Genomic DNA, 1,153,433 nt, shown 5'->3' on the forward strand with positions numbered 1-1,153,433 from the left:
GGTCACATTTCAAAAGATAAGGGATTTTAGGACTTGTCAAAGGACTCTTGACCAGGCTTCAGTATCCAACAAGCCTTTTCAGCCCAGGCTGTCCAGGATGTACATGGGAAACTAAACACAACAAGTGTAGCTTGGGTTTCTCCAGAGAGCATCGGGGTCAACAAAATGAGCGCCTATTTCTTGGTGACTGAGAGAAAGAAGAGGGTGAGTGCAGAGACCTCTGGGACCATGAATCTGTGAAAACCCTTAAATACCAATAATGCGAAAGGAAGGCTTAAGGAACAGGGCATTTGGGCTGGAACAAAAAGGCATCCTCCTCTTTCAGCACCCACTTCCTTCATTTAATATGTGAATTCCCATCAGGGCACGAAAAAGGAGTCATTCCTAGTCACTGTGCTGATTCCGTGCCTCTGCACACCCAGACATCCCAAGGCTGAATTTGCTTCATTTGTCTGAGTTTCCCAGCAGGAGATATTCCTATCTGGCCACTGACATTGCTGGAAGCAGACTCATCAGGAATGGAAGGAAATGACTGCTCTAGGCCTGCGGATGGACTCTCAGTGAGAGACAAATCTGGAGACACCTATGACATTTCTAACTCCCTGGCTAATATAAAACGGTAGCCGCTGGGGCTCCAGACTTGTTGGGTGGGAGCTTTTTCCAATGAACCACGTGTCCAACTCCTCCTGCGCCTCACCGTGTGTGTGTGTGTGTGTGTGTGTGTGTGTGTGTGTGTGTGTGTGTGTATGAATGAACTCAGACACTACCTTTCTTCCTTAAATGGGAAGACACACACATTGCAGGGCATAGAGGAGGCGCTCAATGAATGATGGTAACGATGATGATGATGATGATGATTTATTTTTTCTTGCTCCCTTCCTTCATCTTCCATTCTCTCCTTTCCTTAGAGGGTACAAGCAAGTAAAAAAAGTCTTATGAAATCCCTTCACCCATCCTAACGAAGATGAAGCTAAGGGAAGGGTGCGGGGGTATGGAAACCTCGACCCCCAACTCCAAAGCTTACACTGAAAGGTAGTTGCAGCCTCTCCACCAAGTGCCATCCCTGCCCCTGTCGCCGAGGCCACCTGACTAGTCCGGGAGTGGCTGGCAGCCTTTGCAAGGGGTGCCAGGGGCAGAAGACGGGGACCAGCTGCTTCCGGACAGCGGCCTCCAGGGAGAAGGCGCTTCCCCGACCCCCGCCGCGCGCACCACGCCCGGGCCGAGCTCCCCGCGGCCCCCCGCAGAGGTGCCGCGTCCCCGCCCGCCCCCCCGCCCCCCCCCCGCGCCCCGGGAATGCTGGGAATGTGAGTCAGGGCCGCGGCGGGAGAGAGCGCCGCGCGCCGGCGGTGGCCCCGCGGAGCGCAGTTCAGCGCCGCGCGAGCGCGCGTGTCGGGACTGCGGTGGGTGCCGCCCCCTCGGCCGCCAGCCCCGCCCGGCCCCGCGCGGGCCCCGGCCCTCGGAGCGCACCCTCCCTGCCGCCTCCCTCCCTCCAGCCGGCTCCTCCTCCTCCTCCACCTCCCGCTCCTGCTTGCTCGCACTCTAGCGCCGGCTCCGGCTCCTCCCGGCCGCCCGGGGCCGAGGCGACGTGAGGTTGTACAAATCCATGTGGGGCGGCCCCGGGCGAGCATCCGAAAGGTGAGACGTCGACGCCCGGCCGGGCCGCTGGGCGCCGGCTCCCTCGGGGCGCCCGTGCCCCGGCATCTCTCGTGCCGGGCGCCCCTCACTCGTGGGGAGCTGCAATGCGTTATCGGGGGGAGCCGAGGGGTGCACCGCGCGCCGCGGCCGGGGCTCTCCGGGGCGGGGGAGAGGATGGGGCGGCCTACAGGCGGGCTTGCCTCCCCGGAGGAGCCCCCGGGCTGAACAAGTGCACGGCTTCCCCGGCGCGCTCGTCCCGGCGGCCGGGCACCTCCCGCAGTCCCTCCCGGCGGCCGTCCTCCCTGCCATCGCCTTTCTTCTCTCCAGCTCCCACTCTTTCCCCCTCTGGCTTCCAGGGGTGGGGTGTTCGCGGGGCAAGGGTCTCGGGAAACCTCCAGCAGAACAAAGTAGGGAAAGGTGCAGCCCCAGCCCCGGGGGGTGGGGTCCCAGGCTGCCTCCCTGGACTCCGAGGGGAGCGTGTTTAAAAAAAAAAAAATCCGTGTCATGGAAAACGAGCTGGATTAATTGGGGAAGGGGAGGGAGTGGTGGTGTATGAAAACGAATACGATGTGACATTAACCCGAACGACATTCCCTCCCTCCCCCTCACCTTCTCGGGATTAGACCCGAAAAGGGGTACTCAGAGGGTTGTGCCTATTTTTTTTTTCTTTAAATGACTGTCCAAGCCTTGGAAAGATCATTTTAGGACAGTGAAGATTACGGGTGCGTTGGTGCGCTCGTCAACTCTCTGGTTGGCCCTGTCTTATTTATTTTGTACTTAAGGGTCTCTGTTCTCCTCCCCAGAGAGGGAGGGTCCGCGCTGGGTGAGCGGATCGATTTTAGGCGGCTACCTGCCTCTGCGAGATGAAAGACCTTTTACTCCCGGAGCGGTGAATTGTCAGCGCCCCGCGTGACTGACAGCCACACCTGCCATTTATGTGGGCAGAACAGGGACCGTGGAACCCCAAGAGCCAATCAATGCTCGGGAGAGGCGGGCCGTTCCCACTTGTCATGGCTAGTTTCCTGGTTGGCTTTTTAAAATCAGTGGTTTTACTTAACCATTGGTTTCCACCAGGTATGGGGCTCCAGCTGTCACAGGCAGAGAAGCGGGAAGAAAACTCTGCCAAATGGGCTTAGAAGCAAGTATATTTGACTTGTGTTTGTTTCTTACCCCCCTTTTATAAGTTGTAGTAGTTGGGGATGCTCAGGCCATTGATTTAAAAATGAAAAGGAAATGGGTCTGTGTAAAGGATGAAATGGGGGTGGGGGAGGGGTGTTGGGGGTTAGACTTGTCTTCCTTTATAAGAGACACCGTTTACCGTTGAGCTGCCTTGGAAAGGGTGTGGCACTTTGTCTCTGATGGTCTCTTGTCCTTGTAAAGTCGCATTGTCTCTCAGCCTACAGCATTGGGCTCTTGGCGCTGATGGGTGAATTTATGAGATATTTTTGAAGCAGACAGGCATGCTTTATTAGGGTTTCCACGAATAGAAGGGATTCTTTTAGTTTTTGACAGGGTGCCTCAACTTCTGGAAGTGAGGGCTGGCTTCTTCACTTCCAGTTTGGATGTCAGTGTGGAGGTGGCCGTGGGGTCAAGCCAGATCCTTTCTGGAGAGTAGAAGAGTTTGCCTTTGAGGTGAGTTTGCTTCTGAAGTGAGCCATCTTGTCCGTCTGCTTCTGTGCTTTAACAAAAGCCTTGCACAGTTTGGAGGGGTGGTGTGTGGATAAGAATGGAAACGCGGCTTTCACTAGCAAGACTTTCATGGGTGGATGGATTGTGGGTGGAAGGACCAAATCCTTCTTAATTTTCTCTTAGTGAAAAGCTTATTTTTCAACATTCTTCTGCCTGAATTCAGTAGAAAAATTACTGGTTGATCCAGAGAGCTGTCACCTCATCGAAGCTGTACCTGGATGTGAACACAGACCTGTGCATTCAGCATTTCATGAGATTATGAGCCAGAGTTCACTGATTAGGACAGTCTTCATGTAGGAGCCGGGTTGGTCAAGTTAGTGTTATTACTATTATCATTATTATTGTTATTTCATGTGCTAGCACTTTGCTGAGTACTTTATATGCATTATCTTTTTAAAATCTGGCAGAACCTCTATGAGGTAGCTACTATTATTATCCCCAAATTATAGACAGAAGGGACTAAAGGAATTAAGTATCTTGATACAGCTAAGTGTGAAAGTGAGAATTTGAGCCCAGGTTTCTCTGACCCAGAGTCGATGACCTTGGCGATGGCCTTGAATTCAAATTTTGGTAGTGTGATCTGCATGTATCCAGTCTGAAGTGTAACCTGTCTCAGCATACATATGGCCTATTCTGTTAAGAGCCCACTAAGATGTCGATGGCCTTGTATTATCCTCTTTGCCTTGCCACTTTGAAGGCTGTTGCTTCCACTAATAGGCACATTTAGTAACTTTGTGATTTATATACTTCTAGTATGTCAGCTTTGGCCCAACGGAAATTTGTTTCCCAAGTTAATAATGACTTAAAAGAAGGTGAAACAAAACAAAATCCACTCTTCCATTTTACTTGATACCTTAAATTTCCAATTGGGAATTAAAAAAATATATATTTCTTTTTCTTTTTAAAAAAATATATTTTATTGATATTTTACAGAGAGAAAGGGAGAGGGATAGAGAGTTAGAAACATTGATCAGCTGCCTCCTGCACACTTCCCACTGGGGATGTGCCCGCAACCAAGGTACGTGCCCTTGACCGGAATTGAACCTGGGACCCTTGAGTCCACAGGCCGACGCTCTTATCTGCTGAGCCAAACCGGTTAGGGCAAAAATATATATTTCTTATTGTTGATAGTATTACAAATATCTCCCACTTCCCCTTTCTCCTCCACCATTGGAATTTTTAATAGGTCTTGGTCAAATACATGCTCTTAACATCATTCAGCTGGCTCTTTTTTTCACTAAGGGATTGGAATTTTATTTTATCTTTCACTTACAAAGAGACTGGTTTTCATTAGTGATTGAATATAATTTTATTTAAAATTATTTTATTAAAATAATATGGCCATCTTGTTTTACTATGTTGGAAAAGTCACAAAACTTAAGCCTTATCAATGTCTTCCTACTGGTGAAAATCAGTGGTTATGGTTTGCCAAAACAGATATCTTGAGAAATGTGTTTCGATGAATGGTGTTGGAGTCCACAAATTCACCTCAACAGATAGTCTTTGACTTTGATGGGGCTGACTTTGTACAATCTACTAGGGCATCCTTTCACCCCTTTTATCAGCTAAGAAGTTAACGTTTTGGCTGTCTATAGGAGAGACCTACTTGGCTAACCAACAGTTTAGTTTTAGCAATGTTTATATTACTCCTTGATACTTTATTGTGATTTTCCTTATTTTTGAAAGCTAGTAGAACAAATGGAATGCACAAAAGCACTGATATTAATGATAATGTAATCTCATAAATTTAAATCAGTTGATCCAAAGATAGAAATCACTGCGTGTACCAAAGGCAGAGATTCTTCAGCCTGTTCTTTCTTATGTGAAGAAAAAAATGAATGAATATGTAAGAAGTGCTAAAATATATCAAGTGGTAAAGTATATGTTAGTCAACTTTTGGGGCATAACAAAACTCCCTGACTTACAGCAACAGGTCTATTTATTCTCACACTCGTGTGTCTTTAGGTTGAGTGTGATTTGGCTGACCGAAGCTGGACTCCTTGGGGTGGCTCTGCTGTAGGCTGCAGGCTGGGTTCTGGTTTGCTCCACTGGTGTTCTGGGGCCCAGGCTGAAGGGATAGCAGCTACTTGGGGCATGCTCTTCTTAGGGCAGATCACTGGATTCAAGTGGCAAGCCAAATTGCACAAGCAAATGTCATTTCCATTAGCAACCTTTTTGGATAGAGCAAGTCACATGGGGAAGCCCCAGTATCCATAGGTAAAAGTGGATTCTGCCCATAGTAGAGAGGGAATATTTGATGAAATATAATCTGAACTCCCACAAAAAGCATGATGTTATTAGAGAATTTTATAATTTTTTCTTCTCATTCTTGGGGAGTGCAGCTTTTATCCCTTCAGTCCCCTGGCTTTATGACATATGAACCTAATGTTTAACCTTTGCATTTCAGAAACATACCAGGTTTGATTCTAGAGGACTGACTGTAAAAACAGGTATAAGTATGTATAAGAATTTCTTAAATTATCCCAAGAAGTTTTTATCTGATGTGGGTCCTGCCACCATAGGACCTCTTATTGGGAGTGTCAGGAAAGACTTCGTGGATGAAATGGCATTTTCCTGGACCTTGAAGCAGGGATAGTGTTGGATATACAGTTAGAGGGGTGGATATAATAGACATGGAAGGAGGATATCTGGATATACTAAGTTATTCTGTTTGGCTAGGGGTAAGGTAGGTGAATAATAACAACAATAATGATAGCAGCAATTATAGTTTAACTTTTTAATAAATTTTTTTTATTGATTTCAGAGAGGAAGGGAGAGGGAGAGAGATATAGAAACATCAATGATGAGAGAGAATCATTGATTGGCTACCTCCTGTATGTCCCTACCAGGATTGAGCCTGCAACCTGGGCATGTGCCCTGACCGGGAATTGAACTGAGACCTCCTAGTTCATAGGTTGATGCCCAACCACTGAGTCATGCTGGTCAGGCTATAGTTTAACTTTTATTGAACAGTTAACTATGTGTGAGGCTACTGTGCTTAACACTTTACATAAAATATCTAATTTAACATTGCTGATTGGCTATTCCACATTTATTCTGTTTTAACTAAAAGAACCCCAGCTTTGTTTGAGATGGGAATATGTCTATCTCCCTTTCCTAGACTGCCTTAGGGCATGGAGTGGCTCAGATCTTATAGTAATGTAAGTGGGTGTTGTTGGATGGGGGCTTTCCCGAAAGCTTAGTGAGGACACACTTGGCTGGTATATGCCCCAACAGCTTTTGGCCCCTTTCTGCTTATTGCTGTTGGGAACATAGGTGGAATGCCTGGAGAGGCAGCAGCCAACTACAACAACAAGTTTAAACCATGTATTAAGAATGAGAAAACTGGAACCTTGAAGGATCTTGGTCTCGATGACATTGTTGAGCCATAGCACCAGCCTAAACTGCCTTCTCCTGTACTTACTGCATAAAACAAATTCCTTACTTATAAACTACCAGTTGTTACTTGTAGTCAAACATAATCCTTACTGATACATACCTTCTCAAGAGCCTCTCAAAGTAGATGTTCTCAAACTTATTTTACCAGGGAGAACATAAAAACTCAGATTAAGGAACTATCACAAGATCTAGGATTCATTGCTATGTCTTTTTCCTTTTTTAATCCTCACCCAAGGATGAGAGAGAGAGAGAGAGAGAGAGAGAGAGAGAGAGAGAGAGAGAGAGAGAGAGAGAGAAGGGAAGAGAAGAGAGAATCATCCTGTTTTTGGCTGGACAGGATAAATACCACAGTGGAGATGATGTTCCCAAAATAGGCTGGATTCCAGGTTGAAAAGTTGAAAAGTTTGAGTGTTATATCATGGACTAGCAAGTATAAGATAATTTGAAAATGATGGAGACTGGAGGTTGGGAGACCATTGATCTTAAGTATGTTGTGGTATCAAATGCTTTAGTGTGAATGAAGGTGGAGGAAAAGCTGGGTATAAAGCAAAGCTGGGACTGTAAGGAAATGGAATTGAGTGAACACATATCATAGTTGGCTGTTAACCTGTAATCTGAGAACAAAAATGAAAGTCTCCTGAAGGTTAGTATTAACTTCTACTAATGGCTTCACATTTGCCAGGAAGTAGGGAATGGGTAATACAGGGAATTGCTAATAAGATGTGAATCATTATTTAGTGCAGTGGGTGGGGACTTCTACTTATCATCCATACCATGTATTCAACCCTTGATAAACCCCTATGACATGATTTTGGTCTAGGTCTGGCTCCTTGGTGCCAGTTCAAGGTAGCTGAGATGAAGGGTAAAGCCAGAGGGTGGTGCAATGGAACAACACATTGTGTCAGTGGACTTATTTCTACATCTGCTAAACATTGTGGAGCTTTCTTGGGGCTGAGGTAGGGTCACTTTAACTTCCTGTTTTTTTCCCTCCTGTTCTCTCTACTTTTTTAATCTGTAAAATAAAGGATTTGGTTTACAGTTGTGGTTTTTCAAATGTTTTTCAGCTGTAGACACTTTTTTGTTCCCTAAATGAAAGCTTATCCGGACCCTCAGTATATTTATAGAAAAAAGCAGAGTTGCTCTGGAAATTCAGGGTCCAGGTTTATGTTGTCTGAGGTATCTTTATGTTGAGGCCACTGTTCTAAAATGATCCGACACAGCCTCCTAGGTCCAGGATTATGTGAACCTTAGAGCTGTCCAGATGTTTTATTAGAACATTCTCTGGGACAAATCCCTTTATTATTCCACAGCTTTTTGTGTTTTAGTATCATCGGTGGTAGAGACTGTTGATGTTCCCACAGCTGCTTTTCCTCTTTTTCCAGGCATATGTTGGAAGTGACTTGTGTCACTTCTATGCCAAACACTTAATTTTCAGAGTGAGACCACCCAGCGCTCTTTTCTACTGCATGATGGTCGAGGAAGCACCTGTTGAAATGGAGTCTCCATCTGCCTCGGTCCCTGAGTCACTAAATGAGCAAAGCTTTCAGTCAACTGACATTGGACTTACATTGTGACCGAGAAATAAACCTTCGTTGTTTGCATTCATCAAAATTTTATGATTGTTTATGTAGCACTTTTCTTTAGCTTATCTTTACTGATAATCTTTTAGCATATCTGCTAAACTGTATTTAACTTACTTTTGAAGTGTCTTTGGGATCAACCTGAAGCCAAGCCAACTTGTCCTTACTTTGTGTTTAGGAAAGAAGGCAGGCATCTACAATAGCTGTCCATGCAGGTTTTTGTATTGATAGAGTCTCCGAATTGGAATACTTATGCTCGATAACATTTGTTTTCATGTTGTAGAAGCCTGAAGACCTATGGTGGAGTGCATCTTGCTTTTCTTTTTATTTACTGATTGATTTTAGAAAGAGTGAGGAAGGGAGAAGGAGGGAGGGAGGAAGGAGGAGATAGATAGATAGATAGATAGATAGATAGATAGATAGAGATATTTGTTGTTCACTTGTTATGTATTCATTGATTGCTTCTTGAATGTGCCCTGATTGGGGATAAAACTCACAACTTGGCATATCAGGATGACATCCTAAACAGCTGAGCTACCTGACCAGGGCATATCTTGCTTTTCTTTTTAAGAAAAGCCTTTAATGCCCTGTTGCCTTTTTAGGTAATAGAACCTCAGTAGCTTGGGGAAGAGTAATGATGAACAGTTACCATAATAATGGCTACTATTGATTGAATACTTATTTGTTGATCTGTGAAATATTTATTAAGCATCTATGATGTGAGAGGCACTGGCATATAGAAGTGAATTATAGATAGTTCCTCATTTGTAGCTTACACTCTAGTTGGGGGTCCTGGATAGGTTTGCTCTGTATTCTTTGAAGGACACCATTTATTGAGTATACTATATGCTAGGTGCTTTATGCCCCTTATTTCATACTGTCCATAGAGGTAGGTGTATTATTCAAATTTTGAGGAAACTAAAGTTCAAAGAATTTGATAGGCTGTATGAAGGAAGACAAGAGCTTCTGCCTTTTGCTGAATCCCCAGTGTCTAGAAGAGTGTTTGACACATAATAGCTGCTTAATAAATATTTGTTGAATGAATGAACAGAACAATGTGCTCAAAGTTAATGCTATGGCAGAGCCAGGATTGGAGTCCTAACTGACTCTCAAGTCTGCTAAATTATTGTTGGACATAGTAGGAGCAGTGTGTGACCCTATGATTACAACAGAAGCAACAGCTGAGCCCTACCAGTGTCAATGACAAACCACCAAGAAGATCCAGGCTGTCTCTCTTTCACAACTAGGGCCTACTCCTCTGTGTGATTTACACTCAAAGCCACTACCTCACTGACTTAATTGCTGATATAATTGGTCAACCTTTTCTCGGGAAAGTTCAAGTTCTACCCTAGTGGATTTTCTGATCCCTGTTTTCCAGGGCTGTGCCTCAAATTCTGCTTTTAACCTTTGGATATTTCTTCTCCACTTGCATCTTCCAGATTTGTTGCTTTGAAGTTCCAGGAAATCTCTAGTTGCTGGCACCTACTGGGCACTTAACAAAATTAAAAGAACGGCGGGGGGGGGGGGGGGGGGGGGGAAGAGAAAGAGACAGCAATTTCAGGAAGGAGCCAAGTGATGACTTTTTCCTAGAAGTCAGCAGTGAGATTGCTGTTCCAGCAGGTGAGGAGTATGGATTGGGTCAGAGGGCATCTCTGGGATATACCTGTAGCAGGAAGGCCAGTGGCAGTGTTCATAGATGCCTTATACCAGAAACCTGACTTTGTCATGGTTGGTTCTGCAGATTTTACATTTTGCTCACTTAATTATCTTATATCGTGTGGTTTGTGTGGGGTTGTCTGATAGTGTTCCTTCTTTTTTTCCTGCCTTACAGCTTTCTACCCCTAAAGGCAGTTGTCATTCTGTGATTTGAGTATGAATGAATTGCAGGCAGCAAAGTGCACTCCCCATAAATGTATTAAAAGCAAACTATTAATTCAAGGCAACTTCCTAGTGGCTTAGAAGACAACTTGAATGGGAATTGAGTAATGTGACTGTTTTTTTCGGAATACTCTCAGATCCTTATGCACACTGTGAGAGACTTTCCACTAGAACAGTATGGCTAATTATAGCAAACAAGAGCAGGGTTTTATATAAGAAATTGAATCTAGTCATGCACTGTAGTTACTAGTTCTAAGGTAGTAGATTTCTCTAAAACAAGGTGGGTGTGGTAGGGGTAGTTCATCTTCTGTGGGCCCAAAGGTGATTGAAGGTGGGTTTGGGGTCTGGGAACTGCTCGGGGGTTGGGGAATTCTGCTCTAAAAGCAGAAGGTTGAGTGGCTTTGGAAGATGTGAAGTTGGGCTGGTATCATGATCCTTGGTTATTTTCTCGGTGACACAAGATGGCTTTCTTGTGCCTTGTTTGAGGCAGATTCGTCATACTGCCTTCCTGTTAGCCAGCTCCAAGCTCATATCCCCTGGAGGAGCAAGACGGTGGTTCAAAGGGCAGAATGCTAGGGGAGCAGTGTTGCTGACTCCTTTTCACATTAGGCTCTTGATGTGTTTTCTTTCTTTCTGGTGATGTGTGTTTTTTCTTGCATTTAAAGTAAAATTTCCTCCTACCCCTTTGTTTCTCACTTTGGTTCCTTAACGATCTTATTCCTGAAACGTCTTCACGGGAAGAAGCAGGAGAGAGGGTAGTGAATGAGATGACAGCTCGGCCATTCTTACGAGCTTGTTGAAAATAGGTTCTGTATGACGCTGGGTACAAAGACAACTGAGTGTCAGTGCTTCTGTTCATCAGGTGTGTGAGCATGAAGCAGTTAGCCAGGATACACAGGGAAAACTTCCCCTTTTTTGTTAAGTCTGAGGAAGAACTGTCTTTTCATACACAGACTTTGAATACATTGGCAGGGGCCGCCTTGAATTCAGCAACATGAATAGTTGCTTAGAATAACTTCAGAGCAGATTCTTTTGGATATAGAGACATGAGCACTGATCTGTGAGTCAAGAGACCGAAGTTCCATTTCTGGCTTTGCCACTAGCTTTCTCCTTATTTGGGGGATCTTTGTTTCTTGATATGTTTCAAAATCATCTGGCCCTTTCCCAGATATAAAATTATATACATATATATTTTTAAATTTATATACATGTTGATTTTTAGAGAGGAAGGGAGAGGGAGAGAGAGATAGAAACATCAATGACAAGAAAGAATCACTGGTTGGCTGCCTTCTGCATGCCCCCCATTGGGGACCAAGCCCAAAACCCGGGCGTGTGCCTTGACTGGAATCGAACTATGACCTCCTGGTTCATATGTTGATGCTCAACCACCGAGCCATGCTGTCTGGGCTAAAATGATATATTTTTACAACAGTTTTTCTCATGCAAAGGATCAACTAAGTATCATTTTATTAGCTATTTTATCCTGGAAAATAAGAATGTCTGGTGTGCTTTCATCATGGATTTTACTGACAAAGAGTTAAGCCATTATATCATATATTTTACTGTATGTGCGTGTGGTTGCTTCATGCCAGCCCTCTGCAACTATAAACAGATCAGGTGATTCTGGAAGGTTCAGGATTGTAGCCAGACAAATCAGAAGGCTGCTGTAATGGGAGCTCTTGTAGGGGAGCACCCAGGCTACCATGGAAGACTTAGGAGATTAATGCATAAAGGATGAAAGAAGGCTCCTTAAAGAAGGTGAGGTGGAACAGTAAGTGGAGTTAGCTGGGGTGAGCTTGGTTTTGATGGTGCAGACAACACAAAGAGTGGTCTAGGTCCAAAGGTGAGCAAGAGAATAGGAGATTCGGGGTTTGGGGAGGTGAAAGGAGACCAATGGAACTGGAGATTAGCTTGAGGGATGGTGAGAGAAGCTAGAGAGAGTGACAAGCATGAAGATCCTGTGATCCATTAAGGAGATGAGGTTCAAGCTTAACCATCGAAGGATTTCATGGCAATGACTACCTGCTTTTGGTATTTGTAGGAGCATGGGGTTTGAGATTGGGGCAAGAGAGTGGCAGGATGACCTGGAAAGCAATAGAAAGATTATGAATATGGCCTTGGGAATCCTAGCAGTGCCCATTCTAATTTCATTGACCAAACACAATTTATTTAGCTTTAATAACTTTAAAAGACCATTTTCCAGCCCTGGCCGGTTTGGCTCAGTGGATAGAGCATCGGCCTACGGACTCGAGGGTCCAGGGTTTGATTCCGGTCAAGGGCATATACCTTGGTTGCGGGCACATCCCTGGTGGGAGATGTGCAGGAGGCAGCTGATCAATGTTTCTCTCTCATCGATGTTTCTAACTCTCTATCCCTCTCCCTTCCTCTCTGTAAAAACTCAATAAAATATATTTAAAAAAAAAAAAAAGACCATTTTCCAAGTGAAGATGCTCCTGATAAAAGATCTGTAGTGGAACTCCACGCTTGTTGTTGGTTTTGAGAATCTCTGAATGTCATCTGGGGCCTAGTTCTTTTTCCTGAGTTTTGAGTAGAGCACAGAGAGTGTGGATGTTGTTTGCAGTTAATGGATGTAATTAAACTGACTTTGTTAGACTAATAGAATTGGAAATACTTGGAGTAATTCATAGCGTATACCTTCTGAAAGTGGTGTGAGAAAGTTCATGAATGGAAATGGTTTAATAATTCCCTGAAATGTGCAAGATTGGGAGTTATGTACTGGAACTGTATTCAATACCCCATGCATATTAGCTGCCTCTGACTCTACTTTTGTATGACTTATACCACTTTTCTGATGTTAGTTGGTACATGGTTACATTGCCTTTCATATGTTAATCTTGACTTCTGTGCTTTAGCTTGTGAGCCAATGTTTTGAGCTACTATGTCATAGTCTTACTTGCTAACATGTAGTTTTATTTCATTAGCGTCACCATTTTTGTATATCAGAGTTTGTGTAATCATTTGAATATTTCTTGAATCTTGTGATTATTTTATAAAAAGTAAGTGGAAAATGGGAAAATGCAGGCAGTGATATTGGGAGTAGTATGAGCCTCATATATGTAATGTAAATGTATTTGAGGCAAAGATGGAAACCATTAGACATGCCCAATATGGGCATGCTTTAAACTTCAGATGGCCAGCTGTAAATAGTTGTGAGGGGTAAGAACAGAGTTAAATGCTATGGAGGTAAGCAATGTTGGAAAAAAGCTTTGGGGATTATGATAAAGGGCAATATGTAATCTAGGATTTTGTCATTCATTTGTTTTGGGGAACAGAGCTTTCCTTTTTAATGTGTAAGAGTAGTCAACTTTTAAAAACCACAGATTTAGAAAGGTCTTTTCTATAAAAGTAAGGAATAGAATTTAGATTTCTCACTAGTCTTACTTAGGAGAGTCTACCAGAGTCAGTAACCTATTCCTTTGTTTTGCTAATTGGCATAGGTGATCATTGTGCTAACAAAATTCTCTCTGTATTTTGGCAAACAAGTAAAGAGAAACCAAAGCACATAAAATGGTCCTTTACAAAGGATACAACTGAATGGATTTTTATGATCCCATGGTTTCATTTGGTGTTTTGTGGAACAGGAAAAGACTAAATGCATCTTAGTCCTCATCATAAGCCTTGGTGATGCTACGATGGTAGATTCAGAGCCAAAAAGAAAGGACAAGAATTAAGTGTTGCGTACAATTAATTCCGCAGGTCAGGAGAATGTGGTGGTGGTCTGTCTGCCTTGGAGGATCTTGTTGATATGGGGGAGCTGTCTAATGTCCTTCATGGGCTCAACCCACTTCTAAGGCAAGGATTGAGTTGGTTGCAAAATTCCAGTTCTTTTTTTTTTTTAAATATATTTTATTGATTTTTTACAGAGAGTAAGGGAGAGAGATAGAGAGCTAGAAACATCGATGAGAGAGAAACATCGATCAGCTGCCTCCTGCACATCCCCCACTGGGGAAGTGCCCGCAACCCAGGCACATGCCCTTAACTGGAATCGAACCCGGGACTTTTCAGTCCGCAGGCCGACGCTCTATCTACTGAGCCAAACCGGTTTCAGCCAGTTCTTTTTTTAAAAAAAAATATTTTATTAATTTTTTTACAGAGAGGAAGGGAGAGGAATAGAGATTTAGAAACATCGATGAGTGAGAAACATCGATCAGCTACCTCCTGCACACCTGCCGGGGGTCCAGCCCCAGTGGGTCCAGGGGTCCCCAAAGGCGTAGACAGAGTCGGCGAAGAAGGAATGACACGGAGACAGCGTTCAGTTGATCAGCAGCCTAGCCAGGATCTCCAGCCAAGTTCTGGTCTGGATCTCCAGAGAGGTTCTGCTTAGGATCTCCAGTCAGGTTGTGTGTCCATGGTCTCTTGCTGGGTTCTCCAGCCAGGTTCTCCAGGTTCTCCAGCCAGGTTCTGTAGCCATGTTCCCTCGCTAGGTTCTCCAACCAGGTTCTGTCCAGGATCTTTTGCCATGTTCTCTCCAGCAAAGTTCTTCTGTCTCTAGAGAACGTTCTGTGTAGGTTCTGTGCCAATTTCTGTGTCTCTCTCTCTGTCTCTTGCTGTCTTGTTACATCTGTATTTATACCAGTTGATTCAATCCTATCAATCTCTATTACAAAGGTTAGGGCGTTTCTTATCTCCATTCCAGGGAGTAAAGATTATGTAGCTTAAGCATGATTGTTCGTAGTTAAAGTGATTAATTACCCGCCTGGCACTTAGTTAAGAGGTTTTATTCCCTCCCTAACTTCAGGGGAAAATCCCCACTTGGGGAAACAACCTTTCTCAGAGACCTTGGTTAAAACACATAGTGCCAAGAAGGTGAGCAAACATATTAAGAACAGTATGCCATATATGCCAGGTCCCTTGAAACAGCAAGCATGGACCGGCTCCCGGCACACACCCCCTACTGGGGATGTGCCCACAACCAAGGTACATGCCTTTGACCGGGATCGAACTTGGGACCCTTCAGCCCGCAGGCTGATGCTCTATCCACTGAGCCAAACTGGTTAGGGCTCCAGTTCCTTTTGATCCCCGTTGTGGTTAGATGGTGAATGTTAAATCATAGGAGATATTAATCATGTAGCAGATGGTAAACAATAGCCCTTGAAATGAGAGACATAGTTTAGCTTTTATCAAAAAGGCAGATAACTATTGGACCAGAAATTCAAGAAACTCAGTAAGTGACGACTGTGTTTCAGGTATTGTGCTAAGCACATCAAGAATTATCTCATTTAATCTTAACAATAACTCCATGATCCAGGTATTATTTCTCAAGATGAGGAAATTAACATTTAGAGAAGTTAAGAAACTTGCCTATGTGTCTTGGTTTAGTTTTCCCAGAAGCAGACCCTGAGACAGGAGTTCTAGTGCAAGTAATTACATGGGATTTACAGGGAACAATAGTAGGTGAACAAAGCAGGTGAGACAGCGAGGAGAAGGCAGCCAGTGGATGGGACATTATTCAGTAAATTATTGCAGTCATGACTAGAGGTTAATCTCACAAGGAAACTCTGGATGTAGCATAAAACACCTGCCTTAGGATGACCTCACATGAAGGATGAAGAAGCAGCTCCTGTCAGTTGTTTTCTAAAAAATTTATTTATTTTTTATTATGCTACGATTTACGTAACATAATATTTACCAGTTTAATTATTTAATTATTGTATTTATTTATTTATTTATTTACTTACTTGCTTTCAGCGAAAAGAAGGGGGAGGGAGAGAGAGACAGAAACATAAATGATGAGAGAGAATCATTGATCGGCTACTTCCTGCATGTTCCCTACTGGGGATTGAGCCTGCAACCTGGGCATCTGCCCTGACTGGGAATTGAACCCTAACTTCCTGGTTCATGGGTTGATGCTCAACCACTGAGCCATACAGACCAGGCCCAGTTTAACTGTTTTAAGTGTACAGTTCTGTGGTAAATAAGTACATTCACAATGTGGTGCAACCATTACCACTCTACATCTCCAAAATTTTTGCATCACCCCAAAGTGAAGCTCTGTACCCTTTAAACAATGACTCTCCAACCCCTCCTGCCCCCAGCCCTTGGCAGCCACTATTTTACTTTCTCTCTTTATGAATTTGCTATATTTTAGGTACCTCATATAAGTGGAATCATACAATATATGTTCTTTTATGTCTGGTTTAATTCACTTAGCATAGTATTTTCAAGGTTCATCCATGATGTAGCATGAATTAGAATTTCATTTTTTTTTTTTTTTGTTAACCCTCACCCAGGGATATTTTTTCCATATATATATACATATATATATATATATATATATATATATATAGAGAGAGAGAGAGAGAGAGAGAGAGAGAGAGAGAGAGGAAGGGAGGGAGGGAAGGGAGAGATAGAGATAGAGATAGAGATAGAGGGAGAGAGAGAGCTCATTGTGAGAGAGACACATCGATTGGTTCCCTCCTGTACTTGCCCCAACTGGGGCCAGGGATCGAACCTGCAACTCAGGTATGTGCCCTTGACTGGGAATCAAACCCCAAATCCTTTGGTGGGTTAGGCCGACACTCTACCACTGAGCAACATCAGCCAGGGCGAATTTCATTTCTTTTTAAGGATGAATAATATTCCATTGTATTTCTTTACCACATTTTGTTTATCCAATAATCTGCTGCTTAATATTTGGTTTGTTTCTACCTTTTGACTGTTGTCAACAATGCTTCTATGAACATTGGTGTATAATTATATCTGTCAGTTGTTCTTTATCCCATGGCACCATGGCACTTTCTTTTCTTTTTTTTTGTCAGCCAGTTTGTGCTTTATTGATGCTCAGGTCTTGACCGCGTACTTCTGCGGGGGGGGTATAGCCACTCCTTCCGCTGCTGCTTCTTGGCCTTCAGGTTTTCTTCATGCTTGTTGAGCCGGTGGCTCATGGCCCGTGTTTTCTTGGGCCGCAGATCCAGGGGCTTGTATTTCTTGCCCTTGTAGAATTTCCTGAGGTTCTCTTTCTGAGTCTGGTTAATGAAGGTAAGAACACGGGCAATAGACTTGCGAACAACTCGGATCTTAGAAAGCTTGGAAGCTGCGCCGCCTGTCACTTTGGCTACAGGCAGCTGGGACAGCTCCACCTTCAAGTCATCCTAGCTGTTTGAGCAGCTCCCCCTTCTTGCCACGAAAGTCCCGAGCCTTAATTTTGGCCATGGCTGAACAATCCGCTGCGGCCTGCTCGGAGAGAAAGAGGTATTCCCTGGCACTTTCATCTTGCCTCCTGCAAGAGCAGAGTAGTTTTTCAAGATTCAAAAGAAGTCCTCAGCAGCGATGCTGATATCTGCAGTGCGAAATCCTTTGGGGAACTTTACTAGTAAAATGTTTAAGTCAGAGGGACATTAGTAGGGCACTTAACAGCATCTGCTCACAAGGGCCTTCCCCAAGTAAATGGAGAAATTGGTATTTGAGTCTTGGACTCAAAGCCCATGCTTTCCACTGCTCTACACTGAGCTGCCTTTAATTACAGGTGTTATAGCAGCGAGATGCCAGCATGAATGGGACATGGTTATTGCCTTCAGGGACCTCTCAGGGTTGGATCTGCTCGAGGGGAGACAGTGGCATCACTTGGTGCAATCTGGAATTCATGGAGCCATTATAAGACGGCACCATAGGTGTATGGGTCCCCTTTTCTCCTAACAATCTGTGGTGAGGCATGCTTGGGCCAGGCACCACTGGACTCTTTATGGGGCTGTGCTCCAGGACAGGCACTCACGCATGTACTGATGGTTGAGGCATGAGTTCCAGCCTGCACCCATTGTTGCTTCCTGGCCTTCACTTGAGCTGTTGGCACGACTATGTTATCAGCAGGATTTATCCTCCTTTGAGCCTTTCCAACGATTGCCTTCATCTTGATGTCCAAGCATCAGGAACAGCAGTTTGTTAGGAAAGAAATCAGGGAGTAGGAATGATAAAGAAAATGTACATTTGGGCCAAAACCGGTTTGGCTCAGTGGATAGAGCGTCGGCCTGTGGACTGAAAGGTCCCAGGTTCGATTCCGGTCAAGGGCATGTACCTGGGTTGCGGGCATGTCCCCAGTGGGAGATATGCAGGAGGCAGCTGATCTATGTTTCTCTCTCATCGATGTTTCTAACTCTCTATCTCTCTCCCTTCCTCTCTGTAAAATATCAATAAAATATATATATATATAAAAAAGAAAATGTACATTTGGAGACAGTCAAAATGGTTGGTTATGTGTTTTATTTTGTTCGAAAAGATATCATTTACAAGTGATTTGCATTTATCTAGAGACCTAACGTGAGGTGTTTTGTCCCTGAAAGGATGACATTACCTAGATTGGTATTCTGGCAAAGGAGGAAAGAAATGTGATAAATCAGTGAGAAACTGCTGCCCTATATTATTACCTAAGTGTTACCTAACCCTAACCCTAACCCTAACCCTAACCCTAACCCTAACCCGGGACCCCTCAGTCCGCAGGCTGTCGCTCTATCCACTGAGCAAAACCGGCCAGGCAGATGAGGCCCCTTTTAAAGAAGATAATTTATTGTAGAACCTCAGGGTTGACTTAAGTTATTGCTATTTTAGTGAATACTTTTAATTATTTAACATAAAGTTAGTGAGGTTCTTTATTTTTTTAAACTCCTACAGTTTGTTTGTTTGTTTTTTCGTTAACCCTCTGAGGATATTCTTTCCATTGATTTTTTTTTTAGAGAGAGTGAAGGGAGTGAGGGGGAGAGAGAAACAAAGAAAGAAAGAAAGAAAGATAGGTAGATAGATAGATAGATAGATAGATAGATAGATAGATAGAGATGTGAGAGACACATCGATTGGTTGCCTCTTGTAGGTGGCCAGGGATTGAACTGATGTATGTGCCCTTGATTGGGGGAATTGAACCTGTGAGTCTTTGGTCTTTGGGCCCACATTCTAACCACTGGGCCATGTGGGCCAGGGCTCCTACCGCTTAAAAAATTTATTTATTGATTCTAAGAGGAAGAGAGAGAGAGAGAGAGAGAGAGAGAGAGAGAGAGAGAGAGAGAGAAAGAAAGAGAAAGAAAGAAACATCTGCTTGCTGCTCTATTCATTTATGCATTCATTGGTTGATTCTTGTATGTGCCCTGACCAGGGATCGAACCTGCAACCTTGGCACATCAGGATTATGCTCCAACCAACTGAACTACCTGGCCAGGCACTCCTACACCTACATAAAACCTAAATCAATTGAAAAATTAAGTACACTTAATGCTACTAATTCAGATTAATAACATTAATTTAGCCACATTAACTAAATTGCTACTTGTAACTGGAATATGATGCCAACTATTCTAGGCGGGTTCTTTGGCAGTCAACTGGTCTACCCTGCTGTGTGCTGGGTGATGCCTCAATTCTCTCATCATATTTACCATATTTAACTTCTGTGAAACTTTTACTAGTATTCATGCTGAGGAGCTTGATAGTTTTACCTTTCAATTGGTGAGACCACATTATTTAGACTCTCAAGTTCATTTTTCTCCATTTCTCATTGATCCATAGTGGTTCTTTAGGGTACGGTTTATTGTCCAGATTCAGTGGGCCCGGCTGTGGTGATGATCTTGAATATCCTACATTATTTTTTCTCAGGTTATTTAAATAAAAGCAACCTTAAGTTCTCATGATATTTGTAAATTCTCTAATATTCATGACTGTGTGTCTCTCCTGTTTTCTTCAGTTCTTATCCAGGTTGAAAAACAATTTTCTCTCTCTAGTACTCCTCTTTCTTTCATAGGCCTCTCTCCATCTAAGACCACACCCTGCACTCCCAGAAAAGCTCTAATCTATTTCCAGTGTTCACATACCCAGCAGCCTTGCACAGTGGCTAGAGTTGCTCATGTAAACCTGAATAAGGGGGCTATGGCTCTCTTTAGAAATGGAGGGATTTGGGTCTCTGGAAGGTTGGAAACCATATTACTGATTCATTCTCTAGAAATATTTGTTGAGTAGATTTGAATAATGTCCCATAATTTCTCTTCTAATACATTTTTGTCTTACTTAAACTTACTCTTATCAGTACACTGATTAAAATACTTAACTCAGTTACTTGATGACTTAATGCAGTTATTAACTCTCATTCCCTGTGATTTCAGTTTTTAGTGGGGTTTCTGAGTACTATTCCACACCCTGAACATGGTCCTTGGTAAAAGCTCATATGATTCTTCCATGGTGATCAGTCATTTTTAAGAGACCCCAGAAGTAGGATATAACATTTATTTATTTTTATCATCTTCCCAGAATATATAGCTAAATGCTTGTCTCTGAAATTTGCACATTTAAGCCATTTCCCCTTCCTTGATATTGATTGTGGTCTTTTTTCCCCCTTTGGAATTGCTTATAATCTTTGCTAAAAATTTCCCTTGAGTATATGATTATATATATGTATATATATATATGTATACACACACACATATACATACATACTTTTCTAGTAAAAGGTTATTTAAATGTAATCCTTACATGTCGATTTCAAATGTAGAAAAATTGTGTAATTGGGTTTTTAGGAACAAGAGGTTGTTATTGTCCTACCTTTCTATCATTTTCTCTGAAACATCTGTTAGTTGACAGATTGAGGATTATTTGTGCAAAACCCAATAATTCCTGAATTTTTTTTGTAAGTACACTATAACTAAAAGCTTTGCCAACTGACATTTTACATTTGCAGATTAAAGGAAATTCACAAATAAAAAAACCTTATTTATTTGTTCAGTGTATCAAGTTTAATTTGTTATACTTAGGAAACTTTATGAGATAATGAGTAATATTGTAATCAGCATTTTATATTAATCATAATATTTTATAATTTGATTTAGCATCTCAAATTATTTTTTATTCTTACTGTTTATTGTTTGAGGTTTTGCTATATGTATTTTTAACTTGTGTTTAGCTATGTATTAGATAGTGGTCTGTCCCTTTAACAGATATTTTTAGGTGTTTTAGAATTTAAATTTAATTCTTTAGAGTAAAGTGTTAGAGTTTGAAGTTAAAGTAATGAAAGTAGCTAATGGAAAGTGCAGTTAACTAATACTTGGATATACAGAGTCCTTACCTTGTTGTATGGAATATATAGTCAGCCTCTTTACTCAAGCACCTTACTATAAAATACGTAATCACGCTAGATCTGCACATGGAAAACAGTAATTATAAAACGAGTTTAGAGGAACTAAAGGAGAGAGTAGTGATGTGTGGATGAATGTGTTTCACTTGCAGACAGCTTCTTGGAGAATGATGGGAAAGCATTTAAAAAAAAATCCCTGTTGTATCAAGCTGGACATTTTTTATTTTGTTTTCCTGATTCATATCATTGTAGCATTTAAAGAAGAAATGGCTTATTATTGGGACTTTCAATATCTATCGATGCATAATGTTGTAATCTTGCAGATAATGGGAAGATGTCCATTTTTCCTTTCCATTTAAAAAATGGTTGATGTCTTGAGCATTTTGAATAGTAGGCTAAGTTTGACTCAGGAGTATCAGACAAGGCAAGTTAGTGGACTGAGAGAATTGGAAGACAATTTTGAGATTCAAAATCATTGTGCCCTATTCTGGTAGTGTTGGAATGATCAAAGTTAGCTTTTACTGACCATTAGCTGTGTACTGGGCATTGTGCTAACTACTTTTCTTCTATCATTTTATTTAATCTTCCCCAAATCACTGTGAAAAGTATTGCTAGTATCTCCATTTTACAGATGAAAAAAATGGGGATTGGAGAAGTGAAGTAATTTGCTCAAGGCAACAAGTCAAAAAAGTAGAGATATGACTTTAACCAGATCTGATTTTGAGCTCCCCTCTTTCATTTTATAAAAACATATGTCTCTGGCTACCATTACAAAATTGTTGCATTAATTGCCATGGGAGTGATTTCAGTGATATGATGAAAGTGTCATAATATTAAGTATGTTTTTTCAAATATTTAAAATCTCTTATGTACCTCCAGTGTACCCTTAGATCTGGGCGGGGGGAGCCCCTGCCAGGGCCTCAGACTTTAGAGGCTGAGTATAGAAGGCCTCATTTGACTGCATGGGGCAGTGGTCAGCAAACTGCGGCTCTTTGGCCCCTTGAATGTGGCTCTTCCACAAAATACCGACTTCTGCGCATGGGCCACGAAGTTTCAATCACACTGTACGTGCGCGCCCACACGTGGTATTTTGTGGAAGAGCCACACTTAAGGGGCCAAAGAGCCGCATGTGGCTCGCAAGCCGTAGTTTACCGACTTCTGCGCATGGGCCACGAAGTTTCAATCACACTGTACGTGCGCGCCCACACGTGGTATTTTGTGGAAGAGCCACACTTAAGGGGCCAAAGAGCCGCATGTGGCTCGCAAGCCGTAGTTTGCCAACCACTGGCATGGGGCCAAGTGGAGGTGCCCACCTGAAACCTGTGCCTGACATTCCAGGGTCCACTCTGGGTACCCACAGGCCTGGGACCTACCTGCCTAAATGACCCTGAGTTGTCTTCCAGGGTCTGCTTGGTCTTCTCTACCAGGTCTGTTCTCCACAGGACAATCCATGCTACAGTGGGCATACCCATAAGCCGAGAATGGCTGAGGGGTACCTATTTGTGAAAGTATGGATCAGATGCCAGCAAACGACTGCCTGGGGGCTGAATCCATGCCTGTTTTTTGAAATAAAGTTTTATTGTAACACAGCCACATTCGTTTGGTTACAAATTGTGTGGCTGCATTTGTGCTGAAATGGCAGAGTTGAGTAGTTGTGACAGAGACCGAATGGCCCACAAAGCCTAAAATATTTACTGTCTGGTCTTTTATAGAAAAAGTTTGCTGGCCCCTGCTGCAGATGGAGCTAGCCTGGTGTGCAGGCTGCAGAAATCACATGTTGAGCCAGGGGTGGGGAGAGAAAGATGTTGGCTGGGGCAGGCCTGCCTCTTACTACCATGTTTTGTCCAGAACTATAAAGAGCACAAGAATTCTAAGTTCAAAATTCAAACCTCAACATCCACATCTTTGTATTGTTCAAGGTAGAAGGATAGAATGTATTTTGTTTACCAGTTTGTTAGTTTGATTATAACTTTAAAATATATAGACATGTGGTATCTGTGCCTCCATTTGTATTCTTGCCTGGGCCTCATACATGTTAGAATTAATGTTAAGCCCTGACGATGCAGTGCATGAGTTAAAGTAGGAGGGAAGAGAGATCCCAACAAATGGGCACACAAATTAATATGGAGTTATAAAGTGTGCTAGAGCTTTTGGGTCATATATGGATTTCTATGAAAAAACAACAACCAGTTTTATTTGTCTAAATTAAACCAACTTTGCTGGAACCTGCCTTCCCTCTTAGCTGGAAGTCCAGGTCTTTTCACTAGGGCTCCCTCCCACCTCTCTCCCCCGCTCCCTATCTCCTCCCTTGACCCTCTACCCTGAGATTATGCTGCTCCTAAGTAAGGAGGATCAACCAGTCCGCCACATGATTGCATTTTTCTGCCACAAGGTGTCACTGTTGAGGCTGGTCTTCCTCAGTGAAAGATGCTAGTGCCCTTCATAGTCACTACTGTATGGTCTCTCAGTGGCCAGGCTCAGCCACAGGTGTGCCAAGCGTGGTGTAGCAGATACCACCAATGCCCCATTCACATCTCTGTATGGAAACATGAGAGCTTTATCTTGGCCTCCTGCAGTGCAGGCTGGAGGTGCCAGGGAGCGGCCCTCTGCCAGTGATGAATGGAGGTGTAACGATGAGGCAGGTTTTACGCTATCTCCCAGAGCTCCTCCAGCGGGACTGAGTCCAGTTGAACACAACAGAAACCTTCTTAAAAGATATCCTAGATGGACTTTTCTTACTTCCTTGTCTTAGTGCCAAATTCTCCTCTTAGTACTTCCTGGGATTACCTTCAAAATGGACCACCTTCACCTAAACCAGTGATGGCGAACCTTTTGAACTTGGCGTGTCAGCATTTTGAAAAACCCTAACTTAACTCTGGTGCCGTGTCACATATAGAAGTTTTTTGATATTTTCAACCATAGTAAAACAAAGACTTATATTTTTGATATTTATTGTATATATTTAAATGCCATTTAACAAAGAAAAATCAACCAAAAAAAATGAGTTCGCGTGTCACCTCTGACACGCGTGTCATAGGTTCGCCATCACTGACCTAAACCGTCATCTAGTGTCTGCTTTTGGGGAACCCTGCTAGGACACATGGGCTTCCTTATGAGTTACAGCCCATGCAACGTTGTGCCTATTGCACAGGTTCCACACAGCATGGTGGGCCTCTATTAGCTTTCTGCCTCACTCACATTCTCTGTACATACAAGCTTCTCCGTGGCACCTGGGATACTTGTCTTGAGTCCCAGTCACCAGCCTGGACTTCCTCTTATTTTGAAGTATTTACTTTGTTTCTGGAAACTTTAGTCTTATTAGCAACCATATCCATCTCCTCCCACAGATCTCACTGTGAATCCTGGGCATCGTGACTGGGGTGTCAGTGTTCCCTCCCTGAAGGCTCCAGAATCCTTTGTGCATATCAATTCCTCTCCTTCATGGCTTTCCATTTTTCAAACCAAGGATCTGAGGAAGTGCAGCCTTGAACAGGTTACAATAGATTTTCTTACACCTTCACCAGAGGACGCAGGCTACCTGGTCACCCCTTTGTCGTCTAAATCAGAGAACCACTCTGAAGACCCTTGTAGGGCAGATGAAGTCAGATTCTCTTATTAAAAAAAATACATTCATGCCATGAAAAAAGGCATTATGCTTTGAAAGAACATAGCTGAGATGTGATAGACCTTGGAGGGTGTACTGTCGATGCTGTGATCTAAACCAGCGGTCGGCAGCCGGTGGTCCGTTTAGATTCTAAAGGATGACTGGAATCAGCCGTGCAGAGAGAAGGCTCTGGGACAGGAAGTGACTGGATGCACCTGAGCAACAGAAAGAAAACCTGGGCTGAGTCAGTGAAGGAGAGAGTGGCAGGAGAGGGGCTGGAACTGTTGGCCAGATCTCGTAGGGCCTCTGGCCATGGGAAGGAGTTTGGTCTTTGACCAAAGAGCACTGGGAAGTACTAGACAGTTTAAAGTGGGTAAGGGAAGATATTTTGTGATCAGAATTGTTACCTTACAATAGTTTTGTTGATGTGTGAGGAATAGAGGAGGAGGATTAGAGGAGTGACCATGCTTTAGGAGGGTAAGGGATACCTTAAGGAAGTCATGCCAGTGCAATTGGGTAGTGATAAGCAGAAGCAGAAAACAAGGGAACAGGTTGAGAAGTTTGGAGGTAGAATTGGTGGGATTTGGTAATGGACTTGAAGTGGGTGGTGAGGAGAATGAATTCTTATCTAAGTTCTTTTATAAGGGTAGAAGTAGTAAAATTTAAATGCCTAAAGAAGCAAGTATGAGTAGAATGAATGCAAGTGAGACTGAATGTAAGATAACAGGAGAGGAGGGGACTGGAGGGTGCATATTCTCTCTTGAAGGGGCAACTGCCGATTGGCTATCACCAGTCATTGCCAGGTAGGGAAGTAGGCCTGACATTGTCAGGTTTTCAGGAGCTAGAATCTGGATTTTAATGTGAAATGTCCGTATCTATGTTGGCAACTATATCAAAATTCTAAAGAGCATTGGGCTAGTCCGATACAACACATCTGGTGGCAGCATCTGGCTCCTAGTCAGCCAGTTCTTGCTTGAGATCGGTTCAGCACCATGTCTTCCCTGGGAATGGTTTTAAAATTAACTGGAGTCTGTTACACAAAACTTAAAAAAAAAAGTTAAGGATGCCAGTAAGGAAAAAAAAAGAGAGAATATTTTAAGTTGATCTAAATCTTGGGAGATACTGATGATCTCAGCTCACATGGCCCGTCAGCAGGGCTCAGGTGATGGACTGAGAGTGAGATATGTGGAAATAAACTTAACCTAATTTAGAGCACATAGCAGGAAATGCTTTTGTCTTAAAATAGTCCATTCCAGACCATGATAGTCTGAAATGCCTGAGGTAGAGAGGAATCAAGTCCCTCTCTACTTCCTTTCCCTCTGAGCTTACAGTTCGAGTCCTTAAGCCATTTAAGAGAGTGAGTGGATGCATGTATGTTTTATTTATGAATCCATATTCAATTAGAGGAAGTATTCTTATAGGTTCATAAAACCGTCTTTGATTTTATTTTGCATTGTCGCTTTAAATGGAACTTATTCTTGGACTTCGAATTTTATTCATGAGGTGCTTTTAAAGGAAAAGGTTTTGCGCAATTTAATTTCTTTGAGGTCATTCTCAGCAGCACATTTCTGTTTCTGTGTACAGGTTGGTCTTACTAATAACTTATCCTTCTTAGGATTGTACATCACAAATACATAAGAAAGCAGGTGTTTTTAATAGTTTACAAGAATGCCCAATGATTGAGCTTATCTTGGCCTCATAATAATATTTAAAACAGTATGCTCTTAACTGCTACCTAATTTCCTGCAATGTATTTATAGGTGGGAAAAGCTCAGAAATGGTTTTCTTGAAGTCAGTAATAGGAAATAGAAGGCATTATTGCATTATTGATTGCTGAATAAAGTTGATCTTTTTGCTGTTTCTCAGGGATTCATTTTACAGAACTAAAAAAAAATATCAGGATAGATGAGAATTAGAAGACGACAACCAAAAAAGCCCGGGTGTCAAAACAAGTGCCTAAAACTATAGCAGGCGACTAAACACAGCTGGGGCAGGGGTAGGGGCTGTGGGTTACTCAGTAGAACGAGGAGGAATCATGAGACTTGGGACACGACAGCCATGGGAACTCACCTTTGGCTTACCATGACAACTGGCCTTTTAAAAATTTTTCATCTTTTTATTGATTTCAGAGAGGAATGGAGAGGGAGAGAGACATAGAAACATCAATGATGAGAGAGAATCATTGATTGGCTGCCTCCTGCATGACCCCCACTGGAGATCAAGCCTACAACCTGGACATGTGCCCTGACTGGGAATCGAATTGCGACCTCTTGGTTCATAGGTCGACGCTCAACCACTGAGCCACGCCAGTGGGACATCAACTGGCCTTTACCCCATCTGTGAAAACCACATCAACTCGTTGTGCTTTACAGGTGAAATTGTTCTGGTAAACTATCCCCGCTCTTTGTAAATTTGGTAGAAGAGACTACTTCTAATAAGTAAAGTGTTGGGCCTAGGTTGCTAATTATAATTTACTGTTAAGAAGCACATGTATAGTGGTGAAGAAGTTATTCTGTTACCATTTTAATGTTCTCCTGAGTTAATTCTTATTTGATTTGCTAAATTCTGTGGAATTGTCCATAATACCTCTTGTCTGGTGGGATGTTGGAGTAAGCAACATCAACCTGTTTCCTCATCTCATAGACACACAGATTGCCGATGACTCACTTGTGTTCCTTTTGACGTTCTGGCTTCCATATGGGGTGTTTGAAAAATAAATACAAAATTATATTTATTTCTTGTCCTAGTAAGGCTAAAACTCCAACCAGTCATCATTTTGGTCTTCTCTATTTCTCTGTTAGAGCTCAATTCTGATTCTTTTTTGTCAATTTTATGTCCCTGTCCTTAAAGCAATGCCCAGTTCCTGTAACCACCTTCCCCTCAAACCATGTTAGGTTTGTGATGAAGAAAACTCTGATAAAGTCTGTCCTCGTGGTTAAACTTCCCATAGGAAGTCTCAGCCACTTCTTTATCCGCAGTATTCAATCCTGGGAATTAAGCTAATGCTTAAAAAATGTTAATTAAATAAATAACAAATCCCCATTAGCCTTGTTTATCTGAACATTGGCCACACTATTGCAGAAGCACTGGCCCAAAGCAGAGCTGGTTAGCACAGTATTGGTATTCCTGATTAAGGTGTATTTACTGAACATACAGAGCTGTGATCATGATTTGGGTAATTTAGGGATTTTTTATAGCCTCAAAAGAAGCTGGTGGCTTCCAAGATATGTTGAGAGTAAAGAGTAAAGGCAGTGGAGGAAAAATAGCCAACAATAAGGGTGTGAGTGTAAATTATTTCAACATTTCTGGGGGCAATTTTGATAGTGGGTATTAAGAACCTTTAAATTTCTATCTTATAATTCTACCTCTAGAACTTTATCCTAGGGAAGTAATAAGAGATGTATATAGAGTTTTTATCAATCAGAATATTAATTATGATATTTCCATTAAAAATAACCTGTGTCCAATAATAGGTGATTGGTCAAAAAATGATTAGATAACCTTTCAATTTCAGAAACATTAAGTGACTATTTCAGTTCTTTGCTGTGTAACAACAACAACCAAAAAACCCTTACCATTGGCTATTTTTGAACAAGGGAAAGAAGAACAAACAAAGCCCAAAGTTACTAAAGGAAGAAAATAACAAAGTTCAGAGCAGAAATACGTGAAATAGAGAATAAAAAGACAATAGAAAAATCTTTATATAGTACTAGAGGCCCAGTGCACAAAATCGTGCATGGGTGGGGTCCCTTGGCCTGGCCGGCAATCCAGGTGATCAGGGCTGCGGGAGGTTGGCAGGCCTGGGGGAGGGATTGTGGGAGACTGGCCAGCCGCAGGAGGTTGGCTGTGGTAGTGCACTGATCACCAGGGAGCAGCACCTGTGTTGAGCATCTGCCCCCTGGTGGTCAGTGCGCATCATAGCAACTGGTTGACCATTTGGTTGATCAGTCATTTGGTCGCTTACCTTTTATATATATAGATAGAAAATTTAGAACATGCAAGTAAACAAAAGGAAAAAAAAATGAAAGCCACTTGGATTCCCACCACTGTTAACATTTTGATGTGTGTTGTTTCAATCTTCTGCTAGTAAGTGTGTGTGCATATGTCTTACAAAAGTTTGAGTAAACCATAGAAATGTATTGTAGTCTGTTCTTTGCCCCCCCCCCCCATATGGCATGAACATCTTTTCATCTCATTAAATATTCATGTAATGATCACATTATTTCACTCTGTCTCTCATCATTTATGTAAACTGAATTCCAATGGTTAGAACTATTGATTTACTCTTAAAAAACAAAACAAAACAGGTAATTTCTGCAAAAATCTTAGATATAAAATGATTTTTGTTTATTATCAAGTAAAACATAATTAAGCTCTGAGCAATATAAACATTTGAAACTAAGTTCTTTAGTTAGAGACAGGCATATAATTCTTTGTAGGGAATTTTTAGGGAAAGCAGAAGCAATTATGGAAAATATTTGTTCATATGATACGTAAGGACTTTTTCGGGTACAAGTGACAGATACCCCAACTAGAATTGAATGTAGAAATTTTATGGGTGAATATATCAGTTACCTGTTGAACCAGTAATGTTGCAAAACAGCCAACCACAAAACATCAGTGACATACTAAGAAGCATTTGTTTAGTCCATGAGTGTATGGAGTTCAGTGGCTATTAGCTGAACTTGCTCCTGCATCTGTAGTCAGTTGCTGGTTGGCTAGGCACCTCTGCTGATCTTAGCTGGGCTTGCTCAGATGTCTTGGGTCTGGCTATTGGATAGGACACACTGCCCTGCTTTATGTTTTTATTTTCCATCAGGCTAGACTAGGCATGTTCTAATTCCTATGGCAGAAGAAAACGAGCAAGAGAGTAAATACACAAGTGCTATTTCAGGCCTCCACTTCTTCACATCTGTTATCTACTTATTGGCCAAAGCAAGTCATGCAACAGAACCCAGGGTCAGATTGTGAGGGCACTGCCAAGGGGACAGATACAGGAATTGGGGCCATTAATGCAGTCAGTCTGCCTGGCATATGTAACTAAAATGGCTAGGGATGGATATAGTTTCAATGACTGCTGGATCCAGGATATCAAGTGATGTCACCTGGCCTGATTTCACACTATTAAAAGTTTGGCTCTAACTTTTTTTTTGCATTAGCTTCAGTCTCAGGGAAGCCCTTTTTACATGGTAGTACTCAGAAGTTCCATCTTCAAAGCAAGTAATTCCAGCTGAAAAAGAGCTTATTTTTCCTAGTTGTTTCATCTAAAATGATGGTATGGAGTCTTTTGGACCAATGTGGGCCACATGTCCATCCTAAACCAGCTGTCATGTTTGGGGGATGGACTATGATGACTGGCCAGGCCTGGTTCATATTCTCACTCCAATCCTATCCAGGGTGGAGTAGAGGGGATCAGCCTTATATAACCTAATGACTCTGTGAGTAGAGGGTTGGGGACAATTTCTCTAAGGAAAATAGAGATACTGTTACCAGAAAGTGGGGGTGGGGGAGAAATGAATGATAAGCAGGTAAAAATAAAAGGTGCCCTGGCCGAAACCGGTTTGGCTCAGTGGATAGAGCGTCGGCCTGCCGACTGAAAGGTCCCAGGTTCGATTCCGGTCAAGGGCATGTACTTGGGTTGCGGGCACATCCCCAGTAGGAGATGTGAAGGAGGCAGCTGATCAATGTTTCTCTCTCATCGATGTTTCTAACTCTCTATCTCTCTCCCTTCCTCTCTGTAAAAAATCAATAAAATATATTTAAAAAAAAAGGTGCCCTGTATAATACTATTAATGTATTTATTGATACTACCAACAAAAATTATTGCTAGGCACCAAACTAGGTGGTTTATAAACATCATCTTTTCTTAGGATACTATGAGTTAGATAAAATTACCCATATTTTATTGATTGGAGAAAGGAAGCTCATAATAGTGAAATAATTTGCCTAAGGTCACTCAGCTAGTCAGTTGTTAGAGTGGAGAGTTGAACTTCACTTTGGCCCTTTCCAGAACCTGTGCTCTTACTATCTTAAAGCTGAAGAAAAAGAGAGTAGACCAAACACACCCTAAGGGAAAGAGCAGGAGGCCGTGATGCATCCTGGTAAGGCCATCTGGATACCAGCACTGACTGGACAATCACAGTTTGTATCCCTGGCTGCATAAAATCTGTACTAAAGTACTTTAGTAATGGTGACACGGAGCTTCTACTACTTTTCTCTAGGGGTTTGGAACCAGGGACTCTAACATGGTGCACTGTTCTGTGCATTTCTGTACAGGTATGGAATGGTTAATATCAATATTTAGATCAGCAGAAATGTGAAAGAAGTCCCCAAAGTCCCCAAAGGCCAGTCTGAAAGATGTATGTGAAAGGGGAAAGAGACAGGACTGTCATCTCTGATGATAGCACTTAGGATCCGGTGATATGTAGGAAGCCACCTATATTAGTTGAGCAACCTCTTTTTCCAAGATGGCCGATAGGTTCTAAATCATATATCAATGCCAGTTGATTGATGGTAAACCATCTAGAGTGCTGTATTGAGAACAGTTCTGAATCTAATGGAAAAGAGGATTGTGATGGGTTAATGATGTCTGTAGTGGGTACAAGAGTGGAGGTAACAACATGATTGACTATTATTTGACATCTTAGGAAGCAACAGCTTCTCAGAGTCACTGTCAAGCCATTTGTGTAGAGGGGTCATGCTCCCAGGACAGGGTATTTGATAACTCAGGTCTTTGTGATGAAATATGCTATGGTCAACTTTCTGGAGGTTCTAACTGTCACTTAACACAACCCAAAATGCAGAGCTTCATTTTCCTAAGGAAAAATTAGTGTGTTTTTTAAAAAAATATATATTTTATTTATTTTTTACAGAGAGGAAGGGAGAGGGATAGTGAGTGAGAAACATCGATGAGAGAGAAACATCGATCAGCTGCCTCCTGCACACTCCCTACTGGGTATGTGCTCGCAACTAAGGTACATGCCCTTGACCAGAATCGAACTTGGGACCCTTGAGTCCGCAGGGCGACGCTCTATCCATTGAGCCAAACCAGTTCGGGCAAAATTAGTGTTTTTTGTGCTGAGAAATTTTGACCTTGCTTGGGAGCAGGATGGGGAGAATTTACAAAATGTTTAGATGTAGTAAGTAAAATTTTGGGGTCACTTTTCTTTTTAAATGAACATGGGTCTATCTATCTATCTATCTATCTATCTATCTATCATCTATCTATCTATCTACCTATCTACCTACCTACCTATCTACCTACCTATTGTTCATCTATCATTAGCACCATTGATATCTATCTATTATTTATTTTAATAGAGTTTATTTTTAGAGTGGTTTAAGGTTCACAGCAAAATAGAACAGAGTTCCCATTGAGCTCTTGCCTCCACATATACACAGTCTCCCCGGTTATCAATCCTGTACCAGAGTGGTACATTTATTACAAACAGTGAACGTACATTGATACATAATAATCATCCAAAGCCCATATTTTACAGTAGGGCTCACTTTTGGTGTTGTACATTCTATAGGTTTAGACCAGGGGTGGGCAAACTTTTTGACTCGAGGGCCACAATGGGTTCTTAAACTGGACCGGAGGGCCGGAACAAAAGCATGGATGGAGTGTTTGTGTGAACTAATATAAATTCAAAGTAAACGTCATTACATAAAAGGGTACGGTCTTTTTTTTTTTTTTTTTTTTTTTTTTAGTTTTATTCATTTCAAACGGGCCGGATCCGGCCCGCGGGCCGTAGTTTGCCCACGGCTGGGTTAGACAAATGTATAAAGAAATGTATCCACCATGATGGTATCAAACAGAGTAGTTTCACTGCCTTAGAAATCCTCTGTGTTCCACCTATTCATCCCTCTCCCAGCAGCCACTGAGCCTAACCCCTGGCAACTACTGATCCTTTCACTGTCTCCGTAGTTTTTCCGTTTTCAGTATGTCTTTTAGGTGGAATCATATATTATGTAGCCTTTTCATAGTGCCTTCTTTCACTTAGTTATATACATTTAAATTTTCTCCATGTCTTTTCATGATTTGATAGCTCATTTCTCTTTAGCATTGAATAATATTCCATTATCTGAATGTACCACAATTTACTTATGTATTTACTTACTGGAGGACATCTTGGTTGTCTATATATTTAAAAACATAATGAAATGATAGTGACAGTTCTAAAGAAGTTTGTTTTTGATGATCCTTTTTCTCATTTTTCAGATCTCTGATTGGAGTAATTTTCTGGTACAGACTATGAGCGGAATGCAGTGAAAAATCTGGCCAACAGTGAAAATTTTGGCTTTATCCTCAACTTAGTATAGCATTTCTTCTCTTCAGTCGCACCTCATAATAGAGGAAAAATGTATGGAAGTGCAAGAACAATCACCAATCTGGAAGGGAGCCCTTCCAGGTCCCCGCGTTTGCCAAGGTCTCCTCGTTTGGGCCACCGAAGAACAAGTAGTGGGGGAGGTGGAGGAGCGGGCAAGACTCTGTCCATGGAGAATATCCAGTCCCTTAATGCAGCCTATGCCACGTCGGGACCCATGTATCTGAGTGATCATGAGGGGGTGGCTTCGACGACGTACCCAAAGGGCACCATGACTCTGGGAAGGGCCACAAATAGAGCTGTATATGGAGGTCGCGTCACAGCCATGGGGAGTAGTCCCAATATTGCTTCTGCTGGACTTTCCCACACAGATGTCCTTTCTTACACAGATCAACATATAGGTCTGACCAGCTCATCCCATCATCACCACCACCAGGTCCCCTCCATGTTGAGGCAGGTAAGGGACAGCACAATGTTAGACCTGCAAGCCCAGCTCAAGGAACTGCAGAGAGAGAATGAACTCCTTCGGAAAGAGCTAGACATCAAGGACAGCAAGTTGGGGTCTTCCATGAACAGTATCAAGACCTTCTGGAGTCCGGAGCTCAAGAAGGAGAGAGTCTTGAGGAAAGAAGAAGCAGCCCGGATGTCTGTCCTCAAGGAGCAGATGAGGGTTTCCCATGAAGAAAATCAGGTAGGTTATGACTCATCTCAGTGTTTTGCTTTGCAGAAGAAAGTTCGGCAGTATCAAACAAGCTCCGACTTAGTATGTGTTTGACTTGGAGACTACAGGAGGGCATAGGAAATATGAGATTACAGCTTGTGACCTCCTTATTTTCCAATGACCTTTCACACTGTTGTGGAAGAGGGAGGATCAGTTTTCATTGTCTAACTTTGAGACTTGGTTAATTTTGTTTTCTTTTTCAGCAGTTACAACAGCAACTCAGATGTACTTCATTTGAATAGAAGAGGAAAATGTTAATTTTTGCAAGAGTAGACATTTAAAAAATATTTTTATTGATTTCAGAGAGGAAGGGAGAAGGAGAGAGAGTTAGAAACATCAATGATGAGAGAGAATCATTGATTGGCTGCCTTCTGCATGCTCCCCACTGGGTATTGAACCCGCTACCTGGGCATGTGCCCTGATGCTCAACCGCTGAACCACACTGGCAGGGCAAGAGTAGGCACTTTATGAGTCTGGCGCCTTAGACCACTCGGCCATCCTGACACATAAGAGTAGACACTTTAATAGCAACATTTAGAGGACCACATCTGACCAGTGAATTTATTTTTATTTTTTTTGAAGTATCAGCACTAGAATGAATGGAGTTTGTTTTCTAAATATCGAACTGAACAAAATTATATAAGTGGTATTGGGTAGAATGGGCTTGATATGTTAGAGAAACACAACACATTTTTGCCTCATCCATTCAATATTAACCACATACTATGTGCAAGCCACCTTCAGACTTTTCTTTGATCCCTCTTCCATGTCATAGCAAGATTAGTTTTCCCAGCATCTTATGCCATTCCCCTGCTTTAAAGCCCTCCATAATTACTCATTGTCTCCAGAATGAAGTCTGCTTCTGTGGCTGAGCCTTCTATTGGAAAGCCTGACTAGCCTTTCCAGCATTATCTCATACCACTTCCCTTCACATCTCCTAGGCTACCAGAACCACCACGTGGTAATACCTGTACATATTCAGGGTTTCCCACCTCCATAACTTTGCTCTTTCCATTATCTTATACTGGAGGACGTCACAACACCTCCCCTCCCTACCTCTTCCCTTTTATTTTATTTTTTAAATATATTTTATTGATTTGTTACAGAGAGGAAGGGACAGGGATAGAGAGTTAGAAACATCGATGAGAGAGAAACATCGATTAGCTGCCTCCTGCACACCCCCTACTGGGGATGTGCCTGCAACCAAGGTACATGCCCTTGACCGGAATCGAACCTGGGAGCCTTGAGTCTGCAGGCTGACGCTCTATCCACTGAGCCAAACTGGTTAAGGCCCTACCTCTTCCCTTTTAATCCAAGCCAGTCTTGATTTTCATATCCTACCTTTTCTGTGAGGCTCATTTATATGATGCTATTTTCATAAGGGCTTTGGAATCAGACATTCCTGGGTTTAAGTCCCAGCCTCACCGTTTCGTAGTAGTGAGGTAAGTGCTAAGAGATGTGGAATAGGTGGTGCTATGCCATTTGGCTAAAAAAGTTTCCAGATATTTGAGATAATTTAAATTTGGCTAAACTCATGTTCTCCAATAAGTGATCTTTATGTTGGCCTAAGGTAGTGCTCTGCCTTTCTTAGGGTCATTTGTGGACCCTCCTGTCTCTTTCCCTGGCTTCCAGCCTGTGGAGTCCAAGTACCCATAGAAGCATTTCTAATCTGTCGGAGAATCTGCTGTTTGTTCTGAGTGTGGAAAGCAATCATCTTATCCCTTTGGTTCTCTGACAGTCTGCTAGTTTTCAGATGTGCAAATGTGATTTTCAGTTGGAACAGAAAGCCTGTCCTTTACTCCTAATTCAAATTAATGCTCTTCACTATTATTTATATTTTTTTCTGACTTTGCTAGTTCATGCAAATCCTGTGAACCTGTTACAGCTGTGAGTGTTTCCCCAGTCCGATACTGGTTTTCTTCCTTTTTTAGTTGTTTTGGGAAATGGTTACAGAAGTTTAGGAATAATGCATGTAGTGACAAAATTGAAAGCTGATATCTAAACTTCTATTTTATGCTTTAATCATTAAATGTTTTTGAGCATAGATTTCCCACCTACACACGTATATTTATTTATCAATTGCATGATGTGCTACTATGTTAATATATTGTCTTCTATGACATTCACAAATATTAAGTATGGAAAAGGCAAAGTAAAATAAATAGTATATTGAGGTAAATTTTAATGACACAAAGAACCATTTGACTCCTAGTAAAAACATTTAAAATACATATTTTATTGATTTCAGAGAGGGAGGGAGAGATAAAGACATCACTGATGAGAGAGAACCATTGGTTGGCTGCCTCCTGCACACCCCAGACTAGGGATCGAGCCCACAACCCAGGCATGTGCCTGACCAAGAATTGAACCATGACCTCCTGGTTCATAGGTCAACACTAAACCACTGAACCACACCAGCCGGGCAGTAAAAAACATATAAAACCCCTTGTTCATTTCATGAGGGTTAGTTCAGTTTAAACTAGGTGACATTCATAATTCTATTTAACTATCCCATGTTACCCTAAGCTGGAAACAAGTGAAGAGTTGAGGCTGCTCCCATTACCCCTTCCTTGTTCTGGAACCGATATGATCAGAGGCTACCTTGGGTGCTGTGGGTGAGATAGGACTGTGTAACATAGACCCAGTGAAAGCCCCAGTATTAATCTGTATATTAAATATAAGTATATTATAATTATTATTTTTTAGGTTAAATATAAAAGGAGGAAGAAACATGGAGAGTTTGAAAAGTCAATTTACTTGCAATATGAGGTAGTATCACAAAGTAAAGAATATTAAGATTGCCAAAAAGCAAGTTACTTAAAAAAACATTGATATGCCCCTCCTTCCCCTCTTGGGAAGTCTGTCAGGATCCCTTTTAGGGGTATATGAGTACCTATTGGTCACGATAGGGTAGATCCTGAAGCAGTAATACACAAGCTTCAAATCTCAGTGGCTTAACACATCAGAGATTTATTTTGTATGCACCTGAGGTATGAAGCAGGTCAAGTAGCTCTCCTCCAGGCAGTGACTCCAGATCCAGGCTTTCTGCATCTTGGTACATGGTTACAGGAGAGCGAGAGCGCCTGGAAATGGCATACTGGCTTCTCAATTCCTTGGATTGGAAGAGACAATTGCAAGGGGCTGGGAGGTATTGTCCTCTCCTCTTTCCAGGAAGGAGAGATAGATATGAAGGAGCACTAGAAATTTCTACCAGTGGGATTTTTATGTTTGTCAAAAAGTAGAGCTAGATGAAATAAAGTTTGGGGAATAATGCAGAGTGCTGCTGCTGCTGCTGCTGCTGCTGTTTCTATTATTACTGCTGCTGCTACCAGCAGACATCTGTTGGGGGCCATTATGTGTTAGGCATTGTGCTTAGAGCTTTGTGTACCTTATCTTATTTAGTATTTGCATCAGTCATCTGAGGTAGGTGCTAGACTGTCTCATTTTACAGATGAAAAATAAATGTAGAGAGAATAAGCAGTTTGCCCAAGTTCATACAGCTGATAATTGACAGAGCTGCAATTTTAAGCTTTGGTTTATTTCGCATCAACATCTAAATCATAACTTTATGTTAACTACCTTCTTATAGAATCACTGACCTGTAAATAGAATCTTACTATAATAGGAAGATCATACTTCATATAGATTAGATGTAAAAAATGACTTTAGACTGTCCCTGACTTATGATGTTTCAACTCATGTTTCTTGACTGTATGATGGTGCAAAAGCAATATGTATTCAGTAGAAGGTGTACTTAGAATTTTGATCTTTTCTTGGGCTACCAATATGTGGGATTATGCTCTGCTGTGATGCTGGGCAGTGGCAGTGAGCTACAGCTCACAGTCAGCCATGCAATCGTAACTGATACTCTACTGTGCGTTCCTGTGTTAGGTGCTTTTGCTCAACTGTAGGCTATTGTAAGTGTTCTGAGCATGCTTAAGGTAGGCTGTGCTAAGCTATGATGTTCGGTAGGTTAGGTGTAAGAGAAGCATGTTCAGATTGTGATATTTTCAACTTATGATGGGTTTATCAGGATGTAACCCTAGTGTAAGTTGAGGAGCACCTTTAGTTTTGATAGAATGATTAAGAATGTGATTTAGTTTACTTAGTACTTTCATTCGTAATTAGGACTTCGTTTTTCCTAGAAATGGTTTTTGTTCTGTTTAGAATTTCTACCATTTGCTATCACTTACTATAATTTCCCTTTAGAGGAAAAGACATGGATACAGTTTCTGCGTGGGAGAAAAGAATGTAAAAGAGAAGGGGACACGTGATTATGTTTTTTTTTTATCTGTAACAATCAAACAGTTCTACCTGAGGGTATTTGGATAATTGGAACTTTAGTAACTGAAATTCAGAAGACCTAAGACAATATGAATTGCACTATGTGAATAGAAATGGGAGGCAGGTCCATTACTGAGTGAAGATGAGAAAGCTAGAATGCTCATGTTTATGGTATTTATAGTTCTGTGAATTTAATACTCATTAGCATAGACCTTTTATCCTTATGTGCAGTGTTGTTGAGGGGTCCCACTCATCAGTTCTTTCGCAGTAGATTTTGAAGTCGTGGTGGTTCTTTCCAAGGGAGCTGAACCCAACTCCAGATCTAAGGGAGGATGTTGCATGACCTTCCTGTGTTACAAGAAACACTGGACTGTTTGAAACCTTGGAGCCAGTGGTAGGTGGCTGTGACAAAATTTCTCCTGTGCCAAGGGATGATGCTACTCAGGTTTCTGGATGGATATTATACCCCAGAGCCCCTCCACCCCTAGGCTTTCTCCAAGGCCCTACTTCTCAGCCATACAGAGCTGCATGAGTAGAAATGCATTTGTGACTACTAAGAGTTGCAGTACTGACATTTGGAATCTGGCTTGTTTGTATGAACCAGATTGCATGGATGCAGAGTTATCCCTATGCTTTCTGCTTCATGATGTTCTTTCCTAAATGGAAGAAGAATGGGGTGATGTATTATGACAGCTAATTCTTTGGAATGGAATGAACACATAGTCCATGCTCTCAGTATCACACCAGTAGGTTGATTTGGAGAGCAGTGAGGAGAAAAAATTTAGAATGGATGTTTGGCTGCCACTTGAGACAGCCCCTTAATATTTTAATGGCCTGTGTGGGGATGGGGGTGGAAGAATGCAACTACATGGGTGTAAAGGGACCCAATTTTCTTTAAAAGGTTATATGGTTGTTTTTTTTCTTGACAGCTCCATTCTATTTACCTGTTTGATGGAGATCAGAGAGAGAAAACATGGTAGAGAATAAATTTACAGAAAGTTATAGGGACTTATCTTACAGCTTGGCGCATATAACTTATTGACTTTTCAGATTCTTGGATATTTTATGCAATTATTAGTTTTGTATTTTTAATGGATTATTTTTTCCAAATTAGGTGTACCTAAAACAATATTTAAACATTTCCCTAAGTTGTGCATGGCTAGCCAAGGATCTGCATGAATATAAATAGCATCACACACTGGGAGATTGTACTAGATTTAATATTTATCCGTCTCATGTGTGCAGAAGTGGGACAAGGTCATTGGGAAACGTAACCTAAGAAGTGTAAGTAAGCCCGTCTGGGGACTGCTACGGCTTTTAAGCAATGGTTATGTGATAATTTCTATTTCTGGCTTAACACAATAGGAAATAATCTACTCTAAATCGATATTAATATGGGTTTTTGAGCTACTTGCAATATATGACTTGATTCTCATTCTGAGCGTGTAACTTGAAAAGGTCAAGCTAGATCGCATTTCTGTGTTTCCTTTATTATTAGTTTCTCTCTTATTTGTATAATTGCAGGGTCATTTCAATAGGGGTCATTCAATTCTGTTTTAAAATACTCATTTCATTGTGAGTGTCCAGATATGAAGAGTTGTACCAGTTGGAAATGGGTGATAGAATCCATTCTCTCTCCTGTTGAGAAGGTGGTGAGGCAGCTGTCTTGTGAAGGGCCAGTTGACAGTTAAATGCCACTGCAGGTTACCTTGAACACTGAACATTTGTGAAACCAAGGGCTCTGCCCTTCAGTGTCAGGTCCCCTCAGGTTTGTAGGTAGGACTTAAACAAATTCACTGCTCAAACAGACCTATCTTATCCCAGTGCCTTCTTCCAGGCTCCATTCCTTCTACTACTTTGTCTGTGATCCATGCATCCCTCAAAGCCAGTATTTCCAAAGTGTGTCTGGGGAAATAGCATTTTCCAAAGAGGATTCTCTGGTCAAATAAACCTGAGATGTAATAGGCTAGATAGTCCTGTCCTAAGGACTATCCTAAGGACAAAATCATAATGCATATGTTGTGGGTTAAATTGTATCTCCTCAGAAAGATATGTTGGATTCTTAATCCCCATGAACTCAGAATGTGACTTTATTTAGAGATAGGGTCTTTACAGAGGTAAAAAAGTGAGGTCATTAGGGTGGGCCCTAATTCAGGGGAATTTAGACACAGACACAGACATGCACAGAGGGAAGAATATACAGAGACAGGTTGAAGACAGTCATCTACACACCAAGAGAGGGGCCTGGAACAGAGCCTTCCCTCATAGTCCTCAGAAGGAATCAACCCTGCTGACATCTTGATCTCTAACTTCTAGCCTCTAGAACTGAGACAATAAATTTCTGTTGTTTAAGCCACCCAGTTTGTGGCACTTTATTATGGCAAAACTAATACAACATATCAGCATGTGAAATGCTCTGACTCTTGCAGTTAAAAATGTTTATTAAATTTTTTTAAGCCAGTAATTTCCCAAACTTACTTGACTATGAAACGTTATCTTAAGCAGTAATGCTGTGTAACTTGCCATCCCAAAACTAATTGGCTAAAAAAGACAAGCATTTATCTCTCCCTCACATATTTGCCAGTTGGCTGCAACTTAGCTGGTTAGGTCTGGACTCAGGGCACTCAGGCTCTAGTCTGTAAGTTGGTTTCAGTTATGACAATGTCTTCTTACAGCAGCAGCTACTTACGGTTTCATATTCTCATGGTGGATCGCAGACATCAGGTGTCCAACCAAACCCCACAAACATATTTAAAGCCTTTGTTTGCATCATATCCACTAACATTCTATTGCCTAAAGCATGTTACATGACCAAGGCCAAAGTTAGTGAGGTCAGCGAAATCTACTACCTGCCAAAGCAGAGAGGGGGTGGAATAATCAAGTGTGTGGCAAATAGAACTCAAATAAAACCATTTTGGGAAATGGAGATTCAGGGAGATTCTGGGAAAGCTTTTGTTTTCTTGATAAAAGGAATATCACCGGCAATGCTTCCTTTTCCTTCTTCCTGTCTTGATAAAACATAGAAAACCATTAATTGATAAGTGTTACTAATAATAATTACTGGTCGTAAAACAGGTGCATTTCAGGAGGTGAAATGAGATCTTAAAGTACTTTACACATCAGAATGAAGAGATCTACTTACTAATTATATTAAGCAATATTCCAAAGTAGTGACACAAATGCTACTCAAAGCCCGAATAAGAAAAAAGGAATTTATTAGTTTCTGTAATTAAATTGCCGGAAGGCTTAGGTGTGGAGCTTGGGGTTGACTAAACCCAGGGCCTCAAACTGTAGCAGGACTGTGGGTCTCCCCATTGCTTCATCTCTGGTTCTCGGTGTCTGCCTCTATGTGCAAGCCTCATTTTCTCCTTCATGTGGTGGACTGTCTTGGCTGCCAGTACCACAATGGAATGGCTAAGAGATCCCTATGTCTTCACTTCCTGCTTGGATAATTTATGGAAGGATTTGGTCCTGCCTGAGTTATATCCTGCCTCCAGACTTGGTGAGTGCATGTGGCAGGGATGGGGACAGGTATGTGAAAAGGGGTTACTGTGACTGGTGACCCTATTAGAACAGCAGGCATTGGGAGAGGAGCAGTTTTCAAAGTTACTGAGATGAGGGGTAAAGGGATACTCTGGGACAAACACAGATGTCCGCTGCACTGGCTTGAGCTGTGCTTGGTCACTCTCTTTCTCCAAATGGTTTAAGGGCTTGTAAGTCCTATCAAGAGACCTGAGAAATTAAGAAGTCAATCGTATGTCATATCTGTGTATATGTACATTTAAACTCTGGTGTGAAATGTGTGTGTCTTATGTGTATGTTCCCAATGTTACATAGGCACATGGATTTGGAACGGGATAATATGAACTAATTTAGCATCATAACATAACTTGGAATGTTGAATCTTAGAAGGAGCAATAAAAGTGTCCATCTTCCTCATCTTGACATAGTCTTCTTCAGCTTTTCAGAGAATTGTAGCTTTTGTCTACCTTTCCAGAAAGGTGGAAAAATTTTGGTCCAGATTTAGGCAGTGATCTACTTAGACTAAAACCACAATTGTAATGCCTTTCATGGGGAGGTAAAAACTTCCTTTGGTTCTGAAGATAGATGAGATGGCACTGAGCCAACAGTTGATTTCTTTGTTTGCCAGAGTGTAGGAGAATGATTTGAAGTGAACTATACGTCTTTGTCACAGATGTCAGCTGGTTTTTGCTTCAGTAATCTCTTGCAGTCAGCCCTAGGATCAGCCATGTGCGTTGTATTAGTAGCCTTAGAGATTTTTATTCCCAGGTTTTCTTACGAAAGACTTGGCTAATGGGAGGAAAATAAACATTCTTGCACGTTGGACCTTGGGAGAGCTAAATGACTTCCATGTTCCATTTTCTCTCTGGATCACTTTATTTTGGCTATGGAAGAGCAACAGCTCACAACCAAAGAAAACATTGTGGAATAGTTCAGTGAGGTTTTAGACTCACTTGTGCCAAAGACACTTATTGAAACCAAGCTCTAGGAGCGGAAGGCAGAGGGAGTGGTCACCCCCAAAGTATTCACTGCCTGATACAATTCCCTACAGACAACATCCTCAGAGACTTTTAAGAAGCAAGTCTATGTTGACAGGAGAAAGAGTAACGGAGTGATTTTATCGCCAGAGCAGATGGGGTGGGTTCTGAACCTGGCCTCTTCTGGCCAGAGTGCAATTTCGGTTTCTATAATTAGTTGCAGGTGGAGCTCTTGTGTTGTTGTTTTGGAGTCCATTGACATCTGTGTGCAAATTCCCACCATCCCCAGTTGGCATTTGGACTCAATAAGTGGTTTGGCTTTGCAAGAATATAGAAAATTGTAAATCTATTTTACACACACACACACACACACACACACAGCTGCTGCAAAGGTCAGGTTCGGAAAGCTGTGGAAAGCATTTTAAGAAGTTTGGGAAGTAGGCTTTAGGCAGAATGTGGGCATGCAGCCAAGAGCTGGGGCAGCCTGACAAACAGAATTCTGGCACGTGCCACTCCCCCGCCCGCCTCCTACCCCCCCCCCCCCCCCCGCCCCGTTTCTCTGAGAAGCCAGCATTTGATTGTATCTTGGAAGCGATATGCAGCCATTTTGTTTTTTAGAAGGAATATTCTGTAGAGAAGTAAAGACTGAGCAGCTACTTTATATCTTACAAACCCATAGTTGCGCTTGTACAGTCTAGTTTGACTACAGGTATATTGGTCAAATTAACTTAGTGATTCTCAATTAGTGGGACAATTTTGCCTATCAACAAATATTTGGCAATGTCTGGACACATTTTTGTTTTTTGAAACTGGGTGGGATATGCTACTGGCATCTACTGGGTAGAAACCAGGGTTGCTGCAAACATCCTACAATGAATAATAGGACAGAGTGTCAGTAGGTACAAGGCTGAGAAGTTTTGAGTTAATTGGATGATTACTGTATCTTCATTTTTCTTGATAGTTTGCCTGTACTCAATTCTTGCACTTTGTAAAGTGATAATCAAAATGTATGTATGGTGGGTTGAGGGGCTGGGGTTTCAAAAGATGGGAGAGGGGTTGGGAGGGATGGGTGAAAAAGGTGAAGGAATTAAGAAGTACAAATTGGTAGTTACAGAATAGTCACAGGGATATAAAATACAGCACAGGGAATACAGTCAATATTATTGTAATAACTATGTATGGTCAGATGGGTACTAGATTTGTCGGGGTGATCACTACATAAGTTATATAAATGTCAAATCACTGGATTATACACCTGAAACTAATATAACATTGGATGCCAACTGTAATTGAAAAATAAAAAAATTATTAAAAATGTATACATTTATTTAAAAATAATGACATAAAAGATAAAACCTATTTCATGATTTTGAGGAAAGGAATTAATTGTGAATGACTTTTAAAAAAACACACAAAACCTTGACCTGGACTATCGCACATGAGTCTTCATACACCTTGAATTCTTTTAGAAGTAGACATTTGGTAAATAGAGATCAATCTTACAAGGAAATGAACAACCCTTTAAGGAAATGAAAACTGTTTTTAAACCCATTATTTCTTTATACTGTCATTTATTTTTTATGGTGTGTTTTTTTGGTCCATCCTTGACATTGATCTTGAAAGGGGGGGGAGAATAAAAATTTTATTTTTTATTTATTGAATTTGTTGGGGTGACATTGGTTAATAAAATTATTTAGGTTTCAGGTGTACAGTTTTATAAGACATCATCTGTATATTGTATTATGTGTTCAACACCTCAAGTCTCCTTCCATCACCATTTGTCTCCCTAACTCCCTTTCCTTCTGGTAATCACCATACTGTTGTCTGTGTCTATGAGGTTTTTTTCCTCTTTTCTTTTTCTTAAAGAGAATAAGCATTTTTGAGCCCCTACTATGTGCCTGGAATTTACTAGTTGCTTTCTGTGTGTGAGAGCACAACAGCCTTGCAAGACACATGCCATCACTGTTTATCAATGAGAAACAAGGCAGAGATTAAGTGGCCTGCCTGAGGTATAGTTGGATTTGGATCTAGGTATGCTTAGCCCCAAAATTGTGTTCTTTTCACTGTTTTGAAGGGAACACACAGATTTACTTGAAAACCAGAGAATTTGGTGCTGAAACGGAAGACCTAGTATAGAGTGGAAGCAGCAGTGCTGCCTGACAATATCTTCAGGATGCTGTCAAAGAGGCATGCAGAAAGGGTGGGAAGCAAGAATGAGGAAGGAAGCACATTGCTGGGAGCAGCAGAGGAGAGAGGGCAAGCAGGAAGGAGCAAATGCATTCTTGTCAAGCAAATGAACAGAGGAGAATGCCAAATGAACAGTCCTATCTTGGAAACTTGTCCAGAAGGACAGGAGAAGCAACTTCATGACTGACTGGAAAGTTAAAACCACATCAGAGAAATGAGAGAGATTATTGCTCAGGATGCTTCATTAAAGATCCAGCAGATTCTTTAGGTAGTCATGACTTTGATAAATTCACTGGATTCACAGAGCAGAGCTTTAAGGATGGGGAAGCTCTTTATTATGTACTAGAGGCCCGGTGCACAAAAATTTGTGCACTTGAGGGGGGTGGGAAGGGAGGGTCCCTCAGCCCTGCCTATGTCCTCTTGCAGTCTGGGACCCCTCAGGGGATGACCACCTGCTGGCTTAGGCCCGCTCCCTGGGGGAGCCAGGGAGGGGGCCTAAGATGGCAATCAGACATCCCTCTGGCAGCCCAGCAGCCCTCGGGGGATGTCCACTTGCCAGTGGGGAGCAGGCCTAAACTGCAGTCTGACATCCTTAGTGCTGCTGAGGAGGCAGGAGAGGCTCCCACCACCACTGCTGTACTGGCAGCCATTAGCCTGGCTTGTGGCTGAGCAGAGCTCCTCCCATGTGAGAGCGCCCTGACCACCAGAGGGCAGCTCCTGCATTGAGCGTCTGCCCCCTGGTGGTCAGTGTGTGTCATAGTGACCAGTCATTCCCAGTCCTTCTGCTGTTAGGGTCAGTTTGCATATTACCCTTTTACTATATAGGATAGAGGCCTGGTGCACGGGTGGGGGCTGGCTGGTTTGCCCTTCAGGGTGGGGGTCCCCACTAAGGTGACACTGGGGTTCCTGGTCAGCCTGGGTGAGGGGATGATGGCTGTTTGCAGCTGGTCACACCCCCTTCAGGGTGGGGGTCCCCACTGGGGTGCCTGGCCAGTCTGGGTGAGGGGGTGAGGGCTGTTTTCAGGCTTGCAGGTGACTGAAGCTCCCAACCTCTCCTTTTTTTCTTTATTTTTTTTTATTTTATTCTGGGATTTATTTACCTTCTATGGCTGTCACTGGAACTGAGAGCCAGCTTTAGCTCTGAGGCTCAGCTCCAGCTCTGAGGCCTCGGCTGCTGAAAGCAGGTATCTGGGTTTGTTTGGCTTCTATAATTGAAACACTGTTGCAACTTCAGCTCTGAGGCCCGGCTGGCTGAAAGCAGGTTTCTAGGGATTGTTTAGCTTCTATAATTGCAACATTGTTTCTTAGAGTGCAGCTCAGAGGCCAGCAGCAGCAGGCGGGGAACCTTGGCTTCCTCCATCACTGGAGCAAGCAAGCCTCCTGTTCGCTTCAGTTGCCTGGCTGCCGGCCGCCATCTTGGTTGGCAGTTAATTTGCATATCGCCCTGATTAGCCAATGGGAAGGGTAGCGAAGTTACGGTTAATTACCATGTTTCTCTATTATTAGATAGGATTATTGGACTTTATTGAAGATGATCTCATTAATTCAGTTAGAATTCTTTCTGACTTTGCCTCCAACCACAGGAACTTCAGGGCACATAATTGCCTCCTGGCCTAAGAGTCCCTCAACTGGCACCTCTCAGCTTCCTCTTCAGGTGGTTTCTGACCTCACTGGGTGGTCACACCCATTCAAGATTTGTCTTTTGGGTTGTTCCAAATCTTGTGTCTCAAAGTCAGATCTTCCCCTCTTGGGTGCCAGCATTCCTGATTTCCTTCTCTCCCATCAACTTCCCTATGAAACCTCTTTGTCCTCTTTGAGAATCCAACTCATTCATTTACTAATCCATTCAATTACTTTTTGTTTAAGAGAGAATATAGTAACTGCAAGTAGTAAAAACCCATTCAAGCATGTTGAAGGAATAGAAGGGATTTACTAGGAACATATAAGAGTTCCTCTCAGACCTTAAGGGTATGTAGGGTAGGTGTTTTGGGGGGCTAGAATAAAATCATTTGGAAAATAGTAATTATGACAAAATCAGTCTCTCATTCTCTGTTTTCTCTCTTGCTATGTGTTTATATGTGGCTTGTGAAAAAGTGGCCACTCAGGGAAAGCATGTGTCTTTTCTATTCAAGTGCTCATTGGAGTCTGCCTAGAGTTGCTCTCTTTCAGTTTCTAATTCAGAGAACCAAGAATCTGATTGACCAGCTTGAATCCCAGGTCTGTTCTAGATCCAGTTAGCTGTGGCCAAGAGAGTCATGGGATCCATCTCCCACCTCTCCACCCCCCACAACAGAGCTATGGAAAGAGACTCTGAAAAAGAGGCATGATGGGTAGAATCTCTAGCAATAGAGCTGGTGGGTAGGTGGGTAGGAGGAAAGGGCAGCCATTGCTAGGAAACCTGTTTGTGTAACACATAATTGGGAACTTGCCTTATTTCAGTTATTAGGAAGACCAAGATCAATCAAAGAAAGTTAGCTACTCTCACCTGTCTATACCTAGGTATTTCAACAGCAACTCCAGGAACCTTCTGGAATCTCTTGATTTTCACACCCACCTTGTCAACCCCTACCGCTGATTGTGCCCAATGGAGAAATTCTGGAAGTGGTATTCACTGACACCAGGATTAATTCATGCTGTTTTATCTTAGTGGACCCACATGGCTCTCTTGTATGTCAGATTGCATCCTCCATAAACGTCTTAAAATCTCCACTTTTTTTTTATAATATATTTTATTGATTTTTCACAGAGAGGAAGGGAGAGAGATAGAGAGTTAGAAACATCGATGAGAGAGAAACATCGATCAGCTGCCTCTTGCACATCCCCCACCGGGGATGTGCCCACAACCCAGGTACATGCCCTTGACCGGAATCGAACCCTGGACCTCTCAGTCCGCAGGCTGACGCTCCATCCACTGAGCCAAACCGGCTTCGGCAAAATCTCCACTTTTTATAAACTCCCTTAGACTTGGTTCTCCATGATGGATGATATTATGATGCTAGTTAGAATTTGCTACTTTTAGAACAAGGCATGTTTCTGAAATATTCATATAAAATTTATAGAAGATCCCAAGGAATACTGAAACCAGTAGAAATAAGTAAATATACGAGGTACAAAGTTGAACAATGCATATAATGACCAATTAGAAATTGCTCAAAGTCTTAAATGCAGCAAGTAATAAATGAAATGTGGTTTATCAGATTTTAAAAATTTCAGCCTGTGGTTTTTAATTTTGGGGGTCATGTGCTCTTTGAGCATATGAAAACTTTGTCATTTTCCCTAAAAATGTGTGCATAACTGAATTGTAACTTCACTTCCTTACCCATGCTCTGAATCCCAAGGGCATCTAAGAATATTTAGGTATTGCATTAATATTGCATGTGTATTAGGCATAAGTAGTTCCTTGTACTTAATGAAATGATTGAGCTTTTGGTAATGTGAGACATGTCTTCAGCTCACTACTATTCAATTTATGCTGAGAAGTAGGGGACATGTGCCAGGATTTTGGGGATAGTTAAAAGGTGTGTACATCAGTACGGTGAAAACTTATAGATAGACTGCACCACATTCACTAAATGTATTCAGGTAGAAATTACTAAAGGTGGTAGATTCTAGTTCACCCTCCAGAATAAGTTACCTTAAAAGAGTTTGCATAGTGTTGGGTGTCATAGTAAGGTACATGTTTAAATATTTTCATTAGGGATTTCTAGTTCATCATGTTTGTCTTGGGGCCCTTAAATTCCCAATTCACCTCTGTTAATTCTATTTTACTTCTTTGTAATTGCAAATAAAATCAAACACTGTAAATTAAATTATGCTGTAGGCATTTGTGATAGAGCAAGGAACAAAAGATTTTGGGTTACATGGGTACCTGCTGTGTTCCTATTTATACGCTAAGGGCTGAAGAAGACTTTGAAGAGTTGTCCCCTTACTGTCTAGTGAAAATCATTAGAGACCCATTTCTTTTATCTACTAGTATATAGAACGTGAATAAGGAACACAGCAGTGATAGACCTAGTTTTTGATGGACAATTGACTCTACCTTGCAACTTTATGTGAGCATGAAGTTTGAGCGTGCCAAATTTACTTACCTTTCTGAGAGTAGCCCTTGATGTGAGCTTTCTTTTCTGTAGAAACCTAGCCAGAGTCCAGGAGAGTGGATACAGCAACCTCCTAGGACCAGCCAGGGTGGGCTTCTGGAAGGGATTGAGGAAGGCTGGGCTCCTGACTTTCTCAGGGAAGCATGTGAGACTGTCCCATTGAGCACACCCATGTCACTAAAGTATGTTTCCTTGATAAGAATAAAAATGATCAGTATAGCCCAGTGGTCAGCAAACTCATTAGTCAATAGAGCCAAATATCAGCAGTACAACGATTGAAATTTCTTTTGAGAGCCAAATTTTTTAAACTTAAACTATATAGGTAGGTACATTGTTATTAACTTAATTAGGGTACTCCTAAGCTGGCCTTTGCTAAAAACATCCTCAATCTGATTGAGGTACATTCGCTGAGGTTGACCCCTTCCAACTCTCCCATCCACACTCGTCTTGTATACTTATTTCGTCTGTCTCCTTTCCGAAAACCGACTTCTGCGCATGGGCCACGAAGTTTCAATCACACTGAATGTGCGCCCCCGCATGTGGTATTTTGTGGAAGAGCCACACTCAAGGAGCCAAAGAGCCACATGTGGCTCGCTAGCCGTGGTTTGCTGACCACTGGTATAGCCCATAAAAAACTTCCTACATGTACTCTAAGTGAAATAATGATCTTTCAAATACTGTGCTGAAGGGCTTGCATATGGTATCTCATTTAATCCACATGATAACCCTGTGAAGTAGATACTGTTAATGATATCACTATTTTATATGTGAGCAAGGCAATGCTAGAGGGGAAGTCACTTGTCCAAGGTTACACAAGGTTACAGTTAGGAAGTGGCAGAGCTGGGGTTGAGATGCAGAGTTAGTCCTCAATGTCAGGGTTAACTCTAGTAGAGAGAGAGAGAGAGAGAGAGAGAGAGAGAGAGGAGAAAGAGAAATTGGGCCCATGAAGGTCATTTTTGTGAGAGAGAGAGAAAGAGAGAGAGAGAGAGAGAGAGGAGGTCATCTTCAAACTGTCATCACTGGATACACAAGTATTTTTGTGATATGCCAAGGAGGTACCATATCACAATCTTGAGAACAGTTTCTCCTTATTGTCTTGTTCTCTCTCCTTTACAGCGTCTTTGGAATTAGAATATCCTGCTCTTGAAACCAAATTAAGATGAATTTCTTGGGGGGTGGCTAGGAGAGTTTTCTCCACTGAAGTATAGACCCCCTTAGCTGAATCCAAGCCTGTTCAGGTTGATTTGCAGATGGCTGCTCTGGAAAACTTGGGGCCATAGCTAGAAAAAGTGGAGGACTCACATTACATTTTCTGGTAGGCTGCATTAAAATATTTTCTGTGGCACAAGGTGGAAACTGTAAATTTTTGTATCTCTATAGGGAGTAATAGAGGAAAAAAGTGACGGTGACTTTCCAGTAAATATTATTATCTGATCCCTCAGGAAAGACAAACTTTCCAGTTGCCCAAAGAAGATCACATGGCCTCCAGGTCTGGATAGACTGATCCAACCAGCCAAAATCCTGAGGACTCAGAGGAAGTGATTTATTGATTAATTGATTTGTGTAGACTTGGGCCTCTTTTGCTCATCTGTGCCTACTGAATTCATCTGCTGCATCAGCTCTGTCTAGATAAAACTCTCATAAATGACACTTTAGTAGTTTATATCAAAAGAATGGTCTCCCAAATCAAGTTCTCTAACTCAAATATCTCCACTGGCCTTTAGATGTAACTCCCACTTTCCAATGGAGACATCACTGGTGCTCCCCAAGGGGTTCAAACAAGATAATGACTGAATGGCTGAAATGGATTAAGTCAACAGACATTGAACCTGTTGTGTGCTGAGGGAATGGTAATAGACAACAATTCCTGCCTTTGTGGAGCTTCCATTTTAGTGTGGGGAAACGAAAGAAGTCAAAGGATTTGAGCTTGGACCACTGGGGAGACTCAGGCAGGGAGAGATCAGGAGTCTGGTTCTTTGATCATGTTTTGTTGCAAAGCCTCACTGATCCAGGTGGTGAGGCACAGTAGGGTTTGGTGGAATGGGCTTTCTCATGGCCTCTGCCAGGGCATTATTATGGACTGGAGAGGGTGGATATTAGGCTGCAGTGGGTTGGAAGTGGTAATGTTGATTTTTATACTCTACCTGCAAGGAGCTTAGCTTGAAAGAGTGGTAACTGGAGGGGGACGTGGAGTTTGAGGAAATATCCTTTCACTAATGTGTGACGTACTTGACCACATTTTTAACTTGTAGGGAATGAGCTGGTAGAGAGAGGGGTTTATTGGTGGAAAAGTCACAGAGAAAGAAGATAAGGTCAGCCTTGGGGATGGGGTAAGGTTTCTCTTCCTCAGATCCAGGGAGGAGGTAGTTAGGAAAGGTCCAGATAGAGACCTTACTAGCTGTGGAGTGAAAGAAGTACCTTTTAACCTAAGGAGGCTGGTTTATAAAAAAGAGAAAGCCACAGACTAGGAATTAACTTAGACTTGAATTCGATGCCAAACAGGATGTGATTTTGGCCAAATTGCCTCTTTTCCCTGGGCCTCAGTTTTTCCTGCCGCATCGCTGAATAAAATGGTCTCAAAGGTGTATGTTGGCTGAAACATGCCACACTTCTAAGCTACTTGAATTTTTTTTAGGAAATTCAGAGTGCCCTGATGGTGCAAACTGTCAGTGCTACGCGACTCACGAGTGCGATTTGATGGGGGCATGGGGCTACGATGGGGCAGGTGTGGTTGCAGCAGGCCAAGGTGGATATGTTGGCAGTCCAGTTTGATGTGTTGGTGGTTTCATTCAGGTGTTGCTGAGGGGGTGCGTTGCTTGCTGTGGGATGACACAGTTAGCCTGTTATTCTGTTTGGTTGAGACAGGAGCCACCAGCATATCCCAGGAGAAATTTTACAAGTAAAGGCTAATTTTACTTTTGCTGTTGATGGCATTTCTCAGCCGTACTAATTAGCATCCTGATAGAAATACTGTAGAAATATACTCCATGCTCCCAAGAGTGCAGAGGGGAAAAGAGATTCTTAAGTCATCCAAGAAGGTCTTTTACCTGCGGATCACAGAGCTACAGCGCTTCCTTAGTCATGGCTTTCTTATGACAAAGATGCTCTGGCTTAAATAGGAATTCTGTGTTTGCTTTACTTTTTGTTTTCAGACTATTCTATTCCCTCTTTGATGTCAATTGCAAATAAAAATTACTTTAGAAAGGAAGATGATAGTTATGCATTGAATGTTGTGTCAGTTTTTTAAGGTATTTTGTAAGTTTGGGAATTATGTCTTGCTTTCTCCCTTAGTTCCTTAATATCTGGCTATTCTTCCATCCATCCATCTATCCATCTATCCACTTATTAAAAATTATATCCCTGAATAATAGCACTTGTTGGTAAATAACTGAAATGAAACACACAAGTATGTATAAGGCCAAGGCCTCTTGGCCTTTATGAGGCCAGGAGGACTAGATCTAATTCTCATTCTGCCACAAGTTGGCTGTGTGACCTTGGGAATGAGTTAGCATGTGAAAACCTGGATTTCTGAATTTTCTTAAACACCAGCCAGATGGTAGCCCTGAACCCAGTGAGCTGGAGCTAAGCAGCTGTTGCTTGCCTTAAGACCTCCTGTTGGATACTTTGTGGGATGTTGTCTTTCTGGGGTGCTCTAGTCCACCCCTTGGTTGACAGATGTTCATTCTTAGTTTGAAGATTAAAGAAAAGGTGAACAATTTCAAATTCCAGATGTTAGAAAAATATGTGCATCTTGTGGCCCCAAAGTCTTGGGTGAGAATCCTGACTCTACCTGTGGGAGGGGGTTGTGGTGTCACCTTAATCATTCTCTTGACCTCAAGGAATTTATGAGCCACTTACACAGGATTGGAAATGGAAAAGGACCTCCTTTTGGATATTGGGGGAAAGGGAAATGCATAAGGCATATTGGTTAATTCTTGAAAGTCAAAAACAATTGACATGATTATGGATGATGCTAGAAGTATGGTACTGGCCTGGAGTAAAAGGGATCATGTTTCACAGATAAATGGAACAAAAGGGATGAGAGAACTTTTAAAAATTCACCTTAGATTAAGGTGCCGGGCATCTGATGCTAAGAAGGCAGATGCTGAGGTCCTTTTAGGGCATTTGGAGGAGAGGAGATCCTTTGTTTGATTTTTCTAATGACTTGGATTTCTACAGCCGCTCATGGTTCTTAAACTTCTTGGGAAAAGTACTGGCAAGCAGAGAAATTATGTTTGTGATGAAATCAGCATCCCAGACCCCCATTTCCTAAGGCCACTGTTAATTTCAATAGTATTTAGCTTCATCCCAGCAGCTGGCTTGGATTTTACATTGGGAGAGATATGACAAGGGGAGGGGTGTGTATGCATGTGTATATGTGTGTAGATCCAGTGCTATAATTAGAGCAGGATAACCATTGCAACAGATTGATGGTTATTTGGTTTGCGGAGAAATGGCTTTCATTTCCCCAAGTGTTTCATTTTCTTGGTATTCTTCAAGTCTGCATTATCACTCAGATGATTAATAGGGAGTTCAATATATCAGAGGACACTTTATGAGGAGTATTATTCTTTGAGATAACATAGCTTATTGCACGCATTTACCATCAGAAAATAATATGAATTTGTTAGGAATTTGGATGGGGTTCTGGTGTTTGAAAGCTAGTGCTCTTTCTTCCTCTCTTCAGTGTCCGACCAAGGCGGGTATACACCTGATGTCCAGCAGTCAAAGGGAGACAGAGTATGACTTTATTAATCTTTGAGGATGAGCTCAGTCTCCCTCCATGCAGGGAGTTTTGATTAGGGACAGACTTGCTATTCCCTCCCCACCAGATCCCAAGATGACCATCCTGCTGCATGCTGACCCCATGTAGCCACCATGCTCCAGGGGACATCAGAGTTAGCAAGAGGAGGCTCTGGTGTGCTTACCACGTGGATACCCAGAGTGAAAGGGTAAAGAGAGTGGGCAGGGCCCCCTCCTGTAAGGCAGGGAAAGGCCCTGCCTGCCTTACTGGCCCAGGGCTGGGAAGCTGCTGGGAGAATGGCAGAGCTGCTTGAGAGAGCAGTGCTTCCAAGAATGGTCATCATGGAAGAGCAAGTAAAAGATGGGAGGCTTAGGGCCAGCTTGCCCTGTTGGGGCTGGCTGAGAGAGGATGTGGGACATTGTGTTCCTTTCGTGTTATAGTGACCGTGTCCACTAGCATGACACCTTCCAGTCAATGTCCTGGGCACTGGCCAATCAGATTAGGCCCTCCTTTTTTGGGGTGGGGCCAAGAAAGACTGTCAGAGAGGTGCACATCTAGGGTACTGGGATTATATCTTGATATCCAACCCCCTCATAAGATATTGGGGGATAAGATTTGTCTCCAGTTTCCAAACATAAAGATAAATGCTGCTAATGTGTCTATCAGTTTTCCCCCCTAGGCACTGTGACATTCCTGATTTTATAATTAACCCTTTATCAATAGCTAAATAGATATTGGAATAAAATAATAGTAAAGCTAACATTTATTGAGCGGCTATATATCAAGCTTACATATTGATTCATTTACTCCTCAAGATAACACTGTAAGGTAGGTGTCATTTCTGTTCCCATTTTACAGATGAGAAAATGGAAGTTTATAGCTGGCAAATTGTGGAATCAGGACACCTACCTGGGTGGTCAGGTTCAAAAATGCATGTACAATTCTGTCTCTCAAAGAGGTGGGGAAGAGATACTGAACAAGGGGCTGGCCTAGGCTTGGGAGCCCAGCATGTAGTTTAGAGTCTGGCTTGGCTGTGCCACCCACCTGTTGTGTGACTGACAGCACATTGATAAAGTCTTCACTTTGAGCCTTAGTTTCCTGATCTGTAAAGTGGGGATGTGATTTCTGTTCAAGGTTTTTGGGCCCACTGTGTGACCCACTGCCTTAGTTTCCTGAGGCTGCATCAAAAGTAACACTAACTTGGTAGCTTAAAAGAACAGAAATTTATTCTCTCATGTAGTGGAAGCTGGAAGTCTGCAATCAAAGTGTCTGCAGGGTTGGGTCCTTCTAGAGCAGCAGTCCTCAACCTGTGGGTCGCGACCCCTTTGGGGGTCGAACGACCCTTTCACAGGGGTTGCTTAAGACCATTGGAAAACACATATATAATTACATATTGTTTTTGTGATTAATCACTATGCATTAATTATGTTCGATTTGTAACAATGAAAATACATCCTGCATATCAGATATTTACATGACGATTCATAACAGTAGCAAAATTACAGTGATGAAGTAGCAACAAAAATAATTTTATGGTTGGGGGTCACCACAACATGAGGAACTGTATTAAAGGGTCGCGGCATCAGGAAGGTTGAGAACCACTGTTCTAGAGGCTGTGAGGGAGAATACATTCCATGCCTTTCTGCTGGCTTCTGGTGGCTGGCTGCCAGCAACCCTTAGCATTCCTTGGCTTGCAGATGCATCACTCCAATATCTGCCTCTGTTTCATATCACAATCTCCCTCTGCCTCTCTCCTATGGGGACACTTGTCATCTCGAGATCTTTATTTACATTTGCAAAGACTCTTTTTCCAGATAAGGTCACATTTACAGCTTCAGGGACTTAGGATTTAGACACATCTCTTTTGAGGCCACTATTCAACCCACTACACTCCCCCTCCAGCTTTTTTAATGCTGCAATATGAAAATGACCACAGACATTGGAAAAGAAAAGATTGAAGCTAGGTAGTAGGCAGTTTGGCATAATGGCTAAAAACATAGAATCTGGAGCCAGAGCCCTGGTTTCAAGCATTGGCTCTGCTACTATCAGCCCTGTGACCTTGAAAAAGTCACTGAGTGTCTCTGGGCCGCAGTCTTCTCCTCTGTACAATGGAGCTGATAATAATAACATTACAGCCTGATTAAATGAATGACTGTGTAAAGCGCTTAGAATAACGTTAGTGTTAGCTGCTATTATTGTTGCTGTTGTGATTTCACTTAGAAGTTAAGTTCATGCATATGATCTTGATAGAGAAAATAATTTTGTGAAGGATGCATTTAAGATATGGCAAGAAACAGCCCACAAATATGCTATTTTTCCACCATATTTTAAATTAGCGTGTCCAAATGTGTCTGAAATGTGAGGATTATACTTTGCAGCATGTTAAAACAATTTTTGGCTTAATCTTTTCAGACATTAAATAAACTGAAAACCGAGTGAGGCTGTGCTCATGTTGGAAGAGGCGGGCGAGCAGATGGGAGGTGGCTGGGGGAGCATTTTGATGTGCTCATGGAGGAGGCGTTAATATTTCAACATCTTTCTCATTATTTACAGATAATTTTTATGAGAGATTTTTAGAGATGCTCAGTTTTCCCTTTTAAAGAACCAGCTCTTAGTTTCATTGATCTTTTCTATTGCTTTTCTATTTCAATCATTTCTTTTCTGATCTTTATCATTTCCTTTCTTCTACTTTGTGATTTTTTTTTCTTCTAGTTCCTTTGGGTGTAAATTTAGGTTGTTTATTTAGGATTTTTCCAGCTTTTTATTAGGTCTGTATAGCTACAACCTTTCCTCTTAAAACTGCTTTTGCTGCATCTCATAATTTTTATAAGATTGTGTTTTCATTTTCATTTGTGTTAAGGTAGTTTTTGATTTCCTTTTTGATTTTTTTCTTTGCTCAATTGGTTATTTAGAAGCATGTTGTTTAATCTTCACGTATTTGTGGTTTTGTCCAGGTTTTTTTTTATTTTTTCTGTAGTTGATTTCTAGTTTATGCCATTGTGGTCAGAAAATATGCTTGATATGATTTCAATGTTCCTGATTTATCTAGGCTTGTTTTTTGACCTAGTATGTGATCTACCCTGAAAAATGTTCCATGTGCATTTGAGAAAAATGTGTAACCTGCAGTTTTGGGGTGAAATGTCCTATAGATGTCAGACTGCTCTAATGTGGCATTTAAGGCCATTATTTCTTCCTTAGTTTTCTGTCTGGATGATCTATATCCATTGAGGTAAATGGAGTATTAAAGTGCACAACTATTCTAATATCACTGCTAATTTCTGCTTTTTTGCCCATTTATATTTGCTTTATATATTTGGGTGCTCCTATGTTGGGTGCAGAGTTAGTTACAGCTGAAATACCCTCTTTTTAGATTGGCTTCTTTAAAATTATGTAATGTCCTCTTTGTGTCTTTTTATATTTTCTGTTTTACAGTCTATTTTGTCTGATAGGAGTTTTGCTATGCCAGCTTTCTTTTTGTTTCTGCTTGCATAGACTATCTTTTTTTATCCCTTTGCTTTTAGTCTGTGTGTCTTTTGACCTAAAGTAAGTCTCTTGTAAGCCATAGATATATATGGGTCATGTTTTTATTTTTATTTTTTTTTGTCCATTCTACCACCCTTTGTCTTTTGATTGGAGCTTTTAGGCCACTTACATTTTTTTTTTAAAAAAATTAAGTTTATTGGGGTGACATTGGTCAACATGAGCATATAGGTTTCAGTTGTGGGTTTCTATGTTGCAAGATCTGTGTCTCAAATCTCCCTCTGCCTCTCTCCTATGGGGACACTTGTTATCTCGCGATCTTCATTTACATCTGCAAAGACTCATTTTCCAGATAAGGTCACATTTACAGTTTCAGGGTTGCATCATCTACCCACCACCCAAAGTAAAATCTTCTCCTGTCTAGCCCATTTACATTTGAAATAATTTTTGATAGCATGTGCTTATTACTATTACTATTTTGTTAATTGTTTTTTGGTGGTGGTTGTTCTCTATTCCTTACTTCTCTTGATCTTTTTCCTTTTGATTTGTTGGGTTTCATTGAATTTCTTTCTATTCATTTTTTGTGTGTATTTTTTTTTAATTGACTTTAGAGAGAGAGAATGGGAGAGGGAAAGAGAGAGAGAGAGAAACATCAATGTGAGAGAGAAACATCAGTCAGTATGCACCTTGACCGGGGATCAAACCTGCAACCTGAATATGTGCCCTGACTGGGAATCACACTTGTGACCCTTTGATGTGTTGGAAGATGCTCCTATCAGTTGAGCCACACAGGCCAGGGCAGCCGTGGGCAAACTACGGCCCGCGGGCCGGATCCGGCCCGTTTGAAATGAATAAAACTAAAAAAAAAAAAAAAAGACCGTACCCTTTTATGTAATGATATTTACTTTGAATTTATATTAGTTCACACAAACACTCCATCCATGCTTTTTTTCCGGCCCTCCGGTCCAGTTTAAGAACCCATTGTGGCCCTCGAGTCTAAAAGTTTGCCCACCCCTGGGTCAGGGCTTGTGTATTTTTTTTTAAAATATATATTTTATTGGTTTTTACAGAGAGGAAGGGAGAGGGATAGAGAGTTAGAAACATCAATGAGAGAGAAACATTCATCAGCTGCCTCTTGCACAACCCCTATAGGGGATTGAGCCCGTAACCAAGATACATGCCCTTGACTGGAATCAAACCCGGGGCCCTTTAGTCCACAGGCTGATGCTCTATCCACAGAGCCAAATCAGTTAGGACAGGGCTTGTGTATTTTTTATGTGTTTTTGTTTTATGGTTACCATGAGATTCATATCTATCTGTCTGTCTGTTATCTATCTATCTATCTATCTATCTATCTATCAATCATCAATCATCTATAATAGTCTACTTTAAGTTGATAGGCATTTCAGTTCAATCACATTCTAAAGCACTAAATCTTATTCCCTCCTCCAGTCTTTGTTTTTGATGTTATGTTTCATATCTTTTTGTTTTGTGTATCCTCTGATTATTTATAGTAGTTATAATTAATTTTGATACTATTGTTTTTTAAACTTCATATTAGCTTTTTAAGTGGTTGATTCACTGTGATTATTGCATATTTGTCTTTATCAGTGAGGTTATTTTTCTTTCTTGTGTTTTATTATTTCTGGTTATGACGTTTTTGGCATAAAGAAGACCTTTTAACACTTCTTGTAAGCTGGTTCAGTGGTTGTGGATTACTTTTGTTTTTGTTTATCTGGGAAGTTCTTTCTCCTCCTATTCTGAATGATAACTTTGTCAGATATAGTATTCTAGGTTGTAGATTCCTTTCTTTCAGTACTTTAGGTATTTTCTGCTACTCCTTTCTGGCCTCCAAAGTTTCTTCTAAGAAACCAGCCGATATCCTATGGGGTTTCCCTTGTATGTGACTTGTTTCATTCTTGCCGAATTTAAGGTTGCCTCTTTATCCTTAACTTTTGCCATTTTAATTACAATATGTCTTGATGCGAGTCTTTTGGGTTTATCTTGTTTGGGATTCTGTGTGCTTCCTGGACCAGGATGTCTGTTTCCTTCCCCAGATTAGGAAAGTTTTCAGCCAGTATTTCTAAAAATATTCTTTTCACCCCTTTCTCTCTCTCTTTGCCTTCTGAAATTTTTATAATCTGTTCTCCTGTATTAACTAAAACAGTCAAACCTCGTTTCTTGAATGTCTCCCCTCTCAAACAAGTTGGTTCTCAACTAGGTTGTTTACAGAAAAATTGTCTTGGTTGTCAAACTTCAGTTTTCGACCTGACTGCCCTTTCATCCTGATACCTCAGTATGACAAAAGGCATCTCTCAGGCAACAAAGGAGAGAATGCTTTTGTTGTTGGTGAAATGGACGATTAGTATAATTTTAAAACATAAAGAGGCCATCAAGAAAGAATTTAAAGATTAAAAAAAAAAAGAGTGCTAATGTTGCTAAGGGTGTCAAAGTACTCAGAAACAGTGATCACAGGCAATTGAAGAGGTAGAAAAACAGTTGTTGATTTGGATAAATGCAAGGAAGGTAGTGGTGACAGCATTTTGGAGGCAGTGATATGTGCAAAAGTGAAAATGCTACATGCTGACCTGAAAGACAACCTTAGAATGAGTGCTGAAAGTGATTTGTTTAAGGCTAAAAGGGTGTGGTTCAATAAGTTCAAGAAAGGAATTGTTTATTTATAGACTAAACAATTATATTAAACATGTACCTTATAGAAAAAAGGTTAAAACAGGGAATCATTTGTAGGTCTGGAATGGATTAATTCAATTTACATTACTTCTAATGGGAAAAATGATTTGGTTTTTTAACAAATCACTTTTTGAACAGCCTTTTGGAATGAATTAAGTTCAAGAACTGAGGTTCCACTGTGTGCTGTTGATTCCATGTAATGTATTATTCATTCAGTTATTGTATTGTTCATCTTTGATTGGTTGTTAATTACATTTCCATCTCTTTGTTGAAGTGCTCTCTCAGTTCCCATATCCTACTCTTAAGTTTGTTGAGTATCTTTAGGACTCCTTCTTTGAAGTCTTTGTCAGGTGAATTACTTAGGGTTTTTCTGTTGCGTTTTTTCTTGTTCTTTATTGGGGCATATTCTTCTGTCTGCCCATTTTGTTGATCTTCTGTCTTTGTTCCTATGAGTTGGACGGGACAGTTAACTCTCTCAGTCTTGAAAAAGTGGTCTCTGTGTAGACTGTGTGTTGAATAGTTTTGGCTGGCTGGTTGTAGTTGGGGCAGGTGTGTGCAGTGCCTGGGATGTTGCCTGGCTTGAAGGAGTGGGTTCCAGGTGAGGCATTCTGGTGTATGCATACTTCCTTGCCTTTCTAACTCAGGTGGGACTGCCTGGTGTAGACAGGGCTGCTTGATGTGTTCTTGACGTGCCCTGTTGCTTTAACTGTCTGTTGTCAGAGGAGGTTCTGGGCAGGGCTGCTTTGCATCTCAGTGTTCCACCAGCTCCACCCCCTCTCTGGGTGGCGCAGTCTTGCATGCATGTACACCTGCTCTCTACTGGTTGTGCACCCTCTTTGGCAGTGCAGCTTCTCACTTGCTCAACTGCACCCCAATCACTCAGTAGGGAAGCCCTGTGTGTGTGCGCCCTGTTGCTTTAATTGTCCTCCATCAGAGTGGGATCTTGGGGGCGGAGGGGTGGGGGTGGTGGTAGGGGCGGCTGCTCTATGAGCCTACATCTTTACATCCTGCCAACTTGACCCTTTCTCCAGGTGGGGCAGTGTTGTGTGCGGACTCAGTAGCACTTTGCTAGTTCTGTACCCTCTCCTGACGGACAGCACTATGTGCGCACAGCAGCACACCACTCACTCCACACGGCAGCCCTCTGTGTAGGTACCATGGCATTTTGCTAACTCCACACTCTCTTCAGGCGCGGCAGATCCACATGAATACACAGTAGCACTTTACTATCTCCACACTTTCTCTGCACTGAGTAGCTCTGTAGGCGGGGACCACAGTGTTTTGCTGGCTTCACACTGTCCAGCCAGGGAAGCCCCACATGTGTGGGCAGCCCAGTGGGTTCCAGAAGCAGCAATCTGCCTTACCCGCTGAATCATTCTCTGGGTGGCAGGGTCTCTTATATGCATGCTATGGAGCCTTTCTGTTTCTGCTGGATCTAGCTCCAGGCAGACTGGCTGGAGACATGCTATAGTGCCCTGCAGGTTGGCCAGAGAACCTGGATGGAGCTTCCACCTGCTATCCACATGCAAGGGAAATATGAACAGTGGTGCTTACCAGTTCCTTCTGTCCTGGGTTGTTCCCTCAGCTTCTGGAAAGCTCTTGTGGTTCTCCAACCTTCTCTATGAGGTCTCTCTCTCTCTCTCTCTCTCTCTCTCTCTCTCTCTCTCTCTCATTTGTTGTGCAGAGCTGTTTAATTAGTGTACAGTTGTTTCTCAGGAGGAATTGCTCTAAATATAGATATACATTAGATGTGTTCTTGGGAGGAAGTGAGCTTAGCATCCACCTATTCCTCCATCTTAGACCCGCCCCCAGAATTGGGATTTTAAAAACTCCCCATGGCCCTGGCCAGTGTGGCTTAGTTGGTTGGGCACCCGTGCACTAAAAAGATTATTGGTCAGGGCACATGCCCAGGTTGCAGACTTGACCCCCAGTGGTGGTGGTGGGGGAAGGGGGTGTGTGTGGGAGGCAGCCATCAATGTTTCGCTCTTGCTTTGATGTTTTACTCTTGCATCGATGTTTCTCTCTCTCTCTCTCTTTCTGTCTTCTTTCCTTTCTCTCTGGAAATCAATAACTTTTTTTAAAGCTCCCCATGTGACTCTAATTTGTAGTCAGGGTGGTAACTACTGCTCTCATCTTGTAAGAAATGTCCACTTTTGAACTCCCATCTAGAGCTAGTGAATCAGAACCTGCATTCTTACAAAATCCCCAGTTGATGAGTGTGCACAGATGCAGAATGAAGTGTGACAAACTCTGGTTTTTGCATTGATTCACCCAACGTTGGACAAAAATATAGATTTCTGAGTCTTGGAAATTTTATTTAGATATATAGATTCATAAGGTCCAGCATGCGGCCCAGAAATCACCATTCTTAAGAAATATCCTGTGTAATTCTGAAACAGTTTATTTAAGACCAGATTTAATAACACATTCTCAACAATGTCTGCATGGAATGTGAGAAAGATATGGACGTGGACTTGGACTGAAAATGATTTTGGCCTGATGAAGTCTAGGGCCTCCCCTGAGAATCCATCTGCAGAATTCGAATACTTTCTAAGCTTTAACTAAAACTTGGGAAAAGGGCAGTGTTCACACTAGGAATACTAATAGTCTATTAAATTTTAGGGTTGGTGAGTGATTGGGGGTAGCAAGATTAGTGGTCTGTGTTCCTCTGGAATAGTTTTTATTGGCTCCTGAGAACAATTGTTTTATGTGGCTCATAATATAATAAAAAGACACTTATCCCATCTGTCTCAATTTTCCAGATGGCCTTCAGGAAAATTTCCAAGCCGAAATCACATTTATTCAGTTCAAGAACCCACTGGGAAGATGATATAGTCTTGGAAAAAGCCAAATTCTCATTGACTTTGAACTTAGTGTTTGTCTAACTATTGTCTTTCTAGGTTTTAAAAATTTTTGTTTACTTTTTTCTTTGCATGATTCCTTGGATCTCTGTGACTTCTAATTTGTCCCCATGTCTGTGTAACTAACAATGTTAAGCAGTAATTTTATAATGACTTTTTTTTTTGAAAACAATGCATACTCTTTAAAAATGCATTTAATGTGGATTTAGTTTGATTTTTCTCCTCCCCCTTTCCTATATGTACAATAATATTGTTCTACTTGGGGAAAGTTTTGAGTGTGTTTTATGTGCATCATGCTCTCCAAGGCACTGCGGGGGTATGAGCAAGACTGGCTACAACATTTTGGTGGCTAAGTACAAAATGAAAATGCAGGACCGTTGTTCAGAAATTATTGATGATAGACATTAAGCCAGTCATGGGGCTGTGCTTAGCCTGGGGCTCTATGAAGCTACACAGCTCACAACTGTGAAGGCAGCCTGGGTGTGAGATACTGGGATGGCCAGTGAGGAGTCACAGTTTCATGGAGAGGGTGAAATTAACTCTCCCTTGGCCCCTTTTTGCGTCTCCTCTCTGGTCTGGCTCCACCCCTCGGGAGAGGAGATAGAGTGTTTAGAAGCCCACATTATTTTGGTGAGATGGGCATAGTCACCCACATATAACAAGCAAAACCACATACTGCTTTTGGAGGTTTAAATGGGTACCTGTTTCCTGGAATGAAATTGGTAATATGCATCAAGACTTAAAAATATTCTTTTCTCTGATGCAGTAATTCCTCTTCTAGGAATTATGTGCACACAAAGTAAAAAAGATATTCATCATAGTTATTCTATTTTGAGTATTGACAAAACATGGAAACCAACCTAAATGTCCAATAGTGGAGGATATCCATATTATCTTAATATGATGAAATACCATCCAGACATTTAAACACAGAATAAGTAATCATTGATATTTTGCTTTAGTCAACCTTGATAATAGTCAGGCTTAGATAATTTGTGGACCTTGACTTTGCTCAGGGCCACTGCCCCAGTCTGGGCCCATCCATTTCTTTCGCATTTTTTACTAAGGCAAAGATTGGAGAAAACCTAAAGAGCCAATTTAAAGGATTAGCTAAATGAATTATGGCACATTTCTGCCATGGAATATACTGCAGCCATTTGCATAATAAGGTGGGCTTTGATATGTGGAAGAATGTTAATGAGAGAAATATTGATTAGGTTACAGTACAGTAATTTAGGTTGAAAAATATTTGTGCATGTGAGTATGTATTTATATTGCAGGGATGGGTGAATATTGGAACTGATGTTGGGGGATTTGAGTAAAAGTCAACTATTCCTCGACTGTCTCATTTGATGTTAATTCAGAGCCTCAGTTTCTTCATTGGAACAATTTAATCACTTCACAAGATGCCTAGACTGAACTGATGCTTTGCTTGCAAAAAAACACTCTGTATTTTATACCTCCTGGTTGAATGGGCCTAATGAAAAATTATTTGGCCTTTTGTGATATAAACATTTTATCGGAGCTAGAAAAGTTCACAGGTTGTTTCCACAGGCTTGTTTATATTGGACAACCTTGGGACTTTCCTGCTTCCCTCTTTTCAGGTAAGTGAAGGGCTAGGAATGTAAACGAAAAGAGGATTCAAGGGAAGGGCAGCTGATAAAAATTGCTTCACAGTATGGTTTTTGTGGTATTATTAGCAAAATCATCCATTAGGGTTTTTTTTTTTTTTTTTTTTAAATAATTTGTTGGTGGAAAATAGTAATCGGCTTTTAGGAGAGAGGTCTTAATGTTGCTGGATTGTAGGAAAATTAAATGTTTTAAATAACTGTAGCATGTAGTGTTTTTCCTCATTTTAATTCATAACAGGGAAGTAAAATCCTTGCTTCTGAAAAAAAAATCGAGACAAAGTGTTTTACCTAAATTACTATAATGTTCATAATAGGATCCGAAGCAATGGGGTTTGTTTACATTAATTTTTTTCTGATAGACTATTACCATGCTTCAGATATTTATAACTATGCTATTGGCTTTAGTTTGTTTTTTTGGCATGTACTAGAAATTTAAAAAATTGTGGAGAATTTCAAACATGTGGAAGCGTAAACAGAAAATGGTGTAATTCCTCCCTGTGTTCCCATCATTTTTCCCAATCCATCAACCTGTGGCCACTTCTACGCCACCCACACCCCACCCACCTCCTCCTCTATTATTTTGATGCAGAGCCAAGATAGCCTATCAGTTCATCTGTAAATATTTCAGTCTCTATCTCTAAAAGGTAAGGACCTTTAAGAAGTTCTAACTGTAATAATATTATCTCATGCATTGAAAAATTAGCTATACTTTAAAAATATTATCAGCTATTCAGGCAGTGTTCACATTTCCCATTGTCTTATAAGTGCAATAGTTTTTGTTTTTTGCTTTATAACAATTTGTTTGAATCAGGATTTAAATAAGAACAACACATTGTGATTGGTTGGTGTTTTTAAAATTTCATTGATTTTTTTCCTCCCCATTTGCTATTTAGTTATTGAAGAGATCAGATAATTTGTCCTGTAGCACTTCCCGCAGCCTGGATTTCATTGAATATATTTCTGCGGAGTTTAAAATGTTGGTTTTCTTCTTTGTGTTTCCTGGAAATTAGTAGCTGAATCCAGGAGAAAGGATTATAATCAGGCTCTTTTATTTATTTTTTGGCCTCGTGTGCTAAATTTTGGAAAATTAAGGCTTAAGGTAGTTCTCTTTTAGGGGAATAATGTATATTACTTAGAATGAAAAACATGCTTAGAACTAAGGTTCTTGATTTCTTTGTTATAAAAAGTATGTGTATCTATAAAATCTTGTCATGTGAAAAATTGTGCAGAGCTCTTTATTTGTAATCACAAAGAAAGGATATGAGAAGGTCCTAATTCGTTAGGTTTTAGTTTTTTTAAGCCATACATACAGAATGTAATGAAATATACTTACTGGCGTAACTGTGGTTTCCAGCTTGGTTCCTCTCCTGAGATTATCACTATGGTGAAGTGACTGAATTTCAAAGGAATTCTGACTGCTTTATCATATCTAGATTGCATCCTTGTGTTCCGCTCTGCATGCCTAATAAACCAGAACTCTGGCAAGGTTTGCCTTCTTCCAGGCCCTGGGAGTCAGCTTTGATTTAAGCTCATTTTCTATTGAAGAGGAGCTCATGGGCTCTAATGGCTTTTGGATTGTAGCATTTATTATAACCACTGTGGAGTGGTTGGTTTGTCACCCACGTATCTAAGACATTGAAAAATGCAATTAATTTAAGCATATGGCCCAGTTAAGCATGATGTCTGAGCCCTTATAAAAGGTAATCGTTGTTGGCAAGTATTTTCTTTGTCTGTGGATTGCTGGTGTGCTTTGTTGGTGAGACCTCATTTATTAACTGCGTGGCCACTTGACGTGGCCGTGATGTACGTGGGAAACACTGTGGGATAGAAAGTCAAGACATTTAAATTCTAAACCTAGCTCTGCTGAAGAGAGCTGCAAAAATTAGCAAATAAAAACACAGGATGCTGAGTAAATTTGAATTTCAGATAAACAAGGGATAATTCTTTATTATAAATATGTCCCAAATATTACATGTGACATGCTTATAATAAAAAATTATGTGTTTACCTGAAATTCAAATTTTCTTGTATGTCCTGTAGTTTATCTGGGTTAGTTACTTCACCTCTTTAGATGTCAATCCTCATCTATAAAATGAGGGAATTGGAGTAGTATCTCTAAAACCTCTCATATTCCTTTTTTAATAATTTGTCCAAAAATACTCTCAGGTAAGTGCACAAATGCAGATACATAGGGATATTCTTTATTGCTTTTTTTTTTTTTGACTTGCAAAAGATTGGAAGAAACCTGTGGTAGAGATGGTATTATTTCCAACACTTGGTTTCTTCCCATATTCTGTAGTAAAAGAATTCTTAATTTATGGTGGGCACATGGCTGCCTGGAGTAAAGACTACATTTCCAGCCTTCTTTGTGACAAAGTATGACCATGTCACTAAATTGTAAGTGTAGGTAGCTTGTCCAGCTTCTGGGAAGTCCACTTAGAAGGAGGGGCATGCCTTTCTCCTCTTTCCCCCTCTTTGTTGGCTGGAATATAGACATTGTAGTTAGGGTGCGAGCAGCCGTCTTGGACCATGAAGGGACCTTGGAATGAGGATGTGCCTGGTGGAATAATAAGAGGTTAGGGACAAGGGTGTCTGCTATTATAGGGTACAGAACAGCCCTGTACTATCTACTTCCACACTTTTGTAAAGAAAGGCACTGTTATCTGAGCACAACGAGATCTTATCCTAAATAATACACTAACTAAATATGTTAGGGAGAGACCGGCCAACATAGTTAGGGGATAGCCATAAAATGCAATATTGGGAAGCCTTCAATATGATAAAGAAGGCATTATTAATTCCATCTATATGTATCAGTATGAAATATTTGCATAATTTTATAAGTGAAAAAAGCAAGCTACAGAACAGAGTGTATGTTACTATTTGTGTAAAGAAAGGGGCTGTAGGATTACATGCATGTATATAGACCAGGGGTGGGCAAACTTTTTGACTCGAGGGCCACAGTGGGTTCTTAAACTGGACCGGAGGGCCGGAACAAAAGCATGGATGGAGTGTTTGTGTGAACTAATATAAATTCAAAGTAAACATCATTACATAAAAGGGTACGGTCTTTTTTTTTTTTTTTTTTTTAGTTTTATATTCATCAAACGGGCCGGGCCGTAGTTTGCCCACGGCTGATATAGACTGTCTCTGAAAGAATAGACAAGACCCTGGTAACAGCCATTGTCAAGCACTGAGGAACTGAGAATCCAGACTGGGAGGAAGACATTTTAATCTTTTCTTTCTGTTGTATTTTAAAGCCAAAACCAATAAAAAACTTAAAAATAAATACTATGTTTATAAAGTTCTGATGTGCTTGCTGAAGCTCTCCAGAACACTGTGTACAAGCATTGTTTTTTGTGCTGTGGACGACCTAAAGATAAGGTGAATTGAGTCCTTTGTCTTCTAGGAACTTGTGCTCCAACAGGAGCCTAAAGAATTGATTGATTGCCAGTCAGTACTTTGAGGTAGAAAGTGGCTAAGTTTGAAAGTAGAGAAAGAAGAAAGGAAGGGCTTTGGGAGATAAGAAAAGTGGAGGGGAGTGACTTTTCACAATGGAAAGTAGAAAGTTGTCCCTGTTCCTAGAATCGGAGACAGTTGTAATTGCTGCGACCCCCTTCTCCATTCTCCAGTGGGCCAAGCAAAGGAAAGGGAGACATTAAAAAACCTTTCATTTTTTTTTTTTTTTTTGCTTGCAGAAGCAATACAATTCAAACTTGAAAGAAATATTTAACATAAAAAATGGAAATCCCATCACTCTACTAGTATGTTAACTATCATTAAATACAGAGTATATTCCTTTATATTTTTCCTATGCATATATTAACAATATATTTTTAAAGTTGATTTTACAGAGAGATAGAGAGAAAGAGAGTGAGAGAGAGAGAGAGAGAGAGAGAGAGAGAGAGAGAGGCATCGATCTGTTGTTCCACTTATTTGTGCATTCATTGGTTGATTGTTGATTTGTATGTGCCCTGATGGGGGCGTCGAACCCAAAACCTTGGTGTATTGGAATGATCCTCTAACCAAGTAAGCTAACTGGCCAGGGACCTCATTTTTAAAAACAATTATCAAATATTTTATTGAGTGGACAGACTATAACTGGTTTGTTTTTAGTTTGTCATTATTATAAATAATTGCCCAACACAGAGCAAGTGTTTCTGAAGAATGAACTACTAGGAGGGTATACCTAGGTAAAATGATATAAATATGTAAAATTTTAATAGCTATTGCCAAGTTGCCCACCGTAAATGCTTGTGCACATTTCCACTCCCACCAACAGTGAGTATGAATTCCTCTTTAACCACACATTTTCCAATTCTGAGCTTTTTATCAGTAGTATAAGCAAAAAATATGAAGTCTCATTTCAGTTTGCATTTCTTGAGTTCTTTGTCAGCATCTTAGTGTAGCACCACTCTGGAGTTCCTCTTTGGTGAGCTGTCTGTTCATGTGAAAGGAGATCCCAGCCCACTGGTGAAAAGTATTCTTTCCCAAACGTCTCATTCAAAATATAGCAGTTTCCATTTGAATACTTTCTTAAACCACAGAAAACCTCCAGTTTCCCTTTTAATAATTGAAGACCAATCCAGAGACAACTTAACGAACTTAAAGTTGGAAATAAAGTACGTTAAGACCTCAGTACAGGAGCTCCAGTGGCGCAGTCGGTTAGCGCGCGGTACTTATAATACCTCAGTACTTTGCTTTTTATATCTTAGAGTCAGAAAATTTTAAAATAACAGCTTTAATGAGATATAATTCACCTATTTAAAATATACAATTCCATAATTTCTAGTATATTCAGAGAGTTGAGCAACCATTACCACAATCACCTTTAGAACATTTTACTACCTGAAAAAAGAAACTCCAGTTGATGGCTCACTAAACTTTGTACTGTGATACTTTTGCAGCCTTCACAGAGGTTTATGGTAGTGTAGCTGATGGCTTGCTGATCCTGGCTTTCAGCCAACTGGCCCATGTTTGATTTGGGAAAACAATTAAAGGAGAAAGTTTTTTTGGTTAGAAAGTTTTTTTTCAATTCATTCATTCATTTATTCCATGAATATATTAAAATCCCACTATATGCCAGAAACTGTCTTAACTATTAGAGATATACAGGTGAAAAAGACAGACGTAGTCCTTGGTTTCAAGAGTTAATAGTCTAGCACAGTGATGGCGAACCTATGACACACGTGTCAGAGGTGACACGTAAACTCATTTTTTTGGTTGATTTTTCTTTGTTAAATGGCATTTAAATATATAAAATAAATATCAAAAATATACATCTTTGTTTTACTATGGTTGCAAATATCAAAAAAAATTTCTATATGTGACACGGCAACAGAGTTAAGTTCAGGTTTTTCAAAATGCTGACACGCCGAGCTCAAAAGGTTCGCCATCACTGGTCTGGCATGATTTATCCTAACTAGATAGTCATACAAACAATGGATTGTGATAAGTGTCATGGAAAGAGCACATCGTGGGGGGGTCGTAACCGAGGCTTCACCCATGAACAGAAAGGCTTCCTTGATGGATTGACATTTTAGCGGTATTATGAAGGATGACTAAGGGAGGGTGGAAGTACAGAACATTCCAGGCAAAGGGGATGGCAGGTGTGAAGACCTTCAAGGCGGAAGTGGCAAGTAGAAGCAACTGGGAAAGAATTGTGGACAAGAATGAGCTGAAGAGAGAGTAGTTTCAGATGAGATTATGGAGGTAGGTGGTTCCTATGTCAGGCAAGACTTCCTGGGCTTTGGCAACTTGTTTGGATTTTTTGCCTGCCACAGCGAGTGGCCAGAGGGGAGAATGCAGAAGGCTAGAAATTGCTGGAATTGTTCACTGAAATACTTTGATCATAACCACCACCATCTTTATGGGAAGACATTTCCTACTGTACCTTGTCTAAAAGTCCTTAATGCAAGTGATACTTTAAGATAAATACTCAAGGATTTTTTCCCCTCTTTACTGGTTTGGAAAGCTAGTTAAGCTTCCCCATTTTGAAGGTTTGTCCTGAAAGAGGACTTTATGCTGTGGTGAATCCTAGTACAATGGTCAAAGAAGAGGGGCAGAAAGAAGTTAATGAGTGTCAGTACCTTTGGGTGAAATGCATCTGAGTAAGGGAGTCGATGTGAATTCTTTCCATCTCCCCAGAGAAACAAGAATTTTTGAGTCACTGTGCACATGCCCACTACTTTATTTTCAAATTGTCCTATTATAAGCCTCATGAAGATAGACAGATACTTTTGTTGGTAGCAAATATCACGATGAAATAATTATTCCATGAAGTTACCTTGGTTCAGGATGGAGAGCCAAAGATGTGAGATATTTCCATAACCAGGGTCCAAAAATATTGTAAAAGAAATAAAACTGTTGTGGTGGCATTAAATGTTATACGGGCATACATACATACATACATACATACATAACTTTGCTTGGATAAATCCACTTACATCTTGATAATTTTATATTTGAAATATTTTTAAAAATTCAGAGACCAGTTTGTTTCTTTGAAGTGCCTCTTCACCTTTATCTAGCAGAGGATAGTATCTTTGTTATTTTTCCTCACTACAGGATTATAATATGTTTACTTGAATACATTGCACAGCATGTCATCTGCTATACTGTGCATTGTACACAGTAGGCAACTGGTAAGTATTTTATTTGACTTAAAATTGAATAGTATCCATGGAATGGAAAAATTAATCTTTCATCAGATAATGGTTTGGGATAGTATGATGCCCAGGGGACAGAGAAGGTTATTTTTAGAGATTTCCTAAAGCCCATAGGCCTATTTTAATTTGGCAAATAAAAAAATAGTATCTGATTGCAGGCACATTCCACATCCCCCCCCCCCCGCCCCCCGGAGAGATGTTCTACACAAATCTCATTAGTAACCCATTTCTCTACGTGGTTGTCTTGTCAGTACACTCGCCCTTGTATGAAACCTTAATTTCTGCCTCTATAATTGAAGTTTATTTCCTTTATTCCTTTCCTAAGTGATAACGGAAAATATAGGGTCATCGTTCAGCTGTCATAATTTACGTACTTACTTGAATTGATAATACTCACCTTAAACAGTAGACATGGCATGGTATTTAGAATCAGTGCTGCAGTCTTCTCCCTGTTCTCCACTTCCCATTCCTTTACTCTTTCTCTTTCTCAGTCTCCTGATTCCTAAAATGGGAATGATGATACCACTAGTTGACATGAGAGTTTTCTCATGGCCAATGATTGGCGAACTCTAAAGTTCTAGATAGAAGTTAATCACTGACATTATTTTGTTCTTATCTCTTCACTGGTGAGGGGGGTGTAGGCAGTGGTGCACATTGAAAACTGTGACCAGGAAACATAGGTGGAGTGATACTGTGACCTCCTCAGACCAGAGGCCAGTCAGCAACTCAGCCTCCTGTTCCTTCTGGCAATCTTCAGTGGAGAATAATTTGCAATGCTGGAATCTGGGAATCCAAATTAGCTTTTATTTTTGGAATGTCTTCTATGTATGAGATTGAAAGGTGTTCAGGTATGTTGTGGTCTGAATGCTTCACTTAGCTTCTCATTTTAACCCTTCACCATCCTTTCAGACGAGTGCAAGAGCCGTCATCCCCGTTTAACTGATGATGAAAGTAAAGCTCAGGCTGACATAGCATGACTCAATTTAGAAACTGAAGCAGGTGCTCTAAGTTCAGTGGTTTTCCTTCAGAGCATTTTGTTCGCAGCTCTATTAGCCTATCAGAGTCCAACCTTAAGTGGGCGGTCTCCTCTTACCTGGAAGGGGTCCTTATGAATAGTGCTTCCTGTTAATCCTGGATGTGACCTAGACCCAAAGCAGTAGATTACATCCAATGGCAGAAATCAATAATCAATCATGAGACTTCCCCACTAAACTAGTGTTGGCTTTAGAATCCTTCTGAACTCAAAGCACCAGGCAACCAGCCACAACCATTTGCTGTCCTGTGTTGCTTTTCACTGTTAATGTAGTTTATAACATTCTCATTACTCAATCACTGAGGGGTAGGGGGAAATGACCTGGAGTTAGTTTAGCTTGAAAAGCAAGCTACGAGAAGAAAGTCATGAAATTCTATTTTTGTTGTAGGGATAAGTACATCGTTAGAAACCCATTGTTGAGTTAGTTGTCATTATTTTCCTTGAAACTCAGCGGGAGGATTTCCAAGAATTTGAGTGATAGATCTTTTGTGGAAGGTAAAATACACTTGATGGAAAAGCTAATTAGTAAATAGTTACTAATCAGGACATTTTTATCCTGTTTGAGAGAGGTTTTTGAGAAAAGGATTATTTTTTTTCGTTGTAAGACTACTTTATTCCATTTCTGAGTTCAACATGGTCATTTATTTTCTTGACTGTCTGTCATTGGTTTGAATGCAAAAAGGCATTATTAACTGAGATGATTTTTCATTGTTAAAACTTCAGCCCTATTTTAGGCTCCCTTTCAGAGTCAGCTGTGCATTTAACCAGTAAAATTTAGCAACCTTTGTGAAGTTGGATTTTTAGAGCTGTTGTTATTTGTTCACTTCCTGTTCTTGGCCTCCTTATGGATGGGTCTCACCCTCTTAGGTCAGGGTGTGACAGATTCCTGTAGGTTTATTGAATGTTTTGAATAACCTCTATGGGTTCTCAGTGTGGGCTTCCTGATTTCTGGGATTTCCTTCCAAGCAACAGAATCATAGAGTAGACGGAGTGAGATAATGGGACCAGACAATGACATAATGATTTATTGCCTCTGCTGACGCTAGCCGATGTCAGCTGGAGAAGCAACACGTCAGCTTTCTTGAGAACACAGGCTCCACCTAATGTCTGGTCTTCCTTGCTTGGCACAATTCCTGAGGTGGCACTAACAAGACCATGTGTGGACCACACCTGCCATTGAAGGTGGGATGTTTTCATTTCACGTGGAGGTGGCTTTTCTCATTCTCATGCCATTGTCATGGACTGGGGTGACCCTGTCAGGGAACTGAATCCTATGTAGGTAGCTCTGGAGATAATAGCACTACTCAGTCAACTTCCTTCTGTGTGTCTTACTCTTGTGGTTAAACAATACAGCTCATTCCACGGTGAGAACTGCTTTTTCTCTTTCTCCTTGAATTATGACTCTCACCTCCAGGTCTGGCTGACTAGCAGGGTTTCTCCTGCCTTTATTAACTTAACTCCTTGGTGTATTTTCCTCCTCCCATGCAATACTTTCCCCTGTGATCAATAATTTCCACCTAACAGCTGTTACTTAACTGGCACATATTTTTTGCTTTTCCCATTTAGTTAGAGTGTTATCAGTCTAGAAAGTGGGCTAGTACTTGTTCCTCTTTTAAAAACCCCCACATTATATAATATGTGCACTATAATTTTTTATACCCTTTGTTTTCGAATACTACGAATGTTTTACTGTTCCATGACTTTCATAAATTTCTCTTCCTCCTTAGACTCTGGAAATGTAATTAGTGCTGATTTTAAAGGCTGATACATTTATTTCTTGTGTTTTTTATTCAGTCTCTAAATTTTTTTTGGGGGGGGGGATGCCACCTATTAGCAAGGTATTGGGTGAGGTGCTGTTGGGATTAAAAAATGAATGAATGGACAGGGGAGATGAAATATGTACAAAATGGCCATACAGAGTGGAAAATGATACAGACCAAAAGTACAATGAGGGTGGAACACTGTGAGCATGTAGACTAAGGAAAGGAATCATGTAAGGCCTTCTGGAGGAGGTAGCATTAAAATAGCCACAGGAAGGCTAGACTTTAAGCTCCACAAGGCCAGGATTTGTGGATTCTCTTGGATACTATTGTATGCTCAGGGCTGAGCATAGTCATAGCCCACAGTTTGTGCTCCATAAATACTTATTATGAAAATGATTAGTTGGGATTTGGATATGTAAATATGACACTGGAAAAGTGTAAAGGAAAGGAGTGATCACGTGGAGGAATAGAATGGAAAGTGAAAACAGGAATCATCTGTGAGAATCATATCTGTCTACAAATGGATAAGAAAATATTCATCTGTTAATTCCAGCTTTTCCTACACACCAAATTATTCATGCCACAGGCAGAGAGCCTTTGTTGAAAATGAGAGCTAGAGATAGGAGTGTGGGACTTGCTCTGTTTCCTTATCCAATCCCACCTCTTTAGCATTGATATCTGGATCATACATTTCTTAGGAGGACACTTTTGGAAAAGAAAGAGGTGATATAAAGGCAACAATATTCTTCCTTGAAATGGAATTTGATTAGCCTCTCCTCTGTTCAGGCAATGAAAATAGCCATACTAGAGAGGTTATAAAATCTCCTTGTCATTCTCCATGGCCTGGACGCAATGGTGTTGTCATGGTGAAAGAGCATTATCCCGAACCTGCCTGACCTAATCCCAGGTTTCACAGACGCAAAATGGCAGGCTCTGAAGAGTCAAATAAACAAGGGAGGAACAGCAGGGAGGCCCATTTCATTGGCGTGTTCATTTTAAAGGATTTTGAAAATCACTTTGCATTGCACAGGTTAAAGAGAAACCAAGAACACCTATGGTGTGATGAGAATCTTTGAGGCTTAGGAAAAATTCAATGAAGGTCAAACTGTTGAATTTTATAAAAGATTGTGTGTGTGTGTGTGTATGGGGCTCTATAGTAATAATAGCAAATTGTTAAATACATTCAAAGTAAATGTAAAGGATTTTAATTCATGGCATTTTTGCATTTTCAAGTTGATTTGCTATTCCTTAATGTCTGCATTCTATTTATAATTTAGCTAAAATTTGGACATAATTTCTTTTTAAGTATTAAATTCTTATAGATTAGCAACATTCCTACAAATGCTATTTCACTAAAACACATTTTTGGCACATTTTTAATCTACACTAATAAAAGACAAACACGCAAATTGACTGTACCTTCGCTATGCCTTAAGCCACGCCCACCAGCCAATCAGAGCAACTATATGCAAATTAATCCAACCAAGATGACAGCCAGCAGCCACGGAGCTGGAGCAAGCAGGAGGCTTGGTTGCCCCAATGATGGAGGAAGCCAACTTCCTGCCTGCATCGGCTGGCTCTAAGCTCCACTCAAAGCAACAAAGATTCAATTATAGAAGATAAATAAACCCCAGATACCTGCTTTCAGCCGGCCATAGCCATGGAGCTGGAACCTTGGGTTGCCCCGGGCAATGGAGGAAGCCAAGCCCTGGCCGGTTCTGAGCTCCACTCCAGGCTGCAAAGTTTCAGTTATAGGAGGTAAATAAATCCCAGAATAAAAAAAAAGAAAAAAAAGGAGAGGCTGGGAGCTTCTGTCACTGGGGAGGCTTGGCCAGCCTGAAAACGGCCCTCAGCCCCTCATCCAGACTGGCCAGGCACCCCAGTGGGGACCCCCCCCCCCCAAAGGGGGTGTGGCCACTCTGAAAACAGCCATCAGCCCCTCACCCAGGCTAGCCAAACCTCTCTGGGGTGGGGGTCCCACTGGGGGGCTTGACCAGCCTGCAAACAGCCATCATCTCCTCACCCAAGCTGGCCAGGCACCCCAGTGGCACCCCAGTGAGGACCCCCACCCTAAAGGGCAAACTAGCCGGCCGCACCCATGCACCAGGCCTCTATCCTATATAATAAAAGGGTAATATGCAAACTGACCCTAACAGCAGAAGGACTGGGAATGATTGGTCACTATGACACACACTGACCACCAGGGGGCAGACGCTTAATGCAGGAGCTGCCCCCTGGTGGTCAGTGCACTCCCACAGGGGGAGCTTTTCTCAGCCACAAGCCAGGCTGACGACTGCCAGTACAGCAGCGGTGGTGGGAGCCTCTCCCGCCTCCTCAGCAGCACTAAGGATGTCAGACAGCAGCTTAGGCCTGCTCCCCGCTGGCAAGTGGACATTCGCCCAGGGCTCCCGGGCTGCCAGAGGGATGTCTGATTGACAGCTTAGGCGCAATCCCCCCTGGGGAGCGGGCCTAAGCCAGCAGGTGGTCATCCCCTGAGGGATCCCAGACTGCGAGAGGGCACAGGCCGGGCTGAGGGACACCCCTCCCTGCCCCCCCCCCCCCCGCCCCGAGTGTACAAATTTTTGTGCACCGGGCCTCTAGTAGTATATATTTGTACATTTTTAACATGGCTCACTTCTGGTTGTTTGTAGTTAAGCCTTATCTCCTTGGCTTAACTATAAGTCCTAATTGTTAAGTTCTAGACTGAGCCACTGTCTGATCCAGTTCTAGCCCCTAAAATGTGCCTACAATAATGGCTGTCCCATCATAATTCTTCAAAAATTATGGGATTAAATGAAAGCAAAACATGCCATTTCTTTTGTTGCTACATTTATAAATCAAGGCAGGAAAGTCGTGGTAGATGCTATTTCTACCCAACGACTGTTATTCATTTTCTTTCTTGGTAACAGAAACTAATTTTGTTCGGATCAGCTGTAAATCCAGTTCCAGAAGATGAAACATGATTGATATAAACTGGTCAAGGTAATCCCATTTTCTTTTATAGATTTTTAATTTCCCAGCAACCCTTGTAGTTAGAGGTGATCATGTACCATGTAACCCATGGACAACTAAGTCATGAGAGGAAATGGCTAGAGGTAGGCTTCTGGGAAAGTCGATGCCTCTCCCTCCCCCATTTCCTTGTACTTTGACCATGGACATGATGCCTGGAGCTGAAGTGGCCATTCTGTTATGTGATACAAATACGAAGAATGAAGGAAGAGTCAAAGAATCTGGTCTTGGATGGCATCATTAAGTGGTACAACTGATGTCAGCAACCACCTAACTCCAGACTTCTTATTTTGTGAGGAAAACCTAAGACCTGTTGGTTGTGACCCTGCATTTGGATTGCCGTTGCTGTTGAATTGAAGTGGGGATGGTCAATAAGCACAATGAGATGATAGGAAGAGATTCCTTTTTTTTTTTCTCTCTTTCAAGAAATAAAATTCCCCTTGAACAACGTTGGAATAATGGCTTGTTTTAAGTGTGAGAGTCATGGAATTTTCCTTGGTAGAGTCAAATCAAATAATGTAAAACTTCCAGTGCTTGCGAAGTGTTTCCTTATTAATCAATTGTGTGAAGCTTTTCTGATTTTCTGTCTTTTTTAGCCTGAGGGAATGAGGCTGAGCAACAGAAGGAAACTGACACACATGGAAGTGTTTTTCTTCCGCTACTTTCCCAGTTTTCAGGTAGTCTCAGAGGGATTGTAGGTGTAAATTGCCCTAGTTTGATAGTCAATTATAATTTAAAATAATTTTGAATTGTTTAACAGACAGATTATAAGTAATTTTCACATACTGAAATAGAACAAAATAATTAGCTTCTGTTTCCCATGTGTGTAATATTTCAAGAATAAATTTACAACTTGTAGCAGTTTAAACTTTAGCTCCATTTGTGAAGTTTACATTTTTAGTCACATCTCACTGGGTATCAAAAGTGATGGGCTGGTAGATGAATTTCCTTATAAAAACATATTTATATTTTTGAACTGCAGTTGGTTAATTGTTTATATTAAGAACACGAGGACACACTCTCCATCTGCATGTATTTAGGCTTTAACCATTCATTTGTTCATTCATACTACACTGATTTTCTGAAAGGTAATTAACCGTGAAAACATGGGTACAAATAGGGCCAAAAGAGCAGAAGACTACAGGGAAAGCTGAAGAGGGGTTGGTAGGTGGAGAACTCCTCATCAATGAGCTGTGTAGCTGACGTTTTGTTTCTATTCCGCTCTGGGATCAGAAGAGACGGGGACAGCTTGCAAATCTGTGTGCGATTCTGAGATGAGAGGGAAACTCATACCGACCAGCAGTAAAAATATGCTTTCGAATCAGACAAACCTGGATTCCAGTCCTAGCTCTCTCATTTATTAGTGGTGGGACCTCAGGCCAGCTGCTCAAGCAGACCCCCAGTTTTCTCATCCGTACAGGGAGGGCTGTAATGTTGCTTCCGTGTGGGGCTGCTGTGAAGAATACATGAGATAAGGCACGTGATGCACTTAGTACAGGAGTTCCTCAATTATGAAAAAGTTTGTCTTCCCAGGGAGACATATGGCAATGTTTGATCGACACACCTGGTTTGTTTCTGTCAGTGGGTAGAGGCCAGGGATGCTGCCACATATCCTGTGATGCGCAGAACAACCCCTACAACCATTATTTGGCCCCAAATGTTAACAGTACTGGGGTTGAGAAACCCTGACTTAGTTCAATGCCTGACCGGGAGCAAAGGCTACACAAATGTAAGTTCTTGTCATCGTTGTCGTCGTCGTCATCATCATCAATTGTTCACACAAAAATGGTCATTTGGTTGCCAGTTTTTTTTTCCCCCTTGAGCATGTTTCTTGTTCTCTTCCCTTCCTTACCTTGTAGGTGAATTTATCTCTGTGCCACAAACCTGCGTTTTTGTCCCAGCCTTTTTAAATACTTCCCCGAATCTTTTCTGATATGCACATTCACATCAGACTAAGATTTCTTAACCATTTATCTCCTGTCCTTACTTTACTCTCATTGTTGAGTAAGTGCAGTGGGTAAGAATGTATGTTTTAGAATCAGCCTGCTTGGGTTGAAATCCAAGCACCACAATCTGCTGGACATGTGTAGTAGGCAGATTAATTTCTGTGTCTCAGTTTTCAGTAAAATGGGGATTATGTTGTATTTTCTTTTTTAAAAAATATATTTTATAGATTTTTTTACAGAGAGGAAGGGAGAAGGATAGAGAGTTAGACATATCGATGAGAGAGAAACATCAATCAGCTGCCTCTTGCACACCTCCTACTGGGGATGTGCCCGCACCCAAGGTACATGCCCTTGACCAGAGTCAAACCTGAAACCTATCAGTCCGCAGGCTGTCGCTCTAGTCACTGAGCCAAACTGGTTAGGGCTATGTTGTATTTTCTTATAGGGTTGTTATGAGCATTACATGAAATGAGCTATTGAAAGCTGTTGATTCGATGCCTAGCACACGGAAGGTGCTCAGTATACTAGTATATTATTGCATGAATAGATAGAAGCTGCACCAGTTTGTTTTGCTTTTTCATCTCTATGTGGTTGGAATTTAGTTTAAAGACTTGAGAGGTGAGCTATCTTGATCAGTTATAAGGAGCACAAAAAGGTCTCTACTGAGTAATCAGGTAGTTTGAGTAATACTGTACCTCTCCAATACAATACAGTAGCCAGGAGCCACATGTGGCTGTTGAGCATTTGAAATGTAGGCTGTCTGAATTGAGATGTGTTTTAAAGTATGATGTACACACGGAATTTAAAAGACTGAGTACAAAAAAAATTGTAAAGTATCTCAGAAGTTTTTAATATTTATTGGGCTACATGAAATGTATTATCAAAATTAATTTTACTTGTTTGATTTTACATTTTTTAAACGTGGCTACTAGAAAATGTAGAAATTACATAGATAGCTTGGATTTTCTTTCCATTGGGCTGTGCAGGGCTAACCTAAGAGGCAAGGCTTCTCAAATGGAAGTGTTCTTCCAGAATCAGAGCTCCCTGTTGCAGTGGACATGCCCATCGCTGTTACTGGCATACTCTTGGCATAGCCGTGACTAGGCAGGCATGGCAGCCTGTTTTTGAGCCCAATTCGTCTGGCTTACTTGGTGAAGTTCTAAACTGGGGACATGTGGATGATCTTGAGCTCTTTGGAAGTTGGAATCATATGGAAGAAATGTGTTCTGTCAGTATAAATCTAGAGTACATTTGGAGAATAGTTTCAGGTGTCTGCCTTTCCCCCCCGAAATAGAAGGTAGTGACCTTTTGGGAGAATTGCCGTTTTCTGCTGCTTTTGTGATCTATCATCCAGTGATTCATGATAAACATGTGAAGTTTACACACACACACACACACACACACACACACACACACAATCTCTTCTACTTAATTGACTGCATTTGGGGGTAATCTCATTTTGTAGGTTGGCTGCTCCAATGCACTTTAAAGACTGGTTGGAGCCAATGTGTACTGCACAATCCAAAGATGCTCATGTGGTTATTTTTAATACAATATGTTCTCCCATTTGATATCTTTTTTGGGGCCCAAGGTGTGAAGTTGTTTATTCTATTTAAAGATGAAAGTCTATGGTAGCTGTTTGCATAATATTGTTCTGCAGGTGTTGATCTCTTAATTTATGTTTGAAAGTTTCTACATGGCACTTAAGAATTTAGTTTTCAGGTTAAAAATCGACAAGTGAGGTGATAACCTATTATAAATACGTGTCTGAATATGGAAAGTTATGGCAACAATATCAAGATTATCAAATTATAAACATAAACTTCATAGAGTCCAAAAAGTTTGTCTTATGATAGTCTCTGGTATTTCTTTCTGCATTAAAGACATTCTGGAAAATACAGACACATTAATCAAACAACAAAAGGATTATACTTTTCCATTTAGTGGTCATCATTGTTTATGTTTTGATGCATTCCTTTCTGCTCTTTCTTTCTGTGCATATTTCTTGTCACAGAAGTGGGATCATGTTTTGCTCATTTGGTGACTGAGACCAATATTGTCATACCACTCTAATAGGAGAAACTAGATAGTAATTAGTTCATTTGCAGTTCAGCATCTTAAAAGATTTGATGATTGGGGGTGGGGGAACAGGGTGCTGTGGAGCACTGAAGAACCCTTATAACCATAGTGCATCTTACCCCTGAACAAGTAAACCTATAGGAAACCAGTTGATCTACTGCCTCCTGAATTATATTTTAACAACAGCCTCCTGTTTATGGTGACTTCTTTATTTACTACACCTTTGTGCCATTTTGGTTCTACTAGAATCCCCCTACCCTGCCCCACTCTTACATCTAGCCCAGGGTAAAAGAGGGACTTTCTTCTTTCACATCATTTCTTTTCTGGGAGCCAGTGAGATTCTCTATCAAATAGTAGGATCCCGCTCAGTCTCACCCATTGGGAGGGATGGTTTCCATTTGTAATATCCCTGTTACCCTATCAGAGCTTCAGGACTTTGGCAGTGAATACCATATAATCTGCTTCTTTTGTGGGAAATAAGAGAAGTTTGAAAAGTTGTGGGTATTTTCTGAGCATACTGGTTTGGTTTATCTATTAGTTTATCTATTGCTACATAACAAATTTTCCCCAAACTTAGTGGCTTTACAGAATATTTATTTTCTCATAGTTTCTGTGGGTCAGGAATCTGGGAGCAGCTTAGCTGATTCCTCTGGCTTAGGGTCTCTAACAAGTTGCAATCAATGTGCCAGCTGGGGCTGCAGTGTCATCTGAAGACTTGACTGGGGGAGAATCTGTTCCCAAGCTCACCCACGAGTTACTGGCAGGATCCTGTTCCTTGCAGGCTTGGGACTGAGGGCCTTAGTTCCTCACGGGCTGTTGTTGGAGGCTGTCCTCAATTCCTTGGCACTTGGGCTTCTCTGTAGGTCAGTTCATACATGGCAGCTGGCTTCCCTCAGAGTGAATGTGTGAGAGAGAGAGCAAAAAAGAGAGGTGCTAACAAGGCAGAAGTTACTGTCTTTAATAATCTAATTTCAGAAGTGACATCCCACCCCTTTTACTGTATTTTATTCAATAGAAGCAAGTTGCTAGGTCCAGCCCACACTCAAGGCTGGGAGGTGAGGGAGTGGGTTGGGGAGAGGATTACACAAGGGCATGCATATTAGGAGGTGGGGATCATTGGGAACCATTTTAAAGGCTGCCTATTACAGCTTCCTTCGTGGTTCTCTCCCAACTGGTATTCCCATAGGATTCAGTATTTCCTCACTGTAAGTTCTTCTGCCTTATTGTTATTAGTGGATTGCCTTCTTATAATAGCCTGTAAAACCAAGGAGGGCAGGAACCATGTCTGTCTTGTCCACAGCTGTGTCCCAAGGCTTAAATCTGTGACATAATGTTCAGTGCATATTTGTTGCCAAGTTCTTATTCCTACTGGGTTTCTTGGACCCCACTCTGTTTGCCTGACTCCAACCAAAGACCCTTGACCTTAGACCTAATTCTTGCCTCTTTTCACCCCATTAGACTCCATATTTTGGGAGCCTCTTTGGCACCAGAGTTCACTTCCCCTTGCCTCTTTTCTGCCTCTTGCCCACACTTAGCTCTGCCTCCAGGGTACTGGCCTCCCAATTCCAAGAAGAGTGTTTGAAGTCTCTTCCCCAGAGGGAAAAATTTGGGTGAGAGATGACTATGTAACTTCCTTGTTATGGGCAGATATGACCTGGTAACCTTGGGAGCATCCTGGGTGCTCCGCAAGTACAAGGAAGAACATACAGGGGTGCCTGGTTTCATCCATTCCAGAAAAGGTAAAACATGAAGGCATCCTTCCCGAACGCTGAATGGGTGCTCAGTTAGATTTGGGGAGACACCAGTTTTTCACACTCAGTGATAAATATTATCACATCAACACTGGTAGACTTCAGCATTAAATAAAGAAGATAACCAAGACTAGTCATTTTCAAAAGAAATATGGAAATAGGAACTTTCCTTACTGTGTTGGTGGTTGTGACTTTTGCTTTGTTGATATCTCCTATTTGTTATTCTTCATATTAAGCTTCCGGTTGACTTTAACTTTTCCCTCCTGCCTCCTGCCCCACAGAAGCCTTTTAGGATGGCATGTAATAGGGGTACTAATAACAGGGGCTGTGGACTTAGACTGCTTAGCTCTACCATATTGCAGTTTCATGACTTAACCTCTCTCGGTTTCCTCATCTATAAAATGGAGGTAATGATGGAACCCACTTTCAAGGTTATGGAGAGGAATAAATGAAGTGATATACCCAAAGCCCTTCACACATGGCCTGGCATACAGTAAGCACTTAATTAGAATTAGCTGCATGTATTGCTTGAAAACAGATACTGGATAACCTCTCTTCATGGAGGTGGGAATGCAAGGTGTGAACTTGACAGAGGAAGTGGTTATAAAAAAACAAACTGGGCAGCTCTGCTTTAGATCAGGTGTTAGCAAACTAGGACCTGAGGGCCAGGTCAGAATGCATTTTCATTTTTAAATGGTTGGAAAAATCCAAAGAATAATATTTCAGAGCACATAAAAAACAAATGTCCATGTTCATAAATAAAGTTTATAAAATAAATTAAAAAAATAAAATTTAGAAATACAGTTATTTATTTACAAATAAAATTAAGTTTATATAATAACTTTTGTCTCTTTCGTGCTACAGGATAGAATTGGGTAGTTGTGACAGAGACTATCTGGTCAGCAAAGACTACAATATGTACTATCTAGCCCTTTAAATGAGTTTGCTGACCCTTACTTTTTAGACCAGTGATTTTCAACCGGTGTGCCACAAGAATTTTTAAAACATGCATTACCTGACTACTTAGTCAGGGGCACTGACCTCTTTTCTCTTAGATTGTCAAATAAAAAAAAATGGCAATAGCCAGCACAACAATAGCAGTCTGGTATGCTTGAATTGAAGTTATACCTATTTTTTTTCTGTTAGATTGGCAAAATATAGAACATATTTTTTGGTGTGCCACAGAATTTTAGTAATTAGTTTATTTGTGCCATGAAATGAAAAAAGATGAAATTGCTACTTTATACCAAGATGTGACTATTTCCAGAATAAAGTGGGGGAGGGGCGGGGATGATGAGAGAGGGAAGCAAAAAGCTCTTTAGCCAATCCTCTGCTTTCCTGATATGGTGAGGTCCCAGATTATTTACATCCTATATTTAAATTTAGGAAGTAACATATCCGGAGGTTGAAAGACTAAATGACTTTCAAATTCCCTTCTCTTTTCTTTTTTTAGTTTATAGAAATTAACTCTGTATAAAAAGAGCAAGTTACTGAATTTACTCTTTTTGAAATAACACCAATATTATTGTGATCTATAGATTGGTTTAATAGCCTGGCTTCCATGTAACTTTATGGGATCATTATGATTAAACATATTAGTTAAGTTTCCATTAAAATTAAGCTGAAAATGCTGATGAAATGCTGGCCTGATGCATAAAATAGACTTAAAATCCATGAAATTACCTCAGTGGTTATCATCTCAAATAATTTGGAAGACAATTACTGGCACAAAGTCAATTTTAAAACCACAATAAAATGAACCACTAAAAAGAATTTATATTCCATATTTGTCAAAAGTGCTATGCAAGTTACTAATTAGAATTGTCATATTATTAATAGCTGACTTGATATAAATTAGAATTTCATTTTTAGTTGATGAGTAACACTGATTTCTCCCTTGTATACATTTTTCTTCATATTAAACTATCACACCAGAGTTGCTAACATGTGGTCAGTCAAATATGGGATGTAGATTTGAGGCTAATAGCTCAGGGTATGAAGTCTAACAGATTATAGCTAGGCTCTAGCTGCTGTTCTGCTCTGTGACCTTGCTCCAGTTTTCTTAGCCTAAGTGTTCTTATCTACACAAAGTGTTCATTAATAGAACCTGTATCACCAAGCTGTTGTGAGGATTGAGAAAAAAAAAAAAAACATGTGAAATGCTTGGTAATAGTGCCTGGAATATAGTGAGAGCTATATTGACTGTTAAAAATATTGTTATGATATAATTAGCAATCTTATTTAATGTTGATAATGTGAATCAATGTAATTTAGATGTCCTGCCATCAGTGGGGATGTGAGAATATTATGGGCCCCATCTGTTTGGAGCCAGGCTACAGCTTGTCGCTTACACAGTTCTCAGAATTTGAAAGCATGGAATACCCCCTAACCACAGAACTCTTCAGCTCATTTCCTTGGGGTTACTCCTCTTACCCATCAAAAGCATCAAATTCATATTCTTCTCATTTGGTGTATCTTGCCAAAGCCCCATAGGCTCATACAAATTCCTCCCCAGGGCAAAGGCTGGCACACGGCACGGGAGACCCAACGGTCAGATGGCATGGAACCTCCTTAGTGCCTTTCCAGTTTTCTCAAGCTATAGCATGTACGGGAAATGGTAATGTTTCCATGCCAGTCTAGAGTGAGTAGATGAAGTTGCCCATGGCTAGAGATGCCTGGCTCGGGAGGTGGTGTGGGGAACCAATGACTTCTCAGCACAGTGGTGACCCATTTTTGGCTGTGCCACGGCATATGGTTAAACAGCTCCATCTCTGAGCAGAGTCTGGGTGCAGTGGTAGAATATCAGGCTATCAAAAGAAGCAAAGTTTACCTGCCTGGGAAGGGCATCTTTGTAGGTGGTAGCAATTGCACCTGAGCCCTTGGTGGGTAGGGTGGAGGTGAGAATGTGCTCTGTTATTGAAGATTAACCCTCTGTATATGCCTGCTGAGATTTCTAGTGCCTTGCACATGGCCTTGCTATTTGTGTGTGTGTGTATGTAGTTATATGTAGTATGGAAATAAATAAAGATCATCTAAATGAGAACAAGCTGATGCTATTTATTCAGAGCTTGCTTTATATAACAAGGAAGGCAGCCACCATCACTTGCATTTGAGAGAGACTCTTAGAGGCAGTGGGAAAGCTCTACAGTGAAAAAGGGGAGCCTCCAGTTATATATGGTTTGTTTGGGGGATGTTGTCATGCGGAAGCTATAGGCAGGCTAACTAGAAGCAAGGCATCTGATGTGATTGGTTTTGGGGAGAATATTTGGCCTTTTCTGGTTGATTCTGAGTTAGAAGCAGGGACAAAGAATAGGGAAGCTTACAATAACTGACCAAATCCTGACTGTTGAAGGCTAGCTGCAACAAAGTTTGGTCATAGTTCTATTGGTCATGTACGTTTGCATAATCAGTCTTTCAGTCCTCTCTTTTCATCATTATTTTGCTTGTGAGTGGTTGACCAATTCAGGAAAGGCCAGAAATCCAGACGTTCACCTGTATCCCCTTGTCTCCATAGTCAAGTGTATTGCAAGATCTTCTTGACTTTTTTGTTGTATTATCATGACAGTCATTTGTCCACTATGACAAAAATGAGAACAATTAATAGTTTCTATAAGTTGTTTCAGAAGCAGGGACACCAACTGTTCAATCCAGGCCAAGAGAACAAATTCTACAGGCCATGAGGATTAACTATAGAAAGCCAAGTAACTGTTTCTTTAAGGCAATGTTTAGCTTCTTCTACCTTTCTGTTTCATTGATCGAAACACAGCAAGCAATGTCACAGACACCACCATGAAATAGAGCAATGCAATGGTCATCACTGTTTTTGCTAATGAATTGAGACTGAATTCATCTAGGGCAGAATTATTTTTAATAACTTTTGCCAGAGTTAGTTATTAATTTCTTGCAGATGTTTCTCTTTGTAACATTGGGAACATTGCTCTGATTATTTGCATAAACAATGAGTCAATCATTTCCCCAGGTAGAGTGCCTGAATAATCAAGGGTGGCCTCATTTTGGAGCTCATGCCCAAGCTTGGTGAATTATAGAATTAAGAGTGTCTGTGCATGGGCAGGTCTTGGGATATTATCCCTAAAGTGCATGAGATACTAGTCTGAGGCAAATACAATCAGTCATTTCAGCCACAAAATGAGTTGTATCCAGTATGAGCTCATGCAGGTATGGGATGAAAGGAGTTGTTTATAACATGAGATCAGAACCAAAGCCTCAAATTAGCTCAGTTGAATATTTGAATCTCTAAGAATCTCTTTCAGGTGGTAAATATTTTGACCATTATTCTAGGAAATTTGTTGAATTCAAATTTGAAATTACCTAGGATGTGAACAACAGATTGTAGCAATTAGATCTTTTTTTCTGGGAGAGAGGGTCACTAGCAAAGTCACAGATTAATTTATTTAAGGTCATTTGGCCACATAGATGCGAGTGGAAGTGCCATTGACTGTAATTCCCTATGGTCTCATTTGGTAAGACTGGAATAGCTCGCAGGACTATATCATGGGTATCCAGTGATGGATGGGATAGCCAACAATCAGTAAGATTAAAGTAGTGGCTACTGTTTGGGATAATCTAAGAATGAATATGTTCTGACCTAACAATGTTAAGAGAAAAAAGAAAAGAGAAAAAGGGCTACTTTGTATGGACAACAATCAGGGATCTACAGAAAATGAGAAGAATGATTATAAGGAGGAGATGAAAAACAAAACAGGAATTAGATAGGAGACCTGGTCCAGTGCCTTGAGTGGAAACTGTCCCTTATCCAAGGTCATCAGCTTGTTCCAAATACCTTGGGTCAGCTGTCTACTTCTGAAAGCTGACTGATTCTAGAGGCTCTCCGAGAATCCTTAACTCGAGGTCCCCATATTGGAGTACCTTTCAGTTCTGTGGTATTCTGCTTCTCTAATTGTGAAAGGTGAGCCCAGGAACGAACTCTTTGGAGTTTCACTGCTTTATTTATTGGTAAGAGTACTTGGTAATGTCTCTTACAATAAGGTTCAAGAAGATTTTCTCTGCTGTTTCTTCCAGTTGACAAATATCCAGAAGATCATGAAGAGGCTGTTTGGGAAGATGTAGGAAGGGGGCCTTAACTTGTTGGTGATAGGGCTGGGCATAGTACATGAGTCCTTTGCAATAGTATGCCGTGTCTATGTGAGCAGGACAGAATCTAGTATTTGAAATGAAATCCCTAAACATATGGACCTTTCAGTTACTCATTCATGGGAGAATAACTAATGTGTCCCCAAGGGAGTGGACTACATGGTCATTAGGGCTAGTAGTAGTACCTTTGGCCAAGATTATAGAACTGCTGTTAGACCTGCACCTTCTTTAACTGCTGAATGTTGTTGAAAGTTATTTTTCAGCTTATCGTGAGAATCCTTTATAGTTTCATCATTTCTCAGCATGATAGAATTATGGTCCAACCTATTTTTTAAATGTTTTTAAAATTGATTTTAGAAAGAGAGGGAGAGGGAGAAAGAGATAGAAACATCAATGATGAAAGAGAATCATCGATTGGCTGCCTCCTGCACACCCCCTACTGGGGATTGAGTCCACAACCTGGGCATGTGCTCTAACCAGGAATTGAACCATGACCTCCTGGTTCAGGGGTAGACGCTCAACCATTGAACCACACTGGCCGATCAGTCCAATATATTTTTAAATATATTTTATTGATTTTTCACAGAGAGGAAGGGAAAGGGATAGAGAGTCAGAAACATCTATGAGAGAGAAACATCGATCAGCTGCCTCTTGCACACCCCCTACTGGGGATGTGCCCGCAACCAAGGTACATGCCCTTAGCCGGAATCGAACCCAGGACCTTTCAGTCTGCAGGCTGACGCTCTATCCACTGAGCCAAACCAGTTAGGGCAGTCTAATCTATTTTTATTGGAAATGTTTTTGGTATGACTTTAAGAAAAATTTTACCCTACGTTTCAGGATTCCAAGAAACATGCACAAGTTGATAAAAGTCTAAAACCTGGTCATATGTACTCAAAATAACTGTAAATTGATCTATGAATAGTTTCTGGTCTTTTCTAGACTTAGGAAAACTGTTTTGTATAGTTCTTCATTTAGCTCAGGTCCAAGGTTTAAATTCTATAGTTGCCTGAATACCAGAGTCATGGCATGCAGGATGGATCTTTAGATACAACTGGCATCTTAGGGTCCTAAGAGAGTCATTGGGAAATGAATAAGGGAAGAGGAATTGACAAAATTGCAGAAGGAGAGAGAATAGAAGGATAAGGGGAAAGAGGGAGAGCTGGATGTAGAGAGACAACTGGAGGATAAAGGGGGCGAGGATTTACTAGGGCAATGAGTCTAGTTTGTTGTTGCTTAAGATTGTTAAATTGTTTATCAGCTTTGATCACAGAATCTTTTAGTGAAACAAGTTTTGAATCAGAATTTTGTTTGGAAATTTTGTCCCAAAAGTGCTGTCCATTGGGCCTGAGAAATCTCTACCACCTTTACCCCCCTTCCCCCATGATGCTTTATCTCTCAAACAATTTTAGATCAAACTATCTCTAGAGCAGTGGTTCTCAACCTTCCTAATGCCGTGACCCTTTAATACAGTTCCTCATGTTGTGGTGATCCCCAACCATAAAATTATTTTCGTTGCTACTTCATAACTGTAATTTTGCTATGTTATGAATCGTAATGTAAATATCTGATATGCAGGATGTATTTTCATTGTTACAAATTGAACATAATTAAAGCATAGTGATTAATCACAAAAACAATATGTAATTATATATGTTTTCCGATGGTCTTAGGCGATCCCTGTGAAAGGGTCGTTCGACCTCCAAAGGGGTCGCGACCCACAGGCTGAGAACCACTGCTCTAGAGGAATGTAGCCTTGGTGGAGTTAGTAGAGATAGGTACTATTAGGATTGTATGAGAGTACGTATATGCAGCAGTTTTTTTCCTGGAGGAGGAGAGGAATTAGACTTCCGATGACCCCACAAGAGCTGGTGAAAGTGATATTTGTACTTGGACCCTCAACCTGACAGTTGGATGCTTTCAAACATGAACCTGATAATCTTTGCCCTCCTTTCAGGAAGACCAGAGAAAATGCTCCTTCTGTATTAAAACCAAACTCTCAGGTCAAAAAATAGAAGTGGAAGGAGAACCTTATCCAGTTTTATTGGTGACCCACAGAAAATCCTGTCCAAATGGACATTGGTCCTGTGAGAACCACAAAATTACTAATCTGTGCAATTAGCTCAAGCAACAGGCTCATAGGGCCTATTGCCCGTGTTCTACCCTGGGATTCTTTTTATGGCAACACTTTTGGGTAGCACAACCCAAATAGAAGGATAAAGAGCAGAGAGGGATGAAAAGGAAGTCTGGATTCCTCTAAACAAATGGGAACCAAACGAAAAACATGGGTACTACCAACCAGAGGATAAACATCCATGGAACCCAATGCAGAGAATGGTGGTCCGACCCCATGCTGACACGGACTTGACGAGCCATGAGCAGCAGGCACAAAGGGCCTCCTTGGGCAAGACACGTGGGATCAGTAAACATTTTCTGCAAGGGGCCAGATAATAAATATTTTAGGCATTGCAGGCCAGACAGTCTTTGTTGCAACTGCTTGAAAGCAGACACAGATACCATGTAAATATATAGAAGTGGCTGTGTTTCAACAAAACCTTATTTATGGGCACTGGAATTTAAATTTCATATAATTTTCACATGTCATGAAATATCATTCTTCTCATTTTTTTCAAGCATTTAAAAAATGTAAAACCCCCCCTTTTTTTTTTTTAGCTTGTGGCCATACAAAAACGTGTGATGGGTTGGATTGGCTCTGGGGCCATAGTTTGCCAATCCCTGTTCTAGTAGGGACAGATAACACATACTTACATGAGTATAATAGAACAATAGCACCAATAAAAATAGTAGCAGCTGATGGTTGACTAAACATTTAGGTCAAAGTACTGGATTCAGACATTGTTATAAGCACTTCATGTAACTTGCCTCAATTAGTTTCTTGATACCATGAAGTAGGTACCATTATTATGCCCATTGCTCAGATGAGGAAGCAGAGGCTCTGAGAAGAGTTCCGTGAGTGGTGGAATCCTGGCTGTCTTCTCCAGAGTTCCTGGCTGCATTAAGTTCTTTTTTTTAAAAAAATATATTTTTTTGATTTTTTACAGAGAGGAAGGGAGAGAGATAGAGAGTCAGAAACATCGATGAGAGAGAAACATCGATCAGCTGCCTCCTGCGCATCCCCCACTGGGGATGTGCCCGCAACCCAGGTACATGCCCCTCACCGGAATCGAACCTGGGACCTTTCAGTCTGCAGGCCGACGCTCTATCCACTGAGCCAAACCGGTTTCGGCTGCATTAAGTTCTTTTAGCCACATTAAGTTCTTTTAGCCACCAAGACATAGCATCATAAGCACCTGAAGTAGCCAGGGGCTCGCTCTGTGAAGAAGAATGCAGACAGCACCAGCCGTCTGCCCTGGCATTTCCGCACCTTGTGCCCTGATCCTAACAGAAGGTCATGGCTTATATCTTATTTTTATCTTGCTTAAACTTTTAGCAGTTTAAAAATGACAATTATATTTACTCTTCTGGATACAAAGGCAATACAACACAAGCTTATTATGAAAAATTGGGGAAATGTAGAAAAGCTGAGAAAATAGAATCTTCTGCATCTTACCATCCAGAATTAACCCCTGTTAGTGTTTAGGAGTATATCCTCCTTGTCTCTCTCTCACACTAGTATTTTATGTACTTTTAAGTTGAGATATAATTTACATACAATATAATTCACTCATTTAAAGTGTATAATTCAGTGTTTTTTTGTATATTACATTATTTTAAAAAATAATGATAACTATATATAATAAAATTTGCCATTTTAACCACTTTTAAATGTACCATTCAATGGTAATAATTATATTCACAATGTCATGTAGCATCCATGTTGTAGCGTGTATCAGATGTACATATTGCTTTGTGGCCAACTTTTTAATTTAACAGCATATTGTGAAAATGTTCTCAGTTGGCCAGGGTCTAGATCTAGACAGTGGTGGTGGGCCAAGTTTTATAAACCACATCAAGGAGTTTGGATTCGTTCTGTAGGCCATGAAGGAATAGCAAAATTTTTTTCTTTCCTGTTTTATGTGGAAGAATGACATGAAATTTCTGTTTTAGATAGAACACCCTAACACAGTTATGGCAGAGGCTGAGGAAAGGATAATTTTGGGAGCTCTAGTCCTCAAACTTGAGTAAACATGAAAGTTTCCCTTGATGTTTATAAAAAATGCCTGTTCCGTGGCCTCACCTCAGCGGTCCTCCCTCACTGGGTCTTGGAGAAGGCCAAGGCATCTGCAGTCTAAAGTTGTGTCCTGGTTGATTCTTATGCAGATAGCTCCTGGACTTTATTTTGAGAAATACTGGACAAAAGGTTGGAAGATTAATTTGATTTTTAAAATTGCATTGATAGACAAAATGCTTTTTCTGTTTAATGTGAAGCGCACGTCACTCTCTAGTTGTACTTAAAAAACAACAACAACAAAGGAAATTGACACCCTGGGACATATTCTGGCAGGAAGAAGCACATGATGTTGTGTAACAGCCTAAAGACTGCTCCTTTCACTGCATAAGTTCCCTTTTCCCCTAATTCAGTCCTGTACACCTTGCTTGTACCAACGTGGGTCTCCAGCTACCTTGGAGAAGAAGCCTGCTATACCTTCCCTGCTATGTCCCATGGTGTCTGGGGCCAGAGCCAGCAGTCATGAGTACTTGATTAATTGATTTGAAAGCAGGGGCTTAAATCCTAAGGCTGAAATAGCGTCTGCTTATTTTTTTTTAATGCTGTGGATGGCTTCTTCAAATTGAAATTCAGCAAATCTATTTTTGTTTTTAAATTATGGCCATTTTTATTCATCAGGAGTTTATTCCTAAGGTTTGATTACACATTTAATCTTTCTTATGTTAGTCTTTTCTATTCCGCTCTATTGTTAGTCTGTTCTTTAATGTCTTGCCATCCATAGATTCAATTCTTTACTTGCCTCTGTCTCCTAAAAGGCTTATGAAGAAATGATGTTCATTAGACTGCCACATAGATTGACTACTGCTTTTTTCTGCATGTGACTGTCCTCAAAACGAATTGTAGCCATCCTGTTTACCTCGCTCAAAGGAGGCCTGGCGATGAGGAGACAACATCGTCTATTAGACATTTGCTGGGCAGATTTTCAAGAAACCTAGAAAGCTCGAAAACTTCCAGAGAGGCTACGCTGTGAGTAAGGGGAGCTCTCTCCCAGCTGTTGGACAGAGCTTCCAGAGCAGGGTTCCTCTGCTGCAATGAGACAAGCATTCTCATGGGCTGAGGATGGCCTCTGTCAGAAAGCGCCCACTCTAACCCCCTTGCAGATGTGAATAACTAATCGTCCCTTCTGAATAGACTCATATGTAATTGTTCCCGCATTTTCATAGAGAAACAAAAGGGGAGGGTGGGGGTAAGGGAGAGAGATCAACCAAAGGACTTATATGCATGCATATAGGCCTAACCAATGGACACAGAAAATTGGGGGGTGAGGGCATGAGTGAGGGGGATGGGGGGGAATAAGTGGGGATAAGGACACATATGTAATAACTTAATCAATAAAGAAATTAAAAAAAAAGTAATCTAAGGCACACGAGATGCTCACAATACAAGGGAGCAGGTTCAGAGTGAACTCAAAGAGACTTTCCACCCATCACTGAAATCACTGATTCCGAGTGCTCCAAGGTGTGACTGGCTTAACGATGGTCTCTCTTTCATTCCTCAAGAGGGTTTTGAGCCCATCTGTAGGGCTGGTGGCTGCTTTTCTTGAGATATTGGGTTCTGGACCCTGGGAAAAGCAGCATCTTGGAATGGAAGGTTTGAGAAGCCCTTGTTTCTCTCCTCGCTACTTCTCTCTCTGTTTCTCCCCACTTCTCCCTCAACGTGCTGTATGAGGCGGGAGTATCTTTCTTATTTTGGTCTTTATTTTTCAAATCTATGAAGCAGGCAGTTGGGCTAGATAGCCTCCCAGGAACTTAGCATCCCTAACACTTAAAATTCCTCCATGATTTCCTGGCAGCTTGGTCTATGGACCTTTCTCCCTGCTTTGGTCGATCAGCGCGTGTCCTTCCTTTCATCTGGCATGACATGAAGTGTCTAGCCTTTATCTCGTCTTATTGGGAATGCTCCTGAATCCTCCGCACAGAGGACTGGCTGGGCTTTAAAGTTCTGCCTGCATCCATAGACATACATCACCTTCCTCCTGTAGAAGTGGGGTGTGTAATGAAACAGCTTTTTTGGGAGAACCTTTAATTCCTGAGTGTGAGTCATGCGTTGCAGCCAGCATCACGGGAGCAGTATTGAGGATAACAAGGAAGTTGTGCTGTCATTTCAGGTCTCTGTGTTTCCTGGGTTGTACCCTGCACCCACGCTCCTCATCTAAATATGCTTTTCTCTTAAGGGAAAATGCAGAAAACCGACCCTGTGCGTGTGACCCCCCCGTCCCTATAGCAATATATACCATCTCTACTACTCGGGTTGGTTAAACTCCACTCTGATGGTACTGGTTCACTTTTTCTCCTTTTTTATTAATTGAATTTTATTTTGGTGACATTGGTTAATAAAATTGTATAAGTTTTAGGTGTGCAATTCTATAATATATCATCTCTAAATTGTACTGTGTGTTCACCACCCGAAGTCAAGTCTCCTCCCATCACCATTTATCCCCCCTTTACCCTCTTCTGCTTTCCGCATCCTCCCCCTTTCCCTCTGGTAATCACCATACTGTTGTCTGAGTCTATGATATGAGGGTTCCCCCCCCGCCTTTTTAATCCTTTCACCCTTTTCAGCCTAGTTCACTTTTTTAAAAAATTATCTTTATTGTTGAAATTATTACAGATGTCCTTTTCCCACTGGGCCCTTAGAGCCCCCACCTACCCCCACCCTCACCCCCACCCCCACCCAGGCCAACACCACACTATTGTCTGTATCCATGGGTTATGCATATAAGGTCTTTGGTTAATCTCTGCATACCCACCCACCGACCTCCAGCTTCCCTCTGAGATTGGACAGTCTGTTCCATCATTCTATGTCTCTGGATCTATTTTGTTCATCAGTTTACTTTGTTCTTTAGATTCCACATATGAGTGAGATCATGTGATATTTGCCAGGGAAACAAAGGAGAAAATAAACAAATAGGACTACATCAAAATAAAAAGCTTCTGCACAGCAAAAGAAGCCATCAACAAGATGAAAAGGGAGCCGACTTTATGGGAGAACATATTTATTTGCCTAGTTCACTTCTTGATGTTCTTGTGAGTATGCCATGGTCCAGTGGTCTCATCTCCAAGCCAGACTTAGTGTGTTTGTTTTTATAATTTGGTTGCTTTCAATTTCTTATTCCTTTCAATTAAGTTCCTCTTAAAACAATCTTACCTTCAACATTTTGAGTTCTGCTGGTTTCTGTTGGAAACCTTGTGCTAATCTACACCACTTTTTCACTTTAGAAACTTTCTTTCCTTATTTCTTACTGTTCTAAATAAAATATTCTATTGGCTTGTTCTGTTTTCAGTGATGTGTCTTAAATATCAAGGATCCAATACGCCCCTTATTTCTCTTGTGGGCTGTTTTTGCCTGGCAGGACCTCCTTGAGATGGCATCATCTTTTCTTCCAGGTGTTTAATGTCAGCCTTGGATATCCATGCCGCCCAGAACACCTCTGTGTCAAATTTGCCTTCAGTTCACCCGTTCACCCCGTTGTCCTTCTTCATCTTCTTTACTTTGTCCTGGTGCAGCAGCTGCCTTGCTGGTCTTTTCCTGCCTGCTTTTTGTCAGCAGAATCCGCTCCACACGTTATAGCATGGCTCATAAGACTTTTCACGGCCAGCCTCTCGTTGTCTTCTTTGGCCTGTTTCCATTTCTTTCACAGCTCAGTCATGTACCTCTCATCTGACTACCTCCATATGCAAGGATCTTTCCTATCTCTGCTTACATTTGCATGATTATCCCAAGCCTTCATGCCTGTTTCTCTCTTTTCTGGCTGTCATCCTCTTATTCATCCTTTAATACCCAACTCTCACATTATACTTCACTGTGGATTGAGTTCCTTCCTCCTGGGAGCTCCCATTACTCGTTATTTTTAGCCCTGGCGAGCATGTATTTTACCTTGTACCATCATTCCTTGTTTCTCTCTTTCCTTCCCATTAAACTACATGAACCTTGAGGGCAAGAGCTAACTACATTTTTTTTTTTTAATGCAGGGCCCCATGCCTGTCACAGAACTTGGAGAAGTGTCAGGGGCTATTAGGAAGAGTTTTTGTTACCAGAGAGGGTAGGGTTCAAATGCTGGCACACCACTTACCAGCTGTGTGGCCCTGAGCAAGTCACTTTATCTTTAAAAGCCTTGATTACCTGATCTATGAGATGGGAATAAGAATATGTACAGTGGAACCTGAACAACATGGTTTTGAACTGTGCAGGTCCACTTACACGTGGATTTTTTTCAATAAATATGCAGTTGGCACTCCATATCCCTGAGTTTCCCATCTGTGGATTCAACCAACAGATGTGTGTTTGGGAATTCATGATGTGGATGGCTGACTGTAGGCATTTTTCTATGCCATTTTAGGCATTTTATGAGGGATTTGAGCATCTGTAGATTTTGATATCTGCAGGGGGTCCTTAAATCAATCCCCCTTGAATACTGGGGGACAAATGTAGTTAAGTTTTTGGGGAGCCAGAAGTTATACACAGGCCATGACAGTTGGCTCAGTTGGTTAGAGTGTTGTCCCAATACAAGATTGTGGGTTCAATCCCAGTCAGGGCACTTACAAAAAACAACCAATGAATGCATAAATAAGTGGAACAACAAACTGACTTCTCTCTCTCTCTCTCTCTCTCTCTCTCTCTCTCTCTCTCTCTCTCTCATCAATTATAAAATGTTATACACAGATTTTTGACTGCACAGGGGTCCATGCTCCTGACCCCCACATTGTTCAGGGGCACTGTGCTTTGCACGTTGGTTATAGGATCAGAGACAACAGCACAGAGGTTTAGAGAGTGTCTGTGCGGGCAGCTCACAGTGCGTATTGTGTGAACGACCAAATGGTGCTGCTCTGTGATTATTTTCTCTGATATCCTTATTCTCCTAGGTTTTTCATTTTTCTTTTAAATTTTTTTTTCTGATCTCAATTCTGAGTGGTATATTCTTGGCATGGGTAAGCAGGTTCATTTGTGGGAGGGTGACAAGAACTGAAGAAAGAAAGAAAGGAAATTGAGAAAGTGTCTTCATTTGGACAGCTAGGATCCAATTTTAACTTGACTGTTGTTCTGTGGTAGACTCCCCAGTCTGGTTAGATTCACGAGGCACGATGATAATATGGTGGAGTTTTTAGCAAACATGCCTGAATTTGTACATATATACATCTTTGTAAAACCATGCACATGTGTACACATGTTGAAGTATGTTTCTTGTCAAGGTGTCACTTTAGATCATCCACCCACCCCAGTAATTTTATTGCTCAGCATTCTCTTTCAGGTCTTCTTGCAGACCTGCATTTTCTTTAGAATCTCCTCAATGATAGTAATGAGCCAACATTAATAAAACACTAATAATCATAACCTGCAGGTATTGAATCCTTACAAGGAGTCAGGCAGCATATTAATTGCTTTACATTTAATGTGGACTTATATGGATTTAATATGCATTTACATGGATTTTCTCATGTCACTGTCATAACAAGCTCATGGGGCAGGCACTATCATTCCATGTTATAGATGAGGATAACAGGTCTCAGAAAGGCTAAGGATTTGCCAACATCTGCAGTTACTAAGTGTCGGAGTTGAGATGTGAACCCAGGAGTCTGGCTTTAGTTCTCACGGCTTAAGCCACTAGCCCAAGTGGCTGTCTACTGCACATTTTTGGATGTAGTTGCCTTTTGTAAAGCGAGTTATGTTTGGCCAAGTGGGTGATAATTGTATTGTTACTTGCACTGAGTGTGTAAGCTAAATCAAAATGTGCTTTTGACCTACTAACTCGTTTTTACACTTCATTGTAGACCTAAAAAAAAAAAAATCTAGATAATGCCAATTTAAATGTATCACAGTGCCTCTTTTACCGTTTGCTAATAACTATTTGGAAGTTTAATATAACATGCATGGGAAGTAAAAACAACAGGCACGATGGCAGTTATTCTATTTCATGTGGCTTGAAAATAAAATCCTCACCTAAGAGGAAAGAGCAGAGAGTGGAACTAGAGCTGGGTCATTCGCTTTAGAAATATTGTTTCATTTAATGAAGAACCTGTGCCATAGTCTTTTTGTTCTTATGTTCTGGATGAGGAACTTGAGGATTAGTGAAGGTTCAAGGTCACTCCAGCAGTAAACTAGTTTTCTAGATCTGAAACTCAGATCTGTACTACCGGATGACATGTCAGCCCATGGGGAGAACAAGGATGTATTACTTTGTAATCAGGACTTGTTTTCCCCTTTTATCTACTCAGCCAGCATGGGGCTTGTCTTTAATCCATTATTTGCAGAATTAGGGCAGAAGAAGTCTTACGGAGGAGGAAGTGTTATATGCTGGCGTAGCTGATGGCAGGCGGTTGTCTCAGAATGGAAACAGGCACACCTGGAGTAGGGACTGTAAATGAAAGGGGCTTTGGGAAGTGATTTCCTTGGTGGTTGCAATATTTATTCATAATTGACAAAATCACATTCTGGGACATGATGTATTTGATCCTTTAGATCATTCATTACAGTTTAACAATGGAATATGAAATCAGGCTTTCTGAAATGACCCTTGATCTTTAGTTAGCAGAAATGTTTTCTGCCTGGTCAAAGTGGCGAGGCGGCTGGAGGCCAGAGGCTGCAGTGGGCCTGTGCGTATCTCCTGTGGACTCACACAGTAGCAGAGCAGCCAAGCGGCCAGGACTCCATCCTGGGTGCTCACACCGAACAGGCATCGGTTCCAGTTTCAGTGGGCCTGGTCATACACTGGCTGTGGAGATGGGAAATGCAGCTCTGGAGTCAGGCTGCTTGGGTTGGAATTTCAGCCCACTCCTAACCAGTGAGGTAACCTGGTGAAGTTCCTTCACTTCTCGAAGCACATCTGCTCAAATGGGAATAGTAATGGCCTCTGCTTTGTGGGAGGGGACTTGTGAGGTCTTTGGGAAACACAGACAGAGTCTGGCTTCAACAAGCCCTTAGTACAGGCTAAGTGGGTAAATCTGGAGCTGTGCTCACTGGGATGGGGCAGCATTGCCAAAGGCCTAGCAGGCTGTTGACTTTATTTACTTATTTATTTTTTATTTACTTAATTGGGATGACATTGGTGAACAAAACCATATAGGTTTCAAGTGTGCAACTCAACCAACATCATCCGCACACTGCATCATGCGCTCACTGTCCCAAGTAAAGCCTCTCTCTGTCCCTATTTATCCCCCCTTTGCCCTCTTCAACCTCCCCCAACCCTCTTTTCCCTCTGGCTATCACCACACTATTATCTGTATCTATGTATCTTCAGAGAGTACATACAGATGGCCAATAGACATATGAAAAGATGCTCAACATCACTAATCATCAGAGAAATCACCTCATCCTGTCAGAATGGCTATCACTCATTGACTTACATAGGGGAATGTTTCATACAGGCACATGGGCCATCCTGTTTTCATACTGTTGGTGAGTTAAGAATGTTTTTTTCTTATTTTTGTAAATATTTTTTTATTGATTTTTTTTAGCGGAAGAGGAAGGGAGAGGGAGAGGGAGAGGGAGAGGGAGAGGGAGAGGGAGAGGGAGAGGGAGAGGGAGAGGGAGAGGGAGAGAGAGAGAGAGAGAGAGAGAGAGAGATAAAAACATCCATGAGAAAGAAACATCAACATGGATTGGCTGCCTCCTACATGCCCCCCTGCTGGGGATCGAGCCTACAACCCGGGCATGTGCTCTGATGAGGAATTTAACTAAACAGGCGACCTCTTGGTATATGTCAGTGCTCAACCACTGTATCACACTTCCTAGAGTTTAAAAAAATTTTTTTTCTCATTGATTTCAGAGCGGAAGGGAGAGGAACAAAGAGATAGAAACATCAATGATGAGAGAGAATCATTGATTGGCTGCCTCCTGCACACCCCACACTGGGGATGGAGCCCGAAACATGGGCATGTGCCCTGATCAGGAATTGAACTAGTGACCTCGTGGTTCATAGGTCAACACTCAACCACTGAGCCATGCGGGCTGGGTGGCCGGGCAGTTTTTTTCCTTTTTAAATGTATAGTCTGAGGCTGTTTTCACACTGCAATTGAAGACAGAGTTGAAAGGTTGTGACAGAGAACATGTGGCCTGCAAAACCTAAAATGTTTACTATCTGGCCATTTACGGAAAAGTTTCCTGAGCCCTGATTTAGTGCCCAAGACAGACATGGGCTTGAGCTCCAGCTCTACCATTTACTAGCTGTGTGATCTGGGGCAAGTGACTTTTCCTCTCTCAGTCTATTTGAGGGTTAAATCTGTTATTTTTAAAAGACAACCTCCAGCCTGGCCCATGTGGCTGAGTAGTTGAGTATTGACCTATGAACCAGGAGGTCATGGTTCGATTTCTGGTCAGAGAACATGCCCGGCTTGCAGGCTCTATCTCCAGTGTGGGGTGTGCAGGAGACAGCTCATCAATGATTCTCTCTCATCATGGATGTTTCTATTTCTCTCTCCCTTTCCCTTCCTCTCTCTGAAATCAATAAATACACACACACACACACACACACACACACACACACACACACACACACACATATATACTAGAGGCTCGGTGCACAAAAATTTGTGCACTTGGGGGGGGGGTGTCCCTCAGCCCGGCCTGTGCCCTCTCGCAGTCTGGGACCCCTCGGGAGATAACGACCTGCTGGTTTAGGCCTGCTCCCGGGTGGCAGAGGGCAGGCCCAATCCCTAGGTGCAGCCCCTGGTCGGGCTCAGAGCAGGGCCGATTGGGGAGTTGGGGCGCTGCCCCCTGTCATGCACAGAACAGGGTGGATCGGGAGGTTGTGATGCCACCCTCAGTCACGCTCAGGGTAGGGCCGATTGGGGGGTTGGGGCACCGCCCCCTGTCACACTCAAGGCAGGGTCGATGGGGAGGTTGCGGCGCCACCCCCTGTCACGCACAGAGCAGGGCCAATCAGGGGGTCGGGGCACTGCCCCCTGTCACTCACAGAGCAGGGCCCATCAGGGGGGTTGGGGCTCTGTACCCTGTCATGCACAGAGTAGGGCCAATCAGGGGGTTGGGGCGCTGCCCCCGTCACGCACAGAGCAGGGCCCATCAGGGGGTTGGGGCGCCACCCTGTATCACCCACAGAGCAGGGCCAATCAGGGGGTTGGGGCGCTGCCACTCTCACACTCAGGGCAGGGCCGATGGGGAGGTTATGGCTCTACCCCGTCACACACAGAGCAGGGCCAGTGGGGGGGGGGGGGCTTGGGGCGCTGCCCTCTATCACCCACAGAGCAGGGCCGATCAGGGGGTTGGGGCGCCGCCCCCTGTCACACACAGAGCCGCAGGGCGATCAGGGGGTTTGGGCACTGCCCCCTGTCATGCTGATCCCGGTGCTGGGAGGCCTCGCGGCTCCACTGATCCCGGTGCTGGGAGGCATATTACCCTTTTAGTACATAGGGTAGCGGCCTGGTGCACAGGTGGGTGCCGGCTGGTTTGCCCTGAAGGGTGTCCTGGATCAGGGTCAGGGTCCCCACTGGGGTGCCTGGCGAGCCTGGGTGAGGGGATGATGGCTGTTTGTAGCTGGTCACACACCCTTCAGGGTGGGGGTCCCCTCTGGGGTGCCTGGCCAGTCTGGGTGAGGGGCTGAAGGCTGTTTTCAGGCTGGGGGTGACTGAAGCTCCCAACCGTTCCTTTTTTTCTTTTTCTTTTTTTTATTCTGGGCCAGCTTTAGCTTTGAGGCTTGGCTCCAGCTCTTAGGCCTCCACTGCTGAAAGTAGGTTTCTGGCCTTTGTTTACAATGTTGCGATCCTGCTGGCTGAAGCCCAGCGGACTAAAGCAGGTTTCTGGGGTTTTGTTTAGCTTCTATATTTGTTACATAGTTGCTTAGAGTTGCAGCTCAGAGGCCTGCAGCGGCAGGCGGGGAACGTTGGAGTCCTCCGTCACTGAAGCAAGCAAGCCTCATGTTAGTTTCAAGCTGCCTGGCTGCCGGCCGCCATCTTGGCTGGCAGTTAATTTGCATATTGCCCTGATTAGCCAATGGGAAGGCTAGCGGTCGTATGCTAATTACCATGTTTCTCTTTTATTAGATAGGATATATATATATATATTTTAAAGGACAATCTCCAGAGAATCCCAAATGTGACTATTAGTGATTTGGAGGTTCCCGACTGCTTTGAATCTCTGGTGCTCCCATTAAAAATAATCTGTTACTGATTGTACAGAGCAGCCATTGTCTTTTAACAACCAGTTTGGATTTGATTCTTTGAGAGGTGGGAAACAGCGGGAGCTAATGGCCTTGGTTTCCAGCCCAGCTGACCGTGCTGGGCTGCCTGGCTGTCTGATTCACTGGGCTTCTGAACAGCCTCACTAATTGGGTGTAATCAAGACGCTCCTGAGGAACTTCAGAAACTGCATGGTCCTGTCCAGTCTGATTCATCGGCTCCCCTTGGGTGGCAGTGCTGGAGCCGACAGAGCCACGGAGGTGCTCAGCAGGGTGCGCATGGTTCCAAAGGTTTTAGGTTATTTTGGATTCAATGGACTTGTTTTTTGTTTATCTGAGAGAGAATTAGGAACCAGGCTGTACCCTGAGACTGGGTCACAGGGGCATGGGAATCCACAGCAGACATTTCCCTAGTTGGTAGAAAATTTGTTGGGATGGTCATTTGACTCATTGTCTGGCAGGTTTAGATTTGTTTATGTTGAAAAATGGAATAATAGCTCCTTCTTCCTAGAATTATAAGGTGTCTACTTGTGCTAACAAATGATGGGCTCTTTTATCATTCAGCAGCTACATCTGACATGCTTTAGATCAATGTTCTCTTCCTTCTCTTCCGTCACAATGATTTGTGATTTAAAAAAAAAAAAGGATAATTCTTGGAACTTAGTCTATTTGCATGTCCTTGGCTTTCTTAAGGGGTGAGTGGTTGCATAAGAAAATAAACACCTTCTTGTCCTTGGCATTTGATGGTACTTCAGGGCCTATTTGTCTCAACCTTGCTTATTGTTTCATTTATCTGTTTTCTAAGCCAAGGATTTGTTTGCTAATTCTACTCTACAGGTGCCAGAGGCTGCTCAGGGCAGGGCTATATTAAGTCCTGAAGTAAATTAGCCTTCAGTAAATTCAATGTAGAAGCTCTTAATTTGGAGGGAACATATTTATCACTGAATAAATAACTCTTATAAAAATAAGGCCTACTGTATGCTTGAAATAAATTTTTAAGAACTCGTATAATTTAACAAAATGAAGACAAAATATTCAATTAAAAAATGGGCAATGGATCTAAATAGACACTTCTCCAAAGTGGACATACAGATGGCAAAGAGACATATGAAAACATGCTCAAAGTCACTAATCATCAGAGAGATGCAAATGAAAATGACAATGGAGTATCATCTTGCACCTATCAGAATGGCTACCATCAACAAATTAACAAATGACAAGTGCTGGGGAGAATGTGGAGAAAAGGGAACCCTAGTACATTCCAAAACACTAATCAGAAAGAATGCATGCACCCCTATGTTCATAGCAGCGTTATTTACAATTGCTAAAATATGGAAACAGCCCAAGTGTCCATCTGTAGATGAGTGAATAAAAAAGATGTGATACATTTACACAATGGAATACTATGCTGCTGTAAAAAAGGAAGAATCTCTTACCCTTTGAGACAGCAAGGAGGGACCTGGAGAGTATTATGCTAAGAGAAATAAGCCATTCAGAGAAAGAAGAGTATCACATGATCTCACGCATATGTGGAATCTAATGAACAAAATAAACTGTTGAATAAAATAGATCCAGAGGCATAGAAACATGGAACAGACTGATGAATCTCAGAGGGAAGGTGGGTATGGGTGGGATTGGTGGAGAGAGATTAACCAAAGAACTTGTATGCATATATGCATAACTCAAGGACACAGACAACAGTGTGAGGGCCTGGGGGGTGGGGTTTGGTGGAGAGGGTCAATGTGGAAAGAAAGGGGACATTAGTAATACTTTCAGTAATAAAGATAAACTTTAAAAAACACATATCTCTTGGACACTCACCATGTTTGGAATTCAGGCGTAGGTTGGGAAAGGTGGGGTGATCCGAGGAACTCAGAAAGTCCTTGCTCTGATATAAGGCAAGTTTATTACAGAGAGTTAAGACAACTATATAAAATAATTAGAGAATTTTATATTGATAAACATGTGTGTTTCTCAAAATCGACACTGTTGACATGTTGGTCAGGGCAATTCCTTGTTGTTGGGGCTGCCCTGTGCACGGGAAGAGGTTTAGCAGCATCCTCAGCCTTTACCTACCAGGTGCCAGTAGCACCCTTTTCTAGTCATGACAATCAATGTCTCCAGGCATTGCCCAATGTCCCCTGGAGGGCAAAATCAACTCTTGTTGAGAACCACCAATGTACATTATAATCTAAGTACCAAAAGAATGTGTCAGGAGCCACTGGTGCCCAGCTGAGGAGCCATGTGGGGAGGGCTGCAAGGCTCTGCAAATGGTTGCCAGTCCTCACTGTTTGTGGAGGGAATAAGTGTTTGCATATATACGTACTGTGTGTGTGTGTGTGGGGGGGGGGGGGGACGGGACTACAAATGTATGTAGAACTGTTACTGAACTCAAAGTAGCTTTTCGCTAATTTTTTTGCATTTTCTCATTCAGAAGGTCCTAAAAATGCAACTGATGATGTTTAAGTGCCTGAACTGGCTTTGAGTGTGGGCGCCGGAGTCAGACTGCCTAGTAACCACCACTTAATTAGTTATCTGACTTTGGGTCAGATAGCCTCTCTATGTCTCAATTATTTCCATCTGTAAAATAAGAATAATATTGCACTTAACTTAGTATCATTGTGAGGATTCAATGAAATACTGCATATATAGTTTCCAGTATGGTGAGTGAGATAGAGTAAGCATTTAATAGACAGTATTACTATTTCTTTAGGGGGTTATGCAGTTTTTTGATCCTCAGATTGTAGAAACTGTTAGTTTAGATTTTAAGTGCTATGAGACCAGAATGAGGGAGAGGGATGGGAGAGCCTCCTTGGGAAGGTTTCATGAAAGAGATTGAATTGAGGGAGCTAGATTGGTTGTGGCTCTATATTTGCATACCACTCAGTATCTATTTTCTCAGGCTACGGGGCCACAAGAGGTAAGAAAGCAGGTCCAAGAGTTTTCAACTTTTGGAGACCAAATGAACATGAGTGTGGTGGGTAGACTGTAAGGTATACTCCAGGATTCCCACTTCCTGGATTCATGCCTTTGTCTGCCCTTGAATCTGTGACTTGCTTCTAACTAAAAAGACAGTGAAAGTGATGGTGTGTATGTAATTGCTTGTCCATGATTAGGTTGCAAAGAGATACTTATTCTTGGTAGCTTCAAGGAAGAATGCTACAATTTTGTCAGATACCTATGGAAAGGGCTATGTGGCAAGGAGCCTAGGGTAGACTCCAGTCAACAGCCGGTAGGTAATTGAACTCCAATCCTTTCTGCAGTGAAGTGAATGATGCCAATAATCACATGAGCTAAGAAATGGGAGAAGTGGAGTCTTCTCCAGCTGAGCTTCAGATGAGAACCCAGCCCTGGCTAACCCGTTGAACACAGCCTTGCATAAGAACCAGCTTAGTCATACTTGGGCTCCTGATCCACAGAGACTATTAGATAAACATATGTTGTTTGAAGCTGCTGAATTTGTGCTAATATTGTTTTGTAGCAATTGACAACTAATACAGTGAGTGTGATATAGAGACACACGACTAGGAGGTTTCACAAGACAAAGGCACTTTCAACTCAGCATGTCCAAGTATGAACTTGCTACTGTCCCCCAATCTTATCCTGTGTCTTTATCTTAAGGAATGTTTCCGGTATCCCAACCCCATCACAACCAAACCACAAAATTTGAGGCCATCATTGACTCCTTTTTTCTTCTTCATAACCCCTATCCATATTGGTCCCAAATTCCTATTGATTTTTTCATTCTCCCATCTTTACCTTAGTTTAGGTTTCAATAGTTCTATCCTGAACAAATGCAATAGTCTCTTGACTTACCACCTTCTTACCTCCAGTCTAAAGTTCTTTCTAATCCATTGTCTAATCTCTTGATTTTTATTTTTAATGTCAGTCTAGGTATATAATCCTCCTGATAATGAAGCATTGAATGGCTTTCCATTCCCCTTCAGGATAACATATAGCATGCAAAACCCTATCTCTGATAACCTCTCCAAACTTCCTTCCACTTTTTTCCTTTGTCACTTCTGAAACTTTCTTCCCCGAGGCTGAGTTCCTAGAATCACTGGGATATACCCCATTATGGGTAGTATTAATTGCCTTGTTGTCCAAAATTTTCCAGCAGATTGTGAGTTTCTTAAGGGCAAGGACTATGTCTAGTTCCCTAAAGTATCTCCAGCTCCTGTTGATGAGCCAGGCTCATAGTAGGGTAATGTTTGTTGCATGCATACATACACACACACATGTATGCATGCATGAATGAATACATGTGCTGGAGCTACATCTGTGCACGCATTCTCCAGGCACTCTGCCACCTCATTTAACAAACCTCACCAAAATAGTTCTTCTGACTTTCTGGGTGTGAACCTCCTTCCTCTTCACATTTGTCACTTCAAGCGTGATTCTGCAGAATTTGGAAGAGAACTTGTAATGAGCTGCCTAGTTTCTGGGTTGTTAGCTCTCTCTCTCTCTCTCTCTCTCTCTCTCTCTCTCTCTCTTTCTCTCTCTCTCTCAATCGTTTTCTTTCTCTCTCTCTCATATCTTTCCCTCCCTCCCTCCCTCCCTCCCTCCCTCCCTCCCTCCCTCCCTTTCTTTCTTCCTTCCTTCCTCCCTCCCTCCTCCACCTCTCTCTCTCTCTCTCTCTCTCTCTCTCTCTCTCTCTCTCTCTCTCTCTCTCTCTCTCCCCTGCATCATTGTTTTCAAGGGTATGGTCTTATAAGTAATTTTTTTTTTTTTTTTACAAAGAGAGCTGTTTTCTTTGCTGATGTCATTGCAAGTTATGTTATCTTACATATCAAAGAGAAGGAATAATACAGGTGTCTTATTATGCATCCTTTTGTAGTTCTGCTTTATTTTCCTCCCCAGAATTCTGCCAGTTGTTTGACAAGGGCAGTCATTTGGCCTGTTACAATAATCCCTAGTTTTACCTTTTACTGGGAAAGCTTTTTTTTCTCTTTTAGAATGAATGATTTAAAGAATTGCTCTGTTTCTTCAACTGTTAAGTGGGGATATCAATACCTACATTATAGGATTGCCCTATGGAAAGAATCAGACAGCGAGAGCACAGACTGTATAGCAGACACTGTGCGAGAGAGGTATGGTCCTTGCCCTCATAAGACCCGGATACAGAGTAGAGAGTCAGGGGCATTGTGGTACTTTCCATCATTGAATAGTATCATGTTTTTTCTTTTCTCCCTTTGCCTCTCCCACTTCTCCTCCCAGGGCAGGCTCTGGAAGTAGGCAAACCTGAAATTCAATTCTGGCTATGCCCTTTCCTAGCCAGGTGACCTTGGGTTTGAACTCTCTAAGCCTCTGTAGCTTCTTTTGTAAAATGGACATAATAATACCGACCTTACAGGGTTGTGGAGAGCATTGAATAAGAGAAATCGGGTGAAGCACTTGGCATTGAACCTGGCTGCCTAAGTTCACCATACATATCAGATGCTACTTTAACAGCTATGAGAATCAGGATATTTTTGCCTCTTTGGGCTCTTTCAGATGGTTCCTTTCCTATTGAGGCCTGTTTCTGTCCTACCCATCTTTATATGGCTTCAGTCTCTTCCCACCTTTCAACAAGTAGCACTCTCTCTTTCAGGCCCACTTTGAGCAACGGGCCCATACATTGCTCTTCATTTCTTTTTCTTTTTTTTCTTTTTCTTTTTTTATATTTTATTGATTTTTTACAGAGAGGAAGGGAGAGAGATAGAGAGTTAGAAACATCGATGAGAGAGAAACATCAATCAGCTGCCTCCTGCACATCTCCTACTGGGGATGTGCCCGCAACCCAGGTACATGCCCTTGACCGGAATCGAACCTGGGACCCTTCAGTCCGCAGGCCGACGCTCTATCCACTGAGCCAAACCGGTTTTGGCTGCTCTTCATTTCTTTAACACATCTCCTTCTCTCCAACATATGGTGTCTCCACCATGGGCTCTGGCATTTCACAATATATAGTATGTCCTTTTCTTATCCAAGTGCCTTTGATTTGTCTCCACGCTGAAATTTCCCAGGTCTGATCTGTCAACTTTGAAATCAAAAGTAAGAGTCAATGGACTAAAGATACAGTAGGTCCCCAAGGAGTCTTTAGGGCATGGTCTTTGTGCCAACTGTGTAAACCAGGGGTCCTCAAACTACGGCCCGCGGGCCACATGAAAATACAAATATTGTATTTGTTCCCGTTTTGTTTTTTTACTTTACAATAAGGTATGTGCAGTGTGCATAGGAATTTGTTCATAGTTTTTTTTTTAAACTATGGTCCGGCCCTCCAACGGTCTGAGGGACAGTGAACTGGCCCCCTGTTTAAAAAGTTTGAGGACCCCTGGTGTAAACTCTGCAGAGGGCTTTATGACTCCTTGCTGGCTTCTGGAGAGTGAGGCTGTGGGTTTCAGATAGGCCAGTTCTTGCTGTAGTTGACAATAAGCACTCGTGGAGGTGAAGCAAAACAAGTTGGCTGTGGGAAATTGTAAATCTGTCCTTCTGTAGTAATAACACACAGGGGCATTTTGTAATAAGAAAGAAGAAATTAACCCCTTTTTTCCATACCTACCCCTGACCCTAGCAGTACTGACATTGCTTTGTCCCCCGGGCTGGTGTATTGCACTTTGTCTGTGCTAATAGACATTCTAGGCAGCAAGCATCATGCTATGGAGTTTGCTCTGAGGCTGATAAAGTGTGGCTGGGAAATGTAGCTTAGCTTTTAAAAGGGCATGAATTTTAAGCTCACATCTGGTAATTATAGAGCTAGTGTTTGTCTTTCTCTTACAGATTGGGTAATTAATTGTATATGGGGGGTTTGGAAGGTAAGTGGGTGTGTGCCCTCATGTGTCCCAAATGGTCTACTTATTCATATGATGCCTTCTCCATTTCAGAGCCTTAGGTGTTGGTGAGATGAGCAGAGGGTAATTTACCACCAGATCAAGCTCTAATTTCATTGTCACCATTTTGGTGTGTATATACCAGGCCTACTCTATTTGTGTCATTTAGAACTCTAGAACAAACTGTTCTGTAAATATTACTTTAAAAATAATGTAGCACCACCACCTTCTGCTAAATTAAACTAAAGGCTTTGCCTTAGAGAGCTATTTTCTTCTGTTAATATTTTAAAAGCTGAATCCCAGATTTTCTAAAGGCTTAAATCAAGTAGTATCTTGTGTTACTCAACTCTTTCTTACTTTTGCTTTTTTTTTTTGCTTTTGGTGGTATTTGGAAAAGTGGCAGGAAAAAATATCCTGCTTTTGGTTTGCTGATATAATTCAGAGCCCTGTAGGTAACTATTGAAACATAGTTGTTTCTTTTTAAACACACTTTTATTTTGAAATTTTTTATTTGTTGATTGATTTTAGAGAGAGAGGAAAGGAGAAAGAAACATTGATTTGTTGTTCCACTTATTTATACATTCACTGGTTGATTCTTGTATGTGTCCTGACTGGAGATTGAACCCGCAACCTTGATATATCAGGACGATGCTCTAAACAACTGAGTTACCCATCCAGGGTAAACAATAAATAGTGTTAATCATCAAATATTTGTCAAGAAAATGTAATAGATTGAATGGATTTAGGGCTATTACAGGGCAGTAGTGGCAAACAAGGTATACAGGCAGTATGGGGCATATTTCATTTAACTTGCACAGGATATTAAAGAATATTAAGCCAATGTTTAAAACCTGGAGACTTTGCATAAAAATATTGCTTTCTTTTTTTGGGGGGCCTCCCTTGAAAAGCTGAAGCTCTGACATCTGGACAGGGCACACACTTTGCAGTCCCCACAACTCCCTATTTCTCTCTAAAGGTGAGGGTAATTGCAATGCTGCCCATTGAGTCTGATGATATTGGAGTCCCAGAGTCTCATGCCTGGCCGGTTTCTCTCCTGTGCTTCCCCTTTCAGTTTGGGGTGAGTGTTTCATTTTATAATCTTTGGCAGGAGGAAGGGTGCCCAAGTGCCCTGGATTCTAGACTCGGCTCTGCTACCCTCTGAGGCTCATCCTCTTTGGTAGACTGAGCCTTGGGATTTTGTGACGGAGAATTAGGAGAAAAGGAGTTGAGGAGGAAGACTACAGAGACCGGAGGAGAATCGAAGGGTAGAAGGAATTTCTGGGGAAGAGAAGTTTCTTGAAGAGTCAGGCCTGGGAGCAGCTGGAGTATTTGAGAGCAGCAGTTGGATTTTAAATAAAACACAGAATTTTGTGTCCACTTCATAGTGCTCAAGAAACACAAATGAGGATGTGAGTTATTGTGAAATTGCTGGACTGTGTTTGAATCAGTCTGGGTTGAATCAGGAGACAGAAGCGACACCAATTATTTTAACAGAGAGAATTTAATATTAAAAATTATCAACTTGGCCCTGGCCAGAGCATGGGCCTGCACACGAAGGGTCATGGGTTTGGTTCCTGGTCAAGGGCACAATAATATCTGGGTTGCAGGTTGGATCCCTGGCCCTGACTAGGGCTCATGTGAGAGGCAACCACTTTATGTGTCTCTTTCACATTGAAGTTTCTCTCCCTCTTCCCCTCCCTCCCTCTCTTCCATTCTCTCTAAAAAGCAATGGAAAAAATATCCTTGGGTAAGGATTAACAACAACAACAAAAATCAACTTGATAATGAAGAACTGAAAAGGCATTAAAAAACACACTAATGTATCATGGACGTAGCAACTACAGGAAGCATTTCACACCTAGTATTGGGCTTATTAAAATTTAGATGCTTGGAAGAGTGGGGCTGAACTCACATTTCCAAGATGATGGCTGGTGCTGAGGCCTCTGAGCTCAACCCAGAACTCTGAGGGGGTGGTACCACCTGGCTGGTGTCCTGGTTAGTCTTGGAGTCTCTGAGCTCAGGTGAGGGGAAGGAAGCTGGGACCTGGACTTGAGGAGGAGACAGGCTGGGACTGTGGTCTCTGAGGGGTCATAAAGGGGCTGGTCCCAAAAAGACTGTATATTGGATTCAGCAGCTGCAACAGGAAAGAAATGCGCAATGGGAGGAAGCACGGCTGGGCTACGCCCACAGGAGCAGGAAGCCAATAGGAAGGAAAAGTCCCCACCTCCCTTCTTGTGATCTCTAGGTTTCCAGCGTGTACAACACTAGTTTCCAATGTGATCTTTTTATAATATACCCCAAAGTTACTGTATTGTATGAATGGATTTTGTCCTTTAGTGAAGAGGTTGCAAACTACAACCTGGGTGCCATATATGGTTGTCTGTCTGTTTTTATGAATTAAGTTTTATTGGAATATAGCCATGCCCATTTTTTACCAGAAAATATGTGCAGACTTCTTCTATAAGGTACATTTCAGTTTTTCTTCAGTTTTGATATTAAAACAGAAGACTAGGACACAGAAGTTTAGAAAAATTAACTCACACTATGAAAACCAAACATACAAGATAGATCTTTATTTGAAAAAAATAAAGGCATTGTCTGAATGTGAGTGCGTACCAGGAACCTTGGCTTTCAGGGAGAATGGGAAACTGTGGGAAATTGTTTTGACTTGCTGATAAAACCAGAATAATACCATGTTTCTTGAACAGATGATAGCTGTTTTTAACAGAATCTTTCCAAATATGACATTCCACTAGAGCAGCAATTTTCAACCGGTGTGCCATAAGGATTTTTAAAAGATGTAAGTAATACCTGACTATTTAGTGAGGGGGAACTGACCTCTTTTCCTTTAGATTGTCAAGTAAAAAAATGACAACAGCCAACACAACAATAGCATCCAGTGTGAATGAATCAAAGTTATACCTATTTTATTTGGTCAGATCACAGAATTTTAGGAATTAGTTTATGTGTGCCATGAGATAAAAAAGGTTGAAAACCACTATACTAGAGGCATCTGCAGTAGAGCAGGAGAACGTTGAGTTTGGAGTCAGACTCCTGCCGGCCTGGTCTCGCCACATCCATTCCTTAGTTGTGTTTTGCTTTGGTAAGCCACTGCTTCTTTTATGGGTGATGTTTGGCTGAATGCTTGCTCTTCCGGATACACTGTAAGCTCCATGAGGCGTGGGCTGTGCTCGCTTTTTTTTTTTTTTTTTTTTTTACTGTTAACGTCATTAAGGGCTGGCATAAAGTAGATGTTCAATAGAAGTTGTTGACTAGATGATTGAACATTAAGGCAAACCTGTATTCAACTTCATTGTTTTGGGAGAATGTAAACTGGATCCTTGTAGTGTGACTTGATACTGTAAGTGGCCTTGTTGAGAATGAGTGTGCACATTGGAAAGTGGTACCTTAGTTTTTCATTGACATATCCCATAATGATTCCATTGACACATTAAGCAAAGATTGGTTGTACATCTCTTGTTTTTTATTTCGTGTAACAGGCACTGTGCTTAGAATTGGGAATACATGGACCTGTCATGACAATACCTAACAGATAAGTAGAAGATTACATGTAATGACCTTTGGCACCTAGCAGGCCCTCAGTCATTGTTGAGGGAACGACCCATCTCACCAGGGCATCATGGAATGAACTGATGTGCCATTACTGGAAATGCTCTAGTTCTGATTTATTTTAAAAAAATTAAATTTACTGGGGTAACATTGGCCAGTAACATCATGTAAGTTTCAGGTGCATCACTTCATAGAACAACAGTGAGTGTCCACCACCCAAAGTCTAGTCTCCTTCCGTTCATGTATTTGACCACCGTCACCCTCTTCCTTTTCCTCCCACCCTCCTTCCCCCTGGTAACCACCATAGTGTTGTGTCTATGAGTTTGTTTGTTGCTTTTTTGTTTTATTTTTGCTTCGGGTCAGTGGTGTGATGGGGTGGCTTAATAAAAGGAAAAAAAACCTACTGAGGGGATAACTTTAATCCATTTTCATAGTAAATGCATTGTATTTGGTGTCAGGGTCTATCTTTTATTAAAGGATAGTATTTTCTTCTTGTCACTTCCTGAGGTTTTGGTGTGGAGGGGTGGGGTAGGGAGTGGAGTGGGGAACAGCTCCTGGCTCTCCATTCTGAGCTATGGTGCAGGCATTTATTGGAGGCAGACACTTGGTTACAGTGATTGTGAGCTTTGTACTCAACACATCATAGAAAGGACTGTTGCTGTCAGGCTCTCTCAGTGTGCTAATGGGGAGGGTGGAAAAGAGGAGGAAGAGGAGGAGGGAGAGAGAAAGGAGAGGGGGAGGGACAGGGGGCAGGGGAAGGGGAGGATGAGGCAAGGGAAGGGCTCTAGTCTGTACAGTAGAACCTTGATTGTGCTCTAGTGCTTAAGTGGACAGCTTAATCCAGGTCAGCAATTTTGAACCTTTTTTACCTCATGGCACACATAAACTAATTACTAAACATTCTGCGGCACACCAACAAAATTGCTATAATTTTGATTCATTCACACTGGAAGGCTGTTGTGTTGGCTGTTGTCATTTTTTATTTGACAGTCTAAGGGAAAAGAGGTCAGTGCCCTTGACTAAATAGTCAGGTATCGCATGTTAAAATTCTTGCAGCATGCTGGTTGAAAATCGCTGACCTAGGTTATTAGACATTCTGAGAGGCCTTGGGTCCTTTTCTTATGTTTGTTTTTTTCCCTTTTTCTTTTTTCTGCTTTATCCTGCAGATATGAGCAATGAAATCATATTTATTTTACAAATGTAAAAGGATATTTTGTTTTACGTGATATTTGAAATATCCATCTGCGTGTCTCTGCCTGTTTATTCTGATAAGTCCTTGTAACACAAGTGTAGCTGGGTTAGGAGCCAGGGATCAGACAGTGTATTCTCTGGGGGGGAAAGAATGTTAAATTTCTACAGATAAGGGTATTGAAATAAGTAATCCTTTCTTTGTTGTTATTGAATTCTTCAGTGTGGCATTATGTTGTGGCTTTGGAATGCAAACAACAGAATTTGCAAAGCTAAGGAGGACAAGACTTGTGGAGGAAGGAAATTTATAATTAAAAAACCCAACTTTACAATAAGGAGCAATAATTTAATTTAGACAACTTGTCTTGTGGCCTAATGTTTGCTGTTTATTTACTCAGTGAACATTTCTGCGGCACTTCCTGGACACCAGCCACTTTTGGTCTTTGATGAGCTTAACGTCTTTTGGGGGAGAAAGTCAACTTACCTAAAAAGTAAAATTCTATCATTTGACAATTATTTATCAGGTGCTTATTATGTTTCAGGCATTGCGGACACAGTGATGAGCAGGGTGAAGTCCCTGCCCCTGCCCTCATGGAATTTATAGCCTAGTGGGGAAACGTTGGCTGTGTGTGTGTGTGTGTGTGTATGTGAAAGAGAGAGAGAGAGAAAGAGAGAGAGAGAGAGAGAGAGAGAGAGAGAGAGAGAGAGAGAGAGAGAAAGAAGGAGAAGGGGAGAGAGAGAGGTTTCTAAGGGCTGTGCCAAGGGAAGATCAGGCAAAGACAGGCTGAAGGGCTTGAACTTCGTCAGTGTAAACACCCCCTTTCTTAGAGAATTCATTTGTCCTTGCTGAGCTAAAAGAGAATACTCTTGAGAGAACATTTCTCAGATTCTACATGAGTTCTCTCTATTCCACGCTGTTCAATTTTGCATTGCATTTTATTCCTCTCTCTTCAGTTGAGGACCGTTCTAATGAAGGTGGGGTTTGGAATCCATGGGTGTGTCACTGCCTCCTTCTTGGCAGTACCTGGTGCATTCCTTGCAGGTGCCGAGCATGGCTCCCCTTCCTCCCAGGGGGAGGTCCCCTGCTTCATCTTCATCTCGTGTCCGTGATGGTGCTTGTCCCAGCCTGGTGGCGTGTGTGTGTGTGTGTGTGTGTGTGTGTGTGTGTGTGTGTTGAACGGTACAGAAGGGCACACTCATGGATTTGCCATGGGTCCTTTGGAAGTTTGCAGTTATGAAATACATTTTAAAATGGAAACGGACACATGCTTAGCACAATAGCTGGCATAGGGAAAGTGTCTAGTGCAGCGATTTCCAACCGGCATCCCCCAAGGATTTTTAAAACATGCAATACCTGACCATTTAGTCAGGGGCACTGACCTCTTTTCCCTTAGATTGTCAGACAATAGCCATCTGGTGTGAATGAATCAAAATTGTACCTATTTTTTTTTTCAGATCATCAAAAAGTATATTTATTGGTGTGCTGCAGAATTTTAGTAATTAGTTTCTGTGTGCCATGAGAGGGAAAAGTTTGAAACTCAATTGTCTAGTGAATGGTAGTGAAAAGCAGCATCACTAGGGATATTTTTTATTATGGATTCCAATGCTGAAACTCTATGCCAATCCCTGGTTAAAGTCTTAACACTTCATACATTGCTTAGTGAATTAAGAGAAATGATACTGGCTTTTGTGATTACAGCATTTCAATGCATGAATTTGTTCTCACTTCTGTGATGTCAGTAAGCAGTATTTTCGGTTTAAAGGTCAGGGTAAGTAAGAAAGGGCTTCTGAAGCATTTTTAAAAAGGTCTGGGACATTTGAGGTCCAGTATCTGCCAGGCTGCCCAAGCTTAGACTGCTTGGAGGAGAGATGCGTTTTGAGAAGCTGGAGTTCTGTTACTCCTCACGTGGAGGAGAAGCTGGGCGGCAGGGTGGGCACGGCAGATTTGCAGAATGCAGAGTGACAAGGGAGCAGCTCCAAGAGCATCGGTAATGCAACCACATCCTGGCTTCCCTTTGTCTCCCTGCCTCCCAGCCAGCCTGGGGGAGTGTCTGCCCTGCTGGGCAGCAGGGGCTACAGGAGGCACCTTTACTAGCCTCCCTGAATGTCTTGTCCCTGAGGTTACAAACCTCTTGCACATGGTCTAGGGATGTGTGATGCCTTAATTAGGAAACAGAAATAAGTGAACAGGAAGTTCGCCTTATATTTTCAGAAATCACAACTATATAGAAGCCAAGGGGTTGCAATTAAGGGTGTTTCCTTAGTGGAGCAATGACCTGGAGGCTGAACAAATGATTCAGGATTGCTAATAGGATTAGGGGACCTTCTCAGGCATGCCCAGTGGGATGATGCTTGGTTATAGGTAACTTGGTGGTCTGAGAATGAGATTCATCTACTTTGTTCTTTCCTTATATATATATTTAAATCCCCACTCAAGGATATATTTTTTGGGGGGTCGGGGGAGTGAGGGAGAGAGAGAGAGAGAAAAAAAAAAAAAGAGAAAGAGAGACATCGATGTGAGAGAGACACATCTATTAGTTGCCTCCCTCCTGTGTCCCAACCATGGCCAGGGATCAGACCTGCAACCGAGGTACGTGCCCTTGACCAGGAATGAAATGCACAACCCTCCGGTCTGCAGGCTGACACTCTAACCACCGAGAAACACCAGCCAGGACTACCTTGTTCTTTTCGTTTAGCTTTTTTCCCTAAGAGGCTGATGAGCTCATGCCACAAGCCTTCGCAGATGGTCACTCTTATCTGTGGTGGGTGTTGAAAATGGGAACAGATAAACTTTTCTTCCTAACAGGTAGCTCTCTCTTCTCATGCTAACAGGAAGCTGGCCCTTTGAGATTCATTCATCTATCACAACCTCTGCTTTTTCAAAATGGAAGCATTGGCTCCCAGGGGCTCGGGCCTGCACATTCTGTTTTTAATTGGCAGAAATATCCCCTCACCCAACCGTGATACATTGTGCCTGTTCTCAGAATGACTTTCATTATCGGTTCCCAGAGAGCCATGCCAGTTCACCTTAGAACAGCCTTTGTAAGATGGGAGAGACTGGGGTGAGGGGTGGAGGGGGGGCGGGGAGGTAGGAAGGAGAAGGTCTCCAATAATAGATCTTTTCCTTTTAAAATAACCATGACCTGTTATATTAAGTATTAATTGCAGATTTGTTTCAGTTTTTAAATAACATTCAGTTCTTTAAAGATTTATATGGCCTCATCTAAGCTCAATTAAATAAAATTTAAAACAAGGAAAGAGCGACTAACTTCTGGGTGTGATTCAGTGTGTTAAATTAGTTTCGGGATTTTTACCCCCCAGAAATGGGACATTTATTTTTAGGTCTTATATACTACTTTTTTTTCCCCTGTTGAAGACTTTGCACAGAAGTAGAACAGTTCTATCTTGAGAGGAGGTATGTCTACATTAAAAGTTTTCTTGTTGGCGGCAGTAAGTTTTACCTTTTGCATCATCTAGAGATAGGAGAAGCTAATATAAATAAATCTGGCTCATGGTTGAGGCTAAGCTATAAAGGAAGCTGTCTGTTGAGTATTTGGAATGCCTGCTTTAGGATTTAAAAAATAGCCCTTGGTTGTCTTCTGGGCATGAGTTTGGTGCCACCTTGTGGGCAGTTGTCAGACTATTATGCATGCCATTAAGAGGAAACTTTCCCCAAGGCAATTAAAATGCTTAAAACATATCCTCGGTAAATTAGTTAGATTAAATAAACCCCAAAACCTCAATAATTCTCCCACTAGGCTTGTGTAGCCTTATCTTAGAGGCAATATGGCTATCTAATTTCAGGAAATACTTCATTCTTCCTAAGGGATTTTGATACCCTGCTGAGGTACCAGTGCTTTATTACCTGCAGAAAAATTTTTCTGGGTATCAGTGCTATTTTATTAAGTTTTGTGTTTTCAACATATTTTAGCATGTTTTAATTTCTTTCATTTTGAGCTAAACATTAGGTGTCTATCAATATATATCTTCTTAGTGATAATATTTAATGTCCTTAGTAGAGAAAACATAGTAAAGTCAAAACAGATTGCCCCAAATAGAATATTGGACATGTACAGGCATGAGAAAGCCTTGTTAATGTATTTGAAATAAAACGTAGATATTTACCAAATGGTAGGATTAATATACTTTTGATTAACAAGAGAATGCATAACATGGGTTCTGTAATGCTATTTTACAATAGGATGCTACTTTTTACCAAAATCCTTCAGCAGATTCAAAGGTGTTGGGGATGTGATTCTGGACCCACTTCATCATTCTCACGACAGCCCTCTGAGGCATGCAGGACTGACATTGTTGATCCTCGTTTTGCCCACAGAGAAGATAGCCACAAAGACCTGGGTGGCTTGCCCTAGCTCAGTGGTTGGCAAACTGCGGCTCGCGAGCCACATGCGGCTCTGTGGCCCCTTGAGTGTGGCTCTTCCACAAAATATCACATGTGGGCACGCACATGCAGTGCGATTGAAACTTTGTGGCCCATGCGCAGAAGTGGGTATTTTGTGGAAGAGCCACACTCAAGAGGCCAAAGAGCCGCATGTGGCTCGCGAGCCACAGTTTGCCGACCACTGCCCTAGCTCACAAGGCCTGGCAGTGGCAGGGCAGGATTAGAACCGGTCTCCAGGTCAGCTGGTCTGCTGCTCGTGGCATAAGCTGTCCCCATTGTTTACATTCTGAAGAGTGCCAAATGCAAGAAATAAACTTGTAGGCTGATTCAAGTTTTGGAGATTCAGGCTGTTGGAGTTAGAGGAGAGAGAGAATGTATTTCTTCTGTTAGACAATGGCCTTAGGACACATCTCCTTGACCTTTCTAAAAGGGAAATTGGACCCTGTTTTCCCCTGGTTAAAGCTTTTAAAAGGCCGACCCCTTTGCCTACCTGACAAAGTCCAGACTCTGTTCATTGAATCTCGGCTCCTTTATGACCCACCTTCCTGGCTTCTCCTGACAACCACACCTCCCTCCAGCAATGCCAAGGTGTTCTCAGCGTCCCACACATTCCTCCTCTTGCTCCCCTCTGTTCTAGCTGCCCCACCATCCCCACTCATTTCGTAGACCACTCTTTCGCCTCACTTTCCCCCCCGATGAATCCAAAGCATTCCATAGGGCTCAGCCCAAGCTTACTTCCTCCAAAATCTTTCCCTCAACCTCCCCTCTCCTCCTCTAGTCTGGTTAAGATGTGCCACCTCCATAGACTTTCATAATGCTGTTTGACAATCTGTTGAAATGTTTGTTTTCCTAATTAAACTGTGATATCCTTAAGAGAAAGTTCTGCATATTATTTACCTTTGTGTTATTAGAATTGAGCACAAAATCTGACCTATATTATCTCACCACAGAAGGTAAGGACAGAATTGAGGTCAGGCTGCCGAAATCAGGGCATCAGTGGTGGGACCGGGCACTCAAGGTTTCCAAACCCTCTCTCTGCCTCAGCTGGCTGCTGTTCCTCTTGGCACGAGGCACCATTCTCAGCTCCTTGCCTCACCTCTCTGCAACTTTCAATCCTATTTCCCTCTCTGGCTGCCTTATTTTGTCCACTTGCAGATGTGGCTCACTCCATGTGGCTGCGGAGAGTGGTCTCCGGAAGTTCCTGACTAATTCTGCAGGTTGGCAGCCTCAGGGGAAAGGGCTCCTCAGGAGAATGGATTTTAGGAAGGACATTGGCCCTGCTTGTGTCATATACCCATCCCTGGAACAGTCACTATGGCCTGGCACTTTGTACATGTTGAGTGAATAGTCCCTGTGGCATTTCTCCTTGTGTTCTTTATTTCTTGCTGGTGCCAATTACAAGCCTCTTCATTCACTGCCCTTCATTTTCATGTGTCAGAAGTGGCACAAGACAAGGGCTGACCCTGGGAATATCCCATAGACAGTTCTATCAGGACAGTCCTAGGTGGTGGGTCTACCTCCTCATCTCTCCTGCACCCTCCCTGCCTGTCAGCCCCCTTAGGATTTTAGTTTGAGCAGAGAGGGGGTTCAGAAAGCTCCTAGTTGCAGAGATCACATTCCCCAAACCCCTGACACTCTTTGAAAAGAGGCACGCATTAGCTGGAACAGGTAGAATGATTAGTTCTTCAACTATTGAAGATTATTGCATACATACAGGAAGTATACAAAACCAGCGTGTACAGCTGAACAAATCTATATAGCATACATGTGACCATCATCCAGGTCAAGAATCAGAAGCCTAGAAGCCCCTGCATTCTTCATCCCACTCACAACCCCACTCTTCCCTCCACAGCCAATCACTCCCCTGGCTTCAGGGTAATAATCTCTTTGCTTTACTCTTGTACCACCTGAGTATGCATCCTTAAACACCAGAGTTAATTTTCCCATTTTCTGGACTTTATGCAAATGGAATAATCTAGTATATTCTTTTGTGTCTGGTTTCTTTCATTCAGCATTGGGTTTGAGAGTTATCCCTTTTGTTGATTGTAGCCATGGTTTCTTCATTTTTGGCACCATGTGTTACTCTTTTATATAAATACTAGAGGCCTGGTGCATGAAATTCGTGCGGGGGGCGGGGGGGGGGGGTTCCCTCAGCCCAGCCTGCACCCTCTCCAATCCAGGACCCCTTGGAGGATGTCAGACTGACAGTTTACGCCTGATCCCACACCACAGTCGGTGGCTCCTAACTGCTCACCTGCCTGCCTGCCTGATTGCCCCCAACTGCCAGCCTGATCGCCCTCAACTGCCTCCCCCCCACCCTGTTGGCCTGATCACCCCCAAATATCCCCCCTGCCAGCCTGATTGGGGTTGGGGGACTGGTTGGGGGCAGGGCTGGCTATGGGGAGGGGCTGTGGTTGGTGGGCCAGCTAGCTACACCCCCAAATGGGGTGGGGGGTGCCAGTCAGGGGCCAGCAGCTTGCGGGAGGAGCCATGGGTGGTTGGCCAGCCAGCCCTGCCCCTGATGGGGCAGGGGGTGCCGATCTGGGCTGGGGCTGGGCAGGGGGAGGGGCTACAGGAGATTGGCTGGCTGGTCCTTCCCCCTATTGGGGTGAGGGGACCAGGAGTAGGGCCAGCCTGGGGAGGGGCTGCAGGAGGTGGGCTGCCCAGCCCTGCCCCCTGTTGGGGTGGGGGGTGTGATCAGGGGCAGGCAGTGGTAGGGAGGGGCTGTGGGCCTATTGTGATGGGGCAGGCTGATTGAGGTGGGGCTGGTGGAGGGTAGGGGGGAAGGGAGGGGGTGTTTGGCCGGCCAGCCCGCTCTTTTTTTTGTATGTGTGGCAACTTCACGAACTTTTATTTGTGGTGCCTGTGCTATGTCTCAAAAATACCTTCTCCCCCTGCCCAGGACAGTGGTGGGGAGGGGGCAGCAAAAAATAAAAGATGTCCCTCCCTATTGCACATGGGCCCTATATACAGGCCCACTTGGCCCAGGATGGTGGGATGCTTGGCACATTCTCGGGTCCCATTCAGGGGCTGGAGGGGTGACTGGTGGCAGCACACATGAAAGGGGACCTCTGGGTGGCCACTCTGGTCCTGTCTACTGGTCCTGGCACTTCCTCATCCTTGGTTCCTTCCTGGTCCTACCTACAGCCCCAGTCCCCCTACCTGGCTCAGCCTCCCGTCTCCATCCTGGCCTCAGATGGCCTCCTTGGCTCCTGGGGGCTCTATCCTCCCCTCCCAGCCTGTAGGTCCCAAGGGGATGTTATGGCTTCTCAGAGACTCCCCAGCAGCCCTGTCACTCATGTTCACATAGGGGAAGGGGTGCATGTGGCAGAAGCAGCTGTATAAATGCGGGTGTAGGGGCAAGTCCTCTAGGGTCACTTGGACAGTTTGCTGATGAAGACGCGGATCAGGGCTGTGTTCTCCTCTTTGAGGCGCTTGTTGTCAGCCCGGATGTTGGACAGGCCCTTCAGCTCCTCTTCCAGCCTTGCACTCCAGGGCCCTGCGCTCAAATCTCGCCAGCTCCAGGAGGGCCAGCCTCTCTGTAAAACGCTCCTGCCTTCGCATGGTGTGCTCTAGCTCCACCTTGAGCAGTGCCAGCCGCAGCGTGGTCTGGGTCAGGGACTCACAAAATCTCTAGTTCTCAACACGCAGCTTTGCATAGAGCTTCCTGAAGCCTCCCTAGGGCTCTTCCGATTCAGGCTGGGGTTCTGGGTTTAGGTCTTGCTGCCTCTGGAGGGGAAGGGCTGGATTCTGGGCTGATGTGGGCTGGCTTAGCCTCCTCCCCCTTCGCAGGCCCTGTCCTCTCCTTGCCAACTCTGCGGTGCTCCCTGGAGGCCTGTGGTCCCTGTCCCTGACCGTCAGGTGCCTTTACTCTCTGGGCAAGGCCATCAGAATTCTCAACCCCACGGACTGGGGGCTGCCAGGAAGGGTCCAGGCTCTGTGTGCCCTGCTCTTGATCAGGATGGGAGAGTCCGATCAAGGGCAGGCCGGCAGCAGGGAGGGGCTGCGAGCCCCAACCCCTGATCAGCCAGTTTGCTGGCTACAGTGGGCATCATAGGGACCGGCCCAATCAGGGCCGTCTTCTGAGGGCTTGTGTCTCCGCTGGCTGCGGCCCCAGCAGCCCAGCAACACAGCCGCAGGGCTGGAGCCCGGATCCCCCTGCGGGGTTGTTCTCTCCAGCTCTGGGCTGTGCCTGTGTGTTACTCTCAGGCTTGGGGCAGAGCCTGGCCCCTCCTCCTGAGCTGGTAGTGACCGTTATCCTGACCTAATTTGCATATTACTTCTCTCTCTCTCTCTCTCTCTCTCTCTCTCTATATATATATATATATATATATATATATATATACCATCATTTCATCATTTAGTTTTCCATTCTACTGTTGATAGACATTTGGGTTTCCAGTTTTGGGCTATTATGAGTGATACTCCTGTGAGCTCTCCCATTCTTGTCTCTTGGTGTACCTGGGTGCACTTCAGTTGGGTGGACACGTAGGAGTGGAAGTACCCGGGCATGGGGTAGGTGTATCTTCACTATTAGTCCATATGCCAGTTTCCCAAAACAGGTGACCAATATACCAGCAGTGTTTTCTTTCTCTGCCTCTTCTAATCCCCAGTTTTGGTGGCATTGCAGGAACAAAAGATGTATAATACTCACAATGGTTACTTACTGAGTGCTTACTCTGTATGAGAATCTGTGTGACGTGCTTTATAAATAGTATATCAAATCTTGCTCGAAACAACTGTGGAGACAGGTTCAATTGCTTTCCAGATGAGGACTCTGAGGATAGAGAGAGGTTAGGTAACTTACTCAGGGTCACATAACCAGCGTGTGCTAGAGCCAGGACCTAAACCTGGGTCTGAGCTCCTTGACTCCCAAACCTGTGCTCTTACCTCTTTGCGGAGAGGCTGGGTTTACCTGGTCGGCAGAGCGTGGGAACTGTGGTTTGGCACAGTGAACAGGTGCCTTCCTGCTGCCGATGTGGGTCAGACCTGTTGGCAGCCATTCATTTAAAGAAAGATTCTTTTTTCCTGAAGGAAAGAAACCTGGAAAAAACGGGTTATCTGGGAGCTTGAAACATCTCTTTAGTCCTTTTGGTTTATGCCCCGTTAGGTCAGGCTTAGCTGGTCCTTGTGCTGAGCCTTTGCCTCAAGTATTCATCCATTCAAAGTGTCACTGACTATGTCTGGACTATAGTATCTCCCGAGCCCCCATTAAAATTCTGAGGTTATAGAATATCCTTCTGTTTTTCTAATAGGAAATCAAAGTAATGAATGATCACTGGGTCAGTGTTTGGCTTTCCTGTTTAAGCTTTTTTATTGGTGACACAGCTTAAATCTTACACATATAGAGTAATGATGTCAGATCAACCTCTTCCATGGCCTCAGCACTGTTTACATTGATCTTTTCTTCCTCTTCAGCCACCCACCACAGAAGCTTTCTTAATGGCCAGCTGGCACTTCTACATTCACTACCACACCCCCATCAGTCGCCCTTATTATAGCCAATGGGATCTTTAAAAAAGGCCTTTTTAAAATGTCTGCATATACCAGTGGTTCTCAACCTTGGCTGCACATTAGAATTACCCGGGAATCTTTTTAAAATCCTGATTTCTGGGCCTCATCCTCCGGAAATTCTGTTTCTTTTTATGGGGTGGGGCCACAATATTAGCACATGTGGCTCTTTGGCCCCTTGAGTGTGGCTCTTCCTAAGCCTTAGGAGTACCCTAATTAAGTTAATAACAATGTACCTACCTATATAGTTTAAGTTTTAAAAATTTGGCTCTCAAAAGAAATTTCAATCGTTATACTGTTGATATTTGGCTCTGTTGACTAATGAGTTTGCTGACCACTGGCCTAAGATAAATGGGAATTTATTGTCCCACTATAGCTGGGATGAATAGAATGAAAGCTAAATGGCAGGGATGGGGTCACCAGGGCTAAAATTGTGGTCTCATGGCTTCAGGACCTTCTCTGTGCCTTCATTGGTCTGTGCTTCTCCTGGCCTGTGGTATCATTCTCCAGCCCTTGCCTTGTCTCTCTTCATTCATGCCCTTCTTCCCTCTGCCTGTTGGCTTTCTTTAGTCACCCTGCAGACACGGCCTCCTCCGTGTGGCTGGAGAAGATAGTCCCCAGATGCTTGATGCCCCTTCTCACATTTGGCTTCTGTGGTGCACTGGGAGGATGTTTGTACTTCTCTTCCCGATATCATCGGATTGATTTTTAGGGAAGGACTTTGACCCTGCTTGGCCCATATCCCTGCTCCCTGAATAGTCTCTGTCTAGCCAGGAATCAGGGAGGGGGAAGGGGCTGTAAATGACCAATAGCCCCATCTGAGCCAGGAGGAGGGAACATGAGTTAGCCAAAGGGGAACAGTTGCTAGAAGAAGGGGGACAAGAACATTTGAGGGAATAATGAAACATGGCTCCCATACCCCACTGGATGGTTGCACTTGAGATTAAATAAACATGTATTGAGTGATTCCTATGTCAGACACTATACCATACTACACCCTAGGTATTCAAAGCAAATACCAAGATCACAAAGCAAGTTAAATGGGCATAAATTACACTGGGAGGGAATGGGTTAAATGTAAGGAAAAGCCTCCTGAACGTGACTGGAGTTATTTTGGAGTGTGTGTAATCTTTAGAATTTTCTGTTTTGTTGTGTTTTAATGAATTGGCACTTCCCTGGGATGATTTGAATATTATAGATATTGCAAATCAATTTCCTAAAAGGTGAATATAGATTTAAAAAATCTATTCATTGAAAAAATTTCTTTTCTTCTGATGAAAAAAAATATATATTCATTTGGAAGAGATAAAGTTTAAAGAAGAAAACAAAAAAAAATTCTAATAGCCAGAGGTAGCATCTTAGTTAGTTAGCATTTTGGAGTATATCTTTATAGTCTTTATATGCATATATGTAAGGTAAAATAATTTATATAATTATTATATTTAGACACATTGGTTTAATACTGTTTATACAGTTTTGAATCTGGCTTTTTATTTAGCGTTTTATCATGGACATTTTCCCTTGCAAAGAAATATACGTTAGAATTTTTATATTCTCTGCTTCATAGTCGACCATTCCTCCAGCATCACACATTAAGTTGTTTGCTAAACTTTATTAACATGGGAAATGCAAAGAATGAACTGTCTACCTTTTGGATGGTTTCCTTGGGCTCCATTCCTAGGAGATCAAAGGGAAGACACGCATTTAATTCTCTAGATCCAGATGGCCGCTCTGCCCTTTGAGAGGTCATTTTGGTTTACATTCTTACCAGCAACAGAGGAGAGAGCATAAGAGTTTAACGAACCATCCCTGACAATTTGCTCACGTGTCCAGTGAACTGATCTTTTCTTATCTGCGAGGGGCTACTATGTGTGCACCAAGTGGGACCACATGTTGGATACTGGAAAAGGATCTGGAAGCATGGACTAAACATTTTAACTTTTCAGTGAGAAATGAATATACAGCTTTCTCCAAAGGATTCATTTCTTGGGTCAAAAGTACCATATTCTTACGATTAAGGCCAAGTAAATGGAAAATGCAATGTCCATATTGTTGGGTGTTTTTTTTTTCCATTTCTTTTCCTTCTCTCTCTCTCTCTCTCTCTCTCTCTCTCTCTCTCTCTCTCTCTCTCTCTTCCTCTCTCTCAAAATAAAAGAGGCTCTCTAATTATCCTCTTGGTTATGATTCCTAGGAGGGCAATTATACTTTTAAAGGTGTCTTAGTCAGTTCAGGCTGCTATAACAGAATATCATAGACTGATTATTTATAAACAATAGAAATTTATTTCTCACAGTTATGGAGGCTGGAAGTCCAAGATCTGGGTGTCAACATGGTCACATTCCAGCGCCTGCTGCCTTTTAGGTTGCTGATGGCCATTCTCCTATTGTAGCCTCACATGGCAAAGAGAGCTCTCTGGAGTCTCTTTTATCAGGGCACTAATCCCATTAATGAGTGGCCCACCCTCATGGCCTAATCACCTCCCAATGCCCTAATTACCTCCTCTGCAGTGAGAAAATATACTTGAAAGTACTTGGAAAACTGGAAAGGATTGTATTTAGCATCTAATCAAAATTTGTCTAAAGTTATTACTTAGTAATCAGTCCATTAGTGAGACTGTGCCCTGGGCTGTGCTTATCAACCTTGTTTTATCTTCCCCCTTAGGAGAGGTAGGAAGGCTAGAGGGAGCAGGAATTGGGTATTTCCCTTTCCTCAGTTAGTTAGGTTTCCTTTGAGGGAAGACCTGTTAAGAACAGAAAGCTCTGGGAGTGTTGTTAAATGACTACTTTCCCCAGCCCCCTGAGGGAAGAACCAAGGAATTTTCCCTCATCTTCACTGTAGGAACCTGGTAGGGCTCCTGGAGGTAAAATTCATGATTGTCTTGGAGCTTGCCAACCCTGGGTTCCCCTGGGTTTTTATGATGTTGTTTCATAAAAAAATTAAGGAATAAAATAGCATATTTTTCTTGCTCTGTTCCTATCAGCTTATAGATTGGACATAGGAAGAGGGTTAGCAAGCATTTAAGGAATTTGTTTAGAATAATGATAATAGATGGCAGCATAAGAATAACTGTCTTGTGGTTACAACCAGATGTGTGTAACACGTGTGTGTGGTTTGAAGGAAAAGGGGAGTAGATGAAAAGAATAAGTCACCCGACTCTGGTTCCTTTGTGGTAAGCCAGCTAGTAAAATGGATGATATTTTATAAAACAAACAGTTGTGAACTGTGTCCACTTCAGAATATGGTGGATCTTCAAAATCTATCAGAAACTAGGAAGTCATAGAAGTCATTGGCTTTATTTTACTATCAGACAATTATTTAAGCAGACATTGCCTTGAAAGGCCCTTTGAACTGTTTTTAAAAAGTACCACTGCCGAATGATTTTAATTGTTGAACCTTTTCTATAACTGGATTTCCCCCCCTGATTTATGTAAGGTTAAAGAGTAAAAGATGAAGTTAGGTTGAAGAGTAAAAGAAAAGTTAAGAAACTCTTAACCTTCCCCCCCCCCCCAAACAGAATTTGTACTTTAGTTTGTTTACAGCAAAATATTTTAAATGTCAGAAGTCTACTTCCCATGTTGTAATTTGCAAAAAGATTTTGCTCTTAATTATTTTCAGGATCCACAAGTGCCCTTTATTGGAAAATAAAAGAAGGTGACCACAGGTTGTGAGGCACAGCGGGAAGAAGTAGGAAACTACCTAAGTTTCTGTGTCCATGAGCTTGTCCATTGCTCTGCTCTTCCACCACTTTTACTTGAATTACCTTTAAGATGTGGCTGCATCCTTCCAGAAGGTAGCTCTTAAGAGGAGATGCTTCTATACTTTTCCAAACACCAAAGCTAGGCTTCCTTCTCTCTCTTTTCACAAAGTCTATAGTTCTTTTCTGAATTCAGTGTCAGGTGGTGATGAAGAGTTCAGCTTCTGAGATCAGAGTCACTGGATTCCAGTCTAACTGTTGCTTTTTTTTTAAAAATATATTTTATTGATTTTTTACAGAGAGGAAGGGAGAGAGATAGAGAGTTAGAAACATCGATGAGAGAGAAACATCGATCAGCTGCCTTCTGCACACCCCGTACTGGGGATGTGCCCGCAACCAAGGTACATGCCCTTGACCGGAATCGAACCCACGACCTTTCACTCCGCAGGCCGACACTCTATCCACTGAGCCAAACCGGTTAGGGCCTAACTGTTGCTCTTTATGTGACCTTAGGGATGTGTGACCTTGGGTGAGTACTTGACCTGTCTCTACCCCAGTTACATTGTCTATGAAACAGAAATAATAATATTGCCTCCCTCTTTGAGTTGTTGGCAGGACGAAATGAGGGAAACCATGCCCGGAACTCACTGTAAGGAGTTGGTAAATGTTAGTTGATACTATTATTATGTTACTATCTGTCTTTGACACTTCTCTCTTCTGCTCTTTTCTCATTTCCCTGCCTTTGCATAAATTATTCTGAAAATTCCCATTTGCACGTTCTTTTCTAATATGGGTGTGATTTCATTTAGCACACACACACACACACACACACACATTCATACACATACATTTATTTACTGAGTACCTATACTGTGGAAGGTACTCTGGTAGATACAGAGGATGAGAGTTCATGGAATTTATTCTAGTGAGAAAAACATGGGAGATAATGAGTCAGTTGTGAAAGTAAAGAAAGATCAAGGTGCTGTGGAGTTGTACAGCCTGGGCACAAACCCAGCCTGTGAGGTCATGGAAGTTTCTGCGACAAGGGAACATTCAGCTGAGACTGGAAGCATGAATAGAGCTTTCAAGGATGAACCAAATTCCATCTTTTCCTTGGAGCTCTTCCTGGTCACATTTATTCTTTTACACCCTTGATTTAAATTGCTGGAGCACTTTATTTCTGCCTCAAATATAGCATGTGCAAATGCCTTTTTATTTTATAAATATGTGGGTATGCCACTGAGTTGCAAACACCTTGAAGAGGAAAGACTAGATCTTACTGATCTTTTAATGGTCATAGCTTCCTGCATACTATAACCCTGTTCAAGTCAGCCTTCAGTCACTTTCTGAAATAAACCACATTGTGCTTTGAGGAGGGTAGATCCTGCAAAGGAATTCTTTCTCAAGCCTGGCTCATGTGGGCCTGAGGTTCCTTTTTGCCTTGCTATAACTCAGTTATCATATGCAAACTGGAAGGATTGAATTAGGGTCCTTCCGGTTAGGGTTTCTGTGATTCCCTGGAGAGAATCTGGTGGGAGGTAAGTGGTGCATGGACGGCAGCATGAATGGGTGCTTATAGGAGTGATATGTAAATATGGGTCCATTATTTTTCAGTGGTCTTCTAAGGGGATGTTTTTGACTCGATCGAGTTGAAACTGTTCAGCAGGTGGAGTTAGGCAGCAGCACCCACTTTGTAAGCTCATATGCCTCCTAGGCATCATGGAACATTTCTGAGAGAGAATTTGATCTCTTACGATAGGTAGAATCTAGACATGTGTAGCCCAAGTTTGATGGACCGAGGATTCTCAAAGAAAGCCAGATTTCAGAGATAATGATTCATTCATTCATCTCATTTCATTTCCTCTCTGGCAGCATCGCATTTAGGTTCAGATCCAGAGATGGGACCCTTGAGGGAAAAAAATCATTGCGACTGAGGAGAGCTCACAGAGACCAAAGGAGCAGAGGACTGGTGCAGCAGGTGCCTAACTATGGCTTCATGGAGTCTCTAGCCTGCTGTTTTCTGAGAATGAGAGGGCCATGGTGTAAAGAAAGAGGAATGAGTCACTAGAGGCCCATCACTTGTGCTGTGGGAACCTCCTTTTGAACAACTTGGCCATGTGGGGCCTCAGGAGCTCTCCTTTTGGTCAGAAAGGGCCAAGAGCTGCAGAAGTTGGTGACCTTGAGGTCATAGTGATAGAGAGAAAATATGAAACATGGATCTATTCCCACTCTCACTCCTGGGTGTTCAGGATGAGCATATAATTCAAGGTAGTTCTGGAGAACAGTTCCAGAGAAGGAGCTATTGGACAAGAATGCTATTTCTTGCCCTGTATTTTGTTTTAGTGTGACCAATTTATCGCAATATGGTTGATTGGGTTGACACTGTTAGCTACCTCAAGAAAAAAATAGTTAGGGGTTCACTAGAACAGAAATTAAAGCATTATCTGGATCTAAGTCTGCTGCTCTCTTGGGCATTTCTATGGCTTTCCTGCTCTGTTCTGCCCACTTCACCTCTATCTTCCAAAGCCTTCTCTTCGCTTCCTTAGAACTGAGGATTCCCTGGGGCTTTGGTTTGCCAAGTCCCCATACCTTCCTGAGGAATTCTTGGTAACTTTGCTTCCTCTAGTGCAGTGATTCTCAACCTTCTGGCCCTTTAAATACAGTTCCTCATGTTGTGACCCAACCATAAAATTATTTTCGTTGCTACTTCATAACTGTAATGTTGCTACTGTTATGAATCGTAATGTGAATATCTGATATGCAAGATGGTCTTAGGCGACCCCGTGAAAGGGTCGTTCGACCTCCAAAGGGGTCGCGACCCACAGGTTGAGAACCACTGCTCTAGTGAATGGCTTATGCTCTCAGTTTCCAATTATAATTTTCTCAGAAAGGTATCTGATGGCCCCATCAAACTATGAGTGAGAACATCCTTGGTCCATTTCACTACTGGAATGGGGAGAGCCAGGAGCAGGGCCGTGTGACGTGGAGCTTGGGTGTGGATAGACAGAACTGCTTGGAGTAGGCTATGACCAGAGCAACTCACAATGGACACCTCTAGTTCATAATCATTCATTTCATTATTATTTCATTTCATTTCATTATTTCATTTCATTTCATTTCCTCTCTGGCAGCATAGCATTTGTGTTTAAGAGCTTGGGTTCCAGAGTTAGACTCAAATCTTGGCTGTGACCTTGAGCAAGTGACTTCCTCTCCCTGAGCCTTACTTTTCTCATCTGTAAAAAGGTGATGCTAATCGTACTTACTTCATAACGTTGTTTAGAAGAAGATGTGAGAAAATGCATATAAAGAGTTTAGCATAGGGCTCAGTGCAGAGTAAGCACTTTGTAAATGTTAGTTATTTTTATATGCAGTCTGTAAGTCATTAATACATAGGGCATGTAGTCTAAGAAGGAAATAACTTTCATAGGCCACTCACTTAGAGCACTAGTGGTGATACATTTACAACGTATAGAAGATATCTTATAATTAGTAAATTAATTCATTGAACAACTATTTATTGCCCATCTGCTAGGTGTGGCATTATGGTCAGCTCTGAGTGTATTAGTTTTAAGCAATTAGTTAAGTCCCTGCCTTCATGGAACTCACGCTACAGTCAGAAGGTAGACACACTCTATAGATAGATAGATAGATAGATAGATAGATAGATAGATAGATAGACAGACAGACAAGGTCTGGTGATGCTGTGTGCTAGGAGGGAAAAAAGCAGGTCAAGGGACTAGAGAATGCTAGGGTGTATGTGGGGGGCCTAGTTTAGATGGAGTAGACCAGGATGGCCTCCCTAAGGAATTCAATTTGAGAAGAGCACTAAACCAAATAGCCTCTGGTGGAAGAGCATTTCAGGCAGAGGTAAGAGCAAAGGCAACAGCCCTGAGGCAGGTATACGCTTGGTATGCCAAGAAACAGTAAGGAGGCTGGGGTCACTGGAGCCTCAGTGAGTGAAGGTGAGAAGAGTGGAAAATGAAGTCTTAGAGGTAGCCAGGGGCTGGGGGTGATTTAACATTTTTTAAAATGTATATTTTTATTGGTTTCAGAGAGAGGAAGGGAGAGGGAGAGAGAGATAGAAACATCAATGATGAGAGAGAATTACTAATCAACTGCCTCCTGCACACCCCACACCCTGCATGTGCCCTGACCAGGACTGGAACTGTGACCTCCTGGTTCATAGCTCAATGCTCAACCACTGAGCCATGCCATCTGGGCTGATTTTAAATTTTAACCTTCCTACGGGTTCAATTATATTTTGTGCCTGTGGCTCATCTGGGCTTTTCACATCAGCATGAACTCCTAACTTTTTAGTGACCAAGGACAGCGAGCAGATGCCCCTTTTGAAGCAGATGGACTTGGTGAGATACATGGGAGCTCATTAGAGTTTTAAACTATTTGTGGACTCTTGGCTTTTGAAGCTGCTTAGGATTTCTCTGCACCGGGATAGGGAGAGTCATTGGCGGGGGGAGGGGGGCGTCCTGATAAATGTAAAGCAAGTTCCCTCTGTCATCACTATCACAGAGCTTCTTCCTTAGTCATCCTTTAATCCTGTCTCTGTGCCTGACCTCTTTCTCCAGGATTGAAATAGCCCAGCATGCTGTATCCAGTGTGGTTATTGTTTGGGGACAGGAACTGTGCTGAGTGACTCACCACAAGTAAGAGGTGAACTACTTAGCTGTACCTCACATCCACTGCTGCTGAGGATAGCAGGCCCACAGAATATGCTGACAGAGGTGCCTGGAAACAAGAGGGAAAAGTAGGTATTTCTATCAGCAGAATCTTGGGAGTGAGTGCTTCACAATGGGTGTGACACTTGAGCTCTGATATTTCAGGGTTCTTTGATTCAAAACATGTGTTTCCATAATGGTTTTAACTTCCTGCAAGTGAAGGAGACTGTGGCTCTTGCTGCAGTGGGACAGGCTGCCCTTAGGTATCGGTTTATGCTGATGGGTAGCAGGGATGGGCCATTTACTGGACATTTATGGCTCGCTTTTTTGTATATACAACATTGCTTTAGACATCTTGAGTATAAGTTCTCTACTGTTGGGTAGTAAACCAGCTCAAAACTTGGAGACTAAAAACAACTATTTTATTTGTTCATAGTTCTGAGGGTGATTAGTTTTGCCTGGGCTTGGCTGGGCTCAGCTGGGTGGTTCTGTTGCTGATCTCTTCAAGGGTCAGTCATTCGTCAGGCTGCTGTCATCTGGTGAATGCAGTGATTCTGTTTGGGTTAAGATGGCCTCTTTTTTTTTTTTTTTTTTTTGGTCTTGGTGGTTGGTGTTGACTTTTGGCTAGGTCTCTCTTCTCATGATCTCTTATCCTCAAGTAGGGTAGCCTGAACTTTTAGCATCAAGAGAGCTAACGTGGGAGCTCCAAGTTGGAGTTCCTCTCTTCTTTTGTGATTCTTTCCCTGGCCTCAGGCAGTTTCTTCACACACATATGATGATTAATAGCTCAAGGGGGACCCTGTGCACCTCTCTTCCCTGTGAACTCTAGTTGACTTGATATTTCCAGATTTCTCTAAAATCAGAGAGACCAAAAGTCTTTGCCTGAGATTGTCCTCATTGTGCTGCAGCCTGGACACTGTCTCCAGGCAATAGGCTGAGCCAGTTATAGTGCTCACCTGATTGGATTCCCATCTCAGGGATTAGTGCTCTTGAAACCATTGTTTTATATATGCTGCCCAGTTTTTGAGTTGTTTCAGGCAAGAAAGTTATTCCATTTCTGTAACTCCATCTTGGCTGGAGGTAGTAGTCTCAAGAGAATATACATGGAAGTTATAAGGCATCTTGAGCCCTAGGCTTGGAATTCACACACATCACCTTTGAATTTTATTAGTTAAAACAAGGCCAAGGGCAGCCCAGACTCAAGGGGTGGAGAAGTAGAGTGGACTTCTTGATGGGAGGAGTGATAAAGTTATATTGCAAAGGGGCATGAGGATAGGGATGGGTCTGGCCCATGGGAGGAATAATTGAAGCACTGTTTGCAAACACTCTACCCAACTGTGTGTGGACAGATAGGGTTACTTATAAGGTGAGAGCTATCATTTCCTAGTCTGCTGCTATCAACTAAGCCCTTTACACATAGCTCATCTAATCCTAATAACATTGGGAAGTGTTGTGAACTTTCTAACAGTAGTCACATATGGAACAAGTGTAACATTGCAAAGGTCGTTTTCCAGATGAGGAAACTGCCACTCCTTAAAAGATAAGTGATTTGCCTGAGGTTTTACCTGGTATTGTACAACTTCCATGCCTGTGCTTTGAATCCACTTTTACACTTGCAACTTTTCTGTGTCCTTAAGTGTTAGGTGTAGTTCTTACAAACATTAAAAGCAATGCAAGCAGATGATTTCTGTCCTTTTAGGTGGTAAGTTTATTCAATTTACACTTATTATAATTACTGATGTGTTTGGATGCATTTCTAGTGTTTTATTTTGCGCTTCCAATTTACCCTGCCTTTTAGAGGTCTGTTTCCTCTTTTGTTTGCATTTTAAAAAATTCTCTTTTCCTACATATTTGAAAATTATATTTCTACTCTCATCCTATTACCTTTAAAATATAACATGTACACTAGAATTAAAGTCTATAGTTAACCTTTTTATATTCTGTTTTCTCAAAAATAAAAATTCATGAAGAATTTGGAACATTTTATTTTTTTTATTTTTTTCGTGTGTGTATTTTTTTTTTTTAAATATACTTTATTGAGTTTTTACAGAGAGGAAAGGAGAGAGATAGAGAGTTAGAAACATCGATGAGAGAGAAACATCGACCAGCTGCCTCCTGCACACTCCCCACTGGGGATGTGCCCGCAACCAAGGTACATGCCCTTGACCGGAATCGAACCTGGGACCTTTCAGTCCGCAGGCCGACGCTCTATCCACTGAGCCAAACCGGTTTTGGCAAGAATTTGGGACATTTTAACACCAACCATTTGCCCCCTGTCTTACATGTTTTTCTTTTTACATCTCCCTGGGGATATGGTAGTATTGTACTTTCCTATATTCTTTGAAATTATGCACGGCCATGTGACTGGCTTTAATCAGTGAAGTATGAGAAACAGAAAGCTTAAAGAGCCAGTGTGCAGTTCACCATGTGACCTGTAGCAATTGTTGAAGAAGGTTTTGAGATGAGGTTGTTGAGCAGCTATAGATTCCCAGCTAACCCCTGAAGGATATTTACCATGAGGGAGAAATAAACATTTATTGTTTGAAGCCTCAGAGATTTCAGGATTATTGCCATAGCATAAGGTGATTTCCTGACAGATAATCTCTTGACCCCCCCAAAATTATCTATCATCATTAATATTATTTTATACTCGTGTCAAGTCTTCCTTCTAGGCTTTTCTGTTTTCTTGAAGAACATATTCCAGAAGTTCCTTAATGTTAGTGATGTGCTGTTAAATATATAACAGCTGGTCCCCTGAGGGCAAAAAACTCCCCTGATTTTTAGTGTTTGCTCATTTCTACGGTATAAAAACTCCCACCATGGCCAACTTCAAGTTACTAACATGTTGTCAATTGACTCTAGAAATTTCTTGAAATTTGGCTCTTATCCAGCCAGTACTATTTCAGGTGGATTATGTTAGTGGTAAACTCTGTTTTTGTCTGAAGACATCTCTATTTCATCCTCATTACTGGCAGTTTAACTGGGAGTAAAATTCTAAGGTTGAGAGTTATTTTCTCAACTTTTTTTTAAATTTTAATTTTAATTTTTTTTTTTTACCACTTTTAAACTACTGTTGCTCTCTTGAGAAGTCTATGGTCATCTTACATTATTCTTTTGTAGTTATTTTGCTCTTTCTCCTTGGTTGCTTCTAAAATCTTTTCTTTGTGTTGAGCATTCTGTAGTTTTTTTTTTTTTTTTTTTTAATATATTTTATTGATTCTTTACAGAGAGGAAGGGAGAGAGACAGAGAGCCAGAAACATCGATGAGAGAGAAACATCGATCAGCTGCCTCCCGCACATCCCCCACTGGGGATATGCCCGCAACCCAGGTACATGCCCTTGACCGGAATCGAACCCGGGACCCCTCAGTCCGCAGGCCGACGCTCCATCCACTGAGCCAAACCGGCCTCGGCGAGCATTCTGTAGTTTTACTTTGCTATGTTTGGGTGTGAATTTAATTTTACTTACCCTCTTGGAAAGATTTTGCTCCTCTCAATATTTAATGATAATAGAAATTTTTTTTAAATTCAATTTTTCTTAGAAGAGTGTTTGACCTCTGGGATTCTATGTGGTGTGGGTTAAGAGACTCCTCCTCCAGAACATTTGTGTATTAGTTTTTGTCAGGTATCACCTTGGGATCATTTTTATATTTAATTTTATTCTCTATTTGGGTGGTCCAAGACTTTCAGGGACTGTAAAATGAACCCCAAATTCACATGGAGGTAAATCCTTGGAGAAATTAGTTTCATCTTGCCCAGATCTCAGAGTTCAGGATAACTTGCAGGAGGGCCGACGACACAATGAATACACTATACAAGAAATATGAATTTTGAAGGCATTGGGGGGGGGGGGTGCAGGTGGAAACCTCTTTCGCGAAGAGGCACCAAGAGACTGGGTCCCGTCTGCTTTTTATGTTTTTATTCACTTTGAGTTCACATTTGCTCTTTAGCAATGCATACAGGCAGATCAAACGTAACGTTTGGTAAACAATGTAAGGATTATCAGGTCAGGAAATCGCAATCACAGCAGGAGCAAACTTGGGCTGATACTCAGCCCTGCTGGAATCAAGGTCCATTGGCCTTCCAGGGTCTCTTTTGCACTTTCATGCAAATGCTTGTTATGCTTGGGCCTCAGGCAGGCCATCATCTTCCTGTGCTGGTGCTCACCATCTCACTGATCCAGTTTTATGGAGGACTCTCAGCCTTTCCCCCTGCCTTCCAGATTACCTTCCCCTGCCCCTGCCTGACTCCTTGATAGCCAAATCCTCAGCAACTCTCACCAATCTGATTTTTAGTTTTCCTCTTTGCTTTGGCCCTTGAAGACCTCTCCTACATTCTTGTATGCTCATCTATGCATACAAAGTGATATTTTTGTATTTTCTCTAGCTTTTCCAGGTGTTTATAGCTATCTGTTCTGCCATATTGCTAAAAACAGAAGTGCAGGGTACACTCTAGGCCCCCACTATCCTTTTTCCCTTGGATTTTTTCAGTAGCTTCCTCCCTGCCTCTAATCTCCCATCCTTTCAGGCTATCTTCCAGTTCTAAAATACTCCCCTCTCCCCCGAACTTCTATTTATTTATTTATTTATTTATTTATTTATTTATTTATTTTTGATTGATTAAGAGAAAGAGAGAGAGAAACATTGCTTTATTGTTCCACTTGTTTGATTCTGGTATGTGCCCTGACCAGGGACTGAACCTGCAACTCTAGCCTTGGCGTATCAGGATAACACTCTAACCAACTGAGCTACATGGCCAGGACTATACATGTACCCTTTTTAATAATAAAAAATATTCTTGTACACCCTTAAGAATGTGACAACTGTGGCGAAATATAATCTTATTCTCTAAAAATACCTTTCAAATATCTTACTTCCTTCAGATCTTTGCTTAAATATCATGACAATGAAGAAGCATGAGACTACCTGTCCACCCTATCTAAAATTAGCACCCTCTTACCATGTTCTGTTTTATTTATTTATGTACTAGTAATACCGTTTCATTATATGCTATACTTTTATTTGTTTATTGATTGTCTCTCCTTATGAGACTTTAAGTCCCACAAAATCAAGTTCTCTGTCTCTTTTGCTCATTATTATAGCCTCAATCCTGGTATTGTGCCTGGCTCATAATAGATGTTCAATAGATACTTTTTATATAAATGAATAAAAGAAAAGTTATGTCTTACTTTTCAGGTAATTTTATTTTTTACCATTAAAATGAAAACAAAGAAATTTTAACTTTTTATAAAACTCACAGACCTTTGAGAATGCATTGGTAAGCCCAGCCACATGCAGTACGCAACACTTCATTTCTACTACTTTCTGCTTTATGGAGTATGAAGGGCATTTGGGCCCTTCACTGGTGAGCACTTCCTATCACCTTTGTAGCTGCCTCCTGCCATTCTTGATGCTCATATATGCCTACCAAGCTCTCTAATCTTTTCCTATCCAACATGCCTTGATTTCTTTACACTTTTATGTCTTTGCTTATACCTGTCACCTTACCTGGAACACCTTCCCTTTTTGCTTCTGGGAAATTCTTCTTTGTTCCACCCTCCACTCAGAGATCACATCCTTTGTGGATTCCTTATGCTCACACCAGGCTGATGCTGCCTCCTCTGCACTCCCTCAGCACTTTGTGTCCGCTCCCTTTGCTCACATTCCTTTCCATGGTGATTACTGGTCTCCACGTTTATCACTTTCTCTTGACTAAAGAGCTTCTCAAGGCCAAGGAAAATGTGTCCTGCTTTCTCTGTCCTTGGATCCTCAATGCCTTAGCATAGTGCTTAGCACACTGAATGAATGCTCAGTAAAGTGATTTGAATGAATGTCGCCTGGGGGTGATTGTGGCAGAAATGAACGATGAGCTTATACTCTAACTCTCTGAGTGGACTCAAATGAAGGAAGAATTCTTTGTAGCATAACAGTTGTGAGATAGAGGGCTTGGTGGAAAAGTTTGTCATATCCTTACAAAAAACTTCTTTCCAGAAAAAAAAGCTTTCTATCTGATGAAAAGTAAGTGTTATCTTGCTTAGAGTTCATTGAATAAGTTAAATAATATTTAAAGATATTTTCCAGCATAATGGTGGTTTTCACTATTAATGCTAATTATAACATTAAGAGAAGTTGCTTATTCAATTCATAGACTGTACTAAGCTATATATAAAAATATATACATATATAAATTTACATATGTACATATATCTAAATTTGCTCATCACTACAACTGTATCATCCTCATTTTACAATAGAAGAAATTGCAGGCAAATAACTTTGCAGAATTGAAACAGTATAGACATAAATAATAGTAGAAACAGTTCTTGCTTGAGTCCGTAACTCAGGCTCTTAACCTTTCTTCCACACTGGATTTCAACTGAATTTCAGTTACTCCTATAATAATAGAGTTTTCTTTGCCCCTTTAAAAGGTGATTTCAAAGCTTATTTAGAGAAATAAGTGAGGAGTCTTTTTGCAGACTATAAACTCCTGCAAACTATAAACTCATTCTGTGCTTTTTTCCACCTTAAAAAACCATAAAGCCTACAATTCTTTCCACTCTTATTTCCTTTGCATTTTTAAACTAAAGAAATGAAACATTCAGAGATACAGCAAAATGTTAACTTGCAAACCCTTATCTCCATTGGTTTCATAAACTTCTCCTAGTCCACAGGCAAGGATGCAAATAATGATGAGAGGGATAGTCATGCATTTTAAATAGTGTACAGATGAATGGATTCAAGCTGCCATTGGCCTCCTTGTAACTTGCTGAGGGCTCTGGTATGTTGAAATTTATGTAACCCAGGACTAATAGTTCATCTTATTTAGAAAAATGGCAGTAGGACCTGGAGTTCGTAAGGTATTACATTAGAGCTTGCTTCAATTTAAATTCTTCTTCCATTCAATAATGCTTTTGTTCCGGGCCCCGCAGTGTCTGCACCGTTAGATACTTTCTTTATATTCCTGTTGGATTTGATAGTTTAGCTCTGTTCCAGACTCAAATTGGAAAGCCATTTTTTCCTCCTTTCCCAACTTTAAAAGTCTCCAATGAATTATTAAACAAAATAAATATTCAGGGATGAGAAAAGCACTTTGCAAGGCCTTGTTTAAACATATTTTTTGCTGTCCTTCTGGAGAAAATTCTATTTTCTTTCACTGGTTTAAGATTTGAAAAAGAATCTTAAAGCATCTGAAATATATGTTTATGCTCATAAATGCATACTTGGGTTTCTGAGTCTTTCCTAAGGAAAACTTTTGTTATTGATAATACACACAAAAATATCCAGATAAAATAAAAATAATCTCAAATTGATATTATTCAAGAGTAGTATCGAGAGATCTTATTTCTCAGTGATATAACATATTCTTTCCGTGATACTATCTTTATTTTTTTGCTTTGGCTTACCCAATGATAGCATGGGTATTCTGTGACTTACCATTATCTTTTTCATGTTCGTAAGTGACCCCTTCATTCTTGACATTTATCCAACGTATTATTTTGGGGGGAAAGATCCCGTAAACCCCTTTCAATGTCTTTAAGCTCTCAGGTGGAAAATTGCTAAATCTTTCAAAAGTCCCTTAAGGTGTTCTTTTAAAAAAATATTTTTATTGATTTCAGACCCGGCATGTGCCCTTGACTAGAATCAAGCCCGGACCCTTAAATCCGCAGGCTGACGCTCTATCCACTGAGCCAAACCAGCTAGGGCAGAGCCCTCAAGAAGAATCTACTACCATTGCTGTTATAAAGATTGTTTTGAATCAAAGATTGTTTTGTAAAAGAAGTTTTATCTCAGACTATCCTTATGGTTTTCTTATAAACAAACAAAACAAAATTATTTCTCACAGTTTTGGAGTCTGGGAAATCCCAAATCAAGGTGCTGGCAGATTCGGTGTCTGCTAAAGGCCGACTTCCTGGTGAGAGGGGTATTTTCTCACTGTGTCTTCACATGGAGGAAGGGGCAAGGGAGTTCTCTGGGGCCCCTTTTATTAGGGCACCAATCCCTTTCATGACCTAATCACCCCTTAAAAGCCCAGCCTACAACTACCATCACATTGGGGGTTAAGTTTCAACATATGAATTTGGGGGAGATATAAATATTCAGTCTATAGCAGTATGCATTCAAAAATTATTCTTGGAAAAATATTTGAATGAAAAGGGGAAATAGAAAGGAAGGCATTCATAATGCTCCTACCTCCCATCATTTTTAATACCTTTATTGAGATATAACTCACATACAATAAAATTTACCATTAACAAAGTACTATTCAGCAATTTTTAGTATATTCAGAGAGTTGTACAATCATTTAAAACATTTCTATCACTTCTTCCCAAAGCCCCATATGCTTTAACAGTCATTTACCATTCCCTAGACCCCCAACAATTATCATTTTAGTGTATTGTTTTTCTAGTTTATTTGTATTCCTTTCCTTTCCTATGGTATGTTGGACATATTTTTGTTTGTGGGGTATGCTATATTTCTCTCTTCTTCCTTCTTTCTTCTTCCTTCTTCCTTCTTCCTTCCTCCTCCTCCTCCTCCTCCTCCTCCTCCTCCTCCTCCTCCTTCCTCCTCCTCCTCCTCCTCTTCTTCCTCCTCCACCTCTACCTCCTCCTCCTCCTCCTCCTCCTCCTTCCTCCTCCTCCTCCTCCTCTTCTTCCTCCTCCACCTCTACCTCCTCCTCCTCCTCCTCCTTCCTCCTCCTCCTCCTCCTCTTCTTCCTCCTCCACCTCTACCTCCTCCTCCTCCTCCTCCTCCCCCTCCTCCTCCTCCTCCTCCTCCTCCTTCCTCCTCCTCCTCCTCCTCTTCTTCCTCCTCCACCTCTACCTCCTCCTCCTCCTCCTCCTCCTTCCTCCTCCTCCTCCTCCTCCTCTTCTTCCTCCTCCACCTCTACCTCCTCCTCCTCCTCCTCCTCCTTCCTCCTCCTCCTCCTCCTCTTCTTCCTCCTCCACCTCTACCTCTACCTCCTCCTCCTCCTCCTCCTCCTCCTCCTCCTCCTCCTCCTCCTCCTCCTCCTCCTTCTTCTTCTTCTTCTTCTTCTTCTTCTTCTTTCTCTCTCTCTCTCTCTCTCTCTCTCTCTCTCTCTCTCTCTCTCTCTCTCCACATACACACACACACAAATACACACATACACACACACATTAAAGACCATAACCATTGTTTGGATACAGTAATAGGTATCTATTCTTCACACCAGAGAAAGAAATAATGGTATAGGCCTTTGATTCTAGTTTATTAATAAAATGGAAAACCGGAGAGTTTGAGTGATTAGGTATCTTAGGAACCAGTATGGTCATGTTTTCACTATACATTATTCAAATTATAATTTATAAGAGAAGTTTCATATCAGACTATTTCATGGTTTTCTCAGTCACTTAAAATTCCATTGGGAACACAGACATACTTACAGAAATGGTATCTAAAAGTAGGAATGAATAAAACAGTTGAACATAAACCCTAGTACTGACATTTCAGATGACTTTTTAGAGTTTTCCTCACACTGCCTTTTCTTTTTCTATTGATTGATTTTTTAGAAAGAGTGTGGAGGGGAGAAGAGAGTAAGAGAGAGAGAGAGAGAGAGAGAGAGCGAGCCACATTGAGTTGTTGTTCCACTTATTTATGCATTCATTGGTTGATTCTTGTATGTGCCCTGGCCAGGGATCAAACCCGTAACCTTGGTAAATCGGAATGATGCTTTAATCAACTGAGCTACCTGGCTAGGGTTCCCTCAAACTATTCTTTAAATAATGATAACATTCAATAACAGAATGCAAATTTAGGTATTATGTATCCCTTAAAAATAAACAGCATATATGTTAACATATAATTTACAATATTATTTATAATATATTTTATATGTAATAAAATTTATTTATAGTTAACCTGTTAAGATTTCATTTTTGACTTGGAGAGGAAATAGTATACATGTCAGTCAGATAGCACACAGCTCAGTAATAGTTGAACGAGTGAACAAATGACCCTCTGACTAGTTTATCTAATAGTGTCTTGTATTGAGGGGTACTACTCATAGTTTACCCAGATTTTCTTAACCACATAAACCAACTTTCAGTGTGCTCGTTAGGACTATACTTTACTACAGTACTATTTTCATTCCCCACCTTTCACTTACCAAATAATCATTTCTTAAAGTGGTAGTAAGTCTGAAGATTTAAAAAAACTTTTTTAAAATTATATTGATATACAATATTACCTTAGTTTCAGGTGTACAATATAGTGATTCAACATATATGTACCTTATGAAGTGACTACCACAATAAGTCTGTTAACCATTTGTCATTGTAAACAGTTATTATGGTCTTATTAACTATATTCCCTATGCCCGAGTAATTCCAGAGTAATTATTGCAGTGTAATTCCCTATATTATACCCCCTGACTTATTTCATAACTGGAAATTTGTACTTCTGAATCTACTTTCCTTTTTTTGCCCATCCCCCCACTCTCCTCCCATCTGGCAACCATCAGTTTGTTCTTTGTATACAACCAGTTTGTTTCTGTTTCGTTTTGTTTGTTCCTTTGTTATTGTTTTTTTAGTATATTTTTTAGATTCCATATAAGTTTAATCATATGGTATTTGTCTTTCTCTGTCGAACTTATTTCACTTAACGTAATACTGCCTCTAGGTCAACTCATGTCACAAATGGCAAGATTTCATTCATTCCTTTTTTATGGCCAAGTAATAGTCCAGTATCTTATTTACTACAGTATTATACTTTATAATATCTTCTTTATCCATTCATTTATTGATGGACGCCTAGGTTGCTTCCATATGTTGGCTATTGTAAACAATGCTGCAGTGAACATAGGGGTACACTAATCTTTTTGAATTAATGTTGTTTGTATTCAAGTAATTATCAGAAGTGGAATTGCTTGGTTGTATTGTAGTTCTATTTTTAATTTTTTAAGGCATCTTTATACTGTTTTCCATAGTGGCTACAGTAGTTTACAATCCCACCAACAGTGCCTGAGGGTTCCCTTTCATCCTTGCCAACACTTGTTATTGGTTGGCTTTTTGATAACAGCCATTCTGACTGGTGTGAGCTGGTATCTGTGTAATTTTGATTTCCATTTCCCTGATGATTAGTGATGCTGGGCATCTTTTCATGTGTATGTTGGCCATCTGTTTGTCTTCTTTGGAGAAATGTCTATTTAGCTCCTCTGCCCATTTTTTAAATTGGATTGTTTGGTGTATTTTTTTTTAAGTTGAGTTGTATGAATATATTTGTAGATTAACTCCATATCAGTTATATAATTTACGAATATTTTCTGCCATTTAGTAGGTTGTCTTTTTGTTTTGTTGATGGTTTTCTTTACTGTGCAAAAGCATTTTTGTTTGATGTAGTCCCAGTTGTTTATTTTTGCTTTTGTTGCCTTTACCTGAGGAGACATATCCCCCCATAATATTGCTAAGACTAATGTCAAAGAGTTTACTGCCTATGTTTGCTTCTAGGAATTTTATGGTTTCAGATCTTACATTTAAGCATTTCATTCATTTTGTTTACTTTTGTATATGGTGTAAGAAAGTGGTCTAGTTTGATTTTTTTTTTGCTTGTATCTGTCCAGTTTTCCCAACACTATTTATTGAAGAGACCATCTTTTCTCCATTGTATATTCTTTCCTCCTTTCTTGTAGATTAATTGACCATATAACTGTGTTTTTATTTCTGGGATCTCTATTCTGTTCCATTGACTTATGGGTCTGTTTTGATTTCTATAGCTTTGTAGTATAGTTTCAAATCAGGGAGCATGATACCTCCAACTTTGTTCTTTTTTCTCAAGATTGCTTTAGCTATTCAGATGGTTCAATATAAATTTTAGGATTATTTGTTGTAGTTATGTGAAACATTCCATTGGTATCTTGATAAGGATTGCACTGAATCTATAGTGAAACTTTTTTTGACATCTAGAGAAGTGCTTCTTAAACCTTCGTGTGCCTACCTGGTGGGCCATCTTGTTAAAATGCAGGTTGTGATTCTGCAGGTCTGAGGTGGGACCTGAATTCTACCTTTCTTATAAGATCCCAGGTGGTACTGATGCTGCTGGCCCAATGACCACGCTCTGAGTAGAATGGAGGTTATTCCCCCTTCCCAGGGGAAGAGTGATCCATCAAGCAGAGAGAGGCAGGAGAGTACTTAGGAAAAAACTTGTTATGAAAACTTTGAATGGCAAGGCTTAGAGTTTGGTTAAGGAAACCATGTAGATAGAGCAAGGAAAAATTTGCAGTTCAATGCCTGCCATCTAGTTATTCGAAGTGATACTAGTTTAGGTAAAACCTCTTACCTGTATTAAAAATACTTAGATTAGCCCTAACCGGTTTGGCTCAGTGGGTAGAGTGTCGGTCTGCGGACTGAAGGGTCCCAGGTTCAATTCCGGTCAAGGGCATGTATGTACCTTGGTTGTGGGCACATCCCCAGTAAGGGGTATGCAGGAGGCAGCTGATTGATGTTTCTCTCTCATCGATGTTTCTAACTCTCTATCCCTCTCCCTTCCTCTCTGTAAAAAATCAATAAAATATGTTAATAAAAAAATACTTAGGTTAGCCCTAACTGGTTTGGCTCAGTGGATAGAGTGTCGTCGGACTGTGGACTAAAGGGTCCCAGGTTCGATTCCAGTCAAGGGCACATGCCCGGGTTGCAGGCTAGATCCCCAGTTGAGGGCATGCAGGAGGCAGCCAACCAATTATTCTCTCTCATCATTGATATTTCTCTCTCTCTCCCCCTCTCTGAAATCAATAAAAATATATTAAAAAAAATACTTAGATTAGCTCAGTGGTTGAAGGTCGACTTGTGAACCAGGAGCTCAATGTTCAATTCTCAGTCAGGGCACATGCCCAGGTTGCCGGCTCTATCCCAGGTAGGGGGTGTGCAAGAGGCAGCTGATCAATGATTCTCATCATTGATGTTTCTATTTCTCTTTCCTGCTCTCTTCCTCTCTGAAATCAATAAAATATATTTAAAAAATACTTAGATTATTAGCAGCTTTGTGTAATGAACATGTTGGAGAGGGAAGAGGAAGTGATAGGGAAGGAAACTGCAGTAAAGATTTTAAAATCCCATTTAAAGATTTGTTAAGCAATTCAAATAAAGGAGCTTGTTTTCTAGCAACTGCTTGTGATTATTAATAATGTAAAAGTTCCAACTTTAACCATAATTTCTATGATTACATGTTTTGGGTTGCTTCTCTGAACATATTTAAAAATATCAATACTTCTGAATTTTTATTTTAACCTGAACCTGGTTGAGCAGAGTCAATGGCAGGTGATGCTACTATCCTTTAGTTGTTTATGTATTACTGACTAATAGTAGGGAAAGAACCCTGATCTTCAAAACAGAAATGTTTGGTATTCTAGCAGCCCCTTGTAGAGTTATTTATAGACCAGTTAATGGGAAATCAATTTTATTCGTCTTTGAGTTTGTCTTAAAACAACTGTTTCTTATTTTCCCTTATTTAAAAAATGCCAAAGCGCTTAGCATTTAGTTTCCCACCATTACACTTATTTGATGATCACAAATTTATGTTAATTTAGTTTTTATGCTCAAACGGGAGAAAAAAATCTAATTGCAGGCCTCTAGCCACCACCTCTGTCTCAACAGTGGTGATTATGGTGGACATTTATTGAGCACTTGAATGTACCAGGACGCTGGGTTTTGTGCTGTATGGGAACTTGTTCACTTACTTAAGCATCTCATGTGGTCTTTGTGTGAACCTTGTAAGTTAGTTATGATTATTATCTCCTGTTTAAGGATGAATATTTTGATGCTTGGAGTACTTAAGTAGTTTGTCCAAGGTCACGCAGACTGTCACAGGTAGATGTAGGACTCAAAACCCAGCTCTTCACCACTGTTCTTGGAATCCCTAGGAAGTTTAGTGATTTCCCCCAGATCACATAATTGGTTAGTAGCAAAGTTGGACTTAGAAGGTAAATCTTTAACTCTAAGCTCAGCATCATATTCTGATACTGTGCCACCTAATGGTATTGAACTGTAATGAAAACCAGAACTCCTTGCTTATGAAAGCAGCTGCCAAGAGGGCTTTCCCATGGATGCTGTTCCCAGTGTTATGAATCTTGGCACAATGTCACATGCTATCAACCTAAGTGGGTTCCACAGTTATCTCTGACAGCACGTCTGCCCGAGGAACCCAGGGTCCCCGCATTTTGGTGCTTTTAAGAATCACCCAGTGTCCTTATTCTATCCTGAAGGAGAACGCCCAGGACCATATGTCCAAATATTAATATTTTATACTTTTCTCAGTAGAGCAACTCTTCCACAGCACACGGAGCCATATGTTTTCCGCCAACGTCTGCTGTTCGTCTTTTCACACACATGAAGGTTTGGAGCCATGAGGAGTTCTGTGCGTCCTGCCTACAGGATTATGGAAAAAGGGATCAGAGAACCTGCCCTTAAAATTTGATTAGAGACAAACTGGGAAATGACAAATAGGAAAATAAAGTCACAGAAAAAGTAGAGCAGGCCAAGTTGTCTGCAGAGAGATTCCGTTTTCTTTGAAAGAGTTATGTTAAGCCCTTGCTTGAGAAGCCGTATGGATTTATTAAAAAAAAGTTCAAGACTTTTGGGTATAAGCCAATTCATATTTTTATATAGCTCAGAGATGGTTTTCATAGCAATGAAACCATAAACTGCTTTATAGTACAAAACTTTATCATTTCTTTGTTTTTTCCTCATAGTGTGGAAAAGAGCTTAAGGTCACAGATTCCCCCCACCCCCAAATCTGCCAGGAACTCATTTTTTCCATATTTGGGGATAAGACACAGTAGATTCTAAACATCTGGCTAGTCCCTATTTAAATAATTGTGTGTTCCATGTATATCATATGAATATATATATATATATATATATATATATATATATATATATATATTCATTCTATTTACCTTTCTGTGCTATAGATATTCTGAAATCTGGATTAGATCCTGACTCCAGTAGCAATTGGAGGTCACCCTCCTAAACATTGGCTAAGGCAAAGGATATTCCCCCTCCTCTTTCAGATAAACTCAAGTGTGGCTTAGTTTCTTTTATTTTCATGGTTCTCCTTTTCTTGAGCTTTTAAGAGTTGTGCAAAATGAAGTTCTTAGAATTGGCTGGAGGAAACCTCAGTTTTAGACACTGGCCCGTATCAGCTAATGATGTGATTGCAGTCCAATCCCTTAAGCCTGCCCTATTTATTCCCTTGTGGAGTGGACGTAGTGCTGGCAGCTTCGGAGCAGTGTTGTCAGCCGAGTGACCTGGTGGATGTGAGGCATTTTTAGTTTTGGAGGACAGAACGGGGCAGAGTCATCTGAGGTCAACGACACACTCCCCCTCCCCACCATTTCCTCACCCCCAACCTAACAGCAAAGCAAAGAGGAACGGAAACCCATCCTCCCTCACATTGTTCCCCTGTGCCAACTGCCTGGCAAGACAATTTCCCCTTTGGTCCTTTCATCTTCCTGCCCATATTGTACTCTCTATTTATTGAATACCCACTATGTGCTAGATTTGGGGGTATAATCCAATTTTGGCCCAGAACCTGCCCTTGAGAAGCTCACTTTCTCTTTCTTTCTCCTGGAGATTACTTTTTTTTTGTAAGCACAACAATGCTTTGAAAGATATATTTGCTTCTATCTGCCTGTTGCATACTGGGAGGGCCTACCAGGAAATGGAGCCTACCATAATACCAGAAAGGGAAGTCATTGTAACCTCCTTTACTGTCTGAGACTTGGAATCAGTTGGACAGACTAATCTTTCCAGCTCCCATTTTGTTTACCTGTGTTTAAAGGGCAGACCAATGATTTTAAACCATTTTTTTTTTCCTGTGGACTGGAGATGAGGCTAGTCTGTACTCTCCAGGGCAGAGTTCAAAGCATGTGATTAAGTGTGGAGGGCAAAGGTTAAAAAGAGCTGGTTAAAGACTGGGTATCCTGATAAATGTGACACATTCTATTTGTTCTCCTAGTGGACTGACTGGAAGGAGCAGCCTGTATGCCCATTGTCACACCTGCTTTGCTTTCCTCCGTGATGTCCTCAGTGGCAGGCCATGGAGAAAGGGGTTTGCTTTCTGAGCTTTGATTCTTCGAGAGTCACTGGAGATGATCTCAGAATCAGGGTGGGGAGTAAAAGCTTTCTGAATACTCATCCAACCACTGCCTCACTATTGTACTTGAAGAGAATTTTTTTGCCACCTGCCTCACCTGTGCCACAAGTGCTGCGTGGACAGCAGTTTGACTGGAACACAGGTACGAGGTCGGATCATGTGGTGATGTCCTTCCTGATGTAGGTGGACATTGGAAGGGCTTCTGTTTCTAGTGGTGCAGTGGAGTAGAAGCCATAGAAGGAGTGGTCGAGGCTTTGGGAAGTTGAGACTGTGGTGATGACTGGGAGATTCCAAGAGATGGCCCTAGAATCCAGTCTTGCAGGTTGCTGGTTTGTAGGTAGGTACCTGATGTAGGTAACAAGCTGAAATGAATGTTCTTGATTATTGATCCAGTGGGGTTTGGGTGCCTGCCATAAGAGAAATGTGCTTTCACAGTTGAGAAGGGGAGTGATTCAGCCTGAAGGAACTGAATAATCTGGGAAGGGGGAATTGAAAACTGTGCATCATTTTTCTTAATTTTTGACCCTCAGAAAAGGTATTCAGCTTTGCAAGAGATTTCCCTTTATTGTTTATGATCTTTAGAGGTAGTTTTTATTGAGTTTGTGTTCCAATAGCTAATTCTAATTAGCTAACAGTCTAATTCCAAGGACTTAGAAAGGAGGTCTCATTAAATTGTCCCTGTCCTTGTTGTGTCCCATGCTACTTAACTATTGGACAGGACCCAATAGTTAATAGTGATGTATAGGCGAAACAATTTAGGTTATTGCTCGTTCTGTCTCTAACACGACTGCCATTTCCTAAGTCGTTAAAGTAGAGAGCCACCCCCTTTTTGTCTACCCTCAGGGTTATTGGAATACACACCAGGATGGAGCCCAGGACCCCAGAAACGGAGATGTTGGCTTTGGCAGTGTTTGTGTGTTTTTGCACCTGACATTTAACCAGTGTGATTTGATTTTCTCATTTGTGAAATGATGTCAACATGTAAATCTTTAAGGTCTTTTTGAGCTTTAAGAGTTCTGATTCTGTGTCCTTCAGCCTGGCAGGTGGGTTATGTCTTTCAGAATGTGGGTTTCTGTTGCTGTTGTCACAGCAGCATATTCTACCCATATCCTGACTGATACAGTATAAGTGATTACTCTGTACTTCCTAGAGTTTTATATGTACTGTATTAGCTAATTCAATTCTCACAACAACTCTTTGTGGTAGGAATTATCACGGATATTCACTGCATCTATACATTTCCACTGAAATTCCTAGAGCATAAGGGTCAAGTACTCACTTTCTCACCCATGTGCCACAGTGCCTCACAGGGTACTGATGGGGAATAAGCAACGGGTACATATTTCATGATGGCCTTTATGAATTATATAAAAGAAATATAATACACCACTTTCCTGCCCAGGTGGCTCGGTTGATTGGAGCGTCACCCCGTACACCAAAAGGTTGTGGGTTTGATTCCTGATCAGGGCACAAGACTGGGTAGGAGGTTCAATCTCCGATTGGGGTGCATACAGGAGGCAACTGATTGATGTTTCTCTTTCTCTCTTTTCCCCCTCCCCTCTCCCTAAAAATCAATAAACATATCCTTGGGTGAGGCATATATAAAGTATAACATTGAGTAGTTTTTTAGTATATTCATAAAGTTATATAACCATCAGTACAATAAAGTTTAGAACATCATCACCCCAAAAAAGAAACCCTATACGCTTTAGTAGTAACTCCTTATCTCCTCCCTATCCAGGCCCTGGCAATCACTAATTTATTTTCTGTCTCTATATACTGGCCTATTCTGAACATTTACTATCAATGGAATCATGCAATAACTGGTTTCTTTCACTTAGCACATTTTCATCCATGTTATAACATGTATCATTATTTCATTCTTCCAAGGGGTTCTCTTCTCACATTGGTAATGATTTTGTTTCTCTGGTGTTCTCCCTGTAATTTTGGTTAAAAGGGTGACCTGGAATTAGGTGTGGGTGCTTCTGGAGTATTGTGCTTTTCTCCATGGTAATACATTCAAGACTCACTGTGTCAGGGAGATTTAGGAAAAGAAAAGGTGGAACAAACCTCACTTTAAAAAAATCACATTTATCAAGCATCAGTACTATAGATTGTGTGTAGCTTATGGGTCTTTGCTGTAAGAAGAAGTTGTTTTTCTTTTTCTTTTTTTGCTCTGTGAAGGTACTTTATGTTGATTAAGTTCTTTCTGTTAAATATCCTTTGCTTGCACTGGACTTTTCTTTGTGTTGATTTCCTGCTTCATTTATTTTTTTTCATTTCCCATGCTGTTCAGTTGCTGGATGCCAGAAGAACCAAGGTTTGTCCACTCTTTGCAGCTCGCTTGTCTTACTCTGCACAGCCTCACCTCCCCATGTGTTTGACTGTCTGTCTCCGTCTGCCTTTGTTCCCTTTGCTTGCAGATGCAGTAATCCTGTTCACTAAACCTGTTCACAGCTTTATTTGTAAAAATAAAGTCCTTGTTTGTGTCTACTTGTAGTGGATGCTATTATTTTCATTTTTAAGTGGACATGCATTTATCATGGAAAATAATGGATAGTAGAATAAAGAACCCCTTAGGAAACAAGGAATACTGAGTCTGGAGCACTGTGGGCATAAAGAAGGTGTGTTGTGAGTTTCCCTCTAACCCTTCCCACTTCCTAAATTAAAACGGTAGACTGCAATTTCCCTCGTGACTGACACTGATCTACTGTTTCTGTGTATGTGTGCATTTCTTTTCTCCTACGACATTGAGAAAGCCTCATTGAATTAACTCCCCCTCTCCATGTGCTGTCCCATGCTTCTGAAGTCACCCGGAGGACTTCACGCTGGCCCTGTGGACCTCATGATTAACATCCCATCTTCATGGTGCGGGACCAGCACAGAGCCCTTGGCGTGGCCATTGACTTTTCTCCTTCTGTCTCCTCTCCTGCCCCGTCTTTCCATCACAGCACCTGCAGTTGACAATCCAGGCCCTTCAGGATGAGCTGCGAACCCAGAGAGACCTCAACCACCTCCTGCAGCAAGAGAGCGGCAACCGCGGCGCCGAGCACTTCACCATCGAGCTGACGGAGGAGAATTTCCGGCGGCTGCAAGCGGAGCATGACCGGCAGGCTAAGGAGCTGTTCCTACTGAGGAAGACCTTGGAGGAAATGGAGCTGAGGATCGAAACGCAGAAACAGACCCTCAATGCCCGAGACGAGTCCATTAAAAAGCTGCTGGAGATGTTACAAAGTAAAGGTTTGCCGTCCAAAAGTCTGGAGGAAGACAATGAGAGGACGCGGCGGGTGGCCGAGGCCGAGTCTCAGGTCAGCCACTTGGAGGTGATTTTAGACCAGAAAGAGAAGGAAAACATACATCTGAGAGAGGTAAGAACATCCCCTTTATTGTCCCAAAGTCAGATTTTACGAGTTAAGGTTTGTTATCAAGTTGTTTTCACAGGTCGGAAGACATCTACGGCCTTAAAATCCCCTTGGTCACCTGTTTTATAACCTTCCTGTCTGCTTATCACCTTCAAGCTGGAATTTTGCATTAGTTTGTTTTCTCTGCTCACCACACATATGTTCCATTATTATTTAATACGAATTCAGGGTCCAGGCGTGTGTAGCACGTGTCAGCTCTAAGGTGGTTTACGGCTGCTTTCCCACAGATGGTCGTTGTTTCGGGGCCTTTGTACAGTACTGTTTGATTTTAGATGTTTACCAAAAATCATCGCTCTAGAGGAGCAAAATGAATAGGTGATTAGCAAAACAATAAACCTAACTATTTTTTTATAGCTGAACTGAGGGCAGACTTTTCAGAAAGCATATGGATAGTTCTGGAAAGCATGGTAAAACGTGCGGAGCACTTTTGAACGTTTAGATTGAAGATAATCTTTGTTGTTTGCCCTTGCATTCATCCAGGACTGAGTGCTCCATGTTTTCTATGTGTGTTGCACTTAGTGGGTTAAATCCTTAAAAGTTTTTCAGAAGCAGCCTCTCCGGCCGGCCACCACCATTGAACGCTGGGATGCTCATGTATCTGAGAATATGTGGCTGGGTGGAGCTTAGATAGAAGGCGGGTGACAGCTAAGGCTTGACATTTTTACAGCACTTCTTTGCCACTATGATGGGTTTCTATTGCGAAAGGACCATGTAAGCAACTTGCTGTGGGAGACGCAGACCTCACAGAAAATAGTAGCCAGTAAAATGGGATGAAGTAAATTTTCAAATTATGCTACAGCAACAAATAAAAATTCCAAAAGATAACTTGCTTCTAGGCCAAACTAGATTTCCTGGCATTCTATACCTGCTCAGATGGGCAGCCCTTCCCCTGAGTCACTCGTTTCATTGTTCAGAAAAAATGGCTTTCATGTTGGGACTTACTAATACAGAAGCTCCCAGGGGTTTATAGAGTTATAGAGTGTATTTGCTTAGACCATTTGAACAGAATTTTGTGTTCTCAGACTTAATGTCCTAAGTGTTCATTCTCTCTTGTTTTGTTTTTATGAGACCTTAGCAATATGGTTAGGAAACCACATGGCGTGGGTTCACATGGAGATGCTTAAAAAGGTGTTTTGTTGGACCTGGTCTTCCTGTTCATATTCCAAGAAAGTTGGTTGTGGTGAGCAGACTTCTAAGATGGCCCCAATGATCCCGAATACCCTTGTGTAATCCCCTCTCCTTGAGTATAAGTTGAACCCAGTGACTTGTTTCTAAACAGCAGAGAATGCCAAAGGTAATGGGATGACAGTGACACTTCCATGATTAAGTTACATAAGACTGTTACTTCCATCTTGTTAACAGACTCTATTGCCTTCTATCATGTGGGGATGTCCTTGTGGTAAGGAACCAGGGGCAGCCTTCAGCCAATACCCAGTGAGGAACTGAGACTCTCACTACAAAGTCACAAAGAACTGAAAACTGCCAACAACCACTTAGTGAGCTTGGAAGTGGATCCTTCCCCAGTTGAGCCTTCGGATGAGATGGGAGGCTGTGGGCTGACACCTGGACTAGAGCTTTGGGAGAAACTGTGAAGCAGAGTACCCAGCTAAGCTGTGCCTGGTTTCCTGATCCACAGAAACTGTGAGATAATAAATGTGCGTTGTTTTAAGCTGCTGAATTTTGGGGGTAATAGTTATATAGCAATAGGTAGCTGATACAGTGGATTAGAAGCTAGTCTCTTCCTGCCTTACTCCATAGACTTTCCATATAGTTTACAAAAGAGAAGCAATAATCATTGGCATGTTATCACTTGCATGTAGAGTGACTGTGGATTTTGAATTTTGGCTGTGTCATCTCAAAATTCTGGTTGGTAGATTGCTGTACTTGAAAAACACAGATGCTTTGCTTTCTGTGCCAAGGGGTCATGTTGCATGTACAGCAAGCCTGTGGTGCCAGAGAAACTCCCATCTGCAGCATTGACCTTCACTCTATGTTGGAATCTTGGGGTCAGGATAAGAGTCACTCTTATTCTGTTATCAGATTCTGCTCATTGGTGGCACTTAATAGATGGTTCCTTGATTCTCTTGTGTGGATGCCTCCATTTAAATAAATCTAAACTGAACTTAGTTTGTGTTTTATGAGGTTAGTTGGTCCTCACAATGGTCATATATGGATATAGATCATGTTTAGAGCCTTAAACACCAGTCTGAGAGTTCACAGAAAATGTAGCCCAACACATCCAACTAGTTTCCTTGAGTATCAGACCAGGCAGTGGGTAGTCCTTATTTTGACTCATAAAAAGGGAGAATGTGGAAAAAATATCTCTCTATAAAAATTTTATTTTAGAGGCAGCTGATCAAATGATTCTCATCATTGATGTTTCTTTCACTCTCCCTTTCTTTCTAAAATCAATAAAAAAATTAAATTTTTAAAAATGTTAAACTTCAACTCAACAAACAAAACTTGGAGGCCTGAAAAGACCCTTCCCCAGAGAAGACTTGTACTGTCTTGTGAGAGCCATATGTTTTATTTTCTGGAATTTTGTGAGCCTGCTTTTAAACCATTGATAACTGAAATTGGTCATGGTGGGAGTATTTATACCATGGAAATCTGTAAAATGCTACCTGCACTCCCCCCACCTGCCCCATTCGTGCAAGCCCATTTACCAACACATCTCTAAATAAATGCCATTAAATGTTTGTCCATGATACAGCAAGAAGAGGCAAGTTAAATAGTGTCAGAATTTCGAATGCATTAACCACATCATTCATCAAAAGTTTTCAAAACTGTCTAGATTGATGCTCATGTGTCAGACATTATAAAGAATGATTTATGTGATTCACATCTAATTCTCACAGCCACCTCATTCATTCATTCATTCATTCATTCATCCATCCATCCATCCATCCATGCATCCATCCAATGAATACATATTTGAGGATGTGTTTTGGGTTAGAGCAATGATAAATGATAACGTTTGACTACATGGTGCTTGTATTCTATTGGGGTCAACTAGTATACAAATACCAATGTAACAGTTAAACAGAGAAGTATCAGGAGGAAAAGAAGAGGATGAAGAACTAGTGACTTGGGTGGGGCCAACTTCATATTGGTGGTCAGGGAAGGCCTCTTGGAGGGGGTGTCATTGTGAACTGAGATCTGAGTGACAAAAAGGAACTTGCTGTGGGAGACACAGACCTCACAAAAAATAGTAGGCAGTAAAATGGCATGAAGTAAATAAGGCTCTCAGCAGACAGTTGCTTTCATATTGGAAGACCCACACCTAAGAGCTAGCTGCTATTGTTTTGTCCATTTTTACCTGGGGAAACTGAGGGACAAGTGATGTTAAGAAGCTTGCCCATAACTAACAAGTGGTTATGCTGGTATTCGGATCAGGCTGACTTCAGAGTCTTAGCTACTGGACCATTTCATTATATCTATTTTCTAGAAAAAAATCTTTCTCTAAGAGAAAATAGACTGCAGGGCCATATAAACGTGGGAAAATGCTGGATTTATAGAGTTTACTGCAAATATGCATCAGTCATTTCCAAGGAGGGGACTAGGGAAGGCAGAACTTCTCACACTTATCTTGTTTGACTTGCTTTTCTCTGTTGCACTGGTGTTCTTTGTGAAACACCTTGGAAAAGTGCTATGCTAGAAAATAAAAATTGTGCTCTTAATTTGTGACCTGCAAAATATGTAATAATATACAAAGAGTTGTTTCCCATGGCCAAATAACAGTAATTTTCTCCATTAGTTGTTCCAGAAGGTAGTTTATTGTAAGCTGTTTCTATATCTCTACTGAGTTTTAGAGTGTTCTTCTGTTAGGGAGTTTCTTTATTTTTGGTTGAAAAATGTGGCTGACTGCTTTTGATATTAAACCAGTAAGAGTATCCCAGCTGAATAAAGAAGTTGCCTGACCTCGGTTAATTTAAATGAACCTAAAATAGGATTTAAAATATACTTGCAGTTTTACGTTCAGTGTGCTCCTGATTTCTTTTTCACTTTGCACGGTCCGACTCTGTTGGGGCTAGATGGCGTAATGCTTGGGAATAGAGATCTAGTGGTTTTATGATTCATTTTTAGGCAAAGGTGTTGGACCTCGTATAAACCCCATCTCCTGGAGTACTGGCCTTGTGCAGCCTATTGTTTCAGGAGATTTCGAGTTGGCAGGAGTTGCATATGGGAGAGTCAGATTGCTTTAGTGTCTCATGTTTCGGTGGTCTGGAAAAGGCTGAGGGTGAAACCACTTCTGTGCCTGGCAGGAAACAACAACAGAAAGATTATGATCTCAACTTATTTGGAAGACCAAGATGATTGCCCAAGAACTACAACGGATGTGCTAATGTGAGCTGAAGTGTTGGCTGAAATGCAGCATTACTCACTGGTGTTGTCTGATGCTTGTGCATCCAGGTTGATTTGATCAGACATTGTTTGATGTAGTAATAGTTTACCTTGTTCTCTAGCTTTTTCTGCAGAGAACATATTGTTCCATGTAAAGGTTTTAGTAATCAAGGACCCAAAATACTACTGATCTCATTAAAGAAAAAGTGGGTTTATGTACCAGGATCCTCCTATCTCCACTCTCCTTAATGTATTCTTGGCTGGTCCTCAGAGGAGAGTCAGGAGTCTTTGGATGCATTGTCCTGTAAGAGGTTTGAAAGGGAGGGATATATGCTCTGTTGCCATGCCTGTGGATCTCCTATGTTCATCCCCTCCAGCAAGGGCAGAAGAGCTGTCAAGTCATCAGTGGTCACAATTGCTATTAACCCAGCCCAAGTAAACCCCCCATGAGACCGGTGTGGGCTTCCCTCCATGCTGTGTGCGAGGGGAGGAGAGGGGAAGCAGGGAGGAGGAGGACAAGGGAATATGAATTCGTGATCTTCTACTTTATTTACCCAGATTGTCCCCAGGCCAGTGGGAGTTCCACCAAGGAAAGTTTGTGACCTAGAAGTTCTTGAGCTCATAAACCTTTTATGGATAGCTCAAACCTCCCCCATATAATTTTTGCCCAAATTTCTAAACTCCACCCTAGTCTCTCCTCTCTCAAAACCATATGGCTTCTTTCTCTTTAATACACTTGTCTCCAGTTTTGCTGTATGAGCCATGATTTTGCCAATGCAGGCATTTCTAATTCTGACTACAGACTCCATATATTCTATTTCTACTAGAATATATCAGAAAAATCATCCCCAAACACAAGTGACTGCATAAACATATCATTTCACATACTTTCTTTTCCAAGAGTTGTCTCCTATAAATATATCACAGAACTTAACAATTTCTCCCTATTTTAATTAAGTTTCTTACCTGATCGGCATATTCCATCAATATTCCTGGACCTCAAATATTGAGCCTGCAGGTACTCAATAAATATTTGAAAGTGAAAAAATAGTTAAAAAATACCTTGAGAATTGCTCTGTGGTGTATTTTGCCAGTATTGGAAAAGCTTATAATGGTTATTTAAGAGTCATGATCTTTTATGTTTTCTCTCTCATTGCTCTGTGTTTGGAGTGGAGCAGTAACTTGGCAGGTAACATTAATTGGAAGTTTTCTTTCATTTTTTTTCAAGGTGTGTTGGACAGCACTGGGCACATGTTGAACGTCCGTGTGTAGGATGCTGTGGGAGCACCCTTGGCAGGTTTACGGTCTTGTTCAGGGACTCAGGTGGGCAATAGAGAAACAGCTCACACTTAGTGCAGCTTATTCTGTGCCAGGGTACTGTACTAAGTACATATTGCCATTGTCATTCTCACATGCAAATAAGGAAACTGAGGCACAAAGAGGTAAGTAATTGTTCCCAGTTATACACAGCAAGTGCTGGAACCAAGACCAGAACCTGGAAAGTCTGTCTCCAGAGAATACACTGGACACACTGCAGGCTACCGCTTCTCAGGGTGGTGCGCCCAGTGGACCTCGAGTGGCACTTTAGTGCTCTGAAGCTTAGAGTAGGAGAGCTGAAGACAGCTGGACCTCAAAGGCAGGAAGGATTTCAACGCCCATGGGTGATGGGGAAGTGTGATTGGAAAAGCGATGGCTGAGCCAAGCATGTGTCGGGGCAGGGGGGTGTGATGGGTTTGGGGCACAGTGAGTTTGGAGCAGCTGAAATTCCACCTGTCAGGAGGAAAAGGAGATAAAGGTGAGCAGGTAGTTTGAGGTCAGGTCACTGAGGGCTCTGACCCTGGGGCACGGGGGGTTGGCTTTTATTAGGTAGGCGCTGGCAGCCTGTGAAGGAATTTTCCCTGGACAATGGCATGATCAGAAAAGAGTGTTAGTGCTAATTGCTAGTGGATTGGCTGGGAAGGGACTAAACTGCAGTGATGGCGAACCTATGACACGCATGTCAGAGGTGACACGCGAACTCATTTGTTTGGGTTGATTTTCCTTTGTTAAATGGCATTTAAATATATTAAATAAATATCAAAAATATAAGTCTTTGTTTTACTATGGTTGCAAATATCAAAAAATTTCTATATGTGACAAGGCACCAGAATTAAGTTAGGGTTTTTCAAAATGCTGACACGCCGGCCTCAAAAGGTTCGCCATCACTGGACTAAAGACATGGAGAGAGTTTAGAAGGATACTGTGGTTGTTCAGGTGACCAAGAGTCTGAATCTGGGGGGTGGCCACAGAAGTTGAGGGGAAAGGTCAAGTCCAGGACCTTGACAGCTCAGGACCTGAGTGTGGGGAGCTGCCAGGAGCAGACTGTTGTGGGCCCAGATGTTGGCTGATGGCAGGGCAGTGGGCAGGTGAGTCACCAGCAGGAGGTGCTGGGATTGAGGAGCGTCTTTGGATGTGCTGAGCTGGATGAAATACTGGTGGAGCTGTCCAGCCAGGCCGAGAATATGGCCGAGGAAATGATTCTAAAGTTCTGCTCAAGTGCATACGGTGTTTCTGGTGTTTCTGACTCTAGATCACTTGTTTGTTGTTTACACACACACCACCAATTTGTGACCACCACGCCCCCAGCTGGTGTGGCCCTTCTAAAGGCTGCCTTGTCACTTACGGGTATTCCTTCTGTTATTTAGGAGGAGGCTGAGGAATGGCATATGAGAGTCTCCTTCATGCCTCTTTCTGAGTAACATTTAATTTTGAATATGATATGTCTTTTGAGATTACATGGAATTTTCATTGGCTGATGCCAACGTGGTACAGATTCCCTTTGTTCTCACCGAGTTCCACTTTCTCCAAGCGCTCTGTGCAGGGTGGATGCCAATGAAGCATCTCAACAGAAAAGAGCTCTGTGGACCTCGATGAACCACAGGTCCAAAAGCAGGATTTCACAGCCTTTCCTCTCTCATTCCTGAAGGCATAAGGAATGCTTTCATTTGTGTTTAGCATCATTTGCCTTATCTTTAAATTTTAATACGTCCTTTAAAGTTTGAACACTATGCTAATTTGAAATGGTTCGGGTTTTACCCTTTATTGACTTTAATGAGTGCAGTTGGTTGCTTTTTACAGCTCACAGAGGCTGGTGGAGTCCCAGGGAGCCATCAGGCACAAGGCCTTTTGGAACCTGCTGAGAAAGAGAAAGCGGAGGGCAGAGGCAGGTGGGGAGACTGGCCGGGGTTATGCTGGGAGAGACTGATTACTGTCCTCATTGCCCTGTCCCGCTGCTCTGCCTGGAGGGTGCGACTTCCCTTTGAAAATATTCGTTTGTTAACCTGACCTAATTTATTACCATCATCTTTGGTAAAAAGTGCACCACAAGTGAAACCTCAGCGGAGAAAAGTCCCGTAGCAGCAGTGCTGTGGGTTCTTCGGTGTTTCACAAGCTGCAGCCACGGCCACTGAGATGGGCTCAGTTATTTCAGGACCTGGTGGGAACATTAATTAATACTTGATGTATGGAGGGGGCTTTATATGTTACAGGACACATTCCATTTTCGTGATTTCCTCTGACGCTGCCTCTAACCTGTGAGGGGAATTAAGCAGTGATGACATGTAACACTGATTGGCACTCAGGAACATCACTGATGATCAGTTTCCTGGGAGTGCCATTAAATCTTCCAGTTCTCCGTGGTGGGAGGTGGTTCCCTGCCTTTCAGATGAGGAGGCTGAGGCCCAGAAGGGTGATGTGTCTGATCCAGGTTCTCAGAGTGGGTAGTCTGAGCTCAAATTTGGGTCTGCTGGTTCCAGGCACCTGTTCCTAACCGCTCCTTGATATTGCCAGGGGTTTCTATATTTTATTTTTAGCAGGAGAAAAAAACACACATTTAATAGACATACTAGTATATGTATGGGAATTTCCCACACCTGAGAAAGTCAGAGATCCTACATGCAGGTGAGGTTCAGAGGTATGCAAGGCACTCGGCTAGGAATGAGGTAAGGTGCCTGCGTCCCTCAGAGGGTCATTGCAGGAGGATAAGAGCAGATGTTTAATAAACAGAAGTTTGCCCTGTCATTTTGGCGAGTCAAAAAGAGGTACCTGATAATCTCCCATTATAGGCAAGGCCCCTAATTCAGGTTCTTCTGGATAGTCAAGGAGTGAGCAAGTTTCTCTTGAGCCTAAAACTAAAATTGCCTTTAGCTCAAGATAATCTGCAGATACTTGATATGGAGTAGACCAGAGACCAGAATTAGGGTCTTCTGACTTCTTGCTCAGGGTTATTTTCTCTCTAAGTACCAAAAGGCTCCATTTTTTCCTTTTTCTTTTTTTCTTGTCACATCTCAGGGCCTGTAACTGGCAGTGAAAAGGTCAGACAGTGCCATGTCTAAGGCAGCACTGGGGCTAAGTCTTCTCAGCCCACCTGTGGCTGGTGAAAATGCACGTAGCAGTACTGCATGTTTGCCGCCCCCCCCCCCACCCCCCCATAAATTCCTAGGGAGTAAATGAATTTTTGTGAGCAGAGAATAAGGAAAAGTGAGTGGTGCTTAGAGTTGTGCCTTTTGCATTTCATCTGTTCAAAGTCAGCTTTTTCCATTTTTTCCCTTCATCTTTAACTCATTGCCTAAGAGAAGTGCTTTGCCTCCCCAAACTGAGTTTCCTTCTTATCTAGTTTTTTAAAAATATGTTTTTATTGATTTCTGATAGGAAGGGAGAGGGAGAGATAGAAACATCAATGATGGGAGAGACTCACTGATCGGCTGCATGCCCTCCCACTACGGATTGAGCCCGCAACCCAGGCATGTGCCCTGACCAGGAATCGAACCGTGACTTCCTGGTTCATAGGTCGACGCTCAACCACTGAGCCACGCCAGTTGGGCCTTTTAGTCTAGTTTTTGATGTGTATTTTCAGTTTCTTTCTGTGTTGTGAGACATTAAAATTGTATTTAAAACCTACTGACAGGAGCCTCATTTCATTTCTCTTCCAATTGGCTAAAATTTGCTAAAGCAAACTCTACTTTTCCATCCACCATGGCTTGGATGTGAAAGGAGAATTTTATTTGTGTTTTCAGTTTGGGATATAGGTTAAAGGATATCTTCATTGTTTTGAGTAGTATTAAATAGGGCAATGTGAATCGCTGCTGGGTGATTCCTTGGTGTGGTTTATGGTTAGAGCAGTTGGATATAAAGTTGTTGGATATAAGCAGTTGGATATATGAACTCCTTTAAAAATATATATTTCTTTATTGATTTCAGAGAGGAAGGAAGAGGAAGAGAGAAAAAGAAACATCAATGATGAGAGAGAATCATTGATCGGCTGCCTTCTGCACACCCGCTACTGGGGGATCGAGCCCGCAACCCAGGCATGTGCCCTTGGCCGGAATTGAACCTGGTACCCTTCAGTCCCCAAGCCAATGCTCTATCCACTTAGCCATACTGGCTAGGGCTGAACCCTTCTTATTTAAGGAAAAACATAATTATACTATATGAGTAGTTTGTAGAAAAAGTAAAAAGAAAAATGAGTGATACTTTAGAGTGAAAATTATAGAGATTTACTATTCATTCAGATCAGTGATTTTCAACCTTTTACCCCTCATGGCACACATAAACTAATAATTACTAAAATTCTGCACCACACCAAAAAATATATAGATTCATTCACACCAGATGGCTATTGTTGTGTTGTGGTTGTCATTTTTTACTTGATAATCTAAGGGAAAAGAGGTCAGTGCTCCTGACTAAATAGCCAGGTATTGCATGTTTTAAAAATTCTTGTGGCACACTGGTTGAAAATCACTGCTTTAGATGAAGACTTGGCAAAATGAGACCCTCTGGGCCAAATATGGCCCACCATGGTTTTTTAAATTTTATTTATGTATTTATATATTTTTTTATGGCCTGGGTTTTAAATGGTTACACCTGAAATGGTTTCATAAGACCCAATATAATGTCCTCTATTTTGCCTCGTGTCCCTCAAAGACTGAATTCCTTGGCCCTTTAAGATTGAGTGGCAACTCCTGATTTAGATGATAAGTGTTGTTGTTTTTTTTTTTTTTTAAATATGTTTTTTATTGATTTCAGAGAGAGGGAAAGGAAAGGGATATAGAGATAGAAACACTGATGAGAGAGAAATATTGATCAGCTGACTCCTGCATCCCCTCAGGGGGGATTGAGCCCACAACCCGGGCATGTGTCCCAGCTGGAAATCGAACCAGTGACCTCTTAGTTTATGGTTTGGTGCTCAACCTAGTGAGCCACCCTGGCCGGGCGAGTAAGTGGTTTTTTGAATCAAGATGTTTGGTTAGAAGCCTGTGTGCAACTATTTATACTTAGAGTTTCAAGTCTTGCTACTTCTGTGTGTAGCTTTTGAGTTTGTTTTTTTTTTAAAATGAAGAGGCAATATTTTTTCTGTCATTTCTACCCATTTTTCTTTAATAATATAGACCCGTGATTTCATCTCCAGAGCCACAGCACATTGAGTAGTGCCCCTTATCACAGAAGTCTGCAGCACTTTCAGGAGTGGTAGGTTATTGGGGAAAAACCCGCATGGATTAAAAAGGGACTGTATGTGTGAAGCCTTCACTAACCTATAATGTAGCAGAGGAACGGAGATTGCATTAACACTCCAAAAGATTTAGGAATCCTGACAATTAAAACAGACTTCCAACTCCTCCAACTCCTTTTTCTTTAAATTTTTAATGCCCATGTTTGTTGGTATTTTCCAGACCTGCACAATTAGTGTTAAAAAAATTGGTGGCTGCTTTGGAGGAAATGGCCTGAAGAAGGAACTTGTGTACCGTATCTACAAGTCCTGTGACGAAGTCTTTACGGATAGTGATTGTGGGTGTGCCAGAGAATCGCTAGGCTTCCCTGTGGAAAGCGTTCTAATCAAGTAAAGCCAGGGCCTGACCACTGAGAAAGCCCTCTCACCACCCACCACCTCCTTTTCAGCCCCCTAAGTGGTCAGATCTGGTCTGGTGCCATGCACCTGGGTTGCCAGCTGTGTGAGTGTTGTTAGTATTGGGGGAAGACCCCGCATGTCACTGGGATTTTGCTTCCTTGGTTGTGCCCCAGAGTTTCTCAATCTGACACTGCCTACATTTGGGTCAGGATACTTTCGTGCTGTGGGGGCTGTCCTGTGCCTTGTAGGACGTTGAGCAGCATTAGGGGCCTCTACTCACTAGAAGCAAGTCGCACCTTTTTCCTTCTCCAGCTTGTGACGACGAAACATGCCTCTAGACATTCCGTAATATCCCCTGGGGGACAAAATCGCCAGGCTGTGAGCTGCTGGTGTCGAGTGACTGGCACATCTTTCTGTGACTGTGGCAAAGGCAGTGATTCCAGCCCCACTTGCTGGAAGCCCTGTTGTACTGAGGAAGGGCACCCGGAGCCTGATACTCCTTGACCCAAAGACTGACTACAGGGGATTGAACCAGGAGACAGATGTGCTGAGGAGAGGTGGGGCTTTGAGCCTAAAGAGAAAACAGAAGTAGGAGCAGGCTGATGAGGCTCAGTGCTTGAGGGTAGACCTATGCACCAGGAGGTCAGGGTTGTATATCGGGTCGAGGCACATGTCTGGTTGCGGGCTTGATCCCAGTAGGGGGTGTGCAGGAGGCAGCTGATCAATGATTCTCATCATTGATGTTTCACTCTCCCTCTCCCTCTCCCTTATTCTCTGAAATCAAATATATATAGAAGTGGGGAGAATGTGTGTGAGTGTCTGTATGTGTGTGTACAGGTGAAAGTGAGGGAGAGACAGAGAGATGGAATGGGATTGATAGAGATTGAGAGAGAAGCTTCCTTTAACTACCCCTCCCTTACTCATTCCCTCTTAGAAAATTTAAGGCTAGGAATGAGGAAAGCCCTGGAAAAGTAATCTAAGGGTGGGGTAAGGGGGTAGTATTTTGATCTGAGATACCACTTGGGAAGGTTGAGATTTTGCGAAAATAAAAGACTTGATTCTCAGGAGTATTTATGGAGGTCAAAATTATGGATCCAAGTAGACACATAAACTTCACTTTTTGACTACTGGACTCTTGCTATTAATCGGCAGTTTTTTAAAAAAATATATTTTATTGATTTTTACAGAGAGGAAGGGAGAGGGATAGACAGTTAGAAACATCGATGAGAGAGAAACATCAATTAGCTGCCTCCTGCACACTCCCCACGGGGGATGTGCCCACAACCAAGGTACATGCCCTTGACCGGAATCGAACCTGGGACCCTTCAGTCCGCAGGCCAATGCTCTATCCGCTGAGCTAAACCGGTTAGGGCTTAATTGGCAGTTTTATTTTACAATAAATGTTGTGCCTGCTTTTCCAAAATGGCCTTTGAGTCTCCCTTTCTGTTTTTTAAATAAACATTTCTCTACATGGACTGCTACACTATGCTCCACCTCCAGCCTTCAGAATAATTTTGGAGTGTGGTGGTTTTATCATGTGGAAATGTAGTACAGATGTTCAGAATTACCTTTGCTTTCTCCCCTTTAAAACATCATGACCACACATGCTTTGCTTTAAGTACTATTAACTATTTTTATTATTACTATTAAAAAATCTTGCCTCAGGCAGAGTCCCACTAAATCTCAAGTAAAGGCAAATATTTGTGTGTATAAATAGCAGCAAGTATTTATGCATATCACACTGAAAAATCTGAACTCACATTTGGCTTTTTATGCAACCGAAACCTTTGTTTTTTGACCCACTTAACCAAGTCCTCTAGTTTTAGCCTCTTTTCCTGACTCTTAAACTTTAAGTTTAGGCTCTAGGATTCTGTTCACTCTTCTTTCCCTTCCTTACCCCAAATGTTCTCTAGACTCGAGTTTTTCTCTTTATCCTGCATATATATTCCAACTTAGCCTGATCACCTACTGAAATTTGATGGCAGGATTTAAACTGCCAGCATGAATTGGTGCATGTTTTTAAAAGGTATTAATAGAGGAAAGTGCTCTTCTCTCAGAGAGTCCACAGATGTGTGGCCGAGTTTGCATTCTTCTAGTGCCACACACTGGGGCCTGTGGTCCTATATCCAGGAAATGTCTTATCAACACTCAGCATACCCCCCACTCAGAACCCTATTGATGGAGATTAGCTACCACTGTAATCTTCATTTCTGAGGGGTTTATTAGTGCTACTCTCTTCTTATATTTCTTGGCCAGACTTACACATTTTTCTAAATAGTTGCTAACTCCCTCCGCCCCCCGCCCCAACCTCTTTCAACTTAATCAGTTGATCCTGGAATCAAGAGCTCCCTAGCCAACGATGCGCATGTTTCCGTGTGCTGGAAACAATCCTGGCTCAGACCAACAAGCTTCTTTAAAGCATTGCCTTTTCCATCCACATCCAAACAGGAATGCATTGCAAGGTGGTTTTCTTTTAAAAGGCAGGGGAGGTCTTTGTCATCCTGGCAGAGTTCGGATAAGAAAGAAGAGGCAAAACCTGATTGCACCTTAGCCAGTAGAAATAACACTTCATGTAGATATTCCACTGGACCTTCATGATAGCCAGTGGTGTTCCTGCCAAAGGTCTCTGTTGTACTGCCTTTATGATGCATGTCAGGTTTTAGACTATTTTAAGGGCTCAATTTTTGCTTTAAAAGGCAGACTAACACACTGATATTGGATTCTTGTTTCACACTGGAAACTTGATACGCCTTATAACCTGCCATGTGCTAACCTCAGTAGGTATCCTTAGGTTGCCGTGTGAGCAAATGTTACAGGTAGAGGGGTTGTGGGAGTTTAGTGGGGACTTGAGGATGCTTTTGCTGCCTGGAGACTTCTGACACGTGATGACACAGGATTCTCCGGAGGACATGCAATCTTTTGGAAGAACTCATTATCTTTCTTCCCCTTCTCTGGGCTGAGGTTATCTTTGCATGCTTTGCTCTGTTGCTTTCCAGACACAAATGTGCTGCTTGCATAGAGGACTCAAGGAGAATGGTCCAAAATGACCACATTTCCTGAAATCACAGCAGCCTTCCAAGCAATCTGTGTGGCAAGGATTGTCTGAGGGTTATCACAGCAATAGAGGAAGGTTCATGGATTCTCGTCTTGGGAGGTCCTGGCAGGATGCTGTCTTTAGCATAAATCATCATCGTCCTCACCACTGCTGTTGAAATGGCAGGCGCTGGTGTAGGTACAGAACTTAGTGCTGTCCTCAGATACTCCTACGAGCAACCCTGTGAGGTGTAGGTGCTGCCATTGACCCATTACTAAATCAGAGTGGCTCAGTCACTTGCCTAAGACCACACAGGGCACTTGCCCTCAGAAATGAGAACCATTGTATCATCTACTGATCTGTAGAAAGTCAAAATAACTTCTAGCCACTTTTCCCCCACCCAGTCCCTCTCCTCTCTGATTTGTTTTCTTTGAATCTTTTCTTTTCTATTTAGGTTTCTCATCTGGTTTATATTATACTTCATTTAAAACCTCTTTCTTTCTCCTAATATGTTCTTTTTTTCTTTTTTCTTTCGAACCTCAATTATTTTCTTCCCCTGATGTTTTCATCTGCATTGTTTAAGGGGTTAATTGTTTTTGTTGTTATATTCCAAGAGCAGTTCTGAGGTTTTGCAAGAGACCTAAGAATGCTAGTGAAATTTATAGGAGACTTCTGGCCTAATATAATTTTGATCAGCAGTTTTCTTTGCTTCCTACAAAACCTTTTCATTCACCTGCATGAGCTTATTCTTTGTTCTCAAATGAAATGACCTATGGAAAGCACTTTGCACAGGGCCTGGCTCAACAAATATCATTGATGTTTCTTTGAAGGAAGTTGAGGAAGGGATAAACAATAGTTACCTTCACATCAGTTGGTCTCCTTGTAAAGCAAGTCCACGTTCCTTTTACAAACCACTGATTTCTCTCTTCAGAATCAAACCTCACCTGGCGGCATTGTACAGGTCACTTGTTGGGGCACAGATATTTGTATTGAGTTATGCAGACTCAAGAGTGACCTTCTCTTCACCATCCCACTTTCACTCTAATTTCTTCAGAATGTTATTGAATGTTTTCATCTCCCTTTGTTATAGATGAAAAAAGTGGGTCACAGGGAAGTAGATTACCCTGCCCAAAGCCTTATAGGGAGTCACAGTGACCTCAGGGCCTGTGCTCCTAACCATCAGGCTATATTACCTCCTTTGTGTATGGGAGAGGGCTGAGGTGGGGTCTAGTGCAGCATCTGGGGTCATGAGGGCTTTTCATGGGGCAGTTACAACCTATACTCTGTCTACAACCATCTCCTATGCTGGTCTCCTTAGTCCTGTACCTATCAATTAGTTTTGGAGTCTAGGAGACCATTTGTGAGGTGGAATTGAGCAATGACAGTGGGGACAGACTGGGAAAGGAATAGAAGAGGATGCCTTGGAATAGGAACCACATCGCATGGCAGCTAAGCATGTAAAGGGTGAGGAGGAGGATGCTATCAGAAAGAAGCTGGAGTGTTCAGCTTGGGGGAGGGGGATAGGGCCATTGATAATGCCTATGATAGTTATGGGGGAGGCAGGACTTGTGGAGGGGAAGATGAATTTAACATTTGAAAATACAGTGGGGCCTTGACTTACGAGTTTAATTCGTTCCATGACGGAGCTCGTAACTCAAATTACTCGTAAGTCAAATCAATTTCACCATTACAATGAATTGAATGCTGGGCTGATGTTGTGGCGTTCACTGTGACGTTCGCTGCACCAACTAGCTGTGGGGTATCTGAAGCTGGCTCGTAACCCAAAATTTAGCTCGGCCAAGAGACGGCTTGTATCTCGAAAAACTCGTTAGTCGGGACACTCGTAAGTCAAGGCCCCACTGTACAGTTTTGTATTTCAGGGCAGAAAACTGGGCTAGAGGTGGAGGTTTGGGAACTGTTTGTAAAGGTAAGGTGTAGAGCTCCCCATAGGGAGGAGGCCCAAAGCTAGAGCTGGGGTTTATCTGTGTTTACGACAAATAATGAGCAAGGGAAGCAGTGAAAAAAACTGACAAGGAAATATCCAGAGAGGAAGGAGACCCCAGAGAGCTGAGTGTTCAAGGGCATAAAAGTTCATTCATTCATTCATTCATTCACTCAGTCATTTTATGGAGAGCCTTCAAACCTAACCTGCGTTTTGAGGGGGACATTGAGATGACAGAGACCTTGTTTTGGGGGCTCCATTAAGGTGGGGCCTTTGGGCTGGGAGGAGGAGAAGTCCATTGATAGATAAGATAGGAAAGACAGAAAGATGTGTATAGCCTGGGAGTCTGGTACATTAGCACATATGATGTTTTTTCTTAGACCCTCCTAAAAGCCATCCAATTCTAACCAAACCTTAATTTGCTACCCAAATTATATTCAAATGTGTTCTTCCTAAAGCCTGTGCTATAATCAAACAATATGACATTTGAAGATTCTCTTAATGCTGTAATGCTTGGTTACTTCAGTGAAAAACATTAAAATTGAACTAGTGTTTTTGGTATTATGAACATTAAAGACTCAAATGAATGGCTGGTTTCTTTACTGAGTTGTAGGAACTGAGTGGATGCTGGGGACGAGCCCTGCAATTTCCCAGCATGATGTTGATGGTGGGCAGCAGTGGCCAATGCTGAATAATAAAAGATGGTTTCATGTGATCCTTATCAACCGGGTAAATGTCTGAACTGCCAGAACAGGAAATTATAAAATTTGTATCTAAAAATAATCTTATCCTTTGCCTTTTCCATTGTGACCTTCTGGGTGAAGAAACAAAGACCTTCTAGGAACTCAGGCAGTGTGTGAAACCCTTCTTTGTGATCAGCTGATTTGATTTTCTCAGAATTCAGGCAAAATATTGGTGAGGAAATGAAACTTTATCATGCTCTAGCCATCGGTCGCATGACATCAAATTTTCTATTGGGCTTTTAGGAGAAGAGAGCTACCTTTGACCCCAGTGCAAGTTTGCAAAATTGCAGCAGCTTTGGAAGAAGTTTAAAGGAACTTGGGACCTCCAACATGGGGTTTCTTTACTGCATCACTGTTGACATTCTGGGCTGGATAAATGTTTGTTCGGGTTGGGGGCCTGCCCTGGGAGTTGTAGGATGTTTAGCAACATCACTGACCTCCACCTACAATATCCAGTAGCTTCACCACCAGTAGTGTGGCAATCAAAAATGTCTCCACACATTGCCAGATGTCCCCAGGGGGCAGAACTGTCCCTATTTGAGAACCACTGGTCAAAAGCCTTACTGCTCAGAGTGTGGGCCAACAACCAGCAGGTCTTCTGTATCTTCCGGGGCTTGTTAGAAATGCAGCACCTCAGGCTCCACCCTGGCCTCCGGAACCAGAATCTGCACTGTATCAAGACCTGCAGGAAACCTGTGGGCACATGAAGGTTGGAGAAGTGCTCACCTAAAGCTCTGCCCAGGGCAGTGTACTGCAGCAGAAGGGCAAGAGCTTGGAAGCCAAACAGGGCTTCCCACTGATAGCTGTGTGACCTTGGCAAGTTGCTCAACCTCTGTGAGACTCAGCCTCCTCCTCTATAAAATGGGACCAAGAAAACCTTCTGTGATGTGAGATTAAAAAGGGGGAATCCAGCTGAAGCAGCAAAAAGGACACCTGGCCCCGATTAGACTCTCCAGTGGGCTGGGTTGCTTTCCTCTCGTTGGAAAGCTGTTTTACTTGGCCCCGCTGCACTCACAGTTACTTGTAGTGATGATATAAGAGGTCGAGGAAAAACAATGTGTCTGAGTCAGGGCTCTGCAGTACAGAGGGCCATAAAAAATCTGCTTGTTTACGAATTTTTATTTTTGAATTATCTGCTTTCTTCGAGCTGTGGCTCCTGTGGTCTGGCCTTCCCATTGCTTGGGAAACTGGGATCCTGTTTCTGGAAAACCCATTATCCTGGGCCTTGTGAACTGTTAATGGCCTCATTTAGAGGCCAGATTCTAAAGGTGGGGAGGGTGAAGTTGATGGCAGCTAAATGTAAAAGTATTTAAGGAAGACATCTACGCTGGTAAACTTTATTCCTGTGCGATGGCAAGTGGATATTGAAATAGGGCAATTATTTGATGACTATTGGTAACATTTTAGAGTATGCAAGATAAGGATACATATTTTTGCCTTGGAATAAACCGATTTTTCCAGGATTCCAAAATTCCCCCCTTTTCTCTTTCTCCCACTATGACATTGCCTTCATATAAAATATATATTTTTAAATTTCTCATTCTGACATATCAAGAATAGCTGTTCTCATGGCTTTGGGCTAGTAATCTAACCTGACATAGACAATTCTCTCTCTCTCTCTCTCTCTCTCTCTCTCTCTCTCTCTCTCTCTCTCTCTCTCTTTTGCAAAATTCATTTAAAAAATAGTGTCTAAAATAGGTCCATGCAATCACACACTCATACAAGCAATATATGAACCTGACTTTTGGAGACAATTTTTAGGCAAATCACAGGTAGTTTACCCGAGGTGTTGTGATGTGATGGCTTGAAGATGAAGGGACGTTGTCCAGACCAATGTTCAGCTGTAGGCTGGGCACTGCAAACCTCTGGGGCACCTTGTGTATCGTGGACATCATGGGTTTGTATATATGTTATGACAGTTCGTTAGAATGTGGCAACACAGTCCCTTGTTCTAACAAAAATCACTATATAGCAAGTTTTCTGGCAGATGGAGGTAAAGTGTCTTGAGGAAGGGACTTCCTTTTCTAATTTGCACAAGGACACCATGTCGGCTAGTTGTAGCCCCACCATCTTTCTTTTCTTTGGGAGCTTCTATGCTAGTATGCAAAACAGTACTGATCATTATCCTTGAAGTCAGAATGTGGCCGAGAGCCACAGAAAAGCACAATTTGTTTAATTTCCATTTGATGAATATGAAAAAAATCCTGCATAAAAGGGGTGTCTGTGAATATCACTTTCATCTTGAAACTATTGCTGATAGTTGTGTGTATGTTGCCATCTTTCCCAAGCGAAGGAGAAATAATTTATGAAGTTGAAGAGGTTTACCAACAGTAAGTCCAGCAGACGCTAGTTAGGGTATACTGGAGAAACCCACTGGCTTACATTGGTTGAAGATCAGCTGATGTGAAGGAAGGCGGGAAACACAGTGGTTGTGCTGGGGAGATGGGGACAACCATACCCATTTCATACATGAGACTACATCTCGTGTGCATTCTTCTTTAGGACTTTGCTTCCTGGATTGGAGGGCTCTTCACGTAGCAGCATTGTTGGTCATGTGACACACAACTTTGTCATATGTCATATCCTGGGTTGACACGTTTCACACATGTTCTTGTAGTTATTCCACTTTGCCTCCATTCCTTTCTAGAGATAGTCTGCAGTTTTCATGGACTTTCACCTAAACAGTCACGGAGCGGGGGAATGGCTGTTTCAACTCAGCCTGTTGGCACGCGACAGCATTGGCGTCACAGATGACAGGTGCTCTTCTAGGTGGCAGAGCAGGAGGATAGAAGGCAGTTACTGACAGGACCAGGCCGGGAAATCTGCTTTATTTTCCCAGTGGTAAACTTTTGGGACTGTTTTTCTTGGATTTGGATGTGCCCAAATTGGTCATTTTCACTGGTTTGCAAAGAAGGATCTCACCTATATATATTTTTCTGTGTGGTGATGTCATTTTTTTTATGACTGTTCAGTGCTAGGGTTCTCAACTACAAGCCTAAAGTTATAAGATGCGGGGAAACAATTCATTTTTAATAGGAGTTAAAGTTATGAAATTTTCAAATAATGTGTTAAAATGGAATTATGTGATTATAATATAATGATGATCGAAATAATATGTTCAAAATTAGATAGCTTATATAATAGAAAGCTCAGTTTGGATCCATGATCTCACTTATTTCTCATAATTTCCCGAGGAAGGTTCTGTTATCTTTATCTTATAGATGTAGAAACTGAGGCTCTACAAAGAGAGGTGAATTTTATACTTCTGGGAAGTGGAGGGAATGGGATTTGAACACAAGTCTGACTAACAGATTTCCACTCAAGACAAGGGTTTGTGCATAACCATATCTCTGGGCACTGTCCACAGAGATATGTGAAATGTCACTGTTTTGTGGAGGATGATAGACTGTCCCAGTTGCCTGGCAGTAAGGGAGTTCCAGGACATAGGACTTTCAGTTTAAAACCTGGAAAAGTGCTGGGCAAATCGGAAGGAGTTGGCCACCCAACTGCTGCATGCTGTGATAGGGATAAGTAAGGAAGGATACGGTAGGAACCACTGATTGCTTCATTCTCCTTACTATTGTTGCGTGTGTTCTGGAGAGTTTGGATGAGTTTGTGGTTTTTCCAGTAAACTTTTTCAGGATATAAAGAAAAGGTGTGAGGAAAGTACAGGGCGGGTCTTTTAGGCAGCTCATCAGGCAGGATCCTCTGGGTCTTTCTAGAAGCAGGTGAAGAAGTTACCAATAGGTGCGTGAATAGCCCGCCATGATGGTCGGAACATACGTATTTGGCCACGTTGGTTGCATTTCAGCCAGATGTCTCAGGCCTGTTTTTCTCTAGGTTGATGGATTTTAGTAATTCGGTGCTGGTGGAGTAGTGGGCAGGAGGTTCATACTCTCATATGACCCCACCCTGAATGTGGAGTGTTTCCCTCCATTATAGGAGTTGAGGAACTAGAATTTAATATTGAAGGGCCATCCACACTATTGCGCTAGAGAAAACAGCAATACATATGCTTGTTTTTAAAATGGAAATCTGCTACTTGGACGTGTCTAACCCTGGAGAAATTCTTTAGTTTTGATTATCTCATGTTGGAAGAACTGCCTGTGGGGCTGGCAGTTGTACAAGGGGAACTTTATTTGATTACTTTTTTGTAATAATGAGAATGATTTGTCTTTAAAAATAAAAAGCGTTCTTTTTAAGGTGCTCTTGTGTACTCTTTGGAAACGTAGAGATTTATTTTTTCAAATCAATTGCCTATCTGGTCACACGCTTTTGTTTTTTTTCTGGGGCGGGGGGGGGGGGGCGGGTGGTCTATGTTTTCCTTCTCAAACAGTTTGGGTGTGGGGAGGAGATCTCTGTGCCTCTTCAGGACATCTGCTGTTTGTTGTTGTAGCTGACTTTGGAATGCTATCCTTGGAACGGCTTCCAACGTGGACTGTCCATTCAGTGCCTCGTCAGCTGAGGGTGTGGGAGAAAGGAGCTTTCCTCAGAAGACAACTCCCCAAGTACCAGAGCCTTGCTCTTTACATGTCAACACGTGCAAAAATGATTAACCGCTTTGAGGAAAATCTTTATAAATTACAGCCCTTTGAATACTTCCTGGCGTTCTTACTCAGAGTGTGTCCCGAGCAGATTGGAATTGTTTCTTCATAGCTCAGGTCCAAGATTAGAAGTGTCTGTTATTCTTTCCAGTGACCGGGTGGGTGCCTTTGGATGGTCTTGGGAAAATAAGCTTAGTTGCCTCTCTCCTAAGTAGTTTCAGATTTCTCCTCTAATGCCCACCTTTGGTGTTTTTTTTGGTGTGTGTTTGGCTCCCCACTCCCCCCATAATGCTAGAGCTCACCTATCACTGTTGACATATTGGTGTCTCTAGTATTTCTCTCACATTTCAGCGTTTTACTGCTAATTCACTATAGATTGGGCATCAGATTGCCAAACTTGTCAGGATTGTGTAAAGTAATGAGGGGCTGAGCAGACTCATCTTTGAATAAATTTAATGTGTCTTAATGTGTAGAACTTGGATCATCTGCGTGTATGTTGAGACGATTCCTTTGGTGAAGTTGGTCTTGTGAAGGACCAGAGATCAGGACCAGGAGGGATCTCCTGCCTCAGAATGTTGCCTTCGCTTCTTTTTAAGTCGAGATGGTACTGGGAACTCTCCATTCTTTCCAGATACCCTTTCTTACATCTGAACATGTAACATAATCTATTTAATCTGCTCGGATCTTGTATGTTTATACTGTTAGCCAAAGGACTGGTATTTATGATATTTTCTTTCTTTTTTCCCCCCTAATGATGGATTCTAAAATGTTAAAAATATTTTATTATTTACCCTCCTGACCATGTCTTTAACCTCAACCAAGCCGTGTGCAACTAGAAAATAGGAATGTCATCACATTAAGTAACCATATTTGGAGAAGCCACATAGCAGGTTAAAATTCCTATTCCTTGATACAGGAGGATGTCGGCTGAGCATAGTGTGGAAAGGTCTGGGAGAAGGCAGGGGAAGAATAAGAACTTTGAAAGCAATATGTTTCCCTCAACCTGTTTTATTAGACCATGACTGTAAAGTTGTATCAAACCCGCAGCCTGTCTGTTCTGGTCTTTGAAGGTTTGATTGAAATTTGGAAGTAATTAGACTTGCTTTGGATTAAGTGGGAAAGGCAAGTCATGTACACCAGTTAGGGTTAATATAATATGACCAGTTTCTTCATTGGGTGTTACAAACTGAAAATTCTATATTATTCTGGCCTACTGAAAATTTCTCATTCTTGTACTTTCTATGAGTGTGTAGGCGGCTGGAACAAATATGTATATTAGAAATCTTGTATATTGCATTTGTGAGTCAATTAAAGCTGATTGAATAGACTAAAATAAAAATCACTTTGAACCTTGTAAATCATATAATCTGAGAGTTTAAAGCTCTTTATGTCCTTTCAGGCTCTTCCACCTAAACGGGCATACAATGAATGGAAATGGGCTAGAATTGTTTTATTTCTTTTCTTGCTACTGTGAGCTCCTTCTGAAAATGCCTTCCTTGGTCAGTCTCCATGTGGGTGGTTCTGTTTTAGAGGACTCAGCTTGTCCCATGTGACAGCTAAGGCGATAACTTCTGTAGCAAAATGGGAGACTAAAGAAGGGTCAATCTTTGGAATGTTAATTTGTTACAGGGAATTAGATTTTATTCCCAAGAGGAAGTCTTCCTTAAGTGGGGGTATTCATTTAGGAATCAAATTGCAACCAAAATTTGTGTAAATAATGAGAGACGAGTTAGTAAGTTTAGATTGAATGTTCATCTTGCAAATGAAATTAAATGGTATGAAATGTTTTCAAATCTTACATTTGACAAAACTTAGGTGAGAAGTGGAACTATGTGCTACTCTTTAAAAAGAATAAAGAATGAAACTCAGATGTCAGTTTTCACTTGGCCGAAATGTTTCCGGTAAGTGGACAGCTAGCATGCCACTCAGTGTTTGGCCTTTGCACTACCATTTTTTAAAAAGCGTCATTTGCCAGAAATATCCTGGAGAGCGTCTTCAGGTTTCCCAGTAGCTTCTTTAAACTGTTGTTATTCAGACAGTTTTCTTTTGAGTTTTCTATCCTGCCATCATCCTTGTTAATCCTCCCAATTCACTTGTTGATGGCTCTGTCTGAGATTCTCTGAGATTCAGTGATTTCCCCAGCATTGGAGAGGTATTTTATGAGATACAGTAGACCTTGGTGAGCAGTGAAGACTTTATCCTAGAGCTTTAGGAAGCCACTAAAGGGTTTTGTGAAAAAGTGAGACATACTCAAAAAGGCGTTCTGCAGTTGGCCTGAAGCTGAACAAGAAAGTGACTAAGAAAGCTGTCCCTAAGGAAGATTGATCTGGAGTGGGGTGTGGGATGGACTGGATGGGGTGAAAGGAGGTGAAGAGGTCAGAAGGGAAGAGGCAGAGCACATTGGTTAATGTGCAGGCTCTGGGGTCTGATGGCCAGAGCCAAAAGCTGGGGCTGCCATCTTCGCTTGGCAGAGCTTGGCCCCCAGGCTGGCCAGGCTCACCCAGCTCCAGGGCGACCACAGGGGGCTGCCTGGGGTTGCAGCCAGGCCTCTGGGAGCCACTGTAGGTTGTCATTCTGGGGTGGGACACGTAGGCGATGTTCTCCTGTTTTTTGTTTCACATGGTGCAGAAATTAAGGGCCCTTGGTGACATCTCATTCAATCTTCTTTTACCTTATTTGGTAAGCTTCTCACTAAACTTTTATGGAAGGTCTGTTATTCTCATCTGCTTCCCATAAGAAAGTGTTTGGCAGTGGCAGAGAGTCCCAGGACTTACGGGAGAGGAGTGGTTTCCTGAGGGTCCCCCACAGCATTCACTTAGAGCTCGTTTTCCCCAGTCACAGACCAAACCGATGGATGAACCAGATTTGCTTTCTCTCTGGAGAAGACTGGGAGGCATGGCTGGACGGGGAGATGAGGACTGGAGCAGAGCAGTGCCTGTGGAAGTAAGACTCTGCTTGCGAGAAACCCCAGCTAGCACAATGGGAAGAGGAGTCTGTCCTGGAAGGGCGGCTGTGAATCGGGATGCCGCTGGCCTCCAGGAAGACTAGGGATGGGGACCCCAGGGCTGCCAGAATGTTCCAGCCCCTCTGAGTACAGGCTTGACCTGTGGGGCATCTTGGTTCATGTGATGCAATTAGCCAACCCGAAGCTCTTGAATTTACCTTTCATAGGTCCATCTGGACTCTGGGAGAGGGCCTAGCTTGGGTCAGTTTTCATCCTTGCTCCAGCCAGGCCTGGCTTGCTGGGAATGACCACATGGAACAAATATTCCTTCTGGGCCCTCTGTTCCAGGACCCCATAGGGAAGGGACTCTGCCTGGTTGTTGTTCGAATGGTATATCATGCCATGTCATGTAACATCATGTCATATAGCATAAATGCATAATGTAAATCTATAAATAGAATATACAAAGCAGTATCTAGGATAGTACATAAAAAATTACTCTAAAAAACCCAAGTCCCTCCCCCTATAGGTGTTGTATCCTAGCTACTCTGATATAATGCTTATTCTAATGAAACTCGTTGGACTCTGCTCTGTGTTTCTTTTTTTATTTTTATTGCTTAAAGTATTACAAAGGGTATTACATATGTGTCCTTCCCCTCCGGCCCCCCCCGCCCTTGACAATCCCCTGGCCTCCCCTACCCCCCAGTGTCTTATGTCCATTGGTTATGCTTATATGCATGCATACAAGTCCTTCGGTTGATCTCTTACCCCCTCCCTCATGCCCCCCAACCCTCCGCGGCCTTCCCGCTGCAGTTTGACAATCTGTTTGAGGCAGCTCTGCCTCTGTATCTATTATTGTTCGTAAGTTTATAATGGTCTTTATTATCCATGAATGAGTGAGATCATGTGGTATTTTTCCTTCATTGACTGGCTTATTTCACTTAGCATAATGCTCTCCAGATCCATCCATGCCGTTGCAAGTGGTAAGAGTTCCTTCTTTTTTACAGCAGCATAGTATTCCATCGTGTAGATGTACCACAACTGCTCTGTGTTTCATAGTATCAGCTATTTACATATGAGAGAGGAAGAGAAAAACCAAATTTTATGTGATACGTATGGAATGCAGGTTTTGTTTTTTTTTAGAAGAAGGGGGAATCAATCTATAGAATTGCAGTGAACATGCATCTACCAAGAATTAAAATTCACATTTTTGTGGAAGATTATATTTGACATAATCATGACTTATAGAGTAAAATATAGTTTAAGGTCCTAAACAGCCACCTGGAAAATGAATGAGGTGCAATTTTCACAACCTTGATAAATATTGTGGATAAAATGAAAATAAATCAAAGTTCAGGATTTACTACATAGAATTTCTGGTGCTTTCTGTGATATTCAGCTTCTCTATCTTGAGGATCATGTGGATCAAGAGACAATAAAAAGATATGTCACTAGTTAATTCAGGGCCAGTAAACTATAGTCCCCAGGCCAAGTCTAGCTGGTTTCTTGTTTAGTTAGATAAAGTTTTATTGGGGGACTGGCACAAACATTCGTTTGCATGTTGTATCTGGCTGTTTTCATGTTATAACAGCAGAGTTGAGCAGTTGCAACAGAGACCACATGGCCTGCAAAGCTGAAAGTGCAAGTTATCTGTCTCTTTATGGAAAAAAATGTGCCGACCCCTGGTCTGGTAGATCATCTGAGGCAGTGCTGAGGGATTCTGTGAGGCAGGCCATGGGATGAGACCCAGCAGGGCGAGCTGAGTCACCTGAGCCCCTCGTCCTGTATCATGCAGAGCATTTTGGCTGCCCTATTTGCTCTGCTGGGCCTCTGGATATGACTTGAGAAGAGGGAAGAAAGGATTGTGCTCTTTGAAAAGTACTGTCAAAGCTGCTGATCTGATGCAGAGGGTCTCTCTGCGATGTCTTATTATGCATCTTCATTGTGAGCTGCAGTGGTTGTTACCTTTACAGGATGCCTCCAACTTAAAAAAAAAAATCCTCAGTGTGAATTTGAAAGCTGAGGTGGACCTCTGCGATTACTGACTTGCTGGAAATTGCTTTTAGGTCTCTGGCAGCCCCATTTTCTCTCTTTGTAGGCAAAGCTGCTAAATTTATTTCTGTGGTGCAATCAGAATTAAAAAGGAAGGTATGACTAGAGTTGCTGAAGGGGAGAAGTTCATATTCACAAGATAATGGCTGAAAATCTGCCAAGTGCTCTAATTTTTAAAAGTCAATACATTCATTTGGCCTTGAACTGATGCCATGGAAAATGGCATCGTACTTACCTAAATTCCTTAGGTGTTTTGATTTTTGTAACTTAAGTGAAAATCTAAATGTGAGTTGCAAGAGTAACTCAGGGTGGGAAGTAAAGCCTTGGGATTGGGGAGATAAGGGTGAGGCTGTTCCGGTTAAGTCACCTAAACTGTAGGTGGTTGCCAAGCTTGCTATGCTTGATGAAGACTTTGAACCATGATGCATTAAGGTATTTTATTTGCCAAAAGCATTGCAAGGTCTTATTAATTTTTGTGGGCAGAAACTTGGGACACATGTTTGCAAATGAATTTTCGGGGTGTAAGGTCAGGGAGGATGGGTTTTATTATTGGAACAAGCACACTTTATGCATAGGAATGCAGTGACTAGCAGGTCACCTGGAAGGGAAAACCTAGAAGGGGTGGGTAGCACTTGCTTCATTCTAGAGATTTTCCTTCTAGTATTTTCTCATTTAGTCCTCATAGTGTCCCTATGAGATGGGTAATTATTATCCCTATTATACAGAGAAGGAAACTGGTTAATGAAGCACTTCAAAAGGTCATAACCATTAAGTACTTCAGCATATTGACCCATTTTTTTTCAAAGGGGATGTGGTTGGAGTTGCAAAGCAAGTGGATACCCGGAAGAGACCCTGTGCACCCTGCCCCGTGTCACACAGGGAAGGGAGAATTAGATATGGTCTTCTCAGATTCAGAAATCTCCCAAGATAATTCAGGAGGAATCTAGAGCAGTGGGGGAACTGAGCTTGCGCCGGGGGAGACCAGAAGATGCACATTCACCTGACCTCGTGAGTGAGGTGGTGGTAGCTGAGGACAGCCAGAGAGGACCCAGGCTCCCGTGCGGTGTGGGAACAGCAGCAGAGAGGCCCTGCGTCCTCACGGGGAGCTGTGGCAGCTGCTGAGCGGGTTGTCAGATTGGGGAGACCTGGATGGGCAGCAGAAAGACTTGGTGGATCTTGTTGGAGTCCATGGTGGGGCTATTGTCATCAGTAGTTGATGCCAGAAGTCAACATGCAAACCAGGTGGCACCAGCTACTCTGACATGACACCACCTGTAGATGGCAGGCATGCCCCAGAGTTGCTTTCCCAGTGTCAGGAAGTCAGGGGTAGGTGAGAAATGGGGAAATAAAAGAATCTGAAAAGACTGATGGCCTTTTAAGTAACTAGTGATGACTGAGTTACTTTTAATTGCAAGCTTAAGTCACCTGTACCTTTAATCTCCAGTAGGGGTTGGAATTAGGAATTCGTAGGCTACATTGATATCATTTATAGAGATATAGCATTATACAGGGTGGGCAAAAGTAGGTTTACAGTTGTGAGTACACGAAACGCAGTTTATTCTTGTAGTATTATTTATTAATTATTGTATTATTTTTCATATGAACAATTGTAAACCTACTTTTCCCCTACCTGGTATATTTGGGCATCAAATATAAGATTATATTGTTCACATTGTCTATTCTTTTTCAAATGGCAAATTTTATGTTTGGTATATTTTACCACAATAAGACAAACCAACTGTAGATATAGTGTGATTTCAACAATGAAAATAATAGATATAGAAGGAGATAAGAGTGATTATTATATGATAAGATGGATGATAGACTCTTTTCTATTGCTTTTCTATATTTTACCAGTTTTCCATAATAAGCACATGTTAGTTTAATTTATACAGGATTTTTTTTTTGGGGGGGATTTCATGGAAATGTTTTTATTTTCTTTATTGATTAAGGTATTACATATGTTGTCTATTAACAATTGCTTTGACTATTTTTAACCAGAGGCAGCTAAATTAATTGTGCTTCCAATTTTTTCATATTAGTGACTAAGGTACACTTTTTGAATATTTAACAGGTGTTGGGAATCATGTATATTATTTCACTTAATTTGAGAGATGTGTATAATTATTTAATATTTTCATATGTATTTTTATTGATTTCAGAGAGGAAGAGAGAGGGAGAAAGATAGAAACAACGATGATGAGAGAGAATCATTGATCGGCTGCCTCCTGCACGCCCGCTACTGGGGATGGAACCCACAACCTGGGCATGTGCCCTGATGGGGAATCGAACTGTGAACTCCTGGTTCATAGGTCAATGCTCAACAACTGAGCCACACCAGCGGGGCAATTATTTAATAGTTTAAGGCAAGTACCATTATTAATCCACATGTCACAGTCGAGGAAACTGAGGCTCAGGGAAATTGGCTTACCTGGTAAATGAATGAGGCTGGAGTTATGGACTTAACGTCCATTTTGGGTTCTCAGAACCTGGCATGGAGCCTGACACATAGCAAGGGCACAGTAAATACTGGAATGAATGCATGACTGCTCCGTTGTGTGGCAGCATGAGCTGACTACTTGGTATGTTGGGAATCCTGTTCTGAGCAAGGTAAGGAACGAAAAATAACCCAGGGCCGAGCCTCCTCTCAGTGGGTTAGCTGTCTCTGATGCGCTGTGCCTCGAACTCAGAGCCAAGCCTTTGAAAACAGTTGTGGTTCCTGTCAGAAAATCCTCAGAAAGCAATGCCAATTTCAAACTTGGACACCAGCCTCCTCCTAACCCATCCAGTCTCACTGACAATACTTTTGTCTCACTGATAATACTTTCCACTCTGTACTTGGGTCTCTGTTAATCTGATTAAAACACCAATCCTATATGTACGTGTTAAATCTCTTGTTAGCGCTTTGAGACTTGGGGTCCTAATTAAGAACCTCCCCCCTTTCTTTTTTTTAAAAAATATATTTTCACTGATTTCAGAGAGAAAGGGAGAGGAAAGAGGAAGAGAGATAGATGAAACATTAATGATGAGAGAGAATCATCAATTGGCTGCCTCCTGCATGCCCTACACTGGGGATCAAGCCCACAACCCAGTCATGTGCCCTGACCGGGAATCGAATTGTGACTTCCTGGTTCATAGGTTGATGCTCAACTTCTGAGCCACGCTGGTCAGGCTTTCCCCCTTGCTTTTCCTATCAGAAGTACAAGTCCTTTGGAAACATATGGCTTTGGAGTTTTGGGAATCTTTACAATTTGCATCTCGAATATGGGAGCCAGTTCTTCATATTGAAGTCTAAATGTGTGTGCAGACACCTGAGCCTTTCAGTGGCTGTGCATTCTGACCTGGACCACACGAGAGGGGTCTGCACACCTATGGTTACTCTCAAGGCTCCCTTTTAGAACTGAGGGATAAGAAATCAGAGATTTGATATAAATTGGGACAACTGCGGTAGGAAAAAAATTTGTCACTATAAATGAGTCTTAACCTTTGATTCTTATAATGCTTCTTCTGGAATCTCTCCTTTGGAGATTATTCTTACAATAGAAAGAGTTTTGTGCCCAAAGAAACTGAGAACAATTTCCCCCCATTTTAAAATAAGGGAAAACTTAAGTTGTTTTTTTAAAAAATAAGAGAACATTCTTTTAAATAAGAGAAAACTTAAAAAATTTCCAAATATAGAAAGTAGCAGTGACAGAATATTATATAACCATCAAAATGATTTTAAAAGTAACAAGGTAACTTTATTACTTGCATTTATTTCTTTATTCTTCATTGAAGTTATCATTATCCTATTTTTCAGTCTTAAAGAGAAGGGAGTGGGCTATGGAGCCAGCTCAGGAGGTACAGAGGACAGGTAACAGGACACTTTGTGGCTCTGGCCGTCCATCCCTAGAGGATGGGGAGCCTGAGGCCACTTAGCCGTCACCACCTGAACTCAGTTCCCCGAAAGGAACTGTGTCGCTGGTGCATCATAGGTTCCTCGGGATGTGCATAAACACAGCAAAATGAAAGCGTATTTTAGTTTTTCAGGATAATTTGTAGCAATACCTTTGGAAGCTGCTTTTGTAATTCCATTGTTATTATCCTGTGTATTGTCCTATGTAGTTGAGGTAGGTAGGGGAGGTACATAAGACCTGCCTTCAAGCTTATCATTTTAGCCCATACTTCTTTGATTTTTGATTTGCATAATCACTATTAGGTATTGTGGTTATCCCTTTGGCTTACACTCAAATGGGACATGTATGGGAGTCACCAGAAATAACTTTCACACACGTAAGTTGTGTTTCTGTGAAAATATAACTTTAAAGTTAGCACAGTTTATAGAGGTGAACTATCACCAATGTTGATATGTACATTAAGATCAATTTGTACCCAGATTTAAAAATAATAACCATCAAAACTTGAAAGAGGAATATTATTTTTAGTTTTAAGTCTATTTACTCTAAGTGCAATAGGATGTCCTTCTAGTTTACAGGCACAATAGAATTTTAATGCCAGAGAAGAGGGACAAAGGAGAGTGTCCTCAGGTCACCTCCACTCGCCCTCAGTTACAAAGACAGACCTGCAATGGGCTTGAGGGGCTTCGGGCAGTCCTGGGAACCAGGGCAAGTTACTTACACTGCTGGAGGCCTCCTGGGTAAGTGTGGAGGGAGGAGTTGCAGTAGATCCGCATGGCCTAAACATTGTTTTGAGAAGCTCCGGTGGTCTGTGAGGTGTTCAGAGACATCCACACGTAAAGAGTTGGCGCTGATCAAATACATGTGAGAAATGCTGCATCCCCCTTTGGAGATTCCCAACGTGTGTGAGCATATTCTAGGTTGTGAGACATTCTGTAGCAAAGACCTATTTTCCACAGTGTTTCACCCAGCATGTCTTCAGTGTATTTGATGACAGAATACTGTTAGCAAGGAACATATTTTTGGGAAACACTGAACTAAGTTTTTTCCAAATCCAAGATCCTGGGGTTTTAAACATACCATCCAAATGTTGCTTAGCACCATGACAGCCACCCGATTTTCCCCACTAGATGGCACCCTTGAATGAGATTTACTTTTTATTTTTGATTGGTTTCTCTTTGGACATCTTTGGATCTTGAGTTTCCCATGCACTGGGAGAGTGCAGATCAGTTATCAAATGGATTCTAAGGCCATCCTAGTAATGTCTTACAAGCCATTTAAAAATAAAACAGTTGTGTCGACTATAGGCATTAATATCAGCCAAGAGTGAAATAGCATATTAATTTTTTTTCTCACAAGAGCTAACTTTTAAAAAAACACACTACCAGTATTTGAACAATACCAGTATATCTTCTTTTTAAAAAAATGTTTTCACATGAGACTTTGGCCAGACAAAATTTAAGTAGACATTTGGGTTGTTCTATTGACCAACCTGAAACGTGGAATTGTGAGACTTTGAGACTCTGGTGGTCCTTGGGGCCCTCTTTACTTTCTGTGATGGGTGAGCAGTGTCCTCCGCCATCCGCGTGTGGATGATGTTGTCAGGGGACTGAACTACTGTTACATTCAGGTGGCGTGCACCTTCAGAAGGTCTCGCTTTCCAGCAGGCTGTGTAAAGTGGTCTCTTAAAGTCTCCTTCATGTTCTAGTAAACTTTTGATTGGCCCTTTATTAAAAATAATTTGCTATTACGCACTCAGATTTTGCTCTTCTGTGGGCTAGTCCGTCTGTCCTTCACTGGGTCTCACTGTTGTGAGCGTAAGCACTTTAGCACCCCCTCACCTCCTGCCTGGAGTTCATGGAATTTCACACGTTGGTTTAAGTGTGCCCAGGAGTTTTGGAAAATAAAGGCAACTGTACTTAGGAATAGTCATACTTCGAGCTTGTTCAACTGAAGGATGTTTACCTATTAGAAATGTGTGCCTTTTTAATGATGGAAAGGGAGCTTTTAAAAATATAACGAGAAGGCTTCCTGAACAGCTTCCTGAATTACCTGAAATATGTGTGTATGTGTGTCAGTCTGTCTGTGTGTGTGTGAGGGGGGGTGGGGGGTGGAGGGTTGGGGAGGGGGAGGATAAGAAACCAAACTCTGCGACTAGTGTCTCATCTTGCTCTTTCAATGCTAGTTTTTGAAGGTAAAGATCTTTGTAAGTCCTCTTAAATCTTATTCCAGTAAAGATGCTTTATGAACCTCAAATAGCGCCCCACGGGCATTAAAATTCTCAGACTTCCTACAGGTAGGTTGTCTGAGCTATGATTTTCTTAGCATGACTTTCAGATCTGCTGCGCTCTGTTGCTTTAATTGTTGTGCGCGTGTGTTTTCTTTTAGCTTTTTCTTCCATAATGTTCAGCATGGCATGGGGCCTAGTTTTTAGTTCACCGTGGGGTGCTGGGTTCTTAGCATAGTAGAGTGTAAAACAATTGGTGTTAGAATATCTGTTTGAGAATTTTGATGTAAATTTCGTGATTGTGGCTTAATAATGGAAATGTCAGGTAAGACAGATAATCATTATCTTGGTTAATATGTATTGAGCACTTATTTTTCCAAGCATTTTACATGTATTAGCTCATTTAATCTCCACAGCTGCCTGTTGGGATAGATGCTATTTTTTTCTTTTTCTTTCAAACCATCAGCAAAAGTTTATTTAGAAAGTCACGGAGGTAGAAGTGAGCTGCAGAAGAAATGGCTTCAGGAAACAAGTTTCAGAGGGAAAGGGAGGGCTCTTGGAGCTTAGGAGAAAGAGCAAGGTAAAGGGGACACACCTGCGGGGAAGAAGAGGGGGGTGGGAAAGGCGTGGGCGTGCTCCTAAGAGGAAGAGCTCCATAGATGCTATTTCTATGGCATTTTCAGATGAACACACTGAGTGTTAGAAGGATTAATGTTAAGCATTGTCACACAGAGGCCCAGCAAAGACCGCAGGCCCAGTCTTTCATGACTTATGTTTTATCACCACATGAATGATAGGAAATATTCCATCCTGAATGTTTTGTGGAGCATGCATATGAATCTGTGTAACGTTGAGTCAGGCTACGCCAAGAGGCCATAAGGTAGCAAGAAATCTCCTGATAGTGCGAACTCAACTGCCAATTTTGCTCTCAGCTCTAGACACCAAGATTTCTTGGCCCAATGGCTTCATATTCAAATCTGTTTGGCCGTATTTCTCAAAACACTGAGTTACTATACTTTGCATTAACAGTGGTTGGCTTTGTCTTTTATGCAGAAAGCCCCTCCAGGCCTCTGTAATGTGCTAAAAAAGATCTTGTCTAAAACTCATGAAAATAAATAACATAAAACTGTTCTGAATAAATTTGAGTTAAGTGAAAGGAACCCTTTTCTGTGTGTGCATATTGCACACATACAGTTGTGTGCGCCTGTGAACACATGTTCTGTCGTTGGGCCCAGGACCAACATCCTCCATAGTGGGGGACATCTCAGAATTTCCATTATAAATTATTATTGGGGTTTATAACTAATACTGTAAAAAACTCAGCTCCGCCTGGAATTGACTTTATTGTGTTTGCAAGATTAGTTATTGCAAGGAACCATGTAGATGAAAACATATTTTTGCCTTAGCATTTGGGGCTGGTGCACATGTTTGCGTAATTGTTGAAAAGGGTAGGAGGGCTGTCGGAAATAGTTCAGGGACCTCAAAGATTTAAGTGGCAAAGAATAACACATCAGTTGGATTTTGGATGCCTGATGGGCAAATGCAGTTTGTTCTTTAGATTGCATGTCAATTATAAACAGGAAGTGCGCATAGTATATCATTGAATTTTGTGACCCCTTTTTAAAAAGAAGTTAATTGGTAAAATGAAAAATTATTAGACAGAGGCACATAGGTTTATTTTTACCATCAAGACCAATATGCAACTGAAAATTCATCTCTTCTGAAAAGCCTGTAGTAACCATTTGACCCAGTGATCCCACTTCTGGGACTATGTCCTAAGTATCCTGAAACACCATCAGAAAGAAAATATGTACCCCTGTGTTCATAGCAGTGTTATTTACAATAGCTAAGATCTGGAAACATCCCAAGTGCCCATCAGTAGATGAGTGGGTAAAAAAGCTGTGGTACATTTGCACCATGGAATACTATGCAACAGTAAAAAAGAAAGACCTCTTACCCTTTGGGAAGGACCTAGAGATTATTATGCTAAGCGAAATAAGCCAGTTAGAGAAAGACAAATATCATATGATCTTGCTTATATGTGAAATCTAATGAACAAAATAAACTGACAAACAGAATAGATCCAGAAACATGGAAGCATGCAACAGATTGATGATTCTCAGAGGGAAGGCGGGGGCAGGGTGGGGAGTGGGGAGAAGGGTGGGGAGGGAGGAGAGTAATCAAAAAACTTACATGCATATATGCATAACCCATGGACACTGACAGTAATGCAGTGAAGACCTGAGGAGGGGGAGGGAGTAGGGAGAGGGGGTCAAAGGGTTAAAAAAGGGGACACCTGTAATACTTTCAACAATAAACATAAATTAAAAAAATAAAATATAGTGAGTACTTTTAGTCAGTATGCTAACCTTTACATGGCTTTCCTCATTTACTCCACTGAACACCTTCATTTTATAGATGAAGAAGCTAAAGATCAGTGAGAAGTAAACCTACCTCAGGTTACAGAGTAGGAGCTGGTAGAAGAGCTGATCGATTCTGGGCTGCAAGAGCCTCCTGTCTGCAGTGGGGTGTGCAGCGTTCCTGATACCTAGTTTGCACGGACATTCCTTTGGTCCAGTTGTGCTCAGCCCTGGGTCTCATTAGAACAATTTGAGGAGCTTTGAATCTAATGAACAAGATAAACTGATGAACAAAATAGATCCAGAGACATAGAAGTATGGAACAGACTGTCCAATCTCAGAGGGAAGGTGGGGTTGGGTGGGAAGAATCAGCTGAAGAACTTGTATGCATATATGCATAATCCATGGACACAGACAATAGGGTGATGGAGGCCTGGGGTGGGGGTGGGGGGCAGGGGCAGGCTATAAGGGGTCAATGGGAGAAAAAAGGGAACATATGTAATACTTTCAACAATAAAGATTTAAAAAAAAATTTTTTAAAGGACCAAAAAAAAAAAAATGCAAGCAGCAAGTCCCTCCCCAGGATCAATAACCTAGAAATGAGGCCCAAGTTATTCTACTAGGCAGAGAAACTGGCTGAGAGCCTCCTTCCCCCCACCCCTTCCCCACACTACTTCTGATTTGCTTTAATAGTTGTAAGGTCAATTATTTCTGAGGTAAAAGCTTAATTAATTAATAATCCACTCATTTAAAATTTGTGCCAGTTTGTATGGGCTGGGCCAAAGTTTACCTTTGCAAAGGATTTGCTAAGCAAATTAATATATTACACAGGAGCATAAGGGAAATGTTTATCCTACTAAAGAGCACAAGTAGCTTTCAGCCGTCATAGAAAGCTGTATTCATCTAAACAAACTGATAGGTGAATTTGTTTGGAGGTCATTCTCACATCCATTAAATAAGCTCATTAAGTACTGTTAATCCACAACATTTTATTAGCCTGCTTGATTACTCGCTTCTAAAAATTGTTTCTAAGAAAAATATTCTATAACATGGGGCCCAGTGCACAAATTCCTGCAGCTTGAAAGGAACTGTGGGCCATGAGGCTGCGGTAGGCACAGGGGCAGGTCTCGGCCCATCCTCCACGCCTCCGCCCAGCCCCTCCCACTGCGACCCACCCTCCCCCTGTCCCTGTCTGCGGGCAGCCCCGCTCCCGCTGCCACCGCTCACACACACTGAAGGCACGGAGCTATTGGGACCTGTGCCAGCAGTGGCTGCTGCCCTGATCGCCCCTCAGGAGCGGGGGAGGTGGAGAAGCTCTCAGGGGTGATCAGGGCCGGCAGCCGCTGCTTGTACCTGCTGATGGTGCTGAGCGATCGGGACTGGCGCTGGGCACTGGCCACGGGTGCGAGCGGGGCTGGCACTGGGTGCAAGTGGCAGCTCCAGTGCCAGCAGTGGGTGCGAGCAGGGCTGACGCTGGCAGCAGGTATGAGCGCCCCTTGGTACTGCGGCGCACGGGAGCAAAGAATTTTCAGTAACCACCAGAGGCTCGCCCTGATGACAGCAACCGGCACCCCACCTTGGTCTGGCTCCCCCACTCACCTGCTCTTTCATCCCACCACAGCTGACACCTGCCATGTTCTGCACATGACCTGTGGTGGCCAGTGCACGTCACAGCGACTGGTTGTTCAGGTGTTCTAGTTTTTCCGCCATTCAGTCTATTTGCATGTTTGCCTTGTATTATATAGGATTCTAAGTTTTGATGCAGTTAACTTGGGTTCTCCTTACCTTTAGTTGAGGTTATTGCCATTGTGATGTGCTCTAAGTCTTCCTAAGTCATTTTATGGGTGCTTTGGCCCCATGAGATTTCAAATATCTTAAAAGCAAGGATCTGGTCTCTAACTTTTTTAGTATCCATGTCCAGTTTTGGTTCTCTGTGCCTTGTAGGTGCTCTATAAATGGCTGCTTTTGACCAGGCAGTGCCCGCTTGGGTAAAACAAAACTTCAGTTGAGGAAAATGCAGATGGCATTCAGCCTGCGGCATTAGGAGGCTGGGCATACTCATATGTGTTGTTTAGGACCATGGGTTGGCTCATGCCTGAGCGACACCAGTTGTTAAACAGTTGAATTTTACTCCTTGGAAGATGTAAGAGCTCTTGCTATGCAAATGATATGTCCTTAATGTGTGCTGGGTCACAAAATAGGGAAGAAAGAGAGAGACTGTACCTGGTCTACTGCTGTCAGTTTTGTGTCTTTAAGAAAGGCAAACTGGTGAAGTAGTTAAGAGCCAAGATTCTGACATCAGTGGGCTTGGATTCAATAAATGGTTCTGTCTGGCCTTAGATAAGACACTTATCTTCTCTGAGTAATTCTTCATCTTTAAAAGGAGGTATTGTGAGGATTAAATGAGTTAACTTATAAACATGATTGGGATCGTGGATGGCCAATTGTAAACCTCAATATAGTTACCTTTTACTATTGCTATAAAATGGAACTAATGAGTTTAGATCAGTGATTATTAACAGGGGATGATTCTACCTCCAGAGGACATTTGACAGTGACGGGAGACAGTTTTGGTTGTCACAGTGTGGTGTGACAGCCAAGCTTACCCACTGGCGATTAGTGGGTAAGAGGCCAGGGATGCTGCTAAACGTTACACAAAGCACAGAACAGCCCGCAGAACAAATAACTATTTGGTCTCCAATGTCAGTGTGTCAAGGCTGAGAAGCCCTGGGTTAGCCTAATAAGCATATGTAAGTGAAGATAAATTAGCCAAGAAGTATTTTGTTTATTTTATTGAATGTTTAAATATTAAATTGCTCTTCTATATCAGGGGAAGGCAAGTCATGAGGATAAGTATTTTACCTGGGAATTGACTTACTGTGATGACTGGGGAAGAAGTGTCACTCTGGGAGAGGCAAAGGAAGCTGGCTTTTAGGAAACAGTCCAGCTAGGACATAAGAGTTGGTGGGACATGGCCATGAAAGCCATGGGGCTGCTGTTTGGGGATTAAGTTGCTAAAAGCATGTTCTTCTCACCACTTCTGAAGCTACTTTATAAAGAAGCATTTAGGTAGTGGAGGGACTTTTGTTGCTTTTTAAAATAAAACTAAAGGTGTGTGTTCATCAACACACAAAAATACAGGTCTGGCAAACTGTAGAGTGTGTATTAAGTTAAACTTATTTGGAAATAACCTCCAATCCACAGCTAGTGAGCGGTACATCGGCTGCTGTGCTGACGTACACTGGGTCCCTTCTGTATTGCTCAGTGTGAGCGAGCTTGAGCACTGGAGAAGGCGTAGTGGTACTTTTCATAGTGAGTTGAATTCAGGTTTTGCCCTGTACTTTGCTATAAAAACAACTGGTTTTGAAGACTAGTGTTAAAGTGATCTCCAGTGCCCTCAAATGTGAGCAGAACTCACAAGATATTAAATATACATGCACTTAACTTATTATATAGATAATTAAAGCGTGACAATATTGCATTTAATTTATTATATAGATATTTAAAGCGTGACAATATTGCATTTAATTTATTATAGAGATATTTAAAGTGTGACAATATTGCATTTAATTTATTAAATAGATATTTAAAGTGTGACAATATTCCTTAGCATAGAATCCAACCTCTTTGTCCTGGCATCCCAGGCACTTCACAATTAGATCCCAACCTGTGTGTTGAGCCTTGTGTCTCACCATATTCCTCACCCACACGGTGTTCTCCTTAGACCAGAGTGATGGCAATATGCAGTCAGCTTTAGAGGAAGTTTTCCTGTCTTTAGTGAGAACTTGTCTTGCTCCCAGATATATCGCCTGGCACAGAATAGGTGCATTTCGTGATCGTGTGATAGTAGCTCTCCTCGTTGAGCACGTACAGATGCACCAGGCACGATGCCTTCCCATCTTCGTGCCGTTATTCCTTCCTCACACAGGAAGGTTTTTCTTCTTCTCCTTTAAATATGTTTTTGTTGATTTTAGAGAGAGAGGAAAGGAGAGTGATAGAGAGATAGAAATACCAACGAGAGAGAAACATCAGCTGGCTGCCTCCTTCACGCCCCCCATTGGGAACCAAGCCCACAACTTGGGCATGTGCCCTGACTGGACTAGATCTGGTGACCACTTAGTTCATGGGTCACGGCTCAACCTCGGAGCCATACCAGCTGGGTTCTTCTTCTCTTTTTAAAAATCTACCCTAAAACCTCCTTCATGAGATCTTTTTCCTTCTTCAACCCCCAATCCTCTCAAAATGAATCCTTTCCTCCTCAGGAACCCAAAGGTCTGTGTTCTTTGGTTTGCCTTTTATTAGAGCTGGTCACAGCAGTACCCTTGTTGCTGTCTTGTACAAAGCTCAAGATAAGGAGCCATGACTGTACATCCTTCCAGCTGCCCCAGGGCCTTTGCACATAGCAAGTACCTAAAAGTCCTGATTGAATGACTTAGCGGATCTTCCCCTTGTCATCAACTTGAAGTTCTGTTAACTATCATGCTATTTACTTTGAAATGAGTCTAAGATTAAGTCTAAGTGAGGGTGGGTTCTGTGCCTAATTCTATTTAGTAGCTCTTTATCTCGAGTAGCACAAAGGGCGTGCCTTACTGGCAAAAAATGGTGCCTTGACTGCTGTTAGGAGGCTAATGCTTCTTTGTAGGTATTGTTTATTTTGTGAAAGACAATCGATGACCCTCAAAGCGAAGAACCTCAAAGCATCTATTCAGTGAGTGATGTAAAAATAAATGTCTGAACATATGAATTCAATATTGATGTCAGCATTTAACTCATTAAAATCTGTTGTTTTTTTAAAGCATCTATTCAATGAACCTAATCGGGAAGATAGATGGAGTTAGTCTCTGCATTAGTCAGACAGCAAGTGTGGCACTGAGTTATATACTAACTCTTAATAGTACAAAAAGGTAAAATGGAGGGCAAAGCGATTCCTCTAGAAATGGAAGTAGCCTGGATAAAGATAAGTGGGAAAAGGTATGTGTGTCACAAGGCCTTTCAGGTTAACTTAGAGGTGTGGTGCCCTTAGATTACTAAAATCTACCACTGAGCATACATTATCTGCTCTTTGCTTGATGCCATATACTGCTGGGAGAGTAAGACCAGTTTCTATATGGCCCCTTCTCTTTAGGGCTTTATGCTCTAGTGCAGGGATGGGGAACCTTTTTTCTGCCGAGGGCTATTGGATATTTATAACATCATTTGCTTAATATAAATTTATGTCGCTATGAAAAAAAGCATGTTAGAAGCTTTCAGGCCTTTTCATCTCTTGCAATTATTCAATTCTGCCAGTGTAGCATGATAGAAGCAGCCATAGACAATACATAAAGCATGACTGTTCAAATAAAACTATCTTTACAAAACTGGCAGCAGGGTATAATGTGTGTCATAGTTTGTTGACCTCTGCTCTAGAGTGTGGCTGAGTGTGTATGAATGTGGTATGTGTATAAAACCAGTGTTGGAGTGTGTGCTTTTTACTGCAACATTATAGAAACGCTAATGGGGAGAGAAAGCCGGGCCAGAGTCACAGGGGAGGGGGCTGATGAAGGAGAACCATCTGTCTCTGTGATCACAGAGTTTATTCATAAAACTTTGTAGAAGTTTTATTCATCCCACTTTTCTACCAAGAAAGTTGTTTGTAAAGCCATTCACTCTTTCATTTATTCTACAAGTATTTGCTAAGTGGTCATTATACCCAAATGTTCATTCTGGCTTTTTAAAGTATCATAATTGGACGTGTTTTTCATATTTTAATGACTTGACTTTACACATTTCTGAAATTGGGATGCATCTCACACTTGATGGTGTAATTATGACACGATTTTTCTTTCTCTTCAGATATAAATTAAGATGTGCCTTACAATCAATGGTGGCTTAGAGTCTGTTTTAGTACTGCCTTACATATTTTCTAGAACAGTGCCATTTACTTTAGATATTTTAGTTTTAAATGTATATTTGCTAGACAGAAAGATTCTGAGAACATTTTAAATAAAGATTCAAGTGCTTTAAAAAATACAACCCAAAAAACCCAACTAGTACTGTAAGTCCTGACAGAGATTAGTTACTTTACATGTCTCAGTTAATGTTCTGTTAAATAAACTTCTCATGTCAAGCATGGCTTTTTCTGTGCTCTTTGATACTTTTGGCTTGTTTCACAGATTTTCTTCCTGAAGATAAATTATGGACAAAAATGCCGTTTTGTGGCCCAGTGAGGAACCTGGCCATAGCCCTCTGTGTCTATTACCTGTAACTTTCCCTTTGTTAGAAGCACAGAATTTGAGAACAGGTGTTGGAATATTTGTGTTTTCCCCCAGTTTATCTCATTTTCATTTCATTGCTCTCAGATTTTCTAAAACTATGAAGTTCTTTATGCAGGACTGGCCTAATTAGGAGAGCTTGGGAAGGTTTGCAAAAGGTTTAATGTTCCCTCTCTTTCCTGTCTATATAAATCAATTAAAATGGGCTATGAAGAAACTCACACTCAAGTCGTGTGTAACCCCAGCTTTCATTGCTATGTGCTTGTTTTCTGCATTCAGGGAGGAGGTTCCGCTGAACTGTAGTTATGATTTACAGTAGCCAGAGATACATTTTAACCAGTCCCGTGATATATAGAAATCCGACATAATATCGAAACATTATTTATGCTTCTGATCAGAAGGGGAACGCTGCTTCTTACACTGTGCTTATGGTTTAGGCATTGTGAATAGTAAGCACATCTGTCTTTGTGATTAATATAAAGAATCAGAAAAATGAAAAATTCAGATTAGTATTTCACAACTGACATCTCTAGATATTTTTAAGTTAATGCTTCTAAGTAAGAGGAGTAAATACTCCTCAGTGTGTGTAATACTGGGCTCCTTTTGGCATGACTTTGTTCATTTGTTCTCTTTAAAGTTATGGTTTGACTGCTGAGTCTTGAAATAATCTCAACATAGTCTTTTCCTCTTGTGTATTTTAGAGAAGGTCTTCCGTGTAAGAACGTGGTTAAATATTAATTGCCGATTGATCATTAGAGAGCGATAAACTGTGATTCATATACCACATGGAGAATTTTACATTGTGGTATTTGTGGTATTTTGTGTGTACGTATCCCCCAAGCATTTCAAACCATAGTTTTACTTAATGGCATTCTTTTTATAGGGCATGCAACCCGAGAGGTAGGAAAGGGCAAGCCAGAAGTTGCAATTCATTCAAAGATTTCTTCTTGGAATAACACTGGAAAAATAAATCTTATTTTATTTTTTCCCCCTGACATCTTAAATTGTAATTTTTTCCTCGTAAGGTATTTAAGTGAAAAGTGTGACATTTTAGACAAGGAACCCGAGGCAGGATGCCCCTGCCATTTCGAGGCCAGTGCAAGCGCCGATGGAGACCCACAGACCAAGTATCTAAATGAGCTAGAGGGCTGTGTGAGCCAGTTCTGCCTGCCTTCTCTCCTGGGGCTGTAGCCAGCATCTGGAGGCTGCAGGAGCCTCACTCTCTCTAGTGCCAGTCCTGCGGTCTCCTGGTTCTGCTGGAGCAGGGCAGGGTGGGAGCTAGCCCAGGCCCTAGACCTCTGAGCCCCCAATCCAAAATGGGAATGACCTGCCCAGCTCCCCAGAGAGGTGGGTTTGGCAGACTCTCCACTTATAGGCCATCCTTGTTTGACCCGGGCCTTCCAGAGGGTTCTAAGTGCCTCTAGGTCCACATCCTCTGAGCTGGGGGGAGGGAGGGAGGGAGCAGAGTTATGGGGGAGTCTGATATACCTAGACACCCCTTTAGTCCTTGGTAAGGGAAGAGGCTGTGTTCATCTTCTCCACGAGCTCAGAATCCTCTGCCCTGGGGGCCAAGTTCAGCTAAGGAGTCGTCCCAACCCCCCCACCCCACCATTGGCTCAGGTGATTACCAAATAAAAACAAAACTTCCTTAAAGACTGAAAGTAAAAAAAATTCATTTTGAGGTTTGTCATGTGCGTGGCCCAGGGCAAGGGCCCCTCGGGTCTAGGTCTGAGAGGTTGAGGGGCTTGGACAACATTATGCGACTATTTGTGCAGGCATGGTGATATCTTCTTCAGAAACTGCAAACTTGTACCATCTGCATTGTAATTTACAAACATGCTTGCTTCTGATAATATGCAAGAAGAGGAAGGAAATGAAAAGGCAGAACTCATTTAAGTAAGGTATTATTCACATTATCGTTTTCCCATCTTAAGTTTTCTTTCTTTCTTTCCCGTCTTAAGTTCCTTAAGTTTAAGGAACCCTTAAAACTCACATGCACGTCGTGACTTTGAAAGAAAGAAAAGCTATCAAAACATTCTCCTGTGAGAAATTTTCCATTTCTTAGGGAATTCAGGTGTGTGAATCACTTCCTTCTGTCCCGTCATAGGAAAAAAGAAAGCAACATGACTTTCTAGTTCAGCCGAGGAGGCCGGATTGGCATTTTCCAGGAAAGGCTGCTTATCATGGAGCAAAGCTCTCTTCTTAAATGGATTTCTGCATAGGTCTTACAGCAACAGTTTGCAGATGTGGACAGCATTCCCAGGAAAAGATTTTTACAGTGACTGACATCCCCAAAACCTTCCCAGAAAAAGGAAAATGTGTCCTTTCTTAATTTCACTATGCGTCTTCCCTGATCAAAAGGCTGATTTATCTGGGGTGGCACCTGAAAAATAAATTTTTTAACAAGGTTGCTTCACAGTAAAGATGAAAGTACAAGCAACTAGTAGACAGGCCAACTGGAAGGGCTCGAGCATGGAGGATTTTATATTTTTTCTTGCAATAAGCACATGTGGAGTCCAGGAAGGGTGATGCTGTTATCCGGCGACGTGACGGAGATCCTCACTGAGGCTGGAAACGTACCAGGCAATGAAGTGGAAGATGCTGCTTTAGGTGCCGGCAGGTATTTTGTGGGTGCGGGAGTCTGATGATGGGAATAAAACCTTCGATCTTGTTGGTCTGAAGGATCTGTGAGAGGAAAGTGGGCAGAAGGGCTTAGGCCGGGAAGTTGGGTTTGTGTTTGCCTCCGATGCTGCCCCGGAATTTCCTTTGAGAGGTCAGTGGAAGGTCTGCCCGAGAGCTGAGTCCCCTCCCTGGATGGAGGCTGCATATGTCCACTCGCCTTGATGTTTTTCCTAACACGTGTATTGGTTGTTCTTCTAACACCTATAACATGTCTGTTTTTGCACTGATTGTAGGAATTACACTCATGTACATGTCTTGCGTTACCCCTGAGCTGTGAGCTTTTTAGGCCATTTGTTTTTCTTTCTATTTCCAACAGAACCAGTCAAGGTTCAGAAGGAGTTGTCATTTGGTTGCATGGACCAGGAAAAGCAAAGTCTCCTCAGTGGAAAGATCAGAACAGCTTCCATATTTTTACAGCTGAGGGTCCAAAATGCATCAAATAATAAATAGGCCCAGCACCTGAGAAGCTGTGAGCAAAAACTTGGCTTTTAGCAGCATGGGATCCAAAACAACTCCCCAGTCACATCATTTTCACAGAGGAAGCAAATTCTTAAAAAAAAAAAAATTCGAGAAAGCCTTCTTCTACAGAGAAGTCGCTGTCCTTTAGAAAGGAAGACTATTGAGTGGAATCCACTCCAGAAGAGCATGTGCTGTTCCCAGGGAAACGGTCTGCTCAGCAGATGGCCTTCACATTTGGGGCCTTGATAGTCTCGGGCTTGGAAACTATCATCCTGAATTGGAGAGGAAGAAAAGTATGTGCCCTTCAAATGGAGATGCTTTTTCAAGTGAAATTTGAAAAATAAAAGTGAGCAGTGTTCTCTGAAGATCTGAGTTTATATGCAGCCCTCTGCTGCGTGGATATGTGCTAAACAGGGATGTTTTTTAGGAAGGAGATAGGAAGTGAGCTTAGATGATCAGGAAAGATCTCTATAAGCATAAATCCCACTTCAGATTCCCTTATACATTGTTCTCTCTGCCTGGACCACTTTTCCTTCAGCTGCCTTCAACCAACGGACATTGGCATGTCCTTCCTATCCCAGATCCACGGAGGGCCTTCCTTGAATTTCCAGATCCAGTTTGGTTCTCCTCTTTAAACAACCACATATCATCCTGTCGCGGGGCTTGTAAACTGGTAGGCTTATAGGAGCCACGTGTGTGATGTGGAGAATGAAATGGGCTGTTGATAGTAAAACCTTCTGTGATGATGGGAGTGGTCTGTATTGCCTGTTCCATTATGGTAGCCATGGAGCATTTACTGTGGCTAGTGCAACTAAGGACCTGCACTTTTCATTAATTAAAATTAAATAGTCACGCATGCCTCATGGGTACTCTATTCGATAGCTCAGGTCTGTGGGACAAACAGCAGCATAAACGTGATGACAGGTGGTTGAACTGTGGCTCAGTGTCAGGGAGACAGAGGCAGTGAAGAGGACTGTGGAACCAGAAACCATGTGCTAACCGAAAGGGAAAGCTGCTAGTCATTTTTTAAAAAAGAGTAGCAGAAATTCCTTTATTTATAGTGACATTTTCTTATTTAAAAAAATAACAGCAACTGTTTAAACTTCTTGGTCAGACTTGACCCATGTGCAGTCCATTGTGTGACTTATACTTTGACTTAGCATGGTTAAGTATCACTGTTACAATTCTTGGTGTAACTGTTTGTTTAATTTTGTCTCCCCAATATCATGTAAGCTCCATATGGACAGGGGCCATACCTGTCTGGTTCACTATTGCATCTCAGTACTCAGGTTGGTATTGAGCAGGCATTCAGTATTATTTGTTGTGATTGTGGATGGATAAGGTGGAAATAAATTAAAAGAGGAAGAAGAAAAGCCAAACCGAAGGAATAAGACAGAAAATTTGGTCCTTGGATGAAACCCAACCTGCTTTTCTGCATGAGTAAGCAGTTGCCTGGTTGGGACAAACCCTTCTGGATAGAACTCAGTACATGGTAGTGAGTTTAAGGGAAGATTCCAGATTTTAGAGGAATGTAAGATGTGGCCTTGAGTTACACCTGGTTCCCTGAGAAGATAAGAGGTGACAGAGACCAGGGGATGCTGGACAGGGGAGGCTCTGAAAGCTGTCAACTAAAGGAAGCCAGGAAGAATGGTTTCAAGACTGTAAGGAAAAATGTTTCTGCTACTGCTGCTATTTGTCCTGGTGTCTACATTCCAATTGAAACCATTCTGTTAAAATACCCCAAACCATCTGTATATCCTAGAAATTCCAGGGTTCATGGCCAAAAATTGTTAAGAACTGTGGGTCAAAACCTTTGACATTGGTAATAGTCCAGCTCAGTGATGGCGAACCTATGACACGCGTGTCAGAGGTGACACGCGAACTCATTGTTTTGGTTGATTTTTCTTTGTTAAATGGCATTTATAAATATATAAAATAAATACCAAAAATATACATCTTTGTTTTACTATGGTTGCAAATATCAAAACATTTCTATATGTGACACGGCACCAGAGTTAAGTTAGGGTTTTTCGAAATGCTGACATGCCGAGCTCAAAAGGTTCGCCATCACTGGTCTAGCTCATGGAATTGCATTTTTGGGGTGTTGGTATAAAATATGAATTTTAATGGAATTAAATTCCGTGTTCTCCAAATATACAATTGAGCTTATAAAATCAAAGGAAAAGCATTCTCTTCAGTTGTATATGCCATGTTATTACAATTCCACATGGGCTATGAAAGCAGTTGCTTTGAGTTGAGCAAGTCATCTGAGGTGTCTGGTGTATGAGAAATCGTTCCAAGAAAAGAGTAAATGATGTTTATTTGCATGTTGCTATCCCTTCATAATGATTCTCTAAGATATAAAACTGTAATAGATTCTAATTTTTGTTATTTTTTTTTTAAAATATATTTTTCTTGATTTCAGAGAGGATGGAAGAGGGAGAGAAAGAGAAACAATCAATGGTGAGAGAGAATCATTGATCGGCTGCTACCTGCATGCCCCACACGGGGGATTGAGCCCCAACCCGGGCATGTGCACTGACCCAGAATGGAACCATGACCTCCTGGTTCATAGGTGGTCACTCAACCACTGAGCCAAGCCAGCCGGTGATATTATTGTTTTTATTAGTATTCATGTAGGGGGAGAGGTGCATTAAAAACAAATTGTAGGCATAATAATGCTGTCACCGTCCCCTTCTCCCCCCTAAGGATGTGGCTATCCAATCCCTGAAACCTGTGATTATGTTAAATTACATGGCAAAAAAAGCTTGCAGGTGTAATTAAATTAAGGATCTTGAGATGGGGCGATTACCCTAGATCAGGGGTCCTCAAACTACAGCCCGCGGGCCACATGCAAATACAAATATTGTATTTGTTCCCATTTTGTTTTTTTACTTCAAAATAAGATATGTGCAGTGTGCATAGGAATTTGTTCATAGTTTTTTTTTAAACTATAGTCCGGCCCTCCAACGGTCTGAGGGACAGTGAACTGGCCCCCTGTTTAAAAAGTTTGAGGACCCCTGCCCTAGATCAGTGGTTCTCAACCTTGGCTGCACATTAGAATCACCTGGGAATCTTTTTAAAATCCTGATTTCCGGGCCTCATCCTCCGGAAATAATGTTTCTTTGTTACTAATGTTGTGGCCCCACCCCATAACAAAGAAACAGAATTTCCAGAGGATGAGGCCCGGAAACCAGGATTTTAAAAAGATTCCCAGGTGATTCTAATGTGCAGCCAAGGTTGATAACCACTGCCCTAGATGATCTGGGTGATCCCAGTGTAATCACAGGGGTCCTCCTGAGTGAAATGGGGAGACAGGAGAGTCATAGCCTGAGCAGATGTGGCGATGGAAGAAGATGTCAGAGTAATGGGATTGCTGGATTTGGCAGTGAATGTGCTCACAAGCCAAGGAATTCGGGCAGCCTGTAGAAGCAGGAAAAAGCAAAGAAAAGGGTTTTCATTTTCCCAGGAGCCTCCAGAACATGGTCTTGCTGACACCTTGCTTATAACTGAGACATCCATTTTGGACTTTTTTGCCTCTAGAAGTATAAGGTAGAAGAGTTGTGTAATTTTAAGCCATTAAGTTAGTGGTCATTTGTAACAGCAGCAGTGGGAAATTACTACCCTGATGAATGAAATGAAGTCTTTTTACAAATGGTGACTTTATTTTCTACATCAGAAAATTGTAACATGTGATCCAAGGGAATTAAATTATTCAGTAATGTTAATTGAGCACCTGCTATGTGGAGGACACTGTTCTAGACACCGAGTATTCAATGGCGAATAAACCCCATCAAAATCCCTGTCCTCGGAGAACTGTGTTCCATCGCAGACATTAAACAAGCATTTAGTCACACATGTGATGTTATAAATCGAAGTGCATATGCATAGTCCAAAGAGGTGCTCAAGGAGGGCATTCCTGTGGAAGTGATTTTTAGACTTAGTTACAAATGCTGAGTGGGAATTAGCGGAAAAAAAGAGGTGATGGGAGAGCATTCCTGGTAGCAGGAACAGCCTGTGTGAGGGCCCAGGGCAGAAGTCTCTGGTGTCCTTACGGAACTAAAGAGTTCTGGTATGGGTAGAAGGAAAGGTGCACGAAAGAGCCAGCGTAGGACTTTGGTGCCAACACAGTGGAAACCAAGGAGAGGCTTTAAGCTGCGAAGTAATCAGGGACTGTAGTAATGTAATAAGTATAATTTTTCTATGATGTGGAGAAAGGACTGAGGTGAGGTGAGAATAAATCAGAAGTAGAGTGACTATACATCATCCATACTGGGGAATTTCTGAGAATGAAAGAGGGTGGTAATACTTACTGGGACAACATTGATGGACTCTCCTAAGCAAATGGGAGATTATTGTATTGCTAAGGTGAGCATGAATAGTAGTAGCTGAGCCACATGGTGGCCATGAAGATGGCTCTTTGAGAATTTCATTTGAGGCATGGATGACTCTCCCCCCTTCACCCACCACCACTTTGGCTTTATATCCTATATAATAAAAGGGTAATATGCAAATTGACCCTAACAGCAGAAAGACTGGGAATGACTGGTCACTATGACACACACTGACCACCAGGGGGCAGACGCTCAATGCAGGAGCTGCCCCCTGGTGGTCAGTGCGCTCCCACAGGGGGAGCTCTGCTCAGCCACAAGCCAGGCTGAAGGCTCCCAGCACAGCGGTGGTGGCGGGAGCCTCTCGTGCCTCCTCAGCAGCCCTAAGGATGTCTGACTGCAGCTTAGGCCTGTTCCCTGCTGGCAAGTGGACATCCCCCGAGGGCTCCCGGGCTGCCAGAGGGATGTCTGACTGCCAGTTTAGGTCCGATCCCCCGGGGAGCGGGCCTAAGCCAGCAGATGGACATCCCTGAGGGGTCCCAGACTGCGAGAGGGCACAGGCCGGGCTGAGGGAACCCCCGAGTGCACAAATTTTTGTGCACTGGGCCTCTAATACACACACACACACACACACACACACACACACACACACTAGTAGCCCTGTGCACGAATCCATGCACTAGTAGGTTGCTGCTGCCTTCATGTAGCACCCCCCCTCCTCTCCCCCCATAGCTTGCTGCCCTGCCCCCTCCTTTAGCTCTCTGCAGCCCGCTTGTACCTCGCGGGCCCACCCTCCTACTGATTCGTGATCTAGTCGTAATGCGCTTCGTTGTTATGCTTCAGGGTGCAACAGGAGCAGAAACCACAGGCATGGAAACATGGAACAGACTGATGAATCTTAGAGGGAAGAGGGGGAGGGAGGAGGGCGGGAAATGATTAACCAAAGATCTTATATGCATACTTGAGGCCTGGTGCATGAATTCGTGCACTGGTGGGGTCTCTCGGCTTGGCCTATGCCCTCTCGCAATCTGGGACTCCTTGGGGAATGTCAGAGAGCCATTTTCAGCCCATTTCCCTCAGGCCAGGCTGAGGGACCCTACTGGTGCATGAATCCATGCACCTGGCCTCTAGTATCAGAATAAAACCTGTAGATAAATGATTTCAAATAGGTCCAATTACTTTGTACATTGGCCTCTGCAAAAAGGCTTGACGGTTTCCACCGCACCTCTCTCCTTTGTTCTGCTGCCATAGGACCCACCATCTTACCTCTGAAGAGATATCAGGTACAAGCAGGTGTCATAAGTGGCAACAAAGGTCATGTCATGGAACTCAACATCCTGCTTTGTCTGGGTTTTTAGTAGTGATTTTTAGTAGTGATTTTTAGTGGTTTTTAGTAGTGATTTCTTCAGCCTCTGCTTATGTATTCATTGTCATTTCCACTGATATTAGAGAGCATTGAGGACAGTTTGCTGGTTTTTAGAAGTGATTTCCAATAGAGGGTGCTGGATTAGAATCTCTTGTAGGGCCTCAACTGGGATCATCCCCCCCACTTCTGCCTAGTGCCTAATTATGGGGAGAGAGTAAGAATATGTTCAGTGAAACATGTGATCTCTCTCACTTCCTTTCCTATCACTTTTTAAAATATATTTTATTGATTTTTTACAGAGAGGAAGGGAAAGAGATAGAGAGTTAGAAACATCGATGAGAAAGAAACATCTATCAGCTGCCTCCTGCACATCTCCTACTGGGGATGTGCCTGCAACCCAGGTACATGCCCTTGGCCGGAATCGAACCTGGGACCCTTCAGTCCGCAGGCTGACGCTGTATCCACTGAGCCAAACCGGTTTCGGCACTTTCCTACCATTTTGTGTGGACCTCAAGAAAATTTTCGGACTTGGCATCTGGTATTGCTGTTACTATGTCTATGCCTAAATTCTGCATTCTCACAGGGGTACTCTTGTTCCTTTACAGGGTGCACCTTTATTCATTTACTGCCTGTTAACTGTCATGTAAGACCAAACTCTGATGGGCTGTCTTTGGGGTTCTCACATGATCTTGCTTTAATAGCCTTACCCTTCACTATACTTCCAAGGGCATTTTCCACTTTCATCATATTTTACAGCCTTCCCCATGTGCCCCGAGCTGGGTCTATTTTTAGAACTTGGTATTTGCTGTGCTTCTACCTGGGATTCCCTTCCATTCTTACAGGTCTGTCTCAATACGGATTTCCCCAGTATAATGGTCTGTTTCCCTCTGTGTTCAGTATATTTGTTTTTCTGTTATGACACTCATCAGCTCATGCTTCATTGAATTAGGAATGCAAATTTTGTTGAGTAGGTATCATAACTCTGAGTTTTTATTTGCATTTTTAAATATAGAGCAATCTTAACTGAAATTTTCTCCCTTTCCTTATTTGTCCTCAATTATGGTATAGTTTTTTTTTTTTTTTAAAGAAGTACTAAGATTTATTTATTTTTAATTTTTTTCCACAGTTTACCTAGGCCCTCTTACTTTTTTTTAATTACTTAGGCTTTGCTGTGTAGTTTTTAGTATATTTCATATGGCCTTTGGTTATGTCAAAGTTTGACAGTGTTGCCATGAAGTAATTGTTGAATTTATTTTTGAGTGTCTTTACTTCATATCCTCAGGGCTTCTCATAAGCTTTCCTTTTAGGGAAGGCTTTCAAAAGTGTGTGGTTTGGTGTCCACGAATTCCTGGAAGTTCTGCATGGCTGGAAAATGATTCATACGGTAACTATCTAGGGCTGGATTTGCAAATCCTATGGTAAAATCTTGCAGGCATCACGGGCCATCAATCAGGACCCTGCTGGAAGTAAATAAAAGAGATTAGTGTCCCCTCCAATCTTCTCCGCTGTGGCTTGGACATAGTGGGCGCTTTTTGAGCAATGGTTATCAAAGCGTGGTCCTCGGCCAAGCAGCCTCAGCATCGCTTGAGAACTTGTTTGAAATCCAAAGTTTCAGGGCCCATCCCAGACCTACTGAATCAGAAACGCTGAGGTTGGCCCAGCAGCATACCTTTGAACAAGTCCTCCAGGTGATTTTGGTTCACAGTAAAGCTTGGTAGCCACTGTGTCAGAAGACAGGGGGAAAATACTATTTACAATTGCCCCGCCTCCTGCATACACGTGATGTGTAAGATCTGGAATAAAGGTTGGTTTTCTTTTAGCTCCTTTTCTGAGCTTTCTCTAAGAAGGTCATCTTCCTGGGATTGTGTTAATTTATTGGTTGTTAATCTGAAAATCACAAACCTCAATGCTGTTCTCTATTAGGAAGGCAGCTGGTAGAGCAGCGGTTCTCAACCTGTGGGTCGCGACCCCTTTGGCGGTCAAAGACCCTTTCACAGGGGTCGCCTAAAGACCATCCTGCGTATCAGATATTTACGTGGCAATTCATAACAGTAGCAACATTACAGTTATGAAGTAGCAACGGAAATAATTTTATGGTTGGGTCACAACATGAGGAACTGTATTTAAAGGGCCAGAAGGTTGAGAACCACTGTGGTAGAGGTTCAGGCATTTGAACACATGGTTATACATGGTTGCTTGTGATATTAATTCGTTTTCTCACGCCTCCATCCCTGACTGGAAGAGGACGGCTTGGAGGAAGATTCATTCTCCTTCTGTCGTGGACAACATTGCAGCAGCAGCACTGCAGCTGGCCAAAGGTTTTGGGCCTTGGCACTGCTGAGGGCTTCAGTGCACTAGAAGAAGAACCCTGCTGTGCTGAGAAGCAGGCAGAGGCTCCAGGAGAGAAGACACTGATTTATGGTCCTGTAGCTGATAAGTGGCTGAGCTGGGACACACCCTCACCCCTTTGCAAAGTCTCTGCCCTTAACCACCACTGCATACTGCTCACCAGTGTCACTGGGCCATGAGACAGCACCAAGGGATTGCTGTTCTCTGGGGCTCGCTGCAGTCAGGGGATCCATGCCCCCAAAGCCCTTAAACTTGTGCCTCCTCTTCCTCTTCAAAGTATAAACTTGCAGGGGAAAAAAAAGAATGCCTTCCAGAAAAACCTTTGAAAAACTACTAAAGATAGCAAAGGGAGCTGGCGATATTATTTATGGTTCTCAGGAAATTTGGAGTAAAAAGAAACAAAACAAGATACAGTAAAATGGTGAGTATATTTATATTTATTTATATGTATGCCACCAAACCTTCAAAGATTGCTATAGGGTTGCCAGCTTTTAATTTTTCCAAATTAGAAAATTAAAAAAACCCCACAGCAATCATCAACTAACTACCTTCATCATTTTCAATCTCAGACTTTTTCTTTTCTCAACATTCAGTCTCTGGGTGATCTCATCCATTTTATGGCCTCAGATACCATCTGTTTATTGATGGTTCTTAAATTTATATCTTTGGCCTCAACCTCACCTTTGAATTTTAGAATCATCTGTTCAATCGCTATTCCACCTCTCTGTTTGTATGTCTAATAGATATTGCAAATGAAATGAATCCAATAATCCAACTAGATTCTTAATCTCCCCTTCCCCCATTCCCTTGGCCTTTTTTTTTTTTTTTTTTTTTAGTGTTTCCTATCTGATGCTCATGGCAGGCAAAAACCTTACTGGTATCTTCTGGCCTCTTTTTCTCTCCCATCTCACATCCAATTCATGAGCAAATCCTGTTGGTTCTATTTTCAGCATATACCTGGAATTCAACCCCTTCTTACCACCTCAGCTGCCACTTTAGGCCTAGCCTAAAGCACCATGATCATCTCTCACCTGAATCATTCAATAACCTCCCTATTGCTCTTCATGGTTCTTGCCTCCTATAGCCTGTTTCCCAAATGGTCCTTTTAAAAAATGTTTTATTGGTTTCAGAGAGAGGAAGGGAGAGGGAGAGAGAGAGTTAGCAACATCAATGACGAGAGACAATCATTGATTGGCTGCCTTCTGCATGCCCCCTACTGGGGATGGAGCCCACAACCTGAGCATGTGCCCTGACCTTGAATCGAACTGTGACCTCCTGGTTCATGGGTTGATGCTCCACTACTGAGCCACACTGGCTGGACTCCAGAATGATCCTTTTAAAAGTTGAGGCCATGTCTCTCGTCTGGTCAAAATTCTCCTGTGGCTCCCATCTCTTTTGGAATAAAAGACAGCGTCCTTCACTGGTAATAAATCATGTGGATATCATATCATCATCTGATAGAGTGTGATGACGAGGCCATTTCACCTCTGTGGTATTCCTCCCAGAACCCGTAACCCTAGGCTAACCATGAGGAAAACCTCCGAGAATCCATACTGATGGGCAGTCTACAAAATACCTGGTCAGTACTCTTTAAAACTGCAGAGGCGTGACAGATAAGTAAGGACTGGGAAGCTGGCCCCCAGCGGAAGAGGCTGAGAAGACGCACATGTCTTAGTTCATTGTGGTGTCCTGGACTGGGTCCTGGAACAGAGAAAGACATTAGTGGGAAAGCTGGTGAGAGCTAAATAAAGGCTGGAGTTTAATTAGTACTATTGCACTGATGTTATTTTCTTAGTTTCGACAAGTGCAGCACCGTTGTGTAAGATGCTGAATAACTGGGGAAACGGGCTGAGAGATCTTCTCTCTGAGCCATCTCTGTAACTTTTAAAAATCTAAAACTATTCAAAAAACACAATCTTATCTTGAAAAAGCCTAAGTTTTTAGAGTGGCCTACCAGGCACTACGTGGTCTGGTTCTGATGAATGCTCTGACCGTTTCTTCTACAATTCACTGGCTTCAGCCACACTGAACTCTCTCTCGGACATGCCACCTTGGTTTTTGTTTCTGGGCCTTTGTACTTGCGGTGCCTTATGCCTGGAGTGCTCTTTCTTCATTGCAGGGCTAGCTCCTTCACCTCGCCTCCTTCAAGTATTTGCTCCGATGCACAGTATGGGAGAGGGCTTCCTTAGTCCTTTCCCTTCCCCTTCCCCTCTGTTACCCTACCCTGCTTTATTATTATTATTATTATTATTATTGTTATTATTATTTGTATATGTGTGTGTTTATTGTCTTTCTCCCTCCACTACAAAGTAAGCTCCATGAAGCAGGAAAATGTTTTTACTCCATAGCCACAGAATAATGCCTGGCATAGAGAGAGAACTTATAATAGACATTTGTTGAATGAATAAGTTTAATAAAAATTTAGAGTGAACATCCGATTTCTGAAGGAGCAGTAGTGCTTTAAATAGAATTGGTTTAGCTTTATGAAAAATTCATTAAATTGAACATTTTGGTTTGTTTGCTGTGGACTAATGAAAACTTGATGGCAGATTGGCACTGGTCTGCCGATGGGTTTTAGAGCCATTGTGCCGGGTCATTCTTCCTTCAAAGGGCAGTGGTATTTTAGTTCTTGTAAATTCATGCAACCCAGTCCATTAGCCACTAGTCACATGTGGCTGTTTATATTGAAATTAATTAAAGTGAAATAAAAATAAAAACAAAACAGTTCCTCTATTGGACAGGCCGTATTTCTTGGGCCTGACAGTCACATGTGACTGGTAACTACCATAGTGGACAATGCAGTTGAAACATTCCCATCGTCACAAAATGTGGTATTGGCAGCACAGCTTTAGACAACAAATCTTTGTTTAATGCCTTCAGGTAATAAAACTAAAATGATAATAGTAGCAACTATAATTTATTGGCTTTTGCTATGTGGCAGACATTGTGCTGTCTGCTTTCTAAGTGTTCTCTCAACCTTCAGATCCCTGAGGGAGGCACTATTTTTATTTTTTAGACTAGAGGCCCAGCGCATGAAATCATGCGCGAGTAGGGTCCCTAGGCCTAGCCTGTGATCAGGGCCATATCCAATGCCCTGCGACACCCCGCAATGCCCCACTCTGCGATGCTTGTTACCGCTCTGGGCCGCCCTGTGATGGTGGCCTCTGCCGCCCCGGGACGCTCCACGAAGCTCCCTGCCCCGGGATGCTCCACGATGCTCTGTGAAGTTTCCCACCCTGCCACTGCTCCGCAAAGCTCCATGATGCTCACTGCTGCCACGATGCTTGCTGCTGCCACCCCGCCACTGCTCTGTGAAGCTCCCCAACCCTGTGACTGCTCCGCGAAGCTCCCCCACCCTGTGACTGCTCCGCGAAGCTCCCCTGCCCTGCAATGCTCCGTGAAGCTCCCTGCTGCCCTATGATGCTCCCCGCTGCTCACTGCTGGACGCTCACTGCTGCTGGGGCCACTCAACAGTCCCCAGTCCTGTTCCGTCGTCACCCCCCTCATGGGGACCAGTCGTTTGGTTGTCCTGGTCGTCATGGACACTGGCTTTTTATATATATAGATATGGGATTTGAAGGTCAAGGAGAGTAAGTTTCCCAAGGCCACAGGTGGTAATTCAGGTTTCAAACTCAAGACGGCTGCCAACGTGAGGCCTGTGCACACTGCATTTCAGAGAAGCAGCATGCACAACCATGAGGGATTACTCCATCTCTTAGAGTCTTTGGACACATCTCTCATTGTCAGGTGGCAGCACTGCCAAGATATGTTTGTTTCTTTCCCTTCATTCCAATTTCGTCAATAAACTCCAGTTTTCCTCTGCAGGGTAAATTTCCTCCCTAAATGCTTCCTCCCCATTCGGGTTTTGCAAGTGTCTGTCCCATTTGCTTTCTGGTTCCCCAGTGTAGGTATTGGCCACAGCTCCACTCACTCCTGAGGGGCAGGGGCTCTCCTCGTGATGTGTGATAGAGATGGCAGTCACTTCTTGGCCTGGCCATTCCACTTTCAGTTTTCTGTGTGGGTTGCTGGGTGAGCACGTTATCCCAGCTTGTGCCCCACTGGAATTGTGACTGTTCACAGGGTGAAGTCACAAACATCGATACAGCCATGATTGCACGTTGCTCTTCTGGAGACCAGTGGTGTATGGGAGGATGTTTTCTGAAATGTTTAAAAGGAAAGCAATTCTAGATTGTTAGGAGAAAGCCCTCTGAGTGAGACTCGTGTTTGGTTTGGGAGACTATCCCAAAACTAGTCTTATTAATTGCATTTATCTAATCCAAGTCAGAGAAGATTTTTGTTTATTATTTTGTTGTTGTTAATCCTCACCAGAGGATATTTTCCTATTGATTTTTAGAGAGAGTGGAAGGGGGAGAGAGACATGTGAGAGAGACACATCGATTGGTTGCAGGTGCTCCAACCAGGGCTGAGGATCAAACCCTTGACCGGAATCAAACCGGGGACCCTTTAGTTTTGGGGCCTACATTCTATCCATTGAGCCAAACCAGCTAGGGCCTTATTTTGGGTTGTTTTACTTTACAGTTAAGAAATATATCTTGATCTTATATTTTATAAAGAATTTTTTTTAGTGTAAATTGTGTAATGTTTATTTTGTGTGACTAAAGGGCATTTTTAGAGGCAACTGAAGAGATGATTTATTTAGATTGATTTTCTTTTCTTAAACATTCTATGAGGGAAATGGTCTGATAGGCAGTAACTAGACCATGTGCCTGTTACTGAAGTCACTGTTGACAATTTGAATAATATTTTTCTTGAAGAGAACAGCTAATGTTAGTGATTGATTGCTAAAATTCAGCCTGTCAGGCCTGACCTGTTTCTATGTGGCTAAAAAAGATAGAGAAATATGTTTAGTGCAGATAAATGTGTCATAACTGTAACCCCTACATAATCAACCTCTTTAATTTACAATGCATCAATGCATTGACATTGACAGTTATGTCTCGGACTCTCATGGAATTCTGATTGGAATGTTCATGTACAAGGCAGCCAGTTGGAGATGCTGCACCATGTGCACAGCTGGTTGGGGGAATGCTACAAGGCTGGTGCTTTCAGCTAGGTCTTGGGTAACGGGTTGGTTTTTTACTGGATGGGATGAGTTGGTGGGTGAAGGACTCAGGAAATCTGTTCAATGATTGAAGTGTGAGGGACAGGTCTTGAAAGTTAGGGCAGGAACAGCTTTGAACACTGAGTGAAATAAACTGTTTGTAATACTGAAGGAGCCACTCAAGGTATTAGAGCACCATGCTTTAGAGAGCTTAATTTGAATTCAGATTAGGAGCTGAGGTATGTATATAGTATGATGCTTAAAGGCGCAAGCCCTGGAATCAGACTGTCCTGCTTTGAATTCCAAGTAACTTAAATATGCTTAAGCCTCAGTTTCTACATTTATAAAAGGGGGGGGGTAATAATAGTTCCTACCTCCTAGGGTTGTTGTATTAAAACAAAGCACATGTCATGCTGCTTTGCCCTTAGTAAGCACCTGACACATGTTGTTATCTTAATTTTGTTATGATCACTTGGCTGTAATAAAAGCTATTATAATAATCTATATGAGAAGTAGCACATGTCCTGGAGATGCAGGGAGAAATGGCAAATAACATTTGAATGCCATTGGTACTATTTTAATTTTATGACACAATCTTTAGTTTGCCCTTTTTTCCTACTTTACAATGAAATGTTTAAACAACACAAATATTAATACTATTTAGTTCTAAAATGAAGATATTTTTTGACATACATAACTATGACGTAAGTAATTTATAAAGTGGGAATAGACAGAAAATACCTCAACATAATAAATGGGTTTTTATGATAAATGGATGCTGGGTTTTGTCAAATTTTTTTTCATTTATTTATATGGCCATATGATTTTTATCCTTCATTTTCTTTATGTGGTGTATCACATTAATTAATTTGTTGATATTGAACTAACCTTATATCCCAGGAATGAATTGCACTTGATCATGGTATATAATCTCTTTAAAGTATTACTGAATTTGGTTTGTTAAGATTTTGCTGAGGATTTTTGCATCTATGTTCAATATGGTTTTTGGCCTATAATTTTCTTTTCTTTCTTTTTTTAAATTTTTTTTTAATATTGATGTCTGCTTTTAGAATCAAGGTAATACTGGTCTTGTAAAATGAGCTTGAGAGTTTTCCCTCCCTTTGAATTTTTTGGAATGCTTTGAGAAGGACAGGTGTTAATTATTCTTTGAATGTTTGGTAAAATTCACCTGTGATGACATTTGGTTCAGGACCTTTTTTGTTTGTTGTTAGGAGGTTGTTTTTAGGGTTTATTTTTTTATTACTGATTCTATTTCATTGGTAGTAATTGGTCTGTTCAGATATTCTATTTCTTTTTTATTCAACCTTGGTAGATTGCATGTTTCTAGGAATTTATCCATTTCTTCCAGTTGGTCCAGTTTGTTACATATAATTGTTTGTAATATTTAAAATTCTTTGTATTGCTTTGGTGTCAGTTGTTACTTCTATTTTATTTCTGATTTTATTTATTTGGGTCTTCTCTCTTTTTTTCTTGATGAGTTTGGTTAAAGGTCTATCAATCTTGTTTATCTTTTCAAAGAACCAGCTCTTGCTTTCATTGGTCTTTTGTATTATTTTAGACTCTTTCATTTATTTCTGCTCTGATTTTTTTTTTTATTTCCTTCCTTCTACTCACTTTGGGTTTTGTTTGTTGTTCTTCTAGTTGCTCTAGGTGTAAGGTTAGACTGTTTATTTGAGATTTTTCTTATTTCTTGAGGTAGACCAGTTGTTAGGAATTTCCCTCTTAGGACTGCTTTTGGCGTGTCCTGCAGATTTTGGGTCGTTGTGTTTTCATTTTCATTTGCCTCAAGGTATCTTTTTATTTCTTCCTTGATTTCATTGTTAACCCATTCATTGTTTAGTAGCATGTTATTTAGCTTCTATGTGCTTGTGTGTTTTTCAGTTTTTTCTTATAATTTATTTTTAGTTTCATATCATTGTGGTCAGAGAAGATGCTTGATATGATTTCTCTCTACTTAAATTTATTAAGACTTGTTTTGTGGCCTAATATGTGGTGCATCCTGGAAAATGTCCCATTTGCACTTGAATGTATATTCTGCTGCTTTGGGGTTAAATCTTTGAAGATATTAATTAAATCCATCTGATTTAGTGTGTCATTTAAGGCTGCTGTTTCCTTGTTGATTTCTACCTGCAAGATCTATCTATTGATGTCAATAGCATATTAAAGTCCCCTACTATGACTGTATTACCGTGACTATCTCCCTTTATGTCCATCAATATTTGCTTTATATGTTTAGGTGCTCCTATGTTGGGTGCATAAATGTTTACAAGAGTTATGTACTCTGTTGTATTGTTCCTTTTATCATTATGAAATGTTCTTCTTTGTCTCTTACTATATATAGCCTTTGTTTTAAAGTCTATTTTGTCTGACATAAATATTACTACCCCAGCATTTTTTTGTTTTCATTTGCATGAAATATTTTTTTCTAATCTTTTTCTCTGTGTGTCTTTCTATCTGAAGTGAGTCTCTTGTGGACAGCATATGTATGGATCTTGTTTTCTTATTCATTCAGCTACCTTATATCTTTTAATTGAAGCATTTAATCTATTTACATTTAAAGTTATTATTGATGGGTATGTAGTAATTTTCATTTTATTAAATTATTAAATTATATTTATGTCCCTCCCTCCCCCCGCCCTTCTTCTTCTTAAGGAGGAAGTCCCTTTAACATTTCTTTTAGCACTCGTTTGATGGTGATGAACTCCTTTAGCTTTTTCTTGTGTGGGAAGCTTTTTATCTCTCCTTTAATTTTAAAAGACAGCTTTTCTGGATAGGGTAGTTTTGGTTGTAGATCCTTGCATATCATCATTTGGAATATTTTATGCCAATTCCTTCTGGCCTGCAAAGTTTCTGTTGAGAAATCTCCTGGAAGTATTATGGGAGCTTCCTTGTAGGCAACTAAGTGTCTTTTTTGCTTCTTTTAAGATTCTCTCTTTGTCTTTTAACCTTGACCATTTTATTTATTTATTTATTAATATATTTTATTGATTTTTTTTTACAGAGAGGAAGGGAGCTAGATAGAGAGTTAGAAACATCGATGAGAGAGAAACATCGATCAGCTGCCTCCTGCACATCTCCTACTGGGGATATGCCCGCAACCCAGGTACATGCCCTTGACTGGAATCGAACCTGGGACCTTTTAGTCCGCAGGCCAACACTCTATCCACTGAGCCAAACCGGTTTCGGCATAACCTTGACCATTTTAATTAAGATGTGTCTTGGTGTTGGCTTCTTTGGATTCATCTTATTTGGGCCTCTCTGTGCTTCCTGGATTTATATGTACATTTTCTTTACCAGGTTAGGGATATTTTCCATCGTTATTTTCTTCAAATACGTTCTCAGTTCTTGCTGTCTCTCTTCTCCTTCTGGTAACCCTTCTGTTCCAAATGTTGGTATGCTTGCTGTTGTCCCATAGATAAGGCAGGGACTTTTATTTGTTTGTTTTGTTTATTGTATATCTTCACTAAACATAAATAATGCCAAATATATGTTAACTAAATATATATTAGTAAGTATTATAACAAAATATATGCAGTGTTAAAAATTTCATTCTTTAAAGTTATGCATTAAAAATATTGGGGCTCTGGCCAGATTGCTCAGTAGGTTGGATCACCATCCCTTGCACCAATGGTTGTGGGTCTGATTCCTGGTCAGGGCACATACCTAGATTGTGGGTTTGACCCCCAGTCAGGGTGCACCTAGGAAACTATCAATCTATTTTTCTCTCTCACATGGATGTTTTTTTCTCTCCCTTTCTCTAAGAAAAACTCAATAAAAACATATTCTCAGGTGAGGATTTAAAAAATAAAATATTGGGGTTTATAGGAAAAATAGAATTGGTATAGACTATTTAATACCTATGCACATTTGTAACCAGAACACTAATAAAACAATAATTGATATTACCTCTTACTAAGGAAAGCAGACAGCTCAAGCAGGCATCTAAGTCTATCTAGAGGCTATTTCAGGGATATGGTTTTTTTGTGTATGTTTAGTTTTTTTTTTACACTTTTATTACTTTGTAGTGCTCCAATAAGCAAAATGTACACATTGTAAACATACAATTTATGTTTAAATGAATTTTTAACTTTTTTTACCCTTTGTGTATACACCCAAAAGAATTTAAAGCAGGCAGGGTCTCAAACATATATTTAAATATCATGTTTTTTTTAAATATATTTTATTGATTTTTTACAGAGAGGAAGAGAGAGAGATAGAGAGTTAGAAACATTGATGAGAGAGAAACATCGATCGGCTGTCTCCTGCACATCCCCCACTGGGGAAGTGCCCACAACCCAGGTACATGCCCTTGACCGGAACTGAACCTGGGACCCTTCAGTCTGCAAGCCGATGCTCTAACCACTGAGCCAAACCGGTTTCGGCTAAATATCATGTTTATAGTAACGTTATTCACAATAGCCAAAAGGTGGTAACAATACAAGTGTGTACCAACAGATGAATGGTTAAACAAATGTGATAAATATATATATATATTTATACACACACACACACACACACACATATATATATATACATATATATATATACATATATACATATATATATACATATATATATATATGAATATTATTCAGCCTTATAAAGTAAGGAAGATATGAGAATCTTCTACATCAATAGACCTTGAGGACATTATGCTAAATGAAATTAGCCAATCACTAAAGGAGAAATATCATATGATTCTGCTTATATGAGGTACCTAGAATAGTCCAGTTTACACAGATGAACTAAGAATGGTAGCTGCCATGGGTTAGGGGTGTAGGAGTATGGGGTGTTATTGTTTAATGAGTATGGAATTTCAATTTGGGAAAATAAAAAAAATTCTGGAGATGGATGGTGGTGATGGTTGCACAACATTGTGAATGTACTTAATGCCTCTGAACCATACACTTAAAAATGCTTAAGATGGTAAACTTTATGCTATGTATGTTTTGCTGCAAGTAAAAATACAAAGGCAAAACCCCACAAACAATGGAAGAAATGTTTACACTACACTCATATAATTCCCACTCAAATATAGAAATAGGACATTTCCTGTCCCCAACAGACCCCTCATGCCCCACCCCATTAGTTATGCTCCCTTGAGGTGACCATGATTCTGTCAGTTCTTGAAATTCATATAAATGGATTTACATTGTATATACTCTTATGTTTGGCTTTTTCTCTCATGTATATGAAATTTTTCATGTTGCTATGCATATTAGCAGTTGTATTTTATTGTGTAACTAGAGGCCCAGTGCATGAAATTCGTGCACAGTGGGGGGGGGGGTGTGTGTCCCACAGGCCAGCCTTCACCATCTCCAATCTGGGACCCCCTTGGGGGATGTCCGACTGCCAGTTTAGGCCCGATCCCTGTGAGATTGGGCCTAAAACTGCAGTCGGACATCCCTCTCACAATTCAGGACTGCTGGCTCCCAACTGCTTGCCTGCCTGCCTGCCTGATAGCCCCTAACTACTTCTACCTGCCAGCCTGATCACCCCCCACCACTCCTTTGCCAGCCTAATCGCCCCAACTGCCCTCCCATTACCTGCCTGGTCGCTCCCAACTGTCCTGCCCTGTAGGCCTGGTACCCCCAACTGCCTTTCCCTACCAGCCAAGTTGCCCCCAGCTTCCCTCCCCTGCTGGCCCAATTGCCCCAACTGCCCTCTCCTGCTGGCCTGGTTGCCCCCAACTGCCTTCCCCTGCTGACCTGGTCACCCCCAACTGCCCTCCCCTGCCAGCCTGGTTGTCCCTAACTGCCCTCCCCGGCTAGCCTGATTGCCCACATCTGCCCTCCCCTGCTGGCCATCTTGTGGCAGCCATCTTGTGCCCACATGGGGGCGGACATTTTGTGTGAGGGTGTGATGGTCAATTTGCATATTACCCCTATTATATAGGATATTGCGCTGCTTGAGTATACTTGTCTATCTTCATCTGCTGTTCATGACATTTAGGTTGTTTTCAGTGTCTGTTGATTGTAAGCAAAGCTTCTGTGAACAGAAGCTTTTGGTGGACATCACTCATTTCACTTGGGTGGATTCCTGGATCACAGGGTAGTTTAGTAGATATCGCCAAATAGTGTTCCAAAGTGGTTGTACTAATTTACCCTTACATTCTATTGTAAGAGTGTTCCAATTGAGCTGCCTCCTCACCAACTCTTGGTGTGGTCGGGGTCTCAGGAAATAGTAAAAAAGCACAAAAAAGCAATTGCATGAGGCATCATTCTCATTTTTCATAAAGCTATTGCATGGGAAGGCAGGTTTGCTTGATCTGAGGAGGACCGGTTCTGGCCAGAGCCCTGTGAGTTGAGCCCTGCAAGTTGGAGATGACTAGCTGTCTGCCTGGTTATTGATGGGGTGGAAGTATCAATAGGATGACACCCCATTTTTCTTCAGATCATAGAGCTTCATTTCCCTTGATGTTTACTGTTTGGTGATGTAGTGTCCAGCCAGTGGCCACCAGGGACACACTTGTTGTACCTGTTGTACTTGCTGCAGTGAGAGTGAACATGCCCCATGGTGAAACTTGAGAGGAGTCACAGAGAGAGGGCGTTGGAGCACAATCTCTTATGGGATTTGGGCTTGGGATAGCTGATTCAGGGAAGGGGGTTTTGCTCTAGATTGGAGCCATGGGAAAGTGGCTGTAATTCTGTGACTGAATAGCTAAATATCTTACCTATAGGGAGGGCAGACTAGAGCAAAGATAAAGTCATCATTGGTAAGGAAGCAGCAGTCACTGGTATTAGCCAAGGGAAGGGGTTGCTTGGTATTTTGTTGGTGGCACAGGGATTTATGGTTGTCTCCGCTTAGGTGAAATTATGAGGCAGCCTTGTTTTGTCTCACTTTATCATGGTCTCAGTGTAACCTTGTCTGAAGTTGGTGTTCTGTGAGGTCATTTATGTCCAACTTGGTCTAGCTATGAATGCCAGGCCAGCTCCTGGATGTCAGGAAATACCGCTCCCTCCATTATTAGCATGCTGACAGTTTCAGCTTCCTCTTGGAGCAAAGAGAGGGGGCGTGAAGACAGGAGGACCAAATCTTATGATAGAAATTTTTAAAATAAATTTTTTGAAGAGAGAGATTTAGTAAAGAACCCAGGTAGAGGAGGAAGGATGGTGAGAGGTTGGGAGAATGTGAAAGATGATGGTGTTCATGAGAAAGGGGTTGCCTGAGGAGAGTAACAGGATAAACAATGGCCAGGCAGGGGGGGAAAAAAGGGCGGGGGTAGAGAGAGGAGGCAGGTCCTATCCCACCAGAGAGGAGGTGATGACAGGAAATACATGCTGAGTGAGAGTTAATTCCTTGGGTGACCTGTGAGCCATTGCCTGGTGGCCATGTATAGCCCTTAGCATGTGCCTGGCTCCTGGTGGGTGCACAGAGCCTCTTATTTTTGTTTGTATCTCTGGGTCTCCCAGCGGGTAGAAGAGAATGACAAGTGAGGGTGTTCCACACTGATCATTTGTAGAACAGGTGTGTGAATGTGGAGTAGAAAAGGGCCTGTTGCCTTGGGTATACTTGCATATTAAAACCTGTGTGTGGTTGTGTGTATGTGTGTATTTTAAGAGAGCCTGGACCCACCTGGTCCGTCTTTACATGGTGTCTCTGCCCAGCAGCCACACACTAGTTTCAAAGTAGCTCAAAGGTCTGTGTTAAGTTTCTCAAATACCATGAAGCAGGACAAATAGGCTATGACAGTGCTTCCTTATAATAACCAACAGGTACACTCCTCACCTGCTTTGTGTTTCTCTCACCTTGCCATCCCCGTTCCACTGCCATCAAAAACCCTTCACCCCCACCCGAGCCATACCTCTAAGAATTTCTGATACTTTTTATCTGTCTTGTTTCCTCTTTATTCTGGATTTGGATATTTGGGTGCTTTTTTCCCCCCTTTTGGTTATAAATAGTGCTGCCTTAGATATCCTTTTACGTAAATGCTAAGATCCTTGTATAAATAAATTCACTGGGTGAATTCCAAGCAGTAGGATTGGTGGGCTGGTCAATTAACATTTTGCCACATGACCTTATAAATGACGGTGCTGTTCAGACACTCATTGATGACATTTGAGAGGGCTTGCTTCTCCACACTCTGGCCAGCCTTGGCTATGCTAAGCCCGAGCCTGTTTGCTGATCTGAATCCAAAAATAAGCTTATGCTTATGTGCAACTATGTATGTACATATTACTTAGTAAATCTAATTGACATAGTGGACATACAACAACTTTAAATCTGCATATCACTTTCTTGTTCTTCATGTTCTAAGTGGCTACAGATATCTCTTTACATATTGATGTAACCTTATCTAAAAGTATAACAAGAAAGACGTGGGTGTAATAACATGCATTTTTGGCAGCTTTTCACCATCAGAGATGATGTATTGTAGAATATTTTAAGAATTATATTTGGTGGAGAGAAAATTGCAAATACATTTTCACATAGAAATGGTCACTCGGGGAGTAAGGACCCTTTGGCAAAGTGTCCGCCCTCTGGCTGACCACCAGTGCTGGGACATGATTAGTTACTACGGAAAGGTGCCAACGCAAAGCTTCAGCAGCTCAGGTGCAGGTGCCAAGAAGCAGTGAAGTGGAAAAAGGGGAGAGTTACAGAAATTGCAGGGCTAACATGTCCCCAGAAATATGGTTATCCTGCCAAGTCAGCTACTGGTTGTCATTTCTCAGCTATTTTTCTTTGGTAACCCTTGAGTTTGTTGTTCCCTCTATTAATTTGTCCCCTCTCTAGTTGACAAACGTGGTTGCCATTTCCTAGCATATGCTGCCTTCGATTTGTATGCCGTCTTGGTTTTGGGGAAAATGTTTTTCCAGCTAAGAGACATGATTCATTTGGTGTGTGGAATGGGGACAGTGGTTAACAGGTCCCACCGTAGTGCTGACAGCCTCGCACTCCCAGCAAAGGAATCTCCTCAAATGGGACCATTCATATTGACCTATTTGGGTGCTCTATTTCTGGTCTCCAGAATGCTCATTTTAGGCACACAGATTCCTTTGAAAAATTCATTGAAGAATGAAGAGGTGAGGACAGTCCAGATTCCACAGAGCCCCGTTTGTTGACAGCCATGGATGGCTGCCCTGTGTTTGGGAGGGAGCTGGTTAAATTCCCTTTCCTGAGCTCGGTCTGTGGTGGTGCAGTGTGTCTTCATTCCTGGCATGGCGGAAGGCACCCAGCTGGGAGATGGCTGCTCATTGGGAGGACTTGAGAGAGAGAGAGAGAGGAAAAATACGGTGGTCTCAATCAGAAGCCAACTTGTTCTGGGAACTGGTTGTTCCCAAGACGGAGGAAAGGTTTGGGCATTGCCCAAAGCTCGGTCAGACTTGAATGAGTCTGTATATGGGTCTTTTATGTTTTTTTTTCTTCCATCTTGACATGTCATGACCAGGAGGCTTTTCTATGGTTACTTGAACCATAGAAATAATGTGACTGTGATGTATTTTGCATCTAGCAATAGCAGCTTTTAATTAATTCATCCATTCAGCCATTCATTTATTTAATATTTGTTGAGTCTTTACTATGGGTGGGGTGTAGAGAACTCATTGCTGAAGATCAGTGTGGTGTCTGTCCTCTACCTTCTGTTCTAGGGGAGCAAAAAATGAGATAAGTAGTTAAAAGTGTTGTGATGGTTCAGAAAGCAGAGGATAGCATATGGGGACTGTCGTAACAAAAAAGAACCTGCCCTAGCCAGTTTTTCTCAGTGGTTAGAGCAGCCGTGGGCAAACTATGGCCCGCGGGCCAGATCCGGCCCGTTTGAAATGAATAAAACTAAAAAAAAAAGAGACCGTACCCTTTTATGTAATGATGTTTGCTTTGAATTTATATTAGTTCACACAAACACTCCATTCATGCTTTTGTTCTGGCCCTCCGGTCCAGTTTAAGAACCCATTGTGGCCCTCGAGTCAAAAAGTTTGCCCACCCGTGGGTTAGAGCATCAGCCTGCGGACTGAAGGGTCCCAGGTTCGATTCCAGTCAAAGGCACATACAATGGTTGCAGGCTCCTCCCCAGCCCAGGGCGCATGCAGGTGGCAACCAACGGATGTGTTTCTCTCACATCGGTGTTTCTGTCTTTCCCTATCTCTTCCACTCTCCCTAAATGTCAATGGAAAAATATCCTCAGGGGAGGAAACAAACAAACAAACAAAAAACACACACAAAAGAACACACCTAACATTTTCTTAAACAGTCAGGCAAGGCCTTCCCAAGCAAGTGATGTTGTAGCTGAGGACTGAGGGAGGAACTGCAGTTGACCAGTGGATGGTAGAGGGATCAGGTAGTGCTGCTGGTGGTGGTATACTCGTGCCCATCGTGTTCCATGCAGAGTGGCATCATCTGCAAAAAGTCAGGAAAAGAGAAAAAAGTGGTATTATTGATGCTAAAAGAACTCAGGTCCCTGGGTTCAAATGTACATTGTGGACATTTCTCACAAATATGAAAACAGAGAATATAATCTATGACCATAACCTGCTATGCCTTTTCAATAAACCGGGATACCTTTTCTATAATCTGCCATTCTCAGGACTTAATTTTTATTCAGCACCCTCAATATCTTTTACCGTCTGGAATCCCATGATGGATTGTTAGTAACATTGTCTTTGATTACTAAAAACATTTTAATGCTCTTGACAGTAAATGACAGTAAAATGGCACCCCTCCTTATACCAGTGAGTGAATTATCTAAGCTTCCTCCATGATTTGTTTTAACTTCTTATGTCAGAAGATGCCAGAGTTTCTCATTGTACTGTTTTATAGATTGTTTTAGGGATTTTGAAATGCTCCTTAGATTTTGTGTAAAAATGGCAGATACTTCCATGGAGGTAGGTAGCATGCCTTTGGGCAAGATCTATATGCTTCTTGGGGTTTGTTTATTTTGTTTGCTGTTGTTAATCCTCACCTGAGGATATTTTTCCCATTGATTTTTAGAGAGAATGGAAAGGAAGGAGGGAGGGGAGGAGGAAGGGGGAGAGAAAAAGAGAGAGAGAGAGAGAGAGAGAGAGAGAGAGAGAGAGAGAGAGAGAGAGAGAGAGACTTTGGTTGCCTCCCATGTATGCCTCTCTACTGGGACTGGGGAATGAACCTGCAATCCAGGCACGTGCCTTTGACTGCGAATTGAACCTGAGATTCTTTGGTCCGAGGGCTGATGCTGTACAGCTGAGCAATACCAGCCAGGGCTATTGCCCTTATTTTTTTTTTCTTTTGTAGGAGGTTGCAAAGCAGCTGAGCAGATCTCTATGTAAAACACTCACTGTCCTCCAGGGTTGTCTTTTCCATGAGCTGATAACTTTTTTGTTGGGCTCTGAAATGACATCCCTTGACTTCTATAACCAAAGCCAGTAGAATAACATTGCTTAAATTCACTTTCCAGTTTTGCAGAAGTGGGTGGCTTCTGTGTTATTGAAATGTACTTGCTAATGATTAGTCAGCACCTTAATGTCATTCTGACAAAAGTTAGAGAACAAAAGAGAATCTTAGTTACAGCTGCCAAATCATCCAATTAAATTATGAAATTTGAAATTCCTTTCTTCACTGTGTGTCTCTAACATATTTGTTTATGTGTACAACTTTAACAGGTTGCTTCATCTAACATAGTATTAGAATATTACATATACTTAATTCATAAATACATGTAGATATTGAGTGCATACTCAATTTTTATTGATAAGAGTCCTGATAGAAAACGTTTATAGCATGTTGTTATAGTAGACATTCATCTTTTTTTTTTTTCTTGCTCTTAGCATCATAGTATTCTTTCTATATCAAGTGGAGGGAATTCTTTACCTTAGGAGTCTTAGTAGGAAACAGCATTTGACTCCCTCAAAGAAATGGAAAATATCAGATGCTTACTTTCCAGGTTCCCATGCAACCACCCCTCCAGCAGGTGACCTTGACTTGGCCAATCAGATGCAGTTGTTCTGGAATTTGAGGAGGCACTAGTGACACGATCTATGGCAGTGGTGCCACTTAAAACATCCAGGCTCTAGGGCTAATTACAGTGGTCAGTGTGCCGTGGTCAGTGCAGTGGTGATGGTTGGGACATTCATGCCAGGTTCAGTGTTGTTGGTGCTTTGGGTTGTGATCTTAGTTGTGAGGCATCCCAGCTTGGTTTTCCATCCGTCACAGTGATCCTAACTTTTTGATACATGTCCACCTCAGTCAGCCAATATCTGGCTTGCAACCCAAATCTCACTTCTCTACATTGTAGACAGTGTCTCCAAACCCATTTGTCCATGCAACCTGTTTTTCATAGCACATTTCATGGAATTCCTATGTTGGAAAATGCAGAATGGCATGATGTAGTGAGACCTGGGGAGAGTGCTAATTATGGAAATGGCCATGATTAGGAAGTCCCCATGTGTGTCTGCAGCTAGTCTTCTCTGCAGAGAGTTTCATAATCGCAGCCAAGGTATTGCAGGAAGTGAGTGAGCAATCACTGCACATTGAGGCCAGGCTCAGTGTTGTTCCTTGTGCCATTTTCTGCTTCTATTTGTTATATTAATAATAAACAATCATCATAGACAACCAATTTTTAATGCTTTTACCAGGTCAGGCACTTTCTATTTTAATCCTCATAACAGCTCTGTGTGGGCAGTGTTATCCTTATTTTTCAGTTGCCAAAATAGAGGCACAAAATGGTAAAATAAATTGCCCAAGACTATCAGCATTAAAGCTGTGATTTGAACCTGGAGCCCACGCTCTTTGACCACTAAGCTATTTAAGCGTCTCAAATCAGGGAGCACAAACTCTTTTAACTCCTTGTTCTTAAGGCATCATGGTCTTTCTGGCTGGTTCTCTAAGTCCAAGACTATTTCTTGCTGCACTTGAGCTTTGCTACCCTTTGGTTCCACGCTAAGGTCACTTCTGTAAAGAGACCAATTTCTGACCTTTCATGTTCATAGCACCTATTTTTATATCAAATCACTCTCCATGGTTTGGAATGGTACATTTACTTATGTGGCTATCTGGTATACGTGTGAAGCTTTGGGAACCTCAGGGTCCATGTGTGTTTTGTTTACCACTATACACCTAGTCCCCACACAGTGCCTGACCCATAGGAATGCCCTAAATATCAGTAAATAAATAAATGGGTCCATGTACTAGAGGTTAGGCCAGTGTTCCTCAACCTTTTTTATTATTGCCCCACCTAAGAAGAAAAATTTAAGTTCACCCTAATGGGAGAAATTAAATGCTAGGCAAGATTTTATTGGGTAGGTTGGGCTTTGAAGGACCACCAACCATTGTAGTATCTAAGGTTTTCTCATCATATCAGAACCATTTCCCCCCCCCCCCCCCCCTTGGTGGTGATACCATGCCTGTTGAGAATGCAAAGGTTGAACTCTTGGCTTTTTAGTTCCAAATTCTGTAAAATAGAGCTAGGAATGTTTAATTCATAGGGTTGCTGTGAGATGAAAGCTTTGTTATGCAGTCCTTGTATTGTAGATGCTCATATGGGTCTGAGGTATCCTCTGTTAAATGTTAATTTAATATCAGGGATGACTTCATTTGGTCAGATAATTTTCATGTTGATGTTACAGTCTTTATAACATGCAAATCTGAACAATGAGCTATAAATGAAATACCCTTTTCTGAGAAGGCATGGAGGATTATCCAAGATTCCTTTTTTAATGGAGACCTCTTGCTCTGACAGTTTACTTAGCTTAATTCAGTTTTGAATCTTCAGTTGTGGAATTTCCCAAGGGATGCCTGATAGTGTAACTTAAGCTCAAGGTAAAAGCCCACACCCACAGAGTGGATGCATCTCTATAGATTCCTGGACAGTAATTAAATTATGTAAAAATCATTAAGCCTTATTATATATGCATTCTCCAGGCTTAAAAATCCTCATAACAGCTCTGTGATTTTGAGTCACAAATATTAAAATGTACTATTTTTGGCATATTTCCTTCTTTCCAATTAGATAAGTTCAACAAATTATTTTTCCTGTGGATAATAACTTTTATTAAAGGAAACACCACAATTGCACATTCCATGGCTACTGACTAGAATCCCTTACCAAGTTCTCTTCTTATGTGTCTGATTTATCAGCCTGCAGGCAGTTCCCTTGCACAAAAGAAAGCTATTGTCAGTTAGTTAGGAGGAAGACATAAGATCAGGAACTTACTCTTTAATTTACTACAGTATGTATTTACATTTGTCCCGCTGATAATATTGGGAAAATGTCTGCTGATTGTAAAAGTACTCATAAAGTGAGTGCTTGGGATTTATTTGTGTTTAAAATATATGTTTTTAATGCTGTAGTATGTTGTCCAGAGTGAAGTAAAAAGGGAACCATATTCCCTTCAACTCAGTGCTGCTCTGTCTGAAGGGGCTTAATGCTATTCTTTTATTAAAATGTCAATTGTATTTTTCATCGTCAGCTTTCTTGAGAATTCTCTGACATCTGGAACTGGTGGTTGTGTGTAGGATAAAAAGGAGGAGGACAATACATGGGGTTATTGACACCCTTCAGTTACAGTGGACCTGGGCCCTTAGATAAACCCTCCTTTTATCTCTACCTGTGAGAGGATTTTGGGCCTCCGGCACCAGAAGACCCAACGGTCTTCCTTCTGAGATCCTTTGAAAGTTTATTTATTCACCTTTTTAATGAATATTTACTGAGTGCTGCTTATTTACTGCACACTCTGCAAAGAATTGGAAATAGAGCAGTGGATTGGCAGGTGTTCTACGCCTTCAGGGGGTTGACCATCTAAAAGACACCTCAAAGGAAATTTCCAGAATGAGGAGCAAAACCAAGGAGAAGTGCACTATTTATGAGGGGACCACACCTAGTCTGGGAAGTGAAGCCAGGCATCTTAGAGACATGAATAGAGCCCAGAAGCAGGCCAGGCAGAAGGAAGTGTACTAGGAGGGATGCCCAGCAGGGGTAAAGATTGGAGGCTGGGAAAAGTATGAGTGATGGTCTCCAGCAGGAGCCAAACTCAGTTGACCTCTGAGGCTAGGGAGAGCTGTGGTGTGAAAGGCGGCTGGGCAGAAAGGCAGCGGGCGGCCAATGCTACCTTAAGGTGCTTGAATTTGACCCACTGGGCAGTGGGGAGCCTTTGAAGGGTTTCAGCAGAGGAACGGAGTAGTCAGTTTTGACCCCATGGCTACTCCAAGGAAAGTGGATGGAGAGTGAGAGTGGACTTGGGGGCTCAACTCCATCACCATGTTCCCATTTCTGAGCCTGAACTCCTAAGTGGCCACCCTACAATTTTCTAGCCTGCCTATTCTGACCTCGGGCTACCGTGGCAACTTCAGTTTTGCAGAGGGGCCCATTGTTGTTTTTCACATCCAAGTTCTTTTTTTTTTATCTAATAGATGTGCCCATTAACTGTAGAGCAGCCCCTCACTCCATATCAGTAGCCTGGCTATACTTTCTTATACCTCATACTTTCTCTCCTGCTGTAGAGCTTAGAATCTCCTACTGTTTGGTATGGGCATCTCTTGTTTCTAATGAGGCAGTAGCTGTCCTTTGTCACTGAGTCAACTTCTGCAAAGTTATCAGCTCTGGCCACAGTCTAGGAACAAGAAAGATTTTAAGTATGAAGAACAGTACAAATATCCCCCTTCCTCAGGTGTTGGTTGCTCTTCCTTGTTAACTGCTCTGAGCATTGGGGATTTATAGCATCTTAGCACAGTTTGTTGTTAGATCTAAAAAAAAATAAAATATAGAAAAGCATTGCTTTAAAACTACAATTTAAGACAAGTATGGGTAAAATGAGGAGGTGTCCTGAATTCCTGACCTGTTGACTGAAACAGAACTTAATAGAATTAACTTTATTTAAATTGTGGGCAAAAAGTCTCATTTTAAAATATTGGTTCAGAATCTCTCTATGAATTTTAGACTTGCTGTCTTTTCAGTCAGAAAGAATGAACTTAGTATTCCTGCCAACGTTTGTGGCAGTCCCTCTGACATCTTTATGATTTGATAGAATGAATCATGGAAATTCTACGCTGCTCAGTCATGTCCCAGAAGAGAGTGATTGGAAAGTCTGTCTGAAGATGTGTCAGTTTATTCCCACATGGTCTGGATCTGATAAACCCTTATGCATTTGGGGGATGAAATTACCACAATTGACTTTGCTGTGTTGTCTACTAGTTTGCATGCCTGAAAATGGAAGCAGTTTACACTTAGTAAAAACGCCATCTATGAGGCAGTGAAATGCAATTATGTGTGCAAGCCCTTTAGTTCTTCATCTCCATGCCATCTGGCAGAGGCTCACAGTGATTGAGGAACTGAGTGTTCTGGAAACACCAAACTAGAAGCCTAGCCACCCAGGGTTTTCCCTGCCTTGAAATAAATGCTTATTGTGTCAAGGAGTCCTTTAGGCTTTGAAGATATCATGGTGTGGACAAGACAGATATGTTTCCAATCTCAGAGTGCCTGGTTTGGGGTGGATGCTTTTATTTGCTGTTTACCAAGTAACTGAACCCCATAAAAATAATTTCCAAAAGCATTTTTTTCCTTTGAGAAAATTTACCTTCTCCCCACCCTATGTTCCAATTTCTAAATGTAAATGAAAGGTAGATGTAATCTTTAACATCCTTTTAAGCCCATGAGACGGAATACTCTAATGCCATCTATAATAATAAAAGCATAATATACTAATTAGACCGGATGTCCTTCCAGACATACTTCCAGACAACCTTCTGGATGAAGCCAGGGCTGCGAGAGAAGCCTGGGTCCCGGGTGCCAGAGGGAAGCTGGTGCTGGCAGCCAGGGGAAGGGAGGCCTACTCTTGCATGAATTTCGTGCATCGGGCCTCTAGTTATATGTAATGTTTTTGAAGGTAGTTAGTGGGAGATACCTCAGGACATAATGCTAAGTGAAAAAGACAGAATATAATATTAGTATATAATTCAGTTTTATTTTATGAATAACTATAGAAATATGAACAGGTAGAAGTATAGGAAAATGTTCATAGTTACATGTGGTAGAGACATAGTAATTTCTTTTTTTTCTAACCTACTCTATATTTTTTCTATTTCCAAAAATAACATGTTAATTTTATAATTAGGTAAAGAATTCCTAGACTTGAGTTGCCATGAAATAGACATTTTATTGTCATAGAGATGCTGGCACCAAACATCTCGAGGCTTTCTTGCAACCATAGAACAGCAGTTGATGATAATTCTATCTGCTATTTCTCATCTTCTACATGCTTTCTTTCCCTCCTTCATTTTGCTTATCTCCATCAAGTTTTTTGATTATTTGATTGAATTATTACTGGTATATGAGAGAAATTATTATATTTAAGGTATAGGCTGGCTTATCTAGCAGCCTAGGAGGACACTTAGATATGTTAAAAGTGGTGAAATTAAATAAAGACATGCATGATATGAAAATCCATTTGGGGAGTCTTTGGAGGAAAAGAATACTATCCATGAATGAGAGGAAGAGGACTGCTAGAGGGTTCAGGCATACCACTCAGTGATAAGCTGGGACCTCAAGAAGAGTTCTGAGTCTGGTGTGTGTGTGTGCGTGTGCATGCGCGTGCATGCATGTGGGCATATGTGAAAGTACACATATACATGCGTGTTACAAGGTCTACACACACACACAGGGGGGCAAAAGTAGGTTTACAGTAGGGAGTAGGTGAAACAGTTTGTTCTTGTACTATTATTTATTATTGTATTATTTTCCATACACAGAACTGTAAACCTACTTTGAGCCACCCTGTACATGCTATGTTATTTTTGTAATTTTTAAAAAATAAGTGTGGATGCTGTTATAATGGATATGAAATTCATTCATTCATTAGCATCATCATCGGTGTATCCTAAAAGTATAGTGACCATCCTGAGGTTCTTCTTAACAATGCTAATGATGATAACACATCTAATATTTCTTGGGTGTTTAGTATGTATCAGACTCTATGCTAAGCTCTTCATCAGATGTCAATTTATGAAATGTTTTGTCTTACGAAAGGTCTCTTCATCCTTGGTAAGTTGGGGACTTCTAGTTGAGAACATCTGGTGTAAATTCTAAGAACCAGAAGCTTTGGAGGTAGTAGAGTGTATCATGGTTAAAATCCTGAATCCCCGTGTCAGAGACTTGGGTTCCAACACTGATCTCTCTCCTTCTTTACGACTCTGAGAAAATTATTTAGCGTTTCTTGTTCTTGTTCCCCATTTGTAAAACAGAAATTATGGTTACCAGAAAAAATATGGTTACAAGACAAAACCCGTAACAGTGTGTGACAGGTAGAGAGCTCAGCAATGATCCCTGTTCCCGAATGAGCTTATAGTCACAGGTTAAGTCAAAAGAACAGCAGTGAGTGGCAGTTGCTGTAAGAAACCCCACATGTGATTTTGTAGAATTGATTCACCTTGCTGGGAAAAAAAGGAGATAAAATTTGTTTTAAGATTTAAAAATTTTCAAGACAAAATTTGACAAGAAAGGAGATACAATTTAAGAAATCAACTAAATAGTTGAGTTGCCACCATATATATTACCAGCTAGAGATTCTCAATACCCGTGGGATTTGCTGCCCCGTGCTCTCCTTTGGGAACACAAGTGGATTTGTTTTCTTAATTGGGTGTGCCCTCTGTCTTAGTCTTGCTCCTGGCATCTGATGCATCTGGCCTGTGACCTAATGGCAGTTTTGGTGGCCATGCCCTCAGCTAGCAAGGCTGTTGTTCTTTTAATGCCTTTAAATAGTTTGTTTGAACCACAGCCCTTGGCTACAAAGAATCAACATTATAAAAGATAATGGGTCTTGATGATGTGGGCTGTTAGACAGTTAGCTGGGCTACAGAGGGTCTTGGCACCGGACAAGAGTTTGGACAGACGTTCATCAGATGCTAGAGTATTTGGGGTCCTGTCAGAATGCAATGTGCTCCAGTGACTCAAATTATAAGAAGATACTCGCCTTTTCTAAGAGAGCACCCTGGACTTGGGAACAATTTGGAGATGGGCTTAATGAGGAAACTTTCTGTAGCAATCCTATGTATTATCACACACAATTATGAATAAAATAAAATATTTGGTGTCTGAGGCTGGGAAAATCATCTCAGGGCAGACAAAACCTGGTTACTATATTCCCTGCTAATTCCTTTGATGAAGGAGATGTTGATGCGTGGGTGGCAGATACTAAGGATTTGGGTATGAGTGTTTTTGTTTTGTTTTGTTTTTGTTCAAAGAAATGGTGATTCTACATGGGACAAGCAGTTATTTTAAGAAAGGGCAGAGTTTTATGGGGTGTTAAAAGGGTTTATGTGAAAATACTTTTGAAGAAACAGAATTCAATCTGAATCCAACTTTGTGGCTTCATAATGAGATGCACACACACTCCATTCTTCAAAAAAACCTTTCATGCTGAGTATGAGTGACTGTTGGGGGCACTGCTATGTCTTTATTAATGTGACAGGAAGATTTTTCAATGCTTTTTAAATATGCATCTAATTAAATATATAGATCACATTAAAAATTTCAGGGAAACTAATTTGAAATATTTGTGCATGTGTCTCTTTTTTATTTTATTTATTGATTTGAGAGAGAGAGAGAGAGAGAGAGAGAGAGAGAGAGAGAGAGAAAGAGAGAAAGAGAGAGAGAGAAGGACTGACTCATGGATTCGTTGTTCCACTTGTTTATACATTCATTCGTTGCTTCTTGTATGTGCTGTGACCTGGGATTGAACCCCAACCTTCGGAATATTGGGACGATGCTCTGACCAGCTGAGTTACCCAGCTAGGGCTTGTGTATGTCTCTTAATAAAAATGAGAACTTAAATAGAGATAGCAGAGCAAAAGTAAAATAAAATCATGCATCCAGTCCACAAATACGTTTCTGAGTGCCTACTCTATGCCTGGCTTATGTTGGGAGATGGGGTACAGTGTTGTGAGCAAGGCAACATCCCGCCCCCCCCCCAACCCTCACCCCATCCTCATGGAACTTAGAGCTATTTGATTAATACATTCAAGGTTGTATTGTGTTTCCCCAAGGCAATAAAAATACCTCCCACTGTATCATCTACATACAATTATTGTGTGGATTAGTCTATGAGCTTATTATGGTATAACATTTACTTAGCACTCCCAGATCTCATTGTAAATAAGTATTATAATTCCTGTTTCCAAGGTTTCAGTTTATCTTTTGTGTTTGTGGTTTTAATATACTTCTTTTTGAGAGAATAGTGAACAAGTAATGGGATGACTCATGGGGTGCTCAATCCCTGATCTGTCATAAGCACAATATAGGTAGGGGAATGCGCCTTTTCATCGGATCTGGAACATGTGCAGTTGACATTTTGTTGAGTTATTAAAAAAGGCTTGATGCAGATTTTAAAGAAAGTACTGTAAAATTATATATAATTAGACAGAATACCATAGCTTGGTCATTAGGTTTTGCTCAAGTAAGGAATAATTTTCCCTTTTGTCCTAATTAGGATGGGTAGGACTTAATTGTACTCCTTTTCAGCCAAAGGTCAGGAACTACAAAAGTGACCAGGAAAATCTGTCTTCCTCCAGCTTCCACAGCTCTTAGAGTTACTTTAGCGTAAGAGGCTGTCAGGCCGCTGTCCTTCTCTCAGGAACTCTGATAAGTGGGTAAAGGGCAGAAAGGTTTTCCTTAAAAGGTTGACGTTTCAGCTAAACAAAGAAACTTCTACAGTGTCTTCCAGTAAATATGAGCCCAGGTGCAATACCATTTTGTCTTTTGCTCAAGATCTGGCTTAACTTGAAGATCCAAGACTCTTTGGACCTAGGACATGATTTCAATGTCAGGGTTGTGGAATGCAATTTATTTTTCTAAAGCAGTTAATATCACAGGCTTTGTTGTTTCTTCATTATTTTTTTAATATATTTTTATTGATTTCAGAGAGGAAGGGAGAGGGAGAGAGATAGAAACATCAATGATGAGAATCATTGATTGGCTGCCTCCTACATGCCCCTTACTGGAATTGAGCCTGCAACCCGGCATGTGCCCTTGACCAGAATCGAACCTGGGACCTTTCAGTCTGCAGGCTGATACTCCACTGAGCCAAACCGGGTAGGGCTTGGCTGTCTCTTAAGAGCTTGAGTTTGGGGACTCAGAAGTCTGCATTATGGTTACCAACTGTCCTTTGCTCTAGATCACAATGAAATTTCAAATGAATTCCTCAATTAGGACATTTCAGGAGGGTTTATACAGACACAAAATCATAATCAGATTTTGCAATTTTAATTTTCCTTTACCTCTTTTTTAAAAAAATATATTTTATTGATTTTTTACAGAGAGGAAGGGAGAGAGATAGAGAGTTAGAAACATCGATGAGAGAGGAACATCGATCAGCTGCCTCCTGCACATCTCCTACTGGGGATGTGCCCGCAACCCAGGTACATGCCCTTGACCGGAATTGAACCTGGTACCTTTCAGTCCGCAAGCCGACGCTCTTTCCACTGAGCCAAACCGGTTTCGGCTCCTTTACCTCTTTATAAGGGTTTTTAATGTGTTTTGGATAATTAAGAGAAATAAAGATGAATAAAATTTAGGTTTACAATTTTCCCAAGAAGAGCAAACTGACCCAAAATGATTGCATCTTATGTTTTGAAAGTAAAAAAAAGAATATAGTGTTTTCAGATAAATCAAATGATAAGCTTCCAGGTAACAAACGTCCACGAGAGAAACCTGTACATGTTAGAGACGGGCCACCGAAGGAGTAATCATTCTCTGCTTGGTACATGGTAGGTAGTTTGCTGGACCCAGCAAAGATTTCATAAGGAGAATTGAGCTGGATGTAAGGGAGAAGGCAGTGAAAGTGACTGAGGCAAGAAGGGAAAACTAGAGCATTAGGCAAGGAGGAATGAGGCGGCCAGATGAATGGTGGGTGCTCCGACAGGCCTAGCGTCCTGTCTGTGGGCTGCTGAACACAGTGAGGTGACATGAGTAATGCACTTAGCACAGTGCCTGGTACACAGTAAGTGCCCATTACACGGTACCTTGAAACTAAAAGCTGCTTCCAGGGGTGTGCTGGTAAACGTAGAACAACCGGCTCTTTGAACTGGGTTGGGAAGACATGAGCAGTTCTCCCGCATCGGTATAAGCTGGTTCTGGCACCCCCCCCGCCCCCGACTGCTTCCTGTTGGTACTGCTCGAGGTCTTCGCAGTCCCTCTAAGATACCTGCAGGATGTTCTCCTCGTCACCCTCGCCAAAGCAGCAGGAAGTTAGCTTAGTCACTAAAACATAAATGGTGTTAGTGTGCGGTACGCTATTGGAAGTGATTGCTTCACTCTGGGACATGAATTTTGCTTGGGGGAATTTCTAGACTCACATCTTTGGCCAGGAGCCACTCGGAGTCATAGGGTAAGCATGCTTTCGGCTGGGTGAGGGTGGCACTGGTGGGAGCAGCTGACTAATGTGAGTTACTTGTTTGAGCTGGGAGGAAAGATATTTTTGTTAGCAAAATGATAGTATTTTTTAGACGCCTCCTCCCCCTCGCCCCCCCCCCCCCCATGAGAGGTTGAGTAGGCAAAATGTGTGGGAAAGAATTTCAGAGAGCAGTCCACGGTTCTGTGTAACGGAGAACCTGCTTTTAAGATGAGGAAGCCCTGTTTCTAGCTGCTCACCTGAAGTGCTGGCCTTGGTGCTGAGTGACGCACACTGGTTATGTTCTTCATCTCTCACAGTCACCTTGAGAGATAGATACTCAAATCTACTCAGTTGCTCAAGCTGGAAACATAGGAATCATCCGTAATTGTTCCTCTCACCCACCACATCCTATTTATAATCAGGTTCATATTTCAGAAACATTTGACTCCTCTCCATGTCCCTAATTAATTCTCTGGTCTAGACCACCATCATCCTTGACTTCTTGTCTGGTGGCCCTGAGTTTCTCCTTCATCCATTCTCTACATGGCAGCCAGAGTGATGCTGTTCACAGTACATGTCATGTCATGCAATCTCCTGCTAGAACACCTTCAATGGTTCTCATGTTTAGAGTGGAATCCAAACTTCTTCCCATGATCTAACCTTACTTACCATGCCTCTTGCATTCTAAGCTCCAGAACACTGCTCTGTCAGTTTTCCAAACATCCAATATTTTCCTTTGCCTTTGACTAAAATCTAGTTTCCTCTGCTTCCCCTCCCCATTGGGTTCCCTTCCCCTCTTCCTTGAGGTCTCCATTTAAATGCCACTTACTAAGAGATGACTTTACTGAGTAGATTCTAAGTTGGACCTCCCCCTTCCCTGATATTCTCTGTTTCAGCACCCTAATTTCTCCATAGTATTCCCTATTTCATTTTATATTTGCTTCCTTGTTTTCAGGTGCCTCATCCACTAGATCATGGATGCGTAACCATGTCTCTCTTGTTTACCACGGTTTCTTCAGTCTCGGACACAGTGCTTGTCACACAGTAGATGCTCAATAAATACCTATTGATGAATAAAGAAACTGAATCGTAGTCCAAAGTCACTTGGGTTTTATGCTATTGCCTCTTCTATCTAGTGAGCATGTAAGTTCATTCTCTCTCCCACCTTCCACCTTCTGTTGTACAGTGAGCTGGTAGCACTGAGATTATGAAGTTGGCCTTCATAGTTCTAGATCTAGTCCCAGGTGACCCCTTGATTTTAACCAACATTCACTTGCTGATGATCCTAAAATCTAGGTCTCCACAGCATTCTTACTTTACCTCTAGTCCATATAACGAATGCAGACTGCACATCTTTTGCCTGAGTGCCAGGTGCCTCAACCATAGTGCGTACAAAATTTAATTAATCAAATTTCCTCTTTTCCTTTCTGTGTTTCTCATCTCAACAAACAGCATTTTCATCTACTCAGTTGCTCAAGTCAGAAACCTGTGCATCCTCCTTGGAGGATTTTTCTTATTTCCAGGTCAGTCACCAAAACCTATGAGTTTGATCCTTTGTGTACCCTCTGCCTCAGGGCTCTTCTTTCTCTACCTGCCATCTCTGCCTTAGCTCAGGCCACTGTCTTCTTTGACCTGTGACCGCAGCAGCCTCCTCGCCCGGCTCCCTGCTTCCAGTCAGGTCAGATCCCGTATGTCCCAAGCTATCTATATATAATGTACATCTGATCACGTCATAAGCTTTTTGAATCCTTACATAGCCTCCCCATGACTATCGAGAGGAAGTTCAACTCCCTTAGCACATTACGAATACCGGGGAAGAACATCGTATGAAGTAACGGACAAGTTGTAAGGGATTTGTAGGCTGAGGACATGAAGAGCAAGACCTGATGCATCGCTTTGCTTGCTGAAGGTAACTGGGAAAGCAGAACCTGGGCTTCCTCTGGGCTCGGTGCTTGCTGCTGTGTATTCACAGAGGGCAACCCTCCTGTTTCTTGTCATGTTTCTTCTTATTTATCTCTTCTCTGGTCTCTTTTTAGTGGTATTTTAAAATTTTATGCACACACTTGTGTGTTGTGTGTGTGCATGTTTATTTCTATTAGTTTCTACAGTGTGTGATTGTGATTAGATGTGTTCCAAAGGCAGCCTGGGCTCTAGGTATTGATCAGTGTTTCCAGATACATGTTTCAGACCCCTGTACCTGAAGTCAGGACCCAAGCATGTCCTCACTGTAGGCTTGTGAACCCAAGTACCAAGAATTTTCTGAAAAATTTGGAAGTATCTAGTTTGTCCTTTTGCTCAATGTCACTGCCACCACCATTGTCAATAACAGCAATAAACACTTGCTGAGCCAATGGTGAATTGCAAAACATTAGTGGATTGTGAAAATCAGCTGATTGGGTCTTGACCAACATGTTTTAAATGAAAAAACTTAGGATATAATGGAGTGGGGTAGAAATAAGCAGTTTCTCGTGTTTATTTAGTAAATGGGGGAATTTATTTCCGTTACATCCATTTTTATGGGCTGCTTTTGCCACCAATACTCCACTCCCCTATTCTTAATGGGTTCACAACTCGATTGCATTTCCCAGCTGCTTTTTCATTTTGGCCATATGACTAAGTTCTGGCCAGTGGAATGTGAGCAAAAGTGAATATTCTACTTCCAGGCATGGCCTCTAAAAACGATGACTGGACTTGTCACTTACATTGTTTGCTGTAGTCAGAGATCTATTTTAAAGAGTATTTCAGAAAATGTCCATCAGAAAGTTTAGAAGCTTTTGTATTATTACACTTAATCCTCTTAAACCCTGCGAAGCAAGTACTATTTCCATTCCAATTCCATAGATACTAACTTGAGACACAGAGAAGTTAAGTTACTTGCTCAAGGTCACAGAGCTAGAAATTAGTGGAGCCAGGATCTGATTCCAGGGTGTTGGTCTGCAGAGCCCAGGCTCTCTCTCCATGGTGACAGTCTCTCATGATGATGCCTGTCTCAGGCACAGGCATAGCCAACACCTGGGGCTTTGCTCACACCTGAGGTGGTTGGGACTCAATTTTCAATGACATGGTCTCTGCAGGCACTGAAAATACTGTTGTGAAACATGACTCAGAGTCTTCCAAGTGTCATGTTGAGGATTGGCAATGTTATTCCAGGGATTCTAGTGGGCGTCTGGCCGCCCCAAATCCCGCCACTGTTTTGGAAAGGACAAAGCGGGTACAGTCCCATTTACAGGAGAGGAGGGTAATTTCTGACACATGGGTCATGATTTACTATCTTGAAGAAACTTTTATCTGTGGCTCAGCAGCTAGGCCTTGTCAAGCCAAAGATGATGAAAGTGTTTATGAGGAATGGACTTGCCAGTTCAATTACTATTTCAAGGGAATGGCCAACAGGGAAATTACGCCATTACAGTTTTTAGAAGCTAAGTTCTGATCGTGTTGTTATGGACAACTTGATTGCTTTTAGAGCAGTTTGTTCGATTTCCCTTATATCTTCTCAATAACTCATTTCAAGCAGTTTTGATCTTTGATATGTTAAAAAAAAAAAAAGAAAGGAAGGAAGGAAGAAAGAGGGTCCTCTGTTCTCTCACTCAGCAGTGAGTTTAGAGGGGAACTGCCTGACTATGGATGCAGTTGCCTGGACTCCATTGAAGATGGGCTGTATTTTTAATATACTTAAAATTTACCTTTTCTGATACCCAAAGGACATGGTGAGTATTGCCTCGTATGTTTTCTCAAGATCTCAATGAGGAGGAAGTGGGGGCAGTTTTCTCACTTATTTAACAAGATTATGGTGTGAAATTTCCATTGTGTGGCCCAGCCGATGAGACATACCCATCTCTGACACCCGCCCCCACTGTCTGCCCACACCCACCAAAGTCACCATTTCCCTAGTGCAGTGGCTTGTCAAAGGGGGCAGGACAGTAGATGTGGCCCTCTCCAGGCACAGGTGATAACTGTGGATTGTCTGTGGAGGATTTAGAAACAAGCTGTATAAAAATGGGCATGCTTTTATTCAAAATGCTCTGGCTTTTCTAAACAATACCAGTAATAAAATTCTCCCCATGGGATGGACCACTGGTCCCCCTGGCCCTTCACCCACTGTTGCCCTGCTCATCAAGCCCAAATCAAGGACCAGATTGTTATGATTTCATGTTAAGTGCATACAGCAGATTTCCCCACAGCATGTATAGTTTGGTCCTGCATCTATACACCTATATATGCACCCTCCAACCCCCTGCATATACATGTGTGCACACAGTCGTGGAGAAAAGGGCTGGAAAGCATGTTATGCCAGACTGTTGATAGCAGTTATGTCTGATAGAGGGATTACAGGTAAATTTCACATTTTTACAAGCGCTGCTTGAAAAACAAACAAACAAAAAAACATGGCCACCATTTTCAGTGGTGGCTCCTATGACCAGCATTTTTTATAAAACATATGTCTCCTCCTCCCAAAGCTGCATACCAACTTCTGTCTCTGTAGCCATACCTTGCAGTGGGACATGTGGTTGCCCGTGTCAGGTGTCAGTTCAAGGCCAGCCTCCTCTGCTCCAAGGCTGGGTGGCCTCAGTGAGCTCCTTAATCTCCAGATTCCCATTTTAAAATGGGAACCATGGTTACCTCGTGAGGATTAGACATGCAGCATAGCAATGCCCTTCAGCAGTTGGGTGGGGCCTGGCCTAGTGGAGGGGTTCAGTAAACAGCAGCTGTTGTCAGTGTGGCCCCCTCCTCCGCTTGCTCAAGGCCTCCTCTGCAGCCCCCATTTGCTCAGTGTTGGAACAGCCCCCCATGATCTGCCTGCGCTGAGCTCCCCAGCCTTCAGGTTGCTGCCTGACTCATCTTCACTGAGCGTATTTCTGGTTTTGTGGTTCCTGAAGCACATAAACTAAGCTCAAGCAACTCAGGCCAGCATTTAAAGCTCCTGAGAGTTGGCCACCCCTTTACCTGCACTGCACCCCGACATTTATCTCTGTCCTGGGGTAAATCCCGTTACTCGCTCACTGTGCTGATCTGAAAAAAATGGATCAAATAACCTTGCATTCCCCTGGGGCTTTTGTTGAGGTCAGGAAAAGTGGTGTCTATGAAAGTGCTATAAACTGTAAAGTGCAGCCCACACCTGTGTTGCTGTTAGTATGCCGTGTATTAGATTCCTAGGGCTATTGTAACACATTATCACAGACTTGGGAGCTTAAAAGAACAGACGTTTATTCTCTCACAGTTTTGGGGGTCAGAAGTCTGAAATAAAGGCATGATGAGCAGGACCGCACTCCTTCCGGAGGCCTCAAGGGCGACTTCGTTTTTTGCTTCTTTCACCTTCTGGTGGCTCCAGGCATTCTTGGCTTTGGTGGCACTGCCTCCTGTCTCTGCTAGCATCTCCATGTCACCTTCTCTGTGTGTCTGTCTTCCCCTCTCCTGTCTGTCTCTCCTTCTGTCTTTCCCTTACAAGAACACTTTACATTGTATTTAAGATCCAGCTGAATCATCTAGGATGATGTCACCTCAACATCCTTAATTCAATTACATCTGCAAGAACCCCTCCCTTTTCTTTTATATATTTTCTGTTATATATTTTATTGATTTCAGAGAGGAAAGAAGAGGGAGAGAGAGATGGAAACATCAATGATGAGAGAGAATCATTGATCGGCTGCCTCCTGCACACCCCTACTGGGGATTGAGCCCGAAACCTGGGCATATGCTCTTGATTGGAATCAAACCCGGAGGCCCTTCAGTCCGAAGGCTGACGCTCTATCCACTGAACCAAACCGGCTAGGGCCCCTTTTCCACATAAGGTAACCCTTTCAGTTTCTGATGAGATATACCTTTTTGGGGGGGATGGGCACCATTTAACCTACAACATGTTATGTTTTTTGAAAATTATTCTTTCATTCTTCCAACAAATATTTTTGAGTGCCTACGGTTTTGGGGGGTACTTGCTATGTGCTAGAATTACCAAGACATCAATCCCCAAGACAGATACTTCCTTTGTTGTAGGGACCTTATGGGCCTGGTAGACACTAGGCAATGAATATTTTGACCAGAACTGACAGCTACCTTGTTGGGTGATCTTCTCAAGCTAATTAAGTTCCCCACATCTCAGTTTGCATAATTGGCATCAAGGTCATAGCTCTAATTCACAAGAAATTTATGAAGATCAAATAAGACCATAGGTGAGGAATTGACTTTGCTCATGCTGTCCTTCTGAGGCCCAGAGTGTGGGTTTTGACTCCTAGATTCACATTTTGACTGCACCCTCACAAGGTTTCGAGAGCTTGGGCAAGTGACTTAACCTCTCTGGGTGTCAGTTTCCTAAGCTACGAGATGGGGATAATAATAGTACCTCATGGGCTCTTGTTGCATTTAACAGGAGCTCATGCATGAGCAGTTTAACGAAAAGACAAGTCTGTGTAAATTTTTATGATTAAGTCATGTTCCCTTTAGGCAATTTAGAAAGTGTAGATTCCTAAAAAAGAAACATGAAAATCACTCATGATCTTGCTTGTAACTAATCTCTGATAGCATTTTGACATATATTCTTTCAGTCATGTTTTTTCCATATAGTGTATAACTTTTTTATTAAAACTGTTTTGTAAACACCTCTTTTAATTGTGAAAACTTCCCTACATTAGTAAATTTTCTACCCCAAAATCATTAATATAAACTGTCAATTCATCATGTACCAGTTTTGTAAATGAAGTAAACAATTATACACAGAGAAGAATCAAAATGGGGAAGTTTTATAAGCAGAGACAGCTCAACGGATGCCCCTGTCCTTAGGGACCCTTCTGTTGGGAGGTGGCTGCTGGCCTTGGCTGTACTGCTTAGTGGGGAGACCTTATAGAAAGGTCTAGGGTCTGCCTGTATCTAGTCTCTAAAGCTTTCTTACTGCCCACTGGGCCATTGCTGAAGCCAATGAGTTACCTCTTCAGGCTCAGCTTCATCCCAAGTAAGACCTCATGGCCCCTTTCGTTGAAGGGAATGCACCTGATTCAGGTAACACAGTATCAAGTCCACCTTGAAATGATTTCCACTCCTGTCTGGCCCCAAGCCTGAACCCCATGTAACAGAAAGGCATCCAGAGAGGCCTTAGTTCAGATTGTCTCAGCTGCTCACTAGCTCCTTGACTTGTGCAAACGTTCATGAATTCTCAGATCCTCAGTTTTCTCAGCTGTTAGATGGGGATAACAATGTGCCCTCAAGCATTAGTATAAGGGACAACATTGCCTTAAGTCTCCTGGAACAACAGTGAGTAGACATAAATGGATAGAAGATAAGTGAGATTATGTGTAGCATCTCACATAATTTGTTTGTTTGTTTGTTTAGGCATATTATTTCATGTTTACCATGTGCCAGGCCCTGTTCCAAATATTAACTCATTTAAAAAATATATTTTTATTGATTTCAGAGAGGAAGGGAGAGGGAGAGAGAGATAGAAACATCAATGATGAGAGAGAATCATTGATCGGCTGCCTTTTGCAGGGGCCTTCCCCGCTCTCTCCCACCCCCAACCCCCTTATTGGGGATCGAGCCTTGACTGGGAATCCAACCATGACCTCCTGGTTCTTAGTTCAACACTGCTGGTTCATAGGTCAATGCTCAACCACTGAACCACGTTGGTTGGGCAATATTAACCTCATTTTAAACACAGAAGGAGTTTAAGGAAGTCAACCAGGCTTAGCGAGCGGGGGTGAGTGTCAACAGTGGGCAGGCACTGTGGAATATGTTAGGGATTGAATGCCACATCCTGCCTCACCCTCTCAGGGCCCCCATGGAAAATGTACACATAGTCATGCATTCATAATATTGGAAAGAGCTGGGTAATAATGACTTAGCACACAGGCTAGAGATTAAATCCGAACTGTATTATTTTAGGCCAGTTAGTTCCTCAGTTTCCTTGCCTATGAAATAGAGAGAATTGGGAAGACTGAAGAACACAGAAAGTCTATACTTTAGCATAGTATCTGGTACATGGAAACTACTTTAAAATGTTGGCTATTGCATCAGAATTCTAATGGAAATAAAGGCAAAGAGTAGGAGGACAAGGGAGGTCTGTGTGTGTGTGTGTGTGTGTGTGTGTGTGTGTGTGTGTGTGTGTAGCCCCCTGCAGCAGATGGGATTTGACCTGGGTCATTGAGAGACTGCAGTGAATGAAAGGAGGCAGTAGAACGGATGGCCTGGGGACTGTGTTGGGAAAGTGTGGATGGATGAGCATGACTGCAATGGAGGAGGGGCATTTGGGGAAGTTAGTGTTGGGGAAAGATTGGAGGGTGATATGAAGCTTCTTAGGAAATGGTTTCTGCCTTTGGTTTGAGACCATGATGCGAACTTATTTCATCTTCCATCTATTCATCCATCCATCCATTCATTTCACCTAATCATTTCACCTCACTGGGCCTTAATCCCCTCATCTGTAAAATGAGGATTGTGTGGGAGGGCCCATGAAGAGGACCTAAACTGGCTCAGGCATAGAGAGGCAGTTGGCAGTGGATGCTAGGTGCTCTTGTTTCAGCCTGTGCTGCAGGGCTAGATAGCAACTCAGAGCTGTCCCTAGATAGCTCCTCAGGTCTAGTACCTGGCTTCAGATTCCCCTGCTCTTGCTCCTGGACTGGGACCTGGGGTTTAGGTTCCTCGTGACAAGTGGAGATAAGATTTGTGCTTGCCTCCCAAGTTTAGGGTGAGAATTAGATGAAATATCTCATGTCAAGTACTTAGCACAATGTTTAAGCCATGGCCAGACTTCCATGAATGGTCAGGTGAGTGTTATTATTAAATTCTGTGTAATGAAAAAAAGCAGACCAAATGGAGGAGAGTTAGAGGGAGCATATTTTTGAGTCAAGGAGAGAACTTTTCCAACTCACAGCATTGCTTTGTGGAGGTGTGACCCTCCAGATCTGAAGTTGTTCAAGCTTCAGCTCAGTGCCCCACATCAGGGATAGGAAAGACTTTCTGCTGTGAGGCACTGCACCAGCTCATTCCCATGAGCTGCTTTCCACTGCTGTGAACCCTCACTATTTTACACTCTGAGGTTTCACTGCAGATGGTAAAGAGAGCAAAAGAAAGACCGTGCCCTTTTCTGTAAAAATGTCACCACATTGCCACAGAGTGTTTGTTCCCTCATGGTCAAAAGTGTGGTGTGTCTTCAGCCAGAGAGTCATCTGTGTGGGCGCCACCCTCTGCTCCTGCGATGTGCAGCCATCTGGGCTGTGGGGGTGTGCAGGGAACAGCACTGATTCATATGCCACCCCCTGCTGGCATCTCCAAAGTGGGCCCTCTGGCTGGAGCTGTGAAGCTGCCGGGCCCTTTCTTTCCCACACCTTCTCCAAGGCTTCGAGAGAGAAAGGGTCGTGAGGAAAAGTGTGAAAAGACCCAGAAACATGGAATGATGGTTGGGTGGCCCTGAGGGCAACTGAACAGAAAACCAGTGACTTACTTCAACCTGGTTTTAGAATCTGGCACTAGAAGTATGACCCCCCATGATGATGGTTCTCAAATGGTTTTCTGAGGACCCTGGGATTCCCATGAGGGACCTCAGGGGTGTCTGCAGTGGCCTGAGTGAGGGGGTCTCAAAGCCTTTCTTCCCCTTCCCTCCCTTATCAGATCCACTTTTTCCCACTTCTTTGTTCCCGCTCCCTGGAACACTCTCTCCACAGTGTCCGCATGGCCAGTGTCTGCTCATTGTTCAGGCCTTGGCTGAATGTCAGACTCTCTGGGAGGCCTTCCCCAAATGCTAGATTAAAGTTAAGGGGCTAAGTGAAATAAGTCAGAGAAAGACAAACACCGTATGATTTCACTTATATGTGGGATCTAGAGAAACAAACAAATGAACAAATAAAACAAAACAGAAACAGACTCATAGATATAGAGAAAAACTGAGGGTTGCCAGAGGAGAGGGGGATGATGAAAATTTCTTCCCTATGTAAAGGGGAATAAGAAGTACAAATCCCCCATGATAAAAAAAAGAAGTTGCAGGGTTGTAATGTACAGATAGGGAAAATAGTCAATATTTTTGTAATAACCTTGTATGGTGACAGATGGTTACTAGACTTATTGTGGTGGTCACATTTTAAGGAATATAAACGTCAAATCACTAAAAAAATAAAGTGAAGGGGATGATAACAGGTAAAAATAAAGTACCTTAATCGATATTGCAGTTCAGAACTAGACAATTAGAAATTTAAGCACATGTTCAGGAGGCTGACCGTATCCTTCCCCCATTATCTCCATCTCGGTATTCAGCATCCACAGCATTTATCATCTGTATACATTTGTAATTTTTAATTTCTTTCTTTACATATTTCTGATGCCCTTCCTACCAGACAGGGACCAATCTGTTTGATTTCCTGCCTATCTAAAGGAGCTATCACACTGTCTGCAGCATAGATGATCAATTAATTTTATAAAGTAAGAGAGAGAGAGAGAGAGAGAGAGAGAGAGAGAGAGAGAGAGAGAGTGTGTGTGTGTGTGTGTGTGTGATGTAGGCTTTTGTTTGGGAACAAAACAAATGTATACTGCTAAAATAAAAGTTTTTAACTCATTTATCTAGAATAAGAAAAATGGAATCCAACCTGCCCCACTCCATGACTGTTTAGACCAAACCAGGAGTTCTGTGCACAACCTCTGAACCATGAGCTCCAGCAGATGCTAATTTTGCCTGGCTCAGGCCCCCTGGCATCCCATCACTGGGCAGGTAAGCCCATCTTCCAGTGGCTGTGGGTGCTGTTGCCAATGACTCACACTTGTGATCTTTACTGGAGGTGTGCCTTTGGGTAGCTGGAGATGACAAACTTTCCCCTCCCCCTCAGAAGTGCCAGGGCCACCCTTAAGTGGTGCCTGACTGGAGCAGGGGTACAGAAGTCAGGCTCCCTTGACTCAGTGGGACAGACTCTGCAGCACAGCTTACTTCCTAGCTTCCTGCAGGCTCTGGCTCAGGTTCGGTTTCCTATACAACAACATCCTTGCTTAACTTCTCTGCATAAAAGCCCTGTCTCAGACTCTGCTTCTCAGGAATCTGACCTAAGTCATAGAGGTGGAATAAAGTAAGTGGCCTGGATACCACTGAGGTAGCTGGCACTGTGCCATATAAGACCATGGCCAGAGCTGGACTTGAGTAAGAAAGATTTTGGACCAGGAAGTTGTCACCAGAGGAGAGAAACCTGATTTGTTCCTTTGTCCTTGAATGAGTAGAACCAAGGTCAGTGTATAGAAACTTCAGGGCATGTATTTGCTTCAGTGTAGAAAGCTGTCTAACAGCATAGTCCAAAGGTTAGTGAAAGATTAACCAACCTATGAAAGTTTACTATGACTGCTGTAACCAATGACCACATGTTTAGCAGCTTAGAACAACACATTTATTAGCTCACAGGCCAGAAGTCCTGGTATAGCACTGCTAATTGTTTCCTTTGCTTTGAGTCTCATGAGGCCAGAATCAAGGTACTGTTAAGGCTGTGTTCCTTCCTAGAGACTTGAGATCAATCTGCTTCCAAGCTCACCTAGGTTGTTGGTTGAATCCAGTTCCTTGAATTTGTAGGACTGAGATCCCCAATACCTCTAACCCAGGGGTGGGCAAACTTTTTGACTCGAGGGCCACAATGGGTTCTTAAACTGGACTGGAGGGCTGGAACAAAAGCATGGATGGAGAGTTTGTGTGAACTAATATAAATTCAAAGTAAACATCATTACATAAAAGGGTATGGTCTTTTTTTTTTTTTTAGTTTTATTCATTTCAAACGGGCTGGTTTGCCCACGGCTGCTCTAACCCCTAGAGGCTACCTCTGGACCCTGCCCATGACCCCTACATCTCAGAACCAGTAGTGGCACAGCAGTTCTTTTCATGCTTAGGATCTTTCTGACTCCCCATCTGCCGCATCTCCCTGCTGCCTCCAGTCAGAGAAAGTTCTGAGCTTTTAGAGAGCTGATGGGAATAGAGAAATGGAAGATTGAATCAAAGGAGAAATAAGGAGATGACTATATAATGAAAGAGATCAATAGAGATGTTGGTGTCAATTTCAAATATCCAATCAAAGCCAAGTGCTGAAAATGGGCAGTGTAGTATGGTGGCTGGGAGCAGAGACCTTGGAACCAGACTTCTTGGGATAATTCCCAGCAGTGCAATGCATTGGACTGAGCAAGTCACTAACTTCTCTATGCCTCTGTTTCTGTGAGTGAAAAATGGTGTTGATATTAATACCTGCCTAAGCTGCTTAATGTGAGGATTAAATATTTTAATATTTATAAAGTGCTTAGAAGAGTGCTAAGTACAACATAGCAGTGTATAAGTAACTATTAGCTATTATCATCCTTCAGAACAGACTCCTTTCAATCAAAAGCGATAAACTTTAGGCCTATGAATACAATGTTATTTGTACCATGTCGTTCAATTAATCAGTATTTATTGAGTTCTTATGCTTGGCAGGTAATATATTGGTTACTGGGAATATACTAGACATACAGAGTCCCTATGCTCATGAAGTTTGCCACCCACTGGTAAACATGGACTTGAGTCATTAATTTTATAAATCATCGTAAAATTACAGTCATAGTCAATGACATGAAGGAGGGTACACAATGCTATGAGTGTATATGAGTGTGTGGCATGTAGATTAGTCTGGAGGGTCAGCTAATAGCCTTTCTGTGACATAATTTGTAATCTATTGCTTCATAACCTGTTACCACAAACACTTAGTGGCTTAAAATAACTTATTATCTTATAGATTCTGTGGGTCAGGAAAGAAGGAGTCGTTCACCTGGATGGCTTTGGCCCAGAGTCCCTCATGAGGTGCAGTCACGCTGCTGGGCAGGGCTGCAAGCACCTGGAGGCTTGGCTGGATCTGGAAGATCCACTTCCATGATGGCTCATTCACTTCGCTGTTCCTAGGAGGCCCCAATTTCATGCCATTGGGCCTCTTCATATGGCAGCTTGAGTGTCCTCATGATGGGCAGCTGGCTTCCCCCAGAGCATGTAATCCAAGAATGTGATCAAGAAGGAAACCATCATGTCTTTTATGACCAAGTCTCAGACGTCACACATTTCACTTCGATCATATTCTATTTATCAGAAGTAAGTTACTAAGTGCAGGCCACGGTTAAGGAGAAGCTATTTAGGCTTCACCTTATAATGGGAATGTCAGAGGATCTGTGGACATAGCTCAACTACTGCATTAGGAACTGGTGTTTTTCCCCCATGTCTAGGATGAGTATTGAAGGTAGTCTAAACCAAGGTTGATAACTGTTTGTCTAAAAGGCCATATGCGAGGCCATATGGTCTCTGTCAAAGTATTCAACTCTGCCATGGTAGCATGGAAGCAGCCATCGACAATAAGTAAGTGAATGGGCAAGCAGTATTTCAATAAAAGTTTATTTACCGAAATAGATGGTAGGCTGGATCTGGCCCATGAGCTATGGTTTGCTGACCTCTATAGACAAAAGAGAATAAAAGGGTAGAGGATTATTCCAAACAGAAGAAACAGATTGTTCTAGAAAAGATTAGAATTCTTGTGAATTTAAGAGTATAAAGATACCTAAAACAGGGTTTTCCCATGTCTAGGAGTTTTATTGTAACATGGTTTGTAATGGAAAAAAGAAGAGTAGGAAGCACTTATTTACATAGACAAATTCTGAAAACATAAATATTGTTGAGGTCAAAACCAAAATGCAAAAGCTTAGTGCAATATGGGTGGCTGACATTTATGTAAATGAAAAAAACAATGCACTCTATTGTTAGATTTATACCACTTACAAGGACATACATATATAAAAAGCACAAAACACGCACGAGAAAGACACCAACTTTAAGAGGATAGTCTCTGAAAAAATGGCAGTGAAAAAAGTTGTTGAACTTCAACACTTTCTGTTAAGTTTATGTTTTCTTTTAAATTAAATTGTGGTAAAACACACACAACATAAAATTTGCCATCTTAACCATTTTTAAGTGTGCAGTTCAATAATCTTAAGTATATTCACATTGCTTTGCAACCAATCTCTAGAATTTTTTCCATCTAGCAAACAACAACTTGCTGCTTCTCCCCTAAACCTCAGTCCCTGGCAATGACCATTCTACTTTGTTTCTATGAGTTTGATGACTCAATATACCTCAGATTATACAGGTACACTATGTGTGTTTTGTGACTGCTTTATATCACTAAGCATAATGCCCTCAAGGTGCATTCATATTATAGCAGATGTTAAAATTTCCTTCCTTTTTAAGGCTAATATTCTATTGTATTTATATACCACATTTTGTGTATCCGTCTATCTGTTCATAGACATTTCACTTGCTTCCAGCTTATGGCTATTGTGTTAACACTATGAACACGGGTGTACTAATCTTAAAGAATTCTGATAAAAGAAATGATCAGTTAAATCTGCAGAAATATAGTAGCCTGAGTTTCTTCTCTTCTTCCATTTTCTCACAGCACATTCCAGTCAAATGTTCACTCATACTATCTACCGAAATTACTAGTCAAGGTTACTAATGAGGTTACTAATAACCCGCATGTTGCCAAGTCCTGTGGTTAATCCTTCAGCCTCATTCTATTAACCTCTCTGTAGCAATTGCTTAGGTGGTCACTCATGTATCCTAGACTCATTATCTTCACTCTTGAGTTCCATGATGCTACAGTCCTGGTCCTCCTCATACCCCACTGGCTATTCCTTCTCAGCTTCCTTTGCTGCTTCCTCCTCACTTCTACCCCTAATGTTGGATTGCCCCTGAGCTCAGTCCTCTGACTTCTCTCTATGCTCAGTTCCTAGTTGATCTTATCTAGGCTCTCTGCTTTAAGTGCTGTCTATTCACTCAGATTTGCAATTGTAGCTCTTCTCCCTTCAAATGAAGATTCATCTATTCAACCTCCTACTCAACACCTCCACTTGGATGCTTAATAGCATCACAAACTTCACACATGCAAAACCAAACTCTTGGTTTCCATAACTCCCACTTCTCCTCCCCAGTCTTCCCTGTCTTTGTATTCCACCTCCATTCTTCCTGTTTGGAATAGACTCCTGGAAGTCTAGAAGTCTTTACTTTTCTCTTCCTCTAGCCTGCAGGCAATCTGTCAGGAAGTCAGGTCAGCCTCCCCTTCAACAGGTATCCAAACTCTAACTCCTCTCATAGCCTCCACTGTCACCCTGGTCCAACAGTCTATCATTGGGGTTATTCTAATAGCTTCTTCCTAGCCCCCATAGTTCTGCCCTTACCACCTTCCCAATTCTTCCTCCAGCCAACCCCAGACCACATTGCAATTCAGCAGCTGGAATAACCATTTAAGGAAGTGTATCATATCATGGTGTTTTTGTTTTTGTTTTGTTTTGTTTTGCTCACAGCCTTCCAGTGGCTTCCCAGTTTTCTCAGGGTGAAACCAGTGTTCTTACAATGGACTCCAAGTGTAGGACCCCTCTTTCTGTTATTCCCCATCCCCGAACTTCTCTGACTTACTTTCCCATCCCTTATGCAGCTCTAGCCAGACACTTAAGCATTTGCTGTTCCTTCTGCCTGGAATATCTGCACAACTGTTTCCCTCATTTCCTTTAGCTCTTGGCTCAAATGTCCCTTTCCTATGAAGCTTTCCCCAATCACCCTATTTAAAAATTGCAATTTATCCCAACCCCCCAACATGTTCTGTTCCACCTTTCTGACTTATTTTCCTTTATAACACTATGACAAACTGGTTTGGTCTCCTTTTTATTTTTATTTTTATTTATTTTTTTAAAATACATTTTATTGGTTTTTCACAGAGAGGAAGGGAGAGGGATAGAGAGTTAGAAACACTGATGAGAGAAACATCGTTCAACTGCCTCCTGCACACCCCCTACTGGGGATGTGCCCGCAACCAAGGTACATGCCCTTGACCGGAATCGAACCTGGGACCCTTCAGTCTGCAGGCCGACACTCTATCCACTGAGCCAAACCAGTCAGGGCTGGTCTCCTTTTTAAAATTATTGTGCCTTTCTTCCATTGGAATTTGAAATGAAACCCCATGAGGGCTGGGATATTTGTCTATTTCGTTCACAGCTGTATCTCCTGTACCCGCTGCATCAAATTATTATTTGAATATGTGAATCCGCCATATCTTAAAATTGATGCGAATGAATGTTTGGGATTATAGCATTACATTATCGTTGGTTTCTCCAGTTGGTTTTGTTCCTTAATGGTGGCAGTTTTAAAATATGTCTTCACATTGTTTGGTACTCTTCCCTGGAATTTGTGCAGGCTCATGACTGCTTCAACCAGCAGAGCATTGTGGAAGTGATGCTATGGGACTTCTGAGGTTAGGTCATAAAAGGCCATGCAGTCTCTGGCTTATTTGCTGGAACATTTGCTTTTGGAATTTGTACGCTCAAAAAGATTGGATTATCCTGAGACAGCCATGCCATGAGAAAGCCCAGGCCACAGGGAGAGCCATATTTGGATTGACAATTCCAGCTAATTCAAGCCTTCGAGACATTTTCCATCCAAGGCACCAGGCAAATGAGTGAAGAAACCATCTTGGAAATGGACCCACACGCCCTCACTCTTCCAGTCTCCTGACATCGTGCTGTAGAGACAAGCTTTTCCTACCTTGTCCTTTGTGAATTCCTGGTGCAGAATTCCTGAGCATAATAAAGTGGAGGTGGTTTGACACCGCTAAGTGGTTTGTTACACAGTGGCAGATTACCAGAAAAGTAATTTGGAAAGATCAGAGTTAAGTTTTGATTATTATTATTATTATTATTATTTTTGTCTATTGAAGAAATGTATGTGTGGGCAAAGTAGATTTGCAGTTATGATTACACAAGTGTATTCTTGTGTTGTTATTTATTATTTATTGTGTTATCTATTACAACTATAAATCTCCTATTTGTCCTTCTCTGTATGGTGCGTGAAACATTATTCTGCCAGGCTCATCTTGGAAGCTAGTGTCCATCCACATGAACTCACTAGACTCCAGATGCTCATTAATGCCAAGAAATGTCATCCTGATGAACCACTGGAGATTTCATGCTCAGAATTCTGGGTTCTTGGTATATTTCCATGCTGATCACCTGGAGGAGCTGGCATTTTTAGACCAGTTAAGGCCAAACTAGTCATGAAATTATAGGAAAACTAGAGACCCAGTGCATGAAATTTGTGCACGGGTAGGGTCCCTAGGCCTGGCCGGCGATCAGGGCTGATCTTTGAGGTGACTAGTGGGGCCCCCACGGGCACCTGCCTTGGCTGGCCTGGCACCACCCATTCACCGCCCCCTCCCCCCCTCCTCCCTACCTCCCCCTTGCTGCTGCTTCTGGTCTGGGCCTGTAGGCTGGGGGGCAGCTCCTGCATTGAGCATCTGCCCCCTGGTGGTCAGTGCGCATCATAGCGACCAGTCGGTCCGCCGATTGTTCCGCCATTCGGTAGATTTGCATATTAGGCTTTTATTATATAGGATATATAAGCTGGGGATCAGTGTTACAGTGAGATATTAAATTTTGTGATGCTGCCAATTTACTTCTTTTATTTTTACTCTGTTTTTAAAACAGAATGGATGTGACTAAAAATACCAGGCAAAAGTCAGCATTTCAGAGGCAGCTGCCTATTCAGTCTGGATGTTCTCAGATCTGGAAGGGTGATTAGCAACCCACTCATAAAGCTCCTTATTCTACAGATCAGAGAGGGCTGTGTGTGCCCAAGGTCTCAGTCTGGAACTGTGACTCCTGATTCCCAATCTTCTATTCAGTGTTTTTTCCTCTGAATAAGTAGTTTTTAGCCTGCAGTCTGGTTTAGTGACAAACTTCTCAAGTGCTGGACCGGGCCCTGTGGACCAGCTGAAAGCGTATACACCGTGTTGTCTGTGTGGCTTTTATGCCCATTACTGCAGCGAATCTACACCTTCCATCTGATTCTTACAGAGATCCGTGACTCAGAAAACCATAAGTACCACCACTCTTGATGATTTCACACTGTCACTTAAAAACTACCACAATCATTGAAATCTTGGACACCCCCCATACCTATACCAGATGCCCTGGTGAAACTCTTTAGTTGTTTAAGTTCAGTGCATAGTGGGCCCATCTTTCAGATGGTTAGGGATAGTTGGAGCACCAACTATCTTACTGTCTCTTTAGAAAAATTTGGCCAGTACTCACACATTACAATCAGTTGGTGATTCAAAAGCAACACACAATGGAGGGCTAATTTGGCATTATGTCTCCTTGTAGCTATTGCAGTAGTTAAGGGAGAGAGAGCTGGGATCTCCACAGATACATTCCATATACGCAGAGGCTAACTTAGTAGGAGTTTATTTTTCATGTACACCACCATCCATTGTGGGTGCTCGGCACCCTTTTCAGAGGGCATTTCAGGAACCCAGACTCCTTTATCTTGAGGTCCTGCCACGTTCTTGGGTCTTGAAGTCCTTTACTTCTAGCCAGCAGACAGGGAAATGGGTGAGTTGAAGATAGGCTAGGACAAGCATGTTAAACTCGTGGCTGCGGGCTACAGGCCTCGTTTAAACAAACCCGCGAGCCGCCAGTTAGACATGCTTGTGCTAGGAGGTATTTATGGAAGTTGAGTTTCTCATTTCTACCCACATTCCACTGGCCAGAAGTAAGTCACAGAACTCATCTCCAAACAAGGATGGTGGTGATGAGGCTTCGTACCAACCACTTTACACCAACGATTTTCAACCAGTGTGCCGTAAGAATATTTAAAACATACAATACCTGACCATTTAGTCAGGGGGCACTGAACTCTTTTCCCCTAGATTATCAAATAAAAAAATGACAACAGCCAACACAACAATAGCCTTCCAGTGTGAATGAATCAAAATTATACCTATATAATTTTGTACCGCAGCATTTTGGTAGGCAGTTTATGTGTGCCATGAGATGGAAAAGGTTGAACATTGCTCCTCTACATTAATGAAGAGGAGCATCTTCATTAGTGGACAACTGGTCCTCTTGGCTACAGTCAGAGTGAGCACTTTAAGGTTTCCAAATCTCAGAGATGAATGAAATGTCTGAGGTGGGACTTTGAGATAGTCCATGAAGTCTGCGTGTGGATTACAGTCATCACTTGCCTGACATCTTCGGAATTAAGGTGGTCCTCAGAAACCATGAAGTCAGGACTGATCGAAGTAGTGTAGTTAAGAAAGGGAAATAATAATTCATCAGCAGTTGGAGATGTTATTTTCTTTGTTATGGAGTGACACAGAGGGTAAGGGCCCAATCTGGATTCTGAGCTGGTTTATATTACAGCAGAACTTGTGTAATTATAGTGAAGAGAACTCTGTTTCCATTTTTGTAAAACTATTGCTACAAGTTTAGCTTTGTTAGTGCATATTTTCCCTTAAAAATGTTTTTATGCTTGGCAGAAATTATAACAGCACATGCTTTTACCTTATGGGTTTTATTTGTTGTGGTGCTTTGTTGCTTCTTGGTTATTTTTATTTGTTTTATGAAAGCTTAACCTCTCCCTTAAAATTATCTTACGATTTTTATTTTGAAACTGGGATTGGCTATGATATGAAATTGTCCTGAATTTCATTTTCATCTTTCTTTGTTAAGATGCTTTTGATGCACATGTATTGTTACCATTGTAATTAGGTAATTATTAATCATAGGAAAGGGGCAAAAGGGAGGCCAGGCATTGTAAGCATACCATCTGGGCAGCTTTACCAAGAAGCTGCAACTTCACACGTTTGAGGGAAACACTGGTCTATTCCCCGAAAATCACTGGGGGGAAGGTGTCTAACAAAGGGGAGATGAGTGCATTCACTCTAAGGTTGGGGAGATGTAGGGAAGGTGCCTGTTAATCTAACCTAGAACAGAGATAATTGGCCAAGGGGGTGGGGCCACTGCAAGCCCAAGGAAATTTGGGAATGCGTAATCCCCCAGATGAAGGAGTTTTCTTTCTTGGTGTTCTTGTTCCACTGGCTTTGCTCCTGCCTGTGTTCCCTTCATGGCCATGTGGTCCTGCAAACTCCACATGCAATGGGCTGATGACCTGCAGTGGGAACCACAAGCTAAGCTAGCTTGATGCTGGATTGGACCATGCAAACATGAAACAGCAACTCTGGACAACAGCTTTAATCCCAGTTCTGCTGAAAGCAAAACAGGACCTTTTCCTTGGTGGGATGGAGGGGAAATGGGACCTTGGAAACACAGGGATGTAATTTAATGCAAACAAATGCCACTCATTCTCCCACGTGATTTTCAGAAAATTCCTTTTCTCATGACACTGCAAGAAGTCCACCTCTGCTGTCAACTGGTACAGACATGGAGAGCTCCCCACCCATAACAGTATCAGAATCAGTGACCTGTGAAATATATTTCTTCTCCCACTGACTATGGAACAATTCTGACAAGTGACTTAACTTTCCATTTTCTCATCAATGAGATTTTATTGGCCCAGTGATCTCTCCAGTTATCTTGAAATGAATGTTTAGGGCTAAGTAGCTTTTTATGGACCATGTGGTTTACCCCGCGGTGTGCTGGAAACTGGATTGTGCTAGCCTATGATAACTGAATAGTGGAAACTTGTTCTAACATCCTATATTACATATTAAATATCCCAACTCACAATTTAAGAACTTGTATTCAGAACTCACATTTCCCTATTTTTTGTTATATTTTACCATTTTCTATGCTCTTGAGGTTCTTCTATCCATTGTGTCCATACAGTGAAAATACTATACAGTGGGGTGTTATTGCACCCCTCTTCCCAATTCCGCACTCAGTGACACCACTTAGGTAGCTTGAAGTGGGCCTGGTGGGTGCTGTTTGTTAAAGGTTTATCAGCAGCCCACAGGACTCACAACACAGATCGCACTCCTCAGCGGTAGTGTTGAGGCTTGAAGGAGACAAGTAGAACCAGGGACCCTGTAGATGCACAATGAAGGACAGCAGCTTTTAGGGTCATTCCTTCAGAAAATCTCTGCCATCACCATGGAGCCTACAAGTGGTCGGTGATGTCAGATCATGGCAGTCCAGGGACTTCAAAAAGACACAGAATCTTGACTCCATCATAAAGTGGATTCAGTAATACTTGATTCCCTCCCTTTTAGGGATATGTTAGAGGGGAAAAATGTCCTAACTGATGTCCGACCATTTTGAATCATTAAGAAGTACAAATTCTATTCCAATTCTTCTTAAATTAGAGGTTGAGAAACAGTTTTGCACAGGTTTGCTGGTTTGTGCGAGTGATGACTTTGAGAAGAAAATATGCTCCCTTCCTTGCCCTCATGGCTACAGTCCAGAGCTGCAGTGGTGGTTCCGCAGTGCTGGCCCCTGGACATGTGCACGATGGTGCATGACCAGGTTTTCTTGGGCTGCTGGCAAATAAGAACAAGGAAATAGGATATTATCTTATCATGGGAAGGACTGTCTTTTATTTTTGGATTCTGTTCTTCTGACAATTTTTATGTCAATATATTCTTTCTTTATGAAGTGACAATGATAATAGATGGTAGTGGTGCACGTAGATTTAATTTTAATGTCTGTACTTGGAAAAAGCTGGAAATTATGTTGATTTTCTTTCTTCAATATCCAAGTTTTTGTGTGTGTTGTTGTTGCTGTTTCTTTCTTTTTTTCTTTCTTTTTTTAATGTTTGTGGATCAATGGAATGTAAAAGCCTAAAACTATTCCATGTTGACTTTAAATGAGTTTTCTGGAAGCAAATAAGACTTTTGGAATTAGTCCACATGTGACTTACAAGTCAAATGATTCTTTTAAAAAAATATATTTTATTGATTTTTTTACAGAGAGGAAATGAAAGGGATTGAGAGTTAGAAACATCGATGAGAGAGAAACATCGATCAGCTGCCTCCTGCACACTCCCTACTGGGGATGTGCCCGCAACCAAGGTACATGCCCTTGACCGGAATTGAACCTGGGACCCTTCAGTCTGCAGGCCGACGCTCTAGCCACTGAGCCAAACCGGTTAGGGCAAGTCAAACGATTCTTAATGGAATTACTTCATAGGTAACTTGTATCAGCAGCATAGACATGTGCAAGCACTTTTGTTTACTCCTGTCATTGGCTACTCTCATAAAACTGTTAGTAATCATTACTAAGAAAATCAAAGCATGAACAAAACAACCTTGTTCATTTCTTCTCCTCTGCCAAGACAATTTTTTAGTCTTAATAGAACCATTCTTTTGAGAAGAGGCATGGAAAAAGCAAGCCTTCAAGCTTAAAATTGCAATTATATTGTTTGCTTTTATCTAAAGAAATAGCCATCATATTCCAGAAGTTCTTGAGCCTACATCTGGCTTTAACCATTTGCCTCCCCACTAACACTGTTGATATTAATGCCAATTTTAATTTATTGGCATCACACGCGCATAAATCTCTCCCTCTCTCTCTCTCTCTCTCTCTCTCTCTCTCTCTCTCTCTCTCTCACACACACACACACACACACACACACACACTCACACACACGTGATTTTGAACAAGGACTGAAAGTGTAAATTAGGAAGGAAGAGATTCACAGGATTTCATCAGATCGGTTCACTCCAAAAAGTGACATAGTTGTCCTGGAAAGGTTTTAAATTGCTCATTTCAAACTTACCTCAGTAGCTAAATGCCATGCGTGCAACAGATTTGCAACCACGTTAGTCATTTTCTTTCCTCCGTTTTTCTTGCTGTGTTTGTATTGGGAGCACAGAGCAATGTAATTTAGTAAATTATGATTTGATGGCTGGGCAACAACCCCAGTGTTGAACAGTATTTGGACTATAATTACTTGCTGGCTTTGTCACAGTTGACATTAATTATTGATGGAAGTTTCAGAAATAGCGCATGTGCCAGGAGCCTTTCACCGGAACTCCAGCTCCAAGCAGGAGGGATGCTAAGGAGGGTGGGGGGATTGGCACCTGTGGCTTGTTTATGTCTGTGCACAGCAAACCTGCGCCCGGGGGGCTGTGTGGCACCTGTGTAAAGGCCATGTGTAACAGGAGGATGAACCGTCAGGCTTATTTCTATCGTGTTCCTCCCCAGGAATTGCACCGGAGAAGCCAACTTCAGCCGGAGCCAGCCAAGACGAAGGCTCTCCAGACTGTCATTGAGATGAAGGTAGGAGCTGTTCACATTTGTCAAAAAAGCTGTGGCTCTGGAGTTTGTTCTAACTTGGTGGGTGCCTAGCAAACATGGAAATGAATGTTGTATTTTTCTCTAGGCTCCCTGATAAGTGCTTTTATTCTGGGTCTTTTGCCTTCCTGGGTACATTTAATTTCTCGGCCTTTTAAGATTCCTTTTCTGAGCAAAAGAATAAAGGGCTCAAGTATCCCTTGGCTCAGGGGAGCGGAAAGGAGCTGGGTTCCTTTCCAGAGCATTGCTGATGCTTTTCCCCTTAAGGGATGTTTTGTGTGTGCTTTAAAAGTAAATTTCTAACCCTGGAAAAAAAATATTTTCCCCTCCCACTCACATTGCAGTGAAAAGACACCTTGACAAACTAAGATTTGGCTTTATATACAATGGAGTCATTAAATAATTTAAATGATGCTGTTAGCAAAATTTGCTTATCAAAGAATAATAATTTTTTTTTTTTTTTTTTTTTTTTTTGCTTATCAAAGAAAATACTCCAGTATTTTCTCCTAACCATGCTTGGAGGTAATACTTTTAAAAATCCTCTCCAGGTATCCTCTTTAGCTGTGGAAGCATAGAAATATGCTATTTAAAAGGATCAAAGATACTCCTGGATGGATTCAGGGCTTTTAAAGAATAATGATGTAAATGATGGTGGCCAAATCACGATTTATGATTAAGAAACAGATCTAAATGAAAACCAATTGCTTTGTCAGTATCTAGAAATTTGAAGTCTTGTTACTTCCAGTTTTTGCCAGAAGAAAACAGAGTATTTATCTTAAGAATAAGTAATTCTTGATTTAAATTGCTCCATGAAAACACCACAAAAACGATGTCTGCAATTTAGTAATTTTACACTTGAGTTTAACACTCAAGAGTTTGTCACCATCAGCCTGCAAGAGAATCATGAAGTTTGCTGATAGGATAATGATTTCTCTGTCTTTCTTATAGCAGATGATTTTGAATTGTCTGCCAAAAATTCCCATATCCTAGGGAAAAATAAATTAATATGAACCATTGAGTTCTTGGCATGTACAATTCTCTTTTTTTTTCCCCTCCAGTCAATGACAGTGTCTTTATCCAAGTAGATTTTTGTGGAAATAATGTAGAACATTTGCTTTTAAACTATATGTCTCCCGAAGGTTACATGAGTCAAGGTACTCATAATGCATTTGCAGCAAATTGGTTTGAAAAATATAATCAAAGGGACCAGCTGCCAGTAAGATTAAAAATAATTGCTAATTTTGGCTTATCAGTTCATTATGAATTTATGTAATTTTAATTTATTTTGAAATGAAACTTATTCTACAACTGAGGGAGATTGGTTCATAACTGAGATTTCATCCTCACTTCACATTAGAACCAAACTTGAAACTTTGATAAGGAAAAAAAAATAAAGGAAGAGAGAGAGAAAAAGAAAGAAAAGACAAATAATTAATTTTAAAGATTTTTAAAAATATATATTTTATTGATTTTTTACAGAGAGGAAGGAAGAGAGATAGAGAGTTAGAAACATCGATGAGAAACATAGATCAGCTGCCTCCTGCACACCTTCTACTGGGGATGTGCCCGCAACCAAGGTACATGCCCTTGACCGGAATCGAACCCTGGACCTTTCAGTCTGCAGGCCGACGCTCTATCCACTAAGCCAAACTGGTTAGGGCTTAAAGATTTTATTTTATTGCAAAAAGTCATTCAGTCACTTTTCTACCCACCTCCACACCTATATCCGCACAATTAGTAATGGGAAAGAGGGTACATATAAAATCTATTTCCAAAGTATTGTGTGTGTTTTTTTTAAATAAATGAACAAATGTGTCCCAAAACTATTTGGAGAAGCCAGGAATGACATCTCTTCCAGTGCTGTGGGCATTTTCCTAGTAGAGGTCACTACAGAGACAATTAGTAGTTATTTGTGACTTTAATAAATAGTAAATCTGTTTGATTCTAGCTTACTGTTTTTAACATCATATGTTTTGTTGGAAAACAAAAAAATAATAAATAAAAACACTTGTTTAGGCTATCTAGGTGGGTAGGCATAAAAACATGATTTTTTTAGGGCAAATTTATATCCATATATTATCAGTAAATTGAGTCTGGAGTTTTTCTCTGATGATGCCAATGCTCCTGATTTGTAGAACACATTTTAAGGACAATGATGATCAATGTGTTTGTCAGGGAATCGGGCCTGGAGTGTTTCTGTTGTCTTTTGGATGCCTGCTTATTTACAAAGTATAGCCTTCTGTTTTGTCAGTGGGGAAGTCTGAGTCCCATTAGCATCTACTCAACATGCATAAATTGAATTATGGAGGCAGCTGGTAGAGGGTCATTTCCTCAGCCATGTGTGTAGCTTGTGATAGAGGCTGTGATCTCATCTGATTTTTTTTTATTACATCCCTTTTAAATTGGAGGGAATATTGGAAACCAATACTTTATAAGCTATAGGGTTGACTATCAAATAGATCTGACCCTTAATCCTGGTGGGTGGAATTTGAGACCCTATTGTGTTTTAACTTAAACACCTTCGGGTAAACATCAGTGTCATATATAGCGCCTTGGCAAAATCTGGAGTTAAAGGGAGCTTTCCAAGAGGATGTTGATCAGTAGTTTCAGGGAGGTGGCGTGAAGTAAGGGCTTAGAAGTTATTCCTACTTATCCCTTGCTACTTAGTGAATCTGAGGGAGACTTTCTGACTTCTCATCGTCACCACCCTTATACTTTGCATCAACTCTAGAAAGGTATTTACTGTGAAAATCTGTGAAGTCAAGCACTTTAGAACCACAATCTCATACGTGTAGTGACTCTCTGTGTGCCCCTCGCCCTTGTAGAGTTGTGAAGGTCTCTCTCTGTGGGGCACACCATGGGGAGGGCCATTGGTAGCCATCACATCTATTACCGGCCAGCTGAGTCTAGGGAGGGTCACCTGAATGAAAATGAAGGGAAGCAGAATGAATTGAAGTTATTTGTGATTTATCTTCTTGCAGGGAGCTCCAAGTTTTAATTTTGGTCCCGATTTGGTCTGGCAGGTATGTTCCTGGTTTGCACTGTTAGAACACTGTGTGTGTTTCTCCGAAAAATTAGTTTTCCTGTGGATGTTGCTGTGCTTTTCTCTTTCTTGCTTTTGTGTCTAAATTTTTTTTACTAAGACCCTCTTTTCTGCTCTTATGGAGAACTGTCAATAAAAAGGGCAGCTAAAAGGCTTTTTACCTTCTTTTTTCTTTTGTTAATGCTGTCTTTTGAAAGAATTGTTTTTAATCTATTTTTATTGTAATTTTGACATGGAATAAACATGATGTCCAAAAGTTTCACTTTCTTGGGTTCATCCCTAAAGCTGTATCCAGTGTTATTCTTCCTTCCTTTTTTTTTTTTTTTTTTAAAAAGGGAAATGAATTACAGTAATGACAGTACTTGTCAGATAATCTCAAAATTTTTTTCTTTGTTACTCAGAACTTTCAGATGAATGAAAATCTAATTCAAAATGGCTTAAGCCAAAAGGAAATTTATTGGCCCATATCAATGGAAAAAAAACCCACAACACAAAACAGCAGAAGTATTGCTTCCAGCACAGCTTGATCCAGGGGCTCAAGAGATATTGACAGATCTCATTTTCTCTCATTCCATCTCTTGTTTTGGCTTCCTTCATGTGAGCTCTATTTTCAGACAACCTCTTCGCCTGTCTGAACAAGGTGACTGCAGCAGCTCCAACAGTCACAGAGGGAAGGAACAGGAAGAAAGCCGTGTTTAAAAAAAATGCAGAAAACCCAATCAACCCCAGAATAATAATTACTGAGTTAGGACATAGAAGCATAGAACCTCACTCACACTTAGCAACGCCGGCTGAAAAGAAAATGCATGGAGTTCCCTAGGTTCTCCTTTGCTTGTGAATTGAATGGCACTCATTCACCAAGTAAAACAAGTTTTATCCTAGCACTGACAACAGCAGAATTTATCAAATGGGACATATACTAGTGATGCCATGGTTTTAGTGAAAGTTGCAGAAAATACACTTGATCTGGTGAACTTGTTCTTAAAGTGGATTAGAGGCTGGAGGCATAATGTCTCCATGTGACAATGTCTCTGTGGCAATTGAAGTGAGGATTGTGGGTGTTTAGCTTTCCAGTCACATGACCAACCAGGGCACATGTGTGTCATACGTGGTTCTTCTTTAGCAAAATTGTCCCCACCATGCTCTCCATGGGAACTGTGCTGTAAGCAATTCAAGACTGAGCTTGACTGAATTGTCCACTTCTAGTTGTGCTGTTGATAAAAAAAGTGTGACTTGTATTCAGATGCTAAACTCCAGTGGTAAGGTTGATTTTTGTTATCAAAACTAAAAATCAAGCCTTGTCTTGGTGCTCAGGCATGGAGACTACTCTTCTCCATGTGGTTGAGCTGACCTGCAGTTGGGTTAAGTTTCCCCTAAAAGACATCTTAGTGCTTCGTCAAATTCAGCCATTTCAGTTCTGCCAGGCACAGAAGGTGCTGGAGCATGGAGAAGACAAGAGCTACCACTTGCCAACCTCTCCCAAGGTCACACAAGCTAGGAAGGGAGAGATTTCAAATCCAAACCTAGGCCATTGAATGCATCCCAGTTTCCAGTGTGAACTTAATTCCAGTCTTAGGATCTAATCAGGAAAACTATGTAATGGCTGAAGTATTTTTATTTATTTTTTGTTTGTTTAGGTGTATATTTCATCTGTCTTTTGAACTGTTACTTGTTTGAGTGTAAACACAAACTCAGAATAATTTCTTCTCCTGGGATGATGTGTTCATATAACATTTGTGTCAAGCCTAGTTTTTCTAGTCAAGCCATTATGTTGGCCTTTAGGATTTAAATTTTGCCTGGCTCCTTTTGTGGCTATTAAGAAAAGTAACAACAATAACAACCACCAGTGACAGCCTGCAGCTCGAACACCACTGGCCACACAGGCACAGGGTACCTGACATATAAAAACTCGTGCATAGGCATAATTAGCCCCATTTCCCAGATGAGAAAGCTGTGGTTGAATGGAGATAAGCAACCTGCCCAAGGTTCTATAGCTAGTCGGTTGGCAGTTGAAATTTGAACACAGGTTTCTCCTCCAAAGTTCTCACACTCTCTAATCCTCCAGTCTACTTTTAATGAAAATAGTCCATACATTCAACTATGTTTTTCCTTTTTTTTATAATTCTATTGTTGAAAGTATTACATATGCTCTCCTTTTTCCCCCCATTGACCCCCTCCAGCCTGCCCTCTCCCCCCCTACCCCCAGGCCTTTAGCACCCTATTGTTCTGTCCATGGGTTATGCATAATGCATACAAGGTTTATGGTTGATTATCTTCCACCCACCTACCCTCCCTGCCTTCCCTCTGAGATTTCGCACTCTGTTCTATGCTTCCATGTCTCTGGATCCACTCCCATCATCAGTTTATTTTACTTAGATTCCACATATAAGTGTGATCATGTGGTACTTGTCTTTCTCTGACTGACTTATTTCACTTAGCATGATACTCTCCAGATCCCTCCATGCTGTCTCAAAGGCTAAGATATTCTTTTTTACTGCTGCATAGTATTCCATAGTATAAATATACCACAACTTTTTTTATCCACTCATCTACTGATAGACACTTGGGCTGTTTCCAGATCTCAGCTATTGTAAATTGTGCTGCTATGAACATAGGGGTGTATATATTCTTTCTGATTGGTGCTTTGGGTTCTTAGGATATATTCCTAGAAGTGGGATCACTGGGTCAAATGACAGTTCCATATTTAATTTTTTGAGGAAACTCCATACTGTGTTTCATAATGGTTGCACCAGTCTGCATTCCCACCAGCAGTGTAGAGGGTTCCCTTTGCTCCACATCCTCGCCAGCTCTTGTCATTTGTTGATTTGTTGATGGTAGCCATTCTGACAGGTGTGAGGTGATACCTTATTGTCATTTTAATTTGCATCTCTCTGATGATCATTGACTTCGAGCGTTTTTTTCATATGTCTCTTGGCCATCTGTATGTCCTCTTCGGAGAAGTGTCTATTTAGGTCCTTTGCCCATTCAACTATTTTTTCTTTTGACACTTACTTTGAAAATTATGAACTGAGGTTTGCATCAATGATCAGGTTGAGGCAGCTCATGAGAATTGGAGAGGTCTATTTGGTATTTTTGGAAAGGCCCAGTGTTGTATTTTGTGCCATAAGTCAAGATTCACCCTTTTTACACATGTGTTATCAGCTCTCCAAATAGGCTCTAAATATGTGCCCTACAGCCAATACATGCCCTGTTTTCCCCGCCTGACTTTCAAGTCTTGCCCTGAAATCTTTATAATAGTGTGGAGCATAATTCATTCAAACTTGGAAAGCCTTGTGTTTTTCGTGTGCACTATCCATTTACAATACCAAAAATTATCCTTTAGCTTATTTTTCTTTGTCGTTGAGAAATTTCTTCATCTTCTCATCTTTCAACTTAAAAAAAAAACACACTTTTTCTTATTTAACTATTTTTTTTAAAATAAGAGGGGAAATGTGGGTTTGAAGTGATAGCCAGAAAAAGCAAAATGTCAAGTTAAATGGTAGCTCTGTATGATATATAGTTGTCATTTAGAGGCAAGGAAGATTTTTTAAAAATGAGACTTACTTTCTTCTTTGCCCAAATGCTCCTTATGATGTGTTTGATTCTAAATGAGTTGCCAGTTGATTATTTCTGCAATAAACAGGTTTAGTTGGTATGAATTCAACTCCTGAGGCTGAGTCGCAAACAGGAGTGTTTATCGAGCATCTATTTTGTGCCCAGCACCATGGGGAGCCTTTCAGAAAAATTGAGTGATTGGTCTTTAAGGCGCTTCTGGAAGGAAATGCGTAAACCAGTGTCCAAATAGAGACCTAAAAATGGCAAAATGGGCTGCAGGGGCTAGAGGATGTCAAATGAGAGAGGGACAGGGCCTACTTCTTGGAGGAGGTAGTACCTGAAGGCCTTGAAAGATGGACATGATCTTGATTAAGTGGAGAGAGATGATTTATTAATAGTGGGAAGCAGATGAGCAAAGGCAAAGGGGCTGAAAAGTATGAAGAGTGTCTTGGGAAGAGCAGGTCATTCAGTTTGGTTGAGAGAAGACTTTTTAAGTTTTAAAACAGCAGAAGACTAAATTAAACCATAAGAGAGTTAGAGAAAAGAAATAATAAAGATATTCAATTGTCTATTGATGGGCCCTTAGGTTGCTTCCATATCTTGGCTATCCTAAAAGGCTAATATGCAAATCAACCGAACTGCGGAATGACTGGTTGGTCATTGACCACCAGGGGACAGACGCTCAATGCAGGAGCTGCCCCCTGGTGATCAGTGTGCTCACACAGGGGGAGCGCTGCTCAGCCAGAAGCTGGGCTCATGGCTGGCGAGCGCAGCAGCGGTGGCGGGAGCTTCTCCCATCTCCACAGCAGTCAGACATCCCCCGAGAGCTCACGGACTGCAAGAAGGCACAGGCTGGGCTGAGGGACCCCCCGAGTGCATGAGTTCCATGCACTGGGCCTCTAGTTGTAAATAATGCTGCAATGAACATAGAGTTACATATATCTTTTTGAATTAGTGTCTTTGATTTCTTCGGATAAATACCCAGAAGTGAAATTCCTGAGTGATAGGGTTGTTCTATTTTTAATTTTGTGAGGAAGCTCCATACTGTTTTCCATAGTGGCTGCACCAATTTGCATTCCCACCAGCAGTGCATGAGGGTGCCCTTTTCTCCACATCCTCACCAACACTTGCTGTTTGTTGATTTATTGATGGTAGCCATTCTGACAGGTGTGAGTTGATATCTCATTGTGGTTTTAATTTGCATTTCTCTGATGATTAGTGATGTTGAGCATCTTTTCATATGCCTGCTGGCTATCTGTAAGTCTTCTTTGGAGAAGTCTATTCAGGTCTGCCCATTTTTTAATTGGATTATTTTTTTAATAATATGTTATATGAGTTCTTTATAAATTTTGGATATTAGCCCCTTATTTGATGTATCTTTGGTAAATATTTTCTTTCTTCCAGTAGGTTGTCTTTTTGTTTTATTTATGTGGTACATATATACTATGGAATATTACCTGCACTCAAAAAAGAATGAAATCTTACCATTTGCAACCGTATGGGTAGACCTAGAGTTATTGTACGTGAAGTAATTCGGGCAGAAAAAGACAAATACCATATGAAGTCACTTATGTGTGTAATCTAAAGAACAAAATAAATGAACAGACAACAGAAATAGACTCATAGATACAGAAAACCAACTGAGGGTTGCCAGAGGGGAGAGGCTTTAGGGGCCTGAGTAAAAAAGGTGAAGGGATTAAAGAAGAACCAATTGACAGTTTCAAAATAGTCCTGAGGAGGTAAAGTATAGCATAGGGAATATAGTCAATACTAATGTAATATCTATGTGTGGTGCCAGGTGGGTAATAGACTTATTGGGGGATAACTTTGTGAATTGTATAGATGTCCAACCACTATGCTGCACACCTGAAACTATTATAAATAATATTGAATGTCAACTGTAATTACAACATTCAAAACAAGAAGTAAAGATACAAGGTGAAATTCATGAAATAAAAACCAAACATATACTAGAGGAGAGCCCCTAAACCAAATGCTGCTTCTTTTAAGAGATTAAAAATGTGAATTCTTGTTATAATTGAAAAAATAGAGATAGCACAAGTAACCATTGTCGGGATTGAAAGGGGGGCATTGCTATCAATCTTATTGACATTAAAAATAGGAAAGGATTTTATTGACAACATTATGATCATAGAGTTAAAATTTTAGAAAAATTATTTTTAAAACAACTTATTAAAATTGCATGTGAAGAAATAGAATATCTGAGTAGTTACATATATTAAAAATGATTCTAGAATTAAAAATCTTACCAACAACAAAACCCTTCATAATTCAGAAAGCAAACCAAACAAAATAATGCAGGCCCAGATGACTTTTTCAGTGAATTTTGCTAAACATCTGAAGAAAAAAAAATGACATCAATCATGCAGAAACTATTCTAGAGAATTTAAAAAGGGGAGCATTTCCCATCTTATTTATGAGGCCAATACAACCTTGATATTAATATCCAACAAAGCCATTTCAAGAAAGGAGATGTATAAGCAATCTCTTTTAAACCTGATATAAAATATCCTGGTGAACTGAATCCAATGACAATTAAATCACATGACTAAATTGTGCTTATTTCAGGAATACAAGGACTACCTTTTGTATATCAATTAATGTTATTTATCAAATATCAAATGTTATTTAATGGGATAAAGGAGCAAAATTAATATAATCTCATATTGAGCTCCTACCCGACATTTAAAAAAAAAAAATCTCAATAAAGGCAGAGAAAGCATTTGGTAAGTGAAACATCCACCCATGCCAAAAAAAATCCAAAACACAAAAACAACCCCAAAACTTTTAGCAAACAGATCAGAAAGGGGATTTTCCTAATCTAATAAGAGGTAGCTACAAGAAAGCTACAGAAAACATATTTAACTATTAAATGTTGAAAGCTTTCCTTATGACATAAGGATCAAGACAAGAATGCCTATTGCTCTCACTTCTATTGAACAATAGTCTGGATATCCATGGTATAAGAATTAGAAAGGAAGAAATAAAACCACCTTTATTCACAGGCACCATAATTTGTGTGTAAGACATCTCAATGAATCCATGTATAAACTATTAGATTAATAAATGAACTTAGCCAGATAGATTGTCAGTATTTTAAAATGAATCATATTTCTACATATCAGTAACAATTACAAAATGAAATCTAGAAAACACTATTATTTCTGATGGTATTAAAAAAGACCTAAAATATCTAGGAGCAAATCTAACAATGGTTGTTCAAAATCTCATTTAAACAGAAGATACACAACATAATTATATACAGACTAACCAAAATCTTGAAACAAATGAAATAGCTATTAACAGTTGAGTGGATAAATAATGGATATTCATGCAGTGAGATGCTATATGGCAATGAGAAGGACCAAGCATGTAATAACATAATTGAATGCCCTCAAAACAGTGTTGAAAGAAACCAGATAAGAACATATACAACATGATTCTGTTTACATGTGTTTCAAAAATAGGCAGAAGTAATCAGTGGTTAGATGTGTGGGTAGTGGTTATTCTGGAGGAAGAAGGCTGCGTGGAGGTTGAAGGGGCATGAAAGAAGCTTCTTGGTACAAGTGACATTCTGTTCCATGATCTGGTTTTCATGTGCCCAGGTGTTGTCACTTTGTCATAACTCATCATGCTGGGAATCTGTGACATGGCTGCCTTCTTATATGTAATACTAGAAGCCTGGTGCACGAAATTTGTGCATGAGTAGGGTCCCTAGGCTGGGCCGGTGGTCAGGGTCAATCGGGGCCTTCGGGCTACTGGCTGGGGCCTCCCTTCCTCAGCTGCTGGCTGCCAGCTGGTGCCTTCCTTCATTCCGCGCTGCCCCTGGTGGTCAGCACATGTCATAGCGAGCCATCAGTCTCCCGGTTGAACTCCTGCAGGGACAATTTGCATATTAGGCATATATATATATATATATATATATATATATATATATATATATACACACACACACACACACACACACACACACACTTTAATTTAAAACTTCACTTAAAAATAAAGGAAGAACAATGCAACAATAGAAGGCAAATAATCCTGTTAAAATTGGGCAAATAATCTGAATAGACATGTCTCCAAAAAAGACATACAAATGGCCCGTAAGAACAGGAAAAGATGTCCAACAAGATTTTTAATTAGGGAAATGCAAATCAAAACCACAGTTAGATACAATTTATCCTCTACTAGGATGGCTAAAGTAAGAAAGACAACAAATGTTGGGGAAGATGTGGAAAACCTTATATATTGATGGTGGGAATGTAAAATGGTTCAGTCCATTTTGGAAAACTATCTGGCCATTCCTCAAAATGTTAAACATAGAGGTGCCATGTGACGCAGCAATTCTACTCTTAGGTGTACACCTTAACTGAATTACAAACAAAAACCTGTACACAAATGCTTCATTATTAATAATAGCCACAAAGCCAAAACAACCCAAATGTCCATTATCTTGAATGAAAAATAAAAATGTTATATCCATACAGTCGATTACTCAACAATAAAAAGAAAGGAGGTACCTATCCTTGCTATAGCATAGCTAGACCTTAAAAACATTATGTTAAGTGAAAAAAGCCAGTTGCAAAAGGCCCCATGTTATCCATTTCCATTTGTATGAAATGTCTAATATTGTCACATCCGTGGAGATAGAAAGTAGATTAGTGGTTTCTAGAAACTAGGGAGAGGGGAGAAAAAAGAATGACCGGATACAGGGCTTTTGAGTGATGAAAATATTCTGGAACTAGACAGTGGTGATGGGTGCACAGGCCACTGAATGATATACTTTAAAAGGGTGAATTTTATGGCATGAGCATTATATATCAATAAAGTTGTAAAAATAAAGATATTACAAAGGAAAAGATCAATAACGTTGATTACTTACAAAGTAAAACATAAAAATAGAACTATGAAATAACCAACGAAGAGATGTATATCTAAAGTTTATAGCAGTTAGAGACTTATTATTCTTAATGTATAAAGAAGATATATTTATCAATGTGGAATAAAAGCTTGGGGGAAAAATGTACCAAAATGTTGCCACTAATTCTGGATGGGGAGATTATAAAGGATTTTTTTCTCTTTTTTACCCCACCAAATTTTTATGTTTTCAGTAATGTGCATTCATTGTATAGGAATGATTAGGAATTATTATTCAGGAACAATAACAATAAGTTGATTAGAAGAAAAACCATTTTTCAAAAAGCTTTAGGATGCACAATTTCTTCTTTTCTTGTTTTCTTTTGCTGAACTGAGAAGGCTCCAGAAGGGAGAAGGTTAGGTTATTTATGAAAATTAGAATTGGTTTACTGCTTCTCTGAGCTCCAGCCTTCCCATCTGTGAAATGGGACCATGATGCAGTGCCAGCTTGCACAGGACTGTGGTGGGGATTAAAGTGGAGTTAAACATGGGAAAACCCTGGCACATAGTAGATGCGCAAGGAATCCTTTTCTTCTCCATCCCTTCCCTTTCAGCCTGGAAACTGAGTTTTCCCTGTAAAAAAGAGGTGGTACATTTGAGCAAGGACCACCAGAGAGAAGGAATTTTACAAACTTACTTCAGGCAGCCAGAGCTCTGAATACACACACAGTTTGCTTGTGGAAAGACTTTAAAAGCATCTTTGAAAGGGGAAAGCAGTGGAAAAAAATATAGCAGCCCCCAGTGGGCCCAGGGACTAAGCTTTCTGGCTGTTGGGCTTTTGGCAAGTCACTTGTCCCCTCTGGCTCTCACTGTTCTCATTTGGCATATGAAGGATTGGACTTGGTGTCCTACTTTCAAATTTTTTCCAAGTCTGGAGGCTCGGTGACTGGCTATTTGGATTCTCAGAGGACCTGCCTGGGGTGTCTGAATTGACATCACATTCTTGCAAACTTGAAATCTTTGCTTTGTTTGCTCCATCTTGGCCAGCCTTGCTCCGGCCTGCAGCCCCTGCCCTCCCCTTGCTGGTGCTCAGGTTCCCAGCCTATTGTTTATTTAGGGATTGCAATTTCCTCATTGGCATGCACCCTCGCCAGCAGGGTTTAGAAGTTTACCACAGGCCTCATGTGAACTTCCCCTTTCAAGGCTCAGTAATGACAGTGTGCCGGCCGTCACATGCCTCATCCCTAAGGCATGGTCCAGTTTCCACATCCATCAGGCCGCACTGGTGACTTGGGGTGGCCTGAATTCCTCTGCCGCCTGTTGCTTTTTTCCATGAGACAAACTGGTGGAACATAGAAGGACTTGTGGTATGTTTTAGAAATCCGAAGAATGAAGCCCCAAACCAGGGCTGTTGGGGGCTTTGGGGCAGTGGGTTCAAAGGAGTGGGAAGAGCAAGTTCAGATTGCTGGACGGCCAGGAAGGAGCGCTTCCTCACCCAGCCTTTTCCTAAAGAGCACTGGACGAGAACAAGTGGTCAGGTGACCATCTTCTTAGGAGTCCCTAAAATAGCAAAGAGGTTCCCCAGAACCTCAGGGAAGTCAAACCCTCACTGTATCCCGATGAAGGTGGACGGTGATGTCCGTCCGGCCTGAGGGAGGGTGGGCTGTGAACATGAGGGCTGCTGTCACCTGGAAGCAGTTTCTGAAACTTCTTCCTCGCTTTCCTCTCGCCCCAGGCTCTGCTCTATTTTCTTTGCACCTTGCTCTGTGACCCAAAGGGTAAAGGTGCTGTGTGGAAGAAAGGACCCAAACACCCAGCTTCTAGGTGCACACCTTCTCGGGAGCCAGGCTCTCTGAGGTTGGCCTGGGGACAGATGGCAAGGTCCCAGTATGTGGCCTCCTCTCTCCTGTTCAAGGCAAGGCTTTGTGGAGGGAACCATTCCAGATTATTAAAGGTGTTAAAAAAGGGTTAAAGAAGACAGCTTAGGTGATACCAACACATTTTATTTAATGTTTCACGAAGCAGACGGTCTCCCCTTTAGACAACTGCAAAATGGGACTAAAGGCAGGAAGCTTTTATAGGATAAAGAACAAGGATGAAAAATTGAAAATACCTTATTGGCTGGGGCCACATAGTCACCTTGTTTTGGGTGAGAAGGAACAAGGAGATGAGTGGCACCTGGGCATGGTGACTGGCTACTCTGCCTGGTTCTGGGCCAGTGCAGCAATCACAGGGGCTTGATGGGGGTTTCGGTTTGCTGGTGTGTCACCCCGGGCAGGAGCAGCTCCATCTTGGTCCTAGAAAGTTATTTCAGCAAAGGGAAAACCTTGGGCAACTTATTTCCGTTCTGTAGATGTCCTGATCCTAAAATGGGTAAAATTAGTCCTTAATTCATAGGATTCGGGGGAAGCTTAATGAGATTTTTCTAGCCTAGTGCTTGCATAAGTAATCAATACCCATTAACTGTTGTTTTAACTGCATTTTTAAGACTGGAATGAAGAAACATTGTTTGCCCCTGTCCCATGCTATTCCTTTATACATATTCAAATAGTGCATTTATATTTATATATTTAACTTCAACAGAAGGGAACACATGTATAAAAAGTAAATGTGTGTGTGTGTGTGTGTGTGTGTGTGTGTGTGTGTCTCCCAACCTGAGGAACTTACAGACAAATACAGATTTTTGTGTCACCCTCTCCTCTCCTGCAATGGAATATTTTGGAGTGGGACCAAATCATCGCTCGCTTTTACTCACTCCCTAGATGACTCTGACCCACCTGGTCCACAGCTGGGCACTGGCATTAGTGTGGCTCACAGGCACATGGAGAGGGAAATGAGTGTGGGTTAGTCAGTGCTCCCTTCCATGCTCTGGGATGTAGAAAGCTTGCAGTGTTTGTTGAAGCAGCTTTCTGTGAAGGGCTGCTAGCCAGCTGAGAGGCACAGGTGCAGCTATCTGGCTTGTTAAACTATTGAAGTACTTCTCTGGTTACCCCAGAGTACCTCCTCACCAGAGTCCTTACCCCAGGATTCCCCCAACCCAGCAACTAAAGAGTTAAACCCTGGCCCTGCAGGCCCTTCCCAGACCTGGTTCCAGGGCTCCAGGTGGTATCTGTTCCCTGGGTTCCTGCCCTGTGCTGTTCTGATTGTTGAAAGACTCAACAATCTCCTCCCACTCTGTGGTATTTAACACACTGGGGTTCAGTTTCCAATAACAATAACAAAACTCCATTGAAACAGCCCTCATGTCACCAGTGATATCCTCATTTTTTTCTTAGCCTTTAATCTCTCCAAACATTTTCTTTGACTTCTCTGCCTTCTTGAAACGTCACTCTCTTATTTTCTGTGACTGTTACATGATTTCCATTATTTTTTACCCCTCTGCTGAAGACGGGTTATCATTCAGCCTCGCCTTCTTTTCATTTCTAACTCCTCTGCAACACAAAGTGATCTATATTTTTTAATCAGCCGTGTCTTCTTCCCCCTCCTTGATATATACTCTAATCTTGTTTTCTTATTCTTTCAATTGATATTTATTAAATAATATGTGCTGGACACCATGCTACATGCTCTTGAATGTGTGTGTATTATTACTTCTGGCTGGAAAGAATTCGTCTTCTCTGTTATAACCTTACTAGAGGCCCGATGCATGAAATTCGTGCAAGCATAGGCCTTCCTTCCCCCAGCTGCTGGCACCGGCTTCCCTCTGGCTGCTGGCAGGCATCCAGGACCCAGCTTCATCGGGAAGGTCATCCGGAAGGACATCCAGTCTAATTAGCACATTACGCTTTTATTATTATAGGTTCTTATCCATCTCCAAACCCCACAGTAAGCTTCTGTACTTTCTCTAGATTTCTTGACTCAGCTATGGCGGTCTTAACCCATTTTTCACATCTCTATCTGTAGCCATACAGAATATTATATCTAATTATATTTTGGTGTTATCTTTCACACTATCACTTGCATGTTATAATCTTTGGTTAAAAATGGCCAAAACACTGCTATTGTGTTTTGGTATTCTGGGAAGTGGATGATTCAGATGTAGCTGTATCTAGGTATTCAAATGATGTTATAAGGGCCCAACAATTCAGGCAGATTCTGATTCATGAATGAAAGAAGCTTACAACCAGCCACAGGCCTGTGTTTTCCATATCATTCGTAATTTCAGCAAAGGAGAAGCATAACCTCAGAAAAGGAGAGGCCCCCGGGATTTATGCCAGTCCCTTAAAATGCCTCTTTTTGGCCCGGTGGCATCATGCGTGCATTCCTGGATCAGTCATTGTGTCCAGAGGGTCCACGGAACTTGCCATAGGGCAGAGTCATACATCAGAACCCCATGAAAACCACAGGGAATTGGGGGAATGTGGTCCCCCAAAGGAAAAGCAGCTGAGCAGACTGACAAAGAAGTAATAGATATATTTTACCACGGGAAATAGGAAGGAAGGTAATCCTTATAGAGTACCTACTGTGTGTTCACTAAGATTCTGGAAGGTTTAAATGTCACTCACTAAGTTCTCATAGCAACCTCACAAGGTTAGCAAGGTTAGGGACATGCTCGCGGTGTTACACAGGGTGGACTAAAACGAGTCGCTGTGGTATTCTACATGTGTCCCCCACAGAGCTGGCCAATGGGCTTATGATAGCGGGGTGGCCCTTCACTCTCCAGGAGGAGGCTCCGCAGTAGGCACTCTTCATGCGTTCTATTTCACTTGTCACTTTATTAACATGCCCTTGAGCGTGGTCCTCGTTCTGAGAGGCACAGTCTTTTCCCTAAGATGTAAACGCCTGAATCAGGATTTGTATCCAGGTTTGTGACTCTCCAAGGGTCTGCTGGATTGTCCCCTGGAGCGCTTTTTGTTAGACTTGAGTCCATTGGCAACAACAAGAAATTTGCACATGGAGACCAAAACCTCAGGGGTCACAGAGTGTCCAGCAAGAACCACCAGAGACACGTCTTCTGCCCGCGGGTCATTAGTAATGTGCACAGAAACAGCCTGGCAGGAAGGACATTCCCGGGGCATGGGCTTCCTGAGAATGAGTCAGCAGCAGTAAAATGAGACCATGAAAAGAAACACCAAAGCACCCGAATGGCTTTTAATTTGAAGTAGTCTATCCTGAAGCTGCGCATGTGTGTATATTTTGCTGTGAAGAATTAGATGCCATCTGAACAATCAAACACAAAAGCACCACAACAAAAAACGGCATGTCCCCTGTCATCTTCTTAGGTCATCATCTCTTTACAGTTTGGTAAGGCCAAAGAAGACACATTTTTTATTTTTCTGTTTTTTTTTTCTCTTAACATGGCTTATGCCCAAGATGACTTTTTTTTTTTTTTTTCCCTGCAGTGCTTCACTTGGCCTCACATAACCGCGGTGAATCCCACACAGTAAATCCTTCCAAAGGAAGGGCATTACTCAGATAGCCTAAGACCAAGGGCTGTTCAGTTATGTTTGCAACTCCAAGTAGATGATTTCTAAAGCTTAAGCCTTCAAGAACCTCTGTGGTATCCAGTAATAATAGTCTAGAATTTTATTCTAAATAAAGTGTAATATAATTATGTAGGGACGTTTCCTGAACATTAGATCACGTCTTCTTCTTTAAACCAAATTGGCCCTAAGTCTGTTGATCGACGTCCATAGACCGATATGTGATCACAGTCAGTTCCGTGCTTTGTAAAAACTGCTTGTGTTTTCTTTCTTGGCCTGATATTAAAGTGAAACCAGTAATTCTTACTGTATTTGGAAGGAAAGTACAAAGTGACACTCAGCAATAACGTAATTGTTACTTTTTGTGACTAAATGATGTTGCTTTTTGGATGTTCCCCCTACTCACCATTTCAGTGTTCACAGTTCCTTGTGAGGAATTGAAATCCGTTTCTTGCTGTTTAAGGAGAACGTAATGGTTGACACACATGAAAAGGCCAATAAAGACATCCTGACCAGCAAAGATGCTGCAGAAAGTTTGCTCCCAGGACCTCTGTACCATCATGCCACGGTGGATAGCTCTTGAGATGAGGTTCAGACTTTTCTAAATATACTTGGGCAGTAAAGTGGCCCTGGTCTCTTCTGCTTTGGCCAGTCTTGTCCCTTGGGTGTGCTGGACCCCTGCAGTCATTTAGAATGCCATGCTCACCCGTGGACCTTGTGAAAATGCAGATTTATTTTCAGTAGTTTTTTGTGGAGGCCTGATACTCTGCATTTCTGAAAACCTCTCAGCTGGTGTCAATGGCGCTGGTTTGTGGACCACACTTTGAGTAACAGGGATCTAGACTGTATTCCGTGTTAGAGAGAGAAGGATGCCATGAATCTTGTCGAGATCTCACACACCTGGCAAAGTGATGGGTACCCAGTAGATTCTCAATCTATATTTGTTGAAAGAAAGAGAGAACTCCCTATGCTTAAGTTTACTATCGACTATAGCAGACATGTCCTAGAAAAATCCGGAGATGATTTTTGACAGAAAGATAAAGCAGAGAGAAACTTACTTCAGCCTTCCCGCCTGACTTCCATCCTCATTGCTCTAGTTCCTGCGCTCATGGGCTGGTGCTAATATTCATGGCTGGTTTAAGAATCGGCAAGTTGGGCCCACTGGGTAGTTAATTACTTGGTGTTCAATTCCAGTAGTTTACTTATTAGTTTCCCATCAAATACCTAGTTTTTAGTTTTGGAATGATAGATGTCAAATCGTCTTGGGTATGAATCTTTAAGTAGGAGTTAAGATCTGCAATTTATATATCAAAGTTTTACAAGTATATTTTATGACGATGTGGGCAGAAATTATTTGAAAGAGACACTCCATTCAGATATTTTTTTTCTAACTGGTGGGGAGTGAGGCAAACATATTTTTTCTCCTTAATCTTTGTTTCCCACAGTTTTACAGTCTTTAACCATGAAATAGTGTAAAAGCAAAACAACTTCATGGTTGCCCTATCGCAGGACTACGAAGAATGCCCCCTGAGACAGGAAGGGAAGCGCTGTGTTCCAGGAGCAGGGGAGTCTGTTCTCTCACTGCTGGGGTTCAGCGTAGGCACACAGCGAACCACCTTTGAGTGACAGATGTTGACAAGGTGATTTGCATATTTAAACCCCCAATTATTTTAAATTGGGTGTAATCATGGCACGGTTTCCCTTGAGGAATCCAAATTATTGTTTTGATTCTTCACTTTCGTATATAACCATGAGCTTAATGTGATCATTAAAGTCCTAATTTCTTCCCCAAAAATTGACTCCTGTAGGAGTAACAATTGGGAAAAAGGAATAATTGGCAGTAGTAGTTCCAGAACCAGCAGTACTTCCAGAGCTGTTGTGCATTGGGAATGCCCAGCAAGCATTTCCATGGCAGTTGACCCTGGGAGCCCCTTTTCACAGAGCATTTGGATTCCGTGGTCGGAAAGGCTGTTCTGTGTTGTGTTTCACTTTCCCCATTTCTAAGGAAGGCCCACAATTCTTTGCCTCAAGAGCTTGCTTATTTGTGAAACATAATCAAGATGAGTATTTGAAAATCACTACATAATATATAATTTAAAAATATCAGTTACAAATAATATTTGAAGATGTTCAGATGAAGAAATCTCTGGTAATTGGGAGTAAAATGTTGCTCTCTCTTTTAAAATGTTACTTTTCAGGATGTTATAGCCTATGTCTTTATTTAATTTTCTCTCTCTAGTCTAGATCAGTGAAAAGGTTATTGAACACTGAAAGCCTGGTGCACAAATTTGTGCACGGGTGGGGTCCAGCTGTAGGGAGGGGCCAAGGGCAGATGGCCGGCTGGCCCCACCCCTTGGTCGAACTCCCGTTTGAACTGACCCTCGAACTCCCTGTTTAGGGGACAATTGCATATTAGCCTTTTATTACATAGGATGTGCGTTTGGTATCTATTCTGAAAGACAGGATCCATCCATGTGCCACATTGAGCCATCAGGACTTGTGAAGTAGTTTCAACCTTTCATAGCCCTACTTAAATATAAATATGTTTCTAGTCATTTATCTAGTTTTAGAGATTTTTAAAAAAGAAAAACATTCTTCTCCGTGAGTTTCTCAAAGTGAGTCAGTTGAGATGCTGACATTTCACTTGCTTTTATTTTTTTGTCTTCCTCTGGTTCAGAATTTTGACCTTCTTCTTGGGCACAGTCAATACACTATCTAATGTATTGATGTATGTTGTACCTGTTCTCTCTAGATCTTGATAATATTTTACTACCTCCTTTTTTATATGCTCATGATTTCAGGTGTGAGTTCTGCTGCCCTTGAAATTGACTTCTTATGTAAGAACATAAATATTTATCAGGACAGAAAAAAATAGACCCTTATTCAAGTAACTTCCTCAATACCCCCTCCCCCCCCCCCTTTCTTCTGTTTTGGGACACCTAAGTTTAAAGGGAAAAAGAAGTTCTTAGGAAAAAAGAAAGTTGTTGGTTAATTTAAAAAACTTAGTAAAAGTTAATGTGATTCACCATTTGATGAAATTTTAGTTCAGATGTTTATAGGCCAAGAGGGTTTTCTGTGTTAAGATATTTTCTATCTTACCTCAGCTGATCTTTCTTTAGCAGTATGTAGTTTTTTAAAGTCCAGTGGAAGCTCCTTCTAACCCGTTTAGAAATAGGCAGTTCTGGTCATTACTAACTAAAGCATCAAGTATTGACTGGAAAGCTGAAGGGATCTTCTTCGCTTGTCGATGTGATCGAAACCTGAACTTCTACCAAGCGCTATTCAAAAAGTAAGGTATAAGATGTGAGGACTACAAAGTGTATCATAGTACACATACACACAAACACACAAACCACATTTATACATGTATACATGTACACACATACATACATGCATACATACATACATATATATGAATATGGTCGGTCACTTTAGACGTGGGTCTGAATTTCTAGATTTTATATAGGAAAAGCAGAAATGCTGGCCCTGCCTTTCACACTTAACTTACAGTAACTCATAAATATTCTACTTAGATATTTGTACATCTCATCAGTAGTCAACTTACATCTCAATAAAGGGAAGAAATCTATATCATATTGATATGTATCATTTCTGTGTTTTAAAGTAAAAATAAAATAAGGCTTTCAAGGGTATAAAGATGTTAATGGGTATATCTGGGTGATGTGATTATGGACAGTTGTAATTATCAATAGCTTTTAAGTTTTCTATAATGACATGTCTCAATTTTATAGTCAAAACATTGAGGTAAAATGAGTCGTTTATTTAAGAACATTCTTGTGAACTTTTAGAGATTCTTTTTTAATAGCCTTTTTCTTATTGCTGCTCTTTTTATATGTGGAGTTCTCATGTCTCAGAGCTCAAGTGAGTCACGAAGGATGACTCCCTACCTCTGTCAGCTTGGGCTGGCATAACAAAATGACCACAGACTGGTGGCTTAAAACATAATGTTTTAAAAATAATTTTTTATTTTTCAATTGCAGTTGATGTACAAATAGTATACTAGAGGCCCAATGCACGAAATTCGTGCAAGAGTAGGCCTTCCTTCCCCTGGCTGCTGGCACCAGCTTCCCTCTGACCCCGGCTTCATCCGGAAGAACGACCAGAATGACATCCAGTCTAATTAGCATATTACCTTTTTTTTTTATTATTATAGATTAGTTTCAGGTATACAACCCAGTGATTAGATATTTATATAACTTACAAAGTGACAACTCTGATAAATCTAGCTTCCATCTGACACCATACATAGTTATTACAATATTATTGATTATATGATTAATCTTGGTTGTAGGTCCTTGCTTTTCATCACTTGAACATTTTGTGCCAATTCCTTCTGGCCTAAGAAGTTTCTGTTGAGAAATCAACTGACAGTCTTGTGGGAGATCCCTTGCAGGCAACCAACTGCTCTTCTCTTGCTGCTTTTATGATTTTCTCTTTGTCTTTAACCTTTGCCATTTATTTATTTAATTAATTTTTTTTTTGTTAATCCTCACCTGCCAGATGAGAATACTTTCTTTTAAAAAACAACAACTTTTCTAGTGTGTCTTCTCCTGAGGGCATTAATCCCACCATAAGAGCCCCATTCTAATGACCCCATCTAACTTTGACTACCTTCCAAAGGCTTCATTTCCAAATACTATATTACTAGTTAGGGCTTTAACATATGAATTTTGGAGTCACACAAATGTTCAGTCCACAAGACTCCCTTCACTCAAACTGGAAGTACACTAGACTTCCAGAAATTGCATCTAAAATAAAAAAGCCTGGCAGGCTATATGTAAAAACATTAATGATGTTAGAGGGGATTTTCTCCATTTTCAATGAGATTGAAATTGAAAATTCAGTAAATACGGTTTAAAGGAAATGGAATACTGTGGACTGTACCATCCGTAATAGTCTTGCAAATTTCAGAATCTCTTTATTTTATCTTCTTGGATTTTTTAATTGTTTTTTAGAATTAATAAAAGTGTTTCTCCAGCATTTCGAGCACTTGGATCTTGACACATAGACAGTGGAGCCCAATAAGTCTCTCTTGCAGATTCTTGTTTTTCTTTTAACTATGATGACAATGTTAACAACAATAATTATTATATTTCCATAGGAGACATGTTTCGGGCATATAATATAGGGAAATAAAGTAGAAAATAGTCACAAAGTCAGGATGGACACATTTGTTGCTGAGTCCTTTTAATTAGTTAGTTATGAATTGAATAGTTTATTCATTGCCTTTATTTTGGAACTCTTAATTTTTTACATTCTAAAAGAATTGATACAAAATGATTTGGTGATTTGTTTTAATTGATATTCAGTTATAAATGTATATAAGTGCCTGGAATCTGTACAATTAAATGGCAGGTAGATGGTGATTGTGGGAAAACTTAAAGTGAAATTTTCCACGTTTCATTTACAAGATTGACTTGAGTCTAATAATGAAGTTTGAGGGATGATTTTTTTCCCCACATAAGAGCTTTCTCTTCTCTACTTTCTAATGCTTCATTTCTTATTATGCTCTACATTGTGTACAGAGTTTGTCATTTCCTCTAAAAAATACTCTATGTTTATTTTTCTCAATCCCATATTCTCGGTTTGTTTGTTTTTGTATTTTTGCTGTAAATCAATTGGTTAGAAATACCCTTCAAAGTAGTAATGTTTTTGCGATGCTAGGAGCTGACAGCTTGCCAAATAAATCATGATGTTGTGATATATTATTTCCAGTTACTATAAAATTTTTAATATTTAGTGTACCAGTCATACTAAGTCAAGTTTCAGTTATTTAATTTCACTTATGTCTGCATTTTAGATGAGAATCCTTTTTCCCATTAGTAGATTTTAATTTCCTTCTCTCTCACAGTCGGATTCCAAGCTTGCCGTATAAAACCAGCCACAGAATATACACACGAACACACCGTTTTTATGTTTACAAGTAGACTTAAGGATATACAGTGGTAAACTATATCTTGAATTAAAAATGTGTCCACTTTAAGTGATATTTTCACTTTTATCACTATTGCTTTGGTAATTTGATTCCCAGATATTAGGCAAATGTATCTAGGTAGCCCTGTATTCTATTGAGACATGATCTTTATTAGGAGCTTAACAAATCTCATGAACGTTCCTTAGAAGTGAAAAAAAATGTTCTGAATTCACGGCTATGTCTACATCATGGTTATTTGTATTACTACCAAAATTCCTATCTGAAATTCTGTTTTGATAACACTGAAAAACAATTCTTTCCTTCTCTTTTCTTTTTTCTTTTCTTTTTTTTTTAAATTTCACAAACAGGACACAAAAATTGCTTCATTGGAGCGAAACATAAGGGACCTTGAGGATGAGATCCAGATGTTAAAAGCCAATGGCGTGCTGAACTCCGAGGACCGTGAGGAAGAGATCAAACAAATAGAGGTTTACAAAAGTCACTCCAAGTTCATGAAAACCAAGGTATGGTCCAGAGTTACAAACTGTTATACTCTCAGTGTGACTGGAAAGCGACGGTTTACTTACATTCTTTCCCCAAATACATAACCTGCTTTATATGATATCATGAAATATATGGACAAGAAAGAGGAATGCAAAAATTTTAGTTCAGATGCATAGATTCCAAAAAGAAATCAGGGAAAACCTTCGGTAGAATTTCTGCCTACAAAGGGGTTCAGGATTTTCTAATGAGTTCCTTTGTTGTTGCTCTGCTTTGGGAATTTAAAATTACCTCGTAATAGTCCTCTTACTTCCAAATTTTCTGAGTTTTCATAAGTTTTGAAAACTATTTAAAAAAGTTTCTTTCATTGCCACATTTTGAGTCCATCCCTAGAAGATGATTCTCAAAAGGGAATCTTAGAAGTTAATTTAACTGATTTGAATGATATGAGGACATTTTAGTTTTAGTATAGTGTTTAAGACAAAAGTTGACTTTGAGTCCCAATGCTGCTATTTGTACAGATTATTCAACTTCTTTAAGCCCCAGTTTCCTCATCCGTGAACTAGGGATAAGAAAAAGAAAAATGCCTCTATCATTTGGTTTTTTGATGATCCCAAGAGATTATGCATTTAAAGCATTTAGTCCTCGGTCGGATCCATACAAATGTCAGGCATTGTTATTGACAGTGGTCATTATTATTACTATTATCTGTTGCTATGAAATATTTATGTGTTATTATAGTTACATGTTTCATTAATTTATTTCATATTACTAGTTTTGAAGAATTTGTCTTACATTTTTCAAAATTGAACTGGGCTACAAATGGACCATGCACCTGAATATCTATTATTTTTACATATACATAATTATTGAATATATGAATAGTCCAATAGGTCTAATAAGATTTTGAGGTGCTTTTATCTATTGCTGTCTTTAAATCATGTTGTCTCTGAAAATAATAACCGCACCAATAAAAAAATTTTTCAATCATGTTGCTTCTGAAAATAATAACCACACCAATAAAAAATTATTAGTAAATATTCCTGTTCTTGATCTAGATTTTACTCTTTTTTATTGCCTTATAAAATGTAGCAGATTTAAGAATAATGCATATTTCTGTGAGAAACCAGTGGGAGTAGGGAGAGAAAGTATTTAAATGATAATTAATTTTTTTATTAGTTGTGAAATAAATGTATGCTCATTGCAGAAAATTTGCAAATTATAGAGAGGAAATAATAATATCTAGCATTTGCTTCACCCCATACGTATATGTGTGTACATATGTGTGCTTTTTCGAAGAGAAAAAAACAAAAACTGTACTTAATTCTGCCAACTTTCCATCTGTAAGTTGACATTGAGATTATGAATAAAAATTTGGATCAAGGCCCTAGCCGGCTTGGCTCATTGGATAGAGCGTCGGCCTGCAGACTGAAGGGTCCCGGGTTCGATTCCGGCCAAGGGCACATGCCTGGGTTGCGGGCTCGATCCCCAGTAGGGGGCGAGCAGGAGGCAGCCGATCAATGATTCTCTCTCATCGTTGATGTTTCTATCTCTCTCTCCTTCTCTCTTCCTCTGTGAAATCAATAAAGAAATATATATTTAAAAAAAAAATTTGGATCAAGGAGTGGGGATATGAGGAGAATGTCCAGTGGGTTTGAATCTAACCCCTTCCTTTCTGGGACCACCACAAAATGCAGAATAGGTTTTCCTGCTCAGCCCTGCCTTCTGGTTTCATTTTTGCAGTCCTTCCCTCTCAGGCCGTTAAGCGTGGCCTGCAGGTGATGACCAAATTTCTCTGGGAATGAAGACCAGAGGCACAGATCTGAGGTTTGGGGGAAACGATTGTTTCAGCTTAAACCTTTCCTCCCTTCCCTGTCATTGCATGGTGGGAGATAGTGCAAGCCTCTTCTGTAACGAAAACTGCCATGAAATTTGTAAACTTCACTCACACCGTGGACTCCTGTCCAGGTAAAATAAAGCATTTATATGGTCTTCAGCAAATAAGTCATGACTGTTACTGGCCTGCAGTTGTCTGAGAGACTTACTTTGAAGGGTTGATTCCCAATGAGGTCAGGCCAGAAGAATGACTGCGGGGAGTTATGGAGTAGGGTGGGAAGGGTGCAGGCTGAGGGCAAAGGCAGACTGGGAAGTCTCTAGCCTGCCCTTACTAGCAGCAGGGCTTTGCGGAGTGACTTAAGTCACCCAACCACACTTTCCTCTTCTATAAGATGGGGGCAACACCACCCACTGTAGGGGTTGTCTGAAAGGATTAAATGAAATAAGATAGTTTAAGTTCTTGGCTCAAAAAAAAAATAAAAAAAGCTGTTGACTTTTAATCCACTGCCTGGTATTTCTCCAGCAAAACAGTTTATTGGGGAACAACAAAGAATTGCAATTCGGGACATGTAGTCTAATGGTAAATCACACACACATATAGAGAAACAAAGGAGAGGAGTTTTGTGGACTTGGGAGGGGCTGTTGTAAACGAAGAGTCCACTGGAGAAACTGCAAGTTCCAAGTGCAGTGACTTTTCAGTGCTGAGCTATGGCAGCCTCCCATTGGCTGAGCTGTTCCAGGGCCAGGAGGAGTCTTTCCTTCCTCCTGCTGTAATAGTAACATGGCATCACTTCCTGTCTCCTCTTCTTGGGTCAGTTGGTCCACATGTGCATGACAGTTTTCTAGTCTCCCGACTCCATTTTAAATGAGGTTTTGTTTATTAATTTTCACAGTTCATAATTATACCCATTATTATTGAAGTATAACCAAACATAATAATAATAAATGTTGTATTTAATTTGATTAATGGGGACAAGGGATTCTAAGAAATAAAATTAAAATGACTTCTTATAATGTCATATCCTTTACAGACTGATAAAAATTAGATAAAAAATACCCCTAAAAGTTATCTTTTTATATTTTCTCAATTGAAAGAATGTTTTTATTGGGTTGAAACGTAACAGTTATTGCTCAAACTTCATACCATTACTTCAATTACTTGTTTTTCTTACTTCTACTTTGATTCCTTAAGTAAGCCTAGGAATGGCCTAGCAGTTCTGTTAAGACATAGCTATTGTTAAACATTTAGTCCTGGGTGCTTGTGTCTTATGCTATTGGGATCCCTTAGGTTGTGTGTACTGATTCCAGTGGCTAAACCATTTATCATGGAATTTGTGAAATTGGATAGTCATGGGCTGATAGCCTCTAAAATCGGATCACTAGCATATTATATGGTTCACTGTTGCCTATTTGAATAATTCTTTACAAAGTTTACTTGCCTATATTGCTTGTGAAATCATCACAGATATTTAAGGAGTTAATTTTTGCAATAGTTGGTTACACACATTGATAGAACAATTTAGTATCACCATTGGGGATCTCTTGAACTCTTTAATTTTGCAGAGTTGTATGGATGGATAAAGCTGTCATTGGTGGAATCTGAGTATTGCAGTCCCCATCTTGTTAAGCATTGTTTTTAGCACATGGCACTGAGCTAGCCACTGAGGCCCACTAAAAATAGTGCATATTCAAAGTATTTTCCGTCCATTCATATTGACCACTTAGTAAAGAAGTATACTCAAAACACTACCCTGGATGGCCTAGCTGCTTTGGCTCAGTGGATAGAGCATCAGCCTGCGACTGAAGGGTCCCAGGTTCGATTCTGGTCAAGGGCACATGTCCAGGTTGTGGGCTCTATCCCCAGTAGGGGGTGTGCAAGAGGCAGTCAATCAATGATTTTCTCTCATCATTGATGTTTCTATCTCTTTCTCCCTCTTCCTTCCTCTTGGAAATAAATAAAAATATAAAACTAACGAGCAAACAAAACAACACTACCCTGAAGATTTGATGGCAGGGGAATTCACTTTTGGCTAGAGCAATGCAGGTTGTTTAGGTTTAGAGGTGGTAGTATTTTTTTGCCTAAATAAAACAGCAATGAAGAACGCAAACTTAAATCAATGTTAGAGAAAACCTAGAAGGATAAGTGAAAATATCATCCCACCCCCCAACTTCACACAGATAGGGAAGTAGGAAGAACTCAAATCTATGTGAAATGACAGATTTCCCAAAACAGGAAAGAAATATTAAATTATAAATCCTAGAGGCTCTGAAACTCACGTGGGAAATAGAGAAGTAATTGTTAAAGTTACTGGGTTTACTGAGGCAGTGATAGAAATGGAAATCACAAAAGGACGTTGGATCCCAACTAACAAAAAATGATAGATTTGAGGCTAAGAGTGTTGACTTTACAACTTCTGTTTTAATGTTTTATAAAGACTCAAAGAGTCATGGTAGAACATTTCAGACATCTTTATGGAATGCTGCATAAGGAGGGGGACTCACACTCTTTGGAAACCAAGCTTAAAATTGCAGTTAAATATTGTGCCTTCTTATTGCTGATTGTAATAAATATATGGAAAGCTTTAAAGGTGGTCCAGAAAGTTTCTCCCTAACCAGGGGCTTTTGGAGAGGCAACTAGAATAACCACTGTGTGCAAAACTAGATTAGAGGTGCTGATTGCCCTGAGTATTTCTTTTCTTTTTTATTAAATATATTTCTTTATTGATTTCAGAGAGGAAGGGAGAAGGAGAGAGAGATAGAAACATCAATGATGAGACAGAACCATTGATCGGCTGCCTCCTGCACGCCCCCTACTGGGGATCGAGCCTGCAACCCAAGCATGTGCCCTTGGCTGGAATTGAACCTGGAACACTTCAGTCCGCAGGCTGATACTCTATCCACTGAGCCAAGCCAGCTAGGACCTGAGTATTTCTTTACCAGATGTCAAAGCATGTTTTATCATGCTCACTTCTAAGTTTACTATTTTTTATTTTTTTGTTAATCCTCACCAGGGGATATTTTTTTTCCATTGATTTTTGTTTGTTGTTTAAGAGAGAGTGGAACGGAGGGAGAGAGGGCAGACAGAGAAAGCGGGAGAGGAAGAAAGAGAGGGAGAGAGAGAGAGAGAGAGAGAGAGAGAGAGAGAGAGAGAGAGAGATGTGAGAGAGACACATCAATTGGTTGCCTCCTGCACTTGCCCCAACCAGGGCTGGTGATCAAATCTGCAACCAGGCACACGCACTTGACCAGCATGGAATCTACAACTCTTCAGTGAGTGGGTTGAGGCTCTAACCATTGAGCAACAACAGCCAGGGCAGGAGTTTTCTATTTTTTTAAATAACAATGATATGATAAATTCAACCTAATTATGAAAAAAATATCCCCTAATATTGTTCACATATCCATGTTCTCATTTGCTGATATTTTTGAAATACTATTTAACTGGAAATTGTTTTTATGATTCCCTGTTGATAAAACTGACTCAGCATTTGATTCTTTTTCATTAACAGAGCAGGATCTCAAATCCGTCTCCATTTCAATCTGTAATGATTTGCTCCAAATAGATAATAAAGGCAGCTACCAATAATGGTTATATACAAACTCATTTTTAGATATAGAAGTACATTGAATATACTTTTTCAGTGAAATTTGACATAGAAACAATGTTCCAATGTTGTGTATGAAAAGGAATTTCTGCTTGCACTAAATATTAAGATGAGTCAAGCATGTAGGCTGGAGGGAAAGGAAGTATTTTAATAGCCACGTGAAAGCGCGCGTACCTCTTTTTTGATGTTGAACAGATCCTGGGACTGGTAGGGACCCTTGAAAGCTCGGTGATTAAATTAAGCAGCACTGAAGACCTAAATTGCTTTTGTTAATGTGATGTCATAGAAAAACTATGATCATAACGTTTCTGGAAAGCTGGAAGGTGAATTGCAGAAACGTAAAAGCAGATCTCAGAAACTCATCTGTGCAAAGGCAGAGGGCTGCTGGCCATAGTCCTGGGTGGAGATTGCCCTTGCACATTATCCCTGAGTACCGAGGCTCTGGGAGACCTGCTGGCTGCACCACTCTCCCTGTTGGAAACTTCAATTTCTACACCTTCTCCACCCCCACCCCCGACTCCCCCCCTGTCCCAACAGGCCTCCCTAGAGAGCTTAGAGCAGTGGTTCTCAACCTTGGCTGCACATTAGAATCACCCGGGAATCTTTTTAAAATCCTGATTTCTGGGCCTCGGAGGATGAGGCTCAGAAATCAGGATTTTAAAAAGAGGATTTAGAAAAGATTCCCAGGTGATTCTAATGTGTAGCCAAGGTTGAGAACCACTGGCTTAGAGGGATCAGACTGTGAGAGCAGAACTAAGAGGCTGTGAAAAGCATGAATTACTTTCAGGAGCACTGTTGAGCCTTTAACAATGGACTGTAACATACATTAATGTTTTCCTGGTAGGGGAAGAGTGATGGCATCCCTTGTTCTGTACAAGGCTTTGTTCCTCATCTAACACATTTCTCGCCCCCCGATCCCAGTGCTTCTATATTAGCCGCTCCCTCTGCTTTCAGAGTTCGCCCAAGACGCCAGTCTGTTGTGTTCGATCCCCCCTTTATTTGGAATTTGTAACCCATTTTCTTACTAATCTCTGACGGATTACAATCCTCATAACCCAAACTGCATGATAACACGCATATCACTTGCTACACACGAGGGCCATATCTGCAGTGACAAAGACGCTGTTTTCCTTGGCAGAGTCCTTTTTCCAGGGTGTTGGCTGTGTCACAGACATAAGCGGTGGAAGAACTTTCAGACGAGAGGAAGTGTGCCTGAGGTCCACATGGACTTCATGCAAAGCGTGGATGTAATTCCGATCGGCTTTTCTTGCCATCACCCAGACAGCCTTCCCCCGCCTCAGTTCTCATGTATGTTCGATTGCATCACTTTCCATTTTTATTGAGTTTATGGCTATAAAAGAAGCCAAAGGCATATTTTTATGGAAGAATATGTTGTTTTTTTTACCCCATAACTATATTCCCTCTAGAAAAGTCTTTTTCTGTTATTGTCTGCATATAATATTGATTTAAAATTCATCTCATGTCAGTGATAGTCTGAAAGCTATTTAAAGCAACTGCTTATTTAATATTTATAGGCTGAAAGAGTTTCATCATTATCAGTCTGTTTTTATTGAATAAAGTAGGTGTATGTAGAACCTCCCATCTTCTTTCTTTCTATTACCAAAATATCATTTTGTCGATCAACTTAATTTCATTCAAATTTCTCTCTCAATACCCCACTCTCACAGTGGATTTCTACTCCGGTATTTGTAGCAGTTAGCACAGATTGGATTTTTCACTAGAAGCATCATCTTTGCATAGGCATGTAGAGTTGAAAGTTTTGTTTTTAGCATTATTTCCAGATAAATAAGTTTCATATGTGGAATCAACTAGATTCTGTGCTGTCAGGTCAACTGCCTGTGATTTGTAGCCAAATCCCCTGAGAAGACTGCTGATCACAACAGATGTTTTTTCTTTTGTAATTTTAGGTAATCCTAATCTTGATTTCCCCTCTACTTACACTCCATTGTGTGTGTGTGTGTGTGTGTGTGTGTGTGTGTGTGTGAGAGAGAGAGAGAGAGAGAGAGAGAGAGAGAGAGATAATTTTTTACTCTATTCCAGATAAAAATGATCATCGACTCACATGATTAGATTATGACAATAATAATGTAGTTCATGGATTGCACATACCTGAGCCATGCCACCACCTGCTTACATATGCAGAGTATGTTGATAATCAATTACGATTCTCTCCCAGTGAACGTTCAGGCAAATCCAGAACCATTCTCAAGACTACCTTTCGGCCGGCCACTACCAAACCTTTTGATATGGCAACAAAGATGCAACCTATTTGCCCCCTGATCAGTCTGACTTCTCCTGAGGATGGAATCTCCTTCCATATAAATCCTTCTAGTAAATTGTGCAACCTGAACACTTCTGAAGATGTTTTCACTTCTTTTTTAAGCATCTCACTCTGGTTCATGCTCAGCAGTTATTGTCAGTAGCTTGGCCCTTGTTTATGCCAGTTTCAGTTGCTGAAAACAACAAAAATTGCTGGGTGAAATGTATGTTAGAACATATTTCCCTTGAGGAGGTCCACAGGGAAAAAGGGGGGCATCTGTAATACTTTCAACAATAAAGATAAATTTAAAACAAACAGAAAATAAAATAAAAATGTACTTGTGAACTGTCAAGTTAGAAAGAATCTCAAGGGCCCAAACTAAGCCAGAGCAGGGAGCTGGAGTGATCAATCGAGCACTGGTTAAATCTTCTTGTTAGTCTTTGCTAGGCAAGTGAACTTGAGCTTTGATTTTCACCGTCACAGAGACATTTAAGAAAAGAGACAGAAGCCTGAGCCTGCTCAAGATGAAGAGTCAAATAGGGATTCTGCTGTCACACCAGATAAGGCTGGGATGCCGGACAGCATCACCCTTGGGTGTGAGGGTTAACTACAAATAACCTCCCAATTCTACTCTCCTCTCACTCAGACTGGAGACTACAGGGAAAAGTATATATTTTAAAACTTTGAGCCAAGTGGAAGACAAAAAACGATCTCTGAGAATCTATACCCACAGCTGGATCTTGCACGATGTGCAGTGTGAGGTGATCCGGAATCTACAAGTAGAGGATGTGGTTTAAAGGGGGCCTTGGTTGGTAGGGCCCCAGGTATTGACAGAGGCAACTGCTCTGGAAGGCTGCGTGTGAACTTAGCCTGCAAAATATTTCTGTAGATAAAGTTACAAAAAAATGAAGGCACAATATTATTTTTTTAATTAGAAAACCTGCAAGAAAGCAAGCCACCGTGAATCAGTAGAAAAAACAGACAGCAGATCCAGGTGGCAAGAACTTTAGGACTTGGATTTTTAAGACAAATGCTATGACATAAATGTGATTAATATGTTTAAATAAATAAAAGAAGGTATTTGAATACAAATAAAAGTCGAGAGACTATAAAAATATCAAGAAAATTTAGCCCAATCAGTGTTGTTCAGTGGTTGAGCCTCGACCTTTGAACCAGGAGGTCATGGTGTGATTCCCAGTCAGGGCACATGCCCGAGTTGTGGGCTCAAACCCCAGTGGGGGGTAATCAGGAGGCAGCTAATCAATGATTCTCTCATTGATGTTTCTGTCTCTCTACCTCTCCCCTCCCCTCTGAAATCAATAAAATATATATTTAAAAAATAAATTAAAATACCAAGCAAATTTAAAGAGAACTTCTAGAAATGGGAAAATAAAAATGCAAATTTCAAAGCTCAATGAATAAATACAAAGTCATCACAGAGGAGGGTCACAGAAGAAGAGAGACTTAACAAACTAGAAAATAGAGAAGAATAAATTAAGTAAAAAGATGCAATAAATGAAAGATAAGTTAAGATATATAGAAAAAGGTCAATTATAAGTATAATCAGAGTTCCAGAAGGAAAGATGTGGTTGATCACTATTCACATTTGAAGAAATAAAAGCTGATACTTTTCCAAAACTGACGACAGGTACCAGTCCACAATCAGGAGGCTCAAAGTACCCCAAAAGGAGAAATAGGAAGAAACCTATCCATTTGTATCAAATAAAGCCATAAAAGGCAAAGAAAAAGTCGTAGAAAGCAGTTAGAATACTTGTCCAAAAGAGATATACCAGTATGAATGGCTAATAAGTATGTGAAAATATGCTTAGTGTCATTAGTTATTAGAGAAATGCAAGTCAAAACCATAATGAGATACCACTTTATACCCTTCATAATGGCTATAATTAAAAAGACAGACAATAACAAATTCTGTTAAGAGTATGAAAAAGTTAGAGCCCTCATATATTGCTGGTGGGAATGTGAAATGCTACAGTCAGGCAAATGATTTAGAATTTCTTCAAAATGCTAAACATACAGTTGCCACATGGCCTCACAATTCTACACCTAAATATATACCCCAGAGAAATGAAAATTTGTCCACACAGGGTTATGCATGAATATTCATAGTGGCATTATTCATAATAGCCAAAATATAGAAACAGCATGAGTGCCCATCAACTGGTGAATTGATAGAATGTGCTATATTCATGCTCGGGAATATTATTCAGCAATAAAAAGGATGAATCTTGAAATATTGTGCTACATGAAAGAAGCCAGTCACAAAGTACATATCTTGTGTGATTCCATTTAAACAAAATACCCAGAATAGGCCAATCTATAGAGACAGAAAGTAGATTACTAGTATTGTTTGCCTACAGCAGGGGGTAGAGGGTGGGGAATGGAGAGGGACAGCTAATGGTTTTAGGCTTTCATTTTGAGATGATGAAAGGTTTTATTTTGAGAGGATTCACGTGTACAACCATGATGTTGATGGGAAATACTAAAAACCATCAATAGTACACTTTAGTTAGGTGAACTTTATGGTATGTAAATTATATTTCAATAAAACTATAAAAACTGCAGCTAATGACAGATTTCATAACCTTTAAAGGAATGGATTTGTAGACATTAAGACAATGAAACCATTTCTAGATCTAAAAATTGGTAGAACTATAAGGAAGAATTTATTATTTCATCATTAAGTAGGTGTTTTAACCCACCTTTAAGTGATTAACAGATGAGGCAGATTCAAAGATCAAAATATGGAAGACTGAAACTACTCATCCATCTCCCTTCCTTCCTCTCTCTCAAATCAGTAAACACATCCTTGGGTGAAGATTAAAAAAACAAAGCAAACACTTTCCAAAGTTGTAATAAAATGGAACTTTCTGAAACCTAAGAGGGCCTATAAAAAGCTAAAACAAACATGAACATTCATGGTGAAACGTTGAAATTCTTCCCTTTACGATCACGAACAAGACAAAGGAATTATCATTTCCACCAGCTTCTCTGTCTTTCTTTGCCCACTGTGTGTTTGGTATGGCTTCCTCTGAGCACAGCAGTGGGTGGATAGCTGACTTCTAGCATGATGGCTGGCTGCCAGCAGGAGGAGGCTGAAGCTGCCATTCCTTCTGCAGGCAGAAATGTAGAACGCTGGTGACATAAGATTGGCAAAGCTGTGGAGTGATGAACACACCGTGCCTGTGACTATGAATATTAATGTAACTGCTTTGGAAAACATTTGTTTGTCTAGTGAAGTGGAAGATGTGTACGTATACTATGTGGTCCAGCAATTTAACTTTTAGATTATTTTTACTGTGTGTACCAGGTGATATATAGAAGAATGTTCAGAATAGCACTTTTTTTTTTAAAAAAACTTTTATTGATTTCAGAGATGAAGGGAAAAGGAGAGAGAGATAGAAACATCAATGATGAGAGAGAATCATTGATCGGCTGCCTCCTGCAGTTCCCCCACTGGGGTTCAAGCCTGGAACCCGGGCATGTGCCCAGACCTAGAATGAAACCGTGACCTCTTGGTTCATAGATCGACACTGAGCCACATTGGCCAGGCCAGAATAGCACTTTAATAGGGAAAAAAACAATACGACCTGGAAACAAACCCAAATGTCTATCAGCAACAGAATGGACAAATAAACTGCGGTGAAGTTTTACAATGGAATACTGTTCTTCAATGAAAACAAACAAATTGCTTGTACAATAACACGATTTAATCTCTAGGGCATAAGATTGAGTAGAAAAAAGCCCAATGCTTAAGAAATATCCCCCAAAACATACACTGCAAACAAAGTTAGAAACCTAAATAGTATTCAAAACTAAATGGTATATATCATTTGCAGATGGAAAAAATACATGGTGAACCTAAAAGACAAGCAAGAAAATGATCAGCATAAAATTTAGAGTGGGAGTTATTTCTGAAGGGAGACAGAAGGAGATAGAAATGTGCTGAGCACAGATAATTCTAACTATCTTTTTTGGTGAATTGAATGATGGATATTACTTGTGTTATTTTCCCTTATACTTTATATCTATTTTATTTCTTTTGTATTTTCTCAGTATTTAATATAAGCAAAAGAAACACCCCCAATACTTATTTTTTTTGGGCTGGGGGTGAGAATTCTCTTCTGTCAAATAATGCCCTTGAATGATTGTTCTGTGGAATAGTAGAGAAGGTCCAGGTTATGTCTTAGGTTAAGTACTTTTATTAGCTCTCTGTTTACCCTTCTGAGGATCTTGGTGAATTGCCTTTGGTTTCATAGATAAATAGGAGGTTTTTCCAGGAAGCCTTTTTTTCCCCACTGTGAACCTTGGTTCTCAGTGGGGTGGAAGGTGGACGGCTGTCTTCTGACCTTACCTTTCCGGCTTTCTACACTTTCTGCCACATTTGCAGAGCCTCCCCAGAACCCTAGTCTGTGTGACTCCCAGGAGCATCTTTTTCATCAAACATATCGCCTGCATTGTTGGAATAATAATCACTGACTATGAAAAAGAAAAAGAAACAAGTCATTTAAAGAACACACACACACACACACACACACACACACGAAAGGACTATAAGAGAAATCAGTAGCTTTCAAATAGAGAGTAGTATTTGTGGCTTCTAATTTCTTGCAATTTTGTTGTTTTACAGATTGATCAGCTAAAGCAGGAACTTTCAAAGAAGGAATCAGAACTTCTTGCCTTACAAACAAAGCTTGAAACCCTTAGCAATCAAAATTCAGATTGCAAGCAACACATTGAAGTGCTTAAAGAGTCGCTTACTGCCAAAGAACAGCGGGCTGCCATTCTTCAAACCGAGGTAAGGCACCGTCTCAGAATTCTGGGCAGCAGACGCTGAGTTGATAGAAATGTTCTACCTGAACAGCTTTCTTTAGAAGATTCCTTATCCAAACCCTTGGGGCAAGAGGTGTTTTGGATATCAGAATTTGGGTGGATTTTGGAAAGGGAAGACCTACTGCATGTATCATAGACTGTGTAACCTCCCAGTGCAGTTACTGGGAGTGTTATACAAACACATGGATATTTCTGCAGAAACAAGTTCTCACCCTAAAGTGGATAAATAAAGACTATATAAGTAATCCTCTGCCAGTTTGCGTCAGGTTGTGCCAGTAAAGGGAGTTTGCTTCACACTTGGATTTTTTTTCTTTCATTTTTTTCAGCTTTGGAGATTTGGGAACCACAGATAAATAAATGATTGGATCTGGAATGGTTTTATTTTTTATCAAAAATCATTTAAAAAAGTCAGAATGTCATTTACCTTCCTTTGTGTGTATTTATATAGGTCCCCCTCCTGGCACCTATGATTCCGAAGGTTTCTTACTTCCTAAAGAGTATCCTTAATTTTCAATATTCTTTTACCCATTGAAGAAAGTTGATATTATACAAATTGCTTAAACGAAAAGTTGGTTTGTTATTTCTTATTCACACTTGGAAAACAAACAAACATGTTGCTATCTTATTTCCTTGCTTCTCCCCATTGGATTATATTTTGGGGACAGCGAAGGAATGCAGGACACAAGCTACTTATTGTGCAAATAAAACAGTTGGCAGAAAATAAATTATCCGTGTGGGCAGCAGCGAAGGATGTGGAGAGTGCCCGATATCTGTGTAGAGGCAGCATATGATGTGATCACTTTGGGAGAAGGCAGCCTAACTGAGATGCGTGTTCCCTCTTGTGCTCTTGAACCATGTCTTTGAATTTTTACATTTTTGGGTCTGTGGGGAGATTTGGACTTTCCTTAGGAGTCCATGGGACCATTCAGTAGGTCTGTGCCCTCAGTGGAGGTGCAGGCCAGTGTGCAGAGGAGACAGGAAACAGGTTCCACATTGGATAAGTCTTGGCGTGGATCTGACTTAGCCCCCATGCACTTCACTTTGGCTAAATTGCTGTTATTTGATTGATTCAAACCAAACACTTATTTTCGCTTCAATGATGTAGATATTCCACACGTAAGAAACGTAATTTTCAGTTGGATGTGGCTTCATTTTGAATGTGGAAGCATGGATATCTTCTTTTTAAGGAAAAATTTTAAACTATGCCATAAATTGGAAGGTGGCCTGAATCTGCCTTGTAGAGGAGCAGTGAGAAGCATCTACCACTGTGCTATCGAATACTGGAGCCCCTAGCCCAGTGGTCGGCAAACTGCGGCTCGCGAGCCACACGCGGCTCTTTGGCCCCTTGAGTGTGGCCACGAAGTTTCAATCGCACTGGACGTGCGCACCCGCACGTGGTATTTTGTGGAAGAGCCACACTCAAGGGGCCGCAGTTTGCCGACCACTGCACTAGCCACCCATGTCTGTTAAAATTTAAATGAGTAAAAGTCAGTCACATTTAAAATGCAGTTCCTGGGTAAAAGGGGCCAAATACATGGTGACAGAAGATGATTTGACTTTGGGTGGTGGCTACAAAATGCTATATATACAGATCATGTATCATAGAAACCTATATATTCTTGAAACCTATATGATCCTATTAAATGAATATCACCCCAATAAATTTAATAAAAACTAAAGAAAATTAAATTCTGTATAATTTAAAATATAGTTCCTTAGTCAGACTAGCCACATTTCAAGTATTTAATGGTCATCTCTGGCTAATGGCAGCTGTATTGGCTAGCACAGTGCTAGAACATTTCTAGTATCTAGCACTTGACTAGAATAGGAGTTGAAAACTATGGCTTGTGGACAAATCCCACCCTCAGCCTATTTTTGGAAGTAATGTTTTTCTAGGACACAGCCATACTCATTTACTAGTGTCTATGTGTTGTGTTTGGCTATAACTACAGAATTGAGTAGCTGCAGAGATTGTATAGCCCGTGAAGCTAAAAATATTTACTCTTTGGCCCTTTACAGAAGAAATTTGCCAGTTCTTGGCATTGTGATTTTGTGGGAAAAGGGCCGAGTGGGGATTGGAATGCCTGACTTGACCTCTCTCTAGCAGTCTTACTCTGAAGAGGGCCAGATAGTTTGCTGACCCTTGTTCTGGAACACAAGGTTTTCTTCACACTTGTTATTCACAAATCAACTGATTGTACCCACAGTTGTCTGAGGTTGGCAATAATGCCAGCATCTATACTAGTATCTATAAAAGCCTAAGTGACAGTTACAACAGGTCGACCGGTCACTATGACGCACACTGACCACCAGGGGGCAGATGCTCAACGCATGAGCTGCCCCCTGGTGATCAGTGTGCTCCCACAGCCAAATTCCCATGGCCAGGCCAGCCAACCTCCCGTGGTCCCTCCCCTCCAGCCAGCTGGCCCTGATCGGCCCTGATCGTGGCTGGGTGAGATGTCCCCTATTGGCCCTGATCACAGGCCAGGCCGAGGAACCCCCACTCATGCATGACTTCGTGCACCCGGCCTCTAGTTACTAATAAAGGTAGTGTGATTGTGTTGCTGTGTGTTGGGTAGGAGGAGAATTGAGAAGCAAGGCAGTCCCTTGAGGAATTGCCCAAATAGGCAGTCCGCTTCTTGATGGTTTCTCTCCAAGAGGAAGGAATGAGAAAAGTCAGCCCCGAAAGGCTTACTTCCTTTCTCTTACTCCTTTGCACTGAGGAGAGCTGTATCCCCAGCCCATATCCCTTTTCTTATCCTCTCCTCAGTGTTTCCCTCTTGAATGAATGTAGTCAAATTAGACCTATGTATATTTCATGAAAAAGACAGTGGTGACATTATGTGGATAGCTTCCATCCCACGTTCAATAATTAAAATGACCCAATAAAAAAGACGGTTCTTTGAAGTAGAAAAATTATTCTCCATGTGCAGGGAAAGTGAGGTGATTTTCTCGTCTTCTGCTTTGAAGTTCGGAGTGTGTGATTAATGATTTTATCAGCTGGAGACATCAGAGGAATTTTCTTTTTGCCTTTTTTTTTCTTTTAAGATCTCTGTAAATAAAAATGGAGACAGTTACCCAGTGATGTCCATCTCTAAGACTTAGGGGAAGCAGTTTCAGTTAAAATTTGCTCTAATGGTTGGATCATAGGCAAAGGATTTTTTGGCAACAGGGTGAAATATATTAAAGTGATTTTCCCACCTCTAAAGAGTCTCCCTACCTTAGTGGATGAGTATTCAGTAGATACGTTATGATTCATTATGCCCATATGACAGATCAGGTCTCATCCTTGCAGAAGGTTACATGTGATAACTCCTTCAGTTTGATTCCTGAGTTACTCCTTAAAAGCTTTTGCCAAAACAGAAGAGGGTTCTTTCTAGAATTAGAAGAAATTTGATGGTTTCTCTGAAAAATCTATGCTATCAACTGGTTTTAGCTACTCTTTTAGAATATGGTGCACATGACAGATGTCACTGGCTTAACAGTTCATCTCTGCCAGGAAGATTCTTACTATGAGAATTTTTGTTTGGGAGGTGGCAGGATGAAGAGTGGGACAAGGGTGGGAGGCAAGTTGTCTGGGTTTGAGGCTGTGTGGCTTGGCTCTTGGGTTGGTTGTTCTAACTTGCATAAATGCCCAGATGCTCTTTGACATGTGAGCAATAAATCAATGGAATAATAATTATGCACACAGAGGGATACACCACATAGCTCTTAACATAACATTTTACTTTTTAAAATAGCTTCAAAGGGCCCTAAAGCCAAGTTTCTTATTTTGCTACTTTCCTGGATGCTTTTTATGTACCAGCTTATCCCCATCCTCCAACACATTAATTACATGGCAATAGAGATAATAAACTAGTTTTCTTTAGCACCTCGACTTTTCTGGATTTCAACACATAATTACTTGCCTGGTGGTGTGGCTCAGTGGTTGAGTGTTGACCCATGAACCAAGAGCTCACTGGTTTGATTCCTGGCCAGGGCACAACCTGGGTTGCTGGCTTGATCCCCAATAGGGGGATTGCAGGAGGCAGCTGAACTATGATGTTTCTCTCTCATCAGTGTTTCTGTCCCTCGATCTCTCTCCTTCCCCCTGTCTCTCAAATCATAAAAAAAAAATATTTAAAAATAATTACCAACATATCCAGAAATTTAGAAGAGAGGCCTAGGTATTATTCCATGGTCTGAAGTGAAATGTTGTGTGAAGAACACAGCATTTAGAAGTGGGAGGTGTGTGGACATGCTTCAGCCTTCCCATTGGATAACTGTGACGTGGATAAGACTTGAACTTCTCTGAGCTTACATGTCTTGATCTATAAAATGTTAGTCTTTGTGTCAGCCTGGTCCATCTGTGTGAAAAGTGCTTTAACTCTGGTAAGTGGTTTTAGCTATAAATTGTTTTGATTATCATCATTGCTGCTATTATTTTTATTGTATCTCACGGGTGTTTGGGGAATGCTCCCGCTCCCGTCTCTTTCATCATCCATTCTGTGTGTTCTGCCTTTGTGGGTCTCCTTTGAGATTTTGGTGTCCACAGATACAGAACTCAGATTTTTACAATGGAGTCACTTTTTAATGAAGTTACTATAAAAGTGACATCTATTTGTTCTAGACCCAAATTAAGAGGTTTCTTTGGGCTTTCCAGCAACTACACGTTTTCCCAGCCCAGCATGTTTTGTAACAACCAGATGTGACAACTCCTTTGCATCTTTTCTGGAAGATGTGTTATATGACAATGGTGCGATGCTTGCTTTTATACTCACTGCTGTTTCAAATAGGTCAGGGAAGAGAGCCCGTTATGGAGAATATAAGGGTTTTGTGTTCTTGAAGACAAGGTACAACACATGCAGGTTAGGTTAGTGGCAGCTCCATAACAATGGTCCAGAGCATTTTTGTTTTTGTTTTTGTTTTGTAAATGAAATCTATATAGAAATCTATCATGCAATTTATAGGCTTATTCCCTAGAAACAGTCACCTCAGCACATACACACTCATATTCACATGCAATAATGAATATAATTTCAGGCAGTTGATAGATGCCCTGAAGCACTTCTGAGAATTTCACATGAAAGATTCCTGCCCTATAGATTTCATGCAACACATAGTTTCTGAATGACTACTGTGTACGAACTATGGCTTCAGCCCTCATCCAGCCAACATTCTATTGGGTATGTGGATGTGTGATAGATAACTGATTTATAGTACCATAAATGCTCAGGAATTTCTGGTTATTAATAATTTTACACAATATCTTAATTATATGTTACCTTCCTTGTGTTGTTTAAAAATGGATAAGCAAAAGAAGGAGAGGAAATACAAAGAAATAAATGTTTAGCTCCTTTGAAAACTAAAGTATGCAAGCTGTATGAAATATCCATTCATATCGCTCATACTGGAAGGTTCACATTGCTAAGAGGGTTACTCTGATACTCTTTCTGTGTTTTGATTAAAGCCAATATATTTTGAGTCCACACTCAAGCAATTTGGCTCTCTTTGAGAGAGGGGATGCTATTTATGGGCTTACAGACACTCTGCTGGCTTGATTATTTCAGAAGTTACCTCATCTACTCAGAAATGCTTCAGTAGGCTGTACTTCAGAAAGACCCTTCTCTCATTGTCTAAATGAGGGAGGTATTACTTGATAATATTTTATTGAGCATTGGATAAGGTTGGACCCATAATCTCAGGAGCTATTGATCTTAGACTTTTAAATTTAATTGTATTGCCCAAATGTCTACCAAGTGTCTTGTGGCTGCCATTCTGAGTTTTGGTAACTATGGCTAAGTGTGTCCCATGCAATACTTTATTTTACCCTTGACTTTCAACTTGTGAAGTTGGTATTGTTGACCCATTTATTTTTAAGATGAGAAAATAGAGGTTCAGAGAGGATGTGTAACTTGCTCAAGGTTACACAATGATGAGTGACAGGGCCTCAGCTCTCAAATCCTGAACTCTTAACCCTATATCTAGGCCTTCCATGAGTCCCTTTGTGTCAAGGGACTGACATACATGATCATATTTAGTGTTCATGGCAAAGTTTATTGTAAGTTTTATAATTATGTCTTAATAGGTGACTTCATTGGGATTGCAAGAATGCTTAGTAAACTGGCTATGAAGAGAGAGAAGAATGAATAACTCGGGGGTTTAACTCCTCATAGTAGCATATGGCTGTAATAACAATAACACTGTGGCATATTGAAGGATATTGGCCAAACTCAAGAGATGGCAACATTTTTCATGAAGTCTAGAATCCTAGTACATTAAGAAGAATTCATTGTGTAACGTTTAATTTTTATTTCTTTAAAGATGTTATGATTATGTACATTTACATATATTCACACATACACATGCACACTTTGTAAAAAAAAAGTAAAAGGATGGAAAACAGTATCTTACTGTGTTTTTTCTTTATGTTGGAGACTCAGTTGATCTTTAAATTGTCTATGATAAAGATATTATACATTTGTAATGAAAAAAATTATTAAGTGCATTTTTAACAGAAGTGAAGTGGTGATGGTCATTTCTTCAGGGAGGCTGTGCAGGGTGCTGGCAGAGGAGGGGATGACAGCGATTTTTGGTCTCTGAGTCACGCATGATTCAGTGTCAAAACACAACCAGAGAGCAGACTTGAGCTGTCAGTTTTCAAGCTGGATCATAATTAAAGCCAAGCTTTTGACAATGAAAATGTTGTTGTTCCATGGAGAAGATACATTTCATGAGTCCTTGTTTCCTGGTTTGCTCATCTTGAGATGAGCCCTCCGCCTCACTTTATGGTGAGGCCAGACTCCTGGGCATAAAGGTTACCGTGCCAAGGAGTCTGAATGCTTTGCGGCCCCTTGGGACTGTAGGGCCGGCTACATTCATTCACACAGGGCTTTGCAAACTATTCCAGATACTAAGGAACACCTCTCCTCCGAATTCACATGTTTTGAGCAAGAGGGTTTTTTAATGAACGAAAACAATATTTGCCACAGACGTAGGGTGAATTTCCCCGGAGTGCTCCTTTCCTTTCTCTGTCATTTCAGTTTCCCTTTTTACCTCCTGCCGTGGTTGACTAGCAAGCAGAAGAGCCCTTTTTAATCCCTTCAGCCCAGCCTTCAAAGAATATTATGTCAAACGTGCTTTCTGAGATAGACTTTTGTTTAATGCTCTTCATAATCACGGAATTTAACAGTGAGGTGCTTTTTAAGAGTGTCGGTAGCATCCGACACAGCCGCCTTTGAAGACTGTCACATCACCAGTTACCGCATCATCGGGATGTGCTGTCTCCCTTTCAAGACTTGCAAGGAATGTTTTTAAAATTAATACATTACGGGACTTGCTGGAAAAAAAATAGACAAAACAACATCCTGGTGTTACTTGTATTTTTCCATTCTAATCCCGTCGCTGGCTTCACATTTTAAAATGTTTTTATTTGACCAGGAAAGGCATCATTTGCAATTTTTATTGATAACACTCTTAGCTGCAAGAAAAAGACATAAACCTGCAAGTTGTAACTATCACGGTGGCCACAATTGGGAGGTCTGCAAAATGGTTTATTACCAGCAGAAAAAAAAGCCTTGGGAACCACAGTCGTTACAGGGGTCACCACCTCTGCTACGTGCATTCCCCTTTTCCCTTTTTCATTTTGAGGGTATGCACGATGGCAGTGCCAAACTACACACTTTCCCCTCCCCTAACGTCTGCGGGCTTTGTTTTGATTCTCTCTTTATTAATGATGTGAAAACTTTGGGGTCACATAAAAATGAGCCAGGGTCAGGCGTTGTGGGCCCCAGAATGCTGAAAATGTCCTTCTATCCAGCTAGCGAAGACATTGTTTAAAGGGGCCACATTCTCCTTCCTGAAATTTTTAGCCGTTTTGCAGATTTTAGATATCCGGGTGAACTTTGTACGGCAGCCTCATGCTCTGGCTCTCTTAAGGTAAAAGCTGAACGACTTCTGGTGGAGGAATTCAGCTGTGTTGTGCTTGTTGGCTGCGGGTCCATGCGATGCTTTGTCTGTTAAAGGATGAGGCAGGTAGCTACGGACATGAGTCTCTTCCACAGGCCAAGCATCTAGTCCTTTTGTTGTTATTATTGTTGTTCAGGGTTCCAGAGAATGCCTTATTTAACACCTTGTTAGTATAAAATTGCTTTTGACTTCATAAACACAGGTGTTCAGTTTGAGTCTTAATGAACTGTGAAATAGGTAGACGTCTAAAAGGAAATCCTATAAATTGTGAACATGGCTGTCAGCACACTAAATGGATTAGGAAAATTCATTGTCTGCCCTGTAACTGAACACCAATGTGATGCGTGGACAAGAATTAGTCTGAAAAGTCAATAAAATGCGAGGGAAAAGTTGAGCCTAGGAGATGCTGTTTGTGTGGGTCCCCTGCACCCCCCTCACCACCACAAATGAAGGCTGGTGCAGAGGCCTCGGAGATCAGAATGGCTATTCAGAAGACAGCCAAGAAGAAATACATATGAGCAGACAACACAGAATTTATAGAGTAAAACCACAAACACCTTATTTTCCATTGTACTAAAATAATGATATTTTACAGTACTCATTTTGTATGTAATTTTGCTTTCAATTTTATATTGTTACTGTAGCTCAAATCTCATTATAAGTGTTCCAACAAAAATCCCTTTTTAATCAAAAACTTTCCAATCCTTAGCCTATTGTCAATTTATTTTGAGCAACTTATTTTTCCAGTGAAACAGAAGAATTTGGCCCTTCTTTTTGAGCTCCATGGGATGTTATTTGACCTGTGTGGCTAAACATGTAATGAAGACAACGGAATCTTTTTAAATCCTGTCATATCTGCACCCATGTTTTGGTGTGTAGAGATGGATCCAGAGTCCTTTATATTCTTTGGTGGAAAATAAATAGGCCATTGGTATTTTTATTTGGTTTTACTTCTGTTTGAAAAAGGCATTTTCTGTACTGTATTCAGCTATTACTGGAAGTGACAGTATCCAATTAGCAAATGGTCCGTGAGAAACTACATGTCCACTGGTTAGTGTTGCTCACTGGTGAATGGTTTGCAGGAAAAGCAAGGATGTATATCTGTCATATCTGTGGGAAGCTGAATTTCCACTTTAAAAAGGAGATGACAGAATTTAGAAGGAGGGAATTCCAACAAAACTCTCCCTGACCCCTGAGCTCACATTCTTTCTTTTTTTGGGGGAGAGGGTATGAATTTTATGGAAAACAGGATTTATTAAGTACTTCCATTCATTTTTTTTCCTTCTGGGGGGCACCATTTGGAAATAGCCAGTTTACACTGTGATTATGTTCTCCTGACACTGGACCCACATTTGTAACACTTGCCCCCTCTCGTCTGGAAAAAGGCTCACATTCGCTGTGGTTGGGTTTCTTTATGTGCTTGTTTACATACCAAACCAAAGTCTGAAGAGTGAAGTTAAATTGCAGGGCTCCTGCAAGAATCCTCTACCCATTTCCAGTGGACTTTATTCTTTTTAAAATTAAACACAGATATTTATTCCATACAGACATACAGTTTCCTTCTCTTATTTTATTAGGAAAAAGAGAGAGGGAGAATACAACTTGAGGTCATAAGTTGTGTGGATGAAGATCATTTTAACCCTACAAGTTTGTTTTCATTGCCAGTATGTCTATCTTGAAGTATGGGGCATTTTTCTTGCATTTCTAAAATTATTTTAATTTTATTATTTCATTTTCAAATGTAGGTGATTTCTTAAATTCTTATAATTATAACAGAATGATGTTTGGCCTCTGAAATACTACTTGGAAGTTGCTAATTTGAAACTGGACAGATTGCAAGTTGTGCCATTAGGATCTGGCGAACCCCCTTTGGCTGCTCTTTTGGATGCTGTACAGGCAGAGCACAATGCTTGCCTAGAAGTGCTGGGGACTGCCAGAGTGCTAGACCTCAGGGTTTGTCAACTCTTCAACCTCAATCACATCCAAGGTCAACAAGAACATTTGCAGAAAGATGTACATGAATTTTACAGATGTAATTTGTAAACATGTGATCATATTTGCACTGTGTGTGTGTGTGTGTGTGTGTGTGTGTGTGTGAAGAATGAAAGAAACAGAGCACTAAGATATGGAAATTAGGTATGCAGCATTATTTTGGTAACCCTGTTTGTTACTATATACCAGTGATGGCGAACCTTTTGTGCTCGGCGTGTCAGCATTTTGAAAAATCCTAACTTAACTCTGGTGCCGTGTCACATACAGAAGTTTTTTGATATTTGCAACCATAGTAAAACAAAGGCTTATATTTTTGATATTTATTTTATATATTTAAATGCCATTTAACAAAGAAAAATCAACCAAAAAAATGAGTTCATGTGTCACCTCTGACACGCGTGTCATAGGTTCGCCATCACTGGTATATACTGTGTGTTAGGCATGGTTCTAGGGGCCAGGAATATCGAGGTAAACAAGAGATAAACGTTGACAACATTCTCATCCATAATATTATTGAAAAATGTTTAAGGATTCTTTGTAGTTCTTTTTGTCCTTGAGTATCCACTGGGATTGATTCATGAAGGATTCAATCTAGTGAACTGTTGGTTGCCTGACAGAGCAACCCCACAGAGACCTTGAGTGTATAACCATGCCTCTGAGCGAGGGCATGAAAGCACCTAACCAAAGGACAACTTATTTTAATGCTTGGAGTTCTTTTCATTTATAAATCCTTAAAGTTTCAAGCAAAACTTTCTTTGATAAACTGTCTCTGATATTATGGGTAATTATGGCCTCACTGAGGTTTTCTTTATTGAACTGCACCTGAGTATATATTTTAACCCTTTATTAACCTAGTATTTATATCAAAGGAAAACATCATCACAATATAAGCTTCATAAAGAAAATGACCTTTTGGCATTTTCACTGGGGTATATGATCTCTGAGAGCAGTGCCTAGCATAATATAGGAACTCCAAAAATATCTATTGGTACTATTGTTGCTCTCTTGTATCACTAGAGGTGTAGTGAGAGAATTAGATGAGATATTGCATCATGGTAGCAATAGAAATATCCAGTCTTAGGCGATACTTTAATACTAGTATTTGGAGAAAACATGGATTAACTCCTTTGTAACTTAGGTCTGGGGAAAACTTTTCTACTATGAATTAACATCTGGTACCAATAGTGTATAAGATTGATAAATTTGATGTCATAAAATAAAGCATTTTTGCATGGCAAAAATTATAGGCAGAGTAAAAGACAGATAACTTGGGCGATATATTTATAAGTTATGCTGCAAATAAAGGGTTCTTGCCCCAATATATAGTTGTTAAACAAAGGGCCTACAACCCTATGGAATAATGTGCCTGATATATAGGTAGCATACAGAAAAATAAATGCAAAGGTGCTTAATTTATAATACTCAACCTAACACATGATAAGAGAAGTGCATATTAAAACTACATTGAAAAATAATTTTCACTTATTAGATTGTCAAAAATCCAAATATTTGAAATGTATTCTATTTATTGGTAAGACTGTGGAGAAAACTAGCCCTCTAATAACAATGCTGGTAGGAATGCAAAATGGTGTATCCCCTTTCAGAAGAGAATTTGGCAACATCTGGCAAGTTACACATGTTTACCTTTGACTCAGCAATCCCCATTCTGGAAATAGATCCCAAAGATACAGCAAAAACACAGAGTATCCAAGACTGTTCATTGCAACCCTATCTGTAATAGTAAAAGACTGGAAACATCCAAGATGGTTACCAGGAAGGGTCTGATTGGACAAATCACTGTCCACAAAATTGGATTAATATGTAGTGGTGTGAAAGATGAAGAATATCTCTATATACCGATATGGTGTGACTTCTAGAATATATTGTTAAGTGAAAAAAAGTAGGAGGTTGTGGAAGTGTATAGGATATGCTACCTAAGAGATTTGCATATATGTGTGTGTGTGTAATATATATATATATATATATATATATATATATATATATATATGAATATATATATGAATATATATTTGTTTATATATTTTTTAAAATTGATGGACAAAGATGTTACTTGTTTTACAGTAAAATGAGTAGACATGGAGAGAACCTAGGCGTTGAATATTTTGTTTTGTAGATTTGACTTTGGAACCACATAAATGTTTTGCATAATAATAAAGTAAAATTAAATCCAAAAAGGCAATTGCTAAAAAGTTAAAAGGAAAATTAACCTATCTGTATATCTGAGTGGTGGTATAATCACACAGAGAGGTTCTATTCCAAGTGACTTTAAAACACATTACTTCGAGTGTACAATTCTATTGTGATATAATCCAGAACAAAAAAAAAAATCTGCAAAGAATCTGAAAATTTTTTCAGTATTTATATAATTGGTTATAGTGTGAGCATTATTATTATAAGGCATAATAGAAGAGTGTGTGTGAAGAGTGGGATAAAACAAATGCGTGTTTCTGTGGGTGTCAGTAAGAGCTTGGATTTTCAGACCTTGGGAGAAAGGAAATACAGATGTATGATTGCTGAAGTTAAGTAAAATTACTGTAGTCTTAGGAGAAAATAAAAAAATTTGCCCACTGGACAAAGAATTTGAATATCAACAACACATAAAATATGCTTATAACTAATATACAACCTCTTTTGTAGATACTAGGGAATCAACACATTATTTGTAGACTGATAAATAAGGGAAAGAAATGAGTAATCATTTTCACTCTTTTACATAAATTGTATCCCAGGGTAGTCAAAGAGTTGACAAAGAGAAGATTCTCTTTATAGAAGTATTGCAGCTAACAAATGAAGAAAGAATACTAGACTCTCACCATTTTGTAACTCTGGGGATAGAGCTATATCAATGGCTATCACATCAAATATTACACGCCTCCTGATAGATGCACACTCTGTTGCCGGAAAACCAAACCAGAATCTTACCAGAAATACAGAAGATAAAGGGAAAATTGGCAAACAACTCTAGAGGTTGCAGCGAGCAAGCTCCCTACCATGGGATACTCTTACAGTACAGATGACCCCATTTTTTTTTCTTCTTTTTAAACAACAAAAGTTTTCAAGGAAAAAGAGAGAGAGATAGAGAGGGAAACTGAAGATTAAAAAGTTAAGAGACATATTAACCAATCACAATGCATGAATCTTATTTGGATCCTGATTCAAATAAGCAAATAGTAAAATTGTGAGCCGGCTGGGGAAATTTGAAGGTTGAACTGATGACAGTAAGGAATCATTGGTAAATTTTTCTAAGGTGTGATGATGGATTTATTTCTTTAGTATAGAATCCTTATTTTTTAAAGATGCATACTAAAATATTTACAGATGAAATTATGTAATATCTTGGATTTGATTTAAAATAATTAGGGAGCTAGCTGGAGGGAGAGTGATTGGGGCCCTAGAAAAGGCAAGAGTAGCCAGGGTGGATAATTGTTGAAGAAGGGGAATGAGTACATGAAGATGTATTATATTATTTTCTGTACTTTTATATGTGTTTGATATTTACACAAGAAAGCATTAAACACAAAATAAAAATAAAACGACTCAGTGGCTTGCATGGATTCTTTGAAATTCTTTATCAGTGACATGGATGTGCCACAAGATGTCTCCCACCTACCTTTGGAATTTATGTCTTCATTTTTACAGATGCTGTTGTTGCTAAATAATTCGAATCTTGATGGTGACCCTGAAGATGATTTCAGGCCTTTTATCGAGCCAGCTAACTTCACTTTTCAGAAGGCAAAAGTGCTGTTTTAACTTTCTGTAGTCTTTGTTTTTATGGAGGGGGTGGGCGCAATTTTGATATAAATGACCTAGGAGAAAGCATTGGGAAATCCGATAGGGAAACTGAATCAGTTGGGCTTTTTATGTTGAAGCTTTTGGAAATCTTTTTTCAATCTAGTCAGTCACTGTAAGGCTTTGCAGCTGGCTGATGTCAGGGACCTGCTGATGATTCATTCCATTTAGGCAGGGTCAGTTCACAGCAACTTCCCTGGAAATGGCTTGGGCTGCCAGGCGCAGACATTGGCCACATGATTTTGGCTTGACATCATTTCTTTTACCCAAATTGGTTGGTATCAGTCATCGGAGTATCTAATTTCCATTTTACTCTCCGTCTAGAGGTTCAGAAAAACCTTATTTTGCCTGCTTGGATTCTTCTATTAATCTTACTATCGGTGTTTTCTGATTAGTAAAACATAAGTTTGACTCAAGGAATCCTAAATATTTACCTGACATATTTTAGAAAGAGAAAAGTATATAAAAGATGAAATACAGGTAGTAAAATCTTGTTAATTTTATTACTTCTCCATGCTAATTTTTTTGAGGCCTCTTAAATGCTATAAAAGGTGAAGCATATTCGATGTGGACTTGTTAGAATGTGTCAGTGTGTGTTTTGTAAATTGAGTTCATTTAAATCCCAGGCTAGAAGAACTAAGCCAGGTTTCTCTAGAAAGTGAATTTCAAAGCAATGCCACATCTTGGATGAAATACAATAGAACTAAGATCATTATCAAAATGTCTTAATGTACTGTAGAGTGTATTTGCAAACATAAAAAAGAAAGGTATGCCTATTAAATTATGTGAGATTTGAGGGAGAATTAAGACATGGCCGATTTGAAAATAATTTTGTTCAGGTGTAGAACTTGAATAGATACATTTTTGGCAAGCTTATTTCCAATTCTTTCTTTGGATATATATTTTTGTTCATTTCTCCACATATCTTTAAGTCCTGGTAGACATTTATTTGTGTTCATAATCCCAGGATGACGTGGCCTCCATCACTTTTTCTGCTCTCTCTCAGCATAGTCGTTAACATTGAGTTTCCAGAATTGTTCTCTAACTTGGCTGTACGTTTCTTGAGGCGGAGCCATCTTGTCTTCTATTTTTCCTACTTCTGCATTGTCTAGTGTTGCTCAATTTACTCTCTTTAGCTATTGTAGGTGTGGGTTTATGTCAGGGGTGGAGAGCCTTTTTCCTGCCAAGGGCCGTTTGTTTGGACATTTATAACGTCATTCAGGTGCCATACAAAATTATCAGCTTAAAAATGAGCCTGCTATATTTGGTCCAACATTTAATTAACTCACCACTAATGCCTTGGCAGGGCCAGACCAAATGATTTTGTGGGCCTTATACAGTGTGCAGGCTGGATGTTCCCCACTCCTGGTTTATATCAAAGAATCTTTCTTCTTTGTTATTGGGGTGACATTGGTTAGTAAAATTATGTAAGATTCAGGTGCATAATTCTATAACACTTCATCTATCTACTGTGGTGTGTGTTCACCACCCTAAGTCAGGCCTCCTTCCATCACCATTTATCTTCTGGGAATGTTTCAGAGCCCAGGAAGGAGCCCCATTGACTGACCACTATGGGAAAGTGAATGTAGTTTTGCACTTATTTTCATTTCACAATACTTTGCTATGATGCCAGTCTTTTAGAGATAAATTATTACACAAAACCTTATTCTGGCCATTGCATTATCTACAGGATGAAATTTGTAATTCAACTTAGGAGCATTTCTAAAGCTCACAGCTCTTATGTATCTCTTTTGGCAAACTAATACTTTATTACTGACTAGAGGCCCGGGGCACCGGTGGGGTCCCTTGGCCTGGCCTGTACCCTCTTGCAATTCGGGACCCCTTGGGGGATGTCAGAGAGCCGGTTTCGGCCCGATCCCCACAGGCCAGGCCAAGGGTCCCCACCTGTGCACCGGACCTCTAGTATGCGTATAAGATCTTTGGTTAATCTCTTCCTTCCCTCCCCTCTCCCCACTTCTTTCTGAGATTCATCAGTCTGTTCCATGTTTCCATGCCTGTGGTTTCCACTCCTGCATTGAGCGTCTACCCCCTGGTGATCAGTGCGTGTCGTAGCTACCAGCTGGTCCACTTAGTCACTTAGGCTTTTATACATATAGATGGTTAACATAATTGAAGTGTTGTTTTCCCCTCCTTAGGTACTTGCACGTGAAAAAATTAGTGGAATGAAGTTATTAATGGCATTAATGCAATTCGACCCATTTTGCCAACAGGAAGTCTTATATATCACTAGCTGACACAGTGGTGTCGTATTATGTTTATTAAACATTTACCACATGCCAAGCCCATTTGTGATGTCAAATTATCCTCATTTGAGTCCTATGAGTTTGGCAATACCTGATTTTGATGGGCTTTCTTATTTTACAAAACTTGTATATGTGCAAAGTGGCATAGTGAAAATAGACTTTTATTTATTTTTAAATTTTAAAGTAATGCAAGAATATATTTGTATTGTCGATTTTTATAAAATTCTTAGAATAATTTTTTTTTAAATGTAGAACAAATTTCTCTTTTATCTTCCTGAACACACTGAAGTTATGTCTCCTCTCCAGGGGTAACCACCCTTGCCATTTGGGGGTATGTCCTTTCATATCATTTTTTGTGTGTTTATATACTTTACACATAGTATTAAGTGGGCATTTTCCAAACATAAATGAGATCTTATTGGGTATGAAAAACAATAACTTCCTTTTTTCAATTACAGTTTCTTAGAGATTCTTCTATGTTGGTCCACACAGAACTGCATCACTGTCCACAGCTGCTGCTCACTCCACTCACCTGCTTTTAGTCAATCATTCTCCTGTAGATGAACAGTTAAGTTGTTTCCAATGTTTCTAGTACAAACTTGGGTTTTTGTTTGTTTGTTAATCCTTACCCGAGGATATTTTCCCATTGGCTTTTTAGAGAGAGAGGAAGGGAGGGAGGAGGGGGAGAGACAGAGAGAAACATCGATGTGAGAGAAACACATGGTTTGGTTGCTTCCCTCATGCACCCCAACCAGGGCCTGGAATCGAGCCTGCAACCCAGATACACGCCCTTGACTGGAATCGAATCCGGGACCCTTCAGTCTGCAGGCCGATGCTCTATCCATTGAGTTAACCAGCTAGGGCTATTACAGACTGGTCTTAAAGAGCTGGGCTGTGTTACTGTGTGGCCTTCACCTGTTTGGGCAAACCCAAAGTAGTCTTGGTCAAGTCCTGTGTCATTTGGCGGCTGTGGAATGTGTCAGCCCTGGGGCTGGCTGAGCTGCAGGTGAGTCCATGCGGCTGTGTGGGTTGCAGGCCAGGCACACGTGGCAGTAATTCCCCCCCCCCCCCCGTTTCTGTTGCTGCAGGGAGGAATCAGAACTGCAGGGGAGGGTGAGCCTCGAGCGTTGTGGTCTCCCCTAGAAAAACTTGAAGTAAACTACCCTGTTTACATTAACACCTAGTAAAAGAAAATATGAACGTTCCTGAAATAATCTTCTAAAGAGACAGCTTTAATGAGAATTTCTGAGTGAAATTTAAGAGTTTTAATTAAACATGCAGAGGATAAACATTATCTTCAAAGTTCAGCCTTAAGAAGCAATAACTATTTTTTGAGAAGGAAAAGTATTTAAATACACTGACTGCCTGAGCTGGTGATCTTTGCAAGTTGGAGCATTTGTGTTTTTGAAAATGATTTGCCCAGCTGGTGTGAGTCAGTGGTTGAGCATCGACCTATGAACCAGGAGGTCATGGTTCGATTCCCAGTGGTGGCACATGCCTGAATTGTGGGCTTGATCCCCAGTGTGGGGTGTGCAAGAAGCAGCTGATCAATGATACTTTCTCATCATTGATGTTTCTCTCTCTCTCTCTCTCTCTCTCTCTCTCTCTCTCTCTCTCTCTCTCCCCCTTCCTCTCTGAAATCATTAAAAGTATATTTTAAAGAATGAATTAAAAACCCCCGAAGTTACTTAGGTCATAAGGGCATAATTTGTATGCTTTCTATAGGTGGGTTCACCGGAGGCATGGGTATCTCTGAAGTAATACCCTTGGCTTTAGGGAAAGCCATTTGTACTTGCTGAAAATCAAGAGTGTTATAATTGTCCTTAACATGTCATAACTGTATGGTTCACTAATACTCTCAAGAGTAGGACAGGAAGACGGGATGCAAATGGTTAACCTTTCTGTTCCAGGAAGATGGAGGGCTGGGAAAGCAGCATGTGTGGGCTACACTCTTTAAAAACCTTGTTTTAGTAAATTGTGACTAGCAATCCTGCAGAATAGATGGTGCTAACCTATTTTACAGATGAGAAAACTGAGACCTCAAGAAGTGAAGTAAATATCTGGAAGATGTAGCTAACCAGTGGTAGTGCAGGATTTCAACCCCAGTCTGGCCTGTCCTCGCTGCTCCTTCAGCTATGTTTGTTTGTTTGTTTTGTTGTCGTAAAAGTATGGTAGGAGCCTCCTCAATGAAAAACTTGAAATTACGTGACCTATGCATGGGGCTGTGGAAAGGAACAATTTAATGCATGGAAAATTCTAGCCTCATTTTTGTTTGTTTTCCTTTTTGAATTTATCAGAACTTTTACTACCAGGAACTAAAACAACCTTCCTTCCTTATCGTAGATAAAGTATCATGATTTATATTATTAAACTAGAGGCCTGGTGTACGAAATTTGTGCATGGGTAGGGTCTGTAGGCTTGGCTGGTGATCAGGGCCAATCGGGGCCTTCCAGCTGTTGGCTGTGGCCTTCCTTCATTCCGTGCTGCCCCCTGGTAATCAGCGCATGTCATAGCAAGCAATGGGTCTCCCAGTCGAACTCCTGTGGGGACAATTTGCATATTAGGCATATATATATATATATATATATATATATATATATATATGGATTCACTAGCCAACTGTGCTCTTAAACAGACTTTAACAATTCTGAAGGTTAATTCTTAAGGTTATCAGAGGTCTGGGCAAGCACAATGGTGGATTTTCACCTGAGCAGTCTGCTGACCCCTGCTCTTCAGTACAGCTCCCAGATGTGGAGGATTTGGATGAAATAGTTGCTAAGAGTTTTGCACATGGACAACTCCTCAAGTCTGCAGAACTCCTTCCAGCATATGATATTAAGGTCATTCTCCCAGGAGCCACTGTGAATGTTCCCTCCATCACTGCCACGTGCTCCAGGACTGCTTCCTCTTCCTGCCCTGATTCTTTACATACACAGTTACAAAATTACAACCAAGGTGAAAACATTTTCACCGCCCCCCCCCCCCCCCCCGCCAATATTTCTATTTCGGGTTCTAATTTCAACACTGCAATTTCTGTCCTTCCTTCCTCTCTCCCTCCCTCCTACCATCTCTATTCCTTCCTTCTTTTCTTTTGATGTCCTTTCCAGAAGAAACTAAATAATCAAGTTCTCCTCTCTTTCCACTCAGCTTGTAGCTTGCTTCCCCCAAATTGCCTCCACTGAACCTCATGTAACCTGTGGTTCCCATATGAATGTGACAAGGTCCAGGCAGGTTTCTTAACTCAGAGAAGTCGGCTGCGTGGAGACGGTTGTAATTGGAGAACCGACACTCAATCTAAGGCTGATTCTTGCCCTCAGGAACTAGGGGTCCAGTGTGGCCAGATATTATGACTTTAATAGAAGCAAGAAATCTAGACTTTTTTTTTGAGGGGGCCGGGTGAGAAACCTCTATTTTTCTAATGCTGGAAACTAATTAAACATTATTTTGCAATAGTGTGCAGCCAAACAAAAGATATTCAAAAGACATCTGTTAGATAACACTTGGAATCTCTTTGTAAACCAAAGAAAAAAATTGAGCATTCTTATTGTGAAGGTAATTGCTCAGCTCCCTCCATATTTTTCTACCTTTCAGCTAAAGCAGTCTTCTCTTGTACTTTTCTTTCCAATAGATATTATCCCTACATCCCTAGGAGGCAGTGGGGTATTCTGCTTAAAATCAAGGCTTGAGTACTAGCCAAATCTGTGTTAAATTATAGCTCCATTGCATAATAATTCTGTTACCTTGGATGGGTCATTGCAGCTGTGTGAGTCACCAATAAAAGGGACTACTAATGATCTGTCTTAAATGCTTTATGACGCAACAGATATTTATTGAGTACCAACTATGTACCAGGCACTGGGTTAAGTATTGGGAATGCCACAGTTAATAAAAGCAGACATGGCTTTAGCATTTCTGGAGTTCATTATCCAGTAGAAGAGAAAGTTATTAATCAAATAATCTCAGTAATATAATTACTGAGAATTATAATGAAAAAACTAGGTTAGGTCTAACCAGCTTGGCTCAGTGGATAGAGCGTTGGCCTGTGGACTGAAAGGTCCCAGGTTCGATTCCGGTCAGGGGCATGTACCTTGGTTGCGGGCACATCCCCAGTAGGGGGTGTGCAGGAGGCAGCTGATCGATATTTCTCTCTCATCGGTGTTTCTAACTCTCTGTCCCTCTCCCTTCCTCTCTGTAAAACATCAATAAAATATATTTAAAAAAAAAAGTAGGTTAGGTGCTCTGCCCAAACCAAAGGAGCTTCTAAGCTTGGTTTCCTGAAGGAAGAGCTACAAGATCTGAGATCTGAAAGATGAGTGTGAGTAAATCCCATGAGAAAAAGATGGAATAGCATTTCTGGCCAAAAGGTCCCGTGTATGCTTTCTTTCCAAGGCAGTGAAAGCACACTGATATTATGCACCCTGATTAAATCATGATCTGAATCCAGGGCAATTTTACATGGTACCATTTTGATGAATAATGCATTCTCATAGAGAAACATAAACGTGCTATTTCTGCTTTATAGCTCTCTATCAGGATTCCTTGTCAAGTGCAGTACTAATTATATCAGACTAGAGGCCTAATGCACAACATACGTGCCCTGGGGGTGGGAGGGGGTCCCTCAGCCTGGCCTGCACCCTTTTGCAATCCGGGAGCCCTCGGGGGATGTCCAACTGACATCCTTAGCCCTGCCGCAGAAGTGGGCCATTGCACTCGCCAGCTGTCAGCCAGGCTTGTGGCTGAGCGGTGCTCCCCCTGTGGAAACGCACTGACTACCAGGGGCAGCTCCTCCATTGAGCGTCTGCCTCAGGTGGTCAGTGCACCTCATAGTGACTGGTCGTTCCACCTTTAGTTTGGTTGATTTGCATATTACCCTTTTATTATATAGATCAGTGGTTCTCAAACTTCCTAATGCCATGACCCTTTGATACAGTTCCCCATGTTGTGGTGACCCCCAACCATAAAATTATTTTCGTTGCTACTTCATAACTGTAATTTTGCTACTGTTATGAATCGTAATGTGAATATCTGATATGCAGCATGTATTTTCATTGTTACAAATTGAACATAATTAAAGCATAGCGATTAATCACAAAAACAATATGTAATTATATATGTGTTTTCCGATGGTCTTAGGCGACCCCTGTGAAAGGGTCGTTCGACCCCCAAAGGGGTCGCGACCCACAGGTTGAGAACCGCTGCTATAGATGGTTTAGTCTAGGTCAGCAGTCGTCAACCAGTGGTTCATGGTGGTTCGCGGACCACTGGTGGTCTGTGAGGTCTGAAAGGCTGGTGACCGCTGGTCTAGGTTATGCTGAGGTAACAACCTCAATATTTTAATGGTTTAAAGTAGAGGTCAACAGCTATGACCCACAGGCCAGATCATGCTGCTGCCTGCTTTTGTAAGTAAATTCTTATTGGAGCACAGCCATGCCAATTCATTTACATAGCGTCTAGGGCTGCTTTCCTACTATGATGGCAGAATTGATTAGTTGTGACAGAGAATATATAGCCCGCAAAGCCAAAACTATTTACTTCCTGGCTCTTTACCAAAAACTTTGCAATCCCTTCTTAATAGCATGGTAGGAGCCTCCTCAATGAAAAACTCGAAGTTACATAACCTTTGCATGGGGCTATGGAAGGGAACACTTTAATGCATGGAAAAGACCTAGCTTGGTACCTGCATATAATATGCTGCTGCTGCTGCTATTTATTGTTATTCCTAATGTTATCTTCTTTCTTTTTGTTATCTTCTCAGACACCCCTGTTCCAATTGCTAAGCCTTCTATGTCTTATGTCAGTATTATTACTGCCATTACTAACAATAATACTTCACATGTATTACTTACCTGTGGTGTTTTAGACACTACGCTGGCTGGGAGCTTTGTGTTTCATCTCTTTGAACCCTTACAACAGTCCTCTGAAGAAGAGGTATCCCCATTTTATGGGCCCTGCTAATATTAGTAACAGACACTATCACTCCATTGGCTGAGCATTTACTCTGTGCCCAAGCATGGTGCTCACATCAGTAATAGGTCCTTATAAAACAACTAGAGGCCCGGTGCATGACATTCGTGCACTGGGGGGTATGGGGGCGTCCCTCAGCCCAACCTGCATCCTCTCTAATCTGGGAGCCCTCAGGGGATCCCTCTCCAATCCGGGAGTTTCTGTCTGTCTTTGCAATCATATGAGCGAATTGTCTGAGACCCCAACTCAGTTTGGTTTGTTGCTCACAGAATAATAGAGGCATTGTTTTTTCTTTGCTTCATTGGTGGAGATTTCCTGGAAGTTTTAGGATATCTTCCCTTTAATTTTTCCTAGACACTCTGATTTTACTTATATCTCTCACCTTTGCTTTCCCTCCATTCCCCACCGCAACAGTAACTTGCTCCAGGCTCACTTTGCTCTAGTGTCTAGGAGATCCATCTGCCACCAGAACTACGATTCCCAGCATCCTGGTGCTCCCTGCGCTCTGGGCTTCTGCTTCCGGTTCTGGTGCTGCCACCAAAACTACTTTTCCCAGAATTCCTGGTGCTCCCCATGATCTTGGTTTTCCCTTCCTGCTCTGTCTCCATTCCAAGGCCTCCCACTCTGCCAAGTCCTCCAAGCTGCCAGCTCTCCCTCTCTGTTCTCCGTCTGGCGGCTTGGGGAGCCAATTTCCCCAAGCTGATCCACTCTCCGCCAGCTCTCTGCTCTGCGCCTGTGTATGCAAATTAACCCACCATCTTTGCTGGGTTAATTTGCATACTCCTGATTGGCTGGTGAGCGTAGTGAAGGGATGGTCAATTTACATGTTTCTCTTTATTATATAGGATTTTACCTTCTAGACAAGAAAGCTGAGGCCTAGAGGTGAATAACTTGCTCTCGGCTACACACTCTGAAGTGGTAGAGCTGAGATTCTAACTCCTGCCTGCCTAACACCAAAGCCCTTGCACATACTGTCCATCACTATGCCACACCATGTCCCATGGGTAATCCAGGTAGAGTGGGTAAAGTGACTGCCTCAGTCACCACTGTGGCCAGGGTAGCCCATTCATTTTTCCTGGGACATCATCGCGGTTGCATTTTTTCTGCTCAGAGCAATCTTGACTTTTCCTTCCCACTGCCTAAAATCTGCTCACTTCTAAACTCCTGTATCTCAGAGAGGCGGGTTCTTGTTGCCATTGTGACCTCCCCCAGCCTGTATTGAACATTTGCATTGCTCATTGGGTGCTGAAATGACAATACCTTGTAGCTTGGTCACTAAATGAAACACATTTGGTCACTAAAAAACACACACTTAGTGTGTTTTTTTCCTGTGTATTTAGTGAGCTGTAACTCTGATTTCTTGTCTTCCTCCTTATTTTGAATATCTTACTGAGCACTTTATATGTGGCAGGCCTTATGCCACACACATGATACCACTTTCACAGCACCCTTTTGAAGGGATCTTCTTATCATCCTGATTTACAGATGCAGAAACTGAGTCTGGCCAAGGTCACTGGACTAGGGAGGGTGACGTGGATATGCAGTACAGGAGCATACATCAGGGCCAAGCTCTTCACTGGTTTACCTCGTGATTGCTGAGGACATCCATTGAGGACAAAGTTGTTCATTGGGCTAATTGCCCTTGTCTTAGCAGCTACTTATATGGAATGGAAACCAAATGGGTCCATTCTAAGGATTATGTCAAATTCACATTGACCTGGAGAATCCAGGCAATGGCCCATTACCAAATGAGTGGCAAAGCACAACGGATGGACAATTGCAACATATGATTTTCAAACATAACCAGAATTATTAATTCCGTTTACCAGACATTGAGCACCCACTACCCACTGTGAGAGCGCACTGAGCTGAGCATAGGGAGGGCAAATGCCGAGGCTGTCGTACCCTCCTCGGCAGTGTGTTGTCCAGGAAGAGGCTACCCCCTATTAAGAACAAAGGCTTTGTGTGTGAGGGACCCAGGTTCTAATCCAGGCTCTATCACTAGACAAATGTTGTGATCTTTGGAAATTTGTCTAATTTTTCACAACCTTAGTTTTCTCAATTGCAAAACAGGGATGATAGGAATACCTGCCTCCAACGTTAGCATCAGAATTCCATGATAGGATGCAGGTAAAACATTTAACACAGTGGCTGTCACAGGCAGAACACTATGAAGTCTCAACTATTAATAGAGCTTATATGCTGAGCCCTGTCAAGTATTACAGTTTAATTTTCAAAATGGATATTAACATCCCCATCTATGAGATGGAGAACTGAGTATTTGGAGTTGCTTCATAACTCAACCAGGGTTTTATACCAAGAGAGGCAGAAAAGCATTTACTGATTTTTCATGGATGCCTCTTGGGGATCACTTCCCTGAAAAGCCAAATGGCTTTGGTCTATTTTTCCTGCCCAGGTAGCTAATATCTCTGCTGATGGGTTTTTTAAGATACTGCTCAGGTTTTGTTGTTAGGTCATGTGTTTGGACATCTTAGAATTTTGCAGTCAGGAGGAATGGGTGTTGACCTGGTAGTGGAAATAGTAAATTTAGGCTCTCTCCTTCCCTCCCCGCCCCAAATATCAAACATGCATTATCTTCATCATGGTGAAGTACTTTGTAACCATTCCTACTGGTTTTCTCAGAATGTAAGAAGTTAGCTAAATGCATGAACTCTGCTGTCCAGTTTATCCCTGAGCTTACATATTTTAAATTGTGACTTTAAAACTCCAGGATCATCTTTTAATAATGACAGCCAGCCAGAACTAAATTGTTTAACATGATACTCCCTTTAGTGATTAAAGAGAAACGGATAGCCTCTCTGACAGCAGTTTTGTACCTGTGTGTGTGAGTGTGTGTGTGTTTCTCTTATTCAAGGCTTCTTACTCTCTACTAATATGCTATTGACCAGGATTACTTAATTAAACATGACTTAAAAGTTTGCCTTATGCTTTAACCTAGTGACAGAAATTGCTTACCACGATTTCTTGGCTGTATGTTGCTTTCCGAATGGCAAGAAAGCAGAGTCAGAGAAATACATTCACTCTGTTAAATCTTTATTTATTTTCTAAGGAGTGAGAGAGCATTTTTATCCAAGTGATGAGAACCTCCTGGAATTGATTGACTTAAATTAGCTTGATTGCTTTTTATCAATCGCAGCTGCACTGTTTAGCATAAAAATGCAAAACATCTAAAAAGCATTTGCCTCGCAGCATACTAGAAAGATGTTTTTAGTTAGTTTTAAGATGTTTCAAATTTTTATTCTGCACAGATTCTCTGAGAATGTATCCAGAACATATCTGGTTACAGAGAATTAGTACAGATATTGTAAACTTTGAGAAAATGAATTAAAGAAAATATGCTGTTTTATGAATTACATATTTAGAATTTGGGCTTTTTAGCTTTTAAACGTCTCTCGTTAAGTTAAACAGTTCAGCAATATTTGTTGCAGTGGCCGAGCCAAGCAAACCGCTGCTAAACATTAAAAAACAGTCGTTGGAACTTTTCACATAATGAGCCATTTGGCCTTTCTCGTGGAGCCGGGACATGGTTCAGTGGAATCTGGCTGTTGTAAAGTTAGGTAAAACCGGCTTTGTCTTGAAATCCTATGAATGAATTTCAGACCATCATCTTTGTTTTCTCCCGGGCTTAGATGGTTTAATGATGACCATGAACAACGAACGAAATGTCTTCTTGTGCGGGTGCTGCTGAGCGTGTCTGCTCCGTAAGGCGCTCTGCTTCTCTTTCTGCACAAGCCGCCGTTTTTCTGATTTCCCCTTATTTGGCAGATTTTGCCTTTTGGGTCTTTCGGATATCATTAACACCAAAATCAGAAGGCACATTCTAGGAGTTGATGAGAGAGACGGGGAGAGAAAGAGAGTTAGCTGGTTGCTTGTCTTCTTGTTTTTGTCAAAACCACCTACTGGTCTTGGTTGATAGAAAGCGAATCTCCAACTGACACCAGAACTGAAGTGCAGGGCTCCAGGTCCTAGAGCTAACCCTAACCCTAACCCTCACCGACCCCCAGGGGCAAGTTCCTTCAGCATAAGCTCTGGGTTGCAATTCATGCCTGAAAACATATTTTCTCTTTAAACATATTTTTTTCAAGGGGAGTACCAGCATTTCTTTGTTGGACATTTTGGAAGTCTGTAATGTTAGAATGGCACATTCCTTCCTTGACTCCGCGGATTTTTCTCCTACTGTAAAGGGTGTGAAGGGTTATACTCCCCGGTCTGTAATGAGGATGTAAAGGTCTCATGCCATCAACTGGAGAGCGAATTGGAGTCCTTGAGCCATAGTCAGGCTGTGGGCTTCCCTCCCAGGCCTGTGAAAGCATCTGGCGGGGAGTGATCTGTTCAATCATCGAAAGAGGCAGGGGTATGCCACAGGAACGGGTGGGCAGCCTAATAAGAGCAGATATGTGTCCTGGACTCCAGAGGTGACCTTGGCAGATATGAGATTAATGAGTTCAAAGGCTTTCCATGGCTTTTCATTCTGGATAAGTCTCTGATTATCCACTTAGATTTGTAGAATCTAATAAGCCTGCATGTGATGTCAATCATTCTACACACTAACCTGTTTCAGTGCTGCCTACAGGCCACGTTTCAAAAATCCTCATTTCTCCCACTTTTAATGTATCATTGATGTGCTCTGGTGACATTATTAATGCTTAAGTCAATCACAATCCTAACATTTTGACAGAATTCTCAAAATTGTTTCCACGCCCCCCTCTCATCTTTGTTATGCTGTGTTCACATTATTTTTGACATGATTGCTTTTATAATATACCTACAATTTAGGGCTTTGCGATTTTTAACTTAACATAATGTCATTAGAAGTGTGCTCATGTGATTCTAAGCTTCCTTTTTTATTCTTGATCACACTAGGTGGTGTGATTTCCCTGGCCACATTCTTACTTTTGGCTGTTGCAGTTGTTTCTACGAATTTTCACTATTGTAGATAAATTCCAGTGTAAATGGGTTTGAACAGTTGGATTGCTGGATCAAAGAATATAACCATATTTCTAAATTGCTTTTTTAAACTCACGTACCAACTATAATGCCTTAGCGAAGACTGATAGGAAATTCCCCACAATCGTGCTAGCACTGGCTCTGTTAAAATGTTTAGCATAACATTACTGTGCTTTGTTACTACTTTAATTATTTTACAGGATCATATATATTTTCATGCTGTGTTTACTGTGTGTATTTTCTCCATGGCAGATTCTTTCTTACTTAGTATAATTGTACATTAGAGAGTTGATGTAAATATTTACCCCATTTTATTGTTTGCCTTTTGAATTTTGGTTTTGTGGATTTTCATTAAGTTTTTGGCTATAAATGTAGTTGGATCTGTCAACCATTTCTGTCTTCACTTTTTTGGTTCTTGCAAAGATCAGAGAAGTACTCTGTTCTAGTTTCAGCTTGTTGTCTTATACCTTGGCATTTGAGCAGTTTTAAATACAGGGTGGGGCAAAAGTAGGTTTACAGTTGTTCGTATGGAAAATAATGCAATAATTAACAAGTAATAATATAAGAATAAATGCTATGTTTCACATACTCACAACTATAAACCACTTTTCCTCATCCTGTATGCTTGTAGTTTATTTTTTCTTTTTGAAAACATGGTACATGTCCAAGACCATAATAATTCAAACATTGAAGTTTAAGTGTCCCATGTCCGTAGTTCATGTTTGTCAATTAGCAAGATGCCTAAGGACTCATTCCACCCAAAAGAGATAGCTGACCTATGCCTTCACTACTACATCATATTCCATTAGGTGCATGGAGTATAATTATGTAGCCAGTTAGACTTTATTTGAAAAACCTTGCTCTTTAGCACCCAACCAGAGTCTACTTTTATCATATGTTGCAAAGTATAAATCTAAGTTAAAATTTTCCATTTGACTAATTTATCCTGATGCAATTGAATTGTTTTTTTTCCTATATTTTGAATTACTCTTCGTCTGTTTCCTATAAATAACTGGGCTCTATGTTGGGGCTCTCTCTTTTTTCAGTCAAAACAATAAAATATTCGTGCTGTATCTAGCACCAGGCTTCCTTACTCTGTTCTAGATAGGAAGGTAGACTGCTACCCTCAATACAAAATTTCTTTTTCCAGCAGCTATCCTCCCACCACTCTCCCCAACTCATTCCCCGCCGCGCCCCCCCCCCCCCCGGCTCTCCTCAAGTGACTCCAGTCCACACCACCCTCCCTCCGCCAAAATCTAGGGTGAGTTTCTAGGAATAAAGATCCTGTGTGCCAGTCCTTTAAAAAAGTGGCTTTGCCTCCGGGCAGTTCACCTCTCTGGCTATTAGGACACTGTTGGTTGCTGCCTGGGCAGCTGTTGCCAACTCTGGGTGTCCTGGCTGAGGTGCCCTGCCTGGGGTCCTGGTTTCAGTCTTTTCCCGGGGAACCCTCCTCATTCTTGGCCTGTGGCTCCTGAAAGCTCCTCAAGCGCCTCTTGTGCCCCCACCCTATCTTGAGGTGGTTCCTTTCCTTCCTTGTTTAAAAGCCTCCTCTTCAGCCACTCCTCAGCTGGCATTTTAGGGTGAATATTCCCCAGTTTAGTTCAGTTGCCCTTAGACTCTGGGAGGGAGTGGGAGAAAATCCACTGTCATCTGCCCCTCTACTTCCCTTTCAGAATATATTAGTTAGTTAATTAATTAATTTATTTTAGATTAATCAATTCTCCCTAAGTTAATTTGCAGATCAAGTGCACCCCATGGATAATTATTTTTAGAAATGAATAAAAGAAAAACGGTTCTAGAAATAAACTGAGGAAGCATATAATGTGTTTATGTCTTAAAAGAATTAACATAATTAAAATTTTCATACTATCCAAAGCAATCTACAGGTTCAATGCAATTCCTGTTAAAGTACCATTGGCATATTTTACACATCTAGAACAAATATTCCAAAAATTTATATGGAACCAAAAAAGACCTCGAAAAGCTGCAGCAATCTTGAGAAAGAAGAACAAAGTTGGAGGGAATCACAATATTGGATATCAAACTATACTACAAAGTTCTTATAACCAAACAACCTGATACTGGCACAAGAACAGGCATATAGATCAATGGTACAGAACAGAGAACACAGAAATTGTCTCACACCGATATGGTCCATTAATATTTTTTTTCATCAATTAATATTTGACAAACGAGGCAAGGGTATACAATGGAGTGAAGTCAGTCTCTTCAATAAATAGTGCTGGGAAAACTGGACAGGACTAGGAGAAAAATGAAACTAGACCACCAACTTACACCATATAAAAGAACAAACTTAAAATGGATTAAAGGCTTAAGTGTAAGTCATAAAACCATACAAATCTGAGAATACATAGGCAATAAAATCTTAGATATTGACTTTCAGTCATTTTACTACCCTTAAGTTTATTCCAATATGCTGTATCTTTGTGATGTTCTTATGAAATTTATGTTTATATGAAGTATATATACTTATACACATATGTGTGTGTATTCTTATTCACTTACTCTTTTATTGTAAGAATTATGAAAACTTCTTAGCCATTTCAGTTTTCATATTAGGTTAAGGCAAATAATGTTTTTACTCCTTTGTTGTCTATTACTTGGAAAACTTTTTTGTGGGTTCTTATGTAGTAGTCAAACTTTAAAGTAATATTAAATCATTTCTGTTTCCATTCTGTGTAGGAATGTCTAAGGAGTTTCTCCAATAATGGCACTATGGTTCTTTGCTATGGAGATAGTTTTCTTAATGTTGAGAGAGCTTCTATTTCACTTTTAAAATGTTATTGGAATGAAAGTTGCATTTTATTACATTATATTTTAAATCAAGTCAGGTGCTTATTGGCTTTCCTACTTTGCATTTTTTTTGGTGTTTCCGTTAACAAAAATTTATTTATTGACATTTCCCAGGTGAGTGCCTATTTACTGTAGTGTTATTTTTAAAGTATATTAAATTTCACATGCTAGTTTTATTTAGGACTTCTCTATACTTATAAGGAAGATTTTATACACATATAGCTAGATTGTTTTTTTTTTTTAAATATATTCTATTGACTTTTTACAGAGAGGAAGGGAGAGGGATAGAGAGTTAGAAACATCAATGAGAGAGAAACATCGATCAGCTGCCTCCTGCACACTCCCTAGTGGGGATGTGCCCGCAACCAAGGTACATGCCCTTGACCGGAATTGAAACTGGGACCCTTGAGTCCGCAGGCTGACGCTCTATCCACTGAGTCAAACCGATTAGGGCTGGTTTTAAGATCAGAATTATAGCCCTGATCGGTTTGGCTCAGTGGATAGAGCATCGGCCTGGGGACTGAAGGGTCCCAGGTTCGATTCTGGTCAAGGGCATGTACCTGGGTTGCGGGCACATCCCCAGTAGGGGGTGTGCAGGAGGCAGCTGATCGATGTGTCTCTCTCATCGATGTTTCTAACTCTCTATCCCTCTCCCTTCCTCTCTGTAAAACATCAATAAAATATATATTTTTTTTAAAAAAATCAGAATTATATTTCTTGGTAGCATAAATTAAATATTTTCCCCTATGTTCTTGAGTAGTTTATTTAATATGGAAATTGTTTGTTCTTTGAAAGTTTGACAAAATTCGCTAGTTGCCATTTTAGAAGGAATAAGTTTCTATCATTTTAGATTTTTTTCTTTTTGGATGAGATCATGTCTTATGTTTCTCACTTATTTTGTTATAATGAGAAGTTTGAACAGTTACTTTTTCAGTAAGTATTTAATTTTCCCCAATAACTTATATTTTTATTTAGGTAAAGTGACATCAGGTTGATATGATCTCTCTTCACCCCTCCCTCACCCCATTACCTCATGATTCTGCCTCCTGACCCCTTGTCCCCCTGGCTCACTCCACTCCAACCACTCCACTCCCTGCTTTTGTGCCAGCATGCCAGGTGTGTGCCCTCCCTTGTTTTTTTGTACCAGTTCTCTCTACCAGGAACACTTATCCCCTGGCTTGCTACGTTGCCAACTTTTTTCACCTCCTTCACCTTTCCATGAAGCCTGAGGACTTTGTTTGTTCCTCTTCCCTCCTGCTATTAGACAGGAAGCTGTTTTATTCACTGTTATTCCTAGGGTACAGGAAACATTAGAACACAGTAGGAACTTATGAATATCCTATCTAATAAAAGAGAAACATGGTAATTAGCCATACCTCCGCTACCCTTCCCATTGGCTAATCAAGGCGATATGCAAATTAACTGCCAGCCAAGATGGCGGCTGGAAGCCAGGCAGCTTGAAGCGAACATGAGGCTTGCTTGCTCCAGTGATGGAGGAAGCCAATGTTTCCCGCCTGCCGCTGCCGGCCTCTGAGCTTGCAGTTTGAAACATTGTTAAAAATATAGAATCTAAACAAACTCCAGAAACCTGCTTTCAGCCAGCTGGGATCTCAGAGCTGGAGTTGAAACAGTGTTTTGATTATAGAACCCAAACAAACCAGATACCTGCTTTTAGCAGCCGAGGCCTCAGAGCTAAAGCTGGCCCAGAAAAAAAAAGAAAATGAAAAAAAGGAGCGGTTGGGAACTTCAGTCACCTGCCAGCCTGAAAATAGCCCTCAGCCCCTCATCCAGGCTGGCCAGGCACCCCAGTGGGGTTCCCCACCCTGAAGGGGATGTGACCAGCTGCAAACAGCCATCAGCCCCTCACCCAGGCTGGCCAGGCACTCAAGCGGGACCCCAACTCTGATCCAGGACACCCTTCAGGGCAAACCAGCCGGCCCCCACCCGTGCACCAGGCCTCTATCCTATATAGTAAAAGGGTAATATGCCTCCCAGCACCGGGATCAGCGGAGCCGCGAGGCCTCCCGGCACCGGATTCAGCATGACAGGGGGCAGCGCCCCAACCCCCTGATTGGCCCTGCTCTGTTCATGACAGGGGGTGACGCCGCAATCTCCCCATTGACCCTGCCTTGAGTGTGACGGGACGGTGCCCCAACCCCCCAATCGGCCCTACCCTGAGCGTGACTGAGGGTGGCATTGCAACCTCCTGATCCGCCCTGCTCTGTGCATGACCGGGCGGTGCCCCAACTCCCCAATCAGCCCTGCTCTGAGCCCGACCAGGGGCTGCACCTAGAGATTGGGCCTGCCCTCTGCCACCTGGGAGCAGGCCTAAGCCAGCAGGTCGTTATCTCCTGAGGGGTCCCAAACTGCGAGAGGGGACAGGCCGGGCTGAGGACCACCCCCCCTCCCTCCCCGAGTGCATAAATTTTTGTGCACCGGGCCTCTATTCTATAATAATAAAAGCATAATATGCTAATTAGACCAGACAGCCGAACGACCTTCCAGATGTCATTCTGGATGAAGCTTCAGCGTCAGGGCCAAGGCAGAGGTGGTTAGGGGTTATCAGGCAGGCAGGTGAGCAGTTAGGGGCGATCAGACAGGCAGGAGAGCAGTTAGGTGAGATCAGGCAGGCAGGCAGGCCAGCGGTTAGGGGTGATGAGGTGGGCAGGTAGGCAGAGTGTTCAGGGGTTATCAGGCAGGCAGAGGTGGTTAGGAGTGATCAGGCAGGCAGACAGGTGGTTAGGGGCGATCAGGCAGGCAGGAGAGCAGTTAGGGGAGATCAGGCAGGCAGGCAGGCCAGTGGTTAGGAGCCAATGGTCCCCTATTGGGAGAGGGATGTCTGACTGCCGGTTTTAACCCTAAACTGGCAGCCAGACATTCCCTGAGGGGTCTTGAATTATGAGAATGTGCAGGCTGGGCTGAGGGGGATCCCCTCCGACCCTCCCCCCCCCCCCCGTGCACAAATTTCATGCACTGGGCCTCTCTAGTTTTTAAATGAACAAATGAAGTTCTGTGGGAATGTTTTAAGATATAGTGCATATGGTATTTTAGCTTAAGTTCAAAATCCTAGACAGATCCTAAAATATAACTGAAAAAAATCTGGGATCTCATGTGATTTAGCCCTGTCACATTCAAAGGCACATAGCCCAATCACTAAAGAAATTAAAAACTAGTTCCATTCTGTTGCGCTTCCTAAAATATCACCAGCTAAATTTATTACAATCTTAGTGAGGGAGCACACTACCTTGACATAGCTTTCACAGTTTCTCAGAAGGGGAAATTAGAAGTGGAATATTTATAGGCCTTTGAGGTTTGGCTGAAGTGGCTTAAAATGGGCCTTTCAGACAGAACTAGTTGGAATTGGCCAAAGTTTGTGATATAAAAATTTAGGTTTGGTGGAAATAGCAAATGAGGGCATTGAAGAGAGTCATGATAAATAACTGTTTTGATAAGTGAATGGTTTGACCAGATGAATAGATTATTGTCACCAATAAAATAATCAATAAGAATTTTCTGAAGCTAATAGTAAATTTATTTATTTGTTTACAGCCTTGTGTTTTCTGGGCAAAGATTTCCTGGGACAAAGAAGTAAGATGTTGACATGGGAGTCAACAGTCGTATTGAAGTCATTGTGACAAAGACGGTCTCAATTCTCAATTCTTTACTTGTGATTCAATAAAGGAGATCTGGTTCATTCATTCCTCGGTTTATTTATTCATTCATCTGAAAAATGTTTATTGGTTTCCTACAGGGAGTGGACACCAGGCTAGTCTTGCAGAAGAGCTTTCTGTCAACCATCCTTTCCTTTTAGCTCAGGTTCCTTGTTTAACACTCGGTTACTGTGTATCTTCTCACCCTTTAAATCCCTTCAAGCTCTTTTTGATCCCAAGGTCTGGCAGCTTTTTGGACTCTCTCCCCCTTTCCCCTCCTGCCCCCAACACAACCCTGTCAATTCAAGTCTGCAGATGCCTCAAACTCTTTGCAGGTTCCCTACAGAGCACTATCTCCTGCCTACAGATTCGAGGTCTTTTCTACCTCAAATTCTCTTTCACTGATCTCTATTTCTTCAGTCTCAGTTTTAATGCCTCCTCCTTCAGGCAGTTCTCCCTAATTCATCCTAGACTAACGTAGGTGCTCTCACAACATTCTCCACTTTCCCGATTATAACAGGTAGCCAGGCTTTATGGGGATTGCTTATATAATTGCCTGTCTTTCCTGCTGGGTTATCAGCTCAGTGAAAAGGACAGGCTATGTCATTCACCACTATTTCCTCTGAACTCAGAATAAAACCTGGCATTTGGTCAATTATGACAACAAAGAAAATAAGTAAAATAATATTCTGAAAATAGTGTTAAAGTATCAATTTGGTGAATAATGCATATGTTTTTAGACAAGTTTTCAAAGTCCTCACCCTGATTCCCCCTTTCCAAAATACCAGCTTATCAGTATGAATGGGCTCATTGGAAGAAATTCAACTTAATTTTTCTCTTCAAACCTTTAATTTTAGAATATCAAAATGTCAATTGAAGGGACACAAAATTGCATATTTTTCCTGTCTTATTGTAAATTGAAAGTAAATCTTTTCTTAGGAAAACATAAAACTGTTAATAAGTTTTCTCTGGGGGGTTCTTTTAAATGAAATGATCTTAACTTACTCTTTATTCTCTAACCGTCTTATGTTTAGGAGAAGTTTTTCAAGCTGGAAACACACAAAGTGAACCCTTCCACAGACTTAGTTTTCTGTGTTCACCCAATATTTTTATTTGGCTTTAATTTTTTTCTTAAATAAAAAAAATGTGAGAAATTAACAAATCACAACGTGTCACATAATAACGTAGATTTCTAGTTTCTCTTGAGTAGGTGAAGCTCTGTAGCCTTGCAATGGTGTCCTCTGGCAAGCCTGGGTGGGCGAGGCCTTGGCTGGCTGCTGCCTGGGGTGATGTGCATGCCCCCAGGTTGCCCAGTCCCCACCCTGCCAGAGTTACTCCTTATTATCACTGGCCTGACCTCCTTGGCACTTCATTTGTGACTCCAGTGTTTAGTCTGCTTTGTAAGTAAAGTTAAGGGAGGGAAAGGTTAGTCAGGGAACATCTGAATAAAATATGAGTGTAAGAACATCCAGGTGATAGAGATCCGGTAACAATGTTATTGAAAGTGCCCTGTTTTACTGGATTTAAAATTTAATTCTGAAAAAAAAAAAAGCCCAATCAAAATCCAATGTTATGCTCCCAACACCCACACAGGTTGCAGAGGATGAGGGGAAGCTGTGATGCTTCTTGGACCTTCCTTAGATCAGCTGGTCTGAGCATGCATCCTCTCCTCAGAGGCCGAGCAATCCAATTTCCTTTCGCTGGGAGGAGTGTTTCCAACCCTGGACATTTTCTTCTCTAAGGAATGACTTCCTCCCTTACATTACTGTGACACTAAAACTGTGCTGGCTTCTCTGGGTCTGATTTGGGAGGCACAGAGCTAGTTGTTGGATCTCGCTTGTCTGTTACTTTTGTCCTCCAGCCCCCCAAGTTTCCAGGCTCTTCTGATGGGCAGAGGAGGCTTGGTTCTGCCTTTTAGTGGATGTGGGCTCACTGGCTAAGTTCTTCATTTTCCTGATGCTCACTTTCCTTCTCTGAAAACTGGAGGAAATACTCTATCTCATCATCATAAGGCTGCCATGCAGCACTGAATGCTTTGGCTAAATAGCAGGAGGTTTTGTTAGTATTAATTACACCGTTGTTTTTAAAGAGAGACAACAATGAAGTCCCTCAAAAAACAGTGAAGGCATGTATGTGAATAATGTGAACTCCTTGAAGGAAAACAGCCTCTCTTTTTACAATTATAACTTTGTTGTGATTGTTCACCTTGGAAGTGCTCTTAAGGTCCTTGGTGTCAGCAGCTCTGTGGAGTCTGTTTTCCTGATGTGTGAAGGGGATTATGGAAGTGCGGGCTGGAGGCTCACACATCCATATCTCAGAGAGAAGGTCCTGCCCACTCATGCCCATTCACATCAGAAGGTGGCTGCTTTTCAGAGCAGGCCTCGTCCTATCCAATGAAATGGATCTTTATTTTCACAGTCTTACTGGAGAGGGCAGAATTTCTTTTCTCTTTGCTTGGAAAATAACTTTGCATTTAGAACTGTACCAAGAAGAGAAAAACAGAGGAAGAGTGTGTGTGTGTGTGTGTGTGTGTGTGTGTGTGCGCGCGCGCGTGCGCGCGCACGTGCGCGCGCGCGTTTTCTCCTTAATTTGATTTACCCTGAAATTTCTGTGTAGAGGACAATTGTCAGAGGTAAGAGAATGAGTTTTTAGGCTCCTTCCCTCGTGATTCCGTCTTCCTTGTAATTTTTATAGCATATGTAGTCATGAAATAACCAAGAGTTCATTTTTATAGCCTTTATAGTACTGTGGTACAACCATAAATATATTAAACTTAATGTTAATAAAATAACTAGTGATGAACTAGAAAGGAATGGCAGGGGAGTATGCCTCAGCCCTGATCTTCTGAGGGACGATATTTCATTAAATGCTTTTGTTTCTGCCAAGTTCATGGGGATTCTTATGAGTATGGCAAAATATAGCATTTGAAAAAGGTGAATTTTTTTAGGTACCATAATTTGCTCCTTTGCAAAAAACCAGTGATTTTTGGCCATTGTGCTGCAAGAATTTTTAAAACATTCAATACCTCACTAGTCAGGGGCACTGACCAGTTTTCCTTAAATTGTCAAATTAAAACACAACAGCCAACACAACAATAGCTGTCTGGGGTGAATGAATCAAAATTATACCTATTTTTTTTGTCAGGTTGGTAAAAATATAGTTTTTTGTCGTGCCGCAGAATTTTAGTAAATAGCTTAGGTGTGCCATGAGATGAAAATGGTTGAGAATTGCTGGCCTAAAAAATACTTCCAATTGTTAGCAATCAAAACAAAAATCTCCATCCATTTTGTGTATGCAAAGTGTAGTTTGTCAAGTGTACGCTTAAATCATACTGCACAGTGTGTGGCCAGGTAAGCTTCTGAGAGCAAGGACACTGTTGGCAAAAGAAATTTCCAAATATGTAAGACTTTATTTAAGCCAAACTGATGACAATTTCCAGGTAGCAAAATCTCAACGGATTTAATAAAATGCTCCAGAGAATGGCAGTTTTGCAGTTTATTTTATACATTACAATCAAAGGAAGAGGCATAAGGAGGGTTACATGAAATTCATTGGTGGTAGATTAGGGAGGCAGGAGAAAGCAAAGAGGGAACGTTTTGGAACTGGATAAAGAGTAAAATGGAGAGACACACACTTCTTTCACGTTGGTGGGCACAGGATAGTTAGCAATGAACATTTACAGCACCTAGAGAGGGTATTGGGGGAGACAGAACCATGAGGGGTTTCCTGGTCTTGTGCTGGTGGGAGATTGTGCCCTGGGGGGTGTGGGTAAAGGTGATTACTCTGGCATTCCAAAGGTATGCTATCTTAGATGCAAGAAATACACTAGACAGGCTCAGTTAAGGATAAAGATTGACCTTTGCCAAGGATGATAGTGGCCTAGGGCATGAGTACCTGCCATGACTCACTTTTAGTTAAGTTTTAATTTCAGACCATCCTTTGTCATTACTTTAGGTCTCTGCGTTTGTAAGGCTACTCTGCAGGCCTACCCTGAGCTTGTCAGGTTTAGTCTGTGGCTCCTTTCCATCACTCCCCCCTTTCCAGCATAAATCAATCCAGAAGGATGCATTGATGACCAACCTTTGGTTGGATAATGTGGTCTTATGGTGCTAGGAAGGATCATTTTCTAGGAGGCCTTAGTGTTAATGTTTGTCTTGCTGAGTTATGGACCATTGGGAATGGGGCAAGACCATAACCTTTGATGGAAGCCAAGGTTAAATTTTAAGAAAAACACTCTGGGTAATTTCTAACCAAAAGCTATCATGATCCAAGTTTTGCTGTCTGTCTCACGTTTTGTAGTTTGCATCTAGCATAATATTTACTTATAGTTTGAGAGCACACCATGTACCTCTTAATTTTTTTTTAAATTTATGTCTTTTATTAATGCTACTATTTTTTTACTTTTTATTTTTATATTGTTTTTATTATGATGATGAAAAACATACAACATACAATTTCCATCATTTTTTCCATTATAATTCACATTCAATATTATTCTGTATTAGTTTCAGGTGCACAAAATAATGGTTAGACAATCATATACTTTACAGAGTGGTCCCCCTAATATTTCAAGTATCCCTCCTAGCCTGTACATAGCTATTACAATATTATTTTTCCTCCATTGACCTCTCTCTGGCCACTCCCACACCCCAGCAAATGCCCTCACCCCCTAGTGACGGTGTCCATTGGTAAGGCTTATATGCATACAAGTCCTTTGGTTTATTCTTTTGTTTTCACAGTCTGACCATGAGATGTGTTCCCATTTACTATGGACCATCTACTTTCCATTGGAAGCACTCTAGTGCCATTCATTATTAATCTGATTCCTGCTAGTTGTGCAATTGAGAACTGTAACCTTAGGGTTTATTTGGGGACAAGGCTGTTAGAACATAATGCTGTAAATTACAATTACCAACTAAAACTTCCAAGGCCAGGAACACAGTAAGAGTCTCATAAGTCCATTTCCTGTGCTTCAGTAGTAATTCTAGAGGCTATATTTTCATAGCCACATCAGCTTCCATCTGAATTAATACAATCAGTAGTCCTTGTTAGGTTAGGAAGTAAGCACATTCCCATAATTGGGTTCTAGCATTTATACATAAAATTCACTCTTCAGTATTCTTTTTCTATTAACCTCCTATAACTTCCCTAGTTCTTCTTAGTTTGTTTCTTTTTAGTCATTCAGAATTAACCAACTTATTAGGACAAACTACTTACTTTTAATTTCTTTTAAAAACACACACACATCCCTAGAAAAAGAAATAAATAAACTAAATAAAAATAAATTTAAAATAAACCAACACACACACACCCCTTTTCTTTGCAATAATATTCCTTCTAAATTTCAATGGAAAACCCATAAAAGGAGTATTATTAATAATGCAAAACTTATATACAGTCAGCAATTATTAACAGTCGGGTTATATACACAAGGTTTGAGAAAAGTCAAAGATCAAGTATAGTCATTATTATGACTAATATTATCAGAAGACAGATAGAAACAATCAAACAAATGTGTGTGTGTGTGTGTGTGTGTGTGTGTGTTTAGTTCAATAACAATTTGTAGGTATACAGACCTTGTCCATTGGGATAGTTGTCTATTTCTGATGTCGGCAGCTTCTCATCCACAAGAAGTCTTTGCTTGCTGAAGGCAGAGGTGAATGTCAGAGATAAGGGCAGATGTCCATTCACAGTGGGAACCTGATAAGGTTCTTCCAACAGTGTTGGAGAGAGTCTTTAATTTATGTCTTTTCCAGTTGACAAAATCTCCTGGTTGTAAGTTGATGTCTTTGAAATCTTCCTCTCCCATGAACACACTGTGAAATGAATCAGCTAATTTATCAATCTATTTAAGCTGGTTAATAAGTCCTTGATAATAATACAGAATACCTCCTTTTAGTAAGGTTGTTTCATGTGCATATCCAGATGCGTGGGGTGACCAGTGATTATTTAATGTGGAAAAAGCAATGTGTTTATTAAAATAAGTAGATTTCAGGTTGAGGAGCACCATAGGGAGAACCTTGGACCAAAGAAGATTGAAAGCTTCTGAGAATTTACCTAGTTGGGTTTTAATTTGCCCATTTCACTTGGCAAATAATGCAATCCATTTGTACCTTTCATCAATCCACAGAGGACTGAGGTGATAGGCACAATTAAAATGCTATAAAATAGATCAAACATTATAAATGGATTGCATTATTCGCCCAGTGAAATGAGTCCCTAAGTCAACATAACTCAGAGAGAATCCCCTAATTGGAAATGTTTTCCAATAATAATTTACCTGCCATTAAGGCAGTTGCTCTCCTACAAGGGAATGCCGCAACCCATACAATTCATAACTAACACATATTTGTATTTTTGAGATGGTGATACCTCAAATGTAAAGGATGTAAAGGAAGTGTGAAGTGTCTTTGGGACCTGTGGATTGATTTTCCAGGGTAATATTTAGGACAGATAGAACATCTGCTATACACTTTACGAGCTACAGCAGGAGAAGGTTTCCAGTAATATTGTTTACTCCATGAAATCATCCTTTTAGGACCCCTAATGTGCATATTCACATATAGGTAATTAAGCCCCTGTAGGTAAGATTGGTTTCTGATTGGGTCCAAATCATATCTAATTGTCAAAGGTCCCTCTTTTTGTTGCCATATTCACTTTCCTTCTTCTGTAGCTGTCTGTTGGAACTGTAAAAGAGAGTATTTTATGAAATCAATAGCAAGCAAGGATCATTCTCGGGACTGGGTAATTTGGCTGTTTAATGCTGCCTGTATAGCTGCTGCATCAGCTATACGATTTCCTTTTGCTTTCATGGTGGCGGCTTTAGGATGTCTTGGAATTTTGATAATTGCCAATTGTTTCAATTTTTGTATGACATCTAATAATTCTGCAACCTATTTTTCATTCTTTATGGGCTTCCCTGAAAGTCAAGAAGCCTCACTGCTTCTACAACATTCTAAAGTTGTGAGTTATACCAAGTGCATAGCTATTATTAGTGCAAATACCGCCTATTTGATTTTTGGCCAGTTGACAAGCCTGAGTTAGAAAAATTAATTCAGCTTGTTGGGCAGATCTTATTCAGGTGAATACGAATCATCACTTATGTCCACCATGGAAGTTATTGCATATCCACCTCAGTAACATCTCTGTTCATCTTGCAAAGATCCATCTGTAAACTAAATGAAGCCAGCATTATCAATAGGAGTTTTCTATAAACCATTCCTAGAAACAAGAACATTGTCAGTAAAGCAAAATGCAATCATGGATGTATTTATTCTACAAAGAAGGTAGCAAAGCTTAAAGGGTTCCTGGTTCTGACTGGTTACTGTACCAGCCAGACCCAGGAACCCTCTAAGCTATTTTTTGTTTGTTTGTTTTTAGAAGAGGAAAGGATATTATTTCTCTTAGTCTTTCAGGGATAATTAGCAACCCCTCTTTAAATAGTAAATAACCAAGGTATTTTAGCTGGGGTAAACAGATTCGAGGCTCGTCTTTTGATACCCTATGTCTGTTGTAATAGGTTAATTGTGTCCTCTTAGGAGTCTAATATGTTCTAGAGCATAAAAGTAAAGTAAATATATTGGATTGGAGTGAAATCTCTGGAAAATTTAACACCATTCAAATCCGCTTTTAGTATCTATGAGAAATAGATGGGACTCTTAGTATATCTTTGGGGCATTACTGTCCAGGTAAACTTGTGATCTTCCTAGGGGAAAGCAAAGCATTATTTCTGTCATTTTTTTTACAGGAATACTTAAAAAAGGCACTACATAAATCTATCACTGAAAAACATTGACAGTTCACAGGACTAGCTGATAATAAGTTATGTGGATTTGGAACCACAGGATGTCTGGGGATAACTAACTATATAATTTATAGCTCCAAGATTCTGTAGAAATCTCCATTGTTTGACTTTGGGTTTCTTTACTGGAAGGATAGGAGAGTTACAGGGACTTGAACATGGAATGAAAACCCCCTTTATAGTGTAATCTTGTATAAAGGGCTTAATTCCAGTACACGTATAAAGGATATTGGTGACTGGAAAAAAAGAGAAGTTGCATAGGAACATCTTATAACAAATGTCCAGTCAGTCTTAAGATGAATTTCCTCTTGTGGAGGTTCCTTTAAAATCAATATTTTCCTGATTGGTTCAGTATCTGACTTATTTAGTTCTAAATAAATGTCACCCTTCTGGAAAAGGGATGTGTGGACATCATTGGTTTCAAGAAGATCTCACGCTGTCAGGTGAATTGGGGCAGATTTGATTAGCAAAATTATATATTGCACTGTACCATTCCCTAGTTGGAAGAGAACAGGTGTTGACCTAAAAACAGACATTGGCCTTGGCCAGTTTGGCTCAGTTGGTAAGAGCACCATTCCGTGCACCAAAGAGTCATGGTTTTGATTCCTGATCAGGGAATATACCTAGGTTGCAGGTTCGATCTCTGGTTGGGGAGTGTACAGGAAGCAACCAATTGATCTCCCCCACCCCCTTCCTCTCTCTAAAAATCAATAAAAACATATCCTTAGGTGAAGATTAAAACAACAACAAATTGACCAGACATTGGTTGATTAGATATCCCTACCATTTGTGCAGAAGCTTTACTCCAAGGGAGAAGTCAGCTTAGTTTGGTATGTTTAAGAGCAGATAAAGCATTCCTAGTATCTACAAGGACCTTAGATGGTAATTTCAATTTCTCCTAAAGTATTAGTAAGGAGAAGGGCAAATGCCCTCTCATAGTCCTCAGAGCATCCCTATGCTCGTTACTGATCCTTTCTCTTTCTAAATCCCATTTTAGTTTTCTGTAGCCCTTCTTAAGGTGACCTGGCTTTCCACAATAAAATTAAACGCTTCCACAGCAATTTCCCAGACAACCCTATTTAGTAATTCTGTTGTTTTGCTCCCAGCAACCTATATTTATATTACTATTTGGAATAGGTTAGAATAGCCAGGATCACATGTTCTAATGGTTAAATTAAATTCATTTGTGAACCCAGCAGGGTCCTGGAAAAAGTTGGAGAAATCTTAAGGTAGAGTCCTTAATTTTGTTCTAATCCAAGAAATGTTTATAATTGCTGGTTCCCTTCTGCTTGAGACCACCTTTTCTCCAGAGGAAGCTATCCGAATTTCAGAATATTTTTCTAGTCTATCTTGGACTGACTTTGCATTTTGCCTGTCCCCTAGGTCAGTAGGGGGCTGTGGTGTAGAAGAGAGGGAAGGGGGAGGAGGAAAGAGCAAGTCTGGGCAATTAAGTAAAGGGCACAGCAGGGCAGTTGGAGAAGAGGGAAGTGGGATGTTGGCATTGAGCAGCTTCAGAAGCCTTCCTCAGGAGGGAAGGAACACTGTCCTGGGGCTCCACTTCTAAATCTACAGAAGATATTGGGACAACATGGTTAATATGACAGTTTCTAAAGACTCCAATTCTGCGTGGATATAAAGGAGTCTGGCAATATTTGCCCTCCCAACATCCTTACTCATCTTGTCGTTTGTGAAAACTTGCTTGTCTTTGAAATGCAATAGAGTGCCATACTCCGAAGAATCCCCAGTAGAGTTTGCTTGGTGCATTTGGTTTCTCCATCATCAGAGAGTTGTAGCCTCTAGACATATTTCCCCGCTCTGGCTCAGACAGTACTTCCTTTTTGATGACTTCTCTCATTTCTGGGTTTTTCTTATGTTTCAGCTAGATAGGCTGCTGTCAGCACATTCCCCCCTTCTTTGTAAAGTGGGTAATTGTTAAAGGGGCTATGATTTTTAGTTATTTTCTATCCAAGACACTCAGTTTGCAAGACTTAATGCAATGCAACGTGCGGTCTGTGTCTCCTCTTAGATTGAACTGAAAATGCTTATTATTTAAATGTGTAAATGCCTAGTGACCAAGTTTGCTTAAAGGATATCATGCTACTCAGAAACAACAGTCCCTTCATTTGTGAGTGGCTTGATGGGTGCCAGTGTTGTAGAATAAGAACTAACCAAATCCTATATAATAAAAGTGTAATATGCAAATTGACTGAGTGGCAGAACAACCGGTCGCTATGACGCGCACTGACCACTAGGGGCAGATGCTCAATGCAGTAGCTGCCCCCTGGTAGTCACTATGCTCCTACAGGGGAGCACTGCTCAGCCAGAAGCATGGATCATGGCTGTTGTGCACAGCGGCGGTGGTGGGAGCCTCTCCCACCTCTGTTGCAGATGGGTGGTAAGCAGCGAGGGGTCCCGGAGTGCAAGAGACCCAGACTGCAAGAGGGATGTCTGACTGCTGGCTTAGGCCTGATCCCTGGGGGAATCTAGGGGTCCCAGGCTGTGAGAGGGCACAGGCTGGGCTGACGTCTCCTCCCCCCCCCCCCCCCCCCCAGTGAACGAATCTCCTGCACTGGGCCTCTAGTAGAATAATAAAGTTGGAACTGAATCAGTGAATTCAGCCCCCTTATTTTCACATGTGAAAATGGTGGGAACTCCCAGTCACTAATTGTTACTCTTCAAGCAGTTCACTTGTGATTTCTTTCATAAAGTTTTAGGACTCTAAACAAAAAAAAACCACTGCCACAAGAATAACACAATAGAATATTGTTGAATCATTATGCAGTAAATTGATTTACTTATGCACAGGGAACTTGCAAGATGAAACAGATTTTCCCTACCAAAATATTCTATGGCATAATAGTGCCGTGATCACAGTAAATATTTTTAGGAGCAATGACGGTGAACCAGAAAGGGATGGCTATGCATTTTTCTTTAAGGAAAAAAAAAAAAAGAGCCAAAGAATGTATGTAGCATGACTTTAATATTTTAAACTTCATAGCAGTTCTTGCTTCTGCCTTAATTGGTTTTCACTCCTAGAGCTTATTTTATTTTCAGCTCCATGTTTATTCCTTAGTAACAAAATGCTTCCAAGTTGGAAGAGTCTGTAACAAGTCCCAACAGAGAAACAATTGCTTTCTTTGGCCAAGGTAAATTTGCACAGGGTTTAGTGTTACCACCCATTTCAGAATCATTTATGCTCTTCCTCAAAGCCGGTGATGTGAAGCCTCAACTTGGCTTAAAACTAAAGAGTGTTCCTAAATTTAACACAAACCCTGGTGGGGTGTGTTGCAATGGAACTTTAGTGGTAAATTTTCTTTCCTTCAGCTATTTGTGTGTGTAAAAGATGTTTCTGAATATTCCTAGGATAGGAAGACTGTTTTCATTATTTTAAAAATCAAATCTGCAAAAATCATTTCAGTAGTTAATACTTGGCCAAACTTGAAACCTCACATTGTAAGACGATATGGAGGGAGTGGTATATACCCTGTAGGAAGAAATTTGCAGGGTTTTCTTGTTGATAACTTTTTGTTCAGGGAATTCTAGACATAGATGGAGGACAGAGCTGATATGTGTGGTCATATATTACATATGGTAGACTCCATGGGGACACCAACTCCCTGTGGAATTGAAAATAAACATGTAACTTTGGCTCCTCAAAATCTTAACTTAGGAGCCTACTGTTAACCAGAAGCCTTACCAATAACAAACAGTTGATTGACACATATTTTGTATGTTACCTGGATTATGTGATGTATTATTAACATAAAGGAGGCTAGAGAGAAGAAAATGTTATTAAGGAGCGTTTTCCGATGGTGGTGGAGTAGGTGGTTCTTTCTTGCACCTCCTCCCCAAACCAAATTGGCAACAAAAGGAAATTGGGGAGCATTCACCCTGAATTACCAACTGAAGACTAGCTGAAGAAGAAACTTATAAACAAGGAAGGGCCGAATCCACCTCAAGACTGGTAGGAAGGGTGGGGTGGCCAGAGGGTCCGGCCCGCTCCCCCAGGGGCAGGCAAGGCTGTGGAGGGAGGGATATCTCAGCTGCAGGGGGCAGGGTGGTCTCTCCTGAGAGGAGTGAGGCCTGGACCACAGGCTGGGCTTCCCAGTCCAGAGCATCAAAGCCTAGATCAACGGCCCACGGAGCACCCGGAGGTGAAAGGGGGCCGGGCTTTTATCCACCAGGGAGAGAGGAACCTGCTGGAGACAAAGCCACTTTTCTTTTTAAAGGGCCAGACACAGGATTTTTGTTCATAGCCACTCACCCTGTTCTTCAGCAGAGGGAGGGCAGTGCAGACTGGAATTGCCAAATCTGTGTTGTTCAAGGGTCAACTGTATATGTAATATATGGCAGCAACAATATGTGATTTAATTTGGTAGTGTATATTATATGTTATTATTTATATCCTATATAATAAAGAGGCAATATGCAAATTGACCATCACTCCAACACACAAGATGGCCGCCCCCATGTGGACACAAGATGGCCTGCAGGGGAGGGCAGTTGGGAGGGACCAGGCCTGCAAGGGAGGGCAGTTGGGGGGGGACCCAGGTCTATAGGGGAGGGCAGTTGTGGGGGGGAACCAGGCCTGCAGGGGAGGGCAGTTGTGGTGACCAGGCCTGCAGGGGAGGGCAGTTAGGGGCAATTGGGATGGCAGGGGAGCAGTTAGGGGGTGATCAGGCTGGCAGGCAGAAGCTGTTAGGGGCAATCAGGCAGGCAGTCAGGCGAGTAGTTGGGAGCCAGAAGTCCTGGATTGTGAGAGGGATGTTGGACTGCCCGGTGGGGTCAGGCCTAAACGGGCAGTCAGACATCTCTCAAGGGGTCCCAGATTGGAGAGGGTGCAGGCTGGGCTGAGGGACCACCTCCCCCCACCACCACCGTGCATGAATTTCGTGCAGCAAGGCTCTAGTATTATCTATAATAATTAAAGCATACTATGCTAATTAAACTGGACGTCCTTCCAGACGACCTTCCAGATGAAGCCGGGGCTGCAAGGGAAGCCCGAATCTTGGGTGCCTGCTGGTAGTCCAAGGAGAGCCCAGGTCTCGGGTGCCAGAAGGAAGCCGGTGCCGGCAGCCAGGGGAAGGAAGGCCTACTCTTGCACGAAATTCGTGCATCGGGCCTCTAGTATTATTATAATATGCTATAATAATATAACATAGAAATAATATAATATATAAATAATAATATAATATATATTATATACAATATATTATATATAAATACAATGTATTATATATAATTTAATATATAATTGTATAGCATATATCTACACTATTAAAAGAGAAACATGCAAATTGGTGTCACTCTGCTACGCCCACCAGCCAATCAGAGCGACTACACAAATTAACCCAACAAAGATGGCGGTTAATTTGCATATGCAGGCGTGGAACAAAGACTGAAGGCTCCGGCAGGAGTGAAGACTGAAGACTGAAGACTGAAGACTGAAGACTAAAGACTGAAGAGGCTTGGCTTCTCTGCTGTGGCTGGACCAAAGGCCTGGGTCCCTGGTGCCAGAGGAAAACCGGTGCCAACAGCCAGGGGAAGGAAGGCCTATTGTGCAAATCTTTGTGCAACGGGCTTCTAGTAATTTAATATTTAATATATATTCATAAACATAATATTGCATAGTTTATATATAACCTAAAAACACATAATAAACATCATATATATATATATATATATATATATATATATATATATATATATATATATATAACAGTTCTACCATGATAGCATGAAGACCCCTCAAAGCAAAGGCTTAATGTTTTCACTATAAATAATAACTAAAGATACCGCTCATAATTTTAGTAACTTTACCTTTTTTGTTGTGTCTTCACATGTTCCTCTTCACTCTTGTGTTTGTCATCCATGCTTTCCTCCTTCTGAGCTTGATATTCTGAGCGGGCCCTTTGGATTTTGACAGACATGTGCTCAAGTCTAGGCTGTGCTGCATATAAGCTGTGTAGCTCTGGGTTTTGTAGGATGGAAAGAAATAACTTGTCCAAAGCTATTGGGCTGATGGGCTCCATGAAACTGCTCCACAGGTGTTAGCTTATGTTATCATTGTTGTCAGTGTGACTAGGTTTTTATGGTAGCAGGTAGAATATTAACATATAGTATACCAATGACTAAATTTACTCATATATGTCTCATACAATATATAATTTATCATAGTAATCATAAGTTATATCACTATTTACTATTGAAGAGCAGCCACTGTTTATTGATTTATTCTACTTTTTTTTCTTAGTACATTTCTATAAATCACCTTGCAAGTCTTGATTCAGTTAATCCTGTGGCATTGGTACTATTAGTCTCCTCATTTCATTGAGGGGGAACTGAAGTTTTTGAGAGATTGTATCTTTCTCTATATCATGCTCAGTAAATGATGGAACACGTGAGGAGTCTAGCTAAGAGCCCCTACTGGTAGCTATTATTCTTTCCTGCCTTCCAACAATGTATTGATATATTAGATGAAAAGTCATAGCAGCTATAATATGTACCACCATAAGTAACTCTTCCAGGACAGATCGTCTCCTCCACCTGCAGCATGTTTGCCCTGTGGAGGGTCCTTTGGAGATGCAGCTAATCGGTTCATTTTCTGGGAGCTCTGGGTCTGACTGAATTTATCTTACTCTTAGCTCCCTGTAGTAGTTGGTGTGATGCCTTCGTTAGCTTATAAGGGAAATTAACTAGCCTGGTAATTTAATTCTTGTTTTTATCACTTATCAAGTGACAAAAAGTAGATATCTAGTAAACTCTTATTTACCTATTTGTTTTTTTTTTTTCAGAAATATTCTATGCACACTCAGGCAAACATTCTTTTCATAGTCCCACTTAGAAATATATTATAGATACTGTAACATTTGCAAACATTAGAAGCATATTATAGATACTGAAACATTTGCCATAATTTCCTGCAATTTGCCTTTGTCTTTTTTCATAAAGATTATTTTAATTTATATTTAATTTTGTCTATCTTTTCCTTTATGCTACCCAAGCATTTTCTCTTGCTTAGGTAGGACTTCTGTGTTTCAAAAGTAAGACGTACTTCATAATTTCTTTTACAGTTTTTATGGTTTAATTTTCTCATATCTAACTCTTTATTAGGAATTTATTTTTGTTATAAGAAATTAAGTAAGGTTACCTTTATTATTATTTTCTAAATAGTACCAGAAAAGGTAAGATACTGCTACTGTAGTCAGGTTTGAGCCATTATTAATTGAATAACCTGTATTTTCTCTACTGAATCTAAATGTCACTTTTATCCTATACTAAATTTCCTTAAGTATGTGAATCTATTTTGGACTTTGTCTGCTTTTTTTTTTTTTCTGCATCCATACAAAAATGTTTTAATTAACAAAGCTTTAAAATATGTTTTAGTATCTGGATCACTCACCTCCTGACATCATGTAAGTTTGGGGTAGGTGATTACTGAAGAGGTCATTGAACAAAATGTTGTTAATTTATAGAAGAGATAGCCGAGTCCTTAAGAAGCAAGTGACTTCCCCGACGGTCTCAACCCCAGGTGCCCACAGAGCCAAAAGTGAACCGGGATGTAAGCTGGTGGAATAGATCTTGAACTAGAACAGTGGTTCTCAACCTTCTGGCCCTTTAAATACAGTTCCTCATGTTGTGACCCAACCATAAAATTATTTTCGTTGCTACTTCATAACTGTAATGTTGCTTCTGTTATGAATCGTAATGTAAATATCTGATATGCAGGATGGTCTTAAGCGACCCTTGTGAAAGGGTCGTTCGACCTTCAAAGGGGTCGCGACCCACAGGTTGAGAACTGCTGAACTAGAAAATGGGGCTTTAGCACAATCTACCTGTAAGCTCTCAGAGCTTTAAGGTTTTTACTTGCAAACAATACCTACCTCACAGGTGGTTCTGAGGATTACATAAGACACACTGCACACCACGTAACACACAGATAGCCACGGAGGACAGCTTGACTGAATGTTGTTTGCTTTGAGTCAGGGTCTTCTGAATCTAATCCCGTGGCCTGTCCGCATTTCACCATCCTCAAACATTTCATATCTGTGCTGTGCCTTAAACTTCTGATGACTAACAGGTACTTGAGAACAGTCTTTCATAACAACCTTTGAAGGTTATTATTATGCATTCTTTAAAAATATGGGGTCTGTGGTTAAATCAAGTTAAGTAAGATCTTTGCTTTAGTTTTATTTAATACGTACCATAAATCAGGAGAGCAAGCTGCATTTCCCAAGTCAGCTTGATCGAGGAACACACTGTCACTCTGCATTTCATTTTTGCACAACACTCATGAGGATTTTTAAAGGACAAACACTGTTTATTTTAGGGCTGTATGTCTCACACTTGGAAAGAAATTCCTTTTAGAAGAAAAAATAATAAGAAGAACACTGTAGACAGCCAGGATTGCTTTATGTAATAATTATTACTTGTGTTACTTAATTAGGCACGAAGATAAGACGAGGCATGCTATAGACCTTACAGAACTATGAAACCAAATAAAAATTACACACTCAATGAAAACATAATGTCAAAGCCTATAAAATTTAAATTAATGGTATTAACTTTATATGGAAAAGGGCTGTGTTTGCTGGACGTGAATTTACACTTGATATGAATATGGTGCCAGCCGCCCGGCACAGGTGCCAGCGCAGGAGGTCTGCATGGTGGTGTGCTGTGTGATGACCTCGTTCCTCACTGATGCGGTTTCCATGGTGATGTCAAACCCTTGTTTCCTGGTCATCATGATGTCCCATGACCAGTATATTGGAGGGAATATAATATTTGGAGGGAAATAAGAAGTCCTTCTGTGCTTTTTCCATTTCACCCCAAAAGAATTTTACGTGCAAACACAAAGGCAGATATTGAAGTCTCTTAACAATCTTTGGTTCTAAGGAGTTATTTACATTATCCAGAATAAGTTCTTTTTTAATTCTGAGGTCATCATCCAAAAGAAAAGACAACATAAAGCAATCCATGTAGCAAACTCAAGGACCTTTGAACACTGCTCCCCATCCTCCAGGAGTACCGGCCCTGATGCGAGAGATATGACTAAAATATGGGTTTAATTCTCTTTGAAAATAAAATGACTACAGCCCCTAACATGTTAGTCATTTACACATATGTCAAGCATACCTGCATGGAGGTTACTTATTTGGACTTATTGGAAAGCACTGACCTTGAGATCACAAAATTATTACTTAATCTTGGTGCTAAATTATCAGTGATTTCAGTTCTTTGGCCTTCAGTGATAGTTTAGAAAGTTCATGAAATATCTAAGCAGGACCAATATTTTAAGATTTTATGTTAAAATGAGTGTTCATGTTTAAATTTAATGTGCTTACTTGGAGTGAAAGTGCAATATGAATGATACACAGTGTTTTCTTAAACTTGTTTTTTTTTGTAATAGTAAATGTCTTGAAGATGGGCTTTTCAAATGTTAGGAGGCACTAAGATTGATAGCTTTGCAAATTGGTTTTAAGTATTTTGAATTTATAACTATCATCATGTTGCAAAATAACATTGACTTTGGAATGGCTTACTTCCTTTTGTAGTAATTCAAAAATATTATGACAGCTATAGTTTTATAGTAAGCATAAAAACCAGTGAGGTAAGTTCAATGAGGTAAGGTTAGTGTTGGAAGTTTTATTAACAAAAACTTTAAGTATTAACACATGAGTTACAATTCCCATGTGTTTTCAGAAATTTGCTGGAACAGAACTGAACATTAAATTTTGAACTTTGGACTAGTCACTTAAAACCACCTAATTTTAGTGTAAGAAGTAGCCAAAAACTTAAGTATGAAAACAGGCTTTATAAAGTTGGCTGGATTATTAACCCACATATGATATGAATTCTTCCCTGTAGGTGATACAAAGCACTCATAACCCAGCATTGTTTGCCTCAAGTAGGTGGCATGTGGGACATGGGTATAATTTTTTGACAGGCAGGTCAGACAAAATGAATCTTTACAACCTGAAAATCTCAACTGTGTTATTAACAAGCTGATGATTGTAACTTAACTTTCATAAGCACAGTATGAGGCTATACAATACTAAGTATCCCTGAATTTTACTTTTTGAATTGAAATTGTGTAAGAGAACAGATTTATAATTTAACAGAAAGGTATATTGTAAATTATGGAGCACTCTATAATACAGGCATTATTGTTTCTATTTGTGCTATCTAAATGTTATATTTTAAAAATGTAAGTTAGGACTTTTCTCTGGTCAAATGCATAAGCTTGCGGTTGCTAGGTGAAAGCCAGCCCCAGAAGTGGGATCCTGCAATCCTTTTTTCCCCAGTCAGTATCCCTCTCCTGACTGCATCGATCCCCAGGAGGGTAAACACGTCATTGGCATTAACTAGCCACCAGGAAAGAGCTTAGCAGCGGTTCTCAACCTGTGGGTCGAGACCCCTTTGGGGGTTGAACGACCCTTTCACAAGGGTCCCCTAAGACCATCAGAAAACACATATATAATTACATACGTTTTTGTGATTAATCACTATGCTTTAATTATGCTCAATTTGTAACAATGAAATTGGGGGTCACCACAACATGAGGAACTGTATTAAAGGGTCAAGGCATTAGGAAGGTTGAGAACCACTGTCTTAAGGGCATGATTAAAATGACCAAATCTCTTGTTTCTCTGGACTATGAAGGAAGAGACCTTTTAAGCTAAAGGTTGAAAATCAGGGACCCTTTTATATTCAACTACCATAGATTTCAAACTTGATCTCAGGCAGCTGCATCTAATTGGGAATCAGTCTGTAAAATGCAGAGGAGTTGTCCTAATTCATCTGCTGGAGGAATATTGATATAATTACAGGACTGCTCATTCACATGTAGGTGAGACTCTAGTCTAAGTTCTGTTGTCTCTGGAGATTCCAAGTCATGTAGCCTTTTGCCCTTTGGACGTTTCTAGCATCTCAACCTATATGTACCTAATACTGAATTCTTGATTTCCTACCACCAAATCTGATTCTCCCAGTCTTTACTAGCACAGGCAATAATTCCACTATCTATGGAGTTGATTCAGCCAGTAACCCAGGGGTATCTTTGATTCCTACCTTTTATCCCTGTACATATAAACTTTCCCACCTGCCACCAGCATCTTGATTGTATCTCAAAATGTGTCTCAAACATAGCCACATTCTCCCTCTGCAGCACCTGCATCCTAGTTGTGGCTGCCAGGGCCTCTACTCTGGTTGGCTGCAGTAGCTCCCTACCTGTCCCAGCCTTCATTCCTGCCCACTAGTGTCTGTTTATAGAATAGCACCAAATTCTCTGGTCCTTGGTTGGCCAATAAGAAGACTTGGTCCTTATTATTTCCTTGCTATTTGGTTCACTGAGGTGTTCTATACTCATTTCTGTATTTCTTGCCATAGACCTAAAATTTTGTGTTTGGCATGGGTCCTCATTGCTATTGGTCACTTTTTTCTAAGGCTTTTTATTAGGCAAAGCTAGAAAACCTTTTTTAAAAGAAAAAAAATCATGTGTTCATACTTACTAGAATTAAAAAGCTTTTTTTAGACCCAAATTTATTAGAATCCAAAATTATGTTGAACATAGTGGAGCAGGTATAAAGCAAACTTATTTAAAGCTCAATAAAGTCATGCAGTGTTCCAAGATTACACAGTCAAGAGTAGCCCTCGGTTAAATAAACCATTTTGTTGAATATCAGGATAGATTTTAGCTGATAGATATTCATTAAACCATGAATTTTATTATTTCATATGCAGACAAACATGCACATATACATTTTTACTAATAAGCACAGACATCCACAAATTAGTCTTTTGTCAGTGCAGTTTTTTACAAAAGTTTTTATATTTTTATATTTGTATTACTTTCATCGTATCCTAAAAATCTTGTTTACTAATGATATTGACATAATAAAAACTTGCTGTACCCCACTCCCAATTTTACAAATGTGTGTTCAGTAAGTCATAGACTTGACGGTCCTGCTAAAAGGCTGTATCTCTAACTAGAACAATGCCTGACACAAAATCTATTCTTTATATTATTTAAATGATTAAGTTAATAATTCTAGTTGACAAGAGTACCTACAGAGAAGAGAACTCTGAAATAAAAATAGCTGCAAATGTCAAAGAAGAGAAGGCCATAACCCAAGCATAAGATAAGAGTCGGAGACACCCTCATCTAATAGCATTATTTTATGATACAGTGACTGAAGGACATTTTTTTTCTGCTATATTTGAGATTAGGTGAAAGAACTTTTAAAAAGCAATGATTATTCTGAACTCTTCTTTTCAACAAGACTCCAAAGAGATCATGCTAGCTGAGTCACCAAGCCCATTAGCTCATCGACACTTAACTTGATTTTCTTTGGTTGAGGTCAGTGGCCTCTGATGGTAGGAGAAGGGAAGGCTATGGGACTACTGTCCATGATCTTGCCTCCAGGTTTTCCATTAGAGTTGTTCAGCTGTGCTCCTTGAAGCTGTCTGTACTTCTGAGGCCACAGAAGGTTCACATTAGGCCAGTGTGATGATATTTCCTATGGCAGGTCTCAGACAATCTTATTTGCTTTTGGGTCAGAGGAGATAGAAATCGAAAGATTGAAACTTTTGGGCTTACTAGCCATGGACCTGCACTGTCCCATATGGTAGCCATGAGCTGCATGAGGCCACTGAGCATCTGAATTATGGCTGGTTCTAATTGAGATATGCTGAAAGTGTAACATAAGTGCTGCATTTTGAAGACAATACAAAATAAAATGCCAGTAATTTTTTTAAATTCATTAAATCTTAAGTAATAACATTTTGGAGATAGTAGTTTAGATTAAATACACATTAATTTTACCCCATTTTAACTTTTCTAATGTGGCTATTACAAAGTTTAAAATTATGGACGTGGCTTGCATCATATTCCATTGGATACACTGCCTGAAATCTCTTTCCTGGAAGAGTCAAGTGCCTGTGCAGCATTTCCAGGTAATCCACACATCTCAAACACCACTCACTACAGCAAGGAAAAATCACTCCTCACACCAATTATGCTAATTGACCAAATTTCAGGTGCTCATCAATATAAAGAATATTGAGGCACTTTTGGTAGCTGACTCTGGCATGTCAGCTTTTAATTAAAGTCTTTCAAAGGCCAATTAACTACTGTGGAGGATTTATTCTCTGTTGAGAAATACACCCACCCACCCAGACACCCCTCCACACAGACACCCATATCATACAGGGTATGCTGAAATAATTTAAAGTAAATGACAGACAATATAACACCCTGGTACATGTTAGAGCACAAAACCTTATTTGCTGGTTCTCCACTTTTCCTGAGGGCTGTTGATTAGCAGCCTTTATTGCATTCCTACAGTATATAAATCACTGGCTTGGAGACTGTGGAAAGTGGAATAATAAAATATAATAACAATAGCAAAAATTTATTGAGTGTTTCTGGGTGCCAGGCACTGTGCTAAGTGCATTACATGTTATTCAATTTAATCCCCAAAATAACTTGATGAAGGAGGTACTGTTATTATCCTCATTTTGCTCATAACACCTTAGTTTTGTTCTCAGCATTTGGAAGGCCTGTGGGTAAGTCCCTGGTCATTTCCATGAGTTGCTTGAACACATACATTTGTAATGCAGAGACTTTTGCAAAACAGAGTTGTCTCCTTGAGCCACTTATCTATACCAACTGAAGTTTAAGCCCGTGGGCCTAAGGGGACTCATCCTCTTCAATCTCTTTCTCTCTTCTCCCTAAGGTCTTGAACTTTAACCTCTGAGTCCATTCCCCAGGGTTCTGCTACCTCTTCCTTTTAGCCCTGCCCTTGGCTCTCTGTCCTTTCCCTTCTCTTTGGATTTGGGGGGAAAATAGAGGAGAAAGTAGATGTTGTGATTGTACACGTAGAAGGAGTAGAGGGAGGCACAGCAGCCCTATTTCTTTCAGATTTATGATAATCTGAAAGAGAAACAAATCTTTCTACTTGTAAGGTGCCCACCTCTTAACAAAAGCAGGGGAAATTATAATAATAATAATTTTTTAGTAGTTCAGTGCATCATATTGTAAGTACAACCCAGGTTGGGTGTTGGGGATTGGTGGGTGGAAGGTAGGGGATGCTCCTCCTTCTTGTGGTCTCTTGAGGATCCAGATTTATGGAGGTTCTGCTGTCTTGTAGCTCCACCATCCTGAACATGTAGCCTCCACGGTCTCTGAGGATGGGGCAGAGTGGGGAGGGGGAAGCATGGAGAAGCGAGGTGTGCCGCTTCTGTTTCTATTTCATGAATAAGACAAATGGCCCCATCTTCCTGCAAGGGAGACCGTCCCTGTGTTCAGGAAGGAAAGGAAAATTGGATGTGAGTGAGAAGTAGTGGTTACTCCCACAGCAAGTTTTACATTTTAGGGTATTTTTAAGTGTTTGTGTCTTTGGAGGCTGTGTCCACTATGCATCCTTCCAACTTCGAAGCTGACTCCCATTTGAATGATTGCAAGTTGAATCAAATTCAAATACACCCTTAACCCAAGTCTACTATTAGGAAAAACAAACACACTCAACTTTGAATGTGAAAGAAAACTGTACCGGGAGCTTTTGTGAGTGTTCCAGCTTCATTTTCTTTGAAAGTTGTTCTTTGCAATACCATGTTTATTCAATTCCCGAAGCGTTGTCAAGTAAGTGGTATTTAATCCGTGAAAAATTTCAAGTGGCCCCCTTTTCTCTCTCAAGTGTTTCTTTCTTTCTTTTTTTTTTTTTTTCAAGTGTTGCTGTAGTCATTGGAATGAACCGTTTGATTTAAAAAAAATTATTTATGGCATATCGAGTAGCACTTAGTGTTTTGTCACAACATTAAAGCCGTTTCTGAAGGCCCGTGTAAAATATGGCAGCAAGGTCGGGAGCCTGATGTACAGAACTTCTCCAAACATACCTCACCATTGGAGCTGGTTATAATTCCTGGGTGCTGACATGAAGATTAATAATGTTTAACTCCGATTTTGGCAATTTTTGCCAATTTCGTTGCCATGGTCCTTTTCTTTCAAGTTATTACCTGGAACTGAAGTGATAACAAATGTTTCGTGGTTTATACTGCCAGATAAAAGGTTAAATTTTCATATGTTATATGGTCTTAAGCGCGCACGCGTGAGCGCACACACTCACACACACACACACACACACAAATACACACATAATTGGATCAGAAGGAAATGAGTAATTCTCCTAAAATGAAAAGATTGTCCTACTTTTAACATTAGGTGACTAGTTCCCATGCAGTTGAGTCAGATGTAAAAATTGGAAACTGAACCTATGGGTCTTTATGCACTGACTATATCATACAGTTCTAAGTTTTTTTTTTTTCTTTCTGGGAAATAATACTGCTTTTTGCTTTGCCAAGTTTTATTATTGAGTCAACTGCCAAAGTTTAAGAGAGAGAGTCAAGGGCCCTTAAAATTATTTGGTGTTGAGTGAAGAGGCAAAGAAAAGTATTTCATATTCTCTAACATTTTAACTTTTATGTCTCTACCTGATGTTGGATTATAATCTAAACTTCAAGGCCTTTCTGATTCTTTTTGACCAATGTACACTGTTGAGTGAAGTCCAAATATTAGTGAGGGCGACTTTAATCCTACTCATTGATACCCTGTTTGAAACTGCATATTCCAATTTTTAATAGACCCTATTCTTTCTTGCCTGATCTTCCCTGTATTTAAACTTCTGTGTATCAGAAGGCCCGTGCGCCTGCTTGTGGTTTTGCACCATCTGGAAGTTAAAATTTGACTTTAGAAATGATGTCATACTTGCTTACTGCAAAGGGGGCTAATGTTGGTTGAGAATTGGATGCAGTTCAGGTCAAAGTTTTGTCTTAAGAGAGAAAAAAATGGCCCTTAAGCTTTGTTTCTTGATTGTAGGAGACTGTGCAAAGCTGTAAAGATAGAGTGAAGGAGATTGAAGGGCACGATTCAAATTCCTTTGAAGCTGAGTACATGCTTTCGGGCGCATGGAAAATAAACTCCTAAGCAGGAGCCTGAGCTGGCACAGAGTCCTCCTGCCATGTAGAATTTGGGTGTTCTGAGTAGTGTGTTGATCACGACCATCCCTGCTCTGTTTTATTCTTGGAGGAAAATTCTTACAGCCAGGGTTGTTTATTTTTATCTCTTCTGGGCTCAGGAAGAGGCAGCGGGCACTGATAGGCTGTGCATGGCGAGAAGGCGCTAATCATGCTAAGTGTCTTCTTCATCAGGACAGAGTCTCTTTTCTAAGCCCCCGTCTGCACCACTCACTACCTCCCATATTGTAATTGATTTATATCACAGTTTGGGATATTAGGTATTTCCTTTAGTCCTGATAGAGACCACCCATCCTTGATAGCTGGAATGCAGGGCTAATGGGACCACAGTTTCCTCTCAGATTCACACCGAGTCCTGGTCAGCCTGTGTTCAAGTCTCCACAACTGAGCGTAAGCCCTTATGTATAACCACTGCCCTAATCTGCTCAGCATGCCCTGCCAATGTACAAGGTACCCACAAATGCCATTCTTTATGTATAAAAAATATTTCTTTTCTACCTGATACGATGAAAATCCAAAGACAAGTATTGATTTTATTCCAGATTGGTAGGTGAAGATAACTTTAAATGAAGGTAGGTCACTTGAGAATCTCTATGTTTAAACTTCAGTGCAACTGGAATCAATTTTCGTGGAAGATCCCCAGACATAAGCATCCCCTCCACCTTCCTGGCCCCTAGATCTCTGTGGTAATTATGTGGGAAGAGCAGATGTTTGAAGAGTCTGCAGTTCTTACCTCTGCAGTCACCGATACCCGTCCTCTCCAGTCAGGGTCTCCACTGGACTTCAAGCTCTTGTCACCCTTTCCCTTGCTGCGACCTCCCAGCTTCATCCTCCTCTCAGGGACAGAAACTGGGAAAACTACTCACTCACCTCCTCATCACTTCTGACCTTTAGGAAGGTCACACTTGGGCACACCTTTCTTGGAAAGGTGTAAGAAATGGAGATTCTACCCCAATAATTGTTTTCTTTCTCATATCATCACCTTTTTCATGATGTATTGTACCTACGATTGATTCCTGTCTTTAAAATCCAAAAATATCAGGCACTCTGTTCCAACCTTTTGGTTTTACGAATGAAGAAACTGAGGCTAAAAGGCTGGATGGGGGAGTGAGTTGTTTGTCCCCATCCTCACAGCCAGATAGAGGCAGAACCAGCCTGACACCTCATGCTCTCTTTTCATTGTTCCAAGTTAGGCCTTTGACTCTGTCATAGTATTTATGTTGCTGCTTATTGTGGCTCATTATGGCATTCCTGCATCCCTTTTTTTTTTAACTTTTGTCTTTTTTCCCCTTTTCATCAACTTTTTCTTGCTCTTAGTGTAGTGAGCACACTTTGCTGAGAGATGCAGCAACCCCACTTATCCCTGTCCCATCTCTTCTTCCCCAAGATAAACTTTTAATTTGCTTTGCCTGGTTATTTTGGTAATATAACTAACAGGCTTCAGCACTATTTCCTGATTGTCGATGTAGTTACTACCTATCAAATTCCAGGTATGAGTGAGGATTAAAGTCTTCCTTCACTCCAGTGTTTTTTTTTACATGTGGTCTTTGGAAAAAAATAAAGCTTACATTTCTTCATTTTATTACTGACATTTGAAAAGCAGGGATTGTAATAATCCAGTTTTTGAGGTAAGGTAGAAATAGGTATTTTGGGGATGCTTTGTCTCTTTTTCTCCTTATCCTTTGGAAAGTAGTCTTTCATAAAGCTGGCGAGTGGGTGTCATTTCCACATTTCCTCCCTCTAGCAGCATTTACTTCATCTTGGCAAAATGTTTTTTTCAAAAAATATATTTTTATTTATTTCAGGGAGAGAGAGAGAGACAGAGAGAGAGAGAGAGAGAGAGAGAGAGAGAGAGAGAGAGACAGACATCAATGATGAGAGAGAATCACTGATTGATTGCCTCCTGCAAGCCCCATTCTGGGGATCCAGCCTGCAACCTGGGCATGTGCCCTGACCGGGAATCGAACCATGACCTCCTGGTTCATAGGTCAACACTCAACCACTGAGCCACACTGGCAGGGCTGTATTCTTCTAATTTTGGAGTGTTTTTCTCCATGTCAGTGTTCCTTCCAGGTGTCGGGCGTGGCTCACTGTGTTCTCCAGGTTCCTGGCAGCTGCTGCTGTGTTGAGCGCTATACCCTCCCTGGCCATCACGGAGACACACTACTCTTTCATAGCATCTTCTTTCATAAAAAAGCCTACATTAAAAAATGTATCCCTGTTCAGATACACAGGCAGCGGGACTTTAAGGTTGAGCCAGACTGATGGACGCGTGCCATCAAGATGCCCATGAGCAGTGGTGTGACCACGCTGTACTCAGAAGGCCTGCTGTGCCCCACCCCCTCCCGGGGCTTGACTGATGCCTCCTGATGACTCTGGCCTGAAACCACTACCTTCTTTCTTCTTCCTGGTTTCAGGTAGATGCACTGAGATTACGCCTGGAAGAGAAAGAATCTTTTCTCAATAAAAAAACAAAACAGCTGCAAGATCTCACGGAAGAGAAGGGGACGCTGGCCGGGGAGATCCGTGACATGAAGGATATGTTAGAAGTGAAGGAAAGGAAAATCAATGTTCTTCAGAAAAAGGTGAGTAGCTGGCAGCGCCCTTCAGGCTGGGGATGGGTAGCATCCATGCTCTGTAGTGGCAGAGACATTTCTGAGCATGCTGAAAAGCAGTGAGTATTCTTCGAGAAATCTAGATTAGGCACTACACACTTGTAACTGACTGGTATTGCACTCACCCGTAGTTGTATCATGTCATTTTTAGCAAGGCCGGTTGAGTTTTCTATTTGATTACCTGAAAACTAAATAGTGATGATATTTTTTTTTTCATTTGCCAGCTTAACCATAGAGAGAATTGTACAAATTTAGATGTAAGTCTAATAAAAAGTTCAAAAAATTAGTCTTTCCTTTTTCCTTATGGAGAGTTGAGCAAAGTATTTTGTTGGTTTTAAAGATATTTTAGATGCGTTTTGTATATACAAAAACTTTAGTAGATTTTATCCTGCACACCCATACAGATTTTAGGAGGGGGTCAATGTTCACATCCATTACTTAATTAGAGAACATAGGGAGTGTGTAGTGAGCCCCAACTACAGTGACCTAACAAGGAAGATGCATGACTTGAGTCAGGCCCATCTTTCCTTCCTTCTTTCAGCAGCTCATTTTCTCCTTTGTGGGAGATCCAGATTTTGTGACAACATCTGATTTTCTTTTGGAGAATCCCATTTGCTACTGTATACAGTTTTTTGGGGGAACCATAGGAAAAGGGTAGGCAAGAAGAGAAAAACACCTGCTCTTGTAAGAAAACTTAGTGTAAAGCAGGCAGCCAGCATGGGAACTGGGCAGGAACCAGTGGTGGGCACAAAGCTGGCTGGCAAGGACACTGCCATAGATAGGTCTGTGCCTGGTGACCTGTGCTGCAGCATCAGGTAAATAGAGTCTAACTGGCCTCTTCTTTGGTGTCATTTGCCACATCATCTTGCACCTTGTATATATCAACAGCATCCTAGCTGTTTTTCCTGCTTCTACCCTTTCCTTTCCTACAGCCTATTCTTTTTATGTTTGTTAATCATCACCCGAGGATATTTTTTCCCATTGATTTTTAGAGAGAATGGAAGGAAGGGGGAGAGGCACACAGAGAGAAACATCGATGTGAGAGAGACACATCGATTGGTTGCCTCCTGCATGCACCTTGGCCCTGGATGAGCCTGCCACTGAGGAACTTGTCCTTGCCCTTGACTGGAATTGAACCCAAGATGCTATAGTCCTAGAGCTGATGCTCTATCCACTGAGCCAAACCGTCTTAGTGCGGGGCCCTGTGCAACTGCACAAGTCGCAAGCCCATGAAGCTGTGCCCATCCACACTCTCAGGATATTGGTGATCAGATAGATCATATTATTAATTCATTTCTGGCAAGATCTTTAAAGACAAGGCCCCAGCCATTGGATCCCCCTTTTGAAGTTCCAGCTAATTGATACAGATAATTAGGAGACAGCCGGGAAGGGACCACCAAGACCTCTGAATCAAAGAAGCTGTCCAGGGCAGGCGGGACTAACAGAGAAACAGTTACGTGGAAGTTCTTGGAACATGTGCTGAGGATTGGAAAGAAGTCTTGTCATTTAAATACCAGGCAGAGAATGAGGACAAAACTGACCTTCATTGCACTGACTTTTGTTGAATGCTGTGTGCTGGATACACATGCACTGTTTACTTACTCTTTCATTTTTTTTAATTTTTTTTTCTTCTCTTACTCTTGACTGGGACTCTGTGAAGCAAGTATAAGTTAATCATCCAAGAAACTGAGGGAAATTGAGGTTTATGGTAGGGTAACCCAAGGTCATACAATCTAGATACAAGATTTTTTCTCTGGGAAAATATGATAAAATGGTTATTACAAATTAAGGGAATAAGCCTCATTTCCTCTAGTTTTCTGACGATGACACCATGTGTGGGAATGAATTTAGGAAGAATATCCCAAGTGTTCGTTTTACCAGGAGGTGAGACTAAGCACTCTCATTCTTGAGAAATAGAAAAAAATCTCAGTAAACGTTTGGGAAAGGCACTTTTCATGCCTAAGGGACACATGTCCACTTTTGCCGATGTGTGTATATTTTGTAAAATTTTAAACTTTTCTCCACAGTCAGACTCAAAGGTTTGGCAACGAGTTTGAAAGCCCTAAAACAAAAGCCCTTGGTTATACCATGGCTCCTTGGGCAACATGATCACAAGTCCACTTAAACCATGTAGATAATGAATTTGGAAATATTTCATGTATAATTGAAGAGGTTGTTCTGCTTCAAGTCTTTTTCACTGAGTGTTTCCCAGTACATTTGGGAAGGAACTAATACCACTGGCAACACAGTGAGTGGGTGGGAGTTCTATTATACCTGCGATGAGGAAGAGAGACAATTCCTACGGTGATGAACACAGTTCAGGTCCCAACTTAAAATATGGAAATAATACAGAAGCTAATGGGCCATTGAAACATTGTCTTTGGGACTGAATACTCCTTAGTGTTTTGCCTAAATTTAAGCATAATTAGCTGGGTTAGGGCAGGCCTGGATTGGAACAGCATACGCTTTGGGTTAGGGTGGGTTGGCATAGAAGAATAACAAATGCATGTCAATGTCAGAGTTGGCGTATTACTTAATATTTCTTCCTCATAGACTCTTTGGCAGCGAGCACTGTGTTTTGCTGCCAGTAGAACTGAGTATTCTCCTTTCATAGCCATGTTTAACCTGGCGAGGCTAGACTTGCACCTCGTATCTGTCAGCTTTGCCTTCAGAGCTCTGGGTCTCGGAAGTCTTGTGTGCTCCATAAGCCACTTTGATGGGTCACACGTTTAAGCAGCAGGCACGGACCTGATACTCTAATGGTTTTGCTACTTGAAGAAGGAAGTGAAGTTGAATAGGCACTGGCCCTATTCCCCACACATGGCAGAATTTCTCTGATCAAGCTTTTGCAGGAAAATAGAAGTCATCAAGAATGGGTTTTTGGTCCTTCCACCATAGTTTTGGTTGTACTCCATAATCCAAGATGTGGAATTCTTTTTATGAGGGAATAGAAACATGCATGGATGAACATTGTTCAGTGGAATATCCCCCTGTGGCTGAGATAGTGAAGTCAGGGAGCAGCACCGCTTTCCTGCTGCATTCTGCTCCGATACCTGAATTCGAACTGTAGCTGATGAAGTGCTACCTGACTGTGGAGTCATTTTTGTAGGAAATGTCATAAAACCTTGACGACATTGTACATTTGGAAAGTGTATAATACACAAGTTTTAGGACATGGTAGTATTATTTGAACCAGATAAAATTTACGCAGCCCATAGATTCTTGCAGCATAAACCTACTGCCCAAGATCTTGTTTTTAAAAAGCCATTTAACTGGACAAAAAAAAACAACCTATCTCCATTTTCATTCTAGGTCGCAGTTCCATAGCACTGTGAATTTATAGAGCAGAGGCACTTTGTTTATTAGGGGTAGAAAAACAGATGGTGATTTCTCTGGAAGCCAAGTTCACTTGCTGTCTACTGGGCTTCAGGGATTACCCTGAGGGTTAAAAAGGGCAAAGAGAGGTGAATGGGGTTGGCTCCTGGGAGTGATGCCCTGGACCTGACCACTCAGGAGCTTTACCCATTTGGAAGCGTGGTGGTAAAAGTGCTGGATGATGGTAAGTTCAGAGGCAAGGATGCTTCAGGAGTATGGTTATTAGAACACTGGGTTTCTTCATGAAGTTTATTTAAAAAAGCAATATCTGAGAAGATAACTACAGAGCGTAGAGATTTCCACATTAGTATGAAATTGATGTAAGGCATGGAGGACCTTTTTTTTCCCCCCAAATCAAGCTCTTTCTCGGTATTTAACATCCACTGGAACTTTTGTATTTATTATTGGCAAGCCTAATTTTTTGAACATGTGCAAAATCAAATTCATTGTGCATTTGCTGAGTGTCAGTCAGTCACTTCTCTGGGCCCTGGGGGTTCAAAGAGAAATAACTTAAGACATTGACAGTCTGGTTGTGGCGATAGACAGGCATAATCCTAACTATAAGTGTGGAGAAAGCAATGTGGCATGCAAACAGCTTGATGGGTGCAAACAGCAGACACTAATGCTGGCTACCTTAACCAAAAGGGAATTTTTTGCAAGAACATTCAGAACCCCAGTTTCTGGCTCATAGAACCAGATTAAAGCAATGATCAAAAACCAGGAAAGCTCTCTGAGACCAAGAAAAGGCAGACAATGCCATGATCTTATAACCAGGGGTGTCTGGTCGGTGTCTTCTCTGTTGACAGCTGCCCTCTTCCCCTCTTCACTCTGCCCTTATGTCCTGCTGTTGGTCAAGATTGGAAGTCCTGACACAGAGTTCAAAATTTCACACATATGAAACCAGTCCCTTTCTAGAAGGAATCTGGGCAACGCGGTTCCAGGCTTCCCATCTGAGCTTTCCATTCAGTTCTTGTGTCACTTACTCAGGGAAGTCTTTGCTGACACTGCAGGCTTCACACTCCTCGAGAACTACTTCCTGGCTCAGTTTGAAATTATGCATCCCTCTAGCTAATGTTGGCTTTCCTCCCAGGCTAAGTTCCTTGAGTGCCCCAACTGTGATCATCAAGATACCTCCAGCTCCTTGCGAAATTCTTGGCAGGTGATGATCTTCAATCAATTTGCATTGAGTGAATAAATTATTTCAGCAAATTCTGAATGAATGAGAACTTGGAAGAAGGGAAATCACTTGGAGATCCACTCTTGGCCCAAGAATATTATTAGCTATGAGAAGAGCCATTTGCCCCAGTGAAATGTCAAATCAAACTCATTGTTCCCAGGACAGTATGTTCTGTGTAGGCTGCAGGAGGGAACCATCCAATGAATAATAAAACACAGATGAGGGAATGGCTATTGCTCTACCCACATCTATACCTCCAGCCTCGGTTCCAGTACACTGGAAAGGTAAAAAGGGATGAAACCTTGAGTAAGGGAGCTTGGTCATTCTTCACTCAGTTTTCTTTTTAACAAAAGAAAATGTAGCATTTATTGAGAATACTGTTGTGTTCTGCAAAGAGAATGTTTTCTTATCCAGTTCTCACTTCTAAGAGTGACACAATGAAATTGCTGATTATCCATGGTCATTTCCAATTATGAACATGCAAATGATAATTTTTATAGCAAGAGGATTATCTATCGTTGATTGAGACTTTACTATTTATCAGACACTGTGCTCAGGGCTTAGCAGCCTTAGGTTATGAGTCCTTATAACAAACCTAATGGCATGTAGGTACTGTCATAATTCCTATTTTTATAATTGGAAGCTGTGATTTAGAGAGTAACTTGCCCATAGTCACATGATAGGGATGACTCTGGATGGAGCTCTTTGTAACCACCACACTATTGCTATTTTTCTACTTTATGGTCTTCCCTCCCTCAGACAAGTGAGATCATTAACTTTTAGGGATTAACTAAACTATAATTTGAGCAACATACCTAACTTTGATATACAGGCTGTTTATTTTTAATACCAAGCAAGCAGAGATGCCTTTACTATATAATGTGATAAAAAATAGGAAAGCAATTAAATTAGTAAAATACAACATCAGTTCTGAATTTTAAAAAGCATATGCTAAGCCATAGTTAGAAAAAGTAAACATCATTGCAACCTTCAGTTTCTGTTTATTTCCCCCCCCCCACGAGATTCTGCCTGTAATATTCTAAGCCATTAGATGGTTTTGCTGCCTTATTTTCAGAGGATTGCATCATTTTTGTTGGCATAGTTGTTTCGGTTTGTTTTGATTATTGGTGTAAAGGACTGAGATCTCAACAGATGATTTGGGAAATCTACATAGCTTTCCGGGACTGGTCACAGATGAACACATGATTCAGGGGACTCCACACCTTGTCTGGGAACCCGCTGCACTTTGCAGTGAGCTGTCACCTGATGTCTGACCTTGGTGTAGGCCAACTCCCTCTGCATCTGCAGACAGGAACTGGGGTGGCATCTATGGGTCAGAGCACAACCAGGGCGGCCAGGGTTTCCAAACCTGGGGACACTTTACAACCCACTACCTTCTCCCCAGGAACATTTGACAATGTCTGGAGATAGTCTGAGTTGTCACAACTGAGAATTGCTACAACATCTGGTGGCTAGACTCAGAGATGCTGCAATCAGCCTACAATGTACAAGAGACCCCTCCCTGCCAAGCAAATAATTATCCAGACCAAACCCTTGTCTGCAGGCGTTCTTTCCTTCCCGTGTATGGACTGCTCTACTCAGGTTGGCTCTTCCTGTTCCCAGCCTCTAGATCATATTTAAAAAAATAAGTTCTTAAAATAATTTTTACAGCTGATATGATTAACAATTTTAGCTACACATTTTCTCTAGCACCATTAGAGGCAGTTTACAGAGGTGAGCACATTGTGTGTGTGTGTGTGTGTGTGTGTGTGTGTGTGTGTGTGTGAGAGGGAGAGAGAGAGAGAGAGAGAGAGAGAGAGAGAGAGATATTTTTGAACTATTTCTATTTCATAATTTTCACATATAATAATCCATAAAGGGTATATACATAACACATTTGAATTATTAGAATTATTAAAACTGATCACACTAATCATATCAACTAATTTAGAGAGGGGTGTGCTGGTCAGTTTTTGGGCTGAAAATGTTATTCCTATATTTACATTTAATATTTATTTATTTATTTTTTAAATGAACATTTTTATTTTTTTTAATCCTCACCCGAGGAATTTTCCCATTGATTTAGAGAGAGTGAAAGAGAGAGGGAAAGACAGAGAAACATTGATGTGAGGGAAACACATCGATTGGTTGACTCCTGCATGTGGTCCAGGCTGGGGAGGAGCCTGCTATTGAGGTACGTGCCCTTGACTGGAATCAAACCTGGGACCCTTCAGTCCACAGGCCGATGCTCTATCCACTGAACCAAACAGGCTAGGACTAATATTTATTTTTATGTATTTTATCTAGTCACTTGTGATATGGTAACATTTGTTCAATGTAGACTGAATGCAATTACTTAAATATCTATAATAATAAAAGCATAATATGCAAATCAACCGAATGGCTGAACAGCGGAACGACTATCCGGACAACCATACAGGACCACGCTATGAAACCCACTGGTGCCAGGCCAGGCAAGGTGGGTGCGATGCGATTGGTTGGGGGCCCAGCCATTGCCCCATGATCTCCCTGCAGAGGGAGGCCCAGGCCACTGGCTAGCGGGGCAATCGATAAATCAGGGGGCTCCATGATTGCCCCAAAGAGCCCAAAGTGGGAGGCCCAGGCCACTGACCAGTGGGCAGTGATGGGTGGGCGGGACCTCCCTCTGTGGGGATGATCTATAGCAGAGCCCCGGCTGGGTGGGCATGGCCTACCTCTTTGGGGCAATTGATGTGGGCTCCTGGACTATGAGAGGGCACAGGCCAGGCTGAGGGACCCCTCCCCCCTCCCCTTCCCCCCTCCCTCTATCCCCCCAGTGCATGAATTTCATGCATCAGGCCTCTGGTTTGCAAATAAAAAAGTATTGTATAGGTTAGTGTTTGTGATTTTCCAGGTTTTTTTGAATATTGCCTCTTCAGTCTAGAAAATATAAGAAAAAGCTAACTTGCTATATTATTTAACAAATTGTCTATACATATTCTAGGTAGAAGTATGTCATTGGTCTAAGCCAGTGGTTGGCAAACTGCGGCTTGCAAGCCACATGCGGCTCTTTGGCCCCTTGAGTGTGGCTCTTCCTAAGCCTTAGGAGTACCCTAATTAAGTTAATAACAATGTACCTACCTATATAGTTTAAGTTTAAAAAATTTGGCTCTCAAAAGAAATTTTGATCGTTGTACTGTTGATATTTGACTCCGTTGACTAATGAGTTTGCCGACCACTGGTCAAATCAGATGGGTCTTTGTTGTGGCATCATTTAATACCTTCTTTCTTTATCATGGCAGGAAGTTGATGCAAGGGTTCTAGTGTCAATTAAATTCCACAGGACAAGCAATCACCAAGCCTGGAATAATCTTGGCTGGAATTACTAGCCTTGGGGGAAAAAGAAAACCCAACAGCTTGGTGGTCTTACCAGCTGATCCTATTGGTCAGAAGCCCATTTTGCCCTGGTGAAGTGATATTTTGAAGGTCACTTCGTGTCTCTTGAATAGAAGTTGTGGCTTCCTTGGTAAACGTAAACTTCTTTGTGAAGCATTGAATTTACCATCCTCCTTTGTGTATATGGCTTTTTTTTCCTAAAGTATTTGAAGTTGCCCTTCTTTTAGAGATGACATTGATGAAATGAAATTTTATTATCCAAAGAATCAAAGCTAAAAATGCCCCCTTCTGATAGAGCAATGAACGAGGTTTAGGCACTGCCCTTCATTCAGCATCTTCAGGCACTGTCCTCCGCTGCCTCTTCCAACCCCTTGGCTCTACTGAATGCAACCCAATACTATTCGACTTTAAAAGACATGTTAAAATGGGAATGCTGATGAAGCATGGACAATCCCGAAGACAGGAAGGTGTGAGAACAGTGTATCTGGAAGAGACTTGATGGACCCTCTGAGTCCAACCCTTTCATTTTCCACTCAGGACACAGGGGTCCTGATAGATGAAGTGACTTGGTTAAGAGTCACAAAGATCATTAGAGACAGACATGGGCTCTGATTACACTTTCCTTTTTCTTCTCTCCATGCCCCTCTGGCCACTGAGGCCTTGAGCACCACTGCCCTATTCTGGTCAGCATGCCTTCCTTCCTTCCCCCCATTCAGTGAACCAACAATACATATTAAGCATCTGTAATGATCTGGTTGCTCTTTGGGCACTAGGGGATACATAGGCTATTGAAGAGGGTATAGTTTCTGCCCTCTGGGAACTCATACTCATGGAAAATATCCGCTAAACAGGCAATTTCAGGGCAGTGTGTGGTATGTGCTATGCCAGCCAGGTCCAATGGTGCACATAGGAGGGGCATCTGACCCATTATGGAGAGTGGGATGGTGAAGGAGGGCTTCTGCAATAGTTGAAGACTAAACCAAGATCTCAGGAACTCGGAGTGTTGCCCAGTCAAAGCAGTGAGAGTAGCATTTGCAAAGAGGCAGTGCAGTGCATTGGTGGATATAGAAGTAATTTCTTATGGATGGACCACACTTTCCTGCCCCAATTAGGAAATAAATTTCGCTGTTAGAAGTTTTTGGGTTCTTTATGTCTTCTAGCAGTCAAATGTATCTTATAATTAAGGTTTGAGACTCATTTTGACTTCCATATTATAAATATCCTCTTCTACTCCCTTGTGACTTGCAAGTGGCAGTGGTGACTATCTGAGTTATTTCAGAATGCAGGTCAGGGCTGCGCCATTCCGACAACTGGTTCTTATGCAGCGACAGAGCTAGTTCTGAGCTGGGAGGAAAAAATCTCTTTTAAGCATTTGCTTCTGGGTGAAGACCTTGGATTCTGTACTCACTTTCAGCATGATGGATTTTTAAAAAGCTTTGTTTATAATTATCTGCAAGTCCCTTGGAGATTTAGAATAAAAATGGCCAGAGTGCACTGACTGTGGCTGCTACCCTAATGGTACAGGCATCTTGACACACCTGTCCATCCCAGCTGCCAGTAGATGCTGTTTTGTGTGATGGGATTAGAGGTGGTTGAGCCTTTACCTATTTCAGTCTGGAGATGATTCCATTTTTCTTCCCACATGCTTCCCAGGCCATTTGATTTAAATCACCCTTATTTATCTGGGAGGGAAAATGTCTGTCTTTTTCACTTATCCTGTACTTGGCAATGAACTCTCTTTTGCTGTGAAGAGTTTACACGTATCTATATTAGCATTTATCATGTTGTATTGCTGGAGAAGTCCATAATTCAGAACTTTAATCATATGTGTCTAAGTTTCCCATAAGAATAAGTGTCAATTAGGGGTAATGTGTTATTGGGGCTTATAACCCACAGTTATTGTGGCTAAGGGGCACCTTCATACTGTTCTGGTATTGCAGTCTCATTACCATTTTCCCCCTTTATACTTACCTGATTATACTGTCCGCCTTGCAAAGTCAAAGATGTGATTGCTCTAAACAGACTACTTCCACAGAAGCCAAACTCTAAATTAATGGTACAGAGTATACGGTGCCTCCATCATGGCATTTTAGCACATTTACCTCCTTTTCAGGTTGCTGATTTTTGAGAACCAGCAATAGCATCAACTTGTAATCAGCCCTTGGATAACATAATTGTAGTTTATAAAAGTAATTCACAATACTAACAAAAATGCTGTGGTAGGTAGATTTCTAAGACGGTCCCAAGATTTCCCACCTCCCTGGTATACATTCCCTGAATAATGCCCAGGACCTTGACTATGGTGCACTTAACACCCATGACTAGATGGTGCCCTGTGGCACCGCTGACTTTAAGAAAGGGAGATCATCTCTGTTGGTTTGACCTAGTCACAGGATCCCTTTAAATCTGGGCCCTAAGGTCAGAAACAGGGAAGACAGAGGATGAAATTTGAGGGGGTTTGCTGCATGAGGAAGTCTCCACCGTTGACTTGAAGATGGAGAGGGCCACATGGCCAGGAATTTGGGCAGCCCAGGGGGCTGGAAGTGGCTCCCACTGCAAGCCATCAAAGGCAGCAAGGACCTCAGCCCTAAAACCACCAGAGGCTGATTTTGCCAATAGCAAGAATAACTTAGAAGCAGATATTTCTTTAGAGCCTCCAGACAAGCACTCATTCTGACCCTGATTTCATCCCTGAGATACCTGAACAGAGACCCAGCCACCTGTGCTGGACTCTGACATACAAAACCGTGAGCTGATAGGTGGATGCTGTTTTAAGACATTAAATTGTTGGTGGTATTTTGTACAGAGCAAGAGCAAACTTATACAAATGCATATTAAAGCGACTGTTCAATAGTAACACACTTTTCAGATTTTAACATATAACAACCTTCATGGAAAGTGAGAAATTTTTTTTATGTATTCAAAATATTTGATAGAGTTGAACAAGGTATACTTCTTTTTTTGAGGAGAAAGGGGTGTATTTATTTACTGTTTGCCTCAGACATTCCTACTGGTATAATGGGAAGTAAGTCACTTTCTCCCACAGGTGAGTTCTTTCCAAGTTTCTGTTGTATTCTGTAGCTTTCTTGTGAATAAAGGGATAAAGTCAGAATGAAGCAAAGCTAGGCAAACAGGATACGCTCCAATGAATAGCACCAATTGACTTGGCGTGGAGATATTGCTTTCTTTAATTTTGATATATGAAGTTAAATTCTGTAGGTCATGTATGATACTTGGACTTATGAAACCACCAATGAAGAATAGCATACATACACCAAGGCTCTCTCTGAATTATGAATGCTTGTGAACTTGTGAACAGCTAGAGGCAGAGATGAAGGTGCTGAGAAGGGTGGGGAGAAGGGGGAGGTGGGAGTGGATATGCTGATCCTTTGCTGCTGTTCCCTGTAAACAACACTTCATTGGAGCCTTCTTTAAGAGGGACAGACGGGAGGTATAATGTGTCAGGTGGAAGACAGAAGCGGGCTGTCGACCAATGTCTACCCATTCTTCATAAAGGAACTCATCCTAAGGAAGAACTAGGGTTGTAGTCATAGATTGTTGTCTTGTTCATAGCATGGTTCTTTAATTTTTTTGGTCTGATCAGTGAAAGTATTATAAAGTAGAGAAGTGACCAAATAAATGATGGTATATTCCTCCAGGGAAATTCAGCCAATAGAAATGATGTTATAGAATAATATTTAGTGATAGAAAGACATTCATATTATTCCATGAACTGAAATAAACTCCTTATGATATGTACGTACAGAAAAGGGTCAGAGGATGCATTTGCTCACACTCTCACCACCATAGTCTGACCCTATTTTTGTTTCAAAAGCATATGCAAGCACACATACAGGGTGTTTCAAAAATGTATATACACTTTGAATGATTATGAAGTCAGTATTTATTAACATATAGTTCATTTTCAACATTTTAAAGAATCTACAGAAGTGAATAATTTTTTTTGTCAATGTCCGTTTTCTCAAATGGATGACCGTTCTGGTCCAGGCACTGCTGATAACATGAACCAAACATCAAGAATCATTTCATTCAGTATTTGTGTGCCCTCAATTCGTCGACTATTAATAGTTTTGTACTGTAAACTTTATCTTCTATGTAGCCCCATTAAAAAAAGTCTAGTCATACTTTAGGATAAATTTTCTTTGTTCTAAGCTTAATCTGGCTTCACTCATTATTTCAAATCAGTTAAAGCTGAAAAGGAGTGAAAATTAAGTGAGTTGTCAGCTGTTAAAGTGTGCATACATTCTTTGGAATACCCTATATGCATGCCTCAGTATAATTTGTTTGTTAGGGGCAGGGACTGACAGGCCTGGCTTTGAATCTCAAATTATGAATCTTAAATTGCTTTTACCCTTAGGCAAGTTCCTTACATTTTATTCTGCCTCATTTTCCCTATCTTTAGGATAAGGATAAACTCACATCTCACTTTCAGTCTCAATTCTCCTCAACATAGTAATTGTTTAAGAAGTATTTGTTGAGTGAACAAAGTGTCTATCACCATTGGTGCTTAACAAATTATATTAAAAATCAGTTTTGATGTGCTAGACCCATTGAACTTGGAAAGAAAATGGAATTACTTCTTAAAGATAATTTTAACTTGATTTTTAAATTTACATACAGTAAAATTCAGTCTTTGTGTTGCACAGTTGTGTGGATTTTGACAAAAGCGTAGACTTGTGTAAGTAGCTCCATAACCATGACACCGGACAGTCCCAGCACTTTGTGCAGCCTCCTGTGCAGTCAGTCCCTCATTCCAGCCCCGACGCCTGGCAATCACCTATTTGTTTCCCCTCCCTCCAGTTGTGCCTTTTCCAGAATGTCATAGAAATGGAATTATACAATATCGAGTCTTTGCATCTGGCTTCTTTCACTTAGCATAATGCATTTGAAATCCATCCATGTTGCAGTCTTTATCAATAGTTCATTCTAAAGATAATACTTTAAAGATAACTCCTAGCATCTGAAATGTTCCGGGTCATAACCATGTAGTTCTTTCATCCCTGAAGTTGTCCTGAAGCCAGTTGTTAGAGGGTAGAGTTAGTGCTGCAGAAGGCTGGAGAAACAGCCTCCTCTCACTCAGCCTGTTGAGAAGCGGCGGGGTCTCAGAGCCAGAAAGCAAGTGCTATCCCCCAGGTGAGCAGAAGTCTGAGTTGAAGCCAGGATCCACAGCCTTAATGCTACGCTAGCAAAGTTCTGTAGGAAGTCAGAGAGGGTAAAGCGTCTGGCAATGGACTAGTGGGAAAGTCCTGAAGAGCAGGGGAAGGTGTGTGTGTGTGTGTGTGTGTCTGTATCTGTGTAATGTGTTGAAATGTTGACATTAAATTATTTTAAATAGGTAATAAACCAGCACTTTTGTGTGTGTTTAGAATAGGCAGATAGTACTTTCTATCATTATTTTGCAATAGGGGTGAGTTTGTATAAATCCACCTCTATTTTCTAGCATTCATAGGAAGCACTGGTTTGGAGAGTGGCCAGCAGGTATCATAGATGTTGCTTTTGCCCCTGGAGCAGGTACATGGTAACTGGCCAAGCCTTTTAAACCTGTAAGATTGGTCCAGTGTACACCAGGTTCCCCACCGCAAAGCTCGTGGCAGGCCTGGAGTGCACAGAGGTGTGTAGTCTTGTTCTGAAGCTTGAATTAGACGGTGTCCCTTTTTTTAAAAGAAGCAATTTTTCTTTTTTTAATCTATTTCTATTTAAAAAATATATTTTTATTGATTTCAGAAAGGAAGGGAGAGGGAGGGAGAGAGATAGATGAAACATCAATGATGAGAGAGAATCATTGTTTGGCTGCCTCCTGCACGCCCCCCACTGGGGATGGACCCTGACTGGGAAATGAACCATGACCTCCTGGTTCATAGGTCGATGCTCAACCTCTGAGCCACACCGGTTGGGCTAGACAGTGTTCTTTTATTGTTTGTTATTCTATTTTTATTTTATTTCTAAATGCATAAGTACTTGATTTTAAAATAATTAGTTTACATGTGAGTACCATATTTTATCTTCTTTTTAAAAAAGAAATAATAAAATAGCGTTTTCTTTCTTAAAACTCAAATTAGGATTTTAAAAATGGAACCAAAGATCTTGTATGCATATTTGCATAACCCATGGACACAGACAGTAGGGTGTTGAAGGCCTGGTGGTGGGGGTGGGCTAGAAGAGTTCAATTGGGGGTGGGAATGAACTATGTAATACTTTCAACAATAACCTTTTCTAAATGAAATCTCTTATATTGGAATAGTTGCCCATTTTTATTACATAATGCAGTGACCAAAATAAATATTTAACCTTAAGGACAGACTTATGGTTTATAATATGAAAAATATTCCTATAAGTGACATGAGGCATTTATTCACTAATTGAAGTTGGTCACAGTAATGCATGTTTACCTCATGTCCATATCAGCTCAACTTCCTCTGCCTTATTTCAAACTTCCCTTTTAAAATAAATTTATGTCAGTTGACTGAATGTCTTGGATACAGACCTAGTTAAGCATCCAAGGTAACTTATATATTTACTCTGCTTACACAATAACTAGCTTAAATCTCTGGTAAAAATGGCAGTTTTTTGTAAGGAAATATGTTACTTGTCATGATCAAATTTAAACCCTCAGGAAGAGTTCATATGGACCTCATGAAGAACTCTAATTGTGTCTTTGGTTTGGTATTTCATTTCCCTTTGCAGTTCAAACATTTGTGGAACACTTCTGTGTGGTTTATATATTTTTTTCACATCAGTGTCACATGACCTTTACTTAAAATTTTTAAGCTAGTTTTTTTTTCTTTGAATAATTCATCCCTTAAAGTCCCCTTCCTGCTTTTGTGGAGTCTCTACAATCAAGGACCTGGAAACTAAGCAGAGACTGTGATACGTGTTATGGTAGTTGACAAACTAGTTCGGTTAGATAAGTCTCCCAATTGGAGTGTCAGCACGGATTAGTCTAGCCCAGGGAGAGAAGAAGAAGCTAGAAAGTAATGTCCAAAATGCTTACAAAAGCAATGAGCTGTGACAAGGGAAAGGGCCCGAGACACCAACCCTGTGTTGAATTGAAGGAAAAATCAAGAACGTCAATTTTAGCTATTGAATTGCGCTAATTTGCTCAGACGTCTTTTGGCAAACGTGCATGTAGACTCTGCTCGGTCCTGTTGTTATTTATGTGCACTGATGCCTGCAGCCAGAGAGCTATCTTTCTGGACTTGCCTCTTTCTAACTGAGATCTCAGGCTTGAGGAATATAGGAGATGTCAGTAGCAACAACCAACTTGAATTCCTCAAGATAAAGACCATGGCTGGGAAGAATTGAGCAGGCAAGAGAAGGTTACGGACTCCACATTAATAATAAATTTATGAGAGCACAGAACAAATCATGCCAGGCCATCTTTATTGTTTTCTAGGTAGACGTGCAAGATTAAAGAAAGGAATTCAATAGCTGTAATATCTGGAATTGAGTAAATCATCTAATTCAGTGTCTCCACAAATCTTTGGGGGCTGTGGGGGGTGGGGCGGGGGACGGGGAGAACCTCAATGAGAATTGGCTCTGAGCACTGTCATGTGGATTCAATTTGGCTCTTGTAATAAATTACAATGGAACAAGGTCCATTGGGACGATGTTGGGATCAATAGAAGGTCAGGCTGTAACATCCCCAGCAGTGGTCTGGAAGAATGGATAGCTCACTTTATTAAGCTTGGCAGGCCAGGAGGTTTTGGTCCTGCTGTGGTCCCCACCACTGTCATTAGCCTTTATGAAGCACCTGTTGGTATGGGCCACTCTGGGGGATGCTTGAAGAAAGAGATAGAACGTGTACAATTGCACAAATGGTCAACCTGTTTAAAAATGATGATAATAGGTACAATTTACTGAATAGTTTCAAGGCTGCCATGCGTAATGCTAAGCCTTTTTCACAGATTCTTTCTTTTAATCCTATTGACCCCACCTAAGTTTTTTCTCTCCATTTTTTAGATGAGAAAAGTGAGGTATAGGGAATCACTGTGAATAATGCAGCTGATAAGTAACAGCAATAGGTTGTGAACTGAGGTTGTCTGATTTTTTAAAAAAAATATATTTTATTGATTTTTTTACAGAGAGGAAGGGAGAGGGACAGAGAGTTAGAAACATCGTTGAGAGAGAAACATCGGTCAGCTGCCTCCTGCACACTCCCTACTGGGGATGTGCCCGCAACCAAGGTACATGCCCTTGACCAGAATCGAACCTGGGACCCTTGAGTCCACAGGCCGACGCTTTATCCACTGAGCCAAACCGGTTAGGGCCGTCGTCTGATTTTTAAAAAATATATATATTTATTGATCTCAGAGAGGAAGGGAGAGGGAGAGCGAGATAGAAACATCAGTGATGAGAGAGAATCATCGATCAACTGCCTCCTGCACGCCCCTACTGGGGATCGAGCCAGAAAACCAGGCATGTGCTCTGACCAGGAATCGAACCATGAACCCTGGTCCATAGGTCAGTGCTGAACGACTGAGCCATGCTGGCCAGGCGGTAGTCTGATTTTTACTCTTAATCTCTATGCACATAGTATCCCTATATGATCATGGAGAAAGAGTTTGTTCATTTGCTTGTTCATTCATTCACTTGTTCATTCATTCAGCAAACATCCTTGAATGTACAAACATACTAAGATGTTCCTGAGATAGCAAAGGAAACAGAGCCATTAAAGGTAATTTTTAAAAAATGGTAAAATCATGACTCTGATACACATATAAAATGAACATGTGTTAAAGATTTTCGTTAACTCATTAATTCATGAAGGAAACAGGCAGATGTTAGAACTGGATAGAGAAACCATAGAACAGAAACATTTATATATCAGGAATATTGAAATGGATGTGCAAATGGCAGCAGAACTGATTTTTCTCCAAGAGCAGAGGGAAGTCAGTATAACTTACTGGACAGATCAGAATTTGAATGTTCATAGACAAGAATTATTTTCATTGCTATGAATTATCTTTAACTTATCTAGTCGTAAAATAGCTCAAAGACAATGAAAGATTAAACTGAGATAAGCTGAAAGAGTCTGATATAAATAATAGTTTTCTATTGAAACACAGTTTTTTTTTTCTACAGGACTACAGAGAGAATTGTGATGTGACACTATAGGGTGTGATTTGGGGTAAAAGAGTTAAATGCAGAGAATAAGTCCAGCGCTCCCAGTTTGTTCAGCGAGGACTTCTAGGCAAAGGGGAGCCTGAGGGCATCTCATTTTTCAGATGGGGAATCTGAGGGAGGCCTTCAGAGCTGAAGGAAGTTGCCCAAAGTCACCGACCTCCTTAGCCAAAGAAGTCCTGTAATTTTCTGCCTTCCTATAGATATATGAAGTATAGGATAGTGTGTGTGTGTGTCTGTGTGTGCGCGTGCGCGTGCGTGGAGCCCAAGTGCACAGACCAGCCTTCGCCATGTAGTAGGAGCTGAATAAATATGTGTGGAATATTGACTTGATCCTCATGACACCCTCAATGACAGTTAGGTAGTCCTGTATTTATCCCATCTGAACAAAAGGAAACCAGGCTCTTGGCAGTTACTTCGGTGCTGCATTTTAGACACAGCTTAGGCTGAAGAACCACACAGCTAAGTCAGAACCAGAATCAGCTGGGGTCTTGCCATAGGCTTTGCAATTGAGAAGACTCCAGCAGATCCCACAGGTGCAAAGCCAAGCCGAGAAGCTGCTATGCGATGTGGGGCACGATACTAACAAATTAAAACAAAACAAGAAAAACAGTCAAAAAGTGTTATGATGGGGAATTATTGTTTAGTAGGTACAGAATTTTAGTTTTGCAAGATGAAAGGAGTACTAGGTATGGATGGTGGTGATAATCACACAACAATGTGAATGAACTTAATGCTACTGAACTGTTCACTTAAAATGGTTAAGTTGGTGCGTGTTATGTTTTATCACAATTAAAATGAAAATAGAAACGTTTATAATTAAGAAATAAGTGTTAAGATTTATTAGCCATTGTTCATTGTGTGTGTGTGTGTGTGTGTGTGTGTGTGTGTGTGTGTGTGTGAAGGAAACTAGGGGAAGATGAGAAATGAAAATATTTTTAATGGGAAGCATTAGAGCACCTGGGGTTAAATTTTGGCTTCTTGCTTTTCTGACTCTGTGGCTTAGATCAGTTCTTAAGCCTCTCTCAGCTCAGTTTCCCCAGTCTCAGCAATAAACATACAGTACCAGCCTCATGGAGAAGTTGTGACAGTGCATGAGAGAATGAGTGACAAGGGCCAGCACAGTGCTTGGCTCTCTGTTAAGAGGTTTTAACCACATGATCACCGTAGACACTTTTATTCTTGCCAAACTCTTCCTATATTTTTGATTCTTTGCGTAAGGCAGTTGAGTGCAGGAGTGAGAGCTCTAAAGACAAACGCCAGGAAGTGCTTTCCACGTGACCCTCTATTTTCTACTCAGATGACATGGAGTAAGTACCAGTTATGGCCAACACTGATTGCTCAGCTCCTGAAGGTTGAGGCCTTTTTCATGTGAGTTCTTCCTATGTCTGGGCAGTGCTTGTAGAGCCTCAATCTCTGACGAGTCCTAGACAAGAAGCACATCTATCCCAGGTTGGTTTCAAGGCCATGACCAGTCATTGTGGTTGATCTGCATCTTTACTATATGAGGTGGCTGACACTGGGGCCACTGAATGGTAACGCTCCCTCTCTTATTTGGGGCTTTGAGAGGTAGGTTTCTCCTCTTTCCAAAGAGAAACATCACAAAGTCATAGCAAGTGTGTGAACATTGTTTGACATTGAGGAAGCTGTAAAGACTCAATGACATTTCCTGTTTTCCTTCCCTTTCATTTTAAGGACTGCTGTGAATGATCGGAATTCAGGAATGGAAAAGACCAAACCTAGTGTTCTCTAAGGGCAGGTTTTTCAAAAGTATTTGTCTCCAGATGAAGAAAGACTTGTCACATGGCAAATGGTTAAGGTTTGGGCCTGGCAAGGCAGGGTATCTGAGGGTTTTCTGGGCATTGCTTAATGAGCACTCATTATTCCTTATCAGAGGTGACTTTTCTGGGAAGGTAATGGTGCTCAAGTTTATGGCCCTCCCTTGTGCAGGTCTCTTCCAAAGCCCTGGCAATGTGTTCTTGTGTTTATATATATTTGTAAATTTTGCAAAATTAAGATATTTCTCTATTTTTTTAAAGACCGTCTCCTACCCACTCATCCCCAATTCAGACCCCAGTTTAGAATCTGGATCCACCATTGTTGTTATTGTTGAAACGTGGTCGGACAGCACTAATCACAGCGTGCAACTCAGCATAGAAGGCCGTGCAGATGGGAGGAGGAGAGGCTCCGATTGGGCTGGGCCCGAGGTGGAGGTGGATGAATTCGCTGAAGACAAGAAGAGTCTCTGCAGCCCACTTGTGCTAGTGAGGGGCCTCTGGGCCTCCGGGCCTCCAGCGTGGCCGATTTGGAAGCCAGCCTCCATTGCCCCTGCAGTCTGTTTGTCTCGCCTCTTACACAGGACAGTCTAGTAGAAAAAGTACTTGAATTCTTTGGGGGCAGACTTGATGACTAATGTCTTTTAAGTCAAATTTCTTCTGAACAATAGATGCTAAGGTTGTATATCAGAACCAGACATCAATATATTTGGCCATGGATTACAATAAAATTTACTGGTGCTAAAGATAATCAAATCATTTCACTTTCCATGAATTTTGTTGTCTGAAAAAAATGATATCATCCCTTGGAAGGGAGGAAAATGACTTGCTTCATTTGCTATTCTTCTGGGAGAGAAAATCCCTGAAACTTGAAGGCATCCGATGCCTATCTTTCCTCCCCAAGTCTGCCCTCCCCTCAGGGAGCACTGCCATCGCATAGCCTGCACCCGTGCGCAGTGTTCCCGGGGCCTGCCCAGGCTTTATAGCAGGAAGGCTGTATCACATTCCCTCTGCTGGCTGGTGGAAAGAGGCAAACTGTTGAGCAGATGTTGATTAAAGGGGCCCAGGTCTCACTGTTCGGCATTTCAGTTCAAGTTTAGTGGGGCTTTGATAGCTTATACACAGAGGGCCTGTGTCTAGCCTGACGTCACCAGGGCTGCAACCCAACACTAGCATTGTCTTTCGGAGCCCCTGTGTTGGAATATTGGATTACATCGCACTGCCATGAAGGCTGTGACCTTCTGAAGACCAACATTTGGCCTATGTCAGATCTTAATTGCTTTTTGATATAAAAGTACATATACTGAGCATGAAGGCAATTTTGAATGACTTAATCAAAATGGAAGCATTTTGAAAACAAGTTTTTGATTATGTTACTGCACCAGTTTTTCCAACTTGTTGAGTCTTGACAAAACCACTTGATTTTAACCATTGTTTTAAAAGATGTGCCCTGGCCAGTGTGGCTCAGTTGTTTGGGCATCATCCCATGCACCGAAGGGTTGCTGGTTCGATTCCCGGTCAGGGCACATCTTGGGTTGCTAGCTCAATCCTGGTAGGGGGTGTGCAGAAGGCACCTGATCTGTGTTTCACTCTTACATTGATGTTTCTTTCTCTCTCTCCCTCTTCATTCTCCTCTCTCTAAAAAAAAGTTAATAAACTATTTTTAAAAATAAAAACTATAAATAAGTAAGTAAATAAATAAATAAAAGAGGTGACCTGTGTTTTTATCAAAAGATGGTATCTTGAGTGACCTACTAACTGTGTGGACTCAATTTATTTTACCCCTTGAGCCCTCAGTTTCCTTATCAATAAAATAAGAACACAGAATCTCTTTGCCATAGGATTGTTGTGAGACTGAATTGGGGTGGTGACTGTTCAAAGTACCCAGCAGAGCACATGGACATAATAAACACTGAGTACATAATAGCTGATCATATTTCTACCTACTATCATTTATGCAAATGGCCTGTGTCCAGTTATATTCAGTAATATTGTACACCCATCACGTTCAGAGTCTACACTTCACTCATATATTATCTCACAATAACATTGGCTTTAGTGGTATGCAGTGGAGTTTCTCCAGAGTTTTTATTTGGAAACCCTTGAACTTGCTGTCCTCTGCTCAGTGAAGTTTGCTCTTCCCTATTCTAGTTGAGAGCAGATGCACCCCTTGGGGCCATGTGTGGGCACAGTCCTGCTCTTTCTCTATAATCACCACCTGACATCCCCTAAAGAAACAGCCCTGTCTATCGCCCTCAGTCAGGACGCAGGTATTGTACACAGTTTTATTAAAAATATGCTTTATATTGTTCTCATTTGTTTCCCCAAGAGTATGGCCATAATCTGAAAACCAAGTGGATATAATGACTGCCATGCAATTGAACGTGTGAGCAAAGTTTAACTTTGCAGGAACTGGGAGAGATGGAAGAGTTCACAGATGGTTCAAAGGTGCACTTTTGAGTAAATGGTCTCAGCCTATGGGAGAGGAGACCCTGAGCTTAAATGGCCGGGCCCGTCTGCCTCTTCGTTATCTCCCAGTGCCACTTTAAAGAGGTTACCAGTTTTATTGCCTGGAATTAAGAGGGGGCAAATGTAAACTGCTTCACGATCTCTGAAGTGTTGGTTTTAAGGGGTTAGACTGGTTAATGTTTTACCAAAAAAGTCAACTACTTCTTAATGATGCGACATTAGACCAGGATAGGGCTTGGCCATCTTCATAGGACACAGGCTGTGCCATTTGATTCTCTCCCTAACCCTGTGGGGTCATGAGGGCAGCTGTAGTGATTCCCATGTTTGCAGAGGAGAAGCTGAGGTCCAGAAGTGGTTAAATGGTTTTACTGAGCTCATGAGATAGGAAAGCAATGGGAGTCATATTTTCTGACTCCCAGCAAATAATAACAACAGTAATTATCATGGCGAGTCCGTACGAAAGGTCAGGACAGTGTTTATGTGACAGTCTCTAAGCTGAGTTCCTGACGTGTGTCGCTAAGGTGCCAGCTGAGCTCACCTGTCCTTTGAGATGATTAAATACAGCTGGTTTGTCCTATTTCACATCCAATCCGATGCCCACCCCTCCCCAGGGGTCCTCGCCATCCCTCAGAGCCTGTTCGCAGGATGCCCTTCGGTTGTGACTTTCCACCTCTGTTGCGCTTTTCTACACCTCCTTCCTGCAGGGCGTCTGGTTGTTGTACTTACCCAGTCAGGAACACAGCCCCAGACCCTCATGTCCGCTCTTCCCACTCACAAGGCATGCGGGATGAGGAGCTGTTCCTGAAACGTTGAGGAGGAGAGCAGGTCACACTGGGGCAGACGTGAGGACGGGGAGGCTCGGGATACCCGGCTCCTCGCCAGGCTTGTGCTGCCTCGTCGTGGAGTTGCTCCTGGCTCACCCATGTCTGCTCATTCCAGCACCTTGCCCAGTTGCTCAGCCCTGTCTCTTGCCTGCTTCTCTCCCTGGTCTACCTGTCTACTTTCCTTCACACCTCCTGAAGTATAGTGGACTTTAGCTCTCTGTATGCTCTCCTGGGCCCCCGCAGGCCACCCCTGCAGCCTTCATCCTTCCCACATGAAAAGGACTGTGTAATATTTCACATTTCCCGAAGCAAGGGCTATTTTTATCCCCAAATGAAATTGAGGTGCCAGCTTTTAAAGACCCAGTCCCCCCAGCTTTCTACAGAGGCATTAACTCCTGTAGCCACCACAAGTGCCCCAGAGGGTAGGTATCATTATATTTAGATCCCATTTTACAGCTGACGAAGAGGAGGAGGCTCAGGAGATTAGCTAGCCTGCCTAAGGTCACACAGAGATCTAATGTCTTTGTCTCCTTCGCACCAGAGATCATCAGAGAGCTTCTTAAAGGGCTAGATGGTCTCCACTGCACTCCTCAGTTCTGCCATTTGTACACAAATGGATATGGCTGGGTTTCAGTGAATTTTGTTTACAAAAACAGGTGGTTGGCTAGTTTGCCAACCTTGCACTTCACTGCGCAGCCTTTCCCTATAATGTTGGCTCTCTATTTAATGTCTCTAACTTAAAGCCTGAGGTGGAGTGAGAACAGAATCCACGTGGCCACATCATCTCAAGCTCCTCTTTTTCTTGCTGAGAGCAATCTGTGGCTTTGCACAGACCAAACAAGTGTGTAATGATCGTTAAACTATCCATAGGGCAGGATGGTGCTGCCTCCGAACTTGGCTGGAGCCCTGCTGAGATTTTACAGTCTGGGCCCAGGGCACATTGCTGGGATTGTGTGACTGTTATTTACACTTTCTTTTAAGCAAAATGGACAGTGCATGCATTGCCGACATTTCTCAAAGTCTCCTTTCCTCTCTGGGGCTGTAAGGGACCTAAGAGAGCATAGTTTATGCTCCATTTATTGTGTCTAAAGAACAGCAGGAGTCCCTGCTTCCTACATCTTGGGACACTAACTCTAACAAATAAATGTGACCAGGTTAAATTTGTGTTTTGTTTTGTTTTGAAATGGCTACCCAGTGTGCTGTGTTGATGGAAGTTGTCCTATTTTGCCTGAGTCAACTTTCCCATGAAAACATTTCTCCTGCTTGTGCAATGGTCTCATCCTGATCACCAGTTCTCAAGATTAAGGTTGAAAACAAAGATATTTTCTCTGTACAAGGATTATTTAAAGAAACACTGAAAATGCCTTTCAGTTTCTTTTGACAATTTAGTAACTTACATATGGCCACAGGTTGGGTCTCTCTCTCTCTCTCTCTCTCTCTCTCAAAAAATAAATAAATAAAAATAAAAAAGAAAGACATGAAGAGAAAAGAAAAGAAAGGGAAAAATCCGTGGAGATGGTTCACCATTATTTGGCAAGTTTCAGTTTAGAATTAAGTTTTACAGCTGGCTTATCATGTAAGTCTCTGAAAATAGGGGTTTATAATGGAAATGTTGAAACCACCTTAATCTGTTGGTAAATGTTTTTATTCTAGTACTTACCTGAGTTCCAATAGGCCTTGGAAAAGATTCCCAAGTCTCTTATTGTATCTATGAATCATGAATTGCATTCATTCTAGAACACGGAGAGCAAAGTTCTCATGAAGCTTATAGCCTCTCATTCTGAACGCTAAGTAGGTCCTGGCTGGTGTGTCTTGTCTTCACTACTTCAGCTGCAGGCATCAGGGAAATGGGTGGGGAAGGGACTTACTTCTTGTTGCAAACGCTGTATAGGAGTTTTTCACTTGCTTCCCCCAATAACGACTAATTTAGAAGAACCATTAAGATTTTCCAGAGCATCTTCTAAAGATCTAATAATTTTAATGAGCAATTTGTTGAAATCCATTTAACAAATGTATTGAGGACCTACTGTGTGCTAGAGTCTCGAATAGCAGGGGGTGAGAGAGAAGGAGTCCCTGCTCTCAGTGGCAAATGACAGTCAAAACAAAAGGCGAGCCTCAATTGTGATTATGGAGTTAATGACCTGACTAATTGAAGGGAGTGTCATGAAGAGGTGTAGGTGCTGAGAGCATAGAGGGCAGAAGTTGGTTGGAGCAGAGGGGGGGATGCATTAAAAAATGCTTTCATTGAAAATATGGAGACAGTGAATAGATCAGAGGCTGCCAAGGGGTGGATGTGGGAAGAAGGATGAATAGGCAGAGCTCAGAGGATATTTAGGGCAGGGAACTGTATGATACTGTAATGATAGATATCACACATTTGTCCAAACTTATACAATGTACAACACCAAGAGTGAGCTGTAGTGTACAGTATGAACTTTGGGTGATTATGCTGATCAATGTAGGTTCAATTGTAACAAATGTCCCAGTCTGGTGAGTGGTGTTGATAATGGAGGAGGCTATGCCTGTGTGGGGGCAGATAGCATATGGGAAATCTCTGTACCTCCTCTCAATTTTGCTGTGAGCCTAAAAGTTCTCTAAAAGCATTTTAAATTAAAAATAAAAATCTGTAAAAAATGCACATAGTCATGTGACCACCACAGCAATCAGGATATAGCACAGTTTGAATATCTTGCAAAATGCCCTGGTGCCTCTTTGCAATGGGCCTTACCTCTGGCAGCCATTGGTTTGTTGCTCTGTCCTATCTTTGCCCTTTGCTGAATATTATATCAGTGGACTCATGTAGACTTTTGGTCTGGCTTCTCCCACTTGACATAACGCATTTGCACTTCATCCACGCGATTGTGGGTATCAGTGGTCTGGTCCTTTTCGTTGCCCAGTGGGATTCCTTGCATGGATGAACTGCTGCTGCTTGTCCATTCACCTGGTGAAGTTGTCCGGTCACTGCCAAATGCACCCTTTACAGTAATCCTGTCTGCATGGCTGTGGGGGCTCCCTGCCCTTCCTCCTTTCACTCTGCCCTCCCATGTTCACCTACAGCAGCCAGCTCCATCTTCACCAAACACAAGTCATGTCATGCCATCCCCTGCTTCAAACCTTAAAGGTACCTGAGCACCCCCACCATACCCTTTAACATCCGGGTCTCATCTGGAGGCCCTAGGCTACTTCTCTATGGCCCAACCACTGCCCCTATCACTCTCCCCAGCCATTCGGAACTTCTTCAGACCCCAGAACAAACATTTGCTCTTTTTTGCCTCTGATCCTTTGCACTGTTCTTCCCTCAGACTGAGACATTCTCCTCTCCTGCCACATCATTTCCCACCTTGCTGACTCCTACTTGTCCTTTGGGTCTCAGCTTAGTTGTCACTTTTTCCAGTAGCTCTCTCTTGACCCTACAGAATGGGGTAGGTACTTTCCTTAGGTGCCACCATAGCCTTATGCTTATTGACACTATCACACCAGATTGTAACTCCCTGTTTATTTCTGGGCTTTCTCCCCTTAGATGAAAAGGTCCTGGAGACAAGAGCTATGTTGTTCACTGCTATGTCGCAGTACCTAATACAGGGCTGGGGAACCTTTTTGCTGCGAATGGCCATTTGGATATTTATCAGATTATTCGAGGGCTATACAAAATTATCAACCTAAAGATTAGCCTGCTGCCCTAACCGGTTTGGCTCAGTGGATAGAGTGTCAGCCTGCGGACCAAAGGGTCCCAGGTGGGATTCCGGTCAAGGGCATGTACCTTGGTGGCGGGCACATCCCCAGTAGGGAGTGTGCAGGAGACAGCTGATTGATGTTTCTCTCTCATCAATGTTTCTAACTCTCTATCCTTCTCCCTTCCTCTCTGTGAAAAAATCAATAAAATATATTTTAAAAAAATTAGCCTGCTATGTTTGGTCAAGCATTTAATTAATTCACCCTAATGCCTTGGCAGGGCCAGACCAAATGATTTCATGGGACCTAATGGGTGCCCAGTGCTCCACTAGTATCTGTTGACTAAATGGCTGTGACTAGGGAAACTACTACCATGTCAGTCACAGAAATTAGAGCCTGGGACCCTTAAAAGAGTGGCTTCATGTTGCTCCTGGGAGATTCCTGCTTCTCTCGGGCCTGTATCTGCTGTCATCCAGGACACAGCTCTGGAGTGTTGGGAGTCTCGCCGGGTTTCTGCACCACAAAATATCTTGGTGCTGCAGGTTCTTTCTTCCCTCTTACAACCTTGACTGAAGTAGAGCCCCTCAAAATAGAATCCTGGCTTCTTTGAGGTTCACGAATGTATCCCTGCATCCCACCCAGAAGGTCTGAGACTGAGCACCACTCACTCTGCTTGATCCCGGAGGCTTGCCGGTCTAACCCCGAGCTCACCTCTGCATGCTCTGCATTTCAACGGGAGGTTCCCTTTGGGTTTCCAGGCATCAGAATTTGCTCCTCTTTTGTCTCTGGGGTGACTGTTTTGATAAGCTGTGGGTGAATTGACTTAGGTTAGGAGTCCTGTGGTAGGGAACAAATCTCTGTAAATCATTTAACTAGCCAGCCCTCATGTAGCAGAGACTCAACAATTATCTGTTAAATTAATGAGGGAATAAGTAAATAACAAAAGAATGGGTGGCTGCCTCTGCTTTTGCAGAGATATCAATCACATCTCTTTGGAGATTGAAAGCTTTGTTACCAGGCGGATGCCGTCTGCCAGCCGTGTTTGTGAAGCCTTCTTGATGTTCTGAACACCCCCATCTCCTTTGTACCCCAGGGCCTTTGCACTGTCATGCTCCCCGGGAGGTTCTTCATAGCATCCATGTCTCTGTTCAGATGTCACCTCCTCCCAGAAGTCTTCTTGAGCGCCCCATCTGACATGACTCTGTTCCAACTCCATCACTATATTCCCTGACTGGTTTATTCTTTTCATAGACTTTGTACTTATCACTGTCTGAAGTTGGTGCTTTCTGAACATTTGTTGACTTATTTACTAACTCTGCCCCTAATATACATAAGCTCTATAGGGGCAGGGAGCTTGTCTGGCTTCTCTCGGTCTGCAAAGATACCCGACATTCAAATATCAGCTCAATATTGGGAAAAAAGATGCCTTGATATTCTTACTAAGAACAGTTTACTGTGCACTATTTTGTAACTTTTTTTAAATAATATATTTTATTGATTTTTTTACAGAGAGGAAGGGAGAGGGATTGAGAGTTAGAAACATCGATGAGAGAGAAACATCGATCAGCTGCCTCCTGCACACCCCCTACTGGGGATGTGCCCGCAACCAAGGTACATGCCCTTGACCGGAACTGAACCTGGGACCCTTTAGTCCACAGGCCAATGCTCTATCCACCGAGCCAAACTGGTTAGGGCTGTCTTGTAACGTTTGATCTTTATGAACCTATCTGTGGGAGGGGCAAAGGGACATGTTAGCAGTATGTAGACATATCAGTCCAGAATAAATGCTTACAGAAGAGCTGTTCTTGGTCCTTCTGTGTTCCATCCATATTAAAAAATTAAAAATAAAAATTGAAGTTGTGGCTAGGTGACTCTTTTTTTGTTGTTTTTAAAGAAAGCATAGTGCTTGCGATCGGATATACCTGAGTTCAAGTCCTACTTTTTCATTTAGTTGCTATTAGGGGGCCAGAGTTCATTGTCAAAGGATAGAAGCTGTTGATGGCCACCTTGAAACATTGATCATGAGATTCAGAAATTACAGATGGGAAGCTGCCTCGGACAAGAAAAGAACAAAACACATTCTAGATCTTAATAGGAAACAAAAGCGCATAAACAAAAGCAGACTGCTTCTTTAAATATCCGATTTCAGAACGAGACGAGCCTCGCGGGAAAGCTTAAGGAATTTAATTGAGGGAAAAAGTGGGTTTCCGTTTTCTTCAGTGTTGAGCTAGCAGATGAGATTGAATTTTTGACACTTTGCAGAAGACAGACTCCTTTCCATTAACCGAATGAACCCAGAGACTGTGCCGTTATTTTACTTTGTAAATGCTGCATGTGCTGTAATCAGACCTCTCAAAGGCAGATGGGCACTGCTGGAAGGAATGAAGGATGCTAAGCTGTGAAAGGAAGAAAAGGAAAGGCCCCTTTAACCATTTCAGCTCCTCTGTCCAGCCTCAGGGTTTAAATCATAGGCCTGCAGGCTTGCTGTTCATCATCTCTTTGTGCTGCTTTTCTTCTAATCCATATGAAATTCCATGAAGTTCTTTTCCCAGGAACTGGAGAGGCAGAGAATATACAAAATCTGTTTCATTTATTTACAGCTCTATCCACCAGGTTTTGTTCTGTTTATGGGGGTTCGTTTTTACCCTCAGCCTCTTTGTTATATCTCAGACCTCCAGTGGTTTTGGCAGTGGATATAGAATTTGTCATAAGTAACTGGTGACTTCCCACTTACAGAGCTATTCAGGGAGACTGGATTTTCTTGGGCCAGTCCCTGTTTTCTCATAGAAGACTAGTGGCCCAGTGCACGGATTTGTGCACATTGAAAGGAAATTAATTAGAAGAAATATTTTAATATCACGATTCGCCCTTTCTCTATAATAGAAGTGCCAGCGATGAAAGAAAATTAGTAAAATGTATATGAAAATAATATATAAATTGATTAATAAATAAACAAGAACAACATGATATAACAATAACAAAGAAGATATTAAAAACAATAAAAACATGATATAAAAACAACACTGATACAATGACTGATAAATTGATTAAACTTATTCTAATATCTCCCTGTATATCACATTAAGAGTTAAAACACTTTCAGAGTGCTTGACTAATTTCCCTTGTGATGAAGGATTTACAACTTTAACGTCACATGCTCTTTGAACTCAAGAGAAATCAACATATAACTGAGCATGTACGAAAACGGGTCCTGGTAGGAATATTCCTATTCTGTCTAGAGTTTGTCCTTGTGCCGAAACTGGTTTGGCTCAGTGGATAGAGCGTCGGCCTGCGGACTGAAGGGTCCCAGGTTCGTTTCTGGTCAGGGGCGTGTACCTGGGTTGTGGGCACATCCCCAGATGGGGATGTGCAGGAGACAGCTGATCGATGTTTTTCTCTCATCGATGTTCCTAACTCTCTCTCTCTCTCCCTTCCTCTGTAAAAAATCAATTAAAAAAAAGTATATATATTTAGAGTTTGTCCTTGTGATTTATTAATAGTCATTGCAAATGCTGGCATCACGGGAAACTGTCTTCGAATTAATTTAAATGGGAGGCCAGTGTCAGAGGGGACAAATATCGAGCATGCTTGAGTCAACATTAATTTTAAGTTGCCAGTGTGTGTCATATGTACCGGCCGGCTGGCCGGACGTATGGGTGGTCACTTAGCCTTTTATATATATAGGTGTTCAGTTCCAGTGTTTTGTTTTTAACTGATTCATGGATTGTTCTATCACAATCACCTGTAGTGCTTGTTAAATATGCAGATTACTAAACCTCCCCCAGGGCCTAATGAGCCAACACCTCTGGTCCTGGGGCCCAGGGACCTGCATTATTAGGCACTAGATAATTCTCATATGTGGTCAAGTTGGAAAATATACTATTTTGGATAATTTTAGTATTTTGATAAGGGAGTATATTGCAGATGTGTCATTCCTCACAACACAGTGAGTGATAGAAACAGACCATCCCTGTGGGCTCCTGCCTGCATTAGTTGTGTAAGTCATTTGGATGCTGGAGTCTCTCAAGGGTTGCTGAAGGACATTCTTGTGGGCTTTCTGTCTACTCACCCCTTTGTTCCAATGAAGAACATAACTCATTGTGTCACAAAAAATCCTGAGAAGAGAGAGATTCGATCTTAGCCTCATACAATCTCTTCATATCCAGAGATCCTTTCATGCGTAGTTTCCAAAATATTTGAGAAAAACGTTACATATGCTCAGAATGACTGTATAACATTTGTGAAGCTCTGACAGCACACCATGGCTTTAGTTAGAATGGCACTGAAGATGAGATGTCCCTAAGGAAAGCCATCGGAAGTGAAAGGAGTTGGGGCACAGGTCCAGCCGTGGGCAAACTACGGCCCGCGGGCCGGATCCGGCCCATTTGAAATGAATAAAACTAATTAAAAAAAAGACCGTACCCTTTTTTTTTAAAAATATATATTATTGATTTTTCACAGAGAGGAAGGGAGAGAGATAGAGAGTTAGAAACATCGATGAGAGAGAAACATCGATCAGCTGCCTCCTGCACATCCCCCACTGGGGATATGCCTGCAACCCAGGTACATGTCCTTGACCGGAATCAAACCTGGGACCTTTCAGTCCGCAGGCCAACACTTTATCCATTGAGCCAAACCGGTTTCGGCAAGACCGTACCCTTTTATGTAATGATGTTTACTTTGAGTTTATATTAGTTCACATAAACACTCCATCCATGCTTTTGTTCCGGCCCTCTGGTCCAGTTTAAGAACCCATTGTGGCCCTAGAGTCAAAAAGTTTGCCCGCCCCTGGGTTAGACCTATCTTTGAGGTCCTGTCAGGGCCATTCTGGACTGGGCTAAGGCAGGTGTAGGCTGGGGCAAGACTTATAAGTATACATAAAGCACATTGTTTAAAGAATCAAATGTAAAAGTTAAGAGAAAAAAATATTAAGTTAAAGAATGATCCTCCAACAGGTTATGCTCACGTATCTCAATGAAGCCATCTTATTCTTCATTTACACTTCTTGTTGTTTCCAAGATGAAAATTAAAAGTGAATTTGCAAATATTGCCTTTAATACAGAGCCTTCTTTTAGATATAGCCTGATCGTGGTAGAATATACTTTCAATCTCCATTTCACAGTTTTTATTCCAACGAAAACCGAATTTAATTTTTATTGTTATTTACACATTATATTGACAGTGAAATTCATGCCTTCTGAGCTTTGGTAATAATGTGCCTTTTTCTAATCTACCACAAAGGCATTCTGTAGCCACCAGAACGGTTGCTTTGGTGGTTTCTGTTCCCAGCACATGTTACCATGTTTTTGCAATGGAACATTTGCTGTAGGGGACAGAACATTTAGCATGAAGGATACTAACCAATAACAAAATAAATTGTCTGCAAATTATGAGGTAGGGTGCTTTGACATAACGTTTCTATTTTTCAGTCTAGTAGTTCATCTCCCTGGCCTTCCTCTGGGTTTGTATTTGATATGAGGAGAAAGAGCCAGGATTTGTTTATTTAGGAAGTAGATGCAAGAGTCTAAAAATGAACCAGGTCCTAATTCTCCCCCCAGTGGCTCTTATAACAACACGGTGGGGGACCTATTTGAAATGCTATCTCTTCTTAGGAGGAAATTTTCTGCAATGTGAGTATTTTATCCTATTAAGTATTTCTTAAATTAAATTAAAGAGCACCGAATACTTTAAGTTGGAAAATAGTTTCTTTTCTTTTTTTAACATCATGGTGGAAAATAGTTTCTTGAATACTAGTTAGTGTGCTGTCATTTAAAAAAATGCATACATACTTTTACTCTCAAATTCAGTTTCTTTTACTATTTCACTTTTGAATGCAAGAGAAATAAATTTTTAATTTTTATTCCCTCTATGGGTTTTAAATGTTTAGTTCATAAGATTAATAATCTCTTGGAAAAGCAAGAAAGCATAAGCCAAAATTATAATTCAAAACAAGGACAATAAATAATTTTTTAAAAAATGAAAAGCCTCTGCAAACCTCACGAAGACAGTCAAAATTGTGAAAAGACATCAACTGGAAGTAATTTAAATGACACAGTTTTATGGCTGTCTTAGAATGACCCTGAGAAAATATTTCTCCAAATGAATTCCCTATTAAAGAATTCTTTTAGGCAGGGTCTTGAGGAATAAATGCTCTTAAAGTGAATTGTTTTCTTTGATGCTGCTATTTTCTTGCAAATTCCAAAGGACAGAATCTTTGGTTTTAAGTTAAGATAATGAAAGTAATTTTCCTTTGAGAACTAGGTTTTTGGCGGAATTGTAAAGCCTGTCTGCAGGTGAGATTTAATTTAATCCTTTGAGTACGTAAGAAGCATTCTTGAGACAGTGGCCAAAAAACTGACACGATTAACACTTTGTTTATTGACAGTGTGTGGACAAGAAAAGGCTTTTATCCTGAAGAGCTTAATGATTTTTTTTTTAGTGATCTTAATGGCAATTTTTTAAATTACTAAAATATACATTATTTAAATGATCAAAGATTAGTCGATATTCTTAAAATTTCAAGTTAGCTGCAGTTGAAATGCAGTTTAGGAATTAAATAGCAACAAAACAAGTATGAAAGGCAGGTAGTAACTTGCTAACTCAATTTCAAGTTTAGAATAGAATTAGGGAGTGGAAAATAAATGTGTAAATATTAAAAGAAAATACATAAACAAAAGCCTGCAGAAGATCTGTTGTATCTGAGCTTCAGAATCATCTAGATGCGGTTTTCATGAAATTTTAAAAATCTTATAAGATTTTTCTGTTTGTCTTATTATTTTTTTTAATTCTTCTTTTCTGTAGTGTTTTGTGTGTTCCAATAAGCAAACCAATTTTTCTGGTGTCAGATACTATTTGAATAAGTAAAGATGTCTATAATAATGAAAGGTGTATGCATGCTTGAATTTTTCATTGAATTTATTGGGGTGACATTGGTTACATATAAAATTAAGTAGGTGTCAGGTGTACAATCCTATAATACATCATCTGTATGTTGTATTGTGTGCTCACCATCCCAAGTCAAGTCTCCTTCCATCACCATTTATCTCCCCTCTATCCTCTTCTACCTCCCTCCCACCCCCCTTTTCTCTAATAATCACCATCCTGTTGTCTGTATGTTTTTGCTTAATCCCTTCACCTTTTTCACCCAGCCCTCCAATCCCTGTATTGTTGAAACTTGATACAGAAAATATATATCTGAAATATGAAAGCTATGACTATCAGATAAAATCAGTGTCATAACAATTATTTATTTACTGTTCAATGTGTGCACAAATGTATATTTGTTGCATATAGTGATTTCCTTGTGTATGCATTGCTATTTTTTGGTTATTTTGGGGAGTTCAAATATGGCGATTGGAATGTTTTTGCATTTATATATTTGATGAGTTTTTAGTTTTTTTTAATGCGAAAAATAAAAGTAAAATCATCTTTCTGACTGTCAAGATAGCCAGCAGAAATGAGTTTGTCTGACACTAAAAGTTTTCCCAATTAGGAGGATCCAGACCTCTTACCACCCCCCGCCCCCCTCCCCCCATCCTGTCTGTATGCTTATCCGTGGTTAGCAAGCCATGAAGATCTTGTCTACAACAACTGCTTGTTAATATTTTTACATCATGAGAATTCTAGAAAGCTCCCTTGGACCTTGCCTGTCATTTTATCATTGAACATTTTCAGGATGTTCTATTTTATAACAATTTGGGGATGTTTTAAATTTGCTGCCTATTCATTTTATGTCTAAAGGAAAAATTACACAAAATTCCATACTATTTGGGAACATGCTGTCTTGGTTAGGGCTTGGATTATATTTTAAAATTAGTTTTAAAAGAAAGGAAATCATATAAATGTTCTGGAATTCAGATAAGCACCAAGCTTGGGAAGCAGGCACTTTTAGTTTAGAGTGCTTATCCACTGGGGTCAGACTGCCGACGATAAAAGAGCATTCTAGACTTTTAAGTGTTGATTATGCACTTTGGGGAGCTGTTTCCTTTCCTGCTCTACAACCCCCCCCCCCTCCCGCCCCCCCCCCCCCCCCCATCCATTTGAATTTGGACTTTGGTAGAATTTGCAGAGTGCAGTGTCTCCAATATTCCACAGGGTGTCATGATGTGGTTGTTTGTTCTCTGAAGGACTGTCTGGTGAAATGTCATTTGAACCAAGGTTCTTGCAGTATTTCAAAGGGTCCTTTCATTTTGGTTATAGTCAAGGGATATTTAGTGAGGGCCTACTATGTGCCAGCTTCATGATAGGAGATCTTAGTGGTGTCATGCCAGTCCTGTCTTTATTTTGTGTTCCGTATTTTGGTGGAGAACGTATCTACCAACAGAGTTTGCTTGAGTCTGTTTGCCATGTAGCTTCATGCGACTTTGGAATGAATCTCAAATGGAGGAGCTAGGCTTGGAAACTGCTCAGCCACCCAGCTCCACTCTGGTTCTCTTCCTCCATCCTCTGGTGGGAACAGAGCCCCAGGTGTGCTGGTGCCGGAGGGGCTCCTGGGTAGCTGAGGGGAGGCCCAAGTGCAGGGCTCTGGAGTCAGACAGTCTGACTCTGAATCCTCCCTTCACCACTAGTTTTCTGGGTCACTTAAAAAAAAGCTATCTGCATCTTTTCATTTTAAATCAGGATGGGATTTCAAGAACAAATTAAACAATTTCTAAAATGCATTGAGCATCTTCCAATCACAGGAGAAGATAGAGTAGCCTCCACTTGTCCTTGCTCCTTCTCTCTAAATACAATTTAATTCAGATTCTCTAGAACTAATTCAATAGACAATCATAAAAGACCCTGAAGGGTGAGAAGGAAGAAGGAGGACTCACAAGGGGGCCTCAGGAAGAGATGAGAACCTTGGCAAGTTTCCTGGATTTTCTTCTCCTCTCCCACATACCCAAGATGGGGGCTGGAGAGCCCGGCAACCCTGAGCTGCCCGCAGAAATAGGGGGCAAAGGGAAAGAAGGAGGGCAGAGGAAGGGAAGGTAAAAGGGAGTGAGGGAAAGAAGGGAATGCTTGCTCCCCAGGCCAAAGGACTGGGAAAGGAAAAGCCTGCCAGCACTTCACAGTGGCCAACTCTGCTCATGACAGCTTTGCTAGCCAACCCATCCCCCTTCTCCCATCTCCCAGCAGCAGTGGGCCCGAGCTGCCCACAGCAGCTTCCTTAGCAGTACCAGGACAGGCCCCGCTCTCCACAGCCCCAAGTCCCTGGAGCAGCAGCCATTCTGCACCTAGCAGGAGTGTCAGCAAACCAGGGAGGTCAGCCAGAACTCACATACTGAACTGCAGCAGGGCGGCTGACTGCTGAAATAGATATAGATGTAAATAGGAAAACAAAACAAGCCTTCTGACATAGATCCCAAATGTCCACCATATAATTGAAAACACTTGTCATAGCAAGAACCAGAAAAATCACAATATAAATGAGAAAAGACAACTAATGCCAACACCAAGATAAATCAGATATTAGTTTTGTGACAAAAAATGTATAGCAATTATTATAAAATTGATTGAACAAGTAATTACAAATTCCCTTGAAAAAATTGGAAATCCGCACTGGAAGGATTCCATAGGGTGGAAATGACAGAAGATAGAATCAGCGGACTAAGGACAGATCAATGGAACTTACTTAAGCTGAGCAGCAGAGGGAATGTGGACTGGAAAATGAATGAACAGAGCTCAAGGACCTGTGGGACAATAGCAAAATACCTAACATATCGCCAGTGTTCCAGAAGGAGAGGAGAAAGAATAAAGGACTGAAAAGTATTTGAAGAAGTAATAGCTGTAAACTTCCAAAATTGGCAAGCAATATAAACCTACAGATTCAAAAAAGAGGAGTGAATCCCAGCTAGGAAAAACCCAAAGAAATCTATGCCAAGACACATCATAATCAAACCTCTAAAAACAAAAAAACTGAAATAAAAATATGAAAGCAGCTAGAGAGAAACTACTCAATATTTATAGGAGAATGAATACCAATTCAAAAAGCAGTGGATTTTTCATGAAACCATTGAGGCCAGAACGATTTGGCATATTTTTCAAATGCAGAAAGGAAAAAATTGTCATCCACAACTCTCTAGCTGGTGAAAGTATCCCTCAGGAGTTAAGAGAAAATAAAGACATTTTCAGGCAAAGGGAAACCAAGAGTATTTGTCACAAGGACATCTGTCCTTAAAGGAGGACTAAAAAAAGTTCTCTAAGCAGAAAGGAAATTCAAACAAGAAGAAGAATTAGAACTCCAGAAAGGAAAAACGAACAGTGAAATGGAAAAAAATACGGGTAAATATATTGTATCCTTATTCTTGTAAGTTTTTAAAATCATAGTTGATGGTTGAAGCAAAAATTGTAACAGCTTGTTTTGTGGTGCTCAATGTTTGTAGAGGAAATAATGGACAATTATATGGAAAAGGGGGGAAGGTATGAAGGTCTTAAAGGAACTTCAATTTCAATATTCCATTTGGATTGCTAAGCTATTTATATCAGTAGGTTGTGAAATGTTGCATATGTAAACTCCATTGCACACAGCAATTGCTAAAATAATGTAAAACTCAGTAAATAAATGAAGAGGAAATCCTAAAAATATTTCAAGTAACCCTCAGGAATATAAGAGAAATGGAGGAATGAACAACAGAAGAAATAAACAGAAAAAAATAATAAAATAGCAGACTTAAGCCCTGACACATCAATGGTCAAGCTATAACAATTAAAATACATACATTGTCAGAGTGGATTTTTAAAAGCACATGACACAGCTATATGAGATCTATAAGAAGTTCGCTTCAAATACACTGACATAGGTTGAAAGTAAAAAGAATAAAAAGATATATCATGTTTACATTAATTATAAAAGGAGCAATGGCTAAGTTAATATCAGATAAGGTAGACTTCATAGTAAAGAAAATTACTATTGACAAGGGGTGACATTATGACATAATAAAAGAAGCAATCCACCAGGATGACATAGCAATCCTAAATGTGTATGGATCAAACAAAATAGCTTCAAAATATATGAGATAAAAATTGATGTAACTGAATGGAAAGATAGACAAAAAATTATAGCTTGGGACTTCACCACCCTAAAATCAGTAATTGATAAACTAATTACAGAAAATAAGCAAAGATACAGAAGAACTAAACTCTTACCAACTAATAAGAGCTAATTGACATTTATAGAACACTCCACCCAACAATTGCAGACTACTTTTTTTCCAAGTGCACATGCAACATTTACCAGGATAGATCATACTCTGGGTTGTAAAACAAACCTCAGCATATTTAGAAGAATGAATTCCTAGAATATGTTCTATGACCATAATGGAATCAAATTAGAAAATAATAATAGAAAGACATAAGAATCTAGAAATAATTCATGGTTCAAAGAAACTAAATACATAATAATCCATGTTTTGAATATGAAGTTTCACAGGAAAAATATACATGTAACTGAATGGAAATGAAAATACAATATCAAAATATTGGGGATGCAGCTATGGCAGTGTTGGCAGGAAAGTTTATAGCATCAAATGCTTATATTAGAAAAGAGGAAAGATCACAAATGAATAATCAAAGTTCTTACCTCAATAAACAAAAAAAGGAAGAAGTAGAAAATGAATCCAAAGTAAGTAAATAATAAAAATAGAGCATAAATTAAAAAAATTAAAAATATAAACAATAGAGAAACTCAATAAGATTAAAAACTGCTGCTCTGGAGAAAAAAATCAGCAAAATTGATAAACCACTAGCAACATTGACAAAGATAAAAGAAAATATATATCCCCACTATCAGAAATTAAATGGGAGATATTATGATTCTGTAGTCATTGACAAGTAGAAGTATATTAGAGATAACTTTATACTCATACATTTGACAGCTTAGTAGAAATGGACTAATTTCTCAGAAATCCTGAAATCACACTATCAAAACTCAAATAAGATGAAGTAACGAACCTGAATAGTTTTATACCCATTAAATGAATTGAGTGTTTAATTTAAAGGTTCATGATTAAGAAACTTCTAGGCCTAGATAGCTTCACTGGAAATCATTGCCAAACAGAATTAACACTAATTTGACTCAGTCTTAAACTGAAAAGGGAAGAGGGAATATTTTCCAGCTAATTTTTGAGGCCAGGATTACATCTATACTAAAAATAGAAAAAGACAATACAAACAACAACCCACAAACCCCCACAAACTACCACTATCTCTCATGAACTGAGATGCAAAAATTCTCAACAAAATATTAGAAATCAAAAGCAAACATTTATTAAAATAATAATAATATATACTATGATCAAGTGAGATTTATCCCAGGTATGCAAGGCTGGTTCAACATTCAAAATTCCATCATTATAATCCAACATTTGAACAGGTTAAAGAAAAATGTATGGTCATATTAATTAACATAGAAAAAGCATTTTGCAAAATTCAACACCTATTCATGATAAAAACTCTTAGTAAGTTAGGAATAGAGAGCAACCACATCAACTTGATAAAGAATATCTGCATAAAAACTTATACCTAATATCTATCTCTCATCATTAAGACTAAATATGTTTTCCCTAAGTTGAGGACAAAGTCAAGGATATCTACTGTCATCACTTTTATGCAATATGTACTCCAAAGCTTTCTCCTTTTTTGTAGATGACATGGTTGTCTACACAGAAAATCTCAAGGTATAATTGAAAAGGAAAAACAGAAAAACCCTTCTACAACGAATAAATGAGTTCAGTAAATTCTCAGGATACAAGATCACTCACAAAAATTAATTCTATTTCTACAATGAATATGTAGAGGCTAAAATTAAAATATAATACGATTCATTATAATGCCAAAGTACCAAAGCATGTACAGCATCTTTATTCTGAGATTTACAAAATGTTAATGAAAGAAATCAGAACAGACTTAAGCAAATTGAAAGGTACTGTATTCATGGTTTGGAAGACTCAACATAGTAAAGGTGTCAATTTTCAAAAAATCGACTAGATTTAATGAAGTTTCAATCAAAATTTTGACAAAGGTTTTTATTGACATAGACAAGCTTATTACAAATTTCTTTTGGGGAAAAGCACAAGCCCAAGTTCAACTAAAACAATCTTTAAAAAAAGAGAGACTAAGGCGGTATGTATCACTATACTCATATTAACCTTTACTATATATCTAACATAAGCAAGACAGTATGGTAGTGTTAGAGAGACAGAGACATGGATCAAGAGAAAAAGTAGAGAATTCAGGAGCACACCCATGCAAATATGCCTAATTGATTATTTTACACACACAAAAAATTCAACGGAGGTAGGATAGCCTTTTTAATAAATGGTAGAACCATGTGGATATCCATAGGCAACAAAAATGAATATTGGCCTAAACTTCACACCTAATGAAAATGAACTCAAAATAGATCATGGACTTAAATGTAAAACAGAAAACTATACACTTATTAGAAAAAATATAGGATAAAATTTTCAGACTCTAGAGCTTGATAACGATTTCATAGAAATAACATTAAAAACATGATCCACAAAGCAAAGGATGATAAACTGGACTTTCTGTGCTGTGAAATATCCTGTTAAAAGGATAAAAGACAAGCTACAGTCTGGGAAATAATACAGAAAATAATTGTAAGTCTTATATCTGACAAGGAATTGGTATCTGGAATATATAAAGATCTGTCAAACGTCAGCAGTAAAAACATCCAATGAAAATGCACAAAAGATACGAGCAAATTTACTGAAGAAGATCTACAGATGGCAACTAAGCATATGAAAAGATGCTCACAGTCACCAGTCATTAGAGAAATGCAAAGAAAACTACAGTGATATGCAGAATTACTAACATAAAAACACCAGTGACAACACCAGAAGGTGGTGAGAATGTAGGGAGACCAGCACATTCACACTTCGCGGGTGGGAATGTAAAATGGTGTGGCCACTCTGGAGAAGTTTGGCAGTTTCTTATACAACTAAAATTGCTTAGTTCCCACATGACCTGGCAGTGGCTCTCTGGCATTATCCCAGAGAAATGAAGACTTACATGCATAGAAAACACTTCTACGTGAATGTTCATAGGAGCTGATTTGTAATAGCACCAATTTGAAACAACAGTATACTTTAACAGGTGAATTGTTCAATAACCTGGTATATCCATATCATGGAATATTACTTAGCAATGAAGAGGACCAAACTATTCATAAATATAACAACTTGGATGGATCTCCAGAGAATCATGCTGAGTGAAAAAAAAAAGCCGTCCCACAGGTCATATACTATATGACTACACAGCATTTATGTAACATTTGTGGGATAACAACATTATAGAAATGGAGAACAGAGTCATAGTTGCCAGGGGTTAGCGATGGGGCAGAGGCAGGAGATGAGTGGATGCAGTTAAAAAAGGGCAGCACAGGGCATCTGTGTGGTGATGGGATTGTTCTGTCCCTTGACTTTGCTGGTTCTACACCTGAGATACAACGGTGTAGAACCAAATGCAGACTCAGAGAGATGGATGTGGCGATGGCTACGCAACATGAAGGTATTTAATATTACTGAACTGTATGTTAAAAATGGTTAAAATGGTGAATTTTGTTATGTGTCTTTTACCACAATTTTTTAAAAAAGGGAATAGGAATGTATTTCAGAAGTATTGAGAGATTAGTAGGCCTATATATTTGTGCTTACCAAGCAACCTATTTTTTTAAAAAAATTTCCAATCTGTCATGTAACAATATGTGGTCCTACTGTGTTATGATCACTGTGTGGTTCTGGCCACATGTGACACATGAGTTCAAAAACATCTCAACTGGTCTATATACTATACTGCTCAGGGTGAGAAGTCCATCCCCCATGATCTTGAATATGGGAGTGATATTCAGACACTCTCTGTGTCTGTAGTAGTTTTCTTATCACAGTCTGGTAACAAAGGGTCGCATGAACCATTGGCCAAATGTCTGAATCAAAGCTTAGATCAGGGGTCCTCAAACTTTTTAAACATGGGGCCAGTTCACTGTCCCTCAGACCATTGGAGGGCCGGACTATAGTTTAAAAAAAAAACTATGAACAAATTCCTATGCACACTGCACATATCTTATTTTGAAGTAAAAAAACAAAACGGGAACAAATACAATATTTGTATTTGCATGTGGCCCGCGGGCCGGGCTGTAGTTTGAGGACCCCTGGCTTAAATGTATAGCCCTGTGAGAGCTTCATAGAGAGATAGTTCAGAATACTATATTTTTCTGTGTATAAAATGCTATTTTTTCTAAAATCATTAGACTGAAAATCGAGGGGCGTCTTATACATGGAAGTCAGCCAAGGAGGGAGCCTCATGGGTGTGTAGCTGCCCATACCTTGTCAAACAGGCTTCCTCCAGTCACGAGCCTTATTGTTACTGACATCAGCTAATGCCGTAATTGGAGGTGGAGGTGGAGAGTGCGCAGATGCAACAGGGACTGGAGCATTCTGAGCCCATAAAGATGTCAAAAATTAAAAGATAAATACCGGTAAGCGATTGTCTTACTCTGCAAATTCAAACTGAATGTAATCAGCTATGCAAAAGAACATGGAAATAGAGCAGCAGAGAGACAGTTTGGATCTCCTCCCACTGAGTGTGTGATCAGACAGTGGAGAAAACAGGAAGAACAACCCCCTAAGATGCCTAAGGAGAAGAAGGCCTTAAGAGGAAAACCAGCAAAATGTTTTAAATATTGATTTCTTAATTTTGGGTTGGAAAAGTGGGGGTTGTCTTATACATGGAAAAATATGGTAATTCCTCCAGGGTGGTATAGTTTGCAGGTTCAGGAGCTAACACCAGGGCGCTCCCCTGCTGTTGTGGATATGGGTCTTTTTTGGCTCTCCATGCTCTCATTTTCCCCTGAGCTTATGAAGAGGCTCTCATGCTGGACTTGAAAATGGCTACACGTGGCTTCTCAGATTCCTTTGCAGGTGGGCTCTGTGCCTTACCTTCATTCTGTTCCTTACGTGTATCTGCCCCAGAGTCGCTGGGAGGTTGGGTGTGTGAGGGACGCTCTGCTGCAGGGATTGCAAGGTCTGGGCCAGAGGCTGCATGACTGCAAGGCTCGTGGTGGTGTCCAGTGGTCAGTGACAGCTGGGTTTGTGCTCAGTGTCTGGTATTCAGCAGCTGAGGCAACAGTGTGTACATTAGCATTTGCATCAAAACGTTGGGCATCGTTCTGGGCTTTTTTCCCTCACCCTGGCTTCCCAGCCTCCTGTTCACTATGTTCAGGGCAGATGTAGGAAAGTATAAAGAAGAACAGTGGCCGAGACCGGTTTGGCTCAGTGGATAGAGCGTCGGCCTGCGGACTGAAAGGTCCCGGGTTCGATTCCGGTCGGGGGCATGTACCTGGGTTGCGGGCATATCCCCAGTGGGGGATGTGCAGGAGGCAGCTGGTCGATGTTTCTCTCATCGATGTTTCTGACTCTCTATCTCTCTCCCTTCCTCTCTGTGAAAAATCAATAAAATATATTTTTTTAAAAAAAAAAAAAAAAGAAGAACAGTGATTTCATTAGTCACACCATTACCAGAAAATAGCATTTTAGTGAGTTTCTTTTATATAGGTATTTTTTTTCTATGCAAAAACTTTTTTTTTTTTAACAAACATGTTATTTTACATTCTGCTTCCCCCCTCCCCCTATGCATTCTACTGTTTCCATTTAGTGGCATTTGTACACAAAGGTGATTTTAAATATTTGCATGTCTTAAATGTATCAACTATCTGTAATTGTTAGTAACTTGGACAATTTAATTTTAAGTAGGCATTTGTTATTTATATAATTATTTATTATTTACTTTTGTATATAATGTTATTTTTATATACAAATATTAACTAAAGATAACCCATAATCTCACCAGTCAGATAATCTCAGTTGGCATCAAAAATTAATAAAACCCACATGGTTAGAAAATTCAAGCCGAAAACCACAGAGGTGCACAACAATGAGAAACAGAAGCTTCCTTCTACCTCTGTACCCTAGATCCTTTTCCCCAAAGTTAAGCACTGTAATATTTCTTGTGTTCCCCACCCCCAGAAAATGTCTTAATTCCTGTAGCTACATAACTGTGTGTACTTAAAAATTTATTATTATTTTTTTACACAGAGACGGTATTTTCCACACTGTTCTGCACCGTGTGCTTCTCTATTAAGATCATTCTTAAAGCCTTTGTGCATCATTGCTTATAGTGGTGCATCCCTTGCTCTACAAATTCCGCATCTGTTACTCAGTATGGCCTGCGATAACATCAGCTCTTCTGTGGGTTCTTAAGTGTGAGATAAATAGATATGTCAGTTGTATGTCCCAGGTCTCACCAGCCCACATTTCTTCAACTCTTACCTCCCACCTGCATACTGGTAGGACCTCTAACCCTCAACCTCCTTTGTTTTTCTGGTAACATAGGGGAAGCCCCAGGGTTCCCACAGAGGCTCACAGCTAGACTCTATTAGCCTGTACTTCCAGTGCTCAAAGCCCCTTGCAATCTGTGCCTACCACTGTCCCAGGGCTGATGCCCTGAGAAAAGGTCCTCTCCCCCCTGTCCGGGGCACTGTCTTCCAGGTTGGACAAGGTGTGTCTAATCGGTTTGCTCAGAACCACCATGGGTTTGCACATGCATATTTACACAAATGTGTCTGTGTGTGTGTGGGGGGGGTGTACTCCAAACAATAACATGCACTGTGTGAAGAGTCAGGCCTCTCGGTTGCTGGCTTCTTCTACATAACAACCATCAGTTTGACATGTAACCGTCCATACTCCTGCTCATGCAGACATGTGCTTATGATGTATAACTTTGAGCCCTTGTCTGGAATGGAGGAAGCCTCTGTTCTGACTGCAGATGATTATGCCTTTTTCCTGTTTTCCATGGAGGGACAGTGAATTCTCACAGTGGTGGCTGGGTAGGAACACATCGCATTCTGATGAAGGAGAAGCTTAATTATTTGATCTATAACCTGAGTTTCCAGGATATGTGTCTCAAGGCAGAAAGCATGTCTGACTAAAGATACATTGGCAACTGGAAAAAAAAGAAGAAAAGTTGGCAAGAAGGGAGAAAGGAAGGTAGGAAGGAGGGAAGGGAGAATGGAAGGAGACAAAGTCCATCTCTGCTCGCCCACTACCCTTGTAACCATTGGAAAAGTTCGCCAGGTCTCACCCTGCAGGTTGAGGGTCAGCAGCATCACTGTCTTTGTTCTCAGCACTATTTTGACGCTGCTACTGCTGCCATCTCCACTGTCACCCTCTCCGCCCCCTTATTGCTGCTACGACGGTCATTATGTGTAGTGCCATTCCAGATTCGTGCTAAATGGATCAAGTAATCCAAAAATTTGTTTGAGTCACACATTGTGAAACATGCCTTTGGAATGATTTCCCGAGAAAGCCTGGGTGCAGAATACAAATATTTTGAATGGACTTATCTTACAGTTGTACTGCTATTTTTCCTTGTCATTTTAAAACCCTTAATACGAATAAATTGTTTGTACAGTGCAGCTTTTTTTTTTAATCCTTAGATAAGAAATACGTGGTTTGAAAGCAGAGAATAAAAACATGAATGATAATGTTCCCAATGCCCGCTGCAAGGTCCTGGCTGCCGCTCCTGGGCAGGCGTTATAGTCGGTATTCGGTGTGTTTATTTCAGGCTGCAGATAGTGGATGAAAGTGCCTGGTAGGTTGCCAGCACATGACTTAGTTGCCAAATGGAGTGTTTAGTACTTGTTACATTTGATTTATATCACAAGTTCTTCCCATTAACAGTCTACTGGTGATAACCTACTTGGCTTTTCATGTGGTTTCTTTGAAACAGCCACTTGACAACATTTGGCATATCACAAGGTTTAATACTGAATACAGGAGTGAGTGAATGACTACATGGGTTCTGCTATACACTGATACGCTGCTTGGTGCAGACTGGGTACCCGTTCTGTTCACTGAGTGAATAAATCCTGTATGTGTGTTTCTCTGATTCTCTGCGCCACAGTGAGGTCTCTGGATGGGAGACTTAACGGGCTGGTGGAGGGGGTAGAAACAGATAGAAATAATAGTGCTTACATGTCTGGAGGGCTTGCATTTGTATGGAGGCTGGTATTCTGCTCATCGTTATCACGCTTTAAATGCAAGCTTGAATTATGCAGGAGAAGATAGGCCTCATCCTAACAGCATTCATTCTAAGTCAGAGTGTAACCTCATAATGCGGTCAATTTCCGTGATCTCAAATCTATTTTTTTTTAAACAAGTTCACTTCAGGATTCTTGGCCCTGGATGTGTAATAACACATGCATTAAATATGGTGATCTTTATTTTCAGATTGAAAACTTGCAAGAACAACTTAGGGATAAAGACAAGCAACTGACCAATCTGAAGGACAGAGTGAAGTCCTTGCAGACAGATTCCAGTAACACCGACACTGCCCTGGCGACACTCGAGGAGGCCTTGTCAGAGAAGGTGAGCTTGGACTAAACCATGGGTATCAGGATTCAGGGAAATGTGGTTGGGAGGAGATGTTGCAAATGCATTTAAATGTACCCTCTTTTCTCCACGCACTCACACTGCCCCCAGGCCCTGCTGGGCTGCCCACTCCCATGCTAGCCCTCGTCAGTAGACTTGGCTCACTGAAGCCAAGGGTGTCTTTTGGAAATGCAAACCTGAGCACCTCACCTTTGGCCCTGCTTGTCCTTGTTCTTGGATGATAAAAAGTAAAACCCTTCACCTGGTCCATAGGGTCCATCCCTCCGTCTGATCTGGCTCTTAACTGTCTGTCTTACTCCTTTCTCTTCCTCTCCCTTTCCCTTTCTCCCTATTATTATCCCCCACTTCCTTCATTCTTTTCTCTCTTCCTCCTTTCCGCCCTTTCCAGCCTCACCCCCTATCTCTCCTCCCTTTTTTCCTGTGTGTTAGCTATACTGGCCTTCTCGATTTTCAAGTGTACCATGCTCCCTCCTGCCTCAGACCCTTTGCACAGGCTGTCACTGATCCTAGCATGTTCTTTAGTCTCTGCAGACTTGATTCCTTTTCTTCTGAAAGCTCAGTTTCCCGAGGAGCTATATCATATGGTAGTTAACAATGTGGACATTGGAGTCAGACTGCCTGGCTTCAAATCCTAGGTGTGCCATTTATACTTTGGACAAGTTACTTCACCTTTCACTTCCTCAGTTTCTTTCTCCGCTCTTGTTTAGAACGATAGGGCTAATACATTACAGCTGTTGTTGTTACTATTTTACTACTTACTTTCTCAGGGAAGCTTCCTTGGTAAAACCCTTCACTGTGTTCTCATGAATAGCGTGAACTTACCAGAGCTCATGCCACAATCTTAATTGTGCTTTTATCTATGTCTGTGTGATGAATCGGTCTTCTCTGCTAGACTCCAAGCCCAAGAAGTGCACCCATATTTGGGTGTTATTTATGTGTGGTGAGCTCGCCTTCCCCCTGCCTAGCATAATAATATGTGCACGGGGGAGTGCTCAGCGGCGTGGGATTGAGTGAGGTCCCGCCAGATGACAGGCATTGCTGTGGGCAATGGAGTTGCTGAAGAGAATATGGGTGAAAATCCTGGCTGTCCTGGAGGTTAGATTCTAATGAGGGTGAAGGAGAGACAGACAATAAATTAATAAGTAAATATATGGAATTGCAGAGGTCAAGTAACTCTCTCTCCCAGGTCCTCAAATTTCCCATTTGTGGGATGGGGAAATTTGATTAAATGGCCCCAGGTTCTGTAAACCAGTGTATCTTAAAGAAGTCTTCTTTGACTTCTACTTCAGAATTACCAGGAGGTGCATGTTGAAAATCTAAGTTATTAGGCACCACCTATGCCGACTGAATCGGAACCTCGAGTAGGGCCTGGGAGTCTGCACTTTAGTCAGCACTTAGGTCATCTTTATGTTCATTATTCTGAGAGCCACTGATCTATGTTAGAAATACAGGGGCTAAAAAACGTAGTTAGAGTCTATGGCTAGATAGGTTTCATGTTCCTTATTAAAATGATAAGATAATAACTTTAGGTTAAGTTATAAGATAGGAGATTTTATCTGAAGACTTTTAAGAAGAGTAAATATAATGGTTTTTCAGGGAAAGATATTCTTCTATTTCTAGCTTTGAGATTGTATTGCCAAAGCTCTCTGTAGTAGTTTTGCTTGTAAAATCTGAATGAGGGAATGCTGGTTCAAAGCTATTAGTGATTATGTCTCCCTTTTGCAGTTTTTGAGCGATAGGATGTCAGTCTACTTGTTTTCTTTCTCCAAATTTACAGAAGTAAACATATTCCATATAATTTTCCATGTCATGAATTCTTGGCAGGATTTTATCATTTTTTTTCCCCCGGCCCTATTAAGATTTGATTTATTCTAGTTTAAATCCCAAAGAATTCCCAAATCTGAAACTACTCCCTTCCTTAAGCACTTCCTTTGAGGCCGAGGGGATGACTGGGAAGGAAGCTGAGGTCTGTGGGAGTCTGGCCCCTCAAACTGCCTCCACTACCTGATAATAGCACCAAGAGGGGCTACCTTCTTCTGTGTCTGCTAGTACTGTATTTTCAAAATGCACGTCTAAATGAGCTGATCACTAAGTTCCGGTCCCTTTGGGGAACTGCCTGAACCGTAATTGTTCAGTTTGCTGGGCCTCAGTCTCAGGCACATGAAAGCTGAATTGCACCATAGATGAGGAGTTGAGAGCTCAGATGTCTCAGAGGGCCTGGCAGGGAACAAAAATGAGGGAAGTGGGTTTGGTGTGATACAGTAGGGACTGTTGGTAACTGTGGTGAGCTGGAGAGTCCTTGACCTGTCTCATAGCATTCACGTTCAGATTTTTAAAAATTACAATGCTCAAGCCAAACCAAATAGCTCTGTGGGCTAGCTTTGACCTGTGAGCTGTTAGCTTGCAAACCCTATTTGCATTGACTCTTTTGCCTTTCACAGTAATGAAGAATAAAAGCAAACAGAGAGATTTATTTGAAGGGAATTTTCAAATGGTGCCACAACCACAATGCTAGCATATTTGAAAAGCACAGACAAAAATACTGACTAGGAAATGGTAAGGTCCTCTATAATGGGGCAAAGAATAGTAGATTTAAGTATTTATCCCAATGGGTGTCAAACTTCGGTATGCATCCAAATAATCTTACCAGTTAGGAGCTTCTTAAAATAATAGTTTCCAGGGTTCCATTTCCTGGCGATTCTGATTTAATTGCTCAGCTGTGGGGCCGGGAACTGGCGATTTTTAACAAGCACACACAGTGATTCTGATGCACATGGTCAGTAACCACACTTTGAGAAACACTAAATCTATGTTCTTCCATTGTAAGATGGGCAGAGGGCTCAGTGAGGGAAAATGACTTGAACCAGAAATTAAGAATTTGGTGCATGTGCAGCATCATTGGCCATTTCTGAGCCCTGGGCAGATATCATTAATCAACCGTGGCACAAGCTAACTCCTGAGCCAGCACTCCAGGAAGTCCCTTAGATTCTCAGCTGGCCCATGGTTGGGACTTTATTGCCTACCCCATGTTAGGATCGTCAGGCCACTCAGCTCACAGGTGATGAAATAGGACTTTTGACATCAAAAGCAGAAATATCAGAATGGTTGAGATTAAGTCCTATTTCATCACTTGTGAGCTGAGTGGCCTTAGGATCCTAACATGTCCTTAATGGCCTTTCCCTCATGAGTTCTAATTTTATCCACACAGAATTGAATAGATCCTCTGGAACGCGACACAGTGCAAAAAATAAAAGGATTAATTAAAAATTATAGAGTCATAAGGACATTGAGTTATGCGCTGTCTTTTGGCCATTGAATAGAACCCGGTAGGCATTATTCACCATTCCGCCTGGATTATTACATCCCAGGGAGTGTGTGACTCCTTTTCATTTCTAGGAACTTACTCAAACATTCGGAGCGTGAAAAAAATAATGCCACTTAGCAAGTTAAGATTGAGTATGACTTAGTCCGAGGATTGACACACAGAAGCTCAGCAGACAGAACCCCTGGTGTTTGTAAAGTGGTCTCCCAAGCCTTGCTGTGGCCACATGGTAGATAAGCAGCGGAGAAAAGCAGATAGCAGGGCCGGAGGCCACTGCAGTTCAGTTCCACCCAGTGATAAAGCGCAAATAGATTAGACCGTGCAGAGCCAGAGGAGTGCACCAGGAACACTTGCCAATGCAAATAAGACTAAAACAAGAACACATTGTTGGAATTTCTACAAGTTAGCTGTTAATCAAGTAGATCATGGCATATTAGGGCTTTTTAACACATGTTTTTGACATCTGGCCCTGTGCGGCTGACAGTTAAATTAGTTTTGTGATTGACGGAGAAATATTTTGGAGTATTGAATCATCAATAACACTTAAAAACGTTATACTGCTTGCTGATTTTTTTTGTCATCAATGCCCAGTCAATAGTACAAGTGCTTAGAGCAAATCAACCTGCTCTCCAAATGACTCGGACACCTTCCGGATGTTAACATACATACTTCATTTTATTTCCCTTCCTTTGAAGACAAGATGATCCCTCATTTGAGTCCTTACTTCTTCCATCAGGCTTTTTAATTGCCTGGTGTAGGCCAGACAGTTTGCCCAGCCCTTTGGATGTGAGCACTGCCCTTTGAGAAGCTGGCCCGGGAGGACGGGCATGCTGGAAGCCACGTGAAGGGTGCTGAGTGGGAAAAAATGCCACATGACCAGGCCAGAGTGATTCTTGGGAAGGTTTCCAAATAGTGAGGTGACACCGTCAGTTTGGGGCTTTAAAAATGTCACTCCAACAGCCATGTGGTGGATGTGATGAGATGGAGAGGGCCTGGTGGCTAGGTGACCTGCTCGAAGGCATTTGCATTAATTGTAGGCAAAAGGCAGCAAGGGCTCGGCTGCTGAAATTGTTAAAAGCCCTTGAGAGACTCCCCATACACTGAGGACATTTCCTTCTTTGGAGATCACATAATCATCCACTTCCCAGTGTCACAGACAGAGTAAAATAGGACTGTCACTGGAATCAAGAAGAAACAAATATAGGCTATTAATGACTCATTTGTTCTATTTCCACCCCCACTATTGTAATAATATACTTTATTTTAAAGTATTTTTAAGTAATTGTAAAACAATAATGGTAGTTTCCCCCCCACACCCCCCCCCCTTGAAAGCATTAGATACATAAATTACTATCATTGAGGTAGAACAGTTGCTTCCCTGGGGGATCTTAAATCACAGATGCAGTGTTCCAACTAACTTCCTTCTGCATTAAACACTAGTCTACATTGTCTTATGCATCAGGAATTGTCTTGTATTATGTACTTACAAGAATATAAAAGATAATATCAGGATATTTAAGTGTCATTGCCACACCAATATTTTTAAAAATATTTTTATTGATTTTAGAGAGGAAGGGAGAGGGAAAGAGAGTTAGAAACATCAATGATGAAAGAGAATCATTGATCGGCTGCCTCCTGCATGCCCCCTACTGGGGGTTGAGCCCACAACCCTGGCATGTGCCCTTGACCAGAATGGAACCTGGGACCCTTCAGTCTGCAGGCCGATGCTCTATCCACTGAGCCAAACCAGCCAGGGCCACACCAATATTTTTTAATGATGCTTTCAAAAAGGAAGTTCAGATATGTGTTGGGTAATTTGAAACAAATTTTAGAAATCTAACTCAAACTTTTCTCAAGTGGGACTTTCCTTAAAAAAAAGTTTCTTATTTTGATATCAGTAAAGTTGCTCAGTTTGGGAGACATTGTCTACCAGAGTAGTATTTTTTAAAAATATGTTTTATTGATTTTAGAGAGAGAGAGGAAGGGAGAGGGAAACATTTATTGGCTACTTCCTGCATGCCCCCTACCGGCAATTAATCCTGCAACCTAGGCATGTAACCTGACTGGGAATCAAACCAGCGACCTCTTGTTGCATAGGATGATGCTCAACCAACTGATTCACACCTGTCGGCCAGCATGTCATTTTTATTTCAGTATGAAAGTCATGGGCAGACAGGTCCTCAGATCTCCTTGGATGGCTCCATGCTTATGTTGTTGTCAGTGTGTTTTCATGGGCTTAGCTAAGACTAAGAGATCCCTGGCTGTCAGCCTAGGCTTTCTGTTTGTGAGCTGAGCCACCTTGGATGAGTCAGTTGACCTTTCTGTGCCTGGGTTCCCTCATTTCTGCACTGTGCCTAGTAGCCGTGGTTGAGACCTCGCTGTTGTGCTGAGGACTAGGTAAGCAGGCAGGTTATAGTACCTAACACATACTAAGCTCTCAGTAAAGGAAAGCTGCAATGTGAACTTTACTCCAATTTAAGCAATGTTTTGGAGTCTCTACTGATTGCCAATAAACCACTGAAAAAATCTGAAAGTAAATGAACATCTCCAAACACATTGGGAAATCACTTACACATTCAGCTAATTCTTAATTTTGTTTCAAGTTTTCACTTGAGTCCGTCCTAAGTCCTGCCCCACTTCAATCCACTTTCTGGTCAGAGAAGCATCTTCTGAAACCAAGGAAAGTTCTCTGCCATCAGATGGGAAGACCAGCAGAGAGGTTTGGGCCGGCAAGGCTTTGGCTGGTTTGGCGTCTTGGTGCCTGAGCCTCTCTCTGCTGGAATTGCTCTTGACATTTTCCAAGCACCACCATGAACCAAAACAGCCTCAGAGCTTGAACATTAATATCCCTTGTGACTCTATGATGCTAACTTTCATCAACAAGCCAAAAGCTGTATTGATTGTCTGTTATGCCTCTCTTCACACACCCAGTTTTTAATCTTGTGTATTGATTCTTGTAGAGAATTGCTTACATTTATTGCCTCATTTCTTTTGGTAGCATGTCTTGCCATATATACTGATGGGTTTTCACTTTTTTTTTTTTTACAATTGCCTCCCAGGAAAGAATTATTGAGCGCTTGAAAGAACAGCGGGAAAGAGATGATCGGGAAAGACTAGAAGAGATAGAATCTTTCCGAAAAGAGAACAAAGACCTTAAAGACAAGGTCAATGCTTTGCAAGCTGAACTGACTGAGAAAGAGGTGAGTCTGGAGAAACAAACGAACCATGTTGATAGTTCTCATAAAATCCTATTCATGGCAGCCTCAAGACACTAAAGACTAAATTTGAGGGCCTCTGTGAAGGCTTGGGGAACATAGTTACCCTTCTTTGTAAAGCTGTCTGAATTCAAAGGAAAATATATACTGTAACTCTCTTCATCGGTGATGCTCAATGCAGACCTTCTCTACTAGCTGCATGTGGTGTAGTTCCTTGAAATTCTTCTTGATGTCTTGGCCTAGATGCCATTGTCCCATGATATTTTTGTTTGAGAGAACAACAAAAACATCTATACTAATAAAAGGTTAATATGCTAATTAGACCAGGAGACCTTCTGGGAGACCGGCCAGGGAGGGTAGTTGTGACTCTATGATGCATCAGGCCAGCTGGGAGGGCTATTGGGGGCCATGAGGCCGGCAGGGGAGGGCAGTTGGGGGCCATCAGGCGGGCCAGGGAGGGCAGTTGGGGGCCATGAGGCTGGCAGGGGAGGGCAGATGGGGGCAAGAAGTCTGGTGACAGGGGTAATTGGGGGTGAGCAGGCCAGTAGGAAGAGTGGTTAGGGGTGATCGGGCAGACAGGCAGGTGACCTGTTAGGAGCCAGGGGTCCTGATTGTGAGAGGGATGTCCGACTGCCGGACATCCCCCGAGGTGTCTCAGATCAGAGAGGATGCAGGCCGGGCTGAGAGACAACCCCCCACCCCCCACCCCATGTGCACGAATTGCGTCCACTGGGCCTCTTCAATAATAATAACAGTTCCACTTTATTGAAGGCCTTTTGTGTGCTTACCTTGGGTTGGGTGATTTACATTCATCTATGCTTCTCAAATGGATCACTCAATACTCAGGTTAAAAGATATGGTACTAGGCTGGACACAAAGGTATAGGTTAAATGTGGCTGCTCTTCTGGGACATCATTTTCACATTATGGTAAATAGTTTAAAATAATAATTTTATGTTGGCGCAAACATGGAAACAGAAAACAGATCTCACCTGCATTTTTACAGTAAAACAATATACTTTAAAGAAACTTCTTGTTGGGGGTTATGGAGAGGATGCTTTGGGCTACAACCCAATACTCTTCAGTTTACTTACGGGTGCTTGGGGGAGAGGTTTGAGAAGCAGTAATGCACATTATTCAGTCTCCAAAACTCTGAGACATGCGCTATTGTTCATGGTCCCTTCACCCTCTCCTGCAGGGCTGTTCCAGACCTTTCTCTCTGCTGGGCTTCCTCACTGCAGAGTTGCCCATTTCCCAGCTGCAAACTGTTACCTCAACCAATGGGTTCTGATAATTCTGTATGAATCAAAGTACAGTCTAAATTTGGAATCCAAGAAGGGAAGAATGGATGAGGAATAGGAGTTTGGAAGAAACGCAGAAGCAAAATTTATGCACCCTAAAATTTAAAGTGAAAATTTAAGTTTTTTAGAGAGGAGATTCCAGTTTTGATATGAAAATAAACAATGTAAATCCTCTTTCAACTCTATTTCCTGATCATTCAACCTGGGGATCTATAACTACTATAGTTGATATGCGACAGAAGCATAGAACTTTGCAGCATTCTTCGCCAAGGGCAAGTGTTCTTTATGGGTTTGCAAGTTGAAATACACACACGTACACAGACACACACACACTCACACACTCACACACCCACACACCCACACACCCCTATTTGAAACGAGATCTTGATAACATGGCGGAGCATAAGTTTTAACTGAAAATAATTTTGTAAACAGTGCCTACTCTGTATGAATTTCAGACAGGCATTTCAGCAAACATTTATTGTTCCTGTATAATAATGTGCCTGCCATCGGGCTGGGAGAGTCAGTCAAACTTGCACCAGGGAAACAGAACTGTATTAAGAAATTTAACCATATTAAGAAATTTATTGCAGGGAATTGGCTTACATACTTAGGGAGGCTGGCTCATTTTAAAATGTAGAGACAAGTCCAAAATGCATCAGGAAGGGCAGACTGGAGACCCTCAGAGGGTAGGTGACGCTGGGGTCCACAGGTGCAATTCCCTCTGTCTCAGGGAAGCCTCAGTTCTGCTCTTCAGACCTTTCAACGGAGAGGATCAGGCCCACCCAGATGATGGAGAATAATATCCTTTATTAGAGTCAGCTGACTGTAGATGTTAGTCACATCTACAGAATCTCTTCACAGCAACAACCCAGATCAGTGTCTGATTGAAGAACTGGGGATGACAGCCTAGCCAAGTTGACACGCAAAGCTGTTACACCCAGCAGTTTAAAAGTTATCTGGAAAAAAACATGTAATTGTTGTCAGCAGGGAGCTTATAATTGAGATGGGGTGGTAACAGTCCTCACCAGGGCAGGATGTGTGGAGTATAAGGTCCTTTATTATTTCTGGTGGAGTGATCTGATAAAGAGTATTGCTATTGGAGTTGGAGACCTGGGTTTGAGACCTGCATCTCCCTTTCATAGCCTGATGACATTGGAAAAGACACGTAGCTCATGTGAGCTTCAGTTTCCTGACCTGAAGAATAAGAATGGCTAACCTGCCCCTCAGATGGTTACGAGGAGCTGGGCTGCTGGCTGGGTAATGGTGGTAGTATTTTCATCAACAAGGTGATGCCAGTACCCGGGAAGCAGCCCAGAATTAAAGTATCAGCATCATTTACTGAGAGAGCATTGAATGCTTAGTGTCTCCCTATGTGTTGCAGAGGGGTGTAGAAATGTGAACGTTTTAGTCACCTAGATAGATGTTGCTAATGATTTCATATATAGTGATGGACATTGCCCTCCCAGCCAGCAATGTTATGTTCTGTGATATATGTAGGCAACTACTTCTTTTTTTAGTTTTTTTAGAATTTAGACTGTACAGGGAAGCCCTTAGTTTCTGGGTATGAATGATGGATGGAACAATTTAGGTGACCCCGTGTCCGAGTTGGAGAGATTCATTCTATCTGCTGAATCTGGATTTACAGAGGACTGGAACAGAAAGTCTACTCTACATTTTAATATAACTTTATCTTTGATGACACAGAAGATGTTTGAAAATCCATTGGCCATTTGTCTGTTAAAGAAATGGAATTTTATCACAACTTAATAGGGTATTTCTTTTATACGTGATTTTCCCTGAGAGGGAGGGTGGGAAAGCACTAAAGCTCGTATTTTCTTTCCTATTTGTCTTAGAGTCTGCAAGACCTGACAGCAATAAATGTAAATGGAGGTTCAGGGTGTCTGTTTTGCCATGACATGTAAAGACCACCTCGGGACTTAGATCATTAGCAGGACTTGGAGACATGAAACATGCCTTTACTGACCACACCATTTGGTCACATTTGATTCTGTTGCAATTAGATCCTGCTCGGTTCTGTAAGCTGGCCAACTTTAATTTCCTGGCCAGAGCAGACTATTGTTACGTTAGTAAGACTATATTTACTCTTTCGGCCTAATGCACACGTTATTGCTATGTATAGAATCAGTGTATTCAAATAGAAGGCACCGCTGGTAGAAATACCAGTGTTTTCCTTCCTTACTGGTGTTCTTTTTCTTTCAGTCTAGTTTAATTGACCTCAAGGAGCACGCATCTTCACTAGCCTCAGCAGGGCTGAAAAGGGACTCGAAATTAAAATCTCTAGAAATAGCCATCGAACAAAAGAAAGAAGAATGTACCAAACTGGAAGCACAGTTAAAAAAGGTAAGTGAGGCCGAAGGAAAAAAAACAAACATGTTCATTTTGTAATGAATTTATAAAATGGGAAAGGACAAGAAACAAACCCCTTATCTTTCACTGTCTGCTGATAACTTTATTCCTAAGAAGTCTGCATCAAATCTGTCTGTGAACCTGAAAAATTATCTTAGGTTTCCTGTCTGAAAAAAAAAATTTTTCTTTTGAAAAATACATGAAAATAGTAGTGGAAGTAAAAACAAAATATAAAAGCCAGCCATTACTCTCTGGGCAAATCTCAACTATGAAAAGAGATAAATGGAAATATTTGCAACCAACCAAAGAATCCGGGGCCCAATTATACGTTGACAAAGTTTTACTACTTTTAGAAATAGGTCAGTTTTTCTATTGGAACTTTGCAAAGTTTACCTGACAACATTAAATTTCTAGACAGTCACCAAAAGAGTCAAAGTCCCTGGAATATCTGTGGGACGACTCTTTCTATTTGACCTAAACTGGCCCTACTTTCTGAGGAAGCTTGTTTTATGTGAAGGCTTTGGGAAAAAATGCAGGGTCTTTATATCGCAGTGTTAACATGTTTTCCTGGGCTGGACATTTCTGTGCAGCATATTCCCAGTCATGCATCATGCCTTTGACTCTTTCCCTGTGTTGTTTGGTGCGTCTGCATTCATTGTTCACCTAAAACTCATAACATTATGAGTTTAAGCATTTTGTTTCCCTTTGACAACGTATAGACTTATTCAAAGGAGATGAGAAGAATCTAAAAAAATGAAACAAAGCATATAAGAATTTGACTATGTATAATTCACAGCACATTGGATGGGGATTTATTTGCTGAAGTTATGAAACTATGATATGGATGATAGGGATGTGAAACATTATATATATCTGTGGAGAAATTATTCTGGATACCTTAAAATTTAATAGACTATTTTATATGATGCAATATGTAACTGACATGTGATTGATTATACTATGTTTACTTTACCATGGAATTTGAGGAAATTGTCATGAGAAATTTCTCACTAATAAAGCCTCCTTACCAATACAGAAAAGCTAAATATACAGATCAAATCCCCTTGTAACAAAACTGCAAGAAAATCTCTATATTGCAAAATCTGTTTCCCAATCTACTCAACATCTCACTTTTTCCCCCCAAGCAATTTCCAGTTAAGCAGAAATCTTGAACAATAAATAGAAGAATTCAAACTGCCCATTTGAGGGTGTTTAAATGGAGATTGACTTGGCTATTCATGCAGTGGGCGTAAATATACATTCTTGACACATATATACATGTGTTCTGCAATATGTTATACATGCACATGCATACCAAGAACTGTACTTTTTGTTTACCGAACAGTTTTGTAAAGTCCATAAAGCAGGCTCTAAGATAACTCTGTGAAAGAGGGGATGTCATTGGCTCTCTTTGATGGTCCTTCGTGTTATCTCATCTTCATCAACTCTGAGGAGCCAATTTGGAGATGAGGGCATTCCATACATTATTTCTGCAGATTATTTCTCTAGACACCCTCCCTTTTCATGTAAGTCATCTATGAGATTTAAAACCCTTTAGTAATGAATTAAAAGGGAGAGGTCCACATATTGATGCTTAAGATTTCCATGTATATATGAATTGACTAGTTTAATAAATCAGCATCTATGCAATTCAATTTTGTTTCTTTCAACATAGCTATGGTTCGACCGAGAAATCATTTCGAGCATGTGGTTTCCTTTAACACACAGGAAGACGCCATATACTGAAATTCACAAATCAAGTTTTGTAAACATTTTAGCATTATTCTTGACAATATTTTAATATTCTGCCACATCACTAGAATTAAAGTAACAAATATGGTTGTCTTGCTCTAAAGGACTTACTTAATTTATGAAAATATAATTATACTATAATCTTTGCTTATAGTATCTCCTAAATGCATAGTATAGTGAGATTAAATAAGTTAATTATAATTTAAATATTTTCATACCTAACCTGCAGATGCTATTTTGTTATTTTTGGCTCTCTAGCATCAACTAAATTCAAAAGTTTAAAATACTTTTTCTAGTAGTCTTTAATTTCTGCTAATAAATAGTTCTGTAAAAACCTCAAGTACCCATCACCTTAAAAAGAATTGAGATCTACATGAAATATTTGAAAATATAAGCCAACAGTATGTGAATATACATATAAACACATCATTTACTCATGGAAAAATAAGCAGCTATAAAAGCTTAAGGAGTGTCTGGGCCTCCCTTTAAATAAAAGGGTATGTGACTTGTGAATAAAATATAAAGGGTTACTAAATGAAAGCTGAAAACATAATAGTTTTATTATGTCATAAATAAACCATGAATTCCCAATGGAATTTTGCTCACAATTTGTGAGTGTCCAGGTATTTTTGCCATAAAATCTACACAATGTAGATGTGTTTAGCTGAACAGAAACCTTGTCTGCCAGTGACAATGGAGTCCAAATGGTGATTTAAATTTGTCTTTTTTTTTGTCTTATAAACAATTCTTGAAATTAGTAAAGTGAGTGATTATATAAAAGTTTGTGGAAAACATTCCACATACATAGTTGCTTTTAACCCTTTATTATACTGTGTTAATTAAATACTTTGTGATGAAAAATGGTTACAGGCAGAAAAAGAACTATTTCTTACACATTCCATCCTAGGTCTTAAAAACAATGCAATCAAATGTTCTCATGTGAGGAAATCTCTACTGATAGGCTGATAAAATGGTACTAACCAAATAATGCAGAACTACTAGTTATGTGTGTGTTTTATAAACTAGTGCATTCATTAATCTTAAATAGACACCTAGGGGTGGAGAAGAACGAGTCAGGGATACATGGATTGATTTGTCTTTCAAAAGACTATTTGATGCTTGATATGTGGAAGCATATTTACCTTAGATGACTAGAAATCAATTGAGAAGCAATAGCAATGTGAAATGTTATGATTTGCGATCTTTGTTAATTTCTGAGGAGGGTGTTTTTTTAACCATGGTAAAGTTATTTACTTCATTAAAGTTGAAGAAATAAAAAAATTCAGGCTCTTCAAAGTCACATATTTTAGTGTAAAGCAAAGTGAAAATTTCCTACAGTATTTTACCTTCTGCACCTTGCTGTTGGGCCCCAAGTTAATGATGCAGGTATTTGAGAACTAGAACTTGAGAGTGCTATTTAAAATAATGTTTTGTACACTTAAGTCCGCAAACATTGAACTCTCTACACAACATAGACAGGAGAGCATTGCAGATTCTTAAACACTTGGATCATAGTAGGGTAGTCACTGAAAACGATATTTTTTATTAATTACAAACTAACAGTAAGAAATTGGTAATGAACAATGGATAATGCTGTTTTTGGTTCCCTCTATTCTTCCTGCTGACTGAAATTTTTACTTCTTCCCTTTACTCTTAATCCTGTAATGTCTTGCTTACTGATATTTTGCTATTGCTAACCTGCTGTTTGCTGATCTATGTTTTTCTAAAGTTAGACTGAATAGAAAATTCAGGCTTGTGTTAATATAAAAGAAGAGCTATAAATTCAATGATAAGATTTAATTAATCTTTTATTATTACCATCTTTGAAGTTCAGGTAATAAATTGCAAGCTTGGCCAAAAGTACTTCTCCTGATTCATTGCTAGAGGCCAGCACTTCATGTATCATCAAAAGTGGACAGCTTTCTTTATTTCATGGGTTATTTAACTTGAGAAAGGGAAAGTAACACAAACCTTAAATTTCTTATTCCAGCTATTCTTTTCTAGGAGCCAAAGTCAACATTTCTATTTCCCCAGAGCCTCTCACTTTCACTGTGGAATGTTTAGAAACTGAAATTTCTTCTTTTTTAACGACCAGTTTGTCTGTGCAAATGCACTGGATTTGTTGAGCTAATGCTGTTTTTCTGGATCTTTCCTTCTTTCCCTTGTCTGTGCTTCAATGCCTCCCCAACTTTGCAATGTAGCAAGCTGAGCAGTTGTTCAATCAGATGTACAACCCAGTAAGTCATTTCTGAAAGTTCCTGCTGTAACATATCAAAGCATGAGGATCCATTGATCACATGTCACAGTGTGCCATACTGGGGAGGTTTGGAAAATATTTATGAGTCTCTTCCCATTTCCGTTTTGTCAGAAGAAATGACCTGTGCGCAGTCCACTGCCATTTCTTTTGAGTGAGAAATTTAAAAACTGAGAATCCAGGGATATGTTGCCAGCTTTGATATTACCTTCTTCAAGCCAAGGCTATAGAAAAGCAGAGGTCAACTGCAGATCTAGGCTCAAGGAATTCTTAGATCCTTAAATTCATACTCGTGTAGCAAACAAGTCAATGTGTGCTACATTCCAACGATAGACGTTAAAATAGGTTTAGATCTAAAAATAGGGCTATGCTCTCTGAGATTGGTAAATGCCTAACATTATTGTGGGTTTTATAAGAGTCAAAAACGTGTCATTTGGCTGAGGACGAACTAAAACATAGCCTCCTAATCACAACAGATCGTAACAGTTCTGATTATAGCTTCATGGTTCAAAACAGGTGACTAGTAAAAATATGTGTAAGATGGTCAAGATTCCATCACTGATTTATTTTATCCTAATGACAGGGATGCATTTATGGGAAGCAGTTTGTTTCTTTAACATAGTTTAAAGAAGGGCTTTTCTTGCTTTGTCAACTCAAGTTGCTTACTGGGAGACATATTGCCTGAAGGTGACCAGACTTTGTCATTTGGCAGATGTGATCTGTGCCATCATGCATTCCAGTTACCTCCTATTTATAAATGCCCATCACAAGGAAAAGGAGTGGGATGGATGAAGGAAACACCTTAGCCCACCACTTTTTGTTAAGCCGCTGCTCCAGAAACCAAGGCATGACACACAGGATGCTGGGTGTCTTTCATTAGATTCAGGCTCCACCCTCCACTCTTTTATTTTTGCAAACTGAATTCCTCATGCCCTGTTGGGGGTTCTTTATTAACCTCTTTCCCCAAATATGATTTTTAGTGGAGCAGCAAAAAACATCCAAATTTCCTGTCCTTTAACATTTGAATGGAAGTTTTAATATGCAGGCTCAAGACAGGGTGGAGGTGAGGAAAGACAAATAAGACTGGAATATCTTCAAGCCTGAAAACTGACCCGGGGGAAAATGAGTGTTTTCTTTAGATCATTTAAAAAAAGACATAAAGGAATCCCACTGAAATTGTGTCATTCTGGCTGGTGAAGGACAGTAAGGAAACCTAAGTATGTCACATTTTGGGGTTGTGCTGGACGCATGGGGAGCCCACGTGTCTCTGTAGGATCCCCGATTTAACAGGAGCAGGGCAGGCGTTCACCATCCCTAGTGGGGTAGGTTGGCCCAAAGAAATAGTTCTGTGGACTTTTAGCCCATTTCCAGAAATGTTGATGATGTGGCACTTGCTGGACTTTGCCTTTCTTTCACCCCAGTGATGGGCCCCCAGGATGCAAAAGTGAACTTTTAAGTCCTTTAAGTGACTAATTCTAAAGTCATCGACTGGCTTTTCTCCCCCCGAGTTAATTAAGCTAGCCCATTGTTTTGGCATCCTGGGAATATAGCCAAACTCTCATTACTTTAACTCCCCGTCTGCACATATTCTCAGGGTCCAGTTCTTTTTTGGACTGATAGGGATGCTGCAGCATGATGAATTTCCTACCCTTAATAGTCTTTTAAAAAATGACTGTTTTTCTGGTTATAAAAATAATATATGGTCACAGTGGAGAATTTGCAAAAGTATGGAAGGACATAGGAGAAAAATAAAAATAACAAAACATCTCACTACACACAGATAATCACTAGGAACATTTGATTTGTTCCCAACCCAGACATCTTTTCGATGTTATTGTTCTCTTCTCTCCTCTTTCCCTTTCACCTTTTCTCCTTTTTTCTTTCCTCTTTCCTCCTTCCATCCCTTCCTTTTTCCTTCTTCCCCTCTTTCTTTTCTTTCTCCTTCCCTATATCCTTTCATTTAAAAAAATCTAATACTCTATTTCTTTTCACAAAATTGTCTCAAAGTGTTTATTGAGCTTTATATCCTAATTTTTATTAACATATCAGAATTTCCTCATATTATCCACTATTCTTCCAAAACACTACTTTAATGCTTATTCCACTCTATTTTCTCATTTGCCAAATGTTGGTCATTTCTTTCCTTTTCTCGGTGTGTGTGTGTGTGTGTGTGTGTGTGTGTGTGTGTGTGTGTTTGCCAGTATAAACAATGTTCTGCAGAACATCTTTCCATGTTATTTTTCCAACATTTCTGGGTTTTTTTTCATAGAATAAATTCCTGGCCAGTGATTTTAAAAAACTCCCAATAGTTCCTGCTATTTGCATTTTAGAAAAGTTCTACCAAGAAACATTTCTTCCCGCACCGAATCAGGCAGCCTTTTCTGCCACACCCGAGCAACACTAAGAACCATCATTTTACATAACTCTGACAAATGCATATGTGCATTTTTTCATTTTTACTTTCCTGTTTAAAATTACTAGTGTGGTTGAGATTTTTAACACATTATTTGTACTTTTTTCTGTAAAGTGTTCCTTTAAATCATTTAAGCATTTGTTTTTTAGTTTGCTGTTTTGTTTATTAGTTTGTATGAGTTACTTATGCTTTAAATAGAACCTTTGTTAAATTTGTGGCAAAATTTTATTTAACCTAATTTTTTTTTCATAAAGAACTATTTTTAGGTTTTTGACCTGTGTTTCCCTTTTAGATTTCCTCATTGCCTTTATACTTAGCAGTCATTGCTGATTTTAAGAATAGATTCTCAGTTATATTTAAAAAACTTTAATGTTACTTTTTACATCAATTTAACCCCTTTACTTACCTTTATTTTATTTTGATGCATAGTGAGTGATGAGGTTTCAATTTTTTATTTTTCTCAATGGATCAACTAATTATCTCAGTGCCCTTAAACAAACAAAAAAATCTTTCTTTATCTTCTGACCTTGACACTATTTTATTGTATAATTAGTTTTCATATGGACAAATATCTTATATTCTGAACTCCTGTTCATTCTATCACTGTCCATTGCTTGTTGGGTCAGAATTTTAGTTATTGTGTCATTATAATATTGTAAACATCTGGTGAAAAAAACGACACCCTATTGCTTTCTGCTTTTCATTTTGTCTTGTTTTGTTTTAATGCTCTTAGCTTTTAATTTTCTATTGTTCCAAGTAAACTTTAGGATCACCTTTCAGTTAAAAAGCACACGTGTTGGTGATTTTAATTTGAATACCAATCAACCTATAAAGTAATTTTAGAATGTTTGTTATCTTTCCGATATTATCTCTCTCCATTCATGAACTCAGTACAACTTTTATTTATTTCAGTGATCTTTTATAGTAAAGTTTTGATATTTTTCTATTATAGGCCTGTGGTATTGCTTTTAAGGTATAGTCTTAAGCATTTCCATATATATAATTTTTAGGTTACTGCTGTGAATGCTACAGTTCTCCTTTCATTTTCTAACCAGCTATTGGTACCTATGGAATTAATTTTATTCTTGTGTGTTTCTTTTTAATATGGCCGCCTACAAATTTGGTGAATTATAACTTAGTTGTTTTTGTTAAATAAGATAATTTTACAGTCAGTCCTATGTCCATCAGTCTAAACTAAATCAGAGTAAATAAGCTTTTTGAAGTCCTCCTGGGGGTAATGTTTTCTTAGAGTAGTAATAAACCTACTTTTAAAAACCTTTGTACTAAGTAATACTCTAATGCCATTTCTTAGGAATCTAAAACTTTGCCTTTGTATCTTTATTATTTCTTATAATAATAACCTTTCTGTAGCTTAACTACCAGTCTCTACTCCCAAAGTAGTTTTGTCTTGTTATTATGAACACTGTAGGTTATCTTCAGTTGAGTTATTTTCTTCCCTTAGTTCTTAATTCTAGACAGATAATGTGTGTGTGTGTGTGTGTGTGTGTGTGTGTGTGTGTGTTTACCAGTCTGGAATACCTTCTTTACAGTAGTCCTAGAGGCTGTTGTGCCAAGTGATGGTATCCTGAGTGCTCTTGTAAACATTTAACAAATCTTTAGACACTTCAGTCCTAAGTTTAATGCTTTGTATAATACCCTCACTGCTACCAGGAAAGTGACTGATCTGGAGGCACTGGGGCAACCTTGCTACTGGCCAGGGCTCACCTGAGACGCCTCTGATGTTCCCACACGCATGTGAGTCCCTTGCCCGATCACTAGCCATTGAAATGTTCTCTCTTCTTTAAATGCATCTTTTGCAGGGCTCACATTTTACAGAAGGCTTTAAAAGAAAAAGATCAAGCATTTTGCCTGTCCCGGGGGTGGGTGGGGGGGAATCTTGTTAATGTTCAGTGAAGTCTTTCTGATTTATTTGTCATTATAGGACTGTGTAATCCCAGGAACATGCTGGGCTGAATTATATATACTTTCACAGTCTTTGTCTAGGTACAGTACTTTCTTTTTATGATTTTTAGTCTATTCTTGAAATTTAGTTTGTTCACTCATAGACTGGCAAATCACAACTACTTAAGAGATAATTCAAGATGGATAATTCAGGATGTACTCATAGCTTGTACACACACACACACACACACACACACACACACACACACACCCCTCATACTTGATCCAGGGTTTCAGTATCTGAAGAACTCAAGTAATATTTGAATTGACACTTAAGATTTGAAGTTACATGTTTTGTTGTAGAATATCTAGGTAATTACCTCAGTTCTCTATATTGCTATTTTTAAGTGATTTCTTAGTTAGAAGGTATTACCTTAATAATTATTTTTGTTTGTTTGTGTGAAAGGTGTAAAAAGTATTAAGCATACAGTTGAGTCTTTTTATTTTGTGTATGTGACATCAGAAACATTATTTTGAGCATGTGTTTATGTTTATTTATAAATATCCTATTTGCCCCATCTACAGCAAAAAATGTCTTTTAGGAATAGTTATAACGTGCAAATTGTGAACATTCTGGATGTATTTAGCTGGATTTGTGAAATACTACTTTTCCATAGAAGTAAATAGTGTAAGACTCATTATTATTAGTTTCCAAATGTATTATTTAGTCTCAGCTATTTATTCATTAGACTTAAAATTTAAAATTGATAATATGTTAGAGTTGTATAATAACTCTTAAAACTTTATTTAAAAAAGTAATATTTTGTTCATAACTCAGAGTTAAGTGAACATTATAATATCTTTTAGAAGAGTGAAATCAAATATGTTTAAAGTAATTTGTGCGCCCTGCTCCACTCTTAGGATATGAACAGCATGTTAAAGTGCTGTTACCAGACACTAAACCCCTGTAGGTCCCACAGTTGAGAATCGTATTTTCACAGCGCATACATTTAGCAAATTATTGCTACAACCCATAAACCGCAGGGAAGACACACGAGTTACTGTTCTGCTTGCACTTTATGGTCAGGACTAATCATTTGTTTGAGAGAAAGGATTTTTTATGAAAATTGTTGGGGCTCATTTCAAAGAGAGAATGTTATATAATATTATAATTGAATATTCCCTGCCTGGTTTCACAGCAGGTTTCTGGACCAAAGTTAATGCTTCCCTTTCCAGGCACTTGGAATGTTGAACTACCACTTTATTGAAAATAATCAATGGCCAAACGATACATGAGGAGTGTCAGTAAACTTGTAATTTGTTGTATTGATACTATCAATCCCTGGTTTGGCTTCAGCCACTTTTTGCTCTTAACTTTGATTTAGATATAGCATTTATCTGAAATTTTGCCTTATTCCCTGAAATAGTTCTAAATTTTTTCATGAAAAGAACCCCTGGGTATTGTTATGTACCACCTGTTTTAAGTCATGGCTAGATGTCTCTTCTGTGCTTGATTCAAGCTTTCAGATTCAGCTCACGCCCACATGCCAAGGCTTGCCCTCATCAGTAAGACTGCAGCCTGTATCTTGGTTATTCCCGTTTATGGGGAAATTCCCTCCCTTGTGGAAATTCAAGAAACATAATCGAGGGACCCTCTGAGCTTACTGGTCTAATATGTCATATGGACATTTCCGAAGTGTTCTTTCCTGAATTTTCTCTGTTCCTATACAATCCTTGAGAAGTTGCTCTAGAAGTTACCAGAAATATTCTGAGGCAGAACTGCGTACCTGGATTTGCTCTTAAACTGAGCTGTGTCTTCAGCAAAATGAAATCTCTACTGTTAGAAAAGAATGCTCATTGACAATCCTTTGGTTTTAATGACTGCTGAGTAGCTTTGAAAGTGATAATGTGCTTGGCTATATTTATGATAAATAAGTCCTGAGATCATTAAAGGAAAAGCCACACCAATCTGCGTTTTTAAGAGCTAGATTCCTGACTAATGCTGTGCCTCCGGAGAATGGAATGGGCAATTGCTTCCTGGCCTTTTGGGGGAGGTAATTTCAAACCAACAGATTCAGTGGGGGAAATAAATACTGTACATTTTCATTCTAAACCTTGAATGGGTCAGAATGCCATGGTAGGGATTGTTCAGGTAATGCTTTATTCAAATATATCTATTATTCCCTCCCCCTCTCCCCCTTCAGTGTCTAAAGTGCTTTAGGCCCAAATCTGTTATCTACTTTAGATCCCCACCAGGGCCTGCCAGTCTAGATTAGACAACCCATGCCACAATGTGAAGAGGCAAGAGTATTACCTAAATGCAAATAACTGCTTTCTTCACTCCCTTTTTGATGAAGGCTCTGGCCTTACACCTTTGAAGAAAGCATTGGCTTTCTAAGCTCAAGTTCTCCTGTATTTATTTAGTATAGTATCACCCCCGTGTCTGTAGGCCACAGCCTAACACACTCATGCTATCCTAGTTAACAATTCCAGCCCATCCTCTAAGAAGCTGTGATTCGGGCTGAATAGAGCTGATTATCTGAAGTATTTCTGTAAATCCCATTGAGACTTTGGGCTCCAACACTCAGGTTGGGTTGGGGACTCACCAGGCTTCAGTCATTTGGACCCCTCCCTTCCCTTTTGTGTTTGCATGGACCCTGGTGGTGACCCAGGAGCAGCTGTTCCTCTCCCATCTCTATGGGACTCTTTCTTACAGCTTTCTACGGACTTGAAGTATTAAATGCTACCAGTTTGCACCTTTATTTAATAACCCTTTCAAAAATTCTGGCACCAATATTCAAGGTGGTTTGAATTGTTATATTTTTCCAAGATCTTTTGTATAGTCAAGTTTTTTCTTGAATAAGGAAATCTTAAGGAGTTTCAAAGCAAATTATTCATTTTCTATCCTCATGCTTAAATAATATGTTACATGCAAAATCTTATTCTAAAAGTGATTATTTTGTCATAAATAAGAAATTTATTTTATGTATACTAATTTTTGAATTTTTTTCTACTAAATCATTGCAAAGACTGTCAACCTTTTAACAGTAGTATTAGTATTAATTTTTCTAACCATGCATGATTCATTTGACCCCACAGTAGCTGTAGCTTGCTTGCCTTGTTTTTTCCCTGAAACTAAAAAAAAAAAGAAGGTGTATAAAAACACAATGAGCACTTGCTCTCCATAGCAAGACAGCAGAAGAACTTCGTCCTAATAAATTGTTAACATTTTATTTCACACATGGATGTTGGAGATACATACATAGATGACTTTCTACGTTGACTGTGCACTGTTGTTAAACAACTTGTTTTTTCCTTGCCTGCTCTTTGAAGAAGCCAATTAGGAATGATGGGAAACAAGGGGTAGGCAAAACATCGCAGTGCAGTGTTATTTCCATCTGTCCGGGAATATTTCAGCCAAACGTTTATTTTGGGGAAAAAAAAGCCATAACACAGTCTCACACACACAAAACCACAAATACTTTGGCTGCAAATTATTCTGCAGTGTTGTTGCTGTGTTGTTGCCGTGTCTGTTCTCGTGTGTAAAGCTGCCACCCACCCATGCATGTGTTTGCGATTCTCGTCTGTGTGCTTGTTCATGAACTAGCTCCTCCTCCTCCTGGTTCAGGTTAAGTTTAATCAATAGAGCAAGAATTTATGGGTATGGCTGTTAGCTGGAAAGCCCTTCCTCACGTCCAAGTCTTCCATCCAAACTGCATCTTCTGCTGTTACTTCTCATGGGATGAAGTGCTCAGTGATCAGGAAGCCAGTCTCTTCTATGCTATCTGGCTTTGCATATGCCCTTGATGGTTTAATATTGTTTTATCTCGGTTTCTCTGTATTGGCAAGGAAACTTTTAGTATGAATCACTTTCTAGAATATGAGATAATAGTTTTAGTTCTGCTTGACAGATGACCAGGTAGCATCACAGTCTCTACCCCCACCTCCCCTGAGATGTTTGGTGGGCAAAAAAGCAAAAAGTAGCTATGTTTAATGGAATAAAATATCAACAATAAAAAAAAAACTCTCCATTGAAACTGTAATATAATTTAAAATCAGCGTTGTTCTAAGATAGCTGACGTGTGCGATTTTCCCGTTTGGCCTTTCAACTGACAGTATACCCATAATTCTTCGTGATTATTATTTTGTTCTCCATAGTTAATTTCTGGGCCATTGGTGACTTCACTATCTCTTGTTCTAAATTGTTGTCTTAACTCCATTCTTTAAAAATATAATATTGAAGGCTCATAATATTGAAGATGACTCCAGGATGAACCCCGAGTTTGCAGACCGATTAAAGCAGCTTGATAAAGAGGCATCTTACTATCGCGATGAGTGTGGCAAGGCCCAAGCTGAAGTCGACAGGTTGCTGGAGATCCTCAAGGAGGTGGAGAATGAAAAGAATGACAAGGACAAGAAGATCGCGGAACTTGAGAGGTAAATGTTGCAGTCCTGTTATGAATTGCCCACAGCGAGAGAGAGCCTATTGATTAGTTAGCATCTCAGGGCACCGTGGTTTTAGAATACACATTCATATTTCAAGTCAGAAACAAGTTACGTCTGATGAATTTGGCCTGTGTGGAGCACCAACATTATTTAGGATGATGTTGGGTTTCTCTGGGCTACTCAGAAGGTATTTGGCTTATCTTTTGATGACTTATGTACTGCTGAAGTGTTTAAGAAAATAGTGGTCTGGCATTGATGCCAGCAAAGTGTGTAAGAAATTAAGACTTTGACTACCTGAAACCTCAGTTGTGTTTTTTTTTCTCCATCAAAGACAAACATTTGTGGTTTAGGTTTGTCTCAAGCAAAGAATATGGAAGATTATACGGTAGTTGGGAATTCATTCAAGATTGGAGAAAGGAAAGGAGTTCCAGTGTTTTTTGGCACACAACATTAAGTTCATCTTGGGGTTTATCTTTTAAGAGGACCTTATGACATTTGGTAAATAAATACGTTTGAAGAGGGTCTAAGGCAGGTCTACTTGATAGCAAATTCTGTCTAAAAACAAAGAATGTTATATCAGGGTTCCAGAGTATTTAGATTTTTAGATAAATCATGTCCATATTGTATGTATGTATAGCAAGGACTGTAAAAATAAGCTTTCCATCAGTGCTTTTTCCTGTATTTCATATAAGGAAAGAATTTCTGAATAATTTTACGTAACTCCATAACCTTTCAGGATTCCTTATTGGTTCAGTAATAAGGAAGAATTTGTCTTTCCTAGATTCAGTGCATATGGAAGAGATCAGCCAATTTTGAATAAATCCGTGAGTGTTTGCCAGCTCTGACCAAGACACCCGTGCGGGCCCAACAGACTTCAGGATATATGCAGAATAACTGTCTATGGGGTGTGGAAAGATCACGGGCTTTAGCAACAGAAAGACCTGGGTTCAGATTTTGCCTCAGCTTCATGCCAGCTGTGTGACCTTGGATCTTGTTAGAAGTGTATCTCTAATAACCTATTAAAATGTATCTCCCTAAACAGTTTGGCTCAGTGGATAGAGCGCCAGCCTGCGAACCAAAAGGTCCCGGGTTCAATTCTGGTTAAGGGCATGTACCTTAGTTGCAGGCTCTTCTCCGGCCTGGGCCCTGGTTAGGGCTCGTGCTGGAGGCAACCAATTGATGTGTTTCTCTCACATGGATGTTTCTCTCTGTCTTTCCCTCTCTCTTCTACTCTCCCCCCAAAAAAATCAATGGAAAAATGTTCTCGGCTGAGGATAAACAAAAATAAATAAATACATAAACAAACAAACAAACAAACAAACAAATAAATAGAAATGTCATCCTTTATAGGTACCAATTCCCAGTGTAAGATAGGATGGTTATATCATTATGAAAAGCTGAATGTTCAATAAATTCTCAATATTACCTGGGTTGGTATTAAATGGACAGATTAGTTCTCAATAAAATTTTGACATTTTCAAGTATAGTATTAAATATATCCAAACTCCAAATCAGCTAATAACCATTTAAAAATCTTAGCATTAGTCTGGTAATAATCTGATTTTGATTGAATGAGACCAATTGTAGCCATTAAACCAAAACTATTTTCCTGAGTTAAGTGTACAAATTAAAATTTTTTTAAAGGACTTTATTTTGATTTTATAATGTGGAAATGTTCTGCCAGTTTACTGGTTCTTAAGAACACTGTTAATGGCTATTTTGGAACTACATTTTAGGACCAACCCAAGGCCCTGACAGGTTGAACAGACTCTGGATTGGCCCGGTGGTCAGAGGGACATCATTGTAATGTAGGTCTCCGGACCCCTCGTCCACCGCTCTGGGAAGCAGAGCTCCATTGATAAGATGCCTTAGATAGTTATACTGATGATATTAATTAATAATAGTATTTGGAATCTCAATAATAGGTTACACTAATCGTGTATAAGACGCTCTTCTAAGCATTTGACCTGCAATACTGCATACCACTACATCTTACCCACAATGCATCCCCATTTTCTAGATGAGAAAACTATGACTTTATGCAAATTAATTAATTTCCTCAAGATGGAAGAGTTTATAAGAATCAAAGGCTAAATTTGAACCCAGGTCTGACACATGAGTGACTGACTGTGAGTAGCACCAAATAGTCACTCAGCCAGCAGAGAGGCACCGCAGCTGGGACACGGGAGGTCTGCCTCATCTTATTAGCTTTCATGAGGGAAACTGATGTGCCCCACATTTAGAAAGCATTTTTCTGCCCCAAACCAGCTCTCCAGAACTGTAATTGAAAATCAGGATCAGCTACTATAAATATTTGCATAAAAAAAAGCATCATTGTGTGGTGGACAAACAGGTCTTAGTTGGACGCTCTGGTCATTAAATCATCAAGAGTCTTCACATTTTTATTTCCTCAATATGGAATGCATTAAGACAACAGTGATTTTACAGGCATTTATCTTTATGTACTTTCTGCACATTTTCTTTATCTCTGCCTTTGCCTCTCCTTAAAGCTGATGCCTCCCAGGCACTGTAATTCATAAAACGTGTGCTGGGACTTGACTCCGTCCCAGCTCTCTGCCTGCCTGTGTCTTGGGTCCAGCAGCAGAGCACAGTCTGGGAAATGTCTGAGCCCCAGCCTCAGCCCAGGCCCCTGAGGAGTTTGGGGGTGGAGATCAAGAGGGGAAACATCTTGGGAAAAGGAGAGCACAGCCTTGGCCTGTCTCTCTCGAGCCTTATCTGCTGCTGTAAGGGCTACGTGTAAATTCCAGCCACGCATCTTCCTCGTCTCGTCAGGCAGCCCTGTTCACATTGGGCAGTATCTCCATTTGCTGGCTTAGGCTGCCAAATTCATACCTCATAATGTTGGGAACTAAAGATTTCTTAGCAATGTGACATATATCTCCATTTTGGAGTCACGGAGGAGTGTTTGCAATTAAGTTTGTGATTTTGAAAACCAAGAAATTGAACTTGAAATAAATTTGTGGTCTCTGGTCTGTAATGTGACCTACCAGAGTGAAAAGGCCTCCTTTTCAAGGCAGCTAGTTTCTAAAATATCCCAGAACTTCAGTCGTGTGCAGCAAGAGGCATGGGGTTAGAAATAACTCAACGACTGCGACACTGGCCTGCTTCTCGCTCCAAGGGCAATTCCTGCTTGCTTTCTGTTTCGGTAATCTTCCCACTTTTTATTTTCTCTATAATGTATATGTTCCAAATAACACATGCCCGGCACTTACATGGATGCCTCTACCTCTTAAATTCCACGTGAGTGATGTTTTCCACCAGCCACTAAAGATTTTGCCTTTCAAAGTGCGTATTGCTCCAGTGTGGTCCCCGTGTGCAGTTCTGCCATAAGCCGGGCTCGTGATCCCGATGGTTCTAGCAGGGAGCTGCTGCCTGGGACCGCAGGCTGCTCTGGGAAGTTTGGCACAGGGTGGTTGGGAGGCCTTGAGCAAGTCCCTGAGAATTGAGGTCCTTATTCAATCACCAGTGCTAGGTATTTTGTAGGCTACACAATGGAGTAGCTAATTGAACATTAGAGACAGTGAAATAGATAGCCTTTCTGTATTGGTGCCCATCAGGGACTTGCAGTTTTAGTTTCGTAATTAATCGTTTGGTGCCTTAGGGAAGGAGAGGGGTGAACAGTCTGCCAAACAAGCAGCTGACCCATGGGAAGGAATCAGGCAGGTGCCTTTTCATGTAATTATCTTAAATATGTTAGGGGCTTTGCTGGTATTTGTCTCAAGGACAGGGATTGCTCCAGTCAAGCCATCAGTCACATCCCTCCCTACTGTGGAGAGGAGGCTGGCTCCCTCGGTTCCACTGCTAAGACAGAGCATCAGAACAGAAGCCGAGGCGGCACTCCATTATCTGGGTCGGGACCAATGCCACCTGATGTTTGGACATTGAGGCATCATTTTAGGTGCCCACAAGTGCCTTATCTAGGGTTGAGAAGCTATGATTTTTTTTCCTCCTGAATTTCTTTAATAATGTGCTGACATACTTTCTTTGATTCCTTTCAGAACTCTTTTCACAAAATGTAAACTTAATCTTTATTTGTTTATTTTTAACTATGATAGTGTGTTTAGAAATCTCCTGGTACGTGGAAGAAACGATACCAGTTCTATTTGTTTTGGTATAAACTCCTCTTCCTAAGTAATTTCCAATTATGTTTGTTATTATATTTGCAGAACTTTCTTTAAAATAAGCGGCAGGTGGCTTTACACCATCCCTAACAGCCTTTGGGGGAAGGTCATGGATAGCATGGATCCTTTGAGAATTTGGTGAAAAGTAGGAACCCTTAGAAAAATCAACTAAATCTTAAATGTTGGCTTGCTATTTCAGTTTAGCATTTCCTACAGATTGACCATGAATCTCAGCCTGATACACCTCTGATCCAGAAGAATTTGAAACGGCAGCTGGGGCCAGCATCCCCAACGTCCCCACACTGACCATGGCCTGACCCATCTCTTATTTTTGATCAGTTGTGCGTTCATAATTACAGAACACTCTGCAGGGGGATTTCAGTTACAGGAATTACCAGATCAATGCTTTCACCATGTGCTTAATCTTGAATTTTTCTCCTTCATGTTTACCATGACAGTCAATGCTGTTTTCACGGGAGATGTTCTTGTTTAAGCTTTCTCCTGAGGATTTGTTTTGTTTTTCCTTCCTGTGCAAATGCTTAAAGCTACTTCTTAGCAGTAGAGAATGGTGGGGTCCCACTGAATAGAGAGCTGGTAAATCCACTTTGCTTTTTGCCGATGATATTTTACAGGTTAACAAAATGAACACCCACCATGTGCTCCTGAGGTAGTCTGAAGGCGGTCATGCTATTTTTTTCCTTTTAAAGTTTGCTTGACATTAGAGATTTTATTGTTCTGACTGATTAGAAGGGCACGTTAAATATTTTTGTACAAATAAGCGATCAAGCGTGTGGATATATATTGTCAGTGATGAAGTACGATTCTCGTTTTCACAACTGAACAAAAGTACTTTCACCTTTGGAAGGGACTCTGTCCTTTCATGGGAGGCTGATGGGCCCCTCACCAGAAGCCTTCCTCGTGGCGTCTTTGATCATCGTGAGGTGCAGTGCTCTGTGAGCATCTCAAATAGAAACCTTTGAACAGAAAGCCAAATTGCTTGGCTCCTTTTTTATTTTTAGGGAGGAAGGAAAAATATCTCATAGGATATAACCATCCGACTGACTGGTTCAAATAAAATCTTTCTGACATCAGTGCTTACTGCCCACTCTAATACCTCAGTAATTTCCATTTCATTTTATTAAATAATGAGAATTGTATATGCATACAGATAGGAACTTTTTAAAATATTCCTCCAGAAAAGAGCAAGCTCTGCCACTGGTTGCCAGAGCACACCTCTGGCTCACCTCAGTGCCTGTGGTGACTGTGGGTGTGTGAGCAGGTACCTGTGTCCTAGGTATAATATTTAGTATAACAGCTTATGGTGTGTGCCCACAGCTTTTTTTTGGGGGGGGGGGCGGTTAATATCTTGATAAAAGTTGCTTTATTGTCCTTCACTTGGTTATAAAACCTGCTAATATAACATCTGTTGGCTGTATGTTTAAAACTAATGCATTTCCTTCCTTTTATTCTCTTTTGCTATCCCTTTTTCTTTCTGCTTATCCTCCAAATTGCTGCTTTCACCCTTGCTCCAATCAGCTTGACTTTCAGGTTAGTACTTTCAGTTTTTCTTCTAACCGCCTTTCCCTCCTAAGCTCAATTTACTGCTTGCACTTGTTTAACAAACACATTTCTGAAATGGTTTTGCTCAGGCCACCACATTTATTTTTTCATCCCATGCCCAGGGAAGGTTTATTTTACGAGAAGGCTATATAAGTGGGAAAAGGCGAAGAAGAAGATGGAAATAAATCACTGTTGGATTATTTGATACATTCTGTTCCTGGATTATAAAATCAATAAGAGGAATCCTCAGGAAAACTCCCTAGTGCAAAATTGACTGCATGGTGATAAAACATGGAGCAGCGGAAAAAAACAAACGCAGGATGCTAAATTTAACCTCGGAGAATAGAACAAAAGATGTGCCCGTGACACAGCAACCTAAAAGCCAGATTTAATAGTGCAAACCATTGAGACTTTTCGCTTAATAAATCACTGTGTTTTGAAAGATTTATAATACTTTTTTTAAAGGCACTTTTGAAAATTATCAGTATGTTCGTAACATATTGTACACACATGTTATTTCCTGTCATTGTTTTGGTTTTTAAATTTTTAGCTTTCTTTTTATTAGCTATAAGACGCACTTTAATTACCTATGGAATAGCATATGGGCCCAAATGTAAAACGAGATTCAGTGTGGACTGTGTGTACCCTAATATTAAGATGCAAAATGGACATTTTGTTTGAACACACATCCCAGGTTTGGTTCCTCTAAGAAAGAGGGCCCCGGTCAATAATTGGTTCACCTTTAAATGAGGCAAGACTTCTCTTCTTGATACTATGTAGAATTATCTAGTGATTTCTTTATCATTGAATCGATGAGTTTACTAAAAGATGCTCATAGTATGATTTGTGCTACCTAGACTTTACTTTAAAAAAAGGAGTCACTTTAAGTTGATAACCGATACAGTTGCTCTTTTGAAAGGCAAGCTATATTATTTTCTTCTCCATTCTTCCCTAAATGCACCTCTTTATATCCTGTCCACTGCTCATCACCAAAGCCACCAGACCCGTGCATTTACACCAGCAGCAAACGATTTCAGAACGAGGCCTCCTGCCCACGTACCAGCCTTGTCCTGTTGCCTGCTTCCAACCCTGTGCCCTGTGCCCTGCGATCCTTGCAAATGAACCCCCTCCTCTGCTATTCCCACATGCCACATGGGGTGGGCCCCAGAAACTACCTCGGACAAAGTCACACTGAAGGAACCCGCGTCTCCATAGTCCCCCACACAGAGATCTAAACAGAGACTAGAAGCACAGCCCTGCAGAGCGGCTCTCACCAGAAACCCGATGACTGTGGGGTCCCTCTCTGTGCCCCTCTGTGCAGAAGCAGACATCACGCTGTGGTGGGGAAGGAGGGGCTTGGCCATGTGCTATCCAAACCTTGCCTCCAAGTTTGGATCCGCTCCTGTAACGAAGCTCTACGCTCTCCTCCTCGCCTGTCTTTTTTGTTTTCTTTCTCCTTTGCCTTCCCTTCGCTACCCTAGTCTGCACCTGTTGATATTGAGGCCCTGGAGACCGGGGACCCCTTTCGCTGTAACAGATGAGGCTCCCTGCCTGGGCCTGGAGATGTGTCCCTAGGTGTTCTGCTGTGGTTGCTTTCCTTTTTTCCTCCAGCAACTGTGCTTCGCGGTGTTTAGCTCTTTCCTAGTTCGTGGGGAATGGACTCTGACTCTCAGAAGACAGGATGCAGGGTTAGAGCCCGCGTGATTTGTAGGTTACGGGGATTCTCCGGACCAGGGGCCAGGTGTGCCGAGTGGGTTTGGTGAAGGGTTCAGCCAGTCCCCATTGGGTGACTATGTAGTGGGAGAATCAAGATTCAGATAATTTCGATATCATTTAACCTCCTGACCCAAATGCACATGCTGGAGAAAAGGTACAGCCCTTGTAAACAGCCTCTAGTTTTATTTTTAGTGGAGGGAGAACCCGGCCAGCCCCACTCTCCTGGAAACCAAAAAGTCTGTGGAGTCTTGGAAGCATTTTTGAGCTTTGACAAGTTTCCAGGGTTAGCTCTGCTTTCCTTCCAGCCACTTCCAGGTTTACCAGTTAAAATAAAACGAAGCGTAACAAAGGGTGAATACAGCATCACTACCCCACGTGCTTTCTCTACATGGCTCACAACTGAGATCCATCCATATATTTGTGTGTGCATACATACAGAGATGTGTGTGTGTGTGTGTGTGTGTGTGTATGTATGTATGTATGTGTGTATACATTCATCACATATTTAAAAACTAAAGTCTGATCTCTCTTACCGTGGAAGTTTGTAGTCTGCCTGGTACCTCCCTCTTGCCCAATCTGAAGTTTGAAAACTTCACTACCTCCCGGATCTTTTCTGTGTGCAGTGGGCTCCATGGGAAAGTCTCCCCTCCAACCACTTTTGTAAATGGCCTCATTTCCTTTTCAAATTCTATGTGGACGCTCACGCTTTGATTCGGGTGGACAGCTATTAAGTATCGGGCGTGGTAAAATGCAAATGTCATATTCTCACCCTGCGTAGGTTCTCACTGCGGAAACTGCACGGCTGTCCAGCCACCCCTTCCGCACAGCGAGGGGGAAACCCGAGAGGCTGAACGGCTCCTGCCTGTGCTCGGGGGAGGGTGTGTGTGACATGTGCTCATTTCTAGGAACTCCTTGTGAGACTAGGTTGCGGCTTATGACAATGAAGTTATCTAGATAAATGTATGCAGCACTTGACAAAAAAAAAAAAAAGAAAAGAAGAAGATGAAAAAGTATCCTTTGGGAATCCGTTCAAAATCCTGTCAGAGAATCAAGCAAGTAAAACCAGAAGGCTCAGGCCTCTCCAGGGCTCTCTCAGCCCGCAGTGTGCTCTGGGTGCTGGGCCAGCTGCTTCCTGTTTGTGCCTCAGTATCCCCTCTCGGAGAGGAAGGGGCTGTCCCTGGAGCCAGTCTTATGGGATCCGCAGTGCTCGTGTCTGATGGGCCTGGCGCATCCCCTGGCGAGCAGGCTCCGGCTGACGGCTGGCACCTGGCAGCCGGCATGAGCTCATTGTTACAGAGTCACTTCAAACACTTCTACCAAAATAAACTCTCTGTGATGCTTCCCCAAAGCTGAGCCCTGCGCTCTCAATCCCTCATTCTTCCAGCAAAAGATGAAGTCACTCCTCCCGGGCCTCAGAGGCCTGCTGCCCGAGGAAGTAATGAAGACCATCTTGCCCAGGGATTTGCTCTTCCTAGGGTCTTTTTTTGGCCCCATGCCCTCCACGAGTTTGGAGTGAGCACCTACTGTGTGCTAGGCTGAGCCCTACCTGCTGGCCTGGCATTTCCAAAAACTAGCTGCTGGAAGGTTGATGGAGCTGGTGAAGAAATGCTGCATGTTGCATCCTGTTTTGTGTTCACGATGCACACTGATGTGGCTGCTGATAGAAAGAGCAGCAGTGGCAGCAGCAGTCATTACAATGAGCATGAGCTAAGGGCCAGCACTGAACTCATCACTTCTTATGTAGCATTTGCTTCTCATGACAGCCACATGAAGCAGGGATGTCATTTCTTCCATATTAGAGAAGAGGAAATGAATTCATAAAAGCTAAATATTTTGCTCAAGTTAGTACAAGCATGTAAGTGAAGGTGTTGGGGATCCCCGCTAAAGCCATCCTTCCTGATTTAGGGATTGAATATTTTGTCGCTTCAGCCCTAGTTGCATAGTAAAGTCTCTGACAAGGCCTGTGCCGTGTGCTCAAGTCTGCATTTCCCAAGTATGTGTTCATAGACTACATCCCATGAGGCACTTTGTGGAGATACCGTGAGATTCATGCCTGTCCCCAACCCACCTCCCAGCCTGAGCTGGTCTCTTTTTGTTGCTGCTGTAATTCTCCCCTGAGGATATTTTTTCCCCTGTTTTTTTTTTTTTTTTTTTTAGAGAGAGAGAGTGGAAGGGAGGAAGAAGAGACAGAGAGAGAAATACCAATGTGAAAAGAGACACATCTATTAGGTTGCCTCCCACACATGCCCCCAAAATGCCCTGACTGGGGTGGGGATGAGCCTGCAACCGAGGTAGAGGTACGTGTCCTTGACTGGTATTGAACCCCCAACCTTTCAGTCTCTGAGCTGATGCTCGAACCACTGAGCAAAATTGGCAAGGGCCAGAGCTGGTCTCTTGTACCCAGATCCTGCCCCTCCAGGGCCAGTTCAGGTGTCACTCCAACACCAAGCCTTCTTTGAACCATCCCCCCCACCCCCCCACCCCCCCGCAGAAGCAATCTCTCCCTTCCTTGGTACTCTCAGCTTGCTCTCTGACCCCTTTTCCTGCTGTCATACCCTCTCTCAAATTGAGGTGTTTAATCAATGTACCTTCTCCCTAGTAGATGCTGCATCCTTGAATTTGGATGGGTCTCTAGCTTGATGCATGTGTGCCACCCACTGGAGTGGCCAGTCATAGCCCTGAATGTTGTTGGAAAAAACTGTCGAAGAAAGGTCCCTGCATGAGCTCCTCTCACTCCTGCCACCTTTATTGGGTCCCCACTGAGCTTGTTGGTGGGTTCTTTCTGGAGGCCAACCTCACTCCCCTGGATATCTTCTCTTGCTCCAGACGGGAAGCCTTAAGAAAAGATATGATTGGTTTTCTATCGAGCTGGATGCTTGAAAATTCAAGAAAAACAAATCCCAAGTAAAAGGAGAGGGAAAATCCTGCTGAAGTTACCCATTTCTCCCCCTCTCTCTTCCTTCTTTCCTTCCTTCCTCTCCCCCTTCCTGCTTCCTCCTTACTTCTCTCCCTCTCTCCTGTGCTCCCTCCTTCCTTCCTTTCCTCTCGCTCCCTCCCTCCCTTCCCCTCCTTTCCTGGTTCTGCACTGAAATCCTTCTCCATGTCGGGGCCTGTGCTGGGCTTTGGGAATATCGCAGTAAAAAGACATGGCCTCTCCCCTCACTGAATTCAAAGACCAACACTTCCTATAAGGAAGGATTTGGCCACTAAGAAAAATAGTTTTTCCCATTTATACTAATAACTGGAAAAACGGGGTTTCAGGTGTTTTTGAAAACTCCTTTTTCCTGTTGGGATTGAGGGGTTATCCACAGGTCAGACAATCATTTCCTTCTTTAAAGCTGCCTTATACTAACGCTGACATTTCTGGTGAAGTGTCAGAAAATTTTATGCCCAAGCAGAACTGGTAGAAAGCCAGAAATCAGTTGATTTTGCTTTGGGTGCAAATATTTTATTGGGGATGGAAAAAAGTTGTTTTCCCTGATTTACAGCTCCTGCAAACATAAAGTAGGTTCTATATTTAGACATGGTTTTGAACCTTTGAGGTGTAGCCAGGGCTTGGTTCTTGCACCTTTCTGACCTGGCCTTGGTGGGACTTGCCATGGCTGACATTTTGCTGAGGCAGCTCCAGTTTGTAGAACTGGGGCTCTGTGCCCTGTATTATTTCGGCTGTTTAGTCTTCGCTGGACTTGCTGCTCCGATGCTCTATCCACACCTCTAGGACAGCGGTCGCCAACCTTCCAGACCTCACGGACCACCAGTGGTCCAGGGACCACAAGTTGGCAACCGCTGCTCTAGGACAGCGCGGAAGATGAAGGAACACAATTGTAGCTGAAATGCTTTGTGATGCAGTATGTTTCTGAAGTTCATCAGGGTTGAGAAAGGCCATTCTCAATGTGCAAATCTGTTAAAACAATGACAACAGTAAGAACAACAGCATCTCGATGAAGAGATAGTGGCAGGCTGGCTTAATAAAGGCCTGGCTCTAGACTAAGAGATACCATGTTTGTGGAATTAACCATTTTGTGGTTTTCCAACCCCCCTCCCACCCCGCTTCCTCCCGTACTCCTGGCTATTTGTTGGTACTACCATGTGGATGAATATCAGCAAATAGTAAATCTCTCAAGATATGTTAGCCTTTTCTGTAAATGTTGAGAAGGGGAAGGAATTTAAAAAAAATAGTTTCTCAGTATTATTATAAATCACTTTCTAGAAAAATAATATCTTATTTCCTTTATATGGCTTTTCTTATGAAATGTGAATTCTATCACTTCATTAGCCACAATACCAGCTCACGTCGTAGGGAAACCTATCCGACTGGTGGCTGGGGCTTGCTTCAGCATTGGGTGAAGGTGTGTGGAATTTTCACACTGAGTAAGGTTGCATGTTTGTGAAGCCTACATTTTGGGTGCCTATTTAAAAACGAGTGGGTACTGTGTATGTTTCTCTAAAGAAAATACTGTGTTGTTAACATATCTAATAAAGGCTTTGGAGATTTTCTTTGTAAGGTATTCTGATGATTTTAATATTTGCCACTCTTTCTTAATTTATGCCAAACTCAGTGAATACTGTATGGGTGAAAAATAGAATAGAATACAAAGGGAGAAAATGACTGCTTTTGCTTGGGGTGCAACTAATTTATTGGGGATGAAACATGTTGTTTTTCCTAATGTAGCTTCTGCAAAAATAAAAGGGGGTGTGCAGAATTATTATTTTTGTAGAAAAGCATTAATTCTAGAACTATAGAGTAAATCAGGGAATGAAAACAAATTTCCCCTTGAAGAACCACGATTGCTGCTATTTGAGTCCAGCGGCAGTAGCCTCGTGTTTTACCTGCAGCTTGCCCACTGACCTTCTCTTGCAGTTTGCTTTCTAACTGGTAACATTGTTAACATAAGCATATTCTTATTGGTATTTCAGAATATATCTGAGTGTGCAATAACTTACGCTTTACTGTAACTCTCAACAATGGAAATTGAAAGGCTTGTGATTCTCAGTGTGCTGAATAAATACACTGGGTTTTTTTTTCTTTCCTTCTTTTGTGAGATCCCACACGTAATTGTGAAGACACAACAGTGAACATAAGCAACTCTTAAGATATTTTCATGTGAAGCGAGGGCAGGACTTCACACAGGGAATTGTTTTACGCAAAATTTTACTTCAGAAAGTTTTGAGAACGTGAGCATCACCTTTCTCAGAGGGGGAACGTGAAGTAACGGAGTAGCCCCTCCGTGGGTCAGCTAGAATATTCCCATGGCCGGACAGATCTTGATGTGATGTGTGAGTTGAAGTGTAAGAGAGTGGTTTTAAATTTAACTTCGCGGCCCTCTGTTATTTAATCATATGTCAGTTTGATGGTTCCAAGGACAGCAGGATATGTTGCTCACAGATAATTGCCGTGGAGAGAATGAGTTGGGTATAATAATGAATAGCTGGGAATCTTCTGATAACCTGCGATGAGTGGGCCCTGGTGAGAAACACTCTCCGGGCAATTGGCACATAGGTGTCCTATCACTTTGGTGAGTGTGGGTGCTCTTCTGCCACCTCGACATGCAAAGCAGGGGCTTTTTAGGGATTCCTGAGCAGATAAAGAAGCATTGCTCTTGGATGGTGCATGTGTCATTTATCCTAGACCTGTTATTGCTTTATATTAGTATTACACTTGTAGTCCAGGTTATGCAAATAGCTATCCATCATCAGAACATTACGTATAGAAAATAAAATAAACTCCATCCTAAGAAACAGTACATCATAGCTGCGTCCTGTTGGACACACGCCCACATGTGTCCATACAAGCCTGTCCCTGTATTTGTAAGTTGGAGACCATTGTGTTATACCTCATTCCTCATGAGCTTGTGACCAGGATGCACATTGAGTGTGGAGCATGGTCCGGCACATCACAGATGTTCATTAAGTGGTGATGGCTGTGGTTGTCATGGTGATGGTTGTGATGAAGATTTTCATGCCAAGAGTAGCAGGTGAGAGAGTAGGGAGTTCATGCACAAGAGAAGTGGGAGATGGTCCTGTCAAGGCTGCCTCCTTTGCTTTCCTAGTTGTGGAAAATGCAGTGGCCAGAATAAAGCAATTGAGTTTTTCCCCTTAAGCCATGGAGATATTTTGAGGGAAGGTTAGAAACAATATGATCCTTTGAATGTTTTTTTTTTTTCCTTGAGGAATATGAATAAGTGAACCTAGAAAATTCATTAGTCTTGAACAGCCAGGACTCAGCCCCAGTGTATCCACGTATAAGAGGAGCTGATATTGAGCTTAGAGGATAGGCCAAGTACCCAAGTGTGTTCCTTCACCTATTTATTTCCTTCATGCATAAACTTACTTACTTTCACCAAATAGTAATTGTCTACTCTGCAGTAGACGCCATGAGGTAACTAGGACTATCTTCCGAAGCAGCTTCTAGAGAAATGGAAGCAAACAATAGGACTTAGAGCACGATGGTGTAATCTTTCGATACCCATACGTGAAAGCTCTCCATTCTTTTTACCTCTGCATCCTGTTCTATTTGCCACTATCCCTTGAAGGACTTCTATGTTGTTTCAAGTCTTTTCCTCTCACATAGACTGCTCTTAATACATTTCTAATATTTTTAGTTGCCTCCTACAGAGACTAAACCGTTTGCAGTCCCATCAGCCATATGTGTCTTTTTTCTTATTAACCCTTTCAGTGCAGTATGGGTTTCACACTTTTTTTAATCTTTGTTGATATGGAAGGGGAACAATGGCCTCTAAGTGTGGTTTTCATTTGCTTTTAACTTATTACAAGTGAAGATGGGCATCTTTAAGTATGTGTATAAGTTATCAGAGTTTTTATTGGTATTTTTCTTATTTATTTGTAGAGGCTCTTTATATATTTACTTTCACCCATTTGTCTTTGGTTTTAGTTTGAAATACTCCCCCTGCCAGTTTGTCTTCTTTTTGTTACACTGAATTTTTTTTTTGGTATTTTATTTTAATATATTTTATTGATTTTTTTACAGAGAGGAAGGGAGAGAGATAGAGAGTTAGAAACATCTATGAGAGAGAAACATCGATCAGCTGCCTCCTGCACATCTCCTACTGGGGATGTGCCCGCAACCCAGGTACATGCCCTTGACCGGAATCGAACCTGGGACCTTTCAGTCCACAGAACGACGCTCTATCCACTGAGCCAAAACGGTTTCGGCTTTTTTTGGTATTTTTAAAAATTAATCTTTATTGTTGAGATTATTACAGATGTCCATCTCTCCCCTGCCCCCCATAGCTCCCCTCCACCCGGTTCCCACCCCACTCCAGGCCCTCGCCACCCTATTGTCTGTGTCCATAGGTAATGCATACATGCATGTAAGATCCTTATCTAATCCCTTCCCGCACCCCCCCACACCCCCTTCCCTCTAAGAATTGTCAGTCTGTTCCATTTCCATGCGCCTGATCCTATTCCATTCACCAGTTTATTCTGTTCATCAGATTTTTTATTCATTTGATTTTTAGATTCAATTGTTGATAGATATGTATTTATTGTCACTTCATTGTTCCTATTTTTTATCTTTATCTTTTTCTTTCTCTTCTTAAAGAATACCTTTCAGCATTTCATATAATGGTTTGGTGCTGATGAACTCCTTTAGCTTTTTCTTGTCTGTGAAGCTCTTTATCTGACCTTCAATTCTAAATGATAGCTTTGCTGGGTAGAGCAATCTTAGTTGTAGGTTCTTGCTATTCATCACTTTGAATATTTCTTGCCTTCTGGCCTGCATAGTTTCTGTTGAGAAATCATCTGACAGTCGTATGGGCACTCCCTTGTAGGTAACTAACTGTTTTTCTCTTGCTGCTTTTAAGATTCTCTCTTTGTCTTTTGCTCTTGGCATTTTAATTATGATGTGTCTTGGTGTGGCCCTCTTTGAATTCCTCTTGTTTGGGGTTCTCTGTGCTTCCTGAACTTGTAAGTCTATTTCTCTCACCAGGTAGGGGAAGTTTTCTGTCATTATTTCTTCAAATAGGTTTTCAGTATCTTGCTCTCTCTCATCTTCTGGCACCCCCATAATTCAGATGTTGGTACACTTGAAGTTGTCCCAGAGGCTCCTTACACTATCTTCATATTTTTGGATTCTTTTTTCTTTTTGCTCTTCTTGTTGGGTGTTTTTTGCTTCCTTGTATTTCAAATCATTGATTTGATTCTCAGGATCCTCTAGTCTACTATTGAACCCCTGTATCTTATTCTTTATTTCAGTCAGTGTATGTTTAATTTCTGACTGGTCCTTTTCCATTTTTTTGGCATTCTCACTAAGATCCTTGAAAGTCTCACTAAGTTCCTCAGAGGTTTCTAGAAGATTCTTGAGTAACCTTGTAACTGTGGTTTTGAACTCTATATTCAGTAGTTTTCTTTCTTTCATTTGTGACATGTTTCTTTGTCTCTGCATTTTGGCTTCTTCCCTGTGTTTGTTTCTATGTATTGGGTAGCTGCTAAGTCTCCTTGAGTTGATAGAGTGGCCTTGTATAGTAAGTTTCCTATAGGGCCCAGTGGCTCAGCCTCCCCAGTCACCTGAGGTGGACACTCTTGGTGCACCCCTTTGTGGGCTGTGTGCACAGTTTAATTGTAGTTGAGCCTTGGTTGCTGTTGGTGTCACTGGGAGTAATTGACCTCCAGGCCATTTGGCTATGGGGATCAGCTGTGACTATAGTGGAAGAACTGCTGTGCAGGAGACACCCTTATGGAGCAGGACTTGCTTCAGTGGGGCTTTGGTGCTCACTGAGTCTGCCCCTTGAGTGTGTCGCTTATGGATGTGAAGAGTTGTAATCCGTTATAGTCTTGGAAGTGCCCAGACAAGTCCCAGCTGTGAAGAAAGATGGATTGGTGCTGGTGCTAGGTCTTGGGCCTTTTATTGATAGGTTTGGGGCTTCATGACCCAGCTACAGCTTGTTTGACAGAGTTTTAGCCTGAGAAAGGACAGACCATTCATATGAAAAAGCCGCTGTACACAGCTTGGGTGGGGTTGTAAATTGGGTAGGGTGGGTTCTCTGGGAATCACCAAGGTGGAGCAAACAGAAATGGCTGCCAGTCAGCCCTGCACCAGGGAGGTCCCAGCCTGGAGCAATGACCGCTGCAAGCACCTTGGCCTGGAAGAAAGCTGCCCCCGAGTTCCTGTCAGGATGCCAGACAGTCCAGTTTCTCACCATATGTGTCTCGGTCCCCCAGAGCCTTGCCTGGCACTGGAACTCAGAGGAAGTGGGAGATAATAAATTCAGTTCGTGGTGCTGGCCTCCGTAGTTTTTACTGCCCGTAGGGATTTATTTCCCCAGCTCTGGAGCTCTGGGCTGGGGGTCTGGTGTGGGGCTGGGACTCTTTGATCCTCCAGGTGGCCTCTGCAGAGGCGATCTCCCTCCCGATGAAAAAAGTGGCACACCTGGGTGCTAGACCAGCCTGTTCCGTGCCTCCGCTCCTCCTACCAGTCTCAATGTGTTCCTGCTTTACCTCTCTAGTTACAGTACTTCCACTCAGCCAGCTTTCCGGTGGTTCTGGATGATGGTTGTTCTGTATTTTAGTTGTAATTTTGATGTGGTTGTGGGAGGCAGCGAGTACAGGCGTTTAACCTATGCTGCCATCTTGGTTCTTCCTACACAGAACTTTTTTTTAAAAATTATTTTTATCTAGTCAATCATATTCAGTCTTTTCTTTTAGGTCTTCTGAATTTTGTGTCATAGTTAGAAACTTCTTCTATACTACAAGAGTATAAGAATAATTGTCCAGGGATTTTTTTTTTTGGTATTTTTATGGTTTGATTTTCTGCATTTAGTCTTTGAACCATCTGGAATTTATCTGTAAGGTATGAAGTATGGATATAACTTTATTTTTTTCTAGGTCAAGTGAAGTTTAAATGTCACTTCATTCATGTGCCTTTCACTGGAACTGGCCCAGCCCAGATTAGGTTTGTCTGCTATAAATTCATGTAACTTCTCATTAGAACATGAAGCACCATCTTAATTCTTGTTTAACATCTGTCTTTCGGTCTCGAGTGGGACTTCTACCTAGAAAGGACCTGTCCTATCCACCCAGTGCCTATGAAGAGTAGACACTTAATATTTATAGAATGAATTAGTGACGTGAGTTCTAAAGAACTGAAGTTATGAGGCGGTAGACATCATGAGTGAGCTGAAGCTATGGAAAAGGCATGCAGAGGGGAATGTGAGCCACTGAGGCTCACAGGAGGGGCAAGTCAACAGCATGGACGTGGTGGAAGATCAGCCAGCTCTGCAATAGAACAACCGTGTGGTGGGCTTCCGTTGTTCTCCTGGGTAGCATTCCCATCCTGATGCCCAGCAGGAATATCATTTTTGTTTCTTCTTGGGAAGCCTAATTTCTCAGCTTCCCCAGGGTTCAGTGAAACCCACCTAAGCAATAGGGATTCCTGCCTCACTGGTGCAGGATGTAGGAAGAGGTATGGAACACAGGGCCGGAGTCCAGACCAGAGAGGCTTGGTCCAGGCTATGTGATGGCTGTTCTGGGATAGTTGGGTGTCCCTGTTTAGTAGGCAGATTGGAATGGAAGTCTGGACCCAGACAAAGAGGCATTGCCCATGGCAGAGTGTGACAAACGCTGTGTGAATGTCATGGGCATTCAGAGGAGGGAGTGGTTGGGGAAGTTTCCGCAAATGTGATGGTATTTCCACTGGAGCAGGGAAAAAAGGAAAATATTTTGATCAGATGTAGAACCAGGTGTGAGCATGGGCAAATGTAACAAAGGTGGGGAGGTATAGGGCATGCTCAGAAGAGAGGGTGGGATTCCGTAGCTCAGCTCTGGAGCAGGGGGAGTAAGGTGGGCCAGGACATGGGAGGTCTCAGGTGCTTAGCTAAAGGTTTGGAACTTGTCGGGCCTGGAAAGAGCACAGTGGGGAGTATCGTCTAGAAGGGTTAACTATATAGCGACACGGTGCCAGAGGGGTTGGCAGTAGCACAGGCTAGAAGGAGCAGTGGTGCCGAGATAAGGTGGTGGCACTAGAGGTGAAGAGGAGGGAACAAGTTTAAGAGACGCAAGGATAATTAACAAGCATACAGACAAAACACACAATTCCACAGCCTGTGTATTTATCCTTTAGTTTCCAGAACTAAACTTGTTTTAACAAGAGCCAGCAAGGCAGAAACACACACAGAAAGAAACCCAACCTAGCTACTTTAATGGCGGGAAGAAAACAGAAGCAGACCCTTGGCTCAAGTGCTCTGTAGTTGTTCCTGTGGCCGTCGCTGCACCCGACATAAGACAAGCCTGAGCTCAGTGCTGAGTTGGTGCTAGGCACAGGGCTACTCATTCTCAAGGTTTATCTCACATTTTCTCTATGTAACTCCAAGTAGTTGCTATGAGTAGTCCCATTTGTGAGTTGAGGACAACAAGGCCCAGAGAAGTTAAGCAACTCGCCCACTACCACACAGCTATTAATTAATGGAGCCAGGCAGGGTTCAGCACGCGCTGTTCTGACTCCACAACCCAGAGTCAACCGCTGCATCCTGTTCCGCAGTGAGGATTTCTGTACTAGGATAAATTGATTTGGCCCAAGAACTCCTGGTACCACAGGGACCCCTCTTTAATGTGCTTCTTTTGGGGTGGGAAGCTATTTCTGTAATACAAAGGGTTCCACGTGTTGATGAAAACCTCTTATAATGGAAGTTGAGAAGCTGTTTGTGTTGGCAGGGCCAGCAGCCGTGTTGGAGCTGCTGGTCTGAGTCTGCGCCCTCTCTTCTGGGGCTGCGGAGTTTCTCTTTGCGAAGAGAGTTCGAGTGGGCCTGGAGTGGGCCTCTGTGGAGGCCGCCGCGGCTTTGTAGACTGGAGACAGTCATCAGCTCTGGATGGGCTTCAAGAAACCTCGACGGCAGAGATGGGGGAAGACCCCAGGCCATCCATCCTCCTGCCTGCCTGACACAGCTCCCTGTGGGGAATTCTGGGGAAGAAGCCAAGAAAAAAGATGTATTTCCAGGAGGGGTTTCTACTTCTTCCAGGAATCATTCTTGAGACTGCTCTTCATGGCCCCACACAGTGGGATCAGAGAAGTCCAGCAGCATAAAAGTTGAAAAGAAAGAAGGTCTTTGTTGTGATATATGATGATTTTCCTTCTGGAAAAAAAAAATCAGCCCAAACAAAACAACTGTCTGATAGAGGGATGGTCTTCTCTGAGCATAATATCTGCATCTCCCTTGATCTTGTCTGAGACGAATGAGAGGGCTAGCAGCAATAACAAAGGCCAAGGATTCAAACCCGTGGACCAGTGCCCTGTCCAGGCAGCAATCAGATTGTGGAGTCATTTCTTCCTCATCATGATGTTAGATCAAAGGGCAGGTGTCATGCCATCCAAATGCAGAGTCTTCCATAGCTGCTTAAAAAAAACCAACACACCAAAACTTTAACACTTTAAACTTGTAAGCCTTAGTGAGTTTCATCTGTATGCCCGATAGAGCGGCTCAGTGTGCATCTCCCAGTTCTAGCTGCTGCACGGCCTGGGGTTTCTGTTCTGTTTGTCAGTTTGTTTGGTTTACCTTCTTATTTCCCGTTGATATTTTACTTTTCTCCGGTCCTCTGAAGTTCAGATGTTTTGGGTAGAGTGGGTAACATAGCTTTCTTTAACTTGTCCACATTTTAAGTGTTATTTGCAGGGTGTGTTGTTATTGTTTTTTATCATACCATCAACTAAGTTTTGTAAAGTTTAAAAGCACACAAGACCTTTCAAATGACACTTAATTTGGGGGAAAAGTAATTCTAAGTGCCTTTCTTTGGAAACTTTGCTGCTATTCATTAAGCACTTTCCATGGGCCAGGTTCTGTGCAGAACAATGATGGGCAATGTTTTTTCTAATCCTCACAACAGCCCTGTTTGGAGGACAGTGTGAGTGAAAACAAATGAGCAGATGAGTAAACTGTGGCTTAGGGAGGTTATTGGTAACCTTCTCAAGGTCACTCTGAACTTGAACCCAGATAATCACAAGGACCATGTGGATTCATGCACAAGTGATGCTTTCTTGTCCCCCATAATAAAAACAATTATTATTTTTTTATTCTGAAGGCAAGGGGGACAATTCTGGTTGTGTGCTAGAAGATGTCTACCTTGTATTTCCAGGACAGCCCGAACTGGGCTCACCACCTTTTCCTTTGCTCATCATTTGGTGTTGGTTTAGGAACTGGCCCACATCCACCTGAGTGTCTAAGACAGAAACCTCCAAGAGGCCCTTGACTCATCTCTCCCTGTGTCTAACTCACCAGATTTTATTTGTACCACTGTCTTGGTCTTTCCCATTCCAGTGCTATTGTCCTCATTGGTCATTTGGTCTATTGCAGTAGCCTCCAGAGAGTCACAGTTTGCCTCATCCTCTACTCCAAATAAACTCACTGAGGCAACACCCTGTGCCTCAGGCCCTGTTGCCTTCTCCTCAGACATTGAACAGAATAGCAAACTCTGTGCCTTTTCTATAAAGTTCTTCACACTCTGGCCCCAGGTGGTTTTCGAGTCTTTATAAAAAATATATTTATTGATTATTAAAGAGAGAGGAAGGGAGAGGGAGAGAGAGAGAAACATCAATGTGAGAGCAGTACATCAATCCGCTGCCTCTTGCACACTCCCTACTGGGAACTGAGCTTGCAACCCGAGTGTGTGCCCTGATTGGGAATCGAACTAGCAACCCTTTGGTTCACTGGATGACACCCAACCAACTGAGCAACACCAGCCAGGGCTCAAGTCATACCTTAAAACCCAATATACACACAAAGCTCCTATACCTCCTCATTTTCCACCCTGTGTTTGCATCACTGAATTTTTTTCCCTTCCCTATACTTGCTAGATATTTCCATCTCTCTGCCTTTAAGCAAACTCTTCCCATTGATCAAATGCCCCTTTCCTCCTCTTTTCGTGCGAGCTCCCACTCATCCTTGAAGTTTCAATTCACATGTCACTCTCTGATTCTTCTCAAAGGACAGTAGTTCCACCTTGTGTTCTGACAGTACGTAGAATGTTGTAATAAATATTTTGTGACTTTTTTTTCAGCTAAGTGTTTCTCCCTTCCTCTAAACTTTGAACTTTCTAATGTTAAAGATAATTTTCTCTTCATCTTTGAGTCTTCAGTTCCTGGTGCACGGTTAGTGCTTCGTATATGTGGGATGAGTAGATGATGAATGGATAGAAGGACAGATAGATGAGCAACATACAAACCAGATAAGATATTTCAGTGTCTAGACCAGGGGTGGGCAAACTTTTTGACTCGAGGGCCACAATGGGTTCTTAAACTGGACCGGAGGGCCGGAACAAAAGCATGGATGGAGTGTTTGTGTGAACTAATATAAATTCAAAGTAAACATCATTACATAAAACGGTACAGTATTTTTTTTCAATAGTTTTATTCATTTCAAACGGGCCGGATTCGGCCCGCGGGCCGTAGTTTGCCCACGGCTGGTCTAGACGAAGAAAATGAAGGCCTGAGCCAAGATGGCAGCAATAAGAATAGAAAGGAGGTAACTGGGTTGGTAGATATTTTAAATCACATTTAAATGGTGGATCTTGGTGATCCCTTGCATGTGCAGAAGTGTTAGGAAGGAGGCGGACCTACTCCTGACCCTGCATCCAGGATGACTTTGGTAGAGAAGAAGCTGCAAAGAGGTAGGGTGGTCTTTGGCTCTGGAGAGGGGACAGTTGAGAATTTAGTTTTGAAGATATAGAGCTCTCTGAGGGATATTTAGGCAGAGTTGTTCATAGACATTTGAAAATGTAGAAACTTAGAGCCTAGCTCCTCCAGAGTGTGGGAGTTCAGGTTGCTGCTGGCACTCCCTCCTTCAGCCCCACATCTCTCACCAGCCCCTTTATCCAAACCCCAGTCTATACGTCCCTGACATGGAAAGATGTCCAAGACATGTTATAAAATGTCTAGCAATTTCCATTGTGTTTTTAAAGGGGGGACATTGTGTCTAATTGTGCATGATGCATAAAAAATGTCTGAAAAGATTGACAAAAAACCCATAACAGGGAAAGTGGTTATTGGGGGAGGTGGGAGGGGAATAAATATATCTTTTCTTTTTATAAACTTTTTGTACTATTTAATTTTTTATTACTAGCATGTGTAATTTTTATTATGATGTAATTTAAATACCATAAAATTCACCCTTATAATTTAATGGTTGTTGGTATATTCACAAAGTCATGCAACCATCACCACTATCTAATTACAGAATTAAATTTTATCACCCCAGAAAGACACCCCACACCCATTAGCAGTCACACTCATTCCTCTAGACATTTTTCTCTCTCAAACCTTAATCTACTTTCTGTCCCTATGGATTTGCATAATTGGGACATTTCACATAAATTTGTTCATATAACATGTGGTCTTTGTGAGTGGCTTAGCATCATGTATTTGAGGATCATTCACACTGTAGCTTGTATCTGTACTTCATTCCTTTCTATGCTGAATAATATTCATTATAGGGTGTACCACATTTTGTTTACCAATTCACTAGTTGATCGGCTATTTATACTTTATAGCTATTATAAATAATGCTGATATGAAAATTCATATGCAAGTTGTTGGTTAAACATATGTGCTTTTTTCTTGAGTATACACACCTAGGAGTGGAATTGCTGTATCATATGGTAACTCTATGTTTAACGTTTTGAGGAATGGCCAAATTGTTGTCCACTGTGACTGTTATTTTACATTCTCACCAGCACCATATATTTGTGCCAATTTCTTTACATTCTCACCAAAATACTTGTTATTGTTTTCTTTTTTGATGGTAGCCATCCTAGTAGTATGAAGTGGTATGCCATCAGGGCTTATATTTGCATTTCCTTAATGACTGGTGATGTTGAACATCTTTTCAGGGTATTATTGTCCATCGATATATCTTATTTAAAGAAATTTCTATTTAGATCCTTTGCTATTTTTTAATTGTGTTTTGTTCCTTTATGGTTTAGCTGTAAGAGTTATTTATATATTTTGGATACTAGACACTTATTAGATACTAGAGGCTGGGTGCATTTATGCACCTATGGGGCCCTGACCCCCAGCCCCCCCAATATTCATGTATTTTTGTATATGTGTGCATGTATGTCTATTTTCTTCTTTTTAATCCTCACCTGAGGACATTTTTCATTGGTGTTTAGAGTAGAGGGAAGGCGAGAGACAGAGAGAGAAACATGGATGTGAGAAAGACACCTCAGTTGGTTGCCTCCTGCACATGCCCCGACCGAATCTGGTGAAACAGCGCTGCTGAGAGGGCCGACTGCTGGCGGCGGCTGGGGCTCAGGCTCAGTTGAGAGAATGGTGATTTTCTGTTTCTGCTTCCACTTGTGGTCGAGGTCCCGCTTGTAGGAGCTGCTGCTGTAGTGACCACTTTCTGTCTTGATCTTCTTGTCCTCCTGTCCTGACTGTCCCACAAACTGCTTCTTCTTCCGATCCCACTTGGGCTGCTGCTGGCCCCTGGTCAGGATCTGGGCCTCGTCCCCCATCAGGTCCAGGACAGCCCAGCCACCTGCTGCTCAAAGGCACCCCTGTCCCCACCAACGCTCAGGCCCCGTTCACTGTCCAAGTCCTTGGGCCGATCGGGGACGTAGAAATCCTGGTCCAGCGGCTAGGCGTCCTCCTTCCGCCTCTTGGGTCCCCATTCAGGTCCTGGCTGCTGCCGTTTCCGGCCCAGGGCCTCTGGGAAGACGACCTGTCCTCCACGCTCTCTCCTGCCGCCGCCTCCTCCTCCCCTTTCCCAGGATGCTCCACCTGCTGTGCTGGGCAGCTCCGGGCTGGGCTAGCCAGGCCCTCCTGCCGCTCCTGCCGCCCTGCTGGAAGCTGGCAATGGCCTTGCAGTCCTTCTGCCGCTCGGCCCGCATCACCTGGCTGCTCAGGTCCCTGCGGGAGGCGCTGATCTCAAAGATGGTCGCCGCGAGCGGTACTGCTTGATGCTGTCCACCAGGCTTAGCCGCTACAGCTCCTCCTCCTTGAAGCTCGAGCTGAAGAGGGGGTGCAGGCCCAGTCCCGGAAGGTCCAGCTCCTTGGCCCGTTCGGTGGACTCTGGTGAGGGCACACATACTGCTGCTGGGCGTTGGCGGCTACGCGGCCCAGGCCCTGCAGCTCCAGCGACGCCTCAGGGGTGTTCCACAGGCCGCAGTCCTTGTCCACCACATTCTGTGGCACCCGGCCCAACATGCCGTCCACGCTGACTCCACCTGATGCTCCTCGTGTGGGTGGGCGAAGGTGAGGGCACGGCCCAGAAACAGGTGCAGCTCCAGCAGGTAGGGAACCTCATCTGGGGCCACCAAGGAGTAGGCTGTGCTACATCGGCCAGCCTGGGCCACATGACCCACACGGTGCAAGAAGAGCTTGCCCTTGGTCAGGAAGCTGAGGATGTTGTCCAGTAGCAGGATGTCCAGGCCCCCCGCTCCCTGGTCAGTCACGATGAGGGTGGAGCACTTGCCTTGGTTGAACTTGGCCAGGTTGATGTTGCGGGCGTCTGGTCCAGGGTGATGTAGATGTGCTCGTAGCTCACTCGCTGGAGCTGCCTAGGCCCCTCGGGTGACCAAGCCACAGGTGGGCGGGGTGGGGGGTTGGGAGGAGGCAGATGCTCAACGCCTGAGCCCAGGGTGGGGGTAAGGCAATCAGGGACAGGGCCGGAGTGACTGATCTGGTTATTCTCTTTTGTGCTAATAATTTTAGTATTTGCTGTGTTCTGTTTAAAAAATGCAGTCCAATACATAATAGTTAATATTTTTTAACAAGTTGAAAGGATATCTTTAAAAAATTATGTTCTTAGGGAAAGTAAGTGTATGTATACTATTATATTTATAACTAAATATGTTGCTTACAATGAAGTGACCAGTTGGAAGTTTTACACTGGCACTGCTTTTCTGAGGGTGCCCTGAACTAGGGTTAAGAACAGTTTACCAAATATTAAGAACTTTTTCAAAATGTAATCTTGACCCCAAACATACTTCTACAAACATAAATGTGGTTGCTGATATTAAGTAGGTAGATGCTTTCTGTGTTTTAGCGATATCTTAGCTACCTTTGAAATGGACTTTACCTTGAACATTTGCTTAGCATTTGTCTATTGATACGACTGAACTTCCAAATTTGAGCTACTCCAACCAAATAAATTGCCCATGTACATGCTCAGGTATGGCCTTATTTTACAGTGCCATAAAATGAAATTTATGCCGCCGCTCCAGCGAGCTATAATTGCCATCGTTTCTTCAGTTGTTGGCCAAGCTAATCCATATTCTCTGCAGTTCTGTTATCCTGTGTCCTATAAAACTAGGTCTAACAATCAAATCTACGAGAGGGTTCAAAGCACCACAGCCTTCTGTGCAGCTTGAGAGAAAGAAGTGACCCACCGATCACTACAGCCTTGGGTTCCCAGAAGCAAGATTTAGCACACACCCCTGAGGAGGGTCGGCGAAGGGGCCACTGGAGAGGTTGGGCTTGCTGAGGATGGTCTGGCGGGTGCTCAGGGGGTTACCACTACTTGGCCCTGTGTGCTGTACGTGCCCAGTTCTCATTGAAGAGACACTTAGCTGTGATTGGAGATGTCACACGAGCCTCTCCCTTTAAAAATATAGAGAGTTCTAATTCCCGACCAGTGAGTGGCTTTCCCGTCTTCCAGCTTTCCTGGCTCCCCAGCATGCCTCCTTTGGGTTCTCCAGCACACGGTCTCTCTTTCCAAAGGTCTCCATTAAAGCCTGGGACCTTCTCAAATTCTTGACAGCCAGTAATTCATAAAGGAAAGATGAATTAACTCCATTTCAGTATAGCTGTAGGGCAAGAGAGTTGTTTGGAAGTGATGGCTGCAGGCTGTTAAGACAGCTACTTAGCTTTCAGGGCTGGCAGGGGAAGGATGAAAAGTAATGAGTTAACCTGCTAAGAATTTGGCCATTTTAATCATTCGAGTCTGGGTATACTTTGTCTCCATTTATACTGAGTGGGGAAACAGTTATCTTGATAAGCAGGGATTTATCTCACCCCACCTCTCAGTGGCTGCCTGGATTCAGAGTAGAATAGACTCCTTTATGTAGCAAGGGGAATGGGCATGCTTTGTATGAGTAAGGAAAAGAAAAGAAAAAAAAGCCATTGGTATTTTTTCAAAGTCCTTATCAGCAGAGAGCATTACCAAGAAATCCAATAGGGTAGTGATGACATTCAATTTTATTTGCACCAGGAATGCACAGATGGCTGGAGTTAGCAGCTATTCATTTTTAGCACATATCTCTCATTAATGTTAGTGGGAACTACCCAGACCTATCAAAGGGGAGAGGAGAGGAGCGCCCGTAGTATCACATAAACATGCATCATTTTTGTGCAAAGGTCACATACTTTGAATAATTCCTTCTGTAATTGTAACTTCCCGTAGTTAGTTTATTCTTCTTGCTGAATTTGTATGTTGTCATGGCATTTTTAATGGCCTGCAGAAAAGCATTTCAGCAAACTGCCCTGGTCTGAGGCTTATAATTAGTCATTGCAGCTTGTGGGATCGTTTGTGAATAGCTCAATCGAGATGTGTTTTTACATAAAAGTTCCCCTTGATTAATTGCCCAGGAAATGTTTCCAGTTCATAGAAAATTGTAAATCTGTATCATAAAATATTCCATTCCCAACAATTCAGTCAGTGAGAAAGGTCTGATTTTTTTAACCATCATGTGTTCAGGTGTTGCCAGGATTTTTCCTTTAAACAGTTTTCACCAAACAACACTACAGAAATGCCAACAACTAGGGAAGCTATGGCTCCTTAGTATTTCATGTCTACATTTAGGATGTAAGCAAATAGCCTAGTTTTCTAGAAGATCCAAATTAAACACAATTTTTTTAAAAAAAGGAAAAGATCAAATGGAAAGAAAATTAATTAAAATGCATCCCACATAGGACTTGAGTTCACTATGTCACAAAAATTTACTATTAATTTGACAGATTATTTTTAATAGAATGTTGCTTTTATCTGGTTTGGGCTTTGGCTATGTTAAATTTATAGGGTTTTAAGTTTCTGCAGTTGGGAAACGGGAAAATCTTTCTTGTTTTTGATCTCTTCCTTGGATGAAGAAGAATTCTGAGTTTACAAGGTGTAACAAGAAAGAATTTAAAATTTATGCCAGCAAATGGGTTTGTTATAGTAAGAATCACTAAATCGGGTGAAAAATATGAGATTGAGACACTGTTAGCAGAGCAAAACAGGCAGTTTTTGCAAATGAATTCATTTTCTTTTTTTTTGCTTTATCTTGAATCTTAAATATTTTCCATGTTCACCTAATTAATATTAATAGTGTTTTTCTCATAGAAGTAAAAAAAATAATATGACCTATTACCTACTGGTATCAAAAATCAGTCTATACAATGTGACTTTAAGTTTATTTTTCATTTCTGAATTATATATCATTATTCTGCGGGAATTTTGTGAAACTTCAGTGATTCCTCAAACATCAGCTATTCACTGAGTAAATGGGTTCCTTGGATGCTGTATGAGGAATTTAGAGCAGGCTTCCTCCTGTCTGTCCATCTGTCTTCACAGTGTCTCAGATGGTTTTAGTGTCCCAGGGTGTCTGTTTTATACAATGGATAGAGCTTTTGCCTAAAGGAGAGATGTCTTCAACGGCACCTCTCAGGTATATCTGTGTAGGAGGGAGGAAGGTACAGAGGGAGGGAAGGAGAGACAGAGACAGAGACAGAGAGAGAGAGAGAGAGAGAGAGAGAGAGAGAGAGAGAGAGAGATATGTGTGTATTTATGTTTGCATGTGTGTGTGTGAAATAAAGATAAGAAGGGTGTGTGTGTGTGAACTAAATATGTGTGTGTGTGTGTGTGTGTGTGTGTGTGTATCTCCTGATGTAGGAATATTCTGCAGAGCTTTCTGTGGTGGGAATAAGAGATGATAATTGGAACTGCTGATGGGGAGTGGTGGTGACATAGTTTTGGGAAAACAATCTTGCAGGTAATGGTGGGTTGTTTTAGTGGAAGGATTATTCTGGTTAGCTCTGATAGGAAATTAGCCAGTGTGGTAAATCAAAAAATAGCAATGGGAGGTTAGGAACATGACATGAGATTTGGAGTCTCACAGATTGGAATGAACCCAGCTCTTCCTCCTTCTAACTGGAACAGCCTGTTAATGCTCTTCCTCACTTTTCTGGTCTATAATGGGGATCATAAAATGGTCCCAAGGATTTAACATGCACGTTGCCTAATCCAGAGAGAGGTTGATAAAATGCTTCCTCCTGTAGCATGCATGCTTATGAACCCGAGTCCTGGTGGCCACTCTGTCGATTTTAGATGGGACAGCATTCCTCAAAGTTGGGCCACTCTGCACCTGGGAGCTCCAGAAGCATTGCCACCCAGGTAGAAGCTAGAAAGACCAGGAAAAACTGTGGATGGGCTGGGGTTTCCTGCATCCTTCCAGTGAACAGCCCATCAGGACTCCAGTGTAAAGGACTGTGTCCTGTGAGGAAATAGCCTGGGCCAGGAGGAGGGAAGTGTGAAAGGGATGGTTGGAGTTCCCGGGGTCAGAGATCTGCAGGCAGGCTCTGGAGGATGCGTTTTTTAGAATTTTCCTGATACAGACAGAGGTCTAGGCTGGCTCTTGGCATTCTCTGATCGCTTTGGTTTGAGTAACCATTGTCAAGTAGAAGACTGTTCTAGAGGAGCAGTTGGGAGAACAGGAATGCATGGGCCCCAGGAAGGACAGATGGAATAAGAGCTGCCCAAATATATCTTATGGCTGGGAAGTGTCTGGGACTTGTCATAACTTACCTAGCAGAGCTAAATTCTGCTCCACAAAATCAGGAGGACAAAGAAATGCCACACACTTATGTCTTTATTGCTTTATTTTTATCTTTATTGTTAAAAGTATTACGGATGTCCTCTTCCCCCCACTCCCCTATCACCTCCTCCCCACTCCACCCCTTTCCCAGGCCTTCAAGGCACTGTTGTCTGTGTCCATGGGTTGTGCATATATGCATATGCATTCTTTAAGACAACTTAGATCAGACCCCAGACTTGAGGCTGCACAACCAGTCAGGGCAGAGGCGGACCTGTGACCCAGACACAGAGCCCAGATGCACGGAATCAATTCAATCACCGGGTCTCACTGCCTCCTGAGACCTGAGCTTTAAACCATGGAGCTGAGATAAGCCAGGACTTCAGATTGGTGCCATCTTCACCATGTGTGGTGAGTCCCTGTCCGAGGGGTTGAGGGCATGGGAGAGTTCTTTCCAGCAGTTTGGTCCAGCACAGTGTCCTGGAACAGGTGTCCCTGAGTAAAGGGAAGTGTCTGTTCCCCACAGAAAGCCAGCCTGGATGCATGGAGGAAAGAAGCCACTGTTGATATTATTCTTTTCCTTACTATTTAAAAGTACTGTGTGGTGGTATCCATAGATCCCTTATTATATGCCAGGCACTCATTTATTTCTCCTTTGAGTAAGGATTATTTTACTGTTCAAGTCTGGTTTTAAATATAAGAAAACTGTTACAAGGAAATGAATTCACCTGTCCCCGGTTCTTCAGTGAAGAAACGGTTGAGCTGAGATTTGAACCCATGCAATCAGGCTCCAGGTCCCAGCTCTTAAGTTCACCCTGTCTCTAGTGTGAAGTTACTAGAGCTGATCCAGAGCCACCTGGTTCAGCCTGGATGGCCCATTGGTATTGCTTTTGAAAAGCAAAGGAAAGGCGTTCCGCTTCCTTCTTATTCTTAAATGCTGTCTCTGTCATTTCTAGCCCTGGCTTAAGTGGTGCCTGGGAATCTCTGTTGTCATTAGTTACACGTGTTTAGTACGTAGGCTCTGTTTAGGTGATACAGATGAACATTTATGAATTTTATCAGCTATGCCTTTTTGTACTAGAACATCCAGAACTTGCAGAGCAAACATTAGATTTCACTAATTGTTGCTTAGAAAGAATCTAAGACTGAAAGGTGTATAAAGTAAAAACATAAAGAAAAAATATTAGGTAGCACAGGTAGTTAGGGTATGGCAAAAATCATTGCGGTGATACACTAATGACCAACGTTTGGGAAACCCTGATTAAAACTATTATTCCTCAGATTTTACACCTTAGAGCAATAATTCAGTAGCATGATCCTGGGGGGAAAAGGGTTTGGATCAAATAAATCCAATAAACACATTCTACCATGTTCCACATTGGAGAGTCACAGTGCACTTTACAATAGTAAAGGCTCTGAAAACTCCTGCAGTGTTCACATTTATTTTCCCTGTGCTCTCAAAACTTACTTGAGCCTAACCCTTCTTTTTGTTTTATTTTGTTTTGGTAACAGTTATTAACATCCCCCAGAGTCAGCTCCGCCAGAGCACTGTTTGTAAACCACCGAGTTAAGAAAACCATCATCCAGTGAAACTGGAACAGGTGGCAGCAGTGCTGTGTTTCAGGGGTGATTCCTTGTGCTGAGGCAGTCATGAGGGAAGTGGTTTGCTCTGTCTCCTAGTGTAATTGGGGGAAGTGGTTTATGCACTTTTTGCCGATAATTCTGCAATTTTGTTTTCCTACATTGATTTTCATTTTACCCACCACCCACCTCCGATTCTGTTTTACTCATTGACATTAGACTAAGAGCTAGAAGAGGTCTGAGTTATGAGAAGAAGAGTGGAAGGGACAGGCATTTAGCTTTGCACTGTGTTGCCATGGGGATAAGTACTTGGGGAAGTGCAAGGATGCATAAATTTCCATAACCCCTCGCTGGCCATAAGTTAGCCCTTCCAGATGCCTTAGTTGCTTTGGTGAAAATGGTTTGGAAGAAGTTTAGAAAATGGAAAAGTGAAGTCTGGTAGATAGATACTGAAGTAAATAGTCCCCAAGAAATGTTTGAAATTGAAAGTAAAAAGATTGCGAAATATTTTAAAAGATTAACACAAACAGAATAAAATAAAGGTTTAAAAAGTTTTCAAAACCAATTAATTTATAATTTGGTTATTGGTTAAAGTCCATGTCTATGCTGTTTAATATGGTAACCACTAGCCACATGTAACTAAATTAATTAAGACGAAACAATATTGGAAACTGTGGTCCAGAGTGGCACTAGCTTCATGTCCCATGTTCAGTAGCCACATGTGGCCAGTGGCTGCTGCAGTGGACAGCAGAGAAGTGGACATTTCCATGGCAGCAAGTTCTATGGGGAGCGCATTGATAGAATTCCAGCATAGTCCTGGTTTCACACCCTTCCCAATCCCCTCCACATGAATTTGGGCCGGGCCTGTGACTTGTACAGAATAGGCAAAGGATAGGAAGCCACTCCCATGGTTCCTCTGCATTATACAAGATGTCTTCTTAGCAAACTGCAGAGAGAGGGCTCCTGCCGCCCTGGGAGAATCAGGCTGCCATGTTGTTAATGGCCTATGGAGAGGGCCACGTAGCCAGGCCTCCTGAGGGACCTGGGGCGGCCTCCACTCCCACCAACAGCCAGTAAACAAGGCAACCACATTCATAAGGCTTCAGGGAAAGGAATCCTTCTCCCTAACCACCCGAGTGAGCCCGGAAGTTCATTCTTCCCCAGTTAAGCCTGCAGATGAGAAATGGAGTCTGCAAACATCTTGATTTCTGCCCGATAATCCTGGGAGCAGAGGGACCAGCCAGCTGTGCCTGGGCTTGGGACTCACAGAAAGTGTGAGATAATAAATGAGTGTTGCTTTAGGCTGCGAAATCTGTGGTAATTTGTTATGCAGCAGTGGAAAACAGACTCAGTGTTGATCTCTCTTTGGGATGCTCCAATAAGCCATACCTCGGATGGGCCAGACCCTGAATGAGTGTGGCTTGTGTACTGAGGCTAGTGCTTTGCCTCCGTCTTAGAGAAGAGAGATTGTAACTCTCACAAAGGCATGCCCAGGCCTAGCTAGAATGCTCCATTTCTTTTTGAGGCAAAGATCTCATAATAATGTATAATAATGTTTTATTATTTTTATATAGCATAATAGATAACACCATAACGATGGTTCAAAGTCTGGATCCACTGTTTATTAACTGTATGATGTTGGGCAAATTACTTAACCTCTCTAAGCCTCTTAATCTGTAAAATACGGATAAAAATATTCTCCGTGTAATGATATTTTGTCTAACTGAGATTATATTTTTACAGTGCTCAGGACAGTGCTGACACATAATATGACATCCAGAAAAGAGGTTGTTTTTTATTACTTAGCAATATTTTAACATTGATTTCTGGTAGAAAATAATATAAACTCTGACACATTTCTTTTGGATTCTAATTTGGAAAATCAGCATGTAAGATTTTTATCTTGTTACTAGAGGCCTGATGCACGAAATTCGTGCAAGGGGCTCGGCCCTCATAGCCCCGGCTTTGTCTGGAAGGTCGTCCAGAAGGACACCTGGAAGGTCGTTCGGCTGTTTAGTTTAATTAGCATATTAGCTCTTTATTATATAGGATGCCTTTGCTTTACTTTGTGTCTGGGCTGCTGCAGCCGAATTCCAGATTGGATGCAATAAAAACAGGTCTTGCATATACCCAGTGCCCCTGTGCTCACAGGTAGCTGTGGCTGTATATTGTCTGGGCAAATCGCCCCAACCTCTGGCCAGACTGTGGAATGTTGGTTTCCTCCAACATTAGCCCCCCAGGGGTCAATTTCACAGTTTCCATCTGTTTTTATATTACCCCAAACTGTAAATACAACTGACACCCTACCAAATTGGCCCTAATGCGCCCTTGTCCAACAGCGGAGTCGTAGGCTTTTAGAATGATACAATGCTCTATGGAATTGTGGCAGTTCGACAAATGTTTTGTTTTTAAAGTGTTTGGATTCCCTTTTTATTATTTGAAAAGAAGTAAATGATGTGCAAGGAGAAGATATGAGGTGGGAGCAGGGCAGGAGTTTGAATCTTCTGTCTTGGCTCCGTCTTGGGTTTTCCCGTGGTCCCAGGAGTCCCATCCTAAGTTCCCTGTTATCTGTTACTGTCCTTTGTTGATCTCTTACTTCCCCTTTTTTGCTGAGCTTCTACTTTTATCTTCACTCATTGTGTCACCTTCAAACTTTCATCTCTGATTAACCCTGTCTGTAGGGAAAGAAGAGAACCAAATTCATTATGATGCATTCAAGTGTCAGGATCTGAAACACACTACACGTGTCTACTTGTGTGGCAGATTCATCCAGAAAACCTAATGATCTGTTCAAAAAGTGGTCACACTGCGGTTAACAGGTTCAGAGAACAAAATTAACAGGGAATTGCACAGCCTCCTTGGCTTTGTGTCCTGCTTCGTATCTAGGTCTTCATTTGGGGGAGTGTTGTTGCCCCGTGAGGTTGGAAGCTGCTAAGCTGCGTCTTCCATTCCAGACGCTGCAGGTGGAAAGATAATGTTCTCGGGTGATTTCTTCACGGGTGTCCAGTTCACTAGTAGTCAGGGCACCCTGTGAAGTTTGGGGTGATGGACCCAGATGTGGTTGGGCTACAGAACAGAGACTGTATCCGAGGATTTCTGTTTCTACTCTAGAACTTTCTGGGTTGCGTGGGAGAAGAGAAAGTGGGACAGTGGCGTGAAGGAACTCTGCAACCTTCTGCGCAGGTGGTTGGCACAGCACAGAGGTGAAGGGATGGGTGGCTTTTGGAGCCAGACTGAGTGAGAACCCTGCTTCTGCCACTCACTCGCTCTGTGAGTTTGGGGAGAGGGATGAGGGCTGTGGAGAGGGAAATGAAGGGGGCACAGCCAACGAGAACAGTGCAGAGCCGGTAAGCACCAGGTACTGAAAGAAGACTGGATTCTGGAGTCTGGGGGGAAGGGTGAGAATGGTGTGGGGTGAGGCTGGTGAGGCCCACAGGTGTGTGATTTTATTCTTTGGGAAATGGGAAACCATTGGAGGTTCCTATGCCAACAGTGCGTGATTTGAGTTGATTTGAAAGGCTCACTCTTGCTGCTGGCTGGAAAATGAATTTAAAGGGGACCAAGAGTGGATGCAGGGAGACCAATGAAGAGAGAAGAGCATCGTGGTTCAGCAGGAAGCGATGCTGACTTGAGCTGTGGCAGCAGGGGTGACGGAGAGAAGGGGTCCACCCATTCTCAGTTTCCCTAGGCAGGCGTCGAGGCCCCATGGGCTATGTGGAGCTGTGATGTAATGAAGGAGAGGACACCTGCTGGGCAGTGAAGATACAGGGGCACCCTGCTTTGGACTCTCCTGGGGAGCTAACTGAGCATACGGACGAGAAGCCTGGATTTGTAGTCCAGTCTGTGCTGGGAGGATGTAGAACATCACAACCTGTGTATTGTTCCACAATCAGAACACTGATCATTCCAGAGCTTCCATTATCAGACGCATGTGAGCAGCCATGCTGTCTGGGTCGCCACACCTACATGGACGCCACGTGATAAGAAATTCATGTGGTAAATAGTACATCAGGGCCAGGCTTGTCAGTTGGTTACAGCTGCTTACCAGGAGGAGGACATTGTTATTAGATGCCCATGGACTGACCACTGTGTCCCGAGGAGACTGCAAACAGGCTGGCCTTTCCCCCGCGAGTTTCCTGTGGGTGCATGCCCCTCCCGCCAGGTGTATCTGGAGGGCACGAAGGTCAGGAAGGGCCAGGCTCTCTCTGCTCCCTGGCCCTGGGTCTCCCCTAACAGGCCCCAGCATCTGCTCTCTTTGCTTGGGCTTCCGTCATTGGGTTCCGTTCACATGTGGGATGGCACTGCATTGGTATTTGGGGCGGACGAGGTTCTTCAGGGCCAGAATGAGGGAGGACATTTGAAGGAAGTCAGCCCTTCAGAAGCTTCCCCAGAGTGAAATACCTATAAGAAAAACAAGCCCGTCTCTTATTAATTGTGCTGACCTTCTGCTGTGTAACCTGCTCCCTGGGTTTTCCTGGCTTGGGTGAGAGGTCACCTGGCCGGTAGTGGGGAGAATAGAAGTGCACTGGAGTGTTTGGGGCAGTGGGAGTAGGCTGACATGTAGAAAGCACTCACTGTGTGTGGTTACAGTTTTCAGAGCCTTAGGTTTATTAAATCATTTAATCTCTCTCTCTCTCTTTCTCTCTCTCTCTCTCTCTCTCTCTCTCTCTCTCTCTCTCTCTCTCACACACACACACACACACACACACACACACACACACACACACACACCAGTGAGATAACTTGCCCAGAGTCCCACACTTTGTAATGGATGCTTCTGGGAGGACAGTGCAGCCAGTCTAGCAACAATGTCCCACTTTGGTCTCAAATGATTTAACCATTTTTCAGGCCCAATGAGGGACTGGCTGGTGGGATCATCTCCCCAGGGAGCCTTTTTGTCAGTGGAGCCTGAGACTACCATGTGGAAGGCTGAGTCTGTCTTTGCCTCGGGGAAGCTCATTTCTCAGGTTTCGTATTTGAACACTCCGTCCCCCCTAACACCTTCTTTCTTTGGCTTTGTTATCAGGTTCTGGGATGTCCTGCGGGCCTGGTAAACGATAAATGGTGTCTTTTTGAGGTGTGTCGTCATTGTGTGCTTTAACTGAAGGTAGCCCTGTCTCTGGGTTCTTGGGTAGCCTCAAACACCATAGGGGAGGTAGGAATACAGGAGATGGGAGATGGGAGGGCACACCTCCAGGGAGTGAGAGGGGCAAGGGCCACAGGTAAGCAGCAGAGAAGGAACCACTGAGGAGGAAGGCTGAGATGGGAAGCATGGGAGATGAGTGGGCACCTGCTCAAGGGTGTTGGCAAGGCCTTAGGCAGTTGTCAAAGTTGGCGGCCAAGCAGGTGGGCTTCTCTAGGGATGCTGTGACACATTCAGTCCAAGAGATCTGCTTCCTTCCGGAGCTAAGCCCTAAGACCTTGGCCCTGCCGGTGACTCTTTGCAGGGAGGAGAGCTGGATTCAAGTAGCCACAACAGGCCAGATACTTCCTCTTCCAGGAAGGAATATCATGCTCCTGACATTTAGCACATTTGTGTGTGCTGTAAAAATACCTCTGGGCTATTTATAATAGGTTTCTGAAATTTATAGCTATGCTGAAGTACTGAATGGAATTTACAAGCTTTACAAAAATGGGATCATCTCAGTGGTTAAAGTAAAAGCTTTCATTATTGGAAATTCTGCGCACAGTACTCATTGTCAGCTTCCATTGTGTGTGTGTGGCCCGTCTGCTTGTGTAGTCGCCTCGGGATCCCAGCTCATTTACCCAGGCTCGTCGTGACCTTCCGGCAACGCTTCCATTAAGATAACCTTCCAGGAATGTAACTCATCTTATTATTAAGAAAAGTACAAGTGGAAGTGAAATGTCTGACAAAAAGCGCTTAATAACCCATTCTGAAGTTCATTTTCGGAGGCCTTTAGAATACCTGCTGTTCCGGTGGGGGAAGCGAGACCCTAACTATGTGTTCCCAACATTGCACAAGACACGATTACATTCCTGCCTCCAGCTAACGTGAAACAGAGGGCACGGCTGGCGTCTGTTCTAGGCATTTGACCTGCTCTAACTTGTCAGCTCTTCATAGTAACCCCCATGGGCTACTCTTATTCCCATTTTATATGTGAAGCTGAGGAACAGAGGCTAAGAGACCTGCCCGTGGTCACACAGCTAGAAAGGGGTGGTTTCTGATGGGAGCCTTGCGGCTCGGCTCCACGGTTTATGCTCCCAGCTCCTGCCGCAGCTGCCCCTAGAAAACTCCTGCAGCCCAGAAATTGTCTTCCACGGGGTGGTTCCATGTAACACTGCCAGTTAAACCTCCATCCAGTTATGTGTCCATGAGAGAAGAAAACATACGTCCACACACAAAACTGGTACAAGAATGTTCATGGCCATCTTACTAATCTTAAAAAAATTGGAAATAGCTCAAATATCCATTTTAAAAGGGAACAGCTAATGAAACTATAGTGTATTCATGTACTGGGATACTGCTCAGCAATAAGATGGAACTTATACACAACAATACGGAGGCATCTCGAAAACCTTAAGCTGAGTGCGAGAAGTCAGACCGAAAAGAACACGTGCTTCTGGTTCCATGTGTACACAGTGCAAGAGCAGTCAAAGATTCATGTGAGTAAAGGTTAGAACTGTGATCACTTCTGGGCAGGGGGAGGGGCACCAGGCTGGGTGATGGCAGTGCTCTGCATTTTGATTGGTCAAAATCATTGACTTGTACACTTAATATTTGTGCATTTTCTTATATATGTATTTTACACCCCCCCCCCCACACACACACATGAAAGTTCCCCTTCTTCCCCAAACCCATTCCCATACTCAAAGGGAACCATCGTTTACAGACTGGTGAGGGGTGTCTAGGAGTTTCCATGTCCAGGCATGTTTGTATCTATCCATCCAACAGGCTTTCATGTTTTATGATAAACAAGATCAGCTATAGGTATTATTCTGCTGCCTGTTTTCTTTTTCAGTTGATACTATGTCTTGAAGGCTTTTCCATTTCCACATCTCAGTTTTGCCTTCATTCCTCAGCTGGCTCAGGGTTCCATGGTGCGCATGTACTCGGTCTCAGCCAGGTTCCTTGTGGGTGATGAGGCAGTTTTCAAATTTTCACTTTTGTAGCGCTATAATGAAAATTTTTGTACATATATATTTGGACAAGCATTTTTGTAGGCTACTGTCCTAGAAGTGGGTTTGCTTGGGCAAAGTGTCTGTGCACTTTGGTGGATCCTGCCAAATTGGTTTCCAAAAATGCCTTTGTCAATTACACTCCTGCTGACCACAGATGAGAGCTCTGGATTCTGGCGTCTTCTCTAACAATGGCTATTATCCATCATTTCAAGTTTTCGAGAGCAGATGGGCAAAAAATGGCATCTGATTTCTGCTGAGATTTTAAAGAAAGAGAAGGTTTGGTTTTCTCTTTTCTATACAAATAAACATACATTTTTGGAGAAACATATGTATCTCCCAGCCCATATCCCAGCCATGTGATTGTAGAGGCCTGACCAGCTCTCACCAGCAAGTTAGAGAATATGTTTTTACTTTGATGGATTATTCAAGTGAAACTAGCAGGAGTCTGTCCTCTCTGACATTCTTTTTTTAAAAAATATATTTTTATTGATTTTTTTACAGAGAGGAAGGGAGAAGGATAGAGAGCTAGAAATATCAATGAGAGAGAAACATCAATCAGCTGCCTCCTGCACACCCCCCACTGGGGATATGCCTGCAACCAAGGTACATGCTCTTGACTGGAATCGAATCTGGGACCTTTCAGTCCGCAGGCCGACGCTCTATCCACTGAGCCAAACTGGTCAGGGCTGACATTCTTTTTTTTTTTTTTTTTAAATTATCTGTTGATTTTATAGAGAGGGAGGAAGGTGGGGGGGGGGTGTGGAGAAAGAGAGAGAGAGAGGTAGATTCATTTTATCGTTCCACTTATTTATGCATTTATTGGTTAATTCTTATATGTTCCCTGATCAGGGGTCAAACCTGCAACCTTGGCACATCAGGTTGATGCTCCACCCAACTTAATTACCCAACCAGAACCGACATTCATTCTTAATATAGTAGCCATTGTTGATCTAGATACCTGCTGGAATTTTTTTTTTATTTAATCCAAATTCCTTAATGATGGCTGCATTTGAAAAGTGACATGACTTGCCTGGCTGGTGTGGCTCAGTGGTTGAGTGTCATGCCATGCACCAAGAGGTCACCAGTTCAATTCCTGGTCAGGACACATGCCCAAGTTTTGGGAAATCCCCACTAGGGGCATGCAAGAGTCAGCCAATGGATGTTTCTCTCTCATCATTATTTCTGTCTCTCCCTCTTCCTTCCTCTCTCTCTAAAATCAATAAAAATATTAAAAACAAGAAAAGTGACATGACTTGCTTAATGAGACTGGTCAATTTAAGGCAAACATTAAAAACTGCCCATACCACTGTACTCTCAAACCACGCCCCCATGATTGCTTTTTAAAAAAACTTGCATTTTTGATATATTTTAATGCTGTTTTCCTGGAGAGAAAAAAAAAATCACTCCAAAATGACTTTTCCCCCAGACAAGGAGCAGGTCAGTCTCTGGTGGTCTTGGAACCTGAGTTGCCTGGGGGGAGGGGGTGGGAGTTGGGGAAGCTGGTATCAGAGACACTTTCTTCTCAGGCAGTACTGTCAGAGGGCTGGTGGCTTGCACTCCCACAGAGTTTTAGAGACCATTGAGAGCCACGCGGAGTGCGGCATGACTTATGCGGTGTGTGTTTACTTCTGCAGGTGGGGAAAGAGTGGGGACTGATAGGCCACTTACACATCTTACTCTTGGAAATGCTGAAGTTACTATTAGCAAGAATCACTGTGGTGATTCCTTCAGCAAGTGTCTACTGAGCTTGTGTAGGAGTATTTTCTCTTCTCCATGGGATCTAATATTTTTAAACATTATGACGTTTTCTACCTGCCTCCTACTCTCCCTTCCTACCCCACCGCTTGCCTTAGCTTCCCTGAGGAGCATCTGAGAGGGGAACTGTCCAGTGGATGAGGTGCTCATCTCTTCCCATCCCACTCCACTCCTTCCCTCCTTCCTACCTCTGGCAGAGCAGTTGTTCTTTCTCTTTTTGGCTTTCAAGTAAGCTTTTCTTAGAAGAAAGGGTTCTATTGCTAGAAAAATATATGAAAACCCTAGTCATCCTAGCAAGAAGTTATGGACACTTTACATGTATCTCTTGATATTCACATGTGCAAAGACAAGATGATCATCCTCATCACCTTATTCTGCATAGATCTTATTGGCCCAAATCCTAAGTTGTGCCATTTAAAACCCTACTTTTCTTTTCCAATTGCTAGTGCCTTAAATAAGGTGGTATTTGAAGGAATAGTTGGAGACGACTGAAGATATGCCTCCATCACAGTGTCTGAACTTCAGTTTCCATTGTTCTTAGCTACCCATTCTATTCTCTTTTTAGTGTTCATAGCAGTTTTACTTTAATAGCTAGAAACCTGTAAAACCCCCAAATATTGATCAACATATGAATGGTTAAACAAACTGTAGAATAACCATGTGTGGAATACTACTCAGCAACAAAAATGGACTAACTACTGATACTGACAACTGCATTGTTAATCAGTAATAATCAAAACATCATTCTGAGTGAAATAAGGCAGACACAAATTGGGCCATACTCTGTGGTTCCATTCTTCTATAGGAACAGATTAGTGGTTGCCAAGCCTGGGTGGTGGCAGGGGGTTAATTGTGAAAGGGCACAGGGAAACTCAGGGGGTGATGCAAAGGCTCCATATCTTGATTATGGTGGTAATTACATGGGTATCATACATCTGTCAGAGCTCATTGAACTGTGCATCTAAAATTGTATATTTTCCTGTATTAAATTATATAGCACGAGTTGATTGCTGCTCATTCTTAATTCTGGAACGTTTTAAGGGGTGCATGGATTTGGAATGTTTTCTTCTTTTTGGATTGAAAAACCCCTGCAGTATCCCAGAAAGCAAGGTCTTCTTGGGAACTTTGTGGGAGTTCCTTAAGTGATGTTTGCAAAATGATGCTTGCAATTATAATCTGTTTTATTTATCACTGGTACTTGGGGGGAAACGTTTAGCAGTTAGTTCTATTTAAGGGTGTACTTCAAAGTAATAAAAAAGTATTTCTTTATAAAACATGTCCTCTAATTAAACAATCTCACTAGTAATACTGACCTCTCCCTCACATCCTATTACCGTGCACTGGCCTTGTCGTCCAAGGAACTAGGAATTGTACTTGCCCTGGGTTAGTATGTGCTTTGGAATGACTATACCTCTGTTCATTTAGGAAGCAAGTGATCATTCTTAACATCTCTGTAGTAACCAAATGATACTCTCCTAAAAGTAGATTAGCATGTAGACTTTGCTGGTAGCATCATATGTGCACATTACTGTATCTGGTTAAAACAGGGAAATATGAGACCAAAATAATCCAATCCAAATAATGATGAAGGGGATGGTTATTCTATCTTACCTTCTATACTTATATCCTCTTAATAAGTATCACGAGGAATATTTAAATCACTGAGTCTGTTGGTTTTATAAATATTCTGAACCAACTGAGCCAAATATTTAGTTGGTTCAGAATATTTTTATTAGCAGAGCCCCTAATAGATGATTTTTAAGCTCAATAAATAATTCTCTTGAATTTCTTTTTCTTGGAGTAGGAGGAAGTAGACACATCTATAATTTAATGAGCACTAGAAATAAGAGTTTCTTGTTGAGAATGCTTCCATTTGATGATTAGTTGTTTCATTTGGGCCTGTTTGTTGTTTATCATCTAGTTCTCATCTCACCCATACTTCCATAAGAGAAGTGGTTCTCAATACACTTGTTTGGGACTCGGGACTCAGTAACAGTGGCCCATTAGCAAGGCAGGGGAGAGTGGGCGAAGGGATTAAAAGTTCCTCTGATGGCTCTGCTCCACGGCCCTCCAACTTTGGAATCCCTGCTCCTGAGCCCTCTGGACAGCCCTCCTGCCTCCTCACATGTTGGATTAGATTTATAACAGCTGCCGTGGACATGGTTGCCTAAACCTGTGGAATGTTTCGCTAAACGCTGCTGGTGAAATAGGCCACATTACGCCTGTAACTGCCCCCTCCCCTGCTTTGTTTTAACCCGTCCTTTATCCTTAGTCTTTTACTCTCACTTGATCACTTTATGATTTTGCACTTTGACATCCTATAGATTCATTGAGAACTTTTTGGTCCAAGCACTGGGGCTTATTTAGCACGATGATTAGCCAAAGTGTTATTCTGTTTGAGCTAAGTGATGACAATGTATTTGATTGGAGCCTTGTAATTGTTATTTTAAAATCAAAGTAATGGATTATGATCTCAGAATAGAACCTGATCCAAAAGAATAATAATAATTAGAACAGCAAGCACTTAATTAGGAGAAAATAAATGTTCCATCACAGACCTTAGGGCCCAGCATACCATGAGTCCTGCCTACCTTTGCAGTTCCATCGCCTACCCCACCCCACCCCACCCCATTACTTACTCCCTGCAGTCTTCCAGTTCTTAAAAGTAGCCAGGTCCTTTCCTGCCTTGGGAATTATACTTGCTGTTCTCTCTACCTGGGGGCTCCTTCCCAGGTGTTTTCTTGGCTGGTTCTTCAGAGCCTCACTCACAGTCTTGTTTCCTTAGGGAGGTTTCCTGGACACAGTGACTAAAGCCATCTGCTCTGCCCCCCGCCTTTCCACACATGCAAGGCACATCATCTCTCACAACATGCTCTGTGTTTCCTTCAACATTAGGAAACCTAAGTTGTGTCTCCTTGGTATTTGTCTGTCTCCTCTACTGGACTCTAAGCTCCATGAGGAGGGTGGAGACTATCCCTGTTTTATTCACCACTGCAGCCCCAGTGCCCTCCTGGTCCCTGGCATGAAGTAGGTGCTCCATACCCATGTGTGGTTGAATGAATAGAATACTCTGAAGCCCCAGCTCTCCCTGAACCCATATCAATACGGGTCTGTACTTAGCGCTTCCATTATGATCGCGTACGACCTTGCAGGGGTTGAATTAACCCAGCTGTGCTGACTCTCCTCAGGCATATGAAGGATCAGAATAAGAAGGTGGCCAACCTCAAGCACAACCAGCAGCTGGAAAAGAAGAAGAACGCCCAGCTCCTGGAGGAAGTGCGCAGGCGGGAAGATAGCATGGCGGACCCCTCCCAGCACCTGCAGGTGAGCCCAGGCTTTTCCTCTTCTTGCCTCAGTAGTGGGAGGTCCACTTGCTCTGACACGTAGCCACTACTGTGGGAAAACGTGCGCGGAAGCGGTGGGCGTGCCTCTGCCCTGAATCCAGCACTGACCACATACCCCCAGGGGACCTGGAGGTGTTTGTAGTGAGGAGCATCATTTCAAAATGGTGTCCAAGAAAAGCGATTATGGGGGAGCCCACTGATGCTTCACAGGTTCTCTTGGTTCTTATACTTTACCTTAAATGTGAAGGGCTCCGTTTATATAGTTGGCAAGAAGCTTAAAACGTAGAAATGTCTTCCTTTTAGAATTATGGACGTTGCTTTGGTTTTAGGAGAAGGCAAATGTGTGCCTATTATCAGAGAAGGTATTTGGGAAAAGATGCAGGAATTTGGTCTCAGAGAGTTTATAAAACTGGTTTTGTTTTGCCTAAAACTCTGAGGCCCCAAAACAGGTCATTATTCTGTCTTCTCAGTGGAATATAGTTATCTCTGAATGGATGGCTCTCAGAAACCAATGGACCCACTGAAGACACCCATTTTTCCTCATTAACCATTCCTATTTTTGGCAAAGGGGCTCTTTCCATGTGCTCAATAAAACATTCAAGCTAGCCCAGGGCATTTGCTTTGAAGTTCCTTTATTTATTTGTGGGCCTTTAAACAGAGCAGTTCAAGTTCAAGTTGGCTGGAGTTCATTTTAAATTTTGCTTATTAATTAATGTCTCTCTCCAGTTATATATTAGGTTTCCTCCTTGGAGATAGAAGAAGTTAGATAATTTCAATATGTACATAAAATTGTTCTTTTTAATTGAACCAAAGAGAAATAAATTATTCTGGAGTAAGAAATGCAAGAACATGCCCTGCACTGAGACTGGCATGAGGGGATGACTTAGTAGTAATTTCTTTTCTCTCTGTGTCCGGGAGGTGCCTGAAGATTGCCAGTCAAGCCTCCTTGCACTGATGCCTGATTTGGATAGCACAGTATTAGAATCAGCTTCTTTGTTCAGCCCTGGGGCCACCTTAGTTAGCATGGACTGGTCACTTGTTTAAATCCACAGCTTCCTCAATGTTCTTGGCAAATTACATCCCAGGGTTTTGTAATTCTTTTCCCTATTGGTTATGAGACATCAGATTGGAGCCTACAGACTGAGAATATACTAGTAGTTAACTTAAATTTGTAGAACATTTTATTGCCTTGCCAGGCACACAGTCTCATTTATTCTTCACAAAAATGGTGATTTTACATATGGTAAAACTAGTCTCAGAAAAGTAATGAAATGACATCTAGCATGGATTGGAGATGAACCTGACTCCAGGTCTTCCACCTTCAAGAAACTAATGTAGAGAAGTATTAACAGGATTAGGTACCATTTATTAAACTTCTCCATATACTGGGTTCTGTGCTATTTACTTTATAGAAGCTGTTTAATTCTTATGTCAATTGGGTTAGTCAGGGCTCCTAGTTGCAGACTATGGCATCAGGAATCCGACTTTATCCTACTCACAGATAGCCATCGTTCTTCGTTGCCTTGATTCTCAGGAAGGCAGTCCACAGGGATGCCAATGATGGCCACCAGCAGCCAACACAGTCTGTGAGTGCTGTTACCCCAGGGAAAGGAGAAAAGTCTTTTCTTAGTAGTTCTAGACAAAGTTCAAAGGCTGATAAAACACATGAATTGGCCAAGCCAGGATCAGGTCATGTGATGACCTCATCTTGAGGACAGGGGGTAGCCTTACCCAAAGCCCATGGGCTGAGAGTGGGGACAGGTGATTTCCCATAAGAAAGAGAGTTCTGTTACCAAAAGGGGTGCTGGGCAGCCAAAGCCACCTTTGGTTTTTTTTCATATCAGTGTCATATGGGGAGATTGTGGATATGGTGAGGGTTCTGGAGAATTAAGAGAGGGGGGCAAGAAAACTTTGGAGAGAAGTAGGACTGAGATGGAATGAGTTTGACATGGGAGGGAGAGAGCAGTAGGGAAGGCCCTCCAGGCAGGTACATAGGTTGCACAGAGCAAGATACAGTCAGGGCACAAAACATAACAGACCAATTGGTCCTTGTGACAGTGAGATAAGTGTTGTTGCTATATTTCTTTATCTAATTGCGGAGCTAGAATGTCCAGAATTCATTCCAAGTTTCAAAATTTACTAGCTGAAAGTCCTTGGGCAGGTTACATAACTTCCCTAAGACCAGTGTATCTGTAAAATGGGAATAATAATTGCATCTACTCCAGAGTTGTGAGGATTAAAGTGTCAATGCAGCCCTGGCCCATGTGGCTCAGTTGGTTGGAGCATCATCTATATACACTGAAAGGTTGTGGGGTCCATTCCCCATCAGGGCACATCCATAGGTTGCGGGTTCGATTCCTGGTCAGGGCCCATATGGAAAGCAACCAATCAGTATACTCACTCAGATGATGTTTCTCTCTCACTCTCTCTGTGTTCTTCTCTCCCTAAAATCAATAAGCATATCCTCAGGTGAGGATTAAAAAATAATAATAAATAAAAATAAAGTGTCAGTGCATATAAAAACTTAGGATTGTACTTGATACAAGCTATACTCAAAATAAGTGTTAATGATAGAGTGTTTTTTGTTTTCTTTTCTTTTTTCTTTTTCTATTTTTATTGTTATAACAACAAAGAAAAGATAAAAGAAACATTTTAAAAGTATCTATGCTGCACATGGAAATTATGCAGTTCTGCTGTGATATGCATTGAGCATTAAAGTTTCTGTTTTTTCTATAAATAGTCATTTTTTTCTTTTCTAAGGACACATCCAGTTATGGAAATTAATGTCTTGTTTTGACCCATGAACTTTTGTATAGCAATATTTTCATAAGGGGCCTTAGTAACTACCTCATAGACTTATTCATAAAAGATAGCCTGGTCTGGAATTGCTTAGTTGCATTCCTGACCACCCCAAATAACGGACAGCATTTGAAATGCAATAAAAAGTAATCACGATTAATTTTGATGAAAATGTCTCTGGTTAAGGTTAATAGAGAGTAAAACTCCCACTTTCCTGGATTGTTAAGCAGATGTACTCAGATGCAGCAATTACTGCCTTCTGAAGGCAGAACTTTCCTTTCTGGGGGCACTTCGTTTTTTTATACTGCTGTTGTTTTAAGTGCTTCCTGTTTATAAGTCGGCCTGTTAAGCCCTTTAAGTTTCAGTCACCTGGCATCTGGTTTACTTGGTTGGTTGATTGGTTGGTTGATTAGCTGATGGTTGTGTGATTGGCACTTACAAAATTTGTTTTTTTCTACACCAGTATTTTGTAATGGTTGGATACTCTGACTTCATGATTCAGCCAAATAGATATTACATCCAGAAAAATCTAAGACTGAGCATTGCCGGAAATGATAATGGCTTTTGGATTGTGTCCCAAAGGAAGATTGAAGAGATTCAACCAGTTGGTATGAGAATTGGAGACGCAAGAGTAGGGAAGTGCACTCTTCCCACAAAGAGGACATAGTGAAGGGGCAAGGCAGCCATGTGGTCTGTCGAAAGAGACATGCTTTGGAGAAATGGTTCTCCTTTATAAGGAAAGCAAGAACGTAAAACTAATCAAAAATTGCTGCTGCCATGGCTTGTGTGTAGGGATGTAATAGACAGTGGTGGGCACTGTGAGTCCATGCCTCATCAAAGGCATGGGACCACCGAGTTTTGGCTGACTGCTGCCATGAAGTGGCCCTAGAGTCCAGAGCAGCCATGGGCAAACTATGGCCCGCAGGCCGGATCCGGCCCGTTTGAAATGAATAAAACTAAAAAAAAAAAAAAAAAAAAAAAAAGACCGTACCCTTTTATGTAATGATGTTTACTTTGAATTTATATTAGTTCACACAAACACTCCATCCATGCTTTTGTTCTGGCCCTCCGGTCCAGTTTAAGAACCCATTGTGGCCCTCGAGTCAAAAAGTTTGCCCACCCCTGGTCCAGAGGCTTTCTGGTTGCCATAACATGTGAATCTTTACATGAAATCTGTGGATTTTAGAAAGTTGGTTTCAATGGCTTTAAACACTCCGTGGGTCCGGTGAAGCACACGTGCAGTTGAACTGACCCCTGGTGTGTAGCATCTCTTGCACAGCCTGGCTCTCTGTTCCTACTGTAAATAAAGAGCTGGCCCAACGCGACCCACCAAAGAGAGATGGCAGTTTAGTGCGTTTGTCCTGAGTTCTTTCTTTTGTCTGAAATACCTTAGTTTGAGACTATGTAATTACTTGAATAAGGCAGGGAATCTCTCTGACCCTCACCTTTTTAATCTTTAAGTGGGGATTACAATTAGTACCCTCCTGGATGGTTCAAATAAGATGAAGTTTATGAAAGAGCCTAGCACAGATCTGATCCACGTGGGGTTCAGTTATTAGGGTTTTCTCCCAGAGAGACAGCTAATGAGCTTCTAACCATAGAAGACAGTGCCCATTGGAAGTATCGCCTGACAAATCCTTTGTTAACGATTTTATACTGATGAGTAATACAGATCTTGAGCACAGGCCAGTGAATGAAAGTTTCCAATAAAGCACTAAAAAACATTTTGGGCAATAAGGAGGGAAAATTAAAATATTTTTCAAGTTTATGCTGAATTATGTGTGAAAAGTCGAAGTGAAGGACTGATTTTCTTGTATAATATTGTAGACCTGTTCCCCAGGACACAGATGATGGAGCATGATATTTACGTCTGTCCTCGGGGCTTTGGGCTTCCGTGTGTCCCCGTAGAGGCCACATGGAGATTTTTCAACAAGGTGTCTTCCCGGAGATTCACACTAAATCGTCTCTACCAGGACGGGATGCATATTTCCCCCTCCAACCTCTTGCTATTTCTTGCTGAGTAAATATGCCAATGTGAAATCCCAGTGGACATCTTTGTAGATTTTGGCTGCATTTTTCCCTGTGCAGCTTATCAAGTTAATGAACTAACATTCTAAGAAGTGCACAAGCCAATATTTTATGCTCCTTTTCTGTTGTATGTCTGCAGAATTCTCTTCAATTTATTGCCTGAAAACTAAAGTCTGTTCTTGTGTGCTTCCGTTTCCAAATTATAGGTTCCCAGGGAACTGTAAAGTTTCTTCTCTGCTAGTGGTTAAGCCCAAGTGTGATCAGTTTAAAAAGCAAATGAATGTTCCCATTTATTCTTGTCCTTTTAGTAGAGTTCTAAAAAAAGCAAAAAAGCTCAGAAGACAATTTTATTTTCCAATTTGTGCAACTCTGGACATCCGTACCTTTTTTCCAAGGGGACTTTTTTGACTTTGCTCCTCCAATTAGATTTGGAATCAGCTAACAGAGGAAGTGTAACAAGCAACAGAAACCTTACACATACCTAGCTTTCAGCAAAACGTTATGGAGTTTCCAAGCTTTGCCAGGTTGTTTTTTGCAGAGGGACACTGATGTTTTAAGAAGCAATTTTTAAGCCTTCATATCGATATTTTCATTTCTCCATGTCAATGAGTTAATTTCTCTTTCAATTCCCCAAGCTTAAAATGGTTACTCTAGTGGTGATCTATGTTCGCCTGTTACGGTGCACTTCTGCCTACTGCCATTAGAAGAAACCTGACCAGCAGAGCTAGGAGATTCATCACTGTCAAAACACGTTGATTTAGTTCTACGTTTTCATGGCTGTTTGGTAGGCATGGTGTGGAGTGATTTAGGGAGGCCCCATTTCAGCCATCTTGTTCAACATATGGAAAGGTGAGAGACGTCGTCTTAACACCAGCTTAAAAGAGAAATCCACATTTGTTTACATTTTCATTTTCATTTAGTCTGATCTTCTTAGCACAGTGAGGTGTTTCCTTTGTCCTGTGATTTTCTACCTTGGTGGGTAGAGATTGGGATGTTCCATTAAGCTGTGGATAAAGTCTGTAGTGGTATTGAAATGTGGCCTGAGAGGCATCCCATGTTTCCAGGCTATTCATAGTTTAAGATGACAAAAAGTACTCAGGTATTCGCCAGTCTGCAGAGGACACCAAACATTGGCCAGTAGGACTGAAGATTAATACAGAAGGTTTTCTATTCTTGGAGATTTACTTTGACATTTATTTTACTTTTGCACTCTCATTCTCCATGAGCCCAGAATGACTTTTGTTGTAGCAGATCTCTGTAGGCAGCCTCAGAAAATCTTACTTAACAGTCAGCTTCCAGTAGCCTTGGGTTGAAGTCCCTACTCTTTGTAGGAAATCAAGGACTGTCAGGGAGACCAGGCATTCTGTGCACGGTATTTGGGAACTAACCATTCCTTAGAAATCTTCCAAGCAGACAAGTAAAATCGAGTAAATAAAACTGTTTTATGTGGAGTTTTTCTCCTTTCTTCCCAATTACTTGTTTTTCCCAATATGCAGTAACTTGCATATTTCTTCGAGAAACGTCTTCTGCTTTTTCCTCAGGATTTGTGACTAATCCTTCACTTCATACAGCCCCTCTGTACAAACACAATATATTTCTATGGAAAAGAGAGGTTTACCTTTAATCAAGTGTTGCCTAATCGACCTCCTAAATTATCCCCTAGAGATGGAGTGGAGTTCATTATTCTTTTCTGAAGGATTTTCGGGTTTCACTCCATTAGTGGCTCTTCAGCCGTCCTCAGCAAAGTGCATATTTGTTTGTCAAAGGCTGAAGATCCTGCAGAATGAAATGCAACATATTTATCAAGTGAAATCACTGTTATTATGGGAGCAGAGTTGTAAATGCTCTGGGATGACAAAGCCGGAGGGGCTGGAGGCTGGAAAAGAAGTCGTGGTAGAATGATATGTAATCTCTTATTCATTTTGAGAGAGGTGACTAGGAGTTGAGACGATTTTTTAATTTTTATCCCATTTTGTGCCCTTTGGCCCCTGAAATGTCAGTTGGTGGGGAAAGGCAGCATGCATGCGCCTGTGATCTCCAGGGAGAATCAGCAGACAGAGGGGTGCTACAGGACAGAGTGGGCACTAGCTCTATGGAGCGAGGATGGAGGGCTTGCCTTGTAGCATCTGCTTTTCTTCAGTTTACCTTTAACTCTGACCTCTGGGCTTATTTTGAAGGAGTTTTTGGCTATAAACTGGAGACATCATTTTTATATGTTTACTAGAGGCCCAGTGCACGGACTCATGCACCGGTGGGGGGGTCCCTCGGCCTGGCCTGCACCCTCTTATAATCTGGTACCCCTCAGGGGATGTCAGATTGCTGGTTTCAGCCCGATCCCCATAGGCCAAGCTGAAGGACCCCACCGGTGCACAAATCCATGCACTGGGCCTCTAGTATGCATATAAGATCTTTAGTTAATCTCTTCCTGCCCTCCCCGCTTCCCTCTGAGATTCATCAGTCTGTTCCATGTTTCCATGCCTGTGCATTGAGTGTCTGCCCCCTGGTGGTCAGTGCGCATCATAGCTACTGGTCTAATGGTTGCTTAGGCTTTTATATATATAGATTAAAAACCACTTCTAGTGATCAGTTTGGTCAGTAGTAATAATAGCATCTCAGCTGAGCCCTGTGAACTTCACAGAGGGCTTTCACGGGCTGAGCTTCATGCGTGATCCTCCCATTGACCTTGAGGATTGGATGGGTCAAGTTTGTATATCTTCATTTATAGATGAGGAAACTGAGCCTCAGGCAGTTGTTCAGTGACTCTTCTGTAATCATGGGTCTCATAAAAGGCAAAGCTTTGAGGAGGAACCAAGGCCTCAGAGTTTTTCTTATGAAGGTCAGACGAAGGCTCAGTCAGCTTTTGGACACTGAAGAAAATGCTTTCCCAGGCAAACGTTTCTGAACCAGAAGTCATGCTTTAAAAGCCACTGAGAAAAGAGGTGTCAGAGGTGTGTGCTTGGAGCATCGAAATGTTCTTGTATTCTACTTGAATCCATAGCATGCGCAGTATAATCTTCAAAGTAGAAATGGTGAAGGCATTACTGAAGAACCCACACATGGAAGGCAAGCAGGCTGAAAGGAGAAAAAAAATTTTGACAGCACACCTTATAATTTTTTCAAAGGTAGAATTTACATAATAACTCACACAGGAGACTCAGGAATCCCTAGGGGGCAATTGTGTTCAACATGCATCAAAAGATCGAGTCCACTTAAATCAGCTCTCTGTGGCCAGGGCAATTACTGCAGGTTTGCCCTGAGATACAGCTACTGGAGGTTAGTCAGGGGCCACCTGCAAATCACAGTGCATGTCACCCTGACATCATAGATGCTGGTGTTTCAGCACATTGCTGCCCAAGGCAGAGAACTGCACATGGTTAATTTTTTAAAATGTTAACTCAGACGTATGGCTTGTCCAGAGCATGGCTAAGCTGTATATTCAGGCACTCCAGACTAGGGAAATGACAATCAATGACATAGGCAATGATTTAGATAAAAATCTTGTGAAAGGTAAATTCAACTATGAAATCTGTTTCTAGTCACTTAATAGCCTCTTCTGAAATACACACTTGGGAAGTTGGTAATTTGAATTTATGATACTTTTAATTTCTTCTCTGCTATTACACTTTCCCTTTGCATTTTATTTCTTTATGGTGCCTGGAAAAACTCTGCAAGGCTAAGCAATCGTAAGTTTTTCTTACTAGAAAAGACCTTAGACTTTATTTAACACAAGCTCTTTGTTTTGCTGATGAGGAAAGTAGGGCCCTGCAAAGGCAGATAACTTACCCAACACCCCAGTGGGAGTTGTTGGCAGAGGAGAGACCAGATCCCAGGCCTTTCATATCCTTGCCCAGTGCTATTTGTGCAGCCCACTGGTTCCATAAAATGTGTCTGCCTTCAGGCGGATTTGAACCTTGAACCTTCAAGCCCAAAGGTTGGGCCTCTGCTCCTTAATGGTGGATATTAGATTGACCCTTTAAGATAATCTAAAATTATGCCTTCACAATAAGCTAAGCTTTATGCACATTTTATAAACATGGTATTCTGTTATCTAGTATGTCTCTTCTCTGTCTTTAAAATTAGAGTCATTAAAGAGGGACAAGTGAGTGGTGGAAAAAATTGCTGTGAGAACAAACTATGGAGCTTAGGACTCTTTAGATGATACATAAAAATTGGTTTAAGTTATTTATATCTTTGCCTCTTTTTCTCATCCATAATGGGATATCATCTATAAAGAGACTCAGGAAATCTCTTGTCATGGAAAACAAGTGGATTGCTTAGACAATTCAACAATAAGAATAATAGCTGCTACTTTTTATTGGGCAATGAACTAAGCCAGGGGGTTAGTTTTTGGTTGAGTTCCCTGGGAAATGGAGAGTCAGAGATGAACATGCAGGAGGTTCCTGGGAGTGCTCTCAGGAAGGGAGAGAAGCAGGGATGGGCCTGGAGAACTTGAGCTGTAATGTTCCAACAAAGGCCTTAGCAGGTCCCATCTATTGGTCTGCAGTTGGGGTGGCCATTTGAAAGGAGTTGACCCCAAATGAGATAATAGGACTGCACCTCTGTAACCCCGCATCAGCAAGTCAGTGGATTCAGTCAACTCCTGGGGAAGGCATAACCATGGGCAGGGCACCTCTCAAGGCAGGCACGTTCCTGGCATCTGGGAATGAGCGTCTCAGTTCTAAAGAGGATCTGGGCAGGGCACCACTGCGTCTGCAGCAAACCCCCAATGTGTCGCACGGTCCCCTCTGACACCCACGGCAAACACGCACAGGCTTCTTTCCCACCCACCTTCAACTTTCTTTTCAATACAAGCAGCTATTATAAACCCAGTCCTCGTTGGCCAAGTTCCTCTGTACACACATTGACTTGTTTAATCTTCCCAACAAGCTCATGAGGTTGCTACTGTCTATGAAACCAGTTTGCGAGTGAGAAGATTGAGACCTGGTGATGTTTAACAGGAAGAAGACCTGGCATTCTTTCCAGGTCTCAGTCACGAGTGTGGCACGCCCCCTCTCCGTGCACAACTGGTTCTTTATATGCTTTAGATCGTCCACAGTAACTATAGCAACAGTGAAGGTGATGGTCAGGCTACTTCAAAAACAAATAGAACGATTAGGTGGTGGAAACTTGGGTGAAGAGGCTTTGCATGGGTTTTATGGGGTAGTGGCTAAGCTCCTTTATGTCATGGGGTATAACGGAATGATTCGTAAAGGCGTGTAAGGTCTTCCAGCACATAGTCTCACGGGTGGTTTTTGAGGACTCTGTGCTATCTGCTAGGACTTACAGTCAGTAAGTCAAGATTCTTTACCCTCCAACATCTCAAGGTCTTCTCTTCCAACAAAAGTGTCCTTACCGGGCAGCTGATTTGCAGCAGCTTCTGTAAGTTTTCTGGAACATATTTTCCTGGGCTGCTGCTTCCTCTGGGATGAAGACCTTTCAAAAGAGGTCATGATGAGTTGTGTCTGCTGTTGGAGCCAGAGCGGAAGCTTCCAGAAGACCTTCCAAACTTCAGCTCTGCGGTAGAGCTGCACGCATCTGAGTGGGTGAGGGTTGAGGGTACGGAGGGAGTTGGGGATCTGGGTTAATTCTGGGCTTGATCTGGGCTCAGTCACTGATGAGCTGTGTGACTTTGAGTGATTTTCTTTTTCTTTTTAAGCCTGTTTTCTTCTGTACAAAATGGTGGGCTTATGTGGGGTAAGGCCTCTTGCAACTCTTAATCCCTGGGGTCCTGGGACTCACAGAAGGATGCACACATGTGATGATTTAAAAAAGCATCTGAGAGGGCAGCTCATGGGCCAGTGGGGATGTTGCATCCCATGCATAGAATTCATGTTAGCCGTGGGAGGCTCTCCAGCCGGAGGTTCGGAAACTGGGAGAAGCTGGTCTCCTTAAGACCAGTCTGTAATACACTATCTGGCTTAACTATAATATATTCTAGGAACTCTTTCTGTTCTCCACTTAAAGTGCAAAGCCTTCCATTTTGAGGAGACTCTTGTACTATGTACTAAATAAAGCATTGTACTTTCTCTCTTTAGAGTAGTCAGTTATAATAATACACCCACCAATTGTTATTTTTTTGGTAAAAGATTAAGGTTAGACCAGTGACAGTCTGGACATAAGATATACAATGCAGGAACTCCTCAGAATTGAACCACCTGGGTTCCAGACTTATTTCTCAAGGGCAGGAGCTATGTGGTTTTCAAATGTCATTGTTTGCGATGTAGACAGTTGTTTTAATAAGCCACTATGTCAATAGGGGATATTCACCCCCCCACCCCTCACCCCCCCAGACTCTGGGGGTAGGTCATAGTGAGCTGTGGGAAAATAGAACAGAGACTAATTTGACAAAAACCCAGTTGATATGATCTAGGTTCACATTTCCCAAAAGCATGTTTATCAAAGTAAAGTCCTGTAAAGTACTATTAGAAAAAAGGGTTCCATTTGTCAAATGCCTTTGGGAAACAGTACAGACTCTGTCCTTCTCTTAAAGAATCACCATGCACATTAGCATATTAAAGACAAGGAGAAGTCCTGCAGTCAAGAGAAGGGTTCAATATCTATCCAAAATTTCTCTAAATCATTTGATAAAACAAATCCTTTTTTTTTTCTTTCTGGAATATCTATTAACATTACAAAGAATTAGCATTTTATGGAACTTGGGTTAATGCTGATCTAAGCAAGTCACAATGCTGGTAACTGAGCTATGCAATCAGCTCTTCGATTACAACTTAAGGTCGGACACACTCTGCAGTGATACTTTTGATTCAGCATGTATCATGGTCGCTGAATCAGAATTCACCTGGGCATCTCGCAATGGCTTTGCGCTTGCCACTTGATTCAAAAAACAGTTCTGTCAGAACGATGGCCAAGAAAATTATACCTCTGCTAGCCTTTTTAAAAACTGCCCCCTCATTAAAAACGTTCATGCGAAGCAAACTTGAAAAATGTTTGTGACAGCCATAGTGGTATTCCCATCTGTCACCCTTGACTCTGGGGTCTGCATTGACTTCTGATTATAAGCTCACATTATGCTGTGCCCCCAATCCAAATCGGATGATGAATGTTTTGGAGGAAGATGTGGAAACGATTCCAGGCTTAAAACACACACTTGACTTTTTTAAGGTATCCATTGTGAATTCTCACTGGGGTGCAGTGTGGACCCCTTCCTGCTGAGAGCTCATTGGCAGTGTGGAATATAGTGCGTGAGGTTCCTGTGTTGCTGTCAAAATCAATTATACGGCTTGAAAATGAAGTACAGAGCGTCCCTGTGTCATTACCAGCAGGCTTGTTTTTATTTTGGTTGTGCTTTTTTGGCTGTGAAAGGATCTTTATGAGAAATTAGAAAACCGCACATTTGAAAATGTGCACAGTGAAACAATAAAACCTTGGATGTATGTCTCCTGGATGCCCGAGTCTGATCATAAAAGGGCCTATAATTTCTGAATGAACTGCACCTCTCTTAACCTGGCTCAATGGTGGCTTTACTCTTCTACTCATCTTACAGGGCTGCTTTCCCATTACTCTAAATGGGCGGTTAAGGCCGCACCAGACTGCAGCTTGTTCACCTGGATAAAGTTCCACTCCCAGGAATTACCACATGCACGTAGAGCCCACCGTTTGAGACCAGGTTAGACTTGTATCTATAGGGACTAGGAAATCTGGGAGATAATGTTATAGGTGCTGGGGGAGCCCCCTTCAGTTTTAACAGATTCTATAATGTTTTTAATGCTTACGGTTTGTCCCCCCCCCCCACCCCGCCATGTAAACATAAAGTCACATCTCTATACTTTAAATGCTTATGAAATAAAAGTGTTGTTCAGGTGGTCATTCATTCTGCAGCCATGTGTGCAGGGCTCTGTACTGACCTCTTGGGTTTCTGAGACGAGAGTCTTGTTCCCCCTTCACCCTGCCTGATGGACAGACAAAACCATGAGACGTAAGCGTCATATAAGACATACTGGGAGACAGGAACACGGCCCAAAGAAAACCGTTTTGGTAGCGGGGGACCAGGCAGCAGCACATGCAGAAGATGGCCATGTGGATCAGGGCAGCCTGAGTTTCCCCCGGGGCAGCTCCCTAGCTTTGTTGGGGTTTCCTGTAACGTTTCCAGTCCGAGTGTTGGGCCTGGCTCTGGTTCTGATGAGCCCTTTCTTCCATCGTGTATGAGTCAGGAAGCATCACTGTATATCCCCAAATATAAGCTAGCCTGATTATAAAGCCACCAACTACTTCTCAAAGAGTCATTTCAACAATTTTCTTTCAAGTGTCAATATATAAACTTACTAAGGATATAGATAAAATAGTCAAGATACCTACTTAAAATGTTGGTGTTTTGTCCATTTAGTTACATCTACCATCACATTACTCTTTGGCAACTCTTGTATTTAATGGTCCAATCTCACTCAGACTCTCCACAGCCATCCTCTATCTGGAGCCAGTGCCCCACCCCACCCAGAGGGGCTTTTCCACCATCGGACACAGTCTTCCCATCTAGCCATCTACACCTCTGAGGGGTTTCACCCAGTATTTTGGGAATCTATGTGTGAGCCACCCACCGGAGGCCACTGACATCCATTCACACAATATGAAAAGGGCTTGCTTTAGAATCTTTTTGGTAATGGTAAATATTTTTTCTCTCTTTTTCATCCATAGTTGTACCTGCTTTTTGTAAGGTGTGTTTTTACCACCCTGGTTAAGTTCATGGGCTCCTACTGACCCCTGATATTGGCATTTGCTAGCTGTGTGATGTGCACCAGGTTGTTAAGTTCCTGAATCCCAGGTGATGCTAGTACCCATCTCCCGGTGCTGTGGTCACTTAGAAAACAGGATGCAGCACGGAGTACATGTTGGCTGGAGCTGATGGGGGTGTTGATGATGTCATGTTGTCAACATTCATATCTGTGAGGGTTTCTCCGAGACCTTCCCATAGGCTGCGGTGCCCTGTGTGACTGGCCCTGGCTTTCTTTGAGATCCCCCTCTCCTCCTGCTGCCCCATCACCAACTGCTCCAGCACATCAGCCTCCCAGCCTGCCCTGCCCTTGGATCCTGCAACTTACTCTTCCCTTGACTAGAACATTCTTTCTTCAAATATGTGCGTGGATTACTCCCTCACTTTGTGCTCCAATGTTATCTCCTCAGAGAAGCTTTCTTTGAGTGTGCTAATGAATTATTCTTGTCATTCTTCATGTCCCGACCTTGTTTATCTTTCTTTATCCTGCATATCCAGCCTAAAAATAATATTGCACAGTTATCTGTGTACTTGTTTCCCAGCTGTCGTTCCCATGAGTGCATGGGACTTCGTCCATCTCTCTCACTATAATGTGTCCTGAGTAGCGTTGGCCTGTGGTAGGTGTTCAATAAATATTTTTTACTAACTGAGTAATGAATTATTATAAGTAAGCAGAATGGAAAATGAGCTTTCCTAGCATTTCTGTGGGTTGGGAGCAGCAGCCTGGCAGAGCGTGGATAAGGACCTGGAGGGAAGTGTTCTCACGCTGGTTAGCAGGGCAGCTGGCCTGGGAGAGAGCAGTGGGGTATGTTCTGACTGGCACTCCATGGCCACCTCCTTGGCAGCAAGGACCGGTGTCTTACTCAATTCTGTCATCTCAGCGCCCATAGGTAATAAGATAATTTATGAATTGTTGACACATATGGGAATAAATGAGTGGCTGACCATACATAGAGGAAGTGCCATTTAGATTTTTGTCATGAGGTTTGTTTGAACAGGGTTTTCCTATAAGAGACCTTCTCGTTCGCTCTTGAAGATGTCCATCTCTAGAGGCCTGCCCTAGTTGTTGTCCTTTCTCCTTTAAGCTGCAGGGGGCACTGTCCTCAATGGAAGGTGCTTGGAGTGGCTGTCAGGAGAGCAGGGAGGGGCCACAGAATGAGGGGCCAAGGGAGACTCCATCCTGCCCTCAGAGTGACCGCCTGTGTGGCAGGCATCCCGTGTGCACATATCTAGGAAACACAGTCTGCAGATGGAAACATCTGGCGAGAGGTGGCGAAATGAGCGCCAGACCCTGAGAGCAGGCTTTCTTCATAATTCAGTTCTCCAACAAAGCCATACTTTCGTGAGTGGTCGGGGCTTTGACCTGATAACTGTTGTATGAACAGAACAGAGAATTTTTTCATTAGCGAAGAGCCTGATTCTTTAATTGGCAGATGGGCCATTGGGTCATTTACAATGTGCAGTGGGCACCCGCTGCATGCTGGGCACCGGGTAGGGAGCACCAAGTCTGTGTGCACACATGGATGTGTTGCTGCCAACATCTCAAACAGTCTCACTTTTTTTCCCAAGGAATGTTTCCCTTCTTACCCGTCGCCCAGTGGAACGGATGCACATTTCCCAGCATGGCAGCTGTTACTCAAAGCTTTCTGGCCCTTCTGTGGCCCTTGCTCCTTTGTAATCATAGCACGTTCTTTCCTAAAGCCAGAGTTTCCTATTTCAATCAGCAGCCTTCTTCCCCAGACTTGGTTCTAGAATACATGTGACTATAACGTGATGCTGCTGGCGTGATCCTGTGTCACAGACATGTGCCAAGCTCTGGGGATGGTTCCAAAGGCCGGCTTCCCAAAATGCCTTGGAGAAAAGGCTGCCTCATGGTGACTGCTTAGAATAGGACGATGTGCATGGTAATGGGAAAGTTATGGCATATTTTGTAAATCTGCCTTTTCTCTTTCAGACCACACTATTTCATTTTGAATTGAAGCAAGCCAGTCTCTATGCATCATCTAAATAATACACTGATTGGCTTTCTAACTTTTCAAATGACTGTTTCTATACCAGGAAAGACTCAGAGTCACAACCACACAAAAACTCTATGTTGCCAAAATCGTGTTACATTGTGGATGGTATTGACTCCTTGTAGACCTAAATTATTCAAAGAATTCCCTGAGTTTTTCATAATTTTCTTTCTTTATCTAGATTTGATTTTGTTTCTTTTCTATTTCCCATTTCCTAGGGGAAGCTTCCTATCAATGGCTATCACTTTTAAATCTTTAAATATATAGCCTATATAATAAAGAGATAATATGCAAATTGACCATCACTCCAACACACAAGATGCCCGCCACAAGATGGCCAGCAGGGGAGGGCAGTTGTGGGTGATCAGGCCAGCAGGGGAGGGCAGTTAGTGATGACCAAGCCAGCAGGGGAGGGTAATTAGGGGCAATTGGGCCAGTAGGGGAGCAGTTAGGCATTGATCAGGCTGGCAGGGAAGTGGTTTGGGGGTGATCAGGTTGGCAGGCAGGCAAGCGGTTGGCAACCAGCAATCCTGGATTGTGAGAGGGATGTCGGACTGCCCGTTTAGGCCTGATACCACGGGGATCGGGCCTAAATGGGCAGTTTGGCATCCCTCGAGGAGTCCCAGATTGGAGAGAGTGCAGGCTGGGCTGAGGGACACACACACACACACACACACACACACACACACACACACCCATGCACGAATTTCGTGCACCGAGCTTCCAGTGTGTGTATGTGTGTGTGTATTTAGAGAGAAAGGAAAGGAGGGGGGAAGAGAGTGAGAAACATCAATTGGCTGCCTCCTGCACATGCTCTACTTGGAAGCAAACTCACATCCCAGTCACGTGCCCTAACCAGGAATCCAACCAGGGACCTTTTGGTTCATGGGACGATGCTCAACCGGTGAGCCACACCGGCCAGGGCTCACTTTCAATTCTTTAATCTAGAGTTGCATAGGCCTGGAACCCATTCCCTTCTTCCAGTTTACACTGTGTGACATTGAGGTTTCGTAATCTTGCTGTGCCTCAGCTTCTTCAGTTTTAAAATGGGGATAAGAAGGCTATCTACGTCGTAGGTTTGTATCAGTCAATGACACCTCAATGTAAAGTCATTACACAGTTTTTTGCACATGGGATGTGCTCAGGAAATGATGGGCACAATTACTTTGCCATCATCACTGATACTGTAGTTAGCATTGACCAAAAAATCAGTCATTTTCTGACATGATTGTTGAGGCCATTGTCAATTTTAGTTTTTTTCTCAATTTTAGGTTAAACTCTCAATTTAGGAGGTTATACTACTTTAAAGGTTTGCATGCCTGTTCTGGTACTTTAACATTGACTGGGAGGAAAACCTAAGATTTATGTCTTCATATACTTTTTCCCAGCATCATAAATTTTTAAAGCTTTTCTTAATGTTTGGCCGCAAGCCATACCCTCATTGTTTGAGCATACATGCACATATGGTATGTATGCATGCATGTACATGCACATGTGGTATCTGTGGATGTACATACATGCATATACTCACATATGTATATCCAATCCCAAGTTGTCTTTTTCTTACCTTGAAACATCATAGTTTCCTTAATTCTGCTTGCTGGCATTCGATGACTATATTTTCTGCCCCTAAATTAAATACCCAAAGAATTTGGTGCGTAGGCACCAAAGTGGTAGCCTTGAAAAAGCCACTGCCTTCACACAGACAGATACTCGACACAGAAAGCCCTTTCTTCTTTGTGCTCAGTTGGTGCCTGGCTTCACCTGGTCTGGCTAAGTGACGTATGAGTAGGTTGAGCTAAATATGGTCCTGCGGACCCACGCGCAGGAGGTCGGCAGGGGGTTCCCGTAAAGTGAGAGACTGGACACCGTCTCCAGGCTGGAGGCCACAGGAGCAAGGAGACTGGGGAGGAAACGGCAGGGCTCCTGTGGCCTCCAGTTGGTTTGGGCCACAGAGCACCTTCCAAAAGGCTACAAGGTTAATTTGATTGATGCTACAGGGTGTGGGAGGGAGGCAGGGCCCCTGAGGAGTATTTATATACGGGGCACCCAGAGGCAGCCACAAAACCAAGCTAAACATACACTTTAGCTCTGAGACAAGTTTTAGAAACATTCTATACTTCCCTATTGGACTGAAAGCATGAGGCTATTACGATTCCTTCTTCTAATGTCTGAAGAATTTCATTTGCCATCTTTATTGTTGCTGAGAGTTTGTAATTAAGACTTGACCTAACCAACCCATATACTGTATAGCTGTTTTGCTGAGAAATTAAGATTGTTTCCCTTGGCTTTATCTTTGCATAGAGGGCAGGTTCTCTCCCTTCCCAGCCTGAAGATTGGTGATTATGATTGGGCACCATTATTTTCTTTATTATTAATAGTAATTAAACAAGAATGTGTGTTTTTTGTTTGTTTGTTTGTTGCTGTTGTTTTGACTATGTTTTAACTGCTTGCTCTTTCATGGTTCTTTGTCAAAAGGTATGTGTGTGCATGGGAAAGAAGTCTAGGATGGCTCAGTCATCAGAATATTACTTTCAGAAGATTCCACCGCAGTTGTGAGCAGGAAATGAGGAACTGGGCAGTTGCTTTTCTGAGCGCTGAGAGTGTGGGGACTATTCTTTAATGGGCATCAGGATGGGGGAGAAGGCTAATTGTGCAGTGAGGAGTGTGTAACGTGTAAGATAAAGCCAGAAGGAGGAGTAGGAGCCAGCCACAAAGAGTTGTAGAGAGAGCAGAGTGTGCAAAGATCCAGGGTGAGGATAGGATTGGCTTGTCAGAGGAGTAGCAATACACACCATGTAGAATTATCAAGAAAAATAATATCTATATCCTTTGGTTGTTGCAAAGATTAAACTTGATTAAACTTAAAGTCCATTAAATACTTAGCTATAGGCACAGGGCAACAAGAGATGTCATAGTAATATCATCGTTGCTTTCATCTGCTTTAAAGTTCTTCTCTGAACTTAGTCATTCTTTTTTTTTTTAAAATATATTTTATTGATTTTTTACAGAGAGGAAGGGAGAGAGATAGAGAGCTAGAAACATCGATGAGAGAGAAACATCGATCAGCTGCCTCCTGCACATCTCCTACTGGGGATGTGCCCGCAACCCAGGTACATGCCCTTGACCGGAATCGAACCTGGGACCTTTCAGTCCGCAAGCCGACGCTCTATCCACAGAGCCAAACCGGTTTCGGCAACTTAGTCATTCTTACGAGTACTTTAACAGACATGAATGGACAGGGATATTATATTTTTAGTGACTACTCAGGCATTTTATCCCCCAGGCTGTCCATCATCCAAAGTTTTCTGGGGTCCAGCTTTCCTTACTCATACTCTCCATGTTCAAGCAGATCTGCTTTGATTCATGGAGACAAGCAAGTGGAAGTTGGATATGAAATATTTATTGCAGTGATGAGAACTTGCAGAAACATGGGAAGAGACTTGAATATTTTCTCTATTTACAGAAATCCAGTTGATTGTTATTCCTGAATTAAGTTATAGAGTCAAAGAGGATGAGAGCTTAAAAAACCAAAATTTTTTATTAAATATAATATAAATACAGAAAGCAGCTAAAACACATATGCCGTCAATGAATTTATAACATCTTTGAACCCACCACCCATGAAAGGACCTAGAGCTTTCTAGTGATCCCAGCAGCCCTCGGAGAGATCCTGTTCAAACCAACTCATCTCCCTCCAAAAATAACTGCTCACCTGACCTCTGTGGTGATCTACTGCACTTTGCTTTGTCCATTTTCTTACCCAATTGCGTATACCTACAATATGTATTAGCTTTGTCTACTTTTATATTTGTCTATTTGAAAGCAAGCTTTAAACCATTCACATTGAAATGAAATGAAAGTGGCCATGTAGAGAAGAGCGGAAGTCAACAGAAAAGTAATATGCAAAACTTGAACTCAGCCTGGGTTGGTGGCCAGAGGTAGATTCTGGAAGAAATTGAGGAGCGAGGGGTGTGGCTGGCTCAGGGGCCCTTCCCAGGAGAGCCCCTGTGCACCAGAAGGAAGTCCTGCCTTCGAGACTCAGACTGCACAGCAGGGGGCAGCTCTGAGCAGGCCCTTTTAGAGAGAGCTATTTGTTTATGGGAGTCTGGAGTTCCTTCTTTGAAGAAGCCATAACCATTTCCCCAGGGCCCAAGGCTCAGGAGGGAGATCAACATTCGGTGAACAGAAATACAGCCTTCCTTCAGTATCTAGTATCCTGGGGGATTGGTTCCAGGGCCCCCAGGAAACCAAAATTCCAGGATGCTCATGTCCCTTATATAAAACTAGAGGCGCAGTGCATAAAATTCGTGCACAAGGGATGGGGGGGTCCCTCAGCCTGGCCTATGCCCTCTCTCAATTCAGGACCACTGGCCGGCCTGCCTGCCTGCCTCATCGCCCCTAACCACTCTGCCTGCCTGCCTCATTGGCCCTAACCACTCGCCTGCCTGCCTGATTGCCCCTAACCCCTCTGCCTGCCTGCCTAATCACTCCTAACCACTCTGCCTGCCTGCCTGATCACCCCTAACCACTCGCATGCCTGCCTTATCACCCCTAACCACTCACCTGCCTGCCTGATCACCCCTAACTGCCTCAGCCTTGGCCCCTGCTGCTGCAGCTTCATCCAGAATGATGTTTGGAAGGTTGTTCAGCTGTCCAGTCTAATTAGCATATTACTTTTATTATAGATGGCAGAGCATCTGCATATAACCTACACACATCCTGATATGTACTTTAAGACATCTCTAGATTACTTGTAATATCCAATACAAGGTAAAGGCTATGTAAGTAGTTGTTATACTGTATTGCCTAGGGAAAAATGACAAGAACAAACCTGCATCCATTCAGTAAAGATGCAGCTAGTGTAGGCTTAACTACTTACTTAGTACATGTCAGCAAAACGTAACATTTTTTATTTTTTAATATTTTGATGTGTGGTTTGTTGAATCCATGGAGGTGGATCCACAGATATGGAGAGAAAGTTAAGAGTGAGAGCCTCCCTCTGCTGGCTCCCCAGGTTGCCTCTCCGGGAACAAAAGGGATGGTGGGACTCCCTGGGGTGGGTCATTCTCTCTGATCTTAAAGAGAAAGGAATTGGGTAAGACAAGGCTTAGTTCTAAGAAGTTACTTTGAGTTAATGCTTATCTTTTTAACTTCCCTATTATATGCCATTTAAAAAACCACACTCAATCTCTATAGATAGTATTAACATGAAACCTGAGACAAATCTAAATGGAGTTTTTGTTTCCTTTTAGAAGAGCCTGGAAGCTCTGGAGAACAGCTTAGGCACCTGGCTCTGCAGGGCCTGGTTGGAAAGGAACCAGTAATTGGGATGAGATGAGTCCTCAAACAATCTGACAGCTTAGAAGGAGGGACAGGAACCTAACTCAGAACTGAGTGATCCTCCCTGCCCTGGGTGTACTGGGAGATCTGGATTTCAATTATGACATCGTTAGGAACTACATAAAAAAAGTTTATACACCTGAAACTATTATGTTGTATATCAACTAGGGGCCCAGTGCATGAATTCGTGCACCTTGAAAGGAACTGTGAGCCACGAGCCTGCGGTGGGCACAGGGGTGGGTTTCAGCCCATCCTCCATTCCCCCTCCTGGCCTCTCCCACCACGGCCCCCTGACCCTATCTGCCAGCAGCCTCACTCCCACCTCCACCTGACGGCCCTGGCCTCGCTCACACCTGCTGATGGCGTGGAGTGATTTGGCTGGCACCAGTAGAGGGTGCAAGCGGCAGCTGCCAGCCCAGATCGCCCCTCAGGAGCAGGGGCAGGTGGAAAAGCCCTCAGGGGCGATCAGGGCTGGCAGCTGCTGCTCACACCCACTGATGGTGCCAAGCGATCAGGACTAGCACTGGACGCCAGTAGCAGGTGCGAGTGGCAGCACCGGCTGTGGGTGCGAGCAGGGCTGGGGCCAGCAGTGGGGGTGAGTGGCGGCTCCAGTGCCAGCAGCGGGTGAGAGCACCGGGTGGGACCATGGCGCACAGGAGTAAAGAATTTTCAGTAACTACCAGAGGCTCGCCCCAATGACAGAGACTGGCACCCCACTTGGTCTGACGTCCCCACTCACCTGCTCCACCATCCCACCCTGGTCGATGCCCACCATGTTTCACACTCTGCTGCCTGCTGCTGACACCTGCCATGGTCTTCTCATGCCCCCTGGTGGTCAGTACATATCATAGTGGCCAGTTGTTTGGTTGTTCCACCATTCGGTCTATTTGCATATTATAGTTTTATATATATACTAGAGGCCCGGTTCACAAAAATTTGTGCACTCGGGGGGGAGAGGTGTCCCTCAGCCCGGCCTGTGCCCTCTCACAGTCTGGGACCCCTCAGGAGATAACAACCTACTGGCTTAGGCCCGCTCCCGGGTGGCAGAGGGCAGGCCCATTCCCTAGGTGCAGCCCCTGGTCAGGCTCAGAGCAGGGCTGATTGGGGAGTTGGGGTGCTGCCCCCTGTCATGCACAGGGCAGGGCGGATCGGGAGGTTGTGATGCCATCCTCAGTCATGCTCAGGGTAGGGCCGATTGGGGGGTTGGGGCACTGCCCCCTGTCACACTAAAGGCAGGGTCGATGGGGATGTTGCGGCACCACCCCCTGTCATGCACAGAGCAGGGCCAATCAGGGGGTTGGGGTGCTGCCCCCTGTCACTCACAGAGCAGGGCCCATCAGGGGGGTTGGGGCTCCGTACCCTGTTATGCACAGAGCAGGGTCGATTAGGGGGTTGGGGAGCTCCCCCCTGTCATGCACAGAGCAGGGCCTGTGAGGGGTGGTTGGGGCGCCACCCTCTATCACCCACAGAGCAGGGCCAGTCAGGGGGTTGGGGCGCTGCCACTATCACACACAGAGCCGCAGGGCGATCAGGGGGTTGGGGAGCTCCCCCCTATCAGGCACAGAACAGGGCTGATCAGGGGGTTGGGGCACCTTCCCCTGTCACGAACAGAGCAGGGCAGATAGGGAGGTTGTGGCCCCGCCCCCTGTCACACACAGAGCCGCAGGGCGATCAGGGGGTTTGGGTGCTGCCCCCTGTCATGCTGATCCCAGTGCCGGGAGGCTTCTCAGCTCCGCTGATCCCGGTGCTAGGAGGCATATTACCCTTTTACTATATAGGATATAGGCCTGGTGAACAGGTGGGTGCCGGCTGGTTTGCCCTGAAGGGTGTCCTGGATCAGGGTGGAGGTCCCCACTGGGGTGCCTGGCCAGCCTGTATGAGGGGATGATGGCTGTTTGCAGCTGGTCACACACCCTTCAGGGTGGGGGTCCCTACTGGGGTGCCTGGCCAGCCTGGGTTAGGGGCTGAGGGCTGTTTTCAGGCTGGCGGGTGACTGAAGCTTCCAACCGCTCCTTTTTTTCTTTTTCTTTTTTTATTCTGGGCCAGCTTTAGCTCTGAGGCTTGGCTCCAGCTCTTAGGCCTCGGCTGCTGAAAGCAGGTATCTGGTTTGTTTGGGTTCTATAATCAAAACACTGTTTCAACTCCAGCTCTGAGATCCCAACTGGCTGAAAGCAAGTTTCTGAAGTTTGTTTAGATTCTATATTTGTAACAATGTTTCAAACTGCAAGCTCAGTGGCTGGCAGCAGCAGGCAGGGAACGTTAGCTTCCTCCGTCACTGAAGCAAGCAAGCCTCAAGTTCACTTCAAGCTTCCTGGCTGCCGGTCGCCATCTTGGCTGGCAGTTAATTTGCATATCGCCCTGATTAGCCAATGGGAAGGGTAGCGGAGGTATGGGTAATTACCTTGTTTCTCTTTTATTAGATAGAATATATAGATTATACATCAATTTAAACACACACGTATACACACACACACACACACACACACACAATGAGTGGCCAGATTATTATGACTGACCAGATTACTATGACCACCCCATCAGTACTTAATTGACACTTCCAAAAATATTGAATATTGAAAACTTTCTAAGCAAATACTCTCAAGGTTTTTTTATTATTATTATTTCATAACTAATTCACTTCATTGTACTGATGGGGTGATCATAATAATCTGGCCGGTCCTAACAATCTGGCCACTCAGTGTGTGTGTATGTATGTGTGTGTATATAATTTCCCTGGAGGCAGTTCGTGACTAGAAAGTACTTGCTGAGCTTCTCCGGAGGGCTAGGCACTGCCCTAAGCATTGGGTCTACAGAAATCAACAAGATGACAAGACCCCCCGCCCTCACAACTGCCTTACACCCGTGAAGACTGACCTTCAACAGGGAGTTAATGATAAGCTTGCTGAGTGCTATGGAGGAGAAGGTGTGGGAGGGCTTGTCACAGCCCAGCTGGAGGGTCTGCCTCGGAAGGACCATGGAGGTCTCCTCCAACCTGCTGTCAAGGGCACATAGGCATGTTTCATAACATAAAATTGGAAGATAGGAGTCTGTGAAACTGACTTGATAAATTACATGAGATCCAGTGTGCCCCTCAGTGTGTAGGGCTCTTTCTCTTGTACTTTTTACAAAATGTTCCATTAGGTTGGCAGTTAGGATGTAGAAGCCGGGATCCTGGATCTTGGTTGGAATTTAGACACAGCTTTTTGGACCTGAATTCTCCTCAGGGAACAGGTTTTGAAAGCCCCTAACACTGTCATTTAGGACAACTTGAAGCTATTTAAAAAGTTATAGGATTGCCGAAACCGGTTTGGCTCAGTGGATAGAGCGTCGGCCTGCGGACTGAAAGGTCCCAGGTTCGATTTCCGGTCAAGGGCATGTACCTGGGTTGTGGGCATATCCCCAGATGTGCAGGAGGCAGCTGATCGATGTTTCTCTCTCATCGATGTTTCTAACTCTCTATCTCTCTCCCTTCCTCTCTATAAAAAATCAATAAAATATATTTTTTAAAAAAATAAATAAATAAAAAGTTATAGGATTAATAATAATTTATAAACCTAAACAGCAAATGGATGCCCACCCACGCTAATCTTTTTTTCTGGGTGAGTAACTTGAAATATATACTTACTGAAATTTCCTCCATTGTTTAAAAATGTTCTAATGAAATACTACAGGACAGACAGTGTTCATCTGAGGTATGGGGTGGTTGTAAAACACCCAGACATACATGTGATACACACTTTGTAGCTTTGTGTATTTTGCAGGCAGGGCATCGAAACGTCGTAGAAATATTACAGTACCTTGCAGAGTGAAACCTGGTGTAATGGTCGCGTCGGATAGCTGTTCATCTCGGCTGGCCTTTACCTTATACATGTGTGATTATGATTTTCAGTACTTGTTACAGTGATATTTCCAAACTTGGTTTTGTCTTTGCATCTTTCCATCTATGGAACTTTTTCCAGATTGCCTGTTTTTTGGGAGAGTGACTCCCTCTGTAGTTGTAAAGATTATATTGGGGTATGGGGTGGTTTGGCCTCACAGGGATATAGCCTGGCCATATGCCCAGCTGTCCAGGCCAGAAATCTGAGTCACCCTCAGTTCCTTCTTGTCCCTTGCATCCCGCTACCCCACATCTAATGGCTCAACAGGTCTCGCTGACTTTAGCCTGTGAATATTTCTTGAATCAGCACCCTCCTCTCCATCCCTTCTGTCACCTGCCTTTGTTCTGATCTTTTCTTGCTCTCATTAGGCCCTGGCTTCTTGCTGGCCCCTCTGCTTCCAGCCTGATTCTGTTCTGATTGGCTCTACATTTCCTCATCACTGTCCTACCTAATACCTTCAACACCTCTGTCATCATGCAGGATAAACTCCCGTCTTCCTTGGGACATTTGAGACCTTCTGTTGTTCTGCTCTGGCCTAACCCTCAGCCTCATTTTGCACCAGAACCTGCCTCCAGCTTTAGAGGCTGGTAACACTGAACAGAACTATTCCCTACATACACTTCCTGTCCCTGGGCCTTGGTTCTGCACTTCATGTTTAGAATGCTCCCACTCTCACTTGTCTCCCCCAGATAACTCCCGCTTATTCTCATGTCCCTCAGCATATATGTCCGCTTCTCTAAGAAGCTCTAGGTTGTTCCTGTCGACCGGCTTAGGTGTTGACTTTGGTTCTTTTATAAATCCATTCTCAAGTCACAATTTGTCTCCCTATCAGTTCTCTGCATTCCTGTTTCTCCATACCAAGTGCCTTTGTCTCTTTCAGTCCCTTCAGTTCCATCTTGCACTGAAGACCGAGCATCAAATCCTTGTAGGGATGAGGGAGTTTTCTTCCCTTCATTAGCTGTTATCTTTCAGTCTGAAGGCAGATCACCTGGATTGGATTTCCTTGCTTATCCTTGAGTGGAATCAGCATTTGGATTCCCACTCTCAATACAAGAAACAGACAGGCTTGCCCAGAGTCAGTGAGTCAGAGTGGATCTAAGGAAATCACTTCCTGTACTACTCTTATCCAAATAGCGCAGCCCATAACCAGACTGGCTCCTAGCTACATTGAGCTCACACGCAGGATCCAAGAGCACATCCACCCAGATGGGCTTCATGTTGGGTAGATTGGAATACCAGATCCCAGTGCAAACAGCTCTTGTGGGCGGATGGAAACTCAGGAGTGACTCCCCTACCCCACTGATCCCCCCTCAGCTTTAGTCCTCAACTCTACATGCCTCACCCCCTCCCAAAGACATCAGTCCTCTGGGATCCTCTCTCTTTGACCTTCTCCACCTCCTGCTTGGTGCTCTGCCTGCTGTGCCAGTCGCCCTTCATTCAGCAATATTGGGGGCAAAGTATAGTTAGAAATAGCTTTTACATTCTGAAGGAAGTAAAAGAAAAGGCGAAAGAGGCCTTCAGAGAGATCTGGACTAAAGATAGAACATCTAGAACACTGGTTGGCAAACTGTGGCCTACAGGCCAAGTCCCACATGCCACCTGTTTTTGTAAATAGTTTTATTTGAACACAACCACACCCATTCGTCTATGTATCATCTATAGTTGCTTTCATAGAGCAGCATTGAGTGCAACAGAGGCTGACGGCATGGCCAACAAAAATCTAAAATATTTACTCTCCAGCATTTTACAGAAACAATTTGCCACCCTGCTCTGGAAGACAATGAGGACTTTCATAACAAGAGATTTCACTAGATGGGCATGTCTCCTTTTTATTAGTATGCTATGAAAATCTCTCTCTCTGGTCCCCCGAGTTGTATTACCCAAGGTGTTTTTCTAGTACCCTGGTCCTGTACCTGTCAGAATCCAAGACAGTGAAAAGGTTTGGACAGAGATTGACAAAACACACCTGTCTCCTTACATCTATAATCTGGTGTATTCAGCTTAATTGTAATTGTTTTTTAATGTGTAAGATTTGGGTTTATGTAGAAGTAACTAGATTGCTACCTAGACCACTATGGCAAATAGATTTCCTTTTGACAGACAGCTCTGATTAATTGATGTCTGCCTGGACCCTACGTTGGGAAGGATTGTGAAGTCCCAGGGACCGCAGCACAAAGCGGTGCTGTGGATGATTCTCCGTCTGTCAGGGCCTATGCATCAGAGAAAGGGGGTCCATGTCTCAAGCTAGTGCTTTCTTCCTAAAGTAGGAGGAAGTTTAAAGACATGAACAACTGTTCTGCCTACTGCAGCCTGGCCTCTGGTTGGATGCTCACTAAAAGGAGAGCGTGTGTAACCAGGGAGCATCATATTTATACACTAAATGGTGTGGAGCTACAGAGTGGCAGGCTACTGATTTATAATGAAAACCACTATATCCTGTGAGTCAACTTTCTTATTGTGGTGAAATACACATAACATAAAATGTGCTGTTTTAACCATTTCTAAGTGTCCACTTCAGTGGCATTAAGTACATTCACATTGAAGTGCAGCCATCACCATCGTCTACCTCCAGACCTTTTTCATCACCTGAACTGAAACTCAGCACCTCCTCCCCTTAATTCCTGCCAACTACCGTTCTGCGTTCTGTCCCCTGATTTTGAGTACTCTGAGTCCCTCATGTGAGGCGACTCATATAATATTTGTCTTTTTGTGTCTGACTTATTTCACTTAGGGTAATGTCTTCAGGGTTCATCCATGTTGTAGTACGTGTCAGAATTTCCTTCCTTTTTAAAGATGAATAATATTCCTTTACATGTCTATACCACATTTTATGTATCCCTTTAGTGGTTGATGAACATGTGGGTTGTTTCTACCTTTTGACTATTGTGAATAATACTGTTAGGTACACTCTTTGAGTCTGCTTTCAATTCTTTTGAACATACACCCAGAAGAGGAATGTCTGGATCCAAGGGTAATTCTACGATCATTGATTTAAGGAATTGATACACTTTTCCAGTCGCTTTGCCACTGCACATTCCCACCAGCAGTGCGTAAAGGGATCCAGATCTCCACATTGTCATAAACACGTTTGACAACAGCCATCCCAGTCAGTCTGTGGGAAGTAGCATTTGATGGTGGTTTTGATGTGCATTTTCCTAATGACTAGAGATGTTGACCATCTTTCTGTGCACCTACTGTATATCTTCTCTGGAGAAATGTCTATTCAGATTGAATCAACTCTTCTAGTAAATTCACACTGCTGGTTTCTTTAAAGAGAATAAAACAGAGTCACTTTCAGCCAGGAAGTCCTGTTTGAGGCCCGAAAGTTCTTTAAGTCAACCTATAGAAGCTGCCTTTGATGATAATTACAAGCCAGGGAATCTGATGGGAAGGGAATTCTGTGTAAAGTGGGGATGTTTGGAAGCCCCTGGAGAAGTGAAGACAGAGAAAGAATGGGGTGGGGTGAGACGTGCTGTTTGATTTCTCCACTTGTGTCTTCTCCTTCCCCAGAGTGAGAGAAAGGGGAGGAGAGACAGAGAGATCCACCGTGTGCTGCTTCCTCTTGACTTCTGTTTAAAATAGGTCCCTTTCAAGGATCCAAACCCTCAAAACCCACAAGTGACATTTTTAGGACATTTTTTTTTTCTGAGTGTAGAGGCCTTTGATTACTTCACCATAATTACTATGTTTATGGTGTTTTTCCCTCTGTTGGCTATATTTTAGTGAAGCAAAGTTTGAGTTGGTTTTGTTAGAAACATCACTCTGGGAGCATTGAATTTACTTTTACTGCAGTAATAGAAATAATTTAAATTAAGCTTTAATCTCCTTAAAGTCACTCATTTGAACTATATAGATCAGAAACATTCTGGGACAGTGGACAAAAGATTCTAGTCCTCTTATTTTAAAGAATAAATGATGGCAGGAGGTATGTTTGGGAAGGCTTCTGGTTGAAGTTCTCTGTGTGAGCTACTGTGTAGGATGAGACCGTACTTCTGGATTATACTACACAAAGCGTAGAATGTCTCAAGGACATAGAGAGAGATGCATGTTTGATCTTTTTTTAAAAAAAAACATTTGCTTAAATGAGGGACAATATTAAGCATATTAGCAATAGAGATTGTCTGAAAGAAATGATTAACAGTGAATTTGTTTTTTAGATGTACCACCATAGACTGTTTGATGTTTGCTATTGCACTTAATTTCTACCAAACATGATTTTTCAGTTATAAGGGTTAGTTTCCCCTTATATGGATTGCATACATATTTAATCTCCTATTATTAAACTAAAGCTAGGAGAAAAGTGACATACTAGTTCTTTTTCATTTTTGTGGCTAAAGATAAGATTATTTACATTTTTTAGCTTTGTTTTTGGTTATGTTAGATGCCTTTGCATTGTATTCATTTGGTCTTAAGATCTCTCTTTTTTAAAAAACCATGTTTCATTTTGATCATTTCATTTGTGATGGCAGTGAATTTTGGCCTGCCATGTTGAGAATTCCCAATTGAGAAGCAGTCCCCAAACTTTGCTTTGTATGACTCTGTAGGACTAATATGTGTGGGAATATAGCCTTTAGGGAAATAAATACAGTTTTCAGTGAGAATCAGGAGGCATTTCTCAGAGCTAAATTGGACCTTGCTCCTTCTCTCCAAATACCAATACCATTTTAAGGATGATAGTGTTTATAAGAGTTGACTTTGAGTGGTATATTATAGAATTGTACACTTGAAACCTATGTAATTTTGTTAACCAAGGTCACCCCAATAAATTCAATAATTTTTTAAAAGAGTAAAATAAAATTAGATGTGCAAATTTTTTTTAAAATTTTAAAGAGTTTAAAAAGTCATCACTATTTTGGATACAGTTTTATTTATATTTTTTTATTTATAAGAGACAGCAAAATTTCAAATTTATGTTGGTGGGCACTGAAGATTCACATTGATTCAACTGAAGCCTATAATCCCATGAGCTGAAGCGAATATGAACCATATAGTTAATTATTTATTGCCCAGTCACACAAACATACCCACAGTTGGTTTTGACTTCAGTATACAAGTGGTAAATTGTGGGAGCAGTTTGGTAAATTGTGGGAGCAGTTTAGGATGTGCTCAGAGGTTTCTGCATTCCCAGCAGAACCTGGTGGTTTAAGTTCAGCCTCTGCCACCAGATAGGCTGCTGGGTTGGCAGCCTGACTAATCACTTCCCAGCTGTGTGAACTCAGCAAGTCACTCAGCTCCCTGAACCTCCGTTCTTCATTGGTCTGAGGGGGTCATGGCTGTGCCTACCTCACAGAACTTTTAGGAAGACTAAATGACCTAGTATGCAAAACGGGAACTTGAAAAGGGGACTGGCAAATACAGAGCACTCAATAAGCCAGTGTGTTATCGTCATTATTACTAACCTCTCTTCCTGTCCAGTTTTACAGAAGCATGAGCTCTTTTATTTGGAATGTAATTTTACATATAAAACTTGGAAATTATATTAGAAGCAGATAGAGAGGCACTACAGGTTTAAAGTAGAACTGATGTTGGTGTCCACCTTTATCAAAATAGAATTATGCTAACTATATATGGACTAAATCCTACATAATATGATGTGTGAAATGTGGTGGCTGTTACCTCTAGGGGAGAGATGGTGTCCTTCTTAGTGTGGCCCAGCCAGATGCCAGTTGAGTTTTTGTTCAATTAGTAAACTCCCTTCTCACTGTGTGTGTGTTCCAACTATGTCTCCTCATGTAAACAATTGCTGACTGTTGATTAAATATTTATTAATTTATTTCCTTCCAAAACCAATTATGAAATGTTTCAAACATACTAGAAAATACAGAGAATATTATAATTAAAACCTACCTGTCCACCCTAAACAAATTTTACTTTAATAAGTAAATAAGTAAATAAAATTTGCCATGAATCGATTATACTCCATCTTGATCTAGTGACCTCCATTTCCCCCAAAGGAAATCCTATCCTGAAATTAATGTGTATCTTTTCCTGCTTATTTTTATACTTATTTGACATGTTGTATATATTCTCAACCAATATGGACGTTTAAAACTAGATATTTATGAATTCATAAGTAATATGTACTGCTCATTTGTACAGTCTTAAGTGCACAGTACATGGTTTCATAGTTTTCTCATGACTCTTTAGGCCAGTTGCTCTTTGGCCTCTTCCCTGTTTCTTGAAAATCCAGCCATCCTTCGGCTTCAGGGCACTTTGCACTTGTAGTTCCCTTCGCCTCCAGGCTTTATTTAAAAGACTCTGCACAAGGCAGGGGTGGGCAACCCCTGGCATGCGTACCAAACATGGCACGCCAGTAACTTTTGCTGGCACGCAAAACCCTCTCTTATAATCTTCCATTTACAATTTTTTTTCTTAATATCAACTTTTTTATTTTTCAGATAAATTCAGTGTAGGTGCATCTTAGATAAATAAATAATTTTACTTAACAAGTTATCTTAAAGACCATAGACATTGATTGACGAGAGAGGGGAAGAGCAATTTCTATGCCTCTGCCTTAGCTCTTCCTGCCTTTCTAGATCCTACCAGTGTTTTGGTTTCATCCACATATGCTTGTGAATCTTTGTTCTCAGTGATGAATTTTGTTAAGTCTCGTTATAGGAGTAGCCTGACGGATGAAAGTAGTAGCTCGTGCATATCTCTGAAGGTCATGAAATATAAACCTGATGTAAAATCTTTGTCATCAGTGATGCAGCAGCAAAAGTCCCACTGATAATATCAAACAGAGTCATAAAGTTTTCTCTTGGACTATCAGTGTACATGTATACATTAATGTATTTTTCATCATCATATACTGTGTTTTTGTCGCTCGAATGAATTTTATTATTTCTTCAAGGTTCTTCACATACGTACACCTTAAGAGATATCAAATAGGCGTAACATGTTCTCAAAAAATTAGGGTTGGCATGCAGAAGAATTTTGAGTCAGAGGTTTTGCTGGTTTTGGCACGCACTCACAAAAAGGTTGCCCACCCCTGGCCTAAGACCTTCTGGGCTACCCCATCTCAAATTGCAAATCCCCCCAATCCTTTATCCCTTTCCCTTCTTCATTGTTCTCCTTAGGACTTTTAACTATTTAGTAATTTTTACCTCCTACTACTTTTCACCATCGAGGTGACTGAACACTTGACTAATTTTCTTTCTCCCTGCGTTGGAATGCAAGTTCACTGAGGGCAGGGTTTTTTAGTTTGTTTTTCTTTTTGTGGTCTGTTTTCATGACTCCTTTATCCCAGATACCTACGAGTGTTCTATAAATATTTGATGACTGAATATGTATCATTGGGATATTCACTTTCTTTTCTTAAGAGTATGTACTTTAAGTTTAAAGTTGAAACCTGTAGCTATTTTTGTTTGTTTATTTGTTTTGTTAATCCTCATCCTAGGAGGATATTTTTTCCAGTGATTTTTAGAGGGAGGGAGGGAGGGAGAGAGAGAGAGAGAGAGAGAGAGAGAGAGAGAGAGAGAGAGAGAGAGATCTGTGAAAGAGACACTTTGATTGGTTGCCTCCTGCATATGCCTCAACTGGGGCTAGGAATTGAACCTGTGACCCGAACCCATGACCTTTCTGTGCATGGGTCGGGCGACACTTTAACCACTTAGCAACACTGGCGAGGGCTCTGTAGCTTTGTTTTATGTTCATGCTGTGTAGTGTTCCATTGGCTACCTAAATCATCTATTAAAGATCCATTTTTATTGTAATGGTTGACATATTAGTTTCGTTTGTGGTGTTTTCTTTGTATAAATAGTACTGTAGTGGACATTTTTGAGACGTTCTCTTTGGGTTAACGTCTGAGTTTTTCTGTAGTCTATACTCAGCGGTCAAATTCCTGTATCAGTTATCTATGGCTGTGTCAGCACCCCCCCCCCCCAAACTTCCTGGCCTAAGTGATGATTTACACAGTGCTGTGTGTGGGCAGTGTGCTGCTGCTAGTTTGCCTCATCTGGCTGCAACCAGTTGACGGTGGCAATGGTGGAATAGTCAGTGTGGCCTCACTCACATGTCTGACCACTGGGACTATCTGTAGTCTAGGCTACCTCAGATCTTTTCCATTTGGCTTCTCATTCTCCTATAGGGTACACATGCTACCTTACATCATGACGTTATTGAGGCATCATTTCAAACACAAGCTGCAAGGCCGTTTAAGGCCTAGGCTCTGGACTGCCATGGCATCACCTCCTCCATATTCTATTGGTCAAAGCAAGTCACAAGGCCGGCCCAGATTTAAGGGATAAGAGAAGGTGCAAAATATTGTGGCCAGGTTTTCTAATCTACCATATCTTCAACTTTATTAGCTGTTCCAAACTTCTCTCTAAAAACTAGTTTTACCAGTTCATTCTCCAGTTGGTACCGACTACTTGCTAAGACATAATATCTTTGGAGCAACTGTGTGTGTGACAATAAGGCGGCCCTGGGTCCCTCCTAAATCCCTGCTAAGTGTCGCTATACATTTAACAAAACCTGATTCCTCTTTCTCCTCCACACAAGTAGAGTACATTTCCCAGATTTTGTTGTAGTTAGGGGTGGCCATATTACTCAGTTTTGGTCAATGGAAGTGATTTTTGCCATTTTTTGATTTGGCATATAAATTACTTTGGTGATATAGTACTAAAGTGTAATTTACTGAACCCTCTTGTCCCTGTCTACTGGCCAAATACAGAAGATTCACTGGAACTCTGAGGCTCAGACTCCAGAATGATGGCACCATTAGACAGAAAGAATGGAAATGGCTGCTCAGAGTGAACATCACTGCCCCCCCATACACAATTATGCTGTTGATTGGAATTTATTTTAGCTAGGAATAAACTTCTCATAAGCCACTAAGATTTCAGAGTTAGAGCAGCTGGCATTTTCTTAAAGCAATGTAAACCCGGAGGAGCTTTATTTGTAGACTTTAGTCTAGATGAGACTTAATCATCCAGTTTAATCATCCAGTTTAATCACAAAAGATATTATTGGTGTCTTCATGCCATTAAAAATATATGTACATGATAATTTTATTGAGCTATAACTCATATACCATCCAATTCACTCATTTAAAGTATACCTTCCATGGTTTTTTTAGTATATTTATGTAGTTGTGAAACCGTCACTGCAATGAATTTTAGAACATTTTCATCACCCCCAAAGGAAACTCTGTACCCATTAGGCAGTTACTCCCCATTTCTGCCTGTCCTCTCCTTCTCTGTTGCTTCAGTTCTTAGCCCTTGCTAACCACTAATCTGCTTTCTATCTCTACGGATTTGCCTATTCTGTACATTTCATATAAATGGAATCATGTATGTGCTCTTTTGTGTCTCACTTTTATTTAGGATAATGTTTTCAAGCCTCCTTCGTATTATAGCACATCATAGTACTTCATTCGTTTTTATGAATGGATAATATTCCATTGTATGGATATTTGGATATGCCACATTTTATCTGTCTATTTATTAGGTGATGACCTTTGGCTTGTTTCCACTTGTTGGCTATCATGAGGAATATTATGAACATTAATTGTACACTTCTTTTTATCCATAAACTATTTGCTATCTTTCAAAAATTCTGATAGAAACTTCATAAGGATACACTACCGATATAAAAATCAAACTATTTTAAAACACTGGCATCATGGAAAACAACAATAACAGGGTATCTTCATGATGGAACTTTTGTAACTAGTCAATTAATATAATCCCTTCATTCTGTAGATCATGAACTTGATCTTCACATGTCTGATCTGAACTGTATCTTATTTTTACAATAATTGAGTAATTAGGATACAATGCAAGCCATACCTCATAGCTTTGCACTATAGTTGAATGCAGAACCCCAGTACTTTGGATTAATTGAGGTTTTTATGTAATTACTTAAAAAAATTATTGAGTTCCTTCTCTGTACTAGATATCGTTCAGGGCACTAGGGATGTGACTGTGAATAAGGGAGACAAGGTCGAGCCCTCAGTAACAAGAAGTATATTTCTAAAAATGAATAAGATAATTGGAGATTGTAATATGTGCTAAGAAGGGAATCAGTAGGCCATAGTATTTACTGTGTGGCTTCGAGAGGTAGGGGGGCTAATTTGAAGCTGAATGATGAGCAGGAGCCAACTTTGCAAGGCACTGGGATGAATGGACTCCAGGTGTTAGGAGCAAGTGCAGGGTCGTTGAGGTAGGAACAAGCTCAGTGTGTGTGTGTGTGTGTGTGTGTGTGTGTGTGTGTGTGTGTGTGTAACAGAGAAAATACCAGTAAGCATGAGCCTGATAGAGTGAGGGTGAGTGGGAGGGGTAGTAGGCACATATAACTTTTGCTGATGCTGTGCTATCTCACATATAATCATTAATGTAAGAAGTACTTTTACTTACTGGCTTGCATAGAGTCTAGAATTTGAGTAATTTCCTATCAACTGGACTCTCAGAGACAATTTTTGCTCCATGTTCTGGAATCACATTCTGGATTCCTTGTGGTGTGAAAAATGACCTGTTACAAGTATCAGTCTAAAAATCTGTCAGCAAGGCAATAAACATTTGGAAACCCTAGAGTAAATCTTTCTAAAAACCTGGATTTTTCTGTAAATTGAGCCCAAAGTCAACTGGCATGCTAAGCATTTTATGGGAATAAATTGGGTGCTTTGTGAATTACTCATTCTTCAGGTCACTGGGACCGAAATACTCACCACTCTGTTGCCACAGTGAGTTGAATGGGTTGGCAGTGGTTGAAGGATTTAGCCCTCTTTTCAGAATCACCTGGCTTGACCTCAAGGTGAAGTTCATGCTCTGGTTCAGCAGAAGCTGTGTGGGGGTTGGGTTGTTCTTATACAAATACTATGAATATGTACATCCTATTTGGAAGACATAAACTATAAACTACTAGGAAAAATTTTAGTGTTATTGTATTTTTGTCTTACAATCTAAAAATGTCATGATTTTTTTAAAAAAAAAAAGTCAAATAATTTTTGAAGTAATCTGTAGCTCCTAACTTTTTAGGAACTTACTTATCTAGCAACATAGCAGTGAATAAAGTGAGCCCCAAGCCTCTTGATAGGCCCAGTAGATAAAAATCAGTTCTCCCCAATAACTTCATTAGAGCCTGCTGTCTTTCTATATACACATATTTCTAATGAGGGTGGTTATCTTGCTTCTAACCCCTCAGTCAATCAGGAAACAGGAAAGACATTACGTGTAGATAGGTGGATTGGCTACTATATGTGATAACAGGAAAAAGCTAGAGTGTTTTATTGGTTTCAGGGTGAGGGAAGGGAATTGGGAAGTCCTAACTCAACCCAGTGAGGATACTTTTGAATCTCTTCCTTGAAGAGAGCTATTCCTAGAAAAGAGAGGAAGTCATTATTTTGTTTTTGAAAACCCAGAATGGCCTTTTATTAATAGAGTGATGACTATGACTATTGAAAGGACGGGACACTCAAGTTTGCTCAGCACTGCATTCTCCACCCATAGATGACCAGGAGTGGGATAGGAACATGAGAGGCATGAAGGGGAGTGAGAGGGTGAGGGTAATGGACAGTAGCATCAAGTAAGAGTCCTGTGTCCCCATCTTCTTTCCAGGCAAAACCTGTCTTGTAGATTAGAATTCTCTGTTGGAAAAAGTTATCTTCCGGTTGTCCCTTTACTTTTCCTTTTATTTTTCTATAACCACCTATAATTTTTTCATTGACGTATGCAATTTTAAGCAAAATGTAAGTTAGAGAAAATATCCCCAGAAAATAAAAAGAATCAAAATGAAGAATATAAGATATGCCCTTCACTCTGGATTTGTATAATCTTTCAGGAGGCCTGTTTGTTGGTGTGTATTCTGTTCTTTACAGATATGCGTGCCCGTTGACCTAGCAACTGCCTTTCCAGGCACTTACCTTAAGTAATAACTGGATCAAAAGCAAAGAAGATGTTCAGAGATTATTTTTGTACAGTTATTTATAAAATTTGAAAACTTGGAAGTAAGGACTGTTGGGAGAGGGCTATTATAGATTACACTATGGCCATTAAAGAATGAATGAGATCAATATTTATTGACAGGGAAAACATCCCTGGAGCTTAAGTTAAAAGGAAGGCCACAAAGCCATATGTGTAGTGGGCTTGACTTGTTAGAGCGATGGGCATAGATGGAAAGAAGTCTGGAAAGCTATAAAATGGCCACCAGTGGTTCTCTGGGTCATGGCCTGTGTTTTTGTTTGTTTTTGTTTCTTAAGATTGTTTTGGCTATTTAGGGTCTGTTGTGATTCCACATAAATTTTAGGATTATTTGTTCTAGTTCTGTGAAAAATGCCATTGGTATTTTGATAAGAATTGCATTGAATCTATAGATTGCTTTGCATATTATAGACATTTTAATGATATTAATTCTTCCTATTGATGAGCACAGTATAGCCTTTCATTTATTTGTATCTTCAATTTCTTTTATCAGTGTCATTTATGAAAACATGGATGGACCCTAGAGGATATTATGCTAAGTGAAATAACTGAGACAGAAAAAGAGAAATACCATCTTATTTTACTTATTTGTAGAATCTAAAAACAAAATAAATTAACAAATAAAACAGAAACAAATTCATATATACAGAGAACAATTTGAGGGTTGCCAGATGGGAGGGGGGTTAGAAGGATGGGTAAAAAAAGGTGAAGGTATTAAGAAGTATAAATTAGCAGTTATAATTATAGTCATGGGAATATAAAGTACAGCATAGGGAATATAGTCAATAATATTTTAATAACTATGTATTGTGTTACATGAGTACTAGACTTATTGGGGTGGTCACATATAAGTTATATAAATGTGTAATCACTACATTGTACAGCTGAAACTAATATAATATTATATGGCAACTGTCACTGAAAAATTTTACAAATAAAACTTAAAAGATACAAAAGTGAAAAACAGTAAGTAAATAAATATACACTCACACTTGCATGCATATTACTCTTTTAATTAACATAATATTAAAGTTATATTAGTGATTAATTAAAAGGTAATTATTAATACCTACTAATAGGTAATAATAAAGTTAAGGCATTTGATCATTCTTCAGCATAAATGATTTTTCTCTTTTTCTCCTTGCTTAATTCCTACTAAATTATTTTAAATCATCAAATGACTAAAATTAGTTACTGTTACCAAATGACTAATGCAATGTTTTCTATAAAAATACATTGAATTTCCTATCTATGTTGGTCTTCATGGCCATCATTATCCTTTTTACTAGCCTGGGCTATTATCAGACAGCTGCAGGATTGAAATATTGGGCTGTGGGCTCTTGCCTCTGTGATTGCTTATCTCTCTTCTCCTCAGTGGGTACTATCTCTTTCCTGACACCCCACACACTATGCTAGGCCTGGTCTAGTTTAAACTAGTTTATTCTAGTTCTTCAAAAAGGATATCTGATCAGTCCCTAGCAGCACCAATGAAGGAACTTATATAATCTTCCAGATTAACGGTTCCCTCCAGTAGATCACGCCAACATATGGGGGTCCATTTGGACTCTGTTGCTTTCTTTGGACATCTCTGTGTCTCTCCTTGTCCTTGCTGGTAGAAGGGCCATTCTCTCTCCTGTCTGTGGCCCATATGGAGCACCCACAATCAAATTGCTCCTTTGACTTTTCAAGTTTAAGGGGAACAAGGGAGCCCATTCAGCTAGAATTACCTGAAAATTGGTTCGTATCTACATGAATGTGGCATTATGACTTACGGCATTTTCGACTTGCAGTCCCTAGTGGTGATTTTATTTTGTGGAGGTGTTAGCAAAGAAATCCACCTCGTTGAAGAAAAGGAATTTTACTGTCTTAAACTTTTCCTCCACATATGGGAACCTGAAATATCATTCATGTTCTGTGAAATTGAAGAAATTGGATATTTGGGAATGAAATTGGTGGTCCTCCAAGCAATATGGGATCTAAAAGTGTTAAATCCTTTCATAAATAAACCTTGATTCAGACTGGAATGTCTTGGCTTGATCTGAAAGGTGATATTATAGGAGACATATAGCCGCTGACTGCCTTAAAGATAATTATCTGCACATTCCAGTCTTCGTCTGCCATCAGCAGGGCCTGCCTTGTGATGAAGTCAATGCTCTTTTCCTTACATACGAGAATATTACATTTAAATGGACCTCAGACCCCAGGATATTTATGAATCACATTCAACCAGTGAACTATAAATACAAAAGAAATTTCTTAATAGTGGCAAATGTTATTTTTCCAGCCTTCTAGATTTTCATGCTTACATGTCTTAGCAACTTGGGGTTATTTCTAATTGGACCATGAGTTGTGAGATCAATATTTGTGATTTGTGTTTAAAAATCTTTTTAAACCCGGCCGGTATCACTTAGTGGTTGAGGGTCGACCTAGGAGCCAAGAGGTCACCCGTTTGATTCCTGATCAAGGTACATGCCCCAGTTTCTGGCTCAGTCCTCAGTGGGGGGCGTGCAGGAGGCAGCCAATTGATGATGTTTACCTCTCATTGATGTTTCTATCTCTCTATCCCTCTCCTTCTCTTTCTAAAAATCAATAAAGGGAATTTTTTTTAAATTTAGCTTTAAAAAATTATAATTATTTTTATACCTGTTGTGTATTAGACTTACCTGCATCACCAAGATATGTGCATGTGAGCTTTTGGATAAAGTTGTGAAATGAATTCTGTTCATGTGGGTAATTTCCTTGGGATAGAAAGAGTGAGAGAACGAGTGAGAGGGAATTAAGAGCAAGTTCCTTGCTGGACTGTGAATACCATGAGTGTGGGCACTGAATCCCACATACCTGGCATAGTGCTACAGGAAATTTTGTTGAATTTATAGAGAGCTTTGGATGCTAACTGCCTCACCTTTGATCCTTACAATAGATGCTAGGAAGTATGCTAGTGGTCATCAAAGACTGGAGCCTCACAGCCTGGGTTCAGATCCTAGCTCTGCCACTTACTAGTTGTATGACTGTGGGCAAATTACTTAACCTCTATGTGCTTCAGTTTCCCCATCTTTAAAATGGGAATGATAACTCAAAAGAGTGTTGTAAGAAATAAATGGGATTATAAATAATTATTCACATGCAAATCAATGTCTGGCACAGAGTAAATGCCATATAATTGTTAATTAGCATTAATGCTCATTATTTAATTAGTATGTATTGATATTAGAGCTTAGTAAAACCCTACAATATTACCTTGTCTCTCTTTTCAAGTGGGAATAGAAACAAATATTTTATGTGTCCACATAAAGGTATATACATTGTTTTTTTAATTTTATATTTAACTTGTAGACCAGCTACTGATTCAACATAAAAATTGAGAATTTAAAGAGAAAACAATCAGAATACATAGTGCATACGTGCATAAGAGAGAGAAGGTTTTCCATAATCAGATGGATGAAATTCCTCAAACATATGAAGCCTTCTCAATATAAATATTTTTCATACAAATAATTATAATTGGCTAAATTAATTCCACAACATTTGGGTGCAAAAACAGAATATTTTATATTTTCTAAGTCAAATCAAATGTTAGATCACACCCCCCCTCCCTCCACATCAGCCATGCTTGGCAGAAAACCAAATCTCAGACATTGGGGGGGGAGGGTCATTCTCTCTCCCTCAGGGTTCTTACAAGAACCCCAAGGCATATTCACCCAGAGTGCTTGAGGTAAGACCTCTGGCCTTTGGTCCAGGTGGCTACCTCTGGGATGCTTGGTTGTTAACATAAAGTTGCCAATACACTTCTAAGCCCTGGCCCTCAGCACTGGGTCCCTGGCTCCTTGTCTCCTCACTCTCTGGGGGGCTGCTGACAGTGGGATGTAGGCCCCTGCCATCCGTGACATCCACCACTCCTTTAGCCACCAGGTAGACTCCAAATCTCATAAGTCCAGCCATTCCCCACTCATCCAAACTCAATCTGACAACTTGACTCCTCAGACCAAAATTCTAGGTTTTGGGGATCAAAGTCCATTTACTTCTCTTCCCTGTCAAAAAGAGAACAAAACTCCCCAGGACTCAAATCTTGGGCCACCCTCTGGAGCAGGAGAGGGAGCCCTAGTCCTTAGCCTTTCTCGCATCCATGGCCAAAGAATGTTTCCAGTTGGGTTGTCCTGCCATGTAATTTTGACAGCACTGTGAAAGCAACATAGACCAAAACACAGATATTAAAGCCAGGAGCGGGGAGCTGCTTGATGGAGTGGCTGGGGTCGAGGTGCTGGATCAGAGCGGTAACCTGGCCTGGCTGCGTCCTGCAGTTCCTCGCTATTTGACTTTGGGCCTGTTTAGCCGTTCTGTGCCTGGTGTGGACGGGTAGGACCTGCCTCATTCCATGAAAGAATCCTGCCCAGTAAATAGACCGGAGTCCGGCCCAAGGCAGACATTCAGAGAAGGTGGTTGTGATCATTTGAGCTGCTGCTTCCTTGAGGGATCTAGTCTTCTCTGAAGGCCTCCAGTTCCCTCTGTCTCACACAGTCAGCTTGTCCTCGGTGGCTGGTCAGGGTGGCCCTTGGGACAGACTTTGGCTCCTTTCCTTGCTGACCCTCCTGATGGTGAGCTAGAGTCACATCCCCCACAGACTAGAGTCCAGAAGCTGCATGTGGGGTCCCCAGTGAGGAAATGTCTGTGGCTCCCCGAGTAGTGCAAAAAGGGCTGGGAGGGAGTTTAGAGCTCATCTAATTCAGGAGTTCACAGGCGGGAAACTGAGGCCCAGGGAGGGAGAGTGTGGCTTAGTAGGCTTGTGTTCCTCCAGCATTTCAAACCTTCCTGGTCCTGTCAGCATTCCTAGATCTACCTGTCCCCCCAGCCTCAGCCTCGCCTGAAAGCCATCTCCAAGGGTTTGTTGTCTCTTGGCCTTCTGCTCCTCACCCTCTCCCTTTCAGTCCCTGAGCAATCGTCTTCTTTCCCACCATGTCCTGTCCTTTCCTGCCCTCACTGCCTTGGCCCATCCAGTTTCTTTGCTAGAATGTTCTCCCCACCATCCCTGCTTGACAAAATCCTACCTGTCCTTTAAAATAGGAGGTCACAACTGGTAGCCAGTGATTCAAACGTGGCCCACAAATGTATTTTGTGAATTCAGGTAGGTTTTTCTTTTTAATGGAGGCATTGTTTAAAAAAATAAATCAGACTTCACAGGAAAAATTCAGATGGTTTTTCTTATTTTGATAAGAGGTTCTGGCCACGTGGAACCTGCATGTTGCCTGGTAGAAATAGTGGGAGGTAAGGAGCACTTTCCCTGCCTGGCCAGTCTCACTCCTTGATGACCTCTTTATCCTGCCAGTGTTTACAACCCCTATTTGAAGACATTGTTTCAGTGCAGTCCCTCTGAGAAGCGTGGTCCCCCTGTCTGTGTGGATCATCTCCTCCTTGTTTATGCCTCTAACACTCGGCTTCTGCCTCTTGTGTAGCAGAGAAGGAATTCTGTTCTGCTTCTTGTTGGTTTTAGTGAATAATACTTATCACCTATCAAGTGCTTACTAAGGGCAGGGCACAGGGCTGAGTGTTTCATAGACAGTTTAATCTCCAGGCCTCACTACGACCCTGTGTGAAGTGTATTATTATCTCCAGTCAACAAATCAGAAGCCCAGAGAGTGTAAGTGGCTACCTCAAGGTCACACAGCTGGTAAGTGGCAGAGAAGGAATTCGAGCCGCCAGCTACCTAGCCTCAGAGCCTGTGTTTCTTCCCATTTTATTCTTTCCCGTCACATGGAAAGCTATGAGATGGGCAGGCATGCCTCTCACTTGCTTACATTTAATGCTTCCAGGACACACACTATATCAGAGGCACAGGACTCTGGTCCATGTTCTGCAGTTGAACAATTCCGTGATGTTGCAATTGTTGGTGACAGTGCCCTGAGCACCCACGACATGCCTGGTTTGTGCTGCACATTTGCCTGCAGGTTGCAACCTCACACAACCCCCACAGCTGCCCCGTGTGGCAGGGCATATAGTCCCCGGGTGCAGTGGAGGGATCGGAGGCTCAGTGAGTTAGGTACCTTGGCCAAAGACTTACAGCAGCAAGCAGCCAGGGTTTGAACCTGGATCCTTTCGACTGTGCCCTACCCACCACCAGCTCTCTCATGTTTTGAACCCCTGTTCTCATATTAAAGCCCATTAATACACCAGAGGCAAAGCCCCCCTGTTTGTTTCTCCACAGCTGTACAGGGAATAGGACAGGTACTTCAGCCAGTGGTTCTTATGCAAACACCTTCTGAGTGGCTGCTTTGTGCAGGTATTGGTCCAGGCCAGGATGCAAAGAAGGCAAGGCAAGGTCCATGTCCTCAGAAACCTTACCATCAAGGTGGGAATGGGGCGGCAAGGTCTCTATGAATGCAGGGTCCTTTCTGGGCCATCCCTGTGGAGAGGGCAGGAGTCTCCCGTGGATGGTCTGGCTACAGCAGGTTCAGACCCAGCCTGATCCTCCTGCTGCAGGAGCAGAAATGAGCCAGTGTATCCTGGGCATACATTGGTGTCCTTTCCCCAGACGCAGATGTATTTGTGAATTTATGGTCTTTTCTGGGCTGAATGATCATACTTCCTTTGCTTGCAAAGATAACTCCCCTATGAGACAATGCTCGCTCTTCCTTTTCAAAGAGAGGCAGGTCTATGACACTTGAGCTTGAATGGCATGTGAACCAGTAGTCCTCAGACTTGAACTTGCATTCAAGTGCATCTGAAGGGTTGTTAAACTAGAGCTCACTGGGCCGGACCCCCCCCCCCCCCCGGAGTTTCTGATCCAATAAGCAGAGGCCTGGGGGCAGGAGAGAGGATGCTGAGAACATGCATTCCAGCAAATTCTGAAGGTGCCGCTGGTGGTTGGGGGACCCTCTTTGAGAACCACTGGTGTGAGCATGGGGTGCTATTATTTTGGCTGATTCTAGTTATGAGTTAGGTGAGTATTTACTAAGTGTCAGCCATGTGCTAGGCCCCAGCTGGGCATTACAGATAACTGGGTGGTTGCGTTAGACATGGAGCAAAGAGCCTAGAGAGGGAAATGAGAAGAGAATACAAAGAAATTGTTCGGTAATTTAAAACTATGGTACATGCTACGAAGGAAACGCACTTGGAGCTGAGATGAGGCATACCAGCGACGGGTGGCAGGCAGGCAGCTGCTTTAAGAGGTTTCGAGGGACCTTTTGGAGGTGGCAGCATTTGTGCTGAGACCTGACAGGTGAGAAGATGCTTGTTGCTTAAAGGGCTGGGAAGGGGGCTGAGAACAAGGCAAGGTAAAGGAGGAAGATCCTACGAGGCCCAGGGAAGGACCAGAGTGGCATGGGATGTAGTCGAGGAGGCAGGCAGCGGTTGGTAATTCGGGGCTCCTGTTGGCCGGGAAAGGAGTTGGGCTTTTATGTGCAAGGCAATAGGAACCATACTGCCTCTTTTAAAACTGCATTTGGATTTTGTAAGTCAGTGCTTATAGATGTGGAAATACCTTAGTCGGCTCAATTGTAGGGTTTTGCCTCCTTCCACCCGTAGTACAAAAAACGAGAAATACAAATTCACCCCCACTTATCACTGAGAGTAGGAGCATGTGAGGAGGCCCTGGAGGGAGAGGGCAGAAAGGATGCTGTGTACACACACACCACATGCAGCTTCCAACGCTGAGTAATAAGGCTGGTGATCCGCCTCCTCATTTTCACAGTAGGTCACTGGGGCTGCTTTTGTTAGAGACGTGCACCTGGGTAGAGATGCTCCCTACATGCTCACCTTTGCCTTTGAAGAGGCCAGCACGTTGCCAGCGTTAGATATGGAGCATGTTCCCCGTGGCCCCCTCCCCCGCGACGTTCTCTCTCTTCCCTGCAGGGTGGGGCTGTGTGTGCGCTCAGTTTATCTGAAGGCACATTAAATCTTAGCAGAATGACTGCAAACCCAGACTGAGTCACACATCGAACAGAAACTTGTACTATTAGCTGGCAGGCTTTTCTTCCTCTCTGACTCTGAGCAGAGGCCTTCCCAGGCCCACTGTCCCTGTCCACACCTAGGTGATCACAGTGTCACGTTCACGTGGCCACCTCGTTCAGCACGGTGTCCCCTCGACGTTCTTTTTCTCCCCTGTAGGGTGGGGCAAGTTATACTCTTTAGAATCATTCCGATGAGAATATGTCCGTGATGGTTTCTACAGCGTTGGGAATTCCTGTCTGTTTTTGGTCACGTCTGCTAGAGTTGTACAAGGAAGATTTCTGGACATTAACTGTGTCACAAAAAAAGGGGTAGAATGAGGTTGGCAAGGGAAGAAACAATTTTACCGTAATAAAGACAGGATAGGGGAGGCTAGGGGACTGTCTAGGGCGGGGGGATAAAATGGACACATATGTAATACCCTTTGTAATACTTTAAGCAATAAAAAAAAAATAATGAAACTGAAAAAAAAAAAAAAAGACAGGCTTGTTCAGAGCGGCGGAGAGGAGAGCTTTCTTACTGTTCGGTATGCAGATGAAGTTCAGTTTGGAAGTCACACCAGCGAATATTGTGTTCCTTCAGCACCTCGGCTGTGCTTTTGTCTAGAGGGCATCTTTGTTTCGCTGAGCTTGTGCAGGAAAATCAGCGATGGGTTCGGCGTTGCTTCCTTTAACCTGCAGGTACTCCAGCCATTAACATATGTTTTGAGTATCTGCTTTGGATCCGTGAAGAAATGATTTTGGACAAGGGCAACCCTTCCGCGCCACCGCCTGCGCTCGGTTCCCTTCTCCTCGGCGCTTACTTGCATTGGCACCTAATTTGTTACCGTCTATTAGAACATTTCCCTGTCGCCTCAGAAACCGTCTCAAAGGCAAGGCTTTTAGAACCTGGATTTTTTAAACACAAAACAGGATTATGAATTAATCTCAGGCAGGGAAGTCCCGGGACAGGGGGTGGTTGCTGGTTGCGGGGGAAGGAGGGAGAAGGTAACCTGACAAGACTCCATGCTTGGCAAGCCGCTGTCGGGGTCGCCCTCTGTTCCTGCCGGTGACCCAGTGGACGAAAGAGTGGATGTGTGTGTGAGTCTAGGCATGACTTCTCCAAAGATCAACATTTGTACACACTGGAGTCACCTTTTATACATAGTGCTACTGACATTAACCAGAGGAGTGGGCCTGACAGCCCCGGCCTTGAAGCCAGAGCGAGAGTGGCCGGGTTGTGAGCGCTCGGTTTATCTGAAGGGATTCAGCACATTACACAGCCTAATTGTTTTCCGTCCAAAAGGAACTATTGCCCAGATAGAGGCGCCTCTAAGGTTACTGAGTGGGACCCATCAAAATGGGGTATTCATCTCCATATAAGTATGGTGGTTAGTTATTTTAAACATCAAGCCTGCCTCTCCTGTTGAAGTTTGGCTCCCATGATTTCCTGATAGCCGGTTATAACAGTATTAATTCTTGAAGAAAAGAGGGGAGAAATAATGAGAAATATTTTTAAACAAAGCGATTTAAAGATTTGAGAAGTCATAAAGGGAGAAAAAAATTTCAACTGAGGAAATCAGATCTTTAAGTGAATATTTGGCGTCAAAGCCAGGAATCTAATGTTTTCACTGATGTTTGTCTTGAGACTATTTGAATATGAGGGTTATGTTTGATTCAGGGTTCTGCTTAATCACCTTATTTGGGACTAGACTGCAATCTCATATTGGTAATGAAATATATAGCTGAAAAGAGCTTCTAGGAAAAAAAGTAATTTACTCACCTTAGCTGGTGTTGCTAAGTGGTTAGAGTGTTGGTCCCTGTATTGAAGGGTCTCTGGTTCAATTTCTGGTTAAGGGCACAGGCCTGGGTTGCTGGTTGATCCCTTGCTGTGATTGGGGCATGTGCCAGAGGCAACCAATCAATGTGTCTCTCACATATATATGTTTCTCTCTCTTCCCCCTCCCTCCCTTCAACTCTCTATAAAAATCAATGGAAAAAAACATCCTCAGATGGGGATTAAGCACAACAACAAAAAAGTCACTTACTTTCAAAGGGTTCGGAGGCATAAATTGGAGAAAACGTCCCTGGGGGAAAACATGGATATGCACTTCCAAATCATGATACAGGTATTTGGTGAAGCCTGGGGTTTAATGCCTAAGAGTATAATTTATGCCATCGACAGAGTACCTTTCATCACAATTGAGGGGTTTTGAAGAACAAAGTGTCGCACATTAAGATAAGAGCAGCTTTTGTCTCTGCTCAGATGAACAGTCAGTGCTCCCATGAGTCAGGGTAATCAGGGGAAAAAACAGAAGTTGCTGCTCTTAAGCATGAAATTATGCTCTGCTCCGCAGGATTTGTGCCTTCGCTGTTTTTATAGGAGTGGCTGGATTTGACCCTTGCCATCTACCCACTCTCCTCAGGGCTCCTTTAGGGACCAATATACAGCTCCTGGTGTGTATGTGTGTGTTTTTTTTTGGGGGGGAAGGGGGGCGGGGCAGGGAAGGGGCGATCTCGGGTGCAGAGGCAGGTGAGAAGCAGAGTAACTGGTCCTGGGAACCCAGTGCCATAACCCCGTTCTCATCAGCTCAGCGGGCTGTTCCCTGGAGCAGGAGGAGGATGCTGAGCGGCACACAGATGCCTTAGATGGGAAGAGAGGCAGAACTGGAATTGAGCAGACCACTGCTGTGACTGGGCCATACTTATTCCTTTGGAGGCTGGAAGGAAATCAGAGGGGGTCACCCTCTATTCAGCCGGAAGGTGCATCCAGGTTCTGTCCGTCCGCCTTGCCTCTGAGGTCTCATACTCATCGCCAGTTGCTTTGTGTTTAGGGAGGACAGACTGGGTGGAAGTCTTTGTTCTGAGTCTTCTCTGTGTGAAGCGATTTTCCCAAGGTTCACCAATTAAGCATTGTTTTTTCCGTGTTACAGTCCTTCTGCCAGGAGGGAGCCAGGTCACTGTGGGGGTGCTAGCCCTGGGGAGGCATTTTGGGGAGATTTCCTTCTGCAGAAGCCACAGGGTCAACATAAAGCCCCTATAAAGTGTTTTAAATGCAGGGGACATTGAAGAAGAAGAGCTCATTCTGGCACTTCATGCCTGGTTTTTGCTTTTTGCCCACCGAGGCGCTAACCACGCCAGCACTCTGAGGAGTGTATTTAGTTTGAGGATAATGAAGCTTTACTATGATTTTGTACTTATCTGGATTATCATTCTAAGGAAACCAGTACCTGCTGGTGGCCTTTAAGGGTTAGTGATGATACACTAGTGTCTATCATTGAACATGGTTCTTAAAAATGTCTTATTGTTTGTGTGTGCAATAGAGGACCACAATTATGGCATTTTTATCACTTTGCTTTTTTATCACTGATTAGGATATCACAGCCTGATTTAATAGCCATTGATTTGAATGCTGACGATATTACGTGGGTATGTAGGTGTCCTGGGGAATGGAAGGCATGCGCGGCATGAAAATTCTCTGCCGAAATCCTCCTCCTAGCTGTGACATTTTAGGGAGGATTCTTCCTGCAGAGGATGGGATGAACTCATTGACTGTATGTGAGCATCTCCCTTCTTCTCCCCCAGCATTTGCCCTGTCTTGTCTTTTCCCTGCAGAAGTGTATGCCTAATATATGTGTATGCACTTTTTGTGAATTAAAACGTTTATTGTTAGATAATTGTAGCTTTAGGTGCAGTTTTAAGAAAAGAGAAAGAGATCTTAACCCAGTTTCTCCCAGTGGTAACATCTTGGAAAACTATAGTAAGTATCACAACCAGGATGTTGACATCTATAACAAGATACAGAACATTTCATCACCCCAGGGATCCCTCATGTTGCCTTTTTTTTTTCCCAACTGCACTCAACCCCTCCCCCATACCCATCCCTTACCCCTGGCAACCATTAATCTGTCCTTCATTTCTACAATTTTGTCACTTCAAGAACATTATATAAATGGAATCCTATAGGATGCAACCTTTATGGGTTGGCTTTTTTCCAGTTAGTATAACTCACTGATGATCCCTCCAGGTTGTGTGTATCAATACTTCCTTCCTTTTGATTGCTAAGTGGTGTTCCATGGTATGGATGTACCACAGTCTAACTGTCCACCAGTTAAAGGACATCAGGTTGTCCCCATTGCTTTTCTTTTACTAATAAAGATGTTATGAACATTCATGTACAGGATTTTGCATGAACATAAGTTTTTATTTCTCAGAGATTAATGATAAAAAGTGTGCAGTGCTGTGTTATATGGCAGTTGCATGCTGAGTTTTACAAGAAACTCCCAAGTTGTTTTCCAGAGCAGTTGGACCATTTTACACTCCCACCAGCAATGTAAGAGGGACCCAGTTTTTCTGAATCTTCACCAGCATTCATTATCGTCACTACTTTAAAAAAAATGTTTTGATTGATTTTTTAGAGAGAGAGGAAGGGAGAGGGAAAGAGAGAGAGAAACATCAATGTGAGGGGAAAAAACATCAATTGATTGCCTTCCATATGGCACCCTGACTGGGGATTTAACCTGCAACCTGGGCATGTGCCCTGACCAGGAATTGAACTGGCAACCCTACGGTGCATGGGACATCGCTCAACCAACTGCGCCACATTGGCCAGGACGTTTGTTACTACTTTTATTTTAGCCACTCAGATAGGTATGTTTTTAATTTTGGTTTTCCCATGGTAATTGTTAATATGTAGAAATGCGATTGATATTTGTTAGGTTGCTCTTGTACCTTGCAACTTTCCTGAATACATTTACTAGTTCTGGGCTTTTCTGTGTAAATTCTTTAGTGTTCTCTACATAGATAGTTATGTCATCTGTAAAGAAGAGCAGCTTTATGATTTCCTTTCCAATTTTTATGCTTTTTGTTTATTCTTCTTGCCTTATCATAGTGACGAGGACTCTAAGCACTGCCGAGTAAGAGGGTGAGAGCAGGTCTCCTTTCCTTGCTCCTGATCTTAGAGGAAAAGCATTCAGTATTTCACCACTGGTATCTGTAGATTTTTTTTTTTTTGTAATTGCTCTTGATCAAGTTAAGAAAGTTCCCTGATATTTGGCATATACATTCTGAAACACAATGTTATATCTTTAAAGCAAAAGGGAACTGAACAGTGGAGAGTATTTTGTCATGTTCATTTTGTTTATGTGAGCTCCAGGTGAGAGTGCAGTCTGCCAATATCTTGATTTCAGTCTTGTGAGATCCTAGTCATATTGAGCTTCCTGCCTAGTCTTTCGACCTACAGAACCACGAGCTGCCAAATTTGTGGCCATGTGTTACACAGAAATAGAACATAATAGAAAATAGAAAAGCCAACTAAGATAGCTTGGAACATTGCTGGAATCAAAGCACATAGTGAATTTTCTACTCCAGTGACTCAAATGGGACTCAAGGTTCATTCACTAAATATGTTCATTCATGCATTTGTGCGTGCTGGCTGTATGTTCGATATTGTACTCAGGAGGGGGGACACTAGAAGAATGAGCCAATGTCTTCCCTTGCTGTTGAAGGAATCATGCTCCAGAGTTTCTCACCAGATTCTCTCAGTGAAGCCCCCTCTAACAATTGTTTCATTATATTTGAACCCAGCAATCAGACTCACAGTTCTTGGGTAAATACCTTACCTTTCCAAGCTTGACTTATCCATCAATTAAATGCCCTGGTTCTTTGGGAATATGTGAGGGTCAAATGGGATCTAGGAAACCATATTAATGAAATCAGAGGTAATGATTATCATTCCCCGGTATAGCTCCTTCTCTTCTTTTCTCCCTCTGGGCACCCCTCCCACTATTATCTATGGACCAGCTTCTGTGTGTTTGAGATGCTGGGCCCAGTGTAAAGACACAAAGATGTATTAGACTACATATATTCAAGCCCCAAGATGGCACCAGGGAGGCCACTAACTACTACTTAAGAAGAGAACTATGATGCAAGGATCCTGAAGGACTCAGGAAAGGGATTGGAGCCGGGCTTGATTTGGGCTGATTAAAATGTGTCACCATCAACAGGTATCTCCTGCAGAATCAAAGAGGCCTCCTTCTGTCATGCCTTCTTGGGACTGCCTCAGAACGGATCTTTCCACTGCAAAACCTTAGGTCTATTTGACAACACTGCCCTGACTTGTTGAATGGGAATGAATAGACCTTACTAATAGAGGTGGCCCAGTGCATAGACAAATGGTTTTGATTTTCTAGGGCCTGACAACTTATTTTGTGTGCTGCAGAAACAAAATGATAACAACAATAAAATCAGGAAATGCTGAACAGGCACAAAACAAAAAACAAAACAAAACAAACAAACAACAAACCACAAGTAAACAACCATGCTAAACTCCCCAAACCCATAGGAATGTTAGTAGGGAGCAAGGTGAAATCAGCCACATTCAAGCACATGGTGGGCAGGGTGGAGGTGGCAGGAGTGACTGTTGACAGCTCTGGAGTCACTAACACTCCAGCACTCCCTGGTGAACCCAGATTACAATCAGCATAAATCTAAGTGACTGTCAGGGCCAAAGCAGCCATGCCTGAAAGTGTAGCCTGAATTGAGGTCCTTTTGGCTGAGGGTAGCTGCCCCATGACTGCCACCAGGGGGCCCCGTCCTGCTCTCAGTTCTGCCTTATTACCACTGGCCTTGGAAGCTATGGTCCACTAGCAACTAATTTTTTCATGGGAGGTGAAGTACTTTCTATGCAGATGTTCCTTAGTTGCAATTTTTTAAAAATTTACTTTTTTTAAACATTGATAATTCATGTTTGCAGCAATAAGTACCAAGAAGAATATAATAGATTACCTGAAATCTGTAAGCCTAGAAACAAACCCGCCATAAATATTTTGGCGCATTTCCTTCTCATCTTTCTTTCTATGAATATGCATTTAAAAGCTCACACATAGTTACATTGTAATGTATTTACTATCTACTTACCTGCTTTTCTCATTTAGGATTTCCTGAACATCTTTCCTTTACATTAAATCTTTCTACTTAGTGTTTAATGTCTGACCAACATAACAACTGGATGTCTGTGATTTAGTATCCAATTTCCTTGCAACATTTACACACGTGCGTACACACACACACTCATATGTACATATATACATACCCAATTTTATCCTGATTTTTATAAGAAATAAATATAAATTATAATGAACATGTTTATCCTAAGAATAAATTCCTCTGGGCACATCCCTTATTATGTTAATATAATTAATTCCTAAAGTGGAATTACATAGTCAAATAGTAATTCATGAATTTATTCAGTATAATTAATAAATTATACTGAATTTCATGTTTATCTCATATGTTCAAAAAAACGTATAATTTCTACAAAGAGTGAAATGATTTCTAAACATCACCATTGGACAATGAAGTGGTAAAACTTTGATGTTCTGGCTCTTTCTAATACAGTAATTACTAGACACATGGCTATTTACATTTAAATTCTAGTTCATTAAAATTAAATTGAAAATTCCGTTTCTCATTTGCATAGTCACATCTCCAGTGTTCTGCAGCCATGGGTAGTTAGTGGCATGTGTATTGACAGCTCCGACAAGAATCCCCCCATCATTGCAGGAAGTTCTGTGGGACAACACAGCTCTCATATCTTCATGGGTTCCTGCACGACTGTGTCTGGAATTTAGCTAAAACTAAAATATGAACACACATTTTGCATGTGATTAATTTGGTTTGTTATAAATAGATTTTGTAGTAAACATTTCACCATTCCATTGAAGATGAAAAATATTGTGTCATTCTTAAAAGTGGAAGAAAATGTAACCCTCTGTCCTGCTTGCTTACCGTCTAACAGGCTGAAAACGCAATGCCAGTGTTTAAACTAACATCACTGCTGGTAATGATTGCAGGTTCCTGTGCGCTCACTAGGTGCCCAGCTCGTAACTCTTGTAACTGCTGTCACTTCACAAGGACGTTAGGAGGTACAGTTATTGACCACGTTTTACAGGAAGAAACTGATGTACATGGAGTGCAAGTATCTTTCCCAGGATCGCAGAGCCAGCACGCTGGTTCCTGCTTGGACATAAGCCCTCTGGCTTCAGAGTCCACATTCTTAACCAACCGCTCCCTCAACTGCTTTTCAAGAATGTTCGAGACTCTGTTAGAGAAAAGACCAGCTCTTTGCTGTGCTGCAGACTGGGCACCCATAAACAGAGTACCTCCCAGCCGCTCATGAAGTAGCTACACCAAAGGGACACAGAAGCACGCCCCGCACAGCCCTTTCCCCCGGGAGGTGCCACAGCGCTGCCCTGAATGAGCGCCCCAGGCTTCCTGCAGACACCTTTCCTCTGCGGCTCAACCCTGTCCATTCCACCACATCTGTGACATCAGGTGCACATATTTTGCACATCTCTCCTCTACCCGTTTTTTATTATGGTGTGAAGTTTCCTTCATGAGCCTGGGGAGAGAAGGGGGGAAGGGGGATTGAAAATGGAGTCAGAATCTAAGAGCTTGAGCTCGAACACTTGATGCGGTATTTGTTTGCAGCTGAAGGATCAGAGGTGACACAGCTAAGCCAAGCTCCTGGATGCGTAAGCTTCAGTGAGGAGAACACAAAGCTGAAACACAGCCTTGAGGGTGGCCGTCAGGTCCCGGCAGAAAGCAGCCTGGGGATTTTCAGTTTCAACCGTTTCCAAAAGGTGTCACTCTAAGGCAGCCATGGGGAGGTGGGGAGGAGGCGGAGATAGAAGTCAGATAAGAGTAATTGGAAAAACAAGATTAGTGGTCCCTGTTTTAACAGAGCCTCTGCCCGCAGCCGCTGTCTGAGAAGTTGTCGCTGTCGAGGAGGGAGGGTCTTGGCGTTTACCTTCACCTTCTGATCTTGGGGTGACCTTCTCGGTGTCCAGAGCCGAACTGAGCCAAATCCCAGCTGTTCCCACAGGACCAATTCCCATTCCGGTTTTGCTGTGACCGGGACGTGGGGATCTCATTGGCTCTGTGCAAACTCAGTTTGCATCCTCTTGAATGGAGCAAAGACAGAAAGCCAGGAGGGACGGTCATGGTGAGGCCCGGAGAGCCCATCTATTTTTAAAATAAAGCTTTAAAAGCTGTGTAAAGAGTCCAAATTATTAAGACAAAATAGATACTAACTCAATACTGACGTATAATTCAAGAAAAATAAATTTGTTTTATCAAAATATTTGAAGATCAGCTCTTGCCAAGTACGCCTCCGAAAAGCACTGGCCATTGCCACGTGTCGGGAAGAGACACACAGAACCCGGAGCGTGGCTCTTGGCAGATAACTGAGAGAGAAGCTGGTTTTCAAATATTTAGTTAAACAACACAAATGTATGTGTAAGTTTAAGTCGACACATGTTAATGATTTCAGGTCTTAAACAGGTTTTTTATTTTATTGTTTTAAGGCTCCGCTGCTCACTTTAAAAGTCCCGACAGTTTCTGCAGAGCTGGCTATAAGCATGAGGCTCCTTAAAAATTCACTTGCTGGCTTCATTATTCTGAGAGGGTACAGAGCTATGCATTATTCAAACACAACGGGGTAGTCCTGGTAACTTAGCCATTTTATAAGAGACGTTTTATGATTTGCCACATAGAATGACTAATCAAAGCAGAAATGACATATAGTTATTTAAAGGTTTGCTTTTTTTTTTTTTCTTTTTAGTTGGTGAAACTAGACACCTAGCTTGAAGAAACCTTTAATTATTATGTTCTATAACCAATATATTTTAAAATGTAACCCCGGCTTTATAGATATAGGATCAGAATACTAGTCTTGCCATATCTGGGGATCTTTTAGGAAATTATTATTATTATGAAATTATTTTAAATGGAATATCTTACATATATAGAAGACTTCTGAGGTTGCTGTGAATTCTGTTTTCATTGAGGTTGGTGTTTTAGGAATTAAACAGCCATTCTAAAAAAAAAAAATTTCCCCACTCAGGAAATACTGTCTGTTGAATTACCCAGAAATATGCTTCTAAAAGAAGCAAATCCTGTGTCAAATGGACACAAATGGGTTGCTTTCCTGCTGGGTTCCTCCAAAGCGTCTTTTGGCTCATAATCATTGGGATTCTCCAGCAGCAGGTCCCTGTGAACCGATCCCCCGTCTCCATGGGGGTCCCCAGCAGGTGTGTCTTTACCCACCCCCCCCCCTTCAGCAGGCCACTCCGCGTGCCTCCTTCAGGGAGGCTAGCCATGGGCCTAGGGCAGGGTTGGCTCCTGTTTTACTCGTGTTCATCACTCAGTACTTTAATGAATTTTTAAACCACAGCTGTGATTAAATTGTTGTTTGATTTAAGCTTGCCTGCCAAACCAGACAGCTTCTGAGGACAGGTCTGTCACTGTGCGGGCAGAATGCCTGGCACACAAGGGTACGCCCACTGAGGCAGGGGTGAGGGGAGGAAGGAGTGCTCATCTCCCTGGCCCTGTGGAGACGCCGTGGAAAGTAGAGCAGGACGAAGAGCTACTTGCTTCTACTCCAGCTCAACCTAGGACTTTGTTATTGTGCCAACCTGCAACTTGCAGGTTCCTGGGGATGCTTGGCAGCTGCTGGGGCGGCAATGGGCATAAGTCCTGAGGAGCAGAGTCACTGGGCCTCCTTATCGCCATGGAAAAGAGAAGGTACTTGAGGCAAACAGAGAGGATGGCAAGGGGACCACTGATTTATTGGGTAGGAAAGTCTCAAGTTCGAGCTTACACTTCATCCATCATTGCATTAAGTGGGTCAGAGGAGGGTGTTTCAGAATCACGATTTTGCATTCCGCTTCCTGCCCTTCCTCAGGTATTACTGAGTGTGGACACTGGTGCTGTGGAGGTACTTATGGGGCTTCCAGAAAAGATACAGACATGGTCCGTGCCCACCAGGGGATTGCAATCTAGTTGTAGCAACTAAGCACACACATGAAATAGTTGAGCAGAAGTGGGAAGTGGATTTGATTAGATGGTTGAAAGTCAGGTGCAGACAGGAAGAACTGAAGGCATTTGGGTTGGGCAGAGGTCGCCTGGTGAGCAACCATTCTAGGGACTATATTCACTGTCATGCACTGGGCACTTCTGGGGTGTCCTGCAGAGAGGGCTGGGTACTTTATGTATATTATCTCACTGTAGGCTTTTGCCAATCCCGTATATGGCTCTGTTTCCTTCCCACTTTGGAGAGGTCAGTAATATCCAGGGTTCCCAGACTTCGCTGCACTTGGCAGTGACATCAGAATCATCAGTATCTCTAATAAAATACGGATGCCTAACTCCCACTCGCGTGCATTTTTATTTCATTGGCAGAGGTGTGGCCATAGCATGAGGATTTTGCAAAGCTTTCCAATGGATTCTAATGTGCAACAACATTTGGGAAGCACTGGCTTAGGATTGGCTTAAGGCCACAGAGATTCTTTTGGTGGAGCCAGAACTTGACCCAGGTCTGTCTACTTTCAGAACTCTCACCTCTTCTAATCACTGCACCCAGCGAAACGGGCCGGGCTCCATGACAGAGCCTTCACCGATGCGGTTAGCACAGGGGTGTGTTTGCCTGTGTTTGTGGTTGGTTTAGGGTAGGTGACAGCAAGCACAAAATCCTGAATTCAGTCGTAAGCGAACGTAACCTGGGGTGAATACTTACCAGGCACTGTATTAATAAAAGCTGACACCAGGTACTAGCCACCAAGTATCAGGCATTGTTCTCAGGGTGTCACACATGTCAGCCCACTGAATCTTCCCAAAATCCCTTTGAACTAAGTTCTGCTCTTCCACTTTACAAGCCTCACTGAGGGTGACCCTGCTACTAAGTAGTGCCATAACCCCTGAGTTTTGTCTGTGACCACTGTGCTATGCTGCCTCTTCTTTTAAAAAGGTATTGTTTTCATATTTTCCAGGCTTGGCACTAAGGGCTTTGCATTCATGGCTTCTGCTTCATTTAACACTTGCATTTACTAGTACTTGTTATGCGAAGTGCTATTGTTTTAGAGGAGGAAAATGAGACAATTGATAAATGTGAAAGCAACATCTTTGGTTTCAGGATCAGGGTAGTGCTGGCTTGTGGAATGAGTTGGGAAACTTCCCCTCCTCTTCAAGTTTTTGGAATAGTTTCAGAAGAATAGGCATTAATTCTTCATGAGTGTTTGGTAGAATTCACCTGTGAACCCATCTGGTCCTAATTTTTTTTTTGTGGGGGAGGGGTTTGGGGGGAATTTTTTGATTACTGATTCAATTTTGTTACTAGTAATTGATCTGTTCAGATTTTCAGTTTCTTTCTGATTAAGTCTTGGAAGATTATATGTTTCTAGAAATCTGTCTATTTCTTCTTCTAGGTTTTTCAGTTTGTTGGCATATACCTAATCATAGTATTCTCTTATAATTTTTTGTATTTTTTTGTCTGTGTTTTCAGTTCTCATCTCTCCTCTTCATTTCTGGTTGGATTTATTTGAGCCCACTCTTTTACTTTTTCTTGATGAGTCTGGCTATAGTTTTATCCATTTTATCTTTATGAAGAACCAGAGTTTAGTTTAATTTCTATTTTATACTTATTTTTATTCTCTATTTTATTTATTTCTGTTCTAATCTTTATCATTTTCTTCCACTCATGTTGGGCTTTATTTGTTCTTCTTATTCCTTTAGATGTAAAGTTAGACTGTTTAGTTGAGATTTTCTTGATTGTTGAGGTAGGCCTGTATTACTATTAATTAGAACTACTTTTGCTGTGTCCCATAGATTTTTGTATCATTATATTTTCATTTTTTTCAAGAAATTTTATTTTTTCTTCCCTGCTTGATTCTTTCATTAACCACTGACTGTTTGGTAGAATGTTACTTAGCCTCCCCGTGTTTATATTTGTTAGGAGTTTTTGGTAATCGATTTCTAGTTTCATACCATTGTGACTGGAGAAGATGCTTGATATGATTTCAGCCCTCAAATGTATTAAGATTTGTTTTGTGGCCTACTGTGGTCTATCATGAAGAATGTGCACTTGAAAAAGAAGTGTGTTTTCTGCTGTTTGGTGGTGGAATGTTCTGTAAATATCTATTAAGGCCTTTGGATTGAATGTCATTCATTTAAGGCCATTGTTACCTTGTTAATTTTCTAGCTGGAAGATCTGTCCATTGATGTAAGTGGAGTATTGAAACTGTCTAGTTGAAACCGGTTTGGCTCAGTGGATAGAGCGTCAGTCTGTGGACTGAAAGGTCCCAGGTTCGATTCCGGTCAAGGGCATGTACCTGGGTTGCGGGCACATCCCCAGTGGGAGATGTGCAGGAGGCAGCTGATCGATGTTTCTCTCTCATCAATGTTTCTAACTCTCTATCTCTCCCTTCCTCTCTGTAAAAAAATCAATAAAATATATTTAAAAAAAAAGAAAAGAAACTGTCTAATATTATTGTAATACCTCTGATCTCTCACTTATGTCTGTTAATATTTATTTCTTTATTTAGGTGCTCCTATATGCAGTGCATATATGTTGACATCTATATCCTCTTGTTGGATTGATCCTTTTTTCATTATGTGATGCCCTTCTTTGTCTCTGTTGTTTCAGTCTTTTTTAATGTCTATTTTGTCTGATATATGTATAGCTACCCCGTATTTCTTTTCATTTCAATTTTTATGAAATGTGTTTTTCCAGTCTTTACTTTCAGTCTGAGTGTGTCTTTCCATCTGAAGTGAGTCTCTTGTTGGCAGCATATGCTTATGTCTTTTTTTTTTTTTTAATCCAGCCACCATATAGCTATTGGTTGGAATATTTAGTTCATTTGTATTTAAAGTGTTCATTGATAGGTATGTAGTTATTGCACTTTTCTTAATTATTTTGTAGTTCTTTTCTGTTCTTTTCATTTTCTCTCTTCTCTTGTAGACTGATGACTTTATTTAATAATTTGAGTTCCTTTCCCTTTATTTTTTGTGTATCTATTATAGGCTTTTGGTTTGTGGTTACCATGAGATTCATATATAACAAGACATATTTATGGCATTCTATTTTAAGTTGATGGTCACTTGAGATCAAAGACATTCTAAAAGTACTACATTTTTTTACCCCTCCCCCACTTTTACGTGTTTTGGCATTATATTTCACGTGTGTGTGTGTGTGTGTGTGTGTGTGTGTATCCTTTAATATATTATTGTAGTCACACATGATCTTATTACTTTTCTCTTTTAAGTTTAATGGTAGCTTCATACTTGGTTAATCTACTACTTTCACTAAATGTTTGCCTTTATCAGTGAGATTTTTTCTTATATTTTTATTTTTTAGCTTTTTTTTCCACTTAAAGACGTCCCCTTAACATTCCACATAGTGTCAGTTTAGTGGTGATGGACACCTTTAGCTTTTGCTTGTCTCAGAAACTATTTTCCTTCAATTCTGAAAGATAGACTTTCTGGGAAGAATATTCTTCGTTTTAGGTTTTTTCTTTCATTACTTTGAATATATTGTACCATTCCTTCTGTTCTGAAATGTTTCTGCTGAAAAATTAGCTGATAGTCTTTATGGGTATCCTCTTTGTTTAACAAACTGATTTTCTCTTGCTGCTTTTAAGATTCTCTCTTTATCTTTAACTATTGGCATTTTTAAAATTTTTATTTATTTATTTATTTTAGAGAGAGGGAGAGGGTGAGAGAGACATCAATTTCTTGTTCCTCTTATATATGCATTCAGTGGTTGCTGCTTCTGTGTGTGTCCTGACCATAGATTGAACCTGCAACCTTGGAGTATCAGAACAATGCTCTAACCAATGCAGCTACCCAGCCAGGGACACTTGGTATTTTAATAATGATGTGTATTGGTGTGGGCCTTTCTGGGTTTAACACCTAGGGGACTTGCAGCGCTTCCTGGACTTGGATGTCTGTTTCCTTCACCAGGTTAGAGAAGGTTTCAAACGTATTTCTTCAAATAGGTTCTCCGACCTTTTTTCTTCTCTCTTCTCTTTCTGGGACCACTGTGATGCAAATGTTGGTATGCTTGATGTTGTTTCACAGGTTCCTTAAACTTACTATCATTTCTTTCTTTCTTTTTCTTTTTCTTTTTTTCATTTTAAATCCTCATCTGAAGATATTTTTCCGTTGCTTTTTAGGGAGAGTGGAAGAGAGAGGGAAAGACAGAGAAACATTGATGTGAAGAAACACATCAATTGGTTGCCTCCTGTAGAGCCCCAGCCAGGACCCGGGCAAGGTAGGAGCCTGCAACCAAAGCACGTGCCCTTGACTGGAATCGAACCCAGGACCCTTTGGTCCCAGGTCGATGCTCTATCCACTGAGCTAAATCAGCCAGGGCCTCATTATTTCCTCTTCCTCTTCCTCCTCCTCCTCCTCTTCTCCGTCTTCATCTTCGTCTTCGTCTTCATCTTCTTTTCTTTTCTCTTCATCTTCTTTTCTCTTTGTCTCCTTTTCTTTCCTTTTCTTTTCTTTTCTTTTTTCGTTGTTCCCATTCTGTGATTTCCACTACCTGTTTGTCAGGTTGTTGATTTGGCCTTCTGTGTTATCTAATCTTTTGTTGATTTCCTCTAATATATTTTTCATTTTAGTTATTGTAGTCATCAGTTCTGGTTGGTTCTTTTATTATATTTTCTGTCCCTTTATTGACGTTCTTGCTAAATTCATCTGCCCTTCTTCTGAGTCTGTTGAGCATCTTTGTCACCATTGTTTTGAATTTGTTATCTGGTAGATTACATTTAGGTTTGTAATCTTGTCTCTTTCATTTAGGTTTTTTTTCTGGAATTTTGTTCTGTTCTTTCGTTAGGAACATATTCCTATGTCTCCCACTTCAGTTGTTTCTCTGAGTTTTAATCTATGAAATCGGTGAAAATAGCAGCCTCTCTTGGACTTGAAGGATGGCCTTGTGTAGGAGCATCCCCTTTCTAGAGTGAGTGTGCCAGGTGTCCGGCCAGATGGCTGGATCTGTAGCTGGTGTGGGCATGGGCCATGGTAATTCCTGGGACAAGCTGTTCCAGGGCCTGAAACTGTAGCTAGAACAGGTGAGCCCCACGGGTTTCCAGGGATGAGCCATAACAGAGCCTGTCTTGGCAGGTGAGGTGGGAGCTGTATTTGGGGCAGGCTGTGGAGAGTCCTGGAGGTCAGAGGCACTAGCCAGGAGCTGAAGATGAAGCTAGCATGAGCTGGGGGAGGGGACAGGAGCTATGGCTGGAGCCCGAAGGCAAGTGGTGTAGCCAGTGTGGGCCTGGGACCTGGAGGCTAAAGCCTGGGGTGCACTAGGGACTAGGGTGGCCTTGGCCAGCTGGCTAGAGCTCCTGATTGGCCTCCTGCCTGTGCACTCAAGGTGGTGGGGGAACACAGCAAATGTGCTGCCTGGAGCCTCCAACCCAGAGAGTTCCCGCCTCCCCACCCCAAACTGGCAGATGCTCTAGAGCAGGGGTTCTCACCTTGTGGGTCGCGACCCCTTTGGGGGTCGAACGACCCTTTCACAGGGGTCGCCTTAAGACCATCGGAAAACACATATATAATTACATATTGTTTTTGTGATTAATCGCTATGCTTTAATTATGTTCAATTTGTAACAATGAAAATACATCCTGCATATCAGATATTTACATTACGATTCATAACAGTAGCAAAATTACAGTTATGAAGTAGCAACGAAAATAATTTTATGGTTGGGGGTCACCACAACATGAGGAACTGTATTAAAGGGCCGCGGCATTAGGAAGGTTGAGAACCACTGCTCTAGAGTTAAGCAGCTGATTGATTTCTTTCCCATTGAGTCTAGATGCCCTTTAAATGACTGCTTTTGTGCTATACACTAGAGCAGCCGTGGGCAAACTATGGCCCGCAGGCCGGATCTGGCCCGTTTGAAATGAATAAAACTATTCAAAAAAAAGACCATACCCTTTTATGTAATGATGTTTACTTTGAATTTATATTAGTTCACACAAACACTCCATCCATGCTTTTGTTCCGGCCCTCCGTCCAGTTTAAGAACCCATTGTGGCCCTCAAGTCAAAAAGTTTGCCCACCCCTGCCCTAGAGCCAGTGTGTCTGCAGGAGGCTCCTCAGTGCTGCACCCCTATTGCAGGTTGACTTGTGGGTGTGGGTTCCCACAGCTCTCCTGCCTGTTTCTCTGTGGTCTCTCTGTCATTTCCCGTGCAGACACTGTTCAGCCAGCCCCCAGTTCTTCTTCAGGTGGAATTGCTCTGTCTGCAGGTCCGTTCAATGTATTTGTGGGAGGAGGTGAGTTCAGCGTCTCCCTGTGCCGCTGTTCAGACGCCTCCTGATCTCTTTACACAGCTATTGAATGCATCAACACAGGAGGGAAGGAAGAAAAATCAAATCTCTGCTTCAGCCTCACCAAGTATTGCTTTGTAGAAGGGCTTCTGGTCATATGTATGGCATTGTCTGAACTTGTGTGAGAAACTAAACAATTTTGTGGTTGTGTTTCAATTTTTGTATATTTGTAAAGTTAAAGAATAATGCTTGTTATTCTCCAATTAAGCAGGTGTGGTTCTGAGACTTTAATAGGGTAACCTTTATATTCGTTGCTTTTTAAACTGTTTTGGGTTTTGCTATGAGTTACATTACATGGTCATGAAGTTTCCTCTTTCTATCAGGGCAAAGTGGAGAGTTTGATGATCTTAAAAGCCTGTAATTTACCTTGGATGTGAGCTATAAGGCTTATTCTGAATAAATTCCATGTAAAGCTGCAGAAATTATGTAGAAAGTCTTTATGAATTGGAACTTAACATGTCACTGACACATTCTGAAGTGTGTTCCTTTGCCTTTAGTGATGGATGGTCCCATTCTGCCAAGTTTAGCTGAAAGGGGTAGCTTAGAAACCCAAGCATCAGATCTGGAATCTAGAAACTTCCTGGAACGTCCATAGTTTTAAATCAGGGTGGCTGCAGCCTGCATCTGTGCAAGGGATGGCATGCCACCAGCTTCTCCACGGAAGTCCCCGGGCCAGAGCTATACACACCAGCCCTGTTTCCTGTGCATCGGCGTTTAAAAGCCCCCAATGGTTTGGGAGGATGAGGCCTTGCTTTGGGGCTTCTTGGTCCAGTTTTGGTGGGACCTGGCTGGAAACCCTGGCTATTAGATAGTCTGGCTTATTTCTATGGTGTATTAGCACCCTATAAAAGTTGTATGTCATTTATTTCAAGTTTAGAGTCCTCTCAAACTTCAGGGGCCAACAAACTTGAACCTTTTGTGGCTGGAATTCTGTTTACTTTTGGCCAAATCTTGCTTCCTGACTGTGAGCCTGGGAGGTGAGGTGAGGCCCCGTGGACATCAGGTCAGTTTTGCCAAACGAGGCTTTGATAGGTTCAAACATGAATGCATCCGAAACAAGGAGATTAACTTGCTGTCAGAATCCTCTGGGGCTACACACAGAAGTATATTGTGCCAGACACAGTGCATTTTGAATGTTGCCTTCCACCCACTGGGGGCAATATCTGAGATTTTTGCCAGACACCGTTGAAATTGGGTCATGTCACTCACCTTCCACTTCCAATAAATGTATCAGCGGGTTTCTAGGAAGGTTGTTTGACACTCCAGTGGAATGAGGATCTTGGAGAAATTTGGACATTTCAGTGTTTGAAGCATTTGTGTTTAACTAGGGACAAAGTAAACAAGGTGCAGTGTCCCGTTCAAGGATGGCTCTGACTCCTTCGTGTCTGTTTCTGAACGCAGGCTGGCAAGCAAGGCCTTGTGCTTGAATGAAGGAGCAGTAACAGCCCGTTGCATGTGCCTTTCAGATAGAGGAGCTGATGAACGCCCTGGAGAAGACCAGACAGGAGCTGGACGCCACCAAGGCACGCCTGGCCTCCACACAGCAGTCCCTGGCTGAAAAGGAAGCGCACTTGGCCAACCTCCGAATAGAGAGGAGGAAACAGCTGGAGGAGATCCTGGAGATGAAGTGAGTACCCATTTTTGTTTCCTGGTCTCTCTTTTCTGATCTCTCTTTAGGGATGGGGAAGGGAAGGCTGGAGGAGGTGAAGAAAGAGCTTGAAGAAAGAATAATTTAGCTAACACCTGACTAGTCATTTCCAGGACTACGCTTCTTTTTTTTTTTTTTTTTTTTTTTTTTTTTTAAGTATAGCTTCCCATGATCCATTTTGCACATTTTTCACATCTGTGATTCGGAACAAAGCATTGAGCATTAGATTTTGTATTTCTGTTTCATGGATGGCATTCTTAGGTCTGTCACAAAGGTCTGAACTGGCTCAGAGACCGAGGCTCGTTAAGCACAATAGTAATTTGAGCAGGGCACCGAGTTAAGTGGAAACTTCTCTGAGGAGGTATTTCCTAATTGTGACTATAACTTTGCTAATTATATTCTTTTCACTTGTGTACAATGCCTGGCTTGTGTTGGCTTTCATAGAGTCTCAAGGTTGGCACCTCTTTGTTTAGAAAGCAGGCCTCTGATTTGCTGAGCTGATAAAAACAGGCTTGGAAATTCTACCGCACCCCCACCCCTTCTGGGGAAGGTTAGGTAAGGGGGGAGACTGGATCCAATCTCTTTTCTTTGATTTAATCAGTAAAGTACGGCTGCATGCTGGGTAGGGGTCAGTCCTGTGGGCCTATAGCACATCCATCTCCACCTAGGTCTTATTTTGCCCTCACAATGAAATAATATCATTATGGAAGAACATAGCCGAGAAAATTACTCAAAGATATTAGAAATAATCAATTGCTATGGATCTGTTTCTAAAGAAGCAGATAAGAAGCAACATGTCTCCATATAAGTTTTAAAATGAAATAATCACCAAGAAATAATTTCAATCCACCTTCCTTCCACAATCAGGGGAAATGTACATAACGATGACATCTTAAGCCTGTAACATAGACTTTGAAATTGGTGGCTAGGTATGGAAGAATGACCTTCTCCTGACCCCACAAGCCTTACACATGGTTAACATTAGACCTGAGAGCTTAGATCATGGAAAATGTGGAGTGAAACATTTTGAAAGATTTAATAATGAGGACAAAACTTTTATTTCTCATCAACTACCTCAGTTTCTCTAAGACCAAAGAATAAGTAGTTTTTTCTCACCTATAAACTCAAATGTTTCCTAATAAAAGATGATATAATGAAAACAGATATTTTTATCCTCAGTTTAGAGGTGGGGGAACTGAAAGTCAGAAAGCTTTCAAGTAATTTGCTTAAGTCCATCTGGCCAGGATTAAAAGCAAAACCTTCTACCTCAAGCTTTCTTTCTATGACCTCATTTTCTCAAGAAGTCATGTGAGCACCACCAAGCCCAGAACTTCTGTGTCTGAGTCAGTGTGGTGATCATCCTGCCTAGAACTGTGCCTGGCCTGTGGTAGGTGCTCAGTGCTTGTTTGTTGAATAAGTGAGTAGGTTGAATGCGGAGACTGGATTTTATGTAACTAAGAAGCATAGTATTTCAAGCGCCTTGATCAATAATCTATTCACTACCAGCACATTGATTTCATCAGCCTTTATTCTTTTCCATTCATCTGTTCACTTCTGCCTCCTGGTGTGCAGCCTAGTTTCTCTTATTGCTTCCAAGTTAACTCTCTATCTCCTGGAGTGATTTATTATGCCATTTTATGGAAATTTCCATTCCTTCCTTTTCATAAAAAAGAGCATATTCTTTCAACATTTTGAGAGAACAAATAATGGTGAAGCATGCTGGTTTGGGAGTCATCAGACCTAGAAATCCTATTGCTTCTACCTGGTGGCTGGTGACTTAAGGGAAGTGACCTGACCGTCACTGATCCTCCAGTTCTCTCCTGTAACCACTTCCCTGGGGTGGTTCTGAGCAGGGGTCCTCAGAGGAGGGCTTGGCACATGGAACAGAATATATGAGTGTAAATGGTGCTACCAGCCAATGAAAATATATCATGCGTTTAGTATACTTTGTGAAGAGTATCATTTATCTAAAATTTGGATTTATTTTTCTAAAACATATAAACCTTTTCCATGTGTATGTTTTCCCACTTAATTTCATGATTTCAGATAGCACCTAACTAAGACCTCTTTTGGTGAATTGCCACATTATTTCTGAAGTGCTTAATCTGCTACCACTACAAAATAAATACAAAATTCCTCTGTTAATTCCTTTGGTAAAAGTAACAAAGCCCTGCTTCACTAAGCCCAATATGAACCCCATTGACTACTTAACCGGCCCAGAACCCCACTTATGGCTCTGTTCTGGGACTGTGGGGACAAAGGTACAGGGCAATTGTATTGACTGAGAACAGCAACTAGATTCATCAACCTCCTGGGCTGTTCGAGTCCTCCAACTGGTTAGATTGTTCTTGATTATTAAGCTGAGTTGCCATATTGGTTACTCGACATTAACCCAGTCAACCTAAGTATGTGGGAACAGTCATATGTGTATAGCATTGGCAGAATTACTCTCACTCTGTGCCAGGCAATGTTGATTTTCTTTCAACTGGCAGGCAACATGCAGGCAACTTTCGGCCAAGTCCACCCAGTTTCCAATCCCTGGTGGGAAGGGAGTGGCTGTGTGGTGTTAGAGGAAAGAGCTGGAGCCTAAGCCAAGAGTCGGGAGATATAATATCATCCCTCACCCCTAACAGGAGATTACTGTCTGGTTGCTTCTGTTTTCCCTTTAGCAACATGAAGGTGATAATAGTGTCTACTCTATAGAATTGTTGTAGGGATTTTTTTTTTAAAAAAGTACTAAACTGAAATTAATATAAGCCAGCATATGTGAAAATGCTTTCAAATGTAAAAGGGGCTTTTGGAATGAAAGGTGGTGTCTGTTAAATCCATTGCAAAATCAAATGGCACCAAGGTTTAGAATTGGAAAGCAGCTGGTCCAGCATCCCAGTCTGCATAAGCCAGACTCCCATCCATTTAATTACAGATAGGAATTCCCAGGTCCTGGGAAACAGCATTCACAATGGAAGTCATGGGGTCATAATGTGATGGTCATGCCCGGGACTCTGGCAGGTAGCTCATTCATTCTCATGTGGAACTAGAATGGCTTTCCATGTAGTCTTTCTACTTGTCTTGGTTTTTGTTCTAGAGCTCCACGGACTTTATCTGCACCTCACCCAGAGGATAGAAAGCAGTTTAGATATTTGTTTGAGTAACAGTGTTTATTTTAGAAAAGAAAAAGAAATATGAAGAAGCAAAATTAAATGTCACACTGGTGACATTTTGGTATATACCTTTACAAATACTCTTTACTTTTTAGCAAAAGTAGATCGTATTTTTATAGTTTGTAAATACTGCTTCTTTTGTTTACTGAATGGGGAATACTCTCCCTGTCACAAGCATAGAATTCCATTTGTAATTACTCAATATATTGTCATATAGGTTCGCTCCTTTATTGGTATTGTGGTGCCAATGTTTTGGTAATATAAAGAATGTTTTGATAAGCATTCTGCTCTTTAATTTCATTTCTTTTAAAATAATTATAGCTTGATATGCAGTTACAAGAAACAGTAGAAAGAGGTCTCTTGTACATTTCCAACATTTCCCTCAATGGTAACCTCTTGCATAATTATAGCACAATGTCACAGCAGAAAATTGATATTGGTTCAGTCATCAACTTTAATTCATATTTATTCAGTTTTATATGCACTCATTTATGTGTGAGTGGGTATGAAATTGAGACATATCAATTTCAATTCATGTATAGATGTGTGTAACCACCATCATAGTCAAGACACAATATTGTTCCATCATTATAAAGACCCCTCATGCCACCTTTTGATAGCTACACCCACAACCAACTGTTTCCTCTTGTTTTTATTTTTGGTTAATTCTCACCCAAGGATATTTTCCCTCCATTGATTTTAAGAGAGAGTGAGAGGGTGAGTATGAGAGACAGGAGGGGGAGAGAGAGAGAGAGACATCAATGTGAGAGAGACACATCTATTGGTTGTCTCTCCACACACCCTGGTCAGGGCTCAGGGAATCAAATCTGCAACCCAGGTATGTGTCCTTGACTGGGAATCGTACCTGTGACTCTTCAGTGTGTAGGCCAACGCTCTAACCACCAAGCAACCTGGCCAGGGCCCAGTTGTTTCATTTTTACCCAGAGTTTTGTGTTATATCATTTTGGGACAAGTGCCAGATAGTGTACGTTTTCCCTGCCATTCTTCTTTGGCAGGGCAGGGAATTATCCTCTTCTTAGTTTAAATTTAGACTGAATTTAAAGTTAGGAAATATTACTTCATTCCTCTAATTTAAAGATTTCTCATGAGTTAGTTTTATTTTATTTGCAGTGGAATTCCCTTTTAATATTGGATATCTAGAACCTGTTATGTGGTAAGGATCGAATAAGTGTTTGAGGAATTAAAGGACAAATTAGTTCAAAAACTCAAATATTCATTGAGCTCTTACCATGTGGTAGGTATGGTTCTAAGTGAACAAAGAGACAAATCCATGACCTTATCCAGTTTACATTTTAGTAAAATGACTGAAGGAAATGAACAGACAAATACCTGAAAGAAATTAATAAATGAATAAAGTAGATTCTTGTATAACCAAAGAAGTTTGGAATCCCACTTAGCAAGCTGCTTCCAAAGGTAAGGAGCCTCATGGCTATTTGGGGTAGAGAGGGACATGGAAAATGCAATGTGCCCTCCTACAGCCTCAGAACCCTTTTGGGAACTGACGATGAGGGAGGGTCTTTGCCTGTGTTTCAATTAGGATTCTTCCCCCAACACCTCTTTCTTCAGTTTGGTCTTCAGTGGTTGGCATTCTAATTGCCGGTCATTATTCTCACACTGGAAGGTACTAACAGTTTCCAGCCATAGAAGAACATAATATTGGCTTTCTCTTGTGTATAAGATTATTCTTCTATTTCAAAAATATCTAAAACCTACATAATATTCACTTTCCCTTGGGTATAAGATTATTCTTTTACTTGAAAAATATCTAAAACCTACATAATATTCACTTTCCCTTGAGTATAAGATTATTCTTTTACTTCAAAAATATCTAAAACCTCTTGCTAAAACATTTCATAGTGGTTCAGCTTTGTTACATTTGCTTCTATTTAAAGGGGATTTTATTAAAATAATATTAAGAACATCATTCTCTATGTTTGGTTTTATTAATGCTGGTTAATAAGCTTACATTCCAGTAACCAAAGCTCGATTACTTAATTTCTGGCAGGTGAATTTGATATCTGTGGCTAAAAGGAGCTGAAGGCCATGAGATATAGTACTTACAATCTGTGTGCATTTGCTTGCACAGTTTAAACTTGCACAGTAATTTAATAGGCAGACAGGCCAGCTAACTGATATGTTCCATTTAGTAATAAATACTGAGTGAATAAGGGTTTTGAGAGATGGTTAATAGTTACATAATTCAAAGTGTGTATTTTAGATTTTTTGGTGGTTTCTTGTGTTTATGTTATAGAAAGGTTTTAAGGGGACCTCTACATTTTTAACTTATCTGATGATGTTGTGAGATTCATCTTAATATACTGGATATTGTTGCATTTTAGACATCTTCTCCAGATAGCCTCAAAAGCCTTTGTATACATTGAGCTATTTTAAGAAGTTTACAGTGAGGTAAGGCATGATCCTGTTGGCCGCTTTGATCTAGGATCCTTTTTGAGAGACCCACTCATTAGGTAAGTACCCTTCAAAGGAGACGCGGGGTGCAGAAAATAATATAATCAATTTGTTCTTTACTTCATGCCAACATGAGAAAAGACAAATCACATTTCTTCAGGGAGGAATCCTAAGTGCCTGGCAATTTACACAGGATAAATGGAGCCTGGGAGAGGAGTTTTGAAGGCAACCATTACTTAAAATTGATAAACTTAGTTGCTAGAAGGATATACCAACTTACAGAGATATTATGGGGACTGAATGAAATTACACATATATGAGAAAGTTATTTTTAAATAGTAAAACGCTCTCTCTCTCTCTCTCTCTCTCTCTCTCTCTCTCTCTCTATATATATATATATATATATATATATATATATATTACAAGTTAATATATGTTAGGTAAACCCAAAACAGTTAGCATACACTGATTCTGCAGTTAGCATACAGGATTCTGCCTTCAAATTCCAATTGGCCTATACTTTCAGCAATTTTTTTTTTTTTTGGCTACAATACAATTTTTTCTCTAACCAATGGTTTATTTAGGAGAATTTCAACGTGTCCAGTTTTTGAACATATTAAGTACTATGGCAGTGTGTCCTAGAATGGCACAGTCTGTCTGTCACTATGTACCACCTGCTCAGTTCTAAAAGTGAACCAAGTCAGCTAGGACCCTGATAAGCTCGTTGCAGCTTTCTCAGTTGCCTGCAATGATGGAGCACAGGTGGCACAGAGACAGGGCATAAAGGTCATGAAGAACTGCTCATTCCACATCGGCTGTGTGAGCTGCAGGCAGTCACATACGTGCACATGAGTTGCTTACCACTCGTGATTTTTGTTTCTCTCTTGGAACCCTGAAACTGGTGGTTTAGAGCCACAGTCAAGCCAGCAGAAAGGCGGAAGGAGAAAGGAACCTCTCTGTCCTTTAGGTGGCACTTACCATCCATGGACATCCGAATCACTGAACAGTTTACTCATTACATAGCTGTTGAGCATCCATGACCTGCAAGGACTGTTCTATGCCTTCGGCACTGACGTAAGCACTGTTCTGAGTGAACAGAAAGGACAAAAATCCCTTTATTCCTGGAGCTTACATTCTAAGTAGGTGCAAGAACCAGGGTGGGGGAAGGGGCTCACTGGCCATCATTTAAGTCACCAAGTCACACTTAGCTGCAAGACTAGCAGGGAAATGCAGCCTTTAGCTGGGCGACTCTATGTCCAGTTAACATTCAGGGGACCCAGTACCAATGGAAGAGAAAGGGAGAAAGGGTGTTGGGAACAAGTAGCACTCTTGGCTGAAATAAAGTATGACAAGATACATGCCGATTGTTATGATAGCTCACTGAGCATTTAAAAGCAACTTTGCAAACTACAACTTTAGAGACAGTATTTCTAACAGACATTTGCTCATATGCATGTGTGTGCAGTATACATTGAGTTCATTTATGGGTACCAGGGTTGGTACACTGTGTGCAAGTCATGTGGTGAGTGAACAGGTTGAGTGATAACTGAACACCTTGCCGCACTTGGGATAGCTGATGGGTGAAGGGTTCTAGGTCTAGAGAAGGCAAAGAGGCAGATGCTTCCATCAACTATTAAAGGGCTGACATGTAAGAAAAGAACTGGACTTGATTTATGCTGGTTTGGAAGACTGCACTAGAGGTGGGATCTAGAATTTGGAAGGGAAGACCTCCTTTGATGCTTTGTGGAACTCTGCAGCCTTTTGAGGCAGCTCCTGAAGTTTTGTCAGCAAATCCTGTGGGGAGAAAATCACCCATTCTGGGTACCATAGAGGTAATTCCCATATCTGGGAGGAGGCAGCGGTGTGGTCTTTGCATTTCCTTCCAGTGTGGAATTCTATTCCTAACTCCATTAAATAAATGACCTGAAACATGGAAATCATTAGGAGATGTTGGAATCTTCTTTTTCTTTCTCTTGAGGAACACTATATGAAATCAGGAACTTTTCCCAAAAGCCAAAAATGACTGCTTGGTTCAGTACACTGCCCTCTCTAATGAGACCATAATAAAATTTATCTCTTTTTTTGTACATTGCATTTATTTTTCACAAAACTCTTTAGATATAAAGAGTTTGTATGAGCCAAACAGAGATGTGTTTCACAAAATGATAGGGAGGCAGTGGTTACATATCATGTCAGGTAGAATCAGGGGCCCTTCACTCTCCCTGCCTTAAGGAATGGACTATCTCTGATGAAAATGCCTCCAGAGAATTAAGCTAGCCCAGGCATATATACCCTTCAGTGCATGGAGACTTTGGGGGATGGAGTTAATATTACCATTAATCAATGTTAATATTAATAACACTTGCTAAATGCTTATGATATGTCAGGAAGAGGCTAAGTACTTCACCGGCATATTCCCACCACTCCTGAGAGATGGGTAGTATTGTTACCCCCACTGTGTAGATGCAGAAACTGAGGCTCAGACAACTGAAACTCAGAAACACATCTGTTTGACATGATAGTCCATGATCTTAACCATTGAGTACACTGTCGCTTGAAATTCTAAGTTTGGGAATGGCAGAGCCAGTTTTGATTAAAGAGTTGAAGGCAGCCCTAACCGGTTTGGCTCAGTGGATAGAGCGTCGGTCTGTGGACTGAAAGGTCCCAGGTTCGATTCCGGTCAAGGGAATGTACCTTGGTTGCGGGCACATCCCCAGTAGGGAGTGTGCAGGAGGCAGCTGATTGATGTTTCTCTCTCATTGATGTTCCTAACTCTCTATCCTTCTCCCTTCCTCTCTGTAAAAAATTGATAAAATATACTTTTAAAAAAAGAGTTAAAGGCAGTGGGCCCATAGGTGGTTCTTTCAACTTGCCTGGGAGATCAGGACAGCAGGCTGGCGTGGGGGCAGAGGGAGGGGGCAGGAGAGACTTAGCTGGAGGCAGCCTTTGAAGTCAACTTTCTTATCTTAAAACAAAATAAGGGCCACACTGTCTTCTGGCCAAAAGCATGCACTGTATGTATAGTTTTAATAGTGAAAAATGTCAGTCAAAACGGCCCTTGGCCTGGTGCTTTTTAATGGAAATACAAACATTTTCTGAGCTAGAGCAGTATAATCTTTCAGCTTAAATAATCATAATCAGTAGTTAAATAATCTAAATGCCTGTGAATCATAAAGCTTAAATAATTCCAAGTGCCATACTTCATGTTATCTCCGCTCTCACAGCAGCTCCATGGGGTAGGGAAGGTCAACCACTAAAAAAGAGAAAGAGAAATGCATGGCCTTCCAACCTCCTCACACATAGCAAGGAAAGGGGGCAGTTATGGTCCTTTCTTCTAATCCAAGAGCAACATCCTCTTGAGGAATTTCGTGAAGTACTTGCTTTTGTGCTGTGGGGGTGCTGTCAGGTTTAGCCCCAGGAGGCAAGGAATGGGGCAGCTACATCACACAAAGAGAAACCAAGGAGCAGACAGCATCGCCAGGGTCATCCATCAAGTCCTGAAACAGGAATTCTCTGGTGCAGTGAGCAGGGCTCTCGGGACTGGAGTTCATAGCCTGAGTCTGGCAGCTGTAGCTGAGTGAGCCGCAGCCAGCCTGACCTGGAATTTCTAATTGTGAACAGGGCCCTGGACTCATATGACCGTGTTAATAGTCTATGATTCTCTAAAGCTGTGGTTCTTACTCCAGAAATTGGGGGGGGGGTTTGCCCCCCTAGGGACATTTGGCGAAGTCTAGAGACATTGTGGTTGTTATACTGGAGAGGAGATGCCACTGGTATCTAGGGATAAAGGCCAGAGATGCTGCTAAACATCCTATAATGCACAGGACAGCCTCCCCAACAACAAAGAATTATCCAGCCCCAAATGCCAATGGTGGCAGGGTGAAAAAACCCATCATAAGTAGCCTCCCTTTTTAAAGACGTGTTTATTTAACTAGGAAAGAGAGAAAAGCTTTGTTGGGTCTCATCTCTAATGTAACCTGACTTGTTTTCAGAGAGAACTCACACAGGATGTGTTCTTCACATTCAGGATTGTGATCCCAGAGGGCCTGGGGGCCTGGGACTTGCCTTTTGTGTAGATGATTTTGACCTCTTCACTCTGGCTTGCTTTCTGGGGACTATAGACCAGCTCCCCCCAGGTAGCTCCCCAGTGGAATTGGCACTGGTCTCAGATCCCAATTCCCAGGAGCCTATACTCTCTTTAAGATACCAGTCCTGGCTAAGATTCAGAAGACCTGATCCATTAATACCTACTGCTGAGCAGATCAGCAGCCCTCTCCAGCTGCAGTATTCCATTATCATTAACCCGCGGCTCTCTCTGGTCCTCACTTTGCCCAAATGTCAGTGAAGGGAATGAAATTGGGATAGTCCTCAATGGGCCAGTCCTCTAGTCAGCCCTATAAATTTTACTCTCTCCACCTTTGTCCCTCCCTTCCATTTGTTCCTCCCCTCACTACATCCCTCTGGGGAGATCAGTGTTTACTTAGGGAACCGCTTCTTGTCATGGTTGGTAAGAGCAGAAAGGATAGAAGAAAAGCAAAGACATTGCAGAGGTGGGAGAATATATGCCAGAGCAGGGGCCAGGGGCATCAGAAGGAAGCAGACTGTTGCCCAGATGCCAGCTGCCTGCCAGACCTGTGAAGGGAGGGACTTGGGGCAAATCCCTGCGTGAGGGGCAGTGGTCTCTGTCTCCCCGTAATATCTCCTAAGCTTGGCTAAAATCCAGTGCAGATACAATCAGGGGACACCTCCACCCTGAGAATGGAGAGGGTAAATGTCAAGATCTGCGTCCTAATTGGAAGGGGACATCATAAAACCTCCATGTCAGTTAGACTTACAGGATTTAGGATGAGGCATAGCGTAGAGGTGGGGAAGGCTCTGAGTGTTCTTGCTTCCTGGGAAGAATTAATAAAAGTTTGTGGAAGGAGTGAATGAATGCTGATGAAAATAATACTCTTTCTCTTTCTAGCTGCCTCGCCCCCCTCCCCCTCCCTCTCTTCCACCCAATCTCCTCTTTCTTCTTCCTCCTCGTTTCCTCTTGCCCTTTACTTTGCCCGACCTTCCTCTCCACTCTTCTTCCTTTCCTCCACTTTTCCGGTGGAGTTCAAAATATTTCCTCAACATAATGGTTGTTTTGCTAGATTCTAATTTTGAGAATTGGGCAGGAGGCAGACCAAGCACTTGAGGAGGAGTGTGTATGTGCACATGTGCGCATACTCACTCACGTGTTTGGGGGCAGAGAAGGGGCTGACTCTGGCAAGCTTGCCTGGAGAATGAGGTGTTGAAGGGGAGACCAGACCCTTCAGTTCCCAGGAGCAAAGCGATCGAGAACTATCATCCTAAGCCAAGCCGCCAGTCAAGTATGGCCAAGTCTTTTGTTTTCCAGTGATGGAATTTGGGAACCAAGGAATTGTGATCATTGAAATGCAGCATTTGACTTGATCTTTAGGTTAAGCCAATATCCCTGGGATCTTAATCTGAACCCGCAGGAGGCCGTGGCCAACTTTGAGACTCTGTTATTCCTCACCCCCGGTGCTCTGCTTACTTGAAGAGATTTGCAGAGCTCACTGCGGCTAGTGCCAGCGTGCAGTGAGGATGAAAGTGAAACTGCTGTCTCTCTCTTCGGTTTTGAACGTGGTGTTGGTGTGTGCACTTCATCAGCCTGAGCTCGGGGCTTCTTTGTCCTCCTGGCTCTATCTCTGGAAGTTTTCTTGGAAAAATCTCCCTTTAATGCATTGCTAAGACTCCTGTCAGCTAAGGTTTTATTCTAAGTCAGGATGGGGTTGGGTAGGCCCCGCAGTTATTCGGGGCTCCCTCCTGCCCCTGCCATTCTTTGGGAGGAAAGCTGCCCCCATGTGCTGCATTCCTGGGGCTTCCTTGCTGGCTAACACTGGTGGGTCCAGGACCCATAGGAGGCACTGTCGGAGGTGGGAGGCTGGGATGTGAAAAAGGTTAGAGAATTTCCTCCCCGTTCCCTTCTTGCTTTGGGGAAGTAGGAACTTCTCTCCATGACCATAGCTCCTCTAGGCAGGGCCCCACCTGTGGCGCCCGCTGGCACTGACATTAACTCATGTTTCCTTTTGCCCCTTGGGCCTGAAATACGCTAGCAAATGCCCTCTGTTGCCACTTTCTAGGTGCCTCCACCTGTCTGATTTGTTTCATGAGCCCTGGTCACCTCTGCTCGTGTAGTCCCTTCACTGACGTCTCCTCACTGGGCTCTTCTGTGCTGGACCCTGCTTCCTGCCAGCCCCAGACGGGAACAGCCAGAAGGCCATGGTGCCAAGGCCACGCGCCTGAAAGTTAATAGGATTATTTGAGCAAGTGTTGTTAGAAAGTGTTTACATTTCCCATATTAAGTAAATTTGGAAAAATAAGCAGATTGCTTGATGCTAAAATCAAAACACTAAAACAAAACTGCCATTCTGTGGTTTTCTGAAAACAGTTGGCTTCCAAATGACCCTTCAGCATGAATGACTGCTGTGGCCCAGACCCAGAATGTTGTGCAGCTGATGTTCCTAGAGTCAGCCTCAGCCCTAGGGCTAGGATGAGTGGAGACAGCCCCCTGCTCTCACCACATACAAGGGAAAATAACCCCTCCCTATCTGCAGGCGTGCAGGAGTTGGTTTGACTGAGTCAAGAAGAGGTTCATGGGATGGAAGGAAAGAGCATTTTCAGGGCCCCTGGCTATAGTGCATGTCAGCTCCTCCAGGCTGTGGGGCTCCCTTTCAGCCAAGCTCAGAGCACTTGGGGTTTCCATGAAGTAGAGGCGCTGCAGCTTTCAGCAGCAACTGCTCTAATGTAGCACCCTCGACCGAGGTACAAGCTAAGCACTCCACATTGAGTCAGTTATTTGGGCGGTCACTGACTCATTCACTCACAAAACAAATCATTCTGGGCAGTCAGTCAAAGCTCTTTATTGACAGAATGAGTGAACAATCTGATGTCTGATCAAAGGATTAGAAATCTGAATGCAGAATTACAGCTGGGATAGGTGTGCACAAATGGAAAGGCTTGAGCAGCAATGAGAACACCCAGAAGGTAGTAGAAGGGATCCCTGGGGATGTGGTTATGAGCCATGATTTGTTGGGTGAGTGGAAGTTCATTAGGTGAAGAGGGGTCAGGTGGGGGGCCATATTTCAAGAGGAGGGGACTGCCTGTGCAAAGGTCCTGTGGCAGGAGGGAGTGGCATGCCTTCCATTAGCTCACAGGAGGCCTGTGTAGCTGGAGCACAGAGACCAAAGGGATTGGTTGAGGCTGGAGGGGTGGCCAGACCATCCAGGACTTTGGGGCCATGCTCAGTTTGTTGATATTTATTCTAAGCAGAACAGGAACCCATTGAAATGGAGTGACGTGATGGACTTAATGATTTGAAAATAAATAATAAAAACCAATTACAGTATACATATCCTGTGTGAGAAACTTTTAAAGTGCTTTGTAAATATCGACTTACTGAATCTTCACAATCTAAGTATTGTTATTATTCCCATTTTACATTTGAGGAAACAGGGGTAAAAAAAGGTTAAGTAACTAGCCCAAGGTCACATAGCAAAGGTGAAATTTGAGCCTCTGGATTGTCATATAGTCTGGTCATAGGCCTGACCACTGTCCCACACTGTGGGATGTGGGCATACTGGTTAGGAAGCTGCTGCAGAGTTCCAGGCAAAGCTTGTCCTGGGATTTTCACAGTGGAGATGGAAAGAAGTGGAAGATTTCAGGAGACCTGTAGGAAGCTGAATTTACAGGGTTAGATTGGCCATTGGATCTTCTTGCCAGCTCTGTGTTTTGCTCTCCTGAGCACTTTCGTTCCTCCATGCGTGGAGCCTGCGAGGAAATTGAGGCAACTATTTGCTCTAGTCTGGGGGTTCTCAACAGCAGCCCTACTAACACTGAGATGGACAATTATTTGTTGTGGGGACTATCCTGTGCTTAGTAGCATCCCTAGTCTTTACCTACTAGATGCCAGTAGCAATTCCCTCTGCCAGCTATAACCATCAAAAATGTCTCCAGATATTGCCAGAAATACCCGAGAAGGCAAAATCAGCCCTGATTGTAAATAGCTGGTCCAGACCTAGCCTGTGTATGCTTATAATTTCTCATCTTGGCCCAGCAGCCCAGCTTCTTCCTGGGATCCTATGGGTCTTGAGTCAGTGTGTTAGTGGCACTAGTAGAACTTGCACACTGGCTCATGCCTAGCACATAGGCCCTCTCTAGTCTGGAGGCAGATGACCTCAGACCAGAAAGCTTAGAAAGAAGTCTCTTCTGTATTCAACAATGTCATCCATATAACAGTCTTTGGTGGGGTACCATAGACACTTGACCATCATGTAGACCCATTTTCTTTGGCTCATAGACATAGACACCTAATTTCTATACAACTGATTTCAACATGAACTTTCTGAAATCTATTCTTACATTTGAGCATTTCTTGCACCTCATGTTTCTGGAGCAACTATTTCTTATATAGTTCCAAAGTTTTTCCATGTGGACTTTTATTTGGTTAGAAGGCCTTTCAATGACAAATATATTAAGGTTAGATAAGCTTCACACTTGGGAAGGTGAATTTATCAAATGCCCATATTAAGGGGAGAAGAGAATTTTAAAGAATTTTGGTCAATTGAAAATTCCCTTCTAGGGCATTTTTTAAATAAAATACCTTGAAAAGCCTGCCCTGGGATCCATGCAGATATCTAGGGAGAAACGCACAAGCAAGTGCGATGTGACTATAAGTCTGGTATTGATGAGTGGTGCCTTCAAAAGCCTGGGTGCCTCCATGGGACAGAGCGGAGGATTCCTATGAGGATCATCTCTTTCCTAATTGCTGCCCCAATGGGCTTGGATAAATTACAGTTAAATGTTGTTGTTTTTTTATGTCAATTATATACAAAAGTGAAGTGAACCCCCATATACCCTTCACCCAACTTTAGTAATTAGTCAACTTATTGCCAACCCTGTTTCTTTCCTATCCCACACTTCCCTATTCCTATCCCTAGGTTATTTTGAAGTAAATCCCAGTCATTATATCATTTATCCATAAATATTTCAATAAAAACATTTTTTTCCAGATAAACATTTTGACAACAAATTGCAAATCCTTTAAAGTGGAGGAAAATTCTAATGAAGGTCTTTCCCCATAAAGTTGAAACTCCCTGGGAGAGGCTTAGATTTTTAATTTTTTTAAAAAAAAAATCTTGTTATAAAACAGCGAAATGGAGCATTCAGCAGTATTATACAAAGAAATCAGAAGGATTAACACCACTAGACACATTCCTTCATTGATATTCATCTCTATTCTCCGTTGCTTATACTTACGTGTCAATGTTCCTAGGACTGACATAATTACATCTTGGGTAGAGTTTTCATTATCTCTTAGGGATCCTTGACATTTCTACACAAAACTAGAAGGGAAAGCTTTTTCTTAATGGGTCTCTTTTCTACTTCTTGACTGAACGGTAATTCTTTAGGATTTTGAAGAAATAAAGCACACACCGCCTTCAACGTGTGACCATGAACGGTGACCCTGTCACATCTTCTACTCCTAAGAGTTTGGAAGCTTGACTAATGATAGCTTTTCTGCACAGAATGAAGCTGAGATTAAGCTCTCTTTGTAATGAGATTAGACGCCTGAATCTCTGTGAAGCTGGAACATAGCCACTCAGTTCTTTGCACTATTTTTGTTAATGATCATATCTGCTGTCCCCAGCAACTCCCATTTCATTTGGAAAATAAAATTAATATATGCAGGGTTACTATAGAGCCATGGTCTGCAAACTGCGGCTCGCGAGCCACATGCAGCTCTTTGGCCCCTTGAGTGTGGCTCTTCCTAAGCCTTAGGAGTACCGTAATTAGTTAATAACAATGTACCTACCTATATAGTTTAAGTTTAAAAATTTGGCTCTCAAAAGAAAGTTCTATCGTTGTACTGTTGATATTTGGCTCTGTTGACTAATGAGTTTGCCGACCACTGCTCTAGACCATTTGCCCATTAATTAATTCAACCATTGTTTAATTGAGCAATAATTGGGGTTCTCCCGTTGCACTAGATGCTGATATAGTCATGGCTCAGACATAGTCCCTGCTTTCCCAAAGCTCACTGTAGTCTTGATTGTTCATTGTGCATACAACCTTGGTGATTTGGGGGAGCAGTGGGATGGTTTCCATATCCAAATATCTTCTGTGCCCTTCTCTCCTTCAGCTAGGTAACCATGGGATTTAGTTGGGTTGAGCCAGATTACTGCCTTGAGCTTGGCTTTCAAATCTAGTTGTTCTAAAGGAGAATGACTCAAGAAGCTGTAGTGGCTGGGCCAGGAATGTGGGCAGCATTCTCGCCCTAACTGCAGTAGAAGATGGGGAGAGAAGGTACCTCAGAAGGGTAGGGAAATATGAAAGCTAGAGTTCCACACCAAAACAGACTTTATGTCTGTTATATTTCAGTTGACAGGTGCCTTTGAGCCAAGCAAGATTGAGTGTCACCTTGGAAACTTAGTTTTTCATACCATCTAGCCTGTCCTTTCATTGGTTGCTACTCCCTAACTCCTTGACAGCATCTCTGGGAAGGGGTCCTTTAACCTCTGTCTGGCACTGAGGGTGATGAGAAGTGTGTTAGCACAAGGGTCAAGCACCTGGGCTTTGAGGGGTCAGATAACTTGGGTTTGAATCTCAGCCCTACCACTTATTCTACTTGCATCGTGACCTTGGCCAAGTGTGTAAATGACATACCCTTCCCTATGGGGATCCTCTGAGAATTAAATGAGTTAATACATATAAAACACTTAGCCCAGATCTGCTACTTAGTAAGTCTTAGTAAATGTACTCATCAGCATTCTGGGGAAGCTCATTCTCTTTTCAGAGAACCCTCTCTTAAAATATTTGCCTTTTGTTATACTATAACTAGGGTCCCAGTGCATGAATGTGTGCACCTTGAGAGGAACTGTGGGCCACTAGGCTGTGGTGGGCACAGGGGCGGGTCTTGGCCCATCCTCCACACCCCTGCCTGGCCCCTCCCACCATGGCCCCTGGTCCCCTGTCTGCTGGCATCCATGCTCCTGCTGCCACCACTACTGTGTGCTGACAGCACTAGTCCTGCTCACCCCCACTGATGGTGTGGAGCTATTGGGGCTGGTGCCAACAGTGGGTGCAAGTGGCTTCAGTGCTGGCAGCAGGTCCAAGAGGCAACTTCCAGCTCCGATCACCTCTCAGAAGCAAGGGGAGGTGGAGAAGCCCTGAGGGGCAATCAGGGCCATCACCAGCAGTGGGTGTGAGAGGTGGCTACTGGTCCCGATCGCCTCTCAAGAGCAAGGGAAGGTGGAGAAGCGCTGAGGGACAATCAGGGCCGGCAGCTACCGCTCACACCCGCTGACAGAGTCGAGCTATCAGGGCCGCTGTCAGGCGCCTGCAGCAGGTGAGAGCGCTGGGCGGGACCTCGGCGCACGGGAGCAAAGAATTTAGTGACCGTCGTCCCACCTTGATCTGGCACCCCTGCTCATCTGCTCCACCATCCCTGCGCGGCCGATGCCTGCCATGTTCCACACATGCCCCCAGGTGGTCAGCGCACACCATAGCGATTGGTTGTTCAGTTGTTTGGTTGTTCTGCTTTTCAGTCTATTTGCATATTAGCCTTTTATTATATAGGACTAGAAGCCCAGTGCACAAAAATTTGTGCACTCGGGGGGGAGGGGGGCCCCTCAGCCCAACCTTTGCCCTCTCACAGTGTGGGACCCCTCGGGAGATAACCACCTGCTGGCTTAGGCCCGCTCCCCTGGTGGCAGATAGCATGTCGGATCCTGCGGTGCCTGCCCCGTCTCCCTCGGTTGCACACGGCAGGCCTGGATTCCGTACTGGGGCAGGCAGCGGCTGGGGATCCCGCTGCTTCCCTCCCAGCCCACCCCGACCCGCATGCAGCAGGCCCAGATCCCGCACTGGGGTTGGGGGCAGCTTGGGATCGCGCTGCCATCTGGGTGGGGCAGCGCAGCAAGATCTGCCTGCAGTATGCAAATTTAACAGCCATCTTTGTTGGGTTAATTTGCATACTCTTCTGATTGGCTGATGAGCGTAGCGAAGGTATGGTCAATTAGCATCTTTGTCTTTTATTAGTGTAGATACTTCTCTTTATCATTTTTTCAGTTCTCATTCTTCAGTTCTTTTACATTTTGCTATTTGAAGCCCCTTAAGCATTTAGTCCTTCTTATGACCTTTCAGTATTTAAGACTGTTCTCCTGTCCTGTCTTCTCCCCATACCGTCCACACGAAAGCTTTCTCATCTTAATTTGAAAGTACCCTCTTGTTTCTTTTCTTCTTGTGATATGGTTAGAGGACTCCCCCTATTTTAACCCATCTCCTTTGGATATGTGTGCATCTTTTCTGCACAAATAGTCACTGGGCATTTCGATGAGCAGGACACTGTGATGTGGTTCCTGCCTAGTGGAGCTCAGGCACTAATGAGGAAGATGGGGTAAGAACTCTGATAAGTAAGGTCTTGGGGTATTAGGGCATCTGATCCAGAGGGGAAGGAAGCATGGGGATTGAGGGATGCTTCCAGGAGGAAGGGACAGCTCATGTGAGACCTAAGGGATGAGAGAAGTGGGCCAAGTATAAAAGGGAGAAAGGAGGAGTGTTCATATGGGACTCAATCAAGTATAGTATTCAAATGGCCAATAAAATAATTTAATGATTCAACAAATTGAGTCCTGCTGAAAGGCCAAAACCAGCTTTGGAAGATTCTGCTGAAAGTGGCCATTTATTTGGGGCAAGGGTTCAAAAATGTCACCCCCATAATTATGCAGTAGTAGCTAATCAACCACAACATACTTGACTCCTAACCTTGTTTTTGCCCTGAAACAAATAATTTTCTTCCAAGTAGGGATAGGACCCCGATTTTACTCCATTGTCATACTCTTCTTGAAACGTGGCCATTGAAAGTTGGCTACTAACCCAAGTCCTTTTCCCCAAGCTGCCATTAGATGCTATCTCCACAATGTCTAGTAACACTGTCTACGTTCATATTGGTCAACTGTAACTGGATATGAAATTTTCAGCATTACCTGTCCTTCATGATGGTATTAGAAATAATTTATATGTTTATAATAAGAAAGGACTAAAAAAATAAGGTACACAATGAAAGAGGCTCCCAGAAGTGGGCTGGAATTATTCAGGGAGATACTGAGCTTGGAAAATATTTAAAACTCTAGCTTGGAGTTTAGCTTTTTAATGCAACTGAAAGTACACACACGAAAATCTGTGGCGGCAAACTTGAACCACTTTCCATTGCATAACCTAATGTTTTATTATTTTAATTTTTGAAATAATACAACAATTTTACCAAAAGAATATAAAACCTTAGGAAAAAAGTGTTGACTCCTGCCAAGGCTTACCTCAGCCAAAACGGGCCTCTGCCCCTTAGCATCCCTGAAAACATGCTTTCTTTGAGTTTTATTAACTGAGGAAATAATCATGATGAAAACGATGGAACGGGATGGTGTTTTTATTGAGCAGCAGCCAGTGGAAGAGCAGGAGAGCCTTGGCCTCTGATGTTGAAGTCCGCAGAACAGGGGCCCTCCAAAATCACTCGGGAAAGAGCTGATTTCTGTTGCCAGGGATTGCTTGCCTGCCCTTTTTAATAAGCTGACTGAATTATGCCCTTGTCTCCTGAAAGTCTCTTAGCATCATTCTCTTGGGCCACAGTGGTACCCAAAGCGAAAGTGATCAAATACTGGCTCCAGGGTTCTTAAATCCAGCCAACAAACTGATCACAGGAATCCAGCAGATGTCCTTAGAAACAGGTTATATTCTGAGCAGTTGCCCCACCTGAGGAGCAGAGCCTGCCTGGTGGAAAGGCAGGCCTTACCTGTGCACTGTGTTTGTGCACACGCTTCCTGATGACCCCAGAGGTATAGAGGTTACTTCATGTAGAGATTAAGGGACCAGTAAATTCATCTTTAATATATAGAAATGTATGCTTAATACATACTGACACATGAACAGTAAGGCAGGTGAGAAGAGGAAGAGCAATGTATCATCATGACAGGGCCAAATGAATATAGAAAATTATCTGCATTGGGTGCTCAGAATTTCTGAGTGCTAGATATTTTCATAGTATTTAGACTGGATGATAATTGATTCATTGTGTTATTGTTATTCAAAATAAGAGTAGTGAGTCATATTTGTATAGGAAAGAAGAGAGAATTTACCCAAGAAAAAGACTTGACATTTTGAGTTCTTTTCGTTTTAATTTCTTTTCCCATACATAGTACATTTTACATAGTCGTGATTGCACTGTTTCTGTTTTTTCTCTTGATATTTTTCATTTACATAGAGTAATGCTTCTTGTTCCCCAGTTACTATATAACAGATATTTTTAGTTGAATATGGATAGAATAGTGCCTGTACAGTCACTGTGGGAGAAGGGAATCCTTATTGTTTAGGTTTGGAACTTATAGTTTGCTCACATTAAACCCTAAAACATGTATTGAGTACCTACCATATGCCAGGCCCTATTCTAGGCACAGTATGTGGGCAGTGGTGGGAAGTGGTTTCCAAGATGACCAAGATCTGTAGAGGATGCCTTCAGTGAACTTACACTTTAATTAGGAGGAGAAATGGAAAAAGAAATTAAGAAGTGAATATGGGAGGAAGGAAAGGAAGGAACATAGGAAGAAAGGCAGGAGGAGAGTTGAACAGGGGGAAGGGAGGGAGGAAGGAAGAGAGGATGCAAGGAAAGGATGGGAGGATGGAAGAAAAGAAGGAAGAAAGGGGAAGAAAAGAAGTAAGGAGGAAAGAAGGATGGGAAGAAGGGAGGAACTGAGGGAGGGATAGAGGAAAGGAGGGAAGAAGAAATTACACAAAAACCTAAGAAACCATAAACACCTATTGAATTTTCAATATTTAGAATGTAGAAATCATTCAAGACAATGAAAGATATCACAGAAAAACATAAAGTCAAATTTTGAGAAATTTTGCCATTATTAACAATGTCTTGATGAGGAACAGTCTTTTTAGCTTTCCTAGATTCTCCCTGTATAAAATTCTCAGGACAAGAATACTAGGTCTCTCTCTAAAATGCTCATGAGATAGCATACTTTGAGTATTGTTGTCTTTGAAGAAGAAACTATTAGTAATGTGTATATGAGTCACACAAAAATGTGTGGACTACTTAGTTCTGAAAACTCTAAGCTATGTAAAGGGCTATCTCACACTATATACAAAAATTAAATAAAAATGTATCATAGGCCAAAATGTGAGAGTTAAAACTATGATACCCTGACAATATAACATAAGTATAAATATTTATGATGTTGGGTTGGACAAAACCTTTCTATAAAACCAAAAGCACAAGCAATTAAAGAAAAAATTTGGACTTAATCAAAATTAAAAACTTTCATGTTTCAGGGTTTACCATCAAGAAAAACAATCCACAAAATGGGAGAAAATATTTGCAGTCATATCTGGTAAGGGAATTGTATCCAGAATATATAAAGTAATCTTATAGCTCAATAATAAAATTTTAAAAACCCATTTATAAAAGGACAAATGATTTGAATAGACATCTCTCCAAAGAAGATGTACAAGTGGTCAGTAAGTGCATGAAAAGATGTTTGGCATTAGTAGGGAAATATAAATCAAAACCACAATGAGATACCACTTTACACCCACTATGATGACTATAATCAGAAAGACAGACATAACAAGGCAAGTATGTGGAGAAATTGGAACCCTCACACATTGCTGATGGGAATATAATATGATACAGCCACTTTGGCAAACAGTTTGGTAGTTCTTCAAAATGTGAAACACAGAGTTCCCATATGATATAGCAATTCTACTCCTAGGTACATACCCAAAAGAAATGAAAACATATATCTACCTAAAAATTTATACATGAATGTTCACAGATACATTATGATTAATAACCCAAAGTGGAACAACTCAAATGGATGAATTGATGATGTATGGATACCTATAACAAGACCTATTCATACATGGAATGTTATTTGACATTAAAAAGAAATGAAGTACTGATAGATAGTACAACATGGAAAACCCCAAAAACATCATGCTAAGTAAAAGAAGCCAGTCATAAAAGACCACATATTACAGGATCCAGTTCATATGCAAATAGACCAGTGTTTCTCAACCTTCTGGCCCTTTAAACACAGTTCCTCATGTTGTGACCCAACCATAAAATTATTTTCGTTGCTACTTCATAACTGTAATGTTGCTACTGTTATGAATCATAATGTAAATATCTGATATGCAGGATGGTCTTAGGTGACCCCTGTGAAAGGGTTGTTCTACTGCCAAAGGGGTCGCGACCCACAGGTTGAGAACCACTGAAATAGACAAATATAAAGAGACAGAAAATAGATTAATCTTTGCCTAGGACTAGGGGGAGAAGGTGGGGAAAGATGACTGATAATGGTTTAGGGTTTTGCTGGGGCAGTTAACATTTTCTAAAATTCAATTGGAGTGATGATTTTAAAACTGAACATACAAAACCCCATTTAATTGTACTCTTTAAATGGGCAAATTGTATGGTATGGTAACTTTATCTCTATAAATCTATTAAAGGGGGTCTGCATGGTGCTGGGTAATCTACAAAAATATACACGTTATAGTCTATGTTCATATTTATTTACCACCTATTTGAAAGCAGAATATATAAAACTGATTAGAAATATCAGATATCCTCAAAATCGTTTTTTATCTCAGCATACAAGGAATGTACTAGCCAGTGAATGCACTTGAAATGAAACCTATGCATTTGAATTAAACTGATTGATATTTATTTTGAGCCCTTCAATAGGTGCCTGACTGAGTGCTAGAAGCTGAAAGCAGGGAGAGAAGATTGCATAATTGGGTCATTATGTTATAACCTAGACATGTACAAAGGACTTTTACAGTGGTTTTTCAGAAGTGAGATAGCCCTTCATTTGGTCTGTGAGAACTTTGAAAGGTGATATTTAAACTAGGTCTTAATGATTGCATAGGAATTCAATGGATGAAGGAATGAAAATGTCTTAGTAAAACTTATTAAATAGAAGTATGGTAGGACATATGGTGATGATGGTGATACTGGTGTTGGTAGTGATCATGGTAACGATGATGACAACAGTGATGATGATACTGGTAGTGATGGTGATGACCCAATGATGAAGGTCATGGTAAAGACAGGGGTCATGGTAAATACAATGATGGCATCAGTGAGGGTGATAATGATGATGATGGTGGTAATGGAGGTTATGGAGGTGATGTATTTGCAAAGACTGAGTCTGAGGAGCTTTTGAGGCTTCTAAGTGCTGAGCTTCTAGGCATCTGCAGCCATCAGCCTTGAGCTGCAAGCATACAGAGGCCTGGAGCACCTGTCATTGCCAGTGTCCTGCTTTCTGATCAAATATATAATTTTTAGCCAGGCTTGTAGAAACAGTGTATTGGCCTATGAAAGAGAAGCTAACCACTTTAGCAGTTATTGAATTGCTGCTCTTGGACTGGAACTGTAGTGGTCCATACTCTTGCAGTCAGCAACCACTCATATCAGTGATTTTTTGGGAGGCCGACTGTGGGCCTAAGTTCTGGATCTTGCCATTCTGCCTCTCATAAAAACTTTAAATTAAATTATTAGATTGAACCACACAAAATTGCCATTTTTGTAGGTCAAAAATAGTTGGCTATCAGCAGTTTTTTTCTAGATTAAGCTATAAGATACCTGATGCTGATTTATAAACCCACCCCTTCAATAAGTGTGTGGGATGGGTAGAAGGGATCAAAAAACATATATGTTATTCTGCTGTTGACAGCCTTTGTGCCATTGACTCTCTGTGAGTGTGTGTGTATGTGCAGGATTGGTATGGACCAGTGCCATGCAGTACAGTAGCTATGAACTTTATGTGGTTACTGAGCATTTGAAATGGGGCTAGTCCAAACTAAGATGAACTGTGAGTATAAAACACATGCCTGATTTAAAAAACGTAGTATAAAAAAAATAATATAAATTACATTAGTATGAAAAAATATATAAAAATTTAGTATAAAATAATTTTATATTAACTATATATTAAAATATTTTTGGATATATTGGGCTAAATAAAAATAATAATTTCAGTTGTTACTTTCTACATTTTTAATGTGGCTATTAGAAAATTTAGATGTATTATAGTTTTTTGTTTGACAACGTTGCGACAGGGTTTTAAAGTCCTTTTCAGTGTACTTTTTGGCAAATTCAAAAGGAAGACGATTCAAAGTGGCTTTTAGAAATTGCCCTTGAATATTCTGAATCCAAATCTGCTTCACTTTCCTCAAAAAAAAAAAGAAAAAAAAAAGGAAGGAAAACCAATCTGGCTTCCAAAATCTACATTTTTAAAATTGCATTATGGACATACATTCACTCTCTAATACATAAAATAAATTCCAGCAGCTCCTAGTTTTTCCATGTACTTATAGTATTTTTGTTGCTCTTGCTCTTTGTTCTCTGTGTTCTTCTTGTCATCACTTTATCAAAATATTGAGGCCCTGGCATCAAGCAAGTAGAGATATTCAAGCTCCATAAATGCCTCGCTTACTCAGTACCGAGTTTATCTGGAGCACTTGGGGATTGGCTAAGTGCATAAGCATTTGGATTTCTTCGAAATTGAGACCATGCCACGCAGCGCGGGATTAGTGGGGAGGAAAGTGTCAGTCTCCCGGCGCTGACAATTTGAACTGTCAGGGTCAAGGCCCTGTGGTCTCCTTTTGCTCCCCTAATCCCAACTAAGAAGGTAATTTAAGTAGAATCCTGGGGTGCTAAATTAAGGAGGCTCTAATGGGAAAATGGGAAGTGGAGGGTTTAAAGGACACCCATTAATGTGCTCACTTCAAGATGTACTCTTGTCAGTGCTTCTTAGGAAGGCACATGCGCGCCAGTAATGTCTTTCCTTTTTGGAACACAACCAAGGGCAAGTATGGAGATTTTTAAACATAATATTTTGGAACCCAAGGGAAGCCAAAATATCACAGACAGTGATAAAACCACGATTTAGTAATTGTGCTGTGTGATCCTGCAGCGTGTGGTGAGGCTGTGGCGGGGAAGTGTGACGGGTTTGGGCAGCAGACATTGTGCGTCTCAAGTTGCCATCCAGTCCTTCCTTAAATAGGCACAGGCAGACCTGCAGGGCGTCCAGAAATGCTCTCGTCCCTGTAGCCATCTCTTCTGGGCGACAGAGAGGTCAGGGGAGGTATCAGCTAGGGATACACTTGCCTGTCCTAACTGGAAACCCCCACATTGAATAGTATGTTTCGTTACATAACAGTAAGTCTGGAGGTGGACAGTCCTAGTGTGTAGGGTATTTTACTCTTGCCACCTTATTTTATCCTTTGTCATGGCCAGCTTTTGTCTTTATTTTGCAAAATTGCTGCTGCAGTTTTCAGTAATCACCTCTGCTTTCTAGCAGAAGGAAGAGTATGCACCAAACAACTCTACTTGAGGGGAGGGGCATCTTTTTTTTTTAATTGATGAGAGAGGGAGAGAGAAACATTGATTTGTTGTTCCACTTATTTATGTATTCATTGATTGATTCTTGTATGTGCCCTAACCCTTGTATGTTCCCTAAGCTGGGGATTAAACCCACAACTTTGATGATACTCTAACCAACTGAGCTACCCAGCCAGGCCTGGGACATCCTATTTTAATGGGAAGGGGCAGCTTCTTCCAAGGACTTTTGCCTACTCATTTGCCTGATATGGGTTGCACGATTTCTCCCACACATGTGCCAGGGACTCTGAGTGGGTGAAGAAGCAGCTAGGTGGAGCCAACAGAGCTTGCTCCTCTGACGAAGGAAAATATCGTCGATGTAAATAGCTCCTAGTTCAGTTCTAGGCACACGGTGTATCTTACGAAAATGGATCTTAGAACAATGTTACCTTTGTAGTTAAAAGCCAGAGCAGGCAGCACTACAACCATGTCCTTTAGGAGTGGCTGTGGTTCCTTTGCTTAGAGGAGAGTGTCCAGCAGCTCCTTCAGGCACGGTCGGCCTGTAGGACACGGCACAGGCTCGGTGCCTTCCCTCTTACTCCCGATGAGGGAGCAGTTCTTCCCAGGTTGCAGAGATGGAAACTGAGGCTGAGAGCAGCTAAGCAAACTGGCCTAAAGCACACAGCTAATGTGGAGCAGGCCCGGGATGCTCACCCTTGCCTTCTGCCTGTACCTTTATGATCCCCGAGCCCTCCTGTGAGTAGAAAGCTCTCTCCGTGGATAGTGGACTTGCCCAGTCATTTGCGAACCCAGTTCTCAGCTTAGAACTAAAGACCTTAGAATAAATTTTAAAAGGCCAAAAAAGTTAGGATAACTTTGGAGTAGGTGAAGTAGATCTCCGTGCCACAGACTGTTATAAAGGCCTAAAGGATGCTAGGTTCTGGAATCTCTCAATCCTAGCATATACAGGCTGGGGTCAAAGGAGGTTGACAGTTGTGAGTATGTGAAACAGTTTGTTCTTATATTATTGTTTCTTAATTATTGTATTATTTTCCATATGAACAACTGCAGACCGCCTTCTGCCCCACCCTGTGTTTCCCGGGGTCTGTGTGTTGGGGGACTCGTCATGATTGCACATGGCAATGGTTTGTTTTCGGTTGTCTAGGGGCATCTCAGGAACAGTCAGGTCACTGGCGCTGGATGCTGTTCCGAGTGAGGAGCTCTGTGCTTGTCCGGGAGTGCAACCCCCCACAATCCCGCTCCCCGCCGCTGGCCCCCCCCCCCCCGGGCTCCCAGCCTCGCCAGAGTGGCCCCTGGCTGCCTCGAGGTCCGGTAGCGTGGAAGGAGAGGTGGATGGGAATTGCCTCCAAGGAGAGGAGGTTCCCCAAGAATGATGGATCTGCCTTTGATGTCTAGCAGCTTCCAAACAGCACAGAAATGATACAGATACATGCCAAAAGGGGGGAAAACAACTTTTGATCTAGTTAGAACTAATTAAATTTTCAATGTGCATGAAAGAAACTTGAATGCCGGCCAGTTGTTTGCTATGGATGGATTTTGTCAAAGAGCATAGTTGAAAATAATGTAACTAAAGCAAACCCCGGCCTGGCTTTCTACTTGGGGGCAATTAATTTTTTGATTTTTGCTTCTAAAATGTTAGGGATTTCCCCTTTTGCAGGCTGAAATTACCTGCAGCCTTTTTTTTTTTTTTTTTGCCTTTATACAGTGATATTAAGAGTGATGTTTTTCTTTAATGCTTTCTCAGAAGGCTCTCTCTCCAACCCTTCCTTGTTGTCATATCTTGTTTAGTCTAATGCATGTTTTTTGTTAGTGTGTGGATGGAAAAAGGTAATCTAATTAACAGTAGAAGGTAAGAAGCCCTGCAGGATTTTGGCAACAGAGAAAAACGTGGGCTCTGGTATTTAATCAGCAACAACTACCTAAGGCTCACACTCTTTCCTCGTTAGCAGGGAGTTTCTAAGCAGGCATCAACGGAATAGGAAGTGCGGGTTTGACAGGACAACAGTCAGGTCTAAGAGTGGCTTTCAGAATCTCAGCTGCCTTTATTCAGAGCGACTGGCTTGGTAAATGTTTAGAGGCCCTAATTGTGCTTGGGGGTGATTAAAACATTGTGGATTTATGCTGTTCCACTAAGGAGAATGGCCTATTCCACATACCAAGAAAGAGGGGGAAAAACTAAAAGGGAGGGAAGAAAAGAAAGGGGGGGGCGTTGCATTGGGGGGCGGGGAGAGCACACCACCCCAGTTTAGAGAGAGGCGGCCTCTTGGTAGAGCATATGAATCCACTTACATGTAAATTGCTTGTCGCTATGAATTAAGGGAAGGCTATGAAAGAACTGCTTTGCCGTGTTTACTATAGGATTTTTGACAGACTCTTTCCTCTTTCAAGTAAATTTGGCTTAAGTCCATAGTCAGTCCAGTTTTAAGTAAACTCCTCTTTTGTTACATTAACAAGGTTATAACATCACTGGGGCAGATTTCCAGCTGCAGGAACCGAGCCTAAGTATGGGGCTGAGGGTATAATTAAAACCTTCGGGTGGGAGAATTAAATTCTCAAGTAAAATTGGATAAAAGGCTAATTGTCCATAGCAACATAATACATGCTTTAAATATCTGTGAAATGAAGATGAATAGTAGGAGGCTTGGAAAGAAAACCTTTTCTACTCCGTGAATCAAGATCTGATTTTTTAAGTTCTCCTATAAAGGGCAATCCCCTCCCCCACCCCCTTTCCCCCTCTCCCCCAAATCAATGTTGAAGGCACAGTGCCATCCCCTGTGGCCCCCTGGTGACTTGTCTTCGCTATGTGCTGGAGACCTAGCATCTTTTGCAGAATTTCTTTTACACAACGGGGAGCATGTACAGCTGATCAGCAAGAGTGGATCCTAGATGTTCTGGTTCCCTAGGTTCAAACAAAGGTGTTGAGTACTTGATCCGTGTTTGCTACACCTTCCTTTAAGGGAGGGGTGGCCATGGGGTATGGGCGGGTGGGAGGGAAGCCTAGGGGAAGGGCGCACATACCTTTGGTGACCTTCTCAGAGATGACATCCAGCTAAGCAAGATGATACATTACCACAACCCTAAAAAAACAAAACAGCTTGTAATGGCAGCTTGTCCTGAGCAAATGCATCGGGAAGGCCCATTTGTTATTCATTAGGAGCAGCCTGGCTGGGCTGGCGTGGTAGGGAGCCTGGAGACTTAAGGTCATTCTATACCCCTGCCCCAGTGGCGGGGACAGCGGCGAAGACAGCTTCAGCAGCCCCCGCACTTCCAGACTCCACCGCACTGCTGTGTGCTGCCCTGCAGGAACGGAGGTGTTCTAAAGAGTCTAGAGTTACGCCTGAGGGTGGGATGAGAGGAAGAAAAAGAAGAGGGGAAAATGGAGAAAAAGAATGATTTCATGGGCAAAGTGATTCCAAGGAGCTAAGTACAGTGAACCCCAGCTGAGAAGTCCCACAAACTCCCTCCAGCAGCCCAACAAGTATACCCCCAAAGAAAGAGGGGCAGTCAGAAGAGGGTGTGTGTGAGGAGCCCAAGAGTGTTGGAGAGTGGTCAGTGATTGAGGGCTTGCTGAGACAAGTGCATGGCTGTGCCCCATTCAAAGAGCTGCTTGGTGCAACGTGACAGGCACTGAGGGTACTTGGAGCTGCAAGAGGAGCAGACCAGTGTCTTGAGGAGTGGAGCTGGGCTGGGCAGAGGGAAGCAAGGGCGCTGGGGAGGTCAGCTGCTTGGACCTCAGCAAGTGGGCAGATTGAGAATGTAGGGCCTGCATGCCAGGAAAACAGGATCCAGCTCCGTCTCTGAAGCCCAGAGAGGTGGCCTAAATTCTACCTGCCCGTTCAGCTCCACGGTGTTATTGGTTTCAAGGCGAACATGCAGGAATTGCATTTTCGCTATTTTTGCTAGTAGCCTAGTTTTATTGCAGAGTATTTTCGTCTTGCTGCTTAGCATGGAGACGTCTGTTTTGAATAAAAAAATTCCTTCTCACCTTGGCATCAGAATACTTTCAGATCGGACACACCTACCGCTGGAGCTGGGATGCCTTTCAGCAGGGCCCCAACTCCCACCTTCAGTTTCATGTGAGCATCAGGGTGCCTCTAGGGCATGCATCAGAACCTCCTTTCAGCATTTTTTTTTTAAAGCCTCACCCAAGGATATTTTTCCCTTGCTTTTCCAGAGAGAGGGAAAGAGAGGGAAAGACAGAGAGAAACATCGAGGTGAGAGAAACACGATTGGTTGCCTCCTGCATGCACCCTAACCAGGCTGGGCCAGGGAGGAGCCTGCAATGGAGGGACTGGAATCAAACCTGGGACCCTTTGGTCCACAGGACAATGCTCTAGCCACTGAGCCAAACTGGTGAGGGCTCTTTTCAATATTTTTGCTCAAATAGTTGCTTAGATCACACATTTGCCTGGTGGCAACTTCCTATCAGTAGTGGTTTAAGTATGTTTAAGTATGTTGAATAAAGGCTTACGTCTTAGAGTGTATAAATCTTTTTCTCTTGCCAGCATTATAAATTTAAAGTCCTTCTTACAAATACCAAAGACATGTAATATATAAACCAGGTTGTAGCCAGAATAAGAATGACAATTTGAGAAAATAAAGCTGAGAACGCTGAGAACCAAATCTGATTATTTCAATCCAATAAATTTTAGCCATCTTTGCATTTCTTTGTCTTTAAGTGGAGTACGTTTCCTTTTTAAAGCAGAGGTTTAATTATCCTGTGTGTGTATCCATACATACATATATTACAAGTTAAAGTGAAAAAAAGCCCTGCTCTTTCTGTGAATTATTAAGGTTTGATATCAAGATATGGAAAAAATACCTCTGTTTTGAAGTTTTGTACTATTCACGGCACAGAAGCTGGGATTTTTTTATCCGGATTTGGTTGGATAGCTGTTCATTCTGTAGAATACATGGATGGAGGAGGTCCTAGTCATTTCTCACTCTCCCCAAGAGTCAAAAACTATTTGAAAAACAAATGTTTCATGATGAGGGAAGGACTTTGCTCACAAAAGGCGAATCTTGCCAGACACCTCTTTCTCTCTACCTGGGCCTCCCCACTCCCCACTGTCTGTGGACACAGAGGCTGAGTAGCCTGTGTAACACAGTCATTGCCATTGTCATCTTCTGCCTTTTATTGAACAGGAGAGAAACAAACAGTGATATAAGTACACTCCCCAGCCACCTTTTCTTTTATAAATTGCCTTTTCTTTTTCTTGCTTTGTCTTCTGTATTAATGAACTAATTATAGCATTAAAAGAGGGATGGAAGTTTTCTATTAAAGACAATGAAAATGTTTTTTAATAGATGGTGGTGATAGTTACATAATCCTATCTAATAATAGACAAGCATGGTAATTGACCATACCTTCGCTACGCCTCCCATTGGCTAATCAGCACGATATGCAAATTAACTGCCAACAAAGATGGTGGCTAATTTCCATACTGCAGGCAGGGCGGGACAGCCCAGCTGCCAGCGCAAGCCGCCATCATGGGCCGCAGGCCGGCCCCAGAAACAGCCCAGAAGCTGGTGATCTGGGGGAGATGGGGGTCCCCTGCCCAGGCCTGATGCCTCGGCGAGAGGCGTCAGGCCTGGGCGGGGGCTGAGCCGGCAATCAGAGGGGTCTGGGGGTCCCCTGCCCAGGCCTAATGCCTCTGGCCAAGGCGTCAGGCCAGGGCAAGGGGCCGATCTAGCAATGGGAGGGAGATGGGGGTCCCCTGCCTAGGCCTGACACTTCTGGCTGAGGCCTCAGGCCTGGGCAAGGGGCCGATCTGGCGATCAGAGGGTGATGGGGGTTGACACCTCTGGCTGAGGCGTCAGGCCTGGGCGAGGGCGGAGCTGGTGATCGGAGGGAGATGGGGGGTCCCCTGCCCAGGCCTGAAGCCTGGGCCAGAGGCGTCAGGCCTGGGGCGGGGGGGTGGGGGGAGAGGAGGAAGGCCAAGCCTGTGATTGGTGTGAACTACAGAGAAAACACCTTTTCTGACCGCTCATTGGTTAAGCTCCCTGTATGCCACTGGTAATATTCTTAGTAACTTGGGTAATAAGAATCCAAAAAGGTGATCTAGGGTTTTTCACCACACTCCTGGCGAAAAAACGAAGGTCCGCTGCTGGAGGGCTAAGAAATGTCATATCCTGCCCTAGCCAGTTTGGCTCAGTGGATAATGCCTTGGCCTGCTGATGGCAGGGTCTGAGTTCAATTCTGACCAAGGGCATGTACCTAGGTTGCAGGCTCCTCCCTGGCCGGGGCCCAGGTCAGGGCTCATGCAGGAGGCAACCAATCAGTGTTCCTCTCACTTTGATGTTTCTCTCTGTCTTTTCCTTTCTCTTCCACATTCTCTAAAAATCAATGGAAACATATCCTCAGGTGAGGATAAAAAAAATAATAATAAAGAAATTATTATTATATGAAAGACACATCTTGAAAATGCCTAAAGAAAGTTGTCATTTTTTCATGGTGAAGGGACTGGAGTCTGTGTTGATGAAAAAACCTTGCTGGCTGCGGTGACTGGCAGTGGCTGCAGCAGTGGGGTGATGGGGCTGGTTCCTTCCCCTGATCAGCCTGGTCACCTCCCACAAAGGGAGGCCAGACTGAGGCTTAGGCTCTATCCCCAAGGGGAGCAGGGAGCGGGCCTAAGCTGTCACTAGGACATCCCCTGAGGGCTCCCAGTATGTGAGAGGGGGCAGGCTGGGCTGAGGGACACACCCCCCCCCCCCCCGCCGCCAAGTGCACGAATTTCGTGCACCGGGCCCCTAGTATTGTAAATAAAAATGGTTAAAATTTTTTGTTATACATATTTTGCTACAATGAAAAGATGATGATGATAATATGAGGGCTATGATGATATAGTGGGGAAGAGAGAGAAATGGGGAGAGAGAGAGAGATAGAGAGATAGAGAGAGAGAGAGAGAGAGAGAGAGAGAGAGAGAGAGAACAGCTGTTTGGTTGTTCAGGTTTGTACATCAGTGTTGCCCTATCTGAGAGGGCATTCTGATCACATTAACTAAAATAGAACCTCCCCTGCCACTCTCTGTCCTCTTACCCTAATATAATATTTTTTAAAAAGTATTTTAAAAACAAATAAAATTAACACAGAATATTTGCAACCTGGTACATACTCTGGCCAGTAATGGAACCTGCAACCTTTGGTGTACAGGGAGACACTCCAACCAACTGAGCCACCTGGCCAGGGCCCCATGCTTATTAAGCAGTCATTCTCTCTTTCCTCTTTTCCCAGCCCAAGGCAACCACTCATCTACTTTCTGTCTCGGACGATTTGCCGACTTTGGGTCTCTCATAAACAAAATCTGTTTGTGAACTTTTGTGTTTTGCTTCTATCATGCGGCATAGTGTTTTTAAGATTCCTGCATTTTACAGCATGTATCCCCACCTGCATTTCTTTTTATTGCCAAATAATATTCTATTGCGTTGATAGACCACATTTTGTTTATTCATTCATCAGTTGAAGCACATTCTGGCTGTTTCCATTCTTCGGCTGCTGTGAGTAATGCTGTTATGAATATATGTGTACACGTTTTTATGTGGATATAGATTTACATTTCTCTAGGGTATAGCTCCCCCGCCCCGCCCCCCCCCCCCCCCCCCAGTAATCAGCACCACTATATATCGTGGTTGCACTCACCACCACTGTGTGTGTGTGTGTGTGTGTGTGTGTGTGTGTAATGAATTAGTGGATGAAGAATGAATGATGGGCCACAGAGTTCTCTCTGAGCTCCAGAGTATCTCCTTTGGTCTTTCTTTTAAGCCATCCTTTGGGTGGAATATGACAGGGAGCTGTCCCTCACTGTCCCAGGAGCATTGGTAGACCCAAACAGCCTCCTGCATGCCCCGCAGAGTCCAAAGAAACCAAACTGGGATCTCATAACCAACCCTAGGCCCATGGTTAGTTTTGGTGCCGGTAGCTAATATCAGGAGACTCCATTCTGCCTGTGACAGACATCCTCTTGGATCTGTAATAAAAGCAAAGATAAAGATCTTTTTTAGTCATGCCAGGAAGAACATGATCTTCATCTTCCTCAGAGGCGAGATGCTCATCTCCTCTTTGACAGACATGCTGGCGAGGAAAGAACAGGACTTGGGGGGTAATGGCCAAGTTTAATACAATTCACCAGTTGCATTTAAGGAGCCAGAGATATCCCTTTACACAAAACCAAGGCAACATTTAAATGACTGCAGAACCTTTGGATACTTTAATAAGGAAAGTGTCAGTCCCAAGGGAAGGGAAATGAAGTGTTCTATCATTTGCCTTCACCTCCCCAGTGAATCCTGGTTGGTATTATTTTGCCTTTTAGGAATTCTGCTGGCTTCACTTTTGTTCTAATTAATTATATGGTTCCTTTAAAAATACTCTTCATGGATTCTACAGGACTCTGATTCTGTTTGATTCACATTTTCTTTATAGTTAATCTGCCTTTAGCATTTGGAGGAAATAGTTCCACTTTTAAAAACCTTCCACAGGATGTGATATGTACAGTTTAAATGATAAATCTTCTCCCCTAAAGAAATGTCACAGCACGAAAGCAGACATAGTTATCACACTGTTTATTATTTGACTTGGCCAAAGGCCTAGATTTGGGTTCTAGTTTTAATATTTGAGGATGTACTTTTCTTGAAGGTTTGCATATAAATACTGTCTGTTTGCTGAATAAGAGATCGGCAGAGTAAGTTGCAATTATACTTAACTGAATTAGTTTCTGTATGTTTGGTAGTTAATTCTTCCATCAGTGAATTACTTTCTCAGCTTATGTGTGATAGGTGAGTACATTTCCATCCACAATGGTCTTGTGAGAAGGACAACAGATTCTGGTTTTATTGGGGGTCGTTTACGTCTCCAAGATGCCTTTCAGTCATGGTAGACAGATCATCTGCTCTTGCAATTTGGTGGAAATGGGGCAGTCATCTTCCTCCAGGGTATTTCCTTGGCTCAATTCTTACTCTTTTTTTTTAAGTAGAAATAAAAATTATTAAGAGAGAATCTTAAAGAAATTCAAGGTTCTGGCCTCTCATGGATAATGTGGCTCATGCTTTGGGCACTTGAAGAAAACAGTAAGACCCACATCAAACAAGGAAGAGAAGGCCCCATTGTCAGCTGAGCTTCGGAGAGGGGCCCTCTGTTAGAACAAGGGTGGACGAGCCAGCCCACCACCCCACCAGCCTCCCCCTGCAGTTTACAGTACGCCAGCCCATAGGAATGCGAATCCCACTTTGGAGCCCATTGCGAATGTGTTTCTGAGTTGTTTAACGTGTTTCTCACAAACAGGACATGACATGTATGGTTTAAATGAAAATAATGGCCTTGCCGCTCAGTGCCAGACCGTCTTTTGTCAAGAGCATCCTGGCAATTGGAAGGGCTCTGGGCCGACATGGCCCACAGGCTGGGTCCTTGGGGAATCTGGACTTGCTATGTTTCACACAGAGAAGACTCTTAAATCAGGGGGCCTCCCCAAGGGCCTGCGCCCTGGTGTGTGTGTGCATGCTGCTCTGCAGAGCACCTCAGCCCTCTCAATGCTGCTGCTGCTGCTGCTGCTGCTGCTGCCGCCGCCCACAAACGCCTGGCCAGGAATTAAGAGGGAGATTTTCTTAGTCTTTGGATTCCTCAGCTATGGAGTTTATTTTCAAAACAAAGCAAACCAAAATAAATAAATAAAACAGCAACAGAAAACCCTGGGTTCTTTGTATGAGAGTTTAAAAGCATATGAAGGTACTTTAGCTTTATGGAATTAGGCATTGCTTGCAATGACAAAAAAAATAAACATTTTAAAAAATTGTGGTAAGATATATCCGTAGCATAAAAGGTATCACTGTAAGCATTTTAAGTGTGCAGTCTGTGGCATCAAGTACATTCCTATTGTCGTGTACTCGTCACCACCACCCATCTTCAGAAATCTTTCATCTTCCCCAGCTGAAACTCTGTAGTCATTAAACGGTATTCCCCATTTCCTCTTCCCCAGCCCCTGGCAAACAGCATTCTGCTCTCTGTCTCTGAATTTGCATACTTAGGTACCTCATATGAGTGGAACTCTGCAGTATTTGCCCTTTTGTGATGAGCTTATTTCACTTAGCATAGTGTCTTCAAGAGAGAGTTTGTTTAATGTCACCAGATTAAAGTATCATCAAGCCAATTTGTATTGCCCGAGCACTTTCTTTATGTATCTGTTAATGTGCAGCTGGTTGAGTCATCAAACTTTTGTGTCTCATGAACAGCACGGGGGGTATGCAGTATCCGTAGATCAGTTGTCCTCAATCAGGGACTACTGGGCACCCCAAGGAGCATTTGACAATAACTGGAGACATTATTTTTGGTTCTTCCAACTGAGGCAGGGGGTGAGAGGAGGAAGGAGGGATTGGCACTGGCATCTATAATTCACAAGCAGTCATGCTCTGAACACCTTACAATGCCCAGGGAAGCCCCCACAAAAAGGAATTATCAGGCCCAAATGTCAAAAGTGCCATGTTTGAGAAATCTTGTCAAGGTTAATGAATTTTCCAGTCACTTACGGAAAAAAAATTTTGGAGAAAAATGCAAGACATATTTTATTGAGTAGTTTTGAAATAAAATTCTATGCTATCATCCATTTATTCTCATTTAGTGAGACATTAAATACTGGGGCTTCAACACAAGCAAATGCAGAGTGAGATCCGGTTTTTGTGGAGCAACTTGGGTCATGAAAGTGGGAGGGTTCAAAAGCATCCATAGGCCTGTCTCTTCGCTGATTCTGCTATCGGTCCTTGTAGAACTTTTTACATTTCTGTGCAGGCCATCTGGTAACGACACTGGGTGGCTGCACGGAGGTCATGAGGGACAGAGCTGGAGCTGGGAGACCTTGTTCTCGTCCCTGTTCTGTCACTAAGTAGCTGTGTGACATTTAACAGTTCTGATGGTCTCCCTGGGCCATCTTTCCCTCATCGGTAAAATGAAGGGATTGAATTACCATGAAAAAATCCGCGTGTTGGGCATTAGTAAAATAGAAAATTCTTAGCAAGTGACTTTTTCTTATGCTGTAATTATTTTAAAGCACATCCTGCTCCATCACTTATTTGAAAATGAGGACTAAACATTGCTTTTGTAATAAAAGAGCAGGTTAAGCCTGAAGATGATTGCCAGTAAAGGCACTGTGTTCTCTGCAAGGGGCCTGAGACCTGGCTGTTTGTGCTGTTATGTCCTCTTTTAATAGGACAGACTTCCATGGCCAACACTGGTGTGATACCTGTGTGATCCGATGGAGTCATTTTTTAAAATGCAGTTTGGTTGTGGTCCATTTCAGTGAGAGCAGATGGCTTACCTAGAGTTTTAGAAAGTTAGGTTAGATTATATATATATATAATCATAAAAGCTATTTTAAAGCCTCTAAACAAGAGAGATAAGGAACAATTATCTAAAAGCTAAAGCTCTGGAGTCCAATTATTAATATGCCTTGAATAATAACAGTGTGAACCAAACTAAATAGAATTCAGATGAACCTCGAGTTTCTGGGTTGCACAGAACCCAGGAAAACTTTGTTATTTCCTTGGAATGTGTTATGTGTCTTTTTACAGTATATTTCCTCTAATCGTGTGTGTGTGTGTGTGTGTGTATGTATGCATTTGCCATTTAAACATTCATGTCTTCATATCTACCGATCATTTCTTCATGGTTTCTGGCTTTTAGCTCATGCCTAAAAAGAGCTTCTATTACCTCCAAAAGAGCAGATAGGTGTCCGAATCAGTGGGTCTGGAACTTGCTTAATTGCTTTGCCATTTACCCTACAGACTGCACAAGCCTTCTGCTAAGTGTCCTAGTGGCAGGACAGGTGATGATGTCTTTATGAGCTCTGACTGTCTTGGAAGTGGAAGCCTTCCATCTCTCTGAAATCTCTTCTCCTAACAAAACACATCATATAAACATAACCCCAAATCAAAATCAATGCTGAGATAGATAGGTAGGTAGGTAGGTAGGTAGGTAGGTAGATGGATAGATAGAACTTAAATCTGTACAAAAATCAATTCCCATTCAGAGGCTGCCATTTTCCCTGAGACATTCCCTCAGCCCTTTCTATTCACAATGGTGGTGGGTATTAGCTGACATTTCTGTGCCAAATTTATGTGTGTTTAAGAGGCAGCCTGAACTTCATAGGATGCTTGCTCTATTTGCACAACTTCTAGTGCAGGTGGCTGCTGTATTGAAAAATTAAGTTGGACACCTAGAGGCTGAGTTCCCTCCTTTACATACAACAAGCTTCTTGAACCCAGTGATCTGGACTTCGTAAGCCTAATACACTCGAGTTTTCTATGTATAATCTAGATTTTAAATATTCTGAAGTGATCTTCTTTTGATTTCCAGTGTAAAAGACAGATTCTAAATCATTTTAATGGTGAGGTGGAAGAGTGAAAATTGCTATGAGTAAGAGAAACTATTGATATTGAAGTTATGTTTTGTTAGCATCAAACAAAGTATTGTTAGCAGATATTTCTACAAGGTGATCCTTTATGCTTCTCAATTTTTGTCTACTCTCTATAGTGTGTTTTTTGTCCTTTGATGTAATATCCACTTTTATAGATATGTTCACAGTATTCTTTAGTGTTATTGTTTTAGATGGAGCGTAGCAACAACCTTTTCACTTTCCTTTGCTTTTGGTATTATAACAATCTGATATTTTGGATTCATGTATTCCTTTAAAAATTGTTTTAAAATTGATACACAGCATGCATGCGTGAAAGTGAACAAGTCAAATGATTTCAGCTTGGTAAATTTTCACCAAGTGAACACACATGTAACCAGCACCTAGCTGACAACACAGAACACCTGTGCCCTCTAGAAGGGTTCATACCCTCCCAGCCATTGTTTCTCCCCAGAATATCTCTTCTGATTTCTACCACTGTAGACTATGCTTGGTTATGAAATGTATGCTTTTAGAATCATAATGCATGCTTCTTCCAGGATTCTTTTGAATAGCATTTCATTTGTGAGATTCACTCATATGGTTGTGTGCACTTGTAGTCAATTCATTGTCATTCCAGTTGAGTAGACCCTTGCTCGAGTGTACTATGTTTGTTTGCTTTTTAAATGCATCCTTTTTTTTTCATGGATGTTTGGGCTGTTTTCATTTTGGAACTACCATGAAAAGGGCTGCTGTGACATTCTACTAGTGGTGTTTGAGTGGGCATTTGTGCACATTTCTGTTGCTTATGTACTCAGGAGTAGAAATTCTGGGAGGAGACATACACAAAATGCATATGGTCAGTCTTTCAAAAGTGGTGGTAGAGAGTGTGTGTACTGCATTTTGCATGAAAATGTACTGTGCTGCTGTATATTTTTATATTTCTGGAGGAATATATCAGTATTTAATATTTGAAAGGAATTGAAAAATGTTCATTTACTTTGGCCTGGTTTCCATTATTTGCTTTTATCTGAGCACTCACAAGTTATTCTATAGGTAATATGGTCTGAAGTAAATTGGGTGTAAATGCACAATCCTTGCCCCATTCCAATTTACCAAGCCCAGAGGAAAACATTTGTTACCCTATATTTTTACAATACTTCATTGTGATATTATGGAGGCTTCAAGTTTTCAGGAAGGGAAATTGTGAGGAGAGAACTAATATGATCCAGTGTGATTTTAAGGTAACAACTAGAGTCTTTGCAAAGGAAGGAGCCAACAGGTATGGCATAAAGCATTGGGGCCACACATTTTTGCAGTGGGATTAAGGGAACAGAAGAATTGTGCTTTTCAGCATCAAGAGTCCTCCCCCAAATAATCCACACTGAACGTGTACTATTCCAAGCCTTCAGAAAGAAGCTGCAAGGGAAAATTGAGCTGGCTTTATGTCTTGACTACACTTTTTAGATTTTTTGTTTATGATCACAAATCACACTTTTGATCTCTTTTTGAACTGCTGGTTGGAGATGTGGGTCCAGAAGAGTTTGTTGCAGTAAAATTAAATCCTCCTTTCCATCAAAATAATTTGATATCATTATCCTTAATATCAGTCTTGTATGATCTGGTGTATTAATTAGGAGTCAGGTTAGGCTGCTATACCAAAAGGATCCTCAAATCCAGTCAGTGATATAAGAGAAGTTTACTTATTCCTGACATCAATCTGTCTAGGTCAGTGGTCGGCAAACCGTGGCTCGTGAGCCACATGCGACTCTTCAGCCCCGGGAGTGTGGCTCTTCCACAAAATACCACATGCAGGTGTGCACGTACAGTGCGAAGTTGACTTAAAACTTTAAGTAAAGTTTATTAAGTTAATTTTAGGGAATGTTGTGGAGTGAAAGAAGATGTAGTGTCGAGGATTGAGAAAGGTATGTTGAGATGGTTTGGACATATAGAGAGGATGAACGAAAGGAGATAGACGAAACAAGTATACAAGACGAGTGTGGATGGGGGAGTTGGAAGGGGTCGACCTCAGCGAATGTACCTCAATCAGATTGAGGACGTTTTTAGCAATGTACCTACCTATATAGTTTAAGTTTAAAAAATTTGGCTCTCAAAAGAAATTTCAATCATTGTACTGTTGATATTTGGCTCTGTTGACTGAGTTTGCCAACCACTGGTCTAGGTCATCTAGGGTTGTCTTGATGGAATGACAGTGAAAGGTACCCAGGCCCCTTTGATTGTATTGCTCTGCCATCCTCAACACATGACAGTTTCCAGCTCCTGGTTTAAGGTGGCTTCTCTAGCTCCCTCTCTCCAGTCTGTGCTCTAACCATCAGAGGAGGAATATGTGACAGGGGAACACATATTCCTTTTCTTTTTAAGGGCACAGTCTGGATGCTGTGTAAATCACTACCACACTCATCCCTTGGCCAAAACTTAGTCCCATGGCCACAGCCCATGATAGGGAAGCTGGAAAATGTAGTCATTGGATGAGGGCTACAAACCAGCTAAAATTCCATAGCTGTAGAAGAGGGAAATTTACCTGGCTGGTTTGGCTCAGTGGATAGAGCATTGGCCTGTGGACTGAAGGGTCCCGGGTTCCATTCTCGTCAAAGGCACATGCCTGGGTTGCGGGTTCAATCCTCAGTGGGAGGCATGCAGGAGGCACCTGATCCATGATTCTTTATTATCATTGATGTTTCTATCTCTCTCTCCCCTCTCCCTTCCTCTCTGAAATCAATAAAAATATGTTTATTTTTCTAAAGAGGGTAATGGGTAGTAGAAAACTACTATCAGTCCTATGTGGTTTTGGAGCCTTATAACTATGTCATATATTTTTATTCATGGGCTCTGATCTCTCCTTCTGTCTCTCACTACTTGTCTTTCTTACATGTTTTTCTTTCTGAATGGAACTCATCTCTTTAAGCTCCTCAACTCACTTCTGTTCTCTGGAAGTTCCCCATTAACCAGGGAAAAGGCCAGCAAACCCTGTGATCCTACCTGTCCTTTCCCAGATCTTAACCTGAGAAAATAGAAAATTGTCTTTCTTTGTATTACTCAGTTCATATGTTAATTTCTCTGAGGTAATTGGGGTAGTTCTAGAATTCTGAGTCCAAATGCCCTTGGTAAAGTTGAGCTAAAAAAAATGTTGATCCCAATACCTAGCAACCTATATTTAACCAAAGCACTTGTAAGTATGTGTTAGACAGGGAAATAATAGTTATCAGTCTCCAGTGAATTATAAAGGCAAATAATTAGTTAACCTTGAGATAACAAGGGTGCTGGACAGCTGAACAGTAGAGGCCTTCCACTCTTCAAGAGGACTGGGCGCTTGGAATGCATTGTCTTCAGAGACCAGGAGACCTGAGCATTCATGGTGTGTCCTTGGAACAGGACAGCCACATTCCTTTGTAAATTTGTCTCGGCTCATCTGCAGCCCTTCAACACCTCTGAGTCACTTGTGGTTGTCTTAGAGGGTGTAATGTCTGGCAGGCAGATTTTCAGCATCTCTTTCAGAGAGTCCAAAGTCATTGAGCTCTGGAGTTAGCCCACCGGAGTTTGCCTGCCAGTTTTACCATGATTTGTTTGTTGTGTGGCTTTCAGCAAGTTTCTTAACCTTCATCTGAGCTTTAATTTCTTCCATTTTATGACACGAGAAAATGTTGCTAGTAAGCTTTCATTCATGCAAGAGTTGTGGGCTATATGGACACTGAGGGAGGGCGAGTATGGGTCCCATCTATGCTGACTGCGGAGGCCAGAAAGCACACTTTTCATAGCACAAGTTTCATAGTCATTCTGGGGCAGGGGTGGGCAAACTTTTTGACTCGAGGGCCACAATGGGTTCTTAAACTGGACCGGAGGGCCGGAACAAAAGCGTGGATGGAGTGTTTGTGTGAACTAATATAAATTCAAAGTAAATATCATTACATAAAAGGGTACGGTCTTTTTTTTTTTTTTAGTTTTATTCATTTCAAACGGGCCGGATCCGGCCCGCGGGCCGTAGTTTGCCCACGGCTGTTCTAGGGTGACTAGTATGTCTTTGTCAGGATGTTTCCAACAAGGGATGTGGCATCATGAACAATGAGTAGCTTGGGCTCTAAAGTCAGATAGATCTAGGAAGGATCCCCAGCTCTGTGTGGCCTTCTCTGGATCTGTTTCCTCATAGTATTATCACTAAGATGACTGACTCTGGAACAAATCCCAGCAGTACCCCTTTTTAATCACGTGACCTCAGGCAAATATATTCTTTCTGTGTCTCAGACTCCCTTTAATAGTATGTGCCTTAGGGTTTCTAAAAGAATTAGGTGGTATAACCTATAAAAAATATTTAATGTAGCACCTGGAACATAGTAAGTGCCCAGTAAAATATAGCTGCTATATTGTTTTGGTTGCTGCCAGATTTTTTATATTTAAGATTTTATTAGTTGAAATTTTAACAGCTTTATTCAGGTATGATTGACTTACAATAAACTGCATGTATTTTAGTGTGTAAAACTTGATTGATTTTGACATTTACTTCCCCAAACTTCCTAATGCTTCTTTGTAATCCATCCGTCCTTCCTCTCCACTATCCCTCCATCCCACTGCCCTGATCTGCTTTATGTTACTAAAAATTAGTTTGTAATTTCTAGCATTTTATATAAATAGAATTTTGTGATGCATATGTATTCTTTTGTGACTTGTTTATTTTCACTTGTCCAGAGTACACGAATCAACAGGCCATGCCTTCTTATTTTGCTGACTAGTATGCCAGTAATCTTGGCATATTATTCATTCATTTACCTATTTTTTGGACATTTGAGTTGTTTCCAATTTTGGGGGATTATACACAATGTTACTATGGTCATTCCTGTATATGTCTTTGTATGCAGCAGTGTTTCTTTTTCTCTTGGGTAAATACCTAAGGGTGAAAGGGCTGGGTCATATGGTGGGATATGTTTGAGTTTTTAAGAAATTGCTGACTCTTCTCAAAACTGGTGATACCACTTTACTGTGCAACCATCAGTATATGAGAACTTTAGTTCTTCTAAATTTCATGAACTCTTGGTATGGTCAGTCTCCTTAATTTAGCCATTTTAATTGGTATGTAGTGGTATCTAATTGTGGTTTTAATTTCTTTCCCTAGTGACCGATGGAGTTGAGTTTCTTTCCATGTGCTTATTTGCCACCTCTGTAGATTCTTTGGTGAAGTGTTTTTAAAGGTTTTTTTTTTTTTCCATTTTGTATTGTGTTGTTTATTTTTAAGTTTTGGGAATTATTTATATATTCTGTATTTGACTGCTTTACTACATGTATGATTTGCAAATATTGTCTTCTGGTGTGGCTTTGTCTTTTTATTCTCTTAACCATCTTTTGAAGAGCAGATATTCTTAATTTTTAGAAGTCTAATTATAAATTTTTTCTTTTATTTTCAAAATGGTTAAGAAATTGTTGCCTAATTTAAGGACACAAAGATTTTTCTCCTAGATATTTTATAGTTTTAGGTTCAACAGTTGGGTCTCATATCCATTTTGGGTTAATATTGTATATGGTGTGAAGTATGGATAAAAAATTAGTTTTTGTGGGGTTTATTTTTGCATATATATATATATATATGATTTTTCGAGAACTATTTTTTTAATTCTCACCCAATGATATTTTTTCATTGACTTTTTTAGAGAGGTTGGAAGGGAAGGGGAGAGACACGCAGAGAGAAACATCGATGTGAAAGAGACACATTGATTTGTTGCCTCCCACACACGCAACCGAGATATGAGATACTTGCCCTTAACTGGAATCGAACTGGAGACTCTTCAGTCTTTGGGCCGACGCTCTATCCACTGAGCCAAACTGGCTACGGCCAGAAATACTTTTTGAAAAATTTATCCTTTCTCCACCAAATTGCCTTTGCACCTGTTGAATATCAGTTGATCATAAATGTGTACATTTGCTTGGAACTCTGTACTCTCTTCTTTTCCATTGATCTGTTTATCTATGTCGATGCCAGTACCATACTGTCTCAATTACTATAACTTTTTATGAAGGGTTGAGATCAGATAGTATAAGTCTTCCACCTTTTTTCTCCTTTTTCAAAGTGGTTTGCCTATTCTTGGTCCTTTGCATTACCTTATGAGTTTTAAAACCAAATTGTCAATTTCTATAAATATATCTGAATTTTGGTTTGGATTGGGTTGAATCTATAGATCAATTTGGGGAGAATTGACATCTTCATAATATTGAGCCTTTTAATCCAAAACACAGTTTACCTCTCAATTTATTTAGATCTTTAATTTCTTTGAGCAACATTTTATAGTTTTCAGTGTAAGGTCTTATATGTTTCTTTGATAGATAGATCCCTCTTTTACCTTTATTATTCTGTTATAATTTTTAAAAAAAGTTTTTGACTACATTGTACATAGAAATGCACTTGATTTTTGTATGTTTTATGTATTGATCTTGTCTCTGCATACTTGCTAAACTCAAGTTCTAGTACCTTTCTTTTTAACATTTTCTAGGATTTTTATGGAAATGATCATGTAGTCTGTGAAAATGATAATTTCACTTTTTCCTTTAAATTTAGATGTTTTAAACTCCCCCCTCCCGCCCCCCTTCTTGTACTGACTGAAACCTACTTCTCAGTGTTAAAATGGTCCATGTAGACAGCTCTGGCCTATTCATGATTTGGACACTTCCTGTTTCTGCTGAAGTGATCACATTATTTTTCTCTCCGGACTTGTAAGAACTTATGCCACTGTCTTCTGTTCTCCATGATTTCTGATGAGAGATACACAGTCAGTCCACTCATTCTTCTCTTCCACACACCATGCCATTTTCTCTAGCTCTTTCCAAGAATTAAAAAAAAATATCTTTGGTTTTTAGTGGTTTGGTTTTGATGTAGCTGTTTGTGGTTTTTCTTCGAGTTAATCCTGTTTGAAGTTGGTTGTGCTTCTTGAAATTTATATATTTTACCAAATTTCAGAAGTTTCTGCCATTAAAAAAAACAAAGCTTCTTTTTTTTTTTTTTTTTTTTTTTTTTTTTTTTTTTTTTTTTTTTGCATTAGACTCTTCCTCTATTTCTTGGACTCTCTTAGCACAAATTTAACACATTTTTATATTGTTCCTGAGGCAGTGTTTATATTTCCTTACATTTTTTTCTCCCTTTTCTCTAAATTGAATGAGTTCTATTGATTTATCTTCAAGGTTATTTTTATTCTGCCATTGGAAATTCAATGCTTTTTAATTACTTTTATTTTTATAGTTTGTATAGCTGCTGAGAATTTATATTTTTCTACTCACATTCAAGTGTTTTAACCTTTATCTTAAGGAGAATAGTTATAATAGTTGCTTTCAAGTTTTATCTGATAATCTCTATCATGTTGGTGTTGGCATCTATCAGTTATTTTGTTCTTTGCAAATTGGTTGCTTTTTCCTGTTTTTCTGTATGTCAAGTACCCTGAACACTTTAAATTCTATGTAGTTCAGACTTTGGGTCCTGCTAAAATCCTCTGGAGAATGTTGTGTTTTTTTTTTGCTTAGCAGGCAGTCAGTTTAATTAGGTTCACACTGCAAGTTCTGTTTTAGCTTCTGTGACTGGGGCTTCCAATGCCAGTTCCATTGTCAAAGCCTTTAGATCTACATGACACATGCATAGCTGAGCGACAGGCCTGGTGGTGTTCCTGATTCATACACAGAATTGTGGGGTTTTCTTCTTCAGCTCTCTCCTCTCCAGGATTTCCTCCACATTCTGCAGTGTGCAGGGCCCTCTTCCTCAGTGTCCTGGTAAGAAAAATGGCATCTCTCTTGGTGTCTTAGGTGCCCACTGCCCCAGCCTTTGCAGCACAGCTCTATAATTAGGACCTCCCCCCGCCCCCCACCTTGTGTCAAAACTGGGAGAGAACCAAAGAGGGGAACGGGAATTTCCCCTGCCCTCCTTTGAGCTCAGCTGCCTCTCTTTCCCCAATTCTATAGAAAAAGACAAGATTTCTCTTGGAGTTAGACTGACATAGGCTGCTATTGACACATCACTTTCAGGACGTTGCTTTTATGTTTTGTCCAGAGTGTTTGGTTGTAATGAGTGAGAGAAGGTGGCTGTAGTGGGCTGCTCCATCCTGGCTAGCCATGGAAGTTTCTGGGCATGATTGAAAGGGTTAAATGTTGCCTGCCATTATGCAGCTTTCTGCCGTGTTCTTTAAAAGTTAAGTTCAGAATTTATTCTTTCATGCCTCTTAGTGTTTAAGTGATTTTTCTAAATAGTCACAGTTGGTAGCACAGCTGTAATCCAAACTGAGTGTTTAAAATGGCTGACAGCTTTCCAGCTGGTTTCAATCGCGTCCACCACTGTGATGGATGCACCGAACGCGGGCCACGCTGTGTGGCTCCCACCACTGCTTCTGCGTGGAACAGGTTTGCAAATGTCACACGTGACGATTTCTCATGAGGGGCTCTGCATTGATCACAGATTCGGGAACTTTTCTGCAGCTGAGTTTTTATTCTTGGTCCTATCATTGGTTGCCAGTGATGCCTGGCATTTCCCACAGTCTCAAGTCCAGGTTTGGTCAGTATTGGGGGTGAAGAAATATAGAATTCACAGAGACCCATGTACCAGGAGATGGGTAGGATTGGGTTTTCAGAGAGGGTGTCTGCTCATTTTATGGAAATGGACATATTAAAAGAACGACTAGAGTTATATTATGCCCAAGATTTTCCCATGATAGATTGACTGATTAAATTTGTGTAGAGATTATTCAGTGACTATCTTAACCCACGTGTGCATTGGCATTTATGAATAATCAGACATAGCCCTGTTAGAAGCACCGAGGGGTTAATTATGGCAATGTGACTTTATCATTTCTTTCTTTTTTTAACACACTGAGGGAATAAATAAATATATTGGCATAAGGCCAGGAATGCTCCCTACCCAAGAGGGAATTGTTGCAGAGGAATCCAGAACAATTAGACCGTGTTACTTCCTTTGGTTAAGGCAGCCATCTGGGGGTCACAGCTAATGTAAAGGAGGGCATTGTCAGTAACAAGGAAAGTGAGACTGTTGTTAAAATGAAACAGGCTGTGCTTTTCTTGGTGACCTCTCACTACAGCCGGGTCTTCCATGATAGCCATTGGCGCCAAGGAGAATGGGGCAGAGGAGTTGGAGTCCTTCCCAGTCCAGAACATTCCTTACCAGCCCTTCTATTTGAAAGCTATGTTAAATTTTTCCAAAATGATCTAAGTAGTTAGAGATAAAATAGGAAGATATACATTACTAATTGACAAATACAATTAATAAAAACTCTCTACACAATGAACACAGGAGAGAGACAGCCGAAATGGAAATCAGGAATCTTGTACAGTGGGGCTTTGACTTACGAGTTTAATTCGTTCCGAGAACGAGCTCGTTAAGGAGCTCATTAACTCAAATTATTGTCAACTCAATGCAAAAAATCGGCTGAGAGAATGCTGGTATCTCAAAAAACTCGTTAGTCGGGACACTCGTAAGTCAAAGCCCCACTGTACTTAGTAACTTGACATGGTTAAGACACTCTGTGGGCCTCAGGTCAGCCTTTTGTATAATGGGGGGAGGGTGTTTATTAATAGAGCAAGCAGCACATGAAAATTATTAAATAGCCCTGGCCACTGTGGCTCAGTTGGTTGGGTGTCATCCCATGCACCAGGAGGTTTCGGGCTCGATCCCCAGTAAGGGGCGTGCAGGAGAGAGCAGATCGATGTTGCGCTCTCACATTGATGTTTCTCACTCTCCTTTCTCCTTCCTCTCTCTCTCTCTAAAAAAAATCAATGAACTATTCTTTAAATAAAGAAAAGAAAATTATTAAACAATGGTAGTTGTCAGGCTTTTTGTTGTATGCATGCCACGGGTTAGCTCATTTGATCTCAGAGCAACTCTAATATAAATATTATTGATATTTTCTTTTTCCAGGTGAGGGAACTGAGGCTCAGAGAAGGTTTATCTAACTTGCCAAAGTTAAATAGTTAGTCTTCCAATTAGTGCACTCTAACTCTGGACTCTGGCAGACTCTTGAAAATTATAACTACTCAGTAGTAGAGGCCAACTGGAGCCATGTTCTGGTTGTTTGGCAGTGAGCAAACTTCCGGGAGCACTGTGTCCGTAGTCCTTTCGAGGCTCACACTGGCTAAGGGTGCTAGAATAGTGCCTGATGGATTACCCAGGCCTGCCCTGGCACAGGAGGGCAAAGTGAAGGCACATCTTGCCATCCACACCAGGTGCTTACTGAAGGCCATTTCAACAAAAACGCTACACACTGTAGTTAATGACACTAACTTTAGCAAATATAGCAGTTTTCCAGTTTGCATCATTTTGCATTAACTTTAGGACTCTGTAATATCACCACAGACAAAATACTAGTTTTGTAGAGGAGAGCTCTTCTCTTTAAATATCTTTTGAGAGATGGCCTATATTATCACAGGACTGAAAAAAACCATTATACATACCTATGGTCCTAATATAAAAACATTTAGAAGTAAGTATGTTAGTAAAAAAAAATCAGCATGATATAATCTTAAGTAATAATTATTAGAGATTTGTGAGATGGATGTTGTGTTCTGAAGAACAGTGATATTATAAGTAGTTACACAGATACACAAACACTTGGTGGCAAATCAAGTCTGGGAAATTTTACAGAGTATATCCGACTCTTGGATATTTAAAGGTTCAGAATATACTCATTAGATAAAGAAATGTGATAAATTTTTATGTTCTATTTCCCAATAACTTTGAACATGGAACCATTTTATTTGTTAACAACTGTTAAAATCCTAAAGAACTAATGTGGGAAATGCCCCATCCTAAGACTCATATGTATAAAATGGAGTAAGAATATTTCAGGGTGACTCACTTCTTCTCTGACTCAACATGAAATTGACATTGAAAGCTAAGCAAACCTGCTCATAGCCTGAAATGAGGATGTCAGGAAAAACTCTTTGGGTGAAGTTCCTTACCCATGTAAATGTAATTTCAATGGAAAGTTACTAAGGTAAGTCATAATAGTAAACAAATGGTAGTTCCAGCTGTAGCCTCCATCCAGCGGTAAATCATCGTATAGTAGTGTTGATTAAAGCGAAGAAAGAATTATTTATCTAGAACAGAGAAGAAATAGAATGAACATGTTCAATAATCCCATGGAGAAAATCTAAAGCCTTATCTCAATATCTAACCACATTTAGGCAAAACAGCTTTGCTATAACCCATTCAGTGTTCATTTAAAATTAGAAAGAGGCCTACCGGGTAGGGTGATGCTTCCTAAATGCTGGTGTCCATCTGAGTGACATATAGGCTTCCTAAAATGCAGGGCTCCAGATGCACTGAGATTTTTATTAGCAGGTGTGAATTGAGGCCCAGGATACCATACTATTATAACATGTTGAGAAACACTAAAGTAAAGCTTGTGATAATGCTGGAAATGATAAAAGTATTGTGGGCGCCCTCAGAACCCTCAACATAACTAATCATTCCACTCTGGCTGATTTTTGTCAAAATGTCAAAAAAAAAAAAATTCATTGGCCTTTGTAATAATTGGAACCAACTAATATTTTAACACATAGATTGAACATGTAAATCCTCATACATATAGAACTTTCTTGCTTGCTTATACAGGAGTATTTCTTTCCTTTCACATAAAGTCTAAGTAGGGTCCAAGTTAACAGGGTCTTGCTCCCACACAATCACGATGGGACCCAGGAAAATGGAGGCTTGGCCATCTTCAACTTATGGCTTCTAACATCACTAGGATGTTGACGACCAGCTGGTGGGAGGTGAGAGAGCCTGGAGAATCACGAATAGTGTTACGGGCTGAATTGTGTCACTCCCTCCACCCAATTCATATGTTGAAGCTCTAACCACAATACCTCAGAATATGGCCCCATTAGTGCCTTTAAAGAGGTTATTAAATAAAAATGAAGTCCTTACTTTGAGCCCTGATCTAGTACTGGTACTGGGGCATTTTTAAGAAGAAATTTGGATGGACAGAGAGACATTAGAGATGTGTGTGCACAGAGAAAACACCAGGTGAAGACACAGGAGACTGTCCAACCTATGAGGGAAGGCAGGGGGTAAGGGGGTAAGAGATCAACCAAAGGACTTGTATGCATGAACATGAGCATAACCAATGGACACAGACGGGGGGGAGGGGGGCATGTGCTAGGGATTGGGGGATGCCAGGGAGAGGTCAATGGGGGGGGGGGGCGGCGGAGGAGACTTATGTAATACATCCTATATAATAAACGGCTAATATGCAAATCGACAGAAAGGTGGAACAACTGGTCACTATGACACACACTGACCATGAGGGGGCAGATGCTCAATGCAGGAGCTGCCCCCGGTGGTCAGTGCACCAGACGCTGGGCTCATAGCTGGCGAGTGCAGCGTCGATGGTGGGAACCTCTAAGGATGTCCGACTGACAGCTTAGGCCTGCTCCCTGTCAGTCGGATATCCCCTGATGGCTCCTGGACTGCAAGAGGGTGCAGGCAGGGCTGAGCCGCCCCTGCCCCCCCTCCCCCCGCATGAATTGCGTGCACTGGGCCTCTAGTTAAACAATAAATTCTAGTTAAACAATAAAGAATTTAAATTTTAAAAATAAGAGAGAGAATGTGCTGAGGGGAGAGGTCTTTGAAGAAATCAAACCTGCCAACATCTTGATCTTGGACTTCTAGACTCCAAAACTGTAAGCAAATAAATATCTGTTGATTAAGCCCCCCAGGCTGTGGTATTTTGTTATGGTGTTTTGTTCTGGCAGCCCTAGGAAACTAATATTTTTACATGATTTTCACTCACACTTCATTAACTAGAAGTTAGTTACATGGCTCCCTAAGTGCAATGGGGTCTGGAAAATGCAACCTGGCTACATCCAGGGAGAAGATAAACTGAGTTTACCAGTAGTAAATAGTGTCTGCCATGTCTTTTGCCTCATCTTTTGCATTTGGACTACATACACATCTGTGGGTCTCGAGAAAGCTTATTAACTTTAGTAGGCCATATCATCAGCTCCCTTCTCTAGCCTTAATAAAGCCCCTCCTTTGGTGGAAGGTGAGTGGATGGGTGCCAGCAAAGATATGAGAATTACCTGAAGATTCTATCTTATGTGCCCTCAAGCTGTCATACCTGAAGCATTCAATACATGGTTGTTAGAAATGAGAAAAGGCAAAAAGAAGAGAGCAAGACAGATGGAACTGAGAAGGCCAAAGGTAGTAACCATTTACACAGTCCAAAGCCAAACATGGAAGGATTGTTTTAGTTGCAAGCCCATTAGTTGCAACATTGTGAAGTAAGGGAGTTTTTCCAAATTTTAATTTAAGGTGAACATACATAAAATAAGAACACAAACTCTAAGTGTACAGCTTGAGGAGTTTTATATGAACTCAACTTACCCATGAAATAGCATCAAGATCATGAACTACAAGATTATCGCTGTAGCAACCTCTTACACTCTTCCAGTCACTACCCTCCCGAGGGTAACCCCTATCCAGACTTTTAACCCCACAGTTTAGTTTCACCTGTTGAGCTTTACATAAATGGGATCATGCAGTATGTATGGATTTGTGTCTATTTCTTTGACTCAACATATGTTTATGACATTCATTCATGTTGTGTGTATACAGTTTAATAGTTTATTCTTATTGTACAGTATTTCATGGCATGCTATATTATAATTCACAAATTTATTCTCTTCTTGATGGACATTCAGGCTGTTTCCAGATTAAGGCAATAACAAATAGTGTTGCTATTTGTAATGTTTCCTTTGTATAGATGTATATTTCTCTTGGGAATAGGATGGCTTGATCATAGATATATTTATTTTCAGCTTTAGCAGATATTGCAAAAACAATTTTTCAAAGTGGTTGTACCAAAAGAGTTTATTTTTTAATTCTGTGCCCTGCTTATTAGTGGTGGGTTTTGTCCATGCAGTGGATAAACAGCAGTCTTCGGTCCCCTTCATCTGTATTGGATCCCGTTGGGCTTCAGACAAACAGCTGAACCAGTCATTTGCTGGGAGGGGCAGGGGTGAAGGGGAGAAAAGATATGCACTATGGCCCACACTGGGTAAAACACCCACTCTGAAGTGGGAAGGAGTAGAATCCATGCTTGAGATATTCACCAGGACAACAGGGCATAACAAGGAGGCCATTTGCCAAAATGTGAAGGGCACTGGGCCAACAAAGACAAGAGCTGTCCACTGTGCTTCCTCTGGGAGGATATTGGCATTTTCAAAGAGCATCACATGTAGTCCAGCTTGAATGCTGAGAAATGAAGGCTCTGGGGCAGGTGAGCTCTCCAGGGTCACTTCAAATCACTCAGATGGGTGATGGCCCATGACCAGCTTTCTTACGAGGCCAGCTCTATTACAGTGGGCATAAAATGTCTCATTAGAATGGACCCAGTTTGGGTCTGCTAACTCAGCACAAAGAGGCCAAGTGAGCCCTTTGTGTCTTTTAAAATGGAAATGAAAGAACTATACAGTACCTGACCTCATCGGTTTGGCCAGGAGGATACTGGCAAAGACATGTCTGACTGGTGAGTGAAGGGAGGGGTTTGCTCTGGAGATGCCGGGCAGCATGACTGTTAACAATTCCTGCAAGTCAAGAACAGTCTGGCTGGTGACAGAGTCTGTGATGAGGAGGAGAAAAACAATCAAACAGGTTCACTAAGAGGGTCTCTCAGCTCCTATTGCCATGCACGTCATAATAAGACAGGGTAGTTTATTTTATTTTTTTAAATATTTATTGTTGAAAGTATTACAGATGTCCCCTTTTTTATCCCATTGACCCCTTATAGCCTGCCCCAGGCCTTCACCATCCCATGGTCTGTGTCCATGGGTTATGCACATATGCATACAAGTTCTTTGGTTGCTCTCCCCAACCCACCCAAGGATGATTTAACTAAAGGGATGTAATAGGTCTTGGCCCTAGTGGAGTGATTTGAAGATTAACTTGTAACAGCATAGATTTCAGGAACAGGCCCTAGATGTTAGTTGTTTTTAAAGTCTTTGTGGAATAAGTGAGGATCTCAAAGGAAATTATTTTGGATGACTATCACCATGCCAAGTTCAAAATCTCCTGAGTGGCTGCACTGTACCAAGTTCAAACCTCAGGGCAATTCAGAAATGACAGCTAAAATGTGCTCTTGCCTGGCTTTATAGTAAGCCAGTGGAATAAATGTCCTGCTATGTAATGGAACCAGTAAAGCCAAATGGAAGTTTACAGTGGAAATGTCCTTAAAACCCTCGCAGAAAAAAGAAAATATGTTTGAAGCTTTAAGTTAGGCCCTAAAAACATCAAAGGAGAGATCATTTTTAAGCCTCGTGCACGCTGGCAGCAAAGTGAACGTATCTGCATGCATGTATTCTCTCTCCGTCCTGCTCCCAGCTGTGTGACTGGGCAAGGTGCTAGACTTCTGTAAGCCCCAGCCAATCATATTGATTAAAAGGATTCATATGAAATAGTCTCCATCCTATATAATAAAACCCTAATATGCAAATCAACCAAACGGCAGAACAACCGGTCGCTATGACATGCACTGACCACCAGGGGGCAGACAGCTCAATGCAGGAGCTGCCCCCTGGTGGCCAGTGTGCTCCCACAAAGGGAGTGCCACTCAGCCAGAAGCCGGGGTGGCGACCGCGGCAGCGCTAAGGACCCCTTGGGGGATGTCCAACTGCCGTCTTAGGCCCACTCCCCTAAGCCGGCAGTTGGACTGCCAGAGGGCACAGGCTGGGCTGAGGGACTGCCCCCCAGTGCACGAATCCCATGCACCGGGCCTCTAGTTGTCATATAGTTTCCTTAAGGAGCTTTGCACAGTGCAGGGCACATGGAGGCTCCCAATATATAGGGTGTCCCCAAAATGTATACTAATTTTGAATAACTATGAATTCCAGTGTTCCTTTTTATTCAGATTTAACCCATTGGAATTTATAATTATTCAAAGTGTGTGTACATTTTTGGGGACACCCTGTGTATCAGCTGTTAGGAGGTTTGTAGATTCATAGCTGTTCATACTTTTGTTGTGAGCATTGAATGACGGTTCCAGAGGAAGAATTTAGCATGCACCTGGGACCAGCTCTCGCTGTGACCACCAGCCTCCTCAGGCAGCAGTGGTAGGTCTCTTCCAGTTCTGGAGCTCTGTTGGGTTTTGGTCATCCTTTAGGAATGACCAAACTACCTGATTCTATCTTCTCATTTGAAAGTTTTCTTATCTTTAATTGCAAGATAGGGAACACCACTGCTGATCCTCAGTTTCAGTCTAAGGCACTCATGCTAACAATAGGTTAATGTGCAATTATGCTCTTAAAACAGGCTTCAGTAAAGATGACAGAATGTAGTTGATTGATCAACAAGGGAAAGAGTCCGTAGAATTTGGCTCAGCAGCACGTGGCCCCTTCCCATCCAGAGATGCTTTAAGCTCTTTGCTGTGCATTGGGTCGACAGCCCAGAACTCTAATGCTGAGTAGCACTGACCCCTTCCTCAGCCGCACAGGCCAGGGAGCCTGGGTCCATGTTGGTGCTCAGATCTCAATGTGGGGAGTAATTGTTGGCAGTCCCATGGACACCTGCTCTTGCAGTTAAACAAGAAATCCGCATCTGGAGGTACGGCAGGGTTTGTCTTCAACATTCCTCACTGTAACCACACTGGTTGGTTAATGTGACTTCTCTCCCTCCCTCATGAAGGGATTTGTTTTCAGAAGACAAATTAATTTAGAAGGATCCCTTTTCCCCTTTTCTTCATTCTCTCTAGCTCTTGCCCCCTTCTCTCTCTCACTTCGTTCCTCCCTCCCTCCTTTGCTCATTCTTTTTCCTTCCTTCTTTCTTACTCTGTCACAGTTGTTCTTCCCCACATTAAACAAGCAGTCAGGGAAACTTCTAGATTATAAAACACTTACCTGACATATGTGCCAAGAAGTCTGTTGCCCTCCCTCTTAGTAGTATGTTGGTGCCTCACAGAGTGGCCGGACCACAGCACTCACTAATGCTCCTTGAATTATTAAACGAATGAATAAGTGAATGATCTTGTGTCCTGCAGAGCAAATCCTTAACTACTTGATTTTATCTTCTCCTTTGAAAGTTTTCTCATCTTTAATGGCAAGTTAGCTAATGTCCTAGAGCCAACCTGTTGGGCTTTGAGATCTGGTTCTAGTCCTTACTAGCCTTGTGACCTTGGGCCTTTTCCTTCATTTCCTAGTGCCTCAATGTATCTTCTTTAAAATTGGGTATAATAATTAAAGTGGTCTGTGAAGAACATTCCTTAAAGACACTTACACTTACATGTATACACAAACACATCTCACACAGTAAGCACTCAATGTTATTATTTAAAATTTTGAATATTATAACTTTACTAGAGGCCCAATGCACGAAAATTGTGTAATTTTCGTGCTGCCTCCGCCCTCACAGCCTCCCCCCACCCCCCACCCACTGGTCATTCTGGAAGGTCGTTCTGGAAGGTCATTCCACCCTCTGATCTAATTAGCATATTGGCTCTTTATTATATAGGATATGAACTCACTTGAGGTGATTTATATGAAAGTGCTCTAAGCATAAAGTTTATTGCAAAGTTAATAGAGACTTATTTTTCTCTCTGAGTTACTTTTCTTGTTCTACAAGAGGTTAACTCTGTAGTCCTGGTCCACTCCTCTCTTAGAGCTAGTTTTTATTTTTATTTTTATTTTATTTTTTATTTATTTATTTTTTTATATTTTATTGATTTTTTACAGAGAGGAAGGGAGAGAGACAGAGAGTTAGAAACATCGATGAGAGAGAAACATCGATCAGCTGCCTCCTGCACATCTCCCACTGGGGATGTGCCCGCAGCCCAGGTACATGCCCTTGACCAGAACCGAACCTGGGACCTTTCAGTCCGCAGGCCGACGCTCTATCCACTGAGCCAAACCGGTTTTGGCGAGCTAGTTTTTAAAAACTACAGAATGTCACCAGCCCAGAGCTGTGACTTCCATATGCTACAGAGAGCCTACTGTGGTCTTGTTCCTCCATGCTGTCCCGTGGCTCCCTGCTCTCTTATGAACATGAAGAACTGAAGAACTAACCTGCCCTCCAGGCAGCACTCGACTTCTCTGCCCCAGGTGCACACCCAGCGCTTGTTCCTCGGTGCCCAGCACGCCGCCTCATGAAGCTAGATACCCAGCCAGCAACCAGCCGTGGAGCGTTCTGCTCACCTGGTCAGGAACCGTTGCCACCTCATGGGCACAATTATCCACTTGCCCCCTCAAAGTGAGGGGGAAATTGCTAATTACACCTGCAAGAGCCTAATTGGGAACTCAGTCCATTGCATGCAGCAGAAATGCATCTGCAAATAATTAACTGCAGACACCCAAATTGTGCCCACAAGAAAGGAAATGAAGCCAGGCTGAGGCTCCAGTCCTTCTGAAAAGTCTCGTGTTTCCCAGGTTTGCCGTTGGACCCTTTCGGCCTCCAGAGGGGTAGGGCAGGAGCTCTCTGTGCGAGTGAGGGGCCTGGTGCAGCGTCTCAGAGCGGCGCATGTCTGCGCAGTCCTAATGTCATCATTATCCAATAGATGCTGCCCCACAAGCAGGACAACAGAAACGGGCTCCAGAGCCTCTCCTTTCTCTTCTCTCTGTGTGCGGTGGGGAATTTCCACTCACCACATGTCCTTCTATTATATCTCTATGATACCTGCCAAAATAAATATTGTAGTCCCTTTATTTGGAGTTGGTATTGCACAGGTCCTTCTCAGATTAAACAGTCAGAGGTCAGGAAAGTTGAGATGAACCGTAGTTTTAAACCCATTGTACTGCGTGGAGTTATTTACATAGAGGTTTTTCCTATGGAGACTTGATTAAAAGCCGAGGATATTTGCTCAGCCGAGAGGGGGAAAACCATCATTATCTGATTTTACATGGAATTCAGTGGCTGCATCTGGTTAAGACATACTTGGCACTGGCATGTCACAAGTGGAGGTTTTGCCATGTCAAGGGGATCTTTCACTCAAAGCAGTGACCCATATTGGACTGAAAAAACACATGAGTTTTTAATCGAGAACAATCGCTTAGCAAACCACTTCCCGGGACTATCGAAGGAAAAGTATGTGCCCATGGCAGTTCTGGCACCAAAAGATGTTTATTTGAATGCATTTACTTCAAACCACAGCCCCAAGTGCCCAGCAGCGGAGGACCGTTGAAAGTTAATGCAGAAAAGTGAATTTCCAGGAGGCGACCCACATCAGCCCGCACCAATGGCAGCCTTGAAGTATATTCTGGTCTCTGCAAAGACGAACCCCTTCCTCAATGCCCGAGTGGACACAGGGACACTTAAGGATTTGCAGAGACAGGTTATGCACGTTAACTTTGAAAGCTTTACATTAGAAAATAGAAACCTATTATTCCTTTTCTAAATCCATTAGTAGCTTCTTTGCTGAATTTTTGCCAGTGAATCTGTTTAATGAGTTTGAGGCACTTTAATAAGAAGAAGCTATATACACAACAGAATACTACTCAGCCATAAGAAAGGACGAAATACTAGTCGTGCCATTTGCAACAATATGGATGGGCCTTGAGAACATCATGCTAAGTGACATAAGTCAGCCAGAAAGCTAAGAACCATATGTGGGATATAAACCTGAAACTCATGAACACAAACAGCAGTGTGGTGGTGGCCAGAGGGAAGGGGTGGGGGGAAGGGGGTCCGAATATACAGTAACAGGAGACGATCTGACTTTGGGTGGTGGGCACACAGTGCAATCTACAGATCTGGTGACATAGAAACACACACCTGTAATCTATATGTTCACGTTGACCAATGTCACCCCAATCAATTTAATAAATAAAAATAATACGAAGAAGCATTCGGTGCTAAGTGGTGTATGAGACCTTATCCCCGGTATTAATATTCTGAGCAATCTGCCATTTCTGAGAAGCAGGGTCTCATCCAGGACCTTCCCTGCACTGCCACACACACTAGACACCAGAACATGTTCTCAGGTCCCTGTCATGGTAACGTAACAGGCCTCTCCCCTAGACCTGCTCTGCTCGCTCCTGGAAAACTGTTTTCAGATGCGATATGTTCTGTAGAACAATTCAGGTTTTTCTTGCTGTAAAAGGCTCCTTGTTTTGCAATCTCGGCCTTATCTGAAGAAAGGTGAGATTCAAATTGTCTTGAAACAATGGAATTGTGTGGGAGTGAGATTTTATCTGAGAGACACAATCACGCCCCAGTTCCTCCGTGGGTCTCCCGCATCCTCAGAAGGCCCCACGCACTCAGTCCTGTCCTTTGGATTTATTGTCATCATCACTGGTGAACAAGAATAATGCTTTTTATTTATAACTAGAGGCCTGGTGCATGACATTCATGCACTTGGCAGGGGGTGGGGGGGTGGGGGGTGGGAGGGGGGTTGGGGGGAGTCCCTCAGCTCACAGTTCGGGGCTCTCGCAGTCTGGGACCCCTCACTCCTTACCACCGGACTGCAGCAGAGGCCAGAGAGGCTCCTGCCACCACCACTGTGCTCGCCAGCTGTGAGCTCGGCTTCTGGCTGAGCGGTGTTCCCCCTGTGGGAACATCAGGGGATGCGTTTTCTTTTCTTTTCTTTTTTTTTTTTATATATTTTATTGATTTTTCACAGAGAGGAAGAGAGAGAGATAGAGAGTTAGAAACATCGATGAGAGAGAAACATCGACCAGCTGCCTCTTGCACATCTCCCACTGGGGATGTGCCCGCAACCAAGGTACATGCCCTTGACCGGAATCGAACCCGGGACCTTTCAGTCCGCAGGCCGACGCTCTATCCACTGAGCCAAACAGGTTTCGGCAACGTTTTCTTTTCTTATTGGCTCACTTCCTCATTCTCTTACCAGTGTCTGGGGATTGCCTGCCCAGGTAAAAACTTTGAGTCAAGCTCTATCTCAGGGCCTGCTGGAGGAGGAAGTTCCTGTGTTAGTTTTCTGTTGTTACCATAACAATTTCCCCAAATGTGGCAGCTTCCCACATCTCTCCTTTACTCTCTCGGTTTCTATAGTTTAGAATTCTGGAATGCCACAGCTGGATTCTCTGTTCGGGGTCTGACCAGGCTAAGATCAAGGTACGGGTGGGGTTGCAGTTTGTGAGTTTGATGGGAAGGAGAAGGCCAGGAAAGATGCTCTCATGCAGGACATGGAGAAAGGTGAGTAGAGCTTAATATTCACCCAGCTTTCACTTAGGCTCCTAAGTAAGTGGCTGTCATTGCAGCCCACCTGTATCTTACACGTGGCATCAGCTACTTAACTACTTTGATAGAACGATGGACCACATCAGCAGGTTTTTCTATTTTCTTAGTTATTTCATGCCCAACCTACAGATTTGAAAGACTTTCTTTTCTGAAGCCTGGCCACTGTAGGTTTAAATTGAAAGGGAAGAGGTAAAGAATCTGATTCATGCTTCAGAAAGGAAAAATAAAGTAAAATGCAACAACATATAGCAAAAACTTCAGAATTAGTGGCAGAAAATCTTTGGTAGATACCGTATTTCTGGTGATTTGCAAGCTGGAATTGTCATGGTTTTCTCACCTGCAGGATGAGCATACTATTACCAGTTTTGTGTACTTTGTGGGGTTGTCAAGAGAATCAAAAGGAGAAAATGAAGTGATCTTGAGGATTTGATGATGCATGTCTAACAACCAATGAGCATTTTTCTAACCTGCATCACCTGAGTTTTAGGATACTTCATAATCAGGTTCTGGGAAAAGGCATTTGGTTGGGATGACAGGGATACAATTTTATTTTTGTTTATATTCTAATTCATCTACAAGTTGCTCATGCTCCTGCATTTGCAAAGATGTCCTAAGTACGCTTTTATCTTCCTCTCCAACATTCATATCTTATCCCTTCCCCGGAATCTTTTCTTCTTGGTCTCATAGATCCTGTCGCCGCCTCTCGCTTGCTTTGAAGTGGGTTTTGTAGCTTTCACAGTAGCCAAGAGGGTTACATGAGAAGAAGTGGGAAAGCGTGTGCTGCCCAAGGCTAGGAGAGCGGTTGACTAAACGAGCAAATGTGGCTTTGATGGAGGGTCTCACATTTAATAGGGGAAATAATTTTGAAGGAATGATAAGAATTTGGCATTTATAATAAGGCCAGCTCTTTGAAGGTGTTGTAGCAAGTTTTTATTTTCTCTTATGTAACTATTTACACATGCTGAATATTTCTGCCTCCCATAAGTTTTAGTTTCTCATTTGTTAAGAAAAAATGTTCGGTGCAGAGCAAAAGGTTAGTTAGAATCCAAAGCTGGCCAGCGAGTCAGACTGTCCCAGGCTCCCCAGTGCCCTTTCAGCTCAGTGCAAGGAAGTGTCAAAGAACCTTCCTGTCTGCTGAGATTCTGTAAGGGGCTGCGACAGGAGGGGCATGGATAGTGGGACAGAACCAGGGGATGAGGGAGGCAACCTGAGCTATGTTCCTGGTTCTGCAACCATCCAAGCCAGGCTGTCCAATAGAATGGTCTGGAGCCGCTAGCTCCGGGTGACTACTGAGCACTTACAATGTGGCTAGTGGAACTGTGAAGCTGTTGGCGTAATTGATAATAGGGCCAACATAGGATTCTAGCACCTTAATGGGCACATGTGATGGAATACATATAGTGGACTACTGTGATGAGAAGCCACAGATTAGATACATTATATAGCAACATGGAGAGATTTTAATTACATCCCACTGAATGAAAAAAATGTAAGATCCATATTGAGATCTATTGAATAACTTCATTTTTCTAAATTAATTAGTACATATCCATGTAATGACATTACTCATAGGAACAAGTATAAGCAAAAGAATATGGTTCGAACACATTAGGGGGGGTTGGCTATGGAGTAAAGTTGGGGGTCCTCAGAGCCAAGGTCAGGCAGTGGGAACTGGGTTATTGGGGTTTCTAAACACCTCTGGTGCCAGAAGAAACAGTGGAGTCTTAAGGTTTCGTCTGCAGACAAGTGTCTGGGTTTTCTAAGATAGGACCTTATGTCAATGGCCTGAGGATAGAAGTGCTGCCTATGATAGGAAATCATCGAAGTGGCCAGTGTTGGTTCTGGCCGTCAGGAATGGAAGTCTGTTCTGAGGACATAGTCAGAAAATACAGGGGCACACATGCAAGCTATTGAAGTAAGGGAGAGCTGGGGGTTAGCTATGAGGGCACAGGAGCCAAGGACTTCTTAGCGTGGTCCTCAGGCCCTGTGTGTTCTGCCCTAGCCCACCTCCCCAACCTCGTCTCCACTTACTGCCCTCCTTGCTCAGTAGACGACAGCCGCACTGGCCCCATTTCAGTCCTTTGACTGTCTCACCCTCTTTCCTAGGATTTGTATATGTTGTTTCCTATGCAAGGGATTCTCCCATAACTCCTTTCTAAGTAGGTATTCCCTAGAGTTGTTTGGACTGCCCTGCTGATCACCATCACATTTCCCACCACTGATAACTGGGTGCCTTGTTGATTATCTGTTTCATCAGATATTAGCAGTGGTTGTGTCTCGTTTATTACTGAAGGAGCCCTCAGGATCTGGAATCCACAGTGTCTGGCACGTCACAGACACTCAATAAGTATTTGTTTAATGGGTTTGTTTATATTAGTTATTGATTATGAATTATTTTGAGTATCAGATTAATGGATTAGTTGAGGTTATTTTTCAACCTGAGAATATTCTCTCCTAACAAACATGCTTTGGGGATTCCTCCTTCTATTATGCTTTTAACTCATTGATCTGGCAAGTGTTTATTGAAGCTTACTACCTGAGGGAAGCACTTTGCTAGTAGCTGAAGGTCTTGAGGTGAGCAACAGTGACATGACCCCTGCCTCTGCAGAACAGGCAACTATGAGCATGAGGGGAAGTGTTATGCATGGGGCGAGGGAAGAATCCTGTAGGAGCTGAGGAATGGGGCACGTGCATGACCCAGGCCTTGGGGATGCACACAGGGAAGGGTTCCTGGAGGAAGGGCGGTGGCATCTGAGCTGACTTCGGAAGATGAAGTGTAGGTAGGTAGACAACGTGGAAAGAACTAGACCAGTGTCCCACACAGTGGAAACAGCATAGGCAAAGGCTGAGGTTTTGGCAGAACTCCACGTGTGTGAGGTTCAGGGGACACAAGCCAATTCTAGAAGCAAAGAACAATAGAAGAAGAGCAGAAAACATGGATTTGGGCCCCATTTTCCTCCCTTAACTTACTGTGGGTGAAGCATTTTACCTCCCTCATTTCCAGTTTTGTATCATATCAAATTAGAGGGAGGGAGGTGGAAAATAATGTCTCTCATTTTTTTCTCAGAAGATATTGTGAATATCACTGTAGGGGTTGAACATATAAGCTCTATGAAAGGAGAGATTGTGTTCCTTAATGTCAAGATTGTGTATGGGCCCTGGCCATGTGGTTCAGTTGGTTGGAATATCGCCCTGTACACCAAAAGGTTGAGGGTTTAATGCCCAGTCAGGGCACATACCTAGGTTCATGATGTCTCTTTCTCCCTTCCTCTCTTTCTAACAATATATATATATATATATATATATATATATATATATATATATCTCGTATATGGGATTCCTTAAGAAGAGACATGGTTGATATGGCAAATTCCCTCTGAAGAGTTCAAGTATTATTAAGTTGATCTAACATCTGTGTGATGATTTTGGTAGCCACTAGCCACATGTAGTTGTTTAAATTAAAATTAAAGAAAATTAGAAATCAGTTCTGGAGTTGTCCTTGTCACATTTCAAATGTTCAGTAGCCACATGAGGTTAGTGGCTACTGCAGAAGTAGAAATTTCTATATCACAGAGTTCTGTTGAAGAGCTGTGACCAACGCTCATTCGAATGCAGGAATTGTGGGCTTCCGAAGATTTAAAATATTGATATTTTTTGGTGTGGCCATTCTTTTAGGAATTTAACCCATGGAAACAGTTGGACAAATACGTAGATGATCTGGGTAGTCAATGTCCATATTTATTAAAGAATCATTTATGAAGATGAGAGAGGGAAAAGAGACATTCCATTTGTCTCAGAAGATATTGTAAAGATCACTTGAAGTGTTGAACATGCAAGTTCTTTGAAAGGAAAGATTGTGTGGGAGTTAATTGAATAAATAATGGTTTGTTGTACATATACATATGCTTATACATACTCATAATGGAATACCACATAGCCATTAAAAGGGGCAATACAGATATGCATTTATTTTCATTGAAATACATTCTGCACATATCACTGAGTGAAAAAAAAGTCAGGTTAGTATGTGTAGAGTATACATTCATTTTAGGATGCATATGTCTGCATGTTGTGTTTGCCTAGGAGAGGGGAGGGGAAAAGAGTGCATGAGAGAAACAAATATTTGGAGAGTTATTTACAAGGGTCCAAAAATTGTTTACTTTTAGTTGATGAGATCATAGTTTGTTGTTTTTCTTTTTCCTTTTGAGTTTTTTTTTTATTGTAGGATATGAACTGTGTGTGTAATCCAACAAGAAAGAAAAAGGAGCAGAAATGTTTGCACATGTCAAAATATGAAAATGCACACATGAACAGACTATTAAGGCAGATTTTTTAAAAGTACAGTTGTTGCCTGATGATTTGCAGACATGCAAGGGAGTTACACGGATTTTGTGAGGAGATGGATTGCCTCCTTAAAATCTTGTCATCATGGATTATTCAGTGTGAAAAACATCCCTGCACTAGAAGCCTTCCCGGTCCCCTTGGCACTGGGCTGGGAAGCCAGCAGAAGTGTTCTCCACCTGAGATGCCCTTGGTGGTAACATATTTGGTGTATCTGAAATTGTGTTGAAAAGGTTTGTAGGCACATTTCCCCTACAGTTTTGAGGATCAAAAATTTGGCCAGCAGTTGTTCCAGCTAATATCGTACCACAGGACCCCTGTGATTTGAGGCATGGATGCCAACCTATTTGGAGGAAAGCTAAGTGTGGACTTTTATACGTTGGTTGTGTCGAGAGACAAATGGTCCTGGGGTGAGCTCCCATGTATTTGATTACGACCCCAGAACTTCACAGTCAGCCATATTTTTTTTGAATACCAGGCTTAGGCTTCTGAATATTATACACAGTTGTACTATGTACTGTAAAATATATGGCTTAAATGTAAATCAACAGCATGGCTCTCATGTTCTAACATTTTCATGTCCTAATTCTGTCTTTTTTAAAATATATATTTTTATTGATTTCGGAGAGGAAAGGAGGAGAGATAGATAGAAACATCAATGATGAGAGAGAATCATTGATGGGGTGCCTCCTACATGCCCACACTGGGGAATTGAGCCTGCAACCCGGGCATGTTCCCTGACTGGGAATCAAACCATGACCTCCTGGTTCATGGGTTGATGCTCAGCCACTGAGCCACGCTGGCTGGGCCTAGTTCTGTCTTTTGAGAGGCATGTTGCCTTATTGAATTTAGGAACCTGACTTGAGTGTCTGTGCCAGCCTGAGGAAGACAGGGAATGCTCCCAAGATATGCAACTCCATGAGTGGCAACCTGGCCCAGGGCCCTGCCGTGGGAGCTGTGTTGGAACGTTCATCTTTCTAAATTCAGGGTGTGAGTGAGATAGTTTAGAAAAAAGAGAAGAACCTATGCAAAGATACGGGGAAACTGAGAACAGAAAGGCGAATCTTGCTTAGGCCTCCCCTTTAGCATCTCAATTCAGATATAATTAACAGTCCCCTCCCCCCATCTTATTTCCAAAAGCCAAAGGATTCAGTAGAATAAGGGCTGTATTGAGGGACACAGCTGCCATTATTTGACAGGAACATGTAAATATCTTACTCATTCCATTTTTTTCTCTAGAAAACTGAATAAATTCCAGAAATCAGTCAACATTCTAAAAATTTTATTACCTCCAAGTTTCATAAAACTTTGTGATTTGATTATAAAAATTGATTTAAAAATCGGAGCGCACATTTACCTCTGGATCTTTTCAATAGGGAAAACAGACAGTAGTGTTGTGTTTTCCTCCCCAATTTCAAACAAACAAATATCAGCATCCATTGTTTTTCTACCCCAAGCCACACAAGTACATTATTTCTCACTTAGTTTTGTGACCTTGAAAGGTCAACCTCTCTGGACCTCAGCCCACCAGTGAGATGGGAAAATCAGACTGAACTGGACACTTTTAAAGTTACTTCCGGCTTAGACATGGCTTTGGGCCCCATTTTCCTCTCTGAACTTACTGTGGGCGAAGCGTTTTACCTCCATCATTTCCAGTTTTGTATCCTATCAACTTAGGGGAAGCGGGGTGGAAAATAATGTCTCTCCTTTTTTGCTCAGAAGATACTGTGAAGACTACTTGAGGGATTGAACATAGAAGCTCTGTGAAAGGAGAGATTGTGTTCTTTAATGTCGAGATTGTGTCTGGGCCCTGGCCAGGGAAGTTCGGTTCCTTGCCATCACTCATGAACCCAGGCTCTTTCCATCTTACTGCTCCTGCATCCCCTCCCACAGGGGTCAGCAAACGACGACCTGAAGGCCAGATTTGGCCTGCTGCTTGTTTTGATAAATAAAGTTTTATTGGAACACAGCCTTGCCCACCTATTGCATATTTTGGCAACTTTTGTGCTATAACAGAAGAGCTGAGTATTTGTGGCAGAGGTCACAACCCACAAAGCTGACCGTGTTTGCTGTCTGACCCTTCACAGAACATCATCCGTATGGCTGCAGTTGGGACTGGGCTGCATCCCTCTTGACTCAGATAGATGTTCCTTCTTGGAGCTCCTTTAGCCCTAACACATCTCTGCAGTAGCATCTCTATATCTTGATGATTATGGCTCATTTCTATGCCTGATTTTCATGCCTAACACCATGAGGATGGGGATTGCATTAATCTTTCCCACTGCAGTGTCTTGGGACCTAGCATAGCGCCTGGCGTGTAGGGGACCCTTTAGACATGTTTGCTGAATGAAAGAGTAACTTGTGTGGTAAGGACTCCTGTCTTTTCCCATTTAACTGATGATCACAATGATGCTCAGTGAGGGTAAGTCATTTACCTCTTGGCTACTAAGTCACCTTGTGTCATTTGGCTACTTGGGGCAGAGCCCAGGTCTGTTTGCCTTCAATGCTCATGCTCTTTGCCCTAAGCCAAGCTTTCTGACCCTTGCCACTGTTGGTATTTTGGACCTGATAATTTTTTGTTGGGGGTTGGGGTGGGGGTCTGTTCTGTACATTGCAAGGTATTGATAGCCTCCCTGGCTTCTACCCACTAGATGTCGGTGGCATCTGCCTAGTTGTAACAAATGTCTGTAGACATTGTCAGATGTCCCCTAGCATAGTGCCTGGCACCCAGGGGAGCCTTTAGTCATGTTACTCCTCATTTAACCCAGATGAAAACCGCTGGTCTGAGTTTAGTCACCTCTCAGTTTGGCCAAGTGCTCCAGGAACCCGAGATTCCCTGCTTCAACTTGGTGGCGACTTTGGGATTACTCTTTCCTTGGGGTAGTGACCTTCTTCTTAGCCCAGGTCACATGCCCCCTATTCCTGAAGTCTTCCTTGATGCAGCCTTCAGATAGCCAGTCTTTCCTTCTGTATATGCTCCTACTGTATGCAGCTGTTATCACTTTTATGGTGCTTTATGTTAAACCTTCACTGCCTTTCTCCTCATCGTAGACTGAGTTACTTAGGAGTAGTGATGCCTCTTTCCCAGTTACCACTTGAAGGTGATCCAGGGTGGCCCTCAGTCAGTATTTGTTGATTGCATAGCAGCCATATGAACCAACAGGGGCTGAAGGCTTGGAGGGAAGTAGCAAGGAGGAACTGTGGGTAGAGCCTCCTGCTGGTATGATCCCATCAGCACCATTAGTTTGAGGGTTTGCTAATTTTTGTCATAGAGCTGCTATCTCTAGACAAATCTTCTGTCTTTTTTATTGTGAAGAACCAATAATTTCAGGATACCCCTAGTCAAAGTATGCCATTATCCCTGTGAAATGCACTGCCAAGTCATATCCTTACTATACAACCCCAGCCCTCTGCCTGCTGAGGGCCTCTTCTATCATTCTACTAGCCCTGAGTCATACAAGGGTGCTCATGTGGTGTTGGTTTCAAATGACAGAGGGCTCAGTTCCAAGCTGTGTGACCCCAGGCAAGTTCTTGAGCCTCCATTCAGTTACTCAACCAGTACTTACTGCACATCTACTACACCATGCACTACTGTGGATATAGCAGTCAATGAAACAGCCCAAAATTTGAATCCATTATGGAATGGAGCATCTAATGGGGGGGGGGCGGGGGGACAAAGATAATGAACAAATTAAATACTTTAAACACATAGTAGATGACATGGAAATAAAAATTGCCACAGAGAATTTCAATATATAGACTTGGTATCTGTTGTGAAGATTAAATGAGTTCATGTATGTCACCTGTCTAGAATGTAATTGACATGTAGGTGCTTAATTAAGATTTGTAGGGTCCTTCTCTTCTTTCCTGATTTGTCTCACCTGTCAAGTGAGAATAAAACAACTGCTCCTGTGTGAGTGTGAGAGGCTAACTAATCCTAAATCACAGTGTGTGGCACTGTGGCTTTTAACATTCGTAAAGCTCTATCATCCACTTAATTTCCAACAAGTTGTCACCCTGCAAGGGGAAGACCTCCTGGAGGAAGCAGCAGGAACCGGTGCTTTCAGACACCAGGTCCACGCAGAACGGGGGGTGCCTGCCCTCTATAGAACAGACCCTGACGGAGGCAGTGGGAAGCGTGATGGTGGCAACTTCATTTTGCCAGTTGTTGCTGTTGACTTTTAAGGTGCACTCCTGCTGCAGAAAGCGACTGGACTCCGTTGGTCACCAGATGGCAGAGTGGCAGAGGAGCTAAGCACACTGGCTTGGAGCCCGCCACATCTCCTGGTTGGAGTATCTCTGTCACTTCTCAACTGTGGATTGTGGGGAAGGAGGTAGTCTCACTGAGCCTCATCTTTCTCCAGGGATGCTGAGAGGATTGAAAGAGATAAGATGGATAAACCAGGTGGACTAACTGTGTTCACCTGGCAAACCCAGTAGACTCCTCATCATTCTCTCTGCCTCTTGGGTTGGGTGACTGTTCATTGGCCAAAGCGTTCTTTTTAAAGGCTGATTGACAGCATCACACCCCATTGTCTTGGTAGTGGAGTTTGTTCTCTTAAGCAGAGTACCAGGAGGGCCTAAAGGGACATGGCACATTCAATGGATGCAGAGAGCTTTAATCTAGGAATAGAACCAACTGTAAATAGCTACCTACAGGGTAACCTGGGTACAAAGGGAATAACTGCATAATTGTGGCTGCTTCACTAGATACCATTAGACACCACAAGGCAGCGACCGATTATTGTGTTGAAACTTATTTATAACTGTTTCAATGTTTTTAATTTTCTTTGAGCGTACTACCTTTCTAATATTTGAAAATATGCTACACACAAAACTATATAGGAACCATTGCAGAATACAAAAATTAAACACGGAGCAAATAGTTTGCTCTTGTCTTACAATCAATTGATGCTGATTAGTCAGAGTGCTGACGAGTTCTAGGAGCGTTTAATAATGTCTGCCATGGTGGTGGAAATGAAGAGTAGGGCAAGTTCAAGTTTTGCTTTCCCTAGATTTACTTATGTCTTTTAAAAGTTGCTAGAAAGAAAGGGACTAAATCATTACAGTGTCTCCTTCAATCAGCCCCATCATGGTGATGGCCCAACATCTGTTCTCAAAATGAACCAATATTCCATGACTGTGTTTACAGTATGACACACCACCACAGTTCACAGTTGTTAACTGTATAGATAAATATTTATAAGTTGAGATCTGTGCAGTTTCATTATGAATTTAAAACTATTGGCAGTTAAACTGATATAAATCAACAGGGGACCAGATACAAAATATAATTTGCATTGTGCTTAAAAAAAAAAAAAAGATGCCCTTGCAAAAAACATTACCAGGATCTCATAGTAAATATTCATCTGTTGAAAATACTTTTGATTTTTTTGATTTGAAGATTTTCGTTGAAACTGGAGTTTCCCTTATTTATTATTATGTTTTGGAAGTTAGCTTAAAGTTTTCTTGGCATTCTTCATTAACATTCTTCCCAGTAAACTCTTGTAATGTGGAACATATATTTTAGTCTTCATGTTTCAGTGGAAGATGGGAAGATTGTGGGAAAAATCGCTTACTTTATATTTTCAATGTCATTAGAAAATGTTTTACAAAAACAATTATTTAATTTTACTAAAATTACAATAAAAAGGCAGTAAATTGAGCTTAGAATAGTAGGCAGTTAATTATCAACATTTCATGCTTAGAGAGAAGAATATACTGGAAATTGTAGACTATTGTGCAGTCAGTTGCTGATCTTTCTTTGAAGCCAGACATGACCTGATCAGATTTGTTTAGTATCGCCAGCGTTCTCATGTTTTCCCCTGGCTTCAGAACAATGGAGTTCAGAGATCAAGAATACCTACATTCCACATGAGCAAACTTTTCATCCTTTGAAATCATAATGATGAATAGTCAACAGCCAGCCACACTGTATATCCAGGAGGAGAAACCAGACACGGAAGCTGTTATAGGCTCTCACAGGGTGTGATGCAGGAGATGTTTGTGGAAATAAACTATCTGTGGCTTCGGGAGACTGTGACAATGGGAGGTTACTCTTCATATAAAGTGCCTGACTTTTTGTTAATTCATCAGAAAAAATTCACTTAGACTCAGTGATTTTCTCAACAAATACTTCACTCTTTCTAAGTATATAAAAATTTCCAAAAGTTTTGTTTATAGGCTAGGTATTTAAATACAGAATAGAAGTATATAATTCTTTTGTTGTTGTTAATCCTCACATGAGGATATTTTTCCCATCACTTTTCAGCCAGAGTGGAAGGGAGCGAGGGGAAGAGAGAGAGAGACAGACAGACACACAGAGAGAAACAGACAGACAGACATAGATGTGAGCGAGATACATTCATGGGTTGCCTACTGCTCTCACCCTGACTGAGGGTAGGGAACAAACCCGCAACCCAGGTACATGCCCTTGACTGAGAATCAAACCCACAACCCTTCATCTACCAGCAGACTTTCTAACTACTGACCATACTGGCCAGGACAGTAATTTTTAACAAACTTCTATAGGTCACCAAGAAAATCTAATATCTTATTCTTATTTGAAATGAGGCATTCTCTACTTTTAAAAATTCACTCAGCTATAATACTTTCTCTGTATTATGTATTAATTGTGTCAAAGCCAACATGATTTGATAACAGATAATTTAAACAACACTTATTTTATAAAAGGATTCATTCCAAAGGTGTGGACTTGGTGTAGAGGACCCATTAGGGTTTATACGGAACTCAGGGCTACAGTAGCAGAGATCTCACCACTTCTAGGCCCAGATGGACAAGGGAAGGAGAGGTTCCCAGAGTCTGGAAGAAGTGAGCATCAGATAAAGCTGTTTTGAGAGGGATAATAACCTTCTGTCAAGAGACACAGCCAATCTGAAGTGAACTCACAGGGTGGGAAACAAAGGGATAAATGCACTTTTTACATCCATCTCTTGCAATTAGCTTAATTCTGCTGGGAAGCCTGAGGGCACAGGGCACATTGATGTGGGGAAGAAAGCAAGAGGAGATGAGTGGAGATGGATGTAGAGGGACAAATGGAGAAAATCTATCATGGTTTACTACATTGGCCTCGTAGCATCTACTCTCACCCTTCCTTCCAGTGTAAAGTTGATGTCCCCAAAACAGGAGAGGTATGAAGTCACCACATCTCCTGTATCATTTTGAGGCAGTGTCAGTTTAGTCATATTCCTATCTAAAGCTTGAGCTACTACCAGTCTTGTAAGATAGGAGCGGGTGAAAGTTTAAAAGGAAACAACTTAGTAAAATGGGCCCCCATCTCTATAGCTGGCCATGGTTTTCTTTCATCTCCTCTTCTATGATCCTCTTACCTCTGCTGGCACTTCAACTAGATAGGGTTCTTCATCGATAGGGTGATCCACACCTTAATTCCTACAAGATCTAAGTCTTTTATGACCTTGACTTTAAGGTTGTTACAGTTTTACACTTTCATTGAACCCAGTGAATCTTTGGGTTACACTTACCTGCTTTCTTATACCGTTTGCATAGTAGTAATGGTGACCCCCTCCCCTGACTGTTGGCTCAATGGAATGAGGATGATAGGTAAGGGATGATCTCAGCTTTTAATTCATCACACCATGATAATGTCCTTTGGTGGAAGCAAACATTCTCCTAGTGAGTTATTAGATGTTTTAATGAAACACTCCAACCTTCTCCTAGATTCCTGATCTATGTATTCTTACTATGAGGAAGATAGCATTACACATTGGCCTGTGATTTAAGACATATACTGCATTTTTATAGAACAGTATCCCATGCTCTTTGGGTGTTTTCCCTCAGCTAGAACAGCTAGAACAGCATTTTGAGCCATTGCGCCCATTGATACACATCCTTTGCTGTGAAATATGTCCCATGGTTGGAGGTGATACTGTAAATTATCATATGATATGTAAGGCATTTTGTATGTCCAGGAATTGTTAGCCTGGCAGAAGTGCTAAAGAAGAGAAGAACAATCCATAAATAGGAAGTTTCTATTATTTTTATATCAACACACTGACTTCTTCAAATTCAGAGAAGTCCAATGTCATCAATCTGTCCCTGGGGAGCAAATATTTAGGTCTTAGAATTGGCCTTTGCTGTGGCAGATTTGGTACTCAGCTGTGGTAATAGTTGGATCACCCTTGGTGAGAAGAAGACTCTATGTATGACTGAGCTGTGCATGGCCAATTAATTCCCTCTTCTAGACAATATAAAGATGATAAAACATGTTAAATCTGTTCATTATCCTCCTACATACATATTCTTGTCCAGTACTTTAATTATTCTCTTTTTGATCAACAAAGTATACATTATTTTAGGCAATTCTAAACAAAGCTGTATTTACAATTTTTAAAAGTAATTTACTTTTTTTACCACTTCTTTTTATAGCACAAACTTTCCTTTTTAGCTTATAATTTTTAATGCTCTAACAAGTTCTTTAGTGTAGATCTATCGGTGATAAACTTGTTAAAATTTTGTTTCTCTGAAAATCTCTTTATTTCACCTTCATTCTTTTTTGTTTGTTTAGCATCTTTTTTGTTTATTTGTTTTTAATTTTAAAAAATCTTTATTGTTAAGAGTATTAAAGATGTCCTGTTCCCCCACCACCCCTCTCCACCCTATTCCCACCCTGCCACAGGCCTTCATCACCCCGTTGTCTATGTCCATATGTAATGCATATATGCATATAATATCTTTGGTTAATCTCTTCCTGCCCCCTCTCCCCTCTTCCCTGTGAGATTCGTCAGTCTATTCCATGCCTCTGGTTCTATTTTATTCATCAGTTTCTTTTGTTCATTAGATTATTTGTGCATTTAATTTTTAGATTCAATTGTTGATAGATATGTATTTATTGCCATTTTATTGTTCATATTTCTCCTTCTCTTCCTCCTCCTCCTTTTCTCCCTCCTCCTCCTCCTCCTTCTCCTCTTCTTAAACAATACTCTTCAACATTTCATGTAATACTGGTTTGGTCATGATTAACTCCTTAGCTTTTTCTTGCTTGTGAAATCTTTATCTAACCTTCAATTCTAAATGATAGCTTTGCTGGGTAGAGTAATCTTGGTTGTAGGTCCTTGCTATTCATCATTTTGACTATTTCTTGCCACTCCTTTCTGACCTGCAAAGTTTCTGTTGAGAAATCAGCTGACAGTCATATGGGTGTGCACTTGTAGATAACTAACTACTTTTCTCTTGCTGCTTTTAATATGCTCTCTTTGTCTTTAGCCCTTGGTATTTTAATTATGTTGTATCTGGTATGGGCCTCTTTGGGTTCCTCTTGTTTCGGACTCTCTGGGCTTCCTGGACTTGTAAGTCTATTTCTTTCACCAGGCAAGAGAAGTTTTCTGTCATTATTTCTTCAAATAGGTTTTAATGTATTGCTCGTTCCCTTCTCTTTCTGGAACCTCCATAATGCTAATGTTAATATGCTTAAAGTTGTCCCAGAGGTTCCTTACACTATCTTCATATTTTAGGATTCTTTTTTATTTTTGCTTGAGTGGGGCTGCAAGTTGGACGGGATAGGGTCTCAGGGAATCATCAGGGCTGAGCGAACAGTGTGAACCACACTAATGGAAACTCAGATATGGCTACCAGTCAGCTCTGCATCGGGGGAGGTCCCAGCACAAGAACAGTGACCCTCGTGAACGCCCCTGTCTGAGAGAAAGCTGCCCCTGAGTTCTTGCCCAAATGTCAGACAATTCAGTTCTCTGTATGTCCCTAGTTCCCTCAATGCCCACCACCCAGCGCTGGAGCTCAGAGGGAGAGGGACTGTGTAAGTTTGTGTGGCAGCCCTTTAAGAGGGACTGCCTAGGACTCCAGCAGCCTCCATGTCACTCAGCCACAGTCGCTGCTGCTTTACATCACCCACAGTTACAGGGACTTCTCTTCCCAGCTCTGGAACTCTGGACTGGGGGTCTGGTGTGCGGCTGGGACCTTTGCTTCTCACGCGCCACCTCTGCAGCTGTGATATCCCTCCTGAGTGAAAAAACATCACACATGGGTGTCTGACCAGCCTGCTCCATGCCTCCACCCCTCCTACCAGTCTCAATATGCTTTCTTTTTCACTTCTCTAGCAGTAGGACGTCCATTCAGCCAGATTTCAGACAGTTCTGAGTGATAGTTGTTCTGTATTTTAGTTTTAATTTTGATGTGGTTTTGGGAGCTACGAGTACCGGTGTTTACCTACGCCTCCATCTTGGTCATTGATATTACAATCTTCATATCTTCATTCTTGTATCATCCAATTTTAGGTTGATAGTTATTTTCTATCAGCAACATATTATTCCACTAACTTCTGGCTTTCATAGTTGCTGTGGAAAAGTCTGCTGTCTGGCTAATTGTAAGCTTTCCTCTGTGATTATTTTAAAGTTTTTTTTTAGAAAAAAGGTCTCCCCCCCCCCCCATTAGAAGATGGTTTATCTTTTTTTTAATGTAATAATTACATTTAACCAAGCCAGTGTTGCTCATTGGTTGAGGGTTGACCCATGAACCAGGAGGTCGCAGTTTGATTCCTGGTTGGGACATATGCCCTAGCAGGCGTGATCCCTAGTAGAGGGTGTGCAGGAGGCAACCGATCAATAAGTCTCTCTCATCATTGATATTTCTATCCCTCTCCCCCTCTCCCTTCCTTTCTTTGAAATCAATAAAAACATTTAAAATAATAATAATTACATTTATTCCAATTTTGTTAAGAACGCAGATGTCCTGAAATTCAGGGGAGACTTCAATTTGAGTTGCTGTATTTTATGTGAAATCAAATAAAAATAAATTTTGGGGCCTGATTTACAGAGAAATGTACTTCAATTCTCTACCTCTCCCTCTGTTCCCCCTCCCCTAAAATTTTAAGCTGCAATTAAGCATTGCTGTTGCTGATCATATTAATTTTGTTTTAAGAAAATAGATTTTCATTGTGGGTTAGTTTTAGGTTCACAGCAAAACTGAGTGGATGGTAGAGAATTCCTATATACCCCCTGCCCTCACTCATGCAGCCTCCCCTGCTGTCAACATTCCCCACCAGAGTGGTAAAGTTGTTACAGCTGATGAATCTGCATTGACATATTATTATCATCTCTAGTCCATAGTTTACATTAGGGTTTATTTTTGATGTTATATAGCCTTTGGATTTGGACAAATTGATAATGACATGTATCCACCATTATAGTATCATACAGAATAGTTTTGCTGATTTAAAATTTTTTTGTGCTCATCATTTTTATTCCTATTTTCCCCAACCTCTGGCAACCACTTATCTTTTTACTTTCTTCATAGTTTTGCCTTTTCCAGAATGTCATATAGTTGGAATCATACAGTATTAACTTACATTTTATGGAGGGTTGCTCAGTTTCAGAGTTGTCAAACATTTTTTTAAAGGGACAGATAGTAAATATTGTAGATTTTCTGGTGCATTCCAACTACTCAGCTCTGCTGTTGTAGTGTGAAAGTAGCCATAGACAGTACACAAATGAATGTGGCTGTGTTTCAATAAAACTTTTACTGCAGAAATAGGCAGTAGTTTCCTGATACCTGATCTATTCTAAACTCTGGATCACTTTTTTTTTCCCTTTTGCATGTTGAATCTACTTTGATATTCACTAACCTCTTTTTGGAGGTTATCCCTTTTTACATAGTCCACTGAAAAAGACACAGTGGGGGAAAAAAGACACAGTGGACCACTTCCTTTCTCAAAAAAAAAAAAAAAAAAAAAGAGGCCAGGCTTTGCCCTCTTAGGGCCTTTGCACATTCTGTTCCTCTTCTTGGAATGCTCTTCCACATGTTCTGTGTCTGATTCTTCCACTATAGCCTTCAGATCATAACCTAAATACTTCCTACTTCAGATGCTTTCCTTGATTTCCCTCTATAAAAGCATTTACACACACACACACACACACACACACACACACACCCCTCTTCTCATTGTTTTTTGCCAAAGAGTTCTGTCATTTCATCTTGATCACTTATCAAAATTTCTATTTCTCATTTGTTTATTTTGTATCTCACTCCTCAATTAGACTGAAAGTTCTATGAGGGAGGGATCCTTGTATATTCTGACTGTGTACCAAGTGCCTAACATAGTTCCTGGTAAATAATAGGTACTCTGAATATTTAACTAATGAATGTAGCAACCCTTTGAGGCAGGTTTGATACTATTATTAGTATCAACCCTTTGCAGACGAGGAGTCTTAGGTTCCACAGAATTAAGTAACCTAACTAAAGTTGTATAGCTAGTAAGTAGCAAACCCCAGATTGAATCTGAGGTGGGTCTGTGTGATCCCAGGCCCTATGCTGATCTCCAGCCCCTCCGTGGCCTCTTGGTTTCTTGGTTATGTGCAGAGTTGAAGAACAAAGCCACCAGCTATTATTGGAGACTTTTCAAGGGAGTGAGAGGTGGGGGATGGAGAGGTGGGCTTGCAGAAGCCCGGTGTTAATATCAAGTGAACTGACTCCAGTTAAATAGGAAAAGGATCAGTTACTTAATTGCAAACAATCCCACTGTTAAGGTACAGCTTTATGATTCAGGGGTCAAAACAGTTTTTTGCCAGCAGGATTCCTGTGTTCTTACGGTGGTGAAGGGGAAAGTCAGTAGGAAGGCTGCGTTCTCAATGGAGATCCAGGGCAAAGCAAAGTGCCCCTGCTTATCCAGGAGGTCTGGCAACCATTAAAGAGAAATGACTTCCTAAATTCTTACTGACAGGAGGACTGAATGCACTGTGCCATCCGGGAGGCAGAGCCCCCGTGCTCAGGGAAATGAATACGGTTTAAAAACTCATGGGATCTTTCCGGTTTGTCCCAAGCTTGGGAATTCAATGTGGAGCTTTTTTTAAAACAACACTTTGAAAGAAAGTTAATGTACTTTTCTTGGGTTTTTGGAAAGCAGCGTTTTGCCTATTAGTGGAAAATCCATATGACTAAAATATGTTTAACTGTATGCTGGCTAATAGAGCAGGCTCAGGGAGGAAAATAGACCATTTGAAGCAAATCAACCATTAATTTTATATGTATTACTTAAGAAAAAAAGAAAACATTGAAGCAAAGGGAAAATGACATGATGGTCCATTTCAAACATTTGGTAAACGTAACGTAAATGAATTCTCCGCAGTGATTCTGTAAGTTCAGCCAAGCCATCAGCGCCAACTTTCAGGTCTTCATGAAGGACTGTGAGCGTAACTATGTTTTGCAGAATTATGGGGTTAATTTTCTGAAAAGCATCAACTATAAATATATATTATTTTGTCTAAAAGAAATAATCCATAAACAGAATAAAATTTGTCTGGGTGTGATAACATTGACTCACACTTAACGTGTATAAAAGTGGTTATTCCCAAAGGAAAAGACAAGATATACATGCTCACATTCTTGTGTATGAAAACTATTTGTTCCAGGAGAAAGCATAGTTTGACCTTTCTAGATTTTTTACTTTTATGTAGTAAACATAATCCATTGTCTTCCAAAAAGGTATTGAATTACAATGAAGGCCATGTTTGCAAGCAAACACACACACACACACACACACACACACCATGATTAATAAAAATATAAATTGAAAATAAAGCCTTGAAAACCTGGTGGAAGTAACTCTGCTAACCACAGAGTCCACTTTAATTACTATGATTGATCATCAAACTTGGCCCTGAACTCCCTGGCAGCCAGGGCAAAAAGGGAAACAGGATAAATTGTACCATTTTTGTTATTAGAGAGGAGGAAACAGACCAGTTCCTGGAGATAGAGATTTTCCTGGCACCAGATATTAAAAGGAGTTTCTTGTGTGTGATGTGTGTGATTTTCTATAGGAATATTGAACCACATAATGGATAATGCCCTCACCAGACCTTTCCAGCAAATGCAGATGTGGTTTGCACAGAGCTGTCTCCTGTAAGAACCCCCAATAAAAGCTTGTGCCATAGCACTGAGTGCAGCTTAGAGAAGGCACATATTGTGAGAGTACTGGATTTTTTTTCACATTGTGAAAGGTACATGATTTTGCTTTCAATACATATTTTAAAGGTCCAAAGAAAAATTCAAATTTGTGTGCCTGCGTTGCAGAGATCTGGCACTGTTTCTATATCTAGGCATTTCCAAGGGAAAATGCGTATATCGCACATGAAAAAAGCTTCACTCACCACCACCTTCTAAATGTTTGGAAAGTTCTGAGCTAGCACTCACATTTTTCTATTGGCCTGCCTCTCTCTTTATTCATTAGCGAGGTAGCAAGCTTTTCGGTAATTTGGCTAAGTGTAGACAGATGTGCTGAATTACATGCTTATTCGTAGGAGGGATAATGTTATCCCTTTAAACAGAGTCAGTGTGAATTAATTCTGCTTCATCTAGGTTTTACTACTTGTTTTTAATATTTCTATATTTTTGTTATTGTGTTTATATAGCCAACACATCAAACTAACATGACTTGTGTAATGATCAAAATACACCTTTTTGTCTTCTACCACCCCTTTAAACGTGTAAACTGTGGGGGCACCTTCTCGTGACACTGAAATAAAACAGCAGGCCCGGTATCTCTTCTACTCTGTGGATGCCCATAGGAACGGAGCACAGGGAGGGGCGATGGAGTGTGCGGAAGGAGGTTGGTTGGCTTTTGTAGGTAAAACCAGTCCTGCAGACACTGTCTATCACAGACATTCTGTCACTGGGATGTTCACCTGGATCTTTGATCAGAAAACAAACACAACATACTCAAAAGAAGACATTAACAATTGGTTGAACCCATTAGCTTAGAAAGACTAAACTAGTAGTTCTCACCTTTGTTGTTGTTGTTGTTGTTCTTGACATTCTTTTAAATTCCATTATTACAAATATTTGCAGAGTTCCCTGAAAGAATGGAATTGCATCCACAGTTAACTCAGCATCAATCCTGCTGTCTGGACAGACCCAGGTTTTGCCCAAGGCTCAGGCTTGTAGCATCGCCAGGCAGCCTCTCCCATTATCAGGAAGCACATGAACTTTCTGCTGGTGATGACTTGACATTTGTCTTCCCTCTCTTATTTCTTAGTTGCCAAAAAATGACACTGCAGTCTCCACTGTATCCCACAACCCATTCAGCTTTCGAGTCTCTGGGAGATATGGTGCTTATTAGTGGCACAGAGCCTCACTTGCGGCCGCTGGACAGCTGCCAAGGTCTTGGTTTTGTCTCGTCAGCTTTGAGAGAGTCATGTGCACTCATGTTAGCTCATCCTACAATTTGGGAAATGATAAATATAAGATATTGCCTCGACCCCAATATACATGAAGATGTTGACTTTTATTTAGGTCTTTGTTACTCTTGGTATTGGGCGTTGTATATTCACATGTGCACTTCATGGCTACATCCAGGAGATGACAAATGGAAAGCAAAAGGAACTTCCTTCAAGGACTGTTTATTGGATGCCTGCTGTGTCCTGAGCACAGGGTGAGCAGGGGAGTAGGGTGAAGGAGGTTGGCCAGCTCTGTTCATTTTAGTTGCACAATAGCCCGGAGAAGATAGAGACATTTGCCAACAATAAAGTAGCCTGTTAATAAGATAGTGGGGAGCCTAGTAACAGCACCTTTTTAAATGTCTGGCTTCAAGGGTTAAATAACACACTCTCCACCCTCTTCCTTCTTGCCTCCTCCCCATATTGGAAAAGATGGGTTTCCATCTTTTGATTGTTTAGAGTTTTGCTGAGTTAGCAAAGGCAGTGCAATTTACCCAGTCTTAACCTCAAAGACTGCAAGGGAAGGCCGGTGAAATATTGCACAAGCCCAGCCTTGAGTTAGCCATGAATTATGCATTGTGTATTTAGACTATTCTACTGTTAGAGTCTGTTTATCTGTTGACTTCCACCAAGATTTAGGGTTTCGTTGTACTTAATAACTTGCTTTATTTTGTTTGACATGTATTTTATGTCCTCCATGTGCATGGATACATAAGATACACAGTCGTGGGTGAGGGTCTGGAGAGAAAGCCCAGCCCTGGAAGCACTGACTTTGAGAACATTGGAGTAAAATTTTTCACATACTTTTCACTCTTTATAGAGTGCTAATCAATATGATGATGGAGCAGAGTTTTCCGTTTTCCTCCTGCCTCCAGAACACAGTTATTAAACGAAGGGAAGGAAAATGAGTTTATGCTTCTCTTCTAAATTTTGGCTCTTTTTAAAAAGTTGACCTTTAGCCCTAGCTGGTTTGGCTCAGTGGATAGAGCGTCAGCCTGTGGACTGAAGGGTCCCAGGTTCAATTCCGGTCAAAAGCACATGTCTGGGTTGCCAGCTTGATCCCTAGTAGAGGATGTGCAGGAGGCATCCAATCAATGATGCTCTCTCATAATTGATGTTTCTATCTCTCGTTCCCTCTCCCTTCCTCTCTGAAATCAATAAAGATATATTTTAAAAAATAAAAATTAAAAGTTGACCTTTAAATTAAAAAGATGTCAAAGGATGTTTAATTAATTTCATATTAATGTTCTGTATTGTACACAACTAAGAATTTCATTGTTTTAGACCAGATTCTATTTTTTCACTAATATTCTTTTACTTAGTACTATATTTTATTTAGTCCTGTATGTGGTTTGGTGGGTTAATATAAGTTTTGGCAAGTCTCTAAAAATAAAAGCAGTATTTATGAAGATACTTGATTTTCTGAAGTTCTCATTATGAAGATGATATTTGATTTTAGCTTGAGCTGAAAAATTCTCAGCATGCATGTGTTTGTGTTTTGGAATTTTGAATCTATTGAAAGGAAAACAAAGTGAAAAGTGGGGAGGGAAAGAATGTACAAATAGTGCATTATTAAAACTGGCCACTTGGATATAAAACAGCAAAGAGAATAGTCACTAACATTGTAACAACTATGTGTGGTGTAAATGGGTACTACACATTTCAGGGTGATCACTTCATAAGTTCTATAAATGTCTATTCACTATGCTATACACCTGAAACTAACATAATATTGTATGTCAACAGTGATTCAAGAAAACATGCTGAGATGGTTCATATTATATGGTTCATTACAAGTCTCCTGTCATATATATAGATAGATTAGACATATTCTTTTATGCCTATTTATGTCTAGCAATTATTCCTAGATTTTTTAAATATATTTTATTGATTTTTTTACAGAGAGGAAGGGAGAGGGATAGAGAGTTAGAAACATCGATGGGAGAGAAACATCAATCAGCTGCCTCCTGCACACCCCCTACTGGGGATGTGCCCGAAACCAAGGTACATGCCCTTAACTGGAGTTGAACCTGGGACCCTTCAGACCGCAGGCCAATGCTCTATCCACCGAGCCAAACCGATCAGGGCTATTCCTAGACTTTTTAAAGCCTCTTTTACTCTGTTTTAATCCTTTTATTTTGGAATTTAAATGATCTTTTTCAAAAAAGTGATGTGAGCCTCTACTCTCCAAGTGAAATTAACTGTTTACCCAGCCACTATTTTCATCAACTTTCTCTTCCCACCACAATTGTTAATGGTGCTAGCATGATATCTTTTTCTCCCAATTCAGTCACAAAGAATTATCTGAACACCTAAATGAAGAACTTTTTACACTGTGTCATTCCCCCACTTTTACACAGCTCTCTTCGAGACTTAAAAAGACCCCTCCTTGGACAGAAGAGAAGCTAAGACTCAGGAGTCTCAATATCCACCCCCTGCCTAAGGCCACTAATCTGAAGTGGAGTCATCCATTTTTTTTTTCATTGAACCCGCCTTTGACTCCAGAGCTGGTGGCTTTTGGTAGTCTCCATATTGCCTTTAAATAGAGAACCAACAATGAGAGAAGTGTTCACTGAGTGTCACATCCCTTTTATTCCATAAACATCGGTTTACTATGTTCCAGGCATGTGTTTGGCACTGGTGATGGCCATTGATAAATGGGAGACTTCAGTCCCTCATTTTACTGAGCTGTCAGGCTATCTGGGCAGTAGGCCCATTGGGTTTCCCGAGAATCAGGCTTTTGGACAGGATTTGAGTACAAGTAGCTTATCTGGAGGGGAAGACACCTGGAGCATTCACCTCCATCTTCATACACCATTAGCTGAGGATGCACCCAGAAGCCCCTGCCTGGATGTGCAGGCCAGGCCAAGAAGAAGCCCGCAGGTGGAGTCCAGCTGTCCGCAATGGGACTGACAGTTGGCACATTCAGCGAGTGCTGAGGGGTGAGGGTGCAGCACTGGCCAGGGCTGCTTCAGCGGGGAGCCAGGCAGCAGTCCGTGATTAGTGTGCTGTGGCAGGGACATGGGCAGTGAGGGGCCATCAGGAAAGCCTTTCATGAGAAACTGGGAGTGCCCTGAGACCCATGCAGCAGAATTAGCCCGGTGAAGGCTGGCGGTGGGGCGGGGGGAAGAGTTCTAGTGGAGGGAGCAATAAGAAGTTCATATGGTTGAAGTGTGATGAGAGGTGAGCGAGGCAAGGTAGGCAGAGGTGAGATCCCAAGAGCAACTGAAAACTAATGAAGAATTTGGACTTTATCCTGTGGTCACTAGAGACTCATGAGAGGGTTTTAAATGGAGGCATTTCATGATTAGGTTTGTGCTTGGGGACCGTCCTTCAGGATTCGGTTCAGAGAATGAGGGAAGGGGTCACAGTTGGAGACTGGAAGCTCAGTTAAGATTATGTTGCAATAGTCCAGGCTTGTGAGGTTAAGTCATTGCCTCAAATCTGGCTAATAGAACAGCCTCCCTTCAGGCGGACACGTCCAGTGTTGGCTGCCAAATCAAATCACATGGATGCCAAGGTCTCCTGGCCTTGTCAAGGGTTGTGGACGATGGCTCTGGAACTTCTCTAGCCTTTCAGCATCACCAGCAGGATCATTACCTTTAATGTTTGATCATTTGATTAAGTGGGAAGGCTTTTATTTCCTTTTTCAAAAATGTGGCTAGTTTTTTAAACTCTTTCCAGTTTATTATCCCCAGGCTACAACAGGCCTGTGCCTTTTCTTCCAGTGTTCCTTGGGAGTTCTTCTCAGACTAATTGTTTGGAAAAACAATAGCACTTTTACCTGATATAACCCCACAAAATGCCATCATCATTCTCCTTGCACATGTTATTTTCTTTCATTTATACTGAGAGGGTTTTCTCCAAACTAGATTGTGTATTGGGTTTTTTGCCTGTGTCTTTAATCTCTTTATGCATCAGTGTTGTCTTTTTAGCTTGGAAACTGCTAAGGGGTCTGGGGTTTTATGTGTATAAGTCTCATGGATTAGTAGCCAGTACACAAAGGTGTTGCTTAAATGAGTCTGGTGCTGTGGGCGCTTCGCTTTCAGCTTCTCTGGGCATGGGCCCCTGAGGACTTAGAAGAAACATAGCATCCATGGCCCCAAGATGCGGTAAACAAAGTGTCTCTTCTAGGATGTTCCAGGCAGTTCTTCTGCTTTCCTGATTCTTGTTGCAGGATCACCACAGAGGGCTGCGAGTTAGGACAAAGTTGGACATCTAGTAGTAACCACAACTATAAAACCTTAAGCTGGTGGTATTATTTATGCAACGGTGTACTCCAGAGCAATGACAGTGAGCTTCTGTGACATATCTCCACAACAAAGATGCATCTCACCTACCTGTTGGTGAAGGAAGCTAGGCATGAAGGAAGAAAGAACATGTCATTCCATAAAGTACAAATGAGCAAACGATGGTGCTAGATCTCACAACTGTGGTTACCCCTGTTGGGGAGGGACGGAGAGTGCACAAGAAGGCTTTGGGTGTTGGCTGATTCTCTTTCTGAATATAGACAGTATTACATACGTATGATCGTTTTGTGAGATACATGGACCTGTGCATTTACGATATGTGAAGTTTTCTGTGTGCATGTTATTCTCCAATAAATACATTTATTTGAAAACAAAGCAAAAATTAAAATGGAAACTTTAGATCTGAGAAGTGAACAGAGCTACTAGTAACTGTAGGCCATTCCAGCCTGTATATGTTTACATCTGGGAAACCAAGGCCCAGGGAAGAGGTGGAGTGTGTTCAGGGTCTCCAGATAACCACCCAGCTCCAGAATTGATATGTCAGCCAAAGGGACCCTCTCCTAGCCCATTGCTCCTGTGTATCCAGATGACTGGATCCAGGCTCCATGTATCCCAACGAGAATTGGGAACAAGCTTGAATTCTTAAGGAACATAACTTCTAAGACAAAAATCCACAGGACAAGAGGATCAAGATGCTTTTGTATTGCTTTTGTTGTTGTTTTGAATTGCCTCCTGTCTTCCCATTTAGCTAATGATCCTGCTGGGGGAAAACAAAACCTTCATGGGCACCTACCCAGCACACGGCTAGGATTCAAGATGCCCTTTGAGGAGTGGCTTCTGCCTGGTGTTTAAGGGACTCTGAGATTGTTAGGGGAGATTCTGGACCATATTTCAAGGCAGACACATGGCTCTTTATCCCTAGAGTTGGCCCAACTCCTGCCATATTCTTCTTGGCTTGCAGATGAGAGAAGGCAGGTAGTGAGACTCAGCATAAGCAGTTTTTGAGGTAAATGGGTTTCATTGGTTTATGAAGCCTAATGTAGAAGGATCGGGAAGCACTGGACTAATTTGTGTGGTTCACATAATGAAAGGATTGCAAGAATGGATGTGTTCTTGCTTCTTAGTCAATAATACTTGGGACTGGGGGCTGGGTGTACATCAAAAATCTCTCAAGGCTGGGGAGATGTGATCCAGACATGCATTTCTTTTCATAGACATTAACATGTCCAAGAATTAGGAAGCCTCTGTGTTTCAGAAACTAGCATGAGACTTCTTTGGGATTGAGCTGTGGGCTCTTGAATATTTGACCCCGAGACTCTTTTGAGCCTGCAGGGGTGGTATTGTCAGATGTGGAGTAGATTTTCTCCAGTGAGTTCTTATGGTTAATGGAAATCTGTTTTGGGTCTTTGTAGACTTACTGGGGAGATTGATGCTTCTTATTGCCTTTGTTTCTATTTTCCATTTAAAATAAAATTAAATATTAGTAACAAAAAGATCTTATATGAGGTAAAATGCATGAAAAGTTAATGGTGAGATATTTTGTCTCATAAGAAAAATTAAGATGCCAAAGCAAGCCCTCTATCTGATGGCTGAGCATGGCTAACAACAATAAAAATTGAAGTCATTTTTTGACAATTGGGAACTGGGCTTTATCTAACATATTTTTCATAATAACTACTAGGTATTAATAGACACTATTCATATCCCCATTTTTTCACAGATGAGGAAATTGATGCTCAAGGACAGTAAGTACCTTGCCTAAGGTCATAAGATAGTGATTAAGGGAGCTTATATTAAAACCATTGGTTTACTATGTTCCAGGCATGTGTTTGGCACTGGTGATGCCCATTGATAATTCATGTTGCATCCATATGTACTCCAGCACAGGGACTCAAAGCATGATACTTTGTCCTGGCAGTGGCATTGCTAAGGACTGGAGCTGAGTAGACATTTCCTTTAGGATATGGGCCAGGGGCATTTTTCATTATTCACAATCTTAAGGGAGATGTTACCTCCTTGGGTAGGGCTCATTCAACTCGCCCTCCATTCCAGCCACAGCCAAAACCTGGCATCAGTATTTCCCAGGACTCTGACTTACTACATACATTCAGAAGTGCAATGCAGGAATTGTTCAAGAACTCAAACTTTGCAGGCACAATTTGGTTCACGTGATGTTTACTTTTCCAGGACTCAGTTTATTCATCTATAAACTGTTATTTCTTAGCCAATATAACTCACATATTGGGAAGGCTAAATGAGATATTTATGCAAAATACTTGAAATAGTGCCTGGCTCATGGTAAGCATCACAAAATTATGGATATACTGGAGGCCCAGTGCAAGAATTCATGCACAGGGTGGGGTCCCTGGGCCTGGCTGGTGATTGGGGCCTATCGCGCTGATTGGGGCCAGGGGTAGGGACTGTGAGAGATTGGCTGGCCATGGGAGGTTGGCTGTGGGAGCTCACCGACCACCAGGGGGCTGCTCCTATGTTGAGCATCTGCCCTCTGGTGGTCAGTGTGTCATCATAGTGACCGGTCATAATGGTCACTTAGGCTTTCATATATCCTATCTAATAAAAGAGAAACATGGTAATTAGCGTATGACTGCTACCCTTCCCATTGGCTAATCAGGGTGATATGCAAATTAACTGCGAGCCAAGATGGCGGCCGGCAGCCAGGCAGCTTAAACTGAACATGAGGCTTGCTTGCTTCAGTGACAGAGGAAACCAACGTTCCCCACCTGCCTTGCCGGCCTCTGAGCTTACAGTTTGAAATATTGTAACAAATATAGAAGCTAAACAACACCCCAGAAAACAGCTTTCAGCCGACTGGGATCTCAGAGCTGGAGTTGATACAGAGTTTCGATTATAGAACCTAAACAAACCAGATACCTGCTTTCAGCAGCTGAGGCCTCAGAGCTGGAGCCAGAGCTAAAGCTGGCCCAGAATAAAAAAAAAAAGAAAAAAAGGAGCGGTTGGGAGCTTCAGTCACCCGCCAGCCTGAAAACAGCCCTCAGCCCCTCACCCAGACTGTCCAGGCACCCCAGTGGGGAACCCCACCCTGAAGGGTGTGTGACCAGCTGCAAACAGCCATCATCCCCTCATCCAGGCTGGCCAGGCACCCCAGTGGGGATCCCCACCCTGATCCAGGACACCCTTCAGGGCAAACCAGCCAGCCCCCACCCGTGCACCAGGCCTCTATTCTATATAGTAAAAGGGTAATATGCCTCCCAGCACCTGGATCAGCATGACAAGGGGCAGCGCCCAAACCCCCTGATCGCCCTGTGGCTCTGTGTGTGACAGGGGGCGGGGCCACAACCTCCCTATCTGCCCTGCTCTGTTCCTGACAGGGGGTGGCGCCCCAACTCCCCAATAGGCCCTGCTCTGAGCCTGACCAGAGGCTGCACCTAGGGATTAGGCCTGCCCTCTGCCACCCGGGAGCAGGCCTAAGCCAGCAGGTCGTTATCTCCCGAGGGGTCCCAGACTGCGAGAGGGCACAGGCCGGGCTGAGGGGCCCCCTCTACCCCCCGAGTGCACAAATTTTTGTGCACCGGGCCTCTAGTATATATATATAATCAGCAACAGCACAGAAGTGCCTCATGCACACATCCACATTCACAGTCACATACATGGAATTAACTGTGAGGCCTGATTCTAGCATGGTAAGGCAGAGACTAGACTCTCTTGTCCCTCTGGTATGAACTCATTCATTGGGCATGGGCCTTGGCACCCAGAAGGCACTTGAATAATTACCATGGCATTAGATTCAGTGTGTAGAGGGCTCCGTAATCCCTTCCAAAATATAAGGTAAACCAGACACTGGCTCTCTCTAAAGGTCCCCCTACCCCTCCACCCTACTACTATTCATACACATGCCACAGAAGGACAGGACTTGGCTCCTTTTCGATCAGATTTGCAAAAGAAAAGATAATTGTTCCACTGTATGTTGGCATATTGCAAGTCGTGTGTGACATACCATGGAGAGTTTAACTCAAATGATGAAGGAATTTTAAAAAAAATTCCCACATTTAAAACAGATGTACAGGCAGGATCCATAAGGGGTAGTCAGTTCATGAATTAAGAAAATAAGTGAAAGGATAAATGCACATTTCAAGATCTAAGTCTTTGTTCAATATTTTAAACACATGGCTGATTTCAAAGTCGCTGTAACCACTGAGTTGGAACGCAACCCACTCAGAAGTAGCTGGCACCTTGGAGGAAAGGATTAGAATTCTTTGTGTCCTTGATACGTTAAAGACATGATCAGAAACAATCAGACTGAACTCAGTGGGGCAGGAGCAAACAAGCTGTGAGCAGAAGGTGGTGCAGAGCTGGCTTTGGGGAGACCTAGTCAAGGATCCAACCCCAAGTAGAGGCATTGCTGAAAGTCAAGAGCATTTCCAGGCAGCATCAATGGGAAGATGTGGACTGCACAGGGCTCAGGAGGCATATCTCACTGCCTTTACATTGAAACAAGGCACAGTACCCTTCAATGCCATGTGAGGTCCACAGTTGAGGTTGAGGAATGCAGGGCATTGGGGACTTGCGGGGGGGTGGGGGGGTGGGGGGGAGAAAGACAGTTGATGTAAAGATAGGGAAAGCCACCATTACCCATGGAGACAGGAAGAAGACACCACTTCAAAATTATAGCAAAGGGACAGATGTTAGCTGCAAAAAGAAGCTGAGAAAAAGTGGTGATGGGAACCTTAAAACTTTGCAAGTTTAATAGCATCCCCTTTTTAGCATAATTTGAAGTGCGATTTGGTGAGAAGTCAAAGGATGGTGGTGGTTAATTTATGCAGTCCCTCTCTGTCTCTAAGCACTCAAAGGCTAAGCAGAAATACTAAGAACATCTTCTGATGGGGACTATTTTAAGGTTCTCCAGGTGTACCCTGAATGATCCCACCTCCAGGTAGCTCTTTCAGTCATTCTATTTAGGCCAAATGCTCTTTTTTTTTTCTTTTCTATTCTTGCATAACAACCCTACTATCCCTTCAAGGCCTAGCTCAAATGACATCTTCTCCAAGAAGTCTTTCCTGAAGCTGGAAGAGACCTTTCCCCTTTCTGCACCCCTCCCAGCATTGTACTCTGACTCCATCTCCTGTGATGCTTTCTGGCACAGAAGTTTTGTCCTGTCCAGAGTTCCTTCTAATCCAGAGTTACCCACATGTATTAAATTCTAAGTAATAGATAAGGAAAGTCCGTATGAGCAACTCTTTCCTTTGTTGGCACTTGTGGAAACTCTAGCTTTAGGCAGCAACTCCTCCAGCCACATGCAAAGAACTAACTCCTGATAAATACTGAGAGACAAAGGGTTGTTTTCCAGTTGGCTTCCTGTGGATGATGATTGAAGCATAACTTGAAAATCAGGGAAGATTTTCACCCACCTTACTGTGATTTATGTAGACTTTGAGTAGAATCCACAAAATCTAAAAAAAAAAAAAAAAATGTGGGAGGAAAAGGGAATAGTAGGATGGTAAAATGTAAAAAGGGTGAAGAAAACTCTCCAAATCATGCTCCCGTGTTTGGAGAGGGATTTGAAATAGTGAACAGACCATGGGAGGCTTTTACCCTCTGGACGTAATTGATGAGTTCCTACAAAGTGTTTCAGAGTCTCCCAGAGTCCTGTTGTTGATCTGACTGGTTTGGGCCCTATGACCTCACCAGGCAGCCTTCTTTACACAGTTCCATAAATTGGTAATCGAAATGGAGAATCTTGACAAGCTCTATAGAAACTCCCTTGAAACTCTGTTTTTCAGCTAAGATGGGAATGATGAACTTCTGTGAAATATCCATAAATTTTAAATCTCCTGTAAAACGAATCACAGTTTCCTCTCAGCCTTCATTCCATTCTTCTGTGAATATAAAGGGAAAATCACAGGGACTGGAGAGACAAGTCAGAGTTCTCTAAAACAGAACGTACGCAGACATCCAGAAGACAAAGGACTTTGCCTCTTACGGAACCTTTGAGAAATTACTCCCAAAAGACCATGTTCCCTGTGTGTCTGTTCACAGTAAATTTTATCTACTATCACCAGTACTGTTCTCCTCCAGAATGAAAACATCCTAGTTTAAGATAATATCTTAATAACATGAAATTATTTTTTTTAAATCTTTACATTGAAGGATATGAAATGTGATAACCTATAGCAGTCGGGGTCCACAGTTGAGGTTGAGGAATGCACTGCCAAGGAAGCCAAAGCATGTTGAATCTTTCACAGCTGCCCCTAATTTCCTGATCATTATCCTATGTTCTGTCGGTTACCTGTGGCTTTATTGTTGGGACCCTGCCTTGGGAATGGGTGGTGATCTTCATGTTGTCACCTGTAGGAGCAAGCTATGATGCTTTGTCACCCAAGGCAGATGACGGTTTTTACTATATTCTTAAGGATGGGCACTCTCCAACCTTGGAAACCCTACGTGATGGACATATTGACAACATGCCATCAATCTACCTCTGAATTCACCTTGCAGACCATAATAATAATATTTTTAAAAAATATATTTTATTGATTTTTTTACAGAGAGGAAGGGAGAGGGATAGAAAGTTAGAAACATCGATGAGAGAGAAGCATCGATCCACTGCCTCCTGCACACCCCCTACTGGGGATGTGCCTGCAACCAAGGTACATGCCCTTGACCTGGATCGAACCCGGGACTCTTCAGTCCCCTGGCCGATGCTCTATCCAGTGAGCCAAACTGGCTAGAGCCATAATAATATTTTTAAGTGGAGTCAGCAGAAATATTTTTCTTTAGGCTTACATTCCAGGGCAAAGAGCAAAATATTTCAAAAGGTAGAAGTTACATTTGTCATTACTTGCAATTGAACCAGTTCAGCATTAGTAAATGTAATCTGATAGGTGGACTGTCAGGTTAAGAAAAGTGACATTTGGCCCGGCCGGCGTGGCTCAGTGGCTGAGCATCACACTTCACTTGGTTGAGGTCACAGTTCAATTCCCTGTCAGGGCACATGTCCGAATTGTGGGCTCGGTCCCCAGGACAGGGTGTGTAGGAAGCAACTGATCAATGATTCTCCTCATTGGTGTTTTCTATTTCTCTCTCCCTCTCCCTTCCACTCTGAAATCAATAATAATAATAAAATTAAACAGTTAAAATATAAGAAGAAAAATTAGTTTATAAAATAGTTTTAAAATAATAATTATTTCAGGCACCATGCTAAGGTACCTATTGGTACTAGAAAGATTTACTCCTTTTTACCCCTGGGGAAACTGAGGCCCCAGTTGGTTACCCAACCAGGGAGTGGCCAAGTTGGCATTGGAACCCAGGCAGTGCCTGCATTCCTTGCTATTGAGCACATGTGTTTCCTCCATGTGAAGTGCAGGCGTTGGTAAAAACATAAATCCTTCATTCCAGGCTTCGGTGAGTACTCACTGCATCCCTGCAGGTGCTGCTGGGTGAGAATTATTTGCTGATGAGAAGGCACGCTGGGGCTCTTTGTGTGGGACACTGCAGGGTGCCCTGCAGGAAAGTGCCGCATTCTGGGGCCTCTGGTGTGGTGGCCACACTAGCTGTTTCTGGCTTTGGAGTCTGAGACGTCAATCCCTGTTCGGCCATTTACTCTCTGTTGGGCCTCACTTTACTCTTTAGTAAAATGGGAATGAAACAGCCACACCTCATAGAGCTGGAGTAAATCGGTGCCCATTAAATGAGAAAAAGTGAAGAAAGCAGTTAATCTGGTGCTCAGTGAATGGCAGCATTTATTATTGTTGATTTTGTTGTCATAATGATATAAATATGGGATATTTTACCTGTCTTGGCAACAAAAATGCTGTCAAGCTAACATACACAATGTTAGTCTGCTCATTGGGTCAGTTGAGTACCCACTGTACATAAAACAGCACAAGAATAGCTGTGGAAAGACTAGAAGCCTAAGAGAGGGCCTGTGGGAAGACAGAATTCAGGAGGAAAATGGAACTTCACTTGTTTTTGCCATCAAACTCCTGGTACACAGTAAGTGCTTAAGAAGTTGTTGCTTCGATAACTGGATTGTAAGGCCGGGAGGTAACAGGTGTGCCTTACAGATTCCTTCAGCTTTTTGCAATCAAAGGAGCGATGAAGTACTAAACATTCAGTAGACACAGAGTAAATATTCACTCTGATGGTAAAACTATTTATTTGCCAAATACTCATTTGGGGCATCTTACTTGCAGTGACAAAAACTGATGGGGTGGTGGTGATGATCATTCCAAATGTCAGTGGATGTTTCAAGTAGAAAGGTGACTTAATCTGATTTTCGTCTGGAAACAATGGCTCTGGCTGCTGGGAGTGGGTGGGGGAGGGCCTGGTAGAGAGAGGGTCAGAGCAGCAGAGCCTCTATGCCATCCTCCCAGGAGATGTACCCTTTGCTTATCAGTAACGCAATACTCCTTGCTTCATGTTCCCTGATGTTTTTGGTTTGCTGGGTTTGTTTTTATTTTCCTACTGCTGTGTTTCCAGGAATTAGATGAATTCCTGGACCATAGTAGGGACTAGGTATTTGTTGAATAAATGGATGTAAGTGGGTTATTCAGTAAGGAACTTATTGGGGTTGTGACCTGTGACATGGTGGCAATCTTCTCTATGGAAATGGAGAGAAAAGTACTGATTCAGGGTGAGTAAATGGATGAACCTGGTGGGTCAGAAGGAAGAGAGGGGAAGAGTATCTGGCCTGATGAAATAGCCAGATGACGGTGCCTTTTGCTGAAATGCAAAAGGATGCGGCGGGAAGGGGTGAGGATGTAGGAGTTGAGGATAAGCAGACAAATTAATGGGACTGAGCAACCCAAGGTGCCTGGGAAGATGCTGGCATTACCCTTAGGTAAGGCTCCTGTGGTCTTTGATAGCAGCAAAAGTGTCTGCCTGACACAGGCAGACTTTACTGGGCAGGCTGCCTCCCCTGGAGAGGTGGGAAGAAAAGGAATTGCAGCTGAGGTGTGAGGAAGCCTCACAGTTATGAAAGGATGTCTCAGGTACACAGTGGAACCAATGTGGGATGCCCCTGCCTGATAGTCCCGGGAAATCTGTGCGGGAGCCTGAGCAGAGAGGAGCAGTGAGATGGCCTCTCCGGTCCCTTCTCCTCGCAGTCAACCGTTCCCGTTCTGCAGGGCAGCAACTGAATGAAGGAAGGTACCCACAGGCTGCATTACCAATATGGTCTTTTACCCCTTCTATACCTCTTCCTTCCTTTATTATTATTACTATTATTATTAATTATTATTATTATTTTAATATATAAGGGCTATTTCTCTCCTCAGACTTTTCCAAAGAAGATAAGGGAGCCAGGAGCTGAGGCATGACAGAGGATTTTTTAAAAATTCAGTGAATGCATTATATAAACTTGAAAATTGGCAGACAACAAATGGCCCTTCCCCCAGACCTCCGTTAGGATCATAGGAAGTTCGGGAATGTTTTTCGGTACTTACCCAGGAGAGAAGGGCTGGTGGTGAGGGCCTTGGTTTGGGGGATTGAGGGTCTCACTCCCTCCCCAGTGCTTCTCCGGCTTTCAGTCTCACATGAAGAACTCTGGAAGAGTTCCCAAGGGCAGGTCTGAACTTGAAACACGGGGATGAATATGGGGTGTCCTCCACAAAATGTCACGGTTTCGGACATCCCTTCCTGGGCTGTGCTGCGGCTGCCTAGGCATTATTTTGAATGTTGACAAAGTACTCAGCTTAGCAAAGGCAAACTTCCTTGTCTGAAGTCTAATACGAAGTCTTGGTCAAGAGCCCAAAACAACAGCCATGACAGAGTGTCCAAATGTGTCTGGGTGACATACCACAAGCCGGCGCCCTGTGCTTCACCAGCGGTTTCCTTCATAGCCCTTTATTGCTATCCCGCACTTAGGAAGGTTTATTAAATAGTGATGTGGAAAGATCTCGACTCTTATGAGCGCTTCTTGGCATATCATTTACTGACCCACAACCTAGGACTACTGAACAGGATCCTCCCAGTCCCATGGGGGGAGATATTTGCCCTAGAGCGTATGGTCAGGAGCATGGGCGGTTTGGCTGGCTAGGCCACCCACTAGCTTTGTGACCTTGGGGAAAAGGTGCAAGGGTAAAATTAGTCTAGTCCCCACTAGGAGTGAATTCTGCATAGGAAATGAAATAATGCATGTAAATCACTCATTTCCATAAAATTACCGGCACACATTACACGTTCGGTAAATAGTAGTTGTTATGACTGAGATGTTCTTAAATGTTGTATGTTATTTGTATTTGCTGATTGTGTGGGTTTAATTCTAAGATGCAAATATTTTTTCCCATTTTGATATTTTTCAAAGTGGAACTCATAATTGATTTTTTGTTTATTTATTGGTGGTATACATACTTATTGACAATACTGAATGGAAACTACTCCCAGTGTCTTTTTCTAACTGGCAATTCCAAGTTATAGGAGAGCTTAGTGAATTTCTGTAGCCTGTCACCTTCCTGAATTATTTTTATTAGTTCCAGTTGTCTTTTAGTTGACTGGCACTTTCTGAATAGATAATCATAGGAACTGTAAATAATTACAATTGGACTTCTCTTTCACAATATGTATGTTTTAATGTCCTTTTTAAATCTTATTGCTTAGTTAGAATATCTGGAACAATTAGTACTAAGTACTAGTGACTATAGTGGATACCCTTGTCTTGTACCTGGTTTTCATGTGACTGTTGCCAGTAATTCACCATCATTATGTTTACTATTCAGATGAGATCATTCTTATTAAGAGCTATACTGTTATTCTTAATTTCCTATGATTTTATATTAGGAATTGTTTCATTTTTATCACATGTCTCCTAAGCATTTTTTTTCTGAATAAGTGGTTCTCAAAAGATATGTAAGAATTTCCAAAGAGCACTTTAAAAAAGTAAAAAGACCAGGACTTGCTCCAAATATACTGCAGGAAAATTTGCCATGGTTAGAAACCAGACCTAGGATTCTGAGGTATACCCTAAGAGACATCAATCTGGATGATTCTGTGTGTATTTGTCTCTCTTGACTTATTAATATGATGAGTTACCTTATAGAACTCTTAAGATTAAGCTATCCTTACTTTCTTTGAATTTACTTCATGTGGCCATTTTTATATTATTCTTTTAGTGTGCTGCTGGGTTTTCTTTGTAAGTATTATGACTTATGGTTGTTATGTCATAGTCGCAAATGGAATTGGCCTACATTTTCTTCTGTTATGTACCCAAGCTAAGGTGCTTTGAAAATTAAATTGTGAATCAATCTATATTTCCAGAACTCTTTAAGCAGTCAAAAAATTGATATTCTTGAAAGTATAAAAATGCCCGCCTGTTAAGTGACTCAAAACTAGGACCATTATTGGTGATAATTGTTTGACAACATTTTCCATTTATTTTGTGATTTTTTAAAGGGTGTTAGTCCATTTAGATTAGCTTCCTTTTCCCCAATAAATTTTATTATTTATATTTTACCAGAGTGTTATCAATTTTATTCACATGTATCTCCATTGTCCTTATTACAATCTCTTCTTTATCTGTTATATTCTCTTATCTTTTGGTCATTCTATAATTATTTATTTGATGTCTCCCCTCCCTCCCATTTTTTTCTTGATTAATCTTCCCAAGAAGGATGACTTTTGTTATTTTCATTTTTTTGTGTTCCTAATTATTGGTGTGTGTAAACATCTTTTCATCAATGAGTCATTTGCTTGTCTCTCTTCAGTGATTTGTCTATTCATATCCTTTGTCCATATTTCTGTTGGGCTATTTATTGGACCTTCTCCTTAGTCATATTGTGAATACAGATTCTTTATCTGAAATGTGCTTACCTAACTGTCACTTATCTGACACCTTTGCTTGTGTGAGGTCTTTCGCTGTTACTAGTATTTGTTTTGGTTTCTTATTGTGGTTGTTCATTTTTTTGCTCCATAGAACTTTTATAATTATATGAATTTCAGTCTTTTTTTTTTTATAGTGTCTGGATTTCATGTCTTTTCAAAAGTGCTCCCAAGGCCAAGATTTTGAAAATAAAATTGGGAAATAAAATAACTTGGCATTATGTCTGGCTAGGTACATGAAACACAGTTGGCACTCAACAAATGTTCCTCCTCAGCCTTCTCCTCCTGCTCCTCTGCCCATCTCCTTGCTCATCTGCATGGAGAGTAAAAGTGCCAAAAGTAGAGTTTTAGTAACAGCCAGACTGGCCAAACCACATTTCCCGAGAACCTGATTTCCTCCTCAGTTACCACTAGTGGCAACGTTGAAGAAACACCTACACTATCTAGTCCTGTGTGCAGGTTCATACATACTCGCTTCATGTACTCGGTTAGTTATGCATAAGCATATACGCATGTACACATGGGTGTAATGTACTAAGATCGCTTTTTAAAAATTATAAAATACTTGTCTCCATGGGTATTTGGATGTATTTATTCCATTGAAAAAGGATCACATTGACCATCAGTGAGCACTAACATTCTTACCTAATGGGATGGAAACCATCATCAAAGAAATGTCTTATGTCCTCAAAGTTTTGTTTCTTTCAAACAACATAAGTAAAGAAACCCTACAAAGCTGAAGTTTGAAAAATTGCCTCAAATAGGAAATAGTCAATTATGTCGCATTTCACCATGGTAAACAGTGCACTCAATGGGCACAGTATTCTGAAATTCACATGTGGACGAGAACCACACAGTGTAAGAAGTAAAATTTATATACAGGATTAAGGGTAAAAGTGTACATTACAGCATGTTTGCCTGATAGTGTATAATTGCTGAGCATTATTTGTCGGTTAGGGGGATTGGCTAAGCCTGGTGTATAAAAATTCATGCCAGTAGGAAATTTACTATAAATCAACATCTAGATTACTCCATCACATTACGTCTTCAAGTTGTAAATTCTCTTGCGCAGAGTTGGCTTTCTGGGTAATGAGCAACATTTCCAGCGGAGCTGGAAGCCTATCGTAAATAAATTCAGATTACACACAAAGCCTGGCTTCCTCCTCCTTCTGCTGCTCCAGGAGGGAGTCTGTGCTTGATGCTGTTGCTGGCTGTCCATCCAGAGGAGGCCTGGAGGGTGTGTCCTGAGGTGTAGGCTAAGGACACCCCATTCAGCCCTGTCAGTAGCACACCACAGGAAGTTTCCTTTTCACTGTGATGCAGCGGCAGCTGTTTCCTGCGCTGGCTGGGTGCCTTCTGCCTCCCCGTTGCCATTGGTGATGCCTGGGCCTTCAGATGCCACCCCCAAGCCCTATGCCCCTGGCACTGGACCACTGGCGCCAGATGGGAGCCATACGCGGCCACGTGCTTCTCTGCCTGGCAAGGCCATTTGTTTGGGGAGAGAAATCACTGTTTTTTTGAGTGAGAGGGGGAAAGAGAAGAAGGCACTTAGGCCTGTCAACAAGAGGTCAATCTTTGCAAGAGATTCCAGGAAAGATGTGACTGAGTAGGTACCAATGTCCACAGCGTTTCTCCAAAACCCAGCAGCCAAATGGAATACATCAGAAAAGCTACTATGAACACTAATGCTGAAACTAATACTGATGGGGATTCTAACCATAGTGGGACGCTTGAGGTCACTAGCCCCAGCTCATGTTTCCTAGAATGCACACCCCGGTCTAGCTGGCTCACAGCAGGCCCCTTAACTGGCCCCTTCTGTCCCTCAGGAAGCACAGCAGAGACTCATGTCATTTCTTTGTGTAGGACTTTACGCTCTGCTCCTTGGGTTTCAAGAATCCTAAGTTGATGGTCCTAGTGAGGTCCTGGGCCATCTCCTCTTAGATCCTGTTATATCTGCGCAGCCGCATCCCTGGTCCATCGTGGAGAAGGTGTCTGCCTTCTCTTCCACTTAGGCCTGTTCCCCCTCCGTCACATTTGGTGCCTGAGGACTTCAGCCCTCGGTATGTGTCTGTTCCTGAGTCCTCTTCATGACACCCTCTCCTTCAATTTCCACCCTCTCCTCTCTCACAGGCGCAGGCAGGCCTGCTTCTGACATAGTCCGAGCCTGAGACAGGAGGACACATGGAGACCCAGTTTGGCTCATGTGTCCTTCTTTGTAACTTCAGTTTACTTGGTCAGCTACTAAAATTTCCACAATAAAAAACTTTCTTCAGAGCCAGAAAAGAAAAAAAGTGTGTGTGTAGGGGAGAGGGCGGAGGTGTCGATGTTATAATATATGCAGGTCCTCAGAGCAGGAGCCTGGGAAAGGGGACTCTCTTGCCCAGTCTCCGGGTAGAACAAGGCTTCGTCCCTCTCTGTCCACCGGTGAGACTGGGCTGCGGCGCCAACACCGAGCTGCCTTCCTAACCCTCTTCCCCTCTGGTTCACAGACTCGACCTGTGTCCTGTCCTTTAAAACTGAACGGCAGATGGATTATCTGCATCCAACTGACACACAGACTTTTCCTCTGGGATGCCCCTACCTCCCACAGAACAAAGCAAATTATCTGCCAACTGGCATCGATTGTCAGAAAAATGTTGGTTTGGGCCTGTAACTAATATTCTGCTACGGTGACTGTCAGAAGGTCAAGAAGGGAAAGTATTTTTCTGATCAGATGTTTCTAGTCAAGTGTGGGGAGGGCATTCTCATTATATTTTCCCTGTCTCATCTCTCCACTTATTTCCCTCTCTCCCTCTCTCAGCTTTATTAGAGGAAGGAAGGGAGGGAGGGAGGAAAGGAGAAAGAGAGGGAGAAAGAGAGGGAGGGAGGGAGGAAATAACAGAGGGAGGAGGAGAAGAAGGAAGGCATCGTAAATTTATGTTCCCTGAAGTTTGGTAGTTTGAAAGCTGTGGAAGGAGGTTAAAGACAGAGGAGAAATGTGGGGACTTTTGACAAGACCGACTCCCGCATCAGCTACGTAAAGGGTGGTGGTGTTCGTGAATGCCCGCTGAGCTGAAACATTTTCTCTGGTTAGAGCAGGGAGCTAGAATTAGTGTTGGTGTTAAGCAGTGACCTATAACAATTTAAAATGTAATGAGGCGAGAACCAAATTGGGCTCGTGTTTTATGTCTCTAAAACGTATAAAACATGCCATTCTCTTAACCAGGCTAAAACAAATATTAGTAATTAGTTAATATTAATGGCTTGATATTTTGATGAGGGTCTCTCTTTCTAAATGGAAAACAAAGCAAATGGACTGGAAAACATATCAGGTTCCTCCTGGCTGAGCCAGACCGCGCTGTTTACCTGTGGCAGCCCCCAGGCTGACGGCAGAGGGTGGGGGAGATGAGCGCCTCCCAAGGCCTGGCCTGGCAAAGCCAAGCCTGCAGAGTGAGGACCAATGTCACCACCTGGGAACCAAGCCTGTGAGAGACCACGGGGGCACCTACGGAGCCGGACTGGGAGAACCAAACCCAGGGGCAGGAGAGCAGAGCACAGGGGGTTCCGCAGCGTCATGACATTGACAAAGGACCGTGGCGTCGGGGAGTCCCTGAGCGCTTTGTTGTCCTGCTCCAGGCCACAACTCCGGAATTTCCTGTCCCCGGGGTCTAAATGCACACTTGGCCCTGAGCTTGGGTTGCGGAATTCATATGAACTTGCTAGAAGAACCGATGTTGACATAAGCCTCCCTGCACGAGCTTTCTTCCCAACCCATGTAGGTGGTTCTTGGATTACTGGGAGCTTTGTGGTTATGTCCCATTGTGTCCTCTTCCCATGTTTCACCCAGCCTGGTCTGAGACCGAGTGTGTCATATTAAAAGTGTGTTAAAAGAGGGTGCTCCATGCCTCAAAAGGCTGTGGGGTTAATTACTGCTTTAGCTGAAGCAGGGCAGCCAGAGGATGTTTTGCAAAAAGATTATGATTATGGGGCTTCTGGTTAGAGTCCTTTGGGCATCAGGCAGGGGTAGCAGCCCAAATTTGGGGGAGAGGAGAATAAAATGACAAGAATCTCAAATTGGATAAATATATATACAGAGGCCGCCTTCTTCCTCTCTGTAATCTCTGTTCCTTGCAGTATATCCCAAATGTCTAGTGAACCGAAAAAATACCTTTAGAGCTTTCCCACTGCACTTTCAAGGAGCCCAGGATACTTTTAACCAAAATTGCCTCTCCCCGAAACACCTGTCAGCAGTTTGATTTTTTTCTTTTCTGAAGCAGAAACACCAAGTCACTCATTGTAGTGACTGTTGACTGGTGCCAGCTTTGTGCCAAGCATTCTTCTAAGGTTCTAGGAGTATAGTAAACAAAACCAAGCATCTCTGCTCTCATGTTCTAGAGGGGGAGAGAAACAATCAACAAGACAAATAAGAAAAATACTAGATTGACCCCTATGATGTTGCCATTTGTATAGGCAATTTCAAAAATAGGTAATTTCATAGTGTTGAACTTATATGGGATTTTGATGGTGTTAAGAGCTAAGGAGAAAAAAAGTAAAGTACTAAAGGGAATAGGAAATGTTGAGGTTAGGAGTTTTTAGTTAAGGAAAGCCTTCACAGAGAAGGTAAGATTTGAGCAAAGGTTGCAGAGGGTAAGAGGACAGCCAAATGCATATCTGGGGAAAAGAACATTCCAGGCAGAATGAACAGTATATGCAAAGGCCCTGAGGTGGGACCATCAAGGAGGCTGAGGATGTGGGTGAAGGATGAGTAGAAGCATCAGGATGCCTTCGGCTTGACTCTGAGTAAAAGAGGAGCCCTATATGAAGAGTTTTACTTGCTCAATGTAATATTTCAGGAGGGTCATTGGCTTTTGGGTTGAGCGAAGGCTGCAGGGGCAAGGGCAGAAGTAGGGGGACCAATTGGAAGGCCATCACAATAATCTGGGAAGAGATAATGGTGAGCTACACCAGGTGGTGGCAGCAGGTGTGGTGTGGAGGCCCACTTCTGGATTTGTCTAGACCAGCGGTTCTCAACCTGTTGGTCGCGACCCCTTTGGCGGTCGAATGACCCTTTCACAGGGGTCACCTAAGACCATCCTTCGTATCAGATATTTACATTATGATTCATAACAGTAGCAACATTACAGTTATGAATCAGCAAAGAAAATATTTTATGGTTGGTCACAACATGAGGAACTGTATTTAAAGGGCCAGAAGGTTGAGAACCACTGGTCTAGAAGGTAGAGCCAGCAGAACTGCTGAAAGATCCGAAGCTGGGTGTGAAAGGGGGTGTTAACGTAGACACTGAGGTTTGGGGGCTGGGCGGTGGGAAGAATGGGGTTGCTCAGAATGAAAATGAGGATGAGCTAGCAGGATCTGGTTCCGGCCAGGCGACTTGCCATCTGGGCAGACTTTACAATTCCAGTGTGCTGGGCTCAGTCCTGATGAGTGACAATTCGTAGGTGAGAGAAACGAAGGGAAATAGCCGTTTTGATCATAAAAACGAATGATAATTCTAAGGATAGCTTTGACCCCATAGAGTGCTAGTACATGCAACCTGCCTTTGCCTACTGCCTCCCTCCCTAAACCACCTCCCTCTCACTTGTAAGCTGCAGCCCCGCTGGCTCACTTTCTCGAAGGCCATTCTGGCCTCACAGTTTTATTCTTATTATTTCCCCTGCTGGGTGTGCTCTCCCCTCTGATCTGCTCATGGATAACCCCACTTCTCCATCTGGGTATCCATAAGCCAGCCTCTTCCCACTACTCACTCATTCATTCATTCGCTCACTCATTCATTTACTCATTCATTCAACCACAAGTTAAAGAACACCAATTCTGTGACAGTCACTGTGCTTGGTGCTGGGGACACAGTAGCGAACACGAAGGACTAGGTTCTACAGCTCATATCAGCTGTGTTTTGATTTGTAAATTAGCCTTTTTGCCGTCCTTCTACATTTGGTACGTAGTGGGCACTCAAATATTTGTTGAATGAATAGTGAGTGTGTTCATAGGCTGAATGCCACAGGGAGGACATTTCACGTTCATGTCTATAGCAGGCATCCCTCTCACTCAAAGCAATCATTTCTTGCTCAGCTTGAAAACCTTCTTCGACCTAGTATTCCTGGTGGGCATCACTCATGGATCAGAGCAGGACTATTTGTCGTCCCTGGTTTAAGCTGAGTCTTCATGATCCAGGCTTGTCTGAGTAGGCAGGCTCCTTAGAGGTCTAACCCATGAAAGGCCGCCTTGTCTCCTGGGAGTTCAGAGCATCCTAAAGAAAGCTAGGCTGAGAGTGGAGGCATGACTGAGTGGAGCTGGGAGCCTGTCACATGGGGATTTTTCTGCTTTACTTCCCTCGCACTTGCCTGAAGTCAAGGACAGCCAGCAAAAATGGAATGGACTGCCTCTGGGGCCTTCGACAGCCCCTGGAACCAGCCGCTCTGGAGTAGGCAGATCTGTTAGCAATGGAAGAAGGTGCTAGTGAATTGGAAGCTAGCACCCCTGGCAAAACACCAAAGCCCTCTGAGCAGTTTACATTTTGTAAACACTGCATGCTAATTGATTATGCTGCTGGAACTCCAAAGTTTACATTTTATTTATATGACTATTTAATTAGCACTTCCCCACTTATTAATGCCCCCTCCACCCCATTAACTCATAACCCCATGAGGGCAGCAGGACCCTTGCCTGGTTTTGCTCACCACTTTATCTCTGATGTCCAGCACAGGTCCTGTCACACAGTAGGTACCCAATAAGTATTTGCTGCCTGAATGAATGAGGGACTAAACCCCAAGCTTATCTGACCTGTGGAACATAGGTAACGGAAAGAACATGGTAAGAGGAGGAGGTGAACTGGGCTACGATGTTGGGAGCAGGCAGGTGACCATACTCAGGTCTCCTGTTTTAGGAAGAGGAGGTGAGAAGGCAGAGGAGGAATACAGCGTGCTTTTTGGCAGCCCTTTCTCCCCATATGTTGGGCTTTCAGAGAAGGTGAGTTCTGGCTTATAGATGAGTTCTGCACATAACCAGCTCCCAGCATGCCTGGGGTTCTGCACATAACCAGCTCCCAGCATGCCTGGGGTCTCCGAGAAGATCATCGACCCTTCCCAGCCTGTGCCAGACATGAGAGGTGGGGCCAGAGAGTGAACACTGCCCTCTAAAAACCTCCTTTGAGGGTTCTCAGCCCTTGTACCAAGTCTTGCTCATCCCCTGCCTCCTCACTATTTCTGGGGTGAGCGTCAGCCTGCTCCCCTCCACATCCACTTGAAATGCCAACACTGCCCGGCCACCTTGGGTCACGTCCAAGGCTAAACAGGGAGAGCTCTCATACTGTTGTTGATTCAATTATAGTCATCCACCCAAACACTACATCCATTCCTCTTGTGTTTTGTTTGGGTCTCTGTTCCCCTTCCTTGGGGAGAGAGCCAGGAGGCATGTGCTAACATTAAGTGGAGCAGATGCCACTTCCCAAACCTATAGCTTTGCTGTTGCCAGTCCTCGGCAACAGTGGTCATCTCGGTGACCAGCTCCGGTTCAGCGCTGCTGTGAATGGACTGGACCTTGAAGTCAGCCTCTCCTTCTGGCAGCTTGGGCAGCAAGTACCCACAATTCCCTTCGTGTCCAGGACACAGAACGTGGACACTCCCTGTGTGGGGTCTGAGCCCCCGAGCAAATTCGTCCTCCAGTTTGGAGTCATTCAAAGACCATATCCGACTCTACTCCCTCTCACACTCATTCAATGAAAATTTTTTTCCTGAGATTAATGAAAAATAAAACTGAGACAGTGGGGTCACTAAATCAATTATTTAGCAAAATACACTAAAACCAAACTCAATAGTAGCTGTACTGATGCCGGCAAGGTTTCCTGAGGCTTTGGGTCTAGACCGCTGCCCCTATTGAAAGCTGCGTGTGCAGTGTTTTGCATTGATGCACTGTCTGCATGATGTCATAGCACAGTGACACCTGCTCCCTAAACCTCGGGGAAAAGCCTCAAGTAACAGCCCGCTTGCCGATGGGTGTCCCCTCTGGTGAGGATGCCTCTGCCAGTTTGGATTGTCTAAAAATGTTCATTTTGAGTCATTAGGGCAGAAAGCCATAACAATAGTTGCACGTACTACGTCACGGAGGAGAGAACAATAGCTCTCTTAGACCCTGGGCAAGATTGATTGCTGCATTTACCTTTAGATTAAATGTGAATCTGGGACCTTTGGGATCAGCCTTTGCAGAACCTACCCTAGCTGGAACAGGCACCAACGGCCGGAGATGGATGGGCAACTTAATCTGCCAAGAAAAGTAGATTTCAGATCATTCTTGTGTCTTGGGAGGCAAATAAAAGCCTTTATTTTTTTTCTTCTAGCAGGTAATGTGGGTAATTCCATGTGTTTTGCATAATTTGATGTATGAGGATACTGCAGTCACATATGTGACCTGATCTGAATTCTCTATCTTAGGAATTTCAGCTTCATTCAATCAAAAAAAAAAAAAAAAAAGCAGTAAGAAATAGATCATGTGGACTTGTAGGGAGACTTGACTAAGACTTACTTTTATGACTATTGGAAGAACCAGTAGTCTGTTGACAACTTCCAAGAAGCTATTTTGAGTTGGATTAAAACCCGTCTCCTAGAAATTGTTCTAATAGGTAACTCTTGGAATTGACAGTTTGGCGCAGAGTTGAAGGGCTCTAGAATTTGGCAGCCGTGTTCTAACCCTACATGTTGCCAAAAGGGAGAAACGCCCCACCAAAAACAGGCCCGTCTGGCTTGTGTTCTGTTGTTCAGAGTCACATTCAGCTACATTCAGTGGAGAAGACTCCCTTTGCATAAGAGATGGGGAAAGGAGGCCCCACACCTCTATTCTTAGGCCCCCGGTTTTTATTGGGTGTTAGTGGTTTTAGATGAATCCTCTGGAGATTCATCTAAAATATGTGAGAATTCATTCAGTGATTGCCAACATGTCTTAGGGTTGCCTAAGACACTATCAGGAAACCTGATTAGTTTAGAATCAATTATTCAGACTTTCAGGTCATATGAGTTTGCTTTTGATCTGTCTAGGAAAGTTTGACGAGCAAAATAACAGCATGACTAGAGCGGTAAGGCATCTATTCATTCGTGTAGTTATTCAGCCAATACTTACTGTGGGGTTAGCATCAGCTAGGCTCTGGGCAAGGTCTTGGAGACCGTGAGTGCAGGCCCTGTGTACACAGGGGAGAAGGATCCATGAACTAGTAGACACAACTCAAGGTCATGGCAGATGTGGCATAGGGCAGTTCTCTCCCCAGGAGTGGTGCAGGCAGAATGGAGGGGCTTAGGAAGTGAAAATTGCCTAAGAAGAAAAAGAAATTGCTTGTAAATAGGGCCAGTAATTACAACAGTGTTTCATATTCTATTATGAGGCTATTGCAGAGACATAATTTCAGTTAAAATAGTTGGTCTTCAGAGAGGTAAACACTTTCTCTAAATTTGGGGAACATTGTGGGGCTCAAAAGTAAGATTTGAAAAACCTTATTCTGAACTAAATGGATAAGGGAATGGGGAAAGTGTTTCTGAGAATGTTAACATTGAGAACTTGTTTTGGTGACTCTAAAGGATCGAATGGGGCAGGTCTCATGTATAAGTCAGTGAATTCACAAAAATAATTTTCATAAAATTGTAACATGAGAAACCCAACATTTAAAAAGGGGAGGGGCTTAAACTATCGGTAATATTATTCTTTATTTTATTGGATGCTGTTCTATAGGAAAATGTTCTTATTTTTTAGAAGCACACACTGTTATGTTTAGGGGAGAAATGTCTTGCTGTACAAGTTACTTTAAAATATTTCAGGAATAAAAGACGGGAAAATATGGCATATCTGTGAAGTCTTGGTGAGGAGCATGTGGGTGTCTAGTATACTTTCCTCCACTCCTTTTCTGTATGTTTGAAATTGTCCATAATTTACAGTTAGAAAATCTGTATTATTTACTGATTGCCTTTTATGTGCCAGACAGTTCCACTGGGTACAGGATATCCATCATGTCTAAATTTCACAACAACCCTGCAAGGACAATAAAACCATCCTCCTTTAAACATGGCAGAACTGAAGCCCAGGGTCACCCAGTTGGTAGGAGGCAGAGTCTGACTCTGAATCTAGTTTGTTTAATGCCAGACACACACAATATATCTTCATTGTGAGTGTGGTCCCCTGCCGAGAGCAGGAATTCTCTCCACAGTCTCTGTCAAGATATCCATTCTTCCCTTTCTGGGAGAATTCGATGGGTGGGCAGCATTCCCTCAATGGTAAACATCTCTTTCTTAAGTTGGGCCACATTAATTCTGTAAAATTAATACCTACCTACTAATTAGTTTGCACTCTGTAGTGTCTCATCAGCATCCCTAGGAGACCGTTAAATCTTCCTCTGATCCCCTACCTCACGCCCTAGACACACTGACTTTTTGTTGTTCCTTTTACTTCCCAAGCTGCCTCTATGCTTTTAGCACTTGCCAGTGCTTTCCCATAGGCGTGCAGGCTGTCTCCCACCCTGTCTTCTGACCAAATCCTGGTCATTCCTGAAATCCCCTGATATTGCCATTTCCTCAGCAGTCCCCTCCCTGATGCCCTGTTTAATTATGTATTTTTACCTCTGTCTTCCTAGATAGACTGTAATCTACCTGTGGTCAGGTTCCAGCTGGCTGCCTTAGTATTTGTTCCGTAGAAAATTATTATGTTGAACTGAATTGTCCTCCGGTTCTGCCACTTCAAGCTACATGAAATAATTCAGGTCCCTTGGAATCTATATGGAATAAACTGAGTCTCTCCCCCACACAATAGCCCTTTGAATATTCAGCCACTCTTTCCTGCTTGCCTTTATTGTAGCCTTTTTCTTTTCTGTTTTATTTGTTGTTATTGTTAATCCTCACCCAAGGATATCTTTTTCATTGATATTTAGAGAGAGTGGAAGGAAGGGGTCAGAGAGGGAGGTAAGGGGAAAGAGAAACTTCAGTGTGGGAGAGACACATTGATTGGTTGCCTCCCGCATGCACTGGAGCTGGGGCTGGGCATTGGACTTGTAACTCAGGTACATGCCACTGGCTGGGATTTGAACCTGAGACCCTCTCTAAGCACTTAGCATACTGGCCAGGGCTGTAGCCTTTTCTTCTTTGAGTAAACATCCCAGTTGGATTATATTTTTTTGCCACATTTAGGTGAATGACCTGAGTAGATGCCATCTGTCTGCATAAGCCAAACTGCCTGCTTAGGATTGAGCCAACTGAGGTCCCCTAGTTTCTTCTACCAATGTTGGCCCCTTGGATAGATTGCTTGACCCAACTAGCTTATAATACGACTTAAAAAGAAAAAAGAAAGGATTCTTATGATCTGGGTTAGAGACCCTTAAAGTCAGGAAAAGATCTCATTTATGTGTGTATCTATTATACTTGATAGGATTTGGGGACACGTATGTATGTCAGACATTGGTTTTCAATCATTACATTCTTAGGTGCATTGCAATGTTAGAAATGTTTTCCTGGACACAGTAGCGAATGGAAAAACCTAGGAACTGTATCTAGACAGCGGCAAAGGCATATACTGCTCTTACGAATGAAAAATAAAAGGTTCCATTTATCATGTTTAGGGTAGTCCGTCATTTCTTAACATCTGATAATTTCACTAAGTATAGGCTCAATTTTGAGCTGTGCCCTCGGTTGGAAGACTATTTCCCACGAGCCGCCAACTCCTACCATCATCCCATCTGTTTTCGTAAATAAAGTTTTATTAGAACACAGCCACACCTATTTGTATTTGTCTTCTCAGGGCTGCTTTCACACCACAACAGCAGAACCAAGAAGTCGCAGTGGAGAACCCATGGCCTGGAAACCAGGTTGCCCAACAAAATAAGGAGCCTCCATTATTAAAGAATCAGATAAACAGTGTTTGCATTTTTAGTATAAGCATGTCTCAAATATAGCAGGGGACATGCTTATTATTTTTTAAAAAAGTTATTTACTGTTTATCTGAAATTAAAGTTTCACTGGACTCTTGTACTTTTATTTGCAGAATCTGACACTCCTTGTAAAACCTAAAATATTTACTGAACTTTACAGAATAAGTTGGCTGACACCCGGCTATAGTAATAAATAACAATAATAGCAAAGGCATAGCAGGAATAAGAACAATAACAGTAATATTAGCAGCGAAGCCTCTCTTATTTGCGTTATCGGTGCCAGTGCATTATCTGTTTGATCCTCACAACATCTTCCTTAATGTTGGCAGAGCCTCTGGATCACACAGTGAGCATGTGGGATGCTTACTCTGCATCACCTATCTCCTCATTTGGCATGTCCGGGTGCACCCTGGGCCCACCTACTCTCTTTCAGGGGCGGGTTTATGACTCACCATCATTCTTTCCCCATTCTTTAGCCCCTGTTATTTCAGAGACAAGTCAAGGCACCCCCAAACCACTATCCTTTGCTGTATTTCTTTCCCCCGTTAACTGATGCCATTTGCTTATTATATGTGTCAAATAATAGTGGTTTTATTTCTGGATTATTTTATGTGATAGTTGTTTTTACATGGCACATTCTCACATAGACACACTGTGTGAAGCCAGATTTGATGGGAACGAGCATTTAGTAGGTATTTTCTCGGGGCAGTCTTCCCAACCTTATCTGCTACTGCAGTGGTCGGCAAACTGCGGCCCCTTGAGTGTGGCTCTTCCACAAAATACCACGTGCGGGCGCGCACGTACAGTGCAATTGAAACTTCGTGGTCACACTCAAGGGGCCAAAGAGCCGCATGTGGCTCGCGAGCCGCAGTTTGCCGACCACTGTGCTACCGTGATCCAGTCCTCTAACTGTGAAGCGATGTATTAAGCGATGTGATGAAGTGTGCATCACAGCTCACCCACTATTCTTCCCAACAGATATGTGAAAATACTTTAATATGTATTGAATAGCAGCTAAGTTTTGCTACTCATTCATCAAGTGTTTCTGAGCTAAGTAAAGAAGAAAGTATCTCTGCAGCTGTGTGCAGAATTATCAAAGAGCTGACCCATGTGACTATTATGAAAAACACTGGGTTGGGGTCTGCAAAGTGCCCCCAATCAATTTTTTACAACCTGAGATACTTGCTTACATTACAGACAGTAGACTGTTACCTTTAAGGAAGAAGGCGATTGGAAGATAAAAGGGCTTCAGAATGTGTTGCTGAAGAGTCCGGTCTGCTCCTTGACTTGGGGCGCTGGGAGGCCCATTCATTTACCTGTGCTATCACAGGCTCTCTGATGTCCATGTGTTACCCTGGTGCTGTGAGAGTGCCTTTATCAGCGATTAGAAAAGGATGACCCTGAAGCCCACGGTCTGTTTTCATGTGATAACCTTGACACTAGACTACTGTTTGGTGGGGGCTGATGGTCGGGGAAGGGTGCTGACATTGTCAGGAAAGAAGCTAAGCCCCGCAATGAAGTTTGTGCTGTGAACAGTCACAGTGTTGGAATCTACTTTTAAAGACCCTTCCACCAAAACGCTAAAACTTCAAAGATGAACTCGGTCCAGTAGAGCCCAATTTCCTTACTCTTGGGTGTGTGTGTGTGTATGAAAATATTCTTTATGTAAGTTTATGTGCACTGCTCCCCAAAGCCAACTGTAAAACTTGAAAGTGTCAGTCACTCAGATAATTGGAAACATAGATTTAAGGAATGTGGGCTGTAAAATGAATGATTGGATTCATTTAAAAGACTAGATTTACTAAAGGTAAAGTCTGCTGTTTTCCAAGAACCCCTTTGTCCTTCGTGATTATGTTGCAAGTGAAGAAAACACAGTCTTCGTCATACATTTAGTGAATTTGGATGTTACAATTTTTTTGTTGTGTAGTCTTTCGTCCTTGAGTATTGAGAATAGATACTACCATGTTTATCATACTTATTTTGACCTTAACCTTCTATTTTTTAATGAAAGAGACTAAAATGTCCCAGCTGGTCGGACTCCCAGGGACAGGGAGGAGATGGAGGGAATGTCCGAGGACGGAGTGGGACATCAGGGATGTAGATGAACTGGGGAAGTATTCATCCTATATTCATAAAGATTATAGAAAGCTATTTCTTAAAATTATAATGTGATTGTAATTTTCTAAATGAGAAGGAGAAATGGCACAACCGTGTACCAACTGGGAACCTGTTCCTGTTAGACTACTGTTCATAATTTATGCTTTGCTGGATTGGTATAAAAAGAGGAATTCCACTGATAGGTAACTGGGGGAGCCTGAAATGTCGTAAAACAGAGTTGCTTTTGAGGTTCGGCTTAATTGTTAGGGAGTAAAATCATATTCCAAATTGAAATTCCACTGCAAAGAGCTAAAAATATCAAGAATTAGTCAGAGTCTATAATCTAAAAAGAAAAATATAAAACCACCTTATCTGGTGGAATTCGGTGGTTAGCCCTCACCTTGGCAAGCCAAGTGTTTTGAATTTCCAAAACGGACTCTCTCTTAATATACATAAACCTTATTTGTTGGTAGCAACCCTGCTGAAGAATATATTTCATCCATTCACCTTCATTGACATAAACCCACTGTAACCTTTTTGGAAAATGTTACATAGTTTGAGCTTTTTGCAAGGGAGTTGGTTTGCCTTTCAATGTATAAGACGAAGAGTAGAAAGATCCAATATCCACAATTTCTTAGATTCAATGGCTGAATTTCTTTTGGCAAAAGACATGGCCCACCTTGTCCCAGTGCCAGCCCACAGTGTGCTGCTGGCAATGTCCTGGGTGACAAGGGACTCTAACTCAGAAAGTTGTAAAATGGGGGCAGGGATCTTAAAGTCCAAGGATTCCTGAAGGTCCTATCGCCACTGGAGGGCTCTGTCGCAAGATGAGTCCAAGAAGAGTGGTTCTGGGGATGATGGATCTCTAGGGAAAGCTTGAGAGAGAAGACAAGTTTCGGTGATTTTCCTGGGTGTGAGTGGCGTGGCTGTGGTGTGCGTAGTTTGGAAGTGGGGAGTCTAAGCCACAGGACTTGGCTCCACCCATGTCAGAGCCCTGGACCGTCTCGGCCGTAGATTCCAATCCCTTCGGTTTTCAGAAGTGCATTAGTTAGTATGATGTAGTTTTTTGCATGGAAGGTTTGAAGATGACACAACATTTGGAGCTCTGTCCCTTCTTCATGAATTTAGAACAGTCCATGTTAGTTTGGGGAATAATAGCGGATTACTAGAGTCACCTGGCACAGTTCAGGGACTTGCTGGGAAATGTTGGATAGCCAAGAGATTGGAAAAGAGTTAATACTTTAGCCACACTGATAGTGATCAAATGTTATACTCTCCAGATGATAAACAAGGTCCCTATTTTTATTTAAATACCGAAAATAAAAACGACATAAAATTGGTATATATAGATTTACCTTGATTTAATAGAATTGTCTTTTACAAAAGAAAAATGTTATCTGAACTTAGAATAAAATTGACTTTTAAAGATATTAAACTGACTGGAAACACTTAGTTAATATTAACTGAGAGGAGTGGTTACATTTCTTAAATTATAAGCTATTTCATAAGAAGTTCTTGCTTATGTAAGTGGCAATTGCCTAAAACTATTAGAATGTTCAAAATGAACACTATTTATAGTTTATAATTCCTCCTCCTACTGTTACTGAATATGCACCATGTGCCAGGCACTGTGTTAAGTCCCTTACTGACAGTAATCATTGATTTCCCACAGCAACCCTGTGAGATCCTTATTATTAGACTAATTTCACAAATAAAGAAAGGCACTTTATTATTAGGTGGAATCCTTTGGTATTGTCACTTTTGTGGGATGAACATACTCAGACACTAGACACTTTTTTTGTAGATCCACCTATTATAATTTTATTATACTGATCTTATACCCATCATTGTAATTAGCAGATGAGTTCGGATTTATCACTGCTCGAATCACACTGCTGGTGTGAACCGCCTCACCTCAAAGCCTGGGACAGAGAGGTCAGTCAGCAAGGCAAGTCCTCTGCTACCTCTGGGGTTCTTTAAGAATCTGATTTGCTTTATGCTCAGTAACATCATAGTGCTCTTTTGTAGGATAAGTTTTCTAGAACAACTTGCATACGATGGAGTTGCTAATGAGAGCTAGGGAAAGTGTCGCAAAATAAGGAGAAGCCGCCCTCTGCGGGAAATGGCAATACTTCAGCATGCTCTCCACTCCTATCACTCGAGGTCCTTTCCCGATGGCCAAGATGCACTTTAGTTTCAAGGGGCATCGTTTTCAGTGCAGAGTGGAGCACTTCACCCAGAGTATTAAATCGGCGCGCTCACAGGTAAACAAAGTGGGTTTGAAGCTAGCCTTTGAAAAGGTAGAAGCGTATGTTAACATAGATTTGGGTGTGCACTTTTTTCCTTCCTTCTTTGCATTTTATTATTTTTTATAAATCATAGTTAAAATAGGTCCACTTGCTTTGAGGGGTTCGGAACGCAGGGAGGAGCAGGGTGCAGTGTGGGGCTTGGTGAGAAAGATTCAAAGAGGCAAGGCTAGACCCTTTCGAAAATGAGTGATCGCCCAGGATTTTAATGGCTTGGAAACAAACAGTTGCTGGTGCCACTTTGCTTTCAAGCTGATCTGATTTTTCGTGGCCTGGGCCAGTGTTTGGAAATAATTCATCAGAAGATGTCAGGATGAACAACAGACACATTAAAGTCAAACAGCCTTTGACATGTCGTACTCCTGGTGCTTTGAGACTTTTAATTTTGAAATTTTAGAAAGATAAGCTAACCGGAAAAACAGTGATCCCCAGCCTCCAAAATCCTTACTGTCAAGTCCAATTTCCCATTCCTCGTGTCCTATTGGGCGTGTAGGGGAAGCTCCGTTGCACCTTTTAAAGTGAGACTAGCCCTGAATATTTGGATGTCAAACAGTATAAACTGAATTCTCCAATATTGCAGTCACCTGAGATTATGTTCGCATCAAAGAGCCTCTCGGTGCCCCAGTTTTAATAATTATCAGTGCCTGCTATTTTATTAGGTGCAAAAAAACACTTGAAGATGATAAAAATATGTTTAAAAGTCTGAGGATAATGAAATTATGTCAAGGTGGCTTTTTAGCTTAGTGATTGTGTTTCAATTTGTAAATGTTATAACTGTTTTATAAAAAAAAAGTTTTTTCTCTCTCTAGCAAGCTGCAAACTTTTAAAGACATTAAGCCTGCCAAATTATAGCCACTTATTTCTGCCTGACGTAGTTTTCAGCTTAGAACCACAGAGGGACTGCCAGGCCTGTTCCTTTTCATTACCTGTTCAGTGTCTGGCCCAGAGTTTAGATTTTCAAAAATGGAAAAAAGCTGTTTGCAAAATCACAAGGCTCTTGAGCTCTTAGTTTCTTCTTAGTATCAACGTTTATTTATTTAGGTTTGGGCTGGGTTTCAAAAGATTGAAATTGGAAACAGAGAAGGTGACTCTGAACACCATTTATCTGTATGTAAGCGAACGTTCGATGTACGTTTAATTTAAAAAATTGCTGTTTCCTACAAGAGGGAGCTATTTTTCACATTGTTACAACATTTTTAGAGGTCACTAGGTGGTCATGTCACCAGCGGGGAGTTTTTGTTTGGCAGGCGGCATTGGCGGTTCGTTACAAATGCCTCCCATGATTCAGTGTTCAAAGGGGGCTTCTTTGCAAGTAACAAATACTTACAACCTGAGAACTGAAGTCTAAAAAGTAGTGACAGGGGAAAATGTTTGGAAATGTAAAACAGCATCTTTAGTGGCCAAATTGGGGTGTTTGGGGAGTTGAAGATTACATGTCTACTTTATACTGGAGTTTAGCATTTACAGAAGCAATAATATCTTAACTACCGCAGTTGGCCGTCACCTCGCTTCTAGTTAGCGAGTGCTCTTAATTTGTGACTTGCTGGTTGCCGCGATTTGGAATAGCAGTTCAGGTTCCTGACAATAATCTTTATTAACCTCCTCCCCTGCATTTGCCATCCTGGTGGTTACTCAACCTGTGCCTCTCGGTCATTCCTCATGGTGAGCGCTGGTAATTTAAGCAAGATGAAGTGGGCGGCTAAAAGCACCAATTACCGGGGCTTCTTCCAGGCGCTTCCATATTTACAGACAACCTAGTATTTCAAACTTGGGTTAAGCGAATTATAAGCCGTCTTTATGTGGAAATAAATAAATGAAGTGCAGATTGATCTTTGAGGAAATAGTTAATTTGGCGGGGGGGGGGATGAATAGCCAATTATTAGCTGAGGATTTTATTCGTAATTAGTTTTTTAAAGTAAAAGTGGAGAGTTTGTCTTCATATCAAAACATTTGCTGTATCTCCTTCATCCTCCCTTTTTAAAAGGAAGGAATGACTTAAAGAATGCAGCTGTCACTTAAGAATACAAGTTCTTTTGCTATATTATTACAATTTGTGGGTTATAGATACTTTATATATGTTTTAACCTAGAAGTTAAATTCATTCGATTTGAGCAAAGAATTGCCCTGGCTTATGTTGAGTTGTTTAGGATAGAAACTTCTAAGAATTTCAGACTTCTTTAACAGGACAAAGAAAGACATTTAGCACCTGTGTCTATTTGAGATCCAAAGAGAAACTACAAATAAATTGATGGGACGTTTGTTTATTTGACCATAGAAGTTTGTTAATATTTTTCCTGTTATAATTTTGTGGAGTTTAAAAAAATGCTTTACATAAAAATGGGAAACTGTCATAGCCATGACTTTTAAAAAACTATTTATTTTTATTGATTTCATAGAGAAAGTGAGAGGGAGAGAGAGATAGAAACATCAGTGATGAGAGAGAATTATTATTCAGCTGCCTCCCGCACACCCCACCCTGGGGATTGAGCCCACAACCTGGGCATGTGCCCTACCTGACTTGGAATCAAACCTTGACCTCCTGGTTCATAGGTTGATGCTCATCCACTGAGCCACACCGGCCTGGCAATAGCCACAACTTTCATTTTTCTTTCAAGGGAATCGAATTCATGTTCATCATGACACTTTGCTACTTCTTTAATCCTTTGCAGAAAGCTTTTTGGCTCTGAAGGTCCACTGAAATATTGGATTTGGATATTCAAAAGAGTTGCTAAGTGATTAAAAAAGAAGAAGAAGAAAGCCAAATCTAGAGTGGAAATGCTGTCTGGAATGCACTGTCAGTTTTATAATGCAGTTCCTCTTGCACTTATCAGAAAAATGCATTTCCACTTTCCAATTTACATTTGCTTAAGTGTGTGGAAGTGGACTTGTGAGACCCCGGTAAACACTAGGAACATATTGAGCCTTTCGATACAAATACAGAAAAGCGAGACTATCGTTACTCAACATTCCTTTTTGTTAAAAAAATAAATAAATAAAAAGCTCTCTCTTCTTGTCTCTAGCAGCTGGGAATACTCATATTACTCCCTTGGCAATTGGTGATTTGAACATATTTATCTTGTAGCTGATAATAATAGTAAATTAATGAAGCAAATGAATACATAATAGTAATAATAACTACAGCTTGCATTTACCATAATAACTGCTGTGTCCAACTAACTGTGTTAAACGGTTTACCTATTTTATCTCAAATAATTCTCCATGAGAGTGAGGGTTATTAGTCTCATTTTATGGGTGAAGAAACTGAGATTTACAGAGTCGATTGACTTCTCAAAGTCACAGCAGATAGTGCTGCAGAACTAGGGTTTACATCCAGGTCTGCGGAATCACATTCACTCACTCAACAGATCTTCAGTGGCTATTCTCGTTTTATGGAAATTCTCATTATGGGAATTAATAATTTTTTAAATTTATCTTTATTGCTGAAAGTATTACAGATGTCCTCTTTTTCCTCCATTGACACCCTCCACCCTGCACCTGCGCCACTCCTCCCCCAGGCCTTCACCCCACAAAATGAATAATTTTTAAAGTCTGTTTAGAAACAGTGATTGTCTTTCCTGCCAATGGATTATGGTCACTTCTCTCAAGGAATCATTGGAAGAGGAAAGCTGGCTTGTGTTTCCTTCTGATAGTCATTTTCCCTTCACGAATTTACACCTGTCCCAGCTGAAACTCCGGTCAGCCATTGGGACTGATGATTTGACAGCGGCTTGGCTAGTTTGGCTTAATTGATAGTGGGATCATATCACATTTTGTTTGAGATGAATCCAATTGCATTGGGGCAGCCCTGGCTTCAGGGCCCACTTGCCATGTGAGTAAGGGTGTTGCTGACGGTAATGCTCACCCTGGCGTGAGATCGCACAGTTTACCAGATGCTTTTCTGGGGGCCAGCTCATTTGAAGCTCTCGGTGACCTTAGGGGTAGAAAACATAATTTCCATTTCACAGGCCCCACAGCTAAGATGTGTAACGTGACTTGTCCAAGGCACACATCTACAATCAGGTGACAACCTTTCTATTAGGCCCTGCTTGCAGTTTTCCATGTCTGCCTCCCAGTAGGACTAGTGAGGGAGGTGGGTGGAAAGTTCAGACTTTCTGTCCTTTCTCATTGGGGTTGTGGCATCATGGCCCATTCAGGAAGACTGATGGGATGTGCACTTCCCACTGAGTCCTGAAATGCTGCTGTCACTCACATGGGGAATTCTGGCACTGTGTGCTATGAGCCACTCTCATCCCCCTGGATTTGTAGTAGCTTTTGGGTTTGGATACAATCGCCCAGCATCCCAGGTAATGAAAGGAGAGCTATCCCGGGCCGTGCTCACTGACATCAGCCTTGAGACGGAGGGGTGATCCTCTTATTGGAATCCAGCTGAGGGTTCAAAGTGGTTGAGTTGCTTGTATTTTTCTGTGTCACAGGTATCACAACTCAGAACAACAGCCACCCATTGTCTATTTTATTTTGAGGACTTATTATAGACTGCCTGGGTTCAGATTTACTCCATTCTGCCTCTATTTCCTTATCTGTCAAGTGGGGAAATAATAGTACCAGCCTCATTCGATGTTTGTGCAGACTGAATGAGTTAATATTCATAAAGGAGTTAGAACAGTATAGCGTATAGTATAGTGTTATGTTACTGTAGTGCTATAGAATAGTGTTTGGCATAGAAAAAGTGCTGGTGAGTATTAGCTATATATTCCCTAACGTGGGATCTATGGCATGTCCTCTGGGGTGTATAACAGTCTTGGAAAGACTGTCCAGTGTTGAAATAGGCCAATGGTGTGCTGATAAACCAGGTCAATGAAAAGGAAAAAGTCTGATCCATAGTGTTTGCCAATTTCTATGGTATAAATTCTTCTACCATGGCCAAGGTACAGACTGCCCTGGAGTTGGAAAGAGATGCATATAATTGACTTTCACTAGCCAGTAAAAACCAATTCCAGCACACCACTGAAACAGACCCTTCAGGCTATAGATCATTAGCGTAATTGCCAGCTAGGATAGCCTTCAAATCCTAGGTATCGCCCTCCCCCTCCCCCCCCCCCCGCCCTTTTTTTTAATGTGACTTCATTATTTAGGGTGGGTTCCCAGTGACAGGGACCCCAGGCCATAACTGAATAACCTGGATTGGGTCAATCTGTTTCTTTCCAGGAAGGTCAAACATCATTCTTTTTACATTAGGCCTGAAGGTTGTAGCAGAGTTATTACATAAATGGTATGTCTTCCCATGAAAGATTTGGGATTTCCTGCTATGAGTGTCCTGGAGCGACTTTCTTACTGACCTTCCTAAAGTTCACTTGTTAGCTCTTTTTTTCCTTTGATCTATCCAAGTATCCTACTAACACTTCTTCTCTTTGCGAAGTTAGCCAGAATCCGTTTCTGTTACTTGCAATTCAAAAAAACCCAACCAAAACACGCGTTTAGTCTCACCACTTATTGTTTGTTAGAATTCTTTCTCTGGGAATTGCTCAGCATGGTCTTCGGTTGTCTGCGCCAGGAGCTTCAGAGATGGGAACGAGGCAGCCCGCTCTATTGTGTGACAGCTGTGACTTGACTCGAGTCCTTCCTGTTTTTGAACTGGCATTTGCCTTATAACTACCTGTGACTTCCATCCTTAGGTCCTACTTCAAATCTTAGGCTCCCCCTGGAGCAAGTCTCATCTATATTCACAGCAGATAGTTAACAGAATAACTACCATATTCCCAAGTCTTCCCAGACACTGATTATTCCCACATTCACGGGTTCTATCCACATAAACACGGCATCACATCCCAACAACAGGGACCGTGAAAGGAGAGGCAGAGAATGCCATATTTCACACTGGACCCTCTGGTCACCTGTAGACGTGGTTCTCCTAAGGATGCCTGTTGACCAACTCAGCTTTTCTTTTCCTGCTCTGGGCACTGAAGGCCCCAGACAGACCTAACAGGGCCTGTTTGTGAAATTAAAGATGACTCTCCACCTAGATCCCAAGGACAGAGGCTATCTCATACAGATACCAAAGGAATGGCCACTTTGCAGGAAGAACTGGGTGCAGCATGACACTCATAGGGCGGCCTGCCTGGGAGCCTCAGCAATAGGGAAACAGCGAGCACTTTCCAAAAGACAAGTAAGTCCCCACCCACGCTCAGTAAAGAAGGACCAAAGCGAATGCCCCAGGCGTTCCTCACACACACCCTAAGTATAATAACATTTGGCAACCAAATGAGTGCTTTCTAGACTTTGGATATAATGGGCCAATAATATGAAAAAATATTTTTGAAAACAACATAAAGCTTGACAACCTAATTAAGCAATTAAGTTACATAAGGCTATTCAATTGCTGTTACCTAGAAAGGGTGTTGGCAATCTTATTCCTACAATATTTATCTACTAGAGGCCCCATTGCATGAATTCGTGCACAGGTGGGGTCTGTCTGGCCGGCCCCACTCCTGATCAAGGTGGGAGGACAATGCAGGGCAGGGCTGGCCAGGGGAGGGGCCACAGGCAGTTGGCTGGCCAGCCCCACCCCCTGGTTAAACTCCAGGTAAAACTCCAGGTCAAGGGGATAATTTGCATATTAGCCTTTTATTATATCGGACTAGAGGCCCGATGCACGAAATTCGTGCAAGAGTAGGCCTTCCTTCCCCCAGCTGCTGGCACCAGCTTCTCTCTGGCACCCAGGACCCGGGCTTCCCTTGCAGCCCCGGCTTTGTCCGGAAGGTAATCCGGAAGGATGTTAGGTCTAATTAGCATATTACGCTTTTTTTATTATAGATGTTTTCATGTATGTGAATGAATGTGTAAATGAGTATATATGTGTGCAAGTATGTGTGTATGCGTGTAGGAAGACCTCAGCACAAGCTAGTACCAGTCCTTGGGTTGGCACTTAGGAATTACTTAATTTGGCCACACTGTCTCTTAACTAATCCATAGAAGTTATGCAGCTGGAAATGGAGATGTAAATAAGGAAGACAGAAATAATTTTAAAGGACTGAATCTTCTTAGCTTTTCCTCAGACACTTATCCTCACTGGGAAGTCTCTCTTGTCCTTCCAGAACCCTCCCAGTCCAGCCCTCCCTCACACCCAGCCGTCTCTTCTGCCCTTTATGAAGCCCGGCCCTGTCATCCCAGACCAAACTGATGTCGCCTCCTTCCTCCAACCAAGCATGTTTGTGAACTGACCAGTTCACACAGATTTGGATCCAAATTCCTGTCACACCGTTTAAAAGCAATGTGACTGTTCAATCTACTTAAATCTCACAGCTTCAGTTCACTCAACTCCGCAATAGGAGTAATAACAGCTGTCTCCTGGGTGGGGGGATAATTTGAGAGGACTAAATGAAACAATGTGCTCTACTCAGGCCTCACATATGCCTATAACAAACAAAGTGATAACTATTAATAATTGTTTATCCTCCATTCTAACAATGGAGTCATTAATCAACAATTGTTTATCTTTTGTTTTGTGATTAAACTTTTCCTTTGCATTTGCTTTCATTACCAGAAAAGTTTGTCATCCCTCATAGCACCTAGCACAGTATTTTGTCCAGAGTAAAGTCTCTTCAGACATGGGGGGGATATTAAGACGTTGGTTGACATTCGACTGCTCTTTTAGGCTGCCACCGAGAGTGTGTTGCTGTCCTCAAGAACGATTTCTTATTGAGCCTCTCATCAATGAGACTTTAGAAAAACCCCTTTAGGAGTTCTGCAGCCCCATTCTGCTTTGACTTCTGCCTTAGGTCCTGTGACTTGAAGTTCAAATCTAAAGAAAGGGGCTCCATTGCTGCTCAGTGGGGCTGGGCAGCCTCAAGGCTGTCCTGGGAGATCGATGATCTGATCTCAAAGCAATCAGTCAACAGGTCAGTATCTTGGGGAGTGGTAATCAGTGTCAGGTTGAAGTCTGGTCACCAGGAAGCATCTCACTAAGTGGTTTTCCAGGTCTGGGAGCCTCTGTTACCGTTCTGGGCTGCTAGGACCCCCTCCTTCCCCTGTGATCTTTGTAGCAGGCTCTCTCCTGGGTTAATTGTCTCGAGTGATTAGTATTGGGTACATGGGGGATAATAGTTGATATTGTGGAGAGGAAATTACCTCAGCCTTTTAAATCTTTGCCCGTAGAAGTGATAAATAATTAAAATTATCCATGGGCATATATTATAAACAAACAAAGAAACCAGTAAAGTTGCTATTATTTATTATAGAAGGTTGAACTGTATGAAATCACTGATATTCGATTGCTTCGGATCCACACAAAAAGTGCACTTATCATTCAGCCTCTAATAGCTATGAACGAGGTCTCGTGTTTCTATGTATTTTTTGGTATTTGAGCTTCTGGATTGCAGCTGGCTTGCACTAGACATTCAGAGGAAGGGGATGGGATGGGAGGGAGCTTTTGAATCGGTTATCCCAGGATCTGATACATATCAGTGGAAATGCTGTGTGGATTCTTAGACCAAGACTTTGGATTGGTAAACGGGATTCATGAGTATCCTCTTCACATGCTACTGCTGGCGATCTGATATGTGTTCCTGATGGAAATAGAAGGGTAGTTCTTTCTTTCTCTTTTTTTATTTTTATTTTGTGTGTGTGTTTGGGCAGATCGGGGAGAAGGGGATGACATCATTGTAGGATCAGTCAACTCATGACCTTGGGGAGTCTCTGGAGTCCACTGTGTTACAAGCTCCGAAGAAGCAGGGGTGGTGCCTGTCTGGTTTGTGCTTTTGTCCCTGGGACCTGACACACAGCGGGTGCTTAGTTAATGTGTGTTAAAGGCACTGAATGAAGATCTGGGCTCTGCACATCTGGTTGATTTGCTTGTAAGGCCAGTAAACAGCCACCCAAAGGAACACGCTCAGTTCAGTTGGTTCAGGTTGGACTTCCTAATTTCACTCCAGAAATGTTCTGGCGATTGCTCCTCCCAGAGTGGAAATTTCGCTTCCATGAGCCACAAGGCCACCCATACTGTAAATCTGAGACTGCTTTCTATACCATTGTGTCTCGGGCTGGTTCCCCCACGATTCTTTCCAGATGTGCAGTGCGTTCAGGTAGTTTACCAGACTCTTTCATTCTGCATCCGCCGTCTGGTTTCACGTTCCCTCACCCTCTGAGAAGGAACACGCTGGTAGTGTCCCATGTATTGTCTCATGAATCCAGAAATTTCAGGTAACTAACAGATATAACTTGTTATTTCTGGATTCACTAGCTGATTTTCATATATATATGATTTTTTAATCAGTTGCTTAGCAATGCAGTACATCAAATGTATAGAAGTGTATAGTTCTATACTTCTGTAACTAGGGACCTAAAATTAATTTAGGGCCATTAAATCTGCTCTTGCACCTCCTGTTGGTGTGGGGGTTATGGTACATTTGGGAAGCCTTGCTGAGAAGATGGCCACGTGCAGTTGACGTTCAACAAGCGGTGCTGAGTGCGCATTAGACAGGCTCAGTGTGTTTTCCTGGGGGCATTTTAGCAATTTCTTTCTAACATGGATCTGTGACAAATATGGTCTTACTTCGTGTCCTCAGAAGGTTGATGTATGTATTTCTGAACTCTGTCATTTGGACTTTAAGGTACTTCCAGGAAAATATCCCCTCGTGATTTTCAGGCAATAAGCCCCTTTGAATTTATAATCTGTTTTATTCTGAATATTCTCTTAGCAAGTCTATGGCAAGTACAGAGATGCAGAGACTTGCTCATTTGGAAACAGCTGTGTGTCCATTAAAAAAAAAAATAGGCACCTAAAGCATGCCTATTACCTCTTACCCGATTTCTTAGCAGGCCCAACCCTGTACCAAATGATTATTTAGTAATTTGATAAATGATCATTTGAATCAAAGCTTTCATCAGGAATGAAAAATGTGAGCAGAAAGGCAATTGGAATGTGAAATGCCCTAGCTCCCTCTGCCTTGTGGAGCCCTCCTGTGGCTAAAGTTCATTTGTTTAATAAGCACCCTTTGTGGTAACTTTTTAGAATATAGATTATGGAGGTGTAACTACTTTGGGAAAAAATAGCAAAGGGCGGTATTTATTGCAATGGCCACGAGATGGCAGACCTAAAGGCTAGACTTCTCAAAGTCCCTAAGACATTGATGTGAGGAATTGCATGGCCGAGGATGTTCCAAAAGCCATCAGTGTCCCAAAGGAAGACTCCTGCTGGTTTCCCAGAATTGTGGTTCAGTTCTGTGGCAGGCACGGCCAGGAAGAACAGCATCAGGTCGATGGGAATGTGGTTAGTGGTACCCTGCCTTCCTGCCCCTCCTAGAAGCCTGCTCTGCCTGGCCACTACCATCCCCACGGAGCATGCAGACACGCCACTCTGCTGCCTTCCCCGGAGCAGGAGCACACGGCCTTTTTTCTCCCCAGAAACAGGAACTCTCTCCGAGGAGCTGCTTCCAACCAACTCAACTTTTTGTATTTCTCTCAGCAGAGATCTGCTTCACAGAACCCTAATTTGATTTTCTTCAAATGTTGCGTTAACGAAATTCTGGAATGTGCCCCCTTCTGCTCGGATCCCTCTTCCAGCAATGACATGACAATCTGTTGTGTTTTTCATTATAATTTAGCTGATGGCAATATTCTATTTCATGTAAACATAAACAAAGGGAGGTTTGACTTAGCACAAAAATTTCAAATTAAGAGGGGGAATTTTTACTTCAAGGTACAGGAGGGCAATTTGCTGTTCTGTGCAGAGACTTACTAGCAAATCTTGGTTGCCTCAGTATATACTAGAGAGAACATTGAAATATACTCTTTTGGAAACTTAAACACACACATGCATACGTGCACATTCATCTCACCAATAAGAAGAAAAAAAATAATTGATCAGGTGGCTTGGGGGCTAAACCTTGAAGTCAGTGACCTACTTTCTGACAGTTGTTCATTTCCAATGAAAAATGTAATGTGATGCGGAGCATCTCCTGATACTAACTGATTATCCATGGCCAGTAGGTTTAGTGAGGGGAATGCTGGGCAAAGCTCCGGCTCACAGTGAAGCCCAGATGTATTTGGTTTCTTATTATCAATCATCAATAACCCTCCCAGGCAGTCTGGCTGGGTGTATTTTACATAGACAGCTACTTGGCAGAGTTCAGTGGTCAACAGGGAAGCCTTCTTATCATTGAGCAGGAATTACCTCGAATGAATGCGCATCACCACATCACACACCACAGCCAGGTTTGCTGGTGGGTCACGGAGCCCCTTCATGTCACTTGCCCTCCCTGCCTTCCAAATTCACCAACTTTTTAAAACGGTTTTTATAATGGAATAATTTTTTTTTGAAGTTGTTTGACTTTGGTTAGATTTTGCACTTGACCTTGACTTTTAAAAGGTCACCTGTTAGAACATGTTTCCATTTCCCATACTGCAGGAAATTATGTCTTGCCCACTTCTGTGAGTGGGCTTTCCTAGCAGTTTGGATGGAATGATGTTGAACAGGTATTGACCAAGTTGGACCTAGCTGGTAGGGGATGCTTTTATGACGGACAGATTCTTCTTCACACACAAACTCTGTTTGCTTCTTTAAGTTTGTTTGCAGAACAGACATCAGCTCTTGAAAGCCAAATGTGCAGCTTAACAGCAACCAATTTCAGAGGCTTCTCTGAGAGTCTATCTTTAAATTAAGAGATCCACTAGTACATTTACATTTACAGAGGGGAGTCCAGTAGAAAATAATACAAAACTTTTGAATCTTTACATTTGGTGGTGCCCATAGGATAAAATAATAATTGCTAACCTTTTCATAGTTATGTCAGGCAACTGAACAAAATCTTTGCATGCATTATCACATTTAAATCTCATAAGAGAGAGTTCCTGTTATCCTTCTTAGTCCATTTAAGAGCAAATTTGTGTTGCAGAGACATTAAGTAACTTGCTCAGGGTCATAGAAACAAAAGGTATTGTGGAGATTCAAGCCCAGGTATATTCAATTTTAATGCTGAGACACTAAACCAGGACCTTTTCCTATGAAGGAAGGATTTGAATTATACATAATACTAAAGGCCCGATGCATGAAATTCGTGCAAGAGTAGGCCTTTCTTCCCCCAGCTGCTGGCACTGGCTTCCCTCTGGCACCCAGGACCTGGGCTTCCCTCGCAGCCCTGGCTTCATCTGGAAGGACATCTAGAAGGACACCCGGTCTAATTAGCATATTATGCTTTTATTATTATAAATATATATTTTTAAATATATTTCTTTATTGATTTCAGAGAGGAAGGGAGAGGGAGAGAGAGATAGAAACATCAATGATGAGAGAGAATCATGGATCAGCTGCCTCCTGCACGCCCCCTACTGGGGATCGAACCCACAACCCGGACATGTACACTTGGTCAGATTCGAACCCAGGACCCTTCAGTCTTCAGGCCGATGCTCTGACCACTAAGCAAAACCGGCTAGGACTTGGATGATATTTTATTTGTATAGAAATCATAATAGGTTAACATAATCAAAAGAAGTATTTTATCTTCCTCTATTTTTAAAATTAAGTTTTTTGGTGATCAGGCACACAGTAACAGTACTACCACACACATGTCCTCTGCCAGGACCTGGGCAGTGGTCCTTTCACCTCTTATTGCCTTTCCATCAATTCACCGAAGGGATGGGAATGGAGAGAGCACTTCAGGATAGGGCAGTAGCTCCTCCTGGCACTTGCCCTCCTCCGGCCTGGGTCCTTTCCCTGTGGGCCTCATTCTCACCTACACCCCTTTGTAGCAGAATGCCAAGTGGTGCTAGCATTTGCATCTTCGTGCCCTGAAGTACCCTGGCCTTTTCAAGCTTCTGGGTCCAGTTGCACTTAGAGGAGCCCTAGGGTGGGCTAGCTGCCTCCCCGAGTCATGCTGGGGCTAGTGCATGGAGCAAAGAGCTTCCAGAAGACTCTGTGGCCCCCGTGTGAGGAAATTCCAGTCATGTGCTATTAGGTTTCAAAGACAAAATTCTGCGTAATTGGAGTAAACTATTTCTTGAGGTCAGTTTTAGGTGGGCGACAGAGAGCAAACCGCATTAAGAAGTCTGGGCTGCCAAAGCCTGGCCTGTACAAGTCTGCTCTGTTCTTTGTCCTTGATTGTCCCACTGCATCTCCCCCTGCGGGCCCCACCTTAGGTGAGTGACTTCGTTTTCTGCATGGCCCCCTCCGCACGCACAATGCATCGTTTTACTGGTGGGGAGTGTTGATATGAATTGATATCAAAAGCCTTTTCGTTCTCAAGACGCCATTTGAAAATACAGCTTTGAAAATGTAGGCAAATGAGCATCTTTCTCCAGGGTTGATCGCAGCGAACCTTCACCTACCCTCACCCCAGGGGTGAGACAGAGGCTGTTTTGAACAGGATCTTTCGTCACCGGCTGTCTTAAGTCACCTCCTACTGAACTTATGGTTGAAGATTCAGGGTCACAAGGGAAAGAAAACAGTAATTAACTGGCAAAGTTGATTGAGCGGAATTTTTTTTCTCCCACAGTATGATTAGAACATGACTGTGGGCTGAGCACCATACATAATGTAGGTTCTCCCTCGTATGTCATTATCCAAACATTTCTTAATGGAGTGCATTTTTTTAAGCATCTGCTTTTGTAATTGAATGTGTTCCTAAAGATGGGTCAGCTAACGAAAACAAAATCCCACCAGAAAAAACAAAACGTGCTAATGCCTCTCCCCCCAACCAATTTATAACTTCCTAATTAGCCTGCCTCATTTACAACTTGGAAAATTAATTTTAGATGCCCCCCCCCCAACCCAAGTCATCATTAATAGAAAGACAGCAACAGGGAGTGAAATAGAAATGTTTATAAAGCTCCCTTTTAAATTGACTGTGATAAGTGAAGTAGCGATGTGTTACCATCCGGATTCTGGAGTTCTCCTTGAGAAGGTTAGCCACAGCCAACACTCAAAAGAAGGCATTTATCTTAGTGGGAGCCACCTTTCAACCCTCTTTTGTTTTATTCCATAAAGGGTTTTTTTCCCCAGGGTGGCTAAAACCATTTTTTTGGTGTTTTATTAGCTATATCTTGACTACCTCCTACAAACTGAATGACAGTTTAGGGTTATTAAATGTGTCCGTGCACATATTTTCATCCATTGTTAGCCCTGACTAAATGCACGCAAGGGCACAGAATTGCCCCATTTCACTCCATTGTTGCCCATATTTGTTAAAGAAATTATTCCCCTTGACATTTGTTTAGGCTGCACTTTGATAAAATGCTGTCCATGGTCCGCTTTCTTAGCTTGGCATTCAGCAGGCTGTTACAGATTTATTTCTCTTTGCATTATCTTATCTTCCTTCCTAGCGTATTTGGGCTCCCTTTTTTATATTTTAAGCTGCATTTTGGGGCTAGACAGATCACCTTAGTAGATGTACACTGGAACATTGCAGTTTCTAAAGATAAGGTTGCAAGCCTTTGGCGTATACTAAACCCCGCTAACTCTAAAGATGAGTATGTATGTTCTCTCTGCATTGTCTGTGAATAAGCAAAGAGGCCAGGTTAAGTGCTGAAAGCGATTTTAGGCTCATCGACACTTTCTTCAGGTGGATGGGACAGTCACAATTTCCGAAGTGATGTGCACATATGGAGAAGGTGATTGGATCTGGAAGGTGATTCACCTGCTGGGGAAAAGAATGAGGATTTATCTTTGTGTTTCCAATTTGTATCCGAGTGTCCTGTCCCTGGTATTCTTTTGGTGCTGCACCTCTTTTATTTCCCAATGTAGGAAAGGCTGGATCAGAATTCCCTGTTGGAAAAAGAAAAAGCAGGAACATTCGATTTAAGTTTCTTAATTTTTTCCAGTGTTTGCCATTTTCTCAAAATGGACCCCTGTGTTTTTTCAGTAAAGTCTTCATCATTAGGTGTTCTAAGTATGTATCAGCAAAGGGGCTTATGGGAATTGTAAAGGTGTAGAATCTGATGTAGGATCTTATGTTCAGAAATCCTCACCTAAAAAAACAAAACAAACAAAAAAAACCCCCAAAACACCCTGACTTTTAAAGCAGAGGTAATGAAAGTCCTAACTGCAGAATTAGCTCTCAGTGGTCTAAATTATTAGTTAAAATGTATCATCTTGATAAAGAATTATTTAAAGTTCATTGTATAAAGCTTATTGCTTAAAAAAATTAATGTATTGACTCCACCAACTCTAGAATTAAGAGTTTGCTCTACCTGGCATTCCTGTAGAAATAGGTCATTACCTATTAAGGTCAGGCATAGCCTTAAAAGCGTCATAAATTCTAAGTGTGAAATGATCATCTTTGTCTAGTTTTATATACTTTTACTACCTTCTGGCAATTACTCTTTGATTTAATTAGACTAAAATTATTGAATGTAGAATTCAATCAAGGTATTTTAGGGTAAATTTTCATTAATAACGGTCAATAATTAAATGAGATATAACTCTTCTTACACTAATTTTATACAGAGTTCTATCATTATAGATTTGTTACTTATAAATAGATTTGTTAGCCAAAACAGACAAAATAAAACAAAACAAAAAGGACACTGAGGAAAAGATTATGAAGAACAAAATTGATTATTTTATATTTATACTAATATTGATGAGTGTTTTTAAATGTACTTTTATAAAAATGATTTAAATGTAACTAGATTTGGGGCTGTATTTAGTGATAACATCTGTAAAGAGTTAGGAATTTATATGCTTTTATATGATTAACAAGAAAAATGATATTAGAAATTAATGTATTGGAACTTTTGATAGTATTATAACAGGGGAAATATATGTTAAATATATTCTGAAAATATTAAATTATAGAATTCTAGGGGAAAAGGAGTTTAGAAGGTACATTCTTTAGATTAATGATGACTTTTAACTGTTATTAAAATTATATAATTCTGAATTTTGACCTGAAAGAGAAAGATGGGTTAAAAGGGGCCATAGGACTAGGAATATAAAAGTGGACATAGGGAGCCTACCTAGGAGATTATTGCAGCTGCCCTAGTGAGAATGATGTAGACTGTTCTAGACGTGTATGAGAGTATGTGTGCAGGCACTCACCTGTGCATACAGAGCCAGAGGGCAGAGAGAACATAAATACTTCGATTTAAAAATGAGCAAATTTCACGTCTGCCACGTATTTGAAGCATGTTCCTGTAGTTTATTTGGTGACTGAAAAGCTTCATTTACAATTTTTTAGGCTTTACTCTTAGGATACTTTGTGGAAGAGAAGAATAACGCAAAAAAGTACATGCAGAAAAAAATTTAAAAGTAGCCTATTCATTTTACCACTATGAGATAATGACTATTAGCGTTTTCTTCCTGTTTTTGTTTTTCCTAGGAATAGAATTTTATGTTTTGGGATCTTATTCTATAGACATTTGCATGTCAAGAACTGTGAAGGATCTGAGATTTTCCCTATGGTATGCTTAACAAGTCAGCCTGGTTCAGTGTCATGGATGCAGGCAGCACACCAGAGACTTTTAGGTCAGAGACAAAGGACTTCATTGCTCAAGGTGCAGACAGCAACATCAGCACATTTATGTCAATTCTCCTTTCCCCAAGTTCCATGAAGGCAAGGCAGATGGTACAGATGAATAGCTACACCTGCAGTGGGTTGCATTAAAGGAGGGCAACCCTGAACTTAGGGTGTCCAAATCTTTTATAATGGGCAGTAACATGCTTGCCCTTTGCTCTGGAAAGATACACTATTATACAGGGCTATAAGCATAGCTATTCTTTGATCCTAAAAGCGACACTGCCTCGATTTTCCAAGGCTATTTATTATACAAACATCCTTGAAAAAAATGTGAGAAAAGAAGATAGTGCCTATGCTCATAAAGAGTGTGCAAAAATATGAGACTCATGGAGAATTGTCTTTTAACAAACATGTTTTCACATATTATTATTATCAGCATTTTACATGGCTGCATGTAGCTGTAAAGAGTGAGTCATAAGGATATAGCATAATTTGCTGTCAACTCCCAATTTTCTTAATGATTCTTAAGATTTTTTCCATTGAAAATTTTCACTTGGACATTTTAATTTGGGGCAGAGTGTGGTAAAATATTGCAGTCACCTTGGGCGTGTTGTAGCTGAGTTGGTGTAGAGATTTGAAGTCCATGCAGACTCTTCAGCTTGGCCGTATGTGTAAATATGCATTGGCCATCAACAACAAGCATGTCTGTTGTCTTAGGATGTTACCCAGAAAGAGACGAGCTCTATAAAGCTAGATATTAATGCTGCTTTTCATAGTCCAGCCTGCACTGGTTTTCTTCTGGAAAGTGGAGATATCGCCTGACATTTCTGCTGCTCACACATCTGACTGAGCCTCAGTCGGCAGCTTCTACTGCCTGGCATTAGCAGGGCCCAGAAAAGTCCATACAAATCCCTGCAGTGAACAGAGGACCTGAGATCTAAATAATGACTACATTGTCCAATCATCTGGGGAGGTCTGGTCTGGTGATGGGGATTAAAAAAAGGCAAAACAGGTTTTTGTCCTGGGACTTGTGTGCAAAAAAAGTACCCAATATTGAGGCTTTCCTGGGACTGTGGGGTCTTCTCAATTATCTAAACAATGGTTGAAGTGACACAATGGCTGGGACAAGACTTCCCTCAGTGGAAAGGAGACTAAATAAAATACACCAGGCGAGCCATTTCCTAGTTAATAATGGTCCCAGGAAATTCCAGATTAAAATCTGCAATAGATGTTGCAATAAAATTGGACTCTTAAAATTTGAGGAGTCACCCTGGCCGGTTTGGCTCAATGGATAGACTGTCGGCCTGTGGACTCAAGGGTCCCAGGTTCGATTCCGGTCAAGGGCATGTGCCTTGGTTGCAGGCACATCCCCAGTTGGGGGTGTGCAGGAGGCAGTTGATTGATGTTTCTCTCTCATTGATATTTCTAACTCTCTATCTCTCTCCCTTCCTCTCTGTAAAAAAATCAATAAAATATATTTTAAAAAAATTGAGGAGTCAACTTTAATACTTTTCTGAGTAAGCAGTGACCAGAGAATAGTCAGGAGTCAACTCATTGTCATTATTTTTACATGCGAAGAGTTGTACATGGTGTCGTCAACGTTTGTGAGAAGTATAAAGTGAACTTCTCTATGCTTGAACAAACATTTTAGACACCTGCTATGTGCTCAGTGCTCTGCCAGAAGCTGGAGAACTAGTAGTGCCCAAGGCCAAGGAGCTTCCACTTTCATGGAGTGTCAAGTAGAGAAAAATCATCAATATCTAAGATCCTTTCTAAAAGTGAAGAGTTGTATGAAATTAAACAAAAAATGCCGGGGTAATGTAGCCGGCCAGCGGCTTGGGTACAAGGTGCCAGGTAGAGAGGCATTGCCAAGAAGAGCAGCTGGAGATGGCTTGTCTGAAGTGGATACATTAGAGCTGAGACCTGAAGGATAGGGAGCTGCAAGGTGAGGCCATTCCAGCCAGAGGCAATGGCAAGACAAAACTTATGAGGTGAGAACAAGTGTAACATTTTCAAGGACTAGAAAAGAGTTCAGGAACAAAATGTGCTGGAGCCCAATGATTGAGGAGGGAGAAATGGAAAAAGATGACCTCACAGAGGTGGTTAGGGCCAGTTGGTGTGACGAGTTGCAGGCATCAGTAAAGGCTCTGGATTTGAAGTCTAATGAGTGATGCAATGGATTTTTCACGCAACAGGGTGGTGGAATCCGGACTTCGAATGTTTTTAAAGGTTACTTGGCCTCTGTCTGTACCAGGGAGAATAGTGAATGAGCAATGTGAATAGATGCTGGTGGTTGGGAAACATTTCCTAGCAACAGATTAGTTTAGATAAGGAATGTATTTTGGAGTGAAACCTACTGAAGTTGTTGATTGGCTCTGGATAGAGAAGGAAGGAAAGGAATCAAGGACAACTTTAGGTTTGGGGCTTTGGGCTACTTGGTGGATGGTGCTGTGATTACTGAGATATGGAATGCTGGGGAAGAAATGATTTTTGGTGGAATGGCAAGCAAGCCTCACTAATTGCATTGAAAATGGGAAGGGAACCCTAGTAAGTATCTCTGCCTGGCTTCAAAAGGAAAGCTTACAGGGAAAAACACTTACACTTGATATTGAAGTTGCTGCCCAATTTTGTCTGGTTGTCTTAGAACTTTACCTGGTTAATGGATGGATGGATGGATGGATGGACAGGTAGATGGAGATATGGATGGAAGGAAGGATGGACAGGCATATGGATGAGTAACTTGATGGATAGATGGGTAGATGGATGAAGGTGTTTTAAAAGCAAATGTTCATATGGACTCCCTCCATTTCTTATATGCAGCTATATCTGCAAAACCATTGAAAGCCACTTCTCTTAGAGGACACAGTGTGTGGGTCTCAGGGATTCTGACCCACACAACTTTGTCTATTCTGAGAGTCAAGGAGGTAGTTTGTCTTAAGCATTATTCATAATTCGTTCACATTGAGATAATACTCCGTGGCTCATGTCAGTTATAAATGCCAAATGGTGTTTTTTCCCACTTTGTACAAATCATCACCATAATCTTTATTTTACCAGACAGGAAGCTCTGCTTGCGGCAATCAGTGAGAAAGATGCGAACATCGCCCTGCTGGAACTGTCTGCCTCCAAAAAGAAGAAGACGCAGGAAGAAGTGATGGCCCTCAAGCGGGAGAAAGACCGGCTGGTGCACCAGCTAAAGCAGCAGGTGGGGCCTCCTGCCCGTCAGGTGTGTTTTGCTGGGTTTGGGCCGTTGGGTGCTTTCTGAGGGTTTAGCAGCTCTTCATTTTCCCATGTCCATCCTGCAGGCTCAGCAGCTGAAAGCAGGTAGGAGTGAAATGACCTGAGTTGTCACTGGAGCACCATTTTACTGCTTTTCTGTGTGGGCTGCATGTGCCTGGGCTTGTGTGGTTTGCAACCAGCGCTGTTTTCTGTTCTTTTGTGTCAGCATCATCTCCCCAGAAATAGCTCTCAGCTCTCTTCCTTCCAGTGGACTTTGTGTGACTTCTGACTAAATCCTAGGAACTACTAATTAAATTCTGGGCACATTCTCTCCTGTTGGACCCGTTATCTTCTGTCTTGCTCACTCTCTGGGCCTATAAATAACTTCCCTCATCCAGTTCTTTAGAATTCTTTCTCACCAGACTTCCAGCTTTGGCTCTTTAACTGTTTCCTCCTGGACCTTTCGGCCGAGGGACATCCCCCAGCCCCTGGCACTGCCAGGCTATGCTTGGAGCCCTCCCGGACCATTATTTAGTCTAATATTTTTTTTATAACCTGTTTACCTCATTATCCTGATTTTCCTCCTCACTCGGCCACTGTACTTCTTCTGAGGGAAAAGGAAGGCGGGACAGAGTCCTAATTTGTGCAAAAAAATAAAGTGATTTGCTTTCTGGAGGGTCTTCTGGAAGTGGCTTCAATGGAAATAATTGTACCTGAAGCATATTGCAAAGTCATCCCTGAAATCTTCAGGCATTATTTCTCCTCTCTATATAACTCAGGAGCTTTTGGAAGCAGTGGTTCAAATGTTCACTCAGATCCTAGCTTCATTATGAAACCTAGAAAATATGGCTCAATGCTCCGTGGTCTCACAAGGTGGCTGCCACATCTTACCTCAGGCCCCATGTGGCTCTGAAATTCTCTAAATGCCACATGGTACCACGTGGAGTGTGTCCACTTTGATTTCAGCCCCCAGGACTGGCCCGCTGCCTGCTAGGCTGATCTGGGCTGAGCACAAGGTGCAAGGTGAGTGGAAGGGAAGCCCAAAGGCATACGTCCCTTCTCCTCACAATTGGGCCAAGCCTTCCTCCTCAGGAAGGAAAAGGCATCCTTTGGCCCTGAACCAGAGGCCATTTCTCACGGGGCTGCCTTGCTGAAAGAGAGGGACCACCGCCATGCCTGGGCACCTTCTCCTGCAGAGGGAGGGTCCCAGGCACTGCCAGTCATGGGGGTCATTCCACAGAGCGGCATGCCTTGCTAGTGCTGGCCCTGGGGCTCGGGGGCCGCTTCCATCTGACCTCTTGTTTGGGGCTGTGCATCTTCTACACTGGGGTTTTCACCCACTTGGCCACAGAAAGTCAAGATGAGCCTCCTTCTTTAATTTATTCTAGCTCCTTCCCTGTGTGCCCTGCACCCTCCCCTCCTGCACCTAACCATTGTAGCTTTCTCCCACAGGTTTATAGACCTAGGAAACAGCCCCTGAGCTCGAATATACCATGCACTTGTGATGCTTGCTACAGCCCAGATTTTACGGCCAAGTACCACGGGTCCAGCTACGATGCACACATGATCCAAAGGTCTCAGGTCAGTCAGTGGCTAAGGAGACACCTGCCCCCGCCATGGAGGGTGGGGGTGCGTGAGAGTTACATCCTATCTTGACCTTCACCTCTTCTGGTGATTTCCAGTACTTGGTAGCCATAAAGTTAGGAACCATAAATGATAGCATTATGTGTTAATTTGTAATGTAATTTCATTTATTACACATTTGCCCAGGGTTCCAGACTTGGTGAGTGCCCTACAGGGCCAGCTCCTCTGAAATGGTCCTGCATCACTGCAGAGCCAAGGCTGCCAGAGGCCTCCTGTCGGGCATAGTGGACGAGGTTTTTCTTTCTGTCTCTTTGATACTTTGCCCCTCATATATCCCCATGCTTTTCCCAATAAGGATTTTTTTAAGGATCCTTTTTTTCTTGCTCAGTATCATGGAAATGCATGATTCTGAGTGCAGGGTTCCAGGAAGGGTTGAGTGTAGGCCTTCAGTGTGCTCCTGGGAAGCCACACAAAGCCTTCATTCTTCACAACAGGCTTGGTTTGGGGTGTTGTGGGGCACATTTGGGAAACCCTAGCCATGCAGAATTAGGCTCCTGCCTGGGCTGAGGCAGGTCTGAAAGGCTATTGTGGGAAAAGAGGCAGCAAAGGAGGAGGATGGCTCCTCTGTGATGTAGGTTTGAAACCCTCTCACACCCTCCCTGCCACAGAGCAAGGAAGAGCACATCAGTGTATGTATTCTTGTAAATGGTAATGATTCTAAGAATAATGATCCATTTGCGTATGAAGCACCCTCTTTTTATTGAGTGTTTACTCTATGCCACTTAAGAATGTTCTCCGGCCATTCACCAAGAGTGGCCTCTGCCCAGAGCTCTAAGACTTAGGCACTTTAATCACATCAGTAATTACTAATACTTTTGGCTCTCGCCATGAGCCAGGTATGGATCTGAGAGCTTTACGTACATACACTCATGAACTCCCAACACAACTGAAGGACTGATGCTCTTACAGAGAAGGGACCAGAGGTCCAGAGAGGCCAGGTGCCTTGCTCAGGCTTTACAGCTGGGCACACTGTGATGCTTGAAGAGACCCTTTGCCACACAACCATAGCTGGATCTTGCAGGTGCTATCTGGAGTGAATCTTGCTTCCAGCTCTTGTTACCTGAGCCATCATGGCAAGATACTAAACCTCCTGAAATTCAGTTTTCTCATCTGTAAACTGGGCTAATAATCTAAGGCAATGGATTGTTGTGAGATGTAATGAATATAGAAGTGCTTTGTGTATGACTAGCACCTAATAGGTGCTACTTATATGTGAGGTGTTCTTGCTATTACTACTGTTAGTAATACTTGATTTTATCACTACCAACCCTCAGAGACAGCTTGGTTTTGACCTTATTATTGCTGCTTTTTACATGCCTGGGAGTCATCACTCATTGAGCACAGTAAGGAGAACATACTGTGGAACTGTGGGAGAAAGAGCATACAGGTGTCCTCCCAACCCTCAAACCCAGACACTTGGGGAGCAGTGTGCAGGCAAGTCAGGAATTCTAGACCTCAGCTTCCGGCCTGCACTTGGTTTGTGTATCCAGCCCACATAGACATCAATAAGAGAGGGCATCTCTGGGAGGCGGGGGAGTCCCAAACCTCAGTTATCATCACCTGTGTGACTGGCTTGAGTGAGCTGAGCTGCTTTAGGCACCCAGGCTAACCGGAGAGAAAGCCATGGATGTGGGTATTCATCTGTCTGATGTTCTGCAAGGATGCAGAGGCAGACTGAGTCACGAGAGGTACCACCCTCTTCAGACTGCCTTGTGAGCTTGTTTCATCTCATGCGGGTCTCTACACTGCCCATGGCATTCCCCGTGACTGGACATGAGCAGCTCATACAATAATCCCCATAGTTATTGCACTTTGCCAAGCACATAGTAGGATTTGATAAATATTTATTGTGTGAATGAATGTATGATTCCCACATGCCAGATTCTATGTCAAGTGCTTTATGTGTATGTAAGTTTACAAGCATTATCTTACATTTTCCTCATAATCAACCAACTGATGTATTGCATAGCTATATGTGCCAGGCTCTGTGCCAGGTGCTGGGGATTCATCCCCACAGATATTTTACCCGCTCCAATGAGAAAAGCATCACCCTCCTTTTTGAGTTGTTCAAACCAAGGCTCTGAGAGACCAGCTGACTCAACTACCATCATACCACTCATACCTAGCAGTGCAGGGTTGTGACCCATTGCTGTAGGAGTGCCAATACTTTGCTTTTAGCTGGCTAAACACTACCTCCCCATGGCAACACTGTGAGCCATGGATTGGCCCCCTCAAGAAGCCATCAGAGGAGCCTATTTCCAACGCATCAGCCTGTGCCTCCCAAGCTGCCCGGGTGCACAAGGATGAGCAGAGGTGGGTAGCTTGGCCAGACCAAGTGCCACATTGGACTTCAACTCAGCAGCTCTTCATTACGGGTGTTTTCTCTTTTAAAATGTTAGGCATTATTGGAATACCTCAGTGACAAAATAGATAAAGTCCCTGTTCTCATGGAGTTTCCTTTTTAATGGGGTGGGGAGAAAAGCAATAGATCATGAACATAATTAACAAGTAAATTACATGATAGAAAAAGAGGAGTATAGACCAGTATAAGGGAGAACAGGCATTCCAGAATAGGACCGATGGGCTGGTGACACTGTAAAATAGGGTAGACAGGATGAGCCTCCTTGGGAAGGAGACATTTGAGCAAAGACTTGAAGAGGGTGAGAGAGTGAGCCCTGTGGCTCTCTAGGGCAGTGGTCGGCAAACTGTGGCTCGCGAGCCACATGTGGCTGTTTGGCCCCTTGAGTGTGGCCACGAAGTTTTAATCGCACTGTACGTGTGCGCCCGCACGTGGTATTTTGTGGAAGAGCCACACTCAAGGGGCGCAGTTTGCCGACCACTGATCTAGGGGAAGAGTGTTCTGGCAGAGAGAACAGCCAGTGCAAAATCTTCTAAGCGTGGTATATTTTGGAGCAGATAATCTCTGCAGTTAGGAAGCAGAATTCAACAGCCATGCAGCTTTAGAACAAGGGGGTCTCTTTTGGGTACCACTCAGAGTGCCCTGTTTAAGGCTGCCCAACTGAGCCTACTCTCCAAATCCCCCAGCTCTGGCCTCCAAGGAATCCCAGAGCTTAGCTTGCATTTTAAAAAGCATTGCCACACCCTGGCTGGTGTGGGTCAGTTGGTTGGAACGTCTTCCTGTACACCAAAATGTCATGGTTTGATTCCTGGTCAGGGCACATACCCAGGTTGTGGGTTTGATCCCAGGTTGGAGTGCATGCAGAAGGCAGCCAATCAATGTTTCTTACATCGATGTATCATGTTCCCCTCTCTCTCTCTCACTTTTCCCTTCCTATATCTCTAAAAATCAATAAAAAAAGGCATATCCTCAGGTGAAGATTAAAACAATAATAATAATAATAAGACTGACACTTTCTTTGGAGCCACAAAGAGCTAAAGCCGGAGTTTCTTGTCACACTGATGAGATTTTCAAATAGAGTAGGAAGAGGCTCTAGGACAAAACACCCTCCCGGACTTTCTGGCAGTCTCAACAACACTCCGCTGGATTCCACAATCCTGCACGCCATGTGCTGGAGGAGGCAGGCAGGCAGTCAGTACTGGCCACCACCAAGCCCTCGCCCGCTTAGGGTGTGGCTGTGCCTTGGAGAAATGCAACCAGCCTCCACGACAAACCAGAGGCTCTCAGACCTCACTCCACAGAAGCATGATCTTATCTAAAGATAAATGTTATGATACTCATCACCCTGTAGCCCTCACGTCTGAAAAACCTTCCCTGGCTTGCCTCACTGTTGGGATAGAGACAAATTCAAACCCATGTGCTCTCTGCTTGGCACATGTGATTCCCTCTGCCTGGCACACATTGCCTTTGTTTTCTCACCTAGTCAGTGCCCCCTCATCCTCTCCATCTCAGCTCAACATCAATATTTAGGGAAGCCTTCTGGGACTTTCTCCATTGGGTCAAACCCCCAGTGGGGCACTCCTATAGCATATGTACATCACTTAATTACACTGTAATAGAAACAGTTTTGCATTTGTTTTTGTGAGTATTTAAGTAGTAATTATCCACCCTGCTAGTTTATGAGCTTCATGGGGACTCATGACTTTTTCTGCTGACCACTTATCTGCAGCATATAGTGGGCATTCAGCAATTATTTGTGAAATGTATAAATGAATGAATGAATGGATTTCCGGGGCAGCTTATTTTTAAAAAAAGAGACATCATTGAGCTAGTATGACTTTTAACAAGAGTTAACTGCATAATTCTTCTTATCCCAGTATTCTAGGCATACGCCATCACCAACCTATAGGAGTCGTAGGAGAGATGAGACCTGTTTGCCAAATGATGACCACAAAATGGTGCGTGTCCTTTCTTGCCATGTCGCGAGGCACTTTACAGAAACGCCTTTTCTCATATGAATTATTTGCAATCATGACCATTTTCAACCTTTTCTCTTAATTTCTTCATCATATCCTAGTTCAAATCCTCTCCAATTTGGGGGGTTCTTCTTGACTAAACTATCAGTGAGTTTCCAGATATGGCAGAGATTACTTATTATGAAGGGAGCCCTTCCATCTTATCCCTGAAAACTGAGCATCTCATAAATCAGTTTGCCTAGAAATACCTGCACTCAGTTAAGCATCTGTCAGGAGAGCCAGAGAAGGTGAAATGAAATGAGTTCAGAAATTCCAACTATGCCTAACAACAAAAGAATCTTTATGATACTCTTCACATGTTGACGCCAGTGTTGGTTGTAGGCTGAGCACAGTAGAAAGGTAAGAGAGCAACACAGGTTACCTTTCAGCTATGTGTTGCATAAAAAAAGATAAAGCATTAATCATAGTTTCTTGTAGACAGATAATACTATCTGTTGTATTCTTACCAATCCCATTTCTTCACAAGCACACACCTCTGATGCTTTTATTCCACCTTTTTCTTAAAAAAAAAAAAAAAAAAATCTGGCTTCCAGATTTTTGCAGTTTTTGGAGAGGGTCTCAATTGAACATGAGTGAAGTTTTTTGTTTGTTTGTTTTCTTGCTCTAGGGAGAGTAGTTCTAAAAATATTATTAAAAATTACCATCTTTCCTTCTTTTGTGTCTTGGATCCAATCCCTCCAGCTCTTCCTCCACCCTTGAAGAAAGGACTGACATCAAAATAATTAATTCTGAAATCATTGCATTTTCCTGCTGCTAAAGGGTTTTTGAAGAAAGCTTAAAACTAAATCTTACCCCCTAAGCCTTATTCCCAAATGCTCCCCTGTGTGTGGAAGGAGTGATACACACATCCTTGATGAAAATGCCTTTTTAAAATGAGGGCCAGACACTGTTGTTTAGTTCAAATTAGAACCAGCTTATTTCTCAGAACTGGTTAGAATACTTTTGTGATCAGAGATAAATTATACTTGCTTTTCTTTTTCTTTCCTGCCAGTTCTGGGCATTGCGTTTGGCTACCAGGAAACATGCTGGTCAGTTGGTAGCCGGAAAGTGTTAAGACCAGGAGACTAGGCCACTGGTTCTCGGTGTTTTTCACCAGAGTTTGCAGAGGAAAAAAACTAATCCTATGTTCAGGTCAACATAGTGAAATCTATTTGGGTAGAGTCTCCTCCCCCTCACCCCCAATGTTGTCCAGAGGACATAGGACTGGCTCCAAGAATTATCCAGACAGGTGTGGCCTAGAAAAGAAGAAGGCAGCACTGACCCTGAAATGCTCATGAGAGCTGGTGGTTAAGGGTGGGATCCTAGTCAAAACTGGATCTTGGCAGAGATAGATCCATCCTGTTAGGGGAGGTGGGAAGCTCCCCAGTGGGAGGTGGGTCAGGCATTTCTTTCCTCCCTCTACTGGAGGCCACACTACATTGTGCTTCCTATTGACAGGCCCATTGCATTGTATGCAGATGACTTTGAATTTTGCTGATAGGGGGTGAGCACAATTAAACAGCAGTGGAGGAACTTCATGCAGTAGGGCTCCCATAGCCTCGTGTTGTCCTTGGAGGAGCTCCAGAAAAGCTTGATTTGATCCCAGCGTTGTAATGCATCGCAGACTTGCCCAGATCAAATTGCTGAAATGCAAATGCATTGGTTTTCACTGCAGACTCACTTTGGGTTAAGCTTTTCATGTCCCACTGGTAAAATATAGCCACATCTCTATTTATCATTGCCTTCAATGCCAAGGATATTTACAGTATGTTGTAGAGAATCCCCTTTGCAAACAGAAATACTTAGATCTCTCCTGGGCAGGCCAGGGGCATGGCTTTCTCATGGAGGTAAAGGTGCTCTGTGCTGCTGAAAACAGTGTCCTCTGAGTGTCTGAGTCATTGGTCAGGACACTTGTCTGCTCTCTTAGCTTGGAGACACTCCTTACTCCAGGCTGCTTGTGTCTCAACCCTGCTGCTCAGGGAATCCATTCAGTTGGCCAGTTGCTCCATAAAACAATGCTCAAAGACCTCGGAGGCAGAGTACTTTCTCTGCAATTCCATGTTTCTTAAATCCCTTTAGGAGTGCTTCTTCCCAAAACATCAGGCTGACCCTGATGGACTACGTTCTGAGTCTATCCATCGAATGAAGCCATGTTTTAAAACCTACCGTTGTTCTCTTCCCTAAGCATTTATGGAGAATCTTTGGTGGGACTGTGTTGGGCACTCTTGGCTATTGAGCCTTGGGTTTTTATCATTTCTCCTATCAGTAAGAGACAGTTCACAAAACGGAAGACTGCTATTTGGGGATTGCAGAAATGTTACCAACTTTCAGAAATCTTTGCATTGCAAGGGTCAGGGAATGCTTCATACAGAAGTAAGTATTCTTAGGAATTTTGTGATTGGCAATCCTTAGCCTATCTTTTGTGGAACTGTGATACTTTCTCCTAAATTTTCAAGAACCCTAGTGTAAATAGTGCTAGTTTTAGAAGAACTTACTCTTTGATTTTCAAGCATACCATTTTAAGTGAAAATTTTGAAAAGACCGACTTTACCATTGTGCTGTCCTGCTTTTAGAACTACAAAAAAAGGAGAGGTGGGTCTGACTTTTAAGCTACAGAGCGACTTGCCAACTTCGCTTCGGTGATTTGAGGCGCCCCCACAGCATCCAGCAGTTGGCAGAGCACATCGGAATAGCAGGCTTAGCTGAAGGTGACCAAAACAGAGAAGGGCGGACAAGTGCCAAGAAGATCTCTCACGCGCTGTCTCTCTTTCTCTCTCTCTCTTTTTATTCAAATTTCACATCTGTGCTCTATTTTTAAACATTTATTCTTTAAGTGATAACGCATGTTTTACCCAGCCTCTTATTGGATTAGACATGTTTGAAATCCCCTCCACTTTAACCTATTCATGACTGCCTCCGAGAACATGCAGATCCACCACCAAAGCAGAGAGTGTCTGTGGGGAAGGCTCCCAAGGTGTCCACCACCAGAGCCATCTCACTTTGGAATGAGAGGGACCCCACTGTTGCATGGGGTAGATTTGGGGGAACTTCGATAGGCATAGCTTCATGAGGACAGGTGTGGGTGTAACATGTCCAGTGTTCTTGCTCCTCGTGATAGTTTTGCTACTCACATTTTAGAGTGGGAGGAATTAACAATTTTTTAACTCTTACTGCATACCTGACCACAGGTAGAGATTTGAAATATCTCAATCCTCGCAGCTCTGAAAACTAGATGTAATTAATCCCATTTCAGAGATGAGGAAGCTGAGGTCCAGGAATTGGGTAAAGATACCTCAGCCAGTGAGGGGGTCTCACTCCAAAGCTCTCCCATGCTCTTCTCAGCAGATGCCCCCAAGTTGGGGCAATACCTTGTTCAGGTCATAGCCCCCAAGAAATGGGGCTGAAAGGTAGCATAAGAAGAAGGCTTTATTCTCTGATCCTGAGCACCACTCCCAGCCCCTCCCCAGGGCCCCAAGGCTCCTGCCATGACCTGAGGTCACATGTGCAGGCTGGGGAGAGAGAGTTATCTCTTCCTGCATCGCCAGGCATTCCAGCTGCCATGGGGAGAAGGGCTGGGAGCTGATCAGCGGCGCTGCATTTCCTGTTTTCCAGCATGAAATGTTGGCACTTGCTTCTTGGAACCTTTGTATTTCATTCTCAAGATATCTGCTTGAAAGTCATTTTCCCCTTTAGTTTGCCATCTTCTTCTTCATCATTGAACATATAAAAACAGGTTTCTCCTGGTCCCTTTCTCTCTCTCCCTCCTTTCCTTCCTCTCATCATATAATTAAAAGTCCTTCCAGGCTGTCTTCACCTTATCATTTCAAATGAATTGAAAAAAGATCCGACTTCCTGCCCTTGTGTCTTCCTAATGCTGAATTTCAAAATGAAAGAAAAGTCCTTTTCCCCCTCCCTCTTCACTTCATCCTGGCCCTTGAATAGCTGTGTTCAAATCAGAGTGATTTTGTTGTTGATCAGCAGAGTAGCAAACCCAGTTCGCCCTTCCCACCTTCACAATGCTTCCTCTCTCTCTCTCTCTCTCTCTCTCTCTCTCTCTCTCTCTCTCGTAATAATTTAACAGGAAAAGGATTTTTCATTAGAGGAGGATAGTTCTCAAACACAGAATTTAACATTGCCAGTAGTTTATCTTTTCTTTCTTTCTCTCTTTCTTTCTTTCTTTCTTTCTTTCTTTCTTTCTTTCTTTCCTTTTTTTTTGTTAATCCTCAACCAAGGATATTTTTCCATTGATTTTTAGGGAGAGTGGAAGAGAGGGAAAGACAGAGAAAAAACATCAATATGAGAGAGACACATCAATTGGCTGTCTCCTACACACACCCTGACCAGTGCCAGGGAGGAGCCTGCAACCAACATATGTGCCCTTGACCAGAATTGAACCCAGGACCCTTTGGTCCACAGGCCGATGCTCTATCCACTGAGCCAAACCAGCTAGGGCAAGTTTATCTTTCTTTACTCTTACTCAGCTCCATATTTTTTGGGGGAAGATGCCACTTTTTTTTTTTTTCATCTCTGTGACATGCTAACAGCAGAGTTAAAAGTTCCAGAATCTCCCATGTTTACTCTTGTTTTATTTTTTTTAATTCAACCCATAATAATGAACTATATTTAAAAATAAGAAGAACTTCATTTTAACCACCCTATTATGTAAATGATACTTTTTCATAATTGAAAGCATATAAATAAATGCTTTATTATAAAAATAATATATGTTCATTAAAGAGTCTTAGGAAAATGTAAATAAAACACTAAAATCCCCCATATTCTTGCCACTCAGAAATAACTGTCATTAAGATTTATAGTTTCCTACATTCCATTGTCTATATACATATTTGCACAAAGACATGACATACTGCATAATAAAGATTTTTTAGCCTTATAAACATTTAACTTGGTGTGCATATTCCCACGTCCTTAAAAATCTTCAAAAATATATATCTTGGTTGTATGACTTCCATCATTGCCATAATTAATTTTATCATTCTTCTCTTTGTTGTGATTTCAATTCATTCCTAGTTTTTCCCTTTTATAATCACATTTGATGAACATCTCAATACATAAATATTTTTTTTCTTAGGATTAATGCCCCAGAATTTAAATATTGGAGTTTTGGGCATTTTGAGGATTTTAGAGAACTAAGAAATAGCTCTCTCTTACAAAGTACTTGACATTTGTAAGTTTTTACATAAATGCCACCTATATGTGTTAAGTTTGTCTAAGCTATAGTCTGATAACATGCCACTCAGATTTGAGGCAGAGTATTACTATAGGGAATGTAAATGGTCAGTAAGCTGAGAGAGCAGAAGGCAGACGGGGATTTTTACAACTTCTTAGGGGAGTAGGCATGGGGAAAAATGAGCAGTCCGTTCTGCAACACATACACTGTGTGGACACTGGGGACATAGCAATGACCATATCCCTGTCTAAAGGGAGCATGTGTTCTATGAGGGACAAGTGAGACACAATGACATCAAATACCTGGTGTGATGGATGGCAATCAGTTGTGTGAGGGGAAATTTCAATGATCTGTGAGGTGTCTTGGAAGTGATTTTGAATAGGGTGTTCCTGGAACTCCCCCCTGAGAGAGGAACATGTGAGCAAAGACTTGCAGGGGGTGAGCCTCACGGAGCACTGTGTAGAAAGGGAGTCCTGTGAGGACAAACTGTAGCCAGGAGAGTTGTAATCTGTTCTCCTCAGGTCCCGGTCCCAAGTGCAGTTGCTGAGTTGACAAGGTGGGGGAGCCAGAACCCCACAACACCAATGTTTAGATGCGATTATTAAAACAATAAAATAAACACACAAGGACCAAAACCCCACTCTCTTATCTCTGCCCTGATAGGCCGTTGGGAAATGACTGTTTGGACACAGCTAGCAAATCTATATTCGGGTGATCTTTGACACAGTCTGGGACCGGAATTGTGCAAAGAGGTTACAAGTTCAGACTGGACAGAGAGGCTGTCATTTCGGAAAACAATGAAAATCGACTGAACAAAAATGGCAACTCAGAAGGTTTCAGTCCAGGGTGGTTCTTATGCCGAGAAACCTCCGATTCACTGATCATCTCGAGGCTGGTTTATTTCCTCTCTCTCACGGTCCAGCACTCCTAAAATTACCAACCCAGCTCAGAAGCCAGCCAGACACCCTACTGCTTTGGGCTGTATGGGGTGTGCCAAAGCCCTTTTGGGTGCCAGGGTAGGGAGCAGGTGTGTGGGCCACAAGCCCAGGCAGAGTCTCTCTTTTCAGTCTTCTTTGGTTTGGGGCCCAATGCTCTCTGCGCTGCTGACACAAGCAGCCATGTAGAAAGTAGGATATTAAATGTTTAAATAAAGCAAGGCAGCCCACCTCACCAGGGAAGCCCTGGCAGGCAGTAGAAGGTGTGGGGTCTGAGAATGGATCTGGGGATCAGAGTTCCAGCTCAACTCCGACTCCAATACACTAAGAAACCTTGGGCACCTCATTTTGCTTCTCTCTCACAGACTCAGTTTCCCCATTTGTAACATGAAGGAAGTGGACTAAGAGAACTCTAAGCTCCTGTAGTTTTCATAGTCACAGACAATTCCAGCACATTCAGAAGTAGTGTGTTGAGTACTTGTTCTACACCAAGGACTTGGAGGATGCTCAAGCAAATGGCAGTATTGGCTTTCATGGAGCTTGCTATTGAGTAGGGGGGGTGCATGGTTCAATAGGACATTAGCACAGCTATCATTTCTTGAAGAAATGATATTCTAAGCACAATGTTATAGTTTGGTTGTTTTATTACAATCCTCACAAACCAGGTCACAGGGCTGGTGAGTGGTCGAGAAAGATGCTCAGTGCATCTGCCGGTGGGCGTCACACTCTGAGCCCCTTTATTTTCCCATTGCAGTGAAGTTGCCATCTTTCCCACCAGGGAGTATCTGAGAAGTCGAGGTTTTAAAGGCGGCAGGGAAGAAGGAAGGCTCTGACGTTTGCTCAAGTAATGAATCCTGACTGACCTCCACTTATTAGTATGTGATGGTGGCAGGTCAATGTGCCTTCCTGTAAAATGGGTATGCTGTTTTCTACCTGACTCACAGAAAAGCATCATCAGGAAGGATCTACCCAGAGGGCTGCACAATTGTGCAGGAGGTTGACCTCAGTGCTGAGGTGCAAGGACAGGGCCATCTTATTGTTCCCCACAGGGTAGCACTGTGCTTTGAGGAGGGATGGTCCCAAACTGTCTCTGGTGACAATCCATTGACACAAACCTGCTCCACAGGACTTGTTCCCCAGACCAAAGAAGAAAGAACTTGAGTGGCAATGTTCATAAACAGGCCCCTCTCTGCTGCTTCTCTGGGAGCCAGACCCTGATTTATCCTTGGAGAAAAATAAATAGTGAAGAAGGTACAAACATTGCCTTGAAAGAACCCAGTTCAGAGTGGGTTCAGAAAGCTTCCTTCCAGGAAAGGAGCGTCCAGACCTCCCAGCCCCAGTCTTGCTTGTCCAGACTCCTGGGGGGTCTGCTGGGGCCAGGGTCTTCTGAGGCTTCCCAGATGAGGCCGGGCTTCCAGGGAGAGCTGCGTTCCTGAGCCTTCCCGTGATGCAATCCTCGGTGAGGCCGGGAAACGAAAAGCTGATATTTTGGAGGGGAAGAGCCATCTCCAGGGGACTATTTTTTATGAACCAAAGACACTTAAGTGTTGCTGATTTATCTTAATAGCAGATACTCTGAGCAAGAGTCCCAGTTGCCTCTTTGTGCTTTTGGCAAGGACGGATGAGAAATGGGGTGGAGGAGACCCAATCAGAGCTGGCTAGCCCAAAGTTCAGGAGTCTTAATCTCCCTCGCTCCAAATATGTAATGTAGACTTGTTTCCAAAGCTTTTCAAGTTGCAGGTGGACACCCAGCTTTGGCAAGAGGCAGAGCGGCTTCCAGAACAGTTGTCCTGAGCAGGAGGGGAGAAACGCCTGCGTCTCCCTTGGGTGGTGAGTTCTTTATGCTCAGCCACCACATTCCGGTTGTGAGGGCGCTGTTTCTGTGTCAAGAAACCTTCTTTTGTCACGTGAAGAGCCCTCCTGCTTGTCACACACATGATTGGGACTCTACAAAGACACCTCTCCTCCTAGTTCCCTGCTGGAATGAGACCACTCTGAACCTAGCGCCTTAGAAGATGGAATATAAATTATGTCCAGGCCATGTTCCGTGTTGTGACATTTGCTAATCCTTATTAGATATGGATAAATTCTCATGGCTTAATTTGGCACGTTGGCCACTTCTTCAGATTGTCTTTGGGGACTGGAACGGAAATGCACAACTTTGCTGTAATTTTTCTTTTATTTCTTGAGAATGGGACATCGTTTTTTATTGTTAGCTGGTGGAAACTTTGGTGAATCGTGGCCAACTGTGGCTCACCCCCACAGGAAGAAAACATGGCTTTAGCTGAGAACATATTCTTTGAAACAAACCAGAATATTTGATTTTTGAAATATCTTCCCACTTAGAAAAAAGAACAACAACAACAAAAAAACAGGATGTCCAACAAATATTAATGTTCTGAGCAAGACCAAGAGAATTGAGGAAGTCGAAAGCTAGAATTTCTCTCTGAGGAAAATTTTAGAGTGATGTGTGATGCTTTAGTTTAATAATAACTCCACTGAGCATGAAAGAGTCAGCAAGGATGCAGGTACAGCCCCAAGCATTCACTGAGCATCCTTCTCAATCTTGGTCCTCCTTCCTCCAAGCGGAAGGAGCTAGGTGTTGGCTATAAGTCAGGCATTCCACATTCCTTTCCTGGGTCACCCACATACACATGACCTTGGGCACATCCTGTCCTTTTATTTCCATTTCTGGAGTTTGGTCCAAAAATCTGCTTGACTTTGACTATAGGTTCTCTCTCTCTCTCTCTCTCTCTCTCTCTCTCTCTCTCTCTCTCTCTCTCTCTCTCTCTCTCTCTCCCCCAAACAGTTTTATGTTGAAAATCATTGTCACGTCTTCTCAATTGCTTGGGCTGAAACTATTTTCCTGTTCTCCATTCTTTTTCAGCCTCCCACACAGTTTGGTTGTCAGTGGTGCATGCTCAGTGTCACCTTTAGGGGACTCAAATCTTGTCAAGTGTGACAAGTCTGATCAGGTGAGGGGTTATTAATCAGTTGTGTTATAGCCGCAAAATTATTTAAGTGAGATTCCAGTTCTGGTCGTAATTGCAGGTTTGCGTTAACAGGTCTGTTTTGCAGTTTTATGAGCAGGAATCCTCTTGGGCAGATCCACCATTACTTCTCCGTGAGGTCTGGGCAGGCGATTTTTCATCGCTGGGGTGGTTTGCAGAAGAGTGCTCATATAAAAAAGCCCAATTCTCTCCTCTTAGCCACACCCAATGCTTAGCTTCTGCCGAGAGCAAGGCCCAAAATCATCCCCACGTCTCCTTATGAAATGCTGTTGAAAAACGTTAGTCCCTGTGCACTGCGCACAAAGGCCAAATTACTTCTGGAATGTTCCGTGGAACTCTGGGAATCTAGATAGGGATCAAGGAAGCAGCACAGCATCTGCTCAGTCCGTTGATTGATTTGTAGGAGATTGTTCTCCTTACCTTGAACCAGCTGAAGTTACTTGGGTGTCACTTCTAGTGTTCGTTTGTTGATTCATTCGTTTGTTTGTTTATTATATTTTGTTTTCTGTGGATCTCAGAGACTGCAAAGGAAAGTTCTGGGAATGCAGGGGTCTCTTCCTTCAGGTAAAGCAATATCCTCCTGGTGGATTGCAGGGTGTGAGGGTGTTTCGCAGACCTTTCACAGTGCTGAAATCACAAAGAAAGAGCTTCTGGAACAAACCAACCAAAAACCGCACACTCATTCGGGGGCAGAGCCGGTCTGTCTCATGCTGGTTTCCATACCCACCTTACCAAGATCTTTATAGGCATGAAAGGCTCCCAGTGCTGAGGAGGAAGAGAGAAAACATGAAAAGAAGGTAGAAGGAACCCTTTTCTGATCAGCAAGGGCTACTGAGAGGGGAGGGCGAGAAACAGGGACCCTTTCTCAGCTTCAGTGATCCCTGGCACGGAACTCCCAAAGGCTTAGTGCTATGCCCTATCCATTCATAGAGGAAGAAGGTCACAAATGAAAGTGGAAAATAAAAGGAAAGAATAGTAAAAAGGATAGAGATTATTATTTGAACTTCCAGTTCTCTCTAGTGTTTCTGGCTATCTCATGGCAAAATTCTCAAAAGCAATTTACATGTATCTTAATTTTCAAAATAGTTATATCAACTGCAGCTAAACTTGGCTGTGCTTTGAATGGCCTGGTGCGCTTCTTCCCCACTTTCATTAAATACCAACTCCTGGGCCAGCCTTTCCACCTGCATGGTCAGCATCTTAGGGGAGAGACACCAGAAGTCTATGGATCTGATTGATAGCCAGAATTCTGGAGGCACTGATCTAATGAAGAAAGTCATCAACCTCCAAAGGTGGAAATCATTGTGTCACCAAATGCCTTCTCTCTCTCTCTCTCTCTCTCTCTCTCTCTCTCTCTCTCTCTCTCTAGACATCCTTGCAATTCAGAAATGTCAACTGGAAATAAATAGCAAGAATTGGGGTGTCTTTGAGCTGCAATTGTGACAAGAAAAGGTGGTCACAGGACCATGTAGCAGGGTGAGGGCTGGAGTAGAGATAAACCTGTCAGCACAGGGCACACAATGATAATGGGTAAGAGAGACAGTTGGTCAACAGACCCTATTGAGCACGAAGAGGGTCCGAACCCTGGTCCAGGCATTCCAGGACTATAAAAAGGAGTCAGAAGCTACAGACTGTGCTCAGGTACCTGCAGATGCCCTGTGCACAAAACCAGAGAGGTTGAAAATATTTTGCTGGTCATTAAACAGCTATTAAGTGGCCTAACTTTGATCGTTTGACCCAGGCCCTCTGATCCCACTTCTAGTTTTCCTCACTCTCCAGGACACTTTCAGTTATGGAATTTATCTTAATGGGATCCATTTTGAACCCAGCTGTGATGGATGCTGTAGGGCCTGGTTTCATAGGGAGGGATCCTTTCTGGCTAGGATAGAGATGAGTCTGTGTGCCCGTTGGGTTACAGACAGGCCATATTTGGGGAGAATTTTTATGAATGAGGCTGAAAGGAGGTAGATTGTTCAGAAGGAAAGGTAGACTTTGGCCTTACCTGGCGACTGAACTGTTTCTCTCTGACCATGGGGAGCCACTGTGTATTCAGGGGGAGTATGATATGAAAACTGTCAACAGGAAGCAGGTTAAAACCAGCATGTTTTATGAATGATAAAATGGCTTCTGGGATTCGGTGGCTAGGTCATTTCTACGCGTGGAGCTTGCCCTGAGTTGGCTGAGTCGTGGGCACCTTGGGGCTTGTTCTTGTTTTCTGCATTTTAAGAGTAGTTGGTCAGGGATGATCTGGGCCTTTCATTAATGCACCTCCACCCCAGCCATACCGAGGATGAAATAACAGCTTCCTTCAATTATACAGTCTGTGAGACATGGGGATCTGCAGTCTCTTTCCTCTGTAGCTCAATTTTCAAATAGTGCCCTGAAAGCTTCAGGAACTGAGAAGTCCTTTGGGCCATTAATATCAAAATCCCAGAACTAAAGGCCCTATTTGCTACCTATTTCCAACTTATGTCTATTCCTAAATAATCATTATTCTTTTAATGGGTTATTTCAGAGAGAGAGAGAGAGAGAGAGAGAGAGAGAGAGAGAGAGAGAGAGAGAGACACTACTACCTGATTTTGGGTGCTATTTTCTATTTTTTCTTATTTTGTGGAGTAGGCCTGAAATGTCCCCAGGCACATGCTCTTTCTGAGCCATAATTATGCTTTTAACCTACTCCTTTATGTCTGGGTCCTTAATGTCCAAACTCCTATATAATTACCAAGTTCAGTGTGTGGGAATGAGACAAATATTTTTTGCATGACTTTAGCCTATACATTACTGCAAACACTGTATTATTACAAGATATTTCCTGAACTTGAAGCTGTACTATTAACTCTCTCAACTTGAAAAGACCCAGCAAAGAGATACTCCCAATCTTTGGCCCATGATGCAAAACTCAGATGGACAGTGACTTGATCCAGCTGAGGGCCCTGGGGCTCCTGGGGGAGGACTTGAATTTGGCACCAATGTATTGGTTCTGAGCCTGACAGGGACTTGGGAGCCTCTCCGTTTCCATCCAGCTGTGGTGCACAGCCACGGCCACGGCTCTCACTGCCCTGTGAGGTACTCGAGTTTCTCAGTATTTGAAAAGGCCCAGGTTTGTTTACTGCCTCTTCTGGAGGAAGAAGTTACCGTGTGAGCTCACTAGGCTACAGGGAGATTGTTGATGCTGATTGTTCAGAGTAGCAAGGACTTTAGAGGATCAAGCTGGGGGGAGGAGAGCTGTGGCCTTAAAGCAGGGTTCGTTTAATCCTGGGCTGCTGCAGGTCAACAGGAAAGACCGCGGGAGTCCAAGCACACCAAGGCCAGTCTCAGGAGTCTCTGCCCTGAACTGAAAGGATTTCAACACCATCTCCTTCTAATTTCAGAAATAATCTGTACTAGTAGCTCAGCATTTTTGTATATGGAGCCAAGAACATTTTTATTGTTTTGTTATTATTTTCTTTTATTGACTATTCAAGAAATGTGGAAAGGAATAAAGGAGAATATAAATTCCATGAAATCCAAGCACCCAGCAATAACCATTAACATTTTGTGTTTATCTTTCTGGGCCTTTCTCACATATTCACGTACGCATGTATACATTTATGTATGTACTAGTATGGAGATATTTATATATATGTTTATGTAGATATGTATATTATTTTGTAGGAACATGTTGTTTTACTATCATCTACTACTTCCAGGAATTCATCTACATATGTTATACTTTTTCCTTTTAATAAATATAAATATCCATCACTCTTTATTTTTAAGATTTTTTTTTTTTTTCGAGAGAGAGAGGAAGGGAGAGGGAGAGGGAGAGAGAGAAAAATATCAATGTTAGAGTGAAACATTGATTGCTGCCTCCTGCACACGCCCTACTGGAGATCATGCTCACAGCCTGGGCATGTGCCCTGACTGGGAATCAAACCGGCATCCTTTCTGGTCGATGCCGAACCAACTGAGCCACCCAGCCAGGGCAGAATATCTATCACTCTCAAATGGCTTCTGAGGATTCTATTTTTAGGAATAATGGATATTCAGTAACTTGTTAAACAAAATCCAGATGTATGGACATTTTATTTACTTCTCATTAATTGCTACTGGGATCGGCATCCCAGTGAATGTCTTTTTATCTTTTTCATCCCTGTGTACCGGTCCAGCTTTCTTTTCAGGAGGAGGTTGCTGGACCCCAGGGCGTGCATAGTTTGAGTTTTAGTACATAGTGCCAAATTGCCCTTGAGAAAACATATTCCAGTTCACCATCCTGCCAACAGGATGAAAGCATCTGAAGAATAGGGAAATTAACTTTCCATTTTCGTAGCTTATCTGAATTTTACCTACCTCCGGAACTTTGCCTCTAAGCAACAAATGCATTCATGAAGCTGCAATAAAATTAGCAATTGCCGAGATCCTCTATTTGTTCACTAAAATTAAGTAATGCTGAGCTCACTTTGTCTTTTCATGAGGTTATTGTAGAGCTGGGCAGGGGATGGCCGGCTGAGGCACAGGCACCGGGACTTCTGCTAGGCATCGGACACAGCAAATTCACACACACACGTATTTTTTATTCCATTTCTTTTACCAAATAGAGAGGTTTGGACTGAATGGTGGTTCAGCAAGAGGGGTTTATAGCGGATTGAACACCTCCATCCTAGCAAATTGACTAGGGAATCCTGTCCACTCGTGGGGAGGTTGCCAGAGGCACTGTGCTCTGTCCTTCCGGAATGAGCACAGACCCGATTACAGTTGAACAGCACAGATGTTAAGGGTGCTGACCCCAGGGCGGTAGAAAATTTGTGCAGAACCTTTGGCTCCCCTAAAAACTTAGCCACATCTGCCCCTCAGTGTCCACAGGGAGCTGGTTCCAGGACCCCCACAAATGACAAGATGTGAGGATGCTGAAGTTCTGTATAAAATGGTGTAGATGGACGCATCCAGCTGACCCTCTGTATCCTGGTAAACGGAAAACACTCCTTTTGATTCTCAGTTGGTTTGAATCCATGGATACCAAGCCCAGAGATAGGGAGGGATGCCTGTATCTTTACGGGGCAAATCGGCATATAAGTGAACCCATGCAGTTCAAACCCGTGTTGTTCAAAGGTCAGCTGTATATGCAGCCTTAGAAAGTGTGATGCTTCAAAGCTGAGATTATAAAACAATGGGAGACATCATTAGAACTGAGAAATACCTCAGCAGAATGGAACTGTAAACCCAAATTTAGTTAGGATAAGTCTAAAGTAAATATGCAGTAAGGAAAAGAATGAAACTTATACTTAAAATTAAAATTCTGGGGTGTGTGTGTGAATGGCTGGGAAACTGGCCACCAGGTTACGCATTTAATTAATTGAATATCTAACAATGAGTCATCAAGGCACAGCAGATGCTAAGAAATCAATGCAGGGTGAAGTATGTTAATTATTGTAAAGTTGTGTTTAGTGCAGGGAAGGATACATGTAAAGATTTGCATTCAGACCCTGTTTAGGGAATTATTCTCTAAGAGAAGCCCTGACACATTGCGATGACCCCATATGTGATGGGGTCCAGAGCAGAGACTAGGAGAAGTGGAGAATGACCAGTCAAGAGTATATAATGGTTAGGCTAGATAAGCTGGAGATCATGGGCATAGCTGTACTTAAATGTCTCAAAACCTGGGCACCTTCAACAAGGCAGAATTAGGACAGGTAGACTGAGAGTGCAGCCAAAGCTCAAAATATGTCAGTTAGGGCCATTTAATGCATGTCTCATAAGCGGTGATAATGCATCCACCAGGACAGCTGCACAGGAAGTCCTGTTTGGGTAAGAAGGCTGGACGAGGTTCTTTCCACCAACACATGCATGTTGAGTGGCATTTACAGGCTCAATACTCTCCCATGAATGACCCAGGCTTTGAAAAAAAAAAAAACAAAAATCTTTTGCAGAGAAGTAAAGCATAATTTTACTTCTCCTGCTAATGGTTCACCTATAACCACCACCTGCTAGGGCTGTGGCACCAAAGGAAAGGGCTGGCTCTGTTGCATCACAGCACACCAACTAGCTCCCGCTTCTCTCTTTCTCTCTCCCGCTGCAGTGACATTTCAGATGTTAATGTGTTCCATTGATCGAGGCCTCTTCAAATCTATCCAGTCTGTGCACAGTTTCCTGTTTCCACTTAGCCTGCTTTTACTTCCTCTCTTCCCACTTTTACTCAGGTTCTTCTCCTCCCCAAAGCAGCTCACTGCTCTCTTTATCTATACAATTATTCTCACGCACAGTAAGGAAAAAACCTCCCAAGCCTTCCCCCTCCCAGATGGACTAAAGGACATTAAAGGAGACTCGCAGATAGTGAAATGGAAATGGCCAATAAATGACTGAAAAGATGCTCAGTCTCAAATTATAACTGGGGAAATGTGAATGGGTTGCAGTATTCCATGTATCGGATTTTTGAAGATTAAAGAATTTGAATAGACTCCGTGTTGGCACAGTATAAGGGAAGAGGCGCAGACTGGAAGTTGGCCAGCATTTTTGAAGGGAAATTTGGTGATATCTTTCAAAGTTTAAAATATGTATACTCTATCCAGGGAACTCTCCCAAATCTCTTTATTTAGCACATTATAGAAACAGCTATTATATGTTTAAGCATCCATCCTTGTTGAAAACAAGTTCATGAGGACAGGCAAAGCTTTCCTTTGGGGAAGTGTTCTCTGAAGCATTGTTGGAATAATGAAAAATTGGAAATGACCTAAGTGTCCATCATTCATTCACTCACTCACTCATTCATTCATTCATTCATTCATTTATTCAGTAAACATTAACTATGTGCCAAACAATGTTTTAGGTGCTTGGGATACGTCTTTGAACAAAATAAACAAAGAGGCCCTGGCCAGTTAGTTCAGCTGGTTAGAGCATCACCCCGATATGCCAAGGTTGTGGGTTCAATCCCCAGTGAGGGCACATACAACCAATGAATGCATAAATAAGTGGAACAACAAATCAATAAAAAAAATTTCTTTCTCTCTTCCTCTCTCTCTCTCTAAAATCAATTAAAAAAATAAACAAAGTTTCCTGCCTACTATTTTAGTACACCAGACTTATAAATAATGAGAATATATGCATAGGCTGGAATAATATGTATCCATTAAAAATGAGGTAGTCAAACAGGATCTTGATATGGAAAGATGTCCGAGACATATTAGACATTTCATTTTTAAAGGTTGTGTGTGTGTGTGTGTGTGTGTGTGCTTGACTATGCATAAAATTTTCCAGAAAGACTGGGAGAAAATCTTAGCAATGAGAGTGGCTATTGGGATGGAAGGAAAGGGAATAACTTTTTTATTAAATAAAGTATTTTGTACTATTTAATATTTCATAGATAGGATATATGCTTTTTAGAATGAAAAACTTCTTGGTGTTATAGATAGAAGAAGAAACATAAAGTTAAATCAGTACTTCTGGTAGGGAACCAAGGCTCCTATCTGAAAGAAAATGGAAAATTCCGTAACTTATCTGTAGGCATTGAGACCAAAATGATTAGGTGTCTGATGCTGTTCAGACTGCAAGATGGGAATGAATACCACAGCGCTTTGGAATGCAATGTGAAAGACATCAGGTGGGCTTGGTGTTCCTGGTCGTGGGCAGGTGGACTTGTCTGCGCATGCCCATCAAATGGGAAGACAGCAGGGGCAGGGGAGGGCCGGACCTGACTCATAGGCAGGTATCTGGGGCTTTCTCTTGGGTTTGTGACCAACCTTCAGCCCCTTGGAGCCTCAGGCTCTCCTGTGAAATAGGGAGCTTGGATTCATTGTTTTAAGGTGTGGCCTAGAACCCACACGGTGTGCATCTGGATCATTCTAACCTAGCCAATCCTCATTTGTAGGAGAGAGTCTTGAGATAGCCCCTGAAATCCTCAGGAGTCTTTGAGAAAATCACCTCAACTTCTCCTAGTGCTCTGAAGAAACATATTTCATATCTGTTTTTGTGCAGTTTCAAATGTAAATACATTTGGATGTTTTATACTTAACACTGCTTCAACTGCAGGGTCATAGAAAATGAGACTTTTTGGATTCTACCTTAAGCAGGAAACCAAGAGAAATTAATTTTCAATGTGTATCCATTGATGAATTTAATCTGATATGTTGGGAAGGGTTCGTGAAAAAGCAGTGTGATTCAACACACTGGGCATTTCCAGATGGAATTCGAATGTAATTTCATCCTTTCTGATGCTTAGATTTCTGTCAGCTCCCCGCGCCCAAGAGTCCCACTTTGCCTCTTCTTGGGGTGAGTTTTCACAGGAGAAGCGGCGGTAAATGATATATCTGTCTTGTTTGTGTGTCTCCGGAGGGTTCCTGGAGATCTTCTACCCAGAGTGGAATATGTGGGCAGACCTTCCTTCCCTGTAGAACTGAATTGGTCCTAGGTTACCCCATGTAAAGCCAGTAAAGGCAGGGAAATCCAAACACAGGGAGGGCAGCATGGCCAGCAGCCCAAGGAGAAGGTAGACAGACGCCTGGGGGAATGTTTCACAGATTTGGTATTTGGGACACTCCACTGCCATTTCTCTCTTCCCATTTGTTTTTCAACTGATTGGAAAACGACTAATGAGGGTGTTTACATTTTCTCCAATTGTTTCACCCAAGTGTGAAAGCAGCTGGGAGAGGGGTTTGTTCTCTGTCCAGGGCCCTCACTGTCTCTCCTGCCTGCCTCTCACTCCCCCAGCTGCCAGGCCCCCTCCTTCCTGCCAAACCTCCACTCATGGTCTCACCGCCCCTCTCCCTGGGGTTCTCTCAGTGCTGCAGGGCCAGCAGCCCCACCACATGTTTTGCATTGCTCACACCCTCCTGTCTCTCCCGCTTTTGTTGTCATTTGTTTGTTTTGAGGGAGGTGAGGTGCCGAGGAGGTCTTGGATTTGTGCCCTTCCACTCAGCTTCAGAACTGGGAGCAGGCCCAGGTTTCACTGGCCCCATTTCCGTGCTGAGGTCGCAGCCCCAGAGGGAGAACGTCCTCCCGGCCTCGGACAGTTCCAGCTCAGGCCCATTCATTCTCCCTGGGCTGCTCTGAATGTCCGGTCTCTGCTGTTTGCAAGGCCATCCCCAGTTGCTTAGCTCTTTCCTTCTGATGAGTGTCTCAAGCTTCCGTCATTTTGAGAACCACCATCACGATGCTTTCCATGCCCTATGACATGCTTTCTATGCATGCTCAGATGTGCTCATTCTAATTTATTCAAATACATTGCACAGTCAATCCATAGCTATTAAAAGTCCGCTTACTCCCTGTGAATCAGTCCAGGTATGTGGACACGTCTCTTCCTAGCCATGACTCTCTGTGGCCCTTCCTGAGGTGCTGCTGGGCTACCAACTGCTTTAAGTTCTCGGATGAGTAGGCATCCACATTGTCAGTGTCCAGCAGCCCATTCTGTTAGGCCATACCCTGCGGTGTTTTGTTTTGTTTTAATTCATTGTCTGAGGAGATGATTTGGTGATACCAGCTCTGGCTAGGCCAGTGTAGTAAACATTTATTGAGGGTACCAATGGAATGAATGAAGAACTTTCCTTCCTTTGTCAGCCCAGTTTTAGAGCTGAATTCCAATGCTCACAAACAGCCTTTTCTTTTTCCTTCTTACCTCCTCTCTTAAAAAAAAAAATGTTTTTTATTGATTTCAGAAAGGAAGGGAGATGGAGAGAGAGAGAAACATCAATAATGAGAATCATTGATTGGCTACCTCATGCATGCCCCACACTGGGGGGTTGGGCCCACTACCTGGGCATGTGCCTTGATTGGGAATCGAACCATGACCTCTTGATTCATAGGTCTATGCTTAATCACTGATCCACGCCAGCTGAACTCTTACCTCCTCTCTTTTCTTTTTTCTTCTTTATCCTCCCTCCCTTAGTCCCTCCTTTCCTATCTTCTTGGCCTCCCCCTTTTCTTTTTTTCCCCCTTTTAGTTAAAAAATTGGGATTTGATTTTGAAGCTCCCTTTCTAAAGACGCTCCTCATAAACCATGCTCAGAACGCACCCTCGGTTGTTGGGAGAGTCTGGGACTTTTTCAGAGACCCGCTATTGACTCTCCGAGTTGAAACAGTTTAGACTCCACATAAAATATGTGTTGTTTACCCAGGCTCTTCATGCTCTGCATACTGTTACAGTCCTTGAAGAGCTTGTCAGTGACAAGTAAGATAAATGAATGAAGAGGACTTTACAAGTGTTTAAAAGCTAAGTATAGCATGTGCTGCCCACTACTTAATTAAACAGACCTGTGCTTAACTGAGTAACTTTGGGGTGGAAACTTCTGGGGCCTTCCCTTCCCCCAGACCTCACCATCATGAGGTGTGCAGGATGTTAGAAAGTCCTTGTTTGTCTGATTGCTGATGTGTTCGAAACTGTCTCGTTGGTTGGAGCATTCAAAATTAATGTGGATGGCAGTAATGACGATTGAGTTTGTATTAGGAGAGGTCACCAACTTCGACTCCCTTGGGACTTGATCAAGATTTATAATGTGTCTGAGTTCCATCCTTTTCACGTCGCATTTTAAAATCAAAGTGAGCTTCTTCTCTTCTCAGCTCCAACTGGGGTCACTGTCCAGAGAGTCGGGGCCCATTTCCAGATCAGTCTCACTGTTTTTTTATGAGGGGTTAGTCTTTATGAATCTGACACCAGGGCACAGTAGTTAATTAGGAAGCTTTGGGATGATAGTCCCAAATCTGCTAGGAGTGTGATCTTTGGCAAGTTTCTCAGTCTTTCCACGCCTCCGTGTCTTCATCTCTACAGCGGGGTAATAACAGCCTCTGTGCAGGCTGATATTCGGGGCAGATATTTTTGAGTCACTCTCGGTTCTTAGGAGTTTCTGCCTCTGTCATAGCAGCTGTTAAAGATTCTGACGATAGCCCTCTCCAGCCTACATCACAGGGTTGGTGGGACTGACTCCCTGAGATGACAGGATGAAGGGCTAGGCAAGCATTGGTTGTTATTGTTGATGTTTGCAGGTTGCTCCCTCTCACAGTGCCAGTCTTCATTCTGCCACTATTCGAGATCCTAATCTCCACACTAATCAGCAGAGCACATAGAATTCTCTCTATAAATAGCTCCTCCCCCCCCCCCCAGGGTTTGCGCTGGCTGATTGCACAACAGAAGTGGTGATGCCCCTGGTGACAGGTGTTGTCCATCACCCCTTGTGGAATTCCTCAGGTTTCTAAAGTAGCAGCAGGAAGTTGTTTGCCAGAAAAATTTCTTTCCCCTGATTTTATCAGAAAAAGAATGAAGGAAGGAAGGAAGGAAGGAAGGAAGGAAGGAAGGAAGGAAGGAAGGAAGAAAAGAAGGGAGGGAGGGAGGGAGGAAGGAAGGAAGAAAACCTCCACAAAATGTGAAGTAAGGAATAAGAACAGCAGATCAGTATCTATCCATATGGAGTTTGGTTCATGCTAAAGACACTCTACCCTATCTCTCCCATTTACCTCTGTTTCAGGGACAGAGACTCATAGAAAAGTGGTTCATTCTGAGTCTCAGAGTGCATATTTGGCAGAAAAAGAATTAGGGCCAGGCCCATGTCACTTCCCTAAGGAAAGTGAGACATCTGTCTCCGGAGGTGATGGGAAATCTCAAGAGCTGAGCATGGAAAGGCCTGGTAGTCACAGGAACGTTAGTCTGATACAAGAGTTAGGCACAAGCTTGTCCATCATTCAACAAGAGTTTGAGCTGGGATTCCCACAAAAACAAATCCAGAGACAACAATTTGGAGCAGGTGGTTTATTTGGGTAGTGGTCCCAAGAAGCATGGTGAAAAAATGGAGAAGCGAGACAGGGAAGGGAAAAGGTAAAAAAAGGAACACTGTGGGCAGGTTTCTGTTATCACCAATAGGCCTGCACCCTGCTGAGGACCTACTGGGACATTCCCGAACACACTGTAGCGTTTTCCCAGTAGGAGCGAGGATGCTGGTTATTTATTCCTTACCTCCCTCCCTCACATCAAGAGTTCTGAGGACGTGAGCTCCCCAACACTTCTGGTCTGCCCTGTTCCCTGGCCAAGCCTGCACCTGTGGCCAGAGGAAGACCTCAGGCAGAGGGAGATGCAGGGTGCTGAGATGGGAAGATAGCAGCACATCTGAGAGTCTCTGTTCAAGCTGCAGGTGGCCTCCAGGGTAGAACAAGGGGCTGTGGAGAGGCACTGACATTCTCTGTAACAATTAAAATAAAATAAGGCTACATAAAGAGTAGGTACAAAAATAGCAGCCGAACCCTCCTTGGTGACCTACTAATTTTCTGTCTATAAATAAGGACTAAGGGAGGTGCCTTCAACAAAGCTGGGAGGCAGAGTTTCATCAATGTTCTGTTTGGTTGTAGAACTGATCGGCTGACTGAGTTGGGAGAGGTCAGATGAATTTTTGAAACGGGGCTGATGCAAAAGCAGTGGATTGTGTAGATATCTGTGAAAGCATAAATGTCAAGAGACTGGTGCATTTTTCCCAGAAATGTCATAGTTTGACAAGTGTGAGCATATGAGTATATGGCTATGGCTGTCCTAAATTCCTTCCAAAATGACCCAAGTTGATAAGTGCTTTTGAGAAATAAGAAAGTGAATTATCTCAAATATGTTTTCTGCTCTTTCCACATCCAATAAAGCAATGAAGAAAGCAGCGTAGGTACACACACACACACACACACACACACACACACACCATATTGACCTGGGTTTCCTTTCAAGGTGATTAGAAAGTAAGTTTACCATGGCATCTCCCCAGCCCACTTTTCCTTATACCCATATCCACGCCAACTTTCAAATCTTAGCTCACGGGTTACCTGACCCATGGAGACTTATTGGATTCCCCTGTCCTCAGCGAGGAGGGGATTCCTTCTGCCTCTAGACATTCATGTAAACTAGGGGTGAGGAACCCTTTTACTGCTAAGGGCCATTTGGATATTTATAACATCATTTGCTTACTATAATTCACTTAATATAAATTTATGTTGCTATCAAAAAAGCTCCTACATTTATTGAATTTCGAGTCCCACCTACTGTTGCTTTGGCAGGGCCAGACCAAATGCTTTTGTGGGCCTTATACTGCCCGTGGGCCAGACATTCCCCACCCCTGATGCAAACCAGTCCCTTCCCTCTTGATTTCCTTCCCATATTGTGTTGTAGTCAGTCTTCTGATAATTCATATCACACTGTAGGACTGTGCAGTCAGAAACCTGGACTTAAGTCCTGTCCTTTAACTTACTAGCTGAGCAATCATGGGTTTGGTTTCCTCATAAGAATGGCTACCTCAAAGGCAAGGATTTGACAAAAGCATACTGGTCAAGCACTTAGCCTTGCACAAATTGCACTGTCTTTGTGGTTGCGGAAGTTCAGTGAGTGTTGAATGAATTTCTGCGCGGTGTCCTCAGTAGAATCTTTTCCATCAGTGATTCTTACTCTCATATAGTCCCCAACGCGGCATATCCTCCTGATAGCTGCTTTATCCTCCCACTTCATCCTCCAAGAGTGGCCCAAGCCTCGGAACCCAGGCCCACTCTGTTGTGATTCATTGCCCTGTGGGCCTGGTGATGTTCAGGAAATCCCTCCCTTCCTCGCTGTCGCTTGTTATCTGCTTTCTCCATCTTTTACTCAGAGATAAGAACTGTTGACCTTGCTCCGAATTAGCAAAAATAAGATCAGTAGAATAGTTCTGGACTATTTTGGATATTTCTGGAAAGAAAGAGGGAGAAAAGAAAATCTGATAGAGTGTAATTGCTATTGTATGGTATTATCTCCATATCCCATAGCAACAGATCTTATATATTTTTTCTTATTTAAAACCACATTCATGAAGGTTTTATTGTTAACTTGATCCAGATGACTGATCAAAGCATAGTTTGTTATTGCCACCTTGCTAAAATATTTTAAAGGCAGTTTTAATATTACACTTTTATAGCTACATATTGCCATTAAGCTATTGAGTCTATTACTAGTCAATCAAGGATTTTCATTTTGTTTCAAGGGCTCCTTGGATAAACTCTTCAGAAACGTCAAGAGAGATGGAATATATGGCACCTTTTCACAGATGGTGTTCATCAGGATTTTCGTTAATGGAGAAAGTTTCAGTTTTCCATGGTTGACTTTGGTGCTAACAAAAGTGTTCTAGCGGCCCCTGCTCTTTCAAAGGCTAGGGTATAGTAAGGAAATGAACCCCATAACACCTCCAAACCCTTCATTATTAATGAGGCAAGAAACTGGGGACATCATGGAGTATCTCACTGGATCCATTTTACTAAAGAATGGAATATTTCTTGAAAAAGAACATTTATCTTGCTCTCCCCATGTCTAAGAACAACAACAACCAAAAACAAATATACAACAGGGAAAGTTAAACGATTACATGGGGGGTTACATAGTCAACTGGCCCATCATAGACCCTAATTGTGTATTTTTTCTTTCATTTGTTCCAAAGCAGTCTATGCCCTTTCCATTCATTTCTTCATTCATTCCTACATATATTCAACACACACTTATTGCTACTAATACACCTGACTCTGGGTTAGGTGTTGAGTACGAGAATAATTTGGCGTAGTGTTTGCCTCAAGAGATTTTCAACCTAGTGGTAGAGGAAGCCAAGAAAGCACATGATTATTTACCATTCATTGAGGTAAGTGCTGTGATGAGTGAGAGGTTGAAGGAGGGTACAGGATTCTGGGAGGGCAGTGGATGAGCACTCACCCCCTTTTGAGGCAGGCTTGGGGAAGGCATTGCTGGAAGTGATGGTGTTGAAGCTAAGAGCAGAAGAACTGAAGGGTATAATTCAGGTGAAGGTAGAGGATGACATGACAGAACAGAGACCACATGTCCCAGGGCCTGGGAGAGGGGATGAGTGGTGAGGCTGGGAAGTGAAAGGCAGTCACCACCCAAGAGCCTTGTAAGCTGCGGAGGAGCTGGGCTCTTTTCCTGAGGCCGTGGGAGCCTGTGAGGAGCTTGAAGCCAGCGAGTCAGTGGGTCTGAGGTCACTCTGGCTCCAGACTGTGCTCGATGGAAAGCAAGAGTCCAGCAGGAGAGCTGTTAGGATCCTATTGCCCTGGAGAAATAAGGTGGCGCCTGGAAGAAAAGGGAAGTAGAAAATGAAATCTGATTAGATTGGTTTCAGCAGCCATGACATAATATCATGAAACCAATAAACACGGTTAGCCAAAAGCAAAAGTGTCAGGTCAGCCATTTGGTAGACACTGGAAAGGAAATAAAAACGGGCTTCAGTAGATTGCTAAGTGAGTCCATGAGTTCCCAAGTGCAGAGCAAGGGGAAGCTACCCTCTCCAACTTTATATTAGTTTTCCTGGGAATGCAATTGTGACTGCCCAGATTTACTGTGTAAGGCTTTGTGGTAGGCACCTCGTGTTAGCTGATGGCTACAGGGATATGAACCATTATGCATGGAATCACCCAGTAAACGTGTCTGAAGTTATTTGAATGAATAATATCCTTGGTCCAAAGCTTGCTACTCTTTTCTTCAGTTTTTCCCCTCCCCCCCTCCCCCCATCAGCCTTTAGGGAGTCTTATTCATGGCTTCCTATCCTTCCCGACCATTCTTGGTGTGTTAGGAAACAAGTACAGTTGGATAGTAATGAAGATAGGGAGTGTAGATTTAAAAAATTAAAGGAGCTTCATTTCTAATCTGACAATTAAGCAAGAGGATTGGTCAAACTTTGTTACAGAAGAAAAACTAGCAACCAGCCTGTAAGAAATCGCTCACAGTTTAGGGGATATGTTACAAGCAAGATAAATAAAAGTAGTCTAGAGTATCAGGCCAAACTCTCATTTTTCATCTCCATTTCACACTCTTCTCTTTCAGCCCAGACTAATCAAAAGAAGCCTCTTCCGCTCACAATTGCTCTGTGTACATTTCCCCCAGATCTGGTATTCACATGAACAATGTGGTTTATTTATATTTCAGCACCAAATTGGAAAGATGACATCATTCATTTACAGTCTTTATCCCATGACATGCCTACTCTCCAACACCTCATTTCAGCAGACACATTTAGGGCTGCATATAGCATCTTGTTTAGCTTGTACATTCTTTTATGGGATACAGTTCAAAGGTAGGGAACTTTAGGCTTGTCACTGGTAAGAAAATAATCTCATAAAATCACAGGAGCTTCCCCAAAGGATAAGAACATTATGATATTTACAATAGCCATTATTATTTGTTCATTTAGGCTCCATCGTTCATTCTTGGGCAAGTCCCTTCCTTATTGGCCAGAGCAGATCTTATAGCTCCCTTTAGGCCCCAGAATTCTATTGGAAGACACAATTCCAGATTTATTAGTTCACAAGTTCAAAAGTCACAGGCTCCTGACAATACTGGAATTTTAGGTGTGAACGCTGAATTTCAGCATCTCCTGTACCAGGGTTGGCCAAATAAGGGAGATCTGGGAGAGCTCAGGATTTAGTTGGCAACTGAACTTCTACTAGTATTTCTCACAAGACGTGCCTTGTCCATTGGGTCTTCTGATACTGTCAGTGGGTGAGTGAAGGACAGACATGCTATCAGCTGCCAAAGGTTGCCTGGGATTTCCAATTTAATTGTTAGGTGGATGTTTCCCTCTAATTTTATTAATTTCATCCATATAATGCATTTTTTACATCTACTCTGGGGCCATTCAAATATTGTACACATTTTAAAAAAACGGAATGCGTGAATCATGAGACATTCTTTGGCAGGTAGAACTGGGATGTGAGGTGTTTCCAAGACTTAACAGAATCGAAACAATTATGGGAAGCGGTTTCTACCTGTTCAGCTATTTGCCATTTTTGCTAACAGCGGGGCAAGGGGAAAAGCCTAACGATTCAGAATTGGAGGGCCCAGAAAACCTCCAAGCCCTATGTCAAGAAAGAGGCTCTGGGGGCTGAAATCGATGCCTTGATTTTCTAGCTACAGAGGAAGAGAGTAATAATATGTCCCAGGAAAGTTTTGAGGGTAAGTTAGATTGTGGGTGGAAAAAACTACAAGAATACACTGTGTGAGGTCCAGAATTATTATCAGAGCATTATTTATATCACATAATAAAATTCCCACTAGTTGGCAGTTCTGCCAACCTCTGACGTCCAGCTCTCTTAAAGTGCTGATGGCTGGTCGTCATCTCAAGCTACCAGTGAGATTGTTAGGTGATTCATGAGAGAGCCTCCCCTCTCAGTGACCTCCTCTGGCAGAAACAAGGGTGCAGCTTGCCTCTAGAGTGGCAGCATCCCTCAGAGTCATGGCCCCCTTCTTTCCTTCAGCCAGGCATTACAGCAACAGGCATAGAATATCTTCACTGTGTAGACCCTGGGCTGGATTCTGGGGAGAGGCAGACGAGAGAAACAGCCCCGAGTCTACCAACAGATGGATAGATAAGTCTGTGGGTACAGAGTGGTGGTAAGTAGGAGGCACACATCACCTGGCCTCAAGGTTGGGTCCAGGAAAAGGCTGTGAGTTAGCCAGACACACAATTTAGAGGTGAGGGAAGATGTCTGTGGGAGGTGTCTCAGGCAAAGGAAACACGGATCAAGGAGAAGTGGTGCCCTGGCCAATGTGGCTCAGTTGCTTGGGCGTCATCATATACACCTAATGGTTGCTGGTTCGATTCCCAGTCAGGGCACATGCCGGGGTTATGGGCTCCATCCCCAGTGGAAACAGGCAGGAGGCAGCTGGTGGTTGTTTCTCTCTTTCTCTCCCTCTCCCTTCCTCTCTCTCTGTAAAGAGAAATAAAAAATATTTTTTTTAAAAAAGAAGTGCCTTACAGTAAACAACAACAACAACAATAATAACGGCATTTGCCTTTTTCGCAAGTCCCTATTGTGCCAGGTTCATCATAGAGAGGGCGGCACTCTCCCTCCCATTTCAGAGTTGAGGAAATTGAGTCTTAGAATTACTTAACTCAAATAAACCAGCAGAGAAGTGCAGCAGGACTTGAACCCAGTTACTCTTATCTCTAAACCCATCTTTGTAAGCTTTCTGGATTGGATATTTTTATCTGCCTTTTAGGCATTTTTCTAGATTCTGTGACCCTGTTAGGTCAATTCATCGCTGGTATGTTATTGCCCTGCATAGTGAAACAAGACTTATTGTTATTGTTATTTTATTAACAATCCTGTGGCCCTGGGGGTTTCACTGTGACACCTGGGCTTGCCTCCTGTGCCAATGATAGCGGGGAGTAAACTGCAGTGGTCAGTTCTTCTCCGTCAACTGTGGTCCTTTTGCCCAGTTTCCCCTGCCTCACAGAGTGCTCTTTTTCGCCAGAAGTCGTCATAGCAACAAACCATCTCCGTTAGTGTTTTTGCGTTTGGCAGCTCTTGAGTGGATTTCCTGCCTTGTCTCTCAAGACCATTGTTTGTCTGTGGCTCCGTGGCTCCACCCGGTCCTCTCCCATCTTTTCATGCAGGGCTTCCTTGTCTCGCTTGCTCTAGAGCGTAGGATGTGATTGTTGGCAGTCTGTGGTGGCAAGCTTACTCTGGGTCTCTGTGACCGCTTGACAACGTAAAACAAAGCACCTTTGGGCGAGTTCATCCTTTCCCCCTTTAAACCATGTGGGGAAGTGCAGTTACATCTACAAATGCAGATCCAAGGACCAGGCAGCATCAAGGGTGTGGCAAAGCCTCTTTCACCAAAGCGTGATGCATTCCTTTTTAAGTCCCAATGTGCCTGCAAATGAAAACTTGTGGATTAGGAGCAAAGGGAACCCTCTAGGTGCTATAATAATGCCCTGGGTGTCTTTGGCTGGGCTTCTCACTCCTGACAGAGTCTTCCCTGGCTTTTGCTCTGCACAGACCCAGAACAGGATGAAGCTGATGGCGGACAACTACGATGAGGATCACCACTACCACCACCACCACCACCACCACCACCACCACCGGTCTCCTGGGAGGTCGCAGCATTCTAATCACAGGCCCTCTCCCGACCAGGTCAGTTCCCTTGCATTTACCTCCAGGACCCCTTCTCCCCTTTGGATATTTTAAGATAAAATAAATCATCCTCGAGAAATAATAAACAGCATAAAGTGATACGTTCTTTGAACTGAAACTAATAGCTTTGGTATTTATTTCCATCACTCAAGGAATCTAAATGTTTTCCTTTCTCCTTCCTCCTCAAGGTTTTGTCTGTTCTTGTTTATGTTATGCATTTTCTTGCCTGCCCTCCTTTCTTCTTTCATAGACATGCAGCCTATTGCCAGCTTCATATCTACTGGTGGTTACTTCGGAATGTCTTTTTCAGTTTTAAGAGAAAGCACTTTGTTTCCATGAGCTCGGCAACCAGAGAGGCCTTGAGTTTACTGAGCAGTTTCCTAGAAAATTCCTTAGTGATGCAAAGTAGCAGTGGGGTGAAATGACATGAAGAGAAATCTGTATTGCTTGCACTTCAACCAGTGACGTCACAGGGTCTGGTTTCTCTGACTTGGACCCCATCTTCTCCCTTGACTCAGTAAAGCAAGTGAAAAGATGGATTGACAAATACAAGAATCTCCTGTGATTTTTAAACTATTTTACATTCACCCACCAAATGCAAAAACCATTTACAGCATTTAGTATTAAAACTCTTGAAGGTGAGTTTCATGGAAATGATTAAATTTGATGCAGGATGATAGAGTCAATATTAGCAGTATTTCCACCTTGATTGTATTAGGACCTTCCCTTTATGATCCTGGTATAACTTAGATGGTAATTTCAAGAGGGATAGAGGCAGAGGTGATGGGATAGAAGCATCTCAACAAGTGTGTATGCCTTTGTTATGTATTTTTGAATATGTGAGGGATGGACTTGTTGTAATGACCTGTGCGAGGAGGGTTTTAATTGTTTGTTGGAGGAAAGGATGCTTAATATGCTCCCAAAGCTTTGTGGGGGGTTTTCAGATGGCTCTGTTTTATTCTCACTTCATACCACTCGCATCCCAAAAGAGAAGTTAAGATTACAAGTGTCCAAGATATTTTACCAGGAGCACAACTCCAGGGGGAGCCATTTGTATAGTTTACAACATATAAAGGGCTCCCTAGGGCTTGTAGTGAGGTAGCTCCAACAGGGAGGTCCCCTAACCCCAATCCAAAGTTGGCCCCACCCTTGTACTGGGAACCATTTGCCCTCAGACACCTTGAGGTTTTGTCTGTTCTTGTTTATGTTATGCATGTTCTTTCCTCCCTTCTTTCTTCTTTCATAGATACGCAACCTATTGCTGGCTCAGTGTCTGCTGGTGGGTTACTTCGGAATGTCTTTTTCAGAACACCTGCAGAAGGTGTTCACACACAGGGCTTGTCAGTTTCTGAGGCCAAGTACAGAAAGGCGCCAGTGAATGTCATTAGCTAGAAATGGTTCTCAATTTGGAGATCAGCAAAGTGGAAAGGGATATTATTTTTCTGTCATTATCCATTGACACGAGCGGTTGTCATAGGGCAGAATCATGGCTCGGGGGTGGGGGCCCTTTCCAGAAGAGCTAGCATTCCTTGAGGAGTGTGGCTAAAGTATGTCATCAGGACCTCGGACACACCTTTCTCGTTGCTACTGTTAGGAAGATGAGTCAGCAAAGCAGTAGGCTCCTTTGTTGCACATTTTCAGTTAGAAGAGGAGAGCTAAGCAAGGACCTGGTATGAGAAGGCTGACCCCAGTGACAATGATGCCCTTTTTGACGAGCTGTCTGAGGTCTAGGGAAATGATGCTCTCTATATACTGAAGATTTGAGAATCATAATCATCAAAAACTCTTATATCAATATATGCATTGTTATAAATCCAAGTACCAGAGAGTAGCAGACTTAAAGGGCTGGGAAGCCTGTCCCAATTGATTGTGAACTCTACACATAATTGTGTAAGCATATATGCTAATATGTGTGAAATGGAGTTACTTCTCCAGAGAATGTGACAGACTTCTATCAGTGTGTGACAACACTGGAGTCTAAATCATGGATGATATGAATGAGATTTGAACTAAATGTCCATAATGGACCCATGTTCACTGAACTGACTTAACAGGAAGGTATCGCTTCCAGGATTCCCAATTCCCTTCCCATCAATCTTGTAGCCCCGACTTTCCTGTACCCCGAAGGTTGACCATCACTGTCTTCGGGAAGAGGGCCTGCCAATGTTGACATTGTCTTCTGAGGTTTATTAAGGGATCAGAACATGAAAATGAAGAAATATAAAAAGTCAGTCACTTTGCTACTTTTCCAGAGAAATTCATTTTTCCTTAGGAAATTCAATTTAAGTATTGCCAGGCTTGCAAAATTAGATTCTTTTTCCATTTCTTCCCAGTCCCTCTCTCCTTCACTATGGTTTTGCTTTCTCCTCGGGAGAAACTGAATCCAAGGGTTATAAGTCTAGACTAGCATTTCCCAAAGTAACTTTGGAACATTAGTCCCATGAGGAAAGTCTTGAAACAGAGATTCAGTGGGCAGAGAATTCCGGGAAAGTGCTGCATATTATAACTCAATCTTGGAGAATCTTGGTGCAATTAGCAGATCAAAGGATCGAAAAAGTCATATAAGAAAGAAAGCTCTCCAATTTTATTTAATCCAGCATTTCCCAGATTTATTTGATCGTAGAATCTTTGTTTTTTCTTTCCTAGTAACATCTGTGCTCTGAGAAATACTGTTCTCAGAGTATCAGGTGAAGAAGGAGACGATCCAGTTTAAAACATGGCTGATCTAGTTTCCAGCAGTATTTTTCATCTTAAGGTGAAAGCAATTTCCCCTATGCTTGGCATAGCAGAAAATGAGAGTGCCCCTGTCATTTATTTCCTGGGATGCCTTTTTCAAAGGTATAACACCCGAGAATAGGTTATCCCACCCAAAGCCCAATAGGTCTGAACTAAGGAAGCCATTCTAAGGATGAGGGCCCAGGAAGGCAAGGATAATAATAAACACACAGGCCCTCAGGGATTTGAAATGAGTGTGATGAGGGGAAGGAGGGTTTGGAGGACATGTAAGAGGAATCAGGGGGCTGTGGCAGTCCAGCGGCCGAGAAAGGAGCAGTTAGCCATCAGTGTGCCCTGTGACCCCCAGGATGGCCATAGTCATTGAATATGTCCAAGTGGAACATTCACACAATCCCAGTAATGCCTCAGGAAATCCTTCCAACCAGGAAGTGAGCACAAGGGCAGACAACAAATATTTCCTGTGACAAGCTGCTGGGGAGCTTTGAGAAACAGTAATGACCAGGCTGGGGAAACATTAGTGATTTCATTTTTAGTGAAGGTGCCAAGACTGACTTTAGAAAAGCTAAGTGGAAACTCAACTTCTCAGTGCCCTGTGTACCTGTCGCCATCAGTATCACCTGTTATTTTCTGTAGTATCTTTCCTTGCCTTTATCTATGATGCCAAGTCCTTTTTCCAGGCATCATATGATTTTCATTTTTCCAAAAAAAAAGTCATATTTTATTAATTTCCTTCCAGTGGCTCCCAGGTATGAGCTAACCCAGCCGTGGGCAAACAACGGCCCGCGGGCCAGATCCGGCCCGTTTGAAATGAATAAAACTAAAAAAAAAAAAAAAAGACCGTACCCTTTTATGTAATGATGTTTACTTTGAATTTATATTAGTTCACACAAACACTCCATCCATGCTTTTGTTCCGGCCCTCCGGTCCAGTTTAAGAACCCATTGTGGCTCTCCAGTCAAAAAGTTTGCCCACCCCTGAAACCTGTAGATTTGAAAAAACATACCCTCAGAGTGAACCCACACTCCAGCCAACGCTCAATGCTGGGTCTCGTTCAGCCGCCCTTTGAGTCCAGGACTTTGCATTTCTGTGCTTGGGTTTTGGGTTGGAGATTGTGCCTTTAAGGTCCTGGATCTCAGTGTCACTTCCACTTGCTAAAGCATCTGCCACTCTGACTCTAATGTGTAGAGCCCCCAATGGCAAAGAACCTAAACATTTGGGGCTGGGAACCCCACAGCGTGTGGCCACTGACAAGCCCAGAACTCACCTCTGCTCTCTCCTTCCTTGGAATGAAATGCTCCCTGAGGGGAGTTGGGAAGCTCAAGACATGGTCACTACCGGGAGATTTTTGGACCCCATTTGAAAGTGACGTTTCACATTTTACTTCTAGAAGTCCTACTTCTAAGGAAGAGCTAACGTCAGGGAGCACGAAGGCATAGTATTTTTTTAATTGATAATTGATATGTCATTCATACTCTTTTTTCATATGGCGAAGCACAGTCACACCTGCCCGGCATGTAGTATCACGTCAATGCCTGTTGAGTACATTGCTTCCTCAGCACCTCTGGGAACTAGGAAGGGCAGAGGGAAGTATCTCCAGGGTAAAGAAAAGAATTTCCAGATAAAAAACAACCAAACCAAACCAAACCCTGGAGCTCAGAGAGGTTGTTTGTTATCTAGGGTCACACCCTGAAAATCAACAGGCCCAAAATGAGGACCTGAGTGCCTGGGGTGCAGCCTCTCTGGATGTTAGTCTGTATGCATTTGTGCAACCAAATGTATTAATATGGTTGCATGGCTGTAATAGCAAATTTTCCTCTAGTGCCAATGTGCTTTCCTCTTTCCCACTAAATTATAGTAAATGTTAATCCTGTTTCTTTTTTCCATTTGCCTCAGCTTTTATTTTCTTTATTTCCATTTCTCTGTTTTGTGACTGTATTCCTCTCACTTTCCCCCCATTTCACCTGCCCCCCTTTATTCTTCTCTATCCCTGTTGTCCTTGTGCCAGACACAGTGTGGCTTCCTGCACCTCCCCCTGGTTACCTTGATTTTGAGACCCTCTCCCCTTTTCCCACAGGCAAAAGAGCCATAAGGTAAAGTCAACTCAGAAAATAAATGCAGGGTTCTTACCCGCTCTCCCTGCCACCATTGTCCACACTGCACGCACCTGAGTCCGGGTACCTGCTCTCAGGTAGAATCAGTCAGTGTCCTACAGAGAATTCCCAGACGAGGGGAATGCCCAGCCATCCCCACAGTCAGGACCTCTGTGAGGTGGTAGCTGGAGTCCGCTGACAATATTTCAAGCCACATGTATTTTTTGGCCCCAGACTGTGAGGCAAACCACTTCCCTGCTTTTCTCCTCCTCCCAGGGGCCTGCATTTTATGTTTGGTCAATGAGGAGTTGGTGGAATCTCATGGTCCACCAGGAAAACGAGGGGATCACAGCAGCCCCTCCCCGGACCCCATTACATCTCAGTAAGCCAACTCCAGGCCCTGGTTCCACACCCACCCTAGGCCCCTCCTCCTGAAGTGCTGGGCTGGGCTTTGTGATGGATGCCCTGCTCTCTGGGCACCTCAGATTAGCCAAAGTGCAGCCCTTTGAATTCTAACAAACAGACGAGGGGTTTCACTTGCTTCATGGCCCCCAGAAGATGGATTCTGTATATAGAGTTGTTATGCCTAGCTTTTGCTTCGGGAAGAAAAAAATTTATTTTATGTTTTGAGGTTAAATGAATGTGGGATAAATGTATATACAGTGTCCTGAGTGTGTATATGTATGTATCGCTATATGTCAGATGAACTGAGGACTTTTCCACATATGGAAGAATTTCTCAAGATCATGTTTAACTAGAAATTTCTCTCCCTAACTTCCCCGGAGTGCATGTTTGAATATACATTATATATACATATATATGTGTGTGTATGTGTAAATACATTTTCACATTTCCTGCATATAAGAAAACTTACCATGTATCAGAGCTTACTAGAGTATCATTACAGAACAACTGGGTAAAAAAAAAACACTCAGAAAATGTTAGCTTCCCATGCCAGTAATCTAATAAGAAAAATGACATGTGTTAGGCTTTTAATATCCATTTCCCATCCAAGCCAGGATGGCTGAAGCTTGCCTGATTCAGAGACAACAGGGACAACAGAGTTTGTTTTTGTTTGGGGTTTTTGTTTGTTTGTTTTTGCATCGCAAATCTAACTTCCTGACCCACTCCTTGGAAGAAGCCTTGGGTTTTGGCTTCATGTGCAGATGCCAAATTTAAAAACCCCTGAAGAGACCTCTTGTTGGGCTGATGCTTACAGATGGGAGAAGGGTTCAGAGATGTCACCTGTTCCCATTCTGGGCCAGTCCTGCCAACTAGAACCCAAGATATCCTGGGTACATTTTGAAATAAATATTGTGAGCCACTTGCCTGTTTTCTTTCCTTTAAAAAAATCAATTATTTTTTAAAATTTTTTTTTATTGATTTCAGAGAAGAAGGGGGAAGGAGAGAAAGATAGAAACATCAATGATGAGAGAGAATCATTGATTAGCTGCCTCTTGCATGTCCCCTATTGGGGATCCAGCCCGAAACCCGGGCGTGAATTGAACCCAGGACCCTTCCGTTAACAGGCTGACACTCTATCCACTGAGCCATACTGGCCAGGACTAATTAATTTTTTAAAATGTAATTATACTTGACATTTAACATTGAATTGTTTTTAGTTTTACAACATAATGATTTGTTATGTGTATGTATTGTGAAATGATCACCAGGATAAGTTTAGTTAACATCCGTCACCACACATTGTTATAAGTTGTTTTTTTCCTGTGTTACTTGCCCCTTTTATGAGACTTTTTTAAATCATAGAGTTGATTGAAAGATGCTGCATTTCCAACTTTCTTAAGTACTTGACATAGAAAGATAACTCGGATATTACTTTTTCCTTTATCCCTGGAAGACTACTAAAAATCCCCAAAGCTACTCAAACATGAGCCAGAAAGCATATGTGATTTCTGAGCATCGGGAAAGAGGTGGCAGGCATTTGCTTGCCTGTGTATAAGAGCAGGAACTCTGGAGTGGCCCTGCCCTGGCTTCCTGTGAGGCCACAGGTAGAGAAGGAAATGCGGACAAATGTCTGAGCTGCTGTGGGAGGTATTTAACCGCTCCTTCCTCTAGAGCAGTTACATGCTCACCCAACCATTACAAGCCACAGAAGAGCATGCAGGCGGGTGGGGGTGACAGCCTTTGGGAGGCTGGCTCTGCAGATGAGCAGGTCATTGCCAAATCTCTTAAATCCGGGTGTGATGTTAATTCCTCACCTGTAAGCACAGGCGGGCACGAGTCAATAAACCTGCCAGGTAGGGCCATCGCGGATGGGGAAGAGGCAGAGCTGCTTAATGCATCAGGATCCTCCTGTTAATAAAGGATTTTTCCTTACAGGAGATTTGAGCCTAATTGACAATTCCAGTCTTACTCTATTTGGGGTAAAGGTTTCTCCCCCTTTTTACTGATTCCTCTTAGTTTTAAACCTTGTTTGCAGTATTAGGGTCTCATTAAGAGATTTGTGGCAGTATCTTTTGAGTCAGCAGGGGTGTTCAGACACAGCCTGCACTCCCCAGCTTGTAGATGTAGCTCATCTTGGCAACATCGGCAGCTTGATTCCTTTTCAACTCGCTGCTCTAATCCGCTCACATTTGTCTAAGAGGCAGCGCCGTAGCTCCCCCATTGAAAGGAGGTGGCCAACCCTGAAACATCTCAAAGCAGGGAAATCCATTTTCTATCGCTAACACCGTTGCCTCTCTTCTTTTCTGGAACTGATGTAATAAGGATCATGTTTGATTCACACACTCCAGGCCCTCGCCACACTCTGAAGATAAAGAAACAGCCGAGGAGGGGGAATTGGAAACATTCTCACATGTACCCTGCACACACTCAGATTCGGAGAGCTGCCTCCTTGCAGAACAAGAGCTTTCAAAAAAAATTGCTTCAGCTTCTACAGAAAGGTCTGAATAAACTCCAGTTTCCCACAGCCCAGCGATGCTCAAATGTCTAAGGATGGTTTTATACAGTACCGGGTTCTTTCCTCACACACCCTTTTGCCCTTGACTGCAGTGCAAAATCAAATAGCTTGTTATGATAGTAACAAATTATCAAATGAGACCAACAAGGGTGGTGTGTCCAGTTATATTTATATATGCTTGTAATGTCCACAAAGTGCTTTAATTTATATTTTCCAATTTAATTCACCTGGTAGCCTTATGATGTACCAGGGTCAGGATATGATCCCATGTTCTCTCTTAAGGCAGCCACGGTCAAGGGGCCTGAGGCTTTGGTTGCCCACTAGCCAGGAAATGGCGGAACCAGACTCATGCTGAAAACATGATGTTCACTGTGTTTAACAAAGCCGAGCGCTAATGACTGATGAACGAGGGAGCGAGAGCAAAGCCTGTGTCCACCGCTACCCCTTTTTATGGCTATCTGGCAATGGCTCAGCGTGGGGCAGATGTTGACTTTGAGCTCCAAAACGGTATTGTTGGCCAACAGAGAGCCTTCCGGCCTTTCCACCTCAGCTGGGTCTCTGGTATCTTTCAGCTGAGGGAGCTGGTGCCATGCACCAAACCCTGGTTTGTCAGAATCGCTTTGCTTGAAGGAAATAGAAAACTCACTTCTTTAGTCGCCCCACAATGATGGTCCAAAAATTGAGGAAGCACCTAAAGGTGCTTCACATGTAGACATGGAGGAGAAAGCCCTCACCCTCTCGAATGTTCTCATTGGCACCAAGGACTCAGAAGGCTGCCCTGCTCAGGGTGCCCGTGTGGGTGAGCTGGCTGAGAAGAACGAACCCAGGCTGCACGGGCTTTCTGGCTCTGCCTCCGCCTGAGAAGCACCCCGCGTGCCTGTACAATATGATGTCTCCGTCTAGTTCCCCCTCAGCCAGAGGTGCTCAGCTTTCACAACTGGGATTAGAAGAATAAGCCAGGGATGTGGCTGTACAGTGGCTTGTGCGGAGGAACAAGGAAACACGGTCTTGGGAAGCCCAAGGAGCTCTGGGATCCAAGGAGCGCTCCCTCAGAGGAGTGGAGTCAGACAGCAAGCCAGAATCGAGCCTGAACCCTTCCTCACTCGGAAATGTTTGCTAAGTTCCCAGGTCTGAGACATGGAGAGGCAGTGTGAAGGGACTGCAGGTGCTGCCTTTTCCCTCAGACCTTGACGTTTGCTTGGGTGCCGATGACATGCCCATTTAAGGAACATGTGCTTTTTCTTCCAAGAGCCAGAGGGACCACCCTCAATTCTACCCTCCAACTCCAACAGGAACCTTCATCAGCTTGGAGAGAGACCTGCAGAGTACAAAGTACTTGAGAGCTGAGCCCAGGGAACCCACAAATGCCCAAGGTCAAAATGAGCTCTTCTTTCTGGATCTTCACGGCTCCCCTGTAAGAGAGGGTAAACCTTTGTGGTCAGACAGATTGGCATTTGACCCTGGTGCCACAGGTCCAGGTGTCTGGTGGCGAGCTACCAGAACTCTCCGCCTGAGCCTTTCCACGTCTGCAGGGAGAGCCTGCCCTGGGGCTGTGGTGAGACAGGGAAGCAGCACAGAAAGCTCTCACACTGCCTCTAACCTGGAGCAGGTGCTGATACCTGCCGGCTCATTTCTAGTCAAAGTCAGAGATAAGCTAACGTTATATTTAGACAGAGCACCCATCAGGTATTTAAACTTGGACAGGATTTTCCTATTATTTGGGGAGACTTTGTCTGTAAATGAGCCCCAGAGGCTGTAATGAATACAAATCCTAAGAGTTCATGACCATTCCTGACCTCATCACCTGTACAAAGGCACCCATCCAAGGACTAAGCATTCTAGGAGGCAGGAGAGGTGAAAGACACCAATGGGAGGTCTTCACAGGGAAGGTTTGGACTTGACTCTGCGGGAAAACTTACTAGTGCCCTGAAGAGTATCAGCGCCCCTGTTTTCCTTTTCACATGCACCTGTCTCCCCCAGCTCTGGCCACACCTTCAGTTGGATATGCCAGGAGGGGTTGGTCCCACCAGGTGCAGGGCACATCATAAATCCCACACCATGGTCCTGCTTTCATGACTCCTGCAGCTGAAGTCTGCAGAGTCCTGGGTTTTTAAATTTCCAGAAAGTGTCAGAGAAGCCCTGAATTGAACTAGGGGCAGGGGTGGGCCTGGGGATTGTCCCTGTTATAACCAGGACACATCTCCTCCTGATAGAAATAGCAGCTGACTCTTAGAGGGGCAGTGTGCTGATTTGAAGGTGACACTTCCATAATTTCACTCTCATTTCCAGATAGAACAGGTGTGACAGTAAGGTCCCCATCAGGAACCTCATTGTCTGATTTCAAGAAAAAAGGCTGGCTATCAAGTCAAAGAGAATTGCCAGGTTTTGGGTTTTTGTGGGGTTGTTGTGGGGTTGTTTTATTAAATATCCAGTGATGGCTGGGGCTTGCCTGCTGGATGCACCTAAAGCTTCAAAATAGATACCAATTAAAGGTTTACACCAGGCCATTTATCATGCCAGATTATAGAGTTCCTTCCCAAGCTTTTTGTCTGGGCTAATAAATGCCCCCCCTTAACAGTGAGTCTCCTGTCCTGTCGGCGATGACTCAGTCCTTTGCCCTTAGATCTTGTCATCAGCATGGCCCAGTGAGTGGCCCACCTCGTGAGGAATTTTGTTTTATCTCAGAATTCAGAGAATCCCTTTAGGGCCCAGCCTTTGGGAGTGCAGGATGGCCATCAAGGCCCCATATCACTCCTGGAGCCAGAGATACATCCGGAGGTTATTTGATAGTTAAGCTTCCTCTCTCTTCAAAATTTGCTGATGTGTGGTCACTGCGCTCTGGGGTTCAGCCCACCTCGGATGTTTCCAACCCAGATGCTGTGGACAAAGGCGCTTGGATGACGGATGGACTAGAGGCTCTCTTTCCATCCGGAAACTTTGGCAGCTCCTGGCATAGCCATCACTCAGGAAGGACACACGAGGGAGCGGACACAGGCAGCATCTGGAACAACCAGTGCCAGGAGAGGAGACAGACTCTCCCAGGCCTGGGAGACACACTTTCAAACTCCAAGTACCGCTAGACAACTTGGCATAAAGTTAGTGATCAAGTGATCCCTATCTGCTTCTTATTTTTGGTCCCCGAATTTACATTTCTCTACGGTAAGGTTGCTGAGTAAATGAGTAGTTCATCCCGAGATGCAGGCAGCGCAGGAGTCTAACAGCTGCGAGCTTTTGGAACTCCTTGGTACTTCCTCTCTGGTTAGCTCCTGCGTTTTCTTTTTTATTCCCCAAGCAGACACTCGCTCTGACCCAGATGACTCGGTGATTAGGGTCAATTCATGTCGAAAGCTTTGAAGATTAGAGAGAGCAGGAATGGCCACCACTTCCCTTTGTATTTTCTTTTAAAAAACTTTTAAACCTTAGAAACTAAAAACTTGAGGGGAAAAAAGCATAATATTACAAGTTCAGTAAAGGAATTTATCCACATTTCTGCCATGTTAAATGTTAGCAACGTTTATATTGGACTGTCATATTTCTTTACGTTATTCGCCAGCATACAAGACGTCGATCTCAACATCTGGTTTTTAATAACCCTCGACATCTGGGAGCTCCTTTTTATCCCTACGGTGGACGAGGCACAGTAGTGATATTGGCAGTGTATATTTTCAAGCTACAACTCCTGTCTCATTCAATCATAATTAATTACCACTTTTTAATGTATTTAATTTGCTAAAAGTGATTTGCATTCGACCACATTTCACTGTTAAGAAAATAGCGGTCGATTTTGGTGACAGTGGCTTTCCTCTTTTCTTCCTTGCTTCTTTTTTAAAAATTTGAAACCCTGTGGGGATGGATTTGAAACAAACTGAATGTATACGTGCTCTTGGATTTTAAACGCAAAATGAAATAAACTGCTCTGCAAGGAGAGTGATTTTAAGTCTTTGAGAAGCAGTCAGGAGAGGCTGCAGGCTGCCTTAGAGGGAAAGCGTTTTTTTCTGACTTTGGCAAATCGTAGCATCTCTCTGGGCCTGGAATTTCCCTACAGCAGTAACTCCTGGGCTCAGGAACTTTGTGATGAAAGCCTCCATCCAGAGAACTACACTTCCACACATCCCCACAAGTTCTGCTTTGAAGTTCAAGGGGTTGCTAGACCCCTGGCAACCCATTTGTAGGTGCTGCAGAGTTTCCTTCTTTATTAGCATAAAAAAGAGAGACCAACTTTGCTTTTCTACAGGAACTGAAAGGACATTTAATGGATGTAAAAACACACTTTTCTCAAGTAATGTAGAAAAAAGGGGATTTTTTTTTTTTTTTTGTCAAGAGTAGTTACTAGACTGCATAGTGACAAACAAGGTCAATTTTACATGAGAAGACCCAGCTAAAAATGATCAACTGTACCTTTTATTTTCTTACTAGAACATTCCTATCTAAACTGTCCAGTGCAAATCCATACCAAATTATGTAGTTCTGACTGCGTGCAAATCTCCTAATGGACTCATATCAGGTGGGGATTCTTAACCCTTTATGGTCCATAGACCATTTTGGCAGTCTGGTGAACTCTCTGAACCTCTTCTCCAAGTAATATTTTTAAATGCATAAAATAAAATATGAAAAAATAGAAAGGAAATAAATTATATGCAAATTCAGTTCAAGACCACAGATTTAAATCTCTGAATAGATGCAAAAATACCTTTGCCTATTGGCAAGATTAGATTGAACTGTATGAAATTGCTGTTTTTCTAGATAAAAAATGGCCAAATATTGGCATTTTCAGATGAGTCAACCTAATATTGCAAAAACCTAAGCAGTAAGGTTTCAAATAGTGAGAAAATATTCCAAGTTATTTTTTTTTCTAGTCCTGGTTTTTAAAACCAAGAAGCACGCCCTGGCAAAACCTGGTTTCATCAGGGACCTGTTAAAAGACACAGCTCCCCAAAGTGCATGTGCGACAAGAGCTGAACTGCTGGGCTGTCTACACTCTTGATCCTTGCAGGGAACAGTGAGCACTCTTGTGCAAAATAGACCTTGTGATGCTGGTCTTACTTTGAATACGCTTCTGTCTTCAAAGATTAAACTTCCTTGCCTATCTGCCACTTCACCAAGTGGGGAACGTGGCCAGAGCCATTCTGGAAATGTTTTCAACAACAAGAATTCAGACCAAATAAGTTTCCGTTTATCCACAGTTGAATACAATTTTAAGTTAAACAAATTTCCTTGCTGCAAGCATTGTACCGAATTGAAAGTTTACTCTTCTCTTTGAAACTTATTTGGTTGCAAATGGATAATCATTCCGTGGCATGCACATCCTCTTTCATGCTGAGAGCAGAAGAGAACCTGAGGAGTGGAGTCCACAGCAGGTCTGAGCCAGTGTGAACTATCGCATGCTACCAAAGTTGTTCCACCCAAGTACATCTTTTTAATAAAAAATTCTTCTTCAACCGTTATTGATACTTTATGCTTTAAGAGAAATTAAGGGTATTTGATGACTGTAATTACTTCTCTGCTTACTTAACAGGTTTAATCTACTCCTTAAGGCATATGCAATTCCGATGGCATGCTTTCCCAAAAAAATAATCATCTGCTAATGTAGACTAATTTTAATCTTCTAATCCAATCTTGACACAGAGTCAGAGCTGGGTGGGCGGAATGTTTTTGTGTGGGGGTTGCCATAGACACAAAACTCAGTTATGTATTTGACAAGTCGGTGATGTGGAACTGAAGTTACTATGGATTTCTTTTTTCTCTGGTGCTTTAAGATGAAAAAGCAAAGTGAAGATCGGTGTGCCTTTCCAGGGCATCACGGTGTAACTAACCTTCTCTTCTTTCATTCCGTGCTCCCCCCCTCTCCGTGCACCTCCCCCGGGCCGGCCGCAGGATGACGAGGAGGGCATATGGGCATAGCCGGGCCTGTAAACCAAAGTTCCAGTTTTGTTTTGAGGGGTGAGAAACCATCTTTTATATCGTTTTTCTTTAAAAGATTGCATTCTGGTGTTGTATTGTGTGTGTGATCAATCGTGCTTGCTGATGTCTGTGACCGTGCCCTGTGTTTGCTTCTGTGTTCTGTGACCGTCCCTGAGAGCCCTCTCCTTCCTACCCACCCCCAACCCCTGCCACCCTGAAACCACGTGATTGCTCTGCCTTGTTGGGGCTGGGTCAAGCACGATTCCAATGTTTCTGTGTTATTTAAGATGTAAACTCTGCCCTTGCTAGAATTTATACACACTTTTTAAAAGCATGGCTGTGGGCTCGGAAATTGTCACAATTCTCCAGCACTGTTTGCTTTTGCCAGATCTGCCAGTGTGGTGTGACTCTCACATCTCTCTGGCTGTGTCAAATGTTTGACAAGGAATAAGGAAAACAAAACTACATATATTTTTATGGAGCTGAAATTGTCATCTCTAAGAAGCCCATTTGATGGACTGTGCTACCTCTTCTCTGGCAGTTCTGAAGAGAACGCAAGGATCAAGGCATAGTAATGGTGGATGGGTAACTGTACCTCTGAATGAATTAGAATAGAAATATTAATGTTGACAGGTCTCGTTAGTGCCATATCTGTTGCTCTTTTTTACAATTGCGCTTCTACGGAGCTTTGCATTACAAATTTCACGCATTGCATTTTTTAGGATGTTTTGCTCTCGTAAAGGTTGGCTTTTAGCTATGAAGAACCCACCCTCTATTTCTGTCCTATATGCATTATAATGGAATGGTGGTGCATGTATTGCCACAGTTATAACCGGGACATTGAACTCTAGTGACATTTGCTGCTGGGACTCACATCTCTGTAGGACACAGCAGGCTGCTTAGCACCAAGCCACAGCTCCCTGGAGTTGCATATACCTATGGTGACATGGAATATGGTAGGCATGTGGTAGACTGTGTGCCGTGGTGATTTTTTTATGGTCAAAGAGTACTGAATGTGTAGTTCGTTTTCCTGGACAAACACGAGCTGTCACAGGGCTGGAGCACCACCAGGTCTGTGACTAGAGAGGCATTTCTCTGGGATAACTTAACAGGCGTCCCTTCCTTAAGTCTTGCTTCCTATTTCATGGCAGTGGGGCTTGGGGTGAATTTTAAAACAATCGCTGCTTTGTTTTGCCCGTGGCTGACAGTTTACTTCAGAGTGTTTCATTGCTTGGTTTGAAGCTGTCTTAGGTCCCACCCATGAGTCAGGCCATTTCCTCTGGTCCTGCAGGAAAGACATGGGGGTTAATTTTCAGATACAATAGCTTTCTGGGAAGTACAGATGTAACACCTTCTGGATCTTTTTGCTGCCAGTAGAACCTTCTTCCTGGTGACATCAGAGCATCTCCTTGCTTCTCCTTTTCCTGGGTAAAGGGGAGAATAGTACCAGAATTGTGTCTTTTCTATGCAAAGTGGCTCCAAATGGAAGCTTGTCAGTGTGAGTACTTGGGGAAACCAGATAAATCCTCCCTGTGTCTAGGGGAAACTTTAAGAAAAATATCACAATTACTCACCTAGAAAAGCTAATAAAAGAATAAGTCGGCCTGGCTGGCATGGCTCAGAGGTTGAATGTCCACTTTATGAACCAGTAGGTTATGGTTCCATTCCCGGTCAGGGCACATGCCTGAGTTGTGGGCTGGATCCCCAATGGGGGGCATGCAGGAGGCAGCCGATCAATGATTCTCTCTCATCATTGATCTTTCTATTTCTGTCTCCCTCTCTTTTCCTCTCTGAAATCAATAAAATATATATATATATTTAAAAAATAAAGAATAAATTGACCTAAAACAATATTAAATGAGAAGGAAAGGTTTTGTAATATTACAAAGCAAAGGTATCAAATCTGCCTACCACATGCACGGATAGGGTAGGCAGAGGAAGGCTCGACGAGTTTGGGGGGTTGGCGTGAGAAGTGTGGGTCCTATTTGGAGCATTTCTATGATGCTGCTGCTTCTGCATCATAGAGCTTAGGGCAGGAGGCTGCATTTCTGTCTTTCCTGAATCGTAAAGATTTTTATTGCTCTTTCGTAAGATTCATGGCATCCACCCTGCCATCCCTGAGATGGGAACTGTGCTGTCATCCTCGGGGAACTCGTGCCAACGCCCATAGAAGACCTAGCTCTGCTCATGAATTTCCCCAAACGCCCTGAACCCCAGAAAACAAATGTCTTCTGAAAATTAGTCAATATGTAATCCCCCTTTAACATGTTGTAATAAACTTTATAGGCTTCTGAGGAAAACTACTTATCTTTCTTTATGGCTCCCTTAAACAAGTTTACTCAGATAACTTCAGGCTTTTAAAACCGTATCTTAGGGACTGAAATAATGAGATGCTGGGGAACCTTCTATTTTGAACAGCCGTTGCGCGTTCTGAGTCACATTACAATCTGTGGGGCCCGAGGAGACGTTAAATTTACAACTGAGGATGGATAATAGTGGCACATTAAAAATTAACTGTTTTGAATATCGTGATTTATGGCCCTTATAAAAGAAACAGTACAAGACGCTACTTTGCTAAAGCATCAGCAATATGCTTATAATAGTATCTGAAGTATCTGGTGTTTTGGTGCTAAAATGAATCATAATTTAGGAAAAGTCGCTCCAAAAATGACAGCAAATCAGAATTAGTGTAGCCACCCTGCCAGCCCCTCCCTTTTTTGCCACTTCTGGCCGAGACACGATTTATTTCTCTCACTGTGATCATTCAGGGGTGCTGTTTTCCGAGGGGAAAGTTGGTTTTTCTAATGAGTTCTGACAGCCCCTAGAGCTGGCCTCCCTCCCCCACCCCAAACTCACGCCCCACCCGGTGGGTTATCTGTGTAGTCTACAGAACCCGCTCCCTGCTGTGAAATTGTCACTGTTGTGAAATTCTTAGTAATGTTTGATCGAGGGGGCCGACAATCTCATTTTGCACTTGGCATTCTAAATTACATAGTCATAGTCAGTGCTGCGAAGATCCACCATATACTCTGCCTCCAACTTCTCTCTATTCCCCTCCCTGTTGGCTCATCCCTACTCCTCTTTTCTGGAGGCTGGAATTGACCTTTGGCCTGCCTTCCTGTCATGATCTTCCTACAGAGAGCCCATGGGATCACATTTCCGGCATGTGGTTGCCCTCGTGGGCCTCCCTGAGATGCATATTCAAACACTGTCCTCCGCCCCCCACTTCTGATCATGAAAATGTGCTCCCGGAGCCCTCACTGCCTTTTCTATCTTGCTCTGCAAAATACGGGAAAGCAGATACTTAATTCCCCATGATTTTAATTCGGGAAAATCTACTTGATGTGGCAATTATTTGTGTCAGCAAATAACTCTTCATTTCTATTGAATGGAGGTACTTTCCTTGCGCCCCCGCCCTCCACCCCCACCCCCAAGAGCACCTTGATTACGAACATTTAATGAGGTGGGGCAGTGAGGGACCAAATCAAGTCACCTTGTGAGAACTATTGCCACGTCGGCCTTGATGTTTGAATGTTCCTGCGCTCACTGTGAACTCTCGTAATTGGGTGGACATAGAGCACAAGGTCATTTTTATTTCTTAAATCACTAGAAAGGAAAACTTCATTTTAGATTGAAAACACATGCAAATTTTTCGGTCCTCATTCCTCAAAATACAGATGTGGGCATTAACAAGTATTGGCATGGGGCTGTGATGCCAGTAGATACATCCTGTTCAAAATGAAAAATGGTAGCTCTGCGCCCCCAGCACGTGGCCCATGTTACCGAGGGCGAGTGTGTGCCGCAGAGCGCTTGGCCCTGAAGGGCTTTTGTGCACAGGAGAACAGTGCTAGAGGCTGGGAACTCCCTGTGTGCCTCCCTGCAGGGAGAATTGGGAAGAGGTGTGTGTTATTGTGGCCTGAAAGTTGATGCTTTCTTGCTTTCCCTGAAGAGACAGAGTCTAGACACTGGGCCTGAGCTTGCCCCGGGGCAAGAGGAATCCTGTGGCTGTGAAAGAAGTCACAGAAGGATCCCAGGGCTCTTTGTCTTCTCCACCAACGTCCTGGCTTGTCTGCAGAGTGGAGGCTTTCCTTTACCCCTCCTGCTTTTAATTCAGCCTAGACCTCCTGTGACTAATATCTCCTCCTCCTGCCATTGGCTACTGAGACTGTTCTTTCATTCATTTACTCATTCATTCAATCATTTTTACTTCCTTGCCCACTCTTGCATCAAGTGGTTAAATTCTTGTTTAGATAGTGAGAAAACAATGATGAAGAAGATGTGATTGCTACTCTGTGAATCTTACAATCTGGTTGAGGAAAACAGATCACATAGAATTAAAAATATGAATGGAATCGTTATTTTTATCATTGCTTTCATGGAAAACAGAAAGATATTGAGATTAACAAAAGGAACCTACTTCTAAAAAGGTTGTTCATAGAGCATCTCTCCAAGGAAATGCGTGTTATGTTGGCCTTGAAAAAAGGAGAGCCAGGAGGTATCTCTGCCAGGAGGTGGACCACCCAGGAGGTGGTTCCAGGCAGATGTGCAAAGGGCTGGAGATGGAAAGAGCTTTATGGCCTGAAAGAGCTTGAAGACTATGACTTTGGGTAAAGAATAGGCAGTAGATGAAGATGAAGGAGTGGGAAGGGGTCAGATCATGTAGACCAACGGAGAGAGTTTGGGTTTTAGCCTGAGAAAAGGAAATCATTGGCTTTTAAGCAGGGACATGCCATGATTTGATTTATGTTGTAGAAACCCTGGCTGCTTTGTAGAAGATGAATGGTCATGGCAGGAAGAGCAGAAGTAGGAGCTGCTCCATCATTTGTGAAAGAACTGACGGTGCTGTCCCATGTATCTGTGGGGGAGATGCAGACAAATGGATAAACTGGAGAGGAGACTAGGAGGGGAAGCCAGGAGCACTTGGGTGGGGAGGTAAGAGAAAGGACTACATGGAGAATGCCTCCAGATTTCGACCATGGGTGTCAAAGCCAGAGCCGGCCATCACTGGAGGGTGGGGCCTAGGGAGGAATCCAGAGTCCAGTTTTCCCTCTGTGTCCAGTTGGACTGGCCAAAGGAGAGGCAGACTTTGACTTGTCCTGTTCTCCATTTGCCCAACGGGGGTGGAGGGTAGGAGGGTCGGGAGGGAGGTTGTCTCTGGCCTCTCACTGCAGTGACATACAGGCTGTTGAGTTTACAGCAAAAATGAAGCCTAACATCAAGAGTGTGCTGCTCTTCTGAATCTCGAAGGAAAGGAGAGAGCTTGAGTATCAAAGATTGCTAAGGAAAATCAGCAGTCATGGGTTGAGGAGATGTATGGGGCATAGTGACCTATAAAAATCCGTGTTCCTGAACTTGTAGGAGGTTGTAAAGGACCGAGAGAACCCTTTACAACCCTCTTGCACCCCCTGAACTACCTAGGTATCAAGAATTCTCTCAATTCAGTGGCGGCCTCATGAGATTTTGGCTGCTTATAATGAATGGCTACCCATCTTGAAATTCTGAATGTACAGTGAACTCTTGAGTAATGTAGGGATGAGGGTAGCTGACTCCCCACACAGTCAAAAATCTATGTACAAGTTTTGACACCCTGAGACTCTACAGTTGTCCTTTGGTGTCCATGGGGATTGGCCCTGGAACCCTGTGGATACCCACATCCGAGAATGCTCAAGTTCCCTACATAAGATGGCGCAGAACAATGCATACAGGCGGCCCTCTGCCTCCACAGGGTCCCGGCTGGGGCTCACATAAGTGGGCCTGTGCAGTTCAAACTTGTGCTGTTCAAGCATTAACTGCTAATTTTCTCTAAGAGAGGCTTTCAGCAACCTGTTCTAAAGAGTTCCAATGAGAAGGAACTAGAAGTAGCCATGAGCTGTTTCAGAAGCACCAGTGGCAGAATTCATTGCTGGGGTACATGCTTTTGCTCTGTTGCCTTCCCCTGTTGCCACTGGTGCCTCTTTTTTGGCATCTCTGCTCCTCTGGAAGGTATCTGTATATTTGCATCTTAATATGTGTGTGTGGGGGGGTGGGGGGTGGGGGGGATGATGTAAGAGAAAAGTCAGAAGGAAGAAAAATAAAAAGGGGAAATTTATTCCTACGACCATAATTACATTAGCCAGCTACGCAATTTCTAACAGGTTTAAAGTATGTGTACCATGTCATGGCTGGTGTCCTCAGTGGTTAGAGCATCAGCCCACACACTTGTGGGTTCAATTCCCAGTCAAGGGAATGTACCTGAGCTGCAGGTTCAATCCCCAATGCAACCGATTGATGTGACTCTCTCACTTCTCTCTCTCTCTCTTTCTCCCCCACCCTCCCTCTGTTCCACTCTCTCTAAAAGTCATTGGAAACAGTGTCCTTGGGTGAAGATGAAAGATAGATAGATAGATGATTGATTGGTTGATTTATTGATAGATAGCAAGCATGTGTACCCTAAAAACACACCCTCTTCAGTCACCTTTAATTTGATTGCACCTGAGAATAGCAAAGGCAGCTTTTGATGCCTGGAGACCTTAGTCTGTATTTCTAGCAGAGGGTTTCTTTTGGGGAAAAAAAAAAAAAAGATCTAGTGAAAAGCCAATGAAATTTTAATAAACAATGTGAGCTAGTGAATTGGAAGAGAGAAAAGAGTAATATTAATAATGGCTCAGTCCACCTCTTTCTGTTCTCAAGTACAATGGACTCGGGTGCTGGGTAGAAGCTTTTAAGCTGAATTAAGAACAGTAAATAAGTTCTCGTGGATTTTTTCTGGAGCTTCGAAGAGTTACCTGGCAAAGCACTGCATGTTGGCTTGGATGGGACCACACTCTCAGGACCTGGAAGCTGGCCGGGAACTCATAACAAACAGTGGTGATAAATGAACTCGGACCAGAGGTGGGAGGAGTCCAGCGAGGGCTGTTGCATTGCATTGCATCCTCCCGGTGCCAGGGCTGGCGCCGAGGGAGCAGCCCAGCCTCTCCCACCCCTTTGTCACTTGCTCTACACTGTGGTGCTGGTCTGGTCCTGTTTAACCTCTTTATTAATGATCTGTAAAGGGGAGAAAAGGACATGTGAAGGAACATCGCAGATGACACTAATTTGGGAGGTGTTGCAAACACTAGCGAGGTCAGAGAAATCACACAAATGGCCCGAAGAAGGTTAGGAACATGGGGGGAAAATAACAAATCTGGAGCAGTCCAGACACTCACATCTGGTGAGAATTAATCAGATATCAGTGGGTGGGAGGGGTATGGAAAACTGAATACTAAAAGAAAAATAGTAAGCCAAGTAGACTTTGGGACATCAGCCATGGGTGAGAGCAGGGAGAAGACAGCACCGATGGGAGGTAGCACTGTCTGGATGTTAGCAGGTGCCGGGACATGCATCACCCACTGTGACAATCCCGCCCGTAACCTGTGTCCTGCACCTGGGACATCACAAGGTTATGCACCCTCTTTTCCAGAGGATCACGCAGTTACCAGGAAGGTGGGAGGGTTTTTAAAGAACTCAACCACTAAGTGATGTCAGGATACCATTCAGTGTCAGGTGTTGATTCACAACTCCTCTTACCCAGCCTTCACACATATGGCAGCAAGGCCTTTTCAGGGGGAGCATGAGCAATTCCTCCTGGGACATGTAAATGTGGGTTGGCGAAGGCTCAGTTCTCCTTCCTAGACCATGGACCAAGAGTAGACATTCCTCAGAGGCCGGCTTTGGGAAGCCATCCATTGATGAGTGATGTTAACAAGCTGCGCCAGAACTTTCTTGGTGCTACAGAGAGAGGAAGTCCAGCTCTGTCTCTTTCCAACCATCTCCGTTGCCCCAACAAAATGGAAAACCAGACAGCAACATCCAAAGTAAGAGTGCATATTTATGGCCGCCACCAACTGGAATGGCGGTATTCCTCTCTGCCATTGAGGCATCAGTTGGCTGGAGGCCATTGGTCAAGCCCAGATGCATCTTAACTCTATCCTCAGGGCTTTCCCATCTATGTCTTCCCAGAGGAAGGAGAACTCTGCAAGGAGCCTCCTGGCCCACTTGGCTCAGATGATCCCATGAAATAGGTTCTACAACCTCATTTTGCCTGGGGTGGCCAAAAGGCCCCGTTCCTAGGAATGTGCCTATCAGGGATTTGGGGACATTCCCTCTAGCTATGTTTTCCAGAAAATATAATGCAAATGCTGGGATTAGCAGCACACAACAGCAGAAAATGTCTGTCCTGCCAGGTCCTGGTCTAGCTGCCCAGCTCTCCCATGCAGGTCCTGCACTGGGTCACACTGGCCTTGCAGTGCACAGGGCTGTTCCCATGGTGACAGGATCTCTGGGATGCTTCTGTGCATAAAGAACAGCCCTGCCCGTGGTTTCTTTCTGTCTTCAGGAGCTTTCCAGAGCCTGAGGGCCAGCTGGGCTCTTTGTGACCCCACTGTGTGTCCTCATGAGTCAGGCTCCTCCAGTAATGACTGTGGTCAGGGCTTGGGCAGCTGAGGATCCAGTCCTTCTCCAAGCAGCTCCTTCGTGCCTGGGTCATTGTGAACACCCCAGGCTTGGTAACAGAACTGCTGGAATGACACAGAAGGGCGCTTGTCATCTTCTCTTTGAGGGAAGATCATTTCCCAGTGAAACCTGTTAACCCAGAATGAAAAGGCCAAAGCCTACATGTGGCTAAAGAGCCCTCTGTGCACATTGTACCTTCCTCCTTCAGAGGAAACCATAGGACAAGGTCTGAAACAAATACCACAAAGACCACTCCCACCGGGAAACCTGAATGTTCCAGCTACCGCTTCATTTCCCCACTAATGACTTTTCTAGCAAATTCAGAAAGTTTGATGAGGAATCAAGAAAAAGCATTTCTCATCATTCTCGTTCAGAGAAAGTGCCATTGTAAAGCCCGTGTTCCTATACGGAGATGGTCGTGCCAATATATACTGCCGGCACAGACTCCGACTTTGCATGGTTTCTGGTGCTGAGTGGGTGGTGAGCACCAGGCTCTGGAGTCACGCAGACCCAGTTCCCACCCAGTTCCCATACTGGTTCCACCACTGTTTCTTTTTTATTTTTTAATTAATCCTCACCCGAGGATATGTTTTCCCATTGATTTTTAGAGAGAGTAGAAGGGAGGGATAAGAGAGAGAGAGAGAGAGAGAGAGAGAGAGAGAGAGAGGCATCAATGTGAAGGAGACACATTAATTGGCTGCAATCCAGGTATGTGCCCTTGACCAGGAATTGAACCTGCAACCCTTGGGTGTGCTGGCCGCTGCTTTAACCAATTAGACACACCGGCCATGGCTGCTTCCACCACTCCTATGTGCTGGCCTAAGCTCAAGGCTGTTATTGTTACTATTTACTCAGTGTCCCCTGATTGTCTTTCCATGTTGACGTACTGACATCTGTGTGTAATTTTGATGTCTGCTCTGCCCTGGCCAGTCGGAGATCCTGGCCAGGCTGGGGCAGGTACAGAACAGCCCTCGGGGAGGGTGGGAGTGGTGAACGTTGCCCCAAGGCGACTGCTCTTGGCAGCATGTGAGGCTGCTTGTTTCCTACTCAGGTGTCGGCAAGGGAGCCGGGATGCCTGTGGCTGCCCTGAGTCAGCCGGTGGGATTAGCAGCCCTGCTGATCCCAGCATCATTCTTCTTTCAGTGCCCTTTGACCTCTGATGTCACTGCATTATTTGAGAAGACTCTGTAGAAATCCCTGTACAACAACAAAAACCCTCCGTGATTGAAAAGGGTGTCCCGTGGCCATGGGGTTGGGTCCTGGCTAGGGTCTGCAGGTAGAGCGTTTTGCTGCCGTTGTGGGGTGCACGTATGGTTTATTGTGTGTTTGTACTTGTATCCTGGCGCCAGGCACTGGCTTGGGAATAGGATGAAATCACATTAGAGGAAACCCTTCGCGCCCTGTTTGTCTGCAGGCAGGTGACACACTAGGGAATGAAAGCACTTCTGTTTTCTCCCGAGAGAGAAATGACTCAATGGCTGGGCCAGCCAACAGCATCTCCACCAGCAGCTCCCGAACTCAGCTGAGCCTGCAGGCCGTTCAGTGGGATCGAGGAAAGAGCTGTCCTTCCCTCTGAGGGAATGTGGAGGACAGGGAGGGAGAACGAGGAAGTGTTCAGAGCCCGGAGCACGCCTGTCCCACCTTACACAACAGGCGGGGACTCTGCGAAACCCGATATCGCAGATAAGGCGGTGACTGTGGGTGAGGGTGCAAGCCCAGGCGCGCCGGAGGAATTTTCTCCATGTTATTATTTTTGAAAATTACGAATGCACGAACGTGTTTGCGGAGGCCAGACTGTTAAGCCGTTTCCACGCTTCGTGGGTGAGCGCGAGCACCTGGTTGGAGTCCGGACTCCCACTCCTGGAGGCCCTGGGGAGCTCTATGTAACTGGGTACCTCTCCTTGGTGGGCCTCTCAGCTTGGGCAGGGACTGGGCACAAGGAAGGGTGGGCTCTCTCCATCTCCCCCTCAGCTGCTCACTGCCATTCCACAGACACTGAGGGCAGGGACAGCTGAGGGGAAGCCCTCAGCCGGTAGCTCTGTGCCCAGTTACCAACATTGGGAATGTCCTCAAAGCGCTGGGGACTGACACTGCCGCTTCTCCCACTTCTGTGTCACTCACAGCTCCCTCAGCAGTTCAGAGGAAATACCCTTATCCATCCCTGATTTTCATCTGATGCCCCCTCAGCTCTCTGAGGGGGGGGGGCAGGCAGGTAGCACCATGCCTTTTTATAATGTAAAAGAGTGAGGTTGCACCCTCGCCAGTGTCACTCAGTTGGTTGGAGCATCGTCCCATACACTGAAAGGTGGCAGGTTCAATTCCCAGTCAGGGCACATACCCAGGTTGCAGGTTCGATCCCTGAGGCTCGTGCGGGAGGCAAATAATCAATGTTTCTCTCTCTCTACCTTCCTCTCTCTAAAATCAATGAAAAACATATCCTTGGTAAGGATTGTTATTTTTTTAAAGTGAGGTTCCAACTGTTGAGACTTTTCCAGAAATATAGAGATAGGATATGGGAGGTAGGACATGAACTTAAACATCTGACTCTTGGTCAACTGCTCCTTCCCCTGTAGTAGTAACTCCCTTAAGATGCTCCTTAGAGAGCTGATGGTATTGGATGAGACACTAGTTTTTAAAAATTATAATGAAAGCATTCTGTGTTCAAAGCAGTTTGAAAACATCTGGATAAAGCAGAATGAAATAGGTTTCTTCATTGCAGGCTTTCGCAGAGCCTTTGATAGGCCAGTGTCCTCAGGCATAGATGGGCTGGGCAAACGATGGCCCACTTTTTCACCCCCAGTGACTTTTGTACAACCTACAAGCTAAAATTCTCTTTTAAACTGTTGGGAAAACAATCAAAAGAATATTTTGTGAAGTATTATGTGAAATATAAAATTTCTTTGTCTATTAATACGATTCATATTGCAGCACGGCCATGTCCACTAGTTTCTTTGCTGGCTTTTGCTGCTTCTGGACTGCAATGGCAGCTGAGTGGCCATGACCAGGCAGCATGGGGCATGCTCACAGCTTTGCACTGTGCTCAGCACAGTACAGCCGGCAGCGGGGCAGTGAGGCCTGACAGCATGCTGAGCGCCATGTGTATCACCCATCTGTCTGGACAGACATTTTCAAAGGTGAAATACATAAGATGCCACTCCAGACCAATAGGAACGCATGAACATTTGCAATAGATTTGATGACAGATTCATCTTTTCCAAAAACCATAAAGACAGCCTCCTCTCCATCTCAGGATGTTTCACTTCTCCCCTTCTCCTCACCTTCTTTCACCTCATCTTCCTCTTGTCCTTTCCTTTCTCGTGAGTAAAATGTCCATCTTGCATGTGGGAGTTCATGGAACGAGGGTGGGAGCTCTGCCTCCCAGATCTGTCCCTCAGTAGCTGTGTGACTTCGGGCACATTACTTAGTCTCTCCGAGCCTCAATGTCCTCATCTGCAAAGTGGGGATTCTTGTGAAGATCAAATAGGATAATGCCTTAAAATGCTAGCCCAGGGCTGGTACATGGTAAGCACTCAACATTTCCAATAGACTTGATGACAAAGAACAATTAGATGAAAAGTTATTTTCCCCCCCAAAACCCTATCCTTCTCATTAGTAGACATGTATTATCAAAAAATGTATTCGTTAGATTTTGAATTTCATCAACAAAACATGTTATAAAAATGTGTTTTCTTTCTTGTTATATAAATAAATACATAATATTCTTGATTTTGCCCTTTGGCCCACAGTTGAAACTATTTACTCTCTGGCCATTATAGAGATAAATTGCTGAGCCCCGACTTAGGACGTGGCTGGCGTGTGGAAGGCAGCACGGTACAGGAGAAACCAGCTCTCATTTTACTGACATCATAGCCCCAGCGCCGTTTCCCTCCTGAAGGCAGCTGGCTAAAGGTCCCGATTTCTCCTTGTATATCTTATTGGATATTGCATCCATATGCCCATCCAGTTTCAGGTAAACACCGGGCAAAACATAGCTGCCCCACATAAGAAGGGAAATGAGCGCTTCAATGGTGCCGGGCCTTGTGCCTTCTCCTTTTCAGGCCATTCATCCCTTTGGCATAGGGTCCTATGGGCTCCTAGTCAACCACCCCGAACAGTGGTGGTAGCTCCACCTGCTAGGGCAGTAGCCCATCTTAAAGACCAAAGAGAAGGCAGGTGGCAGCAAAGCTGTCCCCAAATATGTTCTGGGGACACTAATTCTATACGAGAGTCTGGGAAGAAAAGGGCTAGGAACAAGAAGTGCAGCCACCCCAGCCCACCCTGTCTTTCAGAGTGTGATAACTAGGTAGGTCCTACCAGTGAGGACACAGGCACAGAGCAGGGAAGCTCCTTGTCTAAAGTCACACGGCTCAGGGATATTGGAGCTGGGATTTGAACCCAGGTGCATCCGACTCCAAAGCCCCTCTCCAGGACTCTTGATTGTATTGAGTCACATTGTATTCTCCAGGGTGACCCTTTCAGATCTCTGCTTCAGTCTTCAAGCTCCCCACTCAGTACCCTCTTATGGGAAAGAGAAGATGGGCCTGTTTTCCAAAAATCATGAAGACAGCCAACCAGGGCTCCATTTGCCTCCTCTCCATCTCAGGCTGTTTCACTTCTCCCCTTCTCCTCACCTTCTTTCACCTCATCTTCCTCCTCTTGTCCTTTCCTTTCTCGTGAGTAAAATGTCCATCTTGCACGTGGGAGTTCATGGAACGAGGGTGGGAGCTCTGCCTCCCAGATCTGTCCCTCAGTGGCTTCAGGCACATTGTTTAGTCTCTCTGAGCCTCAGTGTCTCATCTGCAGAGTGAGGGTTCTTGTGAAGATCAAATAGGATAATGCCTTAAAATGCTAGCCCAGGGCTGGTACAGAGCAAGCACTCAATAAATATGGCCCGTGTTGTCTTATTTTCTTCCCACTATCCCCTCCTTTGATACCTTCTTCACTGACCACCTCTGACAGTCTTGCAGCATCGGGATTTCTGGAATTATTTATCAAGTATCTACTTCTCATTGTAAAGATCTAAACATTTATTAGTGACTATCTCCTGAACCGGCTGCGGTGGTGGTGGTGGTGGGGGGGGGGCACTGAGCACCAGTCTGACCACTGTCACTACTTTATGTGGATTCACATCCTCAAAGAAACAAATGGAATCGGCCTCTTGGGGTTCTCATGCTTTGGACCAAAAGCCCCCGTCACAGAATGGGTTGGACCTAACTTTCCTAGGAGCCAGCAAACAGTCTAGTCAACAAAAAATCTACGCCCACAAATTCAAAAGCCCTCAATATTCAGTCCCAGGAAACCAGTACGGTGAATAGCCAAATGGAACCAGGTATCTGAAGAAGCTTAAAACTTCTCAGCTGTTACCAGAACCATCACCATGATGTGAAGTCAGAAGGAACTCCCACAGAGGCCATAAAGCAAGTGACATTACAAAGAAATGCTAACGCTGCCTTTTTTCTTAGATATGTGTACAATTTTATCTTGTCTGATCCGGAACAGATAAAGGAAATATTAGAAACAGCTTGTTGAGAAAGGCAAAGTTGCATCTTTTTTTCTAAGGAAAAGCGTGTACACGCTTGTAGGCCCTGGCGTATTCTTCGAGAGGCCTGCAGAGCTGTGCAGGCGGCGCTGGTCCAGGGGATTACGAGGCCTTTGTGTTTCACGTTTCATGGTTGCCGGCAGCTGGCATCTTTCAGAAAGCCCGTGAAAAGTGGGCAGAGCTCCTTTGCAAACTTTTGAGTAGAGAGTTAAGGAAACTTTGTGTGTGACGCTTAATCTTGTTGGGAAATTTTAGGGTGAAAAAATGTAATTACATCTGAAATGCCAACAACCAAGGCCAAAGGAATGTCTCCTCTTTGGAAAGTCCTTTGTTGATGAGATTAAAAGCTAAGCTCTCGTGCTCCTGCCTACAAATTATTCCGATTATTTGAAAAGAAATGAAAGAAGACACTGGGAGGGAAAAGCGCCACATACCTCATTATGTAGCACTTAACTAATGCTCACCCGTTTAGCAATTCGTTCAACAAATATTTCTCGAATGCCTACTATGTATAATTCCACAGCAGCTAGACAGAAACAGGCCCTGCTCTCCTGAATCATTTTACCCAAGTCAGATATATTCTTAATTTCCCATCAATAAGAGGCTCTAAGACAGTGGTTCTCAACCTTCCTAATGCCGCGACTCTTTAATACAGTTCCTCATGTTGTGGTGACCCCCAATTTCATTTCTACAAATTGAACATAGTTAAAGCATAGTGATTCATCACAAAAACAATATGTAATTATATATTTGTTTTCCGGTGGTCTTAGGCGACCCCTGTGAAAGGGTCGTTCGACCGTCAAAAGGGTCGCGACCCACAGGTTGAGAACTGCTGCTCTAAGAAGAGTCCAAGGGCTCCGCACTTTAGCTCAGGGCAACTGGACCTTGCATGACACCTTGCCATTGACTCTGGATAGCAGCAGGGTAGCATGGGCAGTTCAGTTGGCTGACATAGGGCTGTATGATGCGGCCTAAACACCAGGGTCAGGAGCCAAGGCGGGTAACACACAAAGGAACTAAAAGAAGATAGGAAAGTGACACCAGGGCATTTAAATGTGGGGTTGCAGTCAGTTAGCAGATGCCAGTGGAGTCTTATGAGCCTTGTGGCCATGGACTCCGAGTCAAGACAAGGAGTAGAGATGGAGAGCGGCCATTATTGAACGTCTTCTCCTTCTTCATGTAACTCCGGTTAGCCTTGTTCTACCCCAACATGCAGGTCTCAGGCGTCCCATTTTACAGAGCAGAGGCTAAGTCACGCCCTGAGGTCACAGGGCTGGGAGGTGGAGGGCCCAGGCTGGAGCCCACGTCTGTCCTTCACCACCACGCCATGCTCTTGCTTCAGTATGATGTGGCCACCATCAGCCGCCATGTGGCAAGGGGCTCTTCAGATGCAGCTCCTGAAACCACACGCCGCAGTCTCTCCCCAAGTGGGTTAAGTTCCAAGAATTCATAAGTCAGCTGACTCAGGGTTGAGAAACCAAAGAGTGGTTATATATCTGATTGATTATGGGTTGTACATACTGTATAATGCATCTTGTCCATGTTAAACCACAAGGCCTGTCATGTTGCTAAAGTTTCGATGCTCATGGGGAGGGTTGGGAAATCCATTAGAAGATAATAGCTATAATGTAATAAGGAGAATCCATTAGAAGATAATAGCTATAATGTAATAATGTAATAGCTATAATGTAATATAGAATGAAAACCTAACATGGCATTGATTGATCTTGGGTTCTGATGCTTCAGGAGAAGTGGTTTTGTTTAAAAAAGAACAAGGAAAGGAAGTGCCCATCTCACGAGGCTGTTTGGAGGATTAATTCCATCAAAGCATGCAGTGTCTGGCCTGCTGTAAGCTGTGTAAATGCCAGCGGCATAGGTAAATGGAGACCCTGGAAAAGATTCCAAAAGGAGTTTCTTAAATACTTTTTAAAATATTTTAGAGAGGGGTGGCCTAATTATTTCTTCTGCATCATTTTACTTTGAAACAAAAGAGTTTCCTTGTGCATTGCACCTTGCCTTTTGTGCATGTGCTGAGTGCCTAAGTCAGCCATTCATGAATCCGAGAATGCCGACCTCAGCTAACATTGCAACTGGGACAACTGAGCAGCAGCTCCTGGAGCCCGTGGCCAGGTGCCTAGCTCCCAGCTTTGGAAATAATGAGGGTGATTATCCTAAGGGCTGACACTGTCAGGCACGGTGTGGGGACTATTAGTCTCATTTTGGAGATAAGAATTCCTTACCCTGGAGAGTTTAAGAAAATTGCCGCAGGTTGTGGAATAGTGAGCCATGGAGCTGGAATTCACACGTGGGCAGTTTGCCTCTGCTGGGCACACTCCGAGTCAGGATTTCTCAACCTCAACATTATTGACGTTTGGGGCTGGACACGTCTGTGCTGTGCAAACGTGCATTGCAGGATGTTTGCAGCACCCCTGGCCTCTACCTTCTAGAGGCCAGTCATGTCCCTGCACCCCAGGTGTAACCACCAGAAATGCCTCCAGCGATTGTGAAGGCCCCCTGAGGGACAGGATTGCCCCTGGTTGAGAACCCCTGTTCCACACCCAGATGCGCTCTCAGTGTGTGGCCCAAAATTTTCCTAAGAAAATTACTGGAACTGACTTAGGACATTATCAGAGTTTGACCCAATTTCATAGACTTTGCCGCATGAACCCACTTTCTGCACCACTTGGGGGAACGACCCCTTCTCATAGAGGCGGGGAGGAAATGAATGTCTGAAAGGCTTGTGCGTGCATTTGTGGGGCAGGTAGAGATTCAGAAAGGCGATGGCTGCAGGGCGACATAGAGAGGGATGCTGATCTGGGAAGGGACACACACCTACCACTGAGAACCCAGAAAATCTGCTTGCTGGGTCTCTGCTACAGTTCACAGACCTGTTCAACCCTCTGTTCCACTGATGGGCGGTGTGTCCTCAGGCCAGTCCTTTGACCTCATTGCCTCTGCTTCCTCCTCTACAAAACCTCGTGGTTGTGTGATGAGTTACTAAAAGCGCCTGACAGATTTCCAGAAAGGGCTCAGTAGATGCTAATCAGTTGTCCCAGCCACTCCACCGGAGGCGGTGATGTTTGTGGTTAAGAAGACAGGATCTGGCCTCAGACTGCCCAGGTGTCAATCCAGTTGGCCACCTGCTAGCTGTGTCATCTCCATTGAGTGACTCAGCCTCGGTGAGCCTCAGCTTTCTCATTTCTCATTCCTACCTCTCAGATTGAATGGGAGGAGGCCATGAAACGGGGCACGCTAAGTGTGGAGTCCTCCCACCTTAAGTTCTGTATTAGTGTGTTGGGGCCGCTGCAGCAAGGTATCACCCACGGAGTGGCTTAAACAAGGGAAATTGATTGTCCCACAGCTCCGGAGGCTACACATCAAGGGGTCGGCAGGGTTGGTCCCTGCTGAGGGCTGTGACAGAGAAATTGGTCCGTGTGCCCCTCCCCAGCTCCTATTGGTTGGCTAGAAGCCGTGGCATTTCTCGGCTTGTGGAGCCAAGACTCCAGTCTCTGCCTTTGTCTTCACATGGGGTCCTCCCCGAGTGGGTGTGTCTGTGTCCAGATTTCTCCTTTTTATAAGGATGCCATTCATGGTGGATTAGGGTCTTCATCTTAATGAATTGCATCTGAATGACCCTCTTTTCGCATTCTGAGGTGCTGGGGGTTAGGACTTCAACATGAAATTTGAGGAGGCACAATTGCACTTATAACAAGATTCTGTGCATCTTTTTAAGTTTCCTTCCAGCTCTGAAGTCCCCCGAGGGGTTATTGAGGTCTGAGTGGCTTGGGCTGACCAAATACATGAACCTCTATGAGCAGGGGAAAGAGCACTGTTTTAGGAGTCAGAGAATGTGCCACTCAAAGGAAGTGCCTTGGTTTTATTTTACTTTTACAATGTCTCTACTTGTTTGGACCTTGCCTACGATGACCGCCCCCTACACCTTCACCCCCATCTGAGCTAATTATTGTGCAGATTGAAGAGGGGTGTGGTTGTAAAGACATGGAAACTCTCCAGGTTCTGTCTAGGTGCATTATTATTATCCTTATTATTCATAAGGAAAAAAGGGAAATGCTGATTCCCACATGGGGATTCGGGCTGGTAACGGGGCCTCGGCTCTTCCCATCAAACGCAGAGCTGCTGCTGTGTTTCCCAAAGCTCCCTGTGTTGTGAGATCTGAGCAGACTTGATCTTTCAGGTGTCACTTAAATATTGTTTCCATTTTGAAGGCTGTCATGTGGTGTGTCTTCCATACTCCCCTCCCCCAGGCCCTGGGCTGCAGTATGTAGGCCGTAAGGGAACACTAGGAAGAAAGAGAGAGCCTGAAATGGATCCTGGGCTCTGGGCCTGTGTGGAGACAAAGCAGGATGTAAGTAAAACCATTACTTCTCCCTCCTGATCAAAGGCGAGATGGTAACCCCGCCCCTCCTCCTCACCACCCAGCAAGCAATTAACACAGCCTGGCCTCGCCTCCCAGGACCTGCTCTGGCTGATCAGTGGTGCAAAGTGGGAGGTCATGTGTGCCCAGGTGGGAGGACGCCCCCGTCTGCACATAGAATACATTATGAAATTCTCCGATGAAGGAGACACACAAGCCAACGTGGTTGTCGACGGATTACACTTTTCATCTGCATTGGGTGGAGATGTGAGCTCAGAATTTGCCTCAAAGTAAAAGGTTAACATCGCAGGAATCCAGGAGAGGAGGGCCTCTTGAATTTTACAACCACCCGGAATCCTGTGAAAGGCAGATCTGAGTCCTCAGGTCTGGGTGGAGCAGGAGAGTCTGCATTTTCTGACAAGCTCCCAGGTAGGCTTGCCAGACTGAAAGAGGGAGAGGAAAAAGCTGGCTTGCCTGGTTAACTTTGAATTTCCTCTGTTTTATCTGGCAACCCTCCTCCCAGGCGAGGTTAATGCTGCTGGTGTGTGGACCGCACTTTGAGTGGCAAGAGTGTACATCATCAAAACATAAAAATTGGATGAAAACACAAGGCTGAGTGAGTGGATGCACATCTGGTACAATTTAAAAACAAGCTCATGGTTCACAGGATAGTCACACTACAACATGTTTCTCGGTTATTGGCAGAAACAGACCAATCGCGGCTAAGGATGAACATGCAGCTCTGGAAACGGGGTTCCCTGCATTCCCGGGCCCCGAGTTCGTGTTTGCTTTATGTGTTTATTTGCTTAGTCACTTATTTACTGTTGGTAAATCCAAAGTGCACGTTGTGGCTTTCAGGGTAAAAAGGGGCCTGAGAGAGCTAAAGACAATGCAAAGTTGTATGCTGACCTGGGGATGGCTTGTTTCGCCACGTTCTGCCTCCCTTCCCAGCCTGCCCTTTGAAATGGAGGGGCCACCATCACTCCTCTTGCAGCTCAGCCCCTGACAGGTGATCTGCAGAGGAGGTGGGGGCCAGGGCTGAGGTTTACTCTGACATTTGACATGCAAACCCGAGGCTCTCTGTTCCTTTGAAGCTCAGAGAACTGGTTCAAGCTCCTTTGAGGCCACTGAGCCACCTGAGCAGCCACTTACGGATTGCTGGAAGGTTGGCCCTGAGAGGCAGCTTAGCAATCATGTATTCCAGCCCCTGAATTCCACTGGTGGAGGGGCAGAGCTGTGGGGAACTTCCCCTCCTCTGAGCCCCTTCCCCCTTCTCTGGCTGCTCGGGGCTGCACTCTATAAGAGCTTTATCCCAGGGGGCTGCATGGGGTTGGAGTCAGGTTTTTAGGATGTTTTTCAGTGGCTTCTTTGTTTTGTTCTATTTTAAAGTAGAGCAGGATTATCTATAGTCCAAATCCTCCTTGCCTGTATTCTGTAACAGAAACCACTTCCCTTCTGTCCATCCTTTCTGGAGACTGGGTTGAATCTAGTATCCATCTCTACCACGATTTTAGTATGCTTGCTTTAATTCGTCAAAGACAGACAACATACTTTCCCAAATTAAATAGTGTGCCAGTAGTTTTATCCTACAAGTATAATATGCCAGGTCTGTGGAACGCCACAGTCATTCAGAAACTAGAGGACAAATAGCCCTCTCTTGTCTAGCCTGTGTTATGCTTAGCTCTACTACAGCTGTGAGTACGCATGGCATGGTCAGCTGAGCTGTTCACAGGTTGTTCACTGTAGCACATTGGTGGGCTTCAATTTATGACATGCTTTCAAATAAGATCATTTCTCAGTGGTATGTCCCATGTATAATTTAGTCTACAGTTAACTCATGATTTAGTTCTCACTGTAAGACAATGAAGTAAACAGTGTAAAACCCAAATGTCCCTTTCCCTTTGCTCCCCAACTGCACACTTCTCCCCAGAACAGGATAGATGTGCCCTTCGTGTGCACTTAAAAATACAAGCACATTTATAAGTTTCTTTTGTAGCGCACATGGGATTGTGCTATACTGATGCTCCCTGTGCTTTGCATTTTTCACTTAACAGCGTATCTTGGTAAACCTTTCATTTTAGTATATATGAGTCTACCTCATTCTTTTCTAATAGCTAGAAAAGTAGTCCATGGCGTTCCCCTGCCAAGGTTCATTTAACTACCCACAGTTGGTGGGTATTTATATTATTTGCCATTTTTTGCTACGACAAATAAGACCGCAGTAAACAACCTTGTGTACATGTCTTTGGGCAGATGTGCCAGTATTGATGTAGATTAGAGACTCAGAATTTTAATTTTCTGCATCAGATGGATTTGATAAACTGATGAGAACAGGATTCGTTGCCAACTGGCAAATGTATTCCAACCTGCGTCTCGAGTTTCTGGGCCCGCGCTGTCTTGTTGGAATAACTCAGGATTGCCTTCCATGTTTGGACTCTGCTGGCTGAGATTTCGAAAGCTGGAGCTGAGCCTTGTCGGTAGAAACCTCAGGGTTACAGTATTTAAATGCCTTGAAATGGTATGGACTTCACTGAGCAGAAAGCGGAAAAGAGAAGAATCAGGGGAGTTTCCCTGGTAAATGGCTTAACACCTCCGTAGTGAACAGAAGATGAGTCTGTTAGGAAAGGAGGTGGTCATTGTTTTCGAAAGTAACTTTTTCATCCCTGCGAAGGCAAATCTACAAAATAGTCAGAACTATAAGAACCTAGTGAGTGTGCTGTGTTGACATGAATTTTGCTGCAGGTTTTAAAGTGTAACTAACAGGGTGTGGTGGGCAGAGTTTCAAAGATGTCTCCCCAAGACTTCCATCCCCGGGGAGTCAAACCTAATCTCGGCGTAGGGTGAATTAAAGTTACTAATGAGTGTATCCGGGATTATGCAGGCAGACCCAGTGTAATGAAATGGGCCCTTGGAGTGGAGGAGGGAAGCAGAAGAGTCCGAGACCTGTGGAGGAAGAGGAAAGGGGGATGTGAGGGGAGGCGGAAGGAGAGGTCAGAGGGACACTATGTGTAAACAGAGGCTTTCGAAGATGGAGGAAGGGTCCATGAGCCAGAGAATGCAAGGGACCTCCTCTGACGCTGAGGTTGACTCCCAGCCAACAGTCCACAGGGAACTGAATGCTGCCAAGGACTCGAATGAGCTTGGAGGCAGATTCATCCCCAGAAGGTCCAGGAGAGACTGCCACCTGCCAACACATTGATTTTGGTCTTGGGAGGCCCAGGGCAGAGAGATCAGAAAATTACTAAGTATGTGGTGATTTTTCATGACAACAATAGAAAACCAACCTCTATGAACAGACATCTATGCGTTGAACAGCAGAAATGTGCCCGTAGGGCAGGCTGGTGCATTGCTCACTTCCTAGCATCTGAAGTAGGGTGGGGATCAATGTTATAATATGAACAAGAGCTCATACTTTCTTAATGCTTACAACGTGAGTGGTGCTGTGCTCGGTGCTATAGGTGCATTCACTACCTTATTCTTTACAATAGCCCTACAAAGATGGGTGCTTTTATCATCATCTACATTTTATAGATGAGAAACCAAGCCTAAGAGAGCTTAGGACCATAGGCAGGGGTCACATGGCTTATACATGGCAGGGCTGGGACTCAAACCCGTACCTATGGGGCATACACCCAAGTCTATGCACAACAACACTATGTCACAGTGCACCACTGTGACACCCCACCCCCATAAAATATGAGTCTAAATCACTGATATTTAAACTCCAGCTAAACATTCACATCCAGGAATGCCTTTTGTCAGATAAAGGCCCCCTGACCTTGTTCCAGTGCCCTTGGAATCCTATCCTATCGGATGCTGAGCAAGGAGGAAAAAAATCAAAGTTGGGCGGTCAAGGAAACAAGAGACTCCTCTCTCCTGCCCCCGGGTTCTTCAAGCCAAAGCACAGTGCACACTCTTACATTTCTCTTCAAATCCTTGGAGGTCCCACTTGCTCTAGATTGTATCAGAGATTGCGCTCTCTTCCCGGCACCAGGCACTCAGTTCCAGAGGTGTACTTTGTGCTGGAGGCATTTTTATACCTTGAACATAAGCATAAGGAGCCAAAAGGAGTATCAAGTGGAGCAAGCCTGGTGCATAACTGACAGTTTGTCTGGGAAGGGCAGTGTTCGGATTTGGTCTCAGTTGTCTGTACAGAAAGTGTGACCTCAAACCCAGCCAATGCAAAGTCTGAGCATGCAGCAAACTCCTTCTTGCATGTATTCACTCACATATCCAAACATTAACCAGATATGAACTGAGCTTCTCATGGGCCAGCATTTGCATTGGAAGCTGAAGATACATTGATGAATAAGATGAGTTGCATGAATCTTCCAGGCTAGAGGAAGAAGAGTGGATAAGCAAGCAATTGCAGGCTGGTATGAGAAATGCTGTGGTGGAGAAGGTACTGGATGCCATGAAAACATGTGGGAGAAATGCCAACCGCAGATTCAGAAACCAGAGGCAGTGGCCCCTAAACTGGGGCCTAAAGGAAAAGTGGGAGTTAGCCAGATAAGTATGAGACTGTCCCAGATGGAGGAATGTCATAATGGAGGTCTGATCTGGAAACATGCATATGTCCATAAATTGATCTGGAGTATAGAAGGCAGAATGACAAAGGATTAGGCTGAAGATAACAGTAGGGACTAAGGTTAGAAAGGCTTTCTACCATTTCAAGGGGACTCAACTTTATTGTATGTAAACTTGGAAAGCAATGGGGAGTGGGGGAGCTGATCAGAAACATGACCAGATGTGGGTGCTTTAGACAGATCTCGCTGGTGGAAGAGTTAGAAAGGGGTGAGGGAAACCACTGGGAGGCTAGAGAATGTGGTATGTGTAAAGCAGAGTGAGATTAAGGATGGAGAAAGGCAGCGAGATTCCATGGATATCTGGGAAAGAGTCAAAGGGATTTGGTGGCAGGGTGGGGGGAAAAGGGAGTCTAGGATGACAGCCAGGCCTGCCTTGGCTGAATCATCATCCAAATATCATTCTGGCTGACAGGCCCGAGCTGTGGTCTGTAGAGGTGAGAGAGGATTAAGTCTGCCGTGTGTGGGGGCCCGAGAAGGAGGGAATCAGCCAGGAAGCACATCTTCCTCAGCTGCCCTCAGCTGCCTGGGGCCGAGCGCAGTGTGGATGGTGTTGGGACTTCTGAGCAGATGATGCCTCCTGATTGTTTGGAATATGCTGACAGAAGAATAAAAGCTTTCAAGAAAACAAAGTCCCAATCCCTTAACAAAACAGGAATTGATATGCAGTTTCAAACGTTCTCTTTCTGTCCGCGGTCCTTGTTTTCTGCTGAGAAGAATGCCTTTCCTTTTGAAGGTGCCGTGCAGGTTGCTCTGTGGGCCCCGGGAGGGGTCAGTGCAGCTATAATCTGCCCACCTCATGTGCCCTAAGGCTCTGTGATGTCTTAACAGGGGTCATGACTCTTGGTATTGACTGCCAGTCAGCTGGGACTGGGCTCTGGGAAGAGCCAGCGAGCCTGGGGCTTAGGAGCATGTGCTTGGTTAAACACCTGTGTCTGCTATGACCACATGGCTGAGACCTGACACAGGCTGATACGTCAGGATCGCTCAGATCCACTTGCACGGTGATGGGCCTGCAGCCCATTTCTTATTACTATGGCTCTGCAGCAAGGAAGGGAGCTTTTCATGAGCAAGTATATGAAATGCACTCAGTGCCTAGCAATGGTATCCAGCTACCATCTACTGCTTTGTTCTGCACGTAATCTGCCTTCCTCTTTTCTGAGAGCAGCAGCCAGATTTTCTTTGGTGAATTCCATTCAGTTCTTCAGTTTACCTTTTTGCCCAGCACTGTGTCAGATAAGGACACATGACTCAAGCCAGCCAATCATAATTTTCTACCCCACCCCCAGACTTGATCACTCAGACGGAGTTATCCCTTGGGCCACTATGATTGGTCCAGGGATGGAAACATGACCAGTTAGACCAATGAGTCTCAGTTCTGAGACTGGGTTAGGACTGTTTGGAGAAAGAAATGCTTGTTCTGTGGAGCCATAAGCTGGCATAGTGATGTTTGGGGTGCCCTGCGCTACAGCACGAGGCGAGACCTGCCTGAGAAGGATGTAAAAAAGGAGAGGAAAGGAGAGAGAGAGAGAGAGAGAGAGAGAGAGAGAGAAAGATCCTTGGGGATCCTTGTTTGATTTCCTGAATCAGTCTTGCCAAAAGCCAGACTAGTCCTGAATAATTCAGTTACAAGAACTAATAAATGTCTTTTTTAGTAAGCCAGTTTGAGACCCGGTGAATAGAAATTGTGTCCATTATTGAGTCCTGGTTCAAGTCAATTTAGCAATTATTTGAGATCTATGATGGCAGCTATACCTCGGAGCTCCAGGGAACACACAAGGCATGATATAATCACAGCCATGATTATTGTTCCATTTATTGGGCATTTCCCATTGTCAGACACTCCTCGGGGCTTTACGCACATTACTTTATTTGATCCTTTGAGCAGACCTTTGAATTACTTGCACTTTTCAGAGGAGGAAACCTAGACCCAGAAAGATGAAGAAATATATCCAATATAACAATAAGAAGAAAAAATAGCTAGTCACTGAAGAGGTTGGCTATGGGTGTGGTCTACTAAGGCTCCAAAGCCTGTGCTCTCAATTTCTTTGTGAATATCCCATTTTTACATAAGAGCAACTAATTTGAATTCTTTTAAAGACTCAGCAGGGCAAACAACCAGCCTGTGTAACAGAAACGGTCTTGGCGCTTTCTTTACCATCTCGGCCTTAAAAGCTGAGCAGGATTTGGGGGGATGAGTCTGGGTCTCCCTAGGAGCAGGTCCCACAACAAGGATGCAGTACAAGCATTTATTTGGGATGGGACCCCAGAAAACATCAATAGGGCGTGGGACAGAGGAGTGGGACAGGGGAGGCCAATAAAAGGGTGTTCCCAAGTCATCACTGGGTCACTGGTGACTGGAGCTTACTCCTGCAGGGGGCCACCAGTGTCAGACAGGTGCCACAGAGTCACCTGCTCGAGAGTGAGGGACTGGGTATGTGTGCACACCCTTCTGTCAGTCACTGGCTGAGGGCTGCTCCACAAGCTTGTGCACGGTGGGCCTGGGGGCCAGAGAAGCCCTCTGGCAGCGACAGGCCATGGTCAGCAGTTGGAGGGGGTGGGGCACCCAGAGTGGCAGTGTGAGAGGGGCAGAAGGAAGCAGCCAGTGCCGGCCACTGCACTGGCAAGAGTGCAAGGGACCCTTCAAATGTCCCGTCTACCCCCGCAAATAGGGGTGGATGGCGAAGACTGTCCCATCAGAATAGGCTTCCAACACATGGCTCTGGTCTCCTGCTTGTGCCAAAGCAGGAGTTGAGGCTGGAAAGAGATGTGAGCTCCTGTCAGGAATGCCTGCTCACCGCGCTCGCCTCTCGAGGATCTGCCTGTCAATTACAGAAAGATCTACGAGATTCCGTTCTCCCCCATTATCTTCCACCGGGGTCTCCAGTGGCAACTCTGCAACCGTTTTCTGCAGAGTGGTTCAAATTGTTTTATATCTCCTTAGCTGCCAAGTACAATGTCATAAGCAATAAATAAATAAATTGTTGGCCTATATGGAAAGCATATTTTGTCCAGATGCGTCCTTGAAACTTCAGCCCTAGAACATGGAAGTCAGATTGAAAACCACATTCTCAAAGTTTGGGGGGGACGCAGGCTCACACGGAAACGTTGTTTGATTGGCAGGTGCTGCCACCCAGCACCCGATGTGTGTCCTGCAGCGAAGCCAGGCAGTGCGCCTTCTGAAAAGCCAGGCGCGTGAGTTTTTCATTTCAATGCCTGAGCGTAGTGTGGCTGCTCGCCGGACCGGCCAGGGGCAAAGGCGGAATCAAGCTTGGAGGGTTGCTCAGCACAGGTGCTGAGATCTGTGTGTTCCTCCTGATCTCCTCCTGACCAGCTGCGTTGTAGCAAACCTTCCTCATCAAGACAGCTAAGGCCAGCACCCTTGTCTGGGGCATGAACAGTTCCCAGCTACACTGTCCTTTGCAGCATGCAGAGTGTGAGGCCACAAGGGGAGGTATCCAGGAAGAGGAGGGAGACCTGGATGACTGAAAATCTCACAGAAAGATGCTCTGTGTGTTTCTGCTGCTTAGCCAGCCCCGAGGCCTGAGACAGAGGGGGCATTCCAAGAGAGAGCTGCAGCTAGTGGGCGGGTGACCCAGGAAAGCAGATATTGCTTCAATGGCAGAGTCACCAAAAAGGCTCACAATGGTATAGGCTGCCGGTGTCAGCTGGCTGTTGTGTGTGTGTAAATGTAATCTTTATTGCTTTTTTAAAGTAAAGTATCCTATATAATAAAAGGCTAATATGTAAAATCGACCGAACGGTGGAACGACCAATCGCTGTGATGCACACTGACCACCAGGGGGCAGATTCTCAACCCAGGAGCTGCTCCCTGGTGGTCAGTGCAGGGGGAGCGCTGCTCAGCCAGAAGCTGGGTGCAGTGGTGGTGGCAGCCTCTCCCACCTCCGCAGCAGCACTAAGGATGTCCGACTGCCGGCTTAAGCCATCAGTTGGACATTCCCCCTAGCACTCCTGGACTGTGAGAGGGCGCAGGCTGGACTGAGGGACCCCCCCAAGTGCATGAATTTTTGTGCACTGGGCCTCTAGTATGCTCATAAAAAGACAGGCTAGAGATTCATGAACTGAAAATGAAAGGTCCCTCTTCAATGCCCCCCAATCCAGCCCTTCTTTGTCCTTCCAGATATTCTTCCAGACTTATCCGCACACACACAAACACAACATATTTTTACAAGAAGTGAGCTTATTGCCCCAGCTCAATTAGTTGGAGTGTCATCCCATACACAAAAGACTGCAGGTTTGACCCCTGGTCAGTGCACATAACTATGCTGGGTGCGTACGGGAGGCGACAGATGGATGTTTCTTTCTCATATCAATGTCTCTCTCTCTCTCTCCCTTTCTCTCTCTCTCCCCCTTCCTCTCTCTCTAAAGTCAATAAGCATCCTTGGGGAAGGAAGGAAGGAAGGGAGGATGGAAAGAAGGAAGGAGGGAGGGAGGGAGGGAAGGAAGGAACTTGTACTATGTAAATTACCCCCTTTTATACTTCACGGATTTGGGACATCTTTCCACACCAGTATAACCCTTGTTGCTGGTTGTGGTGTTCTTTTGATAGATTACAGTAATTTGTTACACTTTTCCAGGGGACTTCCCAGAGTGCTTCCAAACTTGCCAGCCCGTGGTAAGCAATCGAAAATGCTGCCAGCTGATGGCTCATATTATTATTTCCAGCAGGAGTAGTGTTTTATTATTTTACCTCTTGAATTCAATAGAATTAAAGTGAAGAATGGAAGAAGTCAGAAAAATGATTACAGAAATAGTGATTTTAGATATATATATATATATATATATATATATATGAAATGTGTGTATGTGTAAAGTGTAATAAAATTCAAGATAGATAATTGTCTAAGTAAAGCTAGATGTCACTTGTATACCTGAGTTACTTGTCTTGAATGAATTCCTTCACTCACCAGCCAAGATTTAATGTTAGGCTTGTATGCATTCCTTGACTGGCAGCCCAGCTCAGTAGCTAAGTGTGAGGCTCCTGCAAGATATTACAGATGATTAGGCTCAGATACCAACTTCGATGCTTGCAGTCTTAGTCAGTGTGCTTGCCTCTCTCTGTGTCTCAGTTCCCTCATTTCTCAGAGCAAATGATGACATGTATGTCCTAGTGTCATTGATGGGACCAAAGGAGAGAAGATGTAGGGGGCCTTTGCCTGGCACTAAGTACTTGCCCAGCAAACCGGGGTTGTCAGTAGTAGGAAGAGGAGCGTGCTCACCAGACAGCTGACAGCTGTCAGGTGTGTACACCGTATGGGATACACGAGATCCACATAAATACCCACCCTTTACCCATGCTCATTGTCTTCCCCCAGCTAGGTAGTGGAGAAGGAATCATGGAAAATAAAATGAGTAAAATTATTTTTAAAGTCAATAGTCAACTAAAACAATCCCAAAATGCCTCAGAGGTTGTCGCAAACCATCATCTGTTCTAGACCAGAAACAGAACCCTATTTCCAGTTGTAGATGATAAATAAACACAGTACACTGCCCTTTACGAGGAGGGGCTATTTTTTTAACCCACGCAGATGTGTCCTATTTACATTGAAGCTGTCATACAAATTAGCCGAGGCCCGCAGACTCTGAGAGAAGGCAGGCTCCGCGCCCGAAACGTTCACAGGAGTGGGAAAGGCCCACTGCTCAGAGCTGTGGTCGGTCGCACAGGCCTGGTGGGTATTGATTGGGGAAAACCGAAGAGCTTTTCCAGGCCAGCAGGAGCATTGGCCGACCATGCAGGCTTTGAAGCTAACCTGCAAGGCTGGGTACAATGAAATGCAGTGGGGTTGGGAGCCGCTGTGATTTCGATCTTTTTTTTGTAATCTGTGAAAAGTCTGAAATCTTTAACAGCTACGAAAATCACTTTCCTTGGTCCTTGGCAGATTGAGTCTGAATTAAAACGCCACTTAGAGCACAAAGGGTGATCTCCTGTTTCTCTTAGTATAAGATTTTCTTGGCCAAATACTTGCTGGGCTACACTTCTCAGACAGAGCCCTTATCCCACCTTGTGGACGGGCTGTCAGAGGGAGAATATGGAGGGCTGAGCCTCAATGTCAAACAGGTGAGGGCTGGAGGGTAGTCAGGTTCCATGTGTTATAATCCATTCCACATGATAAAGAGATAAGGAAGGTTCAGGGAGGTGAGAGGGGGCTCCAGGTCCCTCAGCAAGGCCTGAGTCTAGAACCCAGGACTCAAGGCTTCTGCTAAATGCTCCTTCCACTGATCATGTGACTTCCAGATCTTTCTTGTGGGGGACACACATGTAAACACTTTAAAGGTAACCTCCCAGGACTGATCTTCTTTGGAGAGGAAGCAGACCCCTGGTTGTGTGAATACAGAGAGACATTTGGGTTCTAGAAGAGCAATCCATTAATTTTTTATGGACTGGACCTGCAGGGCCAGCCTCTAGTGACGGCCAGGGACTTAGAGAATGGCACACACTGGTCCCTGCCCTCCAAGCGGTGAGGGCAGTGTCGCATTCAGTTTCCCCTGAGAGACCCAGATGAAGGATTTGGAACTAGAAAGAGGGTGGCTTTTCAGTTTTACTGGGATAATTCAAAGAGATTTATTTGATCTGGGTCTTGAAGGGGTAAGCAGGGTTGTACTTGACACAGCATTCATTCATTCATTCATTCATTCATTCTGTTGAAATTTACTTCTTGCCTGTCTTTGTGGCGGCTAAACAAGCAGTAAAAATAGAGCTATAAACATACTCTGCCCTCGGGGACTTCACATTCTCTTGGGAGGGGTCAGAAATTAAACAGGTAAATAAAGGAATAGATAAGATGATTTTAGGTAGTGATACATGCAAAGAGGCAAATGAGGTGATGTGGTGGACAAGCCCAAGGGTGAGGATGCGGCCTCAGATAGAACAGTCTGATGTGGGATGTGGCCCTGGGCTGAGAAGGAGCAGCACAAAGGCCCAGGAGCTGGAGGAAGGCGGTGGGAGAAGTTGCAGGGGGCTGGTTGTCGAGGGTCAGTAGATTGAATGTCCTTCTTAAAGAACTAGGGAGCCTTGGGAGGCGGTTGAGCAGGAGAGTGCCGTGAGGAAAGAGTGAGGAGGCAGAGAAGCAGAAGCGTCACCAAGTGGGGATAGGAGTGTCGAGGTGGATGGACTCCCAGAATGCCAGGAAGTCCACCTGGGCTCCATCAGGCTTTTAGGAACGTAGACAGGCAGAACGAAAAGAGAACGCGATCCTTTGTTTTACAATAAGGAAACTGAGGCTCAGAGAGTCAACACGTGTGGCCGGCTTGGGCAGTGGGAGGGCTGGGCCCGGACTCAGGAGCTGGGACTCCGAATCCTGAATGTCTGCCCTGCCTACGTCCTCTGTCTCCTAACCCACAAGCATATCTTCCCAGGACTTGCATTTAAAATCTGTTCCCCATCAGGCATCTCGGAGAGGGCTTTTATGATTTGTTTTTAGTAGTGTGTTAAAAGGCAGTCACCTTGAATGACTTCTGCTTGACAGAAGTGTCAGTATTGTCACCACCTACTCCGAGGAGCCGCAGCCCAGGCCCGCGGTGCCCTGGCTGCATGAGGAACGGGGGAAGGCAAAGAGCTGCTCCCCAGAACTGGGATTTAGGTTTAGGGGTGCCCTGACTCTGATCCTGAGAAAGTTCTTTCTTCACTCTGGACCTGCACTCTTTTAGGTATAAAACGAGAGGATTGGGACATAGGCCTTAATAAAAAGTTACTTTGAATCATTTTGAACCAAACAGATTATTTGTTGCAGGACTTCTCAGAGCCTTTACTGTGCTGATGAGCACTGCCAGGCTCCAAGAGGGAAATAGTCTGATGCATGTTACAGACGTAGTGATGCACATGGCCCTGGAATGCTTCTGAGGGGGGACACCTCCCAAACCTGTGCTCCCCAGGACACTCTCAGGGAACTGGTCTCGGAGATAAGCCTGAGGTTCTGAGACACTGAGATCACAAGGAGCCTCCCTTCATGTCTCTGATCCACTTTACTCATCAGTGGCTCAGAGTGGCAGGTTCGGCGTCTCGGTCGTGTGCCCTCTCCCCTGCCCACTTTCACCCTCCCCTGCTGCTCCCATCCAGTGACCCACAAAGACTGCCTCCCGAAGGAGCCTGAGGACAGACACGGCTTCTGGGTGTCGGAGCCACTGGGAGCCCTTTGGGTGCTCCAGCCTCTTCCTGGTGCCTGGGCCGCAGCAGCCAGTTCTCAGGAGCGGGATGGTGATGCCCTCTTTTGGTAGACAAACTCCAGCCCCAGTGGTTTCTCCTTCTCCCTGAGAACTTCCCCTGGACACTTTTCAAGGTGACGTAGGGGGCAAGAGCCAGTGTGATGCGTCCCTAACGCCTTCCACATGACTGTTCCCGTCGTGCTAATGTCTGCTACTTATTGAGCACTTGCTGTGAGCCAGGCGGTGTAGAAAGAGACTTGCCTGCACTGACTCCTAGTGCCCTCAGCAGCCCTCTGAGGTGTGGACTCTGTATCATTCCTCCTATGCAGACGAGGACGCTGATGCTTGCTCAGGCTCAGTAACTTTCCGAAAGTCTCCAGCCGGTTCACGGGGAGCTGGAAGCCCCACTCGGGTCTGTCCCCCAAGCCTGTGCATTTGATCATTCTACTGCACTGGCTCTATAGATATTTAAGTGAATGAATGAAGGAACAAATGAACACCCCTCTCTTACCCCCAGCTTCTAGAAGCATGCTTGGCTCTGGGCCACCACCTTCTTAGGGCCTCATTATCTCTCTCTGTCTTGCCACCCCCCCATCAGGGTGCAGGGGGCACTGTGTAATTATGGGGCACGGCAGCTACCTGCCAGCAGCCGCCGGAACTTCCTGCCGGGAGCCCACATCCATCCACCCCTCGCACACCACAGGGCGAGGCGGCTCAGCTGGATCTGAGTCAGCCGGGCTCCCAGCCTGTTGAGTTTTATGTGCCACTGCTGGGATTCTCACCAAGCGGAGGGCAGCTGTTCGGGGATTGAAACATGAAGAAAGATGGGCTGAGATCAGATAAGCATCTCTTCCCCAGCAGACGTACCTCCCAATTTGCAGGCCTTTGTTATATTACTAGCAGTAAAGGAATGTTGAAATGGAGCTCTAGCCTTGATCTGAATTATAATCTCTGAAGCTATATTTAAGTCTACCTAAAGATATTTCAATTTGCTATCTTTCTTTTTTTCCCCCCTCCTTGGCTCAGAGCACACTTGTATCCCTGCAGAACACAGAAAGCCAGGACGTATTTCTTAATGTTTTACATTACAGTTGTAAGTCCTTCTTATCCTTTGATAATCATATTTTAACTTTTAGTCAACGTACTTGTGGGTGTGCCTGTGTCTGTGTTGTATATAAGTTCACATTTATACGAACAGCATTAGTTCCTTTTATCTTTTTTTTCCTCCCAAAGCCATACTTGTAAGACTACATTCAGCAGCGGATTAATCCCCAAATAACTTAGTTCAGCTTTCGCAGCTGCTGCCAAACAGCCTCTCTCCGGGGCGGGTATAGACTGTGTGGTGGTTATAATTAACAAGACTTTGGGGGGCAGGGAGTATAGCATGGGGGATGAGAACTGGGCAGGGAGGTCACCAACTGCTGGTGAGCAGTGCCAGCAGAAGGATCCTCGGAGACTGTTGTTGGAGGAGGACAACTTGGGGGGCCCGGGAGGGGTTTCCTTCAGCAGTGGACCAGTGCTGAGCAGAAGACAGAGGAAGCAGATGAGCTGGGGCAGCCTCTTTGTGTGTGTGTGTGTGTGTGTGTGTGTGTGTGTGTGTGTGTGGTGTGTGTGTCTGCCTTCATGTATTGGAATGTGAATGTGTAGGTGTCTTGGATGGGAGGGAGCCTATCTTTCAAGTGTATGTTTTAGCGTTAGATTGTGTTTGAAATATCATTTGTCACTTGTTACCTCTGTGACTTTGGGCACAGTACTTATAATTGGCCTCACAGTGCTTCTGTTTCCCATTCTGAAAATGGAGAATAATTCGTTCCTCAGCAGACATTGGTTGGCTGCCTACTCTCTACCAGGCACTGTTCTAGGCATTAGGGATGCAGCAAGAAACAAAAAAAAAGTACCTGCCCTTATGAAACTTCCGTTCCCCTGGGGGGAAACGAAGCTCACAGGGAGGGTTATTATACGGATTAAAAGAGAGTGTGCATAGAAAATGCTTAGCACTCTATCTGGCACGGAAGACTTTGGTAAAAAGAACAAACGTTCTTATTTTTTAGGTTCTTTTTACAAAACAACACCCCCCCCAAAAAAAAATAAATAAAACAAGTTATGAGTCTAAATTTCATCATTTTATTTTAAAAATTCATTTTCTTTTGGAAGTAACACGAGAGTACGTGGGGAAAAGATGATCTGTGTATGTTTTGCCAGGTCAGTCAAAACAGTCCATCTTTGCCCCAGACATCTCGAAGGATAAAGATGCTTCTTGAATGGACTTTAGCAAAGGAAAGTCAGCGCCCAGGTGACAGCTCAGACATGACAAACTGGAACAACACAGAAAGGAATGCGTGAAGGGGTTGGATTAAGAATCATGGGGCAATTACCTTCTGCAAACTGATACGCAGGAGAGAGACACAGGCCCACCTCGTTACCCAGAAGCCAAATAAGTGAAACTTCACTCTTACAGAAGTACAGGATAGGCACCCCCCTACGTAAAAACGAGTTGTTATTAACATAAGGGCGGGTTGTGAAGTTGGTTTGGAATGTGGGCCTCATTTCCCACTAGACTGGGGTGCATGGACTGATCCTCACGTGTACTAGCACACACTGCATTCTTCCCCCTGCCCAGCCTCTAGGGCAGCGATGGGAGAATGCACTGAGGGGGCCATTGCCCTGTACCGACCCAATGCCAGTCTGTACCAATTTTGTAGGGGTTTCCCTTATCCAAAAATTCACTATCAGAGGTTGGTGGTTCAAAGATTGCAGAAAAGCCGAAGTTGTCATAACATGAAAACATTCAGGAATTAATTGACCACCTATCAAGTTAGTCTCACTTAGACACCTTCCCTACTTCATGCTGGGCCTCCCACTGTGTTGAGAGTCCATTCTTTGTGAATCTGTCTTTTCTGAATGATCCAGAAACACAGTGAAAATATACATTACTTACAAAATGAAGTAGCAAATTTTTCAAATTTTGATCTGTACCCCTGACTCCCAATCCATTTATCAAGTTGATGTTGGAAATCCAGTTTGTGTCACATGCAAATTCATTAACAAATGAAGGTAACTTGTTATCCATTAAAAAGAGATGGGGCTTCAAAGTGAATGATTGGATGTTAGAGGCTTATGACAGATCCTTGGGAAAGTGGAACAAGGTTCCATAGTTTTGTTAATGTCATGCTCTTCCTTAATGGCTGTGCTGATGGAAGTGAAGGCTGTCATATCGTGCACTCAAACAACCAGGTTAAGACAAAACAGGCCAACTAAATCAACACTTACTTTCTAAAAACTAGTGAGTTGCTGAAATTGTAACCCATGTTTTATTAAAAAAAATAATACACACACACACACACACACACACACATATAAATGCATTTCCAAAAATTTTAGTCTCATTTTTAAAGATAAAGTCCCAAATCTCTTCTCCACTATTTACTATGATATTTTGGTCCTTGGCAAAGGGGTGCACTTCTCCAGGTCCCAGTTTTCCTCCAATGAGGAGTAACTGGTGTATTTGCGTTGGGAAGGGTCTTGCTCCAGATGACCACTGTTCATGCACTCTGGATTAGGAGCAGCGGGCAGTATCCATGGGAACCAAGTATCCATCAGTGTAACTACCTCCCTGTCTACACTGGTGATGTGTAATCTTTTCAAGGTCCTGGACCCCTTGGATGGGGAACATGATAACTGGGGAGCCTCTCTCTAGAAAATGCACAAAAGAAATTTTAAGGGGTTCATCTACCCTTTAGGTGTCTATCCATGGATCATAGATATCAGATCATAGATATAAACCACCTTTGATCAGTACCCCTGACTCCCAATCATATGTTATTTATTTCACACACACACACACACACACACACACACACACACACACTCCTACTAAGAGCCAGAGCAGTTTATATCTTGTTTTCTTTTTTGTTGTTGTTGCTGATTGTGATCCTATGGCGTATGTGGTATTGTCCTAATTTTTAAAAAATATATTTTATTGATTTCAGAGAGGAAAGGAGAGGGGGATAGAAACATCAATGATGAGAGAGAATCATTGATCAGCTGCTTCCTGCATGCGAGACCATAACCCAGGCATGTGCCCTTGACCGGAATTGAACCTGGTACCCTTCATTCCGCAGGCCTATGCTCTATCCCCTGAGCCAAACCAGCTAGGGCTTGTCCTAATTTTAACATATGGAAAAACTGAGCATTGAGAAAAGTTAGGAAACTCACTCAAGGCCATAGTAAGTGCCTACTCTTGCATTTCAAATACTGGGGTTTCCCAAGGTGTAACCCTCACTTTTTCTATAACATTAAGCCAACTCTATATGTTCACATACTATACTAACTTTTTTTCTTAATAAGTAACTTTTACAAAGTCTTTGCTTATTGCACAAGAAATGCATATTTGTGGTAAAACAACTACACATTTAACTCTTCACTTTTGAAGTGCTCCCCATTCTTCATTTTTTTTCATTTTAGACTGAAGAGAGAGAAGGTGTTATTATTCTTCTCATTTTATAGACGCTAAAATGGAGGTGCTGTGACTTAAATGACCTGCCAAGATCAACCGACCTGTTGGCAGCTCACGGATGCTCTAACGCAGGTTGCCTGGCCTGGGCCTTGAGCCTGTGCATGGGGCCATGCTGCCCTCTCACACCCCACCCTACTTTTGACATCTCTTTGACCCCCTTCATCCTGTCCACAAAGGCTCCTTTATCATTGTATGTCCACAGTCACTTTTTTGCTTACCCTAGCATCCCAGAGTCTGGAGGGCATTAGCGAGTTTGGCTTTCATTATTGTTTCCACATATCTTAAAACCCAGAGACCTAATATTTATAGTAAAAACTGCTTTGCATTCATAATTCAGAGTCCCGTTTTATTTAAAATTTAACACTCACTTTTCTCTAAATATTTTGTTTTCAATATTAGATGGTGACTGAAATCTGATTTTACTATGAATGGCAGCCACAAATTTCTAAAAAGATCAGCCTGTCCTGTAATATGGCGAAAATTAATGAGTAAATGATCATAGCAATAAAGCTGACCCTATGCCAAGTACTCTGTTAAGTATCTTCTGTGTGCTGACTTGTGTGATCTTCCCAGTAAACATGAGAGGCAGGAATTCTTGTTATCTTCATTTTGCGGATGAAGATACCAAAGCACAGAGAGGCTGAGTCACTTGCTCAAGATGATAGCTCCAATAAGGAATATGTGTGCAAATCCCTCCCAGTTTGGTAAAATTCAGCTCGATGGTATCATTGCAAGTGCCTTGAAAAGAGAACCACATCCTAGAACAGGCTTTACAGACCCTCTTCTATCTAACATTGCATTTGCCAGGGTTTTGAATCCACAAGATGATTGATGCTTATAATGGTTACCTCAAGGCAGAGTAAGATTTTGAAACATCATCTCAATCATCGAGGAAATATCAGTACCAAGGAAGTATCAAGGATGTGTTCTTAAAAGTATTTAAAAAGTCTCATTCTCAAAAAAGAAAAAGTCTCATTCTCAGTCTGATCACTAATCCCAGTATTTGCCTTGATAAAACTTTGTCTGATAATATCCCTTCAAACAAAACACCTTGATCCTATCAGAAAATAGTTTACAATATCAATATATATATAATTTTGATCTCGGTGTGGACCTAAAAATATTTAGGGAGAAATTTAAAAATTTAACTTTACAAGAAGGTAATCCATTTTAAAAGGGGGGGGGTTACTTTGGGGGAAAATTATTATTAAATAAAAATAAAGGGATGAAATGCTTAATCTGTGACTAAAAGACACCCATTGATGGAAGGGAAAAGCACAAAAACTTTGTCAGTCAGACCTGCCTTTCACCCATGACAATACCAACCTTCTTGTTTACCGTGTGCACTTGCTGACCGACCATAACAGTGTGAGCAGCACATGTGTGCAGAGCCCCACCCACGAGCAGGGTGGACCAACACTACAGGAAAATTTCTCTAAAATTTTCAAGAGTACATTTCTGGGCCATATTTTATTACGAAAATAGAAATCCAGGCAAATCACATGGCAACGAAAATTTCATAATTATTTCCTTCGTAAGCACATAGAGGCATACATACCCCTGTATGTATGTGACTTTCAGGGTAAAAATATCTTTTTTCCAGTCAAGGAAAATATTGAGCCTCATCTATTTCTGAACTGCTGAGTCCTAAGAGTCAAACACCTCTAAATCCATACTCGATGTGTAACAAGCAAAGCCCCTCTCCCTTCCTTTCTTCACCAGACCCCCGACAGGCTCTCTGACACACAGGGATGGTGTAGGAATGGTACAATGTAGTTACAAAAAGAGCACATAACAGAGTAGAAAACAAAATAAATCAGTTAAGCTTTGGTCTGCAGAAGGTCTGAGGTGCAGAGATGGAATTTAGCAGGCTCCTCCCAGGAGAAAGTGCGCACCAATGAAAACCAACAGGTTCCACATGTTTTCCTCTTTTCCTGATAGTGTGAGAAGGAATCTCTGAATTTCCCACAAACCCTAGCTCTACATATTCCTCATTGGTTATTCTTCCAATGAGTGGTGAGTGCCTGCTATGGGCCAGTGGGTTTCAGTGCAGCAGAAAATGGCTACTCACCTACACTGCTTCTTCTTCCTGGGGATAAGGGAAGACTCCATTTCTCCAATGTGCAACTCAGTTCTGGCCAATGGAATTTGGGTGGAAGTAAGGGGCAACACTTCTATTCTTCACCATAAAATATCCCTCATGACCCTTTTACCTTTTATGCTCTCAGAAGACATATAAGACTACTTGAATTAGACTGAGAAATGTAATGAGATAGCAAGATGGGTAGGAAAGATGACTAGATGGGGAGTGTGGAGCTTATAAGGGCACCACAGTAGTTAAAGGTAGAAATGTCTGCTCTTCTTTTAACACCTTTTCCTGACAAGCTAAGTAGTGGAAGGGAAAAGGGACAGGACTGAGAGGGACGGTTTCTGTGATGCCAAGACAGTGCCCTATCCAGGCTGTCTGCATCCAAGAGGAATAGACGTAGCCAGGACTCTGGCAGCAACTCAAAGTAGTTTTTAAAGGGAAGGGAAGAATATATTGGCTCTTATGTCTGAAGAGTCAAGGTGTAATGGCATCAGGTATCACTGGATCCAGGGGATTAGGACTCTGGTCTCTCACCACCTTTTGGCTTTGCTTTCCTCTAAACGTATTTTATTCTTTAGCAGAATTCTACCAAAAGGTTCCCATAAGATAAAAAAAATAGCTGCTGACATCCCTATATATTTATATGACTAAGGTCCAGTGCACGAATTTGTGCACCTTGAAAGGAACTGTGGTCTGCGAGGCTGTGGTGGCACAGGGGTGGGTCTCGGCCCATCCTCTGTGCCCCTGCCCACCCCCCCCCCCCACGGTCCCTGGTCCTCTGTCTGCCAGCAGCCTGCTTCCGCAGCTCCCACATGCTGATGGCACCAGCTCTACTTGCACCCGCTGTGGCATGGAGCAATTGGGGCTGGCGCCAGCAGTGAGTGCCAGCAGGGCTGGTGCCATCAGTAGGTGCGAGCAGCGGCTGCTGCCCTGATCGCCCCTCAGGAGCAGGGGAAAGTGGAGAAGCCCTGAGGGGCGATAGGGGCTGGCAGCAGGCACCGGCAGCAGGTGAAAGCTGCGGCTCTGGCACCGGCTGCGGGTGCAAGCTGGGCTGGAGCCACAGCAGGTGCGATTGCTGGGTGGGACCGCAGCAGGTGGGAGCAAAGAATTTTCAGTACCACCAGAGGCTTGCTCCAATGACAGCGACTAGCACCTGGCCTTGGTCTGGTGCCCCCGCTCCCGTGCTCCACCATGTCACCACAGCCAATGCCCGTCATGTTCCGTGCACGCCCCCTGGTGGTCAGCATATGTCATTTCGACTGGTTGTTTGTTCCGACATTCAGTCTATTTGCATATTAGGGTTTTACATATATAGATATTAGAGATACCCCAAGCATGGAAGCTTTCTCCCTAATAGTTCCAGCAGAAGTCCCCTGATGAAACTCATTGCACCAACTTTTGCCACAGTCCCATCCATGAACCAATCACCATGGAGCTAAGAAGTAGGATATCTTATTAATTAAGACTTTTCCATGGGCCTGGTCACCAGGGTCTGACAATGGGCAAAGTATGATTCTCTGAAGGATCGAAGTCAAGATACTCCTACAAAAATAAACTGCACTGAAGGATGAGCAGGCAGAAGGGTGTCTCCTGCAGAGATTTGTTAAAGTCTCCAGAAAGCTGAGCTGCACGGGACTGGGTCTGGAGAGGGGAAAACCAGGATGTTTGTCTCCTGTTTCTCATGTGTTCTTCTCTCCCCCGTCACGCAACTTCCTCCACCTTCATTATACTCTTGCCATAGCCTGCATGTCCCCACCGCCTTTTCAAGGACTGACTCAGTCTGTTGGAATCCCTCTTTCTCAGTTCCTAGGGGAGCAAAGCTCATTGGCTAATGTCAGAAAGAGGCCGCAAGCTATAGGTCTCTGGCCAGACTTACAGACATATTTGCGTAAAGTAGGAGACCTCACTGGGTACAGTCAACTCTAGCAAGTTAGGGCAGATCAAGCTGTTTGGGAGGTTTCTTATTCTAGGGCTGTGGGTAAGGTAGGATCTCTAGAAAGGTATGTCAGAGAAAGCAATAATATGTGTCAAAAACACACAGAAACTTGGACAGGATCAGGCTGCAAGGCCATTTCTGGAATGGGAGTCTTGGTGAAAAATCTGGAATCTCATTCCTTGAGAAAGGTGGATGGACAAGGACTGGCTATGAAGGAAGCAAGTGAAAGGCTATGTTAGTCATGAAGGATGCGGACAGAGAATCGAGGGTGGGACTTGGCTGCTCCAACACAGCCATGAGGGAAAACGCAGCCAGGGGATTTACCTGTGAGTCCTGGCATCTTTAAAATATATATATATATATATATATATATATATATATATATATATATATATATAGTAGAGGCCCAATGCACGAAGATTCATAAAAGAATGGGCCTTCCTTCCCCTGGCTGCTGGCACTGCCTTTGATCTGGCTGGAGCCGCCTTTCTTCCTTCCCATGCTGCCCAGAGGCCTGGAGTTGCTGGGGCAGTGTGGTATGGCTACGCCATTGTCATGGCAATGAGGCAAGCTTCCCGCCCCACCACTGGACACCTGGATATGCAAATTAGCCCACCATCTTTGTTGGGTTAATTTGCATACACACTCCTGATTGGCTGTTGGGCATCGTGAATGTATGGTCAATTTGCATCTTTCTCTTTTATTAGTGTAGACATCCTATATAATAAAACCCTAATATGCAAATCGACTGAACAACCAGTTGCTATGACATGCACTGACCACCAGGGGCAGACGCTCAATGTAGGAGCTGTCCCCTGTGGTCAGTGCACTTCCACACAAGGAGTGCTGCTCAGCCAGAAGCCGGACTCACAGTTGGCAAGCATAGCGGCCATAGCAGGAGCCTCTCCCACCTCCAAGGCAGTGCTAAGGAGCAGCCAGCCCGGCTTCTGGCTGAGTGGTGCTTCCACAAGGGAGTGGTCCTAAACCAGCAATTGGATATCCCCTGAGTGGTCCCGGACTGCAAGCGGGTGCAGGCCAGGCTGAGGGACACACACACACCACTCCCACCAACACCACCACCCCCAGTGCACGATGTCATGTACCAGGCCTCTGAGAGAGAGAGAGAGAGAGAGAGAGAGAGAGAGAGAGAGAGAGAGAATCACCAAAGATGAGAGAGAATCATTGATCGGGTGTCTCCTGCACACCCCACACTGGGATCAAGCCCACATCCTTGCATGTGCCCTCACTGGGAATTGAACCATGACCTCCTGGTTCATAGGTCGATGCTCAACCACTGAGCCAGACAGGCTAGGCAAATCCTGGCATCTTTTACCACCAGGCTTTCCCGGGGAAGCCCTCCCAAAGCTGCTTCCTCCTAGTTTGGCATAGTTGTCCTTGGGGCTCCACCCTCTGTGGGTGGGCCTGGTCACCAGTGATGGGCCACTTCTCCCAGCCTGGCCCCACGGGTCAAAACACCTCTCCCTGCCCTTGATAAACTCATGAGCAGCCCAGGGGATTAAGTAAATATTTTATTCGAAACAAAGATTAAACACACAGCCCACACAGGAACAAAAGTACCATAAATTTATGCAAGTTGAGTGGCTTGGGTTTGGTTGGGTTGAAAGCAAAGGAGCATATTCTTGACTATGTGTTGAAATTAGCATATGTGCTGCACACAGATAACCTTTCTCGGCTGCTGCTGATTTAAGTCGACAGAGCTTTCAGGCCCAGCCGGCTGGCAGGTCTCTCCCAGTCATTCATTCCTTTGTTCATTAGTCTAACAAGCATGTATGTGCTTATGATAAACCAGACATTGTGTCCCAGCATCTTCTTCCTCTTCGGCCCAGCTTGTGCTTTCTCTCCCTTCTGTGGGCACCCCAGCTTCCCGGCTCTCTCCCCTGGGGATCATTCACCATCTTTCCTGGCCACAGAGATTCCTCCGGTGAAACTCTGCACCTGGGTCCCCAATGTTCGTCCCCATATCCTTGAGATTGTTCTCCTTTCTGTCCATTTGGGCTGAGGGGATGCTAACACTACCTCCAAAGATGAAGGGAGTGTTCCTGTCCTGGCACCTAGACCTAGTCTCCCAGATCTGGGTGACATGCGTCCATGCTGTCTGAGCATCGGATTCTAGACACAGCCAAAGCCCTCCTTTGGCCTCACCTGCATGTTCCAGCTTTTTTGTTGAGAACGACCTCCGGCTCTAAGCTCATTTGCAGAGTCAGATAAGCTCCCTGAACCTGGACCCACTGAAGAGTTCAGCTGGCTGCGAAGGCCTTTCTCAGGCCTTGGGTAGTGTGCGGGCGGGGGGGGGGGGGGGGGGGGGGGGTAATAGGTAGTGCCTGCACCAGGGACATTCACCATAGTGTCTTTGAAACTAACCCCTATGCTTCCCTGTCTCCAGCCAGGTAAGAGGTGGGCCTTTCTGTGAAGGCTGCAGCTGCACTGTTAATATACTTTCATGTTGTTTGGTGAGTAAAAATGAAAAAAAAAAAAAAAATTAAGGTTTTCCTGACTTCCTTTTAGTTTTCAAAACAAAGTGGTAGTGATTAGCCAGCCCTATCCACCTTTAAGGAAGTCAATTTAAAAGCTGGTAACCAGCCAGAAATCATAAAATATTTGAATGCAGTGTATTTATTAATTAATATATTTACTGGGGGCAGGGGGATGGGCGAGGACTCTGGTGCCCATTCTTATGGAGCCCTTTGGCAAAAAGACAGCAAAGGCTAATGTGATTCTTTGGGGAATCTCTCTGAAGTAGTAAGTCATTCATGGCCAAGCTTTTAATTGAAGGTAATAATAATTCCAATAATATTATTAAGAACCACCATTAGCACGGGAAGGACTGAGCTCACTGACGTCATGTCAGAGCTATGCCCAGTGATGACTGCGTTGCAGAGCCCCTGCGGGGAGAACTTTCATAATCCATTGAGAAGTTATGAGCTCCTTGTGTTTGCACCAGGAAAGAAATCAGCATTAACCGTTTGGGAAGCCATGTAAAAATGGAGAAAAAGCTACTTGTACTTTTAACAACTTAATTAATAGCTGCAAATGGAGTTAATTCTCACAAAAACCCCATGGAGGAGGTTAGGATGTATGCTGACAATGGAAAATTATCCTGATTTTATAGGTGAAGGCAATTCTCAGACACCAGAAACAAACATGGTCGGGGAGAAAGGGAAAAGATGACTTTTTGTTGTGGAAGGAACAGGGCCCTGGGCCAAGGGGCTCACTGTCTGGGTTGGGACAAGGGCGATCATTGTGTGGGGGGAACTGAATGGAGTAAGAGGAATCTGGGTTGAGAGCCTGGGTTCAGTTATTGCTTCTGCCATTTGTTAGCTTTCTGACCTTGAGCTGGAAGGGGTAACCTTTTAGAACCTTAGTTTTATCATCAATAAATTGGGAAAAATAACTTGTGGCGTTGGAGGGTTTGTTGAAATAATATGTCAAATTCTTAGGCCAGTGCCGGACCATGAGATCCCTCCCATGAAATTCTAATAGTAGCAACTACTATCTAATGTTCTCATTATTATTCTGTCTTAACTAATTCTGCAGATGTGTGATGAACAATGTGCCAGGAACTGTGCTGGTATGCAGATCAGTTTCTTTCCAATGTATAGTCTAGTAGTGCAGCGGTTCTCAACCTGTGGGTTGCGACCCCTTTGGCAGTCGAACGACCCTTTCACAGGATTCGCCTAAGACCATCCTGCATATCAGATATTTACATTACGATTCATAAAGTAGCAACATTACAGTTATGAAGTAGCAACGAAAATAATTTTATGGTTGGGTCACAACATGAGGAACTGTATTTAAAGGGCCAGAAGGTTGAGAACCACTGGTCTAGTGGGAGAAATGCCAAAAAGCCAGTGAAGATATCACTAAGTAAAATGCTTGCAAATCGGACTGACTTTGAAAGCCTGGCCTCAGTGAGAACTCAACGGGTTAGAGCTGCCACTGTACCCATGAGCAGAGAGTGTTTTTTCATAACTTGGGCTTTTGAGTAGGTCAGTCCTGTTTGGGTGCCAGTCCCTATGCCCAGCCTGTGCCTTTGGGCAATTCGTCCATGCTTTCTGAGCACCTCGTTCTACCTCTGTACCCAGGGGTTGGAGGGCAGGCGGTGGGAGACTCTCAGCAGTGACTGGAACACAATAGGCACTCAGCACGTAGAAATGTTACCTTAACAAGGCTCTAGCCCTTCTTTTAGCATCTGGTCTCTGTGGCCCATCCTTTCCATTTGTTTGCCTAGGTGTGGACAAGAAAGTTCTCATCTCCAGCTCTGAGGATTTGGGACAAAAAAAGGGTCATCATTAACTTGAGTAGGAAAAGAAGGGGTGCATTCCAGTAGGGCCTTGCCACAGGCCTGGTCCCAAGGAAGAATTGGGTGGAACAGGTTGGTGTACAGAATCGAGAGTCCCCAGATGTCTGGAAGGACCCCTGTATACATACCTGTGGTAACTGAAGGGTTCTGGCCATGGGGAGGGAGAGTGTGACAAGACCAGCAAATGGTTGGAGTGCAGCTGGGAGGGACTGACTTCTCACTGCCTCCTGCTTCCCTTTGAATGACTTGATCTAACACTGAGCTTGTAAGTCATGACTGAGCCTTTATTTTGAGAGTTAGTCTGGTTTGTTATTAGCAGTCTAGGCCTTCAGAACATGGGTCTGCAAACTGCGGCATGCAGGCCAAATCCAGTCCCCTGCCTGCCTCTGCAAATCAAGTTTCATTGGCACACAGCCACGCCCATTTGTTTATTGTCTGGGGCTGGTTTCATGCTACATCCCAGAGTTGGGTAATGGTGACAGAGACCATATGGCCCCCAAAGCCTTAAAAATTTATTCTCTGGCCCTTTGCAGGAAAAGTTTGCCAACCCCTGATCTAGAACATTATAGTTTTGGTCGGAATAGATTCATTCATCAATCCATTCATTGAACAAATAAGTATTCATCTCAGGTGCCCTATACATTGTGCGAGGCCCACAAAATGTCACAGATGCTGTGCCCAATCCCTGTAACAGCTGTGTGAGTCGATGATGTCATCCTCCCATTTTGGGGATGATGGGAAGTGATGGCTGGGGGAGGCTGAGTGACTTTCCCAAGGTCATGCTGCCACAAGTGGCAGAACCAGGATCAGAATCACATTGGTTCTTATCCTCCCCCGTTAGTATGGATTGCTATGAGAAGAGAAGAAAGATAAACATGCTGGAAACAATTTATTTTACAAATCGCTGATGGAAACTCTTGTTATTTAACGTGATGCGGAAACGGAGTCGCTACTGACTTGGCAGAGCCTCTGTTGAGATGGCTCTTCCTTGTGCGCTGTCCTGAACGCACACACTAATTGCTTTAAACGGTATCAAAAAATCATCTGAAAATGTTTTCCCTTGTAATGACATGATTTCACCACTAATGTTGATAAACATGAAAATGACATAAAGCATTTCCTGTTCCAACCTGAAAGATCTTGGAGGATTTGTCTAAATATTAGCATACCTTTAAAATAATCAGCCGGTGATTATCTGGATAAGAGGTCAGAGAAAGGATGTTTAAAAAAAAAAAAAGAAAGAAAGAAAGAATAAAGTGAGGCAAGTTTTCCTTTTCAGAACTCTCCACACTGTGGTGGGAGAGAGAAGAGCTGCCATCCTGCAGGTTAATAATGAATCCTTATTAGAGAGCAAAAGTGACACTTGTTTTTGACATCCTAGTTGTGGCTTTTGCCAGCATCCCCATCCGGGAAATGCAAACCCTAGTTTCTAACTGGAAATAAGAGAAGAGCACCTTAGCTAAATGGACCACGCTTCCCACTCATGACAATTTATGGAGATGGTTTAATCGCACAGTCCAAGTAGAGGTTCTACTGACAAGTTCTCATGTGAACTGATTAGGCTTCCCCTGTAGACATTTTTATCTGACTGATTCATTCCTCTGGAAGAATGCTGGCTTTTACTTTTTTTTTTTTTTTTTTTTTAGAAGAGATTCCAAATGGCTTGTCAAGATTACATCTTGCATGTGAAGCTCAGCCAGGATTAGGTTACAGCCAGGACTGACAATATTTAATAGGTAGAATTCAGACAGGATTGTAGAAATGGAGCAAGCTGGTCCCAATAAATAGAATGGATGTATGGTGTACATACATCCCAACTAGCTTCAAGGCAGTCTGTGGACTGGATACCCTGGGAGAAGGCATGGATACATAAAATGGAATATTTAAAGAAAATAAATTACCTCAACTTCTGCCTGTTACTTATGGCAGGAGCAGATTCTTATAAACTGTCTGCGTGTCTGGAGTAGTCATGACCTGAATTCCTAGCCACCCGTTCAGATCCCCTGTGAAAACCACATACCTGGGAGAGGAGGGAGCAGGCCTTTTGTGCTCAGCTGGCAGAGATCTCTGTTGCATTTGATAAATGCCGACAAGCTCACCACACCTGAAGGGGTGCTTGGTCTGGGAACAGAAATGAAGCCTCTAATGGGCCATGTGGGAGGTGGGCAGAGCACGTGGCCTTTCCCATCTGAGACCTTTGACCCCAGGTGTGGTATATTTCATGGTGAGGCCGTTAGTCACCAAGGAAAGGGGACTTGAGAGATATATATCCGAATTATCTTTATTTTTAAAATATATTTTTATTGACTTCAGAGAGGGAGGAATGAGGGAGAGGGAGAGAGAGAGAGAAACATCAATGATGAGAGAGAATCATTGATTGGCTGCCTCCTGCACGCCCCACACTGGGGATCGAGCCCGCAACTCAGGCATGTGCCCTTGACTGGAATCGAACCCGGGAACATACAGTCTGCAGGCCAACACACTATCCACTGAGCCAAGCCAGCCAGGACTGAATTATCTTTATTTTAATTAAAAATGCTCAAGGAAAAAAAATCATTTAAGGGTTAGGTTTGCTTTTGCATGAAGGGTCAAAGGAGAAATGAATGATTAATTCTTTGTGGAGTCAGTAGAATGGAAGCTCCAAAAGGGGAGAAACCTCACCCATTTTTTCACTGCTGCAGTCCCAGGTTCTAGACCAGTGCTTGGCACGCAATAGGCACTCCATAAATATTTGTTGAATGAGTGACAGGCCACTGAGTGCCCACGTGTGTATCTGCTCCATCAGCACATGTTAAGTTAAACACCTATCATATGCGAGGCACTGAAGGAAGGAGCAGCCCCGAAGGAGCTCACAGCCCAGCAGAGGGAGACACATATGCCAGCCCATGGTTTCTGCATTATCAGAACCTGTGGGCGAGGGAATGGAGCTATTTTATAAAATCTGAAATGTGCCCATCTGTCCGCTGGAATGATAAATAATATAGTATAGTTGACTATTTTTCAAATATACGTGGATTTGGTATGGCTGATAAATATTATTTTATATTTTATTTTAAAAGGTTAATGTGTTCCTGATCCTTTCTGTCACTGTGTATTTTCTAAAAATACTGTCACAAGAGAGTCATGGGACTGCGCACTATATAAAGGGCAGGCAGACTTGTGTGGTGGAAGGAGCGACCTGGCCGCGCTGCACTCCCCGCAGGACCAGCTGCTTAACCATGGGCAAGGCGGGCAAGGCCCACCCGGGAAGGTCTCATGATTCTCTTTACCATCAAGCCTGTGCACATGCTCTTTCCCTTGCCTGGGTCATTCCATGTAGAACCATCTGTGCCTCCACCTCCTTGGCCCAGTTCATTCCAACCCGTGCCCCTCCTCGCCTTCCCCCAGGGAAACTTTCCCTGGGCCCAGCCTGGGCTGGTCCCCTTCCTCTGTGCTCGCCTGTCCTTCCTACTCCTCATATCCTGTGTCATGTAACCACAATTTGTGGAATTTAGTTAATTAACCTTCATGAAAGCAGGAAGTTGGTTTTGCTTGTCTGCATAGCCCCAGTGCCTGGCACAGTCCTGGCATGTCAGAGTGCTGGGCAGATGGATAGATAGAGAAGTAAAGGAAGCTCTCTGTATATATTTTTTAAATTTTATTTATTTATTTATTTATTTATTTATTTATTTATTTATTTTTTAATATATTTTATTGATTTTTTACAGAGAGGAAGGGAGAGAGATAGAGAGTTAGAAACATTGATGAGAGAGAATCATCGATCAGCTGCCTCCTGCACATCTCCTACTGGGGATGTGCCCGCAACCCAGGTACATGCCCCTGAACGGAATCGAACCTGGGACCTCTCAGTCCGCAGGCGCTCTATCCACTGAGCCAAACCGGTTTCGGCTTAAATTTTATTTTTTTTTAGAGGGAGGAAGGGAGAGGGAGAGAGAGAGAGGAACATCAATGATGAGAGAGAATCATTGATCGGCTGCCTCCTGCACGCCCCCTACTAGGCACTGAGTCCTCAATCCAGGCATGTGCCCTGACCAGGAATTGAACTGTGACCTCCTGGTACATAGATCAACACTCAACCAGTGAGCCACACCGGCCGGGCTGTTTCAGAATGTGGACAGCAACACCTAACTCATGGGCTTGTCACAAGGCTAAGTGAGATAACGTGAAATGTCTGGCTTATGTGAAAATTTAAAGACTATTATTTTTATCATTCCTATAATTGTGATTATGATGATGAAGAATTAGTGTGTAAGAAAGAATTCAGAAGGTGACTGAGCCTTCCAAGGCGAGAAATGCCACCAGCATTATCTGGGCAGTTTGTGCTTTCCCTGGCACCACATTGAGGCTCAGACCAACCCAGCTGTGTATGTATGGGAGACCACACTGGCACAAGCTGGTGGTGTGCCAGGCTGAGGTGGTACATGTCCAGTCGCCGGGGGCCTGGTGTTGCTGAACCTGTCGCTCCTCTACCTCGCAGGTCTCACCTGACCATATTGATGACCACACTCTTTTAAAAGCATAAGGAACTAATCTCTTGAAACTTACAGTCCGTGAGTTTCCAATCATGTGGGAATAGTGGTGAAAAGACCTTTCACGTTTTCAGGGGACAGGAAGTGAGACTCTTTCCACTGTTGTGGGGGGAGGGGCACGTGGTGGCCAAGTGCATAGACTCTGGGGCCAGGCGCCTTGCTCCCCTGGGAACCCCAACTGGGCCACTTTCTATCTATGTGACTTTGCCACGTCATTTATCCTCTTTGCTCTTTGTTTTCCTTGTCTGTAAAATGAGAGATAATAGTACCTGACTCAGAGAGTTGTTCTGAAGATTGAGGGTGTTTATATTTCCAGAGTGTGAAGATAATGCCTGGTAAATAGGAAGTGCTGATAGAGAAATGAATGGATGAATGGATGGATAAAATAGGGAAGCTTTTAGTTAAGACTGATGGGAACTCCTGGTAGGAATTGCTTGTATTTCTTGAGCATTTTAATTTACCAAGTTCTACATTTCCCAGCAGCCTAAGAAGGAAGGTAGGAAGGTGCTATTATTTTGCCCTCTTAAAGAACAAGAGTCAGAGAGGACAAAATACTGATTTGTCCAAGAGAACATGATGTATTAATAGCAGAGGAGGATTCTAATGTAAGTCTTTCTGATTCCAGAGCCCTGAGATCTTTGCTCCTGAATTAACACAAGACCCTCTAGGAAAGGTCACGTGAAGGAGTAATTCTTCCACAAACCCTAATGCCTAGTGTTCTTAAAGCCCAGTGGTGCAGATTATGCTGGACTCCTATCTGTTCGTTTACTTGTTGAATGATTAGTTGATCCACTCATTCATCCATCCCTTCATTCATTCATTCAACAAATATTATGGAATACCTTCTCTGCAGCAGGCGTTTATTGAGGGCTTCTCTAGGCCAGGCACTGTACGGAATCGGTTCCTTTTCTTAAAGACCATAAAAGTATGAGTTGCTCATCGTTGCACTTTTCAATGCCTAGCAGAAAGTAGGCAATAAGGATTCTCATATTGGATGTATAGATGGACATATGATCAATAGACTTCCAGGATGCTATAATAAAAAGTCCACAACTAGGAATTTGGATACTTCTGTTCTTGTTCTGATTTTGCTGCTAATCTGGTGACCTTTCATAAGTCATTTAATTTCTTAGAAACAGCTAGCTAACCAACTTCCTTTCTTCTGTTCCTTTCTTCCACAGAATGATATTGAGGGTCTTGGCTGTAGGTGGTAGTAATTAGAAGTAAGAATATATTGTTCTAAATTATCCCCAAGAGACCTACCAGCTCTAAATTGTATAATGTAATGATAGTTTAGATGAGCTACATCTTCTGAGTTGACTTAAAGTTCTAGGTTGACTGCAATCACCTCAGGCTACCAAAGGTCCTATAGTACAGGGTGAGGGTGGGAGACCATTAACACAGCCAAATCAGTTGTCTTTGGGTCACCCCTTGGGCTTTCACTGAAACCAAACTTAAGAGGAAGGAGAGATGGGAATTTGGGACAATAATCCTTGCTTCCTTATCTCCATCTCACCCTGTCTCCCAGAGCCTGACAGCCTTCCAGCAGTGGATTAAGAGTGAACAGGACCAGATTCCAGGGGAAAAAAAAAATGACTTGAGCCTCACATGCTTCTCTTCTCCAACTAGTTAATTCTCTGGAACAATTTGACCAAGATGGGAAGCCATTGTTCTGGGGGTCCATTGGTAGTTCTCACCACTTGCCAGCTCTGCAAGTTGGTATGTAAATGGGCACACAGCACACGTTTGCTCTCTGGCTTAGATGTCCAGCCTTCCTCTGCCGGTGTGCAGAGAGAGAGCCAGCTGTTTGGCAATCCCTCTAGCTCCTCCACCCAGTGGGAGTTCACTCAGCGAGTAACTTAGCATAGTATCAGGCGTGAGCAAGAGCTAGTGCAGGCTCCAGGATCAAGCTTCCTTGGTTGCAATCCCAGCTCCTCCACTCACTAACTATGAGATCTTGGGCAAAGGACTTAACATCTCAAAGCTTCAGCTTCCACATGTGTTCCGTAGGGGATGATAAGAAGAACTCGGACCGCTCAATGTTGTTGCGCAAATTAAGTGAGATAATCTACATGGAACACCACACACAGGGCTGACGCACAGTAGACACACAGTAAACAGAAGCGCTTTTTAATGTTGTTTTTGTTGTTCTTTATGGAATTCTCTCAGGAACCAATTGTGTGGATTCAACTGTGATAAAAATCCCCATATGGCTGTCCAGCCGCCTGTCAGTTGATAGTTGGTGGCCCCAAGCCACCCATTGGGTCAGAGTATTCTGGAAGGAGCATTCCAACCACTCTTCCTACTGCCCACATTTTCTCAAACCTTCTTTTTGCTGCCAAGAGCTCCTGACTCAAAAACAGGAAGAAACCAAGTGCAAGTGTAGTTGAGCATGCACTGTAAAGATGGTCCATTTAGTTGGCAGAGCAAGAGTTTGGGAGAGGGTGTTTGAAAGACTAGCTTGTAACTTTCGGTGCCAACCCAGAGGCGTGAGGCAATATTTTTCCTTTTCTCCTGGAAGATCCACAGCCTCTTTCTAGGGCAATCTCTTGGGTTTCATGGAATTGGCTGTTACATTTGGAAACCAACTTGTGCATCTGAGCATTTGGGGAAAAGCTGTTGACAACCCTTGCTCTCTTTCCGCCTGTCTCCCTTTTTCTAATATTTAGGAGCCTTGACCAAAACAAAGAGCCCATTGTGTCCCCGGTACAAGCACCAGAACTAAATTAAACATTCATTGAGTCTTAATTAATTGTATTAAGGTTGGGCAATTCCTATTGCTTGAGAGAGAGAAAAAAAAAAAACTCCAAATACTTAATTTACTCGCGATGTGGTGTGTGTCCCTTAGTATTGAACTAAACCACCACAAGACAATCACTCACTTAACAGAAACTGGGGCCTCGGCCCAGGAACTAATTAGCCCCTCTTTCTCTATATATAGCTATCTTCACCACCAGGACCATCTGGAAGCTGTTACCTTCCAAATTCTTTCCATCTCTCTCTCTTTCTCTCTCTCTCTCTCTCTTTTTTTTTTTTTTCCAAACCGATCATTACTGCCACGATTCTTTCTTGCTTTCTTATTTTTATGTTACGTGACTTCCCACTGTTAGATTCTCCAGTTTTATCTAGATCACAGCCCAGCTGGCCTGGAGACTTACTCTTTGTTTAATTTTCAAGTGGCACACCTATTTTTATGTACTTTTCCCAGTGGCAGAGGGGAAAAAAAACCTTTGTGCAAAACCCAGAGGCGGAAGCAGGGATGATTGCCAGGGGGCTCCAGACCTCCCCGAGTTGACCGTGAGCCCACCAGGGAGACCCCTGAGCTCTGTGAAGCCCCAATACTGGTGTCTTTGGTGATCAGAGACACATGGGAAGTTCTTGGAAGAACTTGGTTTCTTGCCCAACTAATTGAGTGAAAAGCACCAATGGTGATCTGCCCTTTCTTTGAGGAAAACTTGCCCGGATCAAGGTCTACTCTACTTGGAGTCACTAAGGAAGAATAAAAACTGTCTTAGCTCACAGTGTCCATTAGGAGAGTGGCCTTAAATATTTCATGAGCCCTGATTAATCCACAGCCCTTACTTTGACTCTTGAGAGACCCTCTGGTCTGGCCCCTGTATCTCCCTCCTGTTGACATTCCCTGGTTCACTGCATTCCTGGAACTCTGGCTCTCTTTCTGTCCCCCAACATCCCAACTTTATTTTCACCCCAGGACCTCTGAGCCTGCTGTCTCCTGGGCCTGGAACCCATTCCCCTCTCCCTGTGTAAGACGAATGCCTTCTCTTCATGTAGGTGTCAGCTAGGCTGTGACTGTTGGAAGCATCCCTATCTGACCACACCATCTGAAGTCCCCGCTGCCCCCCAGGCCCTCCCTATCACATTCCTCGGTTTTGTCCTCTTGATAGCACTTGTCACCATGTGAATTATGTTATTTATTTGCGAACATGTCTGCCTGTCTTCAGCAGAATATCCATTCATGAGAAGTACCTTTATCTAAACGGCTACCATTGTGAGCCCAGCCCCTGGCCTACTGCCTGGAACTGTAATTGGTTGTTTAATGAGATAAATTATTATGGAACAGCTAATACCTGAGTCTGTAGCTTTCTGGGTATAATGACATAACGTGAGTTTTTAGGATTCTTTGGACATTTAGAGTACGATCCAAAGTAGCAAGAGGCAAGGCGTATTCTAAGAAGCCTCAGTGACTGTACTAAAATCACCAGGAAAACTTCCAATGGTAGACTAACTTTACTTGAAGGACTCTCCAGGTCACCATAAGTTTCTGCGTGTTTCAGGTTCATTCCCTTTATCTCTGGCATTTTACAGTCCCTTTGGTGTAAGCCTCTCCCATTCCTCCCAACCCCAGGCATCAAAGCAGCAACAGCCTAAGCCTTCCAGAGTTCACCGCTCAGGGGCTCTAGTCGTCTCTGGGAGCAGCGGCCTCGCCGTCACCCCCTGCCCTGGCATCCCTTCTGATACCGAGCTTCACAATACATATTACATGTTGGCTCAAGCTCTAGTGAGGCCTGGGGGACGGGAAGTGTAATGAATTCTTTCTTTATGGAGGGGGTTCTCATCTTCAGGCCTAAAGACCGACTCCCTCCAGGCAGGAGATTTCTTTTTGTCCCTTTACAGTAGTTCATCTGCGTCTTTTTCCTGTTGCTTCTATCCCACATCTTCGTCCCAAATGGCAGAAATCCCCAGAGAGCTAAGTTCCTGGTTCTCAACTCCATTTATATTAAAAATTCCCCAAATAAAAAGGCCCGTGGTGTCCAGATTTCAGCAGGGCTGGCAGGACCCTCTCTACAAAGGATCATGTGTCGGAGCCTTAAGTCCCAAGGAGGAATCCAGTTACATGGGAGCTCAGGTCCACAACCTGCTCGTCAAGCATTTTCATTTTCCTTTAGTGTCACATTGGATTCAGCTCATTCATTTTTCGGAAGAAGAAAATATTCTTAACAGCCAGGTTTCAGGCTTGGCTTTCATCTGGGAGGCCTTTAGCTTTTCATCTTCTCTCTTCAATCACCTTTTCATGGACCTTTCCTACCAAGCCTTTGGGACTCAAATCCAAGGAAGAAGGAATTCGGGCCTTGAAAGAACGCTGCCCAAGTCTGTTTCTTGACGAATGACTGGTCTTCGTAAAAACAGAGTAAACAAAGTGAAAGGAGGGACATTTTTTGTAAAAGTCAAAGGCATAAATAAAAAAAATTGAAAACAACAATAATAAATAACAAGACATGATCCACCAAAAAAGCTGAAAAAGAAGCTGATTTTTGAAAAGGTCCAATGTGGTAACCACATGTAACTATTTAAATTTAAATGAATTCAAATTAAATTTTAAGTTGAGTTCCTCAGTCTTGTTGGTCATATGTGAAGAGTTCACATTGAGCTGATGGCTAGTGGACAGGGCAGGTCCATCCATATTGCACAAAGCAGATGATGGGAGGTTTCCATTGTGGCAGCAAGTTCCATTGGGTGTGTCTCCATAGTCTAACCTTCATCTAAGTTTAATAAACCAGAGAAAGTAGATAAGGTACAAAATGCTTTGTTAGGAAGAAGACCAGGGACAACTACAGATATAACATGGACATTTTTATTATAAACGGGGTTATGAATAACTGTGCCAATACATTTTATTTTTTTAATATATTTTTATTGATTTTAGAGAGAGGAAGGGAGAGAGAAAGAGATAGAAACATCAATGAGAGAGAAACATCAATTGGCTGCCTCCTTCATGTCCCTGACCGGGGATCGAGCCTGGAACCCAGGCATGTGCCCTGACCAGAAATCGAACCAGTGACCTCTTGGTTCATGGGCCAATGCTCAACCATTGAGCCACACCAGCCAGGCGTACCAATACATTTTAAAAAACAGATAAAATAAGCAGTTTTCTGACAAGATAAACATTTCCCAAACTGACACAAAGCAAAATAGAAAGCAAGCTTGAATACAGTAGTAACCAAAGAACTGAATCAATAGCTAAAGTATGACCCCACCATCTTCCTCACCACCAAAAACAGTGGCACCATGTCCAGATGATTTTACAGTTAATTCCTACCAAACCTCCAAGGAACAGCTCATTTCTTAATGAAAAAATGGCAGTGGCCACAAAGTCTTGGATTGAGGATTTTAGTCCTTCCTCTGTCCCTTTCATGACCTGTGTCCCAAGGCAAGACACTTTCCCTCCTGGTGTCTTGACTGTGAGGCAGTTAAACTAAAAGGTTTTCAAGGGCCTGGAAAGCGCCTTGGCCCCAGTTGTCTTCCCTCTACTCTTGTCTACACATTTGAAGTTATTTAAAATATTGAAGTGATAATACTGGATCACCCTTATGGCCAGTCTGATTTCCTGGGCTGAAGATGATTGTTAAATAGAGCCAGAGAAAAGAGAAATATCTTAAGAAACAGTTGACCCATCATTATTATGGAGCTGAAGCCAAATTTTGATTTGTTCCTGCCTCATTCAGGGAGGATTTCTCCACGGAAAAGAATTTACTGCTGGGCCTGAGAAACAACACTGTCCAGTGGGTAAAGGTTGTGCTTTTCTGGATTTTACCTTAATAGCAATAGCTAATATTCCAGAATGATTCTCACATGTCAGGCGGAATCTAAATGCTACATGGGCATTAGTCTGGAGACCTGTATGATGTCCTGTGAGGTAGGTAAATATTGGCTCCATTTTAAAGACTAGGAACTGAAACTCAGAGATGTTACTTGCCCAAGGGCACGTGGGTCTTACATGATGAATAGAACCTCAGGTCCAAGAGACCCTACAACCTGTGCTCTTATGCACAGGCAACACGTTATGAGTATTTGTGGAACTTCCGTGGTAGCTAAAGGATTTCTCCTTGGGTTTTATGCCTTTGGGGAGCAGTAGCAATTCTTCTGTTCCATGCATCTGAGGGGTTCCTTTTCCAATGGCACCTTATCCAATGGACCTTGAGAAGCCATTTATTTCCTTCCGCAATCAAAGCAATCGCTGGCTTGGGCTATTCATTAAGGAAGCAGGGCTGGCTTGTAAAAGCTCATTTATGTCATAGTATTAGTTGCATGTATAAACGATGGAAAAAATAATTGCTCAGGCATGCCATAGTTCAGGAGAGTCTGTGGACTGGAGGGGCCCTTCCTTGGGGGGATATGCTTTAGTAGAAATAGGGACATTACTCTATCATTTCTCTCCTGCTGGTTCCTTGAAGGGTCACAAGTCCTTCCTTCCATTGGTGACCACCAGAGCTGATTATCAGCGCTAATCAGCAGCAGGTCGTTTTGCCTGTTCTTCTCTGATTTTTGTGGCTTTTCTCAAAACTTTGTTTTCAAATACCTCACCGCTTACCAGAGAAGCGAAGGCTGGCACACGCAGGGCCATCACGGACACTTCTGCGAGGGTCAAAAGGGCATGCTGATGGAGAATTTAATTTCCCCGTGTTACCCGCTTCCTTAGCGTCTCATTCCAGACTGATTAAGTCAAACACAACCCAGCTCTACAATTTGCATTGTGCAAGGTGGACTTCGGGAACCGAGGTGGATGAGAAATATTTTTAGGAGCTAAAACAAAAGAACGTTCAGTTTAGATTCTTCAGAACACACCTACCTAAGATAATAGGGCGCTTCTTTAAACGTTTTCTGAACCCACCACGAACCTCCCGCAGAAATGCAGACAAGCCTTTCAGTCCCTGGAGTTAACACAGGGGCTTAGAGGGATAATGGGCCCTGGATTTAGCTTCGGTTTAAGTCTTTGTGTGGCTGACAGGGCTTAAAGCGGGCAGGTAGTCACTGGTACAATGTGTCATCCCTTTCCTCCCTCTTCTTATGAAACAAAGTGCAAAGTACTTACCTTTTTGAATCTTACGCTATTTCTTTTAAATGCAGCAAAGTTATCGCCATGTTCCTTTGGTCTGATATATTTCAGAAAGACGTGGTTTCCATGTCAGGACGGACGTGAGTGTGAGTTTGGTATGTGTTGAAGGAGCTACAATAAACGAGTCTTCATTCATACGGACACCTGTTTGTCTCTGAGGCATTAAATGGCTCATGTGAAACGTTAATGAGGTCTCCAGGAAGTGACCAGGCCTGGGTCTCAGGCAGTGGCTTAGAAGAACGTCTGTTTTCTTCTTGTTTTTTCTTTCTTCTTTATACCAACACCAAAGAAATGGCTACCATGTTTTGACCACTTGGGGATGAGCCGGGAGTCATTCATGTGAAGTAAACACTTACATGCATTGTGCAAAGGAGGAAGCTGAACTCACACTGGGTCGGTGCCCTGAGCTCAGGCCTGTGAGCAGCAGTGCTGGGCCTCAGGCCCCTCCCGTGGAAGCCCAGATCCTGTGCATTTATACCTCAGGGCCAGATGTCTGGTCACTGGCCACGGCCAGTGGTTCTTCTCCCTGCCTCCACTTTCTGCCTGTCCTCTCAGCACTGGTCTGGTGCGGGCCACAGCGCCTCACCCCTCCCTTGGTCTCTCGGTGGTTTCCCTGGGTCAGAACTCCCCCAGCTCATCTAACCTGCATGTCCAGCCAGGTTCACCTGAAACACCACCTTCTCTGCGTCCCTCCAGCTCCTCCTATTTTCAACCCCATGAGGCTCAATACCTCTGCCCTGTCCTCTTATTCCTCCTGAAGGTCCCCTGGGCAGTTTTTATGAATTTTCCACTATTCCCAGATAATGAGGTATTTTTTCCTCTTCTAAAAATATATACTGTTTATTTCTTTTTCCATGTCTTCATGCCTATTGTTTGCCGTTATCTGAAATGCCCTATTTTCTGTCTAAACCACCTATTGGATCCAGCCTCTTCTAAATGTTGTAAATGTCATTATCTCTCTCTCCTGACCTCCAGGGGCTCTTAGAGTCCTAACTTAATTTACCCCAGAATTTCCTTTTCTTGATCACAATGGTTTCCTTTATGGTGGTTTTGTTTCCAGACTATAAGTTCCTTACGACGAGGTAATGCTCTTTATTTCTTTTGTTCTCTCTGTACTTAACAGAGGTCTAGAAATTAATCATTATAGCTAATATTTATTGAGCATTTAAAATACACCAAGTACTGTCTACATGTATGAACTCTTGTACTCTTTACAATAATCTTCTGATGTGACAACTACTATTAATTACATGTCCAGATGGAGAAACTGAGGAATTGAAAGATCGGGTGACTTTCCCAAATGCTGAAACTGAAATGCCAATCAACAGTAGAGCCAGTGCCGCCACACTGCACTGTGCTGCCTGGCACTATCCTGGGGGTCAGATACTGGGAAATGCCCTTCTTGGCACAGAGAACAAATGAGTCAGCGTGAATACTTTAGCTGAGATTTTTATGCAGCTAATGAAGCTCACGGTTCCCAGACTTCCTCTAGAAATGGGTTCTCGGCTCCTCCCCTGTCACTCAGCACCTGGAGAATTATGTGTTAAGTCAGAATATTCTATTTTAGAAAAGCGTTACAAATTTCATCAGCCCTCTCCAAGTCCCACTTGGAACAAGTTGGATCTTTGCATGGGGGGGGGGGGGGTGTGTGACTCAAGCCCTCACTCCTCTCTTCTCCAGTAATAAGAGCTTCTTCTATTGGGTATTAGGCACTTTAATCCATTTTGGAACAAGGTAGATAATATGCAGAAACAAGCAAAGTCAAGTATTTTAAATTTTCAACAGCAGCAAAAACTACTACTCTTGAAAATGAGCTACAGTTGGATCGTTTTGAGAAACTTGTGACTGCCTGGGTCCACACCGTCGCTTTCTGACCCTGGATCCCTGCAGGACATGTGAGCAGCTAATTTCAGGACACTGCTGGTAGCTTGCGCTTTCCCAGCCGCAGGCTTTCAAATGCTGTTGCCGGAGCATATCTGTCACAGGGGTATCCTCCTGTTGCCGAGTAGATGTTGTGCTCTTTGGGTGTTTTTGGCCAAATCCAACCAAATTATCAGCATCAGAAAAAAAATCCAATTAATAAAAGCCTTTTAAATCTTAAGACTCAAGGTGTGTCGCTATGCACCTCAAATTCACACTGCATTCTGAGGTCACTCCTCCTCTTCCTCCTTGTCCTCCTCCTCCTCTTCCTCCTCCTCCTCCTCCTCCTCCTCCTCCTCCTCCTCCTCCTCCTCCTCCTCCTCCTCCTCCACATTTCTGACTCATCTAAGGACAGAGCCTTGTCTGGAGTCAGTTAGTATATGTTTGCCGGGTAGAATGTGGGATATTTTACCTGGCTTCTGCAAATAGTAATCAAAAGCAGAGTGTCCTCTACCAAGGGAGGTGTGACTGGAGGTTCGAAGAGTGATGTTGGTCAAGTTAGACTGGAGGATTTTACGGTGCTGGCTGCTACTGGAGGTGTGGGGCAAACATATCTGGGTGGGAAAAAGAAAAATTCCTCCACAACTATATCAGTTGGTTTTGTGAAAAGGGTGCCATTGTGCCGGGTCTCCTTTGAACAGAAGGGTAATAGCTTATGGAGCATGAATGCAAAGCCCTACCAGGTCTAGCCCTGGCTCTCCTTTCCAGCCTCAGCTCACCACGCCCGTCAGGTATGTGAGGCCCCGGAACACCCGCCTGCTTGCATTCGCACCTGTCCCATGCCTTTCCCAGACCCGTGCTTTGCTCTTGCTCTCCTTGCTGACAATGCTCTTCTCCTCCAATGGACCCAGATGTCTCCTGCATTTATCTTTAAAAATATATATATATATTTTTATTGACTTCAGAGAGGAAGGGAGAGGGAGAGAGAGATAGAAACATCAACAATGAGAGAGAATCATCAATTGGCTGTCTCCTATACACCCCCTACAGGGGATGGAGCCCGCAACCTGGGCATGTGCCCTGACTGGGAATCAAATCATGGCCTCCTGGTTCATATGTCGACGCGCATCCATTGAGCCGCACCGGCTGGGCTCATGCATTTTCTAAGCTTCAGGCTAGGAATCCTTTTGCCCAAGGAACCGTCCCTGACCACCTCCCTCCCGTGCAAACGTAGATATGCCACTTCTCCGTGCTTTCGGAGTTGGCTGTAAAGAACTTTCTCTTGCCTGTGAGCACTTGTGTTTTAGTTATTCATGTGCCTCTGTGGCTACAGCTAGCCTGGAATTCCTGGATCTCTGCATCCTCACCTAGCACAGTGCCTGGGATGTAGTGGGGGGTCCAGGGGCCTTGTTGAAAGAAGAAACAGCCTGAGGAAGATGATGATAAATAAGTGATATTCCTCCAGGGAAAAGAAGCTGCAGCCTGCCTATTTGAGATCCCCAAATGCATTCCATTCTTTCTCTGCTGTCAACCTACTCTGCCTGTCACGAGGAAGTGGGCTGCCCCAGGTGAAAGTAAAGCCCACTTGTCCTTAGGGATGTAATCTGTACGTGCGAAAGCCTGGCGCTTCCCGGCTGGGTGTGGCGAGCCCATCCCTGGGGAATTTTATCACAGAGTGTCTCAGGCAGTATCTCCCCATCCAGGTGTCTTGGGGAGAAAAGGTGATCAAAGAAACCAACTGTAGGGGGAATCTTAGAGTCCGACAGTGTTTTTTATGGATAAGAAAGGGCTCTGAGCTTCCAGGGATACCTAGACTAGAAATGGGCACTGTTGACCGTAATATGGGGCAAATGCTTCAAGCGCCTCATGACCATTTCCGTGCAGCCATCTTTCATATCCCTAGGAGATAAAGTCACCCTGGGGTCATAAACCACCGTCAGGGTATTGGGCAAGACTCATAGGTAGTTGTTCGGAGCCAGTAAAAGCATCTTAATTGACCTAAATGACAACAGTTATGTTACAAATATTAGAATTTACGACCTGAGAAGGCATAATCACAGCTTCCATCAGTTAAGTTTGCCTAGGAGAAGCTTGGGGATTTAGGATAGGGCTGCAAGTTGGGGGAAATCTGATTAGCCTTAACTTTATGACAAGCACAGAGCTAAGTGAATCCCAGGGCTTTCAAGTTCCTGATCCCTGGGAGTTAAAGGCAGTGGTGTTTCAGAGCCGGTAAAAGCCACCTCGTCCCCCAGCACAGCTGTCATTTTATTGGCCTTGTAAAGTCTCCTGTTCACCGTGACAAATCCAAGACCATATACCTGTGAGGAGGAGATGTTTTAGATTACGGGATGCGCAGGAAGCAGACGGTGGGTTAGAGGGTGAAAGCTGAAGGCTGGGGTATTTGTTTATACCGAGCCCTCTCTGGAATGTGCAGAGTCATTGGGAAAAGCAAGTAAACGCTGCTCCAAAGAGCTGGCCAGGGTCTGATGAGATGCCTCGGCCTTTGGGCCTTTGAGGAGGGAGCTGATGCATCGAATAATTCCACGCACTTGAAAATTAAACTTGGGTTTTTAAAACGTGATATATTCCGTGGAGGTTTTTACTGAGGGAGGGCATTAGTGCCAAGCAGTACTACTACATCTAAAGGAACAATTATAACAAAGCCAACCCACGAAAGGGTGTGCATTTTGAAAGAGACACATTAGAGCGATACATCTGATATCATTGATCAACCAGGTGATTGCCCAGGGCTCAGGAATCCATGGCGTGGAGTCATCTTCCGGGTAAAAGGCAAACAGCCAGCTTAATCCCAATTTGCAGAGCTTCAAAGGTGAACAGTCATTTTGCAGGGCAATGAAGAGCTCAGGTTATCTATTTAATGACAAAGTCTGTGAAGTCAGTGAAATTTCTTTAATGAATTTGAGAACAATCCTTCAAAGAAACCTCCAATTGAAGCCCATAGAGAGGCCAGTGTCTTTGAACTGGAGAGATGAATTTACCCTGGATTAACCTGACCTTTCATAATCTGTTTATCAGGGACGGAGTTCTGAATTTTGAGAGAAGCACTATTGTGCTTTGGCAGTCGGACCTATCATTGATATATTACAGCACATAGCGAGGCTTTTAGCTTCCCGTAGCTCCATTCATTGGTAAGGACTCCCCAAAAAAGAGTCTGTTATACACATGAAATTTTTACATATATGTCCATGTTCTAATATTTGCACATGAGTCCATGTTCTAACAGTTTTACACATGAAATGCTTGCACATGTGTTCATGTTCTAATATGAATCCAGTGTTCTGACATTTTCTAATGGGTCCCGAGATGTGCCTTCAATTTGTTATTTCTCAGTGGGCACAAAACAAAACTTCAGTTTTGGTTTTATTTTTATCATACTTTCCACGGCACTTCCATAGCCCTAAACCTTGCATCTCCCCAATCCAGAATCCCGTGCCTTATACTGTGAGAGAAATAGAAAATCTGGAACTGATTATGAAATTATGAAGCAGGGAGATGCAGAAATGCACGGGGATCAGTGTACAGACGCATAAGCCCCGATACACACTAAGCCTGTGCGAAGGACACATTCTGCCTGCTGGGGTCATTTTGGGTTTGAACCCCTGCTTTTACATCTCAACATAATGCAATCTAGCGTTTGCTTTGTGTAGTGCTTGGGGAGCTTTTGGTGTTAACAGAATTCCTTTCTAAAGAAATTCCTTTGGATTCCTTCAGAATTTGTCCAGTTTCCAGGTTCCAATAGGAAAAACATGGACGAGATTTTAATAGAAAAATAGTGCTTCAGATTTTTCATTTGGCAAGCACCCTACTCTAGGGCTGCTCTTGTTTTATTAAGTGGAACAGGCCGGCTTAATAGAGGAGCTCTCGGCATTTGTACCCTGATTTGAGGGAAGAGAGAAGCCTGGGCCACCTGGGAAATACACCCTTTGGAATTTTGAGCCCATTTATAGTTTTACCATTCATTCTCAACTCATCGGACAATACGCTTAAACAATAATTGTATGTGCCAATAAATCAAGATCAAATCTTTTAATGTTTTTTGAGAAAGGAAAGCTGGGTCTTTCTTTCCATAAGTTATTTCAGTTGTGATTCTCTTCCAGTTGATCAAGAGTGTGGTGGTGGTGGTGGTGGTGGTGGTGGTGGTGGTGGTGGTAATGAGGATGGTGATGGTGGTGGTAATGAGGATGGTAATGGTGGTGGTGGTGGTGGTGGTGATGGTGGTGGTGATGAGATAGTTTATATTTTAGCTTTAGTGCTCTCATTGATTTTAAAGGAAACACATTTTTATTACTAAAAATTTCAAATACCACAATGTCTTTGCAGAATTCCACCATCTAGAAATACTGAGATTTGATGGGCTTATGTGTCTTCCTAGTCTTTTACCTATATCTAGGCTCTTTTAAAAAGTGATACCATATTATAAATGCCTTTAAAACTTGCTTTTTGAACTTAACATTGTATGTTGGACACTTTTCCACACTAATTGATATATACCCACAGAATCATTTTTGTAACTACAGAGCATAGCAGTTTTGTGTTACTTAACCAGTCCTTAATGATGAGCATTTAGTTCTTTTAAAATGTTTTCTGTTCGAATCCTGTGGCTGCTGGGGACTTACCTTTATGCACTTATCCTATAATTTCTTTAGAATAAATTCCCACAAAGGAAGTTGCACATTTCTACTGATAAATATTCTGAAGTAGCCCCAGAGCGGTTATGCCCACTCACCCCACGTTTATGTCTTGAATGGCACCATCTTGCTGTGCTACCCCCAGGTCTTTTGGTTTTGTTTTACTTTGCTTTTCCAGTTTAACTCCAATTGGTACAGAGTTCTCAGAACTGTTCTTCTGGGTGGTAGGGTGCAAAGCAACAAAAGCAACTAGAATGCTGACCCTGGAAGGCAGTTCAGGGAGGGAAAGATGGAAAATGTTCCTCAGAAGTGAACTCAATGCTCATCACCGTCAATGATCACATTCTGCTCCTCACCACCGGGACCCACATGACTTCTCTCTGCTTGGTACAGTCCCCCGACCTGAATTTTAGAGGTTTCTGGATGACTTGCTTTTCCCAGTTTCCTTGTGAGAACAGTGATCTTTATTGTCGGTGAAGATTTGTAGGCCGTGGTCAATAAACAGGAAATGGCGGGTGCTAGAAACGGGCAAGCGGCCCCACTCTCCCCGCTCCAGACCTCACAAACACGTGGAACAGGGTTCGGTTATTGGGTTGGCTTTTGCTGGCCATACGTTTTGAATCTGGGGCTTTTGGGCCATTGAGGGGTCTGAGGTTCGGGGCCCTTTTATCCTTTTATTGGCGAATTCACTGAAGTGTAGGCAGACAGAAAATGTTCAAGTGGCAGGCAGATAAACTTGTTAAATCCCTGGGAGTCTTTCCTTCCTTGCTCTGGGAGTTTATCATCTTGGTGGAGTTAAAAGGCAATTAGGCCTGCAGGTCTTTGCCGGCTTGTTTATTGGCGTTTTACACATGGGTGTTGAAGACACAGGGCTGTATTAAACATTCCAATCCCGCTGGCTGGAGGGGAACGAGACCTCAGCCCAACCCTGAGTCTCCTTGAGAGGGAGTCTTGCCAAAAAGCTGGAGGAAAATCGTTTAAATATAGTACCTGTGCCCCACGATGCTCATTGTTGGTGGAAAATTGCAGTCGGCCAGCTCCATGCTGTGTTACATTTCCTGGGAAATGGTTTTATGGAAGGGCTTTTGATGAAAAAGTTCATTCCTTTTGTAATTGTTCGCTGCCCCCGCGGTGTTAGTTAAGGCAGAGGCACACTGGAAATGTTTCTTGCCTCAAATCTCCAGGGCAATTCCATTCATGAGAAGGGCAGCCTGTCCATTTGAAATTGGCTGGGGGACAGATTTCCACTAAGCCCTGGCCCTTCTGGTTGCTAGTGTCCCAGGCAGGCTAGTCCTGGGCAGAGCTGGGGAGGAGGTGGGTCTTGGGTTTCTGCAACAGGGTCTTGGCTTTTCTCACCCCCCACCCCCATTCTTGGAGGCAGAGGTCTTTCACACTCGCGTGTTAGTGAAGTCATGTACCCCTCATCCCCACCCACCAGGAAATTTGTATTTCTTCTCGGAGACGCCTTGGGACTGCTGAGAAGGCCGCGGGCTCAGTGTGCCGCAGTGATTCCAAACACCAGTGCTTCCAAAGCCCGGCTCAGGGTTCAAACGATGGCTCAATGGTTAACTTTGTGGCTAATTGAAGGGGTTTTCCATCAGTAAAATAGGAACAATAGTCCTTGCCATGCTAGTTTGCTGAGAGCATCAATGAGATTGCGCATGGAAAGTGCTCAGCACAGTGCCTGTCACATAAGAACATCATAAATGGTAGCTGCTATTACTGTTATTGTGATTAAATATGCTTTTTTATCTAACACTCATATGCACTGCAATATAGAGATTTGTGTATATGTGTACACACACACACACACTTAGTTGACAACTATATTTTTTGACTAAACTTGTCATACCTTAAGTTATTTTTATTTCACCAACCTAGGGTGCTGCTGAAATACAAAAGCTTATCTGGGTCAATGAGAAAATCCTTGCTCAAGTCCAGATGGCCGGAGCGGGAGTCTGTCCGTTTCCACAGCTGCCTGTTGGGCTCCGCAGTCCACGCAGCCTTCCTAAGGGGCTGCTGCTTCCCTGGTCCTCCTTTCCCTGAGAGTGAGGCACCCGCCTTAATTGTCTCAACTAAAGAAAACACAATAGATAACTGCAGCTTTTATTCCCAATCTGACCTCCAGGTTCTGAAACTAATTTGCCATAGTGTCTGTGCGAGGACTTCCTCTAGCCCAGGAATGTGGTTCTGATTAAGGACATCCTATAAGACCCAGGAGGGTCGCCGGGGGAGGAAACCGGCCCCAGCCGCCAGTGAATTTCCATCCTCCAGTCAGATATATGATATTGAAGACCTGGAGGTATGGGGAGTTTATCATGAGGGAGACTGGGAAAGAGAATTAAAGCAAATGGCTGACAAATTGGCTGTCTTTTATGCAAAGTTGACAGGCTAGTGGGGCTCCTACCTGAAAGAGGATATGCAGAGCCCTCCGGCCAAATGGCTGGGCAGGCAGCAGGCTTTTTGAAGTCGGCCTGCATGCCACTCCTTGTAACAAGGCCTCTGCTGAACCGCCTCCTCCCGAATAAGTGAAGACTTAATTTTTACCTAAATTATCTTAGTTTCCACAACGGTGATCATTCATTCCTCTCCGTAGGGCATGCGATGTTAGGGTACGCTGCCTGTGCTATGGACAAACAGGGTGCCTGTGAGTTTTTCTCCCAGCACTCTTAGGGATTGAGTCATAAGTGCTAAACTTTGCTTTATTCTGTGGAGGCTAGACCTGTCCCTGGAGCCCGTCAGGCACCGCTCACCTTTGAGGGAGCCAGGAGGGGGCTGAGGGCACTAGAGGGCCTCATTTGCTCTCCCTGGATTCACCGGAGCTTTTCGGGGGGAGGGAAGATGACCGTGGTGTGCAGCGGGCAATGGAGTTTGGAGAGGCTTGGAGTTTCCTTACCAAATATCTAAGAATCTACTAATAGTTGTAACTCTAATATGATTTTCTTGTTAATCTCCGTCAAACCGTGAAATCTGATATGTTAGCCATGACTAAGCCATGAAATTTGTCAACTTTGTCTGTGACTTAACAAGCTCTGTTTAAAGAAGAAAAGTCTTAGCACAGAGTACTGGGCATTACTTCCCAGCGTCCTTTTCCCAGCATGCTTTTCCCAGCGTGTCACTACTATCTTATGACAACAAATAATAACAGCCTGTACACATTTCTTGTGCTGTTTCAAGGACCAAGGGTGGATAAGATAAAAAGACCAAACTTCAATAATGTATTTTCCTTTGAGGTGATAAATATGCACATGGTAGATCCGCTTAAAGTGGTAGATTATTTGTTTTTGAGAGAAAATAAATGAAGAAAACCTTGTCTTTTTAAAGGCATAGTGGCATAAATAATCTCTTCAGCATAGTAGAGTGGCTGTGAGTGTAGACATTAGGACTTGAAATCCCTTTTTGTCGTTGGCTAGCTGGGTGAGTTGTATAAATCACTTAACTTTTCTCCCTCAGTTTTCTCTTCTGAAAAATGGGCATAATATTCCTGGGAGCTACTTTGTAAGTGCTCCAAGGCACATAAAAGGTACGATTTCTAAAGCACAGAGCTGGGCATCCATGTCCTTTATCCATTTGGAGTACTATTGTAGTTGGTGTGTTATGATATAATGATATAAGAGATCATTGGGCATCTTTATTACCCAATAGGATATTAACTAAATTAAGTTCTTGGCATTGGAGAAAAACTATTATTTTGCCAAAGGAAAACTGGGCCGTGTTTGAGTTTTCCACATGAAGGAAGGGAGAGCAGCACAAAGAGGGAAAGACACGGTGCAGGACTGCGGAGAGGTAAGGACCAGGCTGTCCTTCATGCCGTCCCTGCCAAATAAATGCCTTTCCCCTTGGGCTCCAAGAAAGAGAATCCCCAGCTGTCTCCTGACCTCTGTTCTGTGGCGTCAGATAATCTGATGACTGAGAATCTTGACGACCAGATAGTCCAGTGGGTTTGAAACTGATTTTGATACAAAACCTCATGCAGTGTTCCAGGATCTGAAAGGGCCCTTCTCGGATCCCTGCCAGTTAGATCCGCGTGAGCGGCATAACCTGTGAAAACAGGCTTGGTTGATCTGTTCGTTTTACGGACGATGAACATTGATCTGTTCATTTTACGGATGATGAACCTCGAGCCGTGGTGTTCCGTGAGTTGCTACAGTTCTCACCCCTGATGTCTGAGTGTCCTTGCCTTACCCAGTTCCTGACTCCTCCCTTCCCACTCAGATGGAAGGGAAGAAAAGCAAGGCCTAAGATTCGGGATGGCTTTAATCAACTTGCCCAGGCCCTTGTGGAGTTCTTAGACCCTTCCAATGTCCAGAATCTTTGACACCCCCCCCCAAAAAAAAAAGTAAATTCTATGCAAAATGTTGAGAATGTGTATACATGCATTTTACTATGGAGAAAATTCTTAACTTTTTATCCTATTTTCTCAAAAGGGTTTGTGAACCTTCAAAGGGTTAAAACTGATTTCCTTATAATTTGTGCCCCTAAAGTTTTGATTGTGAGCTGCAAGGTTAACAAGTACATTCACTTTCTTAACCTTTCAAGGCAAATGCAGCACATAACCTAGTGAGGGCCGAGGCCCAGGCTTGCTGCACAACAGCAGTTGGGCCCAGAATTCTTCAGGTTGTTTCTGCAGCTTTAGTTCTCAACCTCAACTCTAACTGGAACTAGGTTCTAACCATCTTTGAACCCAGAAAGCTTAAAGTTGATACAATAACAAATGTCTACTTATAGTGCTCCAAAAAAAGTGCATTTATTTTTAGATACAAATATTGATTTACTTGCTTAATTTTGCTTTGGTCTTTGATTAGGGTTGCCAGATTTCACAAATAAAAATACAGCACACCTCGTTGGATTTGCATTTCAGATCAAGAACCAGTGATTTTTAGTACAGCTCTTGAGAAGGGGAAATGGATCAGCCCTTTCAACCATGGAAGTTTTATTGCAAAAATTAAGGGATATTTATTCTAAACAAGCACTGTACCAGAGGTGATAGACCTGTTCTAAAATTGGTTTGTGGTGATGGTTGGACAATTCTATCAATTTACTCAAGATTGGACTTTACCCGGAAAAATGGATGAACTTAATTATGTGTTAATTATAGTTAAGAAAATTGTTTTTAAAAAATTAAGGGATAGCTTTATAACAACGTTTGCTTACCTTCTTATTCTGAGTTGCAGACTAATTTGAGGATATGAGAAACACCATAAATCCACTCCTCGGAATAAAGCATGAAAGTGCCTAGATCAAATGATGCATAAACTTTCTAGATCTCCTGAAGCTCATCTCTAGATACCACCTCCTAGGGCACCCGGGTTCCAGCACTGTGACAATCCTCGGCTGGATCTTGGGAGGAAGGCCTACCCCTGCTACAGCAAGGAGTTGCTGCTCTTGGTGATCTTGATCAATCACCAGTTATGAGGGTGATCTGTGGTGACACCTGCTACCCTAACGAGACTGACTGCCTCTCTTACATTTCATGCTGAGAAGGACATGGGGAGGGCAGAACTTGTCTTAAGCTATATCTAGAGCCTTGGGTTATTTTGCTTGTTTTTTTTTTTTTTAGGAAATAATGGCACATGTCTGCTGAAGCAGACCCATGTTCCTGTCTTGACTAATGTCTTTGATACAAACAAAATAATTGATCTAGGCATTTTCATCCTTTATTCTGAGGAGTGGATTTATGGTGTTTATCATATCCTCAAATTAGTCTGCAACTCAGAATAAAAAAGTAAGTGGGTAGTGAGTAGACTCAGTCAGGAGGCAATTCCATCAAAACACACTGAACCTATCCTGTGGCGTTAGTGCTAGCTGGACTGGAAGGGGGCTACTCTTCTCTTTTATCGCCAGGTGAATAACCAGTAGAGTGGGGTGGGCTGTGGATGCTGAGCCATAGGAAGATGCCCTGAGAAACTCATTCTCTATGTACCAAGAGTTGAGGACTAGCTCCTCCAGGGTTACTTACTAAATTCTACAAAGAACAGCTCATTATTCAGCTTGTAAGAGTCCCTGTTGAGCTCTACAGAGCTTCCAGACGAATACTTCTATTTTTCTGTTATTGTTTGTTTTAAACATTACCTCTTCACCAAAACAAAAATTAATAAGCCTGAAATAACAATGGGAAGAGGGCCACGTCTCCTCAGAGACTCCTTTGTTCTTATTCTTTCTTCGTTTCAGACATAGTCACACCCTAGCAGCCAGATTGTACTGGTTGCAGGAGAGAAGTGAGAATGGTTGGAGAATGCAGGGCCAGAGGATGGGGCAGCCAGAACAGGGTGCTGGCTGGCTGGAGGGGGAGCTGCCTGGGAACAGAGGAAGCTGTGCTGGCCTAACTCTGATCATTTTAACATCCCTAATTCACATCTCCAACCCCAGGGCGTTGGAACTTCTGGTGAGGGAAATTGCTAGAACCCAAACATTTTCCAGTGAAGCCCCAACAAAGACCAGTCTTCACACACAAACCTACCTGATTCTTCGGACAGACTTGATCAGAAACCAGTACTGGGGGGTGTGCAGAAGTCTGTGCCTTGAAGCAGAGCCTCATCAGAGTCCCCTGGGGAGTTCCTGGGTGCTGCTTGGGAGAGGATATAACTAATTAGCTCACTGGAGAGGACAAACCAATTCAAAGGCCTTCCTGAAGGCTAGCCAATGCATATGCTAATTAAGTGAATTCGATCTTAACTTCTTAAAGGAAGGAATCCCTGTAAAGAAAGTAAATTCCTTTCCTTGAAGAAATTCTCTATAAATCCTTCAATTTTGCTTATTTTAAGTGCCTTTACCCACATTTGTCCAAATAAGTGAAGCTTTACCATTTTGGGCTTTTTCTCTGTGGAGTGAGTTTTAGGTCTTTGCTGGAGGGATCGTTTCTGTTTGACTCCAGCCTCTTCCACTTTTTTGGCTGAACCTGAATCCAGGAAACCCAGCAACAGTCTTAAGGTTTCATTGTCTTTCCTGTGGAAATGAGAATTCAAATGCCCACTTTGGAACTCTCTCCCTATCGATGCCTGTTCTTCATTTCTAACTTTCTCCTCCACCTCCTTTTCCACTGCCTGGTCTTTAGGTAAAAGTATTTCTATTGGTACAGATTCCCTCCCTCCCCCCCGCCCCCCCACCCCCCCGCCACCCACCCTGGTCCTTAAGGGGTCACTATGTCTTACGTGGCTTCAGAGACCCCATAGAAGGCAGTGCTGCCATAGTGGAAGCTCCTGTTCCTTCAGCGCTCCTCCGTGGGTACCCCACATGCTCCTGTAAAGTTCTAGTGAGGGTGTGGTTCCCTTGCTCCTCACACTTTGAGTAGAAGACACCACAGAACTACACGGGCTTATATTTTCAAAGATGCTGCGAGGCAAATCCAATACAGACCTCAAACGTTCTATTAAAGCCGTGCGTCTCAACCAGGGGTGATCTGGGCCAGAATCCTAGACATTTGACCAATGTGGGAGACATTTCTGGTTGTCCCAACTCGGGGAGAGGGGTGCTACTGGCCTCTGGTGTGTAGGGGCCAGAGGACTCTACTGCACATCCTATAAGGCAGTTCCAAGGACCAACTTCAGTAGAGCCAAGGTTGCAAATCCTGCCTTAGAGGAATTCTTTTCTTCTTTTTCCTCAAGACCTGGGAATAAAGCAAGAAAGTGCTCCATTTTGATGAGTACACACGCCCTGGTGTCTTACATCCCATATGGACCCGGGAATTGGAGAGGAGAAGAGTGCCATGGAGCAGGGCAAAGTGCAAGGCCGATGCAGGCCTTCGCCGCACCAACAGCTGTCTCAGCTCCAAGGAGAGACAACTTTGACCAAAGAGAGGACCCAAACATTACAAGGATGTTTAGTTTGTGATAAAAATCATTTTGCAGATTAAAGTGCTTCCTCTTGCCCATAAAATGGTATGTTCTTTAAATAACTCAGAAATAAGAGGCATGTGACTATGTGGTGAGCAGGAGGCAGGACCCAGAGCCTGGTCAATTAATTCCATCCCTGTAATGGAGCTATAGGTGGTGGTGCTCTCTATGCCTAAATGCTGCTTGCTGCTGTCCACACGAAGGGATTCAGGTAGTTTCCCGGAACCAGTTTCTCCCTGCGTCTCTTGGCTCCATTCTCCCTCACTCTCTGGCTGCTCAACCAGCCCCCTGAGGAGGAGGGAGACTCTTTCCCAGGATTCTCAGCAAAGTCACAGTGTCTCTCATTGGTGTTGATTGGGTCAGTTGCTCATCCCTGACCAATGGCCAGGGGGATGCTAGGAACTGACTGGCTGAGGCTGAGGTGACACCCCTGAGTCTCTTGTGACCCATGTGTGCTGGAAGTGGGGCAGATGTGTTGCCTTAAAGAAAAATTGGGGCCCTAGCGGGTTTGGTTCCGTGGATAGAGTGTCAGCCTGCGGGCTGAGGCGTCCCAGGTTCGATTCTAGCCAAGGGCACATGCCTGGGTTGCAGGCTCCATCCCCAGTAGGGGACGTGCAGGAGGCAGCCAATCAATGATTCTCTCTCATCATTGATGTTTCTATCTCTCTTTCCCTCTCCCTTCCTCTCTGAATAAAGAAATATATTTTTTTAAAAAGAAGAAGAAGAAAAATTGGGGTGAGATCATCAGAATAGGAAAAATGGATGCTCAGGACAATAAACACATACCCCACAGACACCCCACACACATTACCCCCCCCCACACACACACACACACACACTCCTTGCTGTTAAGAAGTTTTGGATTCTGCAGTGGAAGACTCAAGCCCTTGCCCTGACTTTGTCCTTAGTGCCTGGCTTTGCCGCTAACTGGTTGCATAGTTTGAGATAACCCCACAGCTCTCTCCCTGCCTGCTTTTTATAACTTGCATCGTGGAAGTAGTAATGCTATTAGGGTGATTCTGAAAATCAAGTGCACACAAGTAGTTGTTTTATTTTTTTTTTAATTTTTTAATATATTTTATTGATTTTTCACAGAGAGGAAGGGAGAGAGATAGAGAGTTAGAAACATCAATGAGAGAGAAACATCGATCAGCTGCCTCCTGCACATCTCCCACTGGGGATGTGCCCGCAACCCAGGTACATGCCCTTGACCGGAATCGAACCTGGGACCTTTCAGTCCGCAGGCCAACGCTCTATCCACTGAGCCAAACCGGTTTCGGCGAGTAGTTGTTTTAGATGCCAATGAATTCAGTTCAGCTTCTAGAATCCAGAAGAATCTAGACCAGCTACAACCCACCCAGCTGGTCCATGGCTGTCACTTCGGAAGCCGGTGTCTAAATTTATCCCAATCCTCATTGTTGCAGGTCAGTGAGGGAAATCTTCTGAGGTCAATGAGTGAGGTAATTGGCTTGCTGTGGATCTTGAAAAAATCTCTGTTAAATGACATAATTGGTTTTAATTATATAATTATGGCACTTAAAGTGTGGGGGTGAAAGGTTACTATTATATTTAGAAGTGGGATCCCCAAATGAAGCCAGGGTGTTTGAGCCAGTCTTTCTTCGAGTTTCTCTTTTTATTTTTTCAGAGGGAAGTCAGAGTAGGCTGGCCTTGGCCCTGGCCATTTTGGGATGATTATCCGACATGAGGTAGTGCTGGGACTGCTCACAGCATCACAGGGACCTTTGTAAAGAGACGGGAAAGGGCTTCCGTAAAGACCTCATTGTGATCTGAAGTTAATGAGCAGTGGGAACTCAACTGTCAGCAATTGAATCTGATTGGGCAGGGTAATTATATGATTGCCTCTGGTGTTTGCACATGCACGGGGATATTTTTATTGGAAAAAACCTAATTGCTTACTTACTTAGTGGAGGGAAAACCTAAACAAATTTGTGTTGTCATCGGTTAAAAAAGACATCCTCTCTTTGTCTGAAAAATAGCTGCGTGCTCTGCTTTTTAGAAGTGAGGGTTTTGTTTTTCTCTGTGTTTGCAGAACTTGAATGAAATGATAATATGACAATGTAAAGGGACGCTACTTTGGACTGCATTTTGGTAAAATGACCGCGTACTTATCGCCATGTCTTAAACCACCCCCTTCCATGGTCTCTTTCATGCAAAGGCAGCTAGAACCCCGGGCAACACTCAGGCTACTGGGACTTGCACAGGTTTTTGTTTATTTTGCTGTGTCCTCCTGCATGGAGGCCCCTGGCAAGATTGGCTTCATCAGCTTTCTGGGTTTCCTTCTTGCTCCCCCTGCGATTTCCTTGGAGGAAAAGGAAGGGCAAAGTGAGAGCCGAAGGGAAGAAGCCGAAGTGCAGTCCAGGGTCTTGCTCCGACTGCCCGGAATGAGGTTGGCAGGTCACTCACCCGCCATGCTGGTGTGCAGAAAGCAGATGGCTGGGTCCATTGTGCAGTGCTCAACTCCGCATTGTGGTTGCTTTTCTATCTTCTTACAGAACAAACTATTTTCCAATTTCTTTCCTTTCCTGAGATCCCAACCTGAAGAGGTCGAAACGCGACTGGATTGTGGGGATTGGAGGAGCAGCCTGTGATGAGAGCTGCAGACCCCAGACCTGGTGCTCTGGTTGGGTGGAGGGTTACAGGCTGGAGAATGGCTGAGAACAAAGGGCTTTCAGCCCCTCACACCAGCCACGTTTTCTCATCTCAGATTCTTGCACGTTCTCAGACTCTTGGACACACCCCAGACTTGTCTGGCTAACTAAATGGGTCCTCTGGGTTCCGTATCAAATGTCACTTCTTCCAGGAAGCCTTCCATGATCACTGACCAGCAGTCTGAGTTGGCTGCCCTTGCTTTATGCTCCCTCTAAGTTCCTTTGTCCTTTAATTGCTTGTCTCCTTGTTCAAAACGGCCCATGAGCTCTATGAGGACTGGGCTTGTGTTTATATCTGTCACTCCTGTATCCCCGGAGCCTGGCACAGTGCTTGGTGAGTGTGTTTGGAATGACTGAATTAGGAGAGGCATGGTCGCTGGGTGTCGTAGGGCATCGTGGTGTGTGCTGCGTGGGCTTCCGTACCCTTGCTGTTAATACCGCTCTCTTGTTGCTTATAATTTTCATTGCCCCAGATGATCCAGCTCTGTTGGAGGCACGGAGGCACAGTCAAATCTCATGCTGTACATTGATCACCTGTCCAACCTTTGCCTAGAGTGGGAGCCCCCAGTTCCTTCAAGAGATCCACCTTTACCTGTCCTAAAGAAGAAGAGGAGGGAGCCAGCGGGAGGAGCCGTGGCGGTGTAACGCCAGAGCAGGTCCAGTGTTTACTTGTACCCTTTTGGAGGTGGGTAACTGCAAATGCCATGGGGAGCGGGCTTTCCGAGAGAATCTGCCTCTGACCTTGCATTCGGGGCTCGCACGCGCTTCAGTTTTTCCTGGCGTGGAGGGATTGCTATTTTTTGTATTTAATTCGTAGACTGTGCCATGATTCCCACCAGCCTAGAACAAGAACCCAGGCGCCTCATCCACCTGAGGCAAGTTGTCACATGGGCCTTGTGCTGTTGGTGTCTTGCTTTGTGGACAGAGAGTACGGATCACTCATTGGTTCCTGCTTCATGACTCTTCTAGTTGTTATTTGCTCTTTAACATCTATGGTTTTCAGTGGTCTTTCTTGCTTTGGTTCGCTGGCTTTTGATGTTTTGAATCCCCTCTCCCGGGTCAACTTCCTAGATCATGAGATCCTGAATAACTCCTGACTAGATGAGATTTTGTTCAGGACCATGCCTCGGTGTTTAATTATAGCCCTCCACAATCTCGGGTATATTTGACCAGCTTTTTCCCTAAGCAGACTATGAACCTATGACCATGTAGGCCTCAGGCAAGAGGGCTTCCTAAGGAACCCGCAAACCCCCGGCCATCCCTAAGTTTGGACTGCCCATTGTAGGTGGGGCCGCAGTCCAGTCATCATTTCTGGGTGGATGGGCATTTGCCTGTGGCAACCACAGCCTCACTGTGGTGGGCAGGAGGAGCTCTCAGAGTCCGGCTGCTTCTTGCAGCATGGCCTCTCCTCGGGCTAAAGCATTTTCTTCCTCTGCTGGTTCTGAGTCTCTGTTTACTTTATATCCACCAGTTGCATCTCTGCTTTGTCATCATAAACATCTAAACTGGAACCTTTGAGGGTTCCTTCAAGAAGGAGAGTTTGAACAACCTCTTCTTTTTTTTCCATGTCTTTTATTTATTTATTTATTTATTCATGTTTATTTTTCCATTACAGTTTGCTTTCAATATTATTTTGCATTGGTTTCAGGTGTACAGGAGAGTGGTTAGACAATCATAGTCTTTACAGGGCTCCCCTGATATGCCCAGTACCCACCTGCACCACCCACAGTTGTCGCAATGTTACAGGACACCTCTTCTTAGAGCGGGTGTGCTCACCAACGCTGTGCACTTTGACCCCGGCAGGATGGGCCATGGTGGGCTTGGCCATGAATTCCAGGCAAAGCGCATTTCGTTTTCGGTTTGGAACAGCACCAGGGATGCCTCCCCACCTCACATCCTTTCTGGATTGAGGCAGGCGATTACTGCCTACAGAAATTACCATCCGAACAAAAGAATCTTTGCGTGGCATCTGATTTATAATTAAACGTGGCGCTGCAGTGTCTGAAGCGTCTCATCCTGTGTAGTCACCATCTATTTCCTCTCGGAGTTCCTCTGCATGCAGCGTAGTCCCCTTGTAACCTGGCGAAGGACCCATTTTAGAAAAGAAAAAGGGAAAGTAGAATCAATGATTGCCATCGTAGGTCGAACTCAAACCACTGATAGTTTCTATTGTTTTGCTGGAGAAAACACTTTCATGTCCCTTCATTGACTGATTTACTTATTCAGCAAACAGATTTGTCTGTTGTTGTTTTTCACTTATGGAGTGTTCTTTCTTTCTTTTTAAATTTATCTTTATTGTTGGAAGTATTACAGATGTCCCCTTTGCTTTTGCTTTTTTCCTTTCCCATTGACCCCCCCCCCACCCCTCCTCCCTGCACCCACCTCTTCCAGGCCTTGCCACACTTTTGTTTGTGTCCATGGGCTATGCATATATGCTTACAAGTTCCCCGGTTAATATCTCCCTACCCCCACCTTCGCCTTCCCCACCCCCACCCTGCTCCCACCTTCTCTCTGAAATTCATCAGTCTGTTCATGGTTCTGTGTCTCTGGATAAGTGCCCTGCCTGGACCAGGAAGGGCTTCTGAGCATCACCTGGGACCTTGTTAGAAATGCAGATTCTTGGGCCCCACCCAGACCTTCTGAATCAGAAACTCTGCAGGTGGGGGGGTCCAGCAGCTGGGTTTGAAAGAGCTTCCTGGGGATGCTGCTGCTGCACACAACAGTGTGAGAACTGGTGGCGTGAAGCCCGTGTGAGCGTGTGAGGTGAGGGCAGCAAGGGGTGCACTCTCCCCATCGTCGAGGGGCTTGTGGTCCAGTCAGGGCACACGGCATCACCCATCAGTGAGGCAGAGTGACCTTCACGAAATGCGAATTGCTTCATACACTCACTTCCTAAGTCCCTCCAGGCAGTTCCCTTTGTACGGGAATAAATGTAAATGTGTGGTTTAGGCTTACAAGGCCTGGCATGCTCCATCCCCTGCCTACCTGCCCAGCCTCAGCTGGTGCATTCCCTCCCTGCCCTGGCGCTCTGCCACTCACACTGGCCTTCTTTCCGCTCCCCAGACACCCCCACTGACTGTGGGGTCAGCAGGAATCTGTGTTGAGGAAGATGAAAAACAAGAGAGAGAATTGCAAAGGTTAAGTAACAGGCTTGGTCACCGATGTATTTTTTCCTATGGCACACTATTTCTAAACCAGTGTCCCAGTTGGCTAATATATTACTAGATTGATGCTTTTATCTATTGGGATCATATGTTAATGTGATAATGAATATGAGTGGCCGCATCTTATCGTGTAGCCATCTGAGAGGACTTACGGGTCATGAAGGAACTATTAAATGTAGTTTAGTTGAGTCTTAGCATAATGTCGTTGTATTGATTTCTCTCTTTGAGAGTCGGTCCCGCAGGCACAGTGCTCAGCCACATGCTGTAGCCGAGTAAAGTGGCTGGAGGCACGAGGTGCTGAGGGTGAACTCCCCTGTGTGGCACCAGCACATCCCCGGAGCGGATGCGTGGTTCCTGGGATCTTCACTTACTTTTAGGGGAGACAGTGACCGTGTCCGCTGGCTTTGGCTCTGTAGAAACTTCCTGATGCGTGGCACTTTTGATCTTTGGGATAGTAAACGTGCCATGTGATTTGGGAACAAAGCAGCTGTTTGGATCTGTATTAAGTGTGAAAAAAAATGGTCCCTCGGGATTCTCTTTACAATACAAAGGGAACACACATTTTAACTAGGATCTGTTAAAGAAAAATCAATTTGTAATAGAGGCAAAGGGTGTCTTAAGGATTTAGGACGAGTAGAGCCAAGAACAGGGACCATGGTTTGGGTTTGGGTTTGGGTCTGGATTTGGTTTTGACTGCCCACAGCTCTTTCACAGTCCCCGGCAGTATTTTCTGATGGCGCATATGCAGTTTGGGGTTTTACTGGCTGTTTAGGGGGCCTCTCACTTGAGATGGTCAGCAGAGGGGGGAAGGCCGGTGTGCAGGAGCCATCCAGGAGCGAGGCCGGTGGGAAGTGCTGGCTCCCGACAGCCTCAGCTTCCCCTGCCTCATCCAGTTCCTCCAGGAAACCAGGGAGGTCTCCTCAGCACGGGAGCCCCCTGACTTGCAGGAAACCCTCAGCTAGTCTGGCCTGGGTGGCTGTGAACAAGACAGGCATGCCCTGTCCCTGCCTCTCAGGAGCCCACAGCCCGCAGGCCAGGACTTCAGCAAACAACTCCGAAGTGCATTTTCACACTTGGAAGGGTAAGGGAGCTGTGACAGGAGAGAGGAGGGCAGGCTCTCTCTGTGGACTCAGGTTGAGAACTGGAGGATGTGTCTAGGTTGGTGGCATGAGGGGGGGCTGGTTAAGGGAGAGTATCCCCAGGGAGCTGGCACTACCTCCTTTACTAGCTGGGCTCTGTCCCTAGAAGCTGCCACAGCAGAAAGTCTGCAGTGAAAAAACCCAGTCTCCCTGCAGGATGAGCTGCAGGGGCTGCGATTTCCATGTGTCCACTAACAGCAGGTGCACCGTGCCCGAGTGTGACATCCGCGTGTTCACCATACCTGAGTGTGACATCAGCACGTGCACCCTACCCGAGTGTGACATCAGCACATGCACCGTGCCCGAGTGTGACATCCGCACGTGCACTGTGCCTGAGTGTGACATCAGCACATGCACCGTGCCCGAGTGTGACATCAGCACATGCACTGTGCCTGAGTGTGACATCAGCACATGCACCGTGCCCGAGTGTGACATCCGCACGTGCACTGTGCCTGAGTGTGACATCAGCACATGCACCGTGCCCGAGTGTGACATCCGCACGTGCACCGTGCCCGAGTGTGACATCAGCACGTGCACTGTGCCCGAGTGTGGCATCAGCACATGCCCCGTGCCCGAGTGTGACATCCGCACGTGCACTGTGCCCGAGTGTGACATCAGCAGTGCACTGTGCCCGAGTGTGACATCCGCACGTGCACTGTGCCCGAGTGTGACATCCGCGTGTTCACCATGCCCGAGTGTGACATCAGCAGTGCACTGTGCCCGAGTGTGACATCCGCACGTGCACTGTGCCCGAGTGTGACATACGCACGTGCACTGTGCCTGAGTGTGACATCAGCACCTGGGCATGAATTTCTCTTCCGTTTGTCGGTTCCCCTCTGAGATCCCTCCTTTTGGGGGAGCCTCTGCTGGTCTCCTTCCTGAGAACATAGCTTGCTGGGGGAGGGGGAGGCATGTATTATTCCCTGGAAGACTCTTACATGGCTTTCTGGCGAGGCATTTGAGCATCTTCAGAGAATCTTGCTGAGTGTGGCCAGCAGCTCCTAGAAGGAAGGAACTGCCTCTGCCCATTGCCTTCTTGAACGGGAGTCGTCACTACACATGTCGCATCTGTCCCAGCCAGAGCGCAGTTTGAGGGCAGGCTCTGTCTGTTCTTGGTGCCCAGCATGCTGACTTGGCACAAACCTGGCTCTCAGCAATAGCTGACAAATGAAAGAAGGGATTCTGCAAATCCAAATGCCCTTGTAGTGCAGAGGCTTGGTTTCAGGAATGTGAAATAGAACCAATGCCTGATTCATCTATTTATCATCCGCCCATGTAGAGGCAGCTCTGGAGGACCCACTGCTTAACCGTGAACCGAAACACCATGCGTGGTGCGTGGTCAGTTCACAGTCCATCGTGGTTAGCAGAGAGAAGGCGCAAAACCGGCTCTGGCGTCTGGGTCCCTTCATGTTCTAGTCCCGCCGAACATGCAGCAGCCCCAGTGTTCCACCTCTCCTGGCATTCAGAAGCGACAGTGCAGGGTACCAGGCTCTGAGTGTGTCTGCTTCTCTTCAGACACATAGGGGGAAACGGGGGCATGTGCTCTGCCATGTGGAGTGCCCAAGGACGGCTCACTGGCCATCTGCACAGAGCCTGGGTGAACAGAATTGACAGGGAGCAATTCAATTTCAGGGTGTTCTGACTGGATTTTTAAAAACTTAACAAATTAAGGACGAAAGTAATTTGAAGCATCTAGGTTTCTATCTGCTGTTTCTGAGAAGACAGAGGGTTTCTTTGATGAAAGCGAATGGAGCGTTTCTGCAGACCTGAAAAATCTGAGCCTGTGATGCAAAACAGAACCTACAAGTCAATTGTGGCCCGGGTGCCAGTATGGCTGGCCCACACAGGGTCCTCGAAGCCTGCAAATAGCACATTAAATCTAGCTTTCTGGATTGGGGGAGGGAGGGAGGGATTAGGTGACCTAACTACACAAGGCCATATTCCCAGAGAGTCCATGCAATCCCCTTCGTAAACTCCTCACTAATGTCTGCATTGCTTACACCCTTCATGCCCCTCATGCCTGTACCTCCCTGGCCACTGTCAGCACAGTGAGCAGCTCTGACTGGGACTTGCAGAGGAGGGCCAGGTGGTGGGCTGGCTGTGGTCAGCTGCAGCGTGATGATGTCTCGGTTTGCCTCTCCAGTCGCCTGTCCAGATGCCACACGCCAGGGCCTGTAGGGTCAATGTCAGTGGGTCCCCAACCAACCCGAGCTTCTCATGAGAACCAAGTGGGCACCCACCCAGGCCCCACCTCAGGGATTCTGACGCAGTTGCTCTGGGCTGTGCACTTTGGAAAGCCTTCAGTGTGGTCTGTGCCCAGCTCCCCTGCGCTCTGGACAAGTGTTCTGCTCCCATCGGCACTCTTCTTGGCCCAGATCCTCTTCCTGAATTGGTCTTGAACATCACAAACTACGGTCATAAGCCACGGAGTCAAAGAACACACATGTCAAAGTGGCTTTTAAAAATAAAAGGGGTAAAGTGCAAAAACCAAAAGTATTTTGGTTTGAAATACCAACTATACCAACAAAAAATGGGACTTGGGTGGGGAAGATGGCAGACACAGGTGCTTGCCTTGTCTCAGACACGGGCGTGGGAGGCGCTGCTACGTCTGCTGGTTCCTGGGGCAGTCTGGTTGGTGCTTCCTACAGGCAGCCTGCTATTTTCTCGCTAGATTCTTGTGAACTGTGTTTTTCTTTATGTAGACAAGTCAATACTTGTGCCAGACTAGATCTAGTATTTGCCTCCTTTACATGTTCCTGGTTTTCACTAAGCCCTTTTAACCTGCTACATATGTTTTCCATCTACATGAATTTATTGCTTCTTTTCATAGTTTCAGCCTCTTCTTCTGGTGCATCTGTTATCCTCAGGTTCTTCACTATCTAATGCCCATATCCATCATCCTGCCCTTCATACATTACATCTCTATATTCCGGGATAATGCGCAAGTGGGTGCGTTATTTCACGATGTATTTTTTATGTCGGTGACTGAGCTCTTAGCTGCTGCTGCTGCCCATCGTGAGGCCATTATTACATGTCTAGTGGGTGGTGGGTGGTAGACGTCCCCTTCCATTGTCCATCCTCTGCCTGAGTGCCCCCTGTGAGCTTTCAGACTGATAGGGAAACTGAGGCTGTGGGGATGACTTGCCAAAGGTCACATGATTGGCTCCTAGTGAGGGTGGGAATCCAACACTGGTCTACAATCCAGGGCCCTTTTTATCCTCAAAGCTCCACTTACAAGATCAACTCTGAGGTACAAAGTAATTGCATAGACAAAAATCATTACTATCATCACCTAATGAAAATATCGCACCTATTGAGTGTGAATATCCCAACTGAGCACTGTTTGCCCCATATTCACCATCCCTCCCCTTCTCCAGCACAGCTTGCCAAACAGCTTCCCTTAGAGCAAGGTAGCATGTGGAGAGAGTGAAACACGGTGATTTTCAGTTGGGGGCAGTTCTGCCCACCCCTCAGGTCCGGTATGAGGAGGGTGCTACTGAGATCTAAAAGGCAGAGGCGCCCTAACCGGTTTGGCTCAGTGGATAGAACATCAGCCTGCGGACTCAAGGGTCCCAGGTTCGATTCCGGTCAAGGGCATGTACCTTGATTGCGGGCACATCCCCAGTGGGGAGTGTGCAGGAGGCAGCTGGTCGGTGTTTCTCTCTCATCGATGTTTCTAACTCTCTATCCCTCTCCCTTCCTCTCTGTAAAAAATCAATAAAATATATTTAAAAAAAATAAAAAATAAATAAAAGGCAGAGGCCATGGCCCATGCTAAACAGCTCAATGCCCCCACCCACACAATGCCGCATAAATATACATGTGACAATTTCTGATTATGTGTATAGAGTATTGAGATTTCTAAATTAATAATTCATTTTAAAACATTACTGAATTCCTAGTAGCTTTTCATCATCAGGTGTTTTTCTGACTCAAATGACAAGAGCAATACTATTACTTGGGGGGAGGGGTGTGCAAAATTGTTTGATCTTGAAAAGGGGTCCCCATCGAAAATGTGCTGCTCCTGCCGTTCACGATACATGTGAAGTTTGGTTGTGCCTTTGTCAAGTAGCTCCCAATCCAAAGGAAAAAAAACCCGAATGCCTGATGGCTCTCACCAGTGGCTACAGTGTCAGGGCAGATCTGGCGAGCAGATGTTTGTGGTGGAAACTTTCCACTCTAGAATAGTTCCTTCTGAGGCAGGAGGGGGGTTAGGCCAGAGAAGAATGTGCCAGACAATATGCCCCTTTTGCTAATCAGTGCTGTCATCTTGGCTGCCCCTCCAGCAGCCTCGTCTTCCTGAGATCTTCAGTAAAAAGGCCATTCAACAAATACATCTGGCATTAGCCAGGATTGTTCTAGCTCAGCTCTAACAAGGAATGGATTTAATCAGATTCAAAGGAACTTTAAGACTCATTCCATAACAGCGTTACATCTCCGGAAGAGCTCCGGAAGGCAGATGATCGAAAACCCGTTTCTTGAGCAAAACTTGCAAATGACGAATGCAAAGTAATTGAGTTGGCTGTGCACAAGTCTGAAATCTTAGAGACATTTCTCAGGCGCATCGGGGCACATACTATATCCAGGGCTTCACTGGATTAATCTAATTAGTCTTCATAGCAAGCTATGAAGCCAGTCCTGATCTTATGACTATTTCATAGAGATAGCATCTAAGGCTTAGGCTCGCTAGGCAACTTGGCCAAAGTCACAGTTACTCCTTCTGCTTTAACCATTGGGCTGATAATACAGTCACACTGCTGGTTTTGAGTAAACAAGCTACTATTTTAAGCTCTACCCCTTGTTTATTTCATTGGAAAATGCATTTCTTATAGACATGCAGTTATTATGAGAAAGGCTTATTTGAGTTCATTTTAATAAATTTGGCAAAGGCTAGTATATATATAAAACAGTAACAGAAACACTGAGTTTGATGAGAAATGTATTTCCAAGTTGTCTTCTCTCCTCATTTGCAGCCTCCACGCATGATAGGGTGTGACACAGCGGTCACTTGCAGAGAATCAGAGTGATCCTCCAGGCAAGACTCCGGCGCTTTCATTAACAAGATGTGGTTTTTAGCTGATCACATGGCTTCTCGGGGTTTCAGACTTCTGGCACACAGCAGGTCATAGTTTATGTAACAACCATTTATTTGGCATCTGTTAGATGTGCAGATATAATAATAATCCTCAAGTAATGTGATCTGTTGTAGAAGAGACATCTGTACCTCTATGAGGGGCTCTGAGCACTGCAGGCTGCCTAGTCAGGGAGATACCAGCAAATGCTTATTGAGTGCCTACTGTGTGTCAGCAGGCTCTATTCCAAAAGGGAGAGATTGCTGCTGTGGGGGAGTGGGGGGGGGGTGCTGGAGTGATAGTAAAACAGTAAACAAACAAGGTGATTTCAGAGACCAGCTAATTGCTTGAAGAAAATGCAATAGAGCAGTATAATAATGAATAGGGATAGGAGGAGCTATTCTACCTAAGATAATCAGAGAAGGCTTCTCTGAGGAGGTGACACACACACACATACACACACAAAAGCCCTGGGAAATGAGGACAATTTTCTAGGCAAGGGAAATAATTTTATCTGTTAATATTGCTATAGCAACACCTTTTGGGTTAATATGTGTGATTATGCTTTTTTCCATCCTTTTATTTTTCAGCATTTTTCTTCCATTTCATAAATAACATAAAGCTTTTTTAAAATCTGTGTCTCTGCCTTTTGATGCGTGAATTTAAGCTGTTTATGTTTATTGTAATTAATCCATCTGGACTTAACTTTGTCTTTTTATTTTGTGTGTTCTATTATGATTTTTTTTTTCTTTTTCTTTTCTTTTCTCTGCTGCCCTGTTTGAATTGACTGTGCTTTCTCTATTTCTTTTTATTTTCTATTCTACTGATTTGGAAGTTATATATTCTATTTGTCTTCCCTTCATAGTGTGGATATTATCTAATGCAGATTTTGGAAAACACTCACAGTCCCTTAATGCACCTTCTTCAGTTGGTTTAATGGCTTTCTCTAGTGTCCTGACTCCCGGTGGTTTTCTCTTTAATGGGGAAGGGTGTAAATGCAAGTGTAGAATATGGTCAGTGTGAAGATTATATCTTGCAGTATGGATTTCCAACTTGCCTTTGCCAAGACTTGTGCCCTGTTACTTGAGGGATCTGGTCATTGACAAACTGTAAAATCCTCATGTGTTATGGGTAACAGTGTTGCTTCTAAGCAAGCAATCTCTTGGTTTCTTCTGTTGCCCTTCTCCTTGTCTGCATTTCAGCTCTTGTAAGTGATGATAAACGTTAAATGGCTCCTGTAAAACTGTTGAATTGGCAGTTTTTAAACTGCATAAAACACTGACATTTTCATTAGATCCTGGCCCCGAGGAGTGTCCGGCTTTCATCATAATGGATTTGTTTACTTCTGCAGAGAGTCTTAATGTGCTGCCTATGAGAGAGATCTTACTGTCACCTGCTCTTAAATGAGAAAGTCTTTGTTCCGCCAAAGATTTTTGGAAAAGGATTTGAAGAGTTTTTTTCACTGCCCCCGCCCCCTTCCTCCGCATCCCTAGCTCCCCATGCCATCTCCCAAAAGGGTAAGGGATGAGAAGAGAGTCTTTGAAGAACTTCGGGATTGGACAGGAAGAATTTCAATGTAAAAATATCCTGCAGAGTCCATTAAGAGACAATGTTAGAAATTGCTATTAAACCACTATTTAGTTTCAGTGTATCCTGTTAGAGATAAGCAAGTTATATCTATGTCTTTGTGACCTCAATCTTTTGGTCTACATTTAAACAGATATCTTGATTTTGTGTATATTAGCAGAGAAAACGTTTTAAATGGCTGGGTCCTTATAAGAAAAAATAAGAAAAGAGAAGACTTTTATCTTCTGATCATTGCACTATATTTTCAGCATTTTTTCAGAAGATGCCAAATTCTTCATGAACAAATGTAGAGTCTTCTCCATTTAACAAGCTGGAAACTGTGTGTGCTGAAAGGGCCGGGAATGTTAACTTTCCTGGAATCAACAAGTTCGCAATTTATGGCAAGATTTCTTGCTTATTTTTAAAGGAACTTCCTTTTCCGTATTAGCTCCTTGAATATGTCATTGGCAGGTTTGTCTACTTTTGCATTTCAAGAGAGGCAGCCTAGCATGGGAGGCAAAGTCCCGGAGTCAGGCAGATCAGCATTTGAATTCTCCTTCCAGGACACACTAGCTGTGTAATAGTGGATGAGTTAATGAACCTTTCTGAGCTCTGTTTTTCTTTTCCTTAAAATGAAAATAATAAATCAACTTTTCAGAGTTGATATGAACATCAAATAAAATAATATATGCGAAGTGTTTAACACAAAACCTGGTACATAGTAGGGGACCATTTAATGACATTTGGTGATGAAGATGACAAAGATGATGATGCAAGTGGTGATGGTACAGACAATGGTAATAGAGATGATGATGGGGATGGTGATGAGGATGTTGATGATGGTAGTGATAATGGTGATGAAGATGGTGGTGGTGGTAGTCAAATTACTGGACGTTAGGAGTCCTTTGAAAAAGGCTAAGAGAAGTTTATTAAATAACTTGAGAAAAGACAGAATTATCTGTTATTACCTGACCTATAGTTCCCCAACTGTTACTTGGATACTTTCAGTCAATTAGGAGATCCTTTTTGAATAAAAATCCATTATAGACAGAAAACCACAAAAGCCTACTTCACTCATACAACTTTCTTTTCAGGCCTGTACCTGTTTTTGAAAAGGCTAAGAAGTGTTACTTTGAGTCATTTGATCCTTTTGACATCCATTTCCTTCCTAAAGCTTGCTGATTCCTTGGCATGTATGACATTAGATGTCCTGGGGTTCTTCTGTTTCTTTGAACATTTCTCTGCCATCTTTGCCAACTTCTCTTTCTTTAGTCATTTGGATACATGTGTGGAACTTAGAGAAGGCAGTGCAGAGAGGGCCAACAGGGAGGTTGGGGCAGAAGCTGATTGTAGTGTCACGGAAGCAAAGATGGGCAAAGTTCCAGGTAGAGCGGGAAGGTCAGTAATTTTGAATATCAGAGAAATGGTTAGGATGAGGAAGGTTGAGCAAGACCAATACTTTTGTCTATGAAGGTTCAGTTTTGGCATTGGGACACAAAATCACTGGGATGGTGAAAGACGAAGGATGGGAGTGTACCTGGGAGGTAAGGGCATGGAGGCCACAGACATGGAAGAGAGAGAGGAGGTCGCAGGGTGGAAATGCCTTTTTTTTTTTTTTTTTTTTTTTATAAAAGAGGATAAAGTGTATGTTTAGACCAAGAGGAAGGAGCCAAGGGAAGGTGAGTACAAAAATACAAAAGCAAGTAGATATTAGTCCTGGAAGGAATGGGAAAAGGAGGATGAGAAGTTGATTGACCCATAAAAGCATCCACCACATCCCCAGTGAACAGATGGGTGAGGAACAGTGTAATCTGTGAGGCTCATGTTGAATGACCTTGATCTTCTGTTAAAAGAAGGTGAGCCTTGGCCTGTAGCTCACTTGGATGGAGTATTGTCCCCTACACTTAAAGGTCAAGGATTTTATCCCTATGATCTTCTGTGTACCATAAGTACCCTATAGTCCCACAGATGGCCCTATACTGCTCCCACTTCACCCATGGGCCCCTCCCTTTCCTTCTCCTCATACCCAGCCCAGCTTTCAGATGGTTATCACATAGAAATAAATCACTGGATGATTTGCACCAAAGTGAGGACGATTGCAAAGGTGTATTGTCTCATCCCACCCAGGCATTAGTGTGACAGGTAGTTGAGTGGAAGGAGCACAGGATCAAGAGTCGAGGGCATGGAGTGTAGTCCCAGGTCTATCTAGTCGGTTACCCTATTATTGTGCCCTTTATAGCACAGGGTGTCATGTCTTTCTTGCTTGCCATTCCATCACTAGCCAGTTATCTAGTACGTGGTATATAGTAGGTGCTGATGGAATTTATTTGAATGGGTTAATAGAGAGAGATAAAGATCTTCAAATATCCCACTATTCTATGCAAGTATGAGGGACTGTTACTCCGATGTGCATTTTAGCAGGCATAATATCATTCCAAAGAATGAATTTCTAATAGTAGAATGTCAGCTACCACTGGTGGGCCAGTGAAAGGAGATATTTTTAGCAGGGCTTTACAGAATTGCTTAGATTTAACCATCTAATGTCTACATCTATTGGTTTGGCTTACAGATAAATTAGCTCCTACTTCTTCAGTAATCTGATCCAAGGTGATTTAGTCATTTCTTATTCTTAATGTTAAAAATATATAGTGATCTGTCGTTATAGACAGAGCTATGGTCCGGGCAAGGCAAAAAGAGATGAAATGGGTTCTAAATAGAGAAGCAGAGTTTCCTTCTCATCCACTCTTTCTACATTCTCCACCCTCCCTGCTAAATAAGATCTTTCTCTACCTTTCCCCAGGACCCCACCAGCATGGAGAAATCGATTGTCAACCAAATCCCCAAAGAATAAAAGAAAAATATGTCTTCAGAAGGAGAGGGCAGAGGGGAGAGATGGAAGCATCAATAAAGGCTAAAGGGATTGGCCTAGAGTGTGCAGAATCCTAGAGGGTGTTTATTTTCAAAACAAAAGCTTACCGATCAGGTACTTTTCAACAGATGAGAAAAAGAGAAGGAGCAAAGCTTGTGCCTGGGCTTGGGGACATGCCCACAGTGGCCCGAGCTCCTGAGTCAGCAAGACTGGCTTTTGTTCTCCTGGGTCTGGCGGCAGCTTCTAAGGACACAGGATTCACTAGTGAGCCAGTCATATGCTCTAAGAAGGCTGCGTCTGGCCCGGCCACCCTTCCAGTTTTGCTGGGTCCCTTAGAATCCCAACTTCCTGCCCTGCCCACACTCTGGAACCGCCCAGGGAAGCCTCACCAGACATGCATTGGCAGTCAGCCTGGCATGATGAGGAGATGTTCTTCACAAGGCCCGCTTTTGGCTGGCATCTTTTTGGGCACTGCTCTTTCCCACAAATATTTCTTACAAAAAGCCTTTGAGACAGGAAAGCCATCTTTTCTTTAGAACCTATGTGTCAGAGTAGTAGACAGACATAACTCGATTTAAAATCCTCTTAGGCCACTTCTGTGCTGTGTGACCTTAAGCAACTGGGTTACCTTTTCTGAGCCTCAGTTTCCTTCTTGGTAAAATGGGACAAATTGGACCTGTGCCATCGGTGTGGTAAGGATGAGGCTAATGAAGATGAGGTGTTTGACAGATGGTCTGGCAAAGAGAAGGTCAGTGTTGTCAGTGAACCTGGCTGGAGAGACCCCCAGAACCCAGCCAAGACATGAGCTTTTTATCCTTGTTGGGGATGTTTGGTTTGGGCCTCAGTCAGCTGCTTCTTCGATCAGAACCACACACACGCTGATGTTTTGAGTGATGGTTCTCTTTGTAAATAGCTCCTAGTCTGCATGAGTAACCACATCACGCAGGCCCTGCCTGGGCCCTGGGTCTCTGTGTCTGTGTTGGAAAACAAAGGGTATGAACTCGATGTTGATTCATTTTAACCACCTCTGGGTGCCACTCCAGCCCCGATGTCTGGAGGCGCTCCGCTGGGCCTTCTACATCCGAGACCTCCCTCCTGATCGCAGTGCAAGGTCCCACAGAGGTGGACACAAGGGGTCATGTGTGGTAGAACACAGTCCTGAGGAAGAGAAGAGACAAAGCACAAGAGTGAAATGAAAATACTGCTCTATAAAGAGCACGTGTTTTTAAAAAATTGTTTGCAAAATGCTAAAAACACACGTGAAAATCAACCACAATTCTACTCCCTCTAGTTATGCATAGAGATAGAAAACAGGAAGCCGGTTTTCTGCACCCCCTCCTTTTGGCATTTTAGTGTCTGTCCTTCCCACTCTCCCCCTCAGTTTGAAACACATGTCCCTATTTACATGTATACAGACCTGGATACGTACTTTTACAGGACTGGGGTCCGCAATTTGTATTTTGGGGTCATTGCCGTTCACTGATACTACATCGAGTTGGTCCTTTCAGGTCAGTATATGTAAATCTCCCTCCTTGTGTTTAACCAGCATCCTGTTTCATAGTGTGGGAAAGCCATATTTACTCAGTCACACCCTTTTGATGGGCAATAGGTTGTTTCCAGTCTTTTTGTTGGTACCAAGGAGGCTGCAGCAAATGGACATTTATGTTTTGCTGCGTATTATGGTTGTTGTACTTCTGTGGAATCAACTCCTAGAAGTATGACTTCTGAGTCAGAGGGTATATTCTCTTTAAATTCCAATTGAGACTTTCACATTGGTTTCTACAACGTTTGAAATCACCTTATGCACCCACCAATTTCCCCATAACATTGCCAGCTTTGGGCATCATCAGTCTTGATTTTTTCAGAGTCTATTGAGTGGAAAGTTGTCTCACTGTTTCTATTTTATTTATCTTACTTAGATTTAACTTCTTTTCATGTGTTCATTGGCCATTTTTGTCCTAGAAATTGCCCATTTGTATCCTTTTGAGTGAAATTGTCTTTAATATATATATATATATATATATATATATATATATATATATCATCTTTATAATTGATTAAAAATGAATAAAGTGGTTTTTTGATAAATGCGTTGAGAATGCAAGACCTCCCATGGCTGCTGGGAGGAGAGGGTTTCGTAGAGTGGAAGTGGGTGAGTGAAAGGCAGTAATGACTCCTTCAGTGTGCTGTGTAGTTCACAGGCATTTTTTCTCACATGTATTATTGCCCCCATATGCTCCTCAGTGCAGTCCTGGGAGGTAGGCTGAGCTCCAGATGACCTCTTAGCTGTCAGACCTTCACCTTGCCCCTGACTGATGAGGCTTGCCTCTTGGGCCTGACCTGAGAATTCCAAATCCTCTGCTTGCCTGTCTCCTGCTGGGACTATTGCCTGACAACCTTTCATTGCCCTGCGCACACCACCCCTCCCAAATCCCACATGAGCTCTGCACACTTCTTAGAGTCCTGGGAACCCTTTACAACCTCCTTTAGGAATTTGGTACCATCTGAAAGACTCCTCATGAGGCCTGTGGGTGACGGTAGTTTTTATTCTGGTGAATAAAAATTAGTTACTGTTTATTGCGCACTTACCATGTGCAAGGCCAATGCTATGGTTGGTCAAGTCCATTGCACAACTCCAGGGGGTACCACTCACTGCATAGTCCTGGGAGATTTGCAGAATTATTTCTGCCTGGTGGCTGCAAAATGTCTTGAAGAAGGGTGACTTTTAAAAAAAATTATAAAGAATCTCCAGAATAGTGGGCAGCAAGGTTAACGATGTGCCAAGCACCATGCTATGTGCTCTAAACACATTCATTTTTTAATCATTCCAATAGCCCGCTGAAGTTGATGACATTACACCCTCTGCCCCCTCTAAAACTGAAGAAACGGCCTCAGAGAGGTTAAGTTACTTACTCAAGACACACAGCCAATAAGTGAACTCAGGTCCAATTGTTCCCAAAGTCTGTGCTCAACTCTTGGCCTGCCCTTCCTCTGTATTAGGATCCTGTTACCTCCAGAGTCCTCTGCGACACCCCAATCCATGGTTATGGTACCAGCACTGGGTTCAGTCCTCCACTCTCTTCCTACAACACTCTAGAAGGGTGGTGTGGCCAGTGGGTGAACTTGAAACTATCCAAGGGACCCTGATGACCCAGTGGTGCCTTTCTGTGAATAACCCTGAAGCATGAGGGCCCAGCTGCTGCCCCATAGCAATCTCATCCGGAGGTCAGCACCTCTGAGTCCCACCTGGGAAGGAGGAGCCCCCTTTTTTGATGTACATTCTTCCTCAGTCAAGGTTTCCTGCTCTCTGTCCCAAGACCCATTTTCTCTGACCACACTCAGAGTATGGGTAACAGTAACGCAGAGGTGCTAAGAGTAAGAGCCAACATTTCCCATCTTCTGACGATGGTGCTGATGGATGGGGACTGGACCTGGTGAAAGGGCTTTTCTGGAATTGATTCATCAGGAGGAGGGATTTCCCTTTCGCTCTCTGCTTTCACTTCTGAAGTTCATGTGTCTTTTTAACATTCCGCCGGCTTACTGGGGCCTAAGTGGAAAGTCGTCTTTAGGATCCATTTGTTCTGACTCAATTGCCAAGGCTTTATGATGTTGTTCCCGCTCTTGGAAAAGTGCTCCAAATGGTTTGCATGACTGATGCGCTCCAAGGCGCCCTGATTAATGGTGGGGAGGCCCTGGCTGGAGGACCATTCCTGGAAGGAGGGGCTGGGGTCTGTGAATGCCATCACAGTCGGGCTCCAGAAATGAGGATGTCTCCCCTTAACGCTGTTCAGCGTGGAGCTTCGTGCTGTTTCCTTGAGGAAAACCATTGAGGAAACAACCTCGATGCTTGTGCCAGGCTCACGTGGGGAGTAACGAGCCACAGCTCTGGGTTCGGCTAGGAATGCAGACCACGTTTTTAGTCCTGTGGGTAATTTATTCTCTCTGTGGCTTCCAATCATGTGTCTGGTCAGTGAAAGGGGGCGTTTTTGCAGTTCTGAAGGCAACAGTATTTACTTTTTAACAGTTCTGAAGCCAGACAGCTGGTTGCTATTACCAACCAGCACTCCTTGTCATGCTGACCCTGTGTGAGTGGCTCCCTGTGATTCCTGGCTGTGGAATGGGGTTGATAAGACCTGTTTTATAAGGTCATTGCTAGGATTACATGGGATAATCCATGGGATAACATGTGTGAAGAACTTAGCCTAGGGCCTGGCACATGGAAACCGCTGAGCAGTATTCTCACCAGCGCAGCAGACAAGGCACTGTGACCGCAGGGGACGCGGATGACCCGGCTCTGCTATGGATTTGATAGCCACTTTGGAGCACGACTGGGCAAAATCTAGTCACGCGGAAAGTAGACATTTGCTATGACATAGCAGTTCCGCTTTTAGGCAGATACCTTAGGGAATTGTTTGAATCTGTGTACAGGGGGACATGTGCTATTAGTGTCACTGAGGCTTTAGGAAGCATTTGGATGGTATTCAGAATGTTCATCCAAATGTTCATCAGTGGGAGTTCTGGTATATCTATGCAGTGGGAGACATCACAGCATGAAAATGCACTGGGACCAATTGCATTCACATGGATAAATAGCAAAAACATCATGTTGAACGAATGAAGCAAGTTTAAGTATGATAGTATGATAACATTTATTTAAAATTTCAAAACTTGAAGATTTATTCTACATATATTAATGGAAACATAGAGAACAACAGCATTAAATGTATAGCATTCAATAAGATGTATAACAAACACAGGAATAATACTCTCAACTTTCCTTAGTGTTTACTTTGGGATTAGGGGAGGTAGAAGACGGAAATCAAGGATGTGGGGGGCTTAAATTATATTTGTATGTTTTGTTCCTGGAAAAAATGATTTAAAGGGAATATGGCAAAATGCTAAGATTTATTTACTCCACTGGATGGTGGGGATATATGTGTTTTAAATACTTTCTTTTCAGTTTTATTCTTCATGTTTAAAATATTTCACGGTAAACATTGTAGTAAACAAAATCAAGTTGTCTGTGGCAGAGAAGAAATGATACAGTGACAACACTCCTCTCCAGGAGTTTGTCTCTCTTTTACCTGCAGCAAAAGGTGTGTGTGTGGCGGGGGGGGGGGGGGGGGGGGGCGCCCTAAGGAACTTCATTTTGTGTCACAAGCATGTGAAGCATTAGGATATTTAAAAATAGTTACCATGCCGGTGTTTCTGTCTGTAAACGCAGAATGGGGGGATATATTTGGTAATCGTTGCATTTCAAATGCAGTAATATACAGTTACACTTTAATTATAAAATCTTCCCCAGAGTAGCGTGGGATCTATGAATAGCATTTCTCTGAGCATCGTGGCTGGGATTCTCCTTCCTGCTGGCCTGGGATGGCTGGGAATTCGCACTGAAAAGGCAGGGAGGGCCCTAACTGGTTTGGCTCAATGGATAGAGCATCGGCCTGCGGACTGAAAGGTCCCAGGTTCGATTCCAGTCAAGGGCATGTACCTTGGTTGCAGGCACACTTCCCAGTAGGAGGTGTGCAGGAGGCAGCTGATCAATGTTTCTCTCTCATCGATGTTTCTAACTCTCTATCCCTTCCTCTCTGTAAAAAATCAATAAAATATATTAAAAAAAAAAAAAAGAAAAGGCAGGGAGGGATGCACAGTCCAAGAGGCACTCCACACATCTTCCCAGGACTTCTCTGGGGCATGTAACACCAGGTCCTCTGCTTGCATCTACGGAGAGCTTGTGGGCACCTGCCTTTCCCTCATACCATCACACAGGTCTTCCTTTAGAAATGTGGTCCCCTCAGCCAATTCTCTCCCTCTGGGGAAATATCAAACCCCCTCCCCCCCCGTTTCCTCTTTGTTCTTCCTCTACCCCCCATAATCACTATTTCTTCTCCGGCTCAGGGTCACCTCAGGTGCACCAGTGCCAGAATGTCAGGCCCGCAGCGGGGGGCCTGTGCCTGGCCGGGACACAGCCCAGGGGCTCCCCGCTTCCCCTGGGGGAAGCCTTGCTCTCAAAGCTGCTCCCCCAGAGCTTCCTTTGCGCCTTGCCTCCCACCACTACAGGCTGAGGGGAAAGGATTTTCTTGTCTTGTTTTCAGTCTGGTTTTTTGATTTTCGTTCTGCGGTTCTGCTCTGCCTCGCTTTGTTTATCGGCATCAAAGCCCAAGCCAGCTGTGTTTGTTTGCGGATCTTTCATTTCCATGAAACCTGGGGATTTTTCTGGGTCACTCTGTGTTCTGAATAATCAAGAAGGTGGTTCACATGGCCACAGAGGAAGGACTGGGGTCAGAGAAACCTCAAACCCACAGAGGCCCCTCGGTAGCCCTGCCCTGGTCCTGGATGACTGGGAAGAACAATTAAACATACTGACACGACTTGGGGTTTTGTTGTCTTCCAGGGTGAAGTCCCCCAAAGAGCTCTCTAACAAGGGCATTTGGGTAGAAATCTTGCTGTTATTTTCAGCAACACCATATGGCAAAGATCGCATTGTAAAGTCTAGAACCTCAGCAGTTGCAGGGGTAAGGGAGAGGGGCGTGCTGGGAGTTTTCTTCATATCTTAATAACTGGACCCTTAGTTGGATTATTAAGGGCCTGTGGAGCTGCTTGCTGGAAGAGCACTGGGCTGAATGGAGCCCCAGGGACCTAGCCATGGACCAAGCCACTGGATGCCCCAGGACAGTTACTGGTGCAAAACCCTGAGCCCTGACAGAGGAGAAACGGAAAACCGAATAGAGGCCCCTTTTAGAAATTTTCTAAGGCTGTTCCCCACCTGCTAAGTGCTGCCCAGCAGACAGCACAGACCATTGTGGAGACCATACTGGGTGCCACTTATCTCAGAACAAGCCAGGGAATCTGGGCTGAACAAACGGCACCACTTGAATTTTACAGTACACGGGGGAGCTCCACCAGATTGCGGGGACCACAGCAGCGCAGGCAGCTCAGAAGTGCCCAGTGTCTGCCTGCCCCGCCCCCCCCTCCACCGAGGGGACTGACATACATCAGGCTCCCGACACAGCAAAGAAGGCCGTATTTGGATTTGTAACTCCCCGGGCATTCGCAGGCAAGTCTGGTTCTCCTAGTCCAGTGGTCGGCAAACTCATTAGTCAACAGAGCCAAATATCAACAGTACAACGATTGAAATTTCTTTTGAGAGCCAAATTTTTTAAACTTAAACTATATAGGTAGGTACATTGTTATTAACTTAATTAGGGTACTCCTAAGGCTTAGGAAGAGCCACACTCAAGGGGCCAAAGAGCCGCATGTGGCTCGTGAGCCGCAGTTTGCCGACCACTGTCCTAGTCCATTGACTTGGCGATAAAATCAAAGGTCTGCTCAGCTTGAAATAAGCCATTTGTTTGGACACCTCTCCTTCGGATGGGACTGCCCGAGTGCCCTGTGGGTGCCAATTAGCAGGTGGCGTCCCCTGTCAGTCTCCCCAGTTCAGTGAGGGATTGCTGCTCTCTGTCTGATGTTGTCCTCGAACATGTCCTCCTAGCCCCCACTCTGGCGGCTCTTGAAAAAGGCAGCCTTGGCCGTGAGATGTGGACTGTGGCTGCCTCTCGGCAGTCAAGAGCAAGGTCGTAGCTGGCTCATTTAAGTGACCTGTGGGCAAGAGAGCAGAGAGTCTCCCATGGAGTGGAGTGAATGGGAAGGTAGGAGAGGTGTGGTTTCCAAACCTCCTCTCAAGGCCAGCAATTGCCTTTCCTCTGAGTCTCAGCTACACAGGGGGTAGAGCCAGGAACGGAGCCCAGAACACCTGGCAGGAGTAGCTGACAGCAATAGCAGCTGTCCTTAGTGCACATTGATGTAACGCAGGCATGGCTTGAGGGCTTCGTGCCTGTTAAAACTCACTGAGTCCTCATCAAAGCTCCAGGAAGTGGATGCTGCTATTGATCCCATTTTGCAGATGGCCAAGCTGAGTCTGCAAGAAGTTAAACACCTCGTCCCAGGGGCGCACAACTAGGAAGATGCAGGCTCAGGCTTCAAACTCGGATCATCTGGCTCCAGCCTGAGCTACACTGTGGGGTCTCTGAGGCTCCCATGATTGCCAACAATAATAACACTGGCTGTCCACTGAGCGCTTTCCCAGGGCCAGGCGCGAGTAAAGAAACACTTTCCCCGCGTTATCTCCTTTAATCCTCGCAGTCCTCTCCGACGTGGATACAGTGCTTATTACTCTTTTACACATAAAAAAACGAAGGCTTGGGGAAGCGGAGTGACTTACTCAGAATTGCTTAACTAATATGTGGAAGAGCCAAGATTCTGGCCCAGGCAGTCTTGGGAACTTGGATTCCCAACCCCTGGACCTGTGTTGGGATAGGAGGCTAGAGAGAAGGGGTGTAGTGGACTAGCGGACCTGCTGCCAAGGACCACTACTAAGCCCTCTGCTGCCCTTTGAGGGCCACAGGGGAGAGACAGCTCAACGAGTCCTTGCATAGGTAGAAGAGTCAGGACTTTCCCATCATACACCTGGCTAGTTCTGTCACCTGTGCTGAGCCGGTTCCCCAGCTCCCACCATCGCATACTGTCTGATACCAGTCTAGGACCGGGCATAGTAGCTGACAGAATTGCACTCACTGAATTGTTAGGAAAGCTGATATCACGTGGTGCATCCTTGCCTTTTTTCCAGAGCGAATGAATGAATGAACAAAGGACATACGCATGCTTCTGCATTGGAAACTAGCCAATAGCTATGAGATACTTAATTTCACATATGAATTCTCTAGATTCATATGCACTAATGCAACAAGACTAAAGGTCAGCATTTGGTGGGTAAGAATATGGCATTTTGTTTTGACTCTAAAGGCTCTTGGTAATTCTGAGTAAAAGAACATCTGTCTCATTATGTTCTGGTCTATATAACATAACAGCAACCATGAAAATAACACAATAGCTAGTTGGTACTTACTATGTTCTGTCTCTGGGCTGGGCAGTTAATAGTTTTGCAATTAGCCTTTATTAGTCCTATTTATCAGACAAGAAAACTGAAGCCCACAAAAGTGAAGGCTCCTGTGTAATGCCACTCAGCTAACAAGTGTTAGTCCTTGTTCAAACTCAGCTTTGCCTCTGAAGCCTCATACACTTCTTAACCACCATGCACTACACTGAGTTGGTCGAGTGCAAGGAAACTGAGGGTCAGAGATGCTAGATAGCTTGCCAAGTCCCCTCAGCTGGTTTGTCATAAAATCTAACCTTGCGCTCAGACTACCTATGCTATCCTGTCTGTTTTAGCAAATACTCTCAAGGTCAGGCCCAGCATTCACTCCTTCAGGCATGGGAAGGCTCAATGTGGAGCCCTTCAGGACTCTCATGTGGAGTTATGAAAACTGATATGATACAAAGATAGTCAGTAATTGGGGCTTGCTCAAGAGCTCTCTTGAAATGAGAATCAGCCGACTGCCTCTTCTCTCTGCCTAGAATTCTCTTCCGCCAGATAACCACTCATCCCATTCAAGCCTGTGTTCAAATATCACCTACTCAGGGAGGCCTCATCTAACTACCCTCTTTAGAAATAAATCCCACCCCCTCCCTTGGTTTATTTGGCACATCATCATCTAACATACTCTTGTATTTCACTATTGATTTTATTTGGAAGTCCCATGCAGGCTAGCCTAGAACAATACATAGCACATATTAGGGATATCCGATCTACATTTAATGAATGAATGAACCAGTGATGTTCCTGGGTGCATTTGAGGAAGACAAGCATCACAGGGATCAGAGTACAGTGGGGCCTTGACTTACGAGTTTAATTCGTTCCGTGACGGAGCTCGTAACTCAAATTACTCGTATGTCAAATCAAAAAGTGAACAAGTGAGACACGTGATGCTGGGCTGATGTGGCATTCACTGTGATGTTCGCTGCACCAACTAGTGATGGGGTAGTTAGCTGGCTCGTAACCCAAATTTTAGCTCACAACTCAAAGCAAAAAATCGGCCAAGAGACGGCTCGTATCTTGAAAAGCTCGTTAGTCGGGACACTCGTAAGTCAAGGCCCCACTGTATGTATGTAGTCGAATTAGAAGCTCACCTTCCAACACTGCTCAGGCCCAGGGAAATGAGGACGGCACACTTGCCATGCTCTCGGTTCTGCTCTAGCCAGCGCCCTTAAGAAAGCCATTGGCACGTTGGATTTGGAAAAATGAGTCCAAGGCTCTCCGGGGAATAGGTAACAATCTGAGGGCCCTGGGTCCAGGCAGTGACTTCCAAAGGAAATGAACTTGGCCTCTTTAGAGTCTCCTTCCTCTGTCTTTTCTTCCAGATTTCCTGACATTGAAAAGCCTTTGCTCCTTTTGTTGTGGCTGAAATAGTTTCTTGCCCTCAGGTTTTCAGCTAGTGACTTCTTTTTTCTTTAGCCTCTGGCGGCCCCGCCTCTCAGAAGTGGAACCCGGTACAATTCCAGCTTCCCTCGGGGAAAAGATGACCCTGGGGTTGCTCTGAAGTGCCCCTTACATTCACTTTTGACAGTTGTGGCAAAAACCCTTCTTGCTTTTCGGTCTTTTTGCCTCGTCTCATGTACAATATCACCTTTTGAGTTCTCTTCCTGGGTCCCTCAGGCTGTGGGCTCTATTGTTTAAAATGTGAGCTCTGCGGTGGAGATATTAAATGAAGCATTGCAGCTTAGCGTGGAATGTGTAGGTACTTGAAGCAGGACTTAAAGGAAGTTCTGGTTTCCTAGAAATGTAACAGTATATTTCCTGGGAAGAGAGAGCAATTCAGGAAGGAGCCTCCTTTTCCAGCACGAGTCTGCTGAGTCCGCCGCTCTTCGACGCAGAGGAGGTTAAATCATGAGCCGAGAGCAGAGCCTGTGAAAGGCTGAGGATGTGTTCTGTTTGGGAGACCCTGTAAACGGACTTGTTTTGCTGGGTGGAGGAATGAATCATCTCAGCCGCGCACACCAGCTGTAGCCTGTGGAAGTAAACCGAGGGCTTTCCCACAGCATGCGCTGTATATTTCATTGTTAGAGCTTTGCATTTTGACAGGTAGTTCTTATCCTTCTGGAAAGAGAGGTCTGAAGCCAGCAGCTGGAGGAAGACCTGGCAGGCCCTGCTGTCTAAATTGAGAGCAAGCATGTGCAGCGAAACCTCATTATAACATGACCTGTTATTACGTGGATTTTGATATCCCATGGGGCAAATACGTCTCCCAGCGTAGCACAGACCCATACAGCAGATGCCTGTTGTAACTTGTCTCACCCGGAACACAACCTTGTCCCAGAATCCAGTGTTGTGAAGGGGTTTGTGCCATTTTTTAAGAAATTGACAAACACACCAAACACAGATCATGAGTTATGTATACTGTGTAAGGGAGTGGTTAAAGCTGTGTGTGGTGCGTGGCAAATGCTCACTGAGGTCTTTCCTCTTGTGGGACTTACATTTGAGAAGGAGAATGTGGTAGATTGGCTGTGAAAATGTCCCCATTTCTTCAGGCTCCATATGTCCACACCCTCTACAATGTGGTTTGCAGCTTCTCTGGTAAAAAGGTGGAATTCTGTTTTGCCTCCTCTTGAATCTGGACTAGTCTTGAGAGTTTCTTTGGCCATCAAAATGCAGTGGAAATGCCAGTATGCCAGTTCTGAGCTAAAGCCTTGTGAACTCCTGTCCATCTCGCCCCCTTTCTCTCTCTCTCAACTCTAGCCACATGGAAACAAGCCCACACTAGCCTACTGGTAGAATAGAGGCTATGTACAGCAGAGCTGAGCTGTCTCAGCCAAGACACCTAGACCAGATCACAGCCAGCCAACCTCCAATCCTGTGAGAATGCCCAGCCAAGATCAGCAGAGCCAACTGACTAACCCCTACAGACACATGAGGAACCCACTAAAAACCAGATGGATCATCCAGTTGACCTGTAGACTCATGAAAATAATACATTGTTGCTATTTTAAGCCACTGACTTTCAGGGTGGGGGGTGGGGGGTGGTATTTTGTTACTCAGCAATAGCTAACTAATACAGGGAGACTGGCATATATCAGTTAACAAATTCAGGGAGAATAAGTAGTTCAGATAGGAACAACTGCCTTGAAGGAATTAAAACAGGGTCATGTGATAAAGAGAGACTTGCACAGGTTATTGCATAGAAGAAGCTGAGTGAAGGCCTTTCTGAGACGGAAACAGGGAAGGCAAGACCTGAGCAATTAGAGGATGCCGACTCTGAGAACAATGGAGGCAGGGGTTTTCCTGGAACAAAGAAGGCCCTGGACAGGGCTTGGGGAATAATGATCTAGGAAGGGAATTATAGAAGAAGAGGTCTGGGAGAGGGGCAGGGGCAGATCTGTGGAGCCTACAGACTGCAGTGAGGACTTTAATACAGGGGAGTGACTCTATTCCCCCCCCCCCCCCTCTCTGGCTGTTGAGTGGTGGCAAGAGGGGCTGCAGGAAAGCAGTTGTTAACCACAGCAGAAGTCAGATGAGAGGTGCTGGCGACTAGGAGGATGACCTAGTTGGGCAGAGCCCCTGCATCCCTGCCACAGCACTCAGCTCACACTCCCTTGTTAGAGCCTGCTGTTTGCCCACCTGTGCTCTCATCAGGTGATGGCGAGCTCCCTGAGAGAAGACCGTAGCTCCTTTGTCTCCCCATCTCCCTTGCCTCACACCCAGCAAGGCCTTTGTAACTGCCTGCCTTGGAAAAGCTCTTCTCAGAATTTTCGATCCCTAACTCCCGCTATGATGTCCTATCCAATCTCTCCCCTTTCCTTTCACCCAGTGGCTTAGGAGGGGTGCTCTTCCTCTTACACAGGACTGTGGAGGCCCCACAAAGCTCCCGGACATGGTCTTTGTTATTACAAAGCATCTTTTAAAGGCCGGTGGCCACCGCCCAGTGGGTTCCTCGCCAAGGCCAGGAGTGCCGTGTGAGCCTGGCCTCTGCTGGAGGTTCAGCCTGACTTGTCAGGGGATGAGGAAGTCTTGAGGGGTTTGGCTCCTCTTTCTCCTGCTATAAAATCCCTACAACTTACGCTTCCCACCAACCCACCTCGAAGCCCCTCGACCATGGGACCCGGTGTCTATGGAGCACCCTGAGCGATGGAGGCAACCCCTGGGAGCAGATGCTCTAGTTGGGGCCCTGCCCTGATGGGCTAGCATCCTCCAATGCCTTGGAGATCATAAATGAAAGGACTTTATGAAGAGATAACCTCATTATTTTTACCCTGTTTCTCCCTGCTCTTTTATTAGTAGAATTATTTGGGGCTGGCTTTCTCCTTTCAACTGACATACATCATTTTCTTTGAATCAGCTTGACTTTTTTTTTTCTTTTTTTCCTGGGGAGGGTGGGTGGAATTTAGAATTAAAAAGTAGCAATGCAGCGGGAAGGCAGACTTGTCTTAAATTTCACAGCAGTTCATGAACTTCAGGAAATCTGAACACACAGCATGCAATTAAGAGCAGGAGGGGATTTTTTTAATCATTTGTGAAAGAGAAGGTGGCCGGTGGAGAGGGGCTGCTCTGGGCCTCTGGGGCCTGGAGGGCGGCTCTGGGGAGGGCAGACAGCGCCGGTTGGCAAGCCAGAAGCCTGAGCTCGCCTTTTGATCTTTTATCACCCACCTGTCTATGACCAAGTGTGGCAAGTCCCTCCTCTGAAGAGAGACCGGAGCCTTGGTCCTAGAATCAAGACTGGCTCAGGAGAGGCTAGGGGGTCCTGAGGGGGTGGCATCTCCCTGCCCCCGCCCCTGCCCCCACCAGGAGATTCTGGCCTGAGCCTCTCATGATGCTGTGTTGCTAACACGTGTTGCCATGTGGGAACTGCAATTTTCCGACTAGGTTCGTAGGACAGGAGCTGAGGGATCAGAGCCAGGAAGAGGCCAGCAGCAGAGAGCGGAGGCTGTAGAGAGACTGGCAGGGCGCTCAGCCAGTGGGAGGACCTCAAGGTGGTAGGCTTTCTTCAAAGCCGGTTCTCTACCTCCCACCTTGGCTCAGAGTTGGAAAGGCAAGCCCGGCTCCTGCTCCTGCTCCTGCTCCTGCTTTTGCGCTGGACACTGCGAGAAGCCCCAGGGTGGCGACACACAGCATGCTCAGGGTCTCCGCTTGGAGCCCAGCACACCTGGGTTCTGGGCCTGCTGTATCATTGCCCTTGGGCATGTCCCTTTACCCCTCATCTGTAAAATTACATATATATATCTATCTCCCTGGAAGCGTTTTAAGCCTACAAATTTTGACAGACAAATGAGTATATTCCCTCCATTTTAAAATGCCCCATTCCATTGATTAACAGCAGTTTGACGATGAGGGAAAATGCTGCATCAAGGGCACTCATTCGGGCATTAAATATGGTAATAGGTATAAATAGCCAGTAGTTCCTGGTTCATGGCAGGGACTCCCTAAATGTCTGTATTTTAGAGTAGGGCTCTATATAGGGAAAGGGCCTTGAGACTCCCCGAGACCTGGGCTTGAATTCTGCCTGTTATCAACTAGCCGTGTGACCTTAAGCAGACCACTCAGGAGCCTTTCTGAGTCTCCGCTTGCTTTTCTGTGAAATGGACACGGTATAAGTACTGGTGTGCGCCTTTACGGTCAGGATTAAATGCAATCCGGTATGTCGAATGCACAGCCCAGGGCTGAGCTCAGTTCCAGCACAGCTTGGCTGCTCTTGCTATTCTGATTGTCCTCTAAAGCTTGGCTTGGTCAATGAAGGGCCTTGGGGGTAGAATTTAGTCTGGAGATGTTCTGATGGTGCCCATGCTCCTTCTCCTTGCCTTACCCTTGGCCGCTAGTGGGGCTAGAGAAGCTCTTGAGCCAACGCGTGGTGGGGGGTGGAGGTGGGTGGAGGCCTCTGGGGCCAGGACCCGGGTGTGGCATCCTGGTTGGTGAGCATCAGAATAATGGTGACGTCGTGTACACTGAGTGCATGTACATCCTCTCCAAAGAATTCTTATAGCAGCCCTGCTGGGTGGTTTTCTTTCCATCATCCCCTTCTGCAGACGTGGTACCGGTGAGGTGGCATGATCTCCGGCGGTCACATAGGCTAGTCAGAGTGAGGCCGCAGAGATTTGGACCCAGCACAGGACCCCAGTTAGTCCACTGTGCTTTGTCCACCAGAAGAACACTGGGCTGCCCAGACCACGAAAGGGATAGGGAAATAGACCCCCTATGAGCCAGGAGTTCACAAGAGGGACCCCAGAGTTGCTACTCCTTTCATGTGTGGTTTCTCTATGATGGACAGTGGGTGATTGTGTGGCAGTGGGGATCAGTGAAGGTCTTAAAACTGGCCCCAGGGAAACAGAGGTCCCATTGTGACCTGTGTCTGGGAGGGACTGGCAGTAGTTAATCTGAGCTCTGACTCTCTGAGGAGAAGTTATGGGACTTTGAAGCTTGAAGGGACAGCCATCTCAAATCTCCACAGTTGTGGCACCAGAGCCACCACCATTTGAGTCCCCTGAAAACATCTTGAATCCCCCGATGGCTCTTATGAGACTCTAGTTCTCGTGGCACACTTGCCAAATACAGAGCCAGTAGAAGCTCAGAGAGGCCCAGTGATTCACCCCAGGCCACAGGAATCTTACTTGGTACCTATCGGGGGCATCTTTCTCCTCTCAGACATTATCTAGTGGTGGAGGGCTCATCACCAAAGGGCTGATCTATTCTCTGCATCCTTTTATTTAGATTCATGCATTGGCCAGATTACTTGGGAGATAAATGTTATTTTATTGCAATGTTCCCTCACGGGACTTTGGCAAAGGAAGCCCCTATCAAAAATTTGATGAGGGATTTGAGAGACAAACAGTAACTACCAAATGGTGTAGATGAAACAGGAGAAATCTGGGATCCAAGTGGGTCTAAGTTCAAACTCAAGCCCTTTGGCCATATAGGTATGAAGCCTGGGATAAGTCACTTCACCTCCATTTCCTCATTGGTAAAATGGGAATAACCAAACCTACACTTCAGAGCTTGATTTATGGGGATTAAAAATATCACATGTAAAGTGCTGGGCCCTTGTAAGAACTCAACACGAAGTAGCTGCTAAGAGTGGTAATAATGATGATCATTACTACTACCAACCCTAGCAGGACAATATTTAATCACTTCACAAAATGCAGTGACAAACAAATATATCCCCTCAATTCTAAATGCCCCTCCCATTTACTAACAGCTCTTTGGTAATAAGAAGAAACCCTACATCGAGTGCACTCATCAAATGTAAACTAGTCTCATTTCAGAAAAGTTTAAAGCTGGGTTAACAATGCACTTTCGGACTATGGAAATGCCTGGCTCCAGTTCACTCCAAAAGAGTTTGTAGACAGAACGGATTTTACTTAGGCTGATGGCCTACAGCAGGCTTCACCAGTGCCCGAGGTGTGTGCCTACAGGGTGACGATAAGGCAGGGGCACGTGGGCTCGGGAAGGGCCAGGCAGCTGACTCTGGCAAGCAGATGACCAAGGGACAAACAGACGGGACAGACAGACATTGGCTGAGCGAATGGAGGAATAAATAATAGCAATTGTGAGGGACTGCAATGGGGGGTACCCAGTAGGTCACCCAGCTTGGCTGCCAGTCTTCCCTTTTACAGCTTGCCTCCAACTAGCCGTGACATTAGCTCCTGGTGCTGCCTTCCAGCTCACTGCCAGATGGCTGCTGTGGACCCCCCGATGCTGACTGCTCTCGCATTTATTGCTCTTCACATCCTCATTCTTGATGTAGGAGGCCTGCAGAGAATAGAGTCCGCATGAAGTGCAGTCATAAAGATCATATTGATGGCTAACATTTATGAAGTGCTTACTGTGTGTTGCCCAGCTCCATGCAAAATGCCTCAGACAATGCTCAGCCTGGCTGGCATGGCTCAGTGGTTGAACATCAACCTATCATCCAGAAGGTCACGGTTTGATTCCTGGTCAGGGCACATGGCCGGAGTTGTGGGCTCGATCCCCAGTATAGGGTGTGCAGGAGGCAGCCGATCAATGGTTCTCTCTCATCATTGATGTTTCTCTCTCTCTCCCTTTCCCTTCCTCTCTGAAATCAATAAAAATATATTTTAAAAAATTCTCAGATGACTCTCTGGAACAATGACTATTGTCAGTGCCCATTTTCTGTAACTGAGGCACAGAAAAAGCTAAATATTCCCTGCTAAGTACTGGATGTAAGATTCAATCTGTCCTACATCACAGCCCATTTCTTACCTACACTTCTATGTGCCATAACCTGTAATTCCATAACATTCCAGAAATACTTTGAGATAGGAATACTGGTGAGGAAGGAGGTGGTATCGGTAGCAAATACTTAGAAAGGGATTGGGGTTCTGGGGTTACATCTTCTTGAGGACTGTATTGTTCCTGTTTATGTGTCTCAGGAAAGTTATGCAACTTGCTCAAAGTCACACAGACTACACAGGGCTTCAAACACCTCTCAGCTAGGAAAATCTGCAGTGCATGGACATGCCACTTGCTGAGTCAAAATAATAGAGCATAAAAAGCCCCTTAGTGGGGAACAGTAGAGAGTGGGAAAATGAGGCCCTGAGAAGTCACCCACTTTTAACATTTAACAGAATTTGGCTGTTTGAAGGGAGTCTCATGGGGTACTGGACAGACTTTAAAGCTAGATGTCTCCAGCTTAAACCTGCCCCCCTCACTGTGTGACCTTGGGCAAGCCCCTTGACCCCAGTTAAACTCCACCTTCCCATCTGGAAATGGGAGTAGTGAGACCCCTTTGCAGGGTTATTGTGAGGTTTGGTTGTCACCCATACAAAGCACTCAGACTGGTGCCTGGCATGCAGCCACTGCTCCATTAACATTACCTATTATTTTGAAGAAGATTCCAAATACCCACAGGGGTCCAAAATGGTCTCTGGTGTTACTGCAGCATGGAATTGCTTCAGTCCTTTCTTCCTGATGCCACACAGCATTTATGGGAGAGGATTAGCAAGGAAAGGTAATTGCTGGGAATTGTGTCCCCTCAACAACCACATTCTCACTTCAGATCCCCATGCCTCTTGCTGTAGGGAGTGGTTTTCTAGCTGGAGGCCGGTGGCCCAGGTACACAGAAGTGGGTGACAAGGCCTGCCTGGCCCCAAGCTGCTTTCTGACTGTTCCTGAAGTGCTGCCAGGATGGAACCGTAAAAGGCAAGGCTCCCTGGCTGAGGTCCTGGCTCTCCTTGCAGGCTGGAACGTCTCACAGTGACGGGCAGCCAGAGACAGCCCTTCAAGGTCCCCACAGCGGCTCCCTTCAGCAACACCCTCAGGCTTGCCTCTTTGGGCCACACAAGCCCTGCAGATGGCCGGAAGACCAGTACTCCCTGCGTTGGGAGGGACCGGCTGAATTTTGGCCGAGTTGGGTGGCCTGGTGTTGACATTATCTTGTGAGGAAGTCCGAGGAAACAATAGACAGGAATTTTTGTGGACTTTAAAGTTTGGAGGAAGGATCAGAAGAGTCATCTACTTATTTATTTGGTCAGTCCCCCTGAAAGTATTTAATTGAGCACCTACTATGCGTCAGGCACTATGCTAGTGTTTTAAAATGCAAGCTTTATTATTATTGAGCTCTGGTGAGGCCAATAGATCAGGAGGCAGCTGTCATTAAGAAAATAATTGGCAACTCACAGTTCCCAAGAAGAGGAGGCATGCCATGTCCCGCGGGCCACAGAGGGAAACCCCGGGGTCAGTCAGGAGGCCAAAGGAGTGGTGGTAGGCGTGGGAGAGGGAGAGCAAGAGGTTTTATTGTGGTTTCTACAGGAAAGGAAAGGAAGGGTAAACTGGCTTAGGATTGGCTAGTTTGAATAATTCGGGCAGGCTCTGGGAGGGTAGAGGCTGTCTAGAGTTGTCTGGTGTCTGGCCCTGCGGCGATTTGGCTTGGAATATAAGAGCCCTATGAATGCCCCATAAAGGCGGTCTTTGGAGGTATGGGCTTTGGTTAGCTGGTTGCATGTGAAAGGAACACAAGTCATTTTCTATCTCTAGGTACTGGCTAACCCTGGGATGGGCAGTCTCCCTAGGGTCATAAGGCACCAGTGTCAAAACATCAGAATAAAAGGACTTGTTTAATGCAGCTCAACTCTGGGGGGATGAGGAGGTACATGGTGCAAAAACAGACCTGATCCCTGTCCTCATGGAATTTTCCATCCAGCGAGGAACAAGACATCAGGTTACTGATCATGGTAAAATGCACTGAGCGATGAAAGAGGGTAAGAGCAGGCTTCTGTGGGGTTTTTCACAAGAATTCTCATGATGGTCCGGAAGCGCCTTTGCCCAGACAGTGGGTGTGCAGACGGGAGCATCGCTTCTCTTTAGTGGTGTTGGTCGAGCTGACTAACCTGATTGAGAACGGGGCGTGTCAGGAGAAGGAAAGAATGACTTGTGCGAGCAGAAAGGCCGGAAGTGAGGGGAGGGCAGAGAAGAAAAGGGACGCTCCAGGACTTCAGAGTTCTCCTTGAACTTCCTTATCGCATCCCAGCCCTGATGGCTTATCAGACCAGAGGCCATCTGTTCTTCCCCAGGTGGGTAGCGATGCGTTCGAGGATATGGTCAGAGCTCTTTGAACTCCTGGGAGAGATGTCCTGCGGAGTCAGCTGCCTCTTCCAGTTCCTGCTTCATGTGGCTGCTGTGGCCCCACCTGGCCCTCTGTCCACACGCCCCTTCCAATCCCAGGCCCTTTGGAACCAGCCTGGGAATCATTATCTTGTCAAGTTACATGGTCACATCAGCAACCGGGAAACGATAACCCCAGAGAGAAGACCTGGAACTTGCTTTTCCTCTGGCTGAGGTTCATCTCCTCCCTCCCCATGTCCAGCACAGCATTCTCCTTCTCCTGCGATGGGGTCAGGACCAAACGCACCAGATAGGAGCCATTTTGGATCAGGAAATGGAAAGGGGGGGGGGGTGACTCGGGGCACCATTGACCTTTGGGAGGAGAGGAGAGTCAAGCAATGCAAGAGGCAGTGCCATCTTGGAAGGCTCCAAGGACAAACGTATCGGTTGTGTTTCTTTCTATCCCGAAACTTCAGGCGCCTCATAATGATAATCAAGCCCAATTAATTACCTGTCATGTCATTTTAAAAATAAGATGAATGGTGAAATGTTTTTTAGATTTTTTACTTAAATGAAATCAGTGTTTACACGACTTGCCAAAGTTCTGAAAATGTGGGTGACAGGCTGAACATGTCAATGTTAAGAAGAGTTTCAGGCCCATCAGATGCAAAAACATTGAAAACCATTCGTCTAATTTAATTGTCAAGTTGTGCCAAAAACGCTAACGTGATATCTTTGAAGAGTAATTGGTACAAAGAATATCCTCAAAGAGAAATATTTCCACACGTCTGGCTCTTATCTCGCCCTCGTTAAAATTTTTTCCCTCCCCGTTGGCAGCGCGAGCGTGTGCTCCCTCCCTGCCCCTTCCACACCGGGACCCGGCTTGTTCCGCAGATCTTTCAGCCACTGAACTTTAACAGGTTATTGGAATGAGTGCAGATTCCTTCTTCAGATTTGGCCCCGTAATCATGGAGGGAGTTTGAATCTTTTGTTGCGGCCAAATGTGGTCTTCTTGTATGTTTGTTTAATCAGATAGGTTGGAAAGTTGCTGCCTGCTTGGTTCCTTGGAGACAAGGGTACCTGCTCACTGAAGTGAGATGAATTCTGGGGTTTCAGAGGCATTTCCTTGAAGTGGGTCCAGAGGCAACTTTTAGCCCCTCTCCCTCAATCACATTACCCAGAAGTTCCTGGAATGGTCCCAAGGAGAGATGAATGAAAGGTGAGGAAAATGGAGAACCCAGGCCTTTTTCATCACTCTGCAGAGAAGGGGATAAGAAACAGAAGTGGTCCCTGGGGGAGGGGGTGATGAGAGCCACCCACCGCGTCCCTGGGACACTGGCTTTCCGTCCTATTTGCTTGGGCCACAGGTGACCTGGCAGTGTCCCATCATCTTCCTGCACACCCACTGTATGTGCCATGGCCCGGGACAACAGATCCACCTCCCACCGTGTGCCAGCCCTTCCTCGGCTTCCCCTCTACTTTTGCCACATCACTTACCATCTACTCACTTGTTCACTGTCACCTCTGAAAGCATGTCACCTCCTAAGGCAAGGATCCTTGTCTTCTTCACTATGTAACGCACACATAGTTGATACTCAGTAGAAATTTGTGAAATGGCGAATGTATATTTAAGCATTCACAACGTTATTGACATAATAACATCTCTATGTAAAGGAAAAGTAGGGGAAATGGGTGTTCCTGCTGGTCAAATAGTCTGGTTAGCCATCGCAGGTTCCATGCATTTAAAAAATAATTATAATAGGTATATATATATATATATATATATATATATATATATATATATATATATGGCACAGAATGCCAAAAGGCTGGATCTTCCTCGATCCCTTTAAGATCCTGGTGTCAGCCAAGTGGAAATCAGCCAGCACTATGTTCTGGCTCGTGGGCAGGGTGCCATGTGCCCGAGCTACTGGACAAAGCTTAATAATGTGAGCTTTTCCAGACCTGCCCTTCAGGCAGCCTCCTGAAAGAGTCTGGCTTTGCCGGCTGAGTCTTAGGCTCACCTTCCGGGGAGGCCGGCCCTGCTGAATCTAGCCCTTGGCTTCTGTGATGCAAAATCTGGGGAATGATGTGTGTGTGTGTCCAGGGGAAGAGTTGGGGCTAGAGGGGGGTGTCCTTGGAGAAAAAAGGAGAGTTGTGTGTTGGAGGAGCTTTGGGGGATGAGGCAGGAGGAACTGGGAAGTCTGTAGGGAGTGGGGGAAGTAAATGCAGAGGGAAGGGATTTTACTGTGCCCTTCTGGACTGGGGTGGTCATTCGAATCCTTCCCTAATCTCACTCTGGGCACGAGGCAGGATTCCACCTTCCTGCCTCCTAAAGTCAGCCTTGAGCTTGTGTCTTGCTCTGAGTAATGAAATGTGTGTCACTTCTGGGCAGAGGCTTTTAGGGCCTCCCGTGATTCATCTTGCCCCTTTCCTTCTGCCTTCCTGACTGTGGGACCATGTGCCAGAATGGGGCCTGAGTCAGCACCCCAGGCAGGACCCCATGAGGGCCCACAGTGGACACATAGCATGAAGGAAGAATAAACTCTGCTACGAAAAGCCACTGACATTTCAATTTGTTTGTTACCGCAGCACAGCATGGTGTGTCCTGGCTTATACGTGACCAGTGCCCTTCCTAGTAGCAAAGACAATCCAATAAAAAAAATTAATTTTTAAAGAGAGTCTTTCAGTTAATTCATTTATTCAACAAATGTTATTTTGAGCACCTACTGTATGCCATGCACCGGAGGTACAGCAACCAACAAAACAAAATCCGTGAACTTATATCCCAGTTCAGGATCCAGGCCATTTGAAGAAGATAAGTATGTGAGATGTCTGTTGATGATAAGTGCTTCTGCTTCATATCATTGGGAAGTAGAATGGAGCCACAAAATCAGGAGCTATGAAATGTGCAGGACAGTTGCAATTGTAGGTAGGGATTCTTAGGAAGGCCTCAGTGAGAATGTCAGATTGGAGTGAAGACCTGAAGGAGGTGAGGGAGTGAGCCTGGCTGCTGGGGACAGTACATGCAAAGGCCCTGAGGTCGGTATGTGTCTGCCATGTGTTCATGACTCTCAATATGAGTATTGGGAGCATTGGGTGAGCAGCAGGAGGGTGAGTCAGAGAGGGAAGAAAGCCAGGCTGGGTAAGACCTCATACGCCACAGCAAGGACTCCTGCTTTTGCTGTGAGTGAGAAGACAAGTCATTGGAAGGTTTGGGGCAGAGTTTGTCATGATCTGACTTCATTTTGATGGAAATTCTCTGGCTGACTTTAGAAGAGACAGGATGGAGTCAGGGGCAGGAAGGTTAGTTAAAAAAAATTCACAAAAGAAATGTTGAGGATTTGGACCAAGGTGGTGACAGTGGAGGCAAAGGGAAGTGGTTGGATTTTCAATGTGCTTTGAATAGAGAAATGACAGTATCTGCTGGAAGATTTGATGTGGAGTAAGAAAGACATAAGTCAGTGAGGGCTCCCAAGTTTTGGCCTGAGCCGCTAGAAAAATGGAGTTGGCACCACCGATTACAGGGAAGATTACAGGAAGGGAAGGTTGATGATGATCAGGAGCTAGGTGTGGGACACGTTCATTTTGACATGCCGCCTAACCATTGGTTGCTGGGTGATTCTTCTCTCAACTTCTTGACACTCTGAGCTTAGACCACATGGGTTCCAGCTTTATAAGCTTTGCTTAGTTGAACCAGGACAATAGCTTGAGTAGAACTGGCCCAAACTGTGGGCCTTTCGTGTCCACATGAGAGTCATCACAATTTAGAAGGCAGCCTTCTGGGAGATACCAAGAGAACATGAGATTTCCCTCTCAAGAAGAGCTCACCGTTATGAAATGTACTTGGCTAGTGGGGCCCATAGACTTGTAATGAGCTGAATATAGATTGGACTGGGCTATAAAATAAAATAATAACTATTTTAATATACAGCATCTCCCTGCCAAGGCAGCTGAAGAGAAGGCTATGAGCAATAAAATTAGTCCAGAAAAAGAAATGAAAAACCACTGAACACAGCCACCTTCTAAAAGGAAACAGATTAGAAAGGCCCAAAGAGGGAAGCCATCACCAGGAGTGAAACTCACCAGATAGCGATAAAACAGTTGTGAGAGAAGAGGCCGGAAGGAAATTTTCCAGGCTGCTGTCTGTCGATCCACTAATCACCAGAGTGACCTCATCTGTCCCCCTGGCTTCATCTTCCATCCATGGCTGATGGCTCGAAAGCCCAGAGCAGGCCTCCAGACCCCCCTGGGAAATCTCCATCTCAGGGTCTTCTCACCCTCGTTCCAGATCTAGTCCTCCTGAAAATCCTTGGAATCATTATTATCTCTTCCTTCTCTTTCACCTCCTGCACCCAGTAGGCCAGGCCTCCCACTGTCCATTTCTTACCATCTCACCATTTACCACCAGTCCATGGTCTCCCAGCTGGACCACAACAGCCTCCCAGCTGGTCTTCCTCTTTCTACCCTCTCTCTATACATTTCATAAAGACCAGATTTTTTAAGAGGAAATCAGATTAAAATCCTTCAATGGATCTTGCTTCCTTTGGATAAAATCCAAACACTTTTCAGGGCTTCCCAGTCCTACATAATGGGGGACTTGCCCACTTCTTCAACTGCACCAATGACAGCCTTTCCCTTTGCTTAACTAGTCTTTTGTCTGTTCATCACCCATATTAAACTCTTTCTGGCCTCAGGGCCTTTGCACATGCCCAGCCCACTGCCTAGAGTGCCCCCTGCCCACACTGTCATTGATTATTCTCCATCATATAACCACAGCCAGTTGTCTTCATGGCAGTTACAACCATAGGAAAAGATCTTATTTATGTGTGTGTGTGTGTGTGTGTGTGTATAATGTATTATATATTACATATTATATGTCATATATCATATATCATTGATTTTTAAAGAGAGAGGAAGGGAGAGAAACAGAAACATCAACGTGAGAACAAAACATTGATTGGCTGCCTCCTGCATGCCCCCTACACGAGCCCACAACCCGGACATGTGCCCTGACCAGGAACTGAACCAGCAACCTTTCAATGCACAGGATAATGCCCAACCAGCTGAGCCACATGGGCTAGGCTATGTGCTTATATATTCTCCGATTTCCGCACTCATATGCAAGTACTATGAAAAGGAGGACCTCTTTCATTTCTTTCTGGATCTCTAGCACCTAGAATGTGGTCTAATATATATACATACATATTTTTATGTGAATGGATTATTAACATAATAATAGCAAGCCTTAATTGAGTAATTACTGCTTTGCATAATACACCATGGCATCTGTCTACTTTGTTCCCTGCACATACCACAGTGCCTGGCGCATAATAGGTGCTCAAAACTTTTTTTTTGCAATGAGTGCATGAGTGAATTTAATTCTTCATGTCACCCATTTTGCAGATGAGAAATCTCACAGTTGGTAAGTGATGAAGCCAGGATTACAACCCGCACAGTCAGAATAGAGCAGATGCTCTTGACACACAGTAGGACGTTCAATTCATGGAGCAAACATCAAACCTTAAATAATCCAGAGCCAGAAAACTCAGCACCAGGACATTTCCCCAGACATAGAGACCTCTGCCTCCCCACGGGGTGCGATAATTTCATTTGAGTCATAAGGAAGAAAAAATTTGGAATTTGAAAGGATTGTATTTTGGGATTTGAAACTCGACAGCACGTCTTTGCCTGGCCCTGATTTCAGTCGCTGTTGAACGTGCCCGTGAAGGCTGAGCATTTACATCCAGCTCAGTGCAGCCCGCGGTTCAGAACCTGAAATCCAATGATTATTTCTGAAAGGATTTTATTTTAAAAGCCTTTGAGTGACAAATGATTTAGCAAGTTTTCAACACTGTGCTTCATGTGGTTTCAGTTGCCAGAGGGTGACTTACGGCCAAGCTTGGGCGCTCTAACCCAGTGAGCTTACACGGCCTAAGCAGTCACATCTTTTTTATTATGTTTAATCTACTGGGGCACTTTTTCTTGTCTGAGTGGTTTATTGTCGTCCTGGTGGCAGCATCTCAGCGGGCTGGGAAGGAACCCCAGCTGGGGAGAGCAGAGGAGAGTACATTCCCTGACCCCCGCAGAACAGAGAGCACCGCCAGGGCAGAAAGGGTTAATCCGCGCACAATGCCTGTGGCCCACACTCCTTCCCTGTCTTCCCATGGAGTCCTCAGCTTGGAGGTGGGTTAAAGCTCTTTGGAACAGAGCTATCTGGTTATTATTATGAAATACCCATTTTATTCAATATCCACTTGTCTTTTAATGTTTATCCTGAATCTTTTACATGCACCATTTATTCATTCCTTAAACAACTATGTTAGTTAGAATTAGGTTTGGCTTAGAATGACAGAAATTCTAAAACAATCGTGAAATTTATTTTTTTCTCATATAAAGTAAGTCTGGTAAGAGGCAGTGTATGTCCAGGTAAGGGGTGTCATGATGTCATCAGGGACCCTGGTTTCTTTAACTTGCTGCTCTTTCATCCTAGCAAACTGGCCCGCAGCCCACCGCCTGTTTTTGTAAATAAAGTGTTATTGGAACGCGGCCATACTCATTTATTTACGTATTGTCTATGCCTGCATTCTCACTACAACAGAGTTGAGTAGCTGCCACGAAGAACATATGGCCCACAAAGCCCAAACTACTTACTATCTGACCCCGAAAGGAAAACATTTGCTGATCCCTGTCCCAGGACAGGTTTTGCCTTCGGATGCAAAATGGCCACTCAAGCCCAGCCTTCCGGGCTATATTCTGGGCAACTGGGATGAAGAAGGGTGAAAGAAAGGACCCTCCTTCTCCCTCTATGGACACGTCCTAGGCATTGCATATAAATAACCCTTCTGCTTATATTTTGCCAATCAGAATGTAGACAAGTGGTCACACACAGTTGCAAGGGAGGCTGGGAAATACAGCCATTATCCTAGTCGCCACGTGTCTATCTAAGAGTCAGAGGGCCTATGACTAAGGAGAATGTCTAACACTTAGTAGGTGGACAACCAGCAGTGATTCTGTCACCAGAATCCTGCACGTGGATATTGTTATTTCCACATGACAGTTGGGGAAGCTGAAACTCAAGCACTGAAGCAATTTATAAGACATACCCCAGTTTCACAAATGGTTAAAATGTGTACAAATATAGGCCACATACAACTGGGAGATTAGAAGCTATGAAGGAAGCATCTTTCTTGAATATTTCCCCACTGTACTAAAGCACTCTACTCCATATCCCCCAAGCTTTCCTTCTTTCCCTAGACTTCGCTCACCTTCTTCAGGAGCAGAATGGTGCCTTCCTGGTCCCAAAGAGCCACAGGTCTCTCCATCTTCAAACCACCAAGAAGAAAGCCATCTCTTGGCTCCACTGGGAGGTCCTTTAGGAGGAGGCCTGTGTCATATTCATCTTAGGATCACCCAGCACCTCACACAGGCCTTGGAACAGAATAGATGCTTAGCAAACCATTACCAAACTGAGCACAATTAGATTGTGAGTTCCTTTGAAGTAAGACCCGTGTCATCCTTCTCCTGTATCCAACTTTTTTATGGTCTTGATCATGCTGCAAATATTGTGGGTAACTGTATCAGTCAAAATTAGTTCAGTTCCAAGTGGCAGGAGCCCAGCTCAAACTGGCTGGAGCTGAAAAGAATCTTTATTGGCTAATGTTCCTGAGAAGTCCAGGCAAGGGTGATTCTGTGTGCCTGCACAGCTGGATCTCAGGTTCTTTCTCTTTCCTCTCTCTCTCTCTCTCTCTCTCTCTCTCTCTCTCTCTCTCTCTCCCTCCCTCCCCCCACCCCCTTATCTGATATATATCCCACCCCTGTTGCATTTATCTCTCCTCTTTGTTTCTCTCAGCATGTTGGCCTCATTCCCTTCCTTCTTCTACAGAAGGCTGGGGGAAAGGTAGCAATTTCCTCAAATCTCATGGTCCTTTCTGTTCTGGATTCTGGAGTAAAAGAGCTCTCTCTCTCTCTCTCTCTCTCTCTCTCTCTCTCTCTCTCTCGTCTCTCTCTCTCTCTCTCTCTCTCTCTCTCTCTCTCTCTCTCGTCTTAGGGTCTTTTGGAAGACTCAGCTGGGGCACTTGCCATGCTTGAACCCATCACCAAGACATGAGGTTGAATACTTTGACTAGCCAGGTCTCAATCAATAATCCAACCTGGGGCTGGGTAAGCCCCTCCAGGTACATGATGAGGTGGAGGGGATCCACTAACATATGCAAGAGCAATCTATGGTACTCTTTGTTCTTTTTACAGATAAGGTCCTTGAAGTAAAAAATATAGACTCTAAGGGTGGAACTCAGCAGTCCATTAGCAAAATTCTTTCTGAGGAGCAGAATTCAGATGGCCATTTAGGGGGAAACAGTCCACCCTACTTGCTGCTAAGAAGTCGTTATGATTTCTTTTGCAAACATCAATGAAGGTTTTAGAAGCTCAGCCTTCCAAACAAGCCTCATCTTCTTCACATGTGTGCATTCTCTCTGGTATCCGGGATGGAGATTCAGGCCATTTCCTTGTACATCGGTTACTGTTTATTTGGGATTCATATGTTTCTTTGACCTTCCGTGCAAGGTTGATGGATGTATTTTTAAGCATCTTTAAATGAATTACAATATATGCCAAACTTATATTTTTGTAATATTTCTGCCAAACTGGACTACAGTAGATGGCTTATTTCCACATTCCTTTGGAATGTGCATGTTCATAAAATTTTACGCCTGTCAGTTGGTAATTTGCCAACATTCATTTGCTATCACATCACGATCATTTTTTTAAAAAACACAACAAAAAATTTTAAATGCAGGTATAAGCATGGACAGAAATGTCTTTCAATAGCATGTCATTTGGGATGTCTTGGCTGGGAAAGATGAGCTCGGTAAATGAAGGTGCAGCTGGAAAGAAATGGGACAAAAGGGATGGAGAGCAACCGGGCTAGTGAGCTGGGCATTCGTCAGTCTTACACAAACTCTCACCACCAGCCTGGGCGGTTGCTTTCTCCACAGGCAGGGTGTGCAGCACACTTACACTGCTCTCACATGACATTCGCAGACTCAATTAAGCTATATATATGTACTCTGTTAGTTGTGACTCTTGGTTTCAAGAGACAAATAGCCAACTCAAATTGGCTTAATTTAAAAGGAAGTTGGGGGGAGGGAGCATTTTTCAGCTTAAATAACCATAAGGTCCAGGGGCTGATTAACTGCAGATAGAGTTGGGTCCAGAAGCACATATGATGTCATCAGGATACTGCTTCTCTCCATCTCTTGGCTCTGCCCTGCTCTCCTCTGGGTTGGATGTCTTCTTAGGCTGGCTTTCACGCTGAGGTGGCAAGATGGGCTCCTGTCAGCACCAGGCTGGCATCCAACAACTCCATGAAGGGATGGCTACTTTCCTAACTGTTCCAGGGAAGGTCCAGGGCAAACTCTCATTGGGGTGGTTTGGGACCTGTGCCATCTATTGCTGAAAAATATGCCATAGCCAAGAGGATGCTGCATTTTGATTGACCATGTCTGGTCACGTGCTTCCTCTTCGATTGGGCATAGACTGGGAATGGAGGGTGGGTGGTTTCCTCCCCCTAAATTTGGGGTGCTGTTATGAGAAGAAGGTGGAGGATACTGTTCAGGAAAAGAGAAGAGTGGTCCACTAGGCCTACCTTTCTGAAAGGTGCACTGGCCACACCCCACCCCCTCAAAATTAGGAGCCAGGAATTTCAGGATGAGGATTCTAGAAGAACCCTCATAAATCATGAAGACTGGTGAGATTCAGGAATGGTTCTAGCTTTTATTTTTCAAATTAAATACTCTGCCATATGCCAGTAAATGCCTTTGGTTGAGTCGAAGCTGAAGGACCCAGCCCCAGTTTGCTGAATCTTCCCTCTCATCGCTCTCTACCCACATAAACACAACCAATCTCTGAGGGTCTTCCATGAACTCCCAAGACCTATATATGATCATCCCTGCGTTCATATAAAACCATAATGGACACATGGAAAAAATGAAAAATCAGGGGTGTAAAGGAATTTGCCCAAGAACAAAAGCTTGTCACCTTCCAAGGTAACAGAGCTGCTTCTAAATAACAAGATGTCTGATTTCTAACCCAACGTTTTTCTCCTCTCTCTCTTTCTCTCTAAGAAAAGAAGCAATAGTTGGGTGTACTTTCTACTGGGAATATACTTATATCGTTTAACCTATCTGCCTGAACTGATGAAGTCATATTTCCTTTAGCCATTGATATGTTGATGAGACAATCTTTCAAGTTTTCATCCTAAGCTACAGGGAAGAGTCTAAAACACCCTCTGTTCTTTGGTTCCCTGTGTCTTGCTCGGGGGAAAGGTTCAGTGTCTCAGAAAGGGGATGTTAGGGCTTAAGGGGCCAACAGTCTGCCATGACAGTGGCCTAGGCACCCTGCCACAGCAGTGGGTTTCTGAGCAGTCGTTTCCCTTCTGATCATATTTCTCATATTTCTAACATCTGTTGGTCTAAGGCTGGACCATATGATAGCTTTTCCTCTGAAATTTTTCCAGTTATCTCTTGTTGCATAACAAACTACCCCAAAACTTAGTGACTTAAATAACCATTTTCTTATATCTCACAATTTTGTGGCTCAGAAATCCCATCAGGGCTCAGCTGGACAGTTTGGCTCTGTGTGGTATGGACTGAGGTCACACAGAAGGATATTCAGCAGGTGGCTGGGCTGGAAGAAGTCCAAGAAGGCTTCATTGTATGCTTGTGCCTTGGTGGGGGCCGCTGGAGACTGGTCTCACAGGGCCCTGCATCTCCATGTCCTGGCAGAGCCCTCCCTGTGGCTCTCCACCTGGGCAGTCTGGTTCCTTGCATGGCCACTTAGGGCACCAGGAAACCAAGGCAGAGGCCGCTGGTCTGTGGAGGCGGGGACATAGCATCCCTTTCACCGTACTTGGTTGGTCAAAGCAGTGACAGGCAAGAGCAGAATCAGGAGGGCAAATGGCCTCCTCTTCTCAGGGCCACCTTTGATGCACAAGGTGCTCTGCTAGGGGCCTTGTCCTTGGCTGCAGTTTACAGAAATCTGTGCATTTTTAAAGGATTTCTGAACTGCGGCTTTGGGTTGACTTGGTTGAAGTGGTGTCCCTTGTCCAGTGAAGGAGCTCCCAGGAGGGTAAATAAGGTGAATTTCTGCGTCAGAGGCCCCTGGAGCAGAGCTGCTCGGACTTCCTGGCATGTACTTCCTAGGGGGATCTTATGAAAATGCAGATTTTGACACAGCAGGTCTGCAGTGAGGCCTGACATCCTGCATATCTGACTATCTCCCAGGTGAGCCTTGAGAACATGTGGGTTCAAGGCCCACAAGTAGAGCACAAGGCCCTAGAGCAGTGGTTCTCAACCTTGGCTGCACATGAGAATCGCCTGGGAATCTTTTTAAAATCCTGATTTCTGGGCCCCATCCTCCGGAAATTCTGTTTCTTTGTTATGGGGTGAGGCCACAACATTAGTAACCAAGAAACAGAATTTCTGGAGGATGAGGCCCAGAAATCAGGATTTTAAAAAGATTCCCAGGTGATTCTCATGTGCAGACAAGGTTGAGAACCACTGCCCTAGAGTGACGGTTGTCAGCTCCGTTTAGCAGCCGAGCCCATTTTACAAAAGGAATCGCAAGTTGAGACTCTGTGTCCAGAAGATGAAAGCAGAGGTGCTCTGCGTGAAGGGACTGGCACTCAGGGGCCTGGGATCTGGCTAATTGCCACCCTCCAAAGGCTCCCAAGAGAACCTCAGAGAAGGACTTAGGGGTCCCAGAACCGAAAATAAAAAAATGCAATCTTAGGAGGAAGCTAGGGAGGGAGCCACCCAGAAGTAGTGGCCTCCCTATAGAAAGAGACCGTCAGCCCCAGTGACAGTAAGGGCACTGATGTTCCCATAGCCATTTTCTTGGGCCTCCAGCAGCCTTTCATGGGCAGTGCTGTCATCATTGCTATGTCACTGAGCAGGAGCCTGAGGCTGCAGGAAGACTGGGCACCGGCCAGAACCAGCTTGGACTCTGCAGGAGTGTAGCTTGGGGGCACCTGGCTTTGCCCTGATGAGGGGGGAAGCAGTGCCCACTGCATAGGGTTGGTGTGATGGCCCGTGCAGGGCATGCAGTGCAGAGCAGGGCTCCAGAATAAGTGGGAGTTATGTCACCCTTTTGAGTATGTGATTCCGTGATTCTGTGTGGAGTGGTTGTTCAGGTGAGAGTGTCAAGCATCAAGCATCCCTCTGCCTCCAGGTATGCAAACCTAGGCTAGGTAGCCCTGGGCAGGGACAGCTGTTGAAGGGTCTCAAATGACAGGATCTCTTTAAGTTCCCTCCACCCAGGAGTTCTCAACTTCTGAGCAGTCTTGCTCCCCAGGGGGGCTATTGGCAGCTCATGGCTGGAGGCCAGGGAGTTGCTAAAAAATGCACAGGACAGCCCCACAACAACGATGGGGCCCAATGTCAAGAGTACTGACTTTGTGTTTGAGATCCAGCCTGACATTCTACAATAGTTTATTGACGGGGAACTCCATCTCTGTCACACTTTATACTAAGATAGATGTTGGCAAACTGTTCTGTGAGCCAGACACAGTCTGTTTTTGTAAATAAAGTTTTATTGGAACACACCCATACCCATTCATTTACCTGTGGCGGCTTTGGAGGTTCAATGAATTTGTCACCACCATGCTGACCGCCTGCCAGAGAAGAGCTGGGCTGAGGAGGGCATCGCTCCTGGTACTTCATGACTCCGGGGGGTGCCTCACCTCTGGGCGAACGTTTCTCCAGCAGCCCAGCCGAGATAAGGCTCCTTGCCCCCACCTTGCGCCAGAGGGTGGGGATGGATGAGATCATGTCTGAGCAGCCCCGGTGAGCTCCTGCGAGATAGGATGGCCATCCATACCCCATGGGGTAAGTGCCTTGTTCCCCTAGAAACTGATGATTCAGCATGAAATATGGCCTTGCCCGGGAAGGAGCTAAAACAGTCCGAAGTCTGGGGTCAGGCCCTTGCTGGAAGGGAAGGATTAAAAAGAAATTAATCTCTCTTGTTCTCTCTTTGTTCGCCATCTCCAGTGGAGAGAGGCCAAAGGCAAGGAGGACGTTGATGGATGGACCGAGGGTGTTGTCCTCAGAGGCCTCTCTGGGTGGAGTTTGGAGGAATCCAGGCTGCACCCTGAAGACCTCGCCCACCAGGGCTCAGGCCCATCTATCAGGGGCCTCATTTCATCAGTCAGGTCTCTCGGGACACACGTGTTGTCTGACGTGGCTAATTTAAATTTCTAGCATTGATTTCCAACAACTTCGTTGCTAAACAGGTGGCGATTGAGACCTGAAATAAGCTACTGAGGGAGGACCCCTGAGAGGTGGGAGTTCAGGTTGGTAAGATACGAGGGGGCTGGATTTTACGGGCGCCCGGAGCTGTGGCGTCAGTCCCAGGGTGGTGTGTGGGCGCCGGGTGTATGCATGCATTTCCCCCTGTGCCCCCAGTAAGCCACTGTGAGAGGAGACCGTGGCTCAGAACTACACTCCAGGGACGCTGCCTGCAATCGGAACCTGAGCTGGAGAAAGGTTTCTTTCAGGGAAGGAAGGAAGATGTAGAAAAACTTGCAGAAGGCAGAACAATCCGGGAAGGAAAACATTTCTGTGGTTCAGACCTAGTGGGATGCGTGGAGTGAGCACAGCTGGGCTGGCTCAGACACCCGGGATGAGGGGGAAGCGGGTCGGGGAGCCCGGCTGCAGGGAAACCATGCCAGACAGAGCTGCGTGCACCGGGCGACCCAGAGGTGAGGCTCCAGCCTCTGCCTCTTCTGCCTCCATCGGCCAGCGCTCCCTGCGCATCTGCCTCCCCAGACCTTGCTGTGGGACTAAAGCGAGGGGTTCTGCAGGGGAAAGGCTCACGTCCCCACTCCAAGCCATGCCCACTTTGGGTCATTTCCATCTGAGCCGCCCCTTTGGAGGACCACAGAGCAAGGATGGATCAAAAGTTTGGCATGTAAACCACTGTTTACCCCTCTATCTCTAACACGTTCCATACTTCAGAGATTTTTGGCCCATTGCATGGTATGAGGCGCATATTAAAAACACACCCCAAACATGTAAACTCTCAGACAATAGCACTGCAGAGCAAAGCATAATATTATTTAAAATCTGGGCCAAAGGTCGCAAACACAGAAACTTCTCTGGAATGGTGAGGGATGCTAGCAGAGGAATGATAGTCACTTGATGAGCATCAGGCGGACTTCTGCTGACTTCGGAGTGTTGCATCTGTTTGGCTGGCCATGTTCACTCCCAGCCTTGCATCCAGGGTGAAGGAGGAAATGAATTGCTGAGGGGGGAATTCAGTGGCTGGAGCATCTTCTGGAACCTGTTGTCCTCATCTTTTGTAACCACAGATGTTTGCAACTTTAAGACATCATTCCCGAGTTACTTGGAGGGGCTTCTTGAGATCAGGGGCTCTGCAAATGATAAGAATATTTGGGGTCAAACTTTTTTCCACTTGAATTCTTTCACTCGTGCCTGCAGTATTTATTCAGCGCCTTCTATGTGCCCAGCAGTGCACCAAGTGCTAAAGGTATAACAGTGGGCAGAACCAGACATTACCCCTGCCTCGTGGGGCCTTCAGTCAGTTGGCAGAGACAGATGTCAATCAAAGGATTACATGAATACATTAAATTACATCTGGGAAGAGGCAGAGAGGCCGAAGGATGTGGTGCTCTGAGGTCATATTATGATGGTTCATGTTTAGTGGTTTTATGTGCTAGCACTGTTGCCATTATAGAGCCTCTCCATTATTATGCCAATATTACAGATGAGGGAAAAGAGGCCCAGAAAGGTCACATGCATAGTAAACACTAGAGCTGGATTCAAATCGAGACATTGTAACTCTGAAATCCTGGTAATTAACCCATACAGTAGGAGGAGTTGAACCCTCGAGGTCCGGGGGGCTTTCATGAAGAAGTAGCAATTGAGTCGTGATCTGAAGGATAAGCTGGAGCCAGGCAGAGGGAACAGCTTGTGCAAAGGCCCTGTGGCTGGAGGCCATAGCGAATGCAGAAAGCAAAGAGGATGGTGGAGTGAAGCAGTTGACAGTGGCCAGACCCTGCAGAGCATTGACTGGCGTGCTCCTCCCCTCAGGCTTCTCCCAGATGGCTTTCCCGCCCACCTTGCTTGGCTTTAAGCTGGAAGCAGCCTTTGGGGCGGGCAGCGTGAGCTTTTTTCACTCTCAGAGGTAGCCGAACTCAAGTGGCAACTACTCGATGCATAGAGTGTTCCCTCCAGTGGCGGCCAGAATAAGCAATAGCTCGATTCCTTTGCAGGCTGCAGTCTGTTGTAGAAATCTTTGCCCTCAGCAGCCCACGATGGCAGAACTTCCACCAGAATTGCTGCAGGATGGAGACAAAGACATGAGAGGTGCCCTGAGAGGGGGGGCAGGCCCTGGCTATGCCCACAAAATTCCCATTGTTCGCCCCCTGTTTTCCCTGCTGCTTGCCTGTCAGTATGGACACCTGCCATTCCAGAACATGTCTCCCTCAGCTTTGCTCACACTTTCCCCTCCAAGGTGCCACCTGTCACTTCCCACCCCAAATTCTGCATGTCAAATTCCACCTTTCTTCACTGTGGCGTTCCAGTGCCGTCTCCATGCAGCCGCCTCAGGCCCTTCGCCAAAGGAAAGTTCTCGTTCTCCGTGTGTGCACAGAACTTTTGTCCCCCTCTCACAGCACTCACATGTTTTCTTGTCTTTCTGTCCCTCGCGCTCATGTCTCATCTCCCCTAAAAGACTGTAAACTCTGGGTCTGTGTGTGTTTCTATCCTGGAGTCAGTGTACCTAGCACAGTGCCAGGCACAGAGTAGACTTTTCACTAACTGCTGGATGTTGCTGATGGACTTTGCCTCTTTCCATCACATAGGCAGATCTTTTTAACTCTCTCAGTTGTGAGTGAAAGAAAAAAACAGCTCAGAAATCCCATCTGCAAACAAGAGAATGTATTTGCTTGTGGCACTGGATGATTGAGAGCCACCTTCAGGCACAGTGAGATCCAGGGGCTCAACTTGATATGGTGAGGCCTGACTTCTCTCCACCCTGTGCCTTACTTTCCTGTGTGTTGGTTACTTCTCCAGGCTCCACCTGGCAGCACAAGGGCTGCCAGTCATCATCCTTTCAGGTTCAGGTTCATTGGCAAAGAAAAGGCTCCTCTCTTCCAATAGTCCAGCAAAACTCTCAAGACACCGCATAGGGCAGCGGTTCTCAACCTGTGGGTCGTGACTTCTTTGGGGAGTCGAACAACCCTTTCACAGGGGTCACCTAAGACCATCAGAAAACACATATATAATTACATATTGTTTTTGTGATTAATCACTATGCTTTAATTATGTTCAATTTGTAATAATGAAAATACATTCTGCATATCAGATATTTACATTACGATTCATAATAGTAGCAAAATTACAGTTATGAAGTAGCAACGAAAATAATTTAATGGTTGGGAGTCACCACAACATGAGGAACTGTGTGAAAGGGTCGCGGCATTAGGAAGGTTGGCATAGGGTCTGAATGAGTCACTGTGGGCCAGGGTGTGTGATACCGTGATTGGCTGAGCTGAGTCACATGCTCTGTGGATGGAGCTGGGGTTAGAGCCTGTGGACGGAGGCGAGGAGATGAGAATCTGGGCTACCTTCCTGGAGGTAAGGTCACTGGGTGCTATGGGGTGAACACCCACGCCTCTTTATCAGCCTAGAGGGCAGCAAGGTGCCCCTGTGTTGGACTCACTGCTGACACTGGGAGCTTGGGAATATCCAGAGTGAGAGAAGGACGATTCAGCCCTAGATTTCAGGTCCTAACCCTTCCTCTCAAAGATCTGCACAGGAAACCCCGCAGTCTTTAAGGCTGGGTGAAGGGTTAGGAGATGCTGTGGAGCGAGTCCTTCGGGCTCTTGCTTGCTCTGTCTTTCTCTACTGATGTGAAAGGTTTTGCTCCAAGGGAGGCCTGGCACCTTCCGATCGAGGAGGCAGAGGTGCTTCCTGCTCTGGGGACTCCCGCAGCCCCATGTGGGCATCAATGTGACGGTTTCCAGGCGCTGTGACCTGCAGAGTAAGATCGGTGGGGAGGCTTTCGAGGTTCCAGGGCTCTTGGGCTCAGTGATGTGGGAATTACTGAAAGGCTGCTCCCTCCTGCTGAAACTTTCCTCTCCGACCCGAGTTCTCCGTGTGGGGCAGGGTGGGGGGGGGGGGGCTTTCAGCCACCCTAAGGCACCTACTGACAAGGTGCAGAGGGAGCTGAAGGCACCGCATGCTCCATCTGCTCACAGCTGTGCCGAGGGCCTCCTCTCCATGATCACACTGATCCTTGAAGAACCTGAGCCTGGGAGGCGTGGACGACGTGGCCAGGGTCACCCAGGTGGGCAGAAGTTGATCGGGTTCTGGAACTTCCACTCACAGCCATTTGGCTGGGAAGCCTGACCCTCCCCTCAAAATGTTAGCACCTCTGGTACCCATTTCTCTTTCCGGAAGGCGCTCTGGCTTTTGCCTGAGACACGTCTGAGCGCCTGGCGGTGGAGAGGGGACGTGGCTTCCTCGCTCGGGTCCTGCCCGGCTCCGCTCTGCGCGCAGGCCTGTTCCTTCCTTAATTTAAAGCTCAGATGTGCTCAAGCTGGAGCTGATAGGGTTTCTGCGCCGGTGGAGACAATGAAAACGCATTGCTGGCATGGTTTGAATTAAAGGAGAATTTCCCGTTTTTCATAAACATTTACAGTAGTTGTGGATGCAGAGTTGAAAGGTTTAGGGTTTTGGTGTTTAATTAGAAACAAATGCCCTTTACGGTCCTGTTAGCAAGGGCGGCGGGTCTCAGATTATTAGGATTATTCCTATTATTTGTGCCTGCGTTGAGATTGTTTTCCGTGGCGCCTGGTACGGACTTCCCCAAGGTGGCTGGTGTGGTGGCTGGGAGTGGGGCCCGCAGAGTCGCTGGTGAGGTTTCTGTCTGGGAGCCAGAGCTCTGGGTCTGCTTGGGGCCCCTGCCTCTCAGGCTCCCTTCCTTCCTTTCCAGGACCCTGGATGCTAAAGGCTTAGAGGCAGAATAGCTAGCTGCCACCTTCCTCGCGCCCCACCCCCCACTCTCCAGAGAGATGTGTGCCAGCCCTGAGAACCCAGGCTGTCGAGAGGAAGCTGGCCATGCCCCTGGGCGCAGCCCTAAGCCTTGGTTGAGAACAAGGGCGGCCTGCAGCATGAAGCACATGTGTGGAAACCCAGCTTCCTGGGAAGCAGGGGGGTGTGGGGGCGGGGTGATCACAACCATGCAGCTTGCAAGTGCCTTTATTTTGCACTGATGGCGATTCCTAGGCTGCCCAGGCAGGAGCGGGAGAAGAAAGAGCCAATCCCAGTAGCCTGAGACACTTCCTACCCGGGAGAGGGTGTCATCCATTCGGTGTCTCCTGAACACAGGCCTGTGTCTGCTGCCACAGCCCTAAGAGGCCCGCTCTCATCCCATCGGGCCCTCTCTGAACTCCTGTCTTCAAAACCATAATGCAAGGATGGGAAATGCCTGAAAGTCCTTTCTACTGGTGAGGTTATGGTGAGCTCCCCTGCAGCAATGTTTTTGAATGTTTGCTGATAAATAGGCCATCTAAGTTACCTCATAAGCAATTTAAGAGGTCAAAGAGGTTCACAGACAGAGTGTCCTTAGAAGTCCCATTTTACAGATGGAATGACTGAGGAGGAAAAGGGAGGCGCTCACCCACAGGATCACGGGTGAGGAGTGGACAGCTGGCTCAGCCAGGTCCAGGAGGCGCATTCTCTCTCAGTATACAGACTCGGGCATACTTTGCGTTATCTCCTCTCAGATGGATTGAGGCACTTCTGGGAAGACTTTCAGTCTTCACTGTCAGAGACTAGGCTGATTATATGATTTCCTCCACAAAACTGTGATAACAACCCTCGTCCATGATTTCATATTTAGAAAATCTGAAAATGTGGAGAGCGGCTACAGCGTTTGGACAGGTTCAGGCCTCATACTAATGTGAGGGCACAGTCCGCTCGTGGCAAAGCCACGTGCAGGTCCCAGCTTGGAGGGCAAAGCCCTCCCAGCACAATTATAGCCAAAGGCAAGGTTGTAAGCTTGACCTTATGGTCCGAACCTGTGGTCCCAGGTGGCAGAGTGATGTAGGCTGCGGGAGGTGCAGCAGGTGCTGCCAGAACAAAGCTTGATGCAGCTCTCAGGTGCATGTAACTAAGTAGATTGGAAACTCGGACAACGTTGTAAACATCTTGACCACGCCCTGGCTTTGCCTCCTGGGATCCAACTATAAACTAAAGACTCAGCTTACAGGCTGTGGCACTGTCTCTCCATCCAAGGACAGCTATATTCTCTTGTCTGATTTCTTTAATCCTTCACCACGCCCCCCTCAGGTTCACCACTGGCTGTGCTGGACACGGTTCATGAAAATGCTAATAACTTTGAAGCAGAAACTAAAAGTCATCCATATTTCTACCTCCTAAAACGACACTCCCATGACTATGAGTATATTTTGGTCTCCTGTCCTCTTTTTAAAAAAACGTAGAAGATTAGACTAAATGATGGCCTGGCTGTGAGGTTTGGGTCTCAGCACCATCCTTTTCTAGCTGTGACCTGAAGCCAGTTACTTAATCCCGAAAAGCCTCCATGTCCTCATCATGTTCTCCTGAGGATTACTAGTAAACAGGATTATTAATGTGGGGCGTTCAGCACTGCGTTCGGTGCATTTTAATAACTTGCCATTGTTATCATCATAAGAAAAACAGAAAAAAAAATCTGGAAGCCCCACAATCATAACAACACAGAATTATTAAGTTACAAAAGTCAAAACAAATGACACTAAAGAAGAGGAATGATTGCAAATTATTCAGCCACTCAATACAAGAATTCATTCAGTTGGTCGCTTTTTAACCTTAGTTTCTAAATCTATTTGACAATTAAAAAATAATGTTTAAGGAAGAGATTCTTAGAAAGCAACAACAAAAAAAAGCCAATGTATCTCCTGCCTAGAGGAAAACTCCCCGCAAGTGTTTCTATATAGCAACAGAAATATGGCTGTGGATGTGGCATTATGGGACATATGTGCCCATGAGGCATTGCCAGAGGTCCCTTTCTTTGCTCTTTCTCTCTCTTTTTCAAATTCACGGATGGGGTAGGTTCCACCAGGCTATTTTAATAGAACAAAGTCATATAATGAACTTTTTCACATAAAATGCATTTTTCCATGATTCAGTCACTGTACCTTGTTTACAAAGCTCATAAAAACGGTAGATTAAATGGGTCCCTTTCTCTAGTGTGCAAACGTCCAGACTCCTCAAAGCCAGAAGAGGAGAATGAGGGGGAGGAAGAGGGAGGAGAAAGCAATAAACGGACGGGGGAGCAGGACGGTGCAACATGAACAGGAAAATAGTGCATGGCTGTAGAAAATCGGAGAGGGATTGTCCGGAGCGGAAGGGGCAAGCCTTGTGACCTGCCCCCCAAGCCCACCCCTGGCCAAGGTCAACTTATATGCAGACTTGCTAAGACCATGGAAATCATGCCACACAGCAGACTCCGCTTTCAGACTGTGGAGACTGGGCCCTGGGCACCAGGAGGCCTTTTCTCCGTACTTGGAGAGGCCCGATTCCTCCAAGACAGGAGCCTGCTCTTGGAGGTGCAGAGAACATGGGCATGCATTGGAGCTGGGTAGGCTTGAGGGCAAGAGTAGATTGGGGGATACAGATATAGGCCCAGGGGGTATGTTTCAAAACACCTCCCCAGCAGGAATAAAGAAGACGAAGGAGAAGGAAAAGGAGGAGACGAGGGGGAAGGGGAAGGAGGAGGGTGGTACGGGAAGCAGAGGTAGCCACTTCTTGATAACTGTGGCTAGGGACGGGCATATGGCGATGGTGATGCTTAATTTCATGTGTCAGCGTGACTGGACCATGGTGCCCAGGTATTCTCCAACATTATTCTGGATGTTTCTGTGAAGGTGGTGATTTTTGTTGTTGCTATTTTCTTTGTTTTTTTTGGGTGGGAGTGAGATGAACATTTAAATAAGTGGACTCTGAATAAAGCAGATTGTCCTTAATAACAAGGGTGGGCCTCATCCAGTTAGTTGAAGGCCATAATGAAACACAGACTGACCTCCCTTGAGCAAGAAGGAATTCTGCCTGAGTCTCCAGCTTACTGGCCTCTGCCCTCAGATTTTAAACTCGCCAAGCCTCCACCATCATGTGAGAAAATTCCTTCAAATATGTCTTTCTATCCATCTCTCTACCTATCTATATTCAACTCTAGACACACACACACACACACACACACACACCTTGTTGGCTCAGTTCCTCTGGAGAACCTTGGCTATACAGAGGTTCACTATCTTATTTTGTTGAGTAGTGCGTGCTTGGACATTTGGAAATCAGGCGGACCTGTGGCCAAATCCTGTCCTCATCCCACCAGAGGTGTTACTTTGGGGAAACGACTGACCTTTCAGACTCTCAGGCTCCCCACCTGCAACAAGGGACCATTCTTAGTACCTATTTCATGGAGTTTGGAGAGAATTACATGAGGCGATGGGTATAATCTAATTCACATAGTTATTTATGCACTGATCCAACAAATATTTACTGTACACCATCCCTAGTATTGCAGTTATGACACTGAATACAAAAAGATGAGACACCCTACCCTCGAACAACTTAGATTTCCCTGGAGGAGATGGAACTAAATGGGATCATCACACTCCCAAACGTATAGGCACAAACTGGAATAAGGAGTTTGATGTAAAGACCTTGATTCTACGAGAGTTCAGAGCAAAGAAATATGACCAGGAGCGGGGTCTTCAGGGAGGGCACCCTGGAGGCAGTGATGCTTGAGCTGCGGGGGAACGGGTGGTGCAAAGCCCTGAAGACAGAGGGAAGGAGGCAAGAAGGCCTGGGGAGGAGGAGGGCGCATGAGGCCAGTGAGATCACAGTGGCCAGAAACACACAGGGACCGGGCCAGGCCGGGCCAGGCTGGAAGTCCTGTTGGAAAGTATGTGAGTTTAAAATCTGATGGCAGAGGCTGGTAGGCTGGAGACTCAGGCAGAATTCCTTGCTCAGGGGAGGTCAGTCTGTGTTCGATTAAGGCCTTCAACTGATTGGATGAGGCCCACCCTTGTTATTGAGGATAGTCACCCTTATCTCTGAGCCTCAGTTTCCCCATCTGGAATGTAAGAGGACCTGACCTAAGGGCCTTGCAGGGCAGCTGTTAAGTGACAGTAAAATGCCATGGAAAGGGTTTTCTACTAACATTGTGTGTGTGTGTGTGTGTGTGTGTGTGTGTTTAGTCTCTACCAAGCTTCTTCAGCTGTCTTGCTGCTCGCTGAGGGCAGGGCCCTGAGCACTGAGCCTGTCTTTAGAAAGGTGCGTGATCTGTAAGCAGCTGGCCCCCCAGAAAGCATGGCCAGCAGGCAGCAGCCCACAGGACCTCCATCTCATGCCACTTACATCCCCTGGACCTCGGCCCAGTCACCTTGATCTCTGAGCCTCAGTTTCCCCATCTGGAATGTAAGAGTACCTGACCTAAGGGCCTTGCAGGGCAGCTGTTTGGTGATATCAGAGCTCATGAATGTGGAATGACTTTGAAACGTTACAAAAGCGCTGGGGGGGGAAAAGGTAAGGCGGTGTTTGCTGCGCATCTGGTTCCCACATTGTCTCAGGCACTCTGCTGTGGGAGTGCAGCCTCCGAGACGGCTGCTGAGCTGCAGGGGTAGGCCTGGGTCCCCCGGTAAGGAGAAGAACTTTAGATCATGAGGATAACCGGGGCGTGACACTCTACCCTGCACTGAGTCCTTTTGCAAAAGGGACCCCATTTGATCGGCAGGCCACACTGGAGGCAGGCCAGAGATCGCATTCCCATTTCCCAGACAAAGAGATCCAACCCCGGGGCGGTCGTGGGGAACCCAGGCCCCAGCTCCTGTCTTGCGCAGCCAAATTGAGATCTCCGTTTTACAACAGTAAGTGTGGATCATAGAGTTTTAAACCCGGGACTATGTTAGAGATCAACAAATAGATTTTTTTTTTTTTTTTTTTTTTGGCCTTCAGGCACTGTGTCTTAAACGTGTGATTTTATTGCCAAGATTTAAGAATTTGGTGGTTCATATTTTTTTTTTTAAGAGGTTTTTAGTTTCTCTTGAGAAATGGACAGTCTGGCCCTAAGGATCTCCATTTCTGAGAAGCTGCATTGGCTGGACCAGGGCGGCGGCTGCCCTGCAGGAGGTGAGGCGCTCTCCCAGCTTCCCACTGTCCTTTCCATGTCCCTGAGGGGACTGTTGCCGCCTGGTGCCCAAGTAAACTCGTACATGTGTGACCCTGATCTCCACCATTTTCCTCACTTAGCAACGGGGACGTTGGTTCCAGAGAGGCCATGTGACCCATCAAAGGACACACAGCTTTCGGATGCGAGGCTTGGCACAGAGAGAGTTGGGGTGCCTTCACTCCCAGCTCAGCCCCATGCCACCTCCTTGCTGACGCACTAGCAAGGCTCCCTCATGGCCATTTCTTTTCTGTTCTTGGCTTTCCTGCCCAAAAGAGATGGTGCAAATGTGGCAGGTGGAGGACAGGCCAATCAGGAGTAAGTGTGTAGACAGAGTTAAGGGAGAAAAGTCCACGTCACTTATGCAAAGAACCCAAGTCAATCAACAATATTTAACCCCTTTATCTCCTGAAACGATTAACAAAGCTATCACTTGGTAGAGTACCACCAAATGACTTCTTAGCACAGGGTAACCGAAAGGAGGAAAACGGGTGTGTCTCCCGGAGCCACTACTGTGCTGTGCAGGGCCCTCCCCACGGGGCCTGCTTGCAGAGGACCCATCTCCTGTGGGTGCTCCCATCAGCTGGTTGCCGGAGTGCCTGGGCCATCAGGCACGTGCATCTAAATCCTGGGCTTTGTAATCAGACAGAGCCTCCCGCTGTCTGTGAAATTGGCCACGAGCTGCTTCCCTGGCCCCACTCCAGACCCATCAGGTCCTCCTCAGGCATCCCCATCCTGGCCGAGGCCTCACAGCCTGAAGGTCTCAGGCCTTGTCTCACCCCATCCTCCAGAACGGAAAGCTCTGGGCGGGAACCCTGGAGGACTGGCTTCTTTTCCAGCTGCGCCCCAACTAACCCAACGCTGGGTGTGCCCCGAGGTCTCTCGGCTCACGTGCTTGCAGAGGGGCGTCGAGGGGACCTCCTTCCATAGCAAAAACCCTTTGGTCTGACCATTCCTTTGGCTTGACAAGGACCCACGCCCCATGCCCAGCGCCTGCAGCATCCGGCCTCCAGGCCTGCTCCCGGTGGAGACTGCGCCGCCTGGTTTTTCTCCTTCCTCGGTCTCGGGAAGTTCCTGGGGACTGAGCGAGGCTCTCCTGCCGCAGAGGGGTTGGTGTGCTGCCCGCAGAGGGAGCGTTCATCTTCATTATTTCCAAAGAGGAGCTGCTGGGGCAACAATGAGACATTTTATGAGAAAGAAGACCTTAAACTGGTTTTCATTAAACGGGGCTTGATGGAGGCGAACCGGAAACATCCATTGGAGCAATGGCAGCCTTTCAAAGCCCCCCTGCAGAAACGATAAGCTATAAAAACAAATGGCCCGGCAACAGAACAAAAAACAAGGCTCCAGGAACATTTGCCGGCAGCAAACACAGCCGCTGGGCCCTGCCCTGCCTCTCGGACACTGAACCGTTGGGACCAGGCAGACGTAGAACGTAGCAAAGCCGGGGTGCTCCCCCACCCCAGGACAGTCAGTGGTGGGGGACTGGACAGAAGCAGGGCCGGGTGAGTGGGGAAAGGGTCCCGGGTGGCAGCAGAATGACCGAGATCGGGACAGCTAGCGTTGGCTTGGTGCCAGGCACTGAGAGCCCTCTGCCTGTGTCCCGCCATCTCCTGGCTCTCCGGCGGACGTGCACTAGCATTGCCTTCTGCAGTAGAAAGAACAGAGGCGCAGAGACGTCGAGGAGGCCCCATTATTGAAGGGAACACAGGGCTCAAACGCTCCTGCCGTCGGGGGCGGGGGCGCCGCAACCACCTGTGAGCCCACCTCCTGTGAGGAGATAAGTGTGGACTTAAACTGGCTCCTGGGCCTCAGGAGAGAGAGTCTCAGGAAGAATGGAGCCCAAAGTCCTCATTTCCCATGTAAGCTGGAGTGACAGGGCCGGGGGCGGGGCCACTGCTCTCGGGTTCCAGAGACCTGGGCGCACGCGCTTGCCTCTCCCGCCCCTCACTGGCTGAGCCTCAGTTTCTCATCTGGGAAGTGGGAGGAACCACAACACCTGGCTTGATTAGTGTCATCGTGAGGGCTAAGTACGATTCAGTCTAAAATGTTCATTGAGAAACGTCTGCGCCAGATGTAACAGTGAACAAATACCCTAGCATCCTCACGGGGCCTGGAGTCTCCTGGAGGAGACAGACAATAAATATGAGAAATAAAGAAATGATGTCCGAATGTCAGAAGGCAGTGTAAGCAAGGGAGAAAAATGCAGCCCAGAAGGGGCAGGGGTGGGAGTGAGGAACAGCCTTACTAGTGTGATCAGGAGGGTCTCGTTGACATGTTACGGAGAGCAGAGACGGACGGGCAGAGGTGAGGAAAGGGTGCTCTGGCAGAGGAGCCAGCCTGGTCTGGAAGGAGCAGCCCTGAGACCAGAAAGCGCCCTGCTCAGCACCTGGCCCCTGAGGACCTGCTGCCTTTGTCATTCTTGTTTTCATTACATTAATTAACAAGGGTCCCCCCCCACCCCCACCCCTCCACCCTCCCCCCCACCCCCCCGCCACCAGCCATCTGAAGCTTCTCTTAGTCCAGCTTCCTTAGGGAGGTGGTGATGCTACCTGGCTCCAGCCCATTGGGTCCCCACTTCCTGCTCTACCTTCCTGTTGTCCATCCCCTTCTGCAGTAATTATGGGGGCTGCTGTGTGTGCTTGGAGACCCTAAGGAAGGCACTGGAGATGGGGTGAGGAGACTCGGGGCCTCCTAAATGGGGTTCTCTAGCTCCCCTGCCCCATGGATTCCTCCGGGAACAGGAGGGCTCCCAGCTCCCCAGCCCTGCTCTGAACCAGAACCCAGAACCCAGGGCTACGCTTCTTATAAGAATGACAGGAGGTCCCCGCCTAGTGGGTCCTACCTCGGCGCCACAGCAGGAGTCCATCTGGCATCGCTGTTCTCCATGGGATGCCTTCTCTTCATCCCATTCTCTGTACTGTTTCTGCTCCTCCTGACACCAGAAACTCTTTCCTGGAGGCAGCGATTTGCTGATGCTGAGTGTTCCTTGGGGAGGAAAGTTGCCAGTGGGAGAAAGTTGTCCTTGGCACTCCACCTACAGGATGTCCCGCTCCTCAGATGCTCAGGCCCGATGCTCTCTGTGACCCGTCCGCCTGACCCCCGTCACGCAGCCCGAGCCTTCACTGCTGTGCAGAAATGCAGCAGGACATCCGTGCCCACAGCATGTCCTCTGGCTCCCTGCTTCTCACCACACCCTCCTTGTCCCTCCCCAGCAGTCACAGAATAGGATCTGGAGCTTGGAGTGTGCACAGGGAGGGTGCGAGACTGGAGGACAGGAGCCCCGGGGGGACACTCTGTGGGCATCTAGGACAGAGACGTGGCAGCAGTGACAGTGAGGATGAGAAGCAGGCACCACTTCCCGGAGACATTCTGCAGATGAAAGCAGCCGGGCTTGGTGACTGGCTAGGGGAGAGAGGAGAAGTCCTTTGGAAGAAGCACTTCTATAGCCATAAAAGTGAAGCCAGTAATACAGACGAAAGCGCAATACAACGGGCCAGAAAAGCAGGAGCTATCCTATACTATGTGGCTCAAATAGAACAATGACAACCAAAAAAGTATATACCTGCCGTAAAGACTAAGGTGGATGTCCAATCTAACGTCCGGAACTAATCGCAGCCTTGGGCAAGGTAGTTGAACTTGCTGAGATATATCTCATCATTTGCTTGATGGAGATAACAATGAGTCCTATCTCCTAGGGTCGTTTGAGGATGGATGGGGGCATAGCCAAGGCACTAAGATGCTTTGTACATTGTTGTGTTGAGTGATGGTCATTATTGCATTGTCTCCCCCCAACCCCCATGCCACTCTCTTTGCCCTAGTAAGGATCTCAGAAGTGGTTCTTTGACTTTACAATGATGACTTTAACAAATTCAAGGAATATCAAGGAAGGAGCCAGCATTTGGCAAACATTTTGGAATTCAGATGTACCCGAATGACTCTGATAGTGAGAGGAAACAACCCCTAGGGGACAGTTCATAGAGGGGTTGGTAGGGGCCGGGGAGGGGGGAGGGGGGGGCAGGGACCTGGTAGGTAGGGAAGGACTGACCTCTTCACAGCCAGAAGCAAAGGGTGGATGTAGAATTGGGCAGGGAGAGGGGAACAAATGGCACATCCATCACTGATAAAAGGCTGTCGTTGAGGCCCAATAAACCCAGTAGCTGGTCACCAGGCCAGATGTGTGAGTGGGAAGGTGGCCTCTTTCCCATCTGCTGAGCACTAGCCCAGCCCAAGCCAGAAAGCCTTGGAGCTCAGGAGGGGGTCTGGATCTAATGGGGAGGCTGAAACCTGGGGCTTGGAGGACCGAAAGTCCCAGACGGATCTGGTGGTAACCAAAGGCCCACATCACTTGCTAAAGAAACCTCTTGCCTGCCTGCAGTTCCTGCTGTGTAGACAGTCTTGTGTAGACCCCACCGCCCAGCCTTGCCCAACCATTGCTGACTGGATGAGGGTTGGCCACCTTATCACCGGGATAGTGACCTGCAAACTGGCTTTCCAGGAACTGATGAAGTGGGGCAGTCAGGTTCTTGTCCTTGGGAATATGAATTGAGGAGAGAGAGTGGATTCGCAGTGAGAAGTAAGGCTGCAAGGTTGGCGAGGCAAGAGAGGCCAGGGCAGCCATGACGTGCAAGCTGAAGTTATGAGGCGGCAGAACAAGTGAGGGACCAGAACTGGGTCAGCAGGGACACTCAAAGGGCACAGAGACACAGCAGTAGAGAACAGTTTCGTGCTTCCCAGTTCCTGACGCTTCTCCAGGCCCTCTGGACCAGCAGCATCCTTCCCCACACTCCTCAGTCCCCATGCTTCTCCAGGCCCTCCGGGGAAGCAATGTCCTTCCCCAAACTCCCGTTTTTCTCGATTTAGCTGAAGTGCCTCCTTGACTCTTCCAACCAAAACTGACCTCAGGCTGCATCACCTACCGGCCCCACCATCCTGGTCTTCTCCAAGGGAAGGGAAGCTGGAGGGAGGCCAGTCTCCAGCCCGCCGAGGCAGGGCGGCCTTGTTTATACCGCACTGGAGCGGAGTTGGGGAGCACAGCAGTGACCTGGCCACTCACTCATCTTTATGAGAACGTCCCCCACATGGGAGCCTTCCCTTTTCATCAGGATGTTTTTCTTGATGTCCAGCCGAAGCATTCCCATCTTTTATTTCTTCCTATTAGTCTAAGCTCTGGCCCTCGATGTTTCTGGCTGATATGAACCCTGTCTCCCTGCAGCTCTCCCTCGGAGTTCAGATTTTTGACTGCTTACGCGTGGACAGCCCTTTGCTGTTTCTCTCCTCCCAAACAACTCCTCAACAGCCTCTGTTGTTTGCTCAGCCTCGCTCCCCCATTCCTCCCGGAGACGGAGGTCTGATGGAGTTCAGGGACAGATGGAAGGACAGATTAGACACAGCAGGCACAGGAAGTCAGCAAGGCAGGCCCGGAGAGGGGACCCTCTCCAGCTTGCAAAGTATAACTGGGGAGATAGACGCTCTGAGCAGATATGGGACCTAGGAGACCACCCCGTGGCCAAAGCCCAGGAGGGACCCCTCTAGAGAGTTTTTCCTAAGGGACAGAAGCCGAGAGTGACTGTATATGATTGAGTAGGAAGACCAGCTGCCTTTCTGGATGGAAATAGGATGCAAAAGGAAGATAAATACTGGCCACAGTGGAATCCATTAGAAGACTTGGAGAAGTCTTTCAACATTCCTTTTGGTGTCAGGCAAGAGATATCGGGTCTGCTGTTAGGCAAGGTGTAGGTCCCCTTGAAGTTGACAGCAATTTGGATGAAAAAGGTGGCCCACAGCAGCTATCGGTGAGAAGGGGCAAGTGAGAAAATGGTTTGGGTGCACCATCTTTTTTTTCCCCCCTGTTCTTGGTATGTCACTGCTAGAGTAAGTCCCTGGGGAAGTGGAGTTTGGTGGCATGTCATGGAGTCACTGAGTGTCATGTTTTCAAGGGATAACAGAGAGAGAGGGAGAGAGGGAGAGGGAGGGAGGGAGAGAGAGAGAGAGAGAGAGAGAGAGAGAGAGAGAGAGAGAGAGAGAGAAGATGAATTTGGGTCCTGATAGTATCTATAGTTAGGAGTCAGAAAACATTTGCTACAGATGCCATTACTCTTCTCTCTCATGGTTGGTGTCACCGATACCTCCCAGCTCTCTTTTCACTGAGCCGTGGTGAACAGGGTTCACTAGGCAGCCAGCGCCAGCTCATCTCTAGATGAGCACTCTTCGATGAGACATATTTGCCATCTTCGGCAATGTCCTCTCTTTGATGCAGCCTCCCACAGCCTTCAATTTAGCGGTAAAGGGGCAAAGAGAGTGGCGACCCCTGTTTAGCTGTACTGAAAAGGACCAGAATTGACGTCTCCTGCAGGCTGTAGGGGAGAGAAGCTGGCTTCATCATATACAAGCCCTGTGATCTTGGATAAATTAGGTTTTCTGACTCTCAGTTTCCCCAACTATATATAAGACGGGCTCTAAGATATTGACTTCTGCAGGCTTGCTGTGAGGATAAAGTTGGTATTCGTCATTGCTTGTCACCGTGCCTGCAGAATGGTAGGTGCTCAGCACAGGGTGGCTTGGCACACAAATTGAGGAAACCTTCAAAGTCTTTCAATACTACCCGCTCGGCTGCCTGTGTTCGGGACTGAGTTAATGCAAACAGCATTGACTTGGTGCATGAGCACCCTGGCCTGTCTATTTTCCATGTTTGTGAGATGAATCAGGGCAAAAACATTCCTGCTTGGATTATTATCTGGGATCTAATGAGAGTCTTTGTCTGGTTTTTGAGACAACCCATTCTGTATAGACACTTAGCGGCGCAATTCTTGCATTCTGTCAGTGGTATGTGCTGAGAAATGTCCAATCCTCATGTTGGAGAAGGCAACATAAAGATGTGAACGCTCCTCTTGATGAATCGTTAAACTGTCCTGTGAATGTTTCTTACCAGAGATAATAGATGCACAAGCCAGATAAGCACCAAGAATGGGAGTGACCATCCCTACCTTTTATTTACAATGCAAAGGCATGACTTACCCTTTAGATTCCCCACCACGGGGCTCTTATCAGCGGGGATGCAGGGTCCAAATCCCAGCAAGCACCTGGCGAGACTCTCATCACAGCTGTGGTTTCGCTGGGACCTGAGGGGGAGCAGGAGTCTTTTTGGCTGGCGTAAAGTCTGTAAAAGTAAGTTGTTTGTCATCCTAATTTTTAAAAGCATGGAATTTGAAGCTCTGGCCAAAAAAATTAGCAACCTTGTACATTGCATGGAGCTTGCATAACAGATGGTGGTCAGGGAGGTTGATATTTTTCAAGAGTTGATGACTTCACCGCTTGATGTCCTAAATGAAGTTGTTTTCTCTCAGATAGCACGTCAGGAATGGGGGCTTGTGATCAGGAGGGAGACCCGAGCCGAAACCAAACGCGGGCCCTAACTTATCTGAGTTTCTGAAATTCCCTCCCGAGGAAAACGTTAGATATTTCATTATGTATATATTTATTGGCTTCTGCATATCTGCACCTCTTGCTTTCTTCGTAGGGAGTGGGAGCCAGACTCTAAGAAGAGAAGCTGTTATCTGAAGGTCTCCCAGTCCCTGGGGAGCAAGGAGCAGCCAGCCCCTCCCAGGATGGGCCTAGGTGCCTCCCAGGAACAGCAGGAGCTTTGCATAAGCATTTGGTCTGTGGGGTGCTGGTCTGAACTGACCTTGCTCTTTAAAGGAACAAAGAGGATTCTTTCCCAGAGAAGAGGATTTTGACTTTAAAAGCAGCTATTCATTGGCACAGCCTTTGTGTGACTGTGGCTTTGAGTGTCACTCCCAGGAGAACAGGATAAAGAATGTTAAAGCTGGGAGGCACCTTCCAGATACTGGGCTTCACCTCCCTCGTCTTACAGACGGGAAATCTAAGCCCTCAGATAAGAAGGCACGTCCTGCGCTCAAACGGCTTGTCTGAGGCCATGCTTTCCTTAACTCATGTATTTTCGTCTCCCGAGTGGCTACCTCTTACCCCAAGTCCCCAGCCTCCTCAGCGTTCATATTTTGTAGCAAGGATAAGCCTTAAATGGCACTAACCTACCCCTAGCTCTGTCTGGAGTATTCCTACCACAGGGAGCTAGCTAGCATCAGCCAGAGCAGAAGAGAAAAGTGTGCAGTGAGTCACATGAGTGCTCACGGGGCCCCTTCTTTGATGACTGGCACCCTGTCTCCCAGGTGCACATCACCCCAGTGCATCCCAACTTCTCACTTATAAAGTGCAATCTTTTAAAGATGCAGCAGAAAGGCACACTGACTTATCTCTATCATGGACTTGAAGGCCATCCAGCCTGTGTCTCTATGCTATAGTCTCACCTCTGGGGTAGGGCATCAGTGAGAGCTAATCCAGAGAGCACTGGCTGGGAAGGCAGCCACCCACCATCTTTTCCTCCAAGATCCCTAAGATGCCCTTGGGACCTGAACAAATCCTTTCCTCTTTCTGGGACTCAGTATCTTTATTTATAAGGTCTGGGGCTCCGTCAGTGTTTCCGAGAGTGTATTCTGAGAAATACAGGCCCCACAGAATCATAAAAATGTTACTTAACACACACACACACACACACACACACACAAATGTCCCAAGGATGTATTAAATCAGTATTTATTAAAAATAAGTATTTTTAAGTATCTTTAATTTATCTCAATAGATATCACTTAAGTATTCTTTTTAGAAAATCACATCAATTTGTCCAATTCTGAATGAAATACAATATGTTGTCTTATTGCAGGACTTATCAGAGCCTTAAATATGGAAATGTGCCTTGGAGAATCTCCAAGTGTAGATGAAATACACACTATCTCTCAAATGTATTTGTCCACAAGCCGGGTTAAGTCAGATGCCCTGCCTCAATTTGACAGACATGGGGTAGCAGATCTCACCCACCCTGCGGAGTTCTAGCATCGTGCTTCTTTTTTTCACTCTCCCTCGATATGCCTAGTAGCTCTGTTTTCTAAAATAATAGATGGACCCACTTCCAGCTTTTTCTCTCTCATTATCAGTGTGATTCTGTTTGCGTTTTCTCAGCTTATGTTTTTTCAGATGCAGAAAATTATGTAATTAGCTGTGAGGTCTCAGGCCATAATTTGGGAAACATTTCCCACTTAAATTAAAGGCTTTGCCTGCCCACCCAATCCGTAATTGTGTGGATCTTTCAAAACTCTCCGCTGGCTTCATTTAATTGTTAAACATTAATTTAGTGGGGAAATCTTCAAAGAAGAGGTAGAGGGATAGAGGAAGCGTGGCTGGTAGGACAAAATATTAATAGGTGGTTAAAAGCAAAACAGTAATTCTTCCCGTCTAAGCTTGCAGCCTTTGGTCGGTGGAAAAGAAACCATCGGTTATTCCAGGATTAGATCGGTTTCATTGACTTAAAATGACCTAAAAGCAGCCAGAGGGGGGTTTACTTTGCCTTTGTTTTTTGCCTGAGGAGACAGAAAGAAAAACAGGGTTTTGTTTTTTAAATCTGAAAGTGCCCTTTTCTGTGAAGGTTTCCAAAAGTGTTTGTTAACTCTGCTTGACCAGGATAAAAAATTGGGAGAGAAAAATCCCATTTTGCCAGCAGAGTTGCTCATATCGCTATTTAGTTCCACAAACTCCAGCCCAGTCCCCGGTGCAAGGCAGGACTCTGCACCCTTTTGGGCATCGGAGTTGAGGCTGGAGATGTGTGGGGTTGCCGTGGTGATTGCTGTCAACAAAGGTTACCCCTGGTGCAACCTCTTTGGCCCCGTGACCCACACAGGGAGTTGGAATAATAGACTGTGTAAGTGGCTTCTGCTCTGCAAATAGAGACAGGGCTGGAAATCAATTATTAATGAGCTGGGTGACATTGACATTCATCCACATTTAATAAGCACAGCCCGGCAACCGGAGGAGAGTTGGGTTTTGCCCAGCAGTCCCACGGGTTGGTAGGGGATTCAGAAAAAATGAAAGAGCCAGGGACAGACACCCAAAGAGAAAGAGATGATGGTCTGTCTGTAGTCACTAAACAAATTTTAATTAGTATTTAGATTTCTCTGCTTGGCATTCCTTTTGATACCGGTTTTTATACCAAATGAACTCCAAGGATTTGACAGGCTGGTCATAGGCGGCATCTCCTCCCTACTGCCTCCCACACACCTACCAGAGAGACCAACTCAAGCTGTCGGGGCTCCTCCACAATTTAAGGGGAGTGGCGGGGGGACATGCAGTGTTCTGCTAGACCAGTGGTCTGCAAACTCATTAGTCAGCAGAGCCAAATATCAACGGTACTTCTTCAAAATAGACTCGCCCAGGCCGAAAACCGACTTCTGCGCAGGGGCCATGAAGTTTTAATAGCACCATACGTGCACGCCCGCACATGGTATTTTGTGGAAGAGCCACATTCAAGGGGCCAAAAAGCCTCATGTGGCTCGTGAGCCACAGTTTGCCGACCATGGTTAATCGGCAGAGTGGCATTTGTGGTTCAAAAGCCCATTGGTTTGTTTTTTGGGCTCCTTTGCAGAAAAGTAAAATGCTAATGAAACATAACAACAACAAAAAAGAAGGTGAAGTCTGTCCGCACTGCGTGTGTTCTCGTTCAGAAGAAGCAGGACTTTGGCTTGTTTCTAAGGCTTTCTGCGGGAATCGCTCTGCTTTGTCTTTCTAATTCCCTCCCAGGGCACATCTCTTGAGCCCTTGAGCTCTGAAATAGTGCCCAGCTGCATCCGTATTGAACTGGACGCTCCGCCGACTGCAGGCTCAGCCTGCGTGAGAGGAAGGGCCCTTGTTCTATTTCAAATATGCCTCTGCTCTAAAATGACTGTTTCTAGAACCACTTCACAGATTGGTAAGCCAGAACCTGAAGGAATGAGCCAATTAGGAAGTTTGCTCAACTGACCTTTGAATGACAAATGCAGCCGAACCCGCAACTCCCTTCGGCCCAGACTTCCTGGGATCTCAGGGCTGGCATTTCAGCCTCTGATGTCATTCCTGAGGGGAACTGCCTTCCACCTCTATGCTCCACACCTGCCCCAGCCTCTCTGACTATCCTTTCAGCGCACTTGTCATTCTAGAGTAGACGTTGATTGCTCATGGCACCAGCATGGCAGCAAGGGGAGATTCCTCGGGGACATGTGGCTGCCGGCGCACGGGTCTGCAGCGACTCACCCGTGGGGAGCCCGTCCCACCTCCCAGCATGCTGACAAAGGAGGCCGAGGTGCTCCCAGAGACTGGAGTCAATTAAAGGCTAGGGCTTGGGAAAAGCCATCTTAGCATCTCCCTTTTTAATCTGGACCCTTTCTTTACCTTTTGATATTCTAGACGCTTTTCTTTTGCCCTCTGTCAGCGCAGAATTTTTGAAGGTGACTGATGTCTCAGGTCAATAATTACATGTGGCAAAAGTTCTTAAGCTACAGGTTTAGATGCCTCTAATTTCAAGGCAAAAGCTTGAGGTTTCACAGTCCCTTCCGGTAGGGCTGAGGCACTGGGCAGAAGGGGCGGGAGCCAGCAGCAGCTGCCAGAGCAGCGGAGGGCCCGCCTCACTGCCAGCAGGGTCTCCTGACATCTGAGTCTGGAGAGTAGGGGGCTCCCCCCTCCAGCCATTGCCCACACCCTTGTGGCCCCTTCACAGGAGGCAGGAGGCTCAGATTCATTACTGCTAGTGCAAAATTCTTTCACTTTCTATATTTCACAATATGCCAATTTATAACTTCAGCTCCTTAGGCAAAGACTGATAAATTTGGATTCTGTAAGACCTTACCCCAAACCCTACAACAAGGGAGCTTAGTCAATCAACAAGCATTTAGTGGGCGTATCTGTGCATTGGGCACAGTGCGAGGATGCAGTGATGGGCTGTGCGGACTGGGTCCCTGTCCCCAGAAGCTCTCATTGGGGCTGTGAAGACCAGGCAGATACATGTGGGAAGTGCCAGGAAGGGGTAGGTAGGGATGGGGGCCTTGGGAGAAGGGGTGAGGGTCACCTGACTCAGACCAGGGACTCAGGAGGAGGAGTCACTGTCTAACAGTTACTGTCTAACCTGAAACCTGGAGGGTGAGTTGTAGTCTGTCAGGTGCTAAGGAAAGGAGAGGCTAGAGCAGAGTGGAGGCAGCTGGGACTGGAAGGAAGTGGGTGAATTGGCCTCAGGCCTTTCTCCTGAGAACAGGGGGGAGCCACTGCAGGCTCTTACACGAGAGAGGGCTTCATGGCTTTCATGTTCTAGTAAGTTCACTCCGGCCACACTGGGGACAATGGATTGGAATTTGGGGCTTTAGCTATTGTTTTCTTTTAATAACAAGGGATGGAGAGGCTGTGGGATGGGGGAGACGGTCCCAACCCTTTCCCAGGTCATGGGGCCTGGAGAGGGTATGGGCAGCCCCATTCATGTGCCGACATCACACACGATGAAACTACATTCTCGAAGCGCTGGGGTGAGTTACAGCCACACGTCCCCCAGGCTGATTCAGAGGCTGGACGTCAATCGCTGGATTCCTTGGGGACGTGCACATTTTCACCCTTATGTCTTCCACTGACCATGCTGTCCAACTGTTTTCTCTCCAAAGCCTTGGGGGCCACACTATTCTGTTTGGGTCCTGGTTCTCAAAGGACTGGGAACCTCACGTCATAACCGAAGGTTGTAGCCTGACTCCAAGAACAAGAGTGGGCATTTGAATGAGACTGAAATAGTACTTGCTACTGTCTGTTGAGCTATTACTTTGCACCAGGTTCTGTGCTAAGTTCTCTAGTACAAGTTTTCAGCAAATCCTCCCACCCACCCACTGCATCCTTTCTATTTACAGAGTGGGAAGAAACTGGTCTTTGAGAGATAGTGTAACGTGCCCAAGGCACCTGGGAAGTGGCAGAGCTGGGGTTCAAACCCAATGCCACCGCTTGTAGAGGCTACATTCTTTTTAACACAAATATTTTTATTGATTTTTAGAAAGAGAGAAAGGGAGAGGAAGAGAGAGAAACATCGATGTGAGATTAGAGCATCAATCGGCTGCCTCCTGTACACCCCCTACTAGGCATATGCCCTGATCAGAAATTGGACCAGCAACCCTTTGGTGTATGGAGGATGCCCAACCCACTGAGCCACGCTGGCCAAGGCAAGGCCATGTTCTTGACCAGCTCACTGCACCACCACTCGCCCACTGGTGACCTACCCCTCTCAGGGCTTCACTTCCTGTGCATTATCAAAATCACACGGAACTTTTAGTTCATAGGAAATTGTAAAAAGGAACCTCAAAACATAGAAGAGAGAAAATTCAGAGCTGTCCTGGTGGGAGTGTGGGCACATGAGCATCCAGAGTGAGCAGGGCCGGGTCCCGAGACACACCTCCTCCCAGGAGGGTCACACACTTTGTTGTATTGTGAGCTGCTCTGCACACCAGGCAAAGGGTAGAAACTGCCTCTGGGTCTCTCTCCTCTCTACTCCCCTCACCCCCAACTTCTCGCCTTACCACCTATCTTCTACTCTTCGGTTCCTTTGCCTCCTCTTGATAACATACATACAGAGAGTAGGGTCGGAATTGGGATGGGAATATGGTCACCCACCAAAAAGGGTGGTGGTGAGGGTTAAATATCAAAATACACAGCGTGTGCTTGGCCTGATGTCTGGCCCAGGGCACTGAACCACTGGTGGTTCCTAATATGACTCCCATGAAAATTGCCATTATCAGTGAGGACATACAGGGGAGATGGAGGACATTTGAGGAGTCCTGAGCCTGATTAGAATCTCCGGTCCCGTGCTTCCCCTCTGCCAGCCCCTCACCTCGGCTTGCAGAATCCCTGGAGGCACTGCTTGAACGTGGCCTCAGCCTCCATGCCTAGGAGCCCTGGCCACTCTGGTCTGTGGCTCCCCTGCCAGACTTCACATCTTTTGCTGACCAAGAAAGTCCCCCCGTCAGGTGAGAAGTGTACTTTGGGAAAACGGGCCTTCCTCCCAACCTTGACCAGGCCAGCCAGTCCTATCAGCTGGGAAGAAAGGTGGCAGGTGTGTGTGTGGGGGGGGGGGGGGGGGGTGGCGTCTTTCCTGCTCCATGGTGAGCTCTGTGAGAGCAGGGCCCCCATCACCTCAGCACCTGGCACCTGTGGGGAGTTAGTAACAGGTTCTGGAATGAATGCAAAGGTGAACTGAAGCACCCTCAGGAGAGGCAGGCACCCACGCCACCTCTGTGTCCTTGAGGAGGGAGTGCAGCTTGGGAGGGACCCACAGCCAGGCTGAGTTTGGTCCTGGCTCCATCACTCAACACCTGTGGGACCCTGTGTCTGGACCTGTCAGGCCCTTGGTCTAATATCTCAGAGTAGGATGAGAAGAGCACGTCCTTAAAGGAACTCGGGGAGAACTGATGAGTTTACAGAAACTACGCTTGGCGTTTGGTTTGTGCTCAGTACAAGCATCACCATCGTTAGCACACACTTAATTGAGTAGACAGAGGGGTTTGCTTGCTTGTCTGTTTGAGGGCAGGGATGGGTCTTACTGTCTTCTATCCTCAGTACTAGCTCCTGTCTAGGACACAATAGGACACCCTATTGCAGGTGATGTTTGTAATGATAAAGGGGAAGTAATGATATTGTGTTGGTCTTTGAGTCAGAGGGAGTGACCCGTACAGCTGGAGGGGCCCGGATCAACACATTAGAAAGTGGAGCAATTTAACCCAGGTCACCCTATGTGTTCATGTTGAAGCTGGGACAGGGACGCAGGTCCAGGAACGACTAAACACTAGTCCTGTGGTCCTTCCATTTATGGGCAGCTCCAGGAAGTCAGTTACTTTGAAATGGCCCTGACTGTCTTTAAACCCCCATAGAGATCAAGGGCTGCCATGGAGGGGTGCTGGGGCCCAAGCAGTGCTCTGGCATGGCCCAGGAGTCTTGGGCTAAAGCAGCCTTGGATACGGGACTTCAGCCTGCAGAGGCTGCAGCCTGGAGGACAGTGCCCTGGGTTTTTTTTTTGCCAACCTTTTTACAAGCGTGTTTAATGACTGTGAAATTTCCAGGCCTCTCATTCAACAAGGGAGCAGAGCCCCGCGGGTTTGCTTTGTGCCTTAAAACTCTTCCAATACGTTGTCGCTGGAGAAAGAGAGAAGAGCAGCATTGTGTCCTGTCGTCACTGGTGGCTCCGGGAAAGCCGGGCTTTCTAGGAAAGCAGTTTCTATCCCTGAGCGGGAAGTGGGGGCCTGGCTGAGCGTTCCCGTCAGCAGGTTGAAATCAGGGGGAGAATTACCTCCTTTCCTGACGAGATCATGAGCGTGGGTGATTTGTGCGTGTGGTTATACGCCAAGCCCCCCTTTATCATCTTTTTAAAGGGAACCGAGAATCTTTGGGGACCTCTCTGTGCTCTGACATTCTGCTCACAGGAAGTCGAGAGTCATTACGATGAAAAATGGCAGCAGCGACACAAATGCACATGAGGGGCAGGCAGTGGGCTGAGCAAACACATTCATGTTCAAGGGGCAAGGGAGGGGTGACTTGTCATGTGGAGGGATTGGCTTCCTTTCCCTAGAAGCTACTCCCAGTGACTGCTTTACAAGATGGGAAACATTGTGCTTGCTTTGGCAGGGGTTCCTGCTTGCAACTCGAGGGTTGCATCAATTAATTCCAAATTGTGTTGGTAAGCGATGGGAGTCTTGCCTTCTGGAGAATTAGTGCTCCTTAAAGATACCCTGGCTAGCATGTCCCGCCCAAGGAGTAGCAGGCCAAGGTCCCCAGGGTGGATTATTCACTTATAATCAGGTCTTTCCTCCTCGTTCCCTCCATGGCTCCCCTCCCCTCGCCTGTGCCTCTCTATCGAGGCAAAAATCTCGTCAGAGGAATGCAAGGGCAGAGAGACTTGGAAAAAGTCAGAGAAGGGATCGACACAGAAGTGCAACATAATGAGGTTCCCTGAGCAGACTTCCAAGGTCACTTGGGCTCTGGAGCCCCATGTGATGACCTCACAATCAAACTATTCCTTCGTAGTCCTGTTAGAATCCAAACTCTGCTCGCGGGTGAGCTGGAAAGGTGTTCTGGCGGGAGCAGAGCCCACCCCACCTGCGACCGCTGCCTGCAGTAATCGGGCATCATCACTCCTTTAACATTTGGATTTGATTTTCTAGGGAAGATAAGCCAGCATGGGTGCTCCCTTCTATTCATCCTTTCCATCTCATTCCCCTGCTCTTGAGGCCCCAGCCTGAAGCAGGGAGACAGGGTGGCTTTTGACGCCAATAATCTTGGGGTCTTGTAAGGAGATGTTGGTAGGTCTGAGTACAGGAAGATGAGCGGAGGGAGAGAGGAGACTGTTATTATTGCAGATATTTCAGGAAATGGTTGTGCTCTTCTCCACTCCCAGAGCACCAAGGGCTGATTAAGATGGAGAGGACACATGTCAGAGGCTTTGGCCACACACAGGGACCAGTCGATGACAGCCATGGCCAAATCCAGCCTGCCACCTATTTTTGTTTTATTGGATCACAGCCACACCCATTCATTTACTTACTGTCTATGGCTGCCTTCACGCCACAATTGCAGAAGTGAATAGTTGTGACAGAGACCATAAGACCCACAAAGCCTAAAGTATATGCTCTCTGACCCCTTTACTAACTTGCCAACCCCTGGTCCACACGATGGTTTTCACAAACCTGTAAATCCTTATGCCCCAGGGTATGTTATCCTTGGTTTGGGATCAAATAAGATGGCGGAGGCAGCCCGGTTCTTAAATTGCAGGAGAACCACTCCCACCCTCATTCGCTGAGTCATTCATTCAAGGAGTGTTTGCCCTGAGATATTATTATCAATGTCATCATCTCCATAGTCCTTCCCCCGAGAACTCCCAGGCTATAGGCCACGACTACTAGGGAGAAGAGGACACTTCTGGCAAATCAATGAGAAACGGAGAAATGATTAAAGCAAGACAAGTCTTTTGTTCTCATCTAGTCCAGTGACCTCATTTTACAGATGAGGAAATCGAGGCTCAGTGAAGGGGCGAGTCCTGATCCAATGTGACAAGATGAGTTCATGGCAAGGTTGGAATTAGAATTCTACTCTCCCAGGCCGGGAAACTGAGATGTCAATAGACAGCCGCAGTACTTCTGCTGAGTCCTTTAAACCAGTGGTTGCCAACCTTTCGGACCTCACGGGCCACCAGTGGTCTGCGGACCACCAGTTGGTGACCGCTGCTCCGAAGGTTTCCTTAAACTGGGCCAATCATGACCAGTAGCCTTGGAAGCGATCTGGAGAACGACGGTTGACTGTTGCTCTCTCTGGAGATAAGTCCCTGGTTGCTTCTTAAGTGAGGCTGATTGCGGTGATTATTCACATAAATTGCACCTGTCACTCCTCTGCACAATGCCAGACCAGGGGTAATGTGAGCTCCTTGTAAAAGGAATCCATTTTTTTTCCCAGGGAGATTATAAATTAGATATGAATGTAGGCTTAGGATCCTGGCAGACATTCTCCCAGGGAATTCTTAACTCGAATGTATTTGCAGAGTAACCTTTGCAAAGGTTAGGCTACTCTTGGAACAGAGACACAAACTTTGAAGTATAAAAACTCTCTAAGACTTTCTGTGCACCCCACCTCGCCGCCCTGGGTTACTGTTTAAGGAATCTAACATGAACTGCGTTCCAAAGGGCCATCCAGGGCTCACTGGAGAACTGATCCATGTTCCGGCAGTGCTCAAGGATGTCTTGGATGGAGAATGTGAGTTACCTAGAGTTTTCTCCAACTTTGAAGAATTAAATGTTTGCAGTGTGATCTAGCAGATAGGGAGAGAAAAAGCCAACAAATGCACAGGTGGACAGTTGCAAGGTGGACATGCATGGATAGTAAACAAGACAAGATCACGGTGGCTCTGGCCTGGGAACTCCCACCTCCCAATCTCTGCAGGCAGAAACAAAGTCACGTCTGTGCCAAAAATCAGCTCTGGCTTTGCCTTTACTATGATGCTCTTCCTAGCGGTGCAGCCTTGGACTTTGCCTCTCTGAGATTCAGTTTCTTCATATTTTTTGTTAAGGCAGTGGTTCTCAACTAGGAACAATCCCCCTGTCCCATCCCCTGGGACAGGGACAGGTCTGGAGGCAATTTTGGTCATCAAACTAGGGTGCTACTGGTGTCCATGTGAGTAGAGACCAGAGATGCTGCTAAACCTCCTACAATTCACAGCACACTCCCTCATGACAAAGAATTATCAAACGAAGTATTGGCCCCAGAATTAGAGACGTTCTGACACTGAGAAATCTTGACTTACAGAGAGGAACTAGACCGTGTTCCTCATTGTATGTGTACCACACAGTACCATATTCGGCACATAATGAACACGTAAGAAATAGCTGTTCAACAAATTTATAAAAATATGTGAATATATGTATGATTGACTTGTAAGAGTGCTAAAATAATTTCCCAAATCAAGTAGTTGTGCATAGTTCCTGGCACAGTGCCCAGCACATAGTAGGTATTCAGTAAATGGTAGCTCATGATGATTCGATAACAATTACCTGAATTTGCTTCATGCTTGTTTTAAATAAGAAGTCACTTGTTTTCATCCTTTGCCAAGATAATAGGCAGTCTGTGCAGGCACAAAGCCCAGTGGGGCTTTTACAAATATTGGTTTACAAAGAATCTTTTTTATCTTGTGTTTTCCAGATAGGTAAGCCAAGGGCCACTTGGTGGTGCCTTCATTTCCGCTCCCTCTGGCAGACTTTCCCGAGGCTGGGTTTTGTTTCTCTGAAATTATTGTTTCATTGCTTTCTGTTCTGAGGAAACCTGTTGGTTAATATTAATGCATTCTTATGTTGGGCCATTTCCTTCCGATTCTCTTTTCCAATCTGCCATCATATTTTGCTTCATCCTTTTTAATATCAGCCCTCCTGGCAGAGCAGAGCCCTTACATGTACAGATCATGGCTGAGCCTCAGAGCAAGCCTGTGCGCTCATCCGTGGACAGATGGGGAAACTGAGGCTCCAGAAATTCAATAACTGCTAGTCAGTAACTTCTGGTTCCTTTTCATTACCTTCTCCTGGGGTTTGAGAACTACATGAGATTTAAGGACCGAGGTCAGAGAAGGGTGCTGACTTGCACAAACCCACATGGGAAGGGGTGCCAGGATCTCTGGGTGCTTCCATCTTAACTTCTCCAGCCCTCGTGTCCCTGCCTATTCCTGAAGGTCATTTTGATACTGGGTCTCACTCACTCACTCAGGAAAGAGTCCTGAGCGCCTCTGTGCTGTCTTGATGTGATGGGAAAACTGTGTTTGGGTCTTGTTCTGCCACATCACTAGGGAGCATTTGCCTGAGTTCATTGCCGGGAACTTCAGATTCTCTTATAGGGAGTGGAGGTGACAAGCCTTGACCTATGCCATAGAGTTGTCACGACAGCCAGAGGTGGTCAGGGCCACAGAGGGAGTTCGCAAACAGTTCTTATGAGGATTTCTCCCCCGTCTCTTCTCCCCCCGCCCCCCCACTTTTGAGTCTAGAACTGGCAAATATTAGCACTTCTGTTATATTGGCACAAGATTCCATAAAGAAACATAATGATAATTGTAATGGCTAGTAGCTATTGAGTCCTGATTTCTGTCAGGCACTCCACTAAGCACGTATGTGTATGATCTTGTTTAATCCTCCCAGTACCTCTATATTTTTAACATCTCCAACAGGTGAGGCAGTTGAGGCCCAGAAACATACAATCCCTTGTTCAGAGTTGCACAGCTACCCATGAGCCAGACCAGGATTGAACTGAATTCAGTTGGATTAAACAGCCCATGGTCCTCATTCATTTACTTGTTCATGTATTGAGCCCCTCCTAGTGCCAGGCACTGTGCTGGGCATTGAGTGACCCTGCGGGTGCCTTCGGAACCCCCATCCCCCTCAGGCAGAACCAGGGTGGCAGGAGGCGTGGGGCCATGTGTGCTTCTGCTGGCCCTCAGTCCCATCAGCTGTGTCAGCTGGTGTCCCTGGGAAGCGGATGACATTAGCGCTTCCAGCTGGGAACAGCGGGTCAGCAGGAGGGCCGGCCGGGAGGCTCAGCTGAGCTGCATGAGGAAGTCCAGCCCACCAGCAGCACAAGCGGAGGGATTGTCTGCAGGGCCCCCCGAAGCCCGCGGCCCTGGGGCCAGTCCCCACGCTTCCTGAGCCGCTGCCTGCCAGAACCTACTTACTGCTTGGGACTTGCGTCCCTCCTGGCTCATCTTCAGGGGTCCCCTCAGGACAAGGTCACCCCATGGCTTGAAGACCACACAGAGTGAAATTTCTGGAAAACAAAAACAACCTGTTGGGGCTTCCATAATGCAAACACAACTGTTGCCTGTGGACAAATATTGACTTTGGGGGCTAACTCTCACGCTTGGCCACCCTTGGGAGAGGCCAGTGTCAGGCTACGGAGCAGTGGTTGCTCAATCAGGTTGGTCCCAGGGAGCCAGCGTCAAGTGGCGATGCTCCTTGGATCTCAGATGACCCCTCTGTGTCAGTGTTGGTGCTTTGGGGAGAGGGTTGGGAGTGCTGACACAGCAGTCCACCCTGCCTCCTGTATTAGTTTGCTGGGGTTACTGTAACAAAGTGCCATGGATGGGTGGCTTAAAACATCAGCGATGCATTCTCCCACCGTCCTGGAGTCCAGAAGTCCAGAATCAAGGCATCAGCAGGGCCATACTCTCTTCCAAGGCTCTAGGAGGGATCTTCCCTTGCCTCTTCCTAGCTCCTAGCTTGTCTGTAGTCCCTGGTGTTCCTTGACTTGTAGATGTACCACTCGAATCTCTGCCTCCATTGTCACGTGGCATTCTCCCTGCGTCCAAGTTTCCGTCTTCTTACATGGACATGGGTCATTAGATTAAGGCCCACCCTAATCCACTATAACCGCATCCTAATTTGATTATATCTGTAAAAACTGTTTGCAAATAAGGTCACATTCACAGGGACTAGGGGTTAGGGTTTGAATATATCTTTTTAGGGGATACATTTCAACCTACACCCCACCCACGGTTGTCTGTCCCGCAAGGCAAGGTTATGCACCACCCCACAGCCTCGTCAGCTGCCTCCATCCAGCCTCCATGTTGCCCCAATCACGTGTGGCCCGATCACTCCCCTTTGATGCTATCCCACTGCCTCAGGGAAGCCTCTGGTCTCCTCCATGTAGCCACAAAGTCCTGTGTGGCCAGGCCTCGCTTCCTGTTGCCCTGTGGCTACCACTTCCCTGTTCACATTCTGCACTCAGCTGTCCTTCTCGCTAGCAGCTCTCTGAGGAGGCTTCACTCCGGTTCTGAGGCCTTTACATCAGCTGCTCCTCTAGTCAGAAAGCTCCTCCCTCCCCTCTTCCTCTGCTAACTCTTCCTCACTCCTCACTTCTCAACCTGGAAGGCAGCTCCTAGGAGTCCTTGCTGAACCTCACTGACACGTGAGCAGGTGCCCGGGCTCCCTGTTCTGCCTCCCCGCCCGCCCATGGTCCTCACACATCACTGTGTGGCAGTTGTCTCTTTGCTCCTCCATGGCCCTGACTTGGCTGCGGCACTTTAAGACTACTCCCCTCACAGCCCCAGCTCATGGCCAGCAAAAATAAGTGCTTTTTGAATTGAATAATTGATTGGATAAAAGAAAGTAAAGCAGAAAGCAAAAGGGATAACAGGAGCTTAGCTGCCTTCCTAATTTGGTGAATATTAAAGATTTTTCTGCCAATGACCACCTGCCACCAAACCCAACCGGGACCCAGAGCTCAGGGAAGTGTGCGCCAGAGGGACTGTAGCTTTGCAGGGGTTTGGTCAGGGCTGGCATAAACCAGGAGGGTAGCCTGAGGCCGTCTGGTTTCGCGCTGTCGCTGTCCAGAGCGCCCAGCCTTGGGCCGTGCGGAAGGGGACTGGAGACCTGTGGCCTCCTGTGGCGTTTTCAGCCCCCGCTGCCTTCTCAATCAAGGCGGACGACGGCAATGGGAAGAGTGGGTAAACTGAGCTAACTTCTTCTGCTTTGGCATATGTGTGGTGTAGCTCTTTTGCATGATTGAATTTTGGCCCACTGAAGAATAAAAACGGTAATCCCCCCCCTCTTTTTTTCATTGTGTTTTGCCAAAACAAGCTGTGAAAGAATGTAAAATATATCATTTTGTTGGCACCGCTCACAAGTGAGTCAGTGAGCTCGCTCGCATTTACAACTAAAATTGGATTCTAACCTCCCAAAAATTTATGACAACTGCTCCTTCTTGTGGCTTAAATGTTGACATATAATTAATTTAGGATTTCTTCCGGAGGCTTCCTGTCCAGGTTTGTACCTGCCACAGAAATATCCTTGAAAGTTTATCTAACAGCTGGAGCCGTGAAAAAGCCCGGCTGGGGCTTTGTAAAGCGGGTGGGCTGTGCCAACAGGAAGGGCCCAGAGAGAAAGGGGAGGCTGCCAAGGTGGCCGGCTGCCGGATGTGCTGCGGGTCGGACGCATGGAACTTGCAGTTTGGGGGAAGGTGTGGGTTCTTCTGCCTCTTTCCCTTCCGGGCCCCTGAGATGCGCTCTCTCAAGAAGCTAGGCTGGTGCTTTCTGCACTCTGGATCAAGCCGGTCCTGATGCCCAGCTCTGTCTGGGCTACTGTAGAGAAGGAGTGATAAGAACTATGGTAATTGAACACCTATTGCATGTCCCTGTGCTTGTGCTGCTCTGCTTTGCAGGCACAGCTCGCTGTATTTTATCTTCTCCACCTCCTGGACAGGTTAGCATATTATCCTCTCCTTGTAGATGAAATGAGGCTCAGAGAGGTTAAATGATTTACCTGAGCTCACCCACCTGGGAGCGGGGGGAAGTGATGGGTGTTCACATGTGCAGAGCTCCTGTCAGGCCCTGTCTCATGGCAACCCTCACAGGTGGGCAGTGTCATCCCTCCCATCCATCCTTGGGTGATAGTCTGAGGGCCCAGGAATGGAGTCGCCTGAGCTGTGCTGCGCCAGCAAGGCCAAGGGTGAACCTGAGTGGGAGTGGCTGAAAGGCTTAGAAAAGACAGACAAGAGAATGAAAGCTGGGTCTCGGTGGGTCACTGCTTCTCTGAGAGACAGCGATAGCACCCACCAGCCGTGTCTTTATTTTATAGCAGATGCCACAAGGCAAAGTAAGGGCGTGGTCAAGATGTTTACAGCATTCTCATGGGTTTCAATCCTATTCAACTACACGCACCTGAACTCTATCAAGCCTACATCACTCAGGCACGTGGGGCCACGTGTTTGGACCATACGTTCAAGCTTACAACTACAGTGGTTGGCTATAATTGTGCTGGGAGGGCCCTGCCCTCCAAGCTGGGACTTGCACGTGGCCGTGAGAGGACTGTGTCCTCTCATCAGTCCAAGGCTTGGACCTGTCCAATACACTGTAGCTGCTCCCCACACTGAGCAAGTGCAGAAAGTTAGGTGGTGCAGAGCTTGGACTGCCACTCAGCTGGGCTGCGGGCTGGAGCTGGCTCCCTGCCATGGTGAGATGTAGTGAGACCTGGGTCTGAGTCCCAGCTGCCCCCTCACATGCCAGCCGGCCTTCCCCGGCCTAAGAGTGAGGTGTCCTTGACCTCTCTTTGCTGATTTCTGATAGCCTTGCTCCCAGAGGGTCTGGGCAGCACTGGCCGCTGATCCAGGGAAAGAGAAGCTACTGCCAATCCATGGGAATTCTTCCAGAAACCCCGCCCCACCCCAGTGAGAGCCCTGGTTTGGGAGAGTCTGGAAATGCAGCCCAGGGCCATGGCCAGGAAGCTCCCTGGGTTAAGGTAAGGAATGGTCCCATTCTCACACTGGTCAACCTCTTACCTACGTGAACTTGGGACAGTCCTTTCTCATCCCAACACTTCTTTAAATGGAACAACTGAACTGTCTCTGACCTGGTTTAGCTTCTGCTAGTTTAGATGTGTCTCTGGGCAGGTTACTTAACCACTCTTGGCCTTGTGTGTGTGTGGTGTGTTTTTTCTTTTTTTAACTCTAATAGGAAAATAATAGTGCCCAGCTCACAGGGCGATTGTGGAGATGAAATGTGTTAAATGTGCTGTGGAGAGCGGCTACAGCGTTTGGACAGGTTCAAGCCTCGGACTAACGAGAGGGCACGATCCTCTCCTGGCAAAGCCACGTGCAAGTCCCAGCACAATTATAGCCAAAGGCTACAGTTATAAGCTTGACCTTATGGTCCGAACCTGTGGTCCCAGGAGGCTGAGTGGTGGGCTTGATAGAGTTCAGGTGCATGTAATTGAGTAGATTTGAAACCCGAGAGAACATTGTAAACATCTTGACCACGCCCTTACTTTGCCTCATGGAATCTGGCTATAAAATAAAGACTCAGCTTGCAGGCCGTGGCACTGTCTTAAGTCAGAGGGCAGCGTCCCACCTAGCTCCAAAAATAAGTGCTTTTTGAATTGAATAATTGATAATAATAATAATCTCTTGTCTGTCTTCTTTAATCCTTCACCACCACCCCTCAGGTTCACCCATGGCCATGCTGGCATGGTACAATGTGCACATCAGTGGTTTTCAAAAGCGAGTGTGGAGTGGGTTGCCCTCCCACAAGGCATTTGGCAATGCCTGGAAACATTTTTGATTGTCGTGACCTGGGAGCAGGGAGGGGGTGCTACTGGCATATTATGGGTAGAGGCCAGGGATGCTGCTAAGCCTCCTACAAAGGTCCAATGTGTCAATAGTGCGAACTCACTGCTGTAAAGCATTTAGGACTATTCCTGGCATGTGTAGGCATTCAATTAACGTTTGTTATTGTCAATGGATTCACCTCTCCCCTTAATCCACTTAAATATTTACCAGTATTGAGTACCTACTCTGTGGCAGGCATATAAGAAATACTATAGTGAGCAAGAAATGCACAGCCTGTCCCCATGAGGGCAGCTGAGGCTGCAACCAGACATCAACCGAATACTAACCCAAATGCATGATGCAAACTTGTTTGAAAGCAGGAGCATGCAGGGGAAGGTGGGAGGGATTGCTAAGGAAGTTTTGGGCAAGGGGATCTGACCAGGAATAATAGTCAGGGAAGGCCCCTCTGAAGAGTGGCATGTAAGTTGACCTCCAAGGATAAGCAGAAGGTAGCCTGGTAAAGGGTGATGAGGAAAGTACTCCAGGAAGAGGAACTGCACGTCTCAAAAGCCCTGAAGGTGGACCCAGCTATGTGCCTCCTCCCGAGGGAACACTCCATCTTCATAGATTGGTGCTGCTAATCAGGAATTTCATGTGCTTTTGCAGGGGGTTGCAATATCAGAAAGGGCTGGGTCCTGAGGAAGTCCTCTGCCACAGAGCCGAAACCCTGGTGCATCCTGGGTCACATGGTGACTGCTAGAGAAATAGGCAGTCTTCCTGCATTGGGCTTTGGAACCGGCTCCAAGGGTGCCTCAGGAACCTACTGATATCATGCCTCGGATGGCCACTTTGTCATGCTCTAGCTCCTTGATCTCTGACCCAGTTCTTCCCCGAGGCATTTCCTAGTCCTCAATCCTGGAGGCCAGATCTGTCTTAGAAGAGTTAAGCTAGCCCCCTGCCAGGACCTCGGGATTTAATAGGGAAACTTCCAGTCAGTTTTGAATTATAAAAATGTGTTTTCCCCTCTTTAATCTTCAAAGTGACCAGTGACAAAAGAAGCCCAGGCATTTCCTCTGAGGGCGCCTCCACACCTGAGTTGGAAGCTTTGGTGATAGCTAAGACCCTCCTAACAGATGGGAGAGCGGGTCCACCTGACGGCCCATGGTTACTCCCCAAGTTACACGTGGAGCCCATCATTCCCATGAAGATTACTGAGTTCGCTTATCTCCCTAAGCAGGAGCTGGAGATAGAAATAGGGGCCCTGTGCTTCCTGCAGACCTACAAGTACAGACTTCAGCATGGAATTTCAATGTAAACTCAGTCCAGAGGGCAAGCCTGCTTTTTAGCACTGTGCAAGTGTGACTGGCCTTAGATTCCCTTCGAAATAACCTCTGCTTTTCTCTAAGTCCCCATTCTTCGGAGGGGACATGATTGTGTCCCATTAAGGTGATCCATTGGTCAATGGGCTTCTTGAGAAAACTCCGTGCCTATTTGCAGAGATTGGTTGCAATTTGAGAGGCATCTTGTTCTGTGTGTGTTTCTTAAAACCTAACTATGTAAAACACAGACTAGGTACTTAATTGGGATCTACCATTATGAGACAGACACTTGGATTTAAGGACTGTGTGTTTGTTGCCTGCTCTCACCCACACATCTATCTCAAGAGCAGTGGTACCGTAGGCACTCCAAGAATCTTGTTCTGTATCATTCTGGCCAATTATGCTGCTGAGCAAGCAACCCTACCCAACAAGAAGAGATTATAATGATGTCCTGTATGGAAACCAAAATGGCAGCTACAATGCCAATGGCCTGGCCTACCTGTCCCAGGAAGGTGTCCTTTTGTTTATACTGCAGTAGAAATTCCTTTTTTACAAAACAACTTTAGATTAACTAGAACTCTCCTAGATGAGAAGCCAAGTAGATTTCATGTCAAGGTTTTTCCCAGGCCTCTCCGAGTTACCTATGAAAAGATGAGGGCAGGAATGTAAGATTCCATGTGCAGGGATGGAGGAGTGGGGGTAACTCAGCCACAGTCCTCGTGGTCATTACTGGGGGAGGCTCTGATTTTCAGCAAGTCAAGCTTTGGAGTTACACTCTGCTGGTAAAGGCAGACCCTCCCTCAATAATCTCTTTAGCATCCCACTCCTTCAAAGACAACTTGGACCCCAAAGGCTTCCTGCAGCCAGAAGACATGTGAATATCCCATCAGTTGGATAGAAGCAATAGATTGGAATCCTCCAGATAGTTCACTCAATCTCAGAATGATGCATGATCAATCACTGCATTCCTCCTAAATGAAATTAAGATGTTAAGATATATTGCTTGGGGCTTCTGGATGGGATTTCTGCCGTTGAATTTTCAACAGAAAATGTATTGCCTTGGAATCACTGGGAAAAGGAGACCTTCTGGATCTAAGTTAAAGCGAAACATTTGACAGTGGAGAAGAATGCTTCAGACATGTTAATTTTTTTCATATTTAAAAGTGATTAATCATCCCAAAGACCGTGAAGCTGGAAGGCCACAGTGCAGACTCTTGGAGGGGAAGGAGGATGCATGTGCCTTGATGCTCTAAAGTGGAGGCTTTTGAAGGAGGCTGTAGGTGAGCTCATGGTGAAAGACACAAAGCACAGGCTACAAATCCATTTGAAAGGAGAGAGTCTGGACAAAACTCTAGGAATGCGTAGAAATCCTCAGACTTACTTTTCAATTAGCACTGTGCAAAAGAGCAGGAGGAGGAGGAAGGGGAGGAGGAACTGGAGGGGGGAAAAGGAAGGAGGAGAGGAGGAGGAGGAGGAGGAGGAGGAGGAGGAGGAGGAGGAGGAGGAGGAGGAGGAGGAGGAGGAGGAGAGATTCTCTTCCAGTAGGCATTGTACACCATCAGAGATATTACTGCCTTCGAAATTCTTTCCAACCCTCCTGTCAGAGCAGGTCAGGGCCCTAATGTGTTGCCATAAGCTAGAAATTTGACATCACAGTGCATTGGGATCCTAGCCTGGTCCCACCACACACTAGCTGTGTGACTTTGAGTGTGTATCTTGAACTCTCTGTGCCTGTTTCTGGAGCGACATAATGGGTTAATAATAGCAACCTGTTCAGAGTGTAAGGACTGGATGCCATAAAACAAAAGAGTTGGTGCTCAGTGAATGTTGACAGGTCATTCTCTCCTTGGTACTTAGCACAATTCTAACGAATTAATCACATGTGCAGATTAATTATTTGTTGAATGTAATGTCCTACATCAGGGTAGGGAGCGTCCAGCCTATGGACATATAAGGCCCACGAAATCATTTGGCCTGGCCCTGCAGAGACATTAGGGACGAATTCATTAAACGTTTGACCAACTATAGCAGGCTCATTGTTAAGTTGATAATTTTGTATGGCCCGGGAGTGATGTTATCATTATCCAAATGGCCCTCAGCAGAAAAAAGTTTCCCCACCCCTGTCCTCCATGCTCACTAGATGTGTATTCCATGAAGTCATAGCTAGTGCCTGTCTCATTCAACCACAGTCCCTAGGACAGTGGTCCTCAACCTTCCTAATGCTGCAACCCTTTAATACAGTTCCTCATGTTGTGGTGACCCCCAACCATAAAATTATTTTCGTTGCTACTTCATAACTGTAATTTTGCTACTGTTATGAATGGTAATGTAAATATCTGATATGCAGGATGTATTACGGCGACCCCTGTGAAAGGGTCGTTCGACCGCCAAAGGGGTCGCGACCCACAGGTTGAGAACCACTGCCCTAGGACTTAGCGTGGTTCCTGGTAGATGCTGTAAACATCGTGGGAGGGAGAGGAAGAGAGGGAAGAAGGAAAGAAAGATTGACTCATACTTTTAAAAAACATAGTTTGAAGACAATATAAAACTAAACTGAATTTGCCTTTGTGTCCCTTTAAGAACCCATTTCACATCCAGTTCTACAGCGCAAAGCGAGGTCGCTTTTTTCCTACTCCCTTGTTTTCAGGTGTGTGTGAATTGGGGCTCATAGGACTCCGAGGCCCTGACTCTCACTATGGAGCCTGCCTTCCCTCCGCTGGTGGCCGGCTTGTGTTTGCGCATTTTCCTTTTCCCTTTCCACCTACCCAGGGAGTCTCCTCCTCCCCCATCAAGGCCAGTTCCTTTTGTTGCAGGAAACACTGATTTGGTGGTTGCTTAGAAAACACAAAAAAAAGTCTGAAGCATGTTGAAATTAAAGCACAGTTAATCAAATGCAAATCTCCATGCAGCCCCTATCTGCCAGAAATAAATAGTTTAAAAAATGATTTTCAGATTGCTGACAATGATGACTGTGTTTATGGCAGTGAGGTTGCCTGCCTTCCCCGGCCATCGTTGCCGGCGTGCACCCAGCATTTAGAAATTAAACAAAAACACATTGAACTTGCTGCATTAGCTGTTGCCACATCGGAACGCTAATGGGTTTAGTGACCACAACCGACCCAGGCCAGAGTGTGTCAACAGCCAAAGGACCGACCTCGCTGGCTGTTTGTACTCTGCCCAAGTTGTTACAACTTTAATTCTTTGCAGCTTAATTTTCCTGCTGTTTTGGCCTGTCATTCTCTTCCCCCACCCCCAACCCCGCCATGTCTTAAAGAGCATAGCAGCCAGCCCAGCTTCCTTACAGCAAGGCCATGGCCCTCACGAGAGGTCCGCAGAGGCCGGCGCCTCAGCCTCTTGGTCTGATGACAGGTAGACCAGGGCTCCAGAAGGTGCACTTGAGTGTCCTCCCCCTCTGCCTGCAGCCTTCCTCAGCCCGTCACTGTTAACATTCGTTCTGGAAACGGCCCAAGGTGAAGCCGAGGGAAAGAGCCCCTTGACTTACCGCTCGTCTGGAAAAGTGGTCTTCCTGCCTCCCTTCCGTACAAGAAAGCAGCTGCCTGGCGTTTGCACCTTGCCCACGGTTTCTCTGCATGCCTCGCGGGCCGCCAGCCCTGCCTGTGAAGCCAGGCCAACTGCCTCCATTTCTAGGCAGCCCAGCCCAGCCCCGGGCTGCAGGACCTTGGTGGAGAAGAGGTTAAATTGCTCACCCGCCTGCCTGGCTGTGTGCTTTCCTGCCCACACTTGCTCCTGGCCTAAGGCAGTGCCTGTTGTTTGGGGAGGGGGAAAGGGAGGTCTCGCCTGGACCCAGGTGGCCGACAGGCAAACCATGTTATTAAGAAGCAGGGATCGCAAAACCTTGATCTTCAAAAGAGACCCCTAATTAGTCCCTGGCCCAAGAGTAAATGGCATTCCACCCCAGCGAGGCGGGAAGGGCGCCTTCGAATCCTGGGGACTAATTGCCATTATTGGCTCTGGGAAGATCCTGTTGTAAACACTTGTCCTCCCAGCCACTTCTGGTCGGCAAACTGGAGATGTCAGGTTGTGCCTTCTGTCTTGAGTTCTCCAAAACGCCCCGCCGGCTCCTTTTCCCAGGAGGGGCATCTCGTCCTTGCCCAGGAAGCTTTCTGAGCACCCGGCCACAGCGACGCCCTTGTCTGGCGCGCTCATCCTCACATTGAACGGTTTCCAGTGAAGGGAACTGAAATGGGTTTCACGTTATTCTCATTGGAATGTGAAAATGCTGTCTGGAAAATCAACTTTAATTTCAAGGCTGACAGGTTTGTCATGAAGCTAATGGGGCTTATGCTTCCAACCCCTCGAGTACACGGACTTTTCCCAAGACCGGGGCAAGGCCCTAACCATGGGTTCAAGGGGCCGTATACTTTCGAACTGTTTGAAGCAGCCAACTATTTCTGTACCCCTTTTCTAAAAGAGAGCCACCCCTCTTTTAGCAGAGCGCCAGGGTGTGCTCTGCAATGCGCGGCAAACTCCTCCAGGCCACGTGCAGGGTGGGAGGTGTTGTCTAAGTTTGACTAGAGAAGGCCCCTATCCTTGAACTAGAGAATGTTTTCAAGAGCGTGGGATCCAGACACCCTGGATCCATCCCCTTCCAGGGCAGCCTGGATAATACACACCTCAGATGGCAGAAGAGGCCAGCCTAAGAGAGGCTCGGGGGCTGTGGGGATTTGGGCGGGAGGCTCCCAAACCACAGGGATTCTATTATCTGGACATTCTCAGGGCAAGAAGTATGTCTGAATGGGGCAGGAGGGGTAAGGAGAAAGCTGTGAGTCATTTCTGAATAGTCTTATGAAGTGTGAGTTTCCTGCTCCCCTTGAGGATCCACTTTTAGCGAGCAGTTAGGGGCCCTGTGGTGACGTCAAATAGCCCCCTTTCTCCCAAAGCTGAGCTCAGAATCCTTGGGTCAGGAGCTGAGGAGTCACCATTACTCGGCAACAGTTCCTTTGTGTGGACTCAGGGTGGGCCAGGAAGCTGGACGTTGCATATACCAGGCTTAGGATATTTGCTCATAGGAACCCATTGTCTCTGTGATGAAAGCAGATGGTTTTCCCTCTGCAGGTAACCTAATAACCTGACACAACAACAGATGAGGGCGCGGAGGGGTGGGCCCGCTGGGCCCGCCGAGTGGGGTTCTCCCAGATGACTCGGGCATTTTCCCCTCTCTGGGGCGCGGGTGTTCTGTTTGTTGAATCAGCCCTGTCTCCCATGTCATTCGCTGCACCCCCCAAAGATTCCCAAAGCATTATTTTAACCTATACGTTTCACTGATTTGAGATGTTAGAAATTGTATGCCAAACTTTTGGTTATTTTAACTAGTTCAGAAAAGAAAGACTAACATCGGTTTTGACAACAAACAAAACCAGTTTTTGTTCTATCAGTTATGTTTAAAAGATTCCAATTTCAAACTAAACACAATGTGTGGTTATTCTGTCAGCGATTTATATAGCCACGAGGGCGCCACAGTTACACACTGCATACATCATTGTATTTTTAAAATGTACTTAATGAACATTTTTTTTTCTTTTCTAGTAACTACTTCATTGCCTTAAATGAATGCATTCCAATAGAATTTGTAACAAATGACCACTTTGTGTTTGCATTAATGCCAAACACGTTTAACAAATTTTTAACAAGGAACCCTGGCAAAATGCCAAACTCCTGGAGGGACACTGAAGGAATGCTATAAATTTAAACTAGATTTTACCTTTTCACTTAGCTCAGCAAGTGTCTTAGGTGTCTTGCTATCTCAGGATTGTGGCATTTCTATTTTATGTCAGATACGTTGTACATTTTTATTGTTTTTATTGCTTAGGTTGTACCTATTTCCACAGGACATTTAAATCTCTGCAGCCGTGTCTGAAATAATATGGTGGCAGCTTAGAAATTGAGCTTTATGTCTGCAAATTATTTATATCTTGTGCAGGTTGGTAGAGGCATATATGCAAATACACCTTATTAAAATATAATTATATTTAAAACAGCCCAGTCAACCAATTAAATGCAAAAAATAAAAATAAAATAGATTAGAACAGTGGTTCTCAACTGGGTGTGATTTTGTCCCACAGGGGATATTTGGCTATATTTGGAGACAGTTTTTAGTGTCATGATTGGGCAAGGGGTGATGCTACTGGCATCTAATGAACAGAGGCCAGGGATGCCGCTAAACATCCTATAATGCACCAGCATTCACAACAAAGAACTGTCCAGCCCCAAGTGTCCACAGGACCAAGACTGAGAAATCTGAGAGTAGGATGACAAAGACCTTTGGCTTGTGGGCAGTCTCTCAGGCTAAAGAAGCTGTTATTTTAAGAAAAAATTACAACTAAAAGCACATTGCATCTCAATCAATGTTTTCAAAGTTACATGGAATACCTAACGCTGATGTTGGGTGGCAGACTTCTGATTTTCACTTCTGCTGCCTCTGCCCTTGAAAAGAAAAGAGCCCGGTCCATAGTGGCCGAGCCTAACCTGTCTCTGGAGGTGCTGCCGGGGTGGCTGGTGGCCCAAGTTATGGGCAAGCCCAGCTGAGGTGTGCCAGGTGCAGCCCGCTGGCGAAGGTCACCGCTGGGCAGGGGCACCATCTCCGAGGCAGGGCCCAGGGCAGGCAGGCGCTGCGCACCCACAGGGGATAGTTTTAGGTGGGCAAGCACTTTCATTTCAGTAGCTATGCAATTATTAGAATGTCTAGTCGGCAAATGCTGGCACCATTATGGTATTAAGTAAATCTTTCTTAAAAAGGAAACTTCAGTTTTTGGAAAAGATATTTAAAAGAAAAATATTAATTAAATGTGGCAGGTGTTATGGAGAGCTTACAAAAGACCAAGGCTTCTTAAAAATGTACTTTTGTGAAAAGAACACGAAAGACCAAGGCTTCGAGAATCCTCGTGGTAGAGAGAATGGGCTCTGGATGGAGGAGATGTGGGCTCAGTCAGATGCCAGGAAGGTGGGGATTTGACCCAAAGCAGTTCCCTTAAGCTTCAGTTGCCGTATCTGCTTCAGACTAGCAACAAGGTTGGTGTCATCCAGCTGGTTGGAAATAATTCACGCAAAAGCACAGAGCGCCGTGGCAGACGGCATGCACTGAACGCTAGCCACGAATAACTCTGACCACAGTGGTGCCAAACATAAACCGCAAGGACGCTCGGCAGTGTGCGCCCCCCTGATTCCCTTCATTTAAAATACTGTGGTGGCCCTGGCCTGCTAGCTCAGGTGGTTAGAGTGCCATCCAACTGCTCCAAGGTTGTGGGTTCCACCCCCCGTCAGGGCACATGGAAGGGTCACCCAAGGATTGCATAAATAAGCCGAAAAACAAATCGATGTCTCTCTCTCTCTCTCTCTCTCTCTCTCTCTCTCTCTCTCTCTCTCTCTCTCTCTCTCTCCCTCTCATTCAAATCAATAGATAAAAATTTTAAAATCTATAAATTAATAAATAAAATACTGTGGGTAGTTGCACCAGCAGACCGCAACCAAAGATGAAGTCTGGAGTCCCTCAGTTGCCCTCCCTCCAGCTCTCATCCAAACAGCAGTTTGCAATTCAGAGCCCGGGCTTGCTGGGCCGCCCCGCCCCGCCCCCAAAGCACTGGGCTCTGAAGTGTTACATTTTATTGCCCTGTGGAGCTGTAGGAGGCCACTCGCAAGGTAAAATGCTGCTCTCCACTCATATTTTTGAATTATGGTTTCAAGGTGGTTGCTCCTATCAAGAAAATTAAATGATTTAACATAATTTGTTGCCACTTTGATCACAACAATAATAAATAAATCTTCATGAGGAAAATGGGAAACCCATTCCGGCCCGTTTTAAAAGATGTTAAGTAATAACACAGATGTAGTTATAGTTGTTTTTTTTTTTTTTTTAAGCAGAAACGACTCTATTGGGTTTTCCTGTGAGTGGAGTCACTTGGTGGAGCTGCTCTGCACAATGCCCGCTGCCCCAGCACGAGAGCGTGCCTCTTCAGACCCCTGCTAATTAGCCTATCCGGGGCTCGCTTTTATGTGGGCACCATGTGCAGGGTCGGGGCGTCCAGGCCGCGTTGAATGGGTGTCTGTTTTTGTACCTGGGGCACAGTGCACACATTTGGAAAGCACATGGAGTGTAATGGACATTAACCCAGATGTCAAAAATAGCCCGCGTTTTACTACTGTTATTAAACAGTTTCCCCTTTAACCCCTCCGTGTTTACCAAAGACCCCTTTCTCCCGGCCTGTTTCTGCAAATCACTACTGAATGGCCAGGAGAAGAAAGCCATAATCGGGCAGGTGTCTTTATTCCAAAGAAAAACAGTCTGAAGGCATATTTGTGAGACACCACACATTTATAGCCTGCTCTCCTGGGGGCGCTGGTCCGGGGGCGGAATCTCACTGCTGTGCTCAGCTCACCCCCACACGCACCCCCACACCCACATGCAACCCTACACCCACATGCACCCTCAGCCCCACACGCACCCCATCCCCCACACATACCCCCACCCGGAACACCAACTGCAGGGCTCCCTTCCCAAGAACCAAGTCAGGCTTTTTCACAATGGAAATAGCTTTCTATTTTCCTGTGACACCAGTTACACATTCTTTGGTTTAAAATAGCCAAACAGTGCAACAACAACAATAACAATGTAAAGAAGAACATTTAAAAAACACCACCCAGAGACCACTATTAACAATACCCTGCTACCTACACTTGCAAGTGTTTATGTGTGTGTTGATGCAAAAGCAAGATTGAATTATACAAGTAGAATTGTAATCTGCTCTTTTCACTGAAATAAAGGTGGCTTTCTCTCTATATAATGAAATAGATATCTACCTCATAATGTCATTTAGTCGCTGAGTAAATCCTAAGCATCCCTATCACAGCTCTCTCTTCATTTCCTTCAAGTCACAAATTTTTGAAATTCTCGTGCTTTTATTTATCTGTGCATCTCTTTGTTGTCTATCTTCCTCCCGAAAATACAAGATCCATGGGGGCAGAGATTTCGTCTTTTTTACCATTATATCCCTGGCACCACGCGCATTGTCCGATACAGTGAAGAGCTAGGTTAGCTTTTTACTGCTGCATAACAAAATCACCACGAAATCAGTGGCTTCAAAGAACGCCCATGGATCATCTGACAGTCCTGTTGGTCAGAAGACCAGCCAGGCTCCCCTGGGTTGTCTCCGTCGTCTCATAAGGTGAAAGTCAAGGCGTTGGCCAGGTGGACTTGAACCTGGAGGCTCCAGGAAAGCACCCGCCTCGACGCCCATTCAGGCTGTTGGCAGAACTCGGTTCCTTGTGGTGGTGGGACTGAGGTCCTGTTTTCTCCCTGGCTGTGGGCTGGGGGCTGCCCTCGGCTCCTGCAGTACACGCTCCCGTCCTTGCCTCGTGGCTCCCTCCATCTCAGCACAGCAAGTCTCTGACTTTGCCTTCCGCTACCAACGAGAGAAATGTCTCTGCTATTACATGGCTCCTGTGATTACACAGTTCCCCCTCTAACCCCTCCGTGTTTACCAAAGACCCTTCCTCCCAGCACGTTTCTGCAAATCACTCCTGAATGGCCAGGAGAAGAAAGCCATAATCGGGCAGGTCACCTCTCTTTTGATTAGACAAGTGATTAGTAGCCTTAATTACGTTTGTCAGGTGGCATGATCCTGGTATGGGATGTTCACAGTCCGGATGCCAGGGAAAGAGCAGGAAGTCTTTGGCCAGGGGGTGATGTGAGGATTCTGCCCACTCTAGGTGCTCTCTGATACGTGGGGAAGGAAGAGGGAATCAGCTCGTTCCGGTCCATGAACTGTGCGAGGCACAGGGGACCCTAACTGAGCGAGGCTGGCCTGCCCTGGCCCTTGTCAAGCCCAGACCAGTGTTGTCAATAGAAATATAATGCAAGCCACGTCTGAGCCACAGAACGACAGCCACATGAACAAGAGTAAAAAGGGGTACAATTAATTATAATGACATATTTACTTTGATCCAGTACATCCAAAATGCCATTTAACACAAAATTGACACAAAAAAATGACATTCAGACTAAAGCTAAAATTTAATTTGTTGATTTATATTCATTCAAAATCAATATGAAAAACTAATTTCCTATTGAATCTTCAAAACCCTGTGTGATCTTACACTTACAGCACATCTCCGTGTGGACTAGCCATGTGCCAAGGGCAGAGTCGCTGCATGTGGCCAGTGGCTGTCATGTTGGTCAATAAAAACCTGGACAAGTCACCAAAAGGGGACAGTGAAGTATGTGCGAGACTTCCCGAGTGGCATCCTACATTCAGGAGGGTCAGGAAAGGCCTCCAGGGAAGACACGACATCTAAACTGAGATGGACGCAAAAGTAGGAGTGGGTCGGGTCAAGGGTTGGTGTCAATGCATGTCAGACAGAAAGGAAAGATTGTGAGGTTGGAGAAAGGGAAGCGTTAGGCCTGCAGATGCAGGTTCAGCAGAGGTGGGACATGGAGGTGGCGCTGGAGAGAGAGGGGCCAGGTGGCCCTGGGCTGCATGGTGCAAGTCCACCCTCCATCCTCCATCCTGAGGCAACGGGATTGGAAATGAGGGCGGTAAACCTGGGATGAGGATGAAGTCGGTGCCATCCTGGAAATAGCACCGCTGGCTGCACCGAGGAGAATGCAGAGTTGGGTGCTGCAGAAGAGGATGCGTGGGGACAGGTTGGGCCTGTGTGGCCCTCCAGGTGAGGGAGGTCCGGCCAGAGCTTGCCTCACAGTGGGTGGCTGCCCAGCTCACCTCCTTTTAACATTTTTTTAAAGCATATGCAAGTTTGTCCCCTCAACCAGGGATCATCTGCATGTCCAGCTGCTGGCGACATCACTGGAGCTTTTTTTCTCAAATCCATTTAGGCCTCCTGGCGAACGGGCTGTCTGATTGGAGGGGCAACTCTGTTGGAGACTCCTCTTTTCTGCAGCACAAGCCGCACCCCAAACACTGCACCGCGGTTGCAAGGCACTGTGTCTTGCCTTGTGACCTGTTACCCAGCTGGACATCTTTCTCTCAACTGAATAAATGATTGTTCTTCGCTACTTTATCTTGGAAAAACATCAAGGACATCAGACATTCACTGTAATTATTTTTTACTCATTTTCCCGTCGGTTAAATACGACCGGTGCATTTTCGTACTACTTCGGGTTTCTCTTTACCTCTTAATCACCTGTCCTTTTAATGTATTGGTCAGCCTTTTAAAAGGATGATTAAGAAATGCTTAATGCACAAAAGAATTAGAGCTATGCACAGCTCATGGAGCAGAAAGCGTGCTCTGACTTACAATGTTCATACGGAGTTTGCAGAGACTTTATGTGCCAGAATGAGTAATATGATCTGCTGTAGGAACTCCCTAGCTTTCTGGCTCTGCAAAAGTCATTTTTTTTTTTTTTTGCTCTGATTCAAGTTTCTTAACCAGAAGGGTTACACCAAACTCCTCAGAGTCTGAATGAGCAGAGTTCATCCAAGCCACATACTTCATTAGCACCGTTTAATGCTGGCTTGGGATAGCGGCCTACCTGGGCGGACATGGGCATCTTTGGCGAGCTCATTAGTCAGTGTGGCCTGAGAAGCGCTGCGCATCCACCACCAAATCAGACAGCTCAGGCCGCGTATAAAGAATGGCTCACACGTGTGTGAGTGTGTGCGCCTGTTTGATCTTTCCCCGCCCCGCCATATTCCCCAGATAGCTGCACTATTGCCATATGCCCGGAAACTCCCGAAGTATTCAAAGGCCATATGTGAATGATAATGAGGCAGGCACACAAAGCTGAGCATCAGCGGGGAAGAAAGCCATCATCTGAAGGGTCCATGTGGGATGGTCCTCTCCTCTCCCCCCTGCGCTGCTTCTTCCCCAGCTGCAGTGTATCCCACACTCAGGGCTTCTCCTGTGGACAGTGAGAAAAGTTAAGGTTCTCTGGATCCCTGCTCCCGGGGCGTGAGCGGTGCCAATGCATGGTGGCCGGTGGTATTAGGGCTGGGTTTAAGCTTACACACAGGCCTTGAGATGTGGGGATGAAAGCCAACTGTGCCACATTCTGCTCTATTTAAGGAGATGCCAATATGCTTTTTAAGAAATATTTTTTTTATTGATTTCAGAAAGTAAGGGAAAGGGAGAGACAAAATCATTGATTGGCTGCCTCCTGCACACCTCACACTGGGGATCGATTCCACAACCTGGGCATGTACCCTGAGTGGGGATCAAACTGTGACCTCCTGGTTCATAGGTCAACACTCAACCACTGAGCCACGCCGGCCAGGCTCAATATTCTTCTCTAAAATATATTTTTACTGTGGTAAAATATTCATAAAATTTACCATTTTAACCAATTAAAAGTAAGCAATTCAGTAGCATTAAGTACACATGCCGAGTTGTACAACCAACGCTACCATCCCTCTCCAGCACTTGCTTATGACCCCAAACAGAAAACCTGTACCCACTCAGCAACAGCCCCTCCTGCCCCTCCCCTGGAGCCCCTGGGGCCCTCTCATCTATTTTCTGCATCTGTGACTTTGTCTCTTCCAGATAGTTCATGTAAGTAGAATCATACAGTATCTGTCCTTTGGTGCTGGCTTATTTCACTTAGCATGTGTTCAGGGTTCATCCATGTTGTAGCATGTGCCAGAACTTCTTTTCCTCTTAGGGCTGAATGATATTGCATATTACCACTTTCTGTGTAGCCATTCACCTGTTGACGGGCACTGGAAGTTGTTTCCACCTTCTGTGAATAATGCTGCTATGAACATTGGTGTATCGGTTCCGGGTCTATCCCTCGATGCGGAATCTCTGAGTCCCGTGTTCTTTTAAATGGTTGCACATGGTTTGTAAGTGAATATTACATTTTCTGGGGTCTTGACCATCTTTAACTCTCTAATCTCTATAAAGTCTCATTAAAAAAAAAATAACCAAAAAACCATACTCATTGTAGACACGTGTAGAGAGAGAAAAATTGGCACATAATTTGATCACATTGAAATAATCACTGGAACGTTTCCTTTCCATTTCTTTTTGCACATCAGGAGATATCTGAGACCTCCATGTGATGTATATAGAAAGGGGCTCCTTCTCAGATGTGTTTGCAGGACATCATTTAACTTTCTGTTCACTTTATCCTTCCTATATGCTTCCTCCTCATTGCTAACCCCTCTCCTCACCAATCGCAACCAACCCCAACCCTAGAGAGTGGAGGAGGGTGGGTGCAGGGGTGGAGGTGGGGAGCCCCAGGCAGGATGGTCTCCAATATCACTGCCAGCCCCTGGGATGCTAAGTGATGTGCTTTCTTGTTGCAGCTATCAGAAGGGCTGACGAAAGGGAAATCGCAGCTCCGCAGCAATATTCTGATAATCCATTGCCGTGCGGCTCACGCCCCCGTCCATCACCATGTGGAATGCTCATCAGGACTGAAAAGGAGTCTCCCTTCCATTACTGAGCACGGTTCCGTTCTACCTGATCTTCCCTTCACCATCCCATGGCGTTTCATGTGTTGGAAAGGAAAAATGTGGCAGAGGAGGAAAAGGGTAGATCCTCCATTTATTTTATTTTATTTATTTTTTTTGGTCAGGATTTGGGCATTAAAAATGTGACCATCTCTTCTGAATATCAATATTTGATAACATTTTATTTGCTACATCAACATCATTGGATAAATTTCAGCTCTGTGGGATTTTAACTGTGGATGCAGCTTCTGTTGGACAATAAGCTTCATCTCCAGCTTTTCTGCCTGTTCAGTCTGAGAGGTCGTTCCGGATGCATTAGATTATCAAAAAGGATGAGTTCTGTGAGTGAGTGGTGTTGGCAGTGTTTGTATATCAAGATGCATGGAGTGTTTGACAAAGAAACCAAAACACCAAAAAATGGCGAGCCTTTACCCTCCTCTATTTCTTTAATCCACTGTTCAAAGAACCACATTTTGATGGTGTAACCAGTAGTTACCTCTGGGCCAGGTTGGAAATGAAATCAATTTTTTAAACCACTAATACTTGCCAAGAAATCGCCTTATGAGAATGTGGTGTGTGTCTCTGACAATGCATGGCACATCTGAATTGGTCATTCATGATCTTATCTGCCCTGTCTCTGTACTGGAGAGTGGCAAAAGCCTGAGGCACCTGCACATTCCTATGCCGTGTTCCCCGAATCCCGTGGCCGGGGTGTGGCCGAGCCTCAGGCTCTTACTATTCCCGTACAGGAGGGTCTCCATGAAGAAGCTGGGACTCATTCACATTTCACGATCCAAATGCTGTGCAAACAGTGTAAGCTTAGATCTTCTGTAAATGAAGGGTCATTTCTCAACTTTTCAAAAAAAAAAAAAAGTCTCCAACATGGATTCCAAAGCATTTTCAGCATCAAACATGAGAACATTGATGAATGAGAAATAATCACAAAAGCTGTGTATCTGTATATAGCTCTACACAACATGTTTTTGGGTACAGTCATTATTTAAAGCACATGCCAGGGAAAGAGACCAAATTTTGAGGTCTTTTACATACAGTGACATGGTACTAAGGAGAATTAAGCTCCTACTGTTTCCTCTGAAGATAAAAAAATAATTAAAGTGTTATAACTTCATGAAACTCATGACCAAGTCTGGCAAACATGTGCAGCTCTTGTATTGATCCTTTTTTTTTGTCAATGGAAGAAACCCTTCCACGTGTATGCAAGTGGAAGATTAAAATCTGCATTTTTAAAGGACAAACAGTGAATTTAAGCATGAGTGGCCTTAATAAATATAGTTGTCTTTCTTTGCTGCTGTGAAAAGGATTCTAAACAGATGTTCCTGAATCTTGCATTGAATTTAGTTGTTATTACCTTTTCAAATGTTGGTGCAACTAACTGGACCTCTCCCGTGAGCCATAGAGATATTTAAAAGACAGGCACCCTGTTTGTCGGGAAAGATGAAACTGGGTTGCACTGTTCCTTCTCGGTGCATTAGGAGTCATAGATTCAAGCAGGTTTCTTGCTTCTGGCTTTGTCCTTGTAAGTATAGTGAGCTCTGTAAAGCTTCCGTGTTGCATAAACCATCCAAATACATTCATGTTTAAAAAGTCTGTCCTTTATCAAAGGGATGTAGGTCTTGATTTGAAAAGTGAGCAGAGTTCTTCGCAAGTGTATTCAGCACGTCACGTGCTCACACAATGTTGCACTGAGAGCCCAGGCCACAAACGTGCCCCCATGAACAGTGCGGATGTCCTCACCCAGGAGGTCCTCACTGTCTCCTACAGCCAAGTCCCGACCTGAGCTCTGCGACTGAAAACTTGAAGAAGGAAGCAGGAAACCCACGACGGAAAATGGGGTCCTTGAAACAGAAAAAGCAACCAAATGCGTAGCGATAGCGCTAAGTATGTGCCAATTTTATCACCGCTATTGTTTGGGGGATCATTTTTTGCCCCACTTTTGTTAATTAAAAATATTAGTGATCCTATATTGATGGGGGCATATCATTTAGTCCCTGAACATTTTAATTTTTCTAACATAGCATCCTTCCCCATTTCTTGTAATATTCCTGATGTTTGGGGGTTAACAAAAAAATCTCCCTTTTCACATATTAAAAATAGTCTCTGGGTTTACAACAAACACTGTGATGTTGGGAAGCTCTTTCCTTTGCACGAACTCTAGCAGGTCCCCCTCTCATTCTAATGACGTTGGGAAAAAGAGAAGTTGAGGCTGCCATTTGGGAGAAGTTGGTCTTGCTTTGCGCAAAAGCAGACTTGTCCTTGATGCCCGATTTGATTTCCATGTACAGTCTCAATTTTGTATTTAATGATTTTTGTGTATCCAGTATGCACGTGAACAGCGTGTCAACTTTCATTTGGAAGTGGGGTTCAATTTACTTTTTAAACAGTGTTTATGACGAGACCTCCAAAGTGTTGACATAAGTTCTATCTGAGAAGTTTTTGTGTCGAGTGGCGTTTGAATGCTGCCAGGGGTCAGTGTATCTGCTTCCCAGAGACCCTCGTTCGATAGTGCTTCTTGTAATATTTCCTCAAGTGAGTGGCATGTGGGTTGTGATATTGACCATGTGATTATGGACTTCGATATGAAATAAATAAATCAGTAAAACTAAGGAACCCTCCGAAACTCCCAGTGGGCATGTATTAGCCAGTCATTGTAACCTCGTGTCTAGTAGAAGTACAACGTACAAGGTCTGTACAGTTCATAAGTTTGTTACCATGTGTATGAGAAGTACTTTGTGCTGGTCGCCTTATTTATATTCATCAAATAAACTTTGTTTCTTTCTGAAGTGAGCTCATTCCATCTCTACTAAATGCTCCAGTTGTGGTGGTTTCTCATTTTCTTGGGTCCCCATTTGAAGAACCTACGGACTTGAAGAAAAATTTTAAAAAAGGAAAAGAGGAGTTATGAACAGCCAAGGCGTAAATTTCCCTTTCATGCATAGCTGGATCTAGAGGTTCTTATTAAAAAATGGCGTCATTGGCGGTATCTCCTGTCTTCCTTCCCTCCCTCTTCCCTCTTTGCCTGTCTCTCTCAGTGCTTCCCTTTCACCTCTCTCCCTCTGTCCCTCTCTTTCTCCATTCCTCCTTTTCTCCCTGTGTCCTCAGCACTTTCCGTGGCCTTGACACCACTCTCTGCTAGGTTCTCTTCACTTGGCGGCAAAGTTGACTCCCAACAGCTTTGGATTTTAGAGGGGCCCCCCTCTCTCCCCGAAATCCCTATCAGCCCCCTAAAGAGACTCTCACTGGCTCATTTGGATCATGCATCCAATTACCTTATTAAGGGAGTTGGGAGGGTGAGGCCTAGTGATTGACAGGCCTCATGGATGTGGGAGGGGCAGTTTCCAAAGAGGGGAAGTGGGCTGTCTTCTAGGACAGAAGGACAAGGACACTGGGCGGGCAGAAGCAATGGCTAGTCCCGCCACACAGATTTGATTTGGGTGCACCCGAGGTCTGACCTTGCAAATCGACCTTGACTGCTCCTAGTATCTATGAACTGCTGTTGCAAAAGACTGGAGAGACATTCTAATTCTTGGAATTGCTAGTCCATATGAATATCCTACTACGAATAAGTACATATGGACAAACATGACTGAAAGTGAGCATTTGCTAGGAGCCAGGCCACGGCACTGAGGACTAATGTGCATCAGCTCGTTTATTCCCGACAACAGTCCCAGGAGGTGGGCACTGCCACGCCCCACGTTTGACAGTGAGGGGAGTGGGGACCGCAGAGATGACCAGCAACAGCGGTGTTTATAGAGGACGTCCATGCTACACGTTGCGGTAAGTGCTGTGCTTACATGAACTCATTTACCCTCAAAGTAACCCCAGGAGGTAGGAACTGTTATTATTCCCACAGACAAGGAAGAGGGGGTCCAGGGAGCTTACATGTCTCACCAAGTCCCCCTAGATCAGCGGTTCTCAACCTGTGGGTCGCCAACCTGTGGGTCGCGACCCCTTTGGGGGTCGAACGACCCTTTCACAGTGGTCGCTTAAGACCATCGGAAAACACATATATAATCACATATTGTTTTTGTGATTAATCACTATGCTTTAATTATGTTCAATTTGTAACAATGAAAATACATTCTGCATATCAGATATTTACATTACGATTCATAACAGTAGCAACATTACAGTTATGAAGTAGCAACGAAAATAATTTTATGGTTGGGGGTCACCACAACATGAGGAACTGCATTAAAGGGTCGCGGCATTAGGAAGGTTGAGAACCACTGCCCTAGATGGTCCATGGTGGAGTCAGGTTTTGGACCTAGAGCTCAGCAAGCTCCTCTGCTTCGGGGATGCATCAGGCCCGAGTTCAGATGGGAGGGGACGTATGGGGCTGGGGTTCAGGTCCCACGGGCACCCACCCAGCAAGGCTTCCCTGAAGTAGGTTTGGTCTCTAACACACCTATAGAGCTCACAGGGGCTAAAGGAATTGGTTGCTTCAGCAATAACAGCTGACCCATATTATGGGAGAATGGCCAGGGATCCCAAAGAAATGAAGCCAGCTGTGAAAGAGAGTCCCGACAAAGCTGTACGTGGATTTAAACTTGCTATCCATGCATCCCTCTGGTTTCTTCTGAGCCCTGGGCCGCAGCACCTATGACCTCCTAGCATCCTTGGGTTTGCAGGGTGGAGCAGCTGGGACAAGAGACTGGACAGGTGGCCCCAGGTGGCAGAGGGCTTGAGTGCCCTGCTGAGGGGTGTGGGCGGAATGCTGTTGGCCACAGGTTCCCATCGTCAGTCATTAGAATACCACTTTCCTGGGTTTTTTTTTTTATGTCTGAAGACAGTATGTCGTTGTAGGTAAGTAATTTTAAGAAATGAAACAGGCTCACATTTTTATTTTAATAAGTTTACTTTATGCAAAGAAATCCCAGTATCAGAAAGGAGAAAGTAGGGTCATTTTCAGTGCACAGACAGCACCAAATAGGAGAACGATAAAACGAGGGCAACGTTCGGAGCCTGACACTTTCTCTTTGCTCCAAGGGAGGCTGGCAATGGTGAGAGGAGTGTTTCCAGGGCTAAAAGGGCACTCCCTCGTTCTTACTGAATCAGGACTCAGAAGTGCTCGCTGAAGGAACATTTAATCACGGGGTTCAGGGTTGTTTAAGACTCTGTACGTGAACTACCTAAAATCATTGCAAGGACCCACTGGGGTCTCTGAATTTTAGGAGAGCCTCCTGCAGCAATAGAAATCCAGTGATGGACTTTTAAATAAACTTATTTTTTTTTTTAGTAGACTTTATTTTTAGAAAGGTCTTAGATTTTCAAAAAATTGATCAGGTGGTTCAGCGAGTTCTCAGATAAGCTCCCCCTTCCCAACGTACTGTTTCCTCTGTTATTAGACCTTTCATGAGTACGGGCTCACCAATGAAAGCACCACTGATACATGGTCATTAACTAAGTCCACACTGCACTCTGGTTCCCTTAGTCTTGCCTACCAGATTCCCTTAGTCCTCCCAGGATCTCCCCCAGGCACCACATTCCACCTAGATGGCACGCCTCCTTAGGCTCCTCTTGGCTGTGAGTTTCTACACCACCCTTGCTGTGAAGACCTTGATGCTTTTGAGGAGCACGGGTCTGCTTTCTCATAGGTTGCCCATCTTCTGGGATTTGTTTGACCTTTTTCTCCTGATTAGACGGGGGTTTGGTTTATGGGAGGAGGACCACAGCGGTAAAGCCCCCTTCTCACCACATCATCTCGGGCGCACGCATCTCAGCGTGACTCCTGGCCTTGCTCACCTGGCTGAGGCATGCTGTCAGGATTCTCCACTGCAGTTACTCTCCCCACCCCACACCCCCCACCTCCCCGTGATGGGTTTCTAACGTGCAGAGATGAATGAATAAATCTCTGTCCTAGGGAGAATGTTCTGAGGAGAGTGTAGATGATACACTGGCTAGAAAGGAAACAATTCCAAAAGCCTTTGGACAAAAACTGTTTGAGCTCTGTTGTTGTTTGGAGGAGTTTCCCCTGCCCCTTGACAATATCTTTGCCCCCCTTAGCCTTGCCTTCCCGGGCGAGGCTACGTGAGCATCTATGGCAGGAATGGTCGATGTGGGTGGTATAGACCCTTTCCCGAGTACAAGACAAAGCCAACATTTCTATGGTTTAAAAACAGACGTTGTCTGTGTCAACACAGTGACTTCACTTAGGGAGAACTGAGGAGAGCAACTTTGCATAAATTCAAGACACAACCTCCACGTCTGCATAGCTGCCACTCACTGGATAAGGGCGCTATGGCTCCTTGAATTGGGGAGGAGAAATGTGAGGATTTAAATAAATGTATCTTTCAGGATTTTTTATTTTGTAAGTAAAGAAAGAATTAAAAAAAAACTAACACAAGCTACTTTGAGCAAAAATAAATATATACATGCATGGCTTCATGCAATAAATAGTTCAGAAGTACTGGGTTTCGGGTGTGGCTGGTTCCAGAAACTGAAATGACTTCTTGCTCTTTTTCTCTTGGTTTTGCACCCTTCATGGCAGTGCATTCCCGAGCCCCCTCAAGGCTGCATGTGAGACCCCAGGACCTATGTTTCTCTGCCAAGGGGCAGAGTCCTGTGCTCTTCCCTGCCGGGAATGGAGCCCTCCTCAATCTTGGGATCAAGAAGGGGAAAGGTGGATCCCAGAATAAGAAAGAAAATGAATTCTGAGGAGGCAAACGTTGAATGCACACAGCAGTATGACATACTCAAGGCAAACAACCTTAGGGACTGGTTTACTTTTCCTTTGAAAGGACTTTTGACCCAGAGAGGCACACCACAGTGTGCATTCAGCATCATATTGCCAATCAAGGCACCTCAGCTGAAATCTCAATTGTATAATGATATGCGCTCGCACACCTGCAAGCACCCTCTGTTTCTAAATCTAACCAAATGGGAATTACATCTCCTAACTACCTGACATGGGTTAGGAGGGGATAAAATGAGAAAATGTTTAGGAAAATCTTTTAACTATAAAAGTCCCTTCATAGCTCTAACAAGGTCCTAGAGCAGCAGTTCTCAACCTGTGGGTCGCGACCCCTTTGGTGATCAAACAACTCTTTCACAGGGGTCGCCTAAGACCATCCTGCATATCAGATATTTACATGATGATTCATAACAGTAGCAACATTACAGTGATGAAGTAGCAATGGAAATAATTTTATGGTTGGGTCAAAACATGAGGAACTGTATTTAAAGGGCCAGAAGGTTGAGAACCACTGTCCTAGAATGACTTGTTTCATTTTTTACAACATGTGTTCAGAGAAGGAACTCTTCCTCCTTAGTAGCTCGGGTATAGCGTATCGATGTGAATGTAGCAAACAGCAGATTTGAGAATACGGTTGCCACTTGCCACAACATGATGGATCTCCCACAAAGTTAGGTGAAAGGAAGTGGGTACAAGAGCACATACTATGTAATTCTATTCATACAAGGCTCAGAAGTAGGCCAAGTCCATCGACGGGGTTAGAAGTGAGGACAATGGCTAACCTTCTGGATGTTAATACCTGGGAAAGGCACAAAGATTTCCTGGAATGCTGGTACTATTGTGATGCTTGTCCTGGGAAGTTGGTGACATGGCTTTGTTCAGTTTTGGAAAATTCATCAAGTGATATTTTCAAGATTTGTTTACTTTTCTCTCTGTATGTGATATCTCCTTTAAAAAGGTTATCCTGAGATTTTTTTTTTTTTTAATCCTCACCTGAGGCTATTTTTCCATTGATTTTTAGAGAGAGTGGAAGAGAGGGAAAGACAGAGAGAAACATCGATGTGCGAGAAACACATGGATTGGTTGCCTCCTGCACACGCCCTGGCCCTGAGCAGGGCTTGCGCCAGAGGAGCCTGCAACCGAGGTATGTGCCCTTGACTAGAATCGAACCCGGGACCCTTTGATCCACAGGCCGATGCTCTATCCACGGAGCCAAACCGGCGTCCTAAGATTTTTTTTTTAATGCCATTAAGCATTAATCAAGTTTCAAATTAAAGAGACTGGAAAACAAGGGCCAATGGGATGAACTTGGGCTTCAGATATTTCTGGCCAGCTCTAGGCCTCAGAATTTTCTGGCAGGACAGAGAGGCAAGCGTGGAGCCTGGGAGCCTGGGGAAGTGTGAGATATACTTGCCATTTCTCCATTGTCCTCCTTATTCTCTGAAAGGCCGCCCCTGGCCAGCTTCGCCCGGTGTGTCCCTGCCTGACTCTTGAACATACCTGAGTTCAAAGGCTCTGGAATTGTTAAAATCCTGCCTCCACCACGTCCCAGACCAGCGGCCCTGGGCTGGTCAGTTGGCCTCTCTGTGTTTGTTTCCTCATCCTAACATTATAAAACATTCCCAGGAGACTGTTAAAAACAACAACGACAACAACAACAAACAAGGATCAAGTGGCCACTGGATGTAATGCCAGCCACAGAATGTATTCTAAACAAATGGAAATGATAAGCAGTGGTAACATTATCATAAATAGTAAAAACGTTCAGTGAAATAAAACTGACGGTCCCTTGCTGACTCCCAGCCACTCTCACAGGAACTGCTGCCGAGTTGCTGCTTGTTCGGAGGCCATGGGCCACGTCAGGGTTTCCCTCGACCACGTTTAATAACCAGTTTCCAGATCTGGATATTGGGGGCTGTAAATTTCCCTGGTGACTGTTGCCAATGACAGGGAAGGAAAGACTTGGGTAATTACCACTTGTACTTCCACGAAACACATGCACTCGAGAGCAAGGGTTTGGGACAATAAAGCACCGGCTTCTGAAAATGCAGGAAAGATCTGCTTGACTTGTATGATAAGAAATGTGCGCCTGGTGAGAAAACCAGAAAAAAAACTAGCGCCGGTGTGGCAGAGCGCCATCAGAAGACTTCGCATTGGACAGGGCCATTTCCCCTTTCCTCCCAAATGCCGCACACATCTGGAAGAGGAATTAAGACTTTAAAATCAGCCAGGGGTTGGTTGGGAATCAGTGCCTTTGCCTGTGGCCAAAATCCGTGGCCTTCGTCTTTAGTGTTCCTTGGGTAAGGCAGTTGCCTTTCGTAGTTTATTTTACAGCATGGTTGTTTGCAAATGATGCCATGCTATTCACCAGCCTTCAAACAGGGCAGCTTAATGGGCTCCATGGAAATATCCCAAGGCAGCAACAAGCTAGGACTTTTGGAAATAGGAAGACACCATAACTTTGGTTGGTAATGCTCAAGATAGTCCTTTTCAAGATGTTGGGCTTGGACCCCACACGCTAATTGAAGATGCTTTGGTTTCTGAGCATGATGTTTTCAGTTTATGAGAAAGGAAGTGGAAGTGCGTTACAGAGAAGGAACTGTGTTGCCTTTGGATTCCCCCCAAAGTGCTCATTTTGGGGGAAAGAAGAAAATGGATAAGCTTTCATCCCCTCCCGCTCCCGCCCCTGCAGCAGTGTCTGTGTATTAGCAACATAGCATCCCTGGCGTAGGCTTGAGTTGAGTTTGTTTCTGGAAGGAGCTGTCCACCTCAGCACAGGACCAAGGAGGCTGAGAAAGGGTTGAGCAGGTTAAGCTGTGTGAGGGGACATAATTGGAATTTCTTAGACTGGTCTGTTCCAAATCTCCTGGACGTGCAGAAACTGGCAAGTCATGGGAGAAGAATTTGCCCACGAGCCTGACTTAACTAGTTGAAGAAGCCAGGATTCAACAAGTCCAAAAGTGAGGACTGTGAATTCTTAAGGAACAAGCTCAGAGCATGGCACCTGGCATTTCTGAAAGGGTAGATGCCCTCCTACCGAGTTCACGAAATGGCCTTATTTTCCGTCCAACATTTCTATCTCATGTTGCCCCAAACCAGTCAAAATGGATAACAGAGTAGTAGACTTTAAATAACCAAAGACTCAGGTGGGCAGAAAGAAATACAATTTTGCTCCAGGTGTTTGGAGGGGCAGAGCCTTTTCCAAAGTTGGAGAAGAGGAATCAGTAGTGGCATTTTGTCCAGGACACCATGTTTCTGTGCACCTGCCCTTGGAATTGTTAGCGCAGAGCATGGGTTCCTCCGGGCTCACCAGGGAGGCTTCTCTTTCCCCAACTTTGGTTCATACAGTTTACCTGGTGTCCAAAGCATATAGCTCAAAAGAGCAAAGGGTATTTGACCGAAGAGTGATGGGAAGTGCAAAGGTGAGTAGTTGGATTCCAGATTTTGTGCAGTTCAGAGATAGTTTATGGTCATCTTTCCTTAGTCTCAACATCAGAGTAAATGACAAGATGCCCCTAAACCAGTGGTTCTCAACCTTCTGGCCCTTTAAATACAGTTCCTCATGTTGTGACCCAACCATAAAATTACTTTCGTTGCTACTTCATAACTGTAATGTTGCTACTGTTATGAATCGTCATGTAAATATCTGATATGCAGGATGGTCTTAGGCGACCCCTGTGAAAGGGTCGTTCGACCGCCAAAGGGGTCGCGACCCACAGGTTGAGAACCGCTTCCCTAAACCTTCTTATGTGCCACAGATTGTCTCTGAAAGAAAGAGAGCAGAAGCAGGAGTTCTTTGTAGAACAATTCACCCTTCCTCCTCCCAAACTGTGCTCATCGGTATGATTAAATGTAGCAGAGCTAGGTAAAATGGATACCACATTTGGAGCAAAGAGCTGTATTTTCCTTCAGACAATATTTTGGAAAAATCTGATGTCAGTTTGAACATTGGTATTAAAACACTCCATACAAATTCAGTCCAATGCAGCTGCAGAAATCTCACTGAAAAGCCAGACCTTTTGCACGGAGCGCACCAACCCGGATCGTAGCACGTGGTGGTAACTAGCCAATCAGTCTGTGCATTTGAGTCGAATTTCACAAGATAATTGTTTCGTTTCCAGGTCTGTCTTTAGCTCACCATTTGACCTTGGACTAATTGCTTAATCTCTCTTGGCTTCAGGTCTTCTATCTTGAAAGTGGCAATAATAATAACTTCCAACTACCTATCTCATCCGGGTATTGAGTGGATTAATGGGGTCATGTTTGTAAGGTCCTAGAAAATTCTCAAGAGGAAAAGTTCTACCACTTTTGCAATTCTGGCCAGGAATGTTGTAGAACCGAAGGAAAGACGGGCTGCACTTACTTCATAGGGTCGTTATTAGAGATGGATGCTCTTTGCTGCCTTGTAACCAAGGAATGGAAACCTTTGGAAGCAGACCTTTCCATGACTGGGAGGTCGCAGGCTCTCCTTTGCTGGTGCAATCATCTGGAACTTCTGTGGTGACCCATCCTCCTCCTCTCAGCAGCCCACGGAGCTCTGGCAAAGGCTGCATGATCTCATGGCCACAGAGAACGAAACATCACCCGGAATGCTCTGCTCCAGTCATACAGAGATGGACTTTTGGGGTAAAATAAACTCATGTTGAGTTCTGTCTCTGCCAATCCCTGGCTGGGTGACCCTGAGCACACCTCTCCACCGTCCTGTGCTTCAGGGCCTCGGGAGCACGACCTTCAGGTGAAATGCTTAGCATGTGTCCCGCACAGAGTCGGCTCTCGGGAAACATTACCTGTGTTAGCAGTAATTCACGTATTCTCCAGTACCGCGAGGAGTTACCATGGGTACTAGCCCTTAATCAACCCACTCCTAACGCATCAGACCTTGTGCCTCCCGGAACCTGGCTCTCTACAGCCGTCCCTTAAGAGTGGCCTAATTTTTCCAACACTGGAGATTTCGGGAGATGGCCAATCCAAAGGAAACCGCTCAGTGTCAGGGATTTATGCAAATTCTCGTGGCAGAGTTTTCTGTCCTTAGTGATCTGGCCCGTGTCCTGACTTCCCAGTGGCTCTGAAGAGCTGACCTTCGCTCAGAAGGAAGGACATGCCCAGTCTGGTGCTGAGCACTGCAAATGCGTTTTCTCATTTAGTGGCCGCAACAGCCCCGTGAGGCGGGGACTGTTAGGAACCCCTGTGCAGGGCGGTCAGGGAGCCAGGGTTTGGGGAGGTTAAGCTATCCAGGGCCATGTAGTTGTTCAACAGAGAAGCCAGATCTCAACCCTCGCTCTGACGTCAGAGTCCTGCTCTAACCCAGTGCTGCCCAACATAATGCGAACCACGTATGTCATTTTACATTTGCTAGGCACCATGCAGAGGTTCTCAACCTTCTGGCCCTTTAAATACAGTTCCTCATGTTGTGGTGACCCCCAACCATAAAATTGTTTTCGTTGCTACTTCATAACTGTAATGTTGCTACTGTTATGAATCGTAAAGTAAATATCTGATATGTAGGATGGTCTTAGGCGACCCTTGTGAACAGGTTGTTCAACCGCCAAAGGGGTCGCGACCCACAGGTTGAGAACCGCTGTATCTAGAGAGTAAAAAGAAGCAGGAGAAATTAATTTCAAGAACATATATTTTTCATCCAATATATCAAAAATATTATGATTTCAACATAATCAATATAGACATTGTTAATGAGCTATTTTAGAATCCTTCTCTCTTTTTTTGTCCTAAGGGTTTGACATTCAGTTTATAGTTTGTATTTCTGGCTACATTTCCAGTGCTCCACAGCCACGTGCGGCTCACACCCCCAGTACTGGACAGCGATGCTCTAACCATTGCACCAGCGCGCCGACTCTTTGAAGATTATGTCATGCAGCTTTACCCCTGTATTTACTGAAGAAGAAAGGAGCAGATTTCCCACTTTTAATGAAGGTAATAAAATGGGAGTTTTAGAAGCACTGCAGGGGTTTTGCATGTTAATTTTTACATTCTCAATTTACCAAACAATTAATTTAACCTTAAAGGATAGCTATTTCCTGAAATGTCCTGCTGTTTTAGCTTTTACTTTGTTATATAAATGTGTGTATTTATACAAGTTGATGCGAATACATAGCCATGGAATGGATGACTAAGTGAATGAACATATTCACTACCAGGGAAGAGGGAGATCTCTCAGGCAGGGAAGATGTGTTAGCATCATCAGGGCAAGAACTTCATCTAAGCTTTGCTCCCCTCTGCAGCCTTTCCTGTAGCACAGTGCCAGGCACAAGAGCTTGCAAGAAGTATTTTTTGTGGAATAATTCATGAACCCACATTGAAAATCTAGTTATTTAATATTATTTTCCTAATGGGCATAGTGAACCTAAGGCCTTTTTTTCCTCCCCCCATGAATATTTGGATTTTAAGATCCAAAGTCAACCCTAATGGATTTAATTTATTTAAATTATTTAATTGTGTTTCCAAATGAAACAGCATTGAGAGACCACAGCATTCAAGAGTCTACTTTTAAAAGGCAGTTGCTGACTTTCCCACTGATAGTCTCCAATCTGTGGAAGCCAGGTGTCCCATAGATGTAGGAGCAGGTCAAGGGCTGCATCATCCATCACCCAGCTTCGGAGTGCTTTGTCTCCAAGAGAAACCCCTCACATACTCTCTTCCTGGCTTGGACCTCACCAGCATATCCTCAAAGTGCTCCCCAAACCCCTGCTTGATTTGCCAATGGAATCTCCTCCCGCTCCACAGCATTCATACGAGTGTTCACTCCCCATGGTTTCTTTCTGGCCTGACTAGATGCTCTGTCTCACATTAACTGAGGATGACCTCAGATCACATCTCCTTTCATCTCTGGGGGCTGGTCCAAACCCAGCAGGGAACAGGTTATCTGCCATTTAACCCAATGCCCAACTTTGCCTCTTTTACTTAAATATTAATTTTTCTATAACAAGCAAATGCCGTATATTATCAAAACTCCTTGAATTGTAAGTGATAAAACCCAATGCAGACTGATTTCATGGAAGACTGGCAAGGATGGTTAATATGGGCCTCATCCAAGGGCTCCAACAAAGTCAGAAGACCAATGTATCATTTCCCCTCCATTGTGGGGGCTCTGCTTATTTTTGTTGCCTTCACTTTTAACACTGCTTATACAGTGTGGTCCTGCCCAACCCCTCACCCAGAAACTCTACATGTACAGCCAACCAGGTTAGTGTCCTCAAAGGAAAATTGGTTCCTCTATCCTACTGTAGCCAAAACAAAAAACTGATCTGTGTCACATGACTCTTCTCTGATTGGACAAGCCTGAGTCACGTGCTCTTACCTTGACTCATGGGATGAAGCCAGCCCTGCTAAATCACTTGGCCTGTTAGGCGAGTATAGGTGAAACCTCAAAGAATAATTAGGTGCTCCTACCAAAGGAAGGAGAAAACAATGCTGGACATGCAACAGCTCTAAGCTTTCAGATGAGGTACCCTGTCTCCAGAGCTAACACAGCCCTGTATCTTCTTTCTTTAATAACAGGCCTGCTTTTCCTCTATTGCTGTGACTCACACACGCTCATTGTGTAGCATTAATAAGCACCACGCTGCACATCATTATTGCACGTGCCTGGATGTCCTGCTTCATTGTGAGCCCTTGAGAGCAGGAGCCATGACTCATTCATTTCTGCATCTCCATATCTACATAATTCCCGGCACATAGTAGGTAATTGAGGAAACTTTAACATTAAAAAAGGAAGAAACAGATGAACCACCTGTGACTCAAACTCCTGTCTTGGGGGACACCATTCACACACATGTTCACCGTTTTACGGCCCAAGTGAAAACTCTCCATCACAAACAGTGATGTTTGGAAGCAAACTGAAGAATGTACCATGATGAGACTGCACAGCTAGGTTCAAAACAAAAAATAAGTAAAAAGATGCCAGGTGACCACTGCATCAGGCATATGGTACTATGCAAATGATTCTTCTGAGACAACCCTTCTCTCTTGCTGAACACTCCTGGGGCTTCTAGGGTGGCTAGCCAGCACAAGGAGAAATCTCTAATGTTGAACTTCATTCTGAAGCCCTTTAAGCCCTGTTGTAAACCCACTGAACTAAGAGGCCACAGGCCCAGTGACCTTGAGCCAGCAGCAGTAACATCCAGGATGGTGGACAAAAATGTTTCGGCGGCTTCCATCTCACCCATCCCTGTGGGGCTCTCTTGTGAAGCCTGTTCAGGTCTAGCACCCAGTAAGTGCTCAATAATTACCTGTTGACTAAAATGGAAAAGCCAATGTGATCTGGTATATCCAATACTAATTTTAGAAATGAATGGGTGTACCATAATGCTTCCTTAACGAGTGGTTGATGATCCATAATATATGATCCATGAATATTTGTTGAATGAGCAAACAATGAGATGAATGAATGAATGAATGAATGAATGAGTAGCCTATCAGTTAAGTTTACAGGTATTACTATTCATGTGCTTTTCCTCCATGTGTGTTCAACTGCTCTTTATTTCCTTTAGCTATAACTCAGTCCCAATAAACAGACTCTTCAAAATTTATGATTTGTTTCTGTTTTCTGTTGTTGAATCTTGAAATAGATGCTGTTATCATATGGCTTGAATCCCATTTTAAATAGCAAAGAGATATGTTCAAACATCCTTGAATTGAGCACGCAGAACGAGGAAGGGATGCCGCTTATGTGCCGACTAATCTCTGTTATGACACATCTGCGTGACTGAGAGGATCACGCTCCTGGGTTGAGAAGGAGAGGGCTGTCCACAAATGACACGTGAGTGGAGCCGTCGTGTTCCTGTATATACTCAGTAGATATATGTACCGGCTGGAATAGGTAAATTTAATCCTTTGCCATCATTCATTTCACTTTCCTGAATTCTGTGGTATTTCCAAGGAATGACTGCTTTTCTTCTGGGTTAAGTAGAAATCTTTGCTTAAGTCAAAACCACTTACTTTAAATACATTCAATGACATTGGGATCTTTTGCCCTGGGAGTGTTTCTCATGTTTTTCAAAGTCAATGAATTGTCACTGGACCTTAATGGACACTTACAGAACAGTGAATCAAGGATTTAACTGGGTGGAGGGGGAAAAAAAAGCCTTTATCCAAAATTCACTGATTTATTGAGACAGGTTTGGGAAATCATAACAGTGTCACTTTACTGAGCATTGATGATGATAGCAGCAAAGTATACAACATTACAAAAGAATTGGGATTGAATTCTGCTATTTATAATTATTTGTGGTCCCTTTTGAGTAGGCTGAGGCTATTTGCATAGAACAGTGATATCATATTAGAGTCACTCCAGTTAGAATTCAATACGAGGTGAAATTGTTATGACGTCAGAACATTCTTGAAAAGTTTAAAAATGTCATCAGCTTCCTAGATGTCTTGTGCATGGTTTGGTGTCAGGAAGACCAAGTAATCGACTAGATAGCTAAACTCTGGCCTTTTTATTTGTCTATTATGCATCTCTCTTCGTTAAAATGTTTCTCACTTATTGGTTTGATATTAAAAATTTGGTGTCTCATAGCTGAAATTGACCAGAGGGCTGTTCACATTCTTATTCAGTTTTGAGATGTCCCTTTTTCTCTTCGGGCAAGTCCATTGTGTGCTCATTCAAATGTGTTCTCTGGGTCGGCTTTCCAGGTCATCAAGGAGGACTGTTCTTACTTCCTATTTGAAAGGGGTAGATTTGATCTATTTTAGAATCTAGTTAGAATCCAATATGAGCTTTACCAAGCTGCTTCCTAATGACATCTTATTCTTCTGCCAGCTGGTTTCAAAGTATAAGCCCAAAATTTGGGGAAAATATTACAGTTTTCTATATTCTCTTTCTAGAAAAATGGAACTTAACTAAAGATTTTAAAAGCCTGCTCTTACATACCCAAAGGAGATGGCTGTGTAATGGGTTGCTTGGGAACAAAAGTAATTATTGAGAATACCTGATGCAGCTTTCTAAATCCTAGTACACAGATTTATGCACACAATATTGAAAATTGTAAACAATCGATAAAATAGGACAAAATAAAAATTCCAGCATTTTCTTCTATCCCTCAGATAAGAAAGCTTCTTTCATGTAAGTAAAGGGATGTGTGTTCCCCCAAAATGGTAAATTGATGTTCTAAATCTAGCACCTAGATCAGTGATGGTGAACCTTTTGAGCTCAGCATGTCAGCATTTTGAAAAACCCTAATTTAACTCTGGTGCCGTGTCACATATAGAAATTTTTTGATATTTTCAACCATAGTAAAACAAAGATTTATATTTTTGATAGTTATTTTATATATTTAAATGCCATTTAACAAAGAAAGATCAACCAAAAAAATGAGTCCGCGTGTCACCTCTGACACACATGTCATAGGTTCGCCATCACTGGCCTAGATGCCCGGTGGCCCACATAAAATATAGAACATACAAGACTGACCATTTTATGAGAAAAGGCCAGTGAAGGGAAAACAACTTTTCAGAAAAAAAACAACATGACAAGAGGGGAGAGTAATGGGATACTGTCTTTCTTCAGAGGAAAACTATTTCTCTTATCTGCCTCTGTCCACTTAAGGTAAGCCTTGTGTGGGAGAGGCAGGGGGGAAATGTGGACACATTCTGGGAGCCAGGGAAACACCTTTTTAAAAAGTTTTGTCTTTATTTATAGGTAAATAAAGTATGATAGTTAAGTTATTTGGAGTCAAAGTGCCAAAGTTCAAACCCCTGCTTAGTCATTATCTGGCTATGGGCATGATCATTCATTCATTCATTCATTCATTCATTCATTCGTTTATGCTGAGCATTTTCTCTGTGCCAGTCATTGGAGGTGATAGCTTTGAACAAGAAAGGTGAAACCCCTGCCCTGGAGCTTATGTTTTAGGAGAGGAAAAAGAAAATAAACAAATCTATAGTAATAAAAGCATAATATGCTAATTAGACCAGGCAGCCGAATGACCTTCCAGATGTCCTTCCAGTCAACCTTCTGGACGGAGCTGGGGCTGCAAGGGAAGCCTGGGTCCCAGGTGCCTGCCAGAGGCCAGAAGGAAGCCCAGGATCCGGGTGCCAGAAGGAAGCCAGTGCCAACGCGGGGGGAATAAAGGCCTACTCTTACACGAATTTTGTGCATTGGGCCTCTAGTAAATAAATACACATGCATGCAAATAAGATAATTTTAGATTGGGATGAAAGAAGAAAATCAAACAGAGTCATTGGCAGGGAGAGTGGGGGCTGCATTAAGTTGATACGTACATTGAGATGCTGACCCGATGGAGTGAGCACGCCGCAGAGGCAGAGGATGCGTTCTGAGGAGCCTTGCAGGCAGGTTGGCTTGTTTGGGCTTTATCTGGTACACTGGGGAGTCCTTGAAGGACGTTAAGCAGAGGAATGATGTGATCTGAGCTGCACGGGGGAGAGAGACCCCTGACCTCATCAGGGCTAACACTGGAGCACCAGACCAAGCCCTTTTCAGAGAGCAGGGAATGCAAAGGACACTGCCATACAAGGTCAGAATCCAGGTGGGTGGCTCAGTATGGATGCTGTGGTTCCTGACGGTGGTGCTGGAATGAGGGCAGGGAAGTCATAGCTTCATGGTAAGGCAGTTAGTGAAGTCAGGACAAATCTTTGACAGCCCCATGGAACTGGACTTGAATCAGGCCTTCCTGGTGGGGCCGATCTGGTGGGCATTGTGCTTGGTGCTTCCTGGAGTAAATTGGAGCTTTCAAAAAAGACTTTTTCCTCTTAACATCAATCTTGTGTAGGAGAGGCCAAGGGGAAAGTGTGGGCGCATTTGGGAGCCAGGGAAACACCTTTTACAAAATAGTTTTGTCTTCATTCATCTGTATATATAAAAGCCTAAGAGACTGTTCGACTGGTAGCTATGATGCATACTGACCACCAGGGGGCAGTGCTCAACGTGCAGGCATGGAAACATGGAACAGACTGATGAATCTCAGAGGGAAGGGGGGAGAGGGGAGGGCAGGAAGAGATTAACCAAAGATCTTATATGCATACTGCACCTGGCCGGTTTCGGCCTGATCCCCGCAGGCCAGGCCGAGGGACCCCACTCGTGCACAAATCTGTGCACCAGGCATCTAGTAAGTAGGTAAAGGTAACAGTAGGAGCCTCTGTTACTTAGAGTCAGAGTACCAGGGTTCTAACTCTTGGGTTTGAGCACAGAAACCTTGGGCTTATAGAAACTGCGATCTCTTTGAACCTTTCCTTTTCCCCACATTGTGTGGCTAATAATAGGATTTACCCTATGAAGGAGCAGGCATGAACCACAGCAATGACATCAATGACACGAAGAGTTCACACAGTGGCTGGCCTCCAGCACACAGTGAGAGCTCAGTAAATGTTCCCAGCCATTCTTATTCGGAAGTAATACTCATTATTATCTCGGCACTGATTGGCCTCATCCTTACCGAATTCTTTCATGCAGACATGGCAGATAATCTTATAACAGCCTCCCACGTTTCCCTCCATTTTCCTGGGGCCCCTGCTTCCTCCCTCCTCAGGCAACTCCTTTGTCTCAGGATTTCGCCCAGGACCCAGGGACAAACATGCCTAGTGTTGACATAATCACAGCAGCTGCTGCCATGAGCAGAGGCTGGACCAGGGCCTTCTGAACGTTACCTCAATTGTTAGACCCCTAAATACTCCACCTCACAGGTGGGGAAATCAAGGCTTAGACGGGGACGTGACCCTGCTAGGGTCACTCAGTCAGTATGAGGCTGAGCTGGGGTTCAGACTCAGTTCTGTTTGACTTTGAAATTACTTAAAACTAAAAAAAATCCCAGTGTCCATGCAGGCCCTTCCCTTTTCCCCCTCCCCCCCAAAAAGCACTTGACTATAAAAATAGAGAGGGCTCTGAGTTAGGAGGTCGCCGTGATTAGGCCCAGTGCCAGGAGAGTTTGAGATTTTCAAGGAGCCTCCTTGAGTCAGTGTCCAAAAATGTCCCGTAACCGCAAGGGAGCCTCTGTACCTCCCAGGCCAGTGGCCGGTGAGAACACAGTGTGACCATGTTACTTTGACTGTGGCCATGCGGTGGCCAGGAAGCCCCGGCCCCCTTCCGGCCTCTTTGTCCCATTTAGTGCTCCATCTGGGGGCCCCTCCCAGGCAGCCCGGCTGGTCTTGACTCTGAGGTGAAGGAGTAAACATTTTGGGACTCTTTATTAGTTTATTTCAGAAGATGGAGCCTGTTTGTCCCTGGGGCCCATCCCTCTTTTATGGCCTCCAGCCCTTCTTGACAAATTCTAGTGACTGGAGAGAAAACCCGCTTTCTACAGCGGATCATTAAAACGCCGCCATAAAACCCAGGGCCGTAAAATATTATTTGCCTGGCATCAAAGGGGGGGTAGATTTTCCCAGAATGTCAACCCCGGCTCTGCTTTCTCCCACTGGGAACGGCGGCACAGGGATGAGATGGTTCATAAATTCCTTATCTTGCACTCTGTTTTGTGAAATAACCCTGTTGGGAGAGCAGCCAAAAATATTGATTTATTTGTTCCACAGACTCAAAAGCATTTTTAATGAGGGGAGCATGGCGATGCCTTGCCAGTGTGTCTGCAGATGACTCAATCTGCGGACATACACCCAAATACACACAAGGTGCGTATGGGGAGAGGTGGGGATCCACGAGCTGGAGATCTGTGGGAGAGAACCTTTGGAGATGGAGGTGGAGATGGAGAGGAATGGATCCCCCTCCTTCGCACTGTTCGTTGCCCAGCCAAATCAGTTGAGGCCCATCTTGGAAGGAGCTTTGTAACCGAGCCTGGCTTTCTAGAGTAGCCCTCCCCACTGACTGAAGGGTCAACGTGGGTTTCCTGTTGGTTCCCCTGGACATTTTTCTCTGGGAATAACCTTCTCATCCAGGCATGCATTCATTTGGTCATTCAACCAATATTATTGAGCAACTACTGAGTGCCAGGCATGGGGGCTACAGCCATGAAAACACGGCCACAGAACTTATTCCACTCTCACGGTGCCATCTCAGCACACCCGTTATTCATATCATCAGATAAAACTCACAATCCTCCACCTGAAGTCCTCAGGGTCAGTCGATAGGTTTGTCAGGAGTTTGGGGATTTTTTTGGAAAGATAAAATAGGGCATATGATTACTTCGATTGCAGACAGCCCCCGTGAGGTCTGGGGAAGGACCCAGTAATCCAACACTGCTCACATTTCTTCTGTGAACAGTATGAACATTCACGCCAACTCGGATAAATTAAGACTATAAATGGCCTTGTCATGTGAGGTCTAGTTTTGCCACCAAAGGAGTGGCAAAAAAAAGCAGCTTTCTGTAGAAGAGCAGGTATTAGTCCCTGCTGAGTGCCTGACCCACCCTAAGTGCCTCATGATCATTACCATTTATCCCCCCATATCCCTGATTTTTAAGGTCTTGCTTTGCATTTTCACTGCATCCCTACCAGGTAGGTCATTGCATTTCTGTTTTTCTTTGTTGTGTGACAGGTCATTAGCTTTCTCGGTTTTTGTTTGTTGTTTTGTTATTGTTGTTGTATGTGTTTAAGAGGATTCTGAGGCACCTAGAGGCTGAATGGCTTGTCCAAGCTTTCCCAGCTAGGAAGTAAGGGAGAGGGGAATGGAACTACAGATGCAGGAAATAAAACTGTTGGGGTTGTGTCTACACAAACAAGCAAAGGCAATTGGAAAGAAACAGAAAATTATCGAGATAATTCAGAATATAGCAATTAATAAAGGTCTGTGGTTTGGTAGCCAGTGTTTCTGGGCTGATTGCATGAATGGAGCAAATTCTTACATTAAGGGTCCTTTCCTTCTTGGGAATAGGATCATCTGAGCATACTGCCTCCAGGCACTCAGGCTTCACACCCTCTGGGAGCTGTGTTCTTAACCAATTCATTTCCTGCCGCCTCTCAGTGCCTCTGCCCATGAACTGGGTCCAAGGAGTGGATTCTAGGAGCATCCTCTGGGGTGCCAGCCAGGAGAACCCCAGGTGGCAGTGGCTGGGCAAAACAGAGTGGGGAGAGGGACTGGGGGAGGATGGATTTGCCAGGCACAGACACCTCTTGGTTAGATCCTCGTCTCCCTTGGGCAGATCTCAGGATAGACTGGAAAACTGGAAAATGCCCACCTGACGGTTAAGCGGTGAAGGCCTGGAGAGAATGAGGGGAAAGTGGACTCAGGAGGTGGAGAGATGTCCCCAGGGGATCTTTGATAACCTTGGGTCCCCTCTTCCCTGGAGAAAGAAAGCCAGCCCCTGGGAGCAAGGGCATCCCTTGCAGTTCGTGGAAAGCCCACACTTGACATATTGATGTGCCCAGCAAGGGGGGCCAGGGCTGTGGAGGGGTCCAGTCCGCGGAGACAAGTAAGGAGCAGGAAGGGCCTGCCAGGGGTGTTGCCGGGTCACCAGAATCTCTCCCTGCTCAGGCTGGGGTGATCAGCCAGGGGTGGGACTAGGGCAGGAAAGTAGAAAAACAAAACAGCCACCACCCCAAGTACCCCTGGCTATGGATTTTGCCCCTAGGTCAAGTGCATGCCACGTGGATGACTGAAATTGAGGTAGGGGTGTGTGTGTGTGTGTGTGTGTGTGTGTGTGTGTGTGTGTGTGTGACTTCCACTAGGAATGTCTAGAGAATGGGGAGGATTGAGAACAAGAAGTGCGCTCCAGTGTGAGGTATTGTTTGGAGGCCTGAAGGTGGGGGTCACTCATCCACCAACCCTGCCCCGCCTGAGCCCAGGTGCCTGGAAGGATTCACAAGTCCCACTGCCGGGGACCCAGTTTTACTGAACTTTGCAGGCTCCTTTCTCACCTTAGGGCACTGACCGGGCTCCACCTGGCAAGACCAGGCATCACATCCGGACGCGCCAGCGTCCTAGTTAGATGCTCAATCTCGCTCCCAAGCACCCAAATCTATTGCACTGGGGGAGTTGCAGGATGCGTGTGCCTACCCGATTTTCCAGCCCCCACTCCAGTCTCAGGGACCCCACCCTCAAGGGCAAGAATGCAGAGGAAATCCTCCGAGAGGCTCAGCGCCGGGGCAGCAGCCCGCGTGGAAGCGGCCTGGGACCGGCAAGCCAAAGAGTCCAGCCCGGGAAGTCGGGGCTCAGCCTCCTGCAGGTCCTTGCTTTGGGAAGGAGCGAAGAGAGCGGCTGCAGGCAGACAGTGGCTGCGGAGCGGACCTCTCTCTTCCAGCAGATGCCTGGGGGATGGGGAGCCCGGGGAAGGGGGCTCGAGCAGGGATTGTATCCCGCCCCCTGCACCCCAGCCCGTGGTACGGCTTTAAAATCCTGCGGAGTTTGTCATAGGCCGGTCTCACCACGCATGCGCATACGCAAAGTTGAGTTTTTTCTCCCCCCCGCTTTCCCTCTCTCTTTTCAGCAGCCTTTGGTTCTGCAACTTAAAAAAAAAAATTTTTTTTTTTTCTTCTCCGAGAACACCAGGGGAAAGGAGTCCGGAGAGGGAGGGAGAGAGTGCGGCAGTTGGCCAGAAGGGCCGGGGGTGGGTGGGGGGGACGCGGTCGCGGCGGTCGGTCAGCCTGCCTGCGGGGCTCCGGATCGCGGGGAAGGCTGCTGCGCGCCCCACGACGCCGCCTCCGCCGGCCAGAGTCCGGTTCCGCGCGGCCGCCGCCGAGCGAGCTCCTCCCGCCGCCGCCGCCGGGCCCTCGACCGCCCGCCGCCCTGCCCGCCCGCTCTCCCGCCCCTCGGGCCCGGGCGCCAAACGAGGAGGTGGGCAGCCCCGCCGGCCATGGACCTCGGGAGCTGAACAGCCGCCGCGGAGCCCCTCGCCCCTCCCCAGCCCCACGCCCTCGGTGCCCTCGCTTCGCGTCGCCCTTCGCCCTGGAAAGGCGGGGGAACGAGGGGGATTAACCCGAAGAGAGAAAGAAGGGGGTGGGGAGGGGAGAGCCCGTGTCTCCCCTGGGGCGATCGCCCCCGAAACCACCGCACGGCAGAACGTCCGGGGACGACTACCCAGTTGGCGCTCCCTTTTTGCCAAACCCTAAAATGAAAGGACAAAAGTTGGCGCTGACTCTTACAGCTCGGATGGCGACTTGTGCGTTTTCAGCGGCATCTCCCGGAGAAAAAACCGTGCGCGCCTGATTGTTCTGGGGCCCCAAAGCTGCAGTGTGTGTGTGTGTGTCTGTGTGTGTGTGTGTGTGTGTGTGTTTGAGTGTGTGTCTGTGTGTACACAGACGTCCGCACACTCGCGGCCCCAGGATCAGCGCCTGGAAGCAGACTTTTCGGCCACAGACTTGGAGAGGAGGAGCTGGAGATCGGGAGGGCGTGAGCCGCCAGGAGTTTGCAGAATCCGTGGTGTGAATGAACTGGGGGCACCTGGGCGCACGGATCACCCCCCCCCCTTTCGCCTCAGGCCATAGTTGAGTAGTGGGGCATTTTTTTTCACCCTCTTGTGAAGAATTTTTTTTATTATTTGTTGTAAAGTCTTTTGCACAATCACGCCCACATTTGGGGTTGGAAAGCCCTAATTACCGCCGTCGCTGATGGACGTTGGAGAGGGAGCGCCTCGCCGCGGAACAGTCGCCTGCGCGCCCTCGCCGGACCCGCGGCTCCCTTGTTGCGCCCCGGCCCGGCTCAGTCTCTGCTGCGGGTCGCGGGGCTTCCGCGCCCCCTCGGATCCCGGGCGCATCCCAGCGCTGCTCAGACTCGGGCCCCCAGACCCGGGCTCCAGGAACCGCTTCGGCTCCGATTCCCTGCGCCTGCGGGACGCGCCCAGTGGGAGCCCGCAGCTCTGCGTCGGATCGTCCCCCCAGGCTTAACCGGCCGCTCCGCTTGGATTCCTCTGCTGCCCTCGCTCTGGTGGCGACTTCCTCTTCGGGCCCCCTCCCCCTCGCCATGAAGGTAGGTGTTCTTTGCTCCTCCGACGCTTGCCACTTTTTTTTTTTACCTTTACTTTTTTTTCTTATGGAAGTTAACTGAATCCCCCTCCTCCCCAACCCCCACTATCCCGTCCTATTCCTCCATTTCTCCTTTCGCCTCGAGAGAATGGAACTCCCGCGGGGCTGGCAGGGACCCCTACCCTTCGCCCCCTACCCCCTGCGCACTGCCTCTGTCTCCCTGAGACCTCTTCTTGTCTCACCAAACGTTCTGTAAGCCTTTTCGACTTTGGAGAAAGGGTTACTAAGAGCCAAGGCAGGAAAACACTGCGGTTCCCAGACGACTTGACTTCCCTTTGGCCCTGAGAAACTCGAGTGTACTTACTATGTATATTTCAGTAACAGGATAATGATTCAATTCAACAAATATTTACCAAGTGCCCACTGCGCGGGCACCGAGGAGGTGTGTGGCCAGGGCTTGGAAAGGGGAAGTGGCCTCCTTGGTTGGGAGACTGGGCAGCTGGACTAGGGGCCAGCTGCTCCAGAGAAGCGCACCCCTCGCCCTCTGTAGCCAGAGAGCTGGCCAGGTTGCAGGCTCGTCCTGGCCAGGGAACCCTAGTGCTGCAGGCCCTGTACCTTTAAGAGTGCCTGGCGGGGGGCCAGTGCGCACCCCGGCTTGGGGAGCAGGGTCGCGTTATTAGCATTATTAGCCGCCACTTGGTGAGCTGGGCACTTGGCCGCGGTGCTGGGGGCGGGGAGTCCTGGCGGTGGCGGCTCTAATCCCGTCCGCAGGGAAATCGCGCCCAGGCCCCCTGCGCGGAATCCGCCTTGTCCTTTGGAAACATTTGGGCCTCTGGGTTGGGAGAGCAGGCGGGGGGCAGTTTGTGAACTCTTGTTTGTTTTAATTGTCAGTTGTATGTTAAAGCCGAGTCACACACCCCGAGGGTCACCGAGAGTTCACTTTTAGGAAAAGCTAACATTTCTTCCTGCAATATAACTTGCTATTTTTCAAATAACTTTTCCTCTCTCTGTCCCCCAAGCTTCTATCCTTCCATTTTTTGTTGATCTCTCCCATTTTCAGTTTTCCAGAAAATAAGGTTGAAATTGGAATGAGGATGTTTCCTAAAAGCAAGCAAATTCTCCCTCCCCCAAAAAAGGTTTTAAAACCCCGCAAACCGGGAGACCCCCGCGGCCTTGTTTTACTTTCTAAACCCAGTCCGGCATGGGGCCCCTTCTCCTCTCTTTCTTTAAATGGACAACTCGCTGTTTGGAAGTCGCTTGTAGCCAGCGGTGCGATCACACCTCCTCAGCCCCTTGCCGGCCGCCAACGCTCTCTGTGGCTCAGCCAGATGCGGAGATTTAGTTTCTAACAGCCTCTGCCAGGGGAGTTCCGAGAGGGTAATGCTGAGAGCGCGCAGACGATGGAGAGGCAGCGGAATTGTGTGTCCTGCGTGAGTGGGTTTGTGTCCTGTGTGTGTGGAAGAAGTAAAAGGTCAGTTGTTCCTGGGTATACTAGCCTTAGTCCCGCACCGCCCCACAAAGGAGAACCCTCCCTCCCCTCCGGAAGGCCGACCCAAGACTCTCTGGCCATTTCCCTCCCCTCATTGGGGCGCTCCAGGGCACAAGGGGTTAGCACCGTGCGCCGGGAGCTCAGCTTTTCCTGCAGTCTTTTCTTCCCTGCCGTGCGGTGCCGGCTGCCCCCTGTTGGCCGCCTTGAGGTAGGACACCTCAGATTCAGTTCGGTGGGGCCAGTGGGTTCGCCTCTAGCTCCCACCTCCGGCTGCGCACATTCTATCCCACTCTCTCCGGGGAGGGCCGCTCAGAGGCCCCCAGAGGACCCGTTGCGCTGCGCCGCGCCGCCACCGCAATGCGGAAGAGGCCAAGGGCACGACCCAGCAGACGGGGCTCCGGTGGCGAGTGGAGCAAGAGCTGGTACCTCTTCTCCAAGGCGTTGGAACAAGAGCGTTGCCCTCTAGGAGGCCTTGGGTCTGGTCTTGGCGCTCTCACCAATTTTCTCTGTAATCGAGGACAAGTGTTGCTTGTCTATTAAAAAGTGCAGTTGAAACTGCCTCTGAAGAGAGATTGCTGGGGGCTGAACTGATGCTTAATTTTCTTTCTCCTTCCACCGGACTCTGCTCTTCCTCTGGATAACGTTGAGAGCCTGTGCTGAGAGTTAGACATTTCATGTGAGAAGGTAGGAGTGGTGTGTGTGTGTGAGGGGGTTGAGGTCTGGAGAGCTTGTCCCAGGGGTGGACGACTGAAGGCCGGGAGCAGACAGAACTAGACTTGGCTACTATACCTCCCTTAGAGACAGACCCCTTGCTACTGGACCTGCTGTTGGTTTTGAGTCAGGGCGATCACAGGCTGCTCACGTTCCTTGCAATGATTTGGGCTCTGAAAGCTCCCTACACCCTCTCTCTCCCCACCCCATCCCGCCACAGCGCTGTGGATACATCCCGGGAACACTGGGCGGCCGCAGCCCCCACCCCACCCCCAGGCTAGAGGCCTGGGGAGCGCTGGCTCCTTGTTTGCTCCCCCAAAGAGGACCTCCTATCAGCCTTGACCAGCTCATCCTCCCCTCCCCTCCCACTTCTCTAGGCGTTCCTGAAGCAGGACAGCCCAACACAACAATCGAGTTTTTCTCCCGCAGTTTTCTCCATCTTTCTCCTTGCTTCGGGGAGAGATCACAGTGGGGAAAACACGTTTTATTTCCCACCAAGAACTGTGATTCTTGGAGTTTCCTACCCCTTTCGACACCGGGAGTCCAGGTCAAACTCACTTCCTCCAAGTTGGTCTCCCTCATCATTTCCACTTCCAGAGACTTTTCTTTTTTTGGGGGGGGGGTGAGGAGGGGACTGGGACGCAAAGAACCTGGTGGAAGGGGATGCCCAAACTGAGTGAGGCAGCGCCGGTGGCCCAGCGTCGGGGATATTCGCCCTGCCTTTGTGGAACTTTCTTTTTAGGGGCGGCGGGCGGAGGACTCTCGGAGGTTTGCGAGTGCGTCGCAGTGCTTTCCGAGGCACGGGAACCGTTTCCAAACAGCTTGCTGGTTTCCTCTCTCTTACCTCCTAACACTCCACGCCCGCAACCCAGTTGAAAAGAAGGGTTAGGAACACCTTTCATCTAATGCAAAAGCTTAGACAGAAAAAGCAGCCGCTACAATTCGCTGCTCTGGCTGGAAACAAGGGCGCGCTGACGTTCTCACCCCCAACCTCCCCCCTCCCCTGCGCTAGAAACTCTCAAATGCACCCTCCTTCCCACCCCACACAGGGAACAGGTTCCGAGGTCCTCACAAAGTCAGCTTTCCCGGGCCCTGAACGCTTTTGAAAACCTTTAGTCCCTTCTTGGTAAACTTAGCTTCTGCCTAGAAGTTTTGATTTGCCCTCGCTCGGTGTACCAGTCTCCGGAGAGGTCTCCTTTCGTACTGTCTTTTCGGATCAGATCTCTTCGTAAACAAGGCAGGGGTGTTTGCCCAACAGAGTCCATGTATTTCTTAGTGAGTTCGCTGTAGGTTCCTTAAGTGTTTCAAACTCGTGGGGCCTTTTCTGGGCTGCTCGGGGTTTGGATGGGGAAGAGGGCCAAGGTGTTTCCGGGCAAGCGCGCGGGGTTAAGTGGCGACGCGACTCGCCCGGCTCTCCTGCGGATCCCCTTGGGGATACCTTTGGCTGACCCCCAGGCTGGAGCTGGGGAGACCCGGCTGGCAGACACCCAGTGACCCACTACCAGTTGGCCCCAGCTCTGGGACCAGGTGGACTTTTCTTGGGGTCGTCGGCCGAGAGTGGGTTCGGTTTGTGTGGCTTCCCCTCTAACAAAGAGATCCCCTGTAATCCGCCGAATCTGTTATCAATTTCTCCGCCGCCCGCGCCCCGCCCCGCGCGCCCCGCCCGTCGGGAAGCTCGGAAGGTGCGCGTGGCCAGCAGCGACCAGCGCCGCCGTCTGGGAAGCACATCGGAGCCGGTGTATCGGTGCACGCGTGTGAGTGTGAGTGTGTGCGAGTGCGTGAGTGTGATCGTGCAGGAGTGTACGCGCGCGCGGCCTCGGCCGCCTATGGGGAGAGTCGGCTTTGCAGCAGGGGCCGCGCGCGAAGGCAGACCTCGCAGCCCACCCCCCTCCCCTGGAGGAAACTTGACACTTCGGGCGGCGGGCGGGGGTGGGGAGGGAGCCGAAGGCTTCTCTCCGCGGCTGGGGAAACCCCAGGTTTCTATTCTCTGGGATGCGCCCCCAGCTCCAAGGCGTTTGGAGGACTAGTGTGCCGCGGGCGCTGGAGCCCTGGTTAGCGGGCACCGGGGACACATAAGCATTTCCTCTCGAAGAAGCCCCGAGGTGTCCCGGCCGGAGGGGCGGCTGGCCAGGAAAAGCCGTGGCAAGCTTCTGAGCCCCTTCGTGTTTCCTAAGCTGCCTAGGTCCCCTCAGTCCCTTCTGTCGCCTGGGAGAGGCTCACCCGTCCTTTCCTGAGGAAGGGGGTCCCTGGGGAGCTGCGGGAGGCGCAGCGCGTCGGGGTTAAACTGGTCAGAGATGTAAAAGGGGATTTTGGAAACCTGCTCCTCCCTCCCGCAGCCGCCACCGCTTTGCTCCGCTGCCGCCTGCAGGTGGAGAAGTCACCCGTGGGGAGGAAGGGCCGCGGGAGCTTCCGAGGCCGCCCCTGCCCCGACATTCTTGACGACTGGAACTTTCGCCGCCAGGCCCTCTGCGCCCTGGAACCCGGGGTCTCCGCCGCGGCGCCCGAGCCTGCGCATCTCTGGCCCCGTCGGGGGGCTCGCTGGAACCAGCTCCGGCCTCAGTCTGCACCCTCACCGTTCAGAACTGACCCAACCGAGTCTTAATTGGGCTGGAGGGGGGGCGGGGGGCGGGGGCGGTGTTCCAAGGCCAGGCTCAAGGTGCCTCGATGGCGAAGCGGCGGACAACTCCGACCAGGACCAAAGGAAACTGGAGTCCCCCTTGGCTTCCTTTTCCCCGGCTCCTAGGCAGCTGCCAGGAGTGGGGACGGGAGGGTCGGGCGAGAGAGTGAAAAAGAATTTGGAGGAGGATGGTGGGGAGAGCAGGGCAGGGGTCCCGTCCGAGTACGACGGGACCCAGATCCCTCCTTTCCTCTGGGTGCCATCCTTTCGCTAGAGCACGCCGAGTCCGAGGGAGCGCCCTGTTTTCTGGATTCCTTAATCGGGAGAGCAGATCTCTGTCCCTCTCTCCATTGATTCCTGCGCCCCCCAGCTCCTTTCTCCAGCTCCAATCTGGCTGAGGAGCGTCCTAAGGAAAACGAGGCTGCCCTCCCCCCTCTGGAAGTGGCTTCGCCCAAAGCGGCCCGTAAACTGATTATGAAACATACGATGTTAATTCAGAGCCGCATTTCCCAGCTGGGCACTTTCTCGCGCGCCGCTCCCCCGGGCCTCGCCCCCCACCCCCTGCCCTTCCCTCCCGCGTCCTGCCCCCACCCCCACCCCCGCGCCGGCCACCCCGCCTCCTCCGCAGCCGCCGGGCGCGCTCCACTCTCCTCCGCGCTCCTCTCGCCCTTGGAATGAATTCCGGCTCCACTTGTCGCTCGGCCCAGGTCGGGGAGAGGACGAGGGTGGCGGCGGGGGTCCCGAGTGAATTCCCACGGAGGGACCTAGCACTGTGCGAACTAGAGGGGAGCGAGGGGGTGCGGGACACACGCGAGCAGGAAGGAGGCAGCGCCTGGCACCCGGGCTTTGACTCCACAGCCTTGAGACATGTTTGTAATCGCTGGCGTGCCCCGCGCGCAGGATCCCAGAGAAATCAGATTTCCTGGTGAGGTTGCGTGGGTGGATTAATTTGGAAAAAGAAACTGCCTATATCTTCTCATCAGACAACTCACGGAGGAGAAGCGCAGTCCATCGACAGTAGACCTGAGAGACCCGGATGCTTCCGTTGTTTAAACTTGTGTGCTGGGAGATTATCTGAGAGGCAATAAACATCTGCTCCTTTCTTCCCTCTCCAGAAGTCCACTGGAATATTAAGCCCAGGAGTTGCTTTGGGGACGGCTGGGAGTGCCATGACTTCCAAGTTCTTCCTAATGGCTTTGGCCATATTTTTCTCCTTCGCCCAGGTTGTAATAGAAGCCAATTCTTGGTGGTAAGTTCATTCTATGTGCATATATATATTTTTTTAAAGATACATTTGTAGGATGCTGCGATATTTAAAACTAAATCACGAGTTTGGGTGCATTTATCTAATACACATATAATACATTTTTTTTATTTGCATGTATTTTTAAATAAGAACTTTCTTTTCAGTTGCTAATATTGGTAAGCTTATCTTGAGCTCCCTTGGGAATCAGAGCTTATAAAGCTAGGCCTTTTTCTGTGAGGCCCTTGTTCAGATGTATGCTCGTAGCCCATCATATCATAGAAGGGAACCAAAAGTCACCTCTCTAATCACCGAAAGCCTATCTATAAATTTTACGTTTTGCCACCTCTAGGTAGTAAAAGTGAGTTCCAACTTTTATTTTTCTGTCACTTGAGGTTATTAACCTTCAGGGTCTACTGTAGGGGGAGTTCTAGGAAGACAGCTGAATGAACTTCAAGTCGAGAAGTATTTGGGCTCAAAATTCGGTCAAGAAAAGGTGAACTTGACGTAGTCCAATGGCCCTACTGAGAGGGTTTCTTTCTGGCAGGGCCCTGGAAGACAGGCTGCAGTATATCCAGAGGATTATTTTTGACGGCCTTCTGGATATTTTTCCCTGTGAATGAGCAGTGTTTTTCTGACTGTCAAACATGACTGCTGTTCACTGGATACCCTGTCTTGGGTCCTTCACAATCATATATAAGGAGCCCTTTTAAGCTGTCCAGAGCATGGTGAAGTTTCTCCCGTCTACATACTTGTCCCACTGTTCTTCCATCAGTCAAAAGGAGCTGCTATCTGCCACCCGTGTCTAATTGTGTCTACTTTCCTCGGCATTCATACATTTTTTCAAGGCAGATCGGTCCAATTTGTGGGGCAAAGTGAGTCACTTTCTCTAAAGTCAGAGATTTGTCCCGAAATCGCTGTGTACCTCTTTTCTGAGTGGGTTCCGGAAATACTGGTTCAGGTCTATGGCAGGGGTAGGGGCAAGGAAGGGAGTTAAAAACTCTGAGGGGCCAGATGGCGGGATGGGGACTACACAATACCTCCGTTTTCTGAGCGGAGCTGAAACAGAGGAGTTTTATGAAGCCCTTCTCATACTCTGTCATGAGGACAAGCAGGAGAGAAAAGCATCTGTGTGCTTAGAACTATGTCTTGCTGACATGCTTTCTGGGGGCCCACCTCAAGAGTTCACGTAAATCTTAAAGGCACATCTCCCCCCCCCCCCACCCCTTTCCAGGTCGCTAGGTATGAATAACCCTGTTCAGATGTCAGAAGTATATATCATAGGAGCACAGCCTCTCTGCAGCCAGCTGGCAGGACTCTCTCAAGGACAGAAGAAACTCTGCCACTTGTACCAGGACCACATGCAGTACATTGGTGAAGGCGCGAAGACGGGCATCAAAGAATGCCAGTATCAGTTCCGGCATCGGCGATGGAACTGCAGCACTGTGGATAACACCTCCGTGTTTGGCAGGGTTATGCAGATAGGTAGGAGACCACTTAACTTATTTTTAAATTATATATATATATATATATATAACTTTTCTCCTAGAAAAAGTCCTTAGTGGTTACTGACCAGCCTGATCCCCAGGGAATCTTCCCGCACAATAGTGGCTTGGGGATTTGTGTCCTTATTGCTACCTGTGTTAATTCCTGTTCCCACACTCCTTATTTTACCTTCTGGACTTACTTCACCCAATCAGGAGGGGAGCATCTAAGACGCCATTATTTTTTCTGAATGTGTAATTTTTTTTAAAGAAACATTTTGGTTACAATAGAAGCAGCACACTTATTTTGGTTTCTCAAAAGTAGAGGAGGAAAGCTGAGTCAGTGATACTCTTTTAAGCTCCAAAACTCTTTTAACTGTTAACGGTTTTCTAACTTAAGCCACAATTCAAATGGCCCAAGCAGCAAACTAAATATTGTCGTCTTTCAGAATGCTGGGTGTGTTGGAAATGAATCAGGTTCTAATTTTCCTAATATAGATAGTCCCTGAGGCTATAGAGATCTATATGTTAAAAGCTTTCTTTTTAGTTCCTGAAAGAATTTTAATTCGAAATGGTCCAATTTACATTTGCGATTTTGGCAATTGATATAAAAGCACATCCTTCATTCAGACCTCAACCTAGCAACTTAAAAGAAAAAGTTTAATTGTATCACTCACAATCCAATGCTTTCTTTTAAACACGTTGTTGAACTTGTTGTTCCATTCAGGGAGGAGATGGCATTAAAACTGGACAAAAGGCAAAGAATTTGACACATCAGTTTACCTCTGGTTTGGTTTAATAGCACAGGGCAGTATCTGACAGACTAGGTCCTGTGTGCGTTTTCTAGTGTGACTATTTTAGGTCTCTTTTCTTTTATGCAAAACAAGCCCTTATAATTAATATGACTGCAATAACTCCTAAAATAAGAAGCAATTTATCAAAGCAATTAACTGTTTATACTGACTGAAGATAAAAAGTTGGCTTAATATCCATCACGGATGGATAAAATGCTTTTTAAAAAAAAACCCTGAAAAGTGCATTCATTGAGAACAAAAAAGAGTTGTCAGTGGATGTTTGAGCCAAGCAGCTTCATAAACTAAAATAATACAGGTCTGGAAGCCAGTCCTCTAACTGAATGGGAAAACGGTCTGAAGCCCGGCCTGCAAAGTTTCTTAGGGCTTTGTCCTTCCTGTTAATGATTAAAATGTGCTAATGTATATGCTGGATCAGGAGCCGGGAGTTCAGCCTCAGGAACACAGTAGTTTTCCTTGAATATAGGCTGCCTTATGTAGGTAACAGGGGGTGGGGTGGAGATTCAACTCCCCTGCATTTTGATATTGTGAGTGAACTAAACACTTCTATTTAAAGTTCTTTCAGAATGGCATGTTGTCAGCCTTCCCCCCTGACCTTTGCTTACAGAGTGCCCCTAAACTGCCTTCCTCTCAAACTGTGGGGCCACTTTTTCACAAGAATATGAGTTAACAAAAAAATCACACACCTCTGATGGTAACCAGAAAGGAAAACAGCAGTTGGAACTGTTTTTCTGTGTAGTCACTGGAACACAGCTTTGATTTAAGATCCTCTTCTTGTCTTTATATGTAGCCTGTTTTGGGCCAAAATGTTCAGAATAAGCTATCATTTGCTAAGTGGATTTGAGTTCTGCTGGAGATTTATTTAAAATGTGGTCCAAGATTCAAAGAGCCTGCTTCCTCGGGGAACAAGCAGAACCCTTGTACAAAGGCCTATATTTAATTGTCCCTTGCAAGTACACTCTCTGGTCCTCAGCTGTGTGGTACTGTCTGTCTGGGCCCATGGGAAGTGGGTGGGACAGCCTCTGAGATAGGATCTCCCAGTCAGCTGCTGTTCTGGGAGATGTCTTGTCTCCCTTGCCAACAGTTCCCCAGGTGCCTGGGGTCTCAGGGCAGAAAGCTGCTGCTGGGTGGCTTGTGTTACAGCACCAACAGGGCTGGCTCTCTCTCTCTCTCTCTCTCTCTCTCTCTCTCTCTCTCTCCCAAATTTAAAATATATTTGGAGAGAAGAAAAACCAGAATAGCTTTTGGTGGAAGAGGAACATGGACCCAACCCCATCAGTGGGAAAGTGACTTGTTTTCACTTTTCCATGTAAGGGTACCTTGGGAGGGAAAGTGCAGAGCACCTTTAAGAATGAAAGGGGTGTGTGTGTGTGTGTGTGTGTGTGTGTGTGTGTGTGTGTGTGTTTGCCTGCTCCAAAGCACTTGGGACATCAGGGACATGGAGAGTAATTCTTGTCCGTGAGAATCTGACCCTGCGATGGGGCCAGTGTCTGAGAAACTCGGGGCTGCCACTTCCAGCCCCCTCCTCAGCTCATTTTTCTAGGGTACCAATGGCCTCGGAGGCACTGTACACAATCGCCTGGTGAAGGGCCCACTCTTCATCTGGGAAACTTCCTCATTTTTCATCATGCTACCCTTTCTTCCAGCCTTTGTGTCCCTCTCTTCTTTGTTTCCGTGCTGTGAAAAGATATGTCAGGAAGGCGCCATTTTTAAGGAGTGTGAGGATGGGAGAGGGTGTAGGTTCACAGGGAGGGAAAGCCAGGAGAGGCAGCAGTATTCCATCCAGGAAGACTTGTAGCCGCAGGCTATTAGCCAAAGAGCCCCTTTCAAACCCACGTTTTCCCTGCAGTGACCACTTAGCTCAGACTTCTACCAGGTTCGTATTCTGGGGCAAAAAAGGAAATGCTCAAGATAGACTTGTGAAACAAGCAGCATGATTGTGTTTGGTATAAAAGACCTTTTATGCTTTGTATACTCACAAGACAGGGTCTGATTTTCCGTATCTCTGAAGGATTGTTTATCTCCTCTTCCTCTAGCTACCTCTTTATTCCACAAGCCTCCCATCCAGGGCCACAGCATTTTCTGTATTATGTGTTCATCCTTAAATAACTCCCTAGAATCTATCTTCCCTCCTCATTTCTCTCCACTCCCTCCCATGTTCTCTGCTTCACTAATTCCAGCAAGATAGATGTCACACCCCACAGGAACTTTCTGGATCCTCCTGCCAACCACCAGCACACGCCTCAAGTTATTCATTTTTAAAATGTGGGAGGGAAGGTCTGTAGTAAATGAGAACCATGGCCATTCCTGGAAGGGGTGGGGGTGGGGTCAGCAATGGCCGTGGATGGAGTTGGAGCAGACCTCCAAGGAAAAGGATGGGTCCTTGAATGGGCACAGGCATCCCCCTGCAGAAGGTTGGGGCTGAGTTGTATCGCCACCCCCCTCTGCTCCCCACAAAACACTGTTAGCAAGCACTTGATGTGCGGGAGAAACTGATTCTGGTACAGGGATTATAGGGTTGGAAGGGGCTCCCCCCAGGTTTCTAGTTCAATACTCTGATTTTATAGTTGAGGAAAGTGAGCCCCCCTCATCTTACCCCCAGACCCAGCTTCAGCTGGCCTGGTGTTAACCCTTTCTCCCTCATAGTACAGATTTTTATTAAGTGGCTCCTGTTATGCGTAGAAATGTCTTCACGTACAAGTGGAGATGAAGGCAGTCTGTGATGACCTCCGTTTTTCTCCTGACACATAGGGCCCCTGTTTTACAGGGGGAAAGTCTTTGCAAGCTTTAGAGGAGGGGAAACCCATTTCTGCCCTCAGGTTCGTGTATTCTTTACAAGTCTTGGGGGAGAAGAAGCTTATTCTGTCTTTTCCCTTGAGATTGTGCTTTGGCCTTCTTGCTGTCATTCTAACACCGAGGCATGGGCTGTCAGGGAGTTGCAGAAGTGGCACTGAAGCCCAGCAGGCTGTTTTCACAGTAGACACTCACCTAGAATGAAAAGTATCAGTCCAGTCAGCTTGGCATTGAAAAAGAAGCGGCTCATTTATAACTGTCTAGGGATCGATCGGTTTAGAAAATGTCCATTGGGAAAGTCTAGATTAGAACCTCATCCGGAGACACACTTAGTGCCGCATGAGGGCTAGGCAACAAGCAGCAGCAGGGAGGGGAAGTGAGCTAGAACCAGCGTGGCCACAGTGTGGCTGCTGCAGTGGCTGCCATCCACTGGGGCCTCACACTTTCCAAGGCCCCACGCCTGGCAACTGCTAGGCGCCTGCATGTGAGAATAATACAAACATTAACATACATGTCAGGAAGTCTACCCAGATTCTGAGTTTCCCCTCAATGACTTCTTTCTTGTGCATTTTTGGAAATAAGAAGTTTCCAATATTTAAAAAGAGTTGGAGGGAAAATCGGGCCGGCACTGTCTAGAATCCTGCCTTTGGCTCTGAAAGGCAAGAGCACAGGTATCAGGGATGTGCCCACTCCTCTGTTATTTGTTGCTGCTGCGTTATTTGTTATTTGTTATTATTTGGGGGAAATCCCGGGGGGGGGTGGGCGCTGCGCCTAAGAGTATGTTCGGATGGGGCCCTCCGGGGTCCCCGTCCAGGGGCAGCACGTGAGCGAGCATCTCCACCGCATCCCCGCCCACATCCTCCCGGGCCAGGGGCGGCGGCGAGTGGGGCTCCCCGCGCAGCGCCCGGTGACCCGCGCCCTCGCCCGCAGGCAGCCGCGAGACGGCCTTCACGTACGCGGTGAGCGCCGCGGGGGTGGTCAACGCCATGAGCCGCGCGTGCCGCGAGGGCGAGCTGTCCACCTGCGGCTGCAGCCGCGCCGCGCGCCCCAAGGACCTGCCCAGGGACTGGCTGTGGGGCGGCTGCGGCGACAACATCGACTACGGCTACCGCTTCGCCAAGGAGTTCGTGGACGCGCGCGAGCGGGAGCGCATCCACGCCAAAGGCTCCTACGAGAGCGCGCGCATCCTCATGAACCTGCACAACAACGAGGCCGGCCGCAGGGTGAGTGCCCCGCGGCGTGCATGCGGCTTCCCTTTGTCTCCCCCACCACCAAGCCGGCCTCTTCCGGCCTCTCTACCCTCCCTCTGCCTCTCTCTCTAGGTTCCTGCCTCTTTGTCTCTGCGTCTCTGTCTCCCTCTTTCTGTCTCCAACCCCCTTTCTATCTTTTCTGCTCTCCTTCCCTCTCTCCCTGTTTGTCTTTTATTCTCTTCCCTTCCTCCTGCTCTCTTCCAATTCCCCACCCCAACACCTCAGGCCTCTCTGGAGAGGGGCATGCACCCCAGAAAGGCCTCCTGGGGGTCAGTGCACCCTCCAGCCAAGGTGCTTCTGCAGGAGCCTGACAAAGAGCTTTCTCTGCCCCTTTAATTAGTCCCCAGTGCGATTGGCCAGCCCAGCTTGGAAGTAAAACAGTTAGCAACGTTTGCCCCCCTCCCTGGAACAGGTCTGTGGCCGGGCTGAACTTTGGGAGAGTGAGTTCTTTATCCAGTATGTGCCCAGCTGAGAAACCCTCACCCCAGTCTCCAGGATTTACCTTCCTTTCTCTTCCCTGTGCCATTAGAGAGCAAGCTTGATGCACTGAAGGCTTTTCTTAAAAAAAGAAAGAAAGAAAGAAAGAAAGAAAGAAAGAAAGAAAGAAAGAAAGAAAGAAAGAAAGAGGAAAAGAAAAGAGAGAGAGCTTTTATAGGAAAACTACAGCATTTTTCTAGCCTGACCATCAGGCCAATTGTGGGTGCCTCTGGAGGGATGAGAGAGCCACTCAGAAGTGCCCAGAGGGGACCAGATCTGCAGGCCCTCCTGAGTGTCCCCATTCTGCTCCCTCCTTCCACAGTAGTTAAAAGGACCCCTTTTCCCTGCGGGGAAGCACATGGCACTTTATGGCTGCTCTAAAATGAAGGGGTGAAAACTTCTCTTTGGCAGCATTGAAAACCAGGGTCATTATTTTTTCACAGAGCCCCTGGGAAAGGTAGGTGCCAGGGACTTTCTGGTCAGAGATTTCACCCTTCTGTACTTTGGGGTGAGGAGAAGGGAAGATAATCACAAAGTCAAATATCCAGAACTGGAAGGAGTCTTAGAACCCTCTGGCTGCACACCCCCATTCTAAAGATTGGGAAACTGAGGCCTGGAGAAACACTTCGTGGCTGTGGAAGAGAATTAATGGAGTGAGATTTAAGCCAGGTGCTTTGTGTATTTTTTAAAAAATTAAACTCATGCATCACAGCTTAGGAATGAAGGGATATAGCTTTTGGAAACAGCAAAACCTAAAATCCAGTTCTGTCTGTATCTTTCTGTTTCTGAGCCTCGGTTTCCACATTTCCACGTCTGGTAAATGGCCATGGCATTACCTTGAAGTTATCTTGAGCACTAACAGGGATCATATAGTAGGTTGAACCATGTGAAATACCAATACGTGACTATTTCTTACCTACAGAATAACAACTTCCTATGGTTCCATCGAAGGTCTTCCTTTAGTGTTGGCCAATAGTAAAGTGCTTGATAAATGATAATTACTAAACATTAGAAACTGGAAGATATAGACCATTGCAGCTATCCTACCTTCTCGGATTTGATGCCAAACATTTGGTGGTGTTGGGGAAGGCCTGAACTCTGCACATTTTTGCCTGTGCTGCCCTGAGGGGTCAGATAATGGCTCCAGAGGGAGTGTGGCCTCTCCTGCCTCAGGTCGTCTACCATAGGGTGTCTGAACTGTCTCTCCCCAGAAGGGCCCACCCAAGGCTGTGCAATGGGCATGTCAGCCCTGCTCTCTCTGGGAGCCCAGAGACCTTGCTCTTGTGCGCATCAGAGACACATGCGTTTACTCTCTGGTGCAGTGCCCCAGCGCCTCAGACAGGACATGCCCTTGGGACAGAGATGTGGCTGCTGCTCTGGGCCCACTCTGCCCATATTCGGTGCTTTCATCCATCTTTGAAGATTTCCTACACTTCTCTCATGGAGCAAAGTCATCAGGGGCTTAGCAACCAAGAACAGGTCAAGGGATTTCCAAGTGAAGGGAGGGAATTTTGCAGAATTGGAAAAGTACCTTTAATGTTATAATTTCATTTAACATCTGCTTTTTTTTAATATTGAAGGATTCTCCCCATAAGTTTTCTAATTCGAGCAGTGAGCTGAGCGTGTATCCTGGCAGATGAAGTTACATAGAAGACAGTTTTTCTCCAGGCTGGTGGGGGTGGGGCAGGGAAGTTGGACACTGTGCCAGGAAATCCCATTAGCATCTCCTCGGGACATAGCTTTTTATTTTCCTCAGGGGGGGAGTGAAGGTTAAATATGTTTGCAAAACGCTTCCTCAGACTAGCTGTGCCTGAAACTCCTTATGCCAAGGGAACACACTTTGGCCCCCTTTTTAAGAAAGCCCCTGCAGAACCCCTGGAGGAAGGTCGTGGCTATGCTGGGTGGAAGCAGCCTTCTAACTCACTCCAGCCTCCAGGTTCCTGCCAACAGCACTCGGACTCTGGAGGGTAACCGGTCCAGGCAGTGTGGGCCGTCAGGGCTGTAAATAGGCAGCCGCCACCTCCCGGACTCTGGGCACAGTGCTCTGAGGCCAGACCCGAGGCTCAGGTGCTTGGGAAGGGCCCAGATGCCATGCCCTTGTCACCCTGGAGAAAGACCAGAGTTACTGATTCCATCCTGCACGCTACGTACTTTCAGAGCATCCTCTAATTTATCCCGACGACAGTGCTGTGAGGCTGCTGCCGCCACAGTCCCCTACACTGATGGGAAGTGGAGGCTCCGAGAGGGGACGCCCGTAGCTTGAATTCAGAGGCAGAGGCAGGAGAGAATCCAGGTCTGCCTGGTCCAGGTCTGTGCTCTCAGCCTAGGCAGTGGAGGGAGGGGTAGGGATGGTTCAGGAAGCAGGCGGGAGAAGATCTGAGATCCAGGCCCAATTCTCCCACACTCTAGCTGTGTGACCTGTGCAGGCCACTTTCCTTCTCTGTGCCACTGTGTCACCATCTAAACCAGCCTATGTGATAACATTGCTGGGAGGATTAAATGAAAGAAAAGAATGTAAAGGCTCTTGATACAGTGCGTGGTACACAGCAATAATAGTAATAGTGAGTACAGATCTGAGCCCTGATCCTACCTGGGCTGGACCCCTCCCAGTCTTACCAGTTGGGTACCCATAGGCAAGTCCCTGAGCATGAGCTTGGAGCCCAACTGCCAGGGTTCAAATCCTGGTACCCCTACTTCCCATTAGTTGGGTAGGTAACTCACCTCTCTGGGCCTCATTTTCCTTCTCTGTGAAATGGGAACGATAATAGCACTTCCCTCCTAGGCTGGTTGTGGGGATTAATCCAGGTGGTGCAGGTAAAGAACTGCTCACCATCTCTGGAGAGAGCGTTCAGGCTGCATTGGTTGCTGCTAATATTGTTTCCCTACAAAACAGAGGCAACTGGAACAAATTTTTCCTGTTCCTATTAAAGAGCTGTGGTTGTTTATTATGATGATGTGTAATAATGAGGGGCTAAGAACATATTTATTTTGGTGACTGTTTAAAGCAGGGTGGGGAACGTCCGGCCCAGGGGCCATATAAGGCCCACAAAATCTTTGGTCTGGCCCTGCGAGGGTTGAGTTAATTAAAAGCCTGACCAAATATAGCAGGCTAATCTTTAAGTTGATAATTTTGTATGGCCTGCGAGTGATGTTATAAATAGCCAAATGGCCCATAGCAGAAAAAAGGTCCCCCACCCCAGTTTTAAAGGAAGCAATAAAGACTTCAGGTAGTGGAGAATGAGGAGGAAGTAGCCCAGCCCCTAGTGTAGGGGGGAAGGTGGCTCCATGGGGAGCTTTGTTAACATAGCCCTGCCTGAGCCGGGGCGCCTCCATGCGTTTATAAACTGACTGTCCCATGTCCCCACAGACAGTGTACAACCTGGCCGATGTGGCCTGCAAGTGCCACGGGGTGTCCGGCTCCTGTAGCCTCAAGACCTGCTGGCTGCAGCTGGCCGACTTCCGCAAGGTGGGCGATGCCCTGAAGGAGAAGTATGACAGCGCGGCGGCCATGCGGCTCAACGGCCGGGGCAAGCTGGTGCAGGTGAACAGCCGCTTCAACTCGCCCACCACGCAGGACCTGGTCTACATCGACCCCAGCCCCGACTACTGCGTGCGCAACGAGAGCACGGGCTCGCTGGGCACGCAGGGCCGCCTGTGCAACAAGACGTCCGAGGGCATGGACGGCTGCGAGCTCATGTGCTGCGGCCGCGGCTATGACCAGTTCAAGACCGTGCAGACCGAGCGCTGCCACTGCAAGTTCCACTGGTGCTGCTACGTCAAGTGCAAGAAGTGCACGGAGATCGTGGACCAGTTCGTGTGCAAATAGTGGGCGCCTGCCGCTCGCCTGTCACCCAGCCCCGTTCCCAGGACCCACTTATTTATAGAAAGTACAGTGATTCTTGTTTTTTTTTTTTTAAATATTGTTTTATTTTCCCCGGAGAATTGCAACCAGAACCATTTTTTTTTTCTGTTCCCATCTAAGAACTCTGTGGTTTATTATTAATATTATAATTATTATTTGGCAATAATGGAGGGTGGGAACCAAGAAAATATTTATTTTGTGGATCTTTGAAAAGGTAAGACTTCTTTGGATGGTGGAGGATGAGGGGGGAAATAACACATACCCTAACTTAGTTGTGTGCACATCTAGAGGGTAAAGGAAATACGTTTTCTTTTTGTCAACTGTGGGGTTGTATAAGACAGGTAGCATCCAGCTGGAAGGGGTTGGTCCAAGTCTACACTCCATTTAGCCTTGATGACCAAAATGAATTGTAAATGCTCTGGTGAAAGGTCTTGAGAAACAAATGAAACAAAAAAAATGAGCCCCCCCCCCCCCCTTACTCCAGGGGCTACCAGCCTGAAACATTTTCAAAATGGTAATTTAAAATATAAGAGCGAGAATCTCATTTCCCGCAAAGAAAAAAGAAGTATATCATGTATCTCATGCTTCTCAAACATTCCATGTGCAGATGGTCCCATTCTAACAGCTACTGAAACTTGGGGAGCAGGGAGGAAAGCCTCAGAAAGGAAAAAAAAAACTTAAAAACTCCTATATTAAGACTGATTTGAAGCTGTTACAGGAATTAGGTTATCAGATTGGGAAAGCATCCCCGAATGACTCTGGGTTGTAGACTTTTTGTTTGGAGAGGGGTGGGGGCGGTTGGCTTGAATCTAAAGGAAAATATACTGTAATTTTCTTAGGGATACTTGGTTAATAAATGATAATAATCAAAATAATAAATGGATTCCATTCACAGACCTTCCGCCCAAACACCAAGGTAATTGAATGCAGTTCAGCACTGCACCAGAGCAGAAAACCTGATGGCAGGGAAGGAGCGAAACCCGCCCTCCTCCTTGACCCCAGCCCTGGCTGAGCCCTCCTTGCCCCGCTGCCCAGGTGAGGCCGCCACGTTTCCCAAGGCAGCTCCACCGGGCCCCCTTGGATTGCAGGACAGGAAATGAACCATTAGGAGCTCCACTTGGAAAACAGTTGCTACTTAGGGATTTTTTTCCCCCTAAAACTTGGATTCTGAGGAGCCGTAGTTTATGTTTTAATGACATTACTTGGCTGATGGAGTCCACAGAGAGGTGTTGCAGTGTGTCACTGTTACGATCCTGTGTTTAGATGCTGCATTCGAGCTTTTCCTATGACACTGCAGGTGAACCCTTCAACTGTTCCTACTGGACCGGAGCAGATGCATGTATGGGGGGGGGGGATGTGGTTTAATGGTGCCTGATATCTCAAAGTCTTTTGTACATAACACACACACACACACACACACACACATATATACATATATATGTATATATAAAAATATAAATATTATTATATCTCAGTGCAGCCAGTGATTTAGAATTACACTTTCCTCTGGGGTTATTTCTTGGTCTAGAACATTGTTGTCCTTCATTGTGATTCATTGGGATTTTAAGAAGGGGTTTTCGAGTTGAGCATGGGCTGTGGCCCTGATGTGATGCTACCTTGAGCATCAAGAAACAGCCTGGTGTCTGAGGAATCTGGAAGGCCTTCCTCCCTGATATGCATGTCGGTTTGAAGATTTCTTTTCTCTCCTCCCCACCTTTTCTCCAACCCCCATTTCTGTACACTTTCCTAAGAGGGCATTACTAGTTCATCAGAGTCTTGGAAATGAAGAGAGATTTAAAACTAGGAAGCATAGTCATCATTTCTCTCTCCTCAGTTCATTATGCAGCGTGGAAACCGGTGCCTGGTAGATTTAGTAGTCCCTATTTGAGTCCCTAAGGAAAATCCAGCTCATGACATATATAACTAATTTTTAAAATAGGAAACCTCTTTCCACAAAGTGCCATCCAATGTGTTCTTATCTCAGACTTGCATGTTTGAGAAGTTTGGGAAGATACACATCTCCTACCGCCGTCATGGGCTTGGTGGCCTTCGCGTCACCGCAGCCATGCATGGCTCTTAATTTATTGCACAAGGATATTCACTTCCCCTCAGTTGCGGTGAATTGCAAGCAAAAGATCTTGAAATTAAAAAGCACTAATTAGTTGAAAATGTCACTTTTTTGGTTTTTATTATACAAAAACCATGGAGTTTTTATTTGCTAAACCAGATTTTGTTCCTTCTTAGTGATTCATGTTTATGAAGAGAGTTGAGTTTAACAATCCTAGTTTTTAAAAGAAACTATTTAATGTAAAATATTCTACTTGTCATTCAGATATTATGTATATCTTCTATGGCCTTTATTCTGTACTTTTACTGTACATATTTCTGTCTTGCGTGATTTGTATATTTCACTGGTTTAAAAAACAAACATCAAAAGGCTTATGCCAAATGGAAGATAGAATATAAAATAAAATGGTACTTGTATATTGGTAAGTGGCTTCAATTGTCGTTCAGATAATTCATGTGGAGATTTTTTGAGAAAGCATGAGGGCGAGTTTAGGGTGACTACATGTTAGCATGACAGAAGAGCGGAGAATTTTTTTTTTCTTTTACCCAAAACCAAACTATTTGGAAGCTTCAAAAGATTTCTGTATGTAACAGAACAAAAGGGGAGTTCTCTTTTCCTATATATGTTCCTCAAAAAATCAAGCAGATGGCGCAAAGCTGGCTATAGGATTGCTCGCATTCTTTTAGCATTATGCATGTAACTTACTTGTTTTAGAGCGCGTCGCTGTTGTAGCATCTCAGAGAACTGAAAGGCACACGCTTTTACCCAGGACCAGAGTGTTAGTCCCCAGGAGTGTATCTGTGTTTACCACTGCAAGGATCGCACCTCGCTGTTTGAAGTTACTGTGGACTGGAGTGTCTCTGTTCCCCTCTGAGAGTCATTTCGTGAAAAGCAAGCCTCAGTCTGCAGAGAATGAAAACTCATGGGAAACTAAAGGCTCGTTGTGTGAAGTGCAATTAATACGGGTTCTCGTGCTTTCCGAAAGGGCACGCCGAAGTCTGGCCAGCGCTGCCCAGATTGATACGTTAGCCCTTTGCTTTTTTTTTTTTTTTCCTTGCTTTTTTTCTGGATAACCTTGTAACATATTGAAACCTTTTAAGGATGCCAAGAATGCATTATTCCACAAAAAAACAGTAGACCGACATATAGAGTGTTTAAAATAGCATTTCTGGGCAAATTCAAACGCTTGTGGTTCTAGGACTCACATCTGTTTCAGTTTTTCCTCAGTTGTATATTGACCAGTGTTCTTCATTGCAAAAACATATACTTGATTTAGGAGTGTCAGCATATTTTTTTCCTTCGCATCCTGGAACGCATTCAAGATCTTCCCAATACAGGAAAATTAACAAAAAAATTTGTGTAGAGACAGCAGCAAGCAGAGCCATGTTCAAAACGGTAATTATGGACTCACGTAAGAGGAAGACTGCTTTAAGTTTTGGTTCAGTTTATCTGTTCTGTTCGCTGCTGACCTCTTTGACGGAATATATTTTAGTAGCCTGTCCAAACCCTTGGCTCAGACGATTTTGCCAATACCAAGTTTCAATTTGTTTTTGCAAACCATTTTGCAAGCCACTGGAATGATCCAATATGACACTCTCGCAGGATAACTGTTCCAAATGAGAGACTGGTTCTGGCCGACTCCAAGAGATCGTTAGCAAAAACAGCCCCCAAAGGCTGCGTGGTTCCAATAGAAGTAGAGAGCGACATAGAGAAGGTCCTTGGAACTTGGAGCACGTCTGTACTGCCAATACGCACCAAGGCATAGGTCTAAAATACTGCTTGATCACTGTAAATGGTACTTTTAAAATATTTATTTTTTTAGAAAGTATTTTTTAATCTCCCCTCTCTCTATGGGATGGTGAAAAACAGATGCCGTCTTTTGGAAGTAAGATGATGAAATGAGTTTTTAAAACAGGAAACAGCAATGCAGGAATTACAACTTAGTAAAGGGATCTTCTAATTTACCTGTTCATACAAACTTTACCCTTAAGTCTGGTAATTGGATGATATTTTATTTCAGTGAAACCTCGTCTTGTTAGCCAACTTTTAAAAAAAAATGGATATGGAATGATTAAAGCTTGGGTATGATTTTTTAAGACAAAAATGTATCAATTTGAATCAAGAAGATTTAACTCAAATGCTGTCTCAGTATTTCAAACGCAAAAAAGGAGCGAGGAAAATTGCATCTGAGACCAGTTTTATATGCAGTGTACAATTTGCTGGGCTAGAAATGAGATAAAGATTATTTATTTTTGTTCATATCTTGTACTTTTCTATTAAAATCATTTTATGAAATCGGCGCAGTCATGTGTGTGTTTAGCAGAGACGGTGTTCATGGCCGTCGGAGTTGGATGCGTGTGGGCACGGAGCACAATTATGGTTTAGGGCATCCAGAAGAGAACAGTCACATCCCAGGCATGTAGTTGATAATTATGGTTGAATCTCCAGGATTTATTTTGTATTTTAATGCTCATTTTCCTGTTGGCTATTGCTAATCTTTCCATTTCTTATGTGTTCTGCTGCTGCTAACATAGAAGAGTTGTGGAGATCATTATTCAGTGTAGACATTTAGCACAGTGACATGGGATTATGATGACATTCGAGGGCAAGAGAAGAAAATGATGTGAGGAGAGAAAATAAGGTTCTACATAAACGGACAGAATCATCTGGAATATTCTGCTGGTAGTTTCTTGTTGCAGTGGTTGCCAGCCAGGTGTTTAGATGAGAGGAGCTGCGCAGCCTCAGAACCATTGGCACTCTGGGCTGGGTAATTCTTTGTTGTGGGGGTTTGTCCTGTGTGACTTTTAGCAGCATCTCTAGTCTCTACCCACTAGATGCCAGTAGTGCCCCCCATTCGTGACAACCACAAATGTCTCCAGACATTGCAGAATGTGCCCCAGGGAGCAGAATCACCCCCAGTTGAGAGCCACAGCTTTAGATGGAAGGACTGAGGTCTGTGCACTCGGGGAATGCAGGCTAACTCCAGGGGTGGACTGTTACTTGCCTGATAAGCCAGGGGAGTCCCTTGCCAGTTGGCTGATAAGCCAGGGGAGTCCCTTGCCAGTTTCCCTGTGTAGAATATGGAGATGGAGCATCTTCCACAGGGCAGACTGGCTTAGCAATCAATAACATAGGCTCTGAAGCCAGACTGCCTGGGGTCAAATCCTGCTACTGCCATTTGCTGTGTCACCTTGGGAAAACTGTGTAGCCTCTCTGAGCGTTTGTCTTTAAAACGGGAGAGACAATCGCACCTACCTCCTGGGTTGTTGTAAAGATAAAATGAGTTAACGTGTTTTGAAAGCTCAGAGGAGGTTCTGGTGCACGGTAAGAGTCACTAAATGTTAGCTAGAAGGCTAGAATCAGTCTGAAGACCAAGCCCAGGAAATGTGGGCCAGTGTTGTTTAACATACCCAGCCGTGGTTAGCTCAATGCTAGGAAGGCCCCCCGAGTGTTCCGGGAGGTTGCAAACTTGTGGCCTATCTACATCACATTTCCAGATGTATTTTGTTTGACTGGCAAAGTATTAAAAATACTCAAATTAGCTGCCAGCATTGAAAAGATCAGTATTTTCACTTTCAAATGTGGATTCCTGGTTTGAAAACTGGGAAGAGCCGGCCACCTGAATGCATCGCATCCTGGGTCCCCTGTAGCAACAATCAGCTGGTCGAGGCAGCATTGACCCTTTGAGACAGGGCTGAGCATGTCCGATCAGTGAGCCACTCATGACGCGGAGCTGACCCCTGCAGGCTCAGGCACTTGTGATGGCTGTAAAAGATGTTTTTCAACCTCACCATTGCTGACATTTGGAGTTAGAGAAGTCATTGTTTTGAAGGGCTGTCAAGTGCATTATGGAATGTTTAGCAATAGCCCAGGCTTCTATCCACTAGATGCCAATAGCATCCCACCCTCCTCCCATCTGTGACAACAACATTGCTGAATGTCCCCTGGGGGGCAGAATCACCCTGGTCCAAACCCTTGTTCTAAACTGAAGGGTCTGTATTCATAAGCTAGCCTATGAGGTTAAAACAAAGAAATAAAATAAACAAAAATTAGTCTCTTGCTGTAAAGAAACGTCTGGCACATCATAGGAACTTGATAAATATTTAATGAGTGAATAAAAACATCCACTTCCCTCAGCCCCACCACCATTCTTGAATCTGACATAACCTGAAAGGGGCTCTGGAGCCTAACAATAATAGCTACTTAAGAGGGGAAATTAGTGTTAAAAATAAATATAATAAATTCGTGGCCAAATGTTCCCAGCGAGCCTGTTCCCACATGGCCAAGCGAAGATGTGCTCCGTTCTGTCATTTTCGTGATTGAGCTGCCATTTGTAACGAGCATCCCATCACCCACAGACCCAGGAGATGCTCAACAGAAAGCGTTTCACTGCCAAACAAGTTTGGGAAACGATGAAGGGAGGATCATGGCTCCGCTGAGAGGTGTATGCTGTGCATTGGCATATTGGCAGTGCTAAAATCAAAGATCAGCAGCAAAGAAGGCTGCTGCTTAACTCACGGCTCTTCGGGATGTTTTGACTCCTGTTCATTTAACACCTGTTATTACCCTCCGGGCAAATCCGGGAGCCCTGGCATGGAGCTCCCCTCTCTCTGGCAGGTGTGTGGGGATGTGTTCTATTGAGGTCAGGAGCTGTCTGGCTTGCCTTCTTATGGCTGCAGAGGGTATGGGGTGCTCCTTGGTGACTTGTCCAGTCTCGAAAGCTGGCCTTGCTCCTCTCGCTAATGAGGGGCTGGCCCTAAGTGGCAGTTAATCCACTTTGCAGCCTGGGTGGTTGGGATGGGAAAGGGGGTGCTCATGGAGGCAACCATGGAGTCCTGAGATATAAAACTACTACAGAGGCCCAGCCGGTGCGGCTCAGTGGATTGAGCATCGTCCCATACACCAAAAGGTCACTGGTTCTCTTCCTAGTCAGGGCATATGCTGGGGTTGCAGGAGGCAGCCCATTGATGTTCCTCTCTCCCTCTCCCTTCCTCTCTCTCTAAAATTAATACAAATATATTTTTAAGAAGATAAAGATACCACAGAGGTGGGAATGAGAAAGAAAGGGAGGAAAACCAGAAAAGGGTTGAAAGAGGAAAAGAGGAAGGTATGAAAAGCAGAGATGATCAACACCTTCAGACAAATCTCATTTCTACTAGTTAAAAAGAAAGTGGGATGGGAAGGTAATACTTGATAAGCATTTATCATGCATTTGGTACTTGCTAAGGGTTCTATCTTTTACCCACTTAAGTAAGCTTCCCAAGAATCTCCTGAGGTAATTGTGTTATCTTCATATTAGAGAGGAAGAAATGGAAGTTTGAAGAGCATAAGCCTGACTCAAGAGCCCATTTGTTCACCCCAAATTCAGGATCTCCCTTTATTATTGTGCGTTCATACTCAGAGATGGCTGCCTAACCAAAGACTGCATTTCCCAGGCTCCCTTGCATCCAGGTATGGCCCTATGAGTAGTTTCTATCAATGGAAGGTGACCGGAAGTCATGTTGGTTTTGGAGCTCTGGTGAGTTCTCAGTTGCATCTTTCCCGTCCACCAGTTTGGAGCAGAGGACTCTGAAGTATCAGGGGTTGATGCAACCATAATATGGGATAAATGTGAGTCCTTCACCCACCACGTGGAGGAAAGCCGTGAGTTAACCAGAAACTCCTTCCTTTGACTAACTTATGAACTTCTATTGGGTCAAGCCACTGGCATTTTGGAGTTTGATGCAGCACTTAGTTATTGCTTCTCCTGGCACTTCAGTCCACTTGCCATGCTCCCATAGTGAGGCCCAGGGCCATCACCGAGTTTCCACATACAAATGTGTATGTGTTGCGGGGGGGGGGGGGAGGTCCCCTCCTCAGAGGATGAACAGATTGGAAGGTCCCTTGTAAGTCTCTTTCTTTTCTGAGCTTCTGATTTTCTTTCTGTTGTTGTTGCTTTTTCTTCCAGGCCATTCATCCAACTCATTTACTGATTTCCCATTTAAAGAGTAGGGAGGGTATTTAATGAACACCTGCTGTGTTCTGGGCACTGATTTAGGTGTTGGAGTTACAGAGGTGAGCAAAGCAAACTGGGCCCTTGCCCTTCTGGAGTAACCAGCAGTCACAATGGCAGAGCATCGGGAAGGATGGGGTGCCATGGTAGCCCTGGAGAGGAGAGCCAAACCCACACTTGGGGAATCAAGGATGCTCCCCAGAGAAAGCGATGTTTTAGCTGAGCTTTTAAAGACAAGTAGAGGTTATCTAGGTTAAGTATGTGTGTGTGTGTGTGTGTGTGTGTGTGTGTGTGTGTGTGTGTCGGGGGGGCGGGGAGGGGAGGAACAGGGGAGAGGAGTGAGGGTGTGTGTGCGAAAGAGGGCACAGCTTGTGCAAAGGCCAAGAGGTAGGAGAGGATGTAGTCCATCCCCAGGAACAATGAGTCCAAAGGTCTGCTGGAATGTGAAGGTGAAGTGGAAAGTGGGGAATGAGGTGGGGTGCATTGCAGTCCAGGCTGCAGTCAAGAAGGTCCTAGTCACCCCCCTTAGAGGAATGGGGAGCCATGGAAAGTTATTCAGCAGGGGTGGGGCATGCTCAGGACCCACCTAAATGACCTTGAAGACACACTTGTATCCTCAATCCCTTAGTTCCTAAACCCTAAAGCAGCGGTTCTCAACCTGTGGGTCGCGACCCCTTTGGGGGTCAAACGACCCTTTCACAGGGGTTGCCTGAGACCATCGGAAAACACATATATAATTACATATTGTTTTTGTGATTAATCACTATGCTTTAATTATGTTCAAATTGTAATAATGAAAATACATCCTGCATATCAGATATTTACATTATGAATCCTAACAGTAGCAACATTACAGTTATGAAGTAGCAACGAAAATAATTTTATGGTTGGGGGTCACCACATGAGGAACTGTGTTAAAGGGTCGCGGCATTAGGAAGGTTGAGAACCACTGCCTAAAAGCATCCATGATCTTGGGGACATTTGGGTGTTGCTTTTTCTTCGCTCAAGCCCCTGCAATCCTGGGCTTCCTGCCTAATTCAAGACAGCTTAAGGTCCCTGTTACTGGGACAGTTCTAGCCAGATGCCCACCTCTGCTCTACCAGTGTGATTTCTTCTAAATTCTACCTCATACTCTTGTCCCAGGGCTTCCCTCTCTGTACACACTGCCTCACCCAGTGAAGGGCTCACCTCATGTCACTTGCCCCTGAGGCCCTAACCAGAGCTGCCAATGGTGAACCTTGAGGACAGACCCACTTCTCCATGACTCACAGGCTTCATCTCAATTTATTCTTCATAACAAAGTTATCAACAAGAATGTGAGCATTATTTCCAGATGAGGAAACCAAGACTGGGAGAAATTAGGTCACTTTATCAGTTGTCTATTGTTGAGTAACAAAAGCTAAGTGGCTTAAAACGATAACTTTTGTAATTGCTTATAATCCTGTGGGTCAACAGTTTGGGCTGAGTTAGGTGGGGGGTGGAGAGTGTGTTCTTCTGATGCTATTACTTGGGACCTGGCAGATAGGTTAGGGGATGGATGATCCTACGTGGCTTCACTCACAAGTCAATGGTTGATTCTGGCTATTGGCTGGGCCTTTCTCTTGATGAGTTTTCACCTGTCAGGACACCACACTCCATGAAGGTGCGATTGGAAGCTTTAAGGCCTCTTGAGGCCTGAAGTCAGAATTTTTACCATATCACTTCCACCGCATTCTACTGGTCAAAGTAAGCCCAAGGATGGCCCAGATGCATAGAGGTGGAAAGGTGGACTCCACCTCTCGAGCGGGCTGCAGTCACATTGCAGAGGGGGTCAGTAAAGGATGGGGGAAGAAGTGCAGCATCTTTGCCAACAGCCTCTCCCGTGGGGAAGATTCCACAGGACTGAGTGGCCTCCACCTCTCCTCTCTCCCGTGACAGCACCTGCGGAAGGAAACCCTTCTCCCACTCCCCCAAACCCACCGTCAACATGGTGCAGAGGGGAGGACAAAGAATGTGAAGTCAAGAAAACCTGGCTCCAGGCTTTGTTCATATTAGCTATGTGTCTTTTGGCCAGTTGCTTACCTACCTCTCTGCCCTCATTCAGTATTCTCCTGTGTATCATGAGGATCTGATAATGTTATAGGTTGAGGGTGAGGGCTGCTAACTCTGTAAGCAAGGGCCTGGCACCGAGTAGGCACTCAAGCAGCTGTAGATGATGGTGGTGGTGGCGATTGCTGGCCTGGGAGAAACCAGTCACATTTCCATCACCAGCTTTCAATGACTCATGAGCCTCCCTGTTCAGCAAATTGCAGGGCACTCCCTTGGGCGCACTGGGAGGGGGCTCCTAAAGGTTCTTGATCAGGTTCAGGCTAAGAAGCAGAGGGTGGGGAGTCAGAAGATGGGCTCAGCCTCAGTTCAGACATGCCAAGTCCTCCCTTGCTCTGGGAAACTCTGAGGAACGCTTTCCCACGTCTGAGGAGAGACCCATGACACCAGCAAGGTGGGGACTCACCTTCTCTCTAGGGAGTAAGCTTCTGAGGCTGGGAAGAGCAGCCCGGGCTCCTGAATTCTAGGCACACCCGTCACCCCATTTTGCTCCCTGTTGGTAGTAAGCTGTGCCTTTTGGACGAGCCACCGAGCTTCCTTTGGGACTCAGTATCCTCGTCTCTAAAGTGGAAATAATAAGACCCGTGCAACTAGAAACACAGATTTATTAACAAGTGCTCCCATTTACAGAGCACTTGCATGTGCTGGGGTATTTTTAATTACAATATTTTGATTCATCTCATGTCATCCAACATAAAGAAGGGTTACTCTTTCCGTTTTACGGAAGAAAGAGAAGCCCCAGAAGATCAATATCTTTCCCCAAACTCAGAGCTGGTAAGAAGCAAAGCCAGGTGTCTGATTAGAGAGCCCTTGTTTTCATCCACTAGATCAGTGATGGTGAACCTATGACATGCGTGTCAGAGGTGACACGCGAACTCATTTTTTTGGTTGATTTTTCTTGGTTAAATGGCATTTAAATATATAAAATAAATATCAAAAATATAAATCTTTGTTTTACTATGGTTGCAAATATCAAAAAATTTCTATATGTGACACGGCACCAGAGTTAAGTTAGGGTTTTTCAAAACGCTGACACGCCGAGCTCAAAAGGTTCGCCATCACTGCACTAGGTGATCGTGTACCTGGGTTGCGGGAAAGAGAAGCATGGAAGGCTGGAAACAGTAGAAACCTAATATTCCATTTCTGACCCACAGTTACTTGTCCTAGTTTTCAAGCTGAGACCACCTCAGAGCTCCTCCTCTAAGTGCTGAAGCTTGTGACATCGGAGAGCCCCGGTGGGTGCCAGGCCAGGCTTGCCTCTGCGCATGGACCAGGGCTGGGAGAATCCCGGATCTGAATCTTTGACCAGCCCAACAGGACTTCTTTCTCTGTCTGGATTCGGGCTCTACTTTGGCCACCACTTTGTTGTGTGACTTCAGGGCAATCCCTTCTCTTCTCTGGGCCTCCTTCCTGGACACATACTGGATAGTTTGGGCAGGGTCACATTAATGAGTTTGACTTCCTGTGCAGCAATATTGTGTCCCAAGAAATTGATGCCGTATTGAGGTGGAGACTAGGACCTCGAGCCCTGATATTTGGCAATAAAAGGAGTGCCAAAAAAATCCTGGCCTATACTGCTTTGGGCCAGGAATAGGTGATGTAGGGAAAACTCTCTGCTGCGTCCTGTACACAGCCACATACCCAACACTTCCTGTCCAGCTTCCCCATCCAGCATGGGGTGGGGGGTGGGGAACAAAAAGAGTATGAGCTTTGGAATCAGAAACACCAGCACAATCTTGGGCAAGTTCCTTGACCCTTCTGAGCTTCTATTTCCTCATCTATCAAAGGGGTGAACCCTGTCCACTGTGCAGGGGTTTGGTGTGGATTACACAGGAAAGTGTGCAGTGTAAGAACATGGCAACCACTCAAGAAATGGAAGCTATTATATTATTATCCTAATCCACAAGCCTACATGTCTGCCGGACCCCTTCTGCTCTGGAGAGAGGGGCCTGATACATTATATAGGGGCAGGTAAGTCATTAGTTAATCCACTAGGGGCTTCAGCTCATTCTCTTGAGTATGTTTCCTGGAGGAATGGACTGAAAGGGGGCAATTATGACAGCCCTCCCTCCCCCCCACAGGGATTTCTGGCATCTCGGAGGTAGATTTCCTTTCCCAGGGCCCCTCCGACGCTCATGATTCAGGCTGCGCACGGGGGCTGCCAGCTCTCACTCTTTCCTCCCACATTTCCCAAATGCGCCTGAGTGCCAGGCCTTTGGTGCGGTGGAGTAATGAGTAAGATCCTCTCCTGCCTTGAGGAGCTCCATGGAGGTCGGCGGCGTGGTGCAGTCAAGGGCAAACCAGGAGAAGACAACCGTGAGTGAGTTCCCGGGAGCCTCCATGCGCTGGCAGAGAACCCGCACCCCAAGCCTGATCCCAGCGCGCACTTGAAACCACTTGAATTTGGGTCTCGAAAACCAAGAAACCAGTTCTAAGTGTTTTCACCTCTCCCGCTGCTTCCTCCTAAATTTCATTAAGGCTGACAATTTGTATATCCACTTACAGGGTAATGTGATTTAAATGGCTGACCGTAACTGTTAGCAATGGCGTTTCCTGGGGCAGCGAGCGGAGGAGGCGGCTGGGGACACTTCCCAGGGCCGCGCGCACCGGTGCGGGTTTGGGAGGCCTGGAGGGGCTCGTGGGACGTGGTGTCCCCCCCAGGAGCCCCTAGAGACAGCCTCTTGGCCCGCTTCCCTCTTCACCCCGCGATCACTTTTGTTCTTGGAGGCTGAGATAGCTGCAGTTGTAGGCCTGCAATAAAACACACTCGACCACAAGGCCGTGTTGAGCCAGGACGGCGGGAGGAGAAAGCCAAGGCCGTTGGCCGGCGTCTCCATGCATGGTTAGGCGGAATTGATAGTGTGTGTCCCGCTTCGTGGCTTTCCTTTTTGTTTTGGTTTTGTAACTAAAACAGAGCCGAGGTCTCAGAGATGGGATATTCAGTTTTGTGTTTTTTTTAAAAAAAAATTTATTTTATCTCCTATCAATGTTTTACACTGTGTGTGTGTGTGTGTGTATGGGGGGGCGGGCCTCTGGGGTGTGTGCAGCAAGCAGTTCCATGGTGGGTTGAATATGGGTTTGAATCCTGGCCGTGTCTCCCTCGGTGACCTCAGGCATGTCATTTTTCCCATCTGTAGAACTGAGCTGGCGTTCTTGCCTTGCATAACGAATTATGAGAAGTATCTAGAACGGCACTGTCGAATCCAGGAGCCATTAGCCACAACTGACTATTGGAATTTGAGTTCATTAGGATAAAATGAATGATTCCGCTCCTCAGTTGCACTAGCCATGTTTCAGTCGCCACATCTCTGAAATGACAGAAGCTACAGCACTTTCCCACATGGAGGGCAGTTCTCCCGGAAGCTCTGGCCTAGCGCCCGCCTGCTCAGTGGCCTCCACGCCCTGGAATGGCACAGCACCTGTGGTCAGCAGGGGGCTGACGGAAATGAGAAAAATATCTTACCTGGAACACGTTCCCCAGAGTTTAGAATCTGAAACTCGCAGATCAGCTGTCCTTTTCTGGAGACCCCTTTTCTTGTATGTAATGTCCAAACCTGGGAAACCATTCCACAGAGAGGCAGGTACAACACAAGAACAGCCAAGATTACCAAATGCAAATGGACAGCTGCAATGCGGCAGGCGCTCCGTGTACCCGCGGTCTGGACCGCATTAGTCAAGGTTCTTTTTAACTGCAGTCACAGAGTCTAGCTCCAGCTGCAGCAAACCAGACACAAACTTGTTGGAAGATGTTGAGATGTCTCCTGGAATCCAAGGACGCCTCCAGCCATCGGGGTGGCTCTGGGGATCTCAGGGCAGAAATTCATGAATTCGCCCTGTGATGAGCTTTCCATGTGTGACAGAGCTGTAGAATTCACTGGGATAGTGGTAAAGCACAGCTTCCAGGGCCCTCCCTTGGATTTTCAGGTTCACTGTGCTCAGAGCGAGTCCTGGGAATCTGTATTTTTCTAGACTCCTCAGGTGAGAAGGAAGCGGCCATCTGGAAACCTGTGTTCCCAACCTATGCTTTCAGCTCTCCCGGCCCGTATTCCTTGTCATCTTGTTATCAGAACGAGTGCCATGATCCAGAGGCACAGATCGACTGGAAGAGGATCGACTCACCCACGTGCTGTCCATTGTACAATCAGCACAATTGGCTCAAGCCTGACTCCTGGGGTCTGGATTCCTAGAGTCACCATATGATCCAGCAATATCACTTCTGGGTCTACAGAGCCAAAGAATTGAAATCAGGATCAGGACGAGATCTCTGTTCTCCCATGCTCCTTGCAGCATTGTTTACAAGAGTCACCATATGGGAGCAACCTAGAATGTTCCTGAAAAGATGAATGAATAAAGTAAACGTGTAATGTACATGCAAGGGAATATTATTCAGCCTTAAATTATAAAGAAGACCCTGTCAGATGTGACAACATGGAGGACACTGGGGGGACATTAGGCTGAGTGAAATTAACCCTGAGGAATCCATAATAGTCAAACTCATAGAAGCAGAGAGTAGAATGGTGGTTGTCAGGGGACTGGAGGGAGGGAGAGATGGGGAATTGCTGTTCAATGGGTATAAAGCTTCAGTCATGGGAGACTAAGAAATTCTAGAGATCTGAGGTACAACATTGTGGCTATAGCTAACAATATACTGTACAACAATATACTGTACAATTGCCACTTGTACAATTAAAATTTGATAAGTGGGTGAATTTCATGTTAAGTGTTCTTGCCACAATTTAAGAGAGAGAGAGAGAGAGAGAGAGAGAGAGAGAGAGAGAGAGAGAGAAGGGAAGAGAAGAGAATTCTGATGAGTTCAGAGAGTTCAGACACATCTCCTGTGAGGGTACAGTGCCATTTTCATTGCTTTCTTTTGTGACATCTAGGGGGTGGAGGGGCCATTTGTCATACAGTCATAGATAATTGATACAAAAGAGCTATGCTTTCTTTTCTGTTGGGGGAAACATTTGAAAGTATTTCTCTAGCTATTTAGCATCCTCTTAATTTTGCAACTTTTCAGTGAAAAAATGGATAGTTAATCCTGGGGACCTATGACTTTTAAGGGGTGTTTGTTGATAGCCAAGGGTCTTGATCTCCTTTTTGCCCTCAGACTAAGTGTTCCATTTCATAACGGAAGTGAATGGGTAAAACTATTCGTGTGTGTGTGCAGATGGAAAAACAGCCTGAACAGCAGTACACCAAAGTATTCACAGTAATTCTAAGTGGCAGAGTCAGAAGCAGCTCCTGAGTCACACTGGGGCCTCTGGGGGGTGGGGGTGGGGGGCTTCCCTGTGTACCTGGGACCGTGCTCAGCACCTAGTAAGTATGAGGAAGTGTTGAATACATGAATGAGGAAAGAATTTCAGGAAGACTCCTGGTGAGGCTTGGTGAAGAGGGAGAATTGGAAGATGCTTGTTTGACACGGAGCATCTGTGCTCCTCTAGGTTTCTCACCTGGGGCTGGCAAAGCAGGGGCCACTGAGTTGGGGCGCATGAAGAACTGTTCTACACAGTCGTTTGGAAGTCAGTCTCCTTGGCCAGCAGTTGAGGGAAATGAAGCCATGGTGAGCCTGGGGAGATCTTTCTGCCTGAGGCAGGTGGCAGAGGCTCCCAGAGAGGTGATGCATGCCTAGCCAATGGGTGAGTTTGCCCCTCGGACTTGAGGGTGCTGCTCCCTTTCTATGAATGTGTTTAAGGTGCAAAGTAAATGGATGACATCTTACTCATCTCCTCACTTGATCTCTTCCTTGCAAATGGGACATTTTATTACATAGTGTTCTGAAAATGATTTGCACCTCAAAGTCTATTGGGCATGGCATTAATATGGCTACAGCTTTTTTTGGTTGGGATTTATCTCTTTCAATCCTTTTATTGAACTGCTCTGAGTCCTTAGGCTTTAAGTGTTGTTTTAAACATTCAGAGTTGGATTTTTTTTTAGTTTGAAAAGTTTAGTTTATTATGTTGATTATGACCATTGATATATTTTGAGCTTTGTATTTGTCCAGTTCTTTATTTCTTCTGTTTCTCTGCCTTTCTTGTTCTTTTTCGATGATTTTTTTTTCTCATTCCATTTTCCTTCCATTTTTTTGAAGCTACATTCCTGTGTAATTTTTAAAAAGTGGATACCCTAGATTACCTAAACATTTATGCTTATAAAATCTAATCAGTATCTTGATACTCTTCTCAAACAATGTGAGGTTCTTAGGTCATAATTCCATTTCCTCCTCCTAGTATATATGCTCTTATTTGACTAGTATATTAGTTGTTTGAAACCCCAAAATAGACTTTGTAATTATTTTATAGAGCCAATATTAGTTTAGATTTTCGAACATATTTGCCAGCATCTTATCTCTTAGACCTTCTGTGATTTCAATGCATTTTCCCCAGTGCCTGGAAGTGTAGCTTTTAAATAGAAGTTCCTTTAGTGAGTTGGTGAGAATTGTCTCAGTTTTTATTTTATTAAAGATATCTTATTTGACCATCAATCTTGAATGGAAGTTTTTCTGGATACAAAATGGACAATTATTCATACACTCCTTTAAGAGCTTTCAAATTATGTTGAAGATTTTGGCTTTATACCAAAATGCTACATTTCTATTGTAATTCATAGTAGAGAAGTTGAAGAAGGAGAGGAGGGAGGACAGGCAGACAGACCGACAGGCTTGATTGCCAAAAGAAAAGTCCTGCTCACACTAGGCAGGACTACACCTAAGCGCCCCGTCTGAGGCATTCACTTTATGGAAAGAGGAGAAAATGGATACTCACCTTTTTTTCTTGACCAGTTTTTCAAAATAGTTGGTGAAACGTATTAAAGTCAGTGCCAATGATCTGCTCCATTCTTCACTGAGCTCCCCCTCGCTCCCTCCCTGAGTAGCCACCACCAAGCCAACGGCCTCTTCCCCACGCTGGCACGGGTGCTTTCCATCTTCTGGATGTAACTTCAAAGTACACGGCGGAACTCAAATTTGTGCCACCAAATCAGTTCAGAGAAATTGATTTTTATTTTCTACAGCCAGCGTTTTGTATATTTTGGCATATTGTAAATAATCCTGTCCCTGTCCTATAGCACCGGGAGGTTTTACAAACCATTTACAACTCTAAAATGTGGAATTTTTTGTTTTGTTTTTAGTTCTCTGTGAATAGAATTCCTCATTAACACATACTCATCCTTTGTTGGACATTTATTTATTTAATTAATCGTCACCTGAGGACATGTTTATTGTTTTGAGAGAGAGAGGAAGAGAGAGAGAGAGAGGAGAGAGAGAGAGAGAGAGAGAGGAGAAAGAAGCACACATCATTTGCTTCCCATATGTACCCTGACTGGGAATCGAACCTGCATCCTTTTGGGGTATTGAATGACGTTCCAAACAACTGAATCAACTGAACCAGGGCTTTTTTTTTTTTTTACTTTTTTATTTTACATTTACATTTTGAGGGATATAACCCATACAAATGTGTTAGGTTATTTATATTTTCAGTAGAAGATAATGTAGGTGACTGCTAAATGAGGTTTTTTCCCTCCTATGGGAAAAAGTTTGCTGAAGAATTTAGTAAAATAAGCAGGTGCTGTGGGCTATTTTATTCTATATAAGAGAGCTGACCTTCAGACTAAGCCACCTTTATTTCCAAGTCTCGAGCAAAAAGACTTGGGTTTGAGTCCTGGCTGCACAGCTACTGCTTGAGTGACCCAGGTCACTTACAAACCCGCTCTGAGTCTCAGTCTGCCTACAGAACCTGGACTAACGCTCCTTGTGGGATTTAAGATGGCATATGGTATTGCATGTTAAGAACAAGTTACTTGGAACCACGCAAATACTGGTATTTGCTTCCCCTTTTGCTTGCCGGTTCCATAAAGCTGGGCTGTTCAAGCCTCTGTGTTATTTGCTTGCCATGAGTTAGAATCACAAACTTCAGGTTAAACATAATCAGACTGCATTTCTCAAAAACAAATATCTAATTCCAGCTGATGTCAAATTCAGTAGAACATTTCTCCTACTTGTTTTTGCCAGAGCTACATCATCTAAACCTGTGCTGATTGTTCCTCACCAGTATTTAAAGTAACGTATAAAGAAGGAGCATAATATATTATCAAATGATTAAAAAGAGATAATACCCAATGCTGGTAAGTATGGGGTGAGACAGGTATTCCCATACATATGCCAGTCAGTGTGGCTCCTGAGTCATAAAAGGGCTCAAGTAGTCAAGCTCAGTAATCCTGCCTCTAGGAATCCATCTACGGAAACCCTCAGGGCCAGGCAGGTGAATAAAAGTGTATGCCGCAGCATGTTCATCGCAGCAGTATTTATGGTAGCGTGCTATTAGAAATGACCTAAATTTCAACAATGGAGACGTTATTAAATACACTGTGATACAACCAGATGATGAAATATTATTCCATCCTTACAGCATGGCTTACAAAACAGTTTCAACGACAAGGGGAAGAGTTCTGATGGGATATTGAAGGGGAGGGGCAGGCCATGGGAGAGTACTGTAGCTTGAACTCAGCTACCGGAGAAGTTGAAAGAAGGGCTCGCTCTTCACAGGCCCGGACAAGATGCAAAAACAGGGGCTTCCTTCTGCACCCCAGGAAAGTTTTTGGGGGTTCATAAGAGCAGACGTGTGGACTGACTGAGTGGATGGAAAGGAAGTCTGGGAAGGTGGGAGGGGCCTCCACGGGAGGTGGAGCCTAAATTCTTGGAGGAATGGCAGGCTGGGAGATCCCTGCCAGCAAGGAGCTCCTGGGGAGAAGCCCTGGGAGCAGGCAGCATCCAGTCCCTGTCACTTCCTAACAGGTAAGCAGCTCGGGGTGAGAGCCTGGGCTCAGTGGGCCCACACCTGTGGGGCATAAACACAGGTGGGGTGGGTGTGGCCGGGCAGCAACCAGCTCCAGTGGAAGGGCAAGTCTGGGCCCGTGTCCCCTGCACCCTGAGAGCCAGGAGCTCATTAAAGAGGAGGGGAAGGAGCAATTATGTGCGGACTTCTGAAGGTAATGACGCGAGGAGGGGTGACGCAGGAGGGCGTGCGTCCTCCACCCGGGGCCCCATGGCTGTGCCAGGAAGGCAGAGGGATGAAAGGAGGCTGGAGATGGCCTCCAGGGTCACTAGCTAAGTGCCGGGGCCAGTGAATCAAGCAGGGCGGCCTGAGAGGCTGGGAGGGTGGCTTAGGGTGGGTAGGACCTGTAATGGGAGCCCCGGGGAGCTCTGGAGCAAGGAAGGGGCAGGCTTCAGAGGGGAGGGAGGGGCGGCTGGTGACTGAGCAGTGGGCCGCAGCGGGATGAAGAAGCACCAGGGGGGCTGTGCCCAGGCCTGGACTTTGGGGTGAAGGTGCTTTCTCGCCGGGGCCGGGCTGTCAGATAGAAACGTAATGCTCATCACCTGTGTAAGTCAAAATCGTCCAATAGCCCATTCAAAACAGCGAAAAGAAAGCGGTGAAATGAATTTTGATAATTTAGTTCACCTGATATATCCAAACTATTTATCATTGCAACGGGAGATCCATATGAACATCGTTACTGAGGACTCATATTTTTCTTGTGCTCAATCTTTGAGACCCGGAGTGTATTTCACACAGGACTTGTAGATTCGGATGAGCCACTCTCTGATAGTCGCGGCTGGTGGTGGCTGCTGTATGGACCAGTGCGGGTCTAGATCCAGAAAAAGTCTGTGCGAAGGTGGTGGCAGCAGCGAGCTTGTCCCAGGTTTCCATTTTGACTGTCCTGCAGGGTTCGAGGGCTGTGCGTCCTCCGGCCCAGAGCCATGGCAGGGCAGCCCCTGGGGCCTCCCTTCTCCCTGCTCTGCTGAGCCCGTGGGCTGGGCTGGGCTGGCCTCCGCGCCCGGAATTAAACATTAAGCCTGGGTTTCTCAGGGATAGTCTGAGCGAAGGAACTTATTTTGAGAAAATTAACTTCTCTCTGTTCTGCAGCGCTCCTGTCTTCTGGGGAGTGGGTGGGCTGAGGAAGTGGGTTACCTGTTCGCGTCCCGGGAACTCATGGGGATAATGCTGGCAATTTAATTTGGAAACTAGAATTGAATTGGCTACAGCTGAGGTGGAGGAGGCGCATGTGAAACAGGAGCTGGTCGGCACAGGTAACCAGGTCCCCCGTGCGAATTCCCTCTGCTCCCAGGCTTCTCCTGGCTGTGGTAGCTCCTTGATGCAGGAGAAAGGAATCAGCTGCTAGGCCAGCGGTTCTCAAGCTGTGGGTCGCGACCCCTTTGTCGGTCGAATGACCCTTTCACAGGGGTCGCCTAAGACCATCCTGCATATCAGATATTTACATTATGATTCATAACAGCAGCAACATTACAGTTATGAAGTAGCAGTGAAAATAATTTTATGGTTGGGTCACAACATGAGGAACTGTATTTAAAGGGCCAGAAGGTTGAGAACCACTGTGCTAGTCTGTTCCTGGGGTATGAATGTGGGGTGGGGGTTAAACAAACTTGGGTGCTGGATAATTCTGGGTTTGAGTTTCAGCTTTATGACCATGGGAGGGTTAGGCTGCCTTCCCACCCCTCAGTTTCCTGATCTGTGAAGTGGGAACAGAAACACATGATTTGATGGTTTATTCAAAGGCAAAAAGAGTGATTGTGTGTAAAGCTCTCTACCTGGGTCATGAGGGCTCAATAGATGGGAAATAATGTGTGGGTTACGATTACTGTCATTACCATTATTATTCATGGAAGGGCCTGGGCTGAGTTTGTGGTTTGGGTAGGAAAGCCAATGGGAGGATGATGGGGGAGGGCTGTCTCCTTACAAAGCCAGTCTGAAAGGGGTTTCTGAGGGTTGAAGGTGGACTTAGAGGCCTGTAGACAGGTAGGGAGAGAGTGGGAGAGGCGAGGGGAGGCCCGGGAGCTGTCCTGGGCTGGCAGCAGCAGCAATTGGCCTTAACCATGAACTCTGTTGGGGAGTCATGCTCTTCCCCACAGGTTTCCAGCCCCACCTCCCATGTCCAGTGTTACCCAAACATTTCCAAACCAGTCTGACCCCTTTCTAATGTGTTCCAGATGCATTTGCAAGAAACTGGAAAAATGCGGAGCCAAATGGGAAGTCGCACATTTATAGCACTGTGTTGGGCCTGCAGGCTTTGCCAGGGGGCACCCTGTTCCAGGGGAGGGGTTGCCTCTACTCCTTCTCCTCCCTTTCTTTCCTCGAGGAGGAGTGTGCAGCAGCCCCTGCCCACGTGTGGCATTTAGAGCTGTCCTGGATGAGATGGGGCTTGTTGCGGGCACATGTGTTGACCCTCAGACCCTTCAGGAAGTCTTTGGTTCACTCATTTTCTGAATATTTATTGAGTACCTGCTATGATTTGTATTTTTTAAAATTGAGACATAATTGACACACGTTATTTTAGTTTCAGGTGTACTGTATTTTCTTAATGATTAGTGGCTTATAAAAGTATTTTTGATCTCGTGGACTCCCTGAAAGGGTCTTGGGGACCTCCCAGGGGTCCAGGGATCACACTTTGGGAATCACTGCTTTAAAGGAAAAGTACGTGGGGCTATGAGAGCTTAAAACAGGGCAACACAACCCAGTCTTGGGGACAGGTGACTAGAAAGAAAGAACATTAGGGAGTGTTGAAGGTGTGGGCAGAGCATGTCCAAAGGCCCAGTGGTGTGAACGTGCTGATACCCTAGAGGAGCTGAAAGGAGACCCTGTGAGTCCCCTGCCATAGGTACACTGGGGCAGCTGCATGCTACACGCCCCTAACATTCCTGCCACTAAGAACTTGTTGAGATGCTGTTGCATGCCAAGTGAAGACACCAGCTCTTTTCTCTTGGCGCCGACATCTGCCAGGGCACAGCACATGCCATCCCCATGAAGCATGATAGGCAGAAGTGGGGGGTTTGGGTTTCATATGTGTTCATATAAGGGGCACACAAGCCAGATTTGGAAAGGGAGGTTTCAGGTTAGTATTGAATGATGAGCAGGGGTCATCTGGGCACAGGAGAAGGTGTATGTACAAGGCTGAAGGCCAGGAGGCTTGCAGGTCTGGAAGCAAGAGGCCTCATGGCGTAGGGGGGATGGGAAGAGTGCACTTGGATAGTTGGGAGGCTGGGAAGGGCATTGGCTGTCCAGTGCAGCGGTGGATCACACCAGTTGACTCTGAGCTCTAACCCATTGTGGTTTATTGTTAAGATCAAAGGATGGGCCCTACCAGTGTGGCTCAGTGGTTTAACGTTGACCTATGGACCAGGAGGTCACAGTTCAATTCCTGGTCAGGGCACATGCCAGGTTGTGGGCTCAATCCCCGATGGGGGGCGTAAAGAAGGCAGCCATTAGATAATTTTCTCTCATCATTGATGTTTCTATCTCTCTCTCTCCCTCTCCCTTCCTCTATTTTGTGGGCAGATCACTTCATCATTTTGAACCACTGTAAGAGGCTGTGCAGCCTAGAGTTTAAAGAACACAGATTCTCATGCCGAAACCAGTTTGGCTCAGTGGATAGAGCGTTGGCCTGCGGACTGAAAGGTCCCAGGTTCGATTCCGGTCAAGGGCATGTACCTGGGTTGCAGGCATATCCCCAGTAGGAGATGTGCAGGAGGCAGCTGATCGATGTTTCTCTCTCATCGATGTTTCTAACTCTCTATCTCTCTCCTTCCTCTCTGTAAAAAATCAATAAAATATATTTAAAAAAAAAAAAAAAAGAACACAGATTCTGGAGCCTGTCTGCTTGGGCTCAGATCTCAGCTCTGCTACAAACAAGCTGTGTGACCTTGGACCAGTTACTCAACCTCTCTGTGACTTAGTTTCCTCATCCCTATAATAGGAATAATCCTTGGACCTACCATGTAGGGATTCAATGAGTCGTATGTGCAGTTATAGGCCTTAACTATAAGGCTTGACACATGCCTCATTCACAAGAGGGATGCTGATCCCACCCTCCGCACTTCAGCTGAGGCCGTGGGAAGCATAGCACCTTAGCACTGGCAGCAGGCCTAGCGGTTCATCTGGCTTAAAGTCCCACGTGACTCAGGAGATGTCCACTGACCCGTCTGTACCTGGACCACCCCTACTCTGTGCATCCTGGACGAGGAGCTTTTGGACTGTGCTCACACATGCTCCGTGATGGGGAAATTGGAGTTGGGAGAACAGTTACCCAAATGGGTTCTCCTTCCCTCTTAGTAAGGGAACCAGAGGGAAAAATAAAGTCAGAAAAGTGCACCTCTATGGTCTGTACCCCTTTCTTCCACTTTAGGAAAATGTGATGTACTTGTGCCCTCCTGCTGTTCTTCACGGGTTAGTTCTCTGAAGCACACAGATGAGCACAGGGAGTGAGCTAGAGGGGCAGCCATAACATCACCCAGCTCAGAAGGAGGGAGGAGCCACTAGAAAGAAGATACTTGACACAAGATGTGGAAGGCAAGCTCAGTTGCTCTAAACGATGCTGGTCCTGCGGCCTCGGAGCACGCAGAGGCCACTCACAGGGAAGAGGACAGACCCTCCTAACGCTGCCTGCTGCTGGGCTGCGAGGGCCGGACTGGGCACAGCCCTTCCACGGCAGTGAAACTTGCTTCTGCAGAGTCTGCAAAGGTAGGGCCGTCCCCAGATGTTGGCCACACCACAAAGCCCGCCCGCCTCACCTTTTCCCCAGTGGGTTCCCCTGAGGATGGATTGTAGCAGAGGGGATCCAGGCCTCTTCTCGCTGGCCTCTGGCTATTGGGACCTTGCCCCGCGGGGATGCGTTCAGTGCTGTCAGCCCTGGAATGACTGCTTCCCGCCTCCTCGCACAACATAACCCTCTGACACATCCAGGCCCCACCCTTGACTCTTTCCTTTCCCCACATCCAATCTTGCCCTGCGCAGCCCACAGCTGTCTCCAGGGACTCCTTGCTGTGTGGTAGAAGGCGTGCCAGTGGTGCCCACAGGTGCTGGCTCTGCTACAGCACTGAGGCCAGGTGCAGACAGGAGCAGAGCTGGGCAAGGAAGAGTTCAGGCGTCTGGGGCTGGACTGCATGGGTGGAATCCTGGCTTCACCAGCTCACAGCCGGGCAGTCGGGGCGAGTGACCGACTAGTTTGCTTGCCTGAAAAGTGGGAGAATAGCTCCGACCCAGCAGGTGGCTACGAAGGGTCACAGCACTTGGAATCGTCCCTGGCACATAGGAGGTGCTCCATCAATAGGAGGGTTGCTGTTTCCAGGCATGGTGCTCACCCTTTGGGTGTGTGTGTGGCCTCACTCGCCCTCACGGCAGCCACTGACATTATGGAGCCTGTGGTATTTCCGTGGCAGTGCACGTTTGCACGACACCTTACATGTTGTCAAGACAGTCCCTGGACGGTTTCACTTGTCCTTGAAATGTCTTCACTTCGGGCCATGGGGTGGGGGTGGAGATTGAGTGCCTGGAGTCTGCACTTGGCCTTCAGCACCAGGGGGCTGGTAACCACTTCTGTCGAACTGACTTGGGGAGGTCCTCGCAGCCTGGAAGAACTCAGAGGGGATCTCTGGGGTACAAATCGAGTAATTTTATGCTTGCATACTTACAAGATGGGGCTTGCCAAAGCGGTGGGAGCCGGTGCCAGTGTTGCCTGAGAGGTGACCTTGCTGATGGTTTGCAGTGACCCCAATGAGTCGAAATGCCTGCAGAGTGCACAGAGCCTTCTTGTCTACCTACCCGCGCTGGCGGTTCCAAGCCGAGCTCTCCCCCTGAGAGCAGGAGGTAGATTTTCACAGGCCAGATTTACTTCGACTCGAGCAGGCCACATTTTTCATGAGCTTGGATAATGAGGTGTGGCGACCTCTTGTAATGAAAACGCGTCTTCCCCCCAGGAAGCCTGCTTCATGCCCAGGGACGGTAGGCAGTGACTGACATGTGTGACTTCAGGAGATAACAAGACTAGAAAGATGCTCATAAATGTTTGTCAGATGGCCAAATGGATGTGCACAGAGCATTCTTCTGGCTGGGTGGTGGTGGGGGGAGGGCGGGGAGAGAAGCGGGGGCATGCTTGGAGCATCTGGCTGCTGGTGGCCCTTGAAGCCCCATGGCCTGTGGGCAGGGAATGGCCAATTCCTGAGTAGGATCTTCAGGGTGAGTCTCTGTAAACATAAAACCTTAGGGGTGGGCTGGTCAGGTTTTCTGTCTCTATTCCCAACATTTCCCCTGAATTGCAGACCCTTAGATCCAGTCCCTATTTGACATCTTTCCTTGGGCATCTCAAAGACAAAGTCTCTTTTCCTCCCCCTACTCCACAAATGTCACTCCCCCCATCCCCCCGCCCAGCTTAGTGATGGTGCCATCAACTGCCTAGTTTGAGCTGCACATCCCATCCAGGCCCCACCCTTGACTCTTTCCTTTCCCCACATCCAATCCAGCACTAAGTTTTGTGGGCTTCACATTCAAAATACAGGGGGTGGGCAAAAGCAGGTTAATAATAATAATGATAATAAAATACAGTAATAAATAAATAATACAAGAATAAACTCTGTTTCATGCACTCACTACTATAAACACACTTTTGCCCACCCCTGTATATCTTGACTCTTTCCGGTATTTGCTTTTCCATGTAACTGCTCTGGTCTGAGCCACCTTCATTTCTCTCGGAGCCTCTGGAGCAGTCAGCTACCCTCTGCTTCTAGTCTTTCTCCTGTGATTGGAGTGATCAGGTCTTGCCTGACTTTCGTTTCATCTCATCCCCTGAGCCTCCCCACCTCCCATTCCCACTTGCCCCAGCACATGCTGGTTTTGACTCTTTCTGCCTCAGTGTCTCTTTATTTACTACTTCTACTGCCTGGACTTCCCCCTCCCCCCCATGGCCCTTCACAAGCTAATGTTTTTCCTCCTGGGGTCTCAGTTCAAATCACGTCTCCCCAGCGATGCCTTCCCTGATGTCCTGGCACCGGTGCCTCCCTGCCTCTCACTCCAATGATGTCCTCCCGAGTGTCTCCCTCAGTCTGTAATCATCTTATTTTCCTGTTTAGTCTGCCCTCTAAACAGCACACTTTCTCAGGAAAGGGCCCGATAGAAAGTATTTTAAGCTTTGTGGCCATACAGCCTCTGTCACAGTGATTCAACCCCAGTTAGACAAGATGCAAATGAGTGGATGTGGCTGTGCTCCAGGGCTTTATTTGTGGACACAGACATTTGAAATCCATATAATTGTTATGTGTAATCAAATATTCTCCTTTTGATTTAAAGATATATTTGAGGATGCAAAAACCATTTTTAGCTCTTGGACCTTGTGGGAATATGCAGTGGGGTCCATTTGGCCTGCAGGCAGCAAGCTGGCCAACCCCGATCTAGAATGTGAGCCCCAGAGGCCTGGGGCCTGTCTGTCTTGTCTATCACAGTATCCTGATTGTCTGACAGTTCTTGTCATGTAGAAAATGCTTATTAAACATTTGAGGAATAGAGGAAGGCAGGGGAGACTATATCTGGAGCAAACTGGACCATCATTTTTTGAAAATAAGAAATAAACAAACAAAGGAAGGACAGTCTTAGAGATGGGCATCTGAAGACCTGGCAACAGGAAGCTCAGGACATTAAGTCCATCTTTCTGCCTCCAAACAGGGCAGCAATTGAGTACCCATGGTTCGTGTTTTCTAGGCCCAGGGAAGCTTCCAAGTCGAAGAAGTTGGCAACTTGACGAGGCTGTCAGAATTCTAACCCATGGCAAGGTCATGGACATTTGTCCTGGCACAGAGAGTTGCCATCTGAATAAATTAAAATTTATGTATTTTTATGAGAAAAGTTATTTTTGATCTTTAAAAACAAGAATCAACTGTTCAGTTTCACCTAACATTTGTATCATTTATGTCCCATTTAGTGTTCACTTTTCTTGACCACTGGATCAGGATAAATCTTTCTCTAATTTTCTTCTAATAGCATTTGTCCCCCCTGCTATCGCTTTGAGACAAAATACATGTTAAAAACATAATACTCTCAGAGGGAAAATATTTGGCTCTCTCCTCGATAATTTCTGATGGAACCTGTTTATTGCCTTGTGGTCATTCCATTGGCGGTCATTTGATGCTTTGGATTGCCGATTGAGGCCCCATTTGGGCTGTATCTCCGGACACCAGTAGAAACATTTGGCAAGTTTAAAGAAAACTCAGGCAACTGGTTGAATTTGGAGAAAAATACAACTGGATTCTATCTCATATCAAAATCCTGGATGAGTTAAAGGTTTAAACAAGGAGAGAAGACAGATAAACATTTAAAACACATAATTTTGGGGATGTGAATGTCTCTAGACATGTTACTGAAGACAGAAGCAAATATAAAGACAATTACATTTGAGTTAAATAATATTCAGTGCAGCCAAGATCTCTTAAAGAAAATAATGAGGAACCACAACCTTACAGAATTGCTTGGTGACAAAGGGGTTAATTTATTTTTAAATTTTTATTTATGTTTTTTTGTGTGAGAATATTTAAATTGTACTCTTTTATTACATTTCAATTATACAATACAGTGTTATTTACTATAGCAACCAGGTTATATGTTAAGTCCTCAAACCTTATTTATTTTTTACCTGAAAGTTTGTCCCCTTTAGTAATTGCCCTTAATTTTCCCCAAACCCCAGGCCATGGTAACCACTTTTCTACCCTCTGTTTCTATGAAATTGACTTTTTTTTAAAGATTCCTCATATAAGTGATAGCATGCAATATTTGTCTTTGTCTGGCTTATTTCCCTTAGCATATAACCTGCCCTCCAGGTTAACACATGTTGTTGCAAATGGCAGGGTTTCTTTCCTTTTTTAAGGCTGAATAATATCTATAGCTATACACACATATACATAGGTACTATATTTTCTTGATCCATTCATTCATTGATGAACACTTACATTGTTTCTATACTTTAGCTATTGTGAATAATGCTGTAATGAACACTGGAGTATAGGTATCTCTTCAAGATAATGGTTTCATTTCCTTTGGGTATATACCCAGAAGTGGGATTGCTGGATCATATGGTAATTCTATTTTAATTCCTAGATCTGTTTCAAGTCCTCCATACTGTTTTCCACATTAGTTGTACCAGTTTAAATTCCCACCAACAATAATACAGGGTTCCTTGTTCTCCACATCCTGGCCAGCATTTGTATCTCTTATCTTTTGATAACAGCCATTCCAATGGGTTCAGGGTGATATCTCATTTTGGTTTTGATTTGTACTTCCCTGAGGATTAGTTATGTTAAGCAGGGCTTATTTCTTTAACATTTAAAATTATTTAATCATGGAGGGAAAAACCCAACTGAAAAGTGTGTAGAGTATATAAAAGGATGTAAATAGAAAAACGAGTAAAGGACATAGCAGATAACTCTCAAAATAAGTTCATAGCTGACAAACATTGAAAAAAATGTTTAATCTAGCTAATAATTTATTTTTTAATTTTTTTGTTTAAAGTATTACAAATAGTAGTACATATGTATCCTTTTTTCCCCCATTGACCATCCCCTGGCCTCCCCTACCCCCCGGCACATGCCCTTACCCCCCTGCCCCCCAGTGTCTTGTGTCTATTGGTTATGCTTATATGCATGTATATAAGTCCTTCGGTTGATCTCTTAAAAAAACAACAACACATAAAATGACCCTGAGATACTGTGTTCTGTCTGTCAAATTGGCAAAGGTGCAAATGAATGATGGTGTGTGGTTGATTGTTGGTGAGGCAACTTGGCCTTGTGCATCCAAAATCCCAAATTCAACAGCGTTACTTCTAGAAATTGAGATTCACACAGTATTTGGAAAGTTTCCTTGATTTTATCACTATAAGGATGGGAACCTTGTATGACTTAGTCACCATTTGTGTGCTCCTAATAGGTGCTTGATAGGAACTGGTAGAATGAATAGATGACTGAATGAATATGAAAAAATATATGCCAAGGATATTAGAGTAGCAAAATATAGGAGATATTCTCCATGTTCACCCCTGGTGTGTTCCTTAAATATGTCAATAGTCGAGGTTGCCAAATAACCAGCAGTTTCATGAATTACCTACCAGTTGTTTGACTAAGTCGACATTGATTCAATCAAAATGATGCCTTAAGGGAGCGGCATATGCAGTGTTTCTATTCCATCAAGTGTTCACGTCATGTCCATTGTTGTTGCTTCTATGTTGAGTTGGAGCCCAAGCATATGCAACACTTTCTGTGTTAAACAGTTAAACGTATTTATGGTCACCATTTGCTGGATTTTTTCTGCGCCTAATAGATCAAATGTGAATGTCCCTTTCCTCCAGCCTCCTCTGGTGTCAGGATTTTGTAGGAAATCCCATCTTCTACTTTAGCAGGCACCGTATACACATGTAAGTGGGACTTCAGTCCTGGAGTTAATGCCAGTATCTAAAACCTTGGAGAATAGCCTTCCCGCTTGAGGCAATCTAATTAAACTTCTCCTGTCAACTTGAAGTGGCCCCCAATGGACAGATCAAACCTATTTTTAGGTTGCAAGTGTTATAGGAAGGACTATTTAATTAGAATTGGGGGGTGTTTAAAGTAGCTTTCTCTCTTAACATCGGTGCCTGCTGGCTTGTTTTCCCTGGTGTCATTAATCACCAGTGAGCAGATGTCAGAATTCACAGTGAGCTACAGCTCCTGCCGATTTCTGCCTTCTGCAGGTAGTTTGTCCTATAACTCAAAATGCCAAGTGTCTCCAGGATTTGGCACTTTCCTGCCAGCAAATGGCACGGAGAGCTATAGACAATTGCAGTTAGAACATTTCTTCAAAATAAGAGCCCCACACAGGGTGTTTCTCTCCCACAGCTTTGTGGTTCTTGGAGTGGGAAGATGGTCGTGTTCATATTGAGGGGAGAGAGAATGTTCTCTGGTCATGGGACCAAGGAGGGCTTGATACTGCCTAAGGGCCTACATGAATAACGGGGAAGAGATATAAAAACTCAAGCTCCATTAGGTCTACATTAAAAAAAAAAAAATTGATGTTCCAAGGGTGTCTGGAGCATCAATAATCTGGTTCAGAGAGAAGCCTCTGACCCACCTTGAGGAGGAAGTACTTGCCAAGGAGACATCACCTTTTAGCCGAGACCTCTGCCTTCTGGTGGTGTCTAGGCATTTATGCTGGAGTTTTTGTGGTGGGGTTGGGGGTGATAGTTAAGGCCTGAGAATACTCACAAAGCTCTGAATGACCACTGGGGGTCAGTCTTCTGCATGGGAGGTGTGATGGTCCCAGCATTCCTCCTCCCCCAGTAACTTCTCAGCAAATAAACTGGTAATTCAGATTCTACTACAAGAGACATATCTTTTCAGTGTAAGATTTCTGGTGGGCTAATACTTAAATATCATTAAATATTTACAATTCATTGTGACTGAAGCTTATGAAAGCACATTTGTTTGAAAGGGCCTGTTGCCTATTTTTGCTGGATTTTGTGTTAGGAGCTTTGTATATAGGGCGACCACAGGACTTACCCTCCAAGCTAGGATGCTTTTGAGAGTGAAAGGAGGTGCCAATTTGATGGGATGCCAGGGCAATAGGCAAACACTGGACGTGGATTGCATCAACAGGGTTTCATGTCTCCCCATGTATGGATCTATCTTGTTAGGTTTGTAGCAGGGATAAGCTAAGGATCCTCCCCATCGGATAGATGAAGACACTTAGGCTAAAAGAAGTTAAGAAACATTCCCAAGGTCCCTTGCTTCGAAGTCTATGCTTTGATATGCCTTCAAGGCAGAAAGTCAATGGGCTCCTAAAGTCAACAGGGAAAGGATGTCACTGAGGAAAGAGTAGGAGAGGCCTTGAATGGGGGTAGAACAAGGAATAACCCAATGCTTCTTTGTTAATGTAATGATTTTGTCAGGAACAACTCTGTCCTGGAAGGTATCTGGGATAAGACTCATGGCTGAAAAAGCCCACTGACCCACTGCTTCAAATGTGCCCCATCACCAGCTGTCAGATCACATCTTTGGGTCCCACCCTTTGGCAGTGTGTGGCCTGCCAGGAGGCCAGAGCTCTGGTTTATTTTGCATTCTTTGACCTCCATGAAGTTGCCTTTCTGTCTCACAGGTCAAGGGTTAGTCTCTGACGTAGCTCACATTGTACTTTAGGGTTTCTCCCCTGTTGTTAGGTTTTGAAATTTTCTCTGGGCTTTGCTTCATAGGCAAGGACAAGGGAAGGACTTGCTCCCTGTCCTAGAAAGGCTTTTGTCACAGACCGCCAAGGAGGGCTGCAGGCACCATGCTTCATTTCAGGGCCTGGGACTCTAGAGGAGGAGCAAGGGTCCTCAGCACACATCTAAGACATTAGGACAGATATTTCCCTGAGGGGAACACACTTCCTTCCATGATGGGTAGGTAGTCACCTTGCTACTAGGACTCCATCCCAAGTCCACCCTACTAACATAGCCATTTTCATCGTGTGGAATTCATTTCCAAGTAGTAAGGCCGACCCTTTAAACTACCATTTTTTCATCTATTCACATGTCATTAGCCTTCATGCATTGGCCTCCTCCCTGTGAAGTGGTCATTAGAGCTGAGTCTGAACTCTTACCAGGAGATTGTGGGACATCCCAAGGAGACATAATCAACCCGGCCCCTTATCACTGAGGGTGAGGACTCAGGAGTTCCTACCTGGACTAGTCAGATGACAGCTCCCAGGCACCTTTTGAGAAAGCTCAGAGCCCTCACAGACACTGTGTTTTCTCTGGGGCTACCCTTCTCATGGTCACCTGTAGGCCTGAGCTATTTCTTTTTCTGAATTTAAAGTGTATTATGTTACTGTCCTACATTTTCTTATTACCCCATTCTGTTCTAGGTCAGACCGGATGTAGAGCTCACCAATTTCTTTGATTTTTACCTAAAAGCAGAACAAAACCCAATTCTAGGTTCTGGAAAAATGGCAGAGAATGAATCTTAAAATCTCTCCACATTCCTACATACAAAAAAGACTATGTACAAAAAACTGGGCAGCAAGGCCTGATGCAAGTAGTCAAAACTTAACAAACAAGCACGCATTTTAACCCCCTGCACCAAGGGAGGTATTTCTACAAACTCCCAAATGGAAAGAGTAAGGATAAGCCCCACCTGGTAGGAGCATCCATGCAGCAGAGAGGAGAGGGTAGCAACAGGGCATCTGATGGGCTTGAGAACAGAAGAATCCGAAAACACCCAACAGGTGTGCACTGGGCCACATGCTTGGTTGGCCATTCCAGGTACAGCATTTGAAACTCGGGGTAGGACTTTCTCTCATTCATTGCAGGTGATCGTGAGGGCCTTCAGTAAGGTTAAAAGGGGCAGGAGCCCCTGTGAACTCTAAAGTGATCCGCTGGAAACCTTCAATGGCTCTCCATTGTTCAGAGTGTTAATTCTAGACTCTTAATTTTTCACCTTGACATTGAAACCTTTCCTAGTTTCACCGTAGCATACCTTTCTAGTATAATTTCCAACCACATCTTTCCATTGGCCCTGTGTGCCAACTACACTGTTCTCAATGATACCATTTGCATTCTTCAACTTCTTGTTTCTCGCATTTCATCCAGCCATCGTGAGATGGTTTGGGTCCCTTCTGGACAACATCACTGAACACAGGCTGAGGACATTGATGGCTCTCAGTCAACTTTTGGCACACATTTTTATAAATATGAATTCTTTTTGGAAGAGAATACTGTGTCTGCCAGATGAAGTTCACTTCATTCCACAAAGAACAGCGGGACCCCAACCCCTGTAGTTCTTGCTTCAACCCATGACTTTGTATTAATTTAAAACAATTAATAGTATTTTTACTCAGAAATCCATCCGATGTTTGGGAAAATGCTAAAAGGCGTTTGCTTGATTTCTGAAATGATGACAGAGCATTTTCTTTTGCCCAGAGAGTGCCAGCCAAGTTCAAGCTCCACACAGGGGTGCTATGTCAACATCTCCGGTGATGCTAAGGCTCAGGTGCTTACCGGGGCTGAAGATTCCTCATGGATGTGAATGTCCATACAGGAGGCTCTCTTCAAGGATCGTCCTGGGGACTCGGGCTATGCCCTGTCCTATGCCCTCTTGAATGTGAACAAGACACCCCCTTTCCAGAGAGGGCACGGGTGCCATGTTTTCCTTTCCTTCTACCGAGTGTGAGTGTGTTAATGTCGGGGTGGAGGAAGATTTTGATATGCAGAATCCCACCACGTCCTCAGTCAGAAACAGATGTGCCATATGATTTTGAGTGTGGCACCCAGGATCTGGGCCTCGTTCAAGCACACAGCTCATAAAAGCCCAGACAATAAAAAGTGAAGATGCAAAAGATAAAAGGCTTGCTTTCACATGCCACGAAATACTGTTGAAAATTATTCTTAACCATAGTGTTATGGCCTTTACATTTCCATTTTTTATGCATGGAAAAAAGGACTGTGCAGTGTACGAACTAAGCCTCAGGAAATGAACGTCTTCCAGCCATTAAAAGCAGGTTCTGCTAGTCCAGCAACAGCATCTGAATCACTCTCTTGGCCATACGGGGCTTGCCATCAGACGTTGTGATGCATTCGTTTCCTTGTGCTCAGGGCCCCTGCTAATGCTGTAATGCTTGTGCGTAAATCCTGAGGCAGAAAGCGGAACTCCATCGGGAATTTCTGACAAAAAAGACATTCAAGATTTTAATAACTTCAGAGAGATTTTCTGTAACCAATTTAAGACAGCAACAGTCGTGGACACCCCTCAAATATAACTGTGGTTAGGCTTGGACCTCTAAACATTTAGCTAATACTATTTGCCAGGTATCATCTAAGTTAGTAGCAAAATAATAATGATAAAAATGATAGCTTACATGTATTACACGTTTCTAAAGGAGTAGGCCCTGTGGTTTTTAAGTCTTCCAACATGTCCGGGGTAGACACTGATGGGCAGCTCCATGTATAGGTGAAGATAACTTAGAGGTGAAAGTAACTTGCCCAAGGTCAAGCAGTGCCTGAATGTTATTCAAGTTTGTCTGGCTCAAAAGCCCAATTTCTAATCATTTTTGAGGTACTATATTTTGTTCAGTTAACATTTTATGGAATGCAAAATAAAGTTTTTAAAACTAGAAACTGTACTTAAAATGTAAAACAGTCCCCCTTTTGATCCTGAAGTTGGGGGACCACACTGCTCCCTGCATGAGGCAGTATAAGGCACAATAAGTAGTTGAATCTGCCCGGGTTTTAGTTTTCTCATTTGCAAAATGGAGAATGAAGGTAAACACCTCCCAAGAGCAACTTTGCCTTCAGAGAGACATTTGTCTGTTCAGTAAATGTTCATTTGAACTTCTACTAGAAGGAAAGTAGAGTGATCTCATCATAAAAATGGATAATGAGCTGTAATCCCTGAGTGTAAAGAGTCACAGGCTAATGGAAGAGTTCAATGTAGTCAGTGCTATAAAAGGTATGTGTGTCCTTGCATGCATGCATGTGTGTATGTGTGTGTGTGTGTATGTGCATATATATATGTGTAGTCATACATATACATACCTACACACGGCTGTGGTGACAGAGCAGAGGCAGGGACTTAGAAGTTGGGTGGCTTCATACAAGAGCGACAGTAAGAGTGACATTAAAAGTGACAGTAGGCTGCGCGAGGAGAGAGGTGGAGGCCATGCTCAATCCCCATGCATCCTGGACCCGGAGGGGAGTACGTATTTGTCAGATGAGAGCACGCATGAAAATAAGATGTGCTCTGGGTTGGAAAGGCTCCATGGGGGGTTCGCCAGGTGGACAAGAGGGGGTAGGACATTTATTCCGGCAGCAGAGACAGCACGTACAGAAATAGGGCAAACACACAATTGCATGTAGGGTTACAGATGACATGGAAGCTTGGGCCCTTAAAGGAGGGTGCATGTGGACTAGTGGCTGGGGACAAGGTTACAAAAGGTAGATTTTGGCCAGGTCCATGGTGGGTCCAAAGCCAGGGGCTTGAGTAATGTGCGACTCCGCAGAGTTTTTTTTCCCTTATTTTTTGGCAGGGGGTTGATGTGGGGAGAACATGGGTACTACTTGTTCAGCAGAGCTCTGGATGCCTTACTTATTCACAGCGATTAGACCCCAAATCATTTGATATGGCTATGCAACAAATAAAACGGCAGCAAGGGAACTCCACTAGGAAACAATATTGCAAATGGGCCTACATTTTAAGGAAACACACCCTAAATGAGAGAAGAATGAACACAAACTCCAATGCCAATTATGGCACATGAAAAGAGGGTTAAATAATGCCGGCACCTCAGCCATAGAAAAGGAGGAAATCTTGCCACGTGGGCAAACATGGATGGGCCCTGGGGGCGTTTTGCTAAGGGAAACAAGTCAGACAGAGAAAGACAAATACTGAATGATATCACTTACATGTGGAATCTCAAAAACAAACAAATGAATGAACAAACAAACCCAAAACCCAAACTCACAGAAAAAGAGATCAGATGTGGTTAACAGAGGTGGGGGGAGTGGGTGCGGGGCAGGGAATTGGATGAAGGTGGTCAAAAGGTACAAACTTCCAGTTATAACTGGAAGGCATACAACTGGGGGTGTCATGTACCACATGATGACTATGGTTAACCCTGCTCTATGGTATATTTAAAACAAGTGAAGAGAGTAGGTCCTAAAAGTACTCCCCATTAGGGAAAAGGTATTTTTTTTGTGTCAGTGTGAGATGATGGAAGGTAACTAAACTATTGTGGTGATAATTTGCAATGCATGTGGGTCAAGTCTTTATACTGAACACCTTAAACGCATGCAGTACCGTACATCAATTATATCTCAACAAAGCTGAAAGGAAAAAATTAACGCCTACACCTATTACTGCCTTGAGGATTAAATGAGCCAACTTAATCCATTGCCTTTTCCTGCCCCTGCATGTCCCGGTGCCCAGCGGCAAACCGCTGCCACTGTTATTGCCTCCGTGAATGTAAGTGAGGTAAACCGAGGCGGAAAATTTTCAGCAGAGGTTCTCAACCTGCTCCAATCTGCACACTGATGACCTTGTGCATGGCACATCCACTCCGTGGGCAATCCCAGGCTCAGTGTTTAATTTCTGTACCTTATTTTCTGTTAGGGAATATATCAGAGAGTGATATAGGCACAACCTTCAAACCACTCTCAGTGATAAATAAAAATGAAATGATAGTAAACGTGAATAATCATTACCTGCGAATTCCTGGCAGCAGCCTGGCCTCTGTGGGGACCCAGCAGGATGCCGTACGGCATGCCTCTCTGGGTTTAATCAGGGTGCTGTGAGAACCACCTCTCTCTCTCTCTCTCTCTCTCTCTCTCTCTCTCTCTCTCTCTCTCTCTCTCCTTTCTGGACGGCGAGCTTCCCTTGGGCAAAGGCTGTGCCAGATTCTTCTCTTCTTGGCATGCAGCTCATTGTCTGGTGCATAAATAGTAATTGATAAATATTTGCTGAATGAACAACTGTACTCCCCCAGCCTGAGGGAGTGGGAGAGCAAGGGATTTCTCTCCCCCCCGCCCCAAGTAAATCAGGAAGCCCTCCAGAATTAGTAGGGAGAGGAATTGGACAGAATGTCATGGTTTAAAGGGTAAACAGCAGCTTCCTGTCAGCAGTTTGCCTCTCCTTCTGGCTTTATCAGCCCCCAAAGAATGAAAGAAACGGGCTTTGTTACCCGAGTGGACCATTCCCAATGGCGCAGTTCCCGTTCTAAAGTAGAAGGGGGTCCGTGTCTTTTCAAGTTCGTGTCTAAACTATCTCTTGCCTTTCAATTCCCAGAGTCTGATTTCCTTGTTTCAAAATCTCCTGGCGTAAAGAATTGAGACAAGGTCTAAATAAGGTAAGTAGATAAATGCATAGAATGTTAGTTGGTGATGGATATGAGACAAAAATAAAGCAGGGAGGGGGGTGGGAGTCTTGAGGGGGAGTGCAATTTTGCGTGAAAGCTCTGAGAAGGATTCATTAATAAGTTGAACTTTGAGCAAAGATACGAAGTGGTGAGGGAGTGGGCCAGGGGCTATCTAATGTAGTGCCCCAGGTAGAGGGAACAGCAAGTGCCAGGGCCCTGAGGTGGGAGCATGTTTAGTCTGGTTGAGATCACCAATGAGATCACTGTGTCAGGGTGAGGTGGGCAAGACCAATAGGAGGTGACCGCAGGGAGGTGATGGGTTGTTAGGTCATGAAGGGGCTGGTGGGCCGCCGCAAGTATAGCAGCTTTTGCTGTGTATGAGATGGGAGGGGTCTGAACAGAGGCATGCTAAAGTCTGACTTGGAGTTTGACAGAAATTGAAGAAGGACAAAGGTTAAGACTGGAGAGCCAGGAGGCCACCAGGTGAGGGGTCATGGTGACTTGGAGGATGATGAGAAACAGTTGGATTCCAGATGCACTTTGAAGGTAGAGCTGACAGCTTAGCTGGTAGCTCAGGTGTGCGGCAGGAGAGGGAACCCCTTAGAATGGAGCTCCTCTCCTCTCAAGGTTAGACTTGTTGTATGTGAAGGGGGTGGTGATGTCATGGTGGGTATTGATAGATGCACACTGATTTTAATAAATCTTGTAACCAATGGACTTGACTCAATTTTCCTTGTGAAACTATTTCAAAGTTTAGTACTATTTGTAGCTTTCATTGACTGTGCGGCCTTCTATCAGCAAGTCACAGATGGTCAGCTGTAGAGGAACTTTGAGGTCAAATAAGCCAGTGTGTCCCACAGTGTGGGGGAGGACCCTGGTGCTTGGCGAAGAGATTTCAGGTGATATATAGTAACGGATGTTATTACGTTTTGAGAAAGCAATTTCTTTTTCAATCCTATTTTCATTATATACCAAGAAGCAATCTCAGCTTGGTGGTAAATCTTAACCGCTTCTTGAACCCTTCCTTATTTACCCTTTTAACCAAGAGTGATCAGGCCCCAAGATGTAGCAGGCAACAGGATCTTGCTGGAATTTAATAGCATGATTTTGAATTCATGAAGTGTATTTATTATTTCCTAAAAGCATATTTATTTTTGGACTCACATTTTTTTTAATGTTCTGGACTCATATTAACGTAGTATACCAAAGGACTCTAACATTTGATTCAAAATTTCTAAAAGTTAAGATGATTGCAGATATCCTCTGGTGTGTTTGACTTAAAAACCTTGTATACATTCACACAGAAAAGGGCACATATGTGTACAGCCTGATGGTCTTCACAAAGTAAACATACCTGTGGAACCACTGCTCAGACTCAGACAGAGCCCCCTTCTCTGTAGCAGTATCCTCCCCAACCCTTGGCAAAGGAGACCACTCTCTTGACTTCTAATACCTTAGACATGCTTTGCCAGATTTGAAATTTATGTAACTGAAATTATTCAGTATAAATTCTTTTGTGTTTCGCTTCTTTCGGGCCACATTATATTTCAGTTTCATCTGTGTTGTTTATGTAAAACGAATTCTTTCTTCTTCATTGCTGTATATCACTCCATACAATTCTATAATATTCCATTATTCTAGTAATACATCACAATTTATTTTCCCATTTTATGGTGGATACACTCTATTTTCAGTTTTGGGTTAGTAGCTATAGGTGGCTCCAACCCTTCTTTTGTACATCTCTGCATTTCTGTTAGGCACACAGTTCCCAGCTATTTTTGCTGGTGTGTAGTTATATCTCATTGTGGTTTGGGTTTACATTTCTCTGGTGATTAATGGAATGGAGCACCTTTTCCCCTTGCTTATTAGTTATTTGACTATTCTTTTTTTGAAGTACCAAGCTAAGGCTTTTGCCCATTTTTCTAATGGGGTGACAATCTTTTTTTCTTTCCTTAAATTCTGGGCATTCCATTCTGTCCCATTGGTCTTCTATCTAACCTTGAGCCACTACTGCATTGTCTTAGTGAACAATAATGTTGAACATCTTTTTATGTACATTATTAGCCATTTGTATATCTTCTTTGAAGAAATTTCTGTTCAAATCATTTGCCCATTTTAAAATTAGGTGTTTTTTTTTTGTATTGTTCAGTTGTAAGAGTCCTTTATATATTCTGGATACTAGATTCTTAACAGATATATGATTTAGAATATCTTCTTCATTCTGTAGGTTGTCATTTTACTTTCTTGGTAATGTCCTTTGTTGCACAAACTTTTTCATTTTTTATTTTGGATCAAGTCCAACAAATCTGTTTTCTTTGTTACTCTTTCTTTTGTTGTCATATTTAAGAAATTTGCCTAATATGTGGCCATTAAGGTTTACACCCATATTTCCTTATAAGAGTTTTATAGTTTTAGCTCTTACATTTAGATCTTTGACCCAATTTTAAGTTAATTTTTGTGTATTGTGTCAAGTATGAGTCCAAATGTATTCTTTTGCATGTGGATATTCAGTTGTCCAACATGATTAATTGAAAGACTATTCTTTCTCCCACTGTCTTGACACCCTTGTTGAAAATTACTTGATCATAGATGTATGGGTTTATGTCTGGACTTGCAGTTCCATTGGTTCATATGTCTGTCTTTATGATAGAACTACACTGTTTTTTAATTGGCGAAGTTTTGTTTTAAGTTTTGGAATTAGAAAGTGTAAGTTCTTCAACTTCGTTCTTCTTTTTAATATTGTTTTGACTAGTTGGTATCTTTTGCATTTTTATATGAATTTTAGGATCAGCTTGTCCATTTTTGCAAAAGAGGCAGTTGGAATTTTGATAAGGCTTGCATTGAATCTGTAGATCAATTTGGAGAGGATTGTAATCTTAACAGTATGAACATAGATGTCTTTCCATTTGTTTAGATCTTTAATTTCTTTTAAAAATGTTTTGTTAGGGTTCAGTGGACACGTTTCCTACTCCTTGGTTAAATTTATTTCTAAGCATTTAATTATTTTTTATGTTATTATAAGTGGAATTGTTTTCTTATGTCAGACTTCTAACCTACAGAACTATAAGATCATAACTTCATGTTGTTTTAAGCCACTAAGTTTATGGCAATTTGTTACAACAGCAGGAGAAAACAAATACCCTTTGCATAATTTAATTCTTTGATATTTATTTAGGTATGTTTTTATGGCCAACAAAGGGCCAATTTTAGTAAATGTTCCATGTATAGTTGAAAAAAAACCATTCTATAGTTGGGTCAAGTATGCATGTGTGTGTGTGTGTGTGTGTGTGTATGCGTGCGCATAAATCATATTTGTTAGTTATGTTGTTCATATCTTCTATATCCTTATTGAGTTTTTGTCTGCCTATTATATCAGTTATTAAGGGAGTTTGTCAAACTGATTGTAAATTTGACTACTATAACTTTTATTTCTGTTGATGTTTGCTTTATGTTGTTGAGGCTTGGTTACTAGGTGTATACATTTAGAATTGTTGCATCTTCCAGAAGAATTAATTCTTTCATTTTATTAAACTACTAGACGCCCAGTGCATGAAATTTGTGCACAGGTAGGGTCCCTAGGCCTGGCCAGCGATCAGGGCTGATCAGGGTCTTTTGGCTGCTGGCCGGGGCCTTCCTTCATTCTGTACCACTCCCTGGTGGTCAGTGCATGTCATAGTGAATGATCGAACTGCCGGTCTGGTCTCTCTGTTGAACTTCTGGGGGGGCACTTTGCATCTTTGCCTTTTACATATATAGATCCTCTCTAACTAGTGACACTTCCTTCCCTAAAGTCTACTTGGTGTGTTATTAGTTTAGCTGCATGTGTTTTCTTTTGGTCAGTGTTTGGTCACTGTTATATCTTTTTCCATCTTTTCATTTGCAACTTTTCTGTACCTTTATGTTTACATTGTCTGCTGTAAGCAGCATATAGTTTTTAATAATCCAGTTGGACATTTTGTCTTTGAATTACAGTATCTAGAAATTAAACCTGCTATCTTACAATTTATTCTATTTTCACAACTTTTCTATATTAATTTTCCTTGTGTCTTCTTTTCAATTAATGAATTTATTATTCTTTCCCCCCTCTTATTAGCTTGCTAGATAACATTCTTTCTTGTACTTCCTTTAATGGTTATGTTAGAAGTTAAAACATATATCCTTAATTTATTACAATATTAGGTAACTTGGTCCTCTTTCTACTTCCTGGACAACATAAGGCTCTCAGAATACCTTAATTTTATTTAGGTCTCTCCACATTCTTTATTTTGAATTGAGATATAATTGACATATGACATTATATCAGTTTCAGATGTAGAACATAATGATTTGATATTTGTATATATTATGAAATGATTACCACAATAAGTCTAGTTAACAGCTGTCACCATAATAGTTACAAATTTTTTTTCTTGTGAAGAGAACTTTTAAGATCTATTCTCTTAGCAACTTCAAAACAACAGATTAACTACTTTCACTATGTTGTACATTATATACCCAACACTTATGTATTTTCTAATTGGAAGTTTGTAACTATTGACCCACTTCACCCATTTTTGCTCATCCCTACCCTAGCCTTTGTCAAGTACCAATCTGTTCTTTTTATCTATGAGCTTAGCTTTTTTTTTTAAATTTAAGATTCCACATATAAGTGAGATCACTTGATATTTGATCCAGCTTATTTCACTTAGCATAATATGCCCCTAACATCAATTCCTTCATTTGTATGGTTGAACACTATTCTATTGTGGAGATTATATATATATGCCATGCTTTCTTTATCCATTCACCCAGCTTTGGACATTTAGATTGTTTTTATATGTTGGCTATTTCCCTCCATATTCTGCATCATCATGGCACCTATTTTAGTTCTACCTGTACTTTACATAGCACAAGAAATCATCATTATTATTTGAGCAGTCAGTATTTATTTGGCTTTACCTACATATTTAGACTTCCCATTGTCTTCTTTATTTTCTGTGCTTCCATTTGACCTCATTTTGTTCTGCTCTGAAGAGTTTTCTGTAGTATTTCCTTTAGTGCATTTCTGCTGAATATGAATTCTCTCAGGCTTTGTTTGGAAACGTTTTAATTCCATGTACACTTTGAAGACAATTTTCACTGTGCATAGAGTTCCAAGTTGACAATTATTTGCTTTCAACACATTAAAGATGTCATTTCATTGTTCCTTGGCTTCCTTCATTCTTGTTTAAAAATCAGCTTTCATGATTACTGTTGCTCTTTTGAAGGTAATGTTTCTTTTCTTTGGCTGACTTCAAGATTTTTTGTTTTTGTATTTAAGTAGTTTTTACTACACTATGCCTAGTTGTGGTTTTCTTTCTTCTGTTTGGAAATGTAAAGATTTAAACACCTTTACCTTGATGTCTTTGATAAGTTTTGGGGGAAAATTTAGCTAATATATCTTATCAAGTATCACATCTACTCAATTCTCTCTTGTTTCTACTTCAGGGTCTCCAAATACCTACCTGTTAGAACTCTTCACCACGCCCCACACGCCTCTTACGTTTCTTTGTGCAATAACCATGGTTTTGCTTTTCATGTTTAATCTGTATATTTCCTGGTGACCTAGTTCAGTTTACAGATCCTCTTTTCTGCATTGTCTATTCTACCATAAATCCCAACTGTTGTGTTCTTATTTTTGGTTAGTATATATTTCAATTCTAGAGATGCGTTGTTCATTTGGTAAAGAATATAGTTCTTGATCTTGCAATTTACTTTCTTGAACTTATTAATCATAGACATTTTGAAGTCTGTACCTAATAACTCCAATAGCTGATTCACATATGGGTCTGACTGTTTTCTTGGGTTTGGGTTATTTGGTTATATTCCTGGCATGCCTTGTAATTTTTGGTAAATGCTGGAAATAATGTCTAACAAATTGTAGAGTCAGTGTGAATCTCTGGATTATGTTATCTTCTTTCAGCGAAACTTACCTTTTCCTTTTCTCTTTCTTTCTTTCTTTTTTTTTCTTCTGTCTGGTGTTTCAAGTACTGGCAGATCATCTTGTTTCACCTGGGCTTGAGCTGGCCTGAAATCAGGTTTTAGTCTTTGTGAAGGTTAAGCTATTTCTGCTTCACTCTTCTAATGTGTAGTCTTTTCATGGTCCCAAGGAGAGTTGGAAATGTTTGCCAGGGTCCCTCCATTTGGTGGACCCCAACTTCAATTGTTATGAGACTGACTGTTGACTTTTGAGCCTTGGAGTCTTATGAAGTTTTACAAATCAGCAAATGCCTGTAGGAAAACAGTGCTTTAAGTACTGGACTTATTTCAGGGTGTTTTCTTTCTCTTTGCTCTTGTCTTCAGGTCCTAGCTGCCTTTGTATCTCCCCAGTGTCTTCAAACAGAAGTTCTTTGTCTTTGTACTCTATATACTGTATCCAGATCTTAAAGTTGTTCTTGGCAAGGGAGTTGGTCTGAAGTAATCTAGTCTATTAGGACTAAAAGCAGAAGTCCATTGTCCTTATTTTTGTCATTGCCTTCTATTTTAAGACCAGTGATTCTAGCTTTCCATTCATATTAGTGAAATAATTGCTTTTCTAAGTAAATGTATTTACCGATGCTCCTCGACTTACGATGAGGTTAGTCCCAATAAACACATCATAAGTTGAAAATACCGTAAGTCAAAAATGCATTTTGTGGACCTAATGTACCAAACATCAGAGCTTCGCCTGGCTGGTTTCTACTGAATGTGTGTCGCTTTTACACCATTGTAAAGTCGAAAAATCCTAAGCCAAACTAGCATAAGTCTTTATTATGAGAAATGTAGAAATTGTAGCAAGATGCAGCAAATAGTATCATAAATACGTATTTTCCTCTTCAATGAGTAATCATTCAAATAAAGAAGAGTTGACTTAAATGAAAGTAGTAAGTAAATAGCAGCACAGATGGTGCTTGGGACGATAAAAATGGTGGTGATGAGGTTCAAACAACTTGTTTTATATAGCGAGAACTAGAAACCCATAAAAGTCATTGTCTTGCCTAACATTACACATATGCACGATAGAGCTGATAGCATGACGCCGTTCTCTCGGTTCCTGTTTCAATCCTTCATCTGCTCCCACAGAGCTATTACTGGAAGCTCTTCTCCCTCCCTGTTTCTCAAATAGATTTAATTTCTGTAGCCCGCGCCCCCCCCCCCCCGCGCCTTTTGTCCTGAATTCTTCCATGTGTCTTCTAAGACTATTTTTTATAGCAGTCTTTGGGTTATTAGATTGTAAAAAAAGACAAAGTGATGTCTAGGCCCAACCCATGGGTGTTTTTGTGGCGTGTGTGTGTGTGTGTGTGTGTGTGTGTGAATGTATGTGTGTACACTTCAAATCTCCATCAGTTTTTACCAGTAGTTTATATATAATATTTGAACCCATGCGATTCAGGGTGATTGATCCTTCTAAAGGCTCAGCTCCTTTTAAAACTGCATGCAAAAGAATGACCAGTTCTGTGTAATTTATTGTTACTAAATCTCCTCTCCTTTTGCTTAATTGTATTATTTGCCTCGGGGATGCTGTAGAAATGCAAAGCCAAGTCAGCTAAATGAAACATGATCCTGGTACAGGAAAATAATGATGTGTCTCTTTTGCTAAATAACAGCCTCCCCCCGTCATCTCCAGATGCTTGGAACCGCACCCTCATTTTTTTTGGAGGCAAGTGAGGGTGGTGCCCGGCTTGGGCTTGGTTGTCAAGGGCATGGGCCAGGGAGTGGGCAGAACAATGCAACAGGAACTGGAGCTTGGATTTGGGGGGCTAGCAGACAGGGAGAGTCCTGTGGAGAGGCCGTCACCAGCCTTCCCTCTGATCTTGGATTTAGACTATGTACCACCCCAGCCCAACCGCACAGCTGAAATCCAAGGCCATAAGTTATCATTTAATTTTGAAAATTGGCAAGGTTGGAGAGACCTTTGAGGGGATCAGTTGCTTCCTTCTTATCTTAAAAGGTCACTGGGATTCAGTGCTTAACATTTCCAGGCTAGTGTTTTTGTTAACCATGTCATTGATGCAGTCCTCCACGAACTACCTTACTTCCCTTTGACCTCCTAGTTTGGGGTCCTCTGAGGTCAAATGGAGCATGGGATACAGCAAAGAACTACTAGCATTTCCTGAGTGTCCACCATGTGCCAGGCACTGGTTGAGGCTCAGGGGTTGTGGCAGTGCACAAAACAGTCAGCCTGCCCTTGTGGTGTTGGCATTCAGGATGGGGTAGGGTAAGATAAGACACATAGTAAAATATGTGAATGGCATGATGAATGGAAAGTGTTACAGAAAAAAAAATAAAATGGGGGAGGAAGACAGGGAGGCCACGGTGGCGGTAGGGCTGCTGTGTTAAATGGGGTGTTCAGGGAAGGCTCCCTGAGGAGGTGAAGGGGATGGGCCTGTGGTCGGGTGTATGGAGAGGTAAGGGGCTGCTGACATGGTGGTCTTCATGCTAGTGGGTGTCAGAATCCTGGTGACATAACCTTCCAGGCTCCACCCCAGAGACTCTGGTTCATTGGCCCTAAGGCAGGGCCTGACAATCTGCTTTCCTACAAAGCTCCCTATGCAACTCAGATGTGTGCATGTAAAAAACAGCTTAAAAATTTCACTCTGAGCATCCTTTGAAAGCCTGGAAAATAATTGTTCTAAGGACAAGCAATTTCCACATTCCAGAGAGGAAAGATTTTCCTGTGGACCGCTGTCCTGCTGGCACATGCAGGCCCAATGCCTGAAGGAGGGAAACAGGCAACTACTGAGTGCCTGCTGTGTGCCGGGTCCCCCCTCTATTGGCTGTCTCATTGGAGCCTCTTGACACTCTCTGGGGCTAAGTGTCCAATGGGCACCCTGAGGCCCTGCAAGGCCCAGTGCTCACTGCTGTGGAGGAGCAGACCCTTCACTAGGTGCGCTGTCTCCCAGATGCGGGGGTGCAGGTCTGCTTGCTCTCCCCTGAGCCCGTGCCAGCACTTATCATCTCTGACCCAAGTTTTTGCTGGGAGCTGGACTCTTGGTGAAAAACTTTCTCAATAAAACTTTCTAGAACAACTCCTGGATGTCAGGCATTTTGAAAAACTGCTGACTTTCTAAGTGAAAAGGGACCTCAGACATTATGTACCTGCACAGGAGTAGAAAAAAACGTGCGTCAGCCACCGCCTTTCCCTCTTCCCTCCACATCTCTGGGAAACATCAGTCATTGATGGTGACATCCTTTCTCAATGAACCTAGATTCAACCCCAGAACCCTCAACTCAATGAGCTAGTTAATATATATATTGATTCATCAAATGTGGCTCACAAAGAAGAAACCTATTTGCTATCCATTATCTGGACAATTCCTCTTTAACACATCCGAAGACCAGGGGTCAGTTTATCTCAGACACACAGATAGTTACAGAGCTGGATTTCACAGCAGACCATTGCTTTTAAAAAATGTATGTGCCACACCAGCACGGCCAAGGATGAACCTGAGGAGGGGCGGTGAAGGATTGAAGAAAAGACAGACAAGAGAATACAGCTGGGGCCCGGTGGATCTCCCGTGCCTGGATAAGGACACAAAATACCCAGCCTGTAAGCTGATGCTTTATTTTATAGTCTGATTAAAACAAGGGTAGATTAACATGTTTTGGCAACACTTGCTGCACCTCCCATAGCCCAGTAGCTACTTAGGAAAAAATTAGGGAGGGCTACAAGGTCAGGCTTAATTATGCTAGGAGAGCTCTGCCCTCCAGGCTGGGACTTGTTTGTGGCCCTGCCACAGGTCAGCCTGAGGCTTGACCCTAGAGCCACTCCCTACAAATATATGTATTGATTTCAGAGCGAAAAGGAGAGGGAGAGAGATATAGAAACATCAATAATGAGACAGAATCATTGATTGGCTGCCTCCTGCATGCCCCCTAATGGGGATTGATCCTGCAACTAGGGCATGTGCTCCTACTGGGAATCAAACCATGACTTCCTGGTTCATAGGTTGATGCTTAACCACTGAGCAACACCAGCTGGGCTTCTTTTTTTTTTTTCTAGCCTCTTTAGTGGGTAGGAATCTCACTCCTCAAACTCAGGTAAGTGAGATGTAAAGCTATAAACAACCACTAACCACACTCAGTTTCTGAATCAAACGATCAGTGACAGCAACAAAGCACCAGCGTCTCTGTCTGGAGCTGTGCAAATTCTGGGAGACAGCAGAGGACCAAGGTGTGGGTGGTCCTAAATGGTCCCTTTTCAGTCATGTCTCTCTGTGCTGGAGTCGACCTGTCTTTCATCATTACCCTTCTGTTGGTGGCCTGGGCCATGTCCCTCATCTCATCTGATCATTGGTCTACTAGTAGATGCTTAGAGCTTGCTGCTAATTATTCCCTATTGCCTTTTGCAATGTCTCTTCATATCCAACTTTGCCTCTTTCAGCCACTGGCCCTCTGCCCTTGCTACTCTCCAAGGATGCGTGATATTTTTGCTGTTTTTTTGTGTCCTTCTGGGACAGAGGGCATTGGTAAAGTTGTCTTAGGCTTGATTTCTTACTTTCTCTTGGAGTCCTGTTAGTTTTCTGGGCCTCCACTCAGCATCTGGGCCCAGGATTTATCTATTCTCAGATCCCACACACCAGCCAGAGGATTGGCGGTCTCTTCTTCATTGGCATTCAGCCTGGGGTACGGTATGAGAACTGGTGCTGGGTCCCCTGTCCATGTAACCATGAATCCAGGTTCAGGCTTGTCCCACCCCCAGCATCCACCTGCTGAGGTCTCTCCTTGGGTCTCAGGAGGGACATTTGACAGCGCAGACCCAACACCTCTTCTCCCACATCTGAGTCCTCTCCTCGCTCATCTTCCCATGTTGGGAGAACTGAAGGTTTTCAGATGCCAAAAGCCGGGAACAGATTCTTGTTTCTTTCTCTGTTGACTTGTCTTGTCCTGAGGCAATGAACTCTGGGAGGCCTTGCTTGAAGAAGAGGCCAAGAGAACATTGAGGGAGGGAAGACAAGAACAAAGCACTATTTCAAAACATTATCCCCTCATGTCAGCTTGCCTCAGAAGTCTAGATTTCAGATTGAGATTGGCCAGCTATGGCACGTACACCAAATCTGGCCTGCTGCCTGTTTCTTTATGGCCTGCAAACTAAGAATGGTTTCTACATTTCAAATGGTTACCCTTAAAATCGTTGTGAGCTAACTATATAATTAATATCTTCTATTTGTTTCTTGGTCCATAAATTCTAAAATACTCATTATTCAACCTTCCAAGGAAAAGCTCGCTGACCTTGGTGGAGGGTGCTGAGTGGGTGGCAGGGGGTCCTGCTCTCTCATCTCTCTGAGGCACCTGGGGGAATGGACTACTGGTTTACCTTTGCTGAACCGCATTCCAGCTCCTTAGAATAAAATACCAGTGACTGCTCTGCCCTCACTAGGTGGTCTCAGTTGCAGGTCAGTGGACAAGGATAAATGTTTAGAATAGTTGGTGAGGGAGAATCTTCCTAATAAAAATCCCCTTTGGCATTACTGTTGGCCATACTGGTCCCCGGGAGCAGACATTTTCTCTTTGGGGAGCTGCTTTCCACCAGCAGTGACATGTGGAAAATCCACTATGGATGAGGAGCTTCCTGTCCTTAAGCTTGCGTTCTGGCATTGCCCGGTGGAATACATTGGGAAACAAATGTAATTCTCACAGTATGGTTCACCCAACAGGAAAACATGTTGCTTGGAGTCAGTGAATAATATATATTTTAAAATAAAATGCACAAATTCTTTCTGAGTATTGAGAAGACTTACTTCTTCATTTGCTAGCTCATTTTGAAACCATTACAGCTCTGTGTATTATTCCATACAAAGACATGAAATTAACTGTCATAATTTCTCCTGCGGTCTAAAAGTTGAACAAGTTTATGTTTCACCCAAATTAGCTTCTTTCCCTTCACATTTTCTCTATCATTAACCTTTCCTATTTGAGCTTGCAATAAAAAATTACATCATGATCAAATCCAAGGAAAGGTTTTGTGCAAGCCATGCCTAACACAGATATTTATTACTGAGCTTGAGGGGCAGGAGTCAGATTTATTTGGATAAATTGTTCACAATTTATGCTGTGACTATTTTAGACTATTGAACACACAAATGCATGCTCTCATGTTAACCCATTGCCATAGTGATGGATATGTCAACTACACCCTTAGAGTTAGGTTTTGCTGACATCTGTAAACTGAGATCTTTTTGGCATGGCCAATGTTTGCTAAGAACTGAGAAAATTCATCTTCTTAGTTTTGATTAAGCCACTGGCTATACTAATTTGATTATTTATACTTTTTTTATAGCATTAGTAGCACGGATAATAATAGAGATTAAATTTTATCTATAATAATAAAAGGGTAATATGCTAATTAGATTGTACGTCATTCCAGACATCCTTCTGGACAAAGCCAGGGCCAGAGGGAAGTTGGTGCCGGCAGCTGGGGGAAGGAAGGCCTACTCTTGCACAAATTTCATGCATCGGGCCTCTAGTAGTACATAGGATATATGAACAGTTTAAGCCTTTCCATGTATTTTCTCTCTTGATTCTTGGACACAGTGTGGACAAAGAACATAACTGAGGATGTAAACACTTTCTGTTTTAAAGAAGGGAATGCCAAGGCCCAGACAGAGGAAATGGGTCCGGGGAGGCCACACAGCTGGTGAGTGGCCCGTTCCTCTGTCTTCTGGCTTTAACTCCCCTCATCCGCCTGCTTTAGTTGATGCTATTTTCTCTGTTTGATGGTCAGCGTTTGAGGGGGTCCAGATGACCCCATTTTGGTTAGATCACCTGAGCGTTTATGGTGTTTAGAAAGGGCTTAAGCATCTTTGGTTCTGAATTTAGTAGTGATTTTACTTTTTTTTGAGGTTTAGGTGAAATTACTTGAGGCAAATAAAACTTTGTTCGAAGGAAATTGATGTTTTCAAAGTCTTATAAGATAGATCTATAATGTTTTTTGGGGACTCAAATAACTGTTTCAAAACATTTTAATAAATTAGATGTAAGTGGATTAGAAACGGATTATCTTTCCATGACATACCCAGACCCAGAGGAGCACTCCGAGAAACATGTTTAGGGTTTTCATGGACTCTGGCACGCACACATCTTGGTCTCTCTTCTCTTTCTGATAACACAATGGAGATGAAATCTGGTCTTATTCCGGAGATATTTCTTTGTGCCTTTCTTTGAACTTCTCTAATTGTGACTATGTTTAATGTATCCTGGTGGGGCAATTTGACATTTGATTCTATAGGATGGGGAAGTTTGGGTGGGATGTTAAGTACAGTGGCTAAGGATGTGGGATCTACAGTTAGATAGATGGAGGTTAACCCCAATCCTCCCACTTACCTGTATCACTTAAGTAAGCATGTAATATTTTCAAACCTCAGATTTATCAGCTATCAAATGAGAATAATTATGGAGACTAGCTATAATTATTAAATGAAACAACCTATATCAAGTCTATATTCAGCTGTGTGTGTAGCGCTTAGTAGCTGATTGCTATTCAGTGTCTTTATTATGGTGGATGTTGGTGGCTTTCCTTCCTTGCCTTCATGACCCTTTCCTTCACTGAAAACATCTAATTTTCCTTGGGGGAGCCCCTTCTCTCCTACCACATGGAGTCATGCTGGGATTGTCAGGTAAGGTGACCGTTTCTCAACAGACAAAGGATTGGGCAGGTGCCCTGAGATAGACCAATAAATTGTCTCTCTGGGGATTTGATACTGGAGCCTAGACACACAAGGACTGAAAGTGGCTAAAGTCTTAAGTGGTTTCTGCTGCCCGGGTCCCCAAAAGACCCCAACCCCTGGCCTTTGTTGTTTGTTGTTTTTATTGCTTTTTAGAGAGAAAGGAAGAGAGAGGGAGAAAGAGAGAAACATTGATGTGAGAGCAAAACATTGATCTGCTGCCTCCTGCATGTGCCCTGACTGGGAATTGAACCAGCAACCCCTCTGTACAGGATGACACCCAACCAACTGATGACACACCAGCCAGGGATCCCTGGCCTTTCTAGCCCTTGTTTGTCAGCTTTTCCTTAGATCCCATGAGCTGATAAATATACCAATGCACTTTTAAAGTTAAGCAGTGCCATTATTACTCAAGGCCTGATTAATTGTATTGCTGTATGTTTCCTAACTGATAAATTTTATCACCATTATTATCAGTGCATGCCTTAAGTAAAGAACTTATTTATAAATTACACATGTGAGATATAGTCTAAGAAAAAAAATAAAGCACCAAAAAGAAAAGGAAAATTATCTGTAATTTTTAACCTGGAGATATCCCCTCTTAACATTTTTACAAATGTGCTTGTCTTCTCCACATATGTGAAGTTTGTGTGTTTTCATGTGTTTCTGTGAAATGATTTTTATAAATATCCATACACGTTTGAAGTTGATGTCAGAGAGAACCATGTGTGGGAAAGTATTTAGGGTCACTGTAGAAATTGATTGATGGAACTCTTGGGTGACCCAGTGACAATTCTTATATTAGACCTTCGTGTAGAAACTGAATCTTAGATCGTTGAGTATGGCTCTGATGGTCACCTGTCCTATCTGCTCAAGAATTCTACTCCTTCTTTAATTCATGGACCAAGCGGTAATCTGATTGGCCCTCCCCAGTTCCAGGGAACTCAAGATGATCCATCCCATTTTTTTGAAGAACACTTCCCACTAGATGGATAGCTCTGATAGCAGAGGGGGTGGAGGTCAGGGGGTGAGGTGCTGAACATACTGAGAGCCAGAAGATGGTAGGCTATTACAGGAGCCACCTCCTCTGTGCTGAATACTGGACATGTTTTCTATACAACCAGGTCTAACATCACAGAAGTTAGATCCTAAAGGAAGCATGTAGGCAAAAATGAAAAATAGTCATCATTACCTTCAATGTTAGACAGAGGACTACTTCTTTGGTAGAACACTGAATGAAGCCTTTGGCATGCCTCTAGAGAACAGTCTGAAATACATCCAAATGCTAGAATTATCCTCACTTTGATGATTCCCTCCCACTCCTCTTTCTCCCCTCTCCTTTATGCCCTCTCAGGTGTAAAGCCGAGACCAGACATGCATACAGTAACCTCCCACCTTTCATCTTGAACTCACTCCAGGGCACTGGCATGCCACAAGAAAACCATAAAGTAGCTTTTTAAAATTTTTATTTAAAAGAAATGGTGAAAACAAAACAAAGCAAAACAAAATAAGACAAAAGCATGTTCTTCTGGGTAATCATAGTTGGAGTCTCTAAGCTGAGTGTTTATGTGTGTGCCTCCCCTGGGCCAAACTCAGAGATGTGGAATTGTACGTCTAAACCACAGACTCAGAGCCCTTAGCCCAGTGGTTCTCAACCTTCTGGCCCTTTAAATACAGTTCCTCATGTTGTGACCCCCAACCATAAAATTATTTTTGTTGCCACTTCATAACTGTAATGTTGCTACTGTTATGAATCGTAATGTAAATATCTGATATGCAGGATGGTCTTAGGCGACCCCTGTGAAAGGGTCGTTCGACCGCCAAAGGGGTCGCGACCCACAGGTTGAGAACCGCTGACCCAGGGGCGGTAACCATGACAAGGCACGGGTGCTGAGTGGTCCCCACCAGTCGGGGTGGCCAGTGGTCACTGTCACTCTACCAGGGCTGATTCCACCCCAGCAGTCTGTTAAGAGGGTTCTCCAGTTCCTACGCACAATCTCCGGGCTCATCTTTGCAGAGACCATTAAGCTCAGTTTTATCAGGTAGTTAGCTGGTTGTATTTAAAAAGACAATTGTGTCCTAAAGGAGGCTTCTCCTTTTTATCTCTTGGACCATGGATTTAATACGCTTCCTGGGCAGGGCTTGTAAAAGTGATGTATATGACATTAGCACCGTGGCCATTCACATTGGAGTCATCATCGCACTTAATGCAGCCCTTTAATAGAAATTGTTTTCAAATTAGACCAACTCTCTATAATTTTGAAGTATTTGAAAAGATGATTTTATCTAACTGATAAAAATGACCGAGGTATTATTCCTAGCAATTATAAACTATTTACATAAAAAGCATTTAGCGAGGTACATTGACCGTGACTTCTGGGGAGGCAATTATAGTGCACATTAGGGGAGAGGCTGGGAGGTTTGCAAGCTCTGAGCCAGCTGCCAGGGTGCAGATCCTGGCTCTGCCGCTTGTTCGCCTTGTGACCTCACGCAAGCCACTTCATGCCTCTCTCTGAGCCTCGGCTTTCCCATTTATAAAATGGGGCTAATAATGGGGTATCTCATGAGTTTGTGGTGAAGATGAAATAAAATACTTTGAAGAAGCCTTTCATGCTATAATCGCTCAGAAATAGTACCTGTTTATTACAGTTGGCGATGCTGTGGGGTGGTTCTTGTTACAAATGATCAAGGATGTGGACCCTACAAGAGAAGCTGATTGTTCTGATCTTTTCAATTTGTGTAATAAGAAAATATTTCTTTTACTAAATGTCATTCTCTGGGCTCCAGAAACTCATCTTTATTAATTTTATCAGTTAGCTAAATGCTGCCTGAGACCACCTACGGGAAAGGAACTGAGCTGGGCTCTGGGAGAGCTTGGCCAGCCTGTGACATGCTTCCAGCATCATTGGGGATAAAGGGTGAGCGCACAGCATGCCCTCTGCTGTGTCATGTCATAGGCCAATGGTTCCAACAGCCAGCAATGCAGCCAGGGAGGAGCACTGGCCAGGACAGGAGTGGTCAGAGGGGACTGCTGAGAGGAAGCCTGGTCTTGAAGGATGTTTAGATTGTAGGCAGGTGGGGAGGAGCAATGAAGGCATTTCAGATAGGAAATTCTGGGGCTCAGGCAAGGTGTGGGTATAAACAAGAAGCAAATGTAATGGCACATGGAAGTGTGTTCGGTGAGAATGTCCGCTGCAGGCGTGGGTGGTCTACATATTCTAAAGATGCCATGAGGACCCAGGTTCTCTCCTCTCCTCATCTTGGCCACGGTTCTCTGACTGAGATGAGTTCTCTGGAGGGATTACCTCTCCTCCTGGCAAAATAGCTGCGGAGCATCACCTTCCTCCTTTCTGGCTCCAGTGCAGCGGGGAAAGCCTCAGGTCCCCAGCCCACCAATGCTGACCAAGGTCTATTCCATCTCACTGACTTTGGTTGGATCTCAGAGCCAATCACTCTGGCCAGGGGAGTGAGACATAACTGGTCATGTCCAAGGTAGCATTGGTGGATGGAAGCGGAGCAGAGGGTGGATCCCCAAATGCAAAACGGAAATCAGTGCCCACAGGATTCACACGGAGGGCAATGTCCTTCACCAGAGGAGATGAGTTTTTGTTGTGTGTGTGTGTTTTGTTAATTTTCACCCAAGGATGTTTTTTCCATTGATTTTTAGAGGTTATGGAAGGGAAGGGGGAGAGAAGGGAAACATCAATGTGAGAGAGACACATGGACTGGTTGACTCCTGCCCATGTCCTGGTAGGTGCCGGGGAATAGAACCTGCAACCCAGGTACGTGCCCTTGAGTGGGAATCCAACATGAGACCATTTGGTATATGGGGCTGACACTCTAACCACTGAGCAAAACTGGCCAGGGCCAAAGGATATATATATATATTTTAATTTCTTTATTGGTTAAGGTATTACAAATATGTTCTCATCCCCCCATTAACCCCCAACCCCCCCCCCCACCCCCCCGCCCCACTCAAGCTCTCATCTCCTTGTTGTCCATGTCTGTTGGTTTGGCTTATATGCATGCATACAAGTCCTTTGGTTGATCTCTTCCCCTTACCCCCACCCTTCCCTACTTTCCCTCTGGGGATTGATAGTCTGATTGCTGTTTCTCTGTCTTTGGATCTGTCCCTGTTCATCAGTCTATGTTGTTCTCTATATTCCACAAATGAGTGAGATCATGTGGTATTTATCTTTCTCTGACTGGCTTATTTCACTTAGCATAATGCTCTCCAGTTCCATCCATGCTGTTGCAAATGGCAAGAATTCCTTCTTTTTTACCGCAGTGTAGTATTCCATTGTGTAGATGTACCACAGTTTTTTAATCCACTCATCTGCTGATGGGCACTTAGGCTGTTTCCAAATCTTAGCTATGGTGAATTGTGCTGCTATGAACATAGGGGTGCATATATCCTTTCTGATTGGTGTTTCTGGCTTCTTGGGATATATTCCTAGAAGTGGGATCACTGGATCAAATGAAAGTTCCATTTTTAGTTTTTTGAGGAAACTGGGGCTGCACCAGTCTGCATTCCCACCAGCAGTGCAGGAGGGTTCCTTTTTCTCCACATCCTCTCCAACACTTGTTGTTTGTTGATTTGTTGATGATAGCCATTCTGACAGGTGTGAGATGATACCGCATTGTCGTTTTGATTTGCATCTCTCGTATAATTAGTGACTTTGAGCATGTTTTCATATGTCTTTCGGCCTTCTTTCGAAAGGTGTATGCCCTCTTTCGAAAAGTGTCTATTTAGGTCCATTGCCCATTTTTTGATTGGATTGTTTATCTTCCTTTTGTTAAGTTGCATGAGTTCCCTGTAAATTTTGGAGATTAAACCCTTATCGGTGATATCATTGGCAAATATGTTCTCCCATGCAGTGGGCTTTCTTGTTGTTTTGTTGATGGTTTCCTTTGCTGTGCAAAAGCTTTTTATTTTGATGTAGTCCCATTTGTTTATTTTCTCTTTAGTTTCCATTGCCCCAGGAGCAGTATCAGAGAAGAAATTCCTTCGGCATATGTTTGCAATTTCACTGCCTGTGGATTCTTCTAGTATTTTTATGGTTTCCCGTCTTATGTTTAAGTCCTTTATCCATTTTGAGTTTATTTTTGTGTATGGTGTGAGTTGGTGGTCTAGTTCCATCTTTTTGCATGTATCTGTCCAATTTTCCCAACACCATTTATTGAAGAGTCTGTCTTGACTCCATTGTATGCTCTTGCCTCCTTTGTTGAATATTAATTGGGCATAGTGGTTTAGGTCAATTTCTGGGTTCTCTATTCTATTCCATTGATCTATATGTCTGTTCTTGTGCCAGTACCAAGCTGTTTTAAGAACAGTGGCTTTGTAATACAGTTTGATATCTGGTATTGAGATCCCACCTACTTTGTTCTTCTTTCTCAGGATTGCTGCAGCTATTCGAGGTCTTTTTTTATTCCAGATGAATTTTTGAAACGTTCGTTCTAGATCTGTGAAATATGCCATTGGTATTTTAATGGGAAGTGCATTGAATCTATAGATTGCTTTGGGTAGTATGGACATTTTGATGATGTTGATTCTACCAATCCATGAACACGGTATGTTCTTCCATCTGTTTATGTCTTCCTCTATCTCTTTTTTCAGTGTCCTGTAGTTTTTCGCATGTAAGTCTTTTACCTCCTTAGTTAACTTTATTCCTAGGTATCTTAATTTTTTTGGTGCGATGGTAAATGGGATTGCTTTTTTAGTTTCACTTTCTGTAAGTTCACTATTGGTATAAAGAAATGCCTTAGATTTCTTGGCATTAATTTTGTATCCTGCTACATTGCCAAATTCATTTATTAAGTCTAATTATTTTTTGATGGAGTCTTTAGGGTTTTCTATGTACAGTATCATGTCATCTGCAAATAAGAACAGTTTTACTTCTTCTTTTCCAATTTGGATGCCTTTTATTTCTTCTTCTTGTCTGATCGCAATGGCTAGTATTTCCAGTACTATGTTGAACATGAGTGGTGAGAGGGGGCATCCCTGTCTTCAAAGGATATGTTTTTATGTCTAGGTTTATTCTCTTGAATCTGATACCAGGTTTACAACAACCTGAAAACTGAGAAATTCATTACATACCTTGGAGATACTGAGTTTAATTCTCTGTACCCTTTTACATTAAAAAATGTACAATTGGGAGCAGTTGTCTTGGTCAAAATAAGGAATATTTGATTTACTTCATGGCAAACCATAACCTTTCATCCCCTAAGAGTACTTCGCTTTTTATAATACCAGGGACAGGATAAGACTGAACAGGCTCTAATTGCTGCTGTAAAGTTTTTCAGGACGGCAGCGAACCTATTCTCTCTGATTCCTTTGGTTCTTTGAGTCACTTTGGAATTGGCTCTCTGGGATTTGGTGGCCCTTGGTTTCCTCCAAGTTGAGGAAGCAGAGCCAGGGTTTTCAGAAGACAAGCGCTAATTCAAAGAATTGGACTGAATTTTAAAATCAGTGTTTTTAGATCAAGGAGAATTCTCCTATATCCTTATTGGAAGGCTTATCCATTTTTTTTTCTTCCTCTTCTTTGGAAAGGCTTTATCCAGTTCCTATTGCAGGAAGTTATGACAATAACCCCATGCAAAATGAGTTGGGATTCCTCGTCACTGTATCCATCCCTTTCAACTGCAGATGGAGTAATGATGACAATGATGAATATGTCTAAGGCAAAAGCTGTCATATATTAAGCACTTGATATCTTAAGAGTTTTACATGTATTATTATTATTATTATTATTATTATTTTTAATTTCAGAGAGAAAGGGAGAGGGAGATAGAAACATCAATGATGAAAGAGAATCATTGATTGGCTGCCTCCTGCATTCCCCCTACTAGGGATCGAGCCCGCAACCTGGGCATGTACCCTTGACTGGAATCGAACCTGGGACCCTTCAATCTGCAGGCTGACGCTCTATCCACTGAGCCAAATCAGCTAGGGCTGCATATATTATTTTATTTAATCATTACAACAACCCTGTTAGGTTCACCCCATTATCACCCCTTATATAGATGAGGCAGTGAGGCTTGGGGAGGCTAAATAATTTTCCCAAGGTGACACAGTTATGAAGAGATGTAGCCAAGATACAAAGGCATACCTACCTGCCTTCTGAATACACCTACCCCCTGAGCCTGTGCCTTTGCAGGTTCTATAAAACGCTACTTGATGGTGATCCTTTTGATTAGCAGCAGTGTCACTTGCCAAAGTCACATTAATGTTCTTCATCATGTCATTTGAGCTTAGTATATTGAGACACAGGATTGTGTTGTTGGGAACATCCAACGTGATAGCCCAGAACCGACACTTTTTAAGTTTTCTGTAAATGCTAGTTTCTGCCCTGCACAGCCCAGTCTGCAGTAACTTTTTCGACCACATGGTGCCGAGATGAGTCCTGCATGGTCTCACTCAGGTTCTCCCAGGGCTTTGGGGTGCTTTTGCTGGTCTACATCCGACTGCAGTGTTGTCCTTGGGAGATGTGAGCACCAGCCGCATGCTGAGCTTAAACTAGCCGTCCTCCCAGGGGACCTTAGAGCATAGCCTCGTCCCAATTCCTAGTTCCTAGTAGGACAGGAATTGATCTCTCTACTATTTGAGACAAATAACTACAGCACAATTTTATAGTAGCTGGTGTGCTAAGGAGACACACAGAACCACTAAATGAATCAATGAGTGGATGAATTATACTTTACATGTAGTAATCTTCTGGGAAGGCAGTAGACACAGTGGCAAAGAGCTTGAGCATTGCATTCCTGCTGACTTGGTTCAAATCTTGTCTTCACCACTATGGCATGAGTAACTGGGGGCAAATATTTTAATTTCTGAGCCCCAGAACTCCTCCTTTGTAAACAGTAACCTTTTTGAGTTGGTTGGGATGCTTGACTAAGAAAATTTGCATACGTGCTCACAAAGTTCTCAGTAAATGATAACTATTATTAAGTAGTTCCTTTGTGCTCTGGGCTTTACTTTTATTTAGTCAGTTCTGCTATGATGCTTGCTTTATAAATTTACACTTGTTCCAATGAGATTGCTATATTGGGAAATATTTTGAGCCTAACACAAATTTTACATTTGGGTATGCTGACTTTGTCCAGGACAAACACTTTGTGAACTCCACAAACTGCACTTAACTGAAGAAAGACACGCAGGAATATACAGAATGCACATACCTATACTCCCACCATCCCCCTCCAGTCATCATGGATGTTATGAACCACACCATTCACGTGATGGATGCTACAGTTTCTGTTCCATTTCAGATAACTTTTTTCCAACACGGCATAGAATAGCTTACACCAAACATGTCAAACTCATGGCCTGCAGGCCGCATGCCTTGTTTATTTGGCCCGTGTTAGCCTTTGAGTTTGACATGCTTGGCTTACATGTTGCAACCCTCTCCATGCCCACTGCTACAAGCAAGTTCCTCAAATATTTATTCCTCAAATGTTTCACATGTATGAAGATGTGTTACCATTTTTATGACGTTCCTATCTTTTTGAAAAATGTGTCACTAATGAAGATTTTGAGTGTTGTGTTCCAACACCTTTTTCCCCACATGTCCTGTGGTTTCTACTGCATAATTTTGCACAGCACGATGATTTTTAGGAACGCATGGGCTGTGCTATAGTAGGACTGATGGCACTGGCCATTCATCTGTGAAACACTGCCCCTGTTCTCAAACGGGGCTTGCAATTATGTGGGGTGACTTGCGCCACTAAGGGATGACTCAGGTCACCGGTGCCCAATACAAATGCTCCTATGGTTTAACTGCCTGTTGGAACCTTGCGTGGTTTCTCAGAGAAGCTGAATGAAAGCCATGGTTGGCATAGCCTGGTATGCACTGACCTTCCTTCACAGGAAATTGCTGTAAGTGAAGCTTGCCAGCACTTTCATTTCTCTCTTTTCATCTTCTTTTCATCTCTCGGGTGCTTGAATCTCTGAAGATGGGCATGTGATACCATCTTTCTGCTTGAATTGGCAGCTACTTCTGGTAGTAATGATGCCTCAAATTGGCAGTGTTTTAAATTTTTTCCAATGTACTTTTACAGTTAATTACTCTACTTTGTCATCTTAACTATCTGGGGAGGTTGGTAAGATGCATGGGGATAGCACATAAATATGTATGACCAATTTCCATTTCATGCCATGGCAGATGTGAGTCAATCCTAAATGTCTTTGCTCACTGAGCTTAAATTCTTGAGACAGTGCTCCGCATGGCTCCTAGGACATTGAATTATTTGTCTTCTGAGATCTAAACTTTTGAGCTCCTTAGGGCAGAATGTGTCTCTAGTCTCTATCCCAGTAGCATGAACACACGTTTAATGAAGTGACTGAATGACCGAGGACACAGACAAGGCAGGTGATATGATGTTCGGATGGTGGAGATGTCTATATTGTATGATACACGGTAGGCAGTGGTATGTTTACAACGTGCTGCTGGCTGTAACAACCGCAGGCAGCCATTTCCCTATTCAGGAAGTCATCCCCAGGTCAGGGAGCCAACATTCTGATCAGAAGGCCCATTTGGCTCTCTTTAGCTCCTTTCTCCATACCAGGGGCTCCGGGGATTTGCAGAGGGAATGCTAGAGATGGGTTTTCCTCAGTGAGATGAGTGGCTTGATGAGTGTTAGAAAGGGGCTCTCACTGGTGAAACTAGTATGGTTAATATATATATACATGGGTTGACATATTCTAGGGACAATTTACTTTCATATTAAGCTGGCTTTTTAAACCTACCTGGAGCCTATTCATTTGGGGCTCAACCCTGAGGCATGACCTGAAATGAGACTGTACTCAGCCACCGTTGTACAGGTTTCTGTTTCTCTGAAGCTGATTCTATGGGAAACACAAACTTCACTCTAGACCCGTGGTCGGCAAACTGCGGCTCGCGAGCCACACGTGGCTCTTTGGCCCCTTGAGTGTGGCTCTTCCACAAAATACCATGTGCGGGCACACACGTAGTGCTGTTGAAACTTCGTGGCCCATGCGCAGAAGTCGGTTTTCGGCCTGGGCGAGTCTATTTTGAAGAAGTACTGTTGATATTTGGCTCTGTTGACTAATGAGTTTGCCGACCACTGCCCTAGACTATTGGATCATCTTTACTCTGAGTCAACCTGCCATGCGAGCTCTGGTCAGTCTGCCTGAGGAGTTATAGAGCTGGGATCTCACACACTTTGCAGTCCAGGCTGGGTGAACTGTTCTGTGCATCTGGCCAATGAATGCTTGTTTATAAAAGGGCAGATTTAGGCTGAAACTTGTTTTCAGTAGGAAGGTCATGGGGTAGGGCTAACCCCGAATCATTGACTATTATCTACTTCCCCAAACTGACGTTTCCATGATTAGCTTAGGTCAGTTTAGAAATCCAAAGTCAGAAAATTAGGTCGGATCTGGAACCACTACCCACAGCAGTCCTTTCCCCCTAAAATGGCATGATCTTTCTCAGAGGACCACCTTCCAGAGATGCCATTTACATAAAAAATGCTGTATATTTGGATATTTATTTTATCCACTTTCTGGCAAATATCAATATAGTACTGCATCCTAAAAACAGTTGTGATTAGGACAACTTGTAGACAAGTGGAAGTAAAGAGGTTTGAGGGGAGGCTTGCCTTCTTCCAATGTTCACTAATGGAGTGTTAGTGGGTTGATTTCTTTTCCTCTTTCATTTCCTCTTTCCCTCAGGGGAAGCAGCAGGCAGGCCCTATCCCCTCACACCTGGTAGCTAATAGGGCTCTATAATTTGTTGAGTAAATGAGCAATAAAAAAGATGGAAGTTCATGTTCTTTTTGTTGCTGTTGTTAATCCTCACCTGATTTTTTAGAGAGAGTGGAAGAGAGGGGGAGAGACAGAGAGAGAGAAACATTGATGTTGATAGACTGCTTCCTGCAAGCACTCAGGGCCAGGGATGGAGCCTGCAACCATGGTACGTGCCCTTAACTGGAATCGAACTCAGGACCTTTCAGTCTGTGGGCCAACGCTCTATCCAAGGAGCCATACCAGCTAGGGTGGGCCTCATGTTCTTAAACACTGCTAAAAGCCTGCTCTCTAAGAAAAGAATTGTCACAGGAATATAAAGCTTTTGAGAGCTGGAGTACTTGTCTGTAAAGTTAGGACAATAGTGGATAAAAGAGGAGGAGGAAGCATGAAGCACCTTACTATACTTGAACCAAGAAGATCTTCTGACTCCCCCACCCCCCCAGCTTCTCCAGCGAAGGGGTTGTCTCTCCCGCCAAGTCACACTAAATCCCTTCACCACGTTTCCATCCCTGTGTTTCTCACCATCTGAAGCTGTTGTGTTCATTTGTCCCTTCACTAGAATGTACTCCACGAGAGCAGGGACTTCGTAACGAAAGTGCTCGGTGTTGTATTCAGCACCTGGAACCGTGTCCGGCCCTTAAGAAATAGTTGTGAGATAAGTGAACGCAAGGTGAAGATGAGTCAGAAGTGTGCATCCAAAGGACTGGAGATCTGACAGCGATCCCATCTGCTGTGGTCTACAGTTTGTTCACTCTTCCTGTTGTTAATCATAGCAGAGTTACTTCTAGACTTGGACTTCTTTGAACGAAGCCTCTTAGTGAAATTGTGTACACTACTTTTGAGGATATGTTTTCATTTCTCTCAAGCAACTATTTAGGGGTAGAATGTCTTGGTCATAGGATAAAGGGATGCCTACCTTTCTGAGCAAACTTGTTTGCAAAGTTGTTTCATCGTTTTGCAGAACCATCAGCAATTCAGTTGGTCCACATTGTTGCCAAAAGGGGGTATTGTTAATTTTTAAAATTTTAGCCATTTTGGCTCTGGCTGGTGTGGTTCAGTTGGTTGGGCATCGTCCTGTGCATCAAAGGGTTGCCAGTTCAATTCCTGGTCAGGACACATGCCCAGGTTGCAGGCTCAGTCCCCAGTGGGGGCCATTCAGGAGGCAGCAATCAATGTTACACTCTCACGTCGATGTGTCTCTCCCTTCCTTTCTCTCTGAAAAATCAATAAACTATTGGGGGAAAAAAATCATGCCAAATGAACTGAATTCCTTTCCTAGTCTTTAAAAAAATTTTTTTTTTTTTAAATTCTGGAATAGGTAGTGGTATCTCATTGTGCTTTTAATTTGAATTTCTCTAATAACTTAAGAGTATTGATTTATGTTCTCATTGGCCATTTGTGAGTTATGTGTTTAAAATATTTTGCTCATTTTTATTGAATTGTTAATCTTATTATTGAATTTTATGTGTTCTCTGTATGTTTTGGATACAAATATGTTGATAGATATATATGTTGTGAATATTTCTCCCCAGTATGTAGTGTATCTTTTACTTTTCTTACTGATAACTTTTAAAGAGCAGATGTTTTTAATTTTTATGAACTTCATTTTATCAGTTTTTCCCATGATTCATACTTCTTTTATCCAATAAAGAAATCTTTACCTACCCTAAACTTGCAAAAATTGTTTCCTAACTGAAGTTTTATAGTTAGAGTTCTTACATTTATGTCTATGAGGCATTTTGAATTAATTTTTGTTGATGGTATGATGGTAGGGTTAGATGCTCATTTTTAAAAATAAACATATGTAGTGATTTCAGCACCATTTGTTGGAAAGACCTTTACTAACTCATTCACTTTGAGCCTTTTGTTGTAAATCAGTTTTCCAAATATATATATGGTCTATTTTGTCCTAATTCCATGGCTATACTTATGCCCTTATCACATTGTCTTGATTACTTTCACTAACCAGTAAGCCTTGAAATCAAAGTTGTTTGGGTTATTATTTAAGTTTAGAATCAGTTTGTCAATTTCTAGAAAATGCATGCTGGGATTTAGATTGGGATTATGTTGAATTAATCTATTTGGGGGAGAAATGATACCTTAACAATATTAAAACTTTCAATCCTTGAACATCATGTCCCTCCATTTAGTTAGGTATTTTCTAATTTTTTGTGAGCTATATTTTTTAGTTTTCACTATATTAGTTTTATTCATAAATGGTTTGTACTCTGTAAATGGGTGTTTCTTTTCTCTTTAAAAAATAATCTTTTTATTTTAGAATGATTTTAGGTCAACAGAAACATTGGAAGAATAGTAAAAAGAATTCCTGTATATCTCTTGACCAGGTTTCCCATTTATTAACAATTTACATTACTATTATACCTTTGTCCCAACTAAGAAACAGACTTTGGCGCATCACTATTAACTAAACCTGAACTTTGTTCAGATGTCTCCATTTTTCCAGTCATGTCCATTTTCAATCCCAGGATCCCACACTGCATTTTGCCATCATGTCTCCCTGTCCCCTCTGGCCTATGGCAGTTTATCAGACTCCGCTCGATACTATGACCATGACAATTTCAGGAGTACTGGTCAGGCATTTTGTAGAATACCCCTCATTCGGTATTTGATGTTTTTCTCATGGCTGAATTTGAATTTGAGGGAGAAAAAGCACAGGCATAAAGTGTCAGTCTCATTATACCTACAGCTCCCTTTTTGATTTTGTTAAGTGTTTGAGCTAGAAGGAGGTTATGCTGTAATTTCAAATATTTTTGTTTTATCTTTGAATTCAACTCCAGCAGCACCCTTGAACCCTATTTTCTTGGCCCTCCTGTGAAGATTATTGATGCTTTCTTGGCAAGATTGGAAGAGGAGTGTGAGAAGGAGCCATTTGGGTTCAGTCCTGCTGGTCCATGCTTTCATCTAAGTTTTGACTGATTTCTTCTTATTCGCACAAATTACCTGGGTTTTTGGTCAAAGCCACTCCTGTCTATCTGTACCCAAACTGACACTGGGGCTCTTCTCACTGATGAAGGCCTCTTTCCTCTCTGTAATTCCATTATTCCAGTCTTCAACCTTCTCCATACCGGCTCCTTAGAATAGTATGCATTTTAAATTTTGTCTGGTGTTTTCTTGTTATTAACACAAGAGAGATACTTCATTCTATCTTTCTACACCCTAAACAGAGTGAAAGTTACATACCTTTGGGCATTTTCTTTTCTTTTTACAAATATATTTTTATTGATTTCAGAGAGGAAGGGAGAAGGAGAGAGAGATAGAAACATCAATGATGAGAGAGAATCATTGATTGGCTGCCTCCTGCATGCCTCCCCTCCCCACCCTGCCACTGGGGATTGAGGCTGCAACCTGGGCATGTGCCCTGACAGAATCAAACTGTGACCTCCTGGTTCATAGGTCGATGCTCAACCACTGAGCTACGCCACTTGTGCTGGGCATTTTATTTATTTTTCCTATCATTTTACATTTGAGTATCTTTATTTTAAGTGGGATTTCACATTATAAGCAATTTGTTTTATTCTTTTTTAACCAATTCTTTTTTTTTTTACTAGAGTCTTCATCTTTTACTTCCTGATTTGTCTAAACTCTTGGTATATTAAGATCATTAGCACACTTTTATTATTATTGTTATTACTAGTAGCCCTGCACACGAATCCATGCACCAGTAGCTCTCTGAGGGGCCTGGCCACTCCGCAGCCCAGAGGCCCATTCGTGGCTGGGAAATGCAAATGACTTCCCTCCCTGTTCTCAGGAACTCTGATAAAGGGCTTCCTTCCTCTTTCTTGGTGGCTTTCACCCCTGTGCCTCCGCCACCAGCTCTTCCTGTCACACTGTCCTCAACCCCCTCCACCCTCTGGCCACCTGGACTTGACCTTGCCCAGGAGTCGAGGGCCACTCGACTCTGCTCAGCTCGCTGGTTCCTTCTCTTCTTACACAAGCATTCCGTGCCCCGGCCTGGCCAGAAGCCCATCCGCGGACAGGCGCAGAATGCTTGCCTTGTCATCATGGTGATGAAGCAAGAATTCCACCAGGCCACTCATGCTGCTCACTCTCAGTGGCCACCCTCCCGGGACTGGGGGACTCTGGCAGGGCTGAGAAGACTGGGCACTGCCATCTTGTGGCTATGGGTACTGCCATATTTGTGATGGAGTGATGGTTAATTTGCATATTACCCTTTTATTAGATAGGATTATTTAAAATAATTTTTATTGTTGAGAGTATTACTGATGTCTCCCCTTTGTGTGGGCATTTTCTTTACCTTGTTTATCCCTCCACCCTCCTTTTTTCCTTCCTTTGTTGAATTGCTTGATTTCTATTCTTTACAATTCTTCGTTTATCTCTGACTGGTTTGAAAGCTATATATTTCTCTTGTATTTTTTTAGAGTCCACAAAATGTTTTTAACATGGTTGCTTAACTTAAAAGGGATGGTTTCACTCTCATTACCCCATTTTAATTATATATTATTGTAATCTTATGTTTTTGTCTCACCCTTTTTATCCTAAAAATTAGTAATTATTATTTATACACCCAGTCCTTGCTTTAGATTTTCCCAATTTGCTCAGCATTGTTTCTTTCATCCCACTGTCTCGTAGGAGGTTCAGGTTCCTTCTCTCTGATCCAGCCTTTGATAGTTCTTTCAGCGAGGGACTTCAAGTGGTGGATTCTTGCCGACTGCATAAAACTGTATTTATTTTACCCTTTGCTCTGACTCTTGAATGGTAATTTAGCAAGGGGAAAATTCTAGGCTTACTATTTATTTTTGCTCACTATTTTTGGTATCTTATTCAATTTTCCTCTGACCCATACTGTTGTTTTTGAGAAGTTTCCTGCCAGTTAAAGTTCTATCTCATGGTCCATAATATAGTCTTCTGCCTACCTACCTTTAAGATGTTCTCATCATCTTTGGTGTGAGATATCTAGATGTGGATTAACTTTAATCTAAAATTTTAATGCTTGTATAATATTTCAGTGTGCTACTGTCACATGCTTATTAAATGGGCTCATGGCAGTACACCTTTAGGTTGTTCCTATTCTGCTATTAGATCAAAAGTATTCCAGTGACCATCCTGGTATAATATCCCAGTACCTGAATAAATGTCATATGGTTTTAGTCACCAAAGGTTTAGAATGTATTTTAATATCCAGGAGTTTGCTAAATCTCTGCTATAGCATTACTCTTAAAAAAAATGTTTTTTTGCAATTCTCACTGAGTATTCTTCAGACTAATTTTAGAACAATTTTGTCAAGTTCCAAAGTAATGAGATGGTGTTTATTTTATAAAGTAGTTTTAGAATAAAAGTATAATATGATGTCTTTCTATCCAAGGGTCTCATTGATATATCTCTTCATTTATTTATCTTTGTTTTGTACTTCAGTGTAATTATTTTTTGAACCATGCTTCAGTGTATTGGCATTGTCAATCCATCAACAGACAGTTATCCAATTAAGTGAGATTGTTTTCATTCTGACTTAACATGTGCCTACATATATCCACCTTGACAATGTACCATTTCCAACTTTAGTCAGGGTATGTTATTCCTTCATCACTTTCACAATTTTCATGCTGCTGCCAGGCATCTTCTCAAGTTTGCTTTGAATTCTGTCTTCAGTGCATCCCTCACTGCTTTTGCACAGATCTGGGAGTATCAGGTGTGGCTGAGTCCTGTTGCCAGTAGGCCACCATGATGTCACAGGAGGGGGCTTGTCAGACCAAATTGCAAGGATCATCAATGTTGGCTTAGTGGGTGACCATATATGATATATGATATATGATTAATATATAATATATAATGTATAATATATAATAAATATATAATAAGCATACATATATTTTTAGGTAAGTCCTATGTCTTATTTTATTTGTAGGTATCTTGTGTTTTTAAGGTATTTTTGAATGATATAGTTTTCAGGTATTTAAGTCCCAAGGCATGGAATAGAATGGCATATCTTAGAGAAGGAGGGTGAGGGGGGACAAGAAGAGAAAAACCAAAGAACTTATATACTTATATGCATAGCCCAAGGACACAGACAATAGTGTGGGAAGGCCTAGAGGGGGCTAGAGCCTGGGTGGAGGGGGGAAATGGGGGACATCTGTAATACTGTCAACAATACAAATATATTTAAAATGGAAAATTGCATAAAATATTTTATTCTTGTACATTTATTCAATTCTCTTTTTCAGGTTTTAAAAAACAATAACACATAACTTGTAAAAAAATAATTTATAATCTATGCTATGCTATTCCTTTCTAATACTTCTACTTTTTACAGCATAAGGATAGTGATATCACTACTATTATTCCCCATTCTTTACAATATAACCAACATCCTTTTAATTACAGCATTTCTTCAAAGGACATAGTGCTGCTGCTTGATAAAAGACATTTAAAACACACATTTAAAAACTATCCTGGTTTCCTTAAGAGTCTTCCTAAAAAGTGAAACCAAAAAGACTGTAATTTTATTAAATGCTCTTCTAATTATAAAATATACCAAATTTTGAAAAAATGTGTTAGCACAGTTTAAAGAATAGTGACATGAACCCCAAATACCACACACACACACACACACACACACACACACACACACACGCACGCGCGCGCACACACCTTCCACTACCTTCCAAGCTTTCTCTTACTACTTCCCTGATGTATCTCCTCCCTCCCTCTACCTTTGGTAACCAATATTCAGAATTTTGAATTTCCTTGCTTTTCTTTATTGCCCTGCCACTACTTACAGATCCCTGAACAACCAATTTATGAATTTGCCTGACTTTGAACTTGATGTAAATGGATTATGTTGCTTGCATTCTTTTGTAACTTGCTTCTTCACTTCCTGTTTCTGAGATTCACCTGTGATAATACACCAGGCTCCAGTCTAGTCCTGGTAACTGTTATGCACTACCCGTAGCAGAGATGTGCCACCAGGCAGCTATCCATTCTGCTGTGCATGGACATTTGGATTGTGTCCAGTGTTTCACTTTTATGAATAATCTTGCCATGTCATTTTTGTATATGTTCGCTGGCACACATTTTAAGAGTCTTCGGAGAGAGCATTTCTTGCAGGTGTTCCCAACCAGCGATTGGAATGGCTGGGCCTTGGCGCCTGAGCACGGCCACCTTCCCTGAGCAATGCCAAAGTGTTTGTTAAAGTTGCTGTTCCAATCCATACTCCATTAGCAATGTAATAATCTCCATAACTCCACATCCTTGCCTACATCTAGTACTGTCACACGTTTTAATTATTCCCAGTTCAAAATGATATACTCAATATGATTTTAATTCACATTTATCTAATTGCTAATTGAGACTGGCCAATTTGTAAGATGTGTGTGCTCTGTCTCTTCCCACCCTATTTATGATTTGTTTCTATTGAGATATTACTTTTTAGCACTAATTTATAGGAATCCTTTATTCTTTATACTAATCCTCTGTTAATTATGGGTTGCCAAAATGTTCTTCCAGGTTGTTATTTTTCATGAAAAATTCTCAATTTAAAAATTTCAATCTTTTCTTAAATGGTTTCTCATTTGGTGCTTATTATGTCTTATTTAAAATTGCTTTTCTTAGTGAAGTAATAAATTCTTCTATATTGATTTCTAAAAATATTTATAGATGGAATTCTTTCAACTTTATAGCTAAGGATCTTATTTGTGGTAGTTTTATTATAGGTTCACTTCATTGGGTTGAATTTGATGGAAAACATTTTTTTTTCTTCTTGCATTTACTAGGATAAAAAATGTGGGGATTTTTTTCTAACTTGTTAATATGACAAATTGCAGTCATCTAGTTTCTATATTAAATCAAAGTTACATTTCTGACCAAACCAGAATTGGTTAATGGTGTTTTGTTGTTTTTATCTGTTTCTGAATTTGGCTTCTCAGTATTTAATTTACATTTTAAATTTTATGCTCATGAGTAAAGCTGGCCTGTTATACTATCCCTGTCCTGTTTGCAGTCAAGGTTAGGTTGGCCTAATAAAAATAATTTCTGGAACCAGATTGTGAAAACTTCAAGTTATCTGTTCTATCTGTTTGGTAGAACATGCCTATAAAGTTATCCAGGTCCAGTGTTTTATTTTGTAACATTTGGTCTAATTTTAAAAATGGTTATAGGAATATTCCTATGTTCTTTTCTTTTCTAAGTCAATTTTGATAGATTGTGCTTTTCTAGGAAATTATCCATTCTATTGAAATGTATAAGTTTATTGGTATACAGTGGTCCATGATAACCTATTAATTATTGATCTCTGCAGCATCTGTAATAATGTATTTTTTCACTCCTAATATTGTTTATTTGCATATTGTCTGTTTTTATTGATTAATATTGACAATCAATTATTATTTATTAGTATTTTAAAAGACCCGACTTTTGAGTTTGTTGATCTTCACTCTTGTGTATTCATTTATTAATTTTTGCTTTTATCTTTATTTTGTTTTTCTTTTATTTTGCTTTTTTTTATTTTCTAAGTTTTGTTTTTTTAAAAATATATTTTATTGATTTTTCACAGAGAGGAAGGGAGAGAGATAGAGAGTTAGAAACATCGATGAGAGAGAAACATCGATCAGCTGCCTCCTGCACATCTCCTACTGGGGATGTGCCCGCAACCCAGGTACATGCCCTTGACCGGAATCGAACCTGGGACCTTTCAGTCCGCAGGCCAACGCTCTATCCACTGAGACAAACCGGTTTCGGCAATTTTCTAAGTTTTTTATCCTGGTCTTTTCCTTCCTAAATTTGTCGGTTAAATGCTTGGTTCATTAATTTGGAGACTTTCTTGCTTTCTAATGGCGCATTGGAAAGAAAATGCCCTGTAATACAAAGTTAGATACTTCCCACACGTTAGTATTTTCTGGTTTTCATTATCATTTTTTGACACATTAGTTGTTTGTTGTTGTTTTTCTAATTTACAAGTATATATAGTTTTTCCATTTATCTTCCCTTCCCCCATACATTTTCTCACTTAAGTGAATATTGGTCAGAGGATGTAGCCCAACTGACATCAAGTTTCTGAATTCTCCAAGGCCAGATTTAGGGCATAAATTAACACATTTCCCAGGTTTTGTGCTTGAAAAAAAGTATGTATTCTCCAATTGCCAGGCTCAGTGATTGATGTAACCCATTAAATCAGGATTGTTAATTGTATTTTTCAATTTTTAATGACTTCTTGATCTTTTTGATCTGTCAATGATTGAGAGGTGTATTAAACACAATTTCTGTTATATTGGTGGATTTACCCAGTTCTTGTAGGTCTGTTACTTCTTGTTTTTATATGGAACATATCACTGAATTTTTTAAAATTCCAAATCTGCCTGGCAGTTTTGACATTTATCTGTAGACATTCATCCATTTATATTCAATGAAAATGCTGATATGTTTACAGTTATTTTTTCTATCTTGCTATATACTTCTGGTTTGTTCTACTTCTGATTCTTTCTTCTCCTTTTTGGCCTTCTTTTGGATTTTGTTTTTTTAATCCATTTCTCTCTGCTATTTCTTATGGATGTATGTTCCATGCTTATTCTTTTAGTAGTTAGACTAACAGTTTTAATAAACATAGTTAACAAAGTCCAAAGTTAATGAACACATTTCCCATCATTCTGAAAAACCCACAAAGTTTAGGATAATTCCATTCTCCGCTCACCCTCCATTATGATCCATTATTTTTGTTTCAGCTGGAGTCTTTTTATTATTACAGGCCAGTATTTTTGTTTCAGCTATTTTTTAAAAATTGTTTTTAATCCTCACCTGAGGATATTTGCTCTACTACTTTTTCAAAGAGTGAAAAGGAGGGAGGGAGGGAGAGAGGGAGAGAGGGAAAGAGGGAGAGAGAGAGAGAGAGAGAGAGAGAGAGAGAGAGAGAGAAGAAGAAGAAGAAGAAGAAGAAGAAGAAGAAGAAGAAGAAGAAGAAGAAGAGAAGAGAGAGAGAAAGAGAAAGAAACATTGATATGAAAGAGACACACAGACTGGTTGCCTCTCACTCTCGCCCAGATCAGGGCCAGAGATTGAACCTGCAACTGAGGTATGTGCCCTTGACTGGGAATCGAAGCCACAACCTTTCAGTATGTGGGCTCAGCTATTATTTTTTTAAATAGTTAAATTGATTTTTTTTTTAGAGAGAGAAGAAGGGAGAGGGAGAGAAACATTGATGTGAAAGTGAAACGTTGATCGGCTGCCTCCTGCATGCCCCCTAACAGGGATGGAGCCCAAAACCCCAGCATGTGCCCTGACCAAGAATCAAACCTTCGGTGCACGGGACGATACCCAGCCAACTGAGCCACACCAGCCAAGGCTCTGCTATTATTTTTACTTTGCCCCATTCTATTTGGTATGTTATTACTTTATACAAACATTGGATCAGCTCACATATTTATTAATGTCTTTGATTCTTTCTACTTATATTGGATTTCCATCTGAAAAAAATGTTTTTTTATCTAACACATCCTTTAGAATTTCAGTTTTAAGGGCAATTTATAGCTTACTGTTTTGTGGATAAATACTGTTTCTTTTTGTCTTTACCATTATTATTATTATTTTTAAAGATATTTTTATTGATTTCTGAGAGGAAGGGAAAGGGAGGGAGAGATAAAAGCACCAGTAATGAGAGAGAATCATTGGTCGGATGCCTCTTGCACGTCCCACACTGGAGATTGAGCCCACAACCTGGGCATGTGCCCTGATGGGGAACTAAACTGTGACCTCCTGGTTCTTAGGTTGACACTCAACCATTGAGCCACACCAGCTGGGCCTTACCATCATTATTAAAAGAGAGTTTCACAGGGTGTGGGTCTCTAGCCTAGTAGCAGTTTTCTCAGCCCACTAAAAGTATTCCACCTTTCTGAGCACTCTTGTGGGTGAGACACCAGTAGTCATTCTGATGGCTGTCTCTTTGTAAGCAATCCATGCTTAATCATTGCCTGCTTTTAAGATTGTTTTGTTTTCTTTGCTTTTTGGCAATTTCACTATGACACATCTACGGTTAATCCTAAATTTGAAAATTGGTAACGTTATCTCTCTGATAGTCCTTCTCCCTTATTCTGTCTTTTACCACCTTTCAAAACTTGAATTAGATTCATGTTAGCTTTCTCATTCCATCTTCCATGTCTCTTAGTTTCTTGTGTTTATCATCCATCTTTTTAACTTTGGACTACATTTGGAATACTTACATGTCTTCCATTTTGTTAATTCCCTCTTCAGCTCCAAAGCTCTGGTTCAAAAGTGGCCTCATGTTGCCCCCTTTAATTGTTGAGTAAGTTGCCTCCATCGGTAGAAATCATAGGCCTTGCCATAAAAACCAATGTCATTGTCTAGATGAAGATCAGGTCTTTCCATTGTTAAATCTAGAGACAACAGGTTCACTGCGAGAAACACAGTCCCTGCTTGCTAATGCAATTATAATCTCGGTGGATCACATGATGCTCCCCCTCATGCTTGTCCCACTTTCCCAATAGACCCGGAGTGTTTCTAGCCAACTCTGTTCGGTGATGCTAAGAGCACAGCTGAGGGACTACCAATATATGTATCTGTAATCAGCCACATCAGAGGATGAAATCAACAATTACAGGCTTCATGCCTGCAGCCAAGAATATAATTTCATCGTAATATTGATAACGGTTCCACACTCCCCCTGATTTGACTACTAGAAAACGATGTTCCTCCCTGGGGAAAAGACAAGCCTACCTGGCCCAGTGGTATGTTAGTCTCCGTTCCTTCTTCCCGTCCATCTTTGTCAGATGTTGGAGGACTTCTTCTTCAGGCTGCTGCCCTTGGCACAACACTGTCTTGGTGTTAAGGGTATTAATCTGGACCTACTCGAACGAGCGGTTTCTGCTACCATGAAATTTGTAAACCAAGTAGATTGTCCTAAGTGATTTGGTGGTTTGTTTTGTAACTGCCAGAAAAGACATAAAGCGGCAGTAGGGTTGTGCTGACCCTTGTCCCATTTTTCTTCTTTTGCTGTGTTTCATGGAGCATTTGGTCTCTAGCTGAAAAACTGGCTTGGAGTAGATATTTTGAAGCAGCTGTTGAAGCATCCATAGGGGAAAACATTCTGTGTTGCATAGAACCGTGGAGGTTTTTAGAGGGAACAGGTTCCCTGCTCAAGGTCACTCCGCAAATCAGGGCCAAGCTTATCTGATCACTCCTGTGATGTTCTTGATTCTTCAGGCTCAAGCCTTTGTTGAGTGGGCAACACTGATTTTGCTCTTAAATGGTCACTGTGGTTTGGGCTGGCATGATCCACCTTCCTCTGCCCATCACCCCCTCCGACAGCAGTGAAGCAGCCCTGACTTGTATTATCCTATTCCTGTGGCCTCAGATTGGAATGGGCCTATTATTCAGTTAAAAACATACTGAGGCCCTTACTGGTTTGGCTCAGTGGATAGAGTGTCGGCCTGAGGACTGAAGGGTCCCAGGTTCAATTCTGGTCAGGGGCATGTACCTTGGTTGCGGGCACATCCCCAGTAGGGGGCATGCAGGAGGCAGCTCATTGATGTTTCTCTCTCATCAATGTTTCTAACTCTCTATTCCTCTCCCTTCCTCTCTGTAAAAAATCAATAAAATATATATATATATATTTAAAAGCATTCAATGCACATATTTTAATAAAAAACACACACACACTGAGACTTTTGTTAGTAATATCAGAAAAAAGGCACACCCTCCTTCCCATTGGACTAGGATCTACAGTGATGTAGGCAGGAGCTGTGGCGGGCATCTTTTTTTTAATATATATTTTTTATTTATTTCAGAGATGAAGGGAGAGAGGGAGAGGGAGAGAGATAGAAACATCAATGATGAGAGAGAATCATTGATTGGCTGTCTCCTACATGCTCCCTAATGGGGATCAAGCATGTAATTCAGGCATGTTTCCTGACTGGGAATTGAACTGTGACCTTATGGTTCATAGGTAATTGCTCAACCACTGAGCCACACAGGCAAGGCTGTAGTGGGCATCCTTCTGCCACAAGGGTAAAATGTTCATGAGAGTGGAGCCACCACAGAAGGAGGAGTGCAGAGAAATTGAGAGATAACAGTTCCCCGGCATCCTTTCTGAGCACTTGGAACCAGCCAGGCCTGAAGTCATCCCTTCTCTGGTCTTTTCAGTGTCATAACTCAGTCAAACCATGACTTGGAGAGTCCGGGTGTGTTTTGATCAAGCCATTCTATGCAAGGGACCACATGGCCCAGTTATTTGGAAATTTGTCAAGGTTAATTATTGTGAGAGTAAATTTTATTTGTCAGCCTGACTGGGCTCAGGGATGCCCAGAGAGTTGGCAAACATTACTTCTGGGTGTGCTCTTGGGGGTGTTTCTGGAAGATATTAGCATTTGAATAGGAAAAGTGAATAAAGATCACCCTCACGCTGGAAGGCAGGCATCATTCAATTCCTTGAGGACCTCAATAGAACAAAAAGGCAAATTTGCCTTTTTAGCTTGAGCTAGAAAACCCACTTTTCCCCGCCCTTGGAGATCTGTGTTCCTGTGTCTCTGGCCTTCAGACTCCGACTGGGACTTACACCATCAGCCCTGGATTCCCCGGCCTTTGCTTTGGGCTGTTACACCACCAGCTTTACTGGGTCTCCACTGGCAGGAAGCAGATCCTGGGACTTCCCAGCCTCCATAAGCATGTGAGCCAATCCCTATACTAAGTCTCCTCTGATCTCTCTCTCACTTGGGAGGGAGGAGCCAGCACCTTAGTTAGCTTCTCACTGGGAAGTCCTGAATAGCCACCTCTGGGACTAGGCCCGGGCAGGCTGCCCAGTGGCATTGGCCAGGGATTTGGGCTGCAGCCTCAGATGCACCTTGAACTGTGGAGGTTGTGCAGCTGCCGCTGACTTTCCCCACAGTCACTGATGACTGGCCCCTCCCTCTCCAATCCTTGGGATTTATTTTATGTTTTCCTCAAAGGATCAGTGTGAGTGCGGCCCCAGCACATAAATCTCAAAATCGGCGGGCCAGTGGGAACACAGTCAGGACGAGAAAGCCCAGCACACACGGGGAGGGCAGCCAGGCATCACCCCTCTGTGGGGTCGCCCAGGGCTAAGGAGGCTGCCCCCAGTGGCCGCTCCCTAGGACCCCAGGGTCAGCCAGGCTCCCACTGTGACGGCAGGATCTCCAGCTACTGCTTTTGTTTTTGTTTTTTGTTTTTAAATAAGAAAATTCCTATCAGGTGTTGCTGCGCTCACTCATTTGTCAGAATCCTTTAGCACTGACTCAGTTTCCTAGACATTTATGGCATCGACACCCTGGCAGGGCGGTGTTTAGACAAACTGTGAGGTCGGCACGTCTCCACCAACACTACTCCTTAACTTCCCGCTGCCAAAATCTGACAGCTCCCCACTCTTCACCACCCTAAACACTTAAAACACGCAGAAAAATGAAAGAAATTTATTGAACTTGGTCTGTGCATAGATACAGCCCAGATACTGGTGGTTGGGGCCGAGTAAATAGGTCAGAAGTTCAAGAACTTGGGAAATGGATTTAATGAACTGGTCACAGGACCGCTCACTTTCAGCATGGGCCAGTCCTGGCCTTCTCCAAGTCAGAGTTCAGTGTTCTATTGCCAGGCAGGTTCACCTTGACCACCCTGTGTAGGGTGGTAAAACCGAGTCATTGGTTACTCTCATCTGCTCCTTTCCCCGCCACTGTTCTTGTCACCTTCTAATGTTACATATTATTTTATCATCATGTTCAGTGTTTATTGACTCTCTTCTGTCTCTAGAATGTAAGTTCTGAGAGTCAGGGGCTTTATCTGTTTTGTTCACTCATGTCTCCCAAGTACCTGGACCAGTGCTTGACACCTGGAGACCACTGAAAAGTATTTACTGGATGTATGAAGAAATGAATGATGAACAAATAAGTGGGACAGCAGTACTTGCAGAAGAGTGTGGTCGAAGGCACACTAGCTCTCCCCTCTCTCCCAAACAGTATAGTACTGAAGAATTTGGAATAATCAGAGGTAGCAGATTTGGAAAAGAATTTTCTGGAAAATGGTGAGCATGCCAGGACTGGGGGCATTCACATGGCAAGAAAGATGAAGAGGAACTCCAGGCCCCAGATGCCTGGCTGCTCTCTAGGTCCCTTAAGGCCCTTTTTACCTCTGTGGTGCCAAGACTTTGGTTGTATTAGCTGGTGCATTTCCCAGTTCCAGAGGGCAAATGGCAACCCTCAACCAGGTCAAGGCAAGGTTGGAAAGTGGTGGCCTTCAGGGTATCTTCTGAGATCCATCCCATGGAAGGGTTGGAGAAACGCACCAGGGTATTTGTTGCTTTAAGGCATATTTTCTTTGTTGCTAGGAGCAGAACACCCAACTCAGACCAGTTTAAGTAAAAAAAAAAAAAAAAAAAAAGAAGAAGAAGAAGAAGAAGAAGAATTTTTACTTATAACCAGTAAGTCCAGGAGTATCCGACTTCAGGTATGCTTGGATCCAGGGGCTTAAATGTGATCCCTAGGAATTAGGTTCTTCCCATCTCTCTGCTCTGCCTACTGCCATACTGATTTTGTTCTCAGGCTGCTCATTGTTTGCCTGGCTACTCTAAGCTCCCATGATTATAACAAGTTGAGAATGAGAGTCAGCTTTCCCACCAGCTCAACAAAAGCCCAGGAATGTTGGCTCTGAGTGGCTTGACTTATACAACCCCTGAAGCAGTCTCTGTGGCTAGGGAATTGGACTGAGCCAACTGGTTGTGTGCTCTACCCTGGATCCAGGTTTTGAGTCAATGTCCCTGGTTGCCAGTAAATTAGGAGTAGAAGAGGAGTGCATCCTCAAATGAAAGTTAGAATGTCATAAGGAGGAAGAATAGATGCTGGGGAGGAAAGAAAAATAACGACTATTACCATGATGTAAAAGGAAACCCATGGAGAGCAGAGAGATAGAATGGGTCCACCTCGAAGGCCAAATCTGGTTGCTTGTCAGTGGCTCTCTGGAATGCCACATTGAGAAATAATCTGAGACTGAGCCATGGGAAAAAATAGTGTTGTGATTGATTAGAAATATCTGCTATGTGCTCAGAAAACAGTCGGGTGCCAGATATTTGTTCTCCTTTATTTAGGCATTAGCCAGTGGAAATGATTATTAAGTGAAAACATGTAGGGAATGACAATTATTTTCGGTCATGGTCAGTTTTGAGGCTTACAGTGAATTTATTTATTAAAGTCCCTGTTGCTTTATTCATTCACATACCCAGTCAGAACAAAGAGTCAGATTCTAATTAACAAGGTGACTCGTCCCATCAATGTCAACTTGTGATCCCCAAGCAAGGTGACATTTAACCTTGCCTTTTTCACTGATGTCCTTGCCAAGACTATCCACAGTGTGGCCCTGACTGGACTTGCCAACCAGCAATCAGTCAGTAATCAGTTGTGTGTTCTTTTCACCCTTTGCTCAACAGATCTTGATCCAGCCCTACTTGTGGTAGGCACTGGACTAGGCACCACATCAACAGTGGTGAGCAAAACAGAACTGGCCCCTGTCCTCACCGAGTTTATGACTCATTGAGAACAGCCCTGATGTCTTGCTCTTAAACTTGGGACAGAACGCCCAGTGGGTAACACAAACCTGCTCTCCCCAGTGTCCGCAGGGGCATCAGTTCCAAGAAGGTGTCTCTCAGCAGAGCCACCATGGAAGCTGAATGATAAGGCTGGCATTTCATAGGTATTATCTCACTGAACAAGGTCATTAATCCTAAGGACAGGAATTATTAACAATGCCATTGTCTTGCCAAGAGAAAGCCAAGGTGTTTTCTAAACACCACATAGGCAACAAATCATGGAGCTGGGAATCCAATCTATGTTCTCATTCTTAGGACTAGGCTCCTAACCATTAGGCATACTGCCAAGCTATGAGCTTCTGGGAATAGAGGTGGTATGGTTTGATTATACATATGACCCCAATGAGCTTCAGTGGAGGAGGAGGAGGAGGGACTTGTGTGGAGTCATTAATGATTTTATTTATATTCCCCTCCTGGTAATAGTCTGCTTAGGCTGTTATAACAAAATACCAGATTGGGTGGCTTAAACAACCGAAATTTATTTTCTCATAGTTCTAGAGACTAGAAGTCCATGATTAAGATGCTGGCAAGTTTAGTTTCTGGTGAGATATCTTTTTGGTTTGTAGACTGCTGTCTTCTCGCTGAGTCCTCACATGCTCACACAACCTTGCCTGTATGTATACATACACACACCAGGCACACACAGAGAGAGAGAGAGAGAGAGAGAGAGAGAGAGAGAGAGAGAGAGAGAGAGAGAGAGAGAATACACTGTAGTCTTTTTCTTATAAGTAGATTAGTCCTATCAGATATGGGCCTTAAGTTTATGACCTCATTTAACCTTAATTACTTTTGTAGAGGTCCCTTCTCCAAATATGGTCACTGGGGATTAGGGTTTCAATAATTTTTGTAAAGGGCCAGATAGTGTTTTTAGCTTGGTGAATCATAAGGAACCTTTACAACTACTCAACTAGGTCATCAAAGTTCCAAGGCAGCCTCAGATAACCTATATACATAAAAGCCCAGCGACTGGAACAGCAGAATGACCAGAACTGCCAGAATGACCGGTGGCTATGACACTCACTGTGGCAGCCAACCAGCCTGATCCAGGCCCTAATCCCCCCGCACTCCACCCCGGGCCTCCCCGGCCCCTGATTGGCAGCCCCCAACACCCCGAATCAGGGGCAGGGATGGCTGCCAAACACCCGCACCCCTCCCCTCAGCCAGCCCACCAATGGGCCTCCATCAGGGCGAGCTGGCCATACCCCACCCATGCAAGAATTTGTGCACCAGGGCTCTGGTATGTAAATAATGTATATAGCTGTGTGCCAATAAAACTTTATTTACAAAAACAAACAAACAAAAACCAGGCAGGGGTCCAGCTTTGGCTCAAGAGCTTCCAGGCTGAACTCAATCTGCAAACTAAATGGTTGGAGACGTTGACCTAAACCTTGCTCCCTCGTCTTATAACCCTGCTCCAGGCCCATTTATATCAACATATAAATTTGGGAGGGACACAAATATTTCATGAATGGCAGTCCTTTTCTGGGATAAAAGTTATCTTATAGGTTATTAAAAGATCATTATGCATTAATAGGTATTTCCAGTGATGGGCATTAACTTTGCCAATAACCTTATTTTTGTGGCATAAATCATTGATTGAGCATCAATGAATTATAGGGAGTTAAGAATCTAATAATGTTCGTATTTCCTTTCATTGGATAGGACACAAACCCTGGCTTTATTTTTATGCCTTTCCCACTTTTCATGTTGGAAGCAATGCCCAGGAGTAATAACCATCCATATATCACAAGACCTTCTTGGACAGTCTCAATTTCATATAGTTTTGTTTTTTTTTAAATAAAGACAACTCCTGTTGAGGTTAACTGATTGAGATTTAGCTTTTTAACTTTGTAAGAACTTTGGTAAAAATTACCAGGCCAGAGAAGCAAAGCTCATTTTGCCATTTTCTGCTCTTTGCTTGAAGGATTGTGTGTGTGTGTGTGTGTGTGTGTGTGTGTATACAAAAGTGTTTCACTATATTTATGAGACCCTTTTGGATTGAGCTAGGTTTTCATAGGTTTAGCAGACTATTGGAAAGTTTTCCTTTTCTAATTTCTCATGTAGGTGTCCTTCTGCCAAGTAGATCGTTGTGGGTCTGTGGAATTAGGGGTGTGGTTATTTCCTTACTGAGTTTTATAATCTTTTCCCAGAGATTTCCATCCAAGTACAACATCCATGGTTTTTATGGAGGCAGCAACCTTACCTGGAGGTGCCTGAGCCCTTATGGATGGGCCAGCACTGGCCATGAGGCATCGGCCCAGTGGGTCTGCATCACAGGCATTTAGGAATTTGAGGGTGAAATTAAAATTTTGTAAGCATTATATTTCAGAACTGAAAGAATGTAAATGCCCTGTAGGAAAGATACTTCTCTGGTTCCCTCCCTGACCAGGAATGTCTGGCGAAGTAGATTTTGTGATTTTGAAGGGGCTGCCTGTAAATGTTTCTTCAGAGCAGAGTTGAAGATCATTATCCTGATACGTAGTCATGAGTTCTGAGAGAGGGTAGCCCTTTTCATCTGGGTGAGCCCATATTTTTCATATGGAGCCTTGATGTCATGAGAGGAGAGACTATCTGATTGTGAAATTTCTTTGGAAATGGTTTATCGTGGATCTAGATACCAAGTGATCAATTTCCATCTAACGTTAGAGGGAAGGAGCAATGGCTGGGGAGGAGTCTAGGAAGGACCCCTTGACTAGAATCCTGTTCCTGACACTCTCCTCCCCCGCCCCCCGCAACATACATATACTACATATAATGGAGTAAAGTGATATGAAAGGCAATTTCAAGTGATAAAAATCCAAGTCTAACTGATCTAAAAAAAATTGGGTTTTATAACCAAAAGTTAAAGAGTAACTGAAATGACCAAGTTTAAGGATAGTATTGCTTTGATGAATCTGGACTAACATGCTGAAGCAGAGTCACTATCAATCTATCTCTCTCCACCACTTGGCTCTGCCTTTCTCTGTGTTGTCTTTATTCCTAGGTAGGCTCTTCCCATATGGAAGGAAGATGGATATCACCACTCTGGGCCTCATTCTACCAACTCAGCAGTCCCAGCAGAACAATAAACTCCTTTTCCCAATAAGCCCAGCAAAAATGTCAAGGCTCACTTTCATTAACTTGTTTTGGGCCTTTTTTCCACTCACGGAAGTGAGGGTGGAATCAGCCTTATTTAATCCACATGGCCTGAGAATAGGGAAAGAATGACTTTGTAATGGACATTTGGGGTGCAGTGTCCAGAAGAATAGGACATGGGTAGATAACATTTAAGTCAAACCAATGGAAAAACATCTTAGGTACATCAGCCATTGCCATCTTGGAGATACAAGAAGACTTTAAAAACCTCTTAACTTCACTTGATTGTTTTATGTATGCATTTTCATGTATTGATTCCTTCAGAAATGTTATTGAATGTCTACCATGCTGAAAATCCAATGGTGAGCAAGCAAAGCATGGCCCTTTTTCTTGAATATTCCAACCTGGCAGGGAAGACTGGAAAATAGTTCTGGATAATTAGTGTGTAAGATGCTGATGTGGGAAGTACATGGTGCTACGGAAGTACATGGGAAAGGACCCATCTCCTTTATAGAGGGAGTGATAATTTATTTGAGGCCTGAAGGGTGACAGGAAATTGCCAGGTTCCCCTGGGGCTGGGGTGTATGTGGGAGGATCAGGAGGGAGAAGAGCATTTCTAACAGAGGGGACAGAATGTGAAAAGCATGGAGTGTTATGTGTCCTGGGGAACTGAAAGAAACTCAGTGTGTTCTGAGACTGAAGACATTCTGTTTTTCCTGGAAAGCACTGGGTCAGTGATAGGTGAAAAAGTAGGAAAAACACTAAAGAAATTGGTTTAACTCTTTAATCCATTGGCCTGCCTTGCTACATTGTGAACTGAGATCTCTCCTTGGTATGGCTGAACCAGAAAGTGTCGTTCTGATCGCAAATTCGGCACTTCATAATTAAATACTAAAGATATATCATAGCATCGAGGAAGAATCTATTTAGCCATATTTTATTGTGTGAAAAACGTATCCGATAAGAAAATTGAGGATATGGAGTCCAGCAGCCTGGCTTAGACAGTGTGAGTTCTATAGACTCCTGTCTATAAAGTTGATTTCCGCTGGGCGAACATATTCTTGTTCACGCATTCAGCCTTCACACACTCAACCTCTCTTTCATTCATCTCTCTCCCTCTCTGACACACATACACTATTGGCTAAAAGAGCAGAAATACCAAAATACTGGCGGGGAGAGACATGATATAGAGTACAGGAAAGACAGATTAGAGACCCAGACTGGAGTAGTCTGTCAACCATAATCCATTACCGGAGGTGATCACATGATCATTTCTCTAGAGAGGGCTGAAACACAGATTCAACAAAAAAAAGAAAATTGAGGATATAAGATAGTACATGGAGTATAATCACAGCTACGTTCAAGTAATTCAACAATAAAAGCAGTTTACGCCTTGAGAAAAAGACAGGAATGAAATACACAGATACATTAATAACTGTCAGTGGGTGATGGGATTCAGTGTTAGTTTTTCATTTTTTATTTGTATGCACTCTCCACATTTTCCATGGGTAAACAGGTATCAAAAGGGGGAAAATCAAGATAAAAACTCTACCAGTTAACCACCAAATGTTTTTATTCAATCATGAGGGAGGAGTCTTGAAGAAGACAAGTACACAGCCCCTAGTCTCAAGAACTTGCCGTCTGGCCTCCAGGAGAGCACTTGGGAGGTAGAAATGCAATATGAGGCAGAGTGCTTAGCGAGGTCAGGAGGGGTTTTTTTCTACAGCAAATATCTTTTGAGGCAGTTAGTAGAGGGGATGAGGGCATCCCCTGTGAGGCTGTGGGATGGCAGGAACAGGAAAGAGCCTTCTCCAGAAGGAGACTTCTTATTTCCCCCCACATATTTTTCCATGGGTTTGACCCTATTTCTTATTGGACCAACCTCAGTAGACATGATCAGGTTGGGGTGATGAGACCAACCAGGGGCAATGGGGTCGAAACACTCATCTTGTCTGGGGGACTTGACACAACTGTCATGAAAATGCAATGGGCAATTGACAAGCACAGACTCAAAATGTAAAATGTAACACCTGAAATAGAGGGATACCACAAAGAATGATCTACACACGTGCAAGTTGCTCTGGAGTCAAGAATGATCCTCTAATTCACATGTACAAAACCGGAATGCTTTAAAATGGGGTTTCACGTGAAAGTAAAATTTTAAGCAACCTCAAGACTTGAAGATTAAAGTTGGTAAAACATTACCTCTGGGGTAAATGTTTGCATCACAGAGCAGTTCCTTCTCCTTAGATAGAATTGCCTCTGACAGAACAATCAGGTGCCTGCTGGGAGATCGATAAGCTTTGTGGGCAAAAAGGGGCCACACACAAACCTGACAAGCTCAGGGGAGGCCTGCATAGGGGCTTCATAAAAACAGAGCCGGGAAGTGACCACATAGGATGGTCTGAAATTAAAGCTTCTTAACTAAAAGCAGTCATGGCAGATAGTCATGCCCTAGGGCGGTATCTTCCTTGACAAAAGTCAATCTTTACCTGAACTGAGCCTGTCCTTTGTCTTTTTGCATCTAAGATAACATACCTGATAAGATACCTTTGAAATATCAGAGTCATCTCCTTTCCAGACCCCTCAGGACACAACTTCTACCAGGGCAGGAGACTCCATACCCCTAATTGTTATCTTGCTCCCCCAGTATCATCTCTCCGTGCTGTAAATTAATTACCTATCCTGTACCCACCAATAAGTATTTGTCTCTTCATTTTAATTTTATCCAATCCCAGAGTTTTTCCCTCTTTGCTTTCTCCTGCCTCCCTAATCTATCACTAATGAACTTCATGGAATCCTCCTTATGCCTCCTCCTTTGATTATAATGTATAAAATAAGCTACAAAATAGCCATTCTCTGGAGCAGCGGTCGCCAACCTTTCGGACCTCACGGACCACCAGTGGTCCGAGGATCACCGGTTGGCGACTGCTGCTCTGGAGCATTTTCTCAATCTGTTGAGATTGTGCTTCCAGGCAATGGTTATCAGTTTGGCTCAAATAAACTCATAATAATTCCTTACCAGGTTTAGACATCTCTTACATTGACAACTTCAAGGTTATGGTTGATGAGAGTATGAAAAATAAAGTAGTTAGAGGAATTTAAATAATTGTGTGAGAATAAAATCTGTGCTTTAGTAAACTAAGGTCTAGTACCGGGGTCCCACCCCAGCGGGTCCAGGGGTCCCCAAAGGCGTAGACGGAGTCGGCGAAGAAGGAAGGACACGGAGACAGCGTTCAGTTGATCAGCAGCCTAGCCAGGATCTCCAGCCAAGTTCTGGTTAGGATCTCCAGCCAGGTTCTGTCCAGGTTCTCCAGCCAGGTTCAGTCACCAGGTTCTAGTCAGGTTCTCTTGCCAATTTCTGTAGTCAGGTTCAGTCCAGGATCTTTTGCTATGTTCTCTCACTAGGTTCTGTCTCTAGGTTCTGAGGCCAGTTTCTGTCCAGGATCCCTTGCCATGTTCTCTCCAGCGAAGTTCTTCTGTCCCCAGAGAACGCTCTGTGTAGGTTCTGTGCCTAGGTTCTCTCTCTCTCTCTCTCTGTCTCCTTACATCTGTATTTATACCAGTTGATTCCAATCCTATCAATCTCTATTTCAAAGGTTAGGGCGTTTCTTATCTCCATTCCAGGGAGTAAAGATTATGTAGCTTACGCATGATTGTTTGTAGTTAAAGTGATTAATTACCCACCTGGCACTTAGTTAAGAGGTTTTATTCCCTCCCTAACTTCAGGGGAAAATCCCTACCTGGGGAAACAACCTTTCTCAGAGACCTTGGTTAAAACACATAGTGCCTAGAAGGTGAGCAAACATATTAAGAACAGTATGCCATATATGCCAGGTCCCTTGAAACAGCAAGCATGGACCAGCTCCCGGCAGTCTAGTTTACATTCATTAAAAAAATCCCCCCCGGAGACCTCAATAATTTTTATAATTGTGGTACCAAAGCTAAATGGTTTAGTTAGGGGGACAAACTGAGTTGAGTTTTCCAGCTGCATGTGCTCTGCTGGTCAGGGACAGTAGGCCAGGGAGTTGATAAAAGTACAAATCAGCGAAATCAGGGTTATCTTTCAGGCCTGGGAAGCTACCAGTGGCGGGTTTGATGGTTACAATTATGATGATCTATCTATATAGTAGCATCAGAAAAGGGCAGATTGACAGTTCCCTTCACCACTCTTGCCCTGGGAGAGTATCATGTGAAAGAAATGCATCTGAAATCAGGACCTGAACAACACTTGGGGGATGAGATTATTTCATTTCACTATCTTTGAAATTGTCACCAGAAATCCAAGCATATGATAGTAGAGATTTTTTTTTTAGGCTGAAAGAATTGATTCCTGGATGTTGGCTAGCTCTTCCTTCGTGGGGCTTGAGGTCACTAGCCAATGCAGTATAAGAGTGTGATTGATGGCAATGGTATCATATATTATAATAATAAAAGATGTTACTGATACCATAAGAGCTATTTTTATCTTGTTCTTCCCTTATTTTTCATCTGTATCAGTGTGGTTTATGTAAACCTGACACATTTGTGTATGTGAAACAGATGCAGGGTAAAGCACAGTTGTGTCTATCCGAACCATATTTTTTAAATCATAGACATGATTTATGAAAATGTTCTTTGCATATACGTTTTTTTTCTTTCTCTCTCAAACAAAACACAGTAATTATCAATCTAACATTCAATTTTTCTGGATCCTTAGAGAGCTAGAAAAAGTTTAAAACGATTTTAAAGTTACTTTGCCTAATCTGTCTTCATTAGGTGTTGTAAGAAAAACAGTATGTGGCTTTTCTGCAGATGCAAATTAGAATTTTAGAAAAGAACTTCCTACTCAAATGCATGATATGGAAATGGCCCTTTCAACCACACAGAGCCACGTCCTCTAAAACTCTCTCCCCCTGACTGCTGCTTCCTCTGCAGTTTCATCCTGAATGGCACAAAGAAATTGAGGGTCTTTCTCGACCTCCATCCCCAACAGGGTAACTCTCAGAGTGAGTTTCCATGAGAGATTATTGAATCTAAGTGCTCTTATAACTGCGGATGGACCATTGTCCATCTGATTTCTCAGGCCTACAACCTAGCAGCTTTCTCCATTACCCTCACCTTTAATCCATGAGCAGGGGTTGCATAGTTTATCTCCTTAATGTTTTCAAAATGTATCTGTTTCTCTTCACTCTACACCCTAAACCAAATCATCACTGTCTTCCTCCTGGACATAGAATAATGTCCCGAAGTCTACTCTTTCTGTCCTTAAACTTCTTTTCTTCTGCAGCCAGTGAGATGGGAAGGGGCAGAGAGAAGGAGCAGTTACTAGACACTGGCAAGACCTGTGATTGTAGAAAAGAGCTACCTGCCAGGTACTGTGGCCTTTAGTAGAATGAATAAATGAGTAATGAATGGACAACTCCATTTCTCTCTCTTCTGCTGTTTCCATGTCCTCCTGGCACCTTCCATTGATTGAACCCAACTCAAATGTAGGAAGGCCCAGGAGATGAACAATGTAGAGGTAACCTCCTGGGGTACAGAGCAAGATGGAGAAAGGTAGAGAGTGCACCTGGAGGAGCACAGAGAATAGCTCACACTCAGCGCCTCTGCTTATCACCCTTCCAGTGCCCTTGGGCCTGATGCCTACTATCCTGTTTCACACAGTGAGAAGTCAAAGTGTTAGGATTTAGGAAAAACAAGTGTGCTTTTACTTTTTCTAGCTATAGTAAGAAGTTGATGCCAAGACCTGATTTTCTGGGATTAGCACATTATTCAAATGGATGCTGTTAAATTAATGTTAAAGAGCTTATAGATGGTCTCTGCAATCCTGTTTATGTAGCTACTTTCAACTTCCCCACATCCCCTTTGTTATTGCCTGTGCAAAACACAAATATCACAGCGGTCTGCTCTGAATGGGCCTGATTCTGCGTCCCTTTCCTTCAACAGAGCTGGCCTGTCACTGGATTTATGCAAAGACAAATCAGTCTGTTCATCCAAACACAATAGTTGGTTCTAGCATACTTCTCACCCTTTACAACAGTGGTTCTCAACCTGTGGGTCGTGACCCCTTTGGGGGTCGAACTACCCTTTCACAGGGGTCGCCTAAGACCATCGGAAAACACATATTGAATATATAATTACATATTGTTTTTGTGATTAATCACTATGCTTTAATTATGTTCAATTTGTAACAATGAAAATATATCCTGCATATCAGATATTTACATTACAATTCATTACAGTTACGAAGTAGCAACAAAAATAATTTTATGGTTGGGGGTCACCACAACATGAGGAACTGTATTAAAGGGTCGCGGCATTAGGAAGGCTGAGAACCACTGCTTTGCAAAGAGGTGGATGTTTGCAATACTTGCTCTAAATATGTGTATTTACCATGCAAAAGTGGACATTACTTTAAAAGCACACTCTCAAAGGAAACAACCACCTCCATTTCTGTCATCTTTGTTCTTTATCTCCTTTTACTCTCCCTTCCACCCTCTCTTCTCGCCCCTCTCCTCCCTTCTTTCTCTTTTGTTCTTTCATGTATTCTCCCACATATTGTTAAATATGGAGTATGTTTCTTACTGATTTCAGAAAGGAAGGGAGAGATTTTTTTTTCCCCTTTCCTATCTCCTGTCATTTGAACCTTATGGCAATTCCTGGTAGTTACTAGGAGCAAAGTGGAGTGTGAACTCCATTTTACAGAGGGGAAAGCTGAGGCTCATGAATGCTATAGATGTGTCCATGTGCTCACATCTGCTTAATGCCATCAGGTGCTCTTGCCTCGGGCCACATTGCTATCATGAAGATGGGTTTTTTAAAGTAGCCCATCCCCCAAGGACATCCAGGTTTGTCTTCTCCTCTTTCCTCCCCTCCTCCCTAAACTCATCCTCTAGAGAGAAATCTTTGTTTGCATCCTTGGTATGCTGACCCTCTCTGCTGCCCCCGCATGCCTTCCCTGTTAATGGAAGGGCTGGCATCCCTGTACCTTAGTCATGGCCCATTCATCTTAGTGGACAGGTCAGCCAAGCCAACATTTACTCAGGCCCTGAGCCATTGGGCAGAGCCTTTTACAACTTCAATGGCAGCAGCCAATGAGGAGGCTTGTTTGGTTCAAGTTCAGTGCCTTTTGGCATTGGTGCCCCAGGTCTTTGGGATGGGTCCACAGCATTCCTTTGTAAGGTACCACGTCCGCCCTTTGGGCAGCTTAGGAGCCCCACTATTCAAATGAGGCAACTTGGTGTCATTTCATTTGGCATTTAAGGCTGGAAGCTACCCCTGGGCTTCTCTCAGGATTTGGAATCTTCACCTTGCAGCTCAGAGGGCGAAATTCCTCATTAAACAGCCAACTCCACATGGCTCTTTAAAGGTGAGAGGCTTAAAATGCTCATTGGGAGTATTCAGGGGAAATTTGTTCAAGTTGTTAACCTTCCTTTCTCGTATTTTACAATTCAGCTGAAAATGTTAACCAGTGGAGGAACATAGAATCCATAGTGAGCGGCACCCTGAAACATTTCATCTAAAATAGATGTATCCAATGGACAGTCTAGGGGGAATTCAGGGTACCAACCAAGCCACCCTTTGACTAAATTCATTGACTTCTTCCATACACCCAATTTATTAAAAAACACCCAAAAAATGAGTTCCTCTTGACTAAATAACCAAGCTATTTAGTTGATGGATTTGTGGTTGGGGTATCCTAGGGCTCTCAGAATGCTATTGTCTTTACCAGCAAACCTTTGGAGTCAGACCTGAGTCTGAATTCTGGATTTACCACATTCTGTAAATGAGACCTTGGCCAGATAGTAATTACTTTCAGGGTAGGCAGTTGAGAGTACGGTGAAAAGAAGAGATTCCTGAAACAGATCAGATAGATTATAACCTCAGCTCCCCCATGTACTGAATAAGTGATGTAGGCAAACTACTTAAATTCTCTGTGTTACAATTTTCCTATCTCTACAATGGTATAAAATAGCCCTTAACTTCAGCAAAGTTGCAGGATATAAAAGCCAATACACAAAAATCACTTGCATTTTTATATATTAACTAGAGGCCCGATGCACGAAGATTCGTGCAAGAATGGGCCTTCCTTCCCCTGGCTGCCGGCATCACCTTGGCTCTGGCTGGAGCTGCCTTTCTGCTTTCGTTATGGCCCAGAGCCGCCTTTCCGACTTCCCACGCTGCCCAGAGGCCCAGAGCAGCTGGGCAGTGAGGAACGCCTGGGTCCCATCCCACCCCTGGCGGCTTGGCGCCTATGTATGCAAATTAACCCACCATCTTTGTTGGGTTAATTTGCATATGCACTCCTGATTGGCTGGAGGGCATCGTAAATGTACAGTCAATTTGCATCTTTCTCTTTTATTAGTGTACATAATAAACAATCTGAAAAAAATTTGGGAAAACAATCCATTTACAATAGCATAAAAACACACAGCCAATAGTTAGGAAACTGTGCATGGCTGTGTTCTAATAAAACTTTATCAAAGCAGGTGATGGACCAGATTTGGTCCATGGGTAGCAGGTCGCTGACCCCTGATCTAAAGCAATTAGAAGAGTTCCTGGCACAGAATCAGTGCTATTTAAATATTATATAACCTCACTATCACACAGGCTTGTTGTGAGTAATTAAATGAAATAATGCATAAAAGTGACAGACACATAGTATGTACTATCTAATTTATAACTTTTAAATCTATAAAAGCTATTAATTATTTCACTTCAGGTTTGAAAACTAGATGCAAATTGTCACCCAGATATGGCCTAATGAAAGTAAGGCAGGGTACAGGCATTCAGAATGAAGTGCGAACTACCCTCAGCTGGAGAGGTGCCCACAGCCTGGGTGGATCCTGGCTTTGTGCCTGTGATGTTCTTTCCATGGACTGCCACTCCACCTGTTAGTGATACATTGGACCCGTCCCTGGCTGCTGGTGGGTCTCAGTGTTTCGCCTGGACAGTGGTGCTCATGTGATCCTGGGACCAGCAGCTTCTATATCCCTGGGGAAGTTGTTAGAAACGTACATTTTCAACACCTCTCCCCCACCTCTACTGAATCAAGAACTCTAGGAGTAGGACCAGCTTGTTGGAACAACCCTGTCCCAGGCAATTCTGATTCTGCCAAAGTTTAAGACCCACTGCTCTGTACAATAGTGACAGTCTCTCCTCTGGCTTCATAGGGTTGATGCTTATGACTTGACCAGGGACAAGCTGCTCTTCACCCCTCTGCCCTGACAGCTCCCCCTCAGCACAAGGCTCAATGCACCTAAGATGCTAGAAATGTGTCAAAGGGTGAGCTCATTGCAGTGAAGACTGGTTTACCCACATCTTTAGTGTTGCCGCTGCACTGACCTCTATATAAGGGACAGAACTAGCTTCTCTGATCCCACAGGAGCTCCATGGCAAAAGGCAGCCTTTGAAAGGAGGCTCAGGGACCATGGAATGATGCTGAGGTGGGGCCCCTTGTGGGAAGGACAAGGGCAGGCACCATAGCAAGCCTTCAAGTTCAAACTCTAGCCTTAAAATAAACCTGACCATGGTGTGAATTAGGCTGAAGGCTCCGGGACCCTCACATACTGCTCATCTTGCCAACATCTGGGGGGAACATCTTGCTTTCTTTGTTCTCTTTCTCTCTGAACTTGGTTCGGTGGTGGTGTTGGCAGGGTCTTCTCATTAGGAGAACGTTAGTATGGAGAATTCTCCAGTTGGCCACGGTCCGCGATGTGTGTCAAACACACCAAGAGACAGTTCCCTTCTCTGTGGTCCAGGATCACTGTGGGCCACACGCACATAGTTTCTGCATGACCACAACCCTCCCCAACAGCAGATGACCCCTCCAGTCATCCGAGCCCAGGCCTTGTGGTTCCCTGGCAGGGGCACGTCTCCTGAAATTAATGGCACTCAGTCTTAATGGAGCTGGAGTCAGGCCCCCTAGGCGGCCGTGGGCTCCATGGGCTCCCAGGTGAACTGTGAGAGCACGGAGGTATGAGCGCATCAGGCGATGCTGACAGGACAGGACGTCAGCCTGCCGGCCGCTGCAGCGATCCCGGGCTCTGTGATTAGAGGCAGCTTCCTGGCCAGCCTGCGGTAAACATCAGATCTCTGCTCCACTCCAGGATCAAAAACAAGTCGTGAGGAGCAGTGCCTTTCCACTGGAGTCATCTTCGGCCTCGTCCAAACACTTCACATTTGGAAAAAGAAAACATACACTTTGAAGACCTTCCCCTGACCCCCATCAAGATCCAGAAAGCAGAGCGAGCAGAGAAAGGGGACTATTTGGACACTGACAATTGATTGGGTATATTTCCCTTGAGGAGAGCTAAAAAGTGCCGGGAGAGACAGCAGATACAAACACACACGCACGCATTGCACACCAGCGATACCATCAGCAGCTGTCACTTATTTCTCACGTGGGCTCCTAACGGGTCTCCCAGATGACTCTTCGTATTGGGATTCGATTGTGATTGGTTTTTCATGTATTATTATTGATAGCTTTTGTTTTTCTCTATTATTCTGGCTATTTTGGAGGAATTAATCATGATGGTTACCTTTAAAGGAAAATCCACAAAGCAGGTGTGGATTCATTAAGTCTCAGCTGACAGTGTCCATTTCACTTTGGGGATCTTGGAAGGTAGGGACAGGAGACAGAAAGAGGTGCGTCCACGTAAAAGAAAATGAAATCCAAACAGGCGGGCGAGGAGGGAGTGCTCGCCACTCTTCATGCTGATCCGTGCCAGCCCCTTGCTCTTCGGGGTGAGCGAGATGGGGTGATGGCAGTGGTGGCGGGGAAGTCACGTGGCTCAAAATGAAGTTCGTCAGCAGAGCTGCTGCTAGTCTAAAAGGAATAAGGGGTCCCCTGCGCTGCGTTCAAGGCCCTTCTGATTCCCTAAATCTCCCCGTCTCTTTCTGGCTTGTGTTCCCGACTGGGGAGCATGACATCTTTCGTGTTTCTAAGGGATGGTAATAAATAAGACAAAGTTTAACTACCAACGGGACACCATGACCGAGAGCAATTAGTGCATATTTGACTAATAGAGTATCTTCCCCCCCCAGTGACTCTGATTAGTGAGGAACAAACAGAGACCTGGAGGCAAAGGGAAGGGCATCCAAGTGCTCAGGATGTTATCATCACGTCGCGGGCGTCACTGATTTATCACACACGCCTGGTACCGGCATTCGATGCTCCCTGTGCTGAGGTTCTCAGGCATTCGGTCTCATGCACGAGGTCACTGTTCTCTATGGGTCTTCCTGGAGAGAGACTTCCACAGTGAATGTGCGTAAAGTCTGCTCTCGGGAGGCATGGTGGGTGCACAGGCGATGGGTAGGACTTGGACCACAGGACAGGAGGAAAAGGCACTCCAGGCAGAGGCAACAGCTCAAGCAAAGGCCTGGAGGTGGAAGTGGGCAGGAGGTGCTCAGTGAGAGGAAATGAGTCCAGTGGGATTGGAGTGAAGGACATCAGGAGGCAGCAGGGGGCAAACATGACACGTTGTGGAAGTGGGATTTTATAGCCTTTGAAATGGGGTGGGGGGAGGGCTAGGAAGGTTCCTGAGCATGAGAATAATAAGATCAGATCTGTGTTTTGGGGAATGGAAACCAGTGTAAAGTGTGGAGGGTGAACTGAGCCAGGGAGAAGCTGGCAGTGGCAACAGCTCAAGCGAAGAGCTGCTGGAGAGCCTGGATTATTTTAAGCAAAAATGTACTGACAGCATCGGAGGCGGTAATGGATCGCACAGCTGATGTGGGGTCAGTGTGGGGCGGAGTTTTGGTGGTGGGGGAACCAGTGGCGGAGGGCCATGCCTCAGCTGAGACCTCTCCTTGTCCATCTCAGCCCATGATTGTGAGGAGCAGCTCCTCAGGGCATCTGGAGCCCTACCAGGCCTTCCCCGCACCCCCCCCCTTCCCTCCCCCCCTCCCCGCCCAAAGGATGAGGATGGCTGAGACATCTGAGGAATGAGGCAGGATTGCACAATTGGATTTTTCATGTGGGCCCAACCGAGGTCTGGTACCTTCGGTGGGCGGTACTGAAAACTTTGGAGGTCTAGCTTCTAATTCCATCAGGGAGGAGATTTCTGAGCTGTTATGGTTTATCCTTTGAGTCCTGGACCCCTCCCAAAGGTGAACAGGCAGTGCTGGGAGCTGTGTGCACACCCAGGTGGGTTTTGATGAGTAATTGGAGAAGCTCCCCATTCATTGCATTACTGAACACTTTCTACATTGCTTGCCCCTCTATAAACATAATTACCTCTAATCTATACTTTAGCATTTTATCACTAATTTACTGATGATGAAACTAAGGTTCAGAGAGTTTCTGAAGCTTCTTTTCCCTGATTTTACTTCCTTGCTTTAGTAAAAACAAACCCATTTGCCATTCTGTTCTCTCTTTGTAAATCAGCTAGTTTTTTCACTCACTCTGACAGCTTCTGCGACATTAACTTAGAGTGAATCTCTTTTTCATTCATTTCTTTGGGCATTTGGGGGACCCTTTCAGTCTGGAGACTCAAGTCATTGTATTCTGGTGACCCCTCTTGTTTTCCATAGTCAGATATCTCATTCTCATGGTCCTGCAGGGTTATGGCTCCTTGTACCCCGACTGCCACTTGTTGCAGGGGGAGGGGGGCGGGGGGAGATTAGTTGGAGGGAGGACATGGAAATAAATGTATGTGTGCTCAGGTCCTCATGTTTAACAGGAATTCCTTTCAGCTATTTTCAGTATTTTTCTAAAACTTTGTCAGAAACTGTCGGTTGTCCAAGCTAATGCCAAATAGGCTCATTAGAAATAATGGACTAATTAGAAAACATTATCCAGTGCCTAGAATAACACCTGGAACCTAATAAGTGCTGAATGAATACTTGGGGAATACATATTATGCCAAGTTGATGCTGCTTTGCATTGCTCTAATGAACCCTTCCTTTCTCCCTCCCTCCCTCCCTCCCTCCCTCTCACCCTCCCTCCCTCCCTCTATGTGTGCATGTCAGTGAGTATGGTGAGAAGCATGATCTCCAATACAAGAAGACCTGGGTTCCAATCTTGTCCCTACCATAAACCAAGAAGGCACTGTGACCGCCCTGAAGCTCAACGTTCTCCTTGCAAGTGAGAATAACAACACCACCTGCACAGTTGCTGTGAAGGTTAGACGTGGCAATAATGAGAATTTTAATACTAATTAACACCTAGTGGTTCTCACATAGTGTTTCCCATGCATTTTGTTGATTATTTCATACAGCAGCCCTCACACCTCATCTTGCTGATGAGGAGAGGAGGCTTAGAGAGGTGAGGCCACTTGCCTAAAGTCACTCACTACAAGGCAGGAAGCCTCACATCCAAGTCTACGGCATTTAGCATACAGCCATGATGGCTGCTGTCACTGTAATTCGACAAAATTGGGAAATGATTCCCTTACTGATTAACAACATATGTTTTCATTCTTGGTAGACATCATCTACAAAGAACAAATAGAGAGGATTAATAATTTTTAAAAAATCCATTTGTGGCAAAAAGTAAAGGGGCCTCTGGAAGAGGTTATGCATATGATGTCTTCTAGCAATAACGTGCTGTGATTCAGAGGTCCTTCCAGTCCTGAGCGGTTTCCATGCTGTGTAGAAACCCAACTCATACTGATTCATGCCAAAAAGGAGAATTCAGTGGCTCATGCAACTAAAAAATACAGGAGTATCTAACTTCAGGACTTCAGGCATAGATGGATCCAGGTGCTCAAAGGTTGTCTTTAGGATTCAGGTTTTCTCTCAGCTCTGTTTTGCTTCATGTTGAGTTTATTCTCAGGCAAGAAGGGTGCCTGCATCGTTAGGCTTATATCACCTCTTCTCGAAACTCCTGTGGAAACAATGTCTCTTTTCAACAATTCTCACAAAAGTTTTGGGGTTGAATCTTTCATTGACTCTGATGATCTCCCACTCCTAGACCCTTGGTTGGAAGTTTTTCCACATTAAATCCCATAAAATTGAAAGAAAGCAAGGTGGTTTCCCTAAGGACAATCAAAGTGCCGAATCCAGCAGGTGGGAAAATGGATGGTGAGCAGTCAAAACAGAAAGATGTTCCCATAAATAAAACACTGGGGAACCCCCCCTGGGGACTCTGAGAGGTGGCGATGGAGGTTGGGAAGATTGAAGCAGGATGGATAGGACTCAGTGGGACCCAGTCCCCCAAATTAAGAACCAATGGCTCACACAGCTCCAGGAGGGCACTACTCATGTCGAAGAGTCTGTGTGAATTTGTCCAAGCCCCATTTCACTACAGCAAGTCAGTCCTTACAGTTTTATGTGGGCCACCATGGGAGGTTTTAGTTAAGTAAAGGTTGTAAAACATTGTATTAACCTAAAGGGATTTAATCGTGCAGAGGCCGAGATCCTGAGAAGTTGGCAGTTGTGCGATCTGTGAGTAATAGGAGGGAGCATTCACCTTACATTCCAAGTAGCAGGCAGAGGGTTCATAAAAGGAAAAACAGAGGAGCTGGGGAAGGGAGAGGCTTGGTGCTGGAGGCTAAGATAAAGTGGAGAGCTGGGTGTGGACTGTCTTGGGGTATGGATTCTGGGTGTCACCAGCTCACCTAGGTGGGAGTCCCTGCCCAGGCATGAACTTCCTGGATGGCTATGCCAACAATCCAGAGTTGGCGATGTTGGCATTAAATTAGGAGAACCCTGTTGGAGGACCTTAGAGTAGTTTTGTGTCCCCTCATCCTCCCAGGAAAAATAAAGATGAATAAAGGGATATCCTTTGCAAGAGAAACATCAGGTCCATGGTTTGAAGCTACCAGAAAGAATCAGGGAAATATATGGTGCCTCATCTTGCCCTTTTCCTGCCCCTTTATGAGCTCTTGCGTATCTACTGTGTTCCTGCTCTTTGCTCAGCGCTAACGGGGAAGATCTTTTTCAATAGCTGTTTCCTAGGCATCCTCCGCAGAACTCGCTCTTGGTCCAGTGGTGTGCCAGTAAATGTTTACCAACCAACTCTCCGGAGGTGTGTGTGTGTGTGTGTGTGTGGGGGGGGGGGGGCGGGGAATCCTGATTTGTAGCATTTACTAATATCTGTAGTGTGAATACTCAACATTATGATTGGTTTCAGGCTACCAACGTGAACACAGAGTTGGGAAGGGATGCTCAGTAGCATACCGTTATATGTATTTTCACTGTATAGTTTCCAAAGATGTAAATAACCTCGAGTATAAATAATAGTAAAAGGTAATATAATAATTAGGAAGTGATGGATCCTAAGGATGTATTATCTTTGTTTTTAATGTAAGTTAAATATAAATGCATATAATTAAATTGTCAATAACAACAATTGGTTCACAGAGTTCCAGAAAAAATTAACATCTGGCTTTTGTGGGCCATTTTGGTCCCGCTTTAGCACAAGAGCTCTGTTCATTCTCCTACGTTCAGGCTATTTCACTCTGTTTGAGAAACCTCACCCCAAGGCAAATCCATTGCCTAGACTTGTTATTGGTCTGTTTCTCGGATGTATTTTCTGTAACTGAGGCAGGGAGCCTAGTTGCTCATCTCCATCCCCTTAGGGTAGCTCAGAAAGTTTGATGAGTGAGTAAGTGAGTGTGTGAGTGAGTGAACATGTACTGGGTAGAAGGTAGTTGTGGAGTCTGGAGAGATGAATCCTAGGTTCCCAGCTCCACATTTCTGCAACCCCCGATGCCTCTTGGTTCTGGCACCATCACATGTGTGACCATCTGTTTAGTGGCTACTTCCATGGCTGGTCCATCCTCCAGTAGGACAGGGACTGTACATCTGGCTTTTCACTGTTGCAATCATAGAACCTGGCACATAGTAAATGTTCAGTTAATACTTGCTGATCTTGGCTAACTTTTCAAAGTTAGTAATGCTTTTTTAAGTTGCACAAGAATACGTAGATGCACCTCAGTTAGAAAAATATTCTAACATTATAGATAAGGCTAAGCACCCTCTGACCAACCCTTTATCTTAAGTACTCCCCTTCTGGCAAAGTGACCGCAGCAATCACTGTGGTACATACCCTTTAGCTTTTAGTTTGTTTTCATTTACTTACACATATATCTATGGAAATATATGGTATTATTTTGAGACTTGTAACCTTCACCCAGTTTCCTCCAGCAGTTACAACTTATAGAGCTGTTCCATGACATTGGTAAAAAGTGTGCATTTAGTTCTATGCCATTTTATCACATATAGGTTTGTGTAACCCCCATCACAATCAAGATACAAAATTATTTCATATATAAATGACTAATTATTCCATCACCTACCCCTTGCAGTCACGCCTCCCTGCCAACCACTAGTCTTTTCTCTATGTCTATAATTCTGTCATTTGGGAATGTTATATAAATAGAATCATACAATATTTGACTTTGAGCTTGTTTCCCACTCAGCCTAGTGCCTTTGAGATAGAGCTTTCAATTTCTTTAACATGAATGACATTGTGTTGCACATACGCTTCTGACCTGGACTGTGTGTCCCAGACCTTTCTTCTTCAGGGTACTCAGATGTAAGTAATTCGTTCTAACAGTCATGTGTTACTCTCTAGAATACTCTCATCGTTTCCCTATTGACTGTTGGCTGTGAGTTCTTTTCCCTCCTCAGGAGGCTGCGTACAGGGCGATATCTTTCCCAAACTCCTTCACACAGGCCTTTATCTGTGAGTTTCACTTAGCCACAGCCTATAAAGCAGAAGGAATGGCTTTGGGGAGTGGATGCCCCCAAAAGTCCACAGGGGAGTCTCAAATCTTGAAGAAAGGCACATGAACACGTTCTCACTCCTTTTTTTTTTTTGGAAAATATTTTTATTGATTTCAGAGAGGAAGGGAGAGGGAGAGAGAGATAGAAACATCAGTGATGAAAGAGAATCATTGATTGTCTGCCTCCTGCATGCCCTCTACCAGGTATTGAGCCCACAACCCGAGCATGTACCCTGTCCTGGAATCAAACCATGACCTCCTGGTTCATAGGTTGATGCTCAAACCACTGAGCAACACCAGCCAGGCCTGCTTCATTTCTTTGCTAAGAGGTATCTTGTCTTCCCACCACCCAGAAGCATGAATGAAACCAGATGCTGAGGGAAAAGGGAGAAAAATGAATGAATTGCTCACTATTGTCAGTGGATAAATCCCATGGCAGGCACTTTTGCCCCCAGTGCTCCTAAAAGACCCCTAAACACACACACACATCGAGGGACATAGGAGCAGGTGACAGAATGCCAGTCAGCCGTCATCTTTGCCCTTCTTTGTAGGCAATAGGACTGTGTCCTGTGATGAGTGGAAAGGCATCCCACAAGTACGTACTGGGAAGCTGATTCTGAGGGGCCTGGTGTCAGGTGACAGCGGAAATGAGACCCTGAGAAGCCCCTGTGAGCCCCACTGAGCCAATGTGAGCTAGAGCGCTCAGCTCTGTCCTGAGAGAACCCGCTCATGGTTTCCAGGCCGGAACGCTCTGGCAGGCCCCAGACTCCGGTACCCAGGCAAGCACTGCAGGCCTGGGCCTCCCACAAATTCCTCTCTGCCTCCCCACCCTTCTCTTGCCACGCTTTGAGGCTTTTGTACAAAAATTGGGGCCTGTTACCCATGTCTGGGAGGCTCAGAACTTTATTTAGAGTTTTCTTCTTCTTTGGGAGAATAAAACGGGACTCATTTTAATAGACTAAACCAGGAATCTAAACTGAAAGCAGAGGCCATGTAAACAAAACCCTTTTATGTGGTGCCTCCCAATGAGTTTACTTTAACAAAAACAGGACAAGTAAATAAGTGAGGTTTACAAATATAAACTGCAAAGTTGCTTAAGTGTGAGATAAATTGTCTAAGGCCCTTCTGTTTAAATTCTATGGCCTGGCATTTCTCCTTCTGCATTTCAATCAGAGGGAATCTGGGGAGGAGAGAATGTTCTGTACAAAGAAAAGAATGTCCCATAGTGGGGCCAACCAATGATCTGATTAGGGAACCTCCTGCAGGAGCCCGCTAGGGTTGGCCCTTTCTCCCTCCCAGGGCGCAGGGAGATACCTGGCTGGTGATATCACCTGCATGTCCCCACCCCCTGGAAGAGGCCCTTAGAAACAGCCTGTTCCGCCATCATGACCCAAGAGAACAATGCAGAGATGGAGGGGGCCAGGGAGTGGACTTCTAGAGGGATGACGAGAAAAATTCCATCAGATGGCATTGTTACTGGAAGGCAAGTTTCCCTCCTTTATCCACCCAGAAGCATGGGGTGTGCCCAGCAGGTGGAATTCATTATGCAGAGGCTTGGTGACCTGGCATTCAACCACTCTCCCAGGGAAAAAAAATCTAAACGAGCATGAGATTTCATCTGGGTGGTTCTGAGACACTCAGTTGGATCTGGAGGTGAGGTAGGGGTCAGACCAGTACAAGTACCGTGGGAAGAAGGCAAAGAACAGAGGAGGGCTGTGGCTGGGGGATCCCCACCACTTGTGTAGACACACGATCTGATAATGAAATTTTCTTATGGCTCTTCAGTAGCCTAGATCCTGCATTTGTGGGGATGTGGCCATTATCTCGTGGCCCTGTGCAGGTCAGCTGAAACTGGGAACCTCTCTTCTCAGAATTGAGGTAGTTTCCTTGAAGATAAAAGTCATTGTTGGTGAGGAAAGCTGCAGAATAAAAAGTAAGTGACTTTTGAAGAACATCCTATGCATCACTCTTTCCTCCCTCTTCTTCATCTCCCCTACTCATGATGTTGCCTAGAGCTAATAACAAAGCTATGAAAGTAAAAGCCTTGCTGGACAGAAGAGGCACATACTTGCGTGGTGGGAGGATGGTGCTGGAGAGTCTGCATTCTTCCGGGAAGTCAGCCTTCCTCAAAATCAGCCTTCTTGAATCCAAGGGTTTGGGGTCAAGATGAGACAGTATAATCAACAAGCAGATCTGTGTCTGCACAGAGGCTACTGTGAAGAATGTCTGGCATTCTTCGAGGGGGGGAGAAGATAGGACAGGAGGCGAAGGGTAAGGAAGAAGGACTGTCACCCAATGACTCAGTCAAGGCCATGCTTTTTATTGACCTCCTATGCTATTCTTTCCAGGGAATGGGCAGTTTTCTGATATTACCATTGGGATTATAATTTCTCTGGAAGACAGGTTAGTAAATGTCACCAGCTTTGATGGTTGCCTACTGCTGAGTAGTAAAAACCACTAAGGTTTTGGAGTCTGTTGTCATGGCAGCACAATATAGCCTCATCCTCACTGAAACAGTAGATAATAATTTACATTTAGGCAAAAGATATTTCCACCCTACAGTAGTACCCTATGCAACTCTAAAATAAGAAGTTAACTTGACATTTATATTGATACTAGAGGCCCGATGCACGAAATTTGTGCAAAGGGCTTGGCCCTCACAGCCCTGGTTTTGTCTGGAAGGTCGGCTCTCTGGTCTAATTAGCATACTATGCTTTTATTATTATAGATGTAAGGCTTTCCAACATATATTTTCAAGTAGAAAAGACATGGCACCAAATAGCATGCATAGCATGATCCCACTTTGGTGAAGCTAGATATGTAAACTGTAGGTGGCCATTGGCATCCAAACACTGGACTGCATAGATCACCTCCCCCCCCCCCCCCAGTTTCACCTCTAACAGGTGTTGTCTCCATCTGTTCCCAGGTCCCTGATTCTCAGGTACTGCTTCATGATTTTAGTTCCTCAGCAGCTCTCACTTGTACAACACCATAAGCACTCAGAAAGCCAAAGCCTATAAAAGTCCAGTCTTTACTCCTGCCTCATGTCATACATCATACATGGAGTTCCCGGTGTCATAAAGATCTCACCAGGTGCTGAGAGGTGTGGAAAGTGCTTTATGTCCATGCATGTGGGAAGACAACTCCCCCCAGCTCCCCGGGTGGCTTCTTTTTATCCTGCCATTCATCACCCTGTGTGGTTGCCCAGGATTTGTGAAAAGACATTTTCCATGTTTTAGCACTTCACACAACTCTGTCTCACATTGTGCATTGGGATTATAAATTAGTACAATACCATTGCTGCCAGGTAAAAAGTGAATGCTTAACTCAATCCTTGCACCCTCACTCCTTCCTAATGGTATTGTTTGCAAATGTGATTGTGTGTGGCTTTGCAGTGGCTTTTCCTGCTCTCTTAGCATCATATAGGCGGTGTGTGGTAATTGACATCAGCATTTACTTGTGCAGCCAAACATCTATTTATTAGTAAATGTGGCTCTTTCTAGTCTTGGGAAGACTTGAATGAATACTAATTGAATGCTAAAACTGCTACTACTGAAATCCCAATCATTGTAGATACTTACCATTTATTGAGTGTTGACTGTGCTGGGCCCACACTAAGCATTGCACGTGCATTATAATGACCATGTACACCTCACAGAGGAGGATGCTGATTATTAGAATGTGCAGTAAATGAGCCAGGGTCACTATGTTTGGAAGGGGTCATGCTGAGATTGCAATCCAAATATCTTGGGCTCCCAATTTTGAGCTAGAATTCTCACTCTGATCCACGGCTCATTAATGACAGGGCGCATGCTTTGAGGCAGCCCTCATTCCCCACCGTGATCTCCCGCTAAGTCAGTAGGCCTGGATATGAGTCTGTAGAGGGGATGGGGAGAAGGGAATCAAGAAGTCTACCATCAAAGCATACACATATCTCAGCATTGCTCCCTCTTTGTACTTCCCAAAGTGAGATTGAACAGAACCTACCTGACTCCCCATGAGCCACCAATCCAATCAATCAATCAATCAATTACATTTTCAGCCCATGCCCACCAGATGTTATACATTATTACACAAAACTAGAGGCCCAGTGCATGAAATTTGTGCATGAGTGCATTTCCTAGGCCTGGCCAGTGATCAAAGCACAAGTGTCTGGCGTGGGAGGGCAGGTCCTAGCCGACCTCTGGGCCCTGGGCATCACCTGGGCCCCCAGCCCCCCATGCACCCCCCCTCTACCTGAGTTACCGGGCCCCCTCCCAGCTCCCTCAGTGCCTGGGAGTCGGGTGGCAGCCCTGTGCCCCCCACCACCACTGCTGGTTGCCATCTGTGGGGTGATTGGCGGGGTGATTGGGCCCCGCTCGCACCTGCCTTGGCCTGGTGCCACCTGCTCACCTGCTCCACCATCCCGCTGCGGTCCTGCTCTCGTCGGGGCCCATTGGGGTTGGCAGTGCCTCCACTGCCAACACCACATCACTGGCACCCACCATGTTCCATGCCGTCCCCTGGTGGTTGGTGCATGTCATAGCGAGTGGTTGAACTCCAGGTCAAACTCCCGGTTGAGGGGACAATTTGCACAATAGGCTTTTATTATATAGGATGCCTTTCAGATGGAATGCCCAGGGAACCATTCTTCTCCTCCAACATAGATCCTTTCCTCTCCCACCTACTATCAAAATGAAATGGGGAAAAAGTGCCAGTAACCTAAAATCCCTATGGGCAATTGATCTGTTTCTCTTTGGCCTGAAGTTTCTCTCTCTCATGAGCCAGTATGGCAAGAGTAGAGGAGACCATGATTTTAGATAATGTCACCTTCCTTCCGGTTTTGCAAACTCCTCCACAGGCCACTCATGCAGCCCAGTTGAAACACCCCCGGCCTCTATCCTACCAGCGCAGTCAGAAAAACAGTTTCCTTCTCTCAGAACCAGGTCCAAACATCTCAGGGTGGCTGTCAGCCCCTTACAACCTGGCCTGTGTTCAGCTCTCACCATTGCCAACAAATCATGCCTATTCTCCTCTCTGTTGAATATCTTCCAGTTTCATCAGCAAACCATATTCTGCCTGATCTCGGAGCCTTTGGCTGTATAATTTCTCCACCTGGGACAGTGTCTTCCCATGACAACACTGCACCCCCAGCCCTTCACTAGGCAGAACAAACTCATCCTTTAGGACTGAGGTGCATCACACTGCCCATGGGGAGCCTTGGCTGCCTACCACCCTCTCCACACGCTCGCCTGGAGCTAATGCTCCCTCATCCCATCTTCGCGATCCCTCTATACATTTTACTAAAATTATAGGACTTATCACACTTTTGGGCTATTTGACCCTTTTCTGGTGCCCCTTGGCCCTTGTATTGTGAGAAGTACATCTATACACATTTGCTTGTCAAAAAGTCTCTACTGGAAAGGAGCCTTTCCTAACACCACCGACTAGTAGGTTACCTAGACTTTCCCATAAGGTTCCTGGATTGAGAACAGACTGGTGGATTCTATGGTAGGTGTGAACTCGCTGGAGAAATATTTTAAAATAAAGGTTTATTTGGTGCAGATTGACAGCGCTCCGGAAGGCATACCTTGAGATTCTGGGATGTGACTTGCTTTTTTGGTCTTTTATCCCCTGAAGTGTATGTGTGCATCAATAAAGCTTCTCACTTGGTGGGAGAGGGGTCGAGAGGGGGGCAGAGGAGACCACAGAGTCCAAGTCCACCTTAGTCACAGTGTCACCTTCAGTGACCACTGGGTGATGCACAATAGGTGCAGAAGGGAGCAGTTAGCTGCACAGGCAGCTCAGCCATCTGCAGCATCATGGACAGACATTTCAGTCTGTGGTCTCAGCTCTGATGCTCCCCTCCTCAGCAGGGAATATTTCTGCCCCTATCAGCCACGGCAGGAACTTGTAAGCGGGTATCACTAGGCTTGTATTTTTCAATGCTAGGGTTTCCCCCCCATTCCTGCTGGTGGAAATATTTGCTTTTCTCCTATCTCTCTACTCCCACACCCCTCAGCCTCCCTCCTGGCCGTCTTTCTTACTTTTATGTAAAGACATCACTTCTGGCAAAAGCGATGCTCCTCTGCCTGTCCTCGCATCTCCATCACGCTGAAGCTTGGCCTGCGTGCTCTACGGACACGGTGCCATCAAACGCACCCCTGTCCTTGCCCCAATCTTTCAGGAGCCCCGGCCACTGATGGACTACCCCACAACCCTCTTGGACGGTCTTGTTGCCCCTGTTCCCTCGGGAAGGATGACACAAAGAAGGCATTGTGCCAATCGTTGTCTGAGTGGGGCCCTCCCACCATATTGCTGCCGTTGCCATAAGGACCAGCTAAGAACTGTTTATATTAATTTAAATGCTCCTTGGGGGTGGGGGTGCAAAACCAAACAACACAGGCCGTGGGGAAGTTGCAGGTGTGCTGAAGAAGAGGATTAACTCTGCTGTGTACAGCCTTGTTGCCAAGGCGACCACATGTGCTGCTCTCCCTGGAAACGCCTGGATTTGGTTTGGTTGGCTGTGCTGGGTCTGTCCGAGGGTGGGCCACTCTGGAGAAGGTCAATGTGGTCAGTGACTGTCCTCTGTCTTTGGTCCCTGTTTTCTCTCTCTCTCTCTCTCTCACACACACACACACGCACACTTATTTTTAAGAACAGTCCTAGCACCCTACACTGAGGAGGCTGCCTCTGGAAGAGCTTGCTGGGCATTCCATGCTGCACCAGGGAATTAATTGAGTCCAAGTGGACAAATATTTGAGCTCCATCCTGGGCTGAGGCGTTTTGGCAGAGGAACTCAGAGAGCCCACGGGTTCCCCTCAGGCCATGCTCGACAGCTGCAGTGCGCTCATCAGGAAATGGGGCCACCCCTGGACCAGTCTGCTCGCTCCTCAGGTGGTTAGCAAATGCCCACCCCAAGGCTTGGTCCCTGCGAATGAATGGGCTGCACACACTCTTTCCACCTGTCAGCATCCGTTTCCTTTATCAGATCGCGTCTGTCCTGTCTGCTGGCCTCGGGTGGGGCTGGCCCGGGGCAGGCAGTGAGCCCTTTGAGAACGGGGAGTGGGAGCGAGCCTGGTGTGCCTGTGCCCACGTGCCAGTGTGCAACTGAGGTGCGCTGGCTCGCACAGCTCGGCCCTGTGACAGGCTTTACCCGAGACAGGTGTGAACATTGGTCCCTGGCCAGGCCTACAAAATGTTTCTTCTTTAAACTGGAGGGGAAAATGTCCCCCTCCCAATGTGGTGAGACTCAGCAAAGCCCCAGGTTCCAAGGGCAGGGGTGTGGGTCTGCGGGTCCTGCTTCCTCCTCCTGCAGAGAGGGACCTGGCCCTGCCACCTTCAGCCCTCCACCTCTTGAGGAGGGGACTTCAAAGGGCTGCCGCCTGGGGGCCTCTTCACTGGCCCGGGAGTGTCCATGGGCTGGGGCCTAACAGTCTTGGCCCCTGGGGGCTGGGTGGAGTGGTTGCTCCCTCACAATGGCTCACTCTTTCATTGCAAGCCCCAGAAAGGCAGGCAGGAGCAGAGCCAAGGCAGCCCCCGTAGGAAGATGAAAGCCCAGTCCCATCACCCCCACAGCGCCTCCCGCCTGCCCACCGCTGTCGCATGGTGGAGGCTCGGTCCTTTGATGAAGCCAGTGGCACAAAAGACATTGTCCAGGGCTCACACAGACAGCTTTAGGGCCAAGACCCCTCTAACATGAGAGCCTGGGAATAAGAAAGTGCTGGAAACTCGGAAAGCCCTTTCAGTGGCTTGCCTTCCTAAGAAGGCATCCTGAGGACCTCAGAAAACGTTTGGGCCTCTCTTCCCAAGAAAGAAAGCCATGTTATTTCAGCCACACTATGATGGATTGAGCCCTCGGTGGTCGCAGTGGACTGTGGCTTGAGAGCCACATGCGGCTCTTTGGCCCCTTGAGTGTGGCTCTTCCACAAAATACCACGTGCGGGTGCGCACGTACTGTGCGATTGAAACTTCGTGGCCCATGCGCAGAAGTCGGTATTTTGTGGAAGAACCACACTCAAGGGGCCAAAGAGCCGCATGTGGCTCGCGAGCCGCAGTTTGCCGACCACTGCTTTAGTTTTCTTCTGCTTCTCTAGGTGCCGTAGTGTCTCCCTCTTCGTAAAATAACTGGCTACCTGGTATTTTCAGTAGGATCCTTGTCAATCTCTCTGCTGCATCTTTGAAATGTTGATCACAGTGGTATCTTCATGGAGCCTTGGCTACAATGTGGCTTGCCTTTTGTGAAGTTTTCATTAGGAGCAAAGACTTGTGTAATACACACAGAAGTATGAGCCTAACAACCTCTCAGCTTCCTTCACCTGAGGCCAGACCTATGCCCTTGACTCAAGCCAGAAATTCATTTTCACATTTCCCAGGCATCTACTGCTTTGCTCCAACCCACATCCCCTGCAGTGTATGACTAACTATGCCCTTAGTCACCTAAATTAAGATGCAAACTGGGATCGTTTGAGACTTGATAACAGCCCCACGTTCCAAAACTTATTGTATGCCAGCACCCTCCTGCCAGAATCTGTCTATGTGTTGACTTCTAGGGGAGCTAGTGCTCTCTCCCTCTTAGGAAGGTGCCAGGCAGCTGCTGTGGGTGGTCCCGCTGTCCAGGCCTGCAGCTGGTTGGGAAGGACTCTTACCCTCCAGCAGCTTCCGCACATGGGAGCCCAGCTGATGCGGACACACACCCTCACACCCTTCCTTATTTAGTTCCCCTGTCCTTTGTTCCTGGCACTTGCGTTTGCTCTTTCCTCACACTGAAATGCCAACAGGAGTATCTGGTTTAGCCTTTCCAGTAGACTGTGATTGGCCCATTCAGATCGGCCCTGTTTAGGGAAATTGGTTTTTCTCAGAGCTCAAATCTATTCTCCAGGACGCTACTGGGTTTGGAGACCAGAGATTTCAAAGAGTAGGGCTGATTGTCCTTACACTAACGACTCTCTGTGGCTAGAAGTAAACCTCCCCAACCTTCCATCCGTCTACCTCAGCCTGTCACTCTCCATTCCATTATTGTCTTCATAATCTCATTACTATCTTAATGATCACGTTGATTTATTTGTGTACTTGTTTCATTTTACTTCTCCCTCACTATGCTGGGAGCTCCATAAGAATTTTTCCTCACCTGCTCCCCCCCTATTTTATTATATAGAACTGGGCAGGCACTCATTAATTTTGAATGAATAAATGAGTGAAACAAGAAAGCAAGCAGAATTAGAGATCTATGAATTCCCTGGCCAAATGCCATGTATAATAGCTTCACGAATGTCCACTTCCTGCAGGGATTTTCTGCAACCAGCTCCCCAGTATGAGCTGTGAGGTTACCAGAGTCTTCTCTTCTAGATAAACCAAACTTCACCCTAATAACAAAAGGACAGCATGTTCTGGGGCAGAGCAGGTGTCATTGAAATGTATCTGACCCTCAGAAAGACTTCCTAACCTTTCAGAGAAAGGGAAAACCTTTAGACTCAGAGTGGAAGAAAACCTTATCAGGAAGAAACATGTACTTGAACGTCCACTGAGGGACAAGAGATGGAGAGCGGGGTTGAGAGTGAGCTGTCTTGGAGAGCCAGGTTTTCAGAGCTTCTGAATGGACGAAGAGAGGGCAGCGTGATACATGGTTGAGGCTGGAAGGTGCCCAGGGAGGGATGTCTCCCAGCTCTTGCTGTGCAGCCCGCTCGGCAGAAATGTCTGTTGCATTCGCTTGCTGACTAAAGTGAATTCCCATCGCAGGCGAGCAAGAGGCCCCGGGTCAGACCCTGGCTTGGGTCCAGAGCCAGCTGGGCTCAGGTCTGACTCTGGGAAGTGGGGCAAAGGGGACCCTTCCATATTGTCCTGGAGCCCCCGAGGGATGGTGCTGGGATAAGTTCCAAGGATGGGCGAGGGCCCAGGAGCCACCTACACACCCAGGGTCAGCCGCGGAGATGTGGGCTCCATCCTGAGGGGTGGGGCAGCAGGGAGGAGGCGTTCCCCAGGCCTTGGATGGAGGGGTCAGTTTATGGGGCGCCTGTGGCTTCGCCTGTGGGCAGAGAGGGAGCTGTTAAAGGCACCAGGCTGATTTGAACAAATAAAGATTTCTTTCTGAGGCTCCTTGTGTGTTCTTCCCCCAGCCCCCCTCAGCAAGACCACCTCCCCGTGCCCCTCCCCTCCCCCATGGTGACCAGAGCCTGGTTCTGGTGCACAAAGCGCCTGGGGTGGACGTGGTCACCCCACGGGCTGCGAGGCCCTTCCCAGACTTCTCCTCAGCCCTGGGCCAGCCTGGGCCACTTGAGTGGGCGCTGAGCAAAGTCACCTGAAAGCATTTAGCTGCGCACAGTGGCCGTGCGGGGCTCGGAGGCGATGGAACATTCTGAGGGAGATATACAGCCGAGGACCATGGTTTACAAGGGAGCTGGGCAGCGCCGAGAGGGGCCTCGTGTTTTTCATATTCCGCCTCTCCCACACTCGCGGCCTGGTGGGCGGCTTCCACTTTAAAGTTAGAAAACATTCCAGCCCTCGCCCGTTAGTGTGACTCCTGATACGCCTCATAAACTATTCATAAAACAAAACGATTCCAGCCCGGGTTGCTTCCCCGGCTTCCTCCTCCAGGTTTACTTTCCCCCGCCGGCGCTGCCCTCCACCTTCCTGCTCAGCCCTCGGGGGCCTCACTTAACGAGGCAGTGCAGCCTGGACACAGCTCCACGCGCCCCGCTGCAACCTCAGACTCCTCTGCACGCAGCCCTCCTCCTGTGTGACCGTGACCTTCCATCCAGCCTCTGGACGTCCCCTTCCCTCCGGGCCTAAAGCATCAAGGGCATGCGAAATGCTTGCCAGCCAGGTTGCCCCTGTGGGGCCTGAGAAGGCAGTTGGCTCTGTTACCACACAGTGTCCCAGGTCCTTCCTCTGCCACAGACACAGGGTGTGACTTTTAGAGAAAGGCCTGGAGATGAAGATAGAAGGTGATGCATTCTCCCTTTGACCAACCGTAAGTTTGGTGAATGGGAGGTTTTGCTGCAGACCTGGGGTTCAAAACCTGGCCTTGTTGGATGAGCTCCCTCAGCCTTAGCTTTCCATCCATCCGTCCATCCATCCATCCATCCGTCCATCTGTCCATCCAATAATTAATGAGCATCTACTATGTACCAGGCCCTGTTTCAGGTACTGAGGACTTAGAGGTGATTAAGCCGATGAGTTTCTGTCCTCATGAAGCTGACATCCTAAATGAGCTAGGAATAAGAGATAGCCTACCTCACAGGTAGGATCCGTTTGGGTTGGGCCATATGAAATTGCCACTTGTGTAGGTCAGAGCGGTTTGGGTGGCCATCATTTCATACGAATCAAACCAACCGTAAAGTGCCTAGCGCACAGTGGGTCCTCAACGAAGAGGCAGGAAATGAACATCTCACGCACTAAAGGTTTATGTACTCCTCAACAAGAAAGAAACTGTCTTCCAAACGTCTACTTCATTTAATGAAAACTGCAGTTGAAATCATGTATTATTTGCAGCTCATGTTTTTTTATTAAGTGTTATAAGCCCATGAAGTCTTGAGAAGCAGCTGACAGGAAGTAGCTTGTTGAGTTTTACCCTGCGTTTTAATGCTGCCGTCCGCCAGACCCTATGACCAATATTTCAAAACATGCTGATCCTTTTCTTGAGTCAATCAGCAGGGGTTAAAACAGACTTTGCATTATTCAAAGCATCCATAGGGGAAGGGTGGGCGAGGAGGAAGATCCTGTGTTAAACATTTATGTCTCACCACTGAGTTGCAAACCTAACCCATCTTTACTCAAACCTCTCCAAATGGTTGAAATGAGTTTCATACAATGAGTCTCTTTTTCCCCCTCCAGAAAATATACAAAAGCAGGTGTCTAGACTTCCTGGTGTATATATATAAAAAAAAAAGGCACAAAAAAAACCCCAACCTCAGTTTTTAATGTTTACTTGCTTTCAGGTGCAGTTAGGGTTGTTAAGAAAACATTGACGCAGCTTCCCAGGGATTCTCATTGCAGAGGTATTTGGCTTTCCAGGACTTGAAGGCACTCACCAACTGCTACCCTATGACTCAGAGTTTGAGAGCATGGGACCTACTGCCAGAGGACCTGGCTTCGAATCTTGACTCTCATACTTTCTAGGAGTGAGATCGTGGGCAAGTTCTTCTTCTTTTTTAAAAGAATAGTTTATTGATATTTATTTATTTTTAAAATACATTTTTATTGATTTCAGAGAGGAAGGGAGAGGGAGAGAAAGATAGAAACATCAATGATGCGAGAGAATCATTGATTGGCTGCTTTCTGCATGCTCCTCACTGGGGATTAAACCCGCAACCGGGGCATGTGCCCCTGACCAGAATCGAACCTAGAACCTCTCAGTCCACAGGCTGACGCTCTATCCATTGAGCCAAACCAGCTAGGACTATCTGAGCCCCAGTTTCTTCATTTGTAAATTGAACATAATGAGGGTACCTATCCCTAGAGTTTTAAAGAACAAGGTAGAGATCTTGTAAATTTCTTATTAAAGTGTTGGGCATACATCAAGCAATCAATTATTGTTATTATTAATAATGACAATATTAGCATGTGATACCAATGTTGTTGTTACTGGGGGAGGGGGAGTGGTTGAGGGGGGCATTTCCAGCATCCATGCTTCTCATCAAGACTCAAAAGGTGTGCAGTTTGTGATGGTTATTCTTCTTCTGTTTTGCCAAAGTTCATTTTCTGCCCTTCTCTGTTCAGCTTAACTCCCTTGGACTGAGTTACTAAAACTTCCCTTCCTTCCGGGATCCAGTTAACTTAAGACAACGAGATACACCACGTATGAAACACAAATCCACAGACTCTACAAGCCTTTTTAGGTGGGACTAGATTTGATTAGAAAAACATTTTGTACTTGAGACTTCTGTTACATGGCTTAAAAAGACATTTAATATAGACTTGGAAAGACTTCCCTTTAGCTTGTATATTTGTAGATGGCACGAAGAGGAGAAATCACTAACATAAAAAAATTCAACCTCTACCTGCCGTCTTGAGAGATGACCATTGCTGACTAAGGGATCTTGCAAACAACAGTAATTACTTTTAAAGTAATTATTTAAATATTTTGGGCATTTATTTCATGTTGGGCATTTTTTCTAAAACCAACATTTTGGACATATCTTAGCATCAACAGAATTGGGAAGCTTTTTCTAAAAAAATCCATAACATCTTCGTCAGAAAACATGGGTTCTACATATGTCAGAACACTTCAGAGTCTCCTTTATTTTGTGTGACACAAGTTAGGGATTGAGTTGCTTATGTGGCCCCTTGGCCACCTGTGAAATTGAGAGTTCCATCCTAGAAACTTGACCCTCCTTTCTCCTTTCACACTCCTATTTCCCGCAGGTATTTGAAGCTGTACTTAACGGACCATACTGGTTCCCTCTTCTGCCTGGACCTCCTGGATCCAACCAGAAGCAGGAAGCATTGAAGGCATGTTTGTCAGAGAAGAGAAACACATGTGGTAGGATAACTGGACTTTCATGTCTGTCTGGATGTTTCCAGAAGGCCCTTTTTGGCCAACAGAAGTGCTGAATCTTGGGAAGTTCAGGATGCTGTGACCAGGAGAATTTTGTTCTCCAGACAGAAAGCTTCTGGGTTATGGCTTATGGTGTTTATACAAATTGGTGATAGCTAAGATCATTCACCCATTAGATCTGAAGAAACTGCTTATCAAGCAGTGATAAATTCCTAAGGGAGTCAGAAGAATTTATTTCTATATTATACAAATGAATTAATCACCTCCTTTTGAGTTGAATATATGATAATGAACAACATGGATACAATTTCTATTTTTAAAGCGTTTAGGCATTAGAGCTACACTGTCCAAAATAGTAGCCAATAACCACAGATAAGCTATTTAAATTTAAACTAATCCAAATTAAGTAAAATTTAAAATTCTGTTTCTCAGTCACTTCAAGTATTCAATGGCCACATGTACTAGTGACTACCATGTGGACAATGCAGTGATAGCACATTTTGATCATTGTACAAGTTCTATTGGACAGTACTGATCAGGAGGAATACACAGCTCAGTGAAAAAAATAATTACTAAAAAAAATAATTAGCATGTTAAATTATGTAATGAGAAAAATTCAGGCAGCTGTGGGAGCCCATAAGGGTAATATTATTTTTTAGACTCCTTGGTTGTAAAAGATGGGAAACTATCAATGATTTATCGACACAACGATGTTGTGTAACAAACCACCCCCAAATTCAATGAATTAAAACAATAAGCATTTCTTTAGCTCATAAGTCTATGGGTCAGAAATTTATACTGGACTTAACTGGATGATTCTTCTGGTCTTGGCTGACGCTCTTACTTGCTTTGTGATCAGGCAGCTGTTGGTTAGGGCCACGTTGACAACCAGGCCATGGCTGTGTCGTCCTGAAGCAGGCTAGCTCAGGGCTATTGTCATGGCAATAACAGAAGTGTACGAGCGAGCAAGTTTTATCACGTGAGCACATTTTAAATCTCCATTTGTGCTGCTAGCATCCCAATGGCTTCGGCAAGTGACAAGGTCTGCCTATATTTATGGGGTAGAAAAATGGACTTTGCCTCTTTAGTTAGAGAAATTGTAAACTCACCTGGCAAAGTCAAGCATATAGTAAAAATTAAATTAGAGATGGTGATAGAATAATATACTATGCCATTTTAAACTTGCTTAATTATAGAAGGTCATTTATTGGTTTATAAAATTCAAATGACTAATCCAATCATCCAGTCATGATTGGATGCAGGTGCTCAAAGTGGTTAATAATCTATCATAATCCCTCAGCTCTGACTACCACTGTGTTGATTTCTTTCTCAAGCAATGTGCCCCTAAGTCAGTGGTTCTTAACCTTCTGGCACTTTAAATATAGTTCCTCATGTTGTGACCCAACCATAAAATTATTTTCGTTGCTACTTCATAACTGTAATGTTGCTACTGTTATGAATCGTAATGTAAATATCTGATATGCAGGATGGTCTTAGGCCACCCCTGTGAAAGCGTCGTTCGACTGCCAAAGGGGTCGAGACCTACAGGTTGAGAACTGCTGCCCTAAGTGGTAGCAAGGATGATTCCAAACAGGTCTAGACTTATTCCACCAGCATCACAACCCAGCATAAAAGGTTCTGGCACAGATATCATTGGCTTGGCTTGGGTCATAGTGCCCATTTATGATCCAATCACTGCATCCTGGGGAATTGAATGCTCTTACTGGCCAGATGTGCACAGATCCATGGAGCCTGAGAAAGGAAGAGATAGATGGAAACCAGAGGAAAGTGGTTTCCTCACGGAGAATTGGCATGCTCGTCCCAGAACGGGGGTCAGAAATGGAAACCACAGGCAGACTTTGAGAGGAGGTTATATGTGTTCCATGCCAAGAAGCCAGTGAGGAAATACAGAGCTGAGTCAGCATAGGACTCTGGAAGATCTGAAATAGGTTTCAGTCTGCAATAGAGTGGTAGATTCATGGTGTACAAGAGTGAAGGAGTAGAATGAAGAAAAATGGAGAAAAAGACAAATAGGAAGTGAGATGGAAGAAGGTGGATGAAGAGAAAGCTGGGAAAGAGAAAGCATAGGAGAGAAAGAAGAGACATGGGTAGAGAGAGAGAGAACAAGCGCTCCACTACTTGTCATGATAGTTTGGTCCCGTTCTTCTGGTTTCTGTAATCCAGGACTATTCCCAGGCCCTTGCAAGTCTTTCTGCCAGTTTCCTCAACTCTAAAGTGGGCACCAAAACACCTGAACTGTCTGTCACATGGGCTGCCGTTAAAATGATCTAAGAGATACACATGTCCAGTAAGCGTATAAGTGTGAGGAGCATGATTGTTAGTGGGGGAATGAAGGCTTTCAAATAATACCTCACAGAAAACACTGGAGAGTTCGTTCCTACTTATAAAGGGACTGACTCTTGGGAGACACTTAAGATAGGTTTTAAAATATCATCATTCCGCCCTAGCTGGTTTGGCTCAGTGGATAGAGCGTCGGCCTGGGGACTGAAGGGTCCCGGGTTTGATTCTGGTCAGGGACATCTACCTTGGTTGCGGGCACATCCCCAGTGGGGAGTGTGCAGGAGGAAGCTGGTCGATGTTTCTCTCTCATCGATGTTTCTGGCTCTCTATCCCTCTCCCTTCCTCTCTGTAAAAAAACAATAAAATATAAAAAATTTTTTTAAAAAATATCATCATTCCTAATTTTCCCTCACCTAGGAAATGGGGCTTCAGTCATGTGCCTGAAGGTATAGATCCATGCATTTTTGCTTATTATTTTGTAGAAATAAATTGTTTACACATGTTTGTTACCATCCAGAAAATTTTCAGCACCCATTCCCAGTCAATACTCTTCCTAGTAACCAGTCTTCTAGCTTCTATTACCATTGATTAGCTTTGCTTGATCTTGAACTTCATACAAATGGAATCATACAAGATGTTCTTTTTTTGTCTGGCTTTTGCTCAACATAATGTCTTTGAGATTTACATGAGTTATTTTGTATATCAATAATTTTTATTGCTGTGTAATATTCTATTGTATAAATACATAACAATTTATCTATCCATTTTCCTGTTTATGGACATTTAGGCTGTTACTAGTTTGGGACAATCCTACATAATAAAGAGCTAATATGCTAATTAGACCAGATGGCAGAATGACCTTCTGGAACGCCCAGTGGGCAGGGGGCGGGGCCAGCGAGCCTGTGCCGCCAGGCCAGCCATGGCAGTCCTGCCCCCCTCTTCTCCAGAGGCACTGGGAGAGGGGGCATCGCAGTCACAGCACCTCCGCAGAGGTGGGATGGGGTGCAACTGTGGCACCTCAACCTCCTATGGCCCCTTCCCCAGCTAGCCCAGCTCCCTGATCGGCCCCCTCCAATGGCAGGGGGCAGGGCCAACGCTAAGGAGCAGCGAGCCTGACTTCTGATTGAGTGGTGCTCCCCCCCTCACCCTCCACACTCAGAAGCCACCCGGCGGTAAGGCTGGGGATCAGGCCTAAGCCGGCAGGCAGACATTCCCCAAGGGTTCCCGGACTGCAAGAGCACATGCTGGGCTGAGGGACCCCCACTCCAGTGCATGAATTTTGTGCATTGGGCCTCTAGTTTTAAATAAAGCAACCATGAACATTCTTGTACATGTCTTTGGTGGACATATGTTTTTATTTCTTTTGGATATATACCTAGGAGTGGAATTGTGGAGTCACAAGCTAGATTTAGATTTAGTAGGAATTACTAAATATTATTTTGATAAAGAGTTATATCAATTTACACTTTCATCAGCACTGTGTGAGTTTTGTTTCATTTCATCATTAACACTTAGTATTGTCAGACTTTTATTTTTAGCCATTCTGATGGATCTGTAATCATATATCACTTGGGTTTCATTTTGCATTTTCCTGAAAAGTGATATTGTTGAACTCCTTTTCATATGCTTATTGGCTATTTGGATGTCCTTTTCTTTGAAGTCCCTGTTCAACTCTTGTCCATGTGTTTTTTTGTTTTTCTATTGTGTTTTCTGTCCTTTTCTTATTAATTTGATGGCATTATTTATTTATTTTGGATATAAGTCCTTCGTTAGATTTCTACATTTTTTACATATTTTCCCATTTTTTTCACCAACTTGATTGTGTCTTTGATGAATAAATGTTCTTAATGTCAATGAAATCCAGTTTATCAATGTTTTAATTCTATGGTTAGTGCTTTTTGTGATCAGTTTTAGAAATCCTTATCTATTCCAATAATTTATTTTTTTTATACGTTTCTGTCTTGCGGCTTTTCATTTTCATCACAACTATATTAAGAATAACTCTTCTTAAACTTCAGTGATTCTAACAGAGGCCCAGCCCCTTTGGAGCCCTCCATGTCTAATTATTAGAAAGAATTACTTTCAAGGAAGATGAAAGACAGGCATGCTAATAGGCAGAGTGAAATGAGTGTATCAGCCCATTAGTCAGTTGTATATGGTAAGACTTACATACAATTTTTTAAACAAAGGGAATTGGATTGGGTGACTACTGCAGCCTAGGATTCAGATGGCCTAGAACCGCTTGATCTTTTTTCTTCACTTTGCATGTTGACTCTCTTTCAGGCAATTTGTAAGAAGAAGGAATAGAAAGATATGGTGCTTATTTTACTGTATTAAGCTGTGAGCTCTATAAACAGGGAGAAAATTCTGGGTACTATCCCTAGCCTGGCTTGGGTCATATGCTCATTGAGAAACTAGTGATTGTGGTTGGAGTGATGGTGTCATATGATTGGCTCAGCTTGGTTTATAACCTAACCTCTTTGGCCAAGGAGATAGGTTCTGTTCCCGGAGGATCAGGCACTAGGCAGACTAAAGGGATAGCCATTGGTAGAGCTTCTAAGAAAGAAAATCCCAGTTCAGCCATGGAAATGCTGGCTATCCCATTTTATTTTAATTGACTAGTGACTTGGGATTCTGAGAATACTCTTAGATTTCCCTTGGATGACCAATCTATCCCTCCGTCTATCCATTCAATTATACCCTGGTTGGTTCTTTAAATTATTTATGGCTTACGGCATAAACACATACAAAGTACTAAAAAATCATAGAAGCAAAAATAGGGATAGGGCCCAGGAATAAAATGAGGAGACATACAATGGTGATGGTTAGTTATATAGGACACTGCGAACTCCTCAAGGACGAGGAGGAATCTTTTTATCTTAATTCATAGGCAGATCTTGGTACCAAGTGGGAATTGAGAATTTATTTCTAAGTGAAAAATTTTAAATAACTATAATCTGTCAAATGCCTCCTCCATCCTAGGTATTTTACATATATCACCTTTCTTAATATTGTTTCCAATATTTTATTAAGGGGAATTTGCAAATGTGTGGGAATGTTGAAAACATAATACAGTGATCATTATGTACTGACAGGATAAATAACTGGTAAGAGCAGCCAAGTTTAACTTTATGTTACACATGTCATTTTAAATCATTACAGTAATTCCTTGTGAGGTGAAGACTATTACTCCCATTTTACATCTGGGGAAACAGAGACTCAGGAAGAAATACACACTGTTGTAAACTACACAAGGGGGATTTGAAGCCAGGTTTCTTCAACTCCTAACCCCTGTATTCACTACATGCAATATTGCCTCTCACTGAATGAGCAAACATGGATTCCACCGCTGGCCAGGACTCCTTTCGGACATCTGTCACCTGGGTCTGAATCTAACTTCCTTTTCTCTCTCATACTCCACGTTCTTCTCAAAAGAGAGATCCAGGCCCTGGTATATTCTTGAATATAGAAAAGGCCAGCCTGCCAACCCTTTATTAGCAGATTCATAATGCAGAAGGACCACAAGCTGGTTTGAACCTAAAGACAATTTTTCTCTCTCCCCCTAGTACCTACCACACAGCAAGTCCTCTTAAATGACTGTATGGTGAAACAAACACATCTGGCCGCTGACTGGATTACTGGTCTACCTCTACTAAATGCCTGTTGACGTCCTAGAGCAGAGATGGTGAACCTTTTGAGCTCGGAGTGTCAGCATTTTGAAAAACCCTAACTTAACTCTGGTGCCGTGTCACATATAGAAATTTTTTGATATTTGATAGTAAAACAAAGACTTACATTTTTGATATTTATTTTATATATTTAAATGCCATTTAACAAAGAAAAATCAACCAAAAAAATGAGTTCGCGTGTCATAGGTTCACCATCACTGTCCTAGAGTGTCTCAGGCACCACTGTGTGTGCCCCATCACCTGAATATTCATTCAGAACTTACCTTAAACATCACCTCCTTGAATAGCCCTCACTTCATCTTAACCACTCAATTCATTCACCTCTCCTTATTTTTGTCACAATCTGAAATATTACATATACATTTATATATTTGTAAACTTGTTGATTTTATGCCTCCCCTGCCACCACACACACACACACACACACTACAAAGAAAGTGCTGGTGCAGAAATGTCAAATGCCTGGAGCGGTCTCCAGAAATAATAGATGTTCAATGTATATTTGTTGACTGAGCAATTGAATTGTTCAGATTTTCTCTAAACCTGTAACTCTGAAGCCCAGAGTCTGTCATTCAGCATTCATTATACACTAGGTACTATGCATTTACTATACGCTATGTACTAAGCCAATTTAAATTTTGTTTTCTAAAATATAGTTATTGTATCTCATAATAACTGTGTGATGGTAGGAATTGTCATGATTTTAATTTTACAGTTGAGGATAATGAGGCATATGGAGAATAAGTAATGTGGTCATAGTAAAAAAGTTAGTAAGTGAGAGAGGGGAAGCTCAAAAGCAGGCCTGTCCATTCCACATCCACACAGACTTTGGTCTCTGTTCCTAAAAGCTCTCGGTCTTACAAGCCACATGTGGCCAGTTGGATACCAAGGGAGGTTCCCACTGCATGGTTTGTGGGCCCCCATCTCTCCTGACTTGCAGGGAGGAGAGGGTTAAAGAGGATTTCCCATTTGTGATCATTCTAAGATTTCCTGTGAGAGGCCAAAACCACAGGAATAGAATATGAAGAAGAGATAAGACAAGGTTTAGGGGACCTTCCTGAGAACCACTTAAAGAGAGAACCCTGGCCCTGGCCCGGTGTGCCCCATCACCTGAATCTTCATTAATTAATGTCTCTTCCAATTAATGTCTCTCTCTTTCTCTCTCTCCCTTTCTCTCTCTAAAAGATCAATAAAAACATATCCTTAGGTGTGTGCCCCATCACCTGAATCTTCATTAATTAATGTCTCTTCCAATTAATGTCTCTCTCTTTCTCTCTCTCCCTTTTTCTCTCTAAAAGATCAATAAAAACATATCCTTAGGTGTGTGCCCCATCACCTGAATCTTCATTAATTAATGTCTCTTCCAATTAATGTCTCTCTCTTTCTCTCTCTCACTTTCTCTCTCTAAAAGATCAATAAAAACATATCCTTAGGTGAGGACTTAAGAGAAAGAGAGGGAGGGAAGGAGGAAGGGAGTGAGGGAGGGAGGGAGGGAGGGAGGGAGGGGGAGAGAGAGAGAGAGAGAGAGAGAGAGAGAGAGAGAGAGAGAGAGAGAGAATCCTGGGAGGAGCTGAATAGCTTGGTCCAGTTTGCCATTTCTTCCTGTGACCTTGGGCCAGGTTCCCCAGACATCTAAGCTTCACTTTCCTCATCTATACAAGGCAGTATAATAATTCCTGGTACACAATAATCACTCCGCATTGGTCCTTATTTGCAATGTTAATACATTATTTTAGTTATTGGTACTATTAATAGTATAGCTACCAATAATAATGATCAGGTTCATTGGATTAGAGACATAATTAAATTCTCATCTTGGTTCTGGACCTCGATGCCAACCCTTAACCTCTCCAAGCCTTAAGTGGCTTCATCTGAAATCAGGGTTCATTGGCACTGTAGAGGAGTCAGCGTTAGAAGGAACAGAAGGTGTTTAGATGAGGGTGATGCACATGGGGAAGTTTATCCTTTTAACTGTAGTTGATGTGTTAGGGGGGAGACAGGATGGCGGGCAGGGCCTGGAAGCTCTTTGCCATGGCAGACATGCCTTCGTCTGCTTTGAGACCTCACAAGATCTCCCGAGATTGGAAGGGTACAGGTAATGGTTCTGAGTGTCAGAGAGCATCTTATGAGGGGAGTGGCTTTAATATTGTGATCCCCAGTAGAAACCGCTGGTCCTGCTGGCCTGAGATCATTTCCCTCCTGGCAGGCACAGTCTAGTTCGATAAGGCAAACAACAGATGCACCTTTGGACAAACTGCGAAAGAGATTATTGGTGGGAGGATGCCATGGAGTATAGAGGCAACGACGGTGCGGGGTTTTTCTTGAATGTCCAGTGTACCTCATGTTCAAAGTAATAATTGAAACGTATGCTGTTTATTACACTCGCATATGTTTGTAATCAAGGTACAACTCTGGGGGATGAGAAGCGAAAAGCTATAATTTGCTGCTTAGCATCATAGCTGTCATACATTCATTTCAATAGCTTTATTTATCTTCTTCTCCATAAAGAACCGTCCATATTGCAAATTTATTGAATGGTTAATGCCCTAAAAGTATGGGGTTCATTATAGAGCAATGTATTTATTGCAGTGTTGATTAAATAAAAGCATTGTAATCTTTCCAAATTGAACAATTATGTTCATTTAAAAATTTTCAACAGAAAAATCTTTTATACACTAATTGAGCTGCATAATGAAAAGCATGTGTAATGGAAATTTAAACAAAACAAATACTGAAATAATTTGAACAATTTTTTTTAACAATATAAAATGTCTACCTCCATCTTTATTAGAGATACTCCAGTGGCCAGCTCGCTTTCAGACTGTTGACCCGGGAGCAGAGTGGATGGTCTCAGAGCCCATTGGCCACCCTCACATACCATCTGGCCAACCCTTCGACATCAAAGTTCTGGTTGGCTACCAGCCGCAGCCCCTGACACTCTGGCTGTGAGCCTGGATCCTGACAGGCTGGCTGGAGGCCTGCAGGCCGAACTGACAGCCTTTTCTGCAGGGTCTGATGAATGGCTTCTGGCACCAGACGGCCCTGTTCTGACTGCCTGTGAGGGCAGTACCCCATCTAGAACATGCGCACCGTCTCTCCAGCCCGCCTGGGGTCAGGGCTTCAGGAGTGCCCTCTGCTGCTGACTTTTTAATCCCAGAGGGGTCTTTATTTGCTCTTGCGATACCCACTCTCTCCCCATCTCTGTCAGGCCCTTTGGGGTTGGTGACAAAAATGGTGCCACCGTCAGCATTAAGGGGATTATATTTATTGGTGCACTGCAGGGAAGATTTTTGCTGCCTATATTTTGTGGCTCTATCCCATGCTGCAGTTATTTAGGGCTAAATCTTAATGTTACATGGAGATGGTAGGAAGGGGTGGGAGAGAAAAAAACAGGCACATTTTTCAACTAGATGCTCATTTCCTGGTTCCACAGAGGATTTATGTGGGATCCTTGGTTTGCCCATGTCTCATTCTCCGGTTTTGAAATGGTCTTTAGTTTTTAGCTAGACTCCATTAAAGCTATGTCTTGGGTGCATGGCAAAATGCAGGAGAGCTGCCTGCCAGTTTCTGACACCTAGAGTTTGCTGGGATTACCAAGAGGCTTAAGGAGAAATCACTGTGCTAAAACCTTCAATTATTTAAAGGTAGCAACAGTAAGTTGCTTTGGAAGCAAATTCCTGCTTGCCTTATCCTTAGGATGAAGTTTTAGAAACATGAATATCTAAGCATAATCCTCAGACTGACTAAATATATTAATAAAAAAGGCTTACGGCAGCATACGTGAAAATATATACTCTGATTAGGTCTGTGATGCGGGTATATTTTCCTCTGACCCATTCATGAAAACTTGTTCAAAGTGTCACTCAGGCTGAAGGGATTTAAGTAGATCTCAAAAGAATGGAGAAAAATCCATGAGGTCAATCCACTGTGCCCAAGGTGATAGGAGTGAGGCTGACTGAAGACAGGTGAATACTCAACCTGGAAGAGAGAGCTCTGGCTCAGTGAAAACTTGGATCAGAAAGTCTCAAAGCTGGATTCTGTTCCTTCAGAGAGTCTGGTCATTGGCCTTGACTTCACAGATGGAAAGAAAGAGGCCATTCAGAGAAGAGCCATGTCAGCATGCCTCTTCTTGTTCCCCTCCCAAGAAAAGCTAAGCCAAGTTCCAACTTCCAGTGTTCTTAGGAGATGAAGTGGGGTCTGTACTGTTGATTTGTGGGGACATTGGCACCTTAAAGAAATATTCTACCCTTTGACTACCTTCTCTATGCCTTTCATAAACCAACTGTTAATGCTTTAAGCTCATTTGATGCTTCTTTTCATGTATATTGGGCATAGTCCCGACAATCATTGAAAGGTGCCATTTTGCAGACGGTGATAGAGAGCCGGTACCAGGTTGAGATGGTTTAAAGAGAAGGTCCTGAGATATTGACTAGGGGACTGACCCATATTTTATTCCTAGGAGCATCCCCATATCAGCTATGAGGTTATGAATGAAATTTGCAGAGAAAGCTCTCAGGGGCCTGAGGAATTTTTGAGGAGTAAAACTTTTATTAATGACAATAACAACAACAAAGGTTACCTAAGATCAGATTACTAGGAAATGGCAGAACTGGGGGTTATGCTTTGGTAGTTTAGTTCTTAAGTATGCTTGTATGCTAGTTCTCTAGCATACCTGTTCTTTGAACACTAACTCTGTCCTGAAGTTATTATTATTGCTACCTCTGCTGCTGCTGATATGAACAGCTCCTCATGGACCTACACAGTGCATCATACTCTCCCAATTCCAAAACGTGCTATCACAAAACAATCCATGATATTTGATATTTGTGTCACTATTTGCTGCATGGGCACAATGAGGCATTGGGGAGTTACTAAATTTATTCCCAGATCATATAACCAATAAATGATAGATTCAAATCTGGGCCTGAGGTTTACAATATTTGTAACTCTTTCCCCCATCATGCCCACCCCTTCTCTTTGCTTCCCAGGGGAAAACTGATTTAGTAAAAATGAAATCCCCACTGAGGAAGTTCATTGGTCACAGCTACACAAGAAGAGGTCTTTTTTATTCAAAGAGGATGGGTGCCTAGATCATTGGTATTCAGGATTTCAAGAGCAAGAGCATCTCTCTATTGACATGAATAACTGGAACATGATCATGTACTTTTGAGAAAAAATACATATGCTGGTTCTTATGATTGTAGTCATGTTCAGTGTACACGGCACTATCTTTATCCAAATCTGAGGCAGAGTCAGCAACACCGCCTTCTAAGGTCAAGAATATCCATTCACTCATTTGCTCGGTCACTAACCATATTTCTTGAGCACTTACTATGTGCCAGGCACTGTTCACAGTGCTGCTGACACCATGGTGAACAAGACAGAGAAACATGGCAGCTGGCCTCTTGGAGCTCACATTCCAGTTGGAGGGACAGATTCTAAACCAACCAATATAGATGAGGGATATAAAGAAAACTACAGTAAAAGGAATAATAGCCCAACTCCAGTGAAGCCCCTCCAGCACAGATATAATTCCTCTCATTCCCACTCAACGTTCCCATCTTGAAAATAGGGATGGTAACCCCCCTGCTTAGTTTAGTGCTGTGTGCAGTCTTTGTGCCAGGCAATGTAATGGATGTTGGGATAACACAGACAAGATCCTGCATATGTGGACATACAGCTTTGAGTAGAATAATCATAAGTGAATAGAGAGAATATAATTATAGGATGTGTTAAATCTATGGAATGGGGGTCGGCAAACTTTCTATGTGAAGGAAAGTAAGTTCTTTTTGGCTTTGCAGGCCATATGGTCTCTGTCACAACTACTCAGCTCTCCTATTATTGCACAAAAGCAGCTACAGCCTATGTGTAAATGAACAGGCAGGGCTATGTTCCAATAAAACTTTATTTACAAAAGTAGGTGGAATACCAGATTTGACCCTCAGCCATAACTGACATCTCTGCTCAAGGAGATAACAGGATGGGAACTACTCAAGAGTCTCCAGGGAAGTGTCCTTGTGGAGGTTGACTTTTAAATGTGTGCCCCAGCCAGGTGACTCAGGTGGTTGGAGTGTCCTCCTGTACACCAAAAGGTTGTGGGTTCAATTCCTGGTCAGGGCACATACCTAGTTTGCGGGTTCCATCCCTGTTCAGGGCTCATGTGGGAGGCGACTGATCCATTTTTCTCTCTTGCGTCAATTTGTTTTTCTCTCTCTCCTTTCCTCTCTCACTAAAATTAATAAAAACATATCCTCGGGTGAGGATTTAAAAAATGAATAAATGTAGAGCTAAGAGAAGAGCGATTATGGGAAAGAGCATTCTAGGCAGAGAAACAGCAAACACAAGACACAGAGGGGTAAAGAGAGTAAGGTCTAGAAAGTGGCTGAAGGCTGAGTGACAGGTATACCAAAGGTGTGACAGGAGGACAGGTGTGAAGGAGGCTGAAGAGATACATGAGGAGCCAGGCACAGGGAGTCTTGCAGGCCCTCCGTAAAAGACAGGGGGCTCTCATTTGTCTACTTAGATTGGGAGATGGGCTATGAGCCTCTCCTTTTTGAACATGGATCCAACTTGACCCAACGAAGCCAATCTGTCTGTTGGTAGTTGGAGAGAACATCTTCTCTTTTTCATTTTCTTTTCTGTGTTGTTTTTGAGAGGGTGATGATGGGGAGGAATATGCCCAGGCTCAACTTCATGACCTGATTTCACCCATAAATCCTTGCAAATGCCCAATCAGTATTTTGGCCCAGGTTCCTTTCAACAATGGTTGCTATTTAGAGCTGATAATTGTGTGAAGCTATTATTACCCAGAATGGAGAAACCTCAGCAGTTCACAAGTTCAGCTTAGATAAGCAGTTTAATATTGGGTTGCTTAACCTTCCCTCATGAGCCAACATGATACTTCTGCCTTCCCATCTTCCCTAGAGGCCAAGTCCTGAGCTACAAATCCCTCAGATCTAGACCAGAAGTGGGGAATCTTTTTCTGTCGAGGGCCATTTGGATATTTATAACCTCATTCTCAGGCTATACAAAATGATCAACCTAAAAATTAGCCTGTTATATTTGGTCAAACATTTCACTAACTCACACCTAATGCCTTGGTAGAGCCAGACACCCCTGCTCTAGACCTTTCTGTGGCCATTCTAGTTCCAGCACATCATTGTAGATGTTTCCCACGACATTGCTCACCTTGAATGTTTCTCTGAGACGCCTCATGGTTTGGTCCTCTTCTTGCCACTGCCACACACATGCCTCCCTCTGAGCTTGCTGTTCTGCAGATTGCTTCCTACTGTGGGGAATGATTTCTAGTCACAGGATCACTGGGAGGGAAGTTGTAGAGCAACACAAAAGGTTTCAGAACCTCTGAGGACTTTATTTACCCCTGGGCACCACCAAGATCTTGCTCTTCTGCCCTTTACGGGCCTTCAGGGGATAGTGAAAATGGACTCGGCAAACTCAAGTGTCCCATGTTTGTGACATCTGTCTTCTGTTGCCTGGGTATACTAGTATTTGTTTTCTGGATTGGGTGAAATTTTGAATAAAGGTTCCTGCTTTTATTTCCAGAAATTTTGTGTGTCGTTGTAAATCATATGTAATTATGTATATAAGCACCAAAAAAGGAAATATTTGGGTTGGAACTCTAAAGCTTTGATTTGGCTACTTTAACCAGTTAGACCAGGTGTGGGCAAACTACGGCCCGCGGGCCGGATCCGGCCCGTTTGAAATGAATAAAACTATTCAAAAAAAAAGACCGTACCCTTTTATGTAATGATGTTTACTTTGAATTTATATTAGTTCACACAAACACTCCATCCATGCTTTTGTTCCGGCCCTCCGGTCCAGTTTAAGAACCCATTGTGGCCCTCAAGTAAAAAAGTTTGCCCACCCCTGAGTTAGACCCAATTGAATGGAGTCATTTTCAATACACACCTAAAGGTAGTTAAGTAATAGTACTGCGGCTTTCCCAAGGGCATTGAGTGAGAAAGTCAGGTTCATTAAGGAAACAAATTATCTTTAGTGAATGGATTGGTCCAGGATAACATGGTGATTAAAACCTTCTCATCTTTGATAAAGCAGCAGAAGTAACTTCTATTACTGCTGCTGCTGCTGTGTGTGTGTTGGGGGGGAGGGGTGTAGAATATTTTCATTTGAGTGACTTTTTAAACTGTTTGCAAGGAAACACCCCACAATATAGGCAGATTATATATAAATATATATACTACCTTGGGACAACCACATCTCATTCTTTTAAAAATATATATATATTTTGATTGATTTCCGAAAGGAAGGGAGAGGGAGAGAGAGATGAAACATCAATGATGAGATAGAATCTTGGATTGGCTACCTCCTACAAGCCCCACACTGGGGTTCGAGCCTGTAACCCAGGCATGTGCCCTGACGGGGAATGGAACCATGACCTCTTGGTTCATAGATCAACACTCAACCACTGAGCCACGTCAGCCGGGCGAGACAGATGATATTGAGGGACAGTTTAATTCAGACTGTCAGAGGTGATGTTCTTCAGAAGACACAATCCCTCACATGAAATAGTTTTTTGTTTGTGGTTTTTTTGTTTGTTTGTTTGTTTGTTTTTGCTACTGACAAGACTAGTTATCAGCTCAGTGCTCTTGCTCTTGTCTGTAGCAGCTGAAACTATCTCAGGGCATGTGGAGTCAGAGCATGTACATAACACATCTTTGGGAAGCACTTCTTGGTTAGAAGTACTGGCTGCTAGCAAAGTGAACTTACCTGGCTAATTAAAGCCTTGAAGAATGTATTAGGAAGCTATTGGGAAGTTCACAGTGAGGAATGAGAAGGTGGAAAGGTAGGTAGGTGCTGCTGGGAAGGTCAGGAAGATGGGAGCAGGCAGGGAAGCAAAGCAACAGGCAGGTCAGCCTGATCAAACAGGGTTCCTGCTCTAGGACCCGACCTCTTGCAGTTGAGTTCTGAGATCAAGGTTCAAGGTCCCAGGAGAGCCTGCCCTCTCTATGCTGAGGTTGTGAAAGGTGGGTCTGGCTCTGGCCCTTTGACTCCTAGATCATTAGTGACCCCTTTTTCAAGAATATTTGGAACAAGAAGGTGGTACTGGAATTCTCTTCCAAGGACCACAATGGGGCCTTGGGAAAAAGTTACTTCTTGGTGGGATATTAAGGTAATTAGGAAATTAAGGGGATAAAATAGATGGTGGGCAAGAGAGAGATAGACCTTTTGTATAGTCTTTGTATTATTGAAAATATTACAGATATCCCCTTTTCCCCCATTGACCCTCTCCACCCTACATCTGCCCCCCTAACCCCCCAAGGACTTCATCACACTATTGTCTGTGTCCATGGGTTATGCTTATAAGTTCTTTAGAAAAACTCATAGGTATATGCTGTTTTGACTCAACACCTTCCATCTCTACCAGGATCGATTCCAAATTCCAAGTGTCATGACTCCTTTGCAATGCAGTGGTTTTCTATGCTACCATTCTGTGAGTGGCAGTTGGTGTTGAGGAACCGGAAAGAGAGACGAGGAACACAGACAGAAGTAGTTTGGCCACATTGAACCCTCAGAAGGTAAAGCATTTCATGCTAACATAACTAGTATTTTCACACACAATTCGTTATTTTTTTCTCATGGGTCTGTTTCGCACACATAAATGAAATTGCTCACTCATTCACCCACTTGGTATTTTATTTGCTATGAAAAATTTATTGAAAATTGACTTTGTAAATATTCTTGAAACAAGGGTCACTAATGATCCAGAAGCTCACTTCCTAGACAGGAAGTCAAATCTCCAATCACCTATAATTAAAGGCAGAGTGGAAGAAATAGCAAGGACAGAGTATAAAGAAGGAGAGATAATGCCCAATAGGAGAGTAGTAAGGAGGGCTGCCCAGAGAAGGCAGTATTTGAACTAGGCTTTTGAAGTAGGGGGTCCCTCGGGGGTGAGGACGACGGAGCCCCAACGCGCTAGGGAGTCTGCATGCACGACTCCGTAGACCAGGTTTGGTGACGCAGATCCATTTTATTGTGGAACTACAGGGGTATATATAGCATGAGGGGACCAATCAGAGGGAGACACGCTGCTACAGGCGACCAATGGCTGAAAGGCTGGGGTACTGTGCATGTGGCTCTAGGAGTTCATTCAGGCGGGCGTTGCTACTTCCTGGTGTGCTGAGGAAGCATGTCATGGTGGAGGGGGCTCACACCATTGCATCAGCCGCAGCGCTGAGACATCATACTTCCCAAGCTCTACGTACAGGCTTTGAGGATAAAAAATGCACCCTTAAAGCTAGGGATTCATTCCCACACATAATGCCTTTGTTGCATTGTTGGAGATGTATGTGTGCATGTGCAGGTCCACAGGTGCAGAATCACATGTGCATTCAGAGAGGGTGACAGTCAAGACTTTAAATTGCTACAGCAAGGCACTTTGGCACTGGCCAATTAATTAGAACTGTCACTGGCTAGTCCAGCACACCAATGTGTAATTCAGCACCAGCCTTGCCTATGAGGATGTCAGTGGAATCCCTCTTGTACATATTTAACTCAGTCAAATGCTAGTATGTCCACTCAGATCAATTCTGGTATCATTCCCTTCAGTTGGGTCACCTTGGGTAGGCATGAGTTGGGAGATAGGAATCCTATGTTTACTTTTCTATCCTTGTTCCCCAGTGTGCCTTCTAGTGTAGGCATCTGCCTATGCTGAGGGTGATTCTGCTACTTAAAAATCTACATTGTTTGAACAGCATGATCCTTAAGTTCAAGTCTACTACATTCTGGAGTGCAGCACCGAAGGAACAGAAGCCTCTTTCCATACTGGTGAACAGACTGGCTTCATTGCCCCCACTGACAAAGGCATGCCTATGTGTTCTACTTCATCCACAGTTTCAGGGATGTACAGGAAAAGGCCAACCCTTGTCAAGTTAACCTTGCTGTCATTAGAACCAAGCCCCCTATTGTATGCTTTCCTGTAAACCATCTGATACAGGCATGTAGGTAGCACAACGATAGATCATGAGACTGTAAACAGCAATAGTCTCCAATTAATGTTCCCCAGTAGACAGTAGCCATTGGTTATGAGCCATTCTAGACTTCCAGGTACAGCTGAGTAGAATCACAGGGCACTTCCCTTTTTGCTCTTCACTCTTTACCCCCTGGAACCATCACTTCACCTCTACACAGAGTCTCCTCCTATGGGACCCCCAAACACCTTGTTGTTGGTGGAGAACACAGAAGAGAAGTTGACCATCTACAGCTTTCCTTCATGGGTGAGTAGTCCCCAGCAGCCACTGCCCCTCTTCACCTCTATTCCTTTCAGCTTCCTTCTCAAACTACATCCCATCAACTGATTGGGGTATTCCCAATCTTCTTGGTTGCATATTCACATCAGTGAAAGAAATAAAACTATTGGTCAAAACACACACACATACACACACACACATTTGTTTATTTACAAGTGTGTATATTTTCTTATCTTATTCATAAGTGGAGTCAAGTGGTCAGAGCTTGGACTCAGAACTGGGATTTGAGTCCTGGTCTAACCTTTACTGACTGTGACCATGAGCAAACTGAAAAAAAAACAAAAAATGGTGGAAAGTATGAAATAATACCTTCTATTCAGTAGGATTGTTGTGAGGATTAAATAAGTCAATAAGTGTGGAGAGCCAGTCCTGACCATTAGCTCTTGCTTTTATTAAGTCATGATGGGGTTCATTGCCAATGATGGAAAGGCAATGGTGGGGAGGTGTTTGAGACAGCTTGCTTCTGGTATTACTGTGGCAAAGAGATATTCACCCTCAAGAAGCCACAAGTGAATTTTCTCTTGGAGAACTTGTGATGTGTGGAGAAAAGCAATAGCACTATTCCCATGAAGCATTGTGGAAAAACAGACTGGTAACCAAAACACCACATTCTGAATACTCAGCCTGCCAAGCAAGATGTGGTGTAGCCTTAATGATGATCCTACCTGGGAAGGTGATGCTAGCAGCAGAGTCAGGCTGGAGGGAGTAGAGAAAGCAAAAGCTTCTGGGCTAGTTGGCTGTGGTCAGCTCTGGGTTTTCAGGCCAGGCTCAAGGAATAAGACTCTCAGAGGACTATTATTTGGATCAAGTTAGAGAGTGTAGATGAAAGTGCAAAGTGCAGAACTGGCGGTGGTAACCTGACTCTATAACCCTGCACAGTGTCTAGCGATGGGCATTACTAAGGTCTCTGGATCCACCGTTCCTCAAGCAGTTGTACAGGGCAGAGCTGAGGGTGGTAACCCAACTCTATAACCTTGTACAGCATTTGGGCAGTAGACCATCCATGGATTCATTGACACTGTAAGCAGTTATTTGTATGTTAAAACAGTTAAGATCCATTATTACAAAGAACTGCAAATTTAAGGTAGGGCTGTCTTTCAAGGCATGCTTTTTAAACCATGGAGAATAGATTTTTTTGTTTGTTTTAATTATAAAGTAACCATGTTTAACTCTCACCAAACAGTGGAATTTTAATGAAAACTTTAGCTAAAAAGTAATACAAGCAAAAAAGGTGCACATTCTAGAAATTAAATAGAGTGTCATCCCAATATTGTTCATAGGCCCCTCTCCAGTCTGGGGGCGAGATAGTGTGTTTTTCTGGCATACAAAAAAAAAAAAAAATGTAGTGTCAGCTCCTGTGTTGCAATTCCTTCTGGAATTCATTTTCAGAGACTAGCATTTATCTTACTGAACTATTAACACCATTTATCTCCAATTTATAAAGTGTCTTCCTTTATCTACCTCCCTTCAACAGCCATAGTTATCACTCCCGCAAACACATGCATATCACAAGCTGAACTGTTAAATAAACTCATGTAGAAATGTCTGGGAGTTATAGGCACTTTATCTTGAAGTTTTCCTGTTGCTCGTTGAGCATTTCTTACTATCTGGTTATTATATTTAGTGGTCACGTTCAATGACAGACAGATAACTGGAATTGTAGTAATTGCTGACACAAGGAAAAAAAATCAGAAACCATTAAAGTTTCAAAGTTCATTTGCATTCAAGCAATTGAATGAAGTCATACAAAATCAGGGACTAATGGTCTATCCTTGGCCCCTCGGTGTGAACATAGCTCTGGTTTCCAAATAGAAGATTCTTGCTTCAGAAATCAGTCAATGGTCTGATACATATTTAATTCAGAAGCTAGTTTGAACCTCAGGGGATGGCTGTGCACAGAATCGCCTTGATTTATCCCATCTGCCTCCAGGTCATCCCAGGGACAGGCGGTGTGTCCCTCCCAGGGGAGGCTGACCACCGGCCCTCAGGCGCTCATTTCTCTTTGTGAACAACCTGGCTTGGCCATGTTTTCCAAATAGTATAACCTTTCTGAAATGCAAATTCACACTCTTATTTCAAATCCAGGTGAAGACTCAGCACATCCAATCGGCTGTTTCAAGGCCAGGCATAGAGTAGCGACCTATCAAGTGATGACATTTTTTAGATGTATTGGGTCCTGAAAAGGTGTTTGAAACAAGAATCAAATTAAAAAATGAGTGGTTACATATGTGTAACTGACTCTGTTGCAAGCCGTTACAATGGAATGTGTTGAGGCCGCCATTTGCTTCAATTTCAGAGACCCTTTCTGGGCGAGCTGGATGGAGGCCGGGCTGTTTGCTTGGCTGTTGGGTATGGTCCTGCCTCTGCTGTTGGAACTGGGGCTGGACTCACCTTGGGATCCCAGCTCAGTGTCCCCATTTGTGAGAAACATGATCGCAGAGGTAATCATTTGACTGCTGAAATATTGCTTTTCAAACATTGAACCCTCCTTTTTTTTTTTTTTAAACAAGGTCTGTATCTATTTTATCTGAACCAGTAGTAGTCATAACAGCCATCTCTCTTCGGAGGGAAAAATGAGCTATCAGTTTTTCTCAGGCTTGAGCATTCTCCCACCTGTCCTCAATTTAATGCACAAATGAAAGCACATAAATCTTTGTGACATTTTGGCATAAAGCACCTACTTCAGATGACTCCTTTAGGAAACTCTGAACCCAGGTGTTTGGTTTTTGCATAAACTTTGCAAAATGAGAATTGTAACGCGCCGGGTGTGTACACACACATCCATACACACACGCACCTCCCCCAAAAGGTGGTTGCGTCTGAAATGTGGAGAGCTGAAGGGATGTGGGTGGGGGCAGGGGAATAACATGTGTGTAAACTTAATATATCTTTTCCTCACCTTACGTTGGACCCAGACAGTTAAACTATAATTACAGCCCCATCTGGAGGGGGAGAAAAGACTATGCCAGCGCTCCAAGCCCTTCAGCCATGGGTACTTTGTCAGGTAAAATAAACACTTCCCATTTTCAGCCTGGGGTCAAACGCCACCAAAGTCATGAAAGATGGGACCCTCACCAAGAACCAGATTGTGATGTGGTGAGAATGACAGCAACACCAGGAAGAGAGAACAAAATGGTGAGTTACTTCTCTCAAGCCATGTGGTTCAGGAAGGCTGCTCCAGGTTTACCTCAAAGGGATATAAATCCTCAGCAAAACGCATGGTCCATTGGGGCTCCTGCCATGTCTGGTGTGGGGAATGGGAAGGCGTCCTTCCCGGGCCAGAGAAACCGGTCCTGAGAAGCGCAGTGTGCAGGCTGGTCCATGCTGTCCTTGGCGTGTTTTCATCAGATCGCCTGCTCCCTTCACTAAATGGTATGGTCCACCTCGGGAGGAAGCCAGTCTTGTTTCCTAAGAGAATGAAGGCGATGCTGAGAGAAGCAGAGAGGAGAGAGGGTCTTGGGTATATCTGAGGTCCTGGTTACATTCATCCCTGAGGCCACCATTTCCACTATTTCCAGAGCCCAGTAAATTCTCTCTTTCTGCCTACTCTAGCTATAAGTTTCTGTCACTTGTTACCAAAAGGCCCCAGTCTGATACATCTATCATAAAATGAAATTTATGAAAAGATTGTTTGATCTAATAGTATCAATGCCAGTAATATTAATTGCTAACATTTATTAAGGACTTACTATGTGCCAAGTCCCATCCTAAGAATGCTGTGCATATATTTTCTTTCACTTAATACACAACCCCTTAAGATAGCAGCAATTATTGTTCCTGTTTTACAGATAAGGAAATCGAAGCACAAACAGGTTAAGAGGCTTGCCCAAGGTCTCACTGCTAGTCAGAGGGGGAGGTGAACTTTAAACCAGGGCCTCAGTACCCAGTCTTGTAACCACCCCTCATTCCGTAGGCAAGTCATGATGGTGGACAGCACCATCACTCCCACTAACTTGCCATTCTGTGTTCTTGAGTGAGTCAAGAGTGGAGTCAAAGCCAATGGGTCCAGAGACCACACCTAAGTCTATAAACAGTTTTATCTATGCCGCAGCCAGAATGGAGAGACAAGTACTGCTCTCTATCAGTAGTTAGAGAGACTTCAAATTATTGTAGCCTTTTACTAGTATTTCTCCAACATGCTTTTCCTTTTGTTTCCCTTGAAAACTGTGCCTCAGGGGAAGCTGTTGTATATGTGAGCCCCCAATAGCATATGTGTTGCAAGAAGAGAATGCATTCGATAAGCCTTGGATAGTCAGTGGTTGTCTCAGTGGCCCTCAGATTTGAGGCAGGGGGCGGGTAGGGGGGTGGGAGGGATCAGAACCACCTGGAGAAGCTTGCTAAAACCCTGACTGCTGTGTTTCTGACTTGGTTTTTGATGTGATGGGTCTGAGCTGAGCTAGAGAACTTGTACAGTGGGGCCTTGACTTACGAGTTTAATTCATTCCGAGACCGAGCTCGTTAAGGAGCTCATTAAGGAGCTCGTTAACTCAAATTACTCTGTCAACTCAATGCAAAAAATCGGCCGAGAGACAGCTGGTGTCTCAAAAAACTCATTAGTCGGGACACTCGTAAGTCAAGGCCCCACTGTATTTCTAAAAAGTTCCCGGGTGAAGCTCGTGTTGCTGATCTGGGGACCACACTTTGAGAACCATTGCCCTGTAGCAACTGCAGCTGACTGGTTTGTAAGCAGATATGAAATGTCAGGTCAGTTCAATAGGATAAATCAGCAATTTGATTATTTAGTTGCATTGCTGATAGGTTAGCCTGGCCCCTCTTCCAAAATGGCCAAATCAAAGTGAGCATATTTCAGGGGTACTCAGATGAATAAAATGGCACACAAAGATATTTGACAATTACATAAGCAAGAAAATATTAAACTACTATCTTTTTATTATAGTAATAATTACAGGTTATCATGTAAAAATAACTTGGGATGGCGTATTGCTCTTTGTTTTTGAACAAAATCACATCTTTTTATCACTGTGATTGGTGCCAAGTGGTTACGAGTCTTTCTAGCATTTGAGTATTTCCGGGTACGTGAGTGTGTGCCTGCTTTCACCTGCAACTCATCAGGAACATACAGTGGGGAATGACCTCACTGTTACCAACCTTTGTGTTAGCAGATATTTGTTATGCAAATGATGTGGGTGAGCGGAGCTGATGTCATTTTACTATCTTAATTTAAATCATTTTCTGTAAATGGACCAAAAAATGGGCTGGACCCATGTAGAGGAATTGTGATTAATTTTGTCCTTGGGACATACATATATCCTTTGGGGATAGCAGGCAAACTATAGGCATCTATTTTTTAATGCAAGATTCCACTGAAAATGTTTGTCTCTGGAAACCTTTCTTTGAGCGTGGAAGGTATCTCAACTTAAAGACGTGAACGAAACAGACATGAAGCAAAGGAATATCTTCAGAGAAATTTGTTTTTCTCAAGAAATCATTTTTATTACATTTTGTTTATGAGAGAGATGGGCCTATGATTTTCTTTACTTGTAATGGCTTTGTCATGTTGTAGTGTCAGGGTTATGCTGACCTCATAAAATGAGTTTAAAAATGTTCCCTTTCTTTAAACTTTGAAAGAGTTTATATAAAATTGCTATTAATTCTCCTTAAATGTTTGGAAAACTTCACCCATGAAACCATTGGAATCTGGAGTTTTCTTTGTGGGAATATTTTTAGTTAAAGATTTAATTTCTTTAACAGATTTCTGGTTTCTTTCTGTGTTAGTTTTAACAAGTTGTGTTTTACAAGGGATTTATCCATTTCATCAAACTTGTTTAATTTATTGGCATAAAGTTATTCAACATAACCCATTATGATTCTTTTAATGTCTGTGTAATCTGTAATGTTGTGTGTGGCCTCTTAAAACCTTGATTTGTGTTTTCTCTCTCTCTCTCTTATATTTTCTTGATTAGTTTTGCTCTGGGTTTATTTGTCCATTTATTTATCTTTTCAAAGAATCAACTACTTTTGGCTTTGTTAGGTTTCCTCATTGTACATTGGTCATCTATTTCTTTGCTTTTTGTTCTGATCTGTATATATATTTTTTCCTTCCTTTGAATTTAATTTGCTACATTTATTGAGTGGAAGCTCTTATAATTTACTTTCACTTTTCTTTTCTAATATATGTATTTAAAGCTGAAAGTTTGCTTCTAAACCAGTCGTGGGCAAACTACAGCCCGCGGGCCGGATCTGGCCCATTTGAAATGAATAAAACTAAAAAAAAAAAAAAAAGACCGTACCCTTTTATGTAATGATGTTTACTTTGAATTTATATTAGTTCACACAAACACTCCATCCATGCTTTTGTTCCGGCCCTCCCGTCCAGTTTAAGAACCCATTGTGGCCCTCGAGTCAAAAAGTTTGCCCACTCCTGTTCTAAACACTGCTTGAGCTACATCCCACACATTTTGATATGTCGTACTTTATTATTGTTTAGTTCAAAGTAATTTTTCATTTCCATTTAAATAGTTTTCCTTTTTAAATTTATAGGTTATATAGTATGGGTTGCTTAATTTCTAAGCACTGGAGATTTTCTAATCTTCTTGTTACTAATTTCTAGTTTAAGTCCACTGAGATGAAAAATATACTCTTTTGAAATTTGTTGACTTGGAGAAAGATTTGCTTCTTTCTCCAGTATATGGTCTATTTTAATAAAAGTTTCATATGTACTTAAAAGATAATCTGTAGCTGAACCGGTTTGGCTCAGTGGATAGAGCATCGGCCTGCGGACTGAAGGGTCCCAGGTTCAATTCCGGTCAAGGGCATGTACCTTGGTTGCGGGCACATCCCCAGTGGGGGGCATGCAGGAGGCAGCTGATCGATCTCTCTCATCGATGTTTCTAACTCTCTATCCCTCTCCCTTCTTCTCTGTAAAAAAAAAAATCAATAACATATATTTTAAAAAAATAAAAGATAATCTGTATTCAGTAATTATGGAGTATAGAATTCTGGATAAATTCAGTTAGTCAAGTTGGTAAGATGTTACTTCCTGAAAGAAAAAAAATGAAGTTTTTTCCACAGTGACTGAGTGCTCCTCCCGGAACGCTAAGCATCTTTGTCTCACTTCCATCTGCCTGCTCAGCATCTCTATCAGGAAGGAGCATTTCAAATTGATGTGCCACAAAGGCACTCCTGGTTTCCCCTTTCCTGTCTCCCATCTCAGTAATGCGCCCAGTGCTCAGGCTGAAAATTAGAAGCTGTCCCTTATTTCTCCCTCTTTCTCACACCCACATCTCCACCGGGAGGGTCTGTTTCCTCTCCTTTAAAATCTGATTGCTTCTCACTGCACTCCTACTACTACTTCCCTGGGCTAAGTCCCTGGCAGTTCTTTCAAGGGTACTCTTGTAGTGACTTCCTAATGAGTCTGTTTTGTTTTCTCATCTTCCTTCTCCATCTCTAGACCCTGCCATGTCCTGCAACAGAGCACACAGATTTTGTTTCTCCTATAACAATGTCATATTTAAAAAGAAAATCAGATAAAACCACTTCCTTACTAAAAACAAACAAATAGCCCCGCCCGCATGGCACAGTGGTTGAGCATCGACCTATGAACCAGGAGGTCACATAGTTTGATTCCAGTCAGGGCACATGCACAGGTTGTAGGCTCGGTCCCCTTTGGGGGATGTGCAGGAGGCAAATGATAAATGATTTTCTCTCATCATTGATGTTTCTATCTCTCTCTCCCTCTCCCCTCCTCTCTGCAATCAATATATATGTATATATATATATATATATATATATATATATATATATATATATATTTTTATTGCTTAAAGTATTACAAAGGGTATTACATATGTGTCCATTTTATCCCCCCGCCCTAGACAGTCCCCTAGCCTCCCCTATCCCCCAGTGTCTTATGTCCATTGGCTATGCTTATATGCATGCATACAAGTCCTTTAGTTGATCTCTTACCTCCCTACCTTCTGCCCCCCAACCCTCCCCAGCCTTCCTGCTATATTTATTTATTTTAAAGAAAACAAATATATAACGTAAAATTCAAAGGTTTTCTTTCACACTTAGAATAAATTAGAAAATCCTTACTATGGCCAATGAGGCCCCGGGTGATCTGGCCCTGCCTCCCTCTCCTTCTTGTTCATGGCACCAGTCACAGTGGCCCTCTGGCTATGCCTCAAAAAACCCCAGCTCACTTTCTCCTCAGAGGCCTGGCACTTGCTCTCCCCTCTGCCTAGAATTCTCTCCCCCTGATCTTCACACACTCACTCTTCCATTTCACCTGTCATCTGACACATCACCACCCTGTTTATTTTTTTATTATTTATTTTTATTTTTTTATTTTTTATTGATTTCAGAGAGGAAGGGAGAGGAAAAGAGAGAGAGAAATATCAATGATGCGAGAGAATCATTAATTGGCTGCCTCCTGCACAGTCCTCACTGGGGCTCAAGCCCACAACCCAGGCATGTGCCCTTGACCAGAACTAAACCCAGGACCCTTCAGTCTACAGCCCGACGCTTTATCACTGAGCCAAACCGGCTAGCACTCACCACCCTGTTTAATACCCCATCCTACCTCCACTGCGCTATCACTGGTCTCCACTGCTCCTGAATAAAATTTCTTTGTAGCACTTATCAATACCTCATATGACTCATAAAATCATTTTTAATTGTGTTTCTCTATCTTCTGCACTAGAATATACATTCTATGAGGTCAGCATCAAAGTGGTCTGTTTATCACGGAAACCTAAGCATGTAAACTGGTGCCTGGCACATAGCAAACACCCAGTAGATATCTCTTGGTTGGATAAATGCATATATGGTTGCATGGAGGAAGAATGTTTAACTGAAAAGAAGTTAAGTTCAGTGAAATTCATCCTCCTCTAGGTAGCAATGGGTTGTTCTCATTCTAATTAGAAGGTTGATTTACACACTTCAAGAGGTTAAATTCATTAAAATATTTCGTGGCTTCTATTTTCACTAATTTAGGTCGGAGTTGACACCATTTAGTGTGAATTGGTTTTATTTGAGACTGAAGAAGCGCCACAGTCTCAGAAGACTATGTGTGCAGACATCCATGTCTAAAACAGAAACACATATATATATATATATATATATATATATATATATATATATATATATTGTGTGTGTGTGCATGGGTGCGTGTGTGTACCTAGAAGTAGCTGGATCATCTATACCTCATCCACAAGTGGCCTGGTCTGTGAGCATTGGTGCTGATGGATTAGAACTTAAAGATAGGGGGAGGGTGAAGGAAATGTTTCCTTAGGTGCTACTTTTTGGCTTTCAGGGGAAGTATTGTTTCTTTCTGATTTTCTGTATAACATGGCAAATATTACTATCTGACCACCACCATCCGCCGGATAGGCGAGGCCTTTATAAACATTATCATAAATAATTTTCGCCACCACCCTATAAAACCAGCATGGCTATTTCTATTTTGCAAATGTGGAAACTGACTCAGAGACAACTGATGCAAGGTGACGTGGCTGAGGCGTTACAGAACCATGACTTCCCTGTTCATCTCTCTGTCCCCCAAGATTAGTGCTCTTTCTGCTGAAAAACATATTGCCTCTCTTTTGTTGGGTATGGAAAAATTAAAAAAAAAATATTTAGGAGTACAGAGTAAAGACTTCTTGCAAATGTATATGTACTTGGGTCTCATGTAGTAACTTATTCATAGCTTTTTATTATGACTAGCCAGACATCGATATTTTAGAATATTCCTTACTGACAGCCCAGCGGAAGAAACAAAAATGTTTCCAATGATTTTCAGCATTCAGATATGACTGTGTCATGGACTGTTCTTGTCTGATTGTTTTGATGTCATTGTGTGGTGCTGCTTGGGACCCAAAAGCCTCTTGGGATCTTTTCAGATGGTAGTGGCCCCTATTCTCATATTGTTTGTGCCTTTACTTAGTTCGTGTGTTTGTTTCATGGTTCCCTCCCCGAAGTAGTCCAACCAAATGCACTATCATCAGTACCTTCTCCTCCATTTACTTTACTTTATAGCTCCCATCACTAACAGACCTTCTATTATGCGTTTTATAAATATTTTTTCTCTCCAACCAGAATAAAATAATCTCCATGACGCAGGGACTTTATCTTATCCTGCTGTATTCCCAGGGCCCGGGACAGTACCTAGCACATAAGAAGGCTCCGAGTTACTACTATCAGATGAATGCATGATGCCTCCACCTGCCAAACACAAGGCTACACTGAGTCTCATTTGGAAGTGGAGCCTGGATGTCACTGGCTTTGGGGCCTTTTGCAACTCTATGGAATGGCTTCAGGCAGGACCTGTGTCCTGTGGTCATTACTGCCATTAGTTAGCCAAGCTGAGGATCAAGTCTCCTAATCTGAGTTGATTTCTATACATAGGTTCTCAGCAATGCCAGGATAGGTTAGGCCAATGGTTCTCAAACTTTGCTGCTCCAATTGCTAGTGTTCAATAGAGGGGGACCTAAGAAATGACCACTACTAATAGGTTGTAATGGTTGGTCTTCTCCCAATGCAGAGGATGAAACAATATTTCTGAATAGAGGGTTTTTTTAAATTGCTGAGCATTCTCCTTTCCTTAATTTCCTTTTAAAATCTATGGTGCTATCTATCTCACTAATAGATTCAATAGTAGCAGATGAATTTCCTAGAAGAACTCTGTGACCAGGCACATGCATTTTGACCACACAGTGATTATGGGGATGCTTTTGCAAGCCCTGGGAAGGCAGCAGTGAATAAGATGAAGTCCATGCCATCGTTGAGATCATTTCAATCCTCTTGGAGAGAAAGATGATTAAATTTAAAAAGTACAATATTGAGGGTTGAGTTGTTAAATTGCATATCAATAACAGAGCCATCGTTTTAGCTAGAAAAATTGTTTCGAGGTCATGTACTGGAAAAAATGGTATCAGTGTTTCCTGGGGTTCTCCAGAGAGAACATAACTTCCAGATGTTCGTTCCCTGCATGTGTTAGGGAGTGCTCATTAGAAAAGGGTCCCTCAGCCCTGGGCTCTGGTCTAAGCCTAGTGTTTGGGATCCACAATGTTGACCCTGCTTTGGGTATTTTAACTACAAATTCCACCAACCTTCTGTTGCATGTATTTGTTTACTTAGCCTGTAATAAATAGCTTCACATACAGAGATTCCATCTGGACACAAACAGTCCCAGCCTCTCGTGAACTCTCCAGCAGAGCTCTGGGAGTACATGTGTGCTTAGGGGTAATCATCTCCAGGAAACACTGGTCGTCCTAGGAGTTGTCACTGCTGTCATCTTCCTGTGAAATTTCTCATCCTTTTGAATGCTCATAAATGGGCATTTTCATGCAGAATACATCATTTTGAATTGAATTTCAATAACTCCTCTGGTGGCCGCCTGCCAGCCGGCCAATGTCCATCTCGAGAAACGAGCCTTGGTGAGTCTGTTTGGAAGCGCGCTGGCTTTGGTTTTTAGCAACAGACTAAAGGCAGAGTTCAGAAAATATTTTGTGATATTTATTTTCATAGCATGAATAAGCAAAACATTCAAGAAAGTGCTGATGGGTCTCTAATTCTCTAACTCCAGCTTAGAAAATAGAAATTCAGATTTTCTATTCCAACCTCCCAGCCCCACCTCATTCTCCCTCTTTTTCCAATGGGGGCTGCTCTTGCTGGCCTTGGCAGAAGCAGGGATGTGTTGAAATGCTGTAAATTACAGTTAATGTGATATGGTTCTGTTTATCCTTGTCCAACACTGTTGAACCTACCAATTTTTCCCTTCTTGGCTTCCCATGAATTAAGGCAACCAGAGAATAGCCAGTTGGAAGCCTGGACCATTTTCTTTTTCAGTTAGAGTAAAAGACAGGCTTAACTGATGAATGCTGGCCCCAAAGAAAAGGTTTTTTGCTTCGACAAGGCGTTCAGAAAAAGCCCAGGACACAGCCCTATTTACTTCAGAAGAAAAAGGATTATGTTCGGGGATGTAAGGAATTGAAAGCATTATTCCGTTTCCTAGAGGAGATTCACACCAATAAAGTTTAAGTGAAAAATGTCGATGACTTCATGACTGTGAACTGAATATTAAAGAGACAGCTGCCATCTTTCAGTTTCTCATTCACAACTGCAAGAATCACCCCGAGCAGATGGTCACTGATAGGGTCTCATTGCCTTGCACCCGACTCATTCAAGAGCGCAGTACCTTCACGGGCAAGCCTCTTGGATGCAAGTGACTCAGGTACTCTGGCTGTCGTGGTGCCAGGTGACCAACTGCCAATCACTAGGTTTGTTGGGAAGATGTGACATTCATCAAATTTTTATTCGAAGTTAGGGAATTGATAGGGCTTTGTTTTCATGTAAAACGAGGTTTTGAGATGGCACTATGTTAGGACTGAGGAATTATTTTGGGGGGGAGGGAGTAAGAAAAATCCACATATGCGCTCAGAACTAATAATCATAAATAATTGGGGAAAACTTTAAATTGAGCATTTATAAATTTTAAGTTTTTAATATTGTACAATTCCATTTAGGTTTGATTGAATAAACAAGACTGAATAACAATGACTTTAATGAGCAGTGGGGAGAAATTTAAGAAAACACCCATTCCATCTCACAGTTAATAATTGTCTTTTAAAGTGTGTAAAGGGTGATTAGAAAACTGGGATGTGAACTTAGGAGGTTGATGATGAGCACTCTGGAGTGTTCTAAAACAGAAGCAGATGATGTCTTATGTTGGTGAAGAGAGAAATTACCCCTCCAAAAGTTCCCCTCTATGGTACACACAACTTTTCTGTGACGGACCTGTCCACTCAAATTCCTTGCATTTGTCTGGTGGGGACACTGCGTATTTGTATAAATTCATTGAACAAACAGAGCTTTTGATTTTGCCAGATACTGTTTTAAGCATTTGCAAATATCAATTCTAAAGCCTCATGATTTGCCCTTGAGTTAGATACTTATATTTTCTTCTTTTTTCATGGGGAAATAAAAGTATCTGGGGGTTAAATAACTTCATTCACTTAACCTTTCATTGACTCAGTAGGCACTTTCAAAGCCCTTCCTAAGCATGGATACTATACCTGGTGCTAGAGCCATAGCAGGACTCTGACTTGGTTTCCACCTTCAAGGTGTTTTTGAAATAGTAGAGACATCTAAATGAGAACTCACAATAGACAATGGCAAGTAGAGTGATTAAAAACAATGTATAAAAATCCCTTCCTTAGCCCTGATTGGTGGCTTAGTGGTTGGAGCATCATCCCATGCACAAAAAAGGTTGTGAGTTCAATTTCCAGTTAGGGCACATACCTAGGTTGTGGGTTTGATCCCAGGTCATGCATGTATATGGGAGGCAACCAATCCATCTCTCTCTCTCTCTCTCTCTCTCAATAAAACAAAGCAAAACATATCTTTAGGTGAGGATTAAAAAAAAAATCTGCCGAAACTGGTTTGGCTCAGTGGATAGAGTGTCGGCCTGCGGACTGAAAGGTCCCAGGTTCGATTCCGGTCGGAGGCATGTACCTGGGTTGCGAGCATATCCCCAGTGGGAGATGTGCAGGAGGCAGCTGATCGATGTTTCTCTCTCATTGATGTTTCTACCTCTCTATCTCTCTACCTTCCTCTCTGTAAAATTCAATAAAATATATTAAAAAAAAAAAATCTCTCCCTTACACAGCAGTGTCTTACTGAACCTTTAGCATTGATTACTTTTTGCATGTGTCTTACTGTGCTTGGCCATATGTATATTATCTCACTTTACTCTTAGTGGGTAGTCATTCTTTCAAATAATACCCACCCACAAAGTGCCAATCTCAGGATAGGCACAGTGCCCACTGTCATGAGATTAGATTCTAGTCACAGAGACTGACGTATCACAAAATATAAATGAGATGGTACCACAATGGTAAGTGCTACCAAAAAAAAGTGACACAAAGCTACAGGAGTGCACAGTGGGGGATCTGAGCTCATTGGGGAAGTCTGAAGAGGCCTCTCTGAGGATGTAACCATATGAAAGATGAAGAAGAATTGAGCAAATGAGATGGGGAAAGTATTCCAGCAAAAGGGAGCCGGACAGTGTATGGAGAATTGGATGAATTCACTGAAAGCAAGTCAGGAGAACTCAGTGAGATATCAGTAAGGAGAGGTCAGATCCAGAAGGTCTTTGCTAGCCGTGTGGGGAGGGAGGCCTTGCTCACCATGGCACTGAGAAGCCACTAGAGTATGCAACACTTGGTGAATAATGGTACTGATCGGCATTTCTAAAGACAACTGCGGCTGTGTTATAAAGAATGCATCATAATGGGCCAAAACTAGAAGTTGAGAGAGTAGATCTCCAGGAGAGAAATACCTGAGTGTGGCTGTGGAGATGTACAAAAGCACAAAAATCTGAGAGATATTTTGGGAGGTAAACTGACAGGATTGCAGGTGATGAATATGAGAATAGTTCAAGAGTGACCATTCGACAGATGGGAAAACAATGGTCAGAGAGAGAGGTTCCCAGGGACACACAGTGAGAAGAGAACCCATCTTCACTAGAGCCCTTTGACTACTGAACAAGCACTTTTATCCTCTGTTCTATGAGAACTAAGAAGAGGGAACCAGGAATCTTGACTGAGGAAGCTGAACAAAATTCTAAGAAGGAAAGAAGATTTGATGTGGGTTTTGCAGACTGTGGGGGAGACAGGACATGGGGGCATTTTGGACAGAGGAAATTGTATAATAGCAAACAAGATGCAGGAACTGCGGAGGGTGAAGAACACTCGATGTCTCGATTGTGGTAGGGGTTAAAAAAGTTCCAACTCACTTAAAATGGTCCGTTTTAATTAGCATACTTGGTGCCCAGGTCGTAGCCTCTAACACAGCCGTGGGCAAACTACGGCCCCCCGTTTGAAATGAATAAAACTAAAAAAAAAAAAAAAGACCATACCCTTTTATGTAATGATGTTTACTTTGAATTTATATTAGTTCACACAAACACTCCATCCATGCTTTTGTTCTGGCCCTCCGGTCCAGTTTAAGAACCTATTGTGGCCCTCAAGTCAAAAAGTTTGCCCACCCCTGCTCTAACACCTTGGCCCACCTGAAGAAACCAAGGGTTCTCAAAAAAAGGCTGTTTCTGGAGCTGCAGCAGGTTATTACGAGATGAACCTAGAACATTTTGTTGTATCAGAAAGTAAAGTAGTGATTTTTTTTTTAAAGACAGTCATATCACAAGGAAATAATAGTCAACTTGAAAGGGTTCCACTGGTAAGATCTGGAAAAATTTGGGCACCAAAATAAGAACAGTAATAAATTATAAAACACGAGAAAAACAGGAAACTGTGAGTTCATACAAATAATAAAGACATAAACGGGCAAGAGGGGAGATATTATCTACCAAAGAAGGCTGAATGTGGACTGGTAAATGTGGAGGGGGTGCTGGAGTTGGAAAATCACCATTTTGCATCCACCATAATAAAGTTTTGTTCATGCAAGAATCATCAAAGGACACAAAATCCACAGGGATATTTTAACGAGGAGCAGGATATTTGAATGATTGCTAAGAATCTTCCCATAAATTTCTTATTAGTTTCAAGGGACAAAGTAGTAACTGCACAGTGGAGAAATTGGATAACACTTGGGGTGATTAACCTCAGCATCGCACTGGAACTGCTGGCCACTGTGTGTCTCCAGATACATTATTCATATTCATAGCTGCAGTAGTTGACTTGAAATAGGATTAAAGCAAAGGATATCAAGAGGTAAATCTCAAAGGCAGAAGAGGAAAATAATGGCCAATGGATTTATTAAAAAAGATGCTCCCCCTGACTATTAATCAGGAAAATGCAATCAAAGCAATGCAGTATTGATTTTCTCAGACTGACATTATTTAAGTGATCAATGACTTGGGAAGGGTGTAAGAGAAGTAGAAACATTCATATTGTTTGTATGCATGTAACTTCCTAAATATTTTTAAAGATTAGTTTACTGGTATTTATCTATGTGAAATATCCTTACCCTTAGACTGAGCAATCTCAGGTCTAGGACTTGTTCCTAGAATCCACCACTAATTATATGCAGAAGAACATTTGTTCCAGGGCTGTTTGTGGTAGAAAGCAATTAGCAACTGTACCAGTTATCTATTGCTGCATATCAAATTACCACAAATTTAGCAGCTTAAAACAACACACATTTAGTGTCTCAATTTCTGTGGATCTGGAATCCAGGCACAGCTTAGCTGGGCCCTCTGCTCCAGTCTCTCACAGGCTGCAATTAAGGTGTTGGCCAGAACTGGAGACTCATCTGGGACTCCAATGGGAAAGGATCTGCTTCCAAACTGACATGGTTGTTGGCAGAATTCCGTTCCTGGTGGGCTGTTGGCCAGAGGCTGCCCTTAGTTCCTTGCTATGTGGGCTCTTCTATAAGCCAGAAAGAGAGTCTGCTAGCAAGAGGCAAGTTACGGTCTCTGGTCTCTTGTCTCCTATCACAGAAGTGATGTCTCAACCCCTTCACTTTATTCTATGGATTCCCTAGCCAGCCCCACACTAAAAGGCAGGCAATCACCCAGAGGCACTCTACCAGGAGGGAGGGACCTTGGGTTCCATGATGACTCAGGTCCATCAAGAAAGTCAAGGTTTAATAATTTACGGTAGCCCCACGCCGTGGGAAACACCTCGGTAATTTATAGAGAATGATGTCGATATGTGTGTGTACAGACTTTGAGCGATTTCCCAAACCTATTGTAAATGAATAACACAAACAAAGCTATTGTGAAAACAAATGTGACACCATTTGTGTAGAAACAAAATATTTTTCCAAACAAAACATGTTTATGTGCACAAATATACACATGCATCCAAACACAAAGGAAGAAGCGTGGGCGGAGACACAGCCAACGATTGATGGTGGTTACCACATACCCAAGAGATGTGGGTCCAGGCTGGAGGTGGGGAGTAATGAGCAACTTTCTCATTTTACTCATCATACTTATGGTTTGGGTCCTTTTTTTTCAGTGGGAATATATTTGTGTATTATATATTTGTTCCCCCCCCCCAAAAAAACCCTTGCACTAGGAAACTGGGGCTTATGTCCAAGAGTGTGAACTTCAGCAAACGTAGCACGCTATGCATAAACGTGTCCCAACAGTGCCTTTTCGTTGTGCACATTTTAAAGGTTTGCTTGGTTTTCCATTCCAGCTTTTTCTCAGATGTTTGCGACTCTGCTTGGAACAAGAAACTAATAAGGGCTCTGTTGTCCCAGCCCCAGGAGCTGCTCTGGAAACACATGAGCAGGGCTGCAGGGAGCTGGCAGCTGGATCCTATCGAACTCTCTTCTTTCTGAGACAAAGGAAGACCACAGTAGCCACCCAGCGTGGAGCCTGGTGCTGCGGGGCACTTCTGGGAGGCCACAGGAAGGGAAGTGAGACCAATAGGCCCCTTTGCGGTGTGTCTTTTTGTCAGTTCCATGTCCCACTTGATCATCAAAAGATGAGCCCAGGCTCTCGTGGTGGAGGCGCAGTCCTAGAGCTACCGCTGGCTGGTGACCTTGGGCCCACTGCCTCCTCCCTCTGTACCCAGTGGCCTCATCGGTGAAATGGTGAGGGCGATCCCATGGCTTTCAAAGGTTTGCTGTGGGAATTAAATGAGCTGATGTATCTGAGGCACTTGGCTTAGTGCCCAGAACATATTACGCATTCCAGGAAGGCTAGCATCTGTGGCTGTTGTTGATGTTATTTATTGTTATCAATGAAAGTTGGCACTTACTAAACCCTTTCCAGATTCCCGATCCCAGCTCGGTGATAAGCATTGTACATATTTCATCTCATTGAATTTGCCCAACCTTCTGGAGTGGAAGCTACCCTGAGGCTCAGAGAGGTTAAGCTAGCTCCTCAAGTTCACAAACTGGGAAGCAGTGGTGCTGAGCTTTGAACTCAGGTTTGTGTGTCTCTGAAGCTTCCACTATGAGCAACAATACTCTGTTGCTTCCCAGGCTTTCACATGCCATTATTTTGCTCTTGGGCTGTGGGAAAGCATTAGAGAACTTGGGAGGGGACCAGCGCACTTAAGGGAGGACTAGAGAGAACCTCTGCTGTAAAGACATGACAGAAACACAGGAAGAAGTGGAGGAATGAACATTCAGTGTGAAACTGGCCACAGCCTCCTCAGAAATACAACAAGGACATCAAGAAGTGAATAAAGAAAAGTTGGACTGGACTTGTACATTTAACTTGCTCAGTGTATGTGTATACAAAACCTTTGTACTCAACAAGAGAACATCCATTCTTGTCACACACATTGAGTATTCACAAAAACTGACCAAAATTTCCCTTTCATCTGGTGGTGGGTCTGCCACAAAACTGCATGACTTCAGGGAGAACCATTCAAAAGGAGCTTTCTAGATTACCTATTGCATTTCATGTGAACTTCCAGATATGTTCACACATATGTCACATTTCATTTTGATGATAATGGATAGACCACCTTCATTTTTTTGTGTTCTTTTTGTTTTGTTGTTGTTGTTGTTGTTAATCCTCACCCAAGGATATTTTTCCATTGATTTTTAGAGAGAGTGGAAGGGAGGGGGCGAGACACAGAGAGAGAGAAACATTGATGTGAGAGAGAAACATTGATGTGAGAGAGACACGTCGACTGGTTGCTTCCTGTGTGGGCCCTGACTGGGGTGGAGGACGAAGCCTACAACCAAGGTACATGGCCTTGACCGTAATGGAACCTGTGGTCCGATGCTCTATCCACTGAATCAAGCCGGCTAGGGCTAGACCAGTGGTCGGCAAACTCATTAGTCAGAGCCAAATATCAACAGTACAACGATTGAAATTTCTTTTGAGAGCCAAATTTTTTAAACTTAAACTATATAGGTAGGTACATTGTTATTAACTTAATTAGGAAGAGCCACACTCAAGGGGCCCAAGAGCTGCATGTGGCTCGCGAGCCACAGTTTGCCGACCACGGCTAGACCATCTTCATTTTACCGGTGAGGCCACCAAAGCTGTGGAATAACCTAGCTAAGGTGCGCCATTTGCCAATCTTAGCGCTGAGAAGGTGAACACAGGGCTGCCTCGTTCTCAGGCACAGCCGCTTCTCTCTTCCAAAGAGCTTTGCGTGCTCAGGAGTCGGAGGGTTAGTGAGAGTTGTATGGCCATTTCATGAGTTAAGTGTTCTGGATACCACCCCACCCCCCACCCCCCCACCGTTTTTCCGCTCATACTTGTTTTCTGAAATAAAGTTCCAGAAAGCTATAAGCCTGACAATCAGAAAGACAGACAATGACAAATGTTGGTGAAAATGTGCAGGCACTGAAGCCCTTTAACATTTCTGGGGGGAATGTAAAATGGTTCAACCACTTTGGAAAATAGTTGGTAGTTCCCAAAATGTGAAAAATAGAGTTTAGCATATGACCCAGGTACCTACCCGAAAGAAATGAAAACATGTATTCACACAAAAACTTGTGCACCAAAGTTCATAACAACATTATTCTTAATAGCCAAAAAGTGGAAGCAGCCTGTGTCCATTAACTGGTAGGTGGATAAAAAAAGAGGTATATCCATACAGTGGATAAAAAGGGATGCTACAAAATGGATAGACTTGAAGATATGATGCTAAGTAAAAGAAGCCAGTAACAAAAGGCCACATATTATGCAATTATGTTTATATGAAATGTCCAGAATAGGCAAATCCAGGGAGAGAATGAAAGTAGATTTGTGGTTGCCTAGGGTTTGGGTATGGGTGGAATGGGCATGACTGCTGCTGTGCACTGTGCATAGGGTTTCTTTGTGGGGTAATGGAAATCTAAAATTAGATGATAATGATGGTTGAACAACTGTGAGTGCACTAAAAACTACTGAATTGTTCATTTTAAAGGGGCAAATTTTATGGTTGGATAGCTGATTCAGGGTGGTCACATGCAAGCCAAACTCAGACTGATAAAACGGCCTGTGGCATTACTCACAGCAGACATTTGTCCTCCCAGGAAAGAACAGTCCAGGGCAGGTAGCCAGAGTGACAACTGTCTCAGAGCCTTCAGTGGGGATAATTCATTCCAAGCCCAGGGCAGACCAGAAGCCCTTTCATAGGAAGTGTATTAAGCAGCTTTCTAGATCCTCTCCCCTCCATAGACATGTCTCAGCACGCTTACCATCCACTGTGTCTTCTGTTTTTGGTTCTCTGCTCAAAAATCCTATGATTCTCCATGGTGATCTGATAAAGGCACCCAAGAGGAATGGAATCTCCTAAGTTCTCATTAAATTCCTACCCGCATATGGTACAGGTGGGGAGAGCTCCACATCTCCATTTGTTGCTTGTGGGACTTCTTGCAATATCCCAAGAAAAGGAATTTTTTGAGACTCAAAGGGGAGCATGAGATATTGAGGAAAGCTTTATTTCTGTGGAATTAACCCCCTGAGCTTCTAAGGTCCCCTTTTCCTTCTTCCTGCCCTAGAAGAAGTGCAGCTTGCAATGGCCCTGCCTACTCTAGTCAATCCAATCTATAGTTCCCCAGTGAGATATGTCATCCCACTTTCACTGGATGTGCATCTATTCTCCCCTTTGTCCAGTTCCTTCTCCCAGTGGTCTCCAGGGAATAGGCTGATGGTTCCCTAGGGAGCGTGAAATTGCAGCTTCCTGGTGAAGCTGGCCCAATGGCCATATTTATAATGTCTGGCCTTCCTTTGGCTTATTTCCTATTAATAACTAGCTGATTACAACAGTATCACATATAGAACTGGAATAAAGATCATTAAGAAGGATGAGTCCTGCTCTTTGAGAGGCTGAATCCAGGGGGAGAATACAGATACAGCCACCAATTAAAAAGAAATCAGTAGCTGACTAAGAGATAATGGATGATGATAAGCCTCGAACTTGCTCCAGCTGCGTAGGCAAAGGTGGAGGGAGGGCGGTCGGATAAGTAGACTGAGGCTGAAAACAAAAAATATGGCCTTACATTCAGTCTTTGTGGAAGCCAAGGTTTGGGTTTCTCTTAGAAGTGATCTTGCTGGTCTGGAGATGGGCCACAGGAAGGTGTTTCGGGAAGACAGTCTGGTGGAGAATCTGGGCAGAGGGAGTAGATGTGATATCTAGTGGGATGAAAGCCACAAGGCCCCCAAAGCTCTGCTGATGACACCAGCCAAGGAGGGACCAGTCTCCTATTCTCCTTCCTCCAAGAAAGAGAAAGACAGACAGACAGAGAGAAGGTCAGTTTTACTATATGTATTTATCCAGAATTATGACTTCATAAAATGGTGTTTAAATTTTAGCAAAATGTAGGTTTGGGGACTATAAATTTACCTGTATGATGTATATGTGTGTACATGCATATATGAGTGTCTGTGAACATAGGTAGAAGAACAGTGTGGCTGAGTTATGCATGTGGGCTGTGTGTGTGGTTATATGTGGGCATGTGTGGATGATGGGTGTGATTGCCCAGGTATATGTGAGATTTGTGTAGGTGTATGGGTGGCAGGTCTGCATACAGGGATGGGAAAAAGTAGGTTTACTTGTTTTATGGAAAATAATACAATAAGTAATAATATAAGAATAAACTTTCGCATATTCACAACTGTAAACCTACTTTTGCCCACCCAGTGTGTGTGTGTGTGTGTGTGTCTGTCTGTCTGTATATCTGCGTGAAATCCCAATTCACATGAGATTCAATGGTCTTTGGAGCCTTGGGTGGGAATTCACATCCATTGTTGCCAGATACCCAGCCCTGCTCCATCCAAGGCACCAGCACACAATGACAAGTGGGCTGACTGAGTTCTTTGATGGAGAAGAAGTGAGGAGGACCCTCAGAGGGGAAGGGCAGAAGGGGATACTGAATTGGGAGTCTGGTGATAAAGCAACTTTGTTTGATTACTTTGTGCTTGAGCTCCATAGTTAGGCCATTTGGTTTGAGAGTTCCTTTCTCAACAGTAGCTGAACTGCCTGGAGTGCAGGGTAGGAAAAGAGGAAAAGGGGAGGCAAGTGCTTCTCAGCTTCTCAAAGGAGAGAAATATGGTTTTCTCGGCTCACGCGGACAGGTTCCTGGGCTATCTAAGGATGGGGCCTCCAGGCGGGCTGACTTGAAATGCTTCCAAACGGATATCATGCTTCAAAGAGCCAGCCCCTCTGGGCCAGAAGCTCAACCCAGTGTGGGAAGGGGACAGAGGGCTGGAATTCAGGCTGCCTCCCCTCACCCCACCCCCATGGGCCCTGGAGGGTTTGTTTAACCCCTCAGGGGTGCTGTGTGCCTTCCTTGTCAGAGGTGGTTTGTGGCTTACTGGAGCAATATTTATAGAGTGCTCTGTGATTCTTGGGCGAACATTCGTTTTATAAATGAATGATCAAATTTATTAGCAATGAGTAACTAACCCGTCTACATTTATTTTGTTGATAATACAAATTTACAAGGTTTTAATTGCCAGTTTTAAAACCCCAAAAACCCATACATAAATACATGGGTAATAAAATATCTTCTCACTGTGCCGTTGGCTTCTGTAGTTACATTCGGGCATAGGAGGAGGGTCTAAAGGAGGCTTCAGATGTAATCACAAAACTTGCCTAAAAAGACTCTGTCAGAAACAGTCTAATTCAAACCTGGCTGGTGGTAATTTTATGTGTTTCAACCAAAATGCTCCTACTAATAATTATTAATATTTTTATAATGCTTACTAATATTAATAAGCTCATTTATTTCTATTATTGTCTCATGTAATGCCCTATGACTTGCTTCTCTGCGTGTGGTCCCCAGACAGTAGCACTGATATCACCTGGCAGCTTGTTAGAAATTCAGCATCTGCCCAGCCAGTGTGGCTCAGTGGTTAAGAATCGATCTATGAACCAGGAGGTCACGGTTCGATTCCTGGTCAGGGCACATGCCCGGGTTGAGGCTGGGTCCCCAGTGTGGGAAAAAACTGAGCTTCAAAGCAGTTCCACACACTGCCTACTGTGGTCCCAAGGTCAAGCTGGATTTGAATCCCATCGGTTGTAGTCAAAGCTCTCAGCCACAAGCCAGATGCTGCAGGTGTGTAGCGTCCACACAAGAGTCCATAAGCCCGGACTTGCAAGGACAGTGATGAGAGTCCCAGGCCCTCAAAGTAGTGACGTCACTGGGCTCTGGTCCACGGGTTGTATACTCAGTTGTGTGTACCTTCCTCCTTTTGACCCAGCGTGGGGAAGCTTGTGATGTCCGAGCTCTGCACGCTATCCATCTCAGAAAGACCGAGGAACATTTTGAGATTATGACCAATGATGGTCTCATGTAAAATTTTCCTTCAATGGTAGAAACGACAGGTGGTTCACTTATTGCTTAAGAAAAATAACCTATGTCAGAAGTGATATGAATCCCAGAAAGTCAGAGAATGTCTGAGGCCAGAGTGAAGTGGTAAATCACATTCATTAATAGCAATTTTACAAATATGTAATGCGTGTGTACTATGTAAGGCAATATTCTGAATGCTGAGAATAGAGAGGGGCTACAAAACCAAGTCCCAGACCACAAAGAGGAAGAATGTTTAACAAGTAAGATGACTGGAGCTATTCCTGTATCTCTTCACCAGACTCAAAAGGAAGTCAATGCAATTCTCTGCCTTAGATATTGAATTGAGTGGATGCAAATGTCAGCTAAAGCAGGATTCATGGAAATTATGCAAAGTACTTGAGCTCCCCATGTCCCTCTGTTATGGTGGCCTTAACTCTATCTGCTCTCACCCTGAGGGCATCTCCTTTGTCTAAGACAAGAGGTCCCCATTTGTTGTGCTGAGCACTTTAGATGTCAGGATCAGATTCTGATCATGAGGAGAAACAAGGGATATTGGGGTACTTGGAGACTTCCCTACTGGGCATCTCCCCTACAAGGTATTCTCTAGCGTTGTACTCAGCAACACCCCTCCCTGCCAGGTTCAGTTTGCCTACCTGTCAAATGGGTAAGTAAAGATCCTCTTTATTTATACAAAAAATATGTGGATGTTCTAAGAGGTATACTGGCCTGTATTCCTGCACAGACCTCTCTTTTTCTGACTCCTCCGGCAAAAAGTTTTATTTTATTTTTTTTAATCCTCACCCGAGGATATTTTTCCATTGGTACATGCCCTTGACTGGAATCAAGCCCGGGACCCTTGGTCCGCAGGCCGACACTCAGTCCACTGAGCCAAACCAGCTAGGGCTGGCAAAACAGTGTTAAAACAATGCTCTTGCTCTCCTTTGCACTGTATTGAAATCATTCCCAATGCCTTCTGAGACCAAGGACCTTCTAAATTTATGACCTGTTGTCTGGAACTCTTCCCTGAGGGCAAAGTTCTTCTGTGAGGAACGCCCTTCATTGACTGGCATTTTCAAAGAATTTATGGGGGCTGGGGAAAGAGAGACTCACTCTTCCAATGGAACCACAAACAATGGGACCTACATGGGCCAAACCTCATCCAAATGTCTGGTCTGAAAACTACCCCTGGAGGCTCTCTGAAAAGGGGGACAGACAAAGACCCTTCACAATTGCCCTTTGTTTCCGATTTTATTATAAATTATTTTAGGATTATTGAATGAATAGGCATTTAGGGATCTAGTTTCATCTTTCTGGGTGTCCCCTTATTAGATTCCTGAAGTCTAAAGCAAACACAGGCCACCCAGTAAACAAAGCCTGGATGCCTGGGTCACTTGCATAATAGGTAAGAGAAGTGGCATAAAAACAAAAAATAATACAACATTGTGAAATGCAGTGATTGCTAGGAGACAACCATGGAACTGTTTTAATGGATGCTTCCTTTTTTACTGAAAGTTGCAACTTGCATATTTGTAAAACTCCCAGTAAATCCAAGTCTTCAGAGAAAGTGTAAGGTCAGAGAAGAAGGTGGTTCAGTGAGTGATTCAGGAAGACCTCTCTGAGGAGGTGGCAGTTTGGTTATGGCCTGAAGAATCAGGCCTTAGTAATGAGGGTCACGGGCAGCAGACTTACAGATAATGACAAAGCATGTGCGAAGGCCTTAAGTGGGACCAAGAGTGGCTGTTTTCCAAGAACTGAAAGAAGACCATCGAGCTGCAATGGCATTGCAGTGATGGAGGGGAGGGTGAGCTGATGTTGGAAAGGAAGGGAAGAGCCAAACCACACAGGTTATGTGGTCCATCAGTGAGCCATTGACGCGACCTGTTTTAAGTTTGACTAGCAGTCCTCTATCAGCTATTGGGTAACAGAGCCTAGGGTATTGGCATGGAAGCAAGAGAGCACTTCAAAAGCTGGTGAAATAGTTGAGACCCACGATGACGAGGTTCCAAAATGATGGAGCTGAAGAGAAGCAATTCAAAATTTAGTTTGGGCATTAGAATTCATAGGATTTGTTGATAGATTAGATATTAATGGATTTTTCAAAGATGCTACCAAGTTTTTAGTTTGAGATCTTGAGAAGATGGATCAGTTTACTACGGTTGCAAGAGGACCTGGTTGGGGGAGGGACAAATACGAACAGTGGGGCAACCATTCCGAAGGTACAGAAATTCAATAAAGCTAACCTGGCCAAGGTGTTACTGGTGCTCCATTTTGGTTCATCAAGAAAAAAAAATTATTCTGAGTGATCACTGATGCCAGATGTGAGCATAGGGAAAGGAGTTACGGCACATTTGTTGGATATTTACCGTTTCTGCCTTATCGGATATAGGACAATGTTCAGCTCATAGGGCTTGGTCTGTTGGCAAGTGTGCTGAGCCCTTGTGTTGCCAGGCACTGTTCTAGACATTGGCAGGGCAGGTTGAATAACGTTGACAAGAACCAATTACAATGCTTTCCTTCAAGTTTTAATGCAGGCATCATCCATGAAGCTCCAGACGGAGCATTTTGTTTCCTTTCGCGTGGTAAATGTGCACCATTCGTAGATGGCACACAATTGTCCATGTGGGGAAACCAGGCTTGCTGTGGAATCTGGAATACACGTGGCAACTCCCAGTTGAATGGAGCAATCATGAAAATTTGCAGCAAAGGGGTAAATATTCCAGCCACAAATTTTTTTTCAACACTTTAATACTTGACTAAAAGGAGTCTTTCTTCGTACACTTTGAAGGTCTGTCTTAGCTGTGGACTGCTAGGGGTAACACTCTTTTGATGGAAATAGGACCTTAATTCCAGAGCTCATGTCAAATAACATTGGGTCCAAGGCCAAGTGCCTTGTGTCATTGGCCGGTCAAACCAGACTGAGAATGCCCATTACAAAAAAGATCTTTATTGCATTTTATCTCTCTAAAGCAGCGACCCATTTTGGCATCTGGAACTGCCTTCTCTGGATCCAGTTAGTGGCTGTAAGGAGGCTCAGGTTTCTGGCAGTCAATCAGAACACAGGTGGAGGCAGCCAGTGGCCCCCAGCAGCCTCCTGGCCGAGGCTAAATGGGGATTTAGTGGACCTCCGTGGGATTTGTCAGGGAAAAAAAAATCACGTTTCAAGTGGGAAGAGAGTAAATCTAGAATTCATGAAGGGAGAGGCAGCTTATAATAATAGTCTCTTACCTCTGTACTGGGCTTTACATTTCATGAAATATATACATTATTCTATTTGGTTCTCCCTCCAAAAAATCCTGTGAGTTATATATTGTTACTCTCATTTTACACAAGGCTCACCAAGAGATTTGGAGACCAAGGCTCACAAAGAGAAAGTGACCTGACCAAAGTCACGGACTGAGAAATGCGAGTCGGATTCTGAGCGAGCTTTAAGGAAAGCAGAAAGGAACTAAAATGTATTGCATTGTACCTTGTGCCAGGCACAATGCAGTGCTGGGAGACAGGAAGTAAATACTGTCTACAGCTTCGTTTGTCCTAGTGGATACTGCTCCAGGCGTGATGCTTAAAACCAACAAACAGATAAATATGAGCCAATGTCTCAGGGATCAGAATTAATACTGGAATTTACATGTGGCCTCCATCATATTTAGTGAAAATGTGAGAATGATTTAGAGCAGGTCAGCAAACGACAGCGCAGGGGCCAAGCCTGGCTGTTCTTGTGCATCAGAGCTTATTGGATCACAGCCACGCCCATTCATTTGTGTGTGGTCCAGGCTGTTTTGTGCTGTGATGAGGGGACTGTGTGGTTGGGACAGAGACTCAAGCAGCCTAAAATGTTTACTCTTGGGCTCTTTACAGGAAAAAAAAAGAAGCTGTTGAGCACTGATTTAGGAAACCTTCCTCATCTTGACTTGAGTCAGGGACTCATTCTCAAAGGCCTTTTAAAATAGGAATTGCTGTGAAAGGTAGATTACAAACTGGCTAATAATATAAATTACCATTTAAGTACTTAGGTAAGATCTCTGGAATGTCCTCTGAGTGTGAAGTGAGCGTTGCCTGGGACATGGCATAAGTGTTTGAGGGTGGTATACCTGAGAATTTACCCACAAGGTATCTGTTATGTCAACAGCCATGGATGGAACAATGGAGCAAAGGGGTTGTTATAGACTACTTGTGTCCCCACTCAAATGTATAGGTTGAGCTTCACTTTCCAATGTGGTGGTATTTGAAGGTGGGGGGGGGTCTTTGGGGGTGATTAGGTCATAAGAGCAGAGCCCTCATGAATGGGATCAGTGCCCTTCTAAAAGATCTAGAGAGCTCCTCACCTCCTTCGCCATGTGAGGACACAGAGAGAAGACAGCCACTGATGAACCAGTTCGTCATTGGGCCCTCACCAGACACCAAGTCTGTCAGCACCTTGATCTTGGACTTCCTGGACTCCAGAATTGTGAGAAATAAAAGTTTGTTGTTTAAGCCACCTAATTTATGGTATTTTATTACAGCAGGCCAAACTGTTTAAGACAGGGGTATATTGTTCAGGGCTGGTTAGCTATATAGAAAAAGTCCTGATATCTTGGTGTCTTACCTTTCTTTATCAGGTTACAATTGAATGAGGATGAGGGCATTGTGCTCCAGGAAGTCATTCAGGGACCCAGGGGCCTTCACCATGGGGCTCTACCATCTTCTAGGGTCTCAGGGACCTCCACTGGATCTTTTGCATGTAGCCAGCAGGAAAGAGGAGCAAACATGGGGAACAGAGCAGGCGATTTTAGGGGTCATTCCTGGATCGACACATCCCTTCTGTGCACATTCTGTGGGGAATATGTCACATATCCTTACGCAAATTGGAAAATGCAATTTAGAAGCATGCTAAAGAGGAAGGAGACAGGGGTATTGGTGAGATTCTGCCTCAATGATATGTGGGGATCAGATAAAGTATTTTACATTTAAGAAATCTCCTGCCTTTCTCCTCTCCTTCTCTTCCTCCTTCCCTTTCTTTCTCCTTCCTTCCTTCCTTCCTTCCTTCCTTCCTTCCTTCCTTCCTTCCTTCCTTCCTTCCTTTCTTCCTCCCTTCCTCCCTGCTTCTCTTCCTCTCTCTCTTCCTGCCTTTCTCCCATCCTCCCACCCCTTCTTTCTTATCTATAATAATAAAAGCATAATATGCTAATTAGATCAGACAACCTTCCCAATGAAGCCGGGCTGCAAGGGCTGAGGCAAGCCACCACAGTTGTGAGGGCCAAGCCCCTTGCATGAATTCTGTGCATCGGGCCTCTAGTTGGTTTATAATCTGATATGTTTAATCTGATCCTTAGTCATGATAACTATAAAGGAAATGTTAAGAACTAGACCCTGTCCTGTGAACCGTGTTTCTAATTTCACCTAAATTGATAAGAGGGGGAAAATAGAAACAAATGCAAGAATCCTATCCCCATCACAGCATCTGTGGTGGAAGCGGGAATTTGGACGCCAGGCTCCCAAGCAGAATGGATTGGTTCCATTTGGCTTACGCATGTGTGAGTTTAAAGTGGTATTTAATTAAAAAGTTGCAAACTCGTGAAACAAAGGGTTTTGTTTGGCTCTCCCTTGTGTAGTCCCAGTTTCTAGGAAACAATAACTTATGATTTATGGGTTCCCTTTTCACAGAAGTATGGAAGTTATATGCAGCTCATGTTCAAATGGGGGGAAAAATTCCTGATGGTAAGTCATTATCTGTCTGGCTAACAAAGGACAGAGGACACGTCCTGGAACATCTTTCTTTGCCATTTCATATTTATGACACATCCTGTTGGTAAAACCTATTCTCAAGGCAAGCTCTGGAGTTTATTGTTCTTTGTCTTCTAAGTCTTCTTGACTGCATCATTTTTATTTACATTTTTAATGCCAGGCCAGATGGAAGCCGCCTTCTTTTTGGGTCAGGGGTGGAAAAGAGACCGTATGACGCCTTGTATGATAAATCCCACAGCCTGTGACCCCCTCTAGAAGGAAGATGGCCGTGTTTCTTCACAACCTGTGGGCTTTGCATCTCCTTAGCAGGGTTTATTCTAAGGGCTGTTCCGGTCCTGGTGCAAACTGTACAGGGACGCTGAGCCCCTCTGAGAGTCACTTTCTACCCCTCCTGGACATTCTACTATCATTGTTCTTAGTGATGTTCAGTGTGTATTATCTCCTCCCAAGAACCTGTGAACTCTGAGAGGGCTTATCCAGCACTGTGTCCCCCGTGCCTAAAACAGGGCGTGGCGCATCGTATGCTCTCAGTAATATTAAGGAGAGACAGAAGGAATGAGTGAGTGAGCACATCATGGTAGGGAACAGGTGAGGGCACTCATCTCCCCACACTGCTGTGTCGAGAGGAGAAGAGATGTGCACACTAAGAAGCGGTGCCTCCCTCGCCTGCAACCAATCATCCCCCATTGACTGGGGTTCATGGATTTGTCTTTGTTAATCATTCTGAATACTCCCCACCAGAAGGTTAGTGACAAAATGGTATTCCAGTGACTGAAACACCCATGAGGGGAAGTGTCAACAAATTCCCAATTTATTCCTCAGAGAGAAAGATTAGTGATTGTCTGTTTAGACGCCTTAGTTACTACAATCCAATTCTAGTCTAAGGAAATTTGGTCTCTTCCTTGGAGTACCGTGGGAAGGAAATATAGTCAGAAAAATAATTGAATTTCCATATTTCAGTTATGAGATTCCCTTCTTATTAGGAAGCAAACCAATAAGATCCCTGAGAATGAATATGTCACTACCCCCCCCCCCCCCCCCCCAGCTGCTTCTACAGCTATTAATCCATGCTGGCACTGATCAGGTCCCGAGGAAGGACTCAGACATGGAATGAGTATTTTCACTGCTCCTGTGAATTGATGAGGCTATGCTTGGCCTCCCTGGGCTCACTCCTAGAGGCAGTGAGAGGTGGGTTACCAGCTGTAGGACCTTGGGCAAGAATCTTACCGAAATCTTGGACAAGATTTTGGTTTTCTCACCTAGAAGATGAAGATAATGGTAGCATGAACCTTGCAGGTTGCTGAGAGAATTAGATCCGATCTCTGAAGGGTTCAGTGTAACATGTAGCACACAGTAGAAACTTTGCTCATGTTATTCAGTGTTGCCTTACTTATAATTATTCCACCTCCACAAGGAATCCCAAGGGGGGGGCTGATATTTTTATAGAAAGTTATAGAAGTTGAAGTATGACATTGTAGGTTGAACTAGGTAAACTAGGGTACCATTTTTTTCCTTTTTATTAATTTTATTGGGTTGACACTGGTTAATAAAATTATACAGGTTTCCAGTCCACAATTCCACAACACACCATCTGGACACCATATTGTGTGTTCACTACACAAGTCAAGTTTCCTTCTATCACCATTTATCCTCCCTATACTTTCCCACACCCCCACCCTGGCAGCCACCACACTCTTGTCTGTGTCCTTGAGTTTTTTCTTTTTCTTTTCTTTTTTGATGATTTCATGATCCCTGACCCAGCTCCCCAACCCACTTCATCCCCAGACAGCTGTCAGCCTGTTTTCTATCTATGAGTCTGTCTCTTTTTAGCTTCTTAGTTTATTTTGTTCATTAGATTCCACATATGAGTGAAATCATATGGTATTTGTCTTTCTCTGATTGGCTTATTTCACTTAACATAGTGCTCTGCAGGTCCATCCATGCTGTTGGAAGGGGTAAGATTTCCTTCTTTTTTATGGTCGGGTAGTATTTCATTGAGTAAATGTATGACAGCTTTTTCATACACTCATCCTCTGATGGGCACTTGGGCTGCTTCCAAACCTTGGCTATTGTAAATAATGCTGCAATGAACATAGGGGTGCATATATTTTTTTAGGTTAGTGTTTGTCTGTCTTCAGATAAATTCCCAGAAGTGAGATCACTGGGTCATAGACAGTTCCATTTTAAATGTTTTGAGGAAGCTCCATACTGTTTTCCACAGTGGCTGCACCAGTCTGCATTCCCACCAGCAAAGCACAAGGGTTCCCTTTTCTCTACATCCTTGCCAACACTTGCTGTTTATTGATTTATTGATTATAGGTGTGAAGTGATATTTCATTGTGGTTTTATTTTGCATTTCTCTGATAATTAGTGACACTGAGCATTTTTTTTCATGTCTATTGGCCATCGGTAAACTAGGCTATCTTCATAGAAGCTATGTCTCTTTGATTTCCTGTTCTACATCAAATAAGATTTTACTTAAAAAACATGTAACATTAAAATTGCTTTTCTTAGCAAGTCTGAACAGTCATGGTCTATACCAGTGTTGGCGAACCTTTTGAGCTCGGCGTGTCAGCATTTTGAAAAACCCTAACTTAACTCTGGTGCCATGTCACATATAGAAATTTTTTTGATATTTGCAACCATAGTAAAACAAAGACTTATATTTTTGATATTTATTTTATATATTTAAATGCCATTTAACAAAGAAAAATCAACCAAAAAAATGAGTTTGCGTGTCACCTCTGACACGCGTGTCATAGGTTCGCCATCACTGGTCTATACAGTGCTTCTCAACCTTCTGGCCCTTTAAATACAGTTCCTCATGTTGTGACCCAACCATAAAATTATTTTCATTATTACTTCATAACTGTAATGCTGCTACTGTTATGAATCGTAATGTAAATATCTGATATGCAGGATGGTCTTAGGCGAACCCTGTGAAAGGGTCGTTCGACTGCCAAAAGGGTAGCGACCCACAAGTTGAGAACCGCTGGTCTATTACATCTATTATACCTAATAGTGTTGCTGTAAATCTCAGCAATTAGAGTGTTATCATGGTCTAAGGAGGACAACAGATCTACCGCATGACAGCTGACACCCCAAGTCCAAAGCACAGAGCAGACATCACTAATCAATCAGGGCACTCTTCTGCCAAATCTAGCCTCAGTCATGCATTTGAGCAGGTCACTGTAGGCTGTCTCTCTCAGCTGATGAGATAATGACACACACTTCCTCCCTAACTGGAGGAGGCTGTGACAATGCACATGCTCTGGCTCTGGTTTAACGGCTCACCAGCTGGATGGCATTTAACTGTGTTTTTTCTGCATTATAAAGCTTCTATTTTATTAAAGCTCAAATAAACATTTCTTCATCCTCTTCACACTTAACATTGGGAGATTGACATGAGAGAAAAGTGGAAGTTTTATAGCAGCTTAACTCACATGGAAGTGCCTTTTCTGCTCTAGAAGAAATTAGCTCCAAATCCCATTGCATGATCTGTTGTATTCCTGTTTCTCAGGACACTATTAGGTTTCTCAGAGCCCCCGGGATGTTTGTGACTTCTGAGGGGGTCTCTTGTTTGCTTAGTCACATTTGTTTTAATGCTTCTTCTTAATGTTATGTCATGTACATGGTCCCCTGTAGGATACATTGACCTGGCTAAGGGTCCTTCCTAGCCTTTTTTTTTTTTTTTTTTTTTTTTTTTTGCTAGATTTAACCTCTTCCCACAACACACACACTGTCTAAGGAACTTCATGAATGCAGTAAGTAGGGTCAAATGGAGGCAGGTTTGCATATTGGCCACCTCTGTTATACAAACCCTTTTAGCTGCTCTACCACCTAAGTATTTTTTCTCTTCTTCCCTGCCCTCCCCTCCTCTTCCCTCTCCTTCCCTTCCTTCTTTTTCCCTCTTTCCTTCTTTTGATTTTTAAGAATTCACTGCACCACCTGTTAGAGTTCTCTGGTCCCTTCACATATTCTTAGTGCCTTATCTTCTCTCCACTTACTCCCCCCACTTCTTTCTTGGACCTAACAACAAATGTCAGAATCTTGGCATTTGAAATTAATTCCTACCTCAGACCTTCAGATCCTGACTTGGGCTTTATCTTCTCAGCCCCAAGTGGTAACTTATGGTGCCTTAGTAGTGATGGTCCCTTCTCCAAGAAGAATTATGTATATATGTGCTTGTGTATGCCTACATTTTGTGTCCTAATAACTGATTCATTCTCCCATTCTCTCTCACCATTAAGAATGCTGATTTTTAGCTAGCTCATCACTTAGCTGGTTTAAAAAAAAACCCCTCGTTCCTCTAGCTTATTTTGTAGCTATAGGCAGCCAAGTAACTAAACTGGGATTTAGACAGAAATCTTGTGTGGGATCTGTGGGAAGTCTCCAAAAAAGGGAAGAGAAGGCTTCTTCTATTCCTTCCTTTAATCTGCTGTCTGGAATGCTAATGAGTTGTCTAGAACTCCACAGCCATCTTGTACCACGAAGACCAGGCCCACCCTAGACATGATGGAACAGAGCGTCTGAAGGCTTTGTCGAATTGCCTAGGTTCTGGCTTCCAATTTGTTCTGTTTGAAAATAAAACTTCATGATTTGTATTCTTAGCTATGCTCATATATCTTTAGGTGGTGTCTTCCATTAGACTAAATGAATTGGATTTTTGCAAGCAGAAAAAAGTATCTTCCTCTATCTTTTGCAATCTTCCCACATGTCTGTTACATCTATACTCAGTGGGTTCTTAGTAAATGTTGACTAACCCATGAATAAAATGCTGTAAATTAAAAAACACCTTCTCTATTGTTTAAGCTCTTTATTCACACATTTGATTATTTTCAAAGCTTGCATCCTCATGCATTTCTCAAATTTTACCCCAAAGCATCTATGAGATACACCCCCTGTCCCCAAAACATACACTCTGTTTTAATTCTAAAGTTGAATGGAGGGAGCTGCAGCCAAACAGACAGGTGGATTGAATGTAAGCTCTTGGCTATGAAACAGTAGATCAGAGGTGCTCTGATGGGATATGAACATGGGTGCTGTTGAGAATCTTTTGCCCTGAGCTAATCCTCTGGCCCGGGTGAAGAAGTGTGAGATGGTTTCCAGAAGATAGGGCATTCCAGCACTTATGTCAACCTTATAAAGAAGACAAATGAATGTGGTCCTAAGGAAGGCAATGAACCCCGTTATTCCTGTGATGGGTTCCTGGGGAAGCCACAGGCAATTTTGCGGTTCAAAGGACAGACGTCACCCAAAGGTTGAGGAGTTCACATCAACTGAAGTGAACACTTAAGAAGAAGCAAAACATGAAACAGATGTCAATATCAAAATATCGAGTGTGTCATACCAACATTAGTCAAACATGAAAAATAAGTGGGACCAAAGAATGCATTTTTTTTTCTTTTTCAAATATTTTACTGCTTTTCCAAATAGGAAGAGGTTTGGAAAATCTAAGAAATTGCCAATATTGTGGTGGACTTACCACCACCTGGAGCTGCAAGGAGTTTGCTGTTGGCTCTTTCATCCCAATTGGAGAAACTTTGAACATTTAATGCCTCACAAGAACTGTGGTTAAAGAAAAAAAATCAGAGGCATCCAAACTGGAAAGAAGGAAGCAAAACTCTCATTATTCACTGATGACATGATATTATACATAGAAAACCCTAAAGACTCCACCAAAAAGCTATTAGATTTAATAAATTAATTCAGCAAAGTAGCAGGATACAAAATTAACATCCAGAAATCCATGGTATTTTTATACTAAAAAATAATCCCATTTATCATTGTGACAAAAAAAGAGATACCTATGAATAAAAGAAACCAAGAAGGTAAAAGATCTATATTCAGAAAACTATAGGACATTGACAAAAGAAATAGAGAAAGATACAAACAAGTGGAAGCATATACCATGTTTATGAATTGGAAGAATTAACATCATTAAAATGTCCATACTACCCAAAGCATCTATAGTTCAATGCAATCCCTATTAAAAGCCATAGGCATATTTCATAAATCTAGAACAAACATTCCTAAAATTTATATGGAACCCAAAAAAGACCCCAAATAGCCACAGCAATCTTGAGAAAGAAGAACAAAGTTGGAGGGATCACAATACCTCAAACTGTACTACAAAGCTATTGTAATCAAAACAGTCTGGTACTGGCACAAGAACAGGCATATAGGTCAATAGAATCAAACAGAGATTGACCCAAGCCATTATGGTCAATTAATTTTTGACAGAAGAGTCTAGAGCATACAATGGAGTAAAAATAGTCTCTTAAATAAATGGTGTTGGGAAAATTGGACAGACATTTGTAAAAAAAAAAAAAAAAAAGAAAAGAAAAGAAAGAAAGAAAGAAGGAAAAGAAAAGAAACTAGACCACCAACTTACACTATACACAAGAATAAATTCAAAATGGATAAAAGACTTAAATGTAAGTTAAAAAACTAGAAAAGTCCTAGAAGAAAACGTAGGTAGTAAAATCTCAGACATCATATGTAGCAGCATTTTCACTGATAGATCTCCTAGGGCAAGAGAAACAAAACAAAGAAAAAAATAAACTAATGGAACTACATCAAACTGAAAGCTTATGCACAGCAAAAGAAACCATCAACAAAATGAAAAAGGAGCCCACTGTGCCGAAACCGGTTTGGCTCAGTGGATAGAGCGTCGGCCTGCGGACTGAAAGGTCCCAGGTTCGATTCCGGTCAAGGGCATGTACCTGGGTTGCGGGCACATCCCCAGTAGGAGATGTGCAGGAGGCAGCTGATCGATGTTTCTCTCTCATCGATGTTTCTAACTCTCTATCTCTCTCCCTTCCTCTCTGTAAAAAAATCAATAAAATATATTTAAAAAAAAAAAAAGGAGCCCACTGCATGGAAGAACATATTCGCCAATAATACATCTGATAAGGGGTTAGTTTTCAAAATATATAAAGAACTTAAGCAACTCAACATCAGGAAGACAACCCAATTAAAAAATGGGCAAAGGACATGAATTGACACTTCTCCAAAGAGGACATACAGATGGCTAATAGACATATGAAAAAATGCTCAACATCACTAATCCTCAGAGAGATGCAAATAAAAACTAAAATGAGGTATCACCTCACACCTGTCAGAATGGTTACCATCAATTAATTAACAAGTGCTGGTGAGGATGTGGAGAAAAAGGAACCCTCATGCACTGCTGGTGGGAATGCAGATTGGTGTAGCCACTGTGGAAAACAGTATGGAGTTACCTCAAAAAATTAAATATGGAACTGCCATTTGATCCAGTGATCCCACTTCTAAGAATATATCCCAAGAAATCATAAACACCAATCAGAAAGAATATATGCACTCCTATGTTCATAGCTGCATAATTTACAATAGCTAAGATTTAGAAACAGCCCAAGTGCCCATCAGCAGAGGAGTGGGTAAAAAAGCTGTGGTACATTTACACAGTGGAATACTACACAGCTTTAAAAAAATAAGAACTCTTACCATTTGCAATGGCATGGGTAGGCCTGAGAGTATTAGAATTCTTTCTTGATCCTTTCAGTACAATAATTTTACTGAAATTTTTCTCAGCATTGGTTGATCTTTATCAATTTTTTTTCAGGATCTGTGAGCCCTTTCAGTGTGTTGACCCAGGTCTTCCTCATCTGCATATTTGTTTTATTATAATAAAAATCTTACTTCTATTTATGATTAGCAATTATCAATTTGCCAGATATAAATATATGTATATTAAATGATTTTAAGATATGTTTAAGATACAGAATATATATATATGTGTATCTGTATATATATATATATATATATATATATATATACACATATATATATAATCTTTTCCTCCATATCTACCAGCCTTCCTTTTAACATTTTTAATTCTTTTTGTCATTATCTGCTACATTTCATGTGTTTTCCAAATCCTGTTTCCTGTGGCTCTGATACTGCCACTTGTTTGATAGATGCAGTTTTATGTTCTATAAAAATATTCATTTTTCTTCTCGGATTCTTTCCTAACTCTGCTAAATCCTCATCCATTGTGTTATTATATTTTCTTACCATATTTTGACCATGTATTTCACCCAGGGCTTTAAAATTTATTTGAGAATTCATTACCGTTGTTATTTCTTTTTGTTTTCAATTAAAATTCTTCTAAAGTGAAACCCTTCTCTCTCCTTCTTCCCCTTCTCTGTCCACCCCCTCTCACTGTTTTCTCTAAACCTGTGTCTTTGGGGGGAAGAGGGGAAAGAAGGGATGGGGAACAGAATTGCCATGTAGAGACATGCCAATTTTCCTATTATTTCTCTCATTTTCTTCTTTTTTGTTTTATTTTTTTTAAGGTGGGGAGTCTGTCTTCCTGTTTGCCAGAACAATAATGTTTATCTCGAATGTGTGAACTCTTTTCTTGTAACATGATGTCGATAATCTCTCAGCTTCCCAAGAAAGGCAGTCGCTGCTGTGGGTAATGTTGCCTCTAATTAATCCCTGTTTGTTTTTTTGTTTGTTTGTTTTTAAGTATATTTTTATTGACTTTAGAGAGGAAGAGAGACATATAGAAACATCAATGATGAGAGAGAATCATTGGTTGGTTGCCTCCTGCACGTCCACTACTGGGGACTGAGTCCAAATCCCGGCTTGTGCCCTGAGCTGGTCCTGGTTCATAGGTGGATGCTCAGCCACTAGCCACACCTGCTGGGCGTAACCCATTGTTCGCCTTACGGGTCTGTAGGCGCAGGCGCGGACCTTCCACGCACGCCATGCGCGTCTATAGACAAACAATGTTTTCCCTAAGTGGCAGCCCTGACCAACTTTAAAATCATTTTTCGCGAGTCTTTTCAGCTGAAAATATTCAAGAACACCCGAATTGTGAGTAATATATTTATTTTTATACTAGTCATTGCAAATTGATTTTTTAAATTAAATTTAAAATATCGTGGCGTGTGGGGATGGTTTCCGTTTTGGACGCGTGGCAGTTCACTGGTTTTCATCTCTGGCTTTGTTAAAACCACACTAGATACCACCTCACTGAAGAGGGAAACCCAATGGGTGGTTGCCTGCAGAGTCCCAGGCTTCCCACCTGTGGTGTGAGCAGACTCCTTGCAGGGTTGGCGTTTCAGAAAAACCCTGTGGCTAGCGCGGATTTGGTCTCTGTGGTTACAGGCGTTTTCCTCCCTTTTATCGACCTCTTTTGCTACCGGGCCTTGGTTACAAACCTTGCTGCTACGATATTACTACTTGCTTGGCTCCTACCATCTGCTAGACTAGAAAACAATTACCACGTTTATCTCCTCCTCCAGCTCCACCTGGGAGGCCTCAGCTGTTACTTATGGGGGAAAGAAAGGTGGTTCTAGAAGGCACGTGGAGGGACCTACTCTGGCGTCTTTCCATGTCCCCAGTCCCAAGCCGGCTCTAGTCTGAGACGTTGGTGGGTATTTTTTGAGAATTTCCTTGCTTGTATTCGACCACTCTGTTTTTCCTTATAGGAGGAAAGTCTCTTTTGATTTCCAGAATCTTTTTTTTTTTCTACGTGGTTTAAATATAAACCAAATGATATTTCTGGATATTTAAACTACCACATAGGGACCATGTCTAGTACTAGTGTCGATAATTTTTACCTGTTTTGATTAATTTTTGTTCAGCTTGGAAAGGTGAAGTTTTACAAATTCTCAGGCTTCCTGTACCTCTGCACCCATCTTTTTCAGAATCTTCCTCCACTGGGTGCCATTGAACTATTTTAGCTTTTGAAGACGTCTGTCTTGATCTGCCTTGTATTTGAGTCGTGTGTGTATGTGCCAAATGCTGCTCAGACTGTCAATGGTTAAGGACAAGTTGTGTTTTAGTTTCCAATTCATTATACCTTTATGAGATGCAGTGAGCATTGACTTTATAGAAAATAATTTAAAAATAAGACATAGAATGCCAATTTGAATTTTTCTTATTAGCTTCAATAGATATAACATTACTTGCTGTCCAAGTTTCTAAATGCTGACTTGCAATTTCTCTATTTATTTATTGTGGTGGGTCAGGCACAGTCCATGGCGCCCCCTTTGAGTCTTCACTGTAAGCACCTCAAGGGCAGGGTCAAGGTCTTGATAACCTGTGTCTCCTTTTCAGTGTCCACCTAGCATTGTGCCCCCAAAATAACATCTAAAAAATAACTGCTGAATATATGAGCAAGACAATAATACTCCAAGTAGCAAGTGCCTCTTGAGGTCAAACTCTTAGGTTTATTCATGACCTTCACAACTTCCTTTCGCATTGAAAAGATGCAGGTGCTATTATTTGGATTTAGAGCCAAGGCTCAGAGAAGAATGGGTCTACACACAGGAGGCCTTTTTATCCATGCTGTTTTATTTGACCCCAGGTATTTTCCCTCATATGCTATTTCATGTCTCTATAGGGAGTACAAAGCATGGTGTGAGAGACAAGGCAGGATATTAACCGGACCAGGGCCTGGGCCAGGTGTGAGCATTCTGTCTTCTGTCTGTCACTTTATTTATCATCCTTCTCTTGAAGACCTTGTGAGGACCCTCCAATTCCCAGTGACACAAACGGACTCTGTGTTTGCAATGGTGAAATGCGTATTGGTGATAATACTGTCCCTGAACTAAGAAATAATGATCAAGCCTATGCATTTTGGTGTATTTTTTTCTCCAGAGCACTGGTTTATCAATTTGGAGAGAGTAACTGAGAAACTGGTCTGGTAGCTGAGCTGAGAGTCAGACATCATCGGTAGGGAAGTGATAATGAATAAGACGAAAAGAAGGGCCTCACTTACTGGTGAAATGGAGCCCAGCCCTAGAACCGAGTATCAGTGTTGTGCAGAGGACTGCACTACCCCTGGGACATGCAGGGATGGAAAGCAAGGCCTCCTCTTTGCTGGTGGGAAAGAAAAACAAAGAAAGCTCCTGATAAGGCAAAGCAATGTGTGTAAAGACCCGGCAGACCTGCACCTACGGTGCTAGGGTGATGCAGACGAAAGAAAGTATTTTTTAGGGGCAAAGGGTCACTTCCCAGATTATTGAAGTACACTGTCATCCTGAATTGTAGGTGTGTGCTCTAAATATTTCATCTGTTGATCCCTCTTGATTATTGAGTATACACTTCCTTTGCCATCCCTGGTGGCAATCACGTGTTGCATGTAATTTTCCCAAATTTCTCATGACTGTCTTTACTCATCTATAAAGCTGTTTAATGCTAAGTTTTTTGACAACATGTTTTTATTAATTCCAGAGAGAGAGGAAGGGAGAGGGGGAGAAACATGGATGTGATAAGAGAGAAACATAGATTGGCTGCCTCCTGAACGCCCTGCCCCACTGAGGATTGAGCCACAACTCGGGTATGTGCCCTGATTGGGATTTGAACTTGGGTGCATGGGTTGACACTCAACCACTGAGCCACACTGGCCGGACTCTAATGCTGAGTGTTGATGAGAGTTGTTGCTGGTATATTCAGTCAATAGTTTGCCCTTGTTTCTGACTTTCTGGACTCTGGTATCCGGGGAAAGGTTGTCGGTCAGTTATAATAACTGCATAAAATTGTGTTGAGCTCCTGTGAATTCAGAGATGACACAGTGAAGCCCTAAACAGGCAGAGGGATGATTGAGTCCAAGGATAAAAAGTGACCAAAATATCCAGAAATAGAACAGAAGAACTGATTTGTTGACAGTTTTAAAATATTGTTATGGCTTTTCTTTCCTTTGAGACAGGAAAGGGACTTTACATTATGAGAAGCTTCAGGTGGTTCTTTCTAAAACTCTATAACCTGGGATGTTGTCTAATAAATATTTGTTGATTTAATGGATGGACCTGAAGAAGCAGTTCTCACATATGTCACCATTGCCCCCAGGGCCACGTTGGGTCTCCTGGACTCAGTGAGCTTGAATAGTTTAGAATGATTTGGTGAGTGGGCACTAGGCTTGGAAAAAGTGTAATCCAGTTGAAGTCTTTTGAAAGCCCAGCTAGACTGGGGATCACCAGGGAAACTCAAGCTGTATTTAGGCATTAGGTTTCATTTCGTAGCTGAACACAAGTTACCACTTTCTAGACCAGTGGTTCTCCCAGCCTGCCTTGCTGCCTTTTGGCATGTGATTCCCACACAAGGATTCTATTGCACCACCACTGAGGCTTGGCTCTCCCCAACATGCAGAGAGAGCTCCGGGCCCAGGAGACCAGTTGGACAAGGACCCCTTGAGCTAGAAGGTGACTTTCATAAGGTGGCTGGGTGCTCTCTACAACCATTTCTGGTGTGTGCATCAACTCTGCTCTGACGAAACCGCTTCACAACACAGCTAGCAAAGGGGGGCTTGTAACACTCGCTTGTAGCCATTCTGAGAAATGGCAGAGATGTCACCAAGACAAGGAGTTTGCTTGTCGGTCAGTTGCATAGCACTTGGATGATGCGAGGTCATCCCAGGAGGGAAATAATCTTCAGTTTACACCCTGGATCTGTGAGAGGTGCAGAACCTTCTGGCAGTGCAGTTCAGTGAACGCAGGAATTCACACGTCCGTCCCAGCCAGCAGCACGACGCGTGGCAGATTGCAGGATGCATAGGAACTCAGCTCAGCCTGAGGTGGCAGGAAGCGGGGGGGAGAAGAGTTGCTTGCAAAGATCCTGAGGAGCCTCAAAGGAAGAAGTGAGGGAAGCCTTTGATGGTAGCCCAGGACCCATTGGATGAGAAGGTATTTTGCCATTAATAGTGAAGAGTAAAAAGCCTTCATTCACTCTGTTCTTCCTTTTGCTTCTTGTGTATTCTGCCCCCCCCCCCCCGCCCCTTCCCTTTGCTTCACCTTCTCCTCTCCTTTCTTCTTATTGGCTACCATTTCTTGGAATTTTAAGAATCGTCTTCCCCGAGCAAGCCCCAAGCCTCCTCTTTTCTAATTCTCAGTAATGAAAATGCTGTGGACTTAAAATCCTAGATCAGGGGTCCTCAAACTATGGCCCGCGGGCCACATGCAAATACAAATATTGTATTTGTTCCCGTTTTGTTTTTTTACTTCAAAATAAGATATGTGCAGTGTGCATAGGAATTTGTTCAGTTTTTTTTTAAACTATAGTCCGGCCCTCCAACGGTCTGAGGGACAGTGAACTGGCCCCCTGTTTAAAGAGTTTGAGGACCCCTGTCTAGATCATCAGACTTACAGTACCTATAAAATAAAAACTTAGCCCAGCCGGTGTGGCTCAGTGGTGGAGCATTGACCTATGAACCAGAAGGTCACAGTTTGATTCCCAGTCAGGGCACATGCCTGAGTTGTGGGCTCGATCTCCAGCAGGGGAGATGCAGGGAGCAGCCAATCAATGATTCTCTCTTATCATTGATATTTCTATTTCTCCCTCTCCCTCCTCTCTGAAATCAATAAAAATATATTTAAAAAAATAAAAACTCAATCCAGAGAAATAACTATCCACTAAATAAAACAGCTGCTCCATTGGGACTTTATAATTGAATAGAGGAGAAAGACATGTGCATTAATATTACAATCAACATTAACGACATGAAGTGCTTATCTTGAATTAGATCCTAAATGAGACATATTATAGACATTATCTTTAATTGTTCTAGCACTCTTCAAGAAGAGCCTGATTATTTCCATTTAAATAATGAGTTACAGAGGCTAAAAGATTAGGAGTAAGAAAGAAGTAAAGAGGCATTTGCCCTGATATTTATGAAATGGAGTATTTGATTGGTAATAAAAATCTTTTGTTAAGATAAAACATTTAATATATTTATTTAAAGCTTTAAATATATTTATTTAAAATTTATTAATGATTGTCATAAAAAGAAAATTTTTATAATAATTAAGACATACTTACAACCCCATAAATCATATTTTGCTTGTAAAACTTGGTATATCTCATCCATCTCATTTCTTTAAAAACTACATTATAGTGCATAAGGGTAAAGGAGACAAAAGATAAGAGTCATAACACAAAAGACCCAACAATTACATTAGCCTTGGTGGATAAATGAATTTCTTCCTGCGGAATTTCCCAATATAACCAAGTCATCTTGAGTCCCATAGCCAGTGTTTGCCCTTGAAATTGCACTTGGAGGAGTTGGAAACTTCTTAATTAGTCTCTATCAGTTGTTCCTATTGCTATTAATTTTTATTATTAACTAGAGGCCAGGTGCACAAATTCGTGCATAGGTGGGGTCCGGCCGGCCCACCCCGATGGGAGCCCATTGGATCAGGCCGGCATGGGGAGGAGGTGCTGCAGTGGTTGGCCGGCCAGCCCCACCCCTGGTTGGGGTACAGGGGGCATGATTGGGGGTGGGGCTGGCCAGTGGGTGGAGCCAAAGGTGGTTGGCTGGTAGGCCCTGCCCCCGATTGGGGTGTTGGGGGCCAATTGGTGGCAGGGCCGGGCTGGCCAAGGGGGCACTGATCAGGACCCAGATCAGGCTGGTTGGCTGCCACAGTGCGCATCATAGCCACCGGTCATTCTGGTCATTCCACCATTCTAGTCGCTGGGCTTTTACATATATAGATTATTATTGACTGTGATTTGGGGGATGTTGCTTAACTTTCTGAGCCTTGATTCCTTATTTAAAGGAAATACAGATTTATTTTGTGGGACCAGAATTCATCTCTTTTGAGTGTTTTTTCATTTTTCCTCCCTTACATTCTTCTATCTCCCTCAGACTCCCATCTTGCTTAGGGAAGTGTCTTACAGAGAACAGACAGGGGAACTGTTCACTGAAGCAAATGCCGTGTTGATCAAACCTTGGGTCCGCTCCTGCATTTACCCCTTGGCATTGCACCGTTAGCACTCCCTACAAAGTCAACCCAGGGAAGGATCGTTTCCAAAGAAAAGCCCAACCTTTTCATTTCTAATTTCCTTCCCTTTGGGTGTCACATGGAAACTGGGCAAGATATAATCATTTAATTTACTTCTGCAACAGCCCTATTTTTCATCTTTATTCTGAACTTCAGCTAGAATCTGTAAAATTTCTTTGAGTGAAGCCATTTTCACCTTGGTTCTCAGTGATTATAATAAACTATTGACCATCTGTTTGTCCCTTGAAAATCAAGCTAGCAGGTTTGGGTGGCCCTTATCTATCCATAATCCAGCAGGTTTGTTTAAACATGATATTTTCTGTGGAAATACTTTATTTTGAATATTTCAGCGCTTCTTGCCTGAATGACTACAGAACAGTGGTTTTGATCAAGGGCAGTGCTCATAGAAACTATTTTAGTGGGATAATTATATCTACAAACATTTATTGAGAAATATATTGCATAGAATGTGGAGTATTAAGACAAATTCAAAAATAAACCATGTTCTAATGAGGGAGACAGAACCCTTATCCTCAAGTAGCTAATCAAGTACAAAGCAAGAAATGCTGACACATAACTAAGTAGAAACATTCTTTTGTTGTTTATATCCAGCTTTGGGGAAGGAATTTATGGCATTTTACAAAGAAACATGAAATACTGTGGCGGCGTGGTGGGAGGGGGCAAGTGAGTAAGAAAAAACAAGGTCATCTAGAGCCAAAATTGAGACAAATTCACAAAATATACTCCTCCTTGGAAACGGTGGGAAGCAGGATCCACCTCTGAGGTGTGCACGAGGATGTCCCCAGTGAATGGTGCAGTTCCTGGCACATAGTAGAAATTCAAACAGCAAAGGATGCAATGGGCACATCTTCGATTGTCGGCTTTTACAGCACCTCTGCTAACTACACCACATTTTGAGGACCCCATATTTGAGGCCACCTTTTCTGTGCCAGACTACGTTGCAAAGTTGGAATCTGAAGACCCTGCTGCCCTATCTTTCCATCTGGGATGACTGTGTTTTCTTTGAAGAAAGCAGGCGGGGGCCTCTATATTACCATTTTATTTCACTGGTCTAGAGGCTGTGACCTTTCTAAGGCATTTCTCTTGAATTGCATCATTGTTACATTTATTTTGATAGGGAGGGTTTTTCTCCCCGTGTTTATGGTTTTCCTCTTTCTAGCTGAAGGCAGGTGGAGGGCAGGAAACAGATATTCTTCATCTTTGCAAATGTCCCTGTTTATTAAGCATATAGCACAAATACCTTGAAAGTAGCAGGCAGGTAATAATTCCTTTTTAAATGTTTACTTTTCTGGACATTAACAAATGCTAACTCAGTTTGAGATGGGGCTTTGTCATGCAAACACAAGGGCATTCTGCAAAGCCCGGTTTTACATATTGACTGCTAACAGGGTTCTGAAAGGCAGGATGAAGAAAGGATATGTCAATATGCATGTGGATGTCTGTCTGATCATGTCATCCACCAGAGTTCATTCTTTAGCAAAAATGACTCTAGGCATTTGTGATACCAAATTTGAAGTGTGAGTAGAGGAAATTAAGACAGGAGGGTCAGGAGGAAAGGGGGTGTGATGTAAAAGGCAAGGACAAGCCGAAACCGGTTTGGCTCAATGGATAGAGCGTCGGCCTGCAGACTGAAGGGTCCCAGGTTCAATTCCGGTCAAGGGCATGTACCTTGGTTGCGGGCACATCCCCAGTAGGAGGTGTGCAGGAGGCAGCTGATCGATGTTTCTCTCTCACTGATGTTTCTAACTCTCTATCTCTCTCCCTTCCTCTCTGTAAAAAAATTAATAAAATATATTAAAAAAAAAAGGCAAGGACAAGTGCTATGGAAACTTGGAAGCAGGTTAAGATGGAGAATATAAATGGAGAAAGAGAGAGGCTTTCAAGCCGCCATTGAGTAAAAGAGGAATAGAAGAAACAGGGTGCTTTTTAAACGAATAGCTTGCATTATAAAGTAGATCTTTTAAAAATGTTCTTTAAGAGAGACGAAGAAAGTTAGATGTATGTTTTAAAAATCGTTATTAATTTTGGCTTCTGTAGCATGTTTGCTTGAACAAGAAAGACTGAATCACTTGTTGCAGGTTACAAAAAGTGATGTAGCTTTACTTCAAAATGCGTGCTCTAGGTTACATTGGTTGCAATTACTCACTAAGTGAGTTAGGAACTTATGTAACCAGGAAGGAGTAGAAACAGAGCAAAGCTCTTCACGTGTTACTTTTTTTTTTTTTTTAAGTAACTTGAAAGCCTAAAATGTCTTAAATTTCATTAGTCATTTCAAAGAGCAATACAATAGTGTTTTCACCTAACAAATTAGCAAATATTTTGGAAAATATCAAAACATATGAAGTGAGTTCTATTATGAGTTTTTAATAGCCAACCCCCACACAAGTTAAAAACCTACACATTACTGATGGGATTACAAGTTGTACCAGAATTCCTGGAAAACCACATGGGAATGCCTATCAAAAAGCGTGAAACGATTTCTACCCTTTTGTGAAATCATTACCCGAAAGCAAGGATCAGAATGGAATATTATATACCCTTTAAATGGAGTCATTATTATTGGTATGATTTATCTTTTAGGTAAAGATGGCTGATAATTTACCAATGGTTGCCCACCCCTGTATGTACAGTTGACCCTGAACAACACAGGATTAAACTGCATGGGTCCACTTTTACGTGGATTTTTTTCAAATAAATACCTGTACTGTTTTTGACCTGCAGTTGGGAATCCGAGGATGCAGAGGATCAATTGCATGCATTGATCGACGCCATTTTATTTAGAGGACCTGGAGCATTTGTGATTTTGATATCCGCAGCAGGTCCTAGAACCCAGCCTTTGCAGATACTGAGGGACAAGTAAGTTTTTCAGGAGTTAAAAGTTATATGTGGGCTTTCAACTGTGCAGGGTATGGGTGCCTACCCTCTCTGTTGTTCAGTGGTCAACTGTATACTCATGCACTCACATAGACAAAAGGTGGGAAGAAAATGCTGCAACTGTTAAGTTTTATTCCATTATGGATGAGGTTTTTCTACTTTTTAAAATAAAAATTGTAGAGGCGGGTATGGCTTTAATAATGTGACAAAAAGAAACATTTTCGGGGGAAAAGTCTAGTTCATAACTTAAGCCCCTCTTAATCACCTTGCCTAACAATAGATCCTGTTAAATTTTCTACCAAAAAATACTTGACATGCAGACCTATCAAATAGATTTGTCACTGTGTCTTCAAAGGAGGAAATTCTGTTTCAAATGCATCCTTAGCCCAAAGCAGCTAATTTGATTTTATCAGTCACCAGCAAAGCCCTTCTGTTAAATAATGTATGCATTTTTTAGCTCCATCCCTGCCAGGCAAGATTCAGTACTTAATGAAAACCATCACACCACCAACTGCTAGCGCTCACCTAACACGTTGGCTTTGAGAAGCCTGGAACCTGAAGTAGTGAGTGGTCACCTAGGGCATGTTCATCTGATGTGACAGCACTGGGTAGGAATGCAGAGGTGGAAACAAGACGAGAAGTCACCATGTGGCTTGGAGGGAAGGCCCAAAGGGAAGATGCAAGGACCTGAGTGGCAAATGCAGGTGCAAAGATGATTCTCGAATGCAGTGGTTCTTAACCTTCCTAATGCTGTGACCCTTTAATGCAGTTCCTCATGTTGTGGTGACCCCCAACCATAAAATTATTTTCGTTGCTACTTCATAACTGTAATTTTGCTACTGTTATGAATCATCATGTAAATACCTGATATGCTATATGTGTTTTCATTGTTACAAATTGAACATAATTAAAGCATAGTGATTAATCACAAAAACAATATGTAATCATATATGTGTTTTCCGATGGTCTTAGGCGACCCCTGTGAGAGGGTCGTTCGACCCCCCAAGGGGTCGTGACCCACAGGTTGAGAACCGCTGATCTAATGGATGTCCATGGATGGGATAGTCTTATAGAAAATGAACTACTTCTCAGCACCAAAGTGCCTCTCCTGCTGAAAGACATTCCCAGATCGGCCTCCTTCTCCCCCGGCAGCTGGTGGCTGGAAAACCCCAGCAGCTGTTTCTCATTATCAGTGGAACTGAGCGCCCACCTTACCTAAAATCAGACCTGTGCTCCCTCGTCTGCACCTCTTCACGCCGCGTCCCCTCTGTTCCTGGCGTTCTAGCCAGATTGAATTTGTTCATCGTTAAAGTCCTTTTCATCACTAGATATCCCAGGAGGTTCTGACACTTGGCGTTTATTCCCCTGACAAGTGGGTTCTGGGGATGAATCGGATGTGGCTTGTCAGGCGCTTTGAAAACAAATCTCCTGGCAGCGAGGGAGTTGCTGTGAGTGGTGTTCCCGGCTTTGTTTCAGGACCCGGTGTGATTCCCAGACAGGTAGCGAGACAGGGCCACTTCATTTTTCGTGTCTGTTGGTGGGAGTAAAAGCAGTACACACACTGGGGGAGGTCTTTAGAAGCACGAGGGCTGCAGGGACTCAGGCACTGGCCTGTATGAAGAGGGATTTGTGAGCTGCTGGGGTGAAAGGCTGATACTGGAATCAAACCTTTCCACAGAAATGGCAGAGGAAAAGGGTCATCAGATTCCTCATGAGTCATTTCTTGGGTTCATCATCGGCTTTTCAGTCTTTTACCAGGAAGTATGAAATCATAGGTGAGGATGCAAACTCCCAGTTAGAAGAATGCGTTTCAGGGATCTAATGCCCAGCGTTCTGATTACAGTTAAAATGGTATCACACGGACCTGAAAGTTGTTAAAGGAGTAAATCTGAAATGTTCTCACCACACACACACACACACACACACACACACACACACACACAAAATGGTAATTACATACCAGCACAGACTCTTTCTTATTCTTTAAGGTGCATTGCTGTCAGTGGCAGCTTATCATACATGGTCTGCAGTGGGGCCCGGGGATCTAGACTTCAATAGGATTCGCAGGTGATTCTGTTGCAGCAGTCTCTTGAATTCACTCTAATATTGGCACAGTGGTTAGGAAAGTGGTTTTAAAATCAAAGGGCAGAGGAGTCAAGCCTTCCGCCGTTCTTACTGTTCTATTCTGAGAGCATTTCTCATGCTGTGTCTTTGCTGCCTTTATCCTATTCATCCCTCAGGGACATTTTTCTGCAATCACCACGCCTCTCAACCCCAGGAGGAACTTGCGGTCTTTCCTCCCATCTGCACGCAAACATTTCTTAACGCAAGCTGAGCCCCATATTCACTTTCTATTATCAGAACAGCAATTGAGATTTCTTATATTAAACGTGAGGTAACAGAATCACAGAGACCTGAATTCAAAACCCAGCTTGTCTACTTTCTAGTAATCTAGCATGTGACTCAGACAAGTTACATAACCTCTCTCAGCCTTCTTGTCTGTAAAATGAAGATTACAGTGTTATTTGTTTCATAGGCTTGTGGTGAAATATAAAAGAGTTAGTGCATGCTAATTTTTGTTGAATGAATAAAAGTTTGGCACAATGAAGACTCAATATGCTAACTGACTGCTGTCAATATTCTAGTTTAATTCAATAGGTTTGTATTCAACGTTTACTATGCTTATTATTGCTTTTGATTCACCCATTGGGGGAATTTTTCATTTTCTTCCCAGACAGAAGTGTTTTTAGTCTACATTAACATTTCCTCTTTGCCTTAATGTCTCCCTTTTGAATCATTGTAAGTGTTTCCATCTTCTCTTACAGCTTTTCCTTTAAACTATTTTGCTAGTATTTTTTATTCCCCCCACCCCTCCACCCCTCCACCCCTCTTCCAATTCAGCATACCCCAATTCTTGCCACAGGTGCTGGAAAGGGAACAGCACCCTTTAGTGAGCAAGCGACTGTGACATGTACAAGGTCCATGCTTTCCTTTCAATTAAAAGGCACTCGGCTGGGGCCTCTTTCCAATCGGGAGGTAAATCAGCCACATTCCTGGGTGAGAAACAATTAGTTCCACTTACATTTTAGTGGAATTCTTACTCCCTCAGGTTCCTCTGTGTTGCCTGCCACTTTCTTTTCTGTTATCTGTGCTTATGTCATTTCCCCCCGCCCCCCTTTACCTTCTCTATTTGTTTAAATTAAGCTTGGTTGGTATTTCTTTGAAAAGAAAACACAAGCTTGCTAGGTTGGGAGGTTTTTTCAAGGCCTCGTTGCTCTAGTAAAATCCTATATATGTGGGTCCTGCAAACCACCATTATTTGTGCTGTACAAACACCACGTGCATGTTCTAAGGCATGAGCCCTCTGTGTAAGATCCATTCACACATGCAAAACCAGCTGACATGTCAGCATGTCCATAGAATGAAAACAAAAGGACCCTGGTCCAGAAAGGTCAGGGCTGTTCTGCTGGGGCTGGTGCAGCTCACCTTGACCTTCATCCCCAGTATGAGCAATATGCTGGTGGGTATTCCAATTTTATACTTTCACATAGTCTGCTCCCAAAGATGCGCCTCAAATTTTGGATTTCCCCAACGGAACAAGTGCTAGTTTCCTACTGTTATGGAAGGATAGTACCACAAACTTGACAGCTTGATAAAACGACACGTGTATTCTTTTACAGTTTCTGTGTGTCAGGAGTTTGGGTATGGCTGAGCTAGATCTTTTGCTTAGAGTCTCACAAGACTTCAAAGTTTTGACGGGGTTGTGGTCTCATCTGGGATCTGACTGGGGAAGGACTCAGCATAGGTTCACTTTGGTTTTTGGCAGAATTCAGACCCTTGATATTGTCAGACTGAGGGCTCCTTGCTGCCTGTCAGCCAAAAATATCATCAGCTCCTAGAGCAGTGGTTCTCAACCTTGGCTGCACCTGTTACTAATGTTGTGGCTTCACCCCATAACAAAGAAACAGAATTTCCGGAGGATGAGGCCCAGAAACCAGGATTTTAAAAAGATTCCCAGGTGATTCTAATGTGCAGCCAAGGTTGAGAACCACTGGTCTAGAGGCTGCCCTTAGTTCCTTACCACATGGGGTTCCTCAACATGGCCTCTTAACTCCTCATAAGTCTTCATAACTTAGTTTTATTGTGCCAATATAGCATAATACCAACTTAAGAAAGAGAGACACAGAGAGAGAAGGAATGAGCTATATGGTTACAGAGCAGGAATGAGCTATATGGTTACAGAGCAGGGGAGGCATCTTAGGGAAAAAAGGCAGCACCATTTTTTTTCTGATATCAGACTCTGAGCCAGGAGGAACTTTGAGGACTTACTCCATATTGTCCAGTGTGTATATCTGTTTTATAGATGAAAGTACAATAATGCCTGGCTTACAGGGCTTCTGTGATAACTAAACCAATAAGGTAGCCAAAAGTCCTTTTGTAAACTATATAATACACCTTAAAAACATAAGTTACTTCCATGGTTAGAGACCCAAGTGAACAAAATTTATCCTATTTTTTAAAAGACTTCTGTGTGAAGAAAGGGATAGTTTAAGTTTCATAAGAATATAGTCATTCGACTCATTCTCTTTGTAGAAGAGTCAAGAATTCTAGAGAAAGTTACAGTTCTCCTGATGACCATCTCCAAATCCTAGCCCTTCCAGAAGTGAATATTGTGGCCAGTGAGTTATGTGTGTGTTTTAACCTTTAACTTCTTGTACATTTATTTACAGATTACTATAAATGTACTTAAATATTTCTAAATCAAATTTGGAAAAGTAAACTAGATCAATACCTAGGTATGTTTTCCCGTGCTTTCTATAATTGAAGTTTGAGTTAATTAATTTAAATAATTAATCTTTTCATTGATCTTAGTTTTGTTATGCCAATATAGCATAATGCCAATTTAAGAATCCTTCTAAATTTCAAGGGGATCCCTTCGAAGAAATTGAGTGAACGAGATCAAAAGGTATACATTTCTAGTTATAAAATCAGTCGTGGGACGTAATGCACAGCATTGTGACTATTGTTAATAATATTGTATTGCACTTTTGAAAGTTGCTAGGAGAGTAGATCTTAGAAGTTCTCATCATAAGAAAATCAATTTTTTATAACTATGGGGATGGATGTTAACCAGATCTATTTTAGTGATCATTTTACAACATACACAAATATCAAATCATTATGTTGTACATCTAAAATAAGTATGCTACATGTAGAAAATTAACGGATCTTTATAAAGTAAAAGGAAAGACTAACTTAAGAATCCCTGTGAATTTCTGGGTGTCTGTATCCTAAGAATAACATTCTCACGTACACAAGCAAGCGGTGCCTATGTTGACTCTGTGAGGTGGTGGATATGTTAGTTCTCTTACTCTTGGTACTTGTTCGGCAATGTATACATATGTCAAGTCATCACATTATGCACTTTAAAGATATAAAATTATGTTTGCCAATTACTCCTCAATCAAATTAAAAATAATCACATAGCAACGTAACGCTAGTCTTTTATTTTTTCAGTTTTAGATATTATTGATTGAACTTCTAGAATAGACGAAGACTTAGTTCTCCTTCCCCATTTGCCCCATACTATGCATATGTGCCTTTTATTTTCAATACACTAATATAATAATGTATAAATAAATACATTTTATTATTGTTGTAAGTGCTGTTCATTGATAAGATATATAATGTACTATGTTTATATATTTTTTTCTATGAAACTCTTTGTTTTTCTTGGAAGTAATAATTGCTTCACTTTTTCCTATATTTTGTTTTCTGTCTACCTGGTAATCATTAATCTACAAACTCTCCAAGAAGACTATTTATCTTCTCTTAACATGGCCATGCACATCAGTGGTGATAAATTGATACCTAATCCTCCAGAGCTGCTTTAGAAAACCAATGCATTCTGACCTCTGGAACTTTATACAGAACTCATTTTTCTGGCCACGGGATTTAGGACGTTTTCTTTATTGTGGTGTTCTCAAACCTCATGATAGTGTACCTAGTTTGAATCATTTTGTAGTCATCTTGCTGGACAATAGATCCCTCTCAGTCTGAAAACACGTCACACAGATCTAAGAAATTTTTCTTATTGTGGCTTTGAAAATTTTCTCCTTTCAGTTCTCTCATCAGCAGGCCTTTAGGGTTTTTTGTTTTGTTGTTTGGTTTGGTTTAGCTTTGTGTTTACTCTTTTTTTTCCCTTTTATTGATTAAGATATTACAAATGTGTCCTTATCCCCCCAGTGTCCTCTCATCCCCCCAATCCTGCCCTCACCCTCACCCCCTGTTTTCCACACCCATCGCTCATGCTTATATGCATGCATACAAGTCCTTGTGTTTACTCTTATGGAAATGCTACAATGAACATTTTTCCAGATTCTTTCTTGTGTTCATTTGTAAATTTTCTGTACAGTATATACAGAAAATACTGAGATGCAAAGTTGAATTTCTATATCATAAGATATGGATATTTTTTAAGTTCATGCCAAAAAAATGTATGCTTCTAATATTGAAAAATGTCTGCAACATCATTGGATAATTTCATTCAGGGCTTACTCACAATACTTCCAGATCCCAGTTTCACATTTGCTTTTTCAGTGTTCATAACTTCATGATTAACACCCTCCCCAAGCCAGTTTCTGATTCTCTTCTGGGGAGGAAGGACTAGGCAAGTCATAATCCCAGCTCTACCTCTCCCTGGCTGCAAGACTCTCATCAAAAACCTCTCTGAACTTTAATGTTGCCATGTGTAAAATGGGAATAATAACTAAGACCAGATCATTGATTTAATAAGAGATTACTTCCCAGAGCTGTAAAAGGATCCAATGAGATGCTTTTAGGACAGTGCCTGATATTGAAAATATTAATTCCTTTATTATCAATTATATACATTTGGAGTTAATGGAATTAGCATTTGTGGTCACAAATACAACTTAAATCCACACCATAACTGTAACTGGGATCTACCATGACTCTGGCCAGACCCAAGTCTACATGTCAAAATCCAGATATTCCTTAAGGGTCATCTAAGATCTATTCCAAGCTCCATCCCAAGAAATAGAGCCTGGACCAGTCCCTTTAGAGTGAACATCCCACTTTGGATGTCAGAGCACTTTCTTATCCCCAGAGCAGGTTTGGGATTGTTCTCCTTCTAGCCTGTCTATTTTTTTAATATATCTTATTGATTTGTTTACAGAGAGGAAGGGAGAGGAATAGAGAGTTAGAAACATCGATGAGAGAGAAACATCGATCAGCTGCCTCCTGCACACCCCCTACTGGGGATGTGCCTGCAACCAAGGTACATGCCCTTGACCGGAATCGAACCTGGGACCTTTCAGTCTGCAGGCCGACGCTCTATCCACTGAGCCAAACCGGCTAGGGCTAGCCTGTCTATTTTAGATCCATAACAGGGAACTGTGGTAAGAAAGAAAAGTTTCTATCCCATAAATTCCTTTTCCTGTCTCATTATCCAATCCATTTTTATGAAGATTCACGGTATAAAGTGACAATAAGCTAAACGATTATTGTTTGTTTGATTTATCACAACTCCAATAACACTTATCTCTTAAGCACATGCTATTTTGAGTCTGGCTTTGTAAAGGTAAATGCTCCTTCCCCTTTGCATGTCTGTATGTCCTTCCTTCCTTTCTTCCTTCCTTCCTTCCTTCCTTCCTTCCTTCCTTCCTTCCTTCCTTCCTTCCTTCCTTCCCCTCATTATGACAGGGATTGGCGTGCAGCCCTTGCTTTGCCTCTGGGTCTCTGTCACACACCACTGACAGAGACAATGTGGAGAGAGTACAGTGGCATCTTGCCTGTTCACTGCTCACATCTCTACATTTTTGCTTGACCTTGCCACTCCAGAATGCCCATCTGGAGTCCTACAAAGAAACCAGAGCCCCTGTTACATTTCCACTGGTGACCACTACTTATCCTTATGCTGAGGGAGTCCTCTCTGACACAAGCAGGTCAAGCCAAAGCAATTCCTGTAGGAGTTCTAGGCAAAGTCACAGGCCGGGACACATGGTGAAGATGGGTACATGGTGACAATCTAGAATTGACATGATCACATTCTGTATTCTGAATGTCTGTTTACCTGTTTCTTGGCCTCCCAAACTCAGTGGGATAACCTTACTGTTTCTACTGGGTATTTCAGAAAGCAGTTGAACAAGAGCTTTATAAATGAAGGTGAGCTCCAGTCTAAGGTACTGAAATACCTGGTCTACATGATTCATCACTTGGGAAAAACTTACTGCGTATCTACTGTGTGTCAGGCATTGCATGTGAGGTTGGGAACCCTTGCCTGTGGTACATATCCCTCTCTGACTCTCCTTGTCAAATCCCACAGGCAGGCCTACTTCTGCAGCAGTAAAGATTTAAATTCTAGTTTATAAAAGAAAAGTTATCCTTTGCTGGGCACTTTTAATATTCCACTCTGCCAATTACTTAACATACATTATTTCATTTAATCTTCATTTAAACCTCTTGAGATAGGCACTTTCATTATCTCTACTTTAAGAAATGCAGAAACTGGGGTGCAGAGAGGTTACGTAACTTGCCCCCAGACAAACAGGTTGGAGGGGACAGTACCAGGTTGGTGTCCAGGAATTCTACCTGGAATGACCACCTGACTCTCGAGTCTCATAAACACCCAGCATCGGGGATCCCATTTCTCTTTAACACTGAAAGGATAAGAATCCTACTTAAATCTTAGGGGTTCCCAGGTTCTTTCCGAATCCCTGTGCATACCTCTTTCACTAAGGAGCCAGTTTTACCCCATTGCCTGTCCTCCTGCCCTGCCCACTGCCTGCCCCCAAAGCGAATCCAGTCCCATCGCACATTTCCCTGAGGCACAGCTAAAACCAGGCCACTGATTTGACAAGCGATTACTAAAGCATTTGGAAAGCAGAAGGGGATTAAAATGCACACAACAGAACCCCTCCACAGACTTCCCACAGCACCTCCCTCGCTGACCCCCTACAAGCCACCATGTTGAAGGGGCCTGCTCCGCTGGACAGTTGGGAGACCCCCTAGTAGGCACCTCTGTCCTGGGCCCCCTTTCTGCTAAAACCTACAGCAAACAAACCAACCACAAAATCTCCCCCTAAGAGGAAGCACAATCTGCATCTATGTCTCCATCCCCAAAGACGGTTTTACATGATTATGCAGAGCCCTGTGGTCTGCAAACATCCCACATCACAAAGGGTCTTAGTTGCTTTTCCCAGAGCCCAAATGCCCTTTCAACAATTGTTCATGCTCCCCCCCCCCCCCCCCGACAGCTGCCCACAAGCTAAAATGAATGTAAGCCTGCTGGGTTCAGATTTGCCGGCATCCAGCAGGAAGCTTGAAAAGGGCCATTTCCCCATTTCTAGCCAGAATGCTTGAAAAACCTCAGGGCTCACTTTCAGTCAGGATGCCCAGTTTCACATTCAGGACTGTTTCTCAGCCAGCACCATTTCCCATCTGTTACGTCCTTGTACCTGAGAGATGAGTTGTCATGCTTGGGGACAACCTTCTGAATCTTCTCATGTCCCTACAGCATATGGATACTAAGTTCTGAGCAAGGCCTGGGCCTGACTATGAGCCTGTTTTCATAGCTTTTTTCCCCTATATCCTTCTCCCACCCTTGAATTATTTCCCCTTCTTACCTGCTCTTTGCTAAGGCAGAATATTTGACTGGGTTTTGGTAATTCGTGGGGAATATTATTCTCACAAACCATGATACCACTTTCTATAGGAGTTCCAGGACCTGATGAACATTCTTTTGCCGATCAACTTCCGGACCACTGCTGGTTCTGTGCAGGTGTGCAGTTTTAAACAATGAGCCGGCAGTTCAAAATGGGCTCAAGCCAAGCCCCACACAAGCAAGCAGAGTTTCATTCTATCGTTTGTCCTCTCTGCTTTGTGTGCAGTAAAAGGACATCCAGAACCTCCAGCCTGGGGTGTTTCTATAAATCACCCTCACACAATAGGACGGGGTGGGATTGTACCTAGAAATCGCTCTGGTTCCTCTTCAGCCTTTACCTTGCTTTCAGAGGAAAGGAGGGGAAGCAGATCATTATCGATGCATTGATCTGTTTTGAGGCGTGCGGCCAGAAAGGCCAGGCTTGTCACGTTGCCATGCGTGGGGAGGAATTTAATCTGATGCCTAACCTTAAATCTGACAGAAGGGCACTGTGAGCCTTTCTGTGCATGAGGAAAGACATCGTGAGATATGCCCCAGAGGTGCATAAATTCTTTCAGGCCAAAAGTAATAGAAAAAGTAATAGAAAGTATGTTATAAAGATCTCATCCGCTCCCCCCCACCCTCCACCCCCGTGCATGGGTCTAGCTTAAAAAAAGAAAACCCAAAACAAAACTTAGCAATAGTTTACTTGATAGTCTGGATTCATTTATCCATGGGACCGATTAAAGACAAGGGCCAGTTATAATTCATGGACAGACTACTGTATTTAATGTCATCATTATGAATCCAGTCTTAATGCACTTGTCCACCTCCATGGAGCCTGTCACTTTGTCTAACAACCTTTGATAGTCCCAGGCTATAGGGCACCTCATTTCCAATTTTTGGATTATCCTTCAATGACATAGGAAAGTCATTTATAGTGTTTAGGAATAGTAGCCTAATAGAGCTTCTAAAGTATGTGTGTGTGTGTGTGTGTGTGTGTGTGTATGTGTATGAAAATGATTCTCTCCATCCAATAGCATAACATCTTGGTTTAACGTTACTCATGTAGGACAACAAGAAGGAAATTAGTGGATGAATTTATTATCACAGTTATTAGCAAATAACTACAAGTCCAGGTCTGGTTTCATGACCAGCAGTAAATCTACACTTGACAGGATTTCATCACCAATGGGAAGTCTGACAAGCAGGCAGAGAAACCAATAGGAATTAAAAATGTTTTTTAAATTACCCTCTCAATATTAAAAAAAATTAGTTTATCTTAAACATAGCAAATCATATTTTCTGTGCAAACTGGTGCTCATGACTTATTTGCCATACATGTGCTAAGTTAGCAAAGCATGCTCTAAATGTGCTGACCTTCCATAAAGATAAATCATCAGGGGAATAGGAATGAGCTCCCCTTCATAAATCCATTCCTGGGTTTCCCCTGGCCTGGAATCAAACGGGTAGCTCTCACATTTACATGCAATTGTATGTGAGGGGATCTAATCAAGAAAATAAATCAAAGAAGGAAGTCTTATATCTACATAGAGAGAGCCTTGAATTAGCATAAAGCCATATTGGTTAGAAAAGAAAAACACATTTCCCCTAATATTCTTTTATTATTGTTATTGTATATTTATATGTTTTTCCCCAGTGAAGTTTGGCTGAAAGATCTCCTCACACATTGAGTGAATCCATTGGGGACTTAGTCTGGCTGGGATGCTTAATGGAGTTTTGATAATAAAACCATTACTGTGGCTGCATTTTGTGAGTTTCATATTGAGTTTTTAAACTTAGCGAGCTAACTCACCTAAAGAGATAACTGCTGTGCTGGTGAAACTCTGACCAGAGACCCCCCGAAGGACTCAAAGCTTGAAATTTGCACATTTGTATTAGTTTTATTTGGGTTTCATGCGAATTCTCTGATGCAGATACCACAGAACTGCTCTCTGTGTTTTACAAGGGTGGAGACTGGCTGACAGGGTGAGAGGCTTGCTCCAGACCAACTCTACCACTGGTGACAGAGTCCTAGTTAGAACCGTGGTCTCTCATCGCAGATGTTTCAAACATGCAGAGGAGACCTTTACAACCCAGCAAGAAAGAACAACCATCTGTCCAATCCCCTTGCTATCCCCAGCTTTTAGTCTGTGATAGGTGCTCAGAAAACAGTTGCTAAATAAACGAAAGCACCAGCAAATTGCAAAGAGGACAGTAAAGCAGACAGGGCTCTGGTGGGCCACACCCTGAGCCTCTCCACCTGCAGCAGTCTCGCCCATCACCACTCACTCCCAGGGCTGGTGGAAGGAAAGCATGGCCGGCCTAACGTGTTGTGGAATTTGCTGGTTCCCCACCGAGTCCAGTTCTCTGGCTTCAGGTTTCTGCTCACTCGTGTGTACTGTATGTGAAGCAACAGTGACTGGACCTAGCAGGAAGCTGTAATACTCATTAACAGTGACTTCCACAGCATTTGCATTCAGCCAAACAGAAGTGCTAAAACACATTTGCACCTAAGTGACTATGGGTCCATCGGTTACACGTCAACAGGAAGTATCAGGCAGGAATTAACGTATTACAAACTCTAAGCAAAAAATCACTCAGATTTCATGAGACCTCAGGAGGGGAGAGACAATACCTATGCCCTGTTCTTATTTGTTGTTCTACAAAATGTAACATGTAATCCCACTTTTTGAAATGGCCGCAGGTCAAATCCTCCAGAAACTGAACGGTGTGCAGTGGCTACTGCGCTTGGCTGCAGTTTTCATTATTGACATATTTTATATGGCAGGATGGGTGTTACCTTACGCTGGTTCCATTTTGATTAGTATGTTGCTAACTCAGGGTAATGCTATTAGGAAATGAACCATAAGACAAAAGTGGGTTTTACAAATAAAGAAGGATATTCTGGGATGAACCATTTCTACATTTAAATACAAACTGAAACAATCCATTCGTTTAACCTGTAGACTGCAGACAAATGTGTGTGTGTTTTTTTAAGTTGCTGGCAACGAAGATTATTTTAAATAAGCGTGTCCTTGCTCAATAGTCTAAAGTTTTGGCTGTACCACCCATGCATGCTCATGCCCCAAATTCTGGCATGAGCTAAGAATATTATATTATAATTCACATATAAACCTCTCCCTTGCCCACCATTAGAATTTTAAGTCCCAGGCTAAGACTGGGTCTCTGGTTGAGTCCAAATTTCAGTGGGATTTGGAAAAATCCTTTAAATAGATTTTTATTGGTTTTTAAGAACAGGGTTATTTTGTGCTAATAATGGGCATACATTAGGCTTTAGATAATTGCTTTATGTAAGTTAGAGTTTTGGCTTTCAGCTAAATAAACACTCTATGTGTTCACAGGTGTATTGTCCTCAAGGGCACTCGCTTTTAAGGGTGGCAGCTGTTGCCAAGGTGTTGCTGATACAGTTCTGCATATAATTTATTGGAAACAGGTGCTGGCTCATGATGAAGATAGACAGGAAACTAAAGCAGACAACATGTTTAACCACCATTAAAAAAGTTCAGGCTCAGAGAGACAATGTGTCTGAGATGTTTGGGGGATGTTGCCAGCATCCCAGCGCAAGTTTAAAAGCTCCTGCAGATCAGCATAAGGAAGAAATTGTACATGAATTTCAAGCAGCCCAGCCTAATGAGTGCCTGATGCTATGCTGCCAGATTTAATTGATTGCATAAAAAAATTTGAGTTTGTGTAAGGCTAGCAAAAAATTATAAAAGACTTTCCTAAGCTAATTGTTAAAAATTACTTTCAAATGAGGTAATAACTGTTAGTTTTCAATGATCTGGGCAGTGGATTAGGCTTATAATGTGTTTTCTTTATGCTCAGAGTGTTTGCTTTGGATTCTGTCTGTGGATCCTTCAGTGTCCGGAAGAGCCCAGGATGGGTGTCCACTGGGCACAGCTGCAGGTGAGGGCAGTGAGGCAGGAGACAGCATCTAGAAACAGGAGGACAGGATGTACACCCTCTCCCTGTGGATGCTACTCTATCATGGAGCCGGTCAGCAGGCTTGCGAATTACTGTCATGTCTCTCGTCTTCTGGCCCCATGTAGGAGTGGAAATGGCCTAGAGCCTCGGCACTCCAGGAGTGAGCCCTCAGGGCCAGGTTTGCCCCGGTGAGAACGAGGAGATATATCAGCTCATGACAGCTAGACATTCCCCGGTGAAGAGGCGTTTGTGTATTTTCCCAACTAATCTCCAGTCTAATCAGTGCACCACATAATACACATGTGTAATAAATATGCATACTAAATACGGCTGAAAAAGAAGTCGTTAAGAGTGCGTGCACAGTTTTTCAACCTCAAAAACCTAAATATCTTGGCCATTTACATGCTTAAAAAATACCCACAGGCATTAGACCACATTACGGACTAATGGCCTGCCAAATTTCATTTTTGGGAAAAGAATCTATGTTTGAGTTACAACACATGAGGGTAAAAAAAGCAACTGAAACAACAAAATTTGGTTAAAAGACATTTTTTGACCCCCAGGATCAGACCATGTATGCCAGAAATGTTGACAAAACTCTATACCAACACCAGCAGGCATGCACAGTCTCATATCTGCTTTATGTGAAAAAAATCATTGACAATTTAATGCTTGCATTAATTTGAAAGAATTTTATGCAGTAGGTAGAAACTTTCACATTACCATTCCTAATCTCTACCAGCCGTCGTGTTCCCTTCGCAGAAGGAAAGTGACTGACAGGCTGAAAAAAACGAATCTGCTGAAGGGCCCATGCAGCTGCTAGATCACCCTTCCAGCAGCCCATCCCAGCCCAAATGCAGGAATTCGCTTTGCATGCTGCTCAGAGCCTTCAACGGAGGTTTAGCATAGGAAAGCAAATAGCTGGTGTAAAAATAAACCTTTTATTTTAAAAAAAAAACCCTCTATAAGGCCCCTTTATTTAGTGGGAGAGTCACTCAAATAAATACACCGTTAACAAACTTATATAATGAATAATAATATATACTGTAGCAAGTGATGAAATGGAATCCCACAAAACAAGTGCTGAAATCCGATGATTGATTATCAAACCTATAGGATAAATAAACCTTCTCCAATTGATAGCTAGTCTTGGGGATGAGTTTCTATAGAAATGCCACATAAGAAAAAACACCAGTCACAGAGGTCCGGGGAGAGTCCAGTTCTGGAGTTAGCAGGACTGGGCTTTGCTTAAAGACAACACCCTTTTCAGTATGGTTAGGAGCTTGGAGGTCATACTGAGATACGCTGGTCCCACTGGGGAGAAACATGCTTTCTTCATCTGAGCTAATGAACTATCCGGGCCATTTGGGACCCATGTGTTTAAGTATCAGAAGAAGCTATTTTTAATTTATTAAAAGGGAAATTGAGAACCAACCTGGTTTCCTTAAACATGCCTCTTGCCAACAACCCAATGAAAGCACCCATTCAAAGGTTTTTATTCTCTAGCTTCAGTTTTCTAGCTTTGCATCCTTATTCTTCTCTCTCGGCCAATGTGGATATCCCAGTCAAAAGCTTCTTAGTGATTTTGGAAGGGAGTGGCTTCGTGTTTGTAACCAGCCATGCTCTGATGTGTAGGCTGCAGAGTTACGGGTAACAACAACTAATGAGAAATCACAGCTGGCCAGCAGCACACCTGCAACTCTTCCTCCCCACCACTTAGCGAGTCTTCATTTTGAAGCAATGGAATCAATGTCTCTCCAAGGGTCCCATGACCACCACTTTGTGACTGTGCTTTATTTATCCCTGATTTTGAAATAGAGAAGTTTGCAATGAAACGACCATACATGTTAGACTAGTTCTATGGGCATCAAGGATAATAAACCTTGTACATCTGTTGGTCCATCTGACCATCCACTCATCCATCCATCCATCCATCCATCCAAGCATCCATCCACACATCCATCCATCCTAATTGTGTCCTGTGTGCCCGGTTTCATAGTACACCCTTAAGCCTATTCTCTTCCAGGTGCTGTATTAAGTATGTCTTTTTATTTTGATGCTTTCATATTGTGGGCCCTTTGTTTACACTGGAAGGGACTGCCCTCTCAGGGTTAACTAATTCCTAGATATAGCAAACAACTCACCAGGAAGCATGCCTGGAATGATCCAGAACCCACCAACATATTCGAACTAGCCAATCCGATGCCTGTTTAACCTGCTTATCCTGCTTTGTCTCTTTCTTCCCATGAGAACATCCGTTAAGTTTCCCCCTCACTCCCTCTGCCTCCTGGTGATCCCCTGTGTGACCATGCATAGTGTAGCATGTCCCCTCCTTGGAAACTGTGGGTAATAAACTATCTTCTCAATGACAGTTATCTCCTGATCTATTGGTCTCATACCTAAATATTAATCAAACCTACATTTTTCAAACAGTTGAAATAAATAAGTATACCTTTATTTATAGCCTCAAAGCAGTTCTGATAGAATGGAAGTAGCCCTGAGATTGGAAGTCAAGAAACCTAGTCCTGGCTGCACCATATGTGTAACTGAGTAGTTCTGGCTACGCCATTTGACTTTGCTAAGGTTCTGTTTCCACATCCATCAACATAGACAATTCCCATTCTGCTGGATTTTTATAGAGCTCACATAATGGGGTTTGCATAAATGAAAGTACAAGCATGTAATAGGAACAGAGTCTAATCTGATATCATTCCCTTAAGTATCTTGGCATTCCTTGCTCACGTTTTATAAACCCCACCTTAGGATACTCTTCCTGTGTATGATGCCCATTTTGATGGTGGGCACACTAGGAGGCCCATTTTCATGCTCTGCGTGAGTGATAGAGTGGAGGATAGTGGGTGAGAGCACAGAAAATGGAATCAGATTTCTTGGGGTGACTGCACCACTCACTGACTGGGTGGTCATAGGAAACTTACTAGTCTTCTCTGTCCCTTGGATTTTTGATGTGTAAAACAGGGATACTTTCCTACTTCATAGGGTTGTTTTAAAGAAAATGTAACACACAAAAAAATAGGGGGTGTTCTGTGAATGCGAGCAAGGAGGAAGGATAGGAGCAGGTAAGGGTAGTAACAGTATTACAGGTTCAAGTACTAGCAGACTGCGCATGACTATACATCTTCAGGCACCATCATAATACCCTCCTCCTCCTGCCAAGATGTGATTTCTCTGGTCAATTGCCTTCTAGAGAATAGGGTTGCTGGTTTAACAGGCTACTTTTAACCTAGACATGGCGCACCTATTAGCTAAATTTCACATATTACTGTTAGGAATAAAAATTTTAAACCAGTACAAAGTCCTACAGGTTTACAAAATGACCACACTGGAACATCTGAAGGGGACGTAAACAACCTGATATTTAGGCTGATTTCCACTGAGGCCACCTTGGGCCACCAGACTTAGTGTCTTTCCATCCAATCACAGATATGCAATTATGAGAGCTGGACTTTTTCTTGCTTTCCCACTGCAATCCCTCCCACTAACCCCCAGGAAACTTTCTCCTGGTGGATATTTTTAAAGTACAAGTGGGGCAAAAAAACGATACATAGTTCTCATAAATTTGGGGCTAATAACCAACAGATAAATGATTGAAATGTGTAAACGCTGAGGCAGCAGAAGTGCATGGTAATCAGAATCAATCAGACCTGCATTTGAATTTCAACTCTAATACCTGTGCATGACATGTGCTTCTCTGAGCCTTGTTGACTCATCAATAGAATGAGAGTGACACATTGAGCCCACGGGGTTAGAAAGCCTGGTGACATGACCATTAATACAGAGCACTGTGCTGATTCATTTTAGCCCAAGCATCAGCCTTACAAGGTGGTTATTATGATTATCAACGTTTATAGAGGAAGGCTCTGAGGCACAGAGTGGGGAGGTGATAGTTGAAGCAGAGGCCTGGTCTGGACCCTATATCCTTAACTGCTCGGATATGTGGTCTCCCAGGAATATCTCCTCTGAGTGGTCAATGCCCATTGTTCTTGATTTCAGGTTGTTTGGGGGCTTCTGGGACAAGGAGTGTCAAGACCTCTCCCATCTCATTCCATCGCTTCTCTCTCACGGCTCCGCTGCCCACCCACCCTCATGCCAAGCCCCTTCTGTCACCAGCTCATATCTCTGAGAATGCAGCACTCCCTGTACTTCCAAAGTCAGGCCTCAGGAGCTGGTGGAAATGGGGGAGTTTGAAAGACTGGGCTGCCTGGAGAAGGGGCCCAGGGAAACTTGGAAGCAAGGCCGGAATGAGTCAATCAGTCAGCAAGTATTTATTTAGCACTAGGCAGCTTGGGGGATACAGGGAAATTATAAGACGCCATCCGGTCCCTGGCTGGGTTTCTGGCCGGGTTCCCCGCATAAGAACCAGGGCCGGAGCTGGGGCCTGCCCAGCCTGTGGAAGGCTGCCATGGCCTGGGAGACCTGCTGCCCATGGAGCTGCAGTGGGTGGTGGATGCCAACAGGAGCTGGGAACCGACCGGCCCAGACCCTGTCCCTGTAGTCCTGCACACCACGAGCAAGTCATGTCACTGCTCTAGCCCTCCGTTTCCATAACTGTAAAATGGGAACAGTACCAGTCCTTGCCCAGCGGGGTGTGGCACAGTATTGATAAGCTGGTGCCTGGGAAGTGGTTAGCCCAGGCCGGCCACGTATTATGCTCAACAATTGTGGGTTCTTATGCGCAGGCATTGATTGCATGAGGCAGGAAAGGAGGTATACTGGAAGTTCTCTGTGCCCTGCCTGATAGCCTCATAGCCTCCCTGTACTGCAGTTGTTGCTGTGCCAGCCACTCAGACCCTGTGTCCATGAGAGCACCTCTCTCACATTCTGCCCTGGGGTTCCTCTGACAAGGTTGAGCTGGTGGGGGAGCTCCTGCAAACCCCTTTGTGGCTCTGGGAGTGGGAAAGAGTTGACATCTTTGGGGGCCCTTGAACAGCATGGGGCAGAGCTGGTGGAGAAATACTCTCCCCTTCCGAACAGTTCTGAGGTGATTCTACGTGACTCCTACAAAGGTCCGGCTGGAGGAGACCAAGCCCCCCTGTGGAAGCCAGCTGAGCACGCCCTCATGTCTGCTGCCTCTCCATCCCTGGTGCACTCTCTCCATGCCCCCTGTCTCCAGGAACCACTCTCAAGAATGAACCACCTGGCCTGAGACTCTGCTGTTGGGGGAAAGTGGAGGGAAGTGGGGTGCACAGCATGATGGAGCATACTGGCCAAGCGTTGGGTCAAACCTGGGGTGGAACCCTGGCTCTCCTGCCACTGCGGTGCGAAGGACACCAAGAGTCTCTGATCCTGTTCCACCGTCAGTGCATTGGGGAAATGTCTGGTACTGGTCTCGCGCCATTGTTTTGAAGATTGGTGGGAAAAATGCATAGAAAGTGCTTAGCCTGTGCCATGTGGAGTGGGAAGCAGAAGCAGAGCCTGAGACCAGGATTTGGGGAAAGTGACTTATTGGGAGGCAATCTCTGGGAAGTAGGAGTGGGAGGGCAGGGAAGCCAAGTAAGGATATCAAGCCAAGTTAACACCACGAGGCCCTAGGGAAGCGGTTCTCAACCTGTGGGTCGCGACCCCTTTCACAGGGGTCGCCTAAGACCATCCTGCACATCAGATATTTACATTATGATTCATAACAGTAGCAACATTACAGTTATGAAGTAGCAACGAAAATAATTTTATGGTTGGGGGTCACAACATGAACTGTATTTAAAGGGCCAGAAGGTTAAGAACCACTGCCCTAAGGGGACCTCTGGAGACATGTGAGCGCTCCTCAGAGGGAGGTGGCGTCTTAGTGCGACCAGGCACACAGACTCCAGTAGGCTGAGGGCAGCGGCCGACAAAGAGACTCAGGTGCAAGCTGTTGGGCCAGCACCCACATAAGAAGCTGTGTGCAAGAAAGTGATAAAGGGAGGAAATGATAATGGGATCCAAGGAAATATGGTGGGCATGGACCATGTCAGCCACAGTATAGCAGTGGCGTTGTTGTGGTAATTGCACTTTTTTAAGCTTTCTGGAATACAGTGGGGCCTTGACTTACGAGTGTCCTGACTAACAAGTTTTTCGAGATACGAGCCGTCTCTCGGCCGATTTTTTGCTTTGAGTTGCGAGCTAAAATTCGGGTTACGAGCCAGCTTCAGATACCCCACCGCTAGTTGGCCCAGCGAACGTCACAGTGAACGCCACAACATCAGCCCAGCATTATGTGTCTCACTCTTTCACTTTTTAATTTGACATAGGAGTTATTTGAGTTACGAGCTCTGTCACGGAACGAATTAAACTCGTAAGTCAAGACCCCACTGTAATAGAAAAGCCAGGCTTTGAGCACAGAAAGCACAAGTTTCCCCAACTCCCTGGGGCCTTTCCTTCCTGGACTTCATCTTCACTAAAGTTCACACAGTGATAGCCATTCCTCTGAAGTACCAGCCTCCTGCCATCTGTCAACAGCAGCTCAAGGATTTCTAAGTTCCCCCAAGGGTCACTACGAGGGCATCCTAGAGATGCTCTGAGGATTGAAACAGTAATGCTTTCTTTCTCTCTCTGAAGCTTCACACATTCAATATTCTCTCCATTTCTCTGATGGAGACTGGACCAGGGTGGGGGTGAAGGGTGGCAAGAGATGCTGTGGGAGAGACCAGTTAGGAGTTAAGAGGTGGTTGGATTCTTCCCGGTGGAGGTTGGATTCTTCCCGGTAAGAGATGGTTGGATTCATCTCAACACAGCAGAGATGGGAAGAAGAGATTCAAGTGGTTGATTTGAAAGGTATTTATCACTGGGTTGAATATGAGGAGGTGAAACAGACAGGAGGCATTGAGGAGGCTGCCTGGCCATGTTTCTTACTTGGGGAAGGAATGGATGGTGGTGACATTCACTGGAATGGAAACTAGAGGAGAAGCAGTTTTAGTGGTGAAAGACAAGACCTGTCTGGGGTCCTTTTATTTCAAATGTGTGAGGGACACATCAATAAAACGGTTGTAGGCAGATGGCTCTGTGGGTCTGCAGATCAGGGAAGGCACCTTGGTGAAGCTACCCATTGGAGTTCTAGCAAAAAGAGGCTGCGCTGGGACCTACCATCATGGAGGAGCAAGCCTGGGTGTGGCCTGCCCACTGTGGGACTTGGTGGTTGAGCACATCCATGAGACACCATTTGCTTGCCTCTCTGCTGTGGAGAGCATGCACTTGCTCTCACATTGCTCTCTCCGATGTCCTTCTACCGTCTTAATGTCCCCGGTGATGGAGTATTTTAAACATATTGTTGATAAGGCATCACTTTGGGACTAGTGCTCAGGCAGGGGGAGCAGCTGCTCTTCCTACACCCCAATTTCTCCCACCCCAGCTTTTCCCCTTCTTGGAACTCTCTGGCAAAGAACTCGGATTCTGCTTCTCTCCAATACCTTCACATTAGTAGTGAACTCCTTCAAATTTCCTAGGTTCTCCCTCATTTTTAATACCTGGTTGACTACTTTTGCTACTCTCATAGAGATCTAATACTTTCCTTAATATCATTGATCTCAGCTCATAATTATACTCTTTTTCATCTCATTGTATGGCCATCTTTCCCACCACATTTGAAGCTCTGTTTTTTCTCACCATCATATTCCCAGAACCTTTCATGGTGCTTTCTGACAAAGTAGAAATTCAATCAATATGTATTGAATGAATGAGTCCCCTTCTGGTGTATTCCTTCTTGATAACTTGGGTCCCAAACTGAGAATAAGGGCTCTCAACAACATAAACCACTCTACTTGTTTTTCTAGTTAAAATTATATCAAAAGCACCTATGGCTTCTCTCACCCGTTTCTCTATTTGGTTGTATGTGCTCTAGCGTTCTTGGTTTCCAGTGTGTTCCAAGTTCCTGTTGGGCAGGTCTACCTCCCCTCAGGTAGTCCGATGAAGCCTGTAGACTTTCTCAGTAGCTTCAGACATGGCTATTGAAGTCCATCCACTACTCAGCTGTCAGAGCCTGAGGAACCTTTAATTACAGAAAACATGGATATCACGAAGACGTCTAAAGCCTTTCAAACTGTAGGTCCCATCTGGAAAATTTCAAAAAGGTTGGCCACGTGGTGTATTCCACATTACGTAACCCATGCCCAACACCCCTTCATGTTCCCAGACACTCTACAAAAAACAAAATAAATGTTCAGGGCATTTTTATCCCAAAGTATCTGGAGTCCTTATGGAAAACCTTCTCAAAATGTTCATGTTTATGCCCAAATTCAACATGCAAACCTTTTCCTTTGCTTTCCTCTTTGAACGCTCATGTGGGAATAGGATCTTACGCTGTCTGAAGATTCCTTTGGTCCTTGGCCTGCCCCATGTCAGGTGGTAATCACCACTTTAAAACATTGAGATCAGTGCGGTAAAAAAGATTTATTAATATTAATTCATTTTATAGCAGGTTATAATGTGACTTGGAGAACAAACAGAGTATGGTTTTATTCCAGTGCTTTACTGCAGACAAGAATGGGGTTGCGTGTTGTGGAAAATATTAGTTGGAGATGCTGGTTTGAAAACCAATTTGTTTCGAGAGCTTTGGCTATAGCTTGCCAGACACCCTACATTTCTGGAGAGTCTGTTCTGGGCAGTAAGGATCATTAGTTTTATCACTGTCATGTTTTTCATAATCGGCAGTGTTATCTAAAGAATTTTAAAAAATATATTCTTAAAAAGCAAACCCAAAACACTAAAGTAGCTGGTATTAAGAAAGAGTCCTTCTCAAACCTTCCAGAGATAGCTGTGGTTGGAAAGACTGAGTTGCTGGCTGGTCCCTTCTCCACAAGCCCAGTGAAGTCTCCATCTCACCCCTTCCCTGAAATCTCAAACAGTGCTTTCAGAAGTCACTGGAGTGTCAAATTTAATGGCCCCTCCTCAACATCCTTGCAGTATTGAACATCCTTGTCCCTTTCATTCAAACAACTTCCCTTGGCATCAGCAAGGAAAATTCTGAAAGGCTGTGTAACCATAATTAAGGGGACAGACTCTGGATTTGGCTAGGCTATCAGGGTTCCAATCCCAGTGCTACCCTTTCCCAGCTGTGTGACTTTTAGACAAGTGACTTAACCTCAGTGTCCTCATCTCTAAAGTGGAGATACCAATACTACTCAAGAAGAGTGAACGACTCAATGTGTATAAAGTACTTGGCACAGTGCCTGATACATGGTAACTGCTTAATTAACACTCTCATTATTTAATGAGTAACATTACAGCATTCAGGATGAAGCTGGCCCCTGTATGATAAGTTTTCAGTGGTGTATTTTTTAAGGGAAAATCTTCCACTCTGATACCTGAGCCATCAGTTAATTTCTTTAGAGTTTATGCTTTGAGTCTTGATTAAGGAATCGTCTATCCTGGGTCATGAAGATATTGTCTACGTTTTCTCTATTAATTTTAAACCTTTAATTTTCACATTTCGTTCTTATTCCATATATGGCTTATTTTTATTTGGTGTGAGGTAGCATTTTAATTTTAATTTTCCCATAGAGTGAGGCTATTTACCAAATAATCAGTCCTTTCTCCCACTGACTTTTTTAAAAGTATAGTTGACATACAATATATTAGTTTCAGGTGTACACATAGTCATTCAACATTTATATTCCTTATGATGTGATCACCACAATAAGTCTGGTAACCATCTGTCACCATATAAAATTATTATGATAATATTGACTATTTTCCCTATGATGTACATTATATCACTGTGAGTTTTTCTTTTATTAAGTGGAGGTTTATACCTCATATTCCCCTTTACCTTTTGCACCCATCCTCCCACCACCATTCCCTCTGGCAACCATCAGTTTGTTCTCTGTATCCATGAGTCTGTTTCTGTTTTCTTTTATTTATTCATTTGTTTTTTATTTTTAGATCCCACATTTAAATGAAATCATATGGTATCGGTCTTTCTCTGTCTGACTTATTTTACTTAGAGTATCTTCTAGGTTCATTCATGTAACTAATTCCAAAAGACATATACAGACCCTATCTGCATTGTAGCATCCTATATAATAAAAGCCTAATACGCTAAGTGTCCAACCGTTCATAAGACCAGGCACCATGATGCACACTGTCCACCAGGGGGCAGACGCTTCAACCAGTAGGTTAGCTTGGTCTGGCCAATTGGGACTGGGCGAGATGGGCCGGACATGCCCTGGACGAATCTGTGCACTGGGCCTCTAGTTACTTATAATAGCCAAGATATGGAAGCAACCTCGGTGCTCATTGATAGATAAATAAATAAAGAATGGGTATATCTACATGATAGAATATTACTCAGCCATAAATAAAATGAAATCCCTCCAAATTATTTGTGATGCCATCTCTATAATATGCCAAGTTCCCAGAGGCACCAGTCATAGCTGAGACTGTTCTAATCTGTTCCCTTGGTCTACTGGCCTGCTCTTACTCTATTGTCATACTCTCCTAATTATTATTGCTTCTCAATATGTCTTAATACCTGGCAAGAATAAACACCCTGCCCTATCTTTCAAAATATTCTTTGCTATTTGCCCTCCATGAACCTTCATGCATCCATATGTAGTTTAGAATACATTTCAAAAAATATGCTTAAACATTTTCACTCGATTTTTAATTTTCAACTTAATTCAGGATGTTTTGATTGATATAATTTCAAAGTTTAATTACCCCAAACTTGGGTGGAATATTTATGCAGCTATTCTCTCATGTCCTAGAATAAAATTTCAAAATTTTTCATAAAGATCCTATACAGTTTTTATTAAACTAGCTAATAGATAATTCACAGTTTTAGTCATCATTGTAAATTTCTTACTTTCTAATCACACTTTCTAAGCAAAATTTGTTTTGGTATGTGCACACTGTCAGTTTTTGTAATTTAATCTTGTTTCTGGCAAACTTGCTCAACTCCCTTACAAATTCTAATGGCTTTTTCCTGATTCTTATGGATTTCTATGTAATGGAGATAATGTCTTGTCTTTTCCAATTCAATTTTTTGTTATTTATTTTTAACATCTTACAGCTTTTGCAAATATTTGGAATAGCAGTTGCTATATTGGTTAGTTTTGCCTTGTTGCTGAAATGATTATAAAATTTCTTCATGAAGATAGTTTTCAATGGATTTTGGTAGAATAAACTTTATCAAATTATTTCTGGTTTTCTAATTTTTTCATAAGTGAAAAAAATATTCTTATATTTCTAGTTTTCTCAGAGATATTTTTTTCAGAAATGTTGATCTTTATCATCTGCTTTCTTTATTTCTATGGTGACCCTGCAGCCTTTTAGTCTGTTTTTAAAGGTTAGTTATATTGCTCATCTTTCTTAGATTGAATTATTCTTGAATCATTTCAATATAAATAGGTAATATTTTAAGATGTTTAAATATAAATTCAGAAATTGACTTATATTATTATTATTATTATTGGTTGTGGTGTGTTGTTGTTTTTTTTTTTTTGGTCTCGAACTCTTTTCATTTGGGTTAGCCCAGCCGTGGGCAAACTATGGCCCACGGGCCGGATCCGGCCCGTTTGAAATGAATAAAACTAAAAAAAAAAAAAAAGACCGTACCCTTTTATGTAATGATGTTTACTTTGAATTTATATTAGTTCACACAAACACTCCATCCATGCTTTTGTTCCGGCCCTCCGGTCCGGTCCAGTTTAAGAACCCATTGTGACCCTCGAGTCAAAAAGTTTGCCCACCCCTGGGTTAGCCTCATGAAATGAGCTGCCCAGACCTCCCTCATTTTCAACTTTCTAGGACAATGTGTATAAAATAGGAATTGTGTATTCCTTACCTCACCTGTAAAGTCTTCTGTCTGTCGTTTATCTTCAGAATACCATCTTTCTTGTTTCTTTGGATTTGTTCGGTTGTTCTTTTTAGCATCTTTAGATGATCACTTAACTCATTTATTTTTCAATCTTCTTTATTTTCAGAAAGCTATAAAAAGCACTCTAAAAACCGTTAGCTACAGCCAGCAAATGCTGACATGTACTGCTTTCATTTTCATTAAGCTGTAAAATTTTCCTTGTTATTTTCCAGTTTACCCTAGGTCTACGTGATAGAGTTATTGTTTTATTTTATTTTTTCTTAGTTATGGACACGGGTTTTTATTTTCAACTGATTCAATTTCATTAATTTTAAGTTTTATTGCATTGAAGTTAGACGACATTGGCTGATATTGAAACTTAGATACATATATATTTATATGTATTTTTATCTCTAATATATGATTTCTTTTTATTACTGATCTATTTATTCTAGGGAAAAAGTGTGTATTGAATGTCTGGGTGCAAAGTTTTATATAAATTAGTACATATAACTTCTTAATTATTTTATTAATATTTTCTATATTCTATTTTATTTTTATTGATTTAGTATATCAGTTTCTGAAAACAGTAATTTTAAATCTTTAATCATTTTTTTACTTCTCTTTCTCATGTCATCTGTTGCTTCATTTATTTTTCTGTTATTATGATTGCTTCTGGATTTATATCCAAATGCAACATCTCTTTTTATTCTTTATGATTTAAAAAAATCTTACATATATTAAGTTTTATTTTTATTCTTACTTGTGTGACACTTATTTTCCTGTACTATATTTTCTTTGATTCTTTGCCCTTTTATCTGAAGTGAATCTTTTTGAAACATTGGATATCTAGGTCTTATTATCTTTTTGATTTTGTTTTAATTCAGTTTGATAGTCTGGCTTTTGATCAGTGTATTAAATTTACCTATTTACATTTACTGTATGTTAAATATTTTAAAACATGTTTGCCATTTAACATTATAATTTTGTATTTAAGATCCTTTCCTACTTTTTATTAGACAGTTTTTTAAGTTACTACTTTTATTTTTCTACTTGTTAATTCTAAACTTTTTAGGACTCATACTTAATTTTTTAAAACAATGTTTGATGCTTGTAAATATTTACTTATTCTCCCCTTACAAGTAGCTAGTCCAGGGGTGGGCAAACTTTTTGACTGGAGGGCCACAATGGGTTCTTAAACTGGACAGGAAGGCCGGAACAAAAGCATGGATGGAGTGTTTGTGTGAACTAATATAAATTCAAAGTAAACATCATTACATAAAAGGGTACGGTCTTTTTTTTCAATGGTTTTATTCATTTCAAAGGGACCGGATCCGGCCCGCGGGCCGTAGTTTGCCCACGGCTGAGCTAGTCCCATGTCATCTATGTTGGTGTCTCTCAGTGCCTATTTTATATCACTGCTGTAGAAAAATACAATTGAAGAATTTTATTAATTTTGAAAATATAAGGTACAATGTTTTCCTTTCAATTCATCTAAGTCCACAGGAGAAAAGATATTTTCTTTAACCCACCTTTATAGTTTAATCATAAATTATATCTGGTGAATAAAATTTGTTATGAGAATAAATAAGAAAATTGATATGAATTCTTCATAACTGCTTCTGGATTCCAGTAAGTGTTCTCATACCTGCTTATTAGTATCAAGCAATTTGTAGGATATTTGAAAGCATATAATGACACATTCAAAGGTCCCTTAGACAACAGAAAGAAGAGATATTTCTAACCCAGTTATTTTCTCGGATCCTACAAATTATATATAAAACTGAGTGTATACGTATGTGTTATGCCTTTGGGTATATACACACATGTTTAAAGAATATGGCTTTCATAGTATTCTCTATGGGTTTCATAACCCAAAGGAAGATTTTAGTTTAACCCACTCATTCTCATTTTTAAAATCCCAAGCTGAGAACAATAAAAGAGAAAGTGATTTGTCTCAGATGTCACAGTGAATTGAAAGAGCTTAGAGGTGCTCATTGCTAGATGTTTAGGTCAGGAGCAGAGTCACTGGCCATTTTAAAGTTGAATCTAAATAACCTAGCATAGAATTGGCACAAAGTAGACACTCAATGCAACTGGTTAAAGGAAAGAATATTTGAGTAAAAGAATAGCAGCAGAATCAGGATGTGGCTGAGCTCCTTATATCCCAGCATACAATTTATATCTGAGCACTGAAAACTGCCCATTTTAATTGGCATCAATAGTTGCCAATATGGAGATTACAAAGATGCTAACATTATTTGACAAATATTTTAAAGGAGCCATGTTAAAATGCTTCAAATAGCAATTACAAACATTCTTGATACAAGTTTTAAGAACAAAGTGTCAGCAAAAAAAGGTATAAAGAAGAACTGAAAAAATACAATGACTGAAATTTAAATAAAAAGACAAAAAATAAAAACCCCAAACAAACACTAAATGAGTGGACTCAATAGTGGATGGAGGAAATAGAGGAAAGAATCAGCAAACTTGAGGACCGAAGAATAGAAATATACAATCTGGGAAATAGAGAGAAAATCGACTTAAAGCAAATAAACAGATCCTCAGGGGCCTGTGGAACTATAATATAAGATCTAAGATCTAACGTTTGTGACACATAGAGTCCCAGATGGAGAGGAAAAGAGAGAGGACTAAAAAGTACTCAAAGACATAACAAGCAATAACTTCCCAGATTTGACAGAAGACATAAGCCTACAGATTTAAAAAGCTGACAGAATATGAAACAGAATAAATGCAATGAAATCTATAAGACACATCAAACTTTTGAAACGTAAGATAAAGAAGAAATTGTGAATGCAACAAGAAAGGAACAACACCTTACCTATAGGAGGAAAATGATTCACATGAAGTAAATTTCTCATCAGAAACAATGGAGGATATAAGGAAATGGCACAACATTATTCAAGTGCTAAAAGAAAAGAATTGTCAACATGGAATTCTATATCCAACAAAAAATACTCTTCTAGGAATGAAAGGGAAATTATGACATTTTATATGAAGGACAGACAAAAGAATTTATCACCAGAAGTTCTACCCTAAAGAATGATTAAAGGAAATTCTCTAAACAGAAAGGAAATGATAAAAGAAGAATCTTAGAATAACAAGAAAGAAAAAACACACAGCACACTACAGAATAAGTAAAAATGTGGATGAATACAATTCATTTTTCTTCTCTTGGATTTATGAATAATGTTTGTCAGTAGAAGCAAAAATCTTAATACTATCTAATGTGGTTCTAAATGTAAATATAAGAAATACTTAAAACAATTATGAACATTGGAAGTAAAAATGATTAAGGCTTCTACATTTCACTAGTACTGGTAAAATGTCAGCATCCACAGATTGTGATTATATATATACACACATACACTAGTGGCCCAGTGCAACGATTCATGCACATTGAAAAGAAAATAATTAGAAGAAAATTTTAATATTGCTATTTGCCCTTTCTCTGTAATAGAAGTGTCAGAGCCACTGCTGGTCGCCATCTGTGGGACAATCGGCAGGGCGATCGGGCCCCAGCTCGCACCTGCATTGGCCTGGTGCCGCCCCTTACCTGCTCCACCATCCCGCTGTGGTCATGCTCTCATTGGGGCCCATCAGGGCTGGCAACACCTCCACTGCCTCCCGCTGCCAGCGCTGTGTCACCAATACCCACCATGTTCCACACCGCCCCCTGATGGTCAGCACACATCATAGCGAGCGGCCAAACTCCTGGCTGAACTCCTGGTCGGTCCAGGGGACAATTTGCATATTAAGCTTTTATTATATAGGATGTTTAAAATTTTTGAGAAACCACTAAAATACTATACAAAAAATGTACTAAAAAACACTACAGATAAACCAAAATGGGATTCTAAAATAAAATTAAAGTAATCAACTAGCAGGTATTAAAAGGAAAACAGAGAAATGAGAAGCAGAGAGAATAAACAGGAAACAAAAAGTAAAATGGCAGATTTAAGCTCTAAAATAGCAATAATTTCATTAACTATAAATGGTTTATAAACAGCAATTAAAAGTCAGAGATTGGCAAAGTGGATTAGAAATGATGACCCAATTATATATGCTGCCTACCAGAAACTCACTTCAAATATAATGATATAGGTAGATTGAAATGAAAAAGGTGAAAAATGTATATCATGAAAACACCCAAATGAGCATGTTAATATTGAATATTAATATATTACATTTTTAACAACATATTAATGTTGGATAAAGGAATACTGCATAATGTTAAATGGCTTGATCCACCAAGAAGACAGGAATCCTAAATGTGCATGCACTAAACAACCGAGCTGCAATCTGTTAGGAAAAGATGCTAAAAATTAAGGAGAAATAGAGAAGTCCACAATTACAGCTGAAGACATCAACATCCATCTGTTAGCACTTACTGGGACCCTAGACCAAAAATCAGTAGGCATATAAAAGAATTTAGCCATACCATGAACTTATAAATTCTAAACAACCTTTATAGATTACTCCATCCATGAACAGCAGAATGCACATTCTTCCCAAGAACCCTGGAACACATACCAAGATATACCATATTTTGTGATATAAAACAAGCCTCAACAAATTTAAAAGAATTGAAATCACACATAGTGTATTCTCTGGTCACAATGGAATAAAACTAAAAATCTGTAACAAAAAGATAACAGGGAAATCTCCAGACACTTGAAAATGAAACAATGTACTTTTACATAATCCATTTGTCAAAAGGAAGTTCAAGGCAATTTATTTATTTTTTTAAATTGTGTAATACAGCTAAAGCAGTGCTTAGAGAAAAATTTATAACACAAGGTTTACTTTAGAAAAAAAGGAAAAAAGTATCAAATCAACAATTTAACCTCCCACCTCAAGAACTTTAAAACAACCTCATCATAACTGTATAAACCCAAAGCAAACAGGAAAAAAGAAATAATATAGATAACAATAAACTAAGTGATACTGATGAAAGAAATCAAAGATTTAAATAAATATTCATTGATAGGAAAACTCTAAATGGTAAAAAGTGTCAATTCTCTCTAAATTTATGTTCTGATTTAATGCAATTGCTATTAAAATATCAATACGATTTTTTATAGATATAGACAAGATTACTTTAACATTTACATGGAAATGACAAGGAGTTAAAATAGCCAAAACAATTTTGGACAAGAATAATATGGGAGGAATCAATCTACTCAATTTTAAGACATTATATAGAAACAGTAATCAAGGCTATGCGGCATTAGTGGAGTGATAGACATCTAGATCAATGAAACAAAATAGAGAAACCAGAAATAGACCACATAAGTACAGCTGACTACGTTTTTTGAGAAATATGCAAAAGATTTTAATGATGGAGGGATAGCCTTTTCAATAAATGGTGCTGGAGCAGTTGGACATCCATGAGCAAGAAAAACAAAAACAAAAAACAGTGCCCCCCAAAACTTGACTGATAATTTGGGCTTCATCAAAATTAAAAAACTCTCCTTCTTCAAAAGACCCTGTTACGAGGTTGAAAAGGCAAACTGCAGACTTGGAGAAAATATTTGCAATTCACATATACAACACAGGACTACTTTGTAGAATATATTTTAAAAACAAAAACAATCCAATTAGAAAATGGGCAAAGATATTTTCTTAAAGAGGATGTATACATGGCACTTAAACACATTAGCCATCAATATAATATTATGACACGCCTATCAGAATTAGTAAAATAAAAAATAGTAACAGCACCAAATGTTGCTGAGGATGTAGAGAAATTGGACCACCCATACATAGCTAGTGGGAATATAAAATGGTGCAGCTACTCTGGAAAACAGTTTGGCAGTTTCTTACACACCTACACATGCAACTGCCATGAACCCAGCAATTGCACACTTGGGCATTTATCCCAGATAAATCAAAATTTATGTTGACACAAAAACCTGTGCATACTAGTAAATGTTCAAAGTGGCTTTATTCACACCAGAAATGACACAGGCATCCCCGTGGATTACACAAATTGTGGTATATCCAAAATGAGGACGACAACTCAGCAATCAAAGGAAAGCACTACTGACACCCACAACACCTTGAATTAATGTCTATGGAATTGGGCTGTATGAAAAAAGTCCAACTCAGAAAATGGGTGTGTATTATGTAAATGTTTTACATCTTGACTGTATCATTGTCAATATCATTGTAATATTGCACTCTATGTAATTGTGCAAGATGTTATCATTGGGGGCAGCTGGGCAAACAGTAAGAGGAATCTCTTTGTAGTATATCTTGTAACTACATGTGAATCTACAGTTGTTCAAAATAAAAAGTTAGCCCGGCCGCTGTGGTTCAGCAGTTGAGCATCGACCTATGAACCAGGAGGTCATGGTTCAGTTCCTGGTCAGGGCATATGCTGGGGTTGCAGGCTTGATCCCCAGTGTGGGATGTGCAGGAGGCAGCCTATTGATGATTCTCTCTTATCATTGACTAGAGGCCCCGTTAACAAAATTCGTGCATGGGTAGGGTTCCTAGCAGCTGCCAGCTGCTGGCCAGGGCCTTCCTTAGTTCCGTGCCACCTCTGGGTGGTCAGTACATGTCATAGCAAGTGATCGAACTCCTGGTGGGTCAAACTCCCGAGGGGACACTTTGCATATTAGGCATATATATATATATATATATATATATATATATATATATCTGTTTCTATCTCTCTCTCCCTCTCCCTTCCTCTCTGAAATCAATAAAACTATATTGTTTAAAAAATTTAAAATAAATAATATGTTAAAAACAACAACAAATGTAACATTCCTCATCAAATGGAATTTAACTACATTTTGTTTGGCTTTGTTTTACTAAATAATTTAACTGAACTGAATTGGTTAGTTAAGACCTTTGGTTTCACCCAGTCTTGCTGTAGTTCCCTCCCTAGACACCTTCACCCTCCCCTGCCCAGCAGGCCTGGTCAGACTTCCCTTAGTCATTTAGCATGGGGAGCATTCTGGATGAGACCACCTCCCCATAAAATTTCCCTTTACCCATTTAAACTATGGGAATTAAGGGACTAGACACAATTCAATTTCATCAATTTGAAATGATGACGCAGTCATACCATCCTTAATAGAGATGAAATACAAGAAATAGAGAAGAAATACTAGTTTGATCAGGGAAATGAAAGACCAGTAAAATTAAGAAAAATGCAAAAAATAGTCATGATTCGTTTAAAAACTGTGGCATGGTGAAATATTGCTGTCTGACTGGCTATCATCAACAAATCAACAAACGACAAGTGCTGGAGAGGATGTGGAGAAAAAGGAACATTCGTGCACTGCTGGTGGGAATGCAGACTGGTGCAGCCACTATGGAAGACAGTATGGAGTTTCCTCAAAAAACTAAAAATGGAACTCCCATTTGACCCTGTGATCCCACTTCTAGAAATATATCCCAAGAAACCAGAAACACCAACCAGAAAGGATATATGCACCCATATGTTCATAGCAGCACAATTCACCATAGCTAAGATCTGGAAACAGCCTAAGTGCCCATCAGTAGATGAATGGATTAGAAAACTGTGGTACATCTACATGATGGAATACTATGCTGCTGTAAAAAAGAAGGAACTCTTACCATTTGCAATGGCATAGATGGAACTGGAGAGCATTATGCTAAGTGAAATAAGCCAGTCAATGAAGGAAAAATACCACATGATCTCACTCATTCATGGATACTAGAGACCATTATAAACTTTTGAACAATAATAGATACAGAGGCAGAGCTGCCTCAAACAGATTGTCAAACTGTAGCGGGAAGGCCAGAGAGGGTTGCGGGGCAGGAGGGAGGCGGGTAAGAGATCAACCGAAGGACTTGTATGCATGCATATAAGCATAACCAATGGACATAAGACACTGGGGGGTAGGGGAGGCCAGGGGATTGTAAAAAAAGAAAAGAAAAGAAAAATATTGCTGTCTGAGACTCAGCATTAGAGTGGAGAACACTCAGGAACATGTATACAGACAGCTGTGACTGTAAGAAGTGGGCTGCATAAAACATGCTGTGTCCTCCTTCGGTGCCTCACCTGCTGCCTCTTGAAGTTCGCCTTGTCATAGAGCCATGGACTTCATACCACTTCTTGATTGTTTCAAACTCATTTTATGATAACGATGAGACTCATTTCATGTAAGGTTTTTATTGAAATTTTGCTCCTAGTTAACTGGCCATTTATGGGTCACTGGCATCCTGGAGTTTCCTGCCTTTACATATATGATCACACAGCTCCTCTGGCATGAGAAGCAGTGGCTGTGAGATCTGGTGGGCAGATTTTCTGAGCCACAGCACGACATTTTGGGTACATGCAAGTAAAAGTTAGCTTTGAAGTGCTAGAAAAGTCAATACAAGAGTTTCCATTTTTCATGTTGTTATTTATAGTCAACATTTTGTTCATAACAGCAAAATAGGTCCTCCAAAGTACCTAACTTTGACCCCAGTCCATTAATAAATACTTCATTATTTATATTGGCCTATTGGGATATTTAATGAATATATATCACATACTAATATATAATTTAATTTACATTATTATTGACCCAATGTCTATATGTTCTTATAAAGCCAAATTGAGATATAACATAATATATGATGTACCTTGACCTTGTTATCAGCATAATTTGTCTTTATTGTTAGAAAACAATATGTCACATGGCATATGTAAGAGAGGGAGAGAGAAAACAGGCTGATTTATATGCTTTTGAACAAATCATACCCACATCTTTTCTTGAAGGTCCCTTGACCTCTGCAAACCCATATGTTATCTGTCACCTATCTTCCAGGCATGTGGTCACTGGCTGTGGGCAGGGTCCACACTTGGGGTTGGTGTTGATTGATGAAGAGTTGACTATAATTCCATGTGTGACCTGGCTGAGACTGAGCCCTTGGGTCTGAAAGTGTGGAGAGAAGTGGCCCTCAATGCCAAGCAGTTTTGTGTCTGTGGTTGAAGCTGTTAATTCACATTTGACAGAAGGCGTTTCCTGGAGGTGTGGATTCATGGAGACGGGGTTATTGCTGGATGCTGCTGATTTGGAATTTGCTGAATTGTTTTAGGAAATAAGAAATGAGTATGAGGCCCACGTAGCTGGGGAGAGGCCGTTCTCCACACTGCCACAGGACCCAGCGCCACGGAGTCACCCCAGGGAGTGAAGGCAGAGGGAACGTCAGGGATAGTCTCTCTGGCCTGAGCCTGGTGACCTGGTAATAAGGGGATACTTGGCAATGACAGTAAAGGAGAGGAAAACATGGTGGACATCATCTAACAGAGGATCCCTCCTGGAGATGGTCTCAGTCAGACCATTTTGTGAACACATGGAAGACAGCAATTGGGGAAACGTGGAAAAAAACTGAAGGTATTTTAGAGGGGCAGCACTGGCCCCCAGAGATCACGCCATTTAGAATTAGGATCATGATCATTTGGGACTCAAATATGACCCCAGTATATCACTGCTGGCTGATGGGGCTTGATCATTTGATATATGGTTACATCTATTTTATTAATTTTTAGTAGCTATGATCTTTTCAGAACATTGTCTGCAATAATGCAGTCCTTACAAAAGCCTTGCAGGACAGAGATTGTCCCCATTTTACCGATAGGACTGTTGAGACTCAAGAGTGTTTCAATGGTTTGCATGAGGTCATTAACTGGTTAAATGGTAGGTCTGTCTGTTTTCAAAGGCTGGGCTGCAGTTCTTCACAAGCTCCACCTCAGATTTGATTTCAGGGCTTGATGCCTAAGAGCACAGAATCTTGCAAATTGGTGAGCATGCCACAGCGTGAATCCCACTGAGTAGTTCACCTGAAGGCTGGCTCTTGACCCAGCCTGGCCAATCTTGATACATCACCCTGTAGGATACAGAGAAGTACATGTATGGAATGGAGCAGGGGAGTTTCCTAAGGGCAGTGATATCCTGGGGGGACAAAGCCACACCTGGCTACTATATCTTCCTTCCTGAGGAGTGGTGACCTTTAAATTGGGGAGGGGGTTCAGATGGGTGAGAGAGATTGCACAGTCCCCAATCACATGCTTCTGGGGGTTTGCCTTGCAAATGATTCATTGTAATTATCTCCAGAGTGGGCTCCTGAGGTGGAGGTCATCAACTCCTTGACAGGAACAGATAACAAACTTGTTTATCCTCAGTCCTGACACCTGGGACCAATCTCAACCGACCGACCACTCCTTCCTTCCCCTGAGCTGGAAAACAGTCCTCACTGATGGATAACAGGATTGCCAATTCCAAGGGCACAGATTCTAATTTGCCTTGTCGGGTCAACCCAGATCGACTTCTTTGTAAAGGAGCTGCTCAGAAAATTAATTTCTTCAAACAATTTTAGAGCAAGCACTGGCCACTCCCTTCAAAAATGATACAATAAGAGAAAGGAAGTTAGAGGACAGGGATCTACATAATTTTTACTCCCCCTACTGCAGGCAGTAAGAGATAGAAATTAGGCTGGGGTGACATGCAATGTGTATGGCCAACATAGAAGTGGCAAAATTCATTTAGCTTGAAATAAACGGTTACCATTTATAATTAAACTTTCAAAGGGTTGTCCGCTGATTGAAAAACATTATCCCCTGCTCTTGTTTCCAGCTGTATTTAGAGCTGATTGGCTAATTTAGGGGCACTATGCCTTTGATATTTGAGTCCGTCTTTCACTATAACCTGAAACAGACATGCTGGGAAGAGGAAGTTGGGCTGGTGATGTGCTAATTCGTGTTTGCGATTTACCCCTGAGGAACTATAAGAAACCTGCAACTTATTGTAAGTTAAGAGCTGAAACTGGAGACAGCCACATCTGGTTTGTTGGATGCCCCCCCCCCCCACCCCCATTTTAAAAAATAAAGCAGCAGCCAATAATGCTTAGGCTAGGTAGTTTGATTATAATGTTAGGGATGAAAGGTCGGAGGCCAAAATGACCCAGAGAGAGAAGCTGAGGAGATTTGCAAGAGGGGTTAAAAGCATCAGTAAGTAAATGGAAATTAAAAATATATATATTATGGAATTTCTCAGAAAAACTACGCACCGAGATAAAGCTTTTAAATGCATTCCTATTTTGCAGTTGAAGGGCCAAGGGACTCTGAGCTGCAGTCAGACATGCTCTTTGGTATAGTTTTGGACTCTCCTGGGGCCCCAGGGCCCTGAGGGAGAAGCAGGTGGTGGGTAGGAAGTAATCAGCTTTATAAGGGCTGTGTTATGATATTCATGGGCTCCTTTCTCCATCAAAATATGTTAAAAATTATATTTTTATTATGTTGGTATAAAGACAAACATGTTAGTATTACATATGAAAACATTTCAATAAACTCAGTAATTAGAATGCATAATGTTTTAATGCAATATTTTTAAAAAGTCAAGATTAATGCAAAAATGCACGATTAACAAAATACCAACATTTTAAATAAAGGCAGGATCAGCTGTACGGTCACGCTTCTGGAAGCCCCCAACTGCATACTTGGGAGTCTTGGGAAGAGAAGTGGGGCACAAAAGAGGCTGGAGGCGCAGAGGGAGAAGTCTGGAGTGGGCACCTTGAGATCCGGGCCCTGGTCCTGCCTCTTCCCCACTCAGAAGTGCTGGGTGTGGTCTGACCTTTTCCTCTACCTCATTAACAGGGGTTTCTGAGTGGTGATGGAGGAAAATATCCTTACCACTGGCAAAGCGTAAAACTTGGTTTGTAGGTGGTCTGTAGATTAATATTTTTACTTTTTATTTTATTGTGTTTCATTTATTTTAATGTGAGCTTAGTTTCATGGATATTAGAAACACTGAAACTAGCACATTAAAAATGTGGTTTCACAGATATTGTTGAGGGCAAACGTAAAAAAGGAAAACAAAGGGTGGAGTAAAATAATTTAAATATCAATATCTATTAACAAATCACTGTCAGGAACTCAGATTGTTCTTCTGATGACATCTGGGTAGGACTACCTGAGGGGGGGGGGGGGCAAGGATTAAAGCAGACTGAGAAGTCACACCACTGGCTTCTTCTCCCTGCTCCCCTCTCTCAAACTGCATGGCCGGATGCATGTTATTTAGCCTGAGTGAGCCTCAGTGTCCTCCTGCGTAGAAAAAGAAAAGTCCCAAATGATTGCCCTACTCCATGGAGCTGTAAAGATGAAAGGAGTTAACTCCTCAAGGCATGTGGCCCAGACCTGGCACAAAGACCAAGCACAACCCATGTGAGCTCTATTGTTATTATTTGGAAAACATATGTATTATTTAATTTTGCTACAGGGAACATGCCTTGCCCTTATAGGGAGAAATAGCAATAAAGCTATTTTTAATCCCTTTGTCTCCCACTGAAAATTGAAATGCGTAAATGATAAGCCACGGCCAAGGGATAGGTTAGAAAGAACACGGCTTTGGAATCAGAAATGGTTTGGTCTTGGATCTACCCTTTGTCCGTGTGCGTCCTTAGCTTCTGTGACCCATCTGGAAATTAAGGAGAGCACCAGTGCTTCAAGGAGGGCTGTGAATATTGCTGATGGAAATCAAGTTCACTTCATCCGGTTGGGCTTGGCAAATCCAATTTCCAGCCATTCTCTGCCCTTCCCTCCCCGTGGTGCCCCTCAACCCTGCCCTTCCTGCCTTCCCCTCCTCTCCTCTCCTCTCCTCTCCCATCTTCTTTCCTTTCCTTTCTTTGCTTTTGGTTTTGTCTTTCCATAACCCTCTACATAGTTGCTTATCTGAGCCACCTCAATGTCCTGCCTGCGGTTGGTTTCACTTGCCTTGGAGATGTTCCTTTGACTTTAATTAAAATCAAGAGCCTGGAAAATGTATTCAGTCCCATCTTTAAAAAAAATAGACACGCATAATTTCCAGGCTTTTTTTTTTTTTTTTCAGCTCCTACACTCTTTTTAAGCTCTCACTGACTGAAACCCTGTATGTAATACACTTTCTTCCTCCTGTAGTCAACCAACTTGGCCTCAAGTCAATTAAGCATTAATTTTTTTTAATGCTAGAGATAGAGGCTAAGCAGAATGAAAAGGATCCAGTGGCAATGAAGATAAATGGCCCCACCATTTTAGCCCTTCTGAAAATGATTTCTCACTTAAGAGATGCTTTTGACTCAAGTCCAGACAAAAACACAGCAAGGTCAACATTTTTTTGAGGATCACAATGTAGTGAAGCCTGGGATTTATTGGAAAATATTTCATGATGAGATTTCCAGTTTATATTTCCAGGTGTGGAAAGTGTTTCCCCAGAAGTTTAATGACAGAGCCAACAAGAGTAGTGTGCTTTCCTGATTCAAGCAGGTAAATAGATTTGTGGTCTCCATCACACGTGGATTTTTTTTATTCTACTATTGTTAGTGATATAGGATTAAGAAGACGTTGACATGAACTCACTGTGTTCAGGTCTTAGAAAAGCCATGACTCACATGGATGAGTCTTAATGCATGAGCTTGGCTACAGGACTGTGTGTCTCCTGGGAACTCCAGAACTTGGAAAATAAGCTATTCCTAAAGAAGCTATTCAAGACCATTTATGAAAAACTCTAGCCATGATTTACCAGAATATGAAAAGATGGTGAGGAAATAATGAGAAACCAATGGAGTTGCAAAGGAAAGAAATTAACATCTTCTGAGTTTCTACTCTGTGCCGGGCACATCACAAACAGCATCTCATTTCATTGTCTCAAGAGACTGCCCAGAAAGCTATTTTCTCTGAGCAACACCTACCATGCCCACCACTCACTCTTCACAAATGAGGAAACTCAAATGGAGAGTCTAACCACCTTGCCCAAGCTATACATAATTGGTAGGTAACCAGTGTTGGGTTTGAGATCAGGGTCTGAAACTTAACAACGTGTGCCTTTCTACCATCTCTTGTTATAAATATTGAAGAAAAATATATTTTATTATTGGAGATTTTTATGGCTATAAGAAATAAAAACAAGAAAAGTAGGAACCAAAATTGAATTGCTCTTCTAGGAGCCCAGCCAGGCCTGGAAGATAAATGGGAGACAGTCTTTGAATCGGAGCAGCTGTACCAAAGGACCCTCAAGATATGTGGGCTAGTGCGATTCCCCACCCCTGAATGTGCTTCCACTTCCTGTGTCTCCTGTCCCCCCAACCCTCACTCTAATGCACTTGTGGGGTGGGAGAGGGAGGCTCCATTTCAGAGGCAAGCTGTGGCTCCCGAAAGGAAATTGCATACGAATATGGGCCTTCTGGGCTTCTCTCATTAACAACCTACAAAAGAAGCCTGGTCCTGTCTGCCAGATAGAGAGAAAAATGGGGGTACCTGGAACACCAGCCTAGTTCAGTGGTTCTCAAAGTGTGGTCCCAGGACCAGCAGCATGGGCAGCATCTGGGAATCTGTTAGAAATGCAAATTCACACACCCTACCTCACAGGCACTGAATCAGATATTCTCAGAGCCCCACAATCCGTGTTGCAACAAGTCTTCCAGCTAATGCTGATGCAAATGCACGCTGAAGTTTGAGAACCACTGGTTCACTGGATAATGGTGTCCCCCAGGACTGTTGCTGACTGATCCTATGCTTCCTCTTACTGTCTACTGGCCTTTATGTACGGTATTTTGTTTCATTCTTCTTGTACCTTATGTGGTTGGTGCTAGTATTTTTCTCATTTTACAAACAAGGAAGCTGGTATTCTCAGAGGTTAAAGAGCTGACTCAAGATCACTCAGCTAGGAAATGGGAGGGCCCGGGTTTAAGTCCACAGTATCTCATAGCACTATTTACATGCAGTAGGATCCTCAACACGGAAACTCCTGTCCCATCAGGAATATCTGCCTGATAAGTGGGGACTGAGAGAATAAAGTAAGGCTTAACAAAATGACAGACTATAGACTTGGAAGACACTTTAGGATTCATCTTTGACCTTGTGTATAAAGTCTCTCCAGCAGTGTTCCCCCAAGTGTGTTCATGGGCCAACAGTTTAACAGAATATTCAGTAGTTACACAGAAATAGAGTTTCAGGGTTGGTTAAGTTTGGGAAATGGTGGTTTTCATTCTGCTAAGTAAGTTTCTTAGAAGCAGGACTTCTCAGTGCTATTAATGAGTGTGATCAGATACGAGGTCACTCTCTGAGGTTCCAGTGTATGCAGCATGACTTATTTAGTTAACTATCCAACTGTTTTCTCACAGAGAATTTCTTGGATCTAAAAGGCCACAGAACAAGATTTTGGAGGCCCTGATCTACAATACCCTTTGAAAAGCAGCATCTCGACCAGTGATGGCGAACCTTTTGAGCTCGGCGTGTCAGCATTTTGAAAAACCCTAACTTAACTCTGGTGCCGTGTCACATGTAGACATTTTTTGATATTTGCAACCATAGTAAAACAAAGATTTATATTTTTGATATTGATTTTATATATTTAAATGCCACTTAACAAAGAAAAATCAACCACAAAAATGAGTTCGCATGTCTCCTCTGACACGCGTGTCATAGGTTCACCGTCACTGATCTAGACTATTGCCTCCAAGTCTATAGTCTGTCATTCTGTGTGTTGAGTAGAAACCTCCTCCTCAATAGCTTTCTGAAATTGTTACTTATTCTTGCCTCAGTAAGACTGAGGGACCCTAGTCTCTTGTTCCCATCCAAGCTATTTGGAGATCTGAAGACAAGACTGTATTTCTTACCAAGAAGTGTTTTTCCAGGTTTCAATTCCCAGGTCTTTCAGCCATTCTTCAATGGCCGCATCCCCTTTAGGCTGGACTATTGCAGTAGCTTTATAGCTGACCTTTCCTCTTCTGGTCTTCTGCCTCTTCTAATCCCCATAGCAGCCAACACCAAAAACACAAAGGAACCTACCCTGTCACTGCTTGGAACCCTTCAATGGCTCTTCATTGGATTTGGATGGAAATCCAATTCCTTAAAGTGGCCTAGATGCCTCAAGGCATCTTGCTCTTCCCTACCTGAAAATTAGCAATCCCTTTCCTGCAAGAAGCTCCAATTACACTTGCCTCTCAGGTCCTCAAGTGGCTCTTCCCACCTTCAGGCCTTTGCTCTTGCTGTTTCCTCTGCCTGGAATGTTCTTCCATCAGCCTTGAGAGGCTGTCTCCCACTGGCCTCTTAGATCTCAGTTGAAATGTCACTTTCTCAGAGGCCTTCCCAGAGAACCAGTTTAATGGGAGGGTCCTGTTAAACTCTACCTCATCACTTTGTCTTTTTCCTTCATTGGCACACCCCATGCTTACTAATATATGCTTGTCTCATCATTGGTTTAATGTTGATATCCCCTGCTTAAAAATAAAATCCCTTGTATACTCAATATAATCATGCATTGCATATGGAAGGCTCTCAAGATTTTTTGGTTTTGTTTTTAATTTTTTTTTATTTTATTGATTTTTTACAGAGAGGAAGGGAGAGAGATAGAGAGTTAGAAACATCGATGAGAGAGGAACATCGATCAGCTGCCTCCTACACATCTCCTACTGGGGATGTGCCCGCAACCCAGGTACATGCCCTTGACCGGAATCGAACCCGGGACCCTTCAGTCCGCAAGCCGACGCTCTATCCACCGAGCCAAACCGGTTTCGGCAAGTTTTTTGAATGGGTGTATATTTGTTGGTCTCCAGACCCCTCATATCTCTACCTCCAACTGCTCAGATGGAACTATCACCTCCCATTCCCTGCATATCATCCCTCTGTTCATGAAACTAAAGAACAAATTAGGTTTTCCAGTGGCGCCTCCCACCTTGGGCTCACATTAGACTTACATTAAGTCTTCAAACACACCCAGCTCTTTCCACATGTGCTCTCCTATGGTATGTCCTGCACATCCCCAGGCTAAACATGTGCTGCACATCCTCAGCCCTCAGACAGATCCTCCATCTCAACATCTGCCATCCACCGCTCTCTTTTTCAAGCATGAAGTCATGTCTCTTGCCTATCAGAGTCACTGATAACTTGCACAGAGCAAGGCTGTGAAGGTCCTGTGACTCAGACCCTCAGGTGCCTCCCGCCAGGTCGGCACCCTCATTTGGTGATGGTTCCTCTTTCAGTTGAGGGCTGGTGGTGGTTTTTCTGATGTGCATCCCCTATTGAAAGGAGAGCTATTAGAGTAGGCCATCTACATGACACCCATGGTAACCCAGTCTGAACAGAGAAATAATATCCTTCCATTCTCACTGGCACTTTAACCCACCCATTTTGGGTCCTGTATCTCTTCTGCTGCTGCTTATCTTGGGGGCACATATGCTCATCTCCAGGTTCTGGACCTTTCTGAGCTAAGTGGATATTCTTTTTCTCCCACATAGTCATTTTTTCAATTTAAAATGCCCTCTGCATTCCTCTTTAGTATTTACCACAGGTATTGAATTAAGCAGAAGAAGGGGAAATATAATGATTTTATTATATGATTATGATTAACATAGTGGTTTTTGAATCCAGACAGAATTGGGTTAAAATTTAGGCTTCATCAATTATGAGATGTGACCTCAGGAGCTATTTAAACTTGTTACCAACCTCAGCATCCTCACACACAAAATGGGAAGTTTAAATGCACCTTTTAGAATTGGAGCAAGGATCTCAATGGCACTGTTCTTGGCTGGTTAAAGGGAGGCTGGGACTCAAGTTGTTTCTTCTTATTGTTGTTTTGTCTCTGTTTCATCTTTTTTTCTAAAGAGAGGAGTCAGCATACGTTTCTGTGGAAGTCTAGGTAGTAAGTATTTCATGGCTTACAGTCCATGCAGTGTCTGTTGAAACTACTCAATTTTGCCATTGTTGCTGGAAGACATCTGAAGACAACATATAAACAAATGGGCATGTCTGTGTTTAAATAAAACTTTATTGACAAAGGCAGGTTTTTGCCTGCAGGTTGTACTTTGCCAACCCCTGTCGTAGGACTTCACTTTTAGTTGCCTAACTGATTGCTTTTGGAAACTCAACTCCAGGTTTTCATGCCACTTGACTTTTGTCCTAAAGGGGACGCAGTAATCCTTGTCACTGTGATCAAGTAATTCAAGTAATTTTTAGTTTTACTTGATGAATCTCTGTGCTGCTTTTTTTTTTTTTTTTTTTTTGGTAAATTCTGCAGACAGAACAAAAAGAATGACCTCAGTCAGCCAAAAAAATATTCCTTCCTAAAAAATATCACAGAGGTGACAAAATGAGTTTCTGGAAGGAGGATAGGAAACTTGCCCAATCAGTTGAAATGATAAAAATAGGTCCGGTAGCAAATGCCAAATTAAAAGAGGTTCTGACAGGTAACAGTTTGTGAAGAGGAAAGAATCCAATGCAGCTTGCTCGGTTTCTTGGCTGGCTCCACATTCACTCCATTTACTAGATTGCATTTGGCTGCTTAGAGCTGAAATCTGGCTATAGTGGCTGAATCAAATAGAGATTTAGCTGTTGATAACCTAATGGAAAATCTGGATGCAGCAGCCCAGGGGGTGTGTAGCTGGTCAAAGTTTCAAAGATCTTGGCTCCTCTGGTTTCCTGCCCTGTGTGATCCTTAGAATGTGGCTCTTAACTTCATAGTCCCAGGATGGCTGCTGTGCCTCCAGGCATGAAATGCAAATTTCGGGCTTGAAAACAGGAGAAGAGGCAAGGAACAAAGACCCTGACAGGGTTGTCTCTCCCAAGAGCCTTATGTATTTGGCTACCCTTAGCTGCAAGGGAGTCTGGAGAAGTGGGTGGGGTTTTTGTTGTTGTTGTTGTTTGTTTTTAATATATCTTTTTATTGATTTCAGCGAGGAAAGGAGAGGGAGAGAAATATGTAAACATCAATGATAAGAGAGAATCACTGATTGGCTGCCTCCTGCACACCTCACACTAGGGATCAAGCCACAACCCGGGCATATGCTCTGACCAGAATCGAACAGTGAATTCCTGGTTCATAGATCAATGCTCAACAACTGAGCCATGCTGTCCGGGCATGGAGAAGTGGGTGTTTTTAACTGGATACAATACTTCAAACAAATCTGGGGTTCTCTTGGTGAGGGGAAAAGGAGACTGGATTGGGGAAAGCAATAATAATGTTGTCCACATTCTCCAAAATGGCAAGTCTGTGATGCATGATGGCTAAGAGGAGAACTCTAAAATCAGGATGGCTCAGCCAAGTTTCCTCATTTCATTATCTCTCATAGAGTTGTTATTAGGATTAAATAAAACAATCCATGTAAAGTGGCAAACATTATCATCATTATTATTACTGCTACTCCCCTTCCTCTCCCTACCGCCACCTTCTTAGAAATTGCATTTTTCCTTAAAGTAAACTGAGTTGGTAGCAGAGTTGGTAGCAACCCATCCATGAACTTACCTAAGAAAGAGGCAGTACTGACACCACCTAACTTTTAGCTGTTGTTACTTTAAATATAAAACAATAGAGAATGCTTGAAAGTATTGAATAATTCTATTCACAAGAGTCCCAAGGGAACACTAGAAGTAGGTTCTGAAAAATGAATAAGAATTCGTCAGGCAGAAAAGAGGGAACCAAAGGGCATTCTAGAGAAAGGGAACAGCATGTGCAAAAGCAACCACTTCCAACTGCAGAGTATCAGTGGCATTTTTCCAACGGTCCCAAAGGCGTGACTAGAGAGATGGTTGTGAGGCAGCTACAGTGTTGCTACTATCAGAGATGACCACTTTGTAGAAGACTTAGATTTGTCAGATGGTATCATCAGAAATCTGAGGCTATCGTCCAGAACCCTTTAGACTACATTTTATTCTGCACCTGCTCTTCCTGTCCTGGAGTCAGTTTTTACCGTTACCATCATGTGGTAGCATTCTGATAACTTTATGAAGTAATGCCCATTTCATGTGTGAGCAAACTGGAGCGCAGGCAGGTTAAACCATTGTCCAAGTTCACTCAAGCAGGAGCTTTTGAATCTATGCCAGTTCTCTCAACTGTGAATTTGTCATGTCTCCAGGCAAGCCACCTACCCACTCTGTCATACTTTTAGATCATCTTTATGTAGAAGATGGTAGCAAGGTTTCTCAAGGCTTAACATTTTAGGGCTAGAAGCGTCTAGAGCTGTGCTATCCAATAGGGTGGCTAACCAGGCACATATGAGTATTGAGCACTTCAATGTGGCTGTCTGGCCAGTGAAACTGATGAGTTGGACGTGAATTTTGATGTTAGTTAATTTTCATTTAAAAATGAAGACCATTCAGATACTTTTTAGTATGTTTGGAATAACTTGGTATGGAAATCTACTTTTCATTCATAAATATTGTGAAATCTAACTATGGATTGACTATGAATGATGAAAAATTAGCATCTGAATTAAAATTTGCTATAAAGATGAGACACACCTGGGATTTTGAAGATATAGTACAAAATAAATAATACGTAATTTTTCATGACTAAATTTTCATGTTGATTCCATGTTGAGGTAATATTTTGGATACATTGGGTTAAACGGAATATCTTACTAAAAGTAATTTCTTCTGTTTCTTTTTTCTTTTTAAAGCCTGACTACTAGACAATTTTAAAGTACATATTTAACCCACTCTATTGAATAATACTGTTGTCGAGAACATATTTCAATGTCCAGGTGAGGGAAGCTGGCTTCTCTCCGTCTCAAAAAGAAGTTGACACTGGATGAGAACAGATCCCATTCATGCCTTTGTCTCAAATGGCACAACCCTGGGCAAGTCACTGTGCTTCCATAGGCCCACTTCTAAAAACCTGGGTAGAATTTTTTCACACCCCAAATGAATAGGGCCCCATTAAAATCCTTAGAGTTTCAAAGGTACTCATTGTCATAGATCGGTATCAGGAGGAAAATCAGAGATGAAGATGCAATGTAGAAAATGATCTGACAATGAGTTATGCTACTTTAATAGTAGTGTAGACCTGACTAAAAATCTAAATAAACTAGTAATTATCCTTATTGGATAAGGTATAAAGTATATATATGGTGTATACATATATTACACATTTAGATACACATACGTACACATAACATATATTACATATAAGAACATATGGTACTATTCTTATTTCCGTATTTTAAATAGGAAAAGTGGTTAAATAACTTACCCATAGTCACCTAGCTAGTAAAGGCTAGAACTGGACTCGGATTGTACTCTGTTTGACCCTAAGGTCTGCACTCCTATCCTCTACCCGCACTGTCAGTGCCCAGAGATCATATATAGCAAGTCCCTTCAAGATGCTCTTTCCTTCCCCATGGTCGGCAAACTGCGGCTCGCGAGCCACATGCGGCTCTTTGGCCCCTTGAGTGTGGCTCTTCCTAAGCCTTAGGAGTACCCTAATTAAGTTAATAACAATGCACCTACCTATATAGTTTAAGTTTAAAAAATTTGGCTCTCAAAAGAAATTTCAATCGTTGTACTGTTGATATCTGGCTCTGTTGACTAATGAGTGTGCCGACCACTGTCCTAGTCAGCTGTTCACCCATGGACCTCAACTAGGGCTATGGTAAAATGGGGAAGAAGTCAGTCAGGATGCCTGAAAGCTGCACACAGGGTTCAGGGCACTTGTTAGTGGGAGGTTTGCATTAGCCTCCCAGACCAAAGGGAGTGCCGCCCATTTGTTAATTTGATTTTGTTTAGGTTACTGAGCCGTGATTCATCCTTAATTGCATTGTTTCGAATGACTAAATAGTCTAAGTATTAACCATCTGCTAAGTGGTTGCCCAGCCTCATTTTAACTAGGACACCTTAGGAATCATTAAAATCAAAACACTGTTGGGTTTCCTCTGGGTATTGGGTCATCCACTGATGAAGGTCCTGGTGCGTGGGGTGGCAGAGCTCCAGCCAACGTCGCTGTTGCATGGGTGGGAGTTGAGCTGCCTCTTCATTTGAGGTTGAAAATTCCCATGGGTGGAATGCCGGAGTACATACTAATCTGAATCAGCACACAGACCTTCCTTCTGACTGTGGATCTTCGCAATGTGCTCGGCTGGCAAGTGTTAAAAACATGATAAAGCACAGATCAAAGTGTTTTTCTCAGAACATATTCTACCGAGCTTCAGATTCCTTCCTTATCAAATGGGAATAAAGTGTCAGCTCTACCCTTTACTCAGCTAAATATTTGAGCAAAGAGAATGAGATAATCTTTGAAAATGCTTTTCAAAGACCTTATGGAAATAGACAAGATTATTGGTTGACTATTTGTCTTTTCCAGCACATTTGTGGGTCTTTTACCTGCACATTACATTTCCAGCCCTCGCTTTAAAACTAAGAATTCCAAAATATCCCAGCAACTTGTGAAAGACAATCAGGCGCTGAGAAAGGGTGTGAACTTGGGCTCCATTTTATGGTTGTTTCCAGGACATAAGCATTGAAGGCGAAAGAGGTTATTGTGGGAATAGCAGTCCCAGGTCAAGTTGGTGTCACCCCTAGTTTGAGAGTGTGGCACAACCCCACATCATAGATTGATGCTTCTTGCACTCACTTCAGCAAACATAAAACCCACCTGCAGAATTTGTTAAAACACAGATTCCTGGGCCCAGGGCCCAGAAGCGAGTTCGGTAGGTCGGAGGTGGAGCTGGGGACAGTTCATTTCTAACCATTTCCACTAGAGGATGCTGACTGAGCCAGTCCACACACCATACCTGGGACAGGACCGACCAAGGTGATTCCTGCAGATGATGCAGCTACCAGGGCCATTCTAACCAGCCTACCCCATTTATTCATGGAACAGCTGGCTAGTGCCCTCAAGGAGCTCCCTTATTTCAGAAAGAGCCAGGCCCAAACTCTCCCTTCCCATTCATCCTTCAGTAATCTCCCTGCCTCAGAACGCACTTACAACCACACAGCAATTTACTTAAAAATAAGCACGGGCGTGAACATGCAAGAATCCACTTAACATGAAGACTGACAGATTTCAGAATAATGTCCTTGTCCTTACAAATACCCTCCCCCTGAGGACGGATTGAGGAGGGCTTAGGAAGGAACGCCTGGATGGATATTTACATCCGTGAGGGGAAAGGAGTAAGCCTCAGTCACTCTACCCCCCCCTCACAATCCTTTGCCTGCTTGTGACTGTGGGTCTGTGAAATGAGCCCTTTTGCCTCCTTCCATATACTGAGCTCCTGAATCAGGCTGGTGTGCTGCAGACACAGGAACATTCTTTAAGGCAGAACATCTGGACAGGGCAGGCAAGGGCTCAACCACGTGTCCTGTACATGTACTGTACTGGCGGCCTGCTCCGCTGTCTCCTAGGCATGAAGATGTTCGCTCTGGAGCCTCAGAGTAATCTGAGCTTGCTGCAAAATGCTTTATTTTGAATTTGAATATAATTCAAATTTAAGTCAACAGCATGAAGACCTGCCACCAAGGGACTATGCGAATTAAAGTTGATGAGGAGGACCGCGACTAGGAGGAGACATTTGCCATAAAAGAAAATGAACATCAGGCTCAGGGTTGGTGGAGGGTTTGGCTATGGGTGGCTTTAATGCATATCTAAGTTAACTGGCTCTCCGGATTAGCACAGTATCGTATTTGCCTAATACAGCATTAGCCTAATATAATACGGAAGTATTAACTCGGGATTCTTTTCATGACTAGGTATTATTTCTATGGCAATTTACTATTTTATTGGTCTGAGACAGTGCAGTGCCAACTTGCTTCACTCCCAGAATACACCCTGATAAACTCGGGCTTCTTTGTTCTAGCTGTGGTTTCAGGGCCGCCATTGGACAGACATAGGCTAAAGTCTTGGCCCCCCACAGATCAAACATCTGTGTCCGCATCACCTCACAGGCTCTTTGGTATGGGTTGATGGTCTGTTTGCATACCTTCCTCTCTTGCCCAAGGGGAGTCAGATGGGATGGTTAAGGTCCTTCCCAAATTCCAGATTCTAGGATTGAAAACAGAGCTATAACATGCCTGCTGTATCATAAGACGGGAGATGATGTCACCCTTTCAGGCTTCCTGGAATCCCCACAGCACTGGGCTTGCGTCTCACGTAAGTGGAAAAGTACAAGCATGACTGAAAGGAAAATGTCGGTCAGGGTCATGTCAATGTCAAGGTCCTAGAAAAACGCTGGAGGTCAGCGCAGTTTTCCCAGAGCGGAAGCTTGCTGACCCATTCCCCCCGAGATAGGCCCCTGCCCTCCTCCCCCTACAAAACACAGAGTGGGTCTGGGGCTCTCATGCTGGCCTTGAACATGAGAGATGGCTGCCACTGCAGCTCCTGCCTCCTGTGAGCTTCACCTCCCATGGAGACTCCTTCCTGCACATCTTCTCCTTCCAGACCCCTGACCCTGACCTTCGTCAAACCCCCCTTTACTCTTGCTTGGTCTTCTGAAGTAGGCTTTCAATTGGATGGCTTTGCCTCCAGTTTTTCTTTCATTCCAGCCGCACAATAATCATTTCATAATATAGGTACTCTTCTGCTCCAAAGCCTTTCATGTCTCCCCATTGCCTACAAAAGAAAATCCAAATCCTTGTGGTTTTTTAAGGCCCTGACTTCATAGTCCACCCCCTTCCTCTCCTCCTTCCTCCCTCCAAGACTCACTTATTTTATTCTGCTTGAGCAAGTGCAGAGATCACCAAATGTCCAGTGACCTTCCCTATCTCTGGGCTGTTGCTCATCTTGGTTACTGCTGCCAGGAATACTGTCCTTTGTGCCTTTGGACCACCATTCCAACTTCAAAGCCAAGTTCAGATTCCTCCTTCTCCAGAATTGTTTCTCCATGCCACCCATTTAGAATTAGTCAATTTTGGGCAATTACATTTGATCTTCTATTTATGTGTCTGTCTGGCCTCTCCAATAGACTCCACAAATAGAAAAAAAAAAAAAAAAAGCCCTGTCTGGGTTATTTCTCTGTGAATCTGGCACATAAAATGCTCACAGTTAATCTATGGGGACATAAAGCTCTGTACCTGCTCCGTAGAAATTACCCGTATATGCCTGTCCATTCTCTGCCTGTACAGATTTCAGTCACTTCCCATGTTTGTCCAAATATCATCATGTTGAATATTGATGTCATTCATGCAGTCCCTGGTGGCTATTTCTAGGTGTTCAACCATCATTAGGCAGAATCTCTGAGAAGATGAGAGGAAATTTTCTCTAAGGTGTAGAGGGTACCTCTGGATAACGATTGTTAAGCATGAGAAAGGTTTTGTGGCCATGCTGTATTATTATTATTTATTATCACAACGCTGACATTTGACCCAACATGAGCTAGGAGGGCAGTGTGATATTGTGGTGAATACTGAAAGCCTGGTTTATACCCAATGAGACCACATCAGTTTGAATCACAGCTCTGCCAGTACTTTCTCGCTGTGTGACCTTGGTCTGTTTACCTTACCTCTATGAGCCTGTTTCATTTTTAAAATGGGACTGCAACAGTACCTCCTTCCAGGGCTTTTTAAAGGGATAAATAACAGAGTATACATAAAACGCAGAGCGAGATGAGGGTATCTGTGAGGAGTTATGGCAGTGAAATGCCCTGGAGAAATCCCTATCCCCAGAGAGCCTATATCCACTTCATGAATGCATGTGCAAGTGACATTCACATGCAGGATTTCTGGAAGAGGACAAAGAAATATTCTTGTAACACCACTGCAGTATTACTTCCCATTGAGTTGAATATCAGACTTCCCCTACACAAGCAGTGCTTGGTCCTCCCTCCCCGCTTCCTCTTGCTCAATTCTGAGAGTCACTGCAGTTCTTATCATCTCCAAGTCACCTCCTCTGTTACCTCCTGCCTCCCAAACCTGATGAGTGGATTCTCTCCATCTCAATACTCCCCCTAGTTCCCAAACTCCCTTGCAGTACTCCCTTGCTGCTGTCACTCCATCACCAATACATGGCTGGAACATGGTAATTGCTCAATGAGTGCTTGTTGGGTGAATGATTGCAATGAAGCTATTTAGAGTAAACTTCAACTTTGGGGGGAAAATTATGGCTGAGCTACGGATCACTGAACTATCACTCAATTCCATCTCCCTACAAAAAAAAAAAAAAAAAGGCAAAGAGTGCCACTCAGAAAAATCCCAGCAACACAGAAATTCTTCTGAACGTGTAGTTCCTTTGGGACTTTATAATATGAATTTTATTTTATCACTCTTGGTCAGAATTATCCTTTCATCTTATGCAATTGGTTCAGTCTTCTGCACCAGGTTATGCATTCCTCAAAGTCAGAGACTATGTAGGGTGGGGGAAAAGTGGGTTTATAGTTGTTCGTATAGAAAGTAATACAATAATTAATAAATTGTAAACAAGAATAAACCCTTTCACAAACTCACCATTGTAAACCTACTTTTGTCCCGCCCTGTATCTTTCATTTCATCCTTAGCACCCTGCGAAGTCGAACAACCATGTGTCTTCCTGCAATAGAGTTCTTGCCTGTCTCTCTCCCTCTTTGCACAAGGATCTCAGTTCAAAAGCAAATAAAATGTGAACATTCAATCCTTTGGCTGGATCCCTTGTGGACATGGTGCCGGGCAAATGGCTGGGTGGTTTCTCACTTTGGTGTTTTGTTTTGTTCTCTGAATTTAGCATCATGTAAAGACAAAGCATAGCCTAAAGGTGCACTTAAAATGCCCTTTGGTTCCTGAGCTTATTCAGACAGGCAATAGAAACTGGCATCCTGGGTAATGAATGCCCTTAAAGGAACAGCACAGGCTAGCAACTGTAAACCATACGTTATTCGTCAGGGAGCACGCTTGCAAAACGAGCATGGAAATTCCCAGGCGTCTTCAGAGGGCAGGAAAGGGGAGATGCAAGATTCTCAGGATAATTTCATTATTATCTTTGCTTGATCTTTTTATACATAAGCCGACTGTTCATCATCATCGTCCCTACCTCTCCTGCGAGGTTGAATTCCTCTTAATTCATTTATAAAACAAAATTAGAGTGTTGACTGCAACCTTTAAAATAAATCCACATCTTTATTTAATTATAAATTCCATATAAGCTATTTTAAGATGACTGAAGTTATATATATAAAAAAGGAGAAGATGATTATTCTGTTAAAATGCCAATTAAAAACAAACAATTTTTTAAAATGTACATCTATATCATGGAAGAGACTGGGTTAAAAATGCCCCAAAACACAAAACTTTCTAAGAATGATGCCAGTTCACTGCTAACAGAAAAAGACAAAACTGGTTCAACATCAGATGTGAGTGGTTGAAATGGTGGTTTAATTTTTTTTCCTTCGAACTCCTTTTCCTCCTTTTGGAAACTGATAAAAGATTCTGTATTTTTTTTAAAAAGGAGTTGACCTCAGTTTTAGTTTATTTTCTAAAAGTAGAGATGTCTTTACATGTGTTTGAAAGTACGTCTCTCAAGCCTTTGGGGGACTTTTTAGAAGGAAGGAACCTACAACGAATATTTTACCAAATTGTTTGGGGATTTTCCGCTTTTATGTATTTGGGCATTCTTCCCTCTTAAACATCAAAACCTAATAATCGTGGCAGAAGGTTAAATATTTTCCATATTTTTGTTTCTGAAATTTGTTCCGTACAAAGAGCCTATGAGGGAAGGAAATTTACACACCCGATCTGTTACCGAGGGTTAGCTCTGGGGCTGAAGAGTGGGGTCTGGGGTGGGAGGCAGTGAGGGAGGGCTCTCATTTCTTCTTTTGTTTTATTTACAATAAAAATGCATTAATGTGCCACTTGTGTAATTTTTACAGTTAGTTAATAAGTAAAAAAACATCATATTTAGAGAAAAATATCTATTTGGATCATTTAAAAAAGTTACATGGTATCCCTGGCTTGAACACTGTATGTGGGATTCCCATAGGGAAAGGGAAGGGACAAGTTACCATCTGCTCGCTGATAGCATCCACCCTGTGGAGCATGTCTGTGCAGAAAGATTGAAAAACAGAACCAGGGTCTGGCAGAGTGAAGAATCTGCTATCCAGAGGGGAGGGTTTCTATTGGAGAAAGTTTTAGGAATTAATACTTTGACAAGTTATATCAAGTTCACACTCAATTCAGTTTCCCTAATGCCAGTTTGCTTTAACTCAATATCCAAAAAAAACACACAAACAAACAAACAAAAAAAAAATCAGAACAAAACAAAAGAAAAAAACCCTATGCTTTCATGACATCATCAGTTCATTTCTCAGGGCTTTAAAATAGAAACTTAAAGTTTACATGCAACAATTAAATCTAAGGGAGCACCTTATTTAAATTCCCCAGTCTCTTACGGGCTAGGAATGAAATGTAATGCTAATTTAATAATTTGTTCTCTTTCCACCAAAACACACATCATTGCGTGTGAAAGCCTCTTTCCTGTCCTTTTTTTCCATCAACATGTGGTGAGATTAAAAACTGATTGGAAGAGCCAAGTCCAGTCGCATCGTAGACCCTGGTCTCCCAACATCCAATATCATGGAACCTGTCGTGACCACGGCGCCCCCATTATCTTATTTTCTAAACGTGGGTGGTGGGTTTGAATGGAGGTGGATTTAAAACTGTGTACATAAAGCAAGCAGCTAGCACACGTCCTTGGTCAGTGTGTGCGTGAGTGTGTGTGTGTGTGTGTGTGTGTGTGTGTTTTGGAGAAAGAGTTGGATCAAATAAGTGGTTTCCTGTTCAGAGCAGGACATAAGTTTCATTCCATGAAAGGAAATATAATTGATTCCACTTCCATCAGCACACCAAGAGGATGGTGGGTAACTCGCCTCCTCCCCACCCAGACTGGGGGTGACATGGCCCAGAGGAAGGGGCCTGGGATGGGCCCTGGCTGCCCCGGGAAAGCACATACCCAAATAGCCCCTTGCCTCTCTTTGTCCCCATGGACTCTGTCAGTGTTTGAATTCCGTCCTTTTTCCACTCTTGGGAGGACACATGATGTCCCTCCAGGTCCTGCAGTCTGGGTTTGATTAAATAATTATAAACTCCCAGCAGCAGATCTATCATTTATGTTCCGAAACATGCCAGTATGTGTCTTTTGTGGCCATGCCAGCCCATCGTCAAGCCACTCTCGTTATTGTCACTGAGGACACAGTGGTTCAATGTTTGTGCTAGTTCCTGGATTCTGGCGATCGAATGTAGCCCCGCCGCGTGCTGCTGGTGCCAACGTCATTACAGAACTTCATAATAAATCCTTTCTATATTTACTCAGTCCACCACGCTGACACTGAAATTGCCTTATATGAGCTTATGATTGGAGGCTCCCATTTTTCCACTTCTAACTCTGGGTGATTACATATTCTTCGGGCAAGGACATCAAGGCCTGTTGTCTGTCTGTCTGTGCAGTGTGGTGCGGGGTGCTGGTTGCTTGGGGGGTGGGGGCGCAGGGGTATGGGACTGGGGTTGACCGTTCCTTCACACAAAGCAAGCACAGAGAGGCCACCTCGCTAATCCGTTTAGTTAACATGTTTAAAATTTTCCACTTCCTTCCCAGCTAAAGCCCAAAATAAAGTTGTTCAAGTCAAGCAGTATTTCATAGCAGTATGTTATCTCCCCCAAAAGCCCAGGGGGAGGTGGAGGACACCTCCTCATTGAGTTCAAGGAACGTTCAAAGAGATGTTTTTGGTCCTTGCCTTAATTGAATCACAAATGATGGCTAAAATTTCCCCCCATTTAAAGTGTATAATATCCTAAAAAACGAGAGAGAGAGAGAGAGAGAGAGAGAGAGAGAGAGAGAGAGAGAGAGAGAGAGAAAGAGAGAAAGAATTCATGGACACGGACAACAGTGTGGTAAATACCCGGGTGGGGTCGGGGTGTGTATGTGGAGGTGGAAGAGGGTATAGGGAGATAAATAGTGATGGGGAAACAAAGAAATAAAATTTAAAAATATATTATTTATTTAAAAAAATCCCACTTACCATTGCAAAAATAAATAAATAAAGTGTATAATATCCTCCCTAACTTGGAAAATAACAAACACTTGAGTGGAAAATCTCCCCTTTTTGTGTACATGAATAATCTTGCTCATGATGCTATACATACATGGCCAGAATTAGCTTCCCATTCCACTAATGATAACATCAGAAGAAGCTGCTAGAAACCATGATGTCTAAGAATTTAGCAAGGAAACACAAGCTTTGTTTTGGAAAGAGAGAGACGTGACTTCTTTTATTTTGCAAAGTTCTGTACAAAAGACAGAAAAATAGCAGGATAAATGGCTGACGTGTGTTTCCATTTTTGAAAAATGATCAAAGTCACTCATCTATTGAAAAGAGTACAATGAAATGAGATAATAGAGATTAGTGAAAAGCAACTCTATAAACGGATGGAAGAGTACCAGACTCACAAAATAAAATTCATCCGTCACTTAGGTTTTCATCACTGTCTTGTATTTGCATTTACATGGACCGAAATGCCACGGACTTGGATTAGTGTGGGGCTGAAATGCGAATCTTGAAAGAAGAATTACTTCATACAAAGGTAGAGTCGACTGAGCTGTGTGTTTTGTTTTTATTGCTTCCTTTGAAAGGATGATTAAAATGTTTCCATTGAATGCAGAAACAGTAATATTCCATCATCACAGGAAAGGGTTCAGATAATGCATTTTATTTTTAATAGAATGGGTCTTAGAAGAATACATACCAATGAAAGATATTTAAATGTGTACAATCTAACATTATTTTCTCAAAATGAAAAGGGCTTATTTCATGTATATATAGTTAGAGATAGAAAGAGAATTATGAGAGTTATTTTGTTTTTAAGATTTGAGATATAACGTCTGTCATGGATATAATTCCTGGTGATACCACATTCACCCCAACGCTAGTTAAATAATGTTTTAGTTTCAGTATTTTTGAAAATAAAGTCAGTTATTCTTTTAAATAAACTTAGACTTCAAAAATAAATCATTTTCAAATATATCAACTTAAAACTAGGCTGTACTATTCTACTGAGGCATATTCAATTTGGAGAAAATTGATAATAAAAACATTTGATGTGAAATGTGTAGTAATATATAATAACAGGTTCTTTGGGTGAATATTTCTGGGGGGGGGGAGGCAAATGGTTAGGAAAAAGCAAAACCTTTGATTAGAAATTCTGTTTTCTTCTCCCTTAGCTTTATATAGGAGATCTTGTATTTGCAAACATAGAAAGATAAAGTCTTCGTAAAAGAGAATACATATTTCAAATGTACAACTTTAGCCATCTGTGAGGAAAGCTGGTTTTTAAAATGCTCTATCGTGCCGAAATAGGAATGCAGCCCAGTGCAGAACTGCTTTCAGTTAAGCATTTTGGATGTGACTGTCAAGCAGAGAAGTGATCGGTAACTGGCCACTAGGGGGCTTTCCCATTGGTCCTTTTTATAAAACCGGGAAAGTAATTAATAATAAACTGGGAAGATGTACCCCAACATTTTCTATAATACATAGAAATAGCTGGTTGGGAAGTGGTTAGAAATGCCATCATCTGCTTATTTAGATAATAAAGCTATTGATTGAATTTTCCCCTTTACTGAACAGACCTTTTTTTTTTTTTAATATCAATTGTTGCGAATTTTTTAGTTGGTTTTTCTTTTTTGCTCAAATAATGGTTGCTGTATCTTCTTTTTATGTAATCTTGTGTTATTGATTTGCCCCAAAGTTTGAAGTTAGAAATTTAATCTAATCCAACCAGTGCATCGATTCCGTCTGGAGGGAGAACCTGGGTCTCTTTACTCAAATTAACCGAACAGATGTGCACGTTCCTCTCTCCGCACATCTCTCCACACCGCGCTCGCTCCAGTCAGGGAGGCCGCGGTGGAATGGGCACTCAGCAAGCCTTTAGTGAGCACTTATTATGTACTGGGTTCTGTGCTGGGTGTTGGGCTGCAGCTGGAAACCGGCGTGGTGTGGCTGACCTTGAAAAGACAGCAAGAAACACACAAGTCTTTACCAACAGAAAATACTGAGAGGCCGAAAAATGTGCTTTGAGAAACAATGAAAGAAGGTAGGAGGCGAGAAGTACTGCGTGTGCAGGGTGCTGGGCAGCTTTGAGGAGATTGCATGGGAACCGGGGAGGAGATGTGGAGGCTGGGGCAGGGGGTTTACATCAGGAGGCCTGGGCCCAGCTCCCGCCTCCCGGACTCACCAGCTGAGCGCCAGCCCGGGAGGCAGTGGCCGAGCTCAGCCTTCTCTGTCGCACCTGTCAGCCTGGAGGTTAGCAGGGCTGGCTTTCATCCCTCACCAGATTTTGGGAGGCTCAGATGAAGTGATTTATTTGAGAATGCTTTATAAAGGGATGGAGTTATTATGTGATTGCTCCTCAAAACAATCAGTGGTTTTTATTGAGTACATTCTTGATGAGAGCACTTTAATGGACAGGAGACAGTCGTGTCCTCGGGTTTAAAAATATTTAACTATGGATGGTGTCGGGTGGGTACTTGAAATAAAGTATATGATTGTCTAGCCACTATGTTATACACCTGAAACTAATACAGAATAATAGTGAATGTAAACTGTAGTTGAAAAATAAAATTTAAAAAGGAAAATATCTAATAATTTATTGGCATGGACAATGTCCCAATACATTAAGTTTAAAAGGTTTTTGCAAGAAGTATCTTTTTTTTGTAATATTGATACATATATGCATATATACATCATATCAGCAAAGATATAATCCAAAGTTAATATTGCTGGTTTATTTTAATATTTTTTCTTTTTTGCTTTCTGTACATTCTGATTTTCTGCAGTGATCCTAAAATGTTTTCCAATAAAATATTATGTTAATCAAAATAATTCAGAAAAAGGGATATTATTAACTTGATTGAAAAACATTCTATTTTACCCAGATGAAAATTTTCCTTACAAATATTTTGTTAAACATTCAAATGAGACTTTTCATCAAATATTTAGATAATTTTCAAATCTCCACAAAAACCATTATCATAAAAATAGTTTTAATTTTTAAAAATTAAATTTTCCTTTTATGACCTAAATATCTCTTTCACCTGTTTTCATCACCAAAGAAAAACTTATAAAAATAATGAATACTATTTTCTGTGTAAATACACATCTATGTATTGACTTCCACGTTAAAACATGTTTTTTAAGATTTGTTTGTAAAATGGGTAGCTCTTCCGAATGGCTCTGGCTCCCCATTTGGTGCACAGGAGGGTGACTTCTGCTCATTTGTGTCACTTTCCAGGACACATTTGAATGGCCCGCACAGTTTAAAAAGTGCCCATCATTGCCCTTTCCACATCACTCTGATTTCGTTATAAGAGGCATTTTGTGTATTTCCACCTTGCTTTTATAAGCTGTGCAACTTTATTTTCTCTGTCTGAATCCCTTGGTGATTGAAACTTGTTTGTTCTTCTAATGTTTTGCTTCTTTTCAAAGAAAACAAGTACTGAATTAATCAAATTTGGTTCTTACAAATACAAACACGGCAAATAGTATCAAATCCGTTCTCTCCATTTTACCCTCTTCCTGGAGGTCACTGCTGTTGTCCGTGTGTTGTGTAGCCTTTCTGTTGTTTCTGTATGCATTTGCATTCACAGACACATGCTGAAGGAAGCGAATAGTTTAAGGGTTGCTTTCTCTTTTAAACACCTGAAGTGGTATCATATTGTTCAAGTGTTGCTCCACACTCCCCCCCCCCCAAGATTATATCTTAATATCTTACAGATCTCTGTCAGGATACATAGATCTACATCATTTAAAAATACTCTGCTGTTTTTAAAGACCACATCCTTAGTCCTCTTTGGGTATCGCATGTTTCTAAAGAACTTAAGTATCAAGTGAGCAAAACATGGAATTTCAAATCTGTTCAGAGTATGTTGGATGCCTGCTTTGTGCAGATCCTCCTGGAGGAATGGGGTATTTCTTCAAGGGGGAAAGGAAGTGATAAACTCCAGGGCCATGAACTCGTCTGCCGTATCATACATTTAATAACGAAGTGAGCAAATCCACCCAAGAACAAGATAATTTAAACTCCAGGCTCCAAGCCCCAGAAGCTGAAAGGAGCCTCAGAGGTCACCTGCATCTGTTCTCTACTTTAAGGCACTTCACTCAGGATGGAAAATTAATCCTGGGGGTGGGGGGGGGGGGATGATGAACACCCAATTGAAACTGTACACACCCAAAAAGAGACTAATATATTGCCACAGGCTCAGTTATTCTGTTGTTACCATTTCTTTTTTCTGCACTTGTTTGCTATCTTGAATTTTCTCCATAGCTTAAGGAATGTTTTCAAATGAAAACATTCTTATGTTTTCAAACGAAAGGCTGGGTCGGTTTACCCACCCACAGCCAGGAGGTAGACCACAGCTTTGTAGAAATAGCTGTGAAGAAGTGAATGTTAGCAGGTCCTGAGACCTGCCTCACTAGTGTTGGAAGGAAACGCGGCCACAGTCCCAGGGATCTTGCCGGGGAGCTCCCGCTGGTCGCTGCCTCAGAGGCTTGCCTTCGCTTAGGTGCTCACACGATTCGTAAGGCTGGGCTTGGGTTTCTAAGAAATGTCCAAGTGATCAAACCTTGTGGTTGGGGTCAATGTTCTTCTAAATTGATTGGGTAAAATAGGAAATGTTGGGCTCCAGATGAGGCAGAAAATTAAGGGTGGAATTAAACTATGCCAAAGCAGCTGTGATCAGCATGTAAGGAGCAGATGGCCCCACCAGGCTCTGTTCTGGCTCTGGTGCCCCTGGATCCCGGCAGACAGACAGACAGATGCAAGTGCCTGGGCCATGGGAACCAGTCAGGTGGAGCTTTTAAAAATTCTGATCCTTTCTCCAACAAACATTGAGTTTTAACAAAATGATTATTGGAATTAAGGAGGAAGTTTTCCCCCTGAGACAATGAAAGTAATGTTTTTATGGACTATACTACCAAAGATGTAAAAAGAAAAAAGTATTTCATAATGTAATGGATCCAAAATGCCTGAAGAACCCAGCTTAAGGAGCATTTCTATTTTTTAAGAATTAAGCTTATATTAGGTACAGGAAGATTAGTTTTTGAAAAACAACAACAGATATATCAGGAACTGATTATTGACATCACAGGAAGATTTTTCTGTGGCCTGTTTTAAAATACAATATCCCACTGATGCCCTTATATTTTTATTTAACTTTTTACAAGTCTGCACTTTTTTTTCTTTTTTAAGGAAAAACAAAACAAAAGACGGATTTAGTATTCTTGAATCGTAAAATATTAGAGGCTTATATTCATGTAGCTGTATCCTTGAAAGTTATGCCCAGGGACATAACAGGACATCTTAAGAGAGCTGGTAATTTAAGATACTTTGTTAAAACACACGCCCATGAATAAAAATAGGGTGGAATCCATCTCTGGTTGAGAAAATTATGTGTTAATTCATTTTTGTTTTCTTTCAATTTGGACTTTTCTTAAAGCAAGTGATAGTTTTAAGTCAATTCAATACAATTTGTATGCATCGTTACATTTCCCTCCTACAACAGAGACAGGCAATACTAATAAAAACCATGCTTTGGAGCTCCCTGGGCTTTCTTGTTTCAGATGGTCCTTACTTCTGGGTGCAAACGTTATATAGATCTCCAGCTCAAAGGCTATTCACATATCATATGTCTTATCAAAATCAGTTACTCTATTTACTACTAATACTATTTTTCATTATAGTTTACAAGAACATGGCATTTATCAATTCGTTACATGAAAACAGGGTATCACTAAAATTTTACTCAAGAGGAAGACAATTCTCTGAACTAGAAAACTTTTTACCGAAATCATGTCTTCTAAAGTTGTTGAAAAATATGGCTATTCTTTTAACATCAACCCCAAAGAGTAAAACAATACAAAGATGCCACTTTGATTTTTAGCATCCCTTGCTTTCCATGTCACTAAGAATTTATCATTTAGAAAATATATTTTTGAAACAATTTAGAGCTTAATTTGAAGCAATTGAGAGTTTAATCTGTATCACATTTAGAGGTAGGAAGGCAAGAGTTAGATGAATTTACAACCCCAAAATGCAAAACAGGTCTTCCTTTAATTTGGACTCAGCTTATGCCCCTTGAGTAGTGATCTGAGCTTGGGGGACATGCCTTTGCTCACATGAGCCACCCACTTCATGAACTACACACACCCCTCAGAGCCGTAGTGTTCCACACTTGAGTTTCAGCTCTTGGGGGAGTCATATGTTACAGAGAATGCCCGAGGGACCCTGTCCAGCGGCAGTGGGCTGGAGAGCACATGTGTTGAACCATAGCCCATGTCCTTAAGGGAGAGGGGTTAATGCAGGACTTTGAGGGCCAGGAGAATAAAGAGTCTGGAAAACGCTTTGGAAAATAGAGAATCAGTCTACAAAAATTTTCATTTTATGTGTCTTTGGGGAAGGCCAAATATCAGACAGGATGTAATCTGACATTTAGATCTAATTCTGTTGATAATCTCCAGATTTGGGAACACGCGTCCTAGAGTGTCCAATGTCACAGCTGGCTTTACACAGAAGGGATACTCGCTTAGAAGAAATGAACTGTCGAGGCAATTTGCGGTGCTTTCACACCCTGGATTTCATGTAAAGGCAAGGTTTGCTAGATAAGAGGATTTAAAGAATAAAGGCAGGCCAACCTAGGTTTCCTTCCACCTTATATCGTCCACTGATGAGTTCTGTGACTTGGGTAGGTGAGCTAACCTCTCTGGTTCTGTTTTCTTGTCTGCAACACGGTGCAAATATTAATAATAATAGTTCTATTCATGCGAGTTTTAATATGTTCCAGGCTTGTTCCAGAAAGATATATTAACTCAGTCTTCACAGAAAGTTTTGAGTTTAAAATCATTACTATCTTCTTTGTCCAATCCAGGAAACTGAGGTTTGGATGGAGCCAATGACTCCAGCTCACGCAGGTAGAAGTGCTGGGTCAGCATTTAGGTCCAGCTGTGCAGATCCACAGGCTGCGCGATGACTCACAACGCCGGGAGAGGCGGGTGAGCGCCAGCTAAGGACAGGACTGGGTCCCCACAGGCCTCCATCACTACAGGCTCTGCCACATTGCCAAGGGGTGGAGCCTCCTTGCATCTTACATTTTCCACATGTAAACAGAGGATAATAACGGGATCTGCCTAATGCCATTGTTATGAAAATTAAATGAGTTAATGTTTGTTAAAAACTCTGAACAGTGCTTGTTAAGGGCTAGATAAGTACTTAAGTGCTATTATTATTATATTAGAACTCATTATTCAATACGTGGATTGGAGCAAGGATGGAGATATATATATATATATAAATTACCTGCCTGGACATAATAATTACCCAATAAATAATTCCTTCTGGGATATTTTGATCCAAGTGTGACACTTGATATAGGTGCTGGGGAGATGCAGACCACAGGGCACAGGCCACCCGCCACAGAGCTCACAGGCTATGGGGGCAAAGGGGAACAGTTTTCTCACCTGAAGGGTATTGGAAAGGCCTGTCTTTAAGCAGCCGGCTGTACATGATTTCTCACCTGCCTGTAAGAGTAGCTCATGTAATGTGACACATGGACTGATTAGCGTTCATGGACCCATCTTCTGCCCCCGCCAGGAGAGAGAATCCTGTGGACACTTCGATTCTGCCCTCCCCCCCCGCCCCACCTCCGGGCACCTCTGTAAGAAGGCAGATGGACTTAGAGGCCAAGTCAGTCTCCATAATGAAACACTCAGTGAGGGGAGGAAGAGGGAGGAAGGAAAGTGCCATTCTCAGAACACAGCAGGGGTTTGTGCACATGTGCATGTTGGATGTGTGTGTTGTATCCACCTACATGTGTGTGTTTTATGAGCATGTGGTTCTGTGTGTGTGTGTGTGTGTGTGTGTGTGTGTGAGAGAGAGAGAGAGAGAGAGAGAGAGAGAGAGAGAGAGAGAGAGAGTGTGTGTTAGGGGCTGGGGTGGTTGCAACGTCTGGGGAAGGTAGATGCTAAGAAATGGAATTGCAGTAAGTATTGCAAGGACCAATATATTCTTTCTTATTTTGAAAGATAGGGGTAAAGAAACTCCATTCCTTTTTATTAGTTTTGACTCAAAAATGTGTTCGTGCATGCCATGCTCCTTGGAGACCAGACAAGCATGTGGCTTGACAGGGTCTGGAGCTCCTCTTTGCCAGAAGCAGCGCTAGGCCCATTGGTTCAATAGGGGCTGTCAATTCCTGCCTGTCCTTGGCTAAACCCTTTCAGTAGATGATGTCAGGGCTGGCCTGGTCTCAAGGGCCACAGTCAGCAGCCATCAGGACTGGCCAGAGATGGAGGGGCAAAGCCAGGGAGATGAGAGCTCAGAAGCCAAAAGAGCTTTCCTGGAAGTCAGGCATGCTCCCCACTGTCCTACCAGGTCACAGCGGGCTCACTCCTGGGTCAAGGAGAGGTGGGGCTGCTTCTGTCGGCCCTTTCCAATGAGGTATCACTTGGTGTTGAAGCAGGCTGGCTGCATGTGAGCAGTTGGCTTCTTAAGGATTGCATTTTAGAGGGGAGGGTTGACTAAGAAGAATAAGAGACTAAAACAAAAACAGGAGTCAGACTGACTGGGCTGCCTGGTCCAGAGGAAACAAGGACAAACAGGGGAGGACGAGTGAGGGGTGTGCCCAGATGGTGTGGCTCAGTGGTTGAGCATCGACCTATAGCAGGAGGTCACAGTTCAATTCCTGGTCAGGCAGATGCCTAGGTTGCGGGCTTGATTCTCTCTCATCAGTGATGTTTCTATCCCTCTGTCCCTCTCCCTTCCTCTCTTTGAAATCAATAAACACAAACAGAAAACCACCCAACAACAACAAAAAAGAGCAAGGGACTTTGAGGGGCTTTGGCTGATCTCTCCCACACTGTGAAGGTTCAGGTACACTCTGTCTGGGAGCACCATTGTGCTGCATGTTTTCAATTTTCTAAAGAGTTTTCAGGGCAGACCAGCTCCTTGAGGCTCCTCGGTGTGTGGGTGTGAGGAGGAAGGGTTAGAGCAGATCCCCAACCCTGCCCTTTTGGAAAATGCATCAACAGATCTTTTACAGCGGGGGTTCTCTGAGCCTCCCATGTAGGACTCGGGGAGGAGGTCTTAGATGGGCATCATTTTCCAGTTTTGGGCCACAGTGGTCTCTCTAATATATAGTCAGAACTATTGACTTCACATGGTACAAACGCCACGAACAGCAATCTACTGAGGTTTCCTAAACTACCCTGATGGTACCAGTCACAGAGGGCTGTTGAAAGCACTGATTCTGGGTTCAGCCTAGAGCTGCTGAACCAGGAGTTTCAGGGGAAAGGCCTGGACATTTGAATTTTGAAACAAACATCACAGGCAGTTTTTACCAGTAAAGTCTGGGACAACCATGTGGATGTGCACAGTGTTGCAGTCATTCCTCACTCTGTGTCCAGAAACCGTCTGTCTTCCCTGGTCAGTGCACTAGCCACCTGGGGTCACTCAAGCTGGGGTGAGAAATGAAGGCTCCTTCCCTGATGCAGGTAGGACCACATCTAAAACCCACCTTAGCAGCATCAAAAACAAGAACTTGGAGACCACACATGGTTCAGTCAGAGTAAGCAACACTGTGGACACAGCCTGAGAACAGAAGCCTCCAGGAGACCCTACACCCTCCTCACACTCCTTCCTGGGCCGCCTACCTGCTGCCTCTGGGCTCCCTGCCGTCTTGAACTCCTGAGGTTGGCATCTTAAATACGATGTCCAAAGCCCCCAGATGGCCTCATCAATCGATCTTCTGAGAGCAAGTGTCCTAACAGAACACACAACACAGCATCTGGAAGGGGCTGAGGATCAAGATGAAATCTCTTCCACTGTGCAAATGGGGATGTCCTGCCTAGGGCTAAGGACAGCCCTTGAGCTGACCGTCCGGAGTGGCTCCTGTGCCATTCTTTGACCACCTACAATAGTTTGCCCCTAATTCAGAGCTTACCTTACAGGTCTGTAGTGAGAGCCTGTGAACCTTCTTTTGTATTTTTAATGGAAATGTATTGTATGGTTGATTAGTTTCCTATTGCCATGTAGCAGTATCACCAGAAACTCAGCAGCTCTAAAGAGCATGCATTTATTACCTCACAGTTTCTGTGGGGTCAGAATTCCAGGCAGTTCCACCCACGGAAAATCTCACAAGGCAGCAATCAAAGTGTTGGCTGGAGCTGTGATCTCATTGGAGGCTTGACCGGGGATGCATCTGCTTCCTAGGTCAGTCAGATTGCTGGCAGAATTTGGTACCTCATGGCCACAGGTCTGAGGACCTAAGTCTTTTGATGGTTGCTTACCGGAGGTCACCCTCAGTTCCTTGGCTTGTAGGGTCTCCCAACATGACCACTGGCCACCTCGGAGCAATTAAGGGACAGACTACAGCAAGATGGATGCTACAATGTTATATTACCTACTCGTATACCTGTAATCACATATATCCTATCACCTTTGCCATATTCCATTGGTTAAAAGAATATCACCAACCCTGGCCACACTCAAGGTCATGAACACCAGGTGATAGGATCATGGGGGTCACCTAACGAGTCTATCTGCCATTGTAGTGGTCAGTTGTAACGTCTGCTCAACCTGAAAACACTTTTTCTCTAAGAACTGGGTCAACCCTGGTAGTCCTGTGTGTGCTATGGGACCCCATCACCAGATCAGAGTTGTCTGATGTGCAGGTAGAGATCTGGCCCAAT

General features: G+C 43.1%; 2 protein-coding genes and 1 pseudogene across 3 annotated transcripts; 2 read left to right on the forward strand and 1 right to left on the reverse strand.

Annotated features, from left to right (window-relative positions):
- The first annotated feature begins 1,348 nt into the window (after nt 1-1,348).
- On the forward strand, nt 1,349-872,349 carry ERC2 (ELKS/RAB6-interacting/CAST family member 2). The gene is made up of 20 exons (XM_081105973.1): nt 1,349-1,635; nt 33,069-33,865; nt 150,291-150,314; nt 150,946-151,362; nt 254,137-254,211; nt 277,426-277,581; nt 289,929-290,096; nt 349,791-349,958; nt 395,083-395,220; nt 401,626-401,766; nt 405,305-405,445; nt 409,405-409,440; nt 418,016-418,209; nt 461,033-461,168; nt 524,455-524,615; nt 654,570-654,717; nt 656,184-656,312; nt 688,618-688,752; nt 776,258-776,440; nt 871,344-872,349. The coding sequence occupies exons 2-19, from the start codon at nt 33,209-33,211 to the stop codon at nt 776,312-776,314; spliced, it is 3,081 nt and encodes a 1,026-aa protein (XP_080962099.1). The 5' UTR covers nt 1,349-1,635; nt 33,069-33,208; the 3' UTR covers nt 776,315-776,440; nt 871,344-872,349.
- Nucleotides 16,983-17,354, reverse strand: LOC308530131 (large ribosomal subunit protein uL29-like; annotated as a pseudogene). The gene has a single exon. The product of its transcript is annotated as a large ribosomal subunit protein uL29-like (transcript).
- A 22,685-nt stretch (nt 872,350-895,034) lies between the features above and the next one.
- Nucleotides 895,035-913,622, forward strand: WNT5A (Wnt family member 5A). The gene is made up of 5 exons (XM_081106375.1): nt 895,035-896,026; nt 901,955-902,088; nt 903,317-903,567; nt 908,102-908,394; nt 912,266-913,622. Exons 1-5 carry the CDS (start codon nt 896,021-896,023, stop codon nt 912,722-912,724), a joined length of 1,143 nt encoding a protein of 380 aa, XP_080962501.1. The 5' UTR covers nt 895,035-896,020; the 3' UTR covers nt 912,725-913,622.
- The last annotated feature ends 239,811 nt before the right edge of the window (nt 913,623-1,153,433 follow it).

This window comes from Myotis nattereri, assembly GCF_964212035.1.
Source record: "Myotis nattereri genome assembly, chromosome: 14".
Lineage (NCBI taxonomy): Eukaryota > Metazoa > Chordata > Mammalia > Chiroptera > Vespertilionidae > Myotis > Myotis nattereri.

Excerpts from the sequence above, each read along its gene's own strand:
- ERC2 (XM_081105973.1), top strand. The coding sequence starts at position 33,209 with ATGTATGGAAGTGCAAGAACAATCACCAATCTGGAAGGGAGCCCTTCC. Across the intron at positions 151,363-254,136 it reads AAAACATACATCTGAGAGAG|GAATTGCACCGGAGAAGCCA; the intron begins GTAAGAACATCC and ends GTTCCTCCCCAG. Across the intron at positions 688,753-776,257 it reads ACAGGCCCTCTCCCGACCAG|ATGATCCAGCTCTGTTGGAG; the intron begins GTCAGTTCCCTT and ends TCATTGCCCCAG.
- WNT5A (XM_081106375.1), top strand. Across the intron at positions 902,089-903,316 it reads ATAGAAGCCAATTCTTGGTG|GTCGCTAGGTATGAATAACC; the intron begins GTAAGTTCATTC and ends ACCCCTTTCCAG. Across the intron at positions 903,568-908,101 it reads TGGCAGGGTTATGCAGATAG|GCAGCCGCGAGACGGCCTTC; the intron begins GTAGGAGACCAC and ends CCTCGCCCGCAG.